The sequence below is a fragment of the Hemitrygon akajei genome, chromosome 22 (genome assembly GCF_048418815.1).
Source record: "Hemitrygon akajei chromosome 22, sHemAka1.3, whole genome shotgun sequence".
NCBI classification, from domain to species: domain Eukaryota; kingdom Metazoa; phylum Chordata; class Chondrichthyes; order Myliobatiformes; family Dasyatidae; genus Hemitrygon; species Hemitrygon akajei.
This window is the reverse complement of record NC_133145.1, coordinates 55,302,674-56,441,151: the sequence shown is the minus strand read 5'-3', so window position 1 is coordinate 56,441,151 and position 1,138,478 is coordinate 55,302,674. Positions and strand designations below refer to the sequence as shown.

Below are 1,138,478 nucleotides of genomic sequence, written 5' to 3'. Positions count from 1 at the left end.
GGCCTAGACAGAGTGGATGTTTCCTACAGTGGGGGGAAGACTAGAACCAGAGGGCACAGACTCAGGATTTCCTTTTAGAACAGAAGAGGAGGAAATTCTTTACCAGCAGGTGGTGAATCTGTGGAGGTCATTCCCGCAGACAGCTGTAGAGGCCTAGTCACTGTATATATGTAAAGTGGAGGTTGCTAGGTTTTGATTAGTAAGGATATCTAAGGTAAAATTGTGTTGAGGGGGATAATAAATCAGCCATGATTTAATGGCAGAGCAGACTCGATGGGTCACATGGCCTAATTCTGCTCCTGTGTCTTATGGTCTTACGATACGATGAAAGGTGAGGAGGTGCGTGCTGTAGCCACAATAGCCAGCGGGCCATCCAGCAATCTTGTGATACTGCTTATCACCTTGATATGAAAATAGACCAAATTAACGATCATGACCTACAATACACTGGAAGATTCTCTACAGTGAATGACACACGCACACACGCACGCTCAGGGGAGTGAACTGATGTATCTGGCCAAGACCCCTCATCAGGACTGGAAAGCAATGGAGCAGAAGCCTGAATAAGAAGGTAGGGGTGGTGGGGGGGAAGGAGTACAAATTGGCATCTGATAGGTGAAGCCAGCTGAGGAGGAGGAAGGGGATGAAATAAGCAGCATCTACCTCCCCTACCCACCCACCGTTCCCCAACCTACAGTATCACCTGCCAGCTTGGAGCAGGGGACCTAAATGAGGTATTCAAAAGTATGAAGAGGGTCCATAATAGGAAACTTGTCTTAGAGCAGAGGTATCCAACACCAGAGAGTTCGGCAGAATTGAAGGTTGTTTTTTTTTATTGATTTTTTTTAATGCATTTCTACTATTGCTACAACAAAAACCCAACTACAAAATAAGAGATTAATACAGTGGAAGATAAACATACAGAACATACTTTTCAATCGAAGCAAGAGGCTGAGAGTGGAAGACTGAAGCATCGCGGAGAGAAGGTAGTTTTTCTTTTCTTTAACTGATCGGGGAAAAGAGGCTCTACTGCGCAAACACGTGACGTAGCGCTCCAAGGTTTAACAGGGAGACCACCATATACAGCGGCCATCGTCAGAGTGGACTGAGCCAGAGTGGGATGGCTTTGGCTCAGTCAGGCTTCGGTGAGAAACAGGCAGATGCGAGGGTAGGTTCCGGTAAGTTTCTGTTTTTCTTTTATTTTGTTCAGACTAGAGAACATGTCAGGCAGGATGTTGGAATGCTCCTCTTGCAAGATGTGGGAAGTCAGGGAGACGATGATACCTGCAAGAAGTGCATCCAGCTGCAGCTCCTAACAGAGTGCGTTAGGGAACTGGAGCAGGAGCTGGATGACCTCCGGATCATTTGGGAGACTGAGCAGTTTATAAATAGTAGCACCTAAGGAACAGGGCACAGGTAATTGGGTTACCATCAGGCGAGGGAAGGGGAAAGGGCAGGTAGTGCAGGGTTCCCCTGTGGCCATTCCCCTCCAAAACAGGTATACCGATTTTGATACTGTTGTGGGGGGTAGGGGGGGTGGGGGGGGGGGGTAGTGGGATGGCTTACTTGGGACAAGCTGCGGCAGCCAGATCTCTGGCACCGAGTCTGGTTCTGCAATGCAGAAGGGAGGGAGGAAGAAGAGAGCGGTAGTGACAGGGGACTCAATAGTCAGGGGTACAGACAGGAGGTTCTGTGGTTGTGACAGAGACTCCCGGATGGTTTGTTGCCTCCCGGGTGCCAGGGTCAGGGATGTCTCTGATCGCGTGCACAGCATTCTGAAGTGGGAGGGTGATCAGCCAGATGTCGTGGTACACATCGGTACCAATGACATAAGTAGAAAGAGTCAGGAGGTCCTGAAGAGTCAGTACAGAGAGCTTGGTAGGAAGTTGAAAAACAGGACCTCGAGAGTAATAATCTCTGGATTGCTGCCTGTGCCACATGCCAGTGAGGGTAAGAGTAGGATGCTCTGGCAGATGATCACGTGGCTGAGAAACTGGTGTAGGGGGCAGGGTTTCAGATTTCTAGATCATTAGGACCTCTTCTGGGGCAGATGGGAACTGTACAAGAGAGACAGGTTACACCTGAACTACAAGGGGACCAATATACTTGCAGGTAGGTTTGCTAGTGTTATTGGGGAGGGTTTAAACTAGATTTGCAGGGGGGTGGGAACCAGAGTGCCAGAGTAGATAGTGGAACAGGGGTAAAAATAAATGATGTTAGTAGTTCATGCAAAGTCACAAATAGTAAGGTTGTGTGTGGTGGTAATAATCTTCTGAGGTGTGTATATTTCAGTTCGAGGAGTATTGTGGGGAAGGCAGACGGGCTGAGGGCCTGGATTGACACATGGAATTATGACATTATAGCCATTACTGAAACTTGGCTACAGGAGGGGCAGGACTGGCAGCTCAGCGTTCCAGGGTTCCAATGTTTCAGACGTGATAGAGGCAGAGGGATGAAGGGTGGGGGTGGCGGGGTGGCTTTGCTAGTCAGGGAAAATATTACAGCAGTGCTTCGGCAGGAAAGATTAGAGGGCTTGTCTACTGAGGCTATATGGGTGGAACTGAGAAACAGAAAAGGTATGAGCACATTAATAGGGTTGTATTATAGACCACCCAATAGTCAGTGAGAATTGGAGGAGTAAATCTGCAGAGATATAACAGACAACTGCAGGAGACAGAAAGTTGTGATAGTAGGGGATTTTAATTTTCCACACATTGATTGGGACTCCCATACTGTTAAAGGTCTAGATGGGTTAGAGTTTGTGAAATGTGTTCAGGAAAGTTTTCTAAATCAATATATAGATGTACCAACTAGGGAGGATGCAATATTAGACCTCCTATTAGGAAATGAGTTAGGTCAGGTGACGGAAGTGTTTGTAGGGGAACACTTTGGTTCCAGTGATCATAACATCATTAGTTTCAACTTGATCATGGATAAAGATAGATCTGGTCCTCGGGTTGAAGTTCTAAACTGGAAAAAGACCAAATTTGAAGAAATGAGAAAGGATCTAAAAAGCGTAGATTGGGACAGGTTGTTCTCTGGCAAGGATGTGATTGGTAAGTGGGAGGCCTTCAAAGGAGAAATTTTGAGAGTGCAGCGTTTGTATGTTCCTGTCAGGGTTAAAGGCAAAACGAATAAGAATAAGGAACATTGGTTCTCTAGGGATATTGGAACTCTGATGAAGAGAGATGTATAACATGTATAGGCAACAGGGAGGAAATAAGATGCTTGAGTATAAAAAGAGTAAGAAAATACTTAAGAAATCAGGAGGGCTAAAAGACATGAGGTTGCTTTGGCAGTCAGGGTGAAGGATAATCCCAAGAGCTTCTACAGGTATGGTAACAGCAAAAGGATAGCAAGGGATAAAATTGGTCCTCTTGAAGATCAGAGTGGTCAGCTATGTATGGAACCAAAAGAAATGGGAGAGATATTAAATGGGTTTTTTACATCTGTATTTACTAAGGAAACTAGAATGGAGTCTATGGAAACAAGGCAAACAAGTAGGGAGGTCATGGAACTTATACAGATTAAAGAGGAGGTGCTTGCTGTCTTGAGGCAAACCAGAGTAGATAAATCCCCAGGACCTGACAGGGTATTCCCTCGGACCTTGGAGACTAGTGTTGAAATTGCAGGGGCCCTGGCAGAAATATTTAAAATGTCGATATCCACGTGTCAGGTGCCGGAGGATTGGAGGATAGCTCATGTAGTTCCGTTGTTCAAAAAAAGGCTCGAAAAGTAAGCCGGGAAATTATAGGCCAGTAAGTTTGACATCGGTAGTAGGTAAATTATTGGAAGGAATACCAAGAGATAGGATCTACAAGTATTTGGATAGACAGGGACTTATTAGAAACAGTTAGCATGGCTTTGTGCGTGGTAGGTCATGTTTAACCAATCTATTAGAGTTTTTCGAGGAAGTTACCAGGAAAGTGGATGAAGGGAAGGCAGTGGATGTTGTATACATGGACTTCAGTAAGGCCTTTGACAAGGTCCTGCATGGGAGGTTAGATAGGAAGATTCAGTCGCTAGGTATACATGGTGAGGTAGTAAACTGGATTAGACATTGCTCAATGGAAGAAGCCAGAGAGTGGTAGTGGATGATTGCTTCTCTGAGTGGAGGCCTGTGACAAGTGGTGTGCCACAGGGATCAGTGCTGGGTCCATTGTTATTTGTCATCTATATCAATGATCTGGATGACAATGTGGCAAATTGGATCAGCAAGTTTGCTGATGATACAAAGATTGGAGGTGTAGTGGACAGTGAGGAAGGTTTTCAAAGCTTGCAGTGGGATTTGGACCAGTTGGAGGAATGGGCAGAAAAATGGTTCAGCACAGCCAAATAGGCCAAAAGGCCTGTTTCTGTGCTGTAATGTTCTATGGTTCTTATAATATGGTTCAAAATAATGATGAAAAAGCACCCAAAATAAAGTCGTGTAGAGTTGGTATCCACCCCCCCCCCCACAGAAAAAAAACTCCAGACCAACCACTACAAAATGTAGGAAATATAAATCGGAGCATTCAAACCCCCAAAACTGTAAATGAAAATAAGAACAAAAGATAATAATGCCTACCACCAAGGAAAAAAGCTGAAAGTAAGGGACTGGAAAAAAAACCTAATCTAAAAGAGAAGTTATGAAAATATTCAAGAAAAGGTCCCCACACCTTATGAAACTTAATGTCTGAATTGAGAAGCGAGTAGTGTATATCTGTCTCACCTAAGGCACCAAAAAGAGCAATCAGAGGGTTAGGTTGTAAGTGACAATTAAGGATATGAGATAAGGTTAGAAAAACTTCTCTCCAAAATTTCTCTAGACTAGGACAGGCCCAGTACATATGAAAAAGAGAAGCCTCGCCACTTTTACACCCATCACAAACAGGACTGATGTTGGGGTAAAATCAGGACAATTTATATTTGGACATGTGAGCCCTATATACAATCTTAAACTGCAAAAGACCGTGATGAGCACAAAGAGAATTTGAATTAACTGACTTGAGAATTGAGTCCCAAACCACATCAGATAAAGGAACGTTTAAGTCATGCTCCCAAGCCGTTCTAATTTTATCAAGGGAGGGTGGGAAAAGAGTTGCCATAACGGCACTAATTTATCATGAAGATATTAAGCCTTTACCCAATGGATTAATAGAAAGAAACAGGTCCACAACATTTTTCTCAGGCATCGCAGGAAAGTTGGGTAATAAAGGATTAATGAAATGTCTGATTTGGAGGTACCTAAAGAAATGGGCATTAGGTAGATTAAACTTAGCAGAAAGTTGTTGAAAAGTTGCAAAACGATTATGAAAAGATCTTCAAAATGCCTAATGCCCTTTCTATACCAATCATGAAATGTTGAATCGTGCATAGAAGGGAAAAAACGATTATTCAAAATAGGACCAGAAAGAGAGAAACCATGAAGACCATTGAATTTCCTAAACTGGGCCCATTTTCTCAGAGCGTGTCTAACGAGAGGATTAACAATTAGTCTAGGCAGGCGACTAGGGAGTGCAGATCCAAGAAGTGCAGAAATAGAGAGATCCTTAGTAGAGTTCAACTCCATTGCCACCCATTTAGGGCAATCAGACTGGCTATGAAAAAAGGACCAGAAGGTAATACAGTGACTATTAGCTGCCCAGTAATATAGACAAAAGTTAGGTAGAGCCGTGCCACCTTTTTTAGAGTTTTGGAGGGTAAGCTTTATTAAGTCTAGAATGCTTACCCTTCCATAGATAGGACAAAATAATAGAGTCTAAGGAATCAAAAAAGGTTTTAGAGATAAAGATTGGAATAGATTGAAATAAACATAAAAATTTAGGAAGGATATACATTTTAATAACATTAACACGACCTACCAGAGACATAGATAAGGGTCACAGTGACATTGTGACAAACTGTTTTGTAGAGTTCAAAAGATTGGCAAAATTTTCACAAAAAAGGTCCTTGAAATTCCTTGTCACTGTAATACCAAGTAAATTGATTATTAACTACTTTAAAAGGGAGGTCACGAAATGCTAATGCTTGTGCTTCTTTATTAATTGGAAAAAGTTCACTCTTGTGTAGGTTGAGTTCATAGCCAGAAAACTGGCTGAATTGAAGTGAAAACATTGGGGGTAAGGAAGTGGACGGATTTGATAGAAAAAGTAATAAATTGTCAGCATAAAGAGAAACTTTATGTTCAACAACCCCCCTCCAGATCCCCGTCAGTTCAGGCCAACTTCGAAATGCAATCGCCAGTGGCTCTATAGCCAAATCAAAAAGGAAGGGGCTTAAGGGACATCCTTGACAGGTGCCACGTTTAAGGCTAAGCGGCTGGGATTGCTGAGTGTTAGTCAGAACAGAGGCAGTAGGACATAGGTATAACAATTTGATCCAAGAAATAAAACTTTGACCAAGGTCAAATTTTTCTAAAACCGCAAAAAGGTAATTCCACTCTACACAATCAAACGCTTTCTCCGCATCGAGAAATAACACATTTAGGAGTCCGAATTGAAGGCGAGTATAAAATATTGAATAAATGCCATATATTAAAAAAAAAGACAAGTTTTAATAAAACCAGTTTGGTCATCGGAAATAGAGGGTATAACATTTTCCAATCTGTGGGCCAAAACTTTGACATCAACATTTAACAAAGAGATCGGCCTATAAGAGGAGCACTCTGTTGGGTCTTTACCTTTTTTGGGTAGAAGGATAATACGTGCCTCATTAAATGGTGGTGGCAATTTGCCATGTTTAAACGAATCAGATAACACAAAGCAACTGCGATGAAAGTAGTGAGGAAAATGATTTATAAAATTCTGCAGAGAGCCCATCAGGTCCAGGAGATTTGCCCGACGACAGTGCAGAAATGGCAAAAGATACTTCTAGTGATATTGGCTCATTAAGTTTTGCTTTAAAGTCAGAGGAGAGCGAAGGAGTATTCAAACTATTTTTAAAAAAAGGTCAACAGAAATATTATCGTTCAAGGATTCAGAGGTGTAAAGCCAAGAATAAGGTTTTTCCCCCACCCGCAGCATAGTTGGAGTCCAAAGTCCAATTTATTGACGTGCATAAACACATCAGTACAGTTGCAATGAGAAACTTAGTTGCAGCAGCATCACAGGCTCAAAGCACTAGAGACTCAACATTAAAAAGAAAAGCATATATTAATTTATACAAAAATATACAAGAAAACACAATTAGAACAAAACAACTTTTGAAGTCCATTGCTGGGCAAAGTGATCGTGTGTTGCTACGCTGAGGTGGTGATTGGGGTTGTACTGACTGGTTCAAGAACTGACTGGTAGAAGGGAGGTAGCTGATGCTGAGCCTAGTGGTGTGGGACTTCAGCCTGGAATGTGTTGTCTGAAGGCTGGCGCAAGCAGAGTGTCAGATAATAGTCCACTCATTGTTAAATGGGAGTCGATGGATATACATTGGTTGAAATGGATAAGCTGGGTTGAATCTGGGCATAATTCTATGATTTTATAACATAGAAACATAGAAAATAGGTGCAGGAGTAGGCCATTCGGCCCTTTGAGCCTGCACCGCCATTCAGTATGATCATGGCTGATCATCCAACTCAGAACCCTGTACCTGCTTTCTCTCCATACCCCCTGATCCCTTTAGCCACAAGGGCCATATCTAACTTCCTCTTGAATATAGCCAATGAACCGGCCTCAACTGTTTCCTGTGGCAGAGAATTCCACAGATTCACCACTCTCTGTGTGAAATAGTTTTTCCTCATCTCGGTCCTAAAAGGCTTCCCCTTTATCCTTAAACTGTGACCCCTCATTCTGGACTTCCCCAACATCGGAAACAATCTTCCTTCCATCATAATATGTCCTCAGTTGCCACTTTATTAGTACACCTGTATACCTGCTTGTTAATGTGACAGCAACTCAATGCACAAAAGCATGCAGACATGGTCGAAAGGATCAGTTGTGGTTCAGACCAAAATCAGCATGGACCAGAAATGTGACTTTGACCGTGGAATGATTGTTGGTGCCAGACTGGGTGGTTTGAGCATCTCAAAGACTGCTGATCTCCTGGAATTTTCATGCACAACAGTCTCTAGAATTTACAGAGAGTAGAGCAAAAACCAAAAGCCCTCCAGTGAGTGATAGTTCTGTGGGTGAAACTGTCCTGTTAATGAGAGAGATCAGAGGAAAATGGCCAGATTGGTTCAAACTGCCAGGAAGGCGACAGTAACTCCAATAACAGCGTCTCTAATTGCACAACACGTCAAACCTCGAAGTGGATGGGCTACACTACAGCAGAAGACCACAAACAGACGCTCTGGACTACTTGACAGATAGACCTCAGTATGTGCGGTTGGGAGACTGTAGGTCTGACACGGTGGTCAGCAGCACAGGAGCGCCGCAGGGAACCGTACTCTCTCCGGTCCTGTTCACCCTGTACACATCAGACTTCCAATATAACTCGGAGTCCTGCCATGTGCAGAAGTTCGCTGACGACACGGCCATAGTGGGGTGTGTCAGGAATGGACAGGAGGAGGAGTATAGGAAACTGATACAGGACTTTGTGATATGGTGCGATTCAAACTACCTGCGTCTCAATATCACCAAGACCAAGGAGATGGTGGTGGACTTTAGGAGATCTAGGCCTCATATGGAGCCAGTGATCATTAATGGAGAATGTGTGGAGCAGGTTAAGACCTACAAGTATCTGGGAGTACAGTTAGACGAGAAGCTAGACTGGACTGCCAACACAGATGCCTTGTGCAGGAAGGCACAGAGTCAACTGTACTTCCTTAGAAGGTTGGCGTCATTCAATGTCTGTAGTGAGATGCTGAAGATGTTCTATAGGTCAGTTGTGGAGAGCGCCCTCTTCTTTGTGGTGGCGTGTTGGGGAGGAAGCATTAAGAAGAGGGACGCCTCACGTCTTAATAAGCTGGTAAGGAAGGCGGGCTCTGTCGTGGGCAAAGTACTGGAGAGTTTAACATCGGTAGCTGAGCGAAGGGCGCTGAGTAGGCTACGGTCAATTATGGAAAACTCTGAACATCCTCTACATAGCACCATCCAGAGACAGAGAAGCAGTTTCAGCGACAGGTTACTATCGATGCAATGCTCCTCAGACAGGATGAAGAGGTCAATACTCCCCAATGCCATTAGGCTTTACAATTCAACCGCCAGGACTTAAGAACTTTTTAAAAGCTATTATTAATGCTTTTTGAGATAGTGATTTAGATGCATATCATATTTTTTACTGAGTTAAGTATTGTATGTAATTAGTTTTGCTACAACAAGTGTATGGGACATTGGAAAAAAAAGTTGAATTTCCCCATGGGGATGAATAAAGTATCTATCTATCTATCTGTAGCCACTTTAATCAAAACAGGAGGTACCCAATCAAGTGCCCAGTGTGTACACTGCACTTTGGGTGTATAGGTCCTTCTTTAAAAATGCCCTTTTGTTTTTTTTCCTCTTTATTGGATGATCTCATCACTCCCCAATGGCAGGAAAGCTGGAATTCAAAGCAGCTGGCAAATTACAGTCATGTGCCTCTGCAATTAGCTTCTACCTGAATGAAAGAGGCACATGTTTCCCCTAATGTGAGTAACAAGTTCCTCTGTCACATTAGCTAAACATCAAGGCTCTGCTCTGGACTCTTGAGTTCTGCCCAGGGAATTCAGGTGATGCACAAACCTCTCTGGCCAGAAATCAGTCATGGAGAAGTAATCGGTCACAGTCACCTTCAATCAGCTGCTGGACATCTATCACGGTTTAATCAAAGACAACTTATTATCCATAAATTCAGAGCAGAAGGTCAAGGGCAAGAGTAGAATCCTAGACGAGGTGTAAATGTAGAATGATATGCTAAACCCTGATTATGGCAGATAAAATCAACAGCTCTGTTCCAAAAGCACAAAGATTTAAAGAGACAGAGTAGCTTAATTTGCCACTAGTACATTGGAACAATCAGTGAAATGAGTCAAAGCAAATCAGCGAGGATTACGCTGGGGACTGCTTGTAAGCGCCACTACACTTCCGGCGCCACACAGCATGCTCGCAATTCACCAACTCCGACCCTACATCTTTCGAATGTGGGAGGAAACTGGAGCAGCAGAGGAAACCTATGCAATCACCAAGAATCTACAAGCTTCTTACAGACGGTAGCGGGAAGCGAACTCCGATGTTACAGCTGGTGCTGTAACTTTCAGTTAGGCCTGACAAAGGGACTCGGCCCAAAACGTCGACAGTGCTTCTCCTTATAGATGCTGCCTGGCCTGCTGCGTTCCACCAGCATTTTGTGTGTGACCCTTTGTGAGGAAGTTTCTCCTCAGGTCTAATTTAAATCTTTCTCCTGTCACCTTAAATCTATGCCAAGTAGTTACAGACTCCCTTACCCTGGGAACAAGACTGGTTATCCACCTTATCCATTCACATACACTCAGTGGCCATTTTATTGGGTACACTTGTATGCCTGGTTGACAATGAAAAAACAACCAATCATGTTGTAGCAACCAATGCATTAAAAGCACGTGGACACGGTCAAGAGGTTCAGTTGTTGTTCAGACCGAATATCAGAATGGTGAATAAATGGGGATTTAAGTGATGTCGACAGTGGAATGAGTGTTGGTGCCAGATGGGGTGGTTTAAGTATCGCAGAAACAATTGAGCTCCTGGGATCATCACGCACAACAATATCTAGAGCTTACAAAGAACGGAGCTGTTATGTTCTGGAACCACAAAACATTAAAATAATTCAAGGGAAGTCACAGGAGTCTGATAATAAGTCTAAACTTCGAGTTTAAGCACACATATCACATGGTAGGGTGATAACATGTATAACTTATGTATTTTTACATATAACCATGACAAATTTTATAAACAATGACTAATCAAACAGTATATTTACAAGATTATTCAAATATTACTAAAATACAAAATACACAACAGGTGTGGAAAACAGAAAACATCCAGTGAGCAGCAGTTCTGTGGGGGAAAACGTCTTGTTAATGAGGGAGGTCGGAGGAGGATGGCCAGACTGGCTCGAGCTTCCAGGAAAGTGACAGTAACTCAGATAACCACGTGTTACAACAGCAGAATGCAGAAGCTCGTCTCTGAACACACGACATCTGGAAATGGATGCACAACAGCAGAAGACCACATAGCTACAGTCAGTGGCCACTTTATTCCACACAGGAGTGTACAGGAGGAAAACATAGAAAAATGCAGCACAGGATTAGTCCTTTTGGCCCATAGTGTTGTGTGGAAGCAAGTAAAAAGCAAATCAAAAACACCAAACACTGATCCCTCTTACCTACACATGTTGCAAGGACGTGGCGGTGGAATGAACCCAAGTGCTGAACACGGGCGCGGAGGCCAAGTCGGGAGGCGTTATGGTCATAGTGAGCATGGAATTGGTGCCAAGGGAGTCTTTACCCAGAGTCTTGGGTTTAGTAGAGAATTCAGGAACGATGCTAGACTTAGAACTGATAGTCCCAAGAACCATGGAACAAGGTTACTCATACACAAGTCAACCAACAAACTGGCAGCTCCTTATTGTAGTCACGGGGTTTTTATTCTGCATTTGCTGATGGAAAGCAGGTGTGTGTAGTTAGTGGAACCTGAGAATGATTGGAAACTAAACGAGGGGATTGAGGCTCAATTCCTGAGGGAAATAGCCAGGTGGGCGATTGCCAGAGGGGACCATGACAACACAATGTCCAAATCCCAATATCTTCCTTACATTCATGTGCCTACCCAAACGAATTTTAAAAGCCTTTTGTGTGTGTTGTTCTTAAAAGCCTCTAACATATTTGCCTCTACCACCATACCAGGCAACTCATTCCAGGCATCCACCACTCTCGGAGTTAAAAAACTTACCCCTCACATCCCCTTTGAACCGACCCCCCTCTCACCTTCAATGCATCCCCCCGGTATCAGACATTTCAACACTGGGAAAAGGATGCTCTCTGTCCACTCTAGCTGTGCCTCTCATAATCTTATAAACCTCTAACAGATCCCCCCTCGGCCTCCAAAGCTCCAGAGAAAACAGCCCAAGTGTATCCAGCCTCTCATGATACCACATGCCCTCTAAACCAGGCAGCATCCTGGTAAACCTCTTCTGCACCCTCTCCAAAGCCTCAACATCCTTCCTACAGTGGGGTGACCAGAGCTATATGCAATCCTCCAGATGTGGCCAAACCAAAGTTTTATAAACTGGCAACACAACTTCTTGACTTTTAAACTCAATGCCTCAACTAATAAAGTAAGCATTCCGTAAGCCTTCTTTTCTACCTTATCAACCTGTGTAGCCACTTTCAAGGAACTATGAACTTGGATCCCAAGATCTCTCTGCTCAGCAACATTGTTAAAGGATCTTTCCCTTAACAGTGTAGTGTCTCCTTGCACTTGCCCTACCGATATGTAACACCTCATATTTTTCTGGGTTAAACTCCATCTGCCATTTCTCAGCCCACGAATAGACCACTGTATTTCCTACGTTATAACAGTAAATGTACGTGTGGGGTTGGAAATTGCACTTGAAAGGCTCTTTGTTAGTGCAGGGTTCATGCTTATCGGATACAGAAATGGCATGGCATTTTGCTCCCACAGATCTTGTGTTGGTTATGTCAGGACGAAGGCAACTTGGCTGCCCAGTTATTACAGAGCATTGACAAACAGTAATTATTGACTTGTCCGATCTGAATAAACTGTCGTTGCTATAACCGCGTATATCAAGTGAGACGCAATTAGAATTATAAAAAAGGTCAAGGAAACATTGCCACTGTTATTTGTAACTAACGCATCCAGTTACTCAGAGAAGGCAGAAAATAAAGCTCGTCACGAGGAGTTGGAAAATGCCTGTTCTAAACGCCTGCTATGAAGGGGCGGACGGTGGTTTTGTACAGCGCTTCCTGCAGATGCAGTTATTTTCTTTAGAGCAGCTGGAAGCTTGTTTTAATTTTAAACCAGGCCAATTTTTTTTTTATTGAACTTCACAATACTATGGCATTTTCAGTTTTGTGCACAGTGTGTTAACGTCAAGTACGTTCAGATTGAAATGACAAGATTTGGGGAGTAGATTCTGGACAGAGGTGAGGAGAAATTGTTTTTCCTAGAGTCTGTGGAATTCTTTGCCCAGGGAAGCATTAGAGGCTACCTCATTACGTAGTTCTAACTACAGTTAGATTGATTACTACATAGGAGGGGAATTAAAGGTTATGGTAAAAAAGCAGCCAGACAGAGCTGAGTCCAGATCAGCCACGATCTTATTGAATGGTGGAGCAGGCTCAATGGACTAGACGGCCAGCTCCTGCTCCTGGTTCTTATGTTGACATTTTAAGCCTGGTCAGTACCGTGTTTTCTTGATACTAATCTTACAAACCCATTCAAACCCACAACACCAAAACATTCAAACTAACTCTAAATAAACATGACTCCTTTATACTTGAGGTTTTCCTGGTGCAGAGTTTCAACCCAAAACATCAACAATTTCTTTCCTCTTGCTGATGCTGCTCGACTTGTTGACTCCCTCCGGCAGATTGTTCCCTGAGTTTTTATAAAATCTGGTTTGGCCTTAGGAAGGTTGAAAGGACTTTTAAAGGCATTGTCTCATGAGTGGAAAACACTAAAACCTGTTGGTGACCAGCCAGTTGGTAACTTTGCAATTAGGAAAGAAAATAGCAGGTTTTCCTAAGTCATGCGTATCAAATATTGGTCACTGAGGAGGTTAATACTGGCCGTAACTGAGGCTAATTACAGTGACAACACATCTAACTGTATAAATGGAGCAAAAAAATGTGAATTCCTGACATTAAAAACAATAACAAAAGAACGTCCAACAAGTCAGTCAGCCTCTAGATAAGGAGAGACACTGTTAATGACCCTTCAGAAGTGGGCAAGAGGCCTGAGAAAGGATCTTACTGATATCATTTCCGCTTCTGTCACTTTATTAAAATTAGCTTTACTTGTCACATGCACATTGAAGCGTGAAAATGTATCATTGTGTCAACACAGTCCGAGGATGTGCAGGGGGAAGCCCGCAAGTATTGGCATGCTTCTGGACCCAATGTGGCACAACTCGCTGACCGTTCACTAACCGTAACCTCTACATCTTTAGAATGTGGGAAGAAACCGTAGCTCACAGAGGAAACCCATGCAATCTCGTGGAGAACGTACAAACTCCCTACAGACAGCGACAGGAATTGTACCCCTACCTTACCACTGCTGTTGTAAAGCTCTACGCTGCCGTGATACTTAAAAGCACAAAAGCATATTGAACTGGTTTTACAATTAAGCATGTTTAAAAACTACAGAGGCTCCATCTCCATATCAGGTCAATCACTTTAGACAGGAAGACACAAAGTTGGCAAGTAAGTTAGATGTGAGGGTTTATAACCGGTTCTTTATGACCTACCTTTTGCACGTTGTCTCCAGATCTGGCAGACGCATGCACTTGGGTGCTGTTGCAAATCCAGTAAAATGTGGATTTGCATCATCTGTCCCGACGTATGAAACAGACACACAATTATTCACGGACACAGTTGCCAACATAGGTTTTGGAAAAGGCTTCTCTAAGGCAAGACGATCCACAGTGGAACACACTGGGAGTACGTGAGCCTGTTATCTGCAGCCTCCTTTGAATAACATCTCACACCTGTCAAAGCCGTTCACCGGCTTCCATTGTGCAGGTGTCACCTGGGTTGCTCAGAGTGATAGTTCATGATGAATCCCACCAGACAGCTTACCTTTTGTGACGCTTCCTGTAATTGTACGATTATTGTTCAAGTGCTAGGTTCATTTCCCCGTGGCCATTTCAGAATGATCACAGAGGAAAGTGCACGTGCACATTAATCACTGTTTAAATCTGTGACAGTCCCTCCTTCTCGCCCGTTATTTATAGAGCTCAATTTCAAACCCACTTACCTGCATACATGCGAGCTGGGAGCAAGAGCGGTCCACCATTCAATACAATTACAGCTCATACATTTTTAATTCCCAGCTCAATATTCCTGCCCAATCGTCACCAGACCAACAGCTACAATAGATTTGAATATGCTTACTGACTTGGACTTTCAAAGATTCACACTTCTCTGGGGATAAATTCGCTTCAGATTCAGATTTATTAATCACATGTACGTGGAAACACGCAATGAAAAGCTTCCCCCCCACCCCGGCAACTTCCAGAGGCTCCCAGGGGAACCACATCTGTGTGAAGTGCATCCCGCTGAAGACCGTGTTCGGGATCCGGAGCAGCAGCTGAACGGCCTTCCGCTTGTACGAAACAGTTACACGGAAGCGGTCACCCCCAAGCTGCAGGAGAAACAGAAATGTGAACGCGCAGTTAGCACCGAGCTCCCCTGTGGACATTCCCCTCAGTAACAAAGGTACTGTTGTGGGGGGATGACCTCCCAGGGGAATGCCGCGGAGACCGGGTTACTGGCACTGAGCATCGGTCTGTGGTGCAGAAGGGAGAAGAGGGGAGCGGTAGTGAGAGGCACAGACAGGAGATTCTGTGGATGTGAACGGGACACCCCGATGGGAAGTTGCCGCCCAGGTGCCAGGGTCAGGGACGTCCCAGATCACGACCACAACATTTCGGAGAGGGAGCGAGACCAGCCAGATGTCTTGCCTCATATTGGTACCCATGACCTAGGAAGGAAAAGCAAAGAGGTCCTGAAAAGAGAATTTAGAGAGCTGAGGAGCAGCACCTCCCAGGTAGTAATTCCTGGATCGCTGCCTATGCCGTGCGCCGGTGAGCGTAGAACCAGGATGATCTGTGGCTGAGAAGCTGGTGCAGGGGGCAGGGTTTCAGGTTCTTGGATCGTTGTGATCTCTTCTGGGAGAGGTATGACATGTTTAATAGTGATGGGAGTTGCACCTGAATCGGGAGGGACCAATATTCTCACGGGCATGTTTGTTAGAGCTGTTGGGAAGGGTTTAAACTAATTTGGCAGAGGGGTGAGAACCAGATTGAAGGGACTCAGGATAGGACAGATGGTAAAAAAGTAAAGATAGCATGCAGTCAGACTGTCAGGAAGGGCAGGCAGATGATAGGACTAATTGCAGCCAGCAGGGTGAGTATCAGTGCATTAGGGATGCAGAATCAAAAAGGGTAGCAAATACAGTACTCAGTATTATATCTCAATGCAAGGAGTCTAAGAAACAAGGTGGATGATCTTGTTGGACCTTTACAGATTGTCGGGTATTATGTTGTGGCCATCACTGAGTCGTGGCTGAAGGATGGTTGTGGTTGAAATGTCCAAGGTTACACATTGTATCAGAGGGACAGGAAGGTAGGCAGAGGGAGTGGCATGGTTCTGTTGGTAAAGAATGGCATCAAATCAGTAGAAAGATGTGACAAAGGATCAGAAGGTGTTGAATCCTTTTCGGACGAGCTAAGAAACTGCAAGGGTAAAAGGACCCTGATGGCAGTTATATACAGGCCTCCCAACAGTAGCTGGGACGGGGACCACAGATTACAACAAGAAATAGAAAAGGCATGTCAAAAAGGCAAAGTTATGACAGTCTTGGGAGATTTCAACAAGCAGGTCGATTGGGGAAAATCAGGTTGGAAATGAATCTCAAGAGAGTGAGTTTGTTGAATACCTACGAGATAGTTTTTTAGAGCAGTTTGTTGTTGAGCCTACGAGGGGATCAGTTATACTGGATTCTGTGGTATGTAGTGTACCGGCAGTGATTAGGGAGCTTAAGGTAAAAGAACCTTACAATCCTCACAATATGATTGAGTTCAGCTTGAAATGTGATGGGGAGAAAGTAAAGTCTGATGCAGCAGTATTTCAGTGGAGTAAAGGAAATTACAGTGGTTTGACAGAGGAGTTGGCCGAAGTAAATTGGAAGGAGATGCTGGCGGGGATGACAGCAGAGCAGCAATGGCCTGAGTTTCTGCGAAAAACGAGGAAGGTGCAGGATAGATGTGTTCCAAAAATGAAGAAATGCTCAAATGGCAAAATAGTACAACCAAGGCTGACTAGAGAAGTCAAAGCTAATGTAAAAGCAAAAGAGAGGGCATACAACAAAACAAGAATTAGTGAGAAGAACAGAGGATTGGGAAGCTTTTAAAACCCTACAGAGAGCAACTAAAAGAATCATTAGGAGGGAAAAGATGAAATATGAAAGCAAGCTAACAAAACAATATCACAGTGGATAGACAATAGTAGGTGCAGGAGTATGCCATTCGGCCCTTCTAGCCAGCACCGCCATTCACTGTGATCATGGCTGATCATACACAATCAGTACCCCATTCCTGCCCTCTCCCTGTATCCCTTGACCCCGCTATCTATAAGAGCTCTATCTAACTCTCTCTTGAATGCATCCAGAGACTTGGCCTCCACTGCCTTCTGGGGCAGAGCATTCCACATATCCACCACTCTCTGGGTGAAAAAGCTTTCTCAAGAATATAAAAAATAAAAGACATGAGAGTGGATATATTACCGCTAGAAAATGAGCCAGGAGAAATAATAGCAGGGGCAAGGAGATAGCAGATGAACTAAATGAGTATTTCGCATCAGACTTCACTGTGGAAGATGCTAGCAGTGTGCCAGGTGTTGAAGGGTGTGAGGGAAGAGAAGTGAGTGCAGTTACTATTACAGGGCAGAAGGTACTCAAAAAGCTGAAAGACTGTAAGTCACCTGGCCCAGATGAAATGCACCCTAGGGTTCTGAAAGAGGTAGCAGTACAGATTGTGAGGGAATTAGTAATGATCTTTCAAAAATCATTGGACTCTGGCAATAGTACCAGAGGGCTGGCAAATTGCAAATGCCACTCCACTCTTATGAAAAGAGGAAGACAGCAGAAAGAACATTATAGACCAGTTAGCCTGACCTCAGTGGTTGGGAAGATGTTGGAGTCAATTGTTAAGGATGAGATTATGGAGTACTTAGTGACAGGACAAAGTCATCATGGTTTCCTTAAGGGAAAATCTTGCCTGACAAACCTGTTGAAATTATTTAAGGATATTACTTGTGGGGTAGATGAAGAGGATGTAGTGGATGTTGTATATTTGGAGTTTCAGAAGGTCTTTGACAAGGTGCCACAAATGAGGTTACTTACCAAGTTAAGAGCTCATGGTAATACAGGAAAGTTACTGGCACAGTTACAGAATTGGCTGATTGGTAGGAAGCAGCAGGTGGGAAGAAAAGGATCCTTTTCTAGTTGGCTGCCAGTGAGTAGTGATGTTCCGCAGGGGTCAGTGTTGGGACCACTTCTTTTTATGCTGTATATCAATGATTTAGATAATGGAATAAATGGCTTTGTTACCAAGTCTACAGATGATACAAAGATTAGTGAAGGGACTGATAGTGTTGAAGAAACACGTAAGCTACAGAAGGACCTAAACGGATTAGGTCCATGGGCAAGAGAATGGCAAATGAAATGCGATGGTCATGCACTTTGGTAGCAGAAATAAATGTGCAGGCTATTTTATAAATGGGGAGAAAATCCAAAAATCTCAGATGCAAGGGGACTTGGGAGTCCTTGTGCAGAACACCCTAAAGGTTAACTTGCAGGTAGAGTCGGTGGTGAGGAAGGCAAATGCATTGTGAACATTCATTTCAAGAGGTTCTGAATACAAGAGTAGGGCTGTGATGCTGTGGCTTTATAAGGCACTGGTGTGGCCTCACCTTGAGTAGTGTGACAGTTTTGGTCTCCTCATCTAAGATGTGCTGGCATTGGGGAGGGTTCAGAGGTGGTTCACAAGGATGATTCCGGGAATGAAAGGGTTATCATATGAGGGATGTTTGATGGCTCTGGGTCTGTACTCGCTGAAATTTAGACGGATGATGGGGGAGCTCATTGAAACCTTTTGAATGTTGAAAGACCTAGAGAGAATAGATGTGGAAAGGATGGTTCCCATGGTGGGAGAGTCTAGGACAAGAGGACACAGCCTCAGGATAGAGGGGTGTCTATTTAAAACAGAGACATGGAGAAATTTGTTTAGCCAGAGGGTGGTCAATATGTGGAATTTATTACCATAGGTAACTGTGGAGGCCAGGTCTTTGCATGTATTTAAGGCAAAGCTTAATAGGTTCTTGACTGGACATGGCATCAAAGATTACGGGGAGAAAGGTGGGGAGTGGGGCTGAGGAAGAGAAAAAGAAATTAACTATGATCGAATGGCAGAGCAGACTCGATAGACCAAATGGTCTGATTCTGCTCCTATGTTTTATGGCCTCTACATCCTTAGGAGTTTGCGAAGATTCTCCATGACATCTAATACTTTGACATATTTCTATAGATGAGCAGTGGTGTGTATATTGACTGGCTGCATCACAGCGTGGAATGGAAACACCAATAATTTTGATTGAAAAATTCTACAAAAAGTAGTGGATACAGTCCAGTCCATCACGGGTAAACTCTCTCCACCATGGAATTCAGGAACCTTAGGACTCACACCACCAGGTTCAGGAACAGTTATTACCCCTCAAGCATCAGGGTCTTGAACCAAAGAGGATAACTTCACTCAACCCATCATTGAAATATTCCCACAATCTATGGACTCACTTTCAAGGAATCTCATATTCTCAATATTTATTGTTTTTTTTATTTCTTTCTTTATTTGCACAGTTTGTTGTCTTTTGCACACAGCTTGAATGCCCAAGTCAGTGTGGCCTTTCATTGATTCTGTTATGGTTATTATTCTATAGATTTATTGAGTATACCATCAAGAAAATGAATCTCAGGGTTGTAAATGGTGACATTTATGTACTTGGATAATAAATTTACTTTGAACTTTGAGCAAACTTATTTTATTTCCTTGAAATTATCTATGCTGAATTAACTTCACCAAAGGCACACTGAAGTTTGAAGCCGTTTTCCTCTTTGAACTAATATCTCGTTTTATTGTGTGACGAGGAATACGTGACATCCAACAAGATGCTCACCGTTGAGCTCAGGACAGAAGACGTTTGCTTTCAACATCAACTTTCACCCAGAGGTCTGCATTTGGAATGGCAGGCTGTGATCAGTGGGGTACCGCAAGGTTCGGTGCTGGGACCGCAGCTCTTTACAATATACATTAATGATTTAGATGAAGGGATTAAAAGTAACATTAGCAAATTTGCTGATGACACAAAGCTGGGTGGCAGTGTGAAATGTCAGGAGGATGTTATGAGAATGCAGGGTGACTTGGACAGGTTGGGTGAGTGGGCAAATGTATGGCAGATGCAGTTTAATGTGGATAAATGTGAGGTTATCCACTTTGGTGGCAAGAACAGGAAGGCAGATTACTATCTAAATGGAGTCAAGTTAGGAAAAGGGGAAGTACAACGAGATCTAGGTGTTCTTGTACATCAGTCAATGAAAGCAAGCATGCAGGTACAGCAGGCAGTAAAGAAAGCTAATGGCATGCTGGCCTTTATAACAAGAGGAATTGAGTATAGGAATAAAGAGGTCCTTCTGCAGCTGTACAGGGCCCTGGTGAGACCCCACCTGAGTATTGTGTGCAGTTTTGGTCTCCAAATTTGAGGAAGGACATTCTTGCTATTGAGGGAGTGCAGCGTAGGTTCACAAGGTTAATTCCCAGAATGGCAGGACTGTCATATGTTGAAAGATTGGAGCGACTGGGCTTGTATACACTGGAATTTAGAAGGATGAGAGGGGATCTGATTGAGACATATTAAGATTAATTAAGGGATTGGACACACTGGAGGCAGGAAGAATGTTCCCGCTGATGGGTGAGTCCAGAACTAGAGGCCACAGTTTAAGAATAAGGGGTAGGCCATTTAGAATTGAGATGTGGAAAAACTTTTTCACCCAGAGAGTGGTGGATATGTGGAATGCTCTGCCCCAGAAGGCAGTGGAGGACAAGTCTCTGGATGCATTCAAGAGAGAGTTAGATAGAGCTCTTATAGATAGCGGGGTCAAGGGATATGGGGAGAGGGCAGGAATGGGGTACTGATTGTGTATGATCAGCCATGATCACAGTGAATGGCAGTGCTGGCTAGAAGGGCTGAATGGCCTACTCCTGCACCTATTGTCTATTGTCTATGTGTCTTCTGTTCAGGTTGAACTTCTACTTTGTCCCAGAATGAGAGACAAGAGAAAAGGCAGGCTGGCAAGGCCATCTCCAGTTGGGTCAGACCACAATTTTACATAGAGCACACCCTCACACCCCCCACATTCAAGACCTCGAATATTTATTGATACGGGTAAATCAGCGGCACAAAAGATCATTTTTAAATAATAGCTTTTTTTTTAAAGAACAATGGCTGAATTTCTTTAACCAGAGGATAGTGGATCTGTGGAATTAATTGCAAGTCTTTGGGTATATTTACAGCTGAGGTTGATAGGTTCTTGATGAGCAAGGGCATCAGAGGTTACAGAGAGCAGGCAGGAGAAAGGGGTTGAGGGGAATAATAAATCAGCAGATCCAATGGGCTGACTCTGCTCCTGTCTTTATCGCCTTATTCAGTTACTTTCACTTCCTCCACCTGATTCCATTTGCCTATCACTCACATACTGTCTACTAAGTTCTCCAATTATCTCCCCCAGCTATTCCATCTGCCCACTACCTCTCCCTTACAGAACTGTGCAAAAGTATCAGGCACAGATATAGAGCTAGGGTGCCCAAGGCTTTTGCACAGTACTGTATTTGTCAACACGAAGTAGAGAGAGTTTGTAAATCTGCCAGGAGCAAGGGATGCTGGGAATTGTAAGGGTGGACTGCCACAGGAGGGGTGTGGGACAGGTGGCAGTGAAAGGAGAGCCAGGAGCTGGAGGTGAAGTAGGTGCAGACACACCAAGCCCTGAGACACCAGGGAAGGTCATTTGATTCCAAACACTTGGTTTATTGATCATTATGGAACGTCTCTCTGGTGCGTCCTGCTCCCTCCCTTTTTCCCCCAATCATGATTCCCCTCTCCCTGCCCCCTTCCACAACAGAGACCTATATCAGTATCAGGTTTATCATCACTCATATGTCATGATTTTTTTGCAGCAGCAGTACAATGCAATACATTATATTACTACAGTAGTGTTTAAAAGTCTTAGGTACATGTATGTAGTTAGCAGGCCCCAGGACATCTTCACTGTACTTACCATCTTTTCTACTTTATCAGATTCTAGCATCTGCAGCCCTTTGTTGTCAGCTGTCCTCACCTTCCAGCCTCTGTTTATTTCTCTACCCAGATCCATCTTCTCATCTGGACCCACCCATCATCACCAGCTCCCACCTCACCACTTTACCCTGGCACTCCCCTTGACTCTCACAGTCCGGAAGCAGTGCTTCAACCTGAAACAATGTTATTTCCCTCTGCTTCCACAGATCCTGCCTGACCCACGGAGTTCATCCAGTTTTGCTTTTGCACCCAATTCCAGCATCTGCAGCCTCTTGTGTTTGTAAGTAACACAATTGCTCATAGAGGGTAAAGAGACACACAATGCAGCAACGAGGTTGTGTCTGTGACAAAGAATGTAAAGGTATTTGCCTCCTTAATCAGCACCTACTTTATTTTTACCTTTCTCGTGCCCATTCTCTTTTTAAACAGACAATAGCTGTAGCAGACCTAACTCAGGAGATGAATTGCTGACTATAAATATTTTTGCTAACCAGTTCTAAATCTGGCTGGCACAGTAGAGTAGCAGCTTTACAGCAGCAGCCATTGGGCTTTCATTCCCACCGCTGACCGTGAGGAGGCCGCATGCTCTCCCCATGACTGCTCGAGTTTTCTCCCACATTCCAGTATAGGTTAAAATTACTAAGTTGTTGACATGCTATGTTCGGGCGGGAACACGACAACACTCTTGTGCGCTCCCCTCAGCACATCCTCGTACTGCGTTGGTTCTTGACTCAAACAACACACTGCACTGTGCAGTATGTTTCAACGTTTTGATGGACATGTGTCAAATAAAGCCAATTTTTATCTTTTAAAAAAATCTACTTCAGTTAATCCCTTCATACTAAAACTGATTTGTTTGAATGACTTAAAAATGAATTGAAAGTTGGGTGAAACTTGATTATAAAAGGTAGAAGTTTTAAAGCAGAATAAAGCCAGTGTGTACATGGTAGTGTGGGGTATACACTCAGTGGCCACTTTATTAGATACACCTGCTCATTAATGCAAATATCTAATCAGCCCATCATGTGGCAGTAACTCAATTCATAAAAGCATGCAGACACGGTCAAGAGGTTCAGCTATTGCTTAGGCCAAACATCAGAACGGGAAACAAATGTGATTCAAGTATCTTTGTCCATGGAATGATTGTTGGTGCCATTTAAAGTGGTTTGAGTATCTCAAACTGCTGATCTGCTGGATTTTTCACGCACAACAATTTCTAGAGTTTACAGAGAATGGTGCAAAAAACAAAAAACATCCAGTGAGCGGCAGTTCCGTGGGTGAAAATACCTTGTTAATGAGAGAGGTCAGAGGAGAATGGCCAGATTGGTTCAAGCTGACAGGAAGGTGACAGTAACTCAAACAACCACACACTGCGACAGTGGTGTGCAGGAGATCACCTCTGAACACACAGAATATTGAACCTTGATGTGATGGGCTACAGCAGCAGTAGACCACAAACGTAAACTCAGTGGCCACTTCATTAGTTACAGGAGGTCCCTAATAAAGTGGCTACTGAACGTATGACATAACTTGGATTATAACTGCATTTAAACAAGATGTCCCTAATCCAAACTGCCTTACCTGGGTTGTGAACAATTGGTGGTAGCCAGGAAAAGACAAACCTTGCATGTAAAAGGGAAGTAAAAAAGCCAGACTTTCATGGTCAGCTCACAACATTTAAAGCATCTGCAGAGTAAATAAACATAGTCCACTGCCAAGGCAGTGAAGAAAATCAGTAAACCAGTATACTAATAACCTGTTCAGCAATAAGCTTCAATAATGGAACACAAAAACAGGGGAACCATTTCTTAAATGGCAAATCAATTTTATTTTGCATAAGTTACTATCAAAATCATTTTTTTTGTTATCAGAAGGAATATATTCTACATAGGTCATTGTAAATCACAAAACATGGTGATTTATGAAAATGGCAGCTACAGAAATCTGCAATGCAGTACAGATTGTGTCAACCATCCCAGTGAGACTTTTACTACATTTTAAAGCTTATGTAGAATGAAAGGCACAAATCAAACCACATTCTTGTAACAAAGCCAAAAGGCATGACTGGTTAATGCAAAACTGAAAAGAAGTGGCCACCTTATACAGGAGCATTACTTCATTGGGATGGCAGGTAGGTGTACTTTTACAATAGAACAGAACAAGGTAAGAGAGGCTGGTAAGTTCTTAAGTGCTAAGTTATCAAAATAAATATAAATGTGAAACAGCACAGGTTAGATTGGATATTCATTACTTTACAACAAGCACTCTCAATGAGAGTTTAACCTCGGCTATTTTTGCTTTATTACCTACACCGCTTTGAGAGAACAAACCAAAGTGAACAATTAAATTCACTAGAAAATTTCTAAATCTACCTAATCTACTAAAAACATACCCACATTGGACATTTCATTTAATTCTTCATTCCAACTGTCTGTCAACAGTCTGCTCTTTTTGTTATGACAACACATTCCATTCTTCAAATTGTTTTAGCATTGTGCATCTAAAATAAAATTTTCTGGAATATGATGAAAATAAGGGGCATTATATATTAACAAGATTTTTTTAAAAAATATGACTAACCATTCATTTCAAAAATTACAGAACACTTTGTTCATTAGAAGAAACTAATTCACAGAGTGTACCATCTTGATTTAATAATACTGATTATCTCAGTGTCTAATCAATCGCTGTACCACAAACCATTACAAAATGCAAGCGATTCATCACTGCTGTACTGAAGTGACCATCAACTCGTGTGAATCCCACATCTGCAAATGTTTATTGCATTTTCTCACAGAAAAAAAACAATACTTCACAATTTCTCTCCCCGTTTTGAAGCAACGCTGTTAATATATAATGGGACAATAATTACATGGCTTCCTCCCATTCTGCACTTTGAACTCAGCAGAAGAGCAAAAAAATGCAGCCCTCTGCTTCATCTCTTATTTCTTTGAGGATACAGTTTTACTCTACATTTTAAGGGACTTTAGAGACTTATTTACTCATTGGACTGATTGATTGGCAGTAAGAAATTGAAAAGAAAGCACTACAGGTGTGAAAGAAACTGACAAATGTACATTGTGCTTTGGATAAAGTGGGAAATGTAGATAAATCTTAAAGTTCTACAAAAGGTTTTAATTTTTTCTTTCATCAGACCCTTGCCACCACCAGAGGACTTATTATTTTCAAAACAAATGGAAGCGTTTTAGGTGACAGCAAGGATTCAAATAATGATCATTAAAATATTTAACAAACTGAGGTAACTCAGAATAAAAGTTAGCTTGGTTCGTACACAGATCCTATGATTTTACTTTTGTTCCCCGAAAAGGAAAGGAACACAGTATACACTTTTTAAATTGGTCTGGCAATATTTCAGTTTTCTAGTTTCTACAAAGTGTCAACATTTTAGCCAACTCCTGCAAAAAGCCAGATAATAAAATATTGTTTTATATGCTGATTAGTATAAAGTATATAATAAAAAAATACTAACTGCTAATTCTTGAAGACATGCATAATTTACAAACATCTTACAAAAGCCTAACCACTTAACGATCCCCTCCACAGAATCCCCCAAGTATGAAGCTGGGAGTGAGATGGGTCAGATTTAAAAGTGGCATTTCTGTATGTGCACTGGATATATCTGTAACTTTAGCGACCGTCTTCAGATGGGTCAATTCTAGTCTAAAGCCACTGCTTCATGCAGATGAAGTTTCAGATTAAGACTTCTTTGGCATCTTTTGCCATCAGCAAGTGAACAGTAAGAGAATCTTCTGGGGGTTGGTGCTCACTTCACTGCAGGGAGTGATCTGTCATTTGTTTTGGTTGGCCTTAACTTGATGTTTGCAACAGCTTCTCTGTAGAGGCAAGAGAGAGAGAAAGAAAGAAAAAGAGTATTAATGGATAGGCTTTTCAGAGGATCACAGCTGTGGCACCATGACAGTACTGTTTGCAAGAGCTCATGGCAGATAGGAGTTAACTTCCTGGGAATATTGGGGACAAGAGGTTGGTGTGACCTGTTGTGTATACGTTTAAAATTCCTTTCTACAGTTGGTTTTAAGATAATTAAATGTAATTCAGTTGAACTGAAAACTGTCAAATCACTAAGTTTTCACTGCGCTATACTAGTGAGAAGTACACTTTCTGATTTGGGTGCTGAGGTTTTACATTGATAACACAACTTAATTTCATTTCTCCTAAATGCAGTTTTACTAATCAATGCACTTAATTTTGCTTAGCCACTATCCTGTGAATGGGAAAGCTGAGGGACTGCAGCTCCTTAGACTTATGGGCTGGCTGTCGTGCTGAACTGGCTCCATGGTTGTGAACTCTCTTTTGGGAACTCTGCAGTTCATCATCTGTAGATTGTTTGTTTGCTTTTAAATCGTGTGCACAATTTGATCTTTCCTTTTTGCACACTGGATGTATAACGGTCTTTATTCTGTGGGTTTTTTTGTGGATTCAAATGTTTCTTTGCTTTGTGGCTGCCTGCAAGAAGATAGATCTCAAGATTGCATTGCTATATATACTTCAATAATAAATGTATTTTGAACTTTACTCAACACTGCTCCAGATTTGGCTGCATGATGTGTAGCAACTGCTAACAGCAACATGTCCTCCTGGTTTCTGACCTCTCCTCCTGGTGTCTGATGCACACCGAGAACCTTCTACTTTAACATCAGATCGTATCATGCAGAAAACCTCGGAAATGAACAATCAATTTGTTACGGAAGGTTTTCTTTGACAGAAAGTTCTGGTTGGCTTGAAGGCAGTTCAATTCAAATTTTTAAATGACTACAAAACTGTTGCCCAATTTATACTCCCTCCTGCTCTGAGATTTGTAGAAAAGAAATCAAAATTACTAAATGAGTAACACACACAAATGCTGGAGGAACTCAGCAAGTCAGGCAGCATCTAAGGAGGGAATAAACAGTTGATACGTTGGGCCGAGACTCTTCATCTCCCTCACATGACTTTGCATATCACATGCTAGTTTGTATTCCTTCCCCTACGCCTCACCCACCCCCCCACCCACCTTTTTATTGGCTTCTTTCCCCTTTTCATTCCAGTCCTGATCAAGGGTCTTGGTCCAAAATGTCGACATTTATTCATTTCCATAGATGCTGCTTGACCTATCAAGCTCCTCTAGCATTTTGTGTGTGTTGCTCTGGAGAGGAAGGGGTAGTTTTCCAGTTATTTAAATGACTAAATAACTGGAAAAAATATAATTCAAATGCTTAATGTCTCAACATCAACTATTTTTCTGATATATTTGTCTAGATAGGAAATTATAAACCACTAATTCCAAGTAAAATAGTTTAATGGTGATTTTCTGCGAGTCATCAGTGACTACATGTCAGACTGCAAACCGCAGTTACTGTATGGAACCTATGCAATCTCTACTCATATGTGGCACATCTGCTCTTGCCAAGCTGAAATGGTAACACAACTGTAAGTAACTTACTGGAATAAAATGCATCAGTAAGTAAATCACACGCCACGGGAGGTCAGCAGACAGAGTGTCGGCAATGAAACAGAACCAGAGTGAATCAATGCCCTGAGTCAAAGCAGCTTGTGTGTGATTGGTGGAACAGCAAAGCAATCCTTAAGGTGGACAAGTGGTGGCGGTGACGACAGGAAAAACATCAACCGATTTCCACAACACCGAAGTGAGCAGAACCAAGGACAACAGGAATACGTACAAAATTAACAAGTTATTAGATGAGAAATAGGTTAGGCAGAGCTTTATATAAGAACACAAGAAAAAGGAGCAGGCATTGGCTATTTAACCCTTCCAAGTTTGTTCCAAAATTCAATTTTACGCTTGATCTTCTATTTGGGTCCATTAACCTGCAGTTCTCTCTTGCTAATTCTCAATAACTCTGCAGCCCACACAAAATGCTGGAGGAACACAAAACGTAAAATCTATGGCAAGGAATAAAGACTCAATATTTCGGGCCAAGACCTTTCAAGAGCCCTGATCAGGGTATCAGCCCAAATCACCAACTCTTCATTCCTTTCCATAGATGCTGCCCAACCTGCTGGATTCCTCCAACATTTTGTGTGTTGCCTTGGATCTCCAGCATCTGCAGAATCTCATGTGCTTACGACTTTGCAGCCACTGCACTACTGAGTACATTTATGGTACTATTCTTTGTCATGGCCACATGGATGTTGTGGACGAGCAGCATCATAAAGCCAGCTTTCTTCCAATCCTAATGGGTGGTCTTGATAGGGTGAATGAGGGGGATTTCTTCAAAGGGAAGAAAGCCAGTAAACACCAGCCAAACCACAAAATAAAGCTTCTGCCAATCACTGGAGGAAAAAAAATCACTGCTGGCATACTGCAGAGTTACAAAGTCTGCAAGAAGACAGGATGGATTCTGAAAGGACCCCATTAAAATTCTGACAACTTTACACATGAAATAAATGGGATTGAAGGAGCTGTTCCATAGTTATTACATTTGACTTAACACATTTCGAACAACTCAACAAAATGGGCCTTTTCTAACCAGCATGAGACACAGAAACAGATGCAGTTCAGGACTGTGGAGAAGGTGAGACAGAACTTGCCCATTTGCAAAGCCACAGTGGGAAATGAGTGATTATCACCAGTAGCAGACAAGGTGATGAAAGTCAGACTGGCATACTGAAATGCCAAACTTACTAATCTAGAGAGGCCTTAAATGTGGCAGTAGTTTAAATTCAGAACCTTGCAACTTCGGCATCAGAACTGTAATGAAAAGAATTCAAATTGTTTGTACCTTTTAAGTGCAAAAATCATAGGGAAATCAAACTGCATGACACTAAACCCAATAGTGACATATCAACATTTCTATACAGTTATCATAAATAATGACAGGGATATGGTTCAATAAGCAGCAGACCAAATGGTTGGGACTATAATGGGTGCCCAGTGTCGACTGGATCAGGGAATAGGAAACTCAGCCAGTCATGTGCACCATTCAGGAGTCAGCTATCAGAGAGAAGATTGAAGGTACTTGCATAAGAGTATTTCAGCACAGAAACAGGCCCTTTGGCCCACTCTGAACATTTAACATCAGCTGCACCTGGTCTATAGTCTTCCAGACCCCTCCCATCCATGTACTTATCCAAACTTTCCTTAAAAGTTAAAATCGAACCCGCATCCAACACTTCTGCTGGCAGCTCATTCCACACTCACACAACCCTCTGAGTGAAGTTCCTCCTTCAGGTTCCCCTTAAATATTTCACTGCTCACCCTTAGCCTACATACAACCTCTAGTTCTAGTCTCACCCAAGCCTCTTTGTCTGCCAATACCCTTCATAATTTTGTATACCCCTATCAAATCTGCCCTCATTCTCCTGCGCTTCAGGGAATAAATTCTCAACTTAAACATGGAGAAGCACAGGGTTAGGCTCATCTCTGATGCTTCCATCATTGGCTGCCAAACAACTGAAAAGAGAAGGGTCAGGCCCTGTCTAAAAGCCACAATCTTCAGAAAGGATCAACAGAAAACCACTCTAGTCATAACACCGCATACTTTGATCATGGAGAACTTATGCTCTGCTAATTTTACTGAGGAACATTTAAAGCTCTGCATATCTTGCCACAAAACTTGCAGTATAAAATGAAGCATTTGTACTTCCAGGAGAGACAGCTGACACAGTGACTGGGTAGACAGGTTGCTTAAGCTGTTCTCTTGGGCAAAACCTGAGCTCAATTCTACCCAACCTTGAGTTGCTGCTTGGATCCCTTACTTAATTTTCTTGAGAAGTCAACACAGGGAATATTCAACTTTTGGGTCATTGTTAGTTAAGAGTTAGTGCATCAGTAAATTGTTCTTATGCAAAAAGTTAAAAGGAAGAAGAATCTTACTTCAATGATACTCCTGACTGACCAAAATCCATACCCTGGAGAGAGAAAAAGATAAATTATTAATGGAATGGCCACTAGATGTCACCATCGATGCTTACAATCAATTATCCTTTTACAAATGTACTGCATTAACAATTTCTATTAATAATGAATCAGAACTGACATCAACTCTGCAATGATCAATACTGCTTTAGCCTTCATACACTGCAGCCCACCAGCTAATCCACCACACTGCATTATCACATCGACAAACCCGTTTTCAGACAAAGATGTGATGTTCAGCCTGTCATTTGTTTTGGTTTCAAGATTAATGCCAACTAGAATATCAGGAGAACTCGTGGCTCTTTAATAGTATCAAGAGGCCTTTTTAGTCCATCTGGTTGGTCTCGCATGAGTTACCATACTGAAGTTGTTGCTTAAATACATAACAAGCAGATGACCTAGAAACTTGGATTAAGAGGTTTGCGCAGTGTATAGAGGTTGCTGTGTGTGAGATTACTATGTTGTAATTAAAGCCCTGAAGTTCAGCCTGAATCTCATGTGAATTTATTTGAAACCCAGCTATGAGCAATTTAATCTCCTGCTGGATTATGCATTGCTGATTGAATAACTCTGCTGTTTATACTGCAAGTGAAAAATCTTCTCAAGTACTGCTTGATCTCTTAAAGAAGGCTAGTGATTGAAGATGACTTTTGATATTTTAGCTCTTTTTAAAGAAAAAGCTGCAAAATATTAACATTCAGGGCGTTTGATGCATTTAGTTGTCCAAATTCAGTGGCCACTTCATTAAGTACACACGCACACCTGCTCGTAAATGCAAATATCTAATCAGCCAATCTTGTGGCAGCAAATCAATGCATAATAGTCTTGAGGTTCAGAATGGAGAAGAAATGTGATCTAGGTGACTTTGACCATTGTTGGTGGCAGACAGGGTGGTTTGAGTATCTCAAACTGCTGATCTCCTGGGATTTTCACACACAAGTCTCTAGAGACTAAGATAATGGTGTGAAAACAAAATTTAAAAAAAATGAGTAGTGGTCCTGTAGGAGAAAATACCTTCTTCATGAAAGAGGTCAGAGAATGGCCAGACTGGTTTAAGCTGACAGGAGGGCGACAGTAACTCACACATTATGACAGTGGTGTGCAGAAGAGCATCTCTGAATGCAAAACACGTTCCACCTTGAAGTGGATGGACTACATCAGAAGACTACAAACATATATTCAGTGGCCACTTTTTTTTAGGTAAAGGAAGTGACCACTGAGTGTATGTTTGGCAATGTTTATAAACAAAAGTCCATATACGTCAAAGCAATGGGTTTTATGCTAGACGTTAAGTTGTAGTATTAATAAAACTTCCTCTTTTTATTCAGAAAATATACCATTGCATCAGTTACTTTTCCTGCAGTAAAATATAAATTGATCAAAGCAATTATGGGGATTGCAACTGTCTGTGCAACAAATTGTCTGTTACCTGTTCCCAAAGTTACGGATAAAACTCCAGCTAACTGGGAAAAATCTAGAAATAGTTGCTGCATTTTAACAAAGGGCATTGGCAGCTCACCCGCTATATTCTACTGTGAAAAAACAGCAGTGAAACACTCTCCCTTAACAGGTTGAGGAGACAGCATCAGATGAAGACTTCAAATTCAGAGCTTCTTTTTTGTTTGTTTGCGAGTAATATTAAAGGTTACAGCATCAAGGTTTTTGTAACTTTATTGGCCACATACATGCATAAGGAATTTCCTCTGTATTTTGGCATGACATGCAACAAAATATAACAACAGTCAACAATTATTAGAATAAAGAATTAAATTAAAATAAACTTGGGCATTAAAGCATGGATATTTTGGTGCATAAGAATTTACAACGTAAAGAGCCTTATAAAATGTGGTTTGAAGTGTTTACAGTAGTGAATTACTCAGAAACCAGGAGGAAGCATTTGGAACAGGCACGTTTGCTGAATGGGTAGTGTCCAAAGTAATCAGAGCCCAAACCTTAGTTGTTGACAGATGGGACCAAGTTTACTGTTCATAACTTCCTGCAGAATATCCATGGAATTTAAAACTGGTAGAACATATAATGGATTACTGATGCTGTTTAGTGTTAAAATGGAATCAGTATATAGTTATAAATACCTGTGAAAAACCTGGCAGTGCCACACTGTAGGGCCTGGGTTTGAAAGAGTTTGTACTGGATGTAGGATGAGAAGTCATTCTTAAAGGAGAGCTGTAGTCAGGTGGAGGGATGGAGAGGTCTTCTTTCTGTAGAAGGTTCCCTGTGCTGCTGCTTTTTGCGTGGTTCAAACTGTAGGCAGAAACAAGGACACACTTATTAAAAACCTAGTTATGCTTCAAACATACCTTTTTAACTGTGAAAGAAAGCAATAAACAGAATGTTTGAAATGGAGCAGGATTATCAAAGCTAAACATTCAAACGTACAACTGTCCCCATAAAGTCCACTATGGAAAATGGATCCTGACTGTGTGCTCAAGACTTAGCCTAATCACAAATAGGTAAGATGACAAAACTGAGGAAGTGTGGCATTTTTGGTGTTCTATTTTGCAAGTAATATATCAGAGTGTGGCTGCCCTGCTTCCTCTTGTGGAGATCAAAGATTCTCATTGCAATATTTCAAGTCATAACCCCATATTTATCCCTAAATCTGCTGATCAATTTGCTGTGTTGCTAGACTCCACATAGGGTACAAGGAGGACCCGTTGAAATTATTATGGGAAGAACAAGTCAAAGAAAGACTTTGCTAATCCTGCACCACATCAACTTCAATGAGGACTGTAGACTGGCAGGTAAGGGTTGCTAGGTTTCTATTTTTCTAAAAATAATTGTGAAGTTTATTTTTAAGATGCTTTTAGTCATTTCGATGATTTTTGAAAAGTACTTAATGATTGAATGAAATTTTAAAGTGATCCAAAAATATTCAGCTCCCATGAGTGGTAAAGCTGGGAGCTATCAATGCCTTCTGGGGTATTTCAGGGGAAGAGATTCCTCAGGGCATTTTCAGAGGACAAAATGCCATCAGACCAGGCTGCTGGAGTCAAGCTTGCTTCAGCCAGTAATACAGAGCTTACATGGATACAAAGACTAACTTTGGGCAAGGAGTCCAAGTTTGTAGAACCTAGCCCATGATCTGGTCATTAACACACTGCGGGAGCTTGCTGAGTGCAAAGTGGCTGTCATGAATTACCCTTCAAAATTACCTTATCAACAGTAAAGCACCACCTCCAGGTGTAATATATAGGTATCTAAGTTTTCTATTTAAAACTGGATTTTTACTTGTATTAGTTTTTTTAATAGCAGGTATATACAGTGTTAACTAAAGTGATTCAGTAGGATTAATGCTGGTTCTATGCTTCAAGCTTACTTTCCTGCCTGAGCTGATGTTTAATGAGAAGACTTAGAAGTACACCAAATGGTCTACATCATTGGCAGTTCTTCCACATACTTGAAGTTGGCTTTGCTAAAAATATTCACTTTGTAAACTGGGCTGAGTCACCAAGGAGGATATTTTCCACAAAAATTCTTACTCAAGGAAGAAGACACACTTTTAAAAATAAGTTTAAAATAACTAAAAGTACAGACAGAAATAGCTAAAAACAGATTCTAGGTATAGATAGGTGTGAAGATCTGAAAGAGGCAATTACTTAATAAACTTGCAGGAGCCTTAGTAGGAAAACCATCAGTGCCTCCACTGATGTTCATCCCACTGCATCAGCAGTTAGTTCATTTGCGTTATAATTATATTATTTCACTGGTTATTAGGAACGCTTGTTCAGGCAGAATGCCAAGGTGGATTAAAAAAAAGTCCTAGCTTAGCCATTATTGTAGTGTTGCTTTGAGTGCTGTTTGCTGACCAGCATCGTCAACTCATTATCAAGTCACACTAATCAATAAACCAAGCCATTTGGTAAGTTGGCAATCTAGCATAATGAGCACAAATTGTGCAAGAGAAATTATCACTTGTCATAGATTTAATTTTAAAATGATGAATAACTCTTAAATGCAGCCAAATTATTCCAATTTCTGTGTCGAATCAATCTACTCAATTGAACTCAAAATAAATGGCTCTTGGATGACGTAGGTGGCATAGAATTTTTTTTATATCAAACGATTCCCAAGAATTTAGCTTGACATAACTTTGAGCAGTTATATGAAGCACAACAGATGCTCACTTACACAACACAGTCACTGAATGAAGCAAATATTGATTTAATGTATGCAATGAAACAAAATGGACAGGCTGGCTATCACAGTCACAGAGGAACAGGCCCCCTCCCAAGGATAGTGGTCCAGGTGGGTAAGTAGAACAACTTTCACCTGCTTCTAGATCAACTGGATATGAGTTAATTACAAGCTACTTTTCTTTTAACTATTCAGAAAGCTTTGATCAAGTGCTTTAAAAATGTAAATTATAAAAGCTATTTGAACAAATATCCACAGAAGTACTTGCTTTGTGAGGTGGATATAACAGATGGCTCTGAAATGATTTTGAGAGTTTAAATCCATGGATGTACCATACATGCTAAAAAGCACTAGAATGTAGCAATGTGAGACAAAAGGGTTCCAAAAATGATTGGAGAGGCATTAAGCTGAGGTGTAAATCAAAGTTCTAGTGCAGGATCAGGCTGCATCTGTGAAAACACAGGAGTGGTTGATGTTTCAGGTTTGAACACTGAATCAAGTTTCGACCCGAAGCATGAACCATCCCTCTGCCTCTACAGATGCCAGACACATCGAAATACTCCTGTATTTTGCTTTTGGCTCTAAAAAGGCTTGCAAACAAAATCGAAAAGGAAACTTGGCACCTCAGAAAAACTGAGACAAGGCTTGGTTTGTAGATAAACAAATTAAAAACTGGACGCACATTTCTGACATGACATGCAAACTAATGAATTAATACAGAAGCCGTAGTAATCCTTTTTATAAAAAGTTTCAATTATTCCACTTTTTAGGTCTTAAACTTGACTCTTACACCAGAATAAGCACGAAGAGCAAAGCCCAATTAGCAGTGGAGATGTGTAGGAAACGAAAATTTAGCTACAGACCAGAATTAATTGGAAAATTAAATCTTTGAAAGTGAATAGTCATTCAATCTACAGCTCAAAAAAATGTTAGGTGTAAAGTTGTCATCATCAAGGCTAGTACAACCATGAAGCTTAATTATTACCATTAATGTTAACACAGCACACTGGACTATTAATACTTTGTGACATGAAGATAGCAGACACACCTGTTATGGTCCATACAAGATTTAGCAGTACACAGTGAAAAAGAAATCACCTTCCATAGAGGAAAAGCCTATTTAATGTTGTACTCGAAGAGGAAGAGGCACACCTCTGGCCAATGAATAATGTGAAATGCAGACAAAGAGGGGGCACCAGGAAAAAAAAACACATTGGGCTAGTGTGGAGAAAATAGAGAAGGAATATAGTACATCTCCAAAGATACGATTTATTTTTAAGTAGCCACTTACCTATGTAAAATTTCGCTCATTCCACCTTGCATTATACGGGTATAAGAGAAGGGAAACCAACCACGCCTGCAAGCAGAATGACAGAATAATTTCTCAATAATAGAAATAATAAGACATCTCCAATTCCAGCAAGCAGAAGTTCAGTTGGCAATGTCTCGGAATTCATAGTCATTTGACTTTAATAGCAATAAATTGGACTTGACAGAAACATTAATGCACAGTACATGGTTACTTACATCCGTGTCTTTTCATTTTCACCATAATGCCAGCCATCCTTGGCCTCAGGAACCAATAATGTGATGACATCACCTTCATTAAAGCTTAGCAGCGTACCGTTGCCTCTTGCCTGATGTGAAAAGATAGCTTGCACTTTGGTCCTTCCATTCTTTTCCAACCCAGCAGCCATTGAGCTTGACCGGGGCAAAGTCCTGTTCTCAGCTGAAGAGCAAGACAAGATAACTTCACACAGGGGACAAAGTATAGGAAGAGTCTCTTATTTAACATGAGGGTTTGACAGATAGGAGCCAAAAGACTCCCCCCCCCCCCCCCCCACCCCAGCTGCAGGGTATTAAACCTGGAACTATACACCAATTCGGATCGAGACAAGGAAACATTCCTTTACTGATGATCTTTGGGATGGTCTACCTCAGTGACGGGCAATCCTCCATTGTTTAGTTTAAGGCTGAGATTTTTGGACATCAAAAGATTTATAGCATATAGAGATCAGATTGGAAAACAGAAGAGGCAATGGTAATAATTACAGCAATCATATGAGATGGAGATATAGTGGAAAAACTGAAGCATTGTAGAAGGGATACTGTCAGAATTACTGTATTGATAATCTTTAAACTACAATTAAAAATATATTAATAGAGCATGACTGAATACCTTCATTTTAAGGTCTTGACTTTAGCTTCAAAATAACACTATTAACCCTACCATTTACTTTTGAAACAGCAGTCTTGATCCCGTGAGATGCCAAAATATTACAATGCAGCATCTAGTTTGACTGTAGATCCATTTATTTTAAACATTGTCAAAATTAAACCCCACTTTATGAACTTAAGTAGAGCACAAAGATATCAGAAGTACCGTCATGCATAAGGCAAGCATGTCACTTATCTATTAAATTCTCCCTGTCCAAAATATATTGAGTAGTCTTTTGGTAAAAAAATTAAGTAGTATCAAACTTTTGCCATACCGGAGAGTCACAATAATGACCTCATTAGTTCCATTTAGGACAGAGATGAGGAATTTCTTTAGCCAGACGGTGGTGAATCTGTGGAATTCATTGTCACAGAAGGCTGTAGTGGCCAAGTCATTGGGTATATTTATGCAGAGGTTGTTAGGTGCTCGATTATTAAGGGTGTCATAGGTTACAGGGAGAAGTCATGAGAATGGTGTAGTGAGGATTAATGAATCAGCCATGATGGAACGGCAGAGCAGATTTGATGGGCTAAGAGACTTATCTTGCTCCTACAGTATGTCTTACGATCTTATCACCACAGCAAGATGCAATGCAAAGGAATTAAATGCAGCTATTTTTATAACAGGAAGAACCTAAAATTTAACAGCACTGAGTGGTTAGATTATAATTGAAATGGTGATCGTCTGGTACTATAAATGTAGAAGTTTAACTACCACTAGATTCCCTTGATTGTAGGTGATAAGCAGCATTTTTCATTTGCACCTTGCTGCCCAAGTGTGTTAAGGAGTGTAAGAGTTAAGTATATTTTGCACTACACGTTATCAGGTCCACGCCTCATTAAATACTGTTTATGACTAAAATAGCATGCAAGTCAGTGCATGACTGTAGTTCAAGGTACACTTGGCAACACATTAAATATTTGCTCTAAGTATTATGCAATATCTAGATCGTTGGTCACTTACCTAACAAAGGGGTGGCTTTCAAGGGCATTGCTTTTCGTGTCGGCAATGTATTGGAGTAGACCTCACCCTGCTGTTTGGGAAGTTGGGGTGGTGACGGTGGCTTTGGTTGAGCAGAATTCTGATAGCCCACTTGATGCGAGTTGGATAGGTCACCATTAGGCACTACAGAAACATCCTGGCCTGTCATGCGCTGAAATAGAGACAAGAATAATTACTCAGTATCTGATATTGTGAAAATAAATTAGCTTTTTCAAAATATACAGTACATAATCCATACAACAGCATGATGAAGTCCAGAGGTAGCAGTATTTCTTTATTTATCTTCATTTGTAATGAAGAGATTTCATGACTTGACCCTCAGTGATCGGGGGCGGCATTGTATCATAATGGTTAACATTAATGCCATTACAGCATCAGAGACCCAGGTTTAATTCTGCTATTTGTACACTCTCCCCATAACACAGGTCTCCTTTAGGTGCCTGGGTTTCCTCCCACATTCTGAAGGCATACCTGTTATTGGGTCAATTGGTTACCTGGGTGTAATTGGGCGGCTCAAGCTCATCGGGCAAAAAGGGCCTGTTATGGTGCTGTATCTCTAAATAACATTCTAGCGTACGTCAAATATATTAAGAATCCAGATAAAGTTAAGTGCTTGAAAACTTTGGATGACAATTTGATCTTCAGTCACTTGAAGTGCAATACTTCAAAATGGATTTACTGTACATTATTAGTTAACTAAACAAACCTGAAGTAATTTTTTCTCCTTATAAAATCACTATATGTGTAATTAAAACAATCTGTTTTTAAACATCCATTTATTTTACCATAAAATTCAGTCAAAAGGTTCAATACCACATGGAAATTACACCACAGAAACTGGCCTTTTAACCAACTAATGCAAGCTAGTGTTTATTATTCACATCAACGTCACATAATCCCTTGTCTGATACATCCATTTTCCAAGTCTTGAATGCTGAAGTGATTTCTATTTGAACGCTTAAGTACTGTACATGTCCCACATCTGCGCTGAGCCCGAGGTCAAGCATGGATGTTACATCTCGGCTGTCTACACGATACGCATGCCAGGGCAGTATGATGTGGAGAGAGCAAGCTACTGCCCACGTAACAGTCTCCTCCTCCCGACGCAGCTGATGAATTCAAAGGAACCGCAGAGACCGATACAGTTTGGCACCACTGGCATTGCAGAAGTTGCCAGTCAACATTGAACTCAATGCCCATATCTGCACATCAGTTGTTTTTCCAGTTCAATGCTTGGTCGTAGACCTTTCAACCACACAAAGGAATTAGCTTGAGCACCTTTTGTCCTGGCTCTCATGTTTAAAGATCTTAATTAAATCACCTGTATTCTCTCAGCTAATGGAACTCAACTAATTTTTATTCTTTGTATTATATTTTATGCCTAACAGCATCCTGAGGAATTAGTGTTGTGCAGCCCAAACTGCCACAGCAATATTCCTAGAGAATGGTGTTCAAACATCTGCAACTTTATCAATTTACTCTGCCATCTGGCACTGTGTTTAGCTTATTATCAAGTTGCAAAAACTATCCTGCTGTTTTTAATAACTGTTGACACAGGATCAAATGTACAAAATGAAAAAGGGGAATGATAGGCTCGGTTCTTTATGCAATACTAAGAAAATAGAACAAAGAGCAGCACAGCCCCCTCAGCGAACAATGTTGTGCTGACATTTTAACCTACTCCAAGACCAATCTAACCCTTCCCTCCTACATAGGCCCCCATTTTTCTTTCATTCGTGTGAATATCTAAGAGTCTTTTAAATGTCTCCAATGTATCCGCCTCCACAACCATCCCTGGCAGGTGTTCCATGCACCTACCACTCTGTGTAAAATAAAACTACCTCTGATATCCCCCCATACTTCCCTCCAATCTTAAAATTATTCCCCTCATATTAACCATTAGGGTTAGCCCCAAGGAAAAGTCTTTGGCTGTCCTGTTATCATCTTGTACACCTGTCAATCCTCTTCCACTCCAAAGAGAAAACCCCTAGCTCACTCAACCTCATCTCATAAGGCATGCTCTCCAATCCAGGCAGATCCTGGTAAATCTCTTCTGTGAGCTCTCTAGTGCTTTCACATCCTTCCTATAACGAATGGACCACAAATCCAGGACCAACATCAACTTTCAAGAAATCTGGTATCCTCCCTTTAAGAAATTTAGCATTAGGTTTCAGTACAAAGCAAGCCAGTGAATCTAAGGGAAAAATACCTTTTGTAACTTACTCTAATTTATTATGGATGTGGTTTATTATGAGTCAACTATAGACATCACCAGTGAATCACTCTGCAACATACAGTATTACTATTACAACTAACTACAAAATACCAAGTGCTGAAACGTGCAATCAAATTATGCCCACTTCAATCAAAAAGATATGTTCACTCATTCTTATCTGCATTAAAAAAGCCATTAAATAACTCAAATGTTGTAGTGGCAGAATGGAAATACTGCCACTGAATTATTTTAGATATAGAAACATACCACCTCACATTCCACCAATCTGGTGGCATGAACAATGAATTCTCAAACTTCCAGTAATTGTGCTTCCTCCATCCCTCATTTTTCTTTTCCCTGTCTTTTCTCATCTCCTCCTGACCCAACTGGCCATCATAACTCTACATCAGCCACACACTCCTCCCTCTGGTTGCCCTTCCCCACATTCCTCCCTTGATTCCATGCTCCATTGCCCTTTATTATCATATTGCATCATCTTCGGTTCTTGTCACTTACCTTCCACCTTCTGACATCATTCCCTCTTCACCTGCCTCTCCTGGATCCACTTTTCACCTGCAGTCTTGCTCCATCACTTTTCTCCGCTTTTTTATACTAACTATTTCACTCTCTTTCTAGTTCAGATGAAAGGTCTTAACCCAAAACGTCGACTATCCAGTTCCCTGTTTCCATCCCCACCCAACCAGCTGCTAAAGCAGCTTTTTTGTGTGTAACATGGCTTCCAGACAAATCCAGGTACATATTAAATCAGAAAGAAACTTCCAGCATTCTGAAACAGCAAAACAAATCTACTTACATCTTTATCTGAATTTATTTATTTTTACCAGTAAAATAAAATCAGAAGGGCAACACAGTGCTCAGCCTGTCTGGGAAGAGTTCAACAAAACTGCTTAGATGGACAGAGTGAAAACTTTCATTCATGGTTGCATTATATTCTAATAAAAAAGTATGGATGCAATGTGCAGATTGATAAATCTCCTGAAAATCCTTCCCCTTGCCAAGTGTAGCATCTTGCAATTACTTTCCTGATCTGTTTTAGACTCAAGACACTTGATGTTTGTCGTCACTGCAAGCCAATATCTAGCTGTTGGGAGGCATTATTCATATCGGATGAAGCCAGTTATTTCCCTTGCTGCAACATTAAAGAAGCACTAGATTAAAAAAAATTGTTGGACTAAGCCAACTTATAACTGAAAGGATTCATCACCAAGGGTAGGTAGCTTAAGTAAAAGATCACCATGTTTCATTGAGATTTTTCTACTATTATAAGAGCGAATAAGGGACTAGATGTCCAGGGGATTCAAGGTAGCAATATGAAGTGCTGAGAAGCTCACCTACGCACTTGCTAATTAAATCCTGGTTCAAAATAAGCAGACAATTTATCTCATTAGAGGAGCAGCTCTAAATCTTATATAATATATATATATATATATATATATAAATAAACAGAGGAGCACATTTGAATGACATGCAATGCCTAATTCACAGGAATCCATACATCTAGGTAATGGCTTTGGTGCAATTCCCTGAACATTTTGAAAAATAATACTAATTAATGCCATATGGAAACTGTCTAACCTTTCCTTTTGGGAATTACTATAGAGAATTGCTAGAATATACTCAAACTTTAGTGGTGAACATTAAAATACTTGCATCCAAGTTGTAAATTCAGGAACAGTGCCTAAAATAGACTACGTGAATATCTAACACCCTGCCTGACCTCCATCCTCAGTTAACTACACAGAGTAAATAGAAATAATTGGACTTTTAACATACAATTTTCTCCAAAAGCAAAATGATTCCCATAAAAAAAACCCAGTAATTTTAGTTACAGCTCAGTTGGTAGCATCCTCATCTCCCAAGTTGTTTATTCAAACCCCGCCTCTGGGACTTGAGCACAAAAAGCTTAAGGGCAAAAAAAAACAGCAGATGCTGCAAATCTGAAATAAAAATAGAAAATGCTGGGAATACTCAGGTCAGGCATCACCCACACTGACAAAAACAGAGTTACCGTTTTAGGCCCCTTCATCAGAAATGCAGTCTGATGCTCTAACGAAGTGCAGTGGGTGTGAGAAATGAGATGTAAAATCAAAGTTTCATTTGCTCTTTTAAATAATACACAAGATCCTGGGCTGGTATTTCAAAAGGAGAGCAAAGGAGTTATCCTGGCTGTGTTGAAATATTTATCCCTCAAGCAACATTTATAAGATAAATTGTCTATTAGCAGTACTGCTTGAGAGCTTACTATGCTTAAACTGGCTGCTGCACTTCCTACATAATAGTGATATCACTCCAAGAGGTATTAGTTATACACCTTCTGTACCTAACAAAGTGGCCAGGGAGTGTTCATTACAGTATTGGTCTTCTGCTGGTGTAGCCCATCCACTTCAAGGTTCACTCTGTTGTACATTCAGAGATGTTCTTCTGCACACCACTGCGGTTATTTGGCTTTCTGTTAGCTTGAACCAGTCTGGGCATTCTTTTCTGACCTCTCTCATTCACCCAACGAACTGCCGCTTGCTGGAAATTTTTTGCACCACTCTCTGTAAACTCTAGAGACTGTTGTGTGTGAAAATCCCAGGAGATCAGCAGCTTGGATACTCTAACCACCCATTCGGGTACCAATAACCATTCCACAGTCAAAGTCACTTAGATCACATTTCCTCCCATTTATGATGTTTGTTCTGAACAACTGAACCACTTGACCATGTCTGCATGCTTTTATGCATTGAGTTACTGCCACATGATTGGCTGATTAGATTTGTATTAACGAACACGTGTACCTAGTGAAGTAGCCACTGTATATAGAAACACAATTCATGAAAAGCACTACAAAAATACCTTTACGATCGCACAGCAACTTCATGTGCTTAACTGTGCACGTACGACACACTTGTCTTCATAGACCAGGGCACAAAATATATTGCAATGTTACAAAATACTTGGAGTGCAGTTCTAGTCACCATACTGTAAGGAGAAAATGAGTATGCTGGAGAGAGTACAGAGATTCACTAGGATGTAGCCTGGATTGGAAGACTTTAGTTACGGGGAGTTAGATTGACTGAACATTTTACCCCAGAATAGAGGAGGATCAGATATGCCCTGACAAGAGTATGATGAGAGGTATCCACTTCTCATAAAAGATGGCCTTACTGAACACCAACATCACGAATTTCACCCAAGACTGAATGATGCATCAGAGTAATTCTGAGCTACAATTAATATGCCTTAGTCTTTTCTAGGAGGTAGAAAAGGACATACAGACTCATGTATGAAAGCTATTCAATTCCCATTAAAGAAAATACCAGAAGCCAAACTCTAACATCAGTTTCCAGGGGTAATGATTAGCTATAGTTTAAGAAAGGAACCAAGGTGGAAAATGTATGAATACTTAAACAATTTGGCAAACATTTCATTAAGTATTTAAGTGCAACATTGATTTATATTTTATGAATGTGTATTCCAGCTGTCTGTATATGAATACTCTCCCATTCAATGAATAAGAAGCCAGCAACATTTTACCTGCATAGTTCTTATAACCAGTATTCATGATTTTAAATGTTTGTAACTGTCATTTTACAGAAACAATCTGTCACAATGTTTTACAACCCTTTCTAAAGGCACCTGTCAAGACCTCATAAGCATCAAAAATATGGAGGTAACCGAGTTAGGTTGGGCTGTATTCAGTTTAATTATGTGGGGATTGACATTAATAACAATATTTAATAATCAAGTTCTGGGGAGTGCTCTCATTTCTATCTAATAAGGAATGCAACAAAACCTCTTGGTATAACTCTAACTCTGTGGAAAAATAATCTAAGATCACCTAAAGGTTGTCACATATACATCACACCATACAGCGAAATGAGTCATTTTGCATCAATGACCAACACAGTCCGAGAAGGCAGTCCCCAAGTTTCAACATACCCATAAATAACCCGTAGGTCTTTTTGGAATGTGGGAGGATACTGGACTACCAAGGAGGAAACCCACCCCTCCAAAGTAAAAAAAATTCTTGAAAGAAAATGATAAGCAAAGTCAGACTCCCATAAATTATATTTCTCATTATGCATTAAACATATCCATTTAGAATCAGGATAAAGGATTAAGGTTATTGCTCTGCCCATTGTCCATGCCAGCCAGAAATGAAGCCATTTAGGCTACTCTTACTTTCCAGCTGCTGGACAATAACTACATGGGTCAGCTGCTCACACAGATGTGATGTCTGCTTCAATCTCCACCATCCTGTCGGGCGGTGAACACCAGACCCCAAACTACTTCACTAGGTTCTTGGAAGCTTCCTGATATGTTAGGCATAAGTGGAAAGAGGTGATGAGTGTCCCGACAGAATTTATTAGTCAGCAAGATACTCATTTGAAACTGATAAGATTAAGTCAGTTTTACTTTCCCAATTACAAAATTGCCTAGACATGGCAGTGGTCCATTTGCAAATAGGCAAATCAGAGTTTTTTTTTTTAAGTGCTAGAAATACTGAACAAGTCAGAAAGAGAAAAAAATTGTTTGTGTCTCAAGTCAATAGCCTTTCTGACCAGTAACCAGTAGTTTGAATTATTAAGGTTAGTTTTATTTGTCACATGTACAGCAAATTATACAGGGGAGAACGTTTAAAAGCTAGACCTGTCAAACGTTACGCTAACTGCTAAGCTATCATACTGAACATTCCTTGAGCCAAAGGACAAAAACAACATGGAAAAGTATACATGATTTTTGATAATCCTTTTGGAATTACCCTGAGCACTTACAGTTAATGAAATACATTTTAAAAGATGTCACCACAATATAGGAATTTACAACACTGAAACAGTAATGCGATAGTAACCAAACGATTTGGCTTAGAGATTCTGCTTGAGGGATAAATACTGGCGAGCACATTGAGGAGAGCTGCCTTTCTATTTTTCGAAGCAGAAATGTGAAGTGGGGGGGAAGGGGGGTCTTCTAGGCTGACTAGAGATCAGGTAGTCTAACATTTCATCTGCAGCACTAGGGGAAATCAGCCAAATTTCTGAGTTCATGTCTCCAGAAGTGACTTGAGTTCATAATTATTTGTCTCAGAGGTCATACTGCTACCTATCAAACTATAATGGGAACAGAAGTCAACTAGTTAATAAATACAGCAGATTACTTGGTATTATAAAAGTTACTTTGCATAAATAACAGAGCTGTACAACTATATTACTGACAACAATAATTGCTACTTACAGAGTTGAGACCCATATTGCTTCCAACGAAGGGTGCAAGTTCTGGTGGTACAGGTAGAGGTTTAGCACCAGGAATGGGGTCGGAGATGATCAGCCCCGATTTGGCAGCGGCAGCAGGGTCAGAGGCAAGTGTTCCTCCATTGCCAGAGGACATCTGCTGCACCAATGATATTGCATGATCAGGAATTTTGGATGGGTCGCTGCAAGCCTGTTGCCAACCAGGAAGCTTTTGCGTTACCATGTCCTTGCCCTATAAAAGAAAACCAATTTAAAGAGTGAAACCAACAATTTCTAAGTAAAATATTTTAGGGTAAGTGCACACAAAATACTGAAGGAACTCAGCAGATCAGGCAGCATCTATGGAGAGGAATATATAGTTGATGTTTCAGGCTGAGACCATTCTTTAGGATTAACCAGGTTCTTGAGAGGTCAGTGCCTTAAATAGGTTGCAGGATAGTAGTGGAAGCAGGCAATTTGGTGGAGTTTAAGAGGCTTTTAATAGAAATACAACTATATAGGGAATAGAGGGATATGGACTATACATATTAGGAGGACATTTAGTGTAAATTGGCATTGAAGTCAGAATAATATTGTGGACTGAATGGCCCGTCCAGTGCTGCACTGTTCTTTGTTAAGGTAGGATGCATTTGCAAAGAAAGTTTCATTTTATGAAAGGTGGGTACTAGAGCAACTACAGGAGTTCTCCATTGCTTATGTGGAACTACTCCCACATTACACACTGTAAATACTAACACTCAAATAGAATGGAAAGAATCCATATCACAGCCTGTATTCAGTTAAATAATCTCATGCAGGATGACAACTGTCCCATAACCTCTACAGATTAGCCGCCCCAGCATCCAGGACACCTTCAAAAGGTGATGACTCAAAAAGGGAGCATCCATCAGTAAGGACACCAATCACCCAGGACATGTTGTTTTCTCATTGCTACCATCAAGGTGGTGGTACAGAAGCTTGAAGACACATGCTCAATGTTTCAGGAACAGCTTCTTCCCCTCCACCATCAGATTTCTGAATGGACGATGAACCCATGAACACTACCTCAGTACTCATTCGCTTTCCTTTTTGCACTACTTATTTAATTTTTCAAATCAAAAAATAAAAACTATAAATTATAATATGTATTGCAATATACTGCTGCTGCAAAACAAATTTCATGACGTATGCCAGTGATACTTAACCGGATTCAGGAGACATCCTTAAACACCAATAGAGCTGAGGTGTGATGACCAACTCCATGGAGACCTTGCTAACCTTAAGTAGTAAATTTAGTTACAAAATAATGACCTACTGGTATGTGTAGAACAAATCCCCACCACTAGGTGACCAGTAGAGAAACAGAACAAAAAGGAATTGCCTGCATTCTTTATTCCTCTTCAAACATTACTGAAAAACCGTTGCAGTTGATACAAGGATTTTCAAAATACTTACCCTGCTATGGTACACCATGTTATTCTTAGCAACTGTACACTGCCTCTCCACCAAAAAGGAATACCGCCTCCGTTCCTCACTCAATGCGGTTTTGAATCCATTTCCGATAAAGCTGTCCAGATCCACTTGCTTTTTACTTATCGTCTCTGCATACTATAGGAAAGGGAGAGCAGGAAGAATTTTAAACTAATTAGACTATAATGAAAACATTTCCAATTATAATTACCAGGATTGGCTTATAGTTGACATTATCCAGATAACATTTAATTTTTAATGCACATTGTTAAATATTTCAGAAGTTCAACCGCAGCTTGGGAGTCTATGGACATTAATCAAGGAAACATACTGCATGGCACAGTTTCCAACAGAACAGCCACATTGTGATCAATTTATTGAATATTCAGACTTCTTAATTCATCAGAATTTGGCTCAGATAATAAATTTGAAATGTTGGCAGCATTTTCTATATGTAAATATAAATAATTTAAAAGTGTTCCATTTCTGTGCAATCAAAGTGCAAGCTGTGTTAAAATATAGAATCCTAACTATTCTAAACAACTTGCATCTCCACAGGAAGTGTCGCTTGGATTAGAAGCATACAAAAGTGTCATAAGCAACATAATGGCAACTGTGCAATCATAAAGATCTTCAAACAACTTCTTGAGGAGCTTATATTACAATCCTATATAATGTGGTTACTCATTTTCCAAGGCAATTAATTTTCAGTTTTATTGAATGCAATGTACAACTTTCTAAAATAGGAATTAAACTCTTTTGGATTCCGCACAGTATGAATATTATAGACATTTGCAATATGGTTTAAATGTTTAAGACTACTTCAAAAATATTAGACCACAAGACATACAAGATGAATTAGACCATTCAGCCCATCAAGTCTGCTTCACCATTCCATCATGGCAATTTGATTCTCTCTCTCAAACTCATTCTCCTTACCTTTTCCCCACAATCTTTTGATGTCCTTACTCATCAAGAACCTATCAATCTCCATTTTAAATAGACCTGATGACTTGGTCTCCATAATCGTCTTTGGCAATGAATTCCACAGATTCACCACCCTCTGGCTAAATAAACTCCTCCTCATCTTTGTTCTAAAGAGCCATCTTTGTATTCTGACACCGCTCAAACACAAGCCTTAGAGTACTCAGAAATGGAATATAAAAGATTATATTTTTAATGAAATTAAAGTTATTAAAGCAAACAAACTGCTAAATCACTTCATAAAAGGATGGAAGTTATCCGACAGGTTTGTTGCTGTGCTCAGTCATGAACATACTCCCTCTAACGTGGGAGTTTGAATACACAGCCAAAGTGGAAACAAACATGGTGTTAGAAGAAATAAATTTTTAATGAGTTCAGTAAACTTTAATAAAGAATTCCTAAATCTCTCTCCAAAACAAGTTGATTAAGCACTGCAATTTTAAATATGCTCTTCATCTAATAATGTGAGGAGTTTGCTTTGGAATGTTTTCTTTGGAGTGTCGTAGGCGGAAAGGTGACCTGACAGAAGCAGATAAAATTATGAGAGGCATAGATAGGGTAGAGGGTGGAAATGTCAAACACTAGAGGGGATGCCTTAAACATGAGAGGGGTAAAGTTTAAAGGAGATTCACTAATTTTGTTTTATATACATAGAGTGTGGTAGGTGCCTGGAATACAATGCCGGGGTAAGTGGTGGTCACAGATATGAAGGCAAACACAGGCACGTGAATATGCAGGGAGTACAGGGAAATAGACCATGGGCAGGCAAATGTGATTATTTTGGTTCTGCATTAGGGATAGCACAGACAAAAAGGGCTGAAAGGTGTATTCCCTTGCTATCCTGCTCCACAAAATGGTCACAAAGAAATCAAAAGTGCCTCCACTTTCCGACTCCTGCAACTTGTAAACTGGAGCACCCAGAAGAAACTCTTGTGGTCACAGGAAAACGTACAAATTCCTTACAGACAGCAGTGCAATTGAACCTGGGTCTCTAGCATTGTAATAGCATTACGCTAACAGCTATGCTAAATGCACATAATTTAGCAAAAACTCTGAATCCAATCTGTGTTTATTTGGGCATTAGAAATTGCAATAGTCACCTGTGAGAGAATGGATAAAACAGCACAAAAATAGAGGATGGATTGACAAGTAAGTTGTGCATAACTTTGGAAACAAGTTTAACAGAAACTGATTATACAAACATAATGCTCATCATGCCTGCTCATTTGAACTTAAAACAATCCTAAGTCTTTGTGCTGAGGGGCACTTCACTCTATCTACAATAACATTTTAAGTGGTCCTTTTAACTAGAAAGATTTCCTTAAACATCTTTGATCTTCAGTTATTGCATGGAAATATTTTCCATAACAAATTGTTTTCCATTAAAAATCTCATGATGGGCTGTTGCCATAGCTACAGGAAATAGGTCATAGCTGAAATTCTTTTCATAGCTGGGAACAGCATTGCTTAAGAAACAAAATCTACTGAATCAGTTAAACTGAACATACAGAAACTCACTACTGATACATTGTTCTGTTATCAATTGATCAATGTATAAAATCAATAAAAAGATATTAGAGTGCACTAAGGACATTGGCATGAAAATAGGCACACAGCATTCAATCCATGAGTCATTATCCACTGAGTATAGTTACTGTACAAAGATGCAACCTTTGGACTTACTGAGCCAATTAGCACATGTACTGGTGTGACACTGTTCTCCCCACCACCAATTGCACTACAGCAAATATAGAGGATGTTATTTATAGAAATGTTTTAAAGGCAATATTTCAGGCTTTCATCTAACTATTTGCCTTCAATGTCTTCTAAATCAGTTTAATTGCAGTTGAGGTAGAATGATGCAGATGCCAACAGCCAACTCTCCCTCCTCCTCTACATTGCCTCAGTAAACCAGTGTAGGAGGAGAGAGAGAGAAAAGCAATTTGAAAACTTGTGTGGTTGACACAAGAACTTTTGCCAAATTGGATTATGATCTTCGAAGCTTGAACTACAATTATAGATTAATTAGATACTTTTAGAAACATCTTAAACACAGTTATCCATTCTATAGAAACAATAATTGGGAGTTACAATGATTGTTACTACCAATCTACAAATGAATTCTCATTAAGATTCTGCATTTCTAATTATACCATTGAACTATACAATGCAATAGAGTGCATTCAATATAATATAGAGGTGGTGGTGGAAAAGAATGAGAGATAAGGCACAATAATCCACAATCAAGGTGACACACCACCCAAACGTTCTTTAACCAGACACATAGGTATCAAAAGTAATTCACCGCCACTGCCAGACTGGATGTTATCTTGCACTAATCATTCCTATTTCTTGGTTTCAACAGTACCTTGAGTCAGGATGATGCTGACAGTAACATTAATTAGACAGGACGACCATGAAGCACTTTTAGGCTGGTCCATCATTAGCAGAAATAAAGGGCTACTGGTCTTGTTTTGGTGATGACAGTTGAATTGTCAGCTCCCAAGAAGCAGCTGTCAAGTTTGGAATGTTACCACAACAAACTGCCCAGCTTAAACAGACAACTTTTGATCCAAGTATTCTGAAGGTTGTCATACCAACCCATAATGCAATTAAACAACTGATACACATTTAATGAAAATCTAAAAAATTTAAAACATTTAACATAAAGGTGCCATTCTGCTGCTGTATCTAGTGGTTATATCTATTTTGAATGACAGGAAATGGCCTGTATGATAACTGCAAAAATAATGATCTTGTTTTCCAGTGAACACTAACATTTCATTTTGATTGGGCATTCAACATTAGCCAAAAAAACACACACAGAAAATCCATTCTTGTATTTACAACCAGCAATCACAAAATACTACTATAAATGATCCTACTTATTTTAAAAGCTCGATTAGCTGAATCTTCATTAATTGGTAAAATGATCTTGAAGTGTGCAGTAGCCTAGTGTAATGACATAGGCTTCCATTCATGACTCCCACAACATTATCTTGCAGTAGCTGTGGGAAATGCCAAATCATTTATACTAATTATTTATAATAATCATTTATAATTTTTGGAAGAAGTAACAGAATACAACTTCAGTGGGTGCAGTTCAGATATCTACATTTGAAAAATCACAGGGGTCATACAGAATTATTTTTATACTCGAAACTGTTCCAAATGGTACGCTGTGAAGTTAGAGATATGTAACAAAAGAGAAATGTTTCCAGTCAGCAAACAAAAAAGCTTTAAGTAATAGAGATTTGGTCAGTAAAAACAAAAATAGTGAGTCATGCTCCACAGCATACGCAGCATGGCATGTACAAATAAAACCATAAGCACAAGACCATAAGCACACAGATAATTCAGACTTGGAAAAAAATCAAAGCTTGCTGAGCCTGATAGTTATAATAACTGTTACACAACCTGGTGGTGTAGGACCCAAGGCTTCTGCATACTTATAATCCCCATGCGGCAATATTCCCTGTAAATTATCAACCCAACTTCACAGAGAGGTTCACGAGAATGATTTGGGGAATGAAAGGGTTTGATGAGGAGCGTTTGATGTCTCTGGGCCTGTACACGCTGGAGTTTATAAGAATGAGAGGGGACCTTGTTGAATCCTATCGAATATTGAAAGGCCTAGATAGAGTGGATGTGGAGAGGATGTTTCCTATAGCAAGTGAGTCTAGGACTAGAGGCCATAGCCTCAATAGAGGGACACCCATTTAAGACAGATAGAAGGAAATTTTTTAAAGCCAGAGTGTGATGAATCCCTGGAATTCATTGTCACGGTTGGCTGTAGAAGCCAAGTCATTGAGTATATTTAAAGTGGAGGCTGATTAGTCAGGGCACCAAAGGTTATGGACAGAAGAATGGGGTTGAAGGATAATAAATCAGCCATGGTGGAATGGCGGAGCTAATTCGATGGGCCAAATAGCCTAATTCTGCTCCTATGTCTTATGATGTGAGGTTGCAAAATCCTGCTAAGACTATGAATGTCATAAGAAGTGATGTCAAAGAGCAAAAAGTTTTGTAAGCAGAAGATGGAATAATTTAGGAAAACAGGCAAGTTAAAGGAGGAACAGGGTTATAAAGCATTTTGAATGAGAAAATCTGGAAAGAAAATGCATATTAAGAGCCATTTTGAAAAAGGTCATAAAAGTTTATGTGCAGATACACATGTCTTTAAAGATGAGTATCCTGACCAGCTGCATTCCTGTCTGGTAAGGGAATTACATGGCATCTAACTGTACCAGACTACAAAGGATTATGAGGACTGCTGAAAGGATCATCAGGGTCTCTCTTCCACCAATCAGAGATGCTTACCAGGAGTCCTGTGTTCGCATGGCCCATCAGGCAGGGGATAAGGCAAGGACTGTTCGGAGTCAACTCAAGTCGTGAGACAACTGAACTCCCTGTCACTATCCAGCTCACACCATTTATGAAGCACCAGTAATATTATAGTGTTTATTTTATAATCTTGCGATGTAAATGCACATTATTTGTGGCAATATTTCTTTATGAGTTGTGTGTGAGTTACAGGTACTGTGTTGTGTACCTTGGTCTGGAGGAACATTGGTTTGTTTATCATGATAAACTTGAACTTTAAATGCTAAGGAGATTAAAAAGTTCTATGTGATATAAAAATAATCCTTGATTTCTTATAATAATCAAGGATGTAAAGAATAAATTTACCTTTGACTGATGGTAAAATGTAAAATCAAAAATGATGTGGACAAGGAATCTCAATGACAGAAAATTTTAATTTGAAGATATTTCTTTCAGTCCATTCATGGGTTGATTCAATTTTATCTGATTTATCATATTTCCCCTAAAATCACTTCATACAGTTGTTAAAGGAAGAACACCACCATGTAATAAGAACTTAATCTGTCAAACTGTCAAGATTTGTTAGACTAAACCTTCCATTATAAGGGAATCCTAAAAAAAATTCTGGAAAATTGTACTTGCAGTGATTTCCAATGTCCTTGGAACCTGCACACCTACACTGAGCATTTAATAGACTTAAACTGTTATGACAACCTTCCAATATCTTTGATGATACACAGTTAGCAACTTAAATGTGTATGACTCACATTGTGGGTGGTGGCTTTACAATACATGGAGCAAGGAAGGTGGGGAGGGGAGAGGGAAGGTAAAATTACTTTTCATATTAGTCTTTTAAAAAAATTACATTCAAAACGTTTTCTAATACACTGATTAGGACTATAATTCCAGAGAAGTGGATGGGATTGTAATCAAGGGTACTGACTACTCTAGTAGAAATCTGGGAACATGCTGTACTTGTTTTAGTGTCCAACTATTTGGTCCTAATAACTGAGTATAAAATTCATAACGCTGATAAAAATTTCATACTCTGAAGACAGAGAGACTGCAGATATTGCAAATCAGGAGCAACGCACAAAAAAACTGGAGAAACTCAGCAGGTCAGACAGCATCTATGGAGGAAATGGATAGTGTACATTTTGGATAGACACTTCAGAGTTGGAAAGAAAGAGAGGAAACCACCAGGAATAAAAAGGGGATGGAGCAAGAGCTGGCAGGTAATAGATGGATCCAGGTGAGGGAATGTAGTTTTGATAAGCAGGTGAGGGAGCGTGAGAATGATGCAAGAAGCTGGGAGGTGATAGGCAGAAGTGACAAAGGACTGGAGATAAATTTTGTAAGGGAGGACAGTACACCAAGGAAGAAAGGGAAGATGGTGAGGAGGGAAACCGGAGAAAGAAATGTTGGGGTGATGGGCAGATCAAGGAGGAGGGCAAGAGGATGGAGTGATGGGATCAGAGGGATGGGGGTGGGGGAGGAGAGAGACAGAGCGGAGTGGTTACCAGAAGTTAGAGAAATCCATGTCCATGCTGTCAGGTTGGAGAATACCAAGAGGAAAGACAATACTTGGAATATCCTACATTCACATCAAACTCTTAATTTTTTTTTCTAATTCCACAAAAGAAAATTTTTATATTTGCCAAAACACCCTAAGAAATTGTCATGATTTTTAAAGATTTTAATTTTACATATAAATGAATTTACTAATTTTGTTTTGTTTAATTGGTTATTTGCAATAACTTTTCAAATCTGGATTTGAGCATCTCCACTGTAAACTCAAAATTCTATTCACTTTTTAAAGAAATCTTTAACTACAACAAATCAGCACACCAATTGAAGGCACAATGAAGGAGTAAAGTGACACGCTGTAATTTTGTTTTTGCATGCGCTCTTGGCCAAGGTGCAGTCCAAATTAATTCAGAGGAGGAAATTATTTCATTATATTCAAGTATTCCTCAAAAATAGTAGTTGCAAAGAAAAAACACAACCTTTCTTAATTGCATGTACATCAACGTGCACTTAAATACTAAACACAATCTTATTGCTTAGAACTTTAAAGCTAGACTTTTGAGTGCCAGAATGTACAGTTAAAATGCTCATCTATCATACTAGTCAAACATTTTGTTCTCTCATTGCTGTGAAACCCACAGATGTTGATGTGGCTGTGCATCTGACAGCAGTGGGTACTAATTGGTTTTCCAGGTTGTCCTCGGCACTCAGTAAGCAAAAAGAATTGACTGCAACTGAAAGTGTTTTTTTATCTAAGCACTACCAGTACCCAGATGTGGGAATTGTCAGTCTCTGTCAATCATATTTTCTGACATGTAGTTTTTTAATATATTAAATAGAGTCATAGAAATGTACAGTACAGAAACAGGCCCTTCAGCCCATCCAGTCTGTGCCAAACCATTTAAACTGCCTGCTCTCATCAATCTGCATCAGGACCATAGCCCTCCATATCCCGACCATCCATACACCTAACTAAACTTCTGAAATGTTGAAATCAAGCTTGCATGCAGCACTTGTGCTGGCAGCTCATTCCCCACTTGCACAACCCTCCGAGTGAAGTTTCCCCTCAAGTTCCCCTTAAACTTTTCACCTTTCACCCTTAACCCACAACCTCCGGCCGTAGTCCCACCAGACCTCAGTGGAAAAAGCCTGCTTGCATTTACCCTATCTATACCCCTCATAATTTTGTATACTTCTATCAAATCTCCCTTCATTCCCCTACGTTCCAAGCAGTAAAGTCCAAACCTTTTCAATCTTCCCTTATAACTCAGGTCCCCCAGACCTGGCAACATCCTTGTAAATATTCCCTGTAATCTTTTCTGTAGTTAGGTGACCAGAACTGCAGACGATACTCCAAATTAGACCTCACCAATGTTTTATACAACTTCAACATAACATCCCATCTCCTGTACTCAAGACATTGATTTATGAAGGCCAACGTGCCAAAAGCTTTCTTTACAACCCTATTTACCTGTGACTCCACTTTAATAGCTTAACTGTGCATCATTTGTTTGGAGTTCTAGCCATTTCAAAGATAGAATGAAGTCACCAGATAAGATTATGCACAAGGAGGAGCCAGGTTTAAGCCCGTGTTTTTCTCAAGAGCTGTTTGGATACCAGATTCCACAAGGAGAAGCTAGGAATTAACTAATACATTGGTCAGATCATGGTGTATAGTGAAAAGTAAGCCAGTAGAAAAAGACCATCAACCAACCGTTAAAAACAGACAGATGAAACAAAATAATGTGGAAAAGTATTTAAAATTATAACCTATACATATAATTTAAATTTTACTGACTGGCTTATAACTAACATTAACTGCTTTTTGGCCGAGGAAGGGTGGAGGATGGAAGAGGGTACTTGCATGAAAATAAGACAAGCTGAGGCAAACTATTGTTCTTGAGAAGGAACCAGTGCCCTTCTGTGCTTGTGTGCAGTGCAGACTCAGCAGTCAGCGTTCCTGTGTGCGAAATGCAAGTGCAAAAGCTTCAGCACTATGAATTTTAATAAGCACATTTGTACATAGCTGATGTGGTCCTTGCCAGTGGTGTGATAACACATCATAGTGCCATAGGATTCGCAGCGACACGTCATAGCAACAGCGCATTCTGCTAGAAAGCCTAAATATGGTTGTCTCCATGGCATTGAATACACTACATAAATTTTAATCAGCAAGTGCACAGACACACACATTATTACACTTCAGTATTCTTCCCAATAGTTATTTTCTAGCCTTTCTAATCACAGTTTGTTCACTGGCCAACTAAAGTTAAAAAGAAAAGCTGTGTACAATTCCTTCCATTGAATGTGGTAGAAAATAGCCTAACCAACTGCCTGCCTTTTTAAAAATCTGTCTTTCAGTTTCCAAGAATCATTGAAGAGCACAAACCAGCTTCTAAATGGACTTTGTAGTACCACTTTAAATAATAAAAAATAAAAATAGGCAAATTTTGTAGGTATAATTTAAACAGTAATTAACAGAGGAAAATAAATAACAAGATTAACCAACAGAAGCTTATTTGTACTCACATCTAGATATAACTATTCCAAAGCACCCCCCCTCAACTTCCCCCATCAATTCTCCCAACATCTCCAAAACATTCCAGCACCTAGCTTAACTTCTAGAAGTGATATTCACCCATTATCCATGCTTGCTGATCAACTGTGGTTTCCTGTCACACAATGCTGGTACAAAATCTTCATCCTGATTTACACATTCTTTCCATGGTAATATATCTTGCTCTATATGAAATGATCTGATGTCTCTGCAATTAAACAATTCTGTCTTATTTGCACTCTGAATCTTAACTACTTCACTTTAGATACACCACTGTGTCATGTCACTTTAAGAAATGCTGTGATGACTCAGCAATAGTTGGGTGTACAAGGAGAAGACAGGAGGATGAATACAGGGCCCTGGTGCAGGACTTTGTCAAATGGTGCAAACTGAATCATCTGCAGCTTAACATCAGTAAAACAAAGGAGATGTTGATGGACTTTAGGAAGACCAAGCCTACACTGCTCCCTGTTACTATTGATGATAAGGACATGGATGTGGTGAGGACCTACAAGTACCTAGGCATGCACCTGAATGGAACACCAACACAGAGGCTGTGTACATAAAAAGGCCAGAGGTGCCTTTGGTTCCTGAGGAGTCTGAGGTCCTTTGGAGTATGCAGGCCTCTCCTTCAACCAGTCTGTTGTTGCCAGTACAATCTTCTACGCAGTGGAGTACAGGGGCAATGTCATCGACGTGGGTGATGCCAACAGGCTCAATAAACGGATTAGAAAGGCTGGCTTTGTTATAGGAGTCAAACTGGATATACTTAAGGCTGTAGTAGAATAAAGGACCCTACAGAAAATCCTGGCAATTCTGGACAATGTTTCTCACCCTCTGCATGCCACCTTGGCTGAACAAAGCACTTCAGTAACAGACTAACACAACTGCACTGTTCCAAAGAGCACTATACAAGGTCATTCTTACTCTTGGCCATTAGGATCTATAATGAGTCAACCTAGAGCTGGGGTAGTGATTACCCCCTCCTGTTAGACTGTTTGAGGTAATTTATTTTTTCAAAGTAACTTACCTCTTCTCTCCTCTTCCCCCTCCCGCCACTTTCCTGTCTTGAAGAAGGGTTTTGGCCCAAAACAGCAAATGTTTATTCATTTCCATAGATGCTGCCTGACCTGCTGAGTTCCTCTAGCATATTGTGAGTGCTACTCTGGATTTCAGCTACTGCAGAATCACATGTGATTATATATTTCCATTGATCCATAAGAAATTTCCATTGACACTCAGTAAGAAATTATGTAAAGGAGAGGCTCTCAATATCTCCTGCTCTAGTATAAGGCCAAGCAAGAAACAAGCTTTGTGTACCTCTAGTGATTCATGAGGTAAATTAATCAGTGCTTTATTACCAGCTAGAGTCCAGGGAGATGCCGATTCAGTACACAAGCATTATTAGCAACACTACAGCAAGCTTCAAGTTGCCTATGCCGAAGAGAAAACATATTAGCTGAGGTTTCTAGTTGATTGCTAGACACAGGTATTTCCAAGAAAATATTACTGATTCAAGGAAGTTCAGAAGTGTGATATCTATCATTTTAGAAAATATAGTCAAGGTGAAAATAATAGCTTAAAATCACAGGTGGAATACACTCAAGAAAATTCATAGTCACCCAACAGGCCACTTAGCCCGTCAAGTCTATACTGACCATCTTTATTAATTCCCAAGACTCAGCACACGTCCTATAGCTCTCAACACCAAGGTGATTCTGGACACTTAAATGCTTTCAGAGACTCTGCTTCCATCATCCTCTCAAGTAGTGTAGTCACCACATCCTAGGTAAAAATGTTCTCCTTCAGATCAACACTAAAAATTTAGTCCCTCACCCAAAACCTACATTCTTTTGTTTTATTAACCCCTGATATGGAGAATAGTTTCCTGCAGTCTACCATAATGATACCCCAATCATGTTCCCTCTTCTCCAGGGAAAGCATATGCAGTCTCTAGAATAGTCAAGTCAATCACAACTGTTTTGGAAAAGTGAACTAAGGAAATACACACTTTATTGGGTATACCTGTTTATTAATGCAAATATCTACTCAGCCAATCAGTGACAACAACAGTGCATAAAAGCAGGCAGACATGGTCAAGGCGTTCAGTAGTTATTCAGACCAAACAGAAGAGGTAAGAAACAATCTACATGACTGGCCATGAAATGCTTATTGGTACCAGATGGGTGGTTTGAGTATCTTAGAAACTGCTGTTGTCCTGGGATTTTCATGCACAACAGTCTCTAGAGTTTACAGAGAGTGGTATGAAAAACTAAAAAACATCCAATGAGTGGCAGTTTTGTGGGCGAAAGTGCTTTGTTAATGAGAGAGGTCAGAGGAGAATGGCCAGACAGATTCAAGCTGACAGGAAGACGACAGTAACTTGAATAACTACACTTCCAGTCCTGTACCTAATAACGTGGTTACCAAGTGTACACAGAGTGCATGTAGGAAGATCCACTTGGTTTAATGCAGGGGTGTCAAACTCATTTTAGGTCACAGGCCGGATTGAGCAAAATGCAGCTTCATGCGGGCCGGATCAGTCGAACGCGTGCGAATGCAGCTTTCGTTGCCTCCGTTTTTTCAGCCTGCTCTCATGTGTCTCAGTCTCTGCTATAACTACAAAGTGCTTCACTTTACAAATTCCGTTTCTTATGAAGAAGACTGCCGAGCAAGACTGCCGAATAAACACTAAAAACCCTGAAAACCTGGTACCTGAATAAACTCAGCATTAGCCATATCATACGCCATAGGCACTTCGATTACTGGGGCCAGCTTTAATAGTAATTAGATATTATCTCACGGGCCAAAGATAATTCCACCGCGGGCCGGATTTGGCCCACGGGCCTTAAGTTTGACATATATGGTTTAACGTATACCTGCATTTCCTTGTCTCCATACTTCTGAGGATTTCTGCTCGCCTGACTCTTTCTTCTAAGTTTCTTCAGCTCTGCGTGGCATTTTTCCAGAGACTCCAATTTGGCTTTATGTTCAGCCTGGTACCTCTTCAAAGTGGCCTGAGGGAAAAATGTAAATAAAATTACATTGACAAAACTATCCACAGTGGCAGTATTACCTCAGCAATAGGAAGGAGGCCTACAAATGTTGGGCTTTAACGAAGTAGTAGGAACTTGGAGTAAAAAGCAAAAAAACAGATTCTGCAGATGCTGGAAATCCACAGTAATACACACAAACTACTGGAGGAACTCAGCAGGTCAGGCAGCACCTATGGAGAGGAATAAAAAGCTGATGTTTCAGGCCAAGGCCATTTATTAGGACTTGGGAGTAAAAAGCAAAATGGGTGGGGGGGGGGGGGGAAACACCAAAGTAATTGTAGATTTGGTGTCAAACCGGTTTCAGATTAATTCGCATCCTGATGGTACCGGATGCCTTGATTTACAGGCTGTTTATAGTGTGGTTAATCAGTTCACACCCACTACTAAAAGAGCTGGAAACATGTTAACCAATCTGTGAGGAAGGTTTGTTATACTACAGACGACTGAGACAAAAATGTTAAGAACTTCTGTGAAGCATTTTGGAAATTATGCTTCAAGGTTCAAAATAAATATAATCTGTTGTTGTGGACACTTGGTTTGGGTGAAAGAAGATGCATTTTCAGCAGTTGCAAAAGTCTCCAAAAATAAAGAGTACTAAAACTTCCCCAACAAGTCCTGTGTAATCTATGCTTATGAAGTTTCTAACTTGTTCATTGGCATCATAAGGCAGCCTTTAATTTAGAACAAAGGCTAGAGCAGCAAGCCTGTCTAAAAATCTTACTACATCTACAGAATTGTCTCTGTAATATAAGTCTAACCTAGTGTCCACCATAACACCCGATTGTAGATTCAATACTACTTTGTGAGTCAATGGAAACAATTTCAAGAGCATGTTCATTTTACTTTCAGAAACTCAAAAAGCTCTCAAAAGTTCTTGCACCAAATGGAAATAGTTCACAACTAAACAAATTTAAATACAGTGGATTCCAGTTAATTGGTTAATCAGGTCAGCTGACTCTTAAAAGAACAAAAGTAATTGAGAAAATAGTCAGAACCCCTTTTGTTTATTTGGGACACAATGTCCCTCAACTGACAGATTAATAAGTGCCAGTCGGGTACACTTGCATGCTTAAGAGTGAACAGTTTTCAAATAGCACCAGTTGAATGTGTTTGTGATCAAAAAGTAGTGATTTTTGTCACTGATAATTGATTAGAAATAGCAGTAAGACAATTCACAACAGATTTGTTCATCGCAGTTTCAAGCATCCAGGTTTGGAAATACCAAAAACAGCCGGGTGTGCAAATGAAATGATTTCACTACTTTAACAAGTTACGAAATATGAAGAATTTGAAGGTTTCAAAAATCATCTTGAATGTCACAATGAAAATGAAGATTTGTTCAAGAGTATTTTATGAAGGCAGTCCATTATCTACACTAGGAGTTGACTGCACTGATTTTGTTCAATTACAGTTAATTAGAAGGACATAGCATCATACATTGGATGAATTCCTCCTTTGATACTATTAGAAACTATTAGTTTTATAGTACTACAGTAGTACTGGTACATTAGTGTTCTAATTTGTTCGGCATTTCAGTTAAATGTATAATTTGTTAGTTAAACGGTAGTTCATCTTCTTTATACCTTTTTAATTATTTCCATGAAACTTCAAGTAATTGGGGCAGCTACTTAATTGGGCCAAAATATACTGGTCCCGACATGTCCCAATTACTGTAACTGGAATCTGCTGTAATTTATTAAGTCAAGAAAACAGATGTCAGAACTAACTTTTGAGTGAGTAACTTTGCATATATGCAAAAATAACTCAAATATTTAAGAACAAAAGATGTAAGAACAAGAAGGAATATATTGCCCAATCACACCTACTCTGGTAAGATCACAGCTGATTGGTTGATTTTTTTTAATACCGCCTTTTTTCCCTGTTCTAGCCCTACATCCCTTTAAAAATCAAAGAATTTATCCATCTGAACCACCATAGACCCTGAGTAAAGAGTTCCAAGATTCATTATACTCCAGGTGAAGAAATCTCTTCTGTCCTGAATGGCTGACACTTTACTTGAATTAAGAAAGCAAATCAAATGTAGCTAAGGAAATGATGAATATAAGGAAACCTGCAATGACTGGACAAAGCAATAGATTTCCATCAAGTTCCATCCATTATTTGCAGAACGACATTGCCACAGGTAACTAAATGTCTGGACAAACATTCAGCTGAAAATATTCAAGGAATCAAGATGACTTGAAAAAATAACTTGACGAATCTCAGTTCTTTTAAAACACCATTTCCCTTTTTAAATTACTTGTTGATGGCAACAATTTTAGAGCTGTAACTCAATCCTCATGGATTTAAAACTTACATTTTAAACCCCTAAATTACAATCCTGCAGTCAGTCCATACCGAATGTTTATAAAACATTTGAAAACACAACATTTTTGCTGTAATACCTTTGAAAGTCAATGCCTCAAAAAGGCAGCATCCATAAATAAGGAGCCCCCACCAACCACCACAGCCCCCCCCCCACCAAAAGACATGCTACCAGAGAAGAGGTACAGGAACCTGAAGACACACACTTAATGTTTTAGGACAGCTTCTTCCCCTCTGCCATCAGATTTCTGAATGGACAATGACCCATGAACTACCTCACTATTTTTGCTCTTTTTGTACTACTTAAATGCTTATATATATTTCTTACTGTAATTTACAGAATATTTTATGTATTGCAATGTACTGCTGCTACAAAATGAAAAAAATTCACAACAAATGCCATTAACCTTATTCAGATAATATTGCACAAACAAAAAACCATGTATAGGTAGATTAATAAATGGTTATTAATAAAATGGGTGACTGCAAAGAACAGAGCCTGAAACTTACACTTAAGTACTTGGCATCTAACTCAACCTTCTGCTCCAGTTGCATCAGCAGCTCATTGTGGAACACTTTCAACTGTAACAGCAAGAAAATGTCAGCTGTACAACTTAAAACATACAATTTCATTAATGTCAAGGAAACAAGAAACCCCCTTAACACCCACACCGCAGAAACAGTATTTTTACCTTGCATCCTCAGATTAGTCATGTGCATGTGATGTTTCCCTCCTCCACATTCAGCACTTTAAAGGCTATAATTTTACCACTCACACATGCTGTCATTCAACACCATTAATATGGATTTTTACTCTCTTAGCAGAGATGCATACTACAATACTATCACATATTCCCCCCCCCCCCCCCCCCACCACCACCCCGAGCCAAGTTTGTATTTTATACAGGGACTTAATATATCAAAGAACTGATGATGGTAATTTTGATTTGCACTTAATAAAGCTACAAAATAGACATGATTTTAATAACACTTCTCTTAACAAGCAATATTTGAACGTGCGAGATTTTAATCTGGGGAGAAGTATATTTTAAAAATTATTTCAGCTAAAATATGAATTCCGTTAAAATGATTGATTACACATATCATATATAGTAACATGGTGGTTAAGGCACAAGCAAACATCCAGGGGCCTGGACAAATGAGATAAGGGCTTGAATCCCACCATGGTAACTGTGGAATGTAATTTCAAATAGAAGATACATCAGTGATGTAACCAAGAAGCAACATATTGTTGTTATATTCTATCTAGTGCAGGGAAGGTATGGACATTTCTATTCCTTGTTTGATCTAGCCTATATTTGACTCAAGATCCATTTTTGTGGTTAAGGGTGATTCCAGATTTCAAAAGTGGCTGACTCTTAAATACTCTCTCAAATGGCCTAGCAAACCGCTGAGCCCAGGAGACAAGTATTAATGAAGGGGGAGAAAAGAGAAACCTTTTGCCTTTTGCACATTGGTTGTTGATCTGTCCTGTTGAGTGTGGTCTTTGGTTGATTCTATTGTGTTTGTTAAATTTACTGTGATTGTCCGCACGAGAACGAATCTCAGGGTTGTATCTGGTGACATACATGTACTTTGAAATTTACACATCAAGTACAAGTGAATTGGACTATGCTCGATATTAAATACTCACAAAAAGAGTAACACTCACCATTTCTTCAAGCTGTATCTGAATTTGCCTGTGGACCTCTGCCATCTGGAACAAAACATCTCCTGCAAAATAAGAAATTTAAGTTTATTAACTTTGCCCCATCATTTTGGAGCTGACAAATTGAGCATTGGACAATAAGCATCACTATTTGGATAGCCATTGTACAAAAGTCATGTTAAACTCCTCAGTAAAAGGTCCAAGAAGTGAAGACGGAATGATAGCATTGTGGTCAACACAATGCTTTACAGTACCAGCAACCCAGGTTCAATTCCTGCCACTGCCTGTGAGGAGTTTGTACGTATTCCCCGTGACCACGTGGGTTTCCTCCAGGTGCTCCAGTTTCCTCCCATATTCAATAAACGTACCCATCGGTAAGTTAATTGGTAATTGAAAATTGTCCCATAATTAGGCTAGCATTAAATTGGGGGCTTGCTTGGCAGTGTGTCTCAATAAATAAATCAAACATCCTTCAAAACATGAAACACTGCTCAGTTTCATTAAGTGAGGAGTTGAGCTAGTACTCATCAACAAATAAGAAATTCCACTCAGACAGGAAGGGAAGGTCACTGACAAAGTTTTAAGGAAAGATGTACAGTCACAACAATCTTTCTTTGTCCATCCTGTTGATAGAATTACCCAACCCTCATATTACCACCAACTTCAACTGGGCCATACTTGGATCAATACTGGGATCAACAGAAGAGTTAACCTAAAATGATGAGCAGACCATGTGCAAATTAAGAGTTATGAGGAACAGACAGGAACTAGGAGCTGAAAATCACGCTAAAACATATTTTAAATAACTGCATAGGCTCCTTTGAAAACTGATGTCAATACTAACCACTGGATGCTGCAATCTGTTTCTACAAATGATATACTTGCTCAACACAAATCAGACAGCTTAAGAAATATGGAACTTCTAATGAAATTCCAATCAGACAACTTTCTGGGACACACCCAAATCTCCCCACTAACACACTGCCACAAGAAAACAAGTCCAACATAGAAATCTTGTTAAAATCACGAATTCTCTTGTATTCAGTCGCACTGTAACAACCCTATAATTTAAATTTCTTGACAAAAACAAAGTTAGCTTTGTATAATTCTTTTGAAATCTCAGACGGTCCCAATGGAGAGATTTCAAATAGTCGAATGCATAAAAGGCCATGGCTCTTAATGAATTTTCTTGCAAATGGCACCTTTACCTAAACTATTAAGTCACAAGTTGTACATTTTGTTTATAAACTAAGAGGAAAGGAAGAAAATATTCACTGTGTAGGCAACACCATATGCGTCACAGCATAAACCAATCCTCAGAGAACAAAATTTCAGTAGACATATGGACATGAAAATGCGTTAATCCAGAATCTTTGAAAGCCCAAATAAAGATCAATGGCTCTTTAAATATGGAGGGAGTGCAGCAGCTTGTTTAGCCTTCGTCTTTCAAGACTTCTGCTTCATTGAGCAATATGGTAAAGTGGTTTGAAAACAATTTCACACAAGCTCAGCCTTGCAGTCGCCACACTAACAGATTGCACAGACTTGAGAATTGGAGAGACTACAGTTGCTGTGCTGGCCAGCCTCCCATTTTCCATTGTCTACAAACATGAGCTCATCCAAACCTCTTGTTCATGTAATAACTTGTATCAAATTCAATTCACCTGTCACCTTTATGATCCCTGATTTACATTGACTCGTAGCCCAGTTTTAAAATTATCAGCCTCATTTTCAAAGCTTTACATGGCCCCAGCTCGAGAACCTCTTCAAGCTCTAAAACAGTGGAGATCTGAGCTCTTCTCATGAAAGACATACAAAATACTAGAGAAACTCAATAAATCAGACAAATGTCTATAGAAAGGAATAAACAGTTGATGTTTTGGACCGAGACTCTTTTTCAGAACATATTTATGGTTTGTACTCCTCCCACTGTGCTTTCATCCATTTCCAATATTAAAACAACCCAATTTTAGCTGCAATGCCTTGAACTACTCAACTCTCAACTCCTACAGTGCTCTCTTTCTATAAAACAATGTATAAAACCTGCCTCTTTAATTGAGATTTTGGGTACCTCCCTGAATATCTCACTATGCGGTACAACATCAAATTTTGTATGACTTAGTTATTTATCTAATGTAAATGATCCTATGTAAGTAGAGGTCATATTTTTGGAGACAAAGGAATTGACAGATTGAAATATGAAACTTATCTCACTGAATATATAAAGCACATACAAGTACAAAATATTAGTACAGCATTGACATTTCTTGGAGCTGAATGGATTACAAAACTTAAGACACATTTCTACACTCATGCTAAACATAATTTAGAATAGCAGCTAATTTTGGTTAGACCAGCCTTGGGTGATTTCAATTATATTAAGCGCAACATGAAAGCACCTATAAAATGCATCAATACCTTTACTGCAGTGTTTCTGATATTTATCCAATTGTGGAAATATTATCTTGTTAATTTAAATCTGTTTACAGTAATAAGTTCACATTACTATTGAAGTAATCCATTTATTTTGCAAAAAGTTTTTTTAAAAAAAGATGGCAGGGTTAGTGTTGATAACCCTGTTAAATACGATTTTCTTAATTTGAGCTTTTGATAGAGGCAGATCCAGGTGACTAACAGGTTGTCTGCTCTAAGACTTTTGTTATATAATAGTTTTTTATCATGGCTGTGCCATGCCTTATAACATTGTACATAAATAGATTATGGCTCCAAGGGTAGTCATATCCGAAGGGTGGTAGTGGGGAACAAGCTCCCACTGCTAAACAAATGCCCTTCATGGCGTGTGTCTCAAACAGCCTCTGACAACCAAGTCCAACTCCTGGTCTGCATGTGTGGCATAGTTCTTATGCCCGGCGGAGCTGTTCTCACTGACAGGAGAAGGGGCAAAGGCGGGCCACTGGCGCCTTAAAACCAGTTGCTCCAGGCAGATGAGGCTCGATAACCATGGATGGTAGCTCATCTAGGAGAGCGAAAACTCTGATTTCAAACCTTCCCTTGCCTTGCAGCTATACCCACTCACAGGAAAGGCTTTGGGAGTGAACCCTGAGGAAAAATCCAGAGTCAGAGTCCCAAAGGCGACTGACTGCTGTACCCAGCACCGGCACGGCAACTCCTGCGATGCTGCTGGCACCAAACTGTATTTTCGTCGTTCCTTTGGACCTGTTATCAGCATGGGGGGGGGGGGGGGGGGGCTCCCACTGCATGGGCAACAGACGGATCTCCATATCAGTTCTGCCCTGACTTGCATCCTGGAGAGGCCACTCCCCAGTGACTACCAGAGGCGCAGTACCCATGGTCGACCACGACCGACGGAGGCCAAATAGATTATAGAGGATATTGTTGTATACGTCCTATCAAAAGACAGAACTGATAACCCATAATTTTCTTTCCTCTTACCATGCCTCCTCTGTCCACCATCACCAGCCACCCTACCCCCCAACTTCCCCAATTAATCCATGTGTAATGGCAGCATTCTCGACCATCTGATTGTTATGTCAGTAGGATTTACAAAAATGTACCACAATTTAGCCAAATTCTCCACATGGAACACCTTTGTTGTCAGTTCATGAAGCAGGTAAAAATAGATAATGTGTTTAATATGATTGCCACGATTCACCTTTGTTTCTAAGCAAAGTTAACCACTCCCAAAATACACTTGCAAAAAACAGTTGTTATTCATTTGGTTTCTTCAGACATTACACATTTATATTTAGCACTGGTTGCTCAGAGCAAAAGATTAATTTCAGAGGGCTTGCCGAAATAAACTGGTTTGAAAGGATTCTTTACTGAAAAATTTTCCAACTACAGATATTACAACAGACCAATTGAGCTGCCAATTGCAGTTGGAGACCTGGGTCTTTGCTGTTTCTAAGCAGTAGCACCAGTAATTTAAAAAAAGGAAAAGGATAAAGGATTGTGGAGGTGTTGGCAATGGGAGAGGAGAGAATTTACATTTCCCTTTTGGTCAACTACAGTTAAAATTAGGATTCAAATGTTCCCCTTAGGATGGAAATTAAGAGTTTGATTAATGGGCTGAAATGTTTTTTGAACTTGCATGGTCATATAGACACATTTTATCTCAAGTTACCTAGTAATGATAAAGATGCCTTTTGTTCTTCTTGGCTCTACCCTTATCATCCACCATGCAGTCACTGAGAAGACTGCTGGGTAATTTGCTGATATTGCGGCAGGATTTTGTTCAATATGCTCTCTACAGGCCTGTGTTATGAATTGCTCTAAAGACAGCCAGCTGGCCAACCTCCATACCAACGCTGGAAACTAAATTTGGAGATTCAAACCAAAGACTCAAGAGATGAATTAGAATACGTTTCTCATACTTGGACTGAAAAAAAGCTAGAATCTCAAATTTCGGTCTTATTTCAAACAAAATAAATTACATTACATTAAAATGGGAATAACAGTCTTTATAAAATAAGGCAAATTTTGATATGAAGTGGGTGATTAAGGAAATGCTGAAGCTGCAAAGCAAACAGAACCACAAAGATGCGTGCTTTTTCCTGTGAACACCTCCATGAATGTAAATCAGTGCCATTGTAATTGTTTAGTATTTCCAAATGTCCTATTTTGCTATTAAAAGAAATCCCAAATCTTCTTAAAAATGAATTTGATTGAATTTACAGTCTGTACTTTTAAAAAATATATGAAACACCAAGGATAGCATTTTATTATATTATCAATGAGCTCTAATATCACAGAGTCTGGAGAAATGACTGGTACAAATGTTGAATCACATAAGCACACAAACTGCTTTGGAATTTGACAGAGTAAATGCATAAATGTTTTGCCTCCAGAGGCATTAAAGCATCAAGTGCCTGAGTCTCCAAATAATGGTTCAATTATTCAGAACTAAGTGAAGAGAAATTTCTTCAAACAGTAATGAATCACTGGAATTCTCCACCCAAGAATACAATCAAGATGAATGTTGATAGATTTTTGGATCTAAATGTAATCAGGGCATATGAAGTATTGAACTGTGTGCTCACCTGTGATCTTAATGAATGGTGAAACAGGAACATGGAGACCAAATAGCCCATCTCTATTTATATTCCGAGTGAAGTGACTAACTCAAGGGGTACCTTCCAATAAGCATGCTAAACACATTCTCGAGTAAACCAAGAGATTGCAGGAATCCAATTGATTGTTTAGGCTTCACAAAACGTGCTTTGAATAAAGCACAGAGACCATAGACCATTATAAACATCTACAGTTACAACCTATGATGCTATATTACAAAGTTTGAAAGGAAATACATCTTTTTCCCTTCCACTTCAATATGTAAACATATTTAATTTAATGAATGGTAAAATGTTGCAAGCCCCTGGCGCAAGATCAGTTAAACAGAATTTCTGCATTACGCTCCTGATGAACACAAAAGATTCTGCTAATGCTGGAAATACGGAATAACACACACTATGCTGGAGGAAATCAGCAGGTCAGGCAGCATCTATGGAGGGGAATAAAGTGTCCACGCTTCAGGTTGAGACCGTGATTCCCGGACAAAGGTCTCAGCCCAAAACTTGGGCTCTTTATTCCTCTCCATAGATGTTGGCTGAACTGCTGAGTTCTTCCAGCATTTTGTGATAATTATTCCATTTCTACTCCTGTATTTGTTCACATAAACTGTTTCCAATAACTTCTAAGACTTCATTTGAAATTCCCAAAGACAATTAAAAAGTCAATTTCAAAAGTAAATTACAAAACCACATTTACACAGGTTAGAATTGCCCTTTTCGGCTGCTGAGTTGACCAAAATTTTTCCTTGAGAAAAGATTATCCTTTTGAAACAGTAAACTATCTTTTGTATCTATGGAGACACATGCCCCACCTTTTATTTTATGCAAATAAACGAAGTATGCCAGACTGCAGGAGCTGTTTGAGTCATGTAGTTCACATGACTGGCAAGGTTCTAATTAGCCTTCAACAGATATTAAGTAAAATAAAGCAGAATTCTCATATTTGCAAACATTGTATCTGACCAATTCTCTACAACAGCTATAAAGAATAGCAAAAGTACCAGCTTTATCACTTGATCCATCATAATGTCCTTGTATTCTTGGGCAGTGCACTATGAACCTGAAAAAGCACCAAGTTTCCTTGCTGAAGGCGCTAATTCTGCATCTAATTTCCATTGGAATTAAGTGATAATCAATTCTTTGAATTGCATGTTCATTATCGGTTGAAACTAAGATCGAGTCAGAGGAATAACCAACATTCTAATGGGGGGGGGGCGGGGGTGAGGAAGGTGAAATGCAAATACTGGAAATCAGAAACCAAACAGAAAATGCTGGAAACACTTAGCAAGTCAGGCAGCATATGTGGAAAGAGAAAGCATTAACATTTCAGGACCTGGAGAAAGGAATCTGCTCCTACAGATCTGGTCTGGCCTGCCAAATATATCATGCACATTCCACTTTTGATCTCTAATTTGAGATATTGCATATTACCCTCAGGAGTAATGTGTCATTGTTTACAGCATAAAGAAAGACAAGCCTAGTGATAGCCATCCCTGACATCTCATTTCATAGCTTCACAGAATATTTTTGCAATACAATGTACTCCCAGTCCAACACATTTGATTCAATGCAGATTCTTTAAAGAATGGATTCAGCAACAATGTTTGTTAGTTTGTGCTCAAACCTGCAATCGCTACCTGACTTCTAAAAATGTTTTAAGAAGAAATGGAAACATTAAAATAATTGAAAATTCTAGCAACTTGCAGAAACAATGTAAAAAAAGATTTTCCTATATACAATATCGCTGTCACTTTCTCAACCATTTTGATTCAATAATATTAGAAATTCTTCACCCACTTTTGTTTTGACAGCTTTTGCAACAGTTACAACTCCATTGGAATCCCCAATGAAAATCAGCACGGTACTCTTAACTTGTTACCTCTACCTGGCAAACTGCAAAACTCCCAAGTTTCATTCATGCCAATAACCAAATAATCATATAAAGCCAGATTAACAATTATACATCTTCCATCATGATGTGGTGCATGGTCTACATTAACACTTAAATGATCGGTGGTTGAGGAATCAGATACTGCACTTAAGAGATATTTTAGACACCCTTAAATAGGCAAAGCAGAGAAGGCTACAGACTAATTAATGTATGTAACTGGATTGACTATAGATAGGCAAAAAATGTCAGCATGGATGTGGTGAATCAGAGGGCCTCTGTCTGTGCAGTATGCCTTTGACTCCATGATTCTATAACTTTCTAATGATGTAAAGGGCTTCACAGTCAATTAAGTAACTTTGAACTACTGGTACCAAGGAAATCCAATACGAAGACTACAAAATGCAGTGAGACAACAGCCGAATCATCTGGTTCAATCATGTCGGCCAAGCAATAAATAATGTCCAACGTTAACTGAGAAATAAATACAAGAAATGGTGACAAATCTTGTGGTTCCATCTTCACTGCTTTCACTGACTGATAGTGTTGTAGTGAATGAACTGAAGACAGTACATAAGGTACAGCCTGATAAAGCCTACATACATCCATAGTATGAAATTCTTGGTCTGTAGCTTCACTGACTTAACAATGTAATAGCATTTTCTTAAATTGATGTCTGTGAAGAACTCAAATTAGCAAACATTTTAAAATTTAAACCTGCATGACAGCCTGTTCAGCACTTCATTAGGAGAAGCTGGAGGGGGAAAGCTGTATCATGCTATCAGGCAAGTCATTAATCCAAAATGGTGGTTTTTGATTCTCTCAGACTTGAGTACTTTGCTGCAATTTCAGTTTTGTTTTCATTTCCAATGTTTATTCCATTTTTACTAAATAGTTAGTCTCATTCTCATGTGTTTCAGTTTCCATTTTGATAATGGAGGCAATAGCTAAATTATCTTACCATTTACTTCATCAACCTGCAAAGCCAATTGGCAACTTCTTCAAGCTTTACTTCAGCCAATCAGTATTAGTCACAGGCACAGATAACTGCCAAAGGAAAAGCTTTATCCGGTCAGCTATAAAAGCCAAGTTTTTAAACAAATGCACGAAAAGTAATTCATTTGATATCTAGCCTGCTAAAATACTGCTAAAGATCTATGGGCTTCCAATGGTGCCAACATCTAAACTTAACAAAACTGTATCAACATTATACACACACACACATCATTGGGAACAACAACACAATGAAACTTCTAGACTGGAATCTAGAGGATTGGACCACCAATCCAGAGACATTTTGAATCCTGTAATGACAAATGGGAAATCTAAATTCAAATGATTAAATAAATCTTGAATGCCAATTTGGCATTGAGTACAAGATTTGGGATGTCATGTTGCAACTGGACAAACAGTTGGTGAGACTTTACCAGGAGTTTTGCGTACAGTTCTGGGCACCATGCTGTACAACGGATATCGTTAAGCTGGACAGCATGTAGAAAAGATTCACAAGCTGGAATTGGAGGATGCAAGTTAGAGTCCAGATAGGTTGGGACTGTTTCCCTAGGAGTGAAAGAGGCCAAGTGGGTAACTTTATTGTAGTTTATAAAATCATGAGGGGTGCAGATAAGGTGGATGGTCAGTCTTTATGGTCAGGATAAGGTTACACAAAACTAGAGGGCATAGGTTAAAGGTGAGAGGGGAAAGATTAAAGGGGACCCAAGGAGCAAATTTTTCAGAGTTGTGGGTACATGGAACAACAACAAGAGGAGTGATAGAGGTGAATACATCCATAATGTTTGAAAAGATATTTGGATAAGTACATTGACAATAAAGGTTTAGAGCAGGGGTTCCCAGACTCCTTGCTTAATAGTATTGGCCTATGATATAAAAAAGGCTGGGAACCCCTGGTTTAGAGTGATATGGGTTAAAAACAGACAAATGGAATGAGATCAGGAAGGAAAGAATTGAGCTGAAGGGCCCATGCCTGTGCTGTACAACTCTGACTCTTCAAACATTCAAATCAGGTTTATTATCACTGTCTTATGTCATGAAATTTGTTGTTTTGCAGTAACAGTACCATGCAAAGACAAAAGATTACAAAATTACAAAATAATAGTGCAAAAATTGTATAATGAGGTATTGCTCATAGACTTCAGTAATCTGATAGCAGAGGGGAAGATACTGTTTCTGATTCATTGAGTGTGAGTCTGCAGGCTCCTGTACCTCCTCCCTGACAGTAGAAACAAGAGAGCATGGTCCAAATAGTGAGCCTTTACAGATGGATTCCACCTTAAGGCACCACCTCTTGAAGACGTCATCCATGGTGGGGAGGGTGGCGACTCTAATAGTGAACATTAAAATACTGGTATCCTATGCAGACTTGAAGTTCATTATAAAATGTAACAAGCTTTATTCTGATGTTAAATAATATAAATGCGTACTCAAAGCTCATTTTGCAGATAAGTTCAAAATCCAAATTAGCTGTAATGTCGTAACCTGAACCATGCTATATTACAATTCTGAAACCATTTAGCAAACAGAATAGAAATAACTTCATGTTTTAAAGAGTTCAAGCCATTTTAAGAGTAAAAATTACAAATATTGGCCTTAAATTTTCAAAACTTTCAAAAACATGCTTTTCAACAATAGATGCTACAAGAGCCAACTAGGGATTGGCAATGGTTGCAATAACAAGCACCAAGTTATTTTGCTTCTCTTTTCTAAGTTGCAATGTCTCTGTTAACTTTGAAAGGTCAACACCATTTGACGGACCAGACAGAATGGTCAGAGGACCGCTGTGTAAAAATGTGGTTGATCTTATCAGCAGACCAGTTGCTAATGCTGATAAATGGAAGAGGTGCTGCAAAACCACACTCTTTGAGGCTCCTGTAAGCTCTGCTTTAGATGTGTTTCACTGAATTATGGAAAGACAATGATGGTATCAAATGACAAGTGATAAATTAAGCCAACACTTCCAAAAGCATTGCACTTTACTTAAATGGCAATAATCTCAATATGTACTGTGATGAAGTACACATGCTTTGGTGTACACAGAAGAATGCATCCTACCTGAAAGTGTTTCACCTAAATGTCAGAATATACCCAGAAAATGCAGAACTGTAAGGTCATGTGTTTGCTAAAATACTAAGCTCTCCAGCTAGAACAGTAATACGGTGCATTTCACACCACACTCTTCACCTGTTTCCCCCACCACCTCCAAAACCACTGCCTCACAAGAAAAAGTGCATTACATTGCATTGCTGAAAAACTTAGTTTAACAATGCCTCTTGGAGGGATATTGAAAACATTGCTCTTGAAAGTTGAGTGAAATATCTTCAACTATAATCTATTCCATGATAATTACTGATATTGATAACTAAATACAATGGAGACTCCATTCTCAGCACATTAGCCAATGATTTCACAAGCTGCCAATGCAAGTCATAATCTTCTCACTTGAATCGCCTGAAACACCATTCAGTGAGATAATATCATTTAGTGAATAAATTTTCAGTTCTCTGCCTGTAATACATGCACAAAGATGTTTCTATGCATTAAAAAGTTATTTCAAGTCACAAATAATTGTGGCGTTTGCCACAAATTCAAGATCTTAATTTTTTAATACTTTAGATTGCATCAGAAATTGGATATAAAAATCACAAGCCTTATCACTGCTCCCTTCCCCTTGGAATTATGAAGTGGCTTGCATTACACCATTCCTCTAGAATTTTAGATCAAATAAAGGTCAAAATTTGCTTATCAACTCTTCCACAGGGTGAAATGTTGGAGCCAGCTGACAAAATGACTTTAAAATATGACAAGTACTTTTTAACATTGAACAACTAACTTTTTAAATGAAGAAAATGGAAGCTTGTGGAATTTGAATAATATAAAGCATTTACTAGTGAAAGAAACAATTAATGGAAAAGAGGTGCTGAAGAATTGGTGATAAATTGGAGAATAAAGACAAAGAAAAATAAGTAGTAATGTCAATCATAAAGGCTGCAAAACTAAGAGAGAAAAGTCCACTAAGCGCAAGATTAATATGTAGCAGAGAAGTCATGATAAACCACACAAATTTAAAAAGGGGTTTGTTTAGTTTTAGCCCTACAGGCATGGCTTTCAGTGAGCGGAATCTGTAATAATGTTGAAAATGTGTGAGTAGGAGGGAGAATATACTGTGCAAGATTGGTAACAAATATAGCTTCTCAACAAACATACTTTCTCAACAGGTTATTTGGTCAACTCAACAATTTATTACCTTATCTCCCTAAACCTGTCTCACATCATTCATAACCTTTAGTCTAAGGAACATCCTGGAGCCCTCTCCTTCTCCCAGATACTCACTGCAAACCCCACCACTCTATAACCAGAATGTGTAAAATCATCTCAAAGTGAGGTCGTGAGGCACACCCTTCACCAATCCATCTCCTCTGGGAAACATCATGTGTTGAATTCAGTTCAGTTCATATTATAAAAGCAAAACATCTTCAAGCTGTATTTTTTTTTTACACAATAGAATCACTTGTACAACAGTTCTACAACATTTTTCCCTTACATTATCCAGCTCTTTTTAAGCCTTTGCATGGTATTATAAACCATTGTGCTCATCTTTTGAAATTAGATTAGATCACACAGTACAAAAGGAAACCAGCAAGTCTAATATTTTCATCTGTCAGAATTTAACATAACCTTCCATTCCTCTCAATAAACTCAACCAGACCTTACTCAAATGACTTGTACACTGCACCACCTAAACTGCAATGGAACCTGAGCAAGTGGTCAAACATCTGTTTGACAAAACCTTTTATAAAAGTATTCACAAGGTCAAGATGACAAAAACAGTACATAGAATAAACAATGATAGTCACTGAAAAAGAAAACTCCCAACACATCCTTCCACTATAAATATACACAAAGCTTATGTGAAATTAGGTGTTTATAATTCCATATGGTTCCCTAAGGCTGTTACAGCCAGGGGAAGTAATGGAGATAAACTCCTACTACCTATTATATACTCCCAATGGCATGCGTCTCAAATAGCCTTTGACAACGGTCCAGCTCCTGGCTTTCACACATGCCTTAGCTACTAAGCCTGGTAGAACCATTTCTACTAGTGGGAGAAGGAGCAAAAGTGGTTTACTGGCACCTTAAAACCAGCCGCTTCAGGTCGATGGGGCTTGTCAGTCACAGTTGGCAGCTCACGTAGAAGGAAAACTGATCTCAAACCTCCGCTGCCTTGCTATACATGTTCATGGGGAAGGCTTTGGGAATAAGCCTTTGGGAAAAGATCCAGAGCTGGAGTTCCTAAGGCAGTGCTACATTTTATTCAACGCTGACTGGTAACTCTTGCAACACCGCTGATGGCAAATTATACCAGTCTGAACTGTTCCTTTGGCTTCATCAGCTGCATGGAAAGGGGGAGCCTGCTACACGGGCAACAGCCACTTTCCACATCATGCTGCCTTGGCTTGCGTATCACATAGACAACTGGGAGGCAACATCCATGATCGACCCCGATCAATGGAGGGCCTCAATAATTCCATACAACAACTTTTATGGCAACAAAACAAAGTTCTACAGCTATAGAGTAGCAATTTAAATTAATGACCATTGACCAAAAAGCCTGAAGTAATGACAGATACAGAAGCTTGTACCTCACTGTGGCAAGTTGGAAGTTAAAGTGAGTTAATTAAAAAAGATAGAATGAAAAGGTATCAGTAATCATAATCATGAAATTACCAAATTGTTGTAAAATCCCATAGGGTACGTATGCCAATGACCTTCAGGGTTACGAATCAGCTGTCTTTACCTAATGTAGACTATATACAGCAATATGGCTGAGTATTAACTGGATCCTGACATGACACAACAAGCTACAGTTCAAAGGAATATCAGACAGCACACAATGAAGCATGAGGGTAGTTCTCCATGTTTATTACATTGCAAGATGGCCTAAAGACCTCTATTTCCTCTTAAGATTTCGCAAACCAAATACTACAACAGGCAATACTCCAACTGATAAATATTTTAGCCAGATGAAGTGTGGAAGACTGTTTTATATGCGATCCATTGACCAATCTACACTCTGCATTAAAGGGAAACAATGCAAAAGTGGCCTTGCACCATCTCTCAACATTCCTCTTTATCACTTTAGATATTTATTTTAATTTGTTCATTTTTTTTGGAACCAGGGAGTCAAATAAAGCCAAAATGTATTGTCCAACACTTGAGAACGTGCAGCTCTACTACCACCTTGAACGGCTGCAGCCCTTCAAGTAAAAACCTCAATGCCACCAGAGAGAGAATTCCAAGAAAAGGTGATACTCTTCCACTGTTTTCCCTTCCATGCATCCAAATCCCATTGTGGTAGAGTTGTCTTCGGAAGATAGAGTTAGAATAGCCTAGGCACGTAACAGCCATATGATTTTAAGATGGTCCAACACTGGGGCTACTGTTGCATAACTAGAGGGAATGAATGTTTAGAGTAGTAGATAAAGTACCAGTCAAGCAGGCTGCTTTGTCCTAGATAGTATTAAAAAGCTTTATAAAAGCCAAATTAAAAATTGTAATCTTCAAGACTAAGTGTCATAAAAAAGCATAACCCCAAGCAAGCGTCAAAGGATGCATCATAAGGTGCTTCGTATTTCAGTGAATTAAATATTACCCATTTTCCATCATCTTCTGATCTTGATGCAGCAGAAAAAAAACTAGGTACCATATACAACGTTATTAATGCAGAACTTCACAGAACACAGTACAAAAAGGATCAAAACAGCTTCATTATCCCAAAGTTTCAATTGTTTATCCAAATAATGTTCAGATTTGTTTTTTCCCTTTCTTCCACTGGAAGAGGACAAACTTGCTTTCATTTAATATTTTTCAGGCTAGACACAGACTTAGAGCTGATCTGCTTCAGCAGCTGATAAAGCTGTATACATCTGTGTCTAAGCATTAATTCCACATCACTAAATATAAATGCTGTTGTTGGACGTCGTACAAAGAAAGTGCTTGGCAATGCTAAGGTAAAATACAAAGCATAATTCCAAAGAGTGAAGGAAATTCAGATTCCATCCACCTTTTAAAAAAAACTCTGGTTTTAATCTGAGCTGGAAGCAAGTCTTCAACACCAGGAAATTCTTGCCATTCTTGCTGTTTAGTGTATTTGTAAAGGACTTAGATCAGGTGTTCCCAACCTGGGGTCCACGGATCCCTGTTTTTTTTTGGATCCCTGTTTAACGGTATTGCTCCATGGAATGAAAAAGATTGGGAACCCCCGACTTAGACAGTCACCTACCTTTCTCATCAACATAACTCCACACTTCAGTATATTCTGATGCACTCAGGATGCTCCTCTTTGCCATACAAAGAATTAACCACAATTGAAATAGTTAAATGTGGCAAGGGGAGATTTATGTTGTAGTTCAAAGAGGAGACAGACAAGTTCCCTCCTGTAATTTGTATCACTCCATTTAAAAGGCAAGTGGTTATTTAGATATTTACCTCAGACACTGGAAATTCTGAAATTCATTTGATTAAAGGTTAGATCTTTCCAAGCAGCTGTTCCCAAATTACTCTTGCAGGTTTTTCTTTAACTTTTGCCCCCCCCCCAAGAGACTAGAGAAAAAGGGAACAATGGGTTAGTGGGTTCACAATGATTAAGTTGTGATTACTCAACTTTAAGTGTATGCTTATTCTAATGTTCTTCTCCAAGCTTTTCAAATAAAGTCAATAAATGAAACTTCTACTTTAAAAAATGTTCTTAATCCTTTTGTCCTGTGCTCCCTCAACTTTTCCCCATGTCATTCCTGCTTAAACTTTCTCTATTTTTAATGAATGATCAGCTGGTAGTGCAAACAATTTCTCTCTGTGTGATCTGTGAAAAGTTATAGCTTTTGCACCAAACTTTTACATTGTCCAGCAGCAAGGAATCTGTAACTTCAAACATTTGTTTCTGTAAAATACATAAAACTTATTTCCTCAACCAATAACCACAATAAAGCAAGTCGATAAATGAGTCATCTATCTGCTACATTAATAAGGACAAAGAAACCAGGAATGTTCTAAAATTGTACATCATTAAAGCAAGTTTCCAGAATGTACTCTGCAGCTTTTCTGTTGAACTTAGTGAAATTATCACTTATTTTTTCTTCCTTGAGAAGTAATTTATTCAATTTAAAAAGCAACGGATATACTACTTTACACTCAGTGACCACTTTATTAGGTACACCTTCACTTAAAGCAAATATCTAATCAACCAATCACATGGCAGCAACTTAATGCACAAAAGCATGAAGACATGATCAACAGGTTCAGTTGTTGTTCAGACCAAACATCAGAATGAGGAAGAAATGTGATCCAGGTGACTTTGACTGTGGAATAATTGTTGGTGCCAGACAGGGTGATCTGAGCATCTCAAAAATGACTGATCTCCTAGGATTTTCACACACAACAGTCTCTAGAGTTTACAGAAAATGGTGTGAAAAACAAAACAACGTCCGGTGAGCGGCAGTTCTGTGAGTGAAAATTTGTTACTGAGAGAGGTCAGAGGAGAATGGCCAGGCTGATTCAACTGACAGAAAAGCAACAGCAACTCAAATAACCACACATTACAAGAGATGGTATGCAGAAGAGCATCTCTGAATGCATAAGAGTGGATGGACTACTGTAGCAGAAGACCATGAACATAAGAGAGGAAGGCACCTAACAGGTACAGGAGTTATCCAATTAAGTAACCACTGACTGTACATGATGCTATTAATAAGACCCAAAGTAAATTTAGAGGGGACCCTTTCTGTATGCATGTCAAATCTATCTCACCCAGTTTCAAACTCAGCATCGCACAATCATATTCAATAGGACTGCTTCTAAACACGGGATGCTGACACTGAACAAAGTGAACTGAACATTCATCTCACTGAGGTACACATTAAACTGCACAGCAATTCCCACGTACTGAACAACAATCTCATAACAGGCAAATAATCTACTGGCGCAGCAAGTGTACGTGTTTACTGGAGACTTTGGCACAGCAGCACAGCAGGGCAGCAAAATGCACTTTGAATGAAAAGCCCTCATGACTGCAAAGCCACTTGCTTTTGTTTACTGACCTTGGTCAGTTATTGTTACAACAGAAATCTGGATTTTAAAACTTTCAAATTATATGATTAATAATTAGATGCAGCAATCAAAAACATGTTATGCACTTAACATCCAGTTGAAAGAACACATCATGTGTCTAACTATGCGCATGAGTTACTCAATACAAATATAGGAACAAAAACACCTGGAACTCATCAACATCATCCAAGAGTTCTCCTTTGTGACGCGTATGGCGCCTGGTAGAACTATAAAAGATTTTTTTTAAGAAGCAGTTCTGACATTTCTTCTAATAAGAACTCTAATGTGAATGTGTCCTGTCCCTTGTAAGAAACAGTAACACCATCATATGGTTCTTTATCTCTTCTCCTTGCCATCCACAACACTGTTAGAGGAACTGCCTACCAAAAAAATAATTGGCAGCTTCTAAACAAAAACATTCTTGCAATGTCAGAGATGTTGTTTCTTGGCCCTAAAACTTAACTAAGTTTTAACAACATCAATATATTTTGACAAGGGTAGAAGATATCCCGAGGGAGTTTCACAAATGTGCAACAAAACCAGATACCTTGTGAAAGTAAAAATTGGGAGTGGTTACCAAACGTTCATTACAAAGAGTTTCATTACAAAGAGTGTCTTATATGAAAAGAAAGATGACTTGGCAGTGAAATTTAAACAATGGGGCCTAGACAGCTGAAACCAGAGCTATCAAAATGCAGAATCTTGCAGAGGCTAGAATCAGAAAATCAGGGTTTCAGATGAGGAGGCTGAAGGAGGGACAAGAGATAAGGAGGAACAAAACCAAAAAGACAGCAAGTGTGTGCATTTATTTGTTGCAATTCAGCATCTGTAGTGGAACCTTACAACATAAATAGACTTTGCAACCTTATAATACTATATATTATACTGTATGTTGATAGCTAAATATCCAGATATGCTTAAAGCACCTCTTTGTAATCAGAAACAAATTCTAATACATTCCTTACAATTGACAATAGTTACATGTTATTCCCCACACAAAATAATGTGTGAGACTGGAATCAGATTGCAACAATATCAGATTACAGTTCAAGAACAAGTAGATGGTTTTTACTGTTACATTATTTTTAGAATACCACCCAAATATTTTGTATTGTGCTAATCCAAAGGAGTGTGTGCACATCTGACTTTCAGAGAAACATGAACCAATGCACGATGGATACTTGGTGACCTGTGGTTTACAATGCAAATAAATACTTGACAAAACTATCTGTAACCACCTCAGACTGAAAACTTCTCTACCCACCACAAATTAAGTTAATGTACCCTCACTCCCAGTAAAATACCATGTTTGGGTAGGTTCAGATATTAATATGCAGAACAAAAGGGCCTAATGTTTATGCTTTCCTATATACTATTAGGCATCTACTTACTTTCTATAATTAGAACATAATTTCTTGCTAGTAAGTAATATTGGCAGAGACATTACCGAATTTCCCTTTGTTCCATAGATGATAAACTTGAAATAAAAAGCAGAAACAATGTACTTAATGTAATCCAGCAAATATTTCATTGATTAAATATGCAAGGATTGTTGCCTCATATAAAGTTGCCAAATCAGGAAAGTACATACCGGTACTTTCATTAAAACTACAGCATATGTCAATTTTTACTCCACTCGATCTATATAGGAATTCTTTCCATTTTAACACACCCACATTTACATGCAGCCTAAATGGCTTTTCAAATAATTGGTTTATTTGATCTAATGGTCAAACACTAATACTCCTTTAATTTACAATATTCAAGTTATAGTTTGATCAAAGTCCAACAGCTCATGGTCCAAGTCAAACTTCAAAGCTTTTTTTTTGAAAAAAAAAGAAAATGATTATTTATTAACAGTCTGATTAATTAGAGACAAAAATAGTTTTAATATCTCTAAAATTAAACTTGAAAGTGTATATTCATAAAGAGAACTAGCTTAGTACAATCTAAAGTCAGTAACCTGTTTACAATATATATATATATATTAATTATACAATATATATTAATGATTTAGATGAGTATATTAAATGTAGCATCTCCAAGTCTGCAGATGACACGAAGCTGGGCGGCGGTGTTAGCTGTGAGGAGGATGCTAAGAGTATGCAGGGTGACTTGGATAGATTAGGTGAGTGCGCAAATTCACGGCAGATGCAATTTAATGTGGATAAATGTGAGGTTATCCACTTTGGTTGCAAGAACAGGAAAACAGATTATTATCTGAACGGTGGCCAATTAGGAAAAGGGGAGATGCAACGAGACCTGGGTGTCATTGTACACCAGTCATTGAAGGTGGGCATGCAGGTACTGCAGGCAGTGAAAAAGGCAAATGGTATGTTGGCATTCATAGCAAAAGGATTTGATTACAGGAGCGGGGAGGTTCTACTGCAGTTGTACAAGGCCTTGGTGAGACCGCACCTAGAATATTGTGTGCAGTTTTGGTCCCCTAATCTGAGGAAAGACATTCTTGCCATAGAGGGAGTACAGAGAAGGTTCACCAGATTGATTCCTGGGATGGCAGGACTTTCATATGAAGAAAGACTGGATCAACTAGGCTTATACTCACTGGAATTTAGAAGACTGAGGGGGGATCTTATTGAAACGTATAAAATTCTAAAGGTATTGGACAGGCTAGATGCAAGAAGATTGTTTCCGATGTTGGGGAAGTCCAGAATGGCCCTTGTGGCTAAAGGGATCAGGGGGTACGGAGAGAAAGCAGGTACAGAGTTCTGAGTTGGATGATCAGCCATGATCATACTGAATGGCGGTGCAGGCTCGAAGGGCCGAATGGCCTACTCCTGCACCTATTTTCTATGTTTCTAAGCAAAGAAAATCTAAGTGTAACATTTTGATGTCCTTCGTGCTAAATCTTCAAAACCTTTATGATCCAATGAGTTACATATTAAGCAAGTCATTAACTGAAAGGGATAGATTCTATTAAATGCATTATGACCATCTCTAGGGTTATTGCTTTCATTCATCTGTCATTAAGAGCCTTAGCAAAGTATAGCTGGAATAAAGGACCTGTTCTCTCTGAACATTAGGGAATTCAACTGCGACACTTTGTTATCTGTGCAACTTGGTCATCACCTTTCATTTGAACTCTCCAACATATTTGAGATATGCTTTTCACACTGTACAGATTTTTCTGGCAGTCAGCTGATAGGGTTCCTAAGTATGACTAAATATATAAACCCAAGAAACAGGCTTCCTGCCAACAAATGATCAAATCTGAACAATAATGGGAAGCATTCTTTGCCAGAACAAAATGGGTCTGCAAGGCATTTATAAGTTTGACTTAAATAGCGAAGTTCTGACTGCACTTATGGGAGTTAAACTACACTTATCCTTTTGTTAAAACTATTTTTGAAGTTTTATGAGACTGAGAAGTACAAGTAGTTTCACAAATTATTCAGTCTACAGAGCACAGCTGTTGCCAGCATCTTAAAACTACCAGGAAAAGGCTGTTCTCACTCTGTGCCATTAAAGGCAATCTCCCCACTGAAGCCAGAAACAAAATAGTATTTTCAGGCAGTAATAATACATCCTGTACCACTGATTGCTTCAAGTAACTTAAAACCTGGCCAGAAAAAAAAAATTCACAGGTGTTCTGAACCATTTAATGTAATTAGAAACTTTACTCTGTCCCAGTATGTAGCGTGCTCCACATATTTTATAATTCAAATAAACGCTACCAACTGTAAAGTTAAATTCTTGAGCAAATCCGTATAATTTTTTTTAAATGTATGTAATTACAGGTGTGTCCCCCACCTTTACAAAGGTAGAGTGTTCCTACAAAACCTTTCTTAAGCCAAAATGGCGTAAAGCGAAGAACAATTAATTTATATGGGAAAAATTTTCGTAAAAGCGAAAATCCTCTTCATAGTGCAGAAACAGGTTACTAATGTAGGTCTTTTGTAAAAGCAAAATGGCGTAAAGCAGGGGGGGGGGGGGACCTGTACCTTCAAAAGCAAAATTAAAAGGGATTGCAAAGTTACTTTGGGTAAAAGGGAGAATTAACAAATATGTGTTAGTATTTTTGAAGGGCATTCAATGCGACACAAGGTGGCACTTACAATTAGGGTTCACTGAAACTGGGGTGATCTGATAACACATAAAGAAGAATCATTAATTGGTATATTGTAACATGGGAGATAGCAAAACAGAGCCAATGCTTGGGCATTTACTTACAAAATCAAGGACTTGCAGAAGAGGACTACAATGTCCTGTCATTTGTACGCAACAAACAATGAAGAGGAGCCAAAGAGTCTATCATAGACAATTGAATGGTATGAACATGGCTGATGGAAGTTAATAAACAAAAATGAAGTGCAGCATGTCAGAGACTGATTGTATCTAAGAAAATCAATGGGCATGGAATAATACAGCAAGGTGCAATGAATGAATGACAAAGCAGACTCAAAAGGTCCAGTAGCCCATTTCTGTTTCTTTTTCTTTTCTTAGAAAGTGTTCATTTGGGTATTCTTTAACTTCCAAAAGCTTCGGATTAAACCTGGAATTAACTACAATATAACACACACAAAATGCTACAAATTTCTGGCTAGTTTAAGTAATGCATTTAAAGATTTCATAGCATTTTGCATAAAGTGCATTGCTAGCCTGGTGCAGTGTAACTGTAGTAGAATAAATTATAAGCACAAAATTACAAAGTGCATGTTCAGGGTAAAGGTACCTATTCTCAAATTGTATTAATTTTTTAAACTTAATGGATGAAATGCTAATTATCTCAATAATAATAAAATATGGCGAAAGATTTTTAAATGGCTGAGCACTTCAGGGGAAGAGTTTCAAATTTCCATAAGTAATCGCGTTTTTGTCAGTGTAAGTATGAAGTTCAATTGATATGCACTGCCATCAGTTTGAGCTAAATTAGCTGCAAAGGAAGTAATGGTTGTAAAAGAAATTCAACTAAAGTATCAGATTCAAGTAGTTATGAGGATACAAATGGCTATTTTATTTGGGTGAAGTGAGAATAGCCTCCAAAAAAAACTATAACAAATAAAACTTTAAGTTAAGAAAGCTAACAGTTTCTCTTTTGATTACAATACTCTGACTGAGTTAGCAGCTCAAAATTATAGTTTTAATTAATAATAAATCAAACTTCAGTGTTTCCAAAATTAACTTTTCTAATTTATTTGGTTATCTAATTAGTGGTAATTTATCATTTAATCTTGCCTAATTATGTAAAGACATAAATGCTGCAAGTTTAGAGCAAGAGATGGACATCAATAGAGAGTAAAATAATTACTTACATAAAACTGTAAGAGTGGATAACTCAAACCGAAAGTATTTCCAACTATTATGGTCAATTCTGATTCATATTTTATTAAAGCTGTATAATTCAAGTTAATTAATTTTAAATCTAACTATTACTAAGGTATTTTCTGAAGCTGACAGGAGATCTGACTGTAATGATTTTGTTAAAATATAGTGATAATTACAACTATGTACTCTTTGTTAGTGTGCAGCAGCAACAGACCTTATACTGTTACATCCAAACCCAATGAGATATTCACCCATTTACATCAACATCAAGATACAAGACTTCCAAGAAGTACACAACTCTCATTGATTCTATCCACAGAGTCATTAAAGATGAGGGAAAAAGCTTAATGCAATGAATGATCAGTTTTAACTTTGCTTTAGTAATTAACATGAGGGTTATCAAAATGCAGCTACCACTAAAGACACTTGTAATAAAGTGAATTTGGTTTGCTCAATTCAAAATGTGTTGCAAAAGAAGAAACTTTATACAAAAAATTTAAACAAACACTAATTTGTTGATTAGACGGTTTCAGAAAAACAAAGAAGAATCAAGGGAGATAAAGAACAGAGCATAGAACATTACAGCATAGTACAGGCTCTTTGGCCCATGATGTCATACAGACCTTTTACCCTACTCCAAAATCAATCCAACCATTCCTTCCTACATAGCCCTCTATTTCTCTATCACGCAGATGCCCAAGACTCTCTTAAATGTCTTGAACGTATCTACCTCTACCACCACCCCTGGTAGAGTGTTCCACAGACCCACCACTCTAAAAACATTTACTCTGACATCATCCCACCCCTCCATATTTTCTACAAATCACCCATTCTTGTATGCTCTCTATGCTCTCTTGTTTTAACCATTTTCTGGCTTAGGGAAAAAATGTGTTGGCTGTCCACTCTATTTATGCCTTTTATCTTCTTGTACACCTCTATCATAACCCCAAACCGACAGGTGGAAGTCCAAAGATTTCGGTATATCAGCTCTTGGAATTAACACTCAGCAAGTTCAATTAAACAATCACCATAAGGAGGTAAATTAGCATCACTTAAGTGCATTATACAAGTGCAAATATTCAAAATCAAAATAGAATAACAACTGTTAGTGCAGATGAGAATAGATCCTCATTTCCTCAGAGCATGCACATCCTAATTAGAGTAATCTCACACTTAAAATATTCAGTCTGCATTCATGCAATTTTTCCAACACAATGGCAATTTAAAAATAAAGGCAGCTGAAGTGCTTCTACACAACAGCCCTGGTGGCACTTTATGTGCTGTGTAACAAGAAAAGCAGATGTGCTTCAACGACATCAGCTGGACGGGATCCCTGTGGAATGGTTCTACTTCCTGGCACTGACTGCAAATGCAGCACGCCAACAAGGCTTCACCTCTTAAAATATATATATATATATATATATATATATATATATATATATATTAGCTTCAGTGGAGTACTGGATAACAAATAAATAGCTTGTCCTTCATGGGTAATCTAGCAGCAGTGTTGAAAACAGTACAAAAAAGGTCAGAGGGCTGGGTGAAAAGCTGATTTATATATAAAAATGTCTTCTTGAGACATAGCTGGGGGCAACAAGAGTTCTGGGAAGAAAGGTTTATTTGTACATATCCTCTTGAACTGAAGTGCATACATCTGGAATTACAGGAACGGAAAGGAAGGGTTGGGGGATGGTTGTAAAGAAAGGATGGAGTTTCAGTGTTCATCACTATTGGTGTGAGTGCATTACAAATATATTTAGCAAAATTTTATCTTGACACCTATTAAATATACACCTGCAAATTCTACCAATCATTTTGAAAAAAACATAAATATGCATAATATCAATTTTAAAAGAATTTGGAATATATTAAACATTGCTCAGTAGCCTACATGCGAAATTCATTAGGACCAGGGAGCTAGGACATGAAATCCAACAATAGGAAATCTTAATTGAAACAAGATAAAAATTGTTAATTATGTTGACAAATCTCACAAATAAATGGCCCATTTCAATCACTATCACACACTGTCAGAGAGTTTCACGTAGTAGTGCAATTATTCGAGTCAAGTACGATGTTCTCCTAAGGGTTGCCTATTAGTGGGTCCTCAGGGCTATGGAGGTCCATCCAGGATTCACATATTCTGATGCAGAGTGGGCAAGAGTAAATGATGGCAGTGATTAGTGACTGGGTCTTTTGGTAGCTCCCTCTTGAACAGATTTCCTCCAGGCATATCTATTTAGTGCAATATCTACTCAACTTTTAGCCGTAATGTTGAATTTCCTCAGGCCAATTTTGATGTTATCCTTGAAGTGTTTGTACTCCATGGGTTCATTGACCTTCCTTCAGCTAGGGGTAAAGGATTTGTTAGAGGAGATCTGAGTTTAGCTCCAGATTGTATGACCTATCCGTTGAAGCTGATATTGCTTTACCATGGTGCAGATGCTGTTCATGTTGGCCTCCTCCAGTATGCTGGTGTTGGTGCATTTGTCCTTCCAGTTGATCTTTGAAAAGATCGCTGGTGGTATTGTTTCAGAGCTTTCAGTGCCTTCTGCAGATGGTCAATGATTCAGCTCCATACAGTAATGCCTGAAGGACAATTGCTCTAAACACCACCTGGCGACAATGGCACCATGAAATCATATAATCTTCCCCACCACATTTTATGGCCGGAAGTCAAACTTCAAACAATTGTGAAAGATCTTGATGTAATGATTGAAAGTAAATAATGCAAGTCACATCATAAGGTTAAAAGTTAGTTGGTCCCAGGTTTATTTACTATGAAACAGTAAAATAAAAGCCTTTCGTTCTTGCTGAGATTGCAGTCACACAAAAAATGTTTCAAGACTTAGCTTCTTCTATTGTGTTTCAAGTTTACTGCAAGGTTTCCTATCAGGAAACAGCTGCCTTTGGTGTATATATTCCATAAGCAAAACGAAAAGCAGTCCTTTACTGAACATTAATCCAATCAATGTATTTACTTTAATGGTCACGATCAAATACAGATGACGGAGCTGTTGGCAGTAGCTATAACTTTCACTATTAAGCATGTCCTACTAGAACAGACGCAATAAATTTATAAACTGTAAAATTCTTTCAAAAGTTTAAAAACAGAACTAATTTTTATGGTTCTGAAAGCATGGAAAAATAGTTCAGTTCCAAACTTTCTTAGATGGTGGTTTTTGTCTTGAATATTTAAAATAGTAATAATTTTGTATTAGTGTTATATATTATTATTAGCCCACTCACCATCAAGGACACATATACAGACAAGGACCAGTAACATCAAACGAGAAAGTGTGCAAATGCTGGGAACCCAAGCAACACACACAAAATGCTGGAGGAACTCAGCAGGCCAGGCAGCACCTATGGAAAAGAGTACAGTTGACGTTTCGGGCCAAGACCCTTCAGCAGGACCAGAAACATCATGAAGGATCCTATCCATCCTGCTCAAGGACTATTAGTCCCAGTCCCATCAGGAAGGAGGCTATGTAGCATCCACACCAGGACCACCTGATTCAAAAACAGTTACCTTCCCCAAGCAATAAGGCTCATCAATATTAATGATCATTAATGGAGAATGTGTGGAGCAGGTTAAGACCTACAAGTATCTGGGAGTACAGTTAGACGAGAAGCTAGACTGGACTGCCAACACAGATGCCTTGTGCAGGAAGGCACAGAGTCGACTGTACTTCCTTAGAAGGTTGGCGTCATTCAATGTCTGTAGTGAGATGCTGAAGATGTTCTATAGGTCAGTTGTGGAGAGCGCCCTCTTCTTTGTGGTGGCGTGTTGGGGAGGAAGCATTAAGAAGAGGGACGCCTCACGTCTTAATAAGCTGGTAAGGAAGGCGGGCTCTGTCGTGGGCAAAGTACTGGAGAGTTTAACATCGGTAGCTGAGCAAAGGGCGCTGAGTAGGCTACGGTCAATTATGGAAAACTCTGAACATCCTCTACATAGCACCATCCAGAGACAGAGAAGCAGTTTCAGCGACAGGTTACTATCGATGCAATGCTCCTCAGACAGGATGAAGAGGTCAATACTCCCCAATGCCATTAGGCTTTACAATTCAACCGCCAGGACTTAAGAACTTTTTAAAAGCTATTATTAATGCTTTTTGAGATAGTGATTTAGATGCATATCATATTTTTTACTGAGTTAAGTATTGTATGTAATTAGTTTTGCCACAACAAGTGTATGGGACATTGGAAAAAAAGTTGAATTTCCCCATGGGGATGAATAAAGTATCTATCTATCTATTATTACCAGCATCACTACTCATTGCAAAAATAGAGTGAAGCTGATAAACTTATGTAAAAGATGATTCGCCTTCCTGTCCTAATTGAAACAACTGTTAACTATTAACAGGTATTTTAAAGTAAGCAATAAGTTTATGCTATGGTCTTGTAACCAAGTGCTCTGGGAAACATTCCAGCGACCATAAACTGTTTCAGTATGGGGTGCAAATCTCCTGTTGATATACATCCAGCAGAACCAGAACTTTGCATCTTCTGGTGGCTTCAGAGAAGTGTAAATCAGAAAATAATGCCCATTAAGCCAAAGGATATAGGCTTGAAAAATCATAAAGAGGGAAGCTACAGGCAGAGAAACAGAGTTAGAGGTTTTCCTTTCTACTTACAGAGAGTTTAAAGTGAATAATTCCGCCTTTAGCACAACTGCTTGAATCTGTGAATCGACTAACACATCATTTTAGGAAGCATCTCCCTTCCTACAATATTTCTACATCCAAGACATTCACTCAAAGTCGAAGATGATATGCATCCACATTTGTTCAAAGCACTAATGTGGCAAAAGAGTCCAATGGAGGAGACAGATGAGGCATGCATACACACAAATGAGCAAGTGTTAGCACTGTCCAATCTCAAAGATACAGGAAAACTAAAGCATACAACAAAAATAAAAAGTCACATCTTAAATTAACTCTGCTAAGTGTATAGCTAAACTATGATACACCAGCTAACATCTATAATACACAAAAGCAAACTGAAGTCTACTCCATTAAAACTGTCATTTCCCAGATGTAAAATTTATAATAACTTTCACTTTGAAATGCAAGTAATTAAAATTCACAAAGAACAGATTTGGAAACAAAAGCCTGTTTTGAATGTATTTGGGTTGAAAACAACCATTCTATCTGCTATAATGCATTTGAGAACCAATACAACTGACTACAAAGCACTGGCTGTCTTGTTCTTAAACAACATGTCACACTAATCAGTTGTTTCTAAAATATGCTCAGAACAGCATTCAGTAGTTTAGTCTGCTAGACAATAACTAGCCATTCTTTATTTAATCAGTATACTAGACTCCCCTTATCCACCATTAAAGGGTGCCTTCAATAAGGAAACTGGCAGGCAAAATCAAATTTAGTCTTACACAACAGTCTTATATTATGCAATAATATGGGAGTGGTGATGAAAAATAGACTCACAAATTTCAGTCATCACCAAGAAATTGCAGTCAAAAGGTGGTATTTTGTGCAAGATGATCATGGAATACAGATAATGCAGGTTGCACTGTAACAAAGCAGTGTTTCGGGGTGGGGGGGAAGAAAACAGCTGTATGCTGATTTAAAAGTAGGCAACAGTGAATGGCAAAAAGTAAATCTGTTGACAGGAGAAGTTGATTTAATTTGCTTTCTTATAATCTAAAGAGTGGAGAAGAATACTACTCAGATTTCTGGGGCACCAAATGCTTAAAAGCTCTGATCAATGGAGGTTTCTAGAAAGTTGTAATATTTGACACAAGATATGCTACAGAAAGCCAGATAACACACACACACACACTCAATGCTGGAGGAACTCAGCAAATCAGGCAGCATCTATGGAGGAAGTTGATGTTTTGGGCAAAGACCCAGTTGTAATAATTAACTATTAATGAAATGTATTCCATGCCGGGTGGTTAGTAAAGGGACAAAATACAAAGTATCACCTTCCAGGCAAGTTACCATTCACCCATATCAAATTAATTTTTGCGGAATGTCTTAATGAAATTATAACCAAATTCATCTTTTAAACAACCAGTAGACAAAAAAGCCTTATTTTTCCTATACAGCATTTGCAAAATAGCCCAAAGAAAATTTAGCAAGACATGTAAACAGCAACTTCCCTAGATCAACAACAGCAAACACACAGTTTTGGCTACCATAAGTCAAGGTCAGCAGTTGCATGGAACTGCACTATTTGCAAACCCTCATTCAGATCACACAATAAGCTAATTTGGAACTGTTTTACTAGTACTTCATTATCTCCTCAGCCTTCAAGATTTCTGTTGCAGCAAACCATTACTTTTAAACAGCAGCTTTGTTTCCAAAATGCATATCATAAGACCATAAGATATAGGAGCACAATTAGGCCATTCAGCCCATCAAGTCTGCTGTGCTATTCCATCATAGCTGATTTATTATCCCTCTGAACGCCATTCTCCTCCCCACAGCCTTTGACACCCTTACTAATTCAGAACCTATCAAACTCTGCTTTAAATATACTCAATGACTTGGCCTCCACAGTCGTCAGTGGCAATGCATTCCACAGTTTCATCACCCTCTGGCTTAAGTAATTCATCCTCATCTGTCCTAAAGTATTTGCTTCTGTACCTGTCTTTGTTATGATTCAGTTACTCAGAATTTTATTTTTAATAACTGCCTGTAACATGAATGAGAAATGTAATGAACCTACTTAAGCAAAAATATATACATAAAACAGTATGTTCTGACTGTGTGGGATGGTGAGAGAAACCTATCCTTGATAATAATACTCAGACACTCCACTGATAGATGTGCAGGACTGCAAATTCATAAAGTTTCGAGTGTCTTGGTGAATCAACCAGGGGGCAAATTGCATAAAAATTCTATCAAGGGATCAAGAAACCATTCATAAAAGGAACACACAGAGCTCCAAAGCAGAAGTGCATTTTGAAGCATCTATTGGAGGCCAACAAGAACAAAATCCCAAGGAACATATTTTTTTCTATTCCAGATTTCACTGCAAATGTAGGTGATGACTGCAACTAGCTGTCAACCTGACTATCCAGTCAGCTATTTGCTGAACAGAAAAATAAATGCCATTAAATTTAGTGGAACTCCCAAGGTTCCAATATTGCCAGGGTCTTTGATCAGTTTCAGCCATACTCACACATTACTGAAAACATAAGCAGCAATAATATTCAGGTATTATTGAATATCTATTACCCAGTTAGTGATTTTGCTATTTAAAAACATACATGGGACTTCCAGTTTATATATCAATCCACTCTAAAAATGGAATAGTATAACCTAAACCAGTAATAGTGATACTATACACGTGATGAAAACATGGCTGCCCTCGATATGTCAGAAAGAGTGCACCTATGGTATAAATTTTCACACTTATTCTGAATTAAGTTTAACACAACTCTACTTGGTTAGGAATTTGAGGAAATTTGATACATCCCCAAATACTCTTGCAGATTTCCATAGAAGTACGGTGGAGAGCATTCTGAACTGGTTGCATTACAGCCTGGAAATGGAGGCTCCAATGCACATGATTGAAAGGGGCTAAAGAGGGTTGTAGACCCAGCCAGCTTCATCATAGACATAATCCTCCCTACCACTGATGCCATCTTCAAGAGGTAGTACCTCAACAAGGTAGCATCCATCATTACGACCCTCACCCCCCCCGGGACATGCCCTTTTCATGATACTACCATCAGGGAGGTCATACCTTTTTTTTGTGTGATAGTATGTTTACTACCATCTTATATGTGCTATATGTGTCCTGTGCTGTGTATGACTGTGACTACTGTGTTTTGCACTTTGGCCCTGGAGGAATGCTGTTTCATTAGGTTGTATTTATGAGTACTTATGAGTATTCACGTATGGTTAAATAATTAAACTTGAACTCGAAGACCCAAACTCAGTGATTCAGAAAAAGCTTCTTCCTCTAGGTGATCAGATTTCTGAATGGCCCATGAACACTCCTAATTTTTTCTTGTAATTTAGAGTAATTTCTTTTAACTTTACAATGTACTGCTGCAGTAAAACAACACATTTCACATCATAAGACAGTGTTAGCAAAACCTGATTTAGATTCTAAGAAACTTTTTTAAAGCTTTGACAAGTATTTGGAAGTAGATAGATTTTTGCTCTACCAAAAAGTTGCCTTTATTTTGAATGCAATGGGATGATCCTAAAGACAAAGACCCTATTGTGAATTTGTGGCCCAAGTAGGTTTAGTAAACCTTTGCCAAGGCAGTGAAAAGGCTACTGCAGTTCTTCTCAAACTACCAACAGTAAACAGTGACCTGGAAAAAGTACAGGAGAAGGAAGAAAGTTTCAGTCAAGAATCCAGTTCTGACTTCTGAACTGTGACTTTTCCATCAACTTATGATAACATGCAATAATTAATACAGGATTCATCTGATGTACCTTCCATAAATTAGAACGTCTGCTAACTACCATCATATAGCCTCATATATGAAGCTGGTGCTTATGTTAACAAGACTGATTTCAATCTAAGCTGCCCAGCAGTAAACAAAACAATTTGAGAATATGTTTTCAAATCTTGATTGAATACCAGTACATCAACAATTCTGGTACAGAAGAAAGACAGTTCAAAATATCACCTCTGCTCTTTAGCAATGGGAAATAATAGAGAAATTGAGCAAGACACCATCACGTAGATTCATCTACTACATGAAAATTAAGTTACCTCAGAAACTTTGGACCTTGAGCTTTTTATATACAAGACATATGCACTTAGATTTCTTCCTTTAAGAAATTTAATCTATTCCAATGAACTCAATGCTTCACCGACTAAACTTTTGCTGATGTTTGATGAAATACTATCTAGAAATAGCTAGTAAACTGCTGTTGTACGATACCAATGGATATTAGGACTCCAGTCACTAAAGACATTAATTGAGTTTGCCTAGCAGCATAAAGAGCTTGCTTATCAAATTCTTGAAGTAACATAATCTTTTCTGGCAGATCTGACTCCATAAATGCTAGTACTCTAACAATTCATGAATGGTCACTGTACTTTCTAGATCTGCGAGTGACATGACATTGACTCAATTCCAAAGAGCCCAATCATCTCAGAAGGCGCTTTTGCTTCACTACTAAAACTCAAAAATATTTAATTGATGAAACAAACTACATGACCTCAGTTATTTCAAAAAGATTCAAAGTTTAATTAAAACAAGCTTATTTAGAAATCCTGTTAAGATTTAATAACTTGAAAATTGCATTTTACTTTTCCAGTGCATTATGATGGATTCTTACCTTCCCCTGCCCCCCACCAATGCCAAAACAGGTGCAAGAAAGATCCAAACAACAACATCCTCACTTTATGAAACTTCAGTGATTTTCTCCTATTTAAAAACAGAAGCCAACTCACACATTCAAAAGTAGCGGCTATTGCCTGAGTATGCCCCATGGAAAGTAGGCTGGGATTGTTAAAGAATTCTCTTTTGGCAGTCACACAGGCTGCCATGGGTGAGAGGGAAAAAAAATAAATTGTGATGAAATGAGGAGGGGAAGTGTCACTAACAGGGGAAGGAATCAATGACATAGCATTGGGTAATGAGATCCCAGAATGGTAAGGAATGACATGACTGGGCTCCATGCCACAATCAGGCCATTGTCACAGATCACTGAAGCTAACAATTTCAAGATCTATGGCACAGATACAATGTAGATTTTGTCACCACTGTCCATCTGCAAACTGGCAGTACTCACAAATCAGTGCAGGGGTTGGTCAGTGAAAACGAAAGACAAATACCTCAGCCAGGAATACTTCAACTCACTGAAGGTTCCCACCCTTCTATTTGAAACTCTCCCACTGCAGATTGCATCTAGTTCCAATTTTCAAGCTTAAGTTGCAAAGGCATGTTGTGCTACGTTGGCTAAAATATGGCAGCCATGGAACATCCAGGCTAGATGAACTATGATAAAATATGCAGTGCAATTTCCTGACAAGTACCGGAAATTGGCATCATCGCATCAAACATGCAAAGCAAGCAATTTCTGATTTAGAATTAGAGTCTTAGAAAACTACAGCATAGAAACAAACCATCTGGCCATCTAGTCCATGCCAAACTATAATGCTGCCTAGTCCCATCAATCTGCACCATAGCTCTTCACATCCCTCTTATCTATACAGCTATCCAAATTTCTCTTGAAATTGAACCCAATCCACCATTTCTGCTGGCAGAAGTGCACAAAGAAGAGTATGAAATGCATTTTTTGAAACTAAAATAGTAAATGTATCTTCATACTTCAGACCAAGGGGAAATAGGACTTGTTACTAAAATGTACTGATCTCCAATTTCAAAAACTTACATGTTCAGTATGAAACAGGACACACCCAGAAAACATTAAACAGATTATGATTCAACAGTTAGCAGTCGGCTTGTGATATAAAGAGCATTTGATGGATCTGGGCCTGTATTCATTGGAATTAAGAATGGGGGTGACCTAATTGAAACCTATCGAATGTTGAAAAGCCTCATTAGACTGGATGTTTCCTACGATGGGACAATCTAGAACCAGAGGACGCAGCCCCACAATAGTGGAGCAACCTTTGAGAATGGAGATGAGGAGAATTTCTTTAGCCAGAGGATGGTGAATCTGTGGAATTCATTGCCACAGGCAGCTGTGGAGGTCAAGGCATTAGGCATATTTAAGGCAGAGACTGACAGAATCTTGATTTGTCGAGGCTCGAAGGGATACATGGAGAAGGCAGGAGATTGAGGCTGAGAGGGAAATGGATTAGCCATGATGAAATGGCAGAGCCTACTCGATGAGCCAAATGGACTAATTCTGTTCCTATATCTCATGGTAAGCATTAAAGCTATACAGATCCACAAATGCTGGCAAGAAGTCTTCAAATTCTTCACATTATCAAATCACTTAAAGATAAAAGGTAAGTGGCAAAGAGGAAACATTTGGAGAAGAAATTTTACAAATTTAGGGCCTTTTCAACTAAAAGCACTGTCTTCTGATGGTGGAACAATAAAAGACTGAAGAACAACTGGCAGAATTACAACAACTTAGACCTTGGGGAGATGATATAGATTACTGGGAGAAGAGCAATGGAGGATTTCAAAACAAAGGTGAGAATTATATAAAGTGGGCTACACTTATAGATGAATCACTACAGCTTGACAAGTAATCGGTGAACATTCGGAATTACTTAAGTTGATGGAGTGTAACCCAAGTCCAGCTGGTATTGCAGTCATCAGATCTGGAGATAATGAAAAGCATAACACCACAAGACATAGGAGCAAATTAGGCCATTCAGCCCATCAAGTCTACTCTGCCATGCCATCATGCTTGACTTTGAGCAGTTTCAAACAGTGCAGTCACTCTCAGCAACAACACAAATACGTCATCCAATGTTCAACCAAAAGGCAACACCGAGGCTGTGGACAATTTTTTGACAATGGGAGGAACCTGGCAAGGAAATGGAGTCTATGCCAGTGGCCAAAGATGATGGCTTCAATCGTACTAATGATTAAATAATCACACTCTTGATCTACTCAAATGCAAACTACAGTCCCATGTTTCAAACTTCTAATACATTCTGTTCTAATAGAATATAAACACCACAGTTGCTGTTTTTGGATATAAACTCCAAGATAAACATTACAGTTGCTGTTGTTAGACATAAACTGCTCTGCAAGTCACAACAGTTCAAACATTTGAAGAACAACCAGTTTGGCTACAGAAACTATTGTTACTGTAGGGGATATTTTGCATTCAAATGAAACAACCAGTTCTTGCTCTCAATGTGAATTTACAAGGTGAATAATGAACACCTGCCCAGTTCTGGTTTACGATTACAGCTAATATCAAAAGCAGCTTATAAAAAACCTATATAACTGATAAATAAAGATTAATGGGAGCTTGCAGAGAATGTCTTGGCTGCAATTACTGTAATTTTTTAATTTAAATCTACAGTTTTCACTGACTTCAGACTTTAAATAGTTCAAATATGGAATTATTGGCATTTCAGTTGTTGGTCAGCATGCTGTAATTTGAGATTTTTTTGCTGAATTTGGATTATTTCCTCAATTCTCCTGCTCTTTAGTAATTAGGTAAAACAGTAGTTAGGTATACAATATCTGAAAGAACTGTTACAGTACTAGAGGATCTCATGGCCTTTCAGACCACACCACATTTTGTTACATTACAGTTCCTCATATCTCTGCCCAAATTTTCCCTTCAAATATTAGGCAATCTGTTTTTGAAAGCTATGGCCAAATCTGCTTCCACTACTGCTTCAAACAGCATATTCCACATCATAACCACTCGCTTGGTAACAAGGTTTTTCCTCACACTGCTTGCAGGTTCTGGATTCTTCCATTGGAACCAGGTTTTCATTATTTAGTTTATCCACAATACTGTGCAAAAGTCTTCTGTGTATATATTACATAGCTAGGGTGCCCAAGACTTTTGTACAGTACTGAATTTGTCAACAGTGAGCAGAGAGCGAGTATGTAAATCTGGTGGGAGCAAAAGATGTTGGGCATAGCAAGGGTGGAGTGCTGTGGGAGGGCTGTTGGACAGCTGGCAGAGAAAGAGTACCAGGCGGGGGTTGGCGCAGGTGTAGACACACCCAGCCCTGAGAACAGGCAAGGTCATTTGATTCTAAACAATTGGTTTATTGATTATTCCAGAATGCTTCTGTTGCTTCCCGCTCCCTCCCCCTCCCTTCCCTTTTTCTCCTACCATGATTGCCCTCTCCGTCTCCTTCCCACTCTCAGTCCACGATAGAGACCCATATCAGAAATAAGTTTATCACTCACATACATCAAGAAATTTGGGGTTTTTTGTGACAGTGCAGTGCAATACATAAAAATTACTGCAGTACTGTGCAAAAGTCTTAGGCACCTGAGCTATGTTCAAAACATTTCCACTAATTTCATATCTCTACTCTTAAGGAGTGGTACCTTTTCCAGGCTGGCCATGTAACCAAAGATCCATGACTCCAAAAGTTTCCAGTAGTTGTGCACAACCTACAATTTGATGTTTTGCAAGGGTTCCTGGCTTTTGTACATAATGGAACTAAGGATTCTTGAAAAGAGAATAAAAATCTCCACCAGTTCAATCACCTTCAAAGATATGTGCATATGTGGCCCCTGCCCACTGTTTTTAAACTCCTTTCAAATGCACTCACTCTTTCTTCTCAAATACTTACGGTCAAATACCTTAAAGGTGGAAAGAGGCAAAACATTTCAAACATTTCTTTAGCCCCTACAGTATTTTAAACAGATTATATGAGAAAGCAGTGTGCAGAACAAAGCAGCAATGTAATGGACCAAAAACACAAGTCATTCAGAGCAATGCCCTGAGGTAACTTGACAGGTACTTGAATGAACAAGGCATTGAGAGATCTGAAATCATTGTAAACAAGTAGGATTAGTATAGATAACAAGATGGTCAGAACAACACGGTGAGCCTAAGGCCTGTTTCAATGCTGTACAAGCCCATGGCCACCAATGCATCTTTAGAGGTGGTTTTAAGCATTTTGTTGATAACTTCAATGCAACTGCCTTAAAGCTAAATCAGGATCAATACCAATATGCAATAATTACACAACATTAAAATGTACTATTACTTTAAATAGAGGATGGGAAGTTTGACAGTTGAAAATATGTGACTATAAACATGTACACACAAAAAGATTGCCTGTAAGCTTGTGCGAAGACTCTAGATTAAAATTCCTACACTTTCATATACCAACATGATACAAGTGATGGCCTTACCAAAATAAATGTTTGAAAAAACTGATACATTAAAAGATACTGAGAATGTAATCTCCTTTGTCAAATAATTATTCAGATTGTGTCATGCAAAAATACTGCTGTGCTTACAATATGGAAATCATTTGGTGCATGCTAAAAATATAACTCAAATACTGCATGAATGAACTACATTCCACACAGGAATTACGAACAGAAGATGCAGATAATTTATCTATTCTCCACTCTTACTGAATGAGTCTAATGGTTTCAAAAGGTGCTGACAGTACTCCTGTGCATCACCCAAAAATCACAGACCTTATTGACAATCCACTTTTAACTTTAAGGATTGTCAAAGTTGTCCAATTTAATGTTCATACAAACTTTTCCGCCACTATGTGGCCTTTTCTGCATTGGAGAAACCAAAGAGGGACTGGGTGAACACTTTGTGGAGCTGTGTAGTCCACAAGGATTACCTCGAGTTTGCAATCAGTTCAGATCATTATCCTAAAACAGTCAGCATTTCCCCTCTCCATAGAAGCTGCCTGATCTGCTGTTTTCAACATTCTCTTTCATTTCTGATTCCACAATATGTTGTGCTCTGTATCACAGATTTCCTGTATACTTTCTTTCTGCTTTGCATCTCTGTTCTCTCCGATTACAACTCCTCCTGACATGAGCAAGTTTTCAGCACCCTCCCTCTACCAATACATGCCATCCATTTTCTCTTGATCGCCACCCTATCACAGATAAGCCCCATGTGAACTCCACCCTTCCTCTTTCTATGCAGTGTAAAGTAAGCCTTGTTTCTGACATTTCCTAGCTTTGATGAAAGACTGACTCATGTACAGATTTCCAACTTTTTTTTATTTCACTTTCCACGCATCTCAAGATGCAATTGAGCAATAGTCAATCCAAGAGGTTCATGTTCTTAACTTTCAACAGGATCGGGCATGCTCAGATTGTCACTTTTAAATGATGTTGGTACTATCAAATACTGTACCAAAATGTTGGCAGATGCATGAAGACTTTGATTGAATACACAATCACCAACATGGGCTAGTATAGAAGCATGTTAATGCATCTAAAACCAGGTGATGTTTTCCATGTTCACAGAACAAACTGAAGCATGTATTTCACTGTGCAGTTCAATCTTATTCCAACCACCATGCTATTCATTACTCACCCATCTCCTTGGAAGCTTGACTTTCACTGGCTAGTTCACCCATTTTCACTAGGGCCTCAAAATAGCCTTTTGCTGCAAAGGATACACCTGGAATATTCAGATTTCAGAAAACGTGTTGGTAGAAAAGTGCAAAAATACCCAGAACACTTTTATTCCTAGAGTTAAATGACTTAAAACCAAGAAACCATTTTAGCATTCTTTCTCTCTTTTAAACAGCATTAATATGAATTCAAACATTGGCACCAGAATACCTTAAAGCAGCATTTTTGGATTACTTGGCAAAATCATTAAAAGTGGAAGAGACATATGCAGCATTTTAATGAGATATTTAGGTTCAAGCTTCATTAGGTGGGAAAATGGAAGAAATTAAAGCAAAACAAACAGTCAAAAACTAGGAAATAGAAATTTGTCATCTTTTTCAAGGACTAAACAGATGCTGGAGCTACTTCCCTCTATTGTACTTTGCTCCTGATATCAGCTCCGTTGAACAGGAGTGGTATACAATAACAGCTAATTATCTACACACTTTCAGTGAGGGCAAACTGAAACAAATTTCTACCCATATACTTCTAAATCATTTGATAGAGACTTTATGAATTATAGATATCAGAGGATAGTAGCAAGTTGTATATCAGCTTTCTTTCAATCAGATAAAAAATAAACTGATATAATTTACAAAATTAAAACCTAGTTTTATTTAAATTTCATTAAAACTAATAAAGATGTGGATAAATAAGTCTGCTTCCATAATATATTAGATGCAGATACACAAACAACTGTTCAGATTTCCAGTAGAATTACACCACTAAGTGCCTGAAGGACTTCAACTAAATAATGATTTTTGCTTTAGAAGTTGATTTTGCTTCTTTACTAAATTATTGCACTATAAAATATACTAATTTCATTGAGGGGCAACAATGAAATGAATTTAAATTTTGTCTAACCAAACAGAGTTTACCATTTATCAAATGCAATTTCAAATTTTCATTTGTCTCAATAAAATGAACTGCAGCCCTTTTCAGGACAAGGCAATTTCCCTAAAACATTTTTTTAAACCAAAATTAAATAAAAATATAAAATTAGATTTCTGAAGCATATATTACCAAGATCCAATTTCAAATCACAATAGCATAAATACAGCCATTAGCTCTCAATCACTCGAACGATATTGAAGTGGTTTTATCTGTTTAAATTGACTTGCTTTTGTAAGAATGAAAATATCTAATAAGATTTTTGACTAAGCTGTTGGATGCTTCAACATGCTTTCAACAAATACTAAAGTGTCAGAGAAAAAGATGCTAAAATAATAGTTATTTTTTTAGATCCTTGAGGGCTTTACTTTAAAATAAACTGAAGCCAAAGTCCTCTTTCACAATGTGCATCCTCTATGTAGCAATGATGTAGAATGACATTTTTGAGACCCCTCCCCCAAATAAGTTGTTTTAAAAGAACCATTAAAAAGATAATCAAATTTAAACTTGACTTTCAAACATTGCATGATACAGAAATAGAATTTACTCCATTAATGCTGGATCATGGAAGAACAATATATATTTCCACCAAGCTCAGAATATTATCAAACCATAACTCTTAAAATGGGTCTCCAAGGCATTCACAATGTAATTAAAATGAACAGCTGATTGAACATTTAGAAACAGGAACAAACTTCACTAGATTATTTTAGATCACAAAGCAAGCAATGATTGTACATTTTATGCGTACTGCATTTTACCAAAATATGAAAACAACACTAATTAATTGCATTGCGTGGAGATTCTCTTGTTGCTCATTTCCATAAATTCTCCTTCAGCCTGAAGAGATATTCAGGCAAGACCATGAGCCTCACAACTTTGAACAGTTGACAAGAACATTTTAGAGAGAAGAGACAGAATTCTTCCACAACTTTCAATCTTGACAAAATGAAACATTATTGTGAGTTGTTTCTCAAACTTAAAGAAAACTTGCTGAAGGCACGTTATGAACCAGCTGAAAGATTAATAACAGTCAGTCCTAGGTATGAACCAGTCTTACTAATGCACGAGAACAGTGTAATCAGAATATAGGCTTTCAAATAGCCCACAAGCTACTTGTTGCATTGGATCTCAAAAATGAATTTACATTTCTTTCTTTTGCACCTGCTGACACAGTCACAGAATGCTACTAAAGTAAATAACAAAAGTATTCATTTCAACAAAGAAGGGTCATATGAAGAAAACTTCAGGGCTCGAATTTAATACCAGCTGACTAACCAAGTGTTATTGCGTCTTTACATGTTGTTAAGTCAGCTTTAATTACCAAAATTTTGCTTGCAAAAAAAGTTTTTTTAAAAAGGGAGAGGGAAAAAAATAGCTCAGCATGCTATCAGCATTCATTCTCCATTACTGTGGTGTATTTTTCAAAAAAAAATTAATCAGTCTCAGTAATGGCATGAAATAGCGGAGCAATTACAAAATGCAGATTCCGTACATGCACGAATACACTTCGATCCACTGCACATACGGTATGGTATTTCTCACCTGTTCTAGCTTTCTTGATCCAGATTTTCTCTGCACCCATGTGGCCTGAGGTAATGATCCAACAAGGTTTGGGAAAAACAGTAACAGTGGAAAAAAAAACAAAATTCAAGATGGTGTTCCCAGCAGAACTAGTGATAGCTACAACCACTAGCAAAAGTTGACCATCCACGTTAATATACATTTTAGGCTTTGATTCCAGATCAGCATTTGCCACTCAGTACCTGCGCCATCCCAGGCAGGTTGGCTCCCCTAACCCAATAGCAGACTTGATGACTCAAAAATATTAGATCTCGAGTCTGCCATTAGGAGCAGGGTTTCTAAACATCAATGCCAGAAGCTTGCTCACCAAATCCAAATTAAAGTAATGGCAATTTAAAAGTAGCTTGAGAAAGATTTAGATTCGAGCCCCGAAATTAGTTAACTATATTTTCCGTATTAAGATCTGAGAATTAGTATTTTGCAACCTCCCATGTTCCTCTACGAAACTGTTTTGATAATTATTTTGGCATTTTTAATCAGTAACTGTACTACCACAAATATCAGGTCTAAAACAGAATTAACCCAAAAAGTATATATTACTTTTACTTTGCAATAGTTACCCCGGTGAATGAAACATAATTTAGCATTACCTCATTGATGTATGCAATCATCTGCAAAGTTTTCATGTTTAAGATTTCTTCCTCAGCTAACGTTAAGTTTGCTAGCTCCCTTAACAACAACTTCAAAATCTGCTGAATTTGAGTTTTCAAAACTTCTGACCTATGAAATTAGTTGCTTACATGTTTAAGATTTGCAGTTTAATTTTTGCAAATGATTATTTTGGGTCAATCCAAATCAGGATATCAACACATCATTTCTTGTACCATTTTTCGCATTGGCTAAGAAATGCATTGATTTTTCCTGAGATTGCAACAGGAGCCCCAGATCTTAATGTGTTTGCTATGCAATGCTTCTGCATAATACTACATATAGATTCAATGGTAATTTTATTTTTTTCTCTGGCAAGATGTGAGATTATTTGGTTATGAAAGGCAGAACAGATTTCCTTGCACACTGCAAGATAATATATTATACATTAGAGATATTTAAATCACAAGAGGCAGGCACAAATTATTTTGCACTGTCTAGCTCTTCAAAAATTCCCCCTACCTTTCCCTGTATTCATCTTTAACAACATATATTCAAAACCCTTTTAAAATTGACAACTGAAACGGTTTTCATCACTTTCAAACAAGACATTCTAGATAATAAGTGTTCACTCCTTATCTTTAGGCTGGTCTGTTGCCATGTCTCCACTTGAATCAAGATTGACTGCAGATGTTGGCCCTTTACTGCAATGTATAACTACATTTCTTTAGAATCATACTTTTATGCAGGGGAGTTTCCTGACATTATGCAAAATTCAGAAAGATCAATTTCAAAAGGCATCATAAATCAACACTTAAAAAGGGTGTTGTTTCAATAGCAAGGGCCATCAGGAATTTTATAGAATACCAGATACAACTTCCATATTTCAGTAACTGAATTCATTCCATTGTACTTACAAACACTGCTTTTACTTTGCCAAAATTGTCAGCATCACATTTAGTATTATAATTTAAGGAGGGAAGGCAATATAAATGGTACATATTTTTTAAAAATTGTACCAATAGTTAATGTACCAAAGTCCTTATAGGTGGTAAGAACTGGTGACAAATCATTAACATGAGAAAGTCTGCAGATGCTGGAAATCCAAAGTAACACACACAAAATCCTGAGGAACTCAGCAGGTCAGGCAGCATCAATGGAAATGAATAAACAGTTGACATTCCTTTTTCAGAACTGGATAGGAAGGGGGAAGATGCCAGAATAAAAAGGTGGGGGTAGAGGAAGGAGGATAGCTAGAAAGTGATAGGTGTAAAAGCTGTTAAGGATATACATGGGATCCTCTTTTTACAAACTTAGAAAGTAAGTAGAAAATACAATAAATATCAAGCTTTTATAAAGTATTGTGACTAATTCTGGGCAGCAAAGTCTTCAAAAGAAACATGAAGGCCTTAGGAAATTCAAAGGGAATTTACAATTGTAAGGAAAACAACACTTAGCTCATCAAATCTTATGAATGATTCTACAAGATCATAGCTGACTTATGAACTGACTCTATCCACCAGAATGGACTCAAGGTGAAAAGTTTTTGTTCGTCATTAATGACCAGGGAAGCAGGAATGGTACTTCACCTAGCATAGATCAGAGTAGTTTTGAAAAGGAGAAACTGTCACAATGTTCAGCATCCAGATGATGAATTTAGAGAAAAACAAAACTAAGCCGTGAATTTTATTTAACCCAAATTGCACTTCCTCAGTGATAGAAGCAATTTCGATAAGCACTTTCAAAAGGGAAATGGAGGAAAACAAAATCTGCCAATTCTACAGACAGAAATTAATTTGATTCTCCTTCCAAAGATCTGTCTAAAGCACAATGGGGCAAATGACCGCCTACTGCACTACATCATTTTATGTGTCTTGTAATTTAAGTAGCTGCTTTGAACATCCAGCTCAGTGTTTAGATTCCCAACAGAATAAATAAGCAACTGTTTAGCTCTTAAGACTCTGATTGCACCTTCTCCTAAGAAGAGCAAGTAATAACTAAAAGTTCTCAATTAAAGCATTTGCAATCATTTTGAATTAAAGTGAAGGCTGTGAAAATTGGTTAGTAAATGGTTTGTTTACTACCATCATGTTGAATATTAATTCTAACTCATGTACTGATCATCCACTTCCTTTTTCCACTTATTCTTTGCATTAAATTTCTTGTTCCCTCTGCCCCATTTTTTAACCCCAGCTTTCAGAATGACAATTTAAAAAAGACTTTTTGGTGAAACATCGACATGAACAAACTCACAAACATTTAACCACTTATTGTTGGAATGAAGACAATCCTCAGACTCACAGGGAGCAAACTCAATCCAAAAACGTACGAGGACGGAAAAAAAAAATCCACCACACTTAATGCTATTTGCAAATGTTTTAGAGAACAAAAATACACTTGATATGATTTTTATTGTTAATTTAAAACTGGATGCAAAAAATCAAACTGATAGTATTGTTGTATGTTATGCCACCGCCCAGGTAGATTCCTCCATCTTGTATAGCTAAAAGCTTGCACTCAAAACTTCTAGAGGTACGAGTTTAGATGGTCTACTGTGCATTGAAATAAATGGAAAACAGTTTTCTCAACTTTGGTATGCTGTTCAAGATATTTCACAAGGACCCAAGCTACATTTCAGGAGGAAAATCCCAACTTAATATCTTTAAATAACCTTCCTATAAGTAACCACATATTAAACAAATCCAAAACGGTGGCTGGCTTTATTCCTCATGCAACTTTATTTTTCATTGTGAAATGCAGACTAGTTCTCAATTAGTGAACATGACAGGATTAATGGGGCAGCATGGTAGCATAATGGTCAGCGCATCGCTTTACACCACTAGTGATCACCAATCAGGGTTCAATTCCCGCCACTGTCTGTAAGGAAGTTGCACATTCTCCCCATGATCACGTGGGTTTCCTCTGTGTGCTCTGGTTTCCTCCCACCTTCCAAAAAGATGTACAGTTAGGGTTAGTAAGATGTGGGTGCTATGTTGGCGCCAGAAAAATGGTGACACTTGCAGACTGCCCCCAACACAATCCTTGCTGATTTGACACAAATGGCACACTTCACTGTGAAATACATGTGATAAATCAAGCTAATATTCATTCTTTGAATTTTAGGTTGAGCACCTCACAATGTAGTTCAGCAAGACAGAGCTGCTGAAGTCAACTGTGATTTAAAGGTCAAAATATCTAGCAATGAGATCACTATTCAATTCTTCCACCAGTTGATATGTTAAGTCTCAATTCTTAGTAGGTCTGTTGAAAATGTCATATTTTGCAAGCAAACCATCACAAATGGACAAAATAATGGACAATTCTGTCTCATCCATGGTCAATGCCTCAGTGGAAGGCAACATTAAGATCCAACCTAGGAATCAGTGACCTACACCCATCTAGCTGAAGGAGAATTAATGAAGATGAGCAAACATAGTTACACAAAATGAAAATCAAAACCAAGGACAAAACACATACAGACATCAATCATATGAGCGGACATTAACCATATAAACGGAGATTAAGAACAAACTCAGATTATAAAACAAACAGACAATTAACTTACTGGAAAGTGCTTTTTCATAAGACTTCCCCATAGCGATAAAGTTTCTCAGACTTGGATTAAACTGGTCCATAATGGTCTATGAAAATAAAAGGTCAGAATTTATCTGTATCATCAGTACTCTATATACTCAAATCTCCTCATATTACACAATAGTTAAGATCTGAATACAATGTGTTTTTTTTAGGATGTACAAAAATTTGCTGAATTTCTGCAAACATTTTCATATTATCATATTCACACTTGGTCAAATGGTAGGAATTTGCCCTCTGCTGCATACATGAAACATAGGAAATTCAGTCTTACAAAAGGCAATGGAATTAATTTCAGAAGCCAAGTTCAACATAATACAGAAATACAGAGGACGTATTCCCTCCTCAGGCTACACGGTGCAATTTCTCTCATTGTAAAAAAAACACAATTATACTCCAAGCAGTAGTCAGCACCATGAAACAATGTAAAAATAAAGACCAGAAACACAAGATAACAGAAGTAATTATGCATCAGGAATTATGTAAGTTATAAGAAATTATGATCAAAATGCTGCTGTGTTCTTGTAAAAATCCACCCGATTCATTAATGTTCTTCACAGGAGTAAATTTGCCACCCTTACTCACTTTAAAATGCAACTCCAGACCCACCAATGTGGTGGCTCCTAAATATTCCCTGAAATAAGTCTGGAAATAATCACTGTACTTGCCAGCAATGCTCAGATCTTGAAAAATGTATAAGATTGTGCTTCTTTAACAGTCTGCTATCTTCCAAGAGAATCATCTTAATAATAGCTTCTATATGTGAACTTTAAACTACTACAACTCCACAGATACTACTTGTGATTACTAGGATCTTTACAAATACTTGTTTTTACACAACTGGGCAACAGTAGTGTTACAGAATATGGAATGTAGATCAATCAGTTTTACAGACACAAGAGATTGTGCAGATGCTGGAAATCCAAAGCAACAGAGACAAAATGCTGGAGGAACTCAGCAGTCCAGACAGCACCATCCTGACAAACAGCTGACATCTCAGGCCGAGAACCCAGCTACGTAGGACCCTGGTCAGACCCCACTTGGAGTATTGTGTTCAATTCTGGTCGCCTCACTACAGAAAGGACGTGGAAACCATAGAAAGGGTGCACAAGAGATTTACAAGGATGTTGCCTGGATTGGAGAGCATGCCTTATGAGAATAGGTTGAGTGAACTCGGCCTTTTCTCCTTGGAGCGACGGAGGATGAGAGGTGACCTGATAGAGGTGTACAAGATAATGAGAGGCATTGATCGTGTGAATAGTCAGAGGCTTTTTCCCAGGGCTGAAACGGCTAACATGAGAGGGCATAGTTTTAAGCAGCTTGGAAGTAGGTACAGAGGAGATGTCAGGGGTGTTTTTTTCTAAAAACGCAGAGAGTGGTGAGTGCGTGGAATGGGCTGCCGGCGGCGGTGATGGAGGTGGAAACAATAGGGTCTTTTAAGAGACTCCTGGATGGATACATGGAGCTTATAAAAATAGAGGGCTATGGGTAAGCCTAGGTAGTTCTAAGGTAAGGACATGTTTGGTACAGCTTTGTGGGCCGAAGAGCCTGTATTGTGCTGTAGGTTTTCTATGTTAACCTTCTTCACTACAATTTTACAGAGCTTGTCTGAAATCAACCAGAGCTCATCTTGGTTTACTTAAGACCTATTTAACTTCTCATCTTATTAGCTACATGGGATTTTCATAGCTGTTAGTTATGCTCATTATCATTAGTCAGTGCACACTGATGGGTTAGATGAAATAGTCCAATAATTACATAGTGAAACAGAAAACTAATGACTTCCAACTATTATTAACCAGAATTCATCAGATTTATGCTCATCTTTATTACAATGAATTTAGCAGCTTTGGGGAAATAAAAAGCATGGGCAAGCTTCAATCGTAAATTTGACAGTAAAAACCATCTTATATCGGCCAAAGGTGCTGATCATCTGTTGATAATGCCACATTTTGTAAAACTCATCTATAAATTCAGTTTGCTGAATTCCACCTACTATTACAATTGTGTATTATGCCATGGTAGCACAGCAGCTTGTGCAACGCTATCACAACTTGGGGCGTTCCAGAGTTCGGAGTTCATTTCTGGTGGCTTTGTAAGGAATCTGCACACCCTCCCCATGGAATGAGTGGGTATTCCCCTGGTGCTCTGGTCTCCTCCCACAGACTAAAGACGTACCAGATACATTAATCAGTCATTGTAAATTGTCCTGTGATTAAGTTAGGGTTAAATCGGGGTCACTGGGGCGATATGGCTCAAAGGGCCCACACTGCACTGTATCAGCTAGGAAATTGTGTAACTACAACCCCTGACTAATCTGTCAAAGTCATTTATTAATTTTAAACCAAATCAGTTATTATTCTAACTTTCCACTTCCATTCGTCAAGTACAAATGTAACCAAGAACTGCACAACTTCATACTGATCGAAATCTGCAATCAGTTCCTACAGTATTAGACTTGCTCAAAATCCATGCTACTGATTCTGAAATACAAGAGGAATAATATTCATAACCAAAGCTAAATGGTGAGGCCTCATTTGGAGTACCGTGAGCAGTTTTGGACCTCTTAACTAAGGAAGGATGTGCTGACATTGGAGGGGGTTCAAAGCAAGCTCATGAAAATGATTCCCAGATTGAAAGGCTTGTCATATGAAGAGCATTTGATGGCTTCGGGCCTGTTCTCACTAGAATTCAGAAGAATGAGGGGTGACCTAATTGAAACCTTTCGAATGTCAAAAGGCCTCGAAAGAGTGGATGTGGATACCATGTTTCCTATGGTGGGGGAGTCTAAGACTAGAGGAAACAGCCTCAAAATAGAAGGAAAGTAGAATGGAGATGAGGAGGAATTTCTGAATGGTGAATTCTGGTAGTATAAATGGCTGGGTGGTGTGGTCTCTACCAAAGCTGATGCAAAGCATTCCTTCCCCCTCAGCTAGCCTGCAGGTTACACTTGGGCAAGGTGTAGCATCTGCTTAGCTTCCCAACCCCCACCTCATGAAGCCATGGGAACAGGTGATGGACAGCTGTAGGAGCAGCTGGTGCATATCACAAGTCCTGGTTATGTGGCCACTGATGCCCGGGCAGACAATCTCTGAAGAGTATTGATAATGGCTAGGATCAACTGTCCTGTAAAGACACTGCCCAGAAGGCAGCAATGGCAAACCACTTCTGTAGAATAGCTTGCAAAGAACAACCTTGGTCATGGAAAGAGCACAATCACCTATGTCATACGACAAATAACGAACAAATGAACAAGTATAAATAGTAGGAAATAAAACCCCTTTAATTGTACAGTACAAGCTTATGCTATGGTCAAATCAAATGAATATCAGCAAAGTATCTAATTTTCTCCTTGCGTGTTTGTGTAACCAGAATTCAGTACTATCGGTAAAGAAACAGGGTGGTAATATAAACAACATCAGCTGACTATAGACTCTTAATTCCCAAGGTCATTATTAACTGTAGGAAAGAGTCATCAAGTGGATGAATAATTGACACATGACTCATCTACTCACCAGGATACAAACTTAAAAATGATTGGACAAGAAAGTAGTTTGAATGCAGGTAGCTAGGAAATAGGAAAGGCTTACCATTGCCGAATCAGTGGGTCCTGTGAGCAAACCCAACATTAAGGGGATTTTGCCAGAGGTGGTTGTACTGAGCCTAATGATTGGGGTGTGGGTTCACCAATAAAAGGAGGTTTGGCAAAGCTGTACAGAAGCATCAGAAGAAACAAAAAGGGAATGAAGGAGAACCGAAGGGTCAATTAGATGTGGATAAAACTAATAAGCTGCAGACGACCAGTTCCACGAGCCTACAAACTGGCCATCATTGCAAAGTATTGTTGAAGAGGTAGTTTATAAATTATGTTTTTGGCACAATAAAATATTACTGCTCAGCTGAAATGGTGCCGCGATCAATCAACCAAAAAATCCAAGACCACCTTGTGGCTTCAACAGAGCAGAAAAGTACTTACCCAACTGAGGCCAAAATTTAGCTCATTTCAGTGTTCCATTATACAGCATTATAGGTTCAGGCAGCTATCATGTGATGATTATAATAACGTGCTTTTGATGGGTTAAAAGCATCAGGTAAATTAGTAATGATTCAAGTAGCTTATTAGTGAACAATCCATCAAACTACTTCGTCATTCTTTCAAATGGAACTTTACAACTGAGAAAGGACTGCTTATGCAATTTCTTATGCAAGATAACTTGCCACAGTTTGAAAGAGTTAATTAAGTACTGTATTAAAATCTTGGTCAGAGAAACAGCAAATGGAGTTTATTCCAAACATGTACGAGGTGGTGCATTTGGGAGGTTAAATGCAAAAGGAAAGTATGCAGTAAATGACAGAATATTAGGAGTACTGATGTACAGTGAGGTCTTGGGGTATGACCACAGCTCCCTGCAAGTGGATAGTGTGATAAGAAAGCATACTGCATACTTGCTTTTAATGAGTATAAAGATTGCCAAGTCATGGGTGCATAAAACTTTGGTTCGGCCAGATTTGCAGGATTATGCACAATTCTGTTCTGCACTTTATAGCTAAAATGGAGACTTTGGAAAGGATGCTTATCCCTTGGGGTGGGGTGAGATGTGGTGATGCCTCTTTTTGGAATTTGCCTATGGTCAGAGATGATGGGCGTTAGCAAGATGCATTTCAAAATGGAAATTCGGCATTCCGCACCATGTTACCAGCTAACAGGCAGGGGTGGAAAGGAGGGGCAAAACCAATTCGAACCACCAATTCGAAGTCAGCAAACAGTAACTACAACAAACAAAGTAAAATTTCTGAAATCACCCAGTATGAATCACCCACAAGCTGACTGTGTTCCATTATGAATCCTCGCCAATTATTTTACTGTGAGCCTTAGCCTCCTTGTTCTCACTTGAAGCAAAGTGCTGACTTAATGACTCACTTCACTGTGCAGATAAAATATTCAGTGTTCAATGTGAGTGCACATCAATTTATCAGCACCTGAAAGCCAGAGTCAATCTGGCATCTTCCTTCTGCAGATTGGTAAGTTGTATTAAATTCAGGAAACAATCAAAACCAGTCAGATGTGAAAGCTGATGTGCTTTTAAAAAGAACTAAGATGGAGACTGGATGGAACCCACATTCACATATAGGTTATGGAAAGATTTAAAAACCAAAACTCATCCAATTCCTCTGTAATCGGGCATAAGAATACAAAATGTGAATTCAGCAAGTGAAAAACATCACCCATACATCTTTAAAATATCAAAAAATAAAGATGTCTAGTCCTCATCCAGATCAAACAGTCTGCAAACTAGAGCACAAACTGTTTATGTCTCATGAGTATGCATTCTAACTCAAAGGCCTGCTACAGTCTTGACCTTGCCTTTAATTGGATGACAAAAACTTAGTTGGGAACTATGGAATGTCTCAGTTTACCTAGCAACTCGATCTGAAGCCAAATTCATTTCAGATGGATCACTCTGAAACTCACAATCCTTCACCCATATTTCACACCTCCCTGCAACACCAAAAGATTTCTTTCCTTCATGCATATTTTGGTCCTGACTGATTTCTGATGCCTTTCATCCACTACACTATTTAAACTATTAACTATTTTAATTTGCAGCAACCGTTACTTATTGTACTGTAAATTTAGCAAATGTTATCACAAGCAACACAAGGTCTAAAAATACTGTGCATAGGCACAACACTTTCTGTCAGCCAGGGTTATAAATGGAATGGTGATTCCCCAAAACAAAAGTCATCAGATTTTGGATTTGTCCTTCAATATAAAAAAATACCCATTTAAAAGTCTTGCAATACAAAAAAGTCTTCTCTCAAAAAGTTACAAAAATGTCTTGTCGATAATAATTACTAGATCAGCTGCTAAAATCTTCACTTAATTTCCCAATGCCCAGTTTACATGCTTCATTAAAGAATTAAATTTTCTTCTGAAATGTACTAATTTTTAAAAGCAGAAGCAACACTTTGGAAGAATGAACATTAGCTTTGGCCAAATAAAAGACAAATGGGAAAGCAATTAAGAACCAGATGCGCCAGAAAGTGGTGAGCAGAAAGGAAGTTTCTAAAGTGCTGGTAAGACTTCAAAATTCTCAAGACTTTCTAAAAGTTAAATTTGCCCTTCTAATGCACAGAGGCACGTACTTGTCTAGCTAGCAACATGATTATGGTTCTCATGAATCCACCTGATGCCACAAACATGCTCCTCCTGTTCGAACTCCTGATTTGCACAGTGAAACTGTGATGTGTCAGGACACCCACCTTAAGGTTGGCTGTGAACCAATAAAGCAGCCCACTCAATATGCTGTGCTTTCACTGAGGCACTTCACCGCTCAAAGCCAAATACTCAGCATCGATGCTCCAGTTTTCTGTTTAAATTGGCATCTCTAGTTTTCTGTTCCTGACAGTCATAATTACTCTTCCTTTATTTCAGTGCCGTTAGCAGTTCCTGCTCCTTACCATCTGCATAACAGCTGCAGAACTTAGACACCCAGCAGATAAAGATCCTTTGGCCCAACCAATTCATGCAACCATAGTGCCCACCCAGATGGTCCCAAATCCCTGCATCAGCCCATATTCCCCTAATCCCCAATCCTCCATGCACCTATCCAAATGCCTCTTAACTTGTACTACTGTACCTACCTCAACCACCTTATCTGGCAGCTTATTCTATAAACTCACCACCCGGTGTGTGACAAAGTTGCCTCCTGAGGTCCCTCTTAAAATCAACCTCCTCTCACCCCAAACTTATGCCTAGTTTTGGACTCCGCCACCCTAGGGAGAAAGACTTGATCCTTTTAGACATTTAAGTTTACCTATCATTCTCCTACATTCCAAGGAATAAAATCCCAGCCAAGAAATCATCCAAAAAGAATTAAAACACCCATCACTAATTGCATCGCAGTTTCTTGCTTTTGATTTGATAAGGTCAGCAATGAAGCTGGTGCCATCTTTAAATTTACTGAAACAACTTAAACAACCTGATCAAGTGCTTTTCTTCAACAGCTGGCATTTTTGATGCCAATATTTGCTGCTGCTTTTTAGAATGACAAATCAATTGACAGATTTTGCAATTATGGAGATGCATAATACAAAGTGAGAAATAAAATCCTTAGCAGGAAGATACTGATAGCACCCACTGCAGATATGGCAACAGAAAAATCATAAAACGGTAATATCAATTTTCAGTAGAAAATTAAAACAATCAGGACAATGTGGCATATGCAGATTCCTCAAACCTTGGAGATCACCACCTACAGGCCAAAATAATTGTCTGCCGGTAATCAAACAAATTCTCAAGACCTAGTGTTAGTTACATTTATCTCACTTTAGCTGTGCATGTTTGAACCGGGGGGGGGGGGGGAAGAAACAGACGATATCAATGAAAAGTTACCCAATAAGATCAAAGAACCAAAGACTCTAAGCCCAGTTGGAAAATTATAGTTATTTACTATTTAGGAGGACTGAGTATCATAATTTCCCCTGTGGCTACTTTCACGTTATCACATTCCAAAACACGTATTAAAAATAGTCACCCAGGCTACACATAAAAAGTGCATACACATTGATCTGTCACATCATCTAGGATCTTAAAACAGCTCCTTCAAACTGACTGAACCCTACTGGAAAAAAAAAGCATACACCAACTGCATACAGATTCAAGAGCAGCCTTCAAAGGAACAATTCCACGAGCTCTTTTGTACCCAATCTTTCTTTGCTGCAGGACAACTAAAAACAATACAAAGCAAAAGAAAACTATTCTTTGGAGAAGAGTGAACTACACCAAAATCCACATCCAAGAACTAAAAATCACTTTGTAAAACATCGCAAAAATAGTTATCTGAAATTAATGATTATGAAGAATAATGTTAAAAATAAACTATTTCTAACATACGAGTTCAAAACTCCGATAATCATCAACTACCTTCATACTCAACCTCACTAGAACCCCACACCCAGATCGGCAAACGCACCTATACTTCTCCCAAAAAAAATCCTTCCATTCCAGCTCATCGCTTCCTCATGCCATTCACAAGAACACTAACTAAACGTTTCAGAAGTAATTTTAAAAGTTTAAAAGCGAGCTGCATAAAATAAACCTCTCCGTGTCGAAAAAAAACAACATGCCTTTATCAATCAGAAATCAGCAGACCTGGGCAATTCTTTTTTTTAAAAAAACTCGGGCAAATAACCCTCGCCGAAGTCCAAAACTCAGCTCAAAGTCTCGTGGACAACGGTCGAGACTGTATAAAGAAGGGGAAAGTGCCGGTTAGGGTGAAAGAAAGTTGTGCCCGGCGGCGGGTCGGGGCTGGTCAGTGGCCGCACTCACCTTGTAAACGCCCTCGGTCATTCGGTGCATATCCTCCGTGCGAGACATGGTTGCTGACTCTCCTCTCAATCTGCACCCAGCAAATCACAGGAGTAATCTAAAAAAGTTACTTCGCGCCGCGAATAAAAAGCCTCTCTCGCCCCCTGAAACTTTTTTTTTCTCTATCTCTCTCTCACACTCACACACACACACACTTTCTTTTGACAGTGATCTCCGATCCACCCCCGCAACCAGCCCTGGTGCTTCTCCGCCAGCGCCCGTCGCCTAGGAACCGGAGCGAGGAGGACTCCCGCCGACAACCTAACTCGTCGGCATGGGAGGAGTCGCCGGAGCTGGGTTGCCTGCCATTGGCCCGGCCCGCGGAATCCCGCACGACCATTGGTCAGAACTGGCCTGCCAATCGCCGCCCCCGCCCGCGGAGTCGCGGTAGGTTGAGCCGGCACTCGTTGACGTCACCAACAACGTCTCTAGGCTCGGGGAAGATTTGCAGTGCAGCAAGCAGCAAACCCTTATTTTAATCCTAAAAAACGCAAACTATTTCCATAGCAACGAGTTAAAACTGTTAGAAATCCCCATCGCATGTACAAGACGGTGGACCAAATACGCAACATTGACAGCGGACGTAGTTAATGTTTTACTGGTGGTCATTTAACATACTTTTTAAAGCCATTAAACATTCATGGAGGGGGAAAATAAATTATCGCAAATCAATCAAATGTGAGCTCATCTGTGGGCACGATGAGTCATTCTCAACTAGCGTAGAGTACTAGATGCTTATGGATGACTATCCCAGCCTCGGCATCAAATTTAATACTATTCCAAACTAATCACAATGATTTACTGCGAATTCTCATCTCAGAAAGCCAGTCTGCAGTTTAAGGCAGTACTCTTCAAATCATGATAGATGGCTTGCTGCTATAGCAAGGGTTTTTCCTGCCGCAAGTTTTAAATTTAATTTGCTAGATGCAAGTGGTAAAATCTCTGATCTCCTAATCCATGGCTCCCTCTTCAGGGAAACTCCTTTATGTTTCAGGAACAAACGGAAGTGCCGTTTGTAATTCCACGTTAACTTTGTTTTTCAGAAAACAGTCTCTGCGTCTTCAATGGTTTGCAGTTAGAATAATCACCATCTGTAAAATAAACGTTCACGTGGCAAAATATGGTGGCATTTTTCCGTCGTGTCTTTCTTTCACTTTTGATGCACCGGGTGCTGGCTAGACACACCTCAAAGTTCAAAGTGTAAAGTAAGTTAATTATCGAAGTACGTACGTCTATATGTCGGCATATACAATCCTGAGAATCATTTTCTTGCGGGCACACTCAATAAATCCATCATAGAATCAACGAAAGACAACACCAATTTGGGCGTGTAAAATACAACAAACTGTGCAAATACAAAAAGAACAAAATAATAATAATAATAATTAATTAATAAGCAATAAATATCAGGAACATGAGATGAAGAGTCCTTGAAAGGAAGTCCATTGGTTGTGGGGACATTTCAATGATGGGGCAAGTGAAGTTATCCCCTTTGGTTCAAGAGGAACTCCCTTTGTAGTAATGCCTAAGTTTGGCGTTCATATTTAAAAGCGATTTTGAGGCAGTGCATTGGAAGTTCATCTGATAAAAGGATTGACATATAAAGAATGGTTGAATGAGTTGGACCTATGCTCTCTTCAGACTTTTGAAGAGTTAGAAGGGATCACATCATTTGGATATACCAGTGTCATTAGATCATAAGACATAGGAGGGAAATAGGCCACTCGGCCCATCATGTCGACTCTGACATTCCACCATTGCTGATTTATCATCTCTCTAAACCCCATTCTCCTGCCATCTCCTCGTAACCTTTAACACCCTGACTAGCCAAGAGCCTATCAATCTCTCCTTTAAATATACTCAATGACTTGGCCTCTACAACCATTCACAACAGTGAATTCCACAGATTCATCGCCCTCTGGCTAAAGAAATTGCTTCTCACCTCTGCTCTAATGGACTTCCCTCTAATCAGAGGCTGTGCCCTCTTGTCCTAGACTCGCCCACTATAGGCCTTTCAATGAGATCTCCCTCCATTCTTCTAAATTCCAGTGAGTACAGGCTCAGAGCTATTAAACGGCTTCATACGCTAACCCTTTCATTCCTGGATTCATCCTTGTGAACCTTCTCTGGACCCTCTCCCATGTCAGCATATCTTTTCTTAAATAAGGGGCCTTTCATTCCCAGAATCAGTCTTGTGAACCTCCTCTTGACCCTCTCCAATTCCAGCATATCTGTTCTTGGATAAGGGGCCCCAAACTGCTCACAATACTCCAAATATGGCCTTATAAGGCCTCAGCATTACATCTTTGCTCCTGTATTCTAGTTTTCTTAAAGAGAATGCTAACATTGTATTTGCCTTCCTTACCACCGACTCAGCCTGCAAGTTAACCCTTAGAGAACCCAGCACTAAGACTCCCAAGTCCCTTTGCACCTCCGATATTTGTACATGATAATTAAATGATGCAGGATTTCTGTATATTATTCATCTCAGACAGTCTTGGTGGCAATGATTGAGTAATAAATTGTCAAGTTTAGATACTCCCCGAGCAGAAAAAAGGAAAATTCAGATGGCATGTCCCAAATTCTTTCTCAGGAACATTGTGTTCCTACAAGCAAGAGCAGTTGTGGGCAGAGTTGTTTGCAGATTATTTGCTCATATGTCGGTATAACAGTTTACAGTGCCTGCTGTAAGATCAGGGTGCAAATCCCGCCGCTGTCTGTTCTCCCCACGATCGTGTGGGTTTGCTCCGGCTTCCGCCCACATTCCAAAGACGTACGAGTTAGCTTCAGTAAGATGTGGGCATGCTATGTTGGCACTAGAAGTGTGGTGACACTTGTGGGCTCCTCCCCGCACCTCCCCCCCGCCCCCAGCACATCCTCAGATATTTTGGTCAGTGACACAAAACAATGCATTCTACGGTAAACACGAGGAAATCTGCAGATGCTGGAAATTCAAGCAACACACACAAAATGCTGGTGGAACACAGCAGGCCAGGCAGCATCTATAAGGAGAAGCACTGTCGACGTTTCGGGCCGAGACCCTTCGTCAGGACTAACTATGGTATGTGTCAATGTACGTCTGACATCAGACTACTGAATGGACCATGAACACGACCTCACTTTTTGCATGTCTTACTTTTTTAAAAAATTTATTACTGTAACTTATAGTAATTTTTTTATGTCTTGCTAATTTTTTTATGACTGCTGCCTAATAACAACAAATTTCACAAAACATGTCAGTGACAACAGACCTAATTCTGATTCTGAAATTAAACTAATCGTTAAATCTCTTTAAGTTTAAATTGCTTTTCAGAATTAAACTTAATGAAGGACATATATACACATGGTAATACTCAACCTTCTCAATCTTTCATTTACTTCTTGGTAATAATGAAATAAGATAGAACTTGTAATAGATCGTTTTGAAAGAAAGTTTTTAGAACTCAATTGAGCAAAAGCTGCAGTGATGTTAATTACCAGTCAATCTCAGTAATAGATTACAGTCCAATAATTTTTCAAGCTAAGCATTGTTTGTAAAGATGTAATGTCAGGATGAGGGTCATAGTCTCAAGATAAGACAAAGGATACAAAGATGCCTATTTAGGACAGGAAATTCCTTCAGTCACAGGGTTGCAGATCTCCAAAATTCGACAATGGTGAATACTTGGTTACGGACTATATATATCTGTATTTAGTCCCAATGCAGGGACTTCAGCCTCCATGGATGTTTGGAGTTCCTCCAGCAGTTTGTTGTTTGCTCCAGATTCCAGCAATCTGCATTCTCTTGTATCTTCAAAAACTCTTTTATTTTTGTACCACCATGTGGTCAAAGGATCTATTGCAGATCCTGAAACATATCCTCGGCCACTAAGTCTGTGCCTAACAAAGTGGCCGCCTAGTGCATGTTCATGGTCTTCTGCTGCTGTGGCCCATTCACTTCAAAATTTGACATGTTGTGTGTTCAAAGATGCTCTTCTGCACACCACTGTTGTGATGTGTGGCTATTTGAGTGACTGTTGTCTTCCTGTCAGCTTGAACCAGTCTGGCCATTCTCTTCTGACCTCTCTCATTAACAAGGTGCTTTCACTGCCCACGAGATTTTTTTTTTTGCTTTTCGCACCGGCCTCCAAACTCTAGAGACTATTGTGTGTGAAAATCACAGGAGATCAGCAGTTTTTGGCAGCAACAATCATTCCGCAGTCAAAGTCACTTAAATCACATTTCTTCCCCATTCAGGTGTTTGATCTGAATGACAACCAAGCCTCTTGACCGCCTATCCCTTTGCTCGCGAACTGTTATGGGTGTACCAGGCTCACAGACAGCCACATGCGTGCTTTTATGCACTGACTTGCTGCAACATGATTGACTGATTAGATACTTGCATTAATGAGCAGGTGTACAGGTGACCCTTATAAAGTGGCCACTGAGTGTATGCCCAAGCTAATCTGTATTGTTTGTTGATTGCAAATAATCTATTATAATTAGAATAACCAGGTAATAACAACTGCCTACAATTGTAACCATTTTCAGGTCTTTAACAGAAGAACCATAGTACATAGAAATCTACAGCACATTACAGGCCCTTCAGCCCACAATGTTGTGCTGACCATGTACCTACTCTAGAAACTGCCTAGAATTACCCTACCACATAGCCCTCTATTTTCATAAGCTCCATGTACCTAAGAGTCTCGTAAAAGGCCCTATTGTATCCACTTCCACCACTGCCACCAGCAGTGCATTCCACGCACCTATCACTCTGTGTGAAAAACTTACCTCTGACATCCCCCTTGTACCTACTTCCAAGCACTTTAAAGCTATGCCCCCATCATGTTAGCCATTTCAGCCCTGGGAAAAAAGCCTCTGGCTATCCACATGATCAATGCCCCCCATCATCTTATACACCTTTGATCTAAGCAAGACTGCTTGGATAAAAGTTTAAGTAAATCTGTAAAAATCAAACATGCATCTTACTAAAATTAAATTAACCTAGCAGTTAGTGCATCGCTTACCATGCCAGTGACCACCAGTCCGGGTTTAAAAGCCTCCGCTATCTCTAAGAAGTTTGTACATTCTCCCCATGACTGCACGGTTTCCTCTGGGTGCTCCGGTTTCCTCACACATTCCTAAGACTTACCGGCTACAGGTTTGAATTAGTGAGTTGTGGGCATGCTATGTTGGTGGTGGAAAATGTGGTGACCCTTCCAGATTGCAAACCGCCCCCCCCCCCCCCACAGCACATCTTTGGACAATGCCGGTCGTCGACACAAAACAACACATTTCACTGTACCACACACAAAATGCTGGAGGAACTCAGCAGGTGAGGCAGCATCGATGGAAATGAATTAACAGTTGATGTTTCAGGCCGAGACCCTCCTTCAAGACTGAGAAGGAAGGGAGAAGATGTCAGAATAAAAGGGTGGAGCAAGGGGAAGGAGGGTAACTGGAAGGGGATAGGCAAAGCCACATAGGTGGAAAAGGTAAAGGGCTGGAGATGAGGGAATCTGATAGGAGAGGAGAGTGAACCATAGGAGAACGAGAAGAAGGAGGGGACCCAGGAGAAGATGATAGGCAAGTGGGAAGAGGCCAGTGGGGAATAAAAGAAGGGGGGAAGGGAGGGGAAAAATTATTGGAAGGCGAAATTGACGTTCATGGCATCAGGATAGAGGCTACCCAGATGGAATATAAGATGTTGCTCCTCCACCCTGAGGGTGGCCTCGCCATGGCACAAGAGGAAGCCAAGGACCAACATGTCGGAATGTAGATGGGAATCGGAATTGGAATGTCTGGCCACTGGGATGTTCTGCTCTTGGTGGATGGAAAAGAGGTGCTCGATGAAGCGGTCCCCCAAATTACGGTGGGCCTCACCGTATGTTCCAATTTGCATGTTATGAATAAAGGTAATCTTCTTATTTAAAAAATGTCTTTAAATCACTCATTAGTGGGTATAGTGAAATAAGATTACAATGTAAGGGGACATTTAATCCATTGCACCTGTGTGCTTGCTCTTTGAAGGGAATATCCAAATGATGCCACTCATCCCTGCCCTTCAAAATTCCCCTTATCAAATATCCATTCATAGTGTCACAGAGCAACTGGGCTCATCACCCTCCATGTGAAAATGTCGCCCCTCTCACCCTAAACTTATGCCCCCTAATTTTAAACTCCCCTAACCTGGGGAAGAGGGGATTCAATTCCATTTTGAAAGTCAGAAGCCTGAAGGCACACACCCAATGATTCAGGAACGGCTTCTTCCCCTCTGCCATTGGATTTCTGAAAGGACACTGAACCCATGAACACTACTTTTTTATTTCTATTTTTGCACTACTTATTTAGTTTAACTATTTCTAATTTACCGTATTTCACATTTTTTCTCTACTATTATGTATTGCATTGTACAGTTGTCGCAAAGACAATAAATTTCACGACTTAGGCTGGTGATCTTAAACCTGATTCTGATTCATTAATAAATCTGCATCAAGCTATGTAAAAATGACCATCACTTCTTTTATCCTCATTACTTACTTACAAAACCACATAATTTAGAGATCTATGACATCTGAGCTCTAGAAAGAAATGTCCCAGATTTTCAGTTTCTCCTATTCCCGACATTGCTCATACAAAGATTCAACTTCCTTCCTGAAATGTGGCTCTCATGATAGGACACAATTGTCCAGATGAGACACAGGCAATAATTTTCAGTAGGTCAGCATGACTTCCTTGCATTTGTGACCCATGTCTCTATTTATAAGCTAAGAATGTTCGCTGAACAGCCGCCTCAACTTGCTCAGCCACATTTTTTAAAAAACTCTTTTGTTTCACCTTGGTCTGTTGTATTTAGACGATACATTCTTTTCAGACACGGCAAAAATGAGGGTAGGTGATAAACGTGCACGTAGGCAAACATTTTCTCTTGCATTAATAAACAGGAAATTGATATTAAAATGAGACAGATCAACATTTTTAAAAAATTTATTATGTTATAAATGCAGCACTTTTCTAAAACAATGGGTGAACATGTCCATAAGACCTATTTGACCCATCAATTCTGCTCCATTCCAAGATGTCTGATTTATTATCCTTCTCATCCCCATTTTCCTGCCTTCTCCCCATAACCTTTGACACCAAGAACCTACCAACTTCCACTTTAAATGTACCTAGTGACTTGGCCTCCACAGCTGTCTGTGACAATGAATTCCACAAATTCACCACCCTCTGGCTAAAGAAATTCCTCCGCATCTCTGTTATAAAAGGACGTCCGTGGTTCATGGACCATTCAGAAATCTGATGGCAGAGGGGAAGAAGCTGTTTCTAAAAGTTGGGTGGGTGTCTTCAGGCTCCTGTACCTCTTCTCTGATGGTAGCAATGAGAAGAGGGCATGTTCTGGGTGGTGGTAGTCACTTAATGATGGATGCAGCCTTTTTTGACCCAAGGTCTTGGCCCAAAACATCAACTGTTTACTCTTTTCCATAGATGCTGCCTGATCTTCTGAGCTCCTCCAGTATTTTGAGCGTGCTGCTATAAATACAAAAGTACAAGATAGCTTGTATACATAGGTTGATTATATGTCATTAAAATGACACCAGCCACAGGAGTGCTTCTACATACGCTAATTCTGACAGGAGATGATAAAGTAGTGATGGTGGAGGGGTGTGGAGTGATGGAGTTAGTGGGTGGAGGTATTGATCAGCCTTATTGCTTGGGGAAAGAAACGGCTTCTGAGTCTGGTGGTCCTGGTGTGGATGTTACACAGCCTCCTCCCTGATGGGAGTGAGACAAACAGTCCATGAGCAGGGTTGGTGGGATGCTTTGTGATTTTGCTGGCCTTCTTCTGACACCTTTCTGTATATACATCCTTGATGGCGGGCAGGCTGGTGCCGATGATGCACTGGGCAGTTTTGAATAGGAGTGACATCAAGCGTTATTATAGATCCACATAACTAATGCCTGGGTTTCTGGGTGGAGACTGTTTTCTTTGTGTGCTTAGGCAGTCAGGCAACTCGGAGGTTGACTGTGCACAGTCAGTAAACATTTAAAACTGGACCTGATGCAAGAGCAAGTATCGTCACAAAGGGCAATTTTGTGAGCCACCATCACCAACAGAGTGGAAGCAGACCCAGATGGTCATTACAGACCAAAGAAAGCATCTAAATTATACAGTGTATTCATCTGCTAGTGTGCTTTACGCATGATAGATTATAGCAAACAGCATGCACTGTATCCCAGAATTAGATGTTTCCTGATCTACTTCTACTGGCATTTCTAGGAAAAAAGGCTCATGTGATTACAAAGGATTATTTTGAGTCTTGCCTTCGTTTCTGAGCTCTGCTTTGCTTCAGAAGTTGTCAAGTGCCCTCTCATACACCAAATGTGTAAATTCCTTCACACCAACACACACAAAATGCTGGAGGAACTCAGCAGGTTAAGCAGCATTTACGGACAGGAATGAAGAGACTCTTTTGTTAGAGATACAGCACGGAATAGGCCCTTCCAGCCCAACGAGCCGAACTGCCGAGCAACCCACCTATTTAAACCTAGCCCAATCACAGGACGAATGGGGTGGATGCAACAACCTTGCACTCAACGTCAGGAAGACCAAAGAACTGATTGTGGAGTTCAGAAAGGGTAAGACAAGGGAACACACACCAGTCCTCACAGAAGTGGAAAGAGTGAGCAATTTCAAGTTCCTGGGTGTCAACATCTCTGAGGATCTATCCTGGGCCCAGCATATCGATGCAGTTACAAAGAAGGCAAGATGGTGATTATATTTCATTAGGAGTTTGAGGAAATTTGGTCTGTCACCAAAGATGCTCGCAAATTTCTACAGATGCACCGTAGACAGCATTCTAACTGGATGCATCACCGTCTGTTGTCAGGAAAAAGGGATAGGATGGCTAAGCCAAGAAAGGGGAAGCCCAGGAGAGTGGGTGTGTTGCTGATGCGTAGGTGTTAATGGGAAAGATGAACAAAATGAGAGAGAACCTAAGTGGAGCAACGGGAGTGGGAAAGTCACAGGAGGGCTTTCTGAAACTGGGAAGTTCAGAGTTCATACCATTGGGCTGCTGGCTACACTCGTGGAATATGAGATGTTTTGGACCATCTCAGATCCTGCTTGACACACTGAGTTCCTCCAGCAGTTTTTGAAGTCTGGATCCAGTATCTATTATCTCTTGTGTCTCCATTGTGCGGTCTCACCCATTCACTCTATTGGTGAGAATTCTCAGGAGATTGTTCATTGCAGCAACGTTGACATTTACAGCAGGATTGCTGGAATTCAAGGCCTTCACCTGCAGTCACTAATAAGTACGTTGTAAGCTACCATGAAAGTGATGGTCCAGGTCTCTCTAGGTTGGTATGGAAATGGATCCTGTTGGGCATTGAACAGTACAGTAATGATGCTCTTTTTCTTTTGCCCGTCATGCCGCTGGTGCTTAGGGCAGCAATGAAGCTCCTCCATCTCTGGCAGCGTTCTCAGCTTCCTTCATCCTGTCAGTGGCTTCCTCTCGGTTTTACCATCAGTCATGCACGTCCCGGGTGGAGACTCAGGAATGCTGACACACTCAGCTGCAGAAGGATTCTTCATTGTTGTTATCGTAACAGTTTTGTTTGACCGGTCAGGGTTGTTGGCCCTGAGCTGAACCCCTGAACCTGGAGGACCGGTGGACCACTCTTGGTGTGGCCTCTACCCTTTGACCTGTTTGGCATTGGTGGCTCTACAAAGAGCCAAAGCACAAGGCCCCAACTCCAGCCTACACAGTTCTTTGGGTCACTGAGGCATGCAAGCCTCCAAACCACAACAAGGTTGTGATCCTCTTGGAGGCCATGATGTTGTGTTGACCTTTTAACCTACTTTAAGATCAATCTAACTCTTCCATTCCATATAGCCCTCCATTTTTCTTTTATCCACGTGCCTATCTAAGAATTTGCCTCTCCCACCACCCCTGGCAGCATGCTCCACACACCCACTACTGTCCATGTTAAAAAAAACACTATTTCTGACATTTCCCTTATTCTTTCCTCCTATCACCTTAAAATTATGTCCTCTCATATCAGTTATTGCCACCATGGGGAACAGGAGCTGGCTGGCCACTCTATTTCTGCTTCTTATCATCTTGTTCACCTCTCGTTATCCTTCACTCCATAGAGAAATGCCCTGCTCTCTAAAGGAGGCAGCATCCTGGTAAATCTCCTCTGAACCCTCTCGAAAGCTTCCACGTTCTTGCACCCTAAGACTACCAGAATGGAATGCATTACTCCAGTAGACATGTGCTCTCAAAATTTTTGCTGAATTATCACCACAAGGGTGTGAGTGAATTAGCCCATTTGTACAATCAACCATCTGCATTTATGCAGCATTTTTCATGCCAACAAAAGACAATCAAATAAATGTAGTTCTCCACGTCAGTCTCCATTATCCAATGCCCAAGTAGATGGGGTTTTCTGTACTGTGGGGTTTTATTAATGATTAACTACACCTCGGTATGGATGTGTCAGAGGAGACCAGACACCCAGAGGGAGGCTCTTGGACCCATCATGTCCACAACTGCAAAATTAATCCCTTTTTCCAGTTTGTGGTCCGGAGTGTTTTGATATATCAGAATCAGAATTGGGTTTATTATCACTGACATATGCCATGAAAATTGATGTTTTGCAGCACAGCACAGTGCAATATATGTATAACAAGTAACTTTCAGTTACAAGAAGAAATATATGTAAATAGAGCAAATATAGTGAGCTAGCGTTCATTGGTTCATGGACCATTCAGAAATCTGATGGTCGAGGGGAAGAAGCTGTTCCTAAAATGTTGAGTGTGTGTCTTGAGGTTCCTGTACCTCTTCCCTGATGGTAGTAATGAGGAGAGGACATGTCCTGGGTGGTGGAGATCCTTTTTGATGGATGCCGCCATTTGAGGCATTGCCTTTTGACGTTGTCCTCGATGCTGGGGAGGCTAGTACCCATGATGGAGCTGGCTGAGTTTACAACTCCCTGCAGTTTTTTTCCTTTTCAATTGTGCATTGGAGCCTCCATAGCAGGCTATGGAACGTACCAAATCTCCTCAAACTCCTGATGGAGTATAGCTGTAGGTGTGCTGTCTTTGAAATTGAATCAATAGGTTAGGCCCAGGATGTGGTGCATCAAGTGCTCATTCAGATGATATTTTATATGTGAGGTACAGTAGTTTTTTTTTAATCACCAAAGTTTTTAGGCAATGAAATCCAGATCTCCCAAAGTCTTCGAAATATGTTCCTCAACTCCTCCATGATTCTTCTACCTATGACCTTAAACCTCTGCTTTCTAATCTTAAAAGAAACAGAGCTCTGCATTAGTAAGCTGCTCTATTTATGGCGGATGCATTCCTACAGAGCACCAGAAGACATGTGACAGCCAGTTATATTTACCTCTTGCCCACCTGAGCCCAAGATCAGGAAGTATAACTTCTCTCCGTGGAGAATGAATAAAGTACTCTGTGTTCAGGCAGGCTGTGAAAACACCTAGCGCTGGGTTACAAATGTTTTCCCGGCTTGAAATCCCTAGTTCCTGCCAATACACCGGGGTACCATCTGGTTTGAGGGGAATCTTTATGCACGCCCATTCCAATGATTGAGATGTTCCATTGGTTATTTTCGGACTGCAGTTCAGAGCCAAGGTTTGTGCATTTCTTTCCATTCCTGCCCCTTGTTTACTGTCCTTTGTAAACTCCCTGTGGGAAAGCACCTGGTTCTGTGGTGTGCCTTCCTCTCATCCCCAAGACTTGTATTTTGAGAAGACGACGAGGCCTCCATCAGTCAGGGTTGACCATGGATGTTGTGACCAAGCTGTCCAGATACGCAAGCCAGGGCAGTACGATACGGAGAGCAAGCTGTTGCCTTTGTAGCAGGCTCCCCCTCTCCACACACCTGTTGAACCCAAATGAACGGCAGAGACGGATACAGTTTGGCACCAGCGGTGTCGCAGGAGTTGCCAGACTGCACTGAACTCGACGTGGGACTACATCGGGGTCTCCAGCTCCAGATTTCTCCCTTGGGGTTTACTCCAGAAGCCACAAGGCAGTGCAGTTTTCCTTCTCCTCGATGAGCTGCCAACCATGGCCGATGAGCCGCGAAGCAAGTTGTTTTAAGCTGCCAGTGGCTCACCTTTTCCCCTTCTCCTGTCAGTAGAAACGGTCCCACTGGGCTTAGTAGCTAAGCCACATGTGAAGGCCAGGAGCTGGACTTGGTTGTCAGAGGCTATTTGAGATACACTCCATTGGGAGCATTTAATATGTAGTGGGAGCTTATCCCCACTACCTCCCCTGGCTATAACAACCTTAAAGAACCATTTTGAGAAGAATAACGGCCATTATCTCAAGCCAGTCTTTTTGTTACATTATAGAGCGAAGCTTTAGCACCTGGTGAATATTTTTATAAATGCCACGGTGAGAACTTTTATCCAAGTCTGGCATACAATTAATCATGGTTGAAAGAAAAGAGATTTATTCAGAAGAATGTACTCATCATCATTTTGTGACCTGTTGTGTGACATAGGTGATCATGGTCTTATCCATGGTCATGATTGTTCTTGGCAAATTTTCTACAGAATTTGTTTGCCATTGCCTTCTTCTGGGCAGTGTCTTTACAAGACGGGTGACCTCAGCCATTATCAATACTCTTTAGAGATTGTCTGCCTGGTGTCAGTGGTCGCATAACCAGGACTTGTGATCTGCACCAGCTGCTCGTACGACCATCCACCACCTGCTCCCATGGCTTCACATGGCCCTAATTGGTGGGGCTAAGCAGTTGCTACACCTTGCCCAAGAGTGATCTGCAGGCTAATCGAGGGAAGAAGTGCCTTACACCACCTTTGGTGGAGATATGTATCTCCACCCCACACCCAGAAAAACCTACTCAACCTATTAAGGTCTCCTGCAAAATATCTACTATCTACCTCTCTGTGGGATCCCCCACCCAAGCTCATATCTAGCAAGCACACTCCCTGACAAGGGCAAAAACAAGCAAATCTTCAGCACCCTTAGGGAGATTGTAATTCATGGAAAATTTCATTTACCTGGACCTTCAGTTAATGTGCATCGAGTTGCAAACTTAAGATTGCAAAATTCAATGCTGAACTTAATATTGTACTTTTTCTTTGCAAATTACTAGGGCAAATAAAAGCAAAAAGGATAAGTAAGTTAAGTGACAGATAAAAATCTGGAGTAAAATCAGAAGGTCAGGCAACATCTATGGAGAGGAATAAACAGTAGATGTTTCAGCCTATCCGTAGATGGTTGCCTGACCGGCTGAGTTCAAGTTTATTGTTATTCAACCATACACATGTATACAGCTAACAAAACATCATTCCTCTGGGGCCAAGGTGCAAAACACAGTATGTACAGTACTGTGCAAAAATCTTAGGCACATATAAATATAGCTAGGGTGCCTAAGACTTTTGCACCGTACTGTATTTGTCAACATGAAGCGGAGAGCGAGTTTGTAAACCTGGCAGGAGCAAATGATGTTGGGTATGGTGAGGGTGGTGCATGATGAGAAAGGTGTAGCACAGGTGGCGGAGAAGGATTGCCGGGCGTGGGGTGACGCAGGTACAGACACACCCAGCACTGAGACACCAGGGAAAGTCATCTGATTCCAAACAATTGATTTATTGATCATTACAGAAAGTCTCTCCCTCACTTCCCTCCCCATCCCTTCCCCTTTTCACAACCGTGATTTCCCTCTCCCTGACCTCTTCCCACTCTCAGTCCACAATAGAGAACCATATCAGAATCAGGTTTATGTCATGAAATTTGTTTTTTTTTTGCACCAGTACAGTGCAATACATAAAATTACTACAGTACTATTAGGGAATCGACAAGCCTCGAGGTTGTGTCTCTTCTCTTCAGTACAGCCCCGGGGGCTTTGCCACATTTGCTTTCATTATTACCCATTTATTACCTGTTAGTTTTAGGTTAACTTGTAATCAAATTTAGTTAGTTTTCAATCACAATACAATTTCTTTATCTTTTTTCTGGCCAGAATTTATCTCAGTCTTCAAAGTCCCCATTGTCCTTTAATTTGACTATTCATTTGCCTCGCTGTGGGTCTCAGACCCTGTCTTCCATCTACCGTCTTGCCCCTCTATAGGAGCTCAGGGATGGACACCGGCCAGCTGAGCCCCTCCTCTGCACCAGTCTTGTCCTGCTGGTCTTGTCTCCTTTATAGGCTCACAGCAGCTTACAGTCACTTCCCAAGAGCAACTCATATTGTCAGAGAAATTAACTATCGCTGGGGTTCGTTTGGGTCCCATATCTATAGGGATCCCACCCTCATCGCCAAATTGTTAGGGAAATTAATTTGCCTAATATGGAAATTAATATGGAAATTCCATTAAAGTTGATCGTAAGTAAACTAGACACGGACTTCGAAGTAAAGAGAGCTTTATTCATGATATTGTGGGGAGTGGAACTGCTAACAGTGGGTTTCGAACTCCCAATAATAGAGAGCACAGCTCATTTTACGCATGTACAAATCAATTGCAAAATCAAAGGCTGTTTGATTAACCTTATGAATTAGAAAAAAAATAAACTAGGTTCACGTGCAGTTCTCTTGTACTAAACTATACCCATAGCAACAGCCAAAAATTAAAATATCAGTCCTGTGTATAACTTTGTATTAACAAACAGTTTGTCTCATGTGCTTGAGTCTAAATCTTACGGGATAAGCAACTGCAAGTATTTATTCCAAGAGTTGTCTCTGCTGAAAGCCAAGGCCATATCTATAACAAACACAGCTAAAAACTGGCCTCCGTACTCAAAAAGTCAATAATAACCTTTTGTCTATCAAAATATTTTCCTCCACAAGTACTGTGCAAACAGTCTCAGGCACCCTCACTATATAAATGTGTCTAAGACTTTTGCAGAGTGCCGTACAGACACATGGGTGACAAGGTGGAGATATGTCTCTACCAAAGGAGGTGTAGGCACTTCTTCCCTCTGCTAGCCTGCAGGTTTCCCTTGGGCAAGGTGTAGCACCTGCTTGGTCCTCTGATCAGGGGCACGTTAAGCCTAGGTGGTGGATGGTCGTATGAGCAGCTGGTGCACATCACAAGTCCTGGTTTTGGGACCAGGCAGAGAATCTCTAAAGAGTATTGGTAGTGGCTGGGGTCACCCGTCTAGTAAAGACACTGCCCAGAAGGTGGCAATGGCAAACCACTTCTACAGAAAAATTTGCCAAGAACAATTATAGTCCTGGAAAGACCATGGTTGCCTACATCATACAATATGGCAAATAATAAAATAAATGTATAGTCATACACAGCACATATAATTATGATCCAGCACATAGAGTTACAAAATAGCATGAGCACAAGTCCCCAAGTGGCCTGGCCTGAAGATTGTTAGGTTGGCATAGAGTGTTTATGTAAGATAGTATAGTTACTGGCACTATTATAATAAAACAAGCATTAGGACAAATATGTGAAACCTTTTCCTCCGGCATTTTCTATGTGTTGCTCTAGATTTCCAGCATATGCAGAATCCCTTGCACTAGTAAATTAATTAAAGCCTTTTGATAAATACTGTACTTGGTTGTCATATCCAACCAAAAAATTGACCTGACTCAGCAACTTCCAAAGGAAGAGCAGAAAAGGCTGGAAGTATTCAATAAGTTGGGTGGTATCCATGGAAACAGATCCAGAGTCAGTATTCTCAGGATGAAGGATGTTAACGCAGTTTCTCGTTCCACTGATGCTGCTTAATCTGTTGAGTGTTTCCAGCACTTACCCTTTTTATTTCTGCATTGTTTTTGATTTAAAAAAAAACTCTGATGCAATGTTTTATTTTCAAGAGAGACAGCATGGTATCAGGCCTATCCTGGCCTAACACACACCACCCAATCTCATCTGTCGGCCTACTAACCCATGTGTCTTTTAGGATGTTGGGGGAAACCAAACAACCTAGAAAGGAACGCCACGCAGTTATGGGGAGAACATGCAAACTGTTTACAGACAGGGGTGGGAATTGAACCCGGGTCACTGATGCTGTAATAGCGTTACACTATCTGCTAGGTTACCACCCTTCCCCCACAGCGATCTGTTGCATCTATATGGAGATCTGTAGATTGTAATGTGCTGGGAATGCTCAGCACATCAGGAGCTGGTAGAGAGGGAGGATCAAGGTTATAATCCCTCATGAGAAATATTTCAATGTAACACAAACACTTAATTCAATTTCACTTTCCGCAAATGTGTTTGACCTGTTAAGTAATTCCACAGTTACCATTTCTTGCTCACTTCAGTTACCTGATGAGGTCACCATAGCCTTTGGCCAGGGGCAGATGTCATCAGGAGGTGCCCGACCTCCACAGAGTGTTTCGACCCTTAACCACTACACTCTCCAGTTGGTGGGTCAGCAGTGCTGGCCAAGTCACTGCCCACCTGCTCCTGACTTCCAGCTCAACTCCTCTCGCCTGCTCCATATCCAGCAAGAGGCTCTTTCTGCTTCCTCCCCCTGCTGGGTTCTTACTCTTTTCATCAAGGCCCAGTGCTGACAGCAACCTCCATGCTGACCTTACTGGGAACCTCCTACAGCTGATCTCCACAGGGAATAGCTGTGTCTGCCATCCTTCCTCCCTGGACTAAGGACTGGTACTTCAGGGCCTTCCTCACATCCTTCCTCCCATGGCACTGTGAGCTTCACCAGGATGGTTTTCTTGTCTACGGTGGACCACAGTACGATGTCTGGTCAAAGAGTGGTTTGCAACATCTCTGCGAACTGCAGCTTCCTCCACACATCAACCCTCATGCCCCATGTTTCAACAGTACAACTTCCCAATTTCCCATTATGTTACAAATTCCTGCCAGATCTGACTACTTTATTTTAAAACAGAAAGCTGATTGAGACTGCACAGATTATATCACCTGGAACAAATAACAGTAGATCCCTCTTGGTAATATGTACTGCAAATTGAAATCAATTATCTCTGTACCAAGATGAACTCAGATACAGTAAGAGGGCAGACACAGAGAGAAGTTGAACCTGTGTGTCTACTAATCATTCAATTACTATTTTTAAAAAGACATCTTTATTTTTAAATATTAAATGCAAGAGATTCTGCAGATGCTGGAAATCCAAAGTTAAAGTACAAAGTATGTATACTACAAACCGCCCACATATTCCATACTTTGATATTAAATGTACTTTGAATCTTTGATACAACCTTGAGATTTCTCTCCTTGCAGACAGCCATGAAGCAAAGAAACCCAACAGACCCCATTAAAAACAAAAGAAGACTGTCAAACATCGAGCGTGCAGAAAAAAAAACATCAAATGGTGCAAATAACAAAGTAACTCATACGGAATGCTGGAGGAACTCGGCAGGTAGGTAGCATCTATGAAGAGGAATTAAAAGAGACTCAGTTTCAGGCTGGGACCATGCATCAGGAGTTCTGACGAAGGGTCTCAGCCCAAAATGTTGATTTTCCAAAGACGCTACCTGACCTGCTGAGTTCCTCCAGCATTTTGTGTGTTAGTCTTTATTTTTGATATTCTATTATCAATTCCTATGGTCATGATTATAATGAAGACTGTAAATTTATTCTACAGCACAGAACTAACCGCTGGAAGAAATCAATGAGCCGTACAGCATCTGTGGAGGCAGAAGGATGGTCAACTTTTCAGGCCAAGACCCTACATCTGCCCTCTGTAAAGGCTAGCACTTGGGTTCTAAGTCCATACTGTTTCTGGAGTGTACGTGGGTGCAATTACAGTGGCAACTCTAGTCATGCTTCGTATAGTAGGCATTGGAATTGGTGCATGAAGGCAGCATGCAGGGTAACCGTGGGTGACTGTCTTGGACATTGATAATGTAAGATGCCGCAGGCCATTTTCCCTTGTATGGTGGTGCAACAGATGGTGTGGGAGCTGCCAGGCTTCAAGCCGCGGGCTTGCCTGCTGCCGCAGTCCAGGAGAGAGACACCGGAGGCAGTGTAGCGTGGGGGTCCATGCTCGGTTGGGAACAGGCCTCTCTGGTCAGTGCTGCCCTCCAGTGTTCAACTGGTGAAATGACAGGCAGGGTTGCAGTGGCTGAGCACTGCCAGGAATCTGTACAATCTATCTGCAGGACGTCACTCAGGGTCTTGGTTATGTGGAAATTTTTTTTGCATCACTATGTTTCTTTTTGCTCACTGTTTTGATTGTGCTGTGTAAGTTTTGCACCTTGGCCCCAGAGGAACGCCATTTCGTTCAGCTCTATCCATGTATGGTTGAATGATAATTAAAATTGAATTTGATTTGATTTGATACTGACTGCCCAGTGAAGTCCCCGGCTTAGATTCAATATATGTGTTCATGCAGAGGAACTGATTTCCTCCAGAAATGAATTATCAACTCGAAAATACAGCACCTGAAACTATCGAGGTAAGCACTAGAATTTCCAGGCTGAAGGATTTACTTTCTAATTTATAATTATACAGTTGAAATTAGCATAAAATCTCAGGCACATTTATATGCAAGCCAACTTGTGTTTTTTTTTCCACTTTGCACTGAGTGATTCTCAGAATGGGGATTTTTCCCATATGTCGTATTAATTCAACATGCTCTGGCATTACACTGGTGCTTGCAGGATTTGACAGGAGAAAGCCTCTTTGACAGCCCCCGCATTTTTCATTATCACTTCAACCTGAGGAGAACAGGAACATAATGTTACAGAGCAGTGTTCAGCTGCAAAATAAAAATACCATTAAAGTATTCCAGGTGGAGCTTGAAGGGAGACGTGTATAAAGTGTTTTAATTCATATTTTTGGGGCAGTGTGGCTTGACTCCAGCTGCCAGTGGTATCCTTGAGCTTGGGGGCTGTGTGTGGACGATGTAGGAAACAGCATAACGAAAAACTTGCAAAACTCAATAACTGTTGACCCGGAAGTGTTATATAAATATATGAAAATACTCGAAGTGCACAGCAGTTCATTTGGGCTGGATGTTAGCACCGTCACTTTACAGCGCCAGTTCCTGCTGCTGCCTGTAAGGAGTTTGTACGTTCTCCCCGGGACTGCGTGGGTTTCCTCCGGGGTGCTCATTTCCTCCCACATCCCAAAGATGTACCGGTTAGTAGGTTAATCGATCACAAGGGTGTAACAGAGTGGTGCAGGAGAATTGGGCCGAAAGGGCTTATTAACATGCTGTGACCCTAAATAAGATCAGGCAGCGTTTAGGTTTTAGGACATCAGTTTTGAATGTTAACTATACCTGTTTCGCCAAAAATCTGCCTAATATGCTGAATAATTCAACTTTTTACTTCTATTTATTTATTGAGATTCAGTGTGGAACAGGCTCTTCTGACTCTTTGAGCCATGATGCCCAGCAATCCCCCAATTTAATCCTAGCCTAATCATGGGATAATTTACACTGACCAACTAACCAGCAAGTCTTTGGACTGTGGGAGGAAACCGTAGCACCTGGATGAAACTCATGCGGTCATGGGGAGAATGTACAAACTCCTTTCAGACAGCAATAGACAATAGACAATAGGTACAGAAGTAGACCATTCGGCCCTTTGAGCCTGCACCGCAATTCTGAGATTATGGCTGATCATCTACTATTGTTACGAACCCCGTAACTAGGTCACTTACCAGCAAAGTTAGAGACGTCCGTTGAAGTCTGATGATACTATTTTTAACAGTATTTATTAGTAAAAATACACAAAAATAATATCAATGCAAATAAACAGATAATATACGTCATCAATACTAAACCTAAAAGTGCGGGTATAATAATAATCAATAAGAAATAAGCTCTATCGTTGTCTAGGGGATAATGTATTGTCCGATGGAAATATAAAGTTCACACAGTTCATGCAGGCTGCAGCCTTTGGGGACCGCTTTGTTGCAATGGTTGGAGAGAGAGAGAGATTTGGAGAAAAACTTGCCGGCTTTCCTCTTATGATTTCGATCCGTCAGGAGTCTCGTTGTTGCGGCCTTTCACTTGTGGCCTCTCCTTTAGCTAAACCGTTCTTCCGTGGTGAGCCCGCCACCCTGGCAAGGGAGGACACACACGAGCCCCCACCGGCTTTTGCTATAAAACGCTGTCACTGGATTTCCAGCGTTTCTCCTGGTGCGTCTAAAGGGGTTGTTCCCCAGACCCTCTTTTATCCTTACTCATGGGGTCTCAGATGTCAATCAGGTTGGGATGATGCAATCCCTCAACCAGACCACTCTGGTTGTCCCCTGATGGGTTTCAATGAATAGTACAGTACTCAATACACAATTCCGTCTCCAAGAGACAATGGCCGCTATCAGTGGATCCGTTCCGCTGAGGCCAGAACACATTCCAAACCTTGTGGATTCTGCGTGTCTCTCTCTCATTTCCTGGGTCCCAGACCCGAATTAATAGCGATCTTGCGATTCTCAAAAAGGAGGGGGCGACTTTGTACCCTTCGGCCCCTCAGAGTTGCGTCACATTCGTAACACTATCAATACCCGGTTCCTGCCTTGTTCCCATATCCCTTGATTCCCCTATCCATAAGATACCTATCTAGCTCCTTCTTGAAAGCATCCAGAGAACTGGCCTCCACTGCCTTCCGAGGCAGTGCATTCCACACCCCCACAACTCTCCGGGAGAAGAAGTTTTTCCTTAACTCTGTCCTAAATGACCTACCCCTTATTCTCAAACCATGCCCTCTGGTACTGGACTCCCCCAGCATCTGGAACATATTTCCTGCCTCTATCTTGTCCAATCCCTTAATAATCTTATGTGTTGCAATCAGATCCCCTCTCAATCTCCTTAATTCCAGCGTGTACAAGCCCAATCTCTCTAACCTCTCTGCGTAAGACAGTCCGGACATCCCAGGAATTAACCTCGTGAATCTACGCTGCACTTCCTCTACAGCCAGGATGTCCTTCCTTAACCCTGGAGACTAAAACTGTACACAGTACTCCAGGTGTGGTCTCACCAGGGCCCTGTACAAATGCAAAAGGATTTCCTTGCTCTTGTACTCAATTCCCTTTGTAATAAAGGCCAACATTCCATTAGCCTTCTTCACTGCCTGCTGCTCTTGCTTATTCACCTTCAGTGACTGATGAACAAGGACTCCTAGATCTCTTTGTATTTCTCCCTTACCTAACTCTACACCATTCAGATAATAATTTGCCTTCCTGTTCTTACTCCCAAAGTGGATAACCTCACACTTAAGCAGTGGGAATTGAACCCATGTCACCTGCACGGGAAAGCTTGGTGCTAACCACTACGCTACTGTGTCACCCAGGTATATTTGCTGCACCTTTCATATCTCTTCCAGTATGCTCATAGCTGGAAAAGGTGCAGAAGGGATTCATGAAGATCTAGCCAGGATTGGAGGGTTGAGTTATAAGGCGAGAGTAGATAGGCTGGGGCTGAGGGGTGACCCTATAGGGGTATATAAAATCACGAGGGACATAGATATGGCGAATGAATATATTCTTTTCTCCCCTCCCCCACCAGAGTAGGGGCATATATTTAAGGGAAAACATTTAAAGGGAACTTGAAAGGCAACTTTTTCCTCACAGAGTGTTGTGAATACATGTAATGAGCTGCGTGAGAAAAATTATAACATTTAAAGAATTTTTAGCTTGGTGCAGAAAAGATTTGGAGGGATATAAGTTGAATGCAGGTGAATAGGTGTAGTTCTGATAAGCTACTTGGTTGACATGAATAAGATGAGCCAAAGGCCTGTTTCCTTGCTGTGTAACTCCATGTCCACAACACCGTACAGCCAGTGAGTACCCTGGAGTACTTGGAAATATGCTACTTCTCAACAGTTTCTCCAGGGTTGTCACCTTGTCCTGGTGAAGGGTAGGGCTTCCCAACCTGGGGTCCATGCTTAACGGTATTGGCTGATGGCGTAGAAAAGGTTGGGAACCCGTCGGTGTAGAGTTCCTGAGATCGTGAGTGTGATGCCGTCTGGAGTTTAGCTCCTAGTAGGTCACCCATAGCGGTAAGGTCAAGGAGCTTTCTGACCAAGACCTCTGCATTGGAGCTGGTGGAAGATGGTGACACAACACATTGGCAGTGAAGGGTCCCCAGTCCTCTTTCGCTCCAAGCCACTGGACCCCGAACCCAATCTGTCAAGGACCATGTGGCCACATGCATCAGCCACATCAGAGGAATCCACACACAGGCATTCTCCATAAAGAGAATCCAGGTTATGTGGATCCTGGATCGGCCTCTGCAGCCAGCTGAGGATCCACCAATCAACAACCAAAGCAGGCTGAGGGTAGCAGACACCAACAGAATCAACAAACTCATTCGTAAGGCCAGTGATGTTGTGGGGGTGGAACTGGACTCTCTGGCAGTGGTGTCTGAAAAGAGGATGCTGTCCAAGTTGCATGCCATCTTGGACAACGTCTCCCATCCACTCCATAATGTACTGGTTAGGCACAAGAGTACATTCAGCCAGAGACTCATTCCACCGAGATGTAACACTGAGCGTCATAGGAAGTCATTCCTGCCTGTGGCCATCAAACTACAACGCCTCCCTCGGAGTGTCAGACACCAATAGGCTGGTCCTGGACTAATTTCCACTTGGCATAATTTACTTATTATTATCTATGGTTTTATATCGCTATATTTCTACACTATTCTTGGTTGGTGCGATTGTAACGAAACCCAATTTCCCTCAGGATCGATAAAGTATGTCTGTCTGTCTGTCTGTCTGTCAACCCCCCAGGAGAACATTGCACTCGACTCTTGTGCCACAATGAGGCCGCCCTCAGGTGGAGGAGCATCACCTTATATTAGCCTCCAATCTGATGGCATAAATATTGATTTTTCCTTCCAGTAAAGAAAATTCCCTCCCTCTTCCCACTTCTTCTAATCCCCACTCCGGTCTCTTTAACCCTCCTCACATCCCCCTGGGCCCCCTCCTCCTTCCCTCTCTCCTATAGCGCACTCACCTCTCCTACCAGATTCCTTCCCCTCCAGCCCTTTATCTTTCCTACGCACCTGGCTTCACCGATCGCCTTCTCGCTACCCTTCTCCCCCACCCCACCCTTGTATTCTGCTGTCTTCCAGCTTCCTTTCCCCTCCTGAAGAAGGGGCCCAGTCTAAAATGTCGACGGTCTAGTCATCTCCATCGATGCTGCCTGACCTGCTGAGCTCCTCCAGCATTTTCTGTGTGTTGCTTTGGATTTCCAGCGTCTGCAGAATCCCCCGTGTTTAAGGTCATACTCGACTCGAGTGATTACACTACTGCTTCTCAACAGCACGCTGCGTTAGGCTCTTGATCTTCCATTTAGGGGAATCCTTTGAGCTTTGATCAGTTGATTAATATCACATGTACTTTGAATCGTATTCGCTGTGCAGGTATCTCACTGCTGAATAATGTCGATTTGGTGGGGGGGGCTCAGTCCCCGAACCGGCCTGATCCTGTCTCCCGGTGACTTTGGAGTGACAGGTGCTGTCGTGAGCCTGTCACATTCTCACACCCTGCCTGGAACACACTGTCAGTCTGTGGGGAGGTGGGTGGGTGAGTGAGAAAGTGTGGTTGCCGTCTGCTCAGATCGCCTACGTACCCACTCACAAGGCTCACGGCATCGAAGCAGTGTTACTCTATTTGGAATTAGCATTTCATTATGCATCAACTACATTTTATTTGGCAGACTACCCCTGACAGATTCCCACAGTTACTGAACCTGCAACGAGCGGCACTGAGGGAAAGCTGCCATCAGCTTTGAGCTCTGCGGCTGGTATCTCTTCATTCCGATCACGGCCAACTAACTCCCCAAGCACAGTTATCACAGATTCATCAGGTAATGCAAAAATGTCTGGGAGCTAACAACACTTGCTTTCTGCCCATTACACCACTGGTGTTTGGAGCAGCAGTGAAGGTCCTCCATCTCTGGCGGTCTTCAGTGTTTCTTTCATCATGTCAGTACTTTCTTCTCGGTTTTCACTGCTGTCAGTCACACAAGTCCCAGTGGAGACTCGGGAATACCGCCCCACTCAAATGTAGAAGGATTCTTCATTGCTGTTTCTGTAATAATTTTGTTTTACCAGTCCTTAAGTTATCTCCCAAACCTGGAGGACCAGCGGGCCACTCTGAGTCTGACCTCTACCCTTTGACCTGTTTGGCATGGGTGACCCTACCAAGAGCCAAAGCATAAAACCCTGACTCCAGCCAACACAGCTCTCTGGGTCATTGAGGCACGCAAGCCTCCAAACCACAATAAGTTTGTGGTCCTTTTGGAGGAGATAACAACACAGCAACACCAATTAATAACCCTCCCTACCATCACAGGAGACCATGAGACATAGAAGCAGAATTGGACCATTTGTCCCATCGGGTCGGGTCCACCATTCAATCGTGGCTGATTTCCATGTTCAAAGTATATTAATTACCGTATACGACCCTGAGATCAATTTACTTAGAGGCATTCACAGTAGAACAAACGAATACAATACAATTAATGAAAAACTACACACAAATAACGACTGACATATTTATTATTCCTCTTATTTTGTTACCCCACTCGACCCTGTGCTGTACTGTTCTATATTCTAACCCCATGCTCCTGCCTTCTTCCCGTAACCTTTGACGCCCTTCCTAATCAAGAATCTACCACCCTCCACTTTAAATATACCCAATGACTTGCTCTCCACACCCATCAGTGGCAATGAATTCCAGATTCGCCACCCTCTGGCTAAAGAAATTCCTCCTCATCTCTGTTCTAAAGGGACATTCTTCTATTCTGAGGCTGTGCCCTCTGGTCCTAGACTCTCTACTATTGGAAACATCCACTCTGCCTGGGCCTTAGAATTTTTGGTAGGTAATATTTTTGTCCTTCCAGTAATGCCTCCTCCCCACCCCCCTTCACCATTTCCCATCCCCATGCCCCTCTCTCATATTATCTCCTTGCTCACCATTTGCCTCCCTCTGATGCTCCTTCCCCCCTTTTTTCCTTTTCCCTTGGCCTTCTGTCTCTTTCACTAATCAATTTCCCAGCTCTTTCCGTCATCCCTCCCCCTCCAAGTTTCACCTACCACCTGGCGTTTCTCTCTCCCCTCCCTCCACTTTTTAAATCTACTCGATTTTTTTCTCCAGTCCTGCTGAAGGGTCTCGGCCAGAAACATTTACTATACTTTTTTTTCCATCGACGCTGCCTGGCCTGCTGAGTTCCTCCAGCATTTTGTGCGTGTTGCTCGGATTTCCAGCATCTGTTCGTGATTTTTGTTCCTGTTTTCTCTTTTTCTTTCTTTGGGGATTCTCCTTGATATTTTTTTTTGGGGGGGGGGGCGGTAATGTCATTTATCGTAGAACATGGTTATTCAGCCCATCAAATCTGTGCTGCATCCTAATATACCTGTCAGTCCCATTTCTTCTTTATTTCTACACAGCCATGCAAGTTACTTTATTGTAGTTCTCATCCGATTCTTTCTTGTCGGTTCCGTTTCTACATCTCTCTTACAGCTTTACCAACAACATTAGATCTATACCTCATGGTTCTTGAGCTACAAATAATCGGTACTTCATTATTCAGAATGATGGAGTTGCTGGCTAGGCCAGCATTTATTGCCCATCCCTATTTGCCCTTCAGAAGGAGGAAGCAAACCACTTTTATAAAAGCTGTAGTCATTCTGTTGAAGGTCTATCCACAGTACTCCTGTTAGGATTTAAACCGAGCGATGATGCATTTTTAACCACTTTCAAAGGACAAACTTACCATTTCCAGGTTTTAGAACATAGAACAATATCTGATAATATAGAAAATTACAGCACAGTACAGGTCCTTTGGCCCATGGGGTCGTGCCAACCCTTTAACCTACTCCAAGATTAATCTAACTCTTCCCTCCCACTTCACCCTCTATTTTTCTTTCATCCATGTGCCTCTCTAAGAGTTTCTTGAATGTCCTTAATGTACCTGCCTCTACCATCAACCCTAGAAGTGTGCTCCATGCAACTACCACTCTCTATAAAAAAACAACCTCAGAGCAAACTCGATGGACAAAAGAGCCTAATTCTGCTCCAAGATCTCATGGTCTTATGGAGGTCCCTCCCATACTTTCCTCCAAACACCTTAAAGTCATGCCTCTTCATATTAGCCTTTTCCACACTGGGAAAAATACTCTAGCTATCCACTCATTCTATGCTTCGTATTATCTGTCAAGTCACCTCTCTTCCTCCCTCTCTCCAAAGAGGAAAAACCCTAGTTCACTCAACTAATCCTCTCATAAATTGTACTCTCTAACCCAGCCTGCAACCTGCTGAAGTCATGCCGCTGCTTGTGAAGAGTTTGTACCTTCTCCCCGTGACCGCGTGGGTTTCCCCTGGGTGCTCTTGTTTCCTCCCACAGTCCAAAGACGTACCGGCTGGTAGGTTAATTGGTCATTGTAAATTGTCCCATAATTAGGCTAGGATTAAATCAGGGGAATGCATGGCAACATGACCTGAAGTGCTGGAAGGGCAGGCTCCGTTCTGCATCTCAATAGATGAATGAATGAATAGATCTCCTCTGCACCCTCTCTCGAGATTCCACATCCTTCCTATGATGAGGCCGACCAGAACTGAACACAATAATCCAACTAGAGTTTTATCGAGTTGCAGCGTACAGTCCAGTAAACTTCCCTGCACTGCTTTCTGTGCAGTAACGTTCCTCCTTGAGGAAGGAGAATTCGTCTTGACACCAAACGTGGCATCAAGAAGCCAAGGTAAAACTTGTGGTGAACTACATATACCTGTCTGGACACACCCCCTGATGACTGCTCCTGTGGCTCCTCCCACAGAACCCTGTATAAAGGTGAAACTGAAGTCAATAAGCTTCAGGGGGGAAATCACATTCATCGTTGGAATGTTACCTAACAAGAAGGAAGATAGTTGTGATTCAAAGTTCAAAAAAGTTCAAGGTACATTTATTGTCAAAGTACGAACATTTTTTACAACCACAAGATTTATCTCCTTAGAGGCAGACACAAAACAAAAAAAAACAATAGAACCTGTTTAAAAAAGGCTGTCAGACACCCAATGTGCAGAAAAAAACAAATCGTGCAAACAATAAAAGCAAGCAAATAATGTTCAGAGCTGAAATTCACAAGCGTGAGTTCACAGCCACGAAATTCACAAACGTGAGTTCACAGCCACGAAATTCACAAGCGTGAGTTCACAGCCACAAAATTCACAAGCGTGAGTTCACAGCCACGAAGCCAGTCACATCCGATCCAGTAGCCTGTTAGTTGCAATCAGAAAGGCAGCGTCCATTATTCAGAACCTCCCGCACCCAGGGTATGTCCTTTTCTCACTGTTACCATCAGGGAGGAGGTACAGAAGCCTGAAGGCACACACTCAGTGATTCAGAAACAGCTTCTTCCCCTCTGCCATCTGATTCCTAAATGGACATCGAATCTTTGGACACTGCCTCACTTTTGAAAAAAATATACAGTATTTCTGTTTTTGCACTTTTAAAAAAACTATTCAATATATGTAATTGATTTATTTATTATTATTATATTTTTTCCCCTGCCAGATTATGTATTGCATTGAACCGCTGCTGCTAAGTTAACAAATTTCACGTCACACGCCGGTGATAATAAACCTGATTCTGATTCTGGCTCAGTTCAGTGCAGAAATGAGCAAACCTTACGAGCGGCGAGCTGAAGACTGAGTCGTCCCTCTCCTCCAGCTCTGACTCCCTGGGCTTTTCAACCTGGCCTGGGGCTTAGATCAGCCAACCAGCAGGTCGTTCCTCGCTCTCAGTCCCAAGCCCTGTCACCTCGACATGCTCTCGGGCCTGGTACTCGCCGGCTCGATTCGGCCCGTACACAACCTTTCCAATCTGGCCCAGTGCTTAAATCCGTCAAACATCAGCTTGTTCCTTACTCTCTGGCCCAGGCCCTGCTGCCTCAGCTCCGTCTGGCTTCGTCTTGGATATGCCACTTCAAATCGGCTACAAGCCTTCTCTAGCAAATACCAAACATTGGCTCGATCCCTGCTCGCGGGCCTGGGCCCCGCTGGCTCGATTTGACCCACATACACCACACCACAGCCATCCTGCACAATCGAGACTTCAACTAATACTGCAAAAACGCCAGGTCATACAGTCGGTTCAAAAGCTTAACTCCAAAAGGGAAGTTACAGGCAGTGATCGCTTTCGAGAAGAAGTGTGATCCATAAAATAATTAGTGGTTTTGTTTGCTACCGGCAAGTCATCACTGTGCTTCACCAGCACCATCTTAATTTGGATTGTTGAGGATAGATCATCCAATCACCGGAGCATGTTGTCAGCAAGCATTTACAACTGAGGGCATTGTAACCAGGATAACTGTTGGCCTTGACAAGACTTTAAAGGCCTCAGTAATATAGAACTATAGAGTATAGTACCGGCCCTTTGGCCAAGGATGTTGTGTCAACCCTAAAATACTCTAAGATCAATCTAACCGCTTCCCCCTACATAGCCTTCCATTTCCTTATGTAAGAAAAATAATGGCTAGCTCTCTTGGGACTTTCCCAACACTTCTCCTTCACCAAACAAATTCCATTTAGTGTCATGTATATTCAAGTTTAATCGGAACCCGCTGTAATGGATTTCAAAGTTCAAAGTAAATATATTGTCTAAGTATGTATATGCCACAATATACTACCTTAGGATTTATTTTCTTGCAGGCATTTCCAAGAAAATAAGAAATACAATAAAGTTTATGAAAACTACAGGTAACGAAGACTGATGAGCAGCTAATGCGCAAAAGAGGACAAATCCTGCCAATGAGAATTTTTTTTTAAAAAGTAAATACATAAATTGAGAACATGAGTTGTAGTGTCTTTGAAAGCGAGTCTATAGGATGTGGAGTCATCTAAGGTTTTTTAGTTGTGGAGGCTTCAGTGTAAACATCTCCTTTTGCATTTGCCTATATGATTACGGCAGCTGTGCTTTGAAAAGGTAGTTTACCATACACAGAAAGCTTTTAGCTACGATAAGTCAAAGTTCAAAGTTCATATATGTCACCATATAGAACCATGAGATTCATTTTCCTTTGGGAACACTCAATAAATCTACAGGATAATAACTATAAGAGTATCAATAAAAGTCTGCTCAACTTGAGTGTTCAACCAGAGTGCAGAAGACAACAAACTGTACAGATATAAAAAGAAAGAAAGAAAAATAATAAATAAGCAATAAATATTGGGAACATTAGATGAAGAGTCCTTGAAAGTGAGTCCATTGGTTGTGGAAATACTTCACTGATGGAGTTAGTGAAGTTATCCTCTTTGGTTCAAGAGTCTGATGGTTGAGGGTAGTAACTGTTCCTAAACCTGGTGGTGTGAGTCTCGAGGCCCTGTACCTTTTCTCTGATAAGCAGCAGAGAGGAGAGAACATGTCCTGGGTGGTGATGCCACATCTGTGATGATGGATGCTGCTTTCCTGCAACAGTGTTTTACGTAGATGTGCTCAATGGTTGGGAGGACTTCACTCATGATGGACTGGGCCATATCACCATTTCTTTGTAGAAGTTTCTGTCAGGGGCCTTGGTGTTTCCATACCAGGCTGTGATGCAGCCAGTCAATATACTCTCCACTAGAGATTTATAGAAGATTGCCAAAGTTTTAGATGTCATGCCAAATCTTTGCAAACGCCTAAGGAAGAAGAGGCACAGCTGCACTTCCTTCATAATTGCACTTACGTTCAGGGTCCATGACAGATCCTCTGAAATGATAACACCAAGGAATTTAAAGCGGCTAACCCTCTCCACCTCTGATCCTCCACTCCTTCTCCTGAAATCAATAATCAGCTCTTTGATCTTGCTGACATTGAGTAAGAGGCTGTTGTTTCAATCTCCTTCCTGTACACTGATTCATCTCCACCTTTGACTCGGCCCACGACAGTGGTGTCGTCAGCAAATGGGTATATGGCATTAGAGCTGTGCTTAGCCGCATAGTCATAAGTGCAAAGGGTGCAGTGCAGAGGATTAAGCACGATATAAATGCAACCTGTTTACGTTGGCACACTCAGACACATTCATTGTGGTTAAATGTAAACTTTAGAGGGCTGCAGGTGGCACGAAAATGTCATACCTGCACAACACAAGGCAGCACATGAGACTCTCCCAGGGTCTACACCAGCTGCCACGTAAATGGAAAACTTCACCTTTCAAGTTCACGCGTGTGCAAATGAGAAAACGATGAACTTACTCTGTGCTGGGACACAACAATTTCCTCTATCACACATGTGTGACTTGGGCCTCTAGTTACCAGAGGAACAGACAAGCACGTCGTCAAAAACTTTTTTTATGAGCTAAATATTTTAAAGGTTAGCTTTATTTGTTGTATGTACACTGATACATCAAAAGGTGAAATGCGGACTTCCGGTAAGATGGCGATTGTTTAGCTGCTCCAAACTTTTGTTCCGTTAATGTCGCTATCTTTGCACTAAATGTCTCCATTTTTTAAACCTTAGTTAGGAATTTTTTCGGTATCTCTTACTTGCCTGTGAACATATCTAACTTACAATGTCTAGCAAGAGTTCTAAATCCGGGAGAAAGGAGGTTATCGCTCCTTCGGACGAGACGCTGGTTGCGCTCGGAAAGCTCCGAGACGAAATTTTAAAGGAATTTAAAACCGCTGTCAAACAGTTAGAAGACAAACTGGATCGGATCAACGATAAAGTGGACAAGCATGCTGAACACTTATCTCGCATCGATTCGACTTCTGAAGATTTAGAAAGTCGTGTTCGATACTTGGAGACTCTCTGTTCCAGCCTAGAGGAAAAATCTAACAAACTCCTTTCCAAAATGGTGGATCTCGAAAATCGCAGCAGACGCTGCAATCTTAGAATTCTTGGATTGCCAGAGGCGACTGAACAGGGATCAACTATGAAGTTTTTCGCCAAGTTTCTCTGTGAGATATTCGGGAAAGATTTGCTTCCGAACCCGCCCGAGCTCGAACGGGCACACAGAGTTTACGTTCCCCCCGGAATTCTGGGCTCCCGTCCGCGACCAGTAATCTTGTGTTTCCATCAATACCAGGTAAAACACAGTCTGATTGTAGAGGCACGTCGTAGGGGGTCTCTTCCTTTCAAGGATACAACCATTCGCTTTGTGGAAGATTTTGCACCCCAGACCTTAAAGATGCGCACTGAGTTTAAAGGCGTAATGAAAGTGCTGTTTGATCGTGGTTTTAAACCTTTCCTTCACAACCCTGCTGATCTACGAATCAAGCTTAATACTGGAAAATACAAATGGCTCGGGTCGGTGAAGGAAGCTGAGTCATTTGTGGCAACTCTTCCGGCTATCCAGTCATCTTCGGAATCTGATCGGACCTCCTAAAATGGTGGATAAGTACTCCTCGTAGTAAAATTACTTTTTCTGGACTCAGACTTCACTTGAATCACTCAGACACTATTCATTGAAACTCTAAGGGCTGTTGACAATCTCTCCCGGGATTTGGTGTGTGTGTAATCTATTTTTACTCTTGTATAACCTTATCTACAGAGTTTTACAACTGACTCTAACTTGTTTTGGAGGTTCGAAGTTTTTAGTGAAGGCCTCCCTGTTTGTTGGTTCACAGTTTAATTGCTGATTTATTTTTCCCCTTTTTTTAATATTTACTTATTTTATCTTTTTTTTTCCTTTCTTCATCCCTTTTTTCTAATCTCTGAATTTTTTTCTCTCCTCTCTGTAAATGGTTGATAAATACTCGTCTTGAATTTATAATTTTCCCCTTCCTCTCCTTTTTTTTTACCTTTTTTTTCCCTTTCTCTTACTTTATTCTTCTATAATTTTTCGCGGGTAGGTTAGTTTTGATTTTCTTCCGATTTTCTCTGTATTAAGTTTTATATTTCTGCAGAAGGTGTTCTAATCTGTAGTTATGTTTTCCAGTGCATAAACTAGTTACTATTTGCTATAGTATTTATACGGAACTGTTGTCAATGACACAGATCTGGAAGTTGTATTTGGGTTAATTTTTTTGGTAGAGCTAGCTACTTGTTTTGGTAGCCGTCTAGTTTTGGGTTGTGTGCGTGGGGTGGGTTTTCCAGTTCCAACATCACTCACTGTATTTATTGTTTCTCTTTATTGCTCAGGACATGTATATGTTTTGATTTTACGAATCTATGTTTACATTTCTGCTCCCAGACTGCTAGTGTCACAGTCTGGAAGTTTGACTGTCCTGACCTATACTCTTTATACTGTGTTGTGGTCGGTCTGGAGTTGCTGTTGTTTTTTATCTTGTGTTTTGGGGCTTGGGGAGGACACTAAGCTTACCTGTCTTTAAGTTAGGTGCTTTTTTGTTAAATTCTCTTCCTTTGTAGCATATTGTTACTGTACGCTTAATTTTGCACTGTATTAATGCTCCTCATTGGGATTTGGGGTTTTTAATTTGTAAAATGTTTTGAAAAACTAATAAAAAAATGTTTAAGAAAAAAAAAGGTGAAATGCGTTGCTTGCGTCAGAACGAAGAAAACCGGCGGCAACATAGCATGCCCGCAACTTGGGAGTCCTTGTCCTAAAGGTTAACTTGCAGGTTGAATCAGTGGTGAGGAAGGCAAATGCAACGTTAGCATTCATTTCAAGAGGTCTTAAATACAAGAACACGGATGTGATGCTGAGGCTTTATAAGGCAGTGGCTGGGCCTCACCTTGAGTACTGTGAACAGTTTTGGGCTCCTTGTCTTAGAAAAGATGGACTGGCATTGGAGCGGATCCAGAGGTGGTTTACAAGGATGATTCCAGGAACGAAAGGGTTATCGTATGAGGAATGCTTGATGGCTCTGGGTCTGTACTCGCTGGAATTTAGAAGGATGAGGGGGGATCTCATTGAAACATTTTGAATGTTGAAAGGCCTAGACAGAGTAGGTGTGAAAAGGATGTTTCCCATGGCGGGAGAGTCTAGGACAAGAGGGCACAGCCTCAAGATAGAGGGGTGTCCATTTAAAACAGAGAAGTGGAGAAATTTCTTTAGCCGGATGTGGTGAAGATGTGGAATTTGTTACCCCATGCAGCTATGAAGGCCAGGTCATTGGGTGTATTTAAGGCAGAGCTTGATAGGTTCTTGATTGGACATGGTATCAAAGGTTATAGGGAGAAGGCCGGGGAATGGGGTTGAGGATGGGAGAAAAGGATTAGCCATGATTGAATGGCGGAGCAGACTCGATGGGCCAAATGGCCTAATTCTGCACTTATGTCTATGGTCTAACTTCCTAACACTAACCTGTCTTTGGAATGTGGGAGGCAGCTGGAGCACCCAGACAAAACCCACACGGTCATGGGAGGAACGTACAAACTCCTTACAGACAGCAGTGAGAATTGAACCCCGATCACAAGCACCATAAAGCATTACACTAGCCATTATGTGACCACGTCACTGTCACTCATTAAGCTGTTAAGCATACGGCAGTGACGAATGCCAATAAACATAACACTGACTGAAATCAACAAAGATGCATCTTGCTATAAACCACGCAGAATTTGGAATTAAAATTAAAAATACATCAGATAAGTTTGGAATCCAGTGTTCCTGTATCGATATTAGGCTTAATAACAGAATGAGGTGAAAGGTGAAGTATTTACATAAATACTGAAATCCGAGGAGGAACTATTTCACTCAGAGGGTGGTGCGAGTGCAGAATGAAGCTGCCGGGGAGGCGGTGGGTGTGGGTAATCTTTCATTTGTGTGTAGATCCCGAAAAATCCATCGGTCCTCCAGTTCCCTGACAGTCAGCAAGGAGGTGCAGTCAGCTTCACTTCTCACAGGTCAGTCATAATCTGGGGCTCTCCGACTTCCCACATCCTGCAACAGGAGTACACATTGTCCTGACTGCCATTCCCATTGTTCTAACTGTGCAATAAGAGCGAATTTAGAAAAAAATTACAAGAACAGATCCTTAGCCTCTGCTCTCTGCATCTGCCTCTTGGCACTGAAGACTCGTGAGCCAAAACCTTAGCTCCCCATTCGCCCACTCACACAATGCCCGCTCTGCTTGACCCAAACTTTTCTTATTGACCCCTGCCAATTAACTAACTGCACAATCTATCTTCACCTAACAATTTGCAAAACATGCCTTATGAAGACCCCTGCTAGCTGAAACTGAAGAGAAAGTCCCCCCAATCCACCTCTTTTAAACTTCCTATGTCATGCTCCGAGTCTGGGTTTCTGTCAGCTGAAACTTTGAAATTGAACAAAAAAATGGAAATAACGTTGGCCGGAAGACAATATTAGTAGAAAAGACCTGGACCATAAGACACAGGAGCAGGATTAGGCCATTCAGCCCATTGAGTCTGCTCTGCCATTCCATCATGGCAGATTTATGATCCCAATCTCCTGCCTTCTCCCTCTTACCATTGTTATGACCCCAGCCCCCTCCTTTGTGAGATTCGCCAGAGCCCTAGTCAAGGGGGGGTCAAATGACCCAAGAGAGAGAGGGAGATGTGCTGAAGACCACGTTCCCCCGGGAAGCAGAATAAAGCGACTCTTTGACTATTGTCTCATGAAGACCACGTGTAAAGCCCTCAGGCAAAGTGGGCTGGTCGCTCAACAAGACAAAAACCTCGGACATAGCCATTGCCTTGGGAGACACCTTTGTGGGATAAGGAACTGGCCTACGTGCAAAATCTCAGGGCAATGTGAGGTGGGTGATGGGGGAAGGATTGCCTCGCCCCCCCCACCCTGATGGACATCTACAACCCTGCCAGTCCAGATAAAAGGTGGGCTGCTGAGGCGGGGTGCCAGACGCACCAGAAGATACGCGAGAATTCCTGCGACCGCGTTTTGAGAGCGACAGCCGGTGGTGGGGTTCGTGTGCGTCCTTTCCTTGCCTGGGATTGGCGACCTCACCATGGAAGAACGGCCTAGCTACAGGGGAAGCCACAGATCAGAGTCCATTCCCCAACGAGACTTCCGACTACCTCCTACAGGTTGGAAAACCTGTCGGGTAAATGTTTCATTCTCTCTCTCTCTTTCTAACAAAAGTGCACCAACGCGACACCACAACAACGGCAGCGGGTGGAACTGCAGTGACCGCAAAAAGACTTTTGAATATCCAGTAAACAATATATATCTACATAACCCCTAGACAACGATAGAGCTTATTTCTGATTGATTATTACTATACCTGTGCTTTAGATTGAGTTGTGACGACGTATATGATCTGAATGTTTTGTATTAACCATACGTTTGTGCCCCTTTATCAATAAAAACGTTTGAAAATAGTAGCATCAGGCTTCGGTGGATCCATCTATCTTTGCTGGAAAATTACCCGGTTACTGGGGAACGTAACACCATTGACAACCTTACTAATCAAGAACTTATCAGCCTCCACTTTAAATGAAGATGATTGGAACTACCTTCCCCAAGAGAGTTGAGATGAGATGCTCTGACTATTTCAAAATGTTCATTAAGATTTTTGTGGGACAATGGATACAGAAGCAAAGGGGGTCAACATCCTGTGGGGTACCAGTCACGAGAAACTCAGCCACATAATGGAGACCAGGCAGTGAGTGCTTCACCTCATCACCCCCACCCCCCACCCACCATGTACCAAAGCCTTCCTGCTATTCACAAAGGCCAGCATCAAGGTTGTGACGGAATAATCTCCTCTTGGCTGGATGGGGCAACTCCAGCTCCAACTAAGTCACACACCGTCCCAGAAAAGCAGCCAACTTGGTTGGCACCTCGTTCACAATGGTGAACATTAATCCCCCCAGCCCAATGCAATGATAATAAACTACCGCCAACTAAAAATACCATACGGTTCAGTAATGTTGTTCATCAAGGGAAATGTACCAACCTTAAGCAATTGAAGCTGCATTGACGCGCTTGCCTCTCCAGGACCCTTTGCAAGGGCTTAGTGAGCATATGGATGGGCAATAAAATGTTGCCTTTGTCAAAAATGTTGCAGTTCACCTCATTAAAGTCTGCTGTCTTCTCAAGTTTCTACATATGTAAAGCCCAACTACCTACCCAAAGAAAAAGTAAATAATAAGTCATTAGACCATGGAGTATAGGACCAGGATTAATCTATTCAGCCCATCAATTCTTCTCTGCCACTCAATCAGGACTGATAGATTTTCCCTTTCAACCAATCTCCTGCCTTCTCCCCGTAACCTTTGATGCCCTTATTAATCAAGAACCTATCAACCTCTGCTTTACCCAATGACTTGAGTCTTGATGAGGCTTCCATCGACTTGAGTCATAGAGTCATAAAAAAACGTACAGCACAGAAACAGGCCCTTCAGCCCCTCTAGTTCATGCCAATCTATTTAAACTGCCTTCTCCCATCAACCTGCACCAGGACATTCGTCCTCCATACCCTGACCATCCATGTACCTATTCAAACTTCCCTCAAATGTTGAAGTCAAGCTGGCATGCACCACTTGTGCTGGCAGCTCATTCCACTCTCTCATGACCCTCTGAGTAGAGAAGTTTCCCCTCATGTTCCCCTTAATCTTTTCACCTTTCACCTTTAACCCTTCATCTCTAGTTGTAGTCCTATCCAACCTCGGTAGAAAAAGCTTGCTTGCATTTACCCTATCGGTACCCCTCATAATTTTTTATACTTCTATCAAAGCTCCTCTCAATCTTCTATGTTCCAAGAAATGAAGTCCTAACCTATTCAATCTTTCCTGATAACTCAGGTCCTCCAGATCTAGAAACATCCTTGTAAATTTTCCCTGCACTCTTTCAACTGTATTTACATCTTTCTTGTGGGTAGGTGACCAAAACTACACACAACGCTCCAAATTAGGCCTCACCAACATCTTGTACAACTTCAACATAACATCCCATCTCTTGTACTCAACACTTTGATTTATGAGGCCATCGTGCCAAAAGCTTTCTTTACAACCCTATCAACCTGTGATGCCACTTTCAATCAATTATGAGCCTGCATTCCCAGATCCCGATGTTCTACCACACTCCTCATTACCCTACTGCTCATTGTGTAAGACCTACCCTGGTTGGTCCTACTGAAGAGCAACACCTCACACCTGCCTGCATTAAATTCCATCTGCTGTTTTTCAGCCCATTTTCCAAGCCGGTCCAGACCCTGCTGCAAGCCATGACAGTCTTCCGCGCTCTCCACTACACCCCCAGTCTTGGTGTCATCCGCAAATTTGCTGATCCAGTTCACCACGCTATCATCCAGATTGCTAATATCGATGACAGACAATGACGGATCCCTGCGGCACTCCGCTACTCCAAGGCCTCCAGTCGGAGAGGCAACCATCTACTGCCACTCTCTGGCTTCTCCCACAAAGCCAGTGTCTAATCTACTTTTCTACCTCATCTTGAATTCTGAGTGATGCACCATCAATAACTCTGAGACATGGGTTAAGGTAGGCTTTTATTGGCTGGAAGAAAGCACAAGCAGCAAGTGACCATCACACAACATCCTGGAGACTGAGGAAGGGTCTGTGGCTCCAATCGCCTTTATACTGCGGGAGGAGCCACAGGAGCAGTCAGCAGAGGGGGGGGGGGGGTGTCCAGACAGGTATATGTAGTTCACCACACTGAGTGACTGAACCTTCTTGACCAACTCCCCACATGGGACCTTGCCAAATGTCTTGCTGAAGTCCATGTAGGAAACATCCACTGGTTTTCTGGTAATTTCCTCAAAAACCTCTATAAAATTGGTTAGACATGACCTACTATACACAAAGCCATGCTGACTATCCTTAATCAGTCCATGTCTATCTAAATACTCTTATAACCTGTCCCTTAGAATACCTTCCACTAACTTTCCCCCTACTGATGTCAGGCTCACTGGCCTGTGAGTTCCTCTGGAACCTCACCTGTTGCTATGGATGATTTAAATACCTCTGGTAGAGCCTACCAATTTCTGCCTGAGAAAACACCTTGTCAGATCCCTGGGGATTTATCCACCCTAATTTGCCTCAAGACAGCAAACACCCCCTTCTCTGCAATTTGTATGGAGTCCATGAAGTTGATGCCATCTTGCATCACCTCTATAGACTCTACGACTGACTACTGAGTAAATACAGACGGCAAAAAATGCAAGATCTCCCCCATCTCTTTTGGCTCGATGATTCTGATCTTTCAGGGGTCCAGTTCTGTCCCTTGCAATCCTTTTGCTCTTAACATATCTGTAGGATCCCTTAGGATTCTCCCTCACCTTGTCTCCTAGGCAACCACAGGCCTCTTTTTTAAAAGTCTTCCTGATTTCTTTCTCAAGTGTTCTCTTGCATTTCTTACACTCCGTAAGCACCCCATTTATTCCTACCTGCCCATACCTGTTATGCAGTTCCTTTGTTTTTTTTACTTAATTAGGGGCTAATTTTCGCCAAACTTTCGTGGGACTTATCAGTACCACTACCAAGTTCAAAGCCCCTGCATCACAGTCTCCTGAAAGTAGAAGTACAAGTAAATTCAAAATGAATCATTGTTCGTCGACATTCAAGTGACTGTTTTTTTAAACGCGCGTCTACAAACCGACTTTGAAAGTAACAGGTCACTGCGTCATTTTGGAATTTAAAATGCAAAGTCACCAGTTCAACAGAAATCGCTGATAGTAACATCTGCAGAGTAACTGTGAATGTGTGCGGCTGACGTCAGGATCCAACTCCGAGCGGGGGTGATGTCACAGAAACGTCGGAGTGACGCCCGGCGCGACGGAGAACGGAGCGGAGCCGGCTCATGGCGGTCACGCAGCTGCCCTTATCTCCCTTTGCCAGGTAATGCCGCTGGTTTGTCTCCCCGTGCCCAGCGGGGATCAGCAACACGAGCAATCTGCCACGTTAGTCAGGGCCACCGCTCGGCGCCGAGCCTGAATGTTCCTCGAGGTGTTAAGTGCCGTGTGCCTGAGTCAGCCAGGCCGATGAGAAACGCTGGGACGTGGGAAGAGTATGAAACATCGCCATCCTTGCAGCCACCCACTGAGTAATTTACATTATTTTATAAGAGGCTTAGTCACCGCGAACAATATGTTGCGCGCACATGTTTGCGGCGCAGATTAATGCTACTGTCCCAGTGTGATCCGCGGTATTAAAAAAAAATTAACACCAATGTAGCCGTGTGACGTTCCCCCCACCTTTCTAACCCGGGACAGAATCCAATCCGGTGTCGTGAATATCGATTTCTCCTTCCAGTTCACTATGGGCAACTCCTTAAATTCCGTCCGGATAGCCTCGAACGCGATTGCAGGAATATCGATTTATTACTGCAAAATAAAATCCCTCCCCCTCCCCTCTTCTTGTGTTGCCCTCTCTGGCCTCTCACCTCCCCTGACCTCCCCCCCCTCCCCTTTTCTCCTACACTCTACTCTCATATCGGGTTCCTTCCCCTCCAGTCCGTTACCTTTCCTGCCCACCTGGCTTCAGCTATCATCTTCTAGCTGTCCTCCATCGCCCCCCCCCACCCCCAACCACACACACATTTTTAAAATTCTGGCGCCTTCCCCTTCCTTCCCAGCCCTGACGAAGGGACTCAGCCTGAAATGTCACCTGTTAGATGCTGCCCGACCTGTCGAGTTCCTCCAGTATTTGGGAGTGTTGATGAGAGTTGTGTCTTGTTTGGCTTAGGGGGACCAGGAGTGACATCTAATGCTTAATTACATTGAGTGATAATTAATCAGCTTCTGCACTAGTAGAGCAAACAGTGTTGGATTGATACAAGTGTGTACTGTTCCTACGTCTATGAATCGAATTTATTTAAATCTTACATTCGTCCCACAACGCGAGGGAGTAAACATCTTTGCGTTATGACTCTGTTGCAGTATGCAGACATGTGAATTTAAAAGTCTAATGGCTTGTAGAAAGAAGCCGTCCCGTAGCCTGTTGGTCCTGGCTTTAATGCTGCGGTACCATTTGCCAGACAGAAGCAGCTGAAACCGTTTATGTTTGGGGTGACTGGTGTCCCTGATGATCATCCAGGCCTCCTTTATGCACCTGCTGTTATAAATGTCCTCAATGGAGGGAAGTTCGCATCCACAGATGTGCTGGGCTGTCCGTACCACTCTCTGCAGTGCCCAGCGATCGAGGTTGGCGCAGTTCCCGTACCAGGCGGTGATACTGCCAGTCAGGATGCTCTCAATGGTGCCCCCGTAGAAGGTCTTGAGGATTTGGAGGCTCATGCCAAACTTCTTCAGTCGCCAGAGCTGAAAGAGATGCTGTTGTGTTTTGTTTTGCCACACGGCCGGTGTGTACAGTCCAGGTGAGATCTCAGGTGATGTGTTAACTGAGGAACTTGAAACTACTCACCCTCTCAACCGCAGACCCATTAGTGTTGGTTGGGGTGAGACTGTCTCCATTCCTCCACAATCAGCTCTTTTGTGTTTATTGGACATTGAAGGAAGGTGTCGGGGTGCCAACCTCTCCGCCGTGGGCTGTCTCATCACTGCTAGGAATTAGGCTGATCAATGTCGTGTCATCTGCAAATTTGATCAGCAGATTTGGAGCTGTGTGTGGCAGTACAGTCGTGGGTGTAAAGGGAGTAGAGGAGGGGACTCGGGACACAACCCTGGGGGGGCGCCTGTGTTGAGAGTCAGGGGGGCAGAGGTGAGGCAGCCCATCCTTACCACCTGTGGGCGATCCAATAGGAAGTCCAGGATCCAGCTGCACAAGACAGGGTGTAGGCCGAGGTCTCTGAACTTCCTGTCAAGTCCAAAGGGAATTGTGGTGTTGATTGCTCCTGCCTTCCTGATGGCCCAGCCTCTTAAAATTCAGAGTAACACGTACAAACTGCTGCAGGAACTCGGCAAGCCATGCAGCATCTGCGAAGGGGAGTAAACAGTGGACATTTTGGCCCAGGACCCTCCTTTGGGACTGGAAAGGAAGGGAGAAGATGCCAGAATCAAAAAAAATGTTGGGGGAGGGGAAAGGGGACAAGCTAGTAGGTGATTGGTAGAAGAATGCAGATTATAGATCTGAGAAGATGGAATTGGATCGTGCTAGTTGAGGAAACCCCTCAATTATTGCAGTAGCGTATCATCAGGAGTGGCAACAGTCTGATTGCTTTTAAGGAATGTAAAGAAACACTACTTAAAGCATTGACTACAAATGTCAGAAAGAAAAGGTGTTGCACAGTTTATTCTTGTAAACATTTTTTATTATGAATAAAGTGTATTTTGATATATTAAAAAAAAACCCTTCCAATGCAACCAAAGAAGAGTGAACACAGGCCAGGGAGAGCACAGTAATGGTTTCCTGAAAGTGGCGTTGCTGGTGGACAGGGTGGTGAAGAAGGCGTTTGGCACACTGGTCAGGACATTTAGAATGGAAGCTGTGCCATCAGATTGCAGTTGTTGAAGACTTTGATGAGCCCGCATTTAGAACATTGCGCTTAGCCCTTCCGTCATTTGGCCAGAGGAACGATGCCAGATATTTCCTGTAGTGGGGGAGTCTCAGACCAGAGGGCATAGCCTCAAAATAGAAGGATGTCCCTTTAGAACAGAGATGAGGAGGAATTTCTTTAGCCAGAGGGCAATGAATCTGAGGAATTCATTGCCACACACTCTATGGAGGCCAAGTCATTGGGTCTATTTAAAGCAGAGGTTCATAGTTTCTTGATTAGTGAGGGCATCAATGGTTACAGAGAGACAGGAGGAGGTTGAGGTTAAAATCAGTCATGATCAAATGGCAGAGCAGACTCGATGGATCAAATGGTCTAATTCTGCTCCTATGTTTTATGGTCTTAAAGTGGGTTGATGCAAGACTAGTAACATTCAATAACCTGGAAAATCTGCTGGACAGCACAGTCCCAAGAGCACTGATGTGTTGAAATAACACCTCTGCCATCAGATTTCTGAACGCCTCATGAACCCATGAACATGACCTCACAATTTTACTATGTTTATTCATTTTTGTTACTATTGGTACTTTTTCACCTATTGCACTGCACTCTGCTGCCACAAACAACAGATTTCGTATCATGTGGTTGTGACAATGAACCTGATTCAGATTCTTAAATCACGTTAACATGGATTATTTCCCAGGACCTGGCCAAGTGCATCCTTGGACACTGTGATGCTGGCCCTCATCAATCAGGGCATTGGGTATAGGAGTTGGGATGTTTTGCTGAGGTTGCACCTTGAGTACAGAACAGTTTACTGCCAGGAAAGAAAATGGAGAGGTCCAGGCCCTTCCAAATGGATTTGTATCATCTTTAGCCACAGGTGAAGTTCCAAACGACCTGAGCGTGGCTGATGTATTATTATTAAGAACAGCAGCAAAGGTAGCCAGGGAACAAGCCAATGAGCCTGACATCAGTGGTGGGTAAGTCACTGGAGGAGATTGTGAGGGGCAGGATGTACCAATATCTGGAGCAGTGAAAATGGTTATAGATGGTCAGCTTTGTGCATGGGGGCAACACACAACAAAACGCTAGAGGAACTCAGCAGGTCAGGCGGCATCTATGGAGGGGAATTAACAGTCAATGTTTCGGGCCAAGACTGAAACGTTGATGGTTTATTCCTTTCCATAGATGCTGCCTGATCTGCTGAGATCCTCCAGTATTTTGTGTGTGTTGCTCTGGATTATCAGCATCTGCAGAATTTCTTGTGTTTGTGCATGGGAAACAGTGTCTCACAAACTGTGGAGAGTTTACTGTCTTGGCTGCATCCCAGTTTGATATGAAAACACCAATGCCTTGGAATGGGAAATCCTACAAAAAGTACGGGATGTGGCCCAGTCCATCACGGGTAAATCCCTCCCAAGCATTGAGTACGCCTACACGGAGCGTTGTCGCAGGAAAGCAGCGTCCATCATCAAGGACCAGTACCACCCAGCACATGTCCTCTTCTTGCTGAGGAAGATATAGAAGCCTCAGGACTCGTGCCCCCAGATTCAGAAATATTACTACCCCTCAACCATCAGGCTTTGAATCAGTGGGATAACTTCACTTCATCATTGAAATGTTTCCACATCCTATGGATTCACTTTCAATGACTCTTCATCTCATTCTGAATATTTAGTGCTGATTTATTTATTATTATTTCTTATTTCTTTTTATGTCTTTCGCAGGACGATTGAACACCCAAGTTGGTGTGGTCTTTCATTGATCCTATTATAGTTATTATTATGGACTTATTGAGCATGCTTGCAAGAAAATAAATCTCAGTGTTGTATATGGTGACATATGTAATTTGATAATCAATTTACTTTGAACTTTGATAAACTCGTCGTCAATGTGGACTTTTAACAAGGTAGGCTAGTCTGGAAGGTTAGATCGTGTAGGATCCAGGGTAACTAACTGGTTACACAGTTGCCTTGATGGAAGCAAGCTGAGTTTGATGGTTGGAGGTTGTTTCACAGACTGGAAGACTGTGACTAATGTACTGCAGGGATCGGTGCTGGGATCATTGTTGTTCATCATTTATATAAATGATTTGGATGAAAATGCACAAGGCATGGTTAGCAAGTTTAATGATGACATTAAAATAGGCGGTATTAAAGACTGTCAAGAAGGTTATCAAAAATTACTGGGTGAACTTGAATAGCTAGGTAAGTGGGCCAAGGAATGGTAAATGGTGCTCCGTTCTAATAAGTGCAAGGTGTTGCATTTTGGGAAGTCAAACTGAAGCAGGACTTTCACAGTGAATGGTGGGATCTGAGGACTGTTATAGAACAGAGGCACCAAGGAGTACAGGTGCATTGTTCTTTTAAAGTGCCATCACAAGTGGATAGGGTGATGAAGAAGGTGTTTCAAATGCTGGCTTTCATCAATCGGGCATTGGGTATAGGAGTTGGGACATTTTGGTGAGGTTGCACCTTGAGTACTGAACAGACTTGGTTGTGACATTATAAGCCATCAGTAAGCTTATCCCACTGATCAAGATCCCCCAGTAATTTTTGATAACCTTCTTGAGAGTCTTTCGAACCACTTATTTTAATACCAAAGGAGTGCAAAGGAGATTTTCAAGGATATTGCCAAGACTCAAGTGCCTGTGTAATAGTGTTCGGTTGGATAGGCTAGGAGTTTATTCCTTGGACTGATGGACATAGATAAGGTGAAAGTGCAGTCTCTTTTGCAGGGTAAGGATTGAAAAACTAGAGGGCACAGGTTTAAGGTGAGAGGGGAGAGATTTAAAAGGGACTGGAGGGACAATGTCTTCATGCAGAAGGTGGGGTGTATATGCAAGGAGCTGCCAGAGGGAATGGTTGAGATGGGTAGAATAAAGGTTTTGAACAGGCATGTAGACAGGGAAGGTTTAGAGGAGTGGGACAAGCTTAGATAGGCACATCGGTCAGCATGGACAAGTTAGTCAAACAGGCATATTTCAGTACTGAACAATATGACAGACACTGTGGCACAAAGACGAGATCAGAGATGTGGTATCCCACATTGGAGTGCCAGTACTGTTTGTATGGAGTGTCGGGAGTGTGATGAAATACTTTACCAATTGCCTGGATGAGTGCAATTCCAACAATATTCCAGTTTGAGATAAAGCACCTGATTGCTTCTCTCTTCACGATTGTGAACATTCATGCCCACCACGACCAGCACAGACTGTGCCTCATCCACAAAAAAGCAGAGGAAACTCACTTGTTTGCAGCGTCTTCCACGTTCACTCCCTGTATCCAGGACATCTTCAAGGAGTGATGCCTCAAAAAGGCAGTGTCCATCATTAGGGACCCCCATCACCCAGGACATGTCCTCTACTCATTGCTACCATCAGGAAGGAAATACAGGAGCCTAAAGGCACCAACTCAATTCAGGAACAGCTTCTTCCCCTCCGCCATCAGATTTCTGAATGGACAATGAATCCATGAACACTACCTCCCTACTTTTCTTTAAATTTCTGATTTTGCACTGATTATTTAATTTAACTATATGTTTGCTGTAATTTACAATGTTTTTCTCTATATTATGTATTGCATTGTACTGCTGCAAAGACAGCAAATTTCACGACATACGTCAGTGATATTAAACCTGATTCTCAAGTCGTCAAGTCAAGTCAACTTTTATTGTCATTTCGACCATAACTGCTGGTACAGTACATAGTAAAAATGAGACAACGTTTTTCAGGACCATGGTGTTACATGACATGGTACAAAAAACTAGACTGAACTACGTAATAAAAAAAAACACAGAGAAAGCTACACTAGACTACAGACCTACACTAGACTGCATAAAGTGCACAAAAACAGTGCAAGCATTACAATAAATAATAAACAGGACAGTAAGGCGAGGTGTCAGTCCAGGATTCGGGTATTGAGGAGTCTGATAGCCTGGGGGAAGAAACTGTTACATAGTCTGGTCGTGAGAGCCCGAATGCTTCGGAGCCTTTTACCAGACGGCAGGAGGGAGAAGAGATTGTATGAGGGGTGCATGGAGTCCTTCATAATGCTGTTTCCTTTGCGGATGCAGCGTGTAGTGTAAATGTCCGTGATGGCGGGAAGAGAGACCCCGATGATCTTCTCAGCTGACCTCACTATCCGCTGCAGGGTCTTGCAATCCGAGATGGTGCAATTTCTGAACCAGGCAGTGATGCAGCTGCTCAGGATACTCTCAATACAACCTCTGTAGAATGTGATGAGGATAGGGGGTGGGAGATGGACTTTCCTCGGCCTTCGCAAAAAGTAGAGACGCTGCTGGGCTTTCTTTGCTATGGAGCTGGTGTTGAGGGACCAGGTGGGATTCTCCATCAGGTGAAGACCAAGAAATTTTGTGCTGTTTACGATCTCTACCGAGGAGCCGTCGATGTTCAGCGGGGAATGGTCGCTCTGTGCCCTCCTGAAGTCAACAACCATCTCTTTTGTTTTGTTTACATTAAGAGACGGGTTGTTGGCTCTGCACCAGTCCACTAGCCACTGCATCTCCTCTCCGTAAGCTGACTCGTCGTTCTTACTGATAAGACCCACCACGGTCGTGTCATTGGTGAACTTGATGATGTGGTTCGAGTTGTGTGTTGCAGCACAGTCGTGGGTCAGCAGAGTGAACAGCAGTGGACTGAGCACACAGCCCTGGGGAGCCCCCGTGCTCAGTGTGATGGTGTTGGAGATGCTGCTCCCGATCCGGACTGAGGTTTCCCAGTCAGGAAGTCTAGGAGAATTCTGATTATGTATTATCAAGAAGATGGAGATACTCTCTGGAGCGCAGGAGAATGAGGGGAGATTTGATAGAGGTACTCAGGACTTTTCTACTAAGGTTGGGTGAGACTAGAACTAGAGGTCATGTAAGAGTGAAAGGTGAAATGTTTATGGGGAACATGATGTGGAGGTGTGAGTATGGAACGAGCTGCCAGCGAAAGTGGTGAATGTGAGTTTGATTTCAACATTTTAGACAAATTTGGATAACTACATGGATAGGAGGGGTATGGAGGGCTATAGTCCATGGATTCATAGGACTGGGCAGAATAATAGTTCAGCACAGGCTAGATGGGCCAAAGGGCCTGTTTCTGGTGCTGTAGTGCTCGGTGACTCTGTGACTCTAAGAACAGGGATGGCAGAGGTTTGGAAATATCTCCACTTGCAAATATTCATCCATCATTCACTCCCTTTGCAAGTATAATCCATAAGATATAGGAACAGAATTATGCCATTCGGCCCATTAGTTTTGCTCCGCCATTCCTCATGATTTATTATCCCTCTCAATTCCTTTCTTTTGCCTTCTCCATTACATCATTTTTGCTGGCTCTAAACCTTAGAACTCCTCACCCAATAACTCAAAGGACTGTCATCACAAGAACAGCCCACTCTGCTTCACAAGAGCTAAAGTTCGAAGTAAGTTTATTAGCAAAGTACATATATGTCACCATGTACAACCCTGAGATACTGCGAATGCGCATATGAGAATGCAAGTATAAGAAACAATCAAATCTATGAAAGACAAACAACCAACGTGCAAAAGACAACAAACTTTGCAAATACAAAAAGAAATAAATAAATAAGCAATACATATTGAGAACATGAGATGACGGGTCCTTAAAAGTGAATCTATAGGTTGTGTGCTGGGGTGAGTGAAGTTAATTCCCTCTGGTTCAAGATCATGATGGTTGAGGGGTAATAACTGTTCAGGAACCTGGTGGTGTGGCTCCTGTACCTCGTTTCTGATGGCAGCAGCAAGAAGAGAGCATGGCCTGGATGGTGGGGGTCCTGCAGGAGCACCAGGGTGTAGTGGTTAGAACAACGCCATTACAGCTTGGGGTGTTGGGGTTCAATTCCGATGCTGTCTGTAAGGAAGTTGTATGTTCTCCCTGTGAACCGTGTGGGTTTCCTCTCACAGTCCAAAGACATACAGGATAATAGAGTAATTGGTCATTGTAAGTTGTCCCGTGATAAGGCTAGTGTTAAGTAGGTGGGTGGCTAGGCAGTGAGGTTCAAGGAGCTGGTGTTTGATCTGCTTCCGTCTGGTAGGCACTTCAGATCCCTCCAGACTAAGACTAATAGGCACTGGAGAAGTTTTTTCCCTACTGCGGTCACTTTGCTGAACAGTTAACTGTCGGCTAACTATTACTTGGATTGCACTACCTGTATGTATAATCTATATTTTCATTTATATTTATCATTATTGTTATGAGCAGAGAGACAACATCTGCCGGAAGTAAATTCCTTGTATGTGCATAGGTACTTGGCGATTAAAGTCTGATTCTGATTTTGTGCTGCGTCGTGATGGATGCTGCTTTCCTGCGACAGTGCTCCACGTAGATGTGCTCGGTGGCGAGCTGCAGTCAGCACGAGGGGTGGTTCATCGGTGATGCAGCGCGAGGTTTTAACAGAGCACGGGTGCTTTCAGCTCTTCTCTGAGGGCTGAATGAAAGGTCGTTTGTTGGTGACGTAGAGCGAGGTTTAAAAAGGAGTTTGGGTGTTTTCGGCTCATTTTGGTGGGCTGCAATCAGCACGGGGCCAATAAAAAGAAGGGAGGTGTAAGCGGAGCGGCCATTGTTTGAGTGGGCTAGTGTTAGAGTGAGTAGTTGGCTGAACATGTTGGGCAAGAACAGGCTTGGGCGAGCACAGACTAAGTAAGTTATATTTCATGTTAGTACATAGCTAGTGCACTGAGAATGGGTCTGGAGGTAATAGATTGTTCTTTGTGTGAGATGTGGGAACTTTGGGAACTCCTGGATAACTACAGCTGCAGCTCCTTAGACACCGTGTTAAGGAAATATGTGCTCAACAATTAACTTGATGAGCTGATATGAGCTGTAGGGAGGTAATCACCCCTAAGTTGCAGGAGGCAGGTACCAGAGAGGGAAGGGGAATAAGCAGCCAGTGTAAAGTACCCCTCTGACTGTCTTCCTCATTACTAAGTACTGTCTGGGTACTGTTGAGGGGGAATGACCCACCAGAAAAGCCACAGTGACCGGGTCTCTGGCAGTGAGCCTGGATCTGTGGCTCAGGAGGGAAGGGTGAAGATGTGAAGGAGACATCTGGATGGTATGTTGCCTCCCAGCTGCAGGGTCAGGGATCTGTTGGATGAGGGCCACGGCATTCTAAAAGGGGAAGGGCGAACAACCGGAAGTCGTGGTACTTACGTTACGAATGACAAAGGTAGAAAAAGGGAGGAGGTCTTGAAGAGAGAATACAGGCAGAAAGCTGAAAATCAGGGACTCCTGCGTAGTAATCTCTGGACGGCTGCCTGTGCCATGTGCCAGTGAGAGTAAGAATAGGATGATTTGGCAATGGACGGGTTCCTGAAGAATTGGGGCAGGGACCAGTGTTTCAGGTTTCTGGATCATTGGGATCTCTTCTGGGGAAGGAGTGACCTGCACAAAAAGGATAGGTTGCACCTGAACCCAAGGGGGACCAACATCATTGTGGGCAAGTTTGCTAGAGCTGTAGAGGATTTAAACTAATTTGACAGGAATATGGAACCGGAGTATTAGGGTAAAGGGTGGAGCAGTTGATAGGGCAGTGTGTAGTGAGAGTGTGAGGAAGGACAGGCAGATAAGAGGGCAAAATTGCAGTCAGTGGGATGAGTTGAAATGTAAGATGGGGGCAAATTTGAAAAGGGTAATGGATGCAGCATTAAAAGTGTTATATTTGAATGCACTCAGTATACGGAATAACGTAGATGATCTTGTAGCGCAGTTAGTGACTGGCAGATATCACATTGTGTGAAACTCACTGAAGGTTAGAAGAATGAGGGAAAATCTCATTGAAATCTATTGAATATTGAAGGGCCTAGATAGTCTAGATGTGGAGAGAATGTTTCCTACAGTGGGGGAATCTAGGACTAGCGGGCACAGCCTCAGAATTGAGGGATATCCAGTTAGATCAGAGATGAGGAAAGATTTCTTTAGTCAGAGGGTGGAGAATCTGTGGAATTCATTGCCACAGACGCTGTGGAGGCCAAGTTATTGAGTATATTTAAACGAAGGTTAGTACTTTCTTGATTAGGAAGGGTATATTTAAGGTGGAGGTTGATAGTTTCTTGATTAATCAGGGCATGAAGAGTTACAGGAAGAAGGCAGGGGAATGGGGTTGAGAGGGATAATGAATCAGCCATGATGGCATGGCGGAGAAAACTCGATGGGCTGAATGGTGAAATTCGGCTTCTCTGTCTTACAGTGGAGAGGGCTTTACCTGTGATGGACTGGGCTGTATCCATTACTTGTTGTAGGCTTTTCTGTTTAAGGGCATTGCTGTTTCCATACCAGGCTGTGATGCAACCTGTCAGTATACCCTCCACTGCACTTCTATAGAAGTTGGTCAGGGTTTTAGATGACATGCGGAATCTTCACAAACTTCTGCTGCCGTGTTTTCTTCGTAACGGCACTTACATACTGCACCCTGGGCAGAGCCTCTGAAGTGATAACACAGAGGAACTTAAAGCTGCTGACCCTCTCCACCTCTGATCCCCAGGTGAGGACTGGCTCATGGACCTCTGGTTTCCTCCTGCTGAGGTCAATAATCAGCTCCTTGGTCCTGCAGACATTGACGGAGAGGTTGCTGTTGTGGCACCACTCAGCCAGATTTTTAATTTCGTCACCACCTTTGATTTGGTCAATGACAGTGTGTTGTCAGCAAACAAATATGGCATTAGAGCCGTGCTTAGCCTCAAAATACCGTAGGGGTAAAGTGAGTAGAGCAGGGGGCAAAGCACACAGCCTGGTGGTGCACCCGTGCTGATGGAGATTGTGGAGGAGATGTTGTTGCCAATCTGACAGACTGGGATCTGCATGTGAGGAAGTTGGGGATCCAATTGCACAAAGGGGTACCGAGGCCAACGTCTTGAAGCTTATTGATTAGTTTTGGGAGGGGATGATAGCACTGAGTGCCGAGCTGTAGACAGTGAAGAACATTCTGATGTGCTCACCTTCCCTGTCCAGATGTACCTGGGCTAAGTGAAGAGCCAATAAAATGGCACCTGCTGTTGACTTGTCAAGTTGAAGTGGATCCAAGTCACTTCTCAGGCAGGAGTTGAAATGTGTTCAACAATCAACTTGACAAGGTTCAAGAAAAAAATTCGTCATACCTACTTTGCAATTTAATCTCAGGGCTAACATTTTACCTTTTTTTTACTGGATCAGCGATTTCGCAACGTACAAAACTTGGGAGAAATTTCATCATCATCATGTGCCGTGTTGTATGCCGTGGGCGACCATGATCTTCCATCTGTCTTTATTAGAACTCAACAAATTAAACTTTTCAAAACTTTTGCCTGCCCATCCCTTGATGTAACTCATGAATGTCATGTGCTATCAACTGCGACTGTTTCTTCCATCAGTTTATCCCATCATTGCAAGATGTTCGAGCTTCTTCCTCAGTACATGTCCCAGAAATTCCAGCTGCTGTTTCCTGATTTATGATATTGGCCCTCTTCTTATTCCGGCTTTTCACGACACTTCCTCGTTCGTCACTCTGTCCTTCCACAATATTTTTATCATTCTTCTTAAAAATTACTTTTCTGCAGTTTTGAGTCTTCCCTCATTTTGCTTTGATATTGTCCAGCGTTCACTTCTATAGTTTAGTGTGGAATGAAAGTAGCACCGCAACACTTGGAGTTTCATACCCATAGAAGTTATGTCATTCTTTAGTATCTTGCTCAAACGCGCATTTAGCAACCCCAATCCTCCTCGTAATTTCAACATCAGCCCTATCGTCAGATGTTATTGTGCTCCCTAAGTCATTGAACTTCCATGTTTGTTTAATTGTTTCATTACTCACTTTAAGTTTGCTGGGGAATGATTTAACCAAACAATTCAATAAATCCTGAAACAAAATGACGAGTTTTACTGGTAACCATTAAACCACCAGATCATCATAAAGCCCACCTGCTCACTCATCTCCCTCACTGAAGGAAGTGCGTGATGAACGGAGCCTCGGCCCAAAGCGTCGATTGTTTATTACTCTCCACGGATGCTGCCTGACCTACTGAATTCGTCCAGCGTTTTGTGTGTGTAGCATCTGCAGAATCTCTTTATTGTCTGGTTGATAGGCAACTCCAGACCCTCAATAATGTGTACTCTTGACTAAAATGAAGTCACAAAAGATTCTGCAACAACAAAAATCTGCTGGAGGAATTCTGTGGGTCGAGTAGCATCTGTAGGAGGAGAGGCACTGTCGACATTTCAGGTCAGAACCCTGCATAGCATAGAAAGTCACCAAGATCAGAGTCAATTTGAAATGTTCATTAAAGGTCAAACTTAGGAACAATTATGAAACTCTGTAAGGGCAATAATATAAACAGATTACCTCTGGCAAGTGAATGTCAGGTTGGACAGCATAAGGCTGGTCATCTTGCTCAAATCTCCTCCACTGTTGCAATTTGTGATGAAATTAAAGCAATATATATTTTTTAAATTGACAAGAAATAAAGTGTAAAAAAATATTTTGCTGACATTGACAGAACATAAATTTAACCCATTTATCTGTGTTATTAAGGTGGAGATGACATGAAATGGAACATATAGTCCTCTTAAAAGTAGCCTTGTACAATGGATGTAGAAGAAAGGGAAGTAGGTCCCACACCAGATTCAAGAACAATTCCTACTCTACAATCATTAGGGTCCTGAGCTGGAGTGGATGGCTTTATTCTCCACTACTCTGATTCTATAACCTACAGACTCACTTTTCAAGGACTCTTTGCAACTCATATTCTCAGTATTTGTTTTTATTTGCACGGTTTCACTTCGTCTGCACATTGGTTGTTAATCTTTGTTACGTATAGTTTTTCATAAAATTCTACTGCATTTCTTTTTCTCCAAGAAAGTGATTCTCAAGGTAGTAAATGGTAACATACATGTGCTTTACTTTGAAGTATTCTGCCAGTTAATACGATCAGAGTAGAGGTAAATATTGGAGTTGTAGTTTTCTACCTGATTCCCCATATCCCTTTAATTCTCTGTAAGCCAAAGATCTGTCTCACCCTTGAATACACTTCATGACTCAGCATTCACAGCTCACCGTGGGTGGAGAATTCCAGAGATTTTCAACTACTGAGAAGAAATTCTTCCTCATTCAATGATAACCCTTTATCTTCAGATAATAGGACCTTAGGATCATGCAGCCACTGAGTGAAGCCCTTCGGCCCATTGGCTGAAGTTTGTGCTGGTTGTCAATCACCCAGATATGCCAATTCTGCATTAAGTGAAGCTTCTAAATGACATATTGGGGTGCTGGTGGTGGGGGGAGGTGGGGAATGTCCTTACAGCACCTCAAGGCTTAAGTACATTTATTATTACAGTACATACCTGTCACCATACACTACTCTGACATTCTTGTGGGCATTCAGAGTAGATACAAATAAACTCAATAGAATCAGTGAAAAACTATACTCAAAGGTGGACAATGTGCAATAGAAGACAAACTGCAATAATAACAACAATAATAAATAAATCAGTAATAAATAATACTGAGAACATGAGTTGTAGAGTCCTTGAAATTGAGTCCATAGGTTGTGAAATGGGTTCAGTGTTGAGGTGGGTAAAGTTATCTACACTGAAAAAAGGATCTAGTGCTTTCCTGGTGTACGTGACGAATGAACTCTTCTCGGGATTCCAGCGGGGTACAGGTATCGATTTCAACCGGCATTTCGATGACAAGCTCTGCCATCCTCATCAGGGATGATGCCTGGGTTCTTTGGCCCAACCTCTTTGTGTCTTCCAAGTTGCCTATCAGAGCTATCTGACTTACCTGTGTTTGGTCCATATCCCTCCACACTTCCTATCCACGTCCCTGTCCAAATGTCACGATGGTACCCACCCCTCCCACGTTCTCTGCCGTCCACATACATACCGTCCTCCGTGTGGTAAAAATTACCCCTCAGGTCTCTTCTAAATCTTTTCCGTCTCACTTTAAAGTTATGCCCGTTAGCTTGGACCCTGGGGAAAAGACTGTGGCTGTTCACCTTTTCCATGCCTCGATTTTATAAACCTCTGAAAGGGCACCCCTTAGCCTCCTGTACTCCAGGGAAAAAAAAGTCTAGGCCTACCCGGTGTCTCCTACTTCAAACATTGCTTAGAAGTTCTCCCTGTGGCCAAGTGGGCTTCCTCCGGGTCCGGTTTCCTCCCACATTCCAAAGATGTACGGTTAGCGTTAGTGAGTTGTGGGCAGGCTTTGTTGCTCCAGAAGCATTGCATCCTGTAACATCTCGACAGCAAAGGTACCATTTCTTTGGCTCTTCACTCAACCCTGCAACATCTGGACAGTGAAGGTGCATACATCAGATGCTCTTTATCAACTACAGCTTGGCATTCAACACTATCATCCCTTCAAAACTAATCAATAGGCTTCAAGACCTTGGCCACAATACCTCCTTGTACAACTGGATCTTCGATTTCCTCATTTGCAGACCCCAGTCACTTCAGATTGGCAACAGCATCTCCTCCAAAAGCTCCGTCAGTAAAGGTGAATCACAGGGCTGTGTGCTTAGCCCCCTGCTCTACTCACTTTATACGTATGACTGTGTGGCTAAGCACAGCTCTGATGTCATATTTAGTTTGCTGATGACACCACTGTCATTGGCCAAATCAAATGTGTCAGTATATAGGAGAGAGATTGAAACTCTGACTGAATTGTCAACAATGACAATTTCTCCTTCAATGTCAGCAAGACCAAGGAGCTGACTGTTAACTTCAGGAGAAGGAAACCAGAGGTCCATAAGCCAGTCCTCATCGGGGGATCAGAGGTGGAGAAGGCCAGCAACTTTAAATTCCACTGTGTTGTCATTTCAGAGGATGTGTCCTGGGTCCAGCGTGCAAGTGCGATTATGAAGAAAGCACAGCAGCACCCCTACTTCCTTAGAAATTTGTGAAGATTCGGAATGACATCTAAAGCTTTGACAAACTTCTATAGATATGTGGTGGAGAGTATATTGACAAGTGCAGCATAGCCTGGTATGGAAACATCAATGCCCTTGAACAGAAACTCCTACAAAAACTAGCAGATATGGCCCAGTACATCACAGGTAAAGACCCCGCCCCAACCACCACTGAGGACATCTACAGGGAGCACTGTCGCAGGAAAGCAAGAACAGGCACCACCCAGGCCACGTTCTCTTCCGTCTCGCTGCTGCCGTCAGGAAGGTGGTACAGAAGACCTTCTTCCCACACCACCAGTTATTACTCACAGCACCAGTTTGAGGAACAGTTATTACACTTCAACCATCACACTCTCAAACCTTTGGGATAACTTTACTCACCTTCATTCACTCCATCACTGAACTTTTCCCACAACCAATGGAATCTTTATCTCACGTTCTGGATATTTATTTCTCATTTGTTTATTTACTCTCTTTCGTACTTGCACAGTTTGCTGTCCTTTTCACACGGGTTGTTGGTCCATCCTGTTGGGTGCAGTCTTTCATTGATTCGATTGTGTTTCTTGGATTTACTGTGCGTGCCTGCAAAAAAATAATAATCTGAGCGTTATATATTGGGACATATTGTACTTTGATAATAAATTTACTTTGAAGACTTGCAGGCTGCCCAGTACAATCATCATTGATTTGATTTGACACAAATAATGCATTTCATTGTGTGCTTTGATGTACATGTAACAAATAAAGCTAATCTTTATTCTTTCTTTCACCCCATCTCCCACTTGTATTTACAAGCAGATCTTCTAGGTGCATTTGGCCTTACACATACTCTACTGAGTCTCTCTTACCACTTAATTGCTCTGTTCTGGCTTTACTATAAATTAAAATCACTAACCATAATGATTCTTTGGTAATTGAAAGTCAAAAGATTGCAAGTGCAGGAAATGTGGAAAAAGGACAATGGTGTGGACACATTTATCAGGAGTGTTGCATATGCAGGACCCTCAGCTTTGTCACGGATTCCTCCCAACCATCCCATAATCTCTTTGCCCCCCCCTTCCCCCACCACCAGAGAGGAGATACCATAGCACAGGGGTGTCAAACTCATTTTAGGTCACGGGCCGGATTGAGCAAAATGTAGCTTCACGCGGGCCGGATCAGTCGGACGCATGCGAATGCAGCTTTCGTTGCCTCCGTTTTTTCAGCCTGCTCTCATGTGTCTCAGTCTCTGCTATAACTACAAAGTGTTTCACTTTACAAATTCCGTTTCTTATGAAGAAGACTGTCGAATAAACACTAAAAACCCTGAAACCTGGTACCTGAATAAACTCAGCATTAGCCATATCATACGCCATAGGCGCTTCGATTACTGGGGCCAGCTTTAATAGTAATTAGATATTATCTCACGGGCCAAAGATAATTCCACCGCGGGCCTTGAGTTTGACATATATGCCATAGCATTAGGACAAGGACTGTTAGGATGGGAACCAGCTTCTTTCCCCAGGCTGTGAGACTGCTGAACCACCTAAGTATCATCATGTATGAAGTTTACTGTTTACTTCTCAAACTTGTGTCCTAAATGCACCTTGTGCTAAATGTCAATCATCTGGAATAGATTTTAATATCTGGAGTAACTTTATGTGTTGTGCACCTTGGTGTGGAGGAACGTTGTTCCGTTTGGTGGTATACATGTATACATTTCAATGACAATAGACTGCACTTGAACCTCTCAACTGATCAGGCAACATTAGTGGGAAAAAAAGAGTTAATGTTTCACATCGAATCAATTCAGCAGAACTGGGGATGCAAGTGGGGAGAGAGACAGAAGATAGACAATAGGTGCAGGAGTAGGCCATTCGGCCCTTCTAGCCAGCACCGCCATTCACTGTGATCATGACTGATCATACACAATCAGTACCCCGTTCCTGCCCTCTCCCCATATCCCTTGACCCCGCTATCTATAAGTGCTCCATCTAACTTTCTCTTGTATGCATCCAGAGACTTGGCCTCCACTGCCTTCTGGGGCAGAGCATTCCACATATCCACCACTCTCTGGGTGAAAAAGTTTTTCCGCATCTCTGTTCTAAATGGCCTACCCCTTATTCTTAAACTGTGGCCTCTAGTTTGGACTCACCCATCAGCGGGAACATGCTTCCTGCCTCCAGTGTGTCCAATCCCTTAATAATCTTATATGTTTCAATCAGATCCCCTCTCATCCTTCTAAATTCCAGTGTATACAAGCCCAGTCGCTCCAATCTTTCAACATATGACAGTCCCGCCATTCTGGGAATTAACCTTGTGAACCTACGCTGCACTCCCTCAATAGCAAGAATGTCCTTCCTCAAATTTGGAGACCAAAACTGCACACAATATCCCAGGTGGGGTCTCACCAGGGCCCTGTACAGCTGCAGAAGGACCTCTTTACTCCTATACTCAATTCCTCTTGTTATAAAAGCCAGCATGCCACTAGCTTTCTTCACTGCTTGCTGTACTTGCATGCTTGCTTTCATTGACTGATGTACAAGAACACCTAGATCTCGTTGTACTTACCCTTTTCCTAACTTGACTCCATTTAGATAGTAATCTGCCTTCCTGTTCTTGCCACCAAAGTGGATAACCTCACATTTATCCACATTAAACTGCATCTGCCATACATTTGCCCACTCACCCAACCTGTCCAAGTCACCCTGCATTCTCATAACATCCTCCTGACATTTCACACTGCCACCCAGCTTTGTGTCATCAGCAAATTTGCTAATGTTACTTTTAATCCCTTCATCTAAATCATTAATGTATATTATAAACAGCTGCGGTCCCAGCACCGAACCTTGCGGTACCCCACTGGTCACAGCCTGCCATTCCGAAAGGGACACGTTAATCACTACTCTTTGTTTCCTGTCAGCCAGCCAATTTTCAATCCATGTTAGTACTCTGCCCCCAATACCATGTGCCCTAATTTTGCCCACTAATCTCCTATGTGGGACTTTATCAAAAGCTTTCTGGAAGTCCAGGTACACTACATCCACTGGCTCTCCCTTGTCCATTTTCATAGTTACATCCTCAAAAAACTCCAGAAGATTAGTCAAGCATGATTTTCCCTTCATAAATCCATGCTGACTCGGACTGATCCTTCTACTGCTATCCAAATGTGTCGTAATTTCCTCTTTTATAATTGACTCCAGCATCTTTCCCACCACTGACGTCAGGCTAATTGGTCTATAATTCCCTATTTTCTCTCTCCCTCCTTTCTTGAAAAGTGGGACATTAGCCACCCTCCAATCAGCAGGAACTGTTCCTGAATCTATAGAACATTGGAAAATGATTACCAATGCGTCCGCGATTTCTAGAGCCACCTCTTTAATTACCCTGAGATGCAGACCATCAGGTCCCGGGGACTTATCAGCCTTCAGACTCAACAGTCTATCCAACACCGTTTCTTGTCTAATATAAATTTCCTTCAGTTCATCCTTTACCCTAGTTCTTTTGGCCACTATTACATCTGGGAGATTGTTTGTGTCTTCCCTAGTGAAGACAGATCCAAAGTACCTGTTCAACTCATCAGCCATTTCCTTGTTCCCCATAATAAATTCACCCGTTTCTGTCTTCAATGGCCCAATTTTGGTCTTAACTATTTTTTTGCTATTCACATACCTAAAGAAGCTTTTACTATCCTCCTTTATATTCTTGGCTAGTTTACCTTCATACCTCATTTTTTCTTGGCGTATTGTCTTTTTTGTTATTTTCTGTTGCTCTTTAAAAGCTTCCCAGTCCTCCGGTTTCCCGCTCATCTTTGCTATGTTATACTTCTTCTCTTTTACTTTTATACTGCCCTTTACTTCCCTCGTCAGCCACGGCCGCCCCTTACTCCCCTTAGGATCTTTCTTCCTCTTTGGAATGAACCGATCCTGCACCTTCTGCATTATTCCCAGAAATACCTCCCATTTTTGTTCCACTGTCTTCCCTGCTAGGGTATTGTTCCATTGAACTTTGGCCAGTTCCTCCCTCATAGCTCCATAGTTCCCTTTGTTCAACTGTGATACTGACACATCCGGTTTTCCCTTCTTCTCAAATTGTAGTTTAAAACATATCATATTATGGTCACTATAAGAGAGACAGACAGAATATAAGAGAGAATATGAGACAGAGTGAGAGAGACAGAGACAGTGTTAGTTCAAGGCTCTTTACATGCTCTGGTGGACATTTACACCAAAGCCATTGTCTAATTCAACTTTTCATTACTGATTGTTAGAGGACAAGAGGCTCCTGCCTACATTCATCTGGAAAAGGTTAGAATGATTTTTCTCAGGGGATGAGCCAGTTTCATTATAATAGTCACTAGCAGCAGAGTACAATAATCACTGTTCACATCATTCTACCTGCCCACATTTTGGCTTCAATTGCAAAATGTTCACTGCTTCTTCAGCATTAAAGCCTGAGCCTCGTGACGTTACTCTCTTCACCTGCAGTGCATAGTTTCCCATTGAAAATTAAGGTCATTAAGAGTGTACTGTTTGCAGTGAAATCATATCCACAAACTGCCTCTAACCACTATGTTTATGCAGAAAATAATATTTAATTCAGGGAATTTGAGGAATAATTATGGAAGGAGACTGGTGAAGACACATTCTGTGATTAAGGAGGTCACGCTCAGCAGACTAGGAGAGAATCGGTCAAAGTAAGCCGTTGCAATGATACTATCATTTACTATTTTTAGATTTTGTGTTAGACTATTTCTGAATTGCTTCTCTAGAGCATTACCCAAAGTGCAGTAACTAGCATTTTTGCCCATTATAGAAAGTTATGGGATTAAATTATACATGAGCTCAAAACCCAGCTAAACGTGTGTACAGTGTTCCTTCAGTCAGGGTTGCTTTCCTTCAAAAAGACTTTGTACCAAAGATGGCCCAGACGGTCATCTGCAGCCTGCAACCTCAGCGGGAACCACCAATACCACAGCAGACTCAGCCCTTTCCTAAGTTTTATGATTATTTAAAGATTAGCTTTATTTGTCACACATGCATCGAAACATACAGTGAAATGTGTAATTTTGCATCAAATCAAATCAGCGAGGACTGTGTTGGGCTGCCTGCAAGTGTTGGCACCCTTCTGCTGCCAGCGTACTGAAGCATGCCCACAACTCACCAACCCTAATCATTCGTCTTTGGAATGTGGGTGGTGACTGGAACTCTAGAGACCATAAGAGCACAAGATATAGGAGCTGAATTAGGCCATTTGGGCCATCAAATCTACTTCACCATTTCATCATGGCTGATCCAATTTTCCTCTCAGCCCCAATCTCCTGCCTTCTCCCCGTATCCCTTCATGTCTTGATCAATCAAGAGCCTATTGACCACTGCCTTAAAAATACATGAAGACTTGGCCTCCACAGGCAAAGAATATCACAGATTCACCGGTCTCTAGCTAAAGAAATTCTTCCTCGTCTTTGTTCTAAGTGGACAACCCTCTATTTTCAGGCTGTGTCCTCTGGTCTTAGGCTCCCCACCATAGGAAACATTCTCTTCACATCCACTCTTATCAGGCCTTTCATCATTCGATAGGTTTCAATGAGGGCACTCCTAGTTCTTCTGAATTCTAGTGAATACAGGCCCAGAGCCATCAAATGCTCCAAATATGACAAGCCTTTCAATCCCGGAATCATTTTTGTGAACCTCCTTTGAATGCTCTCCAATGTCATCGCACCCATTTCTTATATAAGGGGCCCGATTAAGACAGAAAAGAACTCAAGAAGGCATTATGAAGGACCCCATGCACCCCTCATACAATCTCTTCTTCCTCCTGCCGTCTGGGAAAAGGCTCCGAAGCATTCGGGCTCTCATGACCAGACTATGTAACAGTTTCTTCCCCCAAGCTATCAGACTCCTCAATACCCGAATCCTGGACTGACACCTTGCCCTACTGTCCTGTTTATTATTTATTGTAATGCCTGCACTGTTTTTGTGCACTTTATGCAGTCCAGTGTAGGTCTGTAGTCTAGTGTAGCTTTCTTTGTTTTTTTATTATGTAGTTCAGTCTAGTTTTTTGTACTGTGTCATGTAACACCATGGTCCTGAAAAACGTCTCATTTTTACTGTGCACTGTACCAGCAGTTATGGCCGAAATGGCAATAAAAGTTGACTTGACTTGAATTATGAAAGCCAGCAGAAGTCATGAAAAGGCCTTGGCAAGTAGGATTAAAAAGAACCCACAGTGCCTATAAAAAGTATTAACCTCCCCCCCCCACCCCCTCCAGAAGTTTTCATGTTTTATTGTTTTACAATATTCAATCACAGTGGATTTAATTTGACTTTTTTGACACTGATCAACAGGACAGACTCTTTTGTGTCAAAGTGAAAGCAAATTTCTACAAATTGCTCTGAGTTTATTGCAATTATTAAACACAAAATAATTACATAATTACTCATCGTCTTCAAGTCAGTATTTAGTAGATGTACTTTTGGTACCAATTACAGCCTTGAGTCTGTGTGGATAGGTGCTTATCAGCTTTACACATCTGGACACTGCAATTTTTCCCCATTCTTTACAAAACTGCTCAACCTCTGTCAGATTGTATGGGAATCGTGAGTGAACAGCCCTTTTCAAATCCAGCCACAGATTCTCAGTTGGGTTGAGGTCTGGACTCTGACTTGGTCACTTCAGGACATTAACTTTGTTGTTTTTAAGCTATTCCTGTATAGCTTTGGCTTTATTTATTTCCAGAAGACGTTCAATAAGGTGTCGCACAAGAGACTTATAAGTAAGATACGGATGCATGGAGCAGAGGAAGTGTATTGGCATGGATAGTGGATTGGTTAACCAATAGAAGGTAGAGAGTTGGTATAAATGGGTGTTTCTCCGGTTGGCAGTCGGTGGTGAGTGGGGTGCCGCAGGGGTCGGTGCTGGGCCAGCAGCTGTTTACCATTTACATTGATGATTTGGAAGAGAGTACTGAGTATAGTGTAGCAAAATTTGCTGATGACACTAAACTGAGTGGAAAAGCAAATTGTACAGAGGATGTGGAGAGTCTGCAGAGGGATATAGATAGGTTAAGTGAGTGGGCCAAGGTCTGGCAGATGGAATACAACATTGGTAAATGCCAGATCATCCACTTTGGAAGGAATAATAGAAGAGCAGATTATTATTTAAATGGTGAAAGATTGCAGCATGCTGTTGTGCAGAGGGACTTGTGCATGAATCACAAAAAGTTGGCTTACAGGTATAACAATTTATTAAGAAGGCAAATGGAATGTTGGCCTTCATTGCTAGAGGGATTGAATTCAAGAGCAGGGAGGTCATGCTGCAACTATACAGGGTACTGGTGAGGCCACACCTGGAGTACTGTGTGCAGTTCTGGTCTCTATACTTGAGGAAGAATATAATGGTTTTGCAGGCAGTGCAGAGGAGGTTCACCAGGTTGATTCCAGAGATGAAGGGGTTAACCTATGAGGAGAGATTGAGCCACCTGGGACTATACTCTCTGGAATTCAGAAGAATAAGAGGAGATCTTATGGAAACATACAAAATTTTGAAAGGGATAGATAAGATAGAAGTAGGAAAGTTGTTTCCATTGATAGGTGAGACTAGAACTAGAGGGATATTGCCTCCAGATTCTGGGGAGAAGATTTAGGATGGAGATGATGAGAAACTTTTTCCCAGAGAGTGGTGAATCTGTGGAATTCTCTGCCCAGGGAAGCATTTGAGGCTTCTTCACTGAATATATTTAAGACACAGTTAGATTTTTACATAGTAAGGAAATTAAGGGTAATGGGGAAAAGACAGGTAGATGGAGCTGAGTTACAGACAGATCAGCCATGACCTTATTGAATGACAGGGCAGGCTCAACGGGCCAGATGGCCTACTCCTGCTCCTATTTCTTAAGTTCTTAGGCTTGGGGTCATTGTCTTGCTGGAAAACAAATCTTCTCCCAAGTCACAGTTCTCTTGCAGACTGCATCAGGTTTTCCTCCAGGATTTTCCTGTATTTTGCTGCATTAATTTTACCCCCTTACCTTCACAATCCTTCCAGGACCTGCTGCAGTGAAGCATCCCCACAGCGTGATGCAGCCACCACCATGCTTCACGATACGGATGGTGTGTTTTGATGATGTGCAGTGTTTTGCTTATGCCAAACATAACATTTATGTAGTTTGATGGGCAAAATTTTGGTTTCTGAAGAACCTCCTTCCAGCTGACTTTAGTCTCCCACATGCTCTCTGGCAACTGTAGCCGAGAATTCCTTTCAACAGGTTTTTTTCCAATGGTGGCTTTCTCTTTGCCACCCTCCCATAAAGCTGCAACTGGTGAAGCACCCGGCCTTCTTCGCTCATCCCCTTCTTGCATAGTCACTTAGTTTTTGGGAATGGCCTGCTCTAGGCAGATTTACAGCTGTGCCATATTCTTTCTATTTCTTGATGTTTGACTTAACTGTACTTCAAGGGATATTCAGCAACTTGGAAATTTTCTTGTATTCATCTCCTGACTTGTGCTTTCCAATAACCGTTTTGTAAAGTTGCTTGGAATGTTCTTTTGTCTTCATGGTGTAGTTCTTGCCCGGATACTGACTCACCAGCAGTTGGACATTCCAGATACAGGTGTATTTTTACTATAATCTGTTGAAACACCTTGACTGCATACAGGTGATCTCCATTTAACTGATTATATTACTTATAAAAACCTATTAGCAGCAGTGGTGATGAGTCATATTAAAGGGGGTGAATATACAATCAATTATTTTGTGTTTTATATTTGTAATTAATTTAGATCTCTTTGTAGAGATCTGTTTTCACTTTGACATGAAAGTTTTTTTCTGTTGATCAGTGTCAAAAAAGCCAAATTAAATCCACTGATTCAATGCTGTAAAACAATAAAACATAAAAGCTTCCAAAGGGAGTGAATACTTTTTATCAGCACTGTAGCTATACTTCAAGAGCAAGAGGATGCTAGGGAGAAGGCAGGAGTCTCAAGAATAAAGGGGGATGCAAATTTAATGGGTGAGGTCCATAATGAGTACTTTACATCAGTATCTACCAGGGAGGATAGGGTGAGCCTATTTATTATTAATATTAATATGCTAAGGAGGAGGTAGTGTTGGGTTACTTAAGGAGCATTAAGACCATATAATATAGGTGCAGAATTGGGCCATTTGGCCCAATGAGCCTGCTCCACCATTTCATTATGGCTAATCCACTTTTCCTCTCAGCTCCAATCTCCTGCCTTCTACGCATATCTCTTCGTGCCCTGACCAATCAAGAATCTATCAAACTCTGCCTTAAATATACATAAAGACTTGTCCTCCACAGCTGCCTATGGCAAAGAATTCCACAGATTCACCACACTCTGCCTAAAGAAATTCTTTCTCACCTCTCTCTGAATAGATATCCCTCTATTCTGAGTCTGTGTCCTCTGGCCATAGACTCCCACCATAGGGAACATCCTCTTCACATCCACTTTATCAAGTCCTTTCACTATTCAATAGGCTTTTGTTAGGTCACCACGCATTCTTCTGAATTCTGGTGACTACAGGCCCAGAGTCATCACACAATCATCATATGACAAGCCTTGCAAGCCTGCAATCATTTTTGTGAACCTCCTTTGAACCTTCTCCAGTTTCAGCACATCCCAAAACTGCTCACTTCAAGTGAAGCCTCTCCTGTGCTTTATAAAGTCTCAACATTACATCCTTGCTTTTGTCTTTTGTCTTCTAGTCCTCTTGAAATGAATGCTATCATTGCATTTGCCTTCCTCACCACAGACTCAACCTGCAAATTAAAGTTTAGCAAATCCTGCATAAGGACTCCCAAGTCTCTTTTTTTCAGTCCCAAGTCTCTTTTAGCCTCAGATTTTTGTATTTTCTTTCCACTTAGCAAATTGTTAGCCCATTGATTTCTTCTAACAAAGTGCATGACTGGACACTTCCCAAGACTGCATTCCATCTGCAATTTCTTTGTCCATTCTCCTAATCTGTCTTAAGTTCTACTGTAGCTTCTCTACTTCCTCAAAACTACCTTCCCCTCCACTTCTCTTTATATCGTTTGTAAACTTTACAACAAAGCCATCAATTATCTAAATCATCGACATATAATGTAAAGAGCATTGGCCCCAACGCAGACCCCTGTGGAACACCAATAGCTGGGAGCCAACCAGAAAAGGCTCACTTTATTTCCACTCTTTGCCTCCTACCAATCAGCCGCTGCTTTATCCATACTAGAATCTTCCCTATAATACCATGGGCTCGTAGTTTGTTAAGCAACCTCATGTATGGCACCTCGTCAAAGGCCTTCTGAGAACCCGAGTACACAACATCAACTGATTCTCCTTTGGCTATCCTGCATATTATTTCTAAAAAGAATTCCAACAGATTTTCCCTTGAGGAAACCATGTCGACTACAGCCTACTTTATCACGTGCCTCCAAGTAACCTGAGACCTCATCTTTAATAATCGACTCCAACATCTTCCTAACCACTGAGGTCAGACGAACTGGCCTATAGTTTCCTTCCTTCTGCCTCTCTCCCTTGAGGTGTGGAATGACATTTGCAAATTTCTAATCTTCCAGAATCTAGTGATTCTTGAAAGATCATTACTAATGCCTTCATGATCTCTTCAGCCACCTCTTTCAGAACCCTGGGGTGTACACCATCTGGTCCAGGTGACTTAATCTACTTTCAGCTTCCCAAGAACTTCCTCTCTAGTAATGGTAACTTCACACACTTCTTGACCCTTGACACCTGGAACTTCCACCGTACTGCTAGTGTCTTCCACAGTGAAGACTGATGCAAAATACTTACTCAGTTCATCTGCCATTTTGTTGTCCCCCATTACCACCTCTCCAGCAACATTTTCCAGCAGTCTGATATCCTCTAGCCTCTTTTTTACACTTCATGTATCAGAAGAAACTTTTGGTATCCTCTTTAATATTATTGGCTAGCTTACTTTTGTATTCCATCTTTACCTTCTTAATGGCTGTTTTCTTTGCCTTCAGTTGTTTTTTAAAAGCTTCCCAATATTTTCTGTTATATGCACTCTCTTTGGCCTTGACTTTGCTAGCTACCTTTCCTTTCAAATGCTTCTTCCTCTTTGGGATATATATATCTCTATCTATATCCTGCGCCTTCCAAATTGTTTCCAGAAATTCAAGCCATTGCTGCTTTGCCATCATCCCTGCCAGTGTTCTTTTCCAGTCAATTCTGACCAATTCCTGTCCCGTGCCTCTGTAATTCCCTTTACTCCACTGTAATACTCAATCATCTGATTTTAGCTTCTCTTTCTTAAATTTCAGGGCAAATTCAATCGTATTTCCCCAAAGGTTCTTTTACCTTAAGCTCCCTAATCAATTCTGCTTCATTGCACAACACCCAATCCAGAATAGCTGATCTCCTAGTGGGCTCAACTATGTGCTGCTCTAAAAAGCCATCTCATAGGCACTCTAGAAATTCCCCCTCCTGGAATCAAGCACCTACCTGATTTTCCCTATCTATCTGGATATTGAAATCCTCCATGAGTTTCCTAACATTTGCCTTTTGGCACGCATTTTCTATTGTAATTTGTAGACCACATCCTTACTACTGTTTGTGAGGTCTGTGTAAAACTCCTATCAAGGTCTTTTTATCCTTGCAGTTCTTTGGGCCTGTCCACAAGGATTCAACATCTTCCAATCCAAAGCCATCTCTTTCCAAGGATTTTATTTTATTTTTTACCAATAGAGTAACACTACCCCCTTTGCCTTCCTGCCTGTCCTTTTGATACAATGTGTATCCTTGAACATTAAGTTCCCAGGTTTAATCATCTTTCAACTATGATTCAATGATGTCTACATCATCATACCTGCCAACGTGCAACTGTGCTGCAGATTCATCTATCTTATTCTGTATACTGTGCACATTCAAATATATCACCTTCGGTTCTGTATTCACCCTTTTCAATTAAGGTGGGTAAATTCCACAGCCTAATATATGCCAGGTTATTGAGAGAGGCAAGTGAAGAGATTGCTGGGGCCTTGACCAATATCATCATGTCCTCTCTAGCCACAGGCTACGTCCCTGACGAGAAGCTGATCTTACTCTTTTGTTCATGAAGGGAATCCAGGGATAACCCTAGAAGCTAGATCTGTGAATTTCACATCAGTGGTAGGAAAGTTATTGAAGAGAATTCTTCAGGATAGGATTCATGAGCATTTGAAAAACCATGGCTAATTAGGGAGAGCCAGAATGGCTTTGTGGAAAGCAAGTTGTGTCTTACTAACTTATTAACCCATAGAAGAGAGAGTGATGGTTGAAGGGGATTGCTCTAGCTGTAGGCCTGTAATTAGTAGTATACAAATGATCTGCAGAGGTCATTTAATCACAAAGATGGCAAAGCTTCAAGGTGGTGGTCCTTTGCCATCTTCAGGGCTAATCAGGTCACCAGTAATGGCCTTGTTGGCAACATCTATACACCAGAAACTGGAACCACTAAAGCTTAATGTAGTTGCAGGGAATTTGGGCCAATAACATTTTGGTCCAATATTTCAAAAACCATAAATTTTCCCTGTAGCGATCTGGCCCCACACTTATTAGTCCCCAATCAAAATAAATAAAGGGTCTGCTTAGTATGACATAGCTGCTCATCGAAAGTTACTGTGCAACATTAAACTAAATTTCCTATAGTGAGTACATAACTAAAGTGCTTGTTCAATAGTTAAAAGCGAGAAGTTGTGAAGATACTATATTACTTAGTATCCTTGGCCTGCTGGTAGACCATAAGACATAAGAGCAGAATTAGGCCATTTGGCCCATCAAGTTTGATCTGCCATTCAACCATGGCTGACTTACTAACCCTCTCAACATCATTCTCCTGCATTTCCCCCAGAATTTTTTACACTCAAACTTATCAACCTCTGCTTTTAATATACCCAATGACTTGGCCTCCACAGCTGTCTATGGTGAAGAATTTCACAGTTTCACTGACCTCTGGTCTTAAACTCTCCCATTATAGGAAACATACTGTCCTTCCAATTTATAAATAAATATCTATAAAGAGAAGCTACCAACGGTGTTAATAGTCAACACAAACTACATTGAGTTAAATGGAATGGAGCTGACCTTAGTCCTGGACCTATGTTAAAGGGAGTTTTTTAAAAATTTGGCACAGGCTTGAAAAGGCAGAAAACTTTGTCCAAGTACTGTTCAGCAAGACCACTGTAGAAACTAAATTCTAAAATTTCCATTTACACCTATCCAGAAGATTGTTAGCCATGGCTAACAGGAATTCCCTACAGTAGTCAAGAAGTAATTGTTACACCAAATCAGCAATTGAGTTTCAAGTATAATTACTATGTTAAAAATTATCATTACAAATATACAGAAAAACATACTCAACTGAATTTGCAATAAAGAGTGGCACAGTGGTGCAGCAGGTAGTGTAGCTGCCTCCAACTCCTGCAGACCAAGATCACTCTGATGTTGTCTGCGTGGAGTTTGCATATTCTCCCCATAATTTCCAAAAATACTCCTACTGTGTAAAATTTGGTAGTGGGAATGCAGAGAGAGCAAATCAGATTAAGGTAGGATTCTTGTAAAAGTGGATCCTTGATGGGCAGTGCAGACCTGATGGGCTAAAGAACCCACTTCTGTGGTCTCTCTCTCTCTGGCAATCTATTAGAAAACTAATAAAAAGCATTATAAAACTACATCCAAATTAAAATTAAGCCAAGGCAGGAAAGCAAAAGGGAAATTAGTTAAAAGAAAAAGATTGCCTCAGTTCAGGTAAAAACACTCAAATGAAGTAGGAAGACATCAGGGACTTTAAAAAGCAATTATGATGAGCCAAATGAACTTCTCACAACCCTGACCTTTCCCGTGAGTCACCAATAGTTATTAAGTCTCAATTGAAATAAAGGCTCTGGAACAGATTACATGATCAACCCTCATGATCCTTACAACATTTTCCAAACATACATCCCACATTTACATACACACCACAGTGCCAGAGATTGTGAGTCATAGTTAGTCACAATGCATTTCAGAATTTTTTTAAAAAAGGGACAAATGACACCTCAGCTAGAGTACATCAATAATATCGAAGAATATTAGCCTTGTATTTCCCTCATTGTACTTTTGACAGCAATTTCCACAACCTTTTCTCAAAATATAATAATGCTGTTTTCAACAGTAGTCAGTGGTTGCAATCACATTATTTCACCCTCAGACTGAATGACTACAGCAAACAAGTGAATAATCTTTTATTCAAGAAAACATTTCATTGCAAGAGGGAAAAAAATCTTGGTTTAATTCCTTTATTCTACTGTGCAATATCAAAGACAATCTGTAGAAATTACAGAGGTCAGAGGGGTTTACATCTGAACATTTTCAAGCATGGTTGAAGAAAAAGTTGAAACACCCAGATAAGGCATTTGCTGGAAATGTTAAAATTAACTTGCATTTTGTTCTACAATTTTCAGCCGAAGGACGACTTAAAAAATCCTTTCCATATATGAGATCAAATAGGTATACTGCTGAATACATGCCCAGTTTATAAGTTGCGTGCTGTGACATTTTCACTTGAACTATAATATTCAAAATTTGTATCAAAGTAGAGGTTTTATGTAAAGCAAGCTTACCTCATCCACTACAATAATTAAAAAATACAGAAGTAATTTTACCAATTTGTGTCTCGGGTTGTAAAGTTCACCTTTCACCACATGCATCATTGAGGTGCATGCCTGGCACTTTGATCACGATAGCCTCCAGCTGCCTTTACAGGGAGAACTTGTCTCATGTTCTCTACCTTACTCCACTCATCAGCTCATGGCTCATGTATGATAATGTGCCTCTCTCCTGTCACTGGCAAGTATCATTTGGGGTTTTCCACTTAGCCAATTATAATTTTACATTCAAAATTTTGTTTGATAGCAGGACAAAATACTTAGCAATAACCCATTTGCATCAAGGGAAGGGTCAGGTATTTTTTTTGTAAGATTCTCCAAATGAAAAAAAAATTAACTGAGTATATCATGTCCAAATACTGATCAACACTGGAAGTTCAAGTCAAGAAACAATCTAACCATGTGATACAAAACTACTCTGCTTGGTGCTCAGGGAAAACAAGTTAAAATTAAATCTTCAGTTTTTAAACATGATTATAAAATGGAATATTGACAGCAGGGCTAGAAGCTCAAAAAGAAAAAGATGATTCTTTGCTTTTTAAATAAAAATCAATCCCTTCAGTATTGCTGAGTGATTTTGTTTTGGAAAGGAAAGAACATGGTGGAATTGCACTGCAGATCAAAGTATGCATTGAGTGGTTCTTAATTAAATAGATAACCGCAATGGAAACCACATGAAAACTTGATTAAGTTTTGTAACTCGCATTTCAATTCCTTCCATTTAGAACTCCTCCGTTACACTCAACCCAAGGAATTCAATCAAAGCTCTTGTATGGTGATTCTGGAGATAATTTCATTTTTGCAATACTGATCATATCCCTTAAATTAAAAATCTTCATCATGAATCATCTTAAATACAAATCAAACTGTTTCATGGCAGAGAACATTAAAAGTAACCATGCCATCAATGCTGAATCTGCTACATCTCCAGCAACTCTAAAGAGTGGACTCTTCTCAGGGGACTGGATTTCCATCTGTACTACTCAAATTAATTATTGAGATATTCAAAAAATTAATGTCTCATAGACAGATGTTTCCTGCTTTTCTTATCCACCACATTAATGTATCAGTGCAGAACTTTAGTCATACCTCTCCAATTAGGCATGAGCAGATACCATATAATTACATACCAACTTTGACTAACAAAAGATCCCGTTTAGGAAGGCTGATAACGGATTCTGATTCTTTACGATTCTGAAGCACTGCTCACTTCTGGAATTTTCTTTTTAAATACAAATGTAAAAGGAAGTCAACATGGAGCCTGCATTTAAAAAATAATTCCACGAGAATAATAAAAGGTTCTTCTGACAAGTGTATAGAGTCTGAACTTTCCAACCCTCAAAAAGGGGTTGTGAACCATGATCAACTCTAGAAAATACACTGAAGACGTACATCACTGTAGAGTACAAATTTCATTTATGAAGCTGCCACCATCACTTGGTTCTGCAGAGGTTTAGCTGGCTCTTTGTCTGTTAAGAGACAAATAAAGTGTTAAAATTTTTTAAATACTAGATCAACATCAACTGCCCCATTTCAAAATCAGGCTTCAGCCACTTCCCCCTGTATACTCTCCTGTCCCAGCAATCCAGTGATCCAAAAACCAGTGTTCAAATACTGCTTAATAGAGCTACACAAATGTTGTAACATACATACCAAGCCATACTTACGTAGTGGAACTTAACCAGTGAAAAATTATAAATATTCAACAATCTTAACTGATTGTTTTGAATTGGTAACAATTATGAGCCTCCATGTGGAAGTTATACACTCTGGAGCAGATAGTCACTGTTCTATGGCAATTAAGCATCACGCAGTTGAATGCCAGCCACACTGCCTGCTTGGGAAGTTTACTCTTGTGCTCATCACCGCGGTCAAGGACGCACTGGGAAAGCTTTACGATATCATCAGCTCTCTTAAAAACAATACTTTGGAAGCTCTCTTCATAATTACAGGAGACTTCAATAATCTTTCTGTTTTTGTTTTTATTGTATTCTTAATGCTTTATTGCGTTTTTTTAAAATGCTGCCTCAGATCCAAAGTAAAATTTATTTTTTCTCCTTTACACTTGTGTACAAAAGAATGACAATAAATAATCTTGAATTTTAAAATTAATTCAACATTACAAGCTGAAAATAGATTCAAGAGTAATTGGAAAGCACATGGCAGTGAGACCTCCAGTGCCCCTGATGATTATAACTGTGAGAAGTCCGTCCAGCTACAGCTTCTAACAATCTGTGTTAAGGAGCTGGAGCTGGAACTGGATGAACTCTGGATCATTTGGGAGGCTGAGGAGGTGATAGCTAAGACATATAGCGAGGTAGTTACACTCAAGGTATGGGGCACAGGAAACTGGGTAACAGCCAGGAAGGGGCAAGGGGTTAAGGAGCCAGTGCAGAGTACCCTTGTGCCCACCCCCCTCAACAACAGGTATATCACTTTGGATATTGTCGGGGGGAGGGGGGGGGAAATGACCCAACCGAGGAAAGTCACAGTGGTCAGGCCTCTGGCACTGAATCTGCTTTTGTGACTCAGAAGGTGGGGGGCAGGGGGAATAAGAGGCACACTATGGTGATAGGAGATCGGTTAGTTAGGGCAATGGACAGGAGGTTCTGTGGGCGAGTATGTTGTCTCACAGGTGCCAGGGTCTGGGATATCTTGGATAGAGTCCTCAGCATTCTTAAGTGGGAGGGTAAGCAGCTAGAAGTCGTGGTCTACGTAGGTACCAATGACATGGGTAGGTCAAGTGACGAGGTTCAACATAAGGAGTTCAGGGAGTTAGGTGCTAAGTTAAAAGGCAGGACCTCCAGGGTTGTGATCTCAGGATCGTTACCCATGCCATATGCTAGTGAGGCTAGAACTTGGCTAAGGAGTTGGCGTAGGAGGGAGGGCATAAGATTTTTGGATCATTGGGCTCTCTTCCAGGGAAGGTGGGACCTGTACATAAGGGATGGTTTGCACCTTAACTGGAGGGGGACTAATATCCTAGCAGGAAGATTTTTTAAAGCTGCACGGTGGAGTTTAAACTAGAGTTGCAAGGAGATGGGAACCAAAGTGCCAGAACAGTTAGTAAGAGGTTGTGGAGGCAGATGTTGGTAAGACCTCAAAGTTAGGAATCAAAAGGTTGAGCATGGTGCGACTAGTATCCCTAGCTGTGCATACTTCAATGCAAGAAGTATCGCAGGAAAGACCGATGGTAGCGCTAAAGATGAGGTAGCTGATTTACTACAGAGGCAACGTGCAGGGTGGAGAGGCTAGGACAAAATTGCAGTCAACAGGATGAGTTGCAACATAAAAGGTGGAAAAAAAGTCGAAAAGTGTGAATACAGGACTGTAAGTGTTATATTTGAATCCGCGCAGTTCACGAAATAATGTAGATGAACTTGCAGCACAGTTGTAGATTGGCATATATGATATGGGCATCACTGAATCATGGCTGAAAGAAGATTAAAGCAGGAAGCTTAATGTCAAAAGATAGACTTTGTATCAAAAGCACAGGCAGGAAGCCAGAGGGGATGGCATTGCTCTGTTGGAAAAAAATGAAATCAAAGCATTAGAAAGAGGTGACATAGGGTCGGAAGGTATTGAGTCATTGCGGATAGAGCTAAGGAACTGCAAGGGTAAAAAGACCTTGATGTGAGTTGCATACAGACCGCAGAAACAGTAGTAAGGATGTGGACTACAGATTACAACGGAAGTTAAAAAATGCATGCCAAAAGGGCAATGTTACAATAGTCATGGGGGATTTCAATACGTAAGTAGACTGGGAAAATCAGGATGGTACTGGATTCCAGGACTGGGAAAGTTTTTAGATTGCCTACAAGACTGCTGTTTAGAGCAGCTCGTGGTTGAGCCCACTATCCTGGTTGAGCTATTCAGGATTGGGTGTTATGTAATGACTCAGATTTGATTAGGGAGCTTAAGGAAAAAGAACCCTTAGGGGCAAGTGATCATAGTATGATTGAATTCACCCTGAAAATTGAGAAGTAGAAGTTAAATTCAGTATCAGTATCACAGTGGAGTAAAGAGAATTACAGAGGCACGAGGGGGGGAATTGGCCAGAATCGATTGGAAAAGAACACTGGCTGGGATGACAGCAGAGCAGCAATGGCTGGAATTTCTGGAAGCAATTCAGAAGGCACGGGATATATACATCCCAAAGAGGAAGAAATATTCTAAAGGAAAGATGACACAACTGTGGCTAACAAAAGTTAAAGCCAACATAAAAGCCAAAGAGTGGGCATATAATGAAGGAAGTTTTAGTGGGAAGTTAGAGGATTGGAAAGCTTTTAAAAACCAACTGAAGGTAACTAAAAAAATCATTAAGGTAGGATGAAATACGAAAGCAAGCTAGCCAATAACATTAAAGAGGATACCAAAAGTTTCTTCAGATACATAAAGTGTAAAAGAGAAGCGAGAGTGAATATCAGACTGCAGGAATTGATGCTGAAGAGGTACTAATGGGGGACAATGAAATAGCGAACAAAATGAATAAGTATTTTGCATCAGTCTTCACTGCGGAAGACACCAGCATAAGGTGGAAATTGGCAAACTGAAAGGTCTGAAGGTAGAAAAGTCACTCAGACCAGATGGGGTACACCCCAAAGTTCTAAAAGAGGTGGCTGATAAAATTGTGGAGGCATTAGCAATGATCTTTCAAGAATCACTAGATTCTGGACTGTTCCAGAAGACTAGAAAATTGCAAATATTACTCCACTCTTCAAGAAGGGAGAGAGGCAGAAATAAGGAAATTACAGGCCAGTTACTCTGACCTCAGTGCTTGGGACGATGGAGTTGATTATTAAGGATGAGATTTCAGTGTACTTGGAAGCACATGATAAAATAGGCCGCAGTCAGCATGGTTTCCTTAAGGAAAAATCTTGCCTGACAAATCTGTTGGAATTCTTTGATGGAGTAACAAGTGGGATAGACAAAGAAGAATCGGCTGATGTTGTGCACCTGGATTTTCAGAAGGCCTTTGACAAGCTGCTACACATGAGCTTGCTTAACAAGCTATGAGCCCACAGTATAACAGGAAAGATCCTAGCATGGATAAAGCAGTGGCTAACTGGGAGGCAAAAAGTGGGAATAAAGGGAACCTTTTCTGGTTGGCTGTCGGTGACTAGTGGTGTTCCACAGAGGTCTGGGTTGGGACCGATTATTTTTACGTTATACATCAATAACTTAGATGATGGAATTGATGGCTTTGTTGCAAAGTTTGCAGATGATATGAAGATAGATGGAGTGGCAGGTAGTTTTGAGGAAGTAGAGAGGCTACAGAAGGACTAAGATAGATTAGGAGAATGGGCAAAGAAGTGGTAAATGGAATAGAGTGCTGGGAAGTGTATGGTCATGCACTTTGGTAGAAGAAATGTAAGGGTTGACTATTTTCTAAAAGGAGAGAAAGTATAAAACCTGAGGTGCAAAGGGACTTGGGATGTCTTGTGCAGGATTCGCTAAAGGTTATTAGCAGGTTGAGTCTGTGGTGAGGAAGGTAAATGCAATGTTAACACTTAGTTCAAGAGGACTAGAATATAAAAGCAAGGATGTAATGTTGAGACTTTATAAAGCACTGGTGAGGCTTCACTTGGCCCCTTATCTTAGAAAGGATGTGCTAAAACTGGAGAGGGTTCAAAGGAGGATCATGAAAATGATTCCAGGATAAATTGGCTTGTCATATGAAGAACATTTATTCATGTATTTACTGTAATTCAGAAGAATGAGGGGTAACCTTACTGAAGCCAATCGAATGGTGAAAGGCCTTGATAGAATGGATGTAGAAGGACATTTCCTCTAGTGGGAGAATCTAAGACCAGAGGGCACAGCCTCAGAATAGAGGGTAGTCTTTTTAAATGAACACGAGGAGGAATTTCTTTGGCCAAAGAGTAGGAATCCGTGGAATTCATTGCCACAGCCAGCTGTGGAGGCCAGCCAAGTCTTTATTTAAGGCAGAGGTTGATAAATTCTTGATTGATCAGGACATGAAGGGATATGGGGAGAAGACAGGAGGGTTGGGGCTGAGAGGAACTTGGGATCAGCCATGATGAAATGGCAGAGCAGACTCGATGGGTCAAATGGTCTAATTCTGCTTCTATATCTTAAGGTCTTAAGATTTACGCACACACGCACGTGTGTGGGGAGGGGCAGAGTTACTTTCAGTTCAAATGCTGAAAATTCATGTAATTTAATGACTTTCAAATGGTGTGGTAGTAGGGTGGTAATACCACAGAGCAAATGACAAACAATACACTTCCGACAGCAATGACAGTTCATGAGTATAACAGCATTATCTGCCCTTGCACTGATGATGTGAATAAATATCACAGTGTGCCACTACACTATTACCTTGATGTATTACAGTCTATGCAAACAGTCACATCAGATACAATAGGAAAACAAAATCAGAACTGCAACTATATTTAGAACACCAATAAATTTAAAAGGATGCTAGATACAGTGAGTTGCATCAACTTTCTATTAGATCATACACAACTGACTACATTTGCTGCTTATGTAACCTTCATTATACATCTAAAATTTTTAAAAGTCTAATGTTCAAAAATATCCAAACAAACAACTAGAAATTCTTTAAAAGTCAAAAAGTGGAATGGCTTTTTATAAAGAGAATGACTTTGGTTAGAAATCTCACAGGTACCTTTCTCACTGGCAGGAATATTTGGTAGTACTTCTGCAGGAACTTCTGGAAGTTCAACTTCTTCCTGAAACAGTAAAACAAAAGAATATAAGAACTTGGAGCAGGGAGAATGTGTACTGCCGTTCACATGGGTGATCTTCTGCCTCAGCACCATCTCTGTAACTCCCAATTCTTTAAAATTCAGAAATCTATCGATCTCAGTTTTTAATTAATTTAATTTCTGAGTCTCTTTGCAGTTCTTTGATGTGGAGAGTTCCGAGTGAAGAAAATGCTCCTCACCTGACATTACAGGCCTAGTCCTACTCAACCTCAACCATCCTGAAACCCACCAATGCATGGAACCCATCTAGTCCACCTTTCCCTCAATGGCCGACACATTTGTCATGGAGGCAAAAACCTGTGTGCATAACTCAAGATGTGATCTTACCTGGGCCCTAAACCAAGGGCTCCCAACCTGGGATCCACTGACTCCTTGGTTAATGGTAAGGGTTGGAAAACCCTTGCCTAAACAATTACCATAAGATGTACTTATTTTTGTATTCAATGTTAATAAATGTTCATACATCACTTGTCTTCCTGAACATTTGTCACATCTAAACACTTGCTTTCAGCCCAAATGTATTGTGGTCTGGAGGAAATGAATAGTACTGTTCAACATGTTTATAGATGCCTACTTTGTAAGGTACAGAGCAGCCAGCTATCCATTACTGGGAAATCTGATGTTTTGGGGCTCCCTAAAGCAGACCTATGGTAACTACAGCATGCCTCTTCAACTTGATGGAAGAATCCATGACGTAATGCAGGAAGTTCAATTGATTGTAAAAATTATGTACAGGAAGTGACAAAGTGACCCATGAAGAATAATATATACATTACACAGAACAGTGGGGAAAAATACACAGCACAACATTAATTAAAACAAAAATCAGTATTTGGAACGTGGACTTCTGATAGATCAAAAAGCAAACCAAAGGAATAAAGATCAGATACAGCCGGATGAAGGGTCTTGGCCCAAAATGTTGACAGTTCATTCCCCTCCATAGATGCTGTCTGACCTGCATTTTGTGTGGTTACTTTAGATTGGCTTTATTGGAAATATCGTAACATACAGTGAAATGCATCATTTTGTGTCAATGACCAACATAGTCTGAGGGTGAGCTGGGTGCAGCCTGCAAATGTCACCATTCTTCCGGCGACAAAAAAGCAGGGTCACAACTTACGAACGCTAACCCGTATGTCTGGAATTTGGGAGGAAACCAGAGCACCGGAGGAAACCCATGCAGTCACAGGGAGAATAGAAACATAGAAAACCTACCACACAATACAGGCCCTTCGGCCCACAAAGCTGTGCCAAACACATCCTTAACTTACAAATTACCTAGGATTACCCATAGCCCTCTATTTTTCTAAGCTCCATGTACCTATCCAGGTCTCTTAAAAGACCCTATTGTATTCGCCTCCACCAACGTCGCCGGCAGCCCATTCCATGCACGCACCACTCTCTGCGTAAAAAACTTACCTCTGTACCTACTTCCAAGCACCTTAAAACTGTGCCCACTCATGCTAGCCACTTCAGCCCTGGGAAAATGCCTCTGACTACCCACACGATCAATGCCTCTCATCTAGATAGGTATCTTATGGATAGGGGAATCAAGGGATATGGGGACAAGGCAGGAACCGGGTATTGATAGTAGATGATCAGCCATGATCTCAGAATGGCGGTGCAGGCTCGAAGGGCCGAATGGTCTACTTCTGCACCTATTGTCTATCATCTTGTACACCTCTATCAGGTCACCTCTTGTCCTCCGTTGCTCCAAGGAGAAAAGGCCGAGTTAACTCGACCTACTCTCATAATCGTGCTCCCCAAGCCAGGCAACATTCTTGTAAATATCCTCTGCACCCTTTCTATGGTTTCCACATCCTTCCTGTAGTGAGGCAACCAGAACAGAGCACAGTACTCCAAGTGGGGTCTGACCAGGTCCTATATAGCTATATTGCATTAATATTATATTGAATGTACAAAGGTTTGACAGGAGTAGCACAGACAGAGTTGGAGAGCACTGGGAAAGTGCCAGAAAGGTTGTGTGACATACGATTCAAAGTTATCGAACAATTCACTTGCACCTGAATGTTGCAGGCCTACCTTTAATGGGCAATGGGCAAGAATGCAACTACATTCCCTCACATACTTATTAACTCCAGTTTTATAGCAGTTACTTGAAAAACAAACCAAAACTGCTGACAGTATGATTGAGGGACTCAACACTGTATGACGTGCTTCCAAATAATTGGTTTCCTAGTTGAAAAAAAGACAATCATTTATTACAGAAAAGACAAACGATCTTATGGAAAAGTAGAGGGCTATGCGCTGGGAAAATTCTAGGCAGTTTCTAGAGTAGGTTACGTGGTCGGCACAACATTGTGGGCTAAAGGGCCTGTAATGTGCTGTAGATTTCTATGTTATAGCAATAAAAAGCTAAATCAGCAATATAGTGGAATAAGAGTAATTAGCGTTCAAATTAGCAGTCAACTAAAAATATCATCCCAGTCTACCTCTAACAACCAAAACTAAAACTAACCAGGACAAAGCGAGAATACGTAACTATGCACATTTGCTCCTACCACGCCCCAATCCACGTGACAAATTATCGTAACCCATAACAAACGGGCAATACAAAATACAATACACAGAGACTGAAAACAGATACCTGGCTCCTACACAGTTGTTTCAGCAAAGTCATAGATAACCACTTCACTTTTATCCCCATTTTCCTCATGTGGACTCTGGAATGGCTGTTAGCCTCAGCAGTATTCAGGTATTAAATCTAGATTAATACCTTAATAAAAGCCATAACTTTTAAGTGTCCATTTGAATAAATTAATGACAATTGAAAAGGCAGGTTCTGAAAAATTAACTAAATATATCTTGCTCACCTGAGTTATGGCATCTAACTCTGCCAGAATAGCATCCTCATCCTCTTGAGACAAACCACCAGCTAAAATTTCATCAATTTGCTGAAATAAGAACATGTCATTTAGAGTACATTTAATTGCTATAAGTTGTTCTTGGTTTAATTCTATACATTCACACATTAGTAAAGTTTTGGCAGCATATTCCTCACCCGCTGGTATTCAACAGCTTCCTGGGTCTCATCCATTATTCGTTCTACTTCTTCAATAGACATCACCTAAAATAGTAACAGATACAATAACTGCAGTTGGAAACAATTTTGGAACTTGTTCATTATTCATACCCAAAAAAGGCAATTTTTTAGTGTCTCCAAAAAATTTAAAATTCACCAATGGGAACAATAATTTTAACATACATACCTCATGCATTTTCTTTAGGCAATCATTTCCGATTTTCAGACCTTCTATAACTTTCATTTCTATTTGAGTAAATTCAATGTCTTGAACCTTTAAAAAGGGAAAAAATGCATTACTTTCAAGCTAAAAATGGGCCAGGTTTTATTCATCAGCGCTAGGCTAGTATCAGAAAAGGCGAAAATTAAGTGGACAGAGAATATCAGCTGACCATCAGACAAGTAGAATGGAACATATTGGTTCTTAACCATCAGGCAACAAAATCAATTCTAATGTTAAGGACAAACTACCTTTACTGTTTACACACTTAAGATGATGAAAAACATTACTGTTATGCAACATTCAACACTGAGATTGAAAACAAATCTGAAGTTGCAGATGCTGGAAATCTATCTAAAAACAGTAAATGTTGGAAAAACACAGAACAGTACAGCACAGGATCCACGTTGTAGTGCTGATCATTATGCCAGCAAAACTAATCCTATCTGCACATGGTCTATGCCCATCCATTCCCTGCAGGTTCATGTGCCTGTCTAAATGCCTCTTAAAAAATTGCTACTGCATCTGCCTTCACCACTTTCCTTGGCAGTGCAATCCCGGCCTCCACTGCTTAACTATATAACAATTACAGCACAGAAACGGGCCATCTCCGCCCTTCTAGTCCGTGCCAAACGCTTACTCTCACCTAGTCCCACTGACCCGCACTCAGCCCATAACCCTCTGTTCCTTTCCTGTCCATATACCTATCCAATTTTACTTTAAATGACAATATCAAACCTGCCTCTACCACTTCTACTGGAAACTCGTTCCACACAGCTACCACTCGCTGAGTAAAGAAATCCCGCCTCGTGTTACCCTTAAACTTTTGCCCCCTAACTCTCAACTCATGTCCTCTTGTTTGAATCTCCCCTACTCTCAATGGAAAAAGCCTATCTACGTCAACTCTATCTATCCCCCTCATAATTTTAAATACCTCTATCAAGTCCCCCTTCAACCTTCTAAGCTCCAAAGAATAAAGACCTAACTCGTTCAATCTTTCCCTGTAACTTAGGTGCTGAAACCCAGGTAACATTCTAGTAAATCTTCTCTGTACTCTCTCTTGTGCTATAAAAAAAACTTTGTTTTCCCCTCTCACATAAAATGCATGATCTCTACTACCTTACATTTCCACCTGGCAAACTTCTTATTACTTAATACATTTCTATCAAGTTGTTCTCTCACCCTCCAACAGTTAAGAGATAACAATCCAAGTCAGCCTAATCTTTCCTTATAACTGCTTTCCAATCCAGGAAACATCCTGGTGAAACTCCTGTGCACCCTCTCCAAATCCTCCACATCCTTCTTGTAATCCTTCAATACTCCTAGACACGAGATTCTGCAGATACTGGACATCTTGAGAAACACATATAAAATGCTGGAGGAACTCAACAGGTCAGGCAGCATCTATGGAGGGAAATAAACAGTCAACGTTTTGGGCCACGACAATGTTTCGATCCTGATGAAGGGTCTCCGGAAAAAAAAAAATCGAACGCTTATTTCCCTCCATAGATGCTGCCTGACCGGCGAGTTCCTCCAACATCTTGTGTGTACATGTGTGACGACAGTACTCCACATGTGACCTGAACAAAACTTTATACAACTGCAACATGACTGCCTGGCTTTCATACTCATTGATACAACTGATGAAGGCAAGAATGCCATACATCTCCTTTAGTGCCCTGTGTTGTCCTTTTCAGGGAGCTAAACATGTACTCTGAGATACCACTGTATACCAATGCTCTTACAGATTCTGCTACTTAATACCCTCTTGTGCAACATCTCACATGTCTATATTTAGCCCCATCTGCCATGTCTCTGTCCATGTTTCCAGCTGATCTATATCCTGCTGAATTTTTTGACAAACTTCCTTATTATCCACAACTCCACCCATTTTAACCCCTAAAGTTACAAGTCTGACAGCATTTGCGGAGTTAATGTTTCAGGTCCAGTTCTGATGAAGCACTTCACCAGAAACATTAACTCAGTTTGTTTCCATAGATGCTGCCCGACATGTTGAGCTTTTCCCACCATTTTCTGTTGTTAATCTGTATTAACATTCCCTGGATATATCTGTATCACACTGTGATGCACTTTCTTGTGTTGCAGGAAAACATCCTCTCCTCATTGCATTTCAGTGTGATTGCTTTCCATTTCCAATAACAGCCATTCAGAACAGATGCCGAACTATGGACACTTTTGTATTGGCCCCTAAACTGAATAGGAATGGGATGCATCGAATCAGTTTATAGGAGATATCTTCAACCAGATTTTAACCACTTTGACTCTACTATGCTTAAATCAAACCAACAATTTATTTTAACTTTTATGATCATTGATTGCCTATGTTAATGGAAACAGATAAAAGTCCTTACCATGTGTTCAAGATTACTAATCTGAACTTCAGTTTTATCAAGAAGTTGCTCCTGGTATCGTTTTTTCTTGAGCAGGAGCTTGGCTTTCCTGAGAAAATTAAAAAAGATTCTTTATAGGGAGCATTCAAGTCCAGAATAAGACCATAAGACAAAAGAGCAGAATTAGGCCATTCAGCCTATCAAGTCTTCTGTGCCATTCTACCATGGCTGATTTATTATCCCTCCCAACCCCATTCTCCCCATAACCTTTGACCCCCCCCTTACCAATCAACCTCTGCTTTAAATATACCCAATGACTTGGCCTCCACAGCCAAGCAAATAAATTCCACAAATTCACCACCCTCTGGTTAAAGAAAATCCTCATCTCTATTCTAAAGGAATGTCCTTGTATTCTGAGGTTGTGCCCTGTGGTCCTGGACTCCCCCCACTGTAGGAAACATCTTCTCCACGTCTACTCTATCTAGGCCTTTCAACATTGGATAGGTTTCAATGAGATCCACCCCCCCCCCCCAACCCCTTCATTCTTCCAAATTCCAGTGACTACAGGCCCAGCGCCATGAACACTCGGCGTTCATTAACCCTTTCATTGCCGGGGTCATTCTTGTGAACGCTCTCTGGATCCTCTCCAATATCAGAACATTCTTCCTTAGATAACGGGCCCAAAACTGCTCACTACTCTCCAAGTGTGGTCTGACCAATGCTTATAAAGCCTCAGCATTACATCCTTGTCTTTGTATTTTAGTCCTCTCAAAATGAATGATGTCTGTTTTGTTGATTTGACTTCAATTAAGTAACAAAGTAAGCTTGCCATGATCTCTGCTAGCATACTTTTGTAGAAATCTTTACACTTATTGAAACATCTCCAAGGACAATAAATCAAGCAAATGCAAACAATTCTTTACAGCTTTGACCATTTTGTTCATTGTAAATGCTTAAAGTTGCTGCTTTTTGAAGGAAACAACTAGGGCGACACAGGCATAAAATGTTTTCCAGATTAGGCAAGGGATGGGGAGAGGGATTCAGAACTTATCAGCACAAGTTGCTTGGTAGCAGTGTTAGCGACTGAGCTGGCCAAGTCTCAATTTTCAGAGGTTTAGCTGCCGGTAATGAATGAGCAACCTCACTCACCAACCTATGCTACTCCTGCCTGGATGAGATAACTCTCACAACACCAGAATCCCAGACAGAACAATCTGCTGGACTGATACCCAAAGTGCAGCTAACAACCCTGACTAACAATCGACAAAGATGTCAGTCAGTCACATACTATCAAGGTGCTACAAAAGATCTAAATAACGTATGAGGACTGTTTGATGGCTCCGGGTCTGATCTTGTGGGAGTTTAGGAATGTGGGGATATCTCATTGAAACCTGAAAAATATTGAGAGGCTTACATAGTGTGGACATGGAGAGGATGTTTTCAATAGCGGAAGAATCTAAGTCCAGAGGGCTCAGTCTCAGAATTGAAGGATGTCCCTTCAGAACAGAGATGAGGACAAAATTTTTTAACCAGAGAGTGGTGAATCTGTGGAATTCAATGTTACAGATGGCTACGGAGGCCAAGTCATTGGGTATATTTAAAGCGGAGGTTGATAGCTTCTTCCAATTTTAGAAGATGCTGGTGAATATCAGCGACTTCTGGCTGGTGGCTAATGAAACAAGGAAATCTACTAAATACTCCGTTAATCATTCTTTCTGGTAAATGATCATCACAAACAATAGTCTGTTGTCTCCCTGTGGACTTGGAGGGAATTCAGCGTGGCAGAACTGAATTGAGCCAGTGGGCCCATCGCTGAGAGTGAAGACCCGAAGTTCAATTTAAGCATCAGGCCATATGGGAAAGTCAGGAACAGGTCGAATCGAGGTGGCGGGGTCAAGGCCACAGAGCGTACTGAAGCAACTGAACCCGATGTCTGGATGACAATTTAGGCGCAGGACTGAATCAGAGAGGTCGGGCACAGGTTGAATCGAGGTGGCGGGGTCCAGGCCTCAAAGCGTACTGAAGCAACTGGACCCGATGTCTGGACGACAATTTAAGCACCAGGCCAGACTGAAAAGGTCAGAGTGTCAGGGCCCCAGGTGAGGTATGGGCCATTTCAGCTCGCTGCTCCGCTCTGTGCTGTACTAAGGGTCTGGGGACGGATTCTGTGGACCTCAGTTCAGAACGCTATTTGCTCATGCTTACTGCTTGCATGATGTTTTTTTTCCCTCCACACATTGGGTGTTCGACGGTCCTCTTTTTTTAAAAATGGGTTCTTTTGGGTATTTTTGTTTCATGGCTGCCTATTAGGAGACAAATCTCAAGGTTGTATGATGTATATATACTTCGATTACAAATGCACTTTGAATTTTGATTAGTAAGGGCCTTAAAAGTTTCAGGGAGAAGGCAGGAGAATGGAGTTGAGAAGAATAATAAATCAGCCATGATGGAATGGCAGAGCAGACTGAATGGGCCAAATGGCCTAATTCTGCTCCTTTGTCAATTACACTCCAGCAGTATTCTGTTATCATGAAACAATGTACAAATAAAGACCAGCAACCCAAGTTGAAATACTGGGATAGCAGATGTAATTATGAAGTACAGTTTCTGTGCTGTCGTGCTCTATGACTCTATGACCAAAATGATACTATAATTCAAAAGGATTCAATTTTGAGAACTGTTGCATAGTCTAAACTTTAACTCCTTGATCTCCTATTTTTCAGTGAATAATCTAAATTAAGTGTTTAAGATCATTAAAGCATTTGGCAGGGAGTATAAGGAACCATAAATCCAAGGTTGGAACTTGGCCGTTCAAAGGTGGTATCAGGAAATGCCTCACACAAACCTTAGTATCTTCTTCAAAAACCTGCGAAAGTTAAGTTGATTCAAAATTTCAAATGGATAGGAATGGATTTTTCAATTCAAGAATTAAATTGCCCTCTCCTGTTCTCATGTGAGAAACAAATTTAAAAGGAAGGCATTTGCAATCCAAGTATCCGAGCATCTATTCTGGGATGAATATGGTAATAAGCAGCCACAAGACTGAAGTTGGGCACTGTGGAAAAGTACCCAATTTAAATTCTCACAAATAATTAGCTCCTTTATTTCCTGCAATACTCACTCCTTCTTTCCATTGCGCAGCAACTGCCGAGCAAGCTGCCGTTCCTTTTCTAGCTGAATACCAATCCTCTTCTGGTACTGCTTCAGTTTGTCACGTTGCTGTTTTAATTGCTAGAAAGATAAAAATTTAAAGAATTAACAAAAGTAAAATATTAATACAAATCTACATTACTAAGTAATGTAAAAGGTGGCAGAATGATGTTTGGTTTATTTAATCTAGCTGATTTCAAGGACTTCCAGCCATTAATTGCAGTGGAGATGGCAGAAGAGTGCAACTACCCAGCTCTTACCTGGAGATGGTTGTGCATACATCCGGAGGAAGAAGGCCATATAAACTCATCCAGTGAGGTAAAATAACATATCTGAAGCTATGCTACTAGTTAAATAGGATACCATACTTGAAAAGCACTTAATGGATGAATTGTCACATTAAGTTGGAGAAAAATCTTGTTCATCCAGACTAAAATCATACTTGTAGTCAGAATCAAGGATATTATCAAATATACAAAAGCTGACATAATGCCTACCAAGGGGACGTGGCATTAAGCTAGGGCAATCAATCCACTGTTCATAAGATTAAGTTATATTGAGCACAGTGGTAGGAGTGGAGTCAAGTATTGGTGGCACCGTGCAGTTGGAATTTAAAAGGAATTATGGAGCAAGATGAAAAGATGGTCAAGTCAATCAAAGGCTATAAAAGCACAGTGTATTTTCTCATTATTACATGGTATGTAATGAGAAAGCATTAGAAGAAAGAGGGAGTTCTTAATGAAACCTATCACATAGTAAAAGGCCTGGATAGAGCAGACGTGGAGAGGATGTTTCCTATAGTGGAGGTGTGTCGGGCCAGAGAGCACAGCCTCAAAACACAAGGACATCCCTTTAGAAGAGAGAGGAGGAGGAATTTCTTTAGCCAGAGGGTGGTGAATCTGGTTTTTAAGTTGTCTTTTATATTTGTTGAAGTTTGATTGCCAGACAAATACGATACCAAACTTTGAACACAATAGCAAAGTCCCACAAACATTAACGCGATAAACGACCTGTAAGGTAATATTAGCCGAAAGATAAGACCATAAGACACAGGAGTAGGATCAGGCCATTCGACCCATCGTGGCTGATCTATTATCTTTCTCAACCCCATTCTCCAGTTTTCTCCCCATAGCCTTTGATGTCTTTACTAATCAAGAACTTAACAACCTCTGATTTAAATATACTCAATGACTATTCCGCCACAGCTGTCTTCGACAACGATTTGGACAGATTTACCACCCTCTGACTAAAGAAATTTTTCCTTGTCTTTGTTCTAAAGGGAAAGCGGTATACATTCCACCTCTAGTCAACGTCAGGCAGGCACTGGAAGAGTTGAGCACTGTGATCAGCAGTCACGAAACAGCACACCCAGATGCCTTCTCTATCATTGCAGGGAGTTTCAATCAGACCAACTTCAGCTCTGATAACATATCACCCATGGAACCAGAGGAGCCAATGCAGTTGACCATAATTATGCCACCATCAAGAACACTAAGTGTGCCATCACATGCCCACACTCTGGAACGTCCGATCACCTGGCTGTACCTCTACGTGCAGCATATAGGCAGAAACTAAAGACCACAGCACCAATGATGAGGACCAAGAAGGTATGGTCAAGGGAGGCAAGGAGTGCTTACAGGACTGCTTTGAGTCAGTAGACAGGACACTTAGGGACCCATCTTCGAATCTGAATAAATACGCCACAGTAGTCACCAACTTCATCGAGGTCTGAGTGGATGAGTGTATGCCTTCAAGAATATACCAGACATACCCAAACTAAAAGCCGTGGATGAACCAAGAAATTCGTAGTTTGCTGAGGGTGAGAACATAGATCCAGCTTTATACAAACTGTCCAGGTATGACCAATGGAAGGTTATTTTAAGAGTGAAAGAAAACAATTCCAATTGAAGTTAGAGACGGAATTGGAAGCACATCAGTTCTGGCAGGGTTTGCAGGCCATTACTTCCTACAAGGTGAATCATAGAAACATAGAAAAACCTACAGCACAATACAGGCCCTTTGGCCCACAATGCTGTGCCAAACTTGTACGTACTTTAGAAATTACCTAGGGTTACCTTTAGCCCTCTGTTTTTCTAAGCTCCATGCACCTACCCAGGAGTCTCTTAAAAGACCCTATTGTATCAGCCAGCAGCCCATTCCACACACTCATTACTCTTTGCGTAAAAAACTTACCCGACATCTCCTCTGTACCTACTTCCAAGTACCTTAAAACTGTGCCCTCGCATATTAGCCACGAATCCTAACATCACGAATGGCTGTGATGTTTCACTCCCAGGTCAATGCCATGACTTTTATTCATGCTTTTAAAGGGAGAATAAAAATACACCTGTGCAAATCCCTGCAGCATCTGGTGATTCTTTCATCTCTGTCTTGGAGGCTGACATCAAAACATCTTTCAAGATGGTGAACCTTCACAAGGCATCAGGCCCCGAAAGCGTACACTGAACACACACCAATCCTCATCGAGGGATCAGCAGTGGAAAGGGTGAGCAGCTTCAAGTTCCTGAGTGTCAATATCTCCGAAGATCTATCCTGGGCCCTACTTATCGATGCAATTACAAAGAAGGTACGACAGTGGGTATATTTCATTTGGAGTTACAGGAGGTGACTTGCAAATTTCCTCAGCTGTATCGTGGAGAGCATTCCAGCTGGTTGCATCACCATCACCGTCCACTGGTATGGAGGGGCCATTGCACAGGATCGGAAAAAGCTGCAGTAAGTAATAAACTCAGACAGCTCCATCACGAGCATTAGTCTCCCCAGCATTGAGGACACCTTCAAAAGGTGATGTCTCATAAAGGCAGCATCCATCTTTAAGGATCCCCTTCACCCACCCAATGCATGCCATCTTCTCATTTGCTGCCATCAAGGAGGAGATAAATGAGCCTGAAGATACACACTCACCATTTCAGGAACAGCTTCTTTCCTTCTGCCATCAGATTTCTGAATGGACAACATACCCATGAATACCACCTTACTACCTCTTTTTGCACTACTCTTATTTAATTCATATAATATAGATATACACACACTTATTATAATTTCTAGTTGCTTGAAATGATGTATTGCAATGTACTACTGCCACAGAACAAATTTCATAAGAGATGCCAGTGAATTCATAAAGCCATTTGAAAGCTGAGTAGGCTACCGTTTGGGCAATAGCACCCCCTAGTGGTGTAAATATATATAGTTTAAATTGGATTTCCTTCTAACACCAACTTCAAAAGGTCAAATTAAATTAATTATCAAAGTATGTATATGTCGCCATTTACTCTCTTGAGATTCATTTTCATGCAGGCATTCACACTAAAACTAAGAAATACATTTGAATCTATATTTTAAAAAACTACAGAAAGATGAATATTGACAAATAGCCAAAGTGCAAAACACAAATTGGACAATTAAAAAAAATAAGTAAATAAATAATACTGAGAACATAAGTTGCAGAGTCCTTGAAAGTGAGTCCATAAATTGAGGAATCAGTTCAGAGCTGAAAATTTTAAGCACAAAACATGAATAAATGTGACAATATTATATTAAAAAATAAACTACAGATTTCATATTGTTCAAGAACATATACTAACCAGCAATGAAAATGGAACTATATATCATGTTGTAAGTTTCACCACAGTTTCTGTAATTAATACCATTCTGGTTAAATTTGATGAAATATGTGATTCCACCAGAGAGTGTGCTCTGATATTTGAGTTTGTTGTCACAAGTGGAAAATAGAAGCCAAGAGGCAAGATTGGCCAAGGTTATATTTTTTTAAACAGAGGTGGCTAAGGGGAAATTTAATGAGATGTTCAAAATGAGAGAAAATGGGAAGAACCTATTTCCACGAACAAGATGTAGTTTCAATATAATCTGGTAGAAGTCACAAAGGTTGGGGGTGTTGTGGACAGTGTGGAGGGCTGTCAGAGGTTACAGCGGGACATCGATAGGATGCAAAACTAGGCTGAGAAGTGGCAACCCAGATAAGTGTGAGGTGGTTCATTTTGGTAGGTCAAATATAATGGCGGAATATAGTATCAATGGTAAGACTTTGGCAGTGTGGAGGATCAGAGGGTCTTGGGGTCTGAGTCCATAGGACACTCAAAGCTGCTGCACAGATTGACTCTGTGGTTAAGAAGGCATACTGTGCATTGGCCTTCATCAACCATGCGATTGAGCTTAAGAGCCGAGAGGTAATGTTACAGCTACGTAGGACCCTGGTCAGAACCCACTTGGAGTACTGTGCTCAGTTCTGGTCACCTCACTATAGGAAGGATGTGGAAACTATAGAAAGGGTGCAGAGGAGATTTACAAGGATGTTGCCTGGATTGGGGAGCATGCCTTATGAGAATAGGTTGAATGAACTCGGCCTTCTCTCCTTGGAGTGATGGAGGATGAGAGGTGACCTGACACAGGTGTATAAGATAAAAGGCATTGTGTGGAAAGGCAGAGGCTTTTTCTCAGGACTCAAATGGCTAACACGTGAGGGCACAGTTTTAAGGTACAGAGGAGATGTTGCTACATTTTTTTTTTACGCAGAGTGGTGAGTGCGTGGAATGGGCTGCTGGCAACGGTGGTAGAGGCGGATATGGTAGAGTCTTTTAAGAGACTCCTGGATAGGTACATGGAGCTTTGAAAAACAGAGGGCTATGGGTGACCCGAGGTAATTTCTAAAGTACATGTTCGGCACAGCATTGTGGGCTGAAGGGCCTGTATTGTGCTGTAGGTTTTCTATGTTTCTAAGAATTAGCAGAGGAGAAAAACAACCTCAGCCCCCAAGAGGTAGTAAGGGTTTCAAACTAACTGATGGAAAAGGGCTGCAAGGCAGAAACACATGTCAAATTTGAAATGTACTAAGGACATATGCTTCAAGGGCCACGATCTCATTTCTATGGACCTGGAGCTGGAAGGTAGGAGTGGGTTAGGTAGCACTTTACTAAACTAGTACACAAAGTATGGACCCAAATAGTACCATTCTGCAATGCAGATTTTCTACTATTGTTGGGAAAGGTGAGAGAGCTTTTAAAGGAATCTGATAGATATTAACCTAAGTAAGTGGTATTGAAGTTATATAAGACGTTGGTGAAGCCAAATTTGGAGTCTTGTGTGCAGTTCTAGTTACCTATCTACAGGAAAGATATTAATTGATAAGATTGAAGGATTTACAAGGATGTTGCCAGGACTTGAGAACTTAAATTATAGGAAAAGGTTGAATAGGTTAGGACTATTTCCTAGAGCAGGGGTTCCCATTCTGAGGACCATGGACCCCTTGCTTAATGGTATTGGTCCATGGCATAAAAAAAGGTTGGGAAGCCCTGCCCTAGAATGCCTTCCCTGGAATGAAAGATTTGATAAAGATGTACAAAATTATGAGGTCATGGAGTAAGGATGAAAGGTAAAATATTTAAGGAAAACTTGAGGATTGTGACAATAGGTGATTTTAGCTCTCAACATATTGCCTCCCATACTATAAAAGGGCTAGATGGGTTAGTTGTCAAATGTGCTCAAGAAAGTATCCTTTATCAGTACATAGAGGTCCTAACTAAAGAGTGCCATACTGAATCTCCTATTAGGAAATGAGACAGGGCAGATGACAGAAGTTTGTGTAGGGGAACACTTTGCACCCAGTGATCATAATACCCTAGTTTTGATATAATTATGGAAAAGGATAGGTCTGGCCCTCTGGCTAAGATTCTAAACTGGAGAAAGGCCAATTTTGATGGTACAAGGAAGGATCAGGCAGGTGTGGATTGGGGCACATTGTTTTCTGGCAGATGTACTTAAAAAGTGAAATTCTGAGAGTACAGAGTTTGCATGTTCCTGTCAGAATAAAGGTAAGGATAACAGGTTTAGGGAACTTGTTTTTCAAGAGACATTGAGGTTCTGCTTAAGAAAAAGGTGGTGTATTGCAGGTATAAGCAGGATGGGGCAAATTAAGTACTTGACGAGTATTTAATGCAAGAAGCACTTAAGAAAAATCAGGAGGGCTAAAAGAAGGCATGAGGTAGCTCTAGCAGGTGAAGGAGAATCCAGGGGTTTCTACAGCTATATTAAGAGCAAAAGGATAGCAAGGCTTCAATTATATCAGTGCCTTAGTAACCTGCCTTAAGGATTATCGTCCAGTAGCACTTATATCCACTGTGATAAAGTGCTTTGAGAGATTGTTAACAAAACCCTGTCTGAGAAGCGACTTGAATCCGCTCCAATTTGCTTACTGTCACTACAGGTCAACAGGAAATGCCATTCCATTGGCTCTTCACTCAACTCTGGAACATCTGGACAGTAAAGATACTCTTCATTGTCTACAGCTCTGCATTCAATACTATCATCCCCTCAAAACTAATCAATAAGGTCCAAGGCCTATCACCCCTCAACCATCAGGCTCTTGGGCCAGAGGGTGTAACTTCAACTGTCCCATCACCAAACTGTTCCCATAATCAATGGACTCACTTCAAGCACTTTTCATCTCATGCTCCCAATATTTATTGGTTATTGATTATTATATTTTGGGTTATTATTTGCATTTGCAGAGTCTTTTGCACACAGTGGTTGTTTGTCTTGTTATGTGCAGTTTTTTTGTTGATTGTAGAGTCATAAAGAAGATTTTGGTACATTGGCTTCATAAATCTAGGCATTGAGCACATAAATTGGAATGTTATGTTCAAATTTTATAAGACATTGGTGAGGCCTAGTATTGTGTGCAGTTCTAGTCACCTATTTACAGAAAAGATATAAGTACAGGTGGTACAGATGTGGACTAAACTGCCAGAAGTGGTGGTGGATGTGGGATAGACTGCAACACTTAAGAGAAGTTTGGACAAGTACATGGATGGGAAAGGTATGGAAGGCTATGGTCCAGGTGGAGGCCAATGGGACTAAGCAAAATAATAGTTTGGCCCAAACTAGATGGGTAGAAGAACCTGTTTCTGTGTTATAGTACCTATAAAAAGTATTCAAACCTCTCACTGAATCACAATGGATTTTATTTGGCTTTTTTTTACACTGATCAACAGAAAAAGGCTCTTGCTTTCAGATTGCATGGGGATCAGGAGTAAACAGCCCTTTTCAAGTCCTGCCACAAATTTTCAATTGGATTGAGGTCTGGTCTCTGACTTGGCCACTCTAGGACATTAACTTTGTTATTATTAAGCCATTTCTGTGTAGCTTTGGCTTTATGCTTGGGTCATTGTCTTGATGGGGGGAAAAAATCTTCACCCAAGTTGCAGTTCTCTTGCAAACAGCATCAAGTTTTCCTCCAGGATTTCCCTGTATTTTGCTACATTCATTTGACCCTCTACCTTCACAAGCCTTCCAGGGCCTGCTGCAGTGAAGCATCCCCACAGCATAATGCAGCCACCACAATGCTTTGTGGTAGGGATAGTGTGTCTTTGATGATGTGTTGTATAACTTTGGTAAGGCCAAGTATTGTGTGCAGTTCTGGTCACCTACTGACAGGAAAGAGAGCAATATGATTGAAAGAGTAAATGTACATTTACAGAGAATAGTTACAAGGATGTTCTGGGACTTGAGTACCTGAGTTATAGGGAAAGGTTGAATAGACTAGGACCAAAGTTCACTCCAATTTTTTTTGTTTCAGATGCGCGAACCATCTATTGTTCTGAGCAGGAATTTTTTACACGTCTGAATGACCTTTTACATGACCTTAATTTATGAAAGAAAATTCCAACTGCGTGGCAGCAAAGGCTATGCAGCTACACAGCTTACAGGAAACAGCGGCTAGGACTTTATTCCCTGGAGCACAGGAGAATGAAAGGATATCTTATAGAGACATACAAAATGATGAGGGGTATAGATGGAGACTTTTTCCACTGAGGTTGGGTGAGACTAGTACTAGAGGACATAGGTAAAGGAAGAAAAGTGAAATATTTAAGGGGAATCCGAGAGGCTTCTTCACAGAGGGTCGTGCAAGCATGAAATGAGCTGCCAGCAGAAGTGGTGGATGAAGGTCTAACTGCAACCTTTAAGAGTTGTTTGGATAAGTACACGGACACGGAATGCACTGGTCCAGGTGCTGGTTGATGGGTCCAGGCAGAATAACAGTTCAGCACGATGGCCAAAAGGACCTGTTTCTGTGCTGCCGTGCTCTATGACCCTGTCTTTTGGCCTAAAGAAATTCTTTCTCATCTCTGTTTGAAAGGGATATCCTTTTATTCTGAGGTTATGTGCTGTGGTTCTATGCTCTCCAAGTACTGGAAATGTCCAATCAGCCCTGTCAATATACAGTCCAAGAGTTAGCAATTTGTTGTCAGGGAACATACCATTCTTACTCTGCACATCAGATCATTCAAAGCGAGTATTTCACTCCATAGACAGTTCTTACCAGAGAAACTAGTCTGAACAGCTTGCACATGAAGTGGCCTCTGTATTTCTCAGTCTTAACTTGTTTCCATATATAAAAATGATGACTGCAAATCTATTTGGCTCTGGTGCACAGACAGCCCTGCAAAAGACAGTCAGCAATTCCTTTTTTCTTGCTGTCCAATTGAAACAGTCTGTGCAATCTTTTGCAACACTGGGTCTGGCAACATCTACAAAGGGAAATAGACAGTTGATAGTTCAGGTCAAGACTCTATCTGTGCAATATGTGGATGCTGTCGAAATAACCATCAGAAAATAACTACAATAATTAGATCAGAACCCTTCCTCAAAACACACAAGTAGAACTACCTCTGCATCCTAAAGAGCTGATCAGTTGTCCAATGACAACTGCAGGCTACCAGTTACACAGCCGTAATGAAATGAAATTTAGTCAACCTCAATGTCAGTTCATCCATGTTAACTAGACCGTTCAACTTGGGATTCAGTATTAGTATAATACTTGATTGCAAGCATCTCAGTTCTTTACCTTGGTAAGTGAACTTGGGCTTTGCAGAATTCTCAGCCGAAAAATGTCCAGACAGAAATAATGGCTTTTTGTAGCAAACAAAACACCTACTCTTCCCCCCCACTGCTTCCAACAATTATTCAAGTTAAACAACCAATGCTGGGGAACGGTAGGACAAGGATGCAATTTCCCCCTATAGGCATATTAACACACAAACAACAAGGTATGGACAGGGATTTTCTGTCCTCATGCAAGACCACTCAGTCAAAAGACTGCATCCAGCTTGCCAACTAACATGTCTGAACAAACACAGGTGAAGAGGGAGCCTGCTGCCCTCAAAATTAATCTTGGGAACAGATGAAAGCAAAAGCATTCAATGTTTATCATACTCATTGTACCTCAATCTTTTTAAAGTAATGGGTGTTTTGTAATCTCGTGGTCCAAAGGGCCTGTGCTCTGCTGTTCTAAATGTTACTCTTCTTGCATTAAGCCCACTGTTCCATATATTTCTCCTTTTCCAGAAATAAATTCCTTTCTTAAGTTGTGTATGGACTTTGGTAAGAACTTGGAATGCTTACTGTGACCAAATTTTCTCTTAACCTTTTAATATATATAAATTCCTGTTTTTATAAATTAAAAATAAACATTTAAACGTGCTCTAGTTCAATGCAAATTACTGGTGATCCATGTGTAAACAAGAACATTTTGTAAAACAGAGCGGTTGAATGCTTATCACAAACAAGAAAAATTCTGCAAATGCTGGAAATCTGAGCAACACACACAAAATGCTGGAGGAACTCAGCAGACCAGGAAGCATCTATGGGAAAAAAGTACAGATGATGCTTTGGGCCAAAACCTTTGGCAGAATGCTTATTCCTGCTTCTATTTCTTTTTATATTAGGAAATAATATACTGCCCCATTACATGAGTGGATTTCAGTACAAAGAGCCTGTTGCTTCAATTTCACAAAGCCCCAACGAGACCACATCTGGAATATAATGTACAGACCTGCTCTCCCTATCAAAAGAAAGGCATAGAGGAACTCAAAAAAGATTCCTAGGCTGGAAAGTTCATTGTACGTGATTAGGCACATCAGCCAGTACTTGGTGAGATTTGGACAAATGAGAGATAATCTCGTTGAAATATATTAAATGCTTAAGTATTCGACAAAGTAGTTTATTGTTATTTTCCCTAACTGGGATGTCTACAACCAGAATTCAGAGTTTCAAAATAAGGGCTCAGCCATTCAAGACTAATGATTTCTTTACAGAGTGAAGTGAATCTTTGAAATTCTGTACTCAGTCGGGCTGTGGTCATTCACTCACTAAGTATATTCAAGACACAGACAGATTTTTAAAAGCGGAATTGAAGAATTATGGGATTAGTGCAGATAAGTGGATCTGAGATAAGAGATTGGCCATGATCTCACTGAATGGACTCAACACAAGGGGCTGAATGTCCTACTCCCACTTCTATTTATGCTCTGAGCATTGGAGAGGACATGATCATTAGACATTTAGCCTCCAGGATGTGTGTCAGATCAATCGAAAACATCCTTAAGACTTCCTACTTCAACATTTCTTTTTGCCTAACAATGCTCAACTAAACAGAACAGGTAGAATCTTAAAAGATAAATAAGATGTAAACAAAAATATTAGACTAATGTTTCAGGTGGATGACCTTTCCCATGGCTAAGATACACTGCAATAACCAAAAAGGGTCAGGGCCAATGGCTCTGTAACAGTGAGAATATCGTGAATAAAGAAACTGAACTAAAATTCTTGGGCTTTAACATCAGGCCACATTGGAAATAACTGAGTCTTTACATAAAGTTAAGAAGGAACAATCTGAGAATCACATGCAAATTTCTAGAGATGTACCATGGAGAACATTCTAACTGGCTGCATCACTGTCTGGAATTGGAGGTAGGGCGTGTACAGGATCAAAATAAGCTATAGAAAGTTGAAACCTTCAGGCTCTTGAACCAGTGGAGATAACTTCACTCAACCCATCATTGAAATGTTCCCACAACCAATGGACTCACTTTCAAGAACTCTTCATCTCATGTTCTCAGTATTTAGTGTTTATTATTTACTTAGTATTTGCACAGTCTGTTGTATTTTGCACATTTTTTTTGTCTGTCCATCTGTGTGTGGTCTTTCATTGACTCTAGTATGTTTCTTGGGCATTTATTTACTGAGATACAGTGTGGGGCAGGCCCTTCTCACAAAGCCGCACCACCCAGCAATCCCCCGATTTAACCCTAGCCCAATCAACAGACAATTTACAATGACCAATTAACCAATCAACCAGTATGTCTTTGGACTGTGGGTGGAATATGGAACACCTGGAGGAAACCCCCACATGGACACGGAGAGAACGTATAAACTCCTTACAGGCAATGGCAGGAATTCAACTTGGGCCGCTGGTACTGTACTGCGTACACCCACAAGAAAATGAATGTCAGGGTAGTATATGGTGATACATCAATCTTGCACTCAACATCAGTAAGAACAAAGCTGAACGTGGACTTCAGAATGGGTAAGACGAGGGAACACACATCAGCCCTCATAGGGGGCTCAGAAGTGGGAAGAGTGAACAATTTCAAGTTCCTGGGCGTCAGTATCTCTGAGGATCTAGCCTGCCCAGCTCGTTGATGCAGCTACAAAGAAGGGATAATAGCGGCCATATTTCATCAGGAGTTTATAGAAACATGGAAAACCTGCAGCACAATACAGGCCCTTCGGCCCACAAAACTGTGCTGAGTAGGTCCTTACCTTAGAAATTACCTAGGATTACCCATAGCCCTCTATTTTTATAAGCTCCATGTACCTATCCAGGATTCTCTTAAAGGACCCTATCGTATCAGTTTGAGGACATTTGGTACGTCACTCGCAAATTTCTCCAGAGGTACCATGGAGAGCATTCTAACTGGCTGCATCACTGTTTGATACGGAGGTGGGGGGCTATTGCACTGGATTAAAGTGAGCTGCATCCAATTATAAACATAGGCAGCAATATCATGGGCACCAGCCTCCATAGTATCCAAGACATCTTCAAGAGCAAGGCCTCAAAAATGCAGCGTCCATCAGTAAAAACCCCCATTACCAGGACATACCCTCTTCTCATTGCTACTATCAGGAAAGAGGTACAGAAGCTGAAGGCACACACTCAACAATTCAGGACCATCTTCCCCTCTGCAATCCGATTTCCGAATGGACTTTGAATACCTGTACTGCAGTTCAGTTTTTTTCCTATTATTATGTATTGCATTGTACTGTTGCTGCAAAATTAACAAATTTCACGACAAATGCCAGTAAATAGTAAACCTGATTCTGACATTTGAATTGCCAAGATACACTAAGTTACAGACCAAATGCTAGAAAATACGAATGGGTTAGATGAAAAACAAATAAAAGTGCAGTTGCTGGGATCGGAAACGAAAACAGAAATGTTGCAAGCACTCAGCCAGTCAAGCAACATCTGTGGAAAGAGAAACCAGTTAATGTTTCCGATCAGAACTGGTTTCACTTTCCATTGATGCTGCTGCTTACTAGCCATGTTCTTCCGGCATTTGTCTAGCTACGATATAAATGGCTGTAACACTACAACGAAATTAAAATACAGGGTGGTGGAAGCAGATTTAATTAGTGCATTAAATCGCAGGGCTGTTCAGAAAGACTGGCAGGGCTACTTATAGATAGAATCGGTGACTCAATCGGCCAAATAACCCGTAAACCGTGCTGTGATGCCAAATTACTTTAACAGCTGTAGGGAGCTGAGAACGATAGTTGTAATTGCAAGACCCTATGTCAGTAGATGCCTGAGAGGGACTAGAGCAGGGACAGGGGTACCCGGCGGCTTGGGGATGGGGGAGAGGGCCGAAGCACCCAGAGGTGTGTGCCCTCATTCTCCTACCATCACCGTCCCCTACTGTCCCGGGAAGAGCCTTCTTCCCACCCGACCCCCGTGCGGTCCCGGGTCGACCCCACCTCCCCCAGCCTTCCATCCCGCTCACCAGCACGGCCTTATCTTGCTCGGTCACTCGGGACCGCTTCTTCTTGCCGAACAAGTTTCCCATTTGCGCTGCCTCGGTCCGGGCCCGGCCACATTCCCGTCCCAAGGAGAGCAACCACCCGCTCAGCTCCGGCTGTGAAACGTCGCCAAACGCCCGGAGGCCCGGCCTAGGCCGCGCCGTCCCCCTGGTAACCACGCCCGGGCTCTACCTACGGAGAGCTGCCAAGGTCAAAGCGCACGGCGCGCCGTCAGTTCGAAATGCTGCATCTCCTCCAGCAAAGGATTAATTCATTGATCGAGATTCAATACATTAATAAAAATAAAAATTTTTTTGCACAGCTATGGATTACTTTTTAAAGAAATAACGGGGTGGACTGCGAATGGGAACAATTGCACAACACTTTACTTTTGTGGCATTTGATTTTCCTCTGGAAATGACTGTAAATCATCATTGGATCAGCTATGAAGAAATGACAGAGTAGCCTCAATGGGCCAAATGGCCTAATTCTGCTCCTATATCCTATGATGGTCTTTAGAGACTTTAGAGATGGGCACATGGATGATAGAAAAAATGGAGGGTTAGATTGTTCTTGGAGTAGGTTAAAAGGCTAGCACAACACTGTGGGCCAAAGGGTCTGTACTGTGCTGTACTGCTCAATGTTTATTCTATGTTTAAATGGACAAACAAATTGCATGGGATTACATAGGAATGCATCACAAACGTAGGCTTTTCAGTACAACCATCCCATGCCTGTGTTTGTGCTCCAGTGCAATATAAGCAGGGGTTCCCAATCTTTTTGTCTGACAGGGAGCCCTACTGTTAACCGAGGGATTGTGTATTCAGGTTGGGAACCCATGTGTCCAGTGCCCTCTCTCACATATGCTTATCCAGCCCTCCCTCAGATGCAACAATGCTTTTCACAGCAACCACTTCTTGCTGTGAGAGCAAGTTGCACGTTCTCCAAAAGACATATTTAAAGAATTAGGCCAATCAGCCCATCGAGGCTGCTCTGCCATTGCATCACGGCTGATTTATTATCCCTCTCAACCCCATTCTCCTGCCTTCTCTCCATAGCCTTTGATGCCCTTACTAATCAAGAACCTATCAATCTCCACTTTAAGTATACCCAATTGTTGTGTCTGTACAACGACATATCAAATAAATAAAGGCACACACTCTGAGGTGAAGTTAACATGTACAGTATATTCACTTTGCAGAGAGAGCAACAAATCAATACGCCTGTGTAAGTTATCAGTCAATGATTAATGCTAAGGGGAGTCACTGCGCTACAAGAAATAGATCCGTACATTACACTTCCTCTCCCTTTAGATTATTGTATCATAAACTGTATTTGTAACAAATCATTCAATTTCCCTTTAACAAATCATATTCAAATACCATGCCTTCGCAAATAACATGTTTTCAGTTGATTTTTCTCCTTTAAGTAACAGTTTATAACTAACTTTGCTATACCAGTCTTTGGGTGGCGCTCTGTTTCTTTCAGGATGGCATCTCTGGACCTGTGGAGTGGCATCGGGTTTGGAAGGTGTCTTGTCAAAGTCAACTTTCTCTGTTGCAGGTGTCACTTTGCTGTTGGTAACATGACCATCACTGAAAGGTAAGTCCTGTGGCTGGAGTGTGTCCGTCTTGTTGGATGCAGTCGACTCAGGGGTGTTCTTTGGCTGAGCATCCAGTATCCGGTCCACATTGACGTCTCCACGTCTGATCTCCAACATCCACTGTGTACATCAGTGGTCTAGTTCTTTTAGCTATCCTACTGGGTGTCCATGACTTCTCGGTAATCACGCTCTAGGGCTTCTTGTCCAATCTCAAAACTCCTTGCTGATTTACTTGGCAGCTGGCTGAACTGTTTATTCTGCACTTCCCACCGTAGATCTGGTTTCAGGAGGTCTATGTGAGATCTCAAGTTCCTGTTCCTGAACAACATTTCAGGTGTTTGATTTGTCGTCGCATGTACAAAGCTCCTATCCACAAAAAGGAAGTTGTCCACCTTGTGCTGTAGAGAAATGTCCTCCTCGTCCATTGCTTTAATGGACTTCCTGAAGGTTTAGATAAACCTTTCAGCTAACCCATTTATTGCTGGGTGGTGAGGAGTTGTCTTGAAATGTGTGTTGGCATTTTCCTTCATGAACAGTCTGAACTCTTCTGACAAGTATTGTGGTCTGTTGTCACTCACTGTTTGTTCTGGTAAGCCATTTTTGGAAAAGAGAGTCCTCAGAGCGGGAACAGTCTGTTCTGATGTGGTTGACTTCATTAATATGATTTCAGGCCTCTTCAAATGAGCATCCACAGCAATCAGAAACATGGAGTCCATGAATGGCCCAGCAAAGTCAGTATACACTCTTTGCCATGGTGATGACAGCCACTCCCATGGGTGTAAAGTTGCCAGTGGGGGTGCATTTTGAATTTTGTGGCATCCTGAACAGCTTTTGGTCAAGCCTTCAATCTGTCTATCTGTTCCCAGCCACCACACGTAGCTCCAGCAAGACCCGTCAGCAGGACTGTGTACCCAGGCGTCCTTCATGCATATTCTCCGATGCTCTGGTGCAACAGGTTAGAGGGAATCACAACGCAACACCCACACATCAGGGTCCTTTGACATACAGACAGCTGGTCTCGTCTCACTCAGACCTCTGGAAACATAGGATTACCACAAGCGAGCCATCCTTGCATGGTGATTTCGTAGGCTTTTGACAATGTTGGGTCATTCCTTGTTTCTCTTGTATTTGTTACTGGTAGCTGGTCTGCCAATGCTGTGTGGAATACCTCTGCTGGGTCACAGAATGAAGACTTTTCTTCTTCAGTTACTAACAGTGGAAGACATGACAAGCTGTCAGCACTGCTGTGTTATTTGGTACCCTTGAACTTCATATCATAAGCGTGGGATCCTAGGAAAAGTGCCCAATGTTGTAACCAGGTAGCAGACAGGAATTCCTTTCCTGGGGTTAAAAATAGACACAAGGGGCTAGGGGTCTATCACCAAACTTTTGTCTGTAGAGGTAGTGATGGAACTTCTTTACTCCCCATACTAGACTAAGGGCCTCTCGGACGATCTGTGCATAGTTGCATTCTGAGCTTGTCAGTGATCTTAAAGCAAATGCAATTGGGCGTTCAGATCCATCTTTCATAGTGTGTGACAAAACGGCTCCAATGCCGTAAGGGGACACATCACACGCCAATCCGATGGGCAGCAACAGGTCATAAATGGTGAGCAGTTCATCGGATGTTATTAGTCTCTTTGCTTCTCTGAATGCTCTTTCACATCTTTCAGACCATTCCTATTTTTCTCCTGTCTGTAACAGTGTGTTCAATGGATGCAGCACTGTAGCAGTGCTTGGGAGAAACTGACGGTAGTAGTTTGCAGGCCCAAGGGTGACCTGAGTTGTGACACATTTTCCAGTTTTGGTGCCTGCACCGCTCCCCACCTGGAGTACTGTGTGCAGTTTTGGTCTCCAAGTTTGAGGAAGGACATTCTTGCTATTGAAGGAGTGCAGCATAGGTTCACAAGGTTAATTCCCGGAACGGCGGGACTGTCATATGTTGAAAGATTGGAGCAACTGGGCTTGTATACACTGGAATTTAGAAGGATGAGAGGGGATCTGATTGAAACATATAAGGTTATTAAGGAATTGGACACGTTGGAGGCAGGAAGCATGTTCTCGCTGATGGGTGAGTCCAGAACTAGAGGCCACAGTTTAAGAATAAGGGGTAGGCCATTTAGAACAGAGATGCGGAAAAACTTTTTCACCCAGAGAGTGGTGGATATTTGGGATGCTCTGCCCCAGAAGGCAGTGGAGGCCAAGTCTCTGGATGCTTTCAAGAGAGAGTTAGATAGAGCTCTTATAGATAGCAGGGTTGAGGGATATGGGGAGAGGGCAGGAACGGGGTACTGATTGTGTATGATCAGCCATGAACACAGTGAATGGCGGTGCTGGCTAGAAGGGCCGAAGGGCCGACTCCTGCACCTACTGTCTATTGTCTATTGCTTCAGTCTTCTCTTGTGTCTTACGTAAGCCATGCTTGTCAATGACGTATGCAATATATGATTTCATTCTTGAAAACTCACATTTCTCTCTCTTTGTGCACAGACCATATTCACTCAGCCTGGTGAGCACTTTTAGCAAGGTTCTGGAGGTTCTCTTCATCATTCTTGCCAGTCACGATGATGTCATCAAGGTAACACTGTGTTCCTGAGATATCTTGGAGCACTCAATCCATTGCTCTTTGCCAAATTCCTGGAGCCAATGCGACGCCAAAGATGAGACAATTATACTTGGACAGTCCCTTGCGAGTATTGATGGTGAGGAACTACCTGCTTGACTCTTCAATCTCAATTTGCAGATAGGCTTGTGACAAGTCAATCTTTGATAACCTCTCTCCACCTGCCAAAGATGCAAAAGTGTCTTCTATTCATGGCAGGGGATACTGCACGGTACACAGCACCGGGTCGATGGTCACTTTGAAGTCCCCACATATGACAACAGCTCCAAATTTCTTGATCACTGAGACAATGGGCATGGCCCAATTGCTCCACTCAATCTTGAAGAGAATGCCAGATGCCTCCAAGCTCTGCAGTTCAGCATCCGCTTTAGGACAGAGTGCGTAATGCACTGGGCACGCTTTATAGTTTCTTGGTATTGCTGCTTCATCCAGTTCAATTCTGGCCATCATGCCTTTGAGTTTACCTATCCCCTTCTCAAACACCTTTTTCATCAGTATTAAGCAGCTGTGACAGTATCTGGCTAGAGCTACCATTATGGCTGCAGTTGCCTGTTGATGACAATTTGAGGGCTTTGATAGTGTGCCAGTCTAGTTGAATTTTTCTCAACCATTCATATCTGAAAAGTGCTGGCTGTCCACTTTTCAACACATAAAGCACAAACTGCTAAGTTTTGCCTCCATACATCACATTCACTTTCAGTTTACCTTTGGGAGACACTTTTTCACCTGTGTAGGTCCTTAGAATCACTGAGGTCTTTTCTAAAGGTCGTTTGGAAAACTGACTGATATAGTCAGCCTCTGAAATGACAGACACACTGACCCTGTATCCAGCTCCATTTTCAGTTTTACACCAGACACATCTGTTGTGATCCATAGGATTTTGTGATCTGCTTCAGTAATGCTGTACAGTTCTAGGCATGACAGTTCACCTTTGTCAGACTCTGTGTTGTCTGATTCAGTTTCGCATTCAGTCACTTTAAGCATTTGTTTAGTTTTGTGTTTGAAACTTTTCACTCTGTCTGTTTTTTCTTTTTGGTCGTGCTTTTTGTCTCACTTGCCCACTCTCCCAAAATGGCCTTCTCTGTGACACTTTCTGTAAACATTTTCTTTGAACCAACAGTCATTTGCATAATTGGATTTTCCACATTGATAACTTTTTTGGCATATTGCACCATTCAGGGACATCTTGTGCATTTCACATTCTAAACTCTTTTTTTGTAGTTCTGCCACATACTTTGCTGCAGTCCCCAATGGTCAAAGCCTGTTGTAAGGTTAGGTCTCTTTCTGACAGTAGCCTCTTTTAAGTGCTTTGACTATGTATGCCACATACAAGCCTGTCCCTTAATGCATCAGAACGTCCATATTCAAAGTCACAGTATTGGGAATGTTTGTGCAGTTCTGCAATATATTCAGAAAAGCCTTCGTCCTTCGACAGGTTGCTTATATGAAATCTAAATCTCTCAGCTATTACTAGTGGTTTTGGGTTCAAGTGATTTTGCAAAACTGCAACAATTTCATCAAGTGTCTTGCTTGCTGGCTTTTCAGGAGTTACTAAATTGTGTAAGAGATTTACGTTCTCGCACCCTTAAGCTAAGAAGTGCGGAGTCTTTCTTTACCTCATCCACATCATTAGCATTACAATACAGTTCAACCCTCTCGATATATGATTCCCAGTCCTCATTAGCACTATCAAGTTCATCAATTTTCCCAGTGAAGGCCATTACCATGTTATTTTTCACTTATGCTTTGCTAGTTGTGCATCCCTTACTGTGTACTGTGCACTGTTACTTACGCGCACTTTTCTAGCATCCGTGACCGCCTTCTCCGTCACCATACTGGTTCAGTTCACTCTTTCCTCTCACCGTCTCTCTCCCTCCAAATTCTGTCATCTCATTACTGTCAGTCCAGTTGGCAATATTCATTGACATTCAGCCTCATATTCGTCGCCAACTTGTTGCAACTGTGCAACTACATATCAAATAAATAAAGGCACACACTCTGAGGTGAAGTTAACGTGCATATTCAGTTTGCAGAGAGAGCAACAAATTAATGCACATGTGTAAGTTATCAGCCAATAATTAATGCTAAGGGGAGTCATTGTGTTAAAAGAAATAGATCCTTACTTTACACCAATAACTTGGCCTCCACAGCCATCTCTTCACTCTTCAGTTAAAAAGACATTTCATCTGCACCTCCTGTGTCTTCCTTATTGATGAGAATCCAGCATTTTCCACTTTTACTTTCCTCAGTTAATGAAGGGTCTCAACCTGGAGACTCAACTGTTTATTTCCCTTCATAGAATCCACCAGAGAGTTGCTCTATATTTCCAGCATCTATTGTTTCTCCAGGGTCTCACTAATCCCCCACCTGGCTCCATCTACACATCATCTCCTTCCTCCTGGTTTCACCTATCAACCTCTGCATAACTCCTCCCCCTTGCCTTTTTATATTCTTTATTGCCCCTCTACACTTTCACATTCCTCTTACAGGGTCTCAATCTTCCCAGAAGCTTGGTTCTCAACAGAAGACTCTATTAACAAGCATACTGAACTGGACGCAATTAACGAACTTACGCGTCTGCGGGGTCACGGCTGAGGGATGAGCACCAATGCCCTCAACGACCGATATCCGGGGAATAGGGCCAGTAGCGATCACTCAGTTATCCAGTCCCACCGGATCCCGGCCAGCACGGCAGCCAAGCAATCAGAACAACGAATCAGACCAATAAAATGTGAGAACTCAGATGAAACAACATTCAATTGCGCACTGATGATGTCACCTCGACTAGCAACGAAACGTTAGTGACTTAATCTGTAGGTTCGGCGAAGAACTCTACAAACAAACGTCAACCATCTTTCCGCCTCCACAAATGTTGCTTGACCAGATGAGTTTCTTCAGTTTAATGTAAGGTGGTAGTTCTTTTGGCAGAGTCACTAAAATTAAATTCCACAGCTGCTCGATGTTCAGATCACTAGTGCAGACTGTGGGGTTAGAACATAGAGCTTATTGAACACTGAAGCCTATAGGATTTTGAAAGGCCTGCATAGAGTAGATGTGGAAAGGATGTTACCTATAATGGGAGAGTCTAGGACCAGAGGGCACAGGCTCAGAATGGAAGGATTTCCCTATGAAACAGAGATGTGGAAGAATTTCTTTAGCCAGAAGGTGGTGAATCTGTGGAATTCATTGCCACAAACAGCTGTGGAGGCTAAACCATTGGGTATTTTTAAAGCGGAGATTGATAGGCTCTTGATTATCAAGGGATTCAAAGGTGATGGGGAGAAGGCAGGAGAATGGGGTTGAGAGGGATAATAAGTCAGACATGATGGAATGGTAGAGCAGACTCAATGGGCCGAATGGCCTAATTCTATTCCTATATCTTGTGGTCCTATAGAAAAATACATTACAGTATGAGCTCTTCAGCCCATGATGATATTTTATTTAGAGATACAGTGCGGAATTGGCCCTTCCTGGCCAACAAGCCACACCGCTCAGCAACCTACCTGCTTAACCTTGGACTAATCACAGGACAATTTACAATGACAAATTAACCTACTAACTGATATGTTTTTGGACGGTGGTAGGAAACATATGCTGTCCTCTATAAAGTTACTCCATGAACAATCTGACCCCCACCGCATATGGCCCATAACCTTCCATTTTCGATTGATCATGCTGCCCCTGTGATCAATTGCTATTCACCTACAGCTCAGTGGCAGCACCCTACACTCACGTGGGTTAGGGTTGCAGGAAGGGTGTGCAAACTCAGCACAGGCAGCACCGGAAGTCAGGATTGAAGCCAGATCACTGAGGTGGAGTGGGCTGAGAAATTCAGGTTCCAAGATTGGAACGTCTCTAGTAGCCCTTTTGGTTGAACCACACAGACGCCATGGCCAATAAAGCGCACCAGGAGCTCTACTCCCTAAGGGGGCTAAAACAATCTGGCACGCCCCTATTGGCCTTCACCAATTTTTATCAACGCACCACAGAAAGCATTCTCTCTGGCTGCATCCTGGATTAGCTCCACCCAACACTGCAGAGAGCTGCGGACACAGCTCAGCACATCACCAACACCAGACCCCTTTCATGGATTCTCACTAGAATAGTCGCTGCCGTGGTAAAACAGCCAGCAAAATCGAAGACCCCACCCACGCCAGACATTCTGGCTTCACCCCCCTCCCATTAAAAAAGCCTGAAGGTACAGATCACCAGGCTTAAGGACAGCTTCTCACTTACTTCCTGCCTGTTACACCACTGGCATTTCAGGGCAGCAATGAAGGTCCTCCATTTCTGGCGGTGTTCACGACCTTCCCCATCATGTCAGTAGCTTCCTCTCGGTTTTTACTACTACCAGCCATGCACATCTCGCCCGGGTGGAGACTCAGGAATACCGTCACACTCAGATGTAGAAGGATTCTTCATCGCTGCTTCCCTAACAGTTTTGTTTTACCAGTCAGGGTGGTTAGCCCTGAGCTGAACCCCCAAACCTGGAGAACTGGTGAACTTCTCTTAGTCTGGACTCTACTCTTTGACCTGATGGGTATGGATGACCCTACCAAGAGCCAAAGCATAAAGCCCTGATTCCAGCCAACATAGCTCGCTGGGTTAACGAGGCACACAAGCCTCCAAACCACGACAAGCTCTAATCCTCATGCAGGAAGAACAGCTTCTATTTCACTGCTACAACATCATTGAACGATTCCCTTGTACAATAAGGAGGACTCTTGACCTCACAATCTACCTTGTTGTGGCCTTGCACCTTATGGTTTGCCAGCACTGCACTTTCTCTGTAACTGTAGCTCTATAGTTTGGATACTGTTACTGTTTTCCCTTCCCTTGTGCTACCTCAGCGCACCATTGTAATGAAATGATTGGTGTGGATGGCATAAAACAGTTATTCACATGCCTTGGTACATGTGACAAGAATAAACATATTTACTCTAGTCAGAAAAGATTTGGAACTCAAAGATGGATTTCCTCCGGTAGTTTTGGTCCCAGATTCATCCAGGCCCTCCAGTTCCTTCCCGCATTCCAAAGATGTGCTGGTCAGTTGGTCACTGTAAATTGCTCCTATTGGTAGGTGAGAAGGAAAGCCTGGGGGAAGTGGTTGAGAACGGGTGAAGAATTTAAAAAAAAATGGATTAATATAGGATTAGTGTAAATGGATTGCTCATGGTCAGCACGGACTCAGTGGGCAGAAAGGCCTGTTTGAGAGCTGTATGACTCTGAATTTAACACAGAAATATAAACCTGCTGCCGGAGAAGCTGTAGTTTTCCCCAAGGCCACAGGTTGGAGCTCTCTTTTTATTTGTTGAAAATAAATTACTTGGGATTTGAAAAAGCACGGCGTTATTGAGTCTGTATTTGAAAGTGGCTCAGTTGGTCTACTCTACCACCTCTACAAAGACAACAAACTCTTTCCCTTCAGACTCTCATCTAGCCCAAATGTTTATTGTCATCTCAGTTTTGGTTCTCCCTATACTTTCATCCTATAAACACAAGTGATTCTTCAGGTGCCTCTGACACCAGTGGGTATAGCTTCTCTTTTGCCTGTACCTTCAATGACCTTAAATACTTCTACCAGATCCCCTTCCAAGTTCTGTTCTGATTTCTCCACTCTGTCCATAAGACCCCAAGATATAGGAGCAGAATCAGACCATTCAGCCCATCGAGTCTGCTCTAGCAGTCAATTGTGACTTACATACACACAATGGCTTGGCCTCCACAGCCATCTGAGGCAATGAATCCCACAGATTCGAATGATCCTTCTGAACTCCATAGACAACAGAGACACCGTGTTTCCTGCGCGTTTCCTACTTGTTTCTGTTATATTGTTTGATAAGCGCACAATTTCTACAATTAAGATTTCATATTAAGACTACTTTAAACTGCAAGAAGAAATAAAATACTTAGACTGTACACATAACCAATGCCCCTTATCCTTGGAATAATTCCTGGAAATTTATTTTGCTTTTTCTCCAAAGCCATTGCATCTTTCCTAGGTTAGGCATCCAGAACTGGATGAAAGAGTGATACCTCTCTCTCCCTCATTTGAAGAGAGAGAGAGAGCCCGTGAACGATTAGTTTTTGTTGTACTGCAGACCATGGTCTTTCTCGGGGGCTTTGCTGTTGATTGCTTGGTGGGTGGAGGGTGCTCTTGCTTTGATTTGTTGAGCTAAGTCGGGAGGGGGAGGGTGTTGCTCTGCGAGAGGGGGCTTTGGGGTTCTAACGTTTTTACTGTCACTCGTTCTTTGGGGCACTCTTCTGTTTTTGTTGATGTCTACGAAGAACAAGAATTTCAGGATGTACATTGAATACATTCTCAGATATTAAATGGAACTATTGAATTATTGAACTATTATAACTATTGATCCTATTGATCCTAGTGTTCAATAAAAGTTCATCATGACTACCTTGTTCTTGTTCTCTGTATTAATATTCACAATCCCCAGGGTCCTGTTTTTTCAAGCACCCTTTCAACCTGCCTTGTCTTTTTCAACACGTTACCCCTGGACCTCTCTGTTCTTGCATCCCTCTCGTGCCCTCTCGCTTTTAACCTGAGTATATATTTAATAGGTTAAACAAGTCAGCAGTCCTCATACCAACTCCTGTTGAATTCCGCTGTGTGCTTCCCTTTCAAATGAAATACAGCTTTTCAATTCTGCTGCTGATTGCTACGTATTCATGTGTATTTTGACCCTTATGGGTTGCTTTCAGACTTCCCTGTGCGCTACGGACTGAATGTAATGTGAGAGGTCATTCTTACAAGTAAAACGGACAGCTGCCCACTTGTTCCTCACCTCTCTGTCTCTCGTGTGTGTTATTCACAGCCACCCAGCTTCCCATTACCGCCGTTGTCGTCGTGGCTATCCCTCGAGGTCGAGGATGGTGGTCTTCCTTCCGTTTCCACACAGCGAAGACGCCTGTGCATGTATTTGTTTAACGTGTACTTGATGTTGCGCTTCAGGAAGCACACGATACTTCACAGATCCACTAACTGATTCCAATGGCGTGGAAACCACGACGATTGGAGCTGATGGATTTGTTGCAGCCTTCATCCGCCTTCACAGCTGTTGAGTTCGAAGTAACTTCATCCGCCTGTTCCACCGTTGAGGTCTTGGTTGGATTGTTCTTTGTCACGGACCTCACCATTGACCTTACCGCCATGGGTGACCCTACCAGGAGCATAGCTCCAGACAGCATCACTCTCGGGATCTCAGGACCACACAATCACAAGCAGAACACTTGCTTCTGGTTATTTGGCTGATTTCCTATCCCCCTGTCCATTCTATTTCACGGCCTTCGATCCCGAAGACATGCGGCACTTCACCACCTGCACTGCATCTGATCCCAGGACACAGCTTTCTGTTCCAGAATGTCAGAGTTCCTCTTGTCCGTACCTACCACCCAATCTGCCTCCACATCCAACACTTCATCCTCCGTAACTTCCAGCATGTCCAAAGGGATCCTACCACCTAACATATCTTTACCTTCCTGCACCTCCCCCCCCCCACACACTTTCCACAGGGATCGTTCCCTCCAGGACTCCCTTGTCCATTCGTCCCTCCACCCCCCCCCCCCCCCCGGCACTTCTCCCTGCAGGCAGCCGAAACGCTACACCTCCTCCCTCACCTCCATTCGGCTCCAGGTGAGGCGACACTTCACCTGAGAACCTGCTGGGGTCATCTATCATGTCTGATGCTCCCGAAGGAACCTCCTCTACACCGGTGAGTCCCCGGGTAAATCGGGGGAACCACTTCCTCAAGAACCTCCGCTCCATCAGCCACAAGTGGAGCTTTCCGATGGCCAAGCACTCTAATTCTCATTCCCATTCCCGTTCCGACAAGTCAGTGCGAGGTCTCCTCGTGCCGAGATGAGGCCCTCTCAGTGTGAAGGAACAACACTTTATATTCCGTCTGGGTAGCCTCCAGCCTGATGGCTGGATTTCTCCTTTCAGTGAAAAAAAATTCCCTCCCCTCCCCTCTTCCTCTATTCCCAACTCTGTCCTTCTATCTCTTCTCACCTGCCTATCACCATCCCCTGGGTCCCCACACCTCCTCCCTTTCTCCCATGGTCCACTCTCCTCTCCTGTCAGATTCCTTCCTCTCCAGCCCTTGACCTTCCCCACCGACCTGGCCTCACCCATCACCTTCCAGTTTCCCCTCCCACACTACCATTTACTCTGGCATCTTCTCCTTTCCTCCTCAGTCTCGGCTGTTGACTGTTTATTCATTTCTATAGATGCTGCCTGACCTGCTGAGTTCCTCCCGCGTTCTGTGTGTTACTTTCAACAAGTCTGTTCTTGCCCTTTTCTCATGGACCATCTTCCATGACTTCTGAAAGTATTATTAACCAAGTTACACATGATTTGCCCGTGACAAATCCATTCTGGCTTTCTTTAATCATCTCACACTGGTCCAAACGATTGCTTATTCCGATCCTGGTTATTGTTTTTAGAACTTCCCTATCACCAAGATTATACTGACTGGTCTGTGGTTATTGGATATATCTCTGAGTGATATTTGCAATTTTTTCTCAGGGATCACTCCTGAATCTGTACTTATTACTGTTTCTAGATTTCTATTAAGACCATTCATAACATTTTCAGATATTCTTCATGGAGAAACCAGAAGATGGCACTAAAGTATTTGTATTTGACTATTTTTTAAAAATTCATTGACATGCTGTGAAAATGCACAAATTTATTCATCAAACTTAAAATGTGTTATAAAGATCTAGCCCTTTGTAATAATGATCAGAGTGGCACAGAGAGAATCTATATTTAACAGCAAGTAACCTTTATTGTCTCAATTAAAAAGCATGTGGGTTATCAAACTAACTACCTGTGTGCAGACCCAGTAGGGTTCCCTGACCTTCCATGAACAGTCAATGAAGAGGAAAGGTTTACCCAGGAGATGATTCTACACTGGCCAGGCATTCTTCATGGTCCCAACATCCATGTGTCTGTGGGGTCCTCCTCAACCACAATGGTTAGTCTCTGGTTGCTGGAGAGTTATTGCTGTCTTGTATTTGAACCTCCTGACTCAGCTGATACCCCTCCATCCCATTGGCTCAAGGTCACCTGACCTACATGGGCCATCTTCTTACTGGCTCAGATCCAGGGCTACAACCAGCATTGTTCTATTGCTTCTGCCCACCCCCCCCCACCCTTCCCCCAGCCTCGTGCCTTTGCTCCTTTCAACTCTGACTGGTTGAAACTCAGTAACCCAGACACTAAGATTTCCAGATTGGTTCTTCAGCAAGTCTACCGCTTTACGTAATAAATAGCCACTCGTCTGAAAATGGTCTCAGGTTTAGCAGCTGAAACGAGTTGTGTTCACATTCAATTGCTCTGAATAGATTATCCCAGAGCAAAAATCAGTTCAGAGTTCACCATGCGGGGGGCTGCAAGGACAATCTCACAAAATGGCCGCCTCCATCTCCTTCAAGCACGTGGCAAGACCCAAGACATTTGGTTTCTCTCCTTCCACTGTCCTTGATTTATCCGAATTCACTGATTTGTAGACTGTAGTTCTTTCTGGCCAACAAATGTAAACACTCTAATAATTCCAAAATATGATACCATAAAACCATAAGACATAGGAGCAGAATTAGGCCATTCAACCCATTGAGTCTGCTCCGCCGTCTCATCATGGCTGATCCCCGATCCCATTCAAGCCATACACCTGCTCTCTCACCATATCCCTCAATGCCCCGACCAATCAGAAATCTATCAACTTCCGCTTTGAATATACCCACGGACTTGGCCTCCACCCCAGTCTGCGGCAGAGTGTTCCATGGATTCACCACTCTTTGGCTAATTCCTCCTTACCTCTGTTCTAAAAAGGCCGCCCCTCAATCTTGAGGCTGTGCCCTCTAGTTCTGGATACCCCCCCACCAGAGAAAACATCCTCTCCACATCCACCTTTCAACATTTGGTAGGTTTCAATGAGACCCTCCCACATTCTTCTAAACTCCAGTGAATACAGGCCCAGAGCTGCTATGTTAATGAAGTGTCAGAGGCCGAGGCACTTGGCATTTCCTCTGGTCACAAGTTTGGGTTGAGTACACCAACCAAACAGGAAACTCAGTGACCTCACACGTTCCCTAGAAGGCAAGAGAGTGAGGGGAGATTTGATAGAGGTATACAAATTATGAGGGCTATAGACAGGGCAAATGCAAACAGGCTTTTTCCACTGGGATTGGGTGAGACCAGAACTAGAGGTCATAAGTTAAAGGTGAAAGGTGAAATGTTTAAAGGGAACATGAGGGTAACTTTACTTAGAGGGTGGTGCACGTGTGGAATGAGCTGCCAGTGGACGTGGGTTTAATTTCAACATTTCAAAAGGTTCAAAGGTTCAGTATGCTGGCTGGTGGCATAGTGGCATCAGCACTGGACTTCAAGGCAGATGGTCCTGAGTTCAAATCCAGCCAGGTCCCAACCTGGGCAGCACAATATCTGCGCGGAAGAAAGGCCTGGCGATCTACTTCCGTATCTTGCCATGAAAACCCTATGGTCCATTAGGTCATGAAGAGTCAGATTCGACTTAATGACTGAATAACAACAACCAACATATCCCTATACAACTCCGAGATTCGTCTTCTCCAGATAGCCACGAAACAAAGAAAGAACATGAAAGTCATTCATTGAGAAATATCAGCCCCACCCTCCGCACAAAAAAGAACAACATCCTGATTATCAACCCCCAAAGCCCCCTTCCCTCTCACAAAACGGAACAAGAACATCGACCCCCAAAACCCCCATAACAAATCAGAAAGAAATGGGTGAAAAACACAGAATATAAAAACTATGTCTGAGCAGATCCACAGTCCATAAGCACGATAGTCCAACAGAACCACGGTAACATCTTCCATCGTCAACAAAGAGGGACGCACCAGGCAAGTGCAGAGGCCTACCTGCCCACCACTGCGAGCCACGCAGACGCCTTCTCCGGCAGCAATCAAAGGAAGGCAGGCAGCACTGAACTCTCGCTCCCCTTCCGCATTTGCCTCGATCTCTCAATCTTCCTCGATACTTTAATCGACGATTAATGGACGCTTTAATCAGCAAAATGGAACTGAATATCAGCTTGTGCCCCCCGTCTTGAAGCTTCTTCACCTTCAGGCCATCCAAGTATGCATTTCCTTCCCGTAATCTCCCTGAAGACAGCGGAGCACTGGATCACTCAAACTATCACAAGCGTGAATAGTTCCAGAAACAAGATTCAAAGGATCAAGGGATCAAAGGTTAAAGGTTCGTTTTATTGTCAAAATGCGCATGTTCAACACAACTCTGATATTTGTCCACTCCAGATAGCCATTAATTACAGAAAGACCATGGGTGCTGATGAAAGAGAAGACATCGATTTGCCCCTCCACTCACCGGCATGAGAAAGGAACAAAAATTCACTGACCCCAAAATCCCCACTTCGCCACAGCAAAAAACAGCCACAATAACTTTCACCAACCCCATACACATAACAATCCCCAACCCCCTCACTCGTAGAAAGGAACAGTGACAGCAGCACCAAACCCCCAACCCTCCCCCTTACACACAAAAATTAGCAGATCACCCACCCCCCAACTGTCCACACAGAAAAAAACACCAAAAAACTGAAGGAAATCAACAGTACAGTCCAGTAATCACACAAATCTCAGAATATAGGAAATGTATTTTTGTCTGCATGCGGGGAGAGCAGCCGCACGAACTCCATCCTTTCATAAAGAGTGCCCATTGACCCAGGTCCAAATGCGCCGATCCATCTGCTGATTGTCTCTACTGGGAGCCATCACTGACCCCCTCCGCATTCACCTCGATGCTTCGAGGTGGAGTCATTCATGACCCCGTACCTCATCTCTGGTATTTTCCACGAGTCAGCTTGTGTTCTCAATCCTTTTCAGCAACCCCCCCGCCCCCAGCCCCATCTCTGATCTCCACGAGGCAGGTCTTCAGACGCAGCGTAGCACTGGTTCCTTCGATCAAGTTTCAGCATTAAGATTCAACATTTCAGCATTCTCAGCATGTGGAATGAACTGCCAATGGAGCGTTCAGGTTCAATTTCAACATTTAAGAGAGGTTTGGATAGGTCCCTGGATGGGGGGGGGGGGGGGTATGGAGGGCTACGGTCCAGCTGCGGGTCAATGGAACTTGGAAGAATGATAGCCCATCGCGGATCAGGTGGGCCGAAGAGCCTGTTCTGTGCTGTGCTGTAGAGGTCTATGACATGGAGAAGGCACCTGAGTGCACTGTGGGCACCGAATAGTGTAGTCATTCTTGGAGCTCCACATGAGTTGAGTAGCAATGGACAAACCTAGCGAGCCCTTGCCAACATCTCCCTGGCAACCACCATCTTAGTCTTTCTCCAGGTTTAAATTCATTTTTCTCATTTAGAACATAGAACCTAGAATGGTACAGCACAGTTCATGTCCTCCTGCCCTCAACGTTGTGCCGACGTTTTCGCCCTCTCCAAGATCATTTGCTCTTAGATCATCAAGATCTAAGCTCACGTTGATGAATGTGAAAGGAACTTCCCTTTTTGCTAAATTTCTTCTGGCACTTTGGGCGTTTAGTGCTGAGATCAGCAGGAGGCGCGGGGGTCGGGATTCTGCTTTCTGTCTACCTGTGGCTTGTTTGGCAGAGAACTGCTCAGCAGACTGCCTCCTGGTAGCGAGAGGGCTGAGTCAGATGCTTTAAATAAGTCTCAGTTCAAGCCTCCAATGTTAGTGACGTTTATATTTTCTGAAAGAGAACAGAACCAGTCATTATTCAGACCAACAAATGATGTAGAGTTGAATCCGAGACATCAAAGCTTTCCTCTCACCCACCACCCTCCATTCCCTAGATGCTGCTTGACCAGTTAAGTTCAAAGTTTCATGTTCGCAAACTTACTTGAAAGATGAGTGAAATTCTCATCCTATTCATTTAAATGTATTACAAGTAACAAAGGCTCAAACTTTTTTTTTGTGCATCAGCTGATACAGATATCGCTGTTTCAAATGGTTCAATTTAATATCAGAGAATGTATACAGTTTTCAACCTGAAATTCTTACTCTTCACAGACATCCATGAAATGGGGAAAAAAATCCAAAGAATGAATGACAGGAAATGTTGGAACCCCGAAGACCCTTTCCTCCTCCTGCGCCCTCGCTGCAGCAAAAAGTATCAAAGCTCCAGCCCCCACCCACCACACAAGCAACAGCAAAGCCCCCAGACACTGTGATCTAGAGTCCATCAAAAACTACTGTCCGTCCCAACACTTTAACATCCTAGACGGGCCCTGGCTCCCACTGCTCTCCAGTCAGAGCACCCACCTCCTATCCCAGCCGGTTCTTCAATCCAGCTCACCAGCACACCTCAGATTCCTCGCGTCCTGACGGTCTGGACCAGCCAGCCACGTGGAACCTCACCCGAAACTTCACTGAGCTCCAAGTACACCACGGCTCCCACACAACCATTCGATTTCCTTAGCCACCCTTTCAAGAAACCCACGTTTATGGAACATGATCTCCTCTGTACAGAATTTTGCTAATTTCTTTTTTTTTGTAATTTATTTTTATTGAATTTCATCATCAAACAAACATTTCCATAAGATGTATTTCAGATTCTTTGATGGAGGTCCTTAATGACGGATAGCACCTTTTTTAAGAATCGCCTTTCGAAGGTGTCCTGGGTGCTGGGGAGGCTCGTGCCCGTGATGAAGCTGGTTGAGTCTGCAACTTTCTGCAGCTTTTTCTGACCCTGTGCAGTGGCCCCTCCATACCGGGTGGCGATGCAGCCAGTTAGAATGCTCCCCACGGTACAACTATAGAAATTTGCAAGAGTCTTTGTCGACAAGCCAAATCTCTCCAAGCTCCAAATGAAATATAGCTGCCGTTGTGCTTTCCTTTGAGTTGCATCAATATGTAGGGCCCAGGATAGATCTTTGGAGATATCGACACCCAGGAACATGGAGCCACCTACCCTTTCCACTGCCGATCCCTCGATGAGGACTGATGCATGTTCCCTCGACTTTCCCTTCCAGAAGCACACAATCAGTTCCTTGGTCTTACTGACACTGAGTGCTGCAACACCACTCAACCAGCTGCATGCCTTCTTGTCACCATCTGAAATTCTGCCAACAATAGCTGCCAGAAACGCTGCCAACGATGGTTGTGTCACTGACAGATTTATAGATGGCGTTTGAGGAGGAGGTGTTAATTCTGATCTGTGATCTCCTGATGACGAAGTCAAGGATCCAGTTGGTGCAGAGGTCCAGAGTTTGAAACTTGTTGGTTAACACTGAGGGGAAGATTGCTTTGAATCAATAAACAGCAGCCTGACGTATTGTCCAGGTGATCCAAGGCCGAGCGGAGAACCAGTGAGGTTGCACCTGCTGCAGGTCTGTTGGGGTGATGGACAAACTGCAGCCAGTCCAGGTCCTTTCTCAGGCAGGAGTTGATCCAGTCCATGGCATCCTGGGATCTCTTGCTGATATCCTACGATTTTCACACTCAACGTTCTCTAGACTTTACGGAGAACGGTGCGATAAACAAAAAAAAACATCCAGTGAGCGGCAGATCTGTGGGTGAAAAGACTTGTTAATGAGAGCGGTCAGAGGAGAACGGCCAGACTGGCTCAGGCTGACAGGAAGGCGGCGATAACTCAAACCACCAAGCGTTACAACAGTGGTGCGCCGAGCAGCATCTCTGAACGCACATCACACTCTGAAGTGGATGGGCTACAACGGTCGACCACCCCGGGTTCCATTCCTGCGCTACCTCATTAGGTACGCTCCTGTACTTGATAAAGCGACCACTCAGAGTATATTGAGGAAGTGTCTGCCGAGCAGCCTTCAGTCTGTTGACCAGCTTTGTTCCGCATTCACGGCCTCTGCAGGAGAACTGGCCCAGAATCTTATTGTACGTTCAATTGTTCCTGGCTGTGAAAAATGAAGCCATCACACAATCTTATGTGTTTAATGTCATCATTGCAAAGAACAAACATTCTATGATTTGAGTGATTATTATAATTTACACTGAGAATACTGCTTGAGTTGAAGATCTTATCAATAATGGAACAGTTTCCCCGAAGACGGAGAGAAAATTCACAGGCTGCCACTGCAATCTATCTGATTTCGGTTTCAATCTGAGTTTCTGTTTACAGATTCCAATTGGCTCTCTTGTGGAATTATTCAGGATTTTAAACCGAATGGTGCAACAGCCTTTCTAAATAGCATCTCAGGTGTTGAGAAATGCACTCAGAATCTACGGAGGAGCATTATTAAAAAAAAAGACTGAGGAGGAAATGAGAAATTAGCACTGAAGACGAAAAGATAGTTTCCGCCAATCATGGTGCAGTTATGATCCCTCATATCAGCCATTTCCGCCCTGGGAAAAAGGTGTTGCCTCTCCACTCAATCATCTTGCCCACCTCTTTCAAGTTGCCTCTCATCCTCCTTGGCTCTATTGAGAAAAGTCCTATTTAGTCAACCTTTCTTTATAAGACCATAAAACATGAGAGCAGAATTAGGCCATTTGGCCCACTGAGTCTACTCCGCCATTCAATCATGGCTGATTATTTTTCCCCATCCTCAGCCCCACTGGATTAGACATTCTCTCTAATCCAGGCAGCATCCTGGTAACTCTCCTCTGCAGCCTCTTTTCACGAGCTTTTCTTTACTTTCACGATCTGGGCATTACGGGCCAACTGTTATTGCCATCCATCAATGCCCTGGCCGGGGTATTTCAGAGGGAATAGGCACCTCTTAATTGTATCTGATTTCACCACTTCCTCTTGCAGTGCATCCCAGATATCAACCCTTCTATGTAAATAAAACTCACCCCTAAGGTCGCTTTTAAAACTTCTTCCTCTCACCTTCATAACTCCTTCCTTGAAGGTCACTGGGGGAGCCACCTCCCAGCTTAGGGAAAGCGCTCCAGTCCAGATGCAAGGACTCAACTCCAAATGCGGACAATTCCTTTCCTCCCACAGGTGCTGCTGGGATCATTATAGGAAGGATGTGGAAGCTTTAAAGAGGGGTGCAGAGGAGATTTACCAGGATGCTGCCTGGATTAGAGAGCACGTCTTATGAGGACAGGTTGAAACAAGCTAGAGATTTTCTCTTTGGAGTGAAGAAGGATGAGAGGCAACTTGATAGAGGTGTACAAGATTATGAGAGGCAAAAGCAGAGTGACAGCCAGCTCCTTTTTCCCAGGGTGGAAATGGCCAAGTACCAGAGGAAATCCTTCTAAGCTGAGTGGAGGAATGAAGGAAAGTTTTAAGGAGGCGTCAGAGGTAGTTTTTTACACAGACAGTGGTGGGTGTGTGGAACATACTGCCAAGGGTGGTGGTTGAGGTGAATACATTAGGGACATTTCAGAGACTCTTACAGGAATGAAAGGAAAATAGAGGGTTATGGACTAGGGAGGAGGGAAGGGTTAGGAGGTTAAAAGACCATTGTGGGCTGAAGGGCCTATATTCGATGACATGCTGTGCTCCCCCAGCAGACTGTAATCAGTTTATTGAGCAGTGACATCACCTTCACCACATAAGGCAGCTCTTTAACAAAGACAGAGACAAATCTGATCTCCAATTAATGACCGATTATTAACATAGGAAGTTTACTTTAAGAGAATGAGGCCAGCATTCTCAAAGTGACACCTGGCAAAATAAATCAAGCATTCCTGACAAAATGTCCCCGTCCTTAGTAATGGCTTATGTGAGTGACGCAGGGTGACAGCGCCTGTCTGTATTAAATCATGAAGACTTATTCCGAGGCTGCAGAGGAAGACGTGCTAATGTACATGTGTAATCAGGCCTAAATCCTCTGCGAACCTGGCAAGAACAAGGATTTTGAGTTATAATAAATTATGAAAGGCAGCAAGCGAGAATCTTTAGTCAGCCAGAGCAGAGCTTGTGTTTGCTCTCCGATTGTAAACTCCTAACACACTCAAAGACTTCTTCAACAAATTCCTCTCACGACAGTGACAAGGCCCTGACCAGCGTGGTCTCTAGTTATTAGAATCATAGTCATGGTGTTATACAGCACAGAAACAGCCTTTATCGTATTTTCTATAACCCAGAGAACATTCAAAGCTCTTCTGTCCGTATTCGAACTACATAGATGAAGTCCTGTTCACCCTTTATCTTTGTGTGTTATATACTGCTTCTACTAAAGGAAAATAGACAAGGTCTTTCCATCTTCCATAGCACATCGAAGAGCTGCATTAAGTTCTGATTGTGTGTTCAATATTTAAATAATATTTGAGTAATCCTGTATATATAGTATATATCTTGACCAATGTCAAGATGCTGTTACAGCTCAGCGTTTAACACCACCATCACTTCTACAATTCTGATCGAAAAGCTCCAGAATTTGGGCCTCTGTACCTTTCTCTGCAACTGGACCACAATCTGTGCAGGTTTAAAAAAAATCTTCACCTCGCTGACAACCAACACTAGCGCACCTCAAGGGTGTGTGCTCAGCCCACTGCTCTACTCTCTCTACACCCATGACTACGTGGCTGGGCACAGCACAAGTGGCACCTATAAATTTGCTGATGTTACAGCTATTGTTGGCAGAATCTCAGATGGAGATGAGAGGGTGTACAGGAGCGAGATACACCAGCTAGTTGAGTGGTGTTGCAGTGACAGCCTTGCACTCAAGGTCAGTAAGACCAAAGAACTGATTGAGGACTTCAGAAAGGGTAAGACAAGGGAACACGCACCAGTCCTCATAGAGGGCTCAGAAGTGGAGAGAGTGAGCAATTTCAAGTTCCTGGGTGTTAATATCTCTGAGAACCTAACCTGGACCCAACATACTGATGTAGCTATAAAGAATGCGAGACAGTGGCTATATTTCATTAGGAATTTCAGGAGATTTGGGTTGAAACCAAAAACACTCAAACTTCTACAGAGGTACCGTGGGGAGCATTCTAACTGGTTACATCACTGTCCGGTATGGGGCGGGGGGGTGCTAGTGCACAGGGTCAAAGTAAACTGCAGAAAGTTGTAAAATTAGCCAGTTCCATCATGGGCATTTGCCTCTGTAGTATCTAGATCATCTTCAAGGAGTGGCGTCTCAGAGAGGCAGCATCTGTTATTAAGGATCTTCACCACCCAGGATGTGCCCTCCTCTCTTTGCTACAATCAGGAAGGAGGTACAAAAGCCTAAAGGCACCGACTCCGTGATTTAGGAACAGCTTTTTCCCCTCTGCCACATCTGATTTCTGGATGGACATCGAACCCATGAACCCTAACTATGTTTTTATTTCCTATTTTTTTGCACCATATTTTTGAAAGACATATATGAGTGTGTGTGTGTGTGTGTGTGTGTGTGTGAGTGTGTGTGTGTGAGTGTGTGAGTGTGTGTGTGTGTGTGTGTGAGTGTGTGAGTGTGTGTGTGTGTGTGTGTGTATGTGTGTGTGTGTGTGAGTGTGTGAGTGTGTGAGTGTGTGTGTGTGTGTGTGAGTGTGTGTGTGTATTACTGTACAACACAAAATGCTGGAGGAGCTCAGCAGGCCAAGCAGCATCAATGGGAAAAAGTCCAGTCGACGTTCCGGCCCATCTTGTGCTGCTCGGATTTCCAGCATGTGCAGGTTTTCTCTTGTTAATACCTTACTGTAATTCAGTTTTCTTCTTTCTCTCTGTTACCGTGTACAGTATTTCATTGAACTGCTGCCGCAAAGTTAATAAATTTCATGACATACATCAGTGATATTAAACCTGATTCTAATTCTGCATTTTTGTTTAAGTAATTCATTACAAATTACATGTTTAAATACATGAATTGCATTCGTCAATACGCTACCACGTGATACGTGTGCATCTCCTGTATTAGACTCCTGTGTCCTCCTTCGAATTAGTTTAATGTTTTGAAGTTGCAAAACATGACAGTACTCACCTATGTTTTCAAATTCCTTCAAATCTTTGCTCTCTCCCCTTCTATTCTCCTCCTGCCTTATAACTGTTAGATACCCAGGCCCAGTCTAGCTTGCCTGTGTGCGGCCCCGAGTGCGTGGCTTGGCAATGCAAATGCCCTGCTAGTGACTGCAAGAAAGTGCAGATGGTTGAGGACACAGCTCAGCAAAATCACCAAAAGCATTCTCTCCTCTGAGGACTCACCGCCTCAGGTAAGCAACCACAATAAAGGAAGTCAAAACTCACCTTAGACAGTCCTTCTTCTCCCCTCTCCCATCAGATAGAAGATAGAAAACCTTTAAAACATGTACCAGGGTCAGGGACAGCATCTATACAATTATTTTAAGAAAATTAAATGGCCTCCCTTATATGATAAGACGTACTCTATCACACATACTACTTTGTTATGAGCTTTCACCTTATCATTTACCTCGTTCTACCTCAATGCACCCTGTGTAATGATCTGACCTGTATGAACAGAATGCAAGACAAACCTTTTCACCCTACCTTGGTGCTACATGTGACAGTAAGAAACCATTTCTAATTCCGGTGTTGTAACACGGAGAATCCACTGGGCGGCGGCAGAGCGACAGCTTTTAAGCAGCTGAAGGCGACCAGAGCCACCGGAGATTCTGCGGATGCTGGATGTCGGAAACGCGCGCAAAACGCTGGAGGTACCCGGAACGCCGGGCTGCATCTCTGGAGAGGAATAAATAACCGACATTTCAGGCAGAGGCCTTTCGCTAGGACTGGAAAAGAATGGGAAAGAGGCCAGAGTAAGGTGTGGGGAGGGGAAGCCGGTAGGTGATGGGGAAGGTGGGGAATGAAGTAGGAAGGTGGAATGTGATAGGAGGAAATACAAAGGGCTTTTAAGAAGAAGGAATCTGACAGGAGAGACGGTGGAAGAAGGGGAAGGAGGAGAGGAGCAGGTGAGAAGAGAAGGGGTGAGAATGGGGAAAGGTAGAAGAGAGAAGGGAAGAGATAGTCAGATAAATCGATGTTCATGCCATCAGAATGGAAGCTTCCCAGAGAGAATTTGAGGTGTTGCTTATCCAACCTCAGCTTGGCCTCACTGTGGCTGTAGAGGAGGCCATGGACTGACGGGTTGGAATGGGAATGGGAAGTCAAATGGGAATGGGAATGGGAAGTCGAATGGGAATGGCTAACCATCTGGAGATTCTGTTTACCACGGAAGAAAGGGAGACCAGAAACACTGCGGATCACCAAGAAATGCAAACAGTGGCTGTTTACTTCTAACGCACTAACAGGTCAGGTGGTCTATTAAGCCGACCTGAACTCGTCAGCTTGTCTCAGTTCTAATGGTCCTTGACCCTGTTGGAATGGAGAACCCATTGTTCAGAACTCCAGGAGATGCAGCCACCCCACCGCCCCCCCACCGCCCTCCCGGGAGCTGTCACTCCGTACAGAGGGATGGATTCAGGACAGATCCAGCAGCCGTGACGTGACGTAGGATTCAGAATCGGACTCAGGTTGCTTTGTCACAAGGACATTGGAAAGTGCAGTGAAACGCATCGCTTGCCCTAACAACCAACACACCCAAGGTTGCGCTGGGGGGCAGCCCGCGAGCATTGCCGCACATTCCGGCGCCCACTGCGCTCGGCAGGACGACGCAGAGCCCAACAGGCGACAAAGCAACAAGAGCGAAGCGAGCCCCAGCCCTCCCTCCCGAAGCAGGAGCAGAACCGAGTGCGTCCGCCTCGCGGCCCAGCACATCCCCAACCCCACCATTAAGAGCAGACTCGGGGTCCCTGTGCAGAGTGGCAGAGGGAGGCGGGAGGCACCGAGTGTACCCCAGATGGGAGACACCGCACGGGACAGAGCATGTGACAAAGGGTGTAGGCATTAAAGGGTTCCATAGTCACGTGGCTGAACTCAGCAGACCATGGCACAAGTCAAAGCCAAAGCTTTGTTAGGCCCTCCGGCAAGATCCCAGTTTTGTACCCCAACCTATCCGAACTTTAGTCTGGTACACACTTCTGCCGAGGTCAGAATCAGGTTTATTAATATTGCCAAATGCCACGAAATTTGTTGTTTTGTGGCAGAAGTACAATGCAAGACACACAAAATTACTGTAAGTTACAATAAGAATATATAGTACTGTGCAGAAGTCTTTGGTATGTGTGTGTATATAGAATGTATACACTTAAGGGTGTTATATAGCCAGGGGAGGTCATGGGGATGAGCTCCCACTACCTGTTAAATGCTCCCAATGGCCTGTGTCTCAAATAGCCTCTGACAACCAGGTCCAGCTCCTGGCCTTCACGTGTGGCTCAGCCACTAAGCCTGGCGGAACCGTTTCTACTGACAGAAAGGGCAAAGATGAGTTACCCACACCCTAAAACCCGTCGCTTCGGGCAGATGGAGCTCGTCAACACGGTTGGCAGCTCACCTCGGAGAAGGAAAACTCTGATCTCAAATCTCCACTGCCATACATGGGGAAAACTTCAGGAGGAAATTCTGAGGGAAAAATCAGGAGCTGGAGTCTCTGAGGCAGCCCTACGTTGAGTTCAACGCTGACTGGCAACGCCTGCGATGCTACTCATACCAAACTGTATCAGTCTCTGCTATTCCTTTGGGACGATCACATGTGTGGAGAGGGGTAGCTTGCTACATGGGTAACAGCTTGCCCTCCATATCGCACTGCTCTGGCTTGTGTATCTAGACAGCTAGGACAAAATATCCATTGTCAGCCCTGACTGACAGAGGCCTCAGGTGTACCCTATATATCTAGGGTGTCTAAGAATTTTGTCTAGTACTGTATTTGTCAATGCGGAACGGAGAGCACGTCTGAAAATCTGGCGGGAGCAAAGGATGCTGGAAACGGAGAGGGTGAAGTGCCGGGGGGAGGGTGTTGGCCAGGTGGCAGAGAAGGAGTATTGGGGTGGAGTGAGGGGTGGCATGGTTTGGTGTGGGTGCAGACACACTCAGCCCTGAGACACCAGGCAAGGCCATTTGATTCCAAACAATTAGTTTATTAATCATTACAATTACAGTACTGTACAAAACTCTAAGGCACCCTGGCTATATATATGCCGAACACTTTTGCACAGTACTGCCTAAGGAATAAATAAGCAGTTCAAGGAAATGCAAAGCAGTGAGGTGGTGCTCATGGTTTTGTGGACCATTCAGAAACCTGATATGGTGGAAGGGAAGAAGCTGTTCTTAAAATGCTGAGTGTGTGTCTTCAGGCTCCTGCACCCCCTCCCTGATGGTAGATCTGAGAGGAGGGCATGTCCTGTATGGTGAGGGCCCTTCATGACAGATGCCACCATCAAGGTGTCCTGTTTGAAGATGTCATTGATGGTGGGGAGGTTAATGTCCACGATGGAGCAGCCTGAGTTTGCAGCTTTCTGCAGTTTTTTCCCGGTCCTGTACAGTACCATCATTTTACTGCCCTGGCTCGCATATCTAGACAGAGGCCTCAGGCTCAGACTCAGTCAAGGGTTGCTAGTTCACACAGAGGTGGTGAGAACATGTGGCGCGTGGCCAAGTGTTTAAGGCGTTGGACTAGCGATCTGAAGGTTGTGAGTTCGAGCCCCAGCTGAGGCAGCATGTTGTGTCCTTGAGCAAGGCATTTAACCACACACTGCTCCAGTCTACTCAGCTGAAAAACCCCAAAATGTTGGGGGTTAACCTTGCAATAGACTGGCGTCCTATCGTGGGGGGAGTCTCGTAGTTGCTTCACGCCACGGAAACCAGCATAAGCACCAGCCTGATGAGCCTGTAAGGCTTCAACTTTAACTAGTGGGTACATGGAATGGGCTGCCAGGGATGGTGGTAGAGGCAGATAGACCAGGAACAATTAAGAGACTCTTAGATGAAATTAACTTTATTTTACCATATACAACCATTTTCTTGTGGGCATGCTTAGTAAATCCAAGAAGCATAACGGAATCAATGAAAGACCGCACCCAACGGTGTGGACAAACCATCAATGAGCAAAAAACAACAAATTGTGCAAATTCAATAGGGAAAAAGAAATAATAACAATAATAATAATAAATAAACAATAAATATCATGAACATGAGATGAAGAGTTCTTGAGAGTGAGTCAATAGTTTGTGGGAACAGTTCAATGATGGGGCAAGTGAAGCTGAGTGAAGTTATCCCCTCCGGTTCAAGAGCCTGATGATTCAAAGATTCCAAGTCAAAGTACATTTATTATACATGCAGTATACAACTCTGAGATTTGTCTTCCCAAAGACAGCCACAAAACACAGAAAACCATAGATCCCATTCAGAAAAAATCCTTTTATATCTTTTTATTAATTTTAAACAAGCATAAGAGAAACATAGATACAGAGAGTTTGAGAATACATAATTAATAGGTTAAAGTATAAATACAAATAGATGATAATCCATATATAATAACCTCCCAAACTCATAGTGATTACAAAAAAAGGAGTAAATAAGAAAAAAAAAACCCTCCAAAAAAAACCCTAACCAACACGGGCCATTGCATTATGTCAAATATACACAGCAGCGTCAATAACTCCGTACCTCCATCCAAATAATTAAGCATAATAAAAGTAAGGTTTAGGAAAAGTCAGTTTAACTCATATGAAAATGTTGAATAAATGGTCTCCAAGTTTCTTCAAATTTAACTGAATGGTCAAAAACAACATTTCTAATTTTTTCTAAACTCAAATATGGTTGGAGGATTAATTTCTTTCCAATTCAATAGGATAGATCTTCTAGCCATTAACGTAACAAATGCAATCATCCGCCGAGCTGAGGGGGATAAACAACTATTATCCACCATTGGTAAACCAAAAATTGCAGTAATAGGATGCGGTTGCAATTTAATATTCAGAACTTTTGAAATGATACCGAAAATATCTTTCCAATAATTTTGCAAGCAAGGGCAAGACCAAAACATGTGGGTCAATGAAGCAACTTCAGAATGACATCTGTCACAGGTTGGATTAGCATAAGAATAAAATCGAGCAAGTTTATCCTTGGACATGTGAGCCCTATGTACAACCTTAAATTGTACCTTAAATTGATACAGTCAGGGCTGACAGCCTTGAGCAGGTTCCCTGAACCTGGAGGACCTGTGGGCCGCTCTTTGTCTGGCCTCTACCCTTTGACCTGTTTGGTATGAGTGACCCTACCAAGAGCCAAAGCGTAAAGCCCTGACTCCAGCCAACATAGCTCTCCGGGTCACTGAGGTACAAAAGCCTCCAAACCACAACAAGGTTGTGGTCCCTTTGGAGGATGTTGTATAGTTTACTGTGGATAAATTAACTGTTATGCCAGTGATTAGACTGCAAAAGCACTTCATTAGTTTGAAGTCTTATATAAATCCTAGTTTTTATTTTGATGCATAAAAGAGATTAAAATTTATTGTCATTGGAAAGTTCATTGGAATATGGGATGAATCACTACAAATGTCATCAAATCTCATTTGAGCATGGTATTTAGTAAGGAATTAGAAAGGTATCCATAGAAGGAAAATATTAAAGAGTGCTTTCATATTCCGAGACATATTTTCACACTGTCAGTTATGTAAAATGGAATAAGAAGTAGCTGTCAGCTAGATTCATCAGCAAATAGGTAAGTTGGTTTATTATTATTACGTGTACTGAGATACAATGAGAAACTTTGTTTTGAAAGCCATCATGTTGTCACATCAGTGCATGGGAAACCATTGACAAAACACAATGAAATGTTTATGGTCACAGAGGAAGAGCCATGTAGACAAACATTAAGGCACAGGATCGAAGAAAACTGCAGAGAGCTGTAAACTAAGTCAGCTCCATCATGGGTACTAGCCTCCATAGTCTCCAAGACAACTTCAAGGAGTGGTGCCTCAGAAAGTCAGTGTCGATCATTAAGGATCTCCATCACCCAGGACTTGCCCTCTTCTCGTTGTTACCATCAGGGAGCAGGTACAGGAGCCTGAAGACACACACTCAATGATTCAGGAACAGCTTCTTCCCCTCTGCCATCCGATTTCTGAATGGACATTGAACCCATGAACACTACCTCACTACTCTTTTTTTTCCATTTTTGCTCTGCTTGCTTAATTTTATATATGTGTATATACACACACTAAAATCTGTTTTTTTTTTCTATTATCATGTGCTGTAATACACTGCTGCCACAAAGTCAACAAATTTCATGACATGTGCCGGTGACATTAAACCTGATTTATGCAGAATTGCATAAAGGTTGATTGAAAATTGCCAGCTTACACAACACCCCTCCTGATTGTTTTTAATTGCAGTTAATTTGAATTCATTCCTTTCAGCCATTGCACACTTTAAAGCCAAAGCTCTGCTCGTTCAGTAGCATTTGTGGTAGTGGCAGAGGAATGAGGGGCAGACAGGGTAGGAGAGTGATGGAAGTGTATCATAACCTATAGGTTCCGGAGAGTGTGGAATTATGGTATAATTCTGTTGGGTACCTACACTTGTGGGTGTATTGGGTAATGAAAGGACAGATGTGATAGCAAAACAGGCACTTACTAGATTGGAGAGAGATATTATAGTTACTATGAAGCCAAATTGTGTATTAGGTTTGGCTGGGATTGGGAAATGGCAGGAACTGTGGGACAGGAATGGAAGGGAGGTGGTATTATAATTTGTTTCCATCAGTTCAGGGGAGGGAAAGGATAGGAGGACAGCTGTGTAGTTGATGAGATTCAGGTTTGGACTTGCGAGTTTGCACCCCACTTTGGCACTTGTTGGTAAGCATGAGAATGGGTGGTGTGGGTTTTGTAAGGCCCCGGAGAGGGTGGAACATGTGATCATAGTGTGCCACGGAGATCTGTTGATACGGGGAAGCTTTTTAGGCAATTACTGGGTAGATCTCGGGTGCCCGGTTTGCAGGATGTTCTGGCAGCGGAAGCAGTGTTGGTTAAGTCGTGTAGGGCCCTGCTGTACTTTTAAATTAAAACAGGTTTGGGAGGCAAGATCTGATCCCCATCATAGCTCCCTTCATACTCCATTACAGTAGGTGGGCGTAATGCACCTTCCCTACAGGTGTGAGCACCAATAGCACAGAAGAAGGAGGAGGGTAAGATGGTATATTTTGTTACCCTTGTTATGGTACCACAAGCCTTAGGGGTGGGATTTGGGACTACGAAGCATAAAATGACCACACAAATCTGTGAGTGTCAGCAACGATGGATCATGAGCTCAAACACAACTATTGGCTCTGTACCTGTGGTGAACTACATATACCTGTCTGGACACGCCCCCTGATGACTGCTCCTGTGGCTCCTCCCACAGACCCCGGTATAAAGGTGATGGAGGTCTGAGCCCGGCCTCTCAGTCTCCAGGATGTAGTATGGTGGTCACTCACTGCTTGTTCCTTCTTCCAGTCAATAAAAGCCGATATCTCGCCTTTACGTCTCAGAGTGAGTTATTGATGGTGCATCAATACCGATGTCTGTACTTTGGGTCAAAATGTTGCAAGGGGCAAGGACGAGGTGAATGGCCAATCTTTCTCCCAGGGTTTGTTCGTTCGTCATGTGCCGTGTCTTTGATGTAGGCGATCTCGTTCTTTCCATGACCCTGATTGCTCTTGGCAAATTTTTCTACAGAAGTGGTTTGCCATTGCCTTCTTCTGGGCAGTGTCTGTACAAGACGGGAGACCCCAGCCATTATCAATACTCCCCGGAGATTGTCTGCCTGGCGTCAGTGGTCACATAACCAGGTCTTGTGATCTGCACCGGCAGCTCATATGACCTTCCACCACCTGCCCCCATGGCTTCATGTGACCCTGATCAAGGGGCTAAGCAGGTGCTACACCTCACCCGAGGGTGACCTGCAGACTAGCAGAGAGAAGGAGCACCTCACACCTCCTCCAGTAGAGATGCATCTCCACCCCGTCACCCTTTCCCAGGGTAAGGGAGTCTAAAATCAGAGGGCATAGGTTTAAAGGACAGCACAGTAATGTGGTGGCTGTCATCATGTTTTACTGTGCTGGCTGTAAGATTGGGGTTCAATTCCCGCTGCTGCCTGTAAGGAGCTTGAACATTCCCACCATATCCGTCTGGAATTCCTCCAGGCGCTCCAGTTTCCTTGCACAATTCCACAGGATGTTTAGGGTTAGTGGAAGTGTTACGAACCCCGTAACTGGGTCACTTACCAGCAAAGATAGAGAGGTCCATTGAAGTCTGATGGTACTGTTTTTAAACGTTTTTATTTATAAAGGGGCACAAAAGTAAGGTTAATACAAACATTCAGATAATATACATCGTCAATACTCAATCTAAAGCGCGGGTATAGTAATAATCAACAATAAGAAGTAGCTCTATCGTTTGTCTAGGGGTAAAAATATTGTCTGATGGAAATATCAAAGTCTCTGGAGTTCATGCAGGCGTTTAGCCTTTTGGGGACCACTGGGTTTCACGTGTTGGAGAGAGAGAGATTTTTGGGTGAGAAAATAAACTTGCCAGCCTTTTGGACTCAAACCGTTGAATCGGGAACGTGGGTTCCCCATTGTCAGTTCGAAGTCCTTTTCGGTATTATCAGCCACTCGTTCCCCAGGCCAGGGGAAACGGACCACACGTGGCTCCCGAACAGCTTCCCGTCATCATGGGAGCGATGAGCAATGGTGTCTCCTTCTGGTGCGTCGCTAGGGTACTGCCTCCTGCAGTCCCCTCTTTATCTTGACTTGCAGAGTTGTAGATGTCAATCAAGGTGGGGTGATACAATCCCCACCTCACATTGCCCGAGGGTGTGCACGCAGCCCTGATCGCTGGCACGTAGCATACAGTCGCAATCCACACAGGTGTCTCCAAGAAACAATGGTCAAAATCCGTTGCGTCGTCTCTCTGAGGATTCTCTCTCATTTCCTGGGTCCAAGACCCAAATTAATAGCGATCTTGCGATTCTCTGGAAGGAGGGAGCTGGGATCATAACAGAAGTGTGTCAACACTTGTGGGCTGCCCCCAATACAATCCTTGCTGTCTTGATTTGAAGTGAGTGGCTTATAGAATGTGGAACAGTACCACCCAGGAACAGGCCCTTCAGACCAAAACGACGTGACGGATCAATTAAATCAGTTATCAAATGGCCTTCTAAACTAATCTCTTCTACCCACACAAAGTCCATATCCTTCTATTTCCCTCATATCCATGTGTCTCTTCAAAGTTTACGCATTTCACTGTGCTGATGTACGTTGACCGATAAAGCTAATCTTCCATCTCTATCTTTAGGCGAGAGGCAAAGGATTAAAAGGGGGCCTGAGGGGCAACTTTGTCACGGGGGGGGGGGAGTGGTGGGTATGTGATATGAAAGTCAGAGGAAGCTTTAAGGTTAAAAAGGTATTTGGAACAGGTGTGGGTGGTGGGTTGGAGATACATCTCTGCCAAAGGAGGTGGAAGCTGCTCCTTCCTTCCGCTTGTCTGCAGATCACCCTTGGGCAAGATGTAGCACCTACTTAGACCCCCCCTCCCACACACACCCCCAATCAGGGTGACGTGAAGCCATGGGGGCAGGTGGTGGACAGTCGTGTGAGCAGCTGGTGTGTATCACAAGTCCTGGTTATGTGACCACTGACGCCAGGCAGACAGTCTCTGAAGAGTATTGATAATGGCTGGGGGTCACCCGTCTTGTAAAGACAGTGCTCAGAAGAAGGAAATGGCAAACCATTTCTGTAGAAAAAATTGCCAAGAACAATCATGGTCATGGAAAGACCATGATGACCCACGTCATATGACATGGTACATAATGGTGATGTCATGTGACATGGCACATAATGATGATGTCATATGGCACGGCACATAATGAATGAGTGACTGAATTTGGATAAGAAGAGTTAGAGTGATATGGCTAGACAAGCAAATGGGATCAGCTGAGGTAGGCGACTTGATCAGCATGGACAAGATAGGCTGAACAGGCTCTTTCTATAAACTCTATCACCAACACGCCTACAATTATGTATAAAAGGGTCATACTCTGTGGAATTTGGGAGAAAGTGTGAGCCATCTTTTCCTACCTGGAAGTGTAAGATGACTGAAATAAGTTCCGTTTTTGACCTGAAGAATGGACGGGGTGAATCATTCTTTTCACCACAACAGGCCAAGTTGTAGTGACTGGATGAGATGCCTTGGACTGATAGCCCACTCCCTTGTGCTACGTGAAACCAACCCAAACCAGGGAAAATAAATCCCCCTTCCCCTCACTTCCCTATTCAATTCCCAGGTTAAACCATTTGCCCTTCCTCATGCAAAAGCCCAGGGTGAAGCATTTTCCCTTCCCCCTCACTTCCCCAGTAACTGTAAACACCAGATTAAAGCATTTAGCGGCCAACACCTGGAGCCCAAGTCCCAGCTCAAGCCTGTGCAAATGCAAATATAAATAAATTGTAATTATTACCGAGAACTTGAGATAACGAGATAAAGAATCATTAAGGTGAGATCATTGGTTGTGGGAACATTTCAATAATGGGGCAAGTGAGTGTGCTTATCCCCTTTTGTTCAGGAGCCTGATGGTTGAGGGGTAGTAACTGTTCTTGAACCTTGTGGTGTGAGTCCTGAGGCTCCTGTACCTTCTACCTGATGTCAGCAGCGAGAAAAGAGGTAGCAATCTCCAGCGATGGATGCTGCTTTCCTACAACAGTGTTTCAGGGAGAGGTGCTCGGTGGCTGGGAGGGCTTTACCAGTGATGGACTGAGCGAATCCACTACCTTTTGTAGGGTTTTCCTGATTTATACTCTGAGCAGATGTTCAATTACTAAGACCCTCGTGCATTGGAACAAGTTGCCTCTCAGCCTGTGATTCCATCACTTTCACTTAAGGGAAGGCTCGACCAGAACAGGGAGGGAGAGGAGGTGCATATTCCGTTCCTGTTAAAAGTGCAGATTGCAATTTATAAACCCACGTCTCACTCACGTCTGCACAACTTACTCTGTAATCAGTGACTCACAGCCCAAAGCGAGGGCTCTAATGATTACCGCACTTAGCCAACAGCACAGGCTCCACCTGGCCTCCAGAAATGTTTTGACATTTTCAATATTCTTGAGAAACCATGGCGAAAATATCCATCAGTCTCGTCGAATTCTTAGCAGCAGCCTTACTATAGCTCCTCAGCATCCAAATACAGGAGGTGTCACTAGAACCAGCCCTGCAGGCTGTTCAGGAAACTGGCATGTAAATCTGAGAGATTTAATCTCTTCAGAGATAATATTTATTCAACCTCTGAGCCTTAAGGAAATCTAATAAAAGACTGTAACTCTTACTGGTTAACAACTGTTGGAACTGCCTTGTCTTGCTGCTTTCTCACATATATATATGATTGCTTGTTTTATTATAATACCGTGAGAAACATTACACTGTCTTAGATAAACATGCACCTCATGTTATGTCAACCTGTTAATCTTCACGCCATGACACTCTGGGACGTGCTAATTTTATTTTCTGATTCTAGCTACTGGATTGTAAATACATGTGTTGTGCGTGACTGTACGTACTGTGTTTTGCACCCTGGCCCCAAACGAATGCTCTTTCGTTTAGCTGTAGACACGTGTATGGTAGGACTGTAAACTTGAACTTGAAACATAAACCAGATGAGGAACGTGCTCCTGTCAGCTCCCAGCGTCGATGGAAAGTATTGGAAATTAATGGATAATATGGAAATAATGGAAATCAATGGAGCTTCCTTCAAAACAATTCAGCAGTGGCGTAGCAGTTTGTGTAATGCTATTAGAAGACCAGCAAGCTGGGTTCAGTTCCTGCCGCTGTCTGTAAGGAGTTGTGCATTCTCCCCGTGACTGTGTGGATTTCCTCTGAATGCTCTGGTTTCCTCCCATGTTCCAAGGGTGTGGTGCACGGGGTAGTAGGCTAATTAGTCACATGGGCATAATTGGGTGGTGAGCATCTGTTGGGCAGGAAGGGCCAGTTATCCTGCTGTAATCCTAAATTTTAAAATAAGTAAGATTTTCAGAGAGCGGGATGGTTCAGGAACTGTATTTGCCTGGAAATCAAGGACAGGTCAGTGAACCAATTAATTTTGGACAGGTGAACTGGTCATTCAGCAAAGCAGTTAATACTGGGCACACGGATTGGCCAGTCAGGGAACCAGTCAATTCTGGGCAGACAGTTTGGTCTCTCAGTGAACCAATCAGCTCCTGGGAGACAACTGCAGAAAGATTGTAAGACTGTAAGCACCTTGGGCTTCAACGGTCTAACAGCATGTTCTAGAAACCCTGCATGACTCCAGTTTGCTCTTTATTAGTGTGATTACAGGGACTGGTGGGGGAGCACACACACACAGTGAAGCAAACACAGACCTAAGTTTTTGACCATAAAACAGAATGGCGCAGTGGGGGAACGGACACTTTGGCCCAGAATGTCTGTGCCGAACATGATGCCACATTAATCTAAGTATCTTCTGTCCACACATGATCTATAACCCATCGTTTCCCGTGTCTTCGTGTGTCTGCCCAAAACCCTCCTTAAAATCCCTCTCATATCTGCCACCACCATGACACCTGGCAGGCAGCATGTCCCCAGCACCGGCCCCTCATGTAAAATAAATTGCCCCAACATATCTCCTTTAAACTTTGCCCCCTTACCTTATGCACATGCCCTCTAATATTTGATATTTCTACCCTGGACATAAGATTTTGATTGTCCATGTAGGCTTCCCATGATTTTATAAACTTCTATCAGCTCTTCCTTCAGCCCATGGATGGTCCACAGAAGATAATCCGAGCACTGACTAAACAATAATAATTCTAATAGTTATTTAGTCAGCGATGGGTGGCAAGGGTCAGCATAAAGTGGCTAGCATAATGCTTTCCAGCACTGTTGGAAACCACTGTTTTTTAAAATAATACATTCTGTAAGATTTGTACTATTTAACAAACTCATGTATTTTTCACAGTATGTGGTGGTTCATCCCCACTCACTGGCAGAAAGCGGTATAGCAGCTAAACTAATGATCTATCACCTCTCTCCTTTTGCATTGGCTAAGAATTAGCACGATACACGCGTGATATAATTGTTTTAATTATGTAGCTTATTAACTAACTTAATCTCTATCTAAGGAATTTCCATTACCTTATCTATGAAAGCAATAGATTTTTCAGAGGTGCTATCTTGGTTTCTTTATTCCTTTGTCCTCACATCCATACACCGTTTAGCATCGATTCTCAACACTTGATCTACATCTGTGGCAACGAAATACTCGGCAGGAGTACAGGAATCCCAGATGCCGCCATTCAGCTGTTTATTTATGTAACAGATTTCCCCCCAAGCCATCGGACTACCAACCTACTGACCTCTGCTGTGCCTATTGTCTGTTTATTATTGATTGTAATGCCTGCACTGTTCTGTGTACTTTACGCAGTCCTAGATAGGTCTGTAGTCTAGTGTAGTTTTTGTATTGTTCATGTAGCACCATGATCCAGAAAAACGTTTCATTTTTACTGTGTACTGTACCAGCAGTTATGATTGAAATGACAATAAAAGCAACTTGACTTGACTTTATTTAATTGGCTTAGTATTTGTATGTTTGTTTGTACTCTAAAATAAACTGAAATCTTGGAATTAAGACTGCTCGTCATTCCTGACTCCCGGAAGATCAGAAAATAAACAAAGATCCAACAGCACCAGCAATTTAATTTTCACCGCTGTCTATAAGGAATTCGTACGTTCTGCCTGTGACTGCAGGGGTTTCCTCCGGGTGCTCCGGTTTCCTCCCACAGTCCAAGAACGTACGTGTAAGAAAGTTGTAGACATGCTATGTTGGAAACAGTTGCAGGCTACCCCCAGCACATCCTGTGTTGGTTGTTGACGTAAAATAATGCTTTTCACTGTATGGTTCGATCTCTCAATGTACACGTGACAAATAAAGCCAATCTTTGTTTCTTTCCAACACTGTAAACATGGTTAATAGTTCTCAGGCATCTCACACTGATTTAATGAGAATCTCTTCAGAATGTTACCAGCTGCAGAAAGAAAAATCATTTGCAAACATGAGACAATTTAGAACTGTGGTGAGCAAAGCACTGATAACAGATACTGTACATAACTGGGAAATGTCAAAGTGTTAACGTGAGTAATGCTGCCTTTTAAGTAACTCAGCAACTTCACTAATTCACAATCATTCTGTGAATGAGGCACTTTATTTAGAGTCGATTTATTAACCAACATCACAATAATCACTGGGATAACACAAATGGCCAGTGCCTGCAATAAATCGCAGGGCATTACTATTACAAGCGCACAGGGAAAAGAAAATGCTCCGCACATTGTCATTCAAACTTTCCCATTATCACTTGCAAAGAAATAATGAATTAGAAACATAGAGAGCCTACAGCACAATACAGGCCCTTCGGCCCACAAAGCTGTGGCGAACATGTCTTTACCTTAGAAATTACCTAAGGTTACCCATAGTCCTCTATTTCTCTGAGCTCCATGTACCTATCCAGGAGTCTCTTAAAAGACCCTATCGTATCCACCTCCACCACCGTCACCGGCAGCCCATTCCACACACTCACCACTCTCTGTGTAAAAAACTTACCTCTGTACCTACTTCCAAGCACCTTAAAACTGCGCCCTCTCGTGCTAGCCACTTCAGCCCTGGGAAAAAGCCTCTGACTATCCACATGATCAATGCCTCTCATCATCTTGTACACCTCTATCAGGTCACTTCTCATCCTCTGTCGTGCCAAGGAAAAAAGGCCGAGTTCACTCAACCTATTCTCATAAGGCATGCTCCCCAATCCAAGCAACATTCTTGTAAATCTCCTCTGCACCCTTTCTATAGTTTCCACATCCTTCCTGGAGTGAGGCGACCAGAATTGAGCACAGTACTCCAAGTGGGGTCTGACCAGGGTCCTATGTAGCTGCAACATTACCACTTGTTTCTTAAACTCAATCCCACGGTTGATGAAGGCCAATGCACTGTACGCCTTCTTAACCACAGAGTCAACCTGTGCAGCAGCTTTGAGTGTCCTATGGACTCGGACCCCAAGATCCCTCTGATCCTTCACACTGCCAAGAGTCTTACCATTAATGCTAATATTCTGCCATCATATTTGACCTACCAAAATGAACCACCTCACACTTATCTGGGTTGAACTCCATCTGACACTTCGCAGCCCAGTTTTGCATCCTATCGATGTCCCGCTGTAACTTCTCACAGCCCTCCACACTATCCACAACACTCCCAACCTTTGTGTCATCAACAGATTTACTAACCCATCCCTCCACTTCCTCATCCAGGTCATTTATAAAAATCATTTAGAGAAGGGATCCCAGAACAGATCCCTGAGGCACACCACTGGTCACTGACCTCCATGCAGAATATGGCCCATCTACAACCAAGCTCGTAAGGCACGACCTGCCTTTGACAAAGCCATGTTGACTTTTCTTAATCATATTATGCCTCTCCAAATGTTCATAAATACTGCCTCTCAGGATCTTCTCCATCAACTTACCAACCACTGAAATAAGACTCACTGGTCTACAATTTCCTGGGCTATCTCTACTCCTTTTCTTGAATAAGAGAACAACATCTGCAACCCTCCAATCCTCCGGAGCCTCTCCTGTCCCCACTGATGATGCAAAGATCATCACCAGAGGCTCAGCAATCTCCTCCCTCGCTTCCCACAGTAGCCTGAGGTACATCCCATCCGGTCCCGGTAACTTACCCAACTTGATGCTTTCCAAAAGCTCCAGCACATCCTCTTCCTTAATAAATACATGCTCAAGCTTTTCAATCCACTGCAAGTCATCCCTACAATTAATAAAGGAATCTGCCTCATTCACAGGTTCAAAGGTTCATTGTAATATCACAGAATGTATACAGTATATAATCTGAAATTCTTACCCTTCACAAACATCCATGAAACAAGAAACCCCACAGAATGAATAACAGAAACATCAAAGCCCCAAAGTCCTCAGAATATGTTTGACCCTTTCCTACCACCTGAAATCGGCCAGCAAGGGACAGTCAACAAATGCTAGCTGAGCTAGTGGTAGCCAAGTCCCATGCTTGGAAGAAAGAAACACCCGACTTGACAGGATTAAGTACGAAAATAGTCTCCCATTTCTATTACAATACGGCTCTGATAATCTACACATACAAATCTGGAGTACACTTTGTGTTGGCTCTGATAATCTGGTGTCCTCAGGACACTGGTGGCACCAGAACAGCAGGTTTTTCAGACTATTGAATGTTATTCCCCCAACATCTTCCTCAGGTGGCTGAAGAAATTTGCCATGTCCCCTTTGACACCGACCGATTTTATTGACACACGATAGAAAGCATCCTCTCTGGATGCACCATGGCTCGGTATGGGAACTGCTCTGCCCAAGACAGCAAGATGCTGCAGAGAGTTGTGGACGCAGCTCAGCACATGATGGGAATCAGCCTCCCCTCCGAAGACTCTGCCTCTCCCAGCAAAGCAGCCTGCATGATCAAACACCCCATCTCCCCACCACATTCTCTCTTCTCCCGCCTCTCATGGGCAGAACGTACAAAACCTTGAAAGCATTTCCCACCAAAGTTCAAGGAGAGCTGTTATACGACTATTGAGTAGTTACCTAGTATGATAAGATAGATTCTTGACCTCACAGTCCACCTCATTACGGCCTCGCACCTTATTGTCTGCCTGCGTTGCACTTCTCTTTCACTGTAAGCTCTAATCTGTATTTTTACTGCTTTCCTCTTGTACCGTCTCAAGGCACTGAAGTGATCTGTATGGATGATACACAAAACAAAGTTTTTCACTGTACCCGCGACAATAATAAAGCAATTTATCGATTTATTTAATGTAGTTTTTATACAATTTGTATTGGTTTTTGTAGCGAACCCACTGAGTTTATAAGAGACTGGGGAAATTGAGGTCCAGGGAGTTCAAGGAGGTGCGGGAAATACCACCCAGAGGATTTCAGTTTGTCACCCTTACCCATGTTCCTGGCTTTGGGGTTCTAACATTTTTCTGTCAGTTATTCTTTGGGGTTTTTCTTCTGTTTCGAGGATGTTTGTGAAGAGTATGAATTTCAGGTTGTATACTGTATACATTCTCTGATTTTAAATAAAACCATTGAACCTAATCTCAGCCCCCACTGCAGTCCCGGCCTTCAGTTCAGACCCCCGGCTCACACTGGGCATCGATGAGCAAGTCAGGTGCCCAACCATTCTGAACAGTCCAATGCCAGATCATCTGAGTTTTACTGTAGAACCCCCCCCCCCCCCGTGTTCCCAGATATTCATAACCTCAATAGGTGACTTGATAGAGGTGTACAAGATGATAAGAGGCGCAGATTGAGTGGTCAGCAGAGCTTTCCGCAGAGTGGAGATGTCGGAGCGGCGTAATTTTAATGTGATTGGAGGAAAGAAAAGGGGGAAGGCAGAAGTAAGTTTTTAAACGGAGTATGGTGGCTGTGTGGTTGGCGGTAGAGGCAGATACATTAGGGGCTGATAAGAGACTCTTAAGAAAGAAAAATGGAGGGCTTTGTGGGAGGGGAGGGTTAGTTGTTCTTGGTAGGTTAAAGGGTTAACACAACTTCATGGGCCAGAGGGTCTGTGCTATGCTGTAGTGTTCTATGTTCGAAGAGTGAGAACTCACAGCCAATCTAATTCCTAAAAAGAATCCTCATTGCACTTCATACAGGAGTGGGAGTCTGTAGGTTTTAACAGGAGTGCAGAAAATAGAATTCTTATGTAAAATTGTCAACGGCATTAAATTAAAATAAAAACCAAAACTGAAACGAGGTCAGTGACATCATGTTCTGGGCACGGCTGTGTGAGCGCAGTACAGGAAAAATCAAGGGAAGCATCAAACCACCAAATTTAGGCTGAAGTGAAATGTCAACAAGCTTCCCACACCCACACCCCCAGCCCAAGTTGGCCACAGTCCCTGACATTAAATCTCTGCACTCTGAGAACGAACGCTGGCAGCTCCTTCCCCAGCGTAGGCTGGGGTCATTCACAGGCCACCCTGCCTCTGTTCTCGGATGCTGTACCTACTCCTGTCCAAAACATTTCTGTAACGTCACCCGAGAAAATGGTGACGGACACTCGAGTATTTCCGGCCCAGAAAACCCTGCAAATACCCAGCAGGTCGGGCAGAGTCAGGGAAGAGAGAAACTGAGTTAATGTTTCCATTTGAGAATTCACGTTCACTCACCAGTGGTGATCAAAGAACGTCGACGCGAAACATTGTTTCTGTCTCCACAGGTTTTTGTTTTGGCTTTCCACGAGGCCTGGAGAGGGTGTGTCACCATTTCAATGTCAAAGTACAAAGCATGTATATGTCACCATACACTGCCTTGAGATTATGTTCTTGAAGGTATTTACAGAAAAAATAATTACAGTAGAATTTATGAATAAACAAAGACTGACAAACAAACCAATGTGCAAAAGAAGACAGATTGTGCAAATAAATAAATAATACTGACAACATGACTTGTAAAGTCCTTGAAAGTGGGACTACAGATTGGGGAATCAGTCCAGAGGTGAGTTGAGTGAAATTATCCCACGCTGGCTTTGGATGGCTGAAGGGTGGTAATTGGTGGTGTGGGACCTGAGGCTTCTGTACCTCCTGCCCAATGGTGGTTGCGAAAAGAGGGTTTGACCTGGATGGAGGGGGTCCTGGGTAATGGAGGTTCCTTTCTTAGGGCAGCACCCTGTGTAAATGTGCACCTGTGGTGGGGTGGGCTTTGGCTGTTGGGGACCGGTTAGATCCAGCGCTGATCTTCCCGAACTGAGTCGCCGAGTTGCTGCTTTTGGAGATTCTGCAGACACCCACAAAGTGCTCAGCAGGTCAGGCAGCATCGACGGAGGGGAATAGAGGGTCTCGGCCCGAAGCGTCGACGGTTCATTTTGCTCCATTGACGCTACCTGACCCATTGAATCCCTCCAGAGCTCTGTGTGTGCCGCAGCTTTGCGGGTATTTCTCCTCGAAGTGGGTGACTCTCCTTTCTTTACACTTCCAACTTTAATAGGCACTCAGCCGCTAAGTCTAATGTCTGCACTGGGAGCAGGTAGAAAGAGCAGGCAGGGACCCCAGCCCACGTTCATCCTCTTCAGTGGTCTGGCCAAAATTAACTGAATAAAGACCTTTGCACGAATGTGCGAAGCGACTCCAGTCATTTCCTTCTCTGGGTCAAAACCCACGTACGTGACAGTGGGCCCAAGGGCCTGTTTCTGTGCTATTGCGCTCTATGATTCCACCTGCCTCGCTTATTCTGTTGTTGCTTTTGTCGGTGAACCAATTCGGTTGGCATTTCATTCCCCGCATCACTTCCATTCTTCTGCACCTGTAGTTGTACTCACTTATCTATTTATTTTTATCTTAGCGGTACAGTGCCTATTTGGCCCTTCGAGCCACACTGCCCCGCAACGCCCGAAAAACGCGATTAACCCAGGCCTAATCACGGGACAGTTTACAATGACCAATTAACCTGCCCAGTACGGCTTTGGACTGTGGGAGGAAATGGGACAAGGCCCACGCATTCCATGGGGAGGATGTACAGAGACTCCTGACAGAACGATGTCAGAATTGACCTCTGAACCCCAGAGTGGTAATAGTGACGCGTTAACCACTTCGTTACCATGACGCCCAATGCAGCCAATTACATTTGGTGCCACATTTATTATTACCATGTAGACCATTTATTCTGTACGCTCCACGGGGGCAGCAAATTACAGTGCACTCTGGTGTATCTGACAGCAAACTGATCTGAACCCTGGCCTCTCCCACGTCCATTCCCCATCTCCTGCCGAACGGCACAATATCGACTTGTGTAGACGGAACAGATTCATTTAGTTAGGCATTTAATTACTCGTTTAATTGGTTCTGCACAACATTAGGGTGCCTCGGTAATGTGGTGGTTAGCACGACACTATCACTGCTCGGGGGCATCGGAGTTCAGAGTTCAATTCTGACTCCATCTGTTAGGAGCCTCTGTAAGTCCCCTCCACTGGCATGTGTGAGTTTCCTCCGGGTGCTCCGGTTTCCTCCCACAGTTCTGAGACGGACTGGCTCATAGGTCAGTGATTATGCTGGAGTTAATCAGAGGGGTTGCTGGAAGCTGCAGTCAAAGAGCCAGCAGGACCTGTTCTGCATTGTATCTCAAAAACTCAGTAAATCGTGTGCCCAAGGGCCTGTTCTTATGCTGTACTGTTCTGTGTTCTCTAAGACAATCTATCAAACTACTTTTAAAATGTGCTCACAGTCAGAAATATGAGCAGAACTGTTGCAAAACAATGGAGAAACTTGCATATTGAGTGTTAAGTGAAGACGTGACGTTTCAAACTTTAGTTGTTTAGGGATACGATGGGGTACAGGCCCTTTGAGACCAACTGCATGCTGCACAATTACTCCAGTGTCACCAATTAACCTACAAACCCGTCCGCCTTTGCAACGTGAGAGGACACCGGAGCTGCCAGCGGTCACCGGGAGAGTGGCGAGAGTTCCTTTCAGTGGCGGGAATTGAACGCAGTCGCTGGCGCTGGAGAAGCGTCCGCTAACCGTGCCGCCTACAATGGAACTGGAGTAACGCAGGCAAGACGCTGAGGGAACTCAACAGGTTGGGTGGCATCTACGGAGAGGGATAAACAGTCGGCGTTTCAGGCCGAGATCCTTCATGAATCCCGATGAGTGTCGACTGTTTGTTCCTCTCCACAGACGCTGCCTGACCTGCTGAGTTTGAAACACATAAAGCCTGCAGCTTACTACAGGCCCTTTGGCCCACACAGCTGTGCCAAATACGTCTTTACTATAGTAATTACCTCGGGATACTCATAGCCCTCTAATTTTCTAAGATCCATGTACCTATCAGTTCCTCCAGCATTCTGTATGTTTTACGCTGGATTTCCAGCATCTGCAGGACTATATGTTTCATCTCTCCCCTACTCATTCATCCAGTCCCAACCCAAGACTGTTCCGTTTTGGTTGATTTGCAACTGAAAGAGTAAAGGGAAAAGTGTTGTTCTCACTGTCACAGTGCTGGCCTTTGTACTGAATAGCTTTTCTGTCCCGTAGTCATTGCTAATCCTTTTGGCCTAGCCAGTGAATGCCACTGGGTTACTTGATTGTTTGGGGAATCTGGTGTTGATTTTTTTTGGAAGTAAATAGAGGGCCCCATGGTAGCTTAGCCGTTACTGCGACATTACCACAGCTCTGGAGTTCGGAGTTCAGGCCTGGCGTCTCCGTAAGGAGTCTCTGTATGTCCTCCCCATGGAATGTGTGGGTTTCCCGGGTCCTCCGCTTTCCTCCCACAGACCAAAAGGACTTACCGGGTCGGTGAATTGGTCATTGTAAATTGTGCGGTGATTAGGTTAGGGTTAAATCGGGGGTTGTTGGGGGTTGCTGGGTGAAGTGGCTCTGTGCTGTCGCTCTAAAAAATAAGCATTAGGGCTATGACATCAGGGCAATACCTGGCGAGGCAAAGGAAGTGATTTGAACTGGTAATTACGTGATGAGGAATCTCGTTAGCCAGAGGGTGGTGAATCTGGGGAATTCATTGACACAAACAGCTGTGGAGGCCAAGTCATTGGGTATATTTAGTGTGGTGATTGAGAGGGTTAATAAATCAGCCGTGTTGGAATGCAGAACAGACTCAATGGCCTAATTCTGCTCCTATGTTTTATGGAGAAAGAAAATAACTCATGATCAAAAGGTGGGACAGACTTGATGGGCTGAATGGCCTAATTCTGCTCCTATGTCTTATAGTCCTATGCATGGTGGCAGTAATAAATGCAACAAAATGGTGGTTTAATAAAAAGCATTGCAATTGTGCAACAAAGGTATTAATTTTAAGATAGCAGAACTTTATTAATATAAAAAGACTAAAATCCAACTTGCTTGCCTTCAATCACCCTGGTAACCACAAGATACTGTAATGGAATTGTCGTCCAGTGGCAGCAATCAATTGCAATCAACGAGCTTTGAACAGACGTGCCTAATGATGCAGTCATACGTTCATGTCGGTCACTGCTCCCAAGCAAGCCACACTCGCCAAAGGTCACAAACAACTTGTATGCATCTCAAAATACTATTCTTTGAAAGAAATCTAATTTACAATGGAATAAAATCAATATTACCTGCTTGTACTGTCTCTCCAGGGAGCCCAGTCCACTGATTTAGCAAATTGCAATATTGTTTCCATGAATTAGCCCTTAGGGACGCGTGCAGCGCGATAATCACTTTCCATTTTTCTTTGGATTTCATCTGTCCCTTGTTTTATACATTCACTGGCCACTCCATTAGGTACGCCTGCTCGTTAAAGCCAGTATCTAATTAGCCTTTCGCGTGGCGGCGACTCAATGCATAAACGCAAAAGCCATCCTCACAGCCCAGGCCATGCTGTCCTCTTGTCGCTGCCATCAGATGGGAAGGTACAGGAGCCTTAGGGCTTGCAACACCATGTTCAAGGGCAGCTACTACCCCTCAACCTTCAGGCTCCTGAACAAAAGAGGATAACAACACTCATCTATTGAGATGTTCCCAGAACCAGTAGTTTCACTTTATGGACTCTTTATCTTCTTATTCCATGCTCTCATTGTTCATATTTGCAGTGGCACAGTTTGCTGTACTTGATCTTTCATTGACCCTGTTATAGTTTCTGATCTGTGGATTTGCTGTCTGCCCGCAGACTCCGCAATTTTCATTATTATTTCTTTCATTTTCTATTTGCAAAGTTTGTTTTCTTTTACACACTGATTGAACCCCCAAGTTGATGCAGTCCTTCATCGATTCTATTACAGTTTTATTCTGTTTTGGATTTATTGAGCATGCCTGCAAGGAAATGAATCTCAGGGTTGTGTATGATGACATCGATGCACTTTGATAATAAAGTTACTTTGAACTTTGGCAATGGTGTGAAAAGCGAAAAAAAAATAATCAGTGACTGGCAGCTCTGTGGGTGAAAACACCCTGTTAATGAGAGAGGTCAGAGGAGAATGGCCAGAGTGGTTTATGCTGACGGGAAGGCGACAGTCGCTCAAATAATCACATGTTACAGCAGCGTTGTGCAGAAAAGCATCTCTGAATGCACAACACATCAGACCTTGAAGTGAATGGTCTACAGCAGCGGAAGACCATGAACATACATTAAGTAGCTATTTAATTAGGTACAGTTTCTTCAAGAAAGTTAAATATTTGTAATTGACAATAGTTTACCATCAAATTCTGAGGGACAGGATCTCTGCTCTAAGTTTTCCTGCACTCAGAGCAATGTGAATCCTCCTTCCCCATTCTGCCATAGTCCACTCTTATCTCCTACTAGATTTCTTCTTCAACCCTTTACCTCTTCCACCTCCTTACTTCATCCCCCCCTCCCCACCCACCCACCTTTTTCTTCCCCTGGTCTCACCTATCCCCTGCCAGCTTGCATCTCCTTATTCTGGTTTCTGCCCCCTTCCTTTCCAGTTTTGACGGAGGGTCAGTTTATTCGCCTTTGTAGATGTTGAGCTCCTTCAGCATTTTGTGTGTGTGGCTCAAGATTCCCAGCAGCTGCAGAATCTTCTGTTTACTGTGTGATCAGTTTTCCTGTTTTACTATGCGTCGGCAAGGACAAGTCAAGATGACCTCCTCACACAGTTTGGTGTCCGATGGGTTCCAAAGTTCGAAGTAAATTTATATCAAAGTACGTATACATTACACAACCTTGAGATTCTAAAAGACTAACAGCCAACGTGCTGATAAAAATAAACAAATTGTGTAAACAATAACAGTACACACGATATTCAGAACTGAAGTTTTGTCCACAGACATGAAGCTAGGTATCACTGCAGTCGGAGCAGGCCGCAGCCTCAGTTCAACACAGAGCAGAGCAAACACCGTGGAGCAACTAACAGAACTGGCCCATCCTTTGCTTCCAGTCCCGACACCCTGACCTTTTCAATCTGGCCCGGCCATCAAACCGTCCAAACATCAGGTCATTCCTCGCTCTCAGACACAGCCCCTGTCACTTTGATACGCTCAGGGTCTTGGACCCCACCGGCACGATTTGTTCCGGTGCTTAGAATGGATCAAACCTCGGGTTTTCCTCGCTGCTGGGGATGGACCAAAGCTCCATCTCGACTCTCCAATGTTTGCGATGACCATTTAGCAGAAATGTTGCCAAAAAGTGTTTCTAATAAAGTACTTAGTTGTCTTCTTTGCTGCCGATTAGTAGTCACTGGGCTTAAACCTGTTATTATATTTCACATAATTTCAGTAAAGAACTTAATAAAAGATTCTGCAGCAAGATAAAGTCTGTGTCACAATCAATGGATCAGTCCTGCACATAACTATTCAGCCATTTAACTCCTGGCATCAGACTTCGATTTTATTTTGATTTAATATCATTTATTAAATCAAATACACCTGCCCCAGTAAAAAGTACCTATTACAATCTGGACCATTAAACACTGGTAATAACTCATTAAGTATAATTTATTTGCTCGATTATAAATTCACCGACGACATGACTGTTGTTGGCAGAATCTCAGATGGTGACGAGGAGGTGTACGGGAATGAGATAGATTGAATGGTGTCACTACAACCTTGCACTCAACATCAGTCAGACCAAGGAACTGATTGTGGACTTCAGGACGGGGAATTTGAGGGAAAACACACCAGTCATCTTCAAGGGGTCAGCAGCAGAACGGATGAGCAGTTTCAAGTTTCTGTGTGTCAACATCTCTTAAGATCTTTCGTGGACCTGACATTTTGATGCAATTACGAAGAAAGCATGCCAGCAGCTGCAGTTAATTCGGAGTTTGGGGACATTTGGTACGTCCCTAGCAAATTTCCACACATGTACCATGGAGAGCTTTCTAACTGGCTGCATCACCGTTTGGTATGGAGGGGCCATGGTACAGGATGGGGAAAAACTGCAGAAGATTGTAAACCCAGCCAGCTTCATCATCAGCACCAGAAACCCCCCCCCCCCGCACCCCAGCATCGAGGACATCTTCAGAAAGCGATGCCCCAAAAGGGCGGCATCCCTCATTAAGAAACCCCACCACCCAGGATATGCACTCTTCCCATTACTACCTTCACAGAGAAGCTACAGGAGCCTGAAGCCACACTCTCGATGCTTCAGGAACAGCTTATTCCCATTCTTCTGAATGGCCAATGAATCTATGAACATTATCTCACTATTTTCTACTCTCTACTTGCACTCATTTATTTCATTAGATATATATTTCTTATTGTCATTTGTAGCACATTTTATACATTGCACTGTACTGCTGCAGCAAAACAACAAATTTCACGACTTGTCATTGACAATAAACCTGATTCGAATTGATTAAAACCTTTGTTTGACCTGACTTTTATCCCCTGATTTTGTTTCTTCCTGATTTCCACCCTGGCCCAGATCCTGCCTTTCCTTCCCCTTCCCTTGCTGAAAACCTCCCCCCCCCCCCCACTTTAAGCAGGTCCATCAATCTGAAATGTTAAGTTCATTTCTCTTTTCATTGTTTCTCTGCCAACATTTCCAGCTTTGTATTAATCTTATTCCTCAATTCATCTTTTCCACTTTGAAAACTCCTTCTGTGTCACTGATCGTTTTCTTTTGCCAAATCTGAATTCTCTCAAAGCCTGAGCAGCACTCCAGAATCTGGAGAGGTTCCAGCACCATCCTTGCATTAATTGAGAGGATCAAAGGACAAAACCACTGCACCGAGCTTCTCTGCAAAAGCTGGGCTGCTGCTCGACTCCCCCTGCACTGAAATCAAGACGAACCACGCTACAGAACCAGACCGGGGCAGGGGGAAGAGGCCCTTGGGCCCATGGAGCTACTCTACTACACCTTCTTTCCCACAGCCAGCCCAGCAGACCTCACCTTCTCAGTCGTCATTCTAAACATTTGCTGAGATCAATGCAGTACATTTTAGTAATTTCACAGTAGGAAAGAGTAAGTTATTGGTTTTGTAGCATAGCAGAAAGGGATGGGGGTGTGGGGGGGGGCAGAATGTGCACGTTGTAGTGAGACAAAAGGGGGTCCTACAGGATTGGTACCAGGCTCAATAGGCCCGAGCCACGAACTGCAGGCCAAGGTGAACTACAGCAAACTTGTAGTGGCACACATAAAATGTCAGAGGAACTCGGCTGGTCAGGCAGAATCTATGGAGAGAAATAAACAGTCAACGTTTTGGGCCAAGACCCTTCATCAGGACTGGAAATGAAGGGAGATGAAGCTAGTATAATAAGGTGGGAAGAAACTCATGCCTGGTTACCAGCCTAGCAAAGGCTTCATAAAACTCCAGAATGGAAGTTCATATTCTACATACTGTACAGTATACTTTTAGTTAGAGATAAACCACAGAACAGTCCTTCGAGCCGCGCCACCCAGCAACCCCCGATTTAACCCTAATCCCTCAGCAGGACCATTTACAGTGAACAATTAACCTTCTAACCAGTACGTCTTTGGACGGCAGGGGAAACTGGATCACCTGGGGAAACCCCTGCATTCCATGGGGAAGACGTACAAACTTTAACAGAGGACATCACACACAAAATGTTGGTGGAACACAGCAGGCCAGGCAGCATCTATAGGGAGAAGCGCTGTCGACGCTTCGGGCCGATACCCTTCGTCAGGACTTTAACAGAGGACGCTGGGATTGAACTCTGAACTCCCAACACACCGAGCTCAAATAGCATCACACTAACCGCTATGCTAACATGACGCCCAAGGTACAAGGTAAAAGCAGAAATGCATACAGTTCACATAGAACAGGAGGATTAGAATAGCAAAGCAATGAAATAATATTGAGGCTTTATAATGCACTGGTGAGGCCTCCCTTGGAGTACTGCGAGCAGTTTTGGGCCCCTTATCTAAGGAAGGATGCGCTGACACTGGAGAGGGTTCAAAGGAGGTTCATTAGAATGATTCCAGGATTGAAAGGCTTGTCAGATGGAGAGCATTTGGGCCTGTACTCATTGAAATTCAGAAAAATAAGGGGGGTGGGGTGTGAATTGCATTGAAACCTATTGAATGTTGAAAGGCCTTGATAGTGTGGATATGGAGAGGACGTTTCCTTTGGTGGGGAACTCTGAGTCCAGAGAATCCAGCCTCAGAACAGAGGGGTGTCCTTTCAAAATGGAATTTCTTTAGCCAGAGAATGGTGAATCTGTGGAATTTATTGCCACAGGTGGTTATGGTAGCCAAGTCATTGGGTATACTTAAGGCAAAGGTTGATCGATTCTTGGTCAGGACAGAAAGGGATAGGGGGAGAAGGCAGGAGATTGGGGATGAGAGGGAAAATGGATCAGCCATGATGGAATGGTGGGGGCGGACACAATGGGCCAAATAACCTAATTCTGCTCCTATATCTTATGGTCTATGGCCTAATACAGGCGCTCACTCTACAGTGCATGTAGGGTAGAGATAGTGGAGGAGAGTAGATAAGATAGAAATTAAGAATAATGAAAAGTTTGGTCCAGGGAGCATTTTTCTAGAGGAAGAGTGACCTCCTTGTTGATGTCAGATTATAATAAAGTTTGTTTTGAAGGTAAATGTTGGACTCTGTGTGAATCTCTTCTGACCACGTGTCCAACAAGCAGTCTGGGAAAACTACCGATGAAGATGATCTCTCTGCAGTACCTCTTGGGAAGAGTACAAAGCCACACCTGGCCTAGATGGGTTACTGAAATGTCTGTGGACTTTCTATTGTAGTTGCTAAGAGGGGACACAAGAAACAGAAGGAGGTCACCAGCCCCCTCAATCTTTGAGATTGTTTTTATGGCTTATCTATGCTTTCAATTCCTCTTCTCTGACTGAAATGGACAGTTGATGTTTTGGGTTGACAGCCTTCATTAGGACTGTAAAAGAAAAGGGGAGATAGCCAGTATGAAAACTGGAGGGGTGGAAAAAGAAGGGTTTCGTGCCCAAAATGTCAACTGTTTGTTCTTCTTCATAGATGCTGCCCAAACTGATGCATTCCTCCAGCATTTTGTGTGTGTTAATCTGGAATGTTAACGTCTGCAGAATCTCTTGTGCTTCTGAAACAGCAACTGTCCATTTCCCTCCATTGACACTGCCTAATCTGCGGGTTCCTCCTCCTTTTCTATCCTCATGTAGCCAGCTTACATCATGGGTGAGAATGTTGTTCCCAGCCATGGGAGTGAGATTCTAAGGGGAAGGAAATTCAATTTTTTTCAGTTCCCTCTGCATGTAGCAGTAACTGGGGAGTCATCGGGGAAAGACATGAGGCATCCTGACAGAAGATTTCCACTAAAATAGAAACATCTTTGTTTATTTCATCATCTGAGAGTGCTGGGGGCAGCCTGCAAGTGTTGCTACTCTTCTGGTGTCTTTAGAAGGTGGGAGGCAACTGGAGCACCCAGAGGAAACCCACGTGGTCGCTAATTAGTTCTTGCACTAATTAACAAATCCACTCTGCCAAAACAATCCCATTCATCTCCTGCAGCAGCTAAGGACAGTAGTTTAATCATCTCTCCAAATGAAGTAATGATTGTTGTCTGATAATTGGATAACAGCCACACCGAATCAAGTTGAAGCCGGTAATATAATTGAAAATAAAATCAATTAGAGCTTGAAACAGAGATCAGAGCATCCAATTAATTACTGCAAAAGCCCCTTCCTCCATCCCAAAACTGAAAGGTCTTGGATTAACCGAGTGGAAATGCAGCTTGTTACTGGTACCGTGTGTCCGACAAGCACACGATAGGTCTCCATCACTTGGGCACTGAGTACAGGAGTTATGACGTCATTTTGCAGTTGTACATTCCAATGGCAAGGCTGCACCCGAGTACTGTGTACAGTTTTACTCCCCCGTTATAGGAAAGATGTCGTTGAGTTGAAGGGAGTGCAAAGACTCTCCAAGTATGCAGGACTGGTCAGCGACTGCCAGCAGGCTGGATGGAGAGCGAGGTGTCTCCCAGTGGTTGTAAGGGATTCGCAGGCCGCTCCTTAGCCAGAGCCGACAGCAATTTGGGCATCGAGGGACAGAGGAAGAGGAGAGACATCCGCAGTACCACCGATGCGGCAGGAAGGGCCTCAAGGTGGCTGTGGCTCAAGAAAGGGGTGCCATGGAGTCATGTGTCGCTAGCCACCTGGACACAAGCTGGGGTCCGATCAGCCCCGGCTGGGTCACCTGGAGGAGGGTGTATGATGTTGAAAGACCCGAAACACCCGATGATTCCAGGAACATCACTGAAGATGTGTCCAGAGGCATCAGTAGATGGATATACAAAAATTTATTTGAGATACAGCATGGAATTGAACCTTCCAGCCCTTTGAGCTATAACGCCCAGCAACTCCTAATTTAACCCGAACCTAATCACAGGATAATTTACAATGACCAATTCACCTACTAACTGGTACATCTTTGGACTGTGGTGCACCCTGACAAATCCCCACATGCTACCACAGTTGCCAGGACTTGAGGGCCTGAGTTATAAGGAGAGGTTGGGCAGGGTTGGACCTTATTCCATGCAGTGTAGGGGACAGAAGGGTGACATTATAGAGGAGTATAAAATCACGAGAAACATAGATGAGGACAAAGGAAGAAAGCTTCTTAGGAGACTCTTACACAAAACCAAATGCCTGTAAAATTATAAATCTTCAGTTCATCATCTTCCAGTCACCAGTGAAATGCTGCAGTTTGTATCTGTGTGAAGAGAAGCCCCAGCTGGCGCTGTTGTTAAGCAGATTATGTTCGCAGTCAAACTGCAGTTTTCAATGCATCAAAATGAAATAGGAACCACAATGCAACAAAGTTATTAAGTTTTACTTCAACAGCAGGTTATTGATGACAAAAGGGATCTTAGTTTTATTAAAAGATCTAAATGTGACGATTGATAGGAACTACGACCTCCCCTTCTTTGCTTTCCAGAACACACACACACACACACTCCATTTCCAGACCAGAAACTCAATTAAAGTTCTCGAGTTGAAAAAGATACAGACCAAGATGTGTTTGATTTATTTGCCAATATAGTTTTAATTGTGCATTTTCATCTAAAAAGCAGACATTCAAAACAACGGCTCATGAGGTATCACATCAATATATCCTCCCTCAATTTAATTAATACCCAGCATATGAATTCCATATGCAATCAATGTACAGTGACAAGTGGACAAAATTAACATCCTAACAGAAACTAAATAGATCACACAAAATTAAGGTTAGTGAGTTTAAAACATCTATACACATTCATGTTAGCTCTGTTTGAGTGAGGTATTCAAACGGAAAGGATTGATGCATTTGTAAGCTTGTCTTGTGACCAAACCTATTTTGTTAATTTCTACATGGTCTTTTTCCCCACCAAGGCAAAATAACCATTTGGGTTAAGGTTGGAAATAATCCATTCGGTCAGCTACAATAAGTCTTCAACTGATTTTCAGGAAAGGATCCCCCCAAAAGGGAGATAATCAAGGTGAAAATGTCTCAAATTACTATAAGGCAAACTGACGCACACCTGATAAGCTAGGCATTTTTTAACCCAAACTTGCAAGTTTTATAAAGAGTCATTTATTAGTTGGAGGCGAGGAGCCAAATTGTAATAGGAGTGTTCTTAACCACCAATTAAAAGCTATTATCCTTGTTAGGAAGAATTATACACTTGTTTATTGACATACAGTGTGGAATAGGCCCTTTGATCTGCACTGCCCAGCAATCCCCCAATTTAATCCTCAGCTAATCACAGACAATTTACAATGACCAATTAACCTACCAAATGGTAAGTCTTTGGAATGTGGGAGGAAACTGGAGCACCTGGAGGAAACCCATGTGGTAAAGGGGTGAACACACAAACTCCTTCTAGGCAGCGGTGGGAATTGAACCTGAATTGTTGGTATAGAAAAGTGTTGTGCTAACCACTACGCCACCTTGCCTCACTTGTAGCAGAGGTCTGACAACAGAGTAGCTTTTGACTGTCGATTTCTAACTAAAAATAACTGAATGTAGAAGCCAAATGCTGAGGAATTGGAAGAGATACTGTAGTTACATCCTTAATTCACACATATATTCTCATCAGAGAATGTATGCTTGCACACTTTAAAAAAAATGCTTTCAACTTGACTGACTTATAACTTGTTTTTCCTGATACTGATATATTTAAACAGAACTTAAGTGAATTTTTCTCCAATACAGACAACCTAGTTCGTTCTTTTTAATTTTAAAGTTCAAATTCAGGTTACAAACTGATAACTACTAAACAAGGTTACAACTACTTGTGAGCCATCACCTAATCCTGAACATATATCGTGTTTCAGCTGTGAAAATTACTTTAATGCACTCACAATGGTGTCTTTTGGGATAAAAGCTACTGGTTTCAAAGAATCTCCAGCTAAGGTACATTTATTTAAAAGCACGAGGGTTGGCAAAATTGTGTCTGACTCGGCTGTGGGCCCTAAAAATCTAATGATCCCACTCCCAAATGCCATATAACAGTATTTGTGTCTGAGCTTACATTTTTTAAATTATTAATTAACATCTAATTCATACATCCCCGGATTATGGTCCTGGGAGAGGCTGTGGTTGCAACTGCTATCTCTTCCATCCACAGGCACATGGTATCAAAATCCAGCTGGGAACCAAGTCTGCAGGTTTGCAGGGGCATTGGGTTTGACTCTTAGATGTTCTCTGAGGTGCTCTGGAACACACAGTTTCAGAGACCTTATTTGTATCATTTTTTAATGGATTAAAAAAAGATCAAAACTATAACAATCAAAAAAAAAAGCTGTGCTAGGTGTTTATTTCAATCTATTTGTGACCAATGAGAGAAAATTACTTTGAATAACCCTAACAGCTCCTTTTACAACTGTTCAGCCTCCTGCACCTTCATTCTTGCTTGCATTCCAAAATATTTTTATTTAAGTAATTTTAAATTACAAAGTCTTTTAGGAAACTTTAGCTTTCCTCCAATTCTAAAAGCACTTATCAATTTTGATGAAGACGTTCAGGATTCCAGTTACAATTTTGTCTGCTCTCTGGAGTTGAGAAGAATGGACTCGGCAGGGTAAATATGGTGAAAATATTTTCCAAGGAGTGTTAAAGAAGGAGACGGCCTTGGGGTGAGGGGTTGACAATATTCAAACTAGATGAGGTCAAACTTCCTGGAGAGGGCTGAGGATCTTTGGAATTTCTCTCCCAGAGGGCTGCGGATGCTGACTCAAAGTATATTCAAAGCTGAGATGGATGACTTGGACCACAGTGGAAATGAGGGTTTATAGGAAACGGTCAGGAATATGGAGTTCAGACTAAAGATCAGAACAGTTATTATTTTATTGACTGGATGGAGCAGGAGGAGGACTGAGGGACCACACTACTAACTGCTTCTTCACCTTCCTAAGTTCCTTGCAGCTAATTTGACTTCAAGTAAGTTCCGCTGGTTCTTAGTGGGAAATGCGACACAGCATGGCTTTACTTTAGAACATGATGCTCTAATGAGGCGAGTCAGGATTTTTGGCTTAACTGTGCAAACAAAAAGCTTCAAATTTTAACTATTCAGCACTGAACTCACGCAGGACAAAAATGGAACCCTGTTTCTTCCAATCGGCTCAAATTCAATATCGCTGGTGAGCTGAGAAACAGCTCTGAATGCAATGTGGTAATGGGGTTGGATAATGTGGAATTTAAATTTGTTCCATTAAAGGATGATTCAAACTCAATATAGACTGAAAAAAAAGTATGGCACCCTGTTCTATACCTAACCTTTAGACCACAAAAGCAAGAAATAACAAATTACAAGTTTAACAAAAAAAAACCTTCCATTTACAGATGGCAACATAAAACCCAATACTACAAATTAATTTATTATCATGAAAAAAGCCAACCTTCCACTTTACTATTCGTTAATTGTGATCAGCAACTACTTAGCTACTAGTGTATATTATTGCCTAGGCTTAAACAAAAGTCAGTGTTAAATCATTTTAAAAGAGATAATATATAATAAAATAATACTGTATTTAATTCACAACATAGCTTAATAAATGTGAGATCATAATATGTATGTGGCATCAGATTTATATTAAAAATAAAGACAAATAAACAAGAATATCTCATAACTCTTGGCTTTTGCAGATCCAACTAGTTTACAAGCCTGAAGATTGGAAGCATTTATATCATTAGGAAAACAATCACAGATCAATTTCCAGTTCCTTTAATGGTTTCATTTACATTCGACAATAGATAAGTGGATCACTCTTGTCCTGCTCAGGTTGCTTGTCCCATCATCGGTTATTTGTACGAGCTGATTGGCGTTTCCTATTACAACCAGCAATTGTTGAGCAAAATTAAATCTCACACACACAAAACAAAACAAAACGAGTTGGGAAGAACACTGTACAATGTTTCAGAACAACATGATTTTCCTCCTGCGGGCCTGCTGTAGTCTATGGATAAAATAATGCTCACAGACGTAACGATAAATGTGTGAGTTTTTGAACAGTTCTTCAGAACAGCTACTAGTACTTTAATACCGGCATCCCCCTTTGATGTATTATTTCACCGAGGAAGCTGCGAGGATTTGTAATTTACACACAGTTGTTAGGCCATCTGAGGTGGTCACGACATGGCAAATTATATTAATCTGAATTCTAACATCTAATTCACAAAAGGGGAAATTTTTTTTTAGTGGTTCAGACAAGGCCTTGAATAAGTTTGGCAGCCATGTTCTTACAGGACAAGTTGTGACTGCTGCTGAAATAGAGAATGGAAAATTTGTTCAAATCACGACTTGCAGCAGCTGTCACCAAACGTTCAAGTGAATAATTCAATATGTACATTTGAAGTAATATACAGCGTCTGAGGCTAGTCAGAATCTCCATAAAGTAGACAGGCAGGGCTGCGTAATTCTGTGTTATCTGACGCGTTTCTCTGCTGAATATATAGACATGTAGTAGTCATTGCTTCCAACTGCTAAGTGAGGCTGTTGAGAAAAGCACAAAGTAATCAATGACCACTAATTAGAACATTTAGGCATCAGTATGAAATAATTATCTGTACCAAAAAACAATTAAACTCAAAAGACCTACATACCCCCGGCTTATGATGTCCATTACACAGATAGAAGAACAAAAATTAAATAAAGATTATGCTTATAATTGGGAACAATGGGACTTTTCCCTCACAGAATTTTTATTACATTGTGTTAATGACCTACAGGATCTTTGGAATGAAGAGTATTGTTTATAAATTAGAACAAAAATTGCTTAAATTGAGATCACATTAGCAAGAGGTAGCATGGTGTTGGAATACTGGGGAAGAAAAACTGGCTTATTACATGAAGGACAATAGAACCTGCAACACCTTCTCAGGCAATGTAAAAGGGTTCAAGTAATTTCAAATGGAGGTATTTATCTTTGAAATTGTGGATTAAATAAAATCTTTAATTGCCATTGCTTTAAACAGCAGCTGGCGCACGGCGAAAGGACATTAACTTCATTTGGATCAGGTAGGAGATAAAGTACAACATACACTAGGACTCAAGTTGGATTAATCTTGAGCAAGAAGGAAATGGAAGTGAGAGGAGTTGGATTATTTAGTGCTTGATTTTGAAGAGTTACCAGGCAGAGAGGACAGATCTAGTTACAAGAAGTGTGATATGTTAAAACCACAGCATCAAACTATCATACTAAAGCCTGTCTGGTTGAGTAACTCTTCAAGATATGCAAGCCTTAAAACTCATTTCAATGCATTTTCTTATTCATCGATTTTAAAACTTTTTCTGTTGAGGAGATAACTCAATACTGAAGGATAATTGGTCACATGACATGTAGAAAAGAGAATCTGCAATTCCTCTGAAATTTGGACTTGCACAGGGAAGATAATTTACAAGATGCCAAAAAAAAAAGGAATGGAACGCTTCCAAAAGCTATCAAACCCATATCCTCCCAATTGGTGACACGTTTGTCAGTCAGATGACTTTGACACAATTTCATTAAGAATAACACTGATGTCATTTGCAGGCTTTAATATTTTAATCGGAAGATGTGAGGATTCTTGTATGTGGAGATTCAAAGATCTCAATGGAAAACAAAATGCCAAGTATCTGTCTGAATATTTGTTCTTCCTAAAAATAACGCAGTGTTTATAGCTAGAATAGGTAGTAGACCAACCAGCAACTGAAAGTAAAATTCATTTCTACTATTTGTACAGTTCCAATTAAATTCAAAGTGCTTGTAGTACATACCAACAAGAACGCATGAAATTAGTCTCCATTCTTCCAGCCAGCACAATACAATGAGCGAAGACACTAACCAGTGTCAACTATTCAACATATCAAGAACATTACAGCAAAAGAAAATATTTTCTTTGATTCTCTAACATAGGGATTAAATCCATTTTTGGAAAATCCAGTTGTGAGAGAATACTTTGCACAACAGGAACTATGGGCAGTATTGTCAAATTCCTGCTAACGTCAATAAAACTTCACAGGACAAAAAGCAGGTAGGGAAAAATCATTGCAGACACTGTCCACCTAGCAAAGTGCCTTTTCCAAAAGGTCCCTTCTGAACAGCGCTATAGGGCTATTAAAAAAAAACCTGTTACTTTAGTCTTACATAATTCTTTATAATTGTTGAATGTTGCTTTTTATTGCATGAAACACCAACACAGCACAGCAAGTTCCTAATACATGTAAGTGCTTATGGCGAATCAATTGATCCTTGACCAAGATAGTACAGTTATAAATTGTGTTTGTGAAGAGAGGTGGCAACTTTGACCTTGTTTCTGCCTATGCAATGAAATGCTGCACATTCTTAAAGTAATCATTGCACGGGGAAGAATAATGAGGGCTTATAACAAGTGAACAGGGATGCAGATTGTGCTAAAGTGGTAACAGAAAACTATATATAAAAGTAGGGACGTAGAATGCAGCAGCAGATGAACCCCAAGTTTCAGGAACTTCACTTAATTGTGTTATAGCGTGTACCCACTGGTGTAACAGGAAATTGGATTTACTGTTAGACCTGTGGACAGACATTTTATTCTGTAAGCAGGACCTAGTCTGTTACTTAATTAAGTCTTTCTGTTGCCACTATTCTGCTAACAAATGTAGTTTTATTGGTAATCTCCCCAACTGAAAATGTAAAAGCTGTTCCAAATTCATGCTCAGGTAGATCAGCTTTGGCTTGGCTCCTGCTAGGCACCAGTTTTTAATAAATTGCCCGTTATTTCAAACACCACCAACTCCGTTTGATCTTTCAGACTGCTCCTACAATGATAGTTACGTTATAAAGATAATGAATCAGGAACTGCATGGAAGGAATACCTCTGAGAAATGACTTACCCAATACGGGTGGAAAGCCAGGCAGCTAATGGCTCCAATCCTCTGCCCCATAAATCCGTCATAGTATTTAATATTGCTTATCACTTCTCCACTTGCATTATATACAGCAATGAACTGGTTCATGGAGCCACTGAAAGATCAAGAATACATTTACGATTAGGCATCATGTGCAATTTTTTGGATGATAGAACACTGAACGTATGCACTTCCACTATGCAACCATTCAGTTAAAGAACAATGCTGGGCTGGGAATGGGACTTAACACGAATTTAACAATTCACAATTTATAAAAAAAAAGCTGCTGTGCTGCTAGTTCACTGAATTAAAGCACAAACAAACTTGAATTGTTTCCCTTAAATTACAGGAAAAAACAGCCAACTTTGTTTATTGTCTACAAGTCAGACTCATCTGCGCCTCTTTACATCATATATACTCAGTGGCCACTTTATTAAGTACACTTGCTTGTTAATGCAAATATCTAATCAGCCAATCATGTGGCAGCAAGTCAATGCATAAAAGCATCCGGACCTGGTTAAGAGGTTCACTTATTGCTCAGACTAAACGTCAGTATGAGATCTGAGTGCCTTTGATGGTGGAAAGGCTGGTTTGAGTATTCCAAAGACTGCTAACCTCCTGGGATTTTCAGGCAAAACAGCCTCTAGAGCTAACAGAGAATGCTGCGAAAAACATAAAAATATCCTGTGAGGAACGACCTGATGTTTCGACGATTTAAATTCTGGGCCAGATGGATTGAAAAGGCAGGGTGTTGGGACCAGAGGTGAGGATCGGGCCTGCTCTGCTCATTGCTCTGCAATGTTAACTCTGCTCATCACTGCACTGAGGCTGAGGCAGTGATCTATGCTGGCTGTTTCCGGTTCTGTGACACTTACTCCGCTATGCGCTGACCTGAGGCTGCGGCCTGTGCTGGCTGTTTCAGGCTCTGCGACGTTTACTCCGCTATGCGCTGATCTGAGGCTGCGGCCTGTGCTGGCTGTTTCAGGCTCCGCGTCTGTGGGCTCCGCGACGTTTACTCCGCTATGCGCTGACCTGAGGCTGTGGCCTGCTCCGGGCTTTATGTCTGAGGACTTATTTTCATTCTAAATGCTATTTGCTTAATTTTATTGCTTGCATGATTTGTTTATTTTATCTCTCTGCACATTGGGTGTTTGTTGGTCTTTTTTAAAATGGGTTCTTTTAGGTTTCTTTGTTTTGTGGCTGCTTGTAAGGAGGCAAATCTCAAGGTTGTATAATATATACATCCTGTGATAATAAACGTACTTGAACTTCATGTACATAAAATCAATCTAAGTATATAACTGTTACTTCTACATTGTTTTATGACATTGATTTATATTTATATTGGTTGTATTTTTGAAACATGTTTTTATGTTGCATTGGATCCAGGGTAACAATCATTCTGTTCTCCTTTACACTTGTGTACTGAAGAATGACGATAAAGAATCCTGAATCTTGAATTATGAAATAGGCTAGCAAGTTGACCAGGGCTGAGAGCCGAATGTGACATTGAGGGAGGGCAGGCAGAAAGGGAAAAGAGCAATGCTGAACTACTGATAGCAGAGGAGGGGAGTATCCTGGTAAGAACTGGTCTTGCCATGGCAGTTCATGAGATTGAATCAATCTTGGTTGAGCTATGTAAATTAGCAACTGGGTTAGTTACTCATCATAGTTATAGTACAGGGCATGACATAAATCAGGAATTAAGAAGTGCAGGCAACAGGAATAACAGTGTTATTGAGGGGCTTCAATCTACATATAGACTGAACAAGCTAAATTAGAAGCTGTAAGGGAAGGCCATTTTCTGGAACATATGCAAACCTGGTTTCTAGATAAATATGTTACGTAGAAGTCTATTTTTAGATCTTGCACAGTGAGAAAGGATTAAATGATAATCTTAAGCAAGACACACAAAACGCTGGAGAAACTCAGCAGGTCAGGCAGAGGAAAAACAGTTGACATTTCAGGCCGAGACCGTTCATCAGGACTGAATGAACAGAAATGATCATCTTGTAAAGGGACCTTAGGGATGAAAGACCATAATGTGACAGTTTTGCACTGAGCTCGGAAGTGATGCAATTCAACCTGAAAACAGGATCACAAGTCTTAACAAAGGAAAGTTGGAAGGTAGAAGGGGAAAGCTGACTGCTACTTTCTTACGTTTGACAGTGGACCAGCAATGGCCAACATTCATAAACATGACGCATGGGATACAGAAACTAATTCCTTCAGGGAATAACACAAAAAGTCATTTATCTGTGACTGACCAGAGAAATTAAAGACACTATAAACTGAAAATAAGTGGCTTATGAAATGCTGTCAGAAATCTCAGTGGACCTGAGAACTGGGAGTATTTCCAAACTCAGCAAAAGAGGACCAGAAACTTGATAAAAAAAAAATCATGACAAGACAGAATATGAGATTATCTGTTGAAAAACCTACAACTGACTGTAAGAGCTTTTAATTATGTAAAAGACTCGCAAGTAGATTTTGTTAACATATTTGACAGCCCTCGTGTTGAAAAACATACAACTGACTGACAGAGGTTTCAATCTATGTAAAAAGACTGGCAAGGAGATTTTAGTAACACAAGTATCTGACAGCCCTCATGATTTTTATTTGAAATTTGGTAAAATCAAGGCCTCCAAGAGTGGAGCAAGGGTAATGGCCACTAGATCAGAAGTTAAGGTGTGTATCAGCCCAAACAAGAGAAGCCAGCACTAGTCTTCTCATTATATTAAGAAAACACATTGGTTCTGAGTTTGCTAGAGTAAGTATTTGCTGGGATACTCTATGGCAGTGATTCCCAAAGTGGACAATATTGCCAACCCCCCTGGAGAGGGAGCAATAAAGATAAAGGAGGCGGTGGTGGGCTGCTCAGTACCAAGGGGGGGGGGGGCAGCTGAGGGATTACACATTTAATTTAAGAAATAAATTACTTATTATAAGCACTTAATCTTCAGTGCCTCATAATTGATTACAATGATCACGTGATCACCTCATCTTTCACTAACCCACTTGTCCTCAGACTTTGGTGTAAGTGCATTATAGCTGTTGAAAAGCAATGTGATATGTCTGTATTTGGCATGTCATGAAAAATATAGAATGAAGAAATTGTGTTATTTCTGGGCCTGGCCCACACATTATTGCTGTTCACTTCTGTAGTACAGTGTTAGCTAGAATTCCTGTACTCTAATCACGCAGTGACGAATTTCCTGCAAATTACGTTATGGTATGGCCAATTGAGGTATCGCTGCCCCACTTTATGTACCTTCAGGCAGAGTCAGGTATTGCCTGAGCTATGATGATGTCACAACTTTTCCCTTTATTGATCATAGCGCTTGAGGTTGGACTTAAGCAACAGGCGACCGACCGTGATCACAACTCCTTAGTGACAATGGCAGAAACACACCAAATGAAGGAGTGTAGGTACAGTACTGTGCAAAAGTTCTAGACACGTATACATAGCTAGGGTGCCTAAGACTTTTGCACAGCACTGTAGTAACTTAACATATTGCATTGTACTGCTGTCGCAAAAGAAAAAAAAATTCATGACGTATGTGAGTGATGATAAGCCTGATTCTGAGATGGGTCTCTGTTGTGGACTGAGAGTGGGAAGGGGGCAGGGAGAGGGGAATCATGGTTGGGAAAAGAAGGGAGAGGGGAACGCCAGAGAGACATTCTGCAATGATTAACAAACCAAACTTTTGGAATGAAATGACCTTGCCTGGTGACTTGGGGCTGGATGTTTCTGCACATGTGGCCACTCTCCTCCCTGGCACTTGTTCTCTACCACCTGTCCCATATGCCTCCCACGGCGCTCCACCCTTGACCACTCCCAAATCCTTTGTTCCCACCTGATTTACAAACTCACTCTCTGCACCACGTTGACAAATGCAGTACATACAGTACAAAAGTCTTAGGCACCCTAGTAATATATATGTGCCTGAGACTGTTGCACTGTACTGTAATATAGTATCAGAAATATGGATTTATACCATCACCAAGCAAGCGACAGCTTGCTGTGTGAAAAAGTATTTTCAAATCAGTCAGTGAAATGTCCAGGATCCTTTAACATTTTAAGAGAATATACTCCATCTGATAAAGCAAACAAGAACTTGGCTCATTTTCAGTCGCTTAGTGAAAACTTTCAGAAACAGAAAATACTTCAAAGCCAGCACTTCACAACAAAACAGCGATGGTTTGTGTGCTTCATACATTTCATTGCTCACCACTAAATCTGGAAAGCCCCATACAATAGGAAAAGAACTAATTCTGCCAGCAATAAGAGTGGTTCTGAGTACAGTATTACATAAGTCACCAGATTCTGCTCAGTGACAACTCTGTTCAAAGACAAATGAAATTCTGAGAACCTGGAAGACACATTGAGCAACATGCTTAGGACAACAGAATTTGCTCTGCAGTTGGATGAGTCAACAAACCTTTGCTTCTTGGTTATGTCCGCTTCATAAAAGATGAAAGCATGGTTGAAGAGCTGTTATTTGCAATGGGACAAGAAACAGATCTGAAGAGCTCATCAACATTCTTGCTTGGTGAGCGGAACGGGGCATCATCAGTGACAGGATGCCACCGCTATTACTTCCTTGAAAGAAAAAGATTGATGCTGCCTTCCTGCGACCATGCTTTGTGTAGATGTGCTCAATGGTGGGGAGGGCTTTACCCATCATGGAGTGGGTCATATCCACTCATTTTTGTAGGATTTTCCATTCGAGGGCTTTGGTGTTTCCAAGCTGTGGTGCAGCCAATATACTCTCCACTACACCTCTATAGAAGTTTGTCAAAGTTTTAGATGTCATGCCAAATCTTCGCGAACTCCTAAGGAAGCAGAGACACTGCCGTGCTTTCTTCATAATTGCATTTACCCGCTGGGCCCAGGATTTCCTCTGAAATGATAACACCAAGGAATTTAAAGTTGTTGCCCCCCCCCCGCCACCCCACCGATCCCCTGATGAGGACTGGCTCACAGACTTCCAGGTTCCTCTTCCTGAAGACAATATTCATCTCTTTGGTCTTGCTGACATTGAGTAAGAGGTTGTTGTTATGGCACCACTCAGTCAGATTTTCAATCTCCCCCTTGTATGCTGATTCATCACCACCTTTGATTTGCCCTATGACAGTACTGTCAGCAAACTTAAATACCTCGCCACAAAATGATTTTGAGCTGAATCCGAGGCTCAAAAAAATTCATACCAAAACTTTTGGTTGCAGAAAAAAATGTCTGAACGCTTCCCTGCACTATGGAAAAGGTCAAGATGTTCTTTATTGCCTTTCCAAAATCATATTTAGTGGAGCGCAGTTTCAGTGAAGTCACCCAACTTCTTTCAAATCAACAAAACAGACGCAAATTACTGACCGTGGGATCTGAGACTTCTTCTGAGTGACATTCAGCCTGATGTTGAGAAGCTGGTATTGCTGCACCAAGCCCATCCATCTCATTGAAAGGTGAAAAAGCACAGCAATGAAGTAGTGAATAGTTGGACTAATAATGTACACTTAAAATTGTTTCTACAATAATTTTACCTGCAGCTTTAAATTTACAATTGAATAATTTCTGCAGTTGTTTGTCACTGCTTTGAATTTTCAGTTCCTATTTTCTTTCACTGTGCGTCGTAAATCAACTGTGACTGTGGCCTTACTGTTAAGAAGTCCAGGATCCAGTTGCAGAGGGAGGTGTTTAGATGCAGTGAGGACAGTTTCTCCACCAGTTTCTGGGTATGATGGTGTTGAATGCCGAACTGAAGTCTATAAACAGCAGTCTGGCATATGAGACCCCATTTTCCAGGTAGGACAGGGCAGAGGCTATTGAATCATCAGTGGATCGATTTGAGCAATAAGCGAACTGGAAAGGGTCTAGTGTAGCAGGGAGAAAGGCTTTAATGTGGTCCATGACCAGCTGCTTAAAGCATTTCATAATGGTTGTTGTTAATGCCACTGGACGATAGTCATTTAGGCAGGTTACTGTTGCCTTCTTTGGTACTGGAATGATGGTTGCACCTTAAAAATGGATGGGACAGTGGATTGTTCCAGGGAGATGTTGAATATATTCGTCAGCTGGGCTGTGCAGTCTTTCAGAGCCCGACCTGGTATATGATCATTTTTCAATCTTTTTTATTGATTTCCAAATAAAGAATATACAAATCAGAAGAGGAGTTTAACAAGTAGATAATATAAAAGACATATAAACAGCAATAGTAAAACAAAAAGTATATAATATCAAAATCAAATAGGTAAAATATTATGCTGTTATATATACAATGGTCAAAAAACTACAACTCCTCATAACAATCATAAAAAAAAAGAAAGAGAAAAAAAGAAAGAAAAAGATTGGGCAGTCCAATTGAGGATAAAATGAGAAAAAAGAGAGAGAAAAAAAAACACATCCTTCCAGTCATCTCCGAACCTTCATGGATAAGGATTTTTCCCAAAGAGAATAAAAAAAACAAATAAAAATAAATTAACTCATGTGAAAATATTGAATAAAATGTCGCCAGACTTGTTCAAAATTAAAGGATGTATCAAATGTCCGGCTTCTAATTTTCTCCAAGCTTAGACATGACATAATGGAGGAGAGCCAATAGAAAACAGTAGGCAGCTTAGATTCTTTCCAATGTAGCAAAATAGCTCTCCTAGCCAGTAAAGCTGAAAAAGCTATCACATGTTGGGCTGAAGCAGACACTTTATGCTTGCTTCCTCTGGGAAAATCCCAAAAATTGCTGTAAGTGGATTAGGTTGAACATCCATATCTATAACTTTAGATAATATTCCAAACACACCCCTCCAAAAATTATTTAAACTTACACATGACCAAAACATATGAGTTAAAGTAGCCATTTCTGTGTTACATCTGTCACAAATAGGGCTGCCGACCTGGTATACGATCAGGCTTTGTGTGGGTTGACTCTGGCCAGGGTCTTGCACACCTCAACTTTAGCCAGATGGAATGCCTGCTCCCTGGCGGGAAGGGTGCCTTCCTTGCCAGCACTTTGTTCTGCGCATCAAACCAGCACTCTGTGAATGTCGCTCAAGATTTCCAGCATCTCAGAAGCCCGTGTTTATAATGGAACAATCTTTTAATTTCTTTGCAGAATGCTGAATTTAAGAAGAGATGTCAAACACCAAAGTATTTTGTGCTGCCCAAAACAGAATAAGTGCTTGAAGAGGATCATAATCTGAGACACTGCTTGCTGCAGCAAGACCATAATAAATGCCAGGAAGAGAAACGAGCACCTCTTAGTGGAGAATTTCATAACAGAGCCAGTTTTCTATGTACTGGATAATTTTAGCCACTCTCCCACACACAAAATCAGGAAGAAGGTACAGGAGCCTCAGGACTCACACCACCAGATTCAGGAAAAGTTATTACCCCTCAACCATCATGCTCCTGAACCAGACAGGGTAACTTCAGTTGCCTTATTACTGAACTGTTCCCACAACCTATAGAGTCACTTTCAAGGACTCTTCATCTCATATTCTCAATTTTTATTGTTTATTTGTTTATTTATTTATTATTATTATTTTTCTTTTTGTATTTGCACAGTCTTTTATTGATTCTATTATGGATTTATTGAGTATGCCCACAAGAAAATCTCAAGCTTGTATATGTTGACGTGTATGTATTTTGATAATAAACTTACTTTGAAATTTTGAACTTTGAACTTGAACAAAAGACCCAATGATATTACGACAGAGAATGGAGCCTGACATTCATGTTGTGTCACTCTTTCTATGTGAGTTTTATGCAATTGGCAAGTTATTATACGTTTTCAGGTTATCTTTGCAATGGAAAGAGTATATATTGGATTTGTTTTATGCCTACAGTTGTGGGAATACTGGTGTCAGTGCGTGGGAAGAAAAGATCAAAGACATCCTCAGCAATGATGTGAGGAAGGTCAGAAATCATTAGACTTACAGAAACATGAAGGCTTACAGTCATTATGGAAATGAGAATGGGCCAGAACAGACAAACGTGAAAATATTCAACTGGAGGAGATCTAATTTCAGCACCATGAGAGGAGACTGAGTGAAATACAATCTGGAGACGAGGAGTAAAGCAGCAATTGAGAAATGGGAGTCTCTCAAACAAGAGTGGTCTGACTCCAGATGAAACATGTGCTTGTGAGAGGTGAAGAAAGAGCAACTGAAGCTAGAGCTCATGGGTGGCTTACAGATAACACAATTAGAACTGAAAAGGAAACAGAAAGCACAGAAACGAAAAAAAAAAATTGCTACAAAAAATACAGCGGCAGATGAGACTGGCTCAGTGGGCAACACAGTCAGCACAGGTGAATTGGGCTGAATGGCTTTACTTCATGCTTCTTGACTCTACCAAGTAACATTAAAGGAAAATCGAAAATCTTTCCACATAGATTTAAAATGTTGGCAACATCCAAGGCAGAAGTGTCACCTCATCCGAACGGAATGCATCTGAAGCTGTTAGGGAAAGAAGGAATGACAGAGTCAGAGCGCTTTGATCACCTTGCAATAAAAGAGACCGGCTTTTTTTTGTTCTAATTGTGTTTTCTTGTTAAAAATGCGTACTCTTTATGATTGCTTCAGATTATGCCACGCGGCTTGACGCTGCTACAATTAAGTTTTTCATCACACCTGCGCTTTGACATCAATATTATTCGACTTGGGAGAGTTGCCACGAGACTACAGAACGGTAAATGCCACAAACAGAAATGCAATTCCAGCTCAAGTCAGCGTAGCACTGATGATGATGAGGAACACTGTATCTGGCTGCAGAGCCTCCCAAACCTGTACCACCCACTACTAGGATCACAGCTAATCCTGTGAATTAAACCCACATTCCTGTGATTCTCTTCTAGTTGCTCCTTTTCTTTCTTGTTATTTTGATTTGGGCGGACTGGCTCAGTTAAAGAACAACACAGTGCTAAATTGAACGGAACTGAGCATTCCTAGACTGTTTCAATGACTCTGTGCTTTGATGTTTTATATTCTGTGTTTCTCGCTCATTTTTTGCCGTTTGCACGATTTGATCTTTTTTTTGTGCACTGTGTTTTTGATGATTTCTTTGAACGGGTTCCATGGTGTTTCTTTTGTTTACTGGCTGTCTGGGGTGGGAAGATGAATCTCAGGGCTGTATACTGTATTCATACTTTAATAATAAATATACTTTGAACCTTCCTCACTTAAAACATTACATAATATAAATTTTTAAGAAATGAATATCCATTGCCTACCAAGGGAGGAAATTCCAAAGATCTGTAATCCTTTGTATAACCTGTCTTTATCACACATCAAAATAGCTGTTGCCCTTTGCCCTAAGATTGTGCCTCTAGTTCAAAACTACCCAGTTTGAAGAAATCTCTCATGAATCCTGTATTACTGAAATCACCTTGCATTCTTTCAAATGTATCCTTCTATACTCCAGGGAGTAGAGGCCTGACTTACTCAAAACCCTCTCAGGAAGCAATCTCATAAATACACAATGCCCTGGCTCATGAACAAGTATACTTTCCTCAGGTATAACGAAAAAAAAACTGTATCCTAAATTTCCATAATACCTCAGCAAGAATTAAAAAAAACCAAAAACTAGACATTAACTTTTTTTACTGAACATTTTGTGCTTTTATTTTACATTTCCAACATCTGCATTTTTGCAGTTGCCTTGGAGAGACAGTGCAAAACAAAAAGAAATGTCATGAGGAAAAAATGGGAAATTACAACCTATCAAGGAAATGTTGAAGCAACTTTAAATGCACTTTTGATGGATTGATGGGAGAGTGACAATGCTAATATGGTCAAAGGACACTGGATAAAGTACCACATGAAGCATTCAGCAAAACTGATAACATTGGGCTTAAAAATCTACATAAGCCATGAATTCAGGTCTATGTAGGTGTAAACTCAAAGTTATCTGTGGAAGAGAAAATAATTGAGAATTCTTCAAAGCTGGAAGTAAATTTATTATTACATATAAGTCAACAGTTAGAAGGTCAGGGCTTGCTGACTGGCATTGCATACTCTGCGCTGTATTGCTAAAATAAAATTTATTCTACCATGAGGTTCATTTTCTTGCAGGCATTCACATAGTACAAAGAAGTACAATAGAATCGTTAAAAAACTACACACAAAGACTGACAAACAACCAATGTTCAAAGGAAGACAAGCTGTATAAATACAAATAAATAAATAACAACAAATAAATAATACTAAGAAAATGAGTTGCAGAGTCCTTGAAAGTGAGTCCATAGGCTGTGGAATCAGTTCAGAGTTGAGGTGAGTGATGTTGTCCACACAAGTTCAGGAGATGATGGTTGCAGGGTAATAACTGTTCCTGAAGCCGGTGGTGTGGGACCTAGGCTCCTGTACATCCTGTCCGATGACAGCAGCAAGACGAGAACATGGCTTGGATGGTGGGGATGGCTTTTCCTGCGATGGACTGGGCTGTATCCATTGTACTGCTGAAGTTATTTTCAGATAGACGGGAATCATACAATGGTATTTCCCAAATGATGTCCCGCTCACCCAGGGGAAGTGCAATACATCGCCTCTCCTTTCCCGGTGTAGTGTTCGCTGCGTGGTCACTGTCTGGCTTGCTAGGCAAGAGGCCACTGCAAATGGCCTCTCCTACACTACTGCGTCTGTAGCAACAGCTTCTCGTTGGTGCCCCCCGTTTCCACCGAGCTTGCTACGTCATGGGGTGACCGAGTGCCCGGTGGTGTAACTGGATGGGTGGGCTGGGCTCGTTAGCCTTGGTTGGCAGCCAGCCTAAGAGAAGGACAAGTCTGCCACCAAACCTGGGCAGGTGGGGCTCGGCAGCCTTGTCAGGCCATCCACCTCGAAGAAGGACACTCCGACGTAACTCCTACGACTCGAGGACCTCGCTGTCACCGTCCCATCTTGCTAGGCTATGGCAGATGAATCTCGGGTGTAAAGGGTGGGGCCAGTATCGCGCACACTGCTCTCCACCTAAAAATACCATTGCGCAGGCCGAAGGACAGGCCCACGTCTATGCAGCTGCTGTGGCCGGGTCTGCCTGTCCCATACTGGCCTTGTCTGCCACCAGCGAGCCTGCAGCAGACGTGGGCAGCCCCCTTCCTAAATCTTTGCTCGCGAAGCCAAGCTATGATTTCCCAAAGGCTGATATTTTATTAATGTCTTGATTTTGAGATGCAACGTAATGTCAAAGAATGTGGAAATGTAGCGAACAGGCTGAAGATTATAAAAAGGCTTCAAGCAAACTGATGAAATGGCTTACAGATGACGGAGAGGACATTTTGCAAGGTTTGGTTTGATGTTTGGAAACAAATTCTCAGGGTAAGATGAGGAGGGACTTCTTCCCTTAGGGATTATGAACGTTTGGAGCTTCCATCTCAAGAGGGCTGTTGAGTATCAGCCATTCATGTGATACTGAGGCTTTATGAGGCATTGGTCAGACTGCACTCAGGAGCACTGTCAGCATTTCTGGGCCCCATATCTAAGAAAGGATGTGCTGGAATTGGAGAGAGTCCAGAGGATGTTGATGAGTGTGGATCTCATTGAAACCTGTCGAATACTGAAAGGCCTAGTGGATGTGTTTCCAATAGAGGGGGAGTCTAGGACTAGTGGGCACAGCCTCAAAACAAAAGGACGCCCCTTCAGAAGAGAGAAGAGGAGGACTTGTCTTAGCTAGAGGGTGATGAATCTGTGGAATTCATTGCCACAGATGGCTGTAGGGACCAAGTCAATGGGTATATTTAAGTGGAGGTTGACAGGTTCTTGATTAGTAACGGCATCAAGGGTTATGGGGAGAACGCCAGAAAATGGGGTTGAGAGGGAGAATAAATCAGCCATGATGGAACAGCAGCGCAGACTTGATGGGCCAAACGATCTAGTTCTGCTTCTATGTCATATGATCTTATTCTGCAGTTGAATGCTCCCAATAAAGAATCTTGCTCACCAATGAGAGTGAATGACAGAGCAGTTTGAACGGCTACGAGAACAATTCCTGTCCCCACTGCTTTCATTCTTAGACAAACGTAACACTAAGTTTGCATACGGCAGATCAAATAAGAGTGAAACAACTGCAAATGGGTCGAAGGAACCAAGGATAAATGTCTACCAGTGCGAGGAAAAGACAAAAGCAAGAGTACAGGGTTACTGGTTTTATAAGGGAGGAGAAAGAAACACAAAGAAATGATACTAAACCTTCAGAAGTCACACCAGACTTTAGAAACGTGTGAGACAGGCAGAGTATAGGGAAGCTTTAATAGAGATGCACAAAATGTACAAGATGGTTATCAATTGTGACAAGCTGTGGAAGCTGCTAAAAAAAGGCTGGTGGTCATTTTCCACACAAAGTGCCAGTAAATTGAACGCCTTCCAAGAGCTGTGGGTCTGACTCACCAGGCAGATTAACAAATGTCCTTTAGGAAAAACAAGAAATGAAAGTGAGATAAAGAGGGCTTGTTTTAAAGTAGTGAATTATGTCTGGGAATGCAATGAGTTCTTCCTAGGTCATGGAGAAAGAGCGGAGAGAAACACAAACTCTTCCAACGAGCCACACTATGCATAAGGATTCAGATTCAGCTGCAAAGAGGAAAGACAATGCCGTGGACAAACATCACTCATTTTTTGGACAAATAAACCCACGATGACAGGGGAATATGAAGTGAAAAGTAAGGATGCCTTTGGATGTGGGTACTTGGGGATTTATAAGTTTATTATACACATATGTCACCATATACTACCTCGAGATTAATTTTCTTGCAGCCATTCACAGTAGAAATACAACAGGATCAATGCAAAATGGAATATAAAGACGACAATCAATGTGCAAAGAAGACGAACTGCGCAAATACGAATAACAACAACAACAATAATAATAATGATAGTCCTTGAAAGCGAGTCCATAAGTTGTGGAATCAGTTTAGTATTGCGGTGAGTGAAGTTATCCGAGCTGGTTCAGATTGTTAAGACAACGTGCGGAAAAAAGAGCAAATCATGCAAACAATAAAAAGTAAACAAATAACACTCAGAACTAAAGTTCACAAAAGTGAGTCCATGGCCACAAAGCCAGTTCGTAGCTGCAGCTGGTCCTGGAGCCCATCAGCTGCAGACCATGGTCTCAGTTCGGTGCATGGACGAGTACAGCTGGCGGAGCAGCGAGCTGAACACTGGCCCATTCCTCATTTCTGGCTCTGACACCCTGATCTTTTCAATTCTGACCCTGCGCTTAAATCAGCGAAACATCGGCTGATTCCTTGCTCTCGGGCCTGGGCCCTGCCACTTCAATTCAACCCCAATCTGTCCAGCAACAGTCAAACATTGCTCATTCCTTGTTCTCAGGTCCAGGCCCGGCTGCCTCAATTCGGCCCGTACTTGTCAAGCTGGCTCAGTGAATCCTCCAGAACACCGCAGGAACCCATCTTCCGGGTCGTGCTGCCATCAGCAGCACATTGGTGTGAATGTGTGTGGCGACTATCCCCAGCACACCCTCGTTAACCTTGCCGGTCGTTAACACAAACACCACATCTCCCTGTGTGTTTTGATGTACACGTGACAAATGCACTTGAATCCTGAAATGAAGCTAATGCCATCGTGTCCTATGAATGTTTATTCCTTCTGCTTGGCAAATGAATAAAGGTCCAATCTGTTGATTCACCTGTATTAATGGAAATAATGTTGAAGTCACTTACCAAGCAAACAGATTAGCTTGAGGATGGAAGTCCAGCGCTGTCAGCCCTTTTACCGTCTGGATAATATTGTATGAATCCGTCTTCCGTGGGTCAAAGAACCTCACATCTCCATTTACACTTAACAATTGAACAAGGGAGAGGATATGAAGTGTCACCAATTTCTTTGAGAAGGACAACATGCAAGAAACAGTTTGCTGCTGATTAGTATAGCAACTACAATCCAGCTAATATTTCACTAACTTTACCCAATTAACAAATTATAAATGAGCTTCCCCTGCGATGACAATGCTCAAACACACACAGCTGCAATATTAAATTTAAAAAAAAACAAAGCTCCTGTCTCATTCAATTAAAGAAATATCCAGAGATATTTAATTAACAATTAGTCTCATCTCAAGTTAAATAATTCACAACATATTACAAACTCATTACAGATGTAATTATATGCATTTGAAGTATCTCTGGAAGATCAAATTGTCATTTCATCAAAAAGAAACAGAAATCTTGTGTTACCTCACAGCGATGATATTGCCTTTTGAGGACTTCTGTAAATAGGTTTTTACTACCCATGCAGAATGTTCCCTGTAGGTCATTACACGGCTGTGGAAGCAATCACAATGTCCACAGCCAGGTTATCATTCCATTTCAGAACAGGGTACAGAACACATCAGGATATTAAGGATATTGTGCTTATCAAGTTGGGGGCGGAGGGGAGTCAGTGCTGACACGTGAGAAACTTCACCAACTCTGCCCATTATTTTTATTCATTATTGTCACGTCAGACCCAGTACATCTTGGAATGAGGGTTAAACTCCTAATGTCCTAAGATACATCTTTAAGTACAAATGACTCCTCTCTGAAGTAAAAAGATATCTCTTTTTCTCATCAACAACTATTGAACTCCATGGGCCAAATGCAGCTGAATGTAGGCAAGTGCAGTGGCTGGCACAGACAGGATGGGCTGAAGAACCTCTTTCTATGCTTTAAGAATCCATGATTATTTAGTGCTACATTATGGAATGGGGACTCATGGCAATTGAATTAAACTGTGACTAATCATTTTCACTTAATGGCACACCAAATGCCAGGAAATTGGATTACTCCTCTGTCATCTTCATCTTAAATCAGGTGAAAGAGCAATGTTTTAAAGAAATCAATGTTTAGAAATATTAATTGCTAGGTTAATGAAGTTCTCATACACAAACAATTATTTTCTGAGTTGAGTTTAGCAGAATTTATTTATAAGACATGGAAATCTTAAGCAAAGTTTTATCATCACTTAATCAACAACCCAGGTCAACGCTAACAGATTTGGGATTTGAATGTGAAGCAGAGACCAGCTAGTGCTGATGAAGATTCATTGACCTGAAATATTCTCTCTCCCTAGATGCTGCCTGACCTGTTGTATATCCCCAGCAGTTTCTATTGTCACTAAGAAGGAAATTACATTATCACTGGAAGAGACATTTGGAGGAGATTTAAAGCCAAGACCTCATCTTCTTGTTTATGTGCACTGATATTCAAGACAGAATAGGAATATTCTCTGGATGAAAGTGCTCATTAATTTCATCCTGATGCACAAGCTGGCCATGATAATATCCTACACGAGTCACCAATTATTTGACTTTGAAGCATTTTGATTCTTCTATTGAGGTTAATAAGTCTGTTTTGGATATTATGAATTACAATTTGGATGCTATCCGACTCCAGACCACCAATGGGGTAGAGTTCAGCCTCTGAAAGAGCCTAGCAAGTCACACATTCTGGGTACAATAGGTGTTAGCCTTGCCAGTGACATCTATATCACCAGAGTGAATGAAAGTTGACTTCACCGTCTCTTCTTGTTTGGAAGTAAATTGAAATTGCATCAGACGTGAATCATCTCGCAGAACAAACGTGAAACCTAAATAATATATGCACATCATAAAATGCATTTGAATGTGTTTGGGTAACAAAACTGAATAAGAGAAGACAAGAAACTCGCTATTAACTTTTGAATGGGCAACATAATACACTTAACATTAAAAACCACCCTATCACTGAATTCAACCACTGCAACAGTACCTTTCCAACCCATTATATGCTTAATTTTGTTTCTAAAACAAAAGCTATCATTGATCGTGTGGGTAGTCAGAGGCTTTTTCCCAGGGCTGAAATGGCTGCCACAAGAGGGCACAGGTTTAAGGTGCTTGGAAGTAGGTACAGAGGAGATGTCAGGGGTAAGTTTTTTTTAAAGAGACTTCTGGATGGCTACATGGAGCTTAGTAAAATAGAGGGCTATGGGTAAAGCCTAGGTAGTTCTACAGTAGGGTCATGTTTGGCACAGCTTTGTGGGCCGAAGGGCCTGTATTGTGCTGTAGGTTTTCTATGTTTCTAAAAACTAATTTTCAGTTCAAAACAGTAGTAGAATTACTGCACATTCTTCATAACATTTTAAAAAATAAAGAAACAAGAAAAACATTGCCTAAATTGAAAGGAATTAAGGCCATATTTATATTGTAATACATATACCTGGAGCAGGCAATACCCTTATAAAGTCACAGAGTCATAGAACACTGCAGCACCGAAACTGGCCCTTTGACACATCTAGTGTGTGCTGAACTATATATCCCATAGTCCTCCATATCCCTGTATCTATCCAAATTTCTCTTAAATGCTGAAATTGAATCCACATTCACCACTTCTGCTAGCAGCCCGTTCCACACTTGCACCACCGAGTGAAGTAGTTCCCCTTGAACGTTTCACTTCTCGCCTCAAATTGTAGTCTCACCCAACCTTAGTGAAAAAAGCCTGCTTGCACTTTGCCTATCGATACCCCTCATAATTTTGTATATCTCAAACAAATCTCCCCTCATTCTCGTATGCTGTAGGGAATGAAGTCCTAACCTATTCAATCTTCCCTCGTATCATCTCAGATACGAAGTCCTGGCATCATCCTCATAGATTTCTCTGCATTCTGTCAATCTTATTGACATCTTTCCTAGTCCTTTGAATAACAATGTTTCTAAACAAGTCCCACAGCAGGCGAGAGCATCCAAAATGGGACTATGACTCAGAGTTGTGCATTTTCTCTAACTTGAAACCACTGACAGGCAGAACAGAAATCAGTTTCACGTAAAGTTCAGGAATGACTCTGCCTCCTGGACTGTGATGATATTCACATCAGCGGCAGTGCCGTTAAGCGGGTGGTTGCCCGAGATTCAAACACTCCACTGTGCTGTGCTCTATGAGTAGAAAATCGAAACCAAGGTAACGAGAACCTACCATTCATTAGGAGCCATTCTCCTGTCAAAGATACGAACTGAACCATCACCAAGGCCGCCGACAATCAGGGAACGATTGGAATCGCAGGAAAGACTGGTCACGCAACTATCTGCCCCAGTTGGAATATCCTACAAAACAAACAAAAACAGGTGATGCTGAAAGAAAGTGGAAAATATTTCAATGTGTGTAGAGATTGCCACCTTCTTGAAAAACTCCACAGGCAAGGGATTACTTTTTAAATGCAGTTTCTCTTACTCTGGAAATAAAAGTGGTGGTCAGCTTGGGGTAGTAGCAGTAGTGTGATCACTTGAGTCAAGTAGAACGTTCTCCTAACAGCTTTCTGGGATGTTAGGGTGCATGCTGTTGCACGGGCTGCTACCCCTTGGTCCTTGACAGACTGGGGTCAGGGTCCAGAGGATGGAATGCCAGAAGACCGGGGACCCGTCACTGCCGCCCTTCCTCCCCCTTCACTGCCGTTGTGATATGCTGTCATCTTCTGCTGGCTCCACTGTGGCAGCCAATCTGTGCCAAATTCCACAAACCGCAAATCAGCTATTCTCTGTTTGGAGGTGTTGATTGAGGAAGGATGCTGGAGTTAATTCCTGCTGAGCACAAGCCTGCAGAGTACCTTCAAGGGGAATAAACTCACTACATTGGTTCTGTTCGAGGAAAAAGCATGGCAACTGAGAAATCAAAGAACTCAGTCCGCACTATCCTTGTTGCTGACGCATAACCAGATTCAAGTTTAAATGTCATTCACGCCAAGAACAAGAAAGAGCTTTAGCTTTGAATGGTGTGGGAAGGGAACACAAAGACGTGATTATTTTGCAATTTTAGTTGCATTCAAGGAGCTTTACAGATAGGTAGAAGAGGGCAGGATCCTCATCGTGCACTCTGGTGAAGGCAGCTGTTCACTTACTAACCAGCAGAACAGATCAGCACTGATGAACCATCGTCTGGTTACAAGAGGTATTACATAAACTCTGCCTTTCAATCCAGAGAAAGTCTGAGCGCACACTAAAAATGGGTTCATTCCTAGAAAGACTGATTAATTATCTACACTGTATATTTAAAGATGCAGCACAGTAACAGGCCCTTCATGCCTAACAAGCCCACACTATCAAATTACACCCAAGTGACCAATGAACCTGTTTATCTTTAGTAACGTGGAGGGAAGCTCATGCAGTCATGGGGAGAACATACAAATTCCTTACAGACAGTGGCAGAATTGAACCCAGGTCGCTGCACAACGCAATGCTATGTTGACCACAATGTTACGCTCCAAATTATGAATTTCCTAATCCTGAATCTCATCGACTTTGATGATGAACTGAAAATGATTCTATGCAAGGCAGTCAAATCAACTGTGTTAGAGTGTGAAATAACACACGTTTTATTATAATTTTGTACTTTGGATAGAAGAATAAGATTACAATTTCTTGCCAGTGAGAGTTCTGCTATCAGGTCACCTACTCAACGCAAGTCCTGATGGAAAATGTCTATAAGTGCTGGCATAAAGTTGGGATAAAAAGGATTACTTGCCCATGGGCTGAGTCGGCTGTGCAGGCTCAGTACTTCATAGTTTTGTGGGAAGTCCTACGTCACCACACAGGCATTTTGTCTGGTGCGGATACTTTCAACCAGGTGCTGGGCGGGGAGGCAGAGATACTGGAGGGAATATAGCTTAAATTCAAGAGATTTCCTGGACAGAGAGACAGTGAGTGGAAGAAGAGATAGAAAAAGAAGTCCTTGAGTTTGGGATGGCTTTAGATTTGCATTGGTTGCAGTCCAATTGGATGGTTATTAAATCACTAATACAGCCAGGCAGAGAACAAATAATATCTTGTCAGAGGCACTTTTTGAACAAATATATTTTCTTGTTGTATTTATACCTGCAAAACTTTATTTTGGTTGAAACATGCATTAGGATATTGCAAACTGTTTCAGCTTCCAGCCAGATATTGCCATAATAGACAGGTATTTGAGCAAGCTGAGGTGAGAAAAGCTTTGCATGATTCATTTGGAAAATCGGATTTTCCAAAATTTGGGAATTCTACCCAAAGCGAGCTACTAATGAATTGACAAGTAGCTCAACCCAAGTTTAACTCACTGGATTAATCTGGATATTGCATCAGTTATCCACAGAGGAACCAACAAAATGGTATTATGTCAATTCTAGTTGGTGCATTATTATTCCTACTGTGACTCTAGATAGCCGTAAAATGTAGCAGCGTCCTCAAATCAGTTACTATGGGGACATGAGGATATCCTAATGATGGAAAGATGGGTTGAGCCACTGATATTTCTCAGATTCCTTCAAACATCAGGCTCCTGAACCAGCGTGGATAACTTCACTCATCTCAACACTGAACTGATTCCACAACCTAGTCTCACTTTGATGCCCCATTTAGCTATACATACTGAAAGCACACCGGAAGCCTAACTGAACGTTTATTATTATCGAATCCTGGAAACCATCAGGGAAACTAGTCTACATATCTGCAGCTATGATTCTACAAGGACTCTACAACTCAGGTTCTCAATATTATTTATTTGCACAGTTTCTCTTCTTTAGCGCATCGGTTGTCAGCCTTTGTGTGTGATTTTTCGATGATCCTATTATATTTCTTTGTTCTACCGTGACTGAGATGATGGGCTGTCGGGACTTTTGAGACTTTCTTTTAAACCGTGCCATGGACTGCTCTTTATCAGATTACGGTATTGCTTTGCACTGTTGAAACTATGTGTTATAATTATGTGGTCTTTGTCAGTTAGTCTTTTATCAATTATGGTATTGTCTGCACTGTTGAAACTATATGTTAACTATAACTATATGTAACTATGTGGTTTTGTGTAGCTCTTGTAGCTTTAGGTTTGTCTGATGGGTTTGTAGTTCCTTTCCGGGGAACGTGCTAAGACGGTAGCGCGATATCGATAAGCAGCAGCCGCTCCGGACTCTGGAATGGGGATTACCAAACGTTATGTGGTTTTTCTTGTGTGGTCTGTTTTGTGCTTTTTCGTGATATCATTCCGGAGAACGTTGTCTCATTTTTTAACTGCATCATATTTGTGGTTTATAAATGACAATAAACTGAATCTGAATCTGCCTGCCTGCAAAAAAGTGGATCTCAGTGCAGTACAAGGTGAAATATGCATATGTACTTCGATAATAAATTTACTTTGAACTTTGACCTACAATTTAAATATCCTGCATAGAATGGAACTAAAGTGATAAAGCTCACTCTATATCAGCTATAATGCTTGTGAGATTTTTGCATAACCTGGACAATCTAATACAAGAACAAGAGACATCAATTGGCAAATTGTATTGGTTTCTTCTTGTGACATGTACACAGATACAGTGAGAAACTTGTCCTGCACACTGTTCCTGTAGATCAATTCATTACAACAGTGCACTGAGGTAAAACAGTAGCCTAGTGCAGAATGTGGTTACAGAGAAAGTGCAGACAATAAGGTGCAAGGGCATGCACTGTAGTCTGTGAGGTCGTGAGCTCATCTTATCGTTCTAGGGAAGCATTTAATAGTCTTATAACAGCAGGACAAAAACTGTTCTTGAGCCTGGAGCTTTCAAGCTTTTGTATCTTCTGCCTGATGGAAGGGGTGGGGGGAAGGGAGAGGATGTCCAGGGTGGGTGGGAGTTTTGAGTATGCTGGCTGCTTTACAAGGCAGTGAGAAGCATACAGAGTCCACGAAGGGAGGCTGGCTTCCTCGATGGTTTCCAGGACTCAATAATAATAAACCTTCAGTTAGGCTTCTGGTGTGCTTTGAATACCCATAGCTAAACAGGGCATGAATTATAGAATTAAATCTCTCTTTAGCAGAAGGGGAACTGAAAATTATTGCAGCTTTAAATCAATTTTCCTTTTCCTTGGCAAGGCATTCACCGGCACTAGCTCTGAGAATAAGTGCAGACTGTAGACATGATCTATTGGCACGGAGTTATGGAATAAGACATTTATCATATACCATGAGGACATAATTGTTAGTTTCAATACGGTGTCCCTGTTCATGAGAGTTCCCATTAGGGACAGCTTGGCCCTCCTGCAGTCAAGGTTCGATAAGGGTCCCACTGACCTTTTTGAACACATTGACATACTTCCTCTGTAGGAGGAACTACTATGAACAAACGGACAGAGTGGCCATGGGAGTGCCCTTATCGCCAGCTATTGCTAATTTCTACATGGAGTTCATTGCCCTTACACCCCAAATGCTTCTTCAGATATGTCGATGACACCTACGTAGTGTGGCCTCACGGACTCCAGGCAGTCCAACAGTTCCAAGACCATCTGAACAGTGTACATCCAAACATTCAGTTTATGATGGAGAAGGGTTACCTCCCATTCCTGGACATTGTAATATGACGGAAACTGGGCAATAGCCTCAGGTATAGCGTCTATTAGAAACCCACTCACACTGACCTGTACCTAACAATAACAGCCACCATCATGCCTCCCAACATAGAGCAGTTCTTTCTACTTCGATTAACCACGTGAAAACTATTTTGCACCTGGAGAGTCTCCACGAGGAAATTAGATGATTACACACGATGTTCCTGCAGAATTGCTACAAGGTGAAGGAAATCAATCGAGCCCTTAAAAGGGCCAAAAGAAAAACCAGGAAACCTAACTACGAGGAGGAACCTGTCGCTACTGCCTGTCTTCCCTATATTTCCAAGGTTTCTGGAATGATTGCCAGGATCCTGAAGAAATTCCAGATTAGTACCATCCACAAACCCGTAAAGAAGCTCAAATTACAGCTTATGTGGGTCAAAGATGACCTGGGACTCAGGTCAGCTGGCGTTTACAGGATTCACTGTGAAAGCGGAGCAGCGTATATCGGCCAGATGGGACGCACGGTGGAAAACCCCATCAAGGATCACAGGAGGTGTATTTGTTTGGGTTCGCCTAAGAAATTGGCAGTAGCAGAACACTGCATTTGTAATAGCCATAGGATTGACCTTGACGGCACAAAACTACTATGCTGTGCCAATGACTTTTAGGAGTTCCTGGTGAAGGAAGCCACCAAAATAAAACTAGAGGAAAATAAGTTTAACAAAGACAAAGGTTTTGCTCTAAATAAGAACTAGAATTTGACTGTAAACAAGGTGGGAGAGTGGAAACCTAATTGGTTGAGGACTAACCAATCAGGAGGGACAGACTACAAGGGGTATAAATACCACCGGCAGACCCAGTCATCATCCCTGAAGAAGATGGCAGAATTTGTCATCGAAATGTCGGTTATATTTGATACCTGTACCTGGCTGGAAGCCTGAGAAGAGCTTATTCATCATATACATTGGGAAAGCGCTAGATTCTTTTTCACAATGGGATACTGCTTTGTTAACAAACACAAGAGATTCTGCAGATGCTGTAACTCCAGAGGAACAAGCACAAAATGCTAGAAGAACTCATCAGGTCAGGCAGCATCAATGTAGAGCAATGAACAAATATTTGGGTCAAGAGCCTTCATTAGGACTCTTTTGATGAATCCTGATGAAGGATCTCGGCCCAATCGTCAACTGTTCATTCCTCTCTATAAACGCTGCCTGACCTGCTGAGTTCCTCTAATATTTTATGTTTATATCACTGTATTAATTATGCTTCTTCCATTAAGTGCACTATTAGTTCTGCCGAGATTCTTGGTAATGATACTCTGAAAAAAAAGCAACAAACCTACGCCAACCATTATAGTGTTAAGAAGGAAAAACAACTGAAATGTAGGTTGAGCCTCTGAGACCTTAGGCCTGCGGTTTAAAAAAGAACTCAGCTTCACCTGTGGTATCAAACTCTTAATGATTAACCAAAGGAAAATACTGCAGATACAGGAATTCTGAAATAAAACAGAAAACATTGGAAACACACAGCAGGACAAGTATTGTCCATGGAGAGAGAAACAGAATTAATGTTTCAAGTTCCGATGGAAGGTCATGGACCTAAATTGTTAATTCTACCTTTCAGTCCACAGATTCTGCCTCACCTACTGAGCAGATGCAGTATTTTCTGTTTTTATTTTTTTAACATTCGGCAGTGTAAACACTTGTTTTGATCTTCTAAATTCAATACTGCCAAATGTACTTCTCTACTGTAGAATCTACAGCTGCACGATCCCCTAGGAGACAGTCCAGCTGCACGTGAGTCTCAACCATGGGGTACGCAGAACTTACTTTGTACTCTCTGTAGTTAAGCATACACGTCTCTCCATCAGAAACAGGGGTTTCTTCAACGGGTTTATAAACTGACAACATTAATCAGTAAATCAAGTCACTACTGACAGCAATTTCTTAAGTTCCTTTTTTGTTGGTGATCTGCAGCAATTTTGCTGAGAAAGTCAAAGTCCTGGATTCATGTGACACGTGTGCAGCTACTCATCAGAGTCCTGATGAAGGGTCTCGACCCAAAACGTTGACTCTATATCCCTTTACGTAGATGCTGCCTGACCCGCTGAGCTCCTCCAGCATTTTGTCTGTGTTGCTCTGGATTTCCAGCATCTGCAGAACCTCTCGTGTTTAAGATCAGGTTAGGAATGCATCTCAACAATAGTAACATATAGTGGACACATAGGACAAAAACATTCAATCAGTAATAGCTCTTCATGTAATATTGTTGCCTCCCCCAAGCTGTCAGGCTGGTCAACACGTCCACCCCAGCACCATTACATCCGTAGCAGCCACTCCTCTCCACAGCCCCTCAGCAGCCTTCATCCATTCCCCCCATGTACTGCCCCTTTATGCATACACTCTACACCTCATCTATCACTATCCCATGTGTTCAGATGCCCTGCTGCTACCTGGAAGAGTTCCCCTTGCCCAGAGTCACTTTACCATTTCCTGTCAGCCACCTAATGTACAGATACTCCTGCACCCAGTGTCAGTTTATGTACAATCAGCCTATGTATATAAGCTAATCTTGCGTACCGTATACACAACCATGCTCAAACAGTTACTCATACAGTTTGTTTCACAGGATTGCCTTTATCTCCAGAAGTCATTAGGAGACCAGTTTCCTGCTCCAATCCACCACCATTCCAACACCCAAACAGAAAGCAAGCTCTTCACTGAGTGAACAGCATACAACATGGTAAAGAAGTTTAGACTAAACCACACTCAAACAGTTTCTCATACATTTTCTTTCGCAGGATTGCCTTTATATTCATTGTCTTTTTTATGCTTATTGTGCTCTTTTGAATGTTGCATCGGATCTGGAGTAAAAATCATTTTGTTCTCCTTTACCTTCGTGTACTGAAGAATGACAATATACAATCTTGAATCTTGAATCCATCAAATTAAAATACTGTACATGATGGTTACACTAAGCATAGAGTTTACCTGTACTTTCATCTCTCGGTCTGTGTCCCAGATTCGAATAATGCGAACATCACCAGAAGTCATTAGGAGACCAGTTTCCTGCTCCCAATCCACCACCATTCCAGCACCTAAACAGAAAGCAAGCTCTTCACTGAGTGAACAGCATACACATGGTAAAGTAGTTTAGACTAAACCGCAAGATTTTATTTTCGCCGTCACCGTCATCACATCCTAAACAGCATCGAGAAACACACAAAACTGCAGATGCTGGAAACCTGAAATAAAACAAAAGCAGAAAATACTGGAAGATCTCAGCGGATCAGACAGCATGTGTGGACAGTAGATTGTCAATCTTTGTTTCTGCATAATTTTACATAAACTCTACAGGATTTCTTTATTTTCTTGTAAATGCCTGAGAGGATGGTGGTTTTGTATGGATATGAGAAAGGGAATATCTCCGATTGTGTGAGGGTAGGTTTGTGGTGGAGGTAAACTGTCCAAGAAGACATCTGGTTAATAGGTTAAAGTGGGCAGTTAGACAGGGAGAATAAAAGAGGCACATAAAAGCCACAAAATGGCAGATCAGATATTGTCAGTGAAATTAAACAAATAGCAATAATTTTGTGATTTCCACGAACATCAGAGGAAACCCACCACTAGAGACTGCCCTACACATCCCTCCCTACCTTCTCATCAATTTAAAACCAACTTGTCTTTTTCCCTTCCGGGGACGGCACGGTAGCACAATCGCTTCACAGCACCAGAGATCATTGATCAGGGTTCGATTCCCACTGCTGTCTGGAAGGACGTGATCTCCCCATGACCGCGTGGGTTTCCTATGGGTACTCTGGTTTCCTGCCACATTCTAAAGACATATGGTTAGTGTTAGTGAGTTGGGGGCAGGCTACGTCGGTACTGGAAATGTGGCGACGTTTATGGGCTGTCGCATATCGCTAATGATGATGTAAGCAATGCATTTCACTGAATATTCTGATGTTCACGTGGCAAGTAAAGGTAATCTAATCTAACCCATAGTTCTAAAGATGGCTTATTAGGTGAACATTCATTCTGCTTCCCTTATCACAGATGTTGCCCTAAGCTGTTAAGCCAGTATTTGATTACTTAAATTCACTTTTTGGTAACTTTTGACAAAATAACTGAACCTTGCAGGCTTTTTAAGAATCTTTTACAGAAATGTTCAACTATTTAACTTAATCTCGATTTAAAAGAAAAATAATCTATACTAACATAGCAAAAGCGATTCTCACTTTACAATATAAATCGTGAATTTTGCCTGACATTTAACGCATAACATCTGTAATGATGATCACAACTTGATACGTTAAGTGAGTCAAGATGTACTTGCAGACAAAGAAAGTTACAGAAATATGTATTCTACTACTTAAGCTGTTTTCTTTAATCAAAATGGTTTAGAACATAGAACAGTAAAGTACACTACTGGCCCTTTGGCCCACTTTGTACTGGTGACCCTTTAACCTACTCCAAGATCAATCTAACCCTTCCCTCCCACATAGCCCTCCATTTGTCTTTCATTCATGTGCCTATCTAAGAGACTTTTAAATGTCCCTAATGTATCTGCTTAAATCATCACCTCTGGCAGCAGTTTGCATTTCTTTTAACCAGAGATGATTCAAACATGACAGAAGGATGATATTTCTGTCTTGTTTTTCCATTACGTTTATGGAAACCTTCCATTAATTCAGCTTGTAATATTTTTGAAGCCCGTTGGTACAGAATTATGTGATGATGTAAAGCTGGTTGGGAGAGAGTGCTGTGAGGAGGACTGCAGAAACTTAGACAGGTTCTCTGGTTGTACAAGATGATGATGTGGCCACACTGTTCAGTTTTAGTCACCCTGTTATAGGAAAAGAAGTATGATTAAGCTGAAAGGGGTGCAGAAGAGATTTACAAGGACTCCAGGAATCAGAGTCATAGAACACTACAGCACAGAAACAGGCCCTTTGGCCCATCTAGTTTGAGCCAAACTATTATTCTATCAAGTACCATCAGCCTATACCTGGACCATAGCCCTCCGTACCCCTTTCAACTATGTACTTATCAGCCTTCTCTTAAATGTTGAAATTGAACCATGAAGCGAGATTGATGAAGACTGGTATATGCTTACTGGAGTTTAGTGGAATGATAGGCAGTCTCACAGATATGCAAAGGTGAGAGTATATAATCAGGGTTGGCGCTGGGAAGCCTATATGCTGGAATCCAGAAACAGTGAGCCTTGCCTTGGGATATGGGAACAACCATCCAGCACAGAGAAGATGGCAAACGTTGTGCTCAGAGAGTTATAAATGTTTGGAATTTTCTGCTACCATGATGATCCTCAGTCTTTGAGGGTGGGGGGTAAGGGAGAAGCGAGGGAGGGGAAGGGAGGGGGGGGAAGGGGGATGGTGAGGTGGGGAAGGGAGAGGGGGGAAAGGGGGATGGTGAGGCGGGGAAGGGGGAAGGGGGAAGGGAGGGGGAAGAGAGAGGGAGAGGGGAGGGAGAGGGAGAGTGGGGGAAGGAAGAAGGGGAGAAAGGGAGGGGAAGTGGGGTGGAGAAGGTAGATGGGGAAAGAAGAGCGAGACAGCAAATTTTCTTTAATTTCCTGAAGGTATGTGGTTGATTGAAATCTGGAAGCACAATTAATAATGGCAGAGAACTGCAGCCCTACCCCATCATTGTAGTGCAGAACACAACATAAATATATTAATGTCCTGCACCCCGGAGCATTCAGTATTTAATACTAATACAAGCTAAAAAGAAATGTAAAGAAATGCACTGTTTAAAATTCCTTCGGGCATCCTACTCATGATGCATGCAGAGTGTGGGCGGGTAATGTGCTGAAGACTGGGGATTCCCTGTAGAACTCCTGCTGATGAGTATGAGCACTGTGTTGTAACTGATTAATTCGTACAGCACCACAAACCACCCACACAAAATAAAAGGTTTTAAGAGCCAAAGCAGAGCTCCTACACTATTCATGATGCACTGCCTGAGCAGATTTATCTACCTAGCCATTGAACTATTTACTACTTCAGATTTGGACTCTCGGAGTTAAGGCTACTACAATTAAACATGGCTATTCAAGGAAGAGCCTGCCATTTGTTGGTAGTTATTCCAGCAGTGTATAGAACACAACTACACAGCAGCAGTGTATAAAAATTAATTTAAATAACTCAAAAGGCATATCTATACTTGATTTATCTCACTTGCAACATTTCATGGCAACTTGCTTGCTTGGAAACAACATAGCTAGATGAATGTTTTATGCCACCTTCAACAAGCATGTCATCAATACATTTTTTTACATATTTAAGTAATAAACAAAACCAAAGAACTAAACCATCTCCACAGTTTCTCTTCCTGGTGCGCTGGCTTTGAGGATTTATGGCCTGGGTCTCTAGGTTCCCAAATGACAAATCACATTCTGAATCTAAAGCATTCCGGTCCCTTCCCTTCATACCATTGTTTGATATTTTTCAATTCTGACCAAGAGTCCACACCCAGGAAGGTAACCTTCTAGGAAATGCTTTATTTGCGAATATATTTACAGCCATTTCAAGATTCAAGATTGTTTAAAGTCATTTTGTGCACACAAATATAAGGAGAACGAAATAAATGTTACTCCGGATCAATCACAGAAACAAAGCACAAAAGATAAGGTAAACAATAATAATAATACAAAATACACAGTAAATATAAACACATAAATAGCTTATATACATAAGGTGACTGATGGGAAACAATAAAGTAGTGGTGGGGTTAATGAGTGGAGGTGTTGCTCAGCCTTACTGCTTGGGGAAGGTAACTGTTTTTGAATCTGGTGGACCTGTTGTGGATGCTCTGTAGCCTCCTCCCTGATGGGAGTGGGACAAACAATCCATGAGCGGGTGGGTGAGATCCTTCATGATGTTACTGGCCCTTTTACAGCCCCCTTCTATGTACATGCCCTTGAATGTGGTTAGGCTAATGCCAGTGATGCAGTGGGCAGTTTTGACTCTTCCTGTCTGCTCTAGTGCAGTTTCTGTACAATGCAGAAATGCAGCTTGTTAGGATGCCTTGCACTGTGCATCTGTAGAATGATGTGAGCATAAATGTTCCAAGTCCAGCTCTCTTCAGCCTCCTCAGAAAGTAGAGGCATTGGTGAGCTTTCCTGTCTGTGTAGGATGTGCTCTGGGACCGTGAAAGGTTGTGTGTGATGGGCACTTTCAGGAGGTTGAAACTGCTCGCAGTTTCCATTGCTGTACTGTTGATGTAAAGAGGGGTGTGAATGGTGGGAGTTCTCCTGAAGTTGATAATCATCTCCTATGTTCTCAAGCTCTCCACCACCTGTCTGTAGGTTGTCTCATTACTGTTGGTGATGAGCCCCACCACTGCTTGTATTAATAATGCTAGTTTGCGTGCTTTTTAAGAACAATTTCTTTACTGAATGGAATAAATCCACTTCATGAACTAGTAAATATGAGTACGTTGAGAAGATTTTGCTTTATTTTGGTTATTTAATTTAGGGATACAACAAGGTGACAGACCCTTCCAACCCAACTGCACCCTACCAATCTGTACATCTTTGAAATGGGGGAGGAAACTGAAGTACCCACATGGGGAACGCACAAACTCCTCGCAGACAGTGGTGGGAACTGATCCCAGGTCGCTGGTGCTGTATTAGCATCACATGAATCGCTACGCTACCATGGCGCCAAATGTCAAACTAAATGACCTTAGTAGTGAGAACTGAGGGATGGCCCACGCCCAGCATGTTCAATTTATTGTTGCTGCACAGTAAAAAGTGTTCACTTAGTCCACACGTCATATTTTCTTGCAATAATATTCATTTCATCTGTCAAAGGATAGTGAATTTGTGCAATTCATTGCCATAGGCAGCTGTAGAGGCCAGGTCATTAAGCATATTTAAAGCAGAGTTTGACAGGTTCTTGATTAGTCAAGGTGTCAAAGGTTATGCAGAGAAAGCAGGAGAATGGGATAGTAAGTCAGCCATGATGGCATGCTGGAGCAGACTCAATGGGCTGAATGGCCTAATTCTGCTCCCATGTCTTATGACTTAAAATGCACTGCATTTAAAAATGTGGAATTTTTATTAAGGAATTAATGTTTTCTTTGGGCTCTCAAGACATTCATTCTTGAATTTGAGTAAAATTGGCAAATTGCTTTATTATTATCACATGTATCGAAGCACAGCAAAAAAACCTTTTGTTTGTATGTTATCCATACTGATCATTTCATTACAATGGTGCGCTGAGGTAGTACAAGGGAAGGGAAAACTATATCCAAACTATAATGCTACAGTTACAGAGAAAGTGAAGTGCCAGCAGACAAGAAGGTGCAAAGCCATAAACAAGGTAGATTTTGAGATTAAGGGCCTGTGTTATTACTAGGGGACTGGTCAATAATCTTGCAACAGGAGGATACAAGCTGTCCTCGAGTCCGGTGGTATGTGCTTTCTGGCTTTTGTATGTTCTAAATGATGAAGGGGGAGAGAAGAGAGGGTAGGTGGTGTCTCTGATTATGTTGGTTGCTTTATTGAGGCAGTAGGTATATACGAGAGTGCAGAAAAGATGACACTCTAACTGCAACACTCACACAAATATATATTTTGTGACCGCTTTATTTGATACATCTATATATCCGTTCATTAGTGTAAATATCAAATCTCTTCCAGGAAGCATTGTCTACACCCTCACTGGAGTTCATTCCTGGTGTGTAAACCTCCATACAATCAACAAATCTTGAAAATGACGATTTTTGATTCTGTTGACAATTAAGCTTTCCTGTTGGCAAAATAACTCAATGCATAAAAGCATGAAGATGTAGTCAAGAGGTTCAGTGGTTGTTCAGACCAAACATCAGAATGGGAAAGAAATGTGATCTAAGTGACTTTGACCTTGGAATGATTGTTGGCACCAGATGGCGTGGTTTGAGCATCTCAAAAGCTGCTGATCTCCTGGGATTTTCATGGATAACTGTCTCTAGAGTTTACAGAGAATGGTGTGAAAAAGCAAAAAATACCCAGTGAGCAGCAGTTCTGTTGTTGAAAATGCCTTGTTAGTGAGAGAGGTCAGAGGAGAATGGGCAAACTGGTTCAAACTGACAGGAAGGTGATAGTAACTCAATATCAACCACATGTTACAATGGTGTGCAGAAGAGCTTCTCTGAATGCACAACACATTGAACCTTGAAGTGGATGGGCCACAGCAGCAGAAGGCCAGAGGATTCCATCCCTGTACCTAATAAAATGGCCTCTAAGTGTATATGCTTTGTGCTACATTTTGCACCTTATCAAAGATACCTAACCCAGACAAGCTACAAATTATTCTCTGCTAGTTGGCATTCACTGTCACCTCAGGGATTACGATACACAGCTAGATCACAGCTTGGTTAGCTCACATTGTGTGACCCTCCATTAAAACAGTATGTCATGTCAAAAATTCTCAACGAGTTGTCATTTAAGTCACAAAGTGAAAAATGAGGTGATATCAACAGCGTGGATAATGAGATCCTATTCTTAAATTACTTGAGTTATTTTGTTTCTAATCACAGACAGTTGACCTTGGGCTTGAGTCTTTTTAACTGTGGCAAAAGTGAGAGATTTTTATCACCGTCATTCTCTGCAAGTCGTCACAGAGTCACACTGTACAGAAACAGGTGATTCAGCCCAACCCGCCCATGTTGATCAAGATGTACCAGGTTACCACTGTCTGGTTTTGACAATGCAGCTGTTCATCTGGATTCTTAACTGTTGTGCAAATCTCTGCCTCTATCACCCTTTTAGCAGAGCATTCCCAACTCTGGGCAGAGAAGTCTTTCCTATATCCCCTCTAAACCTCTTTCTTGCTTCTTAACTGGTCACAGAAGGTGTACAATAAGAAAACAGTTATCAATGTCAGTCCTATTTAATGCATTTCATGGTTTTGTGGACCTCCATCACATTACCCCTCAGCCACCTCTACTTCACGGAAAACAAACCCGGTCTTCCTTGGACTCCTCATATCTGAGATTCTCTGTCCCAGGAACCATCCTCTGCACCCTCACTGGAGTTTATTTCTGGTGTACACCTCTATACAATCAACAAATCTTGAAAATGACGATTTTAGATTCTCGTTGACAATTAAACTTTCCTACTGGTAAGTAAATATTGTTGCAACCACTTGCTTTTGTCAACTATATCTATAACAAAACATCATTTTATTTTATTTCAAGATACAGCACCGTAACAGGCCCTTTCTAGCCCAATGAACCACACTGTCTATTTACACCAGTGTGACACACTAACTCGTTTCTGGAATGTGGGAGGAAACTGAAGCATCTGGAGGAAATCCATGCCGTCACGGGAGAACGTACAAAGTCCTTATAGACAGTGGCGGAACTGAATACGGGTTGTTGATGCTGTAAGAGCCTTACGCTAACCATTATGCTACTGTGCTGCCATTCCTAGACAATTCACTGGAGTGATAGCAAACAGAATGTGATAACAGACCATATCAGACATTTTAGTAAAGACTTAGCTAAGGAGGTACAGTAGGTTTTGAGGAGCATTTTAGAGAGAGAGGTAAAGGTGTTTAAGGCTTTGGAATATAAGTCACCATCATTACGTTGTACAACATAGTGATCAAGGTCATTTGACCTGGTCAATTTTCTACAAAAGTGGCTTGCCACTGCCTTCTTCTGGGCAGTCTCTTTACAAGACAGGTCACTCCAGCCATTATCAATACCCTTCAGAGACTGTCTGCCTGGCAACAGCGGTTGCATAACCAGGACTTGTGACATGCACCAGCTGCTCATATGACCCTCCACCACCTGCTCCTATAGCTTCACATGACCCAGATCGGGAGGCTAAGCAGGTGGTACACCTTGCCCAAGGGCGACCTGCAGGTTAGCGGAGTGACCTTACACCTCCTTTGGTAGGGATGTTTCTCTACTCTGCCACCGGCGGAAAATAAGCAAGACCCTTAAAGATACGTTGATGCATCTTCTAACTCTTCCTTGTTCTCATGAAATTTTATAAATCTGAAACATTAATTCCTTTTCTTTTCACAGATGTTTCCTGCCCTGCTGATTATTTCCAGCATTGCTGTTGTGGTTGTACTCCATATAATTGCATTTTGATTAGGTTATACCTGCAGTGAAAACACCATTAGACTGACAAAATATTTTAAGAATTGAGCCTTACATACATTTATTTTATGGGATGGAAGTCAATGATATTTTCAGACAAGCCAATTGGAAACGGGGTGGGGGGGCAACCAGGAGGCAGAAGAACACCCAATGGGGTTGTTGCAAATTTGTCAAAATAGGTACTGAAGCTATTTAAAAAGAACGAGTTAATAGATTTTTAATTATGCATAATTAATCTAGATTTCAAAAGATCCAAACATGATTACTGACGTTTATAAGCAGAAAGTGGAAGATTGCCGAGTACTCCCAAGATTAACAGACTGGCAGGAGCAACAATACACTGCAGTCAACCATCTTTAATTTCAGCACAACATCTTCATTTATGAAAGCACCTAGATAATGGTTAGAGGCTGCAAACTTTATGAGTGCACTATGATTAGAAATATTGCTGAGAAACTCTGTTTAGGAAATAAGTTTTTGTTTGAAAAAGTAAGCCATCATAGAAATTGCTAAACAACAGAAGTGTGCACTTCTACAGATGTGGAGAACATTCTGACCAGTTGCCTCACAGTCTAATATGGATGCTCCAAAGTTCAAAGTCAACTCATCATCAAAGTATGGATATGTCACCAAATACTACCCTGAGATTCATTTTCTTGCAGGCATTCACAGTTGAGTAAAGAAATACAATAGAATCAATGAAAAACTACGCACAAAGACCGACAAGCAACCAACATGCAAAAGAAAACAATGCGCAAGATCGGAAGAGGCTGTGGAGGGTTGTAGCTTAATTACAGGCACAGATCTCTCCACCATTGAGAACATCTTCAAGAGGTGTTGCCTCAAGAAGGTAGTATTCATCACAAAAGGTCCTCACCATCTAGACCACTCCCTCTTTTTGTTTCTACTATCAGGGAGGAGGTACAGGAGCACCAAGACACACACACACACTATTTAGAAACAGCTTCTTCCCCTCTGCCGTCAGATATCTGAATGGTCCGTGAACATTATTGCTTTTGTTTTGCACCATTTTGTAACTCACAGTTAGACTATGTCTTTGCACTGCACTGCTGCTGCAAAACAACAGATTTCAGGCCATACAAGTCAGTGATAATAAATCTGAACCTGATGGGGAAAAAACACAATGAATTTGTGCAGTTGTTCGCTTAATGCTTCCTTGCTGGGTAAGGGCTCATCAGGAATCGACATAGAGACAATTCCATAAGGTTTTCAAATAAATTACCCAATGTAGAAAGTTCAAAAGTTCAAAGTAAATTTATTATCGAAGTACATAAATGCCACCGCGCACAAACCTGAGACTGCGAGCATACTCAATAAATCCACAACAGAGTCAATGAAAGACCGCACTGACCGGGCGTTCGATCAGTGTGCAAAACACAACAAACTGTGCAAATACAAAAAGAAAGAAATAATAATAATAAATAAATACATAAGCAATAAACATCGAGGGCATGAGATGAAGAGTCCTTGAAAGTGAGACTGTGGATTGTGGGAAGATTTCTGTGATGGGGAAGTGAAATTATCTCCTTTGGTGCAAAAGCTGATGGCTGAGGAGTAATAACTGTTCCTGAACCAGGTGGTGAGGGGCCTGAGGCTCCTGTACCTTCTTCCTGATGGTAGTAGTATGGTGAGAGTATGAGCTGGGCGGTGGGGGTCCGTGATGATGAATGCTGCTTTCCTGTTACAATGCTTTACGTAGACATGCTCAATGGCTGGGAGGGTTTTACCCGTGAATGACTGTGCCCTATTCACTACTTTTTGTAGGCTTTTGTAGGACAACATGGTGTGGTTGATTTTCAAAACTGCAATTTTATGGAAGCACTTAAGAACCAAATGAACAGGTAATAGCACAAAGTTAGAAAATCAAGAATAGGAACATACATAGCAACAATGTGGTTTAGTTTCAATGCCCATTATGAGACCTTTCTTATTTCCATAAATGACTTGATGATAGGTCAGGAGAATCAATATTGAGATTTGCTATTAATACTTGGTCATTAGAGCAATATATCAGAATCTGCAAGAAGACAGGTAGATTAAGGCAGATAGATTACAAATGGAATTTAAGATGGATAAATGTGCTACAGTACATTTTAGGGAGAAAAATAGAACACAAATGGAGTATAACCAAAATTGTACAACTTTCAGTGGCACGGAGAGAAAGAAAAACCTGGCTTTACAGATGCAGGTACCTTTATAAGCTTGATTAATGATAGGTAATCCATTACAGTTAATTGGGATTCTGCTTTGGCTTTGAATAATCACACACTGTGTACAGCACAAAAAACAAGCTTTTCAGATATTTCTATTTAACAAGAGCTCTATCTAATCCTATCAACAAATCCTTTTCTTTATTTTCCCCTTTTGTGATTAGCTTCTTGAATCTCAGTGGTCAGTTTATTAGGTACACCTGTACGTCTGCTCGTTAATGCAAATACCTAATCTGCCAATCATATGGCAACTACTCAATGCATAAAAGCATGCAGACATGGCCGAGAGGTTCAGTTGTTGTTCAGACCAAACATCAGAATGTGGAAGAAATGTGATCTAAGGGACTCTGACTGTGGAATGATTGTCGGTGCCAGGCAGAGTGGTTTGCGTATCTCAGTATCTGCTGATCTCCAAGGATTTTCACAGACGTCAGTCTAGAATTTACAGAGAATGGTGCATAAAGCAAATGACATCCAGTGAGCAGCAGTTTGTGGGTGAAAATGCCTTGTTAGTGACAGAGGTCAGAGGAGGATGGCCAAACTGGCTCGAGCCAACAGGAAGGTGACAGTAGATCAAATAACCAACCATATGTTACAAAGGTGATGTGCAGGAGAGCATCTCTGAACCTCCAAGTGGATGGGCTACAGCAGAAGACTGCAAGCTGGTTCCATTTCTGTACCCAATAAAATGGCCACTGTGTGTATATGCTTTGTTTTTTCATAGCAATGCTGCATTTTGGCTGGTCTACAGCAGCAAAAGTCCAAACCGGATTCCACTCCTGTACTTAATAAAGTGGCCACTGAGTGCATCTATGCAGAAACTGTATAAGATATCGGTTAAGCAATTGATGGAGATATATGTCTACTTCTAGTCACCTAAATAAGATATTAAAACCATGCAAAATCTGATATAGGTTAGGTTACGAAGAGACTTCAAAAACTAGGGGTATATGAATTACAGCAGAGAGGGCGATTTTTCAAGTAGGCGAAACTGAAATTAATTTTAAGATTGCTAAAAATTTAAAGAACTCCATTAGAATAATTTATTAATGCAAACATTTTCTTTCAGTACTGCAGTGGCCCTTGAAGCTGAATTAACCTTGTGCTTTAATAAGGAATTACGTAAACACAGTAAAAAAAAGAGAAAAGGAAGGGAAATGGAACACACAGAGGAAATTCTCATGCCATTGCCCACTAGATATCAAGTGCAAAATTGTACTTAGAGGAATCAACATGAATCTATGATCTTAAGTTGTGATTCACCATTACTGAGTCAGAGACACCTAAGATTTGAGTTGACAAACTATTAGATTCCTGTGTGAGCATTAATATTCACTGGTATACATTTCCTCAAATACTCTCTGGAAACTATGGGGCTGTTTAAAGCTTTTAACATCTGATTCAATTCTGCCAAAATTTCTTCTCCATTCTCTTTTTATCCCCGAGCATGTCAAATCTGGTTAAAACCAAGCACTCAGACCATTACATAACAAATTATCTTAGTTGAATGCCATTATGCTATTCGCTACTCGGTATGTTGAATTACTATCAGGCTTCTTCAGAAATACTAAAAGGTTGAAAAAAGTGAAACTTAATTTATTTCTCATTTCTGCTGTAGACTTCATATTAAATAACTTTCTACAATTGCCTCATCACTCACGAGATTCACCAGGAATATAGTTATAAAAGCTTTTCTCCTTCAGCCTGAATTCCACACACACCGACAATGCATTTTTTACCAGCTAAAGATGCCTGCAAAAACCCGAGTGCACTCTTCACTGCCTACACTAATTCCCTTGGCATCACTTGCTCATTAATTCTTCAGGATGATTCATTATTTCCAGCTTTATACACAAGATGCTGGAAAGTAAAAAGGAATTTCCTCTCTAATGTACTTCTTGTTAAATCAATAATATATGCTCAGAGACCCCTCACTCAACCAGCCAGAGCTTTCATGTGCTTTCCTCTTACAGCTTTGAACTTGCAAACTTTCAGCCATCTTATGACCAATATCTTCACCAATGACTAGACTGAGTTTTAGAATTCCTAATTTTATGCCTCAAATTTCCTTCAAGCCTACAGAGATATACAATTATGAAGCAGAGAACTCACTCTTATCATTGGCTGAATGATGGAAGTGTTATTGACAGTATTATTAAGGCACTACTTAATTATCAATAACATGCCCAACAGTGCCCAGTTCACATCTCACCAGGACTACTTGGGTCCAAGCTACAGACATCAGGTGAGTGAGTATAGCTAATGTCAAAGCAGCATTTGATTGTGCATGGCACCAGAGCCTTAAATGGAATGAAAATTAAGAGAATTCACCAAGGGAATTTTACCTACCTCAAAGCAAGATGACCAATGTCATTGGAGGACAATAATCAATCCATTGGGGCTACGCTTCAGGAATTCCTCAGCATAGTGTCCTGGGCCCGATCATCTCCAGTTACACTATCAATGATCTATGCACCAGGAAGGGGGAGTGGGATGCTTGATGAAGATCACAGCATGTACACTTCCAATTAGAGCTCCTCATAGAATGAACACACAACAACAGTTCAGACACAATTTTGTTTGGATGATGAAATCCCAATCACACCAAACAATTGGAAGGCAAAATCAGATTAACTCCTCATGAAATTCATTGGCCTAAATACATTGGTTAGATGAACAGGTCAAGGCTGGAGCTTTTGAACCACCTGACTCATCTCAGCTTCCTTCTTCTTCAGACCTTTACCTCTTCCAGCTATCCTCTCCCAGCTTCTCACTTCAACTTTCTTCGCTCACTCACCTTTTCACCTCATCTGGACTCACCTATCACCTGTTAGCTTGTACAATCTCTCCTCTCCTCACATTCTTCTGCCCACAACTGATAACACCAAGGAAGGTAAGAGCAGGTAGTGCAAGGGAACGTTATCATCTGCAAGGTGCCTTCCAGGTCAATCGCTATCTTGACTTGGAACATCTTACCCATTCTCGCATGGACAATAAAGCAATGAGGTGGCAATTTATTTTACTTTATTGTATTTAGTAATACAGCACGGTGTAGGCCCTTTCAACCCTTCGAGTTCGCCATCCCAGCAACCCCGACAAGCCCAATTAACTCCGATCCAATCATGGGACAATTTACAATGACCAATTGACTTACCCAGTAGATCTTTGGAAACTGGGGCACCCAGGGAAAACCCATGCTCCACGGGAAGGATGTACAGAGACTCCTTACAGAATGGCGCCAGAATTGAACTCTGGAAAGCCCCACTAACCACTACACTACGGTGGCACACCAACAAAGGCTGTGATGATCACATTGCATGAGAGAATTAAAAAAGCAGGAGAAACAGATTTCTCAAATGATCACAAATCTGAATAAAACTCATAGGTAATACTCCCGACTGATAGGAATTTCTTCATTGAACTTTAATTTATCCATAATGACATTTGGTTCCGAGTTACGAAAATTTTGCCCACATTGAGTCCACATGGGAAGAATTAAAGTAAGAAATATAGTCATGTTATGTAACTACAAACACGCCTACTACATACAGCACATAATCTGTGATACAACCCAATGAAGAGCTGCCAGCGGAAGTGCCGGAGGCGGGCTTGACTTAAATATTTAGGAGAAATTTGGGTAAGTACAAGGATGGGAGAGGTCTGGAGGACTCTGGTTTAGATGCAGGTCAATGGGACGAGGATGTTTCTCTATCTAGGAATGGTTCACCATTGCCTTTTATCATGATGAACTCTGCCTGGTCTGTTCTGTTTCCAAAATTTATTTCACATTCAAACACCCCCTTGTTTTAAGACTGTAAGATATAGGAGCCGAATTAGGCCATTTCACCTATGGGCCTGCTCTGCTATTCCATCATGGCTGGTTTATCTTCATTCTCATTATCTTCAACCCCATTCTCCTGCCTTCTCCCCATAACCTTTGATGCCCTGACTAATCAAGAACCTATTTAATTTATTCATGTGACTTTTCACTCCTGCCCAATGCATTAATTTTATTTGAATGGCACTTTGGTGGGCGGAGTTGCAAGGGTAGAGAAAAAGAGCATTCAATTGCTAGAAATTAAATCGCTAAATGGTTTACTAACACGTGTACTTCGAAACATACAGTGATATGTGTCATTTGCATTAAACAACCAACACACACAAGGGTGTGCTGGGGGCAGCCCGCAAGTGTCACCACACTTTCCAGCACCAACACTGCGTGTCCAGAAAGCTCAATAGAAGAACACAGAACACAACAAGCTACAAAGCAACAACAGCAGAGCAAGCCCGTTCCTCCCCTCTCACTGACACATTCACAGTTCACTAACCCCAAGGCAGTCTGCTTTCTTCAGCCTCTAGCCTCCAACACGCTCAGATTCAAACGTAAGCACATAGACATTGGGCCTTCGACTGCCCCAGTGGACTCACAGAAATTCACAGAGCCAGGACTCAAGTAGCCACTGGACCTTCACTTCCAGAATTCTGATTTCATCCTCCAGCCTCGATCCTTGGCAATCAAGATTCCACTAATCTCCCAGATCCTTGTCCTGAAAACCTTGACCTGACCCCTATCGGCCTTCTCTGATCCCAAAGCTATCCCCATGAACTCAAAAAATATTTAAAAAATCAACTAAAACCTGAGCCACCGCCTCAATGGTGGTCACAGCTTGGCATCATCAGCTTCAATTCATTACCACAGTGCATTGAGGTAGTACAAGGTAAAACAGTGTGGAATAAAGCATTAAAGTTACAGTGTAAGGGAAGTGCGGGTAGATATTAAGGCAAAAGGTCATAATGGAGTGGATTGTGGAGTTAAGATGATGTCTTGTACTAGGGAACCGTTGAACAGTCTTATAATAATGGTATTAAAGCTATCCTTGAGCCTGGTGGAAGTGTGAAAGAAATTTCACTTCACTTCATGTAATTTTTATCAGACGGCAAGTCACTTTTACACAGAATCAAGATGAATATTGCATGTATGTAAATTAACAGAGCAGTAACATCTTAAATGTCATTTCTGTTGTCAGTCTTCTATAAATCAGACAATTCATTTCATTCATAAACTTACTTCTGTTGGATCTATATGGAATTTTGAGGCATCTTCAAAAGATGATGCCTCAAAAAGGCTGCAACCATTATTAATGACCCCTACCACCCAGGACATGCCCTCTTCTCATTGCTACCATCACGTTTCTGAATGGACAATGAAACCATGAACACTCCCTCAGTGTATTTTCCCCCCCTCTTTTAGGACTACTTATTTTTTTAAATATATACTTCCTGTTGTAATTTATGTATTTTATTACTACAATTGCAATGTACCGGTGCTGCAAACCAACACATTTCACAATAAATGCCTGTGATATTAAACCTGACTCTGATTCTGGTCAAGAGGTTCAGTTCTGGTTAAAAGTGATCTAAATGACTTTGGCCATGGAATGATTGCTGGTGCCAGACAGGGTGGTTTGAGCATCTCAGAAACTGCTAATCTCCAGGGACTTTCATGCAAAACAGTCTCTAGAGCTTACAGAGAATGGTGCGAAAACAAAAAACGGGTCAGTGAGTTGCAGTTCTGTGGGGGAAAACTTGTTAAAGAGAGAACTCAGAGGAGAATGGTCAGAGTGGTTCTCTGACAGGAAGGTGACAGTAACTCAAATAACCACACAACATAACAGAGGTGTGCAGAAGAGCATCTCTGAACATACAACATGCCGAACCTTGAAGTAGATGAGCTATAGCAGCAAAAGACCGTGAACATACACTCAGTTAGCATTTTATTAAGTACGGGAGGTACCTAATAAGTGGTCACTGAGTGCAGATTACACTGGTATCATAGCTTGTGGATGCTTTTAGGCAAAATTTGATTTTCAGCCATTTCCTTCACTAACAGGGCAATCTTAAAACATGACAACAGGTTTGCTACACACCACTGGAGAAAAATCAAAGTTAGTTTACATATCTGGCAAAATATATCTACTTGTAGATAGTACTTTTAATTTTTAAAAAAATGTTGAGGCAATTATATAACCTTTCAATTAGCCTCGTAATAACCTGCCATTTGAGCTACAACGTGGTACATCTGGTCTAACGACTACATACAATTTGAATGAGGCATTCACCAATTACATTCTATAAAAACATTAAGCTGCTTCTATTTGCTGAATATGTACTAGTAATGGCAAAATTGGGAAAACCGCATGACATTAAATGGTAATTGAAGCTTTAGAATTTGGAGATTAAACAGATAAGCTCAAGGTAACTCATGAATATCTCATAATTTTCCCTTCCTCCTTGACCACAGCAGGAGTTTTATTTTTCTATTTTTATTGTTTATTTGGAGATAAAGCACAGTAATAGGCCCTTTTGGCCCAATATGCCTGTGCTGCCCAATTACACCCACGTGACCAACTAAACCACTAGCCCGTATGTCTTTGTGATGTGGGAGGTCATGCAGAGACCGTACAAACTCCTTACAGACAGTGGCGGAACTGAACCCTGGCTGCAGCCGTTGTAATCGCGTTACGCTAACCGCTTCGCCTCGGGGAAGGTAGATGAAATTTCAGATCATCTAGACTGCTGGATAAACAGCCTGCCAGACACAGAGTGCAAATGGAGAAACAAGTTATTATCAGTAACCCACAAAAGTCCCATAGGAACTCACAACCCACTTCCTGAATAATAATCTCCATTAACATTTGGATTATGCCTTGTAGTACAAAATGCTGCAGAAACACATTCACATTGAAATATTTAATCCTGTCATTAGGACAGGCTTGCAGGAGGTTGCTGTGTGCAGATTTCCTGCCCCTTTTCACGCACAAGTACAACGGTGCTTTCTAAAAGTCATTCATTGCCTGAAAGGCACTTCGACTCAAGGCTCTGAACTGCAGAAAATAAAAAAAGCTTTTCTTTGTTTAAGTTCATTTAGGATGTGCTGTAATCAGAATGAGCCATCATGAAATTTTGTTATTAAGAACCAGCATAGATGGTCTGAAGATAAATCCTGAGAAGTGTAAGAATCGCAGTTATATAATGTGTTTTTCTGTCTTGAGATTTTATGTAAAAAGCTGGTGTGAATAATAGGTTCACAAAAAGGTTACCATTATGCATTATAAAGCTCTTTGAAAACTCATTTCACCAGCACCAGCCTCTGAATTTCAAGTTAATTGCAAATTATATCCAAGTAATAATTGTTTCCAAAAGAATAAATCTACATTTACATACTTTTATTAGCATGAGCAAGTTCTCACACGCGCAACATGGTTCTAATTGACAGAAGTTGCGGTTTTAACGGTATGGATTGGATGATACATGAGTAATTAAAATGAGTAAGATTGTTCTATGTAAATTTGATTAGGTTAATTAGGTTCGCCAATGCATTATTATTGAGGGGAGAAGCAGGGAAAATAGAACAAGCCAGTTATAGCTTTAAACTTTTGCTGACCCTTCAAGTTATTGCACAGTAAATTATGCAGGCAAAGTTAATTACACTGTACAAGAGATGAACTTATGGTAAACATAGAAAACTGCCCAAAGGAGCCACAATTTTAGTTGTAACTCTGAAGAAGTTGTAAAAAAAAATTACAAAAAAGTCAAATACAAACTTGCATGATTAAAATTGGAACTAAATATCTTCCCAGAAAACAATGTTAATAAAACCAGTCTGTAGAGATTCTGTAAGAAATCTTTTCACCAAGCTCTGGTTATTTCAAGGCAATCACCAAATGCACTGATTGGGCTGAATGGCCTGTGTTGCAATTTCTTTGTAATTCTATGCAATAATTCAAAAGGAAACCAGTTGGTACCCAGATCGAATGAGACATGGAGTAGAAACAAGTTTAATTACAACTTTTTGCTCAGTCAGAGCACATTTAATGAAAAAAAATTAAATGATAGATAACTACAGCATCAAGTTCCTGCTTTGGTGCAGTAAGTACTTGACAGAGTGTAAATTTTTCAAACTCATTATCAAAATAGAAAATTATGAACTCGCATGGATCTTCTACCCGAGGTGAATAATAATTTTAATTCCGAGTGCATGGAGTAGAAACAAACATAAATCAAATGGAGCGGCCTGCTAGCTAAAGATCACACAAGAAATGAAATTCCGCTCCTGGCGTTGGAGAATACCCAATAAACTAAGGAAGATAAACCTCATTTGCATTATAATTCTTTAGTTTACAAGAAGCCATTCTCTTCACATTGAACTGGGTGGATATACCAGCAGAGGACTTTTACTGTATTGTCAAAGTCATGTTAGTAGGTGATGCTGAACAGCAACGGTACTTTCTCATATTTAAAATCATTGGCAAATTTACTAGGTATATGTGTGCACTGTTCGGTAATGCAAATATCTAATCAGCCAATCAAGGCAGCAGCTCAATGCATAAAAGCATGCAGACATGGTCAAGAGGTTTAGTTGCTGTTTAGACCAAACATCAGAATGGGGGGAAAAATATGATCTAAGTGACTTTGACCGTGGAATGATTGTTGGTGCCAGAAGGGGTGGTTTGAGTAGCTCAGAAACTGCTGATCTCCAAGCATTTTTGTGCAAACAGTCCCCAGAGCTTACTGAGAATGGTGAAAGAAACAAAAAAAAAACCTGACTCGTGAGTAGCAGTTCTGTGGGCGTAATTGCCTTGTTAATGCAAGGGATCAGAGGAGAATGGCCAGACTGGTTCACACTGACAGGAAGGTGACAATAACTCAAATAATCATGAGTTACAACAGTGGTATACAGAAGAACATCTCTGAATCCACAACTTGTTGAACCTTGAAGTGGATGGGCTACAGCAGCAGAAGACTACACTGGGTTCCACTCCTGTACCTAATAAAGTGGCCACTGAGTGTATTTTATCCACATAAATTATAAGGTATAGTGGTTACGCTGCCCAATTAATAATCTATAGCCAGGACTAATGAACTGGAAACTACCGTACCTACCAATCCTAGCACAGTAGGTGGAGAATTCAATCAGTTAAATAAACTTTGAAAACAATCTATGTTCTGTTAAGGGTGACCATCAGACAATTGGATTGTCATAAAAATCATTGGGATAACTAGATCTTTTTGGTTGAAAATTTGCTTTTATCTAAAACTATAATGTTGACTCCTACCTGCACCATTAACAGAACAAGCACATGGTGCTGTTGTAATACCACCACACATTGTGGCTGCACCTTCTTCACATGGACTCAATGGGATCAAAAAGGTGTCTTACTACCTTTTCGAGGGAGAAGATAAGGGCAGCGCTCAGCTGCCCAGAACCATAGTCATAAACTGAAATAGTCTTCAGTACAGATGTATATTCCTAGCTTCAAATGAGCTTGGGATCATTATAGAGTCATAGAGTAATTACACATGGGAATACACCCTCCAGACCAACTAGTCCATGCCGACCTGCTAGACCCAGTCATGCGCCTTTGGCCCAAAACCTTCTACACCCCTCCACCTCATGTACCTATCCAAATACCTCTTATTGTGATATTGTGATATGACCTGCCTCAACCACTTCCTCTGGCAGCCCATTCCAGGTACTCACTATGTTCTATTACCTCTCAGACCTCTTTAAAGTGTCTTCCTTCTTAGCTTGTAACTGTATCCTGTACTTTTGGACTCCCCAAACCTGGGAAAAAGACTATCCATACCCTCATGATTTTCTGAATTTCTGTGAAGTCACCCTTTATTGCTCTACTCCAGACAGTAAAGATCCTGCATGGTAACCCTTTCCCTATAACTCAAGACCACCAGTCTAGGCAGCATCCTTGTAAATCTCTTCTACATCCTCTCAAGCTTGACAGTGTCTCTCCTATAAAAGTGTAACCAAAACCACACACAGTACTCCAAGTGCAGCCTTAACAACAACTTATATACGTGCAACATAACATCCCTATTCCTAAACTGGACACCCTGACTGATGAAAGCCAGCATGCTAAACACCTTCTTCACCATCCTGTCTACTTGTGTGGCCGCTTTCAGCGAACTGTTCACTTGTATTCCTCCCAGGTCCCTCTGTTCCACAACACTTGTTAGTGCCCTGCCATTCACGGCATAGTTTCTACCCTAGTTTGAATGCCCAAAATGCACCACAAAGTGCAAAATGCACTTATCCAAGAAAAAATCCATTTTCCATTCCTTAGCTCATCTCCCAATCTGAACAAGATCTCTCTATAATGCATTCCAACCTACTTCAACATAAACAAGACCCCTAATTTTGTATCTTCTGCAAACTTCTAAAGATGGCATGTACATTAATATCCAATTTATTTACATAAATAATGAATACAGCTTATTGCCTGGAGCACCCCACTAGTCACAGGACCCCAGTCAGAGAATTGACCTTCAGCCTCCGCTTCCTATCACTGTGCAAATCCTGAACTCGCCTCACCAGGTCCCCCTAAATCCTATGTGACCCACTCTCCAGATCAACCTGCCATTCAGGATCCTGTCAAAGGCCTTATAGATGTCATCCGATGTCCGACCTTCATCTATCATCTTAGTTACCTTTTCGAAAATCTCCAACAGATTTGTCAGACAAAACTTCTCACTGACAAAACTATACTTATTCCTAAACAGGCCTTGACTATCCAAGTGATGATCAATCTTATCCTCCAGAATTCCCTTCAAATAGGTTCCCTACAACTCAAATCAGGCTCACTAACTTGTAGTTTCCTGGCCTGTTCTTGCCACCCTTCTTGAACAATGGAACAATTCTATCTACCCTCGAATCTTCTGAATTTTACCAGTGGCTAACAACAAAGCAAATAGCTCTACAGGGGCCTCGACAATTTCCAGTGGTGTACTTGGTCAGGCATCGAGTATTTGCTCATCTTAATGCACTTTAGGGCTACAAATACCCCCTTCCTTGTAAGGAAGACCTGACTACTTATTACAGTCAGTTTTTTCATATCCTCCTTAGTAAAGACTGAGAAGAAGTAGACTTTAAAAATGTGTGGCATGGTAGCTTAGCAGTTAGCACAACGCTTTACACACAGTATAGGCGACTCAGGTTCAATTCCTGCCGCTGCCTATAAGGAGTTTGTATGCTGTCCCTGTGACCGCGTGGATTTCCTTTGGGTGCTCCGGTTTTCTCCCACAGTCCAAAGAGGTACCAGTTAGTAGGTTAATTAGGCTAGGAGTAAATCTGGGTGCACAGCTCAAAGGGCCAGAAGGGCCTATTCCATGCTGCATCTCAATAAATAAATAAAGTAATTAAAAACTTCAGCTATCTCCTGTGGCCTTACGCGCAGGCAGCCCTGATAGTGTAGGAAGGCGTCTATGTTAGCGTAGCAGTCAGTGCAGCACTTTACAATGGCAGCAATCACCGATCGGGGTTCATTTCCCTCGCTGTCTGTAAGCATTTTGAACATTCTCCCTCTTTGGGCGCTCTGATTTCCTCCCACATTCCACAGATGTACCATTAGGTTTAGGGCTAGTGAGTTGTGGGCATGCTACGTTTGTGTCGGAAGCATTGCAATATATGTGGACAGCCCTAAGCACAATCCTCAAACTGTGTGGTAGCTGACAAAGATGACGCGTTTCACTGTATGGTTCAATCTAAATGTGACAAATAATGCTAATCTTGAAAAGATTGTCTTCAGGAAGACCTTGCTTCTCTTTTACTGTTAATATAACTGAGGAACCTCTCATTATAACCTTTAACCCTGCCTGCCAAATCCATCTCATATCCTCTTTTTGCCCTCCTGATTTCCCTCTTTATTCCTCTACTATGGGATCAGTGGAGGCTATTCAACATACTTCCTCGTAGACAATCAGCTACAAAGACTAATTTACTACTTTCAAGTGGCTTTCTGAGGAAAGTGTTCTTTCACCCCAAGAACTGGTTCCAGGATATCTGGTATTGGAATCACTACAGTTGCAGTGGAATGCATGGGTCTCTGTAAAACATCTCTGCCCACTCCTGGCATAGTGTTTGTCCTTTGTTCATGAATAACTAGAAGAGGGTGGCATCTGGCACATACTTCACTAAATAAGAGAAACTGAAAATTCCTCTGATTCTTCAGCACTCTTCCCATCATTCAGCTTCACAGAGACACCAGTAAAAGCTGGTTGTTGATTAGCAGGCAATGAATGTACTTAATACAACTTCACTGAAAGGGGGTGAATATTAGAAGCCCCAGACCCCAAAGAAAGCAATGACTTGTCTAGGGAGCTAAAGAACAGCACAAGCCCCAATTAACTGAGATCTGTGGAACTGCTAACACAAACAAGGTTCTTGGATGCACCTATATATAACAAATAGACAATAGGTGCAGGAGTAGGCCATTTGGCCCTTCGAGCCAGCGCCGTCATTCAATGTGATCGTGGCTGATCATCCACAATCAGTACCCCGTTCCTGCTTTCTCCCCATATCCCTTGACTCCACTGTCTTTAAGAGCTCTATCTAACTCTTTCTTGAAAGCATCCAGAGAATTGGTCTCCACTGCCTTCTGAGGCAGAGCATTCCACAGATCCACAACTCTCTGGGTGAAAAAGATTTTCCTCAACTCTGTTCTAAATGGCCTACCCCTTATTCTTAAACTGTGGACTATGGTTCTGGACTCCCCCAACATCGAGAACATGTTTCCTGCCTCTAGCCTGTCCAATCCCTTAATAATTTTATATGTTTCAATCACTGATTGAAAATGATTCAAAATGCAGGGAGGTGCTGTGGGATCAAAGCTAGCGATTAAGAAATAAATAAAATGTGCACAAAGTATTTCACAGCACATCAAGCTTTATGGCAAATTATTAATATATGAAATAGGAGCATGAGTACCTCATGGCCTTCAAGCCTGCATTGTCAATTAACAAGACCATACCTATCTGACTGTAACTCCAATCATTGATCACGATCAGTTAAAGCTCTTTTAGTGCTGACCTATTCTGACCATTTCAACATCATGTTCCACAATGGCGTACAGGTGTACTAAGGACCAACCAATCCAGGGCCAAGATTGCAGATTTCAGCCAAAGCATCAGTTCACCTTGGTGTTCTACGGTCAAGGAACTTGTTGCCAGTGGCAGAAGATGTACACACGAGCAGATGAAGGGTGAATTTAGCAGGTATTCTCACTTTGTCAACACCCATGACAGCTGAGATTATTCACAAGATGGTAGATCATGTATTAACAAGAACATTTATTATGAATTAGTGCTACTGGAGTCTGTACTCATCCAGGAAATGGGTACAAAATTAGATCACACTTGATCAGATATCTTTAAAAGTTCCTGAACATTTTTAAGGTGATCAGAGGAAAGCATAGGGAAATGTTTGAGTAGATTATTTATTTGCACAGAATTGGTAAATACATGGAACACACTGCCAGTGGTGGTGGTACAGGCAGATAAACAGGAACATTTAAAAGACTGTTAGAGAGGCACAGGGATGAAAGAAAAAATGGAGGGCTATGTGGGAGGGAAGGGTTAGATTGACCATCGGTTAAAAGAACAGGCAATATCTTAGGCTGAAGAACCTGTATTGTGCTTTACTGTTCTATGTTCTGTGAACACTATCTCAACATTCAAAAAATATACAGAGTTCATTAGTTGCTTTGTTTAAAAAGTACATCAGAATATTGAGGATCTATGCTGTAGTCTGCATTGTGAAAGTTTCTTACTCAGAATGTTCCAAGTGAATTGAAGGTAGAGCATCTAGCAGCTGGAGACCTGCATTCTCCTCTCTGCTTCTTCCAATGTGGAACACCTCTTGGTTGTAAATAATGTCTATTAACCAGTGAGACAATTCAGAGCAATCTATTCACACTTCACCTGCAAATTTGTTGGGGTTGTCTATTATATCTGGTGCTCCCAATGCAACCTCTTTTACATTACTGAAACACGTTGTAAATGGGGCGACCACTTGGTCAAACACTTCTGCTCCATCCGCCAGAAGTGGAATTTCCTGGTGGCCAACTATTTTAATTTCTATCCCCACTGGCATTCTGACATGTTGATCCACGGCCCCTTCTTCTCTGACATGAGGCCACTCTCAGGGTGGAGGAGCAACATCTCATATTCTGTCCACATAGCCTCCTACCTGATGGCATGGACATCTGTTTCTCCTCCAGTAATTTTTCCCCCCTCCCTCCTTCCCTCTTCTATTCCACACTCTGGTCTCTTTCCTCTTCTCCTCACCTGCCTATCACTTCCTCCTGGTGCCCCTCCTTCTTCCCTTTCTCCCATGGTCCACTCTTCTCACCTATCAGATTCCTTCATCTCCAGCCCTTTAAATTTCCCACTCACCCTGAGCTAACCTATCACCTTCTAGCTGGTCCTGTTTCCCCCCACCCTCACCTTTTTATTCTGGCATCTTCCCCCTTCCTTTCCAGTCCTGAAGAAGGGTCTCAGCCACAAAATTCGACTGTTTATTCAATTCTATAGATGCTACCTGACCCGCTGAGCTCCTACAGCACTTTGTGTGTGAATCTCGCTAGACACTGGGCGTATGACTCACATTAGCCACGTTGATAAACCTTGCAGGGGAGAAGAAACTGGGATGATTGAAGTCAGTAAGTAATATTTCAGATGAATCATTCACAGAGCAAGAAGAGCTTTGAAAAAAAAATTCCTATCAACCCACAACTTATCAGGATGGGCTGGACAAAAAAGAAACATTGATTTATTAGATCCTTTGGAGACAAAACCTTCTAACAAGAAGAAATGCAGCAGCTGTACAAGTTTAATAACTAGGAGGAGGATCTAAGATCAATTGAACCAAATAAAAACAATTTTAGTAACAGTTGAGAAGAACGAAGGTAATACAAGATGAAGGATTTAGAAAATATAATGACTTATGCTAAAGTGTTAAAATTTGTTGATATAACCTCAACCTTTTTGAAATTACAGACAAGCAAAATTGTTGGCACATGTCACTTCCACAGCCTTCCCTGCCATGACCAATTCCCCCAACAAAGAACAGCCGAGGAGGTGCAGACTCGAAAGCTGCCATGTCTGTATGAGATGCTGAAGCAAAATGTACGGTATGTTTGTTTTGGATGAGAGTTGGGGGGGAGGTTGTGGGGAGTGTATGGGGAGAGAAGCAGGAGGAAAGGTGGCCAGAATTATGTATGTTCAAATTTAATGCAGTAATAGAAGTGTGAATTGGTGTTACCAGTGAACTCTTACTGGTATTCCTTCTAATGTTTTGCTGCACAAAATAATAATTGCTTTAGTGTAAAACATTCAGATTCATTTACTTATCACTTCTACATTGAAACACACAGTGAAATGAGCCGTTTGCGTTAAAAACCAACACGCCCTAAGGGACGTGCTGGGAGGAGCCCGCAAGTGTCACCACACATTCTGATACAAATATAACTTGCCCACAATGCTCACAGAACACAAGCAACTAAACAACAGCAGAACAAGCCCTGTTGCGCCCGACCACCCACCCACCTATGTACATGCACACACATAGTCTTCCAGCCCAGGACAGGCACCCTATGCAAAAAAAAAAAATCCAATTTCAGTCAACCGTGTGAATTTTGGTACTTTATTAGTGCACATATGCTGATGAAAAATTTTAAGGTAAATACACTGGCCACATTACACAACAGTTTTCCTGTTCACTTGCCAACTAGTCCCTCTCAAGAGATAATCACATCAGGTACTTGACAAACACTATTTGCTGTGAGTGAGTCAAGCTTTGAGGCTACCCTCTTGAGACAGTATTTCCATGAAATAGTGTTGAAAAAGGCTATTTTAAAAATTGGGGAAACTAATCTCAACATGCCATTTGGACCAAACAAAGCAGTTTCAGCAGAACTAATTCTGCATGCTTCCCTGAATTACATAGGTCAGCCTTGCTGTCATATTCCACAAAACAATTTTCTTTTTGTGCTACCGAGCACAATCTTTCACTTAATACCATGACAAAACTGCCAAGCAAATTCATCTGCTGAAACTTGCCTTTCACCCACAAGAACAATTATGCTGAAGTCTCTATTACAAACCAGATCCATCAGTGGATTAAATGCATTTTCCTTGGTTAGACTGTGAGCAAATCATAGATTGTTCAAAAGCCTGGTACAAACAAAGCAGCAGTGAGCAGAGAAATTGCTACCTTACTGTGCAAAATTACATCAGCCGTTACATTTAATTAATTACAGTCTAGCTCCCTTTCCATCAGACCCTAGCACAGGTAGATGTAACATCATCTTAGGAAGATTGCAATGCTCAAATCTATTACTCAATTTGTCATAATCAAGTCGATGGTGTAAGCAGATCCAGTGGCTTACAAGGCTTAGTTTGCAGTCTGTACCCTGACATTAGCATTATGCATCTCTCTAATCTTAATAAATTGCATAATATTTCACCTCTACGTAGCATGAGCAAATGCAGTACTATTCCATTCAAAATTACATAATTCAAGACAAAATGCTGGAGGAACTCAGCAGACCAGGCAGCATCTATGGAAAAAAGTAGTCGACATTTTGGCCCGAAACGTCAACTGTACTGTTTTCCATAGGTGCTGCCAGGCCTGCTGAGTTCCTCCAGCATTGTGTGTGTGTGTGTTGCTCGGATTTCCAGCATCTGCAGATTTTCTCTTGTTTGTACATAATTCAAGAGCTGGTTTCATCATTTCAACAAAAAATAAATTGTATTCTGGTAGAAACATGACTAACACATGACACGTCAATATATTTTTTTCTAGGCAGTAAAACTCAATATTTTTCCAGCAAAATAAATTTTTATTCAGCTTCTTTCATGAACTGTTAAACCTTTTAAGTCATGAGAGAAGCTGAATAAAAATCTGCTTTGAAGTGTAATTTAAATACATTTTCAGATTAGATGCATTTTAAGCTAAATTTATCAATCTGATGAGACATAACAGAAATCTTTCATTCTGTTCATTTGTTTTAAATGTGACACAGCAGGATTTAGATAAAATTCCAAATATTTGCGCCTTCCACAAATTCTAGAAAATCTTCATTGGGAACAACAGATAACAGTTGAACGATCAGCAGGGAAGTATCAGGAAGGTAACACCCAGGAAGTTCAGTTGTCCGAGCTGTTCTTTATATACACCTTCTAATACAAAGTACTTCCAGACTGTGTTGTGATGTATTAAATATTTGGGCTAGAGTTACAGTACACTAAACCACATTGCATTGTATTCATAATAAAGATAAACAGAACATTTAAAAAAAGATAATTTTGTAGTCTGTGAAGATGATGTCGAACTCCTCCAATTTAGAGGCTTTTATGTTGAAACTAGTACCCGAGGAACAGTATAACACAGATTGTTGTATGAAGGCATTACAAGGGAGAGAATGATAGAGCCCATTACAAGGCAGCTAACTAACCTCTGGTGGTCGGGAGCATATCAGATAAACCTTGCCATGCAGTCACCATCTCCGGATTCTTTTCCAAATCTGCAAAGTTCTTCCAAACTCGGATAGCGCCATCATCTAAATTAAAGATATGAAATAATAATAATTATTAATAATTTGGTCACAAAACAGGGAAGTGCAGTGATAGATTTGGCAGTGTTAGCATGTGGTTGTTGCTTATACATAGGAAATAAATTGCTTAGATAGTCTGGACTAAGATTTCAAGTTTTAATTCCCAGACATTAGTGGGCAAGGCAACTGTAGACAAGTCTGAGATGTCTAACCAGTCTCATTTAAACCTGTACTGGTTTATTTGTATATCGCGGTCTAATGTCCTGAAGGGAACACATTTGCAAAGTAAACTCTATACAGAAACTAAATAGATTTTTAACATCTGTAAGGGGATTCTGAATAAGTTCAAGGCTGCATTGGCTTAGATCTTCGTAAGTTTACAGCTAGTTCTTAGATGTTAAGAGATGATAACTGCTGCTGAGAAGCAAGTTCATTAACAGCAGCTGAAGTTCTTTCACTCTGAATTCAACGACCACAAATCACTCAACACAATTCTTCATGCACACATTTTTCTAACACTATCATTGGTACTCAGGGGAAATCAGGGACCTGTCAAGGAGGAGATCTCTGAATGCAGAAGTGAAATCCAATTTCAAGTCTTATCAATCGGATCACATTTCTGTGACAATGTAGTGTCTTATGTATGCAGATGTATTGTTGACTAAAATATCACCACACACAAGTCCTGATGAAGGGTCTCGGCCAGAAACATCGACTGTTTGTTCTCCTCCATAGATGCTGCCTGTCTTGCTGAGATCCTCCAGCATTTTGTATGTATTGCTCTGGATTTACAGCATCTGTAGATTCTCTTGTGTTTATCAGTATCACCAACAGATACTAAATCCATACAGAATTACGTAGAAATGTGCTTTTTAGAAGCCAGCCAAGTGCTGACTGTATCTCATGAATGCTTTTACTGAGCTTGGAGTTGGTAGGGATCTATGCTTTTTCTTTGACAGTTGAACTGTTATTAATAGGTTTTATATGGCTTACATTGAAAACATGTAATTTTTCACATAATAATTGTTAATTTTCTCTTTAAAACACTAATAAATTTGGTGTAGCCAATGCTAGTTCTGTTTGCATATAGGGAAACCTGCGAACCTACAAATTCCAACACCAAAGTGGCCAAGTAGACACATGACACCATCACCACCTGCAGGTTCCCTGCCATCCCAACTCTGAAAATATGCAGCCTTTTCTTTCACAACACTGGGTATCGACCTTGGAACTCGGCACCCAATACTACTACAATAGCACCTTCACAAGGAGAGCAGCAGTTCAAAATGACCTACCACTACATTCTCAAGGGTAATTTGGCCTGGGAATCATGCTGGCTTTGTCAACTGCATAAGTGAATAACTGAAAAAACACTTCCAAAGAAACATGAACCTTGATTCTTTTACTGTGTTAAAACATTGACCAGTAAAGATCTTGGATTTAGTTCACACAGAAAATCTGCTATTCTTTTTTGGACAATCATTGATTACAAGTTTATGACTAAATCTACCACATAACATTTTGGAAGCTAAATGATACTTGTCAAGTTCAAGCTTATTGCTGCAGGCTTATGTACTCAGGGAATAAATACCATGAAAATTAGTTTTTTGCAGGAGCAGCAGAATACATTACAAAGATAAATTAACATAAAATATACAAAACTGAAACAAAATATAAATATAATGGCATCATTGCAAGGAGGGAGAGAGAAAATAAAGAAATATATATAGTCTGAGGTAGTGTCTTGGTTTTTCAGGTTGGATCAGGAACCTGATGGTAGTGAGGAAGATCTGAGTATATTCAGGATGTAAATATACATCAGGTGCAGAGGGAAGCTGAATGAACAGCTAGGAAAGTGGAGCTAAGGACATCAAACCAACATGATCAACTGCTATTCCCATTTCACCTAACAGTCAAAACTCATGTTTTGTGGAGAAAATTTACACAGGGGAAGCATGAAAATGAAAAGATACTTCAAGGACCAGAAATTTCTGCTCACATAAATAACGTTTACCAGATCAAATTCAACAACAAAAATTATATTAGATGCTGATAATAGGAATTAATGCCTTTTCTTTAAAAATGTGAAACACATTTAACCAATAAAGCTTAAATCTGCAGTTATTTTTAAGTGTATATGACATGGGAGCAGAGCGGCCCTCTTGAGTCTGCCATACCATTCAATCAAATGATGGATGATTTGATGTTGTCCTCGGCTCCACTTTCTTGTCTGTTCATTCAGCTTCCCTACGGACCAGAGAGATATTGTGGTCTTGAATATACTTAGCGATTCAGTCCCTACAGCTCTCTGTGATAGACAGCTCCAAAGATTCGAAACATGCAATCTCTCATCACCATTATAAATGGACAACCTTGTTTTCTGAAACCTTGCCCTCCAGTTTTAGATTCCCTGATGAGACAAAACCCACTCTCAGCCTTCTCAGAATCTTGTACATTTGGGTAAGATCCTTTTTTCATTTTTCCAGACCCCAATGACAATGCAACAACAAGTAACAATACAATAATATAACAGTCCCTCTTACAACTCTTCAAGGATTAGTCCAGGGTGTTCCAGAAAAAAATGTATCTCAGCTGAAAATTGCAATTGTTACAATCATGGGTGATTTTGATCTTTCCTTCTGCAATTTCTAATCACCGTGGGTGATTTATGCCTGACAGGTTCCTTTACACAATATCGCAAAACATATGCACAAGTATAACATGTCTATCTTTCAAAAAAATTAGAATCAAACAAAAACAGAAAACAATTTCCTCCTCAGAAGCTGGAGTGAGAAATGACACCGGGAGATGAAAGATGAGTTGGACAGTTGAATAAAAAAAATCATTGAACAGATTGATTCATGACCCCAAGAGAGATTAAAGGAGGAGGGGCGCCATTACAAATGAAAACATTAGGACACTCCACCGGCTACCCAGCTTGGAAAATATTTCAACTCGGTCCTCTATGCCACAACCAATTTTCAATTCATGCCAACACAGTAAATCACATCCATCCACCACAGGAAAAGCCCTGCCGACCATTGACCACACTTACGTGGAATGTTGTTACAGGAAAGCTGCATCCATCATCAAGGATGTCCTCCATCTAGACTATGCTCTCTTCTTGCTGCTGCCATCGGGAAGGAGGTACGGGAGCCTTAGGTTATTATCCTACAATCATTAGGCTCCTGAACCACTGTAGATAACTTCATTTGCCTCAACACTGAGCTGATTCCACAACCTACAGGCTCACTTCACAGGACTCTGCAATTCATGAGTCTACAACTCATGTTCTCAGTATTATTTTTTATTTACACAATTTGTCTTCTTTTGCACACTGCTTGCTTCTTAGTCTTTGTTTAAGTACAGTTTTTAATAAATTCTATTGTATTTCTTTACTTTCCTGTCAATGCCTGCAAGAAAATGAATCCCAAGGTGGTGTGTGGCAACATTCATTTCATTTGACAATAAATTTACTTTGGCTTTTGACAGATTCCTAATGCAATGTACTCTTATCTTGTGCTCTCTCAAAATCAAAATACAACACATCTCCAGGTCCCCCCTCTATCAACTCTGCTTGTTACATCCTGAAGCAAAACAAAATACAGAGTGAATAATACTAATCCCAGAGAAACATCTATGAACACTATATATTTAGAAAGCAATTTCAAAATATATGAAGTGCAGAAGGGAAAGTCAGAAAGTTGCTCTTCCACTGCAGTAGAAAACAAATAAAATGGTGACACACAATACTGTGTAAGTCTTAGGCACCCCAGCTATATACAGTGCCTATAAAAAGTATTTAACCCCCTTGGTGACTGTGCAAAACGGGGACCAGTGAGGGAGGCCACCAAGAGATCTATGACAACTCTGGAGGCTGAGATGGGAGAGACTGCACATAAAACAACTGTTGCCCGGGGGCTTCACCAGTTGCAGCTTTATGGGAGAGTGGCAAAGAGAAAGCCGCTGCTGAAAAAAATCTCACATGAAATCTCAGAGAAGGCATATGGGATACTCTGAAGTCAGCTGGAAGATGGTTCTATGGTCTGATGAAACCAAATTGAACTATTTGACCATCAGACTAAACGCTATATTCGGCATAAGCCAAACACCACACATCATCAAAAACACACCATCCCTACTGTGAAGCATGGTGGTGGCTGCATCATGCTGTGGCGATGCTTCACTGCAGCAGGCCCTGGAAGGCTTGTGAAGGTACAGGGTAAAATGAATGCAGCAAAATACAGGGAAATCCTGGAGGAAAACCTGATGCAGTCTGCAAGAGAACTGAGACTTGGGAGAAGATTTGTTTTCCAGCAAGACAATGACCCTAAGCTACACAGCAACAGTTTAAAAAGCAAAAGCAAAAGCTACACAGGAATAGTTTAAAAACAACAGTTATTGTCCTGGAGTGGCCAAGCCAGAGTCCAGACTTCAGTCAAATTGAGAATTTGTGTCTGGACTTGAAAAGGGCTGTTCACTCACGATCCCCATGCAATCTGACAGAGCTTGAGCAGTTTTGTAAAGGAGAATGGGGAAAAATTGCAGTGTCCAGATGATAGAGACCAATCCACACGGACTCAAGGTTGTAATTGCTGCCAAAAGTGCTTCTACTAAATACTGACTTGAAGGGGTTGAATACTTACGCAATAATTTATTTTATATTGTATATTTGTAATAAATTTAGATCATCTTGTAGAGATGTTTTCACTTTGACATGAAAGTGTCTTGCCTGCTGATCAATGTCAAAAAAGCCAAATTAAATCTAATGTTGTAAAACAACAAAACACATAAGCTTCTTGGGGGGGGGTGTGAATTCCTTTTATGGGTACTATATATACACAGTATGCTCTTCTACACACCACTGTTATAACAGGTGGTTATTTGAGTTACTGTTACCTTCCTGTCAGCTTGAACCAGTCTGGCCATTCTCCTCTGACCTCTCTCATTAACAAGGCGTTTTCACCCACAGAACTGCTGCTCACTGGATGTTTTTTGTTTTTTGCACCATTCCCTGTAAACTCTAGAGACTGTTGTGCGTGAAAATCCCAGGAGATCAGCAATATCTGAAATATTCAGACCACCCTGTCTGGTACCAACAATCATTCCACAGTAAAAGTCACTTAGATCATATTTCTTCCTCATTCTGATGTTTGGTCTGACCAATAACTGAACCTCCTGACCATGTCTGTGTGTTTTAATGTATTGAGTTTCTGTCACATGATTGGCTGACTAGATATTTGCAATAACAAGCAGGTGTACCTAATAAAGATGTCCTCGATGGTGGACAGTCTAGTGTCCATGATGGAGCTATCTGAGTTTATGACCCTCTGTAGCTTTTTCCAATCATGTGCAGTAGTCCCTCCATACAGAATCAGAATTCAAAAGATTCAAAGAACATTATCAAAGTATGTATAAATTATACAACCTCAAGATTTGTTTGCTTGCAGGCAGCCACAAAGCAGGAAACCCAAAAGAATCTAATTTTAAAAAACGTTAAGACCAACACCCAAAAGAAAGAGAAAAATAACAGAAATTATGCAAACAATAGAAGCAAACAACAGCATTCCGAACCAAATCTGAGTTCCTAGATCTGAATCCCCAGAGCAGGCCCGAAGCCTCAGTTTCAGTTCACTTTAGCTGTAAAGCTCACAGACACGAAGCACAGCAGCCAGGGAAGTCTCACAGTCTCAGCACGAAATCGCTCCGAGCCTTGCCTCCGGTGCCAACACTCCACCTTTCCAGTCTATCTGGGTTTAATATCAGTGGCATACTGTATGTCGTGAAATTTGCTTTGCAGTAGACGATGGTGTAACCAGTTAGAATGCTCCCACATGATACATCTATAGAAATTTGCTGGAGTTGTTGGTGACATACCAAATCTTCTCAAATTCCTAGGAAGGATTGAAAGGTAAGTGCCAGGAAGGAGATCACCTACAATCCCAGCAAATTTCTACAGATGTACCGTGGGAAGCATTCTATCTGGTTGTATCATCGTCACTCAGCTACCACCCCACCAGCCTCCATACCCAGTACATAATTCTCTGTAACTTCCGCCATCTCCAACGGGATCCCACCACCAATCACATCTCCCCCTCACCCCCCACTTCCACTGGGATCGGTCCATACGTGACTCCCTTGTCCATTCGTTCCTCCGGGCACTTATCCTTGCAAGTGGAACAGGTGCCACACCTCCTCCCTCCCTCGTTCAGGCCCCCAAGCAATCCTTCCAGGTGAAGTGACACTTCACCTGTGTCTCTTGGGGTCATCTACTGTATCTGGTGCTCCTGGTGTAGTCTCCTGTATATCGGTGAGATCCGATGCAGATTGGGAGACCGCCTCACTGAGCACCTAAGCTCTGTCTGCCAGAAAAAGCGGGATCTCTCACTCACTTTAATTCTACTTCCCATTTTCATTCCGACACGTCAGTCTGTGGCCCCCTCTACTGTTGCGATGAGGCCACACAGGGAGCAACACCTTGTAGTCCATCAGGGTACCCTTCAACCTGATGACATGAACATCGATTTCTCAAACTTCCAGTGATTACCCCCGCCCTCTCTCACCTCATCTCTTTTCCTGCCCATCACCTCCCTCTGGTGCTCCTCCTCCTTCCCCTTCTTCCTGTCCTCTCCTATCAGATTCCCCCTTCTCCAGACCTTTATCTCTTTCACCTATCGACGTCCAGCTCTTTACTTCACCTCCCCATCCTGATTTCACCTATCATCTGCCAGCTTGCACTTCTTCCTCCATTCCCCCACCTTACTTCTCATCTTCTTTCTCCAGTCCTGATGAAATGTCTCAGCCTGAAACATCGACTGTTTACTCTTTTCCATAGGTGCTGCCTGTACTCCTAACTTGCATTACACTAATCTTAAAATGAAAAATATACAAGAGCTAATCTCCATCTGCCAACACTGGTTAATAATCAAATCTGTTATAGTTATTAAACAAAATCAAAAATTAATTAGTGACTTAGCATGAAGTAAACAAAGTTCCACTCGGAAATTAAATGCTAGCTAATAATTTTATCAGTCCGCAAAAGGATGCTTGAACAAACTCTAATCTTTTGATGTCAAGCCCTTCGAATAAATTGCAAATAAACAATACCCAATTCAAAAATTTCCAGTAATTTTCTGATGTTCTTAAAGAGGGGAAAAAAATCAATCTACTTCATTAAACCTGGCTTTTGTGCGTCATTCTTCAGGTTAAAGTACGATTGTGCAGAAGTGAATCATTTTTTTTTAATTGTAGGAAACAAACAAAGATTAAATCTTTGTCATCTTGAAATAAGAGAGCCAAACAAAAGCATGATATCCTGTGGTGATATTCTGAAAGAGGATTCTGAGAAATGGGGGGGATGTGAAAACACTCACACTGTCAGTACTGATCATAATAACTATTGCATAAGGGCTCAAAACGTGCTTTCAAACAGACTTACTTACTGCCTGCTACACTGCTGACAGCAATGAAGGATCCTCCATCTCTGGTGGTGTTCAGGGTTTCCTTCACCATGTCAGTAGCTTCCTCTTGTTTTCCACTACTGTCAGCCATGCAAGTCCTGGGTAGAGACTCAGGAATACCATTGCATGTAGAAGGACTCCTCATTGCTATATCTGTAAGAATTTCGTTTGACCTGTCAGGATTGTTAGACCTGAGCTAAACTCCCAAACTTGGAGGACCGGTGGACTGCTCTTAATCAGTCCTCTACCCTTTGACCTCTTTGGCATGGGTGACCCTACCAAGGGTCAAAGCATAAAGCCCTGACTTTATCCAACATAGCTTTCTATGTCATTGAGGCATGCAAGCCTCCAAATCACGGCCAGGTTGTAGTCCTCTTGGAGCTTTCAAACAGAGTAACAAGCAAAGCTGTGAACGCCCAACAGCAAATATGTTTCAGGCTTTCGTCAAGGCTCTAAGCATCTGGAAGCATTGAGCCTTACTTTGGAGATTTAAATCTGAGCTATTCTAGTAAATGCACATCATAACAGTGAAGCAGATTATCTCCTGTGCAATTAATACAAATTTTTCATATCAGAGTATTTCATTAAATTTACTTCACCTGTGGCTGAGAGGAGCAGAGAGAAATCCTGCCCATTCAGGTATTCCATAGCAGTGATCCGTGTGTACCGGGGATTTCCATTGTGAAAATAGTCAAGTTTTTCTCCTTTCTCCCAGTCCCAAAAACTTAACAAAACAGAAAAGCATGTTGAGCAAAAGCTGGAATAAGGTGTGCACTTGAAATTATTTGATGTAGATTTGAGCTGGAATTACCAGATACTGTCTTTATCAGCTACTGCTATACACGGAGTGAAAGGGTGGAACTTCACAACGGAGGGTACGCCTGGATTTCGGTTGATAAAGATTTGGTCATCTAGTCTTGTAATACCTAGGTTAGTGGGAATAAAAGAAAAAGGTAAAATGACACTTGGAAAGAAATAGATGTGCTTTGAAACGTTACACGTTGCCTTTGCAATAAAGTTCTTACAGCTGCACAGGGAAAGAAAACATAAGACACAGGAGCAGAATTAGGCCATTTGGCCCATTGAGTCTGCTCTGTCATTTCATCATGGCTGATTTATCATCCCCCACAACGTCATTCTCTTGCTTTCTCCCTGTAACCTTTGATGTTCTCACTAAGCAAGAACGTATCAACCTCCACTTTAAATATATCCAATATAAAATAAAACCTGATTATGTGGTACCACTAAGAGTCTTGTGTATTAATTGTTGAAGAGAAAACTGTAAAATATTTAATTCAAGATAGGGATTTTCAATTCTTGGTGATGTGAAGGAGCAGCAGAAAATGATGCTCTTAGAACAGGAGGACAGTGAAAGCTAAAATCCATTAGGACGAGAGGTTCTCGGAGGACAGCAGCTTTTGTTATCCTGTCCTGGATTTACTAAAATGCTGGTAGATACTGCAAATGAGAAAAATAGTTTGGAAAGATTTCAGGCCTGTGAAACAATTTGTGTATTCATTCCATCCATTTAAATTATGGCAGCTCAGATGAACTCTTTTTGTGCATCCATCGCTGTTATTAGACTATAGGACATAGGAGCAGAATTAGACCATTCAGCCCATTGACTCTGCCCTGTCATTTGATCATAACTGATTTATTTTCCTTCTCAAAATCATTCTCCTGACTTCGTTCCGTAACCTTTGACACACTTACCAATCAAAAACCTATCAAACTCTGCTTTGAATATACTCAATGATTTGGACTCAACAGCCATAAGTGGCAATGAATTTTACAGATTCACCACCCTCTGCCTAAAATAAATTTCTCTTTATCTCTGTCCCTCTATTCTGAAGCTGTGCCCTCTGGTCCTAGACTCCCCCCATTATTTGAAACATCCTCTCAAGTTCGACTCTGTCTTAGCCTTTCAATATTCAGTTGGTTTCAATGAGATCCTCCCTCAATCTTCTAAATTTTTGTGGGTACAGGCCCAGAGCCATCAAATGCTCTTCATACGTTAACCTGCCTATCCAAGGATCATTCTTGTAAACGTCCTCTGGATCCTCTCCAAAGCCAGCATGTCTTTCCTTATATATGGGGTCCAAAGTGTTGCTGTGCATAGGCCAAAGCACAGAAAAAAGGAAACTGTGCCAAATGGTACCTCTTCAGTACAACTAGCAGCAGAAACACAAGCCTGCCAAATGTCACTAAGTAGGTTTGGTAGAATTTAAAGGCTAATATTTCAGCAGGAAAAATTCCAGTTAGCAATTATAACTAGAAAATCATTACAGGGCAAGTAACTTAATTTAATGGCGTAGTTACCATAAACCAGAATGCAGCTGTATTGTGAAAGACATTTAAACCTGGATACTACCCTATAATCTCATCTCAATACTTGTTGATTATAGCAGTTCTGGAAGCAAGGGCCATTTATCTTTATTTATTGACTGAGATATAGCTTGGAATAGGCCATTTCAGCCCTTTGAGCCAAGCTGCTCAGCACCCCCCAATTTAACCCTAGCCTAATCATGGGACAATTTACAATGACCAATTAACCTACCAACTGGTATGTTTATGAACAGTGGGAGGAAGCTGCAGCACGTGAGAAACCCACAGAAACTCCTTTCAGGCAGCAGTGGGAATTGAATCTGGGTTGCCTGTACTGTAAAGCATCGTGCTAACCACCTTGCTACCGCGCCGAATCTTGTTCTCTGTGAGATAAATAGAAAATGCCTTCTTTATATTTGGTTAAATTTCACTCTCAAGACTTAAGCTTGCAATATCACCTCCACCAGCCTCTGTTGTTGTTGAGCTCCACCTGCACCCTGTCTTACCTGCATGAATAGTGTGTGCTGGTTACTCAATATGCAATCCATTGCCGGCCCTGCTTTCGACCTACATAGTCACCAGTCTGCGCAGTGATGCAATCTCAGGGCATCATTCCACCCTGAGCTTGAATTGCGCATTTCTCCTGCTGCTGCCTCACCTATGCTGAATCTGAATGACGGACAAATGTTCTGTTGATCTGAGTGCACACAGCTTCAGAATAGATGGATATCCCTTTTGAACAGAAACGAGTAGGAATTTATTTAGCTGGAGGCTGGGTTCATTGCCACAGACGGTTGTGGAGGTCAAGTCATTTGGTATATTTAAAGTGGAGGTTGACTGGTTCTTGATTTGTAAAGGCATCAGAGAGTTTTGGGGAGAAGGCAGGAAAATGGGGTTGAGAGGGAAAATAAATCAACCATGATCGAATGGTGGAGCCGTCTCCATGTGCCGAATGGCCTAAATCTGCTCTTTGGTCTGATTAGTCAATAAAAATGAACATTTATTGCCACTTATAGGATTCCAACTATTCACTCCTTTGATTGAAGCTCACTGGTTGGATAGGAAAGCAATTGGAGAAATTCAAAAAAAAAATCTTCATAGTTATGCTTATGTCTCCTCCTAAATCAGGAAGTATATCGGAGCAACAAATGTCTCAGAGAGTCAATCGAGAGATCACTCATCACACTTCAAGAACCATTTGTTCCCTCTGTCTCCTCAATCAATCACCTTTATTACCAGAAACATCTGTTGTAAAATACTCCTCTATCTTCTTGATGCTGAGGATTGCTGCAACATAGCAGTCACACTCATCAATGCACTGTCATACATGAACATCATTTACCTATCAGATATTCATTGCCAATGATATACTTGCACTCATCCTCTTAATTTATTTTCCCTTTGTCTATTCCAAGTGCCAAAGATTAATGTATTTTCTTTTCTGTTTCAGATTGACTGAATTTGCATTGTTTTCCCATTTCTAACAGGATTCACTTCTACTCTTACTCTCTGTTCTTCAAAACAAATTCTGAAAATTAATCACATGCAATTTTTTCTTCTGAACAAACTAATATAATAAACTTCCTGAAATATTTTCTTTTCCATTACAATTTCTGATTCCATTTTCTACCATCTATGACCAGTGACATTTGCTTTACCCCTAAACACTTGCCTTCCTGTCTAACGTGCCTCTGGACTTCTCATGTCTGTCCTTAATCAATTTCTCCTTCCAAAGCCTTTCTTCTCCCTATTTCAATCTGCTTTCTAGTACTACTTTTCTTTCATTTCCAAATCAAGTTCCTTTCCTTTCAACTATTGCTTCTATTCCCTCAAACATCAGATTCAGCTTAACAAAACATTTCCATCTCCCACAACTTTCCAACCAACATGTCACTTTCTTGTCATTTGGTGGCTTTTCAGAGTTCAAATAACACTGAGCCCTGCGCACTTTGAGCAAGGTCACAGGAGATCTGCTTGAGGCTAATTAAGTCCGACTGTTAATTTTGCTACATGTACAGCTGGGGACTGAATGTAAAGTCAAAAATGAAAGGCATGTTTATGTCTCTTTCTTTCTCTGTATGAATACTTATGGTCTTCATAAATCAAAGTATGAGTATAGGGGTTGGGATGTTATGCTGAAGTTGTACAAGACATTGCTGAAGCTTAATTTGGAGTATTGTGTGTATTCTGGCCATCTACCTACAGGAAAGATATCAGTAAGATTGACAGAGTACAGAGAAAACTTACAAAGATGTTGCCAGGACTCAAGCACCTGAATTATAGGGAAAGGTTGAATAGATTAAGACTATATTCCCAAGGACATTGAAGATTGAGGGGAGATTTGGTAGCAGACAAAATTATGAGAGGCATAGATTGGATAAATGCAAGCAGGTTCTTTCCACTGAGTTTGGGGGAGCCTAGAACTAGAGGATTATAGAATAAGTGTGAAAGGTGAAATATTTAAGGGAACACAAGGGGAGTTTCTTTACTCAGAAGGTGGTGAGAGTGTGGAACATGCTGCACGCAGAAGTGGTGGATGCCGGTTCGATTTCAACATCTAAGAGGAGTTTGTTTAAGTACATGGATAGGAGGGGTATGCAGGTCAATAGGGCTAGGAAGAATAATATTTTGGTACAGACTAGAAGGGCTGAAGGGCCTATTTCTGTGCTGTATTACTCCTTGACTCCATATGCCCACAGAGCAAACCACTTTGGAAAATGGAGACAATGCACTCTGGTGAGCTTTAAACACCAGGGGAAAAGTCTAACGAAATTAGTGTTTTTATGCCTAGAAGGAGTAGATAATGCCTTTTCAAAATATTATTTGTTGGTGCATGGCTTTTCAAGTTTGTTATGTTTTCCTTAGCCAGCTGGTGGTGTAGTGGCATCTGCACCAGACTATAAGGCGAGTGGTTGAGTGCTCAAATCCGGCCAGCTCCTTGCACACTTTCCATCCATGTTGGGTTGAGCACCAAGCTAGCAGCTCAGCCTTGTAAAAAAATAGACAAACGCTAAAAAAATGGCAAGATTGCCTCCCGATATGCCACGAGGTGCAGAGAGGAATAACAACAATATTTCCATAACTTGAAGAAATGAGATAGGTAAGTGTAACAGTGCAAGAAATGTTTCAAAACTAGGATTAATTTTCTAGTAATAATTGACCTGAACACAGAAGGGTAAAGATAGATGTATCTTAGACTGATGAAAAATGATTTTTAAAAACAAAAGTCCAAAAGGGAAAGTGATTTAAACAGTGATTTTTACAGGACATAAAATTGCAGGGTATAGACATCACTGAGATTTGCAGACATTGCTGAATTCTCCTACTGTCACAATAGAGGCAAAATCTGTAACTGCTGGTGTGTAGGACAATACTGTTATCACAGGGATGTTAATTAGGGAGTTTGCAACTGAGTAGGATAATTGCTTGATACAACTGAAGCGCACAAGAGTCAAAACCATTAGCACAAAGCAGACGAGAATGTGCTTCCTTCTCTGAAGTACATTAGGGAGTGAATTAAATTATGTGTAAATAATTACAATACAAGTGTCTTGAAGCATTAACAATAATTAAAAGCCACTTCACCAGGTACAAGGATTCATTTATTCATTATCCATCGTATGACGTGGGCAATCGTGATTGTTCTTGGCAATATTTTACATTAGCAAATTTGCAGATGACACAAAGCTGGGTGGTAGTGTGAAATATGAGGAGGATGTTAGGAGAATGCAGGGTGACTTGGACAGGTTGGGTGAGTGGGCAGATGCATGGCAGATGCAGTTTAATGTGGATAAATGTGAGGTTATCCACTTTGGTGGCAAGAACAGGAAGGCAGATTACTATCTGAATGGTGTCAAGTTAGGAAAAGGGGAAGTACAATGAGATCTATGTGTCCTTGTTCATCAGTCACTGAAAACTTTACAACTCCTCCCTCGGAGTGTCAGACACCGAGCCAATAGGCTGGTCCTGGACTTATTTCCACTTGGCATAATTTACTTATTATTATTTATGGTTTTATATTGCTATATTTCTACAGTATTCTTGGTTGGTGTGACTGTAACGAAACCCAATTTCCCTCAGGATCAATAAGGTATGTCTGTCTGTCTGAAAGTAAACATGCAGGCACAGCAGGCAGAGAAGAAAGCTAATGGCATGTTGGCCTTCATAACAAGGCGAGTTGAGTACAGGAGCAAAGAGTTCCTTCTGCAGTTGTACAGGGCCCTGGTGAGACCACACCTGGAATATTGTGTTCAGTTTTGGTCTCCAAATTTGAGGAAGGACATTTTTGCTATTGAGGGAGTGCAGCGTAGGTTCACAAGGTTAATTCCCGGAATGGCAGGACTGTCATATGTTGAAAGATTGGAGTGACTGGGCTTGTATACACTGGAATTTAGAAGGATGGGAGGGGATCTGATTGAAACATATAAGATTATTAAGGGATTGGGCATGCTAGAGGCAGGAAACATGTTCCCGATGTTGGGGGAATCCAGAACCAGAGGCCACAGTTTAAGAATAAGGGGTAGGCCATTTAGAACAGAGTTCAGGAAGAACCTTTTCACCCAGAGAGTTGTGGATCTATGGAATGCTCTGCCTCAGAAGGCAGTGGAGGCCAATTCTCTGGATGCTTTCAAGAAAGAGTTAGATAGAGCTCTTAAAGATAGCGGAGTCAAGGGATATGGGGAGAAGGCAGGAACGGGGTACTGACTGTGGATGATCAGGCATGATCACATCGAATGGTGGTGCTGGCTCGAAGGGCTGAATGGCCTACTCCTGCACCTATAGTCTATTGTCTACAGAATTAGTTTGCTATTGCCTTCTTCTGAACAATGTCCTTACAAGACATTGTGACCCCAGCCAATACTCTTCAGAGTTTGTCTGCCTGGCATCAGTGGTCTCACAATCAGGACCTGTGATATGCATCGGTTGCTAAGACGACCATCCACCACCTGCTCCCAGGGCTTCATGTGACCCTGATCAGGGGGCTAAGCAGGTGCTACACCTTGCCCAAGGGTAATCTGTAGGCTAGTGGAGGGAAGAAGCTCCTTGCAGCATCTCCTTTGGTAGAGATGTATCTCTGCCCTGCCTCCCTGATATGGGTGGATAGGGAAGGTTTGGAGTGACAATGGGCCAAATACTGGCAAATGGCACTAGCTTATATGGTAATACTGGCTGGCGTGGGCTGTTTCCATGCTGCAAGACTCTGACACCAATACTGTGCCAGGCTTCTCATAGGGATAACTACTTAAAAAGCACATATTCAATTACCTTTTCTTTGAGAGACTTTGTTGCTGACTAACTTAAAATGTAAAGCTGCAGAATCCAATGGGTAGATGATGTTCATCTGCGGCTGGCAGTTCCATTGAGAACTGCCAACTTCATGCTCCCTGCAGGTCAGCTCACTGCCACTGCATCCAGTGACACAGCAGTGAACTAAAGAGATGAGAATTTCACAAATGGCCTCTCAGCTTTCTGCGAGGAATAGCTGATGCCAGTACGGAAATCCTGCTGGTTTCTTCATTTTGCATTTTAACTTATTACAAATATTTTTTTGATTAAAAAATTTACTTTATAAAAATAAGCTACAGATCTTTTCTGTAATTCAATTTAGTGGAGTAAAGTGTCCTCGACACACACACAAATAATTTGCAGGTCAGTTGACTGAGAGGACTGGCTGTAGGTAAATGACAATTAGGCTTCAGGTAGGTCAAATGCCCAATCCGTGCCCTGGCTTCCGTGATGATGCTTTGATTGTTAGCTCAGGGACATTTAAAAACAGCTCCAAAAGTTATAAATAATTAAAAATTATAAAAGAAAAACTTTACTTTAAAAAAATTTAAGTAATGAGTTAACACGAGGAAATCTGCAGATGCTGGAAATTCAAACAACACACACAAAATGCTGGTGGAACACAGCAGGCCAGGCAGCATCTATAGGGAGAAGCGCTATTCGACGTTTCGGGCCAAGACCCTTCCTCAGGACTAACCGAAAGGAAAGATACTAAGAGATTTGAAAGTAGGAGGGGGAGGGGGAAATGCGAAGTAATGAGTTAATTTGTTTTGAATTAATAGTGAATGAGGTCAAGCTACATCTGGTGGTCAGATATATATTAAGATGATTTGAACTTCAGTGATGAGAACCTGCATGCATTCCCCCACGGAAAGGTTCAGCCAGGACAGATTGATATGGAAGGGCATAAACAGTCTAGCCCATTATATTTTGCTGCTGTTCAGATGAAAGGTGGCTTTACTTCATCACATAGGTTTATTTTATCACATTAAGTAGAGTGAAGATGGATGAAGAGTGACTTGATAGAGGTGTACAAAATGATAAGAGGCATATATTGAGTGGATGGCCAGAGACTTTCTCCCAGGATGGTGGCAGGGTCAGATACATTAGGGACAATGATAGGAACATGAGTGAAAGAGAAATGGAAGTTTACGTGGGAGGGAAGTGTTAGATTGATCTGACAGCAGGTTAAAAGGTCAGTCCATCATCACAGGCCAAAAGGGCCTCTGTTGTACTTATAATGTTCTATATATTGCAGATTGACATTGAAACCTCCTAGAATCTGCAATATATTTATGATATCTTAAAGCAATTCTGGTCACCTGCAAGTGAGCTGCCCTCGTCATAAATCTAGGTGATAAAAACCAATGTTGCATTTTGGGTGTGTGGCATTGAAAACAAAATCATGACAACCCATCTCAATGCATTTCCACTGAAAGTAATGACTGGATTAATTACATCTGATAAATGACTCACCCTTTTTTATAATCTCTGTGGAACGTTTTCTAACTAACCCGTTACGTAAGAACCTCCATTCTCGCTCCTTGCGAACCAGGCTCTCCACGTCATGCTCCTCAGGAATCTGTGCAGAATCACTGCATTGTCAGCATTCACTACGTCAACAGCTTTGCATCAACACAACTCAAACTGGAACCTTGTCTATTCCGAAAGAATTATATTCATAGGACTGTCAAGCAATTAAAAACTTGATCAAAATCTTAGTTTTAATAATATTTTAACTTTAACTGGCAAATCACAACTGCCAGAGCAAATATGAGGTACATATTTAAACAAAAATTTCAAAGTGAGCAAAATTTGTCTACATTTGCATGACTTAGATCAACTTCTGAAAATCATTTAAAAACATACAGAATATGGACAATGGTTCAGCATTCAATTCAGAACTGTTGATACATCTGCAGATTTTTAACTAGGCTTAACTATTTGATGAAAGTAACGAGTGCAGATCAAGAAATTTCATACAGACAGTGGCTTAATGTGCTTTTGCTAGAACTGAAGTCTATGGATTAAATTCATCTTTCATTTCACCTAAACCTTCTTGACTGTTCTTTCCCCCAATTAGGTTTAGACCTCCTCAGTACCAAAGTAAAGGTTCTACTCAATACTGAGGAAGACAGACAAACACCTAATCTTGCTTTACCAATACTTCACTGGTTGGCATCTCACTTAATTAATTGTAATTAGAATCTAGATCAATAATTACCGAGAATAGCAGAAAACTGAAAAAAATTAAACTGCACGTTTCTGAGCATTCCCTTGATAGAGTCCAAGAGCTACATAGGATGGAAAACAGGCTCTATTGCCCAATTCATCCATGCTAACCAGTAGCTTACCTGATACTATGGCACTGGTCAGGCTACATTTGGAATATTGTAAGCAGTGTTATGTCCCATATCTAAGAAACGATGTGCTTGCATTGGAGAGGATCCAGGGGAGTCTACAAGAACGATAAACCCTAGAGTTTCTGCTGGAAGTGATGAAGGATCCTGATGAAAGTTCTCAGCCTCAAATGTCAACTCTCCTTTCTATAGATCTGACAGGCCTTCCGAGTTCCTCCAGCATTTTGTGTGTGTTATGAGAATTATTCCAAGAACAAAAGGATTAATGCATGAAGAGTGTTTGATGGTTCTAGCCCTGTACACGCTGGAGTTTAGAAGAATGGGGAGGATTTACTACTCTACCTTCACCAATGTGCTTAGTCACATCCTCAAAAAATTCAATCAGGCTCATAAAGCATGACCTGCCTTTGACAAAGGCATGCTAACTATTCCTAATCATATTTTGCCTCTCCAAATGTTCATAAATCCTGTCTCTCAGGATCTTCTCCATCAACTTACCAACCATTGAAGTAAGACTCACTGGTCTATAATTTCCTGGGCTATCTTTATGCCTTTTCTTGAATAAAGGAACAACATCCACAACCCTCCAATCCTCTGGAATCTCTCCTGTCCCCATTGACGATGCAAAGATCATGGCTAGAGGCTCAGCAATCTCCTCCTTCACTTCCTACAGTAGCCTGGGCTACTTCTCGTCTGGTCCTGAAGACTTATCCAACTTGATGCTTTCCAAAAGCTCAAGCACATCCTCTTCCTTAATATCTACATGCTCAAGCTTTTCAGTCCACTGTAAGTCATCCCTATAATCACCAAAATCCTTTTCCGTATGTGAATACTAGGTACAGAGGAAGTGTAATGGTTGGGCTGTTGATTTAGAAATGGCTTCAAATCCCATTGTGATAGGTGGAGAGTTTGAATTTACACAATAGCCCAAAATAAATAAATCAGTAATGGTAGCTGTATTGCTTTATTTCAAGTCAAGGCTTAATGCTCATGTATTTTACTAATGCCCTTTAGGGAAGGAAATCAGTCATCTTTACCTAGTTGAAATGTAACTTCATACCACTCACTTCCTATTCAGGGATAATTGATAATGACTTACCATGAAGTCACTATCCCTTGAACAGATAAATGCGTTACATAATATATTGCTGCAAAAGGCACAGATTTGGCAGTTCGGGTCTAGTTTGGGTGTGGATCAGCTTGGAGAGCGAGATCAATGCCTGGACATAAGCATGTTTTATTTTCTTTAACGAATGGAAGTTTTGTCAGGCTCATTCAATATGCCAGAAATGAGCCCCTGTGTTTTGTACTGCAGGAAATGACCAGATTTAAACAGTCTGAACTGTGCTGAGTTAATGAACTACAAAGAAGATGGACAGAACAAAAGCCTTCCAGTTGTTGGGAGCTCCTTAGCCTTGGATCCTGATCACTATTCAGACACTCACTGCAGGAGCACTGATCAAATTGGTAAATTGATTTATATTGTCACTGGGGTACAGTGAAAATCTTTGTTTTGCATGCTGTCCGTGGAGATCATTTCATCACATCAATACATTGAGGTAGTACAATGAAATGCAAAATATAGTGCTACAGTTACAGAGAAAGTGACGTGCAGGCAGACATTAAGGTGCAAGGCCATAACGAGATAGACTGTGAGATCAATGCTGTACGTTATCATGCAAGAAGATCATATAACAATGGATTAGAAGCTGACTTTGAGCCCGATGGTCTGTGTTTACAGCCTTTTATATCTTAATGAGATAGTAAATAGAGGAATTAAAATAATAAAAATTGCAAATAGTGTAAATCTGAAACACAAACAGAGAATGTTTGAAACACTCAGTGAGTCAGACAGCATCTGTGGAAAGAAAACTAGAGTTAATGTTTCAAGCTTCTAGCATTTTATATCTTTATTTATTTTAATTTATTTCAAGATAAAGTGCGGAACAGGCCCTTTTGGTCCAACAAACCACACTGCCCAATAACCTACCTATTGAACACGAGACTAATTGCAGGACAATTTACAATGACCAATTAACCTACCAACCTGTACGTCTTTGAGGAAACTGGAGCACCCGGAGAAAACCACATGGTCACGGGGAGAACGTACAGACTCCTGACAGACGGCTCCAAACACCTTGAGCTGTAATAGTACCATGCCACTATGTTATCATGGCACCCCATATATAAAATGAGGAAGCAGATGAGCTGAATAATTCTCTTCCACTATATTGTATTGAAGCATTCTAAAGAACGTGGTGTGCTTGTAAGAAATAAATTGCACTTGCTTTGATCTATAAGATTAAAGGGCATTTGCTGTACAATGGCTTCATTACAACCGAATGGTAGCTGCATTTTCAAAACTTCATAATGAGTGCTTTACATAACTGAACGCAATCCAAATGTTAGAGGGGACAGAAATTTGCATGAGAAAGTATACTTCCAATGCCCAGTAGCAATAACATTCAATCGAATCACAAGGGCAATGGATAAAGGTTTAAACTAAATACTTGGAGGCAGGAAGGAATTTGAATGAGGGGAATTTCTGAAAGTTAAAGAGAAAGAGAAGGACAATGGAAGTGGGTAGCACTAGGGGTCATGATAATCAGGAGAAGGAGCAAACCTTACAGTGCAGTTGAAAGTAGCGTCAGCATAGGAAAAATGGTGATATAACTAAACTGGAGGCTCTTTATTTAACTTCTGTAAGATTTGTAGCAAGATGGATGAATTACGGACAGAAATAAATAGGTTTGATAATGTTGCAAGGAGACCATGGATTGAAAACTGATTTTGCAGGGCACCGGCCATTTTGAAAGGATCATTAGAAGGAAAAGCAGCATGGGTAATGTTGGGTGTGGAGATGATACTATTCAGAAAGTCCCCCAGAAGTCAAGAATGAGCTGCAAATCTAATGGCAAACCTAAAAGTTGGCTATTTATTCCCCTCCATAGGTGCAGTCTGACTTGCTGCAGCATTTTGAGTGTATTACTCTAGATTCTTAGCATTTGCAGAATCTGTGTGTCTTATTACAGCTGTTTCATTAGATGTTCAGAGCACACATCTGGAAGTGTCAGCTTATAACAACAAGTAAGGTGAGTAAAATGAAGTAACAAATTTTCTCCCTTCACGTCTTCATTCAAAATCCCTACAATTTTCAACATTTTTCAAATCTGCACTTAAGCTGAGGAATATTTTCATATTAAATTTGGAATATTGTGTTCAGCCCTAGTTGCCTCATTATAGAAAGACATAAAAGCTTTAAAGAGAGTGCAGAGGAGATTTACAAGGATAATGCCTGGATTAGAGAGCACGTCTTATGAGGATAGGTTGAGCGAGCTAGGGCTTTTTACCTTGCAGTGAAGTAGAATAAGAGATGACTTGATAGACGTGTACAAGATAATAAGAGGCAAAGATATAGTGGACAGCCAGAGACACTTTCGCAGGCCGGAAATGGCTAATACAAGGGGGTATAATTTAAATGTGTTTGGAGGAAAGTATGGGGGGGGATATCAGAGGTGGCTTTTTTTTTTACACAGAGAGTGATGGATGCATGGAACACTCTGCCAGGGGTGGTGGCAAGTACATTAGGGACATTCAAAAGACTTAGATAGGGACATGGATGAAAGAAAAATGGAGGACTATGTGGGAAGGAAGCAATTAATTGTTCCTGAAATGAGTTAAGAGTCGGCACAACTTTGTGGGCCGAAGGGCCTGTTCTATGTTCTAAATTTGAAATAAAGTGGTAAAAAACATGAAACAACACATCTATCTGACAGAAAAGGAACACTGTGGTGAGTTTCTCTGCGAGGAATAAAGATTTGTAACCACAGACAGAGAAAATTGATTTACTGCTGTCGGCTGCTAATAGTCGTACTAAATGGCCATTACTTGTCAAAAGATACAGCATAGTCATAAAAGTTGATAAGTGTCTGGATGGAAGCTGTTCCGTAGTAACTTATAGATTCTTGACAAGCCATTGACAGCAAAGTGCAAGTTGAGGGAACAATCCTCTCTGACCCCTCGTGGGATGATCAGTTGGCAGCATGCTTGCTTGAGGGACACCAACACCCTGGACCTGAACACACAAGCTTAGCCTAAAGTGCTGGTGAACTGCTACATGAGCGGAAATGCCAACCTTTGGATAGATGCTCAGATGGATACAAAAGATTCCTTGCCAGTTTTCAACCAGCAGCAGTGACCCAGCCAATCATCACAATCTGATTTAATATTGCCAATAGAGATGATTAGGTTGATGCTCCTCACTATATGCAAATTAGTTTCCATATTTCCAATAATATAACTGGAGAACTTTATTGGTTATGGTGCACTATGGTCTTTTCTGGCAGTGGTGGGGTGGACTGCGAGTCCAAATAGTGCTGTAAAAACTCATATTGTTTTCATTTTCCTATCTGCTCAGAACAGCTAACACTTCCACTAACAAAACGCCAGTACAAAGTCAATGCCTCCTTCACAAAACGCACGCCTTACTGACCAACTTCATTGCCCTGACCACTGGCTGAAATGGGGTGCTCACAAATCGGGTGTCGTATTGGCTCCTCGAGGTGAGCTTTGGACCACATTGTCATCCATTTTCCCCTCTGTGACACCCACCACTCCATCACTCAGTTTATGAGCTGCTGAAGCCCTCATTCACGTCTTGGTTTCTCTTCATCTTCATTACCAATCAAGAAAGGCTTTGACTTTATGCATATTATTTTCAAAACTCTTATCGACATAACTGTTTCCTTTAAAACTCCTCCAGCCTCATAATTCTCAGTGACATTTGCTCTCCTCCACTTGAATTTAATCACTGTATCATTGGTGCCCTTGCCTTCAGCCTTACAATTCATTTTACTCTCTGTGATCCCTCCTTTCATCTTTTCTCCTTAAACCAAACATTTTGATCAAGCTTTTGGTTACAGCTCTGTCTGACACACAGTCAAATTTTGTCTGATAAAATTCCAGTGAAGCATCTTGAGTGAAGTCGGGCCATGAAATTTGAGGGCCAGATTTTTCCCATCACAGAGATTGATGAATCGCTGGAAGGAGATGCTGGAGAAGGTGGTGGAGGTAGGTGTAATTAAACCAATTAAAGAGCACATCCATCTTTTCTGAATAAACTCAATGTCTGAGCCCCCATCTTCTGAGGGATAATAAATGAGCCATGATCAAATGGTGAGACAGACCAAATGGCTTAAATTAGAAAACTCGGGATGCAAAGGGACTTAGTGTAGGATTCTCCAAAGATTAACTTGCAGGTTGAGTCAGCAAGGAAGGTAAATTCAACGTTAGCATTCATTGCAAGATGACTAGAATATACGTGTAAAATTGTAATGCTGGGAATTTATAAGGCATTACTCAGACCCCACTTAGTATATTATGAGCAGTTTTGGGCCCCTTATATAAGAAAAGATGTGCTGGCATTGGAGACAGTCCACAGGAAATTCACAAGAATGATTCAGGGAATGAAAGGCTTAACAAATGAAGCATTTGATAGCACTGGCCATATAGTTGCTGGAGTTCAGAAGAATCTCATTGAAAGTTAGGCCTTTCGAATATTGAAAGGTTTAGATAGAGTGGATATGGAGAGTATTTTTTTTAAAATAATGCAGGAGTCTAGGACCAGAGGACACAGCCTCAGAATAGAAAGATGTCCATTTAGAACAGAGATAAGGAATTTCTTTAGAAAGAGTGGTGAATCTGTGGAATTCATTGCCACAGGTAGCTGTGGAAGACATGTCATTGGGTATATTTAAAGTGGAGATTGATGGGTTTTTGATTAGTAAGGGCATCAAAGGTTATGGGGAGAAGGCAGGAGAACTGGGTTGAGAGGAATACAAATCAGCCATGGTGGAACAGACTCAATGGACTAAATGGCCTAATTCTGCTCCTGTCTTATAGTCTGAAATGTGATTAGTGGAGATTGGAATTGAGGTCTGCAAGGAAGAGGTGGGCCGATAGGCCCTGTTTCTGTGCTGAACGTTTCAGATTAATAGCTGCTATAAAATACAAAAAGTTACTGCTTTAATGAATACGGCATTTCCTCCTGCAGTACTCTACTGTTAAACACAGCTGGATTTATATAACCCATCATAGCTTCAGTGTTGGCATGTATTCAGTCAGAGTTAAGGTACTTGCTGGGATAAGCACTTTTGCTACTTTACTGAACTGAGGCACTGTTTCACTGCAGCTTCACAGGTAGATTATGGTACTCATTGCCAGAATTTCCTATGCCCTATAAAACCTACAGGTACCAGCTTTTGCTCTGATTTCTTGCACCTACTACACAACTGTTTCTGTATAGACAAGAGGGAATCAGTCATCCCCTAGATACGTTCAACAGGTATATTTAATGTCAGAGAAATGTGTACAATATATATCCTGAAATTCTTTTTCTTCGCAAACATCCACAAAAATAGTGCCCCAAAGAATGAATGACAGTTGGACGTAGAATCCCACAGCCCTCCCCAACTCACCACTCCCATGCACAAACAGCAGCAAGGCAACGACCCCCTCCACCAACAAAAAAGCATCACCGAGCACTCAAACGTGCAGCAAAACATCAATAAGGGCACAGACTTACAGTACCCCAAAGACTACTCGTTCACCCAGTAATTCGACACACCACAGGCTCTCTCCCTCCCTAATGAGAGAAAAAGGGGTGTCCTCGTTTCACAGCGAGAGGGGAGACATAACAAACAACTCGCTGATTTATGATGTTAAAAGTTTGCACACCAACCTAAACTAACTGTTAATTTCCAAAAAATACTATCAATTTAAAATCAATCTGGTGTCTATTTCAAATGATGACTGTTTCTTTCATTTAACTTCGATGATAAACGTCTTGGACCTGGCTGAGACAGATGTACAAGCTTTTAAAATCCCGTACTTCATTTCCTCCTTCTGTTTTAGGCCAATAAAAAGCTAGGTTCCTCTAACAGTCATAAACACAAGAGATTGTTCAGATGCTGGGGGTGGAGGAGGAAAGGAGTACAGCTCGGCAGGTGATAGGTGAGACCAGGCGAGTTGGAAAGGGAATGAAGTGGGAAGTTGGGAGTTGATAGGTGGAACAGGTAAAGGGTTGAAGGTGAAAGAATCTGATTGGAGAAGAGAATAGACCAGGGGAGTAAGGGAAGGAGAAGAGGCACCAGAGGTTAGTGATGGGCAGGTGGGGAGGGCAAGAGTCATTTATCCATAGACATGATATATACAACTTTGGTAATATCTTACCTGTAGTGAGTTAATGGAATCTGTAGCCAGTTATGCGAAACTGTTCCCACTACACCACATTTCCCAGCCTTAAACTTTACTGCAGTGCTAATGATGCACACCATCAACTGCACAACTCAAAGAACTAATACGGTCAGATCAAAATATTAACTGTAGCCTTTTCTGCCCCTTCCCCATCACCACTTATATTCAAAACCTCTTTCCAGTAAACAGAACCAGTTGTGAACCCTTGTGGGAGCTTCTGTGTTTTTTCATGATTAGGATCATGACACACTATAGCTGTTTTAACACCTATCTCCTACTCAACCAGAACCAATCACAAGATCAGCATTTTACTCCTTTGGTTTGTTGAGGAAAAGACAATTAACTCAGAATCAGAAACACTTTATTGCCAGTATGTGAAACGTACCAGAATTGAATGTGGGTCAGTGCCAAGTGTAAAACGCAGACAATACAACAGAAAACAACAATTTAAAAGACAATAGTGCAAACAGCCACAAGCAATCTACAATTGGCAGATCGGTCACACATACAAACATTACTGAAAAAAATGTGAACATATAAACAGACTCAATAGTTTTCAAAATGAGAAAAGACCATTTAACAGATATTGTGCAAGGACAGTGAGTGAGTTTTGTTGAGAAGCTGGAGAGCTGAAGGAAACAAGTTTCAGAGTTTTGGTGGTGACGGGCTGGTGTCAGTCCAAAATGTTAACTCTTTATTCCTCTCCATAGATGCAGCCTGGCCTGCTGAATTCTTCCAGCATTTGTGTGTGTTACTGTGGATTTCCAGCATCTGCAGAATGTCTTGTGTAGTTCAGAGCACACTTAGTTGGTGTAGTTATAAATCATAGCTCAGGAGGCTAAGTTTTCTAGTTCAGAATCAGAATTAGGTTTATTAGCACTGACATACGCCATAAAACTTGTTGTTTTGTGGTAGCAGTATAGTGAACTTCACAAATTATAGCATACATTACAATAAGATATTGGAAAGATATATAAATTAAATAAGTTGTGCAGAAAGAGAGCAAAAATAGTGAGGTAGTGTTCATGGTTCATTGACCGTTCAAATATCTGATGGTGCAGGGGGAGAAGCTAGTCCTAAAACATTGAGCGTGTGCCTTCAGGTTCCAATATGTACATGATGGTAGTTATTGTTATACAGGTGTCCCCTGCTTTACGAATGTTCGCTTTACGCCACTTCACTTTTACGAAAACTTACCCCATATAAATTAATGGTTCTTTGCTTTACGCCATTTCGACTTAAGAAAGGTTTCATAGGAACGCTCTACTTTTGTAAAGGAAGGGACACCTGTACATAATATCACTATGCTAGTAATAATCTTCTTACACACTCCCTCAGGTTCAAGAATTATTGTCACATGTATCGGATATAATATGAGGAACTGGTGTCGAGTGCAGGGCTTCAGATTTCTGGATCATTGGATCTCTTTTGGGGAAGGTATAACCTGTACAAAAGGGGTGGGTTACACCTGAACCCAAGGGGGGGGGGCCATTATTCTTGTGGCCAGCTTTGCTAAAGATGTTGAGGAGGGTTTAAATTTATTTGGTGGGGGCAGGGTGGGAATTGGAGTGGTACGGTTGAGAATGGACAGTTGGTATACAATGAGATGCTAGATGCAGTGTGTAGTGAGATTGTCAGGAAGGACAGGCAGATGATTAGGCAAAATTGCAGTTAATGGGATAAGCTGCAGTGTAACATGGGGACAAAATTGAAAAGGGTGATGAAAAAACTGGACTGAAGTGGAGTAAAGGGAATTACAGATGCATGAGAGAGGAACTGGTTAAAGTTGATAGAAGGGGGACACTAGCAGGAACGACAGCAGAACAGCACAGGCTGGAATTTCTGGGAGCAATTTGGAAGGTGTAGGACAGATACACCTCAAAGAAGTAGTAGTATTTTAAAGGCAGGATGACGCAATCGTTCTGACAATGGAAGTTAAAAACAACATAAAGGCAAAAGAGCGGGCATATAATATAGCAAAAATTAGTGGGAAGTTAGAGAATTAGGAAACTTTTAAAAGCCAACAGAAGGCAACTTAAAGGCCATAAGGAGGAAAAAGATGAAATATGAAGGTAAGGTAGCCAATCATATCAAAGAGGATACTTAAAGTTTTTCCAGATATATTAAGAGTAAAATAGAGGCAAAAGTAGATATTGAACCGCTGCAAAATGACACTGGAGTGGTGGTAATGGGGGACAAGGTAGTGGTGGATGAACTAAATATTTTGCATCTGTCTTCACTGTGGAAGACACTAGCAATGTGCAAGAAGTTCAAGAGTGACAGGGGCAGAAGTGAGTATAATTGCTAGTACTCAGGAGAAGGTGCTTGGGAAGCTGAGAGGTCTGAAGGTAAGTAAGTTCTCTGGACAAGATGGACTACACCCCAGTGTTCCAAAAGAGGTAGCTGAAGAGATTGTGGAGGCATTAGTAATGATCTTTCAAGAATCACTAGATTCTGGCATGGTTCCAGAGGACTGGAATATTGCAGTGCCACTGCATTCTTCAACAAGGGAGGGAGTTAGAAGAAAGGAAATTATAGGCCAATGAGCCTAACCTCAGTGGTTGGGAAGATGTTGGAGTCGATTGTTAAGGATGAGCTCTCAGGATACATACAGGCAATGATAAAATAGGCCCAAGTCAGTTATTTAAAGGGAAAATCTTGCCAGACAAATTTGCTAGAATTCTTTGAGGAAGTAATAAGCAGGATAGACAAAATCAGTGGATGTTGTGTAGTTGGATTTTCAGAAGGCATTTGACATGGTGTCGCATATGAGGCTGCTTAACAAAATAAGAGCCTATGGCATTGCAGGAAAGATGTGAACATGGATAGATGATTGGCTGACTAGCAGGAGGCAAAGAGTGGGAATAAAGGGAGCCTTTACTGGTTGTCTGCCGGTGACTAGTGGTGTTCCTCAGGAGTCATAGTTGGGACTTCTTTTACGTCGTATGTCAATGAATTGGATGAAGGAATTGATAGCTTTGTGGCCAAGTTTGTGGAGGATATGAATAAAGGTGGAAGGGCAGGTAGTGTTGAGAAAGCAGGGAGGCTGTAAAAGGACTTAGACAGAGTAAGAGAATCGGCTAAGAAGTGGCAGACAGAATACAGTGTTAGGACATCTATGGTCTTGCACTTTCATAGAAGGAATAAAAACATAGACTACTTTCTAAAAGGGCAGAAAATTCAAAAATCCAATGTGCAAAATGAATTGGGAGTCTTTGTGAAGAATCCCTAAAGGTTAACTTGCAGGTTGAGTTGATGCTGAGAAAGGCCAATGCAAATTTAGCATTCACTTCAACAGGATTAGAATATAAAAGCAAGGATGTAATGCTGAGACTTTATAAGGCATTGGTGAGGTCGCACTTCGAGTACCATGAGCAGCGTCAATGTGCTGACATTGGAGAGGATTCAGAGGAGGTTCACGAGAATGATTTTGGGAATGTAAGGGTTATTGTGTGAGGAGTGTTTGCTGGCTCTGGGCCTGTACTTGCTGGAATTTAGAAGAATTCAGGGGGGGGGGGGGGGGGCACGGAATAGCATTGAAACCTATCAAATGTTGAAAGGCCCAGATAGAGTGGATGTTGAGAGGATGTTTCCTATAGTGGCGGAAGACTGTAAGTACAACTTCAGAACAGAAGCATGTCCATTTAGAACAGAGATGAGGAGGAATTTCTTTAGCCAGAGGGTGGTGAATTTGTGGAATTTGTTGCCATAGGTGGCTGTGGAGGCCAGGTCATTGGACGTATTTAAAGAGGAGGTTGATAGGTTCTTGATTAGTCCGGGAGTGAATGGTTATGGGGAGAAGGCAGGATAACGGCATTGAGAGGGAAAATGAATCAGCCATGACGTAATGGCTATTCAGACAGGACAGGTCGAATGAACGCTTTGTGCTCCTGTGTCTTATGGAAAGGCTTCTGTTTGCATACCATCCAGGCAGATTATGCCATGCACAAGTACGTCTGGATAGTAAAAAGTAAATCACAATGCAGAATATTATGGCATTGTAGTTACAGAGAAAGTGCAGAGAAATCCTAGGCTTTGTAAGTTCAGACATGACTGAGATGGGTGGGGGGGGGGGGTATTTTGTGAGGTACCATGCTACTAAAACTGTAAATACAGAGATGATGTATTGGATTTGTCCCACCAGAATTATGCCTTGTTCTCTAAACTGGCCGACTCTTGCCCATTATGTCTCACTCAGTACAGCAACATTAATGTCGAAGTGTCTGAGTTCCTGAGGCTGTGAGAGCAAAGTGCTGTGCTGGTCTGTCACAATGCAGTCCAGGTCCCAAACTCTTGTGCTGTGGGGTGCAAGTTGCCTATGAATTGTTCGTTCTAAGGCAGGGAAACCATTCACATCGTTGGGACATGGATTGGACTGGACAAGGTCTTGGCAAGGGGGATTAAAATGAATCAGGATCAGGCTCTGCTTTGTGATACAACATACTACTGATGGACGGCCATGAAAGTTGAAGTTTAAATGTAAAATAAGAATGTTGAAATTTTTGAAAAGTTACATCACCAGCTTCAGACCATTCTCCATCTTGAGGCAACAATGCTGTATCAGAACAAATGGTAATCTGCTTCACATCTTGTACTCCTCTGTATGATAATCTGAGACTTCCCCCCACTTGCAAGCTGGGGATCACCTGCAGCTAGTAGGTATTCCTGAATTGATCGAAGATAGGAAGTTTGAGCACACTGCACGTGATATAAAATTTCCTAGGTTAACTAGACATCTGAGCAACTCCTGTCCACAGCTCGAGGTAAATTTTTCTTCTGGAGAGGGCAAGAGAAGAACTCTGTCTAATAGGAAATACCACAAAGTATTGGATGATTAAAAAACAAACACACTCTGTATATATGTCAGATAAAAGACAAACAATAAAGGACAAATCTCAAGCATTTGTTTCTGGGGGAAAAAATTAAAGCTCAACACAGGTAAATTATGAACCTCAATATATTCTATATGCTCATGTAGAATATAAAACAGAACAGTACAGGAACAAGCCCTTCTGCCCGTGATGTCTTGGTGTACTGAACACAACACCAAGATACATATCCTGCCATTCTCAGTATGTTCATGTGTCTATCTAAAGGATTCAAACACTACTATCATAATTATTTTTGCAACAACCCCTAGCAGCCCATTTCAGATACCCACCACTGTGTGTAAAAATACTTGATCATACACCTCCTTAAAACTTTCCCCTTTCCAGTTTAAATGCATATCCTCTAGTATTTGACATTTCGATCCTGGGAAAAAGATTCTTGCTGTCTACCCCATCAATGTCTCTCATAATCTTATAAACTTTTATCAGATTTTCCCTCAACCTCTGATACACCAAAGAAAACAACCCAGGTTTGTCTAACCTCTCTTGTTATTCTGGTAAACACTGCGGGCATGATATGTTACCACCGGAACGTGTGGCGACACTTGTGGGTTGACACCAGCATATCCTGGTGCACGTTGGCTGTTAACACAAATAATATATATATAGATAAATCTGAATCCAAATTAAAACTAATGCCCTCCAATCCAGGTTGTATCCTGGTAAACCTCCTCTGTTCTCTTTCCAAAGCCTCTACATCCTTCCTGTACTGGGGTGACCAGAACTGTACACTGAGTGTGTCCTAATCAAAGTTTTATATAGCTGCAACATGACTTTCTTCCTCTTATATACAATGCTGACAAATGAAGGTAAGCAAGCCATATGTCTTCTTTACCACCCTTAAGAGGCCACTTTTAGAGAGCTATTGACTTGCACCCCAAGATCTTGAGCATTAAAGTTGTCTAGGGTCTTCCATTAACTGCATTCTTCCCCTTTACTTTTGACCTCATAACATCTCAAACTTGCCCAGATTAAACTCCAAATACCATTCCACCACCCATATTTGTAACTGATGTATATCCTTTGACACTTCTTCACTGTCTACAACTCCATCGACCTTTGCATTATCTGCAAACTTCCTTACCCACCCACATACATTTTCATCCAAGTCATTTGTTTATATTATATTAGAAACAACTGAAGTCCCAGCACTGATCCCTGTGGAACACCAGCGGCCATGAACCTCCAGCCAGAACCCTCTCCCACCATTGCCCTCTGTTTTCTATGAGCAAGGCAATTCTGAATCCAAACTTGCAAGTCACCATAGGTCCTATGTACCTTAATTGCAAGGATAGCCCACAATGAGGGAACTTGTCAAATACCTTCCTAAAGTCCACAAAGACAATATACACAGCCCTACCTTCAATAAGACACGACCTGCCCCTAACAACATGATACTGACTATTCATCATCAGGCCATTCTTTTCCAAATATGTGCAATTCCTAAGGATCCTCTCCAATAGCTTCCCTGTCACTGATGGGAGGCTCAGTGTTCTATAACTTCTTGGACTATCTCTACTTTAGCTCCTAAAAAAAAATCAACTTTTGCTACTTTCCAGTTCTCCAGGATCTTGCCTGGAAGCAATGATTTCCATCATGGTCACAGCAGTCCCTTCTCTTTCAGTAACCTGAGATATATTCCGGAGGGCTCTGGGGACCTGTCCGTTTTTAAGCTCAAGAGGCCCAGCACCGTCTCCTTCTCAACTGTCTCACACTGGTCTGACCATCCCCCAGACACAAAAGCACTTAGCTATTAAAATACGTTGAAATGGCTACACCATAAGCACTAAGTAATTCTCTTCAACTTATGGTGTGAACGGTGTATTTTACTCTATGAGGAATCGCTGAAAACCTTTGCAAGTGACAGAAGTGCTGTGGGGACAAAATGTCACAGCCTATGTAGCTGCCTCCTTATCAGGTGGGACAGAAAAATCGATTGCAAAGACTTGCCTTGCTACCCATAGGGAGGATGGTTTAATGAGGCATAATCACTGAGAGTGTAACTTCTCGACATCTGAAGCCCACCTCAATACAGACTGAAAATACTTCAACAATTATTCCTTGATAAACCTTAACACTGTTGCCATAATGCTAGACTATGCATGGCTCGTGAAGAACAGCACACAGTAAGTAATATTTCTGTCTTAAAAGATAATTTAGAATCATAGGATATTACAGCACAGAAGGAAACCATTTGGCCCATTGTACCTTCGTTTGGCCCTTGGCTTAAAACCGAAAACAAGCCTTCTTTCTTGTTCTTTGTCTGTTAATCCAGATGCTTTATAAGCCTGATGATTATTTTTGCTCTTTATTACAGTGAAGTGGTTGGGACGCCTGAGACCTTGAAACATGGTTCGTAAATGCTAGTCTCACTCTTTCATCAGAAAAAAATTATAATTTCTCTTTGATACATAATTTTTCCTGGCATAGAACAGGCTTTCTAGAAAGGTACAGAATGATAAATTCAGTAAGAAGTATTAATGATGTGTGTTAAAAGAAATAATTACTGTCTAGATACTGTTACAAAACTGCTCACAATACTCCAAGTGAGGCCTCACCAATGTCTTATAAAGCCTCAGCATTACATCCTTGTTTTTATGTTCTAGTCCTCTTGAAATGAATGCTAACATTGGCTTTACCTTACTCACCACTGACTCAACCTGCAAATTAAACTTTAGGAAATCCTGCACAAAGACTCCGAAGTCACTTTGCACCTTGGAATTTAGAATTTTCTCACCATTAAGAAAATAATCTATGCTTTTATTCCTTCTAACAATGTGCATGAGCAAACACTTCCTGACACGGTATTCCATCTACCACTTCTTTGCCCATTCTCCTAACGTGTCTAAGTCTTTCTGCAGCCTCTCTGCTTCCTCAGCAACACTTGCCCTTTTGCCAATCTTTGTACCATCCGCAAACTTGGCCACAAAGCTATCAATTCTGTCATCCAAGTCATTGACATACAACATAAAAAGCAGCAGCAACACTGACCCCTGTGAAACACCACCAGTCACCAGCAGCCAATCAGAAAAGGCTTCCTTTATTCCTACTCTTTGCCTCCTGCCAATGAGCCAATGCTCTACCCATGCTAGCAACTTCTCTGTAATACAATGGGCTCCTAACTTGTTAAGCAGCCTCATATGTGGCACATTGTCAAAGGCCTTCTGAAAATTGAAAGACACAACATCAACCAATTCTCCTTTGTCTATCCTGCTTGTTATTTCTTCAAAGAATTCCAACAGATTTGTCAGGCAAGATTTTCCCTCACGGAAGCCATGCTAACTTCAGCCTATTTTACCATGTGCCTCCAAGTACCCTGAAATCTCATCCTTGACAATTGACTCCAACATCCTCCCAACCACTGAGGTCAAACTAATTGGCCAATAGTTTCCTTTCTTCTGCCTCCCCACATAACTAGATGAAAATACCTAACTTTAGGAATTCAGTATGTGACTTGCAAGATTTTCTGTTAAAAGATCATTGACCGAAGTATGAAAGATAAAAAAAATTATTCTGGTTTAATAACATTTTATATCTTTGATTTCAATTAAGAATTGAAAAAACATACAAAATATGTGGAATAAAAGAAAATTCACCATTATTTAATAAAACAATCGTTGGCCTGAGCAGAGGATGGTTAAAATCCAAAATTTCTATTAAACTGTTTATCAGTAACACCACACAGGAAATGTCCACCTCAGTGAAATGTCACACTGTTCTCAAAGGCTTCATATTATTGGTTATTTTAGATTTAAAATAATTCAATAAAATTGTGTCAAGAACTGCAATTGTCAGCTCGAACGCTGGCAAGGAAACCAGCTGTTGATTACCACCTACCATTCTTCCTCCCTGATGAATCAGCACTCCCCCATGTTGATGAAGAACTGAAGTTAGCAAGAACACAAAATGTACTTCAATGTTTATTATTGGGAATGCTGGACAGTACCATCACTACTGAGGCCTTAAGAGCACAGCTGCCATTGGCTTTGTACTAGGTGTCAGAAAACCAATAGAAAGCATAAACTAATATGACCTAATCTTTATCTATCTATTACTAATAAATAATGGTGGCAGTGAGTGGTAGAATTCTTGTGGAAGCAAAGTCTGCTTTCATACTGAGAGCATCTTCCATCAGGTGGTGCAGTACATGCATAATAAGATAAGAATAAATTCTGCAGAGTTGGGGCATCCACGAAGTGTTGATGGACTTCAGCTGGAGCAGAAATGTGTTCTGCCAGAATCTGTAACCTGCTGTTACCAATTAGCACATTCCAAGGACCAGGGCAATGTTTATGGGATATACTCAAGGTTAGCCAGAAAGCCTCTAGTGCAGGGGTTCCCAACTTCTTGTATGCCATGGACCCTTCCCATTAACCGAAGGGTTTGTGAAGTCCAGGTTGGGAAACCCTGCTCTAGGGGGATACGTTCCCTAACACTGAACTTTTGAGAGGCTGGAACTTGTGTAAGAGAACTCTCAGCTTTTGCTGATGGAACATTGGTGAAAGAAAACTGGTTTCTTTTTGACGTAATGTCAATAATATATAAATGGAAAATGAAAAATAATTTTTAATAAAAGAAAATCTGAGAAAACACAGGCAGTGCAGTTACAAATTGTCCACAGCTGTCTGTAGTGTGCTGAAGATTGTCAAGATGTACCAGCAAACAGAATGACTGACATTGCGAGCATTAAAATGTGTTAGCGATACAAGGTAGAGAAAACCCCAAACACCAGATTGATGGAACTTGAGAACTAGGAGCAGGATCAGTCCTTTGATCCTGTTCTCCTATAGTTATCATGCAGTAAACAAGGTGCAAGATCAGCCCAGGTAGGTAGGAGCTGCAGGACAGATTCTGGCCCCTCGAGATTGGCGGGGGACCAAATACTTATGATTAGGTGTACAAGATACTAGAAGGCTTAGATTGAGTGGAAAATCAGAGACTGTTTCCAGGGTAGAAATGGCTAGTACAAGGTGTCATAGTTTTAAGGTGACTGAAGGAAAGGTTAGAGAGGGAGGAGGGTGTTAGAGGTAAGTTTGTATTACACAGAGTGGTGAGTACATGGAACAAGTTTTCTCAGGTGTGGCAGTAGAGACAGATGCATTAGTGGCACTTATGAAACTCTTCGGTAGGCATACGGATGAAAGTAAAATGGAGGGCTATGTGGGAGGGAAGGGATTGATTGATCTTGGAGGAGAGTGAAAGGTCGGCATAATATTATGGACTGAAATCCTGTATTGTTCTGTGTTCGAAGACATAGAAGCATAGTTAACAACATGCTAGGTATCATAAAGGAATGAAATAGAAAAAAGATAGCATATGCTGCTCGACACAGTGAAGGCTATGGGCCTGCTGTGCCTGTGTTTGCTTCCAGTCAGGCTGTGACAGTACAGTTAAAAGCTGCATGCATCATGCATTATGGAGAGCTGCTGAGGTAGTTCTAATCACAATAGGCAGGAGAAGTTCAACCCAGCTGATTTACAGTCTATCCTGGATACTCTCAATTATCAACAAAGTGCTGCAAGATGTACAAGATGATGAGGCATACATAGATGGAGTGGATAGTCAGAGACTTTTCCCAAGGCAGACATGCCTAATACGAGGGGGCGTAATCTTATGATGATTGGAGAGACATATAAAGGGGATGTCAGAGGTAAGTTCTTTACACACAGAGTGATGGGTGTGTGGTACACACTGCCAGGTATGGTGGTAGTGTCATACATTAGGGATGATTATCAATTTCTCTTTCCAGTAAACAAATTCCCTCTCTCCTTTCCTCTATTTCCCACTCTGACCACTTACTACTTAACTGCCTATAACTTCCCCTTGGGTCCCCACCTTTTCCTTTCTCCCATGCTCTACTCTCCTCTTCTACCAGATTCTTTCTTCTCTAGTCCTTGACCTTTCCTATCCACCTGGCTTCACCTTTCAGCTAATCTCTTTCCCCTCTCCCTGCCTTTTTATTCTGGCATCTATCCCCGTCCTTCTCATTCCTGAAGAAGGGTCTTGGTTCAAAAAGTAGGTTGTTTATTCCATAGAGCTTCCATAGATGCTGCCTGACCTGCAGAGTTCCTTTGGCGTTTTGTGTGTGCTACATTAGGGACATTTAAGAAACTCTTAGATAGGCACATGGATGATAGAAAAATGAAGGGTTATGAGGGGGCATAGAGTTAGATTGACCTTCAAGTAGGTTAAAAGGTCAACAAAACATCGTGCACTAAAGGGCTTGTATTGTGCTGTAATGTTCTATGTTCTACGTGAACAGCATTGCTACTCAGTACTCATTAATATTCAGTTTGGATAGTTTGAAGGTTGTTCAGCTCCACGTGTCTTTGTACTCTCAGATAAAAGATGTGAATATCAAAGATGATATGAAAATAACTGCTCTTGACATCAAGGTAGCAAATGATGAAATGAGGCATCAAGGAGTCCAAGGAAAACTCACATCAATGTTTTCCACCCGCCACGTGAAAGCATGCACAAAGGAGGGCAGTGCTTGCTGGACGGGATTCATTTCAGCTATTTACTGCAGGCATTCCTGTGTGCAATGTTCTCTGTCAAGTTCACCAATACTTCTTCAGGAGGGTGAACAAATTTGGCACGTCCCTGACAACCCTTTTCAATTATTGTCAGTGCACCATAGAAAGCATTCTGTTTAGATGCATCACAGCTTGGTACGGCAACTGCTCGGCCCGTGACCGCAAGAAACTGCAGAAAGCTGTGGACAAAGCCCAGCCCATCACAGTAACCAGCCTCCCCTCCACCTATACTTCTCGCTGCCTCAGTAAAGCAGCCAGACTAATCGATACCAACCCCATTCCCACCAAGGCATTCTCTCTTCTCTACACTCCCATCAGACAGAAGACACTAGATCACTAAAAGAGATATCATCAGTTGAAGGGCAGATTATAGCTGGTGTTGTAAGACTAGTTAATAGTTCTCGAGTATGTTAAGTTCGTCTCAACCTGGTTATGACGTTCACCCTCATTGTCTACCTGCATTTTCTCTAGCGGTTTTACTTAATTCCGCATTTTGCTATTGTTTTGCCTTGTACTATTTCAAAGCACTGCCTAAATACTCTGCGGGAGTACAGAGTTTGCTCTGCGTATGTCTTCACAGAGACATGGCTCACTGATGGAATTTCGGATGCTGCCATTCAGCTAGACGGGCTCGCCTTGTTTCGTGCGGACAGGGATGCAGCTGTCTCCGGTAAGACTCGCGGTGGTGGTGTGTGTATTTACATCAACACCGAATGGTGTAAGAACTCTGTGCTGGTTTTCAGACACTGCTTATCGCTAGTGGAGTTTGTGGCAGTTAGATGCAGACCATTTTATTTGCCATGGGAATTCACCTCTGTCCTTATATTCGGTGTCTACATTCCCCCCAGTGCTAATGCTAAGGAGGCACTCTGTGAACTGTACGGGGCTATTAGCGAACTGCAGAACGCACACCCTGATGAACTGTTTATTGTCGCCGGTGATTTTAACCATGTGAACCTCAAGTCAGCGCTCCCCAGATTCCATCAGTATGTGGACTTTGCAACGAGAGGGGAGAACACGTTGGACCTTGCTTATACAAACATCCCCGACGCGTACCGGGCAGAGCCCCGCCCCCACCTCGGATACTCAGACCACATCTCTGTTATGCTAATCCCAGCATACAGACCGCTCGTCAGGCGCTCCAGACCAGTTCAGAAGCAGGTGAAAACCTGGCCAGCAGGAGCCATCTCTGCTCTTCAAGACTGCTTTGAGCACACTGACTGGCACATGTTCAGGGAGGCTGCAACCGATGGCGACTCTACCAACTTAGCGGAGTACACAGCATCAGTGACCAGCTACATCAGCAAGTGCATTGATGATGTTTCTCTGTCCAAGACCATCACTATATGCGCTAACCAGAAGCCACAGATGACCGCGGAGGTGCGTGCGCTGCTGAGGACCCATGACTCCGCCTTCAGAGCAGGCGACAAGGCAGCTCTAACAACAGAAAGGGCCAAACTGTCCCGAGCCATCAGAGGGGCAAAGCGTGCACATGCCCAGCTAATCCACAGTCACTTCCAGGACAGCGGTGACACACGGCACATGTGGAAGGGCATCCAGCACATCACCAATTACAGGACAACATCACTTGACTGTGTGGGTGATGCCTCCCTTCCAGATGCGCTGAATAACTTCTACGCCCAGTTTGAGGCGGAAAATGACATGGCAGCGAGGAAGTCCACCCCTCCTACAAATGACCAGGTGCTGTGTCTCTCCGTGGCCGACGTGAGAAGAACCCTGTGCAGGGCCAACCCACGGAAGGCTGCTGGACCAGACAACATCCTTTGTAGAGTGCTCAGAGGATGTGCAGACCAGCTAGCAGATGTTCTCACTGACATCTTCAACATCTCCCTCAGCAGCGCCACTGTTCCAACATGCTTCAAGGCCGCCACCATTGTCCCTGTGCCGCAGAAGTCTTCAGTGTCCTGCCTAAATGACTACCGTCCCGTTGCACTTACATCCATCATCATGAAGTGTTTTGAGAGGCTCATCATGAGGCATATCAAGACCCTGCTGCCCCCCTCACTGGACCCCCTGCAGTTTGTGTACCTTCCCAACCGCTCAACAGATGATGCCACTGCCACCACCCTCCACCTGGCCCTAACCCACCTGGACAAAAAAGACACATACGTTCGGATGCTGTTCATAGACTTCAGTTCAGCATTCAACACAATCATCCCTCAGAAACTGATTGGAAAGCTGAGCCTACTGGGCCTGAACATCTTCCTCTGCAACTGGATCCTAGACTTCCTGACTGGGAGACCTCAGTCAGTCCGAATCGGGAGCAGCATCTCCAACACCATCACACTGAGCACGGGGGCCCCCCGAGGCTGTGTGCTCAGTCCACTGCTGTTCACTCTGCTGACCCACGACTGTGCTGCAACACACAACTCGAACCACATCATCAAGTTTGCCGATGACACGACCGTGGTGGGTCTCATCAGCAAGAACGACGAGTCAGCTTACAGAGAGGAGGTGCAGCAGCTAACGGACTGGTGCAGAGCCAACAACCTGTCTCTTAATGTGAACAAAACAAATGAGATGGTTGTTGATTTCAGGAGGGCAGGAAGTGACCACGCCCTGCTGAACATCGATGGCTCCTCAATAGAGATCGTTAAGAGCACCAAATTTCTCAGTGTTCACCTGGCGGAGAATCTTACCTGGCCCCTCAACACCAGCTCCATAGCAAAGAAAGCCCAGCAGTGTCTCTACTTTCTGTGAAGGCTGAGGAAAGTCCACCTCCTACCCCCCCATCCTCATCACATTTTACAGGGGTTGTATTGAGAGCATCCTGAGCAGCTGCATCACTGCCTGTTTCAGAAATTGCACCATCTCGTATCGCAAGACTCTGCAACAGATGGTGAGGTCAGCTGAGAAGATCATCGGGGTCTCTCTTCCCGCCATCACAGACATTTACACTACACGCTGCATCCGCAAAGGAAACAGCATTATGAAGGACCCCATGCACCCCTCATACAATCTCTTCTCCCTCCTGCCGTCTGGGAAAAGGCTCCGAAGCATTCGGGCTCTCACGACCAGACTATATAACAGTTTCTTCCCCCAAGCTATCAGACTCCTCAATACCCAGAGCCTGGACTGACACCTTGCTCTATTGTCCCGTTTATTATTTATTGTAATGCCTGAACTGTTTTTGTGCACTTTACGCAGTCCAGTGTAGGTCTGTAGTCTAGTGTAGCTTTCTCTATGTTGTTTTTTACATAGTTCAGTGTAGTTTTTGTACTGTGTCATGTAACACCATGGTCCTGAAAAACTTTGTCTCATTTTTACTATGCACTGTACCAGCAGTTATGGTCGAAATGACAATAAAAGTGACTTGACTAATGATTTGATTAATAGAATTGATTTAATAATTTACTGTGAGACAAGCATGCAAGACAGTTTTTTCACTTTTATTCAGTACATGTGACAATATTAACAAATTCTAATTGATTACTGCTTTGTCAATGGCTTTCCTTCCATCAAAGTCTAATGCAAGATCTTTAGTGACAACTAGCTCCTCTTTTCCATTCACAACTCATCAGGCTTGTCCCTGGATGACATACAGGCCTGGCTGGCAAGTGTAAAGTTACACCTTTGCCACACAAGTAAAGCTAAGATTAGAAACGTTAATTTGTCACCAAACAAATTTGTCATATTTCACATACAGTGAAATGTGCTGTTTGTGTCAATGACCAACCTAGTCAAAATTTGTGCTGGGGGCAGCCTACAAGTGTCACCAACATAGCACATCCACAAATTACTAACCCCAACCTGTTTGTTTTTAGAATATGGAAAGAGACTAGAGCACCCAGGGAAAACCCACACAGTCATGGAGAGAATGTACAAACTCTTTACAGACAACAGTGGAAATTGATGACACTGTAAAGCCTTACGCTACCGTGCCACCCTATACCAAGAACAACTCTAATAACAGAAGGCCTAACCAGGCATTCAACAGTGCTGTCACTGTGGAATATATTATTAATCCTTACTGGAGTAGTCATACAAATACCATAGTTGCAGGAGCAGTACAGACACTGATTATTCTGCAGAAAATCTCCCAGCTTCTCAAAATCTCTCCAGCAATGACGTATATTTCCCATGAATGAAATAAAAGATGTGACAGAACATGGAAAACACATGATTAGTCCTGATATAAGATCTCAGCCCAAATGCTGTTTATTCCCCTCCATAGGGGATATGTTGAGTTTCTCCAGCATTTTGTGTGTGTTGCTCAAAATTTCCAGCATCTGCAGCATCTCTTGTGTTTATGATACGGAGAATTTCAGGAGCAGAGAATTGAGGAACAAATCATTATTTCAGCTCTTTTTCTTACGACGTTATCACCGTATTTTTCAGATATGTTGACATCACGGATTTGGATAATAAAGACTTTAAAGACTTATGGATTTAACATTTCCCACTTTGGTAAAATTGGGAGAAATCTGGGTCCTGCTCTGCAATTAGTCAATAGCTTAATTCAATCACAGGATCACATTGTTTTTACATGTTCGATTTAAGAAAACGTCAATTTGTTGGTGACACTGGAGAAGGAACTAATCATGATGCAATTGCAAACAGGATACTTTAATGCTGAATCGAACTCAATTAACCAGGATAGGTTAAGTTTGATAATTTAGCTTTGAAACTGTTGATGAAAACATCTGAACATCATTAGAGAAGATGCTCAATTAGCTACAAGGCTCCAAAACAGTAACACGAAAATGAAGCAGGGAGAGACATATTCATATAAGTGGAGCAACAAACTTGTGCAGGAAAGGGGAGTGTAAACCAAGGGAAGATGAACCTTCGTACTTCATAATTAGTTGATGGAAGTTACAGGCTGTGTATACAGAATGAGCACTAATATGACAGATTATAGATCTTCTTGTGTTGGTTGGCCCTGTACTTTGTTCATGGCACAACAACTTGCAAGTCCAAAGAGTTTAACACATTGTGAGACATTAAAGGCACAAACAAATGTTAGGAAAATTGACACCCAGCAATCTACAACAGGAGCTACTGGATCGAGACCCCGAGTGGGAGCTTCGTAGTTTTGGCTGGCAAACCTACTAGTGGAATCTCATTATGTAGTCTTTATCCCTACTATTGTACTGATGTGCATTTATCAGGTACTGAATCAAAAATCTTCCAAGAGGACCACAACTTTGTTGTAGGGTTTAGAGGCTTATGCGCCTCAATGACCAGGAGAGCTATGTTGGCTGAAGTCAGGGCTTTATGCATTGGTTCTTGGTAGGGTCACCAAAGTTGAACAGGTCAAAGAGTAAAAGCCAGACTAAGTGCAGTCCAACAGTCATCCAGGTTCAGCTCAGATCAAAAGAAATACATGCAATTATGTTCCATCTCCAAGGACTTGATACAACGAGCAGCTAATGATACCAATACAAAGATGGGTTAGCTTTACATCAAATGTAAATGAAATGAAGAAGAGGCACAGCACATCCCTTTTAGTATTCTCTTCACCAAATATCACAATGGTTCAATGAAAATTATTTCTGCCATGGACAGTCCCAAGCCTGGATGCGAAAGGAGGAGGGTTGGGCATGGGGCATAGCAACATCATCCTGTAAGAAAACAGTGCTACAGAAATGCCAACAGAAGATCCAAATACTTCATCCCTGAGGAGGAAGGATCTTCAAAGACTGGCTACACTGGCAGACAATTTGAAAGACTTGTCCTGGATAGGGTACTCTGGTGAGTTGCTGTAGGGGTGATGGGCTTAATAAGAAGAAATTAAAATTGGGCATGTGTTTGAAATCTGTTATACATACTCTGCACTTTGCATTCATCAGAGTACTAATAAACAATTTTTGTCCTCAAGTGGAACAACATTAACAACGTTGCATTAAATGGAAGCTGTAGGAAGGCTACTTGGGTGGAAACAAATAAATCCACCGCCAGAGATCAGATTCCACAGTACCCAAAGAAACACGATTTATTTGGTTGAGGAACTTGCTCAACACTGATGAATCTTTAGTGGACTGAACACATGTTGATACTGAAGGCTATTTAGGGAGTATTCTGGAATTCTGTGAATATAGCAGATATTAATGTGAATATTCTTAATGTAAATTGCAAGCAGTAAATTGATGTTAAAAACACACCTTTGCAAATAAACAATACTGCAGTGTAGCATAGACCAAGAGATATGGTTTGCAAAATAGTGTATGCATCATCCAACTTTAAGACAATGGGGTTGTGTCAATTGGCCTGCATCAATCCAGGGTTTGAGTAATGGGTTTAAGTAAATTGCATCATTGCAAATGAGTTATAGGAAGCTTGCAGACTAAACTGATACTATCAGTTAGTTCTATTCAATAGTTGGGCATTTGGATCTCTGATGTCAGAAGCTTTTAGAATATTTGTGTTAATTTGTTTTTCTCAGCAAAGGTGCTTAAACTTTCTGAGGTGTCTTACTACAATGGGCTCCCACTGTAAATATACATCTCAAAGGAACCATTTGTCAGCCCAAAGAATTGAAGTAAACAATGTCATTGTAACTATTGAAATTGCATTGAATCATCTGTTACCTTTGACCTTAAAAGTTTAACATTGTGATGTACTTTGAGTTTGTGAGCCTTTACCGAGAGTCTCCAGAAGAATGTCCGCATGTTGTGATAAGTAGAAGTTCCTATATCTCCAGCTTCAGAGTCTCTCAAGTGACTTTGATCACAGTCACTTCAGGCTATATTAAAAACTATTGCTAATCAGAAATGGCCATATTAGTGTTAACTGTAAAATCTTCAGTCATCTTGTGGGTTTTCTTTAAGACAGTAAAATAGTTGACAGTTTACAGCCATTAAGGAGTGGCATTGGGGGCAGTATGATGCAGTGTCCAGGCTGGAGTTGATGCTAATACTCCCCCTTCCCCCCCAATACCACCACCTCCCCCAGTGTTTGTTCGGCAGAAAACAAGCTCTGTTGGGGTCATCTGCAGATTTCAGCAGCTTTAGATGGTTTGAGTTTGGTCTCTTATTGAGTGGCCGCATCTTTCTATCGTATACGTGCTACGTGTGCTTTGTGCTGTGTGTGACAGTTGGTACTGTGCTTTGCATCTTGACCCCAGAGTAACGCTGTCTCGTTTGGCTGTATTAATGAGTATTCATGTATGGTTGAATGACCAATAAACTTGAATTGAATAACAGTAGAATTGGTTTATAACATCACCTTGGGGCCTTTGAGAATCAAAAGAAAGTTGCCTTTTACTTTGAAAATTGTCACTCAAGTGATTTCACTGATTTACAACAGAGACACAAGTGACTGCAGATGCTGCAATTTGTAGCAACAAAATTCTGCTTGATCTCTTGAGTTTCTGCTGCAGAATATTTGTTCCTCACTGATTTGTAATCTCAGATTCTCTTCAAAAGGTATAGTTATAACTCAACTTCAGATAACGCTGATTTAATGGAGTTCATTGCCACAAATGGCTGTAGAGGCCAAGTTATTAGATATGTTTTAAACAGAGCTTGATAGATTCTTCATTAGTAGGGGTGTCAAAAATTACAGGGAGAAGGTGGAAGAATGAGGTTCAGAGGGATAATAAATCAGCCAAGATGGAATGGCAGTGCAGACTCAATGGGCTGAATGGCATAATTCTGCTCCTACATTTTATAGTCTTATGGTCTAAAATTCCTGTACCAGGCATTACTATTGTTCTGTGACATAATGAACCCCATGGTGGTATAGCAATTAGTGTGACGCTATTACAGCTCAGGGCAAAGGAGTTCTGAGTTCAATCCTGGTGTACTCTGTAAGGAGTTCGCATGTCCTCCCTATGAATTAATACACACAAAATGCTGGTGGAACGCAGCAGGCCAGGCAGCAAGGGTCTCGGCCCGAAACGTCGACAGTGCTTCTCCCAATAGTTGCTGCCTGGCCTGCTGCGTTCCACCAGCATTTTGTGTGTGTTGCTTGAATTTCCAGCATCTGCAGATTTCCTCGTGTTTGCTCCCTATGAATTAAGTGGGTTTCCTCCAGGTGCTTCGGTTTCTTCCCACAGTCCAAAGACATACCAATTAGTAGATTAACTGGTCATTGCAAATTGCCCCATGACTAAGCTAGGGTTAAACTGGTGGTGACAAAAGGGCATATAAAAAATTAAAAAATAATAATTTATTCAATTTAAGATTTTCCAGTTAATTGCTAAGTACATACAGCATGTCTGCTAACCATCATTAACTACAAATTAAAAATTTACAATTGGAATAATTATTGCCTGAGCTGTGGGTTCTTTGCTGATAATTTGACAGGAGTTAATTCATTTAATCAGATGTTGAATTGCAACCTTGATGAAGGTTGGTAAATTAAGTTAATATTGACTAGTTGTTAGGCCAAGACATTGTCAGGACTCATTCATCACTCAATCACATTTGATTCCATTGCAAGGAGGGAATTCAAGGTTTTGATCACAAGAAGTGATCTCTCTTTCACTCAGAAGGCCAGTCCTTTTACAACTGGAGCCAGCAGACAGAGCTATCTTAGTTGAGCAACAATGTGAACAAACTAGAGAAAAAAAAACAGTTAAAGGCACAAAGTGGACATCTGAAATAAAACTGTAAGACCATAACCCCATAACGTATGGCAGCAGAATTAGACCATTTAGCCCATCGAGTCTGTTCCACCATTTGATCATGGGTAACTGCAATGCCCTTCTCCAGTGTTCCCCCTTTAATGTTCGATGCCCTTACTAATAAACCTACCAGCCTTCACCTCCACAACTGTCTGTGGCAATAAATTAAACAGATTCACTGGACTCTGGCTAAAGAATATCCTCATCTCTGTTTGAAGTGGATGTCCTTCCATTCTGAGATTGTGCCCTCTGATCTAGACCCTTCCCCTATTGGAAACATCCTCTCCACATCCAGTTTATTTAGGGCTTTCAATATATGGTAGGTTTCAATAAAAACCCTCCTCAGTCCTCTAAACTCAGACAAGGAGAGCCATCAAGGCCCAGAACCATTGAACGCGCCTCATGCATTAACCCTTTCATTTCCAGAATCATTCTTGTGAACTTCCTCTGGATACCTTTCCAATGCCAGCACATCCTTTCTTAGATATTGGGGCAAAAACTATTCAAAATATTTTAAGACACAATATACTGGAAATCTAAAGCAACATACACAAAATGTTGTTGGTACTCAACAAATCAGAAAGGCAGCATCTTTGGAGTGGAGAATCCTGAAGAAAGGTCTCGGTCTGAAACATTGACTGCTTATTTCCCCTCCATAGATGCTGCTTGATTTGCTGAGTTCCTCCAGCATTTTGTGCAGAATATTCCAAACAAGGTCTGACTAACGCTTTTTAAAGCTTCAACATTACATCTTTGCTTTTATATTCTATTCCTCTCAAAATGAATGCTAACTCTGCAATTGCCTTCTTCTCAGGATCAGAATACACCCTATCCTCGTTATATGCGCCTTCACACAATGCAGATTCACAGTTATGCGTCGAACCTATTTCTACCAACTTCTCCTTCTATGCATCCAAAACTCACAGTTACGCAAGGCTGCTGGGATGCGAAGCACTGCTTTCCCCCCAATACAAGTCACTTGCGCACGCCTCACAGTCTCACTCCCTCCAGTCTCGCATTGGTTTCGGCAGCGTGTGGATGTGCGATCTTGCACTCTTAAACTTCTGTTGTTATTACCTACAGTGCACTGATTTTATGCTTGAAATATTTAACTATGACTCTCTTAGTTTACCATTCACTAAACCCCCATGCTCTTAAGGGTTTGGGTAAGAATATGCTTCCTGTCCACTGGGCAGCTAACAAGAAAGCACGGGTCACTGGTCAAATCTTTGAAGATTGGTTTGTTAATCATTTTGCTGCTGCTGGGAACAGAATCTTGCCTTTAAAGTTCTTTTGTTGCTTGACAATGTGCCAGTCCATCCTAAACATTTGGATAGCATTCATCCTAACATAACAGTACGTTTCCTGCCGCCTAACACAGCATCGTTGATTCAACCACTCGACCAAGGTGTGATATCCACATTCAAGGCTTATATTTTACGGCGAGCTATCTCTCAGATGCTGTAAGCAACAGACGATTTTGAAAATCCCGGAGTTTACCAACAGTGAGGGAATGGTGGAAGTCCTTCAACATCAGACATGCCATCAACAACATTGATGAATCCTGGAAAGAGGTCAGGTCTTCCACTCTCAATGGAGCGTGGGAATCAATTTGGGCGGAGTGTGTGCACACCCTCAAGAGGTTTCCTGCCTTCACTGCAGCCATCTAGGATTGTGTGGTCCTGGGCTATAAAATTGGTGGGGAAGGATTCTCAGATCTTGAGACTGCTGACGTGGTAGAACTCTTGGATTCTCATGATGAAGAATTAAGTATGGATGACCTTCTGTGTTTAACTCGGACTGAAGGTGTTAACGATGAAGAAGAAAATGTCGAGTTGCAGGTGAAGGATTTTATGGTGAAGCAACTGGCTGAATTTTTTAAGGCTGCGGAACACTTGGCACAAATGGTGATGGACATGGACCCAAGTTTAGAATGGAGTCAGCATTTCAGTCGTTCCCTGCCGTCGACCCTTCTTCCCTACAAGCAAATTTATGCTGAAAAACAAAATGCTGCCAAGCAAACAACCCTCACCACTTTCTTCAAACTGGTATCATCTCCTGCTGCCGGCAGTACTGAGAGTTCTTTGAGTTTTCCTTCACCCCTTGCTGTGCTTGATATGATCCTGATGACCACAACCATCCATCCACCTTATCCACGTAGAGCTGCCCGACACCACAACAACCACTCATCTCCCGGAATCAATACACCCGCCACTGTTGGTGAGTACTGTACACCCTAGTATGTTACTTCCTATGATTTATTACACTGAACATGACCTTAAATTGATGAAATATAATACGAATGTTGCCTTGTGGTACTGCTTTTGTGTCGTATTGGAATGAAAATGTGAATAAATTACAGATAAAACATATTTAGGAAGCCCTCCGGAACGCATCCCTATTTTCTCCATTTAAATAGTTATTCACATTATGCATTTTCCATACTGCGAGGAACGTATCCCCCTGCCTATAACGAGGATAGAGTGTAGGTAGAAAAGACTCAGCAGGGCAGAATGTACTTGTAGGGAATGAAACAGATTAGGTAATATTTCAGCCTGATAACCTTTACGGATTATACCGAGACTTCCTACAGATATTGGACTAAGCTTCACATGACTAGCTTCTACCTGACATCAAAGTTGCAGGCCATAGGAAAGCCTTACAGACAATGGCTAAAGGAGTCCAAAGCACGGACGTTTTCAGTTGGCAGAGATTGCATTTCTTCAAATAATGAGCAGAGTTTAACATTTATATAATGGACACATTCAAACAAGAGAGAAAAAATGAAACAAAGATGACTTCTATTATTCAAGGCTGAGATAAAATGAAAGATTTACAGATTGGAGAAATGTTCTTGGAGAAAAGGTAGGGGTGGGGGGGAATCCAGAATATACTTTAATTAAATTATGAGCAGTTTCTGGGAAGAAAACAGTAAACTTAGATGATAGATCTTTTCTTCTTGCTAGGAGTTACTGATGTATAAGAAATCTTGGGAACTATTAAGGGTGATGAAGGACAACTAATGTGGAACTGAGGATCTTTTGGAGGATTTCAAAAGGATAAATCACTGACTGGAGTCATCAGAATCAGAATCAGATGTATTATCACTGACATATGCAGTGAAGTATGTTGATTTGCAGCAACAGTACAGTGCAATACATCAAAAAACACTTCAAGTTACAGTAAGAAATCTACAATCTAAGTAAGTAATGCAAACACAGAGAGAAAAATAGTGAAAAAGGTAGTAATGAGAAGAGGGCATGTCCTGGATGGTGAGTGTCAACGATGGATGCTGCCTTCTTGAGGCATCGTCTTTTGAAGGTGTCCTTGATGGTGGGGAGGCTACTGCCCATGATGGAGTTGATTGAGTTTTCCCTCCTGGTCCCCTCCCTTCTCAGCTAACTGCTGGTGAATTAAATCTGATACTGTACGCCTTTTGAAGATGTCCTTGATGATGGCTGATGCTTCCCTACTATGGGGATGGGATATCGCTATCCTCCATCATGAAGTAAGAACCCCCTTGCAAAGTTATTTGACATAAACAACAAATAGTGGACCTTTCATACATCTGATGGCGGAGGGGAAGAAGCTGTTCCTAAGACGTTGAGTGTGTGTCTTCAGGCTCCTGTACCTCCTCTCTGAAGGTATAATAAGAAGAGGGCATGTTCTTCTTCGCCTTCCTCCACCTTTGTACTCTGACTTCTCATCTCCTTTTCCAGTCCCGATGAAGGGTTTCGGCCCGAAACGTCGACCGATAACTCTTTTCCATACATGCTGCTTGGCCTGCTGAGTTCTTCCAGCATTTTGTGTGTATTGCTTTGATTTCCAGCATCTGCAGATTTTCTCTCGTTGAGACAGTGGAATAGGCCATTCCCCACACACCAGCTATCAATCTTCTGACGGGGAATGAATTGCTTTGCCACTGCAGATATTTCTAGCATTAGCAACAGATGTCTTCATTACAATGTGAATTAGCTGGGTCCTGGATTTCCCCATATTACTTCATTCTCTATATTATACTGGTGTGAAGGACACAAACCACTTAGGGCGGTTTTCTAAAATTGTTTTCAAGATTTAAACCTGAGAACATAGTTCATTGGAAAGAAAAAGAAGCTACCACAGCAGGAGATAAGCAATATATCTAAGTAAATTTTGAGTTAATGCAATTGGAGTCAATGCAATCAATGTAACTGATTACAAACCATTACTAGGTGTAAATTAAGCTGCAAGGTTTTCAAGGTTAAAAGAAATATCAGAAAGGAAGCTCTTCTGTGCTCGCTTGATGGTACTTTGTACCAGATGTTCACTCACTTCAGCATACTGATAGCTAGTTTGATTTGCTAATAAGTAAATCAGAAATCAATATTAATTAGTAAGTGGTTATGTACCTTCATCACTGGCTGTGCAAAATATTTTGCACTCCAATCACAGAACCCCGTTTGCATAGTTGCAGATATAAAACTTTTGTGTCCAACTCCATCCTCTGAATCTTCAACAGTCTGAAACAAAAAACAAGTTTTAATACCATTTCATACTTGCGGTAGCATATTTGTCCTGCCGGACTTTACAACTGGACTTTCTCATTTTGACAAATTATGTTTATCTTCAAACCGCTGACAAGGTTCTTGGTATGCTATAAAGGGCTAGTGAGGCATCAGCAATACTTCTGTGTAGGATGGGAACTTGGAAGCACTCATCGAGCTCTGATATTCTCTAGTTTTAAGTGGGCCAAGTTTGAAGAGGCCTGTGAGTTTAACTTACATCACTCAATTGCAAATATCTGTACTCCAATTAACTTACATCTGAAAAATATATTATATGAACATACTACATGGTATGAAGAAGATGCCAAAGTTTGCTATGTTCTAACAGAAAGGCTGAGACTCTTCCCGAAACATCGGGTCTTTATTCCTCCACATACATGTTACCCGACCTGCTGAGTTCCTCTAACATTTTGTGTGTGCTACTCTAGATTTCTGTCGTCTGCAGAATCTCTGGTGTCATCCTCACAGCATTTCTCAAACCCGTGACCTTTGCCTCTAAGTGAGCCAGGATTATAGAATTCAGAAGAATGAGGGGTGACCTAATTGAAACCTATCGAATGTTGTAAGGCCTTGATAGAGTGGATGTGGAGAGGATGTTTCCTACGGTGGGAGAGTCTAGGATGAGAGGACAGAGTCTCAGAATACAGGGGCATCCTTTTAGAATGGGGCTGAGGAGGAATTTCTTTAACCAGAGAGTGGTGAATCTGTGGAATTTGTTGCCACAGGCAGCTGTGGAGGACAAGTCTTCATGTATATTTAAAGCAGAGACTGATAGATTCTATATTGGTCAGGGTATGAAGGGATACTGGGGGAACGCAGGAGGTTGGGGCTGAGAGGAAAAAATGGATCAGCCATGATGAAATGACGAAGCATACTTGATGGGCCAAATGGCCTAATTTTGCTCCTACATTTTATGGTCTTATAACTGTGCATGGATACACCACCAGCTGTAGGCTCCCCTCCCAGTCTAAGACCCTCCTGTCTTGGCAGTATATAGGTGTCGCCCACTTTACGAATGTTCGCTTTACGCCACTTCGCTTTTACAAAAGACCTACATTAGTAACCTGCTTTTCCATTACATAGAGGATTTTCACTTAAAAAAATCTTTCCCATATAAATTAATGGTTCTTCACTTTACGTCATTTCAGCTTAAGAAAGGTTTCATAGGCATGCTCTACATTTGTAAAGGGGGGGGGGGGGGGGGGAAGAGAACACCTGTACTGCTATTCCTTCTCACTGGTTCTAAAAGCAGGTTTTCCAATCAAAACAGACCCTCACAAAATTCCCTTTTGGCTTAATTGAAACCACACACCAAAGGCAGAAACCTGTGGAGTAATTTGATTCTCAAAATATTCACATGGATGACACAAAAATGAAAGGTTGTAAGAATGCCTGAGCTGAAGAAATATAAAGATTGGATCAGAGGTGCTGCTCACTTACAACAGGAGCAGAGCTGGATCACTAAAATACCGGTACATGGAATCCGCTGACAGTGATTTCAAGTCACACTTTTCATTTACATTGAAATTTCACAGAACTCAAGGTGCTGTACAAATTGGTCTGGAATTTACTAAAGATCCACCTACTTCAATTGCTATAACATTACCCAGCTTTTCCCCCTCGCTCAGCCCATCTGTTTTTGTCATGTGGAGGCTCAACTATTCCAGTGCTTCCTTGACTTGTCTCCAATCTTCTATAAACTGGAATTAGTCCATAACGCTGCTTTTCTCACCCAAATCTGCACCGTATCAACTGATATCTTGGTGCCAATGCCAAGGATTGAGGCCCGAATCAGAAGTACACAAGTTGAACCTCAGGTCTGAGATTCTCTGAGAGTCTGCTGGGGTAGTTGAAAGTCCGAATGGGAGGCTGGAGAGTCAAGAAAGTGGCCTGCCTTCGGGTTAGAGGACTGAGTATGTGTGCGGGCAGGAGGGAGGAACAGGGCTTATTTTGCTGTAGTTTTACGTTGTTCTGCGTGGCATGCTACATTGGCAATGGAATGTGTGGCGATACTTGCAGACTGCCCCTAGCATATTCTCAGGTCTGTTAACACAAACAACACATTTCACCGTATCTTCAGATGTATGTGTTAAATGGACTTGAAACTTGAATTTTGTTCATTGTCCTGTGTTGGCTCTACCACCAAGAACTTTATGTTCCTCTAATGCTGCCTTCCATGCACTTCAAAACCTCATTAATCCGCTGTCATTTCAGCTCTTTCATCCTCTAAAAACACATGTCTTCAACTAAGCCTTCATTGCTCCCACTAATATTTCTCTCTTTGGTGGTGTCATTTCATTCAGTAAAATAATGGTGGCATAGTAGCGTAGAGGTTAGTGCACGCTTTGTAGCGCCAGCCACAAAATCCATCAGGATTCAATTCCCGCTGCTATCTGTAAGGAGTTTGTACATTCTCCCTGTGATAGTGTGAGCTTCCTCCCACATCCTAAAAAAGGCATACAGGTTAGGGCAAGTAAACTGTGGGCCTGCTATGTTGACGGCAGATGCATAGTGACTCTTGAGGGCTGGCCCCAGCACATCCTGGATTGTGTTGGCCATTGACGCCAAATGACGCATTTCACCGTATGTTTCAATATTTCAATGTACATGTGACAAATAAAGCTAATTTAACCTCATAAATTATTTCAACATTTTAAATAATTTCTCTGTAACCTGCTTCTGCCCCACAAGTCCTCTGGATTGCTTCTCCTTGAGTGCTTCTCATCTTAACTATTTCACCACTGAACTGTCTGAATCTCTGTAAATCCCTCTCTAAAATTCACATCTACATTTTAAGATGCTCCTTAAAACCACTCTCTGATCAAATCTTTGATCATCTATCACACATTTTCAATTTCTTTTGATTGGTATTAACCCGATTAAGTGTTCTGGAACATTTCACCTTAAACTACAACATGAGAAAAAGAGCTAGCAGCAGAATTTGTGTTATTTTCTATCTGACAGATTTCTTACCTGATCTGGCCCCTTATCAAACATTTTCCGTGTTCTGGAAAACTGGTGAGAATGTGGAGTATATGGTACACCGACGGTGGGAATAATTCCTTGTCGCGACGCTGATGAGATATCCCTGGGTCCGGCCTGTTTGCTCACGTCGTTGGTTAAGCTCGAACTGCTTGTGCTGGGTATAGGAGGTGAACCCCTGGGACAGAAAATCAAATGTAAAATTCAGACAAAGTGATAATATTAATACCCTTGCTACCTGGAATAGGTGGCAAGGTGGAGATACATCTACTCGCATGGACGGCTTTGGTAATAAACCCCCAGGAAAACTCCGAGGCTGGAGTTCCCAGTGCAGTCCATGTTGAGTTCAACGCTGACTGGTAACTTCTGCGATGCTACTGTATCAGTCTCTGCCGCCCCTCTGGATTCCTCAGCTGTATGGAGAGGGGGAAGCTGGGCACGGGCAACAGCATGCTCTCCATATCAAACTGGCCTGGCTTGAGTACCGACTTGCTTATCACATAGACAGCAAGGACACAATATCCATGGTCGTCCCTGACCAATGGAGGGGCTCAAACTTTGACCATCTTCTTCTCTCTCCACAACTCTAATTTTTCTGTCATTCACAAACTTACCAATCAGGCTATCTACATTTTTGACCAAGTGATTCATTCATTTATTCATTTAAGCGTGGTGAAATGGAGATATGTTTCTACCTAAAGATGTGTAAGGCACTCCTTCCCTTCGCTAGCCTGCAGGTCACCCTTCGGAAAGATGTAGCACCTGCTTAGCACAAAACACCCCCACCCCCACCAATCAGGGTCACTTGAAGCCATGGGAGCAGGTGCTAGAAGATCATATGAGCAGCTGCCATATGTCACAAGTCCAGGTTATGCAACCACTGATGCCAGGGAGACAATCACTGAATCATATTGGCTGGGGTCACTCGTCTTGTAAAGACACTGCCCAGAAGACGGCAATGGTAATCCACTTCTGTAGAAAAATTTTGCCAAGAACAATCATGGTCATGAGGTCATGATTGCCCACATCATACGATACAGTACTTGATGATGATGACTACTTAGAAACAAATGACAGCACTTTATAAAAGGATTTAAAAATGAAGAGAAAACTGCATAATTGACTAGTCAATTAGTTACAGTCGGAAGGGGTAAATTATTGGAGTTAGTTTTGCAGAATAAAACTTCACTTAGGAAGTCACAGATTAATCGGAGATAATCAGCGTAGGAGAAGGTCATATCTGTTTAACAAATGAATCTTCTTGTGCAAAGATGGGACAAGGAATCTTAATGAAAGCAGTGTAATTGATGGTACCACCTGAATTCTAGCAAGTCATTTTAGGTAAGCTACTCATAAAGGTAAAAACCAGTTAGTCCAAGGGAGAATATTGAATTGATCTGAAATAATCTCAGTGGGAGAAAGCAAAGGGTAGGTGTTTTGTAACTGGCAAATACAATTGCATACTTTCCCTTGCCTCTGTGTACATACCGATAAATGAAAAGTAAATTTAGAGGCATGATAAAGAAGGTTGTAGATGATTCAAAAGTGCTGATCATGAAGAGCCAAGATTTAGATTATGATGTAATAGTGGCCAAAGGAATTAGGGTAAAGGATGAACTGAAGGAAATTTATATTAGGCAAGGAACGGTGTTGGATAGACTGTTGAGTCTGAAGGCTGATAAGTCCTCGGGACCTGATGGTCTGCATCCCAGGGTACTTAAAGAGGTGGCTCTAGAAATCGTGGACGCATTGGTAATCATTTTCCAATGTTCTATAGATTCAGGAACAGTTCCTGCTGATTGGAGGGTGGCTAATGTTGTCCCACTTTTCAAGAAAGGAGGAAGAGAGAAAACAGGGAATTATAGACCGGTTAGCCTGGCGTCAGTGGTGAGAAAGATGCTGGAGTCAATTATAAAAGAGGAAATTACGACACATTTGGATAGCAGTAGAAGGATCAGTCCGAGTCAGCATGGATTTATGAAGGGAAAATCATGCTTGACTAATCTTCTGGAGTTTTTTGAGGATGTAACTATGAAAATGGACAAGGGAGAGCCAGTGGATGTAGTGTACCTGAACTTCCAGAAAGCTTTTGATAAAGTCCCACATAGGAGATTAGTGGGCAAAATTAGGGCACATGGTATTGGGGGCAGAGTACTGACATGGATTGAAAATTGGCTGGCTGACAGGAAACAAAGAGTAGTGATTAACGGGTCCCTTTCGGAATGGCAGGCTGTGATCAGTAGGGTACCGCAAGGTTCGGTGCTGGGACCGCAGCTGTTTACAATATACATTAATGATTTAGATGAAGGGATTAAAAGTAACATTAGCAAATTTGCTGATGACACAAAGCTGGGTGGCAGTGTGAAATGTCAGGAGGATGTTATGAGAATGCAGGGTAACTTGGACAGGTTGGGTGAGTGGGCAAATGTATGGCAGATGCCGTTTAATGTGGATAAATGTGAGGTTATCCACTTTGGTGGCAAGAACAGGAAGGCAGATTACTATCTAAATGGAGTCAAGTTAGGAAAAGGGGAAGTACAATGAGATCTAGGTGTTCTTGTACATCAGTCAATGAAAGTAAGCATGCAGGTACAGCAGGCAGTGAAGAAAGCTAATGGCATGCTGGCCTTTATAACAAGAGGAATTGAGTATAGGAGTAAAGAGGTCCTTCTGCAGCTGTACAGGGCCCTGGTGAGACCCCACCTGGAGTATTGTGTGCAGTTTTGGTCTCCAAATTTGAGGAAGGACATTCTTGCTATTGAGGGAGTGCAGTGTTGGTTCACAAGGTTAATTCCCAGAATGGCGGGACTGTCATATGTTGAAAGATTGGAGCGACTGGGCTTGTATACACTGGAATTTAGAAGGATGAGAGGGGATCTGATTGAAACATATTAAGATTATTAAGGGATTGGACACACTGGAGGCAGGAAGCATGTTCCCGCTGATGGGTGAGTCCAGAACTAGAGGCCACAGTTTAAGAATAAGGGGTAGGCCATTTAGAACAGATGCGGAAAAACTTTTTCACCCAGAGAGTGGTGGATATGTGGAATGCTCTGCCCCAGAAGGCAGTGAAGGCCAAGTCTCTGGATGCATTCAAGAGAGAGTTAGAGCGAGCTCTTATAGATAGCGGAGTCAAGGGATACGGGGAGAGGGCAGGAACGGGGTACTGATTGTGTATGATCAGCCATGATCACAGTGAATGGTGGTGCTGGCTAGAAGGGCCGAATGGCCTACTCTTGCACCTACTGTCTATTGTCTATTGATATAGATGCCTTCCTTATTTGGACAGAGAAAATAGGAAACAATTTAATCCAGAGAAGTACGAGGTAAAAATCCAGAGTAGAATGGTGACCAAAAGCTGTGGAGAAACAAGGGACTTTTGAGTATATGTCCATTGATTCTTAAAGAAACCAAGATAGTTTAATAAAATGGTTAGAGACATATAGGATGCCTTTCTGTGAGCTGACAGGCAGAACATAACAGGGAAGATATAATGATTGAATTGTAAGGATGAGTTAGACCACAGCTACACTACTGTATAAAGTTCTGGTCACATTACACCGAAGTAGCATTTGTACTGGAGAGGTCGCAGAAGAGATTTATGAGGATTTTGCCAGGACTAGAAAGATAACTGGATAGGGTAGTGTTGGCTGTTAAATCGGAGAAGATTTAATTATGTTGTAGAAAGTTATGAGTGGGCTAGATGGAGTAAAAAAGGCTCAGTAAACTTAGTAAATTTCAAGGCACTTATAGAAAAAGCCGGGAAAGACCAGGAATAGAGGTCAAAATTACAGGAAAACCAATTTCATTAAAATTAGAACCTGGCATTGGTAGAGTATACCTTCCAGGTAAGTCTACATCCACACAGAGGGAAGCATTCAAAAGTCAAATTGTGAATGTTCAGAACAACATGACCCTACAGGAGTGAAAGCTAAGGGTGACAAATACAGGGAATCCTAGATATCCAGGAATACTGAAGGTTGAACTGGAGAAAAGGGAAACATTTTGCAGGCCTTCCCCCATCTTCATTTCTCCATGCCTGCAAAATATTTCCCATTTCTCTTACTCAATCTAACCTTTCCCTTCCATTGAACCCCCCATTTTTCTATCATCCATGTGCCTATATAAAAGTTTCTTAAATGGTAGCTACCTCTACCACCACCCCAGGTAGGGTGTTCCATACATCCTCCACTCTGTGTAAAAAAAAACTACTTCTGACATCCCCCTTGAATTTCCTTCAATCACCTTAAGATAATACCCTTTTCAAATGCCCCTCATGTATCTGCTTTTACCACCAACCCCTGCAGTGCATTCCATGCACTTACTGCTCTGTTTAAAAACCTACCTATACTTTGCTCCAATCACCTTAAAATTTGTCCTCTCAGATTAGCCATGGAAAATGTCTCTGTCCATCCACTCTACCTATACAACTTCTACACCTCTATGAAGTCACCTCACATCCTCCTTCACTCTAAAGAGAAAACCCCTAGCTTGTTCAACCTGTCCTTATAAGACATGCTTTCTAATCCAGGCAGCACCTTGGTAAATCTCTGCGCCCTCTCTAACGATTCCACATCCTTTTCATACTAAGATAACTGGAAGCAAAATCAAAGGTGGAAGTTTCGTGAATAAGGTCAATGCTTTAGTATATAAATATCCATGGCCATATAAACTTTAACTCTTGCTGCTATGGGAAGGAAGGGGAGAATTCTGGCTGAGAATTTTACTTCACTAATGAAGGACTGGATGGCTGGAGGTTGGTGAATGTGGTTGTCCTTTTCCATAAGGGCAACAGGAAAAAGTCAGGCCTGTGAGATGTATCAGTAATAGTGGAGGTTAATGTAGATTCAAAGAACGGAAACAATGCTTTTTCGTATTGGGCTAAGGCTATGAGCTCCAATAGCAAGTGACCAAAGAACGTGATTACTCTGCTTATGTGAGCTGGATGTGATGCTGGATGCTCCCACTGAAAGGGTAACGTGTGAGCAAAGTTCCATGAAGTTTACTGTATAAGAAGTTTGGTTAGTTTTGCTGTCAGTCCTGAATATTTTTTCTATTTTAACAATCATTTCATGTAAGTAAAACTTGTGAAGACATGAAATAGACTTTAGAAGTTAAATTCAAGTCAGTGAACAAAGGAGATATTTATATTTGTGGCACAAATAATTCTTGGCAACTAATATGGCACTGCTTGGATAAAAAGTGATGGAAGAATTACACCAACAAAAGATCTGATGCAGTTTATAGCTCCTCAATCGTGTGTTTACATCAGAGACTTACATGCATTATAGATACTTAAGTGAAATGGTTGCTATGTCAGCAACAGAAAAACTCAATGAAAATCAAAAAGCTGCAGATGCTGGAAATCTGAAACAAAAGCAAAGTACTGGCTTTTAATGAAGAATCTCTGATAAGAAATGCTAACACTTGTTTTTCTCTCCACAGATGCAGCCTGACCAGCTGAGCGTTTCCAATATATTCTGTTTTTGAAACTTTATTTGGTTCAAGAATGGCAAACTTCCAATTTATCCCACTGGTGCAAGATTAGGGGATGCTTTGGAGATTTCTTTTTCATTCAATCGTACAGAAGAAATATACAAAACCTTCAACACTGCCCGCCAAATTCCTGCAAATCTTAATGTGGTGGACACATGCTTATTAAAATACACTGAAATGAAATTTGGGCTTCCAGGGTAGTGTTGTGGTTAGCACGATGCTGTTACAGCCTGGGGTGTCAGAATTAAGAATTTAATTCCAGCATCCCAGTTTGTCCGTCTTCCCCGTGGATTGCGTGGGTTTCCTCTGGGTGCTCCAGTTTCCTCCCGCGGTTCAAAGACATACCAGTTAGTAGCTTAACTGCTCATTGTAAATTATCCTGAGATAGGGTTAGAGATTGCTGGCAGCATGCTCGAAGGTCTAGAAAGGCCTAATCAGCAGTGTATCTATCAATTAGTAAATAAAATTGCTAGGAGTCACACACGAGTGGACTCTCTCCAGAATAGAGTACAGTATATGTCAAATAACAGCTTTAAAGTAATGTTCTCCAGGGATCCAGCATATCAAAATTAATTTCACAAACTCACGCTTTCATAATTTTCATATGTTTTATAGCTGAACTGTCTGGGCTCGAACATAAATCCTGACCCAAATTTATTTAATTTGTGGCTCTATACCCAGTTATTATTCATCATATTTTCCCTTGACATCTGGGCTTACATGAGCTAAATTGGTTGGGCATTTATAGGACCAGCAGTCTTCACTTTTACTTTAAACATAAAAAACTGATGCCACGTTGAAGGCTGATAGTGTAAAACATGGGAAATAAGACAATTTTTCCAGGTGGTCTTTGGTAAGGTGCCTTTGCAGGAGAACTAGTGGGAAATGGCATGTACACCAGACAAGAGGAAGGCAGTGGATTTGTAAAGAGCATTAAGCTGTGGCAGATGGAGTGTACTGCAGAGATCAGCTCTGGTCTATAAAATGATGTGAACTTGGAAACAATGCAAACTTGATAAATCTTCATTTCTCGTGGAAATAGTGAGTGCAGTTACCTCGCTGAATCACACCTGCACTGGTCTTTTATTCCATGTTAACTGATGTTCAATATTATAGATTAGTTTTGAATTAGTTCAAACACAAAATGCTGGAGGAACTCAACAGGTCAGGTAGTATGAACAAAGATGGAAAAAGAGTCGATGCTTTGGGCCAAAACTTGGCCCAAAACATTGATTCTTTATTCTTCTCCATACATGCTGCCTGACCTGCTGGGTTCCTCCAGCATCTTGCGTATGTTGTTCTGGATTTCCAGCATCTGAAGAATAGTTTGTACTTATTGCAACCTACCCCTATGTTCTTACAAACTGCACAATATAATGAAAATAATTTATCTTAATTGCACAAATTTCACCTGAAGTAAGGAGTTTATAAAGGAACAATCTCAGCACTTATTAATAATGGGGCACCCCGACTATAGGACAGGGACTGCCATAATTGCTCTTAAAATGAAATACGCCCTATGGATGTAATTAAGTTAAATAAATAAAGCAGTCATTTACTTTATTTTACTATCAGTCATTCTGCCCACATGGTGCCAGATTAATAAAACTATTTAGCTTAGCCAACTAATTTTTCATATGCTTAGAATCAGACCAGAATTAATGTAAAAGGAAAACAGTACTCCTTAGAAAAGTTTTAAATCATCAGATACTGATATAAACCCTCTTCAACAAGGCAACAGCTACTGAATTTAGACAGGTGGGAAGTTCTCATCTGGCAATTTTTGCTCTCAACACAGAATCTCAATTCAAAGTTCAAAGTAAATTTATTATCAAAGTACATATACGTCACGACATTCAACTCTGAGATTTATTTTTCTTGCGGGCATACTCAATAAATCAAGGAAATGTAATAGAATCAATCCCAATAGGACGGACAACAAACTGTGCAAATTGAAAAGAAAGAAAAAGAAACTATAGTAATAAATAATTAAGTAATAAATGCCAAGAGCACGAGATAAAGAGTACTTGAAAATGAGTCTATATGTTGTGGGTACAGTTCAGTGATGGGGCGGGTAAAGTTGTATAAAATTATCCCCACTGGTTCAGGAGCCTGATGGTTGAGGATTAATAACAGCTCCTGAACCTGGTGGTGTGGGTCCTGAGACTCCTGTACCTTTTTCCTGTGGCTGCAGAGATAAGACAGCATGACCTGGGTGGTGGGGGACCTTGGGGGACTGGCTTTCCTGTGTCAGCGCTCTGTACAGATATGCTCAATGCCCAGCATTGCCAAGTACAATGATCCACAATATATAGAAGTGGATCTGCTGGTGTGTGGTCTATGGAGTGTGAAACAGAAAGCCTCAGCCAATCAAGTGAGCTTCAAAGTTTCTCCTTCTCCATCCATTTTGTTTCCTATTTCCTAGGTCGGATTTGACACAGTGTGGAGTGGTGAAGTGAAAAGGCCTGACATATCCCTGTTTCTGTGTTGCCCACACGAAGTTCAAAGAATTTTATCGGTATGTTTGTTACCATATATAATCCTGAGATTCATTTCCTTGCAAGCATTCACAGAACAAAGATACAACACAGAATCAATGAAAATTTACACTCAAAGACTGACATACAACCAATGTGAAAATGAAGACAAACTGTCAAATACAAAAGGAAAAACAAATAGTATTGATAACAATAATAAATAATAAATAATAAAAGTAATACTGAGAACGAGTGTGGTAGAGTCCTTGAAAGTGAGTCTGTAGACTGCAGAATCAGTTCAGTGATGAGGCAAGTGAAGTTACTGACACTGGTTCAAGAGCTTGATGGTTGAAGGGTAGTAACTGTTCCCGAACTTGGTGTCATGGGACCTCCTTCCTGATGGCAGCAATGAGAAGTGAGTACGGGTTGGATGGTGGGGGTCCTCGATGATGATGCTGCTTTCTTGTGGCAGCGCTCCTTGTCGATGTGCTCAAATGGGAGCTCAGTGTTCGGGTGAGCAAACTTATTGATACAGGTTCAGGAGCCTGGTAGTTGAAGGGTAATAACTGTTCCTGAACCTGGTGATGTGGGACCTAAGGTTCCTGTACCTCCTTCCTGATGACGGCAGTGAGAAGAGAGCATTGCCTGGATGGTGATGACGGATGCTGCTTTGCTGTGACAATGCTCCTGTGTCTTCTGTGCCACCTTCCTTGCCCCAGTGAAAATAACAGTGGGCCGAGACCAAACGAAAGACATCAGGCCGTGGTTCAAATATGGTAGGAGCAGGGAATGGCTATGCTGGGGTTTGAGGGTGCAAGATGGAGGAGAAATATGAAGCTACAGTGGCTGGTACTCCACCTTGTGCAAAAAGGTAAGAAGAAACCAACAGATAATGGTAGAGTCCCTTTAGAACAGCGATGAGGAGGCGTTTCTGTAACAAGAGGGTGCTGAATCTACCAGAGTATATTTAAAATGGTGGCTGATAGGTTCTTGAATATTAAGGACTTCAAAGGTTATGGGAAGAAGGCAGGTGAATGGGGTAAAGGGGGATAATAAATCAGCCATGATGGAATGGTGGAGCAGGCTCGATGGGCTGAATGGCACACCGCTGTTCCTCTGTCTTATGGTCGAAGTGTGAAAGCATGGAGCAAAACTTTATCAGCTTCACAGAACAGGTAGCAATGATGGGACAAAGCAGAACTGGGGTGGGGGAAATGGAGTGGAAGAGAGAGAAACTGAAGTATCTATGAACAGACGTAACTTAGACTCACAGACATTTCAGGCAACAGCAACCAGATTAGAAAGTTAGAAATTTAATTTTGCAAAATACTACTACTGTTACTTTAAAGGTGACTCATAACATTTGTATATACCCAGAAACACTAATGACACTGGAAATATGTGAATAGGACTGAATACCAGGACTTAAAACACAGACCTTTCTTAGACGATAGGAAGGGACAAAATTACTTTGGTTGCAAACTCTGGAATAAACTAAGTACAAAATGCCCTGGCATATACAACCTGTTGTGAGAATGTATTATCTCAAAGAGTTACTCACCCCGACTCGATAACTTACCCAACTTGATGAATGTGTGCTCCCTTACTGGTAGGGCTGGCTGGTGCTGACTGTGTCAGGTTTGTGGAGTCCAGGATGCGCTGTGGTCGGGCATTAACTGTAGCCTGCATGGAAATAGTCAGAAAAGGAGTCACATTTTAATACAGTGACAAATTCACACAGCAAAGCTGGCACTAAATGTAAACACAAGAGATTGTGCAGATGCTGGAATTTCAGAATAACACACACAAAATGTTGGAGTAACTCAGCAGGTCAGGCAGCATCTATGGAAAAGAGCAAACAGTCTATGTTTCAGGCAGAGACCCTTCTTCAGTCCTGTTTACACTTTTCCACAGATGCTGCTGCCCGGCCTGCTGCATTCTTCCATCATTTTGTGTGTGTGTTGTCTTAGCTACTATTAGCTATTCTATTTTATTGGAAAAGTGCTGAGCAGTCCAAAATTCCAGTTAATTTGTTATAATATGCCAGCTATGAAAATTGAACTAAGAAATTGTATCTGTTCTGGAAAATGTTCCTGCAAGGCAAAATTCAGGACATTAAGTAAAAGGCTTCCCTTCCACACTTGATGGAGTGAATGGGGAGAGGATGTTTCCTATGGTGGGAGAGTCTAAGAGCAGAGGATACAGCCTCAGAATAGAGGGGTGTCCTTTTAGAATAGCGATGAGGAGGAATCTTTTCAGCCAGAGAGTGGTGAATCTGTGCAATTCTTTGCCTCAGGCAGCTGTGGAGGCCAAGTCTTTAAATATATTTAAGGCAGAGATTGATAGATTCTTGATTGGTCAGGGCATGAAGTATAACGATGGGCTAAGCACACATCCCTAAGTGTTGATATCAGCGAGGTGCAGATGTTATTTCCGATCTACACAGATTGAGGTCTTCTGATTAGGAAGTCTAGGGTCTAGTTGCAGAGGGATATAGAAAGGCTCACATTTTGGAGGATTTAAAATCAGAACTGTAGGAATAATTGTGTTGAACACTGAGCTATAGTCGACAAACAGCACACCGATATAGATGTCCAGGTGACCATGGCCATGTGAAGAGCCACTGAGCTCACATCCACCACAGACCTGTTGTGGCGATATGCAGATTAGAGTGGGTCTAGGTACCTGCTGAGACAGGAGTTAATTCTAGCCACAACCAATCTCTCAAAGCACCTTATCATCTAGATACGGGCGCTACTGGACGATAGTCATTAAGGCAGCTCACCCTGCTCTTCTATGCAACTGGTATAATTGTTGCTCTTCTGAAGCAGGTGGGAACTTCTGACTGCAGCAATGAGAGATTTGAACACCACTGCCAGTTGGTTGGCACAGGTTTACAGAGCCCTACTGGGTACTCCATCAGGGCCTGTCTCCTTGCGATAGTTCCCTATCCTTCAAGACAGAGATCACTGGGTCACCACGTGCTGCAGGGAGTTTTATTCTCCCTTTCAAAGCATGGATTAAAGGCATTGAGCCTATCTGGGAATGAAGCATCACTGCCATTCATGATGTTAGGTTTCGCTTTGTAGGAAGTACCTTTTGATAGATAGATAGATAGATAGATACTTTATTCATCCCCATGGGGAAATTCAACATTTTTTCCAATGTCCCATACACTTGTTGTAGCAAAAACTCATTACATACAATACTTAACTCAGTAATAATATGATATGCATCTAAATCACTAACTCAAAAAGCATTAATAATAGCTTTAAAAAAAAGTTCTTAAGTCCTGGCAGTTGAATTGTAAAGCCTAATGGCATTGGGGAGTATTGACCTCTTCATCCTGTCTGAGGAGCATTGCATCGACAGTAACCTGTCGCTGAAACTGCTTCTCTGTCTCTGGATGGTGCTATGTAGAGGATGTTCAGGGTTTTCCATAATTGACCGTAGCCTACTCAGCGCCCTTCGCTCAGCTACCGATGTTAAACTCTCCAGTACTTTGCCCACGACAGAGCCCGCCTTCCTTATCAGCTTATTAAGACGTGAGGCGTCCTTCTTCTTAATGCTTCCTCCCCAACACGCCACCACAAAGAAGAGGGCGCTCTCAACAACTGACCTATAGAACATCTTCAGCATCTCACTGCAGACATTGAATGATGCCAACCTTCTAAGGAAGTACAGTCGACTCTGTGCCTTCCTGCACAAGGCATCTGTGTTGGCAGTCCAGTCTAGCTTCTCGTCCAACTGTACTCCCAGATACTTGTAGGTCTTAACCTGCTCCACACATTCTCCATTAATGATCACTGGCTCCATATGTCTTTTTTTTTGAGCTGCATCGGATCTGGAGTAGGAATTATTTTGCTCCTTTTATACTTGTGTACGGGAAATGATAATAAACAATCTTGTATCTTGAACAGTTGCCTTGATTGGTATGGTAAGATAGTTGAGCAAGAAAATGAGTCCAACTGAGGGACAATGCGTGGGGTGCTATCATCTGCACTTTCTCCTCAAATAACAATGCGAACCAGTCTTTGAGGTACTAAACTTTTGAGATACTTAAAACTAATTAAAAAAGAGTTGCTGGCATATCTATATTCATTTAACTCCCAACTTATTTGATGTAAATAGCTGATTTTAGAATTTAACTTTGCTTCTATAACTCTCGCTTGTAACACTAAATTCAAATGTACAGTAAATGCAATTTCTGACAAGAGTAGGAATTAGTCAATTTTTTCTTTATCATGAATTTCAGTATTTATACATTAGAGATGACTAGAATAAGCTACTATTAAAACTTGCATTAACAAACACATAACTACAATAATGGCAGCATGAAGCTCAATTGAAACATACGGTAAAATGATAAAAAAAAACACTAATTGCCTGTACTTAAAACATCCCATGTTTTGCCCATCAGTAAATATTATCTAGTTGGTAAGAACACGATTCCACAGAAACAATATTGATTTCTGTTGTAAGAGGAAACAGATTATCTCCATACTGATTTTAAAATCTATTGTATGTGCACTGCAATTATGGTCAATAGAGTTGTCAGAATTAGAATCACATTTAATATCACTGACTTATGTCATGAAATTTGTTGTTTTGTGCCAGTAGTAAATGCAATACATAATAACTATAAAGTACAATAAGAAATATAGGTAAACAATAAATTAAAAATGCAAAAAGAGTTAAAATCGGGAGGTAGTGTTCAGGTGTTGGTTCACTGTCAGTTCAGAAATCTGATGGCGGAGGGGAGGAAGTTGCTCCTAAAACGTTGAGGGTCTCCAATAAAAGAAGCTAGCATCTTCACTGCCATATTTCTTTCTCTTAATGCATAGCAACATTCTGCAGTACTTTGCTCTTACATTGTGTTTTTTTTCCTCTTTATTAGCTATGTGGAGAAGGAATATACAGGCAACTGGTCAGCACTACCTGCCAAGTTTGTAAACATAAGAGATTCTGCAGATGCTGGAAGTCCAGATCAACATACACACACAAATGGCTGGAGGAACTTAGCAGGTCAGGCAGCATCAATGAAGAGGAATAAACAATTAATGCTTGTCTATCACCTCCCTCTGGTGCCCATTCTCCTTCCCTTTCTCCCAAGGTCCACTTTCCTCTCCTATTAGACTCATTCTTCTTCAAACCTTTTACCTTTTCCACCTATCACCTCCCAACTTCTTACTTTATCCCTCCCTTCCCCCATCTACTAAACTTCCACCTTACCTTGCTTCACCTTTCACATCTTTCATAGTAAATTGAGGTTAATTATTTCCTTAGCAATGATAAAGTTTCTCTTTAAATGGTCCAAGATGAAGATATTAAAGATCAGCTTTATTTGTCACATCTACATCAAAACATACAGTAAATGTGTTGTTGGCATCAAATCAAATCAGCAAGGATTGTGCTGGGCAGCCTGCGAGTATTACCATGTTTCTGGAGCTAACAGAGCATGCCCACACTCATTCAGCCTAATGATACTGTATGTCATTGGAATGTGGGGGAAGCCCATAAAGTCAAGGTGAGAACATACAAACTCCTTACAGAGAACAGTGGGAATCGAACTCCAATCTTACAACTGACGTGCTGTAAACCACTACACTACCATGCCAGCTCAGCTATCTGCATTCATCGTTCTAGCACTCAATGTGGTCCTAAAGCAAAAATTACACATGGGTAGGTGGGATTTATGCCAAGTTACAATAAAATATTACTGCAATGACAATAGCAATGATCAGATTTACAACCTGCATTAGGTATGAAGACAGTAAGAGTTAGTTGTCAATATCTTCTTTGATAAACTGTCACCTTGTCATGGTGGAGAAGCTTGTGAGTTCCTAAGATCCCAACAGTCATACCTTCTAGAGCTTAGCCCCTGCTAGGGTCACTCATGGTGTTAAGTTCAAGGGGAAGGTTTGAGATAAAGAGTGATCCAACCAAGACCTCAGTGGGGGAGCTGGCGGAAGACAATGACAGTGAAGCTGGAGGAAGGCTGCAGCAGAGAAGGGTCTTCAATCATTTTACATCCATACCACTGGATCCTGACCCTGATCAAGGGCTGTGTGGTGGTTGCTCGTGCACCTAGCCTCCCCACGTCAAACAAAGTCACGCACAGGTGTTCTCCAGTCAGCAACATGGATAGATGAGCCCAGAGAGGGAGGAGGCTGGTAAAAGTGTTGAAGGTTGGGGACTTGTGAGAGAGTGGAAGGAGGGGCTGTGGGCTTAAAACTTAGAGTGAAGGGATGTGGTAACATGGGGAACTGGGGTGTGAAGATTCAAAGGGAGGTAGGGTAACAGAAGGAGAAAAGCATACCTTAGCCATATACATTTGAATTAAGACCCACGCAACAAATTATAGTCTCTACTCATCTTAGCCCCCTTGTTACTGAGTTAAGATCTCAAAGTGTTATGGTGTGCAATTGCACGCAAGGAATTCCCACTCAATGGGACTCTGCCTAGCACTTGGCTAACACCATGAACATGCCACAAACAGGGCCCTTAATTTTTAACTAGCACCTGCAAACAAAATATGTTATTTCTCATGGCAGCTAAAGCAATTTTGCTCAGAAGCCCTGAACAAAAAACAGATTAAGGAAATGCGTAAAAATAATGTGGCTGTTATTGAGGATTTCAACTTCCCTGATATAAACTGGGACCTTCTTAGTGCAAGAGGTTTAGATGGAGCAGAATTTAAGTGTATACATGAGGGTTTAGTAAATCGATATGCAGATGGTCCAACTAGAGGAGTGGCTGTACTGAACCTGGTGTTAGGTAATGAGCTTGGCCAGGTGACTGACCTATCAACGGGTGAGCAGTTAGGGAACAGTGACCACAACACCTAAACTTTCAAGATAGCTATAGATAAAGATAGGTAAGGTGCTTGTGGAAGAGTTTTAAATTGGAGCAGGGGAAATTACATTAGGCAGGAACTAAGAAGCATTAATTGGGAACACCTTTATTCTGACAAGTCCACATCAGATCTGTGGTGGGTGTTTAAAGATCAAGTGCACAGAGCACAGAAAGGTATGTTCCTGTTAGAAGGAAGGACAAAGATGGAAAGACAAGAAAACCTTGGATGCCCAGAAAGGTGATGAATTTAGTTGAGAAGAAAAACGAAATGCAAAGTTTCAGAAATTAGGATTAAAAAAAGCACATATGGATTATAAAGAAGCCAGAGAAGAACAAAAGAAGGTAATTAGGAAAGCCAGGAGGAGCCATGAAAAGTTTTTGGCAGAGAGGATTAAGGTGAACTCCCAAGGCATTTTATACATAGGTCAAGAGCAAGAGGTTAACTAAGAAGAGGGTAGGACCACTCAAGGATAAAGACAGAAACATTTGCTTGGATGCAGAGAATGTGAGCGAGGTATTTAATAAGTATTTTGTTTTAGTATTTACCAACGAAAAGGACATGGAAGACCAGGAGGTCAGTGCTGAGTGTATAAATATGACTAGGAGGAGGAAGTGCTGGGCCACCTAATGATATTAAGGTGGATAAGTCCCCACGGCTTGATGGGATTTACCCCAGGTTATTGAAGGAGGCAAGAGACAAGATTGCAGGGGCCTTGACCAGTATCTTCATGTCTTTTTTAGCCACAGGTAAAGTCCTGGAGGACTGGTGAGTGTCTAATATTGTACCTCTATATATAAAGGGAAGAAGGGAAAATCCTGGAAACTATAGACTGGTGTGTCTCATGTCCGTTGTAGGGAAATTGGTGGAGAAAATTCTTAGGGATCGGATATATGAGCATTGGAAAACCCATGAAATAATTAGGGAGAGCCAGAATGGCTTTGTGTGGGACAGGTCATGTCTTATCAACTTGATTAAGTTTTTTGACAAAGTGATGAAAGAGATTGATGAAGGTAGGGCAGTGGATGTTTACCTGGATTTAATAAGATGTTTGACAGTTCCTTATGGGAAGCTAATCCATAAGATTAAGATGCATGGGATTCGCTGTGAATTGACTGTTTGGATTCAGAACTGGCTTGCTCATAGAAAGTGGGGTAATGGTTGAAGGAACTCATTTGAGCTGGAGGTCTGTAATTAGCGGTGTGCTGCAGAGATCTGCTCCGGGACCTCTGCTGTTTGTGATGTATGTAAATGTCCTGGATGAAAACGTAGTTGGTGGGTTTGTAAATTTGCGGAAGATACCAAGAGTGGTGGAGCTGTGGATAGCGTAGAAGTCTGGCAAAGAATACAGCTTGATTATAGATCAATCTCATATATGGGCAGAGAAATGGCAGATGGAGCTTAACCCAGAAAAATGTGAGGTGTTGCACCTTGATGGGGCAAATGCAAGAAGACAGTACACTGTTGTCAAGATCCTTAACCCAGGATCTTGGGATCCAAGTTCATAGCTCCTTGAAAGTGGCTACACAGGTTGATAAGGTGGTTAAGGCGGCTTATGGACTGCTTGCTTTTATTAGTCGAGGCACAGAGTTCAAAAGACAAGAAACCACGTTGCAATTTTATAAAAGTCTGGTTAAGCCACATCTGGAGGATTGCCCCACTAAAGGAAGGATGTTGAGGGTGCAGAAGAGATTTATCAAGATGGTTTAGAGGGCAAGTGCTGCCATGACAGGCTGGACTAACTTGGGTTGCTTTCTTTGGAGCAGCTGAAGTTGAGGGGAGATCTGAAGGAGGTTTACAAGATTACGGGAGGCAGAGGCAGGGAATATCCTTCTCCCAGGCTAGAAATGTCTAATACCAGAGGGCATGCATTGGAGGTGAGAGGGGTAGGTTCAAAGGGTATGTGAGGGTAAGTTTTTTTTTTACCCAGAGTGATGGATGCCTGGAATGCGTTGCGTGGTATGGTGATAGAGGCAAATGCATCAGAGGCTTTTAAGAGGTGTTTAGATTAGCACACGACTGAAAGGAAGATGAAGGGATGTGGATATTGTGTGGGTAGGAGGGATTAGTTTTTCCCAGAGGGGGTTTTGGTATACTTTGTAGTTGGTTTGGCACAACATTGGGAGCTGAAGAACGTGTTCACATGCTGTACTGTTCTAGGTTTGGAATGCCAAGATGCTGAACAAAGTAAGTGGTGCACTTCAAGTGTTACTGTTTCTTTTTGTAAAAGCAAAATACAGATAACGATTACATTAATTTGAGGGAAGCTGCAGATCAAAGGAAAGAGATATCTGGTATTGTTTGTGGTGCTCACATTGTTCATAAGTGTCTACAAACAGTAGCTGACTGTCTTCCACTCAGAATACTTGAGTGCTTATGTAGCACTGAGAGACACACTGAAAGCCAGTTAGTGAGCCTTGAGCTTTCTATATTGCTAGAATAGGAATACATGGCTTTTATCTCATGGAACAATTCTGGGCATAATTTTAATTGAGTTTTGAGGGACTGAAAGTACATTGCTTATTGCACAGAAAAACAACTTTAATGACAGTAGCTTGCATTCACGGTAGATAACTGGCCGTTGTTCATACATTGGTTGAGGCTTGGAGAAGAACATGAATCACTAGTGACTACACTGTAGACCCATGTTCTTCACGAAAATTGAACAGAGGTGCTTACAGGAATGCTTGCCACATTATACATAAATACAATCTAACATTGTTCGGTTCTCAAATTATTATATTTTCCCGTATTTTCATGTAGCTCAGGAGGCCATTATTCGACCTGTTGTCAATGCCAGCTCTCAGAGCAATCTGATTAGTTCACTTCAAACATTTCTCATGGCAGTTAAAGCAATATTGCTCACAACTCTCAAACAACCCATTCTTTCTCACAAGGCCAGGTTCTTTCTGATTCTTGCTTCGCCTAACTACAAAAGGAGACACTTAAAGTGGCCAATGAACTTATTAGCCAGCATGTTTTTGGAGTTTATTTTACATTTTATATTTATTTAGAGATACAGCACAGTAACAGGCCCTTCTGGCTGAACAAGTCTGCACCACCCAAATGACCAATTGCCCTACTAGTCCATACATCTTGGGAAGTGGGAGGACACTGGAACACCTGGAGGAAGCCCAGGTGGTCACAGGGAGAACGTACAAACTCCTTACAGATAGTCGGGAATTGAACCCAGTTCGCTGGCACTGTAAAGTGTGATTCTGACCTACATGCTTGGGAGGAAACGCAGAATCACATGGAGAATGTACAAATTCAAAGTAACACCAGGGGTCAGGATTCAATTTGGATCAATGGAGCTGTGAGAAAACATTACTACCCACTGTGGCACCCATGGTCAAAGATGGTGATCCAGTGAAGGAGGATTTTACAATGCAGTTGACAACTTTTCCTCCCAGCAGCACAGAGTTGTTCACTAACAGCTCTCTCTCTCTCCCCCCACCTCCGGATTTCCAGCATCTGCAGATTTTCTCCTGATAGTAGTTTGCCCAACGCTTTGCTGTAAGATCAGGTTCAATTCTCGCCGCTGCCTCTCAGAAGTCTGTATCTTTGAATTTGAATTTATTTTAATCTTACATCCATCCCACGATGAGAGGAAGTAAAAATCTTTGTGTTGATACTGTCACAATGTGCAGGCACTTATAAGTCTAACAGCTTATAGAAAGAAGCTGTCCTATAACCTATTGGTCCTGGCTTTAATGCTAGGGTACCGTTTGCCAGATAGAAGCAGCTGGAACAGTTTATGGTTGGGGTGACTGGTGTCCCCGGTGATCTTTCAGCCCTTATTTCTGCACATGTCCTCACTTGAGGGACATTCTCATCCAGAGATGTGCTGAGCTGTCTGTACCACTCTTCAGTGTCCAGTGATCAATGCTGGTGATCTGAGTATGCTTCCTCCAGGTGATCCAGTTTCCTTTGAGTTGTGGCTATGCGGGGAGGGAGGGAGAGAAGGGGAGAGGGCAGTAGAGGGGGGGAGAGAGGGGGAGAAAGAAAGCGAGAGGAGGGAGGGAGGGAGAGGGGGAGAGAGAGGGGGAGGGAGAGGGGGAGGGGGAGGGAGAGGGGGAGGGGGAGGGGGAGGGGGGAGGGGAATGGGGAGAGGGAGAGGGGAGAGACAGACACAGAGAGAGGGAGGGGGAGGGGGGAGAGGGAGATGAGACAGACAGAGAGAGAGGGGGGGGGGGGAGAGGGAGATAGACAACACTGGAAACCAGAGGCGTGGTGACAATTGCAGGCTGCCAGTGCAATCTTGCTGATTTGGTTTGACACAAATGACGCATTTCACCATGTGTTTCGATGTCCAAGTGACAAACAAAGCTAACCTTTACCTTACCAGCAGGAGTTGAATAAAATGCAAAGCAGCCATGGGTCCTGCTAGCCGAAGATTAATAGCTGAGAATTGTCTTTTTGATAAATGGGTAAATGTAAACCCAATAAACTTTCAAGCTGATGCCTGACTGGACTGCACAGAAGATACCCGTTTCTGAAAGATTGTGTGATGTTTTTCACGGGGTTTATGAAGATATGGTGGCAAGGATAACTGAGTGCATATTGGCAGTACATCTTCTGCTCATTGAGAGTCCCTTCCACAGTGAACACATTGTGGTCACCTGAAAAGTCTCATTTGAGTGTTTCAATAATGAATAACCTGATAAAAGAGTTCTACAGTAGAGAAAAAAATCACCATGCATTGAGCATGGTTAAAATCATAAACACAAGAGATTCCATGGATAAGGAAAATTCAAGATGCCCCTCCTCCTTCCCTTTCTGCCATGATTCACTCTCCTAACAGATTGCACCTTCAGCCCTTTAGCTTTTCCACCTATCACCTGCCACCTTCTCATTTCATTCCACCCTCCTCCCCCCCCACACCTGGCTTCACTGATCACCTTCCAGCCCATGTACTCCTCCCCCCACCCCACTTGCTTATTCTGGCTTCTTCCCCTTTCCTGGCACTGCCTGACCCGCTGAGTTTCTCCAGCGTTCTGCATCCGTAACATGGTTAAAATCAATAGCTGCTTATTTTTAATATTAGCAGAGATTCTTATTTCATGTTTTGATATTAAATGGAAGGCTTGGGTTTCACCTGCTTTTTTTCGATAATTATTACAATGCAGATGTGCACAGTGGGACTAATCCTTTTCGTTTTTCAAATATTGCTGCCCTGTGTCAAGATAGTGGAAAAACAGTTATCTTGAAGACAGAACAATGCGCAAGATTTTTAGGCCTAGAAAGATTGGACGTGGGGAGGAGGCTTTGAATAGCGGGAGTGTCTAGGACCAGAGAGCTTAGCCTAATAAATGAAGGATGTGCCTTAGAACAGAGTTGAGAAGGAATGCTTTCAGCCAGAGGATGGTGAATTTGTGGAAATCATCGCCACAGTTGGCTGTGCAGGCCACTCATTGAGTATATTTAAAGTGGAAGTTGATAGGTTCTTCATCTGTAAGGGGTCAAAGGTTACAGGGAGATGGCAAGAGAATGGTGTTGAGAGACATAATAAATCAGCCATTATTGAAAGGTGGAGCAGATTTGATGGGCCAAATTGTGCTCCCATGTCTTAAAGTCTAAAATGGTATGAGCAAGTTGGAGATGGAGTAGAGAGCAACTAAGCCATAAACGTGCTTATAATTTTTATGCCATGGAACCTTACCATTAACCATGAGGTCCGTGGACCCCAGGTTGGGAACTCCTGCTTTAGAGTATGGCCTTAATAAAGATTTTAAGTTGCAGCCACTTTTTAATATTGGTCAACTTTCATATATATGGTCTTGGTTGAATTCTGCTTTCTGCGAGTCATCATTCATTGCAATAAAACGGCTACTCCAAACTTCCTCAATATTCATGGAGGGTTTGATCGTCTCATCTTGTCTTCTGTAGTTCACAATATGACAAAGGAACTGGAAAAAGCAACAGTAGTCAGGGCTATAGCGTAGACATTAGAGAGTTGGATCAAAGTCTCAGATTGCTCTGGGAAGTTTTTCCTAGAAAGTAAACAAGCTTCCCTCAAATAGAAGTGCGGGGTGGGGAAACACCCTTTCAATGGATGAAAGGTCAAAATAAAACTTCAGAAAACAATTTGGAGACATCAATGATCTTTAAAAGTTTAGTCCCAACTGTCCTTAATAAATGAATAGAGGAGTCTGCTGAGATATGTTCAATGACAACAGAAGCAGTGACTTGGAATTAAGGATGGTTGGCTTCCACTTCAGTTCTGTAGTTTCACAGGTGGCTGATGAGGCTAATGTAGGACTTGATGACTCTGTTATAGGTGGTGGAGAAAGGAGCTTAATGGATGAGCAGGTAGATAGCTTGGGTGCTGGTAAAACAATGCCGTTTACACAGGGCTTCTGTGTGCTCACAATGAGTGGCCAAGAATCTCAATGCCATCCTGAATGTCCCTACACTTTGGACCAAAGATTCTCACAAAGCTGTGGGGAATGGTATATTTCTTTCACGGAGGCTTTGGGAACATCCACAAAACTTTCCCTCTGTCCACCCTCTAATAGTGCTCAGAATAGACCGATTTAGCAGCTGACTTAATGCAAACAGGCCCTCAATGTAATACCACACAGTTAACAATATATACGGGTGACGGTGAAGACCTGCAGTCAGCATCTGTGGACAGACAGATCAGTTATCATTTCACTTGTGAAGATAACCAAGACTTGCCGATTTGGAGTTGGCTGCAGAAAGGTTAAGTTCAAATCATTCCCCAAGGGTGAGAAAATGGAGTGACATGGGAGTTGAAGGAAATGAAGAGTGACAACAATTTGTAAAAGAAAGTTCACATCAACCAGTGAGAAGCCTGGTTGCATCACTGTCCAGTATGGAGGGGCACCTGCACAGGATCGGAAAAAGCTGCAGAGGGTTATAAACTCAGCCAGCCCCATCATGGCACTGTCCGCCCCACCATCAAGGACATCTTCAAGAGGAAATGCCTCAAAAAGGTGGCATCCATCATTAAAGACCCCCACACCACCCAGAACATGCCCTCTTCTCATTGCTAACATCGAGGTGATACAGCATTACACACACACACACACACACCCCCCCCCCCTTTAGGATCATCATCTTCCCCTCCACCATCAGATTTCTGAACAGACAATGAACTAACCCTTGAATACTGCCTCACTATGTTTCCCTCCCTTTTTGCACTACTTACTTAATTTCATATTTCTTAATATATTTTTATATATTTCTTTCATATATTGGCTTACAGTATTCCTTATATTTCTTATTCCAGTTATAGATTTTTATGCATTGCACTACACTGCTGCTGCAAAACAACATATTTCAGAACATATGCCAGTGATATTAAACTTGATTCTGAATTGACCATACAGGCCATTCAGTTCAAGGGCAATTTGAGATGGGCAATAAATTCTGGCATTGTCAACAAAGCAAACACTCCATGAATGAATAAATAAAAACAATTAACAGTCAGAACTTGACCTTTTAAAGTAGAACTTGACCTTTAGAAATAGAAAACGCATTATCAAGTTTTTTTTGCCTACAAAGGCCATTAACAGCCAAGTTTAATCTAATTATGTTCAGCTATTTACATGAGGGAACTCTGCTGTGTTTGTGTCTGGTCTGCAAATGTGGCACCACTGGCCAATCCTTCCCAGGCTGTGCAAACGATCGAAGCCAGTACAGTCCATGCTATCAGAGGGCACCGATAACAAGAGTGCAGAGCAGCAATTCAATCCAGATGTTGTCAGTTCAGCTCTGTACCATTTCATTTATACACTTAGTGGCCACTTTAATAGGAACTGGCTCTACCTAATAAAGTGACTACTGAGTGCATTTTCATACTCTTTTGCTACTGTTCAAGATTCGACGTGCTGCGCGTTCAGAGATGCTCTTCTGCACACCACTGTACCACTGTGGAATACGTGGTTATTTCAGTTCCTGTCACCTTGGACCTGTCTGGCCACTCCCCACTGACCTCCTTCGTTAACAAAGCATTTTCACCCACAGAATTGAGGCTCACTGGATTTTTTTTTTTTGTTTTTCGCACCATTTTCTATAAACTAGAGACTGCTGTCCTTGAATATCCCAAGAGATCAGCAGTTTCAGAGATACTCAAACCATCCCATCTGTCACCAATAATCATTCGATGGTAAAAGTCACTTAGATTATCTTTCTTCCCCATTCTGATGTCTCTTCTGAAGAACGTCTTGGCATGCTTTTCTGCATTGAGTAAGTGCCACATGATGACTGGCTTTGTGTCTGTGGACTCATTTTGTGAACTTCAGTTGTTTACTTGCTTTTATTATTTGCACGATTTATTTTTTTAAAATAGAAACATAGAAAACCTACAGCACAATACAGGCCCTTCAGCCCACAAAGTTGTGCTGAACACGTCCTTACCTTAGAACTACCTAGACTTACCCATAGCCTTCTATTTTCCTAAGCTCCATGTACCTATCCAGGAGTCTCTTAAAATACCCTATTGCATCCACTTCCAACACTGTCGCTGGCAGCCCATTCCACGCACTCACCACTCTCTGCTTAAAAAACTTAGCTCTGACACCTCCTCTGTACCTACTTCCAAGCACCTCAAAACTGCGCCCTCTCATGTTAGCCAGTTCAGGCCTGGAAAAAAGCCTCTGACTATCCACACGATCAATGCCTCTCATCATCTTGTACACCTCTATCAGGTCACCTCTCATCCTCCGCCGCTCCAAGGAGAAAAGGCCGAGTTCACTCAAGCTATTCTCATAAGGCATGCTCCCCAATCCAGGCAACATCCTTGTAAATCTCCTTTGCACCCTTTCTATGGTTTCCACATCCTTCCCATAGTGAGGTGACCAGAACTGAGCACAGTACTGCACACTCTGCACACTGGGTGTTTTGACAGCCTTTTTAAAAAATGGGCTGTATAGGATTCCTTTGTTTTGTGGCTGCCTCTAAGGAGATGAATCGCAATGTTGCATATAGTATACATACTTTGGATAACAAATGTATTTTAAACTTGAACTTTGAACATGATTGGCTGATTAGATATATGTGTTAACAAGCAGGTGTACAAATGTATCTAATATAGTGGCCACTGAGTATGTGTGAAGCCTACTGCATTCTTGAGCAGGGAAAAGAAAGGGAATACTTGCTAGTTCTTTCCTGTTTGCGAGTGGTGCACAGCTTGGGGAAAATGGTAGGATTTAATTCTCTGAGGAAAACAATTAAAAGAATAACAGGCGAGAAATGTCAAAGGGCTGTGTTCTGGCTATCAAAATACACTTACGATACTCTCTAACACAGTTGTAAAACAAAAAACTTCTTTGAGAGTGGCAAGATGGGAATCGAGTGTTCAAAGTTCAAAACTGGATGCCAGACAAGCTTTTCACTGTATCTCAGTACATGTGACAAGAAATCAATTCCAATTCTCAACCAAACCTCCTCACCCAATCCACAAATCCTTTCTACCACACAAAAACTGTCCCCCCTTGAACGGTTGGCTATTCATATTCCTGTGAATTACGGAGCGCCAATGCCCTCTGAATCAAGAAATATCTCCTTGTCTATCAAAGCTCAAAGTAAATTCATTATCAATGTACATATGTCAACATAAACTACTTTGAGATTCATTTTCTAGCAGGCATTCACAATAGAACAAAGAAATACAATAGATTCAATGAAAACTACAAAGACTGACAAACAACTAATGTGCAAAAGAAGACAAACTGCGCAAATATATAAAAAACTAAATAAATAATACTGAGAACATGAGTTGTAGAGTCCTTGAAAGTGAATCCAAAGGTTGTGGAATCAGATCAAAGCTGAAGTGAGTGAAGTTATCCAGGCTGGTTCTGGAGTCTGATGGTTGAAGAGTAAATACTGTTTATGAACCTGGTGGTGTGGGACCTCTTTCACAATGGCAGCTGCAAGACAAGAGCATGGCCTGGATGGTGGGGGTTCTTGATGACGGATGCTTTTTGCTTGTGGGATCGCTCCTTGCAGATTTGCTCAATGCTGGAGAGGGCTTTGCCTATGATGGAATGGGTTGTGTCCACCAGGTTTTGTAGGCTTAAAAATGGTTGAATATCTTGTTGGAGATTAATTTTGGGTGTTGCTGTACTGTTATCAAGCTGGATGCTGAAAACCAGCAGTAAAGAATAAGAAAAAAAACCCAAAATGACCACACGGCACAAATACATTTAGAGATGTGTGCAAAAATATTTTCAGCATGATTTTCAATCTTGCAAAACTTGCTTTCCCAAGGTTTCATAGATAAATTTCCAGGTCTTCATTCTATTATATTATTTGTAATACAAGTCCACTCTGAAAATATGGATAAACTACATTCAATATTATAGTTGGAATGAATAAAATACACAAAAAAGTCAAATGTGAAATATTTCTCTGACAAAAACTTCTTTTTTAATGATTCATCAGCTTCAGAATTTCAACTTTATTCATACAGGCAAAGACAGACAAGATGAGTAAAACAACTTGCAACTTCCCACACCTCTGAATTGTGAAAACAGCTCTGATCTTCTCCCCAGTACCACAGGAGACAGCCTCTTCACTTTCAAAGAGGTAGCAGAGACATCTAGAGCTTCAGGTATATATTCAATATGTTTATGCACACTCATCGATTGATCACTGATCAATGTCTTGTTCAAAACAGACAGGCATATTCATCCAATACAAGATCATTCTTAAAGGCCAGAATTCAATGAATCAACAGCCCCCACTAAAGAGTCTAGCCATTGGTGAGGTTCCAGAGGACTGGAGAGTAGATGTTCAAAGTTCAAAGTAAAATTAATTATCAGGTACATATATGTCACCACACACGACCCTGAGATTCTTTTTCTGTGGGCCAAACTTAGCAAATCTATAGAATAATAAATGTGAAACGTAAACAACAGGAACTGTTAACTGTAAATAAGTTGTGTAAATGCAGATAAAGATGAAGAGCAATAATTAATGAGAATGAAATAAGGTAGTCCTTAAATAAGTACAACTATCCCCTTTTGTTCAAGAGCCTGATGGTTGAGGGGTAGTAACTGTTCTTGAACCTGGTGGTGCAAGTCCAGAAGCACGTGTACCTGATGGTAACAGTGAGAAAACAGCGTGGACTGGGTGGTGAGGATCTTTGATGATTGATGCTGCTTTTCTATGACAATGTTTGGGAGGGTTTTACCCATGATGTACTGGGCTGAATCCACTACCTTTTGTAGGATTTTCCACTCAGAGGCATTGGTGTACCCATATCAGGCTGTAATGCAGCCAGCCAGGTCACTTCCCACCAACATCTACAGAGGTTTGCCAAGGTTTTCGGTGACTTGCCGAATCTCCACAGACTCCTGAGGAAGTAGAGGTGCTGTTGTGCTTTCTTCGCAATAATATTTATATGCTGGGTCTAGGACATGTCCACTGAAATAGTGACACCCAGGAATATAAAGTTACTGACTCTCTCTATCTCTGATCCTCTGATGATTACTGGCTCATGGACCTCTCCTTAAGACTACAATCAGTTCCTTGGTCTTCTTCACATTGAGTGTGAAGTTGTTGTTATAACACCACTCAGCCAAGTTTTCATTCTCCCTCCTGTGTGCTGATTCATCACTACCTTTGATACAGCCCACAACAGTGGTGTCATCAGCAAACATATAGATTGTGTTGGAGCTGTACTTAGCCACATAGTCATAGGTGTAAAGTGAGTAGAGCAGGGGGCTAAGCACACAGCCCTGCAGTGCTCCCATGCTGATGGAGATTGTGCAGGAGATATTTTTGCCAATCCAAACTGGCTGGAATATAATTAGGAAATCCAGGATCCAATTGCACAAGGTGTTAAATGCCAAGCTGTAATCGATATAGAGCATCCTGATGTATGCTCCTTTGCTGTCCAGATGAGCCAGGGTTGTGTGAAGAGCCACGAGATAACATCTGCTCCAGACCTGTTGCCTTGGTATGTGAACTGGACCAGATACATGTCACCATTCAGGCAAGAGCTGAAATGCTTCAACACCAGCTTCTCAAAACACCATTACTGTGGATATAAGTGCCACTGGGCGATAGTCATTTAGACAGGTTACCACGCTCTTCTTGGGCATTGGTTTGACTGAAGCCTGCTTGAAGCAGATGGGTACCACACACTGCCAGAGCAAGAGCTTAAAGAAATCCATGAATACACAAACTAGTTGGTCGGCACAGGGGGTCTTCAGTACCCAGCCAGCTACTCTGTCTGGAGTGGATGCTTTCCTTGGATACACTCTCTTGAAGGCAAGTCTGCATGTCATGTTCAGATACTGAGAAATGGGGCTGCACGATGATTCCCACCTGTTCTGGTGATCAAAGTGAGCATAGAAGGCATTGAGCTCACTTGGAAGTGAAGCTCTGCTGTCCCCTACGTTGCAAGATTTAGCATTGTAGGTAGTTACGGTGTTCAAACCCTGCTACAGCTGTCAAACATTCTCGATTGATTCCAGTCTAGTCTGGGATCTCCACTTTGCCCGAGAGATGGCTTTCCAGAGATCTTATCTACACCTCCTGAAGTATTCTTGATTTCCAGACTTGAATGCCTCTGATCTGGCTCTCAGCAGGTTCCAGATTTCATTGTTCAAAAAGGGCTTCTGATTGGGGAAAACCCTGAACGATTTTATGGGGACACACTCATCCACACATGTCTTAATAAAGACTGTAATAACCCTGGTGTAGTTATTCAGGTCCTCGGCCCAGTCCACTGACTCAAGGCAATCCTGTAACTGTTCCTCAGCCTCCCATGACCACCTCTTGGTTGTCTTGATCTCTGCAGTCTTCCTCTTTAGGCAGTGTGCATGTAGGTAACAGGAGTACAGCCAAATGATCCAATTTGCCAAAATGTGGTCGTAGAGCAGCAGTGATCCAGGGTGTTGGAACTTCTGGTGCAACAGGTGATAAATGGGCAGGCTTAGTCAAAGATGTTCCTTTGTTTAATTAGGAGTTGTTAGGAATAATTCAGAAATTTATAGGTGGATAAACATTACATTTATGGCAGGGAAGCTATTGGAGATGATTCTTGTGGATTGGATCTACTTGCACTTGGAAAAGCATGGACTTTTTTCAGGTAGGTCATATCTTATAAGGTTTTTTAAAGGTATGATGAAGATGACTGATGAGGGTAAGCAGTGGATAGATAGATAAATATATAATTTATTGATCCCAGAGGAAATTACAGTGTCACAGTAGCATTACAAGTGCACAGATATAGAAATATCTGTATATTTGTATACTGCTTTATGTTGGGGGAGCAGCATCAATGCTGGTGAGGACTAAAACTCATCAAAAAGGCTGGATCCGTTCATTCTTGGCAATACAATCTTTTATGTGGTGGTGTGCTGGGGCAATGGCATCAACATGGGTGATGTTAACAGGCTCAATAAACTGATTAGACAGGCTGGCTCTGTTATAGGAGTCAAACTGGACATACTAGATTGCCAACAACAGACTGGTAGAACATGTGAAGGAGAGACCTGGATACTACAAAGACCTCAGTCTCCTCAGGAAGTGGGGGTGACTCTGACCCTTCTTGTACACAGCCTCTGTGTTGGAGCTCCACTCAAGTCTTACATCCAGGTGCACCCCCAGGTACTTGTAGGTCCTCACCACATCCATGCCCTCACTATCAACAGTAACAAGGAGCACTGCAGGCTTAGTCTTCCTACAGTTCATCACCATCTCCTTTGTCTTACTGACGTTGAGTTGCAGATGATTCAGTTTGCACCATTTGACAAAGTCCTCCACCAGGGCCCAATATTTATTCTCTTGTCCTCCCTTTATACACGCCGTCGTTGTTTGGACAGTGAGTACAGCAATGGAGAAATCACTCTGCAGCTGTATAAGACTTAGCTAGCTACATTTGGAAATTTTTTGTGCAGTTCTGGTTTCTGCAACACAGGAAAGGTGAGGAGGCTTTGGCAAGAGTGCACAAGCAGATTACTGAGATGCCACCTGGATTAGAGAGTATTAGCTGTAAGAAGAGGTTGGACAAACTAAGATTGTTCAAGCATGGGAGGCTGATGCAAGGCCTGATATAGGTTCGTATAATTATGAGAGGTGCATAATTTTGGTAGATTATGGGTAGATGTCAACGTCTTTTGCCCATGGTGGTAATGTCAAATACGAGTTGACATAGTTTTTAGAGGGAGGAATGTTGAAAGACGTCTGAGGCAAGTTTTTATACACAGAGAGTGGCCGGTGCCAGGAATACTCTGCCAAGTGGAAGCAGATGTAACAGTGACATTTAAGAGGCATTTGTAATTTGTACAGAAACATGAACATATAAGGATATCGATCATGGGCAGATGGCTGGGAGCAGTTTAATTTTGCATCATGATTGGCAAAGACACTGTGGGAGGAACGTGTGGTGACACTTGTGGGCTGCCCCCAGCACACCCTCCGGAGTGTTGGTTGTTAATGCAAATGATCCATTTCACTGTTTGTTTTGATTTACACGTTACAAATAAACTTGAATCTTGGGATGAAAAGCCTGTTCATATATGGTACTGTTCTGTGTTCTAAGAGATCAGTTTAGTCCTGTCACACTGTCAAATTTCTCAAAATGCTTCCAGAATGGTGGCTTTACTGATGGCTGGGCAGATGGTGTTGGGTAAGGACGTTATCATCAGACAACAAAAGACAATAAGACATAGGATTAAAATTAGGCCACTCAGCCCATGGAGCCTATTCCGCCTTTTAAGCACAGCTAATTGACATTTCCCTCTCCATCTCATTCTCCTGCCTTCTCCCCAGAACCTTCGACACCCTTATTAACCAAGAACCGATCAAGATCTTGCAAATGACATCATGTCAATCAGTTCAATTAAAAACTAGTTAACTTGGTCAATAGACTATCTGGCCATTACCACATTGCTGTCTAAGAAAAAGGATAATTCCGCATAGAGGCAGGATGTTTGAATCACCCAGGTTGACCATTTAACATTCAATTACACTAATCCTGCGCTAATTCAGTTTCACTCTCCCTACAGACCATAAGGCACTGGAGCAGATTGGGCTATTAGGCCCATTGAGATTGCTCTGCTATTCCGACATGGCGGATGTATTATCTCTCTCTCTCTCTCTCTCTTTCAACCTCATTCTCCTGCATTTTTCCCGCAACCTTCAACACCCTTACTAATCAAGGGTTACAGTATCAAGGCGTTACCATAGAACTGGGCTCTTGCCCGCAAATGGGCTGACAGATTCAAATAAGGATTAGTGCAGACAATGAAAGAGAACTTAACATTCTAGTGATCCTTCAACACTTCTGCTTCTAAGAAAAATCCATCAGCAGGACTTCCTTTTTGGTTGGGCCTTTTGGCTGATTTAGCTCTCCGATGGGATAATCAGTTGGCCTGTAAGCAAATGCTGCTGGCAGTTGGAATGCAGAATGCATGAGCTTAAGGCAAACAATCTGATCCCGTCAGTTAACAGTTGAATTCAAAAAATAGAAATACAATGTCAAATTCATTATTCCCCTAAAATAAGTGAAGCTAAGTAAAGCTGAGTGGGATAAGGAATTTTGATTGTGACCAGCACTCTTGTACATCCACATGCTGTGAAACAAAGCAGTCATCTGATTCGGATCTTGTCTCACCTCACCACGCATTTAGTCCATTAGCCTTAGAAGATATTATGGAAGCATTCGTGCAGGAGACATATTTACCCAGAAGCAATCGCAGAGGGAGATAATTGTTACAACCGTGAATTATGCTCCGGTATAAAGTGAAACAACCCATTGAGACACAATTCACATAAAGATAATACTCTTTTACATAAGTGACTGACACTACTGATGACACGGTGGTATTTACAGAACACCTCAATTGTTCCAGTATCTTACAGTCATACAACATGTAAAGTAGCCTTTACCAGGTCCCCATAAAACATAGAAGCAAAATTCGGCTGTTCAGACCATTGAGTCTGCTCTGCCATTCCATCATGGCTGATTCACTATCACCCTCAACAGCACTTCCTGCCTTCTCCCTGGAACTTCTGACACCCTTACTAATTAAAAGTTATCAACCTCTGCTTTAAATACATAGATGCAAGAAAAAGTTTGTGATCCTTTTGCAATTATCTCCATTAATTACTCATAAAATGTGGTCTGATCTTCATCTAAGTCACAACAATAGACAAACACAATCTGCCTAAACTAATAACAAACAATTGTACTTTTCTTGTCTTTTGAACATATTGTTTAATCAATCACAGTCTAGGCTGGAAAAAGTATATAAACTTTAGTATTTAATAGCTTGCAGAACCTCCTTTAGCAGCAATAACCTCCACCAAATATTTTCTGTAGTTGCTGATCAGACTTGCACAATGACGAGGAGGAATTTTAGACCATTCCTCCATACAAAACTGCTTCAGTTCATTAATATTTTTGGGATACCTTTCATGAACAGACCTCTTCAGGTCATGCCACAGCATCTCAATTGGGTTAAAAATCTGGATTCTGACTTGATCATTCCAAAACATGAATTTTCTTTTTTAAAAACCATTCTGTTGTTGATTTACTCTTGTGCAGAAAAGGTGGACACCATGGAGGGATTGTCTACGGAGTCTCTGTGGGTGGAGGTTAGGAACAGGAAGGGGTCAATAACTTTATTGGGTGTTTTTGATAGGCTGCCTAATAGTAACAGGGATATCGAGGAGCAGATAGGGAAACAGATCCTGGAAAGGTGTAATAATAACAGAGTTGTCGTGATGGGAGATCTTAATTTCCCAAATATTGATTGGCATCTCTCTGGAGCGAAGAGTTTAGATGGGGTGGAGTTTGTTGGGTGTGTTCAGGAAGGTTTCTTGACACGGTATGTAGATAAGCCTACAAGAGAAGAGGCTGTACTTGATTTAGTATTGGGAAATGAACCTGGTCAGGTGTCAGATCTCTCAGTGGGAGAGCATTTTGGGGATAGTGATCATAATTCTATCTCCTTTACAATAGCAATGGAGACAGATAGGAACAGACAAGTTAGTAAACATTTAATTGGAGTAAGGGGAAATTATGAGGCTATCAGACAGGAAATTGGAGGCTTAAATTGGAAACAGATGTTCTCAGAGGAAAAGTATGGAAGAAATGTGGCAAATATTCAGCGGTTATTTGTGTAGATTTCTGTACAGGTATGTTCTAATGAGACAGGGAAGTTATAGTAGGGTACAGGAACTGTGGTGTACAAAGGCTGTAATAAATTTAGTCAAGAAGAAAAGAAAAGCTTACAAAAGGTTCAGAGAGCTAGGTAATGTTAGAGATCTAGAAGATTATAAGGCTACTAGGAAGGAGCTTAAGAAGGAAATTAGGAGAGCCAGAAGGGACCATGAAGAGGCCTTGGTGGACAGAATTAAGGAAAACCCCAAAAGGCATTCTACAAGTATGTGAAGAGCAAGATAAGATGTGAAAGAATAGGACCTATCAAGTGTGACAGTGGGATAGTATGTATGGAACCGGAGGAAATACTTTACTTCAGTATTCACTATGGAAAAGGATCTTAGTGATTGTAGTGATGACTTGCAGCAGACTGAAAAGCTTGAGCATGTAGATATTAAGAAAAAGAGGATGTGCTAGAGCTTTTGGAGAGCATCAAGTTGGATAGGTTTCAATGAGATCCCCTGCTCATTCTTCCAAAAACTAGTAAGGACCCTAGGGGCATCAAACACTCTTGATACAGATTCCAATTTCTTATTTTCCCTATCTTACATTACTTACCTATACACTAGGGGAAATTTACTGTATTTAATTAATCCAGCAGCACTCACAGCTTTAGGATGAGAGAAGAAAATGGAGCACCCAGAGGAGACCCATGTGATCACTGAAAGATCATGCGAACTCCACACAGACAGTACTGGAGGTCAGGCTCACTAGAATTGTGAGACCGATATTCTACTTGTGTGTGACTCTAGCATCTTTGCTGCCATTCATTACAACTTCACACTTATTTTTTAAATAAAAGTTGAATGGCTTCTGTTTTGTACTCAAAATTTATTTTATCGGAAGAAGTCATAACAACAGTTACTGAAAAATTCTAGTGAACAGATTGTGGGAGGATATTGAGCTTTAAGAACAGTTGTGTGTTTTAGTGTAACTTTCTCTCGCAAGACAGAATTAGTACTATCATAACTGATGAGTCATAAAAATTAACTGCATCTCGCAAGCATTTAAAATTATAAGGGGTACACATATGAACATATAAATTATTGAGCAGATGCATTATTTGGCATACCTCAGAAGCCTGACCTGAGATATGGAGTGAAGGGTCTGCCTTATGAGGAATGGCTGGACAAGCTAGGCTTGCACTGCTGAAGCTTAAAACTGGAGGCAGCTGACTGAAACATATAAAAGATCCTGAGGCATCCTGGCAGGGTGCAACTAGAACCAGAGGGCACAGCTGCTGAATAGAGGGACGTCCATTTAGGAGAAGATGAGGAAGAATTTCTTTAGCTAGTAGGTGTGAATCTGCGGAATTCGATGCTGCAGGTGGCCGTGGAGGCCAGGACATTGGGTGTATTTAAGGCGGAGGTTGATATGTTCTTGATTAGTTGGTCATGAAAGGTTATGGAGAGAAGGCAGGGGAATGGGGTTGAGAGGGAAATCGATCAGTGTGATTAAATGGTGGAGCAGACTCAATAGGCCAAATGGGCTAATTCTGCTCCTATGTCTTATGGTCTTAACTGGAGAGGATGTTTCCCTTGTGGGAAAATCTAGAACCAAAGGCCACTGCTTAAAATAAAGGGTCACCAATATTTAATAGGTGAGGAAGTTTTGTTTTCTTTTGGAGGGCCATGAGCCTTTGGAATTCTCTATTTTAAAGCTCTGTGACAGCAGATTCTCTGAATGTTTTTAAGTTTGAAATAGATACTGTACATACTTCCTAAGAGGGTGAAAATGTTCTGAGCGTAGGTGGGACTGCAGAATTAGGATCAGAAGCCGCTCAGCCATCATCTTGTTAAATGGCTTGAGCAACTGATCAACTGCACTTGCTGCTAATTCACATGCACTTAAGAAACATGCTTCTGTTACATACCCCTTGGGTATCTTGTGACTGTCACATGACCATAATGTAATTGAGTCTCTGCTGAGCATGATGTAATGGTCTCGTGATGGTGGAGTGACGTAATTTTCCTGCCAGTGGGAGGTCATGTGATGGCCTGTTTCAACAGGTATAAAAGGGGAAAGCCTTGCTGTGACGCAGGTCAGTTCGTGGTTTAATTCGTCAGTGGCTCCGTTATGCTGCGTATTCGTCTCATGATGCAGATTTGTTTTAAAGTGGAGTTTTACTTTCTGTCTTAAGTTTCAAAAGTTATTGCTGGCAGTCACGCACAACGCTGCCAGTTTTAGACCAGTCGGAGAGTGAAGGATTTATGTAAGTACGGAGACCTGAAGCATCGAGTACAGTTGGTGTCATCATCGGTAATACAGGATCGACCTTATTGAATCCTCATTCACAGGGGAGTTGCCTGCATCTGAGATAGCTCCTGCATTGTGAAAGCAGAAAGAGCTGGATGCAGCGGTATTCGCCAAGGAAAGATCAGTGCCTTTAAGCCGTTTTATTTCCTTCGTCATATATCCTTCAGGTAAGGCATATTTCGCCTAACGTCACGTCGTCGAGGAATTCGTTACTTCAGTAAAGTCTCTCCTAATTGACTGTGTAAATCATTTGGACTTTTGCATTTACTACTTTTAGGGACTGTGTTCGCATTTATTGCTTTAAGAACTGTGTTCGCATTTATTGCTTTAAGATCTGTTTGAGTTGCAGTATAGCTGTTAACTTCCGGTTAAGTTAGTCGTTTGTTTACTTTTCACTTTTTTATTTAGCAGTGTTTAATAAATGTTTTATTTGTTTATAAAAAAAAAGTCATTCTATATTCATTGTTGCCGTATCATAACACTTCCTAATCATAAATCATCGATATGAAAGCGGAACCTTGTATTGTGAGCTGCAGACAATCCTGTGGATAAAACTAGCTACACAATTTTTACATAACGTCATGCCACCTTTGCACATTCAACTGAACCAAAAGAACAGGCAGAGGATCATCATCTACAGCTCATCCAAAGGATAATATAGTACTTCTTCAGAATTACTTATTTAAATGTTCCATTTTAAAGGTTATGTGCTTGGGAACCTTGACTGACACATAATTTCTGGTTGAGATGGAAACACAAAATCTGGCACTTAACGGGAATCCAGCATGACACTTTATAGAATTTGATATCAATGCCATTATAGTCCACCATACCTTATAAGCAGTGTTGTTGAGCACCTTCATAGCAAGGTCAGAGACCTCTGGGAAAGGATCTGCTGCCAGGTGAAGCAGAACGCGCCAAATCTGAGTGTAGACACTGTTAAATGACACACCTGTGAAAAAGAAAATGGTAAATGTTTAACCCATTAGTGATAACAAATCCACAAGTCATTCACATAACAGATCAGAACAAAACTGAACTCCGGTAGAAATTCATCCCCTATGTTACAAGGTTTCACTAGTATGCTTTTGAACTGCTTAAGTCAACTTCAGTAAAGTTTCTGGAGCAGACTTTACAGCATGGTAGTGCTGGAGTCGAGTATGATGTTCTCTCAAGGCGTTATCCTCTTAACAGGAAACGTCAGTCTGTGACTTTGTTAAATGCGTGGACGCTGATGCACGGGCAGCCACCACAGTGTTCCTGACAGATCGACGTCAGGGTCTAGTGGCATGGAGTGCAAGGTGACTGGGGACGCTTCACTGCCATGGCCTTCCTCTGCTTTCACTGCCATTGTGATGTGTTATCATCCTCCACCAGCTTCACCACTGAAGTCTTGGTTAAGTCACTCTTTGGCTGAAACCTCCCCTTGACCTTGCCGCCAAGGGTAACCCTACCAGGAGCTAAGCTCCAGACAACATCCATTTTAGTCCTGACGAAGGGTCTCGGCCCGAAACGTCGACTGTACTTCTTCCTACAGATGCTGCCTGATCTGCTGTGTTCCACCAGCATTTTGCGTGTGTTGCTTGAATTTCCAGCATCTGCAGATTTTCTCATGTTTGCGTTTTTAAATCCATTTTAGGATCTCAGGAACCCACAAGCCTTTCCATCTTGTCAAGGAGCATAGTAGTTATTGTATGGCATGTTTAGCAAAAGACATTCTAAGAAATGCTGATATGTGGAAGTGTTGTTACTGAGACAAAGTGAGGACTTCACTGAATGTCAGGCTTCAGTAAGGAGGGTGAGCTGAGAGTAGATAAGGTCTTTTTTTTCTTCTCCCTCTTAGTCAAAAGGACTGGGGATACAAGGCAGTGGTTGGGTGCAAGGGGTAGTATTGGAAGGATTTTTTTAAGATTGTTAGAATGCAACTAGTGAGTTACGACAGGGACTAGTGCTGGGACCTTTACTTGTTACATAAACTAATGACTGTATATGAACGCACGAGGCATGATGAGTAAGTTTACAGATGACTCTGAAGTGGGTGTTGTGGAAAACAAGGGAGATTACAGAAAGCTACAGCAGGATACAGATCAAATGGGAATCTGGAAGGAGCATTGGCAAATGGAATTCAACCTTGACAAATGTAATAATGCAGTTTGGTAAGTCAAAAAGGGAGTAGGACATACAGTATACAGTAATTATTTAGGCACCAAGGAGTATTGATAGCTGAGGACCTTTGGGGGTTCAAGTCCATAGTTCCTTGAAAGTGGCAACACAGGTAGACAGAGACCTATGTTGGCTGGAGTCAGGGCCTTGCGCATTGACTCTTGGTAGGGTCACCCATGCGGGTAGAGGTCAGACTAAGAGTGGTCCACCAGTCCTCCAGGTTTGAGGGTTCAGCTCAGGGCCAACAACCCTGACTGGTCAAAAAGAAAATTGTTATGGAAACCTTGTATATCTGAGTGTAACGGTACAGAGATGGAGAGCTTTCACTACGGGCCTAAACGCCAACGGCGGAGCAGGCAGTAAGTAATAGAAGGATTTGGACACAAGGCGGGCAAATGGAATTGGTGTGGAGAGGTATAGGAGCAGTGGGCTAAAGGTCCTGTTCTTGCATTGTACAACTCTATGCCTTTAAACTAGAGAATGAATCGAGTACCTCTCAAACAAGTCTCCTTAATTGGCAATTACATTTATCTTAATTTAGTAGCTAATACCTGATTTGCCAACTCGTTATTTTACTCTCAAAAGCACATCTCAGCAGAAACTCTACAGCTTTAAAATGCAGTATACAAGAAATGTCACCAATCCCCCCCCAAATTTCTGACAGACCTTACCAGAGAAGTAATTAATGAACTGTAATGTTACAAAGACCGTCGATACCTTTATTTTATACTTTTATAGAACTCATTAGTTGAGTGCTTAGAGCCAATTCTTTCCTAACCCAGTAATGACACAGATTCTGACCTAATACATCACTCGCAGCACTAAGAACACATAATTATTTTGATGCTGTAGGATATATATAAATAATTCAGCAGGCAAACAATTGATAATGAAGCTGCAACAATTCTTGTGCTGTGAAGGATTTAATAGCTACGGGTGCTGCAGCTAAATGTATTAAAATTACACACCAACAAACAACCATTTAGGAATAGATATTAAGATTCAATTATAAATAGGTTTGCAAGCATTTGACAGTAAGATGACCAAAACAAATACTCATCTGTGATACACATGCAAAATGCTGGAGGAACTCAGCAGCTCAGGCAGCATGTATAGAAAGGAATAAACAGTCGACGCTTCAGGCTGAGAAACTTTACCAAGTCCTGTTGAATGAGCTCAGCCCAAAATGTTGACTATTTATTCCCTTCCAGAGATGCTGCCTGACCTGCTAAGCTTCTCCAGCATTTCATGTGTGTTGCTCTGGATATCTAGCATCTGCAGAACCTCTTACATTTACTCATCTGCGATATTGCACCATTTATAGGGGAAATAAATTTGGTGCACATTGCAAAGGGATTGCTTGTGAGGCAAGTGAAAGAGCTTCAATGACAGCAGCCATGAGTTGAAGGTGGAGAAAGGGGCGAGATTCACAGCAGTCTGTTACAAAGTCAATTTACTTCAAAAAGAGTGAGTTTCTTTACATAGCAAAAAAACAAACTCAAATTCACTGCATTGTAACATACAGTGAAATGTGTCCTTCACTCTGAAAAGTTGCTCCAGCATTGTGTGTGTGTGTGTTGTTCTGGATTTCCAGCATCTGCAGAATCTTGTGTCTATGACTAACCACAAAAAGTGGTTGAGGCAGGCAAAACGCTTACTTCCTGCCCATTACACCACTGGCGGTTAGGGCAGCAATGAAGATCCTCCATCTCTGTCTGTCTTTGGCCATCTTCTCTCTTGTGTTCCCATTTCTGCCTCTATAGTATGGCGCCAAGTTGCTTCTGATCTCCTCGCTTCCTCCGCCCTTCAGGAGTCCAATGACGAACCTGGTCTTGGCAGTGTTCAGGGCTTCCTTCACCATGCGACTAGCTTCCACTTGGTTTTCACTACTGTCAACTATGCGGAGTCCCTGGTGGAAGGGCCCATATTCATGCTAAATTGCTCTATTTCACCCTAAGGATGTACCGGGGTCAGCCCACAACTGTCGTCAAACATTCAAGAGCTAACATAACATGCCTCTAAGGTTCAGGCGGACAACACAAAACCCCTTCCTTTCATCCACCCATCTGCTAACCATACACACCATCCTCCCCCTCCTCAGGCCTCCAACCCCAAGACAAGCTGCCTCTGGGCCTCCAACTCCTTCCAATTAAAGCAGGGCATTTTCTGCAGGCACCTGGGTAGGGAATCACATCACACATTTTGGAGTGTTATAGTTTTGTGGGGTGGAATACATGGAGTGAAAGTGGCACCAGCAGCATGGATGCTGGTCAGAAACACGGAGGAGACGAGTTGAATAGTTTGCTTTTAGACTGGAAGAAAGCACAGTGCTCCTCAGGGATCAACATTAGCACCACTGCATTGTTTGAGATTTCTTAATGACTCAAGACACTGGTAAAAGGTTACATTTTCAACATTTTGACTGGAGTAAAGCCTTCAGCAGACTTTAGAAGGACACACAGTGGATCGACTGATGAAATGGATTAGATGCATGACGATCTAATGCTGAAGAGTGTGGAGAGAAGAATGAGAGTCAGCATTAAATAAATGCCATTAGTTTAATGGGGCTCTGCATGAACAGAGACCAGGCAGCGTCTAGGCATAAGCATTAGAAGAGCTGTACAAAAGCTCACAAAATCATTGGTTTTATCAGCAGAACACAAAATCAACGGTGTTATGCCAAACACTTTATTCATTAATTGTAGACTGCAGCTAAAATACACAAAGTACAAACATTAAGTATTTACAAGACTGCAAATAAATTCAAATTAAAATATGATTACTACTGTCTATAAAACAGTCAATTCCCTGGGTGGCGCACTGTTCCTGGAAATTCCCCACTGTACTCATCGTAACCACATGCTCCCTCTCAAAGGACAGCCGGACAAAAACGTATCCTTGGAAGAGGGGCAGGCAGTTGGCTCTGATTTTCTGCCACCAAGACCTGGGAGTGGCCATCTTGGCCAGGCCCAGAAGCAAGCCCACGAATAGATCCTCATCGCAACCCGCCCCCTTCCGTACTTGGCGCCCGTATACAAGGAGCGCGGGGCTGAAGTGCAACCAGAACCTGAGCAGCAGCCCCCTCAGACATTCAAACAGGGGCTGCAACCTGTCACACTCCATGTAAACATGCTACACTGATTCCTCCTGGCCACAGAATGAACAAGCGGATGGGGTGTCGGTGAACCTGCTTAAAGACCTGTTGCATGGTACTGCCCTATGCAACACCTTCCACCCCAGGTCCCCAGTGTACAGGGGAAAGACTCCTGCATAAAGAGATTTCCACTGGGGACCTCCTCCGCTGCCAGATGGTAAAACAGACTGCCAAGGCGAGTCTGGTCAGCAATGGAAGTGAAAAGTGTGCAAGAGTAGCCCGTACAAGAAACGCTTTGGAGAGTCATGGAAAGGTACAGTAGGCATCCCTGCGAGACAGCTCAAGTTACGCAGGACCCTCTCCTGTGTGGTACCCCGAGGTCTGCGACCGATGAGCAATTCTGGCAAATCAGGTGGTGGTACAGCTGGAACCCCTCCCCTCCACAACACCCACTGTGAAAGAATGGAGAACAATTCCCTCGCAGCTAGAGCACCGTCCTCCACTGGCGCAGGAGCACCCTGTCTGGATGAGACTGGACCCCCTACCCTCAACAGCTCTTGGTAAAAGCGAGGAGACCCTTCAAAGTGGCAGCAGCCGATGCTGTCTGCTGGAAGCCACGTGCCCTCCTGCAGGCAGTGGCCCCAGCGGAGAAAGTGAGTCACATGTGCATGCCATCTCGGGGGTGGGGGGGGGGGGTGGGTGGTCATTATATAGGTATCTCTGCAGGGTCCTGAGATGGAGAGCCACATGGTGGGTGCACACACACACACACACACACCACTGACTGGCCACCCTCCATGATTTTTAGACTCAGGACCGCAGCAGAGACACAATGCCTTCTGTCGCCCCAGAAGAAGTCCACCAGCCTCTTCTGGGTCCTAGATACAAAAGCAGTGGGTGGAACTAAAGTAATCACCAGTACCATATCTTTACAATGAAAGTTACTTATCAATGGGTTTTACATAGACTGGTGATCCAAGTTGTCCGATTCCATTGTGCCTGATCTATGCAAAAAAACAACTTATAAATACAGCAAAGGGTCTAGAAAAATTGAAAAGACACAACTACAAAACACAGCCGTGACACATAAAAGTACTGATTATTTTAAATTACTGTTGGAATCTCAAAACAAACAGGTTAAAGTTTTTGAAAATAAAGTCACAGTCAGTAAAAGGATTCAGGAAGCAAATTATTCAGTAGCTTTAAGACCAGTTCACTCGAGAATGTTTAAAAAACTGTGTGAAAACCTGGAAACGAACACACCAATCTCTTGCTACATACAGAAATCTAGTTGCTTAGCAAAGGATAAGTTCTCAACAGCGTGTTTGAGCTGAAAGGTGAATTGCAGGAGTACTTTCCAGAAGATAGTAGGCCAGTGCTTTGAAGATGAAGACTGGCTGCAGAAACTAGCCTACAGATATTTCTCATCATATGAATCAGTTCAATAAGCCTCTGTGAAGTTTTGGAGAAAATGTGCTGACTTCAAGTGACAAGATTCTTGGATTTAAAAGGCAACTGAAACTTTAAAAAAAATCATGCTGCAAAAGGAAATCTTGAAACGTTTCCACTGCTGCTTGGGCTTGAGAGTGAGGAAGGATATCAGAAAGTCTCGGTTCTTATTGAAAACCATCTGGAAGAACTGCAGAGCAAAATTGAACAGTATTTTTCCTGCCTTTCAACACAAGTGTATGACTGGGTGAGGGACCCTTTCTCTGAATCTTCTGCTCAGCCTGAGAACTTGACTTTGAAAGAAGAGGAAGAACTTTGTGAGCTGCACTCTGATCATGCACTCAAGATGAGATTTACCAACCTGCCACTGGACAAGTTCTGGATTTCTGTGAAAGAAGAGCATCCTGCCATTAATACGAAAGCAATGAACATTTTGTTGCAGCTCTCAACTTCTCACATGTGTGAGCAAGCTTTTTCTTGTTTAACAGGTATCAAGAGTAAGGATAGAAATTGTCTCATTTCAGCTGTAGGTGAAATCTGTGTGTGCTCATTTCATTCGACCCACAGTTGAGAAATTTATCACGTTTGCCTAGGAGCTTTTAAACTTCATGAAAGAGAAAGAAAGAGTCATTTCAAGAAAGGTAAGCTAAGCTTAACTATCTGTTTTTTTTAAAAGAAAGGTTGGCTAAAAATTCACTGTCTACTTACAATTATTTTTGGGTTATTTTATCTACAACTGACTGATCACGCGAACGTACCATGAGCTCTAGATATAATAATTTTTATGCAGGGGTTCTCTGAGATTTGAAAGTTATTTCAAGGGTTCCTCCAGGGCAAGAAGGTTGAGAAAGGCTACTCAAACCTACACCTTTTCACATCCTCTTTGCAACTCATTTTCCTACTAAGCTTTGTCTCTTCAACAAACATTGATACATTATAACTCTGCAATCTCATTTAAAACACACATCTCTACTGTGACTAGCTCAGATGAGCACTCAGCCCTCAGAGTAGCTGACTAGTTACTGCATATCAGGCAGAGAACAGCCTGTTTTTCCCGAGGAACTGAAATTTTCTGCAGTAGTTATGTAACGAGAGGATTGTCTTATGAAGGAACCAAAATTTTCTGCAAAATTATGTGAAGAGAGGATTGGCTTATGATTCTAAATAAATTGGGGCTGTATTCTTTGAAGTTTAGGAAAATAGGGTGAACATATGGACACACACAAGATTCTGAGGGGGGTTTGACAGGGTGGATATTGAGATGCCCTCAATAGTGGGACAGTCTAAAATGAAAGACCAAAGAGTGGCAGGCATGTAAAACAAAGGTTTTTTTTGCAGTTGTGATTCTCTGGAGGGTTGTGGAGGCCAGATCTTTAGTATCGAAGGCAGAAGCTCTAACTTTTTTGTTGGAGCAGTGAATAACTCTAACCACGCTATCCACAAACATCTCACCGTATAGATATCTGACAGATAATTGCAATGCAATTAAGGGCCAAAAACATTATATTTGGGTGACAGGACTGGAGATTAGATTAAATCAAGGATCAGATAAACTCAGTAGCAGCCAGAAACAAAGTTAAACTCAATAAACCAAGGAGATGACCATTTAAAAAGATCATTCTACACATGGCTGTGGATAGATGATCTTCCTGAATAGTCCATGCAGACAATTTTTCCCACAAACTACCGGTATTTAGGGGAAAAAGCACAACATTTTCCCATTAATCAGAAAGCTTTTGTCATCATATTTGCAAGACTGCGGACAAGAAAATGTCACATTACTGGGAAGCAGCCAAGCTAGTGTCTATTGTAACCGAATGACCAAAAAATGATTGCTTTTTTTTTCAGCAAAAAAGAGAAGGTTAAAAGGAGCTGATAACTCTGTATACAAGTTGTTTTCTGGTTGTCTATTATTACCACATATTCAAACTGAGCTCAGTTTTAATCATGTTATTTTATAGACTTGTTCATCTTGAAAAAGATTTGCACAGCCCTCTCCTGTGATCAAAAACTTTACCATCAATTAAAATTTCCGTAAAATAGAGAGAGAATATTGAGTGAAGTGTCTGTCTGATCGGAATGCTGATATATGCCAACCTTAGTTCAGCTGGAAATGATGAACTACCAAGACATATTTTAAAGTTAGTGTAATCTAGTTGTAAGTACTTGATTACACCAACTTCAGGTAATTGAAGTACATACAGAATTGGTTATTATATAGGTCAAAGCTGGATTCAAATGTGATTTGGAACAATCACAGTAGACTTATCTGGAATTAACATTGCATAACAGACCCATGCTTTAGCAATGCCATTTTAACAAAGCATAAACACAGGTTTCTTTATCTAGAAATGGTTAGTTAAACCTCACATTTTTTGCCCTTCTTGTCTAATGCCCTAGTAGTACTGCATATAATGACATATATAATGCCTATAAAAAGTATTCACCCCCCTTGGTGTTATTCTTTTATTCATACTTTATTGTTTTACAACATTGAATCACAGTGGATTTAATTTGCCTTTTTTTGACAATGACCACCAGAAAAAGACTCTTTCGTGTCAAAGTGAAAACAAATTTCTACAAAGTGATTTAAATTAATTATAAAAATAAAACACAAAAAAACTGATAGCATAAATATTCACCCCTTTTAATATGACACACCAAATCATCACTGGTGCACCCAACTGGTTTTAGAAGTTACATAATTAGTTAAATGGAGATCTGTTTTTGGAGGCCTGTGTGCAATCAGGGTGTTTCAATTGATTCTAGTAAAAAAAAACACCAGCATGTGGAAGATCCAACATCTGGTGAGTCAGTATCCTGGCAAAAACTACACCATGAAGACAAAAGAACACTCCAAGCAAATCAATGAAAAGGTTATTGAAAAGGACAAGTCAGGAGATGAATACAAGAAAATTTCCAAAGTCACTGAATATCCCTTGGAGTACAGTTAAGTCAATCATCAAGAAATGGAAAGAATGTGGCACAGCTGTAAATATGCCTAGAGCAGGTCATCCTCAAAAACTGAGTGACAGTGCAAGAAGTGGGCTAGAGAGGGGGGCCATCAAGAGACCTATCAGCTCTGGAGGAGTTACAAGCTTCAGTGACTAAGATGGGAGAGACTGTGCATACAACAACTGTTGCCCGGGTGCTTCACCAGTTGTAGCTTTAAGGGAGAGTGGCAAAGAGAAAGGCACTGTGAAAAAACTCACATGAAATCAGCTGGAAGATGGTTCTATGGTCAGATGAAACCAAAATTGAGCTTTTTGGTCATCAAGTGTAAGCTAAACACCACACATAATCAAAAACACACCATCCCTACAGTGAAGCATGATCGTGGCTACATTTTGCTGAGGGAATGCTTCACTGCAGCAGGCCCTGGAAGGCTTATGAAGGTACAGGGTAAAATTAATGCAGCAAAATACAAGGAAATCTTGGAGGAAAACCTGATGAAGTCTGCAAGAGAATGACCCCAAGCATAAAGCTGAAGCTATACAGGAATGGCTTAAAACAAGGAAGTTAATGTCCTGGAGTGGCCTCAGTCTAATTGAGAATTTGTGGCTGGACTTGAAAAGGGCATTTTACTCACGATCCCCATGCAATCTGACTGAGCTTGAGCAGTTTTGTAAAGAAGGATGGGAAAAAATTGCAGTGTCCAGATGATAGAGACCTATCCACACGGACTCAAGGCTGTAATTGCTGCTAAAGGTGCATTTACTAAATATTGACCTGAAGGGGGTGAGTAATTATGCAATCAATTATTTTGAGTATAATAGACCAACTTGTAGAAATTTGTTTTCACTTTGACACGAAAGAGTCTTTTTCTATTGATCAGTGTTAAAAAAACCCAAATTAAATCCACTGTGATTCAATGTTGTTAAATAATAGAACAGGAAAACTTCCAAGACAGCGTGAATGCTACTGATAGGCACTGTATGTGCTTTGATAATAAATTTACTTTGACCTTTAAATTCCAGTGGATTGCCATTATTTGGCTACGTCTTGCTGACACTGGATCTTCAGGGCGTAGAGCACATTGTTTTGCACGGTTCAGAATTATGGCGTCAAGTTGAAAGAACACAAGTTTAATGCTGAAACCCACTGCAAATCAACATTAAAATCACCGAAAGTTCAATGTTCTAAATACAAGTTGAGAATGCTTCATGACTTTACTTTGCTGTTTTATTTTCACATGGATGACATAGAACACAGAGGAAAGTACAGGCCCTTCAGCCAACAATGTTGTGCCAACCTTTTAATCTACCCTAAGATCAATTTGATGCTTCCCTTCTAAATAGCCCTCTACTTTTCTATCATCCAATGAGACAGGGAAAGGATGGTAGGGATACAGGAACCATGGTGTACAAAGGCTGCTGCAAATCTGGTCAAGAAGAAAAGCTTACAAAAGGTTCAAAGAACGAGGTAATGATAGAGATCTAGAAGATTATTAGGCTAGCAAGAAGGAGTTTAAGAATGAAATTAGAAGAGCCAGAAGGGGCCATGAGAAGGCCTTGGCGAGCAGGATTAAAGAAAACCCCAAGGCAGCATTCTACAAGTATGCAAAAGAGCAAGAATGTGTCTAGACACGTTAATGAAAGTGGAGCAGTAGATGTAGTGTGTATGGCATTTGATAAGGTACCCCATGCAAGGCTTATTGAGAAAGTAAGGACGCATGGGATCCAATGGGACATTGCTTTGTGGATCCAGAATTTGCTCGCCCACAGAAGGCAAAGAGTGGTTGTAGATGGGTCATATTCTGCATGGAGGTTGGTGACCAGTGGTGTGCCTCAGGGATCTGTTCTGGGACCCCTTCTCTTTGTGATTTGTATAAATTACCTGGATGATGAAGTGGAGAGATGGGTTAGTAAATCTGTTGATGACATAAGGGTTGGGGGTGAGCTGAGAAGTAGCAGATGGAGTTCAACCCAGATAAGTGTGAGGTACAGAGATGTCAGGGGTAAGTTTTTCTTTTACACAGAGAGTGGCGAGTGCGTGGAATGGGCTGCTGGCAATAGCGGTGGAGGCGGATACGATAGGGTCTTTTAAGAGACTCCTGGAGAGGTACATGGAGCTTAGAAAAATAGAGGGCTATGGGTAACCCAAGGTAATTTCTAAAGTATGTGTTTGGCACAGTATTGTGGGCCGAAGGGCCTGTATAGTGCTGTAAGTTTTCTATATTTTTATCCATGTGCCTATCTTAGTTTCTTAAATGCCCCTAATGTATTTGCCACTATTACCACACCCAACAAGACGCCTCATGCAGCCACCCCTCTCTGGGTAAACAACTTGCATCTGACATCCACCTTCCTCATACTTTCCTCCATTCTGCTTAAAATAAAAATTCCTCCAATCTCCTTGTATTAGTCATTTCTGCCCTGGAAAAACATCTTTGGCTATCACCCCGATTTATGCCTCTTATCCTCTTGTACACCAGGTCAAGTCTCATCCACCTTCACTTCAAAGAGAAAAGCCCTAGCTTGCTCCACCTATCTTTACAAAACATGCTCTCTTATCCAGGCAGCATCCTGTGCACCAACTCTAAAATTTCCATATTATTCCTATAATGAGGTGACCAGAACTGAACACAATGCCAAAGCATGATTAAAAAAATACAGCAACACAGCTTCTGTTTTGCTTGGAACATAGAAGACTGAGATCAGAGTTTATAGAGGTATATAAAATTATGAGGCCTATATATTGGGTAAATGCAAGCAGGCTTTTTCCACTAAGTTTGGGTAGAACTACAACCAGAGTTCATGGGTTAATGGTGAAATGTTTAAGGGGAACATGAGGGGAAACTACTTCACTCAGTAGGCTGTGAGAATGTGGAATGAGCCACCAGCACAAGTGGTGCATGCAAGCTCGATTTCAAAGTTTAAGTTAAGTTTGGATAGATACATGGGTGGTAGGGGTATGATAGATAGATAGATAGATACTTTATTCATCCCCATGGGGAAATTCAACTTTTTTTCCAATTGTCCCATACACTTGTTGTAGCAAAACTAATAACATACAATACTTAACTCAGTAAAAAATATGATATGCATCTAAATCACTATCTCAAAAAGCATTAATAATAGCTTTTAAAAAGTTCTTAAGTCCTGGCGGTTGAATTGTAAAGCCTAATGGCATTGGGGAGTATTGACCTCTTCATCCTGTCTGAGGAGCATTGCATCGATAGTAACCTGTCGCTGAAACTGCTTCTCTGTCTCTGGATGGTGCTATGTAGAGGATGTTCAGAGTTTTCCATAATTGACCGTAGCCTACTCAGCGCCCTTCGCTCAGCTACCGATGTTAAACTCTCCAGTACTTTGCCCACGACAGAGCCCGCCTTCCTTACCAGCTTATTAAGACGTGAGGCGTCCCTCTTCTTAATGCTTCCTCCCCAACACGCCACCACAAAGAAGAGGGCGCTCTCCACAACTGACCTATAGAACATCTTCAGCATCTCACTACAGACATTGAATGACGCCAACCTTCTAAGGAAGTACAGTCGACTCTGTGCCTTCCTGCACAAGGCATCTGTGTTGGCAGTCCAGTCTAGCTTCTCGTCTAACTGTACTCCCAGATACTTGTAGGTCTTAACCTGCTCCACACATTCTCCATTAATGATCACTGGCTCCATATGAGGCCTAGATCTCCTAAAGTCCACCACCATCTCCTTGGTCTTGGTGATATTGAGACGCAGGTAGTTTGAGTTGCACCATATCACAAAGTCCTGTATCAGTTTCCTATACTCCTCCTCCTGTCCATTCCTGACACACCCCACTATGGTCCAAGTGCAAGGTCGATTGGAGCAGGCAGTTTAAATTATTTTAGGACGGACTGGATGGGCCAAAGGGCCTGTTTCTGTGCTGTACTTCTCTATGACTATGACCGGCAGGAACAGGTTGGCCAGTGGTATCTATAAGAGTTTAATTTGGATCCAGTGACTTCTGAAATAAGGAAACCTGCACTATGCACTAGAATTGAGCATATTGCAAAAAAAAAGATTGGGAAATGAGTAGCAGCCTTAACACAGCCAGCCAGCACTGCAATGTCACAACCATCAACTGGCACAGAATAATGCAGCACACAGCAGGATTTCTGAAACACTAATCCATATTCAAATAGCTGTCAATCAATCATACCTATTATCATAAATGGATCAACTTTCATCTGTCTGGAGAGAAAGCAATTACTTTCATTATTGTACTGAACAGGGAGAAAGCAGTTTACACCCCTGCATATGAATACTTAGCAAAAGCATCTTATTTACATGATGGTTGGCTTGTTAAGTGTGAAAGATTCTCAAAATGATGAATTATGCAGTTTTTAGGTTTCCCATGGTGTAGCAAGCTGAATATTTAAAACAGTTACATAATGAAAAAATGAAAGATTTCTGTTTGATAATGCAGTGTGTTTACATAAGAAAGACACACAGCAGACTAATGTTATGCCCTTGTAAACTTCACATTCTTATGTAAAAGAGAGTAGGTTTTAAGAGGGCAGTATTGCCAACATGATGAAAATTTGCATTTATGGTGTCCTACAACTTTTTCATTTCTAAGACTGCTACATGTGGTCTCAGAAATTTATCCTGATGCAATGAAAGTAAATCTTCCTAAACTAAAAGGCTAACACAGGATTAGCAGTAGAATTGTGCAGATTTGATGTATATTTTTACAGACATTCAGCCTCTACACTCTGCAAAAAATAAAAGGGACAATTTTGGATTTAAAAAAACTTTCTAATATAGCACTAACGGGCAGCACACAGTACTGTAGCAGTTGGCGTAAAGCTTTACAGTGCCAGTGACCTGGGTTCAACTTCTACCACTGCCTGTAAAGAGGTTAGTATGCACTCCCAGTGACCGCATGGATTTCCTCCCACATTTCATTGGGTTTCTGAGTTTTGGGCATGCTAGTTGTGGGCTACCCCAGCACTTCCTCGGAAATCACAACAATTTCACTGTGTGTTTTTGGTATTTCAATAAACAGTACATAGAACATTATGGTGTGGTACCAGCTCTCCGGCCCACAATGTTCTACTGACCTTTTAACCTATTCTATGATCAACCCTTCCCTCCTACATAACATTCCATTTCTCTATCATTCATCTAACAAATTCTTAAATGCCCCTAATTTGTACATGTGACAGATAAAGCTAATCTTAATCTTTTAAGATGTTTACCTTTAGCCCAACTCTGAAAAAGTTGATCTCAATAACTTCACTGTGACTGTTAAGAGAACACATCAAAATGAATACTTTATCTGAAGATCCTGACAACAAGCATTGATCAGTTACTCGACAGTGGGGGGCCATCACAACTGAGCTTGATGTTCTTATTTGATAACTGAGGCATACAATACAGTCAATGCATCATATCTTTGAATGGACAATGAACCCATGAACACTGTCTACTATATTTTCCTCTCTTTGTGCACTACTTATTTAATTTAATATAATAAAAAACTTTCTAATATAGCACTAACGGGGAGCACACAGTACTGTAGTAATAAATTAAATAAGTATATAGTATATTCACACTTATTGTAATTTACAGCTTTCCTTATTATGTATGAATGTACTGCTGCATCAAAACAATAAATTTCACAACATACTTACTGGCCATTATACCGCTAGCATTGAGGGCAGCAATAAAGGTCTTCCATCTCTGTGCAGGATTCTTCATTGCTGTTTCCATAACAATTGTGTTTTTGACCTGTTAGGGTTGTTAGCCCTAAGCTGAACCTGGAGAATTGGTGGACCACTCTTAGTCTAGCCTCTTCCCTTTGATCTGTTTGGCATGGGTGACCCTACCAAGAGCCAAAGCGCAGGGCCTTGACTCTAGCCAGCATAGCTCTCTGAGTCATTGACGCACCTGAGCCTCCAAACCCTACAAGATTGGAGGTTCACCAAGCAGTGCTTTTTAAAGGTATTCAGATTGCAACTGATTGTTCACATAAATGAGAATTACAACCAGCAAGTTTGATCAATTTAACTGAGAATTTTCATTTGTGCATCAGAATCCCCATTTTTCCCCTCAGTAGAGCCCAAAAACAGGGAATACAGCCATGAATCAGAATCAGATTTATTATCACTGACTTATAGTGCCAGGACATAAAATTTCCATAAATTACTATGAATGAAAAGCTAAAAATTCAAATACTGAAATGTCAGCAGTTCAGAAGTATTCATCTCCATTTGCTCGATACTTAGTTGAACCACCTCTCACAGCTATTACAGCCTGTAGTCTTTTTGGATAAGCCTTCAGTAGCTTTGCACAAAACGATGGAGCAAGATTTGCCCATTCCTCCTTGTAAAATTGCTCAAGCTGTGCCCGGTTAGTTTGAGAGTGGCAGTAGAGAGCAATAATCAGATCTTGCCAGAGATGTTTGATTGGGTTAAGGTAAGACTCTGACTGAGCCATTCAAGGACATCAACTTTTTTCTTTTAAAGCCATCCATGGTTGCTTTGGCAGTGTGCTTTGGGGTGTATTCCTGCTAAAGGATGAACTTCCACCCCAGTTTAAGTTTTTTTGGCAGATGCTGGCAGGTTTTTATCCAGGCTTGCTCAAGAAGTCCTACTTCAATATATTTTAAATTTAGAAAAGAGATAGTAAAATGTGAAAACAGTTGTGGGGGCTGAGTGCACTGTATGCCAGTGATATTAAACTTGATTCTGTGCAAAATCTTATGAAATGCTGGTTAGGACCCAACTGAAGTCCAATGTCCAGTTTTGGGAAACAGGTTTTGGAAGGATCCTTATAATCTTGTAAAGGATCATGATTTGATGATTTTTGTGTAGCAGCACTGATGAAAAGTTTAGCTCTGGGAACTCCCTTTTTTTTTTTTATTTAGAGACACAGACATTTCCAGCCCAATGAGCTCATCTTGGCAATTACACCTACGTGACCAATTAATCTACTAAACCCCTTACACCTTTGGAAGGTGGGTGAAAACACACACAGTCACAGTGAGAATGTACGAAGTCCTTATAGAGTTTGGTGGAAATAAAACCGGGGGTGTTGGCACTGCAATAGCTTACATTAACGGCTACACTACCATGCCACCCCTAAGCATTTGTAAGCAACAGAGCTATCCCTGACATTTTGTAGGATGCACGGAACAGTCTATGGTTCAGTCCTACCCAGCTCCTCTCCCTCAACTTTTTATCTGCTTTTGGCACTCAAAGAACCCAAAACGGTTGTAACTTTTACTGCCAATTTCAATCCAGCTTTCACTCTCACATGGTCCTTTCCCTTCCCTTTTTGGAACTCTCTGAGTGAGGGGGAAGGTTAGCAACATCCATTGCAAGGCCACAGATTCCCACAGCAACACAGACAATCTCTTCACTCACCCTGGCTCCTGTATGGACTCCATTCCATTCTTCCAGCTCTTCCGTCTTCCTTATATCAGCTTCAGCAATGAGATTTCCCCTCCATTATCCTGATTCTGATCATACCCCTCCCTCAGCCAGCCCCATCGTGGGCAGAACTCTCCCCAACATCAATGACATCTTCAAGAGATGCCGCTGGCTGAAGAGGGCAGCACAGGTCACTAAGGACCCAAAGCATGCCCCTGTCCTGTTACTACCACTGGGGAAGAATACTGGAGGATGAAGACCCACACTCAACGATTCAGAAATGGCTTCTTCCACTCTGCTATGAGATTTCTGAATGGCTCATGAACTGTACTTCAATATTCCTTTCGCTGCATTTTGCTGTAATTTACTGTAAAATGTTATGTCCTGGCACTGTAAGTCAGTATCCATAACGGTGCTGACTGATGTTCTTTGCAATTTCCTCTACCTTCAACAAGATTCCACCACCAAAGCAGTAATTTTGATCCACGGCTGAGAGGGCCCTTGACTGTACGTACCTTGGTGCATCTCTGTTCTTAAACCCTCTTCCTGTACAGAACAAGGAGTGGATCCTCACTTTCCATTTCACCAGCACCTGCATTTAATGGATTTCCTTTGTTATTTCCATGACCTTCAAGATCTTCACCACCAAAACTACCCTTTGCCTTCATTCACATTTCAGTGCTCTGAAGAGGCTGCTTTGGTGGTGGAATCTTTTGATGGTAGACAAAATTGCAAAGGACATCAGTCAGCTCCATTATGGATACTATTCTCCCAAGCACTGAGGACATCTTTAAAAGGTGTCATCATCATGAAGGATCCTCATCACCCAGGACACGCTCTCTTCTCATTGCTATCATCAGAAAGGAAGTACAGGAGCCTAAAGGCACACACTCAATGTTTTATAAATAGCTTCTTTTCTTCCGCCATCAGGTTTCTGTACGGACAATGAACCCTACATTACTGTTTTTGCTCTACATACACACACACTCTGGATTCTGATTAGTTTGGACACATAGAGATCAGTGCACTCTGGCCCAATTAAGCAGCTGCCCCAATTAGCCAAAGTTTCATGAAAATAGTTAAAGAGGTATTAAAAAAAGACAAACTATGGTTTAACTGAGTAATAAATTATGTATTTAACTGAAATATAGAACAAATTAAAACACTATCAATACTACTACATTACTATAAAATTGTGTTTAGTTCCTAATTTTAATCAACAGAGGAATTCATCCAATGCACCTGCACGCTACCACATTGTTTTGGTTGACTATAAATGAACAAAATCAGTGCAGTCACCTCGTGTAGATAATGGACTGGCTTCATACAATGTTAACAACGACTGCATCATCCAAATCTTCATTTTCATTGTAACATTCAAGATGATTGTTGATACCTTCAAGCTCTTTGTGGTTCTTAACTTATTTAAGTACTGAAATCATTTATTTTGCATTCCTGGCTGTTTCAGGTATCTCCAAACCTGAATGCTTGAAACCACAATGACCAAAACTGTTCTGAATTGTCTTATTAACAATTAAACAGTATAACGTCCCAAGTAAACAAAGAGAATCCCAGCTATTTTCTCAATAAGTTTTTTTGTTTTTTAAATTGTCCCAAATAAGCAGTTGCCCCAATAAACCAATGGCCCAATTTACCAGAATCCATTGTATTTCTTATTGCAGTTTATAGTATTTTTATGTGTTGCACTATATTGCTGCTACAAAACAACAAATTTTACGACATACGTCAGTGATAGTAAACATGATTCTGATTAAATGCAGATGCTGGTAGAGAAGAACGTTAGGACTAAAGGAACTCACTGGTCCACTCTTTGAACTCTACTCCATATCCCTTTCCCACTGTATTTCCTGCAGTTACCACAGAAGTTGGCAACCTCTTTTGATCTCTCTGCATCCCACCATGCGGAGAACAAAGCAGATCGAGGTACCAACAAATTGTTTCCACATTATTCCATCTTAATAGATTTACTGTGCTCAAGGTGGTCTCTTCTACAAGGAAGGAACAAAATGTGGATGTGTAATGGAGTTACAAAGCACTGGCTTTCAGGGTGGCCCTGAGCTTCTGATAGCTTTTCACCTGATTTCTCCTTTCCATGACCACACTGACCCGCTGGTAGCCTTTTGCACTGGGCTCATGGTCAAATGTAATGCTTCAGGAAGAACAATGGTCTTCTGTCTGACCTGAGCATGTATCAGTCTTTCAGGTTTAGAGTCAAATTTAACCATTTAAGGAAACTTGCCTTCTGTTTGTAAATTGAATGCAGGCCATCCACACCACTGCCCCTCACTACACAGCCTGATCAGCTGGGCATTTTTGACAACTCTAACCTACACTTCATCACTTTCACATATTTGTTTCAGCTTTCTCTCTAACTTGCCCACTGACTCATCAACCAGATGGCTACATCAACAGTTCATCACCACAGTAACTCTGGCTTCACCTTATTGGACACTCCATATTTCCCCAACCCTCGCTATGAATTCAAGTTCAAGTTTATGGTCAATCAACCATAGCATACAGCTAAATGAAACATCGTTCCTCTGAAACTAATTTGCAAAATACAATATAGAGTCACACACAGCACATACAGTTACAATCCAGCACATACAGTCACAAAATAATATTAGCACAAGTCCCTGAGTGGCATGGCCTGAAGATTGTCAGGTTGACAAAAAGTACGAGCTGCGTGTTTATGTAAGATAGTATAATGTTACTGGCATTATACTAAAACAGACAGTCCCATAAATATGTAAAACAGCAGCAATAAAAGATGAAAAGTGAGCAGCGGAATTGAACTCCAGACACGGGCGCAGTAATAGTATTATGCTAACCATGACACCACTGTGCCATTAATCGAGATAGCATGGGCAAATTGAGTCAAATGGCCTCTTTTCTAAAGAAGCTATCATTCTGTGATCAGAAATAGGGATTCTGCCCATTTCCCCCAAACTGCACTTGAAATTCAAGTTCACAACAGTCAAAATTATGGTAAAATCAGGAAGACAGAATGAAGCTGAAATGGAGATCAATATTAAAAGCATTGCTCATGTGAGCTGCCATTCACTTGCCGCTCCTAGGATTTTGATATTTAATTGCAATACCAGTCAAAGGGACTGAATGACCATCAATTAACTCTTATTAATCAAGCCTCATACAGGAATCTGTATATTGTGCATCATTAAAAGAATCTTGCAAATGACATTCATGTCAATCAGTTCAATTACAAACTTGGTCAGTATTTCTAAACAGATTATTAGCACATTTGAACATTATCACACTGCTGTCTTGGAAAAAGTACAGATAGAGTAACTCAGCAAAGAATCAGGCTGTTTGAATCACTCCAGGCTATTTAATATTTGCATACACTAATCCAATGCTAATTCTACTTTACTCCCCCCTACAGTCCATAGAATACTGTAGAAATACGTACTGTAGAGCAGAATTAGGCCATTTGGCCAAAGTGTTTGCTCTATCACTCCAACACGGCTGATTCTTTGTCCCTCTCAACCCCATTCTCCTGCCTTCTCCCCGTAATCTTTGATGCCCTTACAAATCAAGAACCTAATCTCTACTTTAAGTATACCCAGTCCCCTTATCTTCCTCAGATTAAATTGCTCATCAACATGCAGGGGCATGAGAAGATAGCACAACCACATTAATCTCACATGGAGAGTGGAAAACCTTTGGGAGGAATGAGTGCACTGATACGGAACACCACTGGCTACATAGGGAATGGGCAAACTCCACGTAGATAGCATCGGAGATCAGGATTGATCCCAGGCTGTTAGAGCTGTGACCCAATAGCTCTGTCAGCTGACCCACTGTACTGCCCCTAAGCCACCAAATGATTTGAAATACAGTATATAAAAAAAAGCCTCTTGACCTTTAAAGCTTAGTTACAGACAGTCTATGAACCCATGAACCTACTTAGCCAGTGTCTCTTCCCTGGGGTGGAAATGGCTAATATAAGGGGGCATAACTTTAAGGTGATTGGAGAAAAGTGTCAGAGCCATGTTTTTTTTACAGAGAGTAGTGGATGTGTGGAACGTCCTGCGATTGGCGATGGTAGAGGCCAATACATTAGGGACCATAAGATACAGGAACAGGATTAGTCATTCAGCCCATCGAGGTCTGCTCCGCCATTCCATCATTGCTGACCTTAGATCCCACTCAACCCATTCGCTTGGGATTCTCAATAAGACCATAAGACATTTAAGAAACTCTTAGATTGGCATATGGAGGACAAGTAAATGAGGGCTATGAAGGAGGGAAAGGTTAGATTGATCTTAGAATAGGTTACAAGTTAGTTCCAATATCGTGGGCTAAAGGGCCAAACTGCTGTACTGTTTTATGAACAATACCTCAACCTCATTATTTTTCTTTTGCACTATTTTTTCCTTTGCACTGTATTGCTACCGCAAAGCAACACATTTCACTTCATAAGACAGCAAAAATAAAACCGATTCTGATTCACCCCACTGTTCAGGGTATGGTTCTCCTTGTCAAATAATTAACTGGACAAATTCCCTGGGCTCAAAATAAATATAACACTTTTAACTTGGCAGAAGTTGGTTCTGACATTATTTCAATAAGAGGTGGCATTCCAGATTCCTGGCAAGAGATGAAGGAGGTTGCAGAAGTCAAAGAGAAATCATTTGTCAGTACTGATTTCCCTTTGAAAGCTTGGAAGCTGTATAATCTAGAAAGACAGCAAGATCAATGTGGCTGGAAAACAGGCTCTGGAATACCAGATGGCCAGATATGCACCTGATGCAAAATGACCAGAGAACCTGGAACGAAAAGCAAACTTCAGAATGAAAGTTCTAGAATAAGGTAATGGAAAGCAGAGCTTGTGCAAAACCTGGACCTCTGACAAAAACCTAGAACTACGCATAACCTAAATAAAATAAAGTAAGATTACCTGGTATCTAATCATAATTACAGAAGTTAAAAATCAAACTGAAAGCAACAAGTTGTTCTGAGTGATAGAAGAGTCAATAACCAGAAGTCACAGATTTAAAGGTAATAAGCAAATTACTGGAAGCAAGAGGGGGGATCTTTCCTCTAGTGTAAACACTGTGATACAGGTACCCAATAAAGTGACCACTCTGTGTATGCTTGTGGTCTTCTGCTGCTGTAGCCCATCCACTTCAAGGTTTGATGTGTTGTGTGTTGAGAGATGCTCTTCTACACACCACTGTTGGAATGCATGGTTATTTGAGTTACTGTCACGTCCTGTCAGCTTGAACCAGTCTGGCCGTTCTCCTCTGACCTCTCTCATTAACAAGGCGTTTTCTTCCATAGACTGTCACTCACTGGATTTTTCTTTCATTCTTGCACCATTCTTTGTAAACCCTAGAGATTGTTGTGCACGAAAACCCCAGTGGATCAGCAGTTTCTGAGATACTCAAACCATCCCGTCCGGCGCCAACAATCATTCCCCGGTCAAAGTCACATTTCTTCCCCATGATGTCGTTTGATTTGAATAACGACTGAACCTTTTGACCATGTCTGCATTCTGTCAGGTACCGAGTTGCTGCCACATCATTAGCTGTTTGGATATTTGCATTAATGTGCAGGTGTACAGGTATAACTAATAAAGTGGACACTAAATGTAGAATGGACAATTTAAAAAGGTGGAGGAGACAGATTTACCAATAACATTGAAAACAGAACTGAATAAGTACAGAAAATAGAGCTGTGGAACTAATTGGATATTTCTACCAAAGGGCTGACATGAAGCTCTTTTGGACCAAAGGGGAGTTTTGGGACACTTTGAATATTTTTATTAGCATACATAGATTGATCTTAGTTTATAAGGTCAGCACACGTTGTGGGCGAAAGGGGCCTGTACATTGCTATAGTGTTCTATGTTCTATTCTAGGAAAATCTCAAATCTAGAGTTGTAAAGCAATGGTTTAAACAGCTCTAATGTAACAAACCAGTAAGTTTTCATGATTTATAAATAGACTGCATTTGTAGTTGGCAAGACCAGTATTTATGGACCATCTTTAAGTGCTGGTTCCTACCCATATCACTGAACCACTGCAGGAGTTATTGTACTCCTACAGGGCTGTAAATAATTCCAAAAATTTGCCCAGCATCATTGGAGGAAACATGATTCATATCGAAGCAGGATGCCCTGTAATCTACAGCTTTGTGAGGAACTCTTGGCAAAAGCTTTGGTGAATTGTAGTATTTCGATGGCATATGTGTAGTCATATTGGAGGGGCAGTGGGTAACAATGAAGCAGGCTGTTTTGTCTCGAATTCTGTCAAGCTTCTCAAGCCTTGCTAAACCAGCAGCAGGGCAACGATGGTGCCTGGATCAGAAATTACAGCATTAAGGAGAGGTTGGACAAACTTAGATTGTTTTCTGTGGGCAACTGGAGCTGAAGGGCAACCTGGTGGAGGTATATAAAAACAGGTGAGGCACAGATAAGGTAGATCAACAAGATCTTTCAAATACTAAAGGGTGGAGCTTTAAGGTGGGGGGAAGATGTTTAAAGGAGCTTTATAAGACAAGTTTTCTTTTATACAGAGAGTACCAGGTGCTTGCAACACACTGTCAGAGGAGAGGGATAAAGCACGGCAGCAATCTTTAAGAGGAATTTAGTCAGGCAAGTGAACAAGCTGGGAATTAAGGGATACAAGCAATGTGCAGACAAGTGGGAGTAATTTGGTATCATGGTCAGCACAGACATTGTGGGCCAAAGGGCCTGTTCCCATGCAGTACAGACTGTTCTACGGACAGTACACTGTTCTATATTTTGCCAACACTGATCACTTGGAAATAGTTGCTTAGAGACTTTCTTAGCATTCAATGAAAGTACCATCTATTGTATTCAATGAGTGGCAATCTCACCGAACGCTAATAGACTGTCACTTTCTGAAGATACTTCTGTGCCATGAGTGAATGCTATTTGATAGCATTTGCCACTTTCTAGCCAAGGCACAATATCCCCCTGCTCTCCCACACACCCCCTCAAGCACCCTGAGTTCTATAGCCAGCCAGATGGCCCGTTTTACTATTTGGAATTGAACACTGTACAATTAACATTGACGTTTCTGATAGTCATCGATGAAAGAGCTGACGGTAGCTGTGTCATCCACTTTTTGATCCAAGTTGCTAATTTAGGAGCAGCATTACCCATATGAATTCCCACTCAGCATTTCCTTTCCACACCATATAATGTCCTTGAGGACTCGTTGGCTGCCATTCTTCTGTCAAATTGGTGCCCATTTCCAAGATTTACCCTGAATCTCCAAAAGACTAGGAGATGTTAACTGACAGCTTAACCAAATATTTTTCTGGAAACTCTCAAAATAGCATGTCTAATGTATTTTCACAGTCCTCTTCTCGACAGTCAAAGAGATTAGGTGGACAGGATCTTCCTCCTATTCTGATTGCTCATTTAATAGGTCATGATTGGAGCTGGGGATGGCTTGTCCTCGTTTGGAGAAGTGAGTGAGTGAGTGAGTGAGTGAGTGAGTGAGTGAGTGAGTGAGTGAGTGAGTGAGTGAGTGAGTGAGTGAGTGAGTGAGTGAGTGAGTGAGTGAGTGAGTGAGTGAGTGAGTGAGTGCGTGCGTGCGTGCGTGCGTGCGTGTGTGTGTATGTATGTATGTATGTATCTATATATATGGGGCTTGTTTTGCTGTCATCTTGTTTCGTTCTGTTTTTGTTGTTGCCCTGCTGAACATTATGGGTATGTGCCGGTTGGCGCCGGAATGTGTGGTGACACTTGCACACAGCACGTCCTCAGGTTGTGCTGGTTGTTAAGGCAAATGGTCCATTTCAGTATGGAGATATGTGAAATAAAACTGAATCTGTATGGCTTTTCCTCAGGTTTACTCCTGTGAAGAAAGTATATTGTGTTATCAAATTATGGTTTGGGAAATATCATTGTTTCTTATTTCTTCACTTGCAGCCTGCTTTTACTCCAATGAGCACTAACTAAGAACAAACTTACATCATATAGCAACTAGGTTGACTTTAGAAACACACACAAAATACTGGAGTAACTCAGCAGGTCAGACAGTATCTATGGAGAGGAATGGATACATTTTCCCACTTCCTTTCCAGTCCTGATGAAGAGTTTCGGTATGAAACATCAACTGTTTATTCATCTCTACGGATGCTGCTTTGATCGATTTAAGCAGCAGAGCAGATTGGAAAGCTCAGGTCCGGGCCGAATCGAGGGAGTGGGTCTCAGGGCGTATCGAAACAGCAGGGTCCAAGTGCGCGGAAAGAACCACAGTTTATCCAATTTAAGCGCCAGGCCAGATCAAACAGGTGAGGGTGTCAGGGCTGGAAGAGGGGAATGGGCTGGTGTTCAGCTTGCTGCTTGTGAGGTTTACTCATTACTGAACAGAACAGAGGCTATGGACAGAAACTAATGGGCTCCTGGATCGGCTGTGACTGGCTTTGTGGCAATGAACCACTTTTGTGAACTTCAGTTCTGAATGTTACTTATATTATTTGCATGATTTGATTTTTTTCTGCACATTGGGGGTTTGACAGTCTTCTTTTTAAGTGGGTTCTAGTGAGTTTCTTTGTTTTGTGGCTGCCTGTAAGGTGACAAATCCCAGGGTTGTATATAGTATACATATTTAGATAATACATGTATTTTGAACTTTGAGTTTAACATTCAGGATACAAACCAACAACTGGGGCATTGAGAAAAGCTGGGATCGTCTCCACAAACCAAGATGACATCACCATCAACTACCTCTTAAAAGATGCACAGAATCATAAATATTCACATCCTTCTGTTATTCTGCATCCCTGATTCAAAAATATTTTCATTAAACAGAATTGATGACATCAGAGAACAGAGTTAGAAAAGTTACTGAACCTCACAGAATGGAATTAAAATCAGCAGTGGGTAAGAATTGGGCAACCATCAATTTTAATAAGATTTTGTGTTTCCCATTCACTGCATTTCTCTAGATTGCCATACCCTGTGTTTCAGTCTATGCAGAGATGTTATTACAGAGTAATTAATGGGGAATTTGATTCAATAAATGGAAAACTGTGATTCATTGTAGGGCAACTCCCTCTAGATTTTTGCAATAATTTCTATAAGTACAAACCTTTTGTGAAATCATGACTATTCACAATTTTAAAGTTCTTACAAATATAAACTTTAAATGAAGAGCAGACTGATTTCTGCAGGCACAGCCCCATAATGTCACTTTCTCTGCAACAGTGGGTGAGACAGCTGGCTCTCCCCCATAAACACAGCATACGATTAACTGTTAGGTTGTGGTGTGGTGCTACTGGGAGCACTCACATTAATGAGTCAGACTACTGCAGATTCAAAATCTACCCCAGAGACTCGAGTACAAGATACAGGCTAACACTTCAGTACAGTACTCATCGACCTCAGGGTGTCAGAGACGCCAATTCCCAAGCATGGCATCAAGGTCTGTATGCTCTCAATGATCAAGGTTAGTGCATACAAGTAGATGAATTTTAAGTGTCCTGGCCTGTAGTTTTCCCTCCATCAATAGCCCTAACATACAACATTCACGGATATTTGTAGGAAAATGCTGCAAGCACACAAATACTCTGAGAAACCCAGGATATTTGTTAATGCAATGGAACCAAAGCAGGTGGTGGTGAGCAGGTGAGATGCAACATAGAACGGTATAGCGCAAGAACAGGCCATTCAGCCCACAGCCTGTGCGAACCTAGATATCAATTTTAACTAAATCCATCCACACGAACACAATCCAGATCACTTCACTCCCGGGGCATTCATGTGTATGTCTAGATGGCTTGTAAATGCTGCTAGTGTGTCTGCAGCCACAACCGCCCCGCATGCATTGCACACACCCACCATTCTTTGTGAAAGGAATCCCTTGGACATCTCCTTTAAACTTTTCCTTTAGTCCTCTCGTCTTTGACATTTACACCCTGGGAGAAAGACTATTTATCCTATCAATGTATCTCACATTTCTCTAAAGAAAACCATACAAGTTTATCCAAACTCTTCTCATAGTTAATGCTGTTTATTCCAGACAGCAACTTGACAAACCTCTGCCACACCCTCTCCCAAGCCTCCACATTCTACTGGTTTTGAGGTGACAGAAACTGCCCCAAATACTTCAAATATGACCTAACCAAAACTCTATTAAGCTGTAATGCGACCTGCTGACAATTATACTTAGTGCCCTGACAGGTGAAAGCAAAAATGCCACACGCGTCCTTTAATACCCCACATACATATGTACTGCCATCTTCAGGGAGCTATGGACTTGGACTCCAAGATTCCCCTGTACGTAAACGCTCCTAAGGGCCCTGCAATTTACTGAAGAGTTTCCCCTTACATTTAACCTCCTAAACATCTCATACTTACCCTGATTACATTTAATTGGCAATTTCTCTGCCCACACCTGCAACTGGTTTATATTATGCTGTATCCTTTGACATTTTTCGTAAGGTTGTCACAGTCATACCCTTTAGTCAAAATAAGGGAGGGTCCTAATGCAAAAGAAAGAGGTGGAGAGGCTCAGGGAAAGAATGGTGGTGATGAGGACCATAGTGGTGAAAGCCACAGCTGCAAATGGCCTGTGTCTCAAATAGCCCTGACACCCAAGTCCAGCTCCTGGCCTTCCCATGTGGCTTAGCCACTGACAGCAGAAGGGTTAAAGGTGGGTTACTGGCATCATAAAACAAGTCTCATCAGGCTGATGGGCTTGTCAACCATGGTTGACAGCTCATCTGCAAGGAAAACTCTGATCTCAAATATCTGCTGCCACTCATATGGAAGACTTTGGGAGTAAACCCTGAGGAAATGTCTAAAGTTGGAGTGTCGAAGGCAGTCAAAAGTTGACTGGCAATTTCTGCAACGTCGCTGGTGCTAAACAGTCATCAGGCTCTGCTATTCCTTTGAATTCTTCACTGCATGGAGAGGGGGAGCCTGCTGCGTGGTATGCTCTGCCCCAGCTTACGTACCACGTAGACAGCTGAGACGCAATATCCATGGTTGACCCTGACCAATGGAGGGCCTCAAACTTTGACAACCTTCTTCTCTATCTACAAGTCTAATTTTTTATGTCACTCACAAACTTACCAATCAGGCTATCTACATTTTTGACCAAGCCATTCATTCATTTATTCAGTTAAGTGTGGCAGGGTGGAGGTACGTCTCTAACAAAGGAGGTATAAGGCACTCCTTCCCTCCGCCAGCCTGCAGATCACCCTTGGGCAAGGTGTAGCACCTGCTTAGCCCCCACCCCCCTGATCAGGGTCACGTGAAGCCATGGGGGCAGGTGGTGGATGGTCGGATAAGTAGCTGGTGCACATCATGCCCTGGTTATGCAACCACTGATGCCAGGCAGACCATCTCTGAAGAGTATTGATAATGGCTGGGGTCACCCATCTTATAAAAGCTCTGCCCAGAAGGCGGCAATGGCAAACCACTTCTGTAGAAAACTTATGGTCATGGTTAGAGAGAGGAAGACCATGATCAACACGTCATACAAGGCACATAATAATGATGATGATGATTAACTTATCGATATAATGCTTCTCCACCACTACCTTTAGTGACTAAGCCAACTTTGAATCGAGTCTTCCAACTCTCCATGCATTGCATGCATCTAAATCTTGAAAAAGAGATACACGTTCAACAAAGGCAAGAGTTTTAAAAATGAATAAATATCAAATAGAAATAATGCAACAGAACTATGCGAGGAATGAAGGAAGAGAGAGGATGACTCAATAGAGATGCAGGTGAGTATGGGTACAACAGAACAGCATTACACAAAGGATCGTCATTCAAAGGGCAGACCAATACAGTTGCTTATTTCAACCCAAGCAGCTTTTCCAATTTAGTAAACTAATCAATATCAATTTCCTAGTTGATTAGATGAGAGATTAACTTGCTTGAAAGTAAAAAGTAAACCGTACAGTTTCAAAATTAGAGGCAGCTGGCATCGAGACGTAAAAATCTATTAACAAACCATATTGACAAGTTCTGTATTTCTCCAAAAAGATTTTATGAGCGAGTTCAAGTATCTCAATTGGCTTTTTATACTTTTCCTCTGTTAAAGGCTTTATAAAGATGTGAGTTGCTCTCACTCCAAATATGTGTGAGCTTGCCCTCAGCAGTGTCCACAGGCATCCTGCCTGATCAAAGGACAGCGATGCCAAGTGCAGTAAGCCTGTGGTCAGTCACCCTGGGTATACAGCTAACCCTGGTCAAATCAATCTGTCACATCTTGAGTATAATAACGCTTTACCTTTAGCATGGTAATCAATGTGACGACTGTGGAGAGATCATTAATCAGCTATTCACCTGGTGCAATGGGAGATCATGATCACATTTACTGAAGTTAAGTCAGGTAAAGCAGACCCTTATTTAGCCTATTAAAATATTCTAGTAAATGTCATGATACTAGCAATGAACAATAATGCTGGCTGCACGATAATAGAAAATATGCTGAGGAAAGACAAGATGCAAGACCCTTTATTTTCCGAGAGGTACATATATTGCCTTCCTAAATCCCCGGAACAACTGGGACAGTGGAGACACCTCTACTTTTTAAAAGAAAGTTTGCATGGATTCAGCATGTCATCTAAAACTTTGACAAACTTCTAGGGATGCACAGTGGAGAGCACCCTGACTCGTTGCATCGTGGTCTTGTATGGACACACCAATGCACAGGAACGCAAATGCCAACAGAAAGTGGTTGATTCAGCCCAGTTCATCAATGACCCCCACCATCTGGGCCAGGCTCTTTTCTTGCTGCTGCCATCAGGAAGGAAGTACAGGAAGTTCACAAACATTTATTACCCTTCAACCTGAACCTGAATGGACAACTTCATTCATCTCAACACCGAAAAGATTCTACAACCTTTGGACTCACTTTCAAGGACTCTACAACTCATGTTTTCAATATTATTTATTATTTACAGTGCTGTGCAGATGTGTGGCGGGTTGGAGATACGTCTCTACCAATTGAGCTGTCAGGTGTGCCTTCCCTCCACTAGTTTGCAGGTCACCCTTGGGCAAGGTGTAGCACCTACTTAGCCAACCACCTCCCCCCCCCACCCCCGGGTCAAGCCATGGGAGCAGGTGGTGGATGGTTGTATGAGCAGCTGGTGCATATCACAATTCCTGGTTATGTGACCACTGATGCCAGGCAGACAATCTCTGAAGAGTATTCATAATGGCTGGAGTCACCCATCTTGTAAAGACACTGGACAAAAGGCAATGGCAAACCACTTCTGTAGAAAAGTTTGTCAAGAACAATCATGGCCATAAAAAGGCCATGATTGCCCATGTCATACGACACTGCACATAATCAACAAGCTGTGCAAACGTCTTATGCACATATGTATAGCCAGGGTGCCTAGAACTTTTGAAAAAGTACTGTAGTAATTTTATGTATTGCACTGTACTGCTGCCACAAAAATATCAAATATCATGACTTGTGAGTGATGATAAACCTGATTCTGATATGGGCCTCTATTGTGGACTGAGTGTGAGAAGGGAGAGGGGAATCATGGTTGGGAAAAGGGGGAAGGGAGAGGGGAGGGAGCAGGAAGCACCAGAGAGACATTCAGTAATGGTTAATAAACCAGCTCTTTGGAATCAAATGCACAGTGTGTCAGGGAAGATGTGACTGCGCCCATGCCAATCCCCACCCTAGCATTCCTTCTTTGCCACCTGTCCCACGACCTGTTCCCCGCTTCATGTTGACAAATGCAGTACTGTACAAAAGTCTCAGGCATCCTAGGTATATATATGTGCCTAAGACCTTTCCACAGTACTGTATTTATTCCTTGTTATTATTTGATTTGTGTTTGCACATTGGTCACCTGTCCATTTTTGCTTGTGTGTAATTTTTCACTGATTCTATTGTGTTTAGTTGTATCTATTATGAATGTCCACAAGAAAATAAATCTCAGTGTAGTATATGGTGACATATACGTATATGATAATACATTTACTTTGAACTTTGAAATAAATTTCCCACTTCATAAGCACTGATATACAATAACAAACATGAAATATAAATCACATAAAGAAAAGCAATTCCATTATTTACTATTGCAACAGCCTACTGTTGTCAGTATTAAATACCTTGGAAAGACGTAGGAATGGAATCTATTCAGATAAAGTATTTCCCAAATTTTCACAAGAGGCAAACCACACTACACAGCACCACAGCAAAGAAACAGGCCCTTCGGCCCATCCAGTCCATGCCGAACTATTACTCTACATCAGTGGTCCCCAACCTCCAGGCATACAAATGCCGGCCCAGATCAGAGGCGATTGCCGATTGCGTAGAGCAAGTGAAATCGGCAATCGCCTCTGATCTGGGCCGCCATTTATGTGCTGGGCGGCACCTAATTAATTAGCTTGTTTATTTCGGGTTTTTTCTTAAAGATGTGCTGGGTGCGCTCCGGCTACTGCTGCACCCCCTGCATGCCTCGCGGCCCGGAGGTTGGGGACCACTGTTCTACGTAATCCCATCGACTTCCATGCCCCTCCAATCCATGCACTTAACCAAGCTTTGCTTAGATGTTGAAATCAAACCCCCATCCACCACTTCTGCTGCAGCTCATTCCATACTCTCACCGCTCTCTGAGTGAAGAAGTTCCTCCCCATGTCCTCTTAAACAGTTCACCTTTCACCCTTAACCCATGACCTCTAGTTCTAGTCTCACCAAACCTCAGTGGGAAAAAAAACTGTTTGCACTTACCCCATCTATAACTCTCAATCTCCTACACTCCAGAGAAAAACAGTCCCAACCTATTCAACCTTTCCCTATAACTCGGGTGCTCAAATCCCAGCAACGTCCTTGTAAAATGACTCTTCACTCTTACAATCTTATTTACATCTTTCCTATAGGTAGATGACCAAAACTGCACATAACACTCCAAATTAGGCCTCACATCTTGCACAATGTCAACATAACATCCCAACTCCTGTACTCAATACTTCGATCTATGAAGGCCAACGTGTCAAAAGCTTTCTTTACAGACCTATCTACCTGTGACACCACTTTCAAGGAATAATAGGCCTATATTCCCCGATCCTCTGTTCTACTGCACTCCTCAGCACCTGCCCATTCATTAGGTAAGTCCTGGTTTGCAAATTATTTTCTTCACAGGGTCTGCACAAGGATGACTATAAAGAAGAGTGAAGGTATTTGGTAAACTGTCTTGTGACTTTAATGCAGGAAAAAAAAACATCTTGCTATAAAGCTGACAGGAATTCAGAATTTATTTGGCCCCTAAAAGAATGAGCAACATTGAAAAGCAACTTCTGATAGAAATGAAAGTTTAAATCTTACCTATCAGTGAGTTCAAGGAGCTGTAGGAGCTGACTCTCCTCATTTTGTCGATGGTTTCAAACGAAAGGATGTACTCTTCATTGTCAGGGCTTCCCAGGGTACTGCTGGCACTACTGCTCGTACTTAGATACCCAGGGGAGAAGGGGTTTGAGCTGCCCGCTGGAAAAGAATTGAGATGAAGGGCTGAAGACCTTTGGTAACACAAAACTTATATGCATCATGTCTTGAATCTAAATCAATGAAAAACACATTTACTTGAGAAATACACTCAATTCGTCAAAAGCCATGAACATAAGCTCAAACCTGGAAATACAAAAGGTTTCATTCTATCTATTGATGTTTATTTAGAACACAGTAACAGCTTGCACTGCCTAGTTACACCCATGTGACCAACTAATCTGTACGTCTTTGGAACGTGGGAGGAAACTGACTCACCTGATGAAAGACACACTGTCCCAGGGTGAACATACGTACAAACACCTTACAGTCAGTGACAGAATTGAACCCAGATCACTGCTGCTGTAACAGCGACACACTAATCACTTTGCTACCATGCCACATTAATTTTCATTAATTTCCGATATTTATTTCTCCACAATGCTTTTACCTGTACCTCAAGATACCACTGTTCATCAATAGCAAGGAATTACTGAGGTAAAATTAAAAATGCAAGAACATGGCAGCACCACTTGGAAAGGAAGGACTGTGGAAGAAGTGACTGGTTCAGAAGTATGATAGCAGTGGGGAAGTACATATTCTTAAGTCTGGATGACTTGGCTTTCAAACTCCTGAATCTTCTCCCAGATGGTAAAGAGAAAAGCAAATGGACAAGGTAGCAGGCATCCTTGATGATATTACTGGCCTTCCTGAAGCAATGCATCATTCAGATCATAAGACACAGGAGAAAAATTAGGCCCTGCTCCACCATTCTGTCATGGTTGATTCAACCCCAATTTACTACTTGCTGCAAACTTTGATGCCCTTACTAATAAAGAAATTATCAACTTCTGCTTAAATATATTCAATGACTTGGCTTCCACAGGCATTGGTGATAATGAATTCCATAGATTTACAATAGAAAATCCTCATCTCTGAAGCTGTGACTTCTGGTGGTAGACACCCTCACTATAGGAAACTTGCTCTGCACCTCCACTATGTCTATGCCTTTCAATATTCGGAAAGCTTCAATGAGATTTCCACCCCACCCCCCCAATTCTTTTAAACTCCAGCCAGTACACGCCCAAAGCCATTAATCTCTCCTCATACATTAACCCTTTGATTCCTGGAATTATTCTGGTGAAATCTCTCTGGACCAGAGCATCCTTTCATAGAAAAGAGGCCCAAACAAAAATATGGACTGGGACTGGATGGAAGGAATTGACGAGCCTGTGATCGGCTGGGCAGTGTTTACCATTTTTTCCTGGTTCCAACTATCAAGAGCAAGGCAGTTCTGACTAAATGTTCTTGACACTGCACAGAAACTTGAAAAGGCAAAACACCCCATCTCTAGATTGTCTGTTCAAGCTAAGTTTCAAAAAATTTAATGCAGGAATGGGGAATTCATGTGAATCTTACTAGATATTGAAATAAATTTTTAACAGATTAGCTTAATTTGTCGCATGTACATTGAACCATACAGTAACATGCGTTGTCAACGATGAAAAGAGTCAGAGCATTGTGCTGTGAGAAGCCCACAAATGCTCTAATGCTTCTGGTGCCAACATGCCCACAAGCTACTAACCCTAACCCATATGCCTTTGAAATGTGGGAAGAAACCAGAAAAAAGATTCAAAGGTTCATTCATTATCAAAGTATGTATGCAGCATACAACTGAGATTCTTCTTTTCCAGATAACCACGAAACAAAGAAAAACCATGGAAGTCAGTTCAGAGAAAAACAGCAAACTCACCAACACAATTATAACCCCCCCCCCCCCCCACCCTCCTCGGATCACCCCGAGGACACCCACATGGTCACAGAGAGAACATACAACGTCCTTACAGACTGTGGCGGGAATTGAACCCCGATCTTCAGATCACTGACACTGTAAAGCATTATACAAAACGCTACGCTATTGTGCTGCACCCGGATAAGATATTTACCTATTTTGTAAATTAATTTGGAAAGTGTTAATACAGAACATCTTGCATTAACATCTTGCATTCTGACAGCTGCCATTCCAAAGTAATTCACAATTTTAAAAAATGTAGTCACTTTACATAAGGTAGAAATCTCTCACTATTGGCAGTAATTTAAGAATGTGTCATAATTTTAAGGATATCACAGCACGAGAGATTTACAAGGATGGAGCTTCAGATGGAGAAGTCTAATTATGAAAGAAAAAATGGTGTAAATTTCTGCTTCATGGTTACATAGCTAGTGATACTCAAACTTTGTCAGGACTGTTGGTAAAATGCCAAAGCAGAAGTTTAAATCTTTACTGGTTTCCTGGAAAAACAAAGCAAAACATTTCTACACAACTCAAACCAGAACTTTTCTACACAACATAATATTCGTGCGCTAGGGAATGTACAACTCTCTGACATAAATGCTGGAAGAGGAATATTTACATCTCCCTTTAGTATCATTTTTCTTTAATGCATGGTAGCACAACAGTTCGCGTGACACTATCATAGCTCGGAGCATTCTAGAGTTCAGAGTTCATTTCCGATGCCATTCTGTAAGAAGTCTCTGAACGTCCTCCCTGTGGAATATGCGGATTTTCTCCGGGTCCTCCAGTTTCCTCCCACAGTCTAAAGACATACCGGGTAGGTTAATTGGTCATTGTAAGTGATTAGGCTAGGTTAGGATTCATTGGGTTTGTTAGGACCGACTCCTTGCTATACCGCTAAATAAATAAAAACGAGTTAATTAAACCGAAGCGACGTCACTTTACCAGTATGTAGCGAGAGTAATCGCAACCAAATGACACTTTAGGAAAACAGAAATGATAGCTTCATTTGGATCAGGTCGCACTAATTGTGATAATATCCACCCTCAGAAATGAATACACTGCTTTAGATGAATGAATATTCATAAGATGGTTTGAGATTTTCAATTGCATTAAGATATTATTTATTGCAGTGGTATCAATCTGACACATTGATGATATTAATACAAAAGCACTGCATTAATTAACTAATTACTTTCATATCTGATATTAAATTTGAATTGATCACGATCAACGTTAAATCAAAAGAAAACATCAGGTATTACATTGTCGTGTTGCACACTGAATCATGCTTACAGGGAGCTAGGGAATCTCTGCTGTCAGGTCATAACAAAGTTCTAGTGATGTGCGGATGCTTGAGATATGCGGAGTGCAGGTCTTGCTGCGGCTGACTGACCACCTGCTGCTGAACTCACCAATGCACTTCGCATCCAGCCCCTCCATCTTATGCTCGGGAAGGCTGGCGTACAGATTGAAACCTCACTCTGAATGGGTCAATTACCCTGTGGGAAAAGGTAAATATAACTCGGTGGACAGGCTGTTTTACTTTATTTTACTGTTATTGTTAGTATTTTGCATCTTTATTTTACTTCTAATGTTTATTTTTATTCTTATTTTATATCAAAGACAACACAGATGGTCACGTAACGGATAGCATAACGCTATGCAGTGTTAGCTGTAAGATCAGGGTTCAATCGCCAACACTGTCTATAAGGAGTTTGCACATTCTACCCGTGACCGTATGAGTTTCATTCCACATTTCAAATAAACACTGGATCATTCTTAGGGTTGTGGGCATGCTATGTTGGCAATGGAAGCACAGCAACACCTGCCGGCTGCCTAGCACAATCCTCCCTGATTTGATTTGATGCAAATGACACCTTTCACCGTACGTTTCAATAGGCGACCATTGAAGCTCATTTTTAATCTTTTCTTTTCACTTATTTGACTCTATTTGAATAATTTTCAACTCTCGTTCTCTTTCGAGAAGAACCTCTACTTAAATGTCAGCTTTTTCCTCAAATTCAGCTCTTCCTAAATAGCTTAGAATTCAAGGCCAATAGCTGAGTTAATTTGTACCAGGTGCCACAGTACTATTTTGTTTTCTTTGTACAAGAAAATTTGTATGTAATAGAAACTAACAATATCAAATTGGATTTGAGTTATTAAGTTATGGTAACAGTCCTGGTTTTCATAATCCTCTGCCTTAAATATACCCAATAACTTGACCACCACAGCCATCTGTGGCAATGAATTCCACAGATTCACCACCCGCTGGCTATAAGAAATTCCTCTTCAGCTCTGTTCTAAAGAGAAATATCTCTATTCTGAGGTTGTGCCCGCTGGTTCTAAACTCCCCCACTATCTGAAACATCCTCTCCATGCCCACTCAATCTAGGCCTTTCAACATTTAGTAGGTTTCAATGAGATTCTTCTCCCCCCCCTCCCATACTTCTAAACACCAGTGTGAACAAGCCCAGAACTATCAAATAATGCCCTTACAAGCTTCACATTAAGGGGTTCCCCCATTGCCATCTCACCCTGTTCTGAGTTCTGAACTCCCCCACTATATGAAACAGGCCCCTCATGATCTTGTACTGTACCTCTATCACGATCTGAAATGCAATCATCATAGATCGGCTGAACGAATGAAGTGATTTTATAGCTGGTATCTACCAGTGGAGGGGGGGGGGGTAGGGGGGTAGATAAAATTTCAGCTACTTTGTCATTTAAAAAAATTAACCATGAAACCACATTTATATCCAAATTAAGATGCTTAATTAAGTAAGTCTGTAGAAATGGACAAGTGGAACAATAGTTGAAATAGCTGCTTTCTTTCAAGCACGGCATCAACTTACTTATTTTATTTAGAGATACAGCATGGTAATGGGCCCTTCCAGCCCAACGAGCCCGCACAGCCCAATCATACCCGTAAGACCAATTAACCAACTAAATCATACATCTTAGGAACACGAAAGGAAACCAGAGCACCCGGTGGAAACCCATATGGTCATGGGAAGAACTTGCAAACTTCTTACAGACAAGAGCACAACTGAACCCGGTTCACTGGTGCCATAATGGTGTTACACTAGCCACTACGCTGCCATCCTGCCCCGAGAGTTATTTAATTGACTGGAATTGAATAGGAATCCTGCGACATATAACTCACCTCCTGCCTCCCCAAGCCTGTACATCATCTACAAGGCTCAGGTCAGGAGTGCAATGGAATACTCGCCACTCGCCTGGGTGAGTGCAGCTCCATCAACACTCAAGAAGCTTGACATCAATCCAGTACAAGGCAGCCCACTTCATAGGTACCCCTTCCACAACCATCCATGCTCTCCACCATCGACGAACAGCTGCAGCAGTGTGTACTATCTACAAGATGCACTGCAAAACACACTGAAGCTCCTAGGCAGCCCCTTCCAGACCCACGACCACTAGCATCTAGAAGGATGAGAACAGCAGATACCTGGGAACACCATCACTCGGAAGTCATTCACCATCCTGACTTGGAAAGGTATCATCCATCGTTCCTTCATTTCTGCTGGGTCAAAATCATGGAATTTCCTCCCTAACAGCACTGTGGTTGCACCTACACCTCAAGGACTGCACCAGTTCAAGAAGGCAGCTCATCACCACCTTCTCAAGGGTAACTAGGCTTTGCTGGCGATGCCCACATCCTGTATATAAATAAACATTTTCTCTTTTCTCAGAAATCCAGTAAGTCATTTTCAGCAAAATGGTACAATGAGACATAATCATTTCCTTGTGGATTTGTTAACAACAATCTGACCAACAATATGCTTATGTTGTGTGGTACTAAATATAAGATAGATGGCAGAGATTCCAAAGCAACAATTTAAATCCTAGCCTCCACAACAGGACATTGAAATCTCATTGAAATCTGTTAGACAGCAGGACATGCTATAATCCATCAACAGTGTTGATCAGGGCTGCCACTGATCTTCCAAGGATGAAACATCAGTTGAGAAAGGGGCATCAAGATCCAATCTTCTACCCATATCTGATTATCCATATTCATCTGTCAGTGCAAGGAAACATAATCCTGCTTCATGATTTCCATTAATATTACAAAGCTTTCAGAAGCAACAATAATTTAAAAAATGCAGATGCTAGAAATCTGAAAGAAAGAAAAAGCTGGAAACATTAAAGGTGAACAGCATCTCTGTAAAGAGAAGCAGTCAACGTTTGAAGTTGAAGTTACTTCATCAAAACAAACATGAGATAGCCAGATATAATCATTTTTTAAACCTTGATTCGGTTTGCTATATGTTCGAATTTAAATCAATATACAAGATATTGGATGCCACAGAAAGTTCAAAATTATTTGCTTGCTTTACACTAACATTTTTTTGGCAGCAATTTGACTTAGAAACTCTTGGACAGATAGAGGTCAGTATTAATATTGTACCACTAGATGATGCTAATATATTGCAAAAATGTGAACTGCTGCGTATGCTAGAAAAATTACGATCAGTAAATCATTTATCAACATGTACTTATCGTAAGATATTCCAAGGCTTAGCATACAAAATCAGCAATGACTTGTTTTAAATTTGGCACTACACCATATAGAGAAATTAGGACTGGTGAAGAACAAATTCAAAAATGAACCTCAAGATAGTACATGGTGACATATATGTACTTTGATAATAAATTTACTTTCAACTATGTTTCAAGGACTTGCTATATAAAGGAAGGAAAGGAGGGAGTTGAGGACTTTGTCTGCGAAAGGCCTGTTTCTAACGGTGGAGCTAAGAAAAACTGGGAATGTGCAAGAAGCCACATTTGGAGGTGCACAGAAATCTTGGGTAGTTGTGGAATTGGAGAATAATTACTAACGATAAAGACGTAGAAGAATTTTTAAAATAAGGGTAAGAAATTTAAAACTGAGCCAGTACAAACAGATTTTCTCAGGAAGGCAAATGATCAGCATGGATAATTTGGGCCAAAGGGCCTATTGAAATCCTGTATAACTCTATGACCAGAACTAACAGTGTGAGAGCCTGAATAAAACTTAATGTTGGCTATATCTTGATTACAGTTAAATAGATAGTATATAAACCAGACAAATATAAGGTGTGTAACAAAAGAGAGACACTAGCCAGGAATGGTGAGTGACTTAAGCAGAGGTAAAAGGATTCCACAGTACTTCATGTGATGTAAGCGACCAACACTGTAAGTTTCAATTGACGTGACAAATAAAACTGATCTTCTTCATCTTCAAAATCTTCATGTGACCCTGCCAATCAAGTGATCAGCGACTGATCATTTAGACCACTATAAATATTTAGACCTAGATCCCTTGTATGAACAGCTGGAAAACTCTACTAAAGGTAGTAGATTTAGCCCAGCGCTTCATGCGTAAAGACCTTCCAACCATTGAGCACATCTACATGAAACGCTGTTGGAGGAAAACAGCATCCATCATCAGGAATCCCCACCACCCAGGCTGTGCTCTCTTCTCACTGCTGCCAGGAGGTAGAAGGTATTGAAGCCTCAGGACTCGCACTACCAGGTTCATGAACAGTTACAACCTCTCAACTATCAGGCTCTTGAATAAAAGGGGATCACTACACTCACTTACCCTATCATAGAGATGTTCCCACAATCAATAATCTCACCTTAAGGACTCCGAATCTCATTATCCCTCATTTTTTGTTATTTATTTATATTAATATTTGCACAGTTCATTGTCTTCTGCACACTGGTTGATATTTCATTGACCCTGTTATAGTTACTATTAATAGATTCATGCCCACAGGAAAATGAATCTCAGGATTGTATACGGTCACATTTATATACTTTGATAATAAAATTTACTTATGAACTTTTTGACAAGGTTCTTTACTAATCTCACTTTATTCTCCATGCATTCATTCTCATCAACTTCTCCCCAGTTCCCACCACTCACCTATACATTTGGGGCAATTTATTAACCATCACACGCCTGAGTTATAAAGCAAAAACTCTCTTAACTCCATCGTCGTGCTAACCCTGTGCTGACCCAAGCAACATCAGCCAGTTTGGGTTAGGTAGGTATACAAGCTCTTTAAAGAGAATGAATGTTTAAACATAAAACTTAACTGTAAGTGATGACCAGTTTTATAATGGACCATTCACTTATTTAAAGAAAGCCAATTTTAAAGATCACCGCTGAGCATGAGGCAAAGTTTAGTTATCTGAACCACCTTGGGAGAAGAGAGAGTGAGGAGTGGAAATCAAAACATTACAACCCTGAACCTTTCTCCTATACTTTTCATTATTGATACAGCAAACATTGTGATGACTTTCTGTGGAAGACAGATTCCGTTCACCTCACAATTTATTTGTATAGTACTTGGTTAAAAAAAAAGATCTAGTACTTGGTGGTTTTTTTCTGTCCAGTTCAGCATGAATAGGTGCGTCATTAAGACTGTCTATGAACACACAGGAACTTGGCACATTCATTACGTTCCCACATATGTTTATCACCTTCTATAGCCAAACTTACTTTCTTCATTTAAATTAAGATTTTGAAGAGACTTGTTCAAGTTGCGAACTGAAGTGGCTGCACGGATATTTCCATAGGAACTCACGGTACGAAGCCTTGGGACAGCTGGCCCATCACGTACTGGTGTGAAGTTCCCAGGTTCTGTGAGTCCAATAATGAAAATAAATTAGTACGATGAGGGGATGACAGAAGCAGTTATCACATGTTCCATTTAGATTTTCTCGCTAAAAATTCTTAATGTTTGTTGGGGGGGCGGGGGGAATGCTTGTTAGATGCAGCAAAACAAAGCAAAAAAAACTTTAAATCATTGGTTTGTGCATTCCAAAAGGGTGGGACTTTGGAAAGTGGGGGAGTTCATGTTTTTTTTTATCTCTGCCCAAAGTACACTGGCTGGTACAGGGCAGAGACCAGCAGGTCAAGCTTTATTGCTTTTTGAAGATAGAGCAATTTCTGAAATGGTAACTAGAAAATTAGCATATAATTCAGACAAAATAAATCTTGCAGGATATGTTTAAAAAATCTGACCTACTGCGGAATTCTTGTACTTTCTTGTTTTTATTTGAGATTTTCAGAATTTACAATTCTTGTTTTAATTCTTGCATGGTTATAGTGATTAAAGTTGATGGAACTAAATGGGATTTCTTTTTCAGTCCTTAAATCTTCTGCAGTTTTAGTACTTTATTCAATGGGCAAAGGTATTAGTTTGTTCATTAAGGTATGAAACTGATAGCAGTGTGGGACAATGAAAGTAATGAGTAAATAGTATGGCAATTTATGAGAATAAGTGGCTTCACTTGAAAAAATTATTATGGCAACTTAAAAAATATATAACTCTGGATGATTCTTGACAGATAATTTCTGTAAAGATTTTTTCCTGAATGAAGGGTGGATTAACTTTGACAATATACAACATCTTTGAAAATTTGCTTTTATTGTGTTTATGCTCTCTGCCGGTAAAAGGGCAACTATAATGTACTGGATAAATGTGATCCCAATCTGCATAAATCAAGTAATTTACTTTCAAGGATTGATTCAATAAAGGGAAATATTTTGACACCTGTAAAACAGAATCCTTCCAACCATGGCACCAATGAATTTGCAGGCCAGGCGGCATCTACAGTCGCCGTTTCGGGCCAAGACCCTTTGTCAGGACTAATGGAAAAAAGAGATAGTAAGAGATTTGAAAATGGGAGGGGAGGGGGAGACCCGAAATAATAGGAGAAGACACCCCACTCATATCATTTCCGGTCTCCCCCTCCCACTTTCAAATCTCTTACTATCTCTTTTTTCCGCTAGTCCTGACGAAGGGTCTCGGCCTGAAACGTCGACTGTACTCCCTATCAATGCTGCCTGGCCTGCTGGTTTCCACCAGCATTTTGTGTGTGTTGCTTGAATTTCCAGCATCTGCAGATTTCCTCGTGTTTGCACCAATGAATTTGTCCTGTTTGAAGATCTGTGCATATTGTCAAGAGTCAGTCTAAGCCGGGATTCTCAATAATTTTTTTTTAATGCCATGGACCAATACCATTAAGCAAGGGGCCCATGGACCCCAGGTTGGGAACCACTGGTCTAAGCTCTTGAAGGAAAGAAGTTGCAAATATGTTCAACTTCATCCAGTCACGTTCGTCACTTATTCTGTGTACCTGACATGAAGTGAAAAATTCTACTGTATTGGAGTACGCAATAACCATGCCAACCGAGACAACGTCTGAAAGTAAGGCAAGAATAATCTCTTAATATTATCAACTTTCTTGTTCAGCTGTGCTTATTTCAGTCAAATAAGGGGGACCCAATTTACTATAAACCCTAAAAGTAACATCACTGTATTACATTGACATTAATGTTAAACACAGAGAAGTACACGTTAAAAATATCTACCTATCGCACTGGCAGGAGAGGGAAGAGGGTAGTTCTTCTCTTCTTCCATGAACTGCAATGCCACGGTACAGAAATTACTTTCATACTGAATGACAAGATGACTGAATGCCACAACCAATTCCTGCCAATTAAAACACAAAATAAGCTAATCATGAAATAACTTCAGCACTCTGACCTTGTGTTTATTGCATTTGCCTAAGAAATAAGTGACCATAACAACTCTTAAGGCAGGCATCAAGGAGCATCATTCCAAATTACACACTATCAACACAGTAAATCATGCAAGCAAAATTAAAAACAATTTGCAACCTTTACCAGTTGGCATCAGGATCACAATTAAATGAGACAAACTCCTAAAGGAGCAGTAAAGAAGCCCAGTAACAAAATACACATTTTATAAAGAGAAACAACATTTAAAAGCGTCAAAAGGGGAAAATTAGAAGTCTATGGAGTTCAATGACCTTCATAAATCTAAGACTTTAGCATGAAGATATTGAGTCCTGATGTAGGATCTCGACTCAAAATGTTGACACCTTTTCCCACTACAGATGCTGATTGACCCGAGTTAATTCAACATTCTACTTTTCATTTAAATCAAATCTCCTTGTGTTTAGGACTCTTCAAGTGAAGCCTTTTCAAATAACAGTCCAGATCTTCTCCAAACAGACTTTAAACTTTGTAAAACTTATGTGAGAGAGCTTCTAAAGCATTCTTTACTAGCTTACTCCAAAACAAAAGAAACCGCACCAGTCCACAACTTTTAATCCTTACAAGGAAAGATCTAACAGGTAATCTGATTAATCAAACTGACACTCCTTTAATGAAGAAATATCAAGTTGAACTTTTGAGATCCTTTGAATGTGCATTTGAGTTTTAAGATTTGACAACTTACAACCTAATCATGTATGTTTCAGTTTATCCATAATCTCATTTTGGGTTAAGACAACACTTTCCTCATAGCTTGCCCTAAAGACGCAACTTTCAAGGACATTTTTAAAGCAATTAAAAACCATGCAAAAACAGAGAGAAAATACAAAAAGAACATTTGTGTCCAATTGAACAGTGTTTTTCCTAATCATATCAAAGCTAGTAGCAATAGTTCTGATAAAGATTGTCATCCTCAAAAGTTAACCCAGCTTCTTTCTCCACAGATGCTGCCTGATTTGCTGTTTGTTTTTGTTTAATAATCTTTCATGTTTTTATTATTGTGCTAAATCAGTGTAAAATAAGCAAATATATCCTTAACATCATAAAGAAGCAAAGATCACATCTTATAATAAAAAATATACAAAAACCAAAGGAACTTGTATGCTCAGGATTGGATTCCTGGAACGTGGGTCTCGGTGTGCCACTGTTAACTTACAGTTCCATACAGGAAAAAATATATGAAATTTTATTTATTTATTGTTTGTATTTGCACACTTTTTGTCTTCTTTTTTACACTGGTTGCTTGTTGGCCTTTGAGCATAGTTTTTCATTGATTTAATTGTATTTCTCTGTTCAACCGCGAATGCCTGCAAGTAAAGGAATCTCAGGGTGATCAGGGTTGTATACTTTGATTCCTGCTCTATTGGTCTCAAGGCTCAATCAAATAGAAACAACACAGTGTAATTGTTGTATTGTATGCAACCAATGGCAGAACCCTTCTGAGCAAATGCCATGAGTTAATATTCTTGAGATCAAAGTGTTACAAGCTTCTGAAGTGGTCAACAGGAGATATCTGCTGAGAAATAATTTAGCCAATAACTCAGAAACAGTGAGATAACTCAAAAGGCTTAAAACACCCACCTTCCTAACGACAGGACTGCCATCATTTATTAACTGAGCTAACATCATAGCTACATTGTGATCAATAGTTGTGGAATGGTCAGTTCTCTCCGCTGAGTTGCCCACAAATGTGCCCAAGGCAAAGACAGCAGAACATCGCACCTGGAAAATAGTTAATGAAAGCTCTGAGAAATAAAAAAATGTAAGAGCTTGCCATCTTAGAATTACCCTTTAATACCACAGGATTTCATATTGATTGTTTCAATGAATCGTAGAGCCATACAGCAGGGAAACAGGCCCTTTAGTCTAAATGATTCATGCACAGCGTGCTGCCCAGCAAGATAGTCCCACCAGCCCGTGTTTAATCCATAGCTCTTTAAACCCGTTATCCATGTATATATCCAGATAGCTTTTAAATGTTGCTAATTTGCTTGTAGCCACTATTTCTGGCAGCTCATTCCAAATATGCACCATCCTTTGCATGAAGAAGCTGCCCCTGACTTTAAATCGTTCACCTCTAATTTTTAGTCAGAGTGGTGAATCTGTGGAATTCATTGCCAAAGGCAGCTGTGGAGACCAAGTTAATGGGTGTATTTAAGGCAGGGGTTGAAAGATTCTTGATTAGCCATGGCAGAAAGGGATACAGGGAGAAGATAGGAGATTGGGGCTGAGACGGAAAATGGATCAGGGTTGAGGAAATAGTGGATCAGAGTCAATGGGCCAAATGGCCTAATTCTGCTCCTATATCTTATGGTCAAAACCCATGCCCTTCTGTTTCAGTACACTCTCCCTGAGAAAAAGACTATGTGCTTTCACCTGGTCTGACCCTTCATGAACCTATTTACCAAACATTTACCAGAGCATTTCTCAATCTCCATCATTCCAGGCAATAAAGTCCTAGTCTAGGCAATCTCTCATTATTAGGCCCCGCAAGTCCAGGCATCATCCTGGTCGTTTTTTTTCTCGTTTAATAGCATCTTTCCTATAATAGGATGACTAAAACTGTACATGATGCTCCTAATGTGTCTTGGTGGGCTATATACTGGAAGTTTTCATTTTTCCAAATCATTTGAACAATTTGTAAATATTTAATGATGTTGTGAGAAAAAATATATAGAAACATCGTAACGCAAACACGAGGAAATCTGCAGATGCTGGAAGTTCAAGCAACACACACAAAATGCTGGTGGAACGCAGCAGGCCAGGCAGCAGCTATGATAGAAGTTGCCTGGCCAGCTGCATTCCAGCAGCATTTTGTGTGTGTTGCCAGAAACATTATAAGTCTAGACAACAAATGTAAGTGTTGTATATACACTAGATTCACAATAGTTAAAAAGGTTTCAGCAAGAATACTCAAGTTGTATTGTTGTACATATACGGTAGTATTAGACTGTCACCTCAGAAATAACAGCAATTCTCACAGTAGCCAAATGCAAAACTAAACATTCCATCAGTACCAGGAAAATGCTACAATGTCAGTAAGTACCAATTGGAACACCATTTGCCACTATTGTCTGGTCAGGTAGGTGAACAAAATTAAGGATTGTGGATACCTTTGACAATATATCTCAAGAACATAATTTTAAAAGTTTACAACTATAGCAGAAAACAAGTTTAAACAAATGCACTCAAGAAACCAGAGAAATGTCAATAAACAAGTAGACTATTAATTTATTTGAAACAAGAATTTCATTCCAAAATATAAATCCAAATTTTAATCACTGATTCACAAGGGGTTTCTTAGGACGAGTTCAAATTAATGGGTAGTATGGTCGTGTAGTGGTTAGTGTAACACTATTACAGTGCTAGCTGTAATATCGGAGTTTGATTCCGACTGCTGCCTCTAAGGAGTTTGTATGTTCTAGACCGCATGAGATTTCTCGCATATTCCCAACACGTTTGGTTAGGGTCAGTGAGTTGTAGGCATGCTATATTGGCACTGGAAGCGCAACAACACTTGCAGCTTGCCCAGAACTATCCTCGCTGATTTGATTTGAAGCAAAGGATGCTTTTTACTGTATGATTCAATGTACATGTGACAAATACAGCTCATCTTTATCAAATCCTTACTTCTGCAAGAAATTTTAATGGACTTTGGAAAGTTTTCTGGTCAAAGTGACCAATTGTGAAGAAGCATTTCACCATTTTTAATATCCTCCAGTGGAATATCTTTACATATTTATGGTTCAGAAAGGTTCAAATTGAGTTCTCATGTGAGCACGTACAAACAATTTAAATCTCATTTTCCAAAAGTCGTAAGGTTGGTGAAATCTGTCTGAGATGAGCTTGATTCATTGTATGTATTGCTATGTGTATTAATTTTAACCCAGAAATGTAAACAAAGAATTTAGATTGAGATACCATTTTTTTGTGCAAACTTGGGACTTCTCAACTTATTCCTACAGTGAATGAAGTATCTTTGTACCTGCTTTTGTGACAAGGAAGCAGCACATCGAAACATACAGTGAAATGCGTCGTTTACATCAAATCGAATCAGCGAGGATTGTGCTGAGCCACACTTCCAGCACCAGCATAGCATCCCCACAAATTACTAACCCTCACCTGTACGTTTTTGGAATGTGGAAGGAAACCAGAGCACCAGAAGAAACTAACACGGTCACATAGAGAGTGCAGACGCTCCTTACAGACAGCGGTGGGAAGCAAACCCCAATATTACAGCCTGTGCTGTAAAGCATTGCGCTAACTGCTGTGCTGCCATTCCAACTAAGTAAATTGTCCCCAGTGTGACAGTAAGTGGTAGAATCTGGAGAAAGTCGGCTGGAATGTGGAAAGAATAAAACCTTCCCCCTCCTTCTTGCTCTGACTTGTCATCTTTTTTTCCAGTCCTGATGAAGGGTCTCAGCCCAAAACGTAAACTGTTTATTCTTTTCCACAGATGTTATCTGGCCTGCTGAGCTCCTCCAGCAATTTGTGTTTGCTGCTTGGATTTCCAACATCTGCAGATTTTCTTGTGTTTGGGAATAAAACCTGGACTTAATGTAGGATTAGTGTAACGTGGACTCAAGTGAGCCAGTTGGGCCCATTTCCACACTATACTTTTCTGTGAGAGGACAAATGGATTTCGAGTCTCTTTGAAAAGACTACTTCATTGCACTGCAGTGTCTGAGAGGCAAATACGCTCACAACTGGCATTTACATTCCAAAGGAATATCAGATTTATGAGCGAATTCCTCGAATGACAGACCTTTAAAGTAAGAGCACTGGAGCCAGCCCTGCTCACTACAGACGAGATAGGTAAAGGTGACTGCAGCATTGTGTATTCAAACTAGAACAATATAGCTTCCCTTTACACAGTAGGGGCTGCCAGAAACAGATGAGGTAGGAATAACAGAAGGATGTAAAACACACCTAACTAAGGGACAGTCATTTTATAACTTTAAAGTGTCATCGGTTGTTAACTTGTACTTTCTATTGACTTTTTAACCTATTGACTTTTGACTCTACTGTGAATGGCACATCTGTAAGGAATTCAAACATACAAAATTTACCAAATGGTCAATATCTGTAACTTGTAAGCCAATTCTGTCTAACAATAGCATTTTTCTGTTCAGACTTCAGAACAGTGTGGTGGCGACAGGGGCCATCTTGTTCTCCATGTGCACGCGTAAAATAAAGCGTGGTTGAGTCATAAGAGTGCAGGTGTTCCAGGTCCAGTTATTTTATTTTATTATCAGCGATGACAGGGTTTACAGAGAATAGTGTGGAAAACAAAAACCGCCCAGTGAGTGGTAGTTCTGTGGACAACAATGCCTTGTGAATGAGAGAGGTGAGGGGAGAATGGCCAGACTGGTTCAAGCTGACAGGAAGGTGACAGTAACTGAAAGAGCTACATGTTACAGCAGTGGTGTGCAGAAGAGCATCTCCAAATGCACAACACATTGAACCTTGAAGAGGGTGGGCTACAGCAACAGAAGACTACATCAGCTTCCACTCCTGTACCTAATAAAGTGGCCATCAAATGAATATCACTGCTGCTTGTGGGGATATGCTGCATAAACAAACTGCATTATTTCTCTACATTACTGAAGTAATTACTCTGAAAGTATTTCACTGCCTGAAATCCTGAGGTCATAGAAGACTCTATAGAGTTGCCATGTTTTCCTTTCTTTGTTGTTCCACAGCTTGAGCATCCCAAGGGATGAAAGGGAAAGCATCCTTCAGTCAGACATCCATTGCTAATCAGCAGTGATTCCTGTTAGGCAGCACATCTAATCACATGAGATTGCTTTGGCAGTGATCCTATCAGCTGATAACAACATTCACTGGACTTACAAACAGAACAGCCACTTGGGCAACATGTCACAGGATGGCTACTACCTGTGTACCCACCATAATTAAGCAGTAAAACAAAACGAGCAAGAAAAAAATTGCATTATGCCAGTCCAAACTGCTGCTATGTTAAGCATTTGCTACCATAGTCATACATTTTTAGTCTAGAAAACTAACTTATACAATGTTTGGCAGAAAATATCCTGAAGTACACGATAGTTTAAAGCCCACCTTGTTACACTCTGTCAAAAGACAAAACTCATGGAATATTTTATGGGATCACATTACATGATGAACTATAATTCATTGTACAAGTACAACTGGGGTGGCATGGTGGCATAGCCGTTAGCGTAATGCTATTATAGTGTCAGTGACATTTACATACCAATATAGTCTCAGTCAAAGATGGAAGCAGGCCCTTTGGCCCATCTAGTCTGTACCATACTGCTATTCTGTCAAGTCACATCAACCTGCACCTAGACCGTAGCCCTATATAGCTCCATGTACTTTTCCAAACTTCTCTTCAGGCATCATAGCTGTGTAGCAGTTAACACGGCACCATTACAGTTCAGGGCATTACAGAGTTCAATTCCAGCACTGTTGTGTAAGGAGCCTGTGTACGTCCTTACTGTAGAATGTGTGGTTTTCCTCAGATTCTCTGGTTTCCTCCCACAGTGTATAGGTGTACTTTGTAGCTTAACTGTCATTGTAAATTAGGTTAGGATTAACTGGGGTTGTGGGGGTGCTGGGGTGGCATGGATCGAAGGGCTGGAAGTGCCGACTCCACACTGGATGGGTGGGCAGATGGACAGATAGATACAGTAGATAGACAGATAAATAAATGTTGCAATCAAACTTGCATCTGCACTTCCGCTGGCAGCTTATTCCACACTCACAACACCTTGAGGGAAGAAGCTCCTCTTAAATATTTCACCTTTCTCACTTAATTACACTTAATCTATGACCTCTCATTCTAGTCTCACCCAACCTCATTTACCCTGTCTACACCCCTCATAATTTTGTATCCTTGAAACAAATCTCCCCTCATTCTCCTATGCTCTCACTTAACTTATTTTCTGATTTTGGCATTGCGATTTAACTCAGTGGAAATAGCAAACAGGTTTAGGGTCATTTACCTCAGGTATTGGATCTGAGAGAAGACTGTACAATTTCTCATGTGCAATGTCCCTTACACCACACCAGCGAGCAGCATCAAAGTTCTGCCAGATACGACCCAAACAAATGGCAACCCACTGTCGCAGTAAAGGATGAGGATCACTCAACTGCTCCAGGCAGATAGCAATCAGATTACCCTGTAAACAGGCTTCCTGCAAAAGAGAAAATGGAACAGTGTTTAAACCACTAGAAACCTGGTATATCATTAGTTTCACAATTTGCATAACTGATCTGGAATTCTGTATGTTCAGGTAAAAACAGCAATGTCCAGCTTCAGAACTGCCACTGCAAAGACCATCAGAAATAAATGCATTGGACCTGGGCTGTGAGAGCCAACTTTTTACAAAGAACCTGTGTTCTTTGCATTCATCTACTTTGGATGGCTTAATAAAAATATTAAATAACTTTATTTTATACCATTAAGTAAAATGCTCATGAAAAAAATCAGAATATTCACACCTTTTCAACACTCTTTAAAGATGTGGTGTTTGTGCATAAAATGTCTTTATCATTTCCTGTCAGACTCACTTTATGTACAGACACTCATGTGACTAGCATCACTTTATGAACATACAATCAATCTGTGTTTAAGCTATCCTATGTATCTATATTTATTGTGTTTTTATTATGGTGTTTATCTTTATTGTGTGTTTTAAAATGTTGCATCAAATCTGAAGTAACAATTATTTCATTCTCCTTACACTTGTGTATAGGAAATGACATTAAACAATCTAAAATCTTGAATCTTAGTCAAAAACCAAATTGGGGGCACTAAATGAGGAAATTTTCGAATTTCTATAAACTGCTCTGCAGTAGTTAACAGAATGTGGGAGTCATTCTGTTGAAAGGACCAAAAATAAAATAAAATGTTTGTCCTGGGTATTTGCAGGAAACAAATCTAATTTAGAATTAGATTAGGTAAGAGTGCCCATCTCTATCTTTTAACATAAAATTAATCTGGGGTAATAAGAACTAGAATGATAATAAAATCTAAAGGAGGCATGATTAGTAATGCCGTCAATAACCAATAACTCATATTGAGAAACTGGGGAGGTGCATCTACTAAACTGGAAATGGAAAGTACGAACTCCAGCTTCAGCAACACACGTGGTCAAGTGGGCTCACAGGACCACATGGCAAACTCCTGCTTCTACTGATTAGCAAGATGCTGTGGTAGGAAGAGAAGTAATCAAGCCTCAGTAAGCATACTGCAAAATCATGAAATAAAGGCACGTGAAAATGCAGGGAGAATGAGATGCAGATTCATCTACGTTACCTGGAGTACTGTCATTTTGTTTCACTGGATTTAAGGTGAAACAGACCAATGTGCAGATGCTCATATTCATGTAAAGAGTGATTCTTATGAATGCTGGGAGTGTTTTTACTAAGATAAAATTCCAATGGATAAACCTTAGAGAGTAAAATGAACGGAACAGTTTCAGGAACAGTGCTACTCGAAAGTAGCGAGTTAACACAAATTCTCTCTTGATATTCATAAAGAGAAGTATATACTTTGTTCAAAAATGGGCAGGATAAAAGAGCAAGTGTACTGAATATTAATATGGAGGCTGCATCATGCTGTAAATAGATCCAAGGAAGAGGTGGCAAACAAAACAATTTATTTTTAAAATGGATTTTTACTGGGCAAATTTTACTTGCAAGCTTTTTGGAGAAATGATCAAGAATTTCATAAAGCTTATAAATTGCCTTGGGAAAGCATAAAAATACTCCTGGAGATTGAAATAGAAAAATCACTAATTGGAAAGAAAAATACATTTGGTTAACATTTATCATAATGGTCTACAGCTATTGTGGTATATGTTTTGTAAATATAAGGGTAACTTTTTATATGTGGCTTAATTAGTCACATATTGGCCTTAGTCAAAAGGTTATGACCACTTCAGAGATTCACAGCATAATTCTAAATTGGCAGACTGGTGCATCGCTAATGGAGTGTTGAACTGCTAGAGAGCCAACATTTGGAAAAAAAATGTTTAACTGCACTGCCCAAGTACTCCCTATTCTCCGGATGAAAAACGGTTTATTGTCTTAAGCCCAAACCAAGTTCCTTTGACTTCTGCCATGGAAGAGAATGCACACAGCTACCAACAATCACTTGCTTCGGTAAGATGAGTCCCAGCCTTACACACCATGAACCTAAACTGTCTGAGCTTTGAAACATGGCAATGGTTCAAGAACGAGCAGAGAAGATATCCTTGATAATCTTGCAAATATTTCTCTTTCAACGAGTAACATTAAAATAGATTATCACTGCTTTAAGTGGGAACTTGATATGCAGCAATGCACTGCCACGTTTCCTGATGATAACAGTGACAAATCATCAAAAATATTTCACTGGCTGTAAAGAGTTTAAGGATACCTCAAGGTCATGAAAGCATAAAATAAACACATCGGTTTTTATTAAATTTAGCTATAACTTACCTGTCCTGTATTATAGCTGTTGACAATTACAGCTAAAATAAAAGCTGCCATTGTTCTGTGTTCAGCCTAAACAAACAGAAACTTAAATCAGCACAACCACATAGACAAGTAATTGTGATATTCACTATTTGCAAAATATAAAATAAAGTAAGAACTAGGAGGAATTAGTCCTCTAATCTGTTCCATCCTTCAAAATGACCACCAATTCTCTGTGTCAAGCTGCAACCCAGTAATAAGAAGTTGAAGACACTCCCTGAAACTAAAACCACATTTTCGCTGTTTTCATGTTTTTGCACATTTTTGCTTACCATTCTAGAATCAGAATCAAGCTTAATATCATTGGCATATGTCATGAAATTTGTTGGTATGTGGCAGCAGTACATTGCAATACATAGTAATAAAACCATAAATTACAATAAGTATATAGTAAAAAATAAGTAGAGCAAAGAGATGGGAAAATACTGAGGACGTGTTTATGGGTTCATTTTCTATTTAGAAATCTGACGGCAGAGGGGAAGAAGCTGGACCTGAAATGTTGAGTGTGTGTCTTCAGGCTCCCGGACTTCCTGCTTAATGGTAGCAATGAGACAAGGACGTGTCCAAGGTGGTGGGGGTCCTTCCGGTTGAATGCTGCTTTTTTGAAGCATCACCTCTTAAAGGTTTCCTGGAGGCTACTGCCCATAATAGAGCTGGCTGAGTTTACAACTTTCTGCAGCTTTTTCCATTACCAGAGATGCAGTCAATTAGAATGCTCTCCAATGTATCAGTGTCTTTGATGACATACTAATTCTCCTCAAACTTCTAATGAAATGTAGCTGCTACCATGCCTTCTTTATAATTCTAAACTCTAGTGGGCAGAATTACACAAAGCTACACGAGCTTACACAATTCTGTCAGAAGAAATGTGGTAGCACATCAATCTGTCCATTGTTCTGACTTTACTCTGCATTGCAGGTCTTGCAGTCCATAATGTAGAATCAGAAGAAGATGATATGAATGTGAGAAAAAAACCAATTAAAATAAAATAGGAACTTGATGGTCAGCATGAAGGCAAAAGGCATTTTTCTGTGTTCATGGCTCTAAAATAAATTTGTTAAGAACTTTGGACCAACCTGAAACTGAAAAGATGAATACAAAGTCAAATTTCCAATTATTGTTGCTACATTTCAGTTATGTATGTATGTATTTATCTATGTATTTCTCATTGCTGCCATCAGGAAGATGGTACTGGAGCCTTTGGACTAACACCACCAGATTCAGGAACAGTCATTAACAGTCATCAGGCTCTTGAACCAAATGGGCTAACTTCACACAACTTCACTTGCCCCATCATTGAAATGTTCCCACAAGCAATGGTCTCAATTTCAAGGACTCTTCATCTCATGTTCTTAATATATATTGCTTAATTATTTATTATTATTATTTCTTTCTTTTTGTATTTACACAGTTTGTTGTCTTTTGTACACTGGTTGAACACCCAGTTAGTGTGTTCTTTCATTGATTCTATTATGGTTACTCTTCTATAATGGATTAATTGGGTATGCCCGCAAGAAAATAAATCTCAGGGTTGTATATGGTGACAAATATGTACTTCAATAATAAATTTACTTTTAATTAACTTTTAACCTTAAATGTGTTTTTTGATGATTAACTTATAGAGCAATCACCATTTCCTTGCCCTGCACAACAGAGGTAAAACTTGTTTGAGAGGCTTCACTTGCTGTAAAGCAGCAACTATCGTTTCTTGTTTTAAAGATAGCACTGGCATAGAGTAATGAGAAAGGAACTCACCGGCATGTATGGGTCTGCCAGAACAGACAGGAAGTATTTGTGGCCATTATCTTTCACTAGATCAGCCTGGCAAGACTGAGAGAAAAAAGAAAACAGCAGTCGATAAAGAAACGAAACAATTCTAGAGGAAATTTGCCTGTCAATGAAATTGCAACAATAAAGTTATCAGGTTCTTATTAGTAGCCGTCAGGCTGATTAACACATCCACTCATTAATACACCCCACGGCCATTACATATACAGCACCTAGTATCATTTTACATACATAATATTTACTTGTAACTTGTGCTTTATAGGATTACTTTTATATTTATATTTATTGTGTGCTTTTTTTTAGCTTGTGTTTTTTAATGCTGCTTTAGATCCAGAGCAGTAATCATTTTGTTCTCCTTAAGAATGGCAATAAACAAACTTGATTTCCTCTCCTCTGGAATGGGTATACAACATGTAGACTATTTAATAGTCTTTTACCCAGGTTAACAGCCTATGCCAGGATGACTACTTCAAATTAGCCAAATTTTCATGCTACAATCAATAATAATGCAACTTTAAAGACATAAGACACTGCCTATATAATGACCTGTGTAACTAATGGCCAAGAGATAGAAAGGTGAAGTACAATTTTGTTTCTTATAGTTAAATGAATTGAGAATAATGTTTATCTGGACAGTCACTCCAGACTAATTGAACAATTAATCAGTTCCTTCCTCAGGATTTTAAAATCATTTGCTAACAGCTATTGAGCACTGAGTCATAAAAGTTCACGCTAGTCAAAATAGGCACAATAAATAACTCATTTAAAATCATTTAAGAGATATGCAAGAGACTGCAGATGCTGGGATCTGTAGCCAGAGGGTGGTGAATCTGTGGAAAGCATTGTGGCAGCCAGGTCATTGGGTATATCTATAGGTTCTGGATTAGTAAGGGTGTCCAAGGTATAGGGTTAGAAGGCAAGAGAATAGGGTGGGGGGGGGGGGGAATTAATCAGCGATGACTAAACAGTGGAGCACATTCGACGGGCTGAATTGCCTAATACTTTTCCTATGTCTTATGGAATCTGAAGCAAATCATGTACCTTGCTAAGGGTCTATACATCTTTCAAATCCTTGACCTTATTTAACAAAAAGCAGCCCAAAGTTAAGACATGGAGGGGTAATTGCAACGTAATAATCTACATCATTGCGCATAAAACAATAAAAACCAGGAGCCACAAACATGACAGTGCAGTGGACAATCCTTAAGAGTGGATTTATCTTTCACTTCATATTTGTAAGTATACTAACTTGGTTACAACATACATCAAAGAGCAACACTGATTTACTTCATTACAATAATAGAATTATCATAATAGCATAATAGAAGCAGCAATAAATCAGACTCTCCTTTGAGTTTTCTCTGCTGTTCAATAAGATCATAGACAACCCTCCACCTCAAATTCACCCTCATATTTGATGGCTACAGCCTCCAATATTCAGGGTGGTGGATGAGGTGTTAGTCAAATGCACTGCTTTATATTGTATAATACTGAGCTCTTTTTGAGTGGCTTCAGGGGCATTCATTCAACCAAATGCAGAGTATTCCATCATGCCAGCAAACCAGTGCCTTGCAGATGGGGGGAAAGGTCTTGCGATGTCAGGAGAGTCACTCACCAATGGATACCCAGCTCAATGGACATGTGGTCCCTTTGTCACAACAAAGACTGCTTTCAGTTGAATTTCTGGTTTATGGAGACTCACCCTCCCCTCCCATAATGATGGTGAGGTACCTGTCAACTATTATGCCATTATATGTCAAGGCTATTTGAATGTTGTTGTGGAAAATATACACACGATATAGTTGGTAGCATATTGACATGGATTGGCTAACGAACAACAAATCGACTGTATATATAAATAAACACAAGAGATTCTGCAGATGTTGGTAATCCAGAGCAACACAGACAAAATGCTGGAGGAACTCAGTGGGTCTATGGAAAGGAATAAAGAGTTGATGTTTTGGGTTGAGAACCTTCATTGGGACCTTGATGAAATTTCATTGAGACCCCAACCCCCCCCCCCCCCCCCCCCCATTCTTCTGAACACAAAAATAATTGAAATTGTTCTTTTTTTAAAGCAGGAGGAATATAACTGAACAATACAATCTAAATGATTAAATAATGCAGAAGGATCTGGTTAATGATTCACAAAGGTTAATATGCAGAGGCTGCAAATAATTAGAATAGCTAACAGAATGGTATCATTTGTTGCTTGGGAGTTCAAATTCGAAGTTGGGAGATTATTCTTCAGTTAAATAGGGCATTGGTGAGGCCACAGCATATAGTACTGGTATCCTTATTGGGGAAAGAATATTAATCATTTGGAAGTTGTTTATTACACCACTTCTTGGAATGTCTACTAGGTAAATACTCAGTGGACTAGGATTGTATCTGCTGGCGTCCAGGTTAACATCAGGTGATCTTTCTAAAATAAAAGATCCTGAAGGATCTTAACATGACAGAGGATGTTTCTACAAAACGAACACTTAACTTCTTGACTAAAGCCACAAGAGATTCAACATCCTTTGTGGATTCTAAGCAGGCTGATTATTTTGCAAAAGTCACCTCTGGTTTTGTGAATGCATTTTTGCCTCAGTGTGCTGTCCCAGTTCCATGAGATGTAGTTCATTTGCTGTTAGGATCCTGATTTTTAAAAACAGATCAAAACTGACAGGAACAAGAACCAAGATTTAAAAGTTTGGCTTTCAAGTGAATCCCCATGATTAACTAGTGCTGAGGTAAGATAGCTTACGAAACATTTACATGCATCTAAAAAACTTAAGACCATAAGATATAGGAGCTGATATTAGCTATTTGGCTAATCCAACTTTCCTCTCAGCCCCAATTTCCTCCCTTCTCCCCACATCCCTTCATGCCCTGACCAATGAAGAATCTATCAACCTCTGCCTTAAATACAGAAGTCTCCATTCTAAAGGAATATCTCTCTGTTCTGAGGCTGTCCTCTGCACTCAAGAGTCTCCCACTATAGGAAACATTCTCTCCACACCCACTCTATCAATGCCTTTCAACATTCAATAGCTATAGAGGACTGCATTTGAAATACAAAATCTCAAAGGTGAAAATGGAATCATGCTGAATTCTAAAGACCGTCTTTGGAGTCCCTGATGGCAATCATTATTTGGACATCCTTCAAGTCTCATTCAATACAGTTGACCCATCGATTCTGTTCTGCACATTGCAATAACCATGCATTGTAGTGGAGCATCTCTGAATACACAACATGTTGAACCTCTATATGGATGGGCTACAGCAGCAGAAGACAGGACGTACCTAATAATGTGGCCACTGAGTGTAAATGCATGGAAAAGGTGGATTTATATTTATATTTATATGTGCCATTGGATTGCAAAGAAACCACCGTTTGTTATGACTGTTTGGGGAACACAGCAGCATATTTGTTGACTGAATCACATGGAGTTCAATCAGTACAACGTTTAAAAAGTTAGAGGAAGAAAAGACAAAAGTGATTTGGGAAAGCTTAATATGGCACCATTATTAATTCCCTAAACATCTGTTAGAGCAAGACTAATTTAGTAGAAGTGCTATAAGCCATGTATCAGAGAACTATTATTTAAGACTTCTTTTTGTTCCACATAGTTTTGCTGTAACATCTGCACAAGTTAGAGATTGTAGCTCCAAATTAATAACTGGAAACCCGGTTATATATCAAATTTTTGGCTTTTCATGACAGGACAGGAATTATATTTTTTCTATCAAGCCATTCCATTCTCAAATTGGTGGCTATAAAATTCCTCATTTGTAAATTAAGTGGCAAGTACAACATTAAAGGTCACTGTGACAATCTGCATAAATTCTGATGACTGCAACGAATATATTGAACTTTCTTTGCTTACCCTTGCCATGCAGAGTAATTATATTAAAAATAAACATGCAAATGTCATAGTCTGGTACCCAGAACTGATTTTTAAGCAACAAATTTTCTTCCATGTTTATGATTCACAGGATCTCCAACTGCACAAAGCTGGCAATCTTTAGATTTACATGTATGGTCACGAGCATTTACTGACTTATACCCAAATGAACAGAGCGGCTGCATTATTTTACTGAACCATACATTTTACTTGCTCCACTATATAACTTATACCGACAGTTCAGATGAGAAGTTAATGACAACTTGACTTTTAACTTTGCACTCTACACTGACTACGAATAGAAATACGCCAACAATTCAGCATAAATTTCCAACGATAACTAAATAATATAAATATTGTCTGAAAATGTTTGTTTTTGCTTTATCATCTTTGTTTGTGTACAGATTTTTACTGATTCTATTTTCTCTCTCTGAGTGTCCACAAGAAAATGAATCTCACTGGAGTATGTAGTGAAATGTATTAACTTTGATGATAAATTTACTTTGAACTTTGATACCATGTCACAGAAGTTCATACATGAGATAATTATATAAAATAAATCCTAGAAACAAAACAATTCAAGTGTCAGAACAATCTGTTAATTCTGACAAAATAAATCTTGTTATCAGAATGTTCATGAAATTATTTTGGTTGATTTAAAGTATTTTAAACATCAACTCTACATTGTTGCTGTCCCTTTCCACACCAGGCGCATCAGGTGACAACCTTGTTGTTTCTTTAGCATTTTGTCTGTTTTTAACGAGGGCAAGTTGCTAGCTCAACATTCAACCCAGCACAGATGGAAAGAGTGCCAAGAGCCGGCCGAATTCAAACCCATGAGCACTTGCCTCGAAGTCTGGTGTGGATGCCACTATACCACTAGCCAGCTAACTCTACACTGATCGCAAAATAAAATTCAAGTGGCAATGCAAAATGTGGTTAAGGGGCTCAAAAGGAAGGATATTTGTTTTATCTTATGTAACACATACAAAATGCAGGATGAACTTAACAGATCAGATCAAGCATCGTCCAGCCTGACCTGCTGAGTTCATTCAGCAATTTGTGTATGTGTGCTCCTCTGGATTTCCAGCATCTGCAGAATCTCTTCTGTTTATTGTTTTATCAAATTACAAAGGAGGCTGAGGGAGGCAATAGATTTATCTTATCCAGGGTAGCTTTATTCAGGATTTGCCATACTCCCTGTTGACGAACTGTATGTCAAAATGAAGTGACACAAATGTCATACAATTTCAACTGCATTGGCATTAAATTTTAACTCCACTATATAATTTGTATATATTGTCCTAAATTAGCAGCAGTAATTGAAAAGAAGCCAGATCCAATCACATTAAATTCCTTCCACCAATGTTAATTTGGTAAAGCAGTTTACTGAAGAGCTGATTGTGGACTTCAGGAAGGGTAAGATGAGGGAACACAAACCAATCCTCAGAGACCGATCAGAAGTGGAGAGAGTGAGCAATTTCAAGTTCCTGGGTGTTAATATGTCTGAAGACCTAACCAGGTCCCAGCACACTGATATAGCTATAAAGAAGGCAAGACAGCGGCTATATTTCATTAGGAGTCATTTGAGGAGATTTGGTTTGCCACCTGACACACTCAAACTTCTACAGATGTAGCATGGAGAGCATTCTGACAGGTTTGCATCACTATCTGGTATGGCGGGGGGGGGGGGGGGGTGGCACTGCACAAGATCAAAGCAAGCTGCAGAAAGTTGTAAAATCAGTCAGCTCCATGATGGGCACAAGCCTCCGTAGTATCTAAGACATCTTGAAGAACGGTGCCTCTGGAAGGCAGGAACCCCACCACCCAGGACATGCCCTCTTCTCACTGTTACTGTCGGGAAGAAGGCACAGAAGCCTGAAGGCACACACTCATCAATTTGGGAACAGCCTCGTCCCCTCTGCCATCTGATTTCTAAATGGACACTAACGCATAAACACTACCTCACTACTTTTTATTTCTGTTTTGCACTACTTATTTCATTTAACTATTACAAAATGATAAATGTTAATCTTTAAGTGGAGGTTTGAGATGAAGCAACAGCTCACTCCACTACAGTGGACATCAATCTGTTAAATAGATTATCACAAAAAAGTGAAGACATTCACCAGTTTCGTTTCAATTTAAACATCGCTAGCTCACAAAAATCAACTTGCAAACTATATAAAGGGAATATGCAAGTTCTGACCACTCCACTTCCAATAATATCACTTCCATGATGAACTTTAGACGTCCTGATACATAATAATATCTAAATGGCTTCTCCTGATTAATATCAACATCTGCAAAACACAATGCCAAATATTTTGATGTTTTATGGCATCACAACAGCACTGAAAGTGATTTTTCTATAGAAATAAATTCCCATTAACGTGGGCCCATTTTGTTGGCTACACAGAGAATAATGCAAAACGGAAGGATCAACCTTATAAATAGTCTTCAATTGAAGAGATAAGAGCATGACTGCAGAGCAAAACACTTCCGCACTTTAGAGCCATAGTCAGGCATGGGGGGGGGGGGGCTGCCCACATCCATTCAGCATATGAGAACAATTGATCCCAAATGCATTAAAAGAGTACAAGCCCTTAATGGAATCTGAAGTAAATGCAGATCGATATTTGATCTAAAATGATCGTTTCAGTTTAGTGTGACTAATAAACAACTCATAATGGATGTTTATATAACTAAAATATTACCATGATTCAGTTTTCATCTTTAGGTGCACAGGAAATAAAAACTGTAGACACCAGATTAAGTAAATTTAACATCAAGTCACAATTTGCTTCATTATTTTCCATCCTCCCCAGCCAGCACCCACTCCCAACCACCGAAAACTCTAAATTTCAACAATGTACAATCTTTCTCTGAATATCTGGGATCTTTGTTTGTAATTGGGATTCATCGCCAAGAGGCTGGCTAGGATGGAATCACAATCAGGTTTAATATCACTGGCATAAGTTGTGAAATTTGTTGTTATATGGCACCAGTACATTGATATACATAATAATAAAAACTGTAAATTATGGAAAGGGGGAGAAGCAGTTCCTGAATTGTTGAGTGTGTGTCTTCAAGCTCCTGTACCTCCTCCTTGATGGTGGCAATGAGAAGAGGGCATGTCCTGGGTGATGAGGGTCCTTAATGATGGATACTACCTTCTTGAGGCATCGCTCCTTGAAGATGACCTGGATGCTGGGGAGGCTTGTGCCCATGATGGAGCTGACTTGAGTTTACAACATTCTGCAGCTTATTTCGATCCTCCACAGTGCCCTCCCAACAATAGACGGTGACTGTGATGCAGCCAATTAGAATGCTCTCCATCTGTGGAAATTTGTGAAGGTCTTTGGTGACATACCAAATCTCCTCAAACTTCTAATGAAATATGACCACTGTCGAACCTACTTTGTAAATGCATCAATATGTTGGAACCAGGTTAGATCCTCAGAGATGTTGACACCCAAGCTTGAGTCTTTCCACTTCTGATCCTTTTATGAGGACTGATGTAAGATCCTTCTCTTAACCTTGCAATTCACAATCAATTTTTTGGTCTTACTGATGTTGAGTGCAAGGTTGTTGCTGTAACACCACTCAACTAGCTGATATATCTCGCCCCGTAAGCTTTCTCGTCAGCATCTGAAATTCTGCCAACAATAATTACGTTGCCAACAAATTTATGAATGGCATTTGAGCTGTGCCTAGCCACACAGTCATGGATGTAGAGAGAAGTAATCATAGATGCCTCAGCTGATGTAAAAATTGACAATATTCCAATACTCACTGAGAATGCAAGAAGGGAAAGGAGTGTGGAAAGAATAGACAATTGGAGAATTCCAGAGGTACTGCTATTTATCAGGCTGGCAATCCTGATGAAGGGTCTCAGCCTGAAACATTGACTGTTTATTCCCATTCCAAAGCTGACATGCTGAGTTCCTCCAGCAATCTGGATGTGCTACTCTGGATTTCCGGCATCTATGGAATCTCTTGTGGCATGTAATCAAGAAACTTTGAAGCAGCAAAGAAATGCAATGAGTGACACAATAAAAAGAAATGCAAGGTCGAGGGTTAAAATGTCATGGTCACAAAGGGCATCTTGAATGACTTTGGCCCAAGTGGCCTTGCTTCCATATACTATATGAAAATGACCAAAATGCTATAGGCAGCAAACCTTGAAAAAGAGCAAAGAATGAATCAAATGTATAATGAGATATAACTGTCACACAGCACACACTTCAAGGAAATTCAAAAATTATGCTTAAGATCTTTCAGCAAAGACAAACCATAATAAGTACTCCTACACTTCAGCATACACAAGTACTCACTGCCAGTATGCTCTGCAAAAAGTTCAAAGAGAAGAAAATTTCAAAGCAGTCAACTAAAGATGTATGTCAATCCTTCATTCCCCTATAGTGCAGATTAATTACCATGAAACCCCAACTCGACAGCTACTGTAACAAAATTGTCTAAAAGAAAATACTCAAATTGTTGGTGTGCTGCTAAATCTTAGTAAGAAAAAATATCCTGAGAAATAAATCTTCTAGGGATTCATTTATTTAGGCCATCAAAGTTGTTGTGAAATTCAAGTTTAAAGATTGTTTATTGTCTTTTTTTTCAGTAAACAAGTGTAAATGAGAATGAAATGATCATTACTCTGGATTTGAGACAGCAAAAAACGCTTTCATAATAATAAAAAAATACAAAACTGTCACTTTTTTCAAATGCTGCTTCACTGATTAAATCCTTCTTTCCAAAAAGGCAATTTTTATCAAAGTTACCATGATATTCCTCTCTATGTCTCAGTACCCAAAATATTTGCCAGAGAATTCAGGTACATAAGGACTTTGTCAATTATCTATTAAAAAAAATCTTAGTTGCACTGAGTTCATTGACTTATTTGTGTTTAAAGTAATTATTAAGAGTTAATCATTAATAACAAATATCATTTTATTATTGTGTTCCCCATGTTATTGTGATTATTTTTGTGTGATGCATCTTAAATGTTGAAAATCCCATAAAAGATAACTATATTCCTCTTTGCTCATCAGAACGATCAAATGAATTATATGGTACAGATAGGTCATGCAGCTTATGAAGTCTATGGAATATTCATTCACTATGTAGGTACCTAATTTTATTTCACCCTCAATTCTTTTTATTCCTCATATTCGTTTGCAGTTTCCCCTTAATCCCTTCCATTCTACTGTTCTCAACCACTCTCCTTCATGACCTGGGGATAGCTCAAGGCATCATAGAGGCAATGGACTGCTTCTGAACTATAGTTAGTGATGAAACATAGAAAATCATGTGCTCCACAAAGCAGCAATTCTGATTCTGACTGCAAAAGAGCACGGGTGTTGGAATGTGAAACAACACAAGATGAGCACAAGAGGAGGACCTCTCGAGGGAATTGGACAGTTGCCATTTTGGGTCAAGACCCTTAATCAGGACTCAGATGACTGGAAAATTGTTTGGATTAATATGGATCAACATAGTACCTTGGTATCTGGAACAGGGCTACAAGTCTCAATTAAAACCATGCTATGTTAGAACTGTACGCGCATGGATAACTCGTTTGAGGCATCAAGACAGTTCAGCAAAGAAGCTGTACCACACCTTAGTGTGTAGCTCTAGCTTTTATAATGATGATCTGTGTAATTGAAGTTTCTCTCGTTACTCTGTGGTGCAATTTGTGACTTCATTTTACCTAACAAAATGTAGTATTTCAAACTTGCACACTGAGATTCTAATTCAACAATTCCCATTCTACCAAGTTTATGTCTGTTTGTGTATGTTACTGGCCATTTCCACATCCAACCCAATTTTGCTGCCACCAACAGATTTATAAGCTATCACCCATATAATTTGTGAAATCATTGACAGTTTCCACCTACTAATAGGTATATTGAAAGCAGAGGTTGAAAGGATTTTGATTAGTAAGGGGGTCAAATGTTAAGGAGAGAAGGCAGGAGAATGAGATTGGAGGGGTAATAAATCAGCCATGATGGAATGGCAGAACAGACTCAATAGATCAAACGCCGTAATTCTGCTCCAATCTCTTATGGTCTCATATCTTTACTCAGTCTCAGTTTTCAGTCATGAAATTACTCATTCCCACATCCTATTCCACCTTAGCAGAGAGCACTGGAAACCATCAGGGGTCCTAAACAGCCCTTCCAGGTGAGGCGACACTTTGCCTGTGAGACTGTTGGTGTCATTTACTGTATCCGGTGCTCCCAGTATGGCCTGCTGTAAACCGGTGAGACTCAACATAGATTGGGAGGCTGCTTTGCCAAGCATCTATGCTCTGTCTGCCAGAACAAGCAGGATCTCCCAGTGGCCGCTCATTTTAATTCTACTTCCCATTCTGATATGTCCATCTATGGCCTCCTCCACTGTCATGATGAGGCCACAATTAGGTTGGAGGAACAACACCATATATTCTGTTTGGGTAGCCTCCAACCTGATGGCATGAACATCGATTTCTCAAAATTCTGGCAATGCCCCCCAAACCAACCCCCCTTCCCCAATTCCTATCCCCCTTTTCCCTCTCTCACCTCCTCTTACCAGTGAACTTCCCAGCTCTTTACTTCATCTCTCCCCTCCAGGTTTCACCCATCACCTAGTGGTTCTCTTTTCCCTCCCCGACCTTTTAAATCTATTCTCAGTGTTTTCTCTCCAGTCCTGTTGAAAGGTTTTAGCCCGAAATGTCGACTGTATTTTTTCCATAGATGCTGCCTGGCCTGCTGAGTTCCTCTAGCATTTTGTGTGTATTGTTCAGATTTCCAGCATCTGCAGATCTTCTCTTGTTTGTGGATAAATAGCATCTACTCATTTAACCTTGAAATCATCCTCTTATTTCTAGAGTTCAAAGATAATGGTCAACAAGTGTTTCCATTTGCTAACACTTCAGTATTTGCTCTATTGTCAATACCAAGTTACTGCTCAATAGTTCTCAAACACACTAGATTATCCTTTCTTAAGTAAACATATTATGTAAACTATCTGTATATCCACCAGCGCTAATGAATTAATACACGTGCTTCCTCTGCAGATGCTTTGATGTTTGGATGTAATATGTCCAGTCCATGGGTTTGTGCCTTGGTATTTTGATTATTTTTGTGCTAAATGGTTTGTTCATTTCTAACCTCATATCCTAATTTCATTCTCACAACCATCGCTATGGCAAGGACTAAAGAAAAAAATGACAACTTCTGCCATTTTCTTATTATTGTCCAAGATCTTATCTTCATCTGATCTCAACTCACTTTTCCTTGTTTTGATATTTATGCCTGAAAGATAATTTTGCTAGCTGTAACATCCTGTGATAACTGATTCCATCACTACTCTATGCAATCCCACTATTTTTAAAAGTTCTTTCCCATCTTTCACATCTGCATTTCACACAAAGTGCATATATACATTTCACTCAATATATCCCTTTAGGTTAAGTTACTCAGACTCTCTCATCAGGTTAATTTGCTTTGGTTTTTAGGATAATATACATCTTGCAAGCTCCACTGAACATCATTTAAAATGCTTTTCACTGCAGCTCCACATCAGCATTTGGCAGTTCGGCTCATTGTTTCCTTACGTCTTCTCAACTGAATTGATAGCACCGGCTTTTCTCCACTCTGTTCTTCAATATGCTTATGTCTTTCTCGATTATTAGTTGAAGTGACGTAGATTATGATTTGTTTTGCTAGATGTTCTCCTACTCTAATCTGATCTCATTTATTCTAGAGACACAAGATGACTACAAATGATGAAATCTGAAGTAAGAAACAAGCATGTTTTCCCTCCACAGATGTGGCCTCACCTGCTGAATTCCTCCAGCAGTTTACGAGGAAGCATAACTTTAAGGTGATTGGAGGAAACTAAAGGGGGGAGGGGGAGGGAAATAGGTTTTTAACAGAGAGTGGTGGATGTGTGGAATGCACTACCAGGGTTGGTGGTAGAAACAGATACATTATAAACATTTAAGAGACTGTTAGATAGGCACACGGATGAAAGATAAATGGGGGGTTATGTAAGAGGGAAGGATTAAATTGATCTTAGAGTAGGTTAAAAGGTCAGCACGATATCATGGGCCGAAGGGCCTGTACTGCGCATTAATGTTCTATTTTATATCTTGCTTGTTGCTCATTTATTCCTGGACACACTGGAGGAACTACTACATATCCTTAATCATCTTTACTCATCTCTTCCAATGTCAGGGTACTCTCCCATCCTATTACTGATCTTGATTCACTTCCCCAATTTATTTGCACATTTCCTTCTCTACGTCTCTTCCATTATTAAAGAGAATCCCAAGGCATTCTATACATCTATCAAGAGGATTAGGATAACCAGGGAATGAGTAGAATCATTCAAGGATACAGGAGAGAACATGTGCTTGGAGACGGAGGATGTGGCTGAGGTCCTAAATGAATACTTTGCATCAATATTTACCAAGGAGAGAAAGTGGAGATTAAATAAGAGGGTAATGTTGGGTTCCTTACAAAAGTCCCAGGACCTGATAGCATTATTCCCCAGGTTGCAGAGTGGTTGGTAAGATACTTGAAGGGGGATCCAGTGATGGATTTACGATGGTCTGTAGGTGCGTCAGGACCATTCTTTCTAATGATTTCACAACATACGAGTTCAGTACCACTGATCTGTAGTCATTGGATGTGGTGGGACATGTCTTCTTGGGGACTGGAACTAAGTAGGCAGCCCTGAACACCGCCAGAGATGGAGGACCTTCATTGCTGCCCTGAAAACCAGTGGTGTAATGGAGAGTAAGAAAGTTACTGTGGATATCCAGCATCTGCAAAATCTTGTGTTAAAGACTGATTTAGCATTATGACTGTTCAGAACTAAGTACACTGAAGCCTTTCAGATTTTACAGACAATCAGGCAGGATAGCTGCAGTTTAGCCAGTAAATGAGTTACACAAGCTTACTCGTGCAGGTCTCAATATCACACCTAGTGGTACATTAGACATGGCTTGGTGAAGAGTCCAGAAAGTGGGTGCAAATTAGAATCGGTGTGGAAACTGACCCGATGTTTGCAAAGGGAGTTATTCAGGAGCATATGGCAGATGATGTAGAGCTGACAGAGCAGATTAGAACAAAGATTGACTCAGCAAAACATGGAAATGCACAGCACGGCTAAGAGGTCAACAGCATCTGGATAAGTGGAAGGATTTAAGACAATACAAAGACATTGAATCATAAAATGGATATCATTCATGCACAAGAAAGCTATTGCCCTGCTGTTACTATCCTCATTCTCTTCCTGTCAGTTTTTATTATAATTCCTCAGATTCTAATATATTTCTAATATTAAATGAGAGCAAAACAATGTTGAATAATACTCCAGGCAAACACGAGGAAATCTGCTGTTCAGCTGTAGACTTACCAGTTTTCTCAGGATAATGTACAAGAAAGACAACTACATAAGAATGTGGCAGAATAGAATTTGTATAAAAGAAAACTCACTTCGCACAAATAAGTTTCAGTTCTTGAGAAATCAAAACAAAATCTGCATACTTTGCCCACATCCCACATGAAATGTTTTCCACGCATTTTCCTTTAAAATGAAACAACGATATTACTCACACTATCCACAGCCAAGATTTTGGCCCAGATGAAAACAAGAAGTGGCCTCAATTCCCGGGCTGAACTCTGAAGTAGTTTCAAAACATATGGAAAAATACCAACGGATAATGCCTGTCAATGAAAAGCACACAAGTGTCAATCGTGCTAATAACAGTATCTTAGCTTATATTTAAAACTTGGACCTGATTTCCAATGTATTAATACAAATGTTATGTTCTTCCAAGTAAGGCTGCTATATTTTCCAAAATGAATTCTAGTAAGTTTTCTACTTATTTTTATTGGCGACACAGGTGTGTAGCGGTTATCACAAGAGTTTACAGTGCCATCGATCACTGATCCAGGTTCAATTCCCACTGCTGTCTGTAAAGAGCTTAGATGTTCTCCCCTTGACTCCGGTTAGCTGTGATGCTCTGGTTTCCTTTCCATTCCAACATCAAATACGTTAGGGTTGGTGAGTTGTGGGCATGCTATGTTGGCACCAGCAGCACGGCGACACTTGCTGGCTGGCCCCAGCACATCCTCAGAATGTGTTAGTCATTGACACAAACAAAACATTTCATGGTGATTCCATGTACATGTGACAAAAAAAAACAATCTTTATAGAATGAGAAGGCTCCAAGGAGATGGGAGAAACTGGGAGGGGATAGACAGAAGAGGTAAAGGGTTGAAGAAGAAGGAATTTAATAGGAGCAGACAATGGGCCATTCCGTTTTGTTATTCTGGCTTCTACCCCCTTCCTTTCGCAGTCCTGATAAAGGGTCTCAGCCCAAAGTGATGACTGTATATTGTCCTCCAGACACAGCGTATGACCTGGTCAGTTCCTCTAGCATTTTGGCTTGATGGAAGGAGCCAGAGGGTGGCAGAGAGGCCTGTAACCAATGATGTGCTGCAGGGATCAGTGCTGGGCCCTCTGTTGTTTAGAAGGTGTACTAATGATTCAGATATTAGATGGCACGGCTGGTGTATAAAAGACAATGATGAAGGTTGTATAAGTTTACACAGGATCTAGATCAAACAAGAAAGTAGGCAGAGGGTGAAGGAAGATCCTTATTTCAGATAAATTATATGTGATGCATTTTGGGAAGGATATATGCAGTGTAAGACAGGGTCCTCGGGAGTGCTGTAAATCAGAGAGAGCTTGAGGTTTAACACACAGTTCCCTGAATGTGGTGACACAGTTAGACAGGGTGGTGAAGATGGCATAGGGCTGTGGACAGAGCACTGCATACATGAGTTGGGGATGTCTTGTTGCAGCTATACCAAGTGCTGTTGAGACCGCAAATGGAATATACTGTGTGCAGTGCTGAAGGAACTCAGTAGCTCAGGCAGCGTGTAGGGATGCTATGATCAATGACATCTGTGAACTCTTTATTCCTCGACAAAGATGCTGCCTGACCTGCTGAGTTCTATTTACTTATTCTTATTTAGAGATACATCGTGGAACAGGCCCTTCCAGCTTAATCAGTCATGCCCCCCCAGCAACTCAACTACTTTACACTAGTGCAGAATAATTTACAATGACCTGTTAACCTACTAACTGTACGTCTTTGGACTGTGGGAGGACACTGGAGCACCACAGAAGAAACCCATGCAGTCACAGGGAGAATGTATAAACTCCAGACAGACAGCGCTGGAATTGAATCGGAACTCTGATGCTCTGCAATATAACAGCGTCGCGCCAAGTGCCTCATTAATCTTGAGAAAGTGAAGAGAGGTTTCACAATGAAGTTGACAGACTTGAATTAGAAGGAGAAACTGGAGATTGAGGGATCACCTTACAAAGGTATATAAAATCATGAGGGGCTTAGACAAGATGAATGTCATACTTCTTCTCCAGAGCAGGGAAGTCTAAAACTAGAGCACAGATTTAATTCCTTCGCTTCTCACTTTACAAGGAACCTGAAGTGTAAGTATTTCCACACAGAGGGTGGTGGTTATATAGAGCGAGCTGCCAGAGGAAGTACAAACGTAATAAAGCGGGTAAAATTTCAACATTTAAAAGATATTTGTACAGTTTCATGAATAGGAAAGGTCAAAGGAATTGTTGGCCAATTAACAGACATACAGAACTAGCTTATGAAGGCACCTTGGTTGGCAGGACAAGAAGGGTGGAAGGACCTGTTACTGTGCCGTATAACTCTATGACTATGATTAAAATCATACAAAAATGACACAATACCAAGACTGAACTGGTCTTTTAGATATCTGGAATTGACAAATAGTATCTTATTTAAATTTATCCTCTTTAACTGTAAAACGGCAATGGAATATAACTTATCATAGTGTATCATGTTGTATATATCAGATAGCTTAGAATACTAGTGTTATTTGCTGTTTTTAACAGTGTAAGAGAGACAGAAATAAATGAACTTAAAAGAATCACCATATTCCCAAACTGAGGGATAAATGAGACTGTTGAATCCCCTTATAATAGAATTGGATACATACTAGACTCACGGCCCAGGGTCCCAAGTCCAAAAACCTTCCCAACAAATCGAGCGCTCGCAGACGATGGACTTGGCTAAGCAATACCTAACAAAGGCAAAGGATAGAAAGTAATTAACAAGAGAAAACTGTGTTTCGTTGGGTACAGGAAACTTGCAGCATCATCCATTTTACAGAATCAAGAAAGCAGTAGCATGGAGAGAAATGATGTCTAAACTATAGAATACATTTTGTTTGCATTTTGAACCAAAGTCCTAACAACAAGCTATCTTAATACTTCTGCTGAATACTGTCCTAGTTATAAGTACAGTCATTTGAACTAGAAGGTTTACAGAGGAACTTAGGAACAGTATGAAACCATTCAGCCCATCAGGACACATCTACATTCATTAAGATCATGATTATTCTATCTGAGCATCTTTGCTCCATATCCCATGATCTTAGCCTAATATAAATCTACCATTCTGTTTTGAGAAGTTCAATTGATACATCACTCTGATCATTTTGGAGGAGAAAATTTTCTACTACTGTGTTTTAAACCTATGATCTTTTGACAGAACCTTGAAAAGTTCTAATGAAAAGTCACTGGTTGCAAACTTTATAAACACAAGAGATTCTGCAGGAGCTGAAAATTTTCAGCAACACACACAAAGTGCTGGAGGAACTCAGCAGTTCAGACAGCAGCTATGGCCAACACCCTTCGGGAGTGACCCTTCCTCACCTTTCATGAGTAACCCTTCCTTACACCTGACTGGTCTTGACCTGAAACATTGACTTTTTATTCCTCTCCACAGATGCTGCCTAAACTCCTGAGTTCTTCCAGCATTTTGTGTGTTGATCCAATAACATTAACTGTTTCTTGCTTCTTCATTGACACTTAAACTGCTCAGTACTTCTATCATTTTCAGTTTTATTTTAGATTTCTAGCACCTGCAGAATTCACCATTTTAATTATAATCCTGAATATTTTCTTGAGTCCACAGTCATGTTATTCTTCATGAATTATGCATATTATTGGATTAGGTCACCATGATTTCTGTGTATTTCGTGACTACTTCTTGCAACAGCTCATTAGAAAGAATCTTATCATACTCCTACAGAATGAGCTGGCAGAAAAAAGAGATGCCAAAGCTCCCAATTTGGAAGTTAAGCGGGAATAAGGAACAATGAAGGAAGGGAAGCAGGATAATCCAAATGAAATTTTATGGAACTAAAATTTGTGTAACATAATTGAAGTAGAAATGGCAGCACAGAAAGAAACGCCCTTCTTGGTGAAAATCTTAGCTTTGCTGCATCAAGGAACTGTGATAGAAGGTTCCAACAGGAGGTTAGAAAGGCAGAGTTACAGATGTACTTGCATTATCTAAAAGATTATTTACACCCAGTACCTCAGAATGACAGGTACAGTTATTATTATATATTTCACTGAGAGGAAGAGAGGTTCTTGGAATAAAAGTTTGATAAACAAAATTCAGGCAGTGGCATGGAAAAAGATGAGCAACAGGGTCCCGTTATCATCCGGAGGTTGATACTGAAGAATGAAGCCTGGAAGTCAGCTGAAAGTCGTAGCCCAAAGGCCTGCCCTGCAGTTGTACGACTGTTGGTGTGTATGGGTGGGAGAGGAAAAGGGCTTGATTTGCTGTGTTCTGCTGAACATGGTGGGCATGCTATGTCGGCACCAGAAAGTGCAGCAGCATTTGCAGACTGCATTCAGCACATCCTCAGGTGTGTTGTGGTTAACAGGAGTGACGCATTCCACTGTATGTTTCAATATATGTGTGATAAATAAAGCTGACAGAAGACTAGCTGTAGATCCTCCTTCCACTCTTCTGTTTATTTTCCTCCAGTCTATTCCCCTAGTATCAGTTTCTATCATATCTGATCTGATTACAACAACGCCAACACCAGTGACTTAAGATGGCTTCTTCCTTCTTTCACCATAACTTTCCCTCCAGTTGGCAGGAGTCCTAACTGAGTCTTCTACATTTTCCACACTTCTGCACTCACCCCAAAAAATTGGGTCCACTTGATTTCAATTTCTAGCCCATCCAGCTGCAACACTCCGCCAACAGATACATTTTCCCCTCCCAAGCCATCCTTGTTCAGCATTTTGAACATACCATTCTTGGTCACCGTCTTCCCCGTCCACTAACTGCTCTTCTTCACTTGGCTCTTTCCCCATGTAACTGAGGGAAATGCCACTCCTATCCCCCTAGCCCTCCCCTTCTCACAATGCAGGGATCCAAAGAGTCCATCCAGGGGAAAAAAATTATCCACCCTCACTTCTAATATAGCAAATTTCATATTTGCTTCACAGCGAGCCACCTCTGTGCTAGAGATGCCAAACAGACACTGGGTGACTACTTTGCGAAAGACCTCAGTTCAGTTCACAAGGCTGATGCCCAGTTTCCAGTTGGCTGACATTTTAATTCTGCATCACACTACTACCATACAACGCTTCTGTGTAGATTGTACTAGGACACTCACATCTCTCTGAATCTCAGAGCTCTGCAATCCATGGATGTTTAAATAATTACATCTTGTTTCATTTCCCTGGCAAAATGCATACTCTACTTTTTTCCATATTATTCTTTATTTGTCAGATCTTCGGTCAACCATCCAAGTATCAACACTCCTTCATACTTCCCTTATGTCCTCGTCAAAACTTACAGTACCTTCCTACCTACCCTTCGGCCATCAGAAAATTTAACTTCAGTGTCTTCACCGACATTACTTATATAAATTGTAAATCGTTGAGGCTGCAGCATTTACGCTCGTGGATTAGAAAAAGAACTTATTATCTACTCTCTGTTCCCCAATAGCTAGCCATCATTTATCCAACCTATATTTGTCTCCTTTTATTTTCTATAATAACCTTTGATGTTTTAATAATCTCCGGGACCAGGGAGGACAAGGAGATATGAAGCAGTGACCCTATGATTTACAATAAGGAAATTCAAGCAAGTTACATGAATCTCATGTGTTGTGCATTCAAATTCAATGATGGTATTTCACTAGAAGCGATCAATTAACCAAATACTCCAAACTATGGTTTTCATGCATAAAACATTAAATGATGCATTTCTCAGCAAACTCGTTGTAGAATTATTCTAAAATAAATTCAAAAATCGTGAGTTTTAAGGGCATGTACTACAACTATATTTGATCCAGTATATTAGTTAAGGGGAATGATTCATTATTTCTGATCACATATCCAAGCATTCTTGAAATGGTAAACACTGATCATTTTTACGGCTATTTTACACAGTCTACTCACAGGATGTTATTGAACTAAAGTTTTAATTCTAAAATTCAAATATATAAAGTATAACAAACCATTGTATATTTGTTTATATATGCATTTGTCTTGTGCTAAATTAGAAATTTTTGAGCCATCCACATGTATCAGTTAAAAAATAAAATTAATCCACAGTCTTTCAGAGTTGATCTTATAACTTTCTGTTCCATCACAGACACTTCGCTATCATGCTCACCTGAAGAACAATTGGCAACTGCTCGGGGGGATTCCTGTTCTCGACGCCCATTGTCAGCCACACTTGGAATGCTGTGAGCTGCTCAGCAAAAAATGGACTGTGCTGCAAAAGATATTTATGACAACAGGCATCATTGCAAAGATTTATCCTCTACTTAATTCTACAAGTACTTTCTATGCCCTTATCAACCAAAAATTACAAGAACCTTATAAGCATTGATGAGCAGAGGGATTTTGGGGACCAAGTTCATAGCTCTCTGAAAGTGGCTGCACAGGTTGACAGGGTGGTTTAAGAAGACATACTGCATGCTTGCCTTTATTAGTCAAGGATTGAATTCAAAAGACAGGAAGGGATATTGCAGCTTTATAAAACTCCAGTAGGCTGTATCTGAAGTATTACATACAGTTCTTGTTGCCCCCGTTGTAGTCAGATGTCAAGGCTTTGGAGAGAATGACCAGGATGCTGCATGGATCAGAGGGGGTGTGCTATCGGGAAAGGCTGGACAAACTTGGGTTGTTTTCACAGGAACGACAAAAGCTGAGGGGAGATCTGAGAACGGTTTATATGGTTATGAGAGGCATAGATAGAGTAGACAGGCAGCATCTTTTTCCCAGGGTTGACATGTCTAATACCAGAGGGCATGCATTTAAGGTGCGAGGGGTAATTTCAAAAGAGATGTGAGGGGCAATTAGTTTTTTTTGTTTTAGAGTGGTGGGTGCCTGGAATGTGCTGCCGGGATGGTGTTAGAGGCAGAAACATTAGAAATATATGGATAGACAAATCCATGTAAGAAAAATAGAAGGATATGGACAATGTGCAGGCAGAAGAAATTAGTTTAGATGGCCATTTGTTTACTACCGTAGATTCCGGATTATAAGCCGCTACTTTTTTCCCACATTTTGAACAGCTTTGAACTCTGCGGCCTATAATCCAGAGCGGCTAATACATGTTTTTTTTTCATGCCGCCTCGTAAACATTTTGCCTCGTAACAGTAGACCAATAAAATTGATGAGTAGTTCACAGAGGTCCAATGAAATTGTACGATAAATCAAGCGCACTTTCACAATTAAATTATTGTAAATCAGTCATTTGTACTCACCCTCATCAACATGGAAAATACTCGAAGAAAAGCAAGACCCGAGCGCGTCAGAGCCGATTAGACCCGATCGCATTGCGCAAGCGCGTCAGAGCCGATTAGACCCGATCAGACCCGATCGCATTGCGCAAGCGCGTCAGAGCCGATTAGACCCGATCGCATTGCGCAAGCGCGTCAGAGCCGATTAGACCCGATTAGACCCGATCGCATTGCGCAAGCGCGTCAGAGCCGATTAGACCCGATCGCATTGCGCAAGCGCGTCAGAGCCGATTAGACCCGATCGCATTGCGCAAGCGCGTCAGAGCCGATTAGACCCGATTAGACCCGATCGCATTGCGCAAGCGCGTCAGAGCCGATTAGACCCGAGCGAAAACGCTGCTTTTAAGTTAAAGTCAATCAATAACTTTTCCTGGTAAGCTGCAGTATATATATTTTTACCAGTCGCTAGGAGATATTGGAATGTTGTTCGTGCTGTTCAGTAAAAAAGTATATGCAACGTAATTTGTGTTACCGATACGTATGTATATTTAAAAGTAGCGGTGCGGCCTAAAATCTGGTGCGGCCTTTACAATTAAAAAAATTGATTTTATTTCTAAAATTAGAGCCTGCGGCTTTTAATCAGGTGCGCTCTGTAGTCCGGAATCTACGGTAATTTAATTGATCTGGCAGAACATTATGGGCTGAAGGGCTGTCCCTCTGCTGTACTGTTCTACATTCCATGCTCTTGCCTTTGAAAATGGGTAGGCTACGATGAATTAATTGGTAGTGAACTGAAAGCTCTAGGAGGCTTAAAGGAGACGGTAAAAGGGTGACTTCAATTAGTAAAACTTGTTCTTTCTGCAAATATGGTAAAATCCGATTACTTTAAGACCATAAGACATAGGAGCAGAATTCAGCCATTTGGCCTATTAAGTCTGTTTTGCAATTCCATCATGGCTAATCTATTACTTCTCTCAAAGCCATTCTCACGCCTTCTTCCCGTAAACTTATTAATCAAGAAACTATAAACCTCCACCTTAAATATACTCAATGATTTGTGACAATGAATTCCACAGATTTACTATCCTATGGCTGAATAAATTCCTCCTCATTTCTGCTCTAAAGGGACGGCCTTGTATTCTGAGGCTGTACCCTCAGATCCTGGACTCCACCACTACAGGAAACATCCTTTCCATATCCACTCTATTGAGGCCATAAGACAATAAAATATAGCAGAACCAGGCTACTTGGCCCATCCAGTCTGCTCTGGCATTTCATCATGGCTGATCTATTTCCCTCTCAGCCCCCGGTCTCCTGCTTTTTCCCGGTATCCCTTCATGCCCTGTCTAGCAGGATAGACAACGGAGAATGAGTTGGTGTTGTGTACTTGGATTTTCAGAAAGCCTTTGATAAGGTGCCACACATGAGGCTGCCTAACATGCTACGCGCCCATGGTATTACAGGGAAAATTCCAGCATGAATAAAGCAGTGCCTGATAGGCAGGAGGCAAAAAGTGGGAATAAAGGGAGCTTTTACTGACTAGCTGCCAGTGACTAGTGGTGTTCCACAGGGGTCTGTGTTGGGACCAATTCATTTTACATTATATGTCAATGATTTGAATGATGGAATTGATGGCTTTATTGCAAAGTTTGCAGACGATATGAAGATAGGTGGAAGGACAGGTAGTTTTGAGGAAGCAGAGACAGTACAGAAGGACTTGGGCAGATTAGGAGAATGGGCAAAGAAATGGCAGATGAAAGACAGTTTTGGGTGTATGGTCATGCACTTTGGTAGAAGAAATGAAAGGGTTGACAATTTTCTAAATGGAGATAAGATACAAAAAACTGAGGCACAAAGTGACTTGGGAGTCTTCATGCAGGATTGAATGGCTTGTCATATGAAGAGTGTTTAATGACTCTGGGCCTGTATTCACTAGAATTTAGAATGAGGGGTGCCCTCATCGAAACCTATCGAATGGTGAAAGGCCTTAATAGAGTGCCTGTGGAGAGGATGTTTCCTATGATGGAAGAGTCTATGACCAGAGGACACAGTCTCAGAATAGAGAGGCGTCCTTTTAGAATGGAGACGAGGAGGAATCTCTTTAGCCAGAGGGTGGTGAATCTGTGGAATTATTTGCCACAGGCAGCCGTGGAGGCCAAGTCTTTATGTATATTTAAGCAAGAGGTTGATAGATTCTTGATTGGTAGGGCATGAAGTGGTATGGGAAGAAGGGAGGAGATGGGGCTGAGAGGAAAACTGGATTAGCGATGATGAAATGTCGGAGCAGATGTGATGGACCAAATGGCCTTATTCTGCTCCTATATCTTATTGTCTTATGGACTAATCAAGAATCTATCAGTCTCTGCCTTACATATACCCAATAACCTGGCCTCCACAGCCGCCTGTGGCAATGAATTCCACAGATTCACCACTCTCTGGCTAAAGAAATTCCTCCTTATCTACATTATTAATGTGTGTCCCTCTATTCTGAGGCCATGTCCTCGGGTTTTAGACTCACGCACCATAAGAAACATGCTCTCCAAATCTACTATGTCGAGGCCTTTCAACATTTGATAGATTTCAATGATTTCCCCTCCTCATTCTTCTGAATTCCAGTGAGTACAGGCCCACAAGCATCAAAAGCTCCTCATAAGACAAGCCTTCCTGGATTCATTTTCTTGAACCTTCTTTGAACCCTCTCCAACGTAAGCACATGCTTCCTTATAGATAAGGGTCGCATAACTGTTCACAATACTCCAAACAAGGCCTCAACAGTGCCTTATAAAGCTTTAACATTACATCCTTGATTTTATATCCTAAACCTCTCATACAGCCTCTCAAGTGCTAACACTGCATTTGCGTTCCTCGCCATCGATTCAACCTGCAAATTAACCTTTCGGGTATCCTGCATGAGGACCCTCAAGTCCCTTTGTACCTCTGACTTTTGAATTTTCTCTTCATTTGGAAAATAGTCTAGGTTTTTACTTCTTTTACCAAAGAGCATGACCATACACTTCCATTCACTGCATTTCATCTGCCTTTCAATATTTGATATAGATTTCAATGAGATTCCTCTTCATTCTTCTAAACTCCATGAGTACTGGCCTAGAGCATCAAATACTCCTCATAGAGTAACCCTGTCACTCACAGTATCATTCTAGTGAACCTCCTCTGGACTCTCTCCAATGCCGGCACAATCCATTCTTATAAAGGGCCCCAAAGTTGGATGGGAAGAGAGCTAGTTATAGTGTTCCTAACTAATAAAGTGAATGTTTTCTTTCAATTGCTCATCAAAAAGAGAAGTGGGAGCAAGTGAAGAGCATGCACAACAGGAAACAAAATAACATAGAATGAATCTCAGGCAAAATTTAATCAAACTTTCAGCTTATGTATTTGTACATATTGAAAGGTTATGATTTTTAAAGGCAGTATTTTTAAGATGAAATTTTAATCGATCCTAGTAGTAATAGTGAGGGATCACCATGTTAAATCTCATGCTCTCTTCAACCTGAGCTAGTACTTTTTAAAAGACATGCAAATATTATCTTGGGGATGGTTATTAATCCAGTGAGTGCTAGCAACTACATTTGTAATGTCAATAACACAGAAAAGCCACAGCAGGACACCCTGAGGTATAAGAAAATTAATGAGACATCAAAAGAAATGTGCAGAGGTGTTACCAAGACCTTGGTCAAAGAAGTGCATTTCCAAAATGATATGATGGAAAAACATTGAAAAATCAAAGGCACTAGGGAACTGGGAACCAAACAACATCAGTAACGTAGGATTCTTGAGCCAGTAGGAATGCAGCAGCTTCATAGACTGTAGTCAAAAAGTTTTGGAAGAATCAAAGATGCTTAATGGCATTGAGGGCAACATCAAAATGAAAGAGTTTAGCAGTATATAGGTCAAAGCAGAAGTGTTGTTAAATAAATCAGAATGGGGGTGAATGACAACAGAATAACTGGTGTCAAAGACAGCAAGGAAAGAGGATAATGATGAGAACACAAACTTTGTGGTATGGTTGAAATCCCAAGCTAAACAATTTCCATATTGCCGACAGGATGTGTGCATGTCTTTCGAAACAGCACCATCAAAAAAAATTCTCTATGGCCGCTACTCAGAGATAATGTTTCAGGTTGATGACATTTCATTACAAGTTAGAAGTCCACCTCTTTTTTTGCCAAGCAAGGGGAAGGTGAACAAGAGGCAAGTCGGTCAGGGTGGAGTAAATCAATTCAAAATACTTCATATCAAAAGAATTGACATTGGGGGAAAAATCTAACTTGCAGTAACTGCAGCAAGGCTTCCAATTTGTTTATTGCCACAAAAATGTGTTTGAAAAAATAGCTAGATTCAAGTGGCTGTAAGACCATAGGACTTAGGAGCAGAAATGGGTCATTCAGCCCACCAAGTCCACACCACTGAAACCTACTGCAGAAACACTGAGAAGCTTCTGGAAAATGTAGAAATTGCTACACTACTTTCACTAGAGCATTTACTGAGCAACTATACATATATAGATGATTATATAAAAATTCCAAGCAAGCATTGGGGTTAAACAAGAAAATGAGAAAAAATACCAGAATAATATCAATTCTACACACTAATCTAACAGCGCTAACATAATTTAGCATTTCATTAAACTCACGAGGGGAGTGTGCTCCCACCTAATAACCAATGACAAGCATTTATGACACAGTTCAAGTAATCACTTTAATTATTCCAGATTATATTAAACAGAACAATTAGAGGATATTGCAAGTAAGATTTTTCATTTTAAGAATAGGTGATTACAATGTTTTTTAATCAAGACATCCAACTCACCCTGAAAGCTGTTCCCTCTTCTATAATGGTGGGTAGTTGGGAAAGGCAAATATCCACCGCGAGATCCCAAGCTTGCCTGCAAAGCAGTTCAGAAATTCAAACACTGAAGATTTTAAGCAATATATGTATTTTTTGTTCTAGCTTCTTTCTTAGTGTTCCTTCTGCCCTCTTTGAGATCAAATAGCTGACAAAATTTAGCCTCTGTTCCCTTAAGATCCAGTAAGAGGTAGCATGCTCAGACACAGCAGCTTCACAGAGCCAACCAAAGGTGCTACTGTATTTTTTAAAACTTATTTTTCACAATCACAAGACCCTGCTGGACATTAAAAACTAAAGGAACTGCAGGTTAACCCCCATCAGCGGGTTGCTCAACGGCAGAAGATCTGAAGGAGCTGGACTTGGCATGGGTCGTGCTGCTGCCTACGTCAGGGAGGCATTGGTGCACGAAGGCTGTCTGCAGTCGAACAGCAAGTGATCATCTTGGTCACTTTTTTTGTGATCACGAGACCCTGCTGGACATTGGTAGTATGGAATGCTGCAAGTCCGCTTCACTGTTTGATTGGCGAACAGTGGGGCAGCTGCATGGCCTCAGTCGCAGTGAGGACGAAGCTTCAAACCACGGCATCGCCGGTTTGCAGCTGTTCAGGAGAGAGGCATCAGAATCAGTGTGCTCCACCAGCGCTGGAGGCAGTGTTGCCCTCCCGTGTTCACTCAACAGAAGATATTATGTTTGACTGCAGGCTGCTGCATTCATGGACATAGGGACTTGGAATTTTTTGTGTGTGACTATATTCTACTGCTATCTTATATAAACTGTGTGCGTCTTGAGCTGCGAATGACCACTGGTACTATGTTTTGCAGCCTGACTCTAGAGTAACGCTGTTTTGATTGGCTGTATTCATGTACGGTTGAACAATTAAACTTGAACTTGAACTCTACACCATTCTCACTAAATTGTTGGGCAATTATTTGTGCCATTCTCTTAACAGTGTAAATAATTCCAAATCCTTCCTCTTCTTTTCTCAAATCACTGTCTGTAACCCTACTTCAAAATTGTTCTATATTTATCGCTGTCTTCTCTCATACCCAAGTCCTTCAGCACATTGTTAACGCTAAAATCTGTGCCTGGGTTGACAGCGTTTACACAAGAGGAAGGAATGGAACTTGCAGCAACCACTACTGCCCATTGCATCTGCTCCAACACTCTATTTGTGGCCACTTTCCTAACCATATACCACATTCTTACATGTCTTAAGAGTCCAAAGATATCTATGTTTTTTAAAGCCAAATATCTGCACTACTTATGGAGGCATGAACAACGTTAAATGTCTTCAAATAACATTGGAATGACTCCATTGACTGTGCCACAAATTCACGAGTAGCCAGACTGAATCACAGATTTAGGCAGGGCTGTGTCATTGCAACAAATCTCTTCTCATAGTTGTAATCTCCACTTTTAAAAGCTCCCCGCAGGACTGCAGTTAATTTACAAGATGAATGGAAAACTATTCAACTTTGTTATCTCCAGTTCAGAACCAAATTATGCCCATTGAAGTCTTCAATTTACAATAAATGGATGAAGCTTGCAGCATATGAAAACTCTGAAACTCATTTGATTGGTATCACTGACTACTTCACTTAAGGATGACCCTTTCAATAAACACAGTGTGTCTGTTAATCTCTGCCTCACACACCTGTTGCTGCTATCTTCAACCATACCTTTGTTACCTCTATTTGACTAATCCAAAGCACCCTTCACTTATTTCTATGTACATGTAGGGCCAAGCACAAATGTTATAATCCACATGTTGTCCATCACTTTTTTGCTCAGTAACACACATTGAAACTCAGTTCAGCAAGGTATTGATCTTAAACTTGTCTTCCTTGATGTCTTACCCAATCCAATCTCTGTAAGTTTATCTGGGTACCACAACATCTTCAGATTTCCATTTCAGGCCTGCAGATCAACCTGGTTTTAGTTTCCAAATTCTATGCAAGAAACTCTCTCTTTTAGGGATTTTAAAAATTACCTTTCTGGCCAAGCTACTGGTCATCAGACTTAATATTCCTTCTGCAGCTCCATGCCAATGATTTTTGTAATATAGAACATAGAACACTACAGCACATGTTCTGCAGCCCATGATGCTGTGCTGACCTTATAGCCTACTCTAAAATGAAACTAACCCTTCCCTTTCATATATCCCTCTGATTTTCTATCATTCATGGGCTTTTCCAATTCTTAATTGTCCCTAATGTACCTGCCTCCACAACACGGGTTCTTAGCTTGAACTTTAAACTAATTTGGCAGGGGGACGGGAACTGGAGTGATAGGGCTGAGGAAGGGGAAAACAGAAATAAATCAAAGATAGCGTGCAACAGAGATGACAGAAAGAACAGGCACGAGATGAGGCTTAATCAAAGTCAGTGGCATGTATTACAGGGCAACTGTGGTGCAGTTAAAACAGAATCCAACAAATACTGGACGGGAGTGTTGTATTTGAATGCACGCAGCATAGGGAATAAAATGGACGATCTTGAAATTCAGCTACAGATTGGCAAATATGACATTGTTGCCATCTCTAAAACTTGGCTAAAGGATGGCTGCCTTTGGGAGCCTAACGTCCAAGGATATATGGTGTATCAGAAAGATAGAGGGGGTTGGTGTGGCTCTCTGTGTAAGAAATAATATTAAGTCATTGGAAAGAGATGACATAGGATTGGAAGGTGTAGAGTCTCTATGGGTTAAGAAATGGCAAGGGTAAAAGGACCCTAATGGCAGTTGTATACAGACCTCCAAACAGCAGCTGGGTTGTGGATTACAAATTACAACAGGAGATAGAAAAGGCGTGTCAGAAAGGCAATGTCATGATAATCGTTGGGGATTTTAACATGAAAGTGGATTGGGAAAACCAGGTCAATACTGGACCTCGAGAGAAAGAGATTTTGTAGAATGTATAAGGGATGGCTTTTTTAGAACAGTTTGTTGTTGAGCCCACTAGGGGATAGGCTGTGCTGGATGGAGTGTTACGCAATGATCCGGAGGTGATAAGAGAGCTTAAGGTTAAGGAACCCTTGGGGAACAGTGATCACAATATGATCGAGTTCACTTTCAAATTTGAGAGGGGAAAAATAAAATTCAATGTGTTGGTATTTCAGTGGAATAAAGGAAATTACAATGGCAGGAGAGGGGAACTGGCTGAAGTTGACTGGAAAGGGACATTTGCAGGAAAGACAGCAGAGTAGCAATGGCTGGAGTTTCTGCTTAAAATGAGTTAACTGTAAGACAGATACATTCCAAAGAAGAAATTTTCAAAGGGAAGAAGGACACTACAATGGCTGACAAGTGAAGTCAGAGCCAAAGTAAAAGCAAAAGAGAGGGCATACAAGGAAGCCAGAGCTAGTGGGAAGATAGAGGACTGGGGAGCTTTTAAAAACTTGCAGAAGGAAAGAAGGTCATTTAGAAGGAAAAGATGAATTATGAGAGGAAGCTGGTGACTAATATCAAAAAAGATACTAAAAGCTTATTTAAGTATATAAAAGGCAAAAGACAGTCGAGTGTAGATATAGGACCAATGCAAAATGACGCTGGAGATATTATAATGAGAGAAGCAGAGATGGCAGAGGAACTGAATGCATGTTGAGTCAGTGCTGAAGAAGGCAAATGCAATGTTGGCATTCATTTCTAGAGGTACAGAATATAAGAGCAGGGATGTGATGTTGAGGCCCTCTAAGGCACTCGTGAGACCAAGCTTGGAGTGTTGTGAGCAGTTTTGGGCTCCTTATTTTAGAAAGGATATACCGACATTGGAGAGGTTTCAGAGAAGGTGCACGAGAATGATTCCAGGAATGAAAGAGTTAACGTATGAGGAACGTCTGGTATGTCTTGGGCTGTATTCCCTGGAGTTCAGGAAAATGAGGGGGGATCTCATAGAAACATTTCAACTGTCAAAAGGCCTGAACAGATTAGATATGGCAAAGTTATTTCCCATGGTAGGGGATTCTAGGATAAGAGGGCACGACTTCAGGATTGAAGGACGTCCTTTTAGAACTGAGATGCAGCAAAATTACTTTAGTCAGAGCATGGTAAATCTGTGGAATTTGTTGTCACATGCGGCTGTGGAGGCCAAGTCACTGAGTGTATTTAGGGCAGAGATAGATAGGTTCTTGATTAACCAGGGCATCAAAGGGTATGGGGTGAAAGCAGGGGAGTGGGGATGACTGTAAGAATTGGATCAGCCCATGATTGAATGGCGGAGCAGACTCGATGGGCTGAATAGCCTACTTCTACACCTATATCTTATGGTCTTATAAGTTCAGCTGATGGTACCTCGGCTGATGGTAGGGGTCCATGGCATAAAATGGTTGGGATCCCCTGTTCTACCACCACCCCGTAAGGGCATTTCATGCACCCATCAATCAAAAAACAACTTACCTCTTACATAATCCCAAGACTTTCCTCCACTCACCTTAAAATTATGCCTGCTCTTATTCACCTGGGGAAAATGTCCCTGGCTATCCACTTGATCTATGCCTCTTATCACACTGTACATCTTTAATAAGTCACCCATCTTTCCCTTTCTCCTTTCCAAAGAGAAAAGCCCTAGCTTGTTCAGCCGATGCTGATAAACCATGCTCTCTAATGCAGACAGAATCCCGCACCCTCTCAAGCTTCCTCATCCTTTCTATAATGAGGAAACCAGAATTGAACACAATATGTGTTCTAACCAGTGTTTTATGTTCAAGATTATTAATTTTTTAATGTTCATGGTGTAAGCATGCTGCGTTTGAAAGGAAATGTATCAATGGGTCATCAAATTACCCAAAGCATTTTAAATTAGTTCCACATAGCTAGACAAACTCATCTTCTCACTATTTACATCATCTGTAGAACTATAAATCCTCATAACATCAAAGCTCTTAGGGGTCACACATTTCTTAAGGAGGATCACTTTTTGCTCATTGCCTGCATCAAAATATAGACAATTCAAACACTTTAAGCTTAATCACGAATGACATGACTGCCAACAGAGTAAGCCATGTGACATTGAACAAGAGGCAGAAAAAACTGCCGATTTGAGTCACAAATCCATCTGATCTTTTCCATTAAATTCAAATAAACAAAATACCATAACTTGAATCCTTTGGCATTTATAGTCCACTTTAAATTGCAAGGACATTCTAATATTAATTCTTGATGACTGAAAACTGGATTTTGAGAGGATTAGGAAACCGTGGATTAGAATCAAATTTTATTTCAGTGCAATTGTCAGATGTGCACAGATGTACACATGACATTTCTTTTCCAAATACTGACTTGCAGGACAATACACCTGATTTTACTTCATAGGATCTGTTCCAAAAATCCTACACTTGGATTTGCTAAGCATATTCTACGCATTTAATTAGTCAAAAATTTATCTGTAAAAAACCTAACTGAACCTCTGAGTGCTGCCACCAGAAAGCAGCATCCATCCTTAGGAACCCCCTCCACCCAGGCTATGTTCTTGTCTCATTGCTGTCATCAGGAAGGAATTATAGGAGCCTCACATCATCAGGTACAGGATTTGTTATTACTCTGCAACCATTAGGCTCCTGCACCAGCAAGGATAACTTCACTCACCTCAGAAGTGAACTGATTCCACAACCTATGGATTCGCTTTCAAGGACATTACAACTCATGCCTTATAGCTATCTATCTATCTATCTATTTATTTATTATTACTTCTTTCATTTGCATTTGAACAGTTTGTCTTTTGCATATTGGTTGTTTGTCATTGTGTCTTCTATTGTACACAAAGCTTCTATTGTATCGCTTTGTGAAAGCCTACAACAAAAAAGAATCTCAGAGTATTATACTTTGATAATAAATATACTCTAAACTTTAACTTTGAACTGAAAATACACATTAGTATTACCAATACTGTGATACCACATGCAAACGATACAAAGACAAGTGGAGGAGCAGGTAGTGTTGAAGAAGGGAGGGAGGCTGCAAAAGGATATACCGGTAGATGAATTAGGAGAAAGTGAGAGATGGAATACTGTGTCGGGCAGTGTATGGTCCTGCACTTTGGTAAAAGGAATGAAGTGTAGACTATTTTCTACACGTGGAGAAAATTCAAATATCCAGGTGCAAAGAGACTTGGAATCTTTGTGCAGGATTCCCTAAAGATTAACTTGTAGGTTGAACGATGGTGAGGAAAGCAAATACAATGTTAGCTTTCATTTCAAGAGCAGTAAAATATAAAGGCAAGAATGTAACGCTGAGACTTCATAAGGCACTGTGAAGCCTCACTTGGGAGTATTGTGAGCAGTTTTAGGCACCTTATTTAAGAAAGGATGTGCTGACGTTGGAGATGGTTCAGAGGTTTACAAGAATGATTCCGGGAATTAAAAGGTTACCATATGAAGAGCTTTTGATGGCTCTCACTGAAACCTATCGAATGTTTCCGAAAGCAGGGTTTGTCTGGGAACAGACTCAGTACAGAGGGCTGCTCATTCAGAACAGAGACGATGAAAAATTCCTTTTGCCTGAGGCTAATGAATCAAGCTGCAGTGGAGGTCAGGCCATTGGATGTATTTAAGGCAGAGGTCGACAGATTTTGGACTAGTCAAGGCACAAAAGGTTATGGGGAGAGGCAGGAGAATAGGCAGAGTGGACTAGATGTATCAAATGGCCCATTCTGCTTCTGTATCGTATGGTCTTAATAACGAAGACAAAGAGGACCAGATCTGACCAGAACCAATGAAGCTTGTGTCACATCAGTGCTAGCTTTTGGATACATCAACACAAGATTTATGATGCTCACTACTGCCAGAGCTCTGCATTTGGCTCACTTCACAAACATATCACCCTCGCAAAGTCCTATCCATACTGGGTAAAATGTATTCCGCTGTCTCCTTTCATTTAAATCAATTTAAATTCACAACCTAATGAGGAAAACAGGTGGAAATTTTCAGTAGAGAAGGCAGCATCTGTGGAAAGAGGGGGAAAAAGTCTCTGATAACATTTCATCTAGAACTGGGTAAATTTAGAAATGAAGCAAATGTTAAGCCGCAGAGGAAGCTGGGGTTGGAGAGAACAAAACAGAAAGTCTGCAATAGGCTGGACACCGGAAAAGACTGAAGGATAAGTGTCCTTTTGGAGCCAAGTGAAAATGTTGGTGTAGGTACTGTATGTCTGGAGGTGATGTGAGTTAGAAGAGGCAGTTTAAGTGAAATGTACCAGGAGAAAGAGAAAATAGCTGAAAATTGGAATGCTGAAATATAACAGTAGAAAAGCTGACCATCTGAAATGGTGGAATTTAAAGCTGAGTCCTAAAGGTCAGAATGTGGCAAGTTTAAAGATGAAATGCTCTTCAACAACTTGTCTTCATTGGAAGATTTACGAAAACAAAGGAAAAACATCCAGAAGTACGAGTGGGGTGGAAAATTCTAGTGACAGCTGACTAGAAATTCCGGGTTATACTTGCAGAATGAACTGAGAACTTCAGCAAAGTTGTAATCTCCTCACTATCGACCCTACAACTAGAGGAAAGTTTCATTTGCAATTTGGATGAGGCATGCTCAAGAACACCAACGTCCAGGAACAGAAAAGTCTACATAAAGTGGTGGGTACAGCCCAGTCCGTCGCAGGTGAAGCCTTCGCCCACCATCAAGCACATCCACCAGGAGCGCTACCACAAGAAAGCAGTGTCTATCAACGAGGATCCTCACCATACTCTCTTCTCGCCACTGCCATCAGGAAAGTGGTCGCAGCCTTAGGTTCCACAGCACCGGGTTCAGGAAAAATTATTACCCTACAACTATTAGGCTCCTAAATCAGAGTGGATAACTTCACTCACCCCAAAACTGAACTGATCCACTTCATGTGGACTCACTTTCAAGGACTCTGAAACTCAAGTTCTTTGTGTTGTTTATTTATTTACTTTTATTTGCACCGTTTCTCTTCTTTTGCACATTGGTTGCTTGTCAGTCTGTGTAGAATTTCATTGATTCTATTGTATTTCTTTGTTCTACTCTGAATGCCCGCAAGAAAATGAATCTCAAGGTAGAGCTGTATATGGTGACATATACGCACTTTGATAATAAATTTACTTCTAACTTTAAACTTTTGACACAATCAGATTCTCATTCCAGAAACTTAAAGATATAATTCCATGTTGTATTGTGGGTGTGTTGGGCTACTGGAGATGCATCCTTTGAAGGATGCATTTAAATTCTCAAGTGGACTGAAGGCATCCACAACAATATTCTGAAGAACGGGCCATGTTACTCCAGGTATTTTCCTGGTCAATATTTATTTCTTACCAACACCTACAGATTATCTGATCATTATCACCTTGCTGTTTGTGAGAGCTTGCTGTTTTTAGCATGGTTAGTAATGCATTCATGGGGTGGACAGGCATCTTTCACCACTCGAGTTCTGCCCCAACTAAGGGAGAATTAAAATTCAAAAGTTTGAAACAAAGAACTCTCTCACAGACATGAGCATTCACTTAGATGCTGAGATTTATAACAATACCCATAAAAACTGAAGGCAATTCAAAACAATGACACCTACAGAAAATCACGTCCAATTTTTGTTGAATCACCTCCAATATTTTAAAGACACGGGGTTATGTACAGGGTTACGTTTGATTTCTTGCAGGCTTAACACATTTAGATACTCAGAAGTTCTCAAATCAATCACTATCACTTTGGACAAGAGCCTTCCTTGATATTTGCTTTTCAGAGGAGTTGCATTAACTCACCACATAGCATGCATGTACGTTGGAGGTAGACGAGGACTACTGACAGGGGTACAGTTGTATGACCTCATGATCCTTTCGGCTAAAAGAAAATTGCGGAATAAACTGGCAACCAGCAGGTCCTGCCGAAATAATTTTTGGAAGAGGTCTATGGAAACAAAAAGTTAGCAATTGTTTTTTTTGTTGTTTGCTTAAAATTCACTTAAATGTTTGAAAGAGATCATTGAACTATCTTAATAACAGTGTAAAAAGACTTAAAAATAAGTGTAAGCAAATCGACAGGCAAACTAGAATTTGTTCTGCAATTTGACATCACTGCTCTTCTGGATATATCTGAAAATTCTAATCAGATTTTTTTTAATTGCAGAAGAATCCAGCAGCTGATTAACTTATTACATATTAATTATGCAGCATGAATAAAAGAAATTTCATTTCACTTGGAGAAATTTCAAGCTGATGACAATATGAGTGATGATGTTATTCTGAAGCAGTAAACAAACAGTATTCGGGCAGTGGGCGAATCTCTTGTGCTTCTTGATTTCGTCACTTGAGATTCAGTGTCACGCAGCCCTGCCACTTTGATGTGGCCCACGCCTTCATTAACCAGGTCCAACACTTGCCTTTCTTGGATCTTGCCTCTCCTGACACAGGTCATTGGGTTTGTGGGGGTGTGGCCAGGGTTAATCGGAGTGTGCCTCAGGTTAGTGGACATAATGTCCCTTGGACATTAGGATTAGGTTTGAGGGTAGGGCTGGTGGATGTATATGTTGGGCTGGGAGAGATCAGGTTGTGGAGTTTTGTGTGGTGAGCATGTAGGGCTCTGGCAGAAAGGGTAGTCTAGTGGCTACGGGTTTGTGGGGGTGTGGGCAGGGTTAATCGGAGTGCGCCTCAGGTTAGTGGGGTTTGTTTGTGAAGTTGAACTAGAAGGTCATACATGATTGAGTGTCCATCACAGGCATAGCCCTTCCCACAATTGAGCACATCTACAAGCAGCAACCATCATCAAGGACCCCCACCATCCAAGTCATGCTCTCTTCTCGCTGCTGCCATCGGGAAGGAGGTACAGAAGCCTCAGGTCCAACATCGCCAGATTCAGGAACAGTTATTATCCTGCAACCAGTGATTTGAACCAGTGTGGATTACTTCACTCACCTCAACTATGAACTGATTAAACAACCTATGAACTCACTTTCAAGGAGTCTACAACTCATGTTCTCAGTATTATTCAGTTTTTTTATTGCACTGTTTGTCTTCTTTTGCACATTGGTTGTTTGCCTGTCTTTGTGTGTAGCTTTTCACTGATCCTACTGTATTTCTTCGCTCTACTGTGAATGACTGCAAGAAATTGAATCTCAAGGTAGTGTATGGTGGTAATAATAATAATAATAATAAGCACTTTATTGATCCTGAGTGAGAAATTCTTTTGTTATAGCAGCAACATTTAAAAATACACTTACTGCAAACTTTAGAACTTTGAAAACGACCATCAATTTGCCAAGCAAGTGATACTGGATATTAACAACGATAAGACAATAGGCAAGCCCTCAATTGGACAAATGTGAGGCAATGTGTTAATCAGGGGTATCCACTGTTAGGTGGGCTGCTGTGACTGTGCAAGCGTGCAGCGAGCTTGGAAGAAAACAGTAATTCTACTTGCGGTAGAAGCAGTTCAAGTTTGGACAAATCTCTTAATGACAATGAATGAAAAGCAAATGAGTCATCTGGCCTACTACTGTGAATGGAATAGACTTCTTACCTCTAGGTAATACATTCCACGCTATTGTGTCTGTTATGGCTGTAAAAATCCAATTGAGTTCTCCGAGAGGTGTTCGCCTATCATTCAGTCGTCCCGGAATTCTACATTAACAAAAAAACAAGTGAGAATTGAATCAGGAAAGCTCAGAAGTATATCCCCTCAGATTGAAATATGCAACAGTTGGCTCTGAGAGCCTCGTTTTATATACAAATGTAACCATGGACACAGCCCTAAAAAAATTTAGCCCTGCCAAAAATCGATACGACATTGCAAATAAGACTGCAGCAGTTCAATAACCTGCTTTTATCTTTATACAAGTGCTGGTACTTCTATGGTTCACAGAATCCATCAAAGCCCCCATTACATAATGAAACCTGGCCAAAATTGGTCACTGTGTTTACCTAAGAATTGTTTGCATGCCAAACAAACACCACAGCTTTCTAAGAGACAGGAAACTCAATTTGCTCTAAGTTGCTCTAGCCCAATACAGGTCTTTCATTTTAAAATGAGAAGAATAGCATTTGGAATGCTTGCTAAAATTTGAAAGCTCTGCAGTAATTGAAGCTAGAATCTGCTTTCTTAACTTACATGGGACTGAGAAAATATCAACCATTTTTCATCTTTCAATGGTTCAAATGTAGGTTCCAATGAATCTAGTGATTCAGGAACTGCTTCTTCCCCTCTGCCATTTCATTCCGAAATAGACATTGAACCCATGAATACCACCTCACTTTTTTATATATTATTTCTGTTTTTGCACTATTTTTAACTTTTTAATATACATATATTTATATCTATTTACTGTAATTGATTACTTATTTTTTTCTATATTGCATTGTACTGCTGACGCTAAGTTAACAAATTTCATGACATATGCCAGTGATATTATTCTGATTTGAACCAAGTTTGGAGGCTCAAATGGTTCAATTTAATATCAGAGAATGTATACAGTACACAACCAGAAATCGTTACTCTTCACAGACATCCGTGAAACAGAAAGAAACCCCAAAGAATGAACGACTGAAAACATTAGGACCCCAAAGCCACCCTCCCCTTCCCACACACAAGCAGCAGCAAAAGATTGCCCCTCCCCTCCCCCCAACAGCCACTATGCAGCAATAACAAAGCCCCCAGAGACCATGATCTAGCTTCCATCAAAAACTACTGTCCATGCCAACACCGAGATCTCAGACAGGCTCTTTCTCTCTCCAGCGAGGGAGAGAGAAATATCAACCCATGAGAAATATATTAAAATAATGTTTCTTTAAACTGCACACCAGCAATATAATTTGTTTAAATGCTTTAAATTGAGAATAATTGAGGAAAATTATGTGATACATTCTGAAAATTTCTCTCCAACTACTGGACATCTTTGAAACACAATAAAAGGTTTTGAAAATACTCCACAGGTCCAGCAGCGTTTGCAAAAGAGAGGACAGAGATGGCATTTCAGGTCAGTGACCTTAAATTGGATACTGCTTCAGTATTCACAACACAAAATGAACCTATGAACCTTTTTATTTTGTTTTTGGAGTTAACAGGCCCATGATTTCCCAAAACTCTTCCTACCACAGCAGTAGTCTAAAGAGGTCAACCAACTGGACTATAGCATTTTTCTATGCCCGAATTGGGTATTAAAAACAGAGTTCATCTTTGTTATATTACTGTACCATGAGTAGCAGGAGAAATTTAGAATTTCAAACTGGTTAACAGAAAAACAGCTAAATAGGAAACAAAAATCTTTGAATTACTTTCAGAAAGGAAAGGACATATTCTTGGAGAAGTTTTATGGGCAATCTTGGTGGAACTGTGGTGTCTTAAAATTTTCAATTTACGTTCCAAGGCCAAAGGATAGGGTAGAATTTTAGCCCTAAAATCAATGCATGCAGAATGTGGACTCCATAATGTAGCAGTGACCCATGCCTGGCAAAAATCGTGAGGTCAATTCTATTATGACAAATCATGCCCGCTCAGCACAAAAGACTAGAGAATAGCTGGCGGTTACCAACAATGCTCAATCCTTTGTTGGGTCTCTCATTATTAACTGTGACCCTTGCAAAGGTGCACCATTCAGGTAGGGTGGAGCTGCTAATCCTTTCAGGTTGATTCTGGAGGATCAAATAATTGACCTAACAGATCACAGAACCTAGGAAATGACCTCTTAGTCAAGGTCTCTGGGGGCTTTTGCCATGTGTAGAATGGTACTCAATGAGCGAAAAATTGGGCAGGTCGAGGTAAGCTACCTCCACCATACCATCCTGACAACTAGACCGATCAAAACATTTTTAGCAAACACCAGAAGCATTTTGACCCGCAGTTCCCTTCTCACCTGATTCCCAGGATAAACATTTTGACCGGTTGTCAAGCAACCAATTATGCTGCAGTTACATCACATGCCTGCACTGCAGCAATACTGTGCTGCCTTCTTTATTTTCAAATCAAAGGCTGGATCAAGCAGTGCTATCATCAGGACCTCAAACAATACAAGGTGATGCTATGTGTGAATGGTAGAAACAGTACTGAAATAGTTTCGGCACAGAATGACATCCATCATTCAGATTAGTAGTTTGAGTAGTTAAGATTGCTTGTGCTAACTTCCTGAGTATCAAATCTCGATGTTGTCCTATCCTCGGCCACAGTTCAACCAGGGAATATAGATAGTATAGCATTAGTTTTTTTGCCATTTCACAGAATTGAAGGTGGGTACATTATTACACACAAGACATCTTGGAGGATGGGGCTCATATCCCTGGAGAAGTTTTTTTTTGCAATCTGGGGTTTTTAAAATTTGTGATTTACCTTCCAAAGCCAAAGGATAGGGGAGAATTTTAGCTCCAAAATCTGCACATGTACAATAACATCCAGCAGAAAGTGGATTGCATGATGCCACAGTGAACCATGCCAAGTGAAGATCATTATGCTATTCTGACCAATCATGCCTGGTACTCTAATCAACAGACTAAAGAGACAGGTTGGAAGTTACTGCAGTTCAATCCTTTGGTACGGTCTCTCACCTTTCTGTCATGTTGCTTTTTGCAAAAAAAAATCATCAGTACTGGACTTGATATATATATTTTAAACTTTAAATTATAAGTTGTATCTGTGTTTAAGAATTGCACAAAGTTCTCTGGCTTGGCGCATCCAGAAAGTAAAGAGTACTTCTTGTGGCCAACACCACAGCAACTGCCGATCCTGAAAAGTCATCTCACTCTTGGAATTCCCAAATTGTAACATTTTTAAGCCTCAACTTTGCCAGCATCATGTTCTGCTTCCAATGTGCTAAGAATGCTATAAATCAATCTGCTTTGAATAAATAATATCATAATGCCACTTAGTCATATAACTGACAAGTTGAGAAGCTATTTTAGATATAGCCTTGCCTATGTTAGGGAAGTTTACAACAGACTTTAAAAAGCATTCCTGCAAATATCTCGTTAAATTGCCTTAACCATTCAACATGAAGTTCTCAAGAAGATTCTGTTCCTGTTTTTTCAAAATAATACTTGGAATCTTCAGAAGGCCTTTGACTAAGTGCCAAATATGAGGCAAAGAGTAGGAATAAAGGAGCCTTTTCTGGTTGGCTACCAGTGACTAGCAGTGTTCCACAGGGGTCTGCTTTGGGACCGATTTTTTAAAAAAAAGTTATATGTCAATTATTTCGATGACAGACTTGATGGCTTTGTTGCAAAGTTTGCAGAGGATATGAAGTTAGGTGGAGGGGTAGGTAGTTTTGAGGAAGTAGAGAGAGTACAGAAGGACTTGGACTGATTAGGAGAATGGACAAAGAAGTGGCAGATGGAATATAGTGTCAGGAAGTGTAAGGTTATGCACTTTAGTAGAAAAAAAATTAAAGGGTTGACTATTTTCTAAATGGAGGGAAAATACAAAAATCTCTGAGGCACAAAGAGACTCAGAGTTATTGTGCAGGATTCCCTAAAGGTTAATTTGCAGGTTGAGTCTCTGGTAAGGAAGGCAAATGCAATGTTAGCATTCAAGAGAACTAGAATATAAAAGTAAGTCTGTAATGTTGAGATATTATAAAGCACTGGTGAGGCCTCACTTGGAGTATTGTGAGCAGTTTTGGGCTCCTTATCTTAAAGTATGTGCTGAAACTGGAGAGGGTTCAAAGTAGGCTCAGGAAAATAATTCCAGGATTGAATGGCTTGTCATATGAAGAGCATTTGATGGCTCTGGGCCTGCATTAACAATAATTCAGAAAAATGAGGGGTGACCTCATTGAAATCTATCAAATGAATCAAAATCAGAATCAGGTTTATTATCACTGGCATGTGACATGAAATTTGTTAACTTAGCACCAGCAGTTCAATGCAATAACTAATCTAGCAGAGAAAAAAATAAATAAAATAAAAATAATAATAAATAAATAAATAGATCCATTATGTATATTGAATAGATTTTTTAAAAAACATGCAAAAACAGAAATACTGTATACAGTATTTTAAAAAAGTGAGGTAGTGTCCAAAGATTCAATGTCTTCAATGGACGTTCAATGTCCATCAGATGGCGGAGGGGAAGAAGCTGTTCCTGAATTGCTGAGTGTGTGTCTTCAGGCTTCTGTACCTCCTACCTGATGGTAACAGTGAGAAAAGGGCATGTCCTAGTTGCTGGAGGTTCTTAATAATGGACGTTGCCTTTGTGAGTCACCGCTCCCTAAAGATGTCCTCCTGGCTACTTTGTAGGCTAGTACCCAAGATGGAGCTGACTAGATTTACAACCTACTGCAGCTTCCTTCAGTCCTGTGCGGTAGGCCTTCCATACCAGACAGTGATGTAGCCTGTCAGAATGCGCTCCATGGTACAACTATATAAGTTTTTCAGTGTATTTCTTGACATGCCAAATCTCTTCAAACTCCTAATAAAGTACAGCTGCTCACTCTCTCCACTTCTGATCCCTCTATGAGGATTGGTATATGTTTCTTCGTCTTACCCTTCCTGAAGTCCACAATCAGCTCTTTCGTCTTACTGACGTTGAGTGCCAGATTGTTGCTGTGACACCACCCTACTAGTTGGCATATCTCACTCCTGTACGCCCTCTTGTCACCACCTGAGATACTACCAACAACGGATGTATCATCAGCAAATTTATAGATGGTGAAAAGCCTTGATAGAGTGGATGTGGAGAGGATGTTTCCTTTGGTAGGAGAGTCTACGACTGGAGGACAGAGCCTCAGAATAGACGGGTATCCTTTTAGGATGGAGATGAGGAGGAATTTATTTAGCCAGAGAGTCGTGAATCTGTGGAATTCTTTACCACAGGCAGCTGTGGAGGCCAAGTCTTTATATATATTTATGGCAAAGACTGACAGATTCTTGATTGGTCATGGTGTGAAGGGATATGGAGAGAAGGCAGGAGATTGGGGCTGAGAGGAAAATTGATGCAATGGTAGAGCAGACTCAGGCAGCATCTGTGGAGGGAAGTGGGCAGTCCAGATGAATTGTCCTGAAATACTGGCTGGCCATTTTCCTCCATAGATGTCCTACCCACTGAGTTCCTCCAGCAGTTTGGGTTTTTATTGATCGAGATTCTAGCATCTAAAATCTCATTTGTCACCTACTTTAAGGCCACTTGAAAAATGGGAGAATAATTCATAGGGATGAGGGATAGGGAAAGATGAGGTTCTACACAATTTACTTCCCTGGTTGTCTCTAACTTACAATTTAACAGCATATTTTGCAAAAATAGGTAGAATATTTAATGCTCAGTACAATAAGCAGAAATTCAATTACAAGTGTTCTGACAAGAATATGATGAATACATCCACTAATACTGAACTTCAATAAAATAATCATCCCAATGGTGATAGAAATGTTGACTAATTAATGGGCGCCTCTCTGTTATTGTAGCTGCCCTTAGTGCATATCTTTAATACAGCACTAAAAGCCATTTTGTAGTCGGTCGAAAAGTTCTATTAAGTGCCTGCAGTTCTTTGGCAGGCAGTTCTTGCATGCTCAGAAGCTCAAATTTACCCAGTAGATCTGTTAAAATTTTCTGCAAGTTTTCATTGTGTCATTTAATTCAATTCGAGATTCAATTTTGTTTAATGTCATTTCTGGTACACAAGTGAATGAAGTAATTGTTACTCCGGAGCCAATGCAGCACAAAGCAAGACATGAAAGATAGAGAACACAACAATAATAATAAAAAAACACAAAATAAATATAAATACATAAGATAGCTTATATACATAAATTGATTGCATTTTCATAGTGATGCTAAGCTGTACATAAGGACACTGAAGGGGAAATTGAAGTAGTGGTGGAGTTAGTCGGTGGAGGTGTTGATCATTCTTAGAGCTTAGGGGTAAGCAACTGCTTTTGAGTCTGTTGGTCCTGCTGTGGATGTTACATAGTCTCTTCCCTGATGGGAGTAGGACCAACAATCCATAAGCAGGAAGGGCGGGATTCTTCATGTTGTTACTGGCCCTTTTCCAGCACCTTTCTGTATATATGCCCTTGATAGTGGGTAGGCCGGTGCCAGAGTTGCACTGGGCAGTCCGGGCTACCTGTTGTAGAGCCTGCCCCTCCACTGCAGGGCAGTTTCCATATCACACGGTGATGCAAGTGATTAAGATGTTCTCTAGTGCACATCTATAAATAATGTGAGTATGGATTTGTAAATTCTGTTTCCAACGGCACACATCAATTACAGAGTGAAGTCAGAGGATGATGCATCCTCTGCAGTCTATAATGTTGTTAACGAAACATGGAAAACTTAGAATTCTTAGAAATCCAAATGACCCATTTATGGATCATTTAGCTCAGAAAATGGCCCTCCAGCCTACCACGTCCAAGCTAATAATCAAGCATGCACGTGTAATTATCCTAACTAATCTCATTTTATTCTCTCCTCACTTCAGCTCATCTTAAATTCTACCATCTTGCACTACACACTAGCTGCAATTACTGTGGCCATCTAACCTTTTGATTCACACTTTGGGATCTGGGGCAAACATATATACACAAAGCACCGAAGGTCAGGCAGCATCCGTGCAGAGGAATAAACAATTGACATTTTGGGCCGAAATCCTTCATCACCATTGAAATGGTGGGGTGAAGGAGCCAGAAGAAGGTGGGGGGAGGGGAAAGAGTACAAGCTGGCAGTCGATAGGAAAGGCCAGGTCAGGGGGAAGGTGGCTGGGTAGGGGAGGGGGAAAGGGATGAAGTAAGAAGCGAGGAATAAGATAGGTGGAAGAGATAAAAGGCTGAAGGAAGAATCTGATAGGAGAGAAGGGTGGACCATGGAAGGAAGGAGGAGGAGGAGCACCAGAGAGAGGTGATGGGCTGATGAGCAGAAGTGGTAAAGGGGGAGCCAGAATGGAGAATGGAAAGAGAGAGAAAAGGGAGGGATGAGAAGTCACCAGAAGGTAACTGTTATGTCTTCAAATCAAATTACATGCCATCTAACACAATTTTCACCCAACAGACAGAGAACTTCTTCCTAAATGCCACTGAGATTTGGACTGTATGCTACTGATAACTGGATTACCTACAGCAGGCACATTGTCTACAAAATCCTCCAAATCCACTGGCCAGATAAATGAAATATCAGCATCCTCTCCCAGCAATGATGCCTAATTACATTCAGTCAGCTCCTTCCGAAACAGACACTGTACTTGGAGCATTGGGGAGAGATTACTTTGTAGACAGAGGAAGATTCAAGGCTGTTTTGAAAGCTTATTGAAAAATGCACTGTGTATACAGAGTGTGAGGCAAGTCTTTTGCAGATCAGGCAGTATCTATGGAAATGAACAAACAGACGACATTTTGGGCCAAGACTCTTTTCAGGACTTGAGTTCACTTTAGCCTACAGTTTGTGGTTTGGGCTGGGTGAGCCTGTTACAGGTTTACACTGCCTGTATTCCCTTTATTTCACTAATATATGCTTATTCGCCACCCCCACCCCACCACCTCTTGCTTTCTGCAATTCTGCAGAGCCAGGAATTCAATATCCCTGCTGTGAATTTTGGTATTTTACCTACTTCAACAACAACTAATATGCACTTTGAATTGGGTCAGCATTTGGCTCCAAATCTCTTCAGGGCCTTGGTCCAAGCCTGGATAACAGAGCCGAATTCTAGACAGGAGAGAGTGACACTGGCCTTGTTTTAAATGTACCTTTTCACTGAGGGCGGTATCAAGGAGACCTGTCAAACTGAAGTTAATATCATGAAGGGAAAACAATGTGTTACCTCCTCTTTGATGGTGGCAATGAGAAGAGGGCATTGTCGAGAGTGGTGAGGATGTTTAATGACAGATGCCACCATTCTGAGCCATAGCTAATTGAAGATATCCTCGCTAGTGGGGAGGCTAGTACCCATGGCATAGCTGGCTGAGTTTATAACCCTCTCAGCTGCTAAATCAATGGAACAGTAGTGTACATTCAGAGTGGAAACATCACTTGACACCTATTGCTGCGGACTAATGTCAAGATACCTCTCACCCAAAATCAGATTTCCTTGCTTGACATTTTCCCTAGCCTCTTACGGAATTCATGGCCATCAAAACTCAAGGACCTCAACACGTAGATACTGAAGGCAACAGAGCATCGAACAATACAAGCATGGCTTATGAGGAAAGGTTAATCAAGCCAGGGCATAAGAGGATGAAAGGTGACTTGATAGAGTTGTACAAGATGATAAGAGGCATAGATCGGTGGATAGCCAGAGCAGAATCAACTTATTTTAAGGTAACTGGAAGTAAGTACAGTGAGGATGTCAGAGATAAGTTTTTTTTTTAAACACAGAGACAAGTGGTTGTGGGGAAAGCCCTGCTGGGGTGGTGGTAGAGGTGGATACATTAGGAGCATTTAAGAATCTCTTAGATTGGCACATGGATGACTGAAAAATGGAGGGCTATGTAGGAGAGAAGGATGAGATTGATCTCAGAATAGACAAAAAGTCCCACACAACATCACAGGCTGAAGAGCCAGTACTATACTACAATGTTTTATCAGCAGAAATTTTGTGCCCTCCCTATATCAGAGGGCACAAAGAAATAGTGGAATCACAGGAATAGTTTATCAAATGATTGAGCAAAGTTACATAATTAGACAAGAAAGGTACAGGAAGATTTAATAGGACTAATCACTGACAAATCACACGGATGTCACCCCTGGGGTTTTAGACAAAATAGTGAATGTATTAGTTTCCATTTTCCAGAACTCCGTGGATTCCTGAACATTCCCAGTGGAAAAATAGATCAATGAGCCAACATAACAATACAAGAAAGGATATACAGGAAGCTAAGTAGGTAGCTTGATGTTCGTGTTACAACTGCTGTAATCCATTAAGGACATGATAACAGGGCATTCTGAGAATCACAATTCAATTAGCTGGAATGGAATATAGTTTTGCACAAGACAAATAGCACGGCAAATCTATTCATGTTTTTAAGGGTATAATTATCATCAGCTGATAAATCATTGTTTGATTTACGATATGCACATATAAAAAGCTAGAGAAACATAGCATGTCAAGTAACATCAATGGAGAGGAATAAACAATCGACATTTCTTGCCAAAACCTCTCATTGGAACTTGGTTTCTGCCCGAAACGTCAACTGTAAATTCCTCTCTGTAGATGCTGCCAGACCTGCAGAGTTCCTCCAGCATTTTAAATGTGTTGCTCTGGATTTCCAGCATCAGCAGAATCTCTTGTGTTTTGGATGTATGATGACTGTACGCATTTAATAGAGGCTTATGTGAAAGTTTGGTGCACAAGTTCAGGTTCGTGAGATGCAGAAGCACGGATTGAATGAAGGCTGACCAATAGGAACAAAAAGGCAATTTTCCAGATGGGAGATGGCATTTCGCAAAGTGCCTCAAGGGTAACTTCAGTGATTGAGCCAATGCATCCAAACTCATAGTTGAATCAAAATTGCGTAACGAATCGCTTCAAGGAAGATGCAAACTAGCTGCATAGATGAGAGGACGAAGTGTTACTAATAGAATACAATGTGAGATTATCAACTTTAATAGGAACAGTAGAAAATTAAAAAATGCTTTGAGCCAAAACATTAGGAAATGCGTGTTTTTGAATAGATGTGGATGTCCTTGAATACAAAATAGGAAGAGTTAATCTGCAGGTACAGCAAGCAATTTGGAAGGCAAAGGGTAGGTTGGACTTCAATCCAAGATGCTACACAATAAAGAAACACTAGTTTATAATCAAGGATATGTCATTTTTCCTCATTAAATTTCTTTCTTTAAAAAGTGCTCTTTACAACATTCAGGCATTTTTATTTCAACAGTACCAAGTGTTCTAAATTTTTAAGGCTCAATATAAAATGTGGGACAGGCATCAAAGAGGACCTTATTAACATCTACAGAAATCTACTTTCTACCAGTGGCCACAACCAACAATCATTTTTTCACCAATTATCTTCTCTAAGATGGCAACACGTGGTCCAACTGAGATGAAACACTGTTCAGATGAAGCTAGTTAATTCAGTGCACATTGGGAGTAGAATCAGGGATTTGTACAGCTTTACTGGAATTTAACGTAGAACAGGTAAGTTGAGTTCAAAACCAAATACCTATGTTTGAGTTGTCACCTGTGATTACCAGCTGACTTGTTGCTTCTATATACTGTAAAACTTAGCTCTACTAAGAGCAAATAATATTGTGCTTTAATGACTTCGAAGAATGAGGAGTTTGAGGAAACGTATGAGGAACGTTTGTTGCTCTGGATCTGTGTTCACTGGAATTTCGAAGAATGAGGGGGAAATCTCATTGAAACCTATTGAATACTGAATGGCCAAGATTGAGTGGATGTTGAGAGATTGTCTTCAATAGTGGAGGAGCACAGCCTCAGAATACAAGGATGTCTCTTTAGAACAGAGTTGAAGAGGAATTTCTTTAGCTGGAGAATGGTGAATCTCTGGAATTCACTGCCACAGACAGTTGTGGAGGCCAAGTCACTGGGTATATTTAAAGTGGAGGTTTATAGGTTTTTGATTAGTCAGCATTTCAAAGGTTATGGGTAGAAGGCAGGAGAATAGGTTTGAGAGGGATCATAAATCAGTCATTATTGAATGGCGGAGAAGACTTGGTAGGCCAAATAGCTTAATTGTGCTCCTATTTCTTATGTTATTTTGGTCTAAGAAGCAGTTACCGGTAGATTGATTAGGAGTGTGGTCAACTGATCACAGCCATGCTGAGAGCAGTGATGGCACATTATGTTCAAGCTCAGGAGACATGAAATCAAAGTTCAACTGAAATTTCCATTCCTCAAAACAAGAATTGATTACAACTGCACAGCAGAAACATAACTGTGATATATCACAATGAAATGACATTTACAGCCCTGGCTCACATATAAAGAAGGGACACTTTTACCGAATCACAGAACCACTGTTACCTTTGCAATAGAACAGGGCTTTGGAAGAAAAAGTCATGGATTTGTTCAGGGAGTTGCGGGGTGGAAATTGAGGAAAGTATAAATTCTTCTGTGCACAAGCTTGTCTTTAGAATTAAAAAGCAACGGGCTGGAAGAACTAAGAACATCAGGAGCATCGTTGGGGGTGGGGGCGAGTAATTATTGACATTGTCCTGATGCAATGGTTCAAGACAAAACAATGACAATTCCCACACCCCGCCTCCCCACCCCTGATGCTCACTGATATCACAATCAGATTTAATATCACCAGCATGCACCGTGAAATTCGTTAACTTTATGATAGCAGTACAATGAAATACATGATAAATAAAAAGAAAAAAACTACTGAATTACAGGAAGTGTGTGTGTATATATATAATTTATTAAATAGTTAAGTTAAATATAAGTGGTGAAAAAAACGCAGAAATAAAAAAGTAGTGAGGTAGTATTCACAGGTTCAATGCCCATTTAGAAATCGGATGACAGAGGGAAAGAAACTTTCTGGATCATTGAGTCTGTGCCTTCAGGCTTCTGTACCTCCCTCCTGACAGTAATAATGAGAAGAGGGCCTGTCCTAGGTGGTGGGGGTCCTTAATGATGGATGCCCCCTCAATTCCTCCAGCAAATTATTTGTTGCTCCAGATTCCAACATTTACAGTCCCTTATGTCTGCATCAGATTTGAACTGCTGATTTCCAGAAGAAATAACAGATTTCTTCAGGCACTGCAAGAACAATTACCGTAGATTGAGTCTTACTTACAGACCAAAAGTGCGCAGGTATAATGAGGAACGGAAACATTAGATTACACCCTGAAAGAGTCTTTCCTCCTCTGCCAGTGCTTCAAGTCCAATAGTAAGAATCAATTCCTGTTTCAGTAACTAGGTGCAGCAAATACTAGCAATGATAGAACTTGCAACCAGATTTCCCGTATTCCTTGCTGCAGGTATGCTTATGTGAAATGTGGTCTATTTAAAACTTTACAGCACTTTCTTTGGGAGGCGCCTCTGATGGTGTGTAAGCACCAACACAGACTTTCAGTGGCCACTTCATTAGGTACACCTGCTTATTAATGCAAATATCTAATCAGTCAATCATGCATCTGCAATTCAAGAGGTTCAGTTGTTGTTAGGCCAAACATCACAATGGGGAAGAAATGTGATCTATGCGATTTTGACTGGTAAATTATTATTGGTGCCAGACGGGCTGGTTTGAGTATCTCAGAAACTGCTGATCTCCTGGGATTTTCACACACAAGTCTCTAAAGGTCATGGAGAATGGTGCGAAAAACAAACAACATCCTGTGAGGAAACACGAGGAAATCTGCAGATGCTGGAAATTCAAACAACACACACAAAATGCTGATGGAACACAGCAGGCCAGGCAGCATCTATAGGGAGAAGTGACGTCGACGTTTCGGGCCGAGACCCTTAGTCAGGACTAACTGAAAGGAAAGATAGTAAGAGATTTGAAAGTAGTGGGGGGAGGGGGAAATGCGAAATGATAGGAGAAGACCGGAGTGTGAGTGGCACATCCTGTGAGTGGCAGTTCTCAGGGCAAAATAGACTTGTTAATGAGAGAGGTCAGTTGTGATTGACCAGGCTGGTTCAAACTGACAGGAAGGCGACAGTAACTCAAATAACCACACGTTACCACAGTGGTATAGAGAAGAGCATCTTTGAATGCACAACGCATCGAACCTTGAAGTGAATGAGCTACAGCAGCAGAAGACCACACCAGGTTGCTCTCCTGTACCTAATAAAATGGCCACAGAGTGTATAGTTTAATCATTTCAAAGGGCTGGAAGCTGTACAGAATTATTTTACAATGTGGCAATCTCCAACCGTCAGAAACTCACACAGTGCAAGTTCATTAATAATTCTGAAAATCTGAGTTCAAAAAAGATCAAGAGAAATATGTAAATATTGGAAATCTTTAGCGAATTTCAGATGAGACTAAAAATACTCAGGTGGCTTAGTCAGCATCATGGATGGAAAGATTTTCCTTTCCAAACACTGTATTTCATACTTTACTCCCAGCATTCTCAACTTTGTTGTGCGTAGATAATTCCCAAGCTTTCTACTTAAAGGTCTCTAATGACCAACTTTAAATAGCACATACTGTCTTACTCAGATGTTACTCCTTGCAGTGGTGGAAATAATCCTTTCATGATTTGTATTGATTTAACCTCTACCAAAACAACTGAATTAGCAACCTCTTGGCCCAACACTTGATACCAGAGTACATTTACACAACTCATCTATTTTCAAGCAGCTCAGGATATATAGTGGTGGGAAAGAGACACCATAATACAGAGATCAATAGAACGGAGACTGTATGACTGCCAATTACACTCAGTTCAAATTACACAACTTCATCGAAGTAGCAAAGAGTGTCCGTTTAATATATCAAGTTAATATTCACAGATTAAAAGTATAATGATATTTCTCTTACCCTTAACTTATAGACAAAAATACCTTAAATAAATCAGCTAAGCAAGAATATTCATCTGCGTCATTTTATGTACAATCAGTCTATGTATATAAGCTAATCTTATATATTTATATTTGTTGTGTTTTTTAATTGTGATTTTATGCTTAGTGTTTTTTTAAAGCTCAAACATGAGGAAATCTGCAGATGCTGGAAATTCAAGCAACACACAGAAAATGCTGGTGGAACGCAACAGGCTGGGCAGCATCTATAGGAAGAAGCAATGTCGACGTTTCGGGCCGAGACCCTTCGTCAGGACTCTCCGAAACGTCGACAGCGCTTCTCCCTATAGATGCTGCCTGGCCTGCTGCGGTCCACCAGCATTTTGTGTGTGTTGCTAGTGTTTTTTTATGCTGCATTCGATCCAAAGTAACAATCATTTCATTCTTCTTCATGGTGAAGGGCCTTGACATAGTGGATGTGGAGAAGATGTTTCCGATGGTGAGAGTAAAGTATCAGAGGACACAGCCTCAGAATAGAGGGGTGTCCATTTAGAACGGAGATGAGGAGGAATTTCCTTAGCCAGAGAGTGGTGAATCTATGGAATTCGTGGCCACTGGGAGCCGTGGAGACCAAGTCTTTTTGCATATTCAAGACAGAGGTTGATAGTTTCTTGATTGATTGGAGCATGAAGGATGTATGGGGAGAAGACAGGAGATTGGAGCTGAAGGAAAGAATAGATCAGCCATGACGGAATGGTGGAGCAGAGTCGATGGGCCAAACGGCCCAATTCTGTTCCTATATATTATGGTCTTATGTACATACAATCAGTCTATGCAGATAAACTAATCTTATGTAGTTATATTTACTGTGTTTTATTATTGTGTTCTTTATGCTTATTGTGTTTTTATGCTGTATTTGGATCCAGAGTAACAATCATTTCATTTTCCTTTAGACCTGTGCACTGAAGAATGACAATAAACAATCTTGAATTTAGATAAAACCGATAGTGTCATAGTTAAAAGATACAGTTACTATAATGTTGAAATTACAAGCTTGACTTTACAAATTGAGCGAAAGGATACAGTTCACGGTTTATATTTGCCATTTTATACTTTATAAAAAATCCATTAGTCTCAAGAGACCATGGATTTGCGCCTTGGAAAGTTTCCAGGGCGCAGGCCTGGGCAGGGTTGTATGGGAGACTGGCAGTTGCCCATGCTGCAAATCTCCCCTCTCCACGCCACCGATGTTGTCCAAGGGAAGGGCAAGGGCTGATATAGCTTGGCACCGGTGTCGTTGCAGAGCAATGTGTGGTTAAGTGCCTTGCTCAAGGACACAACACGCTGCCTTAGCTGAGGCTCAAACTAGCGACCTTCAGATCACTAGACCAACGCCTTAACCACTTGGCCACGCACCAACACAATTTGCCATTTATCAGCTCAGGAAAAAGTAAGCAAAGGCGGAATATTAAGATATAAGAACACATGTCAGCAAAAGAATGTTCCCGTTTCAACTGATGCAATTTGCTGTGTTAATGGAGTTTCTGGAAATTAGTAATGGGACAAATTTAAAGAGACTGGATGTCCTGACTTCAGAAACATTCAGGAACAACAGTAAGGTAGATATTTTCCACAGATACCAATAAAAGGTTAACAGAATGATACCATCCGTCACCGAATGGACCTTCGCGAGCAACTGTGCAGTGCCTTTTATGATCTCCCTTGGCTGTCTGCACAACACAGAAAAGGAGACCAAGAACTCTTTTCCTCCAATTCCATATTATTGATAGGAGACCATATAAAAGGTTAACAGAAATATAAGTACAAATATAAGCCATAACACAAAATCAAAATTGCCATGAAATGCTCCAGAAATTTCAGAGAAAGAAAGAGCTGGCATGGATTCCATCTAAAATTCAACTATCAACATTGTATTTCAACATTACATTCCCAAAGGCTATTTACTTCCCCCTTTAAATGGATTCCATTGTCAATTCACCTACTTAGTCATCTCCATTATGTGTAGTGGCCTCCGTAATCTCCAAGACACCTTCCTGGAGCAGTGCCTCAGGAAGGAGGCATCCATTATTAAGAACCCCATCACTCAGTGCATGCCCTCTTCTCATTGTTACCACCAGCAAGGAGGCACACGCTCAATAATTCAGGAACAGCTTCTTCCCCTCTGCCATTGATTTCTACATGGACACTGAACCCATGAACACTACCTCACTGCTATTTGCTTATTTATTACTGTTTTTGTACTACTTTTTTATAAAATAAAATATTAAAAGTTAACAAATTTCAAGATATATGCTGGTGATATTAAACCTGATTCTGACTTTATTAGTTGTGAGCTGAGATTGAAAATAGGTGAGCTTCAGCATCTATCTGCATCCCATCATCACGTTCAGTGTTGGTGTTGGGGTCAGTAACCCCAGCTAATTTATCCTTCGACACCTTATGGCACTACTGGGATGATTTACCTGCTGTAACTGGTGGCAATAAATACTACAGGCTTATTTCAGCAGTTAATTCACTACGAAAATAAACCCGGAAACTCTTTGGCTTGTCTGGTCCGTGGGCCAATCTCTGAAACATTATAAGAATAGTTCCAAGAACCTTACAGGATGCTCAGCAAAATCAGATTTACAATTCATGGAAAAGGGATGCACCACATGCAGCACTGACCGTGTATCTCACTTGACTGTCAGATGTAAATGATTTCATACAGACTGAACATACCTTGTTTATATTGTATCTTGCAAATTTCAACATAGTTCACCAGGTACCTTCCTTGTAAGTTACCAGTTATGCACGTATGTCTTTTTACACGTGCCTTCCCACAATGTTGCCGCATATGGAAAAGAGTACAGGTCCTGCTGAAGGGTTTCAGCCCGAAACGCCTACTGTACTCTTTTCCACAGAGTTCCTCCGGCATTTTGTGTGTGTTGCTTAGATTTTCAGCAACTGCAGATTTTCTCTTGTTTACCATTTACAATCGATGGGCAGCAACAATATGAGATTTAAAAGCAAACTTTATTTTTAAAACAACTTAGGTCCTGGCGCATATCAGTAGGCATTTTAGTCAATAAATTGATCACTGTATTCATGATACAGTCTGCCAGAAGATGGATAAGCTTAACAACATGTACCACCAAGCTTCAGAACAGCTTTTATGCCATTGTTAACAGCCTCTTGAATGGACCTCTCATACAATAAAAGATGAACTCTTGATCTCCCAATCTACCCAATCATGACGCTTGCACTTTATCTACCTGCACTGCACTTCCTGCCATGGCCTATAGTCGCATTTCATTGTTCTCCTTTCTACTGCCTCGATGTTTGGAATGATGGGCTGGATGGTGTGCAGACAAAAGCTTTTCATTGTACATGTGACAACAATAAACCAAAACAAATATTTACAGCACAAAATATTTTCTTTCAAATAATGTACATGACATACATTTAAAGGTTTCTTCAGCATGATTGGGCAAGGATTGGTGGAATAGTGACAGCGAATTAATGTGCACTCCATTGTTAGTTTGCAAGCAAATGTGTTTTAAGAGTTTATGCCATGAGCATCATTCCTTCCTAAGCCTCATAAAAGTGGGAATACACCAAAGTCCCAATGAACACCGAGAAATTGCTAATTTGGTTTGCAAATACAAGCTTAATTCCCAGGAGAAAATTACAGCTGTCAAGCCTTGCAAAAAGGTTCACTCAGATGCAATTAATGACCCTGACATGTCAATCAACCTTAGGAAGCCCATAAATGAAGGAATAAACTATAATCTCACAGCTGACAACATTTTCCCTCTAATTTTATATTTTAATACAATGAATTTTCTTACCTTTTCATTTTTATTTCCTCTAAAAGGTTAAACTGATCAAGAATTCTAGTAAGCACCACCCCCCACCTCTGCACAACACTGTAAACAATTTGAAACACTAACATTAGAAATTCTGCCAATGCTGGAAATCCTAAGCAATGCACACAAAATGCTGGAGGAACTCAGCAGGTCAGGCAGCATCTACAGAAATGACTAAACAGTCGATGTTTCAGGCTGAGACTCTTCTTCAGGATTGGAAAGGAAGGGGGAGATGCCAGAATAAAAAAGTTGGGAGGGGGTTAAAGGGGAAGAATGATAGCTAGAAGGTGACAGGTGAATAGGAAAAGTAAAGGGCTGGGGAGGGAGGAATTTGATAGGAGTGGACCATGGGAGAAAGGGAAGTAGGAGAAACCTAGGGGAGGGGATAGGCAGATGAGAAGAGATAAGAGGTCAGGGATGAGGAATAGAAGAAGGAAAGGAGAAAATTGGAGGTTACCCAGGCAGAATAAGCTGTTACGCCTCCACCTCATCTCAGCACAAGAGGAGGCCAAGGACCTACATGTCGGAACAAGAACAGGAATTGGAATTTAAATGTTTGGCCGTCAGGAAGTTCTGTTTTTGGTGGATGGAGCGAAGTTGCTTGATGAAGTGGTCCTCCAATTTACAACCGACACAAAAGACGACCCCAGCAGATTCACAGGTGAAGTGCTGCCTGACCTGGAAGTACTACTTAGGGGCTCTGAAAGGAGGTGAATGGGCAGGTGTAGCACTTTGGCCCCTTGCAGGGATAAGTGTCAGGGGGAAGATTAGTACAGAGGGACGAAAGGACAAGGGAATCACAGAGAGAGCAACCCCAGTGGAAAGTGGGGGCAGGGGGGTGGGAAGTAAATTTATGTTTGGTGATAGGATCCCTTTGAAGAAGGTGGAAGTTGTGCAGCACGATGTGTTGGATATAGAAGTTCATGGGATCGCAGGTAAGGACAAGAGGAACCATCACCTTTAAGCTGGCAGGAAGATGTGGTGAGTGTGGATGTTCAGCGAATGGAGGAGATGCAGGTGAGGGCAGCATCAATGGTGGAGGATGGGAAACCCCATTCTTTGATGGAGGAGAACATTTCTGATGTCCTAGAATTGAAAGCTGTATCCTAGGAACAGATGTAGTAGAGATGTGCTGTTTATATTGTAAATGCATGCTAGTATTACAAGTACTAATGCACATTTTATTCCATTATCTATACTTTATCCTCTAGCTTTATATTTTATACAATTCTTTATAATTGTTGAATGTTGCATCAACACACCACAGCAAATTCCTAATAAATGTATATGGTGAATAAAGTTGATCCTTGATTCCTAAAACCAAGCCCATTACTTCCACTTGGTATTTCTCTGTTATTTTTGTGTTATAGAGAAATAGAAACATAGAAAACCTACAGCACAATACAGGCCCTTCAGCCCACAAAGCTGTGCCAAACATGTCCTTACCTTAGGGTTATCCATAGCCCTCTATTTTTCTGAGCTCCATGTACCTGTCCAAGAGTCTCTTAAAAGACCCTATCGTATCTGCCTCCACCACCGTCGCCGGTAGCCCATTCTACACACTCACACTCTCTACGTAAAAAACTTAACCCTGACATCTCCTCTGTACCTACCTCCAAGCACCTTAACACTGTGCCCTCTCATGCGAGCCGTTCCAGCCCTGGGAAAAAGCCTCTGACTATTCACATGATCAATGCCTTGCATAATCTTGTACACCTCTATCAGGTCACCTCTCATCCTCCATTGCTCCAAGGAGAAAAGGCCGAGTTCACTCAACCTATTCTCATAAGGCATGCTCCCCAATCCGGGCAACATCCTTGTAAATCTGCTCTGCACCTTTTCTGCACCAAACAGAAAGTTGTCCTTTTGGCCCAATGAGTCTTCACTAACCATTTTTAACCCTAATCCTACCCTACACATTATTATTATTCTATTATTATTTTCCATTTATTCCCATCAATTCCTATTCCCCATTCCCAACCCCAGATTCTTGGAGGAATCCCATACAGTAACCTGGAGAACCTACAAACTCCACACAGACTGCACTCAGAGATTAGGTTTGGGCTCTGGTTGCTGGAATTATGAGGCAGCAGCACTACCAGCTGTGCCACTACGCTACCCAGATGTGGTCCATCAATATTATGGACATGAGACAAAGGACATCCGAAGTCCAGGTCACCACTACCAACTCAAAAGCAAACTATATGGATATGATACAAAGGATGTTGAAATCTAGGCCTCCACTCTGTGCTCAAAAGCCAGCAACGTGGACATGTGATGAAAAATATCTGCAGACCAGTGAGTTTCACAACTGGATGTCCATGCGAGGAGAAGGCATGAGGACCGATGAGTCTATGAGTTCAGAGTTCAAGACCTGGAGTTCAGGGTCCCGTCACTGTCTTGTAGAAACATAGAAAATAGGTGCAGGAGTAGGCCATTCGGCCCTTCGATCCTGCACCACCATTCAGTATGATCATGGCTGATCATCCAACTCAGAACCCTGTACCTGCTTTCTCTCCATACCCCCGATCCCTTTAGCCACAAGGGCCATATCTAACTCCTTCTTAAATATAGCCAATGAACCGGCCTCAACTGTTTCCTGTGGCAGAGAAACAGGATTTGTCCAAGGATAAATACCAAAAATCAAATCCCTATAACTGATCAAAAGTCCGAAAGGCCAAAGCCCAAAGGCCTGTCCATGTGTATGGGTGGCTGGATGGGTGAGTGGGTGAGAAGGAAGAGTGGGGCTTGTTTTGCTATTGTTTTGTTGCTCATTGTGTTCTACGTTGTTTTGCCGAACACTGTGGGAATAGTATGTTAACACTGGAACATATGGTAACACCTACGGCTGCTCCCAGCAAATCCTTGAGTATATTGGCTGTTAACACAAACAACACATTTCACTGTACGTTTCAACGTACATGTGGTAAAAAATATGAATCTGTTATCATGATGACTTGATTCCACTTTGATAAAACTTGTCAATTTTTCCTTATATCAGTTAGGTTAGGACAGTGGTTTCCAACCTAAGGACCACGGACCTCTCGGTTAATAGGAGGCTCCCATGGCATAAAAAACATTGGGAACCTCTGGGTTAGGAGATGCTGACACCTAGTGAGTTGGTGGACGACTACTGCGATTTATAATAAGCAGCTATGTGCTCCTGACACGTGAACTTGGAAGTCCTCAGTGCCATTCAATCTTAGCTGTAGATTTCCACGATATTGCATAGTTTCCAAGGCTTCTTCACCACCTTTGTAACTTGATTGATTTACCATATTTCCTCCTGCACTTTTGTCTTTTCTCAATTTTCATAATCTGTGGAGACTGATCACTGGTCCCATCATTCACAACATCTAACAAAGCTTTTGACCAAATCACCGTAACTGGGGCTGAAGGGAAAGGAGTAAAATTCCATTCACGATACACCAAGAAATTTTTGTCTCCGGCAAGTTTTGGGATTACTAAAGGATTCCAGAATGCATTAAATGTGTTTTAAATATTTAATATTCGCAGGCAACAGGCAGTATTTTCTGTCCAAAGGATACTAAATTTAAATTAAAATGAGAAAAACAATGCTGCAATAACTATCTGCCACTGCCTTTGATAGTACCATGCAATTGTATCTGCACATTTTGCACATCATTGATATTAATAGATACTGAACCCTGCAGTACACAGGCTTATTTTATAAAAAATTCCAAAGCCCAAGTCAAACAGAAGCGCATCTAACAATATAATTAAAATTAGCTAATTAGAAAAAAAGTCACATAAATTGTGTTACTGAAAAGTATACCGTAAAAGTATCTGACATGCTGTTCATGGCAAACAAGTCCTGAAATTGGTATTTTAAGAGGTTTACCGATTTGTTCTACTAAAACTTTGACAGGGAGCTTGCTTTTATTATAAGCATGAATTTCCCAAAAGTATTACAACAAAACTAAAGATTAGAAATAAGTGCCAAAAATAAATAACTACTGAATTACTGACAGCTTATTCACCTCCTTCACACAACAAAAAAGCAATTTTCTAGTGTAATGGGTAAAATGTAATTGGTTTAAAATGCAACAACAGCCTCATCCAGCTGAAGAATATTTGCTGAGCTAATGTATAACTTACACACATTACTACAGTATTGTGCGAAAGTCTTTGCCACATATATATAGCTAGGGTGTTTAAGAGTTTGCACAGTACTGTATTTATTGATCATTACAGAATGTCACTCTGGTGCTTCCCACTCCCTCCCCCTTTTCCCAACCATGATTCCCCTCCCCCTCCCCTCTTCCCACTCTGTCCATGATAGAACCCATATCAAAATCATGATTATCATCATGCACGCACGTCATGATTTTTCTTTTCGTGGCAGCAGTACAGTGCAATACATAAAATTACTACAGTACTGTGCAAAATTCTTAGGCACCCTACTATACATTGTATATGTGCATAAGACATTTACACAGTCCCATAAAAAGTGGCAAGGTCTGTCCATCCATTCAGTTTGAACCATGGCTAAAATACTATTTCACATTCACTTTCTTACAGTCTCCATTCCATTTGCTTCACTCAATGACCAAACTTTCATCAATTTAAAAGATAAATCACTTCTTAATAGGAATTCCCAAGATTCATAATCTCTACTTAAGAAGAAAACAATTACCAGGAACACTGATGCTGGAAACACAAGAAATAAAGTAGCAGGAGTTGGCCCCATGCCATTGAGTACAATCAGAATGGACCTGTCCAGGCCAATTCCCCATTGGACCAAAATCTTCCTAAAACACACCCATCTCCTAAATCACGTTTTGTTGTGTGAAGGAGATGAATAAGCTGTCAGCAATTCAATAGCTATTTATCACCTCAGATTTATTCAACTGCCTGCTTACCTTGTAAGTATGTGCCCTTGTTCAATACTTTTGCACCGCTGGAACATCTCTTCATCTATCCTTCATGCCTCCTATAGACATATGCTTTAATAAAAAGATCACACCTCACACTTCTAAACTTCAAAAGGTGCCGATACAAATTATTTCCCTCCACAGATGCTGCCTGGCTTACTGAGCTCCCCCAGCATTTTGTGTGTGTTGCTCAAGACTTCCAGCATCTGCAGAATCTCATGTTTATCTTGAACTGATTACCTCTTCTTAAGGAGATCATCATCCTTAAACGTTGATATCTTGTCACTAGAGGCAAAAGCCCTTTTAGCATCTACTACTGTCAAGTTCAAAGAAATTTACATAATTCATGAGACTACCTTTTGCTTTACTAAAACTCCAGGAAATAGTCTCGAGGGTAGAACAATGAAGGGAACATATTACAGAATCACTGTCAGCCAGAGAGAAATCAGAAGTGTGAAGACAAGAGAAAATTACAAGCTATCCCAAATATTGCCATCAAGTAAGACTGCTAATTATTCAAAGATTCTTCAGGGAGCAAGTGGGAGAAATAAATATATTTACTGAGGGACCAGTAAGATTTCAAAGGGCAAAGAAATTCCAATCTACAGCCAATAAAAATTCAGATTTCACATCATAAACGATAAAAAACCTGCACTTGTACTTGCATTAAGATGTCCCGAGGTGCTACTCAGATGAAAATTAAATAAAAATTTGACAGTCACACCAGGAGATGCGAGGGCACATTTTAAGAAAGATCTAGAGAGAGCAGTGAGAATGCTCCAGGGAGAGAAAGGCTATGTTTTGGTTACAATGGTTTTACTCTTTAAAAAGTAATAGTTCATCTTTCCAACTCATAGGCCGGTTTAGGAACAAACAGCGGCAGATGGTGTCATCTTCTCCTAGTTAAAAGGGGAGATTTTTATAGATTTATTAATGCGCAAAGAATTTAGAATTAACCATTTGACAAAGCAGTAAGGCCTGCAGACATAATTTTCCCCCTTCTACATAAATCAGAACATCAACTTTGTGCAAAAGTATACATTAGTGCCTTCAACAGAAAGGTGCTAAACATAACAAAATACTGGATTTCTCAAGGGATGAAGGGAACAGAAATTACTCGGGAGCTTTGCATTTCATCAGAATTACAAAAGTTTATTAAGTATTTATTGGTAATCATTACCAGACCTAGATAAGATTGTTTTCACCTAGAATAATTATTACATTCAGACAGCAAATCTTAACCACTCAAACCAATGAAATACACATTAATGAAACAGCAAAAAAATGGATATATTGACAGTAATTAAATAAATTGCTATCTTTCCTAGGAATAGAACAGCAAAAGCAGCATTGCCAGAATAACAATTCTAGTAATAACAATAAAATCTACAAATGTAATTGACACAGAACACAACAAACACAACTCTTACACACAGTATTGAAACAAATACTTATATATAAATGGAACACCTCAAGGGTGTGTGCTTACCCCACTGCTCTACTCTCTCTATACCCATGACTGTGCAGCTAGGCTTAGCTCAAATACCATCTATAAATTGCTGATGGTACAGCCATTGTTGGTAGAATCTCAGATGGAGACAAGAGGGTGTACAGGAGGCAAGGTAAGACAACTAGTGGAGTGGTGTTGCAACAACAACCTGGCACTCAACGTCAGTAAGACAAAAGAGCTGATTGTGGATTTCAGGAAGGGTAACACAAAGGGACACACCCAATTCTCATAGAGGGATCAGAAGTGGAGAGAGTGAACAGCTTCAAATGCCTGGGTGTCAAGATCTCTGAGGACCTAACCTGGTCCCAACATATTGATGCAGTTATAAAGAAGGCAAGGCTGCGTCTACACTTCATTAGGAGTTTGAAAAGATTTGGTATGTCAACAAATACACTCAAAAACTTCTATAGATGTAACATGGAGAGCATCTTGGGCATTAGCCTACAAAGTACCCAGGACATCTTCAAGTAGCGGTGTCTCAGAAAGGCAGCATCCATTATTAAGGACCTCCAGCAACCAGGAAATGCCCTTTTCTCACTGTTACCATCAGACAGTATGTACAGAAGCCTGAAGGCACAAACTCAGTTAGTCAGGACCAGCTTCTTCCCCTCTGTCATCCAGCTCCTAAATGGACATTGAACCTCACTTTTTTAATATATACTATTTCTGTTTCATGCACAATTTTTAATCTATTCAATATACGTATACTGTCACTGAATTTCTTACTTTTTTTTCTTCTTCTATATTATGTACTGTATCGAACTGCTACTGTAAAGTTAACAAATTTCACTTCACATGCCGGTGATAATAAACCTGATCCTGATTCAAAGAACATTTCAATCACAATATAAAGTGCCCCAAAATCAGCATTGTATTATAAGATATACTAAACAATCTTCTCACTTTTACTCTAATGTATACAAACTTCTCATCATTTTATTAACCACTTTAGTTCCTAAATATTATCCTTAAAAGAAATTCAAATATGTGAAATTAAAAAATATAAAAATCTATTAGGCCAACCTTGAAACATTGCCATATTTGTGGCAGGCACGCAATATGTTTAAGACCGTAAGACAGGAGCAGAATTGGGCCATTTGGCCCATCGAGCCTGCTCTGCCATTTCATCATGGCTGATCTGTTTTTCCTGTCAGCCCCAATCTCTCCATATCCCTTCATGCCCTGAACAATCAAGAATCTATCAACCTCCGGCTTAAATATACAAACCCCAATTCCAGAAAAGTTGGGATATTTTCCAAAATGCAATAAAAACAAAAATCTGTGATATGTTAATTCACATGAACCTTTATTTAACTGACAGAAGTACAAAGAAAAGATTTTCAATAGTTTTGCTGACCAACTTAAATGTATTTTGTAAATATGCACAAATTTAGAATTTGATAGCTGCAACACACTCAACAAAAGTTGGGACAGAGGCATATTTACCATTGTGTTACATCACCTTTCCTTTTAATAACACTTTTTAATTGTTTGGAACTGAGGATACTAATTGTAGTAGATTTGCAATTGGAAATTTTGTCCATTCCTGCTTGATATAAGACTTCAGATGCTCAACAGTCCGTGGTCTCCGTTGTCTGATTCTCCTCTTCATAATGCGCCATACATTTTCAACAGGAGATAGATCTAGCACACGCACTCTGTGTCTACAAAGCCACGCTGTTGTAGCCCGTGCAGAATGTGGTCTGGCATTGTCCTGCTGAAGTAAGAATGGACGTCCCGGGAAAGACGTCGCCTTGATGGCAACATTTGTCTCTCTAAAATCCTAATATACGCCTCAGAGTCAATGGTACCTTCACATACATGCAACTCACCCATGCCATGGGCACTGATGCACCCCCATACCATCACAGATGCTGGCTTTTGCACCTTTTGCTGATAACAATTAGGATGGTCGTTTTCATCTTTGGCATGAAGAACCTGATTCCCATTTTTTCCGAAAACTAGCTGAAATGTGGACTCATCTGACCACAGCACATGGTTCCACAGTCTTTCGGTCCATCTGAGATGAGCTCGGGCCCAGAGAACTCACCGGCATTTCTGCATAGAGTTGATGTAGGGCTTCCTCCTTGCGTAATACAGTTTCAAGTTGCATTTCTGGATGCAGCGACGGACTGTGTTAAGTGACAATGGTTTTCCGAAATACTCCCGAGCCCAGGTGGCTATAATTGTCACAGTAGCATGACGGTTTCTTAGGCAGTGCCGCCTGAGGGCTCAAAGATTACGCGCATTCAACAGTGGTTTCCGACCTTGCCCTTTACGCACTGAGATGTCTCTGAATTCTCTGAATCTTTTCACAATATTATGTACTGTAGATGTTGAAAGACCTAAATTCTCTACAATCTTGCGTTGGGATATGTTCCTTTTGAACTGACTAACAATTCTCTCATGAATTTTGGCACAAAGGGGTGAGCCATGACCCATCCTTGCTTGCAAAGACTGAGCCTTTGATGGACGCTACTTTTATACCCAGTCATGATACCTCACCTGCTACCAATTAGCCTGCTTAATGTGAAGTCTTCCAAACCGGTGTTACTTGAATATTCTGTGCACTTTTCAATCTTACTTTAACTCTGTCCCAACTTTTGTTGAGTGTGTTGCAGCCATCAAATTCTAAATTTGTGTATTAAAAAACAAATTAAAAAACAAAAGACAATTAAGTTGGTCAGTAAAACTATTGAAAATCTTTTCTTTGTACTTTTGTCAGTTAAATAAGGGTTCACGTGAATTAACATATCATAAATTTTTGTTTTTATTGCATTTTGGAAAATATACCAACTTTTTTGGAAATGGGGTTTGTACATAAAGACTTGGCCTCCACAGCTGCCTGCGGCAACAAATTCCATAGATTCACCACTCTCTGGCTAAAGAAATTCCTCCTCATCTCCATTCTAAATGGACGTCCCTGCATTCTGAGGCTGTAGGTCTTAGACACTGCCGCCACAGGAAACATCTTCTCTACATTTATTCTAACAAGGCCTTCCACAATTCGATGCTTAAATGAGGTCATCCCTCATTCTTCTGAATTCCAATGAATACAGGCCCAGAGCCATCAAACGCTCTTCATACAATAAGCCATTCAAATCTGGAACCATTTTCGTGAACCTTCTTTGAACCCACTCCAGTTTCAGCATATCCTTTGTTAGATAAGGAACCCAAAATGCTCACAACACTTCAAGTGAGGCCTCACCAGTGCTTTATAAAGTCTCAACATTACATCCTTGCTTTTATATTCTAGTCCTCTTGAAATGAATGCTGACATCGCATTTGCCTTCCTCACCACTCACTGCAAATTAACCTTTAGAAAATCCTGCATAAGGACTCCCAAGTCCCTTTGCACCTCAGTTTTTTTGTATTTTCTCTCCATTTAGAATACAGTCAGCCCTTTCATTTCTTCTACCATGACCATACACTACCCAACACTGTATTCCATCTGTCACTTCTTTGCCCATTTACCTAATCTGTTAAGTCCTTCTGTAGCCTTACTTCCTCAAAACGACCTGCCACTCCATCTATCTTCATATCACCTGCAAACTTTGCAACAAAGCCATCAATTCCATCATCCAAATCACTGACATATAAAGTAAGAAGTAAAAAGACTTGGTCCCAACACAGGCACCCGTGGATCACCAACCACAAAAGGCTCCCTTTATTCCCACTCTTTGCCGCCTGCCAATCAACCACTGCTTTATCCATGTGAGAATCATTCCTGTAAAACCATGGGCTCATAGCTTGTTAAGCAGCCTCATACATGGCACCTTGTCATCTGTACTTGCAAATCTCACATCTATAATGTTAGCACTCCCAACAGATTTGCCATCTTCAGGAAAGTCATTTGACTGCCACTGGTTTCTGGCCAATGTCTGCAATAAGGCATCTGTAAAATGTCTCTTCCTTATTCTGTCAGTGACAAACACACAGTCAGATAAACAAACTTAATCAAGTGGTTCCCAGTAATAGTCATCATAAGCACCAGCCCACTGCCCCCAACCACTAAACTGCACAAGAAATTACTGCAAGTACTCAAACACGTACTTGCCAATCTTTCAACTGCATTTAGCAAAATTTGCCATAGTTAATGGTGGTTTTCTGCTGCAAGCTCACATTAAGTACTAACTGAATTCAAGCCGAGGTCAATGGCATTTAAATCATCGTGGAGAGGCTACATCCTCCACCATTCCATTTCTGACTTGGAGGTGAATTTGTTCAATTATTTTGGTGAAAGTATCATTTGGGTAATAAATACCAAAAGAATTTGTTCTAATTCATTGCATTACTTGATCTCTTCCTAAAAACAAGACTATACCCTTGTGATTTCTTCCAAAGGATGTTTAAAAGATCAAATAATCTTAAGTCCCTTCATCGTCGAGGTTGAATGGACACTTAATACCCAGAGAAAAAGAAGCCATTTTCAACATCTGAAAACCAAAATACTTGTGTTATTGAAGGCACAAGAGACTGCAGCTGCTGGAATCTGGAGTAACAGTGGGTTGGGGGGGGGGGGGGGGTGTGTTGGTGGGGTGGGGGGAGGTATTATCAGTGCTTTGGGCGAAACCCTGCACCAGGACAAGGTTTCAACCGAAAACAACAACTCCCTTTGCCCTCCCAAACTCCCACAAAAGCTGACTGACCCACTGAGTTCCTCCAGCAGATTTGCTGCTATCACTGCAACCTGGAAGAAAACTAAAGACATTCATCAATTCAGGAAGCCGCTAGGGAGGGAGAAAAGCAGAATTAATGCTCCATTGCGATAACCTTTCAACAGAATCAGTAAAGTTAATGTGTTAAGTTGCAGAGGAGGGGGAGCTTAAAGACTGAAAAAAGAGCACGTCTATAAAGTGAACATAGAACGCTACAGAACAGTATGGGCCCTTTGGTAAAAGATTTTGTGCTGACCTATGCAATTCTACTCAAAGATCAATCTAACACTTCCTTCCTTCCCCCTTAGCCCTTTACTTTTCTTATATCTTACTATCTGAGAGGTGCCTGTATGTCCGTAATGTATCAGCTTCTACGAGCACCCCTGGCAGGGCTTAACACGCACCCACCACTCTTTGAGCAAGATACTTGTCCTTGGCATTCCACCCTCTAGACTTTCCTCCAATCACCTTAGAATTATGCCCCCCCCCCCCCCCCACATTAGCTATTTCTGCCCTGGGAAAAAGTCTCTGCCATTCACTCTATTTCTGCCTCTTCTCTTATACATCTCTATCAAGTCACCTCTCATCCTCCTCCACTCCGAAGAGAAAAGCCCCAGCTTGTTCAATCAAGCATAAGACATACTCTCTATCTCTAGTCCAGGCAGCATCCTGGTAAATCTCCTCTGTACCCTCTCTAAAGCTTCCACTGAGGCAACCAGAACAGAACACAGGGTCTGACCACAGTTTCATGTTCAAGGTTAGTATGTTTCTGGGGTGATAAAGCACACAGTTGGATCTGGTGCTGGTGGAGAAGGTGGGGAAGACTTGCTAACTGCAGCTGAACTGTCTAAAGTTGGTGTGAAAATAAGGAGAGAGTAGAGGGTTAAGAATGCTGGAAATGCCCAGCAAATAAAGCAGATGGTAGAGGAAAACTAAATATTACAGGATGACACAAACTGGAATTTACTGTAGAATCACCCAAGCCATCATACGATGGGATAAAAGATGAGATACTCAAGGTCACATGGGGTTTTGCATAAAAGGCCAAAGTGGGAATGGGATCGGAAGTTAATATGGGAGGTCACTGAAATCCCACACCTGAATGGAAGTGCTTTGCAAAAAGTGGCAACTTGATTGTCCACTGTAAACTCTTCTTTGTCACTCTTCTCCTTTGCAACTCATCTCCCTCTTGGTGGATTGCCTCAGTGCCATCAAATTCAATTGACAGATCTTTACCACCACCTTCACACCAGCACAAATAACATCTTGGTCATTTGGTTTCACTTGCTCTCCATGTTTTCGCACATTACCTTTATTCCCTCCTCTTGATATGCACCCCCCCCCCCCCGCACGTGCGTGCGTGCACACACACACACACACACACACACGCACGCACGCACGCACGCACGCACGCACGCACACACACACAGACGCATTACAGCTTAATATGTGCTTGCTTTCTCTGTATGCTTAGTTCCAATGAAAGGTCCCAAGACTTTTTTTGACATTTATTTTTATTCAGAGATACAGCACGTTAACAGGCCCTTCTGGCTAAACGAGCCAGTGCCCCCCCCCCCCATTACACACGTGACCTATTAACTCAAACAAATTTGGAATGTGGAAGGAAGAACCCATTCGTACTTTGGGAGAACGTACACATCCTTTACAGACAGTAATGGAATTGAACCAGGATTGCTGGTGCTGTAATATTTCAAGATACAACGTGGAACAGGCCGTTCCAGCCCAATAAGCCGCACCACCAAACAAATCACCTATTTAACACTTGGCTAGTCACAGGACTATTTACAATGACCAATTAACCTACAAACCTGTACAAGTTTGGACTGTGGGAGAAACCCACTCAGTTCACGGGAGGAACATAACAAATTCCTTACAAACAGTGCCAAAATAAACTCCAAACACCATGATGTGTGATAGTGTTGCGCTAGCCACTACACTACCATGGCGCCTACAAATAGTGTTATAGTAACCTCCACACTAATGTGCCGCTGCAATTATGCTTGAAAGAGTCATTTTTGTTCCTCCTTCCACAAATACTGAATGACCTATCAGGTATGTTCAACACTGTCTATCATAATTTTAGCACATTACGGTCAAGGGATACATACACCCCAATAGTAACATGTTCTGGAAATGTCTGAGTGCTAAACCAAAGGGAAACAAGTAAGGCACATGTCAATAAGCCAAAAGCTCAGCTGAGGCTGCATCAAATCTTCTGGAGATCTCCATACCCCCAACAAAAATATTAACATTTACTTGCACAGAAGAAGGATACAAATATGAAAAGAATATGAAAATCTCAAAGTTCAAAGTGAATTTATTATCAAACTACATATATCTCAACAGATACAATCCTGAGATGCATTTTCTTGTGGGCATACTCAATAAATCCATAATATAATGATAATCATAACAGAATCAGCGAAAGACTGCAGCAACTTGGGCATTCAACTAGTATGCCAAAAACAAACTGTGCAAATACAAAGTGAAAGAAATAATAAATAAATAAACAAGCAATAAATATTGAGAACATGAGATGAAGAGTCATTGAAAGTGAGTTCATAGGTTGCGGGAAGCTGAGTTCAAGGGCCTGATGGTTGAGGGGTAATAACTGTCCTCTACAGTAACATTTTTGGATGCTGATAAAATAATTTATTGGACTGTTACAAAGGTCTTTTCTTCCATTTCAAAAGTTAGCAAGACCTGTATTTGATTCAGAAAAATACATGAATGAGTACTCCAAAGTATAAACCTTCACAAACCACATTCTGCAGAAGCAAGAAGCATTATTAATAAAATGTAGCAGTTACATTATTCAACACCAGTCATGAATAATCTGCTATTGTGGTACCAGGCTGTCAAAACCCATTTACTTTAATATAGAAAGAGAAGCAACCAATGTTAAATGACGTATTGGCTTACTGTAACATGCAGCATAAAATAAACATGAAATTTCCTGATAAGTAACTACAATAAGGCTAACCCCTCACAATTCTATAAGTCTGATTATGTAACGGGCTGAACTATAAATTGAAAAGTCAGCATATTTGCTCATGTTCATGTGTTAATCAACCATGCAGATATGAAATTATTTGTCAAAATGTTATTTTGCTGGCCAAACATGCATCAACTGTAAACTGCCCATGGAGACTCCTCAAACATATTGCAGAAAATAACTACATAGAAAGATTTCCCTGCAATAACCTCCTGGCTGAAATTGTATAAGACATAAGTGAGGCCTAAGTTGGAGATCTGTATGCACTGTTGGTCACCTACCCACAGGAAAGTCTTCACTACTAGAGGGATTGAATTTAAGAGCAGGGAGATGATGTTGCAACTGTATAGGGTACTGGTGAGGCTGCATCTGGAGTAATAAAGTCCCCTGGTCCTGATGGAATGCATCCCAGGGTACTGAAAGAAATGGCAAAAGTTATGGTAGAAGCTTTAGTGATAATTTACCAAAATTCTCTGGACTCTGGGCGGGTCCCAGCAGATCGGAAGATGGTGAGTGTCACACCACTGTTCATAAAAGGATGCAGGCAAAAGGCAGGTAACTATAGGTCAGTTAGTTTAACATCTGTAGTTGGGAAAATGCTTGAAGCTCACGTTAAAGAAGAAATAGTGAGGCATCTAGAAAGAAATGGATCCATCAGGCAGACGCAGCATGGATTCAGCAAAGGCAGGTCCGGTTTGACGATATTTACTGGAGTTCTTTGAAGATATAAAAGCAATGGATAGAAAGGAACAGCTGGATGCTATTTACTTGGATTTCCAGAAGGCATTCGATAAGGTGCAGCATAAAAGACTTATCCATAAGATGAGGATGCATAGAGTTGAGGGTAATGTATTAGCACGGATAGATGTATGGTTAACTAATAGAAAACAGAGATTTGGGATACATGGGTGTTACTCTGACTGGCAATCAGTGGTGAGCGGTGTGCTGCAGGGGTTGGTGCTGGGCCTGCAACTGTTCACGATATACATTAACAATCTGGAAGAGGGGACTGAGTGTAAATTTGCTGATGATACTAAATAGAGTGAAAAAGCAAACTGTGCAGAAGATACAGAGAATCTTCAGAGATATAGATAGGTTAAATGTGTGGGCAAGGGTCTGACAGATGGAGTACAATGTTGGTAAATGCAAGATCATCCACTTTGGAAGGAAAAATGGAAGATCAGATTATTATTTAAATGGTAAAAATTACAGCATGCTACTGTGCAGAGGGACTTGGGAGTGCTTGTGCACAAATCACAAAAGATTGGTTTCCAGATGCAGCAGACTATCAAGGCAAATGGGATGTTGGCCTTCATTGCTAGAGGGATTGAATTGAAGAGCAGGGAGGTTATGCTGCAACTGTACAGGGTACTGGTGAGGCCAAACCTGGAGTAATACGTGCAGTTCTGGTCTCCTTACTTGAGGAAGGATATACTGGCTTTGGAGGTAGTGCAGAGGAGGTTCACCAGGTTGATTCCAGAGATGAGGGGTTAGACCATGAGGAGAGACTGAGTCACCCCAGACTGTATTCACTGGAATTCAGAAGAATGACAGGAAATCTTATAGAAACATATAAAATTATGAAAGGGATAAATAAGTTAGAGGCAGGAAAGTTGTTTCCACTGGTAGGTGAGACTAGAACTAGTGGACATAGCCTCAAGATTCGGGGGAGTAAATTTAGGATGGAGATGAGGAGGAACTGCTTTTCCCAAAGAGTGCTGAATCTGTGAAATTCTCTGCCCATTGAAGCAGTGGAAGCTACCACAGTAAATATATTTAAGACAAGGTTGGATAGATTTTTGCATAGTAAGGGAATTAAGGGTTATGGGGAAAAGGCAGGTAGGCGGAGATCAGCCATGATCTTATTGAATGGTGGAGCAGGACTGACCCTAGGCCAGATGGCCAACTCCTGCTCCTACTTCTTACGTTCTAAGTGCTGAGAGATTTACAAGTATGTCGCTGGGTCTGGAGTCCCTCAGTTATAGGGAAAGGATGAATAGGTTGGGACTTAATTCCCTAGAATGGCATGGAAAACTGAGGGGAGATTTGTTAGAGGTAGACAACATTATGAAGGTATAGTTAGGGAAAATGCAAGCAGTCTTTTTCCACTGAGGCTGGGTAAGGCTAGAACTAGAGGCAATGGGTTAAGGGTGAAAAGTGAAATGTTTAGGGGAACTTCCTCGTTCAGAGTGGCGCAAGTGAGGAACTAGCTTCCGGTGCAACTGGTGGATGCAGGGTCAATTATAACATTTAAGAGAAATTTGGATGGTACAAGGATGGGAGGGGTATGGAGGGCTATGGTCCGGGTGCAGGTTGATGGGACTAGGCAAATTAATAATTTGGCACAGACTAGATGGGCCAAAGGGTTTGTTTCTGTGCTGTAGTATTCTCTGGCTCTATGGCTCATGGATACCCACAAAGCTACGCATTGACGTGGACTTTTACAAAAGCAAAGTTTTACAAACAAATATGAAGTCAATGCTCTGCAAGAAAATTACGCGATACATGTGAGAAAAGACTAAAAGGACAAATATTTCAACTAACACTATATTACAATCAATTAAAAATGCTGGACTACCCACTAAAACAACAGAAATTCAGGTTATAGATAATTATACTGTCTGTTGATCAGACTATTTCTTGATTTCTTCATTTGTTTGCTTAACTAGAAAATAAAGATTCATTAAGTCAAACTCTGGGTGTTCTCAATAACTGGTCATAATAGTGAGATTTTCTAATCAACAGCAAAGTAAAGGCACTTGTAATGAACCTTGGAAAATGCAATGTCTGCAAGAACTGAATAGACTCCATAGAGGGGGTTTCCCTTTTTCCAACGAGTTTGTATATGGCGCCCTTAATTTGGGATCAAGCCATCCACCAACAGTTGGGTTGGTAGATCAACCACAGATTCTATACATTAATAAGGTCATCTTCTCAGGTGCTCCCTCAGGACTGAAGACAGCTCGCTTGCTCTCCATTTTTAAGAGCTAAGGTGTCTCAACACTCAGGATACCTGCCTTGGAATAGAATTCATTTATCCTTTGCTTAGGTTTCAGGAGCTTGCAGAGATAGATTTGGCGACTTTTCATCAGTACTTTAAAGCGCCTGTTGTAAGTAATCAAGGTCGGGCAATCACAAAAGAGCTGCTGCACAGAGCATGAGTATCATGGCAAGTAATCTGCAAATAATGCACAGAAGCTTCTCCACTAAAAGGAAATGGGACTAGATTGATAATAATAACTAGGGGTTTCAGATATCTGAAGGCCAAGATCTGAGATGTTGTGACAAAAAGAAGAAGTGGTAAAATAAAGTCTCTAAGGCAGGGGTTCCCATGGACTTCTACCATTAACCAAGGGGTCTATGCTTGCCACGTTGTGAACCCCTGGTCTAAGAGGTCCAGCAAATTGCTGACAGCCATGTTGTGTGGGTTAAGGCCATCCATTGTCTATGCACCACCAACAGCCAAGAATGGAGATAAGCTCATCTAGGATGGTTAATAAAGAAGAAACCACTGGGAATCATAAAAAATTGGAAAAGCTTATCACAGTTATAAAAGCTACCATACAAAACAGAAAAGAGGAAAATTGGCCAACAGTGGAGGAAGTTTAAAAAATCACATGGGAAGAAAAAGTTCAAAAATATGGTCAGGGAAGTATTGCTGCGAGTGTTTTAAGTCAGTGGAGAATCTTTAAGCTCGCATTTGAGGAGCTCCCAATGCACACTGTAACAGGACCAGAATAAACTGATGTATTTGAGCAACTCACTACTGCTGAATGAGATCTTATTGGGTGACTGAGTTCCACGTGAAAGCCATATTCAGGATTCAAGCCAAACTGACAAATCCTTCCAAGAGATGAAAATCTTTGGCAGATCTCAACTGTGATTCAACATGTGTTTTGAATGCCCTTGACTCCATCCCACAGCAAATCACCGTCCTTTCTGGTCAACAAGTCATTAATAAAAGTGGCAACTAATAAACAAGGCAATGGAATAGACAGTGTCGCTGCTGAATATCTAAAACATGGCAATGAGTAACTTTAGTCAAATCCCCCCCCCCCCCCCAACACACAGTGCATTGCAAGCCTGTTATTAGACCAAATTAGAAAGCTATGGATAAAAGGTGGGTAAACAGATTATAGATGGGTGCTTCAAATACTTATGTAAAGCTAAACCATTCTCTCAGTGTAAAAACAAGTTGTTGCTCAACTATGGGTCACTGTGCTCAACACACATGTGGGATGATCAATGGCAAGTTTTTGTGAGTTTGTAAATGGACTACAGTGTTTTGAATGACCTTGGTCTTATAGAGTGTAAAGTCAGCCTGGCACACTACAGAACTGTCACAACCAGAGTTGGGACACTGGTGAGGTGAGGCAGGCCCTGTCAAAATAACAGTAAACTTCTAAATCCACGGAGGCAATAAACAGGATATAAACTTAAATTTTCAGGACCAGTTGTTGCATAGCACTAAGTATGGCCAGCAAAATAATTAAGAACTTTATTTTAATTTATAGATACAACATGGTACAGGCTCTCAAACCTAATGAGCCTAGGGTTTCCAGTTAGATCCATGTGATCAATTAACCGACTAACCTGTACGTCTTTGGAATGTGGAAGGAAACTGACACACCCCGAGGAAGCCCACACAGTCACGGGAAGAAACATACAAATTCCTTACAGACAGCGGTGGCATTGAACCCGAGAGAACGAAAGGGAAAGTGAGAGCCTGGTGACACAAAGGTGGTGCTGTTTAAGCAAGTGTGGTGAAAGCTGGCTAACTATAGTTGATGTGTCTGAAGAAATGTAGAAGATCAATCTCCGGTCTCTACCCTATTACTGCCATTTCCTTTGTTCCTCGTTGCTTAAAACATGCTTAAAAATAGCTTAAAAATCAAACTTCTTCTGTTTGAAAAATGCTTTGTTAGCTAGCAGTATAAAGGGTGTGAAAAAATGCATACAACATGCAAATACTTATTTTTAATGTCGATTTTAACAAATATGTTATGTATGCCAATTGCAACCCTCAACAAAACTAACATGTCATGTCTTAGACGTTGCTGAGGAGAAAGCGTTTGTATCATGGACTATCGTAGGATTAAAGGACTGTGTATGTGTACAGATGGAAGACAGTAGCAGGGCTCCTTTTGCTCTTGTTGATTTGTTGCTTGTGTTGTTCTGTTGAGCACTGTGGGCACGCTATGCTGGCACTGGAATGTGTGCCAACACTTACAGGGTGCCCCCAGCACATCCTCGGGCATGTTGGTTTTGAATGGAATTGACTTTATTACTTACATCCTTCATATACATGAGGTTGCTAACACAATGATATATTTCATTCTGATGTTTCAAAGTGCATGTGATAATCTTTAAAGTGCAAGGAATGGAGGGATTATTTTAGTTGGGCATTTGATTACTAACTTAGTTAGTTTGTCACAACATTGTGGGCCAAAGGACTTGTCCCCAAGGTGTGCTGTTCTTCATTCAGGATATGTTAGTCTCTATTTATTTGATCTCCATATGAAGATGTTAGTTTAACAGATGCTCTTAAACATGACCAAGAGATCACCAAATCTGTAATAAGGTATGGAGCTATTCTAAAACATTACTTAACTAGATACTTAGCACATATGGCGTATATGAAAAGCAATAGGAATAAACTATTTTTAGTGTTTGAAAGTGAAAAATTAGTGGAAGGTAGTTTACAGACCAAGTACAATAGACTTTGACGTGTTTGCATAAATGTGCACTTAAAACCTGAGTTACAAAACATAGGAAAACAGCAGGGGAGAAATTGGAAGGCCTTCTGAAGAGACAGCACAGACACAACAGCATAAAGAACTCCTCCTGGGTTGTATGATTCTTAAATCACAAACCACAGAACCCAACCTCAACATTGTTATTCATCAATAAAGACTGCCACTCTAAAATACCAATAATTTTCTTTTCATGAGGAGGGACTGAAATTAATGTGTTTGACTTGCCAAAGTATTTTTCTGCTTTACTATAATCCCTGCATTCCCACAGCTGGAAATGGCGTGAGGTAGGCACTTATGGTCAATACAAAACCTGTTTGATTAATGCAATTACAGGCTATCAAACGAAGCGCAAAGAAACCTACAAGGGAATTTGTAGTAATCATTAAGCTGTGAGTATATCTATTAATTTCATTATTTTGCATTAAGAGTGCATCATAAAACTTAACTGTGATCCAGGAGATAACAGACTTAAATCATGTATGGTCCACACTCTAGCTCAATTTAAACAGTGTTAGTTTGATTGCTATAAATATTACCATAGGGTTGCATGCTATGAAAGTACTGCTTAATTCTATGTGGTCAGAGTCAGAACTGTAGAGCAGCAAAACAGACCCTTCATCTGATCTCATCCACGTTGACTGAGATGCTTACCAGAGCTAGTCCCAATTGTTTGCCTTAAGCCTATATTCCTCTAAACCGTAGCTAATCTTGCTAATAAAGAACAGGATAAAGGAAAAATAGAGAGGGGCAATAAACAGGGAAATCAAGGAGTACAACATATTAGTGTGACTTTACAAAAGGCCTGAAACAGAATTGGAATGTAGGGATTATAGAAATACGGTGAGATGGCAGCAAGTTCGATTGCTGCGGATTCTACGGGGCCAAGCAAAAGTGCTTTGTCTTTTTTAAGTGTATTTTTTACGATCACAAGGCCAGATGGACATCAACAACTTAAAGTACTGCAGGACTCCTCCCATTAGTGAGGTACTCGTTGATGAAGAAACTTGTGGCTAAGCAGATGATGCAGGAGGGAGGGCTTCAGATTTCTGGATTATTCCAGAGAAGATGGGACCTGCACAGGAAGTACAATTTTCACCTGAACTGGAGAGAGGACTAATATCCTAGTGGGAAGGTTTGCAAGTGCTGTAGCGGTGGGGAGCGGAGGGGGTGTCAAATAAGAGTTGCAGGGGGTTGGGAACCAGAGTGCGAGAACAGATAGTAGAGTGATTGTGGAGACAGATGTTGTTAAGCCTACATACAAAGTCAGGAATCAAAAGGTTGAGCACGGTGGGACTAATGTTCTGACTTCAATGTGTGTTGTAGGAAAAGCAGATCAGCTTGGGGCATGGATCTATGGAATTATGGCATTGTAGCCATTAGTGAGACTTGGTTGCAGGAAAGGCAGGTATGGCAGCTCAAAGTTCAGGGGTTCTGGTTTCTGGCAAAGGTGTACTCGGTCAGTGGGACACTTTCAAAAGTGAAATTTTGAGAATATGGAGTTTGTACTTTTCACGTCAGAATAAAAGGCAAGGATAACAGGTTAAGGGAACACTGGTATTAAAAGAATATTGAATTGAATTGACTTTATTACTTACATCCTTCACATACATGAATAAAAATTTTTACATTATATCTCCATCCAAATGTACAATGTGCAATTTATAGTCATTTGTAATAAATAGTATGTCAGGACAGACAATATAACATAGAAATACAATTGTATCGGCATGAATTAATCAGTCTGATGGCCTGGTGGAAGAAGCTGTCTTGGAGTCTGTTGGTCCTGGCTTTTATGCTGCAGTACCATTTCCCGGATGGTAGCAGCTGGAACAGTTTGTGGTTGGGGTACTCGGGTCTCCAATGATCCTTCAGGCCCCTTTTACAGACCTGTCTTTGTAAATGTCCTAAATAGTGGGAAGTTCACATCTACAGATGCGCTGGGCTGTCTGCAATACTCTCTGCATAGTCCTGCGATTGAGGGCAGTACAATTCCCATAGCAGGCAGTGATGCAGCTCTCAATTATGCCCCTGTAGAAAGTTCTTAGGATTTGGGGGCTCATACCAAACTTCTTCAACTGTCTGAGGTGAAAGAGGCGCCGTTGTGCTTTCTTCACCACACAGCTGGTATGTACAGACCACGTTAGATCCTTAGTGATACCTCAGATTCATTGATGTCAATAGAGGTTAGCTGGTCTCCATTCCTCCTGTAATCCACAACTAGCTCCTTTGTTTTTGCAATACTGAGGGAGAGGTTGTTTTCTTGACACCACTGTGTCAGGGTGATGACTTCTTTACTATAGGCTGCCTCGTTATTATTTGAGATTAGGCCATCAATGTAGTGTCGTCAGCAAATTTAATTAGTAGATTGGAGCTGTGGGTGGCAACACAGTCATGGGTATACAGAGAGTAAAGGAGGGAGCTTAGGACACAACCCTGAGGGGCACCTGTGCTGAGGGGAAGAGGGGAGGAGGTGAGGGAGCCCACTCTTACCACCTGCCAGTGATCTGACAGAAAGTCCAGGATCCAGCTGCAAAAGGCAGGGTGAAGGCCAAGGTCTCTGAGCCTGACTAAGAAAAGGAAGGAGGTGTACAGTCAAGTCACTTTTTATTGTCATTTCGACCATAACTGCGGGTACAGTACACAGTAAAAGGAGACAATGTTTTTCAGGACCATGGTGTGACATGAAAGAATACAAAAACTACACTGAACTACGCAGATATAGCCAGGTAGAAACAAATGAGGTATTTGAGAAGTATAAGAAATGTTAAGAGAACACATAAGGAAATCAAGAGCACTAAAGAAGACACGAGGATGCTCTGGCAGACAAGGTATTCCCTTGGACCCCATGGGAGCCTAGTACAGAAATTGCAGGAGCCCTAGCAGAGATATTTAAATCATCCTTAGCCACGGTTGAGGTGCCGGAGGATTAGCAGATAGTTAATGTCGTTCCATTGTTTAAGAAAAGTTCTAAGAATAAGACAGGAAATTATAGGCTGGTGAGCCTGACATGTGGTGGGAAAGTTATTGGATAAACAGGGGCTGATTAAGGATAGTCAACATGGCTTTGTGCATGATAGGTTGTGTCTAACCAATCTTATAGAGTTTTTCAAGGAAGTTACCAGGAAAGTTGATGAAGGCAAGACAGTGCATCTTGTCTACAAGGCCTTTGACAAGGTCCCACATAGCGAGTTGGTCAAGAAGGTTCAGTTGCTTGGCATTCAAGATGAGGTACTAAATTGGCATTGGCTTTTTTGGGAGAAGCCAAAGAGTGGTAGTAAATAGTTGCCTCTTTGACTGGAGGCCTCTGTCTAGTGGTGAACTACAGGGATTGGTGAGGGGTCTGTTGTCATCTACTGTATAGCGACAAGATCTACAGCAGATCTCAATGATAATGTGGTAAACCAGATCAGCAAATTTGCAGATAACACCAAGAAAGGGGGTGTAGTAGACAGCAAGGACCACTATCAAACTTGCAGCTGGATCTGAACTAGCTGCAAAAATGAGCTGAATTAGTCATAAATAAAGCTTTTGGCACATTGACCATCATATATCAAAGTATTGAGTACCAGAGTTGGGATGTTATGTTGAAATTGTATAAAATGTCAGTAAGGCCTAATTTGGAGTATTGTGCAGTTTTGGTCACCAACCTACAGGAAAGATGTAAATAAGATTGAAAGAGTACAGAGAAAATTTACAAGGATTTTGCTGGATATTGAGGATCCGAGTTATAGGGAAATAGTGAATAGGTTAGGACTTTATTCCCTAGGAAGATTGGGAGGAGATTTGATAGAAGCACGTAAAATAGTGAGGGGTATAGGTCAGGTAAATGCACGCAGGCTTTTTCCATGGAGGTTGGGACTACAACTACAGGTCATGAGTTAAGGGTGAAAGGTGAAATGTTTAAGGGGAACATGAGGGGTAACTTCTTCACTCAGAGGGTGGTGAGAGTGTGGAACAAGCTGCCAGTACAAGTTCTGGATGCAGGGTCAATGCAACATTTAAGAGAAATTCGGACACATACATGGATGGTTGGTGTATAGAGGACTATAGTCTAGGTAACAGTCGATGGGACTAGTCAAATAAATGGTTTGGCATGGACTAGATGGGCCAAAGGGCCTGTTTCTGTGCTGTAGTGTTTTATGACTATTACACCCATGTGTAATAGTCCACTATTACACCTAAAACCTACTAACACGGATGTCTTTGGACTGTGGAAAGAAACCCATGTGGTCACGGGGGGAATGTAGAAACTCTGAACAAACAGCAGTGCAGTTGAACCCGGGTCACTGGCACTGTAATGCCATTATGCTAACACATCTCCCCAACTTATCAATGTGTTAATATCTATATTTGAAATATACTGCGGATTACAATCCACAAATATATTCATCTTCGAAAATTCAGAGTTTCCAATGCAGTAAATACTCATGATACAGCATTAAACTAACGTCACTCAGACCTCCTACTGTGAAGCATCACAGCTTCAGGAGGCAGCCGCTCAGGCCACATGTATGGAGATGAAGGGTATTGTCCTGAAACGCTGGCTACTTATTCTCCTCCACAGATGCTGCCTGACCTGCTCAGTTCCTCCAGCATTTATTGTGTGCTACTCAGGAGTTCCAGCATCTGCAAAATCTCTTGCGTTTACAGTTTCAGGACATTGTACATGACACTAGTTTGTGAATACCACAATGCAGTTCAGTTCTACTGATTTCCTCTGAGTCCATGGAGAAAACTGCAAAAAGTATGGTAGTAGGATAAATCTAAATAATAGATAGTAACTCTCAAACTTCTGTGGTGAGCAAAGCATGCATGAACATCTCAAAGCTGCTGTCACCACCACAGCAAAACTCAGACCATCATCTCCAATGCTGAACACTGGGAGCTTCGCTGAAGGACTGTTAGAAGAACTTGGTTCAAAGATCACACTATAGAAATGAGAAGTGAACAAAATGCTATCTACATTGTCAACGGATGTAAACAATTCTGGGAAGTCAGTGACCACGGTGCCAACGCTCAACTTCTTCTGCCTTGCTCAATGGTAAAGGGTTCTAACTGCTCTGTACTCTGGTAACTGGCTGTAATATGGTAACTTGCAAGATGTTTGTTTCATAATCGAACTTTGTAGTTAATAGTGATAATTAGCAGCTAGTACAGGTTTTTGGGAAGGACATCAACAGTATAAATAGGTCTTGATAGAAGTTTATAAAATTATGAGGGGAATGTGATTAGGTCGACAGTCAGAATCTCTAAGCCTTGGTAAAAACGTCAAATACTAGAGGATATGGATTTAAGTTGAGAGGGGGAAGGTTCACACACAGTAGGGTCTGGAATGAGGTTTGTCGAGGCCTCAGCATTTGTCAAGGGCCGTTCCCATCTGTCCCACAATCTTTTTTGACCTCCTAATGTAGGCCGAAGGTACCGCAGTACAAGGACAAGGAATGTTCGGCAGGATAACCGCTTCATCCCCAAGGCTGTGAGACTTCTGAATGCCTGCCTCCACCCAGTACGTACTTATGACAGCACCAGTAGCAATATACTGCTGTATATTTAACTATGAGCTGTATATACACTTTGTCAACTTGTATATCTACAGAATATTTTATTATCTATTAATATTATTGTTACCATTTTGCGTTGTATATGATATATGTGCTGGGTTTTGCACCTTTATCCCAGAAGAGTTTTTTTTGCTTAGCCGCATAAATGCTAATAAACTTGAACCTGGGCTGCAGGGGTAGTGTGGAAGCAGATACTACAGTGGTGTTTAATAGGCTGTTAGACTGACTTGTGAAAAACTTAAGACATACTCTTATGAATATACAGACATACGGATCACACACAGGAAGGAAAGATTTAATTTGGCACATTTTTGGTAAAGACATTGTGGGCCGAACAGTGTGTTCCTGTACTGTACTGTACTGTTCAATGTTCCATTTTATTACCCAGTTCAAGAGAATGAATATATCTTGAAAAAGTAAGCATTACTTAATCATACTCCACAAAAACATATTGAATAGATTAGATCATATTTACAATGGCTTTTATTTTCCAATGAATGTACTAGTGGGAGATAAATATATAGTTAAAAAAACAATAATATAGGTTTAATTTTAAATTACTTTAGTAATTTACACACATTTATATTATCCACCATTTATTTAAATGTTACTTGTTCACCTCCCACCATTTTTAGATCATTCATATAAAAGCCACATATAAATTAGCTCTAATAGGCCATTCTAACGCTGTATCAAATTGATTTTTTTCAGTTAAGTAGAAGAATGTGAACAAATTGCTTGAGTCTTTCAACAACTTATTTTCTGATATTGGCTACAAGTGGCATCACAATGGAATGTAATTGGCAAATAGATTTTTCAAAGTTTCATGGCATTATGAAAGATGGGACAATTAGTGATTTGCAATTGTAGTATTAAAATCAGTGTGTTGAGCATAAATTAATCATAGAACTAATTATTGTTCCTAATCACATGCATTTATCTGAATGTGTTGGTTACACTCTTGGGATTCCAGTTGGTTACACATAGAGAATGGAAAACCAGAAAAATAAGTTACTAAAATCCAATTTATTACAATCCAATTGAACATAAATAACTAATCACCAACTGAAACATTTGAGCAGACAATCCTGAACAAGGCAATTCAATCTGCTCTGTCAAATGAATTCAGTTTCTTCACAAATGTGCCAAGGAAAGTATGTCCAAATTCTAGACTGTGATAACAATGTAGAAAAAGTTCTCTTTCCCTCTTTCAGCTTTATTTATTTTATATATAATCGCTACCTAACAAAACAATTGCCAGAAGAAGCAGTTTCCCTATACTTGCATTACTGAAAATCCTCAATTTTCAATAACATTAAGATTTCTTCAATTTTCTCAGCTTCACTGCAAAATACCATGAGTTTCTTCGCCACTTTATATAACTGGCATCCCTTATTCCATCTTGGGAGTCCAGATGCCTTTCTTGTAAATGTAGATTCACCACCCTCTGGCTAAAGAAATGTTTCCTCATCCCTGTTCTAAATGGACATCCTTCCATTCTGAGGATGTGCCCTCTTGTCCTTGACTACCCCAATTATAGGAAACATTCTCTCCACAGCCAGTATCTAGGCCTTTCAATATTTGATAGGGTCCAATGAGCTCTCCTGGCCTCCCCCCCCCCCACCCCCCCATTCTTCTAAATTCTAGCTAGTATACATCCAGAGCCATCAAATGCTCATACATTAATCCTTTCATTTCTGGGATAATTCTTGTGAACGTCCTCTGGACCCCCTCCAATGCCAGCACATCCTTTCTTAGATAGAGGGCCCAAAACTGCTCACAATACTACAAGCGCAGTCTGATTAATGCTTTATAAAGCCTAAGCATTAATCCTTGCTTTTGTATTCTAGTCCTCTCAAAATAAAAACTAATATTACATTTGCCTTCCTTACCAACAACTCAACTTGCACGTTAACCTTTAGGGAATCCTGCTTGAAGATCCTCAAGTCCCTTTGCAAATCTGATTTTTGAGTTTTCTTCCCATTTAGAAAACAGTCCATGACTTTATTTCTTCTGCAATCGTGCATGACCATCCACCTCCCTACTCCATATTCCATCCACCATATCTTTGCCCTTTCTCCCAATCTGCAGACACCCAATTTCCTCAATATTACCTGCCCCTCCACCTATCTTTGTATTGTCTGCAAACTTGGCCACAAAACCATCAATTCCTTCATCCAAATCATTGACATACAACATGAAAAGAAGTGGCCCCAATACCAACCCATACTTCATACCACTAGTCACCAGCAGCCAACCAGAAAAGGCATCCTTTATTCTCATTCTTTGCCTCCTGCCACTGAGTCAATATTCTATCCATGCTAGTATATTTCCTGCAATTCTAGAAACATAGAAAACCTACAGCACGATACAGGCCCTTCAGCCCACAATGCTGTGCCGATCGTGTACTTACTTTAGAAATTACCTAGGGTTACCCATAGCCCTCTATTTTTCTAAGCTCCATGTATCCAAGAGCCTCTTAAAAGACCCTATTGTATCCGCCTCCACCACAGTCGCTGGCAGCCCATTCCATGTGCTCACCACTCCCTGCATAAAAGACTTACCCCTGACATCTCCTCTGTACCTACTTCCAAGCAGTGACTATCCACACGACCAATGCCTCTCATCAACTTATACATCTCTATCAGGTCACCTCTCATCCTCCGTCATTCCAAGGAGAAAAGGCAAAGTTCACGCAACCTAGTCTCATAAGGCATGCTCCCCAATCCAGGCAACATTCTTGTAAATCTCCTCTGCACCCTTTCTATGGCTTCCACATCCTTCCTGTAGTGAGGTGACCAGAACTGAGCACAGTACTCCAAGCAGGGTCTGACCAGGGTTCTATACAACTGTAACATTACCTCTCGGCTTTTGAACTCAATCGCACGGCTGATGAAGGCCAATGCGCCATATGCCTTCTTAACCTGCGCAGTGGCTTTGAGTGTCCTATGGACTCGGACCCCAAGATCCCTCTGATCGTCCACACTGTCAAGAGTCTTACCATTAATACTATGTTCTGCCACCATATCTAACCTACCAAAATGAACCACTTCACATTTATCTGGGTTGAACTCCATCTGCTACTTCTCAGCCCACTTTTACATCCTATCAATGTCCCACTGTAACTGATGACAGCCCTCCACACTATCCACAACACCCCCAACCTTTGTGGCATCAGCAAATTTACTAACCCATTCCTCCACTTCCTTATCCAGGTCATTTATAAAAATCATGAAGAGAGGAGGTCCCAGAACAGATCACTGAAGCATACCACTGGTTACTAACCTCCATGCAGAATATGATCCGTCTACAACCACTCTTTGCCATTTGTGGGCAAGCCAATTCTGGATCTACAAAGCAAGGTCCCCTTGAATCCCATGCCTCCTTACTTTCGCAATAAGCCTTGCATGGGGTAACTTATCAAATGCCTTGCTGAAATCCATATACACTACATCTACTGCTCTACCTTCATCAATGTGTCTAGTCACATCCTCAAAATATTCAATCAGACTAGTAAGGCACAACCGGCCTTTGACAAAGCCATGCTGACTATTCCTAATCATATTCTGCCTCTCCAAATGTTCATAAATCCTGTCTCTCAGGATCTACTCCATCAACTTACCAGCCACTGAAGTAAGACTCACTGGTCTATAATTTCCTGGAACACACACAAAATGCTGGTGGAACACAGCAGGCTAGGCAGCATCTATAAGGAGAAGTACTGTTGACGTTTCGGGCTGAGACCCTTCATCAGGACTGTGTTCCACCAGCATTTCGTGTCTGTTGCTTGAATTTCCAGCATCTGCAGATTTCCTTGTGTTTGCTTATAATTTCCTGGGCTATCTCTACTCCCTTTCTTGAATAAGGGAACAACATCTGCAACCCTCCAATCCTCCGGAACCTCTCCTGTCTTCATTGATAATGCCAAGATCATTGCCAGAGGTTCAGCAATCTCCTCCCTCACGTCCCACAGTAGCTTGGGGTATATCTCATCCAGTCCTGGTGACTTATCCAACTTGATGCTTTCCAAAAGCTCCAGCACATGCTCTCTCTTAATGTCTATAAGCTCAAGCTTTTCAGTCCGCTGCAAGTCATCACTACAATTGCCAAGGTTCTTTTCTGTACTGAATACTGAAGCAAAGTATTCATTAAGAACTTCAGCTATCTCCTCCAGTTCCATACACACTTTTCCACTGTCACATTCGATTGGTCTTATTCTCTCATATCTTAGCCTCTTGCTCTGGACATACTCGTAGAATGCCTTGGGGTTTTCTTTAACCCTGCTCGCCAAGGCCTTCTCATGGTCCTTTCTGGCTCTCCTAATTTCGTTCTTAAACTCCTTCCTGTTAGCCGTACAATTTTCTGGATCTCTCTCATTATCTAGGTTTTTAACCTTTTGTAAGCTCTGGGCTCTTATCTTGTTAAGCAGCCTCATGTGCAGCACTCAAAGGCCTTCTGAAAATCCAAATAAATACCACCCATTAACTGTCCTTTGTCTAACTTAAATGCCGTTTCCTCAAAGAATTCCAACAGATTTGTCCTGCAAAATTTCCCCTCAAGTAAAGCATGCTGATTTGCCCTATTTTGTCATGTGTCTCCAAGTCCCCAGTTAACCTCATCCTTAATAATAGATTATAATATCTTTCTAACTCTTCTGCCTCCCTCCCTTCTTAAAGAGTGAGTGACATTTGCAATTTTCCAGTCTTCAGGATCCATTCCAGAACCTAATGATTCTTGGAAGATCATGTCTCTACAATCTCTTCAACCACCTCTATCAGAACCCTGGGTGTAGTCCAGGTGATTTATCTACCTTTAAACTTTTCAGCTTCCCAAGCACCTTTTCCTTAGTAATAACAACAACACTCACTTCTGCCTTTTGACACTCTCACGTTTCTGGCATTTTGCCATTGTCTCCCACGGTGAAGACTGACACAAAATACTTATTCAGTTTGTCCACCATTTCTTTGTTCCCATTACTATCTCTCCAGTGTCATTTTCCAGCAGACTGATATCCACTCGTCTTTCTTTTACTCTTTATATATCTGAAAAAAACATTTTGTATCCTCTTATGTTACTAGCTAGCTCACCTTCATATTTCATCTTTTCTCTCTTTGTGGCTTTTTAAGTTGCATTTTGTTGGTTTTTAAGCTTCCCAATCTTCTACCTTCACATTCATTTTTGCTATATGTCCCCTCTTTGGATTTTATGCTGTATTTGACTTTCCTTGTCAATGACAATTGCCTCTCCCTTCCTTTAGAATACTTCTTCATCTTTCAGAGGTATCTTTCCTTTGCCTTCTGAATTGGTCCCAGAAACTCAAGTCATTGTCCTGCCATCATCCCTGCTAGTGTGTCCTTCCAATCAACTTTAACCAGCTCTTCTCTCATGCCTCTATAATTCCCTTTACTCAACTGTAATACTGATGCAGCCCATTTTAGCTTCTCCTTCTCAAACAGCAGGGTGAATTCTGTCATATTATGACCACTGTCTCCTAAGGCTCCCTAATCAAATCTGGATCATCACAAACACTCAATCCAGAATTGCCTTTCCCTCATGGGCTCAACCACAAGCTGCTCTAAAAAGCCATCCTGTAGGTATTCTACAAATACCCTCTCTCGGGATGCAGCACCAACCTGATCTACATGCGTACTGAAATCCCCCATGACCTTTGCAACATTGCCCTTTTTATGTGCCTTTTCTATCTCTCACTGTAATTTGTAGCCACATCTTGGCTACTGTTTGTAGGCCTGCACACAAGCCTCATCAGGGTCTTTTTACCCTTGCTGTTTCTTAATTTTACCCACAAGGATTCTACATCTTCTGATCCTATGTCACCTCTTTCTAAGGATTTGATTTCAGTTTTTCCAACAGAGCCACCCCACCCCACCTACCTACTTGACTATCCTTTTGATACAACATGGATGTTAAGCTTTCAACTATGATCTTCTTTCAGCCATGGCTCAACGATGCCTACCTCATACCTGCCAACCTCTAACTGTGCTACAAGATCATCTATCTTATTGTGTATGTTGTGTGCATTCAAATATAACACCTTCAGTCTGTATTCTTCATCCTTTTTTATCTTGGCCCCTGTTACACTTGAACTTGCACTGACTGCAATTTTGCCCCTTCATCTGCCTGCCCATGCTCACAGTCCTACTACAAACTGCACCTCGTTGTACACCAACTGCCCTATCACTCTGGTTGCCAGCCCCCTGCCAAATTAGTTTAAACCCTTCTCAACAATCTTGAAAACATACCCACAGGATGTTGGTTCCCCTTGGGTTCAGGTGTAACCTATCCTTTTTGCATAGGTCAATACCTTCCCTAGGACAGATTCCAATTATCCAGAAATCTGAAACGCTGTTCCCTGCACCAATTTTTCATCCACACATTCATCTGTCAAATCATCCTATTCTTACCTTCACTGGCAAGTGGCACAGGCAGCAATCCAGAGATTTACTACACTGGAGTTCCTACTTTTCAGCTTTCTACCTAACTCCCTATATTCTCTCTTCAGGACCTCCACTCTTTTCCTACCTATGTTGTTGGTACCAATATGCACCATGACTTCCCGCTGTTCACCATCTCCCTTTAGAATGTTGCGTACCCAGTCCAAGACATCCCTGCCATTCAGTTGTCTCCTTCACATCCACAGAATCTGCGGTCTGCTCCTCTAATTATAGAATCCCTTATCACTACTGCAGTCCTCTTCACCCCTCTTCCCTTCTGACTTATAGAGCCAGACTCAATACAGCTTCCCCCAGAAAAGTCATTCTACCTTCCCCCCCCCCCCCCCCCACCAGTATACATCACTGAGGGTAACAGCCACAGGGGTACTCTTCATTGACTGACTATTTCCCTTCCTCTCCAGTCACCTAGGTTCCTGCCTCCTGGGGGTGAATACCTCCCTGTCACTCCCATCTATTAACTCATGTACCCGTATGTGCCAAAGATTATTCAGCTGCAGCTCCAGTTCTTTAACACAGTCTCCAAGGAGCTGCAGATAGGTGCACTTCGTGTTGTGTTACCAGGGAGAATGGTCTCCCAAAATTCCCACATCTCACACAAGGAACATCCCACTAAATCTGGACCCATTCTCAGCACACTAGTTATGTCCTAACAAAAAAAACTTATCAGGAAGTTATTTAGAACCGCCTGTGTTTGCCCAAGCCTGATGAGCCAAAGCAGGCCTACTCCAACACTAAACACAAAATACTCTGCAGATGCTGGGGTCAAAGCAACACGCACAACATGCTGGAGGAACTCAGCAGGTCGGGCAGCATCCATGGAAACAAACAGTCAACGTTTCAGGCCGAGACCCTCCCACCTGACGAAGGGTCTCGGCCCGAAACGCTGACTGTTCATTTCCATGGATGCTGCCCGACCTGCTGAGTTCCTCCAGCATGTTGTGCATGTTGCTACTCTAACACTGTCCACTCACACAATGGCCTAACTCAAATAGTGTAAATTTGCACATTATTTCACATTTTGTGTTTATTTCTTCCTTCAAATTCCATACAATTTCCATTTTATTCTCTAGTTCAAACTTCTAGATTATGTTTATGAATTCTTTGAGGGTAAATTTCTGCTACAGCTGTAATCCTGTAAGTCATGAGAATGCAAATTTATTAATTTTAAGTTCATTGATGCAATAATCCCTTTGCTGTTTCTACATTCATGTGCTTTCAAGCAGGAAACATGGTTTGTTTCCTCTAACGTAATGGCAAAGTATGAATAAAATGAATCATAATGCAGGTAACCTAAATTTTATTAGTTTTCTATAATGTAGTTATGATAATATTAGTGATGCCAAGATGGTAAATTATTGATCATTCAAAGGGATGTACAAGGCAGAAATGAAAACACTCTCCACACTTGTGATCAATTTTTAAAAAATCATAGGAGACAGGTATAAATTAAAAAAAATTTTCACCGGAACAATTTATCTACTGTTGTGTGCCCAGTACATTTTTTAAGCCTTGATAAATGTTTTCATTTAATTTTAAATTCATTGCAATAATAAGAAAATGGTCATGTTAATTACAAGTATGCTTGGACTCATAATCCTAAATTTCTGAAATGTACTGAAAACCTAATTTTATTGACCACTCTTTGTTCAGATGGTATTCTCAATATATGAACTTCACAGAAAATGTGGAGATATATTTGAAACTTTGCCTTTTTTAATGTATTTAATTTCGTAATGTAACAAAATAGAACCTGTATAATCCCAGTGTCGAGAGGCAGGAAATGTTCTGATCACTGTGTAAGTAAGGGGACATTGATATACTGCTTGCTTGAGTACTGCAGCTCTACTGCAGTGGAAGAGTGCTGACCTCCAGAACAGGTAACAGCCAAAGAATAGCTTGAAAACTTGTATAAAAAAACAAACTTCATAAGCTGTAAGTTATTAGCAGCCTGCCATCCAAGAGGAGTTGGGGTGCTTCTCATTGCTAAGAGTAAACATGTCTTTAAACAGATCCATTCTGAGTTTTTTTTGGTACTTTGTTATAAGACCTAGTAAAATGAACACAATCTTCTCATTTTCCCTCATGAAATGAACACCTTAAATGGTACAATGAAATCATAAATCTAGGCACAAGATTAAATGTAGTATACTATTTGTGATATATAAAATGTCAACTTGCACGCATACTAAATCATCTGACAAATCAAATTTACATGTTCGTTGAATGAACAATTCTCAGTTTTCTCCACACTCAGGAAGGTTCCAAACTGAGTCACATATCTCAAGATTTATTGCTGTGGCCTATTTTGGGTGTGGGTGCAGGTGATCAAAACAAATCTCTGACATGGTATTCTAAATGCCTATATGAAAAGAGAAATTGCAGGCCAACTTAAAATATGATACATAACCAACTTACTTCTCTATTAAGTCCAATGTAACACCAGGCACCAGCTTGGCACTCCTCTGCATGCAGAACCTGTAAGTAAGAAACACCAAATTACCAAGTCCATTTAAGGAGATAAGTTGGTAAAATCCTGATTGTTCAAAGACTTACAGAGCTCATCTTTACTGCAAATTTTTAAAACTTTATCAATTCACATTTTAATCCTTGGAAAAACATACACATTTCAGAGGGAGCTGAGGAGATAAATGAGACAATCATGAAATGCGAAGAAACATACCGGTACTTATAGGACCAACATTAGAAGCTAATGAGAAATTATTGTTTGAGGGAAATGGACTGAGAACATTGACATGCAAGGAACCAAATATTCAAAATGAAAAATACAGAGTTGGATAGATATTCATACATATACATTTACCTGCACCATCACTGTTTGAAAAGTTATTCTTAAAGACTTCATAAAATTTCAAAGCCACCTCAGGAACATGCGCATCGCCAAACTTTACAGTCACAGTCCTTTCCACATTGCTCTTAAAGCTGGTGGTATTATACTAAGATATCAAATGTTTACACATAAAATTAAAATTGGATCAGGAAATTATAATATTTGCCTAGATTAAAGTTGCAATGCTGAATTGCAGGGCCAATCAGCATAGCAAATGTCAGAGTGCAAAATACTTTCCTTTCTACCTCCATTAACATGTATAAAGAAGGAATTTGGCCATAGCAAATAGCTGTAGAGAGATATGTGATGTTTCTCCAACTGCTGGGATTAAACTGTCTAAAGAATCACTAATGCTCCTGTTGGAAACAAGATGACCTTGCAATTTCAATGAGGTTTCTATTCATATTATTCTAACTTGTCTTAATAGTCTTCTGTGACAGCTCAGGTTGAATGAATAAATAATCATTGCACCACCAATAAACAGGGTGAATTAGAGCTACCCAATTTGACAATGAACGCATCCACACTTCAATGCTCTTCTTTGGCTAGCACTACTAAAATTTTACAATATTTCAACCTGATTGGTTAAGTGGACATGTTTGCATTTTACTTTTACTTGCTCACTTGGATCTCCTCACTCTTCTATTATTCTTCATAGGTAGTCTCTCAGGATCAAGACTGATCTCCTTCCAGTTCCGCGATGATTGGTGAGGCCGGTATGGAACCTGCACATTGTCTCAGAGGGGGCAGGAGGCATTTGACAAGGTAGGTGATTGGAGAGTTTGGGGGGTGGTGCATTCCCCCCATCATTTACACTGGGCTTCCATATGCCCCACAACACATGGCCAGCTTGAATGGTCCTTCTCTCTGAGTGATCCTGGTACAGGGATTCCAAATGATCATTGGGAGGCATTGAATTTCTTTTCCTTCCAGACAGATGTTGAAAAATACCTTTCTTTTGTTTGTCTGTTAACTTCTAGCATGAGAATTCCCAAGAGGATGTCCATTTCAGGAGTCTGTTATCTGGCATGCAAATGCCAATGCATGCCCAATAAAGCTGGATGAGTAGTTAAGACCTTAGTTTCTTGAATTTAATGCTGATATCGGTTTATTTACTCTGCCAGTGGATATGGTGGATGTTGTGGTGCCAATACTGGTGGCATCTCCAGTGTTGCATGGGGCAGGGATGTCCAATAGGTGTTATAGTCTTGATCTCCTAACATAATTCCCAAATTATCACATCAGACATGCCATCAATATTCATAGTACTGGGTTAAGCAAAATCAAAACTTTAGCAGGGACACTACTTTTCCCACATGGAGGTACACCAACAACATATTTTGTGTCAATGAAGCTTTATCAAGAATGATCCAGTTTCCAGAGGCTACAAATCATCCTGTAAAGGCCATCTGGCAGAAGGTAAACATAACAGAACTGTAATTGGTTTATATTTGGGACTAAATGACAGAATATAAAAACTCTTCTTCTACTGGATAAATGCAGTCAAGTGCATTGCAGAGTAAACAGACACTAAGAATGGTGATGAGAGTAACATTCCAGTGCAGCCTTATCCACCAGAAAGGAAAAGTCAGATAATTAGCCTCAACCTTGGCTGGAGGATCTACTAGCTGGGCTACTGTGCCTGAAGCTAACAGCTCTAACAACTAAAGGGCAATTTTTTGGACAGGATAAGATTCAAGAAACAATGTCCCCCATTTTGAATCACTGGACACGATACTGAGCAAACTAATGAAGCTGTTTTGGAAGGGATTAACACTACACTGTGGCAACACTAACTAGTTTAACCTGTTAGCTCACTTGAATACGACAGTGAGAAGCCAAATAAACAGTTAAAACCCTAAAATAGCATGTGAATACGGCTTTAAAGTTCCTCCGTGGGTGTTGACAGAATCAAAGAAATTGTTCTCAATTAGCCTTAAGGAGCAAAGCAGAAATTGGATATTATGCATAATGAAGAAATGGCTTTTCTCAATTGTAGAAAAAAAAAATCCATTTCAAGAGTTAAAAGATTTATGATGTTTGAGTGGGTGAAAGGAAGCATGGCTCCATTTGTTTTTTTTTAAAAAACCATTGCTGCTGTAAAATGTCACTTCTGAAGATATTTAATTCAACCCAATCAAGTTACTGTGCTAGAATTAATTAACAACACTTGATGCTGAGAGTCCAGGTCAATGTGCCTATTATGACAGGGACTAGGCATGAACAACTCTACCACCATTTGTCCACCAGGCAAATTATACACAAGAGTCTTCAATAACAGATAGTGGCCAGCAATGTAGACTCCCGAAGGAACTCAGGTTACAGATTCTGCAACTGTTCGGCTATTCAAGTCCATCTGCGTCTGATGTATATAAATATACAACCTGTTAAAAATACTGCACATTTCATTGACCTTATCATCCGCAATCTTGCAGGAGATATATTCGAGGTTTTGACATTTTCTTGTCGAAAATGTGTTACCCTCTGCGCAGAGCAGAAGTGACAACGGAGTAGTAGGATTAAATATTTTTAGTCACATTGACCTTGGTACGTGTGGGGCAACTTGCAGTGTGAGAACAACAAAATGTGCTCACCGAGATGGAAAACATGCACACTCGAAAACACGCACAAAAAAAAGAGCCTAACGTGGATAGGAGGCCCAATCTATTTACCATGTGATCAAACTACTGCACGCACACTTGCCACATTGTTGGAATCATTCCAATACAGTTCAGTAGGCTTTCAGGCAGGTAATTAAAATGCTGCTTTACAATTCCTTTGTTTTGGAATCCCAGGGAAGCAGCATCCAAATATCTGCCCCACCAAAACAGTAGAGATACAGAGAGCGTCCGCTGCAGAGAACCTCCTCTCAGATTCTTCGTATTCAGCGAGGATGATAGAGGAAACTGAATTTGGTTTTGTGCCCTTCTTGTGAAAGCAGACTTGGAGAACAACTAACATTAACATTCTCCCTGTCACCACATCAGATTCTAGTGTGAACTCTAGCTCGCTCCAACATTCTAACAACACTCTGCTTCTTGGCTTAATTGACTATTGTAAAATTAGCCTTTGTGAAGTTAGTTAGTGGGACAATCAATGGATTGTTAGTAGGAATGAGTGAAGGAAAAGCTTACAGGGGAAAAGGAGCAAAGAAATCCTCTTTGAGTTGGCATAGGACTTGAAGGGCTGAATGGCCTTCTGCCAAGTTCCAAAAATCCAGCTAATCCAGCACAGCAAAATTTACATCAATCATTTTACGTTTCATTGCTTGATTTTCAAAAAGCTTTTGACAAGTTTCTGTACACAGACAGATCAGAATCCATAGGGATAAAGTCGGAATTCAAGGAGGCTGGCTGTACTTTCTTAAGTAGAATATAGAAATTAATATAAACACGAGATTGTGAAAATACTGGAAATCTTGAGCAACACACACAAAATGCTGGAGAGGAATAACGAGTTGAGACCCTTCATCAGGACTGCCATGCCGTAGTTGCTGAATGATTTACTGAGTTAATATTTTGTGTGTTACACTCTAGAAACTAATGCTCCTGGTTGGTGTGAGAGGCTTAATGTTCACTGTTATGACCATGAAGGGTTGTACTGTGAGAAGAAAGCATACAAACTGGAATAGATTAAAGGGTGATCTGGTTAAGGTCCTAAAGATTTTGAAAGAATTGATCGGATTGAAATAAATTTTTGCTCGTGATATAGATCTCAGACAAGGCGACATCGATTAAAACCAACCCACTCAAGAGAGATGGTTAAAAGCTTCTTCATCAATGTAGAGAGGTAAAAGTAGTGGACACCAGATCAATTAATAGCTTTATGTTGGTCATGACAGATCTTTATATGCCAAGTGTGTTAAGAAAATGGAGCTAAGAAGAATGGATCAAGTAAATATAAATGTCAGCTATTAACTCACAGAACAGATGCTGAGGGCTTAATAGTTTACTCCTGTTTCTATCCTCAGTAGCCACTTTATTAGATACATCTGCTGCTTAATGCAAATATACAAACAGCCAATCATATGGCAGCAACTCATTGCATAAAAGCATGCAGACATGGTCAAGAGGATCAGTTGACCTAACATCATAATGTGGAAGAAATGTGATCAAATTCAAATAACTACACGCTACAACAGTGGTGTGCATCGAACGCACAATGCATCGAACCTTGAAGTGGATGGGCTGCAGCAGTAGAAGACCACGAACGTACACTCAGTGGCCACTGTATTAGGTACACTGGGTACCCAAAAAAGTGGCTGCTGAGTATAAAGCCCAACTGGAAAGAAAGCTCTTCCAGAAACACAAAGAACATCTGAGGGAGGCTCAAGCATTTATGCAAGTTTTAGAGCTTCAGTTGGAAAAACTACACATAAGGGAGACCAAAAGTAACGGGAAATGGAATTAATAAGACTGTAAGACATAGGAGCAGAATTAGGCCATTCAGCCCATTGAGTCTGTTCAGCCATTTAACCCAAGCTGATTTCTTTAGGATGGCATGGTAGTGTAGCAGTCAACATAATATTACTACAGCACCAACTACATGGATTCAATTCCACTACAGTGTGTAAGGAGCTGGGCAATTTCCCCATGTTTGTATGAGTTTTTTCCCCACATTCCAAAGAGGTACAGGTTAGTAGGTTAATTGGCCACAAGGGTACAATTGGACAACAAGGGCTCGATGGGCTGGAAGGGCTTGTATCTCTAAATAAATAAAATAAATACATTATATCTAAAATAAATAAATCTAGCATGGGTCAATTAATGTGGAAAATCAAGAATCACTAGAATGCTGTCCTCAGATGGCAGCAATAGTTCTAATCATAGGCAAGACGTGAACATTTGGGGGATTGGAGAGAACAAGTCTATAAAGAGCTTATACATTCTCCCTGTCATCATTGGGCTTCTCCTGCTGCTCCGGTTTCCTCCCACACTCCAAAGCCATAAGGGTTAATAGGTCAATTGGTCACACTGGTCAATTTGACAATACCGGCTCGTTGAGCCAGAAAGGCCTGTTACCATGCTGTGCCTCTAAATAAAAATAAATAAAACCTCAAGAGTTGTTTTCCTATCCTTCAACCTGAATGGAGAATTGAATAACCAAATTACAAAGTAAATGGGAAGAAAAGACCAACACCTCAATCTCATTTATCCTGCTAATCATCAGCATATCTTTCATATGTGGTATTCCAATCTGCATGTGGTTGTGCCAATTCAGTACCGTAAAACAGTCTCCAAGTCAAAAAGTGGATAAGATGTACCTGCTGTATTTTATCATTCATCATTGTTGACACTATCCAGTGCACATATTTTCACAACAAAATTGGGCAAGGAAATGTTGTGTTTGCACAAATCTCTTCAGAACTATCAGCTTCAGCAGTTTCACCATAAAAAAATGCACACTGAAAAGCTTCATGCTGAGACAGCACCGATATTCATTCTTTTGCTCATGGTTTGGAATATTCGATTTCAAGGGGGAGCTGGAAAACCTATTTAGAAACCACTTAAATCCAATACCGCATGATGTTTGTGTGGAACTTCTCAAAAAACTTAACCATATACAATCAATTTTACTTGACACAAAATCTCAATAGTATAAATTCTTCCTGTGTGGTTAGTAGTCTGCATGTCAGCTGTGGGATGTTTAGGCCTGTGGCAGAAAGCACAGCTTCCCGTTATGATCCACTCTATTTTTGAGGACATTTTGCTACTTTGAGCATGGATATATTCCATCTGAACTGATGGATAAGGGGCGGCACTATAGTGTGGCAGTTAGTATAACACTATTACAGAACCAATGCAAACAAGACAAAATCTGCAGATGCTGGAAATCAGAGTAACACACACAAAATGCCGCCTGGCCTGCTGAGTTCCTCCAGTGTTTTGTGTGTGTTGTACGTTCTCCCCGACTACATGGGTCTCCTTCGGGTGCCCTGATTTCCTCTCACATTCCAAAGATGTACAGTTGAAGTCAGAAGTTTATATACACCTTAGCCAAATACATTTAAACTCAGTTTTTCATAATTCCTAACATTTAATCCTAGAAATGATTCCCTGTCTTAGGTCAGTTAGGATCGCTATTTTATTTTAAGAATGTGAAATGTCAGAATAGTAGTAGAGAGAATGATTTATTTCAGCTTTTATTTCTTTCATCACATTCCCAGTGGGTTAGAAATTTACATACACTTTGTTAGTATTTAGTAGCATTGCCTTTAAATTGTTTAGCTTGGGTCAAACGTTTTGGGTTGCCTTCCACAAGCTTCTTACAATAAGTTGCTGGAATTTTGTTCCATTCCTCCAGTTAGGTTTGCAGGCCTCCTTGCTCGCACACGCTTTTTCAGTTCTGCCCACAAATTTTCTATCGGATTGAGGTCAGGGCTTTGTGATGGCCTCTCCAATACCTTGACTTTGTTGTCCTTAAACAATTTTGCCACAACTTTGGAGGTATGCTTGGGGTCACTGTCCATTTGGAAGACCCATTTGCGTGAGCTCTAACTTACTGGCTGATGTCTTGAGATGTTGCTTCAATATATCCACATAATTTTCCTTCCTCATGATGCCATCTATTTTGTGAAGTGCACCAGTCCCTCCTGCAGCAAAGCACCCCCACAACACGATGCTGCGACCCCCATGCTTCACAGTTGGGATGGTGTTCTTCGGCTTGCAAGCCTCACCCTTTTTCCTCCAAACATAACAACGGTCATTATGGCCAAACAGTTCAATTTTTGTTTCATCAGACCAGAGGACACTTCTCCAAAAAGTAAGATCTCTGTCCCCATGTGCACTTGCAAACTGTAGCCTAGCTTTTTTATGGTGGTTTTGGAGCAGTGGCTTCTTCCTTGCTGAGCAGCCTTTCAGGTTATGTCAATATAAGACTCGTTTTACTGTGGAAAAAGATACTTGTCTACCTGTTTCCTCCAGCATCTTCACAAGGTCCTTTTACTGTTGTTCTGGGATTTGTACTTTTCATGCCAAAATACGTTCACCTCTTGGAGACAGAATGTGTCTCCTTCCTGAGCGGTTTGACGGCTGCGTGGTCCCATGGTGTTTATACTTGCGTACTATTGTTTCTACAGATGAACGTAGTACCTTCATGTGTTTGGAAATTGCTCCCAAGGATAAACCAGACTTGACACTTTCTGACCTCAATCCGATAGAAAATTTGTGGGCAGAACTGAAAAAGCGTGTGCGAGCAAGGAGGCCTGAAAACCTGACTCAAGTTACACCGGTTCTGTCTGGAGGAATGGAACAAAATTCCAGCAACTTATTGTGAGAAGCTTGTGGAAGGCTAGTCAAAATGTTTGACCCAAGTTAAACAATTTAAATGCAATGCTACCAAATACTAACAAAGTGTATGTAAACTTCTGACCCACTGGGAATGTGATGAAAGAAATAAAAGCTGAAATAAATCATTCTCTCTACTATTATTCTGACATTTCACATTCTTAAAATAGTGATCCTAACTGACCTAAGACAGGGAATGTTTCTAGGAATTAAATGTCAGGAATTGTGAAAAACTGAGTTTAAATGTATTTGGCTAAGGTGTATGTAAACATCTGACTTCAGCTGTACATGATAGATGGTTAATTGGTCATATAGGTGTAATTGGGCAGCAAAGGCTCAATGGGCTAGAAGGACCTTGCACCATGCTGTATCTCTAAATAAAAAATAAAAATATTTTAACAAAATAAATCAGCTGGAACCCCAAGGTACTTCAGCATATACCAAATGTATCCAATGCTTTTCCAGCTTGTTTTTTCAACAGTGTAAAGTAGTCAGAGTTATACAACATGGGAACAGACCCTTTGGCCTATCTCATCCATGGCAACCATAGTGGACTCCTAAGATAGCTTCCTTTGCTCGTGTTTGGCCCATATCTCTCAATATCTGAGATTCACTCTCATTCTAGAGCAAACTTGTCAACCAGCACAATTCATCCACGCTCAGGGGCAGGATGAAGAGTATTGCACAGAATTACACAGAAAAAAAAGATGTAATTTAGATCAGAGAGCTGCCAAGGCCTTTTGTAAGCAGATATTCTTTGGAGTTTTGGAAATCATTTTGGTTTTTATTTGGCAACAGTTGTCCTGTTTAATCCAAAGCAGTGATTTTGCTATTCAAACTGGCAGATGATCTCACTAAATAGCATCACAATCAAGTGAAGTCACTGGATAACTTGTGGGAATACTGGGTGACACCATGGCACAATGAGCAGTCACTGCTACACCATGTCAGAGATTTGTATTCAGTCCTGACCTCTGGTGCTGAAGGAACTCTGCATACTCATCTTAAGACTGCAGGGGTTTCCTGAGTGCTCCAGTTTCCTCCCAAATCCCAAAGCTATTTGGGTTTGTTTGATTAATTGCACTACCATATTGTGCCTGTACAACGAAGCTGGTTAATAGAATCTCAAAGACCAAAGTCCAAAGTAAATTTATTATCAAATTACGTACATGTCACCATATACAAGATGGTACAGAGTCAATTTAACAAAGCTTAGAAAAGCCAATCAGATGAGGTGCCATAAAGACCATACTATTCGATACGACATAAGCTAGTTTTAACTGAGTTGACAACAGGGTATTATTTCAGTAGGATTTACTGTATGTAGGAAGAGCCCATGGATTAACATCTACCATTTTAAAAATCCATTCTAACTATACAACCACTGTGCTGACTTTATTGAAGTATAAATCGATTTCAATGTGATCGTTGATAGGAGCGGGGCTAAAAAGCCATCCCATTCACCATTTACGATGAATCCAAAGAGAACAAATGGTATTATTAGACACAAAATAACAAATATGTACGGTTTACTGTTAGTACTCAATTGCAATACATAGCTAACAGATCTTCTCAGGTGAATTCACCATTAGTACAATAATATGAAAGTGAAAGCAAATACATTTAAGTAGCTGTTAGACAGACATTTGAATATGTGAGGGTACTGAGATATGGATCATGTACAAGTACAACAAATTGAGTTTAGTTTGGTATCGTGTTTGTCACAGACACCATGGCCCAAAGAGCCTGTCCCTGTATTGTACTGTTTTATATTTTCTGCTCTGAATGCACATTTTAAAAAAAAACAATCTCCAAAATAAGTAATTTTATGACAAACTGCTTTTAAGAAATTTACCATTAAAGACCTAACTTAAGTTGGCATTTAGGTGAAACTGTTGAAGAAACAGTGAAATGACAAGCTGGCAAATGTTAAAATTAATCCTTGATGATCAAATTATAAATGCATTTCCTGAAGTTGCACACATTACAAGTCCTAAATGGAAAATTATGATATTATTACCAACAATTACTGGTTATCAACTAAAATGATTGCATTTTAAACACATTGCTTATCAAACTAAATGTATTTATCGTATAATTTCTTGATTTAAACATGAACTGCTGAGGCATCAGCATCCATTTTAGATAGAAGGTACTTCTATCTTCTGAGGATTTTTTCCACAGTAGAGTGCTATTAGAATTTGCTTCTGTCCAAAGTGACAGTTGCTTTTGTAAATTTAAGCTGCAAAACCTGACTACTCAATGGATATGGGCCAAACGTGGGAAGTTGGGTTGAGCTGGGTGGGCACCGTGGTTGGCATGGACTCAATGGACCGAATGGCCTGTGTCCATGCTGTTTTACTCTATGCCTCTATAACTGAAGTATCAAGATGCTACTTATATTGATTCCAACAATCATAAAATGAAACAAGGAACTTAGAAACAAGTGACGTGCAAAATAACCATTCAGAACAGTTCTCCATGAGTTGCAATTCTATTTCCAGCAGACCTACAATAGTTGCTGTTGCCTCAGTATTTCATATTTCAGTCAAGAAATTAAGATCTTTGTCTCTATAAGTTCAGGTCACTCTTGTGTGACGAAGTTTTAGCAACATTGATTTTTGGTACTTCTAAAGAATGCTTCCTCCAATCCAAATCCTCATTCATTGTAATAACCCTTGCACATCCATCACCATTGTGCCAACGAAGATGTCACCAGAACTGGCTCCATTTTAATCCATTTATCCTGCATGGCTTCAGAGATGCCAGAGTGGCAAGGAAGACAGGAGAAAAAATATGCTTGACAAACAAATAAGCAACCAAGCATTCCAAAATGACCACAATTCCGAGAGTACCAACTGTTCAGAGTTTACTGCTTAGTGACACGTGCTACCTCTTCCAGTTGACAGAACTGATTAAATGAAAATAGCAAAGAAACATGTCATTTTATTGCTACTATTTTGCACTGCCCCCCACACACTAATGCACACACAAACACAGTACTTCAGAAAATGGCTATCATCAAGTGTTGTTACCCAACACCTGGGCACAAAATTGTGGTTTATCAGTGAGTTTTCAAGCCTTGAGTCACTTTCACTCACATATCCTCAATATTTTGGTGACCACACAGAAACTTTTCTTTAGTTCTTCCAATGTGCTTAGCTGGCTGGTGGCGTAGTGGCATCAGCGCCGGACTTTGGAGCGAAGGCTCCTGAGTTCGAATCCAGCCGGCTCCCTTGCATGCTTTCCATCCGTACTGGGTTGAGTGTTGAGCTAGCAACTTGGCCTTGTAAAAACAAGAAAGTCTGCTAAAAAAAAATGCTGTCCTGACGGCGTCCTGATGACTCCACCTGGAGTTAAGGGCTCTCTTCTTCTTCTTCCAATATGCTCCACTCAAGATATCATGTTTATCTCATGCATTCTTTGAGGATATGACAAAGTACATTGATAAATGTAGAGCAGTGAATGTGGTGTACATAAATTTTAGTAAGGCATTTGGTAATGTTCCCTCTGGTAAGCTCATTCAGAAAGCCAGGAGGCATGGGATCCAGGGAAACTGTGTGAATTCAGAATTTGTTTGCCCATTGAGAGCAGAGAGGGGTAGTAGATGGAGCATATTCTGCATGGACTTCGGTGACCAGTGGCATTTTGCAGCAATCTGCTCTGGGACCCCAGCTCCTGATTTTTGTAAATGAATTGGATGAGGAAGCGCAAGAGTTAATTAGTAAGTTTGCAGATGACACATAGGTTAGTATAGATGTGGATGATGTACAAGCTTGTCATAGCTTATAACAGGACATTGATCAGATGCAGAGCTGGGCTGAGAAATGGCAGATGCAGTTCAACCTGGAAAAATTTGAACTAATTCACTTCGTAAGGTCCAACTTGAAGAGAAAATATGGGGTTAATTGCAGGATACATAGCAGAATGGAGAAACAGAGGGATTTTGTGTCTATGTCCATAGATTCCTCAAAGCTGCGAAGCAAGCTGATAGGATTGTTACAAAAGTGCAAGATGTGTTATCCTTCATTAGTTGGGGGATTGAGTTCAAAAGCTGCGAGGTAAGTTACAGCTCTATAAAACCCTGGCATTCCCCCCAAGATGGCGCCGCGTACGGTGGCCACATTACAAGCTCCATTCCAAATCTACAGAATACTACAAACTTACAATTTTCTTAGCATTTTCTGTTCAAGTAGCTAATTGGATCCCCGACAATTCGCCTACCGACACAACCGATCGACAGATGACGCAATAACCACTCCTCTACATACTGTCCTTACACATCTGGAGAAGAAGGATGCTTATATGAGAAGGCTGTTCTTGGACTACAGTTCAGCATTCAACACCATAGTTCCATCCAGGCTCAACAAGAAGCTCGTAGACCTCGGCCCTGGCCCTGCCTTGTGCAGCTGGATGCTGGACTTCCTGTCAGATCGCCAGCAGATTGTAAGAGTGGGCTCCCTCACCTCCAACCCTCTGATTCTCAATACAGGAACCCCTCAGGGCTGCATATTGAGTCCTCTCCTTTACTCCCTGTATACCCATGACTGTATCACCACCCACTGCTCCAATCTGCTAATTAAATTTGCCAACGACACTACATTGATTGGCTTTATCTCAAACAATAATGAGGTGACCTACAGGGAAGAAGTCATCTCTCTGACATAGTGGTGACAAGAAAACAACCTCTCCTCCAATGTCGCAAAAACAAAGGAGCTGGTTGTGGATTACAGGAGGAATGAAGACGGGCTAACCCCTATTGACATCAATGGATCTGGGGTTGAGAGGGTGAACAGCTTCAAGTTCCTAGGCACCTACATCACTGAGGACCCCACATGGTCTCCACACACCAGCGCTTCTTTCACCTCAGACGGTTGAGGAAGTTTGGTATGGGCCACCAAATCCTAAGAACTTTCTACAAGGGCACAATTGAGAGCGTCCTGACTGGCTGCATCACTGCCTCATATGGGAACTGTACCTCCCTTGATCGCAGGACTCTGCATAGAGTGGTGCCCAGTGTATCTGTAGTTGTGAACTTCCCATGACTCAGGACACTTACAAGGACAGGTGTGAAAAAAGGGCCTGTAGAATCATTGGGGACCCAAGCCATCCCAACCACAATCTATTCCAGCTGCTACCATCCAGAAAGCGGTATCGCAGCACGAAAGCCAGGACCAACAGTCTCTGGGACAGCTTCTTCTACCAGGCCATCAGACTGATGAACTCACGCTGACTTGCGTGCACTCTATATTACATTGACTGTCCTATTCATTATAAATTATTATAAATTACTATGATTGCACATTGCACATTTAGATGGAGATGTAACGTAAAGATATTTACTCCTCATGTATGTGAAGGATGTAAGAAATAAAGTCAATTCAATTCAACTTGGAATATTGTGTTCATTTTTGGTGGAACACAATTCTTCCTCAATAGAGGAAGAATGTAGAAGCTTTATAGGATGCAGAGGAGAATTACCAGGATACTGCCTGAATTAGAGAACATGTAGAGTCACAGTCATAAAAATGTATAGCACAGAAACAGGCACTTTGCCAGTGTAGTCTGTGCCAAACCACTTAAACTGCTTACTCCCATCAACATGCACCAGGACCACAACCCTCCATACCCCAACCATCCATGTACCTATTCAAACTTCTCTTAAACTTTGAAATTGAGCTTGCATGCACAACTTGTGCTGGCAGCTCATTCCACACTGTCCCGACTCTCCGAGTGAAGACATTCCCCACCCCCCATTGACCTATAGTTGTAGTCCCACCCAACCTCAGTGGAAAACGTCTCCTTACATTTGCCCTATATATACCCCATGTAATTCTTTATACCTCTATTAAATCTCCTCTCAGTCTTCTACATTCCAAGTAATAAAGTCCTAATCCATTCAATCTTACCTTATAACTCAGGTCCTCCAGACCCGGCAACATTCTAGTAAAGTTTTCTCTGTACTGTTTCAACATTATTTACATCTTTCCTGTAGGTAGGTGCCAAAAACCGCACACAATACTTCAAATTAGCCCTCACCAATGTCTTGTACAACTTCAACATAACATCCAATCTCTTGTCCTTAATACTTTGATTTATGAAAATCTCATCAGTATGACTGACGAGTCAGCTTACAGAGAGGAGGTGCAGTGGCTAACGGACTGGGGCAGAGCCAACAACCTGTCCTCTTAATGTGAACAAAACAAAAGAGATGGTTGTTGACTTCAGGAGGGCACAGAGCAACCACTCCCCGCTGAACATCGACAGCTCCTCAGTAGAAATCATTAAGAGCACCAAATTTCTTGGTGTTTACCTGGCGGAGAATCTCACCTGGTCCCTCAACACCAGCTCTGTAGCAAAGAAAGCCCAGCAGCATCTCTACTTTCTTCGAAGGCTGAGGAAAATCCATCTCCCACCCCCCCCTATCCTCATCATATTCTACAGAGGATATATCGAGAGCATCCTGAGCAGCTGCATTACTGCCTGGTTCGGGAATCGCACCATCTCGAATCGCAAGACCCTGCAGCGGATAGTGAGGCCAGCTGAGAAGATCATCAGGGTCTTCCTTCCCGCCATTACGGACATTTACACTACACGCTGCATCCACAAAGCAAACAGCATTATGAAGGACCCCACACACCCCTCATACAAACTCTTCTCCCTCCTGCCGTCTGGGAAAAGGCACTGAAGCATTTGGGCTCTCACGACCAGACTATGTAACAGTTTCTTCCCCCAAGCTATCAGACTTCTCAATACCCAGAGCCTGGACTGACACCTTACTGCCCTATTGTCTTGTTTATTATTTATTGTAATGCCTGCACTGTTTTGTGCACTTTATGCAGTCCTGGGTAGGTCTGTAGTCTAGTGTTTTTTTTTTACATAGTTCAGTCTAGTTTTTGTACTGTGTCATGTAACACCATGCTCCTGAAAAAACGTCTCATTTTTACTATGTACTGTACCAGCAGTTCTGGTCGAAATGACAATAAAAGTGACTTGACTTGACTTGGCCAGTGAGCCAAAAGCTTTCTCTACAACCCTATCAACCTCTGATGCTACTTTCAATGAATTATGGATCTGTATTCCCAGATCCCTTTGTTCTACCGCACTCCTCAATGCCCTAACATTCAGTATGTAAGACCTACCATGGTTTGTCCTACCAAAGTGCTACACCTCACACTTGTCTGCATTAAATCCCATCTGCCTTATGAGGATTTGTCTTATAAGGATAGGTCAATCAAGCTAGGGCTTCTCTCTTTGGCGTGTAGGAGGATGAGAGGCAACTTGATAAAGGTGTACAAAATGATAAGAGCCATAAATCAAGCAGATAGCTAGAGACATTTTACCAGGGGTGGAAATGGTTAAAATGAGGGAACATAAATTTAAGGTGATTGGAAGAATGTCTGAGTGGGGGGGGGGGGGGGGGTTGCTGCCAGAGGTAGGTTTTCTTTTAAAACACAGAGAATGGTGGCTGCATGGAACCAGGGGTAATTGGTAGAGAAATACATTAGGGACATTTAAAAAAAACTTAGATGGGCACATGGATAATAGAAAAATGGAGGGCTATGTAGGAGTGAATGGCTAGATTGATCTTAGAGTAGGTTAAAAAAAGTCAGCACAACATTGCATACAACCAAATCCATTATATTTTCATCTTAACCCAAATGAATGGTTATATTTTTCCATAATGTAGAGAACCAAACCCATAAAAGTAAAAGTAAAAGTTACATTGTATTAGATAAATAGCAAAATAGAATGTGAGAGGCCAATATTTTAAAAGTCAAGAAGCTTTCAAGCAGGCCAGGAAAATCTTTTTTTGAAGAGTTATGTTCCATTTTAAGTTTAATGCAAGATTTACGTTTTACCTCCCATACACGAAGATGTCTCAAAGCATTTAAAACCCAATTAAACAGATCTGAAGGGCTACCAATATTGTAAAATCAGGACAATAATTTGCACTTGATAAAGTCAAACCCATTAGTTTTTAAGTGCAATGATAACTGAAAACATGGAAATACTCAGCAGACCAAACAGGATTTCAGAAATGAGAAATAGAATTCATAATTTAGGTTGATGAACCTATCATCCCAAACATTAGCTCAGTTTTCGATGTGTTGAGTATTAACATTATTTTGCCTTTTAGCCACCTAGTCTTAATAAATCAAAAGCTTAACAGAACCACAGTCATTTATGCAATAAGATGATGTTCTCCCCTGTCATGTCTACAACAAATGACACACAGCTTTCCACCCAAATCCAATCTTTCAGCTCTTGGTCCATTGCCTTGAGGTTAACAGCACTTTAAGTACTCATTTGAGTATCTCTGAAACATGATGAGATTTTCTGTTTATACAGATCCTCTCCGTGCTTGAAGAGGAAAAAAAACTCTACTCACATCACCTATAATCCATTTACCAATTACCAGAAATCTATGAACCCTTGAAGACACAACACTCTTCTTGTTGCTCAACTACTACTTCATACTACCGGGACCTTCCTGTCTTCATATTACATTTCTCAATCAATTACAGAAAAAAATCCCCTAATCCATCTTAATTACCTTAGCTACTAACGTGCTCCCTTCAGGGTTCTAGGGATGCAGACTGCAAAGACTTTCTGTCCTCAATATTTCTCAATATTCCACAGCTTGATCCATAATCCATTGTCTAGTTTGCTCTCTTCAAATGTGTTTCCTGGATTGAATTTCATTGGCACCTTTCTGCTGATCTCATAACATTGATATCTTCTTGTACTTTTTTCTTCAAGTTATCAATAAGAATTTTGGTATCATCCACAAACAATATAGTCTCATCCCTCATAGTTAAGTCTAAATCAGTGACACATGCCAGGAAAAACAAAGAACCTTGCAATAACTTCTGTGGAACTGCAATGCATAGAACATAGAACACTGCATCAGTTTTCAGCCCATGAGTTTGAGTCAATCTTTTAATCTACTCAATCTAATTCTTCCCTCCTACACAGTCCTCCCTTTTTCTATCATCCATATGCTTATCTAAGAGTTTCTTAATGAACCTGCCTCTAACCATGCTCCCTATAATTTCCTCCAGTTATGTTAAAATTATGGGCCCCCTCAAATTAGTCACTTCTGCCCTGGGAAAAAGCCTCTGGCTGTCCACTCAATCTATACCTCTTATCATGTTGTACATCTCCAAGAAGTCACCTCACATCCTCCTTCACTTCAAAGAGAAAAACGCTAGCTCGATCAACCTATCCTCATAAGACATGCTCTTTCATGCAGACAGCATTCTGGTAAATCTCCTTTGCACTCTCTCTAAAGTTTCCCACCTTTCTACAATGAGGTGACCAGAACTGAACACAATATTCCAAACTTGATCTAACCAGGGCAAGGTAACTGCAAGCACCTGATCACAGGAAAATTTCTATCAATATGTACTCTGTTCTTCCTGCCTTTTTTAACAGCCTGGATACACTTCAACAAAGCTTGGCAATATATTTTTCAGAGATATTGAACTCTTAATATTTAATTCAATATTCCCCTTTAACTATACTGTCAATATCACCCTTCTGTGAATACAAAAGTACAAGTTCAAATGCAGTTTATCGTCATTCAAATGTATGTGTATATAGCACCAAATGAAACAACGTTCCTCTAAACCAAGGTGCACAACATGGTACATATAACTCAAACACAAAACACCTAAGTAATATTATCACAAATAAATTAACAAATAATAAGTTGCATATACAAGTTAAAAAGTAAACAGTATAATGCTGCTAGTACTTCATACATGATGACATCTGGGTGGTGGATGGGAGTTCAGAAGTCTTATGTCCTGGGATAAGAAGCTGTTTCCTATCGTAACAGCTCTTGCCCTAATGGTACGGTACCTCCTGCCTGATGGTAGGGAGAGTCAAATGAGATTGATGGATGGATAAGAGGGATCATTGATGACGCTGAGGGCCTTGCGTATACAGTGCTCCTGATAATTATCTCTAATAGGTGGAAGAGAGATTCCGACGATCACCTCAGCAGTCCTTGCAATCCTTTGTAGGGATTTGCAGTCGGATGCTTTGCAATTCCCAGACGAGATGGTGATACAGTTGGTCTGGAAGTTCTTGATGGTGCTAGTGTAAACATTAGTGAAAATGGGCGAGGGGGGGAGGAGGCCTCACTCACCTCAACCTCCTCAGGAAGTAGAGGCATTGCTGTGTTTCAAAAGTGCAGGAGTACAATTAAACTCCAATAATGCAGTACCCTTGGGATTTTGGTGGTGCCAAGCAGAATGATTTTCGGACTGCTGGAAGTTACTCTTTTTGACACTATAACACATTTGTAATTAAGAACACAAAATAGACCCCAGATGCTGGAATCTAGAATAAATATTTGAAGGAACTCAGCAGGTCAGACAGCATCTATGGAATTCCTCTCCACAGATGCTGTCTGACCTGCTGCATTCCCCCAACATTTTCTGTGTTGTCTGGATTGCCAGCTCCTGCAGAATCCATGTTTACAACAAATCTGCTATAATGGAGCCCTCATGCGCATTTCCTTCATTTCCCACATGCTTGCAGTCCCACTAAAGCTTAAAATTAAAACTTCCTTATTAGCTAATTAAAAGGCACAGAAGATTCCGTTCAGCTTGGTAGACAGGGTCAATCAGATTCAATGAAGACACAATAGACTCTACAAATGTGGAACACAAGATTAAGCAGCACAGGAGAGCACAATTTACCTCAGAATAATCAAATCCTGTTTTGCAGAGAGGAAATTGCTCTGGTGGAATTATGTAGAATTGCAACATCTGACTAACGTGATTTAGGTTGGCAGTGCCATAAAACATTTCAATCACAAAGGTTAAATGGGGAAAACTTCTTATTTGACTGGAATTTCTGTCATATTTCTCAATCTAAACTCTCGCTTCCTTTTAAAGATATCTATTTAGAGGGTATGATAAGATGATATATTCTGTGTTAAGAGGTTATTGTATGCATTCTGTGAATGACTAAAACCTGCAAAGCTGAGGTAAAACAAGTGTCTACAATTTATGAGATGTAATTGCTATTAAAAATAACCTCCGCTGCTTGATTTACCAGAAGGGCTTAGGAACAAAATAAATGAGTCACGTATCTCTGCAGAAATCATGCGCTCCTTTACGTTAACAACTTTGCATTTAACAAAACAAAACCCTTTAAACTCATAGGCAAAAGGCCACATCTCTGAAAGCCATGCTTTCAGCTCAACAGACACTGACAGTAGAAGAAACTTGCTCAAAGATTATAGATGTGCCTGAAGCAAATTGGCAGACCTTACTGTCATAAATTGGTGAACCATTTTATCAAGCATCTCCACTCCATCTGCCAAAAGTGGAATTTCTTGGTGGCCAACAATTTTAATTCCTAATCCCATTTCTGATTTGACATGTGCCATGATGAAGGAGCAACCCCTCATATTCCGTCTGTGTAACCTCTCAGGCTGGAGGAGCTACGTCTGGGTAAACTTTAACCTGATGGCATGAACACTGTTTTCCCTTCCCTCTTCATATACAAAAGACCGTTCAGCCTATCAAGTTCATGCCATCCCCTTGTACAGTGGAGCAGTCAAACCAATTGCCACTCTTCTCCCATAGCCTGCAAATTAGTTTCCCTTGTGCCTAATCCATGATTCACTCTACCACCACCTCTGCTCATAGTATTATCTCATCTCTATTTCTTTAACACGTTACTGTGAATCTGTCTTCACTTTGACATTTTTTTTTGAAAATCAGTTCTTTACATCCAACTCTAATACACTAGGATTTACACTTACACAACTGAAGACAGCATATTTGATATTCTTTCTACACAATTAATTTGCCTAATCTAATTAACTTTTCTATACAATTTTAAAATAAATGGTGCAGTATAAATAAAAAATCTGTATCTATTACTATACTTACCAGCGCAATGCTATTTTGATAGGTGTGGTAAGGCAGGAAGTGAAAAGGTCTGCAGGCAAATCTGGGTTCATCGGAAGAAGTTCAGTGGCCTCACAGGCTGCCAGTTGGATGCAGTTCTTCATCGATGGCGGCAACGGCACCTGTGCCAGAGGGTGGTTTGGATTGATGGCAGCAACCTGAAGGGATTAAAGCTGTTACTCAAAACTCAATGGTTTCAAATAAGGAACTTGCATTCGTCGAAATGAATGCACATTAAAAATCTACGGGTACCAGGTTTTAATTCACAAAGGACCTCGTCAGTGTATCATGGATATTGCAACCATACTACCATTTTAATTCAGCATATACTGTACAAAACTTGTATTGAGATTGAAAGGATCATTGACAGAAGTTTCATGTGGAAAACAACTAACTTAAGAAAAGCAGCGACTCATACATTGCCAGGTGGTCAGAAACATTAATTATTAGAGTAAAACAGCTCTTACTGTAGTATTTGCAGAGAACATCATTTGAATGTAGACGCCCAAAAGGCTCTATTTCCTCCCCCCTCCCCATCCCCCTATTCTTTCACTGAAAAGTTGAATCGAGCTGACGTACGGATCTGTCTTGCCCTACACAAGAGTGGTCATCTTCTGTATGAAACTAGAAAACAAATGCAAAATATCTGATCTAGTGTAGGATGGCACCACAGATAAGTGTGATCCTGGTCTCCCTTACACCAAGCAGATAACGCTAGGGCAAATAAACATGTCTTATGTCAAAATTTTCTCATTCAAAGAATGCATTTATATTTGCTCTAGAGAGGAAATGCCCAAGCTTTTAAAGCTATTTAAATAGCAGTAACCCAATCAACACTTAAGTATATAATGCAATACCAAAGATAAATTTTATTCAGATATCACTAACCAGTGAAGAAAAGGATCCCAGCCAAATGTAGTAACCAGAAATAAATGTGAAAGCACAGTAATAGAGAAAGCGCAATTAAAATACTAAAAGAAACCATTTCGACATCACAACACTAGATATAAAAAAGGCAAAACAAATTTAATAGTGATCATAATGCCATTAGTTTCAAGGTAATTATGGAAAGGGATAAGACTGGTCTTTGGGTTGAGATATTAAATTACAGAAAGGCCAATTTTGATGGTATCAGAAAGGATCAGACAAATGTGGATTTGGGGTAGGGTATTTTTGACAAAGGTGTACTTGGTAAATGGGAGGCCTTCAAAAGTGATATTTTATAAGTATACAGTCTGTATGTTCCTGTCAGAATAAAAGGCAAGAATAACAGGGTTATGGAACCTTGGTTTTTGAGATATTGAGGCCCTGGTTAAGAAAAAGGAGGTACATAGTAGGTATAGAAAGGAAAGAACAAATGAGGTACTTGGAGTATAAGAAATGCAAAAGAACACTTAAAAAAGGAATGAGGAGGCTAAAAGACATGAAGTTGCTCTAGCAAAAATAAAGAAAAAGGATTAGATACTGGCTTCACAGAAGAAGCCAAAGAGTAGATGGCTGCCTCTCTGACTGGAGGCTTGTGACTAACGGGGTGCCATAAGAACAGTGTTGGGTCCATTGTTGTTTGTCATCTATATCAACAATCTGGATGATAATTTAGCAAACTGGACCAGCAAATTAGTGGATGACACCAACACTGGAGGTAAGGAAGACTATCAAAGCTTCATTTATTATCAAAACATGTCTCCAGATACAACTTTGAAATTTGTATTTCTCCAGATAACCCAAAACAAAGAAAAAACATGAAAGCCGTTCAAAGAGAAACATCAACTCCACCACCTCCCCACCCGTATAAAAAAAACGGCATCCTAATCATCAACCCCCCCCATCCCGCACAAAGCAGAACAGGAACACTACCCCCCTCCCTCAAAAAAACCCCACTCCTGCGCAAAAAAACCCTGAACAGGACACTAACAGAACATCAACTCCCAAACTCCCTCCCCTCACACAACAAAATAGAAAAGGAACATGTGATTAAAACAATATAAAAACCATAAATCTGAAAAAAGTCCACCATCCGTAAACGCAATGGTCCGATCCATAAATGCAGAACCACAATACTAACATACGATATCACCAATATTCATTGAAAGAGAGGGATTCCACACAAGGCAGCGAGGGACACCACTGTGGTGAACTACATATACCTGTCTGGACACGCCCCCTGCTGACTGCTCCTGTGGCCCCTCCCCCTGACCCTGGTATAAAGGCAATTGAGGCCTGAGCCCGGCCCTCAGTCTCCAGGATGTAGTATGGTGATCAACTACTGCTTGTTCTTTCTTCCAGTCAATAAAAGCCAATATCTCACCTTCACATCTCAGAGAGAGTTATTGATGGTGCATCAATTTTATTGACTGGAAGAAAGAACAAGCAGTGGTTCACCACCATACTACATCCTGGAGACTGAGGGCCGGGCCCAGGCCTCAATCGCCTTTATACCGGGGTCTGTGGGAGGAGCCACAGGAGCAGTCAGCAGGGGGCGAGTCCAGACAGGTATATGTAGTTCACCACAACCATGAGGCAGACAGGTTTACCCGCCTGCTCCAGCGAGCCACACAGTGATAGACCGCTCACAGACTCCTCCGGCAATGATCAAGAGGCAGTGCTGAAACTCTCACTTGCCTTCTGCAGTTGCCTCTATGTCTCAGTCTTTCTCAGCGCTTTAATGGACACTCTGAATGGCAAAATTGAGTCCAACATCAGTGCGCACTCCATATCGAAGATTCTTTGCACCGAGGCTGTCCGAGTACATGCCCGCTTCCTGGAATCTTCTCGGAGCCAAGAAAGTGATGGATCACTCAAACAATCTCCAAACTGTAAATCACAGGCTTTAACAGTCCCAGAAACCCAGTAAAGGGGAAAGACAGACATTAAAGTAGTTTTAAAAAAAGCTATTATCCTTAGCTATCTGGAAGATGTTGACAGAGGGAGCGTTGTATGCTGGCGCCACCTTGACCGGATAGTTTCATGCAGAGCCGAAGGTTGCAACGGGATCTGGCTCAGCTGGAAAAACGAGTGGAAAAATAGCGGGTGGAATTTAGTGCAGACAAGCTTGAAGTGTTGTACTCCAGGAGGGTCAACCAGGGTAGGTCTTACACAATGAGCAGTAGGGCATCAAGGAGTGTGGTAGAATGGTGGGATCTGAGAATACCATAACAGCATAAGATATAGGAGCAGAATTAGGCCATTTGGCCCATGGCCAATCAAGTCTGCTCTGCCATTCAAACATGGCTGATCCTTTATTTTCTCCTCCTCAACCCCAGTTCCCGGTCTTCTCCCCATAACCCTTGATGCCATGTCCAATCAAGAACCTATCAATCTCTGCCTTAAATACACCCAATGACTGGCCTCCACAGCTGCATGCGGCAACACATTCCACAAATTCACCACCCTCTGGCTAAAGAAATTTTTCCACATCTCTGTTTTGAATGGATGCCCCTCTATCCCGAAGCTGTGCCCTCTTGTCCTAGATTCTCCCACCATGGGAAAAATCCTTTCCACATCTACTCTGTCTAGGCTTTTCAACATTTGACAGATTTTAATGAGATGCCCCCCACCCCCCCCATCCTTCTAAATTCTGTGAATACAGACCCAGAGCCATCAAACGTTCCTCGTATGATAACCCATTCGTTCCTGGAATCGTCCTTGTGAAACTTCTCTGAACCATTTCCAATGCCAGCACGTCTCTTCTAAGATGAGGAGCCCAAAACTGTTCACAATACTCAAATTGAGGCCTCACCATCCCTTATAAAACCTCAGTACCACATCCCTGCTCTTGTATTCTAGACCTCTTGAAATTAATGCTAACATTGCATTTGCCTTCCTCACCACCGACTCTACCCGCAAGTTAACCTTTACAGATCCATAATTCCTTGAAAGTGGCGTCATAGATAGATAGGGTTGTAAAAAAAGCTTTTGGCACACTGGCCTTCACAAATCAATGTATTGAGTACAGGAGCTGGGATGTTATTCTGAAATTGTATAAGATGTTGGTGAGGCTTAATTTGGAATATTGTGTGCAGTTTTGGTCAACAGGAAAGATGTAAGTAAAATTGAAAAGAGTACAAAGAAAATTTAGACGGCTGTTTCTGGGACTTGATGACCTGAGTTATAGGAAAAGGTTGAATAGGTTTCAATATTAGTTGAAAAGATTACAATATTACAAGGGTAGATGGACAGGGTAAATGCAAGCAGGCTTGAAGGGTGAATTGTTGAAGGGAACGTGAGGGGGATGTTCTTCACTCAAAGGGTGGTGAGTGTGTGGAAAGAGCTGCCAGCATGTAGAGAATGTGGGGTCGCTTTCAGCATTTCAGAGAAATTTGAATAGGTGCATGGATGGAGGGGTTATTGAGGGCTATGCTCTGGATGCAGGTCGATTGGACTAGGCAGGTTAATGTTACAGCACAGACTAGACTGGCTAGAAGGCCTGTTTCTGTGCTGTAGTGTTCTATGATTCTAATATTTATAAATTAAAATCTCTAAAATCAGAGTAAATAAGCATGGCAGTGAACAGAACAGCAAACCATGCTCTTCACGTGTTTCATCACATATTCAATATTGAAAACTGGGTGGCATGGTCGTGTAGCAGTTGGTTTAATGCTGTTACAGTGCCAGCAATCACCAATTGGAGCTCAATTGCCACTAATGCTTGAAAGGAGTTTATACATTCTCCTCGTGACTACATGGGTTTTGTCTGGGTGCTCTGGTTTCCTCCTACATTCCAAGGATGTACGGTTATGTTGAGTAAGTTGTGGGCATGTTACCTTGGCACCAGAGGCAGCCCAGCACAAACCTCACTGATTTGATTTGATGCAAAATGGCGCATTTCACTGTGTTTCAATGTACATGTGACAAATAAACCTGATCTTTAAAATCTTTGAATGTGGTAGGATTTCAGACCCTTCTCGAATCTTCTTCAAGCCAACAGTAATGCACTTCAGACTGAAACGCATGAAACCTTGCTACAACTGTACTACGATTGGAACAGAATGAGAATTGAAGAAACCACCCTCAGGGGGTCATCTTTCTGCCAGGAACATGGGGCTTCAGGAGCTGCTGAGGTCAGCACATGATAATTCTGTGACACTGGCAAATCCTGAGATCCATTCCCAGGAGATAATATAAATAGAAACAAGCTGCATTCTGAATTGAGATTTTGAGGATGACAGGTTGCTTGCTTCCTCAACAGCTTTTTTTTGAATTTCACATAAATGATTCAGTAAAAAGTACTGCTCTGCCCTACTTTCTTTGTGCCTGCAGTAAGCAGATCAGAAATCAAAATTCCCAGCTGTTTACATTCTTATATTGATCATTCAGTATCCTAAGCTTTATTAATTAAACAGTGCGCTTGTTACACATTAGAAGCAATACCTTGTAGCGATGTGCTACACACAGCGCTGAAATAACGACACGCAGTCGGTAAGTCGTTTCGAGACTAGTTTATTCAAACTTCACGGCGCTGGCACTTAAATCCCTAGCACCCGCCCTCTCCGGGCGGAAATGACGTTGGAGGTGCATTACCAAAGTCTCCCCCCACGCACGCGCTGGCTATTTGTGAGCCGGTTCGCCTGCGCAGAAAGTGGGTCGCCACTTAACCACCCCCCCCAGAACCGGCGATACACCCCCCCCAATGTCCACAGTCTGGATCAGCCTCTGTTTGGGAGGTCTGCCTCTGCGCCGCGGTGCCTGAATCTCGACCGGCTGCGCCAAGTCCACATGGGCTGGTTTGAGTCGGTCCACCGTGAAAACCTCTTCTCTCCCCCCAATGTCCAGAACGTACGTGGACCAGTTGTTGTTGATCACCTTGAATGGCCCCTCGTACGGCCGCTGTAGCGGTGCCCGGTGTCCGCCCCTTCGTACAAACACAAACTTATAGAGTTCTGCAGGTCTTTGGGTACATGGGTCGGGGTCTGTCCATGCTGTGAAGTTGGTACGGGGGCCAGGTTGCTGAGCCTTTCGCGTAGCCTGTCCAGGACTGCTGCGGGTTCTTCCTCTTGCCTCCTTGGGGCTGGTATGAACTCTCCCGGTACGGCCAGGGGCGCGCTGTACACCAACTCGGCCGACGAGGCGTGCAGATCCTCTTTGGGCGCTGTACGAATTCCAAGCAGGACCCAGGGCATTCCACCAGTCCGTTCGACTGTGGGTTGTAGGCAGTTGTGTGGTGCAGCTGCGTTCCCAAAAGGCTGGCCACAGCTGACCACAGGCTGGAGGTGAACTGGGCGCCTCTGTCGGAGGTAATGTGGGCCGGTACCCCGAAGCGTGCTACCCAGGTTGCGATCAGTGCTCGGGCGCAGGAATCGGCAGATGTGTCGGTGAGCAGGACCGCCTCTGGCCACCTTGTGAACCGGTCTACCATAGTTAGGAGGTACTGCGCTCCTCGGGACACTGGTAGGGGGCCCACGATATCCACATGAATGTGGTCGAACCTCCGGTGGGTGGGTTCAAACTGCTGTGGCGGGGCTTTAGTGTGCTGCTCCACCTTGGCTGTTTGGCACTGCGCGCACGTTCTGGCCCATTCACTGACCTGCTTGCAAAGTCCATGCCACGCGAACTTGCTGGAGACCAGCTGGACGGTTGTCCTGATGGATGCGCCAAACCGTATATGGAGTCGAAAACTCACCGTCTCCAGGCTGCCGGGACGATGGGGCGAGGTTGGCCAGTAGCCACGTCGCACAGGAGTGTCCTATCACCTGGGCCTACGAGAAAGTCCTGCAGCTGCAAACCCGAGACTGCGGTCCTGTAGCTGGGCATCTCGTCGTCTGCCTGCTGCGCCTCCGCCAGTGCTGCATAGTCCACACCCAGGGACAGGGCCTGGACAGCTGGTCTGGAGAGTGCGTCCGCCACGACGTTGTCCTTTCCCGAGACATGCTGGATGTCCGTCGTGTACTCGGAGATGTAGGACAGATGTCGCTGCAGGCGAGCTGACCAGGGATCTGACACCTTCATGAACGCGAAGGATAACGGTTTGTGGTCCGTGAATGCGGTGAACAGCCTGCCTTCTAAGAAGTACCTGAAATGCCGGATTGCCAGATACAGTGCCAACAGCTCCCGCTCGAAAGCACTGTACTTGAGTTCGGGTGGTCGTAGGCGCTTGCTGAATAACGCCAGGGGTTGCCAGCGCCCCTTGATGAGCTGCTCCAGCACCCCAGCGACTGCTGTGTCGGATGCGTCCACTGTGAGGGCGGTCAGAACGTCCGTTCTGGGGTGCACCAGCATCGCAGCATCTGCCAAGGCTTCCTTGGCTTTAATGAAAGCGGACGCAGCCTCCTCGTCCCAAGTAATGTCCTTGCCTTTACCTAACATCAGGGTGTACAAAGGGCGCTGCTGAGGGGAGGAAACGGTGGTAGAAATTCACCATACCAACGAACTCCTGCAGCCCTTTGACCGTGTTGGGCTGGGCAAAGTGGCGGATCACATCTACCTTGGCGGGCAGAGGTGTTGCCCCATCTTTGGTAATCCTGTGGCCCAGGAAGTCGATGGTATCGAGACCGAACTGGCATTTGGCCGGGTTGATCGTGAGGCCAAAATCACTCAGGCGGGAGTAGAGCTGGCAGAGGTGGGACAGATGCTCCTCACGACAACTGCTGGCTATAAGGATGTCGTCCAAATAGATGAACGCAAAGTCCAGGTCGTGTCCCACTGCGTCCATTAGCCACTGGAACGTCTGTGCGGCATTCTTCAGGCTGAACGGCATTCAGAGGAACTTGAACAGGTCGAACGGGGTGATGAGTGCTGTTTTGGGGATGTCTTCAGGGTGCACCGGGATTTGATGGTATCCCCGGACGAGGTCTACTTTCGAAAAGATTCTTGCCCCATGCAGGTTTGCTGCAAAGTCCTGTATGTGCGGCAAGGGGTAATGGTCTGGAGTTGTAGCCTCGTTCAGTCTGCGGTAGTCGCTGCATGGTCTCCAACCCCCAGCTGCTTTGGGCACCATGTGCAGAGGGGAGGCCAATGGGCTCTCAGACCTCCGTACGATCCCCAATTCCTCCATCCTCTTGAACTCCTCCTTCGCCAGACAGAGCTTTTCCGGGGGGAGCCTTCGTGCGCAGGCATAGAGGGGTGGTCCCTGGGTCGGAATGTGGTGCTGTACCCCGTGTCTGGGCATGGCTGCCGTGAACTGCGGTGCCAGAATCGGTGGAAAGTCCGTCAGGATTCTGGTGAATTTATTGTCCAACAGTGTGATGGAGTCCAGGTGTGGGGCCGGTAACTTGGCTTCACCCAGGGAGAACGTCTGGAAAGTCTCGGCATGTACCAGTCTTTTCCCTTGCAAGTCGACCAGCAGGCTGTGAGCTCGCAAGAAGTCCGCCCCCAGGAGTGGTTGGGCCACCGCGGCCAGTGTGAACTCCCACGTGAACCAGCTGACGCCGAACTGCAGCTGCACTGTGCGGGTGCCGTAGGTCTGTATCGTGCTGCCGTTTGCAGCCCTCAGGGTGGGTCCTGGCTTCCTGTTGCGGGTGTTGTACCCCGTCGGGGGCAAGACGCTGATCTCCGCTCCGGTGTCGACCAAGAAGCGGCGTCCCAACTGTTTGTCCCAGACATACAAGAGGCTGTCCTGGTGGCCAGCCGCCATAGTCATTAGCGACAACTGGCCCTGGCCCTTGCAGGGCGGGCGACAACGGTGGGCTTTTGTGCCCCACTGCTGGTGGTAGAAACACCACTGTTCACTGTCCTCCTCACTCCTGCCTCTGTGTTGTGTGCGCCCCCCTGCTGGGCCTGGCCTGGTCTGCTATTGGGCGCGTGGCCTGGTAATCTGACCGACGGACACCACGCTCTCCCTCTTGGGTTTCCACAGCACGTCTGCCCGGGCCGCCACCTTCCAGGGGTCGCTGAAATCTGCGTCGGCCAGCAGCAGATGTACGTCCTCGGGCAGTCACTCTAGGAATGCTTGCTCGAACATGAGGCAGGGCTTCTGTCCATCAGCCAGGAACAGCAAATTGTTCATCAATGCTGACGGCAGACTGTCTCCCAAACCGTCCAGGTGAAGCAGGCGGGCACCTTGCTCACGCCGTGAGAGGCCAAAGGTCCCAATGAGCAGCGCTTTGAATGCTTCATATGTGCCTTCTTCCGGGGGCGACTGTATGAAATCCGCAACCTGGGCGGCCGTCTCCTGGTGAAGGGTGCTCACCACGTGGTAGTAACGCGTGGAATCAGAGGATATCTGCCAAATCTGGAACTGGGCTTCTGCTTGGCTAAACCACACGCGTGGTCACAGCGTCCAGAAAGTCGGCAGTTTTAGCGAAACTGCGTGAACAGGTGAAGAGTCGGTCATCTTTGGTCCAAATCCTGTTTGGACCGTCAGGGTCACCAATATAGCGATGTGCTACACACAGCGCTGAAATAACGACATGCAGTCGGTAAGTCGTTTTGAGACTAGTTTAGTCGAACTTCGCGGCGCTGGCATTTAAATCCCTAGCGCCCTCCCTCTCCGGGCGGAAATGACGTCAGAGGTGCATTACCAAAGTCTCCCCCCGCGCGCTGGCTATTTGTGAGCCGGTTCACCTGCACAGAAAGTGGGTCGCCACAACCTAGGCATTATACTTCCTAGCTGAATTTTAGCCTTGGCAATCCCAGGACAATTTATGTATGTACAGGATTGGAAAAAAATGGTTATCAGAAGAGATTACATGAAGAGGAATGTTTAAAGAGCCAGATGTGTGAAATTGACCATAAAAAAAGAGGGGGGGAAATCATAAAAGATACATTTTCATATTTTTCAAATGCAAAATTAGCGGCATAGTTAAGTAAAAAGAAAGTATTTCTCTCCAGTGTGGGGAAGGAGTCCACGTTCAAATTCAATTCATTGCCATTCAACCATGCACATGTATACCACCAAATGAGACAACATCCCTCCAGACCAAGATGCAGAATGTAGTACATATAACTCACACACATAACACAAAGTAATATTACCACAAATAGATTAATAAATAATAAGGTGCACATACAATGCAAATTATAGAGTAAACTGTATAATGCTACTGTCGTGTCATACATGATGAGAGCTGGGTGTGGTAGGGACTTCAGTAGTCTTATGGCCTTGGGAAAGAAGCTGTTTCCCATCAGATCTTCTCCTGATGATGGGGGGTGAAGGAGACCACTGAATGGGAGGGATCACTGACAATGCCAAATATCCCTTATAGGTGGAAGAGATCCTTTCAGCAGCCTTCACAATCCTTTGTAGGGATTTGTAGTCAAATGCCTAGCAATTTCTACACCGGGTGGTGATGTAGCAGGTCTCGATGGTAGTCCTGTAAACATTTGTTAAAATTGAGCGGGGAGGAGGGGTCAGCCTCACTTGCCTCAATCTCCTCAGGAAGTGGAGACACTGGTATGCCCCTTTGACCAAAGAGGAGGTGTTAAGGGACCAGTTAAAAGAGCCCATTAAGAGCTCTCCAGAAACTTAGAGTTCGAAACTCTCTTCACAGAGGAGCCATGTGTGTGCAGAGAGAAGTGGTCAGCCTGCAGCTTCCTGAAGTCCACAATCATCTCTTTTTGGTGGTATCAACTCCCTCAAGTTGCTGTACTCACACCCTTCTGCAAGCTACGCTACCTCCTCTCTGAATATAGTCTCGTCATCACAGTTGATAAGGCCAACAACTGTTATGTCATCAGCAAACTTGATGTTGTGGTTTGAACTCAATCTAGCAATGCAGTCATGCGTCAGCAGTATGATGGAACTACAGACATTTCTGCCAACAGGGACTGACTATGGCCTTTCTGTCAAGAAGTTGAGGATCTAGTTACAGAGACAGGTGTTGAAACCCAGTGAGGACATTACCCACCAACTTCTGAGGCATGATCGTATTGAAGATGGAGATGAAGTTCAATAAACATCCTGGCATGCAAAGCACCATTTTCCAGGTGGCACCGGATGGAGTGGAGTGCATAGGCTATGGCATCATCAGTGGACCAATTTGAGCAATAAGCAAACTAAAATCATAAGACATAGGACTTGAATTGGGCATTTGGTCCACTGAATCTGCTCTGCCATTCCATCATGGCTGATTAATCATCCCTCTCAACTCATTCTCATGCCTCCTCCCTGTAACCTTTGATACCCATAAGATACAGGAACAGAAGTAGAGGGCAAAATTTTAAAATGAGAGGGGAAAATTTAAAAAACAGCCAAAGGGGCCACTTTTCCCCCACATGAGCTGCCAGAGGAAGTGATACAGATAGGTGCAACTGAGACATTTAAATGGCATTTGGACAGGGACATCGGTAGGAATTGGTTGGAAGAATATGGGTTAAATTCAGGCAAATGGGACCAGCTCAGTTAGGCTACTTGGCTGACATGGATGTGATGGGCCGAAAGGTATGTTTCCTTGCCATACAACTGTATGACACTAAAATAATTTAAATTAACAATTTAAATAATTGAAACCAAATAACCATTTAAAACAAAAAAATTCAAATTAAACAAATCTCTCCTTTGCATTATTGACCTTTAATGAGATTATCTGAGGGCTCCTCAAAACTTTTTTTCAGAAATTGTCTTGACATACATATGATTATTAGCAGTTCAGATGTCTGCCTTACAGACTGAACATTTCTGTAAGATGATGAGTGGGTTACTGAGCCTTCAGGTGAATGTTATAGCAAAAGATAGAATTGCTAACAGTGCAGCGCTCCCATGGCCCTGCACAAAAGCTCTTGTTACAGATCATCGGCTCGTGGATATGGACTCGGGGTTGAAATCACAACCTTCGTACCGTGGCAGAATATTCCTCAATTAACTTGTGTTAATACCAATCCTGCGTGTTTGTGCTTACTACACAACAACATTGTGGACACTGAAATACATCAAAACATCTCAGGAGCTTTGAAGATATGAAGGGCAACAATTAATATAGTTGTATTAAAATAGGTGAGCTGAGAGCCTCTGTCGGCCAGAGTTATTTCACCCTAGCTGTCTAGATAAGCAAGCTTGGGCAGTACGAAATGGAGAGCAAGCCGTTGCCCATGTAGCAAGCTCCCCCTCTCCTCACATCTGATGAACCTAAAGGACCGTCACAGACTGATACAGTCTGGTACTAGCAGTATCGCAGGAGTTGCCAGTCAGCAATGAACTCGATGTAAGGCAGTCTTAGGACCTCCAGTTCCGGGTTTTTCCCCTCAGGGTTCACTCCCAAAGCCTTCCCCGAGTGGGTACAGCCACAAGGCAGAAGAGGTTTAAGATCAGAGTTTTCCTTCTCCTAGGTGAGCTGCTCGCCATAGCTGATGAGCCCCATCTACCTGAGGCAACTGGTTTTAAGGCACCAGCAACCCATGTTTGTCCCTTCTCCTGTCAGTAGAAACTGTTCTGCCAGGCTTAGCAGCTAAGCCACACTTGAAGACCTGGAGCTGGACTTGGCTGTCAGAGACTATTTGAGGCGCACGCCGTTGGTACCATTTAGTAGGTCGTGGAAGCTTGTCCCTATTACCACCCCCGACTATAACAACCTTAACAATCTCAGTATTTCAAATGTGGAGTGAAATATTAATCTCTGATTAACATCAGAACAATACACATACTGTAAAACATGCAGAATTTTACCACCTTTCATTGTTCATTATCATATTTCCAGCACTGAATACTCTTCTAATACCCAGATCATGCGCTTACTACACAACCTCTTCACATGTCCCCTCAAGGCCAAGATTGTTTACTGTTTTAATTTCTCTCTTTTGCTGTCAGTGGGCCAAGGAATCATTGTGCAATCACCCTCCAGAGCAAAAAAAAAACTTATTTCCTGAGCAAAATAAGTTATAATGGAGAAGGAATAAATTCAGCTAATTGGACATACCAAGCTGAAGAGAGATGAGGAGGGTTCTTTAGTTTCACAGTGAATTGTGGAAACATGAAGTTTTCTGCTTCACAGCAGAATTCAGCGTTGGTGCATTTCACTTCTAGCAAAGTATTCTCGAAGATTATGAAATATGCATTGCTTCAGTTGGAAACTGCCTCTCAGAAGAAATCATGAGCACTCATGTTTAACCAAAAGCACAAAGGAATACCAATCAAAAGGATTCTTCTTCCAGAAGGGAGTAAGATGCTTAATGGTAGACTAGTAGAGCAGCATGAATCAACCATCATTGCTCATTATAGAATTAATCATCTTCACATTTTTTTTTTAAAAAAAAATCTTTGTGCATTGGGTTTTCAAACAAAGAAAGTGATGTTGCCTGAAAATGCTCATCTGGCTTTCTTGAATTTTTATTCAGTCAGGAAAGAAATAAAGAAATGGCCATCTGACCACAACCTCAAAACTAAAGTACTTAAAATTCCACAGTCTGTACCACAACCAGCAAATGAACATCATTAATGTTGTATTGTCTCTCTGATGTTGGCTACCCTAACACAAACCAAGAGGACTGAACATATAAAATGTTGTTCTGAGTGCCCCAGTCTGTCAAAGTGAAGAACACATCATTATTCCATAAGGTTACAGGCACAGAGCTGTGCAGCAGAATGTTGGCTGCAGGTCATATGAAGACATTTTAAGAAATGTCAAAGATTGCACCTTAAAATACCAATCTTTTCCACAGGTTCAACTGTGCTGTAGATAGAATGAAACTCTAGCTTAGGTTTAAACAGAATACATTTTTCTAAAAAGTATGGGATGGTGATTACTGCAAATGATGCACTGGCAAACTGGAGGCATTGTTGAGATGTGGAAATCATTAGGAAGCACATAGAAAAGGCCAGGAAAACTGAGGTATAAATATTGTCCTCAACCAGGGGAACCCAGCCTGGGGCCCACAGACCCCTTGATTAATGGTATTGGTCCATTAAAACATTTGGAAAACCTTGTCGTAGACCTTAAGACATAAGAGCAAAATTAGGCCATGCAACCCATCGTGTCTGCTCCGTCATTCCATCATGATTAATTTATTTTTTTCCTCTCAACCCCATTCCCCTGCCTTCTTCCTATAATCTTTTACTAATCGAGAACCTGTTAACCTCCGCTTTAAATATACCCAGTGAGTTGGCCTCCACAACTATCTGTGGCAATGAACTCCACATATTTACCCTCATCTAAAGAAATTCTTCCTCATCTCTGTTCTAAAGAGACATCCTTCTTTTCTAGGACAGTGCCCTCAAGTCCTAGACTCCATCTAGGCATTTCAATATTCAATAGGTTTCAATGAGATTGACCCCCCCCCCAACACCCCCACCAAAGAGTCATGTGCCAAACTAGTGTACAGAGTAGCTCAGTTAATACCCATATTCAAAAGTACACCATGCCCTCAGTACCCATACTACGTCAACATCAATGACTTTACACCATGACAGCATGGAAGATGTTAATGAGCATCCGACACTAATCCTTATGGCAAATGTAACTATCTTGATTCATGGAAGCCTCACTAAAAAATTTCATATTTAGTTCCAAAGAGTTATTTGAACAAAATATACTCAAGAAAGATCTAACAGTGTAAGGGGAAGTCAAAACATAAGACAGACCACAAAACTGCAAGAAATTAGGTCAGACAAAGTTCTGAATAATGATCAACTTGTTCATGAATGTAACGCCTTATTTTGCACAGCAGGATACATCTGCAGGCAAATTTATCTAACTGATGCAAGAGCTATTGATGTGGAGGACATTTACTGTCCATCCTAACTGTTTTCAAGGCCCTGCCTTGAGTTGCCACAGCTTGTATGAGGAAGTACTCCCAAGTGATTCTTGGTGGAGAATTCCAGAGAATCAGAATAAGGTTTAATATCACTGACTTATGTACAAAAATACATCGTTCTGCGGCAGCAGTACTGTATATTAAAAAATACTATAAATTACAAGAAATATATATGCAGTGGATTTCAGTTCATTAGGACACATCATGACCAGGACATTTTAGCCCAATTAGCCCAAGCGTCACGGAAATAGTTAAAAAGGTGTATTATTAAAAGCATGTAAAAAAAAAAGGCAGAGTAACAAATTATGTATTTAAATGAAATACAGAACAAATTAGAACACTACAAATACTACTGCAGTACTCTAAAACTGTTCATTAGTTCCTAATACTTATCAACAGTGGAATTCATCAGTATCATGTTCTTTTGATTGTAATTGAATAAAATCAGTACAGGCACCCAGAGCAGATAAACGACTGCCCTTATACAATGCCGTTGATGATTGCATCCTCCAAATCATCATTTTCATTGTAACATTCAAGATGATTTACAGCGCCAGCCAGCGATCAACAATCGGGGTGCAATTCCCATCACTGCCTGTAAGAAGTTTGTATGTTGTCTCAATGACTGCATGGGTTTCCTCCAGGTGCAATGGTTTCCTTCCATGTTTCAAAGGGTTAGGGTTAATCGGTGAGTTATGGGCATGCAATACTGGTGCCGGAGGCATTGCGACACACGCAGGCTGCCCAGCACAACCTTCTAATAAGATTTGACGCCATAAGTGAGGTATTTCATGGTATGTTCCAATGTACATGTGATAAATAAAGCTAATCTTCATTTTATCTTTATATGACATAGGGATCTGGTGAGTGGAAGTTGCAAACATCATGTGGTGAGCCAGGCACCAACCAAACAAGATATCTGAAGTCAGGCTGTAGATTACTACAACAACACACACAAAATGCTGGTAGAACACAGCAGGCGAGGCAGCATCTATAGGGAGAAGTGACGTCGACGTTTTGGGCCGAGACCCTTCGTCAGGACTAACCGAAAGGAAAAATAGTAAGAGATTTGAAAGTAGAGGGGGGAGGGGGAAATGCAAAATGATAGGAGTAGACCGGAGGGGGTGGGATGAAGCTAAGAGCTGGAAAGGTGATTGGCGAAAGTGATACAGAGCTGGAGAAGGGAAAGGATCATGGGACGGGAGGCCTCAGGAGAAAGAAAAGGGGGGGGGGGAGCACCAGAGGGAGATGGAGAACAGGCAAACAACTAAATATGTCAGGGAAAATATATATAGATTATGAAATAATATGTAGATTACTGGAGTTTTACAGAACATGATTTAAGATTAAAAGAGATTGGAGAGCAATCAATTTAGAGGGTCAGGAGGGTAATTAATTGAGGTGAAGACTGAAAAAACTTATGGTAGACACACACAGTAGACCAGGGAAGTCAGTTAAACCAGGTATAAATTTTGAGTTTGCCACAGAATTTACTTTTGTACAAACAAATTAGAGTGCCTAACAATTTTAATTCTATATACTGAATTAAAGGACACTGATGATGAAACACGAATAATTGCTACACGCCTACAATAAGATGTTTACAATTTAAACGCAATTCACTCCTACTCAGATCAAATGAAAACATCCATCAAAACTGTTCCTTAGAGCAGCTTTTGAGGACACTTCATAGATTATAACGATTTGAAAAATGTCATGGTTGTACTTTTATCTATAAGCTAATAAAAGATGGCTGTGTTTCATTCATTGTGAAAACAAAATCCTGGATGTGTGCAATAATGTGAAGAATGCATGTCACACTTTACTTTTATGCGGACAAAAAGAGATGCCAATTGGCACCAGAGTGCTTGAGGCATATTTGAATGGCTGAATAAATAGAGTACACCATAACTTTTCAATCGACAATCAACAAGAAATGAATAATAAACAAGCATAAATCACTAATGCTCCTTCACATACTGCAACAGCTCAAATTTAACGGTTCACCACTTAAGACAAGAAATAGATATTTGACAATTGCAACTAGCAACCACATATAGACTGCAGTAAATTTTCCTTCACATATAAACCTGGACTTGGTTCAAATGATAAACAAAGACAGCCAGCTTAGCAAGATTCCAGTAGCATCTCTACAACTACCAAAATACATGAGTAAATGGTTTAACTGACTGTTAGTAGAACATAGCACATTACAGCCCTTTGACCCATGTTCTTCTGATAACCTTTTAACCTACTCTAAGATCAATCTAGCCAGCTGGTGGAATAGTGTATCTGCACTGGACCTTGAGTGGTCCCAAGTTCGAATCCAGGCGGCTCCCTGCAGGCTTTCTATCTGTGCTGGGTTGAGCATCAAGTCAGCACTCGGCCTCATAAAAAACAGACAATGCTAAAGGAACAGCAAGGTTGCTGCCCGATCCGCTACAAGCAGCATTAAGGAACTAAAACAAAACCAATCCAACCCTTCCCTCCCATGCAGCCTTCCATTTGTCTATCACCTACTCTGTTTAAATGGTTTACTGAATGTTAGTAGAACACAGAACATTACAGCACAGTACAGCTCTATGACCAATGACGATCTGCTGACCTTTTAGATAGATAGATAGATAGATAGATACTTTATTCATCCCCATGGGGAAATTCAACTTTTTTTCCAATGTCCCATACACTTGTTGTAGCAAAACTAATTACATACAATACTTAACTCAGTAAAAAAAATATGATATGCATCTAAATCACTATCTCAAAAAGCATTAATAATAGCTTTTAAAAAATTCTTAAGTCCTGGCGGTAGAATTGTAAAGCCTAATGGCATTGGGGAGTATTGACCTCTTCATCCTGTCTGAGGAGCATTGTATCGATAGTAACCTGTCGCTGAAACTGCTTCTCTGTCTCTGGATGGTGCTATGTAGAGGATGTTCAGAGTTATCCATAATTGACCGTAGCCTACTCAGCGCCCTTCGCTCAGCTACCGATGTTAAACTCTCCAGTACTTTGCCCACGACAGAGCCCGCCTTCCTTACCAGCTTATTAAGACGTGAGGCGTCCCTCTTCTTAATGCTTCCTCCCCAACACGCCACCACAAAGAAGAGGGCGCTCTCCACAACTGACCTATAGAACATCTTCAGCATCTCACTACAGACATTGAATGACGCCAACCTTCTTAGGAAGTACAGTCGACTCTGTGCCTTCCTGCACAAGGCATCTGTGTTGGCAGTCCAGTCTAGCTTCTCGTCTAACTGTACTCCCAGATACTTGTAGGTCTTAACCTGCTCCACACATTCTCCATTAATGATCACTGGCTCCATATGAGGCCTAGATCTCCTAAAGTCCACCACCATCTCCTTGGTCTTGGTGATATTGAGACGCAGGTAGTTTGAGTTGCACCATATCACAAAGTCCTGTATCAGTTTCCTATACTCCTCCTCCTGTCCATTCCTGACACACCCCACTATGGCCGTGTCATCAGCGAACTTCTGCACATGGCAGGACTCCGAGTTATATTGGAAGTCTGATGTGTACAGGGTGAACAGGACCGGAGAGAGTACGGTTCCCTGCGGCGCTCCTGTGCTGCTGACCACCGTGTCAGACCTACAGTCTCCCAACCGCACATACTGAGGTCTATCTGTCAAGTAGTCCACTATCCAATCCACCATGTGAGAGTCTACTCCCATCTCCGTTAGTTTGTGCCTTAAGATCTTGGGCTGGATGGTGTTAAAGGCACTAGAGAAGTCAAGGAATGTAATCCTCACAGCACAACTGACCCCCTCTAGGTGAGAGAGTGATTTGTGCAGCAAATACGTGATAGCATCCTCCACTCCCACCTTCTCCTTATACGCAAACTGAAGAGGATCCTGGGCGTGCCTGGTTTGTGGCCTCAGATTCTGTATTATCAGCCGCTCCATGGTCTTCATCAGTAAACCTGAGTTTCTTCAGTATACCTAATGTATCTGCCTCTACCAACATCCCTAGGAGAACATTTCATGCACCTATCACTCTCTGTGTAAAGAACTTGCCTCTGAAATCTACTCCCTTATACTTTCCCCCAATTACCTTAAAGTCATGCCCCCTCATATTAGCAATTACCACCTTAGGAAATAGTCTTGGGTTATCCACTCAATCTATGCCTCTTATCATCTTATACTCCTCTGTCAAGTCACCTCTCATCCTCCCAGAAAAGCCCGAGCTCACTCAACCTGCCTTCATGATACACACACTCTAGTCCAAACATCTGGACAAAATTACAATAAAATTAAATCTCAAACATCAAATAAATTCCTTAATCTTTCATTAATGAAAAGCCATAAAATTGCAACTGTAAACTACGATGACCAGTTTGGTTCAATTGTGTGATGATTGTAAATGATGCACATGTTTCTGTTCAACAACTACAAAGCTCATTGGTTTTGTAATTCTTAGGAGACTCTGCAGTACTGAGACAATGTATGAGCATGTCTTTGTTAAAGGAGATTTTCTTTGCAGTAATGCATCAGCTGTGTTTGATGTTTACGGCTGCAGAATATTTAGGCAAGGGGAATATTAAAAAGCATTAACTGAAATGTAATGAGTTGTTGACCTGGATAAATTTAAAAGGGTAAAGAGACCGGGGAAGTGACAGTGGGAATTTTTGATGACTAGAGCCACTGGAGAACATTCAAACTGCTTGCATCACTGTCTGGTATGGAGGGGCCACTGCACAGGATTGGAAAATGCTGCAGAAGGTCGCAAACTCAGTCAGCTCCATCAAGGGCACTAGCCTCCACAGCATGAAGGACATCTTCAAAAAGCAATGCCTCAAAAAGGCAGCGTCCATCATTAAGGATCCCCATCACCCAGGAGGACATGCCCTCTTCTCACTGCTACCATCAGGGAGGAGGAGGAGGAGGAGTGGGAGCCTGAAGACACCCACTCAGTGTTTTAGGAACAGCTGTGCCATCAGATTTCCAGAGGGACAATGAAGAAACCTCACTAACATTTTGCTCTCTTTTTGCACTGCTTATTTAATATAATTATATATACATATATTGCAAAACAATAAATTAGAATATATCTTATTGTAATATATCTTTTCTATGTATTGCTGCTGCAAAACAACAAATTTAGTGTCAGTAATATTAAACACAATGCTGATTCAATGAAGTCAAATGGACTCTTGGAACACAGAACAGTAGAGCACAGAAACAGGCCCTTTGACTCATGATCTTGTGCCAAACTGATTAAACCAGTGGTTAAACGTCTAGCTAAACTAATCCCTTCTGCAACACAATGCCCATAGCCCTCTATTCCCTGCATATAAATGTGCCTGAGCTTCTTGAATGCCTTTATGATTCTGGCAACATCAGCACACAACAGTGCATTCCAGGCACCCATCAATTTATGTGTAAAGGAAAACTTGCCCCATGCTCTAGCGGAGGCAGTAGTGAGCCAGCTTCTTGAACTGCTGCAGTCCTTCAAAGCCAAAGTACAAAAAAAAACGTGTCAGAAAAAGTCCTCTGCTGGGGGCGGGGGAAAGGAGATAAAAAATCAAAACAAGAATAAGCTTACCAATCCCACACATACAAGGTAGCCGCATTGCTACCCCAACTTGCTACATCCATCTAACTCTGCTTTTTATGTGCTCGTTTCACCTTCAGTCACCTCAAATACCCACTGATCCCTTATTCACATCTCAGCAGCAGCATCCAACCCCTCCAGTTCAAAGTGCAAAGTAAAGTTATTATCAGCATATATATGTTACAACATACTACCCTGAGATTCATTTTCTTGCAGGCAATCATGAGCAAAATAGAATTTTTATGAAAAACCTTACATAAACAAAGACTGACAAACAACCAGCATACAAAAGAAGACTAGGCATCTGTTAGTCTCGTGAGACCGTGGATTTGCGCCTTGAAAGGTTTCCAGTGCGCAGGTCTGGGCAGGGTTGTATGGGAGACCGTCAGTTGCCCAAGCTGCAACTCCCCTCTCCACGCCACCGATGTTGTCCAAGGGAAGGGCACCAGGACTTGGCACCAGTGTGGTCACAGAGCAATGTGTTGTTAAGTGCCTTGCTCAAGGACATAACATGCCGCCTCAGCTGGGGCTCAAACCACTGACCTTCAGATCACTAGACCGATGCCTTATCCACTAGGCCACGCGCCAACACAAAAGACTAACTGTGCAAATAAAAATACTACTGAGAATAAGTGTCCTTGAAAGTGACCCAGTAGGTGAGAGAACAAGTTCACCGTAGTGTGACTGAAGGTATCCATCCTGGTGCAGGAGTATGATGGCTGGAGGGTAATAGTTGTTCCTGAACCTGGTAGTTTGGTACCCAATTCTTCTGTCCCTCCTGCCCGACAGTAGTAGCGAGAAGAGGACATGGCCTCGATGGTGGGGATCTTCAACGACCAATGCTGCTTTCTTGTGGCAGCGCATACCTTGCTGAACTTTACTGAATATCTTCATGGACAACATCGCGTTGAATGGATTGTCTCTGTATCCAGCACATGCTGCTGTCAGCACCTCATGGCTCCTATTTGCTGAAGGATGATAGATTTCAATCTACATAACCTCAACAAAAAAATTCCACCGCATTAACTTCAAAACTCTACATGATATTTGATGTTGTACAAAAGTAGTTAAAACAACTGGGTGAGAATGAAAGGTTTCCAGAAAAATCCTTTCTGTCATCTAGATTCAATATATAAAGCCTGATGACTCATAACAGAAAGTACCATGAAATAGAAAACATATTAAACAATGCACTTTCCATTCCATTGGCATTCATTCTACATTGACTGAGGAAACTAAGTCAGAGAAACTTGGAATTTATAAACTGCAAAGAAAATTATGTGCAAGGATAAATGCTGAGCTTGCATAACAAGTGAATATTAGAATAATGACACTGAGATTCAATTTATGCAAAAAAAATCATTTTAATCAAAGATTCTCAAGGTTCACAATAAAAGCCAAAATCGTAAAGTCCAATGAATCATAAGCTGTTGTCTGAGCGAATGCATGCATGAAATTACTACCATATATTACTCCACTATTACCACAGGGTGTTGTGCCCATGTGATATCACTGTCTCTTCAATCTTGCATCTCCCATTCTAATTTCATTCAGATTTAATAAATGTAAGAATAGATCGACAGAAACTTAACTGGCAGGAAAGACTGCCAGGGTTGGAAAATTTTTTCAAGAGCTGTTAATACAGCAGGGAAGAGATTATAATTGTAATTTGCCATGGCAATAGGAGATATCTAGCCAGAGTGGAACTCCATTTCTATTCATGCAAAGTCTATTAAAGCACCTTGGGAAAAAAGGATCTTTGAAGAACTTGCCGCTTTTAGCAACACACGCAAAATGTTGGAGGAACTCAGCAGGCTGAGACCCTTCAGCAATGTGCTCTTTTCCATGGATGCTGCCTGGCCTGCTGAGTTCCTCCAGCATTTTGTGTGTGTTGCTTAAGATTTCCAGCATCTACAGATCTTCTCTCATTTGTGTTATGGCTTTAGGCAAGCAGCTTCAGACCAAAAGAAATCCTTGCACTGAAAAATCCTTGCGATAAATGAGGGAAGTGCAAGACAAAGATATATTCCAAATTAGAAGAAATTTTCCAATGGAAGGACACTACCATGACTGACAAGTGAAGTCAGAGCAAAAGTAAAAGCAAAAGAGAGGGCATACAAGGAATGCAAAGCTAGTGGGAAGATAGAGGACTGGGAAGCTTTTAAAAACTTGCAGAAGGAAACTAAGAAAGTCATTATGAAGGAAAAGATGAATTATGAAAGAAAGCTGGTGACTAATATCAAAGAAGACATTAAAAGCTTTTTTAAGTATATAAAGAATAAAAGAAAGTTGAGGGTAGATATAGGACCAATAGAAAATGACTCTGGAGATATTGTAATGAGAGAGACAGAGATGGCATATTTTGCATCAGTCTTTACAGTGGAAGACATTTGCAGTATACCAGACATTCAAGAGTATTGGAGAACTGAAGTAGAGTCAGTGAAAATTATGACTAAGAAGGTGCTCAGGAAGCTTAATGGTCTGAGGGTGGATAAATCTTCTGGACCTGATGGAATGCACCCTCGGGTTCTGAAGGAAATAGCTGGAGAGATTGTGGAGGCATTGACGATGATCTTTCAAGAATCGATAGATTCTGGCATTGTACCAGATGACTGGAAAATTGTAAATGTTACTCCACTATGTAAGAAGGGTGGAAGGTAGCAGAAAGAAAACTATAGACCTGTTAGCCTGATGTCAGTGGTTGGGAACTTGATGGAATCGATTGTTAGGGATGAGATTATGGAGTACCTGGAGGCACATGACAAGATAGGCCAAAGCCAGCATGATTTCCTGAAAGGAAAATCTTGTCTGACAAACCTACTGCAATTTTTTGAGGAAATTACATGCAGGGTAGACAAAGGAGATGCAGTAGATGTGGTGTACTTGGATTTTCAGAAGGCCTTTGACAAGGTGCTGCACATGAGGCTGCTTAGCAAGATAAGAGCCCATGGAATTATAGGGGAGTTACTAGCATGGGTGGAGCATTGCTCGTAATGCTTGGCAGAAAACAGAGAGTGGGAATAAAGAAATTCTATTCTGGCTGGATGCCGGTTACCAGTGGAGTTCCATAGGGGTCGGTGTTGGGACCGCTGCTTTTTACGATGTACGTCAATGACTTGGATGATGGGATTAATGGATTTGTGGCTAAATTTGATGATGATACAAAGATAGATGGAGGAGCAGGTAGTGTTGAGGAAACAGAGAGCCTACAGAGAGACTTAGATAGTTTAGGAGAATGGGCAAAGAAGTAGCAAATGAAATACAATGTTGGAAAGTGTACGATCATGCACTTTGGTGGAAGAAATAAACACGCAGACTATCATTTAGATGGGGAGAGAATTCAAAATGCAGAGATACAAAGAGACTTGGGAGTCCTTGTGCAGGATACCCTACAGGTTAACCTCCAGATTGAGTCAGTGGTGAAGGCGGCGAATGCAATGTTGGCATTCATTTCTAGAGGTATAGAATATAAGAGCAGGGATGTGATGTTGAGGCTCTCTAAGGCACTCGTGAGACCACACGGAGTATTGTGTGCAGTTTTGGGCTCCTTATTTTAGAAAGGATATACCGACATTGGAGAGGGTTCAGAGAAGATTCACGAGAATAATTCCAGGAATGAAAGGGTTACCGTATGAGGAACGTCTGGCAGCTCTTGGAGTTCAGGTAAATGAGGGGGGATCTCAAAGAACAATTCCAAATGTTAAAAGGCCTGAACAGATTAGATATGGCAAAGTTATTCCCATATAGGGGGTTCTAGGACAAGAGGGCACAACTTCAGGATTGAAGAACATCCAATTAGAACAGAGATGCAGAGAAATTACTTTAGTTAGAGGGTGGTAAATCTGTGGAATTTGTTGCCACGAGCGACTGTGCAGCAAAGTCATTGGGTGCATTTAAGGCAGAGATAGATAGGTTCTTGATTAGCCAGGGCATCAAAGGGTAAGGCAGGGGAGTGGGGATGACTGGAAGAATTGGATCGGCCCATGATTGAATGACAGAGCAGATTCAATGGACCAAATGGCCTACTTCTGCTCCTATATCTTATGGTCTTATTTCTCTCAAGGTATGTATTTTGATGTAACTTTTCAAAATGTGGATGGCTGTCTGAAGATGCTGAAATCTTTTGAGGAGAAGGATGTGAAAATACCCTCACCACTGCTAACTGTGAAGGCTGTCTTCCCAATCTTATCAGGACAAACACTCAGTGTCGACATGTATCTCTCTTTGATGGCCTCGTGTTCAAGAAGCAGAGAAGAACATCGTTCAAGGAAATGCTATTTCTATGTAACACACACAAATTGCTGCAGGAACTCAGGCAGCATCTATGGAGAGGAGTAAAGAGTCGAAGTTTCATGCCAAGACCTTTCAGCAGGATCAGCACCTGCAGAATCTCGAGTTTATGCTATTCATATGGGCATGCTAGATAGACTGGCAGTGCCATCCACCTGTCTTCCTATTACTCCAGTGATAAAAGTCACTGCCAAGGTGAACCCAGAGTGTGCCAACCCTACAGCAACTCTAGGCATGAAATAGTTTATTGCCTGCTGAAAGTGTAGACAGTGGGGAGAGGTTACAAAACACTACACTGCTGAGAACCAATGTGGTGAGTCTGCCCAAACGGAAATCAATGCAATGCCCAAGTAGTGAGATGAGGAAACTGCAGAGAAGACTGCAGTATTCACATCTTCTTCCGAAGAAACCCAGTGTCACACAGACAGCAGCAGTATGGCGAGGAGGATGAAAACACAGAGCAACCAGCAGCGTGAAGGAGCTATGGTAGAAACTCCCAAAATCGCCTCTAAATCCAGTGCAGAGACTGCAGACTAGAACAAAAACAATCAGGGGCAGAAGTGAGCCAGTTTACTGAAGGGAGGAAAAGAAAAGCCTGCAAAGTCTCATGGTGCCAATGTCTGGAGATACTGCAGTGCAACAGTGGCAACTTCTCTAAAGAGTTCCTAGACAGTTGTTAGTAGGGAACAGACTACATAGGGAAAGTTCACAGTCAAAGTAAATTTATTATCAAAGTACCGGTACATCTATGTCACCATATGCTACCCTGAGATTAATTTTCTTGCAGGCATACTCAACAAATCCAAGAAACATATTAGAATCAATGAAAGATGGCACCCAAAGGACAAACAAACAACCATGTGCAAAAGACAACAAAGTGTGCAAATACAAAAGAAAAAATAAATAATAATAAATAAATAAGCAATAAATATCGAGAACATGAGATAAAGAATCCTTGAAAGTGAGTCCATTGTTCAGTGATGGGGCAATTGAAGTTGAGTGAAGTTATCCCCACTGGTTCAAGAGCCTAATGGTTGAGGGTAATAATTGTTCCTGTGGGGTCCTGAGGCTCCCGTAGCTTCTTCCTGATGACAGCAGCAAGAAGCGAGCACGGCCTGGGTAGTGGCAGTCCTTGATGATGCATGCTGCTTTCCTCTGTACAGATGTGCTCATTGGTGGGGAGGGCATTATCCATGACGGACTGGGCCGTATCCAATACTTTTTATGGAATGTTCCATTTAAGGGCATTGGTGTTTCCATACCAGACCATGACACAACCAGTCAACAAAAAGTTGCAAGAAAATGTTTGTGAACCCTTTGCAATTATCTCATATTCTGCATTAATTACTCATAAAAATGTGGTCTGATCTTCATCTAAGCCACAATAATAGACAACCACAATCTGCCTAAACTAAAACACACAAACAATTCTTTTCATCAATAATGAGTACATCATTTAAACAATCACAGTCTAGGATCAAGGAAGTATGTGAACCTCTAAGGTAATGCCTTGTAAGTATAAAATAGAGCAGGAGGCCTTGTGGTGCACATGATGGAGATCATGCAGAAGATGCTATTGCCAATCCAAACTGACTGGGGTCTGCAAGCAAGGAAATAGAGGATCCAATTGAAGCTTATCGATTAGTTTTGCGAGGGTGAAGATACTGAATGCTGAGCGGTAGTTGCTAAAGAATAATGTATGATCTTTGCTGTCCAGATTTTGAGGGCTGAGTGACCAGACAATGAAATGTTCCACAAGGTAAAGACTTGTGATAGAAAACAAAACAATTGACAGTGCTCCCCAATTTTAGGGCATTAAAAGCAAAGACGGGCTCCAAAGAAAATCTCAGCACCCCTGGCAACTAGATTCAGTGCAGTAATCCCTGCACCTCACCTCCAGAAAACTGCAAGCAGCACCAAAAAAGATCAAAATGAAACTACACTTATTGTACAGATTCTGCCCCAAAAACATTGCTGCCTTCTCCACCGCAGTCAAAGTATTAAAAAAATCTTGTACCTCAGTCCTGGGCAAGTGCAGCATTTCAAAAAATGAGCATGCGACAACAAAGAAACTAACCACATTAACACTAAAGGTATAGGAGGCATCAGAAGCACTGTGCAATGAAAGATTACTGTCCTGATGAAGGGACTCGGTGGAAAACATTGCCTCTTTATTCCTCCCCCTAGTTGCTGCCTGATCTGCTGAGATCCTTCCGCATTTTGTATGTGTTAATCTGGATTTCCAGCATCTGCAGAAATTCTTGTGCTTAAGTCTTGCAATGTTCTGTTACTTCGCCAAGATCAAGGCAACTACCAGCTACAGTTCAGCTTACTGCACTTCAGCAACCATCCGCAGTGGTCACGTTGGTAGCCCAGATTTAGGCAACCTGATCAGGAGGCCAAGGAACAATTCTTCCAGTTTGGAAACTCTGCTCTGGAGACAATTTTGTCATCAAAGCTAAAGAGATAGTGGCAGGGGTGGAAGTGTTTATTGTATAAAGATACTCCATTCAAGCTCATCAATAAAATCAAAGCGTAGCACAAAATGAAAACAGGCCCTTTGGCCCAACTCATCCATGCCAACCATGGTGGCACCTAATCTATACCTATTTGCCTATATCCCTCTAAATCTGCGTTCTACTGGAGTGCTGGAAAAAGATGCTGTGAACTAACATGGCTTAAGGTCCATGCTGAAGGGCCTACTTCAAAGACCTCATGTCATTCACACATATTGGTTGAAATCTGGATTAAACTCCATAACCTATAACTTTATGGTTGCAAATGAGGAGAGCATCTCTTTGAAATCTATCAAATATAGAAAGACCGAGAGGAAGTGGATGTGGAGAGATTGTTTCCTACAGTGGGGGAGTCCAGGACCAGAGGGTACAGGTTCAGAACAGAGGGATGTTCTTGTAGGACAGAGGTGAGGAGGCATTTCTTTAGCCAGAGGGTAGTGAATTTGTGGAATTCATTGCCGCATACAGCTGTAAAGGTGAAAGTTGATAGGTTCCCGGTTTGTTGGAGCAACAAAGGTTACAGAGTGAAGGCAAGAGAATGGGGTTGAGAGGAATAATAGATCATCCATGTTAGAATAGTGGAACAAACTCGATAGTTTGAATGTAGTCTGAATGGCCTAATTCTGCTCCTACATCATATGATCTTAATATTGACAACCAATATGTGCTAATGTTGAGCAACTGGAATAAAATGGCTTATTATGAAAGTATTGCTTGAAAGTTCTGTATCTTTATGAGGAAAGTGCATATTTTGAAAGAAAAGTTAACAGAATCTGGAATCAAAAGTGTGCCAACTTGGCCGTATCTCGTAAGACTTGGCCAGAGCTGTTGAAGAGCATAGTATTATGCTTCAAACTGGCACTATCTATGAGTTCGTGACGAAAGCTAACATCACACTCATCTGCATTCAAAAAGTAGAGAAAGATGAGATAAGAAATTTCTGACCAATTTAGCATGGAATACAAGATTCTGTCCAAAGTCATCCCAATCAAGTCTGCTCTGGGGGTGGTGATTCATCCAGATCAGAGCTGCACTCCACCCAGTAGGAAATTGCCCAACAGCCTTGCACTATTCAGTGATGCAATCACCTATATAAAGGTCAGAGGAGTGGGCACTTGCTGAATCTGCCTGGATCAGGAAAAGGCCCTTGACAGAATATCACCCACCCGCATGATGGGCAAATGGGGCTCTGGAAGGAACAAGCAACTGGATAGTTGCAAGAAAAAAGTTTGTGAATTCTTTGCAATTACTTGCATTAATTGCTCATAATTAATCTGATCTTCTCATCTTCTAATCTGGTCTGATCTTCATCTAAGTCACAATAATAGACAAACACACAAACAATTATATTTCTTCTTGTCAATATTGAGTACACCATTTAAACAATCATAATCTACGTTCAAAAAAGTATGTGAACTGGGGTAATGGCTTCTCCAAAAACTATTTGGAGTCAGGTGTTCCAATTAATGAGATGAGATTGGAGGTGTGGGTTGTAGAGGCACCGTGTCCTATTAAAAAAAAACAAAGAAAGTCAGGTTACTGACAGGACCTGCCCTTCTCAAGAAAGATCTGTTTATGTACACCATGCCTCGATCAGAAGAACTTTTAGTGGGCCTCAGAAAAAGAATTTTAGAGATGCTCCTCGCCGTTGTGCAAATCTGATCAGCAGTGACAGGAAATGATTGGTGGAGGTTAGTGCTGCTAAAGGAGGTTCTACCAGAGTTAAATACCAGGGTTCACAAACTTTTTCCAGCCTGGACTGTGAATAATTAAACAATGTGTTCAATAAAGACATGAAAAGTACAACTGTTTGTGTGTTGTCAGTTTAGATAGGTTGTGTTTGTCTATTATTGTGACTTAGATGAAGATCAGGCCACATTTTAGGAGTAATTAATGCAAAAAATCAGGTAATTGCAAAGGGCTCACAAACTTTGTCTTGCAACTGTGGATGTGGCACATCCAATCTAATGGTGGGAAATAGATTCCTACTGAAATCTGAAGTTACACAAAGCTGCCCAGTTTCCTCCAAACTAAAAGTAGAAGATCTGAAAACATTCAGCAGATCAGGCAGCAAGAGAAACAGAATTAATGTTTCAGGTGAAAAAACACACAATGTTAACTGAACTTCCTATTTTTCAGATTTTCAGCATCTGCAGTTATTTTTAATTGAGCCCTCTCTGTTTTATGTGTTGAGTGGGAGACTTTGCCACATCCTCCACAAAGGATTCAGGCATAGAAGGGCTGATGATCCGATGCAATGAAGGCATTCAAATTGATTGCCTACTGCTTGTTGTGCACCTGTGACCAATTCAATCTGACTTCAGGGACAAGAGCAAGGACACATTCATTGGCAAGAGGTTCCTCTTCACCATCAGATCCAATTAACCAAATGTGCAAAGCATAGAACTGGATGGAGTATACAGGTGAGGTAACACAAGAACTATAATTTTGACAACAGTGCTCCCTCTTAATCATACACCTCAAGCTGTGTGCTCTTTGACCTGTCTTTGACCGCTGGTTGTCAATGCGCTGTACTGTGGACAATCGAATGCTGTGGCCTGGCACACACTATTGTTCAGGGTTTTGCGCTTGGTACAGCTGCCACAAAGGCTCTATGGGGAAATGCCATAGTTTATAGCCCTATCAGCACCACACACTCAGCATCTAGAACCTAGATTTTTATCCAGACTGTTTGCTTAAGGAACATATGCAAAATACAAATAAAGTTGTGCTGACAGTGTTATGAAACAGTATCACTTGCTGTGTCAATTAAATTACACAAATTTGCAAATTTAATGAGTAGAGTAAATACTGTTTACAAAGAAGTTGGCAGAATTCTTTGATTTCTTCTGCAATAGCCATAAAAGCCTGAATACATATTCACTGTGAGAGAGGAACACAATTGATAGCTCACCATCAGAATATTATGTCTTAGCCTCTTGATTGTTAAATCTCCATGACAACAAAACAGAAAACATTCTTCCAATTGTATAGGTTGGTTACTTTGCTTCTTGTTGATATGATAAAATAACAAAAATTAGAACTGAGCATTAAAAATGGCTGAATATTTTCAAAGATCCGGATTTTAGTACATTTTAAATTAAGCTATAATCTTCATAGTAACAATTTTTTCTTTAGTTATAGGAACATTAAGGATAAAGCATGTTTACGTACCTCGAGCTCTTGTTCTCTCTGTAATGCAAACTGCTTAAATGACTTCACAATGATCCCAGCATTTGAGCAGTCATACACAAATATCGAGGGACTGCCCATCCAAGTTTGAAGGTCATAAATGGAGAGCGGAATATACTGAGTATAGTTCTGTCACAAAAGAAAGAAAATATTAGTTGCATGGAAAACCTGTCCTCATCTGTTAAAGCTTTCAAGCAAACAATTGCAAGTTCAGCTTTAAAAATAAAAGTACATTCATACCGCAACTTCTCAGAGTTTATCAACATACCTACTCAATATGCAAGCAGTCCCCGGGTTACGAACGAGTTCCCTTCCTGAGTCTGCCTTTAAGTCGGATTTGTACGTAAGTCGAAACAGGTACATCCGGTATTATTTAGTGTTGGCTAGTCAAACATTTGTTTTAGTATATAATATATACTTTACCTTTCTATGCATATAAAACACTTATGTATGTATTTCAATAAATAAACCACTGCGCTGTTAATTATTTAGTAATAATTGTAGCTTTCAGGGCAGGGCCTTTCACATGCTCCATTATTCTCACTTTATCCTTTATCTGTATCTTTTAAAGTTGTTCTGATCATTGACAGACTGTAGCCTAAAGCTTTTCCGATGACCGATGGCATTTCACCTCTTTCCAATTGCTATATTATTTCCACTCTATTTTCAATCGTGATCATTTTCCGTCAATGGAACAGAAAACTGTGGATTTTATGTTCTATCGCTGAGCAGCAGTGAACCATCTGAATGGCCTATCAGAGTTCTCTTTAGGAACTAGTTGACTTGATCAGCATTTCCAATCTGGCTATCTTTCACGATCGCACTTAATAAAAAAAATACAGCAGTAGCTGCGGGCGGCAGGTCCTCTGCTCCCCCGGGTCATAAACTCCACCTGCACTGAGAAAGGTTAAATGGGACAAGTGGGGGCAGTGCTGACTGTAAAGGGGTGGGGGGGGAGGTTCAGGGTGAATCTTGCTAAGAAATATTTAAGCCAAATACAAAGTTACACACTCAACACAGTGTTAACGGCAATGACTTAAAATGGTGGACAGCTTCGTGTTCCAACTTAAAAAGGCAGATGGCGTCATAATCCGACTTAAAATGGCAGACTGTGGCGGACTGCCAACACAGATGCCTTGTGCAGGAAGGCACAGAGTCGACTGTACTTCCTTAGAAGGTTGGCGTCATTCAATGTCTGCAGTGAGATGCTGAAGATGTTCTATAGGTCAGTTGTTGAGAGCGCCCTCTTCTTTGTGGTGGCGTGTTGGGGAGGAAGCATTAAGAAGAAGGACGCCTCACGTCTTAATAAGCTGATAAGGAAGGCGGGCTCTGTCGTGGGCAAAGTACTGGAGAGTTTAACATCGGTAGCTGAGCGAAGGGCGCTGAGTAGGCTACGGTCAATTATGGAAAACCCTGAACATCCTCTACATAGCACCATCCAGAGACAGAGAAGCAGTTTCAGCGACAGGTTACTGTCGATGCAATGCTCCTCAGACAGGATGAAGAGGTCAATACTCCCCAGTGCCATTAGGCTTTACAATTCAACTGCCAGGACCTAAGAACTTTTTTTTTTTTTTTAAAGCTATTATTAATGCTTTTTGAGTTAGTGATTTAGATGCATATCATATTATTACTGAGTTAAGTATTGTATGTAATGAGTTTTTGCTACAACAAGTGTATGGGACATTGGAAAAAATGTTGAATTTCCCCATGGGGATGAATAAAGTATCTATCTATCTATCTATCTATCTATCTCCTCCCTCCGTTCATAAGTACAAGTTGTTTGTAGGTCAGACATTCGTAACTCAGGGACTGTCTGTATAAAACTCCTCACACAGTCTTTTTATGAAGAGAAATCAACTTTAAAAATATAGTCAATTACACAATTCTGGTTAAAACTTTTAAGACCAAGTGAACACAACTATTTTTAAAAGATTAGTATTAAAATAAATTATTTTATTTCTAAACATGGAGATGTCAATCAGAGTGGCTCTTAAATACTTAATTGTTCCATTCTCAGTTGCAGTTAACCATAGCGAGGGCAGTATTTCCATAATGGGGGAAGTGGGCACTCTTCATGAGCCACAGCAGACCATATGGTGTCCTCCTTCAAAGCAGATATGATGTAAATGATTTGCACATTACCTCACATCCAGCAGTGGCTAATTAGACAATAGACAATAGGTGCAGAAGTAGACCATTCGGCCCTTCGAGCCTGCAATTGCCAATTACTGTGCGATTGGAGTCTCATACCATAAAGGCCAGGCCAGGAAACAGGGCAACAAGTTCCTATTTCTAAACCTGCCTGCTTCATTTTCATTTCTATTAGTTTTCATCATTTCCAGTGTTTGCTAAACTGGCATCATACCCTTAAACAAAAGTACTGTAATTTCCGACTTAATGATTTTGTATAATTGCATTAGGCCTCTGAATACATAACCACTTTCCTATTGCATGACCAATTTAGAAATCAAAACTATATTTCCCAGTAGTGAAAAATCAAGGTTTCAATTAAAAAAGTCTGCATGAAAGGACTGAAGTATCGCAAATAACAATTGAATTAATCTAGAGAATTCAAATGCTCAGACCACTAGGAACATTTTAGATGTTAGGCGGCACAGTAGTGTAGTGGTTAGGAAGATGCTTTACAATACAGGCCACCCAAGTTCAATTCCCACTGCTGCCTGTAAGGAGTTTGTACCTTCTCCCCATGACCGCATGGGTTTCCTCCGGGTGCTCTGGTTTCCTCCCACAGTCCAAAAATGTACTGGTTAGTAGGCTAGTTGGTCATTGTAAATTGTCCCATGATTAGGCCAGGATTAAATCGGGAGATTGCTGAGCAACATGGCCTGAGGGGGCAGAAGGGCCTATTCCATGCTGTATCTCAATAAATACATAAATAAATAAATTAGAATGGATCTACAACAGATGCTACTTAAAGGATGTGATCAATTCCACAAGTGCACAAACTGAGCTTACAAAACTATATCTTCCAATCTCAGTTTTGTTTCATCTGCAAACTTGCTCAGTAAAAGTCAGGTTATTTATTACATGCAAGTTAATAAAATAATTTGAGCAGACTGCAGTATGATGCAAAAGATTCCCCTTATCTGCAAGAAACCCAATTGCAAAAGTCTTTCAAAATGGGAAATGTGACATTTTCCCAGTTGAAAAACAAAGAATAGCAAAATCTTGGAAACTTGATGTAGTTTAATTACTATAGTTTGTTATGCACAACTGAAAGGTTATCACCCCAGAACACAGAACATTACAGCACCGTACAGGTCCTTCAGCCCATGATGTTGTGCCGATCCTTTAACCTACTCAAAGATCAATCTAACCCTTCCCTCCCACACAGTCTTCCATTTCAGAGGAAAGGGTTAGACCTGTCTGTTATATAATTTGTCATTTTCTAAAGGTGATCTGGTTCTTTGCAAGTGACCAAAAGCCACAAGTGACCAATGCACATATGCATTTCAGTTAAACAGCTCCTAACACAAGTTTACCAATCCAGAATAAATACATAATTTTCAAGTAATATATATTCTTTTAAGGTAAAAAAAAAAGCTGTCAAGCTGTATCATCAAAGATAACATGATAAAGGAAAAAAAAAGAACACTGCCAGAGAAAAAAAATTTCAAAACTTAGTGGATAAAGCATTGGTATGGAAGAGGCAGGTGGAATATAATAACTGTCAGGTGGGAATCACATCATACATGAAAGGGATTGACGAATTACAAAAGTCAGCGTTGTCGTGACAAACTAAAGAGCCTGCTATTGTATGACTTCATGACTGTCTATGAAAAAGACATTCCTGGAAATACATAGAAAGAAAAAAAAACTACATTGGAAAGTAAATAATTAACAGAGATCAACCAAATATTTCATGTCCATCTTCATGAAATTGGGCACTGAAAGCTTCCCAGAAATAGTGGCGATCTATAGGTCAAGCACAAGAAGCTCAGAGAATTTTGTATTAGTAGAAAAATAATGCTGAAATAACTGGGATTAAAAGATGATAAATGATCAGGGCCAGCAGAAGACGGTGGCTACAGAAATGATCGGTAACTAGTGTTCTATTAATAAAATTCCGAAGATTCTAAAATAGCTCTCGGGCTGGAAGATAGAAAATGTAACTCCACTATTTAAGAAAAGCAAGGGAGAGAATGGGAACTGCAGACAAGTTAACCTAATAGCAGTGGTAGGAATATGTTAGAATATTTTATTAAGGAACTGACAAAGTGCGTCTGGAAAATAATAAGAAGGCTGGGATGGGACAACATGTTAGTATAAAAGGAAAGTGATGTTTGACAAATCTTTCATTGTAATTGGCACAATAGATATGAGCAAACTAATTAATGCAACACATCTGAACTTCTGAAGGACTTCAAATAAGATAGCTTCTAAGAGATTATTAAACAAATTAACTCACATTGTTTTTCAAGGTCAATAGCATCATACATTGAGGATGGTAAGTGAACCTAAAACTTTTCCGGAGGAGGTCAGAACAGTGCTGCAAGTTTTATTGGCTGCTGGAGCCCCACCTGTTTAGAACCTTTATTAATGGTTTGAAAGAAGAGATCAAAAATATTTTTGCTGATATGATAAAGCTAGGTTGTAATGTGGGTTGCAAGGAGAATGTTATGAGGCTCTAGGGCAGGGGCTCCCAACCTTTTTTATACCATGGGCCCCTAGCATTAACGAGAGGTTTGCGGACCCAGATTGAGAATCCCTACCCAAGGGAATTTAAGTACTGAAACAGAAAGTTAAAATGTTTCAAATGCTGAGAATTTGAAATAAGTTGCCATTCATAGGGATCCAGGCATTCTTGTGTTTGCATCACTATCATGTCTTCTCTCTAGCCACAAATGAGGTCCCAGAGAGCTGGCTAATTTTGTTCCATTGTTGAAGAAGGGAACCAGAGATAATCCTGGGAACTATAGACCACTGAGTCCTCAGTCTCATTTCAGTAGCAGGGAAGTTGCTGGATTCATCAGCATTTGGGAAACCATGGCCTAATTAGGGAGAGCCAGCATGACTTTGTGTGGGCTTTTTGATGAGGTGATGAGAGTGAAAAATGAAGGCAGAGCTGTGGTGTAGTCTACATGGAATCTAGTAAGGCATTTGACAAGGTCCCTCATGGGCGGCTCACCCAGAAGATTAAGATGCATGGGATCAATGGTGAATTGCCCACTTGGATTCAGAACTGGCTTGCCCATAGAGGACAGGGGCTAGTGGTCAAAAGGACTTCTGCTAGCTGGAGGTCTGTGATTTATGGTGTTCCACAGGGATCTGTGCTGGGATCTCCGCAGTTTGTGATGTATATCAATGACCTGAATGAAAATGTAGATAGGTGGGTTCGTAAGTTTGCAGATGATAAGAAGATTGGTAGAGTTGTGGATACCGTAGCAGATGGGCAAAGGATACAGCGGGATATAGATCAGTTTCAGATATGGGTGGAGAAATGTCAGATGGGTTTTAACCCGATCAAATATGAAGTGCTGAACCTTGGTTGGTCAAATGTAAAGAGACAGTACACTGGTAAGGGCAAGACCCTTAACAGTGTTGATGAGCAGAGAGAACTTGGGACCCAACTTCACAGCTCTCTGTAAGTGGCTACACAGACTGATAGGGTGGTTAAGGCAGCATATTGCATGTTTGCCTTTATTAGTTGAGGCAGAGAGTTCAGAATTCAGGAAGTTACATTGCAGCTTTATAAAATTCTCGTTAGACTGCATCTGAAGCATTGCATATAATTCTTCACCTCATTATAGGAAGGATGTCAAGGATTTGGAGGGGGTGCAGAAGAGGTTTACCAGGATATTGCTTGGATTAGAAGACATGTGCTATAACGAGAGGTTGGACAAACTTGGGTTGTTTTCTATGGAGCCGTGTAGGCTGTTGGGAGATCTGATAGAGGTTTATAAAATTGAGAGGTAATGATAGAATAGACAGCATCTTAATCCTAGGATTGAAATATCTAATACCACAGGGCCTGTATTTAAGGCGAGAGGAGGTAATTTCAAAGAATACGCTAGAGGCAAGTCATTTTTTTAAAACACACAGAGCGGTGGGTGACTGGAATGCATTGCCAGGGGCAGTGGTAGAGGCAGAAACATAGAAAACCTACAGCACAATATAGGCCCTTTGGCCCACAAAGTTGTGCTGAACATGTCCCTACCTTAGAAATTACTAGGCTTACCTATAGCCCTCTATTTTACTAAGCTCCATGTACCTATCTAAAAGTCTCTTAAACGACTCTAATGTATCTGCTCCACCAGCGTTGCTGGCAGCCCATTCCACGCACTCACCACTCTGAGTAAAAAAAAACTTACCCCTGACATCTCCTCTGTACCTACTCCCCAGCACCTTAAACCTGCGTCCTCTTGTGGCAACCATTTCAGCCCTGGAAAAAAGCCTTTGACTATCCACACGATCAATGCCTCTCATCATCTTGTACACCTCTATCAGGTCACCTCTCATCCTCCGTTGCTCCAAGGAGAAAAGAAACATTGGAGACTTTTAAGAGGCGTTTAGATAGAAACATGGATTTGAGGAAAATGGAAGAATATCAACATTATGTAGGCATAAGGGATTAGTTTAGCTGGCCATTTGATTACTGATTTCTTTGGTTTGGCACAACATTGTGGGCCAAAGGGCCTGTTCCTGTACTGTCTATGTTCTGAGTGTGAAACATCAGTAACTGCGCGATGCACAAGTCACAGTTCCTTTGTGATTACTATTGCTATTGATGGGTCATTTTGTAACAGTTGCAAGTTCAGCACAATGTTTTATTATAAAGACAAAATATATACAAAATTATCTTCTAATTTTAAAATCTACCTTATTTTTTAACATGCACTACAGAATAGATCTCTAATCTGGAGCCTCATCAACATTTGCATTATGCTCATCATCCCAAATACAAATACTAACAATACAGGTGGCTACATTTAGAACATCTTATCATCCCTCTTTATAAGCAACACAGTTTTTACATTTCATAAATATACTTCAATCACTTCAGGATTTAGCCACTAAGCTTCTCTTCTACCATCTGAATAAATTGAACAGTAAACAGGACTAACTGGATGTCTCTGGGAAGAGTATATATCCAAAGACACACTGGGTAAAGAGAGCATAGAAACTTCCAGATATATTTTAGGCTGAACCCCAAAGCTGCAATCAGGTGCATTGGCTTAAGTCTTATTTAAAAGCTCACATGGTTAAAAACGATTCAAACCTGAACTTAGCCCATTTTATGCTGAACAAAACTATGATGACCACTTTGCTGGTGAATGAATTGAACTGAATGACTTTAAACTAAATTCAGAGAACCCCACATTATAGCAGTTCAGGGAATGGAAATTCGTCCATATGATACGTAATTCACAGATCACAACCAAAATATCTGAGAAACAGAATAAACAATTCGCTGTCATGGAATGTGCGTGCCAATTTTATTTTTAGCTCACATTTTGTGATGCACATGCATATGACAAGGCTCTATGTTACTGAAAATCACAATATAAACTGTTTTCTGGGAATGCAACCCCACCCCCCCATACTGCAGTGCGGAGTTAAAATTTAAATTTCTAAAAACTTTTTTTTAAAAGAGGATTTTAAACATTATCAAGACACTAATGGCGATTAGCTTTTGAGGCCCTTCTCCCTCACAGTGACATGGCACATAACAAACAAACTTCTACACCATGGGCTATCCCATAATAGTGGTTGGTTGATAGGCACCCTATCTTCAAGCATTTGACAAACATGGGAAACCACAAACTCCTTTTTGATCTTTGATGTCCTCTTTTATTCAGTCTTGCTCAAGACATTGAGATTAAACCAGAAGCAAACCCCAGAGAAAGCAATTGTAGTCTGCTTATTGATCTCTTATTTAAACATGACAGTACATCAAATAACCCAGTGATTCGCTCAGTAGCAGTACAGCTCTATGACAAAACCTAAAAATTATTTGTTATTTTCAGAGCAAATCACATTGAATCTTTAAACATTTTTAATAACTAAGTTAGACCACACATGGAATATTATCCTCAGTTCTGGTCACCTCACTATGGAAGTTTTAGAGAGGGTGCAGAATCAGAATCAGGTTTAATATCACCAGGATATGTTGTGAAATTTGTTAACTTTGCAGCAACAGTAGAATGCAATACATGATAAATATAGGAAAAAAATGAATTACAGTTACTAAATAGTTAAATTAAATATGTTGTGCAAAAACAGAAATAAAAAGTAGTGCTCATGTGTTCAATGTGCATTCAGAAATCTGATGGCAGAGGGGAAAAAGCTGTTCCTGAATCACTGAGTGTATGACTTCAGGCTTTTGTACCTCCACCCTGATGGTAACAACGAGAAGGCGGCATTCCTGGATGATGGGGGTCCTTGATGATTGACACAGCATTTTTGAGGCAGTGATCCTTGAAGATGTCTTGGATACTACAGAGGCTAGTACCCATGATGTAGCTGACAAATTTTACAGCTCTCTGCAGTTTACTTCAATCCTGTGCAGTAGCAACCCCAGCCGCCTCCCCGCCCCCCATTACCAGATGATGACAGAGTAAATCAGAATGCTCTCCACGGTACATCTACAGGTAGTCCCCGAGTTACGAACGTTCAACTTACAGACAACTCGTACTTACGAACCGAGGAAGGAGAACGCCGTCTGCCATTTTAAGTCAGATCGTGATGCCGTTCGCCATTTTAAGTTGGATCGCGACGCTGTCCGCCATTTTAAGTTGTTGCCGTTAACACTTTGTTGAGTGTTTAACTTTGTATTTGGCTTAAATTTTTCTTAGTAAGATTCACCCTGACCCCACCTCCCCCATCCCGGTCAGCCGGTGGCGCAGTGAGATCAACGCCAGGCTGGAGAACGGAGATTTCCGAGTTCGATCCAGTGACAGACCGCTCCCGTGCCGGGTTGATGTCGAGCTTGCAACTCGACCTCATAAAAAAAACACTGCCACCTCCAGTTTAAATTCCCACGCGGAATATTGTGGATGATCAAATACCCAAACACAGCACAGCCTCCACTTGTCCCATTTAGCCTGTCTCAATGCGGTAGTCCTTAGGACCCAGCAGACCTAGGGACCCGGCGGACGTCGGGACCCGCCGCCCGCAGTGTTTCTGTTCCATTGACGGGAAGCGATCGCAATTGAAAATAAAGTGGAAGTAATAAAGTATTTGGAAAGAGATGAAACGCCATCGGTCATTAAAAAAGCGTTAGGCTACAGTCGGTCAACGATTGGAACAATTTTAAAGGATAACGGATAAAGTGAGAATAATGGAGCATGTGAAAGGCCCTGCCCCGATGAAAGCTACAATTATTACTAAGCAACGCAGTGGTTTAATTATTGGAATACATATGTTTCTTAAGTGTTTTATATGCATAAAAAGGTAAAATATATACTATACACTAAGACAAACGTTTGACTAACTGACGCTACATAATACCGGATGTACTTGTTCCGACTTACGTACAAATCCAACTTAAAGACAGAATCAGGAACGGAACTCGTATGTAACCTGGGGACTGCCTGTTTGAGTGTTTTAAGTGGCGTACCAAATCTCCTCAAACTCCTAAAGAAATTTGACATCGCCTTGCCTGCTTTACAGCTGCATTGATATTTTGGGACCAGGTTAGGTCTTCAGAGATATTAACACCCAAGAACTTGCAGAGGAGATTTTCCAGGACTGAAGAGCAAATCTTATGAGGATAGTTTGAGCAAGCTAGGGTTTTTTCTCTTTAAAGCAAATGAAAATGAGAGGTGATTTGATAGAGGTGTACAAGATGATATGAGGTATGGATCAAATGAACAGCCAGAAACATCTTTGCAGGGTGGAAATGGCTAACATGACGGGTGCATAATTTTAAGGTGATTGGAATCACGGGATGTCAAAAGTAAATCTTCTTTAACTCAGACAGCGTTGGTTGCGTGGAACACACAGCTAAGATTGGTGGTGGGGGCAGATACAGTAGGGACATCTAAGAGACACTTGAATAATAGAACATGGACATATGGATGATAGAAAATTGGAGGGCTACGAGGGAGGAAAGGGATAGGATTGATCTTGAAGTATGTTACAGGTCAGCACAACATTGTGGGACAAAGTGCCAGTACTGTGCTGTAATGTTCTATGTTCCCAAGTCTAATACCACAAAACAGAATTATGCAGTCATTAATTATACTAAGTTAACCTGTAAATTTCTTGCTTTATTACACTTTAATTCTTTCAAGAGCCCTAAAATCATGTAAATAAATTAAACTTCAGCACAACAAATTCTAGTGCTTACAAAAGTTGTAGGATGGAAAAAGGATATTGTGAAATTAAATTAAATGATTAGCTAATGTGCAAAATATAGCCTTGCTGATTTGGGATGTTAGGAGTTGGATTCCAGAAATACCAGATTTCAAAATGGATATGAAGGATATATTATTACCTTATTAAATACCCAGATTTCACCATTTCCAGTTGGTCTTGGCACTCCATGCCCATTATAATGGAAAAGCACTCTTTCTTCCTTTGCATTACGTCTCAGGGAGGTGCAGAGCTTTTTAACTTCATCCACTGTTGGATCCAAGCTCTGCTTGTATCTGGCCTGATGGAAGGAAAATAATATTTATTAATAAGCAGTGCAAATTTTAGCATGTGAAAACGGGGCAGATTAAAACCCATTTCTTGCTAACCATGCTGTGTGAAGTGGGTGAACTGAAACTTTATAAAATGTACAGATCAACAGCCATGAAGATTGAAATGCTTCGCCGATATGGCCACTGGATTAACAAACACATTGTAGAGTATTGAGCTTCAATAACAAAGAGACCAGTCAATTGAATAAAGCAAGGTACAACACAATTGCAAGACCCTAGCCTGGAATGAAATACAGTTGTAAACACTTTCACAAGTAATTAATTGAAAGGAAGAGGATGGACAATAAGGTAGGAAAATACACTCAGCAGCAACTAAAAGTGAAGGAATGTTAAAAAGCAGAACATTATTTTCTGATTTGCACTAGCATTGCCACCAATACACACTCAGTGGCCACTTTATTAGGTCACTTGTACACTTGCTTGTTCATGCAAATATCTAGTCATCCAATCATCTGGCAGCAACTAGTGCATAAAAGCATGTAGACATGATCAAGAGGTTCAGTTGTTGTCTTGACCAAACATCAGGATGGGGAAGAAATGTGATCTAAGTGACTTTGATCATGGAATGATTATTGGTGCCAGATAGGGTGGTTTGAGTATCTCAGAAACTGATAACCTCTTGGGATTTTCAAGCACAACATTTCCTAGAGTTTACAGAAAATGGTGCAAGAAACAAAAAGAAAACATCCTGTGAGCAGCGGTTCTGTGGGCAAAAATGCCTTGTTAATGACATGGGTCAGGGGAGAGTGGCCAGTCTAGTTCAAGCTAACAGGAAAGCAACAGAACTCAAATAACCATGTGTTATTTGAGTTATGTAACAGTGATGTGCAAAAGATCATCTCAAAATGCACAGCACGTTGAACCTTGAAGTGGATGTGCTATAGCAGCAGAAGACAATGAATATATATTCAGTGGCCACTTTATTAGGTACAGAAGGCGAAATAAATACTAACTGCACAAGTTATATCTTCATTTCCTTCCAGTCCTACTTCCCAGTAGTGTGCCGACTGACCCATGATGAACAGTTAATGCTGCTGTATGCAGAACTTCTATATCTCAGTTCTCCATGCAATCACTGCTCATTGAAATGATATGCATAAAGGATACCAGGGTGAAAAGGCAGCAAATATCTTTAACATTGTCTAACAACTTTAAAAAGAGCTCATCTTCAATCCAGTCCTTTAGCATCAAAGTGTTCTCATATTTCTAATGCCCACAGGGACCTCAATCTTGCAATTATACTGCTAACATTAATGGACTTTCAATGCAAAGCTTTTGAAAGTAGGAAGCAAGTGCTATTTGGTCATAATTAGGCCAAGTTGCAGTACGTCATATTTTCTCATCAATTTTAGATTGCAGGTACCATTAAACTTCCATATTAAGAACTTCTGGTCACCCAACATCAAACCAGCTAGATAAGCATCAGCATGATACATTTGGCTTATTTTACTTATTTATTTATTCATAGGAGCTGGATGGAGATGTTGTAGGCAAGACTAGCTCATCCCCCTCTACCAAGGGTCTTATAAAACATTTCAAATGAGAGTTGAGTCAACACACACAGGGAATTCCTATTGAGATGTGGTGACCTTTCCTCAATTAGAATTAAATAGAAAGATAAAGATTAGCTTTACTTGTCACATGTACAAAACACAGTGAAACAGGTCGGCTCTGCGTCAACAACCAACATAGCTTGAGGACTGTGCGTGGAAAGGGAGGGGGGAGGTGGCAGCTCGCAATTGCTACCACATTTCTGGTGCCAACATAGCATGCCCACAGCTCACTGACCTTGGCCTTTTAGAATGTGGAAGGAAACCAGAGCACCCACAGATAACTCACGTGGTCACTGGGAGAACGGGATGGGAACTGAACCCCAATCTGTGATCACTGGTGCTGTAAAGTGATGATACTAACTGCTCCACTACTAAGCTGCCTTTTAGCAAGACTAATTATCCAAAGAGGCCAAATATCAGACAATGAGGTTTATGGTTCTATTTGCTCTGGTATTTATTCTGCTGATCCTCTGTATGATATCTGTGTAAAGTTTAAGACAACAGCATGCATTTAACTTAATAAATCCGGAAAGCACTTTTCAGTTAGTCACAATTTTAATTTCAAAGTGTAGGTTGAAGGATTATTATTACATTAACATTAGTGTAAAATTTAAACTCCTGGTTTACGACTAACAATTAGAAAAATATTTTAGCACTTTTCAAACTCTTGTACAAACTGACCTGGAATATAGGTAAAGGAGGCCATGTCCTGCAAAGATGCAGGTATTCCGAAAAGCATCATCAATAATACCGACTTTGTGCAACAGACTTTGAATATGACATACAAGAACAAAGAATTACTTAAATGTTTGCATTGTGAACTTCAGGTGCATGCAATGTTCATCAGTGCAAAGCAACGGAATGCCATCGATAAAACATTTATTGAGTTTATAAAACAGGAATGGGTTTAATCACATATAATGCATTCAAGGAAGTTTTAAACAAACTCTAACAATCCTAACTCTGACCATTCTGAAATCTCAATGCTTCAGCATCTGGCTCACTAGGTAATGTTGACTGTGATTCACCAGGGCTGCTGTTCCCACACACTCTTCTGAATTGCCTCAAGCCTGATTCTGCACTCACTTTGACTCCAGTTTTCATGATCCCTTCTGAATCAATGACACCTCATTTCCCAAGCTGTATTCAACCAGTCCAACCTAAAGTTTCCTGTGCTCCCTTTAAAGTTCCTGGGATGACTGGGAAATATACTGTAACCAATAAAGATACATTTTAAAAATAATAATCCCAATAGTCCAGAAAAACTGCCAGGTTCAGCTCCACTAAAGCCTGGGTGTGCCAGATTATCAGAGTTCAACTTCAATATTGTATTGAACTTAGATGTTACTTTCTAAAGAATGGCCTTATAGTCTATTAAACTCCCCAAAAGACGTCATATTCCCACATCTGGCCTTTCCAAGTCAGTTTACAATGTCTTGCCCCCTATAAATTCAGTGAAAGCATTCTAAACTTCACTCTCTCAATAGGACACTCACATTTCCTCCAATATTCCATGGTTGGTCTAACAATATTCTGCATTTTATTTGACCAGGCATTCTGGCCCACCCATCACTTCATAGCACTCCCAAATTCAAGCTTGTCCTAAATTGCCAGCTAATGCTGATGCTCTTACAACTAATAATTAGAAAAATACTTTAGCATTTTTCAAACTTTCGTATAAACTGACCTAGAAAACTAGGCACCAACTACAAAGTAGCTGGAATCCCAAAAAGCCATAATCAATAATACTGGCTTACAGTGCAGTACTACAGCATGCAAGAATGAAGAGTTCAACTTCACTTCAGTACAGTGCTTATAGCTTCTGCTTCATTTCCCTCAAATACAACCCATTTCTTCCACTTCCTCCTTCAGGGACACACAGAGTGACATCATTGCTCCTCTTCAACACTACATATCAGAACAGATTTAATATCATCGGCATACATGATGAAATCTGTTGCTTTATGGCAGCAGTACATAGTACATAGTAATGTGGTACATAGTAATAAAAACAATTAATTACAATAAGAGTATATCATTAAAAACTAATGTCATGCAAAAAGGAGGAAAAAAAGAGGGGGGGAAATACCGAGGAAGTGGTCATGGGTTCATTGCCCATTCAGAAATCTGATGGCAGAGGGGAAGAAACTGTTCTTGAAATGTTGATAGTGTGTCTTCAGGCATCTGTAACTAGTTGTTGATGGTAGCAAGAGAAGAGGACATGCCCTGGGTTATTGGGGTCCTTAATGATGCATGCCACCTTTCTGAGACATCACCTTTTGAAGGTGTCTTGAATGCGGGGAAGGCTAGTGCCAACGATGGAGGCGACTGAGTTTTTAACTTTTCTGCAGCTTATTCAGTGCGGTGGCCCCTCCATACCAGGTGATGACACAATCAGTTAGAATGCTCTCCACGGTACATTTGTAGAAATTTGTCAGTGTCTTTGGTGATATACCAACTTTTCTTGAACTCCTGATGAAACATACAAACCCCATTTCCAGAAAAGTTGGGATATTTTACAAAATGCAGTAAAAACAAAAATCTGTGATATGTTAATTCACGTGAACCTTTATTTAACTGACAAAAGTACAAAGAAAAGATTTTCAATAGTTTTACTGACCAACTTAATTGTCTTTTGTAAATATACACAAATTTAGAATTTGATGGCTGCAACACACTCAACAAAAGTTGGGACAGAGTTAAAATAAGATTGAAAAGTGCACAGAATATTCAAGTAACACCTGTTTGGAAGACTCCACATTAAGCAGGCTAATTGGTAGCAGGTGAGGTATCATGACTGGGTATAAAAGTAGCATCCATCAAAGGCTCAGTCTTTGCAAGCACTCCTATCAGATTCCTTCCTCCCCGGTCCTTTATCTTTCCTACCCACCAGGCTTCAACAATCACCTTCTAGTTATCCTCCTTCCCACTTTCTTTTTCAGTCCTGATGAGGAGTCTCAGCCCAAAATGCTGCCTGATTATTCATTTCCATAGATGCTGCCTGAACTGCTGAGTTCTTCCAGCATTGTGTGTGTCTTGCTCTGGATTTCCAGCAGCTGCAGACTTGCCTGTGCCAGTCCATTTTTTCCCCTCAGATAATGTGTTCAAAATGTAGGCAGAGATAGAAAGACCACAAACGCTGCAGACCTACAATGAATTAAACACATTCAAGTTTCTGAAATGAGGTCAATCAAAGGTTTAATTTAAATCTTCAAATGCCAACAACAATCCCTGATTTTGAAAATGCATTTTAAATTCGGTCAAACTTGCGGTCTCCAATGTTCTCATTACTACCATCAAGGAAGCAGTGCAAGAGCCTGGAGACATGCTCAATTTCAGGAACAGCTCCTCCCCCTCCGCCATTAGATTTCCGAAAGGATAATGAACCCATCTACACTATCTCACTCTTGTTCGCTCTTTTTGCGCTGTCACAAAACAACAATGGGCTGCTGTCACTAAACAAAAACTTTCATTGTATATGCCGGTGAAATCAAAGCTGATTTTGATTCTGATTCTTAGATCAGTTTACTATGCATACCATCCACTGGCAATGTAATCCACTATGCTGCTTTATGTCATCACAACCCACTAGCCCTCACCCTCCACTATTATGAATAAGCCTCCTGGATCATGTCCCAAATCTCCTTTCTGCAAATATTGTGTCTCTATTATCTTCCTTCCACTACTACAAATGAATTTACTATTTTAAGGTACTATAATAGGTCAAGCAGCATCTGATGGGGAAAAGGAATTGTCGACAAACCACACACAAAATGCTTGAGGAACTCAGCAGGTCAGGCAGCATTTATGGAGAGGAATAATGAGTAAACATTATGGGCCAAGACCCTTCATCAGGAAGGGGGAGAAGCCAGAATAAGAAGGTGGGGAGTGGGAGGGGAAGAGGAAGGAATACAAGCTGGCACGTTTTAGGTGAAGCAAAGTGAGGAGGACGGTATGTGAGGGGTGGGGATGAAGTGAGAAGCTGGGAGGTGATGGGTGGAAAAGGTAAAGGCTGAAGGAGGAGGCATCTGACAGGAGAGAATAGCACAGAAGAAAAGGAAGGAGGAGGGGTACCCAAGGAAGGTGATAGGCAGGTAAGGAGAGGGGGTAAGAGGAGAGCCAGAATGGAAGAAGAGAGAAGAAAGAGACAGCAGAAGTTATCAGATGTTAGTGAAAGTGATGTTTTTAACTGGCAGGCTGGGAGGCTACCAAGATAGAATATTGCTCCTCCCATCGGATTTCCAGCATCTGCAGAATCTCATGTTTAGGAATTGTCAATATTTCAGATCGAGACTTCGCACAAGTCCTGATGCAAGATTTTAACCTGAAAGATCAACAATTCCTCTGCTCCCCCCCGCCCCCACAGATGCTGCTCAACCTGCTGAGTTCCTCCAGTAGATAGTTTGTTGCTCCAGATTGCAGCATCTGCTGTTTTTCATGTCTCTATTGTACCATTATACATGCTGGTTACTGACAAGATTTGGAAAAGGAATACTCTTTGAAAAATTATCATCCAAAAAGAACATATGGTGTTTGTAATTTAAGTATCATTACCTATGACAAATGTGCAGGTAGTGATGTTTCCCATGTGCCTGTCTCTCCTGTCTTACATGATCATAGCAGTTTAAAGAATTGGGGAGTGCTTTAGGATTAACCTCAGCTAGTAACCGCAGTGGGCGAGAAGTGGATCAAACATAACCTTAATTAATGGTATGGCAAGCTCAAGGTATTGACAAGCTGAGTCGTGCTGCTGTTGCTCTTGTTGTCATGTGAGACAGTCCCTGCTTGGCATTTTTGTGGTACAAAGTAGCTACCCACTTTTATCGCCCATTCGTGAAGGTGGTCCCACTCCTGCTAAGTCTTATTTTGTTTATGTTTTATTATATTTTAATACACTTTTAATATATTATTAATATATATCTTATAATGTTTTATTATACTTCTATTTAGATATATAGCATGGTAATAACAAGCCCAATTACGCACATGACCAATTAATCTACAACGCTGTACATCTTTGGAATGTGGGAGGAAACCGGAGTACGCAGAAGAAACCTACGCGGTCACGGGGAGAGCGTACAGACAGCAGCAGGAATTGAACCCTGATCGCTGGCGCTGTAATAGTGTTACGCTACAGAGTCATGCCATTGTCTGCTCAGTCGTATGGACTGCTTCAGATGCTGAGCAGTTAAGATGTGTGTACTGGGAGTATCTTAGATGAACAGAAGTAAACATTTCCTATTTCATGTAATTTATAAATTACTCCTTTGATGCCCAACTATTTATTTCAGACACTATGACACATTGGTTTCACTAAAATAGTGCGAGAGAGATGCAAAAATCAACCCAATTACAAATGAAGATAAACACTGGTGACAAGAGTACATTTTACACTGATCAATTCTCTGAAACTTATAATATAGGAAATGATGGCAAAAACTGAATCTATTAATTTAACTTCGTAGCTACCAGAGCAAGTTATTTTAAATGGGAGGATAATTTCCATCTTAATCAAGTTTTACCTGAAATGATACACAGGTCACATGAGGTTCATGGTTAGTGCAGTGCTACCAAAGCACCAGTGACCCAGGTTCAATTCTGCTATTTTCTGCATGGAGTTTGTATGTTCTCCCCGTGTCCACATGAGTTTCCTCCAGTTTCTTCCCACATCAAAGACATATGAGTTAGTAGGTTATTTAGTCGCATGGTGCAATTGACAGTGCGGTCTTGCTGGGCCAGAAGGGCCTGTTACTGTGCTGTACTTCTAAATCTAAACAGTGATTTAAGTTCATTTGGAGATGACTGCATGCTATTTTCTTCACCAGTCCTTAGTGCAGTCTTGCTGCTGCCTCATACACATACCAAAAGAGGAATACACGCAGACACGAGTATATTATCATGGATTACCACTCTCAACCCGTACTGCTGAGGAGATTTATTACTGATAGTTCCTGTTATACATGGTTATCTTTTGCCTAAAAAACATAAAATTGCTACTTACTCCCCCCTCCCCCCCCCCTCTTTTTTAGTTCTGGGCAACCTTCTCTTTTCTTCCAAGTTCGTGTCTGAAGATTTCTCTCTTCCATACCAAGAATTTCCAACGTCCCTTTCACACCCAACAACACTGCATGAGCTGGCTGTCTTCTCTCATCCTTTTCCTGATTCAACAGCTCAGTCTTTCCAGCATCAACTGGATGATGATTATGTTTTACCTGATGTATGCTTTGTAAATCAAGTGTATGTGAATAAAGCTCTTACAAAGTCTAGAATCCCCACCTACGCTCTGCAACAAGGTTCACCCCTTTCTGAAGAAGAACAGTATTAGGGATCACTGAGAAACAGCAATAGGAGCAGGAATTCAGTACAGTTCGTTCTAAATGTGTATCCAGGATATCATTTTCAAAATGCAAGGAAGTCATTAGCTTGATTCCCTTAGTCAACAACTCAATCACATCATCACTTCTCTTTCTCACTATATATTACATTATCAATGTACATTCAGCAGCCACTTTATTAGGTACATCTGCTCATTAATGCAAATATCTAATCTGCTAATCATGTGTCAGCAACTCAAAGCATAAAAGCATGCAGACATGGTCAAGAGGTCCAGTTGCTGTTCACACCAAACATCAGAATGGGGAAGAAGCGGTGGAGGCTACCTCAGTAAATATATTTATGACAAGGCTTCACCTATGTAGATTTGCATTCTTCGTACTCCTTATCCAGTCTCCCATCCAATGGATAAATCGAGCATATACTGTATGCACAGTGGCTACTTTATTAGGTACCTCCTGCAGCTCATTCACTTCAAGGTTCAACGTGTTGTGCATTCAGAGATCCTCTTCTTCACACCACTGTTGTGATACATTTACACTGGTGAATGCCTTTCAACTCCTGCTTTATTTTACTCTTCTACTGCACATCCCAAATGCTGGTTGGAGGGAAAAAATGACGACGACTTCCATTCTCTTTGGTCATTTTTAAATAAGGTCTTAAGTTGGGAGGAGCTTAGGATGATGGCACCTAGCAGCGACTCCTTTGCTTGCATCTTCGGAAACAGCTCTATTTCTATATTTAATATCCCTTTTTTCGCCTTTTCAGGGTTCTTTCGAAGACCCTGATCTGGAGTTACACGCTGACCAGTTCTTTGCGGGAATGGGACCCGCTCTCAGGGCCTCACAACTGGCTGTTTTTCGATATGCGAAGGACGTGGCCGAGAAGACTAGTGCGTCTTCAGGGTGCCAGATTTTCGTGGATCTGGAGGCAGGTGGATTTCAGGTTGGTGCCACCGCAGAAAACTGGTGCATCCTGGGACACAGAAGATCAAAAGCAGCGAGCTGGCTGCTGGCTGTGTGCCCAGACTAAAGTTCTTTGGGCACAGAGCTCAGAAAAGGCAACACAACAGACTTTTAACACTATACATCCGTGAGTTGTTCTCTCATGTCTTCCCTCTCACTGTGAAACAAGGACATCTCTTTTTCTCTTATTAGGGAGAGAGAGAGCCTATGGTATGTCAAATTACTGGGTGAACAAGTAGTCTTTGGGGTACTGTAAGTCTGTGTTTTTATTGATGCTTGCTGCATGCTTGTGTACTGGGTGGAGGGTGCAGATGCTTTTTTTTGCTGGTGGGGGAGATGGGGTTTGTCGCTTTGCTGCTGCTTATGCATGGAAGGAGGAGCTGGGGGGCTTTGGGGATTCTAACATTTAACTGTCATTCATTCTGTGGGGCACTCCTCTGTTTTCATGGATGTTTGTGAAGAAAAAGAATTTCAGGATGTATATTGTATACAATTCTCTGACATTAAAATGAACCTATTGAGTGTTGTGTGACCCAGAATGCCTACGGCAAGTGTTACTTATTTTAGATTAAAATCGAGCAGTGAATTTGGTGAACACTGTTTGGGCATGCGCGTTTTTGCCTTAGATTTCTCCAGATGCATTGTGCCAAAATTATACAAATTCTTTCAAATACTATACGAACATACCATGAATAACATTTCATATTTAATTCAGAAAGCTGCTACTCCAAGAAAAATTAATTTTATCACATTTCAAACCCCGCCACACTTATAATCCCAGTGACGAGAGTGTTATAAGGATAGATCTGTTGTAGTTATGATGATGCCAGAATTAAAGACTTGGTGACAGATGCACGTAAGGAGGTAGTTCTAAGACATTTTAGGTAGAGCATAGATGAACACAATCATGGGACTCACAAGAAAGGGCAGGTGCTGATCTATTGGAGGGACTCAGTGGGTTGAGCAAATTTGTTGGTGGGGGGTGGGGGAGGTGAGAGTTGATGCTTCGGACCAAAATCCTTCTTCAGGACTAAGAGTGGAGAGAGGACCTAACCAGCATAAAGAGAAATCAAGAAGTAGTCAAAAATGGGCCAAGTAGGTGGTGGATTGAGGAGTTCCAACTGACTTTTTTTGTCTGCCTCTGTCAACCATCCACTTCCTTCCCCTTCTCTGCGTCGCTCAAACTGGTCTTCACCCTTCTTCCCTCCCGGGTCCACCAGTGACCTACATGTGCCTTCTCCCCTTTCCACTTGGCTCTGACAGGGCCTGAAATGTTGACAATCCTCTTCCCCCCACAGACGCACCTAGCTCCTCCAGCATACTGTTCATTGCCCCAGTGCTGTGGAACTGTCTCCTTCAAAGGATAATTCTTGGTATAGCTCATGAGACAAATAAAATGTTATCTTCGATCAGCCAGATTTCCAAAGCTCTTAAAAATATGCATCTCTCAAGTTGCTACCTGTAATGCAGAGCATCTCAAGGAACCAACAAAAGCAAGAATTAAATAGTTGAAGGATTATTCTAAAACACTAAAGATTACGAATGCAGGTTAAGTTTCCTTTAACAGAAATGCTTTGGGCCGCAAGTGTTTCAGATTTTGGCATAATGAGATAGCTTGGGATCGGCATAATTTCTGACTCTGAATTTATGTGCTATGGGTATGTAGTCTTATACTTCTTCACACATGTATAGTACTTAGCAGTAAAAATTACATTAATGTATTGAAAATATAATGTGTGGAGGGTAACAAAAGCCTGAATCAGCTGACGAACACCACCAAACAACGTCAGGCTTTTAGTTTCCACCTACGATGCCATGTTTTCATTAAAAGATTTCACTACACCATGTTTGTATTTTACTTTCTTTTAGGTTTATGCAAAGCATTAAAACAATTAGCTTTGTAGACTTCTCGTAGGCAGAGTTACAATGGCACTAATAGCTTGAGAGTTTACAATGCAACTACTGATACACACCACTGAAGTGCAATAATGCTCTGAGTTGCATATATTTCAATGCATGAAGTATTGTAGAAAAGGCAGATGAGCCCAGGGCGTGGATCAACACATGGAATTATATTATTGTGGTCAGTAGTGAGACTTAGTTGCAGATGTCTGACAGAGCGAGAGGGATTAAAGGGGGAGGGGTGGCATTACTAGTCAGGGAAAATGTCACAGCAGTTCTCCGTCAGGACAGATGAGAGAACTGGTCTTATAAGGGTTTATGTGTGGAAGTAAGGAATAAGAAAGGCATTACCACAGAAATGGCGCTATATAATAAACCAACCAGCAGTCCCAGGGTGATTGCAGACTGTTGCAAGGAACAAAGTTGTTATATTAGGTGATTTTAACTTCCCACATATTGACTGGGACTCCCATACTGTAAAAGGACTACATGGGATAGAGCTTGTCAAACATGTTCAGGAAACAGAAAACCCAATGAGAGCGTTTATGATACTTGATTTACTCTTAGAAAATGAAACCGAGCAGGTGACAGAAGTCTATGTAGGATAACACCTAGTGATCAAAGTAAATATGGAAAAGGAAAGGTCTGATCCACGGGTTGAGATTCTAAATTAAAGGCAATTTTGATGTTAACAAAATGGTTCTGGCAGGTATGGATACGGACAAGCTGTTTTCCTAAAGGTATACTTGATAAGTGGGAGTCCTTCAAAAGTGAAATTTTGAGAGTAGAAGGTAAAGGTAACGGGTTTAGGGAACCTTGGTTTTCAAGAGATATTGAGGCACTGGTAAGAAAATAAAGGTTTCGGCAGGTAAGAACAAATGAGTATAAAAATGCAACAGAACACTTAGGAAAGAAATCACAGGGGCTGAAAGAAATCATGAGGTTGTCGTAGCAGACAAGGCGAAGGAGAATCCCAAGGACTTCTACAGATTTGTTAAGAGCTAAAGGATTGCAAGGGACAAAATTCATCCTTTGCAAGAACAGAATGGTCATCTATGCGTGGAACAAAAATAAATCGGGGAGATCTGAAATGGGTATTTTTTTCCTCTGTATTTACTCGGGAGATGGACGAAGAGTTTCTAGAAGTTAGGCAAAGCAGCACAGAGGCCGTGGACCCTATATCAATTACAGAAGAAGTGTTTGCCGTCTTGAGGCAAATTAGGGTCAATAAAACCCCAAGGGCTGACATCCATCTACCCATCTTTAAGGATCCCCACTATCCTGGACATGCTCTCTTCCCATTACTACCATCAGAGCCTGAAGCCTGAAGACACACATTCAATGTTTTAGGAACAGCTTCTTTCCCTCCGCCATCAGATTTCTGAAAGGACCCTGCCCAGAAGAAGGCAATGACATACCACTTCTATAGGAAAAAATTGCCTAGAATAATGATGGTCATGGACAGACCATGATTGTCCACATCATATGACAGGGCACACAATGATGATAATGCTTATAATTTATCATACATTTTGTGTACTACTGCTGCAAAACAACAAACTTTATGACATGCAGTATGTCAGTGATAATAAACCTGATTCTGATCAAGGCTGCCACAGTTACATTCTGACATCTCATACGCACATCAAACTGCAGTAGCCATGCCCTTATTTGAGTTGCATTTAGAGAATTTCATACTTTACACAGGAGCACATATATCAGCAATCTCTGCCCTCAGATTCAAAATTAGATGTTGGAATTACAAATTGTCCAAACAACAATTCCAAGTTTTATTCCAAATTGCCGCATTGGCCGCACCCTATAAGACACCCTGAGCTGATGGATCTTTATACTTCATCACTGACCACACAAAATGTAAAGTGCACTTCAGTACTAAATCTGGCACCAACCACAAGACAAATCCCTCTTTGACCTACAATGCATCTAATTCTTTGACAATTTGATTGCTGACCTAATTCCAAAGGCTAATTACTGCTATGGAAATAGATCTGGTCTTAAAGGATCATTTTCAACCATTTTCATGATTTTGAATAAGCTCCTTCACGCTGCCTGCTTATCAGCTCATAATTTTTGAGGTTATTTTTCAATAGAAAGACCACCTGAGAGTAAATGAATAAAATGAGATCAAGCAAGGTGTAGAGCAGAGCACTTAAATTTATTAATACATGTGCAGCTTTTAAATGGGAAGAAACTGTTGCACTAAAGGCTCCCTGATGATAAAAATTCAAATCAGAACTGAATAGTGCAATTTTCAAAACTTAAGATGTTAAAATATAATGGCAGAAAGTAAGGGGCAGGGAAGGACTTAAGGACTTGTCCATGGGCACAATTCAACTATAACATTTCAGTCAAATATAAGCATCTGGCTCACGTGACAATTGAACATTAAATTCTTAAGCATTTCCACCCCTGTACATGTGAAAAGAGCATGTTCCACACATCTGCTTCACTTGCTGTACCGTTTTCAAAAGGAAAATGATAAAGATGCATCTCTCACCACATTATTTAGGTCACAGGTATCCTCTTCCCCTCCTTTCATAAAGGTATCTCAGATACCACAACTTCACAACCTCTGACCACAGACCATGGCACTCTTTATTAAAATGCTTGTGTGACTTGCAATGGAAAATTGGGGAAACACATCCAGTCAGTTAGCATAATGCTTTACAGCACCAGTGACCTGAGTTCAATTCCTGCCACCGTCTGTAAAGAGTTTATACATTCCTCCTGTGACCATGGGGGGGTTTCCTCCGGATGCTCTTGTTCCCTCCCACAATCCAAAGATGTACTGATTGCTAGGTTAATTGGTCATTGTAAATTGTCCCGTGATTAGGCTAGTGTTAAATGGAGGTTGCTGGGCAGCGTGGCTCAAAAGGGCCAGAAGGGCCTATTCAGCACTGTATTTCAATAAATAAATATATATTTTTAAATTTATTTAGAGAATCAGCATGGTAACAGGCCCTTCCTGCCCAATTACACCCATGTGACCAAGTAACCTACTAACCCATATCCTTGGGATGAGAGAAAAACTGCAACACCCAGAGGAAACCTATGCTGGTGGTAGAGAGGGTGCCGATCAACAGTCTTCTTTGTCCAGAGTTTTGTCAGAATTCTTGATATACATTAGACCTGCACTTATCTAGTCTGGTGAAGAGTATTCCACCACGTTCCTGACGTGCCTTGTAGATGATGGGGATAAAAAGGCTTTGGCATGTTAGGAGATCTTCCATAGGATCTTGTCATTCCACAACCTATAGACTCACTTTCAAATAAAATACAGCTTGTGTTCTCAGTGGTATGTATGCATGTATTTATTTATCAAATTATCCTGCATGAGGACCACAACCTTGTTGTAGGGTTTGGTGGATTGTGTGCTTCAATGACACAGAGAGCTGTGCTGGCTGGAGTCAGGGCCTTGTGCTTTGACTCTTGGTAGAGTCAACCGTGTCACACAGGTCAAAGGGTAGAGACCAGACTAACAGTGGTCCACCGGTCCTCCAGATTTGGGGGTTCAGCTCAGGGCTAACAACTTTGATTGGCAGAAACAGCTGTAACACTTACCCAACAGGCTGGTATATGTCTAGGGGAAAAAGAGATCCAGCCACACACCAATCCACCTCCCGTACACGCAGGTGCTGTGAGAATCGCGTTTATGCCTCGCGCCCGCCAACAGTATCAAACCCACAACAAATACCGTTATGAAATACACTTTAAAGCGTTTACTAAAATTAAAAGAGTATTAGGCAATACAATATATATATATATACAAGAAAAAAACAAAAGGCGCCAACTTATCAAAGTTCAGTCAGTTTAGTGCACATCGGTGGAGCTCATCCAGCGAACCATTCGACTCCTCGGTGGTCGTCCTCCCGAAACTCCCACTTCGGACTCCCCGGTGGTCGTCCGAGCGCACGTCCTCCTTCCTCGGTGTCTTCCTCCGGACTCCCCTCACACCCCAAGCCCGCGCAACCCCTCCCCCAAGTTCCCAGCCTCACAAAACACAATAACATTCCCCATTGATTAACAAATGAATACAATTACCATATCAGCCATTCTAAAGCGAAACAACGGCAAGAGAAACTTTTAACAGACAAAGAAGCATTCCTACTCGTAACAAACCAAAGAAGCCCTTTTTAGTAACATACACAGGACATTGTACACAGCAACGAAGAATCCTTCTCCATCTGAATGTGACGGTATCCCTGAGTCTCCACCCACATGAGCCAAAGGCAGTAAAGAAAAATTAAATAGCTAATAGGATAATCCGGAGTAGCCCAAAAGGCAGGGTCCAGTACAAATGCTGAAAACAAAGCAGAAACATTCATAACTGTGTTCATCCAAAAATGCCAAAACAATGATACATCTCAGCCTCCTCTGAGATCCCTACCAAAACAGAAAACAGCTGGAGCAGGAGTTCCTAACCTGGGATCCATGGGTCTCACGCTTAATGGTATTGGTCCGTGGCATTAAGGAGGTTGGGAATCCCTAACCAAGAGGCACACTGAACATGATCTTCACCTTGCAATAGCTCAAAGTAAAAGCAGACAGTAGCCACCATACATGGATTTCCTCAAGCTCACTAAAGCTTTTGACTCCAATCCAGTTGCCTATTGAGGTTTGCATCTATTTTGTTTCACAGCAAGCCATGATACTAATCAATGGCTCTCTAACTGAACCTGTCTCAGTGAATGCCAATGTCAAACAAGACTGCCATATTGTTCTGACACTTTTCTGAACTCTCTCATTACAACACTGCGCATTACCAACAAACTTCCCAAACAAAGCAGATTTATTATCAAAGAATGCATAAATTATACACCTTGATACTTACTTGCCTTACAGGTAGCCGCAAAGCAAGAAACCCAAAGAACCCAATTTTTAAAAAAGACCAGAGAAAGACGGAGAAAAAACATACATCATGCCAACAACAGATGCAACTGACAGCATTCTGAACCAGATTGAGCACTTAGATCCACTCCCCAGAGCAGCTGGAGTAGTAGGCCCAAGCCATGATCTCAAGTTCATTATATGAGTGGGGCAAAAACGTTACGAAACTCACAGAAGTGGCAGCCACTGGACAGAGGAATGAACATCACGGAAGAGCAAGCGAAATCAGTCCGATCCTCGCCTCCGCACTTGGGCTTTCCAGTCTATGTGGGCCAGCGTTTAAACTGTCCCAAGCACCGAGTAGGGCCTCACTCTGGGACCCAGACCCTGGCGCAATGACACGCTTGGGCCGCATAGCCCAAAGTCATTCTCAATCTCAAGAACATCGGCTCGGTGCTTGGAGCAATCTAACCTCACACCTGGGTTGGGTGGACGGACGTCAAAGCTGTCCTGCATCGTCTCCTGTCCAAATCATTCACTCCAACCGCGACGGCGATAACAACTTGGTCTGCAGCCACGTCTTGAACACATTGTTGCGTTCCGGCTTTGCGATACTCCTACATGGTCCACACTTCGAATCAGCTTCAGCTCTGCTTGCTTTTTCACTGTTTACAGTGATGGCTGATCACAATTTACTTCAGTTATTAGTAATGTTCTTAGTCATAACTTCAGTTGCGCCATCTTAAACCAGATGGCACGAGTACAGCTGACCTTTAATTATTTTTTTTAAACCTATTCCAGATAAATGGTGAAACAGTGGCCACATAATGGCAGTGGAAGCATGTTGCCCTCATCCTAAAGAATTGCTGAATATAACAACTCACTCAAAACCTGCTCACTGTTTTCAGTTTTACCCTCTTTCACCTGCTCAAATATGTCCAGTTATGTTGCATTTTGCTGAGACCATTTGGCTCCTGATCACATCACAGCTTTGATTCAAACATGGCCAAAGCAGCCAAGCTTCAGAGGCGAGACTTGAGTGTCTGTCCTTAACATCAACACAGCATTTGATGGAGTGTGGTATCAATGACTCCTAGGTAAACAGGTCCAAAGGTATGAAGGGGAAAACACGCCAATGGTTGAACATATCCGTCACACAAAGAAAGGTGATTACAGCTGCTGGATATCAATCAGCCGAGCCCCAGGACAGTGCCACAGCAATTTCTTCCGTCAGAAGATCATAATTAGGAATTGCACAGTGTTCAATTTCATACACAATTCTTCAGAAAATGAAACAGTCCATCCCTATACGCAGTTAAATTTAGATACCATTCAGGTTGAGTAATGGCAAGTAATATTTGTACCACAACTGTACGAAACAATGCACATCTACAAGAGAGAGAGCCCAGTCATCTAGCATTCAATAACATCACCAATTTCAAGCGCCCATTGTCAACTCGAACAGTGGCATATAAACATCAGAGCTAAAACAGCAGGTCAGAGACCAAGTATTCTAAAGATCAAAGTAAATATATTATCAAGGTAAATACATGTCACTACCCAGAGATTCAATTTCCTGCAGGCGTTCACAGTAGAATAAAGAAATACAATAGAATCAATGAAAAACTACACACAGACAGCATGCAAAAGAGAATAATGCACAAGTACAAAAATAGATAGATGAATGAACAGGTGGATAAATAAATGGATAACTTATTTACGCCACTGGCGCTTAGGGCAGTAATGAAGGTCCTCCATCTCTGTCTGCCAAAATGTTGCACACAGATATAGAAGGATTTGCTGCTTCCGTTACAATTTTATTTTTGACCAGTCAGGGTTGTTAGCCTTGAGATGAACCCTGAAACCTGAAGGACTGGTGGACCACTCTTAGTCTGGCCTCTACCCTTTAACCTCTTTGGCAATGGGTGACCCTACCAAGAGTCAAAGCACAAGGCCCTGTCTCCAGCCTACACAGCTCCCTAGGTCATTGAGGCACACAATCCTCCAAACCCTATAGCAAGGTTGTGGTCCTCATGCAGGATAAATTGATAATACATACATACATACATATATACCACGAAGAACACAAGCTGTACTGTCTTTGAAAGTGAGTCTATAGGTTGTGGAATCACAAGATCCTACAGAAGATCTCCTAACATGCCAAACTTTTTTTTATCCCCATCATCTACAAGGCACAAGTCAGGAACGTGATGGGATACTCTTCACCAGACTAGATAAGTGCAGGTCTAATGTCTATCGAGAATTCTGACAACTCTCTGGACGAAGAGGACTGTTGATCAGCACCTCTCTACCACCAGTGCACAGTGGCTGCTGGCTATCCATCTAGAAAATGCATTGCAGTAGCCTCAGCTATTCAACAGCACCTTCCTAATCCACTGCCTCAAACACCAAGGAGGTGGGGGGGGGGGGGGCCGTAAATGCTCAATAATACCACCACCTCCACGTTCCCCTCCAAAATGCACAACATCCTGACTTGGAAATGTATGGTCATTCCTTCGCCATTGCAGGACTAAACCTTGGAAATCTCTAGCTCACCAGAAGGAAGGCAGTCACCTCATCTACAATTAAGGGTAAGCAATAAACACTGACCTTGTCAGAGTTAAAAAAAATTAAAACCTACTGCAGTCTTACTGCTATGGGAGGGACCAAAATCGCCAGGGTAGTAATTTCTGGACTGCTGTCTGTGTCACACACTAGTGAGAATACAAACAGGATGTTTTGGCAGATTAATGTGTGGCTGAGAAGCTGGTGCAGGGGGTAGGGCTTCAGATCCTCGGATCATTGGGATCTCTTCTGGGGGAGGTATGGCTTCCCCCAAAAGTGACAGGTTGCACCTGAACCTGAGGGAGACCAACATTCCCACAAGCAGGTTTGCTAAAGCTTTTGGGGAGGGTTTAAAATAATTTGGCAAGAGGGTGGGAACTGGTGTAAAGGGACTCAAGATAGGACGGGATGGAGTCAGACCATCAGGAAAGGCAGGCAGATGATCAGTCAAAATTGCAGCTATCAGGGTGAGTATTGGTGCATTAGGGATGCAGGATCAAAGAGTAGCAAATACAGTACGCAAAGTGTTATACAGGGTCCCCCCACAATCTGAAGGTAGAGCGTTCCTGTGAAACTGTTTGTAAACCAAAATGTCGTAAAGCGAAGAAGCAATTACCATTAATTTATATGGGAAAATCTTTTGAGCGTTCCCAGACCCCAAAAAAATCTACCAAATCAAAGCAAATAACACATAAAATCTAAAATAACACTAACATATAGTAAAAGCAGGAATGATATAATAAATTTACACCCTATATAAAATAGTAATATTGTAGGTACTGTGTAGTTTCACTTATCAAACTCGGGAAGGCAGCGTACCAAAATCCATTTTGAGAAAAAAAATCGGCACGTACACGCATACGTACGCACGTGCGTATGTGCATACACGCATATGCAAGTACACGCATGCGCAACTGCACGTATAAGGCTTCATGGTCATTGCAGTCTTTCTCGGGGTAAACACATGTATAAAGCGGGCGTCTTTTTTTCATAAAGGCGAAAATCCTCTTTGGTTAGCAAAAACAAGTACTAATATAAGTCTTTCGTAACAGTGAGTTGTTGTAAATCGAACGTTCAAAAAGCGGGGGCCACCTGTATCTCAAAGCACAAAGTATAAAAAATGAAGTGGATGATCTTGTTGCACTATTACAGGTTGTCACGTATGATGCTGTGACTGAATCGTGGCAGACAGATGGTTGTAGTTGGGAGCTGAATGTCCAAGTTTACACATTATATTGGAGGGAGAAGAAGGTAGGCAGATGGAGTGGCGTGGCTCTACTGGTAAACAATGGCATCAAATCAGTAGAAAGATGTGACATAGGATCAGAAGATGTTGAACTCTTGTGGCTCGAGTTAAGAAACAGCAAGGGTACAAGGACTCTGTTGGCAGTGGTATTCAGGCCTCCCAACAATAGCTGGGATACGGACCACAGATTACACAGGAAATAGAAAAGGCATGTCAAAAAAGCAATGATTTGACAGTCATGGGAGATTTCAACATGCAGGTCAATTGGGAAAATCAGATTGATAATGGATCTCAAGAGAGTGAGTTTACCGAATGCCTACAAGATTTTTTTTTTTTAAGAACAGTTAGTCGTTGAGACCATTAGGGGTCCAGACATACTGGATTGGGTGTTATTTAATGAACTGGAGGTGATTAGGGAGCTTAAAGTAAAAGAACCCTTAGGAGGCAGTGATCACAATATGATTGAGTTCAACTTGAAATTTGATAGGGAGAAAGTAAAGTCGGACATAGCAGTATTTCAGTGGAGTAAGGGAAATTACAGTGGCATGAGAGAGGAGTTGGCCAAAGTAAATTGGAAAGTGGTGCTGGGAGGGATGACAGCAGAGCAGCAATAGTGAGAGTTTCTGGGAAAAATGAGGAAGGTGCAGGATAAATGTATTCCAAAAACAAAGAAATACTCAAATGGCAAGATAGTATCATGGTGGCTGACAAGGGAAGTCAAAGCTAATGTAAAAGCAAAAGAGAGGGCATTCAACAAAGCAAAAATTAGTGGGAAGAGAGAGGATTGGGAAGTTTTTAAAAATCTACAGAGAGCAACTAAAAGAATCATTAGGAAGGAAAAGCTGAAACATGAAAGCAAGCTAGCAAACAAAATCAAACTGGACAGTAAAAGTTTTGTCAAGTATGTAAAAAAATAAATATAGGACTGCTAGAAAATGAGGCTGGAGAAACAATAACGGGGGACAAGGAGATGGCAGATGAACTAAATGAGTATTTTGCATCAGTCTTCACTGTGGAAAACACCAGCAGTGTGCCAGATGCTGAAGGGTGTGAGGGAAGAGAAGTGAGTGCAGCTACTATTACAAGGGAGAAGGTGCTCAAAAAGCTGAAAGACCTAAGGGTATACAAGTCACCTGGACGAGATGAACTGCACTCTGGGGTTCTGAAAGAAGCAGTAGTAAGGATTGTGGAGGCATTAGTAATGATCTTTCAAAAATCATTCGACTCTGGCATCATGCCAGAGGAGTGGAAAATTGCAAATGTCACTCCACTCTTTAAGAAAGGAGGAAGGCAGCAGAAAGGGAATTATAGACCAGTTAGCCTGACCTCAGTAGTTAGGAAGATGTTGGAGTCAAATTGTTAACTCAATTGTTAAGGATGAGGTTATGGAGTACTTGGTGACATAGGGCAAGATAGGACAAATTCAGCATGGTTTCCTTGAGGGAAAACCTTGCCTGACAAACCTGTTGAATTCTTTGAGGAGATTACAAGATAGATAAAGGGGGAAAGTGGATATTGTATATTCGGACTTTCAGAAGGCTTTTAACAAGGTGCCGCACGAGGCTGAGAGCCCATGGTATTACAAGAAAGTTACTGGCATGGTTAGAGCATTGCCTCCTACCAATCAGCCAGCGAGTAGGAATAAAAGGATCCTTTTCTGGTTGGCTGCCAGTGACTAGTGGTGTTCCACAGGGGGTCAGTGTTGGGACTGCTTCTCAAGCTGTATATTAATGATTTAGATGATGGAATAGATGGCTTTGTTGCCAAGTTTGCAGATGATACAAAGATTGACGGAGAGGCAGGCAGTGTTGAGGAAACAAAAGGCTGCAGAAGGACTTAGACAGATTAGGAGAATGGGCAAGAAAGTGGCAAATGAAATACAATATTAGAAAAAGCATTGTCATGCACTTTGGTAGGAGCAATAAGTATGCAAACTATTTTCTAAATGGGGAAAAAATCCAAAAATCTGAGATGCAAAGGGACTTGAAAATCCTTGTACAGAACACCCTAAAGGTTAACTTGCAGGTCGAATTGGTGGTGAGGAAGGCAAATGCAACGTTAGCATTCATTTCAAGAGGTTGAGAATACAAGAGCAGGGAAGTCATGCTGAGGCTTTATAAGGCACTGGCGAGGACTTACCTTGAGTATTGTGAACAGTTTTGGACTCCTCATGATGTGCTGGCATTGGAGAGGGTTCAGAGGAGGTTCACAAGGATGATTCCGGGAATGAAAGGGTTATCATACGAGGAATGTTTGATAGCTCTGAGTCTATTCTCGCTGGAATTTAGAATGATGAGGGGGGGATCTCACTGAAACCTTTGGAATGCTGAAAGGCCCAGACAGAGTAGATGTGGAAAGGATGTTTCCCATGCTGGGGGAGTCCAGCACAAGAGGGCACAGCCTTGGGATAGATAGGCGTCCATTTAAAACAGAGATGTAGAGAAATTTCTTTAGCTGGAGGGTGGTGAATCTGAGGAATTCATTACCACAGGCAGCTGTGGAGGCAGAGTTTGATAGGTTCTTAATTGGACATGACATCAAAGGTTACCGGGAGAAGGCCGAGGAGTGGGGCTGAGGAGGGGGGTGGGGAAAGGATCAGCCACGATTGAATGGTGGGGCAGACTCAATGGGTCACATGGCCTAATTCTGCTCCAATGTCTTAATGGTCTTATTTTTCAGAATCCCTTTTCATTCGCGAAAGAGAAACTCAACAGGCAATAATGAAGTTTAAACCTGCTAATATCTAAAAGCTCATTTAATGGATATTTCTGTTTTCCAAAATCAATTGAAATTCATTTCATGTAACCTGTTTGCACCAAAGATGTCAGGTTCCCTACCTGCATTACTGCCCAATCCAACTGCCTCCTGACTTTTAATAGAAGTTAAATAAGTTCTCCGTACGAGCTTCAATACCATAATGACGATACTCAGTGAGTCAATTCATTCGCAGAAAACCATTACGCTGTGAATCACAGGTTACCTGCATGGGAAGGATAATCCAGCAACTTCCACGTGTTATGAACCAGGTCTTTTCAATATGCATTTTATATCTTTCAGTATGGCTCAAACTCACAGCAAATTACCTCAGTGGATTGGAAACAAGAGGAGGAAATCAAACAACTTTTGCTTCAAGTTTCAAATGTAACCCAATTACTTCAGAACAACTACTATCTGAAAAGTTTGCAAACAGAATAGTATTATCAATCAACACAAGTTGGATTTTCCAGAACACTCAAAATACAACTGCTAACTTTGACACAATCATGGGGCAGGGTAGCAGTTACCGCAACATTTTTACAGCTCAGGGCATCAGAGCTTACAAAATTTGTATGCTCTTCCCGTGAATGTATGGGTTTCCTCAGAGCAAAGATGCACTGGTCAGTAGGTTAACTGGTTATTGTAAATTGTTCCATGATTAAGCTAGGGTTAAATAGGTAGGTTGCTGAGTGTTGTGACTCATTGGGTAGGAAGGGCCTTGTAACGTTCTCGCTCGGGTGTAACGGAACCCGAATTAAACGTCGAGGTAAACCGTAGTCAATGAAAACAAGGTCGCAGTAAGATTAACCATTTACTGTTCACTCTTCACATTAACGTATGGTGAAAACTGTTGATAAAATAATACAAGATTGGTATAGTGTATGTTTCCTTCTAGATATCACATTTACATCGTGAATACTTGCAAAGGTAAAACTACAACAACTACATTACATTAAAGTGCAACATACAGTCAGAATCTACCTACTCCATTGACTGCTTTAAATACACTTCAACACAAACTATCCCGACTCTTTAACTAATGAAAACATAAACCTTATCGACCGTCGTTACTTTTAACAGAATCAGCGTTAACATTTTAATTCAACATATCAATTATCTCATGACTTACAGTGTTGCTTTCACTGTGTTTCTGGTGCGTAGAGAACAACCTTACTCGCGCTGAACTGCCACATGTGAGCGCCCCCCCCCACCCTTGCGTTTATCCCAAACCGGTATTTTCCCACAAGACGCGGCGAAACCGGATGTGACATCATCGCAGCCGCGGTATATTACAGACAAATGAATTTACTTAAACAATCCTAACTTTAACTAAAAAATGCTAACAAACGAATTACTAAGCGAAAATATTATAAACTAAATAACTGCCATAAAGGCAGCACAGGCCTGTTCCACGCAGTATCGCTAAATAAATATTACACTTCCAGCAAAAGACTGCAAAGATTTGTGCTTTTCTGCAAAGATTATTGATTCACGCTGTATCAAACTTAAGGCCAAAGAGGGCTTTTGTTTTTTGGCCCTTAATGTAGTTTTCCCAAAATTATTACTGCAGATAATATTCCTCACTTCATTGATGTACAGTTCTTTAATTAGAGCCACTTATTATTTTCTTTAATACTTGGGGCTGAGACACACCAAAAACACCAGTCTTATTCCTGCCACATAAAAATCCAATTAATGTCCATTAAAAGGAAACATTAACGACAGAGTGATCACAAGTGAAATGCTAACAGGGAAACGACGACTCCCTTGGAATGGAAACTAGCCAGCCTCTTCCCACGGCGCCACTGAGATACTATCATCCCCTCAAAATGAATCAATAAGCTTCAAGACCTTGGCCTCAATACCTCTAATTTCAAAGGTTCACTTATCAAAGTACCGTAGATTCCGGATTTTAAGCCGCTACTTTTTTCCCACATTTTGAACAGCTTTGAACTCTGCGGCCCTTAATACAGAGCGGCTAATACATGGTTTTTTTTCATGCCGCCAAAAACATTTTGCCTCGTAACAGTAGACCAATAAAATTGATGAGTAGTTCACAGAGGTCCAATGAAATTGTACGATAAATCAAGCGCACTTTCACAATTAAATTATTGTAAATCAGTCATTTGTACTCACCCTCATCAACATGGAAAACACTCGAAGAAAAGCATTGTGCTGCCTTTATGGCAGTTATTTAGTTTATAATATTTTCGCTTAGTAATTCATTTTCTAGTTAAAGTTAGAAGAGTTTTAACTATATTTGTTTTCTGTACTACATCGCGGGATGCTATGACGTCACACCCGGTTTCGCCGCGTCTTGTGGGATACCAGTTTGCGATAAACGGGACGGCGGGGGGGAGCGGCGGAGCGAAAACGCTGCTTTTAAGTTAAAGGCGATCAATAACTTTTCCTGGTAGGCTGCAGTATATATATTTTTTACCAGTCGTTAGGAGATATTGGAATGTTGTTCAGTAAAGAAGTATACGCAACGTATATTTAAAAGTAGTCGCGTTACAGGCACGGTTCGAAAAAAAGCATTTGCAATATGTATTTGTTTTTGTTACCATATGGATTTAATTAAAAGTTAAAAAATCCTCACGTGTAATATCTTTCTGTGTAAATATCTCATATTACAACGTGGGACACCTGCGGCCGAAAATCCGGTGCGGCCGAAAATCCGGTGCGGCCTAAAATCCGGTGCGGCCTTTACAAGTAAAAAATTGATTTTATTTCTAAAATTAGAGCCAGCGGCTTTTAATCAGGTGCGCTCTGTAGTCCGGAATCTGCGGTATGTATGCAGTATACAACTCTGAGATTTTTCTTCTCCAGATAGCCACAAAACAGAGAAAAACTATGGAAATCAGTTCAGAGAGAAAGAGCAAACCCAACACCCATGCATTAAAAAAAGAACTGCAACACGATTATCAACTCCCTAAACCCCCACGCACAAAATGCAACAAGAGCACCGTCCCCCAAAATCCCCCCCTCACCACACAAAAAAACCTAACAAAAACGCAACATGAACATCGACCCTCAGGCACACTTCTCCCCTGAACAATACACAGCAAAAACATCGATCCCCAAATTCCCCCTCCTCCCACATCAAAAAAAACAAGGAAGAACAGGCAAAAACACAGAATACAAAAACCATCGGACCAGAAAAAGTCCATTAACACAGAACATCAGTGACATCCTCCAACATCAGTGAAAGAATGAGACACGCAGAGGCCCAACCTCCAGGCTGCTTCTCCAGTAGCAGAACAGTGATAGGCCACAGAGGTTCCTTCTCCGGATCAGCAAACAGAAGGTAGGTACAACTGGATCTTCGATTTCCTCACTTGCAGATGCCGATCAGTTCAGATTAGTAATAACATCTCCTCCACAGTTACCATCGGTACAGGTGCACCACGAGGCTGTGTACTTAGCCCCTGCTCTACTCACTTTATATTTATGGCTATGAGGCATATAGGAGGGAGATGGAAAATTTGGCTGAGTGGTACCACAACAACCTCGCACTCAATGTCAGCAAGATCTAGGAACTGATTATTGACTTTAGGAGAAGGAAACCGGAGGTCCAAGTTCCAGACTTCATCGGGGATCTGAGGAGTACAGGGTCAGTAATTTTAAATTTCTCAGTGTTATCATTTTAGAGGATCTGTTCTCGGTCCAGCACACAAGTGCTATTACGAAGGCATGGCAGTAACTTTACTTCCTTACAAGTTTGTGAAGATTCAGCATATCATCTAAAACTTTGACGACGTTCTACAGCTATGTGGTGAAGAGTATACCACACTGCATCACAACCTGATATGGAAGTGCTGATGCCCTTGAATAGAAAAGCCTACCAAAAGCAGTAGATACGGTCTAGTCCATCAATGGGTACAGCCCTCCCCACCACTGAGCACATCAACACTGAGTGCTGTCACAGGATGTATCATCAAGCACCCCCACCACCCAGGACATGCTCTCTTCTTGCTGCTGCAATCAGAAAGCCCTAGGACCCATTCCACCAGGTCAGGAACAGTTACTACCTCTCAATCATCACTGCTCTTGAAACAGAGGGGATAACTTCGTTTGCCCCATCACTTAACTGTTCCCTCAACCTATGGACTCACTTTCAAGGATTCTTCAACTGAAGTTCTCGATATTTATTGCTTATTTATTCATTTACTACTCCTTTATTTTCTTCTTTCTTTTTGTATTTACACAGTTTGTTGTCTTTTACAAATTGGTTGTTTGTCCATCCAGTTGGGTGTGGTCTTTCACTGATTTTATTGTGTTTGTTGTATTTACTGTGAATGTCCACAAGAAAATAAATAGCAGTGCTACGTATGGTGGCATACATGTACTTTGATAATTAATTTACTTTGAACTATTCCGGTGTATTAGACTTACAGATGAATAATCTAAACACTATCTGGAACAAGTTCAGAACTTAATAGTGCGTTCATTTGGGAAAATGCAATTATTCATTCACGCCTGTTGTTGCATACAAAACCACAAAAACCAAAAACTAAACATCAAAATTGGTGACAGCTCTGAACAAAAGAAACACAATCCAATCAAGTTACATTTATACTACTGCTTACTTTATTATAATAGTGCCAATTACTTTATATTGTTTGCATAAACATTCAGCTTATACTTTTTGTCAACTCGACAATCTTTAGGCCATGTCACTCACAGACTTGTGCTAATATTATTTTGTGACTGGATTGTAAGTACATGTGCTGTGTGTGACTCTGTATACTGTATTTTGCACCTTAGTCTCAGAGGAATGATGTTTTGCTTAGATGTATACGTGAATGACAATATATGTGAACTTGAACTTGAAATTCGCAATTGACCAAAAAATTCCAGTGTTACAGAACAAAAATTCAAAGATTAGTTGCTCTGGGGAAAACAAAACGATTTCCATTCTTTTCATCTAGGGAGCATTCTAATAACAGTACCAGCATACAACCATTTACTCAGTCACGTTCATCATTAAGGAACCCCACCACCCAGGACATGCCCTCTTCTCATTGCTACCATCAAGAAGGAGGTACACAAAGTACCCTGCACAAAGGAGCCCCTGCAGTTTGCGTACCGTCCCAACCGCTCAACAGATGACACCATTGCCACCACCCTCCACCTGGCCCTAACTCACCTGGACAAAAAAGACACATAAGTTCGGATGCTGTTGATAGACTTCAGTTCAGCATTCAACACAATCATCCCTCAGAAACTGATTGGAAAGCTGAGCCTACTGGGCCTGAACACCTCCCTCTGCAACTGGATCCTAGACTTCCTGACTGGGAGATCTCAGTCAGTCCGAATCGGGAGCAGCATCTCCAACACCATCACACTGAGCACGGGGGCCCCCCAGGGCTGTGTGCTCAGTCCACTGCTGTTCACTCTGCTGACCCATGACTGTGCAGCAACACACAGCTCGAACCATATCATCATGTTTGCCGATGACACAACTGTAGTGGGTCTCATCAGCAAGAACGACGAGTCAGCTTACAGAGAGGAGGTGCAGTGGCTAATGGACTGGTGCAGAGCCAACAACCTGTCTCTTAATGTGAACAAAAGAGATGGTTGTTGACTTCAGGAGGGCACGGAGCGACCACTCCCCGCTGAACATCGACGGCTCCTCGGTAGAGATCATGAAGAGCACCAAATTTCTTGGTGTTCACCTGGCGGAGAATCTCACCTGGTCTCTCAACACCAGCTCCATAGCAAAGAAAGCCCAGCAGCGTCTCTACTTTCTGCGAAGGCTGAGGAAAGTCCATCTCCCACACCCCATCCTCATCACATTCTACAGGGGTTATATTGAGAGCATCCTGAGCAGCCGCATCACTGCCTGGTTCAGAAATTGCCCCATCTCGGATTGCAAGACCCTGCAACGGATAGTGAGGTCAGTTGAGAAGATCATCGGGGTCTCTCTTCCCGCCATCACGGACATTTACACTACACGCTGCATCCGCAAAGGAAACAGCATTATGAAGGACTCCATGCACCTTTCATACAGCTCTTCTCCCTCCTGCCGTCTGGGAAAAGGCTCCGAAGCATTCAGGCTCTCACAACCAGACTATGTAACAGTTTCTTCCCCCAAGCTATCAGACTCCTCAATACCCGAAGCCTGGACTGACACCTTGCCCTATTGTCCTGTTTATTATTTATTGTAATGCCTGCACTATTTTTATGCACTTTATGCAGTCCTGTGTAGGTCTGTAGTCTGGTGTAGATTTCTCTATGTTTGTTTTTATTACATAGTTCAGTCTAGTTTTTTGTACTGTGTCATGTAACACCATGGTCCTGAAAAACGTTATCTCATTTTTACTACGTACTGTACCAGCAGTTATGGTCGAAATGACAATAAAAGTGACTTGACTTGACTTGACTACACTGCAGATGCTGTGGTCAAATCAACACGTACAAACAAGCTGGATGAACTCAGCAGGTCGGGCCGTATCCGTTGGAATGTGCAGTCAACATTTCGGGCTGAGACCCTTCGTCTTGATGAAGAATCTCGGCCTGAAACATTGACTGCTCATTTCAGCAGATGCTGCCCGACCTGCTGAGTTCATCCAGCTTGTTTGTACGTGTTGATAGGAAGGAGGTACAGAAGCATGAAGGCACACATTCAACCATTCAGCAGTCTTGCTGAAGGAATCTGGCCCAAAACAGCGACTGTACTCTTTTCCTAGATGCTGCCTGGCCTGCTGAGTTTCTCCAGCATGTTGTGTGTGTTGTAACGATTCAGGAACAGCTTCATCCCCTCTGCCATCCAGGTTCTGAATAGACATTGAACCCATGAACACTACCTCACTACTTTTTATTTCTATTTTTTCACTACTTAATTTAAATAAATTCATTTATTGCATTGTACTGCTGCCACAAAGTTAACTAAAATTTCATGGCATATGCTAGTGATATTAAACTTGATTCTAATTCAACACTACAGCAAGAAAGAGGGGGAGAGAATGAAAAACAGAATAGCTGCTCACCTGCATCATTTTGGTCATAGAAATTACATAAAAAATCCAATTCCTCTGTGTTAGTTCATTATGGATCAAATTCATTCTATCACTGACTACAATGCCCTTCATTTGGTTTTGCAGGTCATACTTACAGTAAGCTTGAAACATTATCAAAAGGCATCTATTTAAAGGCCTATTGATCCATTTAAAAATAACTTAATGATTCATTACAACAGGATGTCTTTTCCTTATCAATAAAGGAATGTACCAGGAAACAAACACTAAGAATGTTCTTAACTCTCATCTTCTTGCAAAACATAACAGTGATGGTATATAAACAAGTTTGATGCAGTAATGATGCACAATAGGTACTGACACCATTCATACAAAATGGAATGTTAACCATTTTAGAAGTCAGGAATCTGAAATGAAGTCTAGAAATACTTCGTCAAGCAAAGTCTGTGAAGAGATAATTGGAATTGACGTTTTTAGTCAATGCCATTTCATCAAGACACACACTGGATCTGATGAAAGGTCACTAACCCCAAAACATCATCTCCTTCTCTCCCTACTATTGCTACACAACCTACGAATTATTTCCAGCATTTCATGCTGTTAATGCAATGTGGTTGGTGAAATGACAATAACGCTTTAAAATTATTTAGTATTCTTGCGGAACAAAAATTGTCGGTTTATGGGACTGTCTTCTTCTTCAGCCCTTTATCTGTTTCACTAGCATCTTACTTCATCCCCCTTCCCCCACCCATCCACTCTTCCCTGTCACCTGGTTTCAAATATCACCTGCCAACCTTCCCCTCCACTCTCATTTTCTTATTCTGACTTCTGCCCCACTTCCTTTCTAGTCTTGATGAAGGGTCTTGGACCGAAACATTGACTGTTTATTCCCCTCCACAGATGCTGCCTGACTTGCTGAGTTCTACCAGCATTCTGTGTGTTTTGCTTAACCATTGGTCCTTTCTCGCTTCACTAAATTATGAAAGAATAAAAGGTGGCCAGTCAGCCTGTTGAGGCCACAGCAGTCTATAAAATACCAAACTAGCCAGTCCTATTGCCTAACAATCTCTATGTGTAAATTATTTTTCCAGATTCATATCCAATTCCCCTTCAAACCTTATAACACTAGATCTGACAGAAAAGAGTTGCAGATTTCTATTACCCAAGTGAAGTACTTCCTGACAACGGCTGAAGGTAGATACTTCCCTCACTCCCTTTATTCTGAATTTATATATCTTATCAACAAATTTTAAACATTTCAATTAGATTTTATTAAATTAATTTACAGGGTGCAAGGCCATTCGCTAAATATCCTCAAGATAGTGAAATCATAGAACTGTATCATCCCAGGACAATGCCCCCTTCTAAAAGAGTAATCATGCCAACTGAGGGTGAATAGGAGATTTACACAATGTCCACGCCTTCAGATCAGAGCCTATTAATGATAAAGGCCAACATAGTGCAAACGGTATCTTCAAATAGACAAAATAAGGCACTCAAAGCCAAATAACAGGCACTTTCTTCAAAGTGGAATTTCTCGGCAGAGGATTCTATGAACAGCAGAGTACTTGAAAGACTAATAACAGGCTCCGCAGTCACATCACATCAACCATAAAACTTTATTCTCAACGGCTAAAATGCAGAGAGATCAAATATGTCACAGTTTTGACAATCAAAAGATGAGGTGTTAATGCACTAACAGCGTTCTGGAACCACATTCACTGCCTTGATCCCTGAGGCCCTTTGCCGTAGCCTGTGGCAGCAGTTGAGCATGACATAATTTTGCTGTGCTCCCCAACAACCAATTAGAAAATTGTAGTGCTTCCTGGAAGACAGACTGGATTGCCTTCATCTCCAACTAACCCAGCATGAGACAATCTAATTCGCCTTCATCTGCAGTTAACCCGACACAGAGTGAAGGCCTGCTGTGTACTTGGCTTTGCAGAAATATGGCTCCAGGACAACATCCCATGCACAATCCATCTTCAGGTCATGCTACTCAGGGACTTGTGCTAATATTATTTTCGTGACTGTATGTGTCTTCATAACTATATGTGCTGTCTGCGGCTATATGTATGCATTTTGCACCTTGGCCCTGGAGGAACGCTATTTCATATATATATATATATATGTATGGTTGAATGACAGTTAAATTTGAACTTGAATTTAGAAATTGTTCACCTATCTACTATCTCAAATAAACAGAGCAGCATATCTCTCTGGGCTAGTTCTCCAAACTATCAAGTTTACTAGTTGTGATCTGGCATGGTTATGATTTGTGGCAGTCAAGTAACATTTATGTGACACAACTACATAACAGAGTTTATAAACCTACACCGACATTCACACTATTACCTTGACCAAGTCTCCCACTTTCAGCATTCTGTAAACAAGCAAATACAGAAATCAGACGTTGAGTATTCTGTGGTGAACAGCATCCCATTAATTCTGAATGGTAGCTCCATTCCCACAGAACGTTTGCAAAAGGTGAGAGAGATTGAGAAAATTACTGGGCATTGACACAGCCTCATGACACCAAGTCTTCCCTGGGATGGTTCTGTTGTAGAAATGCTAGTTGTCCCTTATTCATTCATCCCTTCACACTTACCTTCTCCCTGTTATTTATCCGTGTAAGTAGCCAAAGTGCTACACCTGCCCATTCACCATCATTCAGGGCCCCAAACAATCCTTCCAGTTGAGGCAACACTTCACCAGAGAACCTGCTAGTGTCACCCATTGTGTCTGGTGCTCCTGATATGGCCTCCTCTGCACTGGTGTGACCCGTCGTAAATTGGGGGTCTGCTTCATCAAGCACCTCTGCTTCATTCACCAAAAGCAGAACTTCCCGGTGGCCAAAACATTGTAATTCTGATTCCCATTCCCATATGTTGGTCTATACGTTGGCCCATATGGAGCCAGTGATCATTAATGGAGAACGTGTGGAGCAGGTTAAGACCTACAAGTATCTGGGAGTACAGTTAGACGAGAAGCTTGACTGGACTGCCAACACAGATGCCTTGTGCAGGAAGGCACAGAGTCGACTGTACTTCCTAAGAAGGTTGGCGTCATTCAATGTCTGTAGTGAGATGCTGAAGATGTTCTATAGGTCAGTTGTGGAGAGCGCCCTCTTCTTTGTGGTGGCGTGTTGGGGAGGAAGCTTTAAGAAGAGGGACGCCTCATGTCTTAATAAGCTGGTAAGGAAGGCGGGCTCTGTCGTGGGCAAAGTACTGGAGAGTTTAACATCGGTAGCTGAGCGAAGGGCGCTGAGTAGGCTACGGTCAATTATGGATAACTCTGAACATCCTCTACATAGCACCATCCAGAGACAGAGAAGCAGTTTCAGTGACAGGTTACTATCGATGCAATGCTCCTCAGACAGGATGAAGAGGTCAATACTCCCCAATGCCATTAGGCTTTACAATTCTACCGCCAGGACTTAAGAACTTTTTAAAAGCTATTATTAATGCTTTTTGAGACGGTGATTTAGATGCATATCATATTTTTTTACTGAGTTAAGTATTGTATGTAATTAGTTTTGCTACAACAAGTGTATGGGACATTGGAAAAAAAGTTGAATTTCCCCATGGGGATGAATAAAGTATCTATCTATCTATAGCCTTCTCTTGTGCCTCAGTGAGGCCACCCTTGGGGTGGAGGAGCAAAACCTTACATTCTGTCTGGGGTAGCCTCCAGCCTGATGGCATGAATATCAATTTCTCCTTCCAGTAATAAAAAAAATTCCCTCCCCCCACCCCCGGCCTCTCACTCCTTCTCACCTGCCTATCACCCCTCCTCCTTCCCTTTCTCCTATGGTCCACTCTACTCTCCTATCAGTCTTTCCTCTCCAGCCCCTTACCTTTCCTAACCACCTGGCTTCACCTATCACCTACCAACTATCATCATTTCCCTCACCCCACCTTTTTATTCTGTCATCTTTCCCCTTCCTTTCCAGTCCTGAAGAAGGGTCTGGGCCCGAAATATTGACTGCTTAATCATTTCCATAGATGCTGCCTGATTTGCTGAGTTCCTCCGTGCATCAGTGAGTGCATCAGTTAATATCATGGCTTCCATGCCGTCATGGGGCAAACATAAGATAGAGATGAATTTCTGGAGGAAGACGAATTTGAGAAAGGCATCAGCACACACTGACACTCATCCTGTTTCATTCCCCTCCCCCCCCCACACACACACACATTCTCATCAACCCCCCTCAAGCTTCTAGCACTCACCTCCAACTTGGGGCAATTTACAGGAGTCAATTAACTCTCAGATTTTCGGGGCAGGGTGACAGAGGGGTGGGAGGAAACCAGAGTACCCAGAGGAATGGATTCACAGGGAGAATGTGGAAAGCTCACACAGACAACAGTGGAAGTCAGGAATGAACTCAAATCACCAGAGCTGCTCATCAGTAACTCCACTGGCTGTACCATTAATGTGGTTTTGACACCAGTCTCCCTCAATGCATGGAGATTGGGTGTGCGGCTGTTACTTTTGACATATGATGTTATTAATATTTATAATAAAATATATGTCAAAGCAGCCAAAAATACAAAACTATCAGGAGCAGCACAGATTATAGTGGACACCCTCAAGGCTTCATGAGTTGCTGTTACATTGACTGGATATAGAAGGGTGCTGACGACACCATTTATCAAAGCAAGTGAATACCGGTGAATGGAAATGCAATGGGTATACTAACGAAATCAGAATTTAAAAAAAATACTTTTGCCCGCACCAGATTTTATTGTGCTAAGAGCAAATAACGCAAGTGTCCACTTAAAGGGAATGGTAACTCTGGTGTAATAGAGATTCAAAGAAATGTCACCTTCCCAACACAAATTACATATTGTACTAAACTGCTGCACAAAGCAACAATTTCACAATGTATCAGTGATAACAAACCAGATTCTGATGACAATCATAATTAGTATTCAAAGATCTTTAAGTTCACTGAGGAAAGCAACTAAAATGTAAAATACTAGTATCTGAAAAAAAATCAGAAAATCCTGGAAGAAGTCAGCCCATCACGCAATGACACGGTAACGTAGAGGCTAATGTAACACTTTACAGTGTCAGCAATCAGGGTTCAATTCCTGCCACTTTCTGTGAGGAGTTTGTACGTTCTCCCCATGACCACACGGGTTTCCAAGACATAGGTGTTCGGAAGGACCTGTAAGTTGTGGGCACGCTATGTTGGTGCAGGAAGCATGGCGACATTCAGACTGTGCCGGTTGTTGGCACAAACAGTGCATTTCACTACATGTTTTGGTGTATATATGACAAATAAAGCTGATCAAGCAGCAGCTATGGAGAATTATTAACATCTCCTCAGAGCCTTGGACCTCTCAGGAAGACTCCTCAACCCAAAATGTTGACTGGCTTCTCTTTCCACTGATGCCACTTGACCAATGTTTGCACTGTGCCTGGACCCTTTGAGGCACTTCGTTATTAATTAACTTCCCTGTTCCGGTTACCTTTGGTTTGTCCAGGAAATGGTTGATGGTTAATCCTATTCTTACCCAATCAGATTATTTGTGGTTAGCAGCTTTGACTCACAGGAGTTAAGAAGTGGAGCCCACACAACGGATGACAGTGAACATCTCTCTGTACTTAGAATATTCAGACAAGGAAATCAATATAATTATTCAGCCATACACCCACCAGACCCCCCAACCCAATTTGAAAATATTATCCAACATCTGAGGGGGTGAATCTAAAACTAAATGTCAATGTTTTGGCAGAACCAACTGAAAATTGGCTATTATATTTGCAATATCTTAAAGGTCACATCCTTTCAACTTCCATTTGCCTACCTATTCAAAACTTGGTAGCACATTGGATAGCATCAATTAAACATGAACAAAATATAACTCCCTCAAAAGAACACTTACTTACTGCTATAAATTATTATTTAATAGAGTGCTAACTAGAGAAATGTCAGGTTTCTGCACCTTCAGAAATAAAGCTATTTGGAAAATGCCCAGATTCATAAACCTATTTTGAAACTCTGAATACAATACGGAAAAGGCAAGGTCAAGGACGCGGTTATTTTGAACTACATATTTTATACACATTCTGTTTCTACACACACACACACACACACGGTCAGTGGTTACTTCATTAGCTACCTCCCGTACCTAATAAGAGGGCATTGATTGTATGCTCGTGGTCTTCTGCTGCTGTAGCCCATCACTTCAACGTCAAAATGTGCACTCACGGATGCTCTTCTACGCACCACTGTTGTAATGCATGGCTATCTGAGTTACTGTCACCTTCCTGTCAGCTTGAGCCAGTCCGGCCATTCTCCGCTGACCTCTCTCATTAACGAGGCATTTCGCCCACAGAACTGCAGCTCTCTGGATGTTTTTAGTTTTTTTGCACCATTCTCTGTAAACTCTAGTGACTGTTGTGTGTGAAAATCCAAGAAGATCAGCAGCTTATGTGATACTTAAACCACCCCATCTTGCACCACAGCCAAAGGGCCTGTATTGTGCTGTAGGTTTTCTATGTTTCTGTGCCACTTAATTGGGGTAGCAGACCATTGCCGAACACGTTCTAATTAGTGTTGGTCACACTCGCTTGTGTGGCCAATGGAATCTACACCGTGCAGAGTGAAGATTTTAAAATAGCATTAGTTGTATGTGCTTGTGTTCAAAAAGCAATGTTTTTTTCATTGATGGTTGGCAAGAAATAAGCAGCAATATATATTTTTTTTATCAGCCCACAGTAAGAAAAAATTGTTCTCAAAATGGAAGAAATTCAGTACTGTTGCTACTCTCCCAAGAAGCAGAAGTCCTGTAAAGATCACACCAAGAGTACAATGTGTAATGCTGAAGGAGGTGAAAAAGAACTCAAGGGTAACAGCAAAAGACCTGCAGAAATCTCTAGAACTTGAAGTCTCTGTTCACGTGTCCGCTATAAGAAGAACACTGAACAAGAACGGTGTTCATGGAAGGACACCACAGAGCAAACCACCGCTCTCCAAATAAAACATCTCTTCACATTTCAAGTTTGCAAAAGACCATCTGGATGTTCAACAATGCTTCTGGGACAATGTTCTGTGGACAGATGAGACAAAAGTTGAACTTTCTTGCAAAAAATGTACACTGCTACGTTTGGAGGGAAAAACGGTACTGCACACCAACACCAAAACCTCATCCCAACTGTGAAGCATGGTGGAAGGAGCATCATGGTTTGGGGCTGCTTTGCTGCCTCAGGACCTGGACAGCTTGCAATCATTGAGGGAACAATGAATTGAAAATTGTATCAAGCCACTTTACAGGAGAATGTCAAGGTAGCGGTCCGCCACCTGAAGCTTAATAGAAGTTGGATGATGTAACAAGGATCCAAAGTACAAGAGTAAATCCACAAAAGAATGTTTTTTAAAAAAAAAAAGAAAATTCATATTCTGGAATTGCAAAGTCAGAGTCCAGACCTTAACCCAATTGAGATGCTGTGGCATGACCTGAAGAGGGCTGTCCATTGAAGGTATCCCAGAAATACTGATGAACTGAAACATTTTTGTGTCGAGGAATGGTCTAAATTTCGTCCTTGCTATTGTGCAAGTCTGATCAGCAGCTACAGGAAATGTTTGGTTGAGACTTTTGCTGCTAATAACCAGTTGTTAAATGTGAAACCAGGTTCACATAACTTTTTCCAGCCTGGACTGTGAATATTAAACAATGTGTTCAATAAAGACATGAAAAGTACAATCGCTTGTGTGTTATTAGTTTAAGCAGATTTTGTTTGTCTATTTTGTTCAAGCCGCATTTTATGAGCAATTAATGCAAAAAACCACGTAATCGCAAAGGGGTAACGTATCTGTCTCTGATCCCATACAAGTGGTTAGAGACTCAGTGCCTCAGCTCTATCTATCAGAGTCTGAAGCAAATGGTCCATCGTATTCCTTAGGTGATAGTCCTCTTCAGTGCAGACACCATGTCAAAATTCTATGAAATTCTACTGGTCTGGACAAGGTGGCCACAACCGTTTATAAAAGCCAAGGCTAAACAGCTCATAAATAAAACCCGTGGGCTGTAGTGGGGGAAGGGAAAGTGAGGTGCAGAGTTGGCTTAATGGTTACGTCCTTACCAGTGCACTGATGTAATCAGCTTTTACATCCTGTTGTCAGATCTTGCAACTCTAGTTTCTTGTTTAATTGCATGCTGCACATTTATAAATAAGGGGTGATTATTTAATTTGAACACAGTTGTCTGCCAGTGAATTATTTTGCCTTTCAAAATGACAGGAGGGAACACAAAATACCCAATATTTCTGTTATGTAATAGAAGTGATAAAAGAGGCACTTAATTCTAATCAAACCATTCCTTTCACGAAATACAAAAAGGTGCAGGCTTCCCTTTATAATTTATTCAGCCTGCCTCTGGAAATGGCCATGTTGCTGAGAGCACAAGTTAAAAGTGATGGGGAGAACACAAACCCCATTCACAAGCATTACACCTTCACATCAATAATATCCAAAGCAGCTAACACCCACAGCAGTTAACCAGAACCTCCACTGATGCAACATCTTTTAAATTTCGAAGAGGTTTCTGCCTGGAGAAAATCTACCAACATACTACTGCCGAGCAGATTTCCTCCAATCCTATTTCCATTACTGACTCATCCCCACTAACCACACCCCAGCTTGGGGCACTTGCCCATCCAATCGCAAGACGTGCAACACCAGCCTTTCACTTCTTCCTTTTTCACCACCCACAGACACAAAAATTGAAGCAATTAACTTGCACTTTTTTTCAATCTCATGCACTGCTTTTGGTGTTTATAATGTGATTTCCTCTACAGTGGAGAAACCACATGCAGATCCGGCTGTATTTTACACTCTCTTTAACTAGGGAGTTCACATCCGTGATACTCACTGCAGTTTTCGTACCACCACCAGCTGACTACCATCAAGCACTTCAGGTAACTGCGATGATGCCATCTCCAAACAAGAAACATTCTATCCTGACACATTTCAAATCATAGTTGGGGACTTCAACCAGGCCCTACGATCATCAGCATAAAACCTGTAACACCAAGGGTCCCAACACACGAGGCCACCGTTGTACTAAGATAAAGAATGCCTACCATTTCATAACATGATCACAATTCGGTAAATCGGATCACTTGGCTGTCATTCCACCCACATAAAGGCAGAGGATATAAAGAGCAAGACTCCAGAGATTAAGACGACAAAGAAGTGGCCGTGGGAGGTTGAGGATTGCTCAATCCCTGCTCCTCCACTTGGGCCACGCTGCACCGATTCGGTCCAAAAATGCCACGCCACAACCATTCTGCACCTTCAAGACTTCAACTCACACCACAAAAATGCCAGGTCGTACAGTCGGTTCAAAAACTCAACTCCGAACAGGAAGTTACAGGCTATTAATTGCAGTGACTGTTTACCAGAAAAAGGGTGATTAATAAAGTATTTAGTGATTTTCATTCATAAACAAGGGAAAATCTGCAGATGCTGGAATTCCGAGCAACACACACAAAATGTTGGAGGAACTCAGCAGGCCAGGCAGCATCTATGAAAAAGAGTACAGTCGACATTTTGGGCCGAGACCCTTCAGCAGAACTAGAGAGAAAAAAAATGAGTAGATTTAAAAGGTGGGGGGGAGGGTTGGAGGAGAAACACAAGACGATAGGTGAAGCCGGTGGCAGTGGGGGGGGTGGGGGGGAGGAAGTAGATTGGTGAAAAGGGGGAATCTAATAGGAGAGGACAGAAGGCCATGGAAGAAAGAAAAGTGGGAGGAGCACCAGAAGGAGGTGAACAGCAGGCAAAGATATAAGGTGAGAGACAGAAAAAGGGATGGGGAATGGTGAAGGAGGGAGCGAGGACAATACCAGAAGTTTGAAAAATCGATGCTCATGCCATCAGGATAGAATACAAGGTGTTGTTCCTCCAACCTAAGTGTTGTCTCATCTCGACAGTAGAGGAGGCTATGGGAAATGGGAACGAGAAGTGGAATTAAAATGAGTGACCCCTGGGAAATCCCACTGTGGACGGAGTGTAGGTGCTCAGCAATAACAGGTGGCCACACCGGGAGCAGTGAACACAATATATGACCCCAACAGACTCACAGGTGAAGTGTCGCTTCACCAGAAAGGACTGTTTGGGGCCCTGAATGGTAGTGAGGGAGGAGGTGTAGCACTTGTTCTACTCACAAGGGTAAATGCCAGGAGGGAGGGAAGATCAGTGGGGAGAGACAAATGGACAAAGAAATCAAATAGGAAGCGATCCCTGCGGAAAGTAGAAAGTGGGGTGGGGGGGGGGGGGGGAGAGATGTGCTTGCTAGTGGGATCCCATTGGAGAAGGCGGAAGTCACAGAGAATTATGTGCCCGACGTGGAGGCTTGGTAGAGGACAAGAGGAACCCTGTCCCTGGTAGGGTGGCAGGAGGATGGGGTGATGTGAGTGAAATGGAAGAGATACGGTTGAGGGGAGTGCTGATGGTGAAGGAAGGGAAGCCCCTTTCTTTGAAAAAGAAGGGCATCTCCTTGGTTCTAGAATGAAAGGTCTCATCCGGAGATCAGATGTGGCAGAGATAGAGGAACTGAAAGAAGGGGATGGCGTTTTTCCAATTTACAGGGTGGGAAGAAATATAGTCCAGGCAGCTGTGAGAGTCTGTGGGTTTTTAACAGACATCAGTAGATAAGCTGTCTCCAGAAAAAGAGAGAGATCAAGATCAAAGGGAGATCATGGAAATGGACCAGGGCAGGGCGGAAGTTGGAGGCAAAGCTGACGAAGTCAACGAGCTCCACATGGGTGCAGGGAGCAGCACCAATGCAAATGATGTAGCATAGGAAAAGTGTGGGGGGGGGTGGAAACCAGTGTAGGCTTGGAACACAGACTGCTCCACGTAGTCGACAAAAAGGCGAGCACAGCTGGGACCCATGCGAGTGCCCATGACTGCACCTTTTATTTGAAGGAAGTGAGAGGAGCCAAAGGAGAAATTATTAAGAGTGAGTTCTTTGTTTTGTTTGCTGCTGGCAAGAAGCTGCTGAGTTTCACTAGCACCATCTTTAACCGGATTTTCTGTATTTTCTGTAAAAATAAAGATCAACTTTATTCACCATATACATTTACATGTATTAGGAATTTGCTGTGTTGTGTTGGTCAGGGCCCAATATGCAACAAAAAAATTCAACAATTATGAAGAATTATATAAAAATAAAGTTAGAGGCTAACATACAGATATTGAATAAAATGCACAAATACATAAATACCAGCATGTAAAACACTGGCAGCATTATAAACAGTGGTTTAAAGTGTCTACAGTACAGTGCAGTTAGAGAGGGGTGGGGTGAAGCCAACTAGAATGATCGATCAAGCTTACTACTGGGGGAGGTTAGTTTTAAGATGGCATGAAGTTTTTGTTCTAATATCCTTAAAAGTGCTTTCCAGAAAGCAGCTTTTGGAAGTCAGTGTGCAGGTTGGGTAGTGTTCACAATGGTCTTTCCTGGCCAGTTCTTTATCCTGGACACATACAAGTCCGGCAGTGATGGCAGTGTGCAGCCAATTACCTTTTCTGCTGACTTGACAATTCACTGTAGTTGTATATTGTGAGCAGCTGTTGCAGTAAACAAGACAGTAAAGGCTGAAGTGTCGAATTGCACCAGTGTGTTCTGGGGAAGATAGAATTTTACCAGCCGCTGCAAGTAGTACATCTTCTGGTGAGCCTTTTTGTAAATGAAGCTTGTTGATCTACGCTTGGATTTACCTTTCACATCTCGTTTCAGCCAACAAAAAAAAATTGAAATGTGATGATTGTTATATCATAGGAAACAAGGAAACCCTTACAATACTGAACCAAAGAGCTAAATATTGAATCCAATGAAAGAGTTCTTGGCAGGAAAGAGTTTGTTGCTCAGTCAGGTGGCAAAAGCAGGTGGAACACTTTCAGTGAAAAGAAGAATGGTACACTGAGCCGAGCTCCTGCGTTGAGATGCAAGCAGCTCTTACAAACCAGATTAAATGCCAACCCCCTGTGCTAACCGTGTGGAGCTTGTATATTCTGTGACAGCTAAGGTTCCCCCCCCCCCCGCCCCCCGCCCCACCATGCTCTGGTTTTCTCCTGCATCCCAAAATCGTCCCTAGTGTGTAAGTGAGTGACGGAAACTGGAGGGAGCGAAGGGAATGTAGGGAGAAAAAAATGTCATTGGTGTTGGATTAATGTCAAGTCAAGTTTATAGTGACTTGACTATACACATGCATATAATGTACCGGTATATAGAAAACAAGATGTTTCTTCAAACCAGGGCGCAAAGCACAGGAGTACACATGACACTTGATAACTTAGGAAAGTAAAGAAAATCACACATAAATAACAAACTAAAGTGCATTAATATTAAATATTGTAAGGTACATAACAGATTAACCAGCGACAGTTCAAATACGATGTGGCAGGAAGTTCAGAAGCCCAGTGGCCTGGGGAAGAAACTGCTTATCACCCTGACCATTCTTGTTTTTGTACATTGTAGTGTCCTGCCTGATGGTAGTAAGTTGAGAGGATACTGGATGGATGGGTGGGATCCTTAACAATACTAAGGGCCCTGCGTACGCAGCACTCCTGATAAATGTCCCTGATGGATGGTCGGGAGACCCCTATGATCCTCTCAGTTGTTCTCACAGTCCTTTGTAGGGACCTCCAGTCCGATGCTCAACTGCTCCCATACCAGATGGGGATGCAATGGACATGGGAACTTGAAGGTCAGCATGCTCTACGTGGGCTGAAGAGTGCGGTTTCACACTGTATCACTGACTCCAAAGCAAGTTAACAGGAAAAAAAATATTCTTACACAAGGAAAATAACTTGGAGTGATTAACCATGGTTTTGGAAAGAAGATGTTGTGGGAGGAGGGGGGGCTGAGGAAGGAGTAAAGAGAGAGAAACTGGCAAAATGATAAGGTTACACAAAGCATTTCATTCCCTCTTGCCTCAAGGTACATTCTGTTCTGGAAGAATTTTCACAATTTGGCAGCAACCTATAACAGCTTTCATAATGGACTATTCTGTAAGGTAGCACATTTGAGCCAGAAGTTTACACCGTAAGCACTTGGCTATAATCCTGCTTCAAGAACAGACGACACCTAGAAATGCATTGAAGTGCCTTTCAAAGTTTTTTGTCACCTATTTCTGCTGGGAAAGTGGTAATTTTATCAATATTTCATTTATAAGTCTCAGGTTTTAGTCCCTCATATTAGAAGCTTCTTGGAGAAAAATTAAGAACATGAGAGTCTCTTGAATTCAAATGTGAGCATCAATGGTAATTAAAGCCCACATAACTCCATCAACCTCAATAAAATCAGAGAGCTCTCTAAACTTTTTTCAGGCTTTTAGAAAGGTAAGCATTCGATCTAATAAAAATATCCAAAAGTAAATTTGTAGTTTATACTTTTATAATGTCAGTGTTGACAAGCAATTCTAAACTTTTAATATCGGACATGCTTAAAAATGCTTTCCATCATTTTATAAGTATTTTAAAGCTGAAAATCAACTGAATATAGATTCTGTATTTTATTTAATAATTTTTCATTTCAAATAGAGAAGTTCAATGAGTCCAATTAATTTGTAATACAACTCTCAGTTGCAACAGAGTGAAAATATTCTGGAAAAAAAAGTGTAGATGCTGGAAAACTGAAATAGTAAGATGCCATTTCACCCACTAAATAATTATAATATTTTCTATTTTAATCTCAGAACATATCACCACCTCGTATTTTTCTCTGTGTTACAAAATGTCTCAGAAATTAAGACAAGCAGACAAGTACAGAGGTATAGGCCCATTACTTGTGCCTTACTAACTAAATTAGTAGTCAAATGCCCAACTAAATTAATCCTTTCTGTCTACACAATGCCCATGTCCTTCCATTCCCAGTACATTCATGTGCCTGTGTAAGAGGCTCTTGACGGTATTTGTCTCTACTACCATTTTAGGCAGCACATTCCACTGTCTCTGTGGAAAAAAATACCCGTTAATCTAGAAATTAAACCCTCTCCCATTAAATGTATGCCTTCTGGTATTAGACATTTCAACTCTGGAAAAAAGATAATGGCTGTATACTCCACCTATGCCCCTAATAATCTTATAAGATCTCTCCCCAGCATCCACAGCACCAGTGAAAAAATCCAAGTTTTTTTTCATCAAACTCTCCTTTGAGCACATGTCCTCTAATCCAAACAGCAAACTGATAAACCCCTTCTGCACTCTCACCAAAGCCTCCACATCCTTCCTATAATGGGCTGACCAGAATTGAATGCAATACTCCAGATACAGCCTAACCAGAGTTTTATAGATATGATTTTTATAATTTGTAAAGAGCATGAATAGATTCTTGTTCTTTTCTGGGCACCATGGTCAGCATGGCATATTTGTGCATCTTTACTTTTCTATGACTATCTGGGTGCCAAGCAATGTCTGGTTGAGCAACGAAGTAATGCGGCCAGGAACTGCGCACAAGCATTGCAGACATTTTAACTTCCCTTGCGTTAATTTCAAAGTTCAATCATCCCCCAATCATGTTTTCACTTTTGAAATAAAATGGTCATGTCAATTTGAGGAAAATGTTAAATACTTTCAAGATTTTAATTTTAAGGTATTAAATTTTAAGGTATTTTAATTTATTATTAAAATACTTTAGAGTTGAACTTTGAAAGATCACACAATCTGAATATGCCACTTTACACAAGAACCTACCTGTATAACTGAAAGCATAGCACCTTTCATGTGGGCACAACAGTACTTTATTAACAATGAAAACTATACTAAGCGGAACCGGCTAGCAAAGGAGACTACACATTTGCAAGTGCTACCATAGACAGAAAACAAAGTAATCAATGAATGTTCTGATTTGTTTGTAACCCCGATGCATTGCCTTGAACAAAATAAAAAGACCTCAGAAAATAACAGAATTTATTCCAATTTCCATTCCGACATATCCTCTTGTGCCAATGATGAGGCCACTCTCAGGGTGGAGGAGCAACACCTAGGTAGCCACCAACCTGATGGCATGAACACCAATTTCTCCTTCTAGCTATCCTTCTCCTCCCCCCACTTCTTTTTTTAATTTGGGCTTCTTCCCCCTTGCTTTTCAGTCCTGAAGAAAATGTTGACTGTTTATTCATATCCATAGATGCCACCTGACCTGCTGAGTTTCTCCAGCATTTTGTGTATGCTGGTTAGGATTTCTCTCATCAACTTTGTATCACCCTACATTACTGAACAAAAAGTTCCTTAACTTTTATCACCACTATGCTTTGAAAAACTTGAAAGACAAGATTTAAAGTCCCCAAAACTCAGTTATGATAATGTGCCTACTACATTGTCATTTCCATTTGTTAAGACAAAATGATTAAATGCCAAAATAGAAGATTTGCCTTCAGTCACTTTCAGACCTAAAAAGTATTCAGTGTCACAATTTCAATTAAATGCTAATGGATGTATTAATGCCCGATAGGCTTAGAGAACGAACAGCCCACTGGACCACAGCTCAAAGTAACAGTGCTAAGTTTTAATTAAATAGTCAAGGAAAGCCATAATATCCCACTTTCAATATTTTATGATCGGATTAGTTAAAAAAAATCAAATACACAATTCTTGTAATAAGATTTGTAAAATGTGCAAATATTTGTACCTGATTGTTCAGTGAATGCATTCATACAATAGATACTCAAAAATTGGAAAGGTCCAAGTTTGTACTCTGGTCTCCAAGCAGATGTTGGATCTCACTTATGGCAATATTTGCATCTTGCCTCTGCTTACTGCTGAAACCCTCGCCCATGCCTTTGTTTCTCTAAATAGTAGTATGCCAAAGCACTTTTGGATCATCTCTGAACAAATCTGAATATGTCAAAAATATTGCTGCCCAGCTCCTAATTTATGAAATTCCTGCTCAGCCAGTAATGCTGTTTGGTGACACATCCTGGCTCCCAGTTAGGAAGCACCATGAATTTAAATTTATAATAGTTTATACATTACCTTACTCCTTGACCACTCTCTAGCTCCCCAAGAAAGACTTTCCACTAATTCAGATCCCTTAAAAGTCCAAAAAATTTGGCTGCTTGATCTCCCGTCTTAAGCAGCCAAGACTCGAAGTACTGGAATTCCCTCAAAACAACTGCACAGTATTCTTAGTCGAGACCCTTCATCAGAACTCTGAAATATTGACTCTTTATTCCTGCCCATAGATGCTCCCTGACCTGCCGAGTTCCTCCAGCATTTTGTGTGTGTCAGTCTGGATTTCCAGCATCAGCAGAATCTATTATGTTTATGTACATCATTGTTCCTCCTTTTATGCTAAACCAAGCTTTTTAGTGCGGGTGAGCATCAGTTTTTTTTTTAAATCATCCTGAGAGTGGCTCTGACTTTTTGATAAAACCATTATGACCACTTTGCTACAATTTTGTAAAGTGAAAAGTGATGATGAATTTAAAGTTTTAAAGTGGACTATTGAAAGCAATTAATTGTAATTACCTTTTTACTACTTTGCTGAAATGTGTGACATGGCCTGGGTTCAGTCTTAATTCAATCAAAACATTGAATTAGGCCATTTGGTCCATTGAGTTGACACCACCATTCAATCAATGACCAATTTATTATCTTTCTCAACCACATTCTCCTCATAAACTTTGACACCCTTACTAATCAAGAACCATACCCAATGACTTGGCCTCCACAGGCATCTGTGGCAATGAATTTCAGATTCAACTCCCTTTGGCCAAAGAAATTCCTCCAAAAGGGATATCTTAGTATTCTGAGACTGTGCCCTCTGGTAATAGAAACATCCTATTCATGCCCACTTTATGTATTTTAATATTCAATAGGTTTCAATGAAACCACCCCCCCCCCCAATTCTTCTAAACTCCAGTGAGTGGATATGGCCACGCCCAACAGGTAAAGCCCCTCCCACCATTGAGCACTTAATAAGCTGGTAAGGAAGGCGGGCTCTGTCGTGGGCAAAGTACTGGAGAGTTTAACATCGGTAGCTGAGCGAAGGGCGCTGAGTAGGCTACGGTCAATTATGGATAACTCTGAACATCCTCTACATAGCACCATCCAGAGACAGAGAAGCAGTTTCAGCGACAGGTTACTATCGATGCAATGCTCCTCAGACAGGATGAAGAGGTCAATACTCCCCAATGCCATTAGGCTTTACAGTTCTACCGCCAGGACTTAAGAACTTTTTAAAAGCTATTATTAATGCTTTTTGAGATAGTGATTTAGATGCATATCATATTTTTTACTGAGTTAAGTATTGTATGTAATTAGTTTTGCTACAACAAGTGTATGGGACATTGGAAAAAAGTTGAATTTCCCCATGGGGATGAATAAAGTATCTATCTATCTATCTATCTACATGGAGCGCTGCCACAGGAAAGCAACCATCACCAAGGACACCCACCACAAGTTCCCTTCTCGCTGTTGCCACCAGGAAGGTGGTACAGGGACCTCAGAATCCACTCCACCAGATTCAGGAACAGATATTACCACTCAACCATCGGGCTCTTGAACCAAAAGGGGATCACTTCACTCACCCCATCACTGAATTGTTCCCACAACCTGTAGACTTACTTTCAAAGACTCTTCATCTCATGTTCTCAATATTTATTGTTTATTTACTGTTTTTTTTCCTTTTGTATTTGCACAGTTTGTTGTCTTTTACACATTGGTGTTTGTCCATCCTGTTGTGTGCAGTCTTTCATTGATTCTATTATTTTTCTTGGATTTACTGAATATACCTCAAGAAAACAAATCTCAGTGTTGCATATGTTGACATTTATGTTCTTAGATAATAAATTTACTTTGAATGCACTCTGAAATTCACTTTCTTGTGGGCATAACAATAAATCTATAATAATCATAATAGAATCAATCAATGAAGGATCGCACAAACTTGGAATTTCAATCAGTGTGCAAAAGACAATAAATTGGGTAAATACAAAAAAAGAAAGAACTAATAAATAAATAAGCAATAAATACCAGGAACATGAAATGAAGAGTCCTTGAAAGTGAGTCCACAGGTTGTGGGAACATTTCAATGATGGGCAAGTGACATTGATTGAAGATATCCCCATTGGTTTAAGAGCCTGATGATTGAGGTGTAATAACTGTTCCTGAACTAGACGGTATGAGTCCTGAGGCTCCTGACCTTCTCCCCGATGGCAGCAGTGAGAAGAGAGCATATCCTGGGTGGCGGGGGTCTTTGATGATGGATGCTGCTTTCCTGTGACAATACTTCATGTATATATGCTCGAAGGGAGGGCAGAAGTGGGAATTGAACCCAGATCACCTGTACTGTAAAGCTTTGTGCTAACCACTATGCTACCGTGCTGCCCCCAGCACTTTTATTTTGGCATTTCTAATATCTGCAATACTTTGTTTTGGAAAATGCAAAGAGACATTCAGAGAAGGCTAATTGGACAAATCGGTGTAAATTGGATTATAATGGAAGCTCTTACGAGGTCAACCATGTGAGGCCTAAATAAGATAGAATGCATGAGTGAAAATTAGTTTCAGCCTATTTAGACGGGCTAAAATGTTACTGCACACATGACTAATAACAATCGGTATGCCTCACATCATAGCTAGCAGCACAGTAGCATAATGTTATTAAGCCACCAGCAACCTGACTCAGATCCACCACTGTGGAAATGGAGTTTGTACAGTCTCCCCATGACTACACGGGTGTCCTCCAGTTTCCTCCCACAATCCAAGGATGCATGGGTCAGTAGGTTAATTGGTCACATAGGTGTAGTTGGGCTGTGCAGGCTCACTGGGCTGGAAGGGCCTGTTACAGAAATATATCTGTAAATAAAATAATACAACACTTGACAGTCAGCATTGCCTCTCTCAGCCACAGGGTCTAGCTTCATTTAGTGTGGGTTTACAGAAAATGGGAGGAAATGGGTTGGAAGGGCTAGCATCTACTCAATGGCCAGAATGGCATCTTCCCATAGTGGTTCTAGGTTTTAATAATACTAAGTTTTTCTTCACCTCAAAATGGTGTAAAAATAAAACAGCAAAAGGACATTTCTTCTGCCTGCCTTCCAGGCAGCGTCAGCAGAAAGAGCTACAGACTTAATATTTCAGGTTAGGGATAAAATTTTTATGGAGGGAGAATCATATTGATGTTAAAATAATGATGCACAATATTCAGAGAGTACCTTTCAAAATTGGGGTCAGGAAATAGCTTTTTATACAAAGAGAAACCAGACCAAATGATTAGCCTTTTATTAAAATCTATCTGAATGCCATCTTAGTTTGCTAGTCAATATTCTTGAAACGTATTTAACGAGTTAACATCTGAGTGCTATATATAATCAAGTAAAAGAGGAACATTTTGAAAGGGTAAAGAACTGCTAAGTTCAGTTACTAAGAATAAATTCTGAAATATACACAATTAAGCAACGCAAAATACTTGAACTTATTTTACTTCAGGGCAGAAGTGGTGATACTTGATGCTAAAGTTTACATGCATTTTTACAAAATAATGAAAAATATTAAATACCCCTTAAACCAACTCTTGGAAGGTACAGTAAACATACTACATTCTAGATTTCATTGACGACAAAGGATAATGACCTCTTAAACCAGTTTCCAGTTTAAAAATCACACATCATATGAGTGACGTTTATTAAACAGACTCTTGGAGATATGGATACAGAAAAATGGAGGGAAATGGGGGAGAGAAGGTATAGATTGATCTTGAAGTAGGTTAAAATGTTGCACAACATTGTGGGCCGAAGGGCCTGTACTGTGCTCTCTGTTCCATTGCCTTCAAAGAATGAAAAACATTTTAATGATCAATATATTGAAATGTTCCATTGAAACAGTAGCCTTTATGAGGCTGGTTACAAACTTGGAACACCTGACTCCATCTTATGCTAAAGGATGACATTTTTCTCTTTAAAGTAGCACTTCAAGGTCATAAACATTCTGTTGAATGTATTACTTTAAACAAGTAAAATTTGTCAAGCAGCGCAGATAACAAAATAGTCCTGACCCTGTTGTTCACGACTCATTTAAAATATTTTTGAAGGTCACTACAATGCAATTTCATAGATATTTCTAACCTCTGCATGTGAATAACACCTTGTGCAAAGGGAAATGCTTTTTTAAACATATTGATGTAAAAATAGCTCATTTTCTTTACACTTTTTAAAAGAGTCATCTCAAACCTCATTTTCACCTAACTAAACAAAATTGAATAAATTCTGTAGTTTAATACTTGTTACATATGGACTTACTAGCAGTTAAATCAAGATAAAAATAAACACAAGAGTCCTGGTGAAGGACCTTGCAGAATCATCAACTCTTTGTTCCTTTCTTTCCATAGAGGCTGCCTGACCTCCTCAAACATTTTGTGCATGTTACAAGACAAAAAGATTCGTTGCAAATGTACCCATCCTAAGTTTCACTGCAATGTTTAATAGCAAAACCAGATAAACCTACACAATTATTGAGTTAGAAGTAAAAAGACATTGTTTAGAACTTGACAAAATGATGTTTGGCTATTTAGAAAACTGGCTGCCAGGTGGGTTAATAAATCCATTGCCGCAGGGAAATGCAGCAAACTACTTCCACTCAATCTGCAGAAATCACTGAGGGTGAACAGTATGAAAGACATGTCAGCTAGGTCATTGACCTAGTTTCACTTTCCACCAATGGTACCTGACCAGCTGAGTTCTTCCAGTATTTCTGTTTTTGTTTCAAATTCTACTATCAGCTGTTCTATTTGTCTTCCATTTAATCTGTGGTTATTTACAATCATGTGCTTAGTTTAAGCAGAATCAAGGATTCAAACCCAGTTCTGCAGGAAGACTACAGTCTTCATGAAATGGGCATTTAGAAATTTAATTGAAGTTAATTTTGGTGGGAATAGCAATGGATATTTAAATGTCAAACTACTGGACAAAATTTTGGTGTGAAATGGCAAAAGCTCCACGCAAAACCACCAGCAATGTTCTACACATTACCTACACATTTACGGGATTCTATAGTGAACAGGGAAGTCCCAAACTTAGAACAAAACATTACAGCACAGTACAAACTCTCTGGCCCACAATATTGTGCTGACCTTTTAACTTACTCTAAGATCAATCTAACCTTTCCCCTCTCACATAGCACACCACTTTTCTTTCATTGATATGCCTAAGAGTTTTTAAAAGTCCCTGAAGTATTTGTCTGTACCACCACCTCTGGTAGGGTATTCCATCTTTTTAATCCAGCTTCTTCCCCCCATCCTTTCCAGTCCTGATGAAGGTTCTCAGTCAGAAACATCAGCTGTTCATTTATCTTCATAGATGCTGCCTGACCTGCTGAGTTCCTTCAGCTTTTTGTGTGTGATGCACTTATGTTAAGTCGCCTCTTACGCTCCTTTGTTCCAAAGAGCAACTATTAGAAGCTCTTTGCTGGTAAATTTTCCAAATGTGCTTTTCAGAGAAATCTGGCTGCAGAACCGCTGCTATATTAGATTGAGCCTAAATATATTCTCATTTCCATGAAGAACATGGGAATATAATTAAGACAGGAATTAGGCACTGAAGTGAGCCACCTAACCCTTTGAACCTGCCCCTCTCACTTATCAAGTTCATGGCTAATCTGCTCTTATTTTCCAGCAACATTCCTATATCCACTGATGTCATTAATATACAAATTAACTCTATTTCAGAGTCTCCATAGCTTTCCAATGTAGAAAATAACCAAGATTTACCATCTTCCACATAAAGAAATGTCAGCTCATCTCATTGGCTGCAATTTACCAGGTAAGTGCATGGACATTCACATTTTATTTTGTAAACTGAGTTTAGTTAAATGTTATTGAAGGTATTTTTTGAGGTTTGATCCTTTAAAAAAAGCTTTGCTAGATTTTTCAATTACATTTTTCTGAAAGAATTATTTATTGATTATTTTATGTCAGGCTGAGAGAGTGGTCATGGCTTCCTGTTTACACCATGGGGGGTGGAGTTAGAAATATTAATATTCCTCCTGCCTCCTCCACTCGAGCACTCTCCCATATAGCATTACTGCAAGGGACCTTGCCACCTTACCAGGCCATTTGTGATATAATTAGGTTCTTGACAATGGTGACAACCATACATTGACAATTTATGCCAACATGTACAAAAGTAAAAAAGAGTAATGTATTTCAGTCCTATAGAATGGACTGCAGAATATTAGTGGCAATATTCAATTACCGTAGATTCCGGATTTTAAGCCGCTACTTTTTTCCCACATTTTGAACAGCTTTGAACTTTGCGGCCAATAATCCGATGCGGCTAATGCAAGGTTTTTTTCATGCCGCCTCGTAAACATTTTGCCTCGTAACAGTAGACCAATAAAATTGATGAGTAGTTCACAGAGGTCCAATGAAATTGTACGATAAATCAAGCGCACTTTCACAATTAAATTATTGTAAATCAGTCATTTGTACTCACCCTCATCAACATGGAAAACACTCGAAGCATTGTGCTACCTACCCTCTTAGTTTAAACTATATTTGTTTTCTGTACTACATCGCGGGATGCTATGACGACACACCCGGTTTCGCGGCGTCTTGTGGGAAAATGCCGTTTGCGATGAAACGGAAAGGAGGGGGTCGAGCGGCGGAGCGGCTTTGGATCTGAGCGAAATCTGCTTTTAAATGCCGTTTGCGATGAAACGGAAAGGAGGGGGGGAGCGGATTCCGCGAGCGGCTTTGGATCCGAGCGAACTCTGCTTTTAAGTTAAAGGTATCAATAACTTTTCCTGGTAGGCTGCAGTATATATATTTTTTACCAGTCGTTAGGAGATATTGGAATGTTGTTCAGTAAAGAAGTATACGCAACGTATATTTAAAAGTAGCCGCGTACGGGCACGGTTCGAAAAAAAGCATTTGCAATATGTATTTGTTTTTGTTACCATATGGATTTAATTAAAAGTTAAAAAAATCCTCACGTGTAATATCTTTCTGTGTAAATATCTCATATTACAACGTGGGACACCTGCGGCCGAAAATCCGGTGCGGCCTAAAATCCGGTGCGGCCTTTACATTTAAAAAAATGATTTTATTTCTAAAATTAGTGCCAGCGGCTAAAAATCAGGTGCGCTCTGTAGTCCGGAATCTACGGTATTTAAAATTTTAACTACGGTTATATGGTTGCTGTGGGTTTCCCCCAAAACTAGATGACTCAATCAGGCCAAGACGCTTATCCTGGCAAGAAATCTTACCACTGGTGTGGCCAGTGCACTTTTTGCAACCACTATTCCCAAATATTGATGCATTAATAATTTATGTTAATGGATTTTGGAAATTTTTCTTTCATGAACAAAGTTTCATACTTAATGAATTTTGACTAGCTTTAGTAGAACTGTGGATCAGTCCAGATATCAAATTCAGCTCATTAGAGATTAAACCCATCGCAGCTTCCAGGAATGCAGACTAAATTCAGACAAATTTCATGCCAAAATTTTGCTTAGTGCATCCCTCAACAGCTGAAGCCAGAGATCATTAAATTCACCTCATTCACTGGAGATCAGCTATCATAAGCCTGCACACCCAATACGGCAGTTGAACAAGTCTTTTAAGTGGCCGAGCCCGGATATGAAGAGATGGGCAGGGGTCATACATTGAGAGCGCACACACAGTCTTCCAGACACAATATTTACATTTTAAGCACCATGGTTGGAGTGCTTATAAGCTTATTTTCTCCATCATAAAGCCACAGGGTGGTACAGTATTGCATTTTATCCTGCTATTTTACAGCACCAGTAATCAAGGTTGGATCATGAGCTTGGAAGCTGCTTCTGTGCAGTCTGGCCTGTAGCCACATGGGTTTCCACTGGGTGCTCTGGTTTTCTCCCACATCCCAAAGCTGCACTATCTTTGCAGTTTAACTGGTGAGTATTAATCATACTCGGTATAGATGGATTGTAAAAGATTCACAGTAAACTTGATGGACACATGAGACAATAGACAATAGAGAAATGAGCTTGGGAACGGGACTGAGGAGAGGGCTTTAAGAGCTTGCATTAACTCAACAGGCAGAACAGACTCCTATGATGCACTGAATTAAATGCATTCAATAGAATTACACAAAGTTACCTTAACTCACACAGCAAGACCACTTGAGTTTAACTATATCTTATGTAGTTAGTTGTACTTTCATCCATCAGTGTTCAATATGCAACACCTAATTCACAGAACGTGGTCACCAATACCATAATATATATTATTAAAATATTATATAGCGAACTTTTGTCATATCTTCCACCATTACACAAGAGGTGCACTAACTTCAAGATGAAATGCCATCAGCTGAAACAACTATCAAGTATTGCAACACTGTACAGTGACAATGATCAGTGTCCAATTACCGCCACTCTCTGTACATTCTCCTTGTGACCGTGTGGGTTTCCTCCCATAATCCAAAGACATAGGGGTTAGAGTTAGTAAGTTTGGGGGATGTTACATTGGTACAGGAAGCATTACGACACTTGTTGGCTCCTCTCCCCCCCACCCCCCCCCCCCCCCACCTCCTCGGACTGTGTTGGTCATTGGTGTAAACTGCCCATTTCACTGCATATTTCAATGTACATGTGACAAATAAAGATGATCATTAATCTGTATTATTGCAAGAATTTACTCCAATTATCTCTAGTATTTAACTAGAATTTCAAAATTTAAATTGTCACTCACAGACTCAGAAATCTAATTGCAATCAAACAACTCAAATGTTCAACTCTGTTGTGATCACACAAATGTCACCAGAAACTCCTAAAACTAAATTCTCCATTTAAATAACACAACCCTGGACATGAAATTGCCATAATTCTTCAGTTTCACTTTTCAACCATATCTAAAACTGAAGAACCCTTCTCTAATCTTGCCATATTTCCATTCACTATAAATGCTTTGATATCATTTCAGAAAGAAGAATGACTGTAGCTTCCATAAATAATATACAGTACTGTGCAAAAGTCTTCGGCACCCTAGTTTTTTTTTAAATATACGGTTTCAGATGGTATGGCCTCCACTGAGCCCTGATCTCAACATCATCGAGGCTGTCTGGAATTACCTGGTAAGACAGAAGCAAGTGAGACAGCCAAAGTCTGCAGAACTGTGGCAAGTTCTCCAAGATACTTAAAACAACCTACCTGCCGATTTTCTTATAAAACTACATGGTAGTGTACCTAAGAAATTGATGCAGTCTTAAAGGTGGTCACACCAAATATTGGTTTTGATTTAGTTTTTTTTTTAAATAATTGTTTACTGCTCTTTATAGTAAATAATCTGATATTTAGAAACTTTTAATGTCATTACTTTTGAAATCATCTTTGCTTTAAAGAATTTTTTTTACATGTGTCTAAGACTTTAGCGCCGTTCTGTAGATTATTTATGGAAGCTATAGTGGAGTTGTCATTCTTCTTTCTGAAACGACCTTTCTCTAAATACATTATTGTATTGAAATTGAAGGAATGGGAAGTTCGGACAGGCAGTTAACATAAAATACTCTTAAATTATTTATTACAAGTAACAGGGAACTCTTACAATGCAAATAAAATGCTGCTATTCTGTCTCGCAACATAGCAGGCTCATTTATGTGGGTCAAATCAAACTTTTTTTAAAATTCCACAACATTACAAGGAGAGGGAAAAACTCAAAGAAATACTATATAATTAAGAACTGTACATAGCAGTATCAGAAAAAGTCTGCACCCATGATAAAGTTTTCATTTCAAATTGGTATGAACTGCAATGTAAAAGACTTGAAGCCCATTTGGCTCCAGTGTTATATTTCCATTATTGCTGAGACTTCAGAGATACATAAATATAAGAGTTTTTTTTGTGTACCTTTTAGAGATACTGGTTGGGGCATTTTTATTCTGCGTTGAGGTGTAATCAAAATAATCTGAGTCAGGATATGGGAGTCTTGTGGTTTGAAAGAAAATGGACTGAGATCTGATTGGCAAAATGTCACCATAAGACAAGAAATTCTGCAAATGCTAGAAACTCAACAGGTCAGGGACCATCTATGGAAATATATAACCAGTCAAGACGTTTCAAGCCGAAACCCTTCTTCAGGACAGATAGGATGTGACAATAATAATTTCTCAGGCATTTGTACCAGAGCCTCATATTAATAACTTGCACTACATATTAATAACTTGAATGAAGTGAAGAACAGACATGTGAGAGATGAGAGCAGATATTATATGGAACATGCTTTATCATCACTGTTTATATACTGTTTACTCTGTGAGCTTCATGACAGCAAGTAATTTCATTCTGCCCAATATATATGACAATAAGCTGGAAATGTTTCCAACACAAATCTAAAGATACCAAGTTTTAAATCTTTATCTAATAAGAAATGCTCCGAGTGTACCTGGCCAAGTACTAAAAACTTGTGCTGATCGACTAGCTGATCGACTGATCGACTGATGAAATGTTCATTGATATCTTTAACCTACCACTTCAGCAGTCTGAGGTACCCACCTGTTTCAAGCAGACTTCAATTACCGGTGCCCAAGGAGAACATGGAAACCTGTCCCAATGATTATCATTCAGTAGCACTTGCATCCACAGTGATGAAGAGTTTTGAGAGGTTGATGATAAAACATACAAACCCCTGCCTGAGAAGTGACTTGGATCTGCTCCAATTTGCCTACTGGAGCAACAGGTCTATAGCAGATGCCATCTCATTGGCTCTTCAACCAACTCTGGAATATCTGGACAGCATCAACCCCTCAAAACTAATCAATAAGCTCAAAGACCTTGGTCCTAATACCTAATTGTGCAATTGGATACTTGATTTCCTCACTTGCAGACCAAATCAGTATGGATTGGCAACATCCCCTCCACGCTCTCCATTAGCACGGATACACCATAAGGCAGTGCGCTTTGCCCACTGCTCTACTCATTTTTAAGTTTACTGACGATAACGCTGTCATTGGCTAAATGATGATTCAGTATTTGGGGGGGGGGGGGTGGGGAAGGATTGAAAATCTGGCTGAGTGGTGTCATAACACTCAATGTCAACAAGACTAAGGAGCTGATTATTGACTTCAGAAGAAAGAAACCAGAGGTCCATGAGCCAGTCCTCATCGGAAAGAGTTAGCAACTTTAAATTCCTTGGTGTTGTTATTGCGGGAGAAAATCCTACAAAAAGCAGTTCATATGTTTCAATCCATCATACGCAAAGCCCTCTCCACCACTGAGCACGCTATATGAAATGCTGTCGCAGGAAAGCAACAATCATCATCTGACCCAAGATATGCTCTCTTCTCACTGCAGCCATCAGCAAGGTGGTCCTGGAGCTTCAGCACTCATACAGCCAGGTTCAGAAACACCAGGCTCTTGAACCAAAGGGGATAATTTCACTTGCTCCATCACTGAAATGTTCCCACAACCAATGAACTCACTTTCAACAACTCTTCATCTCATGTTCTCAATATTTATTGCTTATTTATTTATTATTATTTCTTTTCTTTTTGTGGTTGCACAGTTTGTTGTCTTCTGGTCAAGAAGGTGCCAGCGAACAACGATTCCTCAGGACAGCTGAGATATTCTGAGATTTATGAATTGGACTGTAGTTCAAACTAACTGTAGTTCATATTGGCCTCTTTCAGCTCTATGTTTTTCTCGTGTTCTTGCCTGTTCTTTCTTATTGCAGATTCACAGGGTGGGGGCTTGTGAAATCTAATCACAAACAAGAGAAAATCTGCAGATGCTGGAAATCCAAGCAATACACACAAAATGCTAGAGGAACTCAGCAGGCCAGGCAGCATCTATGGAAAAAAGTACAGTCAGCGTTTCAGGCCGAGACCCTTCAGCAGGACTGGAGAAAAAAAAGCTGGGGAGTAGATTTGAAAGGTGGGGTGAAGGGAGAGAGAAGCACCAGGCGATAATCAAAACAGGCGAGGGGGAGCAAGTTGATTGGTGAAAGAGACAAAAGGACATGGAAGAAAGAAGAAAGGGTGGATGGAGGGGGAGGAGTACCAGGGGGACTCGATGGTAGATAACATGAGAGAGGGACAATGAGATGGGAAATGGTGAAGGGGTGTGGGGTTGGAGGTATTACTGGAAGTTTGAGAAGTCTGGATAATCTGTGAGTTTTTGTGGAAGGGAGGGGTTACCGGTGTTTGGGGTTTGCAAGTTTTTGTTTCTTTTTCTTTTCTTGCCGGGGGAGGGGATTGATGTCTTTCTTTGAACTACTTATATGGCTTTCTGTATTCTATGGCTATCTGGAGAAGACAAATTTCAGGGTTGTATTCTGCATACATACTTTGATAATAAAATGAACTTCTGAGCCTTTTGCACACTGGTTGAACGTCCAACTTGGTGAGATCATTGATCCTGGTGCGGTTATTATTTACTGAGTATGCCCACTAGGAAATTAATCTCAGTGCTGTATATAGTGACATATCTATTTATTGTTTGATTGATTTATTGAGATACAATACAGAATAAGCCCGACTGACCCTTCTAGCCACACCACCTTGATTTAATCCTAGCTTAATCATGGGATAATTCACAATGACCAGCTAACTTACCAGCTGATACATCTTTGAACTACAGGAGGAAACCAGAAAACCCAGAGGAAACCCACATGGTCATGTGGAGAACATACAAACTCTTACAGGCAGTGGAGGGAACTGAACACGGGTCACTGGTGCCGTAAAGCATTGTGCTAAACACTACACTACAGTGATACATACTTCGATCATTTTCTTGAGCTTTGAACATTCTAAAAGAGAAAGACTGACTGATCAACATATCAGTTTGTGGAAAAACAAGTAAAATAACTCCATCTGGGTTTAACAGGCCATGTCTGAGCAACCTTAAACATCAACTTTCAGCAATGTGACTAGTAACTCAATAGCTGTAGTTCCAGCCATTTGTCTGCAGTCGGGGGGGGGGGGGGGGGGTGCAGAAATGAAATTACTCCTGCAAAGCACTAGAAGCTTGTCTGTGCTAATTCCCATAATGTCCAAGGACCATAGTCTATTGAGCCAGTAAGAACCTAATATGATTTTCACTCATACAATTGAAAACCTGAAAACACAAGACGACCTTACCGCCTCCTCAACCTATTCTGTTATTTAGAACCATAAATGAATATGCACCTCAAATCCACTTCCATCACAGCAGATACCACTCCATAGATGCTGCCTGACCTACTGAGTTCCTCCAGCTTTTTGTGTGTGTTTCTCAGCAGATAACCATTGATCTATTTTTGATTACAGTCTTGAATATACTAAAAGACTAAACATCACAAACTTCTGGGGAAGAAAAAAAATTACAAGCTTTACAACTCCTATCTGAAGGTATTTCTCCCCAACTTAATCTTGAGCAGGTAACCCATGATCTCAAAACAATGGGCCTTTGCTCTAGGCTCTCCAATTGTTCTGACTCTTGCTGGAATCACAGAAATAGGGGCGTATGAACAAAGAATTTATACCTGAAACTTTAACTCATCTGATCTCTTCATATGACAATGACAAGCCTGTGTTTTCTGCAACTTATTTTTGAGGTGCATTGCAGAAATTTACTGCTGGTAGCTGTACACAATGTTGCTTAAAAGATTTTGGCAATATATTCAAAAATTTTAATTTTAGCTTTCATCACGTCAGCATCAACAGTTCCCTGCCATTGTCCAAATAAAACATGGGCGTATTTTCAAAGTTTTGTGTTCTATTCATCACTCAACTAAGCACCTTAAGTTAAAAAAAAGTGGTAATTAAAAATGCTATTGTGCAGAGCTCATGTACACTACAGCTGAAGTCCTTTACAATCATAGCTATGATCACAGAACAATGCTACACTGCAAGTTTCACTGAAGTGAGGCAATGTATCATGGACTCCAGTAAACAGAATACAAGAGAGGGTTAGCTCTTACACATGTCGAAGCCATAAAGCCAGCAACATATGCACCATTCATGCTTTTAAAGAACTCCCAAACATAGTCATTAGACCCATTTCTCATCAGTAACTAGTTCTGTGTTATTCAATAAGAAATGTTCTCCAAGTAGGACAGACTGCATATTCTGGCTATGATAGATGCTATCTTACAGCAGAATGCAATAATTGCATTTGCTATTTATTGCAGATGTTTTATATTTTGTCATAAATATACAATTGAGCATAATGCTTTCTTTCTCCTATATCCAAACAATGTTTTTACACACCAATGAATATCAAAGTTGAACTCTCACTCAACTTATCAGTATTCAGAGGCTGTGAAAACACAAATTTAACAGAATCTAACTGTGCTTTAGATCTAGTATAACAAATATGAGACTTAAAATCACTAAATCATAAATGAATTTTCTCTGCAGAAATTACCATTTTATAAGCATAGTCCCAGTACAGGTTTCCCCTGCAATCCGAAGGTAGAGCGTTCCTATGAAACCGTTTGTAAACCAAAATGTCGTAAAGCGAAGAAGCAATTACCATTAATTTATATGGGAAAAATTTTTGAGCGTTCCCAGACCCAAAAAATAACCTACCAAATAACACATAATACCTAAAATAACACTAACATATAGTAAAAGCAGGAATGATATGATAAATATACACCCTATATAAAGTAGTGTTACAACCCCCGTAACTGGGTCACTTACCAGCAAAGATAGAGAGGTCCATTGAAGTCTGATGGTGCTATTTTTAACAGTATTTATTGATAAAAATACACAAAAATAATATCAATGCAAACATACAGATAATATACATCGTCAATACTAAATCTAAAAGTGCGGGTATCATAATAATCAATAAGAAATAGCTCTATCGTTGTCTAGGGGATAATGTATTGTCCGATGGAAATATAAAAGTCACTCAGTTCATTCAGTTCATACAGGCTTCAGCCTTTTGGGGACCGCTGGGTTTTCAATTGTTGGAGAGAGAGAGAGAGAGAGAGGTTTTGAGAATAGAAACTTGCCAGCTTTCCTTTATCCGCTCTTGATCCGTATTCGTCCTTTAGCGAGGCCGTTCCGTGGAAGACTTGTCATCCGGGCAAGGATGGACACACACACAAGCCTCCACCGGTCTCATACGTTTCTCCTGGTGTGTCTGAAGGGTTGTTCCCCAGACCCTCTTTTATCCTTACTCACGGGGTCTCAGATGTCAATCAGGTTGGGATGATGCAATCCCTCAACCAGCCCACTCTGGTCATTCCCTGAGGGCTTCAATGAATAGTACAGTACTCAATACACAATTCCGTCTCCAAGAGACAATGGCCGTTATCAATGGTTCCGCCTTTCTGGGGCCAGGACACACATTCCAAACCCTTGTGGATTCTGCGTGTCTCTCTCTCATTTCCTGGGTCCCAGACCCGAATTAATAGCGATCTTGCAATTTTCAAAAAGGAGGGGGCTACTTTGTACCCTTCGGCCCCTCAGAGTTGTGGCACGTTCGTAACAGTAGAAATATTGTATGTACGGTGTAGTTTCACTTATCAAAATCGGGAAGACAGCGAGCCAAAATTGATTTGGAGAGAGAAAAAATCAGCACATACACGCATGCGCACACAACTGCCCGCACAAGGTTTCACAGTCATTGTAGTCTTTCTCGGGTTAAACACAAGTATGAAGCAGGCGTCTTTTTTTCGTAACAGTGAAAATCCTCTTGGGTTAGGGAAAACAGGTACTAATGTAGGTCTTTCGTAACAGCGAATTGTCGTAAAGCGAACATTCGAAAAACGGAGAACACCTGTAAACAGGTTGGTAGTTTAACTTCACCCCAATCCTTCAAGAAGGGAAAATGATTTTCTGAAGAAAAACTATGAATTGAAATTTCTTTCTTCTCTAATAGTGTACTTTCCTTGACAGTATTCAGATTAAGAAATCCATATCTTTCAGTGTACACATGTTCAAAAAGTCAAGATGCTCCAGATCTAGCCCACTTCTACTAAGACAGGGGTTCCCAACCTGGGGTGCGAGATGGAATTTCAGGGGGTACGGCAGAGAGTGGTTTGTGTCCTTGAGTGACGAGTCACGAGTCATCACTCAGCCAGCTGCCAGTGTGCCTTGAGAAGTGGTAGTAACGTTTGTCCCAAGCACGCTCCAGTCTCCTGCTGCCCGAGTCGAGAGAGACGTAAACTCACTCCAGTCTCCTGCTGCCCGAGTCAGCGTTGAGGATTCTCATTAGTGTTACCTGGGAAGTTACACCTCAGAGTCGAGGAGTCTCATCATTGTTAGCTGGAAGGTTACATCTCAGAGTTAAAAATCATCTCATAATGCCAAAATCTTTACATATCCCGAATCAACCATCAAGTAACGACTTCACGTTAAAACCAAACCCGCAGACAGTAGGTAAATTATTCAATTATAAAATTTTTAAAAGCCGCATTTTGATAAAAAGCAGCTGAAGTCATCCATTCGTATTTGTCTCAATGCATCAAAGAAGTTTTTGAATTTCAAAGGTTTTTTTCTCTTAAAAGGTTTTTTTCTTGAATTGTTGATAATTTTGAATTGTGTTAGTTGAGGAGGAATCATGGTTAGCACCGAGGATTTTGAATCGTGTAATGGAAGTTCATATCTCTGGTAATCATCAGAAATAGGTGTGTAAATTCAATAGAGAGTAGCCTAATAATTCGCGTTGCGTCCCCGTAGCATTTCCACCTGACGATCTATCTTGGCTTAACCGCAGATAATATCGTAATATAATATTCGAAAGCGTATTTCTCGTGATACTTTGCTATAGGCGTGTCTGGTTGAGTAAAGCGGTCATCCCTGACTTAGTCAGATAGTTTTTCTCATATTAGCTCAGATTTTTCCCTTCATTAACCCTTCATCATGTCAAAGAGAGGGAAGTGGAATGATGACTATGTGTGCTTTGGTTTCACTTGCACAACAGGAAATGATGCTTGCAAAAAACCCAGTGCATTCTTTGTAGCGTTGTGTTTTCCAACTCAAATCTGAAGCCATCCAAGCTTCAAGAGCACTTCAAGAACAAGCATGGCGGAGCTGATGTTGAAGGACATGATGTTGGGTCATTGAAAATCAAAAGAGCTCGTTTTGATTCACAAGGAACTCTTCCAAAATTAGGTTCCGTTTCTGTTGAAAAACCACTACTTCTTGCTTCATACCAAGTGGCATATAAAGTGGCCAAATCCAAGAAGCCCCATACAATTGCAGAAGATCTCATCAAGCCATGTGCACCGAAAATGGCAACAATTATACTGGGGAAAGAAGCAAGAAAAAAATTTGAACAGGTGTCCCTATCAAATAATGTCCTTCATAACCGAATCAGTGATTAGAGTGAAGATATTTTGGACCAAGTAATCTCAGATGTCAGAGCTAGTCCTCTTAAAATCTCTATTCAGTTGGATCAGTCAACTGATGTCTCCAGTTGTAGTCAGCTCATCACATTAGTGAGGTATGTCAATGATGGTGCTGTGAAGGAAGATTTCCTGTTTTGTAAAGATCTGAAAACAAACACAACTGCAAAGTATGTGATGCAGCTGGTGAAAGACGTCTTTGCCAAACATGATTTAGATATCAAAGTCATTGGTTCTGTGTGCACTGATGGGGCACCTGCAATGCTTGGAAATAAATCTGGCTTTTCTGCATTGATGAAAAAGGAGATTCCAGACTTGCAAGTTACCCATTGTTTTCTTCATCAGCATGCTTTGGCATCAAAAGCATTGCCTCCAAATTTGAAGAAAGTCATTGATACTTGTGTGAAGATCATCAACTGGATCAGGGGGCGTGCTTTGGACAACCTGAGAAATGAGCATTCAGTTTTGCTTTTCCACACTTTGTCCGTTGGTTGTCACGAGGACAAGCTTTAACCCGCGTCTTTGAACTGCGGGAAGAAATCAGTTTTTCTGGAGAAGTGTGAATGTGATCTGGTTGGAGCAATGGAATCACAGGAATTTGCCCAAATGCTGGCTTATTTAGCTGACATTTTCACTCGTATGAATGACCTGAGTATTTCTTTTCAAGGAAAAGGGATAAACATATTGAAGGCTTGTGAAAAGTTGAATGCCTTCAAAGAAAAGTTACGCCTTTGGCGTCGAAGGATGGAAAGAGGCAGTCTCTCAAATTTTCCTTCATTAGAAGAGATGGTTGATGATGCTGGATCCATAACTCCTACAGTGCGTGAAGAAATTGTGGCTCATTTGGAAATGCTGTCAGAATCATTTGATGGATATTTTGCTGCTGGAGACCTGAAGATTTCAAAAGAATGGATCATGAATCCATATTCCTACAATTTGGAGAAAATGTCAGATGATGAAGAGGTGAAGGAAGATCTTATTGATTTGTGGACAAATTGAGCTCTTGAAATGCAATTTGAAAGCAAGACTTTGGAGGAGTTTTGGTGTGCAGCACTGGATATGTTCCCAAGACTTGGCGGAAAAGCACTCTGTGTCTGCACTCCATTTGCAACAACACACTTGTGTGAATCTGGATTCAGTTCTCTTTTGCCAATCAAGACAAAATCTAGAAATTGCCTGAATCCACAGGCAGACCTGAGGATCGCAGTCAGCAAGAAAGTTCCACGTTTTGACCAAATCATGAATGAGAAGCAGGAGCAAAGAAGTCATTGAATTTTATGTTCACATTTGGGATTGATTTTACTGTTTACAATTTTTTCTGAATAAATTAGAATCTAATTGCTCAGTTTATATTTGCATTTTATGCACTGAATTAAGCTTTTTTTAAAGTTCAATTTGTTCACCTGCAGTATTGTATGTGGTTCAATTTGTGGTTCAAAAATTAGAAATTAGACTTCTTCATCTTCAAATGTGATATTACTTTTGTAGGGGGTGCAAACATTAATCAAACATTTCCTAGGGGTGTGGGGCATAGAAAAGGTTGGGAACCACTGATCTAAGATGTCTGCTTGTTCAAACTGAAAAAGCTTTAATACTGTAATGAACATTGCTGTTTGGCTCACAAAGCATTTTTCATTCATTGGAAGTATATATTTTCCATTCTAAAGGGTTACTTCTCCACTGAACATAAAATGTGAAATCCTGAGCAGCAAAACATTTTGTTCTTTTTCCCCATTTCAGCACAAAAGATGAAATTATAAAAACAAAATCCTATCAGTAAAACCCAATTACAATGATTTTTTAGTACTGTCCAATCTCTTCCCTCCTTCAACTAATGCCTTGATTATTTTAATAGACAAAGATTAGCTTTGTCACATGTAAATTGAAACATTCAGTGAAGTAATTCTCAGATTTCCAAACACCAACCATTTTTTTAAAACCATGAAGGCATCATAACATTCTACCAATCCAGCTCCCCGCAAAATGGCCTGAAAGCCAACAACTACTTCCTTTTGAATAGCAGCTTAACCACCCCCAAACATACGCTACAACAACTTCTGTCAGGCCAGGGTTTTCAACAGGCATGGACTCAAGAAGGTGGCATCTATCATGAAGGACCCAACGCAGACTGGGAGACTGCTTCGTCGAGCATCTACGCTCCATCCACCAGAAAAAGCAGGATCTCCCAGTGACCACCCATTTTAATTCCACTTCCATTTCCAGTATGTCCATCCATGACCTCCTCCACCGTCAGGATAAGGCCACACTTAGGTTGGAGGAGTAACACCTTATATTCCGTTGGGGAAGCCTCCAATCTGATGGCATGAACACCGATTTCTCAAACTTCCAGTAATGCCTCCACCCACCCACACCTCCACCATTTCCCATCCCCTTGTACCTCTCCCATGTTATCTCCTTGCCCGCCCATCGCCTCCCTCTGGTGCTCCTACCCCGCACCCTTTCTTCTTTCTTCCATGGCCTTCTGTCTCTTTCACAAATCAACTTCACAGCTCTTTGCTTCATCCTTCCCCCTCCAAGTCTCACCTATCGCCTGGCGTTTCTCTCTCCCCTCCCCCCACCTTTCAAATCTACTCCTCAGCTTTTTTCCCCCAGTTCTGCCAAAGGGCTTCTTCCCAAAGCAGTGACTGTATTTTTTTCCATAGATGTTGCCTAACCTGCTGAATTCGTCCAGCAATTTGTATGTGTTGCTCGGATTTCCAGCACGTGCAGACTTTCTCTTGCTTAAGAAGGACCCTCACCATCCAGACATGCTCTGTTCTCATTACTAGGAGCTACAGGAGCTTGAAGACAAACACACTCAATGTTTTTGGAACAGCTTCTTACCCTCCACCATCAGATTTCTGAACAGTTCATGAACCAATGAACACAAACTCACTATTTGCGTGTGTGTATAGTTGCACATATATACACACACTTTTTTCTTTTTTACTTGTTGAATATAGTCATTTTCATGCACTGTACTTCTGCCACATAATAACAAATTTTACGACTTACGTCAGTGATAATAAACCTGATTCTGAAATTAACCTCTCTGAAGTCCATTCATCTCCAGATTTAAAAAGCACAGCTTGTCGAAATTGTGCATATGCTAGCCATGGCTGCCTCTTAATGGGTTATTTTAGAACATTTTGCGTCAGTCCTTGTCACATCTTTTCTGATACTCCCCTGTCTCTATTGTACCTCTTCCAAACTGGGCAATGTTATTATATTCTGTTATGAATTTCAGCATTCCTTCAATGTAAAGAAATAGTTATTGTTTCAGGCCTTTTGTCGCCTATGGTCTTTATAGTTATATTAGAATTAGCATTCTGGTCTTGCTGATTTAACTGTTCTACTTGAGGCAAGGTTATTTAAATAACAACTAATATTTGAGTTTTTTCCTATTGTTTCATTAATGTCCATTTCATGGCTTTGAGAGAATTAAATTTATTATTTGTAAAATGCCACAGCATAGTCCTAGTGAAATACAAGGCTCTTGTACTATTTACCAATAAATGCTCATTAAACTATGGGAATTCCAATGAAATACAAGGCTTTAGAGCATTCTCCATTCTCTTCACCTACTGGGGATTATATTAATTTCCTTTTCAGTCTGGTACATTTTCTATTGAGAACACTGATGTATAACTTTTGGTAAAATTGCTGTTTTGATTTATGCAAAACAAAGAAACTTTATCTACAGGCCTTATTGCTTTGCTAATTCTATTTGCATTGTGCTCTGCAAGGAATTGCAAAAGTAAGTCCATAAAAACCTGCCCCATACCCAGAAAACAATTGCAGCCACTGTTTCTTATTCCCATTAAAACAATACCTGACCTGAGAGCTGGGGAAATAAACACATATTACCTTCTAAAGATTAATACCATTGCAATCAAAGCTCTGATGTTCTCTCCCTAAACTACTCCACTGCTTTCTTTTCAGACCTCTCTTAATACCAGCTCTCATATTTCTTTATGGGAGTCTGCCTAATTTTAATTTCCATCTGTGAAGCATCTTAGGACATTTCAATGTAATTATAAGAGCAGATTGTGTAGCTGACTATTCTTTGCGGTATGTATTTTCTGAGATTTCTTGGCTGTAGACTGAAATACATTTCCATAACATTGCCCATTTAAAACCTTATAGGTCCCTCAATAAATACTTTGATTCTCAAACTTTTTCAAAGTTCAAAAGTTTGAAGTAAGTTCATTATCAAAGTTTATTACATACATGTCACCAAATACAACCGTGAGACTTGGTTTCTTGTCAGCATACTCAATAAATCAGTAATAGAATAATAACCATAATAGAGTCAATGAAAGATCGTACCAACTTGGGCATTCAGTGTGCAAAAGACAACAAATACAAAAATAGATAGATAGATAAGCACACAATAAATATTAAGAATATGAGATGAAGAGTCCTTGAAAGTGAATCCATAGATTGTGGGAATATTTCAATGATGGGGCAGGTGAAGTTTTCCTCTTTGGTTCAAGAGCCTGACGGTTGAATTACTGCTCCTCAACCTGGTGGTGAGTCCTGAGGCTCCTATACCTTCTTCCCAATGGCAGTAGCAACGAAGACAGAACGACCTGGGTAGTGGGGGTCCCTGATGATGGATGCTGGTTTCCTTTAACAACACTCCATGTCGATGTGCTCAGTGGTGAGAAGAGCTCTACCTGTGATGAACAGCCATAACTACTACTTTTGAGGGGATTTTCAGTTCAAGGGCACTGGTGTTTGCATACCAGCCTGTGATGCAGCCTGTCAGCATACTCTGTCACACATCAAAAGAAGTTTGTCGAAGTTTTAGATGTCATGCTGAATCTTTGCAAACTCCTATAGAAGTAGACCGTAAGAACATAAGACATAGGAGCAGAATTAGGCCACTTGGCCCATGGAGCGCAAGAGTAGAGTGGCATTTGCAATTTTCCAATCCTCTGCCACCATACCAGAGGATTGGAAAAGCATTACTTATACCTCCACAATCCCTACCACTACCTCTTTCAAAAGTCCAGGGGGCAGTTCATCTGGGCCAGGTGACTTATATACCTTAGGTTTTTCAGCTTTTTGAGCACCTTCTCTCTTGTAACAATAACTGCACTCACTTCTCTTCCCTCACACCCTTCCACAGTGAAGACTGATGCAAAATACTCATTTAGTTCATCTGCCATCTCCATTTTCTAGCGGTCCTACATCCACTCACATCTCTCTTTTATATTTTACCTACTTGAAAAAGCTTTAATATCTACTTTGATATTGTTTGCTAGCTTGCATTCATATTTCATCTTTTCTCTCCTAGCGGTTCTTTTAGTTGCTCTCTGTAGGGTTTTTAAAACTTCCCAATCCTCTGTCTTTCCACTAATTCTTGCTTTTTTGTATGCCCTCTCTTTTGCTTTTACATTAGCTTTGACTTCCCTGTCAGCCACAGTTGTCCTATTCTGCCATTTGCGTATTTCTTTATTTATGTATTTCTTCTATCCTGCACCTTCCTCATTTCCCCCCAAAACTCACACCATTGCTGCTCTGCTGTCATCCCTGCCAGCATCACCTTCCAATTTACTTTCTCCTCTCCTCTCTCATACCACTGTAATTTCCTTTACTCCACTGAAATACTGCTATATCAGACTTCATTTTCTCCTATCAAATTTCAAGTTGAACTCAATCATATTGTGATCACTGCCTCCTAAGGGTTCTTTTACTTTAAGCTCCCTAATCACCTCCAGTTCATTAAATAACACCCAATCCAATATAGCTGATCCCCTAGTATGCTCAAAGACAAACTGCTCTATAAAGCCATCACATAGGCATTCAAACAACTCATTCTCTCTTTAGATCCATTTCCAACCTAATTTTCCCAATTGACTTGCATGTTGAAATCTCCCATGACTATCGTAACATTGCTGTTTTGATGTGCCTTTTCTATTTCCCATTGTAATCTGTGGTCCACATCCAGATACCATCAGGATCCTTTTACCCTTGCAGTTTCTTAACTTCAGCCCACAAGCATTCAACATCTTCCAATCCCATGTCACATCTTTCTAATGATTAGATGCCATTCTTTACCAGCAGAGCCACACCACCCCCTCCGTTTACCTTCTTATCCCTCCAATGCAACATGTAACCTTGGATATTTAGCTCCCACTACAACCATCCTTCAGCCACAATTCAGTGATGGCCACAATATCATTACTGACAATCTGTAATAGTGCAACAAGATTATCCACCTTGTTTCTTATACTCCATGCATTGAGATATCACACTCTGAGTACTGTATTTGCTACCCTTTTTGATTCTGCATACCTAATGCACTAATACTCACCCTGCTGGCTGCAATTATGTCCTATCAACTGTCTGCCCTTCCTGACAGTCTGACTGCATGCTATCTTTGCTTTTTACCATCCATCCTATCCTGAGTCCCTTTACTCTGATTCCTATCCCCTGCCAAATTAGTTTAAACCCTCCCCAACAGCTCTAATAAACCTGCCCTTGAGAATATTGGTTCCCTCAGGTTCAGGTACAACTTGTCACTTTTGAACAAGCCATACCCCACCCCCCAGAAGAGATTCCAATAATCCCAGAACCTGAAGCCCTGTCCCCTGCACCAGCTTCTTAGCCACGCATTAATCTGCCAAATCATCCTGTTTTCACCCTCACTGGCACGTGGAACGGGCAGCAAACCAGAAATTACTACCCGGGAGCTCCTGCTTCACAGCTTTCTATTCAGCTCTCTAAAGTCACTTTTCAGGACCTCTTTGCTTTTCCTTCCTATGTCATTGGTACCAATATGTACCAAGACATCTGGCTGCTCTCCCTCCCTCTCCAAAATGTCGTGGGCATGATCCAAGACGTCCATGATGATGCAGTTCTTCCTTTGTAATTGCCCTTACTTGCTGGGCCCACAGCAGATCCTTCATGAACAATATTTGAATAATCAGATCATTACTTGCTTTACTGTTATTAATTATACTGAATGATAGTATCTGAAATAGTTTGTAATGAGTTCTTAATTTGTGGCCATGGTTCGGTTTTCTCCAGCCAATAATGGTTCCAGAAACTTTCCATTCCCAAAGACCAAAAGTTCAAAGTAAATTTGTTATCTAACTACCTATATGTCACCATATACCACCTTGAGATTCATTTTCTTCCAGGCATTTACAATAGATACAACAAAACCCCTTCAGCATTTGAGAAAGCTGTATTACCATGTTGTGGAAATGTACAAAATTCTTAGAGCTTGACAATAATAGACATTGAAAAGGCTTTACCACAATTATTAAAGATAATAATTTCATTAAGTCAACAATTTTATAACAGAATAATTTATGAAGCAGGAACTTTAGCCCAAAACATCAGCAGCATTTCTCTTTCTGCATTTGCTGCCTGATCTGCTGGATGTTTCAGCAATTTTCTGTTTGAACTTTAAACATCCACCATTTGCAGCTTTTTTAAAATTCCAGCATTCCTTTACTTTCACATGGCGCACCTCCAACTCTTACCTTCCTTCACTTCATTCATCTCTATTGCTGGTGACAGGACTGATTAATATCAATGACAAACTCAGTATCGCGCCTCCTTAACTGCATTTTATCCTACTTTCTAGAAGGACTCTACTCTATTTCTCCAGTCTCTGTTCTGGTGGGTCTACCTTCCATTTTAGATTATCCACTGAATTTTCCTTCAACCAAGAAATCTCTCACTTCATAGCTGACAGAACCTTTATAACACACATCAATATAGCACAGATCAAGATGCTGGAGGAACTCAACAGGCCAAGCAACATCAATGGAGAAGAATTAAAAAGTCGATTTTTCAGGCCAAAACCCTTCATCAGGACTGGAAGCAAGGAGAAAGAAGCCAAAATAAGGTTGGGGGGGGGGGGGGGGGGGAAAGAGGGTGAGGTTAAGGAGGAGAAGCTGGCAGGTGATAGTTGAGGCCAGGTGAGGGGGAGGGGGAGGTGGAATGAAGTATTGGGAGGTGACAGGTGGAAGATGTAAGGTTGAAGGACACTAAGGAGAGGAGAGTGGACTATGGAAGTAAAGAAAGGAAGAGCAGAAACAGAGGAAGGTGATAGGCAGGTGAGGAGAAGAGAAAGGATAGAGGGGAACCAGAATGGGGAATGAGAAAAAGAGAGAAGAGGGATTTTCTACCCGTTTCCATCCTGCCCAGAAACAAGTTCCACAAGGCACACTTTCCTGCATAATAACGTTGTCTCGTTTTTACTGTGCACTGTACCAGCAGTTATGGTCAAAATGCCAATAAAAAGTGACTTGACTTGACTTCTAACACAACTGCTACTGTGAAACAGCAACTTTTACCTTTCAACATTTCAGGAAGACACCTCCGTAACCCCCAAATTTTCAACTCTATTTTCACCAAAAATCCCTCCTTCCATACAACCATGAGATCTATCAGGCATATCCTTTTAGTTATTCTCATCAATCACACCACTTTGTAGTTGAATAGCAATTTTTTATCTAGAGATACAACACAGTAACAAGCATTTCCAGCCCAACAAGCCTGCATCACCCAATTACACCCATGTGGTCAATTAAGCCACTAATCTGTACCTCTGGAGCACTATGCAAACCTACAAGGTCACAAGAAGAATGTATAAACTCCCTTCTTTGCAATTGATTCAATATAACACATTTAATGCCCTCAAAATGCTTTCTGTTGCATGGCGGTAGCCACAGATAGAATAAGCACTTTATGAGTCAATTCTGTTCAAATTACAAGTGAGACCTCAGTCTTCCAGTCACTTATCCTTTCGGTTATGTTACAGCTCCAAGATTTCTCTCCCTGTCCTTAGTCCTCACCAAAACCACATCATTTTCTTTTCAATACCTTAAGGTATTTTTCAATTAAATACCTTATGCCATCAGCATCATACTTGCTTTAATGCTATTAATTACACTGAATTATAGTATCTATGATAGCTTGTAATGAATTCTTAACTTGTAGCTACAGTTATGTTTTCTCCAGAACCCAAAATAATTAGTTCACTAACTTCTGATTATCCATTTGTTCTACTGACCAAGAGAGTTCATCTGTGATCTGGCAACCATTCTACCTCCTGTCTACAGTTTACATACTGCAAAAGCCAACATTAAGAAGCACATGAGGTACTGAGTGCCACCTCCAGCAAACAAGCGACAGCCAAACCCTGAAGCCTTTCAAATCATTGTTGGGGATTTCAATCTGGCTTTTTCGAAGAAATATCTGCCCAGTTATCATCAGCATATCACCTACAGCAGCAGTGGTATCAACACACTGGACTGCTGCCATTGTACCTTAAGGATTGTTCACTGTTCAATCTCTAGACCACATTTTGGCAAATATGATCATTTGGCTGTCCTCCTCCTACCTGCAAACAAGTAAAGGCTAAACAGCAAGGTTCTGGAAGTAAGGAAAACAAAGAGGTGGTCGCAGGAGACAGATTTGCAGCTACGAGCTTGCTTCAAGCCGGTGGACTGGGCCATGTTCAAAGGACTCAGAGGATCTGAATGAATACAGATCAGCATTCAAAACCGTCATCCCCTCAAAACTAATCAATAAACTTCAAGACACTTACATCTCAATAACTCCTACAACTCAATAACTAGATTCTCAATTTCCTCACATGCAGACCCCATTCAACTCAGACTGGCAACAACACCTCCACAATCACCATCAGCACAGGTGATTCACAAGGCTGTGTGCTGAGCCCCCTACTCTACTCGTTTTACACTATGACTATGGGACTAATCACAGCTCCAATGCCACATTTAAATTTGCTGACAGCACCACTGTCATTGGCCGAATCAAAGGCTGTAATGAATCAGCATATAGAAGAGAGATTGAAAATCTGGCTGAGTGGTACTACAACAACAACAACAACCTTTCAACAATGTCACAAAACCCAAGGAGCGGGAAACCAAAGATCCATGAGCCAGGCCTGTGTTAGGGGCGGAAAGCAGAGGTGGAGAGGGTCAGCAATTTAAAATTCCTTGGTGTTATAATTTCAGAGGATCCATCTTGGGTTCAGGACACATGTGCCATTTCAAAGAAAGCAGAGCAGTGCCTCAACTTTCTTAGAAGTTTTCAAAGATTATCACATCATTGAACACTTTGACAAACTTCTATAGATTTTCAGAGAAGGGTATATTGACTGGTTGCATTACAGCCTGCTACAGAAATACCAATTCCCAAAGCAGTGGATGCAGCCCTCCCCACCATCAAGCACAGAAAAGCAGCATCCATTATCAAGGACACCAACCATCCAAGGCAACACTCTCTTCTCACTGTTGCCATCAGGAAGAACGCACAGGAGTTCAGGACACACACCACCTGGTTCAGGAAGTTACTACCCCTGAGCCATCAGGCTCTTGAACCAGAGGGGATAACTTCACTCGCCCATTATTAAACTTCTCCCATAACCTATGATCTTCATATCTTCAATATTCATTGCTTATTTATTGATTATTTTACCCTTTTGGTTTTGCACAATTTGTAGTCTTTTGCACATTGGTTTTTGTTTGACCACCCTGTCGCACGTGGTCTTTCATTGATTCTATTGTGTTTCTTGTACTTACTAAGAATGCACGCAAGAAAACGAATCTCAGGGTGACTTTGATGTACTTTGCAAATGATGAACTTTGACAAGAAATTTACTATAAATATTACTATTTGTTACACTGTTATTTCCCAATACAGTTTATAATCACCCAACATTTGTAGATTTGGATTAATTCATTTATAGATTTTCATTGATTACCTATTCCGATTTTAGTTCTGTCATTGACTCTGTAACCAGAGTCTTTAGGCTCTGTTTTCAACTCATTTACAAACCCTTTTGTTCTTTCCCCTTTCCTTTCCATACTTATTTGAAGACTGTAACATTGCAACTCTCTTCCAATTCAAAAGAGAATTAACATCAACTTCCATAAGTAAATGATGCCTGATATTATGAGCATTTTTGATTTTAACATGAGACTCTCAAATCACCCAAAAAAATGGATTCAATCATCTTAATTTTTTTTTGAAGTAGCAAATGGAGAACAGATTGCACATCTGCAAAACAGAATCAAATTGAAACGCATTAGCGAGTCATAAATGTGGAGAGCATCCTCCTGAAAACAGATTGCTAATGTGAAGAAGTTCTAAAATCCAATTAAATGCCAGAATTCCAAACAAACACATGAACATCGAGCAAACTTTTATTTCATGTTAAAAATTCATGCAGAAATGTATAACAGCTTTATTTCGGTCCAAGTCAAGCACTTCATACCATCTTGAAATACCATGCAATAAATGGTCTTCAAATGTTCAGATCGCCATTGATAGACAACACAATTCAAGCTGGCATGCACGAGGTCAACTCACCATTCTGTACAGAGCTCATCGTTACCGAGCACTTACACTCAATATATTCATGTGCAACAAAGCACACCAAACAAATGACCTCCTAAGTGCAAACAATCGCTCATCTCATAAAAGGTTTCAGCATTTGACAGAATGAAATCCTATTATCCAAGGAGTACATAGCTCCAACTACGTATGCAAGTTATTTGAGGAATATTTGAATCATGCAGCAGGAAACTGAATACTCAAAATTAGCATTTCATGGTAACTATAAAATGTTCCTTAAAGACTTACACATGTCAAAATGTAACCAGAGAATCCATAAGTCACACAGATCATTGACGTCAATGCCAGCTAGAAGTATAGAACAGTTTGAACTTTTTTCATTTGTTTTTTAAAAATGATGCAGTGGTATAATAAATCTTCCTGAAAACCCAAGTTCAAAGTGAAAATGGGTGAGCCACTGGGATTTTCAAAGAGAGCAGTTATCAACATTTTATTGTATAAATTAACAGATTTCCAATAATCACTTGACATGCTCTCATCTAGATGTTTGTTTTGAAATTAGCCAAGATAAATAACCAGAACAGATGTCAGGATCAGGTTTATTATCACTGACGTGTTGTGAAATTTGTTGCTTTGTGGCAGCAGTACAATGCAATACATAAAGTAGGCTGTAAATTACAATCAGAAATATATCACACACACAAAATGCTTAAGGAATTCAGCAGGCCAGGAGGCATTATAGAAGAGTACAGTCGATGTTTCAGGCCAAGACCCTTCAGCAGGGCTGGAGAAAAAAAGATGAGGAGTAGATTTAAAAGGTGGGGGAGGGGAGAGAGAAATGCAAAGTGATAGGTAAAACCAGGGTGGGGGGGAGTGAGGAATGAAGTAAAGAACTGAGAAGTTGATGGTGAAAGAGATACAGGGCTGGAGAAGGGGGGAGTCTAACAGGAGAGGACAGAAGGCCATAAAAGAACGAAGGGGGTGGGGGGGGTAGGAGCACCAGAGGGAGGGGATAGGCAGGCAGGGAGATAAGGTGAGAGAGGGCAAAGGGGATGGGGAATGGTGAAGGAGAGGGTGGGGGAGAGGGCCATTACTAGAAGTTGAGAAATCAATGTTCATGCCATCAGGTTGGAGGCTACCCAGACAGAATACAAGGTGTTGTTCCTCCAACCTGAGTGTGGCCTCGTCATGGCAGTACAGGACTGACAATCAGAATGGGAATGGGAAATGAATTAAAAAGGGTGGCCGCTGGGAAACCCCGCTTCTTCTGCCAGGCAGACCGTAGGTGCTCAGCGAAGTGGTCTCCCAATCTGCATAGGGTCTCACCAATATACAGGAGGCTACACCAGGGGCACCAGACACAGTATATAACCCCAACAGACACACAGGTGGAGTGTTGCCTCATCTGGAAGGACTGTTTGGGACCCTGAATGGTAGTGAGGGAGGAGGTGTAGGGACAGGTGTAGCACTTGTTCTGCTTGCAAGGAGGGAGAGCAGTGGGGAGGGAGTCAAGGGAGTCACACAAGAAGCAATCCCAGCAGAAAGTGGCGGGGGACGTGGGCGTGGGAAAGAGGTGCTTGGTGGTGGGATCCTGTTGGAGAAGGTGGAAGTTACCAAGAATTATGTGCCTTACGTGGAGGCTGGTGGGGTGGTAGGTGACCTCTGCCATCTCCAACGGGATCCCACTACCAAGAACATCTTACTGCCAGAAGAAGTGGGATCTCACAGTGGCCACCTGTTTTAATTCCACTTCCCACGCCCATTCCGATATGTCAATCCATGGCCACTACAATCGTGATGAAGCCACACTTAGGTTGGAGGAACAACACCTTATATTCTGTTTGGGTAGCCTCCAACCTGATGGCATGAACATTGATTTCTCGAATTTCCGGTAATGGCTCCCCCACCCCCTCCTTCACCATTCCCCTTTTCCCTCTCGCCTCATCTCCTTGTCTGTCCATCGCCTTCGTCTGGTGCTTCTCCCCCTTTTCTTCTTCCTTCCCTGGTTCTGTCCTCTATTAGATGCCCCCTTCTCCAGCCCTGTATCTGTTTCACCAATCTACTTCCCAGCTCTTTATTCACCCCTCCCCTCCCAATTTCAACTATCACCTTGTGCTTCACTCTCCCTTCCACCCACCTTTTAAATCTACTCATCCTTTTTCTCCCCCAGTCCTGCTGAAGGGTATTGGCCCAAAGCATCGACTGTACTCTTTTCTATAGATGCTGCCTGGCCTGCTGAGTTCCTCCAGCGGTTTGTGCGCGTTGCTTGGATTTCCAGCATCTACAGATATTCTCTTGTTTGTGATTAGAAATGTATATTGTATATGACAAACAAATTAACATATTATGTATTTCAATGAAATACAGAACAAATTACCTATAGCACTACAGTACTACAAAACATGTGTATTAGTTCCTGATAGCTATCGATGGAGGAATTCATCCAGTATAGGCAATGAACAAAATCAGCACAGGTGCCTAGTACAGGCAATGGACTGCCTTCATACAATACTATCAATGAACGCATCCTCCAAACCTTAATTTTCTTTGCAACATTCAAGATGATTCTTGATACTTACTGAAGTAGTGAAATCATTTCATTTTCACACATGGCCGTTTATGGCATCTCCAAGCTTAAATGCTTGAAACTGCAGTGAGCAAAACAGTTTAGAATTGTCTTGCTGCTTATTTCTTGCCAACTGTCAGTGATAAAAATCACTGCCTTTTAGAACACAAAGATATGTACCTGACATTATTTAAAATCTGTTCACTCTAAGCACACTGCAGTGGCTAACGGTCACACAAGTGCACGCGACTGATGTCAGTGGGAAACTGTTCAGCTACAGTTTCCTGCCCAAATTAAGTGGCATGGTTTCCCAAATAAATGAAGGGAGCCCCAACTATTTTCCCGATCAGTTTTTGTTCTTTAAGTGTTGTCTCAAATAAGTGGCTGACCCAACTAAACAATGGCCCAAGTAACAGGAATCCATTGGATACAAAACAATAAAGTAGTCAAAAAAGAGAGCAAAAATAGTGAGGTAGTATTCATGGTCCATTCAGCAACCCAATGGCAGAGGAGGAAGCTGTTCCTAAAATGTTGAGCAGTGTCTCTAGGGATCTAACTACCACATTTTCAAGTCCATAAAACAGTAAACTATGGGTAACCGAGGAGAGGATGGGTCAGTACAAATTATTCTGTTTCCATTCCATGAAGAAACAAAATAAGGAAGAATTTGCTCATTAAATAGTAAAACTCAAGCAACTTGCTTCAGACATGCTGACCTTTAAATATGCAAGAACCATACGACCACAAGTTGGTTTATTGTCCCTCTCAAACCATTCTTCTGCCTTCTCCCTGAATAATCAAGAACCCAAACATAAATATACCCAGTGATTTGGCCTCCACAGCCATCTGTAACAATTAATTCCACAGATTCACTACCCTCTGACTAAAGAAATTCCTCCTCATCTCTATTCTAAATGGACACCCATGTATTCTGAGGATGTAGCCTCCATTCCTCGACTCGCCCACTATAGGAAACATCCTCTCCACATGCACTCTATCTAGAGCTTCAATATTCAATATGTTTCAAGGAGATGTCCCGCATTCTTCTAAACTCCAGTGAGTATAGGCCCAGTCATCAAATGCTCCTCAAACATTAACCCTTTAATTCTGAAATCACTCTCGTGAACCTCCTATGGACCCTCTCCATTGCCAGCACATCATTTCTTTGATAAGGGACCCAAAACTGCTTACAATACTCCAAATATGACTGACCAATGCCTTATAAGGCCTCTGCATTCATTACATCCTTGTTGTTATATCCTAGCCCTCTCAAAATGAATGCTAACATTACATTTGCCTTCCTTACTACCGACTCAACCTGCAAGTTAACCTTTGGGGAAAGCTGCATGAGGAGTCCCCAGATCCATTAACTTCTGATTTTTAAACTTTCTCCCCTTTTAGAAAATGGTCTACATCTTTATTCCTTCGACCAAAGTGCATGATCATGCATTTCCCTACACTATATTCCACCTACTTCTTTGCACATTCTCCTAATCCATGTCCTTCTAGAGACTACCTCTACACTACCTGTCCCCTACCCACCTTCGTATCATCTGCAAACTCGGCCTCAAAGCCATCAAAGAAGCAGACCCAACACCAACCCCTGTGGAACACAAGTCACTGACAGCCAACCACAAAAAGCTGTCTTTATTCCCATTCTTTGGTTCCTGTCAGTCAGCCAGCCAGCCAGTCTTCTATCCATGCAAGTATCATGTTAATAAAGGTTAAAAACTTGTACAAAATGCAGAGCAAGTTTGCCAGATTATCAGCATTTGTAACTTTTTTAGGTCAACACCATAAAAATGTTAAGCAGCAATAATTCAGTACTAAGTGCATCCACCACTAAGTGCATCCACCAGAGAAGGTAGAAAACTTCAATTAATCAGCTCTGAATTAAGCACCTCAGGGAAATCTGATTACCCTATCTAAATCCTTACCAGTCTCAAAATGGAACAAACTTATCATGATTCAGAGAACTGAAGGACTAAGTACAAGCCGGATCAGTTTTCACTATTTACCTAATAATATCAATGGACCACATTCTGGAAAAAAAAGTACTTGAAGTACCATTCTGTATTAGTAAGAAAAGTAAAAACCAACAGAGACACTGCTTAGATCAGAAGAATGAGAAACAGGAAACGATCCAGGATGCAATAAGCCAGAGAGAGTCATGTCATGTCTCATCCTCAGTGGGCAGAGCTCTTGAAAAAGAAATTTCCTATCGTGACAATATGTAAAACTGCAAACAATGTATAGCAAATAATGAAAATACCTATGTACATCAGTTCAAAAACATTTGTCTTGGACTGGAATCATATTAACTGATGATCCAATGCAGTACCCTCTATCTGGATTTCCCGAACACAAGTAAGATGATAATTGTATGAGGTGCCAAGATGACAAATAAACTGAAAGATCACTCAAGAGTCTAGTTTCCCTTTCAATTCAATGAACTTGTGCAGGAAATTCAAAGTTTAAAAGTATATTTATTAACAAAGTATATACCGTAGATTCCGGATTTTAAGCCGCTACTTTTTTCCCACATTTTGAACAGCTTTGAACTTTGCGGCCAATAATCCGAAGCGGCTAATGCAAGGTTTTTTTCATGCCGCCTCGTAAACATTTTGCCTCGTAACAGTAGACCAATAAAATTGATGAGTAGTTCACAGAGGTCCAATGAAATTGTACGATAAATCAAGCGCACTTTCACAATTAAATTATTGTAAATCAGTCATTTGTACTCACCCTCATCAACATGGAAAACACTCGAAGCATTGTGCTACCTACCCTACTTAGTTTAAACTATATTTGTTTTCTGTACTACATCGCGGGATGCTATGACGACACACCCAGTTTCGCGGTGTCTTGTGGGAAAATGCCGGTTTGCGATGAAACGGAAAGGAGGGGGGAGCGCATTACGCGAGCGGCTTTGGATCCGAGCGAACTCTGCTTTTAAATGCCGTTTGCGATGAAACGGAAAGGAGGGGGGAGCGCATTACGCGAGCGGCTTTGGATCCGAGCGAACTCTGCTTTTAAATGCCGTTTGCGATGAAACGGAAAGGAGGGGGGAGCGCATTACGCGAGCGGCTTTGGATCTGAGCGAACTCTGCTTTTAAATGCCGTTTGCGATGAAACGGAAAGGAGGGGGGAGCGCATTACGCGAGCGGCTTTGGATCTGAGCGAACTCTGCTTTTAAATGCCGTTTGCGATGAAACAGAAAGGAGGGGGGAGCGCATTACGCGAGCGGCTTTGGATCTGAGCGAACTCTGCTTTTAAATGCCGTTTGCGATGAAACGGAAAGGAGGGGGGAGCGCATTACGCGAGCGGCTTTGGATCCGAGCGAACTCTGCTTTTAAATGCCGTTTGCGATGAAACGGAAAGGAGGGGGGAGCGCATTACGCGAGCGGCTTTGGATCTGAGCGAACTCTGCTTTTAAATGCCGTTTGCGATGAAACGGAAAGGAGGGGGGAGCGCATTACGCGAGCGGCTTTGGATCTGAGCGAACTCTGCTTTTAAGTTAAAGGTATCAATAACTTTTCCTGGTAGGCTGCAGTATATATATTTTTTACCAGTCGTTAGGAGATATTGGAATGTTGTTCAGTAAAGAAGTATACGCAACGTATATTTAAAAGTAGCCGCGTACGGGCACGGTTCGAAAAAAAGCATTTGCAATATGTATTTGTTTTTGTTACCATATGGATTTAATTAAAAGTTAAAAAAATCCTCACGTGTAATATCTTTCTGTGTAAATATCTCATATTACAACGTGGGACACCTGCGGCCGAAAATCCGGTGCGGCCTAAAATCCGGTGCGGCCTTTACATTTAAAAAAATGATTTTATTTCTAAAATTAGAGCCAGCGGCTTAAAATCAGGTGCGCTCTGTAGTCCGGAATCTACGGTATACTTTTTTCAACCTTGAGATTCACCTCCTTACAGGCAGCCAAAGAAAGCTGAAAGAACCCCATTAAAAGCAAAATAAGACTGAAGTTCATAACGTTAGGGATCACTGCAGGTGATCTAGACGTCCACTAGTTGCAGACCACGGTCCAAGTCCAGCACAGATTCAAGCAAACCCCACAGAGCAGCAACACAAACCAGTATAATTTAAGTAGAGTCAGAATACAATTGAACAGCATCTTTGTTAGACCATAAAACACAGGAGCAAATTTATGCCACTCGGCCCAATAAATCTGCACTGCCATTCCATCATGGCTGATTTATTATCCCTCTCAACCCTATTTTCCTGCCTTTTCCCTGTAACCTTTAATGCCCTGATTAATGCCAGTGATCATTAATGGAGAATGTGTGGAGCAGGTTAAGACCTACAAGTATCTGGGAGTACAGTTAGACGAGAAGCTAGACTGGACTGCCAACACAGATGCCTTGTGCAGGAAGGCACAGAGTCGACTGTACTTCCTTAGAAGGTTGGCGTCATTCAATGTCTGTAGTGAGATGCTGAAGATGTTCTATAGGTCAGTTGTGGACAGCGCCCTCTTCTTTGTGGTGGCGTGTTGGGGAGGCAGCATTAAGAAGAGGGACGCCTCACGTCTTAATAAGCTGGTAAGGAAGGCGGGCTCTGTCGTGGGCAAAGTACTGGAGAGTATAACATCGGTAGCTGAGCGAAGGGCGCTGAGTAGGCTACGGTCAATTATGGAAAACTCTGAACATCCTCTACATAGCACCATCCAGAGACAAGAGAAGCAGTTTCAGCGACAGGTTGCTATCGATGCAATGCTCCTCAGACAGGATGAAGAGGTCAATACTCCCCAATGCCATTAGGCTTTACAATTCAACCGCCAGGAGTAAGATATGTTAAAGTGCCGGAGTTGATTGTATTTAATGTATTTAAGTGAACTACTTAAGAACTTTTTAAAAGCTATTATTAATGCTTTTTGAGAGAGTGATTTAGATGCATATCATATTTTTACTGAGTTAAGTATTGTAGGTAATTAGTTTTGCTACAACAAGTGTATGGGACATTGGAAAAAATGTTGAATTTCCCCATGGGGATGAATAAAGTATCTATCTATCTATCAAGATCCTATCAGCCTCCATTTTAAATATACCCAATGTCTTGGCTTTGACAACATCTGTGGCAATGAATTCCAGAGATTCAACACCCCCTGACTGAAATTGTTAAATAAACAGAAATCATCCTAAATCCAACTCCATATTGTGTGAGCTTTGGACTGGTCAACTGTTGAAACCACAAAGCTGAGACACAATACATAAGACTATTCCAATTTTGCAAACCATAAATTACGACTGAAGTATTTCCCCAATTTTCCATCAATTTTAGCTAAATATGCATGTTAGGTACATTGGATTTTTTTCTTCAGACTGCAAGACAAAGGAGCAGAATTAGGCCATTCTGCCCATCAAGTCTGGTCTGCCATTCCATCATGGCTGATCTATTTTTAAACAAACAAAATATAGTTTGAAAAAAAAGGGAATAGCTGTCTAAATTGGAAACAGATATACCAGAGTGACGCAAATCTCTGTGAAATCAAGTTTTAAATACGACAATTAAAATGAGTTACTGCCGTTCAGGAAATACAAACATTGCAGGCTTCTCAAGAACATCATACTCCTTAACTTTTAAACATGCAGAATAGCAAAAATCCAAGAATATACAATACTACTCCCCAATGATCCACTTTCATTTATCAGAAGTCTACTTTTGGTTCTGCACTCTAACATTTAAAGCACATTTAGTAAAACCATAAGTAAAAATAGAAAATGCTAAAAATACTCAGACAAAATCTGTAAATAACTGCACTCTCCACAGATGCTGCCTGAGTTTTTAAATTTCAGATTCCCAGCAACTGCAGTTTTTGTTCTGGTTTTTCACATTGATCGACTAAACATATTCACAGCATTGAAAACTCACCCTCGGCTGCCAGTTCTCATACTGTTTCTGCAGGTTAGCGCCAATGCTTTCCAAGGCTTTCTGAGGGCTCATGGACAGTGGATCTGTAACATTTTAATAACATAAACACTTCAATAAGTAGCAACGATAATTCATGCACATGTGGCAAAATGACATTTCTCTCAATTAATATCACTAAATAAGTGATCTGGCCATATTATTAATGCTATTATTAATGCTTTTTGAGATAGTGATTTAGATGCATATCATATTTTTTACTGAGTTAAGTATTGTATGTAATTAGTTTTGCTACAACAAGTGTATGGGACATTGGAAAAAAGTTGAATTTCCCCATGGGGATGAATAAAGTATCTATCTATCTATCTATTGCCTTGCTACTTTATCGGATTTTGCTGTGCAGAAACTGGTCCCTTTTTCTATATTATAACACTACATGTGGCTATGCTTCAAAAAGCTCTTTGTCTTGAGAGCATTTCAGAACATTCAAAGGTCTTTAAAAACAATGGAAATCTTTTCCTTTTAAATTAAAACTTAAACACCATCATATGTAGACCAAATATGATGTCAGAATATAGTATTAATGGTAAGACTCTTGGCAGTGTGGAGGATCATAGGGATCTTGGGGTCCAGGTCCATAGGACACTCAAAGCTGCTGTACAGGTTGACTCTCTGGTTAAGAAAGCATACGATGCACTGGCCTTCATCAATCGTGGGATTGAGTTTAGGAGCCGTGAGGTAATGTTGCAGCTATTTTGGACCCTGGCCAGACCCCACTTGGAGTACTGTGCTCAGTTCTGGTCGCCTCACTATAGGAAGGATGTGGAAACCGTAGTAAGGGTGCAGAGGAAATTTAACAAGGATGTTGCCTGGATTGGGGAGAATGCCTTATGAGAATAGGTAGAGTGAACTCGGCCTTTTATCCTTGGAGCAACAGAGGATGACAGGTGACCTGATAGAGAGACGATGAGTGGCATTGATCGTGTGGATAGTCAGAGGCTTTTTTCCCCCAAGGCTGAAATGGTTAGCACGAGAGGGCACAGTTTTAAGGTGCTTGAAAGTAGACACAGAGGAGATGTCAGGAGTGGTGAGTGTGTGGAATGGGCTGCCAGCGACGGTGGTGGAGACAGATATGATAGGGTCTTTTAAGAGACTCTTGTGGAGTACAATTCATAAAGCTGGTAGAATGTTCCATTTAAACCAGTTATACCCCTTGCTTTGAAGTAACCCTGAGAAATGCATTGGGAAAAGAATGGTGTACAGGAAAGAATGGAAGATTAAAGGTGTAAATACAGTAGGTGATCTCAATGAGAATGGGATTTTTATGTCATATGTAGATTTGCAGAGGAAATATAACCTTGCAGATAAAGGGAATTTTTGGAAGTATTTACAAATAAGACATTGCGTTAGTAGTATATTCAAGAACGGTGACCCACAAAGTAACCCTTTAACTGAATACTTTAAATTACCACAGGAAGTTCATAAAGCATCAGTGTTTTTTAAAATGTTCAAGCTCTCTGTGGGTGAATCGTGTAACAATCTCAAAGCAGTATGGTAGAAGGATCTTGGAAGCGATATTAAAGATAATGAGTGGTCAAATATTTTATCAAATGTAGGTAGACATATTAGGGAAGCGAGAGGGAAATTTATACAGTATAAGAGTACATAGATATTACTGGACACCAACTAGACTCTACAAAATGGGGATTGTTGATAATAATTTATGCTGGAAATGTAAAAATGAGGTAGGCATATATTTTCACATGATCTGGGAGTGTTCTATGGTTCGTCCATTTTGGTGTAAAGCTCTTGATTTGTTGGGGAATTGGTCGGGTCCTACACTGCCCTTGTGCCCACGGCTTTGTCTCCTGGGTGATAGGACAACGATACCTAATGTAAACAATGACAAATTCACTATTTTAAAGGTTGGTCTCATCACAGCTGCAAGAATTATATTGCAAAACTGGAAAAAACCCAGATGTCCCACTGTGAAGGAATGGACTGAGGAAATGATTAAGATTTCATCATATGAACACGTTGGGAAGAATTAACAGTGAGGGAAAAGTGCAAGACGCAAGGGATCAATTTTGGTCGTATGTTAATTTAAACTTAAATTAGAACTTCTTTCTGTTTCTAAGTCTTATTTGTTTTCCTGTCATGGGATGGCAGTGTAAATATGCTGTACTGTATCTGCTCTATGTTTTCCTGTCATGGGATGGCTGTGTAAATATGCTGTACTGTATCTGCTCTATGTTTTCCTGTCATGGGATGGCTGTGTAAATATGCTGTACTGTATCTGCTCTATGATATGCTGTGCTGCTTTGTAAAATAAGAATAAACAATAAAAATTTGAATAATAAAAAAAGAGAGACTTCTGGACAGGTACATGGAGCTCAGAAAAATAGAGGGCTATGGGTAAGCCTAGGTTATTTCTAAGGTAAGGACATGTTCAGCACAGCTTTGTGGGCCGAAGGTTCTGTATTGTGCTGTAGGTTTTCTATGCCTCTGTATATTTTAAGTATAATTAGAAAATGAAAAATGTATCTATGTAATCTGGGTTCTGCGAATAAACTCCAAGCTTAACATTTCGTTCAAGATTGGTTATAGTTATTCTTCAGTACACAAGTGTAAAGGAGAACAAAATGATTGTTACTCCAAACCCGATGCTGAATATAACACAATAAGCATAAACACAAGTTTTTTAAAAATACATATTTGTATAAAAATATACATACAAATATATACACACATATACACACACATACACATAAATAAACCCTATAAAATACAATGTAGAAGTAACTGTTATATATGTAGACCAGCAGTTCCAAAGTGGGACAAACTGCCCCCCTGGGCAGTGGGAGTTTCTCTCGCTTGGTGTTGGGGTGCTCCACCAGAGCACAGTGTCCAAGGTGGAGCAGGTGCTGCCCCCAGTGTTCACTTGGCAGAAGACAAGTCGTATTGTGTTCAATTGTACATTGCTGCAACATTCATGAACACAGGTCTATGGTTTTTTGTGAGTGACTATACTTTACTGATATCTTATATGTGCTATATTGTGTCTTGTGCTGTGTGTGACTGCTGGTATTGTGTTTTGCACCCTAGCCCCAGAGCAGCACCGCTTCATTTGGCTGTATCCGCAGATATTCATGCATGATTGAATGACAATTAAATTTGAACTTTCTAAAGTGGTGATAAAGATAAAGGGGGTGGTGGAGAGCTCGGTACCAGGGGGTGAAAAGCAGCTGAGGGATTACAAGCTTAATTTAAGAAATGATTTACTTATTATATGCATTTGATTCTCAGTGCCTCATAATTTATGTACCTTCAGGCAGAGTCAGGTTTTGCTTGAGCTATGATAACATCATAAACTTTCCTCTATATTGATCACAACACTGGAGATTGGAATTAAACAATGGGCAATTAAACATGTTCTTAAATCCATAATGAAAATGGCAGAAGTAGACCAAATGATAAAGAAGTGTGGACGGTATAGTGTGGAGCTTCTGAAATATTAATTCATACCAGCACCAAACAACCAACAGCAGCCAATTTGTCTGTTGTTTGAAGTTTTTTTTTAAAAATCAGTCAATGAAATGTCCAGGCTCCTTGAACATCTAAAGAGAATACAGTCTGACAATACAAACAAAAACTTGGCTTATTTTCAGTCACTTCATGTAAACTTTCAGAAAAAGAAAACACTTCACAACAAAATAGTGAGGTTTTGTCTACTTCATACAACATTTCATTTCTCATTGTTAAATCTGGAAAGCCATACAACTGGAGAAGAATTAATTCTGCCAGCAGTAAGGGAGATTCTGAGTAAGGTTTTGCATTAAATCACCAGACCAAATAATCAAGGGAATTCTGCTCAGTGACAACTCTTTTCAAAGATAAATAGATGAAATGTGCAATTGTTGTGCAACATACGTAGGACAACAAAATTTGCTCTGCAGTTGGATGAGTCAACATTGCCAGACAATGAATCTTTGCTTCTTGGTTAAGTTCACTTCATAAAAAAATGAAAGCATGGTTCTGAGTTGTTACTTGCAAAGGGTCTAAAAATAGATTATTAAGGGGGAGTCAATATTTCTTGCTGTGGAGCAAATTTTCCAAAGAGAAGGACATTCATCTCACCAATATTCACGCTTGTGCAATAGATGGGGCACCATCAATAACTGGACACCACCGTGGGGTTATTACATTCCTGAAAAAAGCTGTACATAACGTATTTACTATTCAGAGTGCAATTCACAGACAATACCTTGCTTCAAACAAGCCTAAGTGATCAGCTGCACATATCACTAAATACTGTTATCACAGTGGTAAATAAAATCAAGTCTCATGCTTTCAATTCTCAAATATTTCGAAAGCTTTGTATTGAGAATGATGAAGAGTTTGAACACTTGCTGTTACACACAGAAGTCAGATGGTACTCAAATGGAAACTGCTCGAGACACTCTTCTGCACTTTAAGAAGATGCTGTGATAAAATTCCTGATGAGCAGGGTGGGTGGAATCCTTCATGATACTGGTGGTCCTTTTCTGGGACCTTCCTGTATACATGTGCTCGATGGCAGCTAGGCTGGTACCAGTGATGGGCAGAGTTTATCCCAAAGACATTTCCTCCAAACGTGCAATGCTCTTTCAGTACATAAATGAAAAAGTATCCTAGGTTAGTAATCAAGATATTAATTTGGAAATTGAGCCAATTATCTAATTTTGGGACCAACATGCCACACCCAAACTTTTACTTTCAGTAGGTTCAGAATCTACATGAAATAAGGAAAGGACAAAAATAATAAAACTATAACCTAAAGTGATTGTTTAAACAACTAGAAACAATCAGTGGAAAAAAACTGAAAGAACTGCATACGAAATAGAAAAGGTTTATTTTCAAAAACTGCACATCTAAACAATAATTAATGAAAAGAAAATAATACAAAGTTGAAACTTCTCACTGCAACTCAGGCAAAATATCTACACTTTTTTTTAAAGTGTTACTTCCATCAACTTAACCCAAACTGCTTAAAGGCTAGTCAGCTTGAATGAAGTTGAAAGATCATCTTAAATATAAATAGTATTAAAAATTTCATCACTACTTCCTTGTAATTGCTATTGTCAATAAAATCAGGTTATTTTATATAGAGATACAATTTTGAATATGTGTTAAATTAGCATTTTTCATAATGAATCTTTTTCCAAAATCAGTGCACCAACAGAATGAACCAAATACTGATCTTTCTTTTATTTGGCTTGGTCTCTTCTTTAATTAACTACAAATGATACCTCATATTTGTTCAGTGTTCTTTCACCCCCTTACATTAAGGTCTCATTTCAACATAAATTCTGGTCATCTTTTCACTGAAGCAGACAGTCCAGATGTGCATTTCTAGTGCTTCGTTTAATTGTAAATATATTATCGCCCTCACAATTGAGATTTGAAAAAATTAAATACTAGTTGACAATTATTGTTTTTCTAGATATCCATATTGTTTCACAACTTTAACATATCTGAAGACTAACTATATTTGTTTGATTCACTTCAGAAATTCAGATTCAGATTATTGTCATTTAGAAACCACAAATGCAATGCAGTTAAAAAATGAGACAACATTCCCCCAGAATGATATCACAAAAGCATATGACAAAACAGACTACACCAGAAAATCCACGTAACGTTTGGAAATCCCCAATCCAGAGTCCGGAGAGGCTACTGCGTATTAATATCGCACTACCGTCTAGCGCATTCCCCAGAAAGGAGCTCCAAATCCACCAGACAAAAACAAGACCAAAAACTAAAGCTACAAGACCTGCACAAAACCACATAATTACAACATATAGTTACAACAGTGCAAACAATAGCATAATTGATTTTTAAAAAAACAGACTATGGGCACAGTAAAAATAGTCCAAGATATTAAAGGACTGTGAGTTCAAAAGAAATCACCACAGTTTCCACAAATCCCCAGGGTCCCAACAGACTCGCCATCCCACGCCGGCAGCAGAAGGGAGTACCCCCGCTATGGACTTCCAAGGCGCCGCCCGACTCAGCCTCGCAGACATAGCACACAATGGAAGCTCCGTCGAAACCAGCCTCGCAGATGCAGCACACACCGAAAGCGACCTGAGTCTGTCGAACCTCCGAGCCGACGACCCTCCCCTCCGGCACAGCTTCTCTGAGCTCCATCCTTTGCCGAGCGTATTAAGACGGCCCCGCCAACGGCCATTGGCAACACGACCCCGAGGACTGGGGGCCTGTTCTTCCCAGCAGAGTCCCGGACCTCACAGCAGCAACCAAGGTCTTCCTGGAATTTCCCAATGTTTCTCCGTGCTTCCACGTCTGTTTTCAATTGATTATGATTGCGCACGGCACCCCACTTCACAAATAACGGATAATCAGCTCCGGAGTGGCCGCTGCAAGCTGCGTCGCGCCGCCATCTTGGATCACTTCAATTACCTCTTCAATCAACAGTACACAACTTACTTTTAGGTTATCAAAGCGATATGTCTCCAAAGTTTTTCATCTTCCTTCTCATTGATATTTGAAAGTATAAATTTGAAAGATATTTGTTTAAAATGTATTCAAAACTCTAAATTACTACATAGTTAAAGCACATTTTAGAAATTAGATCACCTGCAGGAATAACACACTTATTTATCACACTGACAGGCACATGACTACATGACATATTGCATCATTTATACCAACAACTCGCATCAATCACTTACACAAAAATGCCCTCGGCTGTTTAACGTTAATTTTAATGCAACGTACCGCAGGACAGAAGCAAGGGGCATTTAATTACGCTCATGGGGCAAGTTCAGCCATGTTCTCAAGGTAGTAGATTTGAAAAAGTCAAACATGGACAAAGGATTTGCTTCAGTAATTCTTCTTTTATCTAACCCACATTGATTGAGAATTAGCCAAGTCCAAATCAACTGAGATGAAACACAGCCCCATTTTCTTTGGTACGCATCATCATTATGCGCTGTATTGTATGGTGAGGACAATCATAATCATGATTGTTCTTGGCAAATTTGTTGACAGAATTGGTTTGCTATTGCCTTCTTCTGGGCAGTGTTTTTATAAGAAGCCATTATAAAAGCCCAGCCATTATCAATCATATTCAAATGTTGTCTGCCTGATGTCTGTGGTCGCATAACTAGGACTTATAAGACCATTAAGACATAGGAGCAGAATTCGGCCATATAACCCATCAAGTCTGCTCCGCCATTTCATGACTGATCTGATTTTCTTCTCAGCCCCAATCTCCTGCCTTCTTCCAGTATTCCTTCATGCCCCGACCAATCCAGAATCTATCAGCCTCTGCCTTAAATATACATAAAAACTTGGCCTCCATAGCTGCCTGCGGCAAATAATTCCACAGATTCTCCACTCTCTGGCTAAAGAAATTCCTCCTCATCTCTGTACTAAAAGGATGGCCTTCTATTCTGAGGCTGCCCCTTCTGGTCTTATAGACTCTCCCACAATAAGAAACAGCCTCTCCACATTCACTCTATCAAAGCCTTTCACCGTTCAACAAGTTTCATTGAGGTCACACCTTATTCTTCTGAATTCCAGTGAATATAAGCCCAGAGCCATCAAACGTTCTTCGTATGACAAGCCTTTCAATACTGGAATCATTATCATGAACCTCCGTCAACTCGTCTCCAATTTCAGCACATCCTTTCTAAGATAAGAGGCTGAAACCTGCTCACAATACTCCAAATGAGACCTTGCCAGTGCTTTATAAAAAGTTTCAACATTACATCCTTGTTTTTATATTCTAGTTCTCTTAAAATGAATGCTAACTACATTTGCCTTCCTCACCACAGACTCAACCAGCAAATTAACCTCTCTCTATTTACAAAATAGTCAACACTTTCATCACTTCTACCAAAGTGCGCGACCATACAATTCCCAACACTGTATTTCATCTGCCATTTCTTCGCCCATTTTCCAAATCTTCCCAAGTCCTTCTATAGCCTCTCTACTTCCTTAAAATTAACTGCTCCTCAACCTATCTCCATATCATCTGCAAACTTTCCAACAAAGCCATCAATTCCCATCATCCAAATCATTGACATATAATGTAAAAAGGTTAATATAATCATAGGTCCCAACACAGACCCCTGTGGAACACCACTAGTCACCGGCAGACAGTCAGAAAAGGTTCCCTGTACTCCCATTATTTGCCTGCTGCCGATCAGCTACTGCTTTATCCATGCTGGAATCTTTCCTGTAATACCATGGGCTCAAAGCTTATTCAGCAGCTTGTGTGGCACCTTGTCAAAGTCCTTCTGAAACCCTGAGATCTCAACCTTAATAATCAATTCCAACATCTTCCCAACCATTGAGGTCACACTAACTGGCCTATAGTTTCCGTTCTTCTGTCTCTTTCCATTCTTGAAGAGTGGAGTGACATTTGCAATTTTCCAGTCTTCCAAAACCATTCCAGAATCTAGTGATTCTTGAAAGATCATTACTGATGCCTTCACAATCTCTTCAACCACCTCCTTCAGAACTCTGGTGTGTACACCACTTGCTCTAAGTGACTTACCTACTTTCAGACCTTTCAGTTTTCCAAGACCCTTCTCTCTGTATATGCGCCAGCTGCTCATACGGCCATCCACCATCTGCTCTCATGGCTTCACATGATGCTAATCAAGGAGGCTAAGCAGTTACTAAACCTTGCCCAAGAGTGACCTATAGGCTAACAGAGGGAAGAAGCGCCTTACATCTCCTTTGGTAGAGAGATGTAGCTCCACCACGCAACCCATCTTTGGTACTATTATACTTTAATAAAAACCTCTCCAGATTTTTATCTTATAGAGTTCAAATGACTTACAGATCAATTTCATCAGCTTTCAGTGGCGTTTTGAATAGTAGTGAGCTCTACTTATTGAATAACTTTTCTATGATATACTCTCAGTGGCCACTGTTAGATACACCTGTACACCTACTTGTTAATGCAAATATCTAATCAGCCAATCATGTGGCAGTAACTCAATGCATAAAAGCATGCAGACATGGTCAAGAGGTTCAGTTGTTCAAACCAAAGATTAGAATGGGGAAGAAATGTGATTTAAATGACTTTGGCCATGGAATAATTGTTGGTGCCAGATGGGGGTGGTTTGAGTATCTCAGAATTTCCTGACCTTTTGAGATTTACGCAAAACGCTGCAATAAACAAAAACATCCAGTGAACAAACTCAGGGCAAAAACACCTTGTTAATGAAAGAAGCCAGAGGAAAATAACCAGTCTGGTTCAAGATGACAAGAAGACAACAGTAACTGAAGTAACCACAGTTTACAACAGTGCTGTGCAGAAGATCATCTCTGAACACAAAGCACATTAAACCTTGAAGTGGATGGGCTCCAGTAGAGGACCACCACAGCTTTTATTCCTGTGCCCACTTTTATTAGGTACCTTCCTTTACCTAAAAAAGTGGCCACCAGGTGCCATATTTACTGAGCCCCTCACACATCTTAGATAATACAGAACAGCAAAGTTGTACCATTCAGGTTTCAAATTAAGTAAATTTAGAATGAACAAGCTAATAGCAATGATAAATAAGCAGATTACATATTTTGCATACCTCAATAAAGAGAAATCAGGGTCTTATTTCAAGCCATTGTTTTTCACTATTGCTTCTTATAGTCTGTGTAGCGTAGCAACTGTCAGTTGATCAGACCATTCACTGTAGTTCACTTACATCAAATCGCTGTTCATTACAGTTAGTGTTCATCCTATCTCCAATTCACTGAGTACACATCAAAACTAAACAGAGACCAAAACCGTCAGCATTACTCTCTGCTTAAATAGATTGGAAATAATACTGTTACCAAAATAATTGAAGTGGCAATACCATTGTTTCAGGGCGGAAACTGCATTCACCCCTCCTTTACAAGAATGCCAATAACAACACAGGACACAATTATGTGGACAATATTTTGTAGCTGCTTCACTCTTTTTCCATTCCCCACTCTGGCTCTCCTTACCCCCTTCTCTTCTTCTCAACTGCCTATTCCTCCCTCTGGTGCCCCTCCTCATTCCTTTTCTTCCATGGTCCACTCTCCTCAATCTAAATCCTCCTTCTTCAGCCTTTTACCTTTGCCACATATCACCTCCCAGCTTCTCTCTTCATCCCACCTACCACCCACCTTCACCCTCACCTGGCTTCACCTATCACATTTTAGCTTGTACATCTTCCGCCACCTTCTAATTGTAGTTTTCTCCCCCTTTCCTTTCCAGTCCTGATGGAAGGTCGCAGCCCGAAGCGTCAACTTTCGATGCTGCTTGACCTGCTGAGTTCTCTGTTTTTCTCTGGATTTCTAACATCTGCAGATTTGCTTGTGTTTGTGATACCAGGCTGCATGCTGTTTTGCATTCAACACTACCAGCTGTGATAAACAATATGCAACCAAAGGTTACCTTTAACAAAACTATTCAACTGTATGGAGATAAATATCCATTTGACCCAATTGATCTGCACCAAGGTCACATTTATTCAGCCTGCCTTACTTCTCTTATCCCCTTTACCTTCATCCATCTTTCTAATCTGATCTCGAAAGCCAAATTATTATAGCTCACTCACTAATCCTAAATGTGAATTCTATACAGTGTAACTACTGCTTGTGCTTTGCCCTTTTATAAATATTAATATCCCCATTCAACACTCAAGTTATCCTATCCTTTCATGATCATGATCTGCATATTTATCGTTAAATTTTTTTTATTTCTTTGCATTTCCCTCATGCATTGTGGTTACTACACAACCAAAATGATACATGGCACTCTTACTAATGTTATTTTTATTAAATTCATCAGTACCTCTGGGTTTTACATTCTATACCTCATAATATAACCTAAAATTCCAATTATGTGTTTTAAATAAAAATGAAATAGCTGTATCAACACAAGGTACTGCTTTAAGTTCCTCATCTCTTCCAAAAACAGAGCATTATTCCAGAGTATGTCAGAATTTTCTTTTAAGAATGGCATTAACTCACAGTTTCTTCTGCAATTTTTAATCCATTTTTACACCTCATCATGAACCACTAAAAAGCTTTTTGTAAGTACAGGAATAGTACAATAAAGTTTTCTAAAGTCTGTTAGTCAACACTTGCTTCAAAGCAAAAACAAGCAGTTACCTTCTCCTTTTCCTATTTTGGTGATTACCTTCCAGACTGTCATATTTCAGTAGGTCACAGTGAAATTTGTTTCTACAGACTTCCATTTCACCTCATTTCTTGAATCGAATTGAATTGACTTGCTTACGTCCTTCAAATTCATGAGGAGTAAAAATCTTTATGGTACGTCTCCATTCAAATGTGCAATTATAGTAATTTATAATAAATATTATAACTAAAACTATTTCATTTTCCTTCATTAAATTTAATTTTATAAATTGCCAAAAGATATTCTTCATTCAATTTAATTCTATAAATTGCCAAAAGGCGAAGCCTCAAGAAGCCGGCATCCATCATTAAGGACCCTCACCAATCACGACAAGCCCTCATCACATTACTACCACCAAAAAGGAGGTACAGGAGCCTGAAGATCCACTCTCAACATTTTTGGAACAGCTTCTTCCCTTCTGATGTCAGGTTTCTGAACCCATGAACACTATCTCAGTATTTTGCTCTCTTTTTGCACTACACATTTTTTTATTGTAACATAGCATTTTTTTTAATACATCGCACAGTATTACTGCCTCAAAACAACAAATTTTACAACACGTCAGTGATAATAAAACCAATTTTGTGCTGACGAGCCTTTCCGGTAATGTACTGTTCTATATGAAGACTAAAAACATCAATATAGATAGAATAGTAAGTTCGCCCCTTCACTAAGTTATCAATTGACTGAAATGGTTGCTGAGAGAAATGCAAAGCCAAAATACTGAATATCAGTACACCAGCCAACTGCTACATGGTAAATCATAAGTGGGTCATCCTGGTCACTGACTGCATGTCTGGCATTGAATGCTGCGGGATTGTGTCATTGATCAAAGTGAATCAAATACTTTAATCTCTGACAGCCTGCAATTTTCACTTACACAGAGAGTGCAACTGGCTGGAAGCTCTCCAGCAAACCTATTCAACATCCTTCAGGCTGTGTGAGCTTTCGGTTAGCAAAGGCAACAGGAGTATATTTTTGCTGCTCCAAAGACACTGCTTTGCAGCTTGAAAGGTCATTTCCCACAAAAAATTGCCTCAAAAATAAAGTTATTTTCTGAGCAAAACAACAATTCTGTAAGTACTTCCACAACCTTCCTTCTTGATGGAAGGAGATGTGCTTGCCACATTGATCACTGGAGGGACTAAGTGCAAACATGCCAAGGGCTGCCACAGAGAACACACAGCTTTATTATTTGATACAGGCATTTCACTGTCCAAGTGGCTTTTGGCCAAAGCCAATCATACTGATCCTCCAAATACTTAAACAGTGGCTGAGAACCAAACCAGTTAGCCAACATAGCTATAAAAATGCTTTTAAATGAGTGATTCAAATCCTATTACATCGTGAACTACTGCTCTTAAATTGACTTAGTAAAATTAGTCATGACTTTATTTTATATTTTCTGAGCCAAAGCACATCTCAGCTCACCAAGTTTGATAACGTGGCATGGTCTCATTAAAAAAATGGTTGAAGTTAACCTTTGGTCTTTAACACTACCTACCAGCAAATCAAAAAGTTCAGCAGAGGAATAAACCCTTCGGCCAGCTAAAAACGAGATTATTTAACAAATTCCTGCTGCAAGAAAGAGAGAGGTAGCAAAAGTATGAGTTGAATCAAATCAATGACAGTGTTGCAGTGAAGCCTTGTCGCAATCCAAAAAAGCCCATTAAACTTAGTTTGAGCTTCAAGACACAATAAACTGCAGATGCTCAAAATCTGAAATAAAAACAGAAAATGCTGGAAACTCTCAGCAAGTCAGGCAACATCTGTGGAAAGAGGAAACAAGTTAATGCTTCAGGTCAAAGACCCTTGATAAAAATCCAGATATTGGTTCAGTCGTTTAGCTATAACAAGCATTTCCATAATAATTGATGAATTAGGCTACCCTATTCGCATTATGAAGTCCAAAATAGTTATAATGTGAGTTTGATCAGGAACTAGAGAACCACTTAAAAATTATAAAAGCTAGAAAGTTTGAAGAAGCTGGAAATCCAGAAAGACACACAAAAATTCTGAAGGAACTCAGCAAGTCAGGCAGCATCTATGGAAATGAATAACAGTCGACATTCTGGGCCAAGACCCTCCATCAAGACTGGAAAAGAAGAGGGAAGATGCCAGAGTAAAGAGGTGGGGGTGAGGAGGAGAAGGGAAGGAGGATAGCTAGAAGGTGATAGGTGAAGCCAGGTGGGTGGGAAAGGTAAAGAGCTAGAGAAAAGAATCTCATAGGAGAGGAGAGCGGACTGTAGGAGAAAGGAAAAGAGGAGGGGCATCAGAGAGAGGTGATAGCCTGGTGAGAAGAGGTAAGAGACCAGAGTGGAGAACAGAATAAGAGGAGAGGGGGAGGGATTTTTTTTAAACTACGAGAAATCGATATTCAAGCTATTAGGTTAGAAGCTTAAAAGCAACTTTGTAAATTAGCAAGCAGAAAAAAAGAGCCATCTTGGAAAAAAATATTTTAAGTCTAACCACCCAGCTGTAATCAAGACATAGTTGTCTCTTAAGAACACAGGCTACCAGTTTCACCAGTGGAGACTATTGGAAATTGACAAGCAATTGCTTCCATTGGCACTTGTACCAGGATATTTTATTGCACAATGCAACATACAGCTTTTAGTATTTTTATCTTGCAGCAGTAAAATAAACATAATTATCAGAAGCACCTTTATTTTTGAAAATCCTGTGGTGGAAAAATAACTTTGTTGTTGTCATCAGTCTGAAACTGTCTTGTCCTGAATCCCCTTCATCTCCATTTGACAAATTTGCTTTTACATATTTTTTTTTTTAGGGATGCAACTCATATTAGGACAGAATATAATTTTTCTGCAGAGTAAATATTTTTAATTGACTAAGCCAACAATGATTATGATTTTGAAAATCCTGTTACACACAAGGACAAAAGAGTGGATGTGCTGTATTTAGGCTTTCAGAAGATCTCCATAAGATTATAAAACGAAGTTAGAAAGTGTGGATTATTATTTGGTTAACTAACAAAACACAGTAGGAAGAAGTTGGTCAGTGGAGTGCTGCAGTAGCCTTGGGAACTCACAATATAATGATTTGTTTGAGGGGAGCGTAATACATTCAAGTGTCTAGACAATACAAAGCTCGGTTTCAACACTCGTTGTGTGGAGGACACAGAGGTTTCTATTTATGTAATTTACTTTATTTAACAATACAGCGTGGAATAAGCCCTTTCAGCCATGCTGCCCCGGCAACACCCATTTTCGGGAAGATACAGACTGATTTAGTGAACAGGTAAAGATATGGCAAATGGAATAAAATGTGAGAATTACTAAAATAATCCACTATAGTCAAAAGAAATCGAAAGGTTAAGCATCTTTTAAACAATGACAATGATTGAACCATGTTGTACTCAGACCCATGCTGCTCATTGACTGTTTGTTCCACTCCCATCAGGGAGGAGGCAACAAAGCACCTTTGCCAGGACCACCAAACTCAAAAAGTTACTTTCCCCAAGCAGTGAGGTTGATCAACACCTCCTACCACTAACCCATCCCACCACACCCTCAACCACCACCACTGTATCATTTTCTGTCAGAGTCACCTTAGGTACAGACACTCCTGTGCCTAGCAACACTTTATGGCAAGGGTGTCAAACTCATTTTAGGTCACGGGCCAGATTGAGCAAAATGCAGCTTCATGCGGGCCGGATCAGTCGGACGCGTGCGAACGCAGCTTTCGTTGCCTCCGTTTTTTCAGCCTGCTCTCATGTGTCTCAGTCTCTGCTATAACTACAAAGTGTTTCACTTTACAAATTCCGTTTCTTATGAAGAAGACTGCCGAGCAAGACTGCCGAATGAACACTAAAAACCCTGAAAACCTGGTACCTGATTAAACTCAGCATTAGCCATATCATACGCCATAGGCTCTTCGATTACTGGGGCCAGCTTTAATAGTAACTAGATATTATCTCGCGGGCCAAAGATAATTCCACCGCGGGCCGGATTTGGCCCGCGGGCCTTGAGTTTGACATATATGCTTTATGGGAATACAATCAATGTATATATTATCTTGTGTGTCTATATTTATTGTATTTTTTAAATTATTACTGGGTTTTTTATCTTGTGTGGGGTTTTTTTGTGCAGCATCAGATCCAGAGTAACAATTATTTTGTTCTCTTTTACACTTGTGTTCAGGAAATGACATTAAACAATCTTGAGCTTAAATAAAAAGAACTGAAAGTTACCATGCAGGTTCAGAAATCAATTTGGAAGGAAAATTATATGTTGATCCATATTGCAAAAGGAATTGAATACAAGATTAGAAGCATCTTTCTCCAATTATATATTCATCCAGTAAGATCACACTGTGGTCTGGCATCTACCCAAGGAAAGGGATCATTGTTATACAGGAGGTGCAGCAAAGTTTCACCACATTGATGGTTTAGGATGGTGGATACATCACCAAAGGAGACAGCAAGTAAACTGACCCTACATTGCACTGAATTTAAAAGAATAACGAGATCTCATTAAATTCTAAAAAAAAAATTCTGATGGAGTTTGGCAGGGCAGGTAGAAAGCCAATGCTTCCGCTGGTAGTGGTGTCTGGAACACCACTCTCAACCTCAAAAGAAAAGTTGACCATTCAGGACGGTGCCAAGAAGAAATTCCTTCACCAGAGCAGAGTGAATCTCTGGATTCTCCAAAATGTCTTAATTACTCATTAGATTCATGACAGAGATCTATTTTAAAAATAACATCAAAGCTAAGAGAATCATGTGATACAATGTACAGAAAAATGCCTCAGGTAATGGGTAAACAGGCATAAGGGCCTGAGAGGCCAACTCCAACTCCATAACAAAACTACTGCCACAACTAAAGGCGGAAGGATGGAAACACATGGTAAAGAACAAAGTCTTGCACTCAGTGGCCACTTTATTAGGTACAGGAGGGGAATCCAGTGAGGTCTTCTGCTGCTGCAGTCTATCCACTTCAAGGTTCGACATGTTGTGCATTCAAATATGCTCATCTGCACACCCACTGTTGTAACACGTGGTTATTTGAGTTACTGTCACCTTCCTGTCAGCTTGAACCAGTCTGTCTATTAACAAGGCATTATCAACTCAGAACCAAGAGAAAATGTGCAGATGCTGGGAATCTAAGCAACACACACAAAATGCTGGAGGAACTCAGCAGGCCAGGCAGCAAGCACAATCAATATTTCGGGCAGAACCCCTTCGGCAGGACTGGAGGGAAAAAAAGCTGAGGAGTAGATTTGAAAGATGGGGGGAGGGGAGAGAGAAACATCAGGTGATGGGGAAACTTGGAGGGGGAGGGATGAAGCAAAGAGCTAGAAATTTGATTGGTAAAAGAGACAGAAGGCCATGGAAGAAAGAAAAAACGGGGGGGGGGGGGGGGGGGGAGAGAAGCACCTGAGAGAGGTGAAGGGGCAGAGGAAGCATTACCAGAAGTTTGCGAAATCGATGTTCGTGCCATCAGATTGAACAATACAAGGTGTTGTTCCTCCAACCTAAGTGTGCCCTCATCCCGACAGTGGAGGAGGCCATGGATGGACATTATCAGCACGGGAATGGGAAGTGGATCAACTATAGAACTGTCGCACATTGGAAATCTGAACTCCGCCCTCCTAAGCTGTAAAAACATCGCACTAACTGCTGCACTACTGAGGTGCCCCTTACATCACATTTCTTCCTAATTCTGATGTTTGGTTTGGATAACAACTGACCTCTTGACCATGTCCAAGTGCTTTTATGCATTGAGTTGCTACCACATGAAATTTACATTAACAAGGTGTACAGGTGTACCTAATAAAGTGGTCACTAAGTGTATATCAAATACAGCAGGAAGAAGCTAAGAAAGCCTTATATAAAATACAGCACTAAAGCACAACTGCACTGAGTCAATGCGGCTGCAGTCAGCTGAGCTATGAGAAATAGTAACACCTCGCATTTGAATCATAGTTGCCGCTGAGTTAATTAAGCTTAGCCAGGTTGGTGGCACAAATAATTAATCACTTTGGTCTACTCTGAAGAGAACAAATAAGTTTCTAAAACGGCCAAGATTCATGTTCTCATCAGTAACCAGGGACCACTGCTAGAATCAGCATGTGAACTTCTGGGTAAGGCCAAGAATCAACTGTACCGATGATACCTGCAGCAATTAAAGCAGACTTTTCTGAACTTGCATAAAACAAACATTCACTTTAGGAAGAAACTAACCTTCAGGAAAGAATCAATAGTCAGAACTATTTTTTCTCAAAACAAAAGGCTTCAAGGTATTGCTGTCCCTCCCCAAACAATAATGTACCTTACATGTGTGAAACAGAACAAAATCAAACATTTCAGCTGGAAAAGAGACCAGAACAAAACAACAGAAAAGTTAAAACAATTGGTTAATCACAAATTATTTCCTCACCATCTCAATAAATTCCAGCTGTTAATGTATGCTAAAACATTAAATAAAGTGTACAAGAGTAGCTCAAGAATAATCACCTATTTAACAGACCAGATATCCAATTCTTCACTAATTATATAATTTTTGCAGAACTTCATAAACATTTAACTACTGCATAGTGTAAACTGACAAGAGAAATCTGGATTTGGTTTTCCTTTTGAAGGCCATTCCTCAAAATGACCAACAGCATAACTTGGAAAAGGCACTTTGTGAAGAACTCTAATTAAACTCTTCCTGTACACCAAGTCATAGATGTGTTATTGAATGTCAAAAGGTAAATTCTCAGTTCATGAAATAAGATGGATATTTAAAAAATGCATGATTGTACTCAATTTAAGGCTGTTCTAAACCGAAACAGAAATCTTTTAACATTGAAAATTTTACAATGAAGATTGACCATGAATGCATCAGGCCAGTACATCTCCGACATCTGTTCCTTTGTGATTCAATGTATTCTCTTAACTATATCCTGAACTAGATCAATGGCCAAATCTCTATTTGTTTCCCAACTCAGTGCATTGGGAGATGTTTCTCCAAGTACTGCAATTCATCAATTTACAAGTATTTGTTATAGCAAAAATGTTACTATAGAACCAACTACTTAATGTATGTGATTTTGATATACTAACCCATTTTTCACTTTAACTGCATGCCTAGGAGTGGCGTCATGCACAACCTAGCAACTGATTTAGATTAAGAAGCTTCCTGAAGGCTTGTAGACCAAGGATGCATTGATATTCAAAGGAGCTAGACAGTGTTATTAGAATTTACCAATCTTTTAAGTTAATATGCATTCAGATTTCATGATTACACAATAAAAAGTACATTTGTTCAAGAATACATTTTCTAAATGAATACTCAAAGAGGTTGCTCACCTATCCAGCATTCCAATCGAGCACAGGGAGTAGTTTTCACAACATCAGGGGGATCCACGCCAACATTCAGGCAAAGAACTAAGGCAACACTGACAGTTTTCATCTAAAATAAAAGAAACAAAATAATTTGCAAGCTCCCAGTCAGCCATAGAAGGCAATAAATTATTGCAAGCTTTATCGTCTGCTCCCTTTCCCTCAATGGTTGGGAGCAATATTACACACATCACTGAGCAGCAATCATTCATGCTCAGATCGGTGTTAGTTAAGAACAAGTTATACTGCGGATTTTACTTGTGTGGAGTAACGTTTAATATCACTTATATCAAAGCCTCATTATAAAATGGAAATAATCATCAGTACTCTCATCCATATTATTTAATATAACTTTTAACTATTTAGGGTGGCACAGTAGTGCAACACTTTACAGTGCTAGCAATCACCAGTCGGGGTTCAATTCCTGCCGTTGTCTATAAGGAGTTTGGACATTCTCCCCTGTGACCACATGGGTATCCCAGTTTCCAAAGATGTAGTTAGGGCAAGTGAGTTGTGGTCATGCTACACTGGCACCGGATACATGACGACCTTTGCAGATGGTCCAGCACAATCCTCAATGTTAATATGATACAAAACACCACATTTCACTCTAAATGTTGATGCATTTGTGACAAATAAAGCTCATCTTTCAGATTCAGGTGTATTGGCAAGCTAGAATTTACAGCAAAACTCTAATTATTTGCCAGATTTACAATCTACCAAGTGTTATTTTTAAATATGGACACAAATTTCCAAGAAATTTGAAGTAGGTACAGTACATGACTAAATTAGAAAGGGAATCAGTTCCTAAAAACAAATGAAAAAAAGTTAAACTTTGATAAACACGAGATTCTACAGATTCTGAAAATCCCAAGCAACACACACAAAATGCTGGAGGAACTCAGCAGGTCAGGCAGAGGAAAAAACAGTTGATGTTCGATCTACATTTCAGGTCAAAGACCCTTCATCTGTGCTTGGAAAAAGAGAAAGCAAGTTAGTTTTGAGATGTAGAGGTGGAGTAGGGATGGGTAGGACAAAGGGTCTATCTCTGACAGAGCCATGGACCTCACAATATTTTACATTGCTTCAATGGTATTTTCATTCTCTAACTTCCCATTTCATGGCTTTTGTTCATCTTTTCCCTTTCCCATTACTCCATGCCAGCCAAGTACCCCTCCCCATCTCAGCCCAACCCATCTGCCTGAGTTTGACCCATCTCCCTCTCTCCTCGCTATTAGCATCGGGCAGGAGGTGCAGGAGTCTTGGGTCCTGGGTCCAACACCACCAGGTTCAGGAAAAACCGGCGTGGATGGTTTCACTTGCCTCAGCACTGAACCGACTCCACAGCCACTTTCAGGGACTCTACAACTCACATTCTGAGGATTATTGTGTACTTTTTTATTCTTTGCATGATTTGTCCTCCTTTGTACATTGGGATGTTTGTCAGTCTTTGTGATGTGTGGTTTTTCATGGATTTTATTTTATTTCTTTATTTTCATATAGATGTCTGCAAGAATCTTAATCTCAAGATTGTATTTGGTAAACATACTTTGATAGCAAATTTATTTTAACTTGAATTTCTCCAGCTGCTCCCATTAACCCTTCAGTTGATAACCTCAGCAACTTATCACCATGGTCTCCTAAAGGTTATTAAGCAGTTCCTTTTATCAATTTGGTTTTTCCTTCAGGAAAAATTATTCCAACGTAGATATTCATTTGATGTGTTCATCATTACCCAACCTTCACATCATCTTAAAACTAACTTATCTTTTTCTGTCTTCCTGCAGTCTCACCAAAGGGTGGTTAACTGAAAATATCAACCCTCTTCCCACAGATGCTGAGTGTTTCTAACATTTTCTGGTTTTATTCCTGTTTCAGCTAGTGGTGTTCATTCTCCAGGCTGTTCACTTGGGGCCATTGTCTGTCCCTCTTTCCAGCTCATGTCCACTGCCTCAATGTCAGACACTGCCTCCTTTTAGTTTATTCATGGGCCATGGCCATTGATGCTTCTCTTTGCTAATGAAGGTCTCAGTTATGTTCACTCTTTTCTTCACAATTTCAAAGGTTCAATGGTTAATTTATTATCAAAGTATACAGCTCTGGAATTCTTCTCCAGAGAGCCATGAAACCAAGATAGAAAAGAACCCCAGCACAATCATCAACCCCCAATTCCCTCCTCATTGGACAAAAAACAAGTAAGATTGGGCAAAAACCAAAAGACCATGACTGGGGAAAAGTCTACAGTCCAAGTCCACATCCAAAACACAGCAAACCTGGGCAACATTCTCCCTCTCTATAGCAGGGCGATAAAAAGGTAGTCAACTCTCTCCATAGCAGAGCAATCCCCCAGCAATCTGCAAACTGCAAATCACATGCTCTAACAGTTCCAGAATCACATTCAAGATGAAAAACAAGTGTAAAAGACATAAAACAAGTGAAATATATAGCCTCATGATCCATCCAGAAGATGTCAACCAAAGGAGCATTATATGCAGCCATCTAGACCAGAATTTATGGATATCACCGCTTTAAAAGGAATGTAGACTCAAGCCAAGGACAATATACCAACAAATCATTTTCATCTAAGCCCAGTAGTGGAAAAAAATGTAAAGCTGAATTAAGTTGTTCTGCAAAACTACACGTATGTATTAAAATAGTGGTCCATGAATTTGCCAAGAAACCTTTTGCCACCATTTGTAGTAAGCCACCTAAATCAGTGCAGTGCTCGAATACAAAGCACTCCAATTACTAGCCAAACACATAGCTAAATAAATCAATACTCCAGGACTAATTTCTCTTTCCCTATTTCTCCATCACCTTTAATGTTATTACCTCCAAGAGCAGGATGAAATCTGAAAATTTGTTAAAAGGTCAAACAATTAATCATAAAATGGAAAATTGATCCATTCAAAGGCTACCTTAAAATGCGAACAAAGTCATGTGAATAAACTTGTCAGAATAGCTCCTCTTCAAAGAAGTTTGGTTCCTGGACGACAGCTCATTATTTCCCACAGCAGAAACTAAGAGTCAAATATATTTTCAGCAACAAATACAAGGGCTAAGGCGTTGATTTATTCCACCAGCCTGGTTAACAAATAGAAGCTGAAGAAACATTTATCATAGTACGGCAAAATTCTTTGCATTGAGCTCCAAAAAAAAATACCAATATGCCAAATACTTGATGGACGAAATGGAAATACCCGGATAGTCAAGGAGCTACAATTCTTTATCTGGCTGAATTCCCTCAAAAAGAAAATTATTCAATATTTACAGGTAATTTCACTTATTCAACATCCAGCTGACCACAGACACACAGGCCAGCTCATATTAACACAAGATGTTCTGCAGATGCTAGAAATCTTGAGCAACATAAACAAAATGCTGGAGGAACTCAGCAGGTCAGGCAGTATCTATGGAGACAATGAAGGATCTCGGCCTGAAACATCGACTGTTTATTCCTCTCCATAGATGTTGTCTGACCTGCTAAATACCAAAGCAAGCTTGGTGTGATTTGAAGGTTACTACATTGAAACCTTTTAAAACCCGTAACACAAGTTACTTAATCTCCTAACACAGCCAGCAACTGGTTGTCAGAAATTGTATCGTGTCATTATTAATACCTACAGTATACATTGGACAACACAATGCCATTTGCAACATGTTCATGTAGATCACCTTCAGGAAATGGAAGGCTGCACTCTCTACTTGGAATCATGTAACATTTATACCACAAGCAGACTAGTCAGCCCTTCATACTTATGCCAGTTCTACAAAACTGCTACTGATTTCATCCCACAGGCAGACTGACAAGCTGTTTTGCAATAATTTCTCTTAATTGCCCCATCACATTTTGCACCTGGATCTGAAACATTACATCAAAAAATTATTTCTCACTTCACTCTCATCATCTTAAATTCATACTTTTTGCTCACTGACCATTGCAATACATTTTAAAAGGGAGAACAATCTGTTTCCAATCTTAATTGCAAGTACAGAGGATTCTGGTTAATTGGAACACATCAGCACCAGTACATTTTGGCCCAATTAAGCAATTAGCCAAAGTTTTATGGAAATAGAAAGGCATAAAAAAGACAAACTAGTGTTTAACTGAGTAACAAATTATGTATTTAAATGAAACAGAACAAATTAAAATACTATCAATACTCCTACAGTAGTCTAAAGCTTAATATTGGCTCCTCATAGTTATCAGAGGAATTCATCCAGTACTAACCACTGTGTTCTTTTGATCGACTGTAAATGAACAAAATCAGTGCAGACACCTAGTGCAGATAATGGAGTACTTCATTGCCTTCCAGCATGAAGTACTGTTAAAATAAATATAACAAAATTATCAAAAATCACTGCTTTTTGAACCAGCGCCTGTCGCCCCCAAAAGTATAGCGCAACTGAAGCACACACAACTGGCGCTATTTAAAAACTGTTCACTCTAAGAATGGGGTAGTGTCCAAAAGCCACACAAGTGCACACAACTGACACTAGTTAGAAATAGTTTGGCAGTATAGTATCCCAAGTAAATCCTGTTTATTTTCTCGATTAGCTTTTGTTCTTTAATTAAGAGTTGTCCCAAATAAGCAACTGCCCTGATTAAGCAATGATCCAATTAACCTGAATCCACCATCTCCATCAGACATACAATCTAACATCAGAATCAGGTTTAATATCACCAGCATATGTCGTGAAATTTGTTAACTTAGCAGCAGCAGTACAACGTAATACATGAAAATATAGGAAAAAACTACAGAGAATTAACTTTCTGTAACATATGATAAATTAGTCCATAGAGTCACCGACAGAAGACCTACAAAGCAAGCCTTAGTACTTAGAGCTTAAAGCATCCTAGGAAGAAAATAATAAATTAAATCATTCAAGGCATACCTATTCATTGTCCCACTATTTAGGGCTGTAACATTATTGAACTTTGTGTGCCAGAAAGAGGCCATTGACAAGTTAGATACACATTGGCTCAATGTCACTACAATCTAGCTACTTACATACCCCAACTTCTTCTCTCAACCCTACAAACTCTTTCCTTTTCAATATTAATCCAGTTCCTTGAAAATGCAAAATGCTGGAGGATCTCAGCGGCATTGATGGAAAGGAAAAACAGTCAGTGGCACAGACCGAGACCCTTCATCAGAACTAATGAAAAGTCTCTGCCCGAAATGCCGACTGTTCATTCCTCTCCAATAGATGCTGCCTGTCCTGTTCAGTTCCTCCAGCAACCTGTGTGGGTTACTCTGGATTTCAAGCTTCTGCAGAATCTCATGAGTTTAATATGTGATTGTGCCTTCATTACTACCCAGCAGTGAATCTTAGACCCTACCATGTACCAAATTTAACACACACACAAAATGCTACAGGAACTCAGCAGGTCAGGCAGTATCTATGGAGGGTGAGAAGCAGTCTACATTTCAAAGCAAGAACCTTCATTAGGTGCTTACTCCCCTCCATAGATGCTGCCTGACCTGCAGAGCTCCTCCAACCTTCTTTTTGTGTATTGCTCTGGATTTCCAGCATCTGCAGAATCTCGTTTTAATCACATACCAAGTTTTTTTCCATGTGCCACTTTTGCCTATCACCCTCATTCTATACCCATTACCACATAAACCAAAGGGATTGGCTTCTTTCTCCTCTGTTTATAACTTGTATATTTTAAATGTCTCTACCAGTCCCCTCAATCTCTATTCTATTCTATTTATTAATCCACTGAACTAAAGTTCCTCATTCCTGGAATCACTTTGCCTGATCATTTCTGCATCCTCTCCAAAATCTTTACATATTTTCTAACTTTGACACCCAAAACTGAAGGCAATCAATATACTTGTTAGGGATTACTCTAGACTTATGAAATTATGGACAGAAGATATTAGTTAAAACAAGAATCAGTCTTCAGGAAATAACCCCTATCGTACTTTAACTTCAACTGAAACTTAAAGGCTATTGAAATCAATATCCTTAAGGGTCCTGATTCCAATCATTGGGTGCAGGACATTCTGATTCCAATCCATGGAAACTACACAAGAGAAGACAATAGATGAATGTTGATGGTGGTTATTGAAAACTTCAAGATGAGATCAGGAAGGCATTAAGTGACCTTTGCCTCCATTGGTATATCTAGGCCATTTAGTTAAGTCAAGTCACTTTTATTGTCATTTCGACCATAACTGCTATGTACAGTACATAGTAAAAAATGAGACAACGTTTTTCCAGGACCATGGTGTTATATTACATGACACAGTACAAAAACTAGACTGAACTACATAAAAAAACAACACAGAAAAAACACTAGACTACAGACCTACCCAGGACTGCATAAAGTGCACAAAACAGTGCAGGCATTACAATTAACAATAAACAGGACAATAGGGCAGTAAGGTGTCAGTCAGACTCTGGGTATTGAGGAGTCTGATAGCTTTGGGAAAGAAACTCTTACATATTCTGGTCGTAAGAGCCCGAATGCTTCGGTGCCTTTTCCCAGACAGCAGGAGGGAGAAGAGATTGTATGAGGGGTGCGTGGGGTCCTTCATAATGCTGTTTGCTTTGCAAATGCAGCGTGGTGTAAATGTCTGTAATAGCGGGAAGAGAGACCCCAATGATCTTCTCAACTGATCTCACTATCCGCTGCAGGGTCTTGCGATCCGAGATGGTGCAATTTCCGAACCAGGCAGTGATGCAGCTGCTCAGGATGCTCTCATTTGTTTAGAGATATGGTGCGGAACAGGCCCTTTGACCCTTTGAACTGCGCCGCCAGTATATGCCTTTCAAAGTGAACATATACCAGTTCCTCAGAATCTTTTCCAACAACTTCCCTACCACTGATGCAAGGCTCCCTTTCCAGGCTTAACCCTAATGCTTTTTTTTGAACAAGAGAGGACAACCTTCAAGCAGAGGTTGGTGGGTACTTAATTAGTAAGGGTATCAAAAGTTATGATGAGAAGGTGGGGGAAACATGGTTAATGGGGAAAATAAATTCCCCATGATAGAATGGCAGAGCAAATACGATGGACCAAATGGCTTAATTCTGCCATTGAGATTGAGAAAAGAGAGGAGGTTAAATTCACCAAGTGAATGAGGGCTGGGTGGAAGTTAGAGGCAAAGTTGATAAAATTGATGAGCTCAGCATGACTGCATGAAGCAGCACCAATGCAGTTGTCAATGTAGCAGAGGAAGAGTTGGGGAATATAATGGGAAAGGCTTGGAACATGGACTGTTCTAAGTAGCCAACGAAGAGGCAGGCAAAGTTGCAGCCAATGTGGCTGCCTATGGCCACCCCTCGAGTTTGGAGAAAGTGGGAGAAGCCAAAGGAAAAATTGTTGAGGGTGAGGACCAATTCTGCCAGACGGAGGAGGGTGATAGTGAAAGGGAATTGGTTGGTTCTTTTGTCAAGAAAGAAGCAGAGAGCTTTGAGGCCTTCTTGACGGAGGATAGAAGTGTAGAGGGACTGAGCACCATGGTGTAAATGAGACCATCAGGGCCAAGAATTGAAAGTTATCAAGAAGGTGAAGAGCATGAGATATGTTGTGGATGTAGGTAGGAAGGGACTGAACTAAGGGGGATAGAATGGATCGATGTACGAGAACATGAGTTCAGTGGGGCAGAAGCAGGCAGAGACAACAGGCCTATCTGGACAATCCGGTTTGTGGATCTTGGGTAGGAGGTAGAAGTGAGAAGTGCAGGGTCGGGGATCTACAACTTTGGTGGCAATGGATGGGAGTTCTTCACAGCTGGTGAGGTCAGTGATGGTGTCAGAGACGGTTTAAAAATTGCAAAGATTAGTCTTTTGAGGAAATACATCATACAGAGACACAGAGCAAGATGCTGAGGATGATTAACTGAGTGCTGGTGACACAATGGCATCCACACGACAAATATAGATGAAGTGGGAAGGCTGGTTCAGAATCGATGACAGTGGAGGACGGTTCTTGCTGCTGATTCGGTAGATTGGACTATAGAACTGGTAGCAATTTGCAGTGAAGGTTGCAACGTATTTTTTTTTGGCAAAGTATTGACTATTCTTGTGTGAAGAAACTAAGGAAGGTGTCCTTCACTGTTTCATGTTTGAGAGGATTGACTGGTTTATTGATCTGGAAGATAATTGGAATGGTACAGATTTTTTTGCTTTAATAATTTAAAGAAAACTCCCCTGAAGAAAATGCTTGAGTAATTTTAAAGAATCCCTGTCACTTTTTTTTGAGTTGGGCACAATTTAAGTAGATGCAGCATTTATTTGCATTAATTTTACATTTTTATTTAGAGAACTATTTTTAGGTTCTTCAGCTTTCTGACTGCCAATGATTGCTGAACCAGAGAAGGGATACAGAATGGTAGCTAGGAACTGTTATGGAAAGCCTTGTGAAAATAAGGGAAAATATTCATTATTTCCTGTAGGCTTTTTTTTAAACTTTTACTTAATTTGTTTACTATATTTGCTAACTGTATAGATTTTCTAATATTCCTTTATAAAATAGTTCCAGGATTCCTCGATTTTGTTTTTATTTTAGAGATACAGCATGGAACAGGCCCTTCTGGCCCAACAAGCTGCCCCTCTCAGCAACTCACCTATCGAATCCTAGACAATTTACAATGATCAATTAACCTACTAAACTGTACCTCTTTTGGACTGTGGGAGGAAACCCATGTACATATGGGAAAGAATGCGATTTGTTCACAGAGGATGCTAGAATTGAACTCTGAGCTCTGACACCCCAAGCAGTAATAGTGTCGCGCTAACCTCTACTGCTGCAGCATAGGCCTAATCTCCTCGGCCATGAGTTCTGACTTGCTGGCACTGGGTGAAGAATACTTCTCAGTCTTAGGAAATTTACTATGGGCTATCATTACCAGTTTCCATGCGGGGAACACCAGCAGAACTCCAACTGATGGGTTTCCCTCGCACCGATGTGGACAATTGCCTCTCTGGTCTCGAATCCTGATGTTGTAATCGAGGTTTAAATCTATAAGCATACCCAGTGGACAAGACAACAGATGGTTTTTGAGGGAGGACACAGTAGTGTAGCAGTTAGCACAATGCTTTGCAGCGCCAGCTGTAAGATTGGGGTTCAATTCCCGCCGCTGTCTGTGAGAAGTTTGCACATTCTTTCCAACACTGTGTGTTTCCTCTGGGAGCTCCAGTTTCCTCCCACATTCCAAAGATGAATAGTTAGGGTTAAGGTTAATGAGTTGTGGACATGCAAAGTTGGTGCTGGAAGCATGGTGACACTTGCAGACTAGCCCCAGCACATCTAGACTATGTCTTTTGTCATTGACGTAAATGATGTATTTCACTTTTTGTTTGGATGTATGTGTGACAGATAAAACTCATCTTTCCCTTCAGTACTAAATTCCAAGGTCAAAGTAAAGCAGTAAGCCCTGTGGTTTACATCAATCATTAGCAATAAGAAGCCAAATAAAGTCTGAAAACAAAATGAATCAGAAGTAATTTTATAAAACTTGACAATTCCAACTCATCCTGGGCCCTATAGCAGAGCACTTCACGAGAACTCCAATTAGGAAATTCACACATCTGCAATGCAGCCTGATATTGAATTATTCATGAATATAAATTCCCCTACCCACTGTACCAATCTGTTTCATATGGGCCAGAAATTGAGCACACTCTTGCTTCATATTAAATAATACGAAACAGCCAGTGATGGAAGGAATGGTTTCAGAAGCAATTTCAGTATTTGCTATCTCAGAGTAGAAAATTAAAGCTTTAACTTTAGTGTGGGAGATAAACAGTTAACAACTTAGCTCCGTGCGGAAAATGTCCAGCTGTCATCCTGCATTTGATTACTGCTTGATAAGAATGCTTCTTGGATAAATGAATGCATAATGAATCCTTGATTGTCTTTACAGTTAAATATCCTGTCAACACCTTTGATTGGTAATTCAGATCAAAGTGTAGAATGCTACACTAACTCTAGCCCAATTAATTCAAAACCTTCAGTAGAGAGCTATGTAAAGTAACAGAATTATCTATTGTTGGGATCATCTATTAATCCGGAGCTCCCAGTGCAGCCTCTAAACTGGTGAGACATGGCACAGATTGGGGGAACTACTTTAAACGCCTCTGCTATCTACCAGAAAAGGCAGGATCACCCAATGCCTACCCATTCCAATTTGCCTTCCTATTCCCATTCTGACATGTCAATCCATGGCCTCCTCTACTGCCACAGTGAGGCCAAACTCAGGCTGGAGGAGCACATCTCATATTCCTGTCAGCATGAACATCAATTTCTCTAACCTTCCCCTTCTGGTTACCCTCCCATCCCCCCTCCTCACCTGCCCATCACTTCCCTCAGATTCCCCACCTCCTCCTATCCATGGTCTACTTTCCACTCCTATCAGATTCCTTCTTCTTCAGTATTTACGTCTACCACCCATCACCTCCCAGCTTTTCATTTCAACACCCTTACCCACCCACCGAACTTTCCCCTCACCTGGTCTCACCTATCACCTGCCAGTTTGTACTGTTGATTGTCCTGACAAAGGGTCTCGGCCCGAAACGTTGACTGCTCATTTCAACGGATGCTGCCGACCTGCTGAGTTCATCCAGCTTGTTTGTATGTACTGTTGATTCCCTTCCACAGATCCTCCAGCATTTTGTGTGTGTTGTAACAGAAGTATCTTAACTAGTTATGTAAATACAAAATTTTGGGAGCATTCACATGTACAAGCGTTTCAACACTATTGTTCAAATTATTTTGTGAACCCTATTTCCAAGCTCTGACGTATATTATGACCTGAAAATTCTTCTTTGCAGAAATTCAAAAGCATTAATACTCAATGGCATCATTAAAAAAATTAAATACAACAGCTAAAAGTTGAATACATGAGCATCTAACAATACAATCAGAAATATCATACAACAAAAAAATTTACACGAGCAGTCAGCGGCTATTAATTCAGGAACACACAAGAACCACTGCGAAAAAATGGAACTGTGATATTTGCAACGCTGACTATAAGTTTCTTAGCTGAGCAAATAACAAAAGGTATTTTTCCCCCCACATTGATTTAATGAAGTGCAAAAAAAGTTGTAAATTTATCAATGATTACATGTAAACTTAATAAATTTCTCTGCATCTGAATCCCAAAATGCATCCACACCAATATAACAAAGTGCAAAGTTTTGCAGCTTTCAGTATGGAAACAATATACAGTATTTGCTCATGAGTTCACGTTCCAGACACAAGCATTACAAAGCAATCGGAGTTTATGCACTATTGTAGAAAGATATCAGGTCACTCAATTCTACATCCTTTCAACCAGATTTGTACTGTTTAATGCCAATGTTAATGTAGATGACCGAAATTGCCAGAGTTAATGCAGAGAACCTAAACTCAATCCTCCTCTTAAATGAACACACTCTGGTTTCCCAAACCAGAGAAACTCTTTCTAAAACAAACTTCCTAGTGAAGGAATCAAAAAACCAGCCACAATGAATGCACAAGTACACCCTACCCTTGTTATACGCGGGGGATACGTTCCTCACAGTCAACACATAATGTGAAATCGCATAATGTGAATAATTATTTAAATGGAGAAAATAGGGATGCGTTCCAGAGGGCTTCCTAAATATGTTTTATCTGTAATTTATTCACATTTTCATACCAATATGACAAAAAAGCAGTACCTCAAGGTACATCTGTATTATATTTCATCAATTTAAGGCAATATTCAATGTAATAAATCATAGAAAGTTAACATACTAGGGCGTACAGTACTCACAAACAGTGGCAGGTGTGTTCGCTCCAAGAGATGAGTGGTTGTTGTGGTGTCAAGCAGCTCTACGTGGATAAGGTGGATGGATGGTTGTGGTCATCAGGATCATATCAAGCACAGCAAGGGGTGAAGGAAGACTCACAGAACTCTTAGAACTGCCGGCACCGGTTTGAAGAAAGTGGTGAGGGTTGTTTGCTTGGCACCATTTTGTTTTTCAGCATAAATTTGCTTGTAGGGAAGAAGGGTCGACGGCAGGGAACGACTGAAATGCTGACTCCGTTCTAAACTTGGGTCCATGTCCATCGCCATTTATGCCAAGTGTTCCAATTTGGTAACCTCCCAGGATTTTCAAAATCGTCTGTTGCTTGCAGCATCTGAGAGATAGTTCGCTGTTAAAAAAATGCGCCTTGAATGTGGATCACACCTTGGTCGAGTGGCTGAATCAGCGATGTTGTGTTAGGCGGCAGGAAACGCACTGTTATGTTAGGATGAATGCTGTCCAAATGTTTAGGATGGGCTGGTGCTTTGTCAAGCAACAATAGAACTTTAAAGACAAGATTCTGTTCCTGGCAGTAGCGTCCCAGAGCTGTGTTACCTTCAGCTGATGCCACGCTGTTTATAATTTCCAACTTTTTTTCCCAAGTGTTAAAGTGGTTCTCTGCCGCTCGGCTGATGGCCCAGGAATTGACATCGGATACTTAAGAGGCATAGTTAAATATTTCAAGCACAAAATCACTGCACCGTAGGTAAAACCAACAAAAGTTTAAGAGCGCAAGATCGCACATCCACACGCTGCCAAATCCAATGCAAGACTGGCGGGAGTGAAACTGTGAGGCACGCACATCTGACTTGTATTGGCACGAAAGCAGCGCTTCTCGTCCCAACAGTGAGACTGTGAGGCATGCACATGTGATTTGTATTCGTGGGAAAGCAGAGCTCCTCGCATAACTGAGAGTTTTGGACGCATATAAGGAGACGTTGGTAGAAATCGGTTCGTCGCATAACTGTGAATCCTCATAGTCTGAAGGCGCATATAACGAGCATATGGTGTACCAAATTTTACAAGGAAGAAAATATCAAGATCATGCTCAAATATAGAGTTATTTGAATTTTTATCCAAGCTTATGCGAGGATATAAGAAATAGTCAATTCAATTCAATGGCTCTATTTAATGAGAGATATTAACGCCATCCGTCCTTCTATGCAAGATCACGGATACAAAGTTATAAAATACTTAACATAAATACAATTTGAATATTTACACACTGAAAGTACAAGATTACATTCCAGGACAATTGCAAAATGTATTCATCAACTCAAAGTACATTTATTATCAAACCTTGAGATTTGTCTCCTTACAGGCAGCCACAAAAATAGAACCCTTTTTTTTTTAAAAAGACCATCAAACACCCAATGTGCAGAGGGAGAAAAAAAAAGCAAATCGTGTTAACAATAAAAGTGAGCAAATAGTATTCAGAAGTGAAGTTTTACAAAAGTGAGCCCACCGACATGAAGCCAGGCATCACTGCAGTCGGGGCAGGCCACAGCCTCAGTTCAACACAGAGCCAACTAAACATCGTGGAGTAGAGAGCATAACTGGCCTGTCCCTCACCTCCAGTCCCAACAATCTGACCTTTTCAATCTGCCCTGATGTTTAAATCGTCCAAACTTCGGGATATTCCTTACCCTTGGACCCAGGCTCTGCCACTTCAATACACTCTCAGGCAAAATGGTCAAAATTCGCTCTTTATTCTGACTGCAGTAAATAAATACTCAGGGAAAAATAACTCAGTTTCCTTTCTCAACACAATTCAGAACAGTAGGCTTGGCCCCTAGTATCACTCTGTGACGAGGCTGAATTAATGATACCACTTCTAATCGAGGGTCACATGCATATCAGCTGTGAAACCAGAATTACGAGAAAGTTAAATGCATATTACACTGATGACAAAGGGTATCAAAGTACCAAATGAAAACCTTAATTTATATTTCAAGACACAATATATACTTCCAAAAACATGACTTTTAAAGAAACTTGGAGATACACAAGCTTTCAAACTGTCCCTTATGGTACTGACACACAGATACAGACTGCAGTTCAAAGTTATCAAGGTACGTATGTTACAATATACTCCATTGAGATTTATTTGTTGCAGAAATTTACAGAAAAACCAAAAACTGTACATAAACAGACAAAGGCTCCAAATAACCAAAGTTCAAAACAAGAAAAACTCTGCAAATCAAAATAACACTGGAAACATGAGTTGTAAAGAGTCCTTGAAAGTGAGTCTGTGTGTTGTCAGAATAGTAGTAAATGAAGTTCGGGAGTCTGATGGTTGTGGTGTAATAACTGCCCCTGAACTGGGTGGTGTGGGGCCCAAGGCTTCTGTACCTCCTGCCCTATGGTAGCAGTGAGAAGGCATGGCCTTTGATGATGGATGTTGCTATCTTGTGACATCGCTCCATGTAAATGTACTCCGTGATGGGGAGTTGCTTTGCCTATGATGCACTGAGCTGTATCCACCACCTTCTGTAGCCTTTTCCATTCCTGGGCATTGGGGTGTTACCATTCCAGGCTATAATACCAGTTAAGATAAACTCTACTGTGCATCTATAGATTTTGGTCAAAATATTTGGTGACATACCGAATCTATGCAAACTTCTAAGGAAGTAGAGACACTGGTCCCACTACAGGTGTTCGATGTGTTAACACCAAGAAATTTAAAACCACTAACCCTCTTTACCTCCATTCCCCCAAATGAGGACTGACTCATGAACCTCGGGCTTCTTCCTCCTGTACTCAATGATCAGCTCAGGTTTTGCTGACATTGATCGAGAGGCTGTTGTGAAACCTCTCAACTACTTTTTAAATCTAACCCCTACGCCAATTAGTCACCACCCTTAATTTGGCCAACAATAGTGGCATTGTCAGCAAATGTAAATACGGCATTGGAGCTGGACTCAGCCTCACTGTCGGAAGTATAGAGAGTAGAGCAAGTAGAAAGTTAGCTGGTTCTGCAGAATAGCTTTCCAAAGTATACCTAAAAATGGATTTTTTTTGTATAAGTAACTAATGGTAAACAAAAGACTCAGGAACTAGTGCTAATGCTATTCTTTATTTGTGACTGCAGTGGATTCTGATTAATTGGGATACATCGGGACTGGTATATTTTGGCCTAATTAAGCAGCTACCCCAATTTGCCAAAGTTCATGGAAATAGTTAAAAAGGTATGAAAAAGACAAACTACCATTTAACAGAGTAAAAAAAATTATTTAAATACAACACAGAATAAATTAGAACACTGGCAATAGCACTACAGTACTATAAAACAGTGTATTCTTTCCTAATAGTTATCAATGGAAGAATTCATCCAGTGTATGCTGTCATCTATGGGATGACCAAAGAGGGGTAGCACCTCTGGTGAAGGGGCTTGTCCTGTCCATTCTGGGGCAGCTCATTCAGCCTTTGGCCACACCAGACACTCAGCTCTCACCTGTGGCTCGAAGCAGATGTTTGCATGCGACAGTGGCCACACCACAGTACAAAGCTTTAACAGGCAGGTGAGCCCAGGTGAGGATAGCTGGAGGGGCCTCATAACCCTGTGAAATAGGGACAAACCTGTCTTAGCTTATTAAGTCAGCTCCAGCAAACTGTATGGATGAGACCAACAGTTAGATCTAACAACCAAGATGGTGGTTCTGCAACACTTTGTGGAGAGCAAAGGATGTGATAAGGCACAGAAGTCATGGTTACCCACTGCAACCAAGGAAGACCTTAGTCTGTGATGACTATTCAGACCACGGACCCTGAACTTCCAGGGTCAATAGAGTGTAACTGTCCCTGTGCAATGGCTTTTCCACTTGAAAAACACTCCTGCACAGGTTTCACTGTCATCGTCAGATACAGAGGACAACCAGCACACTGCCATGGTCTTTTCATTAACAGTAATGAAGCAAATTAGCCCAGATAATGGATCTAGCATAGATAATGGACAATCTTCATACAATACTTTCAATGCGGCATTCTCTAAATCTTCATCTTCATTATAACATTCAAGATGATTGTCGATACATTCAAATTCTCCATAGTTCCTAGCTTGTTGAAGTACTGAAATAGTTTCATTTTCGCTCCCAGTTGTTTCTATCATCTCCAAGCATAAATGCTTGAAACAATTCTGAATTGCCTTACAGCTTACTCTTGCCAACTATCAGTGACAAAAAATCACCGATTTTTTTTTTTAAAACACAAACCTACACAATATTTCTCTGTTTCTAACTGACACTATTCAAAAACTGTGCACTTTAAACACGGTGTAGTGTCTAACAGCCACACAAGTTCATGCAGCTGACGTTAGTTAGAAACTGTTCAGCAACAGTCTTCTGCCCCAATTAAGTAGCATAGTGCAACAAATAAATGAAGGGAATTTCAGCTATTTTCTCAATTAATTTTTCTTCTTTTGAGAGTCATCTCAAATAAGCAGCTGCCCCAATTACCCGATGGTCCAATTAACTGAATCCACTGTATTTGCTATTCTAACTATGTGTGCTGTGAGTGGCTGTATGTTCTGTGCTCTGCACCTTGACTCCGGAGGGACAATGTTTTGTTTAGCTGTGTATGTTTATGGTTGAATGACTATTAAACTTGAACTTGAGGAGATTGCTGAAAATTCAGTGCAGAGCAACATGCACACAAAATGCTGGAGGAGAGCAGCAGGTCAGGCAGCATACATGGATAGTAATAAAGATAGGCTGAGACCTTCAATTGCTCCAAGTATCTACTTTAAATGTTTCTGTTCCGCCAGCCAAAGGAAACATCCCTTCAAATGCATGACAGCATTGAGAGCTTCTACATTTCACATACTGATAGCTATAGGGATACAAAGTCCTGGGAAAAGTGCATTCCTTGAATTTGGTCACTCACACAAGCTGTCAAACACATTTGTTTTATATCTTTGCCTGGACTTGGTATATACAGTACTGTTTAAACATCTTAGGCACATATACAGTAGCATGCGAAAGTTTAGGTACCCCCGGTCAAAATTTCTGTTACTGCGAATAGTTAAGCGAGTAAAAGATGACCTGATTTCCAAAAGGCATAAAGTTAAAGATGACACATTTCTTTAGTATTTTAAGCAAGATTACTTTTTTTTTTAAATTTCCATCTTTTACAGCTTCAAAATAACAAAAAAGGAAAAGGGCCCAAAGCAAAAGTTTGGGCACCCTGCATGGTCAGTACTTAGTAACATCCCCTTTGGCAAGTATCACAGCTTGTAAATGCTTTCTGTAGCCAGTTCAGTGCCTTTCAATTCTTGTCTGGGGATTTTCACCCATTCTTCCTTGCAAAAGGCTTCTAGTTCTGTGAGATTCTTGGGCTGTCTTGCATGCACTGCTCTTTTGAGGTCTATCCACAGATTTTCAATGATGTTTAGGTCGGGGGACTGTGAGGGCCATGGTAAAACCTTCAGCTTGAGGTAGTCCATTGTGGATTTTGAGGTGTGCTTAGGATCATTATCCTGTTGAAGAAGCCATCCTCTTTTCATCTTCAGCTTTTTTTTCCACAAACGGTGTGATGTTTGCTTCCAGAATTTGCTGGTATTTAATTGAATTCATTCTTCCGTTTACCAGTGAAATGCTCCCCATGCCACTGGCTGCAACACAAGCCCAAAGCATGAGCGATCCACCCCCGTGCTTAACAGTTGGAGAGGTGTTTTTTTCATGAAATCCTGCACCCTTTTTTCTCCAAACATACCTTTGCTCATTGCGGCCAAAGAGTTCTATTTTAACTTCATCAGTCCACAGGACTTGTTTCCAAAATGCATTAGGCTTGTTTAAATGTTCCTTTGTAAACTTCTGACGCTGTATTTTGTGGTGAGGATGCAGGAAAGGTTTTCTTCTGATGACTCTTCCATGAAGGTCATATTTGTGCAGGTGTCGCTGCACAGTAGAACAGTGCACCACACTCCAGAGTCTGCTAAATCTTCCTGAAGGTCTTTTGCGGTCAAATGGGGGGTTTTGATTTGCCTTTCTAGCAATCCTACGAGCAGTTCTCTCAGAAAGTTTTCTTGATCTTCCAGACATCAACTTGACCTCCATCGTTCCTGTTAACTGCCATTTCTTAATTACATTACGAACTGAGAAAATGGCTACCTGAAAACACTTTGGCTATCTTCTTATAGCCTTCTCCTGCTTTGTGGGCATCGTTATTTTAATTTTCTGAGTGCTGAATCATGGTTGGGAAAGAAAGGAGGGAGCAGGCAGCACTAAAGAGACATCCTGTAATGATCAATGAACCAATCGTATGGAAGCAAATGAACTTGCCTGGTGTCTCAGGGCACGGTGTGTCTGCACCTATGCCTACCTCTGCCCCGGCACTTCTTCTCTGTCACCTGTCCCACTGTGCTTCACCCTCGCCATTTCCAAAATCCTTTAGATTTACAAACTCGCTCTCCACTCCACATTGACAAATACAGTACTGTGGAAAAGTCTGATGCACCCTAACCATATATACGTGTGCAAGACTTTTGCATTTGTAGACTGCATTTCAATAAATAAAAATAAAACAAGATCCAAGCATTAAAAGCTTTAAACTCGAATCAAGAATCAGACTATAAACAATTAGCAAGGAAGATATTTTCCATGAGAAATCAATCTTTGTTCACCATGCATGCCAGGGATTTATCTGGCATAAATCCTTCCCTTTCAGTAGAAAATACTTTACAACACAAAAGCAGAAAACCTATTCAGACTAGAAGCTTGCTCAGTCAAACACCAAACTCAATTTTTATTCTCAGTTCCAGCTCAGCCCACATACTCAAACACAAGAGATTCAACAGAGGCTGGAATTCTTGACCTACACACACACAAAGCGCTGGAGAAAAAGAGCAGGTCAGGCAACATTTACGGAGGAGGGTAAGCAATTGATGTTTCAGCCTAAGACTTTTCATTGAGACTGGGAAGGAAGGAGACAAAAGCCAGAATATAAAGTTAAGGGAGAGGAAGGAGTACAACCTGGCAGGGTGATGAGACCAGATGCATATAATTAGAATGTGTTTCACATCCCGCTATCAATATCCAGAATCTCACCTCAGCCCTGCAGCACATGCACAGGTTACCCAGCTTTACAGGCCCAAGTATATAAAATGTATTTATTTAAAAAGCAGTAGTGCACTTATAAAACCTCAAGGATTAGAACATTTATTCAAGTTGTCCAGTTGAATCTTCAATCTGGCCCAAGAGCAAGGACTTCCTTTAAATTCAAAACAAACCTTACACTCAACGTCACTAAGACCAAAGAACTGATTGTGGACTTTAGGAAGGCTAAGACAAGGGAACACAAATCCTCAGATATGGAGAGTGAGTAATTTCAAGTTTCTGGGTGTCAATATCTTTGTGGATCTAACCTGATCCCAAGGTAATTTAGCTAGAAAGGCGGCAAGACAGCAGCTAATTTCATCAGGAGTTTCAGGAGATTTGATTTATCACCTAAAACACTCGAAAGCTTCTACAGATGTACCATGGGGAGCATTCTGACTGGCTGCATCACCATCTGATATGGCGGGGCTACTGCACAGGATCACAGCAAGCTGCGGAGAGTTGAAAAATTAGTCAGCTAACTCATGGGTATTAGCTAGCATCTGTACCTTCAAGGAGCAATGCCTGAAAAAGGCTGTTTCCATCATTAAGGAACCCCATCACCCAAAGCATGCTCTCTTCGTTCTCATTGTTACCATCAGGAAGTACAGGAGCCTGAAGGCACACACTTAGTGATTCAGGAAAAGCTTCTTCCCCTCTGCCATCCTCCAGACTATGTAACAGTTTCTTCCCCCAAGCTATCAGACTCCTCAATACCCGAAGTCTGGACTGACACCTTGCCCTATTGTCCTGTTTATTATTTATTGTAATGCCTGCACTGTTTTTGTGCACTTTATGCAGTCCAGTATAGGTCTATAGTCTAGCATAGCTTTCTCTGTGTTGTTTTTTTTTTTACGTAGTTCAGTCTAGTTTTTGTACTGTGTCATGTAACACCATGGTCCTGAAAAACGTTGTCTCATTTTTACTATGTACTATACCAGCAGTTATGGTCGAAATGACAATAAAAGTGACTTGACTTGACTTGATCCGATGTCTAAATGGGCATTGAACCCACGAACGCTACTGCACTACTTTTTTTTGGATAACTTATCTTAACTGTTTAAAAATATATTTACTGTAATTCAGATTCTGTTTATCATGTATTGCATTGTACTGCTACCGCAAAGTTAACAAATTTCACAACGTATGCCAGTGATATTAAACTTGATTCTGATTCAATCCCACTCAAGCCTTACTTAGTCTAGTCCCAGAGACCTTTGGCCTAATTCACTCCTCCTAATGCAGCAATTTTGTACATACCCAATTAAAACACCAATTAATGCTTGTAAAAACAAAGGAGCGGAGACAGGTTATGCAGCAGATATAATGTGCCTGGGTTTTCAAAAATATTTAGGGTCAGAAAATATGGTTTTGTAGGATAAGTAATAACAGATCAGAAGCCAATGGCAAAGTGGACCTTAGTGATTAAAGGTGGTTTCTAAGCAGGATAAAAAGATGAAATGTGGTATTCCTTAGGGGGAAATGTACAGAAGTGACCTGGACTTGCAAATCAGATGCTTAACAGAAAAAAATCTGGAGATGGCATGGGCTTTAGGAGGATAGTATAATTAATTTTAAGGATGATAATGGAAAAATAAGCATGGACAGTGGATGTTCATTATAAGATACAGTGGAAATGTGCAAAATTTTATTTTTTGTTGAAGTATAAAGGGAGCATTATATTTATTCTTCCTTATGTACGAAGAAAGCCCTAAAGGCAAACTCACAAATCATTAAAATTAACAATTCAAGTTAAAAATCTATTAACATGCAAATAAAAGCACTCGGATTCATTTCTAGTGGATAGATTAAATTTGAATAAGGTCTTTAGAGTACCATGTGCAGTTCTGATTTTAATTTTGCACAAAAGAACACTGGAGCAAATTCAGAAAGCTTTTCAAAAATAATACCATAATTGCGGACTATGTTATCAGGGAAGATTGAAAAGACCAGTGAACATTTCTCTAAAGGTAGGGCATAATAAGGATCATTAACATTATGTGAGGATTTAATGGCACAAGCAGACACCTATCCAACTATGTAGCAGTCCAACTTAGGGAACAATAGTCACTAAGAAATCCAACAGAGACACAAAACAGAGTTGATAGAGAATGAAACTTAAAAAATATTGAACCATTTTCAAAAATATTAGATGTTTTAGCAGAAACTGGGGAAGTAGAAGATGGGTAAAAGAATTAAAGTCATTGCAAGCCATAGAGCACTACGGCAGAGAAACGGGCCCTTTTGTCCATCTAGTCCACGTCAGCCTGGTCTTCTTCCTAGTCCTTTCTATCTGCATCTAGACCACAACCCGCCATACCTCTCTCATCCATGTACCTATCCAAACTTCCATTACTACAATTGAACTTGCATGTACCACAGCTCATTTCATGCTCTCAAATCTGTGAAGTCTCCCTCAGATTCCCTTTAAATATTTCACCTTCCATCCTGAACCTATGGCCTCCAGTTCTAGTCCCACCCAACCCGAGAGGAAAAAGCCTGCAAGCGGCCACCCTGTCTATACTCCCCTTAGCTTAGTATACCACCAAAAGATCTCCCGTCCTTCTCCTCTGCTCCAGTGAAGAAAGGTTGCTTCAAGAATCTGCTGGGAATTCATGCAGCATAAATAAATCAGTTGGGTAATGGTCTGTCACATTGCGATTTCTATGTGAATAATGGAACTTGAAAGCATCTAATAATTAGCTTTATGGGATGCAGAAATCAAGCACTCAATAGCACTTAATTATGGCCTGAATTCTCAGAGTAAAAGCCAGCCTCAGGACTGCATTAGATCTAGACACTTGTTACTAGCCAACAGGAAACCAGTCTAATCCCAGACTTCATCTCCGATCATGCATCCAAATCAAGCAGACAGTCCACTGTCCTAGCTATGCAGCTTTCTCGGTTTAATTCTCGAGCAAACTAAAAGTAAAGTGGAGGTTAATAGGTTCTAAATTAGTCAGGGTGGCAAAGGTTATGGGGAGAGGCAGGAGAATGGGATTAAGAGGGATAATAAATCAGCCATAAAATGATGCAGCAGACTTGATGGGCCAAATGGCCTAATTCTGCTCCCAGGTCTTAAAATCTAAATTAGTAAATTCTGTCAAGTTAAGCACCGTCCATAAGCACTGTTTACACGTATTGCATTTTAAAGTATCTTCCTGCAGTTCAGACGCACAGTAGTCAATGTAATAATACAATGAGACTCCATGCTACAGCATTTTTGATATGAAAAGTAAAATATTTTCCCATGGGGACAAAGGACGGATTATTTTTCTTTCCTCTTGCTGCATAAAACGTCAAATCCAAAGTGACACAGTCATGTATCTTTAAGTAGTCTATTTATGGCAACTAAAATCTAGACAGATTATCTTAAGCTGCAAACAAAGACAGTGTTTCAAACATTGACTATCAGTACAACTTTATGATATTGGAAAAATAAGACATCCGATTGCAATACACAAGCTTCATACACGCACACGCACACCAGGATTTCAGAGTCCGATTTATTTTCATGTTGCTTAAGACTAATATTTGTTGACTTGCAGCAGCAGTACAATACAATACAAAAGACAAAATTATTACAAAGAACAAATATAATTGGTGCACAAAAAGGAATAATGAGGTAATATTCATCAGTTTGTGAACCAATTTCTACCATTTTAATCACAGGACAGATTTTCTATTCCTCTTTCATCCTGATTATAAAATAACATGCAAGGGTGTGTGAGGTTATGAAATAATGAATGTCATGCCAAGTAAGGTAAATATTTCTGTTCTATAATAAACTATTCCCAAAAATCCAGGCTAGCAATGCAGAGAAGATGTGACAATGTGCACTGGTTTCTATCTGATTCAGCAGTGAACACCAAGGAAAATGGAACTGGATTTTTACCAGCTGCAAGAATGTAATTCACAACTTCCAAAGGATAGAGTACCTTACCCATAAGAAAAAATACAGCTATGAGAAATTCAAAATGAGATCATCACCATCATTATGATTTTTGAAATGTTATTTTATTATTTGCAAATGCAGTTTACAGGAACTATTACTTCCTTTTCTGTTTATAAAGGAGTCTGGTTGGCTACCAAAGTTCAAAAGCTCGAAGTTCAAAGTAAATTTATTATCAAAGTACATATATGTCACCACATATTAACCTGAGATTAGCTTTCTTGTGGACATACTCATTAAATCAAAAACCACAATAGAATCAATTAAAGACCGTACCCAACAGGGTGGACAAACAACCAATGTATACAGATAACAAATTTTCAAATGCAAAGGAGAACACAAATAATAAATAAACTATCAAGAACATGAGATGAAGAGTCCTTGAAAGTGAGTCCATAGGTTTTGGGAACATTTCTGTGATGGAGCAAGTGAAGTTGAATGAAGTTATCCCCACTGGTTCATCAAGAGCCAAATGGTTGAGGGTTAATAATTGATACTGAAACTGATAGAGAGAGTCTCGAGGCTCCTGTACCTTCTTCCTGATGGCAGAAGCGAGAAGAGAGCATGAGCTGGATGGTGGGGGTCCCCTCTGATGGATGCAGCTTTCCTGCAACAGTACTCGTATCAATGTGCTCAACGGAGGAGAGTGCTTTACCTGTGATGGACTGGACCATATCCACTACTTTCTGTAGGAATTTCCATTCAAGGGCATTGGTGTTTCCATACCAGGCTGTGATGCAACCAATCAGTCTGCAGAACTCTGCCAAAGCATTAGATGTGATGCCGAATCCTCGCAAACTTCTAAGGAAGTAGAGGCACTGCCATGCTTTCTTCATAAATGCACCTACTTGTTGGTCCTCTGAAATGATAACACCAAGGAATTTAGAAGTTACTGACCCTTTCTACCTCCAATTCCCTAATGAGGATTGGTTCATGGATCTCCAGTTTCCTCCTCTGGTAGTCAATAACCAGTTCCTTGGTTTTACTGATGTTGAGTGAGAGTTTGTTGTGGCACCCCTCAGCCATATTTTCAATCTCCCTCCTACATGCTGATTCATCGCAACCTTTGATCCAGCCAACAAAAGTGGTGTTGTCAGCAAACTTGAATATGGCATTGGAACTGTCTTCATCTTAGGGCCAAAGCATAACTGGGCATCAAAATTAACCAGAACACATAGTATTTTCAGCTCTTTTAACCAAAAGATAAACTTTTCAAAATTCCTTAGCAATTTAGTGGCCATATATATTGTGATCTAAAGTTGTTGAGATCACAAAATAGCAGTCATCCTGACTATTCATAAGCATGCTGTTCGCATCAATGATGCTCCACGGTAAAGTCATGGTTAGCACGAAGCTTTACAGTACCAGTGACCCAGGTTCATTTCCCAACGCTACCTGTAAGGAGTTTGTGCGTTCTTCCCGTTACCACGTGGGTTTCCTCTGAGTGCTCTAGGTTTCCTCCCACAGTCCAAAGACTATTGATTTATTTATTGAGATACAGTCATTTCATCAACATAAGGTTTTGCATTTATTCAGCAGGATCCAGAGAAAGTGACCATGTGTGCACAACTTTCAATAATGTAGTCACAGATGTCTGCAGCATGCAAACAGGGCCGTTTGGCCATTAATCCCCTTTCTTTAAAACTCTCACCACATTCTTATTAACCCTCCTCCACCCACCACCCCATATTCTACCGCTACACACTGGAGATAACTTACAGCGATCAATCACCTACTAAATCATATCTTAGTGGATGTGAGAGAACATGAAAATGGCACACAGGCACCACCAAACAGGACGGGACTGAACCCAGGCCTCTAGCACTGAGGCTCAAGCTCAACTAGCTACTCCACGATGCTTTCTTTAAAAACGCAAACACGAGGAAATCTGCAGATGCTGGAAATTCAAGCAACACACACAAAATGCTGATGGAACACAGCAGGTCAGGCAGCATCTATAGGAAGAAGTACAGTTGACGTTTCAGGCTGAGACGTCAACTCTTTCTGATAACTTTGTTACCGTTAAGTTTATTTTTAAATAGCAAGGTAACACATGAAACTACTGAGCTCAACGGCCAAAATTCACAGATAGCACTGTGAATAATTGTGGGTCTTTTATAGCTTTAGATACCAAAATGCCCTCCAGTTAATTTCTTAAGAAACCCAATGATATCATTCATAGAAATCACAGAAGATAAGCAAGGAATTTGGTCAATTGTGAATTCTCCAACCACAGTCTCTGTCCCTTTGTTCTTATATCCAATTGTATTTTAAACTATTGCACTGTCATATCTGGAAGAGTTCTCCTTTACTACACTCAGAAAAACCTGCAAGTGAAAATCCAAAATGTCTTTTGGTTGAACATTGAGAGTCTTCCAAAGTAGCCTGCCAAGTCATCTCTTCCTTTCCTAACTGGAAACCTAATTGACAATTTGAAACCTGAACGCTAGTTCAGTATCTCAAAAGTCTTCTGTTCCATATTTGGAAGCATTTGTTGAGTGAAGATTAGAAATCACGTTAAAACCACCCTGAGGCAGCCCTGAACAGAGTGTCAAGACTGAATGTCTGCAAGAAAATGAATCTCAGGGTAATATATGGCAACTTACACTCAGTGGCCACTTTATTAGGCATACCTGTTTATTAATTCAAATATCAAGTATGTAATCAGCCAATCACATGGCAGCAACTCAATGCATAAAAGCATGTGGAAACTTGTATGATGTATAGCTCCAGGGTTGTGCTCCCAATGGGTTTTTTTGTGGTTTTTTTCCCAGTTAGTAGGGGATTTTTCCCTTCTTTTTCTTTCAAAAAATATTCTTAACACTTTATTTTCTCTTATTATTATTGATATATTGCTTAGCTTTGTTAATCAGTTATTTGCTAATTTAATTCTTTATTGTATATAATGACATATTGACTCAATGCATCTTTTTTTGTTCATCTTCAATATTAATAAAAAGATTTTAAAATGAAAATGAAATAAAAGCATGCAGACATGGTCAAGAGGTTCATTTGTTGCTCAGACAAAACATCACAATGGGGAAGTAATATGAACTAAGTGACTTTGACCACGGAACGATTGTTGGTTCCAGACGGTGTGATTTGAGTATCTCTGAAACTGCTGGTCTCCTGGAGTTTTCACGCACAACAATCTCTCGAGTTTACAGAGAATGGTGCAAAGAAACAAAAATCATCCAGTGAGCAGCAGTTCTGTAGGTGAAAACACCTTGTTAATGAGAGAGGTCAGAGGAAAATGGCCAGACTGATTCAAGATAACAGGAAGACGAAATAAACACGCAGTACAACAGTAGTGTGCAGAAGAGCATCTCTAAATGCACAACATGTCAATCCTTGAAGTGGATAGGCTACAGCAGCAGAAGACCATGAATGTATGCTCAGTGGCCTTTTTATCAGGTATGAGAGGTACAAACTTCGATAATAAATTTACTTTGAATGTAGAACCACGGGCTTTTGTACATGATTACTAAACTGAACTTTAAAATACACATGTCCCCCTGTGGATAAAATTAAAATGGCATGGGAGCATGATTTAAATACCTCCTTATCCGATGAGACTTGGGACTCGATTCTCAAATCAGTTAACTCAACCTCTCTTTGTGCTTGCCATTGCCTTTTACAGTTTAAGATTGTTCATAGAGCCCATATGTCTAAATCCAAATTATCTCGGTTTTACCCTAACATCAGTCTGCTTTGTGATAAATGCAAAAGGGACGAGGTCTCTCTCATTCATATGTACTGGCTTTGTCCTAGCTTGGAGAAATTTTGGAAAGATGTCTTCATAACGTTATCGTATATTCTGAATCACCACCTAGAACCTAACCCTTTAATTGCTTTGTTCGGTTTCTGGGGTGAGACAAATTTACGTCTGAGTTCGACTAAGTGTCAAATATTATCTTTTGCCTCTCTCCTGGCTAGACGTTTAATCCTCCTTAGATGGAGAGATGTTGCCCCGCCCACACATGCTCAATGGCTTAACGATATTATGGCCTGCTTAGACCTTGAAAAAATTCATTATTCAGTCCTTAATTCGGATTTAAAGTTCCATAAGGTCTGGGGACCTTTTATTGAGTACTTTCATAACTTTCCTCTTAACTAAGGTTTTTTTTCGGTCCCTTGCTTTCAGCTCCTTTTTTTTGTAGTAGGCATTAATATCTTCTGTTGCTAAGTGTATTTACAGTTTTGGGGGTTTGATTGTCCTGATTTATATTCTCTATATTGTGTTGTGATTGGTCTGGAGTTTTTTTTTGTTGCGGGGCTTGGGGAGGATACTAATTTTACATGTCTTCAATTTGGGTGCTTTCTCAATTATCTTTCTTTGTATCATATTATTATTGTATGTTTATTTTTGCACTTTATCAATGTTCTTCATTTTGATCTGGGTTTTTTTTATCTGTAGCTATGTAGAAAATGTATAAAAAAAACTAATGAAAAAATAAAATAAAATACACATGTCCATTCCTCATCCCATACTGATCAATCCTGAACTCCAGAAACCTGTGTCCCAGCATCCCTAATGTCCAGTGTTTCAAGGATGCAAGCAATGACGTTTCAGATTTATTTATCACATGTACATTAAAACATACGTGAAATGCGTTGTTTATATTAGCACACAACACACCCAAGGATGTGCTGGAGGCAGCCCAGAAGTGGCGCCATACATTATGGTACCACTAGGAAGACAGTGCATCACGATCATACTTGGGAATGTCTTTGTTACTTTTGCTGAAATGAAGGCAACGTAAGAGCAATGAAAGTGCATTATTGTAGGTATGGCGAAACATTTCCGAATTTCTAATAATTAGGTTCTTCTGTGCACTGTACATGAAACAGTGAACAGAGTGCAATTTAAAGCCTAAGCAAGTTTACTTAAGAAAACAGCGTCTGCTTTTAGATGAATTGTGCTCTGGCCACATATGTGGCAGCTTAAGAGCTTCATGATTCACAAAGTTGCAAGAAAAAGTTTGTGAACCCAGTTTTCTACATTAATTACTCATAAAATGTGATCTGATCTTCAGAGTCACAATAATGGGCAAACACAACCTGCCAAAACTAAAAGTTGTACAGTTCATGAACACACTGTTTAATCATTCACAGTCCAGGCTAGACAAAGGATATAAACTTCTGCATTTAATAATGTGTAGAACCCCCTTTAGCAGCAATAACCTCCAGCAAATGTTTTCTGTAGCTGCTGATCAGACTTGCTCAACAGCAAATGGGAATTTTAGACCGTTCCTCCATATGAAACTGTTTCAGTACAATATTTTTGGGATACCATATATGAACAGCCTTCTTCAGGTAATGCTTCAGCATCTCATTTGGGTTCAAGTCTGAACTCAGACTCGGCCATTCCAACACAAATTTTCTTCTGTTTAAACCATTCTGTTGTTGATTTACTCTTGTGTATCAGATCACTGTTTTGTTACATCATCCAACTCCTATTAAGCTTCCAGTGACAGGCTGCCACCTTGACATTCTCCTGTAAATTGTCTTGATATAATTTTGAATTCATTGTTCCTTCAACGATTGCAAGCTGTCAAGGCCCTGAGGCAGCAAAGCAGCCGCAAACCATGATGCTCCTTCCACCATACTTCACAGTTGGGATGAGGTTTTGGTGTTGGTGTGCAGTGCCCTTTTTTGTCCAAATGTAGCAATGTGCACTTCTGCCAAAAAGTTCAATTTTTGTTTCATCTGTCCACAGAACACTGTCCCAGAAGCGTTGTGGAACATCCACGTGGTCTTTTGCAAACTTGAGACGTGCAAAGTGTTTTTTTTTCGAAGAACAGTGGTTTCCTCCGAGGTGCCCTTCCGTGAACACCATTCCTGTTCAGTGTCTTTCTTATTGTGGACACATAAGCAGAGACTTTTGCAACTTCCAGAGATTTCTTAAGGTCTTTTATTGTTACCCTTGGGCTTTTTTTCACCTGTATCAGCATTTCACTTTGTGCTCTTGGTGTGATCTTTGCAGGATGCCCACTCCTGAGGAGAGTAACAACAGTACTGAGTTTCCTCCATATGTAGACAATTTCTCTTACTGTGGCTGATGAACACTCAGGTCTTTAGAAATGCTTTCGTAACCTTTTCCAGCTTCATGCATCTCTACAATTCTTCTTCTTCTAAGGTCCTCTGAAAGTTGTTTTGATCGAGGCATTGTGCACCTAAAAATGAGCACCTGTACAAACCACACCACCAATCTCATCTCATTGATTGGAACACCTTATTCCAAATAGCTTTTGTAGAAGGCATTACGCAAAGGTCCACATTTTTTTTATGTAGACTGTGAACGACTAAACAATATATTCAATAAAGAAATTAAAGTATAATTGTTTGTGTGTTATTAGTTTAGGCAGATTGGGTCTGTCTACTATTGTGACTTAGATGAAGATCAGACCACATTTTATGAGTAATTAACCTAGAAAACCAGGTAATTGCAAAAAGGTTCACAAACTTTTTCTTGCAACTGTAAATGCAACTTTGGTGTGTAACACATGAAATCACTGAACTCAATAGTCAAAATTCATTGATAGCATTGTGAATATGCTACATCATTTATAGCTTGTAGCTTCTAAGATACCAAAATGCCCTCCATATAATTTAGACAGAATGTACTTAACATTCTATCTACCTAAGAAAGTGGCCATTGACTGCATATGAACTTTGATAATAAATTTGTTTTGAATGTTAAGTAACAATAGATAGAGTTTTTCACTTCTCAACCAACTGCAAAGATAGTAAGATTCAACTTTAGTTATTTTTCATCCCAGACAAGTGCTTGAAAGAAGTAGAAATTCACTACAATCCCAATAGGTTGCATAAGTATTAACACAGAGGAAGTGGAAAAAGTACACAAATCAGTGCACATTGAAGGTATCAGAGTTATACAGCACTGAAAAAGGCCTTTAAACTCAACTAGCCCATGTCCACCATGTTGTGTTTATGCAATACATAACATAATTCTAATTCATCAGGATGCTGAATCTAAGTCTACTTAAGATAGATGGTTAAATAGAAAAAAATAGCTGATTAGAAACAAATTCGACTAAATTAGTTTTATTTCCACCTGTACATTGAACCAGACGTTTGCATCAATGACCCACACATTCTGAGGATTGTACTAAGGTAGCCTGCAAGTGTTATCATGCTTCTAGCGCCAACATGTGCCCACAACTCACTAATCCTAACATCTTTGGATGTGAATAGAAACAGGGACACCCAGAAGAAACCCATGCCGTCACAGGGAGAATGTACAAACTCCTTACAGGCAACAATAGGAATTGAACCCTGATAGGTGACCGGTGCTATAATGAATTGCTCTAACCACTGTGCTACTGTGTCGCCCCATATTGGCAACAGATACAGGCTTATACAAGCAATACTTACATAGGCAACTGAGTACACATGCTAGATTAAACCAGCTTATTTGGAAAGTAAATACTGCACAAATTGACACAAACACGAGGAAATCTGCAGATGCTGGAAATTCAAGCAACACACACAAAATGCTGGTGGAACGCAGCAGGCCAGGCAGCATCTATAGGAAGAAGGACTGTTGACGTTTTGGGCCAAGACCCTTCGCCACAAAATATCGACTGTGCTTCTTCCTATAGATGCTACCTGGCCTGCTGCGTTCCACCAGCATTTTGTGTGTGTTACTACACAAATTCAGCCTGATTCTGTGTTAAACTTTCACAATAATTCTAAACCTGGTGACAAATTTCCAGCTAACACACACACACACAATGCTAAAGGAACTCAGCAGGTCATGCAGCATCCATCAGGAAGAGTCTCGGCCCAAAACGTTGATTGTTTACACTTTTCTATAGACGCTGCCTGACTGCTCAGTTCCTCCAGCATTTTGTGTGTGCGGTGCTTGGATTTCCAGCATCTGCAGATTTTCTCTTGTTATAGATTTCCACCGAGTAGATCTATCTCTACACATTTCAAAACTATTTCTCCATGAAGAAATTGTACAATAAATTTTCTTATTTCACGAGCTAAATTCTACTTTAATGACACTTCTACTTTGACATTCTCCACTGCTTCACAATTGTCATGTTTTAAGATGATATAATATTTTTATTGCATTATATTGATGCTAATGCTGTGATTTGGTAAAAGTCACACAATTACAACAATTTGCCAAAAAAAACATTGAAAAGCAATTCTTTAATCATGTTGACAGGTGAAAATAAGACAGAGCCGGACAGTGCTACCCCAGAACAGCGACTTTCAACTCTTAAAAAAAGCAAACATCGAACTGAAACATGTGGGACAAAGGTGAAATTGATAAAGTGTGTGACAGATAAAGCTAATCTTTATTCTCTAGAACTTCAAGAGTGCATTTAGTCTGAGAACTCAAAGCAGTTGGACAATCTCTTTTCCCAGCACTATCACAAACTACAACCACCTCCTAATTCAAAATCAAATCACACAAACAAGATCCTGATTGTGTCAAGTCACTTTTCACTAGAACAATACTCAAAATGTAATAGCCCAAACAATATGCAGTTTCAATGTAGACCCAAGCCCAAATATGGCACAGCATTCACCTCCATGTTTTGTACACATTACTTGGAGCATGCCAAGCACTCTTTTCTTAGAGTTTTCTGTTGCCTTTCAACAATCTGCATTTGACCACAAAACTGCTAGAGATTGCAAATAAAACAAGAAATAGCAGAGTTAGCTCTGCTAAAGGATCATAAGCAATGTTGACATGGCTCCCTTGTCAGATTTCTTCAATTTGATGTCTCGGTCAAGCTTCTGGTTTAAGATGGCACTGGTGAAGCTCCACAACTACTTATCAGCGGTAAACAAAATGTAGGAAACAACTAAAGACTTCATTAATAACACTTTCTGGTAAACAATCACCACAAATAGCCTGCAACTTCCCTTTGGACTTGGAGGTGATTTGATGTGGCAGAACCAAGGCGAGGCAGCAGGTCCATCACCACGAGCAAGGGAAGGTTCGAGGTTCGATCGATGCAAGTGCTGGGCCAAATTGGAAAAGTCGAGTCCAGGCCGAATTGAGGCAGTCAGGTCCAGGCCCCAAAGCATACCGAAGCAATGGAACCCAATGTTTAGCCGATGATTTAAATGCTGGGCTGAGATGGAAAGGTCAAGTAGAGGACAAGCTGAGGCAACGGGATCCAGGCCCCAAAACATATCACAGAAACAAAACCCGATGTTTGGATGATGAGTAAACCACCAGGCCAGATTGAAAAGGTCAGAATGTCAGGGCCAAAGGCGAGGGCCTGGCTGGTTCAGCTGCTGCTCTGCGACGTTTACTTGGCTCTGTGACTTTGTATCTATGGACAGACTCTGTTTCGTGAACACTATTTGCTTGCTTTCATTGTTTGCATGATGTGTTTTCTCTCTGCACATTAGTTTTTTTTTAAATGAGTTGTATTGGGGTTCGTTGTTTTGTGGCTGCCTGTAAGAAGATGAATCTTAAAGTTGTATAACGTACATACTTTGATAATACTTTGAACTTTGAGATAAGTTTCTAAACAATACTTCTCACTGAACACTTATATTGAACTAATATCCAATGACTTTCTATTTCAGTGACGAGGTGCTCTGGACTCCGCTAGAGCGATATAGCATGGAAATAGGATTTATGGCCCACTGAGTCATTACCAATAATCAAATATTCATTTACAATAACCTCACATTAATCCTGTTTTTCTTAAATCTCATCAACTACTCCCATCTACACACTAGGTGTAATTTACAACAACCAGGTAACCTACCAAAACATCTTTCAGATGCGAGAAGAAACCTGAAGAGTCACATGAAGCCTACATGGTCACAGGAAGAACATGCAAACTCCAGAGAACACCCAAGGGCAGGGTTAAAAACAGGTCTCTGGCACAGTGAAACAGAAGCTCTACCATGCTGCAACACTACACCACCCTACTCTTCAAGTATCAAAAATTATTCCAAAGTTATGCTGCTGGTCACTTACACATCGAGATACTTCTATCATACAACCACTGCAAGTATATAAAGGCCTTACTGAACCACCACCACAAAAGTCTAGTGATTTCCACATCAATACTGAGTTGCCATTCTTTAGAAATGTTGATTATTCAAAAATGCACTTAATGCAAAATTATCATTAAAGTTGAAGACAAGGGCCTTTTTCAGAAGCCACAATTTGGCAGGTATATCATCATGATAAAATCTACAGAACTCCACTTATTTCAAAAATTGTTAAGTTATAGGTCCTGTCACAACCTAATTTAATCACAGTGAGATAATTTTACAACCAACACTCAATGCACAAAAGGTTTAGGTCTAATATTAAACCTAGTCCACCAATATATACGAGTCAGTTTGATTACATGAAAGGATCAATGTCAGATGATATAAAACAAAACTATTAGACATCAGAGCAGAATTAGGCCATTCACCCCATCAAATCTGCTCAACCATTCAATAATGTCTGCTTGTTTTTAAAACAACCCCCATTTTCGCACCCTCTCCCAGTAACCCTTAAACCCTCTCCACACCCAATCAAGATCTCATCAATCTCTGACTTAAATATAAGACCATAAGACAAAGGAGCAGAAGTCAGCTATTTGGCCCATCGAGTCTGCTCTGCCATTTTATCATGAGCTGATCCATTCTCCCATTTAGTCCCACTCCCCCGCCTTCTCACCATAACCTTTGATGCCCTGGCTACTCAGATACCTATCAGTTTCTGTTTTAAATACACCCAATGACTTGGCCTCCACTGCCGCCTGTGGCAACAAATTCCACAGATTCACCACCCTCTGGCTAAAAAAATTTCTTCGCATCTCTGTTCTGAATGGGCGCCCTTCAATCCTCAAGTCATGCCCTCTCGTACTAGACACCCCACCATGGGAGACAACTTTGCCACATCCACTCTGTTCATGCCTTTCACCATTCGAAATGTTTCTATGAGGTCCCCCCTCATTCTTCTAAACTCCAAGGAGTACAGTCCAAGAGCGGTCAAACATTCCTCATATGTTAACCCTCTCATTCCCTCAAATGTTCCTCATATGTTAACCCTCTCATTCTCATTATAACTAATTGCTTGATTTCCAGAGCAGTCTGTGACAATGAATTCTCCCGATTCACCACCTTCTGGCTGAGGAAGTTCCTCTCCATCTCATTTTTGAAAGGACCTCACTTTACTCTGAGGCTCTGTCCTCAGATCCTAGGCTCTGCTACAAAGGGAAACATCCCATCTCCTCTCTATTCTGGCCTTTCAGTAGCCAGTAAGTCCTAATGTGATCACCCCTAATTTTTCTGAGTCCAGACCCAAGGACAAAAAACACAGTTCAAACTTTAAATCCTTCGAACACTCCTCTGCACCTCCTCTGGAGCCTCTCCATGGTTTTCCTGAGACATGAAGTCCAAAATTGTTCACAATATTCCAAATGCAATCTGACTAATGCCTCATGAAACCTCAGCAGTACATCCTCAGACACCCTTTGCCCTTACAATTTCAGAATTCTAAATGTTATGAACACATAGAACACTGTAGATTATGGAAATCTGGAACAATACACAAAGATACTGGAGGAACTCAGTGGGTCAGGAAAAACCTATGTAGGGAAATGGACAGTCAATGTTTCAAATCAAGACCCTCGCATTCTTTCAGTATCCAGTAGGTGTCAATGAGATCCTCTCTTCACCAGTCCAGAGGAAGGATCTCAAACCAAAACATGGACTATCCATTTCCTTTCATAGATGGGGTGCCTAACCTACTGAGTTCTTCTCGTGCCTTTGTGCATTGCTTTAAACATTACTTTTTAAAGCACATCTGTTCTTGTTCACTGCTCTAAAAGCAGAGCTGTAGGGATAGGATATGGGACATTTTACTGCAAAAGACATATGACATACTTGCCTTTATTAGTCAATGCACTGAGTTCAAGATTCAGAAAGTTACGTTGCAACTTTATAAAACTCTGGTTCAGTCCAACCTGGAGTAACACATTCAGTTTTGGTCGTCCCATTACAGGAAGGGTGTAGAGGATTTGGAGAGGGTGCAGAAGTGATTTACCAGCGTGTTGCCTAGATTAAAGGATGTGCTGATAAGAGGATGGACAAACTTGGTTTGTTTTCCCTGAGTGGTGGAATCTAAGGGAAAACCTGAGAGATGCTTATACAACTATGAGAGGCATAGGTATAGTAGATAGCCAGTATCTCTTTCCTGGGGTCAACATGACTAATACAACAGGGCAAGTACTTGAAGAGCGGGAGTAAATTCAAAGGAAATGTGAGGAGCAAATTTATATATATATATATATTTTTAAGAGAGCGGTGGGAGTCTAGAATGCTCTGCCAGGGAGGCAATCACGATAAGAGGCATAAATGTGCAGAGAATGAAGGAATATAGGCATGGTACAAGCAGAAGTGATTAGTGTAGTTAGGCATCTAATTACTAGTTCAATTAGTTGGGGACAACATAGTGGCCTGAAGGGCCTGTTCCTATGCTATTTGGAGTCGACCTGCCCCGAGGTGAGTAACCTCCAGCTGGTCAGGGTCGAGAAGGGACGAAAGCCAGCCCACTGGAGCAAACGGGACGAGTTAACTTACCCGGTCCTTCATGCGCCAGCTCTGTGTGACCGCTTTAGAGCCCTCAATTTTCTCCGAGTGCCGCTTCTTCATGAAAGCCACGGGCAGGTTCCAGTCGGTCACGTCGCCGGGCTCTCCGCGCAGTACCTCTTCCAGCAGGCTCGCCCCGGCCATGCTGCCGGCGTCGACCCTGGCCCCGCTCGCTGCAAACGGGAGGCTCGCCCTGGCGGGCCGGGGAAGCGAGAACGCCTCCAGCTGAAGGTCGCGCAAGTGGAGGGGAGGCTCTCCTGTCTCCGCCGCCAACGGCTGAGATGAGAAGCGGGCGGCTCGCCGGCCCGCTCAGCTCACCCTGAAGGAGGACGCCATCTTCACCGAGACCAACAGCCACCGCGTCCCTACGGCAGCGCGAGTGGCTCAAACGCGCAACGACCTCGCGACTCCGGCAGGCTCAGCACCACACCCCGCAGCAACCTTACCCGTGCTGCCCCATACCCACTCCGCCTCATCTAATACTCTGTTCCCAGTTACTTAACGCCGACTAATCGGAATAAACAACTGCTGCACAATTACAACGGACGGTTCTGTTCTAAATGTGTTCTTTCCAATGTTAATAATTATGCTTTTCTCATGAATATTGTACCTCTATGCCTGTGATGCGGCTGCAACTCTCTTTCCTTGGCCATGTGTATTATATGCACTTGAGCACAGGACAATAAACTCATAAAGTCAAAGAAAAGTACGACAGAAAGACGCCCATCTAGTACATGGCGAGCCATTTAATCTGCCAACTCCAATCAACCTGCATCAGGACCATAGCCCTCCATCCCTCCGACCATCCATGCACCTATCGTTGAAATCGAGTGTGTATTCTCCACTTGCATAGGCAGCTCGTTCCACACTCACATGACCCTCCAAGTGAAGAGGTTTCCCCTCATGTTCCCCACTCAGACTACTGGAGCACCTCAGGCAGCATCTATGGAGAGGAATAAAGAGTCAGCACCTTGGGCCGAGATCATTCGTCAGGACTGTTCCAGCATGTTGTGTGTCTTATTGTGGATTTCCAGCATCTGCAGAATCTCCTGCGTTTACAATTAACTCAATTGTTTATGCCCAAATTTCAGGTGATTATTCAAAGACCGTGTATTAAGTACATTTACGCAACCTCTATTGACATACAGGCTCAGTCAATTTAATTTTTGCTATTGCATTAAATCATTCTGAAGGAGAACCTGCATTTCTTTAGCACCCTCCACCACTGAGAATATCCTAACGTGTTTTGCAGCCAGCAAACTACAAGTCAGTCAATGTATGAAAAGTTGACAGTAATTTTTACACAAATTCCCACAGTCAGGATGGTCTCTCTGGGTGATGCCAGGAAAATGATGACTAGGAGCACTATCCCTTCTTGGAAAGAGCACTGGATGTTTTGTTTCCACATTGGAGATTAGAAAGCGACTTGGTTCAATGTTACATACAAAGGACACCACAGAATAGCACTCCATCACTATGACAGTGGAGTACCTGCCTGGATTATGTGCTTAAGACTCTCAGTGAGATTTGAGCCAACAAATTTATAACTCAAGGTTAAAGCGAAACAAAGTCAATGTTGGCAAAATGTCATAAAACCATAAAACAAGGGATCAGAATTCGGCCATTCGTCCCATTGAGACTTCTCCGCCATTCCATCATGGCAGATTTATTATCCCTCTCAACCCCATTCTCCTGTCTTCTCCCAGTAATCTTTGACGTCCTTACTAATTAAGAACTGTATCAACCTCCGCTTTGAATATACCCAATGACTTGGCCTCCACAGCTATTTGTGACAATGAATTCCACAGATTCACAATCCTCTGGCTAAAGAAAATTCTCATCTCTGTACCAAAAGGATGTCCCTGCATTCTAAGGCTGTGTCATCTGGTCTTAGATTCACCCGCAATAGGAAATATCCTCTCCGCGTCCACTCTGTCTAGGTACTTCAATATTCCGTAGGTTTCAAAGAGATCCGCCCTTGTTCTTCTAAATTCCAATGAATACAGGTCCAGAGCTATCAAATGCTCCGTATACATTAACCCTTTCATTCCTGGGATCATTCTTGTGGATCTCCTCTGGACCATCTCCAATGCCAGCACATCTTTAAGGGTCCCAAAACTGCTCACGGTATTCCAGATGCAGTCTGACCAATGCTTCATAAAGCCTTGGGCTTTATAGGGAGTAGAGTGTTTGGAACTTAGTTCAGGTGTAATTCCTTTACACAGAGGTTGGTGAATGTTTCTCACCTCTGGTGGACAGTGGAGCCTCAAGAACTGAGTTAGTTTAAGAAATAGATCAATATAACCAGCATGTAAGTGCTATCACAAAGAAGGCATGATGGTGTTACTACTTTCGCAGCAGCAGATTTGGCATAAGTATCCTGACTGGTTGCATCACAACCTGGTATGGAAACAGCATTGCCCAACCACGGAAAATTCTTCAACAAGTAATAGATATAGCCCAGTTCATCACAGACAAAGTCCTCCCTACCTCTGAGCTCACCTACAAGGACACTGCCACAAGAAAAGGAGCATCCATCATCCCCCACGTTACAGGCCACGCTCTCGTCTCACTGCTGCCATCTGCAAGGAGGTACAGGAACCTTAGGTCCCACACCACCAGCTTCAGGAAAAGTTATTACTCCTCAACCATCAAGCTCTCGAACAACGTGGATAACTTCACTCGCCACAACTGAACTAATTCCACAACCTATGGATTTACTTTCAATGACTCCAGAACTCAAGTTCCTGGTTTTATTCATTTTATTTATTTATCCATCCACTTATGTGTGTATTTATCTATTTATTTATTTACTTATCATTTGTTTGCTTGTTACTATTTGCACAGTTTGTTTTCTTTTGCACATTGGTTGTTTGTCAGTCTTTAGAATAGAACTTCATAGTCATTGCTCAAGACAACCAGATTACAGTGCCCCTACAGTCTGTGCAAAACAGATATTTACAATGCATGTGGTATCGTTCAATTAAAAAATTCCCATATTTACCTGCGATAAACGACTTCAATAGTCCATAACACTCAAAGGTCATTGGCAAGCCAGGTGTAGGATTATTCAGCTACATAACAGCCCTCGAGAAAAAGCTGTTTTTCATTCTTACTGTCTTGGCTAAGATGTTTCTGTATCTTCTACCTGATGGCAAAAGATGAAACAGACAGTGTCTGGGATGGGATTAATCTTTAAAGATATTATGTGCCTACCATAGGCATAGATTGTCCCCAGGTTGAGTCCCAATGACACGTGTGGCCATCCTAATCATCCATGTAGTTTTTCATTATTAATTTTTAAACAAACATAAATAAAACATGAATACAGAGAGTTTGAGAGTACATAATTAATAGTTTAAAGTATAAATACAAATAGATGATAATCCATATATAATAACCTCCCAAACTCATAGTAGTAATTCTTTTGTATTTCTTTGTTTTACTGTGAATGCCTGCAAGAAAATAAACCTCAAGGTAGTATATGGTGAAATATTAGTACTTAATATATTTACCTTGAGCTTTGAACAATGACTAGATTTGTGCATCCAAACAAAATGGAACTAAGTGAAGAGAAGTGGCACTCAAATGAAAGTTCAGTCATGATGTTAATCCGCAGTGAATCAGTCCTGAAACAGACTATTTTATCTCCTCTTTTGAAAGCAAGACTTCCAGTGTTCCAGCAATCAGAGTTGTTAATGATCAAAAGGCCAGAAATAGAGGAGTGCTTAAAACCAGCCGGGCACATACTAATCTAATGCTGTCTGTAAGGAGTTTGTACGTTCTCCCTGTGACTGTGTAGGTTTCCTCCAGGTGCTCCGATTTCCTCTCACTTTCTAAAGGTATATGGGTTAGTAGGTCAATTAGTCATATGGGTGTAATTGGGAAGCATGGGCCTTTAGAGCCAAAGGACCTGTTAAGTACTGCATCTCTAAGTAAATAAATAGTCTCTTTTGGAATGTTAACATCTTTTCTTTAAGGATCACGACTTCTTACTACCTGCTGAAACACATTGGTCCAATCAGAGCCCCTGACATCATTTTGGATCTTAATGGTACACACATTTTTACATATATCACACTCATCATTCCAGGCCTGTTATGGTGCTGGCTTTCAGGGCAGCAATGAATGTCCCCTTATCTCTGTCTGTCCTTGGCCATCTTATCTATGATACCCCGAGGTAAGGTTCAAGATCCTCATTTCTGCCTCTATGGTATGGCATTGAGTTCTCTTCCATATCCTGTGTTTCCTCCGCAGTTCGGGGGTCCAATGAAGTGGTGTCTTGATGATGAAGTTGGCCTCTTTTCTCATCAGATCCATTTCCAATGTTTCTTCATGATGATTGCGGCCATGTTCTCTTGGAAACACTGAAGGAGTGGGGCATGGTTGACTAGAGAATTCAGAGGATCCTCTGAGGATCATGGTGTGGAATGACGACAGCTTAGCAAAGACGCTCTCTGTCATGCACCAACATTCTGGCCCGCACGAGAGTGTGAACAGAACACAGCTCTGGTACAGCTTCTCCTGGTGTAGACTTATTGATTATGCAGTGATGAATATCTGTTAGCTGCTTTGGAAAGTAGTCCCTTAAGGTTGTTGTGTTGCTACCACATTATTAGTGTGTCATGTGGCTGTATCTACTGCACTGTTTGAACCGTGCACATACACCATAAGACCATTAAACCATAAGATATAGGAGCAGAATTGGGCCACTTGGCCCATCGAGTCTGCTCCACCATTTCATCATGGCTGATCCAATTTGCCTTTCAGCTTCTATCTCCTGCCTTTTCCACATATCCCTTCATGCACCGACAAATCAAAATTCTACCAACCTCTGCTTTAAATATACGATTGTACATAAAGATTTGGCCTCCACAGCTGACTATGGCAAAGAATTGCACAGATTCACCGTTCTTGCTAAAGAAATTCCTCCTCATCTCTGTACTAAAAGAATACCCCTCTGGTCTTTGACTCTCCCACAATAGGAAGCATCTTTTCCACGTCCACTCTATCAAGGCCTTTTATCATTCAATAGGTTTCAATGAGGTCACCCCTCATTCTTATGAATTCCAGTGAATACAGGCTCAGAGCCATCAAATGCTCTTCGTATGACAAGCCATTCAATCCTGGAATCATTTTATAAACCTCCTTTGAACCCTCTCCAGCCTCAGCACATCCTTTCAAAGATAAGTGGGTAAAACCTGCTCACAATACTCCAAGTGAGGCCTCACCAGTGCTTTATAAAGTCTCAACATTACATCTTTGCTTTTATATTCTAGTCCTCTTGAATTTACCTTCCTCACAACAGGCTCAACCTGCAAATTAATCTTTAGGGAATCCTGTACAAGCCCCTTTGTGCCTCTGTTTTTGTATTTTCTCTCCATTTATAAACTAGTCAACCCTTTTATTTCTTCTACCAAAGTGCATGACTGTACGCTTCCTGAGACTGTATTCCATCTGCCATATATTTGACCATTCTTCTATCTGTCTTAGTCCTTCTGCAGCCTCTCTACTCCCTCAAAACTACCTGCCCTTCAGCTACCTTCATATCGTCTGCAAGCTTTGCGCCAAAACCATCAATTCTATCATCTAGATCATTGACATATAATGTAAGAAGAGTCGGTCCCAACACAGAACCCTGCGGAATACCACTACTTACTGGCAGCCAACCAGAAAAGGCTCCCTTTATTCCCACTCTTTGCCTCCTGTCAATCAGCCACTGCTTTATCCATGTTAGAATCTTTCCTGTTATACTGTGGGCTCTTAGCTTGTTAAGCAGCCTCATGTGTGGCACCTTGTCAAAGGCCTTGTGAAAATCCAAGAACATAACAACAACCAATTCTCCTTTGTCTCTCCTGCTCGTTACTTCAAAGAATTCCAACAGATTTGTCAGGCAAGATTTTCCCCTGAAGAAACCATGTTGACTACGGCCTATTTTATCATGTGCCTCCTAGTACCCTGAGACCTCATCCTTAATCATTGACTCCAACTTCCTCCCTACCATTGAGGTCAGACTAACATGTACACATATACACAGCAGAGTTAAGATCAGATTCTATTGCAGGCATTTCTGTTATCTTGATCTGCTATGTCTCAGTGAGTATTGTGCAACTCAACAGAAGATGATAAGAACTCTCAAGTACCTGATATATTGTATATGAAGAATGAAAAAGACTTAACAATTAGTTTAGGATCAATCATGGTTGTGTAACATGAAGATAAAAGTATAAAGTAATAAAGAAGTTGTTCATGGTTATATCACAATACTGTTCTTCAAGTGGAGCAGTCAGTTCTTGGGACAATCTTTTAGATGGGACACTAGAACAAAGGAACATAGTTCAAGATTCAGGGGAATAGATTTCAAGATTCAAGATTGTTTAATGTCATTTCCTGTACACCAGTGTAAAGGAGAATGAAGTAATTGTTACTCCAGATCTGACTCCGCACCAAAAACCACAATAAGATAAAGAATACAAGAATAGAAAAACACAATTAATATAAATACTTAATATAGCTTATATGCAGAGATTGATGGTATGTCCTCAAAGTGACGCTAGGCACAGGAGTGTCTGAATGTAAACTGACTGACAGGAAAGTAGTGGTGTTTGGGGGTATGGCAGGTTGGGTTAGTAGGTGGACATATTCATCAGTCTTACTGCTTGGGGAACGTAACTGTTTTTACGTCTGATGGTCCTGGTGTGGATATTACGTAGCCTCCTTCCTGATGGGAGGGAGACAGACAGTCCGTGGGCAGGGTGGCTGGAATCCTTTATGATCCTTTTCAGCACCTCCCTGCGTAATGTTCTTGATGGTGGGTAGGCTGGTGCATCGGGCAGTCGTGACTACCCATTGTAGACCCTTCTCCACTGCTGCAGTGCAGTTTTGTGGCATGCAGCATGCTAGGCTGCTCTCTACTGCGCATTTGCACAAGGACTTGGACACAGATATGCATTGCCCAGACTCCTTCAGTCTCCTCAGAAAGTGAGCTTTCCTGATTGTGTAGGATGTGTTCTGGGACCGTGAGCGTATCCACTGCCCTGCCGCTGATGTAAAGAGGAGGGTGAGTGGTGTGAGTTCTGCTGAAGTCAATATCCATCTCCTTTGTCTGGCAGCAGGTCTCGAGCTTTTCCACCTCCTCTCTGTAGGCCGTCTGATTATAGGACAGAGAGGAGGAAAAACTGCTTTACCCAGACAATAGTGAATCTGTGGAATTCTTTTCCCAGGGAAGGAATAGCAGTTACCTCATTAAATATTTTTTTTGACACAGTTAGATATATTTTTCCATAGAAGGATAATTAAGGGTTATGGGGAAAAGACAAGTGATGGAACTGAACCAACCGCCAGATCAGCCATGATCTTATTGAATGGCAGAGCAGGTTCAATGGGGGTGGGGTGGGGGTGGGGGTCGGTGATGGTTATTCTTGCTCCTATTTTTAATGTTCTTATGCTGAATTCACACAAGAGGGCTATGTGCTACAATAAGAGAACGCTGGATCCTTAAAGTAGTCTGAGTGGCTACTGCACTTGTCTTTGTGAAGCTAGTCTTGAAATAAGAAAGAAAATCATTCATTAGAGTTTGAATATGTGACCTATTTTTTTCCTTGCTCTTTAGTGTTTTCAATATTAGACAGGCTCTCACTGTGATACTTCCAATCATGAGCTCATATTCAGCTTAACTGAAAGCATCAAGCTGTGAGAGTTACCTCAGACCAGGGGAAATTGCCAAGTGGTACTGGCACACTCTCATTTATTAGCTGTGTTTCTTCATCTTCAACCTCTTTTTCCACCCGTTATTTTCTTCACTGTGGAGGAGGAAGAAACTGGTGAGACGAGTGCACGAATGATCTGTCACACCTTGACTGACAGAGTCATCACAAACAGGATTTAATGCTCCTAAATTACTGGAGGTGTGAAGAGGATCCAGCAACTAATTTTCACATTGTGGGATTAAGAGGCTCGGCGTATTCTCTACATAGTTTTCACCCGAAAAGTCAACACTTTCTTACCTCCCATAGATGCTGTTCAACCTGCTGAGTTCGACCAGCAGATTCTTTGTTGCTCCAGGTTCCAGAATCTTCTGTGTTTATATTAGACGTGCGAAAGGAGAGACTCAACAACCAAAAGACCCAACCACTGACGACAGCCACCAATCAGCAGTTTTGGAGATGCTAAAACCACCCCGTCTGACAGTTATAAAGAAGGAAAGACAGCGACCATACTTCATTAGGAGTTTGAAGAGATTTGGCATGTCAACAAATACACTCAAAAACTTCTATAGATGTACTGTGAAGAACATTCTGACAGGCTGCATCACTGTCTGGTATGGAGGGGCTACTGCACAGGACCGAAAGAAGCTGCAGAAGGTTGTAAATTTAGTCAGCTCCATCTTGGGCACTAGCCTACAAAGTATCCAGGACATCTTCAGGGAGCAGTGTCTCAGAAAGGCAGCATCCATTATCAAGGACCTCCAGCACCCAGGACATGCCCTTTTCTCACTGTTACCATCAGGGAGGAGGTACAGATGCCTGAAGGCACACACTCAGCGATTCAGGAACAGCTTCTTCCCCTCTGCCATCCAATTCCTCAATGGACATTGAATCCATGAACACTACATCAATTTTTAAATATGCATTATTTCTGTTTTAGCACAATTTTTATTCTATTCAATATATGTATACTGTAATTGATTTATAAATTTATTTTTTATTATTATTACTATTTTACTTTCTTCTATGTTATGTATTGCATTGAACTGCTGCTGCTAAGTTAACAAATTTCATGACACATGCCGGTGATAATAAACTTGATTCTGATTCTGATTCTGAATTTCACAGAAGAGAGTCCATGACTACAAAGCCAGTCATCACTGCAGCCAATCCTGGAGCCCATTAGTTACAGGACAAAAACTCACTTCAGCACAGAGATGAGAAAACCTTGCAGAGCAGTGAGCTGAATGCCGGCCCATCCCTTTTCTCCGCCCCCAACACCCTGACCTTTTCAATCTGGCCTAGTGATTAAATTGTCCAAAATTCGGGCAGTTCCTCGCTCTCGGACGTGGGCACTGTCGCTTTGATAAACTCTCAGGCCCGGGCTCCACTGCCTTGATTCAGCCTGAAACTGACCTTTCCAGTTCAGCCTGGTGCTTAAATCGATCAAACCCCAGGTCTTCCCTTGCTCTTGGGGCCCGAACCCACTCTCCTCGGTTCTGCCTCATCGACTCTCCTCCAACTCCACGCTAGCAAACGCTCATTCCCTGCTCTTGTGCCCGGGCCAAGCTGCCTCCATTTGGCCCGTACACACCACATTGCAACTGTCCTGCTCCTTCGAGACTTCAGTTCACACCACAGAAGTGCCAGGTTGTACAGAGTTTTCAGCTCAACAGGCTATTGATTGCAGTGACCGTATCCAAGAGAAAGTGTGATTATTACAGTAATTTATAGTTTTGCCTGCTACCCACAAGTTGTTACTGTGCTTCACTGACACCATCTTAAACCAGAAACTGGAAGAATGCAAAGATAACAGTGTATTGTGCACTGTAAGAGTGATATATCTCCGTCACTCATTAGTGAGAGAGAGAGAGAGAGAGAGCCTGTGGGATGTCAAAGCACTGGGATGAACTGTTTTTTCTGATGGGCTCTAGATCACGGTCTCTTTGAGGGCTTTGCTATTGCTTGCAAACTGGGTGGGGGGAGCTGATGATGGGGGAAGGGGAGGGTTGATGCTTTGCTGCTGCTTGTGCATGGGAGGGGGTGGGGGGGCTTTGGGGTTCTAACATTTTTCTCTCATTCTTTTTTTGGGGTTGTCTGCGAAGAGTAAGAATTTCAAGTTGTATACTGTATACATTCTCTGATATTAAATGGAACCATTGAACCATTGGATGATTCTTATGATTCGTATAAAATATATGAATAGCTGAATATAAAAGCAAGGGTGTAAATTGAAGGGGTTATAAGGCATTGGACAGACCATGCTTGGAGTATTGTGAACAGTTTTGGGCCGCTTATCTAAGCAAGAATGTATAGAGGTTTATTAACTGTTGTACAAGTACCTGTCCTCTATCACCTTCTCAAGCAGAGTGATCCAGACTGCAATTAGCCCTCTGAGTGAAGGACGTTCTTCCCCTGGTCTTTAATCTTTTCTTTACTGCCCATTATGCCACTGCCATTTAGGGCAGAAATGAAGGTCCTCCATCTCTGGCGGTGTTCAGGGCTCCCCTCAGCATAAGACCATAAGACACAGGAGCAGAATTAGGCCACCTAGCCCATTGAGTCTGCTCTGCCACTCAATCATGGCTGATCCGATTTTTCTATCTCCTATGTCAGTAGCTTCCTTTCGATTTATTGTCAGTCATGCAAGTCCTGGGTGGAGGCTCAGTGATACTGCTGCATTCAGTTATGGAAGGATTCTTCGTTGCTGTTTCCATAACAACTTTGTTTTACCAGTTAGCCCTTAGCTGAACCCCTGAACCTGGAGGACCAGTGCACCACTCTTAGACTGACCTCTATCCTGTGACCTGTTTGGCATGGGTGACCCTACCAAGAGCCAAAGTATATCTCTCGACATCATTGAGGCATGTAAGCCTCCAACCCCAGTGACAAGGCTGTGGTCCTCTTGGAGGTCAGATCTTTATCCTTGGTGGTAAAGTAATGTGTTTGGGTCACATATTCTGGCGATGAAACTCTCAGTTGTGAGTTGGAAACAATTGCTCAGGCACACCGAGATGTGCTTGAGCTGAATAAACTGTAAACATTGCCAGCGATCTGTGTCAGTGTCGAGCTTTTGAGAGTCCAGTAAGATAAACCAGGTACAAGAATGATGTCATCTTCAAAGCTTGAAGTTCAAAGTTCAGAGTAAAATTTCAAGATACAATATTCAAGTTTATTTATCACGTGAACTTCAAAATATAGAGTTAAATGCGTCAATTGCTTTAACAACTAACACATCCAAAGTTGTGTAACTCTTGTCACTGCTTTACAAGAAGGATGTGGAGGCTTTGGAGAGAGTGCAGAAGAGATTCACCAGGATGTTGTCTGGATTAGAGTGTATTAGCTATAAGGAGGGGTTGGACAAACTTGGACTGTTTTCTTCAGAGTAGTGGAGGCTGTAGGCAACCTGAGAGAAGCGAATAAAATTATGACAGGCCACAGATGGGGTAGACAGAGTCTTTTTGTCCCAGGGTGGAAATGGGAAACACTTAAAGTGAGACAGGGAAAGTTTAGGGGAAATGTGTTTCTGTTTTACACAGAGATAGTGCGTGCCAGGAGCACACTCGCAGAATTGAATTGAATTGACTTTATTTCTTACATCCTTCACATACATGAGGAGTAAAAATCTTTACGTTGCATCTCCATCTAAATGTGCAATCTGCAATCATAGTAATTTAGAATAATTTATAATAAGTAGAACAGTCAATGTAACATAGAATACGCTCAAATCAGTGTGAGTTAATCAGTCTGATGGCCTGGTGGAAGAAATGTCCCGGAGCCTGTTGGTCCTGGCTTTTATGCTGCGGTACCGTTTCCTGGATGATAGCAGCTGGAATAGAAGAGGTACTGGAAGTAGATATGATAGCAACATTTATGAGATATTTAGGCAGACACACGAGTTGATGGATATGGACCATGTGCAGGTAGATGGGATTAATTAGATTTGCTTCATGCTTAGCACAGATGGTGGGCCAAATGGCCTGTTCCTCATCAGGTTTTAATAGATACATTCAATGTCAGAGAGATGTATACAATATACATCCTGAAATTCTTTTTCTGTATTGTATTTTACAATGTTTCTAAAATGGTAATATATTTCCAATTCAAATTTCAAAGTTCAATGTATATTTTATCATCAAAGTACATACATGTCACCATTTACAACCCTGAGATTAATTTTCCTGTGGGCATACTCAGCAAATTTATAGATTAACAACTATAACAGGATCAATGAAACCAGAGGACATCTAACCAGAGTGTAGAAGACAACAAACTCCACAAATATAAATAAATAGAAATAAATATTGAGAACATGAGATAATGAGATAAAGAGTCCTTAAAGTGAGATCATTGGTTGTGGGAACATCTCAATGATGGAGCAAGCAAGTGGAGTTATCCCCTTTTAATCCAGAGCCTGATAGTTGAGGGGTAGTAATTCTGCTGCCATTTATATTTGATGAACAATTACAGCTAACCCTTTCTTTGGATTTAAACTTTTCCCAATCTACATTTCATTCCATAACTTCAATTCCAATTTGCTTGATGTGACATTTCTCAATTTCCCTACATAATGATTTGTATCATTTTGAATGTTCTAGTTATTGTAGTGGATGGTGGGGTGGAGTTAACATCTCCACCAAAGGAGGCGTAAGGCACTCTTTGCCTCTGCTAGCCTTCGGATCACCCTTGGGCAAGGTATAGCACCTGCTTAAACACTCCAATCCGGGTCACGTGAAGTTATAGGAGCAAGTGTTGGATGGTCGTACGAGCAGCTGATGCATATCACAAGCCCTGGTTATGCGACCACTGACACCAGGCAGACAATGTCTGAAGAGTATTGATAATGGCTGGGGTCACCTGCCTGTAGAGACACTGCCCAGAAGGAGGAAATGACAAACCACTTCTGCAGAAAAATTTGCCAAGAACAATCATGGTGAAGGAAAGACCATGATCACCTACGTCATATGATTTAGCACATCATGAACGAACAAATGCGTTGTGATAGAGTGGACGTGGACAGAATGTTTCTTACAGTGAAGGTGTCTAGGACCAGAGGCCTCAGCCTCAGAATACAAAGCTCAAAAAAGTTAAAGTACATTTATTCTCAAAGTATGTACGAGCTTGAGATTTGTCTCCTTACAGGCAGCCAACAAACCAAAGAAATCCAATAGAACCCATTAAAAAAAAGGCTGTCAAATGCCCAATGTGCAGAGAAAAAAACAAATCGTGCAAACAATAAAAGTGAGTAAATAACGTTCAGAACTGAAGTTCACAAAAGTGAGTCCACAGCCTTGAAGCCAGTCACAGCCAATCCAGGAGCCTGTTGACTGCAGCCCACAGCCTCAGTTCAGCACAAAGACGAGTAAGCCTCACTGAGCAGTGACCTGTCCCTCGAGTCCAGCCCCGACTCCCTGACCTTTTCAATCTGGCCCGGCGTTTAATTGGCCAAACTGCAGGTCATTCCTCACTCTTGGTCCAGGGCCTTCCCACTTCGATATGCTCTTGGGCCTGGGACCAGCCAGCTCAATTCAGCCCGTATCTGGCCCAGCACTTAAATCAGTCAAACATCGGCTTGTTCCTCACTCTCGTGTCTGGGTTCCACTGCCTGGACTCGACCTCACTTTGGTTCTGCTGCTCTCTATTGCCTCCTAGTCTGCTCCAGCAGCCAAACATTGGCTTCTTCCTCACTCTCTATCCCAGGCCCTGTTGCCTAGATTCGACCCATACATGCCACACCACAGTCGTGCTCAAAAGGGCATCCCTTTAGAACAGAGAGGAGGAGGAATTTCTTTAGCCAGAGAATGGTGAATCTGTGGAATTTATTTGCCACAGACAGGTCTGGAGGCCAAGTCATTGGGTATATTTAAAATGGAGGTTGATAGGTCCTTGATTAGTAAGTGCATTGAATGTAATGGATAATAAGTCAGCCATGATGGAATGATGGAGCAGAGACTCAATGGACCAAATGGCCTAATATTGCACCAAAATCGTGTGGCTTATGATACTCTAGACAATGTAGGTTAAAAATAATATTTACAGCAAAGTTCCCATAACTGATGCCCGGGGTCGCAGACGTCACTTAAAATCCTTGCCATTGATTGAGGTATATTTTTGCACTGTTATTTGCCTGATTTACTGTTTCCTCTTTACTCAGAGCGTATCTGTTCTAACCACAACTCTCTTATGGGAAGCCTTGTCAAGTTACTCGGAAAATGGGATATATAAAGTTCAGAGTATTGACATTTAGAAATCCTATTAGAACTTAAATGAATTCCAGTAATTTGTCAGATATGACACAGGTTCCCTAAATTCATATAGATTTGAAATTATATTTTATTTTGTTGAATTATCTGAAATTGATTATAATTTGTCAATCTGCAAGTCCTGTACTTCCAATTAAAGTGTTTATATCTCTCAGGATTAGGTTCCACATGTATTGGAACATTATTTATTTTCCAATCTTCTACTGCAGTCTCTGTAAGCGATGGCCTGTGTCTCCAATTTAACCTGTGCAGTCTCTCATGAAGCCCTCACAGTTGTTTGATGATTTTAGTCTTGTCCTGTTGCCTTGCTAATTTTTCAGATTTCTACAGCGTTCTCCCTAAGAGGTTCAGGTTTAAATATTTAATTGCCAAGTTAAGTACCATAGGCAATATTGATCTAAAAAAAAAGTTTTGCACTTGCTTTTATGATATCAGGATGACTCAAAGGGATTTGCTACGTTTGAATTACACTCAGTGGTCAGTTTACTAGGTACCTCCTGTACCTAATAAAGTGGCCACTGATCATACTGAATAGTACGTTCGTGGTCTTCTGCTGCTGTAGCCCATCTGCTTCAAAGTTTGACATGTTGTGCATTGAGATGCTCTTCTGCACACCACGGTTGTAATGTGTGGTTACTTGACTTACTGTCGCCTTCCTGTCAGCCTGAGCCAGCTTGGCCACTCTCTTCTGAGCTCTCTCATTAACAAGTCACGTTCACCAACAGAATTGCCACTCACTGGACTTTGCTTTTCACAGCATTCTCTGTAAACTCTAGACTGGGGTTTCGGACCCCTCGGTTAATGGCAGGGGTCCATGGCATAAAAAAGGCTGGAATTCCCTGCTCTGTTGTGCATGAAAATCCCAGAAGATCAGCAGTCTCTGAGAGACTCAAACCATTCCGTCTGGCACGACTCCATGGTCAAAGTCATTTAGATCACATTTGTTCTCCACTCTGATATTTGGCACGAACAAGAACTGAACCTCTTGACCATGTCTGCATGCTTTTATGCATTGAGTTGCTGCCACGTGATTGGCTGATTAGATATTTTTATTAATGAGCAGGTGTAAGGCATTTCGAATAGCATGGCCACTGAGTTACCATTGTAACATAGGGAGCCCAACAGCCCATTTTGCACTCAGCTCTGCAAATCACGTGATAAATGATCAGGTCATGTTTCTGTTTAGTGATGTTGGTTAAGAGATCCATTTTAACCTAGTGAGAAGAAACCTCTTCACGCAAAGGGTAGTGATTCTTCGGAATTACCTTCCCAAGGGAACTGCGTAGGGTCAGACTCCGAGTATATTTGCAATAAAGATCAAAAGAATTTTAGATATTAAGAGAATTGAGGGATATGGAGGTAGTAGAAGAAATTGGCACTGAGATTAAAAAAATCAGCCGCGATCTTATTGGATGGTGGAACAGGCTTGAAGGGCTGATATTCAGCCCCTCTTTTCATTTTTTATGTTGTATGATTCTTTGAAAACTTGCTCTTTGAAACCTCATCCGTACCGTGTCAACTGCACAATAATGTCACAGTTAGCGTAATCGCTTTACAGTGCCAGAGATCACAGATCAAAGTTCAAGGTTCAAAGTACATTTATTATGGAAGTACGTATACTCTATATAATCTCGAGATTCATCTCCTTACAGGCAGCCAGAAAATAAAGGACCCCAATACTACCCATTAAAAAAAGACTGTCTAACACCCAATGTGCAGGAAAAAAAACAAATCGTGCAAACAATAAAAATAAGCAAATAATATTCAGTACTGAAGTTCACAAAAGGGAATCCACAGCCAGCAAGCCACTCACAGCCAATCCAGGCCACAGCCTCAGTTCAGCACAAAGATGAGTAACTCACATGGAACAGTGAGCTCAACACCAGCCTTTGCCGAATCAGGGTTCAATTCCCATTGCTGTCTGTATGTTCTCCCCATGACTGTGTAGATTTCCCCCAGATGCTCCAGTTTATTCCCACATCACAAGATCTGCAGATCAAAGTTCAAGGCTCAAGTTTATTTACCACTTGCGCATCGAAACATACAGCGAAGTGCATCATTTGCGTTAGTAGCTAACACACCCGAGGGTGTGCTCAGGGCAACCTGCAGTGTTGTACACAGACCGGGGCCAGCATAGCAGACCCACAGAGGTCAGTAGAACAACACAGACCACAACAAACAACAGAAAAACAAGCCCATTCCCTGCCTCACATACCCCAGGCAGGCCCCCAGTGGACATGGACTTGAGCCTACAGCCACAGGACTTCACCCTCCCCTGTGGCTCAGGCCAACGAGTTTTGACTTCCGGACATCGGATTTGTCCTGAACCCTCAATCCTTGCCATCGATCCCAGGACACACCGATCTCAGAATACCAGGCCTCAAAATCCAGAATCTCTGAGGGCGGGAGTCACAGATGTTACTGTATCTGACTGTCTGTTTCACCACAGGACCATTCTAAGTGGGGCTGCCAAACCCAGGCAGAAAAGCAAGTTAAAATAGACAGCTTCCTTCTTTCATGTTTTTAAATTACTTGCTGGCACTTTCATAAAATCGACTTCCAAATCAATGAAGTGCACATTTTTTTTTACTTTGTAAACTTTTTTTGTAAACATGTGTGCTGGTGTAGGCAGCAGGATGGATCAAAAGTGATCTGGCCTTATGTTTCCTGTAGTATCTCATCTACAGCTGGCAAAGCAGACAGCAGTCTGAGATTTCCAAGACGTTTGTTTCATTGCCAAACCTAGCAGTGTACGTGCCCAGCGAGAATTAAACATAGAATACTACAGCACAGTACAGGCTTTTGACCCACAATGTTGTGCCAACCTTATAACCTACTTTAAGATCAATTTAACCCTTCCTCTCTACATAGCCCTCCACTTTTCTATCATCCATGCATCTAAGAGTTTTTTTTAAATGCCCCTAATGAATCTGCCTCTACTTCACCCTCGGCAGGGTGTTCCATGCACCCACCACTCTCCCCCTATAATTTCTGTCAATCACCTTAAAATTATGCCTCCTGGTATTAGCCATTTCCACCCTGCGAAGAAGTCTCTCTGTCTATCCACTTGACCTATGCATCTAATCATCTTGCACACCTCCGTCAAATCACCTCTCGTCCTCCTCATCACTCCAAAGAGAAAAGCTCTTGCTTGCTCAGTCTGGGTTGTGCTCTTTCTGTGAGATGTGGGATTTCTGGGAGACCTCCAGCGTCCCGGATAACCACATCTGCACCAGGTGCACCGAGCTGTAGCTCCTCAGAGAACGTGTTAAGGAACTGGAGCTGCTCGTAAGGGAAAACTAAGGAGATGATAAATAGGAGCTACAGGGAGGTAGCTACCACTAAGTTTCAGGAGGCGGGTATCTGGGTGACTCTCAGGAGAGGGAAAAGAAATGGGCAGCCAGTGCAGAGTACGTTTGTGGCCATTCCCTTCAGTACCGCTTTGGATACTGTTGGGTTTGAGGGGAGATGACCTACCGGGGGAGCTGCAGTGACAGGGTCTCTGGCACTGTGGCTCAGAAGGGAAGTGGGGAGGAAAGGATTGAAGAAGTGATAGGGGATACCATAGTTAAAAGAGATTTTGTGGACGTGAAAGGGACACCTGGATGGTGTGCTGCCTCCCAGGTGCAAGGGTCAGGGACATCTGGGATAGGGTCCACAGCATTCGAAAGGGAAGGGTGAGCAGCCAGTGACGTGGTTTCTCGTGCCCCACAAACGACCAGGAGACGCAGAAGATTCTTCAAGAAGTGTTAAACTTTAATTTGCAAATCAAAGCCGAGACAGTCAGTGAGCTAGTCGCTGATTGCCCACCGATCCTTGTACATAGCATTTTTTATAGCAATCTCCTGGTTTAGTTGCATTAACATATCCAATCGGTCTACAGTTGCGTATCACCAGTACATCAGCTCCCAACTTCCCACTATTGTTTCTACCCATTAACTTAATCATGTTCTAATCTACTTTTTGGGCCACGTGTTACCTCATCCCTGGCCACAGTTATCTCTCAGCTAGCCTCTCATTAACACACCATTATCTTCTTATTTGGCACTGATGTGTTCAATAGTACAGAGACAATACAGAAATTTCATTCTCCTACTAAATTGGATACATACATAGCAAATAGCAAATACCAAGCTGACTACATAGTTTTGGTTACACAGCAAACAATGCAACTTTATACTCCAATACCAGAAGTCTAGGTACATATTGGCACCAATGACATAGGAGGAAAAGGGAAGAGGTCCTGAAGAGATTATAGGGAGTTAGGTAGAAAGCTGAAAAGCAGGACCTCCAGGGTAGTAATCTCTGGATTGCTGCCTGTGCTATGTGCCAGTTAGGGTTGTCATTGTGGCTATCCCTCGAGGTCGAGGATGATAGTCATCGTTCCGTTTCCACAGAGCAAAGACGCCTGTGCGTGTATTTGTTTAACGTGTACTTGATGTTGCACTCCAAGAAGCACACGATACTTCACAAATCAACCAACTGATTCCAGCGGCATGGAAACCTCGATGATTTGAGCTGATGGATTTGTTGCAGCCTTCATCCGCCTTCACAGCCGTTGAGTTCGAAGTAACTTCGTCTGCCTGAGGTCTTGGTTGGATTGTTCTTTGTCAGGGACCTCACCCTCGACCTTACCGCCATGGTGACCCTACCAGGAGCATAGCTCCAGACGGCATCGCTCTCGGGATCTCACGACCACACAAGCTTCTCCACCGCAACAAGGTGACAATCCATGGAGAAGTGGATTGTCAGTTAGGGTAAGAATAGGATGATTTGGCAGATGAATGGGTGGCTGAGGCAGGGTTTCAGATTTCTGGATCATTGGGATCTCTTCTGGGGAAGGTATGGCCTGTACAAAAGGGACAGGTTACACCTGAACCCAAGGGAGACCAATATCCTTGTGGGCAGTTTTACTAGAGCTGTAGGGGAGGTTTTAAACTAATTTGGCAGGGGGATGGGAACCTGAGGATTGGTCAGTTGGTGTACAACTAGATGCAGTGTGTAGTGAGACTGTCAGGAGGGACAGGCAGATGATAGGGCAAAATTGTAGACAGTGGGATGAGTTGCTGTATAACATGTGGATAAAATAAAAAAGGGTGATGAATACAGGACTGAAGGTGTTATATTTGAATGCATGCAGTATACGGAATAAGGTAGATGATTTTCTAGCACAGAGATTGTAGGTATGAGGTTGTGGACATCACAGAGTCGTGTCTAAAAGAAGATCATAGTTGGGAGCTTAGTGTCCAAGGATACACATTTTATCAAAAGGACAGGCGGAGGAGGTGGGTTGGCTCTGTTGGTAAAACATGGAATCAAAATCTTAGGAAAAGGTGACATAGGAAGATGTAGAATCCTTGTGAGTAGAGTTAAGAAACAGAAAGAATAAAAAGACCCTGATTAGAGTTATACCACTGAACAGTAACCAGGATGTGGGTTACAAATAGCAATGGGAGATAAGAAACACATTTCAAAAGGGCAATGGTAGGATATTCATAAGGGATTTCAATATGCAGGTAGATTGGGAAAACCAGGTTGGTGCTGGATCCCAAAAGAAAGAATGTGTAGAATGCCTATGAGATGGCTTTTTACAGTAGCTTGTGGTTGAGCCCACCAGGGGAAGGACAATACTAGATTGGGCGTAGTACAATGAACCAGAGTGATTAGGGAGCTAAAGATAAAGGAACCCTCAGGAGACAGTGATAGATTTGCTAGAATGAACCCTGCAATTTGAGAGGGAGAAGCTAAAGTCAGATGTGTTGGTATTACAGTGGAATAAAGGGAATTGTAGAAGCATGTAGAAGAAGGGGACACTAGCAGGGATGATGGCAGAACAGCAATGGCTGGAGTTTCTGAGAGAAAATAGAAAGGTGCAGGATCAGTTCATCCCAAAGAAGTATTCCAAAGGCAGGATGATACAACCGTGGCTGACAAGGGAAGTCAAAGACAACACAGAAGTAAAAGAGAGGGCATGTAATAGAGCAAAATTAGTGGGAAGTTAGAGGATTGGGAAGCTTTTTATAAAACCAAAAAAAAAGACAACTAAAACAGCCAGAGGGTAAAGTGAAGCATGATTGCAAGCTAGCCAATAATATCAAAGAAGATACCAAGAGATTTTCAGATGTAGACCATAAAGAGTAAAAGAGAGACAAGGGTAGATATCTGACCACTATAAAGTGATGCTAGAGAGGTTGTAGTCGGGACAAGAAAATGGCAGATGACCTGACTAAGTAATTTGCATCTTTCTTCACTGTGGAAGACACTAGCAGTATGCCAGAAGCTCAAGAGAAGAGAGTGCAATTGCCATTACTCCATGCAAGAAGATGCATGGAAAGCTGAAAGGTCTGAAGGTAGCTAAGTCTTCAGATGGACTACACCAAGGGTCCAAAAGAGGCAGCTGAAGAGATTGTGGATACATTAGTAATGATCTTTCAAGAATCACTAGATTCTGGCATGGCACACAAAATGCTGGAGGAGCTCAGCAGGACAGGCAGCATCTATGGAAAAGAGTTCAGTTGACGTTACATGCCGAAACCCTTTGGCAGGACTTGTTTGTGGTTAGATTCTGGCATGGTTCCAGAGAACTGGAAAATTTTGAATGTCACTCCATTCTTCAAGCAGGGAGAGAGGCAGACTAAAGGAAATTATAGGCCAGTTGGCCTGACATCAGTGGTTAAGAGTGTGTTGGAGTTGATTGTTAAGGATGAGGTCTCAGGAATTTGGAGGCACATGATAAAATAGGCCAAAGTCAGTGTGGTTTCCTCAAGGAAAAATCTTGCCTGATAAATCTGTTGGAATTTGCTTAGGAAATAAGCAAGATAGATAAAGGAGAATTGTGGATGTTATCTACTTGGATTTTCAGGTGGCCTTTGATAAGGTGCCACACATGAGGCTGCTCAACAAGATAACAGCCCATGGTATTCCAGGAGCAATACTAGCATGTATAGAGCATTAGCTAATTGGCATGAGAGAAAGAGTGGGAATAAAAGGAGCCTTTTCTGGTTGGCTGCTGGTAATTAGTGGTGTTCTGCAGGGATCGATGTTGTGGCCACTTCTTTTTAAGTTATATGTCAATGATTTGGATAATGGAATTGATGGCTTTGTGGCCAAGTTTGCAGACCATATAAAGATAGGTGGTGGGGCAGGTAGTGCTGAGGAAGTGGAGAGGCTACTTGAAGAAAGGATGTGCTGACACTCCTGAGAGTGTTCAGAGGAGGCTCACAAGAATGATTCAGGGAATAGAAGGGTTATAAGATGAAGAGCATTTGATGGCTATGGGCCTGTACTCATTGGAATTTAGAAGAATTGGGGGGGAGGGGGATTTCATTTAAACCTATCAAACATTAAAAGGCCTAGATAAAGTGGATATGGAGAGGATGGGGTAGTCTAGGATCTGTGTGCACAGCCTCAGAATGGATGGATATCCATTAAAAAAAAATCAATGTTCAAAGTACAATTATTATCAGACATTGTATAGTATATATAACCTAGAGATTTGTCTTCTTACAGACAGCCAAAAAACAAAGAAACCCAATAGAACCATTTAAAAATAAGACTGTCCAACAGCCACTGTGTAGGGGAAAAAAGGTGCAAAAAATAAAAGTGAGCAAATAACATTCAGAAGTGAAGTTCACGAAAGTGAGCCCACAGCCGCAAAGCCAGTCATCATGGCAGCCGGTCCAGGAACCCGTGAGTTGCAGGTCACAGCCTCAGTTCAGCACAGGGACAAGTAAACCTTGTGGACAGTGAGCTGAAAGCTGGTCTGTCCCCTCTCCTCCATCCTGACACCTTGACCTTTTCAATCTGGTCCAGCGCTTAAATTGGCTAAACCTCGGCCATTCATCGCTCTTGGGCCCAGGCCCCATGTCCTTGATTTGGCCTGTACCTGACCTCGCCAATCTGGCCTGGTGCTTAAATCAGCCAAATAGCAGGTCATTCCTCGCTCTTGGGCCCGGCCTGGGCCTCACTGCCTCCACTCTGCCGCATCGAATGCCATCAGCAACAGAGATGAGGATTTCTTCAGTTAGAGGGATGTGAATCTGTGGAATTCGTTGCCACAGACAACTGAGAAAGCCAGGTGATAGGCTGTATTTAAGGCAGAGGTTGATAGGTTCTTAACTAGTCAGGGCGTGAAAGGTTATGGGGAGAAAGCAGGAGAATGTGGTTGAGAGGGAAAATGGATCAGCCTTGATGAAATGGCGTAGCAGACTCATTGGGCCAAATTGGCTTATTTCTGCTCCTGTCTCTTAATGGTCTTCTGATTTTACGGTCTGTTACGACATGCTCTCCAATCCAGACGTCACCTTGGTAATTCTCCTATGCACCCTCCCTCCTATATTGAGATGACCTGAACAACATTCCAACTGTGGTCTAATTAAGGACAAATGTACAAACAAGGTCACATTTTTCTCTTCCTTCCAATTCAGTCTTTTGGCTTCAATGTACGTTGTAACACATATAAAATGCTGCAGGAACTCAGCAGGTCAGGCAGCATCGATGGAAAGGAATAAACAATTGATGTTTTGGGCTAAGATTCTTCAACAGGACCGGAAAAGAAAGGGGGGAACAAAACATCAAGTATTTATCCATCTCCATGGTTGTTGCTGACCTGCTGAGTTTCTCCAGCAGTTTATATGTGTTATTCTGAATTTCCAGCATCTGCAGAATCTCCTGTGTTTACAAGACCAACCTAATTATATTCACTGATTCTCTAATGTTCCAACCAGTACATTTTCTATTTTCAATGCTAAATCAGGCATTGATTAAAAATAAATCCTGCATCAATGTTTTCCTTTTCAAGGCACAGTGTGTGTTGGCCCTATGCTCTCTTCATTTGACCATCCACTTGTTGCTGTGGCATCTCATGTAATCTCTCATCACTGAGGATTGCTAAAAATTAATGTGGATAAGAACAAGAGCCACACAACACGTGGTCAGATGCAAAAAAAAATAAATGATGCAATGCAGTTAATATTTTAGCTGCCTGCAATAGCAAGCAAATAGAGAGTCGTTGCAGTCGGGCACATGGACATACAAAGCTCTCTTTAATTCCCAGTTTTTCTGATCACTGAATTGTGCCAAAGCCACATTTAAGTGAGCTTTTATTGTCCATTTAGTTTCACAAAACTGCACATCTTGCTATCAAAGTGCATTGATTTTGTTTCCAAAGGCATAATGAATTGCAGATTTGCTAATGTAAGGCACACGAGTAGAAGTTACCTGGAGGTGCTGGTCGTTGCCGTGACTCAGAACGTAATCCTTCGCCTTCTGAGATCCTGGAGAAAACGTGAGCCAGATTGGCAAGAACAAATTCATGTGCAAAATGGTTCAACGGTTCCATTTCCTATCAGAGAGCGTATGCAGCACACAGCCTGAAATTCTTACTCTTCACAGACAGCCACAAAACAGAAACCCCCCCCCCCCAAAAAACGAATGACAGAAAAACATTAGGACACCAAAGCCCTCCACCCTCTTCCCACGCACAAGCAGCAGAAAAGCATCCTCTCCCCCTCCACCACCGCTCCTCCCATTTGTTCCAGCAGCAAGCGTCAGCACCCACCACCCACCAAGCAATAGCAAAGCCCCCAAAGAGCCTATAGTTCAACAAACACTACCATCCAAAACATGACACAGGCTCGCTCTCTCTCACTAACAAGGGACAGAGAGCTGTCGTCCTTTCCACAGTGAGAGGGAGTCCAACAGATCGCTGTTTTGATGTTACAGTCTGAAGCGACACTGATTCGACCTCACCCAACTCGAGAACCAGCAAACTCTTGGAGAGAGGAAGAGAGGGAGAAATCCATAAAAATACTATAATTACAATAAGAAATTTATCATATTATATATATACACACACACACACACACACACACACACACACACACACACACACACACACACACACACACACACACACACACACATGAGGCTTGGTAGAATTGCCTTCAGGCACTCATTGACAAGTGTTACTAGAATCTAGAACCCATAATATATATATATTATAAATCTACATATGTTAATAATTAGCATATTAAATAATAATTACTACATTAAATTAGTAGTACAAAAAGGGAGCAACAGAAGTGAAGTGGTATTCATGGGTTGGTTTATTGACGGTTCTGAAATCTAATGGCTGAAGGGAAGAAGCTATTCCTTTAAATTGAGAGTGTGTCTTCAGGCATGACATCATCATAATTTATACCAAATGGAAAGGAAAAGTCATCTCTTAATAATTTGGAATAAAGTTAGACAACGGTAACGAAGAGCAAAGTTGCAGTCTATAAAGCAACACATCCCTTGTAGGCATTAGAACGTTAGAAATTTAATCAAACTTTAATCAAATATTTTAATCAAACTTTAAAGACAAATGTTTGTTCTGCTGGCTTCTGCTTCCAGTCAAGGGGGAGTTCCGATCTACTCAGAGCTACAGACCTCCTCGCAGCTGTTGTCAGAGATATTCTAATCTTTGCTGACAGGAGGCATACTTTTAAGGTTGGTGCGGCCAATTGTTTACAATGCCGTGGATTACCCTGCTTCCACACAGAGCCCCATCTGTTCATCTGGATGGGGACTGTTAAACCTCACCCAAAAGGACAGGTGCTGGTGAATGTCAGGTCAAAACTGTGATTCAAACCGACAGCGATCAGTTTAATCTTGTTGCTTATTTCCCCGTTTCATTCTTGTAGTGTTCACGTTGGGTCACTGTATATATTGGAAATGGCAGCAAACATACCAACAATTCAGTTGTGATACAAATATAGGATTACTATTAATAACAAGCAGACAAATATTTCACACGATTTAACTTGCATTGACTCTGTCCACTACCGCAGCCGAGGCAATAATCAATTTAAATTAAATGTATTGCTGCCTGAATTAAACTAGTAGAAAATATCATGTGGTGTTAAATGAAAATATGAAGTGTTTCTTTTGCCATGAATAGATCGCTTGAATGCCTCGTCCCTCAGCATATATGTTCAGTGGCCACTTTATTAGGTACACCTACTTGTGAATGCAAATATCTAATCAGCCAATCATAAGGCAGCAACTCCATGTGTAAAAGCATGCAGGCATATGTAACAGCGGTCCTATCTCATGTGACTGGTTCCCACACTATGTGAAATATCAAATTACATGTGACTACATGAGGTGCTAGTAAGCCATCAGAAGCTCTTGATATTGGAAGGAGGCGGTGAATAGAAAACACACACTTCTGGACCTAAATTTTGTTTAAAAAAATATATATATACAAAATATTTACATGAGTAAGGACAATTCAAAATTCCATCAGTCTGTTTAGGTTCCAAATTTCAGATATCAAACAAAAAGTGATATTCATTAGAATAACCTTTGTTACTCCAATTTCTCTAACTAATTTAATCTAGTGTCATTCCCTATTTAAAGGTTTACAGACTAATCCTTCCTTTTTATTCATTCCTAGTTAGTTAGAAAACTAACTGAATTCCTATTCTTAAATATAATGGCTAACTTCAGTTTCAGTTCAGGTCAGTATGTCTGCAAATTCAACACACACACACACACACACACACACACACACACACACACACACACACACACACACACACACACACACACACACACACACACACACACACACACACACACACACACACACACACACACACACACACACACACACACACACACACACACACACACACACACACACCTCCTTTCATGACAATTCTCCACCATCACAACTTTTAAACAAAGTAAATCTCGTTCAGTAACTTACCAAAGCCTTTGCAAAAATAATCAGTTATTACAGAAAATCAAGTTCAGATCCTTCAAACGAAAATAAACTTATACGTACATCCAGCCGTATTAAATCCTCTACATCATTTTGTTCCCACACTGGCTCTTTGATCTTGGGTGGCTCGCCATCTTGTTTCTTGTTTCGTCGGATGAAATAATTGATCATCTAAAGAATGTCGAGTCACAAACATAAACAAAAGAAAAATCTGACCAAATCCCTTGGTGTGATTGAACAGAACAAATTCCCGATTACACCGCAGAGATCTCGGCCACTCGTCTCTGCCGATATTGCTGCTTGTTATAGCCGTAGCTTCGAAAGATCTTTTCGCGCTATCGTCTCCTCCAGGGGTTCCACCCTAAGGGTTTCAAGTGAGTAGGGTAGAGATACTTGCTACTAATTCCACTTTTAACAGTTTATGTCTATAATATAAAATAGCGTGCTGCATGGGAGATATCAGTACCTTTCTTCCTTCTAGCATAGATAGATAGATAGATAGATAGATAGATACTTTATTCATCCCCATGGGGAAATTCAACTTTTTTTCCAATGTCCCATACACTTGTTGTAGCAAAACTAATTGCATACAATACTTAACTCAGTAAAAAATATGATATGCATCTAAATCACTATCTCAAAAAGCATTAATAATAGCTTTTAAAAAGTTCTTAAGTCCTGGCGGTAGAATTGTAAAGCCTAATGGCATTGGGGAGTATTGACCTCTTCATCCTGTCTGAGGAGCATTGCATCGATAGTAACCTGTCGCTGAAACTGCTTCTCTGTCTCTGGATGGTGCTATGTAGAGGATGTTCAGAGTTATCCATAATTGACCGTAGCCTACTCAGCGCCCTTCGCTCAGCTACTGATGTTAAACTCTCCAGTACTTTGCCCACAACAGGCCATACATTTCTATGATTCTATTCAGACACTCTTGCCGGTATTGGGTGGGTATTCCTTTTCTCCCCTTCAGTTTTTGTGCTTTTTTAAATGCTCATCTCGAGGCATTTTTGGACTATTTTCCTCTCGTTGGGGGTGGTGCAGGGGTGGAAGCAGATAAGCAGTTTTCAAGTTTCTCCAGTGGGCTGGAAGGAGTGTAGGTACCACACCGCATCACCCTGAGGACCGGTCTTTAGGGTTCCCTTCCTCCTCAGTGGGAAATTGGCTGGACCTCATTCACCAGTTCCCCCCTTTGAAATGTTATTGACGGTATGATGCACTATCAATAACTCCAAAAGACTGGAAGTAGAGTAAATACTGAAAGGCTTTTATTAGCAGTAAAAACGGAGCACGTCCATGCTGGATGATTGCCCTGGACTGTGGGAGGAGCAGTGACACAATCACCTTTATCCAGGGGTCTGTGGGAGGAGCCACAGGAGCGGTCAGCAGAGGGGCATGTCAGACAGGTATACATGGTTTACCACACTGAATGAAGTGACACCCTACATGGGAAGTGATGCCTACAGCCTTCTGTCCCCATTCTGAGCTCCACTGTGGCAAATTATCTAAATGACATAATGGGAATTAGTTTTATACTAAGTATACAATTAAAATAACTTTTTACAGCAAGCGACTCTGCCTGTTTATTGTGTTCTTTGAGCATAGAAGCAAATCTGTTTGATGTTTGAACTCAGGTATACAAAACCATGAACACTACCAAGGTCAAAGAAAATGTATCCAAAGTATGCATATGTCACCATATAGTACCTTTAGATTCATTTTTAAGGCATTTACAGAAAAATAAAGAATTATAATACAATTTATGAAGAACTGAGATACTATTTATAAGTAGAATCAATGAAAAGTGACACACAAAGTGACAAATGACTAATGTGCAAAAGACAAACTGTGCAAATAAAAAATACTTCTGTACTATTTCCTTATTGTAACTTATTTTAGTAATATTGTAGTATTCTTGCACTGTCCTGTTGCTGAATCTATTTTATCTTTGCCTAAAATTTTCAATTTCTCATTCCTTTAAATTCTAGACAATCCAATCTTATTCTCCCTAGTCTCTCTTCACAGAGCCCGCCTGCCATCCCTGGGACCACTATGGTGAAATCACTGAAGAATGATAGTGAGGGGTGAGGTACACAATGATCTCATAAAAATAACAATGATCAGCCTCGTCCTCCAAGAGGACCACAACCTTGTCGTGGTTTGGAGGCTGGCGTGCCTCAACGACCCCAGAGAGCTATGCTGGCTGGAGTTAGGACTTTACGCTTTGGCTCTAGGTAGGGTCACCCATGCCAAACAGGTCAAAGGGTAGAGGACAATCTAAGAGTGGTCCACCGGTCCTCCAGGTTCAGGGGTTCAGCTCAGGGCTAACAACCCTGACCGGTCAAACAAAGTTGTTACAGAACAACAATAAAGAATCTTTCTACAACTGAGTGCGACGATATTCCTGAGTTTCCACCCAAAACTTGTGTGACTGACAGTGGTACAAACTGAGCTACTGACACGACGAAGGAAGTCCTGAACACTGCCAGGGATGGAGGACCTTCATTGCTGCCCCAAGTGTCAGCGGTGTGATGGGCGGTAAGTAAGTAAGAGAGCCTTTGAAGTCAAGATTGGGCACCCCAACCGACCCCTGATCCGTATTGGACCCCACTCTCTCCAGGTATTTTTAATCACAATCCCCTACATTCACCAGTGGTGAGTTTTACTATATGTCTCTTTCACTGATAAGAACATTAAATATTGATGAGGGGGTAGGCCATTTGGTTCCTTAACCTTACGCTGTCATTCAATAAAGGATGGTCTTTTACCTTGGCACTACTTTCTTACACTATCTCCATATTCCTTAGAGTCATAGAACACTACAGCACAGAAACAGGCCCTTTGGCCCATCTAGACCATGCCAAACCAATAATCTGCCTACTCCCATTGATCTGCACCCAGACCATAGCCTCCATTACCCTCCCATCCAGGTACCTATCCAAAGTTACCTTAAGTGTTGAAATTGACGCCACACCTAGCTCATTCCACACTCTCACCACCCTCTGAGTGAAGTTCCCCCTCATGTTCCTCTTAATCATTTCATCTCTCACCCTTAACCCATGACCTCTCATTGTAGTCCCACCCAACCTCAGTGGAAAAAGCCTGCTTGCATGTATCCTATCTAAATCCCTCAGTTTTGTATATCTCTATAAAATCTACCCTCAATTTTCTTCATTCTAGGGAATAACCTTCTAACCTATTTTACCTCTCCCTATAACTTAGGTCCTCAAGTCCTGGCAACATCCTTGTACATTTTCTCTGCACACTTTCAATCTTATTGACATCTTTCCTGTGTGTGGGTGACCAGAACTGCATGTAATACTCCATGATTGCCTCGGTATCTAAACATTTCTGTCTAAATAAATTCTGTGGCTGAGAGCTTTCATGATCTTCAGAGAGGGAATCCCATTTCAATCCAGCATCCCATTCCCAATTCTTTCCTCTCCTCCTCTACTGCCACGATGAGGCCACTCTCAGGTTAGAGGAACAACACCTCATATTCTGTCAGGGTAGCCTCCAATCTGATTAGATTTCTCCAAATTCTGGTAACTTCTCACCCCTCCTCCTGTTCTCCTTTTCCATTCCCCATGCCACCTCCTCCCCCAACCCCTTCTCTTCACCTCACCTGCTCATCTCCTCCCACTGGTGACCCTCCTCCTTCCCTTTCTTCCATAGTTCACTCTCCTGTCCAATCAGATCCCTTCTTTGCCAGAGATGTCCTCCTTCAATTTTCCAATTTTCCAATTCTTCACACCCAAAACAAGGAAACACCATAGAACAAAACAAAAGTAAGATTTAAAGTTTAGATTCAGAAAAATAGCTGGAGATTCCTCAGCCCATGGACTTGTTCTGAATTTCCTTGGGCAGGTCACTTTGACAACGCTGAGTCAGAGAGGAAGGATACTTGGCACAGATTCCAGTGACCAATCTCCATCTGATGTTTCCTGCTGGAAAGTCTGTGTGTGGGTGGCAGGCTTGGATGGAAGCTGGCCTCCAGTATTATCTTTCAACTTTTGTTAGACTTCCCACAGTCAACAACCCCTCCTCCCTCCCCCCTCCCCACACACACACACACACTTGTCCAGACTCTCACCCCAGGAGCATTTAATATGACAGAGGAACTGTACTTCATTGTGAGTCATTACCGAGGTAAGGGAGAATCAAGTTGGAAGAAGAATGAGATGTGTTTGGAAAGATCCTTGTTTGTTTTGTTCTGCATATGTGCAAGGTCGGGTTGAACTTGAAGGCCAACCTATCCATATGGTCAACCCCACACCAGCTACCCACTCAGTCATCAGGAAGCTTGAAGTGAATTCAAAAATACAACTTCAGAACTTTCCTTTTTTTTGTGAAACAAGAACCCAAACTCCACTTTAAGTATATCCAATCACTTAGTCCACATGGCCATCTATGGCAATAAATTTCACACATTCACCACCCTCTTGCTAAAGAAATTCCTCCTTATTTCTGTTCTAAAGGGACACCCTTCTATTCCGCTGCTGTGCCCTCTGGTCTTAGACTCTCTCACCATTGGAAACATCCTCTCCATATCTACTCTATCCAGGCCTTTCAATATTCAGTAGGATTCAACGAGGCCCCCCTCATTCCTCATATCTCCAGTGACTACAGGCCCAGAGCCATCAAATGCTCCTGATACTTTAACCCTTTCATTGCCAGGTCAATCTCACAAGCCTCCTCTGGACCTTCTCCAATACCATCATATCCTTTCTCAGATAAAGGGCCCAAAACTGCTCACAATACCCCAAGTGTGGTCTGACCAATGCCTTATAAAGCCTCAGCTTAGGGAGACGGGGAATGAACCAGAAGCTGATGGTTTGTTTTGGATGAAATAAGGGGAGAGAGATTACAAGTCCCAGCAGAGGATTCCCAGGATTACTTATTTACTGCATGTTACACAACTGGCATTTTGGGGCAGCAATGAAGGTCCTCCGCCTCAGCTGGTGTTCAGGGCTTCCTTCATATCAGTAGCTTTCTCTCAGCTTCCAATACTGAGAGTCATGAAAGTCTGGGTGGAGACTCAGGAATACCATCACACTCAGATGCAGAAGGATTCTTCATCGCTGCTTCCCTAACAGTTTTGTTTGACCAGTCAGTGTTGTTGGCCCTGAGCTGAACCCCTGAACCTGGAGGACCGGTGGACCACTCTTAGTCTGGCCCCTACCCTTTGACCTGTTTGGCATGGGTGACCCTACCAAGAGTCAAAGCGTAAAGCCCTGACTCCAGCCAACATGGCCCTCCAGGTCATTGAGGCACTCAAGCCTCCAAACCATGACAAGAGTGTGGTCCTCTTGGATGATTCCCAGGATCAGGGAGACTGAAAAATGAGGATGTGGGATAGAAGATAGAGCACTACAGCACAGTACTGGCCTTTTGCCCCACAATATTGTGCTAACCCCTTAACCTACCCTAAGATCAATCTAACCCTTCCCTCCCATTTTTCTTTCATTCATGTGCCTGTCCAACACTCCCTTGAGTGTCCCTAATGCATCTGCCTCTACCATCACCCCGGCAACCCATTCCATGCACATTGCTTGATGAAATCAGAGCACTCTGGGGAGAACACAAATGGACCTGCACTCAATGATTCAAAAACAATTTCTTCCCAAGGTTTCAAAGGTACACTTAATGTCAGAAATGTATACAATATACATCCTGAAATGCTTTTTCTTGAAACCAGAGGAGTGCCCCCATAGAATGAATGACAGTTAAATGTTAGAAGCCCAAAGAACCGCCCCCTCCCGCGCATTAAGCAGCAGCAAAGCAACAATCTCCCCTACCACCCCCCCCCAGCAAAAACAAAGCATTGGCACCCACCACCAAGCACTCAGATGTGCGGCAAAGCAACAGCAAAGACAAAGACTTGTAGTACCCTAAATGTAGGCCTCCGTTAGTCTCGATAGACCATGGATTTGCACCTTGGAAAGTTTCCAGGGCACAAGCCTGGGCAAGGTTTTTTTAAAATGGAAGACCGGCAGTTGCCCATGCTGTAAGTCTCCCCTCTCCATGCCACCAATGTTGTCCAAGGGAAGGGCATTAGGACCCATACAGCTTGGCACCAGTGTCATCGTAGAGCAATGTGTGGTTAAGTGTTTTGCTCATGGATAAACACGAAGCCTTAGCCAAGGCTCGAACTAGCGACCTTCAGATCACTAGACGAACGCCTTAACCATTTGGCCACGTGCCAGCACAGTACCCTAAAGACTACTCGTTCACTCGGTATTCAACATACCACAGGCTCTCTCTCTTCCTAATAAGGGAGAACGAGGTGTCTCCATTTCACAGCGAGAGGGGAGACATAACAAACAACTCACTGGTTTACGGTGTTAAAAGTCCACTGCATCACTTTTTCCAAGCTCTGTGCTCAAAGATCTCAGGTCTCTGGGCACGCAGCCTTAGATCTTTCGACTCCCACGACACATCGATCTCCTGCCAGGACACCATCCTTCAATCCCCCTGTCTCCAGAGCCACGAAATCTTGGACCTGCAAAGGTGAGTGAAGCTGTTAGGCCGCGCCCTTGGCATATCGAGTAATGGCCAGTCGTGAAATCCCGAGGTCAGGTCTCATTCTTGCAAAGAGCTGTAGTCAGCGTGCAACTCCAGATTAGAGTCTTCTGTCATAAGGGGCCGCCAGGAGCAGACCCAAATGCAAGACGCAGACACTGGAGTACTGGGAACAGGACAAGCTTTATCAAGAAAGCAAGGGGAGTCAGGAAGAAACGACGCTGGACACGGACACAGGCCCTGGACAAGACAAGGACACCGGGCCTGGGCTAGGACTAAGACTAGGAAAAGTGGGACCAGGACAAGGAACTAGGAGCCTGGGCTAGGACTAAGACTAGGAAAAGTGGGACCAGGACAAGGAACTAGGAGCCTGGGCTAGGACTCCAAGCCAGAGACTGGACAGAGACCCAGAACTTGGGTCTTGACTCAGGCTCAGACCCTGGATCTAGGTGAGGACAAGACGTGGCTATATGACTGGATGTGACTAGGCTACAGGATTGGACGTGGAACTCCTGCACAGGACGAGGCACATGGACAGGATGAGAACACAAAGTCTTGACTTGGACAGGACAAGGTACTTGGATGTGGCTTTGACTAGATGAGGTTGTTGGACGAGGGAACTCCTGGACTGGGCTGGGCAAGGCTCTTGAACGAGATTTGGCTCAGCTCTTGGACTTGGCTGGGTTAGGGTCTGGGGCTCAGAGCCACTGGGACCTCTTCTAGGACACAGGGCCGGGATGCTTTCCAGGATGCAGGTCCAGGACCCTTTTTAGGAAACGGGGCCGGGATGACTGCCAAGGATATTTGCCAAGGTAACTGCCCAGGTCACTGCCAAGGATTCTGACAAAGGTAGCAGGTGAGGCAACTATCAGCTATTCAGAAAGGAGGGGAAGGAAACAGTCCAGCAGGGAATCCTTGGTTTGCAGAGGTATTTATGTGCCAGCCCAAAACGAGAATCAGGTGCCTCAATTAAGGCGTCCAATGGAACAAGGGGAAACAGGAAAACTCGGAATAAGGATTGATGAACCAGACTGTGAACCGGAATACAGATTTCACGGACCAGACCATGACATCTTCAAAAGAACCCTGAAAGGGAAAAAGAGAGATATTAAAGATAGAAATAGAGCTGTTTCTGAAGATGCAAGCAAAGGAGTTGCCATTAGGTGCCATTAACTCTCCTTGCCCTCTGTTGTCAGCTTTCCAAGTGATCTGTGAACCCATGAAGACCACGTTCCTCTCTTTCCTGCACTATTTATTTATTTGTAATTTACAGCAAATGTGTGTCTTTGCTCTGTACCGCTGCTGTAAGGCAACAAATTTCATGTCAAATAAGGGAATGATGAACTGATTCTGATTCTGTTGTGAATTCATCAGAATCCATGAATGACTGAGTTGGTAGCAGAGAACTGTAAACGCAGGAGACCCTGCTGATGCCAGCATTCCAGGGGCAAACTGTAAACGCAGGAGACCCTGCTGATGCCAGCATTCCAGGGCAACATACACCGAATGCTGGACCATCTCAGCAGGTCAGGCAGCATCTCTGCAAATCAATAAACAGTCTACAGCTCGGGATGAAGCCCTTCATCAGGACTGGAAAGGAAGGGGGAGGATGCCAGAATACGAAGGTGGGGGGAGGGGAAGGAGGACAAGGAGAGCAGAGAGTTGGAGGGGTTGAGGTCAAGATGAGTGTTTGGTGGTAGGATCCCATTGAAGATGGTGGAAGTTGTGGAGAATAAAGTGTTGGATGCGGGGCCTCATGGAATGGGGGGTGAGGATAAGAGAAACTCTATCCTGTTAAGGTGGTGGTATGATCAAACCAAGTTTAATTGTCATTGAAACCATACAGAGATACAGCTGAATGAGACAGCGTTCCTCCGGGGCCAAGGTGCAAAGCATTCAAAATAGCAAGCAAACTTTCAAAAATGGCAAGCAACATAATTCAAAGTATCAAGCAAAGAAGCATAGTCACTTAAATAAAACATATATAGGTCCAAGACCCCGAGTGACAATGTCCAACGATCGATGGTACAGTCACCCGGCAGTGCGCAGACACACGCAATCCAGCCTGTTGCTCCACTGCATGAACATGTGAGGGCTGCATCGATGGGGGAGGCCAGCTCACAGTCGAGCTCAGTCATGCTGCAGCACTTCCGCATCTCTCACCTGGTCTGCGGCAGCAGGCAAGCCCGAGGCTTGTGGCCTAGTTCTCCCTACAACAGAGGCTACACAGCTCCCATGTCTACTGTCCCTCCACCAGACAAGGATAACAGGCCTGTGGCAACTTACATTACTACTGTCCAATGGAGTCTTGTGATCGCGAGGGAAATGTCCCATGGTTATACTGCACCAACTCTGATGCTTCCAAATCACGGGCAACAACATGATCTGCAGCCAGGTCAGCTCCTCTGACATCCTTGGGGGCCCTCCGATATCCCAACGGGCTCATCCGATATCCCAGCGCTCTCCTCCAACTTCCCGACGGGATCCGACCTCCCGACTGGCTCCTCCGATATCCCAGCACTCTCCTCCAACTTCCCGACGGGATCCGACCTCCCGACTGGCTCCTCCGATATCCCAGCGCTCTCCTCCAACTTCCCAACGGGATCCGACCTCCCGACTGGCTCCTCCGATATCCCAGCGCTCTCCTCCAACTTCCCAACGGGATCCGACCTCCCAACTGGCTCCTCCGAAATCCTGACAGGCTCCTTTGACACCTCAGCCTACCCCTTCGACACCTCAGCCTACCCCTTCGACACCTCAGCCGATCCCGCCGCTAACACCAGTCCGGCCCCTCTGATCAACAAGCGGCTCGCTGATGGAGTGGCCTTGTAGAACCTGATGCTCTTGGAGTAGAATTGCCTTTGGATCGTAAAAAAGCAAATTTTACAAAGGGAAAAAGCACCTTTGGTTGGCCCCTGAGAGGCTGCTGTGTTTGCACGTGCTGCCATCTTACCAGAAGGGGTGAGTGTGCAGTTCCAGGAAATGGAGGGGATGTGGCAAGGGCAACATCAATGGTGGAGGAAAAGAACCCTCGTTCTTTGAAAGAGGAGGGTATTTCTGATATCCTGGAAGGGAAAGCCATATCTTGGGAGCAGATCCAGTGGAGGGATTACTTCCACTGTGACCCCCTTGTCCATTTGTCCCTCCCCACTAATCTCCCTCCCAGCACTTACCCCAGCAAGTGGCCGAAGTGCTACACCTACCCATTCACCTCCTCCCTCACCTCCAATCAGAGGGAGCCCCAAACAGTCCCTAAAGGTGAGGCAACACCTCACCTTTGAATCTAGTGGGGTCGTTTACTGCGTCCAGTGCTGCTGATGCGGCCTCCTCTATGCTGGTGGGACCTCACATAGACTGGGGGACCCCTTTGTCAATCACCTCCTCCCCATCCACAAAAAGCAGGATTTCCCAGTGATCTACCATTTTAATTCCTATCCCCGTTCCCATTCTGACATGTCGATCCATGGCCTCCTCTTTTCCCGCGATGAGGCCAGTTTCAGGTTGGAGAAGCAACACCTTATAGTCTGATCTTGGTAGGCTCCAACCTGATGGCATAAACAGCGATTTCTCCAACTTCTGGTAATATATTCCCCCTCTCCCTTCCCTCTTCTTCTACTCCACACTCTGGCTTCTTATCTCCTCTCACTTGCCTATCGCCTCCCCCTGGTGCCTCTCCTCCTTCCCTTTCTTCCAAGGTCCATTCTGCTGTCCTATCAGATTCCTTCTTCTTCAGCCTTTTACCGTTTCCACCTGTCACCTCTCAGCTTCTTACTTCACCCCTGCTCCCCCACCCACCTATCACCTTCTCGTTTGTCCTCCCACTACCTTCTTACTCCAGTATCTACCCCCTTCCTTTCCTTTCCTGACGAAGGTTCACAGCCCGAAACACCAACCGTTTATTCTGACCTGCTGAGTTCCTCCAGCATTTTGTGTGTGCTGCTCTTTGATTTGTGCGGTGACGAAGCCTTGAGCACGTTAACTAGGCCAACAGTTCAGTGTGATGCTAAATGCTGCGTTATTCAGGGTCCTGTTTGTCATTCATCTCTCACATTGCTGCTCAGAGAAAAGAAGGATTTGCTGTTTCATTGTTCAACATTCCTCCCCCAAAAGTAATTTACTGTTCGAAGTGCTTTGAGATGTTTTGATTAAATGATAAGCTGCCCCACAAAAAATACTTAAATGTAAAAAGGCCAGGCGTGGGTATACAAAGATGTACAAGCTTCCAGCACATATTTTAAAATGTCACTTGTTAGCTCATAAATTATCTAATTATTTTATAGGCTGCTAATCTGTCTGTAAAAATGTATTTCAATCCATATTGCTGCGACATAAGGGAATATGATGTTATAATAATATTGTCTATGTTATTAATGTGCATCGATGATCCTTGCCAACAGACTCCTACAGATATCTTGACTACACTTCCTCCCACTCCTCATCCAGTAAGGACTCCATTCTGTTCTCCCACTTTCTCCAGCTCTGTCGTAACTGTTCCGATGATGAACATTTCCACACCAGTACATTTGAGATGCTTGCTTCTCCGTTAACTGGAGGCCGGGTTCCCAACTTGGGGGTCCATGGACTCCCTGCTTAATGGTCTTGGTCCATGGCATAAAAAAGGTTGGGAGCCCCTGAACTAGAGCTTCTCTGCTATTATAGATGCCAGGACGCTCCTGTGGTCCTTCTATTATTGTCCCCTCTCACCCATAGAATGGTGCCTTCCCTTCCCTCCTTGCCAGCTCCTACGTCCTCTGCAAATTGCACCACCTCTGGTTAATGCGAGCATTGGGCACCTCTTCCAGCACAGTGAGATGTCCGTAAGGGAAGGCTGCATCCTGGCACATTCCAGGCTGCAGGTGTACAGCAGAAATCAAAGATCAGCTTCATTTGTCAAGATATACAGTGAAATGGATTGCTGGCGTCAAATAAAATCAGCAACGACAGGTATCGCCACGCTGGCCCACACAGCATGCCTACAACCCACTAACCCTAACCAAACGTCCTTGGAATACAGGAGGAAACTGGAGCACTTGGAGGAAACCCACGCAGTCACGGGGAGAACGTACAAACTCCTTATGGAACTGAACCCCGATCTTACAGCAGGCGCTGTAACGGCATTGCACTAACCGCAATGCTGCTGTGCGGTGCTGAAGGATGCACTGAAATTGGTGCAGCCAATGCAAAAAGCCTCTGTAGGGAAGGACCACAATCTGGGCTCCTTCTGCAAATGGACATAGAGTGGCAGCATTGGGTGGGAAAGCCCTTAAAACAATGAAAGGAACTGTCACCACAGGGGATACATGGCCGGTAATGGCACCATGTTTTTTTTTAAAAAATTATGTTAACCACAATTAATAAAATGAACATGAAGGGAAACGTTTCAAACTCTTTCTTCTTTTCTATATATGTTATACAATGAATAAGGTTTATTTCAAGTCAAGTTTATTGTAATTTAACTATATACTGTACATGTATATAACGTATATAGAAATGAGACAATGTTTCTTTGAACAAGGATGTTAGGCGCAGTAGTACACGCAACACGCATAGCACATAATAACTTATGAAGGTAAGGATAAAACTGACAGATGAATCACACATAAACAACAAACTGAAGTGCATTAATATTAAATATTGTAAGGTACGGACCAGATCAACCAATGACACTTCGGTACGATGTGGCAGGGAATTCAGCAGCCTAGTGGCCTGGGGGAAGAAACTGTTTCTCATCCTGACCATTCTTGTTGTTATGTAGCATAGTCTCCTGCCTGATGGTAGAAAGTCAAGGAGGATGCTGGATGGATGGGTGGGATCCTCAGTAATACTAAGGGCCCTGCATATGCAGTGCTCCTGATAAATATCCCCAGTGGATGGTGAGGAGACCCCTATGATCTTCTCAACTATTCTCACAGTCCTTTGTAGGGACTTCTTGTCCAATGCTCGACTGCTCCCACACCAGATTGAGATGCAACTTGTCAGTACAGTCTCCTAGCAAGTTTTTATATATTTTTGAAATCCTTTCCACTGCAATGTAAACACTTTTAACTATTTTTTATAATGCTGTTTACATTGTAAATTTATGCTGGTGTATATACACTGTATATTATATATATTATATACAGTGTATTCCAGTTAATTGAGCCATTGACACCATAAGGAGGGAAGAGGGTGCTTGTGGAGACAGAGGAATGAATCAGTGGGGACACAGAAAGAGTGGTCTCTGTAAAGCGTAACATCGAAGGATCACTATACACATTGACATTTACTGTATTAGGAATTTGCTGTTATGTGTTGGTCAGAGTGCGACATGCAACAGAAAACAACATGCAACAACTATAAAGAAGAAAAATGATCTATAAAAATAACCATGAAGGTTCAGTCACTTGGCATTTCATATGAGGGAGTAAATTGGATTAGACTTTGGCTTTGTGGAGAAGCCAGAGAGTGGTAGTAGATGTTAACGCAGACAAGTGGCAGGCTTTGCCCTTCAGTAGGACCAACCAGGGTCGGTCTTACTCAGTGAGTGATTTCAGATATATAGGATCGTAAAGAAAGATTTTGGCACATTGTCCTTCATAAATCAATGTATTGAGTACAGAAGATGGGATGTTATGTTGAAGTTGTATAAGATGTTGGCAAGGCCTAATTTGGAGTACCGTGTGCAGTTTTGGTCAGTTACCTACAGGAAAGATGTAAACAAGATTAAAAGAATTCAGAGAAAATTTACAAGGATGTTGTCAGGACTGGAGGACTTGAGTTATAAGGAAAGATTGAGTAGTTAGGACTGTATTTTTTAGAACATAGAAGATTGAGAGGAGATTTGATAAAGATGGACAAAATTATGAGGGATATAGATTGGGTAAATGGAAACAGGCTTTTTCCACTGATGTTGGGTGGGACTACAACTAGAGGCCATGAGTTAAAAATGAGATATATTACAGATATTACCCAACCTCACATGGCCAGTCCTTACACAATGGAGAGTGCAGTTGATCGAGACTCTGGTCCTCTGACTTTCAGAGTTTTAGCCACTTCTTATACAGTCAAACAGAGACCTACGGTCTCTTTCAAGGAGGAGAATCAACCTTATTTGTCACGTCTGTTTGTTTGCTTGTTTGTTTATCTATCTATTTATTTTTATTTATTTATTTATTTACTGAGATACAGTGCTGGTTCGTCGTCCATTCAGAAATCTGGTGGTCGAGGGGTAGAAGCTATCTCTAAAACACTGAGTGTGTCTTCAGGCTCGTGTACCTCCTCCTTCATGGTAGTAATGAGAAGAGGGCATGTCCTGGGTAAAATGTGCATAAGTACATTAACACCAACATGTATTTACAGTTAAAATTGGCTTGAAGTGTTTATAGTGCAGTGCAGATGGGAGTATTAGATAGAGAGGGGTGGGGAGACTAGCTAGAATGGATGATTTGATTAACTGCCTGGGATAGTTTCATCTGATCTCTCTCTCTTATTCTCTCTCTCCTCTCTCTCTTTCTCCCTCTCTCCCCCTCCCTCATTCTCACTCTCATTCTTTTGATCTCTCCAGTAAACCCCAATTTCACATATTCCACAAATGCACTAAATATGTTTTGGATTTCCAGCATCTGCAGATTTTCTCCTGTTTGTGCACTAAATGCTTGTTTGCTTGTTCTTTTAATCAATGCTGGAATCCATCTGATTACAGGCCGAGAAATCAGTAGACGTGTCGTCTTTATCTTCTCTCAGTACCATTGTTCATCTTGGCTCTGCAGATTACAGTGGCCATTCTTTCATTAGGCAATGTATTATACACTTGTTGCAGTAACCAGAGTTTAACAATCAATGTAAATACCATATTAAACAAATTTGCATTTGCATAGACAATATAACATTTGCACAGATTTGGCACATTACCAAAAAGTTTGACAAACGGCTGTAGATCCACAGTGGAGAGTGTCCTGACTGGTTGCATCATGATCTGGTATGAAACGCCAATGCCCAGGAACAGAAAAGTCGACCGGAAAATTGTCGATACAGCCCAGTCCACATTGGCGAAAACCTCCTCACCAGTGAGTACAAGGAGCGCTACCACAAGAAAACAGCATCCATCATCATAGATGCCCTCCTCCAAGAACTCCATAAGATTGGTTGGACTTGACCTGCCACGCACAAAGCCATGTTGACTATCCCTAATCAAGCCCTTTCTGACCAAATACTTTAAATATCCTGTCTCTTATAATATACCTTCCAATACGCTACCTATGACTGACGTCAGGCTGGCTTTTTTTGAAGGATGGAACAACATTAGCCAACCTCAGCCCTTAGTCACCCCACCCGTGCCTAAGGATTTAAAAAATATCCCTGCCAGCATCCTTACAATTTCTACACTAGCCTTCCCTAGCGCAATATACTGCAAGGAAGGGATATTTTCCACATCAAGCAGTTTAATATCATTCCGTCCTGCCTTGAGATTCTATGGTCTGTCTATTGACAGCCCAGCGGTACTTTGCTTCGCCTGAGCTCGGGCAGCAGGTTCGATCCACGCGCAATCAAAGCCTAACCCGCCATTCCCGTGGATTCTGTGATGTGAACCGTGCTCAACTATGAATAGAAATTCAATACAGAGCAACCAGCAGGTATCCGCAATGAACCCCTCCGGGATCCACAACCAGCTTTTCGCATATATAAACTTTAACAATTCTCCTTTATAAAAGTCTAAACTTTAATTGGAAAAGTTGGCCATAAGGGAGAGAGAAGGAGACTTCAAAACAAATAGGGGAGGGTGCTATGAATCATATAGCTCATGCATTGGACCCTGATAAACCTAATTCAGTGAAACATTAAAACATTATAGTTAACTAATGTTATTGTCACATCGCTTTCTAAATGACACATGGATTTTAAAAAGGACAAATTTAATAGGAGTTAGCTACGACAAGGTCTAGGGAAGATTGAAGGGTCTATGACAGATTTCTCGTTAGTCTTTCGAGATATGTAAACGTTATCTCGGATAACTTCTACTCCTTTCTGAGTTGGAATCTACGTCGACCATCTGTCGCCCTGACACTCCGCTGTTACAACTTTACCCTACGGGGCTCTTTAATAAAATATCGGGAAATAATGAATGGATAAACGTGGCACTAACGTGCGGCGGACCGCAACTAAAAGAAAACTTTTTTTTTGGCATGTAGATCTGATCAAGTGCTAATGTTCATCTGTCCTCCGTACAAACTTCTATTGATAACTGTAGCTTGAAAGCAAATAAGTACTGAGATAACATGAATCACTTTATCGTGCGTAAAAGACATATTTGGCTGCTGAAATATTTGGTTCCGCCTCCACACCTCCCCAAAGGCATGAGGACGCAGCTGACACCATCTTCAAAATACCGGAATTAATATAAAATTTTTCTGTTTTTATATTTATATAAAATTGTTTCACTTGCAGTCATCATTATAACGTGCACAACCATTTCTCCACGAACAGTAAAGTTATGGTGGATAGATAGTTCCAGTCAGAAATAGAACATTGTCTGGGCGGTAAATACTAGGCGGGGGTACAGGAACGCTGAGTGGCATCGGTGAGAGAAAAGGGCTTCGGATGTTAACAGTTTACACCTCTAGTAATGTAGCGCTCACTCGAGACTCGCACCCGGAGCCGTTTTGTTCTGGGTTAAAATCGCAAAAGTATCTAGGAAGTTTACAATTACATAATGCTCAAAAGTTGTCGCCTTGATAAACATTTTCGTTCGATGTTCCAGTAAGATTTCGAGATTTTCCCTTTGAAATGGACCTCCGGGTTCGGTGGACTCACATGTCCTTTACGCGCGTTACTCTTTGTGGAACCGCCCACTAACGCGAGACTGGCTGTTCATTCCCATTCCAAAGTTCAGTGATCACCCTCCGCTCCCAGCACTGTGGGACCAATTTGGACTTCTGCTCTGGATGCATTAATCGGGGGGGTGGGGGGGGGGAGAGGTATCAATAACATTGATCTCGCTGTTTGCTGAACCTCTCCCTCCTGTTCTCATCTGCCCATCATCCTACCTCCCATTTGTTTCTCCTCCACCTTCCTTCCCCACCGGATTCCATCATCCGCAGCCCTTTGTTGTTTCCACCTGCGACCTCCCGGCCTCTCTCGCTATTCCCACTCTTCTGCCAGGCGACCCTCCTCACCTGAATCCACCTATCGATTCCCAGTTCCTGCTCCGCCCCTCCCTCACGCCTCTTTACACTAGCTATCGCCCCTCTATCATTCAGACGGGATGAAGGGTCTTGACCGCCGTTCCCTCCAGTTCTTTTTATTTACAGCAGCGCGGAACGGCCATTGCTTGAGCAGTGTGCACTTTAGGTGTTTATTTTTGTAATATGCATACTTTGAATATTTAGAATGAAATTTTAAAAATCACATACCTTTTGTTTTATTTAGTAATTGAAGGGTATAATGAAATACAGCACAACAAAGAAAATCCTTCACGTTTTGTAAACTTTATTTTTAGCTGCGCGGCAAAAAAGGGTATGTATGCGGGAGCATTTCAGTTACTGCGCGGCCTCAAGCCTTCAGGGCTGGACCCTTAAATTCTTCTGTCTATTTCCCTCCACTGGTGCTGCCTGGCCACTTGAGTTCCCCAGTTTCCTGTTTGTTGTTTCAGTTTAGAAGGAGACCGTTAGGAAGATGATACTGTTTTCAGAATTCCTTTCCCTTTCTATATTAGCGAAGACCCAACTAAGTTCTTGGGGATCCCAGTATGGTTCTTCAAACAACTTAACACAAACGGATGCCACGGCGAGGCCGCTCTCAGGTTGGAAGAGCAACACCTATTATTAGTTCTGGGTAGCCTCCAACCTGAAGCATTAACATCGATTTCTCTAACTTCCTTTCATTTCTCCACTCCCCCTCCCATTCTCTCTTTTTTCCCATTCCCCGTTCTTTCTGTCTCCCTTCTTGCCCATGCCCTTCGCCTCACCTGCCCCCCTGGTGCCCCTCTTCATTCCTTTTCTCCCCGGTCCACTCTCCTCTCCTATCAGATTCCTCCTTCTTCAGCCCTTTACATTTTCCACCCAATACCTCCCAGCTTCTCCCTTCATCCTCCCCTTCCCCACCCAAACACCCTTACCTGGGTTCTCCTATCACATTCTAGCCTCTTCCCTCTTCCTTTGCAGCCCTGCCCCAAAAGTCGGCCCTCTCTTCCTTTCCATAGATGCTGCCTGACCTGCTGAGTTCCTCCAGCATTTTGTGTGTGTTGCTCTGGACTTCCAACATCTGCAGAATCTCTTGGGTTTATCACATAACGAACCACCCATAGCCACGCTATGTTGATTGGGGTATTCAGGTGCCTCTACCCCATTAATTATTTGTGTTCAGCGTCAGACAGAACTGAGCGGATCATTAGAATTGCCCAAGATAATGTTTGAAGTTGCGAAGGGCGAAGGCGTGAGGAGACGCGGGAACAGGCGATGGATATTGGGTGACCAACGCATTTAATAGCGAGTGGAAGTTCTTACAGTTGATCCAACCGAGTAGCGGATTGCAGGAAATAACGACAGCAGGTCCTAGACCGAGATCACTTGGCAGAAATGCCAAATGGGCTGGCGGGGGAGAACTTTCATGAGGCAGATGGGAAATAAAAGCACATCGTTCATTAGTGCTGGAAGGGGCAAGGCCGCAAATCCATCAATCAAATAAATAGCTCTTTTCCCGCCAACGGTTTTAGCCACCAGTAAATGGATCGTCCTATGAATGCAATGAGATTCACGTTACCAATGTGTTACTGTTCTGCTGGTTCAATATAAATAATTCAATCGGTCGGACCTCTGAATGCCTGCATGACTAATATTTCCAGACATTCATTATTAACACATTACTCAGTAGTTAGCGAATCTCGCAGCTCTCCTTTTTCACACTTTAAAAAGATGCATTATTCTCCAGAAATTAACTATTTCCTCTGCATTATCTTCTACCTCGCTCCTTTCAATTTCTCCACAGTATGACCTCCAGACCTTTATGAAGGCAGTATATTTAAGGAAAGGGGGGGGGGGGGGGAATAAAGTGGTACATCCGCACCCGACTGTCAAAAAGACGGAAGTATCAGTTTCCCTGGATAGAGTCGGTTGTTTAAATATTCGCGGCGAGTGCAATTTGAAGGCACGCGGTTTCATTTTTAAACTGTTTCATTTCGTCTATCTAGTGGCAGCAAAATTAATACTGTCCGTGGAACTGATTTGTTCTAAGTAAACCGCACCGGTTTCCTTTTTAAAGCTTTCAAACCTGCAATCTTAGTGCACTTAAGTCTGCAAAAAAAAAACTTGCTGGGCCAACGTCAGATTGATAAAGGATTTATATTCCGCCGCCAGAGAGCAAATTGCCCCAGTGTTGTAGACGTGCATATAGAAACCTCTCTCCACTCTCGCCCTCTCCGCTGGGACCAAAGCAAAGGCTCCGTTAAAATGTTGGTACGGTTGACGTGGTCGCGAGGCAAGAAATGGAGCGTTTAAAATGGGATTCCACCCATTTCTGACGTGGCCGTGTGCTGCGCTCCCTCTTGTATAAAGAGTGGCTGAGCTTAGTGCACCGCGTCAGTGTTCGTGGACAGCTCCGTGGTGCTGAAGTCGCTCCCTTGTAACTCGCGGTCTCGGGCGACGCTTCGCTTCTCGTTTCCCACCTCCCCACTCCTACTCTCCTCAAAAGATGTCCCGGGGAATCTTCAGCAGATACTTCGTCCTCTTCTTCCTCTTGGCCAAAGCGGCGGCGCAAGAATTCGCCCAGACGCGCTTTATCTGCACCTCTATCCCTCTGGAGATGGAGCCCATGTGTTCTGCTCCGATGCAGAACAGCGGTCCGGTGGAGGACATCAAGGGGACCATACTCCAGCTCCGGGAAACCATACTGCAACAGAAAGAGACGATAATGAACCAGAAAGAGACCATCCGGGAGCTCACGGCCAAGCTTAGCAGATGCGAGAGTCAGAGTATGTCAGAGCCCTCGGTGAGTGAAACCAAATCCGGGCAGGGATTCAGCATGGAACAGTCAGGGGGCAGTAGAAATTCCGTGGCATATCTCTCACTAGATCAAGTGGACAAACTAAATCAATTTGGACAAACTTTGCAAACACTCAAAGCACGCCTGGAGAAATTAGAGGTAAATATGTACAAGTAGAAAATAAACGTCTGAGTTCCGTCAAACCAAATAGAAACCAGTTGTTAAAACGATACAAACCGGCGGTAGCTAGTGCAGTAGACTTAGTCCCATTGTTTATCAGGATTTACAGAACAACTGAAATAAAACAGGACCTGGGAATTAAATTTCGGTCCGATTGTATGACCTACTAAACACCATGAGATGAACGGCTTATTGGGAAGGTAGCTAAAGGTGGGTTTTATAACATACGCTCTTCAACTCGGGCTGCCTTAGCTGGGTTTTTTTAGTAGTGCGCAGGGCTTACTCAAGCCTCGCTTTATTATCGAATCATCTTTTTACCCCTTTGTGTTCTTTCTGTGTGCACCGGAGCACAGCAGTACAACCGGGTCAACACCACCGCCCAGACAAACACCTTGAAAGATCTCCTGCAGAACAAGATAGACGATTTGGAGAGGCAGGTTCTGTCCCGGGTCAACAGCCTGGAGGAAACAAAAATTCTGGTGAGGAACGACACGACGGAGAATCGGGGCAAGATTGAGAATGCTCTCAACTCTCTTCACCAAAGGATCAGCGATTTGGAAAAAGGTACGTCCCTGAATGGGAGACTCTGAACTCAGACCATCCCAAAGCTTTAACTAGTGAAGTTATAGTCTGCAAGAAGCTATGAGCTGTCGTCTTTATTTAAACTGTTTGCTCGCTATGTTTACCATTACATTCTCAAATATACTACGCTGTAAAATGGGATGAATACGGGGAATAATATTTTAGAAAAACTCCTAGTTTGCTGGTGGGACATTGCTGGAAGGAAGACGAGCATGCAGAGGGAAATGGTAATACGATATAATTATGGTCAAAGAGAAATGTCCTAACGCGTTGTCATAATGTTAAGCTTTTCAGTGCGTTTAGAAAACGGGGATCGAGACCCAGGATGTAAACATTAAGGGGATCGTAGCGACGGCGAAAATGCGTGTGTAAAAACTCAACTAAACTCCTTCCCAAAATCTGTTAGTTTTTCCTGCATCCCCTATATTTAGCGAGCTGTCCGCAGCCAGGTGTTTCGTGTGTAAGGGGGCGGTGTTTGGCGGGGTGGAGGCTCCACGATCTCCAAGTAGCGCTGGAACCCGAGCCATAGGCGCATTACGACAGTGTTCCGGCACCATAAGCTCTTTGCTTCAGTGAAACTTCCTCCGGATGAGCCGAGTGCGGAGACCGCCCCCACCGCCATCCGCCCGCCCCCCACGCCCGCGTTGCAGCAATATGGATTGCGCAGCGGTCTCCAACTATAATGGAATCAGAGCCGTCCCAGGACGCCGCTCACATGACTCGGATTATACTGCGGGGCGCGCTGGTGGGGATTAATCCGATGTGGCAGTTATATAAGAAATGGTCATGATCAGGTACATGAATCATCCAGAAGCCGGCACACACAGACAGAACAATAATCACAGGTGACTGGATCGCATTAGATTCAGGAGCTCTGCGATTCCAGTGTTCGGTCACACACTGTTTCCAGCTAATAATGCAATCATATTATGAATGATTACTTTGTAGGGCAGAAGAGTTCCAGGCCGACTGATAAATTCCAGATCACATTTCCCTTGAGGACAAACTACATGTACGCCAAGGTGAAGAAGAGCCTGCCCGAGATGTACGCCATGACCGTCTGCATGTGGCTCAAGTCGAACGCCTCTCCCGGCGTCGGCACCCCGTTCTCCTACGCTGTCCCGGGACAAGCGAACGAGCTGGTACTCATCGAGTGGGGCAACAATCCGATGGAGATTCTAATCAACGACAAGGTAGAGGAGAGACAAGCAGGCCCTTCGGCCAACCCTCTCCATGCCGACCTTTCTACTCTCTACACTACACATTGTCCACATTTAGCCTCAACCCTCCTTTGCATGGGCGATTCACATGTTTGTCTAAACGCTTCGTTAAGTGTGCCGCGAATTCACTTCACTAAACCTGCAGCTCCTTTGGCCGGCCATGTCTATCATTCCATTTACCGGCACTTGGCCCGCCGCCTTCTCGGGCAGTAAATGATTGGTATTGGAACCCCCACTCCTATTCCGTAATTCAATTCCCTCCCCATCTTGTCCAATCCGTGCGAATGAACTATTCGAATGATTGTACTTAATGTACCCAGGTTCCGAATCCGAATTAGAGTTGAGCTCCAAAGCTGGACGATTCGTTTCCTCCTACAGATGCCGCTGAGTTCCTCCAGCAGATTGCTTGTAGCTCCAGATTCCAACATCTGTAGTGCCTCGTGTGTCTAACACGGACCCTTGCTGGAATGGATGTACCCTAACGATTCTGATATGGTTAGACCTGCGGAAGTGTAAGGCAGCCCGGGTGGCTCATGGGCTGGAGTCAAGCAGAATACCAATTCTGCTAAAGGAAAGGCGAATAACTATCCACTCAGTATATCTGAAAAGCGATATAACTGGAAATACCCGTTAGGTCGGACAGCGCCTATGGGGAGATAGAGGAAACTTTTAGGACTACAGAAAGGTTATCCACCTGAAACATTTTCTCTCCAGGGATGCTGTCAGACCTGCTGAGTGTTTCCTGTATTTTCCGTGTTAATTATGGGGCAAGTTTAATCATTTTCTAATCTACCATAAGACTTTAAGACACAGAAGCAGAATTAGGCCATTTGGCCCATCAAGTCTGCTCCACCATTCCTTCATGGCTGATTTATTTTCCCTCTCAACCCCATTTTCCTATCTTCTCCCCGTAACCTTTGACACCCTTACTAATCGAGAACCTACCTGTAACGAGAGAGCTATGAACGGTGCTGAATCCAAGTGCAGAGTAAGGTCTAAATTTAACTCAACTTGAAATAAACAAGATGATACAAAGGCAAAATCACAAACATTAGTAGTAGAAATGGAACTCCTATGATTGAGCACAGAGTGCTCAGCACGAGGCCTTTCAGAACAGACTTTCTATGAAGAAATGTGGCAAGTAATAATTGGCAGCAGCAGCTAACTATACTCCAGGGACTTGGAGTACCAAAACTTGGATGTCTGCCGCTCTTCTGTTAGGTCCATGATACTATCAACCTTCGTTATAAATAAACCCAATGATTTGACCTGCACAGCCGCTAAACATAGACTCCAGAAGTCAAAGGTATCAATGGGACAGCATCTCATCATAAGTTCTAAATGTAATTTTTATAGGTGGCGAAACTCCCTTTCGTTATCAATGATGGAAAATGGCATCACATCTGCGTTACCTGGTCCACAAGAGATGGCGTCTGGGAGGCATATCAAGATGGCATGAAGAGAGGGAACGGTGAAAACCTAGCACCGTGGCACCCCATCAAACCAGGTGGCATCATGGTTCTGGGCCAAGAGCAGGTGGGTAGACTATTGAAAACAACAAACTGAGGATTAGCCATCCGTTTCCACACTTGCAGCGCTGTCCAATGCAAATCTGCAGTCTTGCTAAATGAGTTCCAGGTTAAAGATGAAACTACAGAGGGCAGCCATCAGCTCTGAGAGCATCGGAATGCCATTAAAAAAAAAACAAACAAATCAACTAACCAATCAACCACTTAACTCGAGTCTCTGGGAAGGGTGATGAGAACGGTGGGCCAATGGGTATCTCAGCTCCCAGAGGCACCAACTGATCAGAGCAACACCAATCACTCCCGTCACTCTCTGAGCCGTGTGTGTGTTCTGTGCCATTTTGTAGATCAGGCAACTAGTTTTGGGTCCTGAGCCCCACGGTTTAAGAGCATAGTTCAAAAAAAGCTGTCTTGCCAATGGTCTTTTGAGGGAGATTGCTTAAATTTAAGAGACTGGCAGGAGAAGACCCGAGAGCTTGAGCAGGATTATAATAAAATCAATTGATGAACATGTTCCAATGACACTTATAAACCAAGATGATTGGAGTGCTTTGTAAACCACAAGCTAGCCTAATTTAAGTTTGGAACTCTTCAAGGATATTTCAGTAGAGATGTCCTCTTTTCCCTGGTGACTGCTGTTGTCGAAAGAGGCTTTTCCTCTTTGGAACTTTTCCATGATTGTAGCACAGAATAATTACAGCAGTTTTTATCTATCTGTCTGTCTATTTTTATTTTGAGATCCAGCACGGTAACAAGCTCCCCCCCCCCCCCAGCCCAACGAGTTCACACATTCCAATTACACCTATGTGGCCAATTAACCGAGGAACCTGCACGTCTTTGAAACGTGTGAGGAAACTGGAGTACCTGGAGGAAATCTGGGGAGTTCCGGAGAGAACACACAGACTCCTCACAGACAACGGCGGGAATTGAACCCGGGTTGCTGGCGCTGTAAAGCCTTATGCTAACCGCTACACTACCATGCCGCCCTTTTGCGGTAAATGAATGGATCCTCGGACTGTTAAGTAGAAAAGGAGGTTTTAGTCTTTTCTCTAATAGGAATTTAGATTCATAATTTAACATTACACTATTAATGCACTGCCAGGACTGGTGGTAGAGATAGATACATCAGGGGATTTAAGAAACTCTTCGATAGGCACATGGATGATAGAGAAACAGAGGGTCATGTAGGAGGGAAAGGCTAGATTGATCTTGCATTAGGTTAAAAGACCAGCACAACATCGGAGGCAGAAGGGCCAGTAATGTGCTGCGTTGCAATGTGTTCTAATGCGGCTGAGTGGCAGGAGGATGAGGGGGGGCGGGATGTCAGAGGTAGGTTTTTTACACAGTGAGTGATGGGTGCGCGGAACACGCTGCCAGGGACGGTGGTAGAGGCAGAAGCATTAGGGACACTAAAGAGACTCGTAGGCAGGCACATGAAAGATAGGAAAATGGAGGGGTATGTCGGAGGGAAGAGTTACATTGATCTTGGAATGTGTTACAAGGTCGGCACAACAGCCAGAGCCAACCGGCGTGTACTATGCTGTAATGGTCACCATGCGCAGGTAGGGTATTTTAAGTCTGCCTCCCAATTGCCGACTTGTAAAATAAAGCGAGGAATTGTTCTGTGCACAAAATGGAACAGAAGGCAGTAAAATGTAGATTCTACACCATTCTTGTAGGTCTGGTGTTCAGCTCTGTGATGCCCAGGAAGTCTTGTAATTGACGTATTAAAGAGAAGGGTACGACATTACAATTGCTGAATTATATTTGTTTTCCTTTTTTTTAAACCAGGACATGTTAGGAGGTGGGTTTGATGCCACACAGGCCTTTGTGGGCGAGATGTCGCATTTCCACATGTGGGATAGGGTCCTGACTCCCGGAGAAGTCTACAGCCTGGCCAACTGTAGCACCAAGACCCTGGTGGGTAATGTCATTGCGTGGACTGAAGCCAACGTGGACATCTACGGCGGCGCCACCAAGTGGACATTTGAAGCCTGCCGCCAGATTAATTAATTAATTAGTGAATGGACTCTCTTTTACGACTCCAAAATCAAATTTCTTTTTTCAGGAATGAAACGTAAAAGAATTTTGTGCAAAAAATTACTTAAGTTCGTAAAATATTTACAATACCTTGCCATGACAACTGGATCATGCTTCTCAGGCCTAATATAGAGGGAGTATCAAAAAGATTTTCTTCGAACTTCCGCTAACAGCAGATGACCCGAGGAAAGCAATGTGCTTTAAATACCCGCTGGTGTGTTTACTTGATGCCAATAAGCCCGAGTGCCTTTGGCAGGTACGAAATGCAACAAGTAGTTTCTCTTTTCTCATTTCCTTTTGCATAAGTCGAAACAAAAACCCACATTATTTGAGATAATTGCGTTATAGGAACACATCTTGTTAATGCTATGGCTATGTATGCGTATTTCAAAATACACTCGAGTATCAACCAAGACATGGGTAAATATGTCGAACATGTACTGGTAAATTGAAGGTGTAGAATAAAGTGGAAGTATTTTTTTAAAGGAACATTCCATCCTATCACATCATTTGCTTATAGCATGGCAACTCAATAATGTGTGCGTTTATTTTGAACAGCCGTTCTTCCAGCTGGACATCGCCAGAGGGAATAAAGAACAAACGATATGTCGCGCCCTCTAGCGACAAGTATTTTTTACAAGAAACGAAATTTTGCAAATGTACGAAGATTTTTATTGAATTTGATGCCTGAATGAGGATCTTTTTCCCAAAAAAATATTTAGATGATAAAATATTGTTTTTGCCAAACATTGGTTCTTTGCAAGTAAAATATTTATAAATGTAAATATTGTACACTAGGAAGTTCTATATACTGTACCAGAATCTATTACACCGAAGCCAAAGCTTTAAATATTCCAACTTCAGATCCACATCCAACGGTAAATCTCATTTCTGGATAGCGTACGATTAGAGATTACATTATGCAACCATTTCTTAAGAAAGCGCCGTTTTTATGTCATTTATGCTTTTTTTTCATTTAATGCAAATGTGACATGTACTGTCAGTTTTATTTTTACACAATAAAGAAAAAGGGAAAAAAAGTGACTGGAATTAACATCGATTATTTTATCCGGGAGGGGTGTGATTTTACACGTGGTAACGTGCCCATCTCGTGCTTGCTAACCCCGCCAAAATCTGATACATAGATATCACTTCTTTCGCATTACCGTGTATCGGCGCCCACACCTGAAGCCGAAATAGTGGTAAATTGTAAACGAATGCCCATTAAGGTTTTTTTTTTAAAAAAACTGTTCATATGTAGGACTTCGGCCAGAAAATGCTGCAATTTTGCACCAAAAATCATTTTACCTCAAGGAAGTAATTATAACAATGAGAGGTATACTGATACCTGGCCGTCAAAACACCTTTTAATTGTGGATGCAGATCTATTGCATAAATCGGAGAATTCGAGAGAACAAAGAACGATGGACTCGAACATAATTCAAACCCTGATCCAGAAGGCACAATTGTCCTTCTCTCTCTTCATTGCCTTTGACTTCTCCCATGCACGAAAGACTTACTCACATTTTGTCACACTTCATACTAGTTTGTCACTGATGTCTTTCTAAGTGGCAAATATCAATCGGCGGCAGAAGGACTAACAAAGAAACAAGCCCGGGGAGAAATAACACTATTTGCTTATCGATTCGAAATTTTATCATTTTAAATTGGTTCTTGCTAATCGGTATCGCTCAAAACAAAATTCTCCACCTAGTGGCCACATTGAGAAGTGATTATGCTCCCCCCCCCCCCCGGAAGTTCACATTATTTAGAATTTTCCATTAATTAGATGACACAAAATCTTCTCCTCAGTGAGCGACCTAAACAAAGACTTCAAAATTCCTGTCTCTGTTAAATGAGGGAACTTCAAAATTAAGCTTAGCGAAACATTAATCACCAATGTCGGAATTATTTTCTGTTATTTTATACCTACTTCTATAATTATATCTGAACGATGAAAGATTGACCATTGAAAAGAGACAGAAATTAGTTTCTAGCTTTCAAGTTCTCTTGTGAAAAAAATACTTTATCACGAATGTGCTTATTAAAGCAATGTATAACTTGTGAAGGGAATAGTCTAATGAAAAACTTCTTTGTGTGTACAATGATGTTATTGTAAATCTAGTTGATTAATTGTATATTTCAATGTTTCATCTAAAGACAATAATGAGTAGTTCTTCTATTGACCCGTACAGAAGATTATTGCTCACATCAGTCAAACGTTGGAACTTCTACTTCACACGTACGTTGCATTAATCTCTGTTAAGTGAATTTTAATCGTGTCAAAAACATTCAACGTGAACAGCCACTCACATTTGGAAATAAATGGAGCAATCGGAATAATTACTGTACTGCGATGAAACATATCCCAATTTAGTGTTTGCCAAACTGAATTTAAGTAAAATTCAACTGCATCTCTGGGAAATACACACAGGAATATTTGTAGATCAGTTCTGTTTACATTGTCAATTGATCTTATTACAATGCCGGGGTTGGGTTTATGCTGGTAAACACGCGTGTACTTATCCCAAGGGACTAGCAGTTCGGCAAGTCTTCACTGAGGCCCGGGGGGGGGGCAGAACTTCAGATCGGAACCGGAACAATGAGCATAGGTGAGAATCCGAGGCTAGCAATCGCCTCAAGGCATCGTATTCATAGAGAAATACAGCAGGGAGAGAGACCCTTTGGCCCAACTCGCCCCTGCCATCCAAAATGTCGATCTAAGCTAATCGTATTCACGGCAGTAAATGGAGGGTTGTTGTGAAGGCGTATGGTGTGTTGTTCTTCATTGGTTGGATTGGGTTCAAAAGATGCGACAAAATGTTGCAGCTCGATAAAAGCCTGCTCAGACCACACTTGGAGTATCGCGTTCAGCTCTGGTTGCTACGTTATACGGGGGGGGGGGGGGTGGAATCTTGAGGAGGGTGTAGAGGGGGTTTACCGGGATTAGACATCATGTCTTATGCGGACAGCAAGCTAGGGCCTTTTTCTTTGGGGGGTGACTTGATGATAAGAGGTACAAGATGATAAGAGGATCAAGTGGACAGAGAGAGACTTTTTCCCAGGGCTAATCCAAGGCAGCATAATGTTAAGGTTATTGGAGGAAAGTGCAGAGATCAGAGGTAAGTTGTTTAGCTCACGGAGAGTGGTGGGTGCATGGAACCCACCGTAGGGGCAGATACATTAGGAATATTTAGATGGGTACATGGATGATAGAAAATTGGAGGGTTATGGAGAAGGGAAGGGCTAAGTTGATTTTAGAGTATGTTAAAGGGTCACAACATCACCAAAGGGCCTGTACTGTGCTATTATGTTCCATGTTCTAAATTCACAGTCCCCCAGAGTACTGCTCTTTTAATTCAGAACATTAACCATCAATTTCAGAAATATTTTCTGTTACATTACAGCTACCTCTGAATCAATCTGAACTAACGATAGCTCACCCATGGAAAAGAGACACAGAAATTAGTTTCTAGTTTTAATATTCTCTCAGCATTCTCTTGTGAAAAAATGCCTCCATCACAAATGCGTTTGTTTATTAACAGATCAAGAATCCACCTGAAATCAATTTCATAATTAAGATGCATTTTGAAGCAAAGCTTTTGGACCAGGGTTTATTGAATTTGTCTGCGGTGAAACAAACAGCCGGAGACTGAACTTCACCAAAACATGATCCTAGTTTTTTAGATGCCAGTGAAGGTGAGACTGGGGCTTCTGCCCAAGTATGTTCAACGTTTCCAAGCTTTGGATGTTGTTGAGAAACTGGTTTCTCCATATCTGCTTTGTAACTGAGGGCAAATAGAAAAGAATCTCTTTCATCTACAAACATATATACTGGATATGTTTTGGATGGTGGGGTGGAGATACGTCTTTACCAAAGGAGGTGTGAGGCACCACTTCCCTCTGCTGGCCTGTAGATCACCCTTGGGCAAGATGTAGCACCTGCTTAGAGACCCCCCCCCCCTCCCCACACCACCGCTGATCAGGGTCACGTGAAGCCATGGAAGCAGCCGGTGCATGTCACAAGTCCTGGTAGACAATCCCTGGAGAGCATCGATAATGGCTGGAGTCACCAGTCTTGTAAAGACACTGCCCGGAAGGCAGCAATGGCGAACCACAAGGATGGCTTTGTCTGCTGGGTGATAGGACAACGATACCTAATGTAAACAATGACAAATTCACTATTTTAAAGGTTGGTCTCATCACAGCTGCAAGAATTATATTGCAAAACTGGAAAAAACCCAGATGTCCCACTGTGAAGGAATGGACTGAGGAAATGATTAAGATTTCATCATATGAACACGTTGGGAAGAATTAACAGTGAGGGAAAAGTGCAAGACGCATGGGATCAATTTTGGTCGTATGTTAATTTAAACTTAAATTAGAACTTCTTTCTGTTTCTAAGTCTTATTTGTTTTCCTGTCATGGGATGGCTGTCTAAATATGCTGTACTGTATCTGCTCTATGATATGCTGTGCTGCTTTGTAAAATAAGAATAAATAATAATAAAAATTTGAACTACAAAAAAAATTGCCAAGCGTAATCATGGTTATAGACCTTGATCACCTGCATCATACGATGTGGTACATAATAATGATGACTGGGTAAGTTGAGACTGAACTAAAACCAAGACACACAAAAGCAGTACAAATGTCCTTATTCTCAAAGTAAACTTAAGGACTTTTAAGAAGCATTTAGATAGGCACATGAATGTGAGGAAAATGGAAGGTTATTGATATTATGTAGGCAGAAGGGATTAGTTTAGTTGACCATTTGATTACCAGTTTAATTGGTTCAACACGGCATTGTGGGCCGAAGGGCCTGTGCTGTCCTGTCCTGTATGGTCTAAATCTTCAGGAGAGGAGAATCCAAGAGAATTATAATCTCAGTAAACACAGAAATAAATACTGAGATGCTCTTGGACCGTCTCTTCAACATGAAGATAACAATAAACAATCAACTAGTTTCAATTGCTACTTAACCTACTTAACTTTAACATGTGGATTATAGTTAGGCAAATTTACAGAAATACATTTTCAAAATGGTAGTACAACCCAACTAACAGAGCCCCCTTTAATATTCAATACTAGTGTCCATTCGGAAAGCTTTTCATTACAAACTGCAGACACCAGATTTATGTTACAGAGTTGAAGAATGTTTTCATCAATATACCATACCATGCAAAAGTCTTAGGTACATATACATAGCTTGGGTGCCTAAGATGTTTGCTCAGCGAGGATAGGGAGCAAGCGGGACAGTGGGCAGAGGAGGAGTGCCTGGGGCATGGGGGGGGATGGTGTGTGGGTGCAGACACACCCAACCCTGATTCACTAGGAGAGGTAATTTGATTTCAAACAGTTGGCTTATTGATCATTGCAGAATGTCTCTCTGGTGCTTCCTGTTCTCTTCCCTCTCCCTTCCACTTTTCTCAACCATCATTTCCCTCTCATTGCCCCCTTCTCACTCAGTCCAAATCAGAGTCAGGTTTATCATCGCTCACATAAGTCATGAAATTTGTTTTTTTTTGTGGCAGCAGTACAGTGCAATACATAAAATTACTACAGTACTGTGCAAAAGTCTTAAGTACCCGTAGCCATATATGTGCCCAGGACTAATGCACAGTACTGTACAATGAACCAGAAGGTTAGGTAACCAAGCAGGGATTCGTCCTGGACTGTGAAGTGGCAGGGATACACTTCAGTAATGTGCTAATAGCAGGGACGGTCATCTCTTGTCTTCCCCTCTAAGGTTTGAATGTGACAGAATCCAGGTGTCGCACCCACAATGATTGGTTTCGTGGTCACAAAGTGACCATAGAATGGTGTAGGACAGTACAGAGTCTTTGGTCACGGTGTTGTGCCGACCCTTTAACCAACACTAAGATCAACCTAACCCTTCCTTCCTACATAGTCTTCCCTTCTATTATCCACATTCCTGTCGAAGAGTCTCATAAATGTCCCTAATGTATCTGCCTCTACCACCACCCCCTGGCAGTACACTCCATTACCCACCACTCTCTGTGTAAAAAACCTATCTCTGACAACCCCCATACTTTCTTTCAATGTTACGTTCCCTCGTATTAGCCTTTCCACCCCAGGAAAAAGTCTTTGTCTGTCCACTTTATCAATGCCTCTTGTAATCTTGTAGACCTCTATCAAATCACCTCCAAAGAGAAAAGCCCCAGCTCACTCAGCCTATCCTCTTAAGACATGCTCTCTAATCCAGGCATTATCCTGATAAATCTCCTCTGCACTCTCTTTAAAGCTTGCAGATCCTTCCGATAATGAGGCGACCAGAACTGAATACAATATTCCGAGTGCATAGAATTAAAATGAGAAAAGGTAGAGGCTTAAAAATGCAGCAATGCATCTTCAATATTCCAATGCTTGCTAGGCAGCCAGGCGATATCTGTACTGTAAATCCCACTATGGCCTACTCAGAGATAGAGAAACACAAAAAATGCTGGAGGACAAAATGCTGGAGGAAAAGAGTACGGTGTCAACATTTTGGGCTGAGTCCCTTCAGCAGGACTGGAGAAAAAAACATGAAGAGTTGAGTTAAAAGGTGGAGGAGATGGGAGGGAAAACACAAGGTGATAGGAGAAACTGGGAGGAGGAGGAGGAGGGGTGAAGTAAAGAGCTGGGTAGGTGACTTGTGAAAGAGATACAGGGCTGGAGAAGGGAGAGTCTGATAGGAGAGGACAGAAGGCCGTGGCAGAAAGAAAAGGGGGCAGGAGCACCAAAAGGAGGTGATGGGCTGGCAAAGAGATAAGGTGAGAGAGGGAAAAGGGGATGGGGACTGGTGAAGGAGGAGGCAGGGGGCAATACCGGAAGTATGAGAAATCGAAGTTCATGCCATCAGGTTGGAGGCTACCTAGCCGGAATATAAAGTGCTATTTCTCCAGCCTCAGTGTGGCCTCATCACGATAGTGGAGGAGGCCATGGATAAACCTATCAGAGTGGGAATGGGAAGTAGAATTAAAATGGGTGGCCACTAGGAGATCCCATTTCCTCTGGTGAACAGAGAGCAGGTGCTCAGTGAAGTGGCCTCCCAATCTGCGTCAGGTCTCATCAATATGCAGGAGGCCGCACCGGGAGATCCACTTACGGTAGATGACCCCAGTCGACTCACAGGTGAAGTTCTGTAGCCTCACCTGGAAGGACTGTCTGGGGCCCTGAGCGGTATGTCTATCCATGGCCTCCTCCACTGTTGAGATGAGGCCACACTCAGGTTGGAGGAACGACATCGTATATTCTTTCCTCCAACCTGGTGGCATGACTATCGATTTCTCGAACTTCCGGTAATGCCTCCCCCGCCCCCTGCCCCATCTTCACCATTTCCCATCTCCTTTTCCCTCTCTCACCTTATCTCCCTGCCTACCCATTGCCTCCCTCTGGTGCTCCTCCCCCTTTTCTTTCTCCCATGGCCTTCTGTCCTCCCCTATCAGACTCCCCCTTCTCCAGCCCTGTATCTCTTTCACCAATCACATTCCCAGTTCTTTACATCAGCCCTCCCCCTCCTGGTTTCACCTATCACCTTGTGTTTCCCCCTCCCCTCCCTTCATATTTTAACTCTACTCCTCATTTTTTTTCTTCAGTCCTGCTGAAGGGCCTTGGCCCGAAATGTCGACTGTACTCTTTTCCGTAGGTGCTGCCTGGCCTGAGTTCCTCCAGCATTTTGTGTGGGTTGCTCGGATTTCCAGCATCTGCAGATTTTCTCCTGTTTGTGATCAGAGACAGAGAGAGTGCTTCTTAAAGAGACATTACAGTGCATCTTGTAATGAGGTGTGATCCATTGATTAATCAAAGGTTGGTTCTCCAGAAATGTATTAAGTGACCTCAGGTGGCCTTGTCCCACTTGGACCCAGCTATTCATGTTGTTTGAAGTGGATGAAACGTGTGGATTTTTGCCATTGGGTCTTCAAAGTCTTTCTTTCAAACTCACCAGTGGGAAAATCAGTGGAAGCAAAAGATGAAGACGGCGCAGGCTGGTCGGGATTAGTGAGCCAGACAGTATCGTTCACTGCATGAATCCCTGTGCGGTTACCAGACTGCAGATTTATGCTCGAGGTTTGCAAAAAAAATTAATATAAAGTTCAAAGTAAATTTATTATCAAAGTACGTATAAGCCACCTATTTAACCCTAGCCTAATCACAGGACAATTTACAAAGACCAAATCATTTACTAACCGGTACTTGTGGGAGGAAACCGGAGCACCCGGAGGAAACCCAAGTGGTTTCAGGGAAAACACAGAAGCTCCCTACAACTTGGAAATATTTTACTGTTCTTTCACTGCCGCTGGGTCAAGAGAACTCCCTCCCTAACGCACGGTGGGAGCACCCACACTTCAAGGAGTGCAGTGATTCAAGAAGGCAGCTCACCACCTCCTTCTCAGGGGTAATTAGAGATGGGCATTTCAAAGTTCAAAGTGAATTTACTATCCAAGCACGTACATTGTCTGCCACCATATGTTACCCCGAGATTCATTTCCTTGCAGGCATTCACTATAGAACAACAAAATATGATAAAATTTATGAAAAACTATACAGAAACAAAGACTGACAGGCAACCCCTGTACAAATAAAAATAATTCTGAGAAGATGCATTGTGTAGAGTCATTGAGAGTGAGTCTGTAGGTTGTGGAATCAGTTCAGAGTTTTGGCAATTGAAGTTCTCCACACTGGTTCAGGAGCCAGCTGGTTGTAGGGTAGAACTGTTCCTGCACCTGGTGTTGTGGGACCTAAGGCTTCTGTACCTCCTGCCCGATGGTAGCAGAGAGAAAAGAGCATGGACTGGATGGTGGAGTCCTTGATGATGGATTCTGCTGTCTTGTGGCAGTGCTCCTTCTGAATGTTCTCAATGGATGAAACAGTTTCATAGCATTAACACTGGAACTAACTTAGATCCACAGTTCCAGAAAGCTAGTCCTCCAGAAAATGACTTGGTGATGGTGATGTGGTGGAGTGACCCCTGTCCCAGCACCTTCCTTCCACCTTGGGCCTTTGACAATAATCAAACCAGTAATCGGAGACTGGAGCTCATAAGGTTAGAACTTCGCTTTTTTACGTGGTTTCTTGCCTCACTGGGGGCAGGGTAATATGTGGAAGAGAATTCCACAGGTTCCAGTGAGAAGAAATTCCTCTACACCTTTGTTTAGAATAACTGCCCCTTTGTCTTGTAACTATGTCCCTGTTTCTGGACTCTCCCTATAGTGGAAACATCTTCACCTCAACTCTTGCATGCTCCTCTATCTTACATGGTTCAAGAAGATTACCTCTCATTCTCCTGAACTCCAAACAATGCAGAGGTAGCCTGATTGTGGAGAAGTGTCTTTACTGCTTTATCAGCCAGAGACCCAGGTGTGCGAATCTCTGCGAGCTCGCTGGGGTAGGCTTCTAGCATGCCTACAGCTCACTGAAGCTTACATACCTGGACTGTGGGAGAAAACACACACGGTCATAGGGAGAACTTGCAGACTCCTTACAGACCGTGGTGGGGATTGAACTCCGATCACTGGCACTGTAAAGTGTTATGCTAAGCGTTACACCACCGTGCCACCCCTTTTTCTTAAGGTGCTGCTTTACTGGCTGCTTGTTTCTAGCACCATGTATGGAAATCTGTCCCTGGAGCCAACAGATCAGTGCAGCTACAAAGGAGGCACAGCATCAGCTATATCTCATTGGGAGTTTGAGGAGACTGGGTCTGTCACCAAAGACACTCGTAAATTTTCACCAATGTACCACGGAGAGCATTCTGACTGGCTGCGTCACCGTCTGGTATGGGGGTGGTGGAGCTACTGCACAGGACCAAAATAAGCTGCAGAGGTTTGTAAACTTAGTCAGCTCCATCATGGTCACTAGCCTCCATAGCCTCCAAGACATCTTCAAGGAGAGATGCCTCAAAAAGGTGGCATCCATAATTAAGGAGACCCATCACCCAGAACATGCCCTCTTCTCATTGCTACCATCAGGGAAGCTTGAAGGCACACACTCAACAATTCAGGAACAGCGTCTTCCCCTCTCCCATCACATTTCTGAATGGACATTGAACACATGAACACTACCTCACTACTTTATTATTTGTTTTTGCACTACTTATTTAATTTAACTATAATAAATATTTACTGTAATTCATATTTTCCTATTATTATGTGTTGCATTATTATTCTGCCACAAAGACTGCAAATTTCACAACATATGCCAGTGATATTAAAACTGTTTCTGATTCTGGTTCTGGGTTTGGTAAGCACCTCTCAGGGGATGTAAAGTTGAAAAGAACCAGGTGGAGGAGCAGTGATGTTAACTCCATTTTCCCGACCTACAAGCAACCCCCTTACTTAACATCACTGAATTTAGAACGGGGGTTATAGCCTGGGGCAGAGGTTCTCAGTCTTAGTTATGCCATGGGCCCCTACTATTAGAACCCCAGGTTGGGAACCCCTGGCCTAGAGGCTCACTGGGGTCAATGCTGAGAAAATATCAGCAAAATGCATTGGCATGTTTGTTATTTCTACAGGGGAATGCAATTGCAATCATTTGTTCATTGATACACACGTTTCATTTTGAGTTGTCCTGCATCGTTTTGAGTCAACAGCCAACACAGTTTGAGGATTGTGAGGCCTTTAACTTTGAGACTGAAGGACAATTAGAGGTGACTGGATAGAAGTGTACCAGAAGGTAAGAGGCACAGATAGAATGGATAGACAGAGACATTTGCCTAGGGCAGAAATGGCTAGTCTGAGGGGCATAATTTTAAGGTTATTGGAGGAAAATATAGAAAATGCCAGAGGTATGTTTTTAACACAGAAAGTGGTGGGTACATGAAACATCCTGCCAGAGCTAGTGATAGAGGTAGATACATTGGGAGCACTTCAGAAACTCTTAGGCATATGGTTGATAGAAAAAATAAGGGCTATGTGGGAGGGAAGGGTTAGATTGATTTTAGAGTAGGTTATAAGATTGGCAGGACATTGGGGCTCCAAAGGACTTTACTGTGCTACAGCATTCTACGTTCTATGTTCTTAACTCTGATCCCACAGTTATGGACAATTTGGATTCCCATTCTGATATGTTTATCCATGGCCTCCTCTACTGTCAAGATGAATCCACACTCAGGTTGGAGGAACAACACCTTATATACCGGCTGGGTAGCCTCCAACCTGATGGCATGAACATTGACTTCTCTAACTTCCGTTAATGCCCCTCCTCCCCTTCTTACCCCATCCCTGACATATTTAGTTGTTTGTTTTTTTCTCTCTCTCTCTGCCCATCACCCTGCCTGTTCTCCATCTCCCTCTGGTGCTCCCCCCTCCCCCTTTCTTTCTCCCGAGGCCTCCCGTCCCATGATCCTTTCCCTTCTCCAGCTCTGTATCACTTTCGCCAATCACCTTTCCAGTTCTTAGCTTCATCCCACCCCCTGCGGTCTTCTTCTATTATTTCACATTTCCCCCTCCTCCCACTACTTTCAAATCTCTTAGTATCTCTCCTTTCAATTAGTCCTGACGAAGGGTCTCGGCCTGAAACGTCGACAGTGCTTCTCCCTATAGATGCTGCCTGGCCTGTTGTGTTCCACCAGCATTTTGTGTGTGTTGTTTGGATAAGTGAAAATGCTTTCCCATTGATGAACTCTCAACTAGTCTGTGTAGTCATTTCTAATTTCTCAAGTCCCTGAGCCTGTGAACTGTCCTAAGTCTAGATCAGAACCATGGATAGTTCCACTGTGGCAACATAAGGCAATTACAATTTGCCTTAAGTTTCAGCAAGATATTTGGCTCAGGAAGCTCGTCCTGAGATGAAGCACTGGAGTGAACTTATTTTCTAGCAGGAACCATTCTCTAACAGTTCCGCTAATTTCTCACTGGATCTGGGGAGATGGAGGACAATTCAAAGTTCAAAGTGCAATGTAATTTTATTATTAAAGTACATATAGGTCACAATATACTACCATTTTCTTGCAGGCATTCACAGTAGAACAAAAGAATACAATAGAATCAATGAAAAACTATACGCAAAGACCAACAAACAACCAATGTGCAAAATAAAGCAAAATGTGTAAACACAACACAAACAAACAAATAAATAAATAGCATTGAGAATTTCAGTTGTGGAGTCCTTGAAAGTGAGTCCATAGGTTGTGGAATCAGTTCTGAGCTGAGGTTATTCACTCTGGTTCAGGAGCCTGATGTTTGAAAAGTAATATCTGTTTCTGAATTTGGTGGTGTGGGATTGTGGGGGTGATACTGGGCATTCAGCCAAGACTTGTTAACACTGATCACAATGCACCTCAGCTACCTTCTCAGTGAAATCTGGAGGGTCCTGACTCTGATGTATCCAGTCAATGTACCATTTCAAGTTTGCAACCAGGTCGCTCCTGGACCTGATGGAGTGACTCTACCTCCCGTCCCTGCCTCAGTACATTTCATTTCATCTGACACTGTTGGAGACTCACGTAGCCTAAATCTGAACTGCTATCATCTGCTGTTTTGATCTTGCAGGGTGCCTTCTGGAATCAATTATGAATGAGTGCTGATCTTGCTCAAAGTCTGATGCTCAAATATATATTTGATGCTGCAGCCATGGCAACGCCTTAAAAGTGATAACACAGAAGTGGACCATAACTTATTGTGTAATTAACTTTTCATTTTGGGTTAAGGATCAAAATACTAACTTTATTTGTCACATTAATGTCAAACAGTGAAATGCGTCGCTTGCATTAATGACCAGCATGGGATGCTAGGGTTAACAGTTAACGTGAATGTCGGAAGCTGTTCAGAATTTTGAAAGTTCTGTGAAATTTCTTCTTAATCTTCTCTTCTTTATGGATTGGCAACAATATCTCCTCCACACTGACCATCAGCACGGGTGGTGTGTGCTTAGCCCCAACTCTGCTCTCTTTATATTAATGATTGTGTGCCCAAGTACAGCTCCAATGCCGTGTCTAAGTTTGCTGACAACACCGTTGAATTGAAAGTGGTGACAAATCGGCAAGTAGGAGGGAGACTGAAAGTCTGGCTGAGCAGTGAACAGCAGCTTCTCACTCAACATCAAAGAGCCGATAATCAATGACAGGAAAAAGAAGCTGGAGCTCCATGAGGTGGTCCTCGTGTATGAACAGAGGTGGAGAAGTTTCTGTAGCTTGGTGTTAACATATCAGAGAGTCTGTCCTGGGACCAGCACAAATGCCATCACAAATAGTGCCTCTACTTTCTTGGAGGTTTGCATAGACTTGTTATGTCATCAGAACTTTAATTGTCCTCTATAGATGTTCAGTGGAGAGTATCCTAACTGACCTGATATGGAAACACCAAAGCCAGGATTGGAAAAAGGCTACAGAAAGTGATGGTTAGAGCCCAGTCTATCACAGGCAAAGCCCTCCCCAGTATTGAGCACATTTATATGGAGCGCTGCCACAGGAAAGCATAATCAAGCATCAGTACCTGCACCATCAAGGCCACCTCCTCCTCTTATGACTACCATCAGGCAGGAGGAGCAGCAGTCTTAGATCCCACAACACCAACTTCAGGAACAGTTATTACCCTGCAACTATCAGGCTCCTGAACCAGCGTGGACAACTTCACTCACTGAATTTCTGATCTTACAGACTTGCTTTCAAGAACCCTTTGCAACTCGTGTTCTCAGGATTATTTTTATTTGCAGAGTTGGTCTTCTTTTTGCCTCTTGGTCATTTGTCGGTCTTTGTTTTATTTTTATTTACAGATACAGAACCATAACAGGCCCTTCGGCCCCAATGAGCCCCTGCAGCCCAGTTATACCCATGTGACTAATTATCTACTAATCTGCATGTCTTTGGAGCACCCGGAGGAAAAACGTGGTCACAGGGAGAGCGTACAAACTCCTCACGGATAGTAGAGGGAATTGAGCTCAGATCTCTGGTGCTGTAATGACAATACGTAACCCCCAGCTTACCATGCTGCCCCCAAAGGGATAGTTCTCATAAAATTCTTCTGTATTCCCTTTTACCTGTAAATGCCTGCAAGAAAATGAATCTCAGGGTTGTACATTGTAACATTTATGTACTTTGATAATAAATTTACTGTGAACTAGGTTGACTCTGTGGTTAAGAAAGCATATGGTGCATAGGCCTTCATCAATCGTGGGATTAAGTTTAGGAACCGAGAGGTAATGTTGCAGCTATATAGGACCCTGGTCAGACCCCACTTGGAGTACTGTGCTCAGTTCTGGTCACCTCACTACAGGAAGGATGTGGAAGCCATAGAGAGGGTGCAAAGGAGATTTACAAGGATGTTGCCTGGATTAGGGAGCATGCCTTATGAGAATAGGTTGAGTGAATTCATCCTTTTTTCCTTGGAGTGGCGGAGGATGAGAGGTGACCTGATAGAGGTGTACAAGATGATGAGAAGCATTGATCATGTGGATAGTCAGAGGCTTTTTCCCAGGGCTGAAATGATTAGCATGAGAGGGCACAGTTTTAAGGTGCTTGGAAGTAGGTACAGAGGAGATGTCAGGAGTAAGTTTTTTATGCAGAGAGTGGTGAGTGTGTGGAATGGGCTGCTGGTTACAGTGGTGGAGGTGGATATGATAGGGTCTTTTAAGAGACTCCTTGATAGGTAGAAAAATAGAGGGCTAAGGGTAACCCTAGGTAATTTCTAAGGTAAGGACATGTTCAGCACAGCTTTGTGGGCCGAAGGGCCTGTATTGTGCTGTAGGTTTTCTATGTTTCTAACTTTGAACCTGAAAGGAAGGCAAGCCCTTAGTCTAACATTTCTTGTGAACAGTTGAACCTATGATAGTGCACCAATACTCCCCTTAAAGATTTGTAAAGATAAAGCTTAGCTTTATTTGTCACACATACAACAAAACATACAGTGAAATGCACCGGCTGCGTCAAATCACTCTAACAAAGTTTGTGTTGGGAAGCCTGCAAGTGTTGCTATGCTTGCAGTGTCACTTTAGCAAGCCCACAACTCACTAAGCATAACCCATACGGCTTTGGAACACGGGAGAAAACCAGAGCACCCAGTGGAAAACCGTGCAGTCACAGGGAGAACGTACAAACTCCTTACAGACAGTGGCAGGAATTGAACCCAGATCTTACAGCTGGCTGCTACTAAGCATTATGCTAGTGGCTACACTCCTGCGCCTCCCTGGTTTATGTGCTCAAGCCTCTTTGCAAAGGCTTTCTCTCATTGCAAATTTGAATTGGTTACAGTACGACCATTTTCTGAAACCGCTGCTAAAACCTTTTGCAATATGATGTCTCACAACAGTGGTTCTTACATTAAGTTAGTGACTGGGCACTGTGAAAATAAAGGACCCCACCACCCAGGTTATACTCACTTCTCACTGCTGCCATCAGGAAGAAGGTACAGGAGCCTCAGGACCCACACCACCAGGTTCAGGGACAGTTATTACCTCTCAGCCATCAGGCTCTTGAACCAGAGGGGATAAATTCACTCAACCTCACTTGCCCCATCACTGAACTGTTCCCAAACCTAGGATTCACTTTCAACGACTCTTCATCTCATGTTCTCAATATTTATTTTTTTTCATTTGCATTTGCACGGTTTGTTGTCTTTTGCACATTGGTTGTTTATCCACCCTGTCTTTCATCGATTCAGTTGTGTTCCTTGTATTGACTGTGTATGCTCACAAGAAAACAAATTTCAGGGTTATTATGGTGACCCAGAGGTATTTTGATAATAAATTTACTTCAAAGTTTGAAGTTTGAACAGGGACGTGAAAAGTTTGATAAAAAAAAAGTACCGAGGCTGATATTTGGCGCAGAGGCTGAAAATGTGATTTGTTACTGAAAGCACTAACCTGACCTGAAATCCATTACAACTTGAATGGCACCTTTGCTGCAATTAATTGACTTTGAAAGCATTGCCAAGATCTACACGGATAGAAAGAGGTCTATATCTTGTTTCTCTTGAAAGTTAACAATTGGCAATCCATTCAAGTTTGTGTATCTTTTGTACATCATTATTTGAAAAGCGTACAATAGCTGAGAAAATGTATTCAGTGTATCTGGAATGTATGCACTCTTCCCAATGCATTCAATTTTTAACATCAGTCTAACAGACAGAGATTTAACATTATTCAGTAGAAAGTCCTCCAAGGACAGAAATACTCCCGTTCTGGCATGTATTGTCAGACTTAATTATTCTGTTACTGGAGTGGAATGCTACTGGGTGGAATATTTTTCTAATCATAAACATGCCACACACTTCAACAGTGATTGAGAATGAGTGTGCTCCCAACTCACTGGCTCCTGGTGTTCAGTGATCTTTACTCCTGACATTTGCTCTCTACAGTATTCATTGCTTATGACAGCATTGTTTTAATTGTCTCCTTGTTTCAGCTGTGTGTGTCTGTGCGTGTGTGTGCTGAGCGTAAGTCTCTGTACATACGTATTTATTTATTTGGAGATACAGTGTGGAACTGACCCTTCCGGCCCAGCAGCCCACCTATTTACCCCCTAGACTAATCACAGGACGTCACAACGACCAATTAACCTACTGACCATACATCTTTGCACAATGGGAGGAGTCCAGAGCATCTAGAATAAACTCACTCATGAATTTTACATTTTTTTATATATTGCCCTCTCAAGGGCTTTTATTCTCAATCAATTTTAGCATTCATTTTGCATACTGCAGGCTAATATTTTCAAATCTACAATAAACTTGCAAATCATACTGTCTTATTTTCATCTGCATTAATAAGGTAGACTAATTTTTGAAAAACTTTCTAGGAACTTCTAAAGAATAAATGCTTTGTTGAGGAGGATTTGTACACTCAATGGCCACTTTTTTAGCTGCACGTGTACACTTGCTCATTAGTGCAAATGTCTATTCAGCCAATCATATCGTAGCAACGCAACGCATAAAAGCAAGCTGACACGGTCAAGAGGTTCAGACCAAACACCAGAATGGGGAAGAAACGTGATCTAAGTGATTTTTACTGTGGAATGACTGTTGGTGCCGGACGGGGTGGTTTGAGTATCTCAAACTGCTGATCTCCTGGGATTTTCAAGCACAACTGTCTCTAGATTTTACAGAGATTGGTGCGAAAAACAAAAAAAAATATCCAGGAAGTGGCAGTGCTGTGGCCGAAAATGCCTTGTTAGTGAGAGAGGTCAGAGGAGAATGGCCAGACTGGTTCAAGCTGACAGGAAGGTGACAGTAACTCAAGTAACCCTATTACAACAATGGTGTGCAGAACAGCATCTCTGAACGAACAAAATATAAAACCGTGAAGTGGATAAACTACTGCAGATGACCATGAACGTATACTCAGTGACCACTTGATTAGGGATAGGAGGTACCTACTAAAGTGAACAGTTGGGTCACCAGCAGAAAACATAGCCTCTCATGGGCATTATCCATTCCAACAGACTGCATGACAGGAGAATATGAAAAGTTAACAGCATCACAGTATTCAGGTAGGGAGCTAATGAGTCTCACTGGAAAGGACCGATAAATGGCCATATGAAGAGGACAGGAAGGTCTGAGCTCCTCTGACTGAAACTTGTGATAGAATTTCAAGCCATTTTAAAAAATGTGACCAATGCTTCAAACTGTCCTTAACCCCATCTCAAGGTTGGTGAATCCAAATATAACATCTGAGTAATTAGTGCAGTAACATGAAAGACCTCAGACAATTCTGAAGGGAGAACCTTCTGTTCTTGTCAGTCTCCGTCCCACACAGAGTGAGTGCAAAAGTTCAGCACCTGATCACTTGGAGGATTGTGTTCAGTTCTGGTCGCCTCATTATAGGAAGGATGTGGAAACTTTATAGAGGGTGCAGAGGAGATTTACCAGGATGCTTCCTGGATTAGAGAGCATGTCTTATGAGGAAAGAATGAGTGACCTAGGGCTTTACTCATTGGAGCGAAGGAGGGTGAGAGGTGACTTGATGGAGATGTCTCAGATGATGAGGTGTAGATTGAGCGCATAGTCAGATAACTTCCTAGAGAGAGGATTAAAATGAGGTGGCATAATTTTAAGTTGATTGGAGGGAAGTCTAGGGAGGTAAGTTTCTTACACAGTGTGGTGGGTGCGTAGAATGCCATGCCAGAGGTGGTGGTAGAGGCAGATATACAAGGGGCTTTTAAGAGATTCTAAGATAGACACGTGGATGATTGAGATATGGAGGGCTATGTGCGACGGAAGAGTTAAATTGATTTTAGATTAGGTTATAAGGTCGGTACAGCATTGTGGGCTGAAGGGCCTGTACTGTGTTGTAGTGTTCTAAATTGTAATCCGCTCGGTTATATAACATTACAAACCATGCAGGATGGAAAACAGAGTAACAATAGACAGCTGGGTTTCCATAGGCATAACTTGCTGCTTTGGAATGCAAGGTGTGGAAAATAATTTTAAAGGAAGGACAGATAAAGTCAAACACTTTATGTTTTATACTGTATATGTTTCCTAGACGATTCCAAAAATATTATTGCCACATTATTTCATCTGGAAATGACATTATTTCATTATTCATGAGGTTTTATGCATGAGTTTGCAGTTCCAACATTTAATTGTCTTACAACGCAATGAATGATATATTAGTAATCTTTCATGCTCTATTTTTACTATGGGTATTTTTAACTTCTCAGCTAATCGGATAAAAGATTGAGCAAGTCAAGGGTTGGGGAGATGGATGGTTCTGAGGCATAAGTCTAATCATTCACTTTTTCTTCATATCTCTTAACACCTTTGGTTATCAAAATTCCCCCAGTCTGTGGTTTAAGATTTACAATTGCCCAATTATTAAAACAATTAAAAACAAATAAAAGAACTAAGCAATTAAAAATAGATTTTAAAAATTCATCCAAGAGATCTGGGCTTTGCAGGCCGAACCAGCACGGAAATTCTTATTCCTTTTCACATTGGTTGTTTGTAAGCTTTTGATGTTGTGTAGCTTTTTATTGAGGCTATTGTATTTCTTTGTTCTCCTGCATATGAAAATGAATCTCAGTGTAGGATATGGTGACATACAGTATATATACTTAGATAGTAAATTTACTTTGAACTTTGAAATGCCCATCTCTAATTACCCCTGAGAAGGAGATGGTGAGCTGCCTTCTTGGACCACTGCACTCCTCGAGCTGCGGGTGTACCCACAGTGCCATTAGGAAGGGAGTTCTGAGGTTCTGACCGGCGAGAGTGAAGGGACAGTGGCATATTTACAAGTTGTAAAGGAGTTTGTACATTCTCCCTGTGACCATGTGGGTTTCCTCTGGGTGCTCTGATTTCCGCCAACAGTCCAATGGCGTATCGGACAGTAAGTTAACTGGTCGGTGTAACTTGCCCTGTGATCAGGCTAGGGTTAAATAGGTGGGTTGCTGGGCGGCATGTCTCGTTGGGCTAAAAGGGCCTGTTTCTGCACTGTACCTTTAAATAAAAAATTCGGACAATGTACATTTGGAGGGAAACTTTTGGGTGGTGTCCCTGTGCTTTTATTACTCTTGTAGTATCTCCTGGGTGGGGGAGGGGGTGGTGGAGACACACCTCTATCAGTTTAAGGCGATCCTTCCTTCTGCTAGCCTGCAAGTCACCTTTGGGTAAGGTGTAGCACTTGCTTAGTCCGCTGATCAGGGTCAGGGTCGTGTGAAGCCATGGAAGCAGCTGGTGATATCACAAGTCCAGATTATGCAACCACTGATGCCAGGCAGACAATCTCAGTAGAGTATTGATAATGGCTGGGGTCACCCGTCTGGTAAAGACACTGCCTAGAAAAAGGCAATGGCAAACTACTGAAGGAAAATTTTTCCAAGAACGATCCCAGTCATTAGACCATGATTGCCTACGTCACACAAACAAACGAATGCAGTATCCTCTTCGGCCATAGAATGTGCCTGATTTTGCCTAAAGCTCTTCTGACCTCCCGCACAGAAATGCCAAAGAGGAAATTCAGGGCCTTGTGGATCAAGAAGGCCTTTATACCACTACCTCAGAACGAAAGTTGGCAAGAACAATGGCTATATTTTAATGACCTTTCTTGGCAGGAAGGGAAGATTTTTCAGAGATCGCATCTCATAAATCACACAAACTATAATAAAAATATAAAAATGAGGAAAGGGGAGAGTTATTTCATCCTGTCACTTATGACCAGAAATTAGACATTTATTACCACCTATCAATCCATAAACCTCACATTATTATTAAGTAACTGCAATAAATTGTGGAAATGATAGTAATTAAACCTTGTGCTTTAGTGGGACAAGCCAACTAAGATTTTGCATATTACATCACTCTCCTTGTTATAAAGCTACACAAGCTGTTTCATTCTGTGGAACGCTACTCAACATGGTTCAGAAGCCAGCAGCCAGAATCCGTTGGTGAGTCTGTGAATCTGTTCTTTGTCTATTGAGATACAATGTGGATTAGGCCCTTCTGGCCCTTCGAGCTGTGTTGCCCAGCAACCCCTGATTTAATCCTAACCTAATCACAGGACAATTTACAATGACCAATTAACCTACCAAGCAGTACATCTTTGGACTGTGGGAGGAAACCGGAGCACCTGGAGGAAACCCACACGGTCATGGGGAGAACGTACAAACTCCTTACAGGCAGTGATGGGAATTGAACCCGGGTCACAGGTACTGTAAAGTGTTGTGCTAACCACTATGCTACTGTGCCACCCACAATTCATTGTCACGGATGGCTGTGGAGGCCAATTTATTGGGTATATTTAAAGAGAAATTTGATAGGTTCTTGCTTAGTGAGGGTGTCAACGATTATGTGGAGAAGGCCATGCATACAGATCAAACAGTACATCATAGAAGCCATAGAAAAGGTGCAGAGGAGATTTACAAGGACGTTGCCTGGACTGGGGAGCATGCCTTATGAGAATAGGTTGAGTGAACTTGGCTATTTCTCCTTAGAGTGACGGAGGATGAGAGGTGACCTGATAGAGGTGTATAAGATGTTGAGAGGAGTTGATCATGTGGATAGTCAGAGGCTTTTTCCCAGGGCTGAAATGGTTGCCACAAGATGACACAGATTTAAGGTGCAGGAGAGTAGGTACGGAGGAGATGTCAGGGGTAAGTTTTTTACTCAGAGAGTGGTGAGTGCGTGGAATGGGCTGCCAGCAATGGTGGTGGAGGCGGATACGATAGGGTCTTTTAAGAGACTTTTGGATAGGTACATGGAGCTTAGAAAAATAGAGGGCTATAGGTAAGCCTAGTAATTTCTAAGGTGGGGACATGTTCGGCACAACCTTGTGGGCCGAAGGGCCTGTATTGTGCTGTAGGTTTTCTATGTTTCTAAGGCAAGAGAATACGGTTTGCGAGGGGAGGGGGTAATAAATTAGTCATAATAGAATGGTGGGCCAAATGGCCTAATTCTGTTCTAATGTCTTACAGTCTTATAATCACCCACTCTAGGTATTTCCTCTTCTCTCCTCTCCCTTTGTGCAGAAAGCCTGTGCCACCAGGCTGAGGACAGCTTCCACTCTTCTGTTAGACTGAACGGTTCCTTATTGAAATAAAATGGATCCTTGACCTCAGTCTCCGTCATCTTGGCCTCGCACCATCCTGTCTGCCTGCACTACACTTTCTCTGCTATATTATTGGTTTACCTTGCACCACCTCAAAGCACTGATGTACTGAATTGATCTGCATGCATGTTACACGAGATAAGTTTTTCACTGTCCCTGAGCCCAGTGTCAATAGTAAACCAATTTACCAGTTTATTATGAGACCCTCCAATGGTTGGGATTGACCATGGATATTGCACTCTCGCTGTGTCATGTGATACACAAGCCGGGGCAGTACAAAATGAAGAGCAAGCTATTGCCCTTGCACCAGGCTCCCTCTCTCCACACAGCTGATGGATCCAAAGGAACGGCAGAGACCGATACAGCTTGGCACCAGCGGCGTCGCAGGAGTTGCTGGTCAACGTAGGACTGCCTTAGGGACTCCAGCTCTGGAATTTTTCTCCGGGTTTATTCCCAAAGCCATTCCCATGAGCCACAAGGCAGCAGAGATTTGAGATCAGAGTTTCGATCTCATTGATGAGCTGCCAACCACAGCTGATGAGCCCCATCTGCCTGAAGTGACTGGTTTTAAGATGTCAGTAACCCACATTTGCTCCTTCTCCTGTCAATAGAAATGGTTCCACTGGGCTTAGTAGCTAAGCCACACATGAAAGCCAGGAGCTGAATGTGGTTATTTGAGCCGCACGCCGTTGGGAGCATTTAATAAGTAGTGGGAGTTTATCTCCACTACCTCCCCTGCCTTTGACAACATTAAAGGACCAATTTACCATAATGACACAAGAACCAGGAGTGGGAGACAGCTGGAGATTTGTTCAGGTATAAAGGTAAAAACTAACTCAATCCATATTTCAGCAGCAGGACTTATAATGTTTTTTCATCCCAATCCCACACATACTGTTGGATCCTAGTTTGCTATGATCAGGTAGCCAGGCTACAGAACAGGCCAGATGCTATTGGCTTAGTTCATGGCTCATCCTGTGATGGAATTGTGTTTTCCTGGCTGATCTCAACTTTACAGATGCTTTGAGTATGTTCACCAGATGACCTCAGAGAGTATTACAATGGTCAGAATGGAAACCATCTCCTCAACTCTGTATACTCACCAGCGGACCTTAGAGAGAATTACAATGGTCAGAATAGAAAACATCTCCTCATCTCAGTCCTGAATAGGAGACCAGCTGGCTATGATTTAGTTCCCTATCTTAGACTCTGCCATGAGGGGAATTAACTTCTACAGCATCAATCTATCAATCTCTCTCAGAAAGTCATCAACGAGATCATACTCTACTTTTCTGAATTCCAGTATAGGCAAATTTTTCTCAATCTCTCATTCAAAGAATCCATTTTGCCTGGAAGCTAAGGTAAATATTTCTGATTTTAAGTATGGAGATCAAAACTGCAAACACAGTCTCACCAAAGCCTTGTATAATCACAGCAAGACTTCCTTACGTTTGGGCCCCATCCTCTTTATGGGGCTTAGTATGCACTATCACTGTGGTGCCTCTCATAGAACCATAGATTGCAGGAAATTTCAGTTCCGATAACTTCTCGTTTACTAATGTTAGATATTGTTAGTGTATTTGTTTCAGCTGTTTCTCTCCCGTCCTTGTTCCTGGGGAACACAAACTGGATTTATACTTGCTGTTCTCTTGTCTGTATAATTGTAGCACCTCTTATTGACTTTTATTTATTTTCTTGAAAATCTATTCCCATTTTCTATCATTTGCCGTTTAAACCTTTGCAGGACATTTTTAGTAGGTGAGATTGCTAGTGTTAAGTGTGCCTTCTTTTGGAAGAGACTCTACTTCAAAGTTCAAAGGTAACTTTATTCTCAAAGTGCATAGATGTCACCATATACAATAACCAGATTAATTTTCTTGTGGGCATTCACAGTAAATACAAGAAACACAATACCATCATTGAAAGACTGCACCCAACAGGATGGATAATCAACCAGTGTGCAAAAGACAACAAACTGCAAATGTAAGAAGAAAAAGAACAAAGAAGCAGTAAATATTGAGAACATGAGTGAAGAGTCACTGAAATGGGAACAACTCAGTGTTGGGATGAGTGAAGTTCATCTGGTTCAAGAGCCTGATGGTTGAGGTGTACTAACTGTTACTGAACCTGATGGTATGGGTCCTAAGGTTCCTGTACCACCTTCCTGAGGGCAGCAAGCAGGCTTGACCAATACTTGTGTACCAGCATAATTACACGAGAAGCAGGAGTGGGAGTCAGTTGGAAATTTGATCAGGTATGAAGACTAAAACTGATGAGAGTTGCTGAGCTGGAACCTGAGCTGTGGACGTTGCATTTGAGAGGAGAGGACTACTTTTATATAGGATCCAACGTCCTGCATGAGGTGAGGTAGTAGCTTGGGTTAGGACTTGGATCAGGAAGAGGACATGACTACAAGTCAGATGTTGGTACAAGACCTAGGTATAATGATGTTATTGACTTTGGTGGTTATTTTGGCTGGCAGGTTGGAGGTAAATCTCTACCAAAGGAGGTGTAAGGCACTCCTTCCCTCTGCTAGCATGCAGGCCCCCCCTTGGGCAAGGTGCATCACCTGCTTAGCCCCCGATCAGGGTCATGTGAAGCCATGGGGGCAGGTGGTTGATGGTCATGTGAGCTGCTGAGTCCTGGTAATGTGAGCACTGACACCAGGCAGACAATCTCTGAAGAGTATTGATAATGGGTGTAGTCACCTGTCTTGTAAAGACACTGCCCAGAAGAAGGTAATGGCAAACCACTTCTGTAGAAGAATTCGCCAAGAATAATCATGGTTTTAGACAGGGAAAAGAATTAATGCAACAGGGTGAAGGGGGTCTTAAAGACAGCTGGAAGACCATGACTAGTAAGACTATGTATTATGACATGGCACATTAAGATGATGATTGGCTATTTGTATGGGTGTGAACAAAGACAGGACAGGCCCCACTGTATGAAAACTCAAGAGATTCTGCAGATGCTGGAAATCCAAAGCAATATACTGGAGGAACTCAGCAAGTCAGGCAGCATCTATGGAGGGGAATGAACAGTCGCTATTTTGGGCCAAAAAGTGGGAAGGAGCCAGAATACGTAGGTTGGGGAGGGGAAGAAGTACAAACTGGCAGGTGATTGGTGAAACCAGATAAGGGTGAAGGTGGATTGATGAGTGGGTGGGGATGAAGTGAGAAGGTGGGAGAGGTAAAGGTCTGAAGTAGTTGGAATGTACTCTGAGGGACAGGAGATACAAGTATTTGGATAGACAGGGGCTGATGAGGGATAGTCAACATGGCTTTGTGCATGGTAGGTCTAACCAATCTTATATAAAGTTTTTTGAGGGAAGTTGATTAAGGCAAGGTAGTGATGTTGTCTACATGGACTTTAGTGAGGCATTTGATAAGGTCCCACGTGGGAAATTGTCAAGAAGTTCAGTCACTCAGCATTCAAGATAAGGTAGTAAATTGGGTTGGGTGTTGGCTTTGCAGGAGAAGCCAGAGAGCGGTAGTAGATCGTTGCCTCTGTGACCGAAGGCCGGTGACTGGTGGAGTGCCCAGGAACTGGTGCTGGACCCATTGTCGTTTGTTATCTACTGTATATCAACGATCTGGATGATAATGTGGTAAAGTGGATCAACAAGATTGTGGATGACTGTGGTGAAGTGTACAGTAGGGAAGACTATTAAAGCTTGCAGTGGGTGGGATCTGGACCAGCAGGAAGCATGGCTGAAAAATTACAGATGGAATTTAATGCAGACAAATGTGAGTTGTTACACTTTGGGAGGACCAACCAGGGTAGGTCTTACATGGTAGGGCACTGAGGAATGTTGTAGAATAGAGGCGTCTGGAAATACAGATCCATCGTTCCTTGAAAGTGGCATCTCAGATAGATTGGGTCACAAAGAAAGCTGTTGGCACATTGGCTTTCATAAATCAAAGTATTGAGTACAGGAGTTGGGATGTTATGTTGAAATTGTATAAGATGATAGTAAGGTCTACTTTGGAGTGTTGTGTTCAGTTTTGGTCACCTATCTACAGGAAAGATTGAAAGAGTGTAGAGAAAATTTACAAGCACGTTGCTTGGAGTTGAATGTTGAAATTGAGCTCACTTGCACAACTTGCATTGGTAGCCCATTCCACACTCGCATGGCCCACTGAGTGAAGAAGTTTCCCCTCATGCTCCCCTTAAACATTCCACCTTTAACCCATGACATCTAGTTCTAGTTCCACTCAACCTCAGTGGAACAAGCTTGCTTGCATTTTCCCTATCTATTCCCCTCATAATTTTGTCCACTGTATCAAATCTCCTCTCTATCTTCTACGTTCCAAGGAATAAAGTCCTAACCTATTCAATCTTTCTTTCAGCTTGTGATAGTATCTAGGCATCATCTCAGTGGATCTTGGTGAGCTACTAATTCAGTACCTCTCTATTATTTATACAAGTCTCTGCACATTGTTCTGTTATTAAAACCTACATGAATTGAATGGTGTCAGGCCAGGAATTAATTGATGACTGAGCTTCTCTCTTGCCACCCTGTGTTATTACATTGGCTCAGCTTGGGTTGGCTGCACACCCAGAACAGCTAACGGCACACAGGGCATTCTGCACTCTGCGGGCTTCACTATTATTTGGAGTTTTATCGCTATCATTACATTCCTACATGACGCATAGGTACAATCACTTGTCTCATATTTGCATATTTCATAATCATTAAATTACAGGCTTTTAATTAAAAAATTTTTGGAGTAATTGTATTAGCCTCAGAATTAATATAATTTGTAATGATACTGGTAACCATGGATACATACAGTTGGCTAAACACAAGCAAAAGCTACACATTTGGTTTAATTATCTCATAAAAATACATTGACAGTCAAAACACACATATTTATCAGACTGATGCTCATAATTCCATCTGAAATATGTAGTTAATCTTTTATATTCCCTGTTATTTTTCAGTGCTTTTTGCAACCCGGTTACAATTCTTGTCAAATCATTGTCAGAGGGCATTAACATACATGTCAGCCATGGCTCAATTGGAAGCATGCTTTCATTTGAGACTCTGAGTAATTATGGTGCAGATTCAATTCCCACTCCAAGTGTCTACACAGTCATCCAGAAATCACACTCACACGTAGTACTGACTAGGGATGACGTCATTTGTAGGCTTTAACCTTTGGCATGTGAAGGAGTATTGAGGATCAGTATAGAAGCCACTGACTGTGCCTTGTACTCCACTGTCTTTTGAAGCCGCTGAAGTGAAACGGAGGTGTCAAAAGCTGACTGCACGTCCTTGCCTCCTCTCTCCAGGAGTGGCAGGTGTACATCCATATCTTCACTCCGACATTTTCCTGCTCTCTCTGAGCCTCTCTCGGTGACTGTACTGAGAGATGGAACGGAGGTGTCTGGGAAGGCAGTAATTTCCATACAGCATGGAAGCAGGCCATTTGGCCCACAATGTCCATCTTGGTCCATTCCCCTCTATACTCAGGAGGTGATTCAAGTCTTAAATGCCGTCAGTAACTCTGTTTCCACCACTGTCCGGCAACGGTCCAGTTACCACTTTCTGGATGAAAAAGATACTATGTACAAAGTAAATATAATGCCATTGTTTGTATATGTTTATTTATTTATTATTATTGAATACAGCGCAGAATAGCCCCTTCTGGCCCTTTGAGCCACACTGCCTTGCTATCTCCCAGTTAATTCCTAGCCTAATCACAGGACAATTTACAATGAACAATTAACCTACCAACCGCTACGACTTTGGACTCTGGGAATAAACCTGAACACCTGGAAGAAACCCAAGCCGTCACAGGGAGAATGTACAAACTCCTTACAGGCAGTGGTGGGAATTGAACCAGGGTCGCAGGGACGGTAAAGCATTCTGCTAACCACCACGCTACTGTGCTGAACCCTTCCCAAATGCAACCTTGAGATTCATTTTCTTGCAGGTATTTACAGGGAAAAAGAAGTACGATAAAATTTTACAGGGAGCTACACACAGCCAGACAAAGACTGAGAGACAGCCAATGTTCAAAAAACAAACGGTGCAAATAAAACTGCTGGGAACTCAGTTGTAAAGAGTTGTCCCTCAGATCTCCTTGAAATCTCTCCTGCCTTTCTCTGAATCTGCATATACGTCAAAACATCTTTTAAGCATTGTAATTCCTCCACTTCCTTGAGCAGCTTGTTCCACATACCCATCACTCTCTGTTTGGAAACTTCCTCTCCATAAACCTATGCCCTCTAGTTCTGGACTCTCCTATCCTTTGAATGGAAAGATTAGCTTCATGTATCAAACGTGCATCGAAATATCAAAACACACTGTGAAATGCTTCACTGACCAGCACAGTCCGAGGATTGGCTGGGGGCTGTGCACAAGTGTTGCTACACCAGTATAGCATACTCCCAACTTACTAACCCCTTAAGCTGCAGATCTTTGGAATGTGAGAGGAAACTGAAGCACACTGAGGAAACTCATGCAGTCTTGGGGGAGAACGTTCAAACTCCTTACAGACACGGGCAAGATTTGCTGATCGATGGTGCAGTGAGGTGTTACACCGACTGCTACGTGGTCTGGAAAATTCTAAAAGGTGTTGTAGAAATGCAAGTCGTTCTTCCCTCTCCCTCAGACTCGACCTTCCCTTCCCACTTAGTGTGAAGCTTCATGCAGACAGGGTCATGTTGACGTGGCTCCCCCCAGTTAACTCCAAGAGGGGTAGGAAGGGTGAGTGGTTTCAGTGTGATATCCATTAGCAACAGAATGGCATTATTATCGACTGCACTACCATCTGCTTCGAAGTAAATAACACTTCGAACACTCAGGTGAACGGTTTCAGCATCATTTGGCAGTTTAATGCTTCAATCTGTTGGCCTCAATTTCTTTAATGCCACACTTGACAACCAATTAGTGCTTTTCAGCTCACAATCTAATTATTAAACCCAAGACTGAGTTCTAAATTGTATGTCCTCATGAATGCTTGAGATGGCTTTAAAATAATATGTATTATGAAGTGGTGACAATCTTGTCACCGACAGCGATTCACTAGAAGTATTTGAATAGGGTGAAGCTGACCTTTAGTACTCGGGTGGGTTAATCTACAGAAGAATAGCAAATTAAATTGGAAGGTGACAAAAAACTATTTTAATATCTGAAATCTAGTACCTATTGAGCTTGAAAATACATTCTCACACTAGTGTTGAATCAACCAGGTTACATTAGTCACTGTAGCTGGAGAGAGCTCTACGCACAGAATGATGGTTAGCATTATCATGAAGTCTTACTCTGTGAGTTAATCAGTGTTAGCGAGAAACAACGTCCCCAGGAGGAAACGAGAGGCCGACCTCCCGAAAGGGCAATGGGGAAAACCAGTTGACTAATGATTCCTGACCACCTTTTCCCTCTGCTAAGTATATAACTGATATAGTGTGAACATAAGTTTCAAGATTCAAGATTGTTTATTGACTTTCTTCAGTACACGAGCACAAAGGGGAACAAAATGATTGTTCCTCTGGATCAGATACAGCATAAAAACACAATTAGCGTAAAGAACACAATAAAAAAAGCAAAAAACACAATAAATATAAGTATAAAACCAATCCTATAAAATACAATGAACAAGTCACTGTTAAAGTATGTAGATAGAGTGACACTAGGGAATGTGTATGTAGTGGTGGGAGGGCGGAGGTGATAGGGTGGGTTAATGGGTGGGACAGTTGATCAGCCTGATGGTTATGTGCTCAGAATCATTGTTATGGAGATACTTCCACTTGTTGGGGTCTTCAGATTAAAGGTTATGAGTATAATATTTGTTTTAATTCCTCTCCGTGGTGGCAAGCTTGCCCTTTCTTTAGCATTTTGTCTGATTTGTTTTTTACCGAGGATGAGTTGCTGTCTCGACACTCAACCCAGCACGGATGGAAAGCGTGAAGGAGCCGGCCGGATTCGAACCCGGCACCACTCGCCTCGGAGTCTGGTGCTGATGCCACTACACCACCGGCTGGCTAATGAAATAATATGGTCACTCATAAATAGCTTAAAGTCCTTGACTGATTGTAAGCACATAAAGTGACACTGGGTACAGTGACTCCCACAGGAAATGATAAAGTAGTGGTGGTGGGGTTAATGGCTGGAGGTGTTAACAGCCTGACGGCTTGGGGGAAATAACTGTTTCTGGGTTTGGTAGTCCTGGCGTGGATGCTGCATTGTCTTTTCCCTGATGGGAGTGGGTCAAACAGTCCACGAGCAGAGTGGGGTGGGATCCTTCCTGATGTAACTGGCCTTCTTCATAAAGCCTTCTCTAAGGAACTGCTTGGCCGGGAGATTGCAGATGTTAACACCGAGCACCAGTAATGTATACCTTGTTCATTACACCTGCCGCTAACAGTACAGGGCGTAAAAATCTATCCTTCAGAATGTAATTGCTTTAGTTTAATTTAGGCTTAGAGATAATGCTTTCACCTTCTCCGTCTCTGCCACTGGGGAAGTGGAGTCTGTGGATGGATCAAGCCAGTCCCTCCTGCACTGTAATATGCAGATCTATTGAGCAGATAGCTCAGTGTTTCAGTGGGTTCTGACGCTCTGTATTCAGAAGGCAGCCTCGGTTGCTTGCTGGCTAACCCACTGCCCCTTACGAATCTCACACAGTAGAGGAGAAAGAGGAAAGAATCTCTGGAAAATCTCTGGAAATTAAACCTGGATCAGGTTTAATATCACTGGCATATGTTGTGAATTTTGTTGTCTTTGCAGCAGCAGAACAATGCAAGACAATAGCAAAAAAACAAATTACAGTAAGTGTATGTGTGTGTGTGTGTGTGTGTGTATATATATATAGTTGAATTTAAAAAGTAGTTGAAAAACAGAAATAAAAAAGTAGTGAGGTAGTGGTCATGGGTAAAGTGTCCATAAGGAAGTCAGATTTCACCGAGGAAGAAGCTGTTCCTGAATCGCTGAGTGTGTGCCTTCAGGCTTCTGTACCTCCTCCCGGATGGTAGCAATGAGAACAAGGTATGATTTGGTTGATGGGCGTGCTTAATGATGGATGCCACCGTTTTGAAGCACCGCTCCTTGAGGATGTCCTGGATACTACAGAGGCTAGTGCCCATGATAGAACTGACTAACTGTACAACTCTCTGCAGTTTATTTCAATCCAGTTCAGTGCCACCTCCACCCCCCCATACTAGACGGTGATGTAGCCGGTTAGAATGCTCTCCATGGTACATCTATAGAAATTTGTGACTGTCTTTGGTGACATACCAAATCTCATACTCCTAATGAAGTACAATCGCTGTTGTGGATTTTTTGTAGCTACATCAAGATGTTGGGACCAGGATAGATCCTTAGAGGTCATGAACCTTTTGTACAAAACTCCCCAGTGCAGCAGCGAGGGAGAGTCACAGGGTCACAGCGTAATACAGTTCAGAAACAGGCCCTTCAGCCCATCTAGTTGATGATGACTGCAATGCCCACCATGTTAGTACCTCTTACCCACATTTGTCCCACACCTCTCTGAAACCTTCCTATCCATATGTTTATCCAAATATCTTTTCAATTAAAGATTTGCTTTATCTGTCACATGTACCTCGAGGTTTCGAAACATATAGTGAAGTTCGCGGTTTGGGTGGGCAACCAACACAGTCCAAAATGTGCTGGGGGCAGCCCGCAAGAATCCACTCCTGCTATGTAGTAGAGGTCTTAAACATTAATGGAGTGACAAGACAGCCCTGCCTGTAAAAAACCCTTCTACATCATCTGGCATGCACCAAAGCAAACTTCAGCTGACTTCAAACTAGCTGAAGGCATTTGCATTCCGTAAATAAATGATGATTAATGTTGTCACTGAGACACCGAAGTTCATGATCGTGTGGCACAGAGGAGCCATATGTCGCCGGTATTCAGGAATGACAGCAAATGGCTAATCAGTCTCAAGGAGGATTAGAAAGTTTATGAAACTTTTGCTCATAACTCCGGAGAGAGAGATTATATGCATAACTAGTGATGAGAGGAGAGTTAGGTCATCTTAACAGACAACAGCAAAGACTTGGACATTTATTTTTAGTGTATCTCATTGTGACAGGTTATGAGTCTCAACCAAAACTTTGAGAGAGTTTGATGGGTTTTCTAAGGAGAAGGTGGTTATTAATTTGAAGACCAAAGTTCAAGGTAAATTTATTATCAAAGTACTTATATGTCACCACATGCAGTGGAATCTGGTTAATTGGGCCGTTGATTAATTGTGGCAGCTGATTGTTTGGGTCAACTCTTAAAGAACAAAAAATAATTGAGAAAATTGCCAGGAATCTCTTCATTTATTTGGGACACTATGCTACTTAATTGGGACAGGAGAGAGTTGTTGAACAGTTCTAACTAGCATCAGTCACGCGCACTTATGTGGCCGTTAGACGCTGCACTGTGCTTAGAGCAAACAGTTTGTAAATAGCATTAGTGCCATGTGCTTGTGCTCAAAAAGCAGTTGGTCACCGAGATTTGGCAAGAAATAAGCAGTAAGACAATCCTGAACTGTTTTGCTCACTGCAGTTTCGAACATTTAGGCTTGGAGATGCCAGAAATGGTCAGGAGTGAAGATGAAATGATTTCACTACTACAGCAAGTTAGGTACGGCAAAGAATTTGAAAGCATCAACATTCACCTTGAATGTTACAATAAAAATGAATATTTGGAGGATGCAATTGTTGAGCGCATTCTTTGAAGGCAGTCCATTATCTGCATTAGGTGTCTGCACTGATTTTGATCATTGGTTATGCTGGATGAATTCCTACATCGACAACTATTAGGAATTAATACTCAGTCTATAGTATTATAGTGCTATTGATAGTGTTTGAATTTATTCTGCGTTTTGTTTACATAATTTGTTACTCATTTTGCCTTTTTATACCTTTCGAATTATTTCTATGAAACTTCAACTTATTAAGCAGCCACTTAATAAGGCCAAAATGTACTGGTCCCGATGCATCTCAATTAACCAGAGTCCACTATGTTACCTCATGTCTCATTTTCTTGCAGGCATTCACAGCAGAACAGAGAAAGACAACAGGATCAATGAAAACCTACGCACAAACAAAGACTGATAAGCAACCAATGTGAAAAATAAATCAAAAGGTGCAAATCAAAAATAAGTAAATAGATAATATTGAGAACATGAGATGCTGAGTCCTTGAAAAGGGGTCATAGATTGTGGAATCAGTTCAGTGTTGAGGTGAGTGAAGTTATCCAAAGTGAATTTATTTAAATCTTACATCCGTCCCACAACATGAGGGAGTAAAAATCTTTCTGTTATGACTCCGTCTCAATGTACAGACATGTGAATTTAAAAGTCTAATGGCTTGTAGAAAGAAGCCTGTTGGTCCTGGTTTCAATGCTACAGTACCGTTTGTTGGATGGAAGCAGCTGAAACAGTTTATGGTTGCAGTGCCCAGCGATCAAGGTTGACGCAGTTCCTGTACCGGGCGGTGATCAGTCAGTCAGGATGCTCTCAATGGTGCCCCTGTAGAAGGTCTTGAGGATTTGGGGCTCATGCTGAACTTCTTCAGTTGCCTGAGGTGGAAGAGATGTGGTTGCGATGTTTTTGCCACAAAGTCAGTGTGCACAGTCCAGGCGAAGTCTTCAGTGATGTGTACTTGAAACTGCTCACCCTCTCCGCGGCACACCCATTGATGTTGGTAGGCCGAGCCCGTCTCGGTTCCACAATCAGCTCTGTCGTGTTTTTGGGACATTGAAAGAGAGGTTGTTATCCTGGCACCTCTGTGTCGGGGTGTCAGCCTCTCCTCTGTAGGCTGTCTCATCTCTGCTGGAAATAAGGCCGATCAAAGTCATGTCATCTGCAAATTTGATCAGCAGATTGGAACTGTGTGTGACAGCACAGTCCTGGGTATAAAGGGAGTAGAGGAGGGGACTCAGGACACATCCCTGGGGGGCAGCTGTGTTGAGGGGCAGAGGTGAGGGAGCCCATTCTTCCCACCTGTGGGCGATCCAGTAGGAAGTCCAGGATCCAGCTGCACAAGGTGGGGGGGCAGACCAAGGTCTCTGAGATTCCTGTCAAGTCTGGAGGGAATTATGGTATTGAATGCTGAACTCTAGTCCAGGAACAGCAATGGAACGTATGCACCTCTCTGGACGTAGTGGTTCAGGAGCCAGATGGTTGAAGGGTAATAACTGTTCCTGAACCTGGTGGTGTGGGACCTGAGGGTCCCGGACCTCCTTCCTTATGGGAGCAGCGAGAAGACAGCATGGCTCGTATGGTGGGGTCCTTGATGAGGGATGCTACTTTCTTGTGGCAGAGTCACAGTCACGGTATACTGAGGTAAGTAGAATCTAGGTTTTAGCAGCAGTGTCTTAATGGATGCTAGAAAAATGGAGGGTCATGGGCTGTGCAGGAGGGAAGGCTTAGATTGGTTATGGAGGAGGTTTTTATAGGTCAGCACAACATTATTTGCCAAGGACCTGTACCATGCTATACTATCCAATGTTCTATGGTTAAACAGCAAGCTATACTTGTGTGCTTCTTATAGCAGGGACTTGGTACTGGGTCATCAGGATAGTGGTCTGTGTGTAGGGGCATGGAGAATTTTCATCCTTTTTCCAACCTCCCTCAACTTGATTGCATGCCATAAACCCTAGACATTATTTCCTTTTTATTCTATTTTTCCCTTTATTCTTCAGTTTTCTATTTATTATCCCATCAGGCTCCTGAACCAGCGAGGATAACTTCACTTGCCCCCATCACTGAACTGTTCCCACAACCTATGGACTCATTTCCAAGAGTTTTCATCTCATGTTCCCAATATTTATCGCTTATTGATTATGATTCGTTCTTTTGCATTAGCACAGTTTGTTGTTTTTCGCTCACTGGTTGCTTGGGTGTGGTCTTTCGTTGATTCCGTTGGGTTTCTTGGATGTACTGTACATGCCTGTGGCTAGCACAATGCTTTCCAGTACCAGTGACCCGGGTGCAATTCCTGCTGCTGTCCTGTAAGGAGTTTGCATGTCCTCCTCGTGACTGTGTAGATTGTCTCCAGGTGCTCGGGTTTCCTCCCACATTCCAAAGACTTACTGGTTAGTAGGTTAATTGGTCATTGCAGATTGTCCTGTGATTACGCTAGTGTAAAACTGGGGTTTTCTCTATTCCGTGCTCTATCTCAATAAGATGAATCTCAGGGTTGTATATGGTGCCATGCATGTACTTCGGTAATAAATTCACTTTGAACTCTTCGCTTGGGGTCAGTAGTAGACAGGGTGCCTATCGTAGGAGCCCAGCAACATACTTAATGTATATATCAAAATCAATTTTATTCATTATAAATATATTATTTACATAAACCATGCAAATCCTTTTGTCCTTACATTTGTAGTCCATTGTTTAGGGTTCTGTGTCATTCCTTAAACCCAATAGGGCTGCTGTCAATCACATGGCCTCCTGGGGGGGGTGGGTACAGTACTCAAATAATTGAGGTGCTTCCTCATCCGACCCGACCCCTCCCTGTCCAGTAGTGGGAGGGACGAGGTTGGGCGAGAAAGCCCGTCAATTACTGGTGGTCCTCCCCAACTGAGCCCTTACGATGGCTGCATGAATTTTCAGAGTGTCCTCCAGCGTTCCTGCCTTGGTTGCCTTGAGAGTCATTGGGGATTGGGTCTAAGATGCACCTGGTTCTCACGGGTCAGCACCAGATAGAGTGTCTGTTACCCTTAAAGTGTCATTTATCGAGCCATTGAATATATCATTCGGTTTATGAACTGCTCTCCTGACAAAGCAGTATTGATGCACTGGCTCACGGCCAAGTTACAAATTACCATGTAACACTGATGAATTCAGATAGGAACATAGCAGGCTACTGATGCTTGCTTAAGGTACCAGGTCTCCCTGCTAAACTGCAGGACTAATCCACTCTTATAGATGATCCTCAAAGTTGCAGTGCAAAGTAAGGAAGTGAATGATGTGTTCGGCTTCGTTATATGGTGTGGGGGGGGGGGGGGGAGGGAATGTTGAGTTCGAGAGCCGTGAGGTAATATTGCAGTTCTATAAAACCCTGGTTAGACCACACTTGGATTGCTGTGTTCATTTATGGTCACCTCGTTATAGGAAGGATGTGGAAGTCTTAGAGCGGGTGCAGAGGAGATTTACCAAAAAAAGATCAGCTTTATTCACCACGTGTACGTCGAAACATGCGGCAAAGTGCTTTGCTTTCTCCTGTCAACGACCGACACAGTCCGAGGATGTGCTGGGGGCAGCCCGCAAGTGTCGCCACGCTTCCAGCACCAACACAGCGTGCCCAAGACTCACTAGCTAACCCTCACTGTACGTGCGAGAAAATCAGACCGGCCAGAGGAAACCCAGTCACAGGGAGAACGGGCGGACTCCTTACAGACAGCGGCATGAATTCAACCCCGCCAGTGATCGCTGGTGCTTTAAAGCATTGAGCTAACTGCTTTGCCAACACTATTGTTCTGCCTCAGTACCATGCACTAAGGATAAACAGCGTTCTCATATCTTGATCAGTGTAATCTTTAAATGAGTCCGCGGGAGGCCTGGAGGCCTGTTCCGGGCTTGGAGGACTGTCTGTATGGGAGTATGGACAGCTGGGAGTGAGGCAGTAAGGTCAAGGCTGAACTGACTGTGACCTCAAACTGACACTTTCAAGTATCTCATGCCAACACCCTTTGAAGAGGATTCCAAGGATCATCATACTGTGAGTCATCTGTGTCTTAAGTGAGTTCTGCTCGAAATAATTTCACAAGAAGAAGCATCCACCTTGTCGTCCAGATCCTCAGGGTGTTATATATTTCAATTAAACCAAAACTCATTTACTCATTTTTCTAAACTCTAGTGGATACTAAGGAGTCTGCTTCTATGCGGGATAACTCTATGAATCTACGTCCATTAGATGCAAGTTCATGCGCGCACACGCACGTGTGTGTGTGTGTGTGTGTGTGTGTGTGTGTGTGTGTGTGTGTGTGTGTGTGTGTGTGTGTGTGTGAGTGTGTGTGTGTGTGTGTGTGTGAGTGTGTGTGTGTTTGTATCTACAGGATGTCTTTGAATACAGTACTTGTGAGTGCGTGCCTTTATATATCTGTGTGTGTGTGTTTGCATGTGCGTCTTTGTATATCTGTGAGTGCACGTGTGCTTGCATATACAGTGTGCCTTTGTATATCTGTATGTGTGTGTTTTATTGTTTGCATGTATGTCTTTGTACACTGGTGTGTTTATGTATGTGTGTTTGATTGCTTACCTGTATGCCTTTGTACATGTGTAATGTGTGTGTGCACTCATGTATGTGCATGTGCGTGTGTGTGTACTAGTGTATGTGTATATGTGTGTGTTTGTGTGTGTGTGCACACACAGTTGTGTATGTGTATGTGTGTGTGAGTGTGTGTGCACTCGTGTATGTGTATATGTGTGTGAGTGTGTGTGCACTCGTGTATGTGTATATGTGTGTGTGTTTTGGAGATTCAAACTCGCTACTGACTGGCCCACATCCTGACGTGCATTTGGTTAACCTTTTGGCTAAGTGCGTGGACCTCTCTGTAAAGACTCGTCATATTAACCACTTTGTGCCTGGTACTGAAACTCTTAACAGAAATGAAAAACTACTTTTATAATTTATGCCACATTGTGATTTCAGGTGCCATGGTCTGCGATCTTGTTAAGCTGTGTTTGTGAATAATTTAGGATGCTAAAAATAGTATTTTGATTATGAATTAAATTATTTACAGCATATTATTCAAAACTGCCACTGAGAAACAAGGCACAACGTTGCTGCGATGTATTGGTGGCTGCGATACCCGGATCTCAGCTGCAGTCTCGTGTGCAGCGGGCGAATAGCTCCAGGGGGTCATTAAGGGTCTAAACTCCAAAGAAATAAATTGCTGAAGATTGGCCCTTGGCACAAAACCAATCCTAGAGAAGAAAATGGGAAGCTAGAAATCAGCCCTAGGGAACACCATGTTGTCAGAATACTTCCACAAATAAATCATTAAAAATAGAATCAATTCCTTGCAGCAGCTTCAGACTCACGGCTGTTCTATATCAGTTGAATAAAGTTATTTACAGCTGATTTGATTTCTCTCTCAGTCTATTAAGAGCTAAATTGAGGCTTACCCAATGCAAAAATATTAACCATATCAGCCCTGCAGTACCCACTGCTCTGCTTAATTTCCTTTCCTCTGTGTACGCTGGTATTATTTGACACTGGGAATATTACAGTTACATAGATTTTCCAACAAATCAGAAATCCAGGCTGATTTCCTTGTTCTTTACCTTCCCTAAAACCTTGAGCCCCAATTATGGTCCACAACATCCCTCTTGGACCACAGCAGTCATGGGACTGGTCATAACTGGTCTGATCTCGGCTTGTAAGACTGAAACACAGATTCCTCTTTGCTTTTGTACCTGATTAGACTCCATCTCGGTGTCTGAGGTCAGAAAAAAATATGAAACACAATCACACAGCTACTCCTGAGCAATTTGCCAACTATATTTTTCTTTCTTAAGCTGAAATGTCAGTGGTTGACCCATCAGCCTCCACCTGATAGAATCCCTCAACGATGATTGAACAACGGTTGCTAGACAACCATTACTGCTGCAATATCTTCCTAAATTTCAACACTAGTTACGCTCTGAAACATTCTTCAGTACTTGCACAGGGTGAAGAGTGCAACGAAGTGCAAAACTTTGTTTTCAATCCTTTATGAGTTTTGGTTGGGCTCCAAAAGTTCCCTTTTGAGTGTTTGAGGTAGGGGGAATGAAGTTTGATCAGATCAGAGTGCAGAAGGCAACAAACTGAATTCTTCCACTGACAACCTCCATTACCATCTGAATTTGTGAGTAGAATTCCATACTCTCCATGTGAGAGATAAGAACGGTCTGCTTTGGACAACTGAGAAAGAACGAGAAGCGTGATGGCTGAGTATTGCAGAGAATTACTGAAAGGACAGCCACTAAATGAAGAACCTGACATACAAGAGGCAGCAGAGGACCTCAACATCAACACAGATTCACCCAAGAAAAAAAGAGGTTGTTGCTGTGATTAAATCATTAACGAACTGCAAAGCTCTCAGACATGAGAATTTGAACGCCAAACTGTTCAGAGCTGAATTGAAAGTTGCAGCAGCTGATCGGCAGCCACTGTTTACTATAATCTGGGAACAGGGACAATACCCAGGAACTGGACAAAGGGAGTTATTGTTAGGATCGTTGTGGTTGCATCACACTTCTGTCAGAGCCCAGCAAGAGCCTCGCCACAGTCTCTCCAATGTTTTACTGATGCTGTCGATGTGTGCTTGAAGAAAGAGCAAGCTGGCTTCAGGAGAAGCAGAGGCTGTGTCGACCAGATCTTCACGCTGTGTAACATCATAGAACAGTGCCGAGCAGCACTGTGAATTTTGTGGACTTTGAAAAGGCTTTTGATAGCGTCCACAGGGAGAATATCTGGTGAATTCTCAGATTGTACGGGATCCCTGACAGAATTCTCCAGCTAATCCAGAGTTTCTATGCCAATTCCTAACTGCAGAGTTGGGAACCGCAATTTGAGCTTTGAAGTCAGGACAGGAGTCAGGCAAGGCTGTGTGGTGTTGGTGATATTATTTAACCTGGTGATTGATAATGAGGTAAACAACAAAAGATAAACAGGGAGGCATTAGGTGGACTCTATTCTCTGCTTCAGAAGACCTTGATTTTGTGGATGACCTTGCATTACACACCAGCACGTGCAAGGGAAAACTCAGCGCCCATGTACCTTTGCTGGACAGGTTGGATTTAGAGTCGGCCAGAGAAAGACTGAGACCATGACCCTCAATGTAGAGTCTCCTCCTCCCATCAAGGCATATGGCATCAACTTACCCAGCACCGGCAGATTCACCCACCTGGGCAGCATCTTTCGGCAGGGTGGTGGGAGCAAGGATGACGTCCAGTGCAGACTCATCACAGCTAGAAATGTCTTCAGATCAATGAGCAACAAATGGGGATCAACCAAGTACAGTGTCCACACCATGATGAAGCTGTGTTCTGTCCACACCCTTGTACGGGTCAGAACGCTAGCTCATGACAGAGAACGATCTTGCCAAGTTGTCATCATTCCACACCATGAGCCTCAGGAAGATCCTCTGTATTTTCTGGCCAAGAAAGATCTCCAAGCACATCCTACTCCTTCATTGTCACCAAGAGGACAAGGCCACAATCATCATGAGGAAACGCTGGAGACAGATTGGGCACGTGGTGAGAAGAGAGGCCAACATCATCAGACAGCTCTTCACTGGACTCCTGAGGGCGGAGGAAATGCGGGAGACCAAAGACAATTTGGTGCCATATCGTAGAGGCAGAAATGAGGACCCTAAACCACTCCTGGGGCACAATAGAGAAGATGGCCAAGGACAGACAGAGATGGACCTCCAATGCTGCCCTGAACACCAGTGGTGTAACAGGCATGGAATGACAAGTGTGAATTCCATAACCTCCCACTCTTCCCACAATCTCTCTGACCTCCTGCCATCAGGCAGAACATACCGCAGCATAAGAACCAGACTGTGTGACTGGGTAACAGCTTCTTATCTGGGGGCAGGGGTGGGCGGGTTGGATTTAGACTTGTTAACACTCTGCTGCCACCCAGCACACATGTACATCCTTGTCTGAATGCCCCCACTGCCCTCACCCACCACTCCCCGACTCACAGACACACTCTCATTCTCCACTGGAAACTTTTCATCTTTTATTGCTGCTGTTTCACATATTTATACGACTGCTTGTTTTACTGTCGTAGTGACAGTAACATTATACCGTCCTACATGAACACGCACTTCTCACTTTATGGCAACCTGTCAATCCTCAGGCCAGGCCACTCAGGGATTTGTGTTAATTTTACTTTGTGACTGTACGTGCTGGATTGTAACTATGCGTGCTGTGTGACTGTATGTACTGTGTTTTGTACCTTGGTCCCAGAGGAACAATGTTTCATTTAGCTGTATACATGTGTATGGTTGAATGACAATGAAGTTGACCCTGAATGAGAAAGTCATACTGAACTACATACTGTATAATCCTAGCTAGATCTGGTTCTGTTATTTCTTCATGGGATGTGAATGTTGCTAGCAATATTGGCATCTCTTGTCCAATCCCTTATTACCTCTAAACAGAGGAGCAACAGGGGCTCCATCCTCCTTGCCTTTCTTCCAAGGTCCACTGTCTTCTCCTATCGGATTCCTTCTTCTTCAGTCCCTTACCTCTTCCACCTATCACCTCCCAGCTTCTTACTTCATCCATCTTTCCCACTCACCCACCTGACCCCTCACCTGGTCCCACTGATCACCTGTTTGCACTTCTTCCTCTCCCCCTCCCCCCCCCCACCTCCTTATTCTGACTTCTCCCCTCTTCCTTTCCAGTCCTGATGGAGAGTCCCGGCCGAAAACATCAACTGTTTATTCCCCTCCATAGATGCTGCCTGACCTGTTGTGTTTCTTCAACATTTTGTGCGTGTTGCTCAAAATTTCCAGCATCTGTAAAATCTCCTGTGTTAGTGCTTTGCTTTGTAATTTCAATATGATGGAGGACTGGTGGGCTGTGGGGTCAGAGTGGAGTCACGGTGGTTCTGATAAAGAGGCAGCAGTGTCAAGAAAAGTCAAACTTCAGGTCAGCAAATGTGCATCAGAAATGAGTCAAATTAAAATCAAATTAAGCCCACTATTAGTTAATGACAGATGTAAAATGTAATCTGTTCAAAAGAAATTACATGGGGCAAGAAGTTCATGTTGTTAATGTCATTCCTTGACTTTCATGGACTTTTCAAGATTCAAGATTGTTTATTGTTATTTATCAGTATGCAAGTGTAAAGGAGAACAAAATGATTGTTACTGCAGAACTAATGCATGAAAAAAACAGAAAAAAAGAACACAATAAATACAAATACATTAGATTGACATAAGATTGGGTGGTGGGGTGAAGATAGGTCTGCTGTAAGGAGGTGTAGGATGCTCCTTCCCTCCGCTAGCCTGCAGGTCACCCTTGGGAAGGTGTAGCACCTACTTAGCCCCCTGATCAGGGTCACATGAAGTCATGGGACCAGGTGGCGGAATAGCCGGTGCATATCACAGGTCCTGGTTATGAGACCACTGACGCCAGGCAGACAATCTCTGAAGATTATTGATAATGGCTGGGGTCACCCATCTTGTAAAGACACTGCCCAGAAGAAGGCAATGGCAAACCATTCTGTGGAGAAATTTGCCAAGAATAATTACAGTCAAGCGACCATGTGTGTCGCAATGTAGCGACGATGATGATTATGATAGTTTATATACATAAACTGATTGAATCTTTATAAAGTGATGCTAGGCACAGTAGTGTCTGTACGTAAGGTGACTGACAGGAAATGATAAAGTAGTGGTGGTGAGGGATGTGATATGGTGGTTGCTTGTATATAATGCAGCAGAAAAAAACATAATAAGCATAAAGAACACAATAAAAAAACAATCAGAATCAGGGTGAATATCACTGGCATATGTCATATGAAATTTGTTGTTTTGCAGCAACACATAATAATAAAAATCTATATACATAACAATAAATTAACTATAAATTACAGTAAGAAATGTATTAAAAATTATATTAAGTAAGTACAAAAAGGGAGCAGAAACAAATATTGAGGTAATGTACCATGTCTATTCAGAAATCTGATGGCGGAGGGGAAGAAGCTGTTCCAAAAGCACTGAGTGTGTGTCTTCAGGATCCTGCATCTCATCCTGGATGGAAGAGGACATGTCCTGGGTAAAAGGAATCCTTAATGATGGATGCTCTCTGTTTCAGGTAATGTCTTTTGAAGAAGTCCTTGATGCTGAGGAGGCTAATGCCCGTGATGGAGCTGACTGGAGCTGTTGTCCTTGTGCACAAGTAAATAAACTGTGATTGAGGAACGAGTGTGAGTTTTCAGAATCCAGTTCATTGGCAACGGCAGAACTATTATTTAATTACTCTCCATTCAGGGCATGTTTGCTAACAGAGTTAAGGGAGACTGCACAGAGAGAGACAAGGGCCAGTGGTCACGTGCATGGAGCTCCCCTGGATTCAGTGTGTCTTCGCTCTCCAGGACCTAAGTGGGTCAGGAGACGATGAGTGCAGGCTGGGTCCATGGCAACATGTTGTCATGGCAACTACGGCATGTGGTCAGCCAGGGTGCCTGAATAACAGTGAGGTTCAAAGAATCACTTGAATGACTTTGCCGAGCACCATCCCTCCGTCTGCTCCAACATACAGATTTCCTGGTGACCATCCAGTTAAATTCTACTTCCCATTCCCAATCCAACATGCCAGTCCATGGCCTCCTTGAATGCCATGATTAGGCCACTCTCAGGTTGCAGGAAAAACACTTTTTATTCTGTCTGGTAAGCCTCCAATCTGAAGGCATGAACACTGAATTCTCTAATTTTGCCCCACTTCCCCTTCTTTCTTTTTTCCATTCCCCATTCTGGCTCCCCTCTGATCTCTTCTCTTCTCTTTGTCTGCTTTATCACCACCCCCACCCCCAGTGCTGCTCCTCCTTCCCTTTCTCCCAGAGTCCAGTCTTCTCTCCTATCAGATCCTTTCTTCTTCAGTCCTTTATCTTTTCCACCTATCACTTCCCAGCTTCTCATCTTATCCCCCCTCCCTCACCCACTCACCTCCCTCTTCACCTGGTCTTCCCTATTTCCTGCCAGCTTGTACTCCTTCCCCTCATCCCTCCTCTTATTCTTGCTTCTGCCCCCTTCCTTTCCAGATCTGATGAATTCCTCTTCATAGATGCTGCCTGACCTACTGAGCTCCTCTAGCATTTTGTGTGTGCTACTCTGGATTTCCAGAGTCTGCAGAACTTCTTGTGTTTATGAGGTTCTGCAGATGCTGGAAATCCAGAATAACACACACAAAATGCTGGAGTAACTCAGCGGGTTAGTATCTATGGAGAAGAACAAGCAGTGGACATTTCAAGCTGAGACCCTTCAATCTCGTTGACCGATTTTTCCTCTCAATTTATGCTGCCTGACCTGCTGAGTTCCTCCAGCATTTTGAGTGAAGCACAGACGTGGAATGGTATAGGGAGCTCTTCCATACAACGAACACAATGCTGTAGGGGTAGCTTGAAATAATGGACAAGATTTATGTCCATGCCATGTTTTAATAAAATAATGAACACAGAGACATTTGGCACTTAATAGCATACGCAAGTCATTAAATTAGAATTTGCTGTCATTCATTTTTATTATGCATTGAATTAAAGTTTCCATGTGTTTCACAGTTTAAATGTTTAAAAAGTTTAAATGTGTTTCATGATAGCAAAGTTTATCTGAAAAATAACTGGTAAGTTATAAATCCTTATTGTTAGAATGGTGAAGTTGGTGGAAAGTGTAGCACTCTTTTGGTTAGTTGCAGAGGAAAGGTTTCTGCATGGAGAGGTTGGTTCATTGAGCAAACCCAGCAAGCCCTCACATTTCAGACAAGGGTGGGGTTGTTAGTGTCGTCCAGAAGGGGTTTGGAATCTGATAGTGAGCAGTGGTCACGAGGACAGTTTGGAAGTGAGCAAGTGACAGGATGAAATGTCGTCGCTGATTAACCGGACTCTGAAATCTCACACTCGTTCCGCAATCACGCTATTTTTACACGTGAACATGGCTCCCGTTAGCACACTTTTCTGAAGTCTGAACAAAGAAATGAAACTTCCATACAGTGATTGACCAGTAGATGCAGACACTGGCCAACCGGCAAACCCATGTATGCCCAAACTCCCTATTCGCACGATCATTCACCAACCATACAACCACAATAACCAACAGAATCTACACGTTAAAGATAGATAAATAGATAGATAGATACTTTATTCATCCCCATGGGGAAATTCAACTTTTTTCCCAATGTCCCATACACTTGTTGTAGCAAAACTAATTACATACAATACTTAACTCAGTAAAAAATATGATATGCATCTAAATCACTATCTCAAAAAGCATTAATAATAGCTTTTAAAAAGTTCTTAAGTCCTGATCACTGCACACAACCTATGGTCTCTCTTTCAAAGACTCTTTAGCTTATGTTCTCAATATTATGTGTTTTTGCAGTTTCCCCTCTTTTGCACACTGGATTTTTGATTTCCTTGTACATAGTTTTTCATTGATTCTATAGTATTTCTTTGCTCTACTGTGAATTCCTGCAAGAAAATGAATCTCAGGGTAGAACATGATGACATTTACGTGCTGAGATAATAAATTTGCTTTGAACTATGAACCAAGAGGGGTTGAGGATAGAAGACCCAGTGAAAACCCTGCTGGGCTATGGGCACTGCGCCCATACTGTGAAGTTACGTCTGTATTGATGAGCCATAGGTATTCATGAGTTAAGTACAAGAGATTCTGTAGATGCCGGAAATCCAGAATGGCTCTACCATTCCGTCATACCTGATTTATTATTCCTCTCAACCCCATTCTCATGCTTTCTTCCTGTAACCTTTGACACCCTGACTGATTAAGATGGGTGGCAGGGTGGACATGCATCTCTACCAAAATTGGTGTAAAGTGCTCCTTCCCTCTGCTAGCCTGCAGGTCACCCTTGGGCAAGGATTACACCTGCTTGGCACTCCCCCCCCCCCCCCCCCCCCCACTCGATCAGTGTCCAGCATCACATGAAGCCATGGGAGCAGATGGTATGAGGAGCTGGTGCATTTCACAAGTCCTGGTTATGCTACCACTGACACCAGGCAGACAATCTCTGAAGAGTACTGATAATGGCTGGGGTCACCCACCTTGTAAAGGTACCACCCAGAAGGCAATGGCAAACTACATCTGTAGAAAAGTTTGCCAAGAACAATCATAGTCATGAGACCATGATCACCTACGTCATACGACACAGTGCATAACGCTAATGATGACTAAACAACAGTGTATCAAACTCCACTTTGACTTGGCCTCCACAGCCGTCTGTGGCAATGAATTCTACAGATTCACCACTCTCTGGCTAAAGAAATTCCTCCTCATCTCTGTTCTAAAAGGACGTCCTTCTATTCTGTGGCAGTGCTCTCTGGTCATAGATTCCCCTATAAGTAGGAGTTTAAATCCCATCAAACTGTGGTGTAATTAACATTCAGCTTATTTGAAGAAACACTTTGGCACATGGACCCTAGCAGGCTCCTATTCATCAGATCATCTTCAGGGAGACATTACAAGTCCATCACCACCAGGACTACACATCATCTCCGAAGCTTCTTTCTGGTAGCTTTCCAGCTTCTCAGCACAATTCACTCAGGTGGAATGCCCCAACTGTCCCTGCACAACATCTGTGAAACATCTGCTCGCCTTGTTCTGTCGATAACTATTGAGTCTGTTCAAGTGTTCTCATTTATTTAAGTTTGATCATTGGTGCTTGCACATGTGACCGTTCTGCTAACTGTTGATTGCTCATGGCTGTTTGTGCTATTGTCTTGTAACTTGTTGGTTACCACCTAAATGGCATTGTCCTGCATGACGCAGTAGCTCTAGAGAGTTGCACTCAATTACCTTCTCAAGATACAAGTGCAGACAGAGGATAAATGCCACCTTTCCCTCTAACACTCACATCCTGTAATTACCAATTAATTTACCGCATCTTTTCTCCTCTCATCAAAACACTGCAGATGTTTCAGATCTGCCTTAATGTGCTGGAAACTCCCAGCAGTTGAATATTTCCAGCGTTTATTTCTGTATTCCTTTAATCATCTTAATTTTTCAATGAATCATAGTGTTAGTGTTATAAGAAGATCAAAGGGTACTTAACTCCAAAGTCACTTAAGATTGTGTGCTCTGTCATCTCAACCCTAACATGTGCTAAATAATTGGCTTCCTTGTCTGAAAAGAGCATACAAAATTCACAAACCCATCTACCGAATGCAGTAACATGATGAGTGCTGACGCTTTGCTGATCCTTAACTAGCAGAGGACACATATGGTAGTCCACTTAGAAAGAGATTCAAAAATTAATTGATAGGATAGAGATTAATTGTAACCACAAGGGAGAAGTTTGGCCTTGGTTGCGAGCACTCAACATGTTGATATCTGCCAGATGTGGAACATGCTTAAGTCCAATAGGACATAAGACATTATTGCAGAATTGGGCCATTCAGCTCATCGAATCTGCTCCACCATTCTATCGTGGCTGATTTATTATCCCTCTTAACCCCATTCTCTTGCCTTCCCCCCGTAACTTTGACACCCTTACTAATTAAGTACCTATTTATTTACTTGAGTGTTTATGTTTATTTATGTATTTATTTATTTTTATTTCTTACATCCAAGGGGGTAAAAATCTTTTTACCTGCACTAAATATCTTTAAATTCCACAGATTCACCACCCACTGGCTAAAGAAATTCCTCCTTATCTCTGTCCTAAAGGGATGCCCTCTTATTCTGAGGCTGTGCCCTCTAGTCCCAGACTCTACCATGATTGAAAACATCCTCTATTGGAACCATCTCTGCACATCCACTCTATGAAGGCCTTCCAATATTTGCTAGGTTTCAATGAGATCCCCTGTCATTCTAAGCTCTGGCAAGTACAGGCCTAGCCCCATCAAACACTTTTTAGAGTTCATTCCTGTGGTCATTCCTGCGAACCTCCTTTGGATCATCTGCAATGCCAGCACACCCTTAGTTATATTAACTCCAATGAACCTTATGTGTGAAGGTGACTCCATGCAGTGTTTCAGATTCTTGTACACCTTAATGCTTGTGATCAAATTGAGAGTTCTCCATCTACGTGACACAAACTTTTGGGAGACACACATGTTAAAAGAGCGGCAAGCACAACGCTAAAAGGATTTGTGGAGCCACTCGTATCTCATGGAAGTAGAACTGCCTCGATTTTCCTTCAGATATAATGTAATCTGATTAGATGCCCTCATTGATTAATGGCTCCTCCCCACTCTAAGGAATGAAATAGAAATGATCTCCGGATTTAGACTTGTATAAGAAAATAAATCAGCAAAATCAGGGATCAGGGATCAACTTTATTCACCACATACATTTACATAGAATAGGAATTTGCTGTAGTGTGTTGGTCAGGGCGTGACATGCAACAAAAACAACATAATTTAACAAATATAAAGAATAAAGTATGATATAAACATAAAGAATTACATATGAGTAAAAAGCTAATAAAGTTAGAGGTTAAAGTACAGGTATGGAATAAAATGTGTTCAAATATATAAACACCAGCATGTATTTAAAATGCAAATCGCATCATAAAAAGTGGATTAAAATGTCTACAGTGCAGCGATGGAGTTAATAGTTAGAGTGGGGTGGGGGATAACTAGAAAGGTTGATCAGATTAACTGCCTGAAGGAAAAAAAACTTTTAAAATGGTGTGAAGTTTTTTTTTTGTTTTTAATAGCCCTCTAGAGCTTTCCAGAAAACAGATTTAAGGTCTCAAACTTAAAAATGTTCCCAGTCAATGTTTTATTAAATTAATTTGGTGTATGCCATCCTACGCAACCATGCAGTTTTGAGTTGAACACTAGTGTGTCTGAATCAGAATTGGGTTTATTATCACTGATATATGTTATGAAATTTGTTGTTTTGCAGCAGCAGTACGGTGCAATACCTAAAATATACTTTAAGTATAGGTACATACAGTATATATATATATGTGTGTATATATATTTATAAATTTACACACACACACACACACACACACACACACACACACACACACACACACACACACACACACACACACACACACACACACACACACACACACACACACACACACACACACACACACACACACACTGGTTTCATGGACCCCCTCAGAAATCTGATGGTGGAGGGTCAAGGTTGTTCCTAAAATGTTGAGTGTATGTTTTCAGGTTCCTGTACCTGCTCTCTCATGGTAGCAATGAGAAGAGGGCACGTATGAGGGGGTTGGGGTCCTTAATGATGGATGCTGCCACTTTGAGAGTCGCCTGTTATGTTTTGTTTCTTCAAAACATTAAACAAATTCAAAGGAAGACATAGGAGTCCAAAATGTGGGTCTAACTTCCAGTTTATGGTAAGCGAGCCGCCTACTTCTCATGTGGTAGCGTGATGACGTATGTAATTAATGTATTTTTCATACAATCTGTAATGAATTATTTAAATGAACATGAATGCCTAATCAGCCTATATGTACAAGGTGACTCAAATATTACTTAAGTATTAAGTACACAGTATCATCTTTTGAAGGTGTTCTTGATGCTGGGGAGGCTAACGCCCATGATGGAGGCGGCTGAATTTACAACCCTCTGCAGTTTTTCCGATCCTGTTCAGCAGCCTCTCCATACCAGACAGTGATGCAATGGTGTATGAGATTCTGAGAAGCATGGAGTAGATGGCTGGTATCTCTGAGTGTGTATTGGTCTAATCCTTGCTAAAAGGAGCAGAAAGAAACTAAAGAAATTCTACAAGAAAGGTATCAATAAGATTGAAAGAGTACTAAGAAAGTCGACAGGACATTGCTGGGAGTTGAGGACCTGAGTTATAGGAAAAGGTTGAATAGGTTAGGACTTTATTCCAAGGAATGTAGGAGAGATTTGATAGAGGTATACAAAATTATAAGGTAAATGCAAATCAGCTTTTTTCCACAGAGACTGAGTGAGACTAGAACTGAGGATCATAGGTTAAGGGTGAAAGGTGAAATGTTTAAAGGGAACCTGAGGCACAAGCTCTTCATTCAGAGGTGGGAGAGAGAATATAAACGAGCTGCCAGTGGAAGTTGTGGATGTGGGTTCGATTGTAACCCGATTTAAGAGAAGTTTGGACAAGTAGATGGATGGGAGGGGTATGGAGGGCTGTGGCCTGGGTGCAGGTCAGTGAGAGTAGGCAGAATAGCAGTAACAGCTCTACATGGACTAGATGGGCGGCAGTGCCTGTTTGACTGTAATTTTTACTGGGTGATAATGGAAGATGACTGCTAAAAGTGGTTGAAGTGTTCAAGATATTAAAGGGAACTGATAGAGAGAGAAACTAATTCCTTGCATGGGAGAGAAGAAGAGTGGGAACTTGTTAGGACATGGGGACATAAAGTACTGTACAAAAGCCTTGGGCACATATATATATGTTCCTCAGACCTTTGCACAGTACTGTACTGTAGTAATTTTATGTATTGCACTGTTCTGCTGCCACAAGAAAACAAATTTCATGACGTATGTGAGTGATGATAAGCCTGACTCTGATATGGGTCTCTGTTGTGGACTGAGAGTGGAAAGGGTGCAGGGAGAGGGAAATCATGGTTGGGAAAAGGGGAAGGGAGGGGAAAGCACCAGAGAGATATTCTGTAATGATCAATAAACCAATTGTTTGGAATCAAACTCCAAAGCAAAGTACAAAGTAAATGGCAGGATACTTGGTAGTGTGGAGGAGCAGAGGGATCTGGGGGGTACATGTCCACAGATCCCTGAAAGCTACCTCACAGGTAGATAGGGTAGTTAAGAAAGCTTATGAGGTGTTGGCTTTCATAAGTCGAGGGATAGAGTTTAAGAATCGCGAGGTATTGAGGTAGCTCTATAACACTGGTTAGGCCACACTTGGAGTACTATGTCCAGTTCTGGTCGCCTCACTATAGGAAGGATGTGGAAGCATTGGAAAGGGTACAGAGATTTACCAGGATGTTGCCTGGTTTAGAGAATACGGATTATGATCAGAGATTAAGGGAGCTAGGGCTTTACTCTTTGGAGAGAAGGAGGATGAGGGGAGACATGATAGAGGTGTACAAGATATTAAGACGAATAGATAGAGTGGACAGCCAGCACCTCTTCCCCAGGGCACCACTGCTCAGTACAAGAGGACATGGCTTTAAGGTAAGGAGTGGGAAGTTCAAGGGGGATATTAGAGGAAGGTTTTTTACTCAGAGAGTGGTTGGTACGTGGAATGCACTGCCAGAGTCAGTGGTGGAGACAGATACACTAGTGAAATTTAAGAGACCACTAGACAAGTATATGGAGGAATTTGAGGTGGGGGAGTTATATGGGAGGCAGGGTTTAAAGGTTGGCCCAACATTGTGGGCCGAAGGGCCTGTACTGTGTTGTACTATTCTATGTTCTATGTTAAATTACCTTGCCTGGTATCTCAGGGCTGGGTGTGTCTACACCCATATCCCCCCCCCTCCCTGGCACTCTTTCTCAGCCGCCCATCCCACACCCCTCCTGCAGCGCTTCACCCTCACCATTCCCAACATCCTTTGCTCCTGCCAGATTTACAAACTCACTCTCCGTTCCACATTATCAATACAGTACCGTGCAAACATCTTATGCACCCGAGCTATATATACATGTCTAAGACTTTAGGACGGTACTGTAGCTTAAATATTAGAATATGCAATAATTGCATGAATATGTACAACTCTCCCTTCCTATGGTGTAGAAAAATTGTCTGTCATTCGCATAGAACTACTGTGATGGTAACTTTAATCAAATTTCAACGTCTAGCTGTCAGCTGAGATTTCTCGATTATGGCCAAAAAAAAGTTTGATATTTTTTCTGTGCAGCTCTCTTTTATTATTTCTCTCCCAAGACAAATCCCTGGGGATCAACGCTTCCCCTATGCGTGACTAACAATGTCATGTTGCAAATGACACTCGGCTGGGAAGGGTGAAGGAGTGTTTGTATTCAGCTCCTTCCATGAGCCGGGTTTCTCATCGCGGTCTTGCTTGAAGGTCATGTGGCCAAGCGGTGAGAGAAACAGGTGAAATCAGAAAAGCAGACTTTAATAGTTTATTTATTTTATTTAGAGAAACAGTGTGGAAAAGGCCTTCTGGCTTAAGGAACTGTACCGCCCAGTAACCCATGTATTTAACACTAGCCTAATCACAGGACAATTTGCAATGACCAATTACCCTACTAACCAGGATGTCTTTGGAATGTGTGAGGACACTGGAGCACCCAGAGGAAACCCATGTGGTCATGGGGAAAATGTACAAAGTCCTTACAGACAGCACTGTATAAACTCTGGAATGCCCTGTGCTGTATAGCATCATGTTAACCGTTGTGCTACTGTGATGACCATTTTCCTCTGCTGGTAATGAATATAATCTTCATTTTCCATTTTGAATCTTTCTACCCATTGTCTTCATAGTCTTCAAATGAATATAGTTTTCATTTTCCTCTGCTGGTAATGAATATCGTCTTCATCTTTTACCTTGAGTCTTTCTACCTCATTGTTTCATAGTCTTCAAATGAACGCAGTTTTCATTTTCCTCTGCTGCTGATGAATATAATCTTCATTTTCACCTTGAATCTTTCTACCTCATTGTTTTCATAGACTTCAAATGAATATAGTTTTCATTTTCCTCTGCTGGTAATAGTGTCATCCCTCATCAATGGAAAAAGCCTGATCGCATTTATCCTTTCTATACCTCTCATAATTTTGTACACCTCTATCAAATCTCCCCTCATTCTCCTATGCTCCATGGAATAAACTCTAAACTTTCCCTATAACTTAAGTCCTGGCAACATCCTTGTAAATTTTCTCTTCACTCTTTTAATCTTTGATGCACCATCAATAACTCACTCTGAGACGTAAAGACGAGATATGGGCTTTTATTGACTGGAAGAAGGAACAAGCAGTGAGTGACCACTATACTACATCCTGGAGACAGAGAGGCCGAGCTCAGACCTCCATCACCTTTATACAGGGGTCTGTGGGAGGAGCCACAGGAGCAGTCATCAGGGGGCGTGTCCAGACAGGTATATGTAGTTCACCACAATCTTATTGATATCTTTCCTGTAGATGAGTGACCAGACCTGCACACAAAACTCCCAATAGGCCTTGCCGATATCTCATCTGCTCCCACTCTGCTGAAGGTTTTTGTTGAAAGCATCCAGACTGGCTGTATCACGGTCTTGTATCACAATTTGAAATGTGCAGGAACACTTGAAGCTGCAGAGAGTAGCGGGCACAGCCCAGTACTTCACTGGAACCTTCCTCCCCATCATCAGCAGAATCTACACGAGGTTCTGCCTCAAAAAGGCTAGAACTATCATCAAAGACCCCTCCATCTGGGCCATGCTGTTTTTTCACAGCTACCATCAGGCAGGAGGTAGAGCAGGGGTTTCGAACCTGATGCCCACAGACCTCTTGCTTAATGGTATCAGCCCATGGCTTAAAAAAAAGCTGGGGAACCCCTGATGGACAGAACTCTCACGCCACCAGGTTCAAGAGCAAAATCAGAATCAGAATTAGGTTTATTATCACTGACATATTTCATGAAATTTGTAGTTTTGTGAGAGCGGTACAGTGCAATATACAGTAAATTACCTTAAGAAATATATATATACCAAACAATTTAAAAATAATGTAAAAAGAGAGCAAAATAGTGAGGTAATGTTCATTAATTCATTGCCATTTCGGAAATCTGATGGCAGAGGGGAAGAAGCAGCATCAGAAACATAGAGTGTGTGCCTTCTGGCTCCTGTACCTCCTCTTTGACAGAGAGAGGAGAGGAGAGGGGACAGCAACTTCCCGTTAACCATCTGGCCCCTGGAACAACTGGCACAGCCCTTATCACTGCAACTCAGCCACACCATGACCACTTTGATCACTCTGCGCAAAAATGGACTTCGTTTTGGTTCTAAGTGTGTTCTTTCTTGTAAAATTGCGTGTAAGTTACGCCTAATTTGTGTTTTCCTTGTAAGTGCTGCTTATAGGATGCTCTGTGCCTGAGACGCTGCTGCAAGTAGGTTTCTGCCTGAAATGTGCATCTGACAATGAACTCAACTTGCACGTAAGTCCAAGGGATTGAAGCAGGATCAGGAGGTAGGGGAGGATCTTGTTGTGGTAGAACAGAACAAGCAGCAGGAATAGGCATGTGCTATGAATCTTTCTGTTCTCTATAATCGTCTTCTAACTTGCACTCCACTTCTCACTCATTTCCCGTAATCCACAAATCTCCAAGCACTCCTGAATCTCAATCTTGAGCTTACTCAATGACTTTTTGCCCACTTCCCTCTGAGAGGCAACTCCCGCCCTTCGTGGCTCTCCGAGGAGAGGAAGGCAGATAGGACTAGGCAGAAGATCAGGTCAGCATGACCAGATGGGCTGAAGGGCCTGTTTCAACAATGTAGTGCTCCGAGGTTCTATGACAGCTTTGCTCTACATACCAACCTACTCTGCTCTCTCCAGCCTTCACCACCTTGTAATGTTCCTGGGGTAATTCCAACGTCTGTCTTTTGGCATAGGGATCAGAATCAGGTTCTGTTGTTTTGTGGGGGAGGTACAGTACAATTCATGCAGATTGCTATAAGCTCATCATCATTATGTGCCCTGTCATATGATGCAGGCGATCATGGTCTCAATGGCCATGACTGTTCTTGGCAAATTTTTCTACAGAAGTAGTTTCCCATTACCTTCTTCTGGGCAGTGTCTGTACAAGATGGGTGACCCCAGTCATTATCGATACTCTTCAGAGATTGTCTGCCTGTTGTCAGTGGTCGCATTACCAGGACTTGTGATCTGCACCGGCTGCGCGTACGACCATCCACCACCTGCTCCCCATGGCTTCATTAGGGGAGATAAGCAGATGCTATACCTTGCCCAAGGGTGACTTGCAGGCAATCGGAGGGGAGAAGTACCTTACACCTCCTTCCCTCCTATAAGTTACAAACAATAAATATGTCGGAATGAGGTGAGAGTTGATATGTTTAAGGGGAACTTCTTCACTCAGAGGATAATGTGAGTGTGGACCAAGTGCCAGAAGGTAGTAGAGGCAGGTTCAGATTAGACCGTAATAGATAGGAGCAGAATTAGGCCATTTGCTCCATCGAGTCTGCTCTGCCATTTCTTTACAGCTGATCTCCTGCCCTCTCCCCATATCCCTTCATGCCCTGATTAATCAAGAATCTATCAATCTATCTACCCAATGACTTTGCCTCCACAGCCACCTGGCAACGGCTTGTACAGATTCACCAGCCTCTTGCTGAAGATATTCCTGCTCACTTCCATTCTAAAAGGATGCCCTCTATTCTGAGGCTGTGTACCCTGGTCTTAGACTCCCCTGCCATAGGAAACATCCTCTCTGCATCCACTCTATCGATGCCTTTCAACATTTGATAGGTTTCAATGAGGTCACCCCTCATTAATTTAAGAGAAGTTTGGATAGGAACATGGATGAGTGGTGTTTGGAAGAACGTGTTCCAAGTGCAGACAGATGGAAGTACTGTAGGTACAGATTAGATGGGCCGAGGGGCCTGCTTCTTGGCATGTCTTGCTCTATGATTCCATGACTCAATTCAGAGCCTTTAAGTGGATCCCAGACAAGACAAGGTCATGCCATTTGCGCTTCACGTTTGCGAGTTACGCGGTGATTTGCCCCGCTACACGATGAACTGAGACCAAGGCTTTGGGCCTACAACGGCTGCTCTGGATTCGGGTCTGTGGAGTCGACTTGGTTCGGAATGCTATTGCTTGCCTCTATTGTTTGCATGATTTGTGTTTATTTTCTCTCTTCCCCTGCACATTGGGTGTTGGTCTTTCTTTTTTACAATTGGGTTCTTTCGGGTTTCTTGCTTTTTGTCTACCTGTAAGCAAAATAATCTCAAGGTATAATTTATACACACATTGATAATAAATGTAGTTTGAATTTGAATCATTTGTTTTGGAGTCTTCTGTTACCCCCCAGCTAACCTCTCAGTGAATCCTTAATCAGAACTATCATCCTCGGCGTCTCTGCTCTGAGTTATGCTGTTGATTGATAGCTCAGAGCGCAGAGTATGTGGGAATATTTACACCAACAGCCTGTCATTTCTCACTGGAGGAGGCCGGTGCAGGTTAATCCCCCTCGGGAGCTGAATGTGGCAATTATTCCACAAAGGATCAGGGTGAAATATTACTCACAGCCGTCTAATGTAAAAGGTGATATGGAGGATTTCTTCAAGGTGTCATTTCGTGGTCACCCACCTTTTTGACAACGCCTTTTCAGTCTTTTTAAGAAACGTATTTTTGACAATCCTGTAGATGAGTGGGTTAACTGTGTGGGAGAACTTTTGACAGGTAGGTACAATGGGGAAATGTGAGAGTAAATAAAAACATGAATAATGTTTAAATGGGCCGCTTCCAAACTGACGGCATGACATTGATTTCTTTAACTTCCAGTATTTTCTTCCTCCTGCCCCTTCCCTCTTTTTCCATTCCCCCTCCCCTTCTCCTCACCTATCTATCACCTGCCAGTTCGTACTCCTTCCCTTCCCCTCCCCGCCTTCTTATTCCAGCTTCTTCCCCCTTCCTTTCCAGTCCCGAAGAAAGGTCTTGGCTCGAAATGTTTATTCCCCTCTATAGATGCTGCCTGACCTGCTGAGTTTCTCAAGGAGTTTGTATGTATTACTCTGGATTTCCAGAGTCTGCAGAATCTCCTGGGTTTATTGTTTTTTTAATATAAAATAAACTTTATTCATAATTAAAATATTTGCAAGAATAAACCATCCCATGCCTTCTCAATCTTTACATTCAAAATCAATGCTCTCAGTCCTGTTCTATTACATTCCTACACTTCAATCAATAGCACTGTTGCCACTCATGTCTCCCCTGGGGTGGTATCCTATTGCAATAAATGAGGGGCTTCACTGAGTCGATGATCTGCCAGCAGCACGACGACCGTCTCCGCGTGTGTTCCTGGGATCAGAGGCTCCTCTGCCACGCAGGTGCTGGGGAGGAGCTGCAACACAGGCCCTTGCACCTTTCTCCAAGTCTTCTTTGCAAACTCATAGTCTGCATACTTCAGGCAGGTAGCAAGGATCAGACTGGGAGAGCCCCCACCCCTCACTGCCAGCCAGGCAGGGTCTTGATGCTGCTGGTGATGTCTGTCAATGAGGCATTCAGCCAGATGGTCTACTCGGGAAACCACCCCACTGTGTCCATTGTGTCCTTTCCCTGAAGTGTGTGCAGGACGTTCTGTGCTGACCACTGCCTGATGGCCTTGTGGTCAAAAGATGTTGGTCCGGACGAACTTTGCAATGAAGGACAGGTAGTGCATCACCATCTAGCTGACTGGGACGTTGCACGGCAAAGGGACCAGGCCCATTCTTTGCAAGACCAGGGTCAGGTAGTACCTCGGCATGCAGAGGCTCTTGGTGCCCATATGCCTGGGTTTCACGCACAAGGTAATACAGCCACAATGGAGGTGGTCATCAGGGTGAGGGTGACATTGTCCAAGGACCTGTGCATTGTGCCCATCTTGGATCCCCAGGTAAATCTGAAGACAGCTTGTGTGATTGCCAAGCTGAAGGAGTGGAATTGGGCCTCACCCGTGGCAAGTGCAGCCGCCCCTGAGGGCACCTCACACCGGATGACCAAGGTCTTCCCAGTTATCGACAGGGAGCGCTGTTCCCACAGTCCCAATTTTTCCGTTTTAGCTTCCCAGTGCACTCCAGCCAACTCTTGCTGCATTGTCCACTGGGAAATCTGACGGTGGAGGCAATGATGCTGTTCCTGAAACATCGATTGTGGGTCTTCAGGCTCCTGTACCTCCTCTCTGATGTAGTAATGAGAAGAGGGCATATCCTGGGTGCTGGGGGTCCTTTATGATGGACATTGCATATTTGAGGCATCGCCTCATGCCCACAGTGGCAGAGAATACAACTCTCTGCAGCTTTTTCTCAACACTATGCAGGGGCGTCCCCATACAGCAGGATGGTGATGCAGCAGTGTATACGATTATGAGAGGCATAGATAGAGCGATCGGCCTGTACCTTTTTCCCAGTGCTGAAATGTCTAAAATCAGACGGCACGCGTTCAAGCTGAGTACAAAGGAAATGTGCAGGGTATGATTTTACACAGAGAGTGGTGAGTGCCTGGGGTAGTGTTGGAGGCAAATACAATAGGGGCATTCAAGAAGCTCTGAGATAGACATATGTGCAGGAATTGGAAGGATATATTGACAGAAGAGATTAGTTTAGTTGTGATAAGCTAGTTTAATTCTTTCAGTACGACAATGTGTGCCAAAGCCCTGATTCTGAGATGTACTGTCCGATGTCTGTCAGTGATTTGGACGATGCGATTAATGGATTTGTGGCTAAGTTTGCTGATGTTACAAAGATAAGTGGAGGAATGGGTAGTGTTGAGGAAACAGGGAGCCTGCAGATAGTTTAGGGGAATGGGCAAAGAAGTGGCAAATGAAATACAATGTTGGAAAGTGTATGGTCATGCACTTTGGTGGAAGAAATAAATGGGCAGACTATTATTTAGATGGGGAGAGAATTCAAAATGCAGAGATGCAAAGGGACTTGGGTGTCGTTGTGCAGGAGTCTAAGGGTGTCTAAGGGTTAACCTCCAGGTTGAGTCGGTTGTGAAGAAGGTGAATGCAATGTTGGCATTCATTTTGAGAGGTATAGAATATAAGAGCAGGGATGTGATGTTGAGGCTCTATAAGGCACTTGTGAGACCACATGGAGTGTTGTGAGCAGTTTTGGGCTCCTTATTTTACACTGACGTTGGAGAGGGTTCAGAGAAGATTCACGAGAATGATTCCAGGAATGAAAGGGTTACTACAAGAGAAACGTCTGGCTGCATTTGGGCTATATTCCCTGGAGTTCAGGAGAATGGGGGGGGATCTCATAGAAACATTCTGAATGTCAAAAGGTCTGAACAGATTAGATATGGCAAAGTTATTTCTCATGGTAGGGGAGTCTAGGACAAGAGGGCATCAGGATTGAAGGGCATCTATTTAGAACAGAGAGGCGGAGAAATTACTTTAGTCAGAGGGTGGTAAATCTGTGGAATTTGTTGCCACGAGTGGCTGTGGAGGCCAAGTCACTGGGTGTATTTAAGGCAGAGATAGATAGGTTCTTGATTAGCCAGGGCATCAAAGGGTATGGGGAGAAGGCAGGGGAGTGGGAATGACTGGAAGAATTGGATCAGCCCATGATTGAATGGCGGAGCAGACTCAACAGGCCAAAAGGCCTACTTCTGCTCCTCTAACTTATGGTCTTATGGTCTACGTTGTACGAGATTTGTGGCGGTTTGTTTATTTGTTGATAAACAGAGCAGTGTAGGCCTTTCCGACCCTTTGAGCCACGCTGCCCAGCAATCCCCTGATTTAATCCGAGCCGAATCACAGGACAACTTACAATGACCAGTTAACCTTCCAACTGGTATGCCCTCGGACTGTGGGAGGAAACCGGAGCACCCGGAGGAAACCCACACAGTCACGGGGAGAACGTATAGACTCCTCACAGGCAGTGGTGGGAACCTGAGTCACATGTACTGTAAAGCATTGTGCTAACCACTATGTTACTGTGCTGCCCCAATCTTGGAAAATTTCCATCAGTCTCATTCTGTCCCTCCCCCCAACACACTAGTTTTCCTGTAAACTATTCTCTTTTGCATGCCCATCAGCTCCGGCATTAATTCTCCACCGCTTGTCTACACTAGGGGCAATTTACTGCAGCTTATTAATCTAGACACATCTTTGGAAAGTGGAGGAAACCAGAGAACCTTTGGGAAATCCATATAATCTCAGGAAATATGTGTAAATCCCACAGATTCAGCTCCTGAGGATAGGATTGAACCCAAATCTCTGGACTTATGTAGCAGCAATACTGCTTTCTACCATTGTGAGAAATATCCTTGTAAGAGGGGTTTTTAACGGGGTTCCAAGATGCAAATGTTCACCCAGATAATTGTGTTCTTAAGGCATTCAACACTGATCTATGACATTTTACAAATCTGATTTTCCCATCCCAACTGCGAATTTTCTTCTGGTCTGATGGTCCTTATTTTTCCACTTATCCAAAATGAAAGCGATGTTCCGAGCATTTGTTGTGCTATAATTTTTGTGAACCTGCTATTTAATTAATAACTCCTTGAAAGTGGTGTTACAATGAGTGCTTTTGGCACATTGTCCTTCATAAATCAAAGTAATAAATACAAGAGTTGGGATGCTATGTTGAAGTTGTGTAAGATGTTGGAGTATTGTGTGCTGTTCTGGTCATCTGCCTTCAAGAAATGTATCAAAAGGATTGAAAGAGCACAGAAAAAGTTTACAAGAATGTTGCTGGGGTGTGAAGACCTGAGTTACAGGGAAAGGTTGAATAGATTGCCAGTACAAAGTGGTGCATGTGAGGGATGGGAGGGATATGGTCCCGGTGCAATTTAAATGGTTTGGCACAAACAAGATGGGCCAAATGGCCTGTTTCTATGCTGTACTTTACTAAGATTCTATGACTAGGTTACAAATTTATTCTCTGCAGTGTAGGAGAATGAGGGGAGATTTGACAGAAGTTATGAGGGGTATAAATAAGGTAAATACAAGCAGGCTTTTTCCCCTTGAAGTTGGGTGAGACTAGAACTAGAGGTGATATAGTAAGGGTGAAAAGTGAAGTATTTAAGGGAAACATGAGGGGGAGCTTCTTCGCTCAGAGGATGGCAGAAGTGTGGAATAAGCTGCTGGCAGAAGTGGTGAATGCAGGTTCGATTTCAACATTTGGAAAAACTTTGGATAAATAATTGGATGGGGGGGGCAGGGAGATTGATGGTCTAGATGCAGCTCGATGAGACTAGGAAGAACAACAACTGGCACGGACAAGACAGGCCAGAGGGCCTGTTTCTGTACTGTAGTGCTCTATGACTCAACGGCATACTGTTGACCTCATTTCCTGCACTCTGCAGTGGTTATACTGTACTTTCAAATTAAACTACTTGGCTCTAAATGCCCTCTCATTTCTTGAGATTGGGAAAGGCTTTTTAGACACACAACCTATCTTTTTCTTTAAGAGGCTGACTTTATTCTAATACTTGTTTTGACTGAGTCTCAAGAAATTCAGGCCTTGTTAACTTGCTCGACATTGCTATTTCCACTAAGTAACTCACTGGACACCTTCCAGTCATCGAAAGACTTGCTTCATACCCTTTGTTATGGTCTTTAATGCAGACTTTCTTTCTGATACAGCACAATAACAGGCCTTTCAGCCCCGACGAGCTGGAGCTGCTCAATTACACCCATGTGACCCACGTCTTTGGAACGTGGGTAGAAACCGGACACTCGGAGGAAACCCACGCGGTCACGGAGAGGCTGTGCAAACTCCTTACAAACAGTGGTGGGAACTGGCCCTGTTCTCTGGACTTTCTCAAGATGAGGTGACTCTATTGAAAACATCACAGTGACTGGCTACTTTTCAGTAATCATAGTAATTACACATAAATGTGAATCCTTTTCAAAAGCATTGCAGAATGCAGTCATTCGTCATGTCTACAATATTTAGACTAGGCACCGGAGTTTGGATTTTCCTGTATATGGACCTATACGGAAGATGCATTCCCTTTTATACGCACGTACATGGCTACCAAAGAGCATCATTCAGATGTTTTTGAATTATTTGAACTTGAGTAATGTTTAAAAACATTTAAAAATATCAAATCATTTTGATCAAATTGTTTTCTAAATAGTTTAATGATCTTACTTCGAACATAGAACAAAGAACAGTACAGCACAGGAATAGGCCTTTGGCCTACAATGTTGTGCCAATCCAATTAAATCAGTAATCAATTGGCCAACTAAGCTAATTTCTTCTGCCTCAATAATGTCCACATCTTTCCATTTTCCTCACATTCATGTGCCAATCTAAATGTCTCTTAGTCCCTAATATTTCTGCTTCTATTACTACCCCAGGAAGTGCATTCCAGAGCCTCACCTCTCTCTGTGTAAAATATCTGCCTCTCACATTTTACTTATATTAATTTTGACTTTTGAATGTCAGCAACATTCAGAGTATTTTAAGGAATGACAGCTGGCTAAGCCAGGGATGTGGGAGGGCCAGCGCTCAGTGTTTCTCTGGCTCCCTTTATTTTACGGTGGAAAGCTCTACTGTGGCCCAGGTCCCTGCTACTAAGATTAGATCCAGATGTTGAAAGCAAGGTTATACTGTGTAGTATAGAAAAGGTCAGTGAGATCACAGGCACCTCACTCCCAATTTAAATTCCTTTAGCTAGAGGGTGGTAAATCTGTGGAATTCATTGTGACAGAGGGTTGTGGAGGCTGAGTCATTGGGTATGTTTAAAGCGGAGGCTGATGGTTTCCTGATTAGTAAGGGTGTCAAATGTTATGGGGAGAAGACTAGAGAATGGGGTTGAGGGATAATAAATCAGCCATGAATGGTGGGCCAGATTTGGTGGGATGAACCCCCTAATTCTTCCCTGATGCCTAAATTTTAACTGCAAAAGCCACTTTCCTATTTTATTTATCATTCTACGTTATCCAGACACAGTACTGAGGTTTAGAATGACCCCACTGTTTACATTGCAACCTCCCCTTGGTGCTGTCACGCTGGGCGTGACTTTTAATGAAACTGGAGGTCAGGTCCCAGCGGTCCTATTCTAGAGGAGCAATGATTGAGCAGATCATGTAAAATCAATCAGGTCATGCTGAAATCATAAAAGGCACATTAGTCACAGCCTTTTCTGTGTCTCCATAAAACATTCAGAAGTTATAAACCATGCACCTGGAAGGCCGCACCCCGTGAAACTGGGGTCTGCGGATGAACGGATGTATAAAGAGGCCTGGCTTAATTTAGCAGCAGATCCAGTTCTGTCAGTGTTTCTTAAGAGACTGTCCTTAACTTGGACATGGGCATGCATGCTCAGTGGCCACTTTATCAGGTACACCTGTTCATTGGCTCGTTATGCAAATATCTAATCAGCCAATCATGTGACAGCATGCAGACATAGTCAAGAGGGTCAGTTGTTGTTCAGACCAAACATGAAAATGGTGAATAAAGGTGATCTAAGTGACTTTGACCATGGAATGATTGCTGGTGCCCTATTCCATCAGAGGGAATCTCACAGGTAGAATCACACAGATAATCGAACAGTTTCTACGGTTTACAGAGAACGGTGCATAAAACCAAAACAAAATACAGTGAGCGGCAGTTCTGTGGGTGAAAACGCCTTGTTAGTGAGAGAGGTCAGGGGAGAATGGCCAGACTGGTTCAAGCTGACAGGAAAGCAACAGAAACTCAAATAATCACGCGTTACAACAATGGTGTGCAAAGCAGCATCTCAGAACATGTAACATGCCAAACCTTGAAGTGGATTGGCTACAGCTGCAGAGGATTACACCAGGTTCCCCTCCTGTTCCCGATAAAGTTGCCCTGAGTGTATTGTGTGGAGTTTGCACAGGGCTTTGGAACTGATTCAGGGTTGTACTGGATTATAGTAAACGGCAGCCCGTATAGATGATCTAGGTTGATGGAAGAGTCTGGTTTTATTTCTAAATAGTGTTTCAATCGTTACAAGGAAAGTCACGCAACTCAGTGCTCCTTGCATGCATTACACTGTATGTTCCGATGTACATGTGATTAATAAATGTATCTGATTGGAATCAATCTGCACCAGCACAGTTTGCTCATTTTCCCTGCAGTCTTTGTCCTTGCTGGACCCTACAAGGACTTAAGCTTCTTCAGCGCAGTCATCTGGGTTATCATCCTTGCTTCACTTGCTGTGTTATCACAGAGTTAGTTTGTTTGCTTGCTATTTATTTACTGCATCTATCTATTGATTGATCGATTTATTAAACCCCAGATTTAACCCTCACCTAATCAAGGGACAACTTACAAAGACCAAGTAACCTACTAGCTGGTACATCTTTGGAGTGTGGGAGGAAACCAGAGCACCCGGAGGAAACCCACGCGTTCCACAGGGACATACAGACTCCTAACACGTGACGTCGGAATTAAACTCCAAACTCTGACCCGAGGTGTAACAGCATCGCACTACCACTGCGCTACAGTGGATTTATAGAATCATTGACCACTACTGCACAGACGTAGGCCTTCCAGCCCATCTAGTCCATGATGAACTATTCTTTTGCCTTTTCCCATCAACCTGTACATGACCGTAGCTCTCCATTCCTATCCTCTCCTTTTACTCATTGATATTGATCTTACATGTTGCAGTTGAACCTGGATCCACCACTTCCGCTGGCAACCCGTTATACACTCTCACCACACTCTGAGTAAAAAAGTTCCACCTCATGTTCCCCTTAAACATTTCACCTTTCACCCTTAACGTACAACCTCTAATTCTACTTTCACCCAACCTCAGCATAAAAAGCCTGCTTGCATTGAACCTATCTATAGCTCTTGTCCTCTTGTCTTACTTGACTGACCAGTTATTCAGCACTAAACTGAACTGGTGTGACACTTTCCTAGATCAGTACGTCCAGCAATAACAACAGTTGAATTTAAATTCAAGTCATAGATCAATTTGGAACTTAAAACAAAATAGCCTCAGGCATAGGATCATGAAACTACAAATGTTACAAAAACCCATTCTGTTTCCTATCTCAATCAGGGAAAAATTAATTTCCCTGAGATTACTCTGTCTTATTTTCCTGAACTGGTGAATATGTGACTCTAGACCCGAGATGTGACTGATTTTTAACTGCTGCCTCTGATCAGATGCTGGTCTGATTGGCCAACAAATGCCCATTCTGCCAGTGACATCATAGCCATGAATAAAGAAATGTAAAAGATCATTCTTTCCAAGAATACCACTACGTAATAAAGAAGAGTTTGCACCAGATAGATATTTTATTAAGCATTGGCTAAAGCTCATTTAGAATCAAGTCAGGTTTAATATCAGCAGCATATGTCGTGAAATTTGTTAATGTAGCGACAGCAGTACAATGCAATACATCATAATAGAAAAAAACCTGTGAATTATAGTAAATATATACAGTATATCAAATAGATAAATTAAATAAGTATTGCAGAAATAGAAATAAAAATCTAATGAGGTAGTGTTCATGGGTTCAATGCCCTTTCTGAAATTGGATGGCAGAGAGGAAGAAGCTGTTCCTGAATCATTGAGTGCATATCTTCAGGCTCCTGTACCTCCTTCCTGATGGTAACAATGAGAAGAGGGCATGTCCTGGGTGGTGGGGGTCCTTAATAGTAGATGCCGCTTTTTGAGGCATTGCTCCTTGAAGATATTCTGGATTCTATGGAAGGTAATGGCCATGATGGAGCGGATTAGGTTGACATCTCTCTACAGCTTACTTTGATCCTGCACAGTAGCCCCCCCCCCCCATACCAGATGGAAATGCTCAGGGTACTTTAGCTGTTTCATCTCCCTAAAACAGAATATGTGAAGTTTACTGTCGATAAACCCATGAGTTATTTTGCTGTTTTGTTTTTTTTGCTGTTGGTGTGATTTGTTCTTTTTTTCCATGTTGGGTGTTTGATGTTTTCCTTCACCAGGTTCCATGGTGTTTCTTTGTTTTGTGGCTGTCTGTGGGAAGGCGAATCTCAGGTTGTATACTGCATACATACTTCATCATAAATGCACTTTGCAGCTTTGAACCTTTGCAATTCCTTTCACAAACAAGAGCTGAGTTCCTCTGGCATTTTGTGTGTGTTGCTTTGCTATTCCTTTTTTTGGATTATTTATGTTTTTAATATATTGTAATTTACAGTAACTTTTCATGTATTGCACTGTACTGCTGCCGCTAAACAACAAATATCAGTCATAATAAACCTGATTCTGAAATGGAGTGTGTGATGCAGTGTCTATGCAACTCTACCTGTGGGATTCCCTCTGATGGAATGGGTGGGACAGTGTCTGTGCAACTCTTCCACTACCCCCAAACTTTCTGCCAATCACCTGAAAATTATGTCTCCTTGTATTAGCTATTTTCACACTGCGGAAAAGGCTCTAGCTGTCCACTCCATCTATACCTCTGACACAACAAATGCCTGGTGATGGGAAAGCTTTCTGCCTTCATTTTATCTCATTGAAGTTATTAAACAGGCGTGGAAACCAGGTAAATATATTGTAAATATCTACAAATTTTAATTAAAAGTATCTTGCGCTTTTCTCAGTTTTAAAGCATTTTGAGGACAAGACCTAGTACTGAATATGGTTCTGACATTGGCCTTAATGAAACACTGAATGGAAAACATTGAACAGTACAGCAGAGTATAAGCCCCTCGGCCCACCAAGTTGTACTGACCTTTTAACCTACTCTAACATTAATCAAACACTTTCCTCCTACTTAACCCTCCATTTTACTATTACCCATCTGCCTATCTGAAGTGACCTAATGTCTGCCCCTATCGCTATGCCAGCCAGTGCTCTCTGTGTTAGAAACTTACCTCTGACACCACTACCCCCAAACTTTCTGCCAATCACCTGAAAATTATGTCTCCTTGTATTAGCTATTTTCACACTGCGGAAAAGGCTCTAGCTGTCCACTCCATCTATGCCTCTGTCAGCCTCTATCAAGACTGCTCTCAACCTCCTTCGCTCCAAAGAGAAAGGCTCTAGCTCACTTAACCTTTCTGCATAAAACTAAATCTTTAATCCAGACCACATCCTGCTAAATCTCCTCTGCACCCTCCGTAAAGCTTCCACGTCCTACCTATAATGAGGCGACCAGAACTGTAAGTGTGGTCTAACCAGAGTTTGGTAGAGCTGCCACTTTGCCTTGTGGCTCTTGAATTGTCTCCTGGTTAATGAAAGCCAGCACGCCAATCCTGATGAAATGTTTCTGCTCGAAATGTCGACTGCTTGCTCTTCTCTATAGATGCTGCCTGGCCTGCTGAGATCCACCAGCATTTTGTGCGTGTTACTTTGATTTCCAGCATCTGCAGATTTTCTCCTATTTGTGATTCAGCACCATATGCCTCGCTAGCCACACCATCAACGTACTTTTGGACCCAGGCTGTGATGAGTGGGAAATGGGGAGTGGGATTTATAGGAATGTTCACTGAAAAGAGTCAGTACAGAGCTGATGGGCAGAATGGCCTTCTTCTTTACCATTCTACTTTGTTGTACCCTGCTCTACGATCCTCTCACAGCATGGTGAATTTGGCAAAGACTAGGTAGCTCTGCAGCAGGAGAAGAATAATTACTGTCAAGTCAGTTTTGATTGCTTTTTATTTATTTCAGCGCATTTCATGCATTTTTAATTTACAAGACGAGCTGGAACAGCAGTGAAACAGGTAGCAATAAAAATCTGCATCTCCTACCAGAATAAGAGGAGCAGCAACAGTGATTTAATGGATTTACGCTGTAAAATCCTGCTTTCATTTTAGGGCTGAGTTTATCTTCCTCTCCTCCATCCACATACTTATGGTAGGCTTGTGAATTTGCTCAGGCGCTTGCACTGCAAGGCAGTTCTTTGGCTCTCAGAGTCTTCGTCATATCTACACACAGAAATTTTATGATTAAATTCAGCTTATTTCTTCGTGTTGCAACTGACAGCATCCCATTTTGTCAGCTTGGTGCACTACATGCAGAAACTGCTATTTATATGTAGCACCTTTTTGCATCTCCTTTGAGGTGTCCCAGTGAAATTCACAGCCAATAAGGTCCTTTAGAAATGTTGTCACAGTGTTATATAGCATAGGAAATTCACTGGGCAATTTGTGCAGAGCAGCCTCCCCATGGGTATTGATAGAATGACCCTCCAAACTATGTTCTGCAATGTTAGTTTAGGATAAATATTGCCCAGGGCATCAAGAATGATTATTCTGCTATATCCGAATCAGGTTTAATACCACTGACATACAGTATGCCATAAAATTCACTGCTTTGCAGCAGCAGTACTGTACAATGCATAAAAAATACCATAAATTACAATATATATATTGTATATATATATATAGTATAATATATATTGTAATTAATTTTATATATATATAAAATAAATTAGTAATGTAAAGAAAGAGGAAAAATAGTGAGGTAGTGTTCATGGGTTCATTGTCCGTTCAGAAATCTGATGGCAGAGGGGAAGAAGCTGTTCCAAAAATGATGAGTGTGTGTCTTCAGGCTCCTGTACCTCTTCTCTGATGGTAGTGGTAAGAAGCGAGCATGCCCTGGGTGTTGTTCTTGATGATGGATTAACACACACAAAATGGTGCAGGAACTCAGCAGGTCAGACAGCATCTATGGAGAGGAATAAAAAGCCTACGTTTCGGGCCGAGTCTGAACGATCGATGCTGCCCTGCAAAGGCATGGCCTTTTGAAGATGTCCTTGATTACAGATCTTGAAGCCAGGCAGAGCTCACCTTAAGGTCTCACCTGAAAGAAAGCACTTATAACAACACAGCACTCCCCCAGCACCTCACTGGGTCTCCACCTCGAGTTCTGTGTTCAAGTCTTCGAGACAGGATTTGAACCCCCAACTACCTGTCACAGCGGGAGTACTGAGGGTGAGCTTCCCCATGCTCAGACAAGCAATGGTCCCTGACCCCTGCTGCACCACTATGATTTTGATTCTTCCTAGGCTGTGTGTGACCATGTAAGACTGGTGCTTGAGTACATAGTCACAGTTTGTGGGGAAATCCGGGTTCTTGCATTGATAGGGCAGTGGATGTGGTGTATGAAGGTGATTGGAGGAAAATATAAGGGGGATTTCAGAGGCAAGTTATTTACATAGAGAGTAATGGGTGCGTGGAACACCCTGCCAGGTGTGATGGTAGGGTAGAAATAGATACATTGGGGATTTTTGAGAGACTCTTAGAGAGCACATGGATGATAGGAAAAGGGAGGGCTATGTAGGAGGGAAGAGTTAGATTGAGCTTAGAGTAGATTAAAATGTTTGCACAATCTTGTGGGCTGAAGGGCCTGTACTGTGCTGTTATGCTCTATGTTCTAAATTCACAGTCCCCGAGGGTACTGCTTTTTAGTTCAGAATATTGACGACCAACTTCAGAAATATTTTCCATTACATTACAACTACCTCTATGAATCTACCTGAACTAATGAAGGGCAGCACAACTTTGTGGGCCAAAGGACCTGTACTAGATTGTAATGTTCTATGCTCTATGTCCTTATATGGAAAAGAATAAATAGAATAACCACCCCAACATACACCTAGCCTATTACATGCTCTTACACTCCCATCTCGTTTTGCTCCCTGACTAAGTGAACATGCCCAGAGATCAACTTTAAAAGCATGAGGGAGACACAAGATAATTCTCTCCCTGATTTCTCTTCCCTCTGTAGAAAGAGGACTGGAATCCTTCTTAACAGAATCTTAGAACGGCACCGCACATCTGGCCTGCTGTATCCATGCTAGCTCCTTGTAGGACCTCTCCGCAAATTTCCTCCTGACTCTCGTCTCACCACAGCTCTGCAAACATTTCGCCACCGGGTTCCGACCCAGTTCCCTTAAGGAAATTATAACTGAAATCCGCGAACACCAATCTTTCAGGCAGGCAGCCCATTTCATAATGCCTGGCTGTGGAAAAATGCTCTCTTCAGCTCCCCTCTGGTTCTTTTGCCAATTACATTGAATCTCCGACCTTGAGCCCTCAACATGAACTTTTCATGTGGGAATAATATAGGCCGAACATTCTCAATGTGATTAAACAAACAAAGCTGTGAAGAACTATTGAGCACTAATGGAATCAGTGTATGAAATTCATCAATGCAATGTCTTAGAGAATATGGCATTAAGATTTTATTAAAAGTAGCACAGCAGGGAATTTTCAATCGTTTACTGCATATGGAATAGTCTTAAGCAAACCACCAATAGTCATATAAACTATTTCAGCACAGTGTTGCTGTCAGTATAACTGTGGAGGTGATGTTTAACAATCTCATTCTGATTGAGATCATAGGGGACAACAAAGGTTTTAATTCAGTCATTAACAGGTTGCAGGAAATGTCAATATTTACACTCAGTGACCACCTGATTAGGTACCTCCTGGTCGTGGTCTTCTGCTGCTGTTGCCCATCCACTTCAAGGTTCGACGTGCAGTATGTTGTGAGCTGCAATTCTGCACGCCACTATTGTAACACATACTTAGATAGATAGATAGATAGATAGATACTTTATTCATCCCCATGGGGAAATTCAACTTTTTTCCAATGTCCCATACACTTGTTGTAGCAAAACTAATTACATACAATACTTAACTCAGTAAAAAATATGATATGCATCTAAATCACTATCTCAAGAAGCATTAATAATAGCTTTTAAAAAGTTCTTAAGTCCTGGCGGTAGAATTGTAAAGCCTAATGGCATTGGGGAGTATTGACCTCTTCATCCTGTCTGAGGAGCATTGCATCGATAGTAACCTGTCGCTGAAACTGCTTCTCTGTCTCTGGATGGTGCTATGTAGAGGATGTTCAGAGTTATCCATAATTGACCGTAGCCTACTCAGCGCCCTTCGCTCAGCTACCGATGTTAAACTCTCCAGTACTTTGCCCACGACAGAGCCCGCCTTCCTTACCAGCTTATTAAGACGTGAGGCGTCCCTCTTCTTAATGCTTCCTCCCCAACACGCCACCACAAAGAAGAGGGCGCTCTCCACAACTGACCTATAGAACATCTTCAGCATCTCACTACAGACATTGAATGACGCCAACCTTCTAAGGAAGTACAGTCGACTCTGTGCCTTCCTGCACAAGGCATCTGTGTTGGCAGTCCAGTCTAGCTTCTCGTCTAACTGTACTCCCAGATACTTGTAGGTCTTAACACTTATTTGAGTTACTGTCACCTTCCCGTCGGCTTAAACCTGTCTGGCTATTGTCCTCTGACCTCTGTCATTATCGAGGCATTTTTGCCCATAGTACTGACGCTCGCTGGATATTTTTCTGTTTTCCACACTATTTTCTGTAAACTCTGGAGACAGTTGAGCATGAAAATCCCAGGGGATCTGCAGTTTCTGAGATTCTCAAACCACCCTGTCTGGCATAAACAATCAAAGTCACTTAGATCATATTTCTTCCCTATTCTGATGCTTGGTGTGGAGAGCAACTGAACCTCTTGACCATGTCTGCATGCTCTTTGAGTACTGGGTTGCTGCCACATGATTGGCTGATTAGATGTTTGCATTAACAAGCAGGTGTACCTAATAAAGTGGCCACTGAGGGCATTTCTCTTTTCTCATCCCCCTTGAGAAGAAGGTAACAAGCCACTTTCTTGACCAATTGGATTCCTTCTCATGTCGTTACTCTCTCAGTGCTATGGACTAGGGATTTCAGATTTGGTCTCGAGCGATGAAGGAATGTCAATATGTTCCCAAATCACAACCCCTGAACCAATGTGGTAACTTTACTCACCACAACTCTGAAATGATCACAGAACACAATCTATGGACTCACATTCAAGGACTTTACAATCCATTCTCTCAGTATTATTTATTTATTATGATTATTCTTTTTTTTCGTATTTGCACAGTTTGTCTCCTTTTATGCATTGGCTGCTTGTCAATCTTTGTGTGTCGTTTTTCATTGATTCTATTATATTCTTTGTTCTACTGTGAATGTCTGCAGTAGAAGTGGTAGGGGCAGGTTCGATATTGTTGTTTAAAGTAAAATTGGATAGGTATATGGACATGAAAGGAATGGAGGGTTATGGGCTGAGTGCAGGTCGGTGGGACTAGGTGAGAGTAAGCGTTCGGCACGGACCAGAAGGGCCGAGATGGCCTGTTTCCGTGCTGTAATTGTTATATATATGAAAATGAATATCAAAGTTGTATACGGTGACATTTATTATACTTTGATAATAAATTTACCTTTGAACTTTTGAAATCAGGTTTTTGTGTTGATGCCACAGCGAAGTCCCCTTGACTGTAACTTTTATTAAGTAGATAAATTGTATGGCATCATTTCATCCCATCAGTGTATTTGAGTAGTAAAGGAGAAAGGTGATAACAGAATAAAGGGTTACAGTTACAAAGCAAGTGCAGTGCAGGCATGACGAGCAAAATGAAGATTAGCTTTATTTGTCACATGTATATCAAAACATCAAAACATACAGTGAAATGCATAGTTTGTGACAACAACCAACACAATCTAAGGATGTGCTGGGGCTGGCCCTCAAGCCAATCACCGTCCAACACAGGCAAAGCCCTCCTCACCATAAGCATCCCATGGCCCACCCTCCCCACACATAGTGAGACCAGAAGACATAGGAGCAGAATTAGGCCATTCAGCCCATCGATTCTGCTCTATTCCATCATGGCTGAATTATTATCTCCTTAAATCCCATTCTCTTTCCTTCTCCCCGTAGCCCTTTGATGTCCTTCCCAAAAACTTTCAAAGCTCCACTTTAAGTGTACTCATTGGCTTTGCCTCCGTATCCATGAGTGACAATGAATTCCACAGATTCACATCCCTCTGACTGAATGGTAATGCTCTTCCATTGATTAACTTTTTCTACTGCAGTGACAATTCCTTCATTTTTCTGGGCTGTGTCTTCATTTAAGTTTAGTGTGTGTACTTCTTATCAGAACTGCATATGCTCACATGGAGTGCTCTTTTCTTTGATGAAAATATATCCTTAGAAGTTTTTTTGTCTGTTATTCCTCATCCTCCTTCGGTCCTAAATTGTGTTAACCGAAGTGCATTCAAGTGCACTAAAATTTGTCAATTCAGTTCTTATTTTTCTTTGTAATTTTTCCAGATTGGTTTTGGACCAAGATATTATGCCAAAAGAATGCGTCAATATGGGTATAGCTAAAGTGTTTATTACCTCTGTTAGATTGTTTGCTATTGAGCTCTGTTTGGCAGATTTTCTGAAGCCTTGAAGTAAATTCTATCGAATGTTTTTCCTTTATCACACTATGACCTATTTTCTTTGCTTGTTGATATCTCAGATACTTATAGGTTCCATATTCATCCATTGGTTGTATTGTATCCTGCTGATCTGTTTTATATTCTGCTAGTTCTATTGCACCTCTTTTTATGTTTAATGTCCTGCAGTAATCTAGTCTAAAGTTCATGTTTACATGTTTAAATAGTCCTGCTATTTGAAGTAATTGCTTTAGGTTTACTGATAAAGGAGCGTATAATTTCAAATTGTCCAGGTATAGAAGGCGTGTCAAGGTATAACTCTTTTGGTTTTCTCTGATTTGATACCCTAATTTCATCTGATTCAGTCAATTAGAGAGTGGGCTTAAAATTAGACAAAGCCACAGTGGGATTAGAGAGTTGCCCTGGAAAAGGTTACCTCGGTTTATTTTGACACTGGTGTTTGTTCTTTTTGACTATTAATGTAGGGTGATTATAGTATGCCAATGCTTCATCAGATGCAGTAGGAATTTCACAAGTATGGGACAGAATCAAATGCTTTTTGGTATTCAATATAACAGCATGAAAGATTTATGCTTTTCCACCAGGCATAATATAGAACTACAAAATCGATTATCTGTTGTTCTTTACATCCTTTCATACTCTTTAAGCATATTGTGGTTATCTAAGTGAGTTGTGATTAGTTGCGAGATGCATGATGTTACAATTTTCTGTATAGTCTGTAAACAAGTAATTGGACAATATTTTGGTGGGTCATTTGTGATTTCTCCTTTAGGTAAAAGATATGTTTTACCTTGTCAAAAATTCAGGCACTTTTTCAGGATTTTTAAGAAAACTGTTGATATGTATTAATAGGTACAAATGAAGGCAAGTAAATTTTTATACCAATAATTATGAATATTATCACCGCTGATTCTTTTCCAGTTGTGGGCATTTTTACAACCACGTTGAGTATATCCATTGTGCGTCACCCAGCTTGACCAGATATTAGACCAAAAGTTCATTATCTCTGTGTTGGTAGTTCTGTGCAAGGGTTGGTGACATTTTGATGCATCAAGTTTAGTATCAAAGTCCTGTATAAACCTTTTTCATTGTTTCTGAACTGATAATTCCATTTTCTTTGTCTGGCACATTTCATGCATCTATTTAGTTTGGCTTTGTATACACCAAGCTTGTGTTTAGTACATCTATAAATTTTACCCTGCTTTTGGTAGGTTGATTGTATCCTGTATGGGCCTTATACTTTCTTAACTTTTCTCTTAACTTTCTTGCTCAGGTTATCCATTTTATACTTCATTAGGTGGGTTATTTCTGTTCTTAAAGTTTCAATGTAGTTTCTTGCCATTTCGGTGTTCTCATTTCATTACTCAGTTTTAGGTTTCTATTAATGAGTGCCTCTATTTTGTTGTATTGCACTGCACTGCTGTTAATGCTGCACAGTATGTTTTTGTGTGTAGTTCTTCAAATATTTCAAGTTTTCCTAAATATTGTGGCAACATATTGTTGAGAGTATTAACAGTCTGTTTTTGCGAGTTTTGATGACATGTTTTGTTTTGGTATGTAGGGTCAATTTATTGGGTCAGCGTGATGTTAAATGTTCGGATAATTTTGTCTGCAAGCTCAGCTTCATCATCAGCATTCTGTGGAGGCTCTAAGTCTAGGTTGCTGCTATTAGCATCAAGTTGTGGCGCGGTTATTATTATTATTATTGTTGTTGCTGTTATTGGGTTTGCACATTAATTATTTGTCAGTCTTTGTGTGTAGTTTTGTTTTCGTGGATTCAATTGTACTTCTTTGTTCTACTGTGAATGCCTGCAAGATAATGAATCTCAGGGTAGTACATGGTGCTATCTACATGCTTTGATAATAAACTTACTTTGACTTTGATTTTGACTCTGTTAGAGAGGGTGAAGAGTTATTCACCTTCCTACAAATCTGTGTTTTTAATGGAAGGGCAAAAGGGTGTTAGAATACCCTGTACCAGGCTTGTTCTTGATTGATGATCCAGCAGGTTACAGCTGCACAAGACATTGGTGTGCCTGCACCTAGAATACCCTAAGCAGTTCTGGTTGCTATGCTACAGGAAGGATGTGATGAAGCGAGAGTGAGTGCTGGGAATATTCACCAGGACTGAAGGGCTGCTACAATAAGGAGAGATGAGACAGGCTGGCTCTATTTTCCCCTGGTGCAAAGGACGCTATGCAGGTTTATAAGATCATACGGGGCATTGACAAGGTGGATTTTCCAGGGTAGGGGAGTCTAAAACTAGAAGGCATATACTTAACGTGAAGTGGCTGGGGTGGAGGGAGACTTAAAGAGAAACCGAGGGAAAATTTATCACTGAGAGGGTGGTTCGTACATGGAATGAGGCGCTAGAGGAAGTGGCACAGACAGACACAATTACAATGATGTAGTTGATGTCAGTACATTTGGTACATGGATAGGAAAGATTTAGAGGAATCTGTTTCTAGATGGGTCTAGAAACGCAGACAGATGGGACTAGCTCAGGAGGCAGCTTGGTTGCCGTGGATGAGTTGGGCCAAAGGGCCTGTCTCCATGCTGTCTAACATTATGACTGTGAATTTCTGAGCAGTGATGACTCCCATTGTAGCACATGCAAAATGCCGGCAAGTCAGGTAGCATCTGCAGAAATGAATATACAGTCGTCGTTTCGGGCCAAGACCCTTCTTGCAGACTGGAGAGGAAGAGGGAAGATGGGAGAGTAAGAAGGTGAGGGGAGGGGAAGGAGGACAAACTAGAAGGTGATAGGAGAAGTCAGGTGGGAGAGGGAGGGGGATATGAAGTAAGAAGCTGGGAGGTGATAGGCTGAAAAGGTAAAGGGCTGAAGAAGAAGGTATCTAATAGGAGGGAAGAGTGGACCATGGGAGAAAGGTAAGAATGAGGCCAAAGTGGAGAATTGAAGAAGAGGGAAGGGGAAGAGATAGGGTCTCCTGGTAGGGTCACCCATGAGAGTAAGGGTAAGGGGGAGGTTCCAGACAAAGAGCCACCAAACCAAGCACTCAACAGTGGAACCGGTGGAAGGTGACACATCATAACGGCAGTGAAAAGCTGCAGCTGTTAAGTGTGCCCAGTCATCTTACACTCCACAATCCTGGATTCTGACCCCGGACTGTCAAGAACCATTGCTGGATTGATCATGGTCAACAAAGTCATGCACTGGCTTTACTCCATTAAGGGAATAAACTGTCAGGAGGACATCATACTTGACACGAGTGATCCACTATTGCAACTACTATATTCTATGTTTTTAAACCTCAAGGTTGTCAAGGACAACAGGAACCCATTTATTGACCCGTGCCAAGAGTGCAGAAAACTGTAAGGTCAGCTATTCTAACAATCTTTGCTTTCACACATTTTTATCCATCAGCTGCAATGCAGAGACTAAAGAAGCTGTTTGTCCATTCAGGGAACTGGGACTTGTCTACAAGTGCCAGGATATTTATAATGATTGAGGGAAAGACTGGTCGCTGACAGAGTGACAGCTGATGCCCCTCCTCTCCGGCACTGTATGAGAGCGGAAGAAAAGTAACGACTTCAAGAAGCACTCCCTGTTCTCATCATTTCAGCTGGAAAATTGTCACTGATGCATGCAGGTATTTTTTACTTAATTTGCTTGTGTTTGACAATTCCTTCTGCACTCAAAGTTGTCCGGAAAGTGCCAGAACATGTGAGACTCAATCTCACCTTATGTTCACACAGATTTAATTAGCAACACAGGACAAGTCAGTGATGTGGGAGCTGAAATGGGAAAATTGAGACCATGCTTTACAAGGGGCCCATAACACAGTAAACGCCAATGATCAGGCATCCCATGACTTAACATCTGTCACACTTACTAAAGCTTGAAGTTCAAGCTATCTGTAGACTTAATGTCCGTGGATCATGTCTTTGCAACCGATACGCCAAGGAAACATTTCAAAGACAATATCAAAATCAGCCTGAGGAAATTCAAGATTACAGCTAAAAACTGGGAAGACATTGCACTCAGTAGAAGCACCTGGAGGAAATCTGTTCGAGAGGGAGCTGTGCACCATGAGAGCAACCTCTGCTGTGCTGCAGAGAACAAGCAGCAGCTGTGAAAGGGGAGACTGAACAACCAAGAGACCCAGCCTCTGACCACAGCCACCAACAAGAGAAAATCTGCTGGAAATCCAAGCAACACACACAAAATGCTGGAGGAACTCAGCAGGCCAGACAACATGTATGGGAAGAAGTACAGTCGACGTTTCGGCCTGAACCATCGACTGTACTTTTTTCCATAGATGCAGCCACAGCCATCACTTACTCTTGCCCTCACTGCGCTAGAATGTGGATCCTGCATCGGTATCTACAGACACCTGTGGACCCACCAATAGACAACCCCTTAGGAGAACAACATACTTGAGTGGCAAAACCATTAGGCTGGATATGTCGGGACTGTTCTTCCAGAAGCCCGAGGGCTGAGCTCATAAAGGTTTCTAACATCACAAGGGGCGTGGATAGGGTAGATTGTCATGGTCTTTTTATCCCAGGGTAGGTAAGTCAAAAACTGGATTGCGTAGATTTAAGATGAGGGGAGATCTTAAAGGTGATCTCTTGAGATCCATAGAGTGTAGGAGAATGATAGGAGATTTGATAGAGGCATACAAAATTATGAGTGGTGCAGATAGGGTAAATGCAAGCAGGCTTTTTTCACTGAGGTTGTGTGAGACTGGAACTAGATATCATAGGTTAAAGGTGATAGGTGAAATGTTTAAGGGGAACATAAAGGGGAACTTCTTCACTCAGAGGGCAGTGAGAGTGTGGAATGAGCCGCTAGCAGAAGTGGCCGCAGGTATGATATTAACATTTAAGAGAAATTTGGATAGGTACATGGATGGGAAGGGGTATGGAGGCCCATTATCTGGGTGCAGGTCAGTGGGACTAGGTAGAATAACAGTTCAGCATGGACGAGATGGGCATAAGGGCCTGTTTCTGTTCTGTACTGTTCAATAGCTCTCTGAGATTTAAAGGGGTGTCAGGGGCATGTTTCTCCACACAGGGAGATCAGTAGATTGATCGAGAAGCTAGAGAAAGTGGTAGAGGCAGCTACGATTGCAGTTTGAAAGACATTTGGGCAGTTTCATGGACAGGAAAGGTTCAGAAAGATATGGGTCGAATACAAGAAAATGGGATTAGTGTAGATGGTCACCTTGGTCAACAAAGATGTGTTGTATCAGAGGGCCATTTTCCACACTGTACGACTGTGCTGAATGAGAGCTGGGATCAATATGGACTAGGACACCAGCGGTTATGAATGTGAGTAGGATTGCAACTGGAGCCAGTGTAAGTAAATGAAAGGAAAGAAGGTGTTAACGTATGAGGAGTTTTTGATGGCTCTGAGCCTGTACTCACTGGAGTTTTGAAGAATGGGGGAGGCCTTATTGAAACATCGAATATTGTAAGGCATAGATAGAATGAATTGGAAAGGGTGTTTCCAATAATGGGGGAGTCTAAGACCAACAGACACAGCTGCAGAATAGAAGAATGTCCCTTTAGAACAAGAGGTGAAGAAGAATTTCTTTAGCCAGTGGGTGGTGAATCTGTGGAATTCATTGCCACAAATAGCTTTGGAGGTCTAGTCAATGGGTATATTTAAAGCAGAGGTTGGTGCGTCTTTGATTAGTGAGGCTACAGGGAGAGAAGTCAGGAGAAGTCAGAGTTAATAAATCAGCCATGAGGGAATGGTAGAGCAGACTTGATGGGCAGAATGGCCTGATTCTGCTTCTATTGTATGTCTTATGATCTTTATGGTCTTAAAATGGGTTGGTGTCACATAAGCAATTTTCAATAATCTGGACAGTTTGCTGGATTCACACCAGCAAAGTCTCAAGAGTACTGACATGTTGGAATGCTGCTGTAGTTCAAAGTTCATTGTAAATTTATTATCAAAGTGTGTGTATGTATAATCATATACATCGCTGGGATTCTCCTTCTTGTGGACATACACAGCAAATCTAAGAACCATAATAGAATCAATGAAAAACCACACCCAACAAGACAGACAAACAATCAATGTGCAAAAGACAAGAAACTATGCAAGTGTAAAAGAAAAAAATCTATAAGTATTGAGAACGAGTTGAAGAGTCCTTGAAAGCGAGTCCATAGGTTGTCGGAACAGTTTGGTGATGAGCTGAGTGAAGTTATCCTCTTTGGTTCAAGAGCCTGGTGGCTGAGGGGTAATAATTATTCCTGAACCTGCTGGTGTGAGTCGTGAAGTTTCTGTACCTTCTCCCTGATGGCAGCAGCGAGAAGAGAGCATGGCCATGATGGTGGGAGCCCTTGATGATGGATGCTGCTTTCCTGCAACAGCGCTCTGTGTAGATGTGCTCCATGGTGGGGAGGGCTTTGCCCACGATGAACTGGGCCAGATTCCTTACTTGTTGTAGGATTTTCCATTCGGGGCATTGGTGTTCCCATACCAGGCCGTGATACAACCAGTCAATACGCCCTCCACCGCACATCTAGATATCATGCAGAATCTATGCAAACTTCTAAGAAAGTAGAGGTGCTGTCGTGCTTTCTTGATAAATGCAATTAGGTGCTGGACCCAGGACAGGTCCTAGGAAATTATAACACTGAGGGATTTAAAGTTGCTGACCCTCTCCATCTCTGATCCTCTGATGAAGGTTGGCTCATGGACCTCCAGAAACCAACAATCAGCTTCTTGATCTTGCTGAGAGGTTGTTGTTGTGGCACCACTCAGCCACATTTCCATTCTCCCTCCTACATGCTGATTTGTCACCACCTTTGATTCGGCCAATGACAGTGGTGTCATCAGCAAACTTGAATATGGCATTGGAGCTGTGCTTAGCCTCGTAGTTATAAGTGTAAAGTGAGTAGAGCGGGGGCTAAGCACACAGCCTTGTGATGCACTTGTGCTGATTGAGATTGTGGAGAAGGTATTGTGGCCAATCTGAACTGTCTGGGGTCTGTGAGTGAGGAAATCAAGGATCCAATTGCACAAGATATGAAGCCAAGGTCTTGAAGATTATTGATTGGTTTTGAGGTCATACCATTCATTCTGATACATGCACTCTTCACTCTGAAGTGGAATTACACCCCTCTCTGAACCACTGGTTCAGTGTTGTAATCCTCTCCCTGTAAGTACGGTCTTTACTGTGATAGTTTTCAGTTTTCTGGGCATAATTCTCATGCAGTACTGGTGCACATGAGTATCTGCATCATCAGATTGTTTCTCATAGCTTTGGCAAGATATGATGGTTTGCCTAAATCCATCAGGACATCATCCTCATCCCCACCCGGTGGATTGGACTTCAGTTTCCTGATTTTCTTATTCTAATCTCTCCAAATTCAGTCCCTTTCATTGTTACACTAGTTCTACTTCCAATGCAGCTTCCCATTTGCCCACCTCTGATGTATTTGCTTTCCACTACCTTGGCTTTCAAAGCAGAAACTGAAACTATATGCTTTAAATACTCCATTTCTGTAAAACCTTCTTTGCATCCAAAGACATTGCCCTTCAGACCTTTCTCCTCTCACCTTAAGCCTATGCCCTCTAGTTCTTGACCACCCAACCCTGAAGAAAGGCCTTTTCGCAACGACTCTATCCATGCCCCTCATGACTTTATACATTCCCATAAGATCAACCACCATTCTACCTCACTCCAGTGAAGAACGTCCAAACTGGCTTAGCCTTTCCTCATAACTCTGCCTCTTGAGTCCAAGCACCAGCCTCGTAAATCTCCTCTGCACTCTCACCAGCTTTCTGATGCCTTTCTAAGAGCAGGGTGTCCAAAACCGTGCACAATATTCCAAACCATATTCCACTAACAGCTTATATAATACAACATAACATTCCAACTTCCATACTCAATATATGCTTATCTATTCATCTGTTTACTTATTTATTTAGAGATATGGCATGGTAACAGGCCCCTTTGGCCCAATGAGCCTACACTGTCCAATTACAATCGTCTGACTACTTACCAACCCCACCCCATCGCCCCATCACTGAACTGCTCCCAGAACAAACTGTATGAACTCACTTGCAAGGACTCTTCATCTCATGTTCTCCATACTTATTACTTGTTTATCTACCTGTCTATCTCTTCCATATTTGCTCGTTTTGCTGGTTTTTTCTGCGCATTGTTTGCCCGTCCATCGCGTTGAGTGCGGTCTTTCATTGATTCTATTGCGTTCCTTGGATTTACTACATATGCCCACAAGAGAACCAATCTCAGGGTGGCATATATGCACTTTGAAAATAGATTCACTTTGAACTTGTACATCTTTGGAAACCGGGGAACCCAGCGGAAACCCAAGTGGTCACGGGGAGAATGTACACGCTCCTTATTGAACCCCGGCCGCTGGTGTTGTAAAGCGTTACGCTGGCCTCGATGCTACTATGCCGCCCTTATGATTTTAAAATCTAAGCCCGCAGCTCTGTGGTCTTGCTCACAGACTGCCGCAAAGCTTCCAGCCCGAGCGTTCAGAAAGCAATCAGCGAGTCAAACCAGCTTCGGATGTGATGAACGAGACGTGACTGCAGGCATTGTTGTGGGGAGGGGCGGCGAGGGGGATTTTAAAGGAAGCCGCCGATTATTGGGAAGGCTGAAGATTTTTTTCTATTATTAATGTTGCTATTGCTCATCGGGAGCCTCGTAAATTAACCGCGAAAGGTTCTGTGATGCGGAGACCCCCGAGTCCGGATGATGATTGGACAGTGCTGACGAAACAGCTGGGGGGTGGGGGGCGAGATACAGCTGTCAGGACCACGGGGTTAAACAGCAGCTCTGTTGTAACTCTAGCTCAGCACCTGTGATTTACAGAAACTCCGGGGGCTGGGAAATAACCTGTCACATCGTGGAGGCTGGAGGCTGCCTGGTGGGCGGGCTGTTGGCGTTGGTGAGCTACTGTGCCGGGGACGCGGCAGACGGTCACACACAACCCCCCTGCTGCACTCGCCTCTGAAGTCCAGTGAGACGGCCGTTCCTTTATATTTTATTGAACTCTCCGCGGCGCTGGTCACTCTCTCCGGGGTTGAAAGGATAACAGTTTAAATGGCCGAGTGAACTTCATGCGGAATCGCAGGACGAGGAATCTCAACCAGGCGCCCAAGTGCGAGCATCAACTCTGCAGCTGGGACAGACACACGATCTACACACATTCTCAACTTCGCACTCGTACACAGGCACAAGCATACCGACAGGCAACACACACACACATACCACACACACTCACTCACATACAGACACATGTACATAAGCACAGACATACACCCACACACAGACACATACCACACACACTCACTCACATACAGACATGTACATAAGCACAGACATACACCCACACATAACACACACACACACACTCACTCACATACAGACATGTACATAAGCACAGACATACACCCACACACACACACATACCACACACACTCACTCACATACAGACATGTACATAAGCACAGACATACACCCACACACACTCACTCACATACAGACATGTACATAAGCACAGACATACACCCACACACAGACACATACCACACACACTCACTCACATACAGACATACACCCACACACACTCACCCACATACAGACATGTACATAAGCACAGACATACACCCACACACAGACACATACCACACACACTCACTCACATACAGACATGTACATAAGCAGACATACACCCACACACAGACACATACCACACACACTCACTCACATACAGACATGTACATAAGCACAGACATACACCCACACACACTCACTCACATACAGACATGTACATAAGCACAGACATACACCCACACACAGACACATACCACACACACTCACTCACATACAGACATGTACATAAGCACAGACATACACCCACACACACTCACTCACATACAGACATGTACATAAGCACAGATATACACCCACACACACTCACTCACATACAGACACATGTACATAAGCACAGACATACACCCACACACAGACACATACCACACACACTCACTCACATAGACACATATACATAAGCACAGACATACACCCATACACAAACACACACATACCTCACACATAATCCCACTCACATACAGACACATAGGCATAAGCACAGACGCATACGCACACATACACAAACACATACTGTACATACACATACCACACAATCTCTCACTCACATACAGACACATATACATAAGTCAAGTCGCTTTTTATTGTCATTTCGACCATAACTGCTGGTACAGTACACAGTAAAAACGAGACAACACTTAGATTTTCAGGACCATGGTGTTACATGACAGTACAAAAACTAGACTGAACTACGTAAAAAACAAAGAAGAAAAGCACACAGACATACACACATGTACAAACACACTCTCAATCTCTCACTCAGATACTGCACATAAAACACACACACCACATATGTGCACACATATACACGAACATACTCACACACTCTCCCTCTCGCTCTCATTCAGACACAACACCCTGAAGGTTTCTCTCTCACTCACTCAGACACAAAGACAGTTACATTCACACACACACACACAATTCTTCTCACGACTATTTATAAATAGACACATACAATCCTGCACACCCACTATCTCAGACGCCCACATAGGTTTGTGTACAGTCACAAACAAAGGCTTAATAACAGAAACAGCTGCAAACACTCAGCGGGCGTGCAGTCCCCATGGAGAGAGAAGCAAATAACATTTCAGGTGAATGACTTCTCACTGAATTTGAGAGTCCGAGGTCAGAGATGGGGATAACCACAAATCAGACACAAAACCACACACACAAAATCAGATACAGACAGATAGAGAGATAGAAGGTGAGAGACAGTGAAGAAGAGAAAGGGATACAGAAATAGATAGACACCGGTGGACACGCACACCGAGTCCCTGACACAAAGAGATCGAGGACGCTGACAGTAAGGACGAGTTAGAAACACAGAGACGGGAGGTTTTGTTTTTTTTTGGGGGGGGGGGGGGTCGGTGGTAGAGTCTCTCTCACACACACACACACACACACACACACAAATTCTCTGCCAGAATCAGTTCAGATGGCAGATGGTCTCTGATATTTTACACGTTACTGCAATGCAGGCAGGGGCTTTGCAGACTTTTTCTGCGTCTCTGAGATTTCATCTCGACTCACATCAGTGCGGGGGGGGGGGGGAAGATCTCATTTTTTTTAAAAATATGTAGAATGTTTACAAACCAGAAATAAAACCAATTCTCCCTATTAAACACGCCACTGAAAGCCCGATATTTTATGCTGAAGGGGACGGGTTTGATTTTTGAGCATCGGGGACGGCGAGGGTTAAGTTTAATCAACGCGCTCCGCGGTGAAGGGACATCTCGCTGCGCGGGGGGAGCCCTTCACCGCCTCCGCAGCGCGCTCCTGTCACGCCGAAGCAGCGAGGTGGCAAAGGAAACCTCCTGAAACCAGACATCATCCGCAGAGAAACACAATCCAAATGTCGAGTGGGTGACAGGGATTAACAGCCAGACGGCAGCTGCCGGCGCCACACGGAACCCGACTCGGTACTTGGGGACCGCGGCGCCTCTCCTCTGCAGTATTAAGTCGGTCGCCATGGCCGGCGAGGGCTCCGGGTTTGGACCCGTGCCACGCTCATGTACGGGCCACACTGCCGCAGCAGGTACGCAGTCAGGCTGCGGAAAGTTAATTAACTCAGCTTCGGCTGCAGTTCACCCCTTCAGTAACACGCCGGAATTGCCGCTGCTCGCTCTTTCAGACAGAACTCAGCCATGCGATCACACAGCGAGACTAGAACTACAGAAAACACGTTCAACATCCCAAAGGCCTTTTAATAGAATATAGAACAGTACAGGCCTTTCAGCTCACAATATTGTGCCCATTGTTTTACCTATTCCAAGTTCAATCTAACCCGTCACTCCAACATAGCCCTCCCTCTATCATCTATATGCATCCATTGTTAAGGACCAGGTCTCAGGATACTTGGAGGCACATGATAAAATAGACGGTAGTCAGCATGGCTTCCTCAAGGGAACATCTTGCCTGTTGGAATTCTTACAAGCAGAATAGATGAAGGAGAATTGCATGATATTGTGTACTTGGATTTTCAGGAGACGTTTGACAAAGTGCCACACACAAGGCTGCTTAACAAGCGAAGAGCACATGGTATTACAGGAAAGATTCCAGCATGGGTAAAGCAATGGCTGATTGGCAGGAGGGAAAGAGTGGGAATAAAGGGAACCTTTTCTGGTTGGCTGCCAGTGACTAGTGGTGCTCCACAGGGGTCTGTGTTGGGACCCATTATTTTTACAGCACACGTCAATGATTTGGATGATGGAATTGGCTTTGTTGCCAAGTTTGCAGAGGATATGAAGATAGGTGGAGGGACAGGCAGTTTTGAGGAAATAGGGAAGCTACAGAAGGACTTAGATTTGGAGAATGGGCACAGAAATGGCAGGTGGAATACAGTGGTGGGGAGTGTACGGTCATGTACTTTGGTAGAAGAAATGAAAAGGTTGACTATTTTCTAAATGGAGAGAAAATACAAAAAAAGCTGAGACACCAAGGGACTCGGGAATCCCTGTGCAGGATTCCCAAAAGATTAATTTGCAGGTTGAGTCTGTGGTGAAGGCAAATACAATGTTAGCCTTCATTTCAAGAGGACTAGAATATAAAAGCAAGGATGTGATGCTGAGGCTTTATAAAGTACTGGTGAGGCTTCACTTGGAGTATTGTGAGCAGTTTAGGGCCACTTATCTCAGAAAGGATGTGCTGAAGCGGGAGAGTTCATGAAAGGAAGTTCATGAAAATGATTCCAAGATTAAACGGCTTGACACATGAAGAGCATTTGATGGCCCTGGGCTTGTATTCACTGGAATTTAGAAGAATGAGGGGTGACCTACCGGTAATTGAAACCTATTGAAAGGTGAAAGGCTTTGATACAGTGGATGTGGGGAGGACGGTGGGAGAATCCTTTTAGAATGGAAATGAGGAGGAATTTCTTTAGCCAGAGAGTAGTGAATCTGGAATTCATTGCCTCAGGCAGCTGTGGAGGCCGAGTCTTTTTCAGTATTACAGTAGAGTAAAGGGAATTGCAGAGGCATGAGAGAGGAGCTGGCCAGAATTGATTGGAAAAGAAAACTGGCAGGGATGACAGCAGAGCAGCAATGGCTGGAATTTCTGGAAGCAATTCAGAAGGCACAGAATATATATACATCCCAAAGAGGAAGAAGTATTCTAAAGGAAAGATGACACAACCACGGCTAACAAGTCAAAGCCAAAGAGAGGGCAGATAATAGAACAAAAATTAATGGAAAGTTAGAGGATTGGGAAGCTTTCAACTACCAACAGAGGTAACTTAAAAAGCAATTACAAAGGTAAAAATGGAATATGAAAGCAAGCTAGCCAATAACATTAAAGAGGATACCAAAAGTTTCTTCAGATAAATGAAGTCAATTATAAAAGAGGAAATTATGACACATTTGGATAGCAGTAGAAGGATCATTCCGAGTCAGCATGGATTTATGAAGGGAAAATCATGCTTGACTAATCTTCTGGAGTTTTTTGAGGATGTAACTATGAAAATGGACAAGGGAGAGCCAGTGGATGTAGTGTACCTGGACTTGCAGAAAGCTTTTGATAAAGTCCCACATAGGAGATTAGTGGGCAAAATTAGGGCACATGGTAATGGGGGCAGAGTACTGACATAGATTGAAAATTGGCTGGCTGACAGGAAACAAAGAGTAGTGATTAACGGGTCCCTTTCGGAATGGCAGGCTGTGACCAGTGGGGTACTGCAAGGTTCAGTGCTAGGACCGCAGCTGTTTACAATATACATTAATGATTTAGATGAAGGGATTAAAAGTAACATTAGCAAATTTGCTGATGACACAAAGCTGGGTGGCAGTGTGAAATGTCAGGAGGATGTTATGAGAATGCAGGGTGACTTGGACAGGTTGGGTGAGTGGGTAAATGTATGGCAGATGCAGTTTAATGTGGCTAAATGTGAGGTTATCCACTTTGGTGGCAAGAACAGGAAGGCAGATTACTATCTAAATGGAGTCAAGTTAGGAAAAGGGTAAGTACAACGAGATCTAGGTGCTCTTGTACATCAGTCAATGAAAGCAAGCATGCAGGTACAGCAGGCAGTGAAGAAAGCTAATGGCCTGCTGGCCTTTATAACAAGAGGAATTGAGGATAGGAGTAAAGAGGTCCTTCTGCAGCTGTACAGGGCCCTGGTGAGACCCCACCTGGAGTATTGTGTGCAGTTTTGGTCTCCAAATTTGAGGAAGGATATTCTTGTTATTGAGGGAGTGCAGCGTAGGTTCACAAGGTTAATTCCCAGAATGGCGGGACTGTCATATGTTGAAAGATTGGAGCGACTGGGCTTGTATACACTGGAATTTAGAAGGATGAGAGGGGATCTGATTGAAACATATAAGATTATTAAGGGATTGGACATGCTGGAGGCAGGAAGCATGTTCCCGCTGATGGGTGAGTCCAGAACTAGAGGCCACAGTTTAAGAATAAGGGGTAGGCCATTTAGAACAGAGATGCGGAAAAACTTTTTCACCCAGAGAGTGGTGGATATGTGGAATGCTCTGCCCCAGAAGGCAATGGAGGCCAAATCTCTGAATGCATTCAAGAGGGAATTAGATAGAGCTCTTATAGATAGCAGGGTCAAGGGATATGGGGAGAGGGCAGGAACGGCGTACTGATTGTGTATGATCAGCCATGATCACAGTGAATGGCAGTGCTGGCTAGAAGGGCCGAATGGCCTACTCCTGCACCTACTGTCTATAAGTGTAAAAGAGATGTGAGAGTGGATATCAGACTGCTGGAAAATAATGCTGGAGAGGTAGTAATGTGGGACAATGAAATGGTGGACGAACTGAATAAATTTTTGGCATCAGTTTTCATTGTGGAAGATAACGAGCATATGGCGGAAGTTCCATGTGTTAGGGGTCATGAAGTATGTGAAATTATCATAACTAGAGAGAAGGTTCTTGGTAAACTGAAAGGTCTGAAGGTAGATGCTCTAAGTCACTGGGACCTGAAGATGTACACTCCAGGCTTCTGAAAGAGGTGGTTGGAGAGCTTGTGGAGGTCATTTTTATGTTTTGCACAGTACTGTTGCCACAAAGCAACATGTCAGCGATAATAAACGTGATCCTGATTCTGATATAAATTCATCGGCTTTTGTCTACACCTGCATTTGAAACGCTCCTATCAAAAGATCCCCAGTGACTGACTGTGTGCTGTGTGGAAAGAGAGGCTGATGTGCTTCAGTGACAGCAGCTGGAAGGATTCTACTTCTTGGCAAGGAATGCAAAAACAGTGCATCAACAACACTTTTACTTAAAAAAATAAATTCAGTGTGCTTCAGCACAGCTTGAACACAGAGAGATGGTTTGTCCTTAGTGAAGCCTGGCAGAAATGCTAGACTCGGGGAACAGAGAGGTCAGAGGACTAGTGATTGAAGAGGATGCTTCAGACAATTGTTCCCATTGATGCAAATGTTTTCAAGGTTGAAGAGATTGCTTGCTTATAACAAAAAATCTATTCAGCAATCTTGTCACCACTGTAATCTTGGCACAGTTAGCCGGTTTGCACACAGCAAGCTCCTACAAACATTGGGATCAAGGGGCAAAGATCAACTTTATTTGCCATATACACCATATAAAAAAAGAGGTTAAAGTACGGATATGGAATGAAAAGTGCAGAAATACATAAATAATAGTGTGTATACTCACTGGCAACGTTATTAGGTACAAGATGTACCTAATACACTGGTCACTGAGTGCATGTTCCTGGTCTTCTGCCACTGTAGCCCGTCCATTTCAAGGATCGACGTGCTGTGTGCCCTTCTACACACCAATGTTAGAACACGTGGTTATTCGAGTTTCGCGAGCAAGGGCTTTTCTCTTTGGAGCAAAGGAGGATGAGAGGCGACTTGATAGAGATGTACACGATGATAAAAGGCAGAGACAGAGTGGATTAACCAGAGAGTTTTTCTCAGGTTGGAAATGGCCAATATGAGGCGGCATCACTTTAAGGTGATTGGAGTAAAGTATTGACAGATGTCAGAGGTAGGTTTTTTTAAAAAAAAAACAGAGTGGTGGTGTGTGCGTGCACTGCCAGGTGTGGTGGTAAAGGCAGATGCTTTAAGGACATTTAAGAGACTCTTAGATAGGCAAATAGATGAAAACAAAATGGAATATAATGTAGGAGGGAAGGGTTAGATTGATCTTAGAGTAAAGTTAAAGTGATGACACAACATTGTGGGCCAAAGGTGCTGGACCACACTCTATTATATTAAATCTCTTTGTTGATTAATACTTTGCTATATCCAGCAGGTTCTTTATTATCCCAGGAGGTTTCTTTTAATCTGTTCAAGACATTGGACAGCAGACTTAAACATAAGAAAGCCTGCTGACGCTGGAAATCCAGAGCAACACACACAAAATGCTGGAGGAACTCAGCAGGTCAGGCAGCATCTCTGGAAATGAATAAACAGCCGAAGTTTCGGGCCGAGACCCTTCTTCAGGTCTGGAAAGGAAGGGGGAAGACCCCAGAATTAAAAGGTGGGGGGAGGGGGAAGGGTGACAGTGAGAAGGTGATTGGTGAAGCCAGGTGATTAGGAAAGATAAAGAGAGGAAGGAATCTGATCAGAGAGGAGAATGGACTATAGGGGGATGGGAAGGAAGAGAGGAACCAGGGGAGGTAATAGGCAAATAAGAAGAGGTGAGAGGCTAGAGTGGGAATAGAAGAAGAGGAGAGGGGGAGGGAATTTTTTTTTTTTTTTTAAAACGGGAAGGAGAAATCAATATTCATCCCATCAGGTTGGAGGCTATCTAGACGGAATATAAGGTGTTGCTCCTCCATCCGGAGGGTGGTTTCATCTTGGCACAAGTGAAGACCATGGACCAACATGTCAGAACAGGAATGGGAATTGGAATTAAAATGTTTGGCCTCAAGGATGGAGCGCCAAGACAGTGGATAGTTGAACAACTCATCTAAAAGCCAGCATTTCAATGTTGCTGCACATCCTGAGCTGTAGCGGATTTTCTCGCTCAAGGTTCATGAGTAGGTCTTGAACCCACAGCTCTCTGTTTCAAAAGAGTTCTGCTCCTGTGAGCCACAGCTGCAAGGGGAAACTCCTCCCCACGTTAAAGCTGCTCCTTTACCCAGTGATGGAACTAGGGAGCTCCATTTCCATGGGAACATGGTGCAGCACACAATCCCGTGGAACTAGTGCGTGGGGAGCAACACAGGGAACCATGGATATCATAGTTCGCCACATCATTAGAACACATCTATTGATTTAAATGCTCTGACAAACTACCAGCTAGCTTCTTACTTTTCTGGTGCTACCACCCCTGTGTAGGAAGGTGTTTAGAGCTGGGATATGATTTAAGCATCATCAAAAGTCACAAGTTCACACACTAACTCACAAATACACACCGATGTACAGAGGCAGGCAGGCTCACAATGTCTTCACATACACAGTACAAAGACACCCTTGAAGTGAGACTTACAGAGATACACATGCACAGACACAAAAAGAGATACAAAGACACACACACACACATAATGGAAATTGCTAGAAAAAGCTGGAAATAAGGTGGGAGAAAAAGAGGCAAAGTATTAGTTGATGGCCATTCATAACTTAAAGATTAGCTTTATTTATCTCCCTCCAAAAGGACCACAGCCTTGTCGTGGTCTGGGGGCTTGCGTGAGCTATGCTGGCTGGAGTCAGTGCTTTACGCTTTGGCTCTTGGTAGGGTCACTCATGCCAAACAGGTCAAAGGGTAGAGGTTTGATGAAGAGTGCTCCACTGGTCCTCCACGTTCGGGGTCTCAGCTGAGGACCACCAACCCTGACTGGTAAAACAAAATTGTTACAAAAACAGCAATGAAGAATCCTTCGACATCTGAGTGTGACGGTATTCCCGAGTCTCCACCTGGGACTTGCATGACTGACAGTAGTGAAAACTGAGAGGCAGCTACAGACATGATGAAGGAAGCCCTGAACTCTGCCAGAGTTGGAGGACCCTCATTGCTGCCCCAAATGCCAGTGCCTTAATGGACAGTAAGTTTATTTATCACGTACATCAAAACATACAGTGAAATGTGTTGTCTGTGTAAATGACCAACACAGTCCGAATATGTAATAATACGTGTGAATACATGCAAGCGTCAAGTATTGGCACAATCATTGCATGCTCACAACTTACTAACCCTAACCATATGTCTTTGGAATGTGGGAGGAAATCAGAGCACCAGGAGGTAACCCACATGGCCGCAGGGAGAATTTATAAACTCTTTACAGATAGCAGTGGGAATTGAACCCTAATTGCTGGTGCTGTCAAGCATTTCACTGACCACTAGGCTACCATGCTGTCGTTAATTCATAATTACAGAAGATAGAAATGTACGAGGCTTTCAGATGCATAGATGAGGAAAGGAATTAAAGCTGACTTGTGAGAAGGTAGAAGGCAGGAAAGATTTCCTACCCACCTGGCTCATCTATCACCTTACAGCTATCCTCCTTCCCCAACCTTTTTAGTCTGGCATCTTTCCCCTTCCTTTCCAGTCCTGAAGAAGGGTATCAGTCCAAAACGTTAACTGTTTATTTATTTCCATAGATACTGCCTGACCTGCTGAGTTCCTCCAGCATTTTGTGTGTTCACAGTATTATAATATTGTTTTAGAGAGGACGATCTAAATTACCCAGGGCTGCCAGAATGATTTACTGTTTCTTTTTATTAACCTTTGATTAACTAGGCAGGGACTCTCTTTAATTTATGAAGAATGGTTAGGTGCGGTTCGTATATTTATTAAACTATGTTTGATTAACTACACAGAGATCTTCTCTAAATTATAAAGAATAGGTAGGTGTGATCCATGTATTGAAATAGAATAGAAAAGGCAGTGGTTGGCGCTCCCAAAATCCAGTTTTACCTTAACTGAGGTAAAGCAGGTTTGTCTTCATGAAGGAATCATTGAGATATCAGAAGGATTAGAATCAGAACCGGGTTTAATACCAACATACTGTATCTTGTGAAATTTGTTGTTTTGCAGCATCAGTACATTGCAATACATAATAATTTAAAGAACTATAAACTACAATATAAAAATTAAATTAAATAGGTTGTGCAAAAAGAGAGAAAAAAAAAGTGAGTTCTCGGGTTTACTGTCTATTCAGTAATTGGATGGCTGAGGGGAAGAATCTGTTCCCGAATCACTGACTAACTTCAGGCTCTTGGTCCTCCGCCTTGATGGTGGCAGAGAGAAGGGGGCCTGAGTGATGGAGTTCCTTGCGTCTTTCTTGAGGCAATGCCTTTTGAAGAAGTCCTCGATATTGGGGAGGCAAGTGCCCATGATCGAGTTGGCTGAGTTTGCAACTTTCTGCAGCTTTTTCCAATCCTGTGCGGTGGCCCCTCCATACCAGATGGTGATGCAACCAGTTAGAATGCTCTCCATAATACATATGCAGAAATTTGTACTAATCTGCAGTAACATGCCAAGTCTTCTCAAAGTCCTCATGAAATGTAGCTGCTGTTGTGCCTTCTTTGTAATTGCATCAATATGTTGGGCCCAAAATAGACCTTCAGAAATGTTGGCACCTAGGAACATGAAACTGCTCATCCTTTCCACTGCTGATCCTTTGAGAATTGGTGTGTGTTCTTGTGACTTCCCCTTCCTAAAGCCCACAATCAATTCCTTGGTCTTACTGACATTGAGCACAAGGTTGTTGTTGTGACACCACTTGACCAGCTGATCTATCTTACTCCTCTACGCCTCATCACCATCCAAAATTCTACCAATAATTGTTGTGTCATCAACAAATTTATAAATGCCATTTGAGCTGTGCCTGGCCACACAATCATGGGTGTAGAGAGAGTAGCACAATGGGCTAAGCACACAGCTTGTCACGTGCCAGTGTTGATTATCAGTGAGTAGGAGATGTTATTCCCAATCTCCACCGACTCTGGTCTCCCAGTGAGGAAGTCAAGGATCCAGATACAGGAGGAGGTACAGAGGCCCAGGTTTTGGAGCTTGCTGATGAGAAATGAGGGCATGATGTTGCTGAACACTGAGCTGTAATCAATAAACAGCAGCCTGATATGGGTATTACTATTGTCCAGGTGATCCAAGGCCAAGTGGAGAGATGGTGAGATTGTATCCACTGTAGACCTATTGTAGCGATAGACAAATTGCAATGGGTTCAGGTCCTTGCTTAGGTTGGAGTTGACTTTAGCCATGACCAACCACACAAAGCACTTCATCACAGTGGATGTGAGTGCCACTGGGTGATAGTCGTTGAGGCGGCTCACCCTGCTCTTCTTGGGCACTGGTGTGATTCTTGCCCTTTTGAAGCAGGTGGGGACCTCCCACCGCAGCAGTGAGAGACTGACAATCTCCCTGAACACTCCTGCCCGTTAGTTGGCACAGGTTTTCAGAGCCCTACCAGGTACACCAGCAAGGCTTCACCCCTTGTGAGGGTTCACCCTCTTGAAAGATGTTTATATGTCATCCTCTGAGACAGAGATCACAGGGCCATCACATGCTGCACAGCTGTAGTTTTATTCTCCATTTCAAAGTGTGCATAAAAGGCATTGAGCTCATCTGGGAGTGAAGCATCGTGACCATTCATGATGTTAGGTTTCGCTTTGTAGGAAGTATTGGCCTACAATCCCTGTCAGACCTGATATGCATCTGCTTCTGTCTCTAACCTTAGTCAGTATGGTTTTTTCGCTCTTAAAGTTGCCTTCTGTAGGTCATACCTGAACTTCTTGTATAGTTCTGGAACACTGGTCTTGAATGCCACAGATCTAACCCTCAGCAGACAACAAGTCTCTTGGTTCATCCACGATTTTTGGTTTGGGTATGTCTGGTATTTTCTCAAAGGCACACATTCATCTACACCAGTCTTGATGAAGTTGGTGACAACCGTGGTGCATTCATTGAGATTCAAAGATGAATCCCTGAATATCTTCAGAAGTGTCATCTATAATATCTTCAGTCTCCCGAATGATCCTGAGAACGTCCAACTTCAGCTGCCACTCCTTGACCTGGTCAGTCAGGCGCTGAAGGTGGGTGTACTTCCCACAGATGTAGTCATCGGGAGAAGCTGTTAGGTATCTTAAATTCCCACACCTGACAGGGGGAGCATTATATCCTGACTACTCTATACTAAAGAAGAAAAAGCGTTAAGCCAAAGCCTTCACACTATCACTGGCACATTCAACAACCATCGATCCCAGGGGTTTGCACCTCTGGTGGACTGTGTCCTCTCCAGGGTGCAAGCCTGGGTGAGAAGATTTGAAGAACTGGTTGTTGCCCATGCTGCAAGTCTCCCCTCTCCACGTCACCGATGTAGTCCAGGGGAAGGGCAAGCGCCGATACAGCTTGGCACAGGTGTCATCGCAGAGGTTGCCAGAGTGAAGCTGTAAACATCAAACTGCCTTAGGGACCCCAGCTCCGGATTTCTTCCTCGGGTTTACTCCTGAGGATTTCCCGTGGGCGGGTATGGCCGCAAGGCAGCGGAGCATTATAATCAGAGTTTTCCTTCTCCCAGGTGGGCTGCCGTCCAAGGCTGATGAGCCCCACCTGCCCGAAGCAACTGGGTTTGAGGCGCCAGTGGTCCAACTTTGTCCCTTCTCTTGTCAGTAGAAACAGTTCCACTGGGCCTAGTAGCTAAGCCACACGTGAAAGCCAAGAGTTGGACTTGGTTGTCGGAGGCAGTTAGAGTCGCACGCCATTTGGAGCACTTTATAGGTAGCTTCTCCCTTCTACCACCCCCGGCTATGGCAACCTTCGGAAACATGACTGCTCCAACAGTGGCCATTCCGCTCGAGCCTACCCTCCTTTTATTTGCAACTGTTTAAGCCTTTGGCGCCGACACTTTCTGCACCCACGCAGCCCATAAAGACGGCCTTGCCCGAATCTGCCCCTTTGATCTCTCTCTCCCGAGTTCCATAGGGCTCTGACTATGGCACACACACGCCTTGCACCTGAGCTGCCGAGAAAAGGAATATTTGACGATTCCCATCGGAGCTGCATCGCGACATCTTAGGCATGGGATCCATATCCCTCCAATCCTTGCATATTCATGTGCTTTACTAAAAGCCTCTTAAACACCACTATCTATTACCATCCCTGACAGCGCGCACCAGGCACCAATCACTCATTGGGCAAAGAAGACATTTATGCCTTTGTGTTTACCCCTCTGTATGCTATCCTAATCTTGGCCAGAATGAAGATAGTTCTGCTGCATTGTGGCTGCATTTTACAACGTATATTTGCTTTGCTGATATAAGAGGGAAGCCAAGCCAATTGATTTTACTGTGAACCACAGAGGAGGAAAGAGAAACCACAGCACAGGGAAGAGAGAGCTCCTGCTGCAGTGCTGGAGAGAAAACTTAACAAAACAGAGCATTTCCTGGCATTTATTACATATTTTATTTTGAAAATGTAGTACTAAGCTCTGCAGGGTTTTGAATAGTGTGGGGGGGGGGAAGTAGGATGAAATTTATTTTTGAGAAGATACTGGAGAAAGGAGAATAATTTAGAAATATAATGGGAACATAGAAGGTGAAGCTGACTGGTAGGGAAACAAGTTAAAAGATGAGAAGATTAAAGATTAGTTTTATTTGTCACATATACATTGAAACGCAATGGTGAAAAGTGTCATTAGCCTCAATGGCCATCACAGTCCCAGAAGGTGCTGGGGGTAGTTTGCAAGTGTCGTCATGCTACCAGCGTCAACATAGCATACCCATGACTTCCTAACCCTACGCCTTTGGAATGTGCGAGGAAAGCAAAACGCCTGGACCCACACGGAAACGGGAGAAAATCCGCAGCTGCTGGAAATCCGGGCCACACACTCAAAATACCGGAGGAACTCATCCGAAGGGTTTCGGCCCGATACATCGACTGTACTCTTTTCCTAGATGCTGCGTGGCCTGCTGAGTTCCTCCAGCATTTTGTGTGCGTTGCTCTTGAAAACGTACTCAGCTTCAAGGGCTCCCATCAAAGCCTTTGACAATTCTAAGTTTGTCAGTCTGTGTAGGATTCGGTGGAAGATTATTTTAAGTCCAAATGACAACTGGCGTTGAAACGCCAGATTTCTAATTTAGTTGTGCCTTTTCAACACTTCCCCACCTTCTTTACGTTGTGTTTCAGTGTTCTGACAGCTCGCGGGGAAATACGCAAAGCCACATTGCAATGTGCTGATAAAAGTTGGAAGCTCTGAATAGTGTTAGTATATTACAGAGCTCTGCTCTTTGATGTAAAGTTCAAAAAAGTTGCAGTGGGTGTTGTGGAAAATTTTCCAGCACAGCCTGAGGCCCCTGTGCGCTCTTCTTAGCATTAAAAATTTGTTCAAAAGGACCCTGTTTCTCTGTTTCCTTGTTGTCGCCTGTTGATATTTCCCAGGTTACCTCTGTGCAAGAGGTTGTTTTACAGCACTCATCATTACGTGCTGTTTCATATGATGCGGCCAATCATCATCTACAAGACCATGACTGTTCTTGGCAAACTGTTCTACAGAAGTGTTTTGCCATTGCATTCTTCTGGGTAGCGTCTTTACAAGATAGGTGACCAAAGCCATTATCAATAATTTTCAGAGATTATCTGCCTGGCGTCAGAAATAGCATAACCAGGAGTTGTGGTATACACTAGCTGCTCATCTGACCAGGAGAAAAAGTGAAAAAAACAGTAAGATTGAATAAGGGAATTTCACTTATTACAAAGTTACTGCAGTAACCTTAATACAAGAGATTCTGCAGATGCTGGAAATCTTCAGCAACACACACAAATTGCTGGAGGAACTCAGCAGGCCAGGCAGCATCTATGGACAGGAATAAACAGTTGACATTTCATGCTGAGATCCTTCATCGGGAGTGGAGATGAAGATGAGAAGTCAGAGTAGGAAGGGGAGGGTGGTGGCAGAAGAAGTACAAGGTGGTAGGTGATAGGTAAAACTGGAAAGGGGGATGAAATAAAGAGCTGGGAAGTTGATTGTTGAAAGGGCTGGAGAAGGGAGAAATCAGACAGGAGAGGGTAGAAGACCATGGAAAAAGGAAAGGAGGAGCACTAGAGGGAGGTGATGGGCAGGTAAGGAGATAAGATGAAAGAGGGAAAGAGTGGTGGGGGACGAAACATCGACTGTTTACTCTTTTCCATAGATGCTGCCTGACCTGCTGAACTTTTCCAGCACTTTGTGTGTGTTGCTTTGGATTTCCAGCATCTGTAGATTTTCTTGTGTATCTGACAAATTTCATGTCATATGTCAGTGATAATAAATCTGATTCTTATTCTGAATCCCTTCTATGCTCTCTGCAATACTACCTCTTGTATGCAGCATCAGAACTTGTTAGAACTAAGTGTGGTCTAACCAGTCTTTTGTACATTGGCAAGTTCAAAGTAAAATTTATTATCAGAGTACATACATGTCACCACATACAACCCTGCATTTTTTTCTGCAGGGATACTTGTATGATGGGTCCAGGACAGGTCCTCTGAGATAGTGACACATAGGAATTTAAAGTTAAATAACATGCTTCACTGATGCATTATGGGTCAATCCTGGCATCCAAGTTCACTTTGTTAATGGAAGTTGTCATTGTTGGAACCGATTTTCTTAATGTGAGGACCCATTCATTGATAATTCTTCCAGTGAGGATGGCCACTGATTTAATTCCAGAGCTGAAGGAGACCCACTACTTCTGAGTTATGGAAATGCAAATTTGTTATGTCATAGGACGTACGTACTAATTTTCCATGACATATCTAGAACTTCTCAGTGTGGTTGAAAATACTATCTCTGTGATAATTCCATAATCTTCTGCAAATCCATTAAACATACACCTTAATCTAGCTGTTGTAGGGATCATCAAAATCTAGTTGTAAATATGCTCCATACAAGATGGTTATTCTCAGTAGAAATACTATTACTTTCATCTATCCCACTTCTTCTGAGGATCGTCACCTTGTCTTTGTGGAGATACTTGCGAGATCCTGAGATCCGAAGAGCGATGCTGCGCGGAGATTACCATGGTGGTAAGGTCAAGGGGGAGGTTGCAGACAAAATGCGATCCGACCAAGACTTCAACGGTGGAGCTGGTGGAAGATGATGACATTTCACAACAGCAGGGAAGGCGGAGGAGGACTGTAGCCATATTGGATACCATGCCACTGGACCCTGAACCTGATCTGTCAAGGACCATCGGTGGCTGCCCGTGCCTCAGCCTCCCCATGAAGTCATGCACAGGCATTCTCCATTAAGCGAATAACCCCACAGGAGAGCATCATACTTGACCTGAGTGATCGCACTGTATCCCACAGATTAGGCAGGGATCAGGTACCTCACATCACAACATCCAGATGTTCACAATTGCTGTCCCATTGATCAGCATAATGAGGAACTCAAAGCACTGGCAAACTGTGGTTGTTGTGTGTTCAATACCAAGGATACATTGACACCAAACCTACCAAACCCTCTTCCGCACACGAGATTCTGCAGGTGCTAGAAATCTTGAGCAACGCACACAAGATGCTGGAGGAACTCTGCCAGTCAAGCAGCATCTGTAGAGAGGAACAAATAGTCAACCGACTACTACCACCGAGAACATTTTCCCTCAACCACCCTCCCTCACCTCTCTGCTTTCCACAAGGATCACTCCCAACATAACTGCTTTGTCCGCTTATCCATCCCCTCTGATCTCCCTTCTGGCATTTATCCCTGCAAGTCTGACAAGTGCTACATCTGCCCACATGTGAGGAAGGCTGCACTGGCATTGGAGAAGGTTAGTGGAGGTGGACAGTTCGATAACTCCAAGCCTTTATTGACTAGAGTTTAGAGAATGAAACCTACTGAATATTGGAAGAGTGGAACTTGAGAGGACGTTTCCGTTTATAGAAGAGTCTATGACCAGAGGACACTGCCTCAGAATGGAAGGACGTCCCTTTAGAATAGAGCTGAAGAGGAATCTTTTGCCGGGGGGGAAGTGAATCTGTGGAATTCATTGTGGCAGATAGCTGTAGAGACCAAGTCATTAGGCACATTTAAAGTGGAAGTTGATAGGAAGTTAATGAGTAACTGCTTTAAAGGTTATGGGGAGAAGGCAGGAAAATAAATCAGCCATGTTCAAGTGGTGGTGCAGACAATGGGCTGAATGGCCTAATTCTGCTCCTATTTCTTATAGCCTAAAATATTGAAAATTCCCAATAAATCAGACTGTGTCTGTTGAGCGTGCAACAGAGTTAAGATTTCAGGTCAACGACCCTTCATCAGAAAGGGAAAATGGAGAAAAGTTTAAGTTGAAGAGCAGCTAAGGGAGGGATGGATTTACCAAAGGGAATATCTGCTATAGGGTGGGGTCAGGGATGGTGCAGTGATAAATTGTAAAGGCCCCCAAAATAATGGGGGCAGGTAGCGAAGGAGATAATGAACAAAAGCTATGAAATAAGCGTATTTAGTGAGTGAGAGTATAAAAAAAGAGGAATGCACTGTTGCAAAATGTAGAGCTATAGGACTTCCTTGCAGCTCTGATGTGTTGGCCCTGGAGAGGGTCCTGAGGATATTCCCAAGAATAATCTTGGGAATGAAAGGCTGAATGTTTTCTGGTACTGGGCCTTTACTTGATGGAGTTCAGAAAGGTAAAGGTGGATCTCTTGAAACTTACCGAATATTGAAAAATCAGGAAGTGGAGGCGATTTACTCATTGGTAAGAGAGTCTAGGATTCGAGGGCACAGCCTTGAAATGGAGGGATGAACCTTTAGAACTGAGAATTTCTTTAGCCAGTGGGTGGAGATTCTATGGAATTTGTTGCCACAGTCAGCTGTGGAGGTCCAGTCATTGGGTGTATTTAAGGCAGAGATTGATAGGTTCTCGATTGGCAAACAAGTTAAGGGTTACGTGGAGAATGGGGTTGAAGACAAAATCAGCCATGATTAAATGGCAGAGCAGACTCAATGGGCTGAATGGCTTAATTCTACTTCTATATCTTATGATCTTACGATTTCAGGAGGGAGAGAAAACCAATTCAACGTCACACAAAAAGTACTGGAGGACCTCAGCAGGTCAAGCAGCATCTACAGAGATGAATAAATGTTTTGTACCGAGACCTTTCATCAACCTCACAAATGGATGACAGAGCAGACTGACACAGACAAGGAAAGTGAGTAACTTAAAGTTGCAGAATTAATTATTGAAGACTGAAACCAGTCCAGACAGAAGATGTTTCTCAGTCTCATACTGGGCCTCATTGTGATTCTCGCTACCTGCTACCATATTGAAATCTGCAGTATTGTTTTCAAATAACGAGATGCTCGTAAGTCTCAATTAAAACTTGAGCTCAGACAGCACAAACTGTAGAAGGAATAAAGCCAAAACATCCCCTGTGCATGACAGTTATTTTGAGCAGGTATGCTGTACTATTTTTGAAATTGGCCAATTACTGGGACATGACCGTTGACAGCTTGAAGCAAGTAACTACCGTTTTGCAGCTGTTTGGGTGAATTCCAAGAGGCAGAAGAGCAAAAGAGATGCTGGCTTACATGGCCAGGAGAGAAACAGAGAGCGATGAGCATGGGTTTGCTGCATAGCACCTCTGACTCCCAGATCTGTACATTCAATGTTCACTGAAAATCCAGGGTAATGCATGTCCAGTGCCCTGGAACAATACCACCAAAAGGTCCTAATGAAAGATTTTGAGGATCAGCTGGAAGGACAGATGCACCAACACCATTGTGACTAGCTCCATCATTGGCAATAGCCTCCCCAGCATTGAAAGAATCTTCTTAAGGTGATGCCTCAAAACGACGTCATCCATAATTAATAGTCCCCATCACTCAGGACAGGCTCCCTTCTTATTACTAGGAGGTGGTACGGGAGCGTGAAGACACACACTCAAATATTTTAGGAACACCGCAACCCCTCTGTGGTCAGATTTCTGAATGGGCAATTAACCAACCCATGAACACTAGCTGACTGTTTTTGTTTTCTTTTTACACTACTTATCAAATATATATTTTATCTACTTATTATAATTTATAATATTTTTAATACAAAGTTTCATAGCTTCAAAGTATATTGATTATCCAAGTATGTTTACAGAATACAACTCTGAAATTTGTCCTCCTGCAGGCAGCCACACAACAAGGAAACACACTGGAACCCATTCAAAAAAATATCTAACACCCAACGCACGGAAACAGAACAAATTGTGCAAATGGCAAAAAGTGGAATATCGAACATCAAACCAGTAATCCAGTAGTATTCAGTTCAGTTCAGTCCAGCGTATTACACGGTACCACGGCCACGCTCTCTTCTCGCTGCTACCATCAGGAAGGAGGCACAGAAGCCTCAGGACCCACATCACTAGGTTCAGGTATAGTTACTAACTCTCAGCCAGAGGGGATAACTTCACTCACCCCAACACCAAACTGTTTCCATAACCTTTGGGCTCAGGGCTTTCAAGCAGCCTTTCAATTACTCTATTTCTTTGTTCTACTTTGAAAGCCCATAAGAAAATGAATCTCAGGGTAGTATATGGTGACATCTTGTGTATGTACTTTGATAATACACTAGCTTTAATCTTTGAGTAAAATAACAAATTTCATGACAAACGTTAGTGATGTTAAACCTGTGCCAGTGCAATATGAGACCAACATGAACAGCATCTCCACAAAGATAAAGCAACACGAACTCCAACAGATAGGCCCTGTCATCTGGATGTCTAACTCACGACTTCTCTAACAGATCCTTTAGTCCCAGTTGAAGGCCAGCGAACCCCTGTTGGGCAAAGGAAACGCTTCAAAGATATTAACAAAATCAGCCTAAGGAAATTCAAGATTACAGCTAAAAACTGGGAAGACATTGCACTCAGTAGAAGCACCTGGAGGAAATCTGTTCGAGAGGGAGCTGTGCACCATGAGAGCAACCTCTGCTGTGCTGCAGAGAACAAGCGGCAGCTGTGAAAGGGGAGACTGATCAACCAAGAGACCCAGCCACTGACCACAGCCACCATTTACTCTTGTCCATACTGCACCAGAATGTGGATCTTGGATTGGCCCCTACAGCCACCTGAGGACCCAACAATCGACAGCCCCTCAGGAAAACATCGTACTCTACCCAAGTGATCATCCTACTACTACACAGATAGTTCAGAAGCAATTCGTTTTCTTTAAATTAGTGTTGAACACTGTGAGAGGAGAACCAAGAGTTCCAAACACAAAATGTTAGCGGAACACAGCAAATCTATGGAGAGGAATAAACAGTCAACGTTTCAGGCCGAGACCCTTCACCAGGACCTAGTGAATGTAGTGGAGTACTTGAACACAGAACGTGGAACATTATAGTACAGTACTGACCCTTCAGCCCAAGATATTGTGCCGACCTTTTGATCTACTTTTCGGTCAATCTAACCCCTCCCCCCCCCCCCCAACAGCCTTCCATTTTTCTTTCACAATGGTGCTGCACTAGTGGCAGCTTGTTGCAGTAGCTCCAGTGTTTTTAACATTAAAGAATTTCCTACTCTGGACCAATAAAGTACTTATTATTATTTTTCTATCATCCATGTGCCTATCTAAGAGTTTCTTAAATGCCCCAGTGTATCTGTCTCTACCATCACCGCTGGCAGGGTGTTCCAAACACCCACCACTCTCTGTGTAAAGAACTTAACTCTGACATACCCCCAGTCACCTTAGAATTATGACCTCTTTTTTTATTAGCAATTTCTACCCCTGCAAAAAAGTCTCTGGCTCTACTCGCTCTATGCCTCTTATCATTTTGTATATCTCTAGCAAGACCCCTCTCATCCTCCTTTACTCCAAAGTGAAAAACTGTACCTCGCTCAACCTATCCTCATCGAACATGCCCTCTAATCCAGGTAGCATCCTGGCAAATCTCCTCTGTATCTTCTTGAAACTCTTGACTCTGAGTTTGGTAGTGAATTAGCAACTAAGTGACTTATGGTGAAGGTTAATGTGAAAATAAGAAACCAGAGTTGATAGATTCAGAGAATCATTGAGTTATATGGTGTAACAGGCCCTTCGGCCCCACTTGTCTATGCTGACCAGGTATTGTATTGGCTCAGTATTATCACATGTACCAAGATGCAGTGAAAAGTTTATCTTGCACATACAGATCAAATCATTGCACAGTGCATTGAGGTAGCCTCATTGAGTTCATCCAATTGCCTGCTTTTAGCCCATATCCTTCTAAATCTTTCCATTCCATGTAACTATCCTTAACGATGTGTCAGAGAGAGGAAGAGTCTAAGGAAATAGGGATTGCAAGAAAGGGATTCAACTCATGTTCTCAATGTTACTTATTTCTTTTATTATTATGTTTGCACAGTTTGCCTTCTTTTACACAGTGGTTGTCAGTGTTTGTGTAGGTTTTTATCATTGACTCCATCACATTTCTTTGTAGCTACTGTGAATGCCCACAAGAAAATGAATCGCAGGGTAGTATATGGTGATGTATACACACTTTTATAATAAATTTACCTGGAACTATTCTACTTTTATGAATAACATAGCTCCTCTAGGAACTAGCATAGTTTAGATGGGCTGAATATCCTCATTCTGTATCTGTCATGAGCCCTGCAGGCATGTGTGATGAGCCATGTACCACTGGGCTCTGAGGCTTCTAGAGCACCTGTATTTGTTAATTGTTCCAAGGTTCTCTAGGTTGAAAAGGTTTGGAAGGTCTCCCATGGTAGTCAATGTCCCTATGTTATATTCTATGAGCCTGAGTTTACTAGCCCTGTCTTGAGAACATTAGATCTGTCTCATTTATCAGCCTGGTCTCGAGACCTTCTGGTCAGTCTCGAGTTTACCAGTTGTCAAGAGACTGACCAGAAGGTCTCGAGGCCAGGCTGATAAATGAGACAGATCTAATGTTCTCAAGACAGGGCTAGTAAACTCAAGAACATTGTATACCAGTTTAAAAGAGACCAGTGGGTCTGTCTTGAGTTTACTAGCCCTGATTTGAGTTCCCCAGGGCTCCCTTGGGACATCAGATACTGGCCATGGGGAGGGAGGTACTGTCATGAGCCCTGTAGGCCTGTGTGGTAAGCCATGTAGTGTTGGCTCTGAGGTTTCTAGAGCACTTGTCTTTGTTAATTGCTGAGTTGTTAAGCCTTTGTGCTTTCTATTTAACCTTGTCAAGTTTATTGTGACTGGCACAGGTTTTCCCCATGTACTGTGGTTATTTAAAGTGGACTCCAGATTAGCACTAATTGTTGGGGTCTTTGTTTTGAGAATGTTTTGTCTCCTGTTGTTGCTCGGTCAAACTAGTGATGTTCTGTTGGAATTCCTATGTAAAAACTCTCATTTCTGTCTCTACATGGGAGTCTGACTCTCCTCTGCCCTGAGTTCAGCCATTGCCACACACACCATGATAGTATCATTATAACAGTATGCACCATATTCCTCTACAAGTGAATAAAAATCCATGAATCTCAGTCCAGGAAGCTCTAAATAACCCTCAGACGTTGCTAGGTGAAAACTTCAGACGTTTGTTTCCCTTCCTATTGAAAAATAATACAGTACTGAATTTTAAGATTACATCCACATAAATTTAACTTGCCTGCCAGAGGAAATACTTGTTATTTAAAACTTTGACAAACTTGTATGGATTCACAGTTGAGAGCATCCTGACTGGCCTGGTACAGAAACACCAATGTCCAAGAATAGAACACCTGCAAAGAAGTGGTAGACACAGCCCAGTCCATCACAGGAAAAGCCCTCCCCATCACTGAGCACATCTACAAGTTGATGGAAAACAACATCAATCACCAAGGATCCCCACTATCCAGGCTATGCTCTCTTCTTGCTGCAGCCATTGGGAAGGAGGTACAGGAGCCTCAGGTCCCATACCACCAGCTTCAGTAACAGTTATTATTCTTCACCCATCCAGCTCCCGAACCAGGGTGGACAACTTCACTAAATATGCCGCTAAACCGATTATTGAACGCAACCAATGCACTCACTTTCAAGGATCTCCAACTCATGCTCTTAGTATTATGTACCTATTTATTATTAGTTTCTTTTTTACTTGCATAGCATGTCTTCCTTTGCACAATGGATGTTTGCCAGTCTTTGTGTGTAGTTTTTCATTGATTCTACTGTATTACATTCTTCTACTGTGAATGCCTGAAAGAAAGGCTCTTCAGGTAGTATTTGGTGACGTATACTGTACGTACTTTGATATCAAATATAATTTGAACTTGATCTGTATTTGTTCCTCATGTTTTAAGCAATCATGTCAGCCCCCACAAAGCGCTGTGCAGTTGCTAGGCAAGTATCATTCACCTCCCTGCCCTGTCATTTTGAACATCAACCACATCTACTTCACATCTGTGCCTGTGAGGCATCTAACTGAATGTCTATACTTGTAAAGCAAAGGTCTGGATATCCACTTTAGGAAATCTTGCAGGCGACTTGATGCGGAATGAAATAAAATGAAAATATTTGGACTGTCTACTGCAAATCAATAGCATTCAAAAACATTGTTGCTTCCGGAAAATAATAACTTTGTCCAAATTCCCAAATTATATGTGTTCTTTATCTCTCAGACTATGCAGACAGTTGTATAATGAGCACTGTGAAATGCAGCTCATAGTCTCTTGCCATCTTGTTCTGTCTGTTACTGAGCCGAGTGTCAAAGTCCCTTTCTAATAGCTTATTACAGAGTATCTCTTACACTGCTAAGTCAAATCTACCCAGCTTTCTCTTCACCTATTGGCTTATCTGAATATATAGTGTATTTAAAAGCAATTTAGTCAATCACAGATGACATCCACTGAGGCACAGACTACATTGAGTCCTATTAAAAGCAAGTTTTTTTTGTGTATTCAAGTGAATTTTTTCTCCCCCAAGAAATATATTTTGCTTTGATTTTATATTCAAAATTGTTTAATGTCACATCTAGGTACACAAGTGTAAAGCAGAACAAAATAATTGTTACTCTGGATCTAATGCAGCAGAAAAAAAAACAATAAGATAAAGAACATAATATAAAAAACAATAAATATAAATACAGATTGATTGTATGTCCGTAAAGTGATGCTAGCCACAGTTCTGTACACAAGCTAACTCTGACAGGAAACGATGAAGTAGTGGTGGTTGGGAGTGTGGAGGGGTGGGTTAGTTGGAAGAGGTGTTGATCAGCTTATTGCTTGGGGAAGGTCATCGTTTTTGAGTCTGGTTGTCCTGGCGTGGATGCTATTTAGCGTCTTCCCCGATGGGAGTGCGACAAATAGTTCATGAGCATTGTGGGGTGGGATCCTTCATGATATTACTGGCCTATTTCTGTATACATGTCCTTGATGGTGTGTAGACTGGTGCTGTGTTGCACAATTTTCACTACTCGTTGTAGGGTCTTCCTATTCACCGCAGTACAGTTCTTGTACCGAGCAGTGATGCAGCCACGAGAGAGCTGTCTACTGTGCACCTGTGGAATGACATTGTGTAAAGGTAGAGGCATTGGTGAGGTTTCTTGCCCATGTGGGACCACGAGAGGTTGTGAGTGACACGCACCCACAGGAGTTTGAAACTCACAGTTTCTACTGCTGTGCCGCTGATGTAAAAAGGGATGTGAGTGGTGAGACTTGTCCTGAAGACGATAACCATCTCTTTTATCTTGTTGATTTTGAGGAAGAGCTTTTTTTCCCCCACCCCCTGGCATCAGGCCTCGAGCTCTTCCACCTCCTCTCTGTAGGCCATCTCATCATTGTTGGTGATAAGCCCCACCACCGTCGTGCCAGCGGTAAACTTAACAATCTGATTCTTCAGCTTACATCGAAGAGCAGAAATGCATAGGCAGGAAGTAATAACGTTAAACATGAAAAATTCTGCAGAGGCTGCAAGTTCAAAGCAACACGTATTAAATGCTGGAGGTCAGGCAGCATCGATGGAAATGAGTAAACAGTTAATATCTTGGGCTGAGACCCATCTTCAGGACTGGAAAGGAAGGGGAAGATGGCAGAATATAAAGGTGGGGAGAGGGGAAGTAGGCAGTAATAGTGTTGCAAGGGTGGGTATGGGGCATCCTATCAAGGGGCTGAGTAGTCATACCTAGGCCCTTCAGCCATTGAGACTATTCTGATCTACTTACAGTAAGCTATCTTATATTACCCCATTTTATTCTCACCACATTTACAGTATGGAGTCAGACAGCATGAGAACAGGCCTTTCAGCCCAACTGCTCCATGCTGACCATTTAATTAGTCCCATTTGTCCTTGCTTGGTCAATATCCATCTGAAGCTTTCCGGTCCATGTACCTTTAAAATGATGTTAGTGGATATCCCTCAACCATTTTGATCTCTCACACACAAAGTGCTGGAGGAACTCAGTAGGTCAGGCAGCATTTACGGAGAGGAATAAACAGTTGACGCTTCAGGCTGAGACCCTGCGGTCAGCAGCAGAAACTCCTGTTTAACTGGTATTATATTTTCTATTCTTTGACTGTTCATCGAAGGTCAGGGAAAACTTAGGTGTGCACACAAGTATTTGGTTGTGTAAGTTCACGTGCTCTTCCATTGAGACAATAAAGGTACTTAACGCTATTTTTCAGGTTCCCTCCGTGCCTCTCCAGCTCATTATTCCAAGGGGTGATTCTTGTAATGGAGGCATACAAAATGATGAGTGTTATAGATAAGGTAAATGCAAGCAGGCTTTTTCCCCTCACCGACATTGGGGGAGACTAGAACTAGAGAACGTAGGTCAAGTGTGAGACGTAAATTATTTAAGGGGAACACAAGAGTACCAAGAGTGCAGAACAAGCTGACAGTGGGTCTTTTAAGAGACTTTTGGATGGCTACTTAGAGTTTAGAAAAATAGAGGGCTATAGGTAATTTCTAAGGTAGGGACATGTTCGGCACAACTTTGTGGGTCGAAGGGCCTGTATTGTGCTGTAAGTTTTCTATGTTTCTATGGAAGTGGTAGATGCAGGTTCAATTGCAACATTTCATGATAGGGTCATGGATGGGAGGGTACAGTCCAGGAGCATATCCGTGGGACTAGGCAGAATAATAGTCCGGTATGGACTAGATGGGCTGAAGGGCCTGTTCCTGTGCTAGGACTCCAAGTCCTGTTCTAGAGTTGTAGTTCCTGTCAGGCTCTGGTAGAATCAGGAAATGTCCTCCAGGGCAGATCTCTGCAGCCCACTGAGCAGGATTGTAAAGGCAAGAGGACAGTAAAGCAATCCACAGAGGGACATGCCAAGAACAATCTTCCTGAACCATAAAGAACGTCCTTGCTAGCTCTTTTAAAGAGCCAAACAGTCAGCTCCCAGAGGGCGAAGACTGTCTCCTTTCCCAGCATATTGTAGCGCACAATTGACTCTGCTCACTGTCATCTGGCAGCACATTCCAGGCACAGTATGTCCCTGCATTCAGAAACACTCATTTTATCACCGCCTTGTTTGCCAAACAACTTGAATTTGTTTCACAAACTCAGATTGTTCACCCTTCTGTCAGAAAGGGCAGTTTCTTCCGATGTATTCAAAGTCCTCATGATTTTGACTGCCTCTCTTAAATCTCCTCTGCTTAAAGGAGAACCCCTAGAGTCCACACTGCCCACACCCTGCATTTCCTGAGATTGTACTTATCTTTAGAACTGCCTGGAGAAAGCTGTTACCATCCAGAGGAAGGCCAGAGAGAAGGAAAGAACAAAAATACAAAAGGGCAGAAAGGACAAGAACTTAGACGAGGCAAGGGATGAAGGCAAGAAAGGACACCAAGAGATGATTGAAGGGAGAGTAAAGTGGGAATAATTGGAACCTGAAACTGCTGAGCGCTGCGTATGGATGCAAAATGCTCGGTTGGAACATATATATGAAAATTATCGCAAACTCTCAGGATAGCAGAAAAGGCTATTGGCTGCAGTCCACCATCACTTGTACGTATCCAGGTCAAAAAAGTGGGCAGGAAAAGTCACTGTTCGATGTTCTCAGTAAATTTATTATCCAAGTATGTACAGTGCCTATAAAAAGTATTCACCCCTCTTGGAAGCTTTCAAGTTTTATTCTTTTACAACATTGAATCACAATGGAATCAATTTGGCTTTTTCGACACTGATCAACAGAAAAGACTCTTTCATGTCAAAGTGAAAACAAATTTCTACAAATTGGTCTAAACTTATTACAATGATTAAACACAAAATAATTGATTGCATAATTACTCACCCCCTTCGAGTCAGTATTGCTGCACCTTTGGCAGCAATTACAGCCTTGAGTCTGTGCAGATAGGTTTCTATCAGCTTTGCACATCTGGATTCTTCTTCACAAAACTGTTCAAGCTCTGTCAGACTGCATGGGGATCGTGAGTGAACAGCCCTTTTCAAGTCCAGCCACAAATTCTCAGTTGGATTGACGTCTGGACTCTGCCTTGGCCACTCCAGGACATTAACTTTGTTGAATTTAAGCTATTCTTGTGTAGCTTTGGCTTTTTGCATGGGGTCATTGTCTTGCTGGAAAACAAATCTTCCCCCAAGTCTCAGTTCTCTTGCAGACTGCATCAGGTTTTCCTCCAGGATTTCCCTGTATTTTGCTGCATTCAATTTACCCTTTACCTTCACAAGCCTTCCAGGGCCTGCTGCAGTGAAGCAGCCCCACAGCATGATACAGCTACTACTATGCTTCACGGTAGGGATGGTGTGTTTTTGATTACCGGGTATGTCTTTAGTCTGACTCAATGTTGGTTTCATCAGACAATAGAACCTTCTTCCAGCTGAATTCAGGGTCTCCCACATGCCTTCTAGCAAACTCTAGCTGATATTTCAAGTGAGTTTTTTTTCCCCCAACAATGGCTTTCGCTTTGTCACTCTGTCATAAAGCTGTAGTAGGTGAAGCACCCAGGCAACAGTTGTTGTTAGCACAGTCTCTCCCATCTCAGCCACTGAAGCTTGACAACTCTCTTGGTGGCTTCCCTCACTAGTCCCATTCTTGCGTGGTTATTCAATTTTTGAGGACGGCCTGCAGATTTACAGCTGTGGCATATTCTTTCCATTTCTTGATGATTGACTTAACTGTACTCCAAGAGATATTCAGTGACTTGGAAATTTCCTTGCATCCACCTTGTGACTTGTGCTTTTCAATAACCTTTTCACAGAGTTGCTTTGAGTATTCTTTTGTCTTCATGGTGTAGATTTTACCAGGATACTGACTCACCAGCAGTTGGACCTTCCAGATACAGGTGTATTTTTACTACAATCAATTGAAACACCTTGACTGCAACAGGTGATCTCCATTTAACTAATTATGTGACTTCAAAAATCAATTGGCTGCACCAGTGATGATTTGATGTGTCATATTAAAGGGGGTGAATATTTATGCAATCAATTATTTTGTGTTTGATATTTGTAATTAATTTAGATCACTATTTAGAGATCTGTTTTCACTTTGACATGAAAGAGCCTTTTTCTGTTGAACAGTGTCAAAAAAGACAAATTAAATCCACTGTGATTCGATGTTGTAAAACAATAAAACATGAAAACTTCCAAGGGGTGTGAATACTTTTTATAGGCTTTGTATATGGCACCATATACAACCCGGAGATTCATTTTCCTGTGGACATACTCAATAAATAAATAACCACAGTAGAATCAATGAAAGAACACACCAACAAGGTGGGCAACCAGTGTACAAAAGACAACAAACTGTGCAAACACAAAAAGAATAATAACAAATAAATAAATAAGCAATAAATATCAAGAAATATGATGGAAGCTCCTTGAAAGTGAAGCAGTAAAGTACATTGTGGAAACAGTTTAGGGATGGGACAAATGAAGTTCAGTCAAGTTATCCCCTTTGGTTCAAGAGGCTGATGGTTGAGGGGTAATAACTGTTCCTAAACCTGGTGGAGTGAGTCCTGAGACTCTTGTACCTTCTCCCTGATGGTAACAGTGAGAAGAGAGCATGATTTGGGTGTTGAGGGTCCCTGATAATGGATGTTGCTTTCTTGCAACAATATTCCGTGTAGGTGTGCTCAGTGGTGGGGAGGGCTTTATCTGTGATGGACTGGGCCGTATCTACAACTTCTCATAGGATTTTCTGTTTTAGGGCATTGGTGTTCCCATACTAGGTTGTGATGCAGCCAGTTAATACACTCTTCACAACACATCTGTAGAAGATTGTCGAAGATTTAGATGTCATGCCGAATCTTCGCAAATTCCTAAGGAAGTATTGGCACAGCCATGCTTTCTTCGTATTTGCACTTACGTGCTGGGCCTAGAACAGGTCCCCTGAAATGATAGCACAGAGGAATTTAAAGTTGCCGACCCTCTCCACCACTGATCCCCTGATGAGGACTGGTCATGGACCTCTGGGTTCCTCCTCCTGAGGTCAATAATCAGGTAGTAAAGCAAAAACTTCACATCATTTTTGAAGTTTCTTTCCCCCAGGCATTTAATCTGACCAACCATTCTAGTCTGTCCCTCACCCACCCATCTGTATTCCCTGACACTGCATTGCAGTGCAACCACTTTAAACCACTGTTTACAACGCTCTTTACAATGCAAATACATGCTGGTATTTATATATTTACGCACATTTTATTCCATATCTGTATTTCTAATTCTATTTTTATATAATTCTTTATTTTTTATAATTGTGGAATATGGCTGTAGCTTGTCGTGCTAACACACCACAGCAAATTCCTAATACACTCAGACCCCACATAATGCTACCCTGCAGAGTGTTGTTTCATTACAATGCGGTTTTTCAATTCTTTATTGAAATTTTTTTAAATGACAAAAATTCATTCTATGTAACATTTAAAACTTCTCAAGAGCGGCTGCCATTACAGTAAACATTTAATCAGCACTTTGCACATGCTCTGAGCCACTCACAGCCAATCGTGTATTAGTTCATGCTCTCCCTCCCGGGCGAGCGTAAACATTCTTGCTCCCTCATCAATTTATTCCATTTTTTTTCTCGCGTAATGTCTGGAAAACAGCCTGCAACTTCCAGTGAGGGTAGAATATCTAAGATATCAGAATCAGGTTTATTATCACCAGCATGTGACGTGAAATTTGTTAACTTAGCAGCAGCAGTTCAATGCAATACATAATCTAGCAGAGAGAAAAAAATAATAATCAATAAACAAGTAAATCAATTATGTATATTGAATAGATTTTTTTTTAATGTGCAAAAACAGAAATAATGTATATTGAAAAAAATTGAGGTACAGCCCAAAGATTCAATGTCCATTTAAGAATCGTATGGCAGAGGGGAAGAAGCTGTTCCTGAATCGCTGAGTGTGCGCCTTCAAGCTTCTGTACCTCCTTCCTGATGGTAACAGTGAGGAAAGGGCATGCCCTGGGTGCTGGGGGTCCATAATAATGGACACTACCTTTCTGAGACATCGCTCCCTAAAGATGTCCTGGATACTTCGTAGGCTAGTACCCAAGATGGAGCTGGCTAGATTTACAACCTTCTGTAGCTTCTTTCAGTCCTGTGTAGTAAATCCTCCATACCAGACAGTGATGCAGCCTGTCAGAATACTCTCCACAGTACATCTATAGAAGTTTTTGAGTGTATTTGTTGACATGCCAAATCTCTTCAAACTCCTAATAAAGTATAGCTGCTGTCTTGCCCTCTTTATAACCTCATCGATATGTTGGGACCTGGTTAGATCCTCAAAGATCATGACACCCAGGAACTTGAAGCTGCTCACTCTCTCCACTTCTGATCTCTCTAATGAGGATTGGTATGTGTTCCTTCGTCTTACCCTTCCTAAAGACCACAATCAGCTCTTTCGTCTCACTGGCATTGACTGCCAGCTTGTTGCTGCAGTACCACTCCACTAGTTGGCATATCTCACTCCTGTATTCCCTTTCATCATCACCTGAGATTCCACCAACAATGGTTGTATCGTCAGCAAATTTATAGATGGTATTTCAGCTATGCCTAGCCACACAGTCATGTGAATAGAGAGAGTAGAACAGTGGGCTAAGCACACACCCCTGTGGTGTGCCAGTGTTGATTGTCAGCGAGGAGGATATGTTATCACCAATCCGCACAGACTGTGGTCTTCCAGTTAGGATATCTAGGAAAAGCATTAGCATGGATGTGAAACTGCAGGTGATATGGTGTTTGGAAGCTGGTGAGTGTCAGGTTGAGGTAGGTGCCTCATTGAAACTGGCTACATCGACGATCAGAACAATTATAAATAAGGCAGACAAGAGAAAAGCTTCTGCAACAATGATCTCAAAGCTATCATCAACGAATTTGACTTGCTCAAGGAGCCATTTGCTTGAAAAAAAGGAAAATAGTCTAAATATATAGATAGATGACCAAACACAATGAAACATGCCCCTAAGCCAACTGTTAATAATGGAAAAGGCAAATAGCATCTTCAATCATATTCAACAAGAAGAAGAAGAAGATATTCGCAGCCAGCAGAAATTGGTTTGATAGATTTAAACAGTGCAGTAACCTGCATAGCATATGTCTCTCTGGTGAAGCAAGACAGGCCCAGAATTTTCCTGCAACACTGAAGGCTGTAATCAAAAAGGACAATTATCCTTCTGAGCTTGTCTTCAATGTGGATGGAACAGGCCTACTTTGGAAAAGAATGCCTTCTCGTACTTTCATCTCCTGAGAAGAGCAATAGATAGATAGATGGATAGATCTCTGGGTTAGATAGGCATCTGGGTTCAAGTCTGCAAAGGATCGGTTAACTCTTTTGCAAGGAGGCAATGCTAAAGGTGACTTTAAGTTAAAACCTATGATTGTGTATCTCTTTGAAACATCACGAGCAATGAAAGGCATTTTAAAGTCAAGTCTATTAGTGATTTGGAAATCAAACAAGACAGCCTGGGTGACTATTGACATTTTCCAAATTTGGTTTGTTGCACATTTTTGTGTAGCAGTGAAGTGGTATTGTGAGGATCATGACCTTGAACCTAAAGCATTGTTGGTGCTTGATAATGGCCACCTTGAGAATCACGACACGCTCTGGACCTGCATTCCTCCCACTCAACACCACTTCAATACTACAACCAATGGATCAAAGAATAATATTGAATTTTAAAGCCTAACACATTCATCACACATTCAAGCAAGTTGTAGAGGAAACAAAAGGTCAAGACTAACGATACATTAGGCAGTTTTGGAAAAAACTACAATGTCATGAAAGCTGTAGACAATATCGGAGCAGCCTGGGATGAAGTCACTTTAAACTGAATGAATGGAGTGTGGAAGAAGCTATTGCCAGAAGCATGTAATGACATCCTAGGATTTCAGGCGGAACTAGTCATCCAAAACATTGCTGAACTGGCAAATGAAGCGGGAATAGAGGATGTTAATGATGGCCAAGTTGAAGAGTTACTGCATTCTCATGGTTAGAGCCTTAATAACGAAGAGCTTCAGGAATTGGCAGAGCATTGCATCCTGGGTGAATCTGAGGACACGGATGGAGAAGAGGAAACACCAGCAAGAAACCTCACCACAAAATTCCTCAGCACCAGCATCACACGATCACACAAATCATGGAGCAGTTCATTGATAATGACCCCAACTGGGACCGAAGCAATAGGGCAAAGGGAGGAGTTCTTGACATGATTTCCTGCTACCGAGAACTGCTTCATGAGAGGAAACTTAAGAAAAGGCTGTCAGATCCAAAGTGAGAGGAGGTACCTCAGCCTGGTCCCTCCTCTAAGACGGAGCCACCACTCGTTTCCCTCCACTGCCGCCGCGATGTGTTGCTGCTCCACTGATGCACAGGTTAGGCCTACTTGCGAGTTTGTTACTCCATGAATTGCTGTGTAGACATAAAATATCATATATCTCGGGTTTGATTTTTTTTAACAGGCACACATGTCCATTTACATAATATTATAATGACCGCGCATAGCGCTGATTTACAGAGCCCTCAGCCTTTGAGGGACACATCCTCAGCGTTAAGTGGGGTCTGAGTGTACGTGCAAATGTATATGTCTAGTAAAGTTGATCCTTCATTCTAGTTAAGATGCTTTTCATTGAGGTTCCTTGAAACGATAGGATAAACCAAGGAAGTGGGAATGAGACAGAGAGTTAAAGTCCCAGAAATGTAAAGCTAGTTGAGTGGTGTTGCAGCAATAACCTTGGACTGAACATCAGTAGGACCAAAGAGCTGATTGTGGACTTCATGAAGGGTAAGACGGAGGAACATGAACCAATCCTCATAGAGGGATCAGAAGTGGAGCGAATGAGCAGCTTCAGGTTCCTGGGTGTCAAGATCTCTGAGGATCTAACCTGACCCCAACATATCGAAGCAGCTATAAAGAAGGCAAGACAGCAGCTATACTTCATTAGGAGTATGAGGAGATCTGGTTTGCCACCTAAAACACTTGAAAACTTCTACATAGTGAGTATCTTGACAGGCTGCATCATTGTCTGGTATTGGGGAGTGCAGTTGGGGTCCTACTGCACAGGTTTGAAAGAAGCTACAGAACATTGTAAAATTAGTCAGCTCCATCATGGGTACTAGTGTCCGTAGTATCCAAGACATCTTCACGGAGCAATCTTCATCTTCAAGGACCCTAATCACCCAGGGCATGCCCTCTTCTCATTGGTACCATCAGGAAGGAGGTACAGGAGCCTGAAAGCACACACCCAACGATTCAGGAGCAGCTTCTTCCCTCTGCCATCTGATTTCTAAATGGACATGGAGCCCTGAACACTACCTCACTTTTTAATTATTTCTGTTTTTGTACTATTTTTAATTTAACTATTTAGTATACATATATATTTACTGTAATTTACTTATTCTTTATTATCATGTATTGCATTGTACTGCTGCCGCTAAGTTAACAAATTTCACAACATTTCCTGGCGATCTGATTCTGTTTCTCATTCTGAACTGTAATTTAAGGACCCCTGCATGAGTCATCCCATCTTGAAAGAAATAAAAACAATCTGATAGTCCCAATGAAGGGTTTTGGGTGAAAACACTGATTGTTTACTCCCCTCCGTAGATGCTGCCTGACCTGCTGAGTTCTTTGTGTGTGTTGCTGCGGATTTCCAGCATCTGCAGAATCTCTTGTGAGTATAAACCATCGTCTGTTTAGTATGAGTGGAAAAGGGTTAAACTCAGATACCCTGTCACTGAACAGCAAACAATCTTCTGGAGGAATTCAGTGGGTTGACCATCAACTCTGGGGATGTGGGGGGTTAGTTTACTTGCCAGTCGAAAGCTGCCTGCAGTGTGCCGGTCATCGATTGGCTGGTTTGAAGGATGCAGCAGCTCTTCCCATTGGTTGCTTTGTGTGCCAAAGCACCAGTGTCCGATTTCAGGCACCTCTGGGGTATAAGAATAGGAAGTGTGGGAGACGGTCTTTTCCTTTCATCCCCAGGCACTCACTTTCACACTGAGGTTGTGACCAGGGCTGCAGAGCATTGGGAAAGTCTGCTGCAGATATAGGGGAGCCCAAACACACTCTTATCTGTTTGTCAAATGTTTAATTTTGTAGCTGTGGAACTTGGGGGGAATTAGATGCCTGATGAATGCTTTACTGTTTGCATATGAATGATTAATGTGCTTATTCGCAATCAGTATCTTCCATCTTACTTAACAAACCCATGAACCTGCTTCCTTGTAACAGGTTGTGGAAGGAATTGTTGATGTTTTGGGTTGGAACCCTGCACGAGGAAGGGATTTCCATCCGAAATGTCAACAAATCTTACCTCCCCCAGATGCTGCTCAATCCTCTGAGATCCTCCATTCGAATGTTCAATATTCCTGATCCCAGCATCTGCTGCCTCCTGTGTGTCAGTCTGTGAACCCCTTCAGGAGCTTCCTAGTGAAGAGCTGAGGTGCCCCTGCCAGCAGATCTTAATTGGCAGGTGAATGTGATGTGTTTGCTGGTTTGGGACATAGAACATGGAACAGTACAGCACAGGAACAGGCCCTTCATGCTGAACCAGCTAAAAAGTAAATCAAAACTGCCCCAAACACTAATCCTTCCTACCGACACAATGTCCATATCCCTCCATCTTCTTCACATCTATGTGCCTATCTAAACATTTCTAAAAAGCCTCCAATATATTTGCCTCTACCACCATACCAGGCAGCGCATTCCAGGCATCCACCACTCTCTGAGTAAAAAACTCACCCCTCACATCCCCTTTGAACCTACCCCCCTCACCTTCAATGTACTCTGGTATTAGACATTCTACCCTGGGAAACAGATCCTCCCTGTCTACTCTGCTGCCTATGCCTCTGATAATCATATAAACCTCATTCAGTTCTCCCCTCAGTCTCCGCCGCTCGAAAGAAAACAACTGAAGTTTGTCCAGCCTTGCATGGTAGCACGTGCTCTTTAAACCAGGCAGCATCCTGGTAAACCTCTTCTGCACCCTCTCCAAAGCCTCAGTGACCATAATCGCCCTTTGTGAGTTATCTACCACCTGTAACTGTTATTGTCACATGATCCATGCCCAATGTAGGTACAGTTGGGTGCTGGTCATTGTCATTGATGGAAGCCAAGTTCAAGGAGCTTGTTCAGGTTTCGGTGACGAGATATTTGTTCCTTGAACTGGAAGTGGCCCACAGTTCCCTTCATCTGGATATACCAGATGTGTCTCCACAACACGGACATTTTCCCAGAACTGTGTGTGTGCTTAAATCACAGTACTGGTGGTTTTGGCAAGTCTTTGATCAAAGATCAAGGATCAAATTTATTCACCATATATAATGACATGTATTAGGAATTTGCTGTGGCGTGTTGGCCAGGGCGCGACGTTCAACGAAAAAAAACATTCAACAATTATAAAGTAATTTTATGAAAAATAAACTTAAGAGGTTAAAGTGCAGATATGGAATAATATGTGCATAAATACCATCATGTATTTACAATGCAAATCGCATTATGAAAAGTGGTTTTAAGTGTTTGCAGTGCAGTTGCTGAGGTAATAGATGAGGGGGCAGAGGTGGCTAACGAGAATGGTTGATCAAATTAATTGCCTTGGGCAAGAAACTTTTAAGATGGTGTGAAGTTTTCATTTTAATAATCTTATAGTGCTTTCCAGAAGGGAGCTTTTGGAAAAGGCAGTTGGCAGGGTGGGTAGTGCCTGCAGTAATTTTTTTCCTATCCACTGTTGTGTCCCGGATGCCTAGAATTCCTGCAGTGATAGTAGGCTGTAGCAATGGCCTTTCCTGCTGACCTGAAAGTTCGCTGTAGTTTTTGTATACTGTGAGAGGATGCTGTACCAGACCAGACCGTAATGGCTGATGTGAGGATGCTCTTTCTGAGGGCAGTGTAGAATTGCCAGTATTGGTTGCCTGTAGCTGGTGAATGGCCTTGGAATCACAATGAAGGGCAGGTGGGGTGAAAGAGGCCTAGTCAATCGGAACGGGCTTAAGGGTCAATCAAAGATCAAATACACTCAGTTGCCACTTTATTAAGTACCTCGTCTACCCAATAAAGTATCCACTGGCCTTCTGTTGCTGCAGCCCATCCACTTCAAGGTTTGGCGTATTGTGCATTCAGAGATGCTGTTTAGAACACTACTATTGTAACACATGGTTATTTGAGTTACTGTTGCCTTCCTGTCAGCTTGAACCAGTCTGGTCATTCTCCTCTGAGATCTCTCATTACCAAGGCGTTTTTGCCCACAGAACTGTTGCTCACTGGATTATTTTTTTGTTTCTCCAGAGATTGATGTGTGTGAAAATCCCATGAGATCAGCATTTTTCTGAGATATTTATTTACTTATTTAATTTCTTAAGATACAGCACGGAGTAGGCCCTTCAAGCTGTGTGTCCCAGCAACCCCTGATTTAACCCTAGTCTAATCACAGGACAATTTACAATGATCAATTAACCCACCGACCAGTAAGTCTTTGGGCTGTGGGAGGAAACTGGAGCACCCGGAGGAAACCCACGTGATCACTCCTTACAGGCAGCAGCGGGAATTGAATCTGGGTCACTAATTACTGTAAAGCGTCGTGCTAACCACTGTGCTGACGTGCCACCCTACTCAAACCACCCTGCCTGGCACCAACTATCATTCCACAGTCAAAGTCACTTAAATCACATTTCTCCCCCCCCCCCCCCCATTTTGATGTTTGGTCTGAACAACAACTGAACCTCTTGACCACGTCAGCGTGCTTTTATGCATTGAGCTGCTGCCACATGATTGGCTGATTAGATATTTGCATTAACGAGCAGGTGTACCTGACAAAGTGCCCACTGAGTGCAGATAAACCAAAGCTCCTCCTGGAAGGGGATTCCAAAAACTGATGTCATCTTTTTTCTTGACAGCTGTTTTGTTAACTGTAGGGCATCCTCTTTCACTTTGGCTTATTTCAGTTTCAATAACATCACCATCCGACTGAGCGTGAGAATTGCCAGCATTAATGAAACTGAGCGAAGCATGAAGGACTGGTGCATTAGCGAGCAAACCGGTTTTGTGTGCACTGCAGTAATGATTCTAATGAGGCCCTGCTTCTCTCTGCAGCCAATTACCGCATAAAGGCAATAGCCTTCACAGCCTGTGGTTTTATAGCACCACTCTCTAATGAATGTAGGACATGAAATACAGGGCACAGGGAGGAGAGGTACACGGTGGGGAATTCAGAGAGTCAAAGAGCAGAGAAAAGGTCACTGGAGGCCAGAACTAGATTGGAGATGTGTGGAAATGGATCAGCATTAGTAATAATGCTTTAGAATTAGAACTGTGCTCACTGAGTACGTAATACTCCTTGGTTTCTTGCTATTTATCTACAAGATTTTCTACAGACCCTCTGATATTTCACTTTGTTGCAGAATTCCCGGGATGCCGGGGTTATTTATTTAATGTTTTTACAGCTCCACGCATATGGATAATGAGATGGGTTTAAAATCAGTCCGAGTTCAGATCCAGGGAGGACGCAATTGCAGCCTAAATTTGCAGAAATGCCTGGGGTCAAATTCTAATTGAAGCCCCGGGGATATCCCGTTCTCTTTCGCCGTCTTGTGCATGCAGTCCCTGTGTGAAGGAGCCAGCTGGAATGGAAACACTAATGCCCAAGAGCAGATAAGCCTCCACAAAGTAGTGGATACAGCCCAGTCCATCACGGGAAAAGCCCTCCCCACCACTCAGCATATAAGACCATAAGATATAGGAGCAGGATTAGGCCATTCGGCCCATCAAGTCTGCTCTGCTATTCAATCATGGGCTGATCCAATTCTTACAGTCATCCCCACTCCCCTGCCTTCTCCCCATACCCTTTGATGCCCTGGCTAATCAAGAACCTATCTATCTCTGCCTTAAATACACCCAGTGACTTTGCTTCCACAGTCACTCGTGGCAACAAAATCCGCAGATTTACCACCCTCTGACTAAAGTAATTTCTCCGCATCTCTGTTCTAAATAGATGCCCTTCAATCCTGAAGTCGTGCCCTCTTGTCCTAGACTCCCCTTCCATGGGAAATAACTTTGCCATATCTAATCTGTTCAGACCTTTTGACATTCGGAATGTTTCTATGAGATCCCCCCTCATTCTCCTGAACTCCAGGGAATACAGCCCAAGAGCTGCCAGACGCTCCTCATATGGTAACCCTTTAATTCCTGGAATCATTCTTGTGAATCTTCTCTGAATTCTCTCCAATGTCAGTACATCCTTTCTAAAATAAGAAGCCCAGAACTGCACACAATACTCCAAGTGTGGTCTCACGAGTGCCTTATAGAGCTTCAACATCACATCCCTGCTCTTATATTCTATACCTCTCAAAATGAATGCCAACATTGCATTTGCCTTCTTCAGCACTGACTCAACCTGGAGGTTAACCTTTAGGGTATTTTGCATAAGGGCTCCCAAGTCCCTTTGCATCTTTGCATTTTGAATTCTCTCCCCATCTAAATAATAGTCTGCCCATTTATTTCTTCCACTAAAGTGCATGACCATACACTTTCCAACATTGTATTTCATTTGCCACTTCTTTGCTCATTCCCCTAAACTATCTAAGTCTCTCTGCAGGCTCTCTGTTTCCTCAACACTACCCACTCCTTCACCTATCTTTGTATCATCTGCGAATTTAGCCACAACTCCATTAATCCCACAGTCCAAATCATTGACGTACATTGTAAAAAGCAGTGGTCCCAACACCGACCCCTGTGAAACTCCACTGGTAACCGGCAGCCAGCCAGAATAGGATCCCTTTTTTCCCACTCTCTGTTTTCTGCCGATCAGCCAATGCTCCATCCATGCTAGTAACTCTCCTGTAATTCCATGGGCTCTTATCTTGTTAAGCAGCCTCATGTGCGGCACCTTGTCAAAGGTCTTCTGAAAATCCAAGTACACCACGTCTACTGCATCTCCTTTGTCTACCCTGCTTGTAATTTCTTCAAAAAATTGCAGTAGGTTTGTCAGGTAGGATTTTCCTTTCAGGAAACCATGCTGGCTTTGGCCTATCTTGTCATGTGCCTCCAGGTACTCCGTAATCTCATCCCTAACAATCGATTCCAACAACTTCCCAACCACTGATGTCAGGCTAACAGTTTCCTTTCTGCTGTCTCCCACCCTTCTTAAACAGTGGAGTAACATTTGCAATTTTCCAGTTATACAGTACAGTACAGTACAATGCCAGAATCTATCAATTCTTGAAAGATCATTGTTAATGGCTCCGCAATCTCTCCAGCTACTTCCTTCAGAGCCTGAATGTGCATTCCATCAGGTCCAGGAGATTTATCTACCCTCAGACCATTAAGCTTCCTGAGCACCTTCTCAGTCATAATTTTCACTGAATCTACTTCAGTTCCCCAACACTCTTGAATGTCTGCTATACTGCAGATGTCTTCTACTGTGAAGACAGATGCAAAATACATATATTCAGTTCCTCTGCCATCTCTGTATCTCTCATTACAATATCTCCAGAGTCATTTTCTATTGGTCCTATATCTACCCTCAACTTTCTTTTATTCTTTATATACTTAAAAAAGCTTTTAAGGTCTTCTTTGATATTAGTCACCAGCTTCCTTTCATAATTCATCTTTTCCTTCCTAATGACTTTCTTAGTTTTCTTCTGCAAGTTTTTAAAAGTTTCCCAATCCTCTATCTTCCCACTAGCTTTGGATTCCTTGTATGCCCTCTCTTTTGCTTTTACTTTGGCTCTGACTTCACTTGTCAGCCACGGTAGTGTCCTTCCATTTGAAAATTTCTTCTAATTTGTAATATATCTGTCTTACACTTCCCTCATTTTTTGCAGAAACTCCAGCCATTGCTGCTCTGCTGTCCTTCCTGCTAGTGTCCCTTTCCAGTCAACTTTGGCCAGTTCCCTTCTCATACCATTGTAATTTCCTTTATTCCACTGAAATACTGACACGTTGGAATTTATTTTCTCCTTCTCAAATTTAAATGTGAACTCGATTATATTGTGATCACTGTTCCCCAAGGATTCCTTAACCTTAAACTCTCTTATCACCTCTGGATCATTGCACAACACCCAATTCAGTACAGCTGATCCCCTCGTGGGCTCAACAACAAGCTGTTCTAGAAAGCCATCCCTTAGACATTCTACAAATTCTCTTTCTTGAGTTCCCATTCTGGCCTGGTTTTCCCAATCCACTTTCATGTTAAAATCCCCAACAATTATCACGACATTAACCTTCTGACACTCCTTTTCTATCTCCTGCTGTAATTTGTAATCCACATCCTGGCTGTTGTTTGGAGGCCTGTATACAACTGCCCTTAGGGTCCTTTTACCCTTGCCATTTCTTAACTCAATCCATAGAGACTCTACATCTCCTGAACCTATGTTATCCTTTTCTAATGATTTAATATTATTTCTTATACACGGGGCCACACCAACACCTCTGCCTACTAACCTATCTTTCCAAGAGACCGTATATCCTTGGACGTTCAGCACCCAGTGGCAGCCAACCTTTAGCCAAGTTTCAGAGATGGCCACAACGTCATATTTGCCAATCTGTAGCTGAATTTCAAGATCGTCCATTTTATTTCTTATGCTGCATACATTCAAATATAATACTTACAGTCCAGTATTTGCTGCTTTCTGTTTTAACCCCACCACGCCTCTATTGCCCTGTAACTCATCCCACAGGCTGTGATTATGCCTCATCTCCTGCCTGTTTCTTCCTATCATCTCTGTTGCACACTGATTTTGATTTATTTCTGTTTTTCCCCCTCCTCAACCCTATCACTCCAGTTCCCATCCCCCTGCCAAATTAGTTTAAACCCTCCCTAACAGCTCTATGAAATGTACCCGGTAGGATATTGGACCCCTTTGGGTTCAGGAGTAACCCGTCCTTTTTGTACAGGTCGTACCTCCCCCAGAAGAGGCCCCAATGATCCAGGAACCCGAAGACACCCGTCTCTCAGCCACACATTAATATGCCTTGTGGTTGTTTGCACATAGCACAGGCAGCAATCCTGAGATTACTACCCTGGAGATCCTGCTTTTCAGCTTCCTACCCAACTCCCTGAATTCTCTCTTCAGGACCGCCTCCCTTTTTCTACCTATGTCATTGGTACCAACGTGTACCAAGGCTTCTGCCTGTTCACCCTCTCCCTTCAGAATACTCTGCACCAATTCCGAGACATCCCGTACCCTGGCACCTGGGAGGCAACTCACCATGTGGGTATCTCAATCAGGCTGGCAGAACCTCTTGTCTGTTCCCCTCACTATGGAATCCCCTATGACTACTGCATTCATCTTCTCTCCCTCCTGCACCATGATCAGAGATCCGATCGCCATGGTCGTCCTCTGTCAGGTCACCCCCGCAACAGCATCCAAAATGAGATAACAATTACTGAGGGGATGGCCACAGGACTGCTCTCTAGCTCTTCCCTTCCCTTCCCTTCCCTGACAGTCATCCACTTGTTTATCTCCTGTAGCCTTGGGGTGACTAACTCATGTAGTTCCTATCTATCTCCTGTTCACTGTCCCTAATAAGCTGTCGGTCATCAAGCCGCAGCTCCAGATCCCTAACACGGTCTCTCAGGAGCTGCATCTCGGTGCACCTAACTGCAGATGTGGCCATCTGGGAGACTGGAAGATTCCCAGGATCCCCACACCTGACACCCAGAGCAAAGTATTAACCCTACAGACATGCTGTCTATTCCTCCAGAAAAAAAAATGCAAGGAAAAACGTAGTCCACCTACCCACTTCACTCGCCGAAGCCTGAATGAGCCAAAGCCCTACCACTCTGCGGATGACTGCTCCACTAGGCAGTTTTATCCTTTTATGCCTGAACCTTCCCTGCTCTCCAACTCATGACTGGTGCTCCCAGTTCCCACGAAGCTTTCCCCTTTTAAACTTCGCTCCCGGACCTGTGCGCTGCCTCCTGCTTGGCTCTCTCTCTCCATGTCTACATGGAGCACAGCCACAAGAAAGCTGCATCCATCATCAAAGATGCCCACCATCCAGGCCATGCTCTCTTCTCAACGCTGCCATCGGGAAGGAGGTACAAGAGACTTAGGTCCCACACCACCAGGTTCAGGAACGGTTACTACCCTACAACCATTAGGCTCCCAAATCAGCATAAATAAATGATTCTACAACCTTAAGATTCGCTTTCAACAGCCGAAGTGGAAAAATGTCAACTAAACGCTGTGTATGCTTGAGAGTATTCAAGGTAAACATTTGGCCAAAATGTCATGGGCTGTCAAAGCTTAATGATCACCAGAGAAACATTTAACAAATGTGTCCTACAAAGTCTTCCTGGTTCCTGTATTTCTGACCTTCCGTCCCTCAGGTCTGACACTAACTGTGGCTGCATTCTGTTTGCTTTTAGTGTCAACTGTGACTCAACGCTGACATACTCACCCTTGAGTCAGAAGGCTTTGTATTCAAGTTGCACTCCACATACTCACGACCAGCTTTTAGGGTGGTGACATCAGAGGACTCTTACACTGCATTCCAGATGACGTGATGAACTAAGCCTCATGGAGTCATCCAGCACAGAACTGGCCACTACTAACCTCTTTCCTTCTGGTCCAGATGGAGGGTCTTGACCTGATACATTCCCTTCACAGATGCTGCCTGACCTGCTGAGTTCTTCCAGCACCTTTCCCCAGTCTCTTGTGCCACTTTTGTCCCGTTGAGTTCAGTAAGCTCCCATGTATATTAGACTCTTTATATTTCCTGCAGACTTCCATCAACTATTCTCAGATTCTACCACTCACCAACATACAATGGTCAATTAACCATAAGACATAGGAGCAGAATTAGGCCATGTGGCCCATCGAGTCTGCTCCACCATTCAATCATGGCTGATCCTTCTCTCCCCTCCTCAGCCCCACTCCCTGGCCTTCTTCCCATAACCTTTGATGCCGTGTCAAGCTTTACCTTAAATACACTTAACAGCTTGGCCTCCACAGCTGCCTGTGGTAATAAATTCCCTTGCAACTAAAAAGAGATTAGCTTTATTTATCACATGTACATTGGAACACGCAGTGAAGTGCATCGTTTGCGTTGGATCAAGTCTGCGAGGATTGTGCTGGTCAGCCCACAAGTGTTTCCACGCTTCTGGCACCAGCATGGTGTGCCCACAACACACTTAACCCTAATCATACATCTTTGGAATGTGTGGGAAGAAACCCACGTGGTCATGGGGAGAACATGCAAGCTCCTTACAGGCTTCGGCGGGAATCAAAGCCCGATCTTGCAGAGAGCGCTGTAAAGGATTGCGCTAACTGCTGCACCACTGCGCTGCCTCAACTCAAAACACCTCTGGAAGGTGGGAAGAAAATGAAGCATCAGAGGAAGCACGTGCGTTCATCGGGAGTGCGTGCCAAATGTGGAAGTTGTGGCGCGGCAAAGATTAACATAATGTCCAGGCAAGGATAGATTGCAGTTAGTGTGCGGACAGTCCTGGCATGAAAGGCCTTTGAAGAAAGGTCCTTGAAGAGCTTCGTCTCCCTTTGCACAGCAGAGGGCCTGGCTTACCAAGGCGAGATAAGAATATAATGGAAAGATTCAAGGAACACTTGCCAAACAAAGGGACAATTACTTTACTGACTTCAAAGTACCATTGTTTGCTAGCTTGTAGTTCTCATTGACTTTTAACACCTGTATTGTGAATGATAATCAATCTTGCAAATAAGGAATCTGTACATACACAAGATTAACAATTCGTCAATACCTGTAACCACGAATCAATTCTGTTTAAAACGGCACTTCTCTGCCTGCGTCTCAATATCACCAAGACCAAGGAGATGGTGGTGGACTTTAGGAGATCTAGGTCTTATATGGAGCCAGTGATCATTAATGGAGAATGTGTGGAGCAGGTTAAGACCTACAAGTATCTGGGAGTACAGTTAGACGAGAAGCTAGACTGGACTGCCAACACAGATGCCTTGTGCAGGAAGGCACAGAGTCGACTGTAGTTCCTTAGAAGGTTGGCATCATTCAATGTCTGTAGTGAGATGCTGAAGATGTTCTATAGGTCAGTTGTGGAGAGCGCCCTCTTCTTTGTGGTGGCGTGTTGGGGAGGAAGCATTAAGAAGAGGGACGCCTCACGTCTTAATAAGCTGGTAAGGAAGGCGGGCTCTGTCGTGGGCAAAGTACTGGAGAGTTTAACATCGGTAGCTGAGCGAAGGGCGCTGAGTAGGCTACGGTCAATTATGGAAAACTCTGAACATCCTCTACATAGCACCATCCAGAGACAGAGAGGCAGTTTCAGCGACAGGTTACTATCGATGCAATGCTCCTCAGACAGGATGAAGAGGTCAATACTCCCCAATGCCATTAGGCTTTACAATTCAACCGCCAGGACTTAAGAACTTTTTAAAAGCTATTATTAATGCTTCTTGAGATAGTGATTTAGATGCATATCATATTTTTTTTTTACTGAGTTAAGTATTGTGTGTAATTAGTTTTGCTACAACAAGTGTATGGGACATTGGAAAAAAAGTTGAATTTCCCCATGGGGATGAATAAAGTATCTATCTATCTATCTATCTATCTATCTAGAGAGTGTGGTGCTTTTTTTCCTTGTGCACAAGTAAAATCAAGGGTGGTTGAGGAAAGAGTGTGAGTTTTCAGAGTCCAGCTGACCAGCGGTGACACAAACTCCGCGCAGACAGCGCTGGCGGTCTAGACGGAACCAGGATCAGTGGTGGTGTAGGGCAACAGCTCGACAAGTTGAATGACTGTTCTGCACATGTCAGGTGGTAACAGTGACAGTGACGTTGGCATTATTTGAAAAAGAACAAGGAAATAGTCCCTGGATTCTTGGTCAATACTTCACCCTCAGACAACATCACTAAAAATAGTTGCTCAGTTTAATTTCAGATTGCAGTTTGTGGGATCCTGCTGTGCAGGGATAAGTGGCTAGCACAGACCTTTGAGGCTGCTGGCAATTCTACACAGCACACATTAAAACCTTGCATCAGGTGCATTGGAATAAGTGGATTATTTCATGAACTCCAAGCATTGTCCATTCTGACAGCCTCCTCCGCCACTTCTGAATCAGAATCAGAATCTGGCCGTAAAAATCCCACTGTGAACTACCTGAAAGGCAGGAAAATCAGATCGGGATGTTTGGGACCTGACATCCCGTGGAAAAGTACATTCGTTTGATTAGTGACCTCAAATAAGCACTCTGAAATTTAGAAAACAAGTGACTAAAGTAACTGTAAGATAATTCGAGCAGCAATTTGAAGTCAAGGAAACATGCTCGTTGGATAAGGATTGGAATCAGGGTTATTGAAAGGCAATACATAACTGGCCAATGTTTGGAAGGCATGTAAACAAATGTATAAAAATGAGCCTCGTGAGATAAGCAGCACCAAAACTTTGGACACCAACAACCATAGAAGGAAGTGAGTCCTGGACCCTGCCACGATCGAGCCCCAGCCAGGTTCTTCAAGAAAGGCTAATATCTGACTACAAGTAACAGACTTTCAAAGTAACTACAAGAGTTGTGAAACTAAATAATGAATGAAGCATTTGAAAGTGTGCAGTGAATCTTTGAGTTGCCTGAAGTGTGGACACTTACCTCTGCACAATCTGGTGGTTGACTTGGATGCTCCCTCTCCACCCATGGCAGTCACGGGGCCGAGGTTCCCAGGAGTCAGTGCAAAACTTTGCTGTTGTGCAAGGAGGGGCTTTGGGTCATCTTGGATATTACACCCTATCTTCTCGGTAGTCACTTCTCAGGGGAGAACTTGGATCGGAGAGCCTTTTGGGATTCTGGTGTGGGGTATAATCCTGGGAACGAAAGGGTTAATGTTTGAGGCGCCTCTGATGGCTCTGAGCCTCTACTTGCTGGAGTTTAGAAGAATGAGAGGGATCTCACTGAAACCAATCCAATGTTGAAAGGCTTGGATAGAGTGGATGTGGAGAGGATGTTTCCTATCATTGGGGGGGAGGGGTGGCTCAAAGGTCAAGTTTAACATCAGAGAAATGTATACAATATACATCCTGAAATGCTTCTTCTTCGCAAAGCATCCACGAGAAAAGAGGAGTGCCCCAAAGAATGAGCAACAGTTAAATGTGAGAACCCCCAAAGTATCCACCCCCCAGCTCTCCCCTCCCACGTGTTAGCGGCAGCAAGCAGCAATCCCCCACTTGCCCCACCAGCAAAATTAAACGTGCATCCGTACCATTACCAAACCCGAGCGTGTGCTAAGTGATAGCGAAGACACAGACCTTGCTGTTACTCCAGAAGTTTTGCATTTCATTGGAATTCGACAACCCACAGGTTCTCTCTCTCCCTGGCAAGGGAGAGGGAGGTGTCCTCCATTTTCACCCAGAGGGCATGGCTTCAGAATAGAAGGATATCCCTTTAGATTAGAGATGAGTAAGACTTTATTTATATATTTATTTATTGAGATACAGTGTGGAATAGCCCATTCCGGCCCAGTAATCCCCCGATTTAACACAAGCCTGATCACAGGACAATTTACAATGACTAGTTAACCCACCAACCAGTACGTCTTTGGACTGGGAGGAAACTGGACCACCCAGTGGAAACCCATGTGGTCACAGGGAGAACGTACAGACTCCTTACAGGCAGAGACGGGAATTGAACCTGGGACACCTGTACTGTAAAGTGTTGTGTTTCTGTGCTGCCCTGTTAGCCAGAGGATGGTGAATCTGTGGAATTCATTACCACTGATGGACCTTGAGGTCCAGTCACTGGGAATAGTTAAGGCAGAGGTGTATAAGTTCTTAGTTAGTCCGGGTGTCAAAGCTTATAGGGAGAAAGTAGAAGAGCTGTGTGAGGGGGATAATAAATCAGACATGGTGGAATGGTGGAGCAGATGCAATGGCTTAATTCTGCTCCTATGTCTTATGGTCTTTCGCAAATTAACATGGCACTGACTGAAACGACACCAGAGAAAATGGTGCTATTGCCTTTTCAAACTGTTGCAGTTTGTGTGGTTAAAAGTGGTTGGATGCTGTTGTTGGGTAGACTAGTCAAAATTTTTACCTCTCCTCTCATAGCTAACTCTCTAGACCTTTTATTTGAAGTGAACTTGAATGTTCAGTCTACAAACTCACATCACACTCACTCCTGTGAGTTTTTAGAAGGATTTCTCAAGTTGAAAGACAAAGATCAGGAGCTCCTGATTTTCATTACTAAACAATGCCTTTTTCATTAGTGTATGTCTAGGAATAAAGAGGGAAAGACTGGTGAAAAATTCTCAGTCTGCTGTACCTCGGCTGGAATTCTTAGAAATCCCCTCCAAGAGTACCACGACCTTGTTGTAGGGTTTGGAGGCTTATGTGCCTCAATGATCTGGAGAGTTATGCTGGCTGGAGTCAGGGATTTATGATTTGGCTCTTGGTAGGCTCACGTATGTCAAACAGATCAAAAGTTAGAGGACAAACTAAGGGAGTTCCACTGGTCCTCCAGGTTCAACGGTCCAGCTCAGGGCTAACAACCCATATTGGTAAAACGAAATTCTTATAAAAACAGCAATGAAAAATCCTTCTATATCTGAGTGGCCAAGGACAGACAGAGATGGAGGACCTTCATTGCTGCCCTAAACTCCAGCAACGTAATGGGCAGTAAGTAAGTAAGTAAGACTTAGAAACCCGATAGAATCATACAGTTGGGAACCAGGTCTTTCTGCCCACTGAATCTGTGCTATCTCATCTCCACTAATCTCATTTTCATTCATTACATGCCATGTCGTATGACATATGTGATTATGGTTTTCATGACCATGATTGTTCTTGGCAAATTCTTCTACAGAAGTGGTTTGCCATTGCCTTCTTCTGGGCAGTGTCTTTACAAGACGGGTGACCCCAGCCATTAGATAGATAGATAGATAGATAGATAGATAGATAGATACTTTATTCATCCCCATGGGGAAATTCAACATTTTTTCCAATGTCCCATACACTTGTTGTAGCAAAACTAATTACATACAATACTTAACTCAGTAAAAATATGATATACATCTAAATCACTCTCTCAAAAAGCATTAATAATAGCTTTTAAAAAGTTCTTAAGTAGTTTACTTAAATACATTAATACAATCAACCCCAGCACTTTAACATATCTTACTCCTGGCGGTTGAATTGTAAAGCCTAATGGCATTGGGGAGTATTGACCTCTTCATCCTGTCTGAGGAGCATTGCATCAATAGCAACCTGTCGCTGAAACTGCTTCTCTGTCTCTGGATGGTGCTATGTAGAGGATGTTCAGGGTTTTCCATAATTGACCGTAGCCTACTCAGCGCCCTTCGCTCAGCTACCGATGTTATACTCTCCAGTACTTTGCCCACGACAGAGCCCGCCTTCCTTACCAGCTTATTAAGACGTGAGGCGTCCCTCTTCTTAATGCTGCCTCCCCAACACGCCATCACAAAGAAGAGGGCGCTCTCCACAACTGACCTATAGAACATCTTCAGCATCTCACTACAGACATTGAATGACGCCAACCTTCTAAGGAAGTACAGTCGACTCTGTGCCTTCCTGCACAAGGCATTTGTGTTGGCAGTCCAGTCTAGCTTCTCGTCTAACTGTACTCCCAGATACTTGTAGGTCTTAACCTGCTCCACACATTCTCCATTAATGATCACTGGCTCCATATGAGGCCTAGATCTCCTAAAGTCCACCACCATCTCCTTGGTCTTGGTGATATTGAGACGCAGGTAGTTTGAGTTGCACCATATCACAAAGTCCTGTATCAGTTTCCTATACTCCTCCTCCTGTCCATTCCTGACACACCCCACTATGGCCGTGTCATCAGCGAACTTCTGCACATGGCAGGACTCTGAGTTATATTGGAAGTCTGATGTGTACAGGGTGAACAGGACCGGAGAGAGCACGGTCCCCTGCGGCGCTCCTGTGCTGCTGACCACCGTGTCAGACCTACAGTCTCCCAACCGCACATACTGAGGTCTATCTGTCAAGTAGTCCACTATCCAATCCACCATGTGAGAGTCTACTCCCATCTCCGTTAGTTTGTGCCTTAAGATCTTGGGCTGGATGGTGTTAAGGGCACTAGAGAAGTCCAGGAATGTAATCCTCACAGCACCACTGACCCCATCTAGGTGAGAGAGGGATTTGTGCAGCAAATACGTGATAGCATCCTCCACTCCCACCTTTTCCTTATGATTATCAATACTCTCCAGAGATTGTCTGCCTGGAGTCAGTGGTCACATAACCAGGACTTGTGATCTGTACTATCTACTCACATAACCATCCACCACCTGCTTCCATGGCTTCATGTGACCCTGACTGGGGGGCTAAGGAGGTGCTACTCCTTGCCCAAGGGTGACCTGCAGGCTGGAGGAGGGAAGGAGAACGTTACACCTCCTTTGGTAGAGATGTATCTCCACCTTGCCACCCAAATCTCACTTTACTCTTCTCAAATTTACATCAATTCACTCTGGATTCTACAACTCAGTTGGTGCTACATAAAGAGTATTTATGCTGGTACATGGATTGGAAAGGCTTAGAGGGATATAGGCTAATTTCAGGGATATGTCAAGGTTGACAACTCAAGCGGCATACACAAGTTGGGTCAAGGAGCCTGTTTCTATGCATTGGAACTCTACGATTTACCTAGACACCAGAGGCAATTTACATTAGTCCATTAATCTATTAATCTGTACATTTTTTGGAAAGGGGCAGAGAGAGATAGCACCAGAAGTTAGGACTGAATCCATTTTCCAAAGGTCTAGAATATAAAGGCAAGGATGTAAAGCCAAGACTTTAGAAGACATTGGTCAGACTGCATTTGGAGATTCATGAACAGTTGTGGGCCCCTTATCTAAGAAAGGATGTGCTGGCATTGGAGAGGGTCTAGAGGTTTATGAGAATGATCCCTGGGAATGAATGGGTTAACATACAAGGAGCATTTGTTGGCTCAGGGCCTGTACTTGCTGAAGCGACGAGTTCAGCACAGGGAAACAGTAGTGCGATCGCTCAAGTCGAGTGTGATGTGCGCCTAAGGGGTTGGGAGTTCAGGTGGCTGGAGAGTTCGATCCAGGATCCACACATTCTAGTGCAGTGTGGGTAGAGTAAGTGGCTGTGGTTAGTAGTTGGGCCTGTTAGTCCTTCAGTCTCTCCTTTTGTAGCTCCGCTTGTTCTCTGCGGCATAGTGGAGGTCGTTTTCATGCAACACAGCTCTCTATTGAACAGATCAGCGTATGGATATTAAGCTGATTAACGATCCTTGAATGCCCGCCTTTGTGATGAAGTGCATGGCTGTGCCTAGCTTGAAGATTTTCTGTTTCATCATCCATAACAAGCAAACACACAAGCATCTGCTCCATAATAGATCTGATCTCCCCACTGCTGGTCTCTCTGGACTCTTCCTTTCTCTTTTACTCACCCCTGTGCCTTACCCGTTGCCATTCAGTCTCTTCTGCCTGATGCCTGCGGGTCTTAGAGTCCGGGCCCAAGGACTGGAGGCCTGTCCTGAGGCTGGAGATCCTGTCTGTGTGTCTGGGTGGGAGGGTGGGAAAGGACTTGTTTTGTTGTTGTTGCTGCATGTGTTGTTCTGCTGAGCATGCTGGGAAAGCAATGTAAGCACTGGAACGTGTGGTAAATCTCGCTGGCTGCCCCCAGCAATTCCTTGGGTGTGTGGGTTGTTAACGCAGACAACACATTTCACTGTTTCAATGTACATGTGATAAATAAATCAGAATCTGAATCTGCCTCCCACCCTATATTGTTTGTTCATTCCTTCCCCCATCCCTCTTCCATTCCTCATACTGTTTAAAGCCCATTACATCTTTTGAAGTCACTTTGAAGAACTCTTCATCTCATGTTCTTGATATTTATTGATTACTTATTTATTTTTTACTCTCTTTTGTATTTGCAGTTTGTTGTCTTTTGCACATTGGTTGATTATCCATCCTGTTGGGTGCAATCTTTCATTGATTCTATTGTGTTTCTTGTATTTACTGTGTATGCCCACAAGAAAATGAATCTCAGGGTTGTATATGGTGACATATGTATGTTAGATAATAAATTTATTTTGAACTTTAAACATATACACAGTTTTCCAATTCTGATAAAAGAGCATGAAACAGGAACCTAGATAATACATTTACTTTGAACTTTGAACATCTTTACATCTTTCCAATTCTAATTAAAGAGCATGGAACGGGATTCTCTCTTCCCTGATGCTGCCTGACCTGTTGAGCATTTCCAGCATTTTCTGTTTGTTATTTCAGCTTTACAGCATGTACGATCTTTTGCTTTTGTTTTTCTAGCACCTTCTGTTTCTAATTACATGTAATTAGTAATTAACTATAACTAGATTAACTGGTCATTTGTTTCTGCGCTACTGTGGCATCTTGCCATGTATTAAATTGATGTTGTGCTAGGCTCCTTGGCAACTGTTACTTTTTTCAAAGTTATTCATTGTCTGGGAAACTCTTCAGAGATTTGGTAAGAGCTTATATAAGTGCAAGCTTTTCAACGCTTTCTCTATGGATGTTGCGGCCACATAACCAGGGGCTGGTTTCCAATGGCAACATGACATTATCCCTGCTCGGTTATAATTTTACATAGATCTTTATCTTTAACAATGTTGTGAACCAAGTAAACGCACATTAAAAAGTTGGCAACAAAAACCCAAGATGTGAATATTGAGGCATATGTTATCAGCTCTGATGTACTTTTCCTATTCAGATGCATTATTCAATGCATAAATCCAATTTTCAGCCTCACAAAGTAATTGAAAGCAGAAGGCTAGACTCTTGTTCACAAATACAAGAGACGCTGGAAATCCAGAGTAATACATACATAATGCTAGAACTCAGCAAGTCAGGCAGCATCTATGGAGACGACTTAAACAGTTTATGTTTCAGGCCAAGACCCTTCACCAGGACTGGAAAGGAAACACAGAAACATAGAAAGCCTACAGCACAATACAGGCCCTTCGGCCCACGATGCTCTGCCAAATATGTACTTACTTTAGAAATTACCTGGGGTTACCCATAACCCTCTATTTTTCTAAGCTCCATGTAACAATCCAGGAGTCTCTTAAAAGATCCTATCGTATCTGTGTCCACCACTGTTGCTGGCAGCCTATTTCACGCACTCATCACCCTCTGCGTAAAAAAACATACCCTTGACATCTCCTCTGTACCTACTTCCAATCACCTTAAAACTGTGCCATTTCAGCTCTAGGAAAAAGCCTCTGACTATCCACATGGTCAATGCCTCTCATTATCTTATACACCTCTATCAGGTCACCTCTCATCCTCCGCCGCTCCAAGGAGAAAAGGCCGAGTACACTCAACCTATTCCCATAAGGCATGCTCCCCAATCCAGGCAACATCCTTGTAAATCTCCTCTGCACCCTTTCTATAGTTTCCACATCCTTCCTGTAGTAAGGTGACCAGAAATGAGCACAGTACTCCAAGTGGAGTCTGACCAAGGTCCTATACAGCTGTAACATTACCTCTTGGCTCTTAAACTCAATCCCACGATTGATGAAGGCCAATGCACCGTATGCTTTTTTAACCACACAGTCAACCTGTGCAGCAGCTTTGAGTGTCCTATGGACTCGGACCCCAAGATCCCTCTGATTCTCCACACTGCCAAGAGTCTTACCATTAACACTATATTCTGCCATCATATTTGACCTACCAAAATTAACCATCTCACACTTATCTGGGTTGAACTCCATCTGCCACTTCTCAGCCCAGTTTTGCATCCTATCAATGTCCTGCTGTAACCTCTGACAGCCCTCCACACTATTCACAACACTCCCAACCTTTGTGTCATCAGCAAACTTACTAACCCATCCCTCCACTTCTTCATCCAGGTCATTTAGAAAAATCATGAAGAGTAGGGGTCCCAGAACAGATCCCTGAGGCACACCACTTGTCACTGACCTCCATGCAGAATATAGCCCATCTACAACCACTCTTTGCCTTCTGTGGGACAGCCAGTTCTGGATCCATAAAGCAATGTCCCCTTGGATCCCATGCCTCCTTACTTTCTCAATAAGCCTTGCATTGGGTACCTTATCAAAAGCCTTGTTGAAATCCATATACACTATATCTACTGCTCTTCCTTCATCAGCATGTTTAGTCACATCCTCAAAAAATTTGATCAGACTCGTAAGGCACGACCTGCCTTTGACAAAGCCATGCTGACTATTCCTAATCATATTATGCCTCTCCAAATGTTCATAAATCCTGCCTTTCAGGATTTTTTCCATTAACTTACCAACCACTGAAGTAAGTCTCACTGGCCTATAATTTCCTGGGCTATCTCTACTCCCTTTCTTGAATAAGGGAACAACATCTGCAACCCTCCAATCCTCTGGAACCTCTCCTGTCCCCACTGATGATGCAAAGATCATCGGCAGAGGCTCAGCAATCTCCTCCTTCGCCTCTCATAGTAGCCTGGGGTACATCTTGTCCAGTCCCAGTGACTTATCCAACTTGATGCTTTCCAAAAGCTCCAGCACATCCTCTTTTTTAATGTCTATATGCTCAAGCTTTTCAATGCACTGTAAGTCATCCCTACAATCACCAAGATCCTTTTCTGTAGTGAATACTGAAGTAAAGCATTCATTAAAAACCTCTGCTATCTCCTCCGGTTCCATACACACTTTTCCATTGTCACACTTGACTGGTCCTATTCTCTCATGTCTTAGCCTCTTGCTCTTCACATACTTGTAGAATGCTTTGGGGCTTTCTTTAATCCTGATCGCCAAGCCCTTCTCATGGCCCCTTCTGGCTCTCCTAATTTCATTCTTAAGCTCTTTCCTGCTAGCCTTACAATCTTCTAGATCTCCAAGAGGTGAACAAATCAGAATAAGAAGTGGAAGGAAGGAAAGGAGCACAAACTAGAAGGGGATAGGTGAATCCAGGTGTGGGGCAAGGTGAGTGGGTGTGGGGGGGTGAAGTTCAAAGCTGGAAGGTGATAGGTGGATGAGGTAAAGGACTGGAGTCGAAGCAATCTGATAGGAGAGGAGAGTGGACCATGAGCGAAAGGGAAGGAGGTGAAGCACCAGAGGATTCCGTTACTCTTGTTCACAGGGCTTCTTAAAGGAGGAAAGAGGAGATGCAGAAAGGTGTGGGGTGGTGGGGTGTGGGGTGCAGTGGCATAGGTAGTAGCCCGGCGGACTCACAGTACCAGAGATGCAGGTTCAATCTGTGTGCAGTTTCCATGTTCCAATGTGGCATCAGTTTAAGGCAATTGGAGAAAAATACAAGGGAGATGTCAGAGGTAGGTTTTTTACGTAGAGTAAGAGCAGGGGGAATGTGCTGCCAGGGGTGCTGGTCAAGCCAGGTGCATTAGGGACATTTAATAGACTCTTTGTTAGGCACATGGATGAAAGAAAAATGGAGAGCGATGTGAGAGGGAAGCATTAGATTGATTTTAGAGTAGGTTAAGAGGTTGACAAAGGTTCAGGAACAGTTATTGCCCTCCATCCATCAGGCTCCTAAGCCACTATGGATAACTTCATCCACTTCAACTGATTCTACACAGCAATAACCTCTTACCCAATGTCAGCAAGACCAAAGAAATGATTATCGACTTCAGGAGGAAGAAACCAGAGGTCCATGAGCCAGTCCTCATCAGAGGTGGAGAGGGTCAGTAACTTTAAATTCCTTGGTGTTATCATTTCAGAAGATCTGTCCTGGGTCCAGCATGTAAGTTCCATTACAAAGAAAGCAAGGCTGTGCCTCTACTTTCTGAGAAGTTTGTGAAGATTTGGCATGTCACTTAAAACTTTGACAAAAATCTATAGGTGTGTGGTGGAGAATATATTAACTGGTTGCACCACAGCCTGGTATGGAAACACCAATGCCCTTGTATGGAAAAGCCTACAAAAAGTAGCGCTTATAACCTAGCCCATCACAGGTAAAGCCTTCCCCACCACTGAGCACACCTATATGGAGTGTAGTCATAGGAAAGCAGCATCCATCATCAAGGACCCCATCACCCAGGACATGCTCTCTTCTCACTGCTGCCATCAGGTAGAAGGTACAGGAGCTGCAGGACCCACACCACCAGGTTCAAGAACAGTTATTACTGCTCAACCATCAGGCTCTTGAACTAGAGGTGGGGGGAGTTAGTGAGAAATTAGAAGTCTGGGAGGCTCTTAAAAACCAACAGAAGGCAACTTAAAAAAGTCACTTGGAAGAAAAAGATGGAATACGGAAGTAAGCAATCCAATAATATTAAAGAGGTTATCAAAACTTTCTTCAGATACATAAGACGTAAAAGAGAGGCGAGAGTGGATATTGAACTGCTGGAAAATGACGTTGGAGAAGTAGTAAATGGGGGACAAGGAAATAGTGGATGAACTGAATAAATATTTTGCATCAGTCTTTACTGTGGAAGACACTAGCAGTATGTTGGAAGTTTGAGAGTGTCAGGGGTCAAAAGTGTGTGAAGTTGCCATTATTAGGGAGAAGATTCTTGGGAAACTGAAAGGTCTGAAGGTAGATAAGTCACCTGGACCAGATGGTATACACCCCAGGGTTCCGGAAGAGGTAGCTGAAGAGATTGTGGAGGTATTACTAATGATCTTCCAAGAATCACTAAATTCTGGAATGGTTCCAGAAGACTGGAAAATTGCAAACGTCACTCTACTCTTCAAGAAGGGAGGGAGGTAGAAGAAAGGGAATTATAGGCCAGTTAGTCTGACCTCAGTGGTTGGGAAGATGTTGTAGTCGATTATTATGGATGAAGTCTCAGGGTACTAGGAAACACTTGATAAAATAGGCCGTAGTCAGCATGGTTTCCTCAAGGCAAAAGCTTGCCTGACAAATCTGTTGGAATTCTTTGAGGAAATAACAAGCAGGATAGACAAAGGAGAATCGGTAGATGTTGTGTACTTGGATTTTCAGAAGGACCTTTGACAAGGTGCCACACATAAGGCTGTTGTTATGTGGTATTACAGGAAAGATTCTAGCATGGTTAAAGCAGCAGCTGATGGGCATGAGACAAAGAGTGGGAACAAATGGAGTCTTTTCTGGTTGGCTGTCGGTGGCTAGTACTGTTTCACAGGGGTCTGTGTTGGAACCGCTTCTTTTTATGTTATATGTTAATGACTTGGAAATGATGGCTTTCTTGTAAAGTTTACAGACAATACAAATATAGGTGGAAGGGCAACACACACAAAATGCTAGAGGAACTCTGCAGGCCAGGCAACATCTATAGAAAAAAAGTACAGTCGATGTTTCGGGCTGAGACCCTTCAACAGTCCTTTCAAGGACTCTACAACTCACGTTCTCAGTATTATTTATTTGTTGTTATTTTTACTTGTATAGTTTGTCTTCTTTTGCATAATGGTTGTTTGTCAGTCTTTGTGTGTAATTTTTCATTGATTCTATTATATTTCTTTGTTCTACTGTGAATGCTTGCAGGAAATGAATTTAAGGTGGCATATGTTTACATACATATTTGAGATATACTCTTTTCTGACGATCATCACTTTGACGTGGTGAAAAGACACATGAGTTCCTAAGTTTCTGAGAGTAATGCTGTCTGGAGTTTAGCCACCTGGTGCTTAGCTCCTGGTAGGGTCACCCATGGTGGTAAGGTCAAAGGGGAGGTTCTAGACAAAGAACAATCCAACCAGGACCTCAAGGGTGGAGCTGGAGGAAGGTTGTGACTCATTACAACAGCAGTGAAGGTGGGGGAAGGCTGTAGCAGTGAAGGGTCCCCAGTCATCTTGTATTCCATGTCACTAGACCCTGACCCCAATCTGTCAAGGACCATGTGATGGATGCCTGTGCATCAGCCTCCCCAATATTAAACTGAGTCAAGCACAGGAATTCTCCATTAATTTAATCCAGAATATATGGATTCCCGATCAGCCTCTACAGCTACCTGAGGACTCACCAAATGTCAACCTGTCAGGAGAACAACACACTCAACCCAAGAGATTGCACTAGATAGATAGATAGATAGATAGATAGATACTTTATTCATCCCCATGGGGAAATTCAACTTTTTTTTCCAATGTCCCATACACTTGTTGTAGCAAAACTAATTACATACAATACTTAACTCAGTAAAAAATATGATATGCATCTAAATCACTATCTCAAAAAGCATTAATAATAGCTTTTAAAAAGTTCTTAAGTCCTGGCGGTAGAATTGTAAAGCCTAATGGCATTGGGGAGTATTGACCTCTTCATCCTGTCTGAGGAGCATTGCATCGATAGTAACCTGTCGCTGAAACTGCTTCTCTGTCTCTGGATGGTGCTATGTAGAGGATGTTCAGAGTTATCCATAATTGACCATACTACTACTACTTTGAGAATAAATTTACTTCGAACTTTCTGCTGGGTGATCTGGTTTCCTCCCACAACCAAGTGACATGCAGATTGGTAGATCAGTAGTCCAATATAAATTGCACCTTGTATGTAGGAGAGTGGTAGAAACTGGGATAAGATGAGGGGAAAGTGGGAAGAACAGAAACCATAAGACCATAAGACATAGGAGCAGAATTAGGCAATTTGGCCTATTGAGTGTGTTCCACTCTTCCATCATGGCTGATTTATTATCCCTCTCAACCCTATTCTCCTGCCCTCTCCCCACAATCTTTGATGCCCTCCCGAATCAAGAACCTATCAGCCTCTGCTTAAAATTTGACTTGGCCTCCACAGCCTTCTCAGTTCTGGTCTCCTGCCTTCTCCACGTAATCTTTAACACACTTACTAATCAAGACCCAATCAATCTCCACTTGAAATCTGACTTGGGCTCCACATCCACCTGTGGCAATGAATTCCACAGACTCACCACCATCTGGCTAAAGAAATTTCTCTTCATCTCTGTTCTATATGGACATCCTTCTATTTTGAGGCTGCACCCTTTGGTCCTTGACTCCCCCGCTATAAGAAACATCCTTTCCACATCCACTCTGTCTGGGGCTTTCAATATTTGATAGGTTTAAATGAGGTCCCCTTCTTTCTTCTAAACTCCAGCGAGCACAGGCCAGAGATATCAAATTAGATAAAAGGATTAGTGCGAGTAGGTGGTTGATGTTCAACATGGACTCAATGGGCTGAAGGGCCTGTTTCCAAGCTGTATTTCTCTATGATTAAGTGCAGTTCCAGAGCTTAGAGGCTTTGGGACTGAAAGAACAGTTGAAAAAGGACCTAGTGCTTTCCCGGCGTTTATGACGAATAAACTCTTCTCAGGCTTCCAGCCGGGGTACATGTATCAATTTTAATCGACGAAGGAGCAGTTGCCTGTGGTGGTGTGATTGAAGTCAAGAATGAGCTGAAGACCAGAACCGGTGGGTTGTAGACACCTCTGGAGCTTCTGAAGCTGAGGGATATGGTAGTGAAGTGGTTAGCATGACATTATTATGGCTTGGAGGGGTGGGTAGCATTCCGGAGTTAAATTCCTGTGTTGTCTGTATGTTCTCCTCATTAACATGTCGGCTTTCCCAAGTGCTCTGGTTTTCTCCCACAGTCCAAAGATAATTACTAGGTTAACTGGTCATTGTGAATTGTCCCGTGATTAGGCTAGTGTTAAATAGGTAGGTTGCTGGGCAGTGTGGCACATTGTGTGAGAAGGGCCTGTTCTGGATGGATGGATGGGTGGATGGATGGATGGATAGATAGATGAAAAGATAGATAGATTGATATCAGACAACTGTGGAGAAATTAGCCTGTGTGCCCAGTGGAAGCAATCTCCCAAGATAGGACCTAAACAGGCACTTATCCCTGGGGCAGATGAACAGAAATTCAATGATTTGGTTGACATGACCAGCCTTTCATTGTCTTGAGTACGTAATGAGCAGCTGTTTGAAGCAAGTAGCAGCCGTTGCAGGCAGGTCTTGACTACTTTGAATAATCACCATCAACGGGGCCTCCAAGGTCTTTTATGATACGGCAGTGGCATGTAGAATTACATCCAGTGTTGGTCACAAGAACAATTAATTCACCACAATTTGCTGTCAACAGTAATTCATCCACACCGAGTTGCTAATGTTGCAACCTTCCACATAAAGCTGTAATTACTCCGTTTAAATTCGGAGCATTTTCTTTTGTAGTGAAAGATATTTACTCGGGATCAGTGAGGTAAGATTTTTTTATTGTTCAGAGGGCAATCTTCATTCTACATGTACAGCATGTCAGTGGAATTCAATTGACATTTTTCTAATATGGGCTGTTCAATTTGACACAAATCAGTTTTGGAAAGAACTCTGATCATTAGATGCAAGTCCCCACAAGCAAGGGATTGTCAACTGTGGTGTTAACATGTCAAAAGTGAGCAGTGTGGGTCAAATGAGTGGCCATCACTTTTCCTGTATCTCGGTGAACTGTGTCAATAGTGTGAGCAAAAATGAATATACCCAACTAAATCAAAAACTACAGATTAAAGGTAAATTAGAATTGTTATTAAAAGAAAGCCCTGGATTTAAATGTTGCCAAGACTTGAGGGACTAAGTTACTGGGTGAGTTTGGGCAGGCTAAGACTTTACTTCTTGGACCATAGGAGATTGAGGGATGCTCTTATGGAGGTGTGTAAAATCATGAGGGAGCATAACTGGGATGAAACACGAAGTCTTTTCCCCAGGGTCAAGGAATCAAGAACTGGAGGGCACAGGTTTAAGTTGAGAGGGGAAAGAATTAACAGGAACTTGATGCAATTATTTCCACAGAGAAGGTGGTACATACTGTACATAGAACAAGCCTGCATAAGAGCAAAATAGCGTAATACTATTACAGCACCAGTGACCTGGGTTCATTTCCACTGCTCTCTGTAAGGAATTTGTACGCTCTTCCCGTGACTGTGTGGGTTTTCTCTGGGTTCCTCACACATTCCAAAGTTGTACAGGTTAGTAGGATAATTGGTCACATGGGGGTAATTGGGTACCACGGGCTCGTTGGGCTAGAAGCGCACGTTATCATAGATAGATATAGACAGATAGAAAGATAATAGATAAATAATATATGAATACATAGATAATAGATAAATAGACAAATAGATAGATTGATAGATACATAGGCAGATATATAAATGGCCAAGGCAGGCACAATAGCAACATTTAAAAGTCCATTAGGCAGGTACATGAATAGGAAAGGTATAGAGCAGGGGTCCCCAACCTGGGGGCCCAAGGACCCTTCAGTTAATGGTAGGGGTCCATTGCATAAAAAGGGTTGGGAATCTGGTATAGAAGGATGTGAGTGGGACTAGCTTAGATGGGGCATCTTGGTCAGCAGGGATGAGTTGGGCTGAAGGGCCTGTTTCTGTGCTTTGAGACTCCATGACTCAAAATAACAAATTCAGCATCCCTCAGAATATTTTCTGAGAACGTTCCCTGCAGCAAAGTTCTGCACATCACAAGTTCCTGTACACAGCAATGTGAGAACAAGATACATTGTTTTAAGGTTGCCTGTTTGAGGTATAAATGTGGGGTGTGGTAGTATCACAGTTAACTCATTGGACTTGTAGGAGAGAACCCCCAGTGCTGGCGGGGGAATATAAACTCAAGTAACTAAACAAATGTGTATTTTTAAAGAAGCAGAGGTTCAGATTGTCATAAAATCTGGGGAAGAAAATCTGCCGGTAGATGAAAACTTTTTAAAACAATTGCGGTTGGTGGCAATCTGAAATAAAAACAGACAATTCTGTAAATACTCAGCAGGTCAGGCAGCTGCAGAAAAGCAGAGTTAATGTATCAGGTCAGAACAGAGTAAGAGAGATAAAATAGATAATTTGATGTGGAAGAGAAGACGGCAGGAGGAATGGAGAGGACAAAGGCAATATCTGCGATAGGGTGAGACCAGGTCAAATGAGTCCAGATTCAGGAAGAGTTACTATCCTACATCCATCAGGCTCCAGAACTAATTTCTTACCTGAACATTGAACTGATTTCACAAACTTTCACTCACTTTCATGGACTCTACAACTTAACTTCTTCAGAATTAATTATTTATTTTTATTATTATTATTTGAACAATTTGTCTTCTGAACACTGGTTGTTTGTCACTGTTTATATATAGTTTTTCATAAATTCTATTGTATTTCTATTTTTCCTGTGATTGCCTGCAAGAACATGAATCTCAAGATAGTATATGGTAATATATAAGAATTTTGATAATAAATTTACTTTGATTTTTGACAATTCTTATTAAGCAGCACAATAGAAGTTTGTCCTCTGGGTGTAGGAGGCACAGCAACATTTCACTTGAACTCCACTTTTGAAATTCAGCTACAGTATTTGTCAACGTGAAGTGGAGAGCAAGTTTGTAAATATAGCAGGAGTAAAGGATGTTGGGAATGGCTCGCCGCGGGAGGGGTGTGGGACAGGTGGCAGAGAAGGAGTGCCAGGGGTGACGGGTAGTGTGGGTGCAGACACACTCAGCCCTGAGACTCCAGGCAAGGCTATTTGACTCCAAACACAATTAGTTTATTGATCATTACAGAATGTCTCCCTGGTGTTTCCCACTCCCTCCCCTCTTCCTTCCCCTTCTTCCAACCATGATTTCCCTCTCGCTGGCCCCTTCCCACTCTCAGTCTACAATAGAGATCCATATCAGAATCAGGTTTATCATCAGTCACACATGCCATGGATTTTTTTTGTGGCAGCTGTAGAGTGCCTAGGATTCTTTGGCCATTGTTGGTATATGAAATTTCAATTTCCACTGTCGAGAATCTAGAGAGGTCAGCAACTTTCTCCGAAGGTGATTGGGGTTGCCTAGGACGCTCAGGTGCAGCGCCCTCTATGGAAAGGACACCAAACTGCAGCTGCCCTTGAAATCTTTGGAGGAAGAGTTCAAGGTGACAAGAGCTAGAGAGCTGATGCAGTTTTGGGAGTCCAGCCACCCAAAGGTGGCCCAGGCAGGGGTCATGATGAAGACCGGGAGGAAGAGGAGAGTGGAAGAATCTCAGCTGTGCCACAATATCCTGGTGGGGGCAGTGACCCAAGGAAGAGCTGGCCCAGGAAGCTTCCCAGTCTGCAGGTGGGACATGGCTAAGGGGAGGGAGAAGCACCAGCTGTTCCAGGAGGAAGTTAGAGCAGCTCTGGGTGAACTGAGGTCCACCAAAGCAGTGAGCAGAGCCACACCGAATCAAGTTCCCTGTCCAGGCTGCGTATGACATTTTGCCCAGCCCATCCAATCTGTATGGCTGGGGGAAGGTTGATGCTCCAGACCATCTGTTGTGGGAGTCATGTCATGGAAGCAATCTTCTTAAGAATCAGTAACAGCAAACAAACTCAACCCTCCAATCGAGCTCCCATGTTTGTGAGAGCTGGAGAGCAACCAGAAGCAAGAGAAATTACTTTAGCCAGAGGGTGGTAAATCTGTGAAATTTGTTGTCACAAGCAGCTGTGGAGGTCAAGTCACTGGGTGCATTTTAGGCAGAGATAGATAGGTTCTTGATTAGCCAGGGCATCAAAGGGTATGGGGTGAAAGCCGGGGAGTGGGAATGGCTGGAAGAATTGGATCAGCCCATGATTGAATGGCAGAGCAGACTTGATGGGCCAAATGGCCTACTTCCGCTCCTATATCGTATGGTCTTATGGTCTAAGAGTGAAGCCACTTACGACAGGCAGCTCATGACTGACTTGGAGAACCAGTTAAAGTTCCCACACCACTGCGCATCATCAAGACCACCTTGAAACCAGACATCCTCCTGGTCTCAGAGGCAGCAAAACACGGCATCTTGCTGGAGCTGACATTGTTGTGGGAGGAGTGTCTGGAGGAGGCCCATGAGAGGAAGATTGCCAGATACAAGTGACCGTTGGAAGGCAAAGTGTATGCCCATTGAAAGGGCATGGCTGGGCAGTTTCTTCCCAGCGTCCTCAGCGCATTAGACTCAACTGGTACAAGGAGGCAGAGAGACATCGGCAACATTACCAAGGCAGCAGCGAAAGCCTCAAACTGTCTCTGGATGGAGAAAGCAAGTCCATGGGGATCCACAGCACAGGCTACATGAACACAAGTCATGGTTTGATCAGTCATGGCTGGGTTGACTGGGTGAGGGTGTCTGATGTTAAAACCCCGAAACACCTGATGTCCTCAGGCTACATGGCTGATGACGTGTTTAGAGCATCGTGAGATGTATTCTTCAAATCAGTACAATACATAAAATGACCCTGTAGGTTGACATCCGTTGAAGGGAATATCAGCTGAATTGTTGAGATACACTGTAAGGATTGGGGCCAGAGTACCAAGCCCAGTACTACCCCCTACCACATCACACAGGTAGCCTAACGATGGATTTCTACACTCAGCTAATTTTTGAACTTAAGAAAGGTTTGAGGGAATGCATGAGGAATCCTCTGGTTGGTAACAAGGAACCATCAATATAAAATAATAAAATTGCCGAGAATGAACAAAGTTGTAAATGAAATGGAAACAGCTGCAGGCTATTCAGCTTCTCTACCTCAGTGCCATTTCCCTGCACCACCTCGGTGTTCCTTGATTCCCTTATTATGGAATATTATTAAAAGAGACATCCTATACTTTATAAAGTGGCCACTGAGTCTTGTGGGTCTTCTGTTGCTGTAGCCCATCCACTTTAAGGTGAATTCAGAGATGCTCTGTTGCACGCCACAGTTGTGTCACATGGTTATTTGAGTTACTGTTGCTTTCCTGACAGCTTGGACCAGTCTGGCCATTCTCCTCTGACTGCTCCCATTAATAAGGCATTTTGCCCACAGAACTGCCTCTCGCTGGATATTTCTTTGTTTTTCACAGCATTCTCAGTAAGCTCCAGTGGCAGTTGTGCATGGAAATCCCGGGAGATCAGCGGTTTCTGAGATACTCAAAATATCCCGTCACCAACAATCATTCTGTGGTCAGAGTCATTTCTTCCTCATTCTGATGTTCGGTCTGAACAACAAATGAACCTCTTGACCATCTTTGCATACTTTTAATGCACAGAGTTGCTGCCACATGATTGGCTGATTAGTAACGAGTAGGTGTACAGGTGTACCAAATAAAGTGGCCACTGAGCATAGAAATCTGTTGATCTTTGTTGTAAATTAACTTGGTGACTGAACCTTTAAAGTCACCTGGGATAGAGAATCCTAAAGATTCACCATTCTCTGCCTGAAGAAATTTCTCCTCCGCTCAGTCCTAAATGCCCGACCTTGTATTCTGTGCTTGTCATCCCTCCTTCTAGGCTCCTCAGCCACATGAAATACTCTCTCTGCATCCACCCAGTCAAGGCCCGAAGAAACTTTATAAGTTTTAATGATATCTCTCTCCTCTCACTTTCATAAACTCTCGAGAATATAGGCCCTGTCTACTCAGTTTCTCTTCATACATCAAACTAACCATTCCTGAAACAAGTCTAATGAATCTTCATTGCATTTACGACAAGTACATCCTTTCCTAGGGCATCATCATCATTATGTGCCGTGCCGAATGACGTGGGCAATCAAGGGCTCATGGCCGTGATTGCTCTTAGCAAACTTGTCTACAGAAGTAGTTTGCCATTGCTTTCTTCTGGACAGTGTCTTTACAAGACGGGTGACCCTCAGCCGTTATCAATACTCTTCAGAGACTGTCTGCCTGGCATTAGAGGTCACATAACCAGGACTTGTGGTATGCACCCCAGCTGCTCACATGACCATCCACCACCTCTTCCCGTGGCTTCACATGACCCTGATCAGTGGGGGGGGGGGGCTAAGCAGGTGTTACAAAGGGAAGGAGCTCCTTATGCCTCCTTTGCTAGAGACGTATCAGCACTCTGCCACCTGGGGTGGAAGTAAGGAGTCCAAAAACGTGGAAAGTATTAAGATGGGTCTCCCTAGGATCCAATAAGATTGCCTTCCTCCACAGACCTCTTTACATTCCTCACAATTCCATAAAGCTCCTTTCCCAATAAAGGGAAACAAACCATTTGTCTTTCCAGTTGCTTGTTGCTGCAGAATATTGGACTTCAGTCATTTATGCACATGTACTCCCAGGTCCCTTTTAACGTCTACACCAGTTTCTCGCCTGTTAACAAGTTCATGGTCTGTTTTGTGCACCCAAGTGAAAGAACAGCTTTCCTATCCATACTCACTCACTCCTCTATGCCCCCCTGAAGATTTTTTCTACCTCCTCTCCTTATTTACAATCCTACCAAACCTGTGGCATCCCGTTCTTCACCGTGAGCTGGCAAGGGTCTGTTTGTTGTCTCTCAGTTCTCAATCTATGTCAGTGTATTTCCCACTTAACCCTGCTTGACCAATCTCCTGTGTAGATTTTTGCTGAAAGCTTTCTGAGATTTCAAACATACCAAAGTCTTAGACACATGTAAAAACTTCCAAAAATAATGAAATGAAAAGTTTCTAAATATCCAAAAATACTATAAAGAGCAGAAAACAGTAAAAAAAAAACTAAATCAAATCAATATTTGATATGACCACCCTTTGCCTTTAAAACTGCATCAATTCTCTTAGGTATGCTGTCATATAATTCTATAACAAAATCAGCAGGTACTGTAGGTTGTTTCAAGCTTCTTGGAGAATTTGTCACAGTTCTTCTGCAGACTTTGGCTGTCTCGTTTGCTTCTGTCTCTCCAGATAATTCCAGACAGCCTCAACGATGTTGAGATCAGGGCTCTACTGCAGAACTCTTTGTTCTTTTTGCTGAAGATATTGTATCTACTAGTTCCCTCTTCTCCGTTCTACTGGTCACATCCTCAATTGTGTTCATGGGCCTGGGAAAATGCCTCTTAAATGTTGTTATCCTATCTGTTTCCACCACCTTCCCTGGAAATCCTGGCACCTACCACTCTCTCTGCAAAATTTTTGTCTTGTAAATGTAATTTATAGAACATTACAGCACAATGCAGGCCTTGTGGCTCAGAATATTGGCCAACCTTTGAATCTACTCCAAGTTCATTCTAAAACTTCCTTTTCACATAGCCATCCATTTTTCCTTCATCCGTGTCCCTATCTAAGAGTTTCTTAAATGTCCCTGATGTATCTGCCTCTACCAACATCGCTGAATTTTCTTTTAATATTTGTATTATTTTCAAAGTGTTTTGTTATTATATCTTTTATTAACAATTCCAGTATTTTCCCTACTAATGTCATGAATTGGGATTGATATTGTGCAGCGTAGATAAAGATGAAGTGCAAGATCATAGCAAGGTAGATTATGACCCTCCAAGGGTCCAATTTATTGTGTAAGAGAGGTCTATTCAAGAGTCTGATAACAGTGGGATAGAAGCTGTCCTTGAGCCTGGTGGGACGTGCTTTCAGGCTTTTGTATCTTCTGCCAAATGGGAGAGGGGACAAGAGAGAATGTCTGGGGTGGGTGGGGTCTTTGATTACACTGGCTGCTTTCAAAGTTCAAAGTAAATTTATTATCAAAGTAGATACAGTATATATGTCACCATATACAACTCTGAGATTTATTTTCTTGCGGACATACTCAATAAATCCTTAATAGATTAATAATCACGATAGGATCAATGAAAGACCGCACCAGCTTGGGCGATCAACCAGTGTGCAAAAGACAACGAACTATGCAAATACAAAAAGAAAGAAATAAAAATAAATAAATAAGCATTAAATATTAAGAACATGATGTGAAAAGTTCTTGAAAGCGAGTCCATAGGGCGTGAGAATAGTTCAGTGATGGGGCAAGTGAAGTTGAGTGAATTTTGTTGAGGCAGTGAGGTGTATGGATAGAGTCCATGGAGGGGAGGCAGGTTTTTAAGCTGTGCTGAGCTGTGTCCATACCACTCTGCTGCCTTACCAAGCCATGATGCACCCAGAGAGGATGCTTTTAGTGCAAATTGGTAACAGACTAACAGGCTGGTTCTCTATTTTCTCTCTCCCTCCTTTTGCTCACATTTGCTGCCCTCCAATCTACAAGATATCTGAAGCTGACAACCATTGACTCTATAACCACGTCTTTCAAAACTCAAGAATGTAAATGATCTGGTCCTTGGAATTTATTAGCTTTTTGTTGTAGCATTATTTGACTTGTGTTTATTTGCTCATTCTTGCTAGACTCTTCATCTTCTCACACCTCTGGCAAGATTTTTACATCTCCTTCCATCAAGACAGTTGCTTAATTCCTCTGCCATTTCCTGAATCTCCACATAACTTCTCCTGTCTCTAGAAGGACCCATATTTGCCCTCTCTCACCTTTTCCCCTTACGGAAACTCTTTCAGTCCACTTTTATGTTTCTTACTTAACTTTTTTTTAAAAAATAGTTTATTGGTCTGAGTTCTAAAGTGCCCCCAATCCTCAGACCTACAGTACAGTATGTCTATTTCTGACTACTTTATAAGCTCCTCCCAGAGATTTAATTCCATCTTTAATTTGTCTTGTCAGCCACTGATAAATCACTTCTCCTTTTGGGTTTTCTATCTTAAAAGAATGGATTTTCTTTGCGATTTATGCCCTATTTCTTCAACCTTCTCCCAGCAATGTACTTTCAGTGAACCGTGGCCAAACTTGCATTGGTAAGGGGATAAAGTTTTTATACTTTGATAAGATGTAAGTGGAGAGGAGTGAGGTGGAACAAAGGTGAAACAGCGACAGACAGAGAGCATTGCAACACAGCCTCTTTCTTTTAAAGAGGTGAGGATCAATTTTTTAAAAGGTGAAAAGTGTATTTGAAACTGTACCATGGAGGATGGCTATGGGGCCAGTTTTAAGTCTTTTAGTAATTCATTGATGTGATTACTGCGAACTGCAGTGCTGTACACTTCAAGATGCTTTCAACACCACCTGATTGCCTCTGTTTTCAATATTGCATGGATATAGAACAGTACAGCACAGTACAGGCCCTTGTATTGTGTTGCGCCAACTTTTTAAACCTACTCTAAGAACAATCTAACCCTTCCCTCCTACTTTGGTCTCCATTTTTCTATCGCACATGTGTCTATCAAACAGTTTCTTAAATGCCCCTAATGTATATGCCTCTACCCCTACCCCTAGCAGGGCATTTCATACACTCACCATTCTCTGTGTAAAAAAAAACTTACCTCTGACATCCCACCTCCCATATTCTTTCCTTCAATCACCTTAAAATTATGCCTCCTTGTATTAGTCATTCCTGCCCTGGAAAATGGCCTCTGGCTGTCCACTTGAGCAATCCCTCTTATTATCTTGTACACCTCTATCAAATCACCTCTCATCTTCCTTTGCCCCAAAGAGAACAACCTCAACCTATCCTCATAAGACATGTTCTCTATTGCAGGCAACGCCCTGGTAAATTTCCTTTGCACCCTCTAAATTCTTCCTATAATGAGGTGACCAGCACTGAACACAATACTCCAACCATGGTCTAAGCAGAGTTCAATAGAGCTGCAACATTACGATCTTTTCCAACATCTTAAACATTTCTTTGCAGCTGTTGTACTCAAGTCTCCAACAAATGAAGGCCAACATGGCTGACGAGCTCCATCTGCCCAGAGTGAGTTGTTATAAGGCACCAGTAATCTCCCTTCTTAACTTGCACAGCAGCTGTTACCGCCTATACTTCATTAGGAGTTTGAAGAGCTTTAGTGTGTCAACAAGTACACTCAAAAACTTCTATAGATGTACCGTGGAGAGCATTCTGACAGGCTACATCACTGTCTGGTATGGGGTTGGGGGGGGGGGGGGGGGTGGGCGTGAGGGGCTATTGCATAGGACCAAAAGAAGCTGCAGAGGATTGTAAATTCAGTCAGCACCATCTTGGGTACTAGCCTATAAAGTACCCAGGACATCTTCAAGAAGCGGTGTCTCAGAAAGGCAGCGTCCATTATGAAGGACCTCCAGCACCCAGGGCATGCCCTTTCCTCACTGTTACCATCAGGTAGGAGGTACAGAAGCCTGAAGGCACACACTCAGCAATTCCAGAACAGCTTCTTCCCCTCTGCCATCCGATTCCTCAATGGACATTCAACCCTTGAACAGTACCTCACTTTTTTAAATGTATATTATTTCTGTTTTTTGCATGATTTTTAATCTATTCAATATACATATATTGTAATTGATTTACTTATTATTAGTTTATTATTTTTTCTTCTTTTATGTTATGTATTTTATTGAACTGCTGCTGCTAAGTTAACAAATCTCACATCACATGCCGGCGATAATAAATCTGATTCTGAGCCTTGAGGATCTGTAACGTCACCCTGCTATTTGAATATCTCCTTTCCTCACATTGGCAAAATCGCCACATTTCATGTTTATTTGCTTTTGATCTTGAATGTCCCATCACTCTCAGATTTATTTTTATTGCTTATTTAGAGATACAACATGGAACAGGCTCTTCTGGATCATCCAGAATCCCAACGTAATCACAGGTTATGACCAGGGGGTGGTGGTGGGGATAAGCTCCCACTACCTATTAAATGCTCCTTATGACCTATATCTCAAATAGCCTCTGACAACCAAGTCCAGCTCTTGGCCTTCATGTGTGACCGAGCCACTAAGCCCGGTGGAACTATTTCTACCGACAGGAAATGGGGAAAAGAGAGGTTACTCTTGCCTTAAAACCAGTTGCTTCGGTCAGATTGGGCTCGTTAGCCATGGTTGGCTGATCATCTAGGAGAAGGAGAACTCTGACATTAAACTTACACGGCCTTGAGGCTATATCCACTCATGAGGAAGGCTTTGGGAGTAAATCCTGAGGGAAAACCCAGAGCTGGAGTCCCTAAGGTTGTCCAACTTTGAGTCAGTGCTGACTGGCAACTCTTGTGATGCCGCTGGAGCCAAACTGCATCAGTCTCTGCTGTTCCTTTGTGTGGAGAGGGGAAGCAGGCTGTATGGGCAACAGCTTGCTCTCCATATCGTATTGTCCTGGCTTGCGTTATCAGGTAGACAGCTAGGACACAACATCTATGGTCAACCCCGATCACCATAAGGCCTCAGGAATTCACAATGACCAATTAACCTACTAACCTGTGCAAGGAAACTGGAAGAGCCTTGGTCCTGGGAGACAGGAACGCGGAACACAGGGCCTCGGTCCTGGGAGACAGGAACGCGGAGCACAGGGCCTCGGTCCTGGGAGACAGGAACGCGGAGCACAGGGCCTCGGTCCTGGGAGACAGGAACGCGGAGCACAGGGCCTCGGTCCTGGGAGACAGGAACGCGGAGCACAGGGCCTCGGTCCTGGGAGACAGGAACGCGGAACACAGGGCCTCGGCCTTGGTCTTGGGAGACAGGAACGTGGAACACAGAGCCGGGACTTCTCCTTGGGAACAGGACGTAGGCCCGGGACTCATACACAGAAAGCTGAACATGACAAGATGGTTCACAACACTAGGTAGCGGCAAACAGCCAGACCTACCTAGTGAAGGCGAGGACACAAAGAGACAGTTATTTATCTAGGCACAGCAAGGCTCCAGTCTTACTCTGACAGTAGAACTTGACAGCGAGAATAGGCGAGGCTCCAGGCAAAAGGTATCAGGCGAGGCTCCAGCCAAGGGCTACAGAGAGAAGGAGAAGGGAAGGGAACAGTCTAGCCTCAAGGTAATGGCAGAGATGGCCTGGTTTACCCAACAGAGGCAAGGACAGGAAGGGACGGATCCAACCGCAGGGTAACGGCAAAGCCAGCCTGACTTACCCCACAGAGGCAAGGCTAGGATACTGACAAGACAAACCAGTACCTACACTCGATCCCAGGGCCACTTATATTCCCAGCCCCAAGACGAGCATCAGGTGCCTATGATTAAGCCCAACTGAAACAAGGGACAGCCAGAAGACCCGGAGTCTGGAGTCCACAGACCGGACCATGAACTGGAACACGGACAACACGGACCGGACTATGACATTCATGCCCTGACCAATCAAGAATCTAAACCAACTCCCAGTTCAGGTAAATATCAAAGATTGTATGGGGCTACTTTAAGAAGAATAACGTGTTCTTCTGGTATACCGACTGAGATTCAACCCTGAAACAGAGGAGATCCGTGCAATGGTTCTGCTGTTGTTCGCTAAACATTGTGGTCTGTAACTTGGCCCACAAAACAAGACATTAACTAGAGTTCAGCCAGTAATTCCAACACTGAAAAGTACTTTGAGATCTCCTGAGGATATATCTGAATTCAAAGTCTTTATTGAAAAAGGTTTGTGTCTCAGGCAAGGTGCCAGAGCAGGGTAGAGAAAACTTTACTTGCTGTCTGAGCTGTGCTGGGAATAATTTCCTCTTGCAGGAAAGCAGCATACCTCATCATGGACCCCCACTATCCTGGCCATGTTCTTGCTGCCATCAGGAAGGAGGTATAGGAACTTCAGGTTCCCACACTACCAGGAACAGTTATTACCCCTCAACCATCAGATTCCTGACCCCGAGTGGGCTGCTCATGTTGTAGATTGCTTGTAAGTGAGTCCATAGGTTGTGGAATCAGTTCAGTTTCTGGGGTGAATGAAGCTATCCAGGCTGGTTCAGGAGCCTGACGGTGAAGGAGTAATAACTGTTCCTGAACCTGCTGGTGTGTCTTATATATATTCATTCTCCCTCTTATGTATTTGCACATTACAGCACAGCACAGAAATAGGCACTTTGGCCCATCTAGTCCTTGCTGAAACCATTTAAACTGCCTACTCCCATCAATGTGCACTGGGACCACAGCCCTTCATACCTCTACCATCCATGTACTATCCAAACTTATCTCGAATATTGAAATCGAGCTCGCATGCAGCACTTGTGTTTGTAGTTCCTTCCTTCTGAGTGAAGAAGTTTCCCCTCATACATTTCACCTTTCACCCTTAACCCATGATCACTTGTTGTAGTCCCACCCAACCTCAGTGGAAAAAGCCTACATACATTTACCCTATCTATACCTACAGCGCAGGTTGACTCTGAGGTTAAGAAGGCATACGGTGCATTGGCTTTCATCAATCGAGGGACTGAGTTTAAGAGCCGAGAGGTAATGTTGCAGCTATATAGGACCCTGGTCAGACCCCAATTGGAGTACTGTGCTCAGTTCTGGTCACCTCACTATAGGGAGGGTGTGGAAACTATAGAAAGGGTGCAGAGGAGATTTCTAAGGCTGTTGCCTGGATTGGGGAGCATGCCTTATGAGAATAGGTTGAGTGAACTCGGCCTTTTCTCCTTGGAGCGGCAGAGGATGAGAGGTGACCTGATAGAGGAGTACAAGATAATGAGAGGCATTGATCGTGTGGATAGTCAGAGGCTTTTTTCCAGGGCTGAAATGGCTAGCATGAGAGGGCGCAGTTTTAAGGTGTTTGGAAGTAGGTACAGAGGAGATGTCAGGGGTGTTTTTTACGCAGAGAGTGGTGAGTGCATGGAATGGGCTGCCGGCAGCAGTGTTGGAGGTGGAAACGGTAGGGTCTTTTAAGAGACTCCTGGATATGTACATGGAGCTTAGAAAAATAGAGGGCTACGGGTAAGCTTAGGTAATTCCTAAGGTAAGGACATGTTCTGCACAGCTTTGTGGGCTGAAGGGCCTGTGTTGTGCTGTATGTTTTCTATGTTCCTATATCCCTCATAATTTTGTATACCTCTATCAAATCTCCTCTCAATCTTATACATTCCAAGGAATAAAGTCCTAACCTCTTCAATCTTTCTTTATAACTTAGTTGCTCCAGACCCTGTCAACATCCTTGTAAATTTTCTCTGTACTCTTTCAACCTTGTTGGCATCCTTCCTGGAGGTAGGTGACCAAAATTACACACGATACTCCAAATTAGGCATCACCAATGTCTTATAGAACTTCAACATAACATCCCATTTCCTGTACTCAAATACTTTGTTTCATGAAGGGCAATGTGTCAAAAGCTTTCTTTACGACCCTATCTACTTGTGATGCCACTTTTAGTGAATTATGTATCTGTAGTCCCAGAACCTTTTGTTCTACCGCTCTCCTCAGTGCCCTACCATTTACTGTGTAAGACCTACCCCTGTGGGTCCAACCAAAGTGTAACACCTCACACTTGTCTGCATTAAATTCTATCTGCCACTTTTCAGCCCATGTTCCCAGCTGGTCCAGATCCCGCTGCAAATCAAAATAGCCTTCCTCACTGTCCATTACACCCCCAGTCTTGGCCACAAGGTAATATTGCAGCTCTATAAAGCCCTGGTTAAACCACACTTGGAATATTGTGCTCAGTTCTGATCGCCTCACGGTTGCTTCCAGTTAGTTGGTCATTGTAAATTGTCCCATGATTAGGCTAGGGTTAAATCAGGGGACTGTTGGGTGGCATGGCTCAAAGGGCTGGAAGGGCATATTTTGCACTGCATTATAATAAAAAAAGAAAGAAAGAAAGAATGCAGAGGCTTTAGAGAGGGTGCAGAAGAGTTTTACCATGCTGCTGCCTGGATTAGCGAGCATGTCCTTTGAGAAAATGTCGTTTTTTCCTCGGGCTTTTCCCTTTCGAGTGAAGGAAGATGAGAGGAGTTTTAATAGACGTGTATACGATGATAAAAGGAATAGATTGGGAGGACAGCCAGAGATTTTTTCCCAGGACAGTATTGGCTAATACGATAAAGCATAATTTTAAGGTGTTTGGAGGAAAGTATAGGGGGATATCAGAATTAGCTTCTTGGCACAGAGAGTGCTGTGAGTATGGAATACCCTGCACACTAGGGTGGTGATAGAAGCAGATGCATTAGGAAGATTTAAGAAACTCTTAGATGGGCACACGGATGAAAGAAATTAGAGGGCTCTGCGGGAGGGAAGAGTTGGATTGGTCTTGGGGTAGGTTAAGAGGTTAGAACATTGTGGACTGCAGGGCCTGTACTGTGCTGTACCGTTCTATGTTCTATCCCGTGTGAGATTGGACTTGACTGCAGCACACCATCACATGGGTTGTCCATGCTTAGGATCCTCCTGTGCCTTTTCCCTTGAAGTTCCCTCACATCTGTGACTGATTTTCGTGCAACTGGAGGGAGGTGGGTTCTGGGGAGAAAGCTCTGTAAGCTCAGGCAACACACAAAATGCTGGAGGAACTCAGCAGCCAGGCAGCATCTATGGACTCCCTGATGAAGGGTCTTAGCCTGAAATGTCGACTGTTCACTCTTTTCCTGACCTGCTGAGTTCCTCCAGCATTTTGTGTTGCTTTGGTTTCCAGCAAGTGCAGATTTTCTCGTCTTTAAGCTCATACGCTCTTCGCAGCACAGAAACGATGTGGTGTGTAGAGGTTCTGCACACAGCCCTGTCAGGAATCGTACACTCTTATGTTAGTGCAAGGTTTTATATATATTAAACACCACAGCACTGCGCTTTTGACCAGTTTCACAAATTTTGCAAAGGATCCCATTGGGTATGATTGCTACATGTACTCATGTTAACGGACCAATAGAAGGTTGGTTCCTTTTCCTTTCTAATAAAACCCAGGACAGTTCATAGAGGCAACACTGCCAAACAAGAGAGTAACACTTTACATTTGTGTTTTAAAATTAAATCTCATGTGCAAAAGTAATTTTCCTTAGCAAAAGAGCAAAAATATAATTTAACCATATTAAAAAATGAATTAAAAGAAATTATGGTGATTTAATTAAACCAACGGTAGATAGTTAACTTTGACCAAACTACGATTTCACACAGATCACAGTTCGCATTGTTACTGCAAATCTTCTCTGGTATTGATTTAAGATGGACAGGCCAAACATAAACAATTCAATCTGAATCATTAATGCGACCATTAACATAGGCTGCAAGTCAGCACACTAACTATTCCTGATGGATTACAGCTTTAACTCAGAGAGAGATGACTCATTAAAAAATCTGTTGAAGAGATATTCAGCCCAAGAAAATACACTTCTGCTTTCTCACACAAGGCATAACAGCCCAGAGATTGTGATTTTTTTTACCCCATTTTTAGTGCATTGAAAGAGTGTGGTGCTTGCTCCCCAACACCAAATTGGGGGTTACTAACAAAACAGCCAAACTAGAACATCCTTGCTTTTAAAAACTGCTTTTGTGGTTTTCTTCCATTTAGAGTAGGAAGCCGATGGCCCCAGATTCATTTGTCACACGTACATTGAAACATGAAGTGAAAAGCATCATTTGCATTTACAACCACCACAACCTAAGGATGTGCTGGGGGCAGCCCACAAGTGTCGCCACACTTTCCGGCACCAACATAGCATGCCGTCCATGCTCGGCAGAACAACACAGAACACAACAAACAACAAGACAACAACAGCAAAGCAATCCCTTTTCCCCCCACACACAGCACCCACTCACACTGTTGTGACTGTCAATTAAGTCACCACAGAGACACAGCTGGTAGATATAAAAGTCTTTATTTGGGACACACTTGAGCTGACAACCACTGGAATCACTCAAGCAAGAGGCTCTCTGATCCAACATGACAGCACATTTTTATATGTTAAAGAAAAACTTCTATAGTTACAAAGCCATCATAATGCTTTTTTTTGAGTTACACATAATTTTGTAAATCTCTGGATCTTTCCACCAATGTACCCAAAATGAGTTAATTACTGAATCATATTCATGCAATGGGCTGTTGATTGCATTCATGCATATGCAGACATCTCAGCCAATTGGATATTTCCTGGCCTGCAATTTACTCTAAGATGTAGCTTCAGGAAGACCATTGTTCCAAGCTGCATTTTAAATTTAAGCTACATTCCATATTCAGATCTGAAGTTTGGTTGCGATTGAAATTAATATTTGCTGTATAGCCTAACTCCAGAATATGCCCTAACAAAAGTCAGCACAGACAGTCCTCCAACCTCAGAACAGGCCTCCAGTCCTCTTGTGGACCTGAGGTCAGAGCAGCCACTCTATACACACACTGTCCAATGGAGAGGGAGCGATGCAGGTTTGCCTGGTTATAGGGTTCTCTGTCTGGCACATAGGCTGGTATGGAGATGGTGGGAAACAAAGGCAGGAGGGAAAAATGAAAAGGGCTGGGGGCTATCAGTGTAAGGGGAAAGGATTGAGGAGGCATTGTTGGGCAATGAGACAGACCCCACCTCATTTTGGAATGGAAGGATCAGACTCTTTGTCACAATCAGACCACAGGAGATTATGGGGATTTGCGCATCTTTGCGTTAGGCAGGATCTGTGGAGGCAGAGGGACATCCAATGTCTCATTGAAACTTTGCGTGTGGACTGGGAGGGGAAAGGGGAGATCATAAGATGATAAGACATAGGAACAGAATTAGGCTATTTGGCCCATCAGGTTTGCTCTGCCATTCCATCATGGTTGATTCATTACCCTCTCAACCCCATTCTCCTGCCTTCTCACATAACCTTCGATGCCCCTACTAATCAAGAACCTATTCACCTCTGCCTTAAATTTACCCAGTGACTTGGTCTCCATAGCCATCTGTGGCAATGCATTCCACAGACATCACCCTCTGGTGAAAGAAATTCTGATTCATCTCTGTTCTAAAGTGGTGTCCTTCTATCCTAAGACTGTACTCTCTGATCTTAAGAGTCTCCCATTATTGCGAGTATCTCCTCATGTCCACTCTATCTAAGCCTTTCAATATTCAGTGGGTTTCAATGAGATACACCCTCTTTCTTCTAAACTCCAGAGGGTACAGGCCCAGAGTCATCTCATGTGTTAACCATTCTCGTAAATATCCTCTGAACCCTCTCCAGTGCCAGCACATCTTTCCTAGTTATGGGGCACAAAACTGCCCTCAATTCTCCAGATGTGTCCTGATCAGTGCCTTATAAACGAATCCGTGCTTTTATATTCCAGTCCTCTGGAAATGAATGCTTACATTGCAACAATGTGGGTGCTGTTCAGTGAAAAAAAAAATCAATGCTCAACCAGGGACTTTGTTTCATGCCTCCCAAAATCCTGCATGAAGAACAAAAGTAGCAGATTGCAATTTTCTGACCAGATTTCTGTTGGAAGGCAAGACAGATCCATGCCAAGCATGGTGATGACATCATCAGTTGGGTGATGATGTCATCAATACCCACTCAGAGTTGACTTATAATGAATGTGACTAATTCCAATATCCCATCCGGTGTGGTTTCTACTGGAAAACGGCACAATCTTTGGATGACATGTGCAAAATATTTTAATAAAAACCTAAAAGTTCTGTTAAGTTTCTAGTCAGACATTTGTTAAACAAAAGTTGACTGTGGAACCCCATCAAGAGCTGGGTACGGCTAGATTATTTTCTGGAACAGAGCAGAGGAAAGAATCTCTGTCTCTCTGTTCCTGGCAGAACTTCAGCAAACATTGAGTTTATCTCCTGCTTTGGGAATTCATTATTGGGAACAAAGTTATTTTCTGGGCCATCTCAACAGTTTTCTATGTGAGCTGCATATTAAGGGGGGTTGGGAGAACAGTCAGCACCTCTCTGTACATTAAAGGCTTTTTACAAGTCTCAAGGTTAGAGCAGAACAATCAGGCAGGAGTTTAGAGCCAAAATCTCCACTCAATAATTTAGTTCTTGCTCTCTCAGCAATTGGCTGATATCATTGCTGGGAGAGTGGGGGTTTCATCCCAAAATGGTCCCGTGTTCTCCTCGCGGTGGAACTGATCCACAGCTGAGCAGGCCCCGATGATGGAAACTCCGCAATGGCTGACCTGAAGTAAAGTACAGCCAGGCTGCCAATGCACTGTCCTCTCTGACCCCTGAATAGGTCTGGTAATGAACTTCAAAGTTCAAAGTAAATTCATCATCAAAGTACATGCATTTATTTCACCACATACTGCCTTGAGATTCATTTTCTCGCAGGCATTTATAGGATTTTATGAAAAACTATACTATTTACAACTAGAGTTTATGGAAAAACTATACACAGCAAAGACTGAAAAACATCCAAAGTGCAAAAGAAGGCAAATCATGCTAATAATAAATAAAAAGTAAATAAATAATGCTGAGAGCATAAGTTGTAGAGCACTTGAAGTTGAGTTCATAGGTTGTGAAATCAGTTCAGTTTTGAAATGAGTGAAGTTATCCACACCGCTTCAGGAGCCTGATGGTTGGAGAGTAATAACTGTTCCTGAACCTGGTGCTGTAGGACCCAAGGTAGCTGTACCTAAATCCCAATGGCAGCAGTGGGAAGAGAGTGCGGCTTCGGTAATGAGGTCCTTGATAACGGATGCTGCTTTCTTGTGTCAGTGCTCCTTATAGATTCACTCAGTAATGGGGAAGGCCTTTGCCTGTGATGGACTGGGCTGTTTCCACCACTTTTTGTAGACTTTCCCTGTGGTTAGGAATTAACACAACCTTTATCAGTTAATATGATACCCTCTCATGGTAACACTCAAGCTTGTAAGATTCACTGTGTCCACTTTAGTCTGCAGACACTCTTTAGTTATGGATACAGATAGAATTATAAAATCATAACTGATACAGCATGTAAAGAGATCATCTGGACCAATAAATCAAAGCCATTTCTGCATTTTCCCTTCAAGCAGGAAACATTGTGGGGCAGATAGTGAGGTTGGTACCTAACAACTCTAGACACCCATGACACCACCCTTGCCAGTCCCTTTTCTCTCTTCTACCTTCTGGTAACATCCTTCATTAAGGCCTCTCACTAACCAGGAATGCCCTCTTCTCATTACCACCGAGGAGGTACTGGAGCCTAAAGGTTCACACTCAACATTTTAAGAACAGTTTCTTCCCCTCCGCCATCAGATTTATGAAAGGGCAATGAACCCATGAAGACTACCTTGCTATTCCTCTTTTACATGATGTATTTTTCTATTTTTATTGTAATATAGTAATTTTTATGTCTTGCACTGTACTCCTGCCACAAAACAACACATTTCACGATGTATGTCAGTGAAAATAAACCTGATTCTGATTCTCTCTGTAGCTGAATGCTCTTGTTGTAAACACCTGTAGCATGAAGTTCTGCCTCATCTCTTTAGACCTGCTTCCTCTGTTTATTTTTCCTTCACCTTCACCATTAAAAGTTATTGTTCTTGAAAAAGGACAGCAAAGAAAAGAAACTGCAGTTAAAACAAAGAAGCTCAAGATGAGAAGAAATATTTTAAATTGCCTTAAGTTTTTAATTAGAGCAGTCTGAAAGAAGTTGGAGATCAGATCGCTATGAGTACCTAACATTTCAGAAATACTTTGCTGTGCATAAATCAAAATCTGAGTACGGTTAAATTTGTGAATCAAATTATCCCCTCAGTGAATGTGGTATTCAATCATACACTTCTGGCAAACAACTTTAAAGCAATTCCTTCTTAATAAATCATAGGATATCGTACTTCACCCAGTTCAGTATATTGATCCATGGGTACCATTATTAGAAACAATGAAATTCTATTACAAAACATCTAGTAATCTACATTTCATAGTAGATCTGCATTGACCTATTCATTTTAAAGGTTGTTGTGCATGTAGGTCTTTGGTGAAATTTTATCTTGCATTGAAGGAGGCCTCTCCCCATCAGCAAGCCAATGAAAAATACCGATCTTGGACATGGTTGTCAATAGGAGATTGAGAAGGAAGGAGAACAACTGAATCAACCTTGGGTGTCAGCCATTTAGAATCATAGTGATAAGGCAGGGTAAATGGGTCTTTTAGCCAAACTCGTTTATGTCGAGAAGTTGCCTTGGTGAGCTGCCCACATTTGCTTGCATTTAGTCCACATCCCTCTAAACCAGGGCTTCCCACCCTTTTATATGCCATGGGCCAATACCATTAAGCAAGGGGTCCACTGACCCCAGGCTGGGAACCCCTGCACTAAACCTTTCCAGTCTATATACCTGTCCAACCATCTTTGAAATAGCACAATTTTCCCCAAGTAGACAACTAATGGTCTAGAGACAAGAGTGACTGCAGATGCTGGAATCAAAGTCAAGGTCAAAGTAAGTTTATTATTAAACTTGTTATTATTATTATTATTATTATTATTATGCCCTATTGCCCTATTGTCCTGTTTATTATTTATTGTAATGCCTGCACTGTTTTGTGCACTTATGCAGTCCTGGGTAGGTCTGTAGTCTAGTGTAGTTTCTTTTTTCTCTCTGTGTTGTTTTTTTATGTAGTTCAGTCTAGTTGTTGTACTGTGTCATGTAACACCATGGTCCTGAAAAACGTTGTCTCATTTTTACTATGTACTGTACCAGCAGTTATGGTCGAAATGACAATAAAAGTGACTTGACTTGAAAAAAAAGTACATATTTGTCACCATATACAACCCTGAGATTCTTTTTTTTGGGGCATACTCAATAAATCCACAATAGAATAATAACCATTACAGAATCAATGAAAGACTGCACCAACTTAGGCGTTCAATCTGAAGAAACAAAATCTGCTCAAAGAACTCAGCACGTCAAGCAGCATCTGTGGAGGAAAGGAATTGCTGATGTTTTGGGTTGAAGTCCTGCATCAGAACTTGCATCAACACTAAAGATGCATGCTGGAAAAGGGTGGATCCTTTGATACAGAATAATAGAAAAACAATTTGGAGTAGGCCACTTGCCCTCTGCTGTTTAACATAAGATACAGGAGCAGAATTAGGCCATTCAGCCCATCGAGTCTACTCCACCATTCCATCATGGCTGATTTATTTTTCCTCTCAACCCCATTCTCCTGCTTTCTCCCTGTAACCTTTGATGTCTTGTCTAATCAAGAACTTATCAACCTTTGCTTAATGTATAGACCATGGGAATATGATCCTTTACCTCAATGCCACAGATCCACTTTCTCTCCTTGAAGGAAATTGGGATTCGAAGTGGGTGAGTTTGAAGGAAGTAAAGTTTAGCTTTTCTGTCATTGTGTTACTTAGGTAACATAATGGCTCTTGTTATCATGTAAAAATATTTAGATAAATATTCATAGATTGTTAAGACTTGGTTTAGTGTTTGATTTATTACTGTCATATGTACCAAGATACAGTGAAAAGTTTGCCTTCCACATTGTTCAAACAGATCAAATCATTACAATTGTCTCAAATAGATAATGTAACAGGAACCATTCACCTTCTTGCAGGCAGTTTATGTCTCCCATTCATCTGAGTACAAAAGTATGTGTGTGTGTGTGTGTGTGTGTGTGTGTGTGTGTGTGTGTGTGTGTGTGTGTGTGTGTGTGTGTGTGTGTGTGTGTGTGTGTGTGTGTGTGTGTGTGTGTGTGTGTGTGTGTGTGTGTGTGTGTGAGAGAGAGAGAGAGAGAGAGAGGGAATTATTGATGTTTTTCGGGTTCATTTCCATCAAGAAAGTTCATCTTTAAATGTAACACACACAAAATGCTGGAGGAACTCAGCAGGCCAGGCATCATCTATGGAAAAAAATTAAACCATCACCGTTTCCAGCTAAGACCCTTCATCAGGACTGTATCATGTCTTTAATTGTATAAGCCACCTCTGCCAAATCTGACAATGGAAGGTCACAACCCCAAACTAGCAAAAAGGTTTGGTGATGAAATATAAATGCCCAATGCCTGCCTATTATTAATAATCTCTGCATTCCAGATCAGGGATGGTATGCTTGGAAACAGGATCCAAAGTGAGTTGCAGACTAAAAAATGTGCTAAAAGGCAAACACAAAATGCTGAAGGAACTCAGCAGGAGAAGCAACATAAAAGGACAGAGAGTTGAGACCCTTCATCAATACTGGAAAGGAAGGTGGGGGAGGGGAAGGAGTACAAGCTGCCAGGTGATAGGTTAGACGAGGTGAGGGGAAAGATGGGTAGGTGGGGGAGGGGAGGGGATGAAGGAAGAAGCTGGGACTTCGTAGGTAGAAGAAGTAAAGGGCTGAAGGAGAAGGAATCTGATAGGTGAGGAGAGTGGACCATGGGAGAAAGGGAAGGAGGAGGGGCACCAAAGGGAAGGGATAGACAAGTGAGGTGAACAGAAGGAGTAAGGTGGGAGTCAGAATGAGGAATGGGAAAAGAGAGAAGGGCAAGGGGTTGGAGAAATTAATGGAAAAGAAGGGAGGAAGGAAAGGAAAAGAAGGGAGGAAGGAAAGGGAAAGAGACACAAGGCGCTCTAATACTCGTAGGCAGGAGAATAACTTAAGAATGTCGGGAATCCATTAACAACATAGAAAAGAAAAGTCAGTTTCTGGAGTGGTGTCCCTTTTAATCTAACTATTTTCTCAATTGGTGATAAATGTCCAGAAAGAAATGGTTTTATCTAGATTTCCAAGGAGATGTGATCAGTACTGAGCAAAGCTAGGTAATGAATGCCTTTCAGCTTGTGAAGTGTTCTCTCACGGGGTAGGTCCAGCTACATTCAGTGTTGTAGGGCAGTAACAGCAGATAGTTGAGGTACAGCACTCCTGCCTAGACTGAGCAGAGAAATACTGAGAACACTGGAAATACACAGCAGGCCAGGCATATGGTGAGGGCAACCAAGAATAACTCTCAAGTTGATTGGTCGGTGCACCACAGACTCCCACGCCTACACACTGCACTATAGAAAGTGTTAAGGGTCAGATGTGGGGCACTTCTCAACTCATTACCCAGCCTGGGGATGTCATTCACCTTACTGAGCCAAGAGACCAGAGATACACCGTACTGGAATCTTCAGCTTTACACCAACCATAGCCATGCCTTCAGGGGTCTGAGAGATGGGGGAAGGATGGGTCCAGTGTGATATGGCCCAGAGTTTCATAGTCACTGCTTAGCATGTGTCTGTTCCAACTCAAAGGGTAGCACTTGTGTCTCAAGCTCATGTTTCTGGGTTCAAGTTCCACTTTGGAGACCACCAGCACCAAGATCCTTCTAGTTGGAGATACCCTTGCTGGGATGAGATGCTAAAGTGAGGCCCCATTGGCTCTCCTGAGCCTACATGAAAGATATCAAGGGATTCTTTGTTACAACAGGAGGATGCCATCCATGATGTCTTAACCAATGTTCAGTTAGAACAGAAAACAAGCTGCTGGAGGAACTCAGCTGGTCAGGCAGCATCTGTGGAGGCAATGTTTTCAGTCAAGGACCAGATACAGTACTTTAGCCTAGCTGGTTGAGTGGTGTCAGGACAACAACCTTGCACTCAATGTCAACAAAACCAAGCAATTGATTGCGCACTTCCAGAAGGGGAAATTGAGGGAACACAAACCAGTTCACATCAAGGGTCACCATTAGAAATGGTGAGCAGCCTTAAGTTCCTGGCTTTCAACATTTTTGAAGATCTATACTGACTCCAACATATTGATGCAATTACGAAAAGGGTGTGCCAACATCTATATTTCATTAGGAGTTTGAGGAGACTTGTCATGTTACCAAAGACTCCCGCAAATTTCTACAGATGTACCATGAAGAGCATTCTAACCAGTTGCATCACTGTCTGGTATGGAGAGGTTGTTGCACAAAATTGGAAAAAGTTGCAGAAGTGTGTAAACTCAGCCAGCTCCATCATGGCACTAGACTACTCTCCATCAACAGACAACACTTCAAAACGATGGCATCCATAATTAAGGATGCACACCATCTAGGACATGCCCTCTTCTCATTGCTACCACCAAGGAGGAGGTACAAGAGCCTGAAGCCACACACTCAACATTTTAGAAACAGCTTCTTCCCCTCTACCATCAGACTTCTGAATGGACAATGAATCTATGAACAGTAACTCACTATTTCTGGTCTCTTTTTGCACTACTTATTTAATTTTTTACATAGCGTATATTTCTTATGATAATTTATAGTATATTTTCTGCATTGTACTGCTGCTGCAAAACAATAAATTTCATGATATGTGTTAGTGATAACAAACCTAATTCTGATTCTGATAATTACTCACTGGAACTCCATTCTTGTGTCTTACCGAACTTTGTTAAAAAGCAAACTTTTGAAATTACTGTACACACAAAATACTGGAGGAGCTCAGCAGGACAGGCAGCACTATAGAGCAGAATAAAGCTGACATTTTGGGCTGAGACCCTTCATCAAGATTTATTCCCCTCTGTAGATGCTGCCTGACCTGCTGACCTCCAACATTTTCTATGCATTTTACAAGATTTCCAGCATCTTCAGAACCTCCTGCGTTTGTACTTTTGAAATTTCATTTTGGTTGCATGCCATACAACTCTTCCATTTTCCAAAGTCCTCCAATAAATTTTAATACAGTGCTAAAATTGCAATTCAACTAGTGTCAAGATTTAACCTGATGCCTCTCACTTTGGCAGTCTTTGCATCCATAAATCTGAACATTCTGTCATGTATCCTTACTTAAAAGTTAGCTACAGCTTGTACCTAGTGTATCGTGCTATTGATGTAAGGTATTAACTTCCCAAAACATCACAAGAGCATTATCAATCAATCCCTTTGAGATGTTAGGGCAGATGACCAGAGAAGTACCAATATGAGAAAATGTAGGCCAGCTCAAGCCAGCCCACCATTCAGGATAATCAGATTCAGATTAATTTATTTATCACTTTTACATCAAAACATCCAGTGAAGTGAGTTGTTTGTATTAACAACCAATAAAATGTAAGTACGTGCTGGGGGCAGCCCACTAGAGTCACAACTCTAGGACCAACATAGCATGCTCACCATGTTCTGCAGAACAGCAGCAATGAAACAACAACAGCAAAACAAGCCCAATTCCTCCCCCACCCCCATCCACCTACACACACACAGATAGGCCTCTCTGGGCCTCCAGTAGACTCACCTATTTGCAAATGTTAGGCCTTCAACTTTCCCAGTAGACTTTCAGACTCGTAGACCTAGGATCTGGCCATCGGGATTTGACTTCTGGATAGCTGGTCGACCTTTGGGTTTCAATCTTTGGTATTGACCCCAGGTCACTAATGACGATGAATGAAGACCCTGGATGAGAACCATGAACTCCAGACTTTCCAGTGACCAGGATCCCAAACACTAGGCCTCAAACTCCCGTCTTGCCGACTTGATCATGGCAGTTCTGCTCGGTCTGCTCTTGGTCGCTAGTTTCCCATAGCCTAACAACCCTCTGATCTTTCAAAACTGCATCTGCTTTCTCCATAAATATCCCTGATGATCCAGTTTCTGGGGTAGGGAATTGTCGAGATTCATTGCTCTCTGTGAATGAGAAGTTCGTAAGCACCTCTGTTTTAAGTGACCGTACCATAATCTTGCAATGACTGCATGTCCATTCATTCAGGAGTTGGAAACACTTGAAAACATCTCAGCAACTACCTGTGGTGTTCCTCAGGATCCTATACATTTCAGTGACATTAGCCCCATTCTTCTAAACCACAAAGAGTTTAGAACTTAATGCCTAACTTAGGCATTACAGAGGATTTAAAGGTGGACAGAGAAGCGGAATGTGGAATGAAGGATTGTGGGATCTAAGGAGCGATGTCTCTGTGGAATTCCAAACTTGGGGCCCTGGCTGGTGAACACTACAATTGGAAGTGCACAGGAAAGAGGACAACTTGGAAGATTTTGGAGTACGTAGGAGGTTCAAAACCAACTATTTTCCCTCTCCACTCTCAGTCCTATTGCAGGGTTTTGACCCAAAATGTGGACAATTCCTCTCCTCTCATAGATGCTGCTCGATGCACTGAATTCAAGGTTCAAGGGTCAAGAATCATGGATCAACTTTATTAGCCATAAATATTTGCATGTATTAGGAATTTGTGACATGTAACAAAAAAACTACATTCAACAACTATAAAAGAATAAAGAATTATATAAAAAATAAAGTTAGAAGTACAGATCTGGAATAAAATGTGCATAAATACATAAATACCTGCATGTATTCCGGGGCGGCACAGTTGTGTAGTGGTTAGCATAATGCTTTAGGGTACAGGCAACCAAGGTTCAATTCCCAGCACTGACCTGTAAGGAGTTTATACGTTCTCCCTGTGATCATGTGGGTTTCCTCTGGGTGCTCTGGTTTCCTCCCACAGTTCAAAGGCCTATCAGTTGGGAGTTGTTGCTTGTCAGCATAGCTAGAAGGAGAAGGGCTTATTCCGTGCTGCATCTCAATAAATAAATAAATAAAGGCACATTTACGATGTAAACAACATTATAAAAAGTTGTGTAAATAAAATTTTTACAGTGCAGTGGGGTAATAGATATTTATTTATTTAGAGATACAACACAGTTGCAGACCCTTCTGGCCCAACGAACCCATGCCACCCAATTACACCCATGTAACCAATTAACTTACTAACCTGTATATCTGGAATGACACCGGGGCACCTGGAGGAAACCCACACAGTCAGAAGGAAAACCTACAAAATCACAGATACATAGAAAAACTACAGCACAATACAGGCTCACAATGCTATGCCGAACATGTACTTTAGAAATTACCTAGGGTTTTCCATAGCACTCTATTTTTACTGAGCTCCATGTACTTATCCGGGAGTCTCTTAAAAGACCCTATCCTATTCACCTCCACCACTGTCGCTGGCAGCCCATTTCACACACTCACCACTCTCTGCGTAAAAAACTTATTCCTCTCATCTCCTCTGTATCCACTTCCAAATACCTTAAAACTGTGCCCTCTCGTGATAGCCATTTCAGCCCTGGGAAAAGGCCTCTGACTATCCACATGATCAATGTCTCTCATCATCTTATGCACCTCTGTCAGGTCACCTCTCATCCTCTGTCACTCCAAGGAGAAAAGGCCAAAATCACTCAACCTATTCTTGTAAGGCAAACTCCCTCATCCAGGCAGCATCCAGGCAGCTGTCCCAGAGGCTAACTAGAATGGTTGATGACATTACCTGCCTCCAGCAGATTGTTTGAAGCTGCCGATTCCACCATGTGCAGCCTCTCTTGTCTCTGGAAGCTAGGAATGTATTAAGGTGCAAAAAGGAGGCAGGATGGAGAGAACAAAGGGAATGTCTGTGATGTTGCTTGACCTCTGAGTATTCTGATATTCTCTCATTTTATCTCACTTGTAGAGACATTGGTCATACATGCCCAAGCTTGAGCACATACAGTTTCCATCAGCAGCAGATTGTTTGCTTTTACTGAGCATGCCCAGTGCCACAGATACAATGACTAGGATGATTAAAGATCAGATTAGCTTTATTTGTCACGTGTACATCCAAACACACGATGAAATGCATCATGTGCTCCAATGACCGACATAGTCCAAATATGTGCTGGGGGCAGCCTACAAGTATTGCCATGCTTTTGGTGCCAACATAGCATGCCCACATCTCACTAACACTAACCCGTATGTCTTTGGAGTGTGAGAGGAAAATAGAGCGCCCAGAAAAAACCCACACGGTCACGGGGAGAAAGTACAAACTCATTACAGACAGCAGAAGGAATTGAATTCCGATCACTAGCTCTGTAAAGTCTTCTTCAGCCGTGCTGCCTCATTTGACATGATGCCAGAGAAATTAAATTTATGCCTTGTTTTTGCAATGCTCTTCCATTAAAGCTCCATCGCATTTAGTTTTTGGAAACTAAAGCAGGCACTGATTTATGGAACACACACAAAATGCTGGAGGAAATCAGCAGGGCAGGCAGCACCTATGGAAAAACGTACAGTCAACATTTCGGGCCAAGTCCCTTTGTCAGGACTGGAGAAGGACTTCGGCAGGCTTCTTCACCTTTGCTTTTCTGCTTGGGGACTCTTTGTTTTATTTATTTGTTGCATGTATATTGAAGCATGAAAACAAAGAATGTGTCATTTGATTCAATGACAAACACAGTGGTGCCGTGTTTCCAGCACCAACGTAGCATGCCCACAGCTCAGTAACACATATGACCATAACACCATAAGGCATAGGAGCAAATTAGGCCATTCAGCCCATTGAGTTTGTTCCATCATTCTAGTATGGCTGATTTATTTAACTTCCCTCTCAATCCCATTCTGCCTTCTCCCCGTAAGATGGAGAATAACACCGGATCTCGGGAGAAGGGCCCAATAACCGGGGTGTTTGTACAGGTTTCTTCGACTGGTTCTGCCTGGTAAAGCTGCTAAATGTAGGTACAGTAGCTTCCACTGGTTGGACTTCTGCGTGTGCAAGAACACTAAGAGAGTCAAAGGTTCTGGAGCGAAGGCAGGAGAGTGGGGTAGACAGGGATAATGAATCAGTCATGATGGAACAGAAGAGCAGATATGAGGGGCCAAATGCTCTTATGTCTTATGATCTTATGGCATTATGGTAACCTTTGCTGTTCTTACTAATCAAGACCTATCAACCAATGACTTGACCTCCACAGCTGTCTTTGGCAATGAATTCCACATATTTACCACCCTCTGGTTAATGAAATTCCTCCTCATCTCAATTCTAAAGGAATGTCCTTGTACTCGAGGCTGTGCCCTCTCATCCTAGACTCTCCATATCCTCTCCACATCCACTCTGTCTAGGTCTTTCAAGCTAAATACTGATGCCTAGAGATGAACTGATCCCTAACGAACATAATACAAGATCATTTCTGATTGGAGTGTCCATCTCACAGACCCAAGTGGAACCTTTCATTTAGTTGCAGTAATTCCTGGTTAACATGTTGAATAGTTTTAGATGATGCCTCTAATTAAAATCGGGGCTTTGAGAAGATTAGATGAAAAACCTATCTTACATGGTAAGTTGTATATCTTGCTTTAATAAATTTAATCGTTGTTTATTTTTCTTATTGCAAGCTAAGCTAATACTTCAGGCAGTGCTTTCAAGGCTGTTTGGTGCAAGGATATTGGTTTCTGCCTGTTTGTTCTGCCACTTTTAATGAAAACCAAATTTGTTTAATTTGGCTGCAGTTTGGCATTGGTGAATGTAAATCTTTGCCCCTCACTCCCCTCCAACAAAAGGAAAGAAGTGCATTCACAGTGTAATAAAATCAAAATAAAATGTTGGTAACACTCAGCAGGTCAGACAGCATCCGTGGAAGCAGGAACAGTTAGGGTTAGGTTCAGGTTCACGAACCTGCATCAGAGCTGGTAAATTTAGTTGTCAGAAGCAGAGGAGGTGGATGAGGAATGGGTAGAACAAAGTTCAACATTTTCCTTAATGTCTCTTCTTCCCTTTTAAAGGTGGCTGGGGTCCTGTTGGAGTCCATGATCTACAGCTACACTCAAACTGTGGTTTTTCATGTTGCTGGGTTCGTGCTCTCAGAATTTGGGATCTCCACGTCTGGCTTGGAAGACGTGCGCCTTCAGGGAGCGGCCCTGTGGACAACCCGGTTTCCCGCTGGTGTCGCCAACAGAAGCGCTGCTGTTGGAAGGTGGCCCTTGAGTCAGGGGAACTTGAGTATCGCAGCACAGCAGATTGTAACATTGTTGGTCTCCCTCTCGTCTGTGCAGGAGCAGTATCTCTCTCTCCCTCACTAGTGAGACAGAGAGAGCCTGTTTGAGATGTCAAGGTGTTGGGATGAACAGTAGTTTTTGATAGACTCTAGATCGTGGTCTCTGGGGGGGCTTTGCTATTGCTTGCATGGTGGGTGGTGGGGCATGGTGCTTCTGCTGGAGCAAGTGGGGGGAGGGGGATCGGGGATGCCCCTGCTGCTGCTGCTTGTGTGTGGGAGGAGGTGGCAGCTCCGGGGTTCTAATGTTTTCTCTCATTCATTCTTTGGGTTTTTCTTCTGTTTTTGTGGATGTTCTGCAAAGAGCAAGAATTTCAGGTTGTAGACTGTACATATTCTCTGATATTAAATCGAGCCATTAAACCATTCAAAGTTCAAAGCAGATTTATTACCAAAGTACATACACATCACCAAATACAACCCTGGGATTCATTTACTTCTGGGCATTCAAAGTCAAACAAATGAAGTAGAATCAATGAAAAACTACTCAGAAACAAAGACTGATAAACAATCATTACACAAAAGACAAACAGCAAATAACAAATAGATACATACATAGACAAACAAATAAACAGATGGATAAATAGATAGGTCTACAGATCAATAAATAAAGAAATTCATGTGCTCAGCCCCCTGCTCTATCTGATTTGTATTTACGACTGTGTGGCTAAGCACAGCTCCAATGCCATAATCAGGTTTGCTGACACCACTGTTGTTGGCTGAATCAAAGGTGGTGATGAATCAGCATGTAGGAGGGAGACTGAAACTCTGGCTGAGTGGTGCCACAACAACAACCTCTCACTCAATATCACAAGACCAAGGAGCTGATTATTGACCTCAGGAGGAAGAAAGCAGAGGTCCATGAGCCAGTCCTTGTCAGGGGATCATAGGTGGAGAGGTCAGTAAATTTAAATTCCTCGGTATTAGCAACACATCCTGGGCCCAGCACGTACTGTGAGTGCAATTATAAAGAAAGCACAACAGCGCCTCAACTTCCTTAGGAGTTTGCCAAGATTCCACATGACATACAAGACTTTGATAAACTTGTAGAGATGTGTGATAGAGAGCGTATTGACTGGCTGCATCACAGCCAGGCATGGAAACATCAATGCCATTGAATGGAGAATCTTACAAAAAACAGCAGATAAGCCCAGTCCATCACAGGTAAAGCCCTCCCAACCATTGAGCACGTCTACATGAAACACTGTCGCAGGAAAGCAGCATCCACCATCAGGGACCCCCACCACCCAAGACATGCTCTCTTCTTGCTGCTGCCATCAGGAAGGAGGTACAGGAGCCTCAGGACTCACACCACCAGGGTTAGGAACAGTTACTATCCCTCAACCATCAGGCTCTTGAACCAAAGGGGATAACTTCACTTGCTCCATCACTAAACTGTTCCCACAACCTATGGATTTTCAAGGCCTCTTCATCTCATGCTCTTGATATTTATTATAACCATATACCAATTACAGCACGGAAACAGGCCATCTCGGCCCTTCTGGTCCGTGCCGAACGCTTACTCTCACCTAGTCCCACTGACCTGCACTCAGCCCATAACCCTCCATTCCTTTCCTGTCCATATACCTATCCAATTTTACTTTAAATGACAATACCGAACCTGCCTCTACCACTTCTACTGGAAGCTCGTTCCACACAGCTACCACTCTCTGAGTAAAGAAGTTCCCTCTCGTGTTACCCCTAAACTTGTGCCCCCTAATTATTAATTATTGCTTACATAATTATTATTATATAAACCATATATAACCATATAATAACTACAGCATGGAAACAGGCCATCTCGGCCCTTCTAGTCTGCGCCGACGCTTACACTCACCCAGTCCCACTGACCCGCACTCAGCCCATAACCCTCCATTCCTTTCCTGTCCATATGCCTATCCAATTTTACTTTAAATGACAATACCGAACCTGCCTCTACCACTTCTACTGGAAACTCGTTCCACACAGCTACCACTCTCTGAGTAAAGAAATTCCCCTTCGTGTTACCCTTAAACTTTTGCCCCCTAACTCTCAACTCATGTCCTCTTGTTTGAATCTCCCCTACTCTCAATGGAAAAAGCCTATCCACGTCAACTCGATCTATCCCTTTCGTTATTTTAAGTACCTCTATCAAGTCCCCCCTCAACCTTCTATGCTCCAAAGAATAAAGACCTAATTATAATTATTATTATAAAGACCTATTATTATTTCCTTTTTTAAAGATTTCTTTTTGTATTTGCAAAGTTTGTTGTCTTTTGCAAACAGGTTGTTCACTCTTTTGGTGTGGGCTTCCATTGATTTTATTCTGGTTATTGGTTTTATTGAGTATGCCAGCAAGAAAATAAATCTCAGGGTTGTATATGGTGACATATATGTCTTTTGATAATAAATTTTCTTTGAACTTTGAAATATTACTGATAGCATGAGTTTTAGAGCCCTTGAAAGTGAGCCCATAAGTTTACAATGGCTCAGGAGCCTGATGGCTGTAGGGTATTAACTATTCCTGAAACAAAGGGAATATCACTGACAGGTTGAGATTAAATGTATTAATGTGGCAGTGGATTTGATGTGCCACTATATATCCTTTACTGCACCAACGTGTTGCTAAGACCGAGACAGTGGTACACACCAGCAGGCTAGACAATGATAATGAAAAGAGAAAAAGTGAGCAAAAAGCCAGACTGAAACAGTGAAAAATCACAAAAGTAACTTTATTGGGATAATTTGTCAAGAAGTGTTTAATTTAAAGTCACAGAGTTAAACAGCATGCAACCAGGCCCTCAGCCCAAATGGTCGCATTCTATCAGATTCCCATCTAAGCAGGACCCATTTTTCCAAGTTTGGTCCATATTTTTATTGTAACATAATAATTTGTGATGCCTCCTCTGTACTGCTGGCACAAAACATAGCTAAGATCATTTGGAATCAAAGGATCTATGGATCCAGCAGGACATTTGACATGTCAGAGGAAAGAGTAATAGAGTAACAGAATGCAAAATATAGTATTAGTTATGGAGAAAGTACAGTGCAGGCAGGCAATAAGGTGCCAGGCCTTGATGAGGAAGATTGTGAGGGCAAGGATCCATCTTATTGTGTAAGAAATTGTTTTAGCTTTATACCCCATGTCTCTTGTTGTATAATTCAAGGTCCTAAAAGGAGGTTAAATCTACCATTGATGACTTTATAAACAGAAAGGTTTATAGGATACTATGATATCTGGTGTTTAGTGTGGCGCTATAACGGCTTGGGGTGTCGGAGTTCGGAGCTCAATTGTGGTGTTTTCTATAAGAAAGTTGTATGTTCTTCCTGTGAGTGTTCCCCCCAGGTGCTCCAGTTTCCCACAGTCCAAAGACATACCTCTTGGCAGTGTGGAGGATCTTTGAGATCTTGGGGTCTGTGTCGACACTCATTGTGCAGGTTGACAGCGTTGTTAAGAAGGCGTATGGTGTGCTGGCATTCATCAACCCTGGGATTGAGTTTAAGAGCCATGAGGTGAAGTTACAGCTTTATATGACCTTGGTATGACCCCACTTGTACTGTGTTCAGTTCTGGTCACCTCACTACAGGAAGGATGTGGATACTATAGAGAGAGTGCAAAGGAGATTTACAAGGATGTTGCCTGGATTAGGAAGTGTGCCTTATGAGAACAGGTTGAGTGAACTTGGCCTTTTCATCTTGGAGCGATGGAGGATGAGAGGTGACCTGATAGAGGTGTATAAGATGATGAGGAACATTGATCGTGTGGATAGCCAGAGGCTTTTTCCCAGGGCTGAAATGGCTAACACGAGGGGGCACAGTTTTAAGGTGCCTGGAAATAGATACCGAGGGAATGTGAGGGGTAAGATTTTCACACAGAGAGTGGTTGGTGTGTGGAATGCACTGCCAGTGGCAGTGGTGGAAATGGATACAATAGGCTCTTTTAAGAGCTTCTTAGATAGGTACATGGAGCTTAGAAAAGTAGAGGGCTATGCGCTAGAGAAATTCTAGGCAGTTTCTAGAGATGGTTACATGGTCGGCACAACATTGTGGGCCAAAGGGCCTGTAATGTGCTGTAGATTTCTATGTTCTATGTTTTATACTGGTTAATAGGTTAATATGGCTGGCAGGGTGGGGGGATGTTTGGACAACAGAGATAAACAGGACACAGCTTCTAAAGAACAAATGTCAGAACCAGGTAAGGATGCAGATAATGGAGGGATGTTACAGGAAGGATCAACCTGTTCTCTGTAAAATGTATAGAAGTGCTTTGTTTGAGACATAAGATCGAAGCTATTTCCAGATGATACTCGTGTGGAGATAGAACTTCCCTTGCAAGTAAAAAACTGAATGCACTTATAATTTGACTTACTGTGAATTTGTTGCAGTTTGTTTCCGCATATTAGAAGAGCTAGCTGAGTGGTACACTGCACTCCTAATGAAGCAGAGCCACTGGCGTGCCTTCTTCATGATTGCATCAATGTGTTGGGCTCAGGACAGAGCCTCCCAGATGTTGACACCCATGAACTTGAAGCTGCATGAATGAAACAGCAAATTTTTCTATAATCTCACTGAGTGATTTTTACAAAAGATATGGCTTTGTGCAGCGTAGATCCTTGGTTTCGTTGATCTGTCAGTTGAAATGTCAACATGGAACAATTCTCTTCTTAAATATGGATAGTTTCAATTCAGCGACTGTTGCTTTTGTATTTATGAATCTTATTATTGTTCTAATAATACAACTCCAAAGAAATCAAGAAACCAAGATAAGGTCACAGAGGAACCACTGCACTGTTGTCAGTGGAAGGAATAAGTTTAATTCCCAATTGGACGGGAGGGTTTCTCTTCAGGTTCTGCTAATACTGAGAGTCTATGAGGAAATTACACCTAAAGTTCACTCTGATAAGGAAGGTCTGTACTGTTACGAATGTGCCGCAACTCTGAGGGGCCGAAGGGTACAAAGTCGCCCCCTCCTTTTTGAGAATCGCAAGATCACTATTAATTCAGGTCTGGGACCCAGGAAATGAGAGAGAATCCACAAGGTTTGGAATGTGTCCTGGCCTCAGCGAAACAAAGCCACTGATAACGGCCATTGTCTCTTGGAGACGGAATTGTGTATTGAGTACTGTACTATTCATTGAAGCCCCTCAGGGGACGACCAGAGTGGGCTGGTTGAGGGATTGCATCATCCCAACCTGATTGACATCTGAGACCCCGTGAGTAAGGATAAAAGAGGGTCTGGGGAACAACCCCTTTAGACGCACCAGGAGAAACGCTAGAAATCCCGTGACAGCGTTTAATAGCGACAGTCGGTGGGGGCTCGTGTGCGTCCTTCCCTTGCCTGGGATTGGCGGGCTCACCACGGAAGAACGGCTTTAGCTAAAGGAGAGGCCACAAGTGAACGGCCACACCAACGAGACTCCGACGGATCGAAATCATAAAAGGAAAAGCCGGCAAGTTTTTCTCCAAATCTCTCTCTCTCTCCAACCATTGAAAACCCAGCGGTCCCCAAAGGCTGCAGCCTGCATGAACTGAGTGAACTTTATATTTCCATCGGACAATACATTATCCCCTAGACAACGATAGAGCTTATTTCTTATTGATTATTATTATACCCGCACTTTTAGATTTAGTATTGACGACGTATATTATCTGTATATTTGCATTGATATTATTTTTGTGTGTTCTTACTAATAAATACTGTTAAAAATAGTATCATCAGACTTCAACGGACCTCTCTATCTTTGCTGGTAAGTGACCCAGTTACGGGGTTCGTAACAGTACTTAAATACCCTGTAGAAGTAGGTTTTACTTAGGCTAATTGGTTCCTTAAGGTTGTCATAGATGGGAGGGATAGTGGGGATAAACTCCCACTACTATAAAATGCTCCCAATGGCATGTGTCTCAAATAGCCTCTGACAACCAAGATCAGCTCCTGGCCTTCATGTCTGGCTTAGCTACTAAGCCCAGTGGAACTGTTTCTACTGACAGGTTTATGGACAAAGCTGGGTTACCGGTGCCTTAAAACCAATTGTTTTGAGCAGATGGGTCTTGTCAGCCACTGTTGACAGCTCTTTTAGGAGAAGGAAAACTCTGATCTCAAACTTCCGCTGCCTTGCAGCTATACCCACTTGGGGGAAGGCTTCAGGAGTAAGCTCCGAGGAAAAATCTGGAGCTGGCATCACTGAGGCAGCTCTACACTGAGTTCAATGCTGACCGGCAAGCCCTGCAATGCTGCTGGTGCCAAACTGTATACGTGTCTGCAGTTCCTTTGGATCCATCAATGGCAAGGAGAGGGGCAGCCTGCTACATGGGCAATTGCTTACTCTTCATATCGTACTGCTCTGGCATGTGTAGACAGCTAAGGCGCAATATTCATGGCCGACCCTGATCAATGGAGGGTCTACATTGAGGCTAATTATATATTTTTTTAAATTATTATTATTATAGCTAGAATTGTCTTGTATATTTGCATCCTTAATGAATATAACCAAATGTAACAATTAGTGCAACTCTTCATTGATCCTCTGCTACTCTGAATTGAAGATGATGAAGTAACATCAAGTATCAAAGGTCAACTTCATTCACATATACTCCTACATATATTAGGAATTTGCTGTGGTGTGTTGGCATGAAATGCAAAGACAAACAACATTCAACAATTATAAAGAATAGAGAATTATGTTACATGTAAAGTTAGAGGTTAATGTATGGATATGGAATATTGATAAATAAACACTGGCATGTATTTACAATGTAAACAGCATTAAAAGTGGCTTACAGAATTTACAGTGCAGTGACAGCTGTAATGGATTAAAAGGGGTAGGGGGGATTGATCAGATTAAATGCCTGGGGGAAGAAACAGTTTTAAGATTTCATGAAGTTTTATTTTAATAACCATATAGCACTGTCCAGAAGGGAGTGTGTTTAAAAAAAGGATCTTGCAGGATGGATTTTTCCTGCCTGCTTCATTGTTCTGGACACTTACAAGTCCTGCAGCATTGGTTCACTGCAGCCAGTGACCGTTTTTTGCTTTAGTTTTTGTACAGAACTACATGAGCTTATTAGTGAGGGTAATTTCAGTTTCACTAAACACTTTAATGCATCCCTTCTAGGGCGCCTAAATAAACCAGTCCATTTAAAGGAACTACCAACAATTGAGAAAAAAATGGAAGTTCCATCCATTTGTACGTTGCAATTACTAAGGATAAGGAAAATAACCTAAAAGAACTGACAAGTACCAAATAGGCAAGAGGGGAGTTCACAAATGTCAGGGTAAGGGGGGAAGAGGTCCAGGGACAGTCTGTCTTGGAGGTTCTGCAGTAAAGATGGGATAGAGAGAGAATGAGAGGCAGAGATTGAGACACAGAGAGCTAGAAAGAGAGAGGCAGAGAGAGAGAGAGAGAGAGAGGAGAAAGAAAGAGAGAGGCTGAGTGAGAGAGGCGTAGAGAGGTAGAAGGAGAGAGACAGAAAGAGTGAGAGCGAAAGCAAGGGAGGTTGAGAGGGAGACGGTGAGAGAGAGAGGCAGAGAGTGAGAGGCTAGAGGGAGGAAGCGAGAGAGGTAGAAAGAGAAAGGCACAAAGAGAGAGGGATAGAGGCAGAGAGGCAAAGAGAGAGAGAGGAGAGATGCTGGGTGAGAGGCAGAGAGAGACAGTGAAGCAGAGAAAGAGTGAGAGGCAGAAAGAGAGCGAGAGAGTGAGAGAGAGACATTCAGAGACAGGAAGAGAGAGGCTGTGGAAGACAAGAGAGAGGGGCTGAGAGAGCGAAAGAGAAATAGCATTGCATTTGTTAAAAGCTTTTCAGAACCCTTTCAAGTTATCTGAAGATGCTTCTCAGCCAGTGAAGTGCTTCCAAAGTGTGGTCACGTTTGTAACCTAGGTAACTCAGCACCAACATGTGCACAGCAAGCCCCCAGAAGCAGGAATGTAATAATGGCCACATGGCCTGAACTTCCAGTGAAATATTGTTGAGTACACCAGAGAATTCTTTTCCCTTTAACCAAGTTGAGATTTCTTTTTGCTTATCTTACAAATGGTAACTCATTCTGCCATCTTTATGGCATTTGTGGCCATTTCAAGGTTTATTTCATACCTTGGAAACCTGGTTTCATGAGCTGTTAACTGTTCTATTGAAGGAAACAAGGAATTCATCACCTCTGTCTGAGGAAAGTGAGGCTCCCCCCCACCCCGCCCCCATCTTAATGCATTTTATAGGAGCATCATTGACAGCATCCTGACAATTGCACTTCCTTCTGGTGTGGGACTAACAGACCATTGGACCGGAAGTCCCGACAAAGGACTGTGAGAACAGCTGAAACGATCATAGGGGTCTCCCTACCATCCATCAGGGACATTTATCAGAAGCTCTGCATACACAGGGCACTCAATATAGTTAAGGATCCCACTCATCCATCTAGCATTCTCTTTGACTTTCTACCATCAGGCAGGAGAGTCTGATACATAAAAACAACAACAGTCAGGATGCGAAACCGTTTCTCCCTCAGGCCGTTAAACATAGAAATGTAGAAACATAGAAAACCTACGCACAATACAGGCCCTTTGGCCCACAAAGCTGTGCCAAAGAAGTCCTTACCTTAGAAATTACCTAGGGTTACCCATAGCCCTCTATTTTTCTAAGCTCCATGTACCTTAAAAGACCCTATTGTATCTGCCTCCACCACCATCGCTGGCAGCCCATTCCACGCACTTATCTCTCTCTGCGTAAAAAACTTACCTCTGACCTCCTCTGTACCTACTTCCAAGCACCAGAAAACTGTGCCCCTCTCACACTAGCCATTTCAGCCCTGGGAAAAAGCCTCTGACTATCCACACGATCAATGCCTCTCATCATCTTGTACACCTCTATCAGGTCACCTCTCATCCTCCGTCGCTCCAAGGAGAAAAGGCTGAGCTCACTCAACCTATTCTCATAAGGCATGCTCCCCAGTCCAGGCAACATCCTTGTAAATCCCCTCTGCATCCTTTCTATGGTTAAGCTTCTGAACTCCCTGCCACATCACATTTGAAGTGTCACTGGTTAATCTGTTTTGTACCTTACAATACTTAATTTATGCACTTTAGTTAGTTAATTTATGTGTAATCCACCTGTAGATTTCATCCTAACTTTCATAAGTTATTATGTGTTATGCACGGTGCTTTACACCCTGGGTTGGGGAAATACTGTCTCGTTTGACAATATACATGTATATAGTTAAATGACAATAAACTTGACTCAACTTACTCGAAATAAAGTTCAACTAACAGTAAGGAGTAGGAACATTCTTTCCAATATCTACTTTAACAACTGTCAGATTTTAGGCGCATTCTGCAGCTTACGAATACAGAACATTTACCGGTTATATTCCACTGCTGTTCTGCAAACAGGGAGTGAAACACGTAGGAATCACAGACGATCAAATGTGGCACGAGAACATTGAACACTACAGTTCAGCACAGACCAGGCCCTTCGGCCCATTATGTTGTACTGACCATGATGCCAAATTAAACTAAACCATCAGCTTGCAGGTCCATGTGCCTCTTAAATGCCCCCATTATGTAATGAAGAGGGGGCAGAGTGAACCTGCCATGTGGTAAGAGAGGGGTTTGCAAATGTGAATGAAGGTATAATGCTCTGGGGGGCAGGAAACAAGAGGGGGCTGTACAAGTCAGGCTAGCCAGTGGATAGCCACTTGTCTATGTCCTGGCTGTGCCCAACTTTTCATGTCAATTAAAGTGCCCATCTAAGCTAATTCCTTTGGCCCATATTTGTCTACACCTTCCTACCCATGCACCTGTCATCACGTACCCATGCTTTCAAATGTGATCACTGTCCTTGTTCTGACTACTTTTTCTGGCAGCTTGCTTCATCTATGTACAGCCGTCTGCATAACAGTGTCCTCCCTCAGGTCCCTTTTAAACTTTGGAGGTGGGTGTTGGGGGGGGTGTCTCCATGCTATGTCCCCTTCTGGTTAAGGCTGGATTTTGATTGCCTCACAGTGTACTTTTAGTAGAAGAAGAAGAAGAAAGCCCTTAACTCTGAGTGGAGTCATCGGGACGCTGTCGTGATGGCGCTGTTTTGAGCAGGCTTTCTTATTTTTATGAGGCCCAGTTGGTAGCTCGACACTTAACCCAGCACGGATGGAAAGTGCTGGATTCGAACTTTGAGCCTTCACTCCGAAGTCCGGCGCTGATGCCACTACGCCACCAGCCGGCTACTTTTAGTGTGCACCTGGATTGAGAAGTCTGAGTCTCGATAGAATCAGTGGTTTGCAGTGACACCATCCATTCTTAAGGACCCTCACCATCTGGGATATACTCTCTTCTCATTACCCAGTGTCAGAGAGGAGCCTGAAGACACACACTTAGCGTTTTAGGAACAGCTTCTTGTGGTTTGATTCAAATGTGGATGCAGGTTCGATTTCAGCATTTAACAGAAATTTTGGCAAGTAAATGTATGGTGGGCTATAGTCCAGATGCAGAATGATAGTTTGGCACAGATTAGATGGGCCAAAAGGCCTGTTTCTGTGCTGTAGCATTCTGTAACTCTATGAACCTGATTCTGATGGTGTGCTGTGAGTTTCTCAGTTCACAGACCAATGATGGCCAGCGAGCTGAGTCCTGAGGAAGCAGAACAAGATGGAGTCGAAGGAAACAAACAAACAGTAAAGAGATGGACTTGAGAGGTGTCCAGTTTCTTAAAGAGCCCTTTTGAAAGAAAAAAGTTAAGAAAATACACTTATGGTGGTGGCCACTTGCTCCCATTGAGGTCAGTTGGTTGTACAGTTTACAATGAGTGCAGTTTCTGCATGGTTTCCAAAACAGTTGCTAAGTCCCTCTTGCATCATATCACAAAATCATTCAATTACCACTGGAGGCTATTCTGCCAGTCAAATCCAGGTCAGTTTCTGCTGGGCAACAGTGAAGCTTGAAAGGCCCTCTTGCCAAGAGTGCCCTTAGCCCAGGCTAAGGTGTGAGACTATGTAACTTAAGACTGTTGCTCGGGTCCGGAAAAACAATGTTCATTTCCATCCCAACACGTGTCCTTTGTCTGCTGAGGAACTGTTAGTTGACATGAAGAAACAAGTTACCCCCCCCCCCGCCCCTCTTTCTCTCTTAGACACATGTAACTTCATTCTGTCTGCAAGAAATGGCAGGATCTCCCACTGGCTACCAATTTCAATTTAACTTCCCATTCCCATTCTAACATTCCCCTCTACTGCCATGATGAGACCAAATTCAGGTTGGAGGAGCAACATGTCATATTCCATCTGGGTAGCCTCCATCTTGATAGCATAAATATTGATTTCTCCAGTAGTTACACCTTCTCTTTTTTCCCATTCCTCCTTCTGATTCTCCTCTCATTCCTTCTCTTCTCCTCCACAGCCCATCACCTCCCTTTGGTGCCCCTTCTCATTCCTTTTCTTCCACACCCCACTGTCTGCTCCTATCAGATTCCTTCTTATCCAGTCCTTTATCTTTTCCACCTATCAGCTTCCAACTTCTTACTTCATCCCCACCCCCTTCCCCCTCACCAGGCTTCCCCAATCACCTGCCAGCTTGTTCTCCTTTCCCTCTCCACCACCTTCTTTTTCTGGCCTCTGCTACTTCCCTTTTCAGCCCTGTTGAAGGGTCTCAGGCAGAAACGTCGACTGTTTATTCCCCTTCATGGATGCTGCCTGACTTGCTGAGTCGCTCCAACATTTTATGTGTGTTGCTTGATATTTTTAATACAATTTTTTCAGCAGGCCATCAATAAAGTGCCACATCTTCTGGGATGTGACATTTCCCCTACAGATTAACATCCTGAAAGAGAGTGAAACTCCCTGGTTTCCTTGGCTGCGTAAGTCGAGGGAAGACTACCAAACTCATGAGATTGAGACACACCGATCCCACCCCAAACCCCGGTTTGTGTGGATGCTGTGTAATTTGCTACTCTGTTACAAATTAATGTTACTTACTTTGATGTACTCTTGTACTTTGGATAATAACTGTAATAATAATAAAAAGATTTGAAAAGAAAGAAAAAAGAAAATGAATTAATGCCACAAAATAGCAGATGGGTAAAGGAATTATATTTATGAATCTTCACTAAAGGGTTTGTAAAGAATTACAAAAAGAAAAGTGCCCATTCTAATTAAACAGTCAAATAGGCATAAGTTGGAGCTCATCTTGAGCTTCTCTGTCACTCACGCGCTGGGCCCTTGGTCAGCGTGAAAGCACACACCCACCTTCCTAATGTCGCTCGCAATCCATCTCGAACAAATGGGTCTCCCACCGGATTGTCTGATACGACCGGTTCTCCCCAGCGCCTTCTCTCTTCATCTCCTCTCGAACAAAAGCCCCAAGCCCAACCTTCATGTCCTTCACCAGAGAAACCTCCCTTTAATCTGACCATCCTAATTGGATGGTCCACATTTCTTCTCATCTCTTAATCTTCATCAATAACCCAAATAAGCTGAAAACAGAACAGACTGCCCTCACAGAACTGCCAAAGTGAAATACATATCGCATAACAGTAAAAATATGAACCAGGGCATTACAAAAGTTACAAGGAACAATTTTGGGAAGACAACAAAACAAAAACTTGAATATGAAATGTAGTGGATTACGAGATGTAACATTTTTGATATTTCATCCCTGGTGCACAAACTCTAGGGTAAAATGCCTTTTCCTTTCAAAACGGCAACAAAAATGTCACGGTTTGAAATGCTAAAATGTTGAAGGCATCAGAAGTTAAAACGCTCCAACTCCCGAAAGGAAATGAAATTCCTTTCTTTAAACTTTTGTGGGACTGGCGGACAGTTTAGAAATCTAGACTCTCTCACAATAGCAGATTGTGAGAGAGTCTGGATTTGAATTCTTTCTCGTAGTTGCTGTTGCTCTGGGCTCTTGGCCAAAGTCACACTGAAGCACTGATTTTCGGTCTGCAGGACTACGCTGTTTCAGCATGTAATGTCGTGCCAAGTTCAATATTTTATGCTGCCCATCAGATGTAATGCTCAAAGCATTAATATTTAAGTCTTTTTTGGATTGGGAAAAACAGCATATATTCATCACTGAATTGAAGTAAAGAAGTTTTTTAAATTTGGTATTTCTTGTCAACCGTAATGCAGGGAAGTTTTAAGTACCTCAGTGACTAAGATCCATGTACAATTGGGTAGAGATGGATGATGAATGGCCTGTTAAAGCATCTGGCTTGTGCCAAAGAGAAGACATTTCAAGGACAACAATTTCTGACAGAGTACAAGCCAAGTACAAGTAATCAGTACAACGCAATGTTGTGACTTTAAGGATCTACAAACTTGTTCTCCACTCCAGTACTGTGCAAGAGTCTTAGGCATCCCAGCTATATACATATGCTGAAGACCTTTGCACAGTACTGTAACTCTCTACTACTCTATCAACCATGTGCCTATCCAAGAGTTCCTTAAAAGCCCCTAATGTCATTTAAGGAACTCCCAAATGCCTCTACCACCACCCTGGTGAAGGATTCTAGACAGCCACCACTCTCTGTGTAAAAAAAACCTAACACTGACACCCTTCCACTATGTCCTCAAACTACATTAAAATTATGCCTTTCTTGTAATAGCCATTTCCACCTGAGGGAGAAGCCTCTGCTTGTCCACTCTATCAGTGCCTATTATCATCCTGTACATCTCCGTCACGTCACCTCCCATCCGTGTGCGAGACAGAATATTGTACTCGTTAAAGTTCTGTGTAACACAACCAGCTGCTATCCTCCTAAGATCAAAAATCCTAAATTCTGTGCGGAATGGCATGAAATGAAACTAAGAAATGGCATGAATGTCTAAAAATAGAAATGGGGCAGAATATTAGTCTTAATTTCAAGAGGATTAGAATATAAAAGCAATGGTGTAATGGTGTAATGGTGTAATGCTGATAATGGTATAATGGTGTAATGCTGATAATGGTGTAATGGTGTAATGCTGTAATGGTGTAATAGGACATTGGTCAGACCGTAACTTGGAGTATTGTGAGCAGTTTTGGGCCCGTTATCAAAGAAAGAATGTGCTGACATTGGAGAGAGTCCAAAGGAGATTCACTAGAATGATCCAGGGAATGAAAGGATTAAGGTATGAGTCATGTATGATGGCTCTGGGCTTGTACTCACTGGAATTTAGAAGAATGAGGGGGTACTCCCATTGAAACTTATCAAATATTGAAAGATCTAGATGGAGTTGACATGGAGAGGATGTTTCCTGCCTAGAGTAAAGGAGTCTAGGACCAGATGGTAAAAGGACATTCCTTTAGAACAGAGATGAGGAGGAATTTCTTTAGCCAGATGGTGGTGAATCTGGAATTCATTGCCACTGACAGCAATGAACATTTAAAGTGGAGATTCTTCAGTTCTTGATTAGTAAGGGTGTTAAAGGTTACAGGGAGAAGGCAGGAGAATGGGGCTGAGAGGGATAATAAATCAGCCATGATGGAATGGTGGAGCAGACTCGATGGGCTAAATGGCCTAATTCTGCTCCTATGTCTTATGGTCATTAAGACCTATGAATGGACCTGCTTTGTGCTTCTGGTTTTATTTCAGGCTATTCCGGTAATTTGAGATTTATTCCTGTTTACTCATCCCCCACTGCGATTCATAAAGTTCTCCAAAATCAGACCAGGTCCCTGAGCGCTGCATCAAACCTTCCGCTGACGGACATTCCAACTCCTATCCTACTTCATTTACTGTAAAAAAAAAATCCTCAGTTCATGTTTAATTGATTCCTTATCAATAATTCAGGCCTACAACAAAATCTTCATGACTCGCTTTTTTAAAAAAAAGTATCAGAATAAGGATTGAGAAAGTGAAAGCAGACATTGATGAGGATCAAAGACTGTTTGATCAAAAACAGTCACTGGAACGGACCCTTAAGGATTTCCTCCAACACTATTGCAGTGACGAACATGCAACACGAGTGACGTCTAACTTGTGCATGTTAAGAACAAACATCATCTGCTATGACCTATTCTCCTTCGCTTTTCCATGGGAGAGTCGGGCATATGTTTAAAACCGAAAAGAAACATGGGCTTTCATCTTCCTCCCACTCTTGTGCCAGCAGCTCATTATTATGTCAAGAGCTGCAGCTCAGTTTTAAAAGTGAAGATATCCAGGCACATGACGTGGATTTGACAGAAGTTTACCATAATCTGTGGGTTTACACAATCCACTCTGAAGGTTATTTTATTGCAGCTGTACCCCACATTTGTTGAGAATACTTCCCCCTAAAAATGCTATTCAAACTTTATTTCAAAGCTTCATTCCCCCATCTCATTTGTATTTAGCCATTTTCTGAATATATCCATCTTGCACAAGTTAAAAATCTTTAATTTCCTGTATCATAAATAACCATACTGAAAATTTGCAAACCTGATAAAGCAGAAGAAATAACAATCAGAGTCAGTATTTCTAATTAGCTTCTTTTTCAGTCCACGACATGCAAATAATTAGAGCAGCAATCTCAAGAAAGGGAATAAAATGACTCTGCAGTATGCAAAGCTATATTAATTAGCAGATATATTTCTCATATCAATATTTCTGATTAATTAGTCTTATGCCTCATTCCAAAGGGGTGTGAAGTATTACTGCCTCACTCTGGTGTGTTTAAAGTCAACTCAGAGTAAATTTATCATCAAAGTATATATATGTTGCCACATACTATCTTAAGATTTATTTTCTTGCTAACATTTGCAGGAAAATAAAGAAATAAAATAAAATTTATGAAAACTACTTATACATTTATTTATTCAGAGATACAGTGCAAAACTGGCTTTCAGGCCCAAAGAGCCAAGCCACCCAGCAACCCACCTATTTAACACTAGCCTAATCACAGGACAACTTACAGTGACCAATTAACCTACTAATCAGCATGTCTTTGGACTGTGGGACGAAACTAGAAACCCACGTGCTCATGAGAGAGATGTACAAACTTCTTGCAGAGATCTTTGGAAATGAACTCTGAGGCCCCAAGCTGTAAAAGCTTCATGCTAACCACTGCACTACTGTGGCACCCTGCAATTGTGTAAACAAGGACTGACAAACAAAGAAGACATTTTGTGCAAGTAAAAAATACTGAGAACATGAGTTGTTGAGTCCCTGAGAGTGAGTATGTCGACTCTAGAATCAGTAAAGAGTTGAATTGAGTGAAGTTATCTCTGCTGGTTCAGGACTCAGGAGCCTGACAGTTGAAGGGTAATAACTGTTCTGAAACCTGGTGGTGTGAGACCAAAAGCTCCTGTACCTACTGCCTGATGGTAGTAGCAGGAAGAGTGCATTACGTTGTAATAATGTTCCATTATGAGTTAAGAGTTTTGTATTTCAACATGATTGCAGTTCAAAGTTCAAAGCAACATATATCTCACCATACACAACCCTGAGATTCCTTTAATTTGGAAGTTTTGTAAATAGCCTGCAACACATTGCTGTGGTTCACTAGCGCTATCTTGGCTAAATTGGTTTCTGCAGAAAAAGCCTCTGGTATCCTTACAGCACATGGCAGGGGCTCCCTCCTGACCTGTTACTCGATATCCAACACTTACCAAGCACAAAACAGCAACACTTCCATCCTGCACCGACTGTCAGCTCATTGCAAGGTGGAATCTCAGACACTGAGCTGCCAGATATCCTTATTTCTGGAAGGAAGTGTGTTTAAACCCCAAATTTCACATTCATGTAAGGCAATGTTTCTAAACAAAAATGCATTGGGTATTTAATGTTGGTTCCTAACTGGGCAAGGCTGCCTGAGAAACAAGTACATAGTTCCAAGTCAGTGTGAGCTGGTGATCAGTGAATCAAGTGGGATTTACAATGCACACCAGATTTTAATTCCAAACCTTATTTAATTAACTGAATTTAAACATCCCACCTGAAGTGATGGGATTTTTTTTCAGGAGCAGAATTAGTCCATTCAGCCCATCAAGTCTGCTCCACCATTCGATCATGGCTGATTTATCTTCCCTCTCATCCTATTTGGAGTTTGAACTCACTTCCAGTTCATTTGCCAAGGCATCTAGATTACAAGTACACTATTTTAGCATCCAGAGTACAGAGGTGTTGTCTTACTTTAACGCTATAAAGCCGCCCAGTTAATCAGCTGTTTTCACAGCAATTCAACTAGATAAGGCATCGAGTGTTTGAAAGATTCCATTGGGGATGGTCCTAGCTTCATGCCAGGTCTGAAATTTTTTTTTAAAAACTGCAGGCCATAAACATTAGAAATTCTGCAGATGCTGGAAATCCAGAATAACCCACACAAAATGCTGGTGGAATGCAATGGGTCACACAGCATCTATGGAGGGGAATAAATGGTCAACATTATAGGGCGAGACATTTCTTCAAACATGAATCAACCTCCTGACAAACCACAAACTCTTAAAAGGCCTCTCATGTCTTTAACACATTTAAGCAATTAGAAATCATTTCATCCTTAATAGGGAAGGAGAGCCCATTATATGAGATGAATATTGAAAGGCATTTTGAACATTGAAAGGCCTAGATAGAGTGGATGTGGAAAGGATGTATCCAATAGTGGGGTCTCTAGGACCAGAGAACGCAGCCTTAGAATACAAATTCAGCAAGTGATCACACTAAAAGAATCTGTTAAATGAAATGAATACAGTTACTGAAGACTCCAACTGTGAGGGTACTAATTAATAACAGGGAGATTAAAAATGGGAAAAGTGACTAGTTGTCATCAAATGAGGTCAATACTTTCCTTCAAATTTACAATCCCTTCTAAAAATTATAGTGAGCAAGTTTATCTTGAGAACTTAAGCAAATGTTAGGAATAAAGTGCAAAATTTATTGAATTCCAGTAAACTATTCAGTCACAATAGTGCAATGGCTGGCATGACACTTCTCCAGCTTGGGGCATTGGGAGTTCAGAGTTCAATTCTGATGACACCTGTAAGGAGTCTGTATGTCCTGCCCATGGAATGTGTGGGTTTCCTCCCACAGTCCAAAGACGTACTGGTTAGTAGGTTATTTTGTCATTGTAATTAGGCTAGGCTAAATTGGGGTTACTGGGCGATGCAGCTCAGAGGGCTGGAAAGGCCACTTCCACGCTGTATCTCTAAATAAAATGATTAGCAGTAAGTTAAGCCTCCAATCCCACAAAACCTACTTTATAATGCTGCAGCAATTCCTGCTTTCCCGGGTGAATTTATGATCTGTGTTGCTAAATTATTAATGTGCCGGTGGGGGTTTGCCTTTAGAACAGAGCTGAGAAGGAATTTCTTTATCCAGAGAGTGGTGAATCTGTGGAATTCATTATCAGACAGCTGTGGAAGTGAAGTCAATGGGTATACTTAAAGCAGAGGATGATAGGGTCTTGATAAGTAAGGGTGTTAAAGATTACAGGGAGAAGGCAGAAGAACGGGGCTGAGAAGGATAATAAATCAGCCGTGATGATGGCTGAATGACCTAAACCTGCACCTATTTCCCATGGTCTTCTTGATGCCCTCCATTGGTTGGGGTCGAGCACGGATGTTGCATCTCAGCTTCCTACGCGATATGCAAGCCAGGGCAGTATGAAAGCTGCTGCCCATGCAGCAAGCTCCCCCTCACCACGCAGCTGATGAATCCAAAGGAACGGCAGAGACTGATAGAAGTTTGGCACCAGCGGCGTCACAGGAATTGCCAGACAGCGTTGAACTCAACCTTAGGGACTCCAGCTCTGGATTTTTTTCCCTTTTGGTTTACTCCCGAAGTCTTCCCTGTGTAGCCGCAAGGCAGGGGAGATTTAAGATCAGAGTTACCCTTCTCCTAGGTGAGCTGCTGACCATGGCTAATGAGCCCCATCAGGCTGAAGCGACTGGTTTTAAGGTGCCAGTAACCCACTTTTGCCCCTTCTCCTGTCAGTAGAAACAGTTCACTGGGCTTAGTGGCTAAGCCACATGAGAAGGCCAGAGGCTGGACATAGCCTCTCAAATAGTCAGAGGCTATTTGAGACACACGCCATTGGGAGCATTTCATTGGTAGTGGGAGGCTATTGCCATTACCACCCCTTCCCATGGCTATAACAACCTTAATGAACCAGTGGTCAATAAGACCAGCCTATGGTCTTAAGTGTGCTTTTGTCACAAAACAGTTCAGTGCACCATTGAACAAACACTGTGTATGATGCTTTATAATTAACTCAGTATTGTTAATTTATGACCTACTTCACAATATCAGCCCAAATGATTTGAAGTAAAATTCATCAGTTCATTTAAATGTAGGGCAGTTTTAATTGCATTGTGTCTGAAGATTTAGCTTGTATCACAAAATTTGCAGAAAAATAGGCTGCTGCAAATGCTTCCCTATCTAAAAAACTGCTTGGATTAGAAATTCTGCAAATGATCACACAGAAAGAATCTGTTAAATGTAATGAATTTAATTACTGAAAACTCCTACTGTGAGGGTACTAATTAATAACAGGGAGATTTAAAAATAGGTAAAGTGATTGGTCTTCACCAAATAAGGTCAATACTTATCTTCAAGTTACAAATCCCTTCTTAAAATTTTAGTGAGCAAGTTTATTTTGAGAACATAAGCAAAAGTTAGGAATAAGTTGTAAAATTTAGTGAATTCCAGTGAAATATTCAGCTCCAAGATGGCGTAGTGGTTAGCATGACACCATTACAGCTCAGGTTGTTGCAGTTCAGAGTTCAATTTTGACCCCATCTGTAAGGAGCATGCATGTCCTCCCTGTGGAATGTGTGGGCTTTTTCCAGGTCCTCCAGTTTCTTCCCACAGTCCAAAATAGTCCAAAGTCATGCAGTACCTGTTAGAAGGTTAAATGGTCATTGTAAATTGTCCCATGATTAGGCTAGGAGTTGCTGGGCCAGAAGGGCCTGATCAGCATTGTATCTCTAATGAAATGATTAGCAGTAAATTATAGCCCCTAATCCCAGAAAACCTACTTTATAATGCTGCAGCAATTCCTGCTTTCCCAGGTGAATTTATGGTCTGTTTTGTTAAATTATTAAATTGCTGGTGGGGGTTTGCCTTTTTACACATAAACATCTTATTACACATAAACATCTTTTATTTCTGAAAATTACATTAAATAGAGAATGTGGAAAATTACAAAGTGATAAACTAATTGTGGAGTTTGCATAATATAAGTAGCTGAATTTCTAACTGGTATTTAAGCCCTGAAATAATTTGATCCCCTTAGAATACTATAGCAACCATAAATCTGTATCTAAAGCAGTGACGGCCAGGGAGCTGCTCGGGGCCATGAATTTTGCTTTGGTTATTTTCTCTTCACCAGTAGTAATGTGCTTTGCTGGCTCTGATCGTCAATGTTCCATGGACAGAGCTCATGATTAAATCAACTGCCGCTGAGAAATGTGTTAGGGATTATTATTTGGAGGGTGAGTAGTCCTGGATAGCATAATTATGGATGAACTAAAACGAGGACCAGTCTTCAGGAAAAAAAAAACTTGTACACAATTTAACTTCGATCTGATACTCGAAGGCTTACTCTTACCAGCTCATTACTACCATCAGCAAAGAGGAACAGGAGCCTGAAGAAAAAAACACTCAGTGTTTTAGGAACACATTCTTTCCTCTGCCATCAGATTTCTGAACAGACATTGAACCAACCCATGAAAAGTACTTCACTATTTTCGCTCTCTTTTTACACTACTTATTTATTTTATATATATATATATTTCTTATTGTAATTTATAGTATATTTTATTATAGGAGAATATATATGCTTGTATCTGTTTTATTGTAATTTAATTTATATTTTATGGACTACTGTGGCAAACAACAAATCCAGCTTAACACACTTAAAATGCTGGAGGAACACAGCAGGTCAGGCAGCATCTATGGAGAGGAATAAACAGTTGACGTTTCCGGATGAGACTGTTCATCTGAATTCACAATGAAAGGACTCGGCCTGAAAGGTTGACTGTTTTATCCACTTCCACAGATGCTGCCTGACCTGCTGAGTTCCTCCAGTATTTTGTGTGTGTTACTCTGGATTTACAGCATCTGCAGAATCTCTTGTAGTTATAATTAGCACATGCTTATGGTGTATTTCAGTGACAGTTCAGGACAAGTATATTTTATCACTCAACCTTTTGGTTAGTTGCACATCATGAAACATCCTTCAACATTTAAAAAAGGGCTATATTTTGTGTATCTGGAGTTTGTACTCAGAAGCTTTTGGAACAGACACTGGTATTGTATATTCAAAGGGATTCTACTGGTTGGGATGTACTACCACTGTAATTATGTAATTCTGTAAATTTATCTGGCTGTATTCCAAAAGTTAAGATGGTTCTTTAAGGTTGTTATAGCTGGGAGTGGTAGCAGGGATAAACTCCCTCTAACTATTAAATACTCCCAGTGGTGTGCATCTCAAATGCCTCTGACAACCAAGTCCAGCTCCTGGCCTTCACGTGTGGCTTAGTTACTAAGCCCGACAGAACCGTTTCAATTCAGGCAGATAGGGCTCATCAGCCATGGTTGGAAACTCTTCTAGGAGAAGGAAAACTCTGATCTCAAACCTCCGCTATCTCACATTCATTCATGGGGAAGGCGTCGGAAATAAACCCCAAGGGAAAAATCTGGAGCTGGATTCCCTGAGGCAGTCCTACGCTGAGGTCAATGCTGACTGGCAACTCCTGTGATGCTGCTGGTACCAAACTGTATTGGTCTCTGTCATTCCTTTGGGATCATTAGATGCATGGAAAGGGGGAGACTATTTCATGGACAACAGCTTGCTCTCCATATCGTGCTGCCCAGGCTTGCATATCCAGACAGTTCGGACGCAATATCCACAGTCAACTCTGACTGATGGAGGCCCTCATTCATGTATATGGCTGAATGTCAATAAACTTAAACTTGAACTTGAGACTGCACATTAACTCTTACAATTAACATTGTTTCAGCAAAAACATTTCATGGATTTGTATTAAATGTCCTCTATTCCTATTTTTAGAGATGTTGATCTACATTACATATTTATAGACCTTGGGAGTTACTTGGTTCAGTTTTGGGAAAGGGCTGTTTATTCAACTTTAATCACCTGCTGTACATATTAAGTGTGGGAATAAGGCATTTGGCCCCATAAGCACTGTCCACTAATCTATAAAGCCATCTCTGGAAATCTCAGTGTTACTTCCCCAATCCTTTTCTGCAGTCTCACCAGTAGCATTCTTCACCATCCACCCCAATTCAAATATGCACTTAGAAAGATTGTATGAAAATATACATTCTCCGTTACATTTCAAAACATGAAAATTAAGAATATTACCAATCTGTGTTGAAAATAGAAGACCATTTTGACCAGGTAATAATGTTTAAACAGTTAAACAGCCGCATGGTTAGTACAATATTCATTGTACACACATCCAACACGGTGGTGGGTAGTGCTGGGTAAAGAATTTGAAGTATAATCTGTGATCCTTGGTCTGGACAATTTATGACCCAGGCAAGCATGTTTAGAGTCTGAAGACAAACATCATTACTGGAAAATTAATGGCCTTTTTGTCCCCTTTGAATATTCCAAGCAAGCAGTTCCAGAGGTAGAAGCGGCAGCTGTTTTGGTGGAAGGTCCTTTCTTCCTGGGCTGGAAAAATAATGAAGAACACATATCAGAATTTCAGTTGGTAGAGGGACCAGCCAGAGATGAAGAGGCTTGATTCTGAGTCAGGGCTGGTTTAACCAAGTTAGGGCAGCGTCATTAGCACGGTCACTTCACAGTGCCAACAATCACCGATTTGGGGTTCGCTTCCCGCTGCTGCCTGTAAGGTGTTTGTATGTTCGTCCTGTTACCACGTGGGCTTCACTAGAACGTAAAAGATAGGAGCAGGAGTAGGCCATCTGGCCCATTGAGCCTGTTCCGCAATTTAATAAGATCACAGCTCATTGGGTAGTGGACACAGGTCCACTTACATGTCTTTTCCCCATAAACCTTAATTCCCCTACCAAAAATCCATCTAACATGCATTTAATAAGCTGGCTTCTACTGCTTCCCGGGGCAGAGAATTCCTCAGAGTCATTCCTCCCTGGGAAAAGCAGTTTCTCCTCATCTCAATCCTAAATCTATTCCCGGAATCTTAAGGCTACTTCCCCTGTATCCCTCTGGGTGTTCAGTTTCCTCCCACATTTCAATGACATACAGTTAAAGCTAGTGAGTTGGGGGCAGACTATATTGGTGCAGGAAGTGAGGCGGCACTTGGGAATTGTCCCCAGCACAAACTCCGAATGTCTTGGCCGTTGATGCAAAATGACGCATTTCACTGTACGTTTCGATGCACGTGTGACAAATAAAGCTACTCTTTTTAAAAAAAGTTGGCAGTCTGTAATTAGTCTTCTCTCGGAAGAGGGGAACAGCAGCCAATGCCCGCACAGGACTCCATGATTCCTACCGGCAAATATGTGGGAATGCAGACATCACAGTTGTCAGTGTTACCTTTCAAGTAGCACTTATGAACAGGGCCAGCCTCAAATCTTCATGCATAACCTAAGTTAACTGCACAATTTCAGGGGTACAAACAATGACGGAATATGTGTCGTATCTTCATGATTCATCCACATATCTCTGGAGAATTCGAAGTTATGTTTTATCAAGAAGGATAATTGTCAACAACTTGAAATTTCACATAAATGAAAAAATGGCGATGCAATATTTTTGAATGACTTTGAATTAAAAGTAGTCTGTGCTAGTTTGATCACGATACCTCCATTATACATATTGTTACACTGATCCATCGCAGGCAAAGTCCTCCCCACCTTAGAGAACATCCGCAAGGAGAACTACCATAAGAAAGCTGCGTCCATCATCAAGGCCATGCTCTCTTCTCACTCCTACCTTAGATCCCACACACTGAGCTCAGGAACACTGATTACCCTTCAACCATCATGCTCCTGAATGTGTGGATAACTTCACTCAACTCATTCCACAACTTGTGAACTCATTTTCAAGGTTTCCATCTAGCTATAATTTATTTATTATGTATTTATATTTTTATTATTTTAAATTTTCACATTGGTTCTTCATTAGTCTTTATTTGTGTGTAGTTTTTCATTGGTTCTATTGCATTTCTTTATTTGCCTGTGAATGCTTGCAAGAAAATTAATCTCAAGGTAGTATATGTACTTTGATGATAACTTTACTTTGAACTTTTCTCGAAGAATGTTTTATATAATGAGCATGTCAGCAAGATATGCTTCAACAGCAATCCTGATTTGACTTTAACCAGAATGGCTGGTGTTACTGGTGATCAAGATATCCGGTGCACCTACTACAATCTTTTCAGAATTACTCTAATGTAAAGTGGCTAATGTGAGACAGTTGGATTGTCATCTGTTCTGGCAACAACAAATAAAGCTGCTGGATCAATGCCACACTAAAACAAGACAGACTTGTGAATCCTGCGCTGATGCGGGCTGCAAACAACTTCCTGGAATAAACACAAAGGCAGGCTCAATAAGGAACGTCAGAATCACCACCACAGGGCCCTGAGAGAAGGAAAAACATGGTGATGGATAACTTCACTCATCTCAGCTCTGAACTAATGCCACAATCTATGGACTCACTTTCAATGATTCTACAACCCATGTTCTCAACTATCTGTCTGTCTGTCCTTCCATCCATATCTCTCTCTCTCTATCTCACATTTTATCTCTATCTGTCTATCGATCTACTTATTTATTTATTTGCATAGTTTGTCTTTTTTGCACAGAGGATGTTTGTCAGTGGTTTGTGTGTAGTTTTTCATTAATTCTATTGCATTGCCTTGCTTTACTGGAAAATGCCTGCAAGAAAATGAATCTCAAGGTTGTATATGGTGATATATACGTACTTTGATAATAAAATTACTTTGAACGTTGATTCCCTTGAGACAATGCCTACTGACCGACAAGTGACTATCAAACGATTGCCACAGAAGGCACAACTCAACCTGCAGTCAAGTTCCTCCAAATGAGAACTGGGTTGATTTCCGTGAGCTAAGAAAGTCAGAGACATTTTAAAATTCCATGCATAGGAATTATTGACGAGTTTCCTTTCAATTGCTTCCACACACAACTACACTGGAAAGGATAGCAAGGAGTTGCATATCAGGTTTTTCTTTTACAACCTCAGGACATCGCAGATCACCTTACTGCCACTGAAGTATTTCTGAAGAGCAGGCGCTGCAGGAAACAAAACGGCTTATTTGTGCACAGCATGCTTCCAAAAATGGTATTGTGCTTTGGTGATGATCAGAACAAATGCCTGGTCCAACAGATGCCACCCCCTGGTAAGGCACTGAAGTGTTCTCCAGGGATGGAGGCCCTGAACTAAGCTTTCTTTGATGGCATGGACAATCTGTTTTGAAACAGGTCATTTCTCCAATTAGCTGCCCTGTTCCAACAATGACCTTTTATCTTTAAAATATTGACTCCAGTATCTTGCTCAAAACTTGCTCTACTGAAATTTAGATTTGTGTATGTGCTGTGTAGGTGTGTGTGTGTCTGTGTGAACACAGAAACCTACAGCACATTACAGGACCTTCGGCTCACAATGTTCTGCCAACCGCTCTAGAAACTGCCGAGATTTTCCCTACCGCATAGACCTCTATTTTTCTAAGCTTCATGTACCCATCTGAGAGTCTCTTAAGAGACCCAATTGTATCCCCCTCTGCCACCTTCACTGGCAGTGCATTCCACACACCCACCATTCTCTGTGTGAAAAACTTACCTCTGACAACCCCTTATACCTGCTTCCATGCACCTTAAAACTATGCCCCCTCAAATTATTCTGATAATGCATGGTCCCCAATCCAGGCAACATTCTTGTAAATCTCCTCTGCACTATGTGTGTGTGTGTGTGCATGAGAGAGAGAGAGAGAGAGAGAGAGAGAGAGAGAGAGAGAGAGAGAGAGAGAGAGAGAGAGAGAGAGAGAGAGTGTGTGTGTGTGTGTGTGTGTGTGTGTGTATGTGTGTGTGTGTGTGTGTGTGTGTGTGTGTGTGCATGAGTGTGCATGTGTGTGTGTGTGTGTGTGTGTGTGTGTGTGTGTGTGTGTGTGTGTGTGTGTGTGCATGAGTGTGCGTGTGTGTCACATGCACGTTATTATCATGGCTCCTGAATGTGTCAACCATAGAACTCTGGATATTCTTCTCTAGGCTGGATGAGAGTAAGGTTAAAAAATAAATAGAAAGTTAGTTTCTACTTTAAAAGTTCCATTTATCTTTATCCTCTTATGTGAGTAACACTGTGCTCTGCACAATGTTCTCTTCTGAACTTTACTGTTATTGATTTGACAGCATTGGTAAGCAGTGGGTTGAAAATGCAATCCAATAAAATCTACATTTTATCCTTTGTCCTATATTTCAGCTGTACAATGAAGCACATTTAGTTAGAGATAATAAGGTTAACATCTAATTTTAAATATTTTACTCGAATTTCCTTAACCAGGTTCTTGTACTGTCAAACTCTAGGGAATGTTTCTTTCCATAAATATGCTTTTTAAGCTCTGACAGATGACAATCAGAGGACAGTCGGCTGCTCTCAATTGCTGAACAGCAGCATCAGTTTGATCTGCTCGTCCTCTGACCCGACCATATTTCAAATTATCGTTGGTGACACATAAGTAGGCAGTTTTACTTTAAGTGCCAGAGGCCAATGCCATCCAGTTCTTTTATGATGGAATTTTAGAACTAGAATTCAATTGTTTGGTACACTACACTTAGTGGCCACTTTACTAACTACCTCCTCTGCCTAATAAAGAGGCCTCTGAGTTTATGCTCGTGGCCTTCTGCTGCTGTAGCACATCCACTTCAAGGCTCAATGTGTTTTCCAGTCAGAGATGCTCTTCTGCACAGTGCCGTTGTAATATATGGTTATTTGAGTTGCTGTTGCCCTCCTGTCAGTTTGAACAGGTATGGCCATTCCTCTCTCATTAACCATATGTTTTCACCCATGGAACTGCCACTTGCTTTTTGCATCATCCTCTGTACACTCTAGAAACTGGTGAGTAAAAATCCCTGGAGATCAGCAGTTTCTGAGATGCTCAAACCACCCAGCCTCGCTCCAACAATTATTCCCCGGTCAAAGTCACTTAGATCACATTTCTTCCTCATTCTGATGTTTGGTTTGAACAACAGCTGAACCTCTTGACCATGTCCGCATGCTTTTATGCACTGCGTCACTGCCACATGATTGGATGATTAGATATTTGCATTAATGAGCAGGTGTACAGGGGTACCTAACAAAGTGGCCACTGAGTGCATTTTAAATATTGTACAGATGAATTATCACCTTATGGTAAAAGTGCCACAATTTAAATTTTGTTTAAGGCCAACTTCTTCCAGTTCTAATGGTGACCTATCGACCTGAAAGGATAAATTTTCTCCCGTTTTGCGTTTTGCAATGAAACACTGAGACTGCAGAGCTTCTAAAGAGACAAAGAAAGACTTATTTGTCACAAATGTATGCCTTCATTTTGCATCAACGATCCTTGAGGATGTGCTGGGGGCAGCCTGCAAGTATCACATGCTTCCAGAGCCAATACAGCACGTCCACAATTCACTCACTCTAGCCCTAAGTGTACATCTTTGGAACATGGGAGGAAACCAGAGCACCCAGAGGAAACCGACATGGTCACTTGCAGTATGGACATAGTTACAAGATAAGAGGTCAATTAGTGTAAACAAAGAAGTGTAGGAATTTCTTCTCACTGGAACCTATGGAATTTTCTACTTCTTGATGGTCACAGAAGCTGGGTCAGTAGAGGTACTTAAAGAGGGAGCAGAAACTTTTTTGAAAAACAAGGGGTTGTATGAGGAGAAAAATGGAAAATAGGGTTAAGAGAGAAAATAAAGCAGCCATGATGGAATGGCAGAGCAGACTCGATGGGCCAAACGGCCTAAGTCTGCTCCCATGTGTTATGGTACAGTCCTTTCAGAGAGTGGTGGGAATCGAACCCTGGTTTGTGATGGCTGATTTTGTAAAGCAATGGCACTACCTGCTATGCTACCACGCTGCACCTCAACGGGTAACACATCCCATTGGAGACAACAGCAATCCTTGGATAGGGTGCAGTCCCCCATCCCGATCTATTACAGTGGCGGGAAGTTCAGGGATCAGGGGTCCGTCACTGACGTTCGAGAGGGAACTAAATGGGTTGGTCCATATTGCTGCACTGGGTAAGGCATGCCTCAGGAGGGCTAATAAAGTCACAATATATGAAATACTGTCATTAGTTACACTAAATCAACGCAAAATGCCATGGTAGCGTAGTGGTTAGTGCAATGCTATTGCAGCTTGGGGTTTGAGAGTTCCATCCTGGTGTCCTCTGTAAGGAGCTGGTGTGCGTGGGTTCTCCCCGGGTGCTCCAGTTTCCTCCAACAGTCCAAAGACGGCCAGGTAGGTTAATTAGTTATTGTAAGTTGTCCCACCGGTTTAAATTGGGGTTGTTATGGGTTGCTGGGCAGCGTGGTTCAGAAGGCCAGAAGGGCCTATTCTGCACTGCTTTGCTAAATAGAAATAAAAATAAAATACATAATGGCATCAATCAGAATTAATTCATTTTCATCGACTTTTGTGTCAGCAGTGCGGTGCAAAGTCATATAATTACTATAAATGACAAAATTAAGTAAATAATGGAAAAATGGGACCGGCAAGGCAGTGTTCATGGATACAAGGCCCATTCAGAAATCTGATGGAGGTGCGGCAGAGTCTGGTTCTGAGAGTTTTCAGGCTCCTGTACCCTGTAGTGAGAAAAGGGCATGTCTCAGGCGATGAGGTTGCTTCGTGATGGATGATTCAGGGAGCCTCAATCAGGATTCTTCTGCTATTTCCCTTAGCAAGGGAGATCTTCAGTGCAAGGCAGTTCAAATCCAACAATGGATATGACTTACAATGTGCTCATTCTATTGAGAAAGCCCACACACCCTCCATTGCAGGCATTCAGAAAAATCCTGGAATAGATAAGTAACCTCTATTGAGCCTCCTCAACTCCTTCACTGATTGTTAAGCTCAAAGTAAATTTATTATGACAAGTTTGTGTACGTCATCATGTTCATTTACTGGCAGGCATTCACAATAGAACAGAAAGATACAAGCCAATCAATGAAAAGCTTACCACAAAGACTGACAAACAACCAAGGTGCAAAAGAAGACAAATTGAATTTTTTTAAAAAAGTAACAATAATATTTAAGTACACCACAGTTAGTGTGACACTATTACAGCTCGGGGCGTCAGAGTCAGAGTTCAATTCCGATACTGTCTGTAAGGAGTTTTTATGTCCTTTCCTTGAAACACGTGGGTTGCCTCCAGGCGATGCAGCTCCCTCTCACAGTCCAAAGATGTACCAATTAGTAGGTTAATTGGTCATTGTAAATTCTCCTGTGATTAGGGCTAGGGTTAAATAGGCGGGATGTGGGTGGTGCGGGTTGTTAGGCCGGAAGGGTTCCATGTTGTACTTCCAAATAAATAAAATACATAAATAAAAGTCACAGCCATAAACATGTGTTACTGTGAATGATTGCTATTCTGAACAAGACTCCAGAAATAGAATAACACCAGATGGCAACTTATTTACCATTTGAGATTCAACTAATCCCCGTGATCTCTATTGTGCCACTTTCTATCAGGAGATTGCTCTGGGAATTTCAGTTTGCAGTGCAGAGGCATAAATGAACAGGCATAACTCCTGCATCTTGGAGATGTTTGGCTGTGCAGTCATCCAAAGTGTATCCTCACACATTCAACCATAAAGCATCCTTGCAATCAAACCATTCCAGCTGTCCCACCTAAGGCCCTTTATATGAAATAAAGGTACAGGTTTTAGTCATTTGCAATTGAACCAAGACTTAGTCCTCATTGAAAATCAGGCAATGCTCAACAAGTTAGGCAGCATCTGTGGAAAGAGAACCAGGTTAATCTTTCAGTTCCATGAACTGGAAAGTACAAATTGAGAGTATTTTACCATTATGTAGTTTTATTTAGCTATATACATGTGTATGACAGAATGATAATGAACTTGCAAGATGATAATTGCTATGTTTAATATTTAAAATAAGTACAAGAGGCAAACTACTTTTCAATTACATTGGTGACATCAAGGGCTGACTGAGGACTCTGATTAATTTATTCCTTATGTAAGAAAGTGAGAGTAACAGAGCCATTAACTTGTCAGAAGTGTTACACCTGTCTAACTCTGACCAACTAAACTCCAGTGTGGCCAGTTTCTAACACTACAACTATTATACCTCTGGAAAGCTTCCCACTATTCAGGACATTTACAGAGACAGGTGTGTAAAAAGGGCCCGAAGGATCATTGAGACCTGGGTCACTCCAACCACAAACTATTCCAGCTGCCACCATCTGGGAAACGGTACTGCAGCATAAAAGCCAGGACCAATAGGCTCTGGGACAGCTTCTTCCACCAGGCCATCAGACTGATTAATTTATGCTGACACAATTGTATTTCTATGCTATATTGACTGTCCTGCCGTACATACTATTTATTACAACTTACTAAAATTTGCATATTGCACATTTAGACGGAGATGCAACGTAAAGATTTTTACTCCTCATGTATGTGAAGGATATAAGTAATAAAGTTCATTCAATTCAATTCAATTCAATTTGTTACGAGGGGCAATAGGAACAGTGAATCAGTCAGTGACAGCAGGTAGAAATGTGGAGAGTGAAGTTATTCCCTCTGGTTTAATACCCTTCAATTATCAGGCTCTTGAACTTCACTCAACTTCACTCGCCCCATCACTAAACTGGTGCCGTAACCTATGGACTCACTTCAATGTCTCTCCATTTTATGCTCTCGATATTTATTGTTTGTTTGTTTGTTTGTTTATTTATTTTTCTTTTGTATTTGCATAGTTTGTTGCGTCTTGCATGTTGGTTATTTGTCCATCCTGTTGGGTGCAGTTTTTCATTGATTCTATTGTGTTTCTTGGATTTACTGTGAATGCCAACAAGAAAACAAGGTTGTATTTGGTGAAATATATGTACTTTGATAATAAACTTACTCTGAACTTGGAACTTTGAAGGTGCAGTGTCCATAACTGAAAACTGTCCTTCAAACCGTTTGCTTCTGAAGGCATGACAAATTCATCACAGAAGCTGAATGATGTACAGTTGCTCAGTTATGCCACTCCTCCTTTCTATGCAAAACATAAAACTAATTGAAAGATAAGCACAGGAGAATGTGTCTTAGTTTCGTTTTTACTTTAAGCGAGGCATGCACTTATAACATGGTAGCGTAATGACATTCACGTACTTTTACATATAACCCATAATGAATTATGTAAACAACAAAGAATGCTCAATCAAACAATATATTTACAATATTACTCAAATATTAAACACACAACATTCCTCCCTGCTTAGCTAAAACTCCAACTCAATATAGAAAGCATCTCAACATATATTTACAGTACACTCTATAATTCAACTACTATATAGACATCCACAGCACAGTCAATTTTAAATGATCCGGTTCAGGCCTGAAGATTTAATTGGGGAGACCCTCTGCTTGGCAGTGAGACTTGCGGCTGTGAAACCAATTTCAGGTTCTGCAGCCTCTACCGTGGTGGTTGTAAGAGTTGAATCTGAGACAGCAGGAAGAGGTTCTGAAGGTGGTAGCCAACTTTCTTCTCTAACAATTGCCTCTGCTCTCCTCAACCAATCAACGTGTTGTCTCCCAATGACATCAGACGCAAATCCACTGTGAAGGAGAACGGCCCAGTCCTGTCCTTAATCCTTCCCAGTACTGACTTTTGATCACCTCTGTAGTCCCTCACCAGCAATGCTTGTCCTGGGGTGAAACATTGATCCTCATTGATTGAGGAGCCCTCAATTTGTCTCAGCTAGTTGTCCTGCATCCTCCTTCTGAGTTTGATTTTGAGTAGATCGAAGCGTGAATGCAAGGGACAACCCAGGAACAGTACAGCCGGTGAGTTGTTGCTTGTGTCGTATGCTGCATTACAGTATGCAAGGAGGAAATTGGCGAGCTTTTGATCCGGTGTTAGTGTAGTGTGTTATACTGACATTGTTCACAGTGTGTTCTTTAGACTCGGGATGGGACAAATCTTTTTGCCAAGCCAGTGGTACAGTGCAGATGTAAAATGTCTTACTCCATTCATTTTCAGAAATGACTGAAACAATCTGTGGTCCATTGTTACTGACTGAGTGTTCTGGAACACCAGTCAATGTGAAGAGACTTCTCAATACATCTATGGTGTGTGAGGATGTACTGGAGGCTATTGGGAACACTATTGTCCACTTTGTAGCTGCATCCATCCACTACGGCCTGGAAATTTGTGCCCATGAATGGTCCGACAAAATCCACATGAATCCTCTGCCAGAGCAATGCAGGCCATTCCCAGGGATGGCAAGGTGTTGCTCTTGGCATCAACAGGCAGTATTGGCATCCCAAACAATACACGGCAAGCTGTTCGATCTACTGATCTATCCCAGGTCACCAGATGAAGCTTCAACCCAATGCTTTCATTTTGACCATGTCTCAATGACTGGTATATCATCCGTCCAACACTTTAGCTCTCTGCTTGGATGGTGCACCAACTCTCAAGCCCCACATAAGGCAACCTCTGTCAAGGGCAAGTTTATCCCAGCACAGGTAAAAATGGAGGAACTGAGATTTTTATTGCACATTCCAGCCATTTTGGGTTGCCATTTAGACCTGAGGCAATGTGAGTTCTTTTCTGGTTTTCCTTTGGAACATCTCCCCTGTAATAGGGAGACTTTCCATTTGCTCTAGGGAGAAGGCATCAAGAGGAATGTCCTTTTTTGCAAGTTTTTGAGATATTTCCTTTTCCAAGGGTGAACAGGACAATCCATCAGTATTTCCATAATTAGTTGTTATCTTGAATTTGATCTTGTAATCATGCCCACCAAGAAACAGAGCCCATCACTTCTGTGCTACAACTGTTAGTGGAACACCCTTCCATGGATTGAAAATGGACTCCAGCAGTTGATGATCAATAATAAGGATAAACTCTCTCCCATACATTGAAACGCTTTACATCCCTAACCAGACTCAAGGCCTCTCTGTCAATCTGTGCACAATATTTTTTCTGCAGCGGTAAGGCAACATGATGCAAAGTCTATGGGGCATTCTCTTCCATCACCTATACCATAAGGCAAGGTGTCACAGGTAAGCTTCATTGGATGACGTGGATCATAATGTTTGAGTACAGTCTCTGATATAACCATTTCCTTTACCCTTTTGAAAGCCACCCCACACTGCTTTGTCCATTGCCATGTCTTCCCAATCTAGTAATGAGTTCAAGGGGTGGAGCACAGTAGCCAGGTTTGGCAAGAACCTGTTATAGTAATTGACAACTCCTAAAAAAAAGACCGCAACTGTGACACATCCTTTGGCCTTGAGACGTTCGCCACTGCTTGAATTTTTTTCAACTTACTTATGTAATCCTTGTGCATCAGTGGTATGACCACAGTAAGTGATGCTGGGTTTAAAGAACTCACATACAGACAGACATGCTTTATTGATCCTGAGGGAAATTGGGTTTCGTTATAGCCGCACCAACCAAGAATAGTGAAGAAATATAGCAATATAAAACCATAAATAATTAAATAATAATAAGTTAATCATGCCAAGTGGAAATAAGTCCAGGAACAACCTATTGGCTCAGGGTGTCTGACACTCCGAGGGAGGAGTTGTAAAGTTTGATGGCCACAGGTAGGAATGACTTCCTATAACGCTCAGTGTTACATCTCTACATGTGCTGCATCATACTCTGAGCCCATAATCTTCTAATCTTTTTAACACTGTCTTGAGATTTTGGAGTTGTTCCTTATCATCCTTACCGATAACAATGGTGTCATCCAGGTAGCACTGAGTTCCTGGAAATACCTATTCATGTTCAGGACATTCAATAATCTTCAGTGAACTGCCTGAACACCATCAGCTGTATTCATTGGAATCCCACTCATTCTACTGGATGTGTGCAGCCTGCCACCTCTTGGTTCAATGTGGCTTTACACAATGAGGAAATATTCAGTGAGGTAGTCTGGTCTCAGTTTACAAGTGGCCAATATCAATATGAGCAAACTGGCTCACTGTTACACCTTCGTGCAGAAAATCCAACCTTCGAGTTGGATCACAGTGTTTACTTCTAGCTTCAAAAGAGGCGCTCAAACCCCATTTCACCAAGTGTGATAACGTCTCTTGCCCACTGCAGTATTTATAGGCCCCCCCCCCCCTAAACCATTTCCACTGATATGTTTGAAGATTCACTGTATCCATCACAGGACTGCTCTCAAAGTTAGTGAGTTGGTGAGAGTGTGTAAACAATGAGATGAGTGCCAAATTGGAGGCTTACATCTTTTATTACATTTGGAAATATTGCTCTCGGAAGAATCGGGTGTTCTGTTGTTTTGTCTATTCAGCAGTTTTCCAGAAAGCAATACCTCTGTAATCATAAGGGATGATACTGGAAAGCTGTGAACAGAGCTCTCACTATTCCTATTTATTGCTCAAACACAACAGTGATGGATTGAAACAGATTTCTGGTTTGAGTCTGCAAAAAACATAATAAAGAAAATAGATTATATACTAGAAATTAAAGGATAAGGAAAGCCTAGAGGGAACAGTTTCATACTAAGTCCTCCTACATCTATATAATTTAAAATAAAATTGAGCAATGTGTTTCCTGCCCACGAAGCTCTGACATTCGGAATTCTTTTAACGTTGATAGACCATGCTGAGTTAAGGAGGAAGGGTTAAAGAGCACTCAGGAAAAGCTCCACAGAATTAATTGGAAGTTCAGTGATTTGGACTAGCATGACAGACCTAAACCAGATGAAGCATTGTTAACCTATCCTTTTCAGAAGTCGTCATTTAATTTCCTTCAGGGGATGTAGCTCAGTGGAAGAGTGCTTGCTTTGTATGGATAAGATCCTGAGTTCAATGCCTGGCACCTCCACACTATGACCATGAGTTTTAGAGGCGGCACGGTAGGGTAGCAGTGGGCATTATACAATTACAGCGCCGGAGACCTGGGTTTAATTCCGCCATTGTTTTTAAGGAATTTGTGCGTTCTCCCCGTGATCGTGTGGGTTTCCTCTGGGTGCACTGGTTTCCTCCCACATTCCAAAGATCTACTGGTTAGTAGGTTAATGGGCGTAATTAGGCAGTATGAGCTTATTGGGCTGGAAAGACTGGTTACCATGCTGTATCTCTAAATAAAAAACAAAATACATTTTCAGGTTACAAACCAGCTTTGAAGAAACAATTATTCAAACATAATGCAAAGATAATGCTTTTTTTCTTTTTTAATTAACTTTTTGTAACTTGCAGTAATTTCTTGATATACAGTTGCCACAGCACAACAAATTTCATGAGTTATGCTGGTGATAATAATTCTGATCCTGTATCCTCATCTCCTGTCCGCTGCTGTTTCCAAGTGCTTCTCCCCTCAAGGAAGTGCCAGTTAGCAGGAGAATGGGAGAATGGGGTTTCCAGTTATACCTTGTCTCTTTCAGCAAAGGAACAAATTCTTGACCCATTGATGAGGGGCTCCACTCTAAAACTAGGCCTAATCCATCTTGCTGTGGCTGTACTTCCAGATAGTTAACAACATTGGTGGAATTTAACTTGTTTGTGGTTGAAAGTGGGAAAACAGCCCAGATCTTTCAAAGAAGCTTTATTTTCCTTGTAGTCTCAAAGAGGACTCCTGCCCAAAAGCACACTTAATCCCCTAAGGAAGGACAACTGTCAACAGAATACAAGGCAAAATGTTGTTGGCAGTCAGTGCTTCCTTTAGTTCTCACAATTTACTGATCGGTTCTTTTCCTGTCTTCCTCTGTTTAATCTGTCTCTGCCTTACTCAATAACCCTGGCAGGCGATCTCCTTGGAATTCGAGGCCTAGTGTTCAATGATTGGTAGGTCCTGGGGCTAAAGCCGATGCCCAAGGGTCAAATTGTTGGTTGTTAATGCAAATGACCCATTTCACTCTAAGCTTCGATGTGCACGTGGCCAGAGCCCTAAGTCTATGAATCTCTGCAAGTCTGCCGGGGTAGCTGAAGGCCCAATGCTTGCAATTCCGTTCAAATCTGAGACCACTTAGAGACGACGAAGACAGCTTGTTCAGGGGTTACTGGGTTGTGCATAAGCATGGGTAGGAGGAAGGGATGAGGCTTGTTTTGCCGTTGTTATTTTTTTCCCCAAGATTCAAGATCATTTAATGTCATTTTCAGTACAGGTGACTCTGACAGAAAATGAGAAAGTAGTGGTGGTCTGTTGTTCTGCTGAGCATTGTGGGCATGCTAATTTAAGCGCAGAATGTGTGGTGACTCTTGCGGCTGCCACTAGCACACCTTCAGGTGTGTTAGTTGTTAACACAAATGACACAGTTTACTGTATGTTTCAATATACACGCAATAAGTAAATTTGATTCTTGATTCTTGAGTTACAGAGATTCCTTGATATACTGAAAGCATATGTAAACAATAAGGAATGGCCCAGGCAGAGTTCTGCCAGTTTACTTTGCTGATGTGGTTTGGTGTGGACATCAGGATGCATTACGACCAGCCTTGAGGCATAACAACTTCAATGGCATTCACTGCCATCGTGAAAGTCCTTTAAAAATATTAACCATTACTCTTTACAAAAGTATTGATAGAATTTTCTTTGCAAAAATATTGATGGTTCATAAATGAAAATTAGTTGATTCTGAAATAGTTGTAAAATGATATGGTCCGTTATTCACTACAGGAAAGAATGAATGCCAGAGGGGCTTTTGACATCACAGGCAGCCTCGACAACTGACAGACTGGTCTGGTGTTCCTCAGAACCAGGCTACATTTATAACCATCGACATTTCTCATACTTTTTAATGCTGACCAGGACGACAGACATTGAAACATTAATATTTAATTAACGTTTGATTATGATACGCAAAGGAATTTTCCATCTAAAATATTCACCATGCTCCACCCCATAATCCTTCAATTAGTGATAGTAACAGTCTGGTGTAAGCCTTAATTATGCATCTGTCAATACAGGCTCCCAGCCTACAGAATTAGAACACTGCAATCAAAGGTACACAACATGGAAATCAGCCTTTCAGCCCATCGAGTTGCAACCACTCATCAACCACCCACTTACACCAATTCTACATTAATCCCTATTTTTCACCCTTTCCAAAATTCTCATAAACCTTACAAGTGCTCCCACTTACCCATAAACCGAGGAGAATCTACACTGGCCAATTAAATTGCCAACTCATACATAAGCCCATAAGATATAGAAGCAAAATTAGGCCATTCAGTCCATCAAGTCTGCTCCACCATTCAGTTATGGATTATTTATTTTCCCACTCAAGCCCCATTATCCTGCCTTCTCATAATCTATGAAGTCCTTTCTGATTAAGAATCTATCAATCTCTGCTTTATATATACCCAATGACTCTAGAGCCATCGGTGCCAATGAATCCCACAGATTCACAACACCTAGCTAAAGAAATTCCTCCTCTTCTCTGTTCCAAGAGGGTGTCCTTGTATCCTTGAGTTCTATACTCTCCCAATATAGGAAACATCCACCCCCCAAGTCCACTCTATCTGGGCCTTTCAAGATTCAACAGGTTTCAATGAGATCCCTCCTTATCCTTCTAAACTCCAGCGAGTACAGGACCAAAGCTATCAAATGTTCCTCATGTGTTAATGCTTGATACAAAAGCCTGAAAGCTCATACCACCAGGCTCAAGGACCGCTTCTATCCCTCTGTTATAAGACTATTAAATAGTTCCGTGGTATGATAAGATGGATTCTGAACCTCACAAATTACCTCATTATAATCTTGCACCTTATCAGATTCAGAATCAGGTTTATTATCACTGGTGTGTGTCAGAAAATTTGTTAACTTAGCAGCAACAGCACAAAGCAATACATGATAATACAGAAAGAATAAATAAATAGATCAGTTTCAGTAAGTATATATATGTATATTAAATTGTTAAATTAAAAATAGAGCAAAAACAGAAATAATAAAAAAGTGAGATAGTGTTCATGGGTTCCGTGTCCATTTAGACATTATATGGCAGAGGGGAAGAAGCTGTTTCTGAATCACTGAGTATGCGCCTTTACCTCCTTCCTGACATTAACAATGGGAAGAGGGCATGTCCTAGGTGATGGGGGTCCTTAATAATGGACCTTGCCTTTCTGAGGCACAGCTCCTTGAAGATGTCTTGGATACTACAGAGGCTAATACCCATGACGGGACTGACTAATTTTACAACTTTCTGTTTTGGATCTTTGCAGTAGCCCCCAGACAGTGATGCAGCCCACAGTATATCTACAGAAGTTTTTGAGTGTTTTAGTTGACAAACCAAATCTCTTCAAAATCCTAATGAAATATGGCTGTGGGCTTGCCTTCTTTCTAACTGCATTGATATGTTGGGACCAGGTTAGATCTTCAGAGATCTTGACACCCAGGAACTTGAAACTGCTCACTCTCTTCACTTCTGATCCCTCTATGAGGATTAGTTTGTGTTCCCTTGTCTTACCTTTCCTGAAGTCCACAATAAGCTCTTTCGTTTTACTAACATTGAGTGCAAAGTTGTTGCTGCGACACCACTCAACTAGCTGGTACACCCTCTCCTTTCCATCTGAGGTTCTACCAACAATGGTTGTTTCATCAGCAAATTTATAGATGGTATTTGAGCTATGTCTAGCCACACAGTCATGGTTATGGAAGGAGTAGAACAGTGGGCTAAGCACAAACTCCTGAGGTGCACCAGTGTTGATTGTCAGTGAGGAGGAGATATTATCACCAATCCACACAGATTGTGATCTTCTGGTCAGGAAGTCGACAATCCAATTGCAGAGGGAGGTACAGAGGTCAGGTTCTGTAGCTTATTAATTAGAACTGTGGGAATAATGGTGTTAAATGCTGAGCTCTAGTCAATGAACGACACCCTGACCTCTGTGTTTGCATTGTCCAGGTGGCCATGTGAAGAGCCACTGAGATTGCATTTACTATAGACCTATCGTGCCATAGGTAAATTGTAGTGGGTCCAGTTCCTTTCTGAGGCAGGAGTTCATTCTAGCCATGAGCAACCTCTCAAAGCATTTCATCACTGTAGATGCTAGTGCTACTGGATGATATTCATTAAGGCAGCTTTTACTACACTTCTTACACACTGGTATAATTGTTGCCTTTTTGAAGCACATGGGGACTTCCAACCATAGCAGTAAGAGGTTGAATTCCTGCCTGTTGGTTGGCACAATTTCTCAGCACCTTACCAGTACTCCATTGGGTCCTACTGGCTTGCGAGGGTTCACCTTCCTTAAAGACAGCCTAACATTGGCCTCTGAGACAGAGATCATAGGGTCATCAGGAGCAGCAGGGATCTTCAAAGCTGTAGATATATTCTCCTTTTCAAAGGAGGCATAGAAGGCGTTGAGCTCATCTGGTAGTGAAGCATCGCTGCCATTCACGATATTAGGATTCACTTTGTAGGAAGTAATGTCCTGCAAATCCTGTCAGAGTTGATGTGCATCCGATGTTTCCTCCAACCTCACTCAGAATTATCTCCCTTGAAATAGCCCTCCACAAGTCATACCTGGTCTTCTTGTATAGACCTGGTTCACCAGACTTAAGCCACAGATCTAGCCCTCAGCAAATGATGTACCTCCTAGTTCATCCATGGCTTTTGGTTTGGGAATATACAGCAAGTTTTCATAGGCACACAATCATCCACTCAGGTTTTGATTTGATCTCTATGAACAGTATACAAGACAAGCTTCTCACTGAATCTTAATGCATGTGACAATAGTAAACCAGTTCTAATTCCAACTCCAAATCAATCTTTAGTGGAAACTTCCTCTAACAGATTCTTTCAGTTGACAGTCTACCATCTTGTAATAGTCTAACTTTTGACATACTGGTGTAAATTAATATCCCTTTACAACAGCATACAATGCCAGTTCTGTACATATTCGAATGATAAAATGTAAATAATTTTCAAGTTATGACAAAGCAATTGATGACACATTCCAAACTTTTCCATATTTATTCTTCAATATGATTTGAAGAATCTTTTATTTAATGAGCTCTGAAGGAAGACCGATTTGCATGCTTTCAAATGCAAGGGTAATTCAATATGTTGATATTACAGCAGCACATCAGCCTATACTTAGATCCCAACAGAAGAACAAACAGCAATGGAACAGTGCCAACTTCACTGATCAGAGATTTTAGTCTTATATCAAGCCTCTTAAAAAAAAAACCATTGAATATCAGCAAAGGAACCCATTCAGCCCATCGAATCTATAAAAGCTCTTTCAAATTAGTCATGCTCCTACGTCCTTTCCTTGCAACGTTTTCTCTGCAAATATATACTCAGTGGCCACTTTATTAAGTACACCTGTACACCTGCCTATTAATGCAAATACCTGGCTACAACTCAATGCATAAAAGCATGCAGACATGATCAAGAGTTTCAGCTGTTGTTCAGACCAAACATTAGAATGGGGAAGAAATGTGATCTAAGTGACTTTGACCGGGAATGATTGCTGATGCCAGAGAGGGTGGTTTGAATATCTCAGAAACTGCTGATCTCCTGGGATTTTCACACGCAGCAGTCTCCAGAGCAGGGGTTTCCAACCTGGGGTTCATGAACCCCTCAGTTAATGGTCAGGCTCATGGGCATAAAAAAGATTGAGAACCCCTGCTCTAGAGTTTAGAGAGAATGGAACAAAAAACAAAACAAAAACACTGCATGGGAGTTCTGTGGGTGAAAATGCCTTGTTAATGAGAGAGGTCAGAGGAGAATGGCCAGATGGTTCACACTGACAGGAAGGCGACTGTAATTCAAATAACCATATGCTACAACAGTGGTGTGCAGGAGCATCTTTGTATGCACAACATGTTGAACCTTGAAGAGGATAGGTTTTTGCAGCTGAAGACGACTAACATACACTCAGTGGCCACTTTTTTAGGTAGGGAAGGTACCTCGTAAAGCAGCCACTGAGTGTACACCTTTTGAAGACCACTATTAAATCTGTATCTGTAAAGCAATGTATTCCAAATCCCAGCTACTCAATGCAATGTAAGAACAAGAATATTTTTCTTTGTGTCACTGTTTATCTTGCCAACCATCTGTCCCTTTGGGTTACTGACCTTTCAGTGCTTCGAAAGAACTTCTCCATATTTAATCTACACTACAGGATTTGCAACACCTCTGTCATATCCCTCAGCCCTTCTCAGTTCTAAGAAAGCTTTGAACTAAGTAACTGTAATTCCTCCTCCTTAAACTACTCTGGTAAATCTACTGTGGTCTTGCCAAAGTCTTCAAATCCTTCCTGAAGTGTGGCACTCAGAGCCCGACAAAATACTCCAGATTGAAGGCTTTTTTTAAGACAGCATAAACCCTCTGTCTTTTGCACTCTGTGTAGGCCTCCGTTAGTCTCGATAGACCATGGATTTGCGCCTTGCAAAGTTTTCCAGGGTGCAAGCCTGGGCCAGGTTTTTTTTGTGGAAGACCGGCAGGTGCCCAAGCTGCAAGTCTCCCCTCCCCACGCAACCGATGTTGTAATATATATTCTTAATTATATGATACAGGGGGAGAAAGGTAAAAATTTTAGAAATATTAATCGAGAGTAGTGATATTATTTTTTTTTCTCTTATATATACTTTTTTATGTTATGGGGGAGCTGGGGGAACTTCGGATCAATTGCTACGGGATTCACGTGTGTAATCATGGCGATTGCCATGACCCGTACAACGGAGGGGGGTAATGTTGTGTTTTTTTTTATTCACAACATTAGTGGGGGGTATTTTGTTATTTTTTTCTTTATAATCTACTTTTCTTTAATCTTTCTTTCTTTGCCTGGGCAATCGGGGGGTGGGGAGACACATAGCAACATGGAGAATTTTAAAAAGATTCCCCAAGGTACTACGAAAGTTGAAAAGTTAGGTATTACTGTAGACTGTTAAAACTCCAGGTTAAAAATAATGACTAATTTACTGAATTTTTAAAGTTTTAAAGTTAATGGGCTTAATGGACCACTACTGGTGTTAAAATTCTCCGTGTTGAATTTTGTACACATATTGTCCGTGTTGTATATTGTACACATTCCCTGATATTAAATGGAATTACTGAACTATTGACAACATTGACTTATGTAAATTCATCAATAAATTTAACACTACTGGTGTTAAAAGAAAAAGAATTTTAACATACATTAAGAAAATGAAAATAGATATAGCTTTTAGCTGCATTCCATTTGAAAAAATTACTTATAATTTAAGAGATAAATATGAAATATTTCTGAAAATTTGGCACCCTTATTTACAAAAGATAGGATTAAATACATAGGTGCTCCGAAGATAAAATTATTGGTTATTTGGGGAAATAAATAAATATATATACTAAAGCTATTATGAACTCCATGGAGCATGTGGGGATCTTCCGATATCCAGGCATTCTTTCTTGCTTTCTTTCTTTTTTCCTCTTTTTTTCTCTTTCTACAGGGATATGTTAGGGGGGAGGGGTTAAGGGGAGGGGGGAAGGGTTGATAATTTTTTTTCCTTCTGTAACCATTTGAAAATTCAATAAAAAAAATTATTTAAAAAAAAGACAGGTGATCCCTGCCATTGTCAATACTCTTCAGAGATTGTTGATGCTTGCTGCTGCTTATGCATGGGAGGGGGGAGGTTTTAACATTTTTTACTGTATTTCTTTGGAGCACTCATCTGTTTTCATGGATGTCCGCAAAGAGCAAGAATTTCTGGCTGTATATTGTACACATTCCCTGATATTAAATGGAACTACTGAACTATTGACAACATTGACTTATGTAAATTCATCAATAAATATTAATTAAATTAACTCAAGACCAAATGCCTTTTTAGTGAAGGCTGGTGAATGCTTTCAGGGTTGAGGCCTGTGGTATGGTGTGCAGGTGTACTGGGTGTATTCTGCAGCTACACAGAAGTTCTGCACGGAAGCACCTTTTAGTGATCTGCTCCTTATTTTTCTGCATCAGAACTACTGAATTCAACTGTTTCAATTAACCCAGAACTTATTGGCCAGTTTTGTTGTAAGATTCTCCACCTGTAACATTCTCTCAGTTTTTCGCTCTCCATGGACGCTGCATGATCTGCTGAGTATTCAAGCATTCTCATTTATTTTAGCAATTGCAGTATTCTGCATCCCCTAGTCCCAAATTAACATTGCTGTTTCCCTCTGTACTGACTCCTGTCTCTCCCTCTACGCTCCATCACACTTGTTAGTTCTGATCAAAGGGACAGAACCAAAAGCAACCGTGTCACCTGACCAGCCTGGGTGTCCATCCTATAACAGACACCCCTGCTTCCTTTGTCTGCAACTTTCCAACTTCTGTTTCCTCGCTTTTCCAATTCTCACAGACACTCACTTACCTGAAATGGTAATTCTATTTTATATTTCCCCTTCACAGATGCTGCCTGACCGCTGAGTATTTTAAGTTCTGAGTATGCCAAGCCTGAACCTGAAGGAAGTGCAGGGTGTTGGGAAAGTGCGGGGAGATCCAGTCAAAGCCAAGATCACAAAATGCATGATCTTGTGAATGAGAGTAAACACAATGGGACACAAGGAAGAGATAATCATTAACACAGAGGTATCGCAGCTTTGACAGAAACCAGTTCTCATCGTCCAGTTGTTAAGTGTTAGACCCAGCTGGTTCGCTGTTCCTTTTTGTTCCATGCTATTGTGTTTGGTCACGATTAATTAAGGAAACCATTCCAGCATTAAATAGAATTATGGAAGGTCTCTCCAGTTGAGTTGAAAAGTAAATACTTGGGTATTATTCAGTATTTGATGCTGTCAAAGAAAGGGAGACATTATTGCTGGATTGAAAAAGAGGAAAGTGGAATAGTTTTCATTTTATTTATTAATTATTTATTGAGATACAGTGAGGAGTAGGCCCTCTCAGCCCTTCGAGCCGTGCTGCCCACCAACACCTGATTTAACCCTAGCCTTATCAGGGGATGATTTACAATGACCAATTAACCTACCAACCAATACATCTATGGACTCCCATACGGTCATGGGGAGAACATACAAATTCCTTACAGAGAGCAGTGAGAATGGAATCACCAGACAGAAATGCTGACAAATAATTCAGACACTTACACAACAATTTGTGTGGGATAGACTTCCGAAGGGTATGGGTCAAAAATAGGCAAATAGCATTAGCTTAGATGGACAACTTGGTTGGCACAGACAAGTTGGGCTGAAGGTCCTGTTGCCGTATTGTATTACACCTTAACTCTACGTGGCCAACATCAGCTCCTATTTCGTGTATTCTTAAAATGAAAAGAGAAGTAGGCAGCAGAGAGCTTGGGGGTGGTTGGAAACAGAAACTATTGTGCTGGGATTACAATGACCAGATGAGCTCCAAGTTAATATGTCCTTGTGCCTCCGCTGCTTATAACCTTCACAAACTGCTCACAAACAATATCCAGCACTAGCAGCTACTCTGCATTGTATGAAAGGACAAAACACACCATAAAGGATGCAACAAGAATCCTCTAGCGAGTTCTACAATCACTCTTCATATCAGAGATATTCTTTTTGTTATTGGATTGAATCTCTTATTTTGTTTATTTCATACTTTTCCCCATATAGTGCCAGCAGTGTGTGTTCCACACGTGGGTGGTTTAATGTTGGTGATTTCTCTTTTCCTGTCATCGATGCAACCAACATATTGATCCACTGGGTATCTATGATTTCATTATGATAGTAGTCTGAGATTATTGGCTAAAATAGCTGAATTGTTCATTTTAATTTTTTTAACCATTTTTATATATTTAATAAATTCTTTTAAAGTAACTTCTATACATTTATTTTCCCTTCCTGTTTTGAGTATGTTTTATTTTCTCTTTTTTTTCAAAGATTCAAACTATACTTATTATCAAAGTATGCATGCAGTAACCTCCAAGAGAACCACAACCTTGTTGTTGGTTTGGTGCACGCCTCGATGATCTGGTGAACTATGCCGGCTGGAGTCAGGGCGTTATGCTTTAGCTCTTGTTAGAGTCACCCATGCCAAACAGGTCAAAGGGTAGAGGCCGAACTAAGAATGGTCCATCGGTCCTCCAGGTTTAGGCGTTCAGCTCAGGGCTAACAACCCAGACCGATCAAACAAAATTGTGAGGGAAAACAGCAGTGAAGAATCCTTCTACACCTGAGTGCAACGCTATCCCTGAGTCTCCACCTGGAACCTGTCTGATTGACAGTCGTGAAAACCGAGAGGAAGCTACTGACGCTATGAACATCGGCAGGGATGGAGGACCTCAATGCCGTCCTAAATGCCAGTGACGTAATGGACAGTAATTATTATTAGTGTTTGCAGTATGCAACCCTGAGTTTCATCTTCCTGAACCTAAAGGAAATTAAATTCTTTTCTTTTTGAAATTCTATCCAGCTGCAAGGTCTAACACGACCATAAGCTATAGGAGCAGATTTAGGCCAATCAGCCCTGTCCGCCATTCGATCATGGCTGATTTATTATCTTGCCTTCTCCCTGTACCCTTCGACAGCCATAAGACATACACTCAGTGGCCACTTTATTAGGGTCAGGAGGTCCCTAATAAAGTGGTCCATGAACGTATTTTGTGGCAGTGGAGAACACTGAAATATTCACCCAGTATTATTTGTTTTAGCTTCACTCTCATTGAGTGGATACCTGTGGTAATGTCAGCATTCACGGCCCATCTCTGAACCAAGTCTGGAGCTTTGGATACTCATCCAGATGCTTTTGAATCACTGTGCAGTTTAGCAGTTAGCCTAACACTGTTGTAGTGCCAGCGATCAGCGATTGGGATTGCATTCCAGTAGGAATTTTGACGCTCTCCTCATGACCATGTGGGTTTCCTCTGGGTTCTCCACATTCCTCCCACATGCCAAAGACGTACGGGCTAGGTCTGGTGATTTTCTACGTTGGCGCTAGAAGTATGATGTCACAAGGGCTGGCCTGGCGTACCTTCGGGCTTTGTTGGCCATTGACGCAAATGATGCATTTCACTGTATGTTTCAATGTTTTGATGTTCGTTCATTTTGTGCCATGTTGTATGACGTAGTTGATCAGGATCTTTTCATGATCATGATTGTTACTGGAAAATTTTTCGAAAGAAATAGTTTGCCATTGCCTTCTTCTGGGCAGTGTCTTTACAAGACAGGTGACCCCTGGCACTATCAATACTCTTCAGAGATTGTCTGCCTGGTGTCAGTGGTCACCTAACCAGGACTTGTGATATGCACCAGCTGCTCATACGACCGTCCACCGCCTGCTCCCATGGCTTCATGTAACCCTGAACAGGGAGAGTGGGGGCTAAGCTAGGCTACACCTTGCCCAAGATTGACCTGCAGATCAGCGGAGTGAAGGAGTGCCTTACATCTCCTTTGGTAGAGGTGTATCTCCACCCTGTCACCCAATGTACATGTGGCAAATAAAGCTAATCTTTAATAGGACGGATAGCCACTTTGAAGTATTGCAGTTCACTTGCATCATTGTTAGAGAAATGCAGGATTCCAATCCAGAGAAGTGAAAAGGGCCAGAGATAGACTGGATGCTCACAGTAGTTAGAGAGATTTAAAAAGAACCTGAGGGGCAACTTTTTCACCCAGAAGGTGGTACGCATTTCAAACCAAATGCCAAAGGAAGTAGTAGAAGCAGGTACAATGGAATCATTTAAGATATTTGGACGAGGGCATGGATAAGAAAGATTTGGATGGAAATGAGCTAAACATGGGCAGATGTGCGTCTTGATTGGTATGAATGAGTTGGGCTGTAGTACTCTGTGATAGTGAAGGAACACAAAGTATATATTCGGTGTCCGCTTTATTAGGTACCTGCTGTACCTAATAAGGTGGGCACTGAGTGTACGTTTGTGATGATCTGCTGCTGTAGCCCATCCACTTCAAATTTCAATGTGTTGTGCATATAGAGATGCTCTTCTGCACACCACTGCTGAGTGCGCGATTACTTGAGTTACTGTCGCCTTCCTGTCAGCTTGAACCAGTCTGGCCATTCTCCTCTGACCTCTCTCATTAACAAGGCATTTTCGCTCACAGAACCGCCACTCGATGGGTGTTTTTTTGTTTCTTGCACCATTCTCTATAAACTCTAGAGACTGTTGTTGAAGAAGATCTCAAGAAATCAGCAGTTTCTGAGAAACTCAAACCACCCCATCTGGCACCAACAATTATTCCACAGTCTTTGCTCGTCATGGACTTGTACCTTACTGTCTGCCTGCACTGCACTTTCTTTGTAACACTTTATTCTGCTATTGCTTTGTATACAAGTTGGCTACATCGAAGTTAGCCCCTCAGTTGATATCTCACAGACAGTGCCCCCTACTCCAAATATCACGATTTAGATTCAGATTTATTTATCACATGTACATTGAAACATACAGTGAAATGTGTTGTTTGCGTTAACAACCAGCACAACCTAAGGATGCGCTGATGCAGTTGGTGAGTAGGAGGACTGTGTATGTGCCCAGGAGGGAGGGAGTTTTGCTGTTCCCATTTTGTTGCTTGCTGTGTTCGTTTTGTTGTGTTCTGTGTTGTTCGGCTGAGTGTGGTGGGCACACTACGTTGGCGCTGGAATGTGTGGTGATGCTTGGGCTGCCCCCAGCACATCGTCGGGCGTATTGTACAAATAAACTTGAGACTAGAGATTATCTTTACTTATCACATGTACATTGAAACATACAGTGAAAAGCATTGTTGCAATGCGATGTGCTGAGGTGTCGTCATTCTTCCAGTGCCAACACAGCATGCCCGCCACTCACCAACCTTAACCGTACATCTTTGGAATGTGGGAGAAAACCAGAACACCTGGAGGAAATCCACATGGTCACACGGAGAGCCCCTTTCCTTCCTCTGAATCGTGATCTTGACTGACACGCACAGCAGTCCAACCTCAGGAAAGGCAGCCTCAAGGCCTCCAGCCTCCAGTAGGCTCACAGTTGCAGCAACAGCCCCACAATGATTAAAATAAGCTTAATAAACTTATTAAAGTTATTATTTTTAATGTTTAAAAGTTTCATTATTTTTTATAAATAATAAAAAAAATTACTTGCTTACTTTTATTGTTTCTTTGATTTGTTTTTTCCCTGCAGGGTGTTAGACAGCATTTTTTAATGGGTTCTATTGGGTTTCTTTATTTTGTGGCTGCCTGTACGGAAATGAATCTCAAGGTTGTATATAGTATACGTACTTAGATAATAAATGCACTTTGACCTCGGAACCTCTTTAATCAGCCTCGCTGGCTTGATGCTCGTAGCTCTTGCAGTTCACAATAACCTGAGCTGGCCCACAGTTGACTGGTCTTTCTTTTCTGCAGGCTTTCCCTTGGCCGACGCACGTTGCAGTTTGTCTGAGGTTTGACAATTATCCCACCCCACCATTTCAGTTCCACCTGCTTTCCTCCTACTGCCCACTCCCTCTCTTTCACACCTCCCTCCCAAACTCCTTCCTTCCCACTGAGCTCCCAAACGTCACCATGGGCGAAACTGTTTGTTTGTTTGTTCAGTTTTGTTTGGAGATGTAGCATGGAACAGACTCTTCCTGCCCAACGAGCCACACTACCCAGCAACCCATCTGTTTAACCCTAGCCTAACCGCAGGACAATTTACAATGACTAGTGAACCTACTAACCGGTACATCTTTGGAATGTGGGAGGAAGCCCAGGTCCCATGCGTTTCAAGAGGAGGATGTGTAAACACCTTACTGACGGTGTCGGAATTGAACTCCAGACTCCAATGCCCCGAGCTGTAATAGCGTTGTGCTAACCGCTATGCTCCTGTGGCAGTGTAAGTAAACTGTACAAGTATTGATAGAGTTGCTATCACTTTAAAGCACTTTAACTAATTGTATTAATTCATCCTTTTCCTGCTGACTGCATCATAATCCAGTGCTTTCTGCAGCATTACACATGGTTAACCTCACTTGCTCACATAATGCGATGATGGCAGTCCATTCTGGGACCAGATTTCAATGTAAATCCCACCAGTCACTCATCATGTCGGACCTACCTTGCAAGATTAACGTCTGACCACTGTGTATCCGACTGTCAGGATGCGTTAACATTTTTACGGATATATTCTCTGGACCTTATGTCAGCCTGAAATGGAAACAAGAAGAGTTGTGAGCACCCGAGAGACACTGAGGCTGGTGATATGAAGGTCGTTATTTATCGTGATAAGCAGGCATTCTCCTGGAAACCCTCTCTGCAAAGTCCCACAATGCCAATATATCAGATTTTAATACCGCGAAGATCAGAGGGAACAGCAGGTGATTCAATACAATTTCAATCGGTACAATGACATCGTTTGCTCCAACATTTTGGGTTGACAATGCTTCCTTTCAGTAATGTGTCTACAGTGGGGTGACGTTTCTGAACGTTCAAACATCTTTGCTGGGACAAAGTAATTCATGCAGACGTCCATTTGCAATGGAGATGAGGAGGAATTTCTTTCACCAGAGGCTGGTGTATCTGTGGAATTTGTTGCCACAGGTGGTTGTGGAGACCAGGTTATTTAAGGCAGAGGTTAACAGATTCCTGACTGGTTAGGGCACAAGAGGTTACAGGAGAATGGAGTTGACAGGGAAATGGATGAGCCATGACAAAATAGCAGAGCAGACTCCATGGGCCAAATTGCCTAATTCTGCTCTTACGTCAGGCCACAGCTGGAGTACTGTCAACACTTTTGGGACCCATATCTCAGAAAGGATGTGTTGCTATCACAATAGTGCAATTTAACTTCACCCATAATTGCCTGGTTTGATGCTGACCAATTAGTATAACCCCACTGTCTTGCATTTCGCTGATGCAGATGGGAATGTCTCATGTCACTTCACTTTGCACCACACATCTCCGGAGCAGTCCCCTGCTGAGGGGCAGCAGCTTCTGCTCTGTAGACAGTGCTGTTTGTTTGCAAAGCAGTCCTTTTCACTTCAAACGGATTACTGCTTGCAATTTACATTAAGAACTGAAAACTGGTTCTTGTTTCAAAGATTCAAAGGTTCATTTATTATCAAAGTACACAACTCTGAAATGCTTCTTCTCCAGATAGCCACAAAACCAATGGCAGCACGGTCATCAACCACCCCCCCCCCCACCCATCCCAAATCCCTCCTCCCTGCACAAAAAAACAAACAAAAAACGGAACAGGCCTATTGACCTCCATATCCCCCTCCCCCGCAAACAAAAATTGAGAAAGATCCGGGGAAGAACATACAATATAAAAAAAACTATAAGACTGAGAAAAAAAGCTATAGTCCAATTCAATATCCAAAATGCAAAAAACCCTGGGTAACATTCTCCGGGCATAGCGGCAGGCCTTTCCCTCTCTGATAGCAGAGCGATTCCCCAGCAATAAAATGGCAGTCTCTCCTCTCCGGCAGCAGAGCGATTCCCCAGCGATAAAATGGCAGTCTCTCCTCTCTGACAGCAGAGCGATTCCCCAGCAATAAAATGGCAGTCTCTCCTCTCCGGCAGCAGAGTGATTCCCCAGCGATAAAATGGCAGTCTCTCCTCTCTGACAGCAGAGCGATCACCCAGCGATAAAATGGCAGTCTCCCCTCTCTGACAGCAGAGCGATTCCCCAGCGATAAAATGGCAGTCTCCCCTCTCTGACAGCAGAGCGATTCCCCAGCGATAAAATGGCAGTCTCCCCTCTCTGACAGCAGAGCGATTCCCCAGCGATAAAATGGCAGTCTCTCCTCTCTGACAGCAGAGCGATTCCCCAGCGATAAAATGGCAGTCTCTCCTCTCTGACAGCAGAGCGATTCCCCAGCGATAAAATGGCAGTCTCTCCTCTCCGGCAGCAGAGCGATTCCCCAGCGATAAAATGGCAGTCTCTCCTCTCTGACAGCAGAGCGATTCCCCAGCGATAAAATGGCAGTCTCTCCTCTCTGACAGCAGAGCGATTCCCCAGCGATAAAATGGCAGTCTCTCCTCTCTGACAGCAGAGCGATCACCCAGCGATAAAATGGCAGTCTCTCCTCTCCGGCAGCAGAGCGATTCCCCAGCAATAAAATGGCAGTCTCTCCTCTCTGACAGCAGAGCGATCACCCAGCAATAAAATGGCAGTCTCTCCTCTCTGACAGCAGAGCGATTCCCCAGCAATAAAATGGCAGTCTCTCCTCTCTGACAGCAGAGCGATCACCCAGCGATAAAATGGCAGTCTCTCCTCTCTGACAGCAGAGCGATCACCCAGCGATAAAATGGCAGTCTCTCCTCTCTGACAGCAGAGCGATTCCCCAGCGATAAAATGGCAGTCTCCCCTCTCTGACAGCAGAGCGATTCCCCAGCGATAAAATGGCAGTCTCTCCTCTCTGACAGCAGAGCGATTCCCCAGCAATAAAATGGCAGTCTCTCCTCTCTGACAGCAGAGCGATCACCCAGCGATAAAATGGCAGTCTCTCCTCTCTGACAGCAGAGCGATCACCCAGCGATAAAATGGCAGTCTCCCCTCTCTGACAGCAGAGCGATTCCCCAGCGATAAAATGGCAGTCTCCCCTCTCTGACAGCAGAGCGATTCCCCAGCGATAAAATGGCAGTCTCCCCTCTCTGACAGCAGAGCGATTCCCCAGCGATAAAATGGCAGTCTCCCCTCTCTGACAGCAGAGCGATTCCCCAGCGATAAAATGGCAGTCTCTCCTCTCTGACAGCAGAGCGATTCCCCAGCGATAAAATGGCAGGCAACCTGTAATCACCTTCTGCATTTGCCTCAATGTTTCAATCTCTCTCGTCGCTTTAATCAGCGAAATGGAGTCGAACATCAGCTTCACCCCACAGCCTTCTCGCCATGAGGTTCCCACACGCTGCCTCTGCCTCCCGGAATCCTCTCAGAGACTGCACAGCAAACCGCAAATCAGAGGCACCAACTGTTCCAGAATCAAATTCAAGATGAAAAACAAACATAAAAACCATAAAAGAAGTGAAATATATGGCTTCATGATCTATTCAGAAGATGTCGACTGAAGGAGTGTTTACGCAGGCGCCAGCTTTTGAATTAATATCTGCTATATTCATATAATTCCATCGCTGCAGAATATTGCCTAACAAGTGACTGAACCCAATGCCTAGGCGACAATTTGAGCACCAGGCCAGATTGAGAAGGTCAGGGTGTTAGGGCCCGAGATGTGGGTCAGGTCAGTTCAGCACACTGTTCCACTCGGCACTGAACTAAGGATCTATGGACAGACTCTGAGGACTTCAGTTCAGAACAATATTTGCTTGCATTTATCTTTTGCGCGATTTGTTTTTCTCCCACTGTACAGTGGGTGCTTGACGGTCTTTTTTTAAAATAGGTTCTATTAGGTTTCTTTGCTTTGAGGCTGCCTGTAAGAAGACAAATCTCAAGGTTGTATAAGTACACAAATTTTGATAACAAATGTACTTTGAACTTCTGTCTGTAAGCATGGGCTTCTCTCAGGTGCTCTGTCGTGCCCCACATTCCAGAATCATAGGGGTTAGGGATAGGGTGATGTGAGCATGCTATGTTGGCACTTGTAGGCTGTCCCCAACACATCCTTGGACTGTTTTGGTCTTTGATGCAAATGATACTTTTCACAGAATGTTTCAATGTACGTGTAACAAATGAAGCTAATCTTTATCACTCTGCTGACACATAGATTCTCAGATGGCCCTTTTATGTCATCATCATCATTATGTGCCGTGTCATATCACGTGGGCAATTATGGTCTCCGTCACCATGATGTTCTTTGCAAATTTTTCTACAGAAGCGGTTTACAATAATCCAAGTGTGGGCTAAACAGTTTTTTTTAGAGCTGCCACGTCATCACTGTGTGCCGTGTCGTACATCGTAAGTGATCATGGTCTTTCCATGACCATGACTGTTCTTGGCAAATTTTCTACAGAAGTGGATTGCCATTGCCTTCTTCTGGGCAGTGTTTTATAAGACGGATGACCCCAGCCATTATCAATACTCTTCAGAGATTGTCTGCCTGGTGTCAGTGGTCGCATAACCAGGACTTGGGATATGCACCAGCTGCTCACACAACCATCCACCACCTGCTCTCTTGGCTTCACATGACTAAGCAGGTGCTACACTTTGCTTTTTATGTACTGCAGATAAAATGGTGTTTCAACCAATGCATCTGTAATTCTGGTTACAACTGGAGTTACAGTGGTGCACTTGTTACCATGAAAACAGTTAAAGGAAAAGGTTTGTTCACGTGTGCTGTTTAACTCTGTTCCCCACCCACCAACTCTGCACCAAAATGATCAGGTAGTGTCCATCCAAAGGTGATTTAGCTCTGAGATGTTGAACAACATGTTTTGATTTCTTTGGAGTACTGAAGGCTGAGGGGAGACCTGCGAGAAGTATATAAAACTATGAGAGGCATAGATAGGGTCTCTGTCCCAGGGTAGATGTGTCAGATACTTGACGGCACAGTTTTAAGGTGAGAGGGGTCAGTTTAAAGGAGGTGTGCAGGATAAGGTTTTTTTTTACACAGAGAGTAGTGGTGTCTGGAAAAGGCTGTTCAGAGAGGTGGTGGGAGCAAGTAAGATAGTGGAACCGACGAGGCATTGAGGCAGATCCATGAATATCAAAAGGAGTGGAGGATATGGATCATGTATAGGCAGATAAGATTAGTTTCACATGGCATCATATTTGTTGTGACTGTGAATGAAGTCACCAAAGAGATGCAGCTGGTAGAATTAAATGTCTTTATTTGGGACACACATGGGCTGACAACCTTTGGAGTCACTAGAGAGAGCGGCTCCCTGATCCAACATTAAAGTGCATTTTTATGTGTTAAAGGATAAAGGTAACAGGACAATTTCTATAGCTTCTAATGCCCTCATAATGCTCCTTTCGAGTTCCTGGGTCTTCTGACCAACATACTCAAAATGAATATTAATTACTGTCATCTCTGAGTCATATTCATGCAATGGGTGTTGATTGCATTCATGCATATGCATACATATTTCAGTCATTAGGTGTTTCCTGGTCTACAATTTAATCCAAAATGCAGCTTCAGGACAACCATTGTTCCCAGCTGCATTTTAAATTCAATCTACATTCTATATTCAGATTTGAAGGTTGGTTACTGTTGAAATTAATATTTTCTATATAGCCTAACTCCAGAATATGCCCTAACAATAATCAGAACAGACACTGTGGGCCAAAGGGCTTGCTCCTGAAACACACATCTCCCCTAAACTGTGTTATATGGTTGTTTCACAGCACAATTTAGATTTTAAGCTCTAAAACACACAAGTTTAACGTAGAGCCTGAAGACACACACTCAATGTTTTAGGAACAGCTTCTTCCCGTAAGCCCATAAACCATAAGACATAGGAGCAGAATGAGGCCATTCAACCCATCAAGTCAGCTCTGCCACTACATCATAGCAACATGCTGCTGCCTCAAAACAACAAATTTCACAGCAATATGCCAGTGATAATAAACCTGATTCTGATCCAGACACTGCGTATAAAGGATTTGATCAAATTACTGTTGTACAGTGATCCAATTAAATGTAATCTTCTTACTTTTGGCACTATAATCATTCTGACTCTTTCTGACACACCAAGGTGACTAAATTAATTGAATGTCAAGCTTATAAAAACACAGCTTATAACTATTTTTACCATCTGTATTTATTTCATAGGCAGCTCAAGCTCTTTGTCTGTTCTAATTTTAGTGAAAAACTAGGTGTAAGCATGAGGTGAAGACAGCTTGAAAGGAAACCACTTGGCTGCATATTGCATGTTGATGACTGGGACCCTGCCAAATGCAGATTAAAAATCATTTAAACATGAAACAATTTTTGTTTGCAAAGAACATTAGTGGCATTGCTCAGCAGTACTGGATAATCAAGCCTTATTTTATAGTTCAGGAGTCACATCAAAAAATTTTTGCGGGTTTCTTTAAGAACGAAGCAAGCAGTGAATGAGAGTGTTGGAGGGTCACGGAGTATTGTGGGTGTTAGGGTGTATTCTGGAGCTAGAGTCTTTAGCAAATATTAACTCCAGCAACCAATTTTCAGACCTGAATATGGATTGTAGATTGAATTCAAAATGCAGCTCAGAACAGAACAGGAGACCAGGAGACACATAATTTAATTGATAAGTGTCTGCATATGCATGAATGCAATCAACATCTCTTTGCATGAACACAACTCAGGCTACATCCACACTAGACCGGATAATTTTGAAAATGCCGGTTTCGCTTAAAAATGATAGGCGTCCACACTATGTGTTTTTGAAAATATCTGTATCCACATTGAAATGGAGATTTTGGCGAATCTCCTCCTACTGGGCATGCGCAGGACACATCTACCAAAAATAAGCGACATGCTTGGTGTTGAATCTCGCCGTAAAAGTGCGCGTTTGTGTAGTTACAGACTAGAAAAACTTAAAACGACGGACAACTGTTGGCTCTCGCTCAGGAGAACTTAAAAGTAAAATAAAAACAAATACTGGAGTGTACAGAGGCAACCGACAGGGAGTTCATGGACAGATTGACCCGGCTGATGACGAACTTTGAAAAACTAACTAACTCTGTTGCATTAATAAAGCACCTTGTTAAACGTATAAATGTTTTAATCTCTGCATCAGTGTTATCTTGTATTTCCATACAATGTTACATTAGGCTGTTACACGTCTATTATCAGAGAAGTACTTGCCTAAATAGGTAAACCACCTTCATACGAGCAAGGACAGAAAACAGGGCAAAGTGAGTACAGTATACTTATTTATTCAGTAAGTTATGGGTCAAAGTATTTGGTGAGTACATTTCTAACTCTTCTGGCTTCAGTCTCGTTGCCATCTGTTCTGAAATTGTTAGGTTGCGTTCAAGAAAACAATGAAATAGCGCGCTGCCGTCTGATAGCGTTTTCAGATTTCTCCGGTTACCCCGTCCACACTGATCTGCCTGAGCAGCGTTTTCAAAAATACCCACCCTGGAAAGCGTTTCTGAAAAGCTCTGGTTTTGGGGGACGAAAATGCCGTTTTAGTGTGGACTGAGGGTAAAAACGAAGAGAAAAAGCTTCGGTTACGGATTTATCCGGTGTAGTGTGGACGTAGGCTCAATTGATAAGTGTCTGCATATGCATGAATGCAATCAACACCCCATTGCCTGAACGCAACTCAGAGACCACAGTAATTACCATTCATTTTGGGTGTGCTAGGGAAAGATGCAGGCATTTGAAAACTACGTGTAACCACTACGTGTAAGTGGTTTGAAAACTAAGTGTAAGAAGCATTATGAGGGCATTGTAACAATAAAAATTGTTCTCTTACCTTTGTTCTTTAATATATAAAGACGTGCTGAAATGTTGGGTCTCTGTCTCTCTCTCCCGTGACTCTGAAGGCTGTCAGCTTCTATGTGTGTCCTGAATAAAAGACTGTTTATCTCTACCAGCTGTGTCTCTCTGACGTTACAACAGTGGGCATTCTGCAAGAGTGTACTTATCGTGGAGTGATTGTAGAAAATGGAAGTCCATGACTCTAGACAGGTTCTGCTTCAGACGTAACACTAAATGCACAAAGGCTGCAGAGAGAATTAATCTTCTGATGGTCAATGCTAGTAGACATCAAACATGTCTTTTAATTTTAATATAATAGCCATAGGAGACATCTCAGAATAAGCCACGTTGTTTGCCAGTTAGCCAGGATATTAGTTATTGCCCACATAAGAATTACAGGCTGCTAGTTAGTGTGGGAGTGAATCAACGCAGTTCCAGTGTGCCTGCTTATAAAGCGTACGCCTCTTATGCCTTGTGAAAGTCTCAGGTTGGTGCGGGCATCCAACCAGATGACGAGTGGCTCCTTCATCATTTAGCAACAGTATAAAAGGCCCACGACATGTATCTGCATCAAATCCAGGAGATTCTGCAGGGTTTCTTCAGTACAAACTTCTAGAGATGCATACCCGACTGATGGCATCATGGCCTGGTGTGGAAACACCAATGCCCAAAAATGAAAAAGCCTACGAAAGGTGGTGGATACAGCCCAGTTCATCACAAGAAAAGCCTCTCCCTTCACTGTGCACTTCTACAAAAAGCGCTGCCAGAAGAAAGCAGCATCCATGATCAAGGACCCCCATCATCCAGGCCGTGCTCTCTTCTCACTACTACCATCAGGAATGAAGTACTGGAGCCTTAGCTAAACACAAGAGATTCAGCAGATGCTGGCATTTAAAATAGTACACATGGAGGATCTATGTCAGGCAGCATCTATGGAGAGGAATATACATTCGATGTTTTGTGCTGAGACCCTTCATTAAGACTGGAAAGGAAGGGGGAAGAAACCAGAAAATATTTAAAAGACATTTAGACAGGTACATGGACAGGAAAGGTTTAGAGAGATATGGGCCAAATGCAGGCAAGTGGGACTAGCTTAGGAGAAATTCTTGGTTGACAGAGGAAGTGGGTGGCAGGGCCTGTTTCCTTGCTGTGCGACTCTTGGACTCTACACCAGGATATTCTTGAGAAAAAAGACAACAGGACTTCCTTTTCTCCACAACTATGATCTTCTGTCTCTGTTTCCCTCCTCATTTATCCTTTACTTCCAAATAGTCAAGGAATTCGTGGACATCTAAGTCACAAAGAGCTTAGCCCATTTTTTCAGCTGATCTTCTCCTCCCCCCCCCCCCCACCCCCATGCCTAGCAATTCATAGCTTACTCTAACGGGACCCTCCTTGTACTGAACTTGTAACTCTCTTTAATTTTTCCTTCCATTTCCTCTCACACAAACAATGCTACGAGTGTACCTTTGTGTACCTTTAAACATGAGAAAGTCCGCAGAGGCTGGATATCTAAAGCAACACACACAAAACTCAGCAGGTGAGGCAGTACCTATGGAAGTGAATAAACAGTTGATGTTTCAGGCCCAGACCCTTCATCAGGACTGAAGAGGAAGGGGGAAGATGCCAGGGTAAAAAGGTAGAGGGAGGGGCAGGAGGTTAGCTGGAAGGTGATAGGTGAAGCCATGTGGGTGGGAAAGATAAAAGCTGAAGTAAACGGAATCCGATAGGAGAGGAGAGCGGACCATAAGAGAATGGAAAGGAGGAGGGAACCCAGGGGAGATAATAGGCAGGTGAGAAGAGGTAAAAGGCCAGAGCAGGAAAATAGAAGAAGATGGGAGAGGAAGGGAAATCTTTGTTAAGTTTCCACTCTGCCTGCATTACTACAAGAAAAACAAACCAACCTACTCCTCATAACTGCAACACTCTTCCCAGGCAACACCCTGGTGATTCTTCTCAGCACCCTGTTCACCGCCATCATGTCCAGTCTATTGGTGTGGCAACCAGAAATGGCTATCACTCTCAAACTGTGGCCTGATCAGTACTTCATAAAGTTACTATAACCTCCTTGTTTCTGTGATGGTCATTGAGGCAGCCGAGCCATTTCTCTGTGTGTTCCAATGTTTAATCTTTAAAATTTATTATATTCTATGCTCTGGAAGGTATCCCACATACCTTCTTACTAGCTTATCTACCCATACTGCTGCCTGCAGTTTAGCAAAACACTTTACAACACCAGCTTTAAGATCGGGGTTTGATTCTGCCTGTTCGTTGTAAGGAATTTGTACGTTCTCTTCGTGAGAACGTAGGTTTCCTCCGGTTGCTCTGCCTTCCTCCCACATTCCAAGCGTCCTAACGTGATAACGAGCTGGAAGCACAGCAACCCTTGCGGGCTGCTCAGTTCAACTCTCACTGATTTGACTTAATGCAAACGACACATTTCACTGCATGCTTTCACGTGCACATGACAAGTAAATCCAACCTTTCATCCTTGGACTTATCCCCTTGTTCCTCAAGACTGTTCAAGACCCTATGGTTCATTAAGCATGTTCTACCCTTATTAGTCCCCACCCCCCCAGCTGCATTATCTCAGACTTATCAGTATTAAATTCCATCTGTCTGCCCATCTTGCCAGCTGATTAATATCTCTGACTATCCCCCTCACTGCAGCAGTTCAAAAAGGCCATCATCAAAACCTTCACGGGGACAATTATAACGGCTTAAATGCTGGCTACAGCCAGATTGCATTAAATGATCACAGGATGCTCCCGGGTAATAATCCAGATGCTATTCTTGCAGATTTCTTAAATTCATTTTGTCCATTAGTCAGGAGAAACACAAAAATCCCTTGATATGGTAATGATACCTCCACAGCATTGCAATGAATAGCATTAAGAGGACATCAAAGTAATAAGAACAATTACCAAAAGCAGAGAGAAAGAGAGAGAGATATGAAGTAAGCCCTGTCATTCATAGGAGAGAACAATTTACCTTTAATAGTCACATTATGGGAGCTCACTTGCACGTCGGTGTGTCCACTAGTTCAGTATTCTTAACCCATGGACAGGCTAGAAACAATTCTCCTTAAGCATAAAGTGCACCCATTTCAAAGTTCAAAGTAAATTTGTTATCGAAGTACATACTTGCCACCATCTACATCCCTGAGATTTCATTTTCTTGTGGGCATTCACAGTAGGTACAAAGAAACACAATCAATCAAAAATTACACATAAAGATGGACAAACAACAAATATGCAAAAGAAGACAAACTGTGCAAATACAGAAAAAAAAACTAATAATAATAAATAAATAATGAGAACACGCGTTGTAGAGTCCTTGAAAGTGAGTCCATTAGTTGTGGAAATCAATTCAGTGTTGAGGTGAGTGATGTCATCCAGCTCATATTTTTGCTGTATTATATAATTACTGGTGGAAAAATAAAATTATAGTGCTCCTCAGAGTGGGAAAAAGACACTATTTATACTGTCACAAACACAATACGTTGCAATAAAACTGAATGAACAGTATTTTCCCATTACTGTAAAACATTTGCTTGCATTTTGTACTTTAAAGCAGAACCTATTCATGGAATAAATTTGCCAATGGTGAGATTTTTAGTCAATGTAAATGGTGAACATGCTGCAGTCAAAGACTTATATTTTTAGTCCAGATTTATAAAAAGAAATCAGTGTCTATTTTGATGCTCCTCTCAATCACATCCCCACTGCCTCTCCCTTGGCTGATTCACTTTTGTTTACTCTTAATGCTTCACATAGGAAATTGCTGCATCAAGTAGTTTCTGCAACTTGCACCAAAGCCGATCAAATACAGTTAATTGACTGCTTGGATTATCCCGAGGAGACGAAAGGGGTGTTGTATACTGTAATTCACTTTGTACATGAATTGAGCGAGGGGAGTTTGAAAGATTTATTTATTTTCTTGTCAATGGAAGATTCATTAAAGGCTCTATCCCAGATGATCTGACTTGGCAAAGGAGCTCTGAATGGAATGTAAGGGATTACACCCAGGGGAGGGTCGTTCAAAGGACATGGCAGGGAAATTTTTTTCCGACCCCCCCCCACCCACTAGACTACTTGCTTATGATGTAAAAGATGGCAACAGCTCTGGAGAAATGTGTACAGATTGTTCTCCTGCTCACCACCCACGTAAGTATGAAAGGCTCAGAGCCTATTCTTGGAACAGTATTGTCGTGCAGCACCCCCCTACCATTGCTCTACGAATCAGAATCAGATTCAGATTTATTATCACTGACTTAGATGATGTGAAATTTGTCCTGATGACGGATCTTGACCCAAAGCATTGACTCTATTCCTCTACACAGATGCCGCCCAACCTACTGAGTTCCTTCAGCATTTTGTGTGCTGCTCTGGAATTTCAGCATCTGAAGAATCACAATCAGGTTTAACATCACCGGCATACATTGTGAAATTTGTTGTCTTTGCAGCAGCAATACAATGCAATATATACTATATAAAAATGTAAAATACAGTAAATATATATATATATATATATTTGTAAATGATAAACATAAATACATAGCACAAAAGAAAGGAATAATGAGGTCGCTTTGGCCCAAACATTGACTGCTTACTCCTCTATGTAGCTAATGCCTGACTTGCTGAGTTCCTCCACCATTTTGTGAGTGCTTATAGACTAGGAATCTGGTGGTAAAGAAGCTGTTTATGAATTGTGGAGTGTAGATCTTCAGGGTCATATACCTCCTCCTTGATTATTCAATGTCTTAAGTGGCATGGCTTACCTAATGACATACATATACAAATATTGGATGGGGGATCAGAGTGACTTTACACTGACAAAACTATTCAGTATGTAGCACCTACAACAAGTTTGGTATTTTCTCTACCAATCTTACACCACTGACGTTTAGGGCAGCAATGAAGGTCCACCAACTCTCGTAGTGTTTGGAGCTTCCTTCATCACATCAGCAGCTTCCTCTCAGTCTTCACTACTGTCAGTCAAGCAAATCCCAGGTGGAAACTCAGGAATATTGTCATACTCAGATGTAGAAGGATTCTTCATTGCTGTTTCTGTAACAATTTTGTTTTACCAGTCGGAGTTGTTAGCCCTGAGCTGAACTCCTGAACCTGGAGGACAAGTGGACCACTTTTAATCTGACCTCTACCCCTTGACCTGTTTGGCATGGTTGACCCTACCAAGAGCCAAAGCATAAAACCCTGACTCCAGCAAGCATTGCTTTTCAGTTTCTTGAGGCACACAAGCCTCCAAACCATGCCAAAGTTGTAGTCCTCAAGACTCTAGCAAATTTCTACAGATGTATCATTGAGGGCTTTCTAACTGGTTATATCATCATCATCTTGTATGGAGAGGCCACTGCATACGATCGGAAAAAGCTGCAGAGGGTTGTAGGCTTAGCCAGCTCCATCATGAGCACAAGCCTCCCCAGCATTGAACCATCTTCAAAGGGTGATGTCTCAAAACAGCGGCATCCATCATTTAGGTGGCATCCATCATTCCCACCACCCAGGACATGCTTTCTTCTCATTATTACAATTAGAGAGGAGGTACAGAAACCTGAAGACACCTACATTTTAGGAACAGCTTCTTCCCCTCCATCATCAGATTTCTAAATGGACAATGAACCCTGGACACTACCTCACTATTTCTTATTGTAACTTAGATTCCATTCCAGTTCATTGGAACACATCGGGACCTTTACATTTTGGCCCAATTAAGCAGCTACCCCAAATAGCCGAAGTTTCATGGAAATAGTTTAAAATGTATAAGAAAAACACACTACTGTTTAACAGAGTAACAAATTAGAACACTATCAATAGTGGATACTACAGTACTATAAACTGTGCACTAGTTCCTCATAGTTAGTTATGGAAGAATTCATGCAGTGTGCACTGTCACATTCTTTTAATTGACTGTAAATGAACAAAATCAGTGCAGACACCTAGTGCAGGTAATGGACTGCCTTCATACAATTTCTTTTGATAGTTGCATCCCCCCAAATCTTCATTTTCATTTTTACATTCAAGATGATTTCATCCCCCAAATCTTCATTTTCATTTTAATATTCAAGATGATTGCCGATACCTTGTAGTTCCTAACTTGTTGAAGTTTCATTTTCATTCCCTGCTGTTTCTGGCATCTCCAAGCCTGAATGCTTGAAACTGCAGTGAGCAAAACAATTCTGATTTGTCTTACTGCTTACTTCTCAACAACTATCAGTGACAAAAATCACTGGGATTTGAACACATACACACAACTGATGCTATTTAAAACTGTTCGCTCTAAGCGCAGTGTAGTGCTTACGGCTGCACAAGTGCATGTGACTAACGCCGGTTACAAACTATTTATTTATTGTTTATTGAGATACAGTGTGGAATAGGCCCCTCTGGCCCTTCAAGCTACACCACCCAGCAACCCCCGATTTAACCCTAGTCTAATCATGGGACAAATTACAAACACTAATTCACCTACCAACTGGTAAGCCTTTGGACTGCTGGAGGAAACGGGGTACCCAGAGGAAATCCATGCAGTCATGGGGAGAACGTACAAACTCCTTACAGGCAGCAGTGGAAATTGAACCCAGGTCACCTGTGAGGAGTTGTGGTAACCACTACGCTCCTGTGCTGCCTTAGTCAGCAACAAACTGTTCGGCAACATTCTCCTGTTGCAATTAAGTGGCATAATATCTGTGAAGAATGTAAAAGCATTGAACGGTTTATCCTTGTAAATAATTATATTGTGAATAAAGTTTATTTTGTTATTTTAAAAATGTCCCAAATAAAGAAAGGGTATCCCAGATGTTTTCTCAATTAGTTTTTGTTCAAGGGTTGTCCCAGATAGGCGGCTGCCCCGAATAACCGATGGCCCAATGAACCAGAATTCACTGCACTTTATGTATTGCACTGTCCTGCTGCTCCAAAACAACAAATTTCACAACATATGTCAGTGATAATAAACCTGTTTCAGCTTCTGATTCTACTCTCTGGTAAACACAGCACTGGAATGAAATCAGGTCGCTGTGCCAAGCTGCTGCTTCAGTTCCCTGGTAACGTCCGTCGTTCATGTGAAATATACATGGGAATAAAACGGACCAAATTCTCCAGCTGATTTTGAAGCTAGCCTCAGCCAACCATAGCTGGGATTAAGAGAGGAAACAAATATCTCTAACCACTGCCTGCACTGCCGTCTGTATAGGAAGCGCAGATGTCCGATTAACAGGGAGTGTGGGTCTGAAATTGCCTTCATGGGTCTTATGCACCAGCTGCCCTCGTACTTTGCCAGCAGTATGTGCAGAAACAGTAGGGAGACTGCGGGCAATATCGTGCTGGTGCCAGCTGATCTTTCTGGCATGCCTTCTTTGCCTTTTAGCTTGAAATCTTATGGGGTGAGTGTCTTTAAACAGACACCTCATGTTTAGGAAAATCTACAGAGATACTTTAACAGCTTGTTAGCACACATGCTCATACTGGCGGCTTTTAACAGCCACCTTCACCAAATGTTTGATTCACAGCAGAGTGGCACAACAGGTAGAGCTGCTGCCCCTCAGTGCCAGAACCAAGGTCTGAGCCTGAGTGACACATAGAAACACTGAAGTTTCTCAGCAGGTCAGGCAGCTTCTATTGAGGGGAATAATCAGTCGACGTTTCATGCCAAGACACTTCATCAGGACTGGAAAGGAAGTGGGCAGAAGCCAGAATAAGAAGGTTGGGGAGGGGAAGGAGGACAAGTTGACAGGTGAGACCAGGTGAGGGGGAAGGTGTGTAGGTGGGGGAGGAGGGAACGGGGTAAAAAGCTGGGAGGTGATTGGAGAAATAGGTAAAGGGCTGAAGAAAAAGGAATCTGATAGGAGAGAACAGTGGACCATGGAAGAAAGGGAAGGCCGTGATTCAAACGCTCCATAAATTCAACTGCCCAACTACAAAAACTTATCAAAGATTTAAATGTCTTCACAAACTTCTAAGGAGGTAGAGACACCGTTTTGTTTTCTTCATAATGGCACCTACATGCTGGGCCCAGGACTAATCCTCTGGAATGACAACACCAAGGAATTTAAGGTTGCTGACCCTGTCCACCTCTGATCCCTCGATGGACCTGTGGATTCCTCCTCCTGAAGTCAATAATCAGCTCCCTGATCTTGCTGACATTGAGTGAGAGGTTGTTGCTGTGCCAGCACTCAGCCAGATTTTCAATCTCCCTTCTATATGCTGATTCATCACCACTTTTGATTTGGTCAATGACAGTGGTGTTGTCAGCCGATTTAAATATTTTGTTTAAGCTTAAAATACTTAAGAGTTTAAGTTTAGACAGTAAAACTTACGGGAGATGGGGGAGAAATCACTGGAAGTTAGAGAAAGCAATGTTCATGCCCTCAGGTTGGAGGGTAACCAGATGCAATATAATGTGTTGCTCCTCTGACCTAAATGTGGCCTCATCGGGGCAGTAGAGCAGCCCATGAACTGACAGGTCAGAATGGGAATGGGACGTTGAATTGAAACGGGTGGCCACTGGGAGGTCTTGCCTTTTACAGTGGGCAGAGCAAAGATGCTCAACAAAGCACCCCCCCAATCTGCGTCGAGTCTGTACTGTGAGCCCCGTACACATTAGATGACCCGTCCATAGATACAGCCTGACCTGCTGAGTTGCTCCAGCATCTTGTGTGTCTTCCGCTTCATGCTGGCACTCCGACATCTAAACTCTCAGTCTCAATGCAGCATTTTCCATCCAAAACACTGACAATTCTTTCCTTCCCACAGATGCTGCTTGACCCAGAGAGGTCTTCCAGCAGATCATTTGTTACGACTTCTTGGGTACTCTCTTTGAGCCGGGAGATGGCATCTATTTCTTCCTATTCTTTGGCCAGCCCTTGGGATCAAGGATGGTTTGCTTCTGCTCTAGTTCTGTGCTACGGAATTAAAGTCATTCAACGTGAACAATCAGGGCAATAAAGAGAAGGCATTCAGGCTCTTCAATGCAGAATTAAAGCAGGTCAGAATAAGGGGAATACCTAATTATTTTTCGAAGATTCAAAGTGCACGTATTATCTAAGTATGTATTCAGAATACAACCCTGAGATTTGCCTTCTCACAGACAGCCACAAAATAAAGAAACATTGTGGAACCCTACAAAGAAAGCATCAAACACCCAATGCACAAAAATGCGGAAAAATCACACAAATGGCAACAAATAAGTGAAAAACCCAGAATATAAAACATTAAACCACAGAATCATTGAAACAGGAATGTTCAGTTCAGTTCACTTAGCGCTGTGCTATTCGTTGACTGGAGGCTGCAGAGCTAGTCTGCCCTGGCCAAAATCACACCAAATAGCAATAAAAAAGGAGTAAGCAGAAACTATGTAACATGAACTGCAAAGACAGTGGTGCGGTACTGAAGTGCTGAAATCCTTGCAGAGGCTGGCAGTACAGCATGGTCTCACTGTAATCCTCCAGCAGCTCTGCCAGGAATCTGACCACAGAATCTGTGTCAGGAGCAGACAGTCCACACATCTCAGTGCAGTGGAACGGATGCAAGGTATTACGATTCACGATGGTTCATCGACCTTCTCCAGTGCATGAGGGTAAAGGAGAACAAAATGATTGCTTTCCAGGATCTGCTGCAGCATTGTAAAAATACAAGAAGCATAACAAACACCATAAATATAAAAACAATCTTACAAACCATAATGTGCAAGTAACGGTAGAGCTGCAGTGTATGAAGGGGGGTGGATCAAGGGTTCTGAGGGATTGTGGAGAGGAGTGGCTGATGTGTAGGTAGTGGCGTTGGTGGGTGGGTTAATGGGTGGAGGTTTTGATCAGCCTGATGGCTTGGGGGAAGGAACTGTTCCTGAGTCTTAGCGTGGATCTCTAATTGCCTCTTTCCTGGTGGAGTGGGGCAAACAGAATATTTATCAGTTTTTTAAAAGTCCGGTTTAGTTGGATTCTTTTGGTTCCTTTAACTTTTTTCAGTTTTTTGAATTTTTTACTTTGTTTGATTGGCTGATGGCAGCAATCTTTGAAAATAATCATTGATATGCTTGACAGCCAACTAAGCTCAGTCAGCTGTTGATTTTTTCAATGTGGCTGTCCCTAGTTTGCCTAGCCTTGTTGTGAAACCATTAAGACAAGCAGCAAGTCAATACCAGCAGACATGGGAAAGGTAGGTTTACACATATTGCAAAACATACACTGCATCTATGGAGAGGAATAAACAGACGACATTTCCTGCTGAGACCCTTCATCAGGAATGGAAAGGAAGGGGGCAGAAGCCATTTAAGAATGTTGAAGGACAGGAAGGAGTACAAGCTGGCTAGTATTGTCTACATGTCATTGCCCCCTGAATGGTTAACGATCAATAATGATCAATAACACTGGTGGATCTGCAGTCACATGGACTGGACTGGGTAAGGACAACATAAAACTTACGTTAGTGAAACAGGTAAGGCATTTTTTTTTATCACAGTCCAGTCTTTTTGGACACTGGCTTTCAATTCCAAGTTCATTTAATTATCTGAACTTACATTCCCAAGTTCCTATGGTGAGATTCAAGCTAATGTCTTGGAATCCAAGCCTTAGGTAACTGAATCATACTGGCATAACTTAATAATATATGAAATAGGAGCAAAAGATGCATTGTGGTTCATCTCTTATTCAGTAATGTCACGATTGATCCTCAGTTCTATCCCCCTCCTGTCTGATCTCCATAGCTACTGATTTTCTTCTCAAAGATCAATCAGTCTCAGCCTTGAACTTGCTCAGATTGACTATCAACTGAGATAAGAAATCTTTCACCTCACCTTAGTTCTGAGTAGCCAATCAATTATACTGTGATTATGAGCCTCTTTCTGAACTCACTCTCCCTGGTTTTCAAACCCTTTTAGAACTTTACAATGAAATCATCACTCACACCACTTTGTCAATCAACTTCGCTCCAGCTGCCACAAGCAGGATTTCCCAGTGGCCAACCATTTTATTTCCAACCCCATTCCCATTCCAACATGTTGGTCAACTACCATGATGAGGCCACTATCAGGTTGGAGGAGAAACACCTCATATTCCACCTGTGTAGCCTTCAACCGTATGGCAAGAACATCAATATTTCTCATTTCTGGTTTTCTTTCCCCTTCCTTCTTCTTCCATTCTCCATCTTGGCTCCTTTCTTACCTCTTCTCTTCTCCTCACCTGCCTATCACCTCACCCTGGCACCCTTTCTCCGAAGGTCAATTCTCCTCTCCTTTTTCTTCAACCCTTTATCTTTTCCACTTATCACCTCCTAGCTTCTTACCTCATCTCCCCCCTCCCCACCCACCTACCTTCCTTCTCACTTGGCTTCACCTATCACCTGCCAGCTTGTACTTTTTCCACACCCCAACCTTCTTATTCTGACTTCTTCCCCATTCCTTTCCAGTCCTAATGAAGGGTCTCTGGCAGTAATGTTGACCATTTACTGCTCTCCATAGAAACTGCCTGATCTGCTGAGCTCCTTCAGAATTTTGTGTGCATTACTCTGGATTTCCAGCACCCGCAGAATCTCTTGCGTGAGGTCTATTCTCTTTGGTGTTTAGAAGAATGGGGAGTAATCTTAGTAAAACAAAAAAGACCGAATGGGGTATGCCAGATTATACTTCTCCAACATTTTGTATGTAACAGCCATCTGTCTGGGTTTGACCGGTCTCACTCTTCCACTCATTCTCCGCTGCCTTAGGAAGATGCCTGTGTTTGAATGGTGTCTCTCTCTCTCTCTCTCTCTCTCTCTCTCTCTCTCTCTCTCTCTCTCTCTCTCTCTCTCTCTCTCTCTCTCTCTCTCCCTCTCCCTCTCCCTCTCCCTCTCCCTCTCCCTCTCCCTCTCCCTCTCTCTCTCTCTCTCTCTCTCTCTCTCTCTCTCTCTCTCTCTCTCTCTCCTGCCAGAGGATGGTGCTGGAGTCTTGGGTCTTGGACAAGGTTTAATCAATGTGGTTAGTGGATTAGACTCTGTAGTTCATGTTATGATTTGTTTCCGGTTACTCCTTTATTATTTGCTATTTTGATCAGGGCGGACTAGCTCTGCGGCCTGCAGTCAATGAACAACACAGTACAAAACTGAACTGTACTGAACATTCCTAGGCTGTTTCAATGACTCTGTGGTTTGATGCTTTATATTCTGTGTTTTACTCTCAGTTTTTGCCTTTGTGCAATTTGAGCCTTTATTTTTTGCGTGTTGGGTGTCCGAAGTTTCCTGTGAACAGGTTCCATGCTGTTCCTTTGTTTGGTGGCTGCCTGTGGGAGGACGAATCTCAGAGTTGTATACCACGTGCTTACTTTGAAGGTAAATGTACTTTGAATCTTTGGATTATTCTAAACAAGGCCTGTCCTGCTCAATTTCTTCACACAGGTCAAATCAGTTACTCCAGTGATCAAACTAGTGGATCCACCTCAAAACAACAACATCCGTTACCAGGACTGGTCCATTGCAGGTTGTCAGCTAAAGAGGGAGACGACTAGAAGGCAGTATTCTTCCTTTTAATATGCAAATACCTCTTTATAATTTAATTGGGGCATTTTTGTCATGCAACTCTAAAGCCTTAAATGGAAGCAACCGATGTTTCTAAAGATGACGGCAAGGAAAATCCCAGGCGGAAGACATTGTAAAAAGAGGTGTGGGTTTTATTTGACACTCCTTGTAACTGTGGTGTTTCCCTCAGCCCACAAGGAAACCAGGAATCTCTCCTGTCCAAACATCAGAATCAGAAGCAGAATAAGGCATATTATCACTGACATATGTCATGAAATTTCAAAAGTTCAAGGTAAATTCATTATTAAGATATATATCCGTCACCATAAACAAGTCCAGGATTTGTTTTCTTGCAGGCATACTCAATAAATCTAAGAAACATAATAGAATCAATGAAAGACTGCACCCAACAGTTAAGATAAACACCAATGTGCAAAAGACAACTAACTGTGCAACTATGAAAGAGAAAAACAATATAATAAGAAATAAATTAACAATGAATATCAAGAACATGAGATGAAGAGAGTCACTGAAAGTGAGTCAGTAGTTTGTGGGAACAGTTCAGTGATGAGGTGAGTGAAGTTGTGTGAAGTTATCCCCTCTGACCATTCAGAATCTGATAGTAGAGGGGAAGAAGCTGTTATTAAGATTCTGAGAGTGTCTTCATGTTCCTGTACCTCCTCCCTGATAGTAATAATGGGAAGAGGGCATCTCCTGGGTGGTGAGGGCTTTTAATGACGGATTCTTGAGGCATCATCCTTTGAAGATACATTCAATAGAGGGGAGGCTAGTGCCCATGATGGAAAACTTCCCTTCTCTCCCTAGCCCTACTCACTCCTGCTTTCTGTTCTTCCTAAGTACTTCCTAAATCTTCATAGACTTTGTCTATACTTCTCACTGTGTCAGTATAACAGCCAATGTATTCAAGGACCCCACCCATCCTGTAGATTCGCTCTCCTCCCCCTGGATGGTGGGATCCTTGATGATGGATTCTGCTTTCCTGTGTAGGTGTGCTCACTGGTTGGGAGGAACCAGTAGTGGGTCATATCCACTACTTTTTGTAGGCTTTTCCATTCAAGGGCATTAGTGTTTCCACACCAAGCTGTGGTGCAACCAGTTAATATAGTCTGCACTACACATCTTTAGATCTTTAGATCACATCTTTAGAAATTTGTCAAAGTTTAAGATGATGTGACAAATCTTCACAAACTTCGAAGAAAGTAAAGGTGCGACCATGTCTTCTCTGTACTGGCACCTATATGCTGGACACAGGCCAAATCCTCTGAAAAGATAATGCTGAGGAATTTAACGTTGCCTTTCCACCACTGAACACCCATGTGAACTGGCTTATTAGCAACTTGGTTTCTTTCTCCTGAGTCAATAATCAGCTCTTTAGCAAGTGAGAGAATTGAGGATCCAGTTGCACAAGGAGGTATTGAAACCTAGGTCTTGGAGCTTATTGATTAGTTTTGAGGGGATGATGGTAGTGAATACAGAGCTGTAGTCAATGAGGAGCATCCTGATGTATGCATCCAGGGCTGAGTGGAGAGCCAATGAAATGGCACCCACTATTTAGCTGTTGTGACAGTAGCCAAACCGGAGAGGACAAATCGCTCCTTCGACAGGAGTTGATATGTTTCATTGCCAACCTCTCGAAACACTTCATCATCGTGGATGCAAGTGCTACTGAACAACAGTCACTGAGGCAGTTTACCATGTTCTACTTGGTCAGTCTGTACACTTAACAACTAGTTAGCCGAGGAGTAAACTTTTATCTTTGTTAACACAACGATTGACAAATCAGTTTAAGTACAGCACTTGCATTTTTCTGCATATAGCAGGACAAGATTTGCTTTATTTGTCACGTGTACATTGAAACATCAAAACATGCAATGAAATGTGTTGTTTTGCATCAACGACCAATGCAGCCCGCATTTGTCGCTATGCTTCCTGCGCCAAAAACTTACTAACTCTGACTCGCACTCCTTTGGAATGTGGCAGGAAACTGGAGCACCCAGAGGAAACCCACGTGGTCATGGGGAGAACATAACAACTCCTTACAGATGGTGGCAGGTATTGAACCCCAAGCACGATCGCTGGTGCGGCGAAGTGATTGTGCTAACCACTACTCTACGTGTCGTATATCAGCTTTTTTTGTCCAGACCACTGCAATGTTTTACACTGACCTTGCATTTAGTGCTGGGAAGACTGAATGTTGTGACTGTAGACTACAAAGTAAACATTGCCACAGTAGTCCTCTGATTTACATACAGTAAGTAAAATTTATTCCGATGTCCTTTGATTTACATACAGTACATATAATTAATTCAGTTAATTAAAAGCACTGGAGATAAAAGACGAGCTGCTACATGAATTCAGAGGGTCAGGCAGCATCCGTGGAGAGAAATGGAGAGTTGATGTCTCTTCATCTCGGTTGTCCAGTTCCCTCTACAGATGCTGTCTGATGCACTGAATTTCTTCAGCAGCTCATTTTTTGCTTGATTCCAGCATCTGCAGTCTCCAATCTATCCACTTACAAAGCACTGCATTAGATTTGAAAATCACTACTTTTCCTATAACTTTCTAATCTGGTCTACAACTGTCTCTAAATATCTAAAATAAGTAATTTACATGCCTCAGCTGGAACACACCGAGCTTTTCACTTTCTCTTACTTTTAGATTTCCATACATTGATTCACAAACAGGCTAGGTTTACCTGGCTGAAATGATCCATTATAATCATGTGATTGGCTAGCTCCAAGACTTCCAGGTCATACAACGTGCGGGTTGGGGGGTATAGAAGAACAAAAGAGTCGTCCTATCCAATATGGCAAAGGAAATTACATCTATATTACACACAAAATGCTGGAGGAACTCAGTAGGTCAGGTAGCATCTAAGGAGAGGAATAATGAGTTGATGTTTCAGACCAAGAACCTACATGAGGACTGGAGAGGAACGGGGGTACAAGACCAGAATAAGAAGATGGGAAGGAGAAGGAGTACAAGCTGGTGGAGGCAATCAGAGATCTGAGAGGTGAAGCAATGAGGATAGGTGTGAGTTTATTGGGCCAAACCCTCTCTTCCCCTCAGTGATCTCTGTTGCCCTCTGACAGATTTTTCTCCTTCTCTTCCCCACCTTCTTTTTCTGGCTTCTTTCCCCTTCCTTTCCAGTCCTGATGAAGGATCCTGGACTGAAACATCGACTGTTTATTCCTCTCCACAGATACTGCCTAAACTGCTGAGTTCCTCCAGCATTTGGTATGACTGTTACTCTGGATTTCCAATACCCTCAGAATGTCTTGTAAGATCTCTTGAAGATCTATACTCTGGAGTTTAGAAAAATGGGGAACGATTTTATTGAAGCATAGAGGACCTAATGGGGTATGCCAAATTATCCATCTCCAGTGTTTTGTATGATTCACTCATTCTTCTAAACAAGCTATATCCTATGCAATTTCTTCACACAGGTTAAACTATGGTGAAATTGGTGGATCCACCTCCAACACAACAGTGTCCATTGCACATTGTGAGCTTAAGAGGGACATGACTAGAAGACAGCGTTTTTCCTTTTAGTATGTAAATATCTCCTGAGGTCTCTTCATCATGCAACTCTAAAGCCTTAAATAGAGGCATCTGATGTTTCTGAAGATGACAGCAAGGAAAATCCCAGGAGGAAGACATCCTTAAAAGAGGTGTGGGTTTTATTTGACATTCCTTGTAGCTGTGGTGTTTCCCTCATCCCACAAGGAAACCAAGAATCTCTCCTATCCAAACTTCAGAATCAGAATCAGGTATATTATCGCTGATGAATGTCATGAAATGTCATGAAAGTTCAAGGTAAATTTATTATTCGAGTACATATAGGTCACCATATACAAGCCTGAGATTTGTTTTTTGTGGGTATACACAGTAAAGCCTAGAAGCACAACAGAATCAATCAATGAAAGACCACACCCAACAGGCCAAACAACCGATGTGCAAAAGACAAGAAACTATGCAAATATGAAAGAAATAATAATAACGATAAGTGATTAATTTTGAGTACATGAGATGAAGAGTCCTTGAAAGTGAGTCTATAGGTTATGGAGTGAGTGAAGTTGAATAAAGTTATCCCCTCTGGTTCAAAAGAATGATGATTGAGGGGTAATAACTGCTCCTGAATCTGGTGGTGTGGGTCCTGAGGCTCCTGTATCTTCTTCCTGATGGCACCAGCGAGAACAGAGCATGGCCTGGTTGGTGAAGATCCTCGCTGATGGATGCTGCTTTCCTGTGACTGTGCACTGTGTAGATGTGCTCAATAGTGGGGAGGGCTTTACACATGATGACATTGTTTGCAATAGCGGTACAGTGTAATACATAAAAAAATAAGTTACAATATGTAAAAAAATAAAAAGTTAGGGCAAAAAGAGAGCAAAATAGTAAGGTAGTGTTCATGGGTTGGTTCTTTGGCCATTTAGAATCTGGTGACAGATGAGAAGAAGCTGTTAATAAGATGCTGAAAATAGGTCTTCAGGCTCCCGTACCTCCTCCCTGATAGTAATAGTGAGAAGAGAGTATGTCCTGGATGGTGAGGGCTTTTAATGGTGGATTCTTAAGGCACCATCTTTTGAAAATGCTCTTGATGATGAAGGGGCACTAGCCCATGATGGTGGAGAACTTCCCATCTCCTCTGCCATCTCTCCCTAGCCCTACTCACTGCTGGTTTCTGTTCCTCCCAAACACTTCCTAAACCCTCATAGACTTTGTCTACATTTCTCACTGTGTCAGTAAAACAGTCGATATATTCAAAGGCCCCACCCACCCTCTATATTCTCTCTCCTCCCCCTGGATGGTGGGATCCTTGATGTTGAATGCTGCTTTCCTGTGTAGATGTGCTCAATGGTTGGAGGACTTTACCTGGGATGGACTAGGCTGTATTCACTACTTATTCTGCTCAAGAGCATTGGTGCTTCCAATCCAGGCCAGATGCACATTTACAGATGGCTTAAATGACATGCCGAATCTTTGCAAACTTTTAAGAAAGTAGAGATACTGCCAAGTCTTCTCTGTAATGACAATTACATGTTGGACCAAGGACAGATCCTCTGAAACAATACCACCGAGGAACTTAAAAGTTGTTGACCTTTTCAATGAAAAAAAAGCTTGAAATGTAGATACTAAGAAAGAGGATGTGCTGGAGCTTTTGGAAAGCATCAAGTTGGATAAATTACCGGGACCAGATGGGATATACCCCAGGCTACTGTGGGAGACGAGGGAGGAGATTGATGAGCAGAGGGTTGCGGATGTTGTTCCCCTTTTCAGGAAAGGGAGTAGAGATAGCCCAGGAAATTATAGGCCAGTGAGTCTTACTTCAGTGGTTGGTAAGTTGATGGAGAAGATCCTGAGAGGCAGGATTTATGAACATTTGGAGAGGCATAATATGATTAGGAATAGTCAGCATGGCTTTGTCAAAGGCAGGTCATGCCTTACGAGCCTGATTGAATCTTTTGAGGATGTGACTAAACACATTGATGAAGGTAGAGCCGTAGATGTAGTGTATATGGATTTTAGAAAGTAATTTGATAAGGTACCCCATGCAAGGCTTATTGAGAAAGTAAGGAGGCATGGAATCCAAGGGGACATTGCTTTGTGGATCCAGAACTGGCTTGCCCACAGAAGGCAAAGATTGGTTGTAGATGGGTCACATTCTGCATGGAAGCCGGTGACAAGTGGTGTGCCTCAGGGATCTGTTTTGGGACTCTTAATTCTTTGTGATTTTTATAAATGACCTGGATGAGGAAGTGGAGGGATGGGTTAGTAAATTTGCTGATGACACAAAGTTTGGGGTTGTTGTGGATCGTGTGGAGGGCTGTCAGAGGTTACAACAGGACATTGATAGGATGCAAAACTGGGCTGAGAAGTGGCAGATGGAGTTCAACCCAGATAAGTGTGAGGTGGTTCATTTTGGTAGGTCAAATATGATGGCGGAATATAGCATTAATGGTAAGATTCTTGGCAGTGTGGAGGATCAGAGGGTCTTGGGGTCCGAGTCCATAGGACACTCAAAGCTGCTATGCATGTTGATTCTGTGGTTAGGAAGGCATACAGTGCATTGGTCTTCATCAATCGTGGGATTGAGTTTAAGAGCCGAGAGGTAATGTTGCAGCTATATAGGACCCTGGTCAGACCCCACTTGGAGTACTGTGCTCAATTCTGATCGCCTCACTACAGGAAGGACGTGGAAACCATTGAAAGAGTGCAGAGGGGATTTACAAGGATGTTGCCTGGATTGGGGAGTATGCCTTATGAGAATAGGTTGAGTGAACTCAGCCTTTTCTCCTTGGAGCGACAGAGGATGAGAGGTGACCTGATAGAGGTGTACTAGATAATGAGAGGCATTGATCGTGTGGATAGTCAGAGGCTTTTCCACAGGGCTGAAATGGCTGCACAAGAGGGCATAGTTTTAAGGTGCTTGGAAGTAGGTACAGAGAAGATGTCAGGGGTAAGTTTTTTACGCAGAGTGGTGAGTGCATGGAATAGGCTACTGGCGGCGGTGGTGGAGGCAGAAACGATGGCGTCTTTTGAGAGACTCCTGGATGGCTATATGGAGTTTAGAAAAATAGAGGGTTATGGGTAAAGTCTAGGTAGTTCTAAGGTAGGGGCATGTTTGGCACAGCTTTGTGGGCCGAAGTGCCTGTATTGTGCAATTGAGTCTCTTAAAAGACCCCACTGTTTCTACCTCCACCACCACCGCCGGCAGCCCGTTCTATGTTTCTAAGTACCCATCTCTGAACCCCAGAATGGGAACAGGCTCATGGGCCACTGGTTACCTCCTCCTCTGTCAATAATCAGCTCTTCCGTCTTGCCGACATTGAGTGAGAGTTTGATGTTGTGGCAGGACTCAGCCAGATATTCAATCTCCCACCTATATGCTAATTTTCACCACCTTTAATTCAGCTCACGACAACGGTGTTGACAGCAAACTTAAGTATGGCATTGGTGAGGTACTTATCCTCACAGCTATAAACATCAAGCGAGTAGAGCAGAGGGCTTAGCACACAGTGGAGCTCCTATTCTAACGGTGAGTGCGGAGGAGGTATTGCTGTCAATCCAAACTGACTGGAGCTGTAAGTGAGGGAATCAGAGTTCAGTTGTATAGGGAAGTATTGAAACCTAGGTCTTGAAGGTTATTGATTTATTTTGAGGGGATAATCGTAGTGAATACAGAGCTATAGTCAATGAAGAGCATCTTCACTGTCCAGATGTTTCAGGGTTGAGCAACGATCCAATGAAATGGCATCTGCTATAGACATGTTGTGACGGTAGGCAAACTGGAGCATACACAAGTCATTCCTCAGGTAGGAGTTGATATGTTTCATCACCAACCTCTCAGAACACTTCCATCATGGTGGATGTAAGTGTGACTGGACGATAGTCATTAAGGCAGATTACCATATTCTTTTTGGTCAATCTGTACGTTTAACAACTTGTCCACCGAAGGTAAACTTTAATCTTTATTAACATAACTATTGAAAAATCAGTTAACTGCAGCATTTGCATTTCCCTGCATACAACATGACAAGATTAACTTTATTTGTCACATGTACATCGAAATATGAAATGAAAAGCATCATTTTGGGTTGACAACCAATGCAGTCCGAGGATTGTGCTGGGGCAGCCCGCAGTTGTCGCTATCCTTCCTGCCCCAACGTAACAGCCCACAGTTTACTAATCCTAACCCACCTGGCCATGATGAGAATGTACCAATTCCTTACAGACAGTGGCAGGTGTCGAACCCCGATCCCCATCACTGGCACTGTAAAGCGATTGTGCTAACTGCAACTCTATGTGTCGTATGTCAGCTCTTTTGTCCAGACCACTGCAATGGTTTACATTGACCTTGTATTTAGTGCTGGGAAGACTGAATGTTGTGACTGCACACTACAATGTAAACATTGCCACAGTAGTTCTCTGATTTATATACAGTAAGTATAATTTATTCTGATACCTTTTGATTTACATATAGTAAACATAATTTATTCTGATGTCCTTTGATTTACATACAGTATGTATAACTTATTCAGATAATTAAAAGCAATGGAGTTAAAAATGAGCTGCTACATGAATTCAGAGGGTCAGGCAGCATCCGTGGAGAGAAATGGAGAGTTGATGTCTCTTCATCTCGGTTGTCCAGTTCCCTCTACAGATGCTGTCTGATGCACTGAATTTCTTCAGCAGCTCATTTTTTGCTTGATTCCAGCATCTGCAGTCTCCGATATATCCACTTACAAACCTCTGCATTAGATTTGAAAATCACTACTTTTCCTATAACTTTCTAATCTGGTCGAGAACTGTCTCTATAATATCTAAAATAAGTAATTTACATGCCTCAGCTGGAACACACCGAGCTTCTCACTTTCCCTTACTTTTAAATTTCCATACATTGACTCACAAATAGACCAGGTTTACCTGGCTGAAATGATCCATTATAATCATGTGGTTGGATAGCTCCAAGACTTCCAGGTCATACAACGTGTGGGTTGTGGGGGGTGGGGGAGGGGGCTGGTTAGAAGAATGAAAGTGTTGTCCTATCCAAAGTGGCAAAGGAAATTACATCTATATTACACACAAAATGCTGGAGGAACTCAGCAGGTCAGGTAGCATCTAAGGAGAGGAATAAAGAGTTGATGTTTTGGACCGAGACCCTTCATCAGGACTGGAAAGAAAGAGAGAAACTGGAATAAGAAGGTGGGGGAATGGAGGGAGAGCATCAGAGATCATGGAGAAGGAACTGTGAGGTGGGTGGGAGCTCAGTGAGACCCTCTGAACTCAGGAGCAATGGAAACATTTTTGAAAAATCATGAACTGAGGTCTCTGGAGAACTGACACAAAGGAAATGAGGTATGGGGCTGATCAATCGCAGTCACATTGAACGAGAGGCAGGCTTGTCAGACCAAGTGGCTCCTCCTGCTGATATTTTCTTCTTATTCTGGTTTCTCCCTCCTTCCTTTCCAGTCCCGATGAAGAGTCTCGGCCCAAACATCGACTCTTTATTCCTCTCATGAGTTGTTCCAATATTTTGTGTGTTACTCCTATTTTCTGCTGTTTAATTTTTTAAAGAGTTTGAAGTTAAGTTATTTAAAGTTAAAGTCTGTCCTGAGCCTTACAGGATCATCAGGCCGGTTTCCGTGGCGTGAAGCGACTGAGAGTACGAGACTCCCCCCGGATAGGACACCAGTCTATCGCGAGGTTAACCCCCAGCATTTTGCCGGTACACATTTTCAGCTGGGTGGATTGGAGCAATGTGTGGTTACGTGCCTTGCTCAAGGACACAACACGTTGCCTCAGCTGGGGCTCGAACTCACGACCTTCAGATCGCTAGTCCAATGCCTTAACCACTTGGCCACATGCCACACAAAGATTTTGAAGATTAGCCTTATTTGTCACATTGAAACAATGCATTGTTTGCGTTGAGGATGTGCTGTGGGCAAACTGCAAGTGCTTTTGGTGTCAACACAGCATACTCACCCCAAATTGGCGCTGTAAACTGATGAGATAACTCCTACACTGTTCACTTCTTACTGCTTGTAGAGACCTAGATATCCTCGTAAAATTCCCTGAGATCATGGAGACTCCAGGCCACATAAAAGAGTTTTCAGATATTCCTATCCCATCACTGGGTGTTTTCAAATCATTTCACCCGTTGAGAGAGAGCTGGTCTTACTACTGCCTGGTCAAGTTGAGAGAGACATAATTAACAATCTCAGCAAACTGACTTCAGATCTACACCACTGTCTTTATGCAGAGCAGTGTTTGGTACTCATTGGGTTAAGGCAGCACTGCTGGGAATCTCAGTGCAAGCCTACTGACGTCACTAATGCACAGAGAGCTGGTTCTACCAGGACACACATACATCACCGCATTTCATGTATTATTCAGACTAAGCCGGAAAATGTTGAGCTTAACAAATTACTTCAACTGCTAGTGTTTCAGAATCGGGTGATAAAAATATAAGCAGCTGGGTAAAAACCAATGGGATCCATTAACCTCTGGGTTGTAGATCTGCACATGATTGCTTCTGTCATGTGGATCCTTGTTTTATTCACCAAAGTCATTAACACACGGGAAACAGTAGATGCAGTGTTGCCCTAAAGCCAACTGGACTGCAGTCTGGATCTTGAACACCTCTGCATCATTACAAATGACTTTATTTTTGCTTAAGTTTCCAACACGGACTAATTTCCAAAACATGATTAGAGTGCGGTTGCTTTGCAAATATTAATCACCTACTTTTCTTTCTTTACACCTTCCTTGAGTTCCTGTAAATTGAAAGGACTGCTGGCTCGGGGGGTGGGGGGGGGGGGGAAGAATCAACTTGAGGTGGGTGCTGTTCCGAGTTCGCCACACAACAGAGCGGCTGTTTTTGTTACTTTCTTCTCCCCCTCTGTTCTCACTGCTTGACACCTCATTCGTGAATGGGAATTGAGCTGAGAAGCATATTCACAGAGGACACCTTTTCAGCATGGTCCTTTCTTCCATCGCAATGCCTGTCTACTGATTTACCCAAGGGCGAATCTTGAAATAGAACGTTTTTGGAGTGCTTCAGTAGCAACCTACATTTCAGTAGTGATAGTTGCATACAAGAAGATCAGCACTAAACTTCTTGACAGTAGGGAGGGAAGAAGGATTGAGGAAAATTCAGCTAGAACTCTGCTTCACACTCTTCTTTCTCATCTCCCTTTTGCCCAAACTGGGACAGGAGGTCCCTATCACTATTTTTTAATATACCCAATCTCTGGCTCTTACGATGGTGATGGTGGCTGGTTCTTTACTCGTGAAGATCAGGAGGGAATATCTCCATCGCTGTAGGACTTTCCCTCCCGCCTGCGCTGCGTAGGTTTACAGTGAGGATCAATTCCACTTTTTAGGCCGAGGTATGTTCTACAATGGCACAGCGGGCCGCGATGACTACGGTGACCGCAAGGAGTACTGGAGTTTTCCTTCTCCTAGACAAACTGCCTGGCGAGGCTAACAAGTCCCCCCTATCCGGGTTTGAAATCGGAGTTGTCCTTCTCCTAGGCTGGCTGCCAGCTGAGGCTGATGAGCCCAGCCTGTCCGCTCAGTTATACTGTTGGACACTTGGTCGTGCCATACATAGCAACCTCAGGAAGAACAGGGACGCCACGTGAAGGTGTTGCTAAGGGTGCAGTTGTGTATGAGGGGCCATATGCGAGTGACCTTCTTCATGGTAAACCAAGCAGTAGTCCTGGGTGAATCAATACACCCGGAAAGTAGAGGCTATGGAAGACACTTCACCTTCCTTGAACGAGCAGGACCATCAGCTGTCCCCTATGGCTTTTATACAAATTGCATAAATTAACACAGTGCACTAGAGAACTGGGTAATTAGAATATTTAATTTATCCACACCATAGCGGTGCATTTACTATGGATTTACATGGATGCTGCCTGGATTAGAGAGCGTGTCTTATGAGGATAGGTTGAGTGAAGTGGGGCTTTTCCCTTTGGAGATACGCTGGGGGTATTTAAGACACTGTTAGATGGTAGGAAAATGGAGGGATATGTGGGAAGGGTTAGATTGATCGTAGAGTAGGTAAAAGGTCAGCAGAACATCATGGGCTGAAGGGCCTGTATTGTTCTATGTCCTATGTTCTAGGCATGAGCTCTCCTCATTGAACAGCCAATGTCATTCTCTCAATGAACAGATTATTAACAGCTCAACCAGAGAGTCAAGAGCTTTGAATGTTTGTTTTTGTTTAATTGGGCTTTGTTATATTGTTGTATAATGCAGTAAAGTGAATCAGTGATAAATGGGCCAATCACATCCTAATGAACTTAAACACTCAATACTCTCGTCCTCTGCTAAGTGATAATTTTGCAGTAATGATGATCTCTGATATCTGGCTGGTTTAGTAGCTAGCTGGGAAGTTCCTTTCATAGCACTGGGATTAGTTCATAGGGAACATTTTAAAAAATCTATTTATTTCTAAATCACGAGAAAATCTGCAAATGCTTGAAATCCAAAGCGACGCACACAAATGCTGGAGGCACTCAGAGGTCAGGCAGTGTCAATGGAAAAGAGTAAACAGTCAACGTTCTGGGCCGAGACCCTTCATCGGGACTGGAAAGGAAGGGGAGAAGTCAGAATAAGAGGGTGAGGGGAAGGGAGGAAGAAGTATTCGGTGGCAGGTGAAAGGTGAAAGCGGGGGAGGGGGAAGGGTGAAGTAAAGAGCTGGGAAGTTGATTGGTGAAAGGGCTGGAGAAGGGGGAAGAGCACCAGAGGAAGGTGATGGGCAGGTAAGGAGATAAGGTGAGAGAGGGAAACAGGAATGGGGAATGGTGAAGGGGAAGTTGTTACCAGAGTTAGAGAAATCAATGTTCATGCCATCAGGTTGGAGGCTACCCAGACGGAATATAAGGTGTTCCCTTTCTGATCTGAGTGTGGCCTCATTGCAGTAGTGGAAGAGGCCATGGACTGACATGTTGGAATAGGAATGGGAAGTGGGATTAAAATGGATGGCCACCGCAAAATCCCACCTTTTGAGGTGGATGGAGCAAAGGAGCTCGGCAAAGCTGTCGCCCAATCTATGTCGGGTCTCACTGATATACAGGAGGTCACACAGAGAGCCCCAGATACAGTAGATGACCCCAACAGATTCACAGGTGAAGTGTCGCCTCACCTGGAAGGACTGTTTGGGGCCCTGAATGATGGTGAGGGACAAGGTGTAGGGTCAGGTGTGGCACTTGCTCCTCCTGAAAGGATAAGTGCCAGGAGGGAGATCAGTGGGGAGGGACGAATGGATAAAGGAGTCACATAGGGAGCAATCCCTGCGGAAACCAGAAAGTGGGGGAAGGGAAGATCTGCTTGCTGGTGGGATCCCATTCAAGATGGCGGACGTTACAGAGGATTATGTGCTGGACACAGAGGCTAGTGGGGTGGTAGGTGAGGACAAGAGGAACCCTATCTCTGGCATGGCGGCGGGAGAATGGGGTGAGGGCAGATGTGTGCGAACAAATCATTCTGGAGGAATGTTGTCTTATTTTTTAACTGCATTGCATTTGTGGTTTCTAAATGACAATAAACTGAATCTGAATCTGAAATATTAATTTCTATTTGTTACACTGAACAGTAGAGTACAAAGCAGGCCCTTTTGCACACTATAGTGTGCTGAACTGATTAAACTAATAATTAACTCTCTGAATTCAAGACAACAGGTCAAGGGCAAAACTACCCAGGAACATAAGGACAGAAGCAGGAGTAAGTCACCTCTCCCCTTAACCTTGTCTGCCATTCAATCCAATCATGGCTGGTCTGCCCTAGGCCCCAGCTCCTCTTCCCTCAGTACTCAACTATAAGATCATAAGACATGGGAGCAGAACTAGGCCATTTGGCCCATCAAGCCTACTCTGTACTTCATCATGGCTGATTTATTTTAAAGCTATTTTCCATTTTTTCTCCATACAAACCCGTTTTCAAGAGTTTTTTCTGCTCCCTATTTAAGTACACGCAGTGACCCGACTTCCACGACTATCAAGCAGTGTCCCTGGTTTGGGACACTCCAATAGTGGAAACATCTTAACCTCAACTCTTGCATGATACCTTATCTAAAACATGCTTCAACAAATTATTTCTCATTCTTCCAAACTCTAAACAATGCAGAGGTATCCCCAGTGTCTTTACTGCATGCCAGAAGCAAGAAACCATAAGACCATAAGATATAGGAGCATCATTAGACCATTCAGCCTGTCAAGTCTGTTCCACTATTCAGTCATGGCTAATTTATTTTCCTTCTCAATGCCGTAACCTTAACACCCTTACTAATCAAGAACATATCAACCTCTATTTTACACATATCCAATGGCTTGACCACAGCTCTGGTGGCATTAGGTATATCCATTAATGAGTAGGTGATAATGAATTCCACAGATTCACTACCCTCTAGCTAAAGAAATTCCTTCTCATCTCAATTCTAAAGGGACATTCTTCTATACTGGTCTTCTGGTTTACGATGGCGCTGGTGAATCCCAGCAACTACTTATTGGTGGCAAACAAAACAAAGGATACGAGTGAATGCTTCGTTAATAACCCCCCCCCCACCTTGTAAAATTTATGATAAACTATAATCTCAAACAATGGAGAGGCGAGTGAAGATGAGGCTAACTCAAGGGTCGAAGCGAGCGGGTGCGAGGTGAAACTGAGGAGAGGCATATGGCAAAGTCAGTGGAGGAGAGGTAGATTTGAGGCCTGTCCACCTAAACTGAGAGTGCGGTATGATCGATCTAAGTGCCAGGCCAATGACTTGGGAAGGTCAGGTACAGGCTGAAACGTTGCAGCGGGGTCCAGGCCCAGAACATATCGACACGACGGGGCCTGGGTCCTAGTGCAAGGAACGACCTGATGATTGGACAATTAAAACACCAGGCCAGTTGGATTGAAAAGGCAGAGAGTCAGGACAAAAGGTGAGGGTCGGGCTGGTTCTGCTGGCTGCTCCGTGACGTTTATTTGGCTCTGGGCTAAACTGAGGATGAGGCTGTGGCCTACTCCGACTGCACTGTGTCTCTGGACTCACTTTTATTCTGAATACTATTTGCTTAATTTTATTGCTTTACGATTTGTCTTTTTTCTCTCTGCACACTGGGTGTTTGATGGTCTTTCCATTTACGGATTCTTTTGGGTTTCTTTGTTTTGTGGCTGCCTATAAGGAGACAAATCTCAAGGTTGTATAATATACTTTGAACGTGAACTTTGAATCTCCATTAATGGACACATCCTCTCCATGTCCATGTCAACATTTCACGGAAACACAGCACCTTTCGATGTGTTTCCCTTGTGAATTGTTGTGTCGGTTGTACAGCAGTTGCTATGTGACTATGCGAGTTCTCTTACATCTTTTCTCTATGCCTGAGAAGAAGACATAGAATTAAACAATCTGAAGGTCAGGATCTATGAATCAAAGCAAAATTACACTGAGGTTAAATCGCCAATCTCAGGTTCAAAATGATCATTTATAACGTATTCATGAAATCTGTGTATCGGGAGAGGTTATTTTGATGGCTGACCATGTGAATCAGTCATGAATCAGAAGGTCAGAAGGATGAGACCCAGGGGAGGGCAGGGGCCAAATTTCCTTGTTTTGACTGATCGAGTTTAATCAGTGTTGGGCTGCAGTGCTAAGTAAGACAACATATCATCTGCCGTGCCACACCTCCACAGATAGCAGAGAAAAATGGTTGCCTGGGGATTGCGGTAATTTGCTCTGCTGCAATTGCACCTCCAGAGAACTGATTAAGACGTACAATCACAGAGAGTGAAAGAGAGATATCACAGGCCGTGCCGATGAACTGTAGCCTGATCTTCAGAATGTACAGTGTATACAAACCACATCACCCCAGAGAAAGCAACTCAGTCCTCATTGCTATTCATATCACACTGAAGAGTAAGAAGAAAACAATAAAGGCAATGCAATTAGTGTAATATACATGGGCAATCTACTGCAATTAATTTAAGAAACAGGGAAGTTAGTGTATGAAACACAGGTAGAGGGTACGGGTTTTTCTATAGCCTTGATGTTAATGACTATGAAGTAAGCTTAAAACTACTACTAGAGTTCAATGTTCAAAGTAAGTTTATTATTATTATTATATATATATATATATATATATCATCATATACTACCTTGTGATTTATTTTCAAGAATATAAAGATACACAACAGAAATTATGAAAAACTATACATAAATGACATAAACAAAGACTGACAACAACCATGTGCAAAAGATTCAAGATTGTTTATTGTCATTCTTCAGTCATCATCATGTGCCTGTGCCGTGTTGTATGACATCACAATTATGTGCCGTGTCGAATGATGTGAGCAATCGTGGTCTCCATGACCATGATTGTTCTTGGCAAATTTTTCTACCGAATTGGTTTGCCGTTGCCTTCTGGACAGTGTCTTTACAAGATGGGTGACCCCAGCCATTGTCAATACTCTTCAGAGATTGTCTGCCTGGTGTCAGTGGTTGCATAACCAGGACTTGTGATATGCACCGGCTACTCATACAACTATCCACCACCTGCTCCCATGGCTTCACGTGACCCTGATCAGGGGCTAAGTAGGTGCTACACCTCGCCCGAGGGTGACCTGCGGGTAAGTGAAGGGAAGGAGCACCTTATATCTCCTTTGCTTGAGACATATCTCCATCCCGCCACCCACATTCTTCAGTACACAAGTGTAAAGAATAAAATAATTGTTACGCCGAATCCGATGCAGCAAAATGCAACACAATAAACATAAAAATTACAATAATATACACAAATATAAAAGCAATACTGTAAAATGCAACGTATGAATAAATGGAACCGCAGAAAAGACAAAATGTGCAAATAATGAAAAGAAGTAAAACTGAGAGTTGTAAAGTCCTTGAAAGTGAGACTGTAGGTTGTGGAGTCAGTTTGCAAACACCGAACGCCGTGTCCTTTTTGACGTAACATTTATTCCCTGCGGAACCTCATGAGAACTGGCAAATACATTGCTCCTAGAGTTCCATATACACTGCCCTGCTGCCAGCTGGTAGACGTGTGAGTTTAGGGTGGGCTCTCTGTGTCTGCATATTTCTCAATAGCTCTAAGGAGTGCTTGCTGTTCTCTGCCTGATAGGGGGTGTAGAGCAGAATGCTTTAACACAGGATGCAAGCATTTTAACTTCAACAGATAGATCGAAACACGTCCCTGCGAACAGCAGACAAATTGGCCCACACGGTGATATTTACACTCCATATGGGCTTCCTCTTGACTCTCTTTAGCTAATCATAACCATAAATGGATCAAATCACTCGCAGGAGAGCTTCTTGTTCTAAACATGAGCAACAGAGACAAAATGCTGGAGGAACCCAGCAGGCCAGGCAGCATCTAAGGAGAGGAATTAAGCAGTCGATGTTCTGGGTTGAGAGCCTTCATCAGGACTGGAAAGGAAGGGGGAAGAAGATAGAGGGAGAGGAAGAAATACAAGCTGATAGGTGATGGGTGAAGCTAGGTGACCCCCTTCAGTTCACCTTAAGCATTTCACCTTTCACCCTTAGCCCATGATCTCCAGTTCTAGTCTCACTCAACAACAGTGGAAAAATCCTGCTTGCATTTATCCTATCTATACTCCCTCATAATCTTGTATACCTCTCTTCTATCAAATCTCCCCTCATTCTCCTACACTTCAGGGAATAAAATCCTAACCTATTCAACCTTTACCTATAACTTAAGTTATAGATTTAAAGAAAGGTTCAAAATTCAAAGTAAATTGATTATCGAAGTACATATATGCCACCATGTCGCCAACTCTGAGATTAATTTTATAGTGGGCATCCGATGCAGCACAAAGAAACCCTGCGGAATCAATGAAAAGCTACATACAAAGATGGACAAACAACCAACGTGCAAAAGAAGACAAACCGCGCAAATGTCAAAAAAGAAAATATAATAAATAAGTAATAAATAATACTGTAAGCATGAAGGGAAGAATGAACGGAACAGAGGTTTGTCTAATTTTCCGTTTTGCCATCATCAGAAATTTCTTATTCAGTTCCTACCATTTTTTCAAGTTTAAAAAAGAATAAATCATCTAAAAGCTGAATAGGCAGCTAGAATATTAAACATGACAGATGCCCCATTGACAGCAGTGCCTGATTTATCCTATTCTGTGAACAAAGCTCAGAAGTGACTAATCTTATCTCTGTTTGAACTGCAACCCTGATAAGTGAATGATCTCGGTGAGGTTCTGCCTATTATTTAATTCCAACACTGAAATGTCATGATGCATATTTATGAAACTGCCTATGAATTTGTTTTTCCAAACTGAAGGATTAGTCAGTTAATAGGAAGCAAAAAAATTAAAATAAACAAGATAATTATAGTCCTGACAGAAAAATTGATTAAAATTAAATATTTATAATAAATATGAACAGATCTGTATTAAATGCTATCTGAATGATCCAAGATTGGTGATCAGGTTGAGTAATCTAGCAATATACACTCATTGGCCACTTTATTAAGTACAGCTGTACACCTGCTCATTTATGCAAATGTCTCATCAGCTAATCATGTGGCAGCAACTCAACGTAGAAAAGCATGCAGACATGGTCAAGAGGTTCAGTTGTTGTTTAGACCAAACATCAGAATGGGGAAAAAATGTGATCTCAGTGACTTTGATTGTGGAATGAATGATTGTTGGTGCCGGATGGGGTGGTTTGAGTATTTCAGAAATTGCTGATCTCCTGGGATTTTCATGCACCAGTCTCCAAGATTTACGTGGAATAGTGTGAGAAACAAAAATCATCCAGTGAGCAGCAGTTCTGTGGGTGAAAACACCTTGCTAATGAGCGATGTCACAGGAGAATGGCCAAACTGGTTCAAGCTGACAGGAAGGTGACAGTAACTCAAAAAAACATGTTGCAACAGTGGTATATAGAAGAGCATCTCTGAATGCACAACATATTGAACTTTGAAGTGGATGGGATACAGCAGAAGAAGATCATAAACATACAGGAGGTACCTAATAAAGTGGCCAGTGAGTACATGCTAATGGAATGAAGCCTGTCTTTTGAGTTCCTTCTTTGATCATTAGACTGATTGTTAATCAAAACTAGTTATCAATGCAATAAAAGTGTCAAGTCTGTGCTTCTCAAGATGAGGGCATGAGAATCGAGTCCCAGTGAACCCCCCCACCCCCTGGATTACGAGTCTGTGAGTCTGGCGTTCAAGGCCTAGTGTCCGTACCCCATCATCGGCAAGTCTGGAGTTTGAGGCTTAGTGTTCAGTAATTGGCGATTACTGGGATTAGTACCAAGGATCAAGGCCCAAGGGTCTGGAAGTCAAGGCCGGTTAGCCAGAGCTGAGTCTGTTTGGGAGGTCGAAACCCAGTGTCTGAGTCCGTGTCTGCTGGAGGCAGCCTGTCCTGGGGTTAAAGGACTGCGTGTCTGCCTGGGTGGGAGGGAGGAATGGGGCTTGTTCTGTGTCGTTGTGATAAAATAGATTGTGGGCATGCTACGTTGGTGACACTTGTGGGCTGCCTCCAGCACACTGTTGAGTGTGTTGGTTGTTAGTGCAAATGATACATTTCACTGTGTATTTTATATATATATGTAAATATACAGTGATGTATATCACTGTATATTTTGATGTATACATGACAAATAAGCTTAAATCTTGAATCCTCTATGCCCGTACCATGATGTATATTGCTTTATATTTCCAGCATTAAGTGGTTTATGGTGAGGGCATTCCAGGCATAAGGTAAGACACCTCAGCCTACACAACATGCCTGAGCTCCAAGCACAGTACAGTAGTTTCTGTGAAGCAACAAACAAAGGAACTGTCATTGCCTCAGTGTTTCGAGCCAAAACACCAACAATCTTTTTCCTTCCACGGAACCTGCTCGACCCACTGATCTCCCCAGCAGACAGTTTTGTTGCTACAGATTCCAACATCTGCAGACTCTTGGGTCTCCGTAGTTACTGCTGCAGTTTTTTTTTACTTTCTGCATCAAAATCAAGACTTTCTCAGGAATACTGTCATCTCCCTTCCATTAACGCAGGAGATTCTGCTGACGCTGGGAATCCAGAGGAATACACACAAAATGCTGGAGGAACTCTGCAGGTCTGGCAGCGTCTAGAGGGGAATAGATAGCCGACGTTTCGAGAAGAGACCCTTCAGCAGGACTCACTGCCATTGTGATTAGAATCAGGTTTAATATCACCGGCATAGGTTGGGGAATGCGTTAACTTTGCGGCAGCAGTACAATACATAATAATAGAGAAAAAACTGTTAACTACAGTATGGATATTTATATTAAATAGTTAAATAAGTAGTGCAAAAATGGAGATGAAAAATGTAGGTAGTGTTCATGGGTTCAATGTCCATTCAGAAACTGGATGGCAGAGGGAAAGAAGCTGCTCCTGAATCGTTGAATATATGCTTCAGGCTTCTGTACCTCCTTCCTGATGGTGGCAATGTGAAGAGGGCACGTCCTGGGTGTTGGGGTTCATAATGATGGACACCACCTTTTTGAGGCATCGCTCCTTGAAGACGTGCGGAGGCCAGTGCCCATGCTGGAGCTGACTGAGTTTACAACTCTCTGCAGCTTCCTTCGATCCTGTGCAGTGCCCACCCCCCCCCCCCCCGCCCCACCGTACCAGACGGTGATGCAACCAGTAAGAATGCTCTCCACGGTATATCTGCAGAAATTTGCAAGTGTTTTAGGTGACATACCAAATCTCCTCAAACTCCTAATGAAATATAACTACCAGAACTCATTTCTTGTCAGGCTTTCACAGTCCCCTAAATCATGTATTTTCTTTATGCAAAGCTGTGTGGAATAATATTAGATCATTGTGGTCATTTTTCAAAGAAACAGATCAAAATTTTCCACTTCAGTTACCTACCATCTCCTACTTCAGTCTCATGGGATTTAGGGTGATGAGCCACATTGGTTCTGCGGTTTCTGAGGCAATCGATGAGGGAACCTCAGACTCTTCCTTAGATGAGGCAGGAAGTACCTGAGATGTGCGTTTCTTCCGCTCATGCAGAGCTTCTGCGTGCTTCCAATGCAGACTCATGGTCCTAAACACCATCGCGTGTGGCTCGTGAAAGTTCACTTGCCCCATCACTGAAATGTTCCCACAACCAATGGACTCAATTTCAAGGACTCTCGGTCACATGTTCTTGATATTTATTGCTTGCTTGCTTGCTTATTTATCTATTTATCTATCTATCTATCTATCTACCTATCTATCTATCTATTTATTTATTTATTTATTATTTCTTTCTTTCTTTCTGTATTTGCACAGTTTGTTGTCTTTTGTACACTGGTTGAATGCCCAAGTGGGTGCAGTCTTCCATTGATACTGTTATGATTATTATTTGAGAGAATTATTCAGTATGCCTAAAAGAAAATGTATCACAGTTGTATATGGTGATATATATGTACTTTGTTAATAAATTTACTTTGAACAATGAAACAATCATTTCCAAGACTGGCGAAGTGACAAGAAATGCAAATGTGATGTTAGCATTCATTTTGACTGAATATAAAACCAAGGATCTAAAGCTGAGGCTCTATAAAGCATTGGTCTGACCACACTTGGAGTATTTGAGCAGATTTGGGCCCCTCAGATGTGCAGGCATTGGAGAGGGTTCAGAAGGGGTTCACGAGAATGACCCCAGGAATGAAATGGTTAACGTACGAGGCGGGTTTGATGGTTCTAGGCCTGGACTTGCTGAAGTTTAGGACAATGGGAGGGGGACCTCACTGAAACCTATCAAATATTGAAAGGCCTAGATAGAGCGGACATAGAGATGATGTTTTCTATAGTGGGAGAGGCTAGAACCAAAAAGCACAGCCATAGGATGCAAGGACACCCCTTTATAACAGAAATGACGAGGAACAACTTTAACCCGAGGGTGGTGAATCTGTGAAACTTCTTGCCACCGACACTGTGGAAGACATGCAATTAGGTATATTTAAAGTGGAGGTTGACAGGTTCTTGATTATTAAGGGCTTCAAAGGTTACAGGGAGAAGGCAGCAGAATGGGGTTTAGAGGATAATAGATCTGCGAAGATGAAATGGCAGAGCAGACTCAATGGGCTGAATGGCCTAGCGTTGCTCCTATTTCTTGTGGTCTGTAGGTAATCCAGGTTTCAGAAACATAAGGGAGGGCAGGATTCACTGCTATCTGGCTGACCATGAGTATTATGCCAGATGTGATCTTTAAATACATTGTTCCTTAATTATTCAAAGGCTGTTCTGCTGCCCCGAAGGCAGTGATGAATCTCAATCATTGATACCATTCCTTGCTGGACAGCCTACAACAAACTTGTAAGGGAAGTGAAGAGATCTGTGTCTTTCAGGGTCTCGCCGCAAACCTTTACATCTTTGCATGATTGGATAATGTTTAAATCTTGTGGTCATATATTTTCAAAGGATGTAGGCCGCATGTTTCAAAAATGCTTACCTACAAAAGAATGGAATCTATGAAAACAAAACTTTGTGAGACATCACAAGGTTATTGTGTTTATGAATTTTACATATTCGTACAGTACCTTATGAAAATATGCAAGAATTAAAAATGCAAGGACTTGCTAGAGTGACTGATGCTGAAACTTAATGCATTTATGTTGTTGAGAATATGATTTTAATGAGTTGATTTTGTCCTAAGTTCAAGAAGATATATCTGTTTTATTGAATGCACTAAAATCAGTCTGTCTTGAAGAAGAAATTGGAATCATCATACACTTCTGGATTTATGTGCAGTGTTTTTATGAGATTAACAATGTTATTAAATATTTATATAACTTGATAGTTTCGCAGAAAATACTGCACTGCCCTCTTGTGGCCAGCAATGTGCCTTCGACTTACAATAAACCATCTACTGGCAGAAGTGAGTGAATTCAGCAACTTCTGTGGGAGGAAAGAAACTGTCAACATTTCAAGCCAAAACCCTACATCAGGACTCCAAATTCCAGCGTCTGCCAACTCCTGTGTCTCCAATATGACCCGTGCTGCTCTGAGTGTATTTCATATTTTATTTTGTATTTCCACAATTGTTGTCTTTTGCACATTGGTTGTTTGTCGATGTGTAAAGTTTTCACTGATTATATTGTGTCTCTTTGTATTTACTGTGAATGCCTGCAAGAAAGTGAACCTCTGGGTAGCATATGGTGTACTTTGATAACAAATTTACTTTGAATTTTGAATGGGCGATTTTCAATGTGCTCCACTCCTACTTGGGAAGCCAGTAAGTCTGAGTTCTTATGTAATGCTTAAGAAACAGAGGGAGAAAAACTTCCTTAGCCCCAAGGCTGGAGATGCAGTGGGATTGGAATTTGACAGAGGGGTATGGGGGGGGGCGGGGGGGGTGCATGAAGGACAGTGTCAACTGTTTAAATTATGGTATGGAGAGAGATGGTCCAGAAAACATCAGAACCTAACCTTAAGTTAATATGAAATTAGCGGCTAAACTGGGAGGGTAACGCTAGACTGTGACTAGACTGGGTATCCACTTTTTTGGAAGGGCACAGACTTGATGCATGTTCTTCTGTTGCAAATTTTTATTGTTTCTATAATGTTAATCTTGATGCTGGGTCTGTGTCCACTAAATCCTGCAGCCACAAGGCCCTTCATGTTCAAGAGTATCCTCGGTTGTCGGAAACGTCTCCCAATAATGAACTGAAATAGAGAAATACAGGTGGTTCTGCTACAATGTGGCAGTTGTGCTCCTTATAAACCTTGCACTATATATAATTACATTTTAAAAACAGTTGTGTGAATGGGAAAAGTGGGATTTGGAGCTAGAGAGTTTCAGACTCACATTAATAGTTATTTTTCCTACATGATCTTCAAAAATAAATGTGTGTTTAATAGCTATAACTTTATTTCAGCTGTACGTTGAACCTATGAACACAATCTCATTATTACTCCTTTTCTCATTTTGCACTACTTATTTCAAAGGTTCAAAGATTCATTTTATTGTCGAAGTATGCATGTAGAATATCTCTGATATTTGTAGCCATTAAATGCAGGAAGACCATGTGTGTGTTGATGAAAGAAAAGACATCAGCTCGATCCCCCCACCCCACTGGCATGAAACAGAAAAGAAACAAAACTCGTAGACCCCAAAATGACCCCACCCCCGCAGCAAAAAACAGCCCAATAACTTTCACCATCATAACAATCTCTCACCCCCTCACTCGGAAAAAAGAACAGTGACAGCAGCACCAAACCCCCAACCTTCCCCCTTACACACAAAAATTAACAGATCCCCCCCCAACTGTCCACAAGAAAAAAAACACCAAAAAACTGAAGGAAACCAACAGTACAGTCCAATAATCATATAAATCTCAGAAATGGGAAACATCTTTTTGTCTGCATACAAAGAGAGCAGCTGCACAAACTCAGTCCTCCATAGCGAGCGACTGCCAACCCGGGTCCTATTGCTGCTGACCCGGGGACGGATGCACCCATCCAGCTGATAACCGTCTCTGTTGAGAGCCATCGCTGACCCCTTTCGCATTCACCTCAATGCTTCAATCTTCCTCACCACTTCAAGATGGAGTTGCGCCTCACCTCTGGACCTTTCCATGAGTCAGCCTGTGTTCTCAGACATTCTCGGCCCCACCCATCTCTGATTTCCATGAGGAAGCTCTCTGGACACAGCATAGTGCTGCATCCTTCAGTCGAGTTACAAACTGTACGCCACTGACTCCAACAGCTTCCATAACACAAACAAGACCAAAAAAAAGCAGAAGGTGTAGAACAAGTGAAATAATTGGATAGATTTGCTACCTGGAAGATGTTGCCCAAGGAATTGTTTGTTGGCGCCATCTTGACCGGAAGTTATTATTAAATTAAACACCTAATTAATTTAACTGTTTAAATATATGCATACTTATTACTATAATTTTCAATTTTATTATGATGTATTGCAAGGCACTGTTGCCACATAACAACAAAATTCATGACACATGCCAGTGATAGCAAACCTGATTGTGATTCTAAATAATACTCTATGCTGTATGTAACATTTTATGTTCAAATAACCTTGCATAAGAGTCAATAGAAGCGATTGCTTGTCAACTTCCAATGGCCTCTAATAGTGAAACTGACAATCTGTGTTCTATAGAGACAATGGTATCTGATTACTCCCTGTGTTCTATAGACAATGGTATCTGATTACTCCCTGTGTTCTATAGACAATGGTATCTGATTACTCCCTGTGTTCTACAGACAATGGTATCTGATTACTCCTTGTGTTCTATAGAGACAATGGTATGTGATTACTCCCTGTGTTCTACAGACAATGGTATCTGATTACTCCCTGTGTTCTATAGAGACAATGGTATCTGATTACTCCCTGTGTTCTATAGAGACAATGGTATCTGATTACTCCCTGTGTTCTATAGAGACAATGGTATCTGATTACTCCCTGTGTTCTATAGAGACAACGGTATCTGATTACTCCCTGTGTTCTAAAGACAATGGTATCTGAATACTCCCTGTGTTCTATAGACAATGGTATCTGATTACTCCCTGTGTTCTATAGAGACAATGGTATCTGATTACTCCCTGTGTTCTATAGAGACAATGGTATCTGATTACTCCCTGTGTTCTATAGACAATGGTATCTGATTGCTCCCTGTGTTCTATAGACAATGGTATCTGATTACTCCCTGCGTTCTATAGACAATGGTATCTGATTACTTCCTGTGTTCTAAAGACAATGGTATCTGATTACTCCCTGTGTTCTATAGACAATGGTATCTGATTACTCCCTGTGTTCTATAGACAATGGTATCTGATTACTTCCTGTGTTCTATAGACAATGGTATCTGATTACTCCCTGTGTTCTATAGAGACAATGGTATCTGATTACTCCCTGTGTTCTATAGAGACAATGGTATCTGATTACTCCCTGTGTTCTATAGACAATGGTATCTGATTACTCCCTGTGTTCTATAGACAATGGTATCTGATTACTTCCTGTGTTCTATAGACAATGGTATCTGATTACTCCCTGTGTTCTAAAGACAATGGTATCTGATTACTCCCTGTGTTCTATAGACAATAGTATCTGATTACTCCCTGTGTTCTATAGACAATGGTATCTGATTACTTCCTGTGTTCTATAGACAATGGTATCTGATTGCTCCCTGTGTTCTATAGACAATGGTATCTGATTACTCCCTGTGTTCTATAGACAATGGTATCTGATTACTTCCTGTGTTCTAAAGACAATGGTATCTGATTACTCCCTGTGTTCTATAGACAATGGTATCTGATTACTCCCTGTGTTCTATAGACAATGGTATCTGATTACTTCCTGTGTTCTATAGACAATGGTATCTGATTACTCCCTGTGTTCTATAGAGACAATGGTATCTGATTACTCCCTGTGTTCTATAGAGACAATGGTATCTGATTACTCCCTGTGTTCTATAGACAATGGTATCTGATTACTCCCTGTGTTCTATAGACAATGGTATCTGATTACTCCCTGTGTTCTATAGACAATGGTATCTGATTACTTCCTGTGTTCTATAGACAATGGTATCTGATTACTCCCTGTGTTCTATAGACAATGGTATCTGATTGCTCCCTGTGTTCTATAGACAATGGTATCTGATTGCTCCCTGTGTTCTATAGACAATGGTATCTGATTACTTCATGTGTTCTAAAGACAATGGTATCTGATTACTCCCTGTGTTCTATAGACAATGGTATCTGATTACTCCCTGTGTTCTATAGACAATGGTATCTGATTACTTCCTGTGTTCTATAGACAATGGTATCTGATTACTTCCTGTGTTCTATAGACAATGGTATCTGATTACTCCCTGTGTTCTATAGAGACAATGGTATCTGATTACTCCCTGTGTTCTATAGAGACAATGGTATCTGATTACTCCCTGTGTTCTATAGACAATGGTATCTGATTACTCCCTGTGTTCTATAGACAATGGTATCTGATTACTCCCTGTGTTCTATAGACAATGGTATCTGATTACTCCCTGTGTTCTATAGACAATGGTATCTGATTACTTCCTGTGTTCTATAGACAATGGTATCTGATTACTCCCTGTGTTCTAAAGACAATGGTATCTGATTACTCCCTGTGTTCTATAGACAATGGTATCTGATTACTCCCTGTGTTCTATAGACAATGGTATCTGATTACTCCCTGTGTTCTATAGAGACAATGGTATCTGATTACTCCCTGTGTTCTATAGACAATAGTATCTGATTACTCCCTGTGTTCTATAGACAATGGTATCTGATTACTTCCTGTGTTCTTTAGACAATGGTATCTGATTACTCCCTGTGTTCTATAGAGACAACAGTATCTGATTACTCCCTGTGTTCTATAGAGACAATGGTATCTGATTACTCCCTGTGTTCTATAGACAATGGTATCTGATTACTCCTTGTGTTCTATAGACAAAGGTATCTGATTACTCCCTGTGTTCTATAGAGACAATGGTATCTGATTACTCCGTGTTCTATAGAGACAATGGTATCTGATTACTCCCTGTGTTCTATAGAGACAATGGTATCTGATTACTCCCTGTGTTCTATAGAGACAATGGTATCTGTTTACTCCCTGTGTTCTATAGAGACAACAGTATCTGATTACTCCCTGTGTTCTATAGAGACAATGGTATCTGATTACTCCCTGTGTTCTATAGACAATGGTATCTGATTACTGTGGGAAGTTTCCTGTAATTAGTTTTATTACCAAAAGACGGCTTTTCTTCTGCTTGTCAATTTACAAAGTAACTCTTAAGTGGTCCTCTAGTTCCTGATGGAAATGACATTATAACTAATTCTGCCTATGCAGTACAGATAACATTCCCTAATTCATCTATCGTGCTCTATCCACTTCTTATTTTGAGAGGAGCTAGAAAAGATGGTGTCCACTGATTTTATAGATCTAGGCGACTTCTTCCAGTTCTCTGTGAAACAGAATTTTTTTTTTGTATCTTTCTTTTCTTTTCAAGGCGGCAGGGGTCCTGTCAGAGTCCATGATCTACAGCTGTAGTTCATACTACGGTTCTCCACAAGTGGTGGGTTCTTGGACTTGCTGTACGGCCTGACATTTTGATATCTCCAGTTGCGGCCTGGAAGACGAGCACCTTGGAAGACCTGGTTCCTCGCCAATGTTGCCGACTGAAGCGTCACGGGGACTGAAACATCGAGACAGCAGGTAGTGTGTGCTGCTATCAGAAGAAGGCCCCTGCACTACAGCAATCACTTTCTCTGTCTCTCTCTTGTAGATGGTGAGCGAGACCCTGCCCACCCTTGAGTCGGGGGACTCCGAGAAGCAATGCGGCAAGCTGCTGATCTCCACTCTTGTTGTTTGCAGGAGATCTCTCTCTCTTGCTAATGAGAAAGAGTCTTTCTGAGGTATCAACATGTTGGGATGGACTGTAGTTTTTGATTGACTCCAGATCATGGTCTTTTTGGCAGCTTTGCTATTGTTTGCATGGTGGGGACGGGGGGAGGCAGGTGCTTGTGCTGGTGCGAGTGAAGGGAGGGTCAATGCTTTGGCTGCTGCTTGTGCGTGGGATAGCTTTGGGGTTCTGACGTTTCTGTCATTCATTCTTTGGGGGTTTTTTTCTGTTTCGTGGATGTCTGTGAAGAGTAAGAATTTCAGGTTGAAAACTGAATACATTCTCTGATATTAAATTGAACTATTGAAAGCATGCATTGGAATAGAGCTACCTGTATTCCCTACAACCTGGGTGAAATCTGGAACTAAATATTGAATTGACAGCCCTGAATCATACCCAATCCAATCACTAAATCTAAATGTTATTTCAGTGGAAACAATTCTATTATGGCTTGGAGAAATATCTGTGGAGTAAAATCCCAGAGATATTTAAAATGTAGTGTGTTTGAAATCCCTATAATAACCTGCCTCACAAATTATATCTGAGTAATAGATGTTTGGTTTTACAACAATGCTCAATTTAACTTTAAATCAAAACCATCATGATTTAGCCAAACTTTTTTCTGCCCTAAATTCAGATTTGACAAAGTTTTACTCTAATTATGATCCTGAAAGTTTGGTTGCCAGGGATATTTCACGATAGAAAAAAGCAGCAACTTAATTACCCTTGCACAATATTCTAAGCCACTGTTGAATCCAACAGCCTTAAATAGATCCACACTCTTCAACTCATGACAGTTGCAGAAACAAAGTTGTTTGGTCTGGTATTCCAAGAGAACCACTAATGAATCGCTCCACTTTCACTGCCTGCAGCTCTTGCTTTCTACCCAGTAACAAACAGCAAACAAAAGAAGCAGAATTAAACTCAGAAGCAAGAGTCCTCTATTGTTTGGATGTGTACAGCAGCTCGATGGAATCAATGCATCAGCTTCAGCCTCAAATTGGTTGCTGATTTCCCTACATTACTGTATACTACATAGTGGTCAGTTTATTACGCACCTCCTATACCAAATAAAGTGGCCACTGAATGTATGTTTGTGGTCTTCTGCTGCTGTAGCACATCCACTTCAAGGTTTGATGTGCTGTGCATTCAGAGATGCTCTTCTACACAGTGCTATATTACCCATGACTACTTGAGACAGCTGCCTTCCTGTCAGCTTGAACCAGTCTGGCCATTCTCCTCTGACCTCTCTCACTAACAGGTGTTTTCACCCACAGAATTGTCGCTCACTGGATTTTTTTTGTTTCTCGCACTATTCCCTGTAAACTCGAGAGACTGTTGTGGCATGAAAATCCCAGGAGATCAGCAGTTTCTGAGGAAATCAAACAGCCCTGTCTGGCACCAACAATCATTCCATGGTCAAAGTCACTTTAATCACATTTCTTCCCCATTCTGATGTTTGGTTTGAAGAACAACTGAACCGTCTGACCTTACCTGCATGTTTTTATGCACTGAGTTGCTGCCACATGATTGGATGATTGGATAATTTGCACTAATAAGAAGATAGGCAGGTGTACCTAATAAAGTAGCCACTGAGTATATATTACTGTAGTAGTTAAATTTAGAAATATCAACTAGGCAGACATCCTGAGAGCATGGGAGATAATACATAAATATGAGTCATAGTCATACACAGGCCATTTAGTCCCCAACTTTTCCATGTCAACCAAGACGCCTCCTGAGGAAGTAGAGGCAATGGTGAGCTTTCTTGACGGTGGTGTTTACATGGTTGAACCAGCATAGGCTACTGGCAATGTTCACTTCCAGGAACTTGAAGCTCTCCACCCTTTGTACTTCAACACTGCTGAGGTAGACAAGGACATGTGCACTGCCCCACTTCCTGAAGTCAATGACCAGCTCTTTTGGTTAGCTGACATTGTAGGAAAGGTTGTTTTCATGATAGAATCAGAATCAGGGTTATTATCATTGACACAAAGCATACTGTGAAACCTGTTGTTCTGTGACAGTAGTGTAGTGCAATATGTGAAATATAATAAGAAATATATTAAAAAAATAAACAGAAAACAGAAAGCAGAAAACTAACGAGGTAGTGTTCATGGGCTGGTTCATTGACTGTGCAGAAACCTGACAGTGGAGGGGAAGAAGCTGTTTTGAAAATGTTGAGTGTGTCTTCAGGCTCCTGTACCTCCTCTCTGATGGTAGTAATGAGAAGAGGGCATGTCCTGGGTAGTGGAGGTCTTTAATGATGGATGCTGCCTTTTTGAGGTCCTCGATGGTGGGGAGGCTAGTGTCCATGATGGAGCTGGCTGAGTTTACAACCCTCTGCAGCTTTTACCAATCCTGTGCAGTGGTCCCTTCATACCAGATAGCAATGCAACTAGTTAGAATGCTCTCCACAGTACATCTGTATATGTTACTAAGTTCCCTGTCTCCTTCCTGTACTCCGACTAATTATAACATCAATAAACACGCCTATTTTGAGTATCCTGATTTCACATAAATACATCTTTCCTCTCGATTTGACAATGTAGATCCAGCTAAAACCGGATTTTCCAGACGGCATCACAGAAGTTGGGTTGAACCCAAAAGTGCATACATCTTAAAGGACTGGTAATCATTTCTCTGAATAATATGGTTGCTTTTAAGGCCGTCAAATTCAACAGTGGTTTGGAATATACGGCACAGTCAGATTAAATTGCGGCATTATTATAGTTCTGTCAGAAAATGTAATATGTGCAATTTATAGCAAGAATGTTATAATCCCAGGTGTGATTAAGATACAAATGATATTATTATACATCAAAGAAAATGTAGTATGTTCATTACATTAATATTACATTTCAATGCAGTTGTTTTGCATTTAAATGCTACTCTGTATTATAACGAGAGTATGTAAAAGGAAAGCACAAATTACACAGGATATACAGTACAGTAACAGGCCACTTAGCCCAACCAGTCCACCCTAGGAATTAAACTGCACTCAAATTACTTCCCTTTTCTCCTTTACCAAATCTCTCTCTCTTTCTGATGGAGAGTGAGAGCTTGTCAGTCCTCGAGTCGAGGGGGTTTGGAGAAGCTACGTGGAAGATTGTAACATCGGAACAGCGAGTTGCTCTCGTTGTTGCAGGGGAGACCTCTCTCTCCCAAGATGGGGGGGCAGGGTGAGGGAGAGAGCCTGTCTGAGATATTGAAGTGCTGGGTTACGAACTGTAGTTTTGATAGACTCTAGATCAAGGTCTCTTTGGGGGGGGGGGGCTTTTGCTATTGCTTGCATGGTGGGGAGTGTGGGGGTCAGTGCTTCTGCTATTGCTTGTGGGCAGGAGGGGGAGGGGGACTTTAGGGTTTATCATTCATTCTACTGTATACATTCTCTGATATTAAATTAAACCACTTGAATTGAACCACTTAATCTGTTATTTCCTTCTTTCATACGGTTTTCCAGACTTCCCTTAAATGCACCTGTAATATTTCAAAGTTCAAAGTAAATTCATGACCAAAGTATGTATGTTACCACATGCTACCCTGAGATTCATTTTCTTGCATGCATTCACAGTAGAACAATGAAATACAATCGAATCGATGAAAAATACACACAAACAAACAACTGGTGCGGAAAAAGACAAACTGTGCATGCATGCATAAATAAATAAATGAATGAATGAATGAATGAATGAATGAATGAATGAATGAATGAATGAATGAATGAATAAATAAATAAATAAATAAATAAATGGATGAATGAATAAATAAATAAAAAACATGAGTTGTAGAGCCCCTAAAAGTGGTCCATAGGATGAATCAGTTCAATGTTGAGGTCAGTTAAGTTACCCACACCGGTTCAAGAGCCATTTGATTGAAGGGAAATAACTCTTCCTGAACCTGGTGGTGTGAGACCTAAGGCTCCAGTACCTCCTTCCCAATGGCAGCAGCGAGAAGAGAGCATGGCCTGGATGGTGGGGGTCCTGATGATGGAATCTGCGTTCTTGTATCTATCACTCCCTGTTCCACATTCTTCTAACCTCTTAATTAAATTACTTTGGTCACTGTCTTATATCATGATTTCCAGATATGTTTTTCCTGACAAGAAAAAAACATTCTTTTTGATGTACTCCATCAAGGTCTTTCATTATTTTGAAGAAGGTGACAATTTTTTGTAGGCAAAGCAGTTAACTAACCACAGAGAGTTGTGGACACAATTCAGCACATTACAGAAAGCGCCTCCCTCCATGGACTCTGTCTACTTCCTCGGAAAAGCAGTCAGCATACTCAAAGGCCCCACCCACCCCAGACATTCCCTTTTCTCCTTCTTCCCATCTGGCAGAAGATACAAAAGCCTGAAAGCACGTACCAACAGGCTCAAGGACAACTTCTATCTCACTGTTATCAGTCTCGAAAAGACCTCTTGTACGGTAAGATAAGACTCTTGATCTCATAATGGTCTTGCCTACCAGTGCTGCACTTAGACTGTAAATGTAATGTAGGGTAATGTGACAGATGACATATATTATTCATAACAGAAACCATTCTACATAATTCATTGAGTTCTTCTCTTTACTTTAAGAAACGGTGTCTGACGTAATGATGTCAGTGCAAGACAACTTTTTTTTGGTTTGTTCAGGATGGAAGGGCTGTGGATTTGTTCAACGCATAAGATGACTCACACATTTTATTCATAAAATCCACACTAACACATTATTCTGCATCCTGCGATTGTTTTCCCTTCCTCAATCCACAATTGCAATGAAATGATCTGTATGGACCGCATGCAAAACAAGTTTATCGTTATACTCGGTTCATTTGACAATAATAACCAAATTTATCAATTTACTTTCACAAGCGAAGAAGTTTGGACTAGATGGACCAAGGGGCCTATTTCTGTCCTGTAGTGTTCTATGACTCCATGTCTATAATATTGAAATTCATCTGTTTTCCATACAAATTCACATACTTTTGCTCAATTCCACATTGACAGCATTAGATCAGAAAATGTGTCATGCTCTTGAATCAGATGTATTTCAACATGATCTGAAAAGTGTTGCTTAGGTCTTAGGTGAGCAAAGACATTGCTGCTGGTAAATTCCAATTTAAATCCTTTCCAGGCAATATAAAGTCTCTGGGTTTTCTCTTCTCGAGCTACTGTGCAGCAGTGATGAGGCAATACTCTGCCTTTAATTTCATTTTGGCCTTCACTGTTCTTTGGCCCTCTGTATGCATGGGGGTTTGGTTCCGGCCCCCTCCCCCCCCACCGCCGCGGATACCAAATTCCACAGATGCTCAAGTCCCATGTATAAAATGGCGTAGTATTTGCATATAACCTATGCACATCCTCCCATATACTTTAAATCATCTCTAGATTACTTATAGTACCTAGTACAATGTAAATGCTATGTAAATAGTTGTTATACTGTATTGTTTAGGGAATAATGACAAGAAAAAAGTCTGTACATGTTCAGTACAGATGCAACTATCGTAGCTCTTCTGGGAACGCTGATGTCGCCTCGGCATCAGCCAATGCCGATTCTCCCGTGATCTTTAAGTTCTTGAGGCTATTGCACTTTACATAGCTAGCCAGCCATCCCTTACTAGCCTTAAACTCCTTCCCCTTGCTCACAACACAAGTAGCGAACAAACAAGACACGAGGCGAACAATGCTCAAACAACGAGTAATACTTTTAATTATCTCTAGATTACAGTACTTTACACTCCTTCTTAGCCTTTGAGGAATTGCTTTGACCAGTTCATTGCTTTTTAGGAGCCATTTTTTCACAGAAACAAAGGGTGCACACAATACAAGAGGCGACCGAACGAGACGCGAGGTGAACAATGCTCAAACGACGAGTGCTGGAGAGAGAACTTTCAGGGTTTTTCTCAATCCCGATCCGCTGTTGGTTGAATTTGCGGATACAGAGGCTGACTGTACTTTCAGAATTCACAGTAAGGGGCAAGACCAAAGCTCTCTCCATGAACATCAAACATCAACTCTCTAAGCATAAGCCTTTGTACTTTTTATTAGGGGTAGAGATGTATGGTGTTCCTTCCCTCCACTAACCTGCAGGTCACCCTTGGGTAAGATGTTGCACCTATTTACCCCCCTCCCCCCCCCCTCGATCAGGGTCACGTGAAGTCATGGGAGCAGGTGGTGAATGGTTGTATGAGCAGCTAGTTCATATCACAAGTCCTGGTTATGTGACCACTAATGCCAGGCAGACAACCACTGAAGAGTATTAATAATGGCTGGGGTCACCCGTCTTGTAAAGACACTGCCCAGAAGAAGGCAATGGCAAACCACTTCTGTAGAAAAATTTGCCTGGAACAATCATGGTCATAGACCATGGTTGCCCATGGCATATGACACAGTACATAATGATGATGATGAATAACTTAAAGAAGCCAACTTTAACTGTGAATATTACAAAGGAACTTAGCACCTTTGTGTTTTAAGTGATGTTTGTTTTCTCATTAGAGTGTAGGAGAGGAGTATTGACACACAGTAGTCATCAACTATTTCTGCTCAATTACAATTTCATTTCAGATTTAGATTCATTTATTTATCACGTGTACATTGAAAAAGACAATGAAAAGTGTCATTTGCATTAATAACCAACACAACCTAAGGATGTCACCACACATTCCAATCGCAATGATATATTTTATGAGTTACACCACATACATTGAGATTTATAACTTACAATGTCCAAAAACAGCCAAGATCCTGATATCATTACTACAGTGTGTATGAGTAGCTAAAGACCTTCATGAGTCCTGATGAAGGATCTTGGGCTGAAATATCAACTGTACTCTTTTCCACAGATGCTGTCTGGCCAACTGAGTTCCTCCAGCATTTTGTGTGTGTTGCAATGATGTTTGCAAGGTAGTTAATGATGGTAGCCAGAAACTGGAAAATATCCAATTTGAAAGACACACACAAAATCCTGGAGGACCTCAGCAGGTCAGGCAGCAGCTATGGAAAGGAATATTGAATCGACGTTTTGGATCAAGAGCCTTCATCAGGTTCTATTCCTCCCTAAAGAAGCCGCCTGCCCTGCTGAGTGCCTCCAGACTTTTGTGTGTGTTGCTCTAGATTTCCAGCATCTGCAGAATCTCTTGTGTTCAATTTGAAAATATATTCTCAATGAATCGACAAAAGAAAGGAAATTGATTTCAGATGGGAGTTGGTATGAAAGTGTTCAATACATTAATGGAAATTGTTTCAAGTTAGGACTAACATGTTGACAGAATATCAACACAGGTATTGGACTGAAACAGTCATCATGTTACTGCAGGGATAGTTTCCTGAATTAGCATGTCCTAATTCTACAGAACTGTAGGCGTTTTTACCAGTTCTTATATTTTCTTTGGAATATCCCTAAAGCAGCAGAAGTCCTAGAGATTCAGACTGGTTTTAACAAAGTAAAAATCTCTTTATGTAGTTATAGCTTATGCTGGGAACTCACTGTAATTATGCTGAAAATGTGTTGCTACACTGTGTGGACTCTGATCCCTAGTTCGGGAACTGCGCCCGGGTGTTGTTCTCCGCTGAGAATCCAGCATCCAACTGACTGAAGAGATGTAGTGTTCTGTCAATGATGCACACTGCTCTTGGACTGCTTTGATGGCTAGTGATTTTTTTTCCCTCCAGGGTTACTGGCTGTCAAACCGAATGCCTTTGACATTCACACACGTTCAAAAAGGGACTGGCACTATTAGTTTACGGTAGTGTAGGTGGGTAGCATGGTAGCATTGTTGGCATAGTAGTTAGCGCAATCATTTTACAGCGTCAGCGATCACCAGTCGGGGGTTCAATTCCCAATACTGTCTGTAAGGAATTTGTCCTTTCTTCCCATGACCGAGTGGGTTTCCTCTCACAGGGATAGTGAGCTGTGCCTGGCCGTCTTGGCACAGGAAGCATGAAAACACTTGTGGGCTGCACCCAGCATAACCTTCAGACTGTGTTGATCATTGATGCAAAACATTGTATGTTTCAATGCATGTGACAAGTAAAGTAGAATTGATACATATGCACCACAAGCCTTCTGCTCTTATTCGTTTTATACTTAAGACTGTGAGGCTAAACTCAACCTAAATGCTATATTTAACTTTGCTGATGACACCACTGTCATTGACCAAATCAAAGGTGGTTTGAGATGTCCTGGAACAGAAAGCCTCATCCTGGGAGCAGACGGCGGAGAGCATATAGGGGGGAGGTTGAAAAACTGGTGGACGGGTGCCACAACAACTACTCAAGTCAGCAAGACCAAGGAGCTGGTTGTTGACTTCACGAGGAAGAATCCACAGGTCCATGAGCCAGTCCTCTTCAAGGGATCAGAGGTGGAGAGGGACAGCAACTTCAAATTCCTCGGTGGTGTCATTTCAGAGGATGCTTTCTGGGTTTGGCACGTAAGTGCCATACAGAAAGCAGAGCAATGCCTTTACTTTCTTAGAAGTCTGAGAAGATTTGGCTTGCCATCTAAAACTTTGACAAACTTCTATAGGTGTGTGGTGGAGAGTATATTGACTGGTTGCATCACGGTCTGGTATGGAAACACCAATGTCCTTGTACTGAAAAGCCGACAAAAAGTTGTGGATACGGTCCAGTCCATCACAAGTAATGTCCTCACCACCAATGAGCACGTCTACATGGATTACTGTTGCGGAAAAGACGCACCCATCATCAAGGACCCCCAACATCTAGGCCATGCTTTCTTCTTGCTGCTACCATCAGGAAGGAGGTACAGGAACAGTTATTACCTCTCAATCAACTATCAAGCTCTTGAACCAGAGAGGATAACTTCACTCAACTTCACTTGCCCCATCATTGAAAGGTTCCCACAACCTATAGACTCACTTTCAATGACTCTTCGTCTCACGTTCTTGATATTTATTTATTTCTTATTTATTTATTCTCATTTTTTTTTCTGTTTTTGTATTTGCAGAGTCCGCTTTGTTTTTGCAAATTGGCCACTGTTGGGTGTGGTCTTTCATTGATTCTATTGCGTTTCTTGTATTTACTGTGTACTCCCATGAGGGCTAAAAATGGTGACATATATCTACTTAGATAATAAATTTACTTTGAACTTTAAACTTAATCTTTAATCTTTATTATTGCCATATCGAGAAATACAGTGATCTGTTTTGTCTGTGTGTCCTCTAGATAGATCATTATACATACATACACTCAGTGGCCACTTTATTAGATACCTCTTGTACCTATTAAAGTGTTTATTGAGTGCATGTTTGTCGCCTTTCAAAGCTTGAAATGCTGTGTGTTCAGAGACGCTCTTCTGCACACCATTGTTGTAAGCTATGGTCATTTGAGTTACTGTCGCCTTCCTGTCAACTTGAACCAGTCTGGCCTTTCTTCTCTGACATTGCTCATTAACAAGGCGTTTTCACCCACAGAACTACCAACAGTTTCTGAGATACAGTTCTCAAACCACCCCTTCTGGCACCAAAACCATCCCATGGTCAAAGTCACTTAGGTCACACCTCTGTCTCATTCTGATGTTTGGTATCAGCAACAACTGAAACTCTTGACCGTGTCTGCATGCTTTTATGAGTTGCTGCCACACGACTGGCTGATGGGATATTTGTATTAATGCGCAGGTATACATATGAACCTAATGACGGTAGCTGGAGAGTTTAACATCGGTAGCTGAGCGAAGGGCGCTGAGTAGGCTACGGTCAATTATGGAAAACTCTGAACATCCTCTACATAGCACCATCCAGAGACAGAGAAGCAGTTTCAGCGACAGGTTACTATCGATGCAATGCTCCTCAGACAGGATGAAGAGGTCAATACTCCCCAATGCCATTAGGCTTTACAATTCTACCGCCAGGACTTAAGAACTTTTTAAAAGCTATTATTAATGCTTTTTGAGATAGTGATTTAGATGCATATCATATTTTTTTACTGAGTTAAGTATTGTATGTAATTAGTTTTGCTACAACAAGTGTATGGGACATTGGAAAAAAGTTGAATTTCCCCATGGGGATGAATAAAGTATCTATCTATCTATCTATCTATCTATCTAGCCACTGAGTGTAAATACATCGAACTATGTAATTATATATTAAAGAAATCAAAATGCAGAATAGTGTTGTGTCTGCAGAGAAGGTGTAGTGCAGATAATCAAGTAAGTTATAATTAGTTATTTAAGAATGTTAAAAGCACTACAATGTAATTCAAATGAGTTTTTAAATCAAATAAAAAAGGCTTGTGGGCATGCAGGATTGGTGCCAGAATATGCAACGACACTAACAGGCTGTCCCGAGCACCCTAGTGTGTTTGTTGTTAACACAAACAATGCATTTCACTATATATTTCTATGGAAAAAAGTAAACAGTCGACATCTTGGCCAAAAACATCGATTGTTTACCCTTTTCCATTGATGCTACCTGACCCGCTGAGTTCCTCCAATATTTTGTGTGTGTGTGTTGCTTTGGATTTCCAGCACCTGCAGATTTTCTTGTGTTTGTCACTGTGTGTTTCGACATACACGTGATAAATAAAGTCGAGTTTTGAAATTTGAGGAATTAACTTGTGCTCCCCTTTCTCTCCAAAGCTCTTTCTTTCCATTGAAATCAATGGCCTGCTGGGCTTGAACAAGGTTAACGTGGTGCACAGCAATCGGGGGATCACACGCTGACCCATTGGCACAGCATAATTGACCCCGAGAGCAGTGTTTATGGCTGAGCAGAAGTCTGGGCTTTGGCCTGCACTTCAGAGAGCTTAACTATACAGTTTTGCAGATCCTAAAGGAGAATTCTGGCCATTTTAACCATAATTTGTGCTCACTCACAGGGGAGAGCCTGGCAATACTCCAGTACGATTATCTTCATACCAGCTCAGCATTTCCACTTAACTAGTTAAAGGTGCACAAAATGTTCTCCACGGGAAAAAAAATTGCCTACAGTGGCCAGTTTAATCAATCAAAATGTTATCCCTTCTGATTCATTGACTGCAATACAAACCTTTGACTTCTAGCATTTCACCCAAATGGCTGGCGGACACAACCACATTTTCTTGCTGCTCTTCATTTCATTCCGTATATTCCCTTGCCCCTTTACTGCCAGACATTTAAACACAGGGGGTTCCATATAAAATGCTGTAGGAACTCAGCAGGTCAGGTAATATCTATGGAAGTGAATAGACCGTCGATGTTTTGGGCCGAGACCCTTCACCAGGCTGTCGTTGCTTTGGCAACACCATTAGCTACCCAAAGTGCATGCTGGGCTTTGCTGCAGCAGCTTTAACCATAGTGTCAGAGTACACCAACGTTGACTGCTTTGTGTACCATGAAAAGCATTCTAACTGGCTGTATCACTGTCTGGAATGGAGATGATCATACCACTGCATAGGATCAGAAAAAGCTGCAGAGGGTTGTAAACTCAGCCATCATGGGCACTAGCCTCCCCTGAAATGACGACATCTTCAAAGGGTGATGCGTCAAAAAGGCAGCATCTGACATTAAGAACCCCAATCACCCAGAATATGCTCCCCTCTTATTACTACCATCAGAGAGGAGCTGCATGAGCCTCAAGACACACACACAATGTTTCTTACCCTCTGCCATTGGATTTCTGAACAGACAATGAACCAACCCATGAACACTACCTCACTATTTTTGCTTTCTATACACTTCTTGATTAATTTATTTATATATTATTATTTCTTATTGTAATTTATAGTTTTTTATGTATTGCACTGTACTGCTGCTGGAAAATAACAAACTTCACGACATACGTTAATGATAATAAACCTGATTCTGACTCCATTTAATCGTGGCAGATTTTTTATCCCAATTTTCTTACCCTGTACCCATAAACCTTAACGCCAAGATTCAAGAGCCGAATTTGCTTATCACATGTACTTCAAAAAGCACAGTGAAACCTGTCATTTGTGTTAATAATCAACACATCTGATGGCCTGCTGGAGGACAGCCCACAAGTGTGGGTAGACATTCTCTCTCTTCGGTTGTCCATCAAAATCCGATGACGACATTCCAGCGCTAACATAGCACATCCACAATGCTCGGGAACAACACAGAAAGCAACAAGCAGCAAAACAACAACAAAAGCAAAACAAGTTCCATTCCTTCCTCCCACCCACACACATACACAGTCCTTTCACCCCAGGACAGGCTGTCTTCCTCAGCCTCCAGCCTCTAGTGGACTCGGACTCAAGTCTCAGGCCAGTAAACATTGGGCTTCCACTTCCTCTGCATACTCGGACTCGGTCTCAGGCCTGCAGACATCGGGTTTCAAATTCTCCAACAGACTTGGACTCAGTCTCAGGCCTGCAGACATCGGGTTTCAAATTCTCCAACAGACTTGGACTCAGTCTTGGGCCTGCAGACATTGGGTTTCGATTTCCCCGGCAGTCTCATGGAGATTCACAGACTCAGACCTAGCCTACGCCCTTACCAATCGACCAACTATCAATTTCTGCCCCAGGTACAAGCAATGAGTTGGCAAGAAATTCCACAGATTCATCACCCTTTGGTTGAAGAAATTCCCTTCCATCACAGTATTAGGGGGATGTCCTTTCATTCTGAAGTTACGTCCTCAACTCTTGGACTCTCCTGCTAATGGAAACATCCTCTCTGCATCTACTCTATCCAGGCCTTTCAGTATCTGGTAGGTTTCAATACAAAATCACCCCCTCGTCCTTCTGAACCCTATTGAGTACAGGCCCAGACACATCAAACACTCCCCACATGTTAAGCCTCTTGTTTTTGGGATTATACTTGTGAAAGGGCTGGCACATATCTCTTTAGATATAGGCCCAAAATTGTTCACAGGCAAAAACCCTCCCCATCATTGAACACATTTACATGGAGTGCTGCCACAGAGAACCACATCCATCCTCAAGGGCCTCATCACCCAGGCAATGGTCGCTTCTTGCTACTACCATAGGGAAACAGGTACAGGAATCTTAGGTTCTACACCACCAGGTCCAAGAACAGTTGTTATCCTTCAACCATCAGGCTACCGAATGATCGTGGGTAACTCCACTAATCTCAAAGCTCAGCTGACTCCACAACCTATAGACTCACTTACAAGATCCCTACAACTCAGTATTATTCATTTACTTTTTTGTTATTTGTATATAGCGCATTGGCTGTTTCTCAGTCTTTGTTATTTATAGTTTTCATAAAGTCTATTGTACAGTGGATTCTGGTTAACTGGGTCATCAGTTAGTTGGGGTAGCCGCGTATTTTGGAATTTCTTAAAGAAACAAAAACTGATCGAGAAAATAGCCGGGATTCCTTTTGTTTATTTGGGACACTATAACCGCTTAATTGGGACAGGCGGTTGCTGCTGAAGAGTTTCTAACTAGCATCAGTTGTGTGCACTTGCATGGCTGGTAGACACTACACTGTGATTAGAGTGAGCAGTTTTTAAATAGTGTTCAAAAACAATGATTTTTGTCAATGATATTTGATGAGAAACGAGCAGAAAGATAATTCAGAACTGTTTTGTTCACTGCTGTTTCAAGCATTGAGGTTTGGAGATGCCAGAAACGACCAGGAGTGAAAATGAAATGATTTCACTAGTTCAACAAGTTAAGCACTCCAAAGAGTTTGAAGGTATCAACAATCATCTTGAATGTTACAATGAAAATGAAGATTTGGATGATGCAATCACTGAAGGCAGCCCATTACCTGCACAATTTTTCGGTGCTGATCTCGTTCGTTTACAGTCAATCAAAAGAACACAGCACCATACACTAGAAGAGTTCCTCCATCGATAACCCTTGGGAACTAATATACAGTTTTAGAGTACTGTTGTAGTATTGGTTGTATTCTAATTTATTCTGTATTTCATTTAAATACATAATTTGTTACACAGTAAGCAGTAGTTTGTCTTTTTCATACCTTTTTAACTATTTGTTACACAGTAAGCAGTAGTTTGTCTTTTTCATACCTTTTTAACTATTTCCATGAAACCAGATAATTGAGGCAGCCACTTAACTGAGCCAAAATATACTGGTTCCAATATGACCCAATTAACTGGAATCTACTGCATTTCTTTATTTCCTTGCAAATGCCTGCAAGAAAATGAATCTCAAGGCAGTATATGATGACATACTGTATACGTACTATGATAATAAATTTACTTGCAATTTTGAAAACTGTTCGCAATATTCCAGATGGGATCTGACCAACACCTGACAGTCTCAGCAGTACACCCTTACTTTTACATTCAGGTCCTCTGGAAATATAGCACAGCGAGGGCTGCAATTTAACCTTCGATGGTAAAAGATAAGACAGATGACAGTAATGTTTCCCACTCTAGTGTTCCAATAATTAAATGATAACATTCTTTCATGACTCCTGCTGATTTAAATCTTCTTGCTGGATATCTACGCAGCTGGTTGTTTGAAATTTAAATTGGACTGAAGTTAGGAGGCCAGGTTGCCATTTAGGTATCACAGCAGAGTATAATGCACTTTCTGTTGGCTCATACACCAGTCTGACACCACTGTGGCATTTAAATAGTAGCACTCACTTAATACTCAAACGCCAAAAAATTCTTACTTTTTTCTCTCAAATGTATCTAAGTTTTACACTTGTTTATATATTTAGCAAGTATTCATTCCAGTTGTTTGGTGCTGAATCTAGTGTTTCCTCCATTTAATTTTTATTTAGAGATACAGCATGGTACCAGGCCCTCTCCGTGCCACCCATGTGATCAGTCAACCTATCAACCCATGCGTCTTTGGGATGTGGGAATAAACCGGAGCACCCAGAGGAAACCCACACTATCACGGTGCAAACGTACAAGCTCCTTACACACAGCAGTGGACTTTGAACCTGGGTCGCTGACATTGTAATAGCAGTACACTAGCCAACATTTTACTGTCCCACCACTCCAGGATTAATAAAAGCATTTTCTCATGGCAACTGTATAATTTATTACAGGTTATGTGCATCTTCCTAAATTTCTCTGTGTCGCTTGTCACGTGCAGTACAATTGGTTAATATTCAGAAATATCTTTTGGTTACGACTATAACAAACACGTTGTAAGGAAGATGCTGGAGGAACTCAGTGGGTCGGGCAGCACCTGTGGAGGGAAATGAAGAGCTGACATTTTGGCTGGAGGCCCTTCATCTGGACTGTGAGCATCAAGAAGATTGTCAGCCAATCACCAGAGAAGCACTGAAGCTGATGACATAAAATACCTTATTCCACACAACAGAGAATCTAATTCTCCTCTCCCCACAAGTTTCATTACAGTTTTAATTTAAATTAAAGAAACAACATGGTAACAGGCCCTATCAGCTCAACAACCCCACGACGCCACTTACACCTGCTGCTCCATACACCTTGGAATATGGGTGCAGACCAGAGCACCCAGTCATGAAGAGAACATTCAACCCCCTTACAGGCAGAGGCAGAAATTGAACCCAGATATTAGAAGGTTCATATTAGAATTAGAATGTCCCACACCCAATGAGTGGTTTCAATAGTCTTAAAGCGTCAGTTTAAGTTAAACTGTGAACAGGTTTTATTTGCTGAAGACTGGCTCCCATTTTAATTTATCCATATATATGCTATCTATTATTTCATAAACCAGAATAAACCCTAAGAGGGGTACCGTAGCAGAAAGGAGAAAAGGAATATTCTTCTGTGAGCCCCTTTCTCTATCTTTACAATGATGTATGGATCATCTGGACTAGGTCATGTCAATGTCCATTTTCTCTACTGCCTGACCTGGTGAAGTTATCCAACATTTTGTGTGTTGCTCCAGATTCCAGCATCTGCAGTCTCTTGTACCTAAAGCATAGTTCTAAAATATCGGAGGCCCATACTGCTAAAGATAGTTTTTTTCTCTCTCTCTCTTGATGTACTGCAGAAAAAAATGTAGATAAAATAAGAAATGATTAAAAGAGAGCAGCGGCAGGTTGTCCAACGATAATTTATTACTCCATTACTAAATATCAGCACACAAAGGGACGCCAGCCTGCAACTTAATGCTTCACACCGTAGCCAATGGAAACAGATTGCTCACTCAGCTCAGAAGACAAAGAACATTATGTAATGGCAGCTCTTGAATTTGTATGGCAAGCAGGTTTTGTTTTCAACCTAGAACAGAGCACAGCCCAATGGAAAAGGAAATAGAAATATCTTAAGAGTTAAACACTGAAACAGGTAACTTGTCAACCCACTTCCTAAGTAGCAGCACTGACAATATACATGCTGGTGGTGGGGCATGGTAGCTTTTCATACTGTGGGGGACAATGCAGCAAAAGGACAGGCTGTCTGGCCCACAATATTGTGCTGTATTAATTAACTAATTAAAAGCTGACTAAACTGGTCCCTTTGCCCACGCAAGTCTGTGTCTTTCCATTCTCTGTCTATTCATGCACTTATTTCTTAAACATAATTGCCTCTATCACCATGCCAGACAGCGCATTCCAGGCAACTACCACTCACTGTGTGAAATAACTTGCCCCACCCATCTCCTTTGAACTTATCTCCTCTCACCTTAAATGCATACCCTCCAGCATTAGACATTTTGACTCCCGGGAAAAAGCCACAGGCTGTGCACTCTATGACTCTCCTAATCTAAGTTTCAATCGGGTCTTCCCTCAGTCTCCACCACTCCGAATAAAATCAATCCAAGTTTGTCCATCTTCTCCCCATAGCACATGTCCTCTAATCCAGCAAGCACGTTGTAAACCTCTTCTGCACCCTCTCAAAGCCTCCACATACATCCTGTAAAAAGAATAGAACTGAAGCCAATAACCCAGAATGTGGCCTAACCATAGTTTCATAAAGTTGCCCAGGACTTGAACTCAGTGCTCAAACTAATAAAGGCAAGCATGCCATACACCTTCTTTGCTACCCAGGGAGCTATGAATGTGGACCTTATGATTGCTCTGTACATCAATAATGTGGTCTCCAGCAATACAAAATATTTGATATCCAACCCCTCACTAAAGCAAACAAAGGAATGACGCACTGTGTCAAAGCTAACGTCACAATTCTAATGTGGTTGGGAAGAGGAGCAAAATGACATCAAAAACTAGTGAAGGAGCACGTGACATATCTTGGTTACATTGAGTTGTTCTCTGATCTTGGCAATCCATTTGCAAATGTTTCATCACCATATGAACAGACATCATCAGTGTGCTGTTAATTTGGGGTGTATCGTTTGAATGCTTTACCTTTATATACTTATCAATCAGCGGATTGGTTGTCACTATGGAAACTCAATTGTGACTTAGGAAAGGGGTCTTATTACTGACTGGTTGTGTGGCGAACTCTTGTGCATTGTCTGGAATTTTGCCTGCATTGGCCTTATAAACAGGATCAAGATCTGTTTACAGAATTGACCACGGAAAATCATGCTTCTAAGAATTCTCTTGTACGCTATGTGTTTGCTATCACCATGACTTTCACTGATACCCAGTCAAATTTGAGCCCCTTTTGAGCTTCATGAATAGAGACTAGAGAGAGTTGGTTGTGCCACTTTACAGCCAGTTATGTTCATGGATCTTTGTGGATAGTTTTCTCCCAGTTCGGCCACTGTAACATTTGCTGCAGTGTCCACGTTGTATTTTGTAGGTCACACTGGTCTTGTCCAATAGCTTGATTTGTTCTTTTTGTCTTCTCAATGTTGCTGTTGGCTTATGCAGAACCAAAACATTTTCCAGGTTATTTCTAGCTCACATTTTCTACCCCTGCCATCTCAGTAATATTTCCTGTAAATTTATCTTTCTTCCTTTAATAGTTCAATCAGAAGTCACTTTTTGTTCTTTACTATTCTTTATATATTTTGTTCTTTACTATTTCTTCTTTGCTCTAATGGCCTATAACACTTTACCAATCACACCTCACTGTCTTTTGACAAATCCTTCTACATTGCTTATACATCTTTCTCTTTAGATACAGAGAATCTAACATTATTACAAACAAGAATCTAACAAACATTATTGTTTGTTTATCTGCACTGTTATATAATATGATAGCTTCTTCTTATATTTTCTATTTTAGAGGTACAGATTTTTGTTGTATTCTACTGACTTTCAATAATGCTCAATATCAATTTACTTGGCTACCATTTAATGTTTCCCAATTTACCTTCAATAATCCCATTTTCACTTACGCATGGTGGATTTTACATGGTTGATTACTTTGGTCTTTGAAGTTCAAAGGTTCTAAGGTACAATTAAATGTCAGAGAACTGTATACAATATACATCCTGAAATGCTTTTTCTTCGTAACCATCCACGAAAACAGAGGAGTGCTCCAAGAATGAACGACAGTTAAGCATGAGAACTGCAAAGTCCCCCCCCCCCAGCTCCCCTCCCTCCCACACGTAAATGGCAGCGAGCAACAATCCCCCTCCCCCCACCGGCAAAAATAAAAGCGCACCCGCTACCAGCACTCATGCGTGAGCAAAGCAATAGCAAAGACACAGACTTGCAGTTACCCCAAAGACTACATCATTCAACCGATAATTCGACATGCTGCAGGCTCTCTCTCTCCTAATAAGAGAGAAAGAGGTGACTCCATTTTCCAACGAGCGGGGAGACATAACAAGCAACTCGCTGGTTTACCATGTTAAAAGACCGATACATCGTTTTTTCCGAACTCTGTGCCTGAAGTTCGCAAGGATCCCAGGTCCCCAGGCACACAGCTGATGTTCCAACTCTCCCAACAACACATGGGTCTCCTGTGGCGACACTGACCCTGGATCCGCCCGTCTCCAGTTCCTCGAGATCCCAGGCTTCTGAATCCATGCAGAAATCTAAGGCTGAGACTTTGGCATGCCGAATAGCAGCCGATTATGGAACCCCGAGAGTTCAAAGTAAATTTATTATCAAAGCGTGTATAGTATATGTAACCATATACCACCCTGAGATTCATTTTCTTGCAGACATTCAAAAACACAATAGAATCAATGAATACTTCACACAAAAATGGACAAACAATGTGCAAAAGAAGACAAAACATATAAATAAACAAGCAAGTACATGGATAAATAAATAAACAGATGGATGCATGCCTAAATAAATAACTAACTAAATAAAGATACATAAATGAACTGATAAATAGACAGATAGATCAATCATACTGAGAACATAAGTTGCAGAGTCCTTGACAGTGAGTCTGTAGGTTGTGGAGTCAGCTCAGTGTTGAGGTGAGTGAAGCTATCCACACCTGTTCAGGAGCCTGATGCTTGAAGACCTCGTTGGAAGTATACCTCATCAACCATTATTTAAAACACTGTGAAGTGGTGATTACTCCCAATCTTCTCTGGCACTTAATCTCTGCAATGACTTATTGCCCATGAGTAGATGTAGCCATATTTCACCCCCCACTGGACCTTTTGTATGATGGGTCCTCTACCAAAGTAAATCCTCTGGGCTCTCTGACTCTTTTACTGCCTCTGAGGGAGCTGAAATCCCTTGTAAGTTATGGTTATATTTTAGATTTTCAAACACTTCCTTTCCACTCTTTAGTATTATCAACATTTGGTGTTATCATCAACAATGCCACATTATTTGGTAACACACACACACACACACACACACACACACACACACACACACACACACACACACACACACACACACACACACACACACACACACACACACACACACACACACACACACACACACACACACACACACACACACACACAATGCTGGAGGAGTTCAGCAGGTTAAGCAGTATCTATGGAGGGGAATAAAGAGACCCATCATCAGGACCTGATTTCCAGCATTTGCAGAATCTCTTGTGCCTATAATTTGGTTCATTTTCTGTTGTTTCCAATGCAAGTATATAAAATATGAATTGGGTGCAACTACTAAAGAGTATAATAAACACTCATCTGAATTCAGGTTTCCTGTCAGATATTTGGTGTGGTCTTTCAATCAATGGCCACTTTATTAAGAACAGGAGGTTCGTGGTCTTCTGCTGCTGTAGCCCATTCACTTTAAGGTTTGACTTGTTGTGCGTTCAGAGATCCTCTTCTACACTGTTGTAGCAAGTGATTATTTAAATTACTGTCATCTTGAATCAGTCTGGCCATTCTCCTCTGACATCAGTCATTAACAATGGTTCTTTGCGGGAATAGGACTCATTCTCAGGGCCTCATGACCGGCCGCTTTTCGAATTCCTAAGGACGCGGCCTGGAAGGCGAGTGCACCTTCAGGGTTCTGGATTCAAGGCTGGTGCTGCTGCCTGATGCATCATGGAAGAACACGGAAGATCGAAAGCAGCGAGCTGCCTGCTAGCTGTGTGCCCAGAGACCCAAGTACTTTGGGCACAGGGTTCCAAAAAAGCAACGCAACAGACTTTTAACACCATAAATCAGCAAAATGTTTGATATGTCTCCCCTCTCGCTGTGAAACGGGCACACCTCTTTTTCCCTTATTAGAGAGAGAGAGCCATTGGTATGTCGAATTCCCAGGTGAACGAGTAGTCTTTGGGGTACTGCAAGTCTGTGTCTTTATTGATGCTTTGCTGCACGTTGAGTGCTCGGTGGGGGGGGGGGGGCACCGATCCTTTTTTTTGCTCGTGGGGGGGTAGGGTCATCGCCTTGCTGCTGCTTGAGCATGGGAGGTGGGGGATGGGGGGGCTTTGGGGTTCTAACATTTAACTGTCATTCATTTTTTGAGACATGCCTCCGTTTTCGTGGATGTTTGTGAAGAAAATGAATTTCAGGATGTATATTGTATACATTTCTCTGACATCAAATGTACCCATTGAAACCTATTGAACAAGGTGTTTTTGCCCACAGATCTGCCACTCACTGGATGTTTCTCTTTCACACCATTCTCTGTAAACTCGAGAGACTGTTGTCCCAGGAGATCAAGTTCCTAAGTACTCAAACTACCCTGTCTGGCCCCACCAATCATTTCACAGTTCAAGTTACTTAGATTACATTTCTTCCCCATTCTGATGTTTGGTCTGAACAACAACTGAACCTCTCGACCATGTCTGCATGCTTTTTTTGCATTGAGTTGTTGCCTCATGATTGGCTGATCAGTTATTTCCATTATCAAGCAGGGTGAACAGGTGAACTAATAAAGTGGCCACTGAGTGTAGTTGCCCTAAGATTGCATTGGTTCTTTGTCAAGACCTAAATGCAATACTTCATGTAAGTTACATAATGTGGTGGGGTGGGACTAGAACTAGTTAAGTTTTAAAGGTAAATTATTTAAGGGGAACCCGAGGGAGAACTTCTTCACTCAGAGGGTGAACTTCACTTGCCCATCGTTGAAATGTTCCTGCAGCCAATGGACTCACTTTCAAGATGCTTCATCTTGTGTTATTGGTATTTATTGTTTATTTATTTATCACTATTTTTTCCTTTTTGAATTTACACAGTTTCTTATCTTTTTCAAACTGGTTGAATGCTCAAGTCAGCATGGTCTTACATTGATTCTGTTATGGTTATTATTATATGGATTTATAAATTATGCCCACAAGAAAATGAATCACAGGGCTGTATATGGTGACATATACGCTGTTTGATAATAAAGTTAGTTTGAAGTGCATGACTGTTAAGAGATGACGTGAGTGTGGAACGAGCTGCCAGCAGAAGTGGTGGCTGCAGGTTCAATTACAACATTTAAGAGAAGTTTGGATAAGTACATGAATGGGAGTGGAATAGAGGGCTTATGGTCCAGGTGCAGGTCAAGGGGGCTAGGCAGAATAGCATCTCAGCATCAGCTCGATGGACAGAAAGACGTGTTCCTGTGCTTTAGTGCTCATGACTTTATGGTCTTACAAATTGGCTCAACACCCTAATCTAACACAAATTTCCCTCTCTCTCTCCATAGCCATTGATTCACTTATTGTACAAGGATGAGGACTAGAAATATTGCTTGTATTATAATAGTAAAATAGCAAACCAAGCAATGACATATAACTTAATCATAAAAACTGGAAACCCATGGTGTAATGAGATTCAGCTATGTGCAACTAAAATGAGAAAAGCACAAGGTAATTCAAACCACCTTCTGAATCTTGGAATGGAATTACTGACTATCGTTCATTCCTCAATACTTCTTATAAGAAAATTGCATATACTTTTCAATCATGGTTCCTCACCAAAGCATTTACATTCATTTTACATGCTGCTGTACCATTACCAATGGAAGGGTACTATGTAGAAATTAAGTGGTTGTAAATGTTACCGATGTTTGCTTCTCGAGGATTGGCACCTGTTGGGGCGTATTTTGGAGTTTTGGTATTTAGCACATATTAATTTCAGCAGCAACCAATCTTCAGATTTGAATGTGGATTGTAGATTGAATTTAAAATGCAGCTTGGAACAATGGTCTTCCTGGGGCTGCAGATTTGGGGTTGAAACACCCATTCACTTGATGTCTACATATGCATGAAGAGAGAGAGAGCGAGAGAGAGAGAATGCTGATTATCATTCATTTTGGGTGTCTGGAGTGTGGGTGTGAAGAAGGTGTTTGAAAATTATATGTTCCTCAAGGGAAGCATTATAGATAGTACACTGTAGCTATCAAATATTTCTGGTGTTACCTTTGATCTTTGGCATTTAAAAATGTCATGTAATATTGGATCAGGCAGGCCTCTTCTTCCAAATATGATACCTGTATACATGTTTTGCTGGAATAAAGGCTTCTATAACCACTACTTCCAGTGTCTCTCTGGTGACTCTGATGTTTGTATTAATGAGCAGATATACAGGTGTATCTAATAAAATGGCCATTGAGTGTATACATTTAAGCATTTCTATTGAAATATACCAGGGAATAATTTCAAAGGCAACATGACTGATTTCTTCATTGTTATAAGTTTGTGAGGCAAAGAACATTGAAAGCCTGATTTTGGAAAGTTACTCTTGCAAGGGCTTCTGATGTAGGCAGCATGCTAATTTTGTGTTGCCTACTAATTGACATGATTTCATCGTATAAGCAGTGCTGACCATGCTGTTCACTACTGCACACATCAGCAGGGTGTCAAATATCGTGACTCGCTTGCCCTACTTAAAGCTGCTCTGCACTGTTCAAAAGCAGCACCGGCATCACTTAAAGGGGCTGCACTTTGTGGAACCACCAGGCAGAAGATGTGCTGACTTGAGCTGCGATGCTGGGAACATCAGATGGAGGAAGAACGTCCTCGATGAGGCAGACGTCACGTGTACTGGCAGATCATCAACTCAGTGAAAGACGCCCCTTGGTCTCACCCGAAACTTGTTGGTCTGCCATCCAGACTTCAGGAGTATGTGCTGAGGGATGTGATGAAGCTTGGTGCAGCCACCGCAAGGGCTTGCTGGGGAAGGACGACAGTGTAGGGTTCTTCTGCTACTGGACAGGGAGGGAGCAGGTTGGATGAGGAAGCCCCTCAATTACTGTAGTAGTACATCATCCCAGGGGGCCACGAGTGGCAAAAGTGCCATTGGTTTTAAATAATGTAATTAAACACTACGTAATACATTGCCTACGAATGTAAGAATGAAAAGGCATTGCATGGCTTATTCTTGTATTTTTTCATTATGAATAAAGTTTATTTTGATATATAAAAAATAATTTGTTGCTTTATCTGCCAAATGATTTGAAGAATCGCTGGAATGATTTCAGTGATGGCACCTTAGCTGGAGTGCTAATAGCTTGTATACTGTTTCTTGTTGAGATTCAAGTAGAGGAACTTTTACACAGATGGCTGTGGTCCCTTACTGAGAGACCTTCTCACTCTCCTCCTCCTTTTTAGTAACCTATGCTGTAAAGATAAAGAATTTCAGAAAACACAAAGCAGTTGTAAAATTGAAGCAGCCAGTACAACTCAGTTAGCAACTACCCTGACAGGAGCTGATGATGCTTTCGAATGGTTCAGCAGTGTGTGACAAAGGCACCAAAAGCAGTTGGTTGGACTGAGATCCATAGAAAGCATCCTATCTGGATGCATAACAGCTCAGCAACTGCATGGGGCTACATGAAACTGCAGATCGCTAGAAGGGTCTCATTGACTGTTCATTTCCATGGATACAGTCTGTCGAGCTTCTCCAGCATTTTGTGTACGTAGACTGCAAGGAACTGCACAACTCTGCTTTGTGGACACAGCTCAGCACATCACGGACACTAGCCTCCGCTCTATGGACTCATCTATACTTCTCATTGCTTCACTAAAGCAGCCAGCATACTCAAAGACCCCACCCCAGACGTTCGATCTTCTCCCATCTCCCATTAGGCACAAAATACAAAAGCTTGAAAGCATGTACCATCAGGTGCAGACAGCTCTTATCAGTATCCTGAATGGACTTCTGCAATAAGATAGACTCTTGACTTCACAATCTACCTCATTAGGATCTTACATTTTTTTGTTTACCCTCAGTGTACTTTCTCTGTAACTGTTACATTTTATTCCGGCATTCATATTGTTTTACCCTGTTGTACGTCAATGCACCATGTTGGCTATCCCACAGAGTGTTATACGGCCAGCTACATCATGGTCGATGCTCAGCTGGAGGGCCGAAGAAGCGCTATAAGGATCAGATGAAGAATGCTTTAAGGAAGTGCAAGATCAGACCCAAGGACCTGGAGGATGTTGCTGCTGACCGTATCACTTGGCGACAGCTGTGTAGGGATGGAGTTCATATTCTGGAGATGGGAAGAACAACCAGAAGACAGCAGAAGAAAGCCAGGAGAAATGCAGCCATGGTTGCCACCACTACCACATATACATGTCCCACCTGCAACAGAGCTTGTGGGTCCAGGATAGGACTGTATAGTCATCAAAGATCTCACCGTTAAAGGAGTGGATGTTGTTATCAGATTCCGATGGACAACTGAAGAAGAGATGTAATGATTTGATCTGAATGAACAGTGTACAAGACAAGCCTTTCACTGCAGCTTGGTACATGTGACAATAATAAACCAATAAACTAATACCGAGCAGAAGCTTTGTTCTCGAATCAGCATTGCTCGCCAAATATCATTATAATCTGCAAACCTCTGGTGCGGTTTACTGCAGTGCATACTAGTTCCTGCACTAACAAGACAAATCCCACACACATGAGCACTACTTGATGTCGCAGTGAAACGAAAATGACATCCACTGAGATGAAAGGTCAATTTTGCAACACATAATCCTGGTAATTATTGGCTGACGCCTAGATGTGCAAGCCAACCATTGGAACGTACCTGTCGAATTGGTTCTGGTACTCTGTACTTGCAGCAGGAATGAGTCAGGCGTGTGGCAGTGTCCAGATTAATCCTGTGGCCCACAGATACGTAAATTGGTTTTGTGCTTTTCTCACAGCTTTTAAGAGCCTGCCACATGTAAAGAAAGATATATATATTATAGCAGACTCAGTATCATCCACATGCCTTTGTTAAATGCCCCTAATGTATCTGCCTCTACCACCACCCCTGGCAGCACATTCCACATGCCCACCACTCTGTGTAATAAACCTACCTCTGATATCCCCCCCTTACACTTTCTTCCAATCACCTTACAATTATGCCCCCTCATGTTAGCTGTTTCCACCCTGGGAAGAAATCTCTGGCTATCCACTCAATCTATGCCCCTCATCATCCTGTATGCCTCTATGAAGTTATCTCTGTCCTCCTTCACTCCAAAGAGAAAATCCCTAGCTCACTCAAACTTATTTCATAGAACCTGCTTTCTAATTCAGGCAGTGTCTTGGTAAATCTCCCCTGCATCTTCTTGAAAGCTTCTACATCCTTCCTATAATGAGGCAACCAGAACAGAGCACAATAATCCAAGTATAGGATAACCAGTGTTTTATAGAGCTGCAACATCCCTTCATGGCTCTTGAACTCAATCCCTTGACTAATAAAGGCCAACATGCCTTCTTAACCACCCCAATCTCCTCTTGAAAAATATCTCGGTCATTCATCACAAATTCATATTTACTTGACACTTGCTCTGTGGTATTCATTAGACCTGACCACCAGTGCTGTAAGTACTGCACTCAATGGATTGTATGCTGGTCAATGTATTTCAAAGTGGGGGGGGGGCAAAAGTGGAAGACACACCAACAGAACCAAACTTGTGATGTTGATCCAAGCACTGTAGCTTCAAACTGCCCATCCTATTAAGCTTTCTACAGGTGGTTTTCATAACTTTTAATCTCACTTTTCTACTCCAGGTTCAAATTCTAAGAATAACAACTTATCATCTATTAAAATAATTTTAAAATACTGCTTCTAACATCTAAGAAAGGATGTGCTTGCATTGGAGAGGGTCTAGGGGAAGGTCACGAGTATTATCCTGGGAATAAAAGGGTTAACGTATGAGTAGTGTTATGATGGCTTTGGGCCTACATTGGCTGGGGTTTAGAAGTACGAGGGGAGGGGGGATCTCATTGAAATCTCTCAAATATTGAAAGGCCTAGATAGCGTGAACGTGGAGAGAATGTTTTCTATTGTGGGGTAGTGTAGGATTAAAGGGCACAGCCTCAGAATAGAACAGAGGAATGGAGCAATTTCTTTTGCCAGAGAGTGGTGAATCTGAGGCTACGTCCACACTAGACCAGATAATTTTGAAAACGTCGGTTTCGTGTAAAAACGATAGGCGTCCATAGGCCATAGGCCATAGGCTTTTTTGAAAATACCTCCATCCACATTAAAATGGGTATTTGGACGAATCTCCTCCTACCGGGCATGTGCAGGACACATCAACAGAAAACAAGTGACATGGTTGGTGTCGAATCTCGCTGTGAATGTCCGCGTTTGTGCAGTTACAGACTAGAAAAATTTAAAAGGAAATTGCCAAACGACGGACAGCTGTTGGCTCTCGCGCAGAAGGACTTAAAATTTAAAAAACAAATACTGGAGCCAATGGAGGCAACCGACAGGGAGTTCACGGACAGTATGACCTGGCTGACGACGAACATTGAAACACTGACTAACTCTGTTGCATTAATAAAGCACCTTGTTAAATGTATAAAAGATGTCTGCATCAGTGTTATCTTGTCTTTCCATACAATGTTACATTAGGCTGTTACACATCTATTGTCAGAGAAGTACTTGCATAAATAGGTAAACCACCTTCATACGAGCAAGGACAGAAAACAGGGCAAAGTGAGTATACTTATTTATTCAGTAAGTTATGGGTCAAAGTATTTGGTGAGTACATTTCTAACTCTTCTGGCTTCGGTCTCGTTGCTGTCTGTTCTGAAATTGTTAGGTTGTTCCGGCACGTCATGATAGCATTTTTTGAAATCTCCGGTTACCCCGTCCACATTACTCTGTCAAATCGGAGTTTTCAAATTTACACACTCTGGAGGGTATTTTAGAAAAGCTCTGTTTTTGGGGGAGGAAAATGCCATTTCAGTGTGGACGGAGGGTCAAAACGAAGAGAAAAAGCTTTGGTTACAGATTTATCTGGTCTAGTGTGGACATAGCCTAAGAATGGCTGTGGAGGCCAAGCCATTGGGTATAGTTAAAGCAGAGTTTGATAGGCTCTTGATTAGTAAAGGTATCAAAGGTTATTGGAAGAAGGTAGGAGAATGGATTTGAGGGGGAGAATAAATCAGCCATGATGGAATTGCGGTGCAGTCTCAATGGGCCAAATGGCCTAATTCTCCTCCTGCTGTATGTCTTGGGGTCTTCCCTTCCTCTGCGGTGAGGTGAGGGGAGATACCGAGGTGAATATTGCTCTATCATCAACCATTAAAGGCGAAAAAAATAAACATTTTTCAGCCTGCTAGTACAATTGAATTTGGGAAAGAACAGACCGTCTATCAGAGCAGCAGTTTCTCAGCCTCCTCTTTGCAGAGGAGATTTACCAGGATACTGACTGGATTGGAGATCATGCCTCATGAGGACAGGTTGAGTGAGCCAGGGCTTTTCTCTTTGGAGAAAGGAGGATGAGAAATGACTGGATAGGGGTGTACAAGATGATAGGACGCACATATCGAGAGGATAGAGACTTTTTCCCAGGGCGGAAATGGCTAATCCAAGGAGACATCATTTTAAGGTGATTGGAGGAAAATAACAGGGGAATGTCAGAGGTAAGCTTTTTACACAAAGAATGATGGGTGCATGGAATTCACTACTACGGTGGTGGTAGAGGCAGATACATTAGGGATATTTAAGAAACTCTTAGATAGGTACATGGAGGATAGGAAAGTGGATGGTTATGCAGGAGGAATGGTTAGGAGTAGGTTAAAAGGTTGGCACAGCATCATGGGCCAAAAGGCCTGTACTGTGCTGCAATGCTCTATATTCTATATACCCCTTCTATTAACAGGGTGATACGGTCTGAAGAACTAGAGCAGCACCTTAGTTACAGTGGAATATGTAAGAAAATTATAAAACAGAACAATGAGCCTGTCAGTGATTTCTATTTATTCAGGGATAGTAGAAAGTTATTGTTTACAACATAGAGAGTCATATTCATAGAATTATAAACAACGGAACCGTGCCCTTCGGCCAACATGTCCATGCCGACCAAGCTGCCTTCCTGAGCTTGTCCCATTTACCAGCATTTTTCCAATATCCCTCTTTAAACCTTTCCTACCCAGGAACCAGCCCAAATGTCTCTTAAATGTTGTACATGTCTGTACCACTTCCTCTGGTAGCTTGCTCCAATGTCACCCTCTACGTGAAAAGCATGCCCTCAGGTCTGCTTCCAACCTTTCCCCTCTCACCTTAATCCTACACTCTCTAGTTTTAGAATTCTCTATCCTGGGGGAGAAAACAGTGACCATCCACCTTACCTCTGCCCCTCAAGATTTTAATAAACTTCCAATCAACTTTCAACTTCTTTCATTCCATGGAAATCAGTCACAGCCTATCCAGCCTCTGCTTCTGACTCAAGCTCTCTGGTCCCAGCAACATCTTTTGTGAATCTCTTCTGCGTCCTCTCTAGCTCAATCGCATCCTTCCTAAAGATTGATGGTTGGAACTGCACACAATATTCCCAGTGCAGTCTCACCAATGTCTTGTACAGCTGTAGCATGTTGCTCCCAACTCTTGCAATCAATATCCTGTCTGGTGAAGTGTGCTGTAAGCCTTGTCTAAGCGTGTTGCCACTTTTGGGGAGCTATGCATTGGCAATTCTAGATCTTTCAGGATTCTGTTATTCACTGTGAGTGCCCTGCCCTAATTTAACTTCCTACAACGCACTGGTCTGAGTTAAAATTTCATCTGCCATTCCTTTGTCCATTTTCCCAGTTGATCCAGATCCTGTTGTAACTGTAGACAACCTTCTTCGCTGTCCCACCATGCCGATCATTTTCATGTCATTGAAATGTGCCATCTACATTCTCATCCAAATCATTAATATATGTGAACAGGGGACATAGCATTGATGTCTGTGTCACACCACTGGTCACAGGCCTCCAATCTGAAAAAAAAAACAACCCTCTCCTCCCATTCTCTGACTCCTACCACCAAGCCAATGTTGTATTCAATAGGCTGGATTGCATGTGATCTCAATATTCAGGCCAGTCTACCATGCAGGACTTTGTCAAAAGTCTGAAATCCATATAGTCGATGTCTACTGTCCTGCCCTCATCAATCCTCTTAGTGACCTGATCACAAAACTTGATCAAATTCATGAAACATGATTTCCCACACATAAAGCTGTGCTGGCTATCCTAATAAGTCTTTGCTTTTCCAAATACAGATAGATCCTATCTCTGAAAATCCCCTCCGGTAACTTCCCTGTCACTGATGTTAAAGCTCACCAGTCTGTAGTTCCCTAGATTACCCTTTAACAAGAACTTCCATTTATATAGCAGCAATTATAGCTTCAGGACAACACAGAGTGCTTTACAACCAATGAAGTGAAGTTACTGTTATATTGTCTATTTGTGATTTGGTGGCTTGTTACATTGAATGTGCCCAGCAGTTTTTGCATCAATAAATAAATGTTTCCAGTCACCAGAAAGCAAAGCTCATTTCTGAAACATAATCAAATGAGTTTCTAAGCAGTCTGTAATAATTTCGGATCATTTGTTTGATCCCAGTATAATTGCACTCTGGTCCACAAGTGCACAGTTACAACACGATCCTTAAGACTATTTGCATCGGGTTATATCTTATAAGCAAAGACTTACCATACCCAAAACCTTCCCAGTCCTTCCGGTTAGTGCAAAAGTGTTTCCTCTTTCATGAAGATCTTTGATCTACAAGACAAATGCAAGAGTTTACATGAAGTAATATCAATTATATAATTATGTTACTGACTGGCTTAAGAACTAGCCAGTTCTCCTTGTAACATTAATACCATTTGTGATGAATGCACAAGTCTCAATTTATCTTGCTATTCATACAGTCGTAGTCATAGAGTTATACAGCACAGAAACAGGCCCTCTGGCCAATTCGACCAAGGTGACTTCCTCTGCTAGTCCCATTTGCCTACATTTGGCTCATATCCCACTAAATCAGAACCAGAATCAGGCTTAATAGCACCAGCACCTGTCATGAAATGTGTTAACTTTGCAGTGGCAGTACAATAATAATGGAGAAAAACAACTGTGAATTACAGTAAATATATATCCAGCATATTAAATAGTTAAATTAGGTAAGTATTGCAAAAATAAAAATAAAAAAGTAGTGAGATAGTGTTCATGGGTTCAATGTGCATTCAGAAATCAGACGGCAAAGGGGAAGAAGCTGTTCCTGAATCGTTGAGTGTGTGTCATCACACTTCTGTAGCTCCTTCCTGATAGTAGCAATGAGAAGACGGCATGTCCTGGACACTGCCTTCTTAAGGCATCACTCCGCAAAGATGTCCTGGATACTTCGGAGGTTGGTGCCCGTGATGGAGATTTCTAAGTTTACAACTTTCTGCAGCTTACTTCAATCCTGTGCAGCAGATCCCCCAATGTCAGATTGTGATACAGCCAGTTAGTATGCTGTCCACGGTACATCTGTAGAAATTTATGAGTGTTTTAGGTGACAAACCAAACCTCCACAATCTTTCTTTCCCAAGAAGCTGTCCAATTTTCTTTTAAATGTTCTAATTGTACCCTTCCTCTGATAACTCGATCCACATATACACCGTCCTCTCGGTGAAAAACCTGCCCCTCAGGTTCTCCTTAAATCTTTTTCCTCTCACCTTAGATCTATGACCTCTAGTTCTAGATTCCCCTATCCTGGGGAAAAGATGGTGAACATACACCTCTGCCAGTAATGGAGAGATCAATAACAAAATAATGCTTCAAAATTCAATTTAATAGATATTCCCTTTCACAAATGACAGTCACTTCACTTCCAAGAGTTCTGTCAATCACGAACAAGGGAATGACATTCAAGATCTGTCTTTAAAACACAGAAAATAATCAGTAATACTGTTGTAGATAAGGTAAAACAGGTAAGCTCCCCAACTCCCTCTGAATGTTTAGGAGAGAGTAAAGAATTTACTGAGATAATGCTAATACAAAATACTAAAGAACACAAGAAAATAGGTGCAGGAAAAGGCCATAATGTCCAGCCATTCAATGTAACCATGACCAATCTATATTGGCTTCACCACCTCATCCCTGCCACTTCTCCATAGCCCTCTATTCCTCAATCTATCAAACATTTATCCATCTCCACCTTAAATAATTCTAATGATCCAGGTTCCACCATCCACCAGGATAGAGAATTCCAGAGATTCACTACCATCTGCAAGAAGGGATTTTAGATAGATAGATACTTTATTCATCCCCATGGGGAAATTCAACTTTTTTTCCAATGTCCCATACACTTGTTGTAGCAAAACTAATTACATACAATACTTAACTCAGTAAAAAAATATGATATGCATCTAAATCACCGTCTCAAAAAGCATTAATAATAGCTTTTAAAAAGTTCTTAAGTCCTGGCGGTAGAATTGTAAAGCCTAATGGCATTGGGGAGTATTGACCTCTTCATCCTGTCTGAGGAGCATTGCATCGATAGTAACCTGTCACTGAAACTGCTTCTCTGTCTCTGGATGGTGCTATGTAGAGGATGTTCAGAGTTATCCATAATTGACCGTAGCCTACTCAGCGCCCTTCGCTCAGCTACCGATGTTAAACTCTCCAGTACTTTGCCCACGACAGAGCCCGCCTTCCTTACCAGCTTATTAAGACGTGAGGCGTCCCTCTTCTTAATGCTTCCTCCCCAACACGCCACCACAAAGAAAAGGGCGCTCTCCACAACTGACCTATAGAACATCTTCAGCATCTCACTACAGACATTGAATGACGCCAACCTTCTTAGGAAGTACATTCGACTCTGTGCCTTCCTGCACAAGGCATCTGTGTTGGCAGTCCAGTCAAGCTTCTCGTCTAACTGTACTCCCAGATACTTGTAGGTCTTAACCTGCTCCACACGTTCTCCATTAATGATCACTGGCTCCATATGGGGCCTAGATCTCCTAAAGTCCACCACCATCTCCTTGGTCTTGGTGATATTGAGACGCAGGTAGTTTGAGTTGCACCATATCACAAAGTCCTGTATCAGTTTCCTATACTCCTCCTCCTGTCCATTCCTGACACACCCCACTATGGCCGTGTCATCAGCGAACTTCTGCACATGGCAGGACTCTGAGTTATATTGGAAGTCTGATGTGTACAGGGTGAACAGGACCGGAGAGAGTACGGTTCCCTGCGGCGCCCCTGTGCTGCTGACCACCGTGTCAGACCTACAGTCTCCCAACCGCACATACTGAGGTCTATCTGTCAAGTAGTCCACTATCCAATCCACCATGTGAGAGTCTACTCCCATCTCCGTTAGTCTGTGCCTTAAGATCTTGGGCTGGATGGTGTTAAAGGCACTAGAGAAGTCAAGGAATGTAATCCTCACAGCACAACTGACCCCCTCTAGGTGAGAGAGTGATTTGTGCAGCAAATACGTGATAGCATCCTCCACTCCCACCTTCTCCTTATATGCAAACTGAAGAGGATCCTGGGCGTGCCTGGTTTGTGGCCTCAGATTCTGTATTATCAGCCGCTCCATGGTCTTCATCACGTGCAACGTCAAGGCAACAGGTCTGAAGTCATTCAACTCCTTTGGTTGTGGTTTCTTCGGTACCGGGACAATACAGGATGTCTTCCACTGTCTGGGTACTCTTCTCTGCTCCAGGCTCATGTTGAAGATGCGCTGTAGTGGTTCTCCCAGCTCAGTAGCACAGACCCTCAGTAATCGTGGGGAAACTCCATCCGGTCCAGCCACCTTGCTGGTACAGATCTTCCTCAGTTGACCTTCCACCTGTGCAGCCGTAATCCTGGGCGTGGGCAAGGTCTCCTGTGAGTGGCTATTTTCCTGTGAGGGAAGTAAGCCTGGTGTGGATTTCTGCGGTGAGGATGAGATTGAGCTGTCGAACCTGTTGAAGAAGTTGTTCAGCTGGTTCGCTTTCTCCACATCTCCACTATACATCTCAGTTTTAAATACAGGCCCTTTATCTTGTACTTATGTCCCCTTATTTAAGACTCTCTCACTAGTGAAAACAGCCTTACATCTACCCTTTAAGATTTTAAGTTTGAATAAGATCACATTCATTCTTCAGGATTCAAGATTGGTTATTGTCATTCATCAGTACACAAGGGTAAAGGAGAACAAACTGATTGTTACTTTGAACCCAGTGCAAAAACACAATAAGCATAAAACACAACAAACATAACTGCATAAGATTAGCTTATATACATAGACTTTATGAATAGAAAGTGATGCTAGCCACAGGTGTGTTTGTACATTAAGCTGACTGACAAACTGGTAAGGAATTGGTGGTGGGTTAGTTGATGGCGGTGTTGATCAGCCTTACTGCTTGGGGGAAGGAACTGATTTTGAGTCTGGTGGTGCTGGCGTGAATGCTGCATAGCCTCTTCCCTGATGGGAGTGGGACAAACAGTCCATAAACAGGGTGGGTTGGATCCTTCATGATATCGCTGGCATTTTTCCAACACCTTTCAGGATCTATGTCCTTGATAGCAGGTAGGCTCTTGCCGGTGATGTGTTGGATAGTTTAATTACCCAGTTCTAAACTCCAAGGAGCATAGGCCCAAATTGTTCAGTCTTTCTTGGTGAGACAGCTCTCTCATCCCAGGAATTCGCCTCCTTATAACACTCACAACACGCTGGAGGAACTCAGCAGGTGAGGCAGCATCTGTGGAAACGGACAGTCAACATTTCTGGTCGAGATCCTTCATCGGGACTGAAGAGGGAGGGGGCAGGGGCCCTAAGCCTCCTTATGCTGCCTCCAAAAGTAATATTTTTTTATTGGTTAAGGGACGAAAACCTGTATGCAGCTCTCCAGCTGATGCAACACTCTGTACAACTGCAGCAAACCTCCCTATACTTCAACTCCAAGTGCTTGGCAATGAAGACCAAAATACAGTTTACCTTCTCAATGGGCCTGCTAGCTTTTAGAATGACATACCTAGATCTCTCCATACCCCACTCATTTTCAGCCTCTCTCCACTTAGATCATTTCCCTTGATGTTCCCTTCAAGAGGGCACCTAGAACAAGGGGTCAAGGTGCACAATGTAGAAACGCCCATTTAGTTCAAAAAGTTCAAAATTCAAAGTATATTGATTATTGAAGTATGTATAAAGATATATATATGTATATACCTTGTTGATCTATATATAGATAGATATATGCAGATATATATATTAAAAATGTATAAAATGTGTGTGTTTTTGTCACGATGATGGCACAATTTCTGAAGATACTTTCCAGTCTGACTGATTTTCTTCATGAACTGCTCAGTAATATTGCTACTTATCAACAAAAACTAAGTTAAACCAATCATGTCAAAGGGCTTGCAGAGAAACTCGTTATTGAACAAAACGCAGGGAGTAAGTAAAATGTCTTAATTGAAGCTGGCTTGAGAATGTGAATTGACAGGCACTCTGTGAAGGTTGGTCACTAAGAGCGAGTGTTCCTTTTCCTTTGTGTTTATATTTATCTTTTATTATTCAGCTGAAGGCTTGCGGAGAAAATACTCTCAGATCCATACATCACTACCGCTCACTTACTCATCTCAAGCACCAGGTGACTTTATTCATACAGATCGTGGCAGCACAAGTTTGCAAAACATGTTGTTAAATACAATCCAGATGCTGTTCTCCTCCCAGGAGGATTTGTAAGTAACTCATATAATAACCCCTGTGTAAAAATAACTAAGCTGGTGACAGGTCATTTAACATCTGAAGCAGAGAAAAAAAACTGGAATACTTAATAAGAATGGAATCATCAAAAATTCAAAGGGATGAGAAGAGTTTTGTGAGGAGGTGGTCAACACTGTTGATGGATAATATGCACTTAGTGTGGTACTTAATGTACCAAAATCAAAGTAAATTTATATTCAAAGTATGTGTTTATCACCATATACTGCCTTGAGATTCATCATAAAGCATGGTATGGAAACATCAATGCCCACGTGAGGAAAGTAGTGGATGCATCCCAGGCCATCACAGGAAAAGCCATCCCCACCAGTGAGCACATCTACAAAGAGTAATGCCACAAAAAAGCAACATCCACCATCCAGACCATGCCATAGGGATGGAGGTGCACCAGGTTCAGGAACAGTTACTACCCTACAACCATCAGGCTCCTGAACCGGCATGGATAACTTCACTCAGCTCAAATGATTACACCATCTATAGAAGAAATACGTAACTCACGTTTTCAATATTATTTATTATTATTATTATTATTATTATTATTGGGTTTTTTTGCAATTGCACAGTTTGTCTCCTTATGCACATTTGTTGTTTGTCTGACTTTCTGTGTAGTTTTCTGATTCTGTGTGTTTCTTTGTATTTACTGTGAATTTTCACAAGGAAATGAATCTCAGGGTAGCATATGATGACATATATGATGATATTTACTTTGAACTTTGATGCACCATCAATAACTCTCGGAGACGTGAGGGGAGATAGGCTTTTATTAGCTGGAAGAAAGCACTATCAGCAGCAAGAGACCATCACACAACATCCTGGAGACTGAGGGAGGAGCACTGCCTCCAATCGCCTTTATACTGGGGTCTGTGGGAGGAGCCACAGGAGCAGTCAGTGGGGGGGGGGGGGGGGCATGTCCAGACAGGTATATGTAGTTCACCAGAAACTTTGAACTGATTCCACAACCTACAGACTCACTTTCACGGGCCTTAAAACTCAGGTTTTCAATATTATTTATTTATTTATTATTAAAATTTGTTATTTTTGTATTCCCACAGTGTGTCTTCTTTTGGACATTGGTTGTTTGGCTGTCTTTATAGTTTTCCATTGATTCCATTGTATTTCTTTCTACCTACTATGAATGCCCACAAGCAAATGAAACTCAGGGTAGTGTTTGGTGACATACACGCACTTTGATTATAAATTTACTTTGAACTTTTGAACTTCGATTTTCTTGCAGGTATTTACATGAGAATAAAAAAATGCAATAGAACTTACAAAAAACTATACCTAACAAAGACCAACAAACAACCAATATGCAAAAGACGACAAACTGTGCAAATAATAATAAAAAGTGAACCAATAGTACGATTGACCAGGGAAAGAGTGGTTCCAAATATGTCAATGGCACTGAAATAGAAGGATCAGTAATTAGTCCTGATGCCCTAGAAAAGATACTGATAAGGACGGGGAAAGGGCTGTCCTGTAAAAATCAATGGCAGGAAATGTGAGATGGCTTTGAGGTTTTTGAATGCACCATCTGAGAAGTGTAATGTATGAACACCTGACTAGTTGGGACAAATGACTGAAAGCTGCACTGTAATTTCTACGATATCCAGGTTTAAATATTGATTCAAAGATTCCTAAAGTCAAAGTACATTTATTACTGAAGTATGCATACAGAACACAACTTTGAGATTCGTCTTCCCGCAGGATACCACGAAACAAAGAAACACCATGGAAACCGTTCAAGAAAATATCAAACATCTGAACAAGCAGAAAAAGAACAAGTTGGGCAAGCGGCAAAAGCCAGCGAACAGCATATAGATATCACACATCAAACTGGGAGTCCAACAGTACTCAGTCTATCAAAATTAGCCTTCCAAAATTCAACAAGTAAACATGTAATTCACGCAGACGTTAAACAGCAACAAGAGCTTAGACTGAATTTTATATGGAGATGCCTGAATTTGCTATTGGTGTGCAGAAGTGCCAAGTCTGGTGATTAAGCTCTGTCAGTGATTCCCTGGTGGCTGTCCATCACAAGATTGCACATGGAATGTAATGCTGGAGTTCAAAGAGTCAAGATTCATGTTTATTGATCATCTGTACATCGTAACGTACAGTGAAATGCGTCGAGAGCGTTACCGACCAACACATCTGAAGGTAAGCTGAGAGGGGAAGCTCACAAGTGTTGCCACACATTCTGACGCAAACATACAGTAGACAGCATGCTCGACAGAACACAACAATGGCAGCAAAACAAGCCTTGATCCTCCCTCCCACCCACGTGCATACACTGTCCTTTAACCCCAGGGCAGGCCTCCAGCTGCAAACTCCAGTGGACGTGGACTTGTGCCTGCAGACACTGGGCTTTGACCTCCTTAGTGGACTCGCAGAGATTCACAGACTAGGATCCGGCCAATAGGCCTTGACTTCTGGACTTCCGATTTGACCCTCGGGTCTTGATCCTTGACATCGATCGCTGAACATTAGGCCTCAGGCTCCGCAATTGCCAATGATGGCTTGGCTTTGAACTTCCGTCTCTCTGAATTGTGAACGCAGGGGGCTTTTGGACCTCATTCCTGCTCACATTGAACTCCAGCTCTGGCACCCGCTGACAACTCACTGACCTTGCAGGCCCTCGGCCTCTTTCTGCCACCCCAACATCTGACCATGGATGTTGCATATCTGTGTCACTGGTCTTTAATAGCAGAGCAAAGACTTACTGACCTCTTATTCCTCCTCATCCTATCCTTAAAACCTAACCTGACCCCTAAGTGCAAACACGAGGAAATCTACAGATGCTGGAAATTCAAACAACACACACAAAATGCTGGTGGAACACAGCAGGCCAGGCAGCATCTACAGGGAGAAGCACTGTCGACGTTTCGGGCCGAGACCCTTCATCAGGTCTTGGCCCGAAACGTCGACAGCGCTTCTCCCTATAGATGCTGCCTGGCCTGCTGTGTTCCACCAGCATTTTGTGTGTGTTGTCTGACCCCTAAGTCCCCTCTCTATCCCCCAAACCACCTTTACAAACCTAAAAAACATCTAAATCTAAGCCATGGCTCAATGGAGATAGAACTCAGCACCATCTGGTAGACCTGCTATGAAGGAGGGGGAATCGGCTCACTTATTGTAAGTCAGGTCAGAATCTGCCAGTGCGGGATCTGCAAGCCCAACCACTTCAATGGGGATTTTACAACTGCAACCAAACAAAGAATGTGTAAGTTATATCACTGGCAAATGTCGTGAAATTTGTTGCTTTGCGGCAGCAGTACAGTGCAGTACATATAAAACCATAAATATCAATACAAAATATATATTTTAAGTAATCAGATTAAATAAATAGTGCAAAAAGAAAGAAAGAAAAAAGATTGAGTTAGTATTCCTGGCTTGTTTTATTGTCCATTTAGAAATTTGATGGTGGAGGGGAAGAACTGACTTTGACTTTATTTGTTACATCCTTTATATACATGAGGATTAAAAATATTTACATTACGTCTCCATCTGAATGTGCAATGTGCAAATTATAGTAATTTGTAATTAATAGTATGTACAGTGAGATATACAACAGAACAGTCAATATAGCTTAGAAATACAATTGTGTCAGTGTAAAATACTCATTCTCATGGCCTGGTGGAAGAAGCTGTCCCCCGGCCTGTTGTTCCTGGCTTTTATGCTGCGATATCATTTCCTGGATGGTAGCAGCTGGAACAGTTTGTGGTTGGGGTAATTCAGGTCCCCAATGATCCTTTGGTCCCTTTTTACATACCTATCTTTGTAAATGTCCTGAGTAGTGGGAAGTTCACATCCACAGATGCGGTGGGCTGTCCACGCCACTCGGGGCAGAGTACAGTCTGCCCTCCTTATCCACGGATTCTGTACGCGCAGATTCAACCAACCGCAGATCGGGAAAACCCGGAAGTTCTCTCTCCAGCACTCGTTGCTTGAGCATGTACAGACTATTATTCCCTGAACAATACAGTATAACAACTATTTACATAGCATTTACATTGTATTAGGTATTATAAGTAATCTAGAAATGACTTAAAAGTACAGGCAGTCCCCGGGTTATGAATGAGTTCCATTCCTGAGTCCGTCTTTAAGTCCGATTTGAAGTCGGAACAGGTATATCCGGTATTATTTAGCGTCAGTTAGTCAAACGTTTTTCTTAGTATATAGTACATACTTTACCTCTCTATGCATATAAAACACTTAAGAAACATATGTATTTCAATAATTTAACCATTGCGTTGCTTAGTAATAATTGTAGCTTTCATCGGAGCAGGGCCTTTCAAATGCTCCATTAAAATTGTTCCGATCGTTGACCGACTGTAGCCTAACGCTTTTCCAATGACTGATGGCGTTTCACCTCTTTCTAATCACTTTATTACTTACACCTTATTTTCAATCGCGATCGTGATTATTTTCTTGAACAGAAACACTGCGGATTCAGAGCTGCGCCACCAGGTCCTAATGTCCACCGCACGGAGCCATGTTAAATAAAGTCTGGGGTTCCGCTGGGTCCTAAAGACCACCGCACTGATACATGTTAAATAAGGGACTTGAGCATCCGCGAATTTTGGTATCCGTGGGGGGTCCCAGAACCACTCCCCCGCAGATAAGGAGGGCCAACTGTACTGCGATTGAGGGAAGTACAGTTCCCATACCAGCTGTTCCTAAAACAATGAGTGTGTATCTTCAAGCTCTTGTACCTCCTCTCTGATGGCAGCAATGAGAAAAGAGCATGTCCTGGGTGGTGAGGGTCCTTAATAATGAATGCTGCTTTTTTGAGGCATTGCCTTTTGAAGATGTCCTTGATGCTGTTATGGGCCAGCGCCCATGATGGAGCTGACTGAGTTTACAATCTTCTGCAGATTTTCCTGATCCTGTGCAGTGCCCCCCCCCCCCCACAAAATGTTGTTTATGCAGCAATGTTTAATTATTTATAAGTGCTTTCAGGTGATTCTAACTTTTAAAATTTTGCTGACTATCAAATGCACCAAAAAATCTTGATAACCTTGACTGACTGCCAATGTGAGGCTGGGACTTTGTAGCCAATCAATGTTGCTTTCAGAGGATTTTATGGCAGGACTTGCCAACACGAATTAATTTTGTCACTCAAAGTCCCGGTGCCAGGAAGGGACTTGCCACTCAGCTTCAGGTCAGAGACTGCAAGATGCAGGACTAGGATCACCACTGAAGCATTTTATGTCCACACAATAGGAAGGATGAGACCGCACTGGAGAGGGTGAAGAGGAGGACACTGTCTAAAATGGAACAGTTCAGACAAGTTGGGTTTGTTTTCCTCAGAGTAGAGGAGGATGGGGAGTGGGAGCTGATAAATGTATAAAAAGTTATGAGGGGCATTGACAGGGAACTTTACCCCATAGTAAAAGTATCTAAAGACTAGAAGGCATAGGTTTAAGCTGAGGTTCATAGGGGATCCTATGAAACAACTCAAAGGAGGTGGAAGCAGGTATCTCACAATATCTAAGAATCAAGACGACAACCTGAGGTGCAGAGGCACAGAATACTTTGGCCCTAGTGTTAGTAAAGATTAGCTTAGACAGATACTTGATAATCAGTATTGGGCAGCCACAGTAGCGTAGTGGTTAGTACAACGCTTTACACCGCCAGCGATCACCAATCAGGGTTTAATTCCGGCTACTGTCTGTAAGGAGTTTTATTTATTTATGAGATAGGCCTTTCAAGCCATGCCAACCAGCAGTCACCTGATTTAATCATTGTCTAATCGCAGGACAATTTATAATGCCCAATTTACCTGCCAGCCAGTACGTCTTTGGACTGTGGGAGGAAACCTGAGCACCCAAAAGAAACCCACGCAGTCACGGGAAGAAAGCACAAACTCTGTACAGGCAGTGGTGGGAATTGAACCCAGGTTGCCTGTATTGTAAATTAGTGTTCTGCTAACCACTACGCTACAGTGTCACTACCACGTTTTCCCTATGACTACGTGGGTTCCTTCAGATGTTCTGGTTTCCTCCAAGTTCCAAAGACATATGGATAGGATTAGTGAATTGTGAGCATGCAATGTTAGTGCCGGAAGTGTGCTGACACTTGTGGGCTGCCCTAGCATAGTCCTCGGACTCTGTTGATCGTCGATGCAGGCAATGCATTTGTTTCATTGTACATGTGACAAATAAAGCCAATCTTTATTTTTAAACATACTGGCTGAAGTTGTTTCTTTACTGCATGGTTGTAGTACTCCATGACAACGCAAGAGTTTAAAACTTGATGTCCAACACAAGCGTTGGACATCAAATGATGTAGATGTGAGGTTCTGTTCAGCGAATCCAAGCTATGTTAGCATATAATAATGCATTTCCTTACATCCTTTATGAGTGCTGATGAGTGTGTCTATTAATGCAGACAAATTTGAGGTGTTGCACTTTGGGAAGACAAACCAGGGTAGGACTTAAGACAGGGAACAGTAGAGCACCGAGGAGTGAGGAAGAAGAGGGATCCAGGAATACAGATTCATAATTCCTTGAAAGTGGTGTCTCAGTTAGATAGGGTCGTAAAAAGAGTTTTTGGCATATTGAACCATAAATCAAAGTACTGAGTACAGGCACTGGGATATGATTTTGAAGTTGTATAAGATATTGGTGAGGTCTAATTTGGTGTATTGCATTCAGTTCTGGTCATCTACCTCCAGAAAAGGTATCAATAAGATTGAAAGAGTGCAGAGAAAGCTTGGAAGATGCTGCTGGGACTTGAGGACCTGAATTATAAGGAAAGGTTGAATAGGTTAGAACTTTATTTCCCTAGAACACAGGAGAATGAGGGGAGATTTGATAGAGGTATATAAAATTATGAGGTTGGGTGAGACTAGAACTAGAAGTTCTAGTGAACGAGTGAAAGGAGAAATATATAGAAGGCAAATATGAGGGCATACATCTTCACTCAGAGGGTGGTGTGAGTGTAGAACGAGCTGCCAACGGAAGAGACGGATGCAAGTTTGATTTCAGCATAAATGAGGAATTTGGATAAGTAAGTGGATAGGAGGGTTATGGAGGCCAATAGTTCAGAAGCAGGTCGATGGAAATCGGCAGAATAATCATCCGGTGTGGGCTAGACAGGCGGAAGGGCTTGTTTCTGTGCTCTATGACTTTATAACAAATTCTTAAAAGTGCTGTATAGTGAACATTCTACTGGTAGCATATGCCTAAACAATATGTTGATACAAGTGAGGCATAAAATCTTTGTAACAACTTGTGTGTTGACAAAATCAATTATAGTGCAGTGCAATTTCAGTAGGAAAAGGGAGAGAAAAAAACAGCACAACAAAATAACTAGAATTTAAATTAGGTTTAAAAATTTATTCTGGCATTCTTCCCTTTCCTCCTCCTCCTCCTCCCCCTCACACTTTTAGTTCATCACACAATATTATCAGATTAGACCCATATAGAGAAGAGGATATGGAAGAGTAAGACAGTGGGCTGATGTGGTTGGCAGTTCCAGCAGAACCAATGATGCTGAGCTTTACACAGACCTGTTGAGTCTGAGATGAGCTCAGTGATAAACAGCAGGTCTCACATTACTTTGTCATTGGGCTACAAATGGACAACTCTGTTCTAAACACTAGAGATTCTGCAGACACTGGAAATCCAGAGTAACACGCATAAACTGCTGGAGGAACACAGCAGGTCAGGCATCATCTATGGAGGGGAATAAAGAGTTGATATTTTGGGCCAAGATCCTTCAACAGGGACTCAGCCCAAAGCAATGACTCTTTGTTCCTCTCCATAGATTGCTGCCTGACTTGCTGAGTTCCTCCAGCATTTAAAGTGTGCAATTCTCTCCAGCCTGGTTTCCCCAGACGTGATATAGTATTTGAATGGAAATGTAGATTAGAAGGAAAAGGTACTTATAGAAAATATAATTTTTTAAAGTTTAAACGTGCTTTTGTCTTAATTAGTTTTTGAAGCAACATTGAAAGATATTAAAGATCTAAGCATCAGAAGCATTGCTATGGCCAATATCTTATTACAGCTCACTGCCCGACTCCAGAAGAATGGCTTTAACTGTTTGGATCTGGCTAGATTAAAGATGGCGGCATGGACTGCTGGCAGCAAATCCAGGAGGTGGGGTAATTATAACTCAAGGTGACTAACAGCTATAAGCTCAAAGCAAAATCGGCAATATGCTGAAAATGTTAAAGAACGATGTTAGAAATACTACAGGTCAGTGCCTGTGGACAGAGATGTAGGTAGTGTTGTGTTTGGATGCAGATTCTAACTCAACCACTGACCTTCAAAGTGGGACCCTATCAAGAACCTTCTGAAAAATTTAACGTTAAGACTTTCTCCAGTCCTTCACAGCAATATTTAAAATAAATTAAAGAAAATCAGATGAAAAAGACTCCTTCTTGAGCCAATGTTTCCTTATTTTATCAAAATTTAAATGTCCAAATGCTCCATCACAGCACGTCCTTTCACTTTGTCTAGATCTGCCAATAACTAATTTGGCAGTAGTTTCTATGGATGCTGCCTCATACTTCTTCAATGATTGTGTTACACTTGTCACTTGCCAAAGGAAGGAATCCCTAATGAAGAATAAGATATCCCAGATAGAGTTTCACAAAATCCTGTAAAACTCACTGATTTCTCATATATATTTATTTATAAATATGAAGTCTAATCTGTTTCTGAATATTTTTGTATCATGCAGATGGTGCCCAGATTTTCCTCAAAGTCATGGAATCTGATCTCAGACTGTAGCTCACCTTCACGCATTTCCTCTGTTCAGATGCAAAATAACTTCTTATCACTCTTTACTGACTTTGTCCCCCAGTTTTAGTGACCAGTTATAGTCTTGTGTAATACACAAGATTTATGTCAGTGTTCAGTGGGTGGTCTTGCTAAGATTCCTTAAAATTATGGATGGGTAGACTGTTCTCTGAGAGAACAGTGCGTGTCAAAATCTGATGGATGAAGCTCTGCAGTTCTCACTCAGAATGTAAGAAAGTAATCCAATTGGCTGAGCATTCATGGCATTGTAGATTAAACATTGCACAGGTTGGTGTAGTTTTATCTTGGGTTCTCAAAAGAAATAATGTGAAGCAACATTGGAAATACATTCTGGAGAAAACACCTATTAATTCTCAATTACAGGTTTCCCTCGCTATCCAAAAGTAGAGCGTTGCTATGAAACCGTTTGTAAGCCGAAATGTCGTAAAGCGAAGAAGCAATTACCAGTAATTTATATGGGAAAATTTTTTGAGCGTTCCCAGACCCAGAAAATAACCTACCAAATCATACCAAATAACACATAAAACCTAAAATAACACTAACACATAGTAAAAGCAGAAATGATATGATAAATATACACCCTATATAAAGTAGAAATATTGTATGTACAGTGTAGTTTCACTTATCAAAATAGGGAAGACAGTGAGCCAAAATGGATTTGGAGGGAAAAAAATCAGCACGCACACACATACACACGTACATGCATGCGCAGACAACTGCCCGCACAAGGCTTCACGGTCATTGTAGCCTTTCTCGGGGCAAACACAGGTATAAAGCGGGCATCTTTTTTTCATCAAAGTGAAAATCCTCTTTGGTTAGCGAAAACAGGTACTAATGTAGGTATTTCGTAACAGCAAGCTGTCGTAAAACGAACGTTCAAAAAATGGGGGCCACCTGTACTTAATCTAATCAAACAGTGTATTTAAACTGTTGCAATCGGCATTTCGGTGAAACAAAAACAATGTCCGACCTACTGGTAGCACAATCACCTCTGAGAATACAGAAGTTTATATGTTCAAGCTACAGTTGAGAGGTTGCACTACACAAACTGAATTTAGAACAGTAGAGGCCATTCAGCCCACAATGTTGTGCTGACCCTTTAGTATACTCTAAGATCAGTCAGCCCTACCCTCCCCCATAACCATTTTTCTTTCATCTATGTGCCTATCTAAGATTCTCTGAAATGTCCTTAATGCAGTTGCCTCTACCACCACCCCTGGCAGAGCGATCCATGCATCCACTACACTGTGTAAAGAAAACACCTCTGACATTCCTCCTCTACTTTCCTCTAACTACCTGAACATCATACCTTACCATATTAGCCATTTCCACTCTAGGAAAAAAGTTTCTGGCTGTCCACTTTGCCACTTACCTTGTACACCTTTTCTAATCACCTTTCATCCTCCTTCGCTCCAAAGAGAAAAGCCCTAGCTTGCTCAACCTATCCCCTAAAGCATGCTCTCCAATCCAGGCAACATCCTGGTAAATCTCCTCTGTACCCTTTCCAAATCTTCCACATCCTTCCTATAATGAAAGGACCAGAACTGAATACAATGCTCCAAGTGTGGTCTAAACAAAGTTTTTTTAGAGCTGCATCATCATCATTATGTGCCGGGTCATTTGACACAGGCAATCATGGTCTCTGTGACCATGATTGTTCTTGGCAAGTTTTTCTACAGGTGGTTTGCCATTGCCTTCTTCTGGGTAGTGTCTTTTTACAAGATGGGTGATCCCAACTGTTATCAGTACTCTTCAAGAGATGTGTCTGCCTCTGATATGCACCAGCTGCTCATACAACCATCCACCACCCGCTCCCATGGCTTCACATGACTCTGACCTAAGGGTGACCTCTAGGGTAGTGGAGGGAAGAAGAGCCTTACACCTCCTTTGGAGAGAATGTAGAGACATATCTCCACCCCACCACTGCAATGTTACCTAAATTGGCTGATGTGGTTTCCAAAGAACCAAGATTCACTGAATTTTACCTAACTGTCATCTTTTCAAAGTCCGTTTTCTCTTCTGGAGAATGATTATGAATGTTGGATTCCTCTAAACAGCACGTTTTTATTTCAAACAAAGGTGTAATCACTCGTGCTCTACATCTTTTTTAAGATCGCAAAACACTGCTGTATATTAAGAATAGCAAGCTCAGCAGATGTACCCCATCAGCGAGCTGCTCGGTGGCAGTGGAGCTGGACTTGTTGTGTGCCATGTTGCTGCCTGCTACAGCCACTCAAGGTGGAAGGTGTCGGAGGTGATGTGCGATCCAACAAGTGGTGCAAATGATTGTCTTGGATGTTTTTCTTGTGATCGAAAGGCCCTGTTGGTCATTGGTAATGTAGAATATTGCAAGTCCAGTTCACTGGCTCATTGGCGAGACCGATGGTGGAGGAGCTGCATGGCCTTAGTTGTTACGTGGACCATGGAGGCAGTGTGGTGCAGAAAGGCATTGAGGCTGAGTTGGGGGCTGGCCCTCAGTTCAGTGCTGCCCTCCAGTGTTCACTTTGTGGAAGACAAGCTAGAGTACATTTGTCTGCAACTGCACTAGCCCGTGATAAGGAACTGCTGTGTACTTGTTTTGCAGAAACATGGCTCCAGGACAATCATCCCAAGCACCATCAATCCATAGGCCATGATACTCAGGAAACTGGGCTATATTATTTCTTGTGTGTCTGATGTTTTATTGCTATTGTAATAATTTGTGCTATACATGCCTTGTGGTGTGTATAACTGTTGGGACTCTGTTTTGCATCTTGGCCCCAAAGGAATACTGATCCGTTTGGCTGTATTCACGCATATGGTTGAATGACCAATTAAACTTGAACTTGATTCAATTTTTATGATTATATTCAGCACATCCAGACTATTATGAAGAAATTTACACTAAATGTTTTAAAATCTATTTATTCACTTTTTAGGATCTGGATGTTCATCCTCAACTGGCCATGTGACAGCAAACTTCTCGAATGCACCCCCTCCACCTCCAGCCCCAGAATCTGCTTGCTGTTCCAGTCATTAAGTAGGAAAGTGATAACTCAGTGGTTGATGAGCTGTTTTTTTTCCCCAGAGTTCAACTTCACACTTATGATTTTTAAGCAACACACACAAAATGCTGGAGAAACTCAGCAAATCAGGCAGCGTCTACAGAGAGAAATAAATAGTCGATGTCTTGGGCCGAGACCCTTTATCAGGACCTAGCTCAAGACTTCTAACATCTGCAGAATCTCTTGTGTAAATGATTCTCAAGCTACATTCTTACATTGTCAAAAAAATCCCAAATGCACCGCAATGAATATTCCTTCTGTCACTTCACACTAAGTTCTATTTTCAATTCCCATCTACAGGCATCGAGAGTGAAAATTCAGCCCCAAGCTTTTATTGTCAAAATGTGCTATTGCATCCTGCTATTACAAGCTAGTATAATATTTAGAATTTTAACAATAAGAACATCAGTATTTTCACATGTTTAATATTTGACAGCAGGTATTCATACTTAGAACCAATTTCCGACAGACTTTCAGCTGGCACTGATCAGAAACCATCTGGAATTTGCTGCTCCATTTGTCCATAAAGCACTGAATAGGATTCTTTCATTGACACTTCCAGCCTGGTCACAACCAATCATAGCTGATTGTTCAATTGCCACTCAGGGACTGTTGTCCTTGTGAGGAAGTCCAGTTTTAGAACATAGAATGCTACAGCACAGTACAGGCCCTTTGGCCCACAATATTGTGCTGACCTTTTACCCTACTCTAAGATCAATCTAGCCCTTCCCTCCTGCATAGCCCTCTATTTTTCAGTCATCCATATGCATATCTAAAAGATTAAATACCCCTAATATATCTGCCTCTATACACCCACCACTCCCTGTGTAAAGAACTTACCTCTGACATCCCCCCTGTACCTTTCTCCACTCACCTTAAAATGATGCCCTCTTGTATTAGCCATTTCCACCCTGGGAAGATGTCTCTGGCTATCCACTCAATTTATGCCTCTTGTCATTTTGTACATCTCAATCATGCCTCCTCTCATCCTCCTTCGCTCCAAAGAGGAAAGCCCCAGCTCACTTAATCTATCTTCATAAGACATGCCCTCTAATCCAGGCAGCAACCTGGCAAATTTCCTCTGTGCACTCTCTAAAGCTTTCACATGCTTCCTGTAATAAAACAATCAGAGTTGAAAACAGTGTTCTCAGTGTGGTCTAACCAGGGTTTTACAGTGCTGCAACATTACCTCACAGCTCCTAAACTCAACCTCTTGAACTTACAGGGTTAATCTACACCTGACTATCCAATTCCACATGTAACTGGTTAATAGTGAATATATATAAAAAATGGTTAATTTTATAGCCTAGAAAGGACAAATTAAAACATCTGTTCCAATATATTTATCAGTTCTATTTGGAGATAAGGTACCAACAGATAACACTTGAAACACAGGCAGGTGTTTCAACTGAGGAAGTTTAGTTTCTGAGTCACAGCCAATGCTGAAATGTGAACCCAAATTGTATTTAGTATTGGGAAGCGAGGAAATGCCCTTGCAGCAATGTAATTTGAACCTTGTGTGAGAAAATATGACTTTATTTCTGCAGTTTTCAGACCACAGGCGTGGTATGAAGAATGCTAGAAGATTTCTTCATTTATTATATTCTTGGAACAAACTGGAAAAAATGCAGAATGATTATATTATTAATGTTGGTGCCAAAATCCTTCCTTCAGTACTTGGATTTATTGTTCCTTACGGATATCAATGCTGTCACACTTTTCAAAGAACTACTTTCTTTTGCACTGCTTCTGCGTCTATAAAAAATGCTGGAGTCAGATTGAATTCAAATTGAAATTCCTGAATGGATGGTTTTAAGATATCCAACTTCAAGAGCTATAACAAGTTGATTCATGTTATATTTCAATGCCAATTACAAAGGTGTGCGTCAGATAGTTCACCATTACCTTTTCTTTCAGCAGATCCTTTTCTTCCAAGCCGTCCACATGCAGGAGGTTTTTAGCAACCCCAATACAGGGCAAGTCTACCAGGACACCCAAATGACAGGCAACCCCAAATTCTGTTGTTCAATAACAAAAAGATAATAAATAACATAACTTTTTGTTTCAATTGTATGTTCATGAATAATTAAATACTACTTGTAACTCTGCCATGGACAGTCCCAAGCCCGGCTGGAAAAAGAGGAGGGTTGGGCATGGGGCTAACAACCACATCCAGTAAAATCCCAAAGCTACAGAAATGCCAACAGAAGCTCTAAAGACCTCATCCCTGGACGAGGAGGGATCTTCAATGGGCTACATCTGGGGACAACTTGAAAGACTGGCCCAGGACTTTTCCTTAAATCCGTGTCTAGTTCCTGCCCATTTTGTCCCTTTACATATCCTTCACATATTGAACGCTTCTGATAAGTTCCACCTTAAGCCTCTCTGCTCAAAGGAGAACTGTGGTCCCCCATACTGATGGCGTCATGACTCCCTGCTACCGTTCTGATAAATCTTCTTTACTGCTCATCCTAATCTGCAGTGTTTAGAATAGAATGCTACATTCCATCTGGGACCTGAACAAAAAACTTAGCATACAAAGCCAAGAGGAGGCTTATTGTGCATCTATTTAATCCCACAGGATCCCTAAAGGTTTTTAAACAATCTTCCCCTTGTTCTATCCTCACTAAAGAATTATGTACACCCATATCAGCTGCACCCTTTTTTGCATTGTTTAGTTCACACTGTCTTTCCCCAATGGTACCAAAATGCTGTCAATGTGTCTCCAATATCAGATCAGCAAATCATGCCATTCTAAGTCTTGATCAGAATACTAAAATGGCTCATTTCATTAAGAGGAAGAAGAGAACAAGTAAAGTTTCTTTTGTGTTTAAGGTAGCTCTGCCACGGGTGATCGCAAAAGGAGGAGGGTCGGCCGTGGGATTAGCAACCACATCCATTAAAAACCCAGAGCTACAAAAATGCCAACAGAAGTGGAAGACCTCATCCCTGGAGGAGGAAGGAACTTCCATGGGCTACACCTGGAGACAACTTGAAAGACTGGGCCAGGACAGAGGACTCCGGCAGGCTGCTGACGGTGGCCTATGCTCCAGTAGGGGTGATGGTCTTAAGTCAGTATTTAAAGTGAGTGGATGTGTAAAGCAGCAGGGAGGGTCACTGTGACCTTCCATTTTCTATCAAAACAGTGTTATAGAAACACAGAGTGGTTCTGACTTTTGCAAGCAGATGAAAATCCACATGCATTTTTCATTTCCAAGTACACTTTATGTGGGGAAAAAACAATCCTTCAAAACTGTTCACTGACTGTTCAAAAAAACAGTAAATCTTAGCAGTCCTGTGGAAATCCACTACCTGAAATTGAATTGGATTTAAGAAAACTTGGGCATTAAAGCAGGTGGCAACTGGAATTTTAATGTTAATAATGTTTAAAAAGGAGAAACTACACTGATCATGTATATTCATTAAACCTCATCAGGTCATCCGAGGACAGCAATACGATCTACGTACTGGTAACCTTTAAGGTCGAAGGACTTTCCTCAGAACTGAAAGAAAAACAAAACTAACTTACCGTAGTTGCAGAGAGCATGGGAGAAGGATGGATTGGGCAAAGGGAATATCTTTGAAAGGGCGAGGCAAGGCTTGCCATAGTGATTTTGCTGTGTACGCAGGAAGGACTGAAATCCTCTAGCCCTCACCTTTCACACAACCAGCCCATAATAAGCCCAAACCTTTTCAAATGCTTGTAATTTTTGTCCCTAAGAACCTTACCTACCACAGATTTAAGCTCTCTAGCTTATAGTTTCTGGTTAGTCCCTGTTGCCCTGCTTAAATACAGGAACAAAATTGGCTATTCTCTAGACTTTTGGCACCTTGCTCATTTATGAAGAGAACACAAAAATCTCTGTTAAGTCCCCAGCAATTTCCTCCCTTTCTTCCCTCAGTTTCCTGGGATAGATTAATGATTATTTAAAATTTTAAAAAAACACTGAAATTGATTGAACACCAGCATGCAGCAACAAATAAAAGCAGGTAAATGAGCTAGGCAAAAATATTTTATTAGTTTTTAAATTAATGTACTAATACTTCACACTTTAGATACACTTGAATGCAACAGGTTCTAGCATGTTTTTTTTTAAATCAGTCAACTGCCTGTGTGAAGTAAATGTTAGTGCTTAAATTTGTTTAAAATAAAAGTAAGTTTCTAATCACTAAAGAGCTAAAGTTGTAGCTTTCATGGATTATTGTACAATAGATTGCAAATAAATAAAAACTAAGAAGTGAACTGTACCTCTGTGATGTAATATTCCATTTCCATCCGCAAAAATGACCTGGAATATTAATAATGTAGATTAAATATATTTATAGGGCACTTCTGCAGTTTTATATTAATATCTGTTAAAAGATCTACAAGTATAAAAAGCTTAGAAACAAAATTAGCATAAAAGTATACTGAAAAGTTACCAGAATTCATGCTGCACATTTCATCTACTATTAGTCATTTTAAACAGTTCATTTCTCTCTTTAATTGCTACTATAAAACATTTTTTTAAATCATTTGATCACAAATGAGAACTTTATTAAACATTATTGAATGTAATTGACCTGAAATATTACCTGTTCCTCTCTTGACAAATGCTACCCAACTTGCTGAATACTTCCAGAATCCCACATTGTTTTTTGAATCATGAAAGGAAATCTTTATGACTATATTGTAATGTATGCAATATTAATGTTCCCACGAGATATACTATTAAAAGTAGCTTGTTAATAGTGTGGGCCCTCTTCAATGGATACAGTAAACCTTCAGGTCTTGTCAGGTAATCAATAACAACCTGTCACAAATCATTTTTTACAACTTCAAACAGCATCATAAAACATCCACATCAAAAAATAGAATGAGAACAGCAGAGCATCGGTTGAAAGAGACTTTAAAACATAATTCTGCTTTATATTTTGTATTAATTATGGCATATACTTCTGGAGATTTTAAGCCACTACCCCAATTTCAGGGTGTATATGACATGTTACAATAACTCGTCAATGATCTAATGCTTTCCAATTCATTTTTCTTCTTTTAAATTTTTTTCCTTACAGTTAAAGCTGATCTCAGAATTTCATTTTAATGTAATTCCTTTGATCATTTAATTGCTGAGGAGTCCATTTCCTTACAGCAAGTTAAAACAGAAGCAGCTTTAGCTTGATGCATCCTGCATGTCCCCAAACAATGTTGAAAGTTCAAGACAAATTTATTATCAAAGTACATATATGTCACCATGTACAATCCTGAGATTCACTTTCTTGTGAGCATACACAATAAATCCAAACTAGAATAATAACCATAATAGAAACAATGCAAGACTGTACCAACATGGGCGATCGACCAGAGTGCAAAAGGCAACAAACTGCAAATACAAATAGAAAGAAATAATAATAATAAATAAATAAGCAATAAATATTGAAGACACAAGAAGAAGAATCCTTGAGAGTGAGTCCATAGGTTGTAGGAACATTTCATTAATAGGGCAACTGAAGTTACCCGTTTGGTTCAAGAGCCCGAAGGTTGGGGGATAATAACTGTTCCTGAACCTGGTGGTGTGCATCTTGAGGCTCCTGTACCTTTTTCCAGATGGCAAGAAGAAGCACATCCTGTATGGTGGCGAGTCCCTGATGATGGACGCTGTATTCCTGAGATACAGATGTGCTCGATGGTGGGGACAGCTTTACCCATCATGGATTGGGCTGTATACACTACTTTTTGTAGGATTTTCTGTTCAGGGGCATTGGTGTTTCCATACCAGGCTGTGATGCCAGTCAGTCCATACTCTCCAACACACATCTATAGAAGTTTGTCAAAGTTTTAGATGTCATGTCAAATCTTTGCAAACTCCTAAGGAATCCTTGCCCAATTAAAGACATGTACCATTGTAACTTCATTCACCTCAACACTGAACTGTCTTCTCCACCTACAGACTCACTCTCAAGGACTCTGCAACTTGTGTTCTCAATATTATTTATTTACTTTTTGTTATTATTTGCATGATTTGTCTTCTATTGCAGTTTGGTTAGTTGTCAGTTTTTGCTTATGTACAATTTTAAAATAAATTCTAATGAATTTCTTTATTTCCCTGTATACACCTGCAAGAAAATGAATCTATAGGTAGTATATGGTAACATAGTTTGATATTTAGAGATACAGCATGGTAGTAGACCCCTCCAGCCCAAATTTCTGCACCACCCAATTGCACCCATGTCACCAAATAACCTAATAACCTGAAAGTCTTTGGAACGTGGGAGGGAACTGGAGCACCCAGAGGATACCCATGCAGTCAAGGGGAGAACGTACAAGCTCCTTACAAACAGCAGCAGTAACTGAACCCTGGCCGTTGACAATGTAATAATGTTAGGCAAACTGCTATGTTACCGTGAAGCCTCTGTATAAAGTACATATTTGTATTCTGGTAATAAATTTACTTCGAAATTAATTTTGAAATCAAAACTGCTTTTAAAATGCTAACAGAGATAGCTTTCAAATTTTACCATATGCTAGGAATTCTCTAAACTCAACTTTTAATTATAATATGATGTACCATTTTGTAAGGACAATATTGAATTAGTGAAATCTAGAAAGTGACAGTGTAAACAATAGCTATCAAAATGACTTTCCCAATGGATTTCAAAAGGTAAAAGTGAGACTGTTAGCTATTTTAAATCTTTTGGAACAGAGAGTGGTGAGTGCGTGGAATGGGCTGCTGGCAATGGTGGTGGAGGAAGATATGATAGGGTTTTTTAAGAGACTTTTGGATAGGTACATGGAGCTTAGAAACATAGAGGGCTATAAGTAAGCCTAGTAATTTCTGAGGTAGGGACGTGTTCGGCACAACTTTGTAGGCCAAAGGGCCTGTATTGTGCTGCAGGTTTTCTATGTTTCTATGTTTTATGTATGTGATCTGAAGTAAAATTAATAAAACTGGGTTGGTTTAATACTTTCGAAATTCTATTCTGATTGTGGTTACCACTCTGAGAAGCATTAAGTGCAGCAGTTGTTTTAAAAACAAAATTATATAACTTTGCTATTTTGGAATTGTTGTGTTAAGGAGATCTGCTTCAGGCAGTTCAATCAAGGATCATATTTCTAACAAGCTGATTTTACCTGAGGGAGAAGGCTTGGATCTTTACGCTGCAGTCTTTTCACAGCTTCTTCCAAGAAAGGTGTCTCCCGAAAAGCCAAAAAGCCAGGGATATAAGGGGCAGTCAGACAAACCATCTGGCACTCTTCATAGACTACCTGAGCAGTATGGAGACAAAACAAAATTGAAATGGCAATGATGAATATTGAATGTTTGAATAAATGCAATTCTTCCTGCATTTTTGTTCACAACGTTCATAGAGGCACATTCATGTCTTAAAACATTGAATGTAGAATGAACAATGAAAGTTCAAGGAGCCATCTCTTCAACAAATAACAACCAATGCTGTTCAAATCAGAATCTGAAGCAAAATCAGGTTTATTATCACTGGCATGCATCATGAAATCTGTTGTTTTGCAGCAGCAATATACTGCAATGCATAATATTTTCTATGAATTATAATAAAAAAAATATAAAAAATAAGTAAGTAGTGCAAAGGAGAACAAAAAATAGTGAGGTATTGTTCGAGTCCATTGTCTGTTTAGAAATCTGATGGCAGAGGGGAAGACGCCATTCCTAAAATGTTGAGTGTCTTCAGACTGCTGTTCCTCCACCGTGATGGTGGTAATGAGAAGATGGCACGTTCTGGGAGGTGGGCGTCCTTAATGATGGATGCCACCTTTTAGAGGCATTGCCTTTTGAAGATGTCATTGATGGTGGGCAGGCTGCTGCCCGTGATGGAGCTGGCTGAGTTTACAATCCTCTGCAGATTTTTCTGATCATGCGCAGTGGCCCCTCCATACCAGACAGTGCCGCAACCGGTTAGAATGCTCTTCACAGAACATCAATAGAAATTTGCTAGGGTCTTTGGTGTCACACTGAATCTCCTCAAACTCCTATTGATATTTATAGCTACTGTAGCAGAAGTGTTAGCAGCAAAGGTTGTTTGCAACTTTTAAATGTACTGTATTTTCTCCACTGCTTTTCATGTAAAATTAATTATTTCAATGTCAAACACCAACTCCACGATTTCTTTCATCTGCATTACCCTGTAGAATACAGTATCTTTGAGGAATTTTAGTTAATTTGAGCACAGCCCTTCATGCAGGGAAATTCAGTGATTCACTTTCATGGAATGCTGGTGTTCTTTCATTCCACAGTGCAACATCAGTGTAGTTTCCTTCATCAAACCTTCACTAAAAAGGGGATCATAATAAGAAACAGAAACTGTAAAGTATGTAAATGCAAAATAAAAGCAGAAGGCTAGATCAGTGAGCATCTGTAAGGTCCAAAGTAAATTATTATCAAAGTACACATATGTCACCATATACAATCCTGAGATTCATTTACTTGCAGGCATTCACAGTAACTACAGAAACACAACAGAATCAACGAAAAACAACACACAAGATGGACAAACAACCAATGTGCAAAAGCAACAAGATGTGCAAATACAGAAAGAGGGGAAAAAAGATAATTAATATCGAGAATATGAGATGTAGAGCCCTTAGGTTGTGGAAACATTTCAACATAGGACTGAGTGAAGTTGAGTGAAGTTATCCCTTCTGGTTCTAGAACCTCATGGTTGAGGGGGGAAAAGTCTCTTCCTGAACCTGATGGTGTGGGTCCTGAGGCGCCTGTACCTCCTTCCTGAAGGCAGCATCAAGAAGAGAGCATGTCTGGATGGTGAAATCTTCAATGAAGTAGGTACAAGGGGGATGTCACAGGTAAGATTTTCACACAGAGTGGTGTCGACAACTGTAGTAGAGGCAGATACAATAGGGTCTTTTAAGAGACTCTTAGGTGCATGGAGCTTAGAAAAATAGAGGGCTATGCAGTAGGGAAATTCTAGACAGTTTCTAGAGTAGGTTACATGGTTGGCACAACATTGTGGGCCGAAGGGCCTGTAACGTGCTGTAGATTTCTATGTTTCTATGACATATCACAGCTTATCTTTTCTCTTTTAATTCTAATTTTTTTTGTTTTTAGTTAATTATTAAGTGTAATTAAAAAAGGTGATTATGCTGCCTAGGCGTTACAGAAATATCTGGTAGATGTTTGCAACATGATCCTGCTCAGAATTTTAACAATGGCTGGAATAAATAACAGGATAAATTGTTTTAAATGAACTATCTTGAAACTAAAACCAGCGCCTATTCTATACTTACTCACTCCTTAAATTGAAATGAACAGTATCCAACGAGACCAGTGAAGGAAGAAAATGCTGAGAAGATATAAATTGTTCCAGCATTTCTAAATTTTGTTGCCACCTACTGCTGGTTTAGAGGTAACTGCAGATTTCAAAAGGGACACAAGAAAATGGAGATATTTTATATTAACTCGATAGGATTCCTATGTTAGCAACCTCAGTGGCATATACTCATACTACTGGTTTCTGAGAAGCAGCACGCAATTTGATCTACAACACCATATCACAGAGAGAAGAAACCAGTGCTCAAAGTTCAAATTTCAAAATAAATTTTATTATCAGAATACATATATGTCACCACATACAACCCTAAGATTCATTTTCCTGCGGGCATATTCAGCAAATCTATAGAATAGTTACAATAACTGGATCAATGAAGATCAAGTAGAGTGCAGAAGACAGCAAACAGTTTAAATGCAAATAAAAATAAATGAGAACATGAAATAAAGGAAATAGTCCTTAAAGTGAGATCATTGGTTGGTGAACATCTCAATGGATGGGCAAGTGAGTGTAGTTATCCCCTTCTGTTCATGAGCCTGATGGTTGAAGGGTAGTTGGCTGGCATTCATCTGTCTCGAAGGACAATGGGTGATAATGATCATTATCACAAACCTGGGTGGAAGACATGGAGTTCCTGAAGGGTAGTAACTGTTCTTGAACATGGTGTGAGTCCAGAGGCTCCTGTACCTTTTACCCCCTGGCAGCAGTGAGAAAAGAGCATGGCCTGCATGGTGAGGATCTCTGATGGCAGATGCTACATGAAATGCTACGACAGCATTTCATGTAAATGTGCACAATGGTTGGGAGGGCTTTACCTGTGACGTACTGAGCTGAATCCACTACCTTTTGTAGGATTTTCTGTTCAAAGGCTAGTCAATACACTCCCCACTACACTACAGCCTCCGCTCTGTCTTGCACTTTATCTCTTTCAGTAGCTATTACACTTCATTCTTTATAGTTATTGTTTTATCTTATTCTAGTTTGATGCACTGTGTAAATGATTTGATCTGTATGAACGGTATGCAAGACAAACTTTTCGCTGCATCGTGGTAACTTCTGACAAAATATGAACCAATACTAGCACATGTATTTATACGATTACTACAAACAGGTTGACTTATTGTATGAAAATAAGAAAAACAGCAGATTCTGAAATGGACAAAAACTGCTGGAAAGACGAGGGGGCTTTAACCTGAAAAGTTTACTTTGTTTCTCTGTCAACAGATACTGACTAGCACTTTATTCTGCTTTATTTTCTGAACCTTTCTCATGAAAAATCACATTTTGAAGACTTGTTTCCAAAATGTTTGATTCATTGTTTTTCATCCTGATTTATAGCTAGCCAAGAGTATTTTTCATCTTCTCCCTTTCCAGTCATCTCAGAATTATGTGTACAGTCAGAATTAATTCCTCCCATCTAACAGCGAAGAGACAAACAGCTGTATGGTCCGATTCTGATAGTCTGTCAATGACCCTCTTTAATTAATTTATCATGTAATATTTTCTGATACTTACGTGGTGAAAATTAGCTTGGATACCACATACCTTTGTATTGGAAAAGCTAAATATGTTAGAGCAATCTCTTGTGAATTATTATTTTTTTCTGCAAATAATTCCAATGAACTATAGAGTTGATGTTAGAAAAATCTTCCCAGAATGACGGCTCCTACTGGGATTAAGTATATGTCCTACTTGCATGCTCTCTCTAATTATCAATCTCATCACTCATACCTCTGTAAAACTTTGTCCTTCCAATATTCAGTTTTTTTGAACAATAAATTGTTGCTCTAGTGATGTGTACTTGTGTTATTTTGTAGTTGTAAGAACAACTCACAAGACAAGTCATTTAAAGTAGTATCTTTAATTTTCCATGCACAGTTTACATACAATACAATTGTCTACCTTAGCTGGCCAGTGATGTAGTGGCATTAGCACTGGACTCATAGGGGAATGGTCCCAGGTTCGAAGCCAGCCGGCTCCTTGCACGTTTTCTATCCATGCTGGCCTGAGTGTCGAGCTAGCAACTTGGCCTCGTAAAAAACAGACAAAATTAATGGCAAGCTTGCTGCCTGATGCTCCACAAAGTGCAGAGAGGAACAGTAAGCAATTGTCTACCATGCAAACGGATCCAGTTTAAAGAGCAGGTTATTTCAGTGGCTACTCCAGGATTAGAATATACCTACCCCGTGATTACTCAGATGGTAGTGATGCCTGACACAAACTAATTCCAATCTTAATTTAGGTAAAATATCAATCCAAATATTTTCTCTTGTGGACCAATCAAAGGCAAAATATTCATTACTTTAATATCTAGAGTCCTAGTGCTATTCCAACTAACAAGCCATAGAAAGGATTGCAGATTCAATAGGTTGAGCTAACTATATAATTGCTGATGTAGCAAGATTCTGATTGGCTGAATGCTAAAAGTATGGATCAAGATGATAGGTTGCTGTAGCAAATTAACAATGCAGGATATTCTGATCAATGTTGTTCTAACAGCTCAGTACTGAGGTACTGTACTGATGTTCCGGAGTTGTAATTCTGCCCGGAAAAATTTAACATGTAGGTCATTTTCAAAGTTTGAAAGGAAAACATAAGCTTCTCTGGTCAATGTGCAATTGTTCAAACTCAGTGGACTTACCACATCTTCACATATTGGACCTCTCAGTAGCGGACAGATGAGGGATTAATGGCTTGTGATTCCAGCTAATGGTTAAACTATCACTCAGCTACCATGATCATCTTATTTTGCTCACTTCTGTTAAGTCGTTCAGCATCAAGGATGAACTTTATTCGCCATAGACATTTACATGCTTTCCGAATTTGCTGTGGTGTGCTGGTCAGAGTTCGGCATGCAACAAAAAACAGCTTTCAACAATAATAAGAATAAAGGAATTTTATATACAAAAAATACTTAGCAGTTAAAATATGGATATGGAATAAAATGTGCATAAAATACATTCATGTACTTACAATGTAAATAGCATTATAAAAAGTGGTTTAAAGTGTTTACAGCGCAGTGCAGTGATTGAGGTGATAGATTGTGGGGGGGAAGAATGGGGATGGCTTACTAGAATAATTGATCAGATTAACTGCCTGGGGGAAGAAATGTTTAAATTGGCATGAAGTTTTTGTTTTAATAGCCAAACCAGACAGTAACACAGTCCAATCAGATCAGCAGAGCACTCAGAATATGCCAATTGCTAAGGTATCCTTCTACACAAAATTATATAAAAGGTAAATGCGACAATCAGAAGTAAATTCTAAGTATATACTGTTATACTGCACTTTATTAACTGGTGGATCCAGCTCCTTTCTTTTGTGTTCATTGTAGTTGCTCCGGCTGGATCTGTGCACGCTGCCTTCCGACTGCTACCCAGGCTTTGACCTACAACATTCTGGAGCTTTCATCAAACTCTTGCATCAAAGTTCAAAGAAAATATATTATCAAAGTACATATACTTGGGCACCACAGTACTGCAGCTCGGGGTGTTCCAGAGTTTAGAGTTCAATTCCGGCGCCGTCCTGTAAGGACTCTCTGTCCTCCTCCCTATGGAATGTGCGGGTTTCCCCCTGGGTGCTCTCGTTTCCTTCCACAGTCAAAAGAAGTGCCAGGTAGGTTAATTGGTGATTGTAAATTGTCCTGAGATTAGCTTGGGGTTAACTGGGGCTGTGGGGTAGATGGAGAGGCGTGGCTCGAAGGGCTGGAAGGACCTACTCCGCACTGTATTGCCACATGTGTCATCTTATACTAGCCTGAGATACATGTTCTTGCAGGCATTCACAGTAGAACAAAGAGATACAATAGAATCAATGAAAAACCACACATAAAAATTCACAAACAATCAAAATGCAATAAGAAGGCAAACAGTGCAAATACTAAATAAGTAACATTGAGAACATGAGTTGTAGAGTCCTTGAAAGTGAGCTGGTACATTGTGGAATCAGTTCACTGCTGAGATGAGTGAAGCTACCCACGCTGGTTCAGGAGCCAACTGTTCCTGGACCTGATGGTGTGGGACCTAAGGCTCCTGTTCCTTGTTGGTCATGTTAGTCACTTCCTCCCTTCCTCAAACCCATTTGCCTTTCAACCATCTGTTTCTCCTCCTGTGAAAGGCATGTTGTTCCTTATGGCGCATCGGCCAGCAACCTTGCATTTCTTTAGCATTTGTCTGTTTTTATTTTTACGAGCAACTCAACCCGGCACAAGGTGAAAAGCATGCCAGAAGTCAGCTGAATTCGAACCTGGGACCACAAGACTCGAAGTCCAGTGAGGATGCCACTACTCCACCGGCTGGCTCGTTGTGAAGGGCATGGGGTGCTCAAAATGTTCAAATTGCTGCTGCCACAGAGAATGGGACGGGCCTTTGCAATGAATGACAACACGTGACAGTTGGAGCATGGATCAATTACAACCTTTCCGGGTTTAATGCTTCATTTTACCTTGAGATCAGGATAACTGAGAACCACCAACGAAGCACAAGCATTAACTTCATCTTCCTTGATGAAAGATAGATCCACTCCTCCGACACGCTCTAACCCTTCAAAGCCTTCGTTGCTCTGCCAGTCCTCGGTGTTGTAGTCAATCAAGTGCTTCTTTAGTTCTACCTGCTGGCTGCCAGAAGGAAATCAAAGTCAATATTTAAGCAACAAAGAAAAATATGTAAATAATTTATAATAATAAATTTAATCAAACATTATAAAATATATTCTGAACCAAGCAAAATTAGTGAGCCAATGACTGGAAAAACCAATACAGAGATCCTTTACTTGCATTTATTGTTCATGGGAATTTTCAGTGAGTATGGTACAATTACTTCACTTTAATCATTTGATTCTTGAACCAATCTGCACAATTCTAATCACTACCTCAGTACAGTAACACATTGCACCACAGTGGACTTTGATTATTTTTAGTTCTAATTGTGTTCTTCCTTGTATAATTTACATTTAGAACCAGCACAGTACAGGGCTAACCTTTTAAGATTAATTCTAACCCTTCCCTCCTATGTAATTCTCTGTTTTTCTATCATCCATTTACCTATCTAAGAGTTTCCTAAATGCCTCTACCACCACCCCTGACAGAGCGTTCCAAGGACCCACCTCTCTCTGTATACAGAACTTACTCTGACATCCTTCCCCCCCCCCCATACTTTCTTCCAATCACTTTAAAATTATGCCCCTTGTATTAGCCATTTCTGCCCTGGAGAAAGCTCCAGCTATCCTCTCTGTCTAAGCCTCTTGTCATCTTGTGCACCTCTAACAGGTCACCTCTCATCCTCCTTTACCCCAGAGAAAAAAGCCCCAGCTAACTCAAGTTACCTTCATAAGACAATGTAATGTATGGTTTTCTTGTGAATGTTGTGCCTTGTATGTCTTTTGCCGGTGATGCTGCAGGATTGAAGTTTTTCTTTGCATCTTTACGTACATGTACTTCCTTGTATAAGAAATTTGACCTGAGCTATCAGAAAGATGACACTCTTCATTCTGGCTTCTTCCCTCTTTCTTTCCAGTCCTTGATTAAGGGTCTCAGCTTGAAACACACAGTGTTTATTCCTCTCCATAGATGATGCCTGACCTGCTAAGTTCCTCCAGTGCTTTGTGTGTTTTGCCCTACAGAATTGCTTGTGCTAAGTCTTCATTCAATTTTATACTACCTTGTCTGACCAATACAACAGCCCAGCACTATGGTTAACTCTTAACTCCTTGGAAAGAAAAAGCCCAGAAAGCTATTCAGCTCACAAGACACTTGGGATTCACAACGAAGGATGGATTTGTCAAAGACATCCACAGGCAACAAATATAGAAAGTGTCAGTCTGTACTGTCAATAGCACCTCAAGTTCAAAGTCAATGTGATTCACCAAAGTCAAAGGAGAAAATATTCCAAGTCTTAAACTCAAGAGATTCTGCGGATGCTGTAAATTCAGAGCAACACACACAAAATACTGGTGAACTAAGCAGGCCAGGCAGCATCCCTGGAGAGAAATAAACAATCGACATTTGAGGCAAAACCCTTCATCAGGATGGATATCAGGTCTAACTTTTTTGTGATTCTTTGTTCTTTGTAATTGTGGAATGTGGTCTTGTGTGTTGCGCCAACGCACCAACAGCAAATTCCTAATACATGAAAATGTTTATGGCGAATAAGGTTGACCCTTTTATGGAGAGAAGCTGACTAGTGTTTTAACAGTGGATTCGGCCAGTTCGGTATTTTTAAGTAAGGTCTTAAATCTAACGTAGAAAGCCACATATCAAATCCCTCTGCAGTCAATCAGGCAGGGTGACACTTAGGAGAAGAAATAGAATTACAAAGGTGTAGCACAAAACCAAAAGTATAATCACAGAAAACAGCTTCTAATTCAGTAAACTCTGAAGTTCTCTGTTTTATGGCAAGAATAATGTGGGACAGAAGCCTTAACATGTGGTAAAAAAAACCCTTGTTAGGCCACATCAGGAACCCTGATCATTGCTGGGCACCACATACACTGGAAAGATACGTTAGCCTTAGAGGGAATCCAGAGCAGATACCTTTCTAAAACCTTGTGTGTCTTGAGACTCCTGTACCTCCACGTTGATGGTAGTAATAGGAAGAGGACATGTCCTGGGTGATGGGGGTCCTTAATGATGGACGCTGCCTTTTTGAGGCATCGCCTTTTGAAGGTGTCCTCGACACTGGGAAGGTTAGTGTCCATGATGGAGCTGGATGAACTTCCAAACCTCTGCAGTTTTTTCCGACCCTGTGCAGTGGCCCATCCATACCAGACGGTGATGCCACCAGTAGAACTCTCTCCTTGGTACATGTGTAGAAATTTGCTAGAATCTTTGACATACCAAACCTCCAGAAACTCTGAATGAAATACATCCTCCAGTGTGACATATACCTCATATCTGTATATCTTCCTCATATCTGCCTATCACCTCATATCATATGTCTTCTGGCACTCTCTGTTAAACCAGGGTTGATCCACAGAGGAATGAAGAAGATGCCAGGCTATGAAATTATGCATTGTATGGCCTCTGTTTAGAACTGCCAGATCCATCTGAATCCAGCCCATTCAGCACAATTCTAGTGCCGCACAGAATGACAGATTGGAATTGGTTTATTATTGTCGCATGTGAAAAGCTTGTCTTGCATACTGTTTATAGAGGTCAAATCAAAACACTGCGCATTGAGCTAGAAAAATGTGTAAAGCAAAAACAGAAGGGCAGAATGAAGTGTAAAAGCTATCGAAAGAGTGCTGTGCAGGTTAATGATAAAGTGCGAGATCATAACCAGGTAGATTGTAGAGAATCCACCTTAATGTATAAGAGGTCTGTTCAAGTGTCTGGTAACGGTGGGATAGAGCAAAAGAGAGTCTGGAGATGCTGCAAATCCAGAGTAACACACACAAAATGCTGGAGGAACTCAGCGTCTATGGAAAGGAATAAAGTCACTGAAACCTTTCATTAGGATGAAGCTATTCTTCAGCCTGGCGCTTTGTCTTTTTCGGTTTTCTTCTCTCTTCCCCCTCTTCACAGTAAATTTATTATCAATGTACATCTATGCCACCATATACAACCCTGAGATTCATTTTCTTGTGGGCACTCACAATAGAGCAGAGAAATATGACAGTATCGATTAAAAACAACACACAGTGACTTACAATCAATGTGCAAAAGAAGAGAAACTGTGCAAATCTCTCTCTCTCACACACACATTGTCCACACTAGTTTAGGAGGCTGATAGTTGTAGGACAATAACTGTTCCTGCACCTGATGGTGTGGGACCTAAGGGTCCCGATGGCAGCTGCATGGCCTTAATGGTGGGAGTCCTTGATGATCGATGCTGCTTTCTTCTGCCAGTGCTCCTTGTAGAGGAGCTCACTGGTGGGGAGGACTTTTCCTGGGCTGCATCCACTTTATGTAGGATGGCTTTTCTGTTCTTGGGCATTGGTGTTTCCATACCAGAGAATCTCTGGGGCAGGCGGAGTCTATGATTAATCCGCCTGCTCTACTGAGGCAGCGAGAAGTATGGGCAGTGTAGATGGTGGCCATTAGACTCTTCACGTGCATCTGTAACAGGTAAGGTGTTGAAATCAAGATCAACATCATCCTTCACGTTAGTGCTTCCACAGATTCAAGTGGCAGCTACATCCTTCATGACTCTTCCATCTCCATCAGTAGTTGTGCCACCCCTGCCCCCACTGTAAGCCAATGAAGTCCTCCAACCAGTGATAGATAGATAGATAGATAGATAGATAGATAGATAGATACTTTATTCATCCCCATGGGGAAATTCAACTTTTTTTCCAATGTCCCATACACTTGTTGTAGCAAAACTAATTACATACAATACTTAACTCAGTAAAAAATATGATATGCATCTAAATCACTATCTCAAAAAGCATTAATAATAGCTTTTAAAAAATTCTTAAGTCCTGGCGGTTGAATTGTAAAGCCTAATGGCATTGGGGAGTATTGACCTCTTCATCCTGTCTGAGGAGCATTGCATCGATAGTAACCTGTCGCTGAAACTGCTTCTCTGTCTCTGGATGGTGCTATGTAGAGGATGTTCAGAGTTTTCCATAATTAACCGTAGCCTACTCAGCGCCCTTCGCTCAGCTACCGATGTTAAACTCTCCAGTACTTTGCCCACGACAGAGCCCGCCTTCCTTACCAGCTTATTAAGACGTGAGGCGTCCCTCTTCTTAATGCTTCCTCCCCAACACGCCACCACAAAGAAGAGGGCGCTCTCCACAACTGACCTATAGAACATCTTCAGCATCTCACTACAGACATTGAATGATGCCAACCTTCTAAGGAAGTACAGTCGACTCTGTGCCTTCCTGCACAAGGCATCTGTGATGGCAGTATTGTGGGAACTTTCTGGGTCCTTGTTACTTTGAGAAACTCGTCACCAGCTGAGGGCAGTAATTAGGAGGCCTCTCTGTCCACATTTGACCTTGATGCACTGAGATGACATGAGGTCCATAATCAACACTGAGTACTCCAAGGGCTACACCTCCAAACCTGTAAACCACAAGACTTCTATCTCTAATGGACATAGGCATACCTCGATGGAGGAGTCCAGCATGTTGGCTGTAACGTACAGCTCTGAAGGATAGGAAGCTGGTGCTTAACAACTCCTTGTGATAGCTCTCTGAAAGCTAGTGTGCAAATCTTACTTAAACAATTTCACACAGATGCTCATAGACAAACCCAGCAGTGACAGACCCGAGCACCACTTTACTAATGTAGCCCGGACACTCAAATGACAACATCATCGCCCCAAGAGAGACAGGACAGACAGGAAACAGAGGGCTACAGATCAAAGTGGAGCGTGTATGCAAGCCCATTCATGCAATTCTGCACTTTATTCACTCAGGATCTGAGCTTCACTGACAGAACCAGAGTGGCACACACAAAATGCTGGGGGATCTCAGCGGGTCAGGCAGCATCTACAGAAATTAATAAACAGTCGGCGTTTCAGGACTGGAAAGAAGGGGGAGGACGTCAGATTAAAAAGCTGCGGGGATGAGGAGGAGTATAGTTAGAAGGTGAAAGGTGAAGCCAGATGGGTGGGAAAGGTAAAGGGCTGGAGACAGAGGAATCTGACAGGAGAGCAGAGTGGATCATTGGAGAAAGGGGAAGAGGAGGAGGAGCACTAGGGGCATCTGCAGAATGTCTTGTGTCACTGACAGAACCATTCTGTATCGCCCGTACCCAATGACCCTACAGGAGGTGGTGAGAGGCTCCCTACAGCTGGGTAGAGATTACGTATTTGAGAATCCATGTGGTGCGACTGGAGTCACATACCATGCAGAATACGTAAGGATGGCAATCTTACCCCCACCCCCAAATGATCCCGGGAATTAAAGTATTAACATACCAGGAACATTTGATGGCTCTGGTCCTGTACTCGCTGGAGTTTAGAAGAATAAGGAGGGATCTCATTGAAACCTACTGAATCCTGAAAGGCCCAGATGGGGGGGAGGATGTTTCCTATACACAGCCTCAGAATAGAGGGATGTCCATTTAGAACAGAGATGAGGAGGAATTTCTTTAGCCAGAGGGTGGTGAATCTGTGGAATTCATTGCCACAGACAGCTGTGGGTATACTTAAAGCAGAGATTGATAGGTTGTTGATTAATAAGGGTGTCAAAGGTTATGGGGCAAAGGCGGGGTTGAGAGGGATAATAAATCAACCACGATGGAATGGTGGAGACTCAATGGGCTGAATGGCCTAATTCTGCTCCTATGTAAATAGTCTTGTGTTAATCAATGAAATTAATTTTTATGACAAAATGGTTGTCATTGTAGTCAATGTTACTAAGATAGTTTGTTTTTTTAAAATCTCCCACAAATTCCAGGTTATTAACAGAATTTAAATTGCATCCAGACCATCGTTCTGGTATTTTTAACTGCTATACTACCACAGTAACGGTGCTGTTCCCGTGGATACCGGAAAATTTACTGCGGAAGCCCGACCTTCTGGAAAAACCAGCAGTTGTTGCTTCCGGTTTGTTCGCACGCTCTTCCCAGCCAATATTCTCCATTAATTGGTGGTGTCTGTTTATTAACCTGTAAGGTCTAAAGCGCACCAGTTGAGTGGGAGAGCCTGAAGAACGTGTGAGGACCAGGTACTTTTTCTAAACAGAGGGTGCTGCCAGTGGAAATGACAGAAGCAGAGAGAAGAGCAATGTTTAAAAGACATTCAACCAGCTACGTGCACAGGAAGGGTTGGAGGGGTGTAGGCCACGTGCAGGTTGCCAGGATTGATGTGCCAGAGGAACTCAGCGGGTCAGGCTGCGTCTATGGGTGGCAATGTCCAGTCGTCATTCTGGGTCGAGACGCTTCATTGGCACTGGAGGGAAGAGGGGAGAGAACCACTAGAAAGGGTGGGGTAAAGACGTTGGACATGTTGGGAGGAGGAGTCCAGGTGAGGGCAAGAATGAAGCCAGAAGCTGGGAGGTGATGGGTGAAAGGGCTGAAAATGTTGGAATCTGATAGGAGAGGGTTGGCATGGTGGGCCACATGGCCAGTCCCTGTGCTGGGCTGGAGTGCCCCATAGATTTCCCCTTCTTTATAAATATCCTGTATTTTCAGTTCAACCTCTCCTTCTCCCAGATTTACAGCTGAGGGTCACACTGCGCACAGCATTCTGGGAGTTATAGTCCTTAAACCTCACTACAATTCCCAGAATGCACTGCGATCGAAGGCCCTCCCACCACCAGCCCTAGCTCTTGACACTTTAAACAGACGTCTGCTGGTCGCCGTTGTATGATCTTAAGTGGGGAGGGGTATATATTTTTTTTATTTTTTTTTGTTCCGTGGCATTTAAAGAAAAGCGTTGCCTGTACCTCTCCCAGTCCCGGAGCAGCTGCTCGTCGTGATCCGGAGCCAACGGCGACGCCGACATCGAACCCGCGCCCGTCCCGGGGCTGCCGCCGCGCGCATGCGCAACAGGCTCCGCGTCTCCCTTTCCGGGAGGTTGGGTTGCTGTTGCAGCTGGTGATATGGGCGAGGCCCTCTTATGTACATGCACTGCAAACCACAGAATCTCCGCATCAAATGGTCGATCCACCTTAAGAATAGTCAAGCTTTGTTTTGTTTCAAAGTGCAACCGTTCAAAAGCATGTATACCTTCAAAACAAGCCACATGAGTTCAACTGGACCCCCTCTCATCCCCCCGCCACCACAAAATCACATCAGTCGCTCTTCCCTACATCCCTTCAGCATCAATAACCCATCCACTGACACTTCGCACTTCATACTTATTCTTCGGTTGTCCATCCGAATCTAATGACAACATCCACTCATTTAATGGTGAGATCTTTGATGACTATGCAGTCCTATCCCAGACCCACAAGCTCTATTGCAGGTAGGACATGTATATGTGGTAGTGATGGCAACCATGGCTCTATTTCTCCTGGCTTTCTTCTGCTGTCTTCTGGTTGTTCTTTCCATCTCCAGAGTACGAACCCCGTCCCTACACAGCTGTCGCCAAGTGTTACGGTCAGCAGCAACATCCTCCAGGTCCTCAGGTCTGATCTTGCACTTCCTTAAAGCATTCTTCATCTGATCCTTATAGCACTTCTTCAGCCCTCCAGCTGAGCGTCGACCATGATGTAGCTGGCCGTATAACACTCTGCGGGGTAGCCGACATGGGGGCATCTTTATCACGTGCCCCAGCCACTGCAACGGTAGCTGGGTGATCAGGGCCTAAATACTTCTGCAGTTGGTCTTTACAAGTTTACCTCATACCTATACCCCACACCTCATGCCTATATTGACACGGTCTCTGTCCTGTGTTTGCACCTGCCCTTCCTCTTGTCAACAGTCCCTTTGTCAATATTATTACCTGTCTGTCACCTTATGTACAGATACTCCTGCAATTAGTGTCACTTTAAGTACTTACAAACAGTCTTTGTGTATAGACTGATGTCAATATCTCTGAATGTCAATATCCTAGGTGTCAGTATCTCTGAGGTCTTAATTTGGATGCAACATATTGATGCAGCTACAAAGAAGACAAGACCGTGGCTATGTTTCATTAGGAGATTTGTCTGTCAACTAAGACACTCAAAAACTTCTACAAACGTACCGTGGAGAGCATTCTGACTGGCTGCATCACCATCTCGAAAGGGGAGGGGGTGCCTACTGCACAAGATCAAACTAAGCTGCAGAAACATGTAAAATTAGTCAGCTCCATCATGGGTATCAGCCTCCGTAGTATCCAAGATATCTTCAAGGAGCAGTGCCTTAGAAAGGCGGCGTCCATCATTAAGGATTCCCGCCACCCAGAAGATGCCCTCTTCACACTGTTGCCATTGGGAAGGAGGTACAGAAGCCTGAAGGCACACACTCTGCAGCTGAGGAACAGCTTCTTCCCCTCTGCCGTCCGATTTCTAAATGGACATTGAATCCATGAAAACTATCAGACTACTTTTTTAAACAACAACACACACAAAATGCTGGTGGAACACAGCAGGCCAGGCATCATCTATAGGGAGAAGCGCTGTTGACATTTCGGGCCGAGACCCTTCGTCAGGACTAACCGAAAGGAAAGATAGTAAGAGATTTTAAAGTAGTGGGGGGAGGGGGAAATGCGAAATGATAGGAGAAGACTGGAGGGGGTGGGATGAAGCTAAGAGCTGGAAAGGTGATTGGCGAAAGTGATACAGAGCTGGAGAAGGGAAAGGATCATGAGACGGGGGGCCTCAGGAGAAAGAAAGGGGGGGGAGCACCAGAGGAAGTTGGAGAACAGGCAAACAACTAAAAATGTCAGGGATGGGGTAAGAAGGGGAGGAGGGGCATTAACGGAAGTTAGAGAAGTCAATGTTCATGCCATCAGGTTGGAGGCTACTTTTTAATTTGTTTTTTGAACTACTTATTTTAACTATTTAATAGGCATATAGATACTTAAGATAACTCAGGCTTTTCTCTATATTTATTTATCATGTTTTCCATTGTACCATTGCCATAATGTTAACACATTTCACGACGTATGCTGGTGATTTTAAATCTGATTCTGATGAGGTAACCTTATGTATATTCAACCACTCTCACCAATTACTTGTCCATTGTGTTTTATACGATTGCTTTTATATTTATTGTCTTACTGTGGTTTTATATGCTGCAGTGGATCTGGAGCAACAACCACTTCCTTTGTCTTGACACTCACGTACTGAAGAATGACAATAAACAATCTTGAGCCCTCCCTCCACCGAGCACATCTACATGGAGCACGTCGCAAGAAAGCGGCATCTTTCATCAGGGTCCAGACCATGCTCTCTTCTCACTGCTGCCATCAGGAAGAAGGTACAGGAGCCTCAGGACCCACACCACCAGGTTCAGGAACAGTAATTATTCCTCAACCATCAGGCTCCTGGACCGGAGGGGATAACTTCACTCGCCCCATCGCTGAACTGTTCCCACAACCTATGGACTCACTTTCAAGGACTCTTCATCTAACGTTCTCAATATTTATTACTTGTTTATTTATTATTTCAATTCTTTTGTTTTCTCTCTTTCTTTATGTATTTGCTGTTTGTTGTCCTTTGCACACTGGTTGTTGTCTGTCCAGCTGGGGTGGTCTATCATTGATTCCCCCACCTCTTGATCTTACTAGTTTTTCACCTGGCACCTACCAGCCTTCTCCTTACCACCCTCCCCCACCTTCTATATAGGGCCCCTGCCCCCTCCCTCTTCAGTCCTGACGAAGAGTCTCAGCCCAAAACATTGACTGCTCATTTCCACGGATGCTGCCCGACCTGCTGAGTTCCTCCAGCGTGTTGTGTGAGTTGCTTAGACCCCAGCATCTGCGGAGTATTTTGTGTCTATCATTGATTCTATTGTGTTTCTTGTATTACTGTGTATTCCCACAAGAAAATGGATCTCAGGGTTGTATATGGTGACATATATGTTCTTTGATAATATATTTACTTTGGACTTTAACCTTGGAATACAAATGTCGGAATCTGGAGCAACAATCTGTCTGCCGGAACCCAGCAGGTCGAGCAGCATCTGTGAGGGGAAAGAAATTGATGATTGGAGGTACAGGACCCACACTCTACATTTTAGGAACAGCTTCTTCCCCTCCATAAGACTATAAGACATAGGAGCAGAATTAGTCCATTGAGTCTGCTTTACCATTTCGTCATAGCTGATCCATTTTCCCTCTCAGCCCCAGTGTCCTGCCTCCCTCCCCATATCCCTTCGTGCCCTGACTAATCAAGGATCTATCAATCTCTGTCTTAAATATACGTCAAGACTTGGCCTGCACAGCCACCTGTGGCAATGAATTTCATAGATTCACCACTCTCTGGCTAAGAAATTCCTCTATATTTCTATTCTCAGGCCATGCCCTCTGGTTCTAGAGTCTCCCGCCACAGGAAACAATCTCTCCACATCCACTGCATGCCTGCCATCAGATTTCGCAACAATCCATTAGCTCTGCCACATTATTTTCATATTTATTTATTGTAACTTACAGTAATTTTATGTCCTGCTGTGGACTGCTGCCAGAAGACAACAAATTTCACAATTTGCTGATAAATCCATTTCTGATTCTGCCTGTGTACTCTCAGTCCTGAAGTAGGGTTTGACCCCAAACGTCGATATTTCCTCCCACAGATGCTGCTTGCCCCACTGAGTTCTTCCAGCAGATTGTTTGTTGCTTCATATCAGCAGGTTTACTGTCAAAGCCCTACAAACCCGACGTCATCAACATCATTGTGTGCTGCGTCATATGACATCATCATTATGTGCCGTGCCATATGACCTGGGCGATCGTGGTCTTTCCATGACCATGATCGTTCTTGGCAAATTTTTCTACAGAAGTGGTTTGCCACTGCCTTCCTCTGGCCAATGTCTTTACAAGATGGGTGACCCCAGTCGTTAGAGATTGTCTGCCTGGCGTCAGTGGTCACATAACCAGGACTTGTGATATGGACCAGCTGCTCATACGACCATCCACCACCTGCTCCCATGGCTTCACGTGACCCTGATCCAGGGGGTGGGTGGTGCGGTTAAGCGGGTGCTACACCTTGTGAGCCGGTCAGAGGAGAATGGCCAGACTGGTTCAAACCGACAGTAACTCAAATAACCGTGCATTACAACGCTGGTGTGCAGAAGAGCATCTCTGAATGCACAACACGTCACACCATGGGCTGCAGCAGCAGTAGACTATACCAGGTTCCACTCCTGTAATTAACAAAGTGATCACTGAATGTACAAAGTTTCCAGCAGATGGAGAAGAAAGTAGTCAAGGCACGAATGCTGTAAGGGGAATTAAAGAAAGATCTCCCTTTAAAATCTTTTCACAAAATTACTTTTTGGAAATGTATGTGAATTACTAAAGCCAAAATAAAAACACAGTAAAACTCCAAACTTATTAAATGTTTGAACAAAAAACTGCAGATGCTGAAAATCTGAAACATCCATGTTAACAATCCACATTGAATGTTGTAAACACAAAGAGATTTTGCAGATGCTGGAAATCCAGGAAGGGTTTCAACTGCAACACACACAAAGTGCAGGAGGAACTCAGCAGGTCAGGCCGAGACCATCCATCAGGAAGGGGGAAGATGCCAGAACAAAAACATGGGGAGAGGGGAAGGAGGACTCGTTAGAAAGAAATAGGTGGGCAGGAAAGGTAAAGGGATGGAGATGAAGAAATCTGTTAGGAGAGGAGAGTGGACCATAGGAGAAAGGGAAGGAAGAGGTGATAGGCAGGAGAGAAGAGGTAAGAGGCTAGAGTTGGAATAGAAGAAGAGGGGAAATGAAAGGAATTTTTATTTACCAGAAGGAGAAGGTTATGGCTACCCAGATGAACACAAGGTGCTGCTCCTCTACCCTGAGAGATGCCTCATTGTGGCACAAGAGGAGACTATGGACAGATATATGGGAATGGGAATCAGAATTAAAAGTTCCACTTTTAACAGGTGAAGTGGAGGGACTCAACAAAGCTGCTCCCCAATTTACAATGGGTCTTGCCAACGTAGAGGAGGCCGCATCAGGAGCACCGGATTCGAAAGACAACCCCAGCAGATACGCAGGTGAAGTGTTTGGGACCCTGCATGGAGGTGAATGGGCAGGGATCTGTGCCTGGAGAGAGATAATTAGTGAGGAACTGCAACTGCTGTTTTCAAGCTTCTGCGTGTGGTTCTACTGCCATCTGCTGCATCCTAACTGTATTACAACATTGTTTTATCCTCGAAAAGTATTTCACTTTTTGAGCAGTTCAAAGTAAATTTATTATCAAAGTACATATATGTCGCCATATACAAACC

The 1,138,478-nt window shown here is 41.7% G+C and overlaps 5 protein-coding genes and 3 long non-coding RNA genes across 15 annotated transcripts; 4 read left to right on the top strand and 4 right to left on the bottom strand.

The window, feature by feature from the left end:
• Nucleotides 1–23,808: 23,808 nt before the first annotated feature.
• Nucleotides 23,809–114,289, bottom strand: LOC140714757 (BAR/IMD domain-containing adapter protein 2-like). Of its 3 annotated transcripts, XM_073026290.1 has the most exons (16): nt 113,992–114,287; nt 105,631–105,706; nt 101,439–101,483; nt 98,923–99,009; nt 62,651–62,712; nt 61,489–61,560; nt 58,477–58,614; nt 46,192–46,344; nt 44,741–44,989; nt 37,249–37,438; nt 35,595–35,796; nt 35,359–35,424; nt 32,006–32,174; nt 29,871–29,905; nt 28,680–28,745; nt 23,809–25,869 (listed from the first exon to the last, which is right to left on the bottom strand). In XM_073026290.1, the coding sequence occupies exons 1-15, from the start codon at nt 114,037–114,039 to the stop codon at nt 28,718–28,720; spliced, it is 1,620 nt and encodes a 539-aa protein (XP_072882391.1). In that variant the 5' UTR covers nt 114,040–114,287; the 3' UTR covers nt 23,809–25,869; nt 28,680–28,717. The 3 variants fall into 3 exon arrangements, with proteins under 3 accessions (XP_072882391.1, XP_072882390.1, XP_072882392.1); XM_073026289.1 differs by lacking the exon at nt 28,680–28,745 and having other exon boundaries at nt 113,992–114,289; XM_073026291.1 differs by lacking the exons at nt 28,680–28,745; nt 101,439–101,483 and having other exon boundaries at nt 113,992–114,289.
• A 38,108-nt stretch (nt 114,290–152,397) lies between these two features.
• LOC140714754 (uncharacterized) lies at nt 152,398–189,957 on the top strand. Its single transcript, XR_012095990.1, has 2 exons — nt 152,398–152,637; nt 189,627–189,957. It is a non-coding gene; the product is annotated as an uncharacterized lncRNA (long non-coding RNA).
• chmp6b (charged multivesicular body protein 6b) lies at nt 182,301–211,345 on the bottom strand. The gene is made up of 8 exons (XM_073026288.1): nt 211,133–211,345; nt 198,226–198,335; nt 195,126–195,213; nt 192,721–192,807; nt 192,513–192,578; nt 192,325–192,405; nt 189,391–189,454; nt 182,301–184,207 (listed from the first exon to the last, which is right to left on the bottom strand). Exons 1-8 carry the CDS (start codon nt 211,193–211,195, stop codon nt 184,155–184,157), a joined length of 612 nt encoding a protein of 203 aa, XP_072882389.1. The 5' UTR covers nt 211,196–211,345; the 3' UTR covers nt 182,301–184,154.
• LOC140714755 (uncharacterized) lies at nt 196,686–207,760 on the top strand. The gene is made up of 3 exons (XR_012095991.1): nt 196,686–197,203; nt 198,445–198,572; nt 199,534–207,760. It is a non-coding gene; the product is annotated as an uncharacterized lncRNA (long non-coding RNA).
• Nucleotides 211,346–264,138: 52,793 nt separating the features above from the next.
• On the bottom strand, nt 264,139–748,086 carry rptor (regulatory associated protein of MTOR, complex 1). The gene is made up of 34 exons (XM_073026287.1): nt 747,698–748,086; nt 712,249–712,351; nt 693,755–693,837; nt 611,322–611,480; nt 600,842–600,988; nt 570,654–570,829; nt 551,020–551,079; nt 499,042–499,142; nt 497,289–497,433; nt 488,536–488,611; nt 482,634–482,735; nt 479,143–479,226; nt 476,695–476,805; nt 463,155–463,229; nt 461,364–461,429; nt 458,882–459,073; nt 453,477–453,617; nt 451,689–451,809; nt 449,811–449,951; nt 441,343–441,501; nt 409,791–409,909; nt 384,282–384,385; nt 374,721–374,907; nt 371,592–371,702; nt 339,051–339,156; nt 330,775–330,889; nt 330,563–330,687; nt 322,405–322,509; nt 294,744–294,850; nt 287,399–287,526; nt 284,648–284,734; nt 284,135–284,251; nt 270,456–270,585; nt 264,139–268,094 (listed from the first exon to the last, which is right to left on the bottom strand). Exons 1-34 carry the CDS (start codon nt 747,848–747,850, stop codon nt 268,026–268,028), a joined length of 4,005 nt encoding a protein of 1,334 aa, XP_072882388.1. The 5' UTR covers nt 747,851–748,086; the 3' UTR covers nt 264,139–268,025.
• A 44,231-nt stretch (nt 748,087–792,317) lies between these two features.
• nptx1l (neuronal pentraxin 1 like) lies at nt 792,318–799,695 on the top strand. Its single transcript, XM_073026286.1, has 5 exons — nt 792,318–792,927; nt 793,455–793,665; nt 794,632–794,876; nt 796,260–796,439; nt 798,221–799,695. The coding sequence occupies exons 1-5, from the start codon at nt 792,631–792,633 to the stop codon at nt 798,440–798,442; spliced, it is 1,155 nt and encodes a 384-aa protein (XP_072882387.1). The 5' UTR covers nt 792,318–792,630; the 3' UTR covers nt 798,443–799,695.
• Nucleotides 799,696–864,900: 65,205 nt separating this feature from the next.
• Nucleotides 864,901–1,133,136, bottom strand: LOC140714750 (endonuclease V-like). Of its 6 annotated transcripts, none has more exons than XM_073026281.1 (9): nt 1,133,046–1,133,136; nt 1,126,149–1,126,320; nt 1,119,520–1,119,654; nt 1,116,658–1,116,697; nt 1,114,314–1,114,426; nt 1,095,547–1,095,615; nt 1,090,658–1,090,786; nt 1,017,810–1,017,898; nt 864,901–865,092 (listed from the first exon to the last, which is right to left on the bottom strand). In XM_073026281.1, the coding sequence occupies exons 1-8, from the start codon at nt 1,133,102–1,133,104 to the stop codon at nt 1,017,848–1,017,850; spliced, it is 768 nt and encodes a 255-aa protein (XP_072882382.1). In that variant the 5' UTR covers nt 1,133,105–1,133,136; the 3' UTR covers nt 864,901–865,092; nt 1,017,810–1,017,847. The 6 variants fall into 6 exon arrangements, with proteins under 6 accessions (XP_072882382.1, XP_072882381.1, XP_072882384.1 ...); XM_073026280.1 differs by lacking the exon at nt 864,901–865,092 and adding an exon at nt 983,219–991,355; XM_073026283.1 differs by lacking the exon at nt 864,901–865,092 and adding an exon at nt 1,003,260–1,003,301.
• Nucleotides 938,688–974,491, top strand: LOC140714749 (uncharacterized). The gene is made up of 2 exons (XR_012095989.1): nt 938,688–938,865; nt 968,532–974,491. It is a non-coding gene; the product is annotated as an uncharacterized lncRNA (long non-coding RNA).
• Nucleotides 1,133,137–1,138,478: the final 5,342 nt, after the last annotated feature.

Excerpts from the sequence above, each read along its gene's own strand:
- chmp6b (XM_073026288.1), bottom strand. The coding sequence starts at position 211,195 with ATGGGAAACTTGTTCGGCAAGAAGAAGCGGTCCCGAGTGACCGAGCAA. Across the intron at positions 192,808-195,125 it reads TTAGTAATCTTGAACACATG|GTTCAAGACATTGAATTTAC; the intron begins GTAAGGACTTTT and ends CCCTTTTTAAAG. Across the intron at positions 192,406-192,512 it reads AAGCTGTTGAATACCAGCGG|CAAATTGATGAAATTTTAGC; the intron begins GTGAGGAATATG and ends TTCTTATTTCAG.
- nptx1l (XM_073026286.1), top strand. The coding sequence starts at position 792,631 with ATGTCCCGGGGAATCTTCAGCAGATACTTCGTCCTCTTCTTCCTCTTG. Across the intron at positions 794,877-796,259 it reads AGATTCTAATCAACGACAAG|GTGGCGAAACTCCCTTTCGT; the intron begins GTAGAGGAGAGA and ends TAATTTTTATAG. Across the intron at positions 796,440-798,220 it reads TGGTTCTGGGCCAAGAGCAG|GACATGTTAGGAGGTGGGTT; the intron begins GTGGGTAGACTA and ends TTTTTAAACCAG.
- LOC140714757 (XM_073026289.1), bottom strand. The coding sequence starts at position 114,039 with ATGTCTCGCACGGAGGATATGCACCGAATGACCGAGGGCGTTTACAAG. Across the intron at positions 105,707-113,991 it reads TGACCGAGGGCGTTTACAAG|ACCATTATGGACCAGTTTAA; the intron begins GTGAGTGCGGCC and ends TTATTTTCATAG. Across the intron at positions 35,425-35,594 it reads GAAAATGAAAAGACACGGAT|GCGTGGTTGGTTTCCCTTCT; the intron begins GTAAGTAACCAT and ends TTCTGCTTGCAG.
- LOC140714750 (XM_073026279.1), bottom strand. The coding sequence starts at position 1,133,104 with ATGTCGGCGTCGCCGTTGGCTCCGGATCACGACGAGCAGCTGCTCCGG. Across the intron at positions 1,119,655-1,126,148 it reads TCAGTTATCCTGATCTCAAG|GTAGTCTATGAAGAGTGCCA; the intron begins GTAAAATGAAGC and ends CATACTGCTCAG. Across the intron at positions 1,114,427-1,116,657 it reads TGGAATATTACATCACAGAG|AATTTGGGGTTGCCTGTCAT; the intron begins GTACAGTTCACT and ends ATTGAACAACAG.
- rptor (XM_073026287.1), bottom strand. The coding sequence starts at position 747,850 with ATGGCCGGGGCGAGCCTGCTGGAAGAGGTACTGCGCGGAGAGCCCGGC. Across the intron at positions 453,618-458,881 it reads TCTCAGATCCAATACCTGAG|GTGCGATGTTCTGCTGTCTT; the intron begins GTAAATGACCCT and ends ACTATTTTCCAG. Across the intron at positions 294,851-322,404 it reads TATGCTCCCGACCACCAGAG|GTGCTGGAATGGTGGTGGAT; the intron begins GTTAGTTAGCTG and ends CTTTCTGTTTAG.